At 43.4% G+C, this 1,033,880-nt stretch overlaps 1 protein-coding gene and 82 non-coding genes across 84 annotated transcripts; 80 read left to right on the top strand and 3 right to left on the bottom strand.

The window, feature by feature from the left end:
- Window positions 1-2,169: 2,169 nt before the first annotated feature.
- On the top strand, window positions 2,170-2,376 carry LOC126178539 (small nucleolar RNA U3). Its single transcript, XR_007536429.1, has one exon. It is a non-coding gene; the product is annotated as a small nucleolar RNA U3 (small nucleolar RNA).
- Window positions 2,377-3,323: 947 nt separating this feature from the next.
- On the top strand, window positions 3,324-3,442 carry LOC126178621 (U5 spliceosomal RNA). Its single transcript, XR_007536506.1, has one exon. It is a non-coding gene; the product is annotated as a U5 spliceosomal RNA (small nuclear RNA).
- Window positions 3,443-5,873: 2,431 nt separating this feature from the next.
- Window positions 5,874-6,080, top strand: LOC126178538 (small nucleolar RNA U3). Its single transcript, XR_007536428.1, has one exon. It is a non-coding gene; the product is annotated as a small nucleolar RNA U3 (small nucleolar RNA).
- A 947-nt stretch (window positions 6,081-7,027) lies between these two features.
- LOC126178620 (U5 spliceosomal RNA) lies at window positions 7,028-7,146 on the top strand. The gene has a single exon (XR_007536505.1). It is a non-coding gene; the product is annotated as a U5 spliceosomal RNA (small nuclear RNA).
- Window positions 7,147-9,583: 2,437 nt separating this feature from the next.
- LOC126178537 (small nucleolar RNA U3) lies at window positions 9,584-9,790 on the top strand. The gene has a single exon (XR_007536427.1). It is a non-coding gene; the product is annotated as a small nucleolar RNA U3 (small nucleolar RNA).
- Window positions 9,791-10,737: 947 nt separating this feature from the next.
- Window positions 10,738-10,856, top strand: LOC126178619 (U5 spliceosomal RNA). The gene has a single exon (XR_007536504.1). It is a non-coding gene; the product is annotated as a U5 spliceosomal RNA (small nuclear RNA).
- Window positions 10,857-13,286: 2,430 nt separating this feature from the next.
- Window positions 13,287-13,493, top strand: LOC126178565 (small nucleolar RNA U3). The gene has a single exon (XR_007536454.1). It is a non-coding gene; the product is annotated as a small nucleolar RNA U3 (small nucleolar RNA).
- Window positions 13,494-14,440: 947 nt separating this feature from the next.
- On the top strand, window positions 14,441-14,559 carry LOC126178618 (U5 spliceosomal RNA). Its single transcript, XR_007536503.1, has one exon. It is a non-coding gene; the product is annotated as a U5 spliceosomal RNA (small nuclear RNA).
- Window positions 14,560-16,994: 2,435 nt separating this feature from the next.
- On the top strand, window positions 16,995-17,201 carry LOC126178536 (small nucleolar RNA U3). Its single transcript, XR_007536426.1, has one exon. It is a non-coding gene; the product is annotated as a small nucleolar RNA U3 (small nucleolar RNA).
- A 6,433-nt stretch (window positions 17,202-23,634) lies between these two features.
- On the top strand, window positions 23,635-23,753 carry LOC126178617 (U5 spliceosomal RNA). The gene has a single exon (XR_007536502.1). It is a non-coding gene; the product is annotated as a U5 spliceosomal RNA (small nuclear RNA).
- Window positions 23,754-26,179: 2,426 nt separating this feature from the next.
- On the top strand, window positions 26,180-26,386 carry LOC126178535 (small nucleolar RNA U3). Its single transcript, XR_007536425.1, has one exon. It is a non-coding gene; the product is annotated as a small nucleolar RNA U3 (small nucleolar RNA).
- A 947-nt stretch (window positions 26,387-27,333) lies between these two features.
- On the top strand, window positions 27,334-27,452 carry LOC126178652 (U5 spliceosomal RNA). The gene has a single exon (XR_007536537.1). It is a non-coding gene; the product is annotated as a U5 spliceosomal RNA (small nuclear RNA).
- Window positions 27,453-29,879: 2,427 nt separating this feature from the next.
- Window positions 29,880-30,086, top strand: LOC126178533 (small nucleolar RNA U3). The gene has a single exon (XR_007536424.1). It is a non-coding gene; the product is annotated as a small nucleolar RNA U3 (small nucleolar RNA).
- Window positions 30,087-36,528: 6,442 nt separating this feature from the next.
- LOC126178651 (U5 spliceosomal RNA) lies at window positions 36,529-36,647 on the top strand. The gene has a single exon (XR_007536536.1). It is a non-coding gene; the product is annotated as a U5 spliceosomal RNA (small nuclear RNA).
- A 2,432-nt stretch (window positions 36,648-39,079) lies between these two features.
- Window positions 39,080-39,286, top strand: LOC126178532 (small nucleolar RNA U3). Its single transcript, XR_007536423.1, has one exon. It is a non-coding gene; the product is annotated as a small nucleolar RNA U3 (small nucleolar RNA).
- A 947-nt stretch (window positions 39,287-40,233) lies between these two features.
- LOC126178616 (U5 spliceosomal RNA) lies at window positions 40,234-40,352 on the top strand. The gene has a single exon (XR_007536501.1). It is a non-coding gene; the product is annotated as a U5 spliceosomal RNA (small nuclear RNA).
- A 2,435-nt stretch (window positions 40,353-42,787) lies between these two features.
- Window positions 42,788-42,994, top strand: LOC126178530 (small nucleolar RNA U3). Its single transcript, XR_007536421.1, has one exon. It is a non-coding gene; the product is annotated as a small nucleolar RNA U3 (small nucleolar RNA).
- Window positions 42,995-43,941: 947 nt separating this feature from the next.
- Window positions 43,942-44,060, top strand: LOC126178615 (U5 spliceosomal RNA). The gene has a single exon (XR_007536500.1). It is a non-coding gene; the product is annotated as a U5 spliceosomal RNA (small nuclear RNA).
- Window positions 44,061-46,490: 2,430 nt separating this feature from the next.
- Window positions 46,491-46,697, top strand: LOC126178529 (small nucleolar RNA U3). The gene has a single exon (XR_007536420.1). It is a non-coding gene; the product is annotated as a small nucleolar RNA U3 (small nucleolar RNA).
- Window positions 46,698-47,645: 948 nt separating this feature from the next.
- On the top strand, window positions 47,646-47,764 carry LOC126178614 (U5 spliceosomal RNA). Its single transcript, XR_007536499.1, has one exon. It is a non-coding gene; the product is annotated as a U5 spliceosomal RNA (small nuclear RNA).
- A 2,428-nt stretch (window positions 47,765-50,192) lies between these two features.
- On the top strand, window positions 50,193-50,399 carry LOC126178528 (small nucleolar RNA U3). Its single transcript, XR_007536418.1, has one exon. It is a non-coding gene; the product is annotated as a small nucleolar RNA U3 (small nucleolar RNA).
- A 947-nt stretch (window positions 50,400-51,346) lies between these two features.
- LOC126178613 (U5 spliceosomal RNA) lies at window positions 51,347-51,465 on the top strand. Its single transcript, XR_007536498.1, has one exon. It is a non-coding gene; the product is annotated as a U5 spliceosomal RNA (small nuclear RNA).
- A 2,429-nt stretch (window positions 51,466-53,894) lies between these two features.
- LOC126178527 (small nucleolar RNA U3) lies at window positions 53,895-54,101 on the top strand. The gene has a single exon (XR_007536417.1). It is a non-coding gene; the product is annotated as a small nucleolar RNA U3 (small nucleolar RNA).
- A 948-nt stretch (window positions 54,102-55,049) lies between these two features.
- On the top strand, window positions 55,050-55,168 carry LOC126178611 (U5 spliceosomal RNA). The gene has a single exon (XR_007536496.1). It is a non-coding gene; the product is annotated as a U5 spliceosomal RNA (small nuclear RNA).
- A 2,431-nt stretch (window positions 55,169-57,599) lies between these two features.
- On the top strand, window positions 57,600-57,806 carry LOC126178526 (small nucleolar RNA U3). Its single transcript, XR_007536416.1, has one exon. It is a non-coding gene; the product is annotated as a small nucleolar RNA U3 (small nucleolar RNA).
- A 947-nt stretch (window positions 57,807-58,753) lies between these two features.
- Window positions 58,754-58,872, top strand: LOC126178610 (U5 spliceosomal RNA). Its single transcript, XR_007536495.1, has one exon. It is a non-coding gene; the product is annotated as a U5 spliceosomal RNA (small nuclear RNA).
- Window positions 58,873-61,303: 2,431 nt separating this feature from the next.
- LOC126178524 (small nucleolar RNA U3) lies at window positions 61,304-61,510 on the top strand. The gene has a single exon (XR_007536414.1). It is a non-coding gene; the product is annotated as a small nucleolar RNA U3 (small nucleolar RNA).
- A 947-nt stretch (window positions 61,511-62,457) lies between these two features.
- On the top strand, window positions 62,458-62,576 carry LOC126178609 (U5 spliceosomal RNA). Its single transcript, XR_007536494.1, has one exon. It is a non-coding gene; the product is annotated as a U5 spliceosomal RNA (small nuclear RNA).
- A 2,429-nt stretch (window positions 62,577-65,005) lies between these two features.
- Window positions 65,006-65,212, top strand: LOC126178522 (small nucleolar RNA U3). Its single transcript, XR_007536413.1, has one exon. It is a non-coding gene; the product is annotated as a small nucleolar RNA U3 (small nucleolar RNA).
- A 947-nt stretch (window positions 65,213-66,159) lies between these two features.
- Window positions 66,160-66,278, top strand: LOC126178608 (U5 spliceosomal RNA). The gene has a single exon (XR_007536493.1). It is a non-coding gene; the product is annotated as a U5 spliceosomal RNA (small nuclear RNA).
- A 2,429-nt stretch (window positions 66,279-68,707) lies between these two features.
- On the top strand, window positions 68,708-68,914 carry LOC126178521 (small nucleolar RNA U3). The gene has a single exon (XR_007536412.1). It is a non-coding gene; the product is annotated as a small nucleolar RNA U3 (small nucleolar RNA).
- A 947-nt stretch (window positions 68,915-69,861) lies between these two features.
- LOC126178607 (U5 spliceosomal RNA) lies at window positions 69,862-69,980 on the top strand. The gene has a single exon (XR_007536492.1). It is a non-coding gene; the product is annotated as a U5 spliceosomal RNA (small nuclear RNA).
- A 2,426-nt stretch (window positions 69,981-72,406) lies between these two features.
- Window positions 72,407-72,613, top strand: LOC126178520 (small nucleolar RNA U3). Its single transcript, XR_007536411.1, has one exon. It is a non-coding gene; the product is annotated as a small nucleolar RNA U3 (small nucleolar RNA).
- Window positions 72,614-73,560: 947 nt separating this feature from the next.
- Window positions 73,561-73,679, top strand: LOC126178606 (U5 spliceosomal RNA). Its single transcript, XR_007536491.1, has one exon. It is a non-coding gene; the product is annotated as a U5 spliceosomal RNA (small nuclear RNA).
- A 2,427-nt stretch (window positions 73,680-76,106) lies between these two features.
- On the top strand, window positions 76,107-76,313 carry LOC126178519 (small nucleolar RNA U3). Its single transcript, XR_007536410.1, has one exon. It is a non-coding gene; the product is annotated as a small nucleolar RNA U3 (small nucleolar RNA).
- Window positions 76,314-77,260: 947 nt separating this feature from the next.
- Window positions 77,261-77,379, top strand: LOC126178605 (U5 spliceosomal RNA). Its single transcript, XR_007536490.1, has one exon. It is a non-coding gene; the product is annotated as a U5 spliceosomal RNA (small nuclear RNA).
- A 2,426-nt stretch (window positions 77,380-79,805) lies between these two features.
- On the top strand, window positions 79,806-80,013 carry LOC126178570 (small nucleolar RNA U3). The gene has a single exon (XR_007536458.1). It is a non-coding gene; the product is annotated as a small nucleolar RNA U3 (small nucleolar RNA).
- Window positions 80,014-80,960: 947 nt separating this feature from the next.
- Window positions 80,961-81,079, top strand: LOC126178604 (U5 spliceosomal RNA). The gene has a single exon (XR_007536489.1). It is a non-coding gene; the product is annotated as a U5 spliceosomal RNA (small nuclear RNA).
- Window positions 81,080-83,523: 2,444 nt separating this feature from the next.
- Window positions 83,524-83,730, top strand: LOC126178517 (small nucleolar RNA U3). Its single transcript, XR_007536408.1, has one exon. It is a non-coding gene; the product is annotated as a small nucleolar RNA U3 (small nucleolar RNA).
- A 947-nt stretch (window positions 83,731-84,677) lies between these two features.
- LOC126178603 (U5 spliceosomal RNA) lies at window positions 84,678-84,796 on the top strand. Its single transcript, XR_007536488.1, has one exon. It is a non-coding gene; the product is annotated as a U5 spliceosomal RNA (small nuclear RNA).
- A 2,434-nt stretch (window positions 84,797-87,230) lies between these two features.
- Window positions 87,231-87,437, top strand: LOC126178516 (small nucleolar RNA U3). The gene has a single exon (XR_007536407.1). It is a non-coding gene; the product is annotated as a small nucleolar RNA U3 (small nucleolar RNA).
- Window positions 87,438-88,384: 947 nt separating this feature from the next.
- LOC126178642 (U5 spliceosomal RNA) lies at window positions 88,385-88,503 on the top strand. The gene has a single exon (XR_007536527.1). It is a non-coding gene; the product is annotated as a U5 spliceosomal RNA (small nuclear RNA).
- Window positions 88,504-90,936: 2,433 nt separating this feature from the next.
- Window positions 90,937-91,143, top strand: LOC126178515 (small nucleolar RNA U3). Its single transcript, XR_007536406.1, has one exon. It is a non-coding gene; the product is annotated as a small nucleolar RNA U3 (small nucleolar RNA).
- A 947-nt stretch (window positions 91,144-92,090) lies between these two features.
- Window positions 92,091-92,209, top strand: LOC126178655 (U5 spliceosomal RNA). Its single transcript, XR_007536540.1, has one exon. It is a non-coding gene; the product is annotated as a U5 spliceosomal RNA (small nuclear RNA).
- A 2,393-nt stretch (window positions 92,210-94,602) lies between these two features.
- LOC126178514 (small nucleolar RNA U3) lies at window positions 94,603-94,809 on the top strand. The gene has a single exon (XR_007536405.1). It is a non-coding gene; the product is annotated as a small nucleolar RNA U3 (small nucleolar RNA).
- A 947-nt stretch (window positions 94,810-95,756) lies between these two features.
- Window positions 95,757-95,875, top strand: LOC126178602 (U5 spliceosomal RNA). Its single transcript, XR_007536487.1, has one exon. It is a non-coding gene; the product is annotated as a U5 spliceosomal RNA (small nuclear RNA).
- Window positions 95,876-98,310: 2,435 nt separating this feature from the next.
- Window positions 98,311-98,517, top strand: LOC126178513 (small nucleolar RNA U3). Its single transcript, XR_007536404.1, has one exon. It is a non-coding gene; the product is annotated as a small nucleolar RNA U3 (small nucleolar RNA).
- A 947-nt stretch (window positions 98,518-99,464) lies between these two features.
- LOC126178654 (U5 spliceosomal RNA) lies at window positions 99,465-99,583 on the top strand. The gene has a single exon (XR_007536539.1). It is a non-coding gene; the product is annotated as a U5 spliceosomal RNA (small nuclear RNA).
- Window positions 99,584-102,014: 2,431 nt separating this feature from the next.
- Window positions 102,015-102,221, top strand: LOC126178512 (small nucleolar RNA U3). The gene has a single exon (XR_007536403.1). It is a non-coding gene; the product is annotated as a small nucleolar RNA U3 (small nucleolar RNA).
- Window positions 102,222-103,168: 947 nt separating this feature from the next.
- Window positions 103,169-103,287, top strand: LOC126178640 (U5 spliceosomal RNA). Its single transcript, XR_007536525.1, has one exon. It is a non-coding gene; the product is annotated as a U5 spliceosomal RNA (small nuclear RNA).
- Window positions 103,288-105,730: 2,443 nt separating this feature from the next.
- Window positions 105,731-105,937, top strand: LOC126178511 (small nucleolar RNA U3). Its single transcript, XR_007536402.1, has one exon. It is a non-coding gene; the product is annotated as a small nucleolar RNA U3 (small nucleolar RNA).
- Window positions 105,938-106,884: 947 nt separating this feature from the next.
- On the top strand, window positions 106,885-107,003 carry LOC126178600 (U5 spliceosomal RNA). Its single transcript, XR_007536485.1, has one exon. It is a non-coding gene; the product is annotated as a U5 spliceosomal RNA (small nuclear RNA).
- Window positions 107,004-109,433: 2,430 nt separating this feature from the next.
- Window positions 109,434-109,640, top strand: LOC126178510 (small nucleolar RNA U3). The gene has a single exon (XR_007536401.1). It is a non-coding gene; the product is annotated as a small nucleolar RNA U3 (small nucleolar RNA).
- A 947-nt stretch (window positions 109,641-110,587) lies between these two features.
- On the top strand, window positions 110,588-110,706 carry LOC126178653 (U5 spliceosomal RNA). Its single transcript, XR_007536538.1, has one exon. It is a non-coding gene; the product is annotated as a U5 spliceosomal RNA (small nuclear RNA).
- Window positions 110,707-113,130: 2,424 nt separating this feature from the next.
- On the top strand, window positions 113,131-113,337 carry LOC126178509 (small nucleolar RNA U3). The gene has a single exon (XR_007536400.1). It is a non-coding gene; the product is annotated as a small nucleolar RNA U3 (small nucleolar RNA).
- Window positions 113,338-114,284: 947 nt separating this feature from the next.
- LOC126178599 (U5 spliceosomal RNA) lies at window positions 114,285-114,403 on the top strand. Its single transcript, XR_007536484.1, has one exon. It is a non-coding gene; the product is annotated as a U5 spliceosomal RNA (small nuclear RNA).
- A 2,427-nt stretch (window positions 114,404-116,830) lies between these two features.
- Window positions 116,831-117,037, top strand: LOC126178572 (small nucleolar RNA U3). The gene has a single exon (XR_007536460.1). It is a non-coding gene; the product is annotated as a small nucleolar RNA U3 (small nucleolar RNA).
- A 947-nt stretch (window positions 117,038-117,984) lies between these two features.
- LOC126178598 (U5 spliceosomal RNA) lies at window positions 117,985-118,103 on the top strand. The gene has a single exon (XR_007536483.1). It is a non-coding gene; the product is annotated as a U5 spliceosomal RNA (small nuclear RNA).
- Window positions 118,104-120,535: 2,432 nt separating this feature from the next.
- On the top strand, window positions 120,536-120,742 carry LOC126178573 (small nucleolar RNA U3). Its single transcript, XR_007536461.1, has one exon. It is a non-coding gene; the product is annotated as a small nucleolar RNA U3 (small nucleolar RNA).
- Window positions 120,743-121,689: 947 nt separating this feature from the next.
- On the top strand, window positions 121,690-121,808 carry LOC126178656 (U5 spliceosomal RNA). Its single transcript, XR_007536541.1, has one exon. It is a non-coding gene; the product is annotated as a U5 spliceosomal RNA (small nuclear RNA).
- A 2,428-nt stretch (window positions 121,809-124,236) lies between these two features.
- On the top strand, window positions 124,237-124,443 carry LOC126178571 (small nucleolar RNA U3). The gene has a single exon (XR_007536459.1). It is a non-coding gene; the product is annotated as a small nucleolar RNA U3 (small nucleolar RNA).
- Window positions 124,444-130,865: 6,422 nt separating this feature from the next.
- On the top strand, window positions 130,866-130,984 carry LOC126178597 (U5 spliceosomal RNA). Its single transcript, XR_007536482.1, has one exon. It is a non-coding gene; the product is annotated as a U5 spliceosomal RNA (small nuclear RNA).
- A 2,422-nt stretch (window positions 130,985-133,406) lies between these two features.
- Window positions 133,407-133,613, top strand: LOC126178508 (small nucleolar RNA U3). Its single transcript, XR_007536399.1, has one exon. It is a non-coding gene; the product is annotated as a small nucleolar RNA U3 (small nucleolar RNA).
- A 947-nt stretch (window positions 133,614-134,560) lies between these two features.
- Window positions 134,561-134,679, top strand: LOC126178596 (U5 spliceosomal RNA). The gene has a single exon (XR_007536481.1). It is a non-coding gene; the product is annotated as a U5 spliceosomal RNA (small nuclear RNA).
- Window positions 134,680-137,349: 2,670 nt separating this feature from the next.
- Window positions 137,350-137,556, top strand: LOC126178505 (small nucleolar RNA U3). The gene has a single exon (XR_007536397.1). It is a non-coding gene; the product is annotated as a small nucleolar RNA U3 (small nucleolar RNA).
- A 947-nt stretch (window positions 137,557-138,503) lies between these two features.
- On the top strand, window positions 138,504-138,622 carry LOC126178595 (U5 spliceosomal RNA). The gene has a single exon (XR_007536480.1). It is a non-coding gene; the product is annotated as a U5 spliceosomal RNA (small nuclear RNA).
- Window positions 138,623-141,291: 2,669 nt separating this feature from the next.
- On the top strand, window positions 141,292-141,498 carry LOC126178504 (small nucleolar RNA U3). The gene has a single exon (XR_007536396.1). It is a non-coding gene; the product is annotated as a small nucleolar RNA U3 (small nucleolar RNA).
- Window positions 141,499-142,448: 950 nt separating this feature from the next.
- LOC126178594 (U5 spliceosomal RNA) lies at window positions 142,449-142,567 on the top strand. The gene has a single exon (XR_007536479.1). It is a non-coding gene; the product is annotated as a U5 spliceosomal RNA (small nuclear RNA).
- Window positions 142,568-150,427: 7,860 nt separating this feature from the next.
- Window positions 150,428-150,634, top strand: LOC126178569 (small nucleolar RNA U3). The gene has a single exon (XR_007536457.1). It is a non-coding gene; the product is annotated as a small nucleolar RNA U3 (small nucleolar RNA).
- A 6,393-nt stretch (window positions 150,635-157,027) lies between these two features.
- LOC126178503 (small nucleolar RNA U3) lies at window positions 157,028-157,234 on the top strand. The gene has a single exon (XR_007536395.1). It is a non-coding gene; the product is annotated as a small nucleolar RNA U3 (small nucleolar RNA).
- Window positions 157,235-158,181: 947 nt separating this feature from the next.
- Window positions 158,182-158,300, top strand: LOC126178593 (U5 spliceosomal RNA). The gene has a single exon (XR_007536478.1). It is a non-coding gene; the product is annotated as a U5 spliceosomal RNA (small nuclear RNA).
- Window positions 158,301-162,148: 3,848 nt separating this feature from the next.
- On the top strand, window positions 162,149-162,355 carry LOC126178502 (small nucleolar RNA U3). The gene has a single exon (XR_007536394.1). It is a non-coding gene; the product is annotated as a small nucleolar RNA U3 (small nucleolar RNA).
- A 947-nt stretch (window positions 162,356-163,302) lies between these two features.
- Window positions 163,303-163,421, top strand: LOC126178592 (U5 spliceosomal RNA). Its single transcript, XR_007536477.1, has one exon. It is a non-coding gene; the product is annotated as a U5 spliceosomal RNA (small nuclear RNA).
- A 5,248-nt stretch (window positions 163,422-168,669) lies between these two features.
- LOC126178568 (small nucleolar RNA U3) lies at window positions 168,670-168,876 on the top strand. The gene has a single exon (XR_007536456.1). It is a non-coding gene; the product is annotated as a small nucleolar RNA U3 (small nucleolar RNA).
- Window positions 168,877-175,291: 6,415 nt separating this feature from the next.
- Window positions 175,292-175,498, top strand: LOC126178501 (small nucleolar RNA U3). The gene has a single exon (XR_007536393.1). It is a non-coding gene; the product is annotated as a small nucleolar RNA U3 (small nucleolar RNA).
- A 948-nt stretch (window positions 175,499-176,446) lies between these two features.
- LOC126178591 (U5 spliceosomal RNA) lies at window positions 176,447-176,565 on the top strand. The gene has a single exon (XR_007536476.1). It is a non-coding gene; the product is annotated as a U5 spliceosomal RNA (small nuclear RNA).
- Window positions 176,566-178,992: 2,427 nt separating this feature from the next.
- Window positions 178,993-179,199, top strand: LOC126178500 (small nucleolar RNA U3). The gene has a single exon (XR_007536392.1). It is a non-coding gene; the product is annotated as a small nucleolar RNA U3 (small nucleolar RNA).
- A 947-nt stretch (window positions 179,200-180,146) lies between these two features.
- On the top strand, window positions 180,147-180,265 carry LOC126178589 (U5 spliceosomal RNA). Its single transcript, XR_007536474.1, has one exon. It is a non-coding gene; the product is annotated as a U5 spliceosomal RNA (small nuclear RNA).
- Window positions 180,266-187,943: 7,678 nt separating this feature from the next.
- LOC126178499 (small nucleolar RNA U3) lies at window positions 187,944-188,150 on the top strand. Its single transcript, XR_007536391.1, has one exon. It is a non-coding gene; the product is annotated as a small nucleolar RNA U3 (small nucleolar RNA).
- Window positions 188,151-189,097: 947 nt separating this feature from the next.
- LOC126178588 (U5 spliceosomal RNA) lies at window positions 189,098-189,216 on the top strand. The gene has a single exon (XR_007536473.1). It is a non-coding gene; the product is annotated as a U5 spliceosomal RNA (small nuclear RNA).
- A 115,046-nt stretch (window positions 189,217-304,262) lies between these two features.
- Window positions 304,263-796,548, bottom strand: LOC126174770 (receptor-type guanylate cyclase gcy-19). 2 transcript variants are annotated; one of them, XM_049921109.1, is made up of 13 exons: window positions 796,407-796,548; window positions 689,187-689,284; window positions 628,128-628,262; window positions 555,051-555,176; window positions 529,366-529,605; window positions 494,156-494,284; window positions 470,367-470,496; window positions 443,528-443,650; window positions 437,297-437,386; window positions 437,049-437,199; window positions 392,585-392,803; window positions 354,152-354,243; window positions 304,263-304,747 (listed from the first exon to the last, which is right to left on the bottom strand). In XM_049921109.1, the coding sequence occupies exons 1-13, from the start codon at window positions 796,512-796,514 to the stop codon at window positions 304,613-304,615; spliced, it is 1,776 nt and encodes a 591-aa protein (XP_049777066.1). In that variant the 5' UTR covers window positions 796,515-796,548; the 3' UTR covers window positions 304,263-304,612. The 2 variants fall into 2 exon arrangements, with proteins under 2 accessions (XP_049777066.1, XP_049777068.1); XM_049921111.1 differs by having other exon boundaries at window positions 437,076-437,199.
- Trnaa-cgc (transfer RNA alanine (anticodon CGC)) lies at window positions 720,486-720,558 on the bottom strand. The gene has a single exon. It is a non-coding gene; the product is annotated as a tRNA-Ala (tRNA).
- Window positions 796,549-1,015,244: 218,696 nt separating the features above from the next.
- Trnas-cga (transfer RNA serine (anticodon CGA)) lies at window positions 1,015,245-1,015,319 on the bottom strand. The gene has a single exon. It is a non-coding gene; the product is annotated as a tRNA-Ser (tRNA).
- Window positions 1,015,320-1,033,880: the final 18,561 nt, after the last annotated feature.

Raw genomic sequence — 1,033,880 nt, 5'->3', positions numbered from 1 at the left:
TCTAGATGATTTGAGGGTGTTTACTTGCACTGCAGTTGCACAACAGCATATAAGCCGATATTTGGAAGTGAATGATGAATTGAGAGGCTTTGTAATAAATACTAGTATGTGATTAGTAGATTGTGTTTTGAAACCCAAAATTATTTTTTACCGCACAAGTTTGTGATTTGTAGGTATGATGTGAGTGAGATTTGGGCTGTAGATGGTGGTTAGTTGGGCAGGATGAGCATTTCAATTGTTTTCAATAGAGTGGATATTAGTGGCACTGGCTTGTTGCCATAATGTGGCATTGGTTCTTTGTTCATAACAGTGTACTCAGTTTTGTAGAAGATTTAGGTGAGAAAGAGACAGTTGTTGAATATGACATAGATAGCTAGAGATGAATTGAGTAGCAATTTCCTGGTAGTTGTAGTTTGGGTATGATGTGTCTCAGTGAGAGATAAATCTTGAAATGGAAGGGTTGTTCCTAGCTACAGTCTTGGAAACTATGTATCTGCTGTTGACTCCAATGTTTTCAAGATTACTTGTGTACAAAATTGGCCAGACTTTGCAGTTTCTTCTTCAGTAAATCAGTGGAAGGTGGTGCAGATAATGGTATAAATGTTCAGTGCCTCCTGTGAGTTGTTGATGCTGCTTGTCTTTTAAGTAAAATTGATAGGGGCTCTTGATTGACCCAGCCATAGACAGAGCTGGTGCATACTTGGCTTGAGAAGACTTTGGCCAGTAAATGATGAAATACCAACACATTGCTCACAACAAAGCTCCTTTCCCTGCATTCTAGTTTCCCTCGGGTATAGAGTGACATGATATTGGCAGATAATCACTTTGATCAGGCTGTTTGTTTTTTTTTTTAATGCTCTTTTACCAGAATCCATTCATAGTGATAACTATGTTCTCTGGTGGAACACGATGAGAACATTGTGTGAAGTGCACAGAAGTAGCTATTTGAGTGTGTGTGAAAATGTGAGGTAACCACTGTTACTCCTAAATTTCTGTGGAATTAAGTTTTCTGTGTGTGTCTGAAAATCCAAGTGGTTCAAGTTGGTAGTTTATTTGTTGCAAGCGAAAAAAGCTTTTTAGTAAACTGAGGCACTAGCATTAGTTTCCTGTTCACTGTGACAAGGAAGCTAGTATAAAAAGTAGTTTGTGGTTTTGTTTGCAAAGAAGTGCTCATGGGATGTAAGCACTGCTTGAGATTATTCTGAGATGATTTTTTGAGGGGGGGGGGGAGATTGCTAAACATCTAGCATTTTAGTAAGGAGCTTGTCGGAGTAGTCGTAAAATTGTTATTTTATGAGAAATTTCTTTATTCATAGCACATGGCCATCATAGTTGAAGCATAAAGATTGGCATGGTATGCGTAGGTCTGTAAAATGTCCTGACAGTGATGTTCACAGAGACTTGTTGTATACTTTGATTCTTCATCTGTTTAACAGTAGACATAAGAAATGTATTAGTGGAGCAAGTAGCTGTGAAATTACTGGCGTATGATTGATAGTATGGACGTGGCGCTGAGTGTAAGTGTTTGTTTAGCTGTGGGTGTTTTCATAATTGCCATGTGAGGAAAAGCAATACTCGTGATAGGCGAAAAGAGATACAGAGAGAAACACATTTATTGCGAGTATTATATATCAGCAGCTCTTGGGCGGGTATCAAGCTAGACGCAAAGTGAAACGAAAGAGGAAGTATGCATGAAAGTGGCGATATATCGACAAGAGTTTGCACTGTTAGGGTGAGGTGAATAAACTAGTGCGGTGCGAAAATTTTCGAAGAGAGAGGCGGCTTTAAAGAAAGCACAAGGGTCGTATGAACGCCGTCTTGTGTGTTTGTCTTTCAGTGGCTATTTGGCATGTCTGCTTGCGCCATAGGATGCTACTGTATGTGCCCCAGGCCCCCATCTAGCGGCCGGAGGTGCAAGCGGTGTTTACATACAGTCTCGCGTGAGGCAATGGTCTCTCATTTCGGAAGACAAGAAGCACTGGTAGCGCACAAAATAGCTGAGTGAGATCATGGCGGCCAAGTAAGAGTAGAAGTAGGTTCTTTGCAGAATGTCCGAGCTTAAGAAATTCTTCGATAAGTAAATCGCGAAATGTGAAGAGTGTGTCGTATTCTCGTAGGGCGTGTTGACGGTCTCGTGGCATAAGTAGCGAGCGGTGATAGCTTGCTAGCAAGATCATACTTCACAGGATCATTTCTGTAGTATGTCTTCAACTCTCTCTAGTTCAAAGCTGGAGTAGACGTAACCACGATGATGAGTGGTAGCACTGTCCCTGAGCGTGAGGCTTGCGATCGAGATTCATCGCATCTTGGTTGTAATCGATGATCGTTCACCACATTCTGAGGGATGTGGGAAGGGAATAGCGCTTTCCGAGTGGTGGTTTTATTATATAGAATAGAAGCAAGCATAAGTCATACTTTTGGTATCGGGACCCGCGTCGTTGCAGCAATGTCGCTACAGGTTGTGGAAGGACTTTGATTGCGACATGTCATGAAAGCCTTGTGGGAGTTTCTCGAGTGGCACGGGGACGAGCCATTTGATTTGGCCTGCTCCAAGTGCTAGGCTTGGATGACAACGACGTACTTTTGAGTTACAAGAATGAGTGAGCAACACAAGAAGAGTGCAATTGATGACCATAAACGGCTGACACACAACACAGTCTTGATAATCAGCACTAATGCATGATGTACGGAACATTTAGGAGGAGCGCGTTTGGCTAGCAAACATGAATTGAGTGATTTGCAAGGCACTGTTATCTGCAAGAAGGAATGCATGGAATTCGCAAATGAATAAGACTGGTTCAAATACTATCGACAGAAATTTTATTTCTGTTGTCAACTAGTATTAATTAGTTGTGTGGGAGCAGGGGGATATTTCCCTTGCACCATACATCTACATACAGGTTGCGTCTGATGTGGCCTAGTTTTGCGTTCAAAGAACTATCTAGTTGCCTGTTTTTTCAGTGAACGAGTGTGGTGGGGAGGAGAGAGATTAGTGTTAGATGCAGAGCAGTGCGGGCAGTTAGTTGTGTGTCTGACGGTGGGTCGCCGAGAGGAATTAGGCGTGCTGCCATCTGTCGGCAGGTGAGGTAATGAAGCAGCTTGAATGGTGACAGAAATGATGAAAATAGTTATCTAAAGAGTTTTATCGACGACATTTGGCAGACACGTATTTCAGCGCTGACAGTTAGTTTGGGGTGTGTGCTTGCATGGCACTGGAAGTCTGTTGACGGTAGAGAAGTAGACAAGACGGAAAGAATTTTCCGCGTTCTCGCGGAGAAGCAATAGAGAAGCAGCCATAAGTATTGAAGTGAGGGCTTTGATCGGCACTCTGGTTTCCCTTCAAAACGAATAAATCTTTCGCCTTTTACTAAAGATTTCCGTGGAGGGGAACATTAAATGAGTCTATAAGGTATTTTTCGTAGTGCTCGGCTATTGCTGAGCCATAATCACAAGTAAAACGTAATGTAATTAGCAAGAGGTAGGTTGTGTTGTGAGAATGAAGGGCGTGGAGTAGCGGATCACGTTGGATCAGGTAGATGCTTTTTTTAATTTGAAAATGCAATTGGCCGTTTCGTAGTATAATGAAACAAGTACATTTGCCCTGAAATGGCTTGCAGTGTGTTAGGCGATTGTGTAAAGAGAGAGAGAGAGAGCGCTATTTATTGTCCTGGAAACTCTTGGTGAACCCTTTCCGCATCTCAGTTCTAGATGATTTGAGGGTGTTTACTTGCACTGCAGTTGCACAACAGCATATAAGCCGATATTTGGAAGTGAATGATGAATTGAGAGGCTTTGTAATAAATACTAGTATGTGATTAGTAGATTGTGTTTTGAAACCCAAAATTATTTTTACCGCACAAGTTTGTGATTTGTAGGTATGATGTGAGTGAGATTTGGGCTGTAGATGGTGGTTAGTTGGGCAGGATGAGCATTTCAATTGTTTTCAATAGAGTGGATATTAGTGGCACTGGCTTGTTGCCATAATGTGGCATTGGTTCTTTGTTCATAACAGTGTACTCAGTTTTGTAGAAGATTTAGGTGAGAAAGAGACAGTTGTTGAATATGACATAGATAGCTAGAGATGAATTGAGTAGCAATTTCCTGGTAGTTGTAGTTTGGGTATGATGTGTCTCAGTGAGAGATAAATCTTGAAATGGAAGGGTTGTTCCTAGCTACAGTCTTGGAAACTATGTATCTGCTGTTGACTCCAATGTTTTCAAGATTACTTGTGTACAAAATTGGCCAGACTTTGCAGTTTCTTCTTCAGTAAATCAGTGGAAGGTGGTGCAGATAATGGTATAAATGTTCAGTGCCTCCTGTGAGTTGTTGATGCTGCTTGTCTTTTAAGTAAAATTGATAGGGGCTCTTGATTGACCCAGCCATAGACAGAGCTGGTGCATACTTGGCTTGAGAAGACTTTGGCCAGTAAATGATGAAATACCAACACATTGCTCACAACAAAGCTCCTTTCCCTGCATTCTAGTTTCCCTCGGGTATAGAGTGACATGATATTGGCAGATAATCACTTTGATCAGGCTGTTTGTTTTTTTTTTAATGCTCTTTTACCAGAATCCATTCATAGTGATAACTGTGTTCTCTGGTGGAACACGATGAGAACATTGTGTGAAGTGCACAGAAGTAGCTATTTGAGTGTGTGTGAAAATGTGAGGTAACCACTGTTACTCCTAAATTTCTGTGGAATTAAGTTTTCTGTGTGTGTCTGAAAATCCAAGTGGTTCAAGTTGGTAGTTTATTTGTTGCAAGCGAAAAAAGCTTTTTAGTAAACTGAGGCACTAGCATTAGTTTCCTGTTCACTGTGACAAGGAAGCTAGTATAAAAAGTAGTTTGTGGTTTTGTTTGCAAAGAAGTGCTCATGGGATGTAAGCACTGCTTGAGATTATTCTGAGATGATTTTTTGAGGGGGGGGGGGGGGAGATTGCTAAACATCTAGCATTTTAGTAAGGAGCTTGTCGGAGTAGTCGTAAAATTGTTATTTTATGAGAAATTTCTTTATTCATAGCACATGGCCATCATAGTTGAAGCATAAAGATTGGCATGGTATGCGTAGGTCTGTAAAATGTCCTGACAGTGATGTTCACAGAGACTTGTTGTATACTTTGATTCTTCATCTGTTTAACAGTAGACATAAGAAATGTATTAGTGGAGCAAGTAGCTGTGAAATTACTGGCGTATGATTGATAGTATGGACGTGGCGCTGAGTGTAAGTGTTTGTTTAGCTGTGGGTGTTTTCATAATTGCCATGTGAGGAAAAGCAATACTCGTGATAGGCGAAAAGAGATACAGAGAGAAACACATTTATTGCGAGTATTATATATCAGCAGCTCTTGGGCGGGTATCAAGCTAGACGCAAAGTGAAACGAAAGAGGAAGTATGCATGAAAGTGGCGATATATCGACAAGAGTTTGCACTGTTAGGGTGAGGTGAATAAACTAGTGCGGTGCGAAAATTTTCGAAGAGAGAGGCGGCTTTAAAGAAAGCACAAGGGTCGTATGAACGCCGTCTTGTGTGTTTGTCTTTCAGTGGCTATTTGGCATGTCTGCTTGCGCCATAGGATGCTACTGTATGTGCCCCAGGCCCCCATCTAGCGGCCGGAGGTGCAAGCGGTGTTTACATACAGTCTCGCGTGAGGCAATGGTCTCTCATTTCGGAAGACAAGAAGCACTGGTAGCGCACAAAATAGCTGAGTGAGATCATGGCGGCCAAGTAAGAGTAGAAGTAGGTTCTTTGCAGAATGTCCGAGCTTAAGAAATTCTTCGATAAGTAAATCGCGAAATGTGAAGAGTGTGTCGTATTCTCGTAGGGCGTGTTGACGGTCTCGTGGCATAAGTAGCGAGCGGTGATAGCTTGCTAGCAAGATCATACTTCACAGGATCATTTCTGTAGTATGTCTTCAACTCTCTCTAGTTCAAAGCTGGAGTAGACGTAACCACGATGATGAGTGGTAGCACTGTCCCTGAGCGTGAGGCTTGCGATCGAGATTCATCGCATCTTGGTTGTAATCGATGATCGTTCACCACATTCTGAGGGATGTGGGAAGGGAATAGCGCTTTCCGAGTGGTGGTTTTATTATATAGAATAGAAGCAAGCATAAGTCATACTTTTGGTATCGGGACCCGCGTCGTTGCAGCAATGTCGCTACAGGTTGTGGAAGGACTTTGATTGCGACATGTCATGAAAGCCTTGTGGGAGTTTCTCGAGTGGCACGGGGACGAGCCATTTGATTTGGCCTGCTCCAAGTGCTAGGCTTGGATGACAACGACGTACTTTTGAGTTACAAGAATGAGTGAGCAACACAAGAAGAGTGCAATTGATGACCATAAACGGCTGACACACAACACAGTCTTGATAATCAGCACTAATGCATGATGTACGGAACATTTAGGAGGAGCGCGTTTGGCTAGCAAACATGAATTGAGTGATTTGCAAGGCACTGTTATCTGCAAGAAGGAATGCATGGAATTCGCAAATGAATAAGACTGGTTCAAATACTATCGACAGAAATTTTATTTCTGTTGTCAACTAGTATTAATTAGTTGTGTGGGAGCAGGGGGATATTTCCCTTGCACCATACATCTACATACAGGTTGCGTCTGATGTGGCCTAGTTTTGCGTTCAAAGAACTATCTAGTTGCCTGTTTTTTCAGTGAACGAGTGTGGTGGGGAGGAGAGAGATTAGTGTTAGATGCAGAGCAGTGCGGGCAGTTAGTTGTGAGTCTGACGGTGGGTCGCCGAGAGGAATTAGGCGTGCTGCCATCTGTCGGCAGTTGAGGTAATGAAGCAGCTTGAATGGTGACAGAAATGATGAAAATAGTTATCTAAAGAGTAATATCGACGACATTTGGCAGACACGTATTTCAGCGCTGACAGTTAGTTTGGGGTGTGTGCTTGCATGGCACTGGAAGTCTGTTGACGGTAGAGAAGTAGACAAGACGGAAAGAATTTTCCGCGTTCTCGCGGAGAAGCAATAGAGAAGCAGCCATAAGTATTGAAGTGAGGGCTTTGATCGGCACTCTGGTTTCCCTTCAAAACGAATAAATCTTTCGCCTTTTACTAAAGATTTCCGTGGAGGGGAACATTAAATGAGTCTATAAGGTATTTTTCGTAGTGCTCGGCTATTGCTGAGCCATAATCACAAGTAAAACGTAATGTAATTAGCAAGAGGTAGGTTGTGTTGTGAGAATGAAGGGCGTGGAGTAGCGGATCACGTTGGATCAGGTAGATGCTTTTTTAATTTGAAAATGCAATTGGCCGTTTCGTAGTATAATGAAACAAGTACATTTGCCCTGAAATGGCTTGCAGTGTGTTAGGCGATTGTGTAAAGAGAGAGAGAGAGAGAGAGCGCTATTTATTGTCCTGGAAACTCTTGGTGAACCCTTTCCGCATCTCAGTTCTAGATGATTTGAGGGTGTTTACTTGCACTGCAGTTGCACAACAGCATATAAGCCGATATTTGGAAGTGAATGATGAATTGAGAGGCTTTGTAATAAATACTAGTATGTGATTAGTAGATTGTGTTTTGAAACCAAAAATTATTTTTACCGCACAAGTTTGTGATTTGTAGGTATGATGTGAGTGAGATTTGGGCTGTAGATGGTGGTTAGTTGGGCAGGATGAGCATTTCAATTGTTTTCAATAGAGTGGATATTAGTGGCACTGGCTTGTTGCCATAATGTGGCATTGGTTCTTTGTTCATAACAGTGTACTCAGTTTTGTAGAAGATTTAGGTGAGAAAGAGACAGTTGTTGAATATGACATAGATAGCTAGAGATGAATTGAGTAGCAATTTCCTGGTAGTTGTAGTTTGGGTATGATGTGTCTCAGTGAGAGATAAATCTTGAAATGGAAGGGTTGTTCCTAGCTACAGTCTTGGAAACTATGTATCTGCTGTTGACTCCAATGTTTTCAAGATTACTTGTGTACAAAATTGGCCAGACTTTGCAGTTTCTTCTTCAGTAAATCAGTGGAAGGTGGTGCAGATAATGGTATAAATGTTCAGTGCCTCCTGTGAGTTGTTGATGCTGCTTGTCTTTTAAGTAAAATTGATAGGGGCTCTTGATTGACCCAGCCATAGACAGAGCTGGTGCATACTTGGCTTGAGAAGACTTTGGCCAGTAAATGATGAAATACCAACACATTGCTCACAACAAAGCTCCTTTCCCTGCATTCTAGTTTCCCTCGGGTATAGAGTGACATGATATTGGCAGATAATCACTTTGATCAGGCTGTTTTTTTTTTTTTTTTTAATGCTCTTTTACCAGAATCCATTCATAGTGATAACTGTGTTCTCTGGTGGAACACGATGAGAACATTGTGTGAAGTGCACAGAAGTAGCTATTTGAGTGTGTGTGAAAATGTGAGGTAACCACTGTTACTCCTAAATTTCTGTGGAATTAAGTTTTCTGTGTGTGTCTGAAAATCCAAGTGGTTCAAGTTGGTAGTTTATTTGTTGCAAGCGAAAAAAGCTTTTTAGTAAACTGAGGCACTAGCATTAGTTTCCTGTTCACTGTGACAAGGAAGCTAGTATAAAAAGTAGTTTGTGGTTTTGTTTGCAAAGAAGTGCTCATGGGATGTAAGCACTGCTTGAGATTATTCTGAGATGATTTTTTGAGGGGGGGGGGGGGGAGATTGCTAAACATCTAGCATTTTAGTAAGGAGCTTGTCGGAGTAGTCGTAAAATTGTTATTTTATGAGAAATTTCTTTATTCATAGCACATGGCCATCATAGTTGAAGCATAAAGATTGGCATGGTATGCGTAGGTCTGTAAAATGTCCTGACAGTGATGTTCACAGAGACTTGTTGTATACTTTGATTCTTCATCTGTTTAACAGTAGACATAAGAAATGTATTAGTGGAGCAAGTAGCTGTGAAATTACTGGCGTATGATTGATAGTATGGACGTGGCGCTGAGTGTAAGTGTTTGTTTAGCTGTGGGTGTTTTCATAATTGCCATGTGAGGAAAAGCAATACTCGTGATAGGCGAAAAGAGATAGAGAGAGAAACACATTTATTGCGAGTATTATATATCAGCAGCTCTTGGGCGGGTATCAAGCTAGACGCAAAGTGAAACGAAAGAGGAAGTATGCATGAAAGTGGCGATATATCGACAAGAGTTTGCACTGTTAGGGTGAGGTGAATAAACTAGTGCGGTGCGAAAATTTTCGAAGAGAGAGGCGGCTTTAAAGAAAGCACAAGGGTCGTATGAACGCCGTCTTGTGTGTTTGTCTTTCAGTGGCTATTTGGCATGTCTGCTTGCGCCATAGGATGCTACTGTATGTGCCCCAGGCCCCCATCTAGCGGCCGGAGGTGCAAGCGGTGTTTACATACAGTCTCGCGTGAGGCAATGGTCTCTCATTTCGGAAGACAAGAAGCACTGGTAGCGCACAAAATAGCTGAGTGAGATCATGGCGGCCAAGTAAGAGTAGAAGTAGGTTCTTTGCAGAATGTCCGAGCTTAAGAAATTCTTCGATAAGTAAATCGCGAAATGTGAAGAGTGTGTCGTATTCTCGTAGGGCGTGTTGACGGTCTCGTGGCATAAGTAGCGAGTGGTGATAGCTTGCTAGCAAGATCATACTTCACAGGATCATTTCTGTAGTATGTCTTCAACTCTCTCTAGTTCAAAGCTGGAGTAGACGTAACCACGATGATGAGTGGTAGCACTGTCCCTGAGCGTGAGGCTTGCGATCGAGATTCATCGCATCTTGGTTGTAATCGATGATCGTTCACCACATTCTGAGGGATGTGGGAAGGGAATAGCGCTTTCCGAGTGGTGGTTTTATTATATAGAATAGAAGCAAGCATAAGTCATACTTTTGGTATCGGGACCCGCGTCGTTGCAGCAATGTCGCTACAGGTTGTGGAAGGACTTTGATTGCGACATGTCATGAAAGCCTTGTGGGAGTTTCTCGAGTGGCACGGGGACGAGCCATTTGATTTGGCCTGCTCCAAGTGCTAGGCTTGGATGACAACGACGTACTTTTGAGTTACAAGAATGAGTGAGCAACACAAGAAGAGTGCAATTGATGACCATAAACGGCTGACACACAACACAGTCTTGATAATCAGCACTAATGCATGATGTACGGAACATTTAGGAGGAGCGCGTTTGGCTAGCAAACATGAATTGAGTGATTTGCAAGGCACTGTTATCTGCAAGAAGGAATGCATGGAATTCGCAAATGAATAAGACTGGTTCAAATACTATCGACAGAAATTTTATTTCTGTTGTCAACTAGTATTAATTAGTTGTGTGGGAGCAGGGGGATATTTCCCTTGCACCATACATCTACATACAGGTTGCGTCTGATGTGGCCTAGTTTTGCGTTCAAAGAACTATCTAGTTGCCTGTTTTTTCAGTGAACGAGTGTGGTGGGGAGGAGAGAGATTAGTGTTAGATGCAGAGCAGTGCGGGCAGTTAGTTGTGTGTCTGACGGTGGGTCGCCGAGAGGAATTAGGCGTGCTGCCATCTGTCGGCAGGTGAGGTAATGAAGCAGCTTGAATGGTGACAGAAATGATGAAAATAGTTATCTAAAGAGTAATATCGACGACATTTGGCAGACACGTATTTCAGCGCTGACAGTTAGTTTGGGGTGTGTGCTTGCATGGCACTGGAAGTCTGTTGACGGTAGAGAAGTAGACAAGACGGAAAGAATTTTCCGCGTTCTCGCGGAGAAGCAATAGAGAAGCAGCCATAAGTATTGAAGTGAGGGCTTTGATCGGCACTCTGGTTTCCCTTCAAAACGAATAAATCTTTCGCCTTTTACTAAAGATTTCCGTGGAGGGGAACATTAAATGAGTCTATAAGGTATTTTTCGTAGTGCTCGGCTATTGCTGAGCCATAATCACAAGTAAAACGTAATGTAATTAGCAAGAGGTAGGTTGTGTTGTGAGAATGAAGGGCGTGGAGTAGCGGATCACGTTGGATCAGGTAGATGCTTTTTTTTAATTTGAAAATGCAATTGGCCGTTTCGTAGTATAATGAAACAAGTACATTTGCCCTGAAATGGCTTGCAGTGTGTTAGGCGATTGTGTAAAGAGAGAGAGAGAGAGCGCTATTTATTGTCCTGGAAACTCTTGGTGAACCCTTTCCGCATCTCAGTTCTAGATGATTTGAGGGTGTTTACTTGCACTGCAGTTGCACAACAGCATATAAGCCGATATTTGGAAGTGAATGATGAATTGAGAGGCTTTGTAATAAATACTAGTATGTGATTAGTAGATTGTGTTTTGAAACCCAAAATTATTTTTACCGCACAAGTTTGTGATTTGTAGGTATGATGTGAGTGAGATTTGGGCTGTAGATGGTGGTTAGTTGGGCAGGATGAGCATTTCAATTGTTTTCAATAGAGTGGATATTAGTGGCACTGGCTTGTTGCCATAATGTGGCATTGGTTCTTTGTTCATAACAGTGTACTCAGTTTTGTAGAAGATTTAGGTGAGAAAGAGACAGTTGTTGAATATGACATAGATAGCTAGAGATGAATTGAGTAGCAATTTCCTGGTAGTTGTAGTTTGGGTATGATGTGTCTCAGTGAGAGATAAATCTTGAAATGGAAGGGTTGTTCCTAGCTACAGTCTTGGAAACTATGTATCTGCTGTTGACTCCAATGTTTTCAAGATTACTTGTGTACAAAATTGGCCAGACTTTGCAGTTTCTTCTTCAGTAAATCAGTGGAAGGTGGTGCAGATAATGGTATAAATGTTCAGTGCCTCCTGTGAGTTGTTGATGCTGCTTGTCTTTTAAGTAAAATTGATAGGGGCTCTTGATTGACCCAGCCATAGACAGAGCTGGTGCATACTTGGCTTGAGAAGACTTTGGCCAGTAAATGATGAAATACCAACACATTGCTCACAACAAAGCTCCTTTCCCTGCATTCTAGTTTCCCTCGGGTATAGAGTGACATGATATTGGCAGATAATCACTTTGATCAGGCTGTTTGTTTTTTTTTTTAATGCTCTTTTACCAGAATCCATTCATAGTGATAACTGTGTTCTCTGGTGGAACACGATGAGAACATTGTGTGAAGTGCACAGAAGTAGCTATTTGAGTGTGTGTGAAAATGTGAGGTAACCACTGTTACTCCTAAATTTCTGTGGAATTAAGTTTTCTGTGTGTGTCTGAAAATCCAAGTGGTTCAAGTTGGTAGTTTATTTGTTGCAAGCGAAAAAAGCTTTTTAGTAAACTGAGGCACTAGCATTAGTTTCCTGTTCACTGTGACAAGGAAGCTAGTATAAAAAGTAGTTTGTGGTTTTGTTTGCAAAGAAGTGCTCATGGGATGTAAGCACTGCTTGAGATTATTCTGAGATGATTTTTTGAGGGGGGGGGGGAGATTGCTAAACATCTAGCATTTTAGTAAGGAGCTTGTCGGAGTAGTCGTAAAATTGTTATTTTATGAGAAATTTCTTTATTCATAGCACATGGCCATCATAGTTGAAGCATAAAGATTGGCATGGTATGCGTAGGTCTGTAAAATGTCCTGACAGTGATGTTCACAGAGACTTGTTGTATACTTTGATTCTTCATCTGTTTAACAGTAGACATAAGAAATGTATTAGTGGAGCAAGTAGCTGTGAAATTACTGGCGTATGATTGATAGTATGGACGTGGCGCTGAGTGTAAGTGTTTGTTTAGCTGTGGGTGTTTTCATAATTGCCATGTGAGGAAAAGCAATACTCGTGATAGGCGAAAAGAGATACAGAGAGAAACACATTTATTGCGAGTATTATATATCAGCAGCTCTTGGGCGGGTATCAAGCTAGACGCAAAGTGAAACGAAAGAGGAAGTATGCATGAAAGTGGCGATATATCGACAAGAGTTTGCACTGTTAGGGTGAGGTGAATAAACTAGTGCGGTGCGAAAATTTTCGAAGAGAGAGGCGGCTTTAAAGAAAGCACAAGAGTCGTATGAACGCCGTCTTGTGTGTTTGTCTTTCAGTGGCTATTTGGCATGTCTGCTTGCGCCATAGGATGCTACTGTATGTGCCCCAGGCCCCCATCTAGCGGCCGGAGGTGCAAGCGGTGTTTACATACAGTCTCGCGTGAGGCAATGGTCTCTCATTTCGGAAGACAAGAAGCACTGGTAGCGCACAAAATAGCTGAGTGAGATCATGGCGGCCAAGTAAGAGTAGAAGTAGGTTCTTTGCAGAATGTCCGAGCTTAAGAAATTCTTCGATAAGTAAATCGCGAAATGTGAAGAGTGTGTCGTATTCTCGTAGGGCGTGTTGACGGTCTCGTGGCATAAGTAGCGAGTGGTGATAGCTTGCTAGCAAGATCATACTTCACAGGATCATTTCTGTAGTATGTCTTCAACTCTCTCTAGTTCAAAGCTGGAGTAGACGTAACCACGATGATGAGTGGTAGCACTGTCCCTGAGCGTGAGGCTTGCGATCGAGGTTCATCGCATCTTGGTTGTAATCGATGATCGTTCACCACATTCTGAGGGATGTGGGAAGGGAATAGCGCTTTCCGAGTGGTGGTTTTATTATATAGAATAGAAGCAAGCATAAGTCATACTTTTGGTATCGGGACCCGCGTCGTTGCAGCAATGTCGCTACAGGTTGTGGAAGGACTTTGATTGCGACATGTCATGAAAGCCTTGTGGGAGTTTCTCGAGTGGCACGGGGACGAGCCATTTGATTTGGCCTGCTCCAAGTGCTAGGCTTGGATGACAACGACGTACTTTTGAGTTACAAGAATGAGTGAGCAACACAAGAAGAGTGCAATTGATGACCATAAACGGCTGACACACAACACAGTCTTGATAATCAGCACTAATGCATGATGTACGGAACATTTAGGAGGAGCGCGTTTGGCTAGCAAACATGAATTGAGTGATTTGCAAGGCACTGTTATCTGCAAGAAGGAATGCATGGAATTCGCAAATGAATAAGACTGGTTCAAATACTATCGACAGAAATTTTATTTCTGTTGTCAACTAGTATTAATTAGTTGTGTGGGAGCAGGGGGATATTTCCCTTGCACCATACATCTACATACAGGTTGCGTCTGATGTGGCCTAGTTTTGCGTTCAAAGAACTATCTAGTTGCCTGTTTTTTCAGTGAACGAGTGTGGTGGGGAGGAGAGAGATTAGTGTTAGATGCAGAGCAGTGCGGGCAGTTAGTTGTGTGTCTGACGGTGGGTCGCCGAGAGGAATTAGGCGTGCTGCCATCTGTCGGCAGGTGAGGTAATGAAGCAGCTTGAATGGTGACAGAAATGATGAAAATAGTTATCTAAAGAGTAATATCGACGACATTTGGCAGACACGTATTTCAGCGCTGACAGTTAGTTTGGGGTGTGTGCTTGCATGGCACTGGAAGTCTGTTGACGGTAGAGAAGTAGACAAGACGGAAAGAATTTTCCGCGTTCTCGCGGAGAAGCAATAGAGAAGCAGCCATAAGTATTGAAGTGAGGGCTTTGATCGGCACTCTGGTTTCCCTTCAAAACGAATAAATCTTTCGCCTTTTACTAAAGATTTCCGTGGAGGGGAACATTAAATGAGTCTATAAGGTATTTTTCGTAGTGCTCGGCTATTGCTGAGCCATAATCACAAGTAAAACGTAATGTAATTAGCAAGAGGTAGGTTGTGTTGTGAGAATGAAGGGCGTGGAGTAGCGGATCACGTTGGATCAGGTAGATGCTTTTTTAATTTGAAAATGCAATTGGCCGTTTCGTAGTATAATGAAACAAGTACATTTGCCCTGAAATGGCTTGCAGTGTGTTAGGCGATTGTGTAAAGAGAGAGAGAGAGAGAGAGCGCTATTTATTGTCCTGGAAACTCTTGGTGAACCCTTTCCGCATCTCAGTTCTAGATGATTTGAGGGTGTTTACTTGCACTGCAGTTGCACAACAGCATATAAGCCGATATTTGGAAGTGAATGATGAATTGAGAGGCTTTGTAATAAATACTAGTATGTGATTAGTAGATTGTGTTTTGAAACCCAAAATTATTTTTACCGCACAAGTTTGTGATTTGTAGGTATGATGTGAGTGAGATTTGGGCTGTAGATGGTGGTTAGTTGGGCAGGATGAGCATTTCAATTGTTTTCAATAGAGTGGATATTAGTGGCACTGGCTTGTTGCCATAATGTGGCATTGGTTCTTTGTTCATAACAGTGTACTCAGTTTTGTAGAAGATTTAGGTGAGAAAGAGACAGTTGTTGAATATGACATAGATAGCTAGAGATGAATTGAGTAGCAATTTCCTGGTAGTTGTAGTTTGGGTATGATGTGTCTCAGTGAGAGATAAATCTTGAAATGGAAGGGTTGTTCCTAGCTACAGTCTTGGAAACTATGTATCTGCTGTTGACTCCAATGTTTTCAAGATTACTTGTGTACAAAATTGGCCAGACTTTGCAGTTTCTTCTTCAGTAAATCAGTGGAAGGTGGTGCAGATAATGGTATAAATGTTCAGTGCCTCCTGTGAGTTGTTGATGCTGCTTGTCTTTTAAGTAAAATTGATAGGGGCTTTTGATTGACCCAGCCATAGACAGAGCTGGTGCATACTTGGCTTGAGAAGACTTTGGCCAGTAAATGATGAAATACCAACACATTGCTCACAACAAAGCTCCTTTCCCTGCATTCTAGTTTCCCTCGGGTATAGAGTGACATGATATTGGCAGATAATCACTTTGATCAGGCTGTTTGTTTTTTTTTTTTAATGCTCTTTTACCAGAATCCATTCATAGTGATAACTGTGTTCTCTGGTGGAACACGATGAGAACATTGTGTGAAGTGCACAGAAGTAGCTATTTGAGTGTGTGTGAAAATGTGAGGTAACCACTGTTACTCCTAAATTTCTGTGGAATTAAGTTTTCTGTGTGTGTCTGAAAATCCAAGTGGTTCAAGTTGGTAGTTTATTTGTTGCAAGCGAAAAAAGCTTTTTAGTAAACTGAGGCACTAGCATTAGTTTCCTGTTCACTGTGACAAGGAAGCTAGTATAAAAAGTAGTTTGTGGTTTTGTTTGCAAAGAAGTGCTCATGGGATGTAAGCACTGCTTGAGATTATTCTGAGATGATTTTTTGAGGGTGGGGGGGGGAGATTGCTAAACATCTAGCATTTTAGTAAGGAGCTTGTCGGAGTAGTCGTAAAATTGTTATTTTATGAGAAATTTCTTTATTCATAGCACATGGCCATCATAGTTGAAGCATAAAGATTGGCATGGTATGCGTAGGTCTGTAAAATGTCCTGACAGTGATGTTCACAGAGACTTGTTGTATACTTTGATTCTTCATCTGTTTAACAGTAGACATAAGAAATGTATTAGTGGAGCAAGTAGCTGTGAAATTACTGGCGTATGATTGATAGTATGGACGTGGCGCTGAGTGTAAGTGTTTGTTTAGCTGTGGGTGTTTTCATAATTGCCATGTGAGGAAAAGCAATACTCGTGATAGGCGAAAAGAGATACAGAGAGAAACACATTTATTGCGAGTATTATATATCAGCAGCTCTTGGGCGGGTATCAAGCTAGACGCAAAGTGAAACGAAAGAGGAAGTATGCATGAAAGTGGCGATATATCGACAAGAGTTTGCACTGTTAGGGTGAGGTGAATAAACTAGTGCGGTGCGAAAATTTTCGAAGAGAGAGGCGGCTTTAAAGAAAGCACAAGAGTCGTATGAACGCCGTCTTGTGTGTTTGTCTTTCAGTGGCTATTTGGCATGTCTGCTTGCGCCATAGGATGCTACTGTATGTGCCCCAGGCCCCCATCTAGCGGCCGGAGGTGCAAGCGGTGTTTACATACAGTCTCGCGTGAGGCAATGGTCTCTCATTTCGGAAGACAAGAAGCACTGGTAGCGCACAAAATAGCTGAGTGAGATCATGGCGGCCAAGTAAGAGTAGAAGTAGGTTCTTTGCAGAATGTCCGAGCTTAAGAAATTCTTCGATAAGTAAATCGCGAAATGTGAAGAGTGTGTCGTATTCTCGTAGGGCGTGTTGACGGTCTCGTGGCATAAGTAGCGAGCGGTGATAGCTTGCTAGCAAGATCATACTTCACAGGATCATTTCTGTAGTATGTCTTCAACTCTCTCTAGTTCAAAGCTGGAGTAGACGTAACCACGATGATGAGTGGTAGCACTGTCCCTGAGCGTGAGGCTTGCGATCGAGATTCATCGCATCTTGGTTGTAATCGATGATCGTTCACCACATTCTGAGGGATGTGGGAAGGGAATAGCGCTTTCCGAGTGGTGGTTTTATTATATAGAATAGAAGCAAGCATAAGTCATACTTTTGGTATCGGGACCCGCGTCGTTGCAGCAATGTCGCTACAGGTTGTGGAAGGACTTTGATTGCGACATGTCATGAAAGCCTTGTGGGAGTTTCTCGAGTGGCACGGGGACGAGCCATTTGATTTGGCCTGCTCCAAGTGCTAGGCTTGGATGACAACGACGTACTTTTGAGTTACAAGAATGAGTGAGCAACACAAGAAGAGTGCAATTGATGACCATAAACGGCTGACACACAACACAGTCTTGATAATCAGCACTAATGCATGATGTACGGAACATTTAGGAGGAGCGCGTTTGGCTAGCAAACATGAATTGAGTGATTTGCAAGGCACTGTTATCTGCAAGAAGGAATGCATGGAATTCGCAAATGAATAAGACTGGTTCAAATACTATCGACAGAAATTTTATTTCTGTTGTCAACTAGTATTAATTAGTTGTGTGGGAGCAGGGGGATATTTCCCTTGCACCATACATCTACATACAGGTTGCGTCTGATGTGGCCTAGTTTTGCGTTCAAAGAACTATCTAGTTGCCTGTTTTTTCAGTGAACGAGTGTGGTGGGGAGGAGAGAGATTAGTGTTAGATGCAGAGCAGTGCGGGCAGTTAGTTGTGTGTCTGACGGTGGGTCGCCGAGAGGAATTAGGCGTGCTGCCATCTGTCGGCAGGTGAGGTAATGAAGCAGCTTGAATGGTGACAGAAATGATGAAAATAGTTATCTAAAGAGTAATATCGACGACATTTGGCAGACACGTATTTCAGCGCTGACAGTTAGTTTGGGGTGTGTGCTTGCATGGCACTGGAAGTCTGTTGACGGTAGAGAAGTAGACAAGACGGAAAGAATTTTCCGCGTTCTCGCGGAGAAGCAATAGAGAAGCAGCCATAAGTATTGAAGTGAGGGCTTTGATCGGCACATCTAGAGGGTTGGATCCCCTCCTTCGAAAGCGGTCAGATTGCAAAGCCTGGGCGACTCTCAGGGTGGAATCACCGTTTTCGAAGATTGTGTTGTCTGTCTGTCTGTCTGTTGGTCTGCCCGCCCGCTGCTTGCTGCTACCGCTGTCCGTCCGTCTGCCTGCCTGCCTGCCTGCCTGCCAGCCAGCCTCCCTGCCGGCTCGCTGTCCATCGCCGTCGTCGTCACTGCCGCCGCCGCCGCCGCCGCCGCCGCCGCTGCTGCCGCCGCCGCCGCCTGCTCCACGTCCGTCTGTCCGTCGCCGCCGCCGCCGCCGCCGCCGCCTGCTGCACGTCCGTCTGTCCATCGCCGTTCGTCTGCAATGAGTGTTCCCACCTCTACCGTCATCTACACCTCCCCCTCCCCCTCTCCCACAGTCACCTCCTGGAGTGCCGCCCCTGGCCTCCCTCCTTTCACCTCCCCTTCCCTTCCCCCACTTACCCATCCCCCTATCTCCTCCCCTGCTGTATACCCGCACCTCTACACCCTTCCTCCAGCCTCTACACCCTCAACAGCTCCCACTACTACCCCCGCCCTCACGTACGCCTCTGTTGCCGCCTCTGCTGCCGCCCCTCAGGTGGTTGGCTTCCCGTCTCTAGCCGACCCCGTCGCTTCGTCTTCTGCGTCTCCCGCACGCATCACGTCGCGCCGAGCCACCATCGCCACCACTGAACCAGCTGCTTCTCCCGGTGCCTCCACTACGCCACAGGGATCTGCCACCCGCCACCTCCCTCTCCTCCCCATTCCTCTCCCCTCCTCCCAGCCTCCTGTCTCCAAAAAACCCCAAAAGCGCGTCCTTCCCGACTCTGCTCCCGCCACTTCCCACAAAAAATCAACACCACCTCCCCCTCCCCCTGCCGTCACCATGGACACCACCCCTCCTCCTGCCACCCATCCCTTGGCCCCCACCCTCCACACCTTTGTCCTGTCAACTCCCAATCCTAAGTTCCTCGACGCTCGTACCCTCGCCAAGGAAATACGAAAGTACTTGCCTGGTGCTCCCATCTCCCAACTCATTCCCCGCAGGGACTCAGTCCTTATCAAGTCCCCGTCCCCATCCTTTCACACAGACCTCCTGCAAAAACTCCCCCGAGTTATGTTTGGCCCCCACGCCTCTCTGACACCCTTCCTTTCCGCTTCCACTCCTCGTCAGCCCCAACCTCCCCGTCGCCCCCCCACCTACACCGCTGTGATCACCAAGCTCAGCCCGGTGATCACGGAGGATGAGGTGTTGGTAGAACTGAACTCCCACCCGGACTTGGAAATCCGCTCGGCCCGCCGTATCCACAACGCCTCTGGTCCCACCTACCTCATGCGGGTATTCTCTGAGTCTGCCCCGTCCATAGACCATCTCCTCACCCAGGGTGCCCTGATATACCACCGTCGCCACCCTGTTGAATCCTCCAAATCCCCTCCCCAATCCTACCGTTGCCAGCGGTGCCTGATGTACAACGACCACCTGACTCCCAACTGCAAAAACCCCCCCACCTGTCCCCATTGCAAGGCCTCCCACTTTCTTAAGAACTGCCCCAACCTCGATGCTCCTCCTTCCTGTAATACCTGCAATGGCCCCCATCCCACTTACTCCCACAAGTGTGAAGCTAAACCCCCTCCCGCCACCCCTGAACTTACAGTCCCCGTTCGTCCCGTTGATCCCCCTGTCCATCCCAACAATTCCCTCCGTCCACCCCCCACGGCCGAGGACGTCATCCGGTTTATTACCGTTGTCCTCCAAAACATTCACCCTTTTCAGCGCCCCCACACCTTCCACCAAATATCCCTTGCTGCTCGCTCCGTTTTCCACCTGAACACCTTCGCCACTTACTCCCACAACCAAGCCCACTTCACCTTCACCCGCCTCGACACCCTAGTTTAAGTCTCTTCCCTTCCCTCTCTTCCCCCCCCTCCTTCCCGTCATGGCGCGGCATGAGCCTCGCATCCTCTTCCAGAACATTCGCTCCTTCCGCTCCAACAAATACCTCCTCATGCACACCCTCTCCCACCACCAGGTCGACACCTTCCTCTTGAACGAAACCTTTCTCCAGCCTCACCACTCTATCCGCACCTCCCCCTATAACCTCCACCGCACTGACGCTCCTGGTCCTCGTGCGCAGGGTGGAGTCGCGATTGGCCACCTTAAGCATATCCCCGTCCGGCCGCAGCCTCTCCTCAATGACCCTACTGAACACCTTATCCTTAGCGTCTTCTTCCCCTCCCTCACCATTACCTGTGCCACAATCTATGTCCGCCCCGCTGCTCCTCTTCCTTATGACTTCATCTCACACATTGACCGCACCTTCTCCACCTATGTGATTGCCGCCGACCTCAACATTCATAGCCGCACTCCTGCTGCCCTTCGGCAGTGGCATCAGTTCCTCTCCACGATCCAAGGTGACCTTGTTCCTCTTCCCCAGCACACCCGACCCGAAAGTAACACCACCCCCGATGTTGTCATTGCCTCCGCCAACCTCCTTGGGCGTATCACTGTCGCCGTCCTTGACCCCACAGGTAGCGATCACCTTCCTGCCCTTCTCACCGTAAAGTCTGCTCACCGCCCCCCTCCGGCTCCGCACCCTGCACCCCCTCCCAAGGTCGTCCATGACTATCGCCGTGCCAACTGGGTTGCCTACCGGGATTTCATCTCCACCCAGGTCGAAAGCCACCCTCTTACCTATCGCCATCCCGACGACATCATCCACGCCTCTTCCTTCCTTCAGAAGGTAATTACTGACGCCGTGGAGGCCCATGTTCCTACAAAGACCATCCACCCACACCGTCCCACTCTCCCTCCGCGGGCTGTCCTCCTCCTCCATGAATCCCGCCGCCTCTATCGCTCCTTCCTGCGCACTCGTGACAGGGATACACTCCAACGCCACCGGCAAATACAGCGACACGTACGGAACCTTATTACAGCAACGAAACGCCGAGACTGGCGCCAGACCTGCACACGACTCAACGCCACCCTCCCTATCAACTCCTCCAAGTACTGGTCCGCCTTCCATCGCCTTACTGGTTCCCTTTCTGCTCCCAGCTACCCCCTTCTCCATAACGATCGCCCCCTTCCTGACAACCTCAGTAAGGCCAACCACTTCGCTTCCCACCTTTCCGAGGTCTTCTCCATCCCCGATGATCCCCACTTTGATTATTCTCTTTTCCCCGCCGTCATGGAACGTGCCGATACCTCGGTCGCTCCACTTGCTCCTAGTCTCCAGTACTTGGGGCAGTTGCCCCCCTCCAACATAAACACTCCTATCACGGCACAAGACATTAAACTTATCCTCCGGTCCAAACGCAACACAGCCCCTGGTCACGACTGTGTCACCTACCGGCACCTTCGCGAAAGCCCCTATTCCTTCCTGACTGTCCTCGCCCAACTCTATAATGTCGTCCTCTCTACTGGCTTCTACCCTGACCTGTGGAAGACCTCCCGCATCCTCTTATTCCTCAAACCCAACAAACCCCCTTCTGCCGCCTCTTCCTATCGCCCCATCTGCCTCACCTCCGTCTTCAGTAAGGTCCTTGAATCCATCCTCTCCCGCCGTATCCATCAGCACCTTTCTCAACACCACCTCCTCCCCCTTACCCAGTGTGGCTTCCGACCCTCCTTCTCTGCTGACGACCAACTCCTCAACCTTGTTCACCTTCTGTCCCTCCAGCTCAACTCCCGCCGCTCCGCCATTTTTGTTTCCCTTGACCTCCAAAATGCCTATGACCGTGTATGGCATCCCGGTCTCCTGTTTAAACTCCAAACCTACGCCCTGCCTATCAATTTTGTCCGTCTGGTCGCTTCCTTCCTCTCGCACCGTCCTTCCTATGTCACCCTCCACAACACCAATTCCCGTATCTTTTATCCCACGGCTGGCGTCCCCCAGGGTTCAGTCCTCTCCCCTCTCCTCTATCTCTTGTATACAGCTGATATGCCCAAGCCACCCCCACCAGTCCACCTTCTCCAGTATGCTGATGACACCGCCTTCCTTGCTCTCTATCCTACCCTTCAACGGTCTCAACGTACCCTCCAAACCCACCTTAACCAGTTCACCACTTGGTGTAACCAGTGGTTCCTCCGTCTCAACCCCTCCAAAACCCAGGCAATCATCATAGGCCGCACCACTCGCTCCTTTCGCCTCCATGATTTCTACCTCACCCTTTATGGTCGTCCTATCCAACTCACCCCCACCCTGAAATACCTTGGCCTCACCCTTGACCGACACCTCACCTGGACCCCTCATCTCCTGACCATCCAGCAGAAAGCCCATTCCCGCCTCCGCCTTCTGAAACTCCTGTCTGGCCGGACCTGGGGATTGCATCCTTCTACCATCCTCCACACCTACAAATCCCTCATCCGTCCTATCCTCTGTTATGCCAGCGTTGCCTGGATTTCCGCACCCACCCGCTTTTACAAGGCCCTCCAAGTCCTTGAACGCCATGCGCTCCGCCTTGCCTTCCGTATCCGCCTTCCTTCCCCCACACGGCTCCTGTATGAACTGATCCCCTTCCCCCACCTCCTCCTGTTCCTCCAACATCTCCGCATCCTTTACATTGCTCGCAGACTTGATCCCCCCCACCCTCTGGTTTCCTCCTTCCTCTCCACCCCCCGCCCATTGCCGCGCCTTTATCGCTGTATCCCTCCCTCTCTCCACCTCCACACCCTCCATCTCCTTCATCAGGGCAACTTCCAACGCCTCCCCCTCCCGGATGACGAACTTCGCCGTGACATCTACCCTTCCTTCCAACTATAACCTGGCCTTGTTCCCCCCCCCCCCCCCCTCCCCAGGGCACCATTTCCTCTTTCTTTCTTCTCCCAGAGCGGATTTCCCTCCGTCCCCCCTCCCCTGAGACCCTGCACCCCATACCTGCCTCGCTCCTTCCCCCCCCCCTACCTGGCCCTCTCCCGTCCGCCCCCTGCTCACCTCCCCCCTCTCTTCCACTCCCTCCCTTCTTCAGGTCTCCCTCATCTCCTAGCGCCTGGCAGATCCTCTGTATTGCTCATCGTCAGTGTGCCACGTCAGTGTTGTGTTTAGTGCTGTTTCTTGTGTGCGTCAAGAGATGTGATTTTAATTGTGTCCTGCCTTGAGGTTCGCCGTCAGTGTTACGTTGTGTGCTATGCCATCCGTCGCTACTTTTAGCTCCAGTGATACTGTGCCTTGTGTTCTTTTAACCGTCGCCGTGTGTGGCCTTTTATATGTGCTACTTTTAAACAGTTTTTTTTTTTATTATCTCCATTTTACAGTCACCCCGTTTTGTTTTGTTTTGTCTTCCATGCTGTTCCCCCCTTTTTTTATATATATATGTTCACCTTAGTCTCTCCTTTGCTGTTTTTAATGTCTTCTATTGTTTTGTACTGTCTTTCGGCTGAAGAGCAGCGCCTATGCTGCTGCCAGCCCGCCCCGATGGGGAATTGAAACACATTAAAGAAAAAAAAAACAAAAAAAAAAAAACTTTGATCGGCACTCTGGTTTCCCTTCAAAACGAATAAATCTTTCGCCTTTTACTAAAGATTTCCGTGGAGGGGAACATTAAATGAGTCTATAAGGTATTTTTCGTAGTGCTCGGCTATTGCTGAGCCATAATCACAAGTAAAACGTAATGTAATTAGCAAGAGGTAGGTTGTGTTGTGAGAATGAAGGGCGTGGAGTAGCGGATCACGTTGGATCAGGTAGATGCTTTTTTAATTTGAAAATGCAATTGGCCGTTTCGTAGTATAATGAAACAAGTACATTTGCCCTGAAATGGCTTGCAGTGTGTTAGGCGATTGTGTAAAGAGAGAGAGAGAGAGCGCTATTTATTGTCCTGGAAACTCTTGGTGAACCCTTTCCGCATCTCAGTTCTAGATGATTTGAGGGTGTTTACTTGCACTGCAGTTGCACAACAGCATATAAGCCGATATTTGGAAGTGAATGATGAATTGAGAGGCTTTGTAATAAATACTAGTATGTGATTAGTAGATTGTGTTTTTAATCCCAAAATTATTTTTACCGCACAAGTTTGTGATTTGTAGGTATGATGTGAGTGAGATTTGGGCTGTAGATGGTGGTTAGTTGGGCAGGATGAGCATTTCAATTGTTTTCAATAGAGTGGATATTAGTGGCACTGGCTTGTTGCCATAATGTGGCATTGGTTCTTTGTTCATAACAGTGTACTCAGTTTTGTAGAAGATTTAGGTGAGAAAGAGACAGTTGTTGAATATGACATAGATAGCTAGAGATGAATTGAGTAGCAATTTCCTGGTAGTTGTAGTTTGGGTATGATGTGTCTCAGTGAGAGATAAATCTTGAAATGGAAGGGTTGTTCCTAGCTACAGTCTTGGAAACTATGTATCTGCTGTTGACTCCAATGTTTTCAAGATTACTTGTGTACAAAATTGGCCAGACTTTGCAGTTTCTTCTTCAGTAAATCAGTGGAAGGTGGTGCAGATAATGGTATAAATGTTCAGTGCCTCCTGTGAGTTGTTGATGCTGCTTGTCTTTTAAGTAAAATTGATAGGGGCTCTTGATTGACCCAGCCATAGACAGAGCTGGTGCATACTTGGCTTGAGAAGACTTTGGCCAGTAAATGATGAAATACCAACACATTGCTCACAACAAAGCTCCTTTCCCTGCATTCTAGTTTCCCTCGGGTATAGAGTGACATGATATTGGCAGATAATCACTTTGATCAGGCTGTTTGTTTTTTTTTAATGCTCTTTTACCAGAATCCATTCATAGTGATAACTGTGTTCTCTGGTGGAACACGATGAGAACATTGTGTGAAGTGCACAGAAGTAGCTATTTGAGTGTGTGTGAAAATGTGAGGTAACCACTGTTACTCCTAAATTTCTGTGGAATTAAGTTTTGTGTGTGTGTCTGAAAATCCAAGTGGTTCAAGTTGGTAGTTTATTTGTTGCAAGCGAAAAAAGCTTTTTAGTAAACTGAGGCACTAGCATTAGTTTCCTGTTCACTGTGACAAGGAAGCTAGTATAAAAAGTAGTTTGTGGTTTTGTTTGCAAAGAAGTGCTCATGGGATGTAAGCACTGCTTGAGATTATTCTGAGATGATTTTTTGAGGGGGGGGGGGAGATTGCTAAACATCTAGCATTTTAGTAAGGAGCTTGTCGGAGTAGTCGTAAAATTGTTATTTTATGAGAAATTTCTTTATTCATAGCACATGGCCATCATAGTTGAAGCATAAAGATTGGCATGGTATGCGTAGGTCTGTAAAATGTCCTGACAGTGATGTTCACAGAGACTTGTTGTATACTTTGATTCTTCATCTGTTTAACAGTAGACATAAGAAATGTATTAGTGGAGCAAGTAGCTGTGAAATTACTGGCGTATGATTGATAGTATGGACGTGGCGCTGAGTGTAAGTGTTTGTTTAGCTGTGGGTGTTTTCATAATTGCCATGTGAGGAAAAGCAATACTCGTGATAGGCGAAAAGAGATACAGAGAGAAACACATTTATTGCGAGTATTATATATCAGCAGCTCTTGGGCGGGTATCAAGCTAGACGCAAAGTGAAACGAAAGAGGAAGTATGCATGAAAGTGGCGATATATCGACAAGAGTTTGCACTGTTAGGGTGAGGTGAATAAACTAGTGCGGTGCGAAAATTTTCGAAGAGAGAGGCGGCTTTAAAGAAAGCACAAGGGTCGTATGAACGCCGTCTTGTGTGTTTGTCTTTCAGTGGCTATTTGGCATGTCTGCTTGCGCCATAGGATGCTACTGTATGTGCCCCAGGCCCCCATCTAGCGGCCGGAGGTGCAAGCGGTGTTTACATACAGTCTCGCGTGAGGCAATGGTCTCTCATTTCGGAAGACAAGAAGCACTGGTAGCGCACAAAATAGCTGAGTGAGATCATGGCGGCCAAGTAAGAGTAGAAGTAGGTTCTTTGCAGAATGTCCGAGCTTAAGAAATTCTTCGATAAGTAAATCGCGAAATGTGAAGAGTGTGTCGTATTCTCGTAGGGCGTGTTGACGGTCTCGTGGCATAAGTAGCGAGCGGTGATAGCTTGCTAGCAAGATCATACTTCACAGGATCATTTCTGTAGTATGTCTTCAACTCTCTCTAGTTCAAAGCTGGAGTAGACGTAACCACGATGATGAGTGGTAGCACTGTCCCTGAGCGTGAGGCTTGCGATCGAGATTCATCGCATCTTGGTTGTAATCGATGATCGTTCACCACATTCTGAGGGATGTGGGAAGGGAATAGCGCTTTCCGAGTGGTGGTTTTATTATATAGAATAGAAGCAAGCATAAGTCATACTTTTGGTATCGGGACCCGCGTCGTTGCAGCAATGTCGCTACAGGTTGTGGAAGGACTTTGATTGCGACATGTCATGAAAGCCTTGTGGGAGTTTCTCGAGTGGCACGGGGACGAGCCATTTGATTTGGCCTGCTCCAAGTGCTAGGCTTGGATGACAACGACGTACTTTTGAGTTACAAGAATGAGTGAGCAACACAAGAAGAGTGCAATTGATGACCATAAACGGCTGACACACAACACAGTCTTGATAATCAGCACTAATGCATGATGTACGGAACATTTAGGAGGAGCGCGTTTGGCTAGCAAACATGAATTGAGTGATTTGCAAGGCACTGTTATCTGCAAGAAGGAATGCATGGAATTCGCAAATGAATAAGACTGGTTCAAATACTATCGACAGAAATTTTATTTCTGTTGTCAACTAGTATTAATTAGTTGTGTGGGAGCAGGGGGATATTTCCCTTGCACCATACATCTACATACAGGTTGCGTCTGATGTGGCCTAGTTTTGCGTTCAAAGAACTATCTAGTTGCCTGTTTTTTCAGTGAACGAGTGTGGTGGGGAGGAGAGAGATTAGTGTTAGATGCAGAGCAGTGCGGGCAGTTAGTTGTGTGTCTGACGGTGGGTCGCCGAGAGGAATTAGGCGTGCTGCCATCTGTCGGCAGGTGAGGTAATGAAGCAGCTTGAATGGTGACAGAAATGATGAAAATAGTTATCTAAAGAGTAATATCGACGACATTTGGCAGACACGTATTTCAGCTCTGACAGTTAGTTTGGGGTGTGTGCTTGCATGGCACTGGAAGTCTGTTGACGGTAGAGAAGTAGACAAGACGGAAAGAATTTTCCGTGTTCTCGCGGAGAAGCAATAGAGAAGCAGCCATAAGTATTGAAGTGAGGGCTTTGATCGGCACTCTGGTTTCCCTTCAAAACGAATAAATCTTTCGCCTTTTACTAAAGATTTCCGTGGAGAGGAACATTAAATGAGTCTATAAGGTATTTTTCGTAGTGCTCGGCTATTGCTGAGCCATAATCACAAGTAAAACGTAATGTAATTAGCAAGAGGTAGGTTGTGTTGTGAGAATGAAGGGCGTGGAGTAGCGGATCACGTTGGATCAGGTAGATGCTTTTTTAATTTGAAAATGCAATTGGCCGTTTCGTAGTATAATGAAACAAGTACATTTGCCCTGAAATGGCTTGCAGTGTGTTAGGCGATTGTGTAAAGAGAGAGAGAGAGAGCGCTATTTATTGTCCTGGAAACTCTTGGTGAACCCTTTCCGCATCTCAGTTCTAGATGATTTGAGGGTGTTTACTTGCACTGCAGTTGCACAACAGCATATAAGCCGATATTTGGAAGTGAATGATGAATTGAGAGGCTTTGTAATAAATACTAGTATGTGATTAGTAGATTGTGTTTTGAAACCCAACATTATTTTTACCGCACAAGTTTGTGATTTGTAGGTATGATGTGAGTGAGATTTGGGCTGTAGATGGTGGTTAGTTGGGCAGGATGAGCATTTCAATTGTTTTCAATAGAGTGGATATTAGTGGCACTGGCTTGTTGCCATAATGTGGCATTGGTTCTTTGTTCATAACAGTGTACTCAGTTTTGTAGAAGATTTAGGTGAGAAAGAGACAGTTGTTGAATATGACATAGATAGCTAGAGATGAATTGAGTAGCAATTTCCTGGTAGTTGTAGTTTGGGTATGATGTGTCTCAGTGAGAGATAAATCTTGAAATGGAAGGGTTGTTCCTAGCTACAGTCTTGGAAACTATGTATCTGCTGTTGACTCCAATGTTTTCAAGATTACTTGTGTACAAAATTGGCCAGACTTTGCAGTTTCTTCTTCAGTAAATCAGTGGAAGGTGGTGCAGATAATGGTATAAATGTTCAGTGCCTCCTGTGAGTTGTTGATGCTGCTTGTCTTTTAAGTAAAATTGATAGGGGCTCTTGATTGACCCAGCCATAGACAGAGCTGGTGCATACTTGGCTTGAGAAGACTTTGGCCAGTAAATGATGAAATACCAACACATTGCTCACAACAAAGCTCCTTTCCCTGCATTCTAGTTTCCCTCGGGTATAGAGTGACATGATATTGGCAGATAATCACTTTGATCAGGCTGTTTGTTTTTTTTTAATGCTCTTTTACCAGAATCCATTCATAGTGATAACTGTGTTCTCTGGTGGAACACGATGAGAACATTGTGTGAAGTGCACAGAAGTAGCTATTTGAGTGTGTGTGAAAATGTGAGGTAACCACTGTTACTCCTAAATTTCTGTGGAATTAAGTTTTCTGTGTGTGTCTGAAAATCCAAGTGGTTCAAGTTGGTAGTTTATTTGTTGCAAGCGAAAAAAGCTTTTTAGTAAACTGAGGCACTAGCATTAGTTTCCTGTTCACTGTGACAAGGAAGCTAGTATAAAAAGTAGTTTGTGGTTTTGTTTGCAAAGAAGTGCTCATGGGATGTAAGCACTGCTTGAGATTATTCTGAGATGATTTTTTGAGGGGGGGGGGGGAGATTGCTAAACATCTAGCATTTTAGTAAGGAGCTTGTCGGAGTAGTCGTAAAATTGTTATTTTATGAGAAATTTCTTTATTCATAGCACATGGCCATCATAGTTGAAGCATAAAGATTGGCATGGTATGCGTAGGTCTGTAAAATGTCCTGACAGTGATGTTCACAGAGACTTGTTGTATACTTTGATTCTTCATCTGTTTAACAGTAGACATAAGAAATGTATTAGTGGAGCAAGTAGCTGTGAAATTACTGGCGTATGATTGATAGTATGGACGTGGCGCTGAGTGTAAGTGTTTGTTTAGCTGTGGGTGTTTTCATAATTGCCATGTGAGGAAAAGCAATACTCGTGATAGGCGAAAAGAGATACAGAGAGAAACACATTTATTGCGAGTATTATATATCAGCAGCTCTTGGGCGGGTATCAAGCTAGACGCAAAGTGAAACGAAAGAGGAAGTATGCATGAAAGTGGCGATATATCGACAAGAGTTTGCACTGTTAGGGTGAGGTGAATAAACTAGTGCGGTGCGAAAATTTTCGAAGAGAGAGGCGGCTTTAAAGAAAGCACAAGGGTCGTCTGAACGCCGTCTTGTGTGTTTGTCTTTCAGTGGCTATTTGGCATGTCTGCTTGCGCCATAGGATGCTACTGTATGTGCCCCAGGCCCCCATCTAGCGGCCGGAGGTGCAAGCGGTGTTTACATACAGTCTCGCGTGAGGCAATGGTCTCTCATTTCGGAAGACAAGAAGCACTGGTAGCGCACAAAATAGCTGAGTGAGATCATGGCGGCCAAGTAAGAGTAGAAGTAGGTTCTTTGCAGAATGTCCGAGCTTAAGAAATTCTTCGATAAGTAAATCGCGAAATGTGAAGAGTGTGTCGTATTCTCGTAGGGCGTGTTGACGGTCTCGTGGCATAAGTAGCGAGCGGTGATAGCTTGCTAGCAAGATCATACTTCACAGGATCATTTCTGTAGTATGTCTTCAACTCTCTCTAGTTCAAAGCTGGAGTAGACGTAACCACGATGATGAGTGGTAGCACTGTCCCTGAGCGTGAGGCTTGCGATCGAGATTCATCGCATCTTGGTTGTAATCGATGATCGTTCACCACATTCTGAGGGATGTGGGAAGGGAATAGCGCTTTCCGAGTGGTGGTTTTATTATATAGAATAGAAGCAAGCATAAGTCATACTTTTGGTATCGGGACCCGCGTCGTTGCAGCAATGTCGCTACAGGTTGTGGAAGGACTTTGATTGCGACATGTCATGAAAGCCTTGTGGGAGTTTCTCGAGTGGCACGGGGACGAGCCATTTGATTTGGCCTGCTCCAAGTGCTAGGCTTGGATGACAACGACGTACTTTTGAGTTACAAGAATGAGTGAGCAACACAAGAAGAGTGCAATTGATGACCATAAACGGCTGACACACAACACAGTCTTGATAATCAGCACTAATGCATGATGTACGGAACATTTAGGAGGAGCGCGTTTGGCTAGCAAACATGAATTGAGTGATTTGCAAGGCACTGTTATCTGCAAGAAGGAATGCATGGAATTCGCAAATGAATAAGACTGGTTCAAATACTATCGACAGAAATTTTATTTCTGTTGTCAACTAGTATTAATTAGTTGTGTGGGAGCAGGGGGATATTTCCCTTGCACCATACATCTACATACAGGTTGCGTCTGATGTGGCCTAGTTTTGCGTTCAAAGAACTATCTAGTTGCCTGTTTTTTCAGTGAACGAGTGTGGTGGGGAGGAGAGAGATTAGTGTTAGATGCAGAGCAGTGCGGGCAGTTAGTTGTGTGTCTGACGGTGGGTCGCCGAGAGGAATTAGGCGTGCTGCCATCTGTCGGCAGGTGAGGTAATGAAGCAGCTTGAATGGTGACAGAAATGATGAAAATAGTTATCTAAAGAGTAATATCGACGACATTTGGCAGACACGTATTTCAGCGCTGACAGTTAGTTTGGGGTGTGTGCTTGCATGGCACTGGAAGTCTGTTGACGGTAGAGAAGTAGACAAGACGGAAAGAATTTTCCGTGTTCTCGCGGAGAAGCAATAGAGAAGCAGCCATAAGTATTGAAGTGAGGGCTTTGATCGGCATCTCCGGCGGTACACCGAAAGGTTACCGCCCTTCGATAGTGCACCTTCGCGCTAATCGAAGTGTTAGGGGTTTCAGGTGCCAGCCAGCCAGCCAGCCAGCCAGCCAGCCAGCCAGCCAGCCAGCAGCAGCAGTTCGCGGTACCGGCCTGCAGCAGTGGTCAGCCAGCCAGCCAGCCAGCCAGCCAGCCAGCCTGCCAGCCCTCCGGTGGCAGCCGCAGTCCAACCAGCAGCAGTCCAGCCAGCCAGCAGCAGCAGCGGCAGCAGCAGCAGCAGCAGCAGCCGCCGCCGCCCCGGCCCCGTCCGCGGCAGCAGCGTCCCTGCCTCTCGCCGTCGCCGTCGCCGTCGACGTCCGTCCGCCGTCCGTCCGTCCGCCGTCCGCCGTCCGTCCGTCGTCCGTCCGTCCGTCGTCCGTCCGTCGTCCGTCGTCCGTCCGCCGTCCGTCGTCTCCCAGTGTGTGTCCTGTCCTTTTAGTGTTGTGTTTTTTCTTTCTTCTTCTTGCCATCATGTCCGCCCCCACCACCACCGTCACTACTACCACCACCGCCATCGTGTATACGTCCCCATCCGCCGCCTCCACCACAATCACTTGGTGTGCCCAGTCCCACCCCCCTCCTTCCATCCCTCCCCTCCTCTCTATCCCTTCGCCCTCGCTCTTTGTCGCCCCCTCTCCCGCTTCCTCCTCTCGTTCTGATCCCTTCCCCCCACTCCCCCAGCCTGTCACTGCGGCTCCGGCTAGGGTGGTGGCCCGTCGGGCCACTGCCCACGCCCAGCTCTCCCCGTCGCCGTCGCCATCGCCATCGCCACCGCCGTCATCATCATCGTCGCCATCGCCATCACTGCCACATTCGCCTGCACCGTCACAGTCACTTCCTCCGGCGCCGACTGCTGCGTCCGTGCCGGGACCTGTCCCTTCCCACCACCTCCCCATCGTTCCTGTCCCTCCTGTCACCACCCGCCCATCTGCCGCTGTCAAACGCCCTAGTGGCGCCTCCACTTCCTCTACTCCTAAAAAGGCTCCACCCCGCCCCCCATCCCCACCCCAAAATGCCATGGACGTCTCCCCACCAGGCCCCGCTCCCTCCTCCTCCTCCTCCTCCTCCCCCCCCGGTCTCTACAAATATCTCCTGTCCCGTCCCGATCCTTCTTTCCTCGAGGCCCGGAATCTCTCCCTCCTCCTCCGCCAACATTTCCCAGGCGCCCCCATCTCTCTCCTTACTCCCAGACGGGATTCTGTTCTTATCTCCTCCCCCAGCCCGACCCTCCATACTGACATCCTCTCCCGCCTCCCCATCACCCGTTTTGGTCCTCACGCCTCCCTCACCCCTGCTCCCTCCCCATCTCCTACCCGCCAACCCCAACCCCCGCGTCGCCCGCCGACCCTCACCGCCGTGATCACTCGGCTTAGCCCGTCGATCACGGAGGAGGAGGTGCTGGCGGAGCTGAAGGCCCATCCCACCCTGGAGGTGCGGGCAGTCCGCCGCATCTTCAACGCGACCGGCCCCACCCGCCTTATGCGGGTTTTCTCAGAGGACGCCCCCTCCATTGACCGTCTCCTGAAGGAGGGTGCCCTCCTCTTCAATCAGCGGTACAAAGTTGACCCCTCCCGTTCCCCCCCTCAATCCCTGCGCTGCCAGAGATGTCTGCGCTACAATGCACACACAACAGCCGAGTGCCGCGAGGCCCCCACATGCCCGCATTGTCGCCAAGCGCACTTCCTCCGGCAGTGCCCCAACCTCCAATCTCCTCCCTCCTGTAATACCTGCAGCCTCCCCCACCCTACCTACTCCCAAAAGTGTAAAGCCCGGCCCCCTCCCACCACCCCTGAACTCACCGTCCCTGTCCGTCCCCTGGACGCCCCCACCCCTCCTGGCAATTCCCTTCGTCCCCCCCCCACTGCTGAGGACATCATCAGGTTCCTCACCATTGTCCTCCAAAACGTCCATCCCTTTCAGCGCCCCCACACCCTCCAACAGATCTCCCTCGCTGCCCGTTCCATATTCCACCTTAAAATGTACGCCACCTATTCCAATAACCAGGCCCATTTCACCTTCTCCCGCCTTGACACCCTCGTCTAAATCCTTATCATGGCGCGACAGCATCGTATCCTTTTCAGCAATATCCGCTCCCTTCCCGCCAACAAGAACCTCTTCCTGCACACCCTTGCTACCCACCGTGTGGATGCCTTCCTTCTCAATGAAACCTTCCTCCAACCCCACCACTCCATCCACACCTCCCCCTATCTCCTCCACCGCTCCGATAATCCCCTCCCAGTTGCGCGTGGCGGAGTTGCCATTGGCCACCACCGCCAGATCCCTGTTCGGCTCCAACCTCTCCTTCCCGACCCCACCGAACACCTGATCCTTAGTCTCTTCTTCCCCGGCCTTACCGTTACCTGTGCCACCATCTATGTCCGCCCCAACGCCCCTCTTCCTTTCGACTTCCTCTCCCACATCGACCGTACCTTCTCCTCCTATGTGATCGCCGCCGACCTCAACATCCATAGTCGCTCCGCTGCCCAGCTACGGCGGTGGCATCGGTTCCTCTCCTCCCTTCAAGGCGACCTCATCCCCATCCCCCAGCACACCCGTCCCGAATCCAACTCCACTCCCGATGTTATTCTCTCCTCCCCCAACCTCCTTGGTCGCATTACGGTGGATGTCCTGGAGCCTATTGGTAGCGACCATCTCCCTGTCCTCCTCACCGTTTCAGACGGCCGTCACCCCCCGCCCCGACCCTCGTCATGACCCTCCCCCTAAGTACATCCATGACTATTCCCGTGCCGACTGGAATGCCTACCGGGATACCCTCTCCGCTCAGGTCGATAGCCACCCTCTCGCCTACCGCCGTCCCGATGATGTCACCCATGCCGCCTCCTTTCTCCAGCAGACCTTGTCTGAGGCCGTGGAGGCCCACGTCCCTACTGTTGCAATCCACCCTCACCGTCCTACCTTACCACCACAGGCCGTCCTCCTCCTCCGTGAATCCCGTCGTCTCTACCGTGCCTTCCTCCGCACGCGTGACCCGGACACCCTACGACGCCACCCGGCAACTACAGCGACACATTCGAAATTTGCTCGCGGCTACGAAACGCCGGGACTGGCGACAGACATGCACCCGTTTAAATGCTACCCTCCCCGTAAACTCGTCCAAGTTCTGGACCGCCTTCCGTCGCCTTACCGGAACCAAACCCTCCCCCTACTATCCTCTTCTCCACGATGATCACCCCTTCCCTGACGCCCTTAGTAAGGCCAATCACTTTGCCTCCTACCTGTCCGATGTGTTTTCCATCCCTGATGATCCCCAGTTCGATTACTCCCTCTTCCCAGATATCCGCGATCGAACTGACACCTCTGTCCCTCCCCTCGCTCCTGGTTTCCAGTACTTGGACAACATTCCACACACGGAACTTAACGCCCCCATCACTACACAGGATCTCATTACTACACTCCGCACCAAACGCAACACCGCTCCTGGTCACGATCGTGTCACCTACCGTCACCTTCGTGAAGCTCCTGTCTCTTTTCTCTCCACCCTGGCCAGGCTCTACAATGTAGTCCTGTCCACTGGTTACTACCCCGACCTGTGGAAAACCTCCCGTATCCTCATGTTCCTCAAACCTGGCAAACCGCCGTCCGCCGTTTCCTCCTACCGTCCCATCAGCCTTACCTCGGTCTTCAGCAAGGTCCTGGAATCTATCCTCACCCGCCGCATCCACCAGCATCTCCGCCAGCACCGCCTCCTCCCCGTTACCCAGTGTGGCTTTCGGCCGTCCTTCTCTTCCGACGATCTTCTCCTTCACCTCACTCATCTCCTTTCCGAACAGCTCAATTCCCGTCGCTCCGCAATCTTCCTCTCTCTTGACCTCGAACGCGCATATGACCGCGTATGGCATTCCGGTCTCCTCTTCAAGCTCCAAACCTTCGCCCTTCCCATTAACTACGTTCGTCTGATCGGTTCCTTTCTCTCCCGCCGTCCTTCCCATGTCACCATCCATAACACTGATTCCTACACCTTTTTCCCCTCCGCCGGTGTGCCCCAAGGCTCCGTCCTCTCCCCCCTTCTGTACTTGTTGTACACGGCGGACATGCCGCCGCCGTCACCCCCCGTCCACCTTCTCCAGTTTGCCGATGACACCGCCTTCCTTGCCCTTGCCCCCACCCTGCGACGCTCCCAACACCTTCTCCAATCCCATCTTGACCGGTTCACCGCTTGGTGCAACCAGTGGTTGCTCAAGGTCAATCCTTCCAAAACCCAGGCGATCATTGTAGGCAAAACCACTCCCTCCTTCCGCCTCCTTGATTTCTATCTCACCGTTTATGGCCGTCCCATCGCTCTCACCCCCACCCTTAAGTACCTTGGCGTCACCCTCGACCGTCGCCTCTCCTGGACTCCCCATCTCCAGACAATCCAAGCCAAGGCACGTTCCCGACTCCGTCTCCTCAAGCTCCTTTCCGGCCGAACGTGGGGTCTGGACCCCTCCACCATCCTCCACACCTATAAGTCCCTCATCCGCCCTATCCTCTGTTACGCCCATCCCGCCTGGATCTCCGCCCCCCCTTCCTTTTATAAATCCCTCCAAATCCTTGAACGCCATGCTCTCCGCCTTGCCTATCGCATCCGTCTCCCTTCCCCCACGCGGATCCTGTATGACCTTATCCCCTTCCCCCACCTCCTCCTCTTCCTCGAAAGGATACGAATCCTATACACCTCCCGTAAACTCGATCCTCCTCACCCGCTCGTCTCCCCGATCCTCTCCCACCCCCGCCCGCTGCCGCGCCTGTACTCCCATGTCCCGCCTGGTCTCCATCTCTCCACCCTCCATACCCTCTCCCAAGGTGGCTTCCGCCAGCTCCCCCTCCCTGATGATGTCCTCCTCCCCTGCATCTACCCCTCCTATCAACTTTGATCCTTCCCCCCCCCCCTCCTGTGTCCTTTCCTTTCGGCACCCTCCCTCCCCCCCTTTCCCTTCCCTTCTCTTTCCTTTCCCCCTCCCTCCTGCCCTCTCCTCCGGGCTTCCCCTCCCCCTTCCTCCCTCCCCCTCTCTCCTTTGCCCATGGCATCTCTGCTCTCCCCTCTCCCATCTCCCCTTCCTCCTCCTCCACCCCCCTCTTGGCAGGTCCCCGGACTCGTACACGCTCAGTGAACATTCGCGCGCCGGAGACCATCGCCACCAGTGTTTAGTGTGTGTGCATCGTTTTGTGTTTCGTGCAGTCCCGACTCAACTGTTCACGTGTGGCGTCGCCGTTCTCCGTGTTTTGTGCGCCATGTTTCCCAGTGTTAGTGTTTTTTCGTCCAACGTGAACGGCTTCTTGTCTCTTGTTTTTTTTGTATCTCCATGTTTTTGCCCGCCGTCTTTTTTGTATATCACCTCACTATCATGTTTATTGTTCAACTAAAGGCTGAAGAGCGGCGAACCATGCTGCTGCCAGCCCACCTGTATAGGTGTTTAAATTACAATAAAGAAAAAAAAAAAAAAAAAAAAGCTTTGATCGGCACTCTGGTTTCCCTTCAAAACGAATAAATCTTTCGCCTTTTACTAAAGATTTCCGTGGAGAGGAACATTAAATGAGTCTATAAGGTATTTTTCGTAGTGCTCGGCTATTGCTGAGCCATAATCACAAGTAAAACGTAATGTAATTAGCAAGAGGTAGGTTGTGTTGTGAGAATGAAGGGCGTGGAGTAGCGGATCACGTTGGATCAGGTAGATGCTTTTTTAATTTGAAAATGCAATTGGCCGTTTCGTAGTATAATGAAACAAGTACATTTGCCCTGAAATGGCTTGCAGTGTGTTAGGCGATTGTGTAAAGAGAGAGAGAGAGAGCGCTATTTATTGTCCTGGAAACTCTTGGTGAACCCTTTCCGCATCTCAGTTCTAGATGATTTGAGGGTGTTTACTTGCACTGCAGTTGCACAACAGCATATAAGCCGATATTTGGAAGTGAATGATGAATTGAGAGGCTTTGTAATAAATACTAGTATGTGATTAGTAGATTGTGTTTTGAAACCCAAAATTATTTTTACCGCACAAGTTTGTGATTTGTAGGTATGATGTGAGTGAGATTTGGGCTGTAGATGGTGGTTAGTTGGGCAGGATGAGCATTTCAATTGTTTTCAATAGAGTGGATATTAGTGGCACTGGCTTGTTGCCATAATGTGGCATTGGTTCTTTGTTCATAACAGTGTACTCAGTTTTGTAGAAGATTTAGGTGAGAAAGAGACAGTTGTTGAATATGACATAGATAGCTAGAGATGAATTGAGTAGCAATTTCCTGGTAGTTGTAGTTTGGGTATGATGTGTCTCAGTGAGAGATAAATCTTGAAATGGAAGGGTTGTTCCTAGCTACAGTCTTGGAAACTATGTATCTGCTGTTGACTCCAATGTTTTCAAGATTACTTGTGTACAAAATTGGCCAGACTTTGCAGTTTCTTCTTCAGTAAATCAGTGGAAGGTGGTGCAGATAATGGTATAAATGTTCAGTGCCTCCTGTGAGTTGTTGATGCTGCTTGTCTTTTAAGTAAAATTGATAGGGGCTCTTGATTGACCCAGCCATAGACAGAGCTGGTGCATACTTGGCTTGAGAAGACTTTGGCCAGTAAATGATGAAATACCAACACATTGCTCACAACAAAGCTCCTTTCCCTGCATTCTAGTTTCCCTCGGGTATAGAGTGACATGATATTGGCAGATAATCACTTTGATCAGGATGTTTTTTTTTTTTTTTTAATGCTCTTTTACCAGAATCCATTCATAGTGATAACTGTGTTCTCTGGTGGAACACGATGAGAACATTGTGTGAAGTGCACAGAAGTAGCTATTTGAGTGTGTGTGAAAATGTGAGGTAACCACTGTTACTCCTAAATTTCTGTGGAATTAAGTTTTCTGTGTGTGTCTGAAAATCCAAGTGGTTCAAGTTGGTAGTTTATTTGTTGCAAGCGAAAAAAGCTTTTTAGTAAACTGAGGCACTAGCATTAGTTTCCTGTTCACTGTGACAAGGAAGCTAGTATAAAAAGTAGTTTGTGGTTTTGTTTGCAAAGAAGTGCTCATGGGATGTAAGCACTGCTTGAGATTATTCTGAGATGATTTTTTGAGGGGGGGGGGGGGGAGATTGCTAAACATCTAGCATTTTAGTAAGGAGCTTGTCGGAGTAGTCGTAAAATTGTTATTTTATGAGAAATTTCTTTATTCATAGCACATGGCCATCATAGTTGAAGCATAAAGATTGGCATGGTATGCGTAGGTCTGTAAAATGTCCTGACAGTGATGTTCACAGAGACTTGTTGTATACTTTGATTCTTCATCTGTTTAACAGTAGACATAAGAAATGTATTAGTGGAGCAAGTAGCTGTGAAATTACTGGCGTATGATTGATAGTATGGACGTGGCGCTGAGTGTAAGTGTTTGTTTAGCTGTGGGTGTTTTCATAATTGCCATGTGAGGAAAAGCAATACTCGTGATAGGCGAAAAGAGATACAGAGAGAAACACATTTATTGCGAGTATTATATATCAGCAGCTCTTGGGCGGGTATCAAGCTAGACGCAAAGTGAAACGAAAGAGGAAGTATGCATGAAAGTGGCGATATATCGACAAGAGTTTGCACTGTTAGGGTGAGGTGAATAAACTAGTGCGGTGCGAAAATTTTCGAAGAGAGAGGCGGCTTTAAAGAAAGCACAAGAGTCGTATGAACGCCGTCTTGTGTGTTTGTCTCTCAGTGGCTATTTGGCATGTCTGCTTGCGCCATAGGATGCTACTGTATGTGCCCCAGGCCCCCATCTAGCGGCCGGAGGTGCAAGCGGTGTTTACATACAGTCTCGCGTGAGGCAATGGTCTCTCATTTCGGAAGACAAGAAGCACTGGTAGCGCACAAAATAGCTGAGTGAGATCATGGCGGCCAAGTAAGAGTAGAAGTAGGTTCTTTGCAGAATGTCCGAGCTTAAGAAATTCTTCGATAAGTAAATCGCGAAATGTGAAGAGTGTGTCGTATTCTCGTAGGGCGTGTTGACGGTCTCGTGGCATAAGTAGCGAGCGGTGATAGCTTGCTAGCAAGATCATACTTCACAGGATCATTTCTGTAGTATGTCTTCAACTCTCTCTAGTTCAAAGCTGGAGTAGACGTAACCACGATGATGAGTGGTAGCACTGTCCCTGAGCGTGAGGCTTGCGATCGAGATTCATCGCATCTTGGTTGTAATCGATGATCGTTCACCACATTCTGAGGGATGTGGGAAGGGAATAGCGCTTTCCGAGTGGTGGTTTTATTATATAGAATAGAAGCAAGCATAAGTCATACTTTTGGTATCGGGACCCGCGTCGTTGCAGCAATGTCGCTACAGGTTGTGGAAGGACTTTGATTGCGACATGTCATGAAAGCCTTGTGGGAGTTTCTCGAGTGGCACGGGGACGAGCCATTTGATTTGGCCTGCTCCAAGTGCTAGGCTTGGATGACAACGACGTACTTTTGAGTTACAAGAATGAGTGAGCAACACAAGAAGAGTGCAATTGATGACCATAAACGGCTGACACACAACACAGTCTTGATAATCAGCACTAATGCATGATGTACGGAACATTTAGGAGGAGCGCGTTTGGCTAGCAAACATGAATTGAGTGATTTGCAAGGCACTGTTATCTGCAAGAAGGAATGCATGGAATTCGCAAATGAATAAGACTGGTTCAAATACTATCGACAGAAATTTTATTTCTGTTGTCAACTAGTATTAATTAGTTGTGTGGGAGCAGGGGGATATTTCCCTTGCACCATACATCTACATACAGGTTGCGTCTGATGTGGCCTAGTTTTGCGTTCAAAGAACTATCTAGTTGCCTGTTTTTTCAGTGAACGAGTGTGGTGGGGAGGAGAGAGATTAGTGTTAGATGCAGAGCAGTGCGGGCAGTTAGTTGTGTGTCTGACGGTGGGTCGCCGAGAGGAATTAGGCGTGCTGCCATCTGTCGGCAGGTGAGGTAATGAAGCAGCTTGAATGGTGACAGAAATGATGAAAATAGTTATCTAAAGAGTAATATCGACGACATTTGGCAGACACGTATTTCAGCGCTGACAGTTAGTTTGGGGTGTGTGCTTGCATGGCACTGGAAGTCTGTTGACGGTAGAGAAGTAGACAAGACGGAAAGAATTTTCCGTGTTCTCGCGGAGAAGCAATAGAGAAGCAGCCATAAGTATTGAAGTGAGGGCTTTGATCGGCACTCTGGTTTCCCTTCAAAACGAATAAATCTTTCGCCTTTTACTAAAGATTTCCGTGGAGGGGAACATTAAATGAGTCTATAAGGTATTTTTCGTAGTGCTCGGCTATTGCTGAGCCATAATCACAAGTAAAACGTAATGTAATTAGCAAGAGGTAGGTTGTGTTGTGAGAATGAAGGGCGTGGAGTAGCGGATCACGTTGGATCAGGTAGATGCTTTTTTAATTTGAAAATGCAATTGGCCGTTTCGTAGTATAATGAAACAAGTACATTTGCCCTGAAATGGCTTGCAGTGTGTTAGGCGATTGTGTAAAGAGAGAGAGAGAGAGAGAGAGAGCGCTATTTATTGTCCTGGAAACTCTTGGTGAACCCTTTCCGCATCTCAGTTCTAGATGATTTGAGGGTGTTTACTTGCACTGCAGTTGCACAACAGCATATAAGCCGATATTTGGAAGTGAATGATGAATTGAGAGGCTTTGTAATAAATACTAGTATGTGATTAGTAGATTGTGTTTTGAAACCCAAAATTATTTTTACCGCACAAGTTTGTGATTTGTAGGTATGATGTGAGTGAGATTTGGGCTGTAGATGGTGGTTAGTTGGGCAGGATGAGCATTTCAATTGTTTTCAATAGAGTGGATATTAGTGGCACTGGCTTGTTGCCATAATGTGGCATTGGTTCTTTGTTCATAACAGTGTACTCAGTTTTGTAGAAGATTTAGGTGAGAAAGAGACAGTTGTTGAATATGACATAGATAGCTAGAGATGAATTGAGTAGCAATTTCCTGGTAGTTGTAGTTTGGGTATGATGTGTCTCAGTGAGAGATAAATCTTGAAATGGAAGGGTTGTTCCTAGCTACAGTCTTGGAAACTATGTATCTGCTGTTGACTCCAATGTTTTCAAGATTACTTGTGTACAAAATTGGCCAGACTTTGCAGTTTCTTCTTCAGTAAATCAGTGGAAGGTGGTGCAGATAATGGTATAAATGTTCAGTGCCTCCTGTGAGTTGTTGATGCTGCTTGTCTTTTAAGTAAAATTGATAGGGGCTCTTGATTGACCCAGCCATAGACAGAGCTGGTGCATACTTGGCTTGAGAAGACTTTGGCCAGTAAATGATGAAATACCAACACATTGCTCACAACAAAGCTCCTTTCCCTGCATTCTAGTTTCCCTCGGGTATAGAGTGACATGATATTGGCAGATAATCACTTTGATCAGGCTGTTTTTTTTTTTTTAATGCTCTTTTACCAGAATCCATTCATAGTGATAACTGTGTTCTCTGGTGGAACACGATGAGAACATTGTGTGAAGTGCACAGAAGTAGCTATTTGAGTGTGTGTGAAAATGTGAGGTAACCACTGTTACTCCTAAATTTCTGTGGAATTAAGTTTTCTGTGTGTGTCTGAAAATCCAAGTGGTTCAAGTTGGTAGTTTATTTGTTGCAAGCGAAAAAAGCTTTTTAGTAAACTGAGGCACTAGCATTAGTTTCCTGTTCACTGTGACAAGGAAGCTAGTATAAAAAGTAGTTTGTGGTTTTGTTTGCAAAGAAGTGCTCATGGGATGTAAGCACTGCTTGAGATTATTCTGAGATGATTTTTTGAGGGGGGGGGGGGAGATTGCTAAACATCTAGCATTTTAGTAAGGAGCTTGTCGGAGTAGTCGTAAAATTGTTATTTTATGAGAAATTTCTTTATTCATAGCACATGGCCATCATAGTTGAAGCATAAAGATTGGCATGGTATGCGTAGGTCTGTAAAATGTCCTGACAGTGATGTTCACAGAGACTTGTTGTATACTTTGATTCTTCATCTGTTTAACAGTAGACATAAGAAATGTATTAGTGGAGCAAGTAGCTGTGAAATTACTGGCGTATGATTGATAGTATGGACGTGGCGCTGAGTGTAAGTGTTTGTTTAGCTGTGGGTGTTTTCATAATTGCCATGTGAGGAAAAGCAATACTCGTGATAGGCGAAAAGAGATACAGAGAGAAACACATTTATTGCGAGTATTATATATCAGCAGCTCTTGGGCGGGTATCAAGCTAGACGCAAAGTGAAACGAAAGAGGAAGTATGCATGAAAGTGGCGATATATCGACAAGAGTTTGCACTGTTAGGGTGAGGTGAATAAACTAGTGCGGTGCGAAAATTTTCGAAGAGAGAGGCGGCTTTAAAGAAAGCACAAGAGTCGTATGAACGCCGTCTTGTGTGTTTGTCTTTCAGTGGCTATTTGGCATGTCTGCTTGCGCCATAGGATGCTACTGTATGTGCCCCAGGCCCCCATCTAGCGGCCGGAGGTGCAAGCGGTGTTTACATACAGTCTCGCGTGAGGCAATGGTCTCTCATTTCGGAAGACAAGAAGCACTGGTAGCGCACAAAATAGCTGAGTGAGATCATGGCGGCCAAGTAAGAGTAGAAGTAGGTTCTTTGCAGAATGTCCGAGCTTAAGAAATTCTTCGATAAGTAAATCGCGAAATGTGAAGAGTGTGTCGTATTCTCGTAGGGCGTGTTGACGGTCTCGTGGCATAAGTAGCGAGCGGTGATAGCTTGCTAGCAAGATCATACTTCACAGGATCATTTCTGTAGTATGTCTTCAACTCTCTCTAGTTCAAAGCTGGAGTAGACGTAACCACGATGATGAGTGGTAGCACTGTCCCTGAGCGTGAGGCTTGCGATCGAGATTCATCGCATCTTGGTTGTAATCGATGATCGTTCACCACATTCTGAGGGATGTGGGAAGGGAATAGCGCTTTCCGAGTGGTGGTTTTATTATATAGAATAGAAGCAAGCATAAGTCATACTTTTGGTATCGGGACCCGCGTCGTTGCAGCAATGTCGCTACAGGTTGTGGAAGGACTTTGATTGCGACATGTCATGAAAGCCTTGTGGGAGTTTCTCGAGTGGCACGGGGACGAGCCATTTGATTTGGCCTGCTCCAAGTGCTAGGCTTGGATGACAACGACGTACTTTTGAGTTACAAGAATGAGTGAGCAACACAAGAAGAGTGCAATTGATGACCATAAACGGCTGACACACAACACAGTCTTGATAATCAGCACTAATGCATGATGTACGGAACATTTAGGAGGAGCGCGTTTGGCTAGCAAACATGAATTGAGTGATTTGCAAGGCACTGTTATCTGCAAGAAGGAATGCATGGAATTCGCAAATGAATAAGACTGGTTCAAATACTATCGACAGAAATTTTATTTCTGTTGTCAACTAGTATTAATTAGTTGTGTGAGAGCAGGGGGATATTTCCCTTGCACCATACATCTACATACAGGTTGCGTCTGATGTGGCCTAGTTTTGCGTTCAAAGAACTATCTAGTTGCCTGTTTTTTCAGTGAACGAGTGTGGTGGGGAGGAGAGAGATTAGTGTTAGATGCAGAGCAGTGCGGGCAGTTAGTTGTGTGTCTGACGGTGGGTCGCCGAGAGGAATTAGGCGTGCTGCCATCTGTCGGCAGGTGAGGTAATGAAGCAGCTTGAATGGTGACAGAAATGATGAAAATAGTTATCTAAAGAGTAATATCGACGACATTTGGCAGACACGTATTTCAGCGCTGACAGTTAGTTTGGGGTGTGTGCTTGCATGGCACTGGAAGTCTGTTGACGGTAGAGAAGTAGACAAGACGGAAAGAATTTTCCGTGTTCTCGCGGAGAAGCAATAGAGAAGCAGCCATAAGTATTGAAGTGAGGGCTTTGATCGGCACTCTGGTTTCCCTTCAAAACGAATAAATCTTTCGCCTTTTACTAAAGATTTCCGTGGAGGGGAACATTAAATGAGTCTATAAGGTATTTTTCGTAGTGCTCGGCTATTGCTGAGCCATAATCACAAGTAAAACGTAATGTAATTAGCAAGAGGTAGGTTGTGTTGTGAGAATGAAGGGCGTGGAGTAGCGGATCACGTTGGATCAGGTAGATGCTTTTTTAATTTGAAAATGCAATTGGCCGTTTCGTAGTATAATGAAACAAGTACATTTGCCCTGAAATGGCTTGCAGTGTGTTAGGCGATTGTGTAAAGAGAGAGAGAGAGAGCGCTATTTATTGTCCTGGAAACTCTTGGTGAACCCTTTCCGCATCTCAGTTCTAGATGATTTGAGGGTGTTTACTTGCACTGCAGTTGCACAACAGCATATAAGCCGATATTTGGAAGTGAATGATGAATTGAGAGGCTTTGTAATAAATACTAGTATGTGATTAGTAGATTGTGTTTTGAAACCCAAAATTATTTTTACCGCACAAGTTTGTGATTTGTAGGTATGATGTGAGTGAGATTTGGGCTGTAGATGGTGGTTAGTTGGGCAGGATGAGCATTTCAATTGTTTTCAATAGAGTGGATATTAGTGGCACTGGCTTGTTGCCATAATGTGGCATTGGTTCTTTGTTCATAACAGTGTACTCAGTTTTGTAGAAGATTTAGGTGAGAAAGAGACAGTTGTTGAATATGACATAGATAGCTAGAGATGAATTGAGTAGCAATTTCCTGGTAGTTGTAGTTTGGGTATGATGTGTCTCAGTGAGAGATAAATCTTGAAATGGAAGGGTTGTTCCTAGCTACAGTCTTGGAAACTATGTATCTGCTGTTGACTCCAATGTTTTCAAGATTACTTGTGTACAAAATTGGCCAGACTTTGCAGTTTCTTCTTCAGTAAATCAGTGGAAGGTGGTGCAGATAATGGTATAAATGTTCAGTGCCTCCTGTGAGTTGTTGATGCTGCTTGTCTTTTAAGTAAAATTGATAGGGGCTCTTGATTGACCCAGCCATAGACAGAGCTGGTGCATACTTGGCTTGAGAAGACTTTGGCCAGTAAATGATGAAATACCAACACATTGCTCACAACAAAGCTCCTTTCCCTGCATTCTAGTTTCCCTCGGGTATAGAGTGACATGATATTGGCAGATAATCACTTTGATCAGGCTGTTTGTTTTTTTTTTAATGCTCTTTTACCAGAATCCATTCATAGTGATAACTGTGTTCTCTGGTGGAACACGATGAGAACATTGTGTGAAGTGCACAGAAGTAGCTATTTGAGTGTGTGTGAAAATGTGAGGTAACCACTGTTACTCCTAAATTTCTGTGGAATTAAGTTTTCTGTGTGTGTCTGAAAATCCAAGTGGTTCAAGTTGGTAGTTTATTTGTTGCAAGCGAAAAAAGCTTTTTAGTAAACTGAGGCACTAGCATTAGTTTCCTGTTCACTGTGACAAGGAAGCTAGTATAAAAAGTAGTTTGTGGTTTTGTTTGCAAAGAAGTGCTCATGGGATGTAAGCACTGCTTGAGATTATTCTGAGATGATTTTTTGAGGGGGGGGGGGGGGAGATTGCTAAACATCTAGCATTTTAGTAAGGAGCTTGTCGGAGTAGTCGTGAAATTGTTATTTTATGAGAAATTTCTTTATTCATAGCACATGGCCATCATAGTTGAAGCATAAAGATTGGCATGGTATGCGTAGGTCTGTAAAATGTCCTGACAGTGATGTTCACAGAGACTTGTTGTATACTTTGATTCTTCATCTGTTTAACAGTAGACATAAGAAATGTATTAGTGGAGCAAGTAGCTGTGAAATTACTGGCGTATGATTGATAGTATGGACGTGGCGCTGAGTGTAAGTGTTTGTTTAGCTGTGGGTGTTTTCATAATTGCCATGTGAGGAAAAGCAATACTCGTGATAGGCGAAAAGAGATACAGAGAGAAACACATTTATTGCGAGTATTATATATCAGCAGCTCTTGGGCGGGTATCAAGCTAGACGCAAAGTGAAACGAAAGAGGAAGTATGCATGAAAGTGGCGATATATCGACAAGAGTTTGCACTGTTAGGGTGAGGTGAATAAACTAGTGCGGTGCGAAAATTTTCGAAGAGAGAGGCGGCTTTAAAGAAAGCACAAGAGTCGTATGAACGCCGTCTTGTGTGTTTGTCTTTCAGTGGCTATTTGGCATGTCTGCTTGCGCCATAGGATGCTACTGTATGTGCCCCAGGCCCCCATCTAGCGGCCGGAGGTGCAAGCGGTGTTTACATACAGTCTCGCGTGAGGCAATGGTCTCTCATTTCGGAAGACAAGAAGCACTGGTAGCGCACAAAATAGCTGAGTGAGATCATGGCGGCCAAGTAAGAGTAGAAGTAGGTTCTTTGCAGAATGTCCGAGCTTAAGAAATTCTTCGATAAGTAAATCGCGAAATGTGAAGAGTGTGTCGTATTCTCGTAGGGCGTGTTGACGGTCTCGTGGCATAAGTAGCGAGCGGTGATAGCTTGCTAGCAAGATCATACTTCACAGGATCATTTCTGTAGTATGTCTTCAACTCTCTCTAGTTCAAAGCTGGAGTAGACGTAACCACGATGATGAGTGGTAGCACTGTCCCTGAGCGTGAGGCTTGCGATCGAGATTCATCGCATCTTGGTTGTAATCGATGATCGTTCACCACATTCTGAGGGATGTGGGAAGGGAATAGCGCTTTCCGAGTGGTGGTTTTATTATATAGAATAGAAGCAAGCATAAGTCATACTTTTGGTATCGGGACCCGCGTCGTTGCAGCAATGTCGCTACAGGTTGTGGAAGGACTTTGATTGCGACATGTCATGAAAGCCTTGTGGGAGTTTCTCGAGTGGCACGGGGACGAGCCATTTGATTTGGCCTGCTCCAAGTGCTAGGCTTGGATGACAACGACGTACTTTTGAGTTACAAGAATGAAGTGAGCAACACAAGAAGAGTGCAATTGATGACCATAAACGGCTGACACACAACACAGTCTTGATAATCAGCACTAATGCATGATGTACGGAACATTTAGGAGGAGCGCGTTTGGCTAGCAAACATGAATTGAGTGATTTGCAAGGCACTGTTATCTGCAAGAAGGAATGCATGGAATTCGCAAATGAATAAGACTGGTTCAAATACTATCGACAGAAATTTTATTTCTGTTGTCAACTAGTATTAATTAGTTGTGTGGGAGCAGGGGGATATTTCCCTTGCACCATACATCTACATACAGGTTGCGTCTGATGTGGCCTAGTTTTGCGTTCAAAGAACTATCTAGTTGCCTGTTTTTTCAGTGAACGAGTGTGGTGGGGAGGAGAGAGATTAGTGTTAGATGCAGAGCAGTGCGGGCAGTTAGTTGTGTGTCTGACGGTGGGTCGCCGAGAGGAATTAGGCGTGCTGCCATCTGTCGGCAGGTGAGGTAATGAAGCAGCTTGAATGGTGACAGAAATGATGAAAATAGTTATCTAAAGAGTAATATCGACGACATTTGGCAGACACGTATTTCAGCGCTGACAGTTAGTTTGGGGTGTGTGCTTGCATGGCACTGGAAGTCTGTTGACGGTAGAGAAGTAGACAAGACGGAAAGAATTTTCCGCGTTCTCGCGGAGAAGCAATAGAGAAGCAGCCATAAGTATTGAAGTGAGGGCTTTGATCGGCACTCTGGTTTCCCTTCAAAACGAATAAATCTTTCGCCTTTTACTAAAGATTTCCGTGGAGGGGAACATTAAATGAGTCTATAAGGTATTTTTCGTAGTGCTCGGCTATTGCTGAGCCATAATCACAAGTAAAACGTAATGTAATTAGCAAGAGGTAGGTTGTGTTGTGAGAATGAAGGGCGTGGAGTAGCGGATCACGTTGGATCAGGTAGATGCTTTTTTAATTTGAAAATGCAATTGGCCGTTTCGTAGTATAATGAAACAAGTACATTTGCCCTGAAATGGCTTGCAGTGTGTTAGGCGATTGTGTAAAGAGAGAGAGAGAGAGCGCTATTTATTGTCCTGGAAACTCTTGGTGAACCCTTTCCGCATCTCAGTTCTAGATGATTTGAGGGTGTTTACTTGCACTGCAGTTGCACAACAGCATATAAGCCGATATTTGGAAGTGAATGATGAATTGAGAGGCTTTGTAATAAATACTAGTATGTGATTAGTAGATTGTGTTTTGAAACCCAAAATTATTTTTACCGCACAAGTTTGTGATTTGTAGGTATGATGTGAGTGAGATTTGGGCTGTAGATGGTGGTTAGTTGGGCAGGATGAGCATTTCAATTGTTTTCAATAGAGTGGATATTAGTGGCACTGGCTTGTTGCCATAATGTGGCATTGGTTCTTTGTTCATAACAGTGTACTCAGTTTTGTAGAAGATTTAGGTGAGAAAGAGACAGTTGTTGAATATGACATAGATAGCTAGAGATGAATTGAGTAGCAATTTCCTGGTAGTTGTAGTTTGGGTATGATGTGTCTCAGTGAGAGATAAATCTTGAAATGGAAGGGTTGTTCCTAGCTACAGTCTTGGAAACTATGTATCTGCTGTTGACTCCAATGTTTTCAAGATTACTTGTGTACAAAATTGGCCAGACTTTGCAGTTTCTTCTTCAGTAAATCAGTGGAAGGTGGTGCAGATAATGGTATAAATGTTCAGTGCCTCCTGTGAGTTGTTGATGCTGCTTGTCTTTTAAGTAAAATTGATAGGGGCTCTTGATTGACCCAGCCATAGACAGAGCTGGTGCATACTTGGCTTGAGAAGACTTTGGCCAGTAAATGATGAAATACCAACACATTGCTCACAACAAAGCTCCTTTCCCTGCATTCTAGTTTCCCTCGGGTATAGAGTGACATGATATTGGCAGATAATCACTTTGATCAGGCTGTTTGTTTTTTTTTTAATGCTCTTTTACCAGAATCCATTCATAGTGATAAGTGTGTTCTCTGGTGGAACACGATGAGAACATTGTGTGAAGTGCACAGAAGTAGCTATTTGAGTGTGTGTGAAAATGTGAGGTAACCACTGTTACTCCTAAATTTCTGTGGAATTAAGTTTTCTGTGTGTGTCTGAAAATCCAAGTGGTTCAAGTTGGTAGTTTATTTGTTGCAAGCGAAAAAAGCTTTTTAGTAAACTGAGGCACTAGCATTAGTTTCCTGTTCACTGTGACAAGGAAGCTAGTATAAAAAGTAGTTTGTGGTTTTGTTTGCAAAGAAGTGCTCATGGGATGTAAGCACTGCTTGAGATTATTCTGAGATGATTTTTTGAGGGGGGGGGGGGAGATTGCTAAACATCTAGCATTTTAGTAAGGAGCTTGTCGGAGTAGTCGTAAAATTGTTATTTTATGAGAAATTTCTTTATTCATAGCACATGGCCATCATAGTTGAAGCATAAAGATTGGCATGGTATGCGTAGGTCTGTAAAATGTCCTGACAGTGATGTTCACAGAGACTTGTTGTATACTTTGATTCTTCATCTGTTTAACAGTAGACATAAGAAATGTATTAGTGGAGCAAGTAGCTGTGAAATTACTGGCGTATGATTGATAGTATGGACGTGGCGCTGAGTGTAAGTGTTTGTTTAGCTGTGGGTGTTTTCATAATTGCCATGTGAGGAAAAGCAATACTCGTGATAGGCGAAAAGAGATACAGAGAGAAACACATTTATTGCGAGTATTATATATCAGCAGCTCTTGGGCGGGTATCAAGCTAGACGCAAAGTGAAACGAAAGAGGAAGTATGCATGAAAGTGGCGATATATCGACAAGAGTTTGCACTGTTAGGGTGAGGTGAATAAACTAGTGCGGTGCGAAAATTTTCGAAGAGAGAGGCGGCTTTAAAGAAAGTACAAGAGTCGTATGAACGCCGTCTTGTGTGTTTGTCTTTCAGTGGCTATTTGGCATGTCTGCTTGCGCCATAGGATGCTACTGTATGTGCCCCAGGCCCCCATCTAGCGGCCGGAGGTGCAAGCGGTGTTTACATACAGTCTCGCGTGAGGCAATGGTCTCTCATTTCGGAAGACAAGAAGCACTGGTAGCGCACAAAATAGCTGAGTGAGATCATGGCGGCCAAGTAAGAGTAGAAGTAGGTTCTTTGCAGAATGTCCGAGCTTAAGAAATTCTTCGATAAGTAAATCGCGAAATGTGAAGAGTGTGTCGTATTCTCGTAGGGCGTGTTGACGGTCTCGTGGCATAAGTAGCGAGCGGTGATAGCTTGCTAGCAAGATCATACTTCACAGGATCATTTCTGTAGTATGTCTTCAACTCTCTCTAGTTCAAAGCTGGAGTAGACGTAACCACGATGATGAGTGGTAGCACTGTCCCTGAGCGTGAGGCTTGCGATCGAGATTCATCGCATCTTGGTTGTAATCGATGATCGTTCACCACATTCTGAGGGATGTGGGAAGGGAATAGCGCTTTCCGAGTGGTGGTTTTATTATATAGAATAGAAGCAAGCATAAGTCATACTTTTGGTATCGGGACCCGCGTCGTTGCAGCAATGTCGCTACAGGTTGTGGAAGGACTTTGATTGCGACATGTCATGAAAGCCTTGTGGGAGTTTCTCGAGTGGCACGGGGACGAGCCATTTGATTTGGCCTGCTCCAAGTGCTAGGCTTGGATGACAACGACGTACTTTTGAGTTACAAGAATGAGTGAGCAACACAAGAAGAGTGCAATTGATGACCATAAACGGCTGACACACAACACAGTCTTGATAATCAGCACTAATGCATGATGTACGGAACATTTAGGAGGAGCGCGTTTGGCTAGCAAACATGAATTGAGTGATTTGCAAGGCACTGTTATCTGCAAGAAGGAATGCATGGAATTCGCAAATGAATAAGACTGGTTCAAATACTATCGACAGAAATTTTATTTCTGTTGTCAACTAGTATTAATTAGTTGTGTGGGAGCAGGGGGATATTTCCCTTGCACCATACATCTACATACAGGTTGCGTCTGATGTGGCCTAGTTTTGCGTTCAAAGAACTATCTAGTTGCCTGTTTTTTCAGTGAACGAGTGTGGTGGGGAGGAGAGAGATTAGTGTTAGATGCAGAGCAGTGCGGGCAGTTAGTTGTGTGTCTGACGGTGGGTCGCCGAGAGGAATTAGGCGTGCTGCCATCTGTCGGCAGGTGAGGTAATGAAGCAGCTTGAATGGTGACAGAAATGATGAAAATAGTTATCTAAAGAGTAATATCGACGACATTTGGCAGACACGTATTTCAGCGCTGACAGTTAGTTTGGGGTGTGTGCTTGCATGGCACTGGAAGTCTGTTGACGGTAGAGAAGTAGACAAGACGGAAAGAATTTTCCGTGTTCTCGCGGAGAAGCAATAGAGAAGCAGCCATAAGTATTGAAGTGAGGGCTTTGATCGGCACTCTGGTTTCCCTTCAAAACGAATAAATCTTTCGCCTTTTACTAAAGATTTCCGTGGAGGGGAACATTAAATGAGTCTATAAGGTATTTTTCGTAGTGCTCGGCTATTGCTGAGCCATAATCACAAGTAAAACGTAATGTAATTAGCAAGAGGTAGGTTGTGTTGTGAGAATGAAGGGCGTGGAGTAGCGGATCACGTTGGATCAGGTAGATGCTTTTTTAATTTGAAAATGCAATTGGCCGTTTCGTAGTATAATGAAACAAGTACATTTGCCCTGAAATGGCTTGCAGTGTGTTAGGCGATTGTGTAAAGAGAGAGAGAGAGAGCGCTATTTATTGTCCTGGAAACTCTTGGTGAACCCTTTCCGCATCTCAGTTCTAGATGATTTGAGGGTGTTTACTTGCACTGCAGTTGCACAACAGCATATAAGCCGATATTTGGAAGTGAATGATGAATTGAGAGGCTTTGTAATAAATACTAGTATGTGATTAGTAGATTGTGTTTTGAAACCCAAAATTATTTTTACCGCACAAGTTTGTGATTTGTAGGTATGATGTGAGTGAGATTTGGGCTGTAGATGGTGGTTAGTTGGGCAGGATGAGCATTTCAATTGTTTTCAATAGAGTGGATATTAGTGGCACTGGCTTGTTGCCATAATGTGGCATTGGTTCTTTGTTCATAACAGTGTACTCAGTTTTGTAGAAGATTTAGGTGAGAAAGAGACAGTTGTTGAATATGACATAGATAGCTAGAGATGAATTGAGTAGCAATTTCCTGGTAGTTGTAGTTTGGGTATGATGTGTCTCAGTGAGAGATAAATCTTGAAATGGAAGGGTTGTTCCTAGCTACAGTCTTGGAAACTATGTATCTGCTGTTGACTCCAATGTTTTCAAGATTACTTGTGTACAAAATTGGCCAGACTTTGCAGTTTCTTCTTCAGTAAATGAGTGGAAGGTGGTGCAGATAATGGTATAAATGTTCAGTGCCTCCTGTGAGTTGTTGATGCTGCTTGTCTTTTAAGTAAAATTGATAGGGGCTCTTGATTGACCCAGCCATAGACAGAGCTGGTGCATACTTGGCTTGAGAAGACTTTGGCCAGTAAATGATGAAATACCAACACATTGCTCACAACAAAGCTCCTTTCCCTGCATTCTAGTTTCCCTCGGGTATAGAGTGACATGATATTGGCAGATAATCACTTTGATCAGGCTGTTTGTTTTTTTTTTAATGCTCTTTTACCAGAATCCATTCATAGTGATAACTGTGTTCTCTGGTGGAACACGATGAGAACATTGTGTGAAGTGCACAGAAGTAGCTATTTGAGTGTGTGTGAAAATGTGAGGTAACCACTGTTACTCCTAAATTTCTGTGGAATTAAGTTTTCTGTGTGTGTCTGAAAATCCAAGTGGTTCAAGTTGGTAGTTTATTTGTTGCAAGCGAAAAAAGCTTTTTAGTAAACTGAGGCACTAGCATTAGTTTCCTGTTCACTGTGACAAGGAAGCTAGTATAAAAAGTAGTTTGTGGTTTTGTTTGCAAAGAAGTGCTCATGGGATGTAAGCACTGCTTGAGATTATTCTGAGATGATTTTTTGAGGGGGGGGGGGGGAGATTGCTAAACATCTAGCATTTTAGTAAGGAGCTTGTCGGAGTAGTCGTAAAATTGTTATTTTATGAGAAATTTCTTTATTCATAGCACATGGCCATCATAGTTGAAGCATAAAGATTGGCATGGTATGCGTAGGTCTGTAAAATGTCCTGACAGTGATGTTCACAGAGACTTGTTGTATACTTTGATTCTTCATCTGTTTAACAGTAGACATAAGAAATGTATTAGTGGAGCAAGTAGCTGTGAAATTACTGGCGTATGATTGATAGTATGGACGTGGCGCTGAGTGTAAGTGTTTGTTTAGCTGTGGGTGTTTTCATAATTGCCATGTGAGGAAAAGCAATACTCGTGATAGGCGAAAAGAGATACAGAGAGAAACACATTTATTGCGAGTATTATATATCAGCAGCTCTTGGGCGGGTATCAAGCTAGACGCAAAGTGAAACGAAAGAGGAAGTATGCATGAAAGTGGCGATATATCGACAAGAGTTTGCACTGTTAGGGTGAGGTGAATAAACTAGTGCGGTGCGAAAATTTTCGAAGAGAGAGGCGGCTTTAAAGAAAGCACAAGAGTCGTATGAACGCCGTCTTGTGTGTTTGTCTTTCAGTGGCTATTTGGCATGTCTGCTTGCGCCATAGGATGCTACTGTATGTGCCCCAGGCCCCCATCTAGCGGCCGGAGGTGCAAGCGGTGTTTACATACAGTCTCGCGTGAGGCAATGGTCTCTCATTTCGGAAGACAAGAAGCACTGGTAGCGCACAAAATAGCTGAGTGAGATCATGGCGGCCAAGTAAGAGTAGAAGTAGGTTCTTTGCAGAATGTCCGAGCTTAAGAAATTCTTCGATAAGTAAATCGCGAAATGTGAAGAGTGTGTCGTATTCTCGTAGGGCGTGTTGACGGTCTCGTGGCATAAGTAGCGAGCGGTGATAGCTTGCTAGCAAGATCATACTTCACAGGATCATTTCTGTAGTATGTCTTCAACTCTCTCTAGTTCAAAGCTGGAGTAGACGTAACCACGATGATGAGTGGTAGCACTGTCCCTGAGCGTGAGGCTTGCGATCGAGATTCATCGCATCTTGGTTGTAATCGATGATCGTTCACCACATTCTGAGGGATGTGGGAAGGGAATAGCGCTTTCCGAGTGGTGGTTTTATTATATAGAATAGAAGCAAGCATAAGTCATACTTTTGGTATCGGGACCCGCGTCGTTGCAGCAATGTCGCTACAGGTTGTGGAAGGACTTTGATTGCGACATGTCATGAAAGCCTTGTGGGAGTTTCTCGAGTGGCACGGGGACGAGCCATTTGATTTGGCCTGCTCCAAGTGCTAGGCTTGGATGACAACGACGTACTTTTGAGTTACAAGAATGAAGTGAGCAACACAAGAAGAGTGCAATTGATGACCATAAACGGCTGACACACAACACAGTCTTGATAATCAGCACTAATGCATGATGTACGGAACATTTAGGAGGAGCGCGTTTGGCTAGCAAACATGAATTGAGTGATTTGCAAGGCACTGTTATCTGCAAGAAGGAATGCATGGAATTCGCAAATGAATAAGACTGGTTCAAATACTATCGACAGAAATTTTATTTCTGTTGTCAACTAGTATTAATTAGTTGTGTGGGAGCAGGGGGATATTTCCCTTGCACCATACATCTACATACAGGTTGCGTCTGATGTGGCCTAGTTTTGCGTTCAAAGAACTATCTAGTTGCCTGTTTTTTCAGTGAACGAGTGTGGTGGGGAGGAGAGAGATTAGTGTTAGATGCAGAGCAGTGCGGGCAGTTAGTTGTGTGTCTGACGGTGGGTCGCCGAGAGGAATTAGGCGTGCTGCCATCTGTCGGCAGGTGAGGTAATGAAGCAGCTTGAATGGTGACAGAAATGATGAAAATAGTTATCTAAAGAGTAATATCGACGACATTTGGCAGACACGTATTTCAGCGCTGACAGTTAGTTTGGGGTGTGTGCTTGCATGGCACTGGAAGTCTGTTGACGGTAGAGAAGTAGACAAGACGGAAAGAATTTTCCGCGTTCTCGCGGAGAAGCAATAGAGAAGCAGCCATAAGTATTGAAGTGAGGGCTTTGATCGGCACTCTGGTTTCCCTTCAAAACGAATAAATCTTTCGCCTTTTACTAAAGATTTCCGTGGAGGGGAACATTAAATGAGTCTATAAGGTATTTTTCGTAGTGCTCGGCTATTGCTGAGCCATAATCACAAGTAAAACGTAATGTAATTAGCAAGAGGTAGGTTGTGTTGTGAGAATGAAGGGCGTGGAGTAGCGGATCACGTTGGATCAGGTAGATGCTTTTTTAATTTGAAAATGCAATTGGCCGTTTCGTAGTATAATGAAACAAGTACATTTGCCCTGAAATGGCTTGCAGTGTGTTAGGCGATTGTGTAAAGAGAGAGAGAGAGCGCGCTATTTATTGTCCTGGAAACTCTTGGTGAACCCTTTCCGCATCTCAGTTCTAGATGATTTGAGGGTGTTTACTTGCACTGCAGTTGCACAACAGCATATAAGCCGATATTTGGAAGTGAATGATGAATTGAGAGGCTTTGTAATAAATACTAGTATGTGATTAGTAGATTGTGTTTTGAAACCCAAAATTATTTTTACCGCACAAGTTTGTGATTTGTAGGTATGATGTGAGTGAGATTTGGGCTGTAGATGGTGGTTAGTTGGGCAGGATGAGCATTTCAATTGTTTTCAATAGAGTGGATATTAGTGGCACTGGCTTGTTGCCATAATGTGGCATTGGTTCTTTGTTCATAACAGTGTACTCAGTTTTGTAGAAGATTTAGGTGAGAAAGAGACAGTTGTTGAATATGACATAGATAGCTAGAGATGAATTGAGTAGCAATTTCCTGGTAGTTGTAGTTTGGGTATGATGTGTCTCAGTGAGAGATAAATCTTGAAATGGAAGGGTTGTTCCTAGCTACAGTCTTGGAAACTATGTATCTGCTGTTGACTCCAATGTTTTCAAGATTACTTGTGTACAAAATTGGCCAGACTTTGCAGTTTCTTCTTCAGTAAATGAGTGGAAGGTGGTGCAGATAATGGTATAAATGTTCAGTGCCTCCTGTGAGTTGTTGATGCTGCTTGTCTTTTAAGTAAAATTGATAGGGGCTCTTGATTGACCCAGCCATAGACAGAGCTGGTGCATACTTGGCTTGAGAAGACTTTGGCCAGTAAATGATGAAATACCAACACATTGCTCACAACAAAGCTCCTTTCCCTGCATTCTAGTTTCCCTCGGGTATAGAGTGACATGATATTGGCAGATAATCACTTTGATCAGGCTGTTTGTTTTTTTTTTTAATGCTCTTTTACCAGAATCCATTCATAGTGATAACTGTGTTCTCTGGTGGAACACGATGAGAACATTGTGTGAAGTGCACAGAAGTAGCTATTTGAGTGTGTGTGAAAATGTGAGGTAACCACTGTTACTCCTAAATTTCTGTGGAATTAAGTTTTCTGTGTGTGTCTGAAAATCCAAGTGGTTCAAGTTGGTAGTTTATTTGTTGCAAGCGAAAAAAGCTTTTTAGTAAACTGAGGCACTAGCATTAGTTTCCTGTTCACTGTGACAAGGAAGCTAGTATAAAAAGTAGTTTGTGGTTTTGTTTGCAAAGAAGTGCTCATGGGATGTAAGCACTGCTTGAGATTATTCTGAGATGATTTTTTGAGGGGGGGGGGGGGGAGATTGCTAAACATCTAGCATTTTAGTAAGGAGCTTGTCGGAGTAGTCGTAAAATTGTTATTTTATGAGAAATTTCTTTATTCATAGCACATGGCCATCATAGTTGAAGCATAAAGATTGGCATGGTATGCGTAGGTCTGTAAAATGTCCTGACAGTGATGTTCACAGAGACTTGTTGTATACTTTGATTCTTCATCTGTTTAACAGTAGACATAAGAAATGTATTAGTGGAGCAAGTAGCTGTGAAATTACTGGCGTATGATTGATAGTATGGACGTGGCGCTGAGTGTAAGTGTTTGTTTAGCTGTGGGTGTTTTCATAATTGCCATGTGAGGAAAAGCAATACTCGTGATAGGCGAAAAGAGATACAGAGAGAAACACATTTATTGCGAGTATTATATATCAGCAGCTCTTGGGCGGGTATCAAGCTAGACGCAAAGTGAAACGAAAGAGGAAGTATGCATGAAAGTGGCGATATATCGACAAGAGTTTGCACTGTTAGGGTGAGGTGAATAAACTAGTGCGGTGCGAAAATTTTCGAAGAGAGAGGCGGCTTTAAAGAAAGCAAAAGAGTCGTATGAACGCCGTCTTGTGTGTTTGTCTTTCAGTGGCTATTTGGCATGTCTGCTTGCGCCATAGGATGCTACTGTATGTGCCCCAGGCCCCCATCTAGCGGCCGGAGGTGCAAGCGGTGTTTACATACAGTCTCGCGTGAGGCAATGGTCTCTCATTTCGGAAGACAAGAAGCACTGGTAGCGCACAAAATAGCTGAGTGAGATCATGGCGGCCAAGTAAGAGTAGAAGTAGGTTCTTTGCAGAATGTCCGAGCTTAAGAAATTCTTCGATAAGTAAATCGCGAAATGTGAAGAGTGTGTCGTATTCTCGTAGGGCGTGTTGACGGTCTCGTGGCATAAGTAGCGAGCGGTGATAGCTTGCTAGCAAGATCATACTTCACAGGATCATTTCTGTAGTATGTCTTCAACTCTCTCTAGTTCAAAGCTGGAGTAGACGTAACCACGATGATGAGTGGTAGCACTGTCCCTGAGCGTGAGGCTTGCGATCGAGATTCATCGCATCTTGGTTGTAATCGATGATCGTTCACCACATTCTGAGGGATGTGGGAAGGGAATAGCGCTTTCCGAGTGGTGGTTTTATTATATAGAATAGAAGCAAGCATAAGTCATACTTTTGGTATCGGGACCCGCGTCGTTGCAGCAATGTCGCTACAGGTTGTGGAAGGACTTTGATTGCGACATGTCATGAAAGCCTTGTGGGAGTTTCTCGAGTGGCACGGGGACGAGCCATTTGATTTGGCCTGCTCCAAGTGCTAGGCTTGGATGACAACGACGTACTTTTGAGTTACAAGAATGAGTGAGCAACACAAGAAGAGTGCAATTGATGACCATAAACGGCTGACACACAACACAGTCTTGATAATCAGCACTAATGCATGATGTACGGAACATTTAGGAGGAGCGCGTTTGGCTAGCAAACATGAATTGAGTGATTTGCAAGGCACTGTTATCTGCAAGAAGGAATGCATGGAATTCGCAAATGAATAAGACTGGTTCAAATACTATCGACAGAAATTTTATTTCTGTTGTCAACTAGTATTAATTAGTTGTGTGGGAGCAGGGGGATATTTCCCTTGCACCATACATCTACATACAGGTTGCGTCTGATGTGGCCTAGTTTTGCGTTCAAAGAACTATCTAGTTGCCTGTTTTTTCAGTGAACGAGTGTGGTGGGGAGGAGAGAGATTAGTGTTAGATGCAGAGCAGTGCGGGCAGTTAGTTGTGTGTCTGACGGTGGGTCGCCGAGAGGAATTAGGCGTGCTGCCATCTGTCGGCAGGTGAGGTAATGAAGCAGCTTGAATGGTGACAGAAATGATGAAAATAGTTATCTAAAGAGTAATATCGACGACATTTGGCAGACACGTATTTCAGCGCTGACAGTTAGTTTGGGGTGTGTGCTTGCATGGCACTGGAAGTCTGTTGACGGTAGAGAAGTAGACAAGACGGAAAGAATTTTCCGTGTTCTCGCGGAGAAGCAATAGAGAAGCAGCCATAAGTATTGAAGTGAGGGCTTTGATCGGCACTCTGGTTTCCCTTCAAAACGAATAAATCTTTCGCCTTTTACTAAAGATTTCCGTGGAGGGGAACATTAAATGAGTCTATAAGGTATTTTTCGTAGTGCTCGGCTATTGCTGAGCCATAATCACAAGTAAAACGTAATGTAATTAGCAAGAGGTAGGTTGTGTTGTGAGAATGAAGGGCGTGGAGTAGCGGATCACGTTGGATCAGGTAGATGCTTTTTTAATTTGAAAATGCAATTGGCCGTTTCGTAGTATAATGAAACAAGTACATTTGCCCTGAAATGGCTTGCAGTGTGTTAGGCGATTGTGTAAAGAGAGAGAGAGAGCGCGCTATTTATTGTCCTGGAAACTCTTGGTGAACCCTTTCCGCATCTCAGTTCTAGATGATTTGAGGGTGTTTACTTGCACTGCAGTTGCACAACAGCATATAAGCCGATATTTGGAAGTGAATGATGAATTGAGAGGCTTTGTAATAAATACTAGTATGTGATTAGTAGATTGTGTTTTGAAACCCAAAATTATTTTTACCGCACAAGTTTGTGATTTGTAGGTATGATGTGAGTGAGATTTGGGCTGTAGATGGTGGTTAGTTGGGCAGGATGAGCATTTCAATTGTTTTCAATAGAGTGGATATTAGTGGCACTGGCTTGTTGCCATAATGTGGCATTGGTTCTTTGTTCATAACAGTGTACTCAGTTTTGTAGAAGATTTAGGTGAGAAAGAGACAGTTGTTGAATATGACATAGATAGCTAGAGATGAATTGAGTAGCAATTTCCTGGTAGTTGTAGTTTGGGTATGATGTGTCTCAGTGAGAGATAAATCTTGAAATGGAAGGGTTGTTCCTAGCTACAGTCTTGGAAACTATGTATCTGCTGTTGACTCCAATGTTTTCAAGATTACTTGTGTACAAAATTGGCCAGACTTTGCAGTTTCTTCTTCAGTAAATGAGTGGAAGGTGGTGCAGATAATGGTATAAATGTTCAGTGCCTCCTGTGAGTTGTTGATGCTGCTTGTCTTTTAAGTAAAATTGATAGGGGCTCTTGATTGACCCAGCCATAGACAGAGCTGGTGCATACTTGGCTTGAGAAGACTTTGGCCAGTAAATGATGAAATACCAACACATTGCTCACAACAAAGCTCCTTTCCCTGCATTCTAGTTTCCCTCGGGTATAGAGTGACATGATATTGGCAGATAATCACTTTGATCAGGCTGTTTGTTTTTTTTTTTAATGCTCTTTTACCAGAATCCATTCATAGTGATAACTGTGTTCTCTGGTGGAACACGATGAGAACATTGTGTGAAGTGCACAGAAGTAGCTATTTGAGTGTGTGTGAAAATGTGAGGTAACCACTGTTACTCCTAAATTTCTGTGGAATTAAGTTTTCTGTGTGTGTCTGAAAATCCAAGTGGTTCAAGTTGGTAGTTTATTTGTTGCAAGCGAAAAAAGCTTTTTAGTAAACTGAGGCACTAGCATTAGTTTCCTGTTCACTGTGACAAGGAAGCTAGTATAAAAAGTAGTTTGTGGTTTTGTTTGCAAAGAAGTGCTCATGGGATGTAAGCACTGCTTGAGATTATTCTGAGATGATTTTTTGAGGGGGGGGGGGGGGAGATTGCTAAACATCTAGCATTTTAGTAAGGAGCTTGTCGGAGTAGTCGTAAAATTGTTATTTTATGAGAAATTTCTTTATTCATAGCACATGGCCATCATAGTTGAAGCATAAAGATTGGCATGGTATGCGTAGGTCTGTAAAATGTCCTGACAGTGATGTTCACAGAGACTTGTTGTATACTTTGATTCTTCATCTGTTTAACAGTAGACATAAGAAATGTATTAGTGGAGCAAGTAGCTGTGAAATTACTGGCGTATGATTGATAGTATGGACGTGGCGCTGAGTGTAAGTGTTTGTTTAGCTGTGGGTGTTTTCATAATTGCCATGTGAGGAAAAGCAATACTCGTGATAGGCGAAAAGAGATACAGAGAGAAACACATTTATTGCGAGTATTATATATCAGCAGCTCTTGGGCGGGTATCAAGCTAGACGCAAAGTGAAACGAAAGAGGAAGTATGCATGAAAGTGGCGATATATCGACAAGAGTTTGCACTGTTAGGGTGAGGTGAATAAACTAGTGCGGTGCGAAAATTTTCGAAGAGAGAGGCGGCTTTAAAGAAAGCAAAAGAGTCGTATGAACGCCGTCTTGTGTGTTTGTCTTTCAGTGGCTATTTGGCATGTCTGCTTGCGCCATAGGATGCTACTGTATGTGCCCCAGGCCCCCATCTAGCGGCCGGAGGTGCAAGCGGTGTTTACATACAGTCTCGCGTGAGGCAATGGTCTCTCATTTCGGAAGACAAGAAGCACTGGTAGCGCACAAAATAGCTGAGTGAGATCATGGCGGCCAAGTAAGAGTAGAAGTAGGTTCTTTGCAGAATGTCCGAGCTTAAGAAATTCTTCGATAAGTAAATCGCGAAATGTGAAGAGTGTGTCGTATTCTCGTAGGGCGTGTTGACGGTCTCGTGGCATAAGTAGCGAGCGGTGATAGCTTGCTAGCAAGATCATACTTCACAGGATCATTTCTGTAGTATGTCTTCAACTCTCTCTAGTTCAAAGCTGGAGTAGACGTAACCACGATGATGAGTGGTAGCACTGTCCCTGAGCGTGAGGCTTGCGATCGAGATTCATCGCATCTTGGTTGTAATCGATGATCGTTCACCACATTCTGAGGGATGTGGGAAGGGAATAGCGCTTTCCGAGTGGTGGTTTTATTATATAGAATAGAAGCAAGCATAAGTCATACTTTTGGTATCGGGACCCGCGTCGTTGCAGCAATGTCGCTACAGGTTGTGGAAGGACTTTGATTGCGACATGTCATGAAAGCCTTGTGGGAGTTTCTCGAGTGGCACGGGGACGAGCCATTTGATTTGGCCTGCTCCAAGTGCTAGGCTTGGATGACAACGACGTACTTTTGAGTTACAAGAATGAGTGAGCAACACAAGAAGAGTGCAATTGATGACCATAAACGGCTGACACACAACACAGTCTTGATAATCAGCACTAATGCATGATGTACGGAACATTTAGGAGGAGCGCGTTTGGCTAGCAAACATGAATTGAGTGATTTGCAAGGCACTGTTATCTGCAAGAAGGAATGCATGGAATTCGCAAATGAATAAGACTGGTTCAAATACTATCGACAGAAATTTTATTTCTGTTGTCAACTAGTATTAATTAGTTGTGTGGGAGCAGGGGGATATTTCCCTTGCACCATACATCTACATACAGGTTGCGTCTGATGTGGCCTAGTTTTGCGTTCAAAGAACTATCTAGTTGCCTGTTTTTTCAGTGAACGAGTGTGGTGGGGAGGAGAGAGATTAGTGTTAGATGCAGAGCAGTGCGGGCAGTTAGTTGTGTGTCTGACGGTGGGTCGCCGAGAGGAATTAGGCGTGCTGCCATCTGTCGGCAGGTGAGGTAATGAAGCAGCTTGAATGGTGACAGAAATGATGAAAATAGTTATCTAAAGAGTAATATCGACGACATTTGGCAGACACGTATTTCAGCGCTGACAGTTAGTTTGGGGTGTGTGCTTGCATGGCACTGGAAGTCTGTTGACGGTAGAGAAGTAGACAAGACGGAAAGAATTTTCCGTGTTCTCGCGGAGAAGCAATAGAGAAGCAGCCATAAGTATTGAAGTGAGGGCTTTGATCGGCACTCTGGTTTCCCTTCAAAACGAATAAATCTTTCGCCTTTTACTAAAGATTTCCGTGGAGGGGAACATTAAATGAGTCTATAAGGTATTTTTCGTAGTGCTCGGCTATTGCTGAGCCATAATCACAAGTAAAACGTAATGTAATTAGCAAGAGGTAGGTTGTGTTGTGAGAATGAAGGGCGTGGAGTAGCGGATCACGTTGGATCAGGTAGATGCTTTTTTAATTTGAAAATGCAATTGGCCGTTTCGTAGTATAATGAAACAAGTACATTTGCCCTGAAATGGCTTGCAGTGTGTTAGGCGATTGTGTAAAGAGAGAGAGAGAGAGCGCTATTTATTGTCCTGGAAACTCTTGGTGAACCCTTTCCGCATCTCAGTTCTAGATGATTTGAGGGTGTTTACTTGCACTGCAGTTGCACAACAGCATATAAGCCGATATTTGGAAGTGAATGATGAATTGAGAGGCTTTGTAATAAATACTAGTATGTGATTAGTAGATTGTGTTTTGAAACCCAAAATTATTTTTACCGCACAAGTTTGTGATTTGTAGGTATGATGTGAGTGAGATTTGGGCTGTAGATGGTGGTTAGTTGGGCAGGATGAGCATTTCAATTGTTTTCAATAGAGTGGATATTAGTGGCACTGGCTTGTTGCCATAATGTGGCATTGGTTCTTTGTTCATAACAGTGTACTCAGTTTTGTAGAAGATTTAGGTGAGAAAGAGACAGTTGTTGAATATGACATAGATAGCTAGAGATGAATTGAGTAGCAATTTCCTGGTAGTTGTAGTTTGGGTATGATGTGTCTCAGTGAGAGATAAATCTTGAAATGGAAGGGTTGTTCCTAGCTACAGTCTTGGAAACTATGTATCTGCTGTTGACTCCAATGTTTTCAAGATTACTTGTGTACAAAATTGGCCAGACTTTGCAGTTTCTTCTTCAGTAAATCAGTGGAAGGTGGTGCAGATAATGGTATAAATGTTCAGTGCCTCCTGTGAGTTGTTGATGCTGCTTGTCTTTTAAGTAAAATTGATAGGGGCTCTTGATTGACCCAGCCATAGACAGAGCTGGTGCATACTTGGCTTGAGAAGACTTTGGCCAGTAAATGATGAAATACCAACACATTGCTCACAACAAAGCTCCTTTCCCTGCATTCTAGTTTCCCTCGGGTATAGAGTGACATGATATTGGCAGATAATCACTTTGATCAGGCTGTTTGTTTTTTTTTTTAATGCTCTTTTACCAGAATCCATTCATAGTGATAACTGTGTTCTCTGGTGGAACACGATGAGAACATTGTGTGAAGTGCACAGAAGTAGCTATTTGAGTGTGTGTGAAAATGTGAGGTAACCACTGTTACTCCTAAATTTCTGTGGAATTAAGTTTTCTGTGTGTGTCTGAAAATCCAAGTGGTTCAAGTTGGTAGTTTATTTGTTGCAAGCGAAAAAAGCTTTTTAGTAAACTGAGGCACTAGCATTAGTTTCCTGTTCACTGTGACAAGGAAGCTAGTATAAAAAGTAGTTTGTGGTTTTGTTTGCAAAGAAGTGCTCATGGGATGTAAGCACTGCTTGAGATTATTCTGAGATGATTTTTTGAGGGGGGGGGGGGAGATTGCTAAACATCTAGCATTTTAGTAAGGAGCTTGTCGGAGTAGTCGTAAAATTGTTATTTTATGAGAAATTTCTTTATTCATAGCACATGGCCATCATAGTTGAAGCATAAAGATTGGCATGGTATGCGTAGGTCTGTAAAATGTCCTGACAGTGATGTTCACAGAGACTTGTTGTATACTTTGATTCTTCATCTGTTTAACAGTAGACATAAGAAATGTATTAGTGGAGCAAGTAGCTGTGAAATTACTGGCGTATGATTGATAGTATGGACGTGGCGCTGAGTGTAAGTGTTTGTTTAGCTGTGGGTGTTTTCATAATTGCCATGTGAGGAAAAGCAATACTCGTGATAGGCGAAAAGAGATACAGAGAGAAACACATTTATTGCGAGTATTATATATCAGCAGCTCTTGGGCGGGTATCAAGCTAGACGCAAAGTGAAACGAAAGAGGAAGTATGCATGAAAGTGGCGATATATCGACAAGAGTTTGCACTGTTAGGGTGAGGTGAATAAACTAGTGCGGTGCGAAAATTTTCGAAGAGAGAGGCGGCTTTAAAGAAAGCACAAGAGTCGTATGAACGCCGTCTTGTGTGTTTGTCTTTCAGTGGCTATTTGGCATGTCTGCTTGCGCCATAGGATGCTACTGTATGTGCCCCAGGCCCCCATCTAGCGGCCGGAGGTGCAAGCGGTGTTTACATACAGTCTCGCGTGAGGCAATGGTCTCTCATTTCGGAAGACAAGAAGCACTGGTAGCGCACAAAATAGCTGAGTGAGATCATGGCGGCCAAGTAAGAGTAGAAGTAGGTTCTTTGCAGAATGTCCGAACTTAAGAAATTCTTCGATAAGTAAATCGCGAAATGTGAAGAGTGTGTCGTATTCTCGTAGGGCGTGTTGACGGTCTCGTGGCATAAGTAGCGAGCGGTGATAGCTTGCTAGCAAGATCATACTTCACAGGATCATTTCTGTAGTATGTCTTCAACTCTCTCTAGTTCAAAGCTGGAGTAGACGTAACCACGATGATGAGTGGTAGCACTGTCCCTGAGCGTGAGGCTTGCGATCGAGATTCATCGCATCTTGGTTGTAATCGATGATCGTTCACCACATTCTGAGGGATGTGGGAAGGGAATAGCGCTTTCCGAGTGGTGGTTTTATTATATAGAATAGAAGCAAGCATAAGTCATACTTTTGGTATCGGGACCCGCGTCGTTGCAGCAATGTCGCTACAGGTTGTGGAAGGACTTTGATTGCGACATGTCATGAAAGCCTTGTGGGAGTTTCTCGAGTGGCACGGGGACGAGCCATTTGATTTGGCCTGCTCCAAGTGCTAGGCTTGGATGACAACGACGTACTTTTGAGTTACAAGAATGAGTGAGCAACACAAGAAGAGTGCAATTGATGACCATAAACGGCTGACACACAACACAGTCTTGATAATCAGCACTAATGCATGATGTACGGAACATTTAGGAGGAGCGCGTTTGGCTAGCAAACATGAATTGAGTGATTTGCAAGGCACTGTTATCTGCAAGAAGGAATGCATGGAATTCGCAAATGAATAAGACTGGTTCAAATACTATCGACAGAAATTTTATTTCTGTTGTCAACTAGTATTAATTAGTTGTGTGGGAGCAGGGGGATATTTCCCTTGCACCATACATCTACATACAGGTTGCGTCTGATGTGGCCTAGTTTTGCGTTCAAAGAACTATCTAGTTGCCTGTTTTTTCAGTGAACGAGTGTGGTGGGGAGGAGAGAGATTAGTGTTAGATGCAGAGCAGTGCGGGCAGTTAGTTGTGTGTCTGACGGTGGGTCGCCGAGAGGAATTAGGCGTGCTGCCATCTGTCGGCAGGTGAGGTAATGAAGCAGCTTGAATGGTGACAGAAATGATGAAAATAGTTATCTAAAGAGTAATATCGACGACATTTGGCAGACACGTATTTCAGCGCTGACAGTTAGTTTGGGGTGTGTGCTTGCATGGCACTGGAAGTCTGTTGACGGTAGAGAAGTAGACAAGACGGAAAGAATTTTCCGTGTTCTCGCGGAGAAGCAATAGAGAAGCAGCCATAAGTATTGAAGTGAGGGCTTTGATCGGCACTCTGGTTTCCCTTCAAAACGAATAAATCTTTCGCCTTTTACTAAAGATTTCCGTGGAGGGGAACATTAAATGAGTCTATAAGGTATTTTTCGTAGTGCTCGGCTATTGCTGAGCCATAATCACAAGTAAAACGTAATGTAATTAGCAAGAGGTAGGTTGTGTTGTGAGAATGAAGGGCGTGGAGTAGCGGATCACGTTGGATCAGGTAGATGCTTTTTTAATTTGAAAATGCAATTGGCCGTTTCGTAGTATAATGAAACAAGTACATTTGCCCTGAAATGGCTTGCAGTGTGTTAGGCGATTGTGTAAAGAGAGAGAGAGAGAGCGCTATTTATTGTCCTGGAAACTCTTGGTGAACCCTTTCCGCATCTCAGTTCTAGATGATTTGAGGGTGTTTACTTGCACTGCAGTTGCACAACAGCATATAAGCCGATATTTGGAAGTGAATGATGAATTGAGAGGCTTTGTAATAAATACTAGTATGTGATTAGTAGATTGTGTTTTGAAACCCAAAATTATTTTTACCGCACAAGTTTGTGATTTGTAGGTATGATGTGAGTGAGATTTGGGCTGTAGATGGTGGTTAGTTGGGCAGGATGAGCATTTCAATTGTTTTCAATAGAGTGGATATTAGTGGCACTGGCTTGTTGCCATAATGTGGCATTGGTTCTTTGTTCATAACAGTGTACTCAGTTTTGTAGAAGATTTAGGTGAGAAAGAGACAGTTGTTGAATATGACATAGATAGCTAGAGATGAATTGAGTAGCAATTTCCTGGTAGTTGTAGTTTGGGTATGATGTGTCTCAGTGAGAGATAAATCTTGAAATGGAAGGGTTGTTCCTAGCTACAGTCTTGGAAACTATGTATCTGCTGTTGACTCCAATGTTTTCAAGATTACTTGTGTACAAAATTGGCCAGACTTTGCAGTTTCTTCTTCAGTAAATGAGTGGAAGGTGGTGCAGATAATGGTATAAATGTTCAGTGCCTCCTGTGAGTTGTTGATGCTGCTTGTCTTTTAAGTAAAATTGATAGGGGCTCTTGATTGACCCAGCCATAGACAGAGCTGGTGCATACTTGGCTTGAGAAGACTTTGGCCAGTAAATGATGAAATACCAACACATTGCTCACAACAAAGCTCCTTTCCCTGCATTCTAGTTTCCCTCGGGTATAGAGTGACATGATATTGGCAGATAATCACTTTGATCAGGCTGTTTGTTTTTTTTTTTAATGCTCTTTTACCAGAATCCATTCATAGTGATAATTGTGTTCTCTGGTGGAACACGATGAGAACATTGTGTGAAGTGCACAGAAGTAGCTATTTGAGTGTGTGTGAAAATGTGAGGTAACCACTGTTACTCCTAAATTTCTGTGGAATTAAGTTTTCTGTGTGTGTCTGAAAATCCAAGTGGTTCAAGTTGGTAGTTTATTTGTTGCAAGCGAAAAAAGCTTTTTAGTAAACTGAGGCACTAGCATTAGTTTCCTGTTCACTGTGACAAGGAAGCTAGTATAAAAAGTAGTTTGTGGTTTTGTTTGCAAAGAAGTGCTCATGGGATGTAAGCACTGCTTGAGATTATTCTGAGATGATTTTTTGAGGGGGGGGGGGGAGATTGCTAAACATCTAGCATTTTAGTAAGGAGCTTGTCGGAGTAGTCGTAAAATTGTTATTTTATGAGAAATTTCTTTATTCATAGCACATGGCCATCATAGTTGAAGCATAAAGATTGGCATGGTATGCGTAGGTCTGTAAAATGTCCTGACAGTGATGTTCACAGAGACTTGTTGTATACTTTGATTCTTCATCTGTTTAACAGTAGACATAAGAAATGTATTAGTGGAGCAAGTAGCTGTGAAATTACTGGCGTATGATTGATAGTATGGACGTGGCGCTGAGTGTAAGTGTTTGTTTAGCTGTGGGTGTTTTCATAATTGCCATGTGAGGAAAAGCAATACTCGTGATAGGCGAAAAGAGATACAGAGAGAAACACATTTATTGCGAGTATTATATATCAGCAGCTCTTGGGCGGGTATCAAGCTAGACGCAAAGTGAAACGAAAGAGGAAGTATGCATGAAAGTGGCGATATATCGACAAGAGTTTGCACTGTTAGGGTGAGGTGAATAAACTAGTGCGGTGCGAAAATTTTCGAAGAGAGAGGCGGCTTTAAAGAAAGCACAAGAGTCGTATGAACGCCGTCTTGTGTGTTTGTCTTTCAGTGGCTATTTGGCATGTCTGCTTGCGCCATAGGATGCTACTGTATGTGCCCCAGGCCCCCATCTAGCGGCCGGAGGTGCAAGCGGTGTTTACATACAGTCTCGCGTGAGGCAATGGTCTCTCATTTCGGAAGACAAGAAGCACTGGTAGCGCACAAAATAGCTGAGTGAGATCATGGCGGCCAAGTAAGAGTAGAAGTAGGTTCTTTGCAGAATGTCCGAACTTAAGAAATTCTTCGATAAGTAAATCGCGAAATGTGAAGAGTGTGTCGTATTCTCGTAGGGCGTGTTGACGGTCTCGTGGCATAAGTAGCGAGCGGTGATAGCTTGCTAGGAAGATCATACTTCACAGGATCATTTCTGTAGTATGTCTTCAACTCTCTCTAGTTCAAAGCTGGAGTAGACGTAACCACGATGATGAGTGGTAGCACTGTCCCTGAGCGTGAGGCTTGCGATCGAGATTCATCGCATCTTGGTTGTAATCGATGATCGTTCACCACATTCTGAGGGATGTGGGAAGGGAATAGCGCTTTCCGAGTGGTGGTTTTATTATATAGAATAGAAGCAAGCATAAGTCATACTTTTGGTATCGGGACCCGCGTCGTTGCAGCAATGTCGCTACAGGTTGTGGAAGGACTTTGATTGCGACATGTCATGAAAGCCTTGTGGGAGTTTCTCGAGTGGCACGGGGACGAGCCATTTGATTTGGCCTGCTCCAAGTGCTAGGCTTGGATGACAACGACGTACTTTTGAGTTACAAGAATGAGTGAGCAACACAAGAAGAGTGCAATTGATGACCATAAACGGCTGACACACAACACAGTCTTGATAATCAGCACTAATGCATGATGTACGGAACATTTAGGAGGAGCGCGTTTGGCTAGCAAACATGAATTGAGTGATTTGCAAGGCACTGTTATCTGCAAGAAGGAATGCATGGAATTCGCAAATGAATAAGACTGGTTCAAATACTATCGACAGAAATTTTATTTCTGTTGTCAACTAGTATTAATTAGTTGTGTGGGAGCAGGGGGATATTTCCCTTGCACCATACATCTACATACAGGTTGCGTCTGATGTGGCCTAGTTTTGCGTTCAAAGAACTATCTAGTTGCCTGTTTTTTCAGTGAACGAGTGTGGTGGGGAGGAGAGAGATTAGTGTTAGATGCAGAGCAGTGCGGGCAGTTAGTTGTGTGTCTGACGGTGGGTCGCCGAGAGGAATTAGGCGTGCTGCCATCTGTCGGCAGGTGAGGTAATGAAGCAGCTTGAATGGTGACAGAAATGATGAAAATAGTTATCTAAAGAGTAATATCGACGACATTTGGCAGACACGTATTTCAGCGCTGACAGTTAGTTTGGGGTGTGTGCTTGCATGGCACTGGAAGTCTGTTGACGGTAGAGAAGTAGACAAGACGGAAAGAATTTTCCGTGTTCTCGCGGAGAAGCAATAGAGAAGCAGCCATAAGTATTGAAGTGAGGGCTTTGATCGGCACTCTGGTTTCCCTTCAAAACGAATAAATCTTTCGCCTTTTACTAAAGATTTCCGTGGAGGGGAACATTAAATGAGTCTATAAGGTATTTTTCGTAGTGCTCGGCTATTGCTGAGCCATAATCACAAGTAAAACGTAATGTAATTAGCAAGAGGTAGGTTGTGTTGTGAGAATGAAGGGCGTGGAGTAGCGGATCACGTTGGATCAGGTAGATGCTTTTTTAATTTGAAAATGCAATTGGCCGTTTCGTAGTATAATGAAACAAGTACATTTGCCCTGAAATGGCTTGCAGTGTGTTAGGCGATTGTGTAAAGAGAGAGAGAGAGCGCGCTATTTATTGTCCTGGAAACTCTTGGTGAACCCTTTCCGCATCTCAGTTCTAGATGATTTGAGGGTGTTTACTTGCACTGCAGTTGCACAACAGCATATAAGCCGATATTTGGAAGTGAATGATGAATTGAGAGGCTTTGTAATAAATACTAGTATGTGATTAGTAGATTGTGTTTTGAAACCCAAAATTATTTTTACCGCACAAGTTTGTGATTTGTAGGTATGATGTGAGTGAGATTTGGGCTGTAGATGGTGGTTAGTTGGGCAGGATGAGCATTTCAATTGTTTTCAATAGAGTGGATATTAGTGGCACTGGCTTGTTGCCATAATGTGGCATTGGTTCTTTGTTCATAACAGTGTACTCAGTTTTGTAGAAGATTTAGGTGAGAAAGAGACAGTTGTTGAATATGACATAGATAGCTAGAGATGAATTGAGTAGCAATTTCCTGGTAGTTGTAGTTTGGGTATGATGTGTCTCAGTGAGAGATAAATCTTGAAATGGAAGGGTTGTTCCTAGCTACAGTCTTGGAAACTATGTATCTGCTGTTGACTCCAATGTTTTCAAGATTACTTGTGTACAAAATTGGCCAGACTTTGCAGTTTCTTCTTCAGTAAATCAGTGGAAGGTGGTGCAGATAATGGTATAAATGTTCAGTGCCTCCTGTGAGTTGTTGATGCTGCTTGTCTTTTAAGTAAAATTGATAGGGGCTCTTGATTGACCCAGCCATAGACAGAGCTGGTGCATACTTGGCTTGAGAAGACTTTGGCCAGTAAATGATGAAATACCAACACATTGCTCACAACAAAGCTCCTTTCCCTGCATTCTAGTTTCCCTCGGGTATAGAGTGACATGATATTGGCAGATAATCACTTTGATCAGGCTGTTTGTTTTTTTTTTTAATGCTCTTTTACCAGAATCCATTCATAGTGATAACTGTGTTCTCTGGTGGAACACGATGAGAACATTGTGTGAAGTGCACAGAAGTAGCTATTTGAGTGTGTGTGAAAATGTGAGGTAACCACTGTTACTCCTAAATTTCTGTGGAATTAAGTTTTCTGTGTGTGTCTGAAAATCCAAGTGGTTCAAGTTGGTAGTTTATTTGTTGCAAGCGAAAAAAGCTTTTTAGTAAACTGAGGCACTAGCATTAGTTTCCTGTTCACTGTGACAAGGAAGCTAGTATAAAAAGTAGTTTGTGGTTTTGTTTGCAAAGAAGTGCTCATGGGATGTAAGCACTGCTTGAGATTATTCTGAGATGATTTTTTGAGGGGGGGGGAGATTGCTAAACATCTAGCATTTTAGTAAGGAGCTTGTCGGAGTAGTCGTAAAATTGTTATTTTATGAGAAATTTCTTTATTCATAGCACATGGCCATCATAGTTGAAGCATAAAGATTGGCATGGTATGCGTAGGTCTGTAAAATGTCCTGACAGTGATGTTCACAGAGACTTGTTGTATACTTTGATTCTTCATCTGTTTAACAGTAGACATAAGAAATGTATTAGTGGAGCAAGTAGCTGTGAAATTACTGGCGTATGATTGATAGTATGGACGTGGCGCTGAGTGTAAGTGTTTGTTTAGCTGTGGGTGTTTTCATAATTGCCATGTGAGGAAAAGCAATACTCGTGATAGGCGAAAAGAGATACAGAGAGAAACACATTTATTGCGAGTATTATATATCAGCAGCTCTTGGGCGGGTATCAAGCTAGACGCAAAGTGAAACGAAAGAGGAAGTATGCATGAAAGTGGCGATATATCGACAAGAGTTTGCACTGTTAGGGTGAGGTGAATAAACTAGTGCGGTGCGAAAATTTTCGAAGAGAGAGGCGGCTTTAAAGAAAGCACAAGAGTCGTATGAACGCCGTCTTGTGTGTTTGTCTTTCAGTGGCTATTTGGCATGTCTGCTTGCGCCATAGGATGCTACTGTATGTGCCCCAGGCCCCCATCTAGCGGCCGGAGGTGCAAGCGGTGTTTACATACAGTCTCGCGTGAGGCAATGGTCTCTCATTTCGGAAGACAAGAAGCACTGGTAGCGCACAAAATAGCTGAGTGAGATCATGGCGGCCAAGTAAGAGTAGAAGTAGGTTCTTTGCAGAATGTCCGAACTTAAGAAATTCTTCGATAAGTAAATCGCGAAATGTGAAGAGTGTGTCGTATTCTCGTAGGGCGTGTTGACGGTCTCGTGGCATAAGTAGCGAGCGGTGATAGCTTGCTAGGAAGATCATACTTCACAGGATCATTTCTGTAGTATGTCTTCAACTCTCTCTAGTTCAAAGCTGGAGTAGACGTAACCACGATGATGAGTGGTAGCACTGTCCCTGAGCGTGAGGCTTGCGATCGAGATTCATCGCATCTTGGTTGTAATCGATGATCGTTCACCACATTCTGAGGGATGTGGGAAGGGAATAGCGCTTTCCGAGTGGTGGTTTTATTATATAGAATAGAAGCAAGCATAAGTCATACTTTTGGTATCGGGACCCGCGTCGTTGCAGCAATGTCGCTACAGGTTGTGGAAGGACTTTGATTGCGACATGTCATGAAAGCCTTGTGGGAGTTTCTCGAGTGGCACGGGGACGAGCCATTTGATTTGGCCTGCTCCAAGTGCTAGGCTTGGATGACAACGACGTACTTTTGAGTTACAAGAATGAGTGAGCAACACAAGAAGAGTGCAATTGATGACCATAAACGGCTGACACACAACACAGTCTTGATAATCAGCACTAATGCATGATGTACGGAACATTTAGGAGGAGCGCGTTTGGCTAGCAAACATGAATTGAGTGATTTGCAAGGCACTGTTATCTGCAAGAAGGAATGCATGGAATTCGCAAATGAATAAGACTGGTTCAAATACTATCGACAGAAATTTTATTTCTGTTGTCAACTAGTATTAATTAGTTGTGTGGGAGCAGGGGGATATTTCCCTTGCACCATACATCTACATACAGGTTGCGTCTGATGTGGCCTAGTTTTGCGTTCAAAGAACTATCTAGTTGCCTGTTTTTTCAGTGAACGAGTGTGGTGGGGAGGAGAGAGATTAGTGTTAGATGCAGAGCAGTGCGGGCAGTTAGTTGTGTGTCTGACGGTGGGTCGCCGAGAGGAATTAGGCGTGCTGCCATCTGTCGGCAGGTGAGGTAATGAAGCAGCTTGAATGGTGACAGAAATGATGAAAATAGTTATCTAAAGAGTAATATCGACGACATTTGGCAGACACGTATTTCAGCGCTGACAGTTAGTTTGGGGTGTGTGCTTGCATGGCACTGGAAGTCTGTTGACGGTAGAGAAGTAGACAAGACGGAAAGAATTTTCCGTGTTCTCGCGGAGAAGCAATAGAGAAGCAGCCATAAGTATTGAAGTGAGGGCTTTGATCGGCACTCTGGTTTCCCTTCAAAACGAATAAATCTTTCGCCTTTTACTAAAGATTTCCGTGGAGGGGAACATTAAATGAGTCTATAAGGTATTTTTCGTAGTGCTCGGCTATTGCTGAGCCATAATCACAAGTAAAACGTAATGTAATTAGCAAGAGGTAGGTTGTGTTGTGAGAATGAAGGGCGTGGAGTAGCGGATCACGTTGGATCAGGTAGATGCTTTTTTAATTTGAAAATGCAATTGGCCGTTTCGTAGTATAATGAAACAAGTACATTTGCCCTGAAATGGCTTGCAGTGTGTTAGGCGATTGTGTAAAGAGAGAGAGAGAGCGCGCTATTTATTGTCCTGGAAACTCTTGGTGAACCCTTTCCGCATCTCAGTTCTAGATGATTTGAGGGTGTTTACTTGCACTGCAGTTGCACAACAGCATATAAGCCGATATTTGGAAGTGAATGATGAATTGAGAGGCTTTGTAATAAATACTAGTATGTGATTAGTAGATTGTGTTTTGAAACCCAAAATTATTTTTACCGCACAAGTTTGTGATTTGTAGGTATGATGTGAGTGAGATTTGGGCTGTAGATGGTGGTTAGTTGGGCAGGATGAGCATTTCAATTGTTTTCAATAGAGTGGATATTAGTGGCACTGGCTTGTTGCCATAATGTGGCATTGGTTCTTTGTTCATAACAGTGTACTCAGTTTTGTAGAAGATTTAGGTGAGAAAGAGACAGTTGTTGAATATGACATAGATAGCTAGAGATGAATTGAGTAGCAATTTCCTGGTAGTTGTAGTTTGGGTATGATGTGTCTCAGTGAGAGATAAATCTTGAAATGGAAGGGTTGTTCCTAGCTACAGTCTTGGAAACTATGTATCTGCTGTTGACTCCAATGTTTTCAAGATTACTTGTGTACAAAATTGGCCAGACTTTGCAGTTTCTTCTTCAGTAAATCAGTGGAAGGTGGTGCAGATAATGGTATAAATGTTCAGTGCCTCCTGTGAGTTGTTGATGCTGCTTGTCTTTTAAGTAAAATTGATAGGGGCTCTTGATTGACCCAGCCATAGACAGAGCTGGTGCATACTTGGCTTGAGAAGACTTTGGCCAGTAAATGATGAAATACCAACACATTGCTCACAACAAAGCTCCTTTCCCTGCATTCTAGTTTCCCTCGGGTATAGAGTGACATGATATTGGCAGATAATCACTTTGATCAGGCTGTTTGTTTTTTTTTTTAATGCTCTTTTACCAGAATCCATTCATAGTGATAACTGTGTTCTCTGGTGGAACACGATGAGAACATTGTGTGAAGTGCACAGAAGTAGCTATTTGAGTGTGTGTGAAAATGTGAGGTAACCACTGTTACTCCTAAATTTCTGTGGAATTAAGTTTTCTGTGTGTGTCTGAAAATCCAAGTGGTTCAAGTTGGTAGTTTATTTGTTGCAAGCGAAAAAAGCTTTTTAGTAAACTGAGGCACTAGCATTAGTTTCCTGTTCACTGTGACAAGGAAGCTAGTATAAAAAGTAGTTTGTGGTTTTGTTTGCAAAGAAGTGCTCATGGGATGTAAGCACTGCTTGAGATTATTCTGAGATGATTTTTTGAGGGGGGGGGGAGATTGCTAAACATCTAGCATTTTAGTAAGGAGCTTGTCGGAGTAGTCGTAAAATTGTTATTTTATGAGAAATTTCTTTATTCATAGCACATGGCCATCATAGTTGAAGCATAAAGATTGGCATGGTATGCGTAGGTCTGTAAAATGTCCTGACAGTGATGTTCACAGAGACTTGTTGTATACTTTGATTCTTCATCTGTTTAACAGTAGACATAAGAAATGTATTAGTGGAGCAAGTAGCTGTGAAATTACTGGCGTATGATTGATAGTATGGACGTGGCGCTGAGTGTAAGTGTTTGTTTAGCTGTGGGTGTTTTCATAATTGCCATGTGAGGAAAAGCAATACTCGTGATAGGCGAAAAGAGATACAGAGAGAAACACATTTATTGCGAGTATTATATATCAGCAGCTCTTGGGCGGGTATCAAGCTAGACGCAAAGTGAAACGAAAGAGGAAGTATGCATGAAAGTGGCGATATATCGACAAGAGTTTGCACTGTTAGGGTGAGGTGAATAAACTAGTGCGGTGCGAAAATTTTCGAAGAGAGAGGCGGCTTTAAAGAAAGCACAAGAGTCGTATGAACGCCGTCTTGTGTGTTTGTCTTTCAGTGGCTATTTGGCATGTCTGCTTGCGCCATAGGATGCTACTGTATGTGCCCCAGGCCCCCATCTAGCGGCCGGAGGTGCAAGCGGTGTTTACATACAGTCTCGCGTGAGGCAATGGTCTCTCATTTCGGAAGACAAGAAGCACTGGTAGCGCACAAAATAGCTGAGTGAGATCATGGCGGCCAAGTAAGAGTAGAAGTAGGTTCTTTGCAGAATGTCCGAGCTTAAGAAATTCTTCGATAAGTAAATCGCGAAATGTGAAGAGTGTGTCGTATTCTCGTAGGGCGTGTTGACGGTCTCGTGGCATAAGTAGCGAGCGGTGATAGCTTGCTAGGAAGATCATACTTCACAGGATCATTTCTGTAGTATGTCTTCAACTCTCTCTAGTTCAAAGCTGGAGTAGACGTAACCACGATGATGAGTGGTAGCACTGTCCCTGAGCGTGAGGCTTGCGATCGAGATTCATCGCATCTTGGTTGTAATCGATGATCGTTCACCACATTCTGAGGGATGTGGGAAGGGAATAGCGCTTTCCGAGTGGTGGTTTTATTATATAGAATAGAAGCAAGCATAAGTCATACTTTTGGTATCGGGACCCGCGTCGTTGCAGCAATGTCGCTACAGGTTGTGGAAGGACTTTGATTGCGACATGTCATGAAAGCCTTGTGGGAGTTTCTCGAGTGGCACGGGGACGAGCCATTTGATTTGGCCTGCTCCAAGTGCTAGGCTTGGATGACAACGACGTACTTTTGAGTTACAAGAATGAGTGAGCAACACAAGAAGAGTGCAATTGATGACCATAAACGGCTGACACACAACACAGTCTTGATAATCAGCACTAATGCATGATGTACGGAACATTTAGGAGGAGCGCGTTTGGCTAGCAAACATGAATTGAGTGATTTGCAAGGCACTGTTATCTGCAAGAAGGAATGCATGGAATTCGCAAATGAATAAGACTGGTTCAAATACTATCGACAGAAATTTTATTTCTGTTGTCAACTAGTATTAATTAGTTGTGTGGGAGCAGGGGGATATTTCCCTTGCACCATACATCTACATACAGGTTGCGTCTGATGTGGCCTAGTTTTGCGTTCAAAGAACTATCTAGTTGCCTGTTTTTTCAGTGAACGAGTGTGGTGGGGAGGAGAGAGATTAGTGTTAGATGCAGAGCAGTGCGGGCAGTTAGTTGTGTGTCTGACGGTGGGTCGCCGAGAGGAATTAGGCGTGCTGCCATCTGTCGGCAGGTGAGGTAATGAAGCAGCTTGAATGGTGACAGAAATGATGAAAATAGTTATCTAAAGAGTAATATCGACGACATTTGGCAGACACGTATTTCAGCGCTGACAGTTAGTTTGGGGTGTGTGCTTGCATGGCACTGGAAGTCTGTTGACGGTAGAGAAGTAGACAAGACGGAAAGAATTTTCCGCGTTCTCGCGGAGAAGCAATAGAGAAGCAGCCATAAGTATTGAAGTGAGGGCTTTGATCGGCACTCTGGTTTCCCTTCAAAACGAATAAATCTTTCGCCTTTTACTAAAGATTTCCGTGGAGGGGAACATTAAATGAGTCTATAAGGTATTTTTCGTAGTGCTCGGCTATTGCTGAGCCATAATCACAAGTAAAACGTAATGTAATTAGCAAGAGGTAGGTTGTGTTGTGAGAATGAAGGGCGTGGAGTAGCGGATCACGTTGGATCAGGTAGATGCTTTTTTAATTTGAAAATGCAATTGGCCGTTTCGTAGTATAATGAAACAAGTACATTTGCCCTGAAATGGCTTGCAGTGTGTTAGGCGATTGTGTAAAGAGAGAGAGAGAGAGCGCTATTTATTGTCCTGGAAACTCTTGGTGAACCCTTTCCGCATCTCAGTTCTAGATGATTTGAGGGTGTTTACTTGCACTGCAGTTGCACAACAGCATATAAGCCGATATTTGGAAGTGAATGATGAATTGAGAGGCTTTGTAATAAATACTAGTATGTGATTAGTAGATTGTGTTTTGAAACCCAAAATTATTTTTACCGCACAAGTTTGTGATTTGTAGGTATGATGTGAGTGAGATTTGGGCTGTAGATGGTGGTTAGTTGGGCAGGATGAGCATTTCAATTGTTTTCAATAGAGTGGATATTAGTGGCACTGGCTTGTTGCCATAATGTGGCATTGGTTCTTTGTTCATAACAGTGTACTCAGTTTTGTAGAAGATTTAGGTGAGAAAGAGACAGTTGTTGAATATGACATAGATAGCTAGAGATGAATTGAGTAGCAATTTCCTGGTAGTTGTAGTTTGGGTATGATGTGTCTCAGTGAGAGATAAATCTTGAAATGGAAGGGTTGTTCCTAGCTACAGTCTTGGAAACTATGTATCTGCTGTTGACTCCAATGTTTTCAAGATTACTTGTGTACAAAATTGGCCAGACTTTGCAGTTTCTTCTTCAGTAAATGAGTGGAAGGTGGTGCAGATAATGGTATAAATGTTCAGTGCCTCCTGTGAGTTGTTGATGCTGCTTGTCTTTTAAGTAAAATTGATAGGGGCTCTTGATTGACCCAGCCATAGACAGAGCTGGTGCATACTTGGCTTGAGAAGACTTTGGCCAGTAAATGATGAAATACCAACACATTGCTCACAACAAAGCTCCTTTCCCTGCATTCTAGTTTCCCTCGGGTATAGAGTGACATGATATTGGCAGATAATCACTTTGATCAGGCTGTTTGTTTTTTTTTTAATGCTCTTTTACCAGAATCCATTCATAGTGATAACTGTGTTCTCTGGTGGAACACGATGAGAACATTGTGTGAAGTGCACAGAAGTAGCTATTTGAGTGTGTGTGAAAATGTGAGGTAACCACTGTTACTCCTAAATTTCTGTGGAATTAAGTTTTCTGTGTGTGTCTGAAAATCCAAGTGGTTCAAGTTGGTAGTTTATTTGTTGCAAGCGAAAAAAGCTTTTTAGTAAACTGAGGCACTAGCATTAGTTTCCTGTTCACTGTGACAAGGAAGCTAGTATAAAAAGTAGTTTGTGGTTTTGTTTGCAAAGAAGTGCTCATGGGATGTAAGCACTGCTTGAGATTATTCTGAGATGATTTTTTGAGGGGGGGGGGGAGATTGCTAAACATCTAGCATTTTAGTAAGGAGCTTGTCGGAGTAGTCGTAAAATTGTTATTTTATGAGAAATTTCTTTATTCATAGCACATGGCCATCATAGTTGAAGCATAAAGATTGGCATGGTATGCGTAGGTCTGTAAAATGTCCTGACAGTGATGTTCACAGAGACTTGTTGTATACTTTGATTCTTCATCTGTTTAACAGTAGACATAAGAAATGTATTAGTGGAGCAAGTAGCTGTGAAATTACTGGCGTATGATTGATAGTATGGACGTGGCGCTGAGTGTAAGTGTTTGTTTAGCTGTGGGTGTTTTCATAATTGCCATGTGAGGAAAAGCAATACTCGTGATAGGCGAAAAGAGATACAGAGAGAAACACATTTATTGCGAGTATTATATATCAGCAGCTCTTGGGCGGGTATCAAGCTAGACGCAAAGTGAAACGAAAGAGGAAGTATGCATGAAAGTGGCGATATATCGACAAGAGTTTGCACTGTTAGGGTGAGGTGAATAAACTAGTGCGGTGCGAAAATTTTCGAAGAGAGAGGCGGCTTTAAGAAAGCACAAGAGTCGTATGAACGCCGTCTTGTGTGTTTGTCTTTCAGTGGCTATTTGGCATGTCTGCTTGCGCCATAGGATGCTACTGTATGTGCCCCAGGCCCCCATCTAGCGGCCGGAGGTGCAAGCGGTGTTTACATACAGTCTCGCGTGAGGCAATGGTCTCTCATTTCGGAAGACAAGAAGCACTGGTAGCGCACAAAATAGCTGAGTGAGATCATGGCGGCCAAGTAAGAGTAGAAGTAGGTTCTTTGCAGAATGTCCGAGCTTAAGAAATTCTTCGATAAGTAAATCGCGAAATGTGAAGAGTGTGTCGTATTCTCGTAGGGCGTGTTGACGGTCTCGTGGCATAAGTAGCGAGCGGTGATAGCTTGCTAGGAAGATCATACTTCACAGGATCATTTCTGTAGTATGTCTTCAACTCTCTCTAGTTCAAAGCTGGAGTAGACGTAACCACGATGATGAGTGGTAAGCACTGTCCCTGAGCGTGAGGCTTGCGATCGAGATTCATCGCATCTTGGTTGTAATCGATGATCGTTCACCACATTCTGAGGGATGTGGGAAGGGAATAGCGCTTTCCGAGTGGTGGTTTTATTATATAGAATAGAAGCAAGCATAAGTCATACTTTTGGTATCGGGACCCGCGTCGTTGCAGCAATGTCGCTACAGGTTGTGGAAGGACTTTGATTGCGACATGTCATGAAAGCCTTGTGGGAGTTTCTCGAGTGGCACGGGGACGAGCCATTTGATTTGGCCTGCTCCAAGTGCTAGGCTTGGATGACAACGACGTACTTTTGAGTTACAAGAATGAGTGAGCAACACAAGAAGAGTGCAATTGATGACCATAAACGGCTGACACACAACACAGTCTTGATAATCAGCACTAATGCATGATGTACGGAACATTTAGGAGGAGCGCGTTTGGCTAGCAAACATGAATTGAGTGATTTGCAAGGCACTGTTATCTGCAAGAAGGAATGCATGGAATTCGCAAATGAATAAGACTGGTTCAAATACTATCGACAGAAATTTTATTTCTGTTGTCAACTAGTATTAATTAGTTGTGTGGGAGCAGGGGGATATTTCCCTTGCACCATACATCTACATACAGGTTGCGTCTGATGTGGCCTAGTTTTGCGTTCAAAGAACTATCTAGTTGCCTGTTTTTTCAGTGAACGAGTGTGGTGGGGAGGAGAGAGATTAGTGTTAGATGCAGAGCAGTGCGGGCAGTTAGTTGTGTGTCTGACGGTGGGTCGCCGAGAGGAATTAGGCGTGCTGCCATCTGTCGGCAGGTGAGGTAATGAAGCAGCTTGAATGGTGACAGAAATGATGAAAATAGTTATCTAAAGAGTAATATCGACGACATTTGGCAGACACGTATTTCAGCGCTGACAGTTAGTTTGGGGTGTGTGCTTGCATGGCACTGGAAGTCTGTTGACGGTAGAGAAGTAGACAAGACGGAAAGAATTTTCCGTGTTCTCGCGGAGAAGCAATAGAGAAGCAGCCATAAGTATTGAAGTGAGGGCTTTGATCGGCACTCTGGTTTCCCTTCAAAACGAATAAATCTTTCGCCTTTTACTAAAGATTTCCGTGGAGGGGAACATTAAATGAGTCTATAAGGTATTTTTCGTAGTGCTCGGCTATTGCTGAGCCATAATCACAAGTAAAACGTAATGTAATTAGCAAGAGGTAGGTTGTGTTGTGAGAATGAAGGGCGTGGAGTAGCGGATCACGTTGGATCAGGTAGATGCTTTTTTAATTTGAAAATGCAATTGGCCGTTTCGTAGTATAATGAAACAAGTACATTTGCCCTGAAATGGCTTGCAGTGTGTTAGGCGATTGTGTAAAGAGAGAGAGAGAGAGAGAGAGCGCTATTTATTGTCCTGGAAACTCTTGGTGAACCCTTTCCGCATCTCAGTTCTAGATGATTTGAGGGTGTTTACTTGCACTGCAGTTGCACAACAGCATATAAGCCGATATTTGGAAGTGAATGATGAATTGAGAGGCTTTGTAATAAATACTAGTATGTGATTAGTAGATTGTGTTTTGAAACCCAAAATTATTTTTACCGCACAAGTTTGTGATTTGTAGGTATGATGTGAGTGAGATTTGGGCTGTAGATGGTGGTTAGTTGGGCAGGATGAGCATTTCAATTGTTTTCAATAGAGTGGATATTAGTGGCACTGGCTTGTTGCCATAATGTGGCATTGGTTCTTTGTTCATAACAGTGTACTCAGTTTTGTAGAAGATTTAGGTGAGAAAGAGACAGTTGTTGAATATGACATAGATAGCTAGAGATGAATTGAGTAGCAATTTCCTGGTAGTTGTAGTTTGGGTATGATGTGTCTCAGTGAGAGATAAATCTTGAAATGGAAGGGTTGTTCCTAGCTACAGTCTTGGAAACTATGTATCTGCTGTTGACTCCAATGTTTTCAAGATTACTTGTGTACAAAATTGGCCAGACTTTGCAGTTTCTTCTTCAGTAAATCAGTGAAGGTGGTGCAGATAATGGTATAAATGTTCAGTGCCTCCTGTGAGTTGTTGATGCTGCTTGTCTTTTAAGTAAAATTGATAGGGGCTCTTGATTGACCCAGCCATAGACAGAGCTGGTGCATACTTGGCTTGAGAAGACTTTGGCCAGTAAATGATGAAATACCAACACATTGCTCACAACAAAGCTCCTTTCCCTGCATTCTAGTTTCCCTCGGGTATAGAGTGACATGATATTGGCAGATAATCACTTTGATCAGGCTGTTTGTTTTTTTTTTTAATGCTCTTTTACCAGAATCCATTCATAGTGATAACTGTGTTCTCTGGTGGAACACGATGAGAACATTGTGTGAAGTGCACAGAAGTAGCTATTTGAGTGTGTGTGAAAATGTGAGGTAACCACTGTTACTCCTAAATTTCTGTGGAATTAAGTTTTCTGTGTGTGTCTGAAAATCCAAGTGGTTCAAGTTGGTAGTTTATTTGTTGCAAGCGAAAAAAGCTTTTTAGTAAACTGAGGCACTAGCATTAGTTTCCTGTTCACTGTGACAAGGAAGCTAGTATAAAAAGTAGTTTGTGGTTTTGTTTGCAAAGAAGTGCTCATGGGATGTAAGCACTGCTTGAGATTATTCTGAGATGATTTTTGAGGGGGGGGGGGGAGATTGCTAAACATCTAGCATTTAGTAAGGAGCTTGTCGGAGTAGTCGTAAAATTGTTATTTTATGAGAAATTTCTTTATTCATAGCACATGGCCATCATAGTTGAAGCATAAAGATTGGCATGGTATGCGTAGGTCTGTAAAATGTCCTGACAGTGATGTTCACAGAGACTTGTTGTATACTTTGATTCTTCATCTGTTTAACAGTAGACATAAGAAATGTATTAGTGGAGCAAGTAGCTGTGAAATTACTGGCGTATGATTGATAGTATGACGTGGCGCTGAGTGTAAGTGTTTGTTTAGCTGTGGGTGTTTTCATAATTGCCATGTGAGGAAAAGCAATACTCGTGATAGGCGAAAAGAGATACAGAGAGAAACACATTTATTGCGAGTATTATATATCAGCAGCTCTTGGGCGGGGTATCTGGGCGGGTATCAAGCTAGACGCAAAGTGAAACGAAAGAGGAAGTATGCATGAAAGTGGCGATATATCGACAAGAGTTTGCACTGTTAGGGTGAGGTGAATAAACTAGTGCGGTGCGAAAATTTTCGAAGAGAGAGGCGGCTTTAAAGAAAGCACAAGAGTCGTATGAACGCCGTCTTGTGTGTTTGTCTTTCAGTGGCTATTTGGCATGTCTGCTTGCGCCATAGGATGCTACTGTATGTGCCCCAGGCCCCCATCTAGCGGCCGGAGGTGCAAGCGGTGTTTACATACAGTCTCGCGTGAGGCAATGGTCTCTCATTTCGGAAGACAAGAAGCACTGGTAGCGCACAAAATAGCTGAGTGAGATCATGGCGGCCAAGTAAGAGTAGAAGTAGGTTCTTTGCAGAATGTCCGAGCTTAAGAAATTCTTCGATAAGTAAATCGCGAAATGTGAAGAGTGTGTCGTATTCTCGTAGGGCGTGTTGACGGTCTCGTGGCATAAGTAGCGAGCGGTGATAGCTTGCTAGCAAGATCATACTTCACAGGATCATTTCTGTAGTATGTCTTCAACTCTCTCTAGTTCAAAGCTGGAGTAGACGTAACCACGATGATGAGTGGTAGCACTGTCCCTGAGCGTGAGGCTTGCGATCGAGATTCATCGCATCTTGGTTGTAATCGATGATCGTTCACCACATTCTGAGGGATGTGGGAAGGGAATAGCGCTTTCCGAGTGGTGGTTTTATTACATAGAATAGAAGCAAGCATAAGTCATACTTTTGGTATCGGGACCCGCGTCGTTGCAGCAATGTCGCTACAGGTTGTGGAAGGACTTTGATTGCGACATGTCATGAAAGCCTTGTGGGAGTTTCTCGAGTGGCACGGGGACGAGCCATTTGATTTGGCCTGCTCCAAGTGCTAGGCTTGGATGACAACGACGTACTTTTGAGTTACAAGAATGAGTGAGCAACACAAGAAGAGTGCAATTGATGACCATAAACGGCTGACACACAACACAGTCTTGATAATCAGCACTAATGCATGATGTACGGAACATTTAGGAGGAGCGCGTTTGGCTAGCAAACATGAATTGAGTGATTTGCAAGGCACTGTTATCTGCAAGAAGGAATGCATGGAATTCGCAAATGAATAAGACTGGTTCAAATACTATCGACAGAAATTTTATTTCTGTTGTCAACTAGTATTAATTAGTTGTGTGGGAGCAGGGGGATATTTCCCTTGCACCATACATCTACATACAGGTTGCGTCTGATGTGGCCTAGTTTTGCGTTCAAAGAACTATCTAGTTGCCTGTTTTTTCAGTGAACGAGTGTGGTGGGGAGGAGAGAGATTAGTGTTAGATGCAGAGCAGTGCGGGCAGTTAGTTGTGTGTCTGACGGTGGGTCGCCGAGAGGAATTAGGCGTGCTGCCATCTGTCGGCAGGTGAGGTAATGAAGCAGCTTGAATGGTGACAGAAATGATGAAAATAGTTATCTAAAGAGTAATATCGACGACATTTGGCAGACACGTATTTCAGCGCTGACAGTTAGTTTGGGGTGTGTGCTTGCATGGCACTGGAAGTCTGTTGACGGTAGAGAAGTAGACAAGACGGAAAGAATTTTCCGCGTTCTCGCGGAGAAGCAATAGAGAAGCAGCCATAAGTATTGAAGTGAGGGCTTTGATCGGCACTCTGGTTTCCCTTCAAAACGAATAAATCTTTCGCCTTTTACTAAAGATTTCCGTGGAGGGGAACATTAAATGAGTCTATAAGGTATTTTTCGTAGTGCTCGGCTATTGCTGAGCCATAATCACAAGTAAAACGTAATGTAATTAGCAAGAGGTAGGTTGTGTTGTGAGAATGAAGGGCGTGGAGTAGCGGATCACGTTGGATCAGGTAGATGCTTTTTTAATTTGAAAATGCAATTGGCCGTTTCGTAGTATAATGAAACAAGTACATTTGCCCTGAAATGGCTTGCAGTGTGTTAGGCGATTGTGTAAAGAGAGAGAGAGAGAGAGAGAGCGCTATTTATTGTCCTGGAAACTCTTGGTGAACCCTTTCCGCATCTCAGTTCTAGATGATTTGAGGGTGTTTACTTGCACTGCAGTTGCACAACAGCATATAAGCCGATATTTGGAAGTGAATGATGAATTGAGAGGCTTTGTAATAAATACTAGTATGTGATTAGTAGATTGTGTTTTGAAACCCAAAATTATTTTTACCGCACAAGTTTGTGATTTGTAGGTATGATGTGAGTGAGATTTGGGCTGTAGATGGTGGTTAGTTGGGCAGGATGAGCATTTCAATTGTTTTCAATAGAGTGGATATTAGTGGCACTGGCTTGTTGCCATAATGTGGCATTGGTTCTTTGTTCATAACAGTGTACTCAGTTTTGTAGAAGATTTAGGTGAGAAAGAGACAGTTGTTGAATATGACATAGATAGCTAGAGATGAATTGAGTAGCAATTTCCTGGTAGTTGTAGTTTGGGTATGATGTGTCTCAGTGAGAGATAAATCTTGAAATGGAAGGGTTGTTCCTAGCTACAGTCTTGGAAACTATGTATCTGCTGTTGACTCCAATGTTTTCAAGATTACTTGTGTTCAAAATTGGCCAGACTTTGCAGTTTCTTCTTCAGTAAATCAGTGGAAGGTGGTGCAGATAATGGTATAAATGTTCAGTGCCTCCTGTGAGTTGTTGATGCTGCTTGTCTTTTAAGTAAAATTGATAGGGGCTCTTGATTGACCCAGCCATAGACAGAGCTGGTGCATACTTGGCTTGAGAAGACTTTGGCCAGTAAATGATGAAATACCAACACATTGCTCACAACAAAGCTCCTTTCCCTGCATTCTAGTTTCCCTCGGGTATAGAGTGACATGATATTGGCAGATAATCACTTTGATCAGGCTGTTTGTTTTTTTTTTAATGCTCTTTTACCAGAATCCATTCATAGTGATAAGTGTGTTCTCTGGTGGAACACGATGAGAACATTGTGTGAAGTGCACAGAAGTAGCTATTTGAGTGTGTGTGAAAATGTGAGGTAACCACTGTTACTCCTAAATTTCTGTGGAATTAAGTTTTCTGTGTGTGTCTGAAAATCCAAGTGGTTCAAGTTGGTAGTTTATTTGTTGCAAGCGAAAAAAGCTTTTTAGTAAACTGAGGCACTAGCATTAGTTTCCTGTTCACTGTGACAAGGAAGCTAGTATAAAAAGTAGTTTGTGGTTTTGTTTGCAAAGAAGTGCTCATGGGATGTAAGCACTGCTTGAGATTATTCTGAGATGATTTTTTGAGGGGGGGGGGGGAGATTGCTAAACATCTAGCATTTTAGTAAGGAGCTTGTCGGAGTAGTCGTAAAATTGTTATTTTATGAGAAATTTCTTTATTCATAGCACATGGCCATCATAGTTGAAGCATAAAGATTGGCATGGTATGCGTAGGTCTGTAAAATGTCCTGACAGTGATGTTCACAGAGACTTGTTGTATACTTTGATTCTTCATCTGTTTAACAGTAGACATAAGAAATGTATTAGTGGAGCAAGTAGCTGTGAAATTACTGGCGTATGATTGATAGTATGGACGTGGCGCTGAGTGTAAGTGTTTGTTTAGCTGTGGGTGTTTTCATAATTGCCATGTGAGGAAAAGCAATACTCGTGATAGGCGAAAAGAGATACAGAGAGAAACACATTTATTGCGAGTATTATATATCAGCAGCTCTTGGGCGGGTATCAAGCTAGACGCAAAGTGAAACGAAAGAGGAAGTATGCATGAAAGTGGCGATATATCGACAAGAGTTTGCACTGTTAGGGTGAGGTGAATAAACTAGTGCGGTGCGAAAATTTTCGAAGAGAGAGGCGGCTTTAAAGAAAGCACAAGAGTCGTATGAACGCCGTCTTGTGTGTTTGTCTTTCAGTGGCTATTTGGCATGTCTGCTTGCGCCATAGGATGCTACTGTATGTGCCCCAGGCCCCCATCTAGCGGCCGGAGGTGCAAGCGGTGTTTACATACAGTCTCGCGTGAGGCAATGGTCTCTCATTTCGGAAGACAAGAAGCACTGGTAGCGCACAAAATAGCTGAGTGAGATCATGGCGGCCAAGTAAGAGTAGAAGTAGGTTCTTTGCAGAATGTCCGAGCTTAAGAAATTCTTCGATAAGTAAATCGCGAAATGTGAAGAGTGTGTCGTATTCTCGTAGGGCGTGTTGACGGTCTCGTGGCATAAGTAGCGAGCGGTGATAGCTTGCTAGCAAGATCATACTTCACAGGATCATTTCTGTAGTATGTCTTCAACTCTCTCTAGTTCAAAGCTGGAGTAGACGTAACCACGATGATGAGTGGTAGCACTGTCCCTGAGCGTGAGGCTTGCGATCGAGATTCATCGCATCTTGGTTGTAATCGATGATCGTTCACCACATTCTGAGGGATGTGGGAAGGGAATAGCGCTTTCCGAGTGGTGGTTTTATTATATAGAATAGAAGCAAGCATAAGTCATACTTTTGGTATCGGGACCCGCGTCGTTGCAGCAATGTCGCTACAGGTTGTGGAAGGACTTTGATTGCGACATGTCATGAAAGCCTTGTGGGAGTTTCTCGAGTGGCACGGGGACGAGCCATTTGATTTGGCCTGCTCCAAGTGCTAGGCTTGGATGACAACGACGTACTTTTGAGTTACAAGAATGAGTGAGCAACACAAGAAGAGTGCAATTGATGACCATAAACGGCTGACACACAACACAGTCTTGATAATCAGCACTAATGCATGATGTACGGAACATTTAGGAGGAGCGCGTTTGGCTAGCAAACATGAATTGAGTGATTTGCAAGGCACTGTTATCTGCAAGAAGGAATGCATGGAATTCGCAAATGAATAAGACTGGTTCAAATACTATCGACAGAAATTTTATTTCTGTTGTCAACTAGTATTAATTAGTTGTGTGGGAGCAGGGGGATATTTCCCTTGCACCATACATCTACATACAGGTTGCGTCTGATGTGGCCTAGTTTTGCGTTCAAAGAACTATCTAGTTGCCTGTTTTTTCAGTGAACGAGTGTGGTGGGGAGGAGAGAGATTAGTGTTAGATGCAGAGCAGTGCGGGCAGTTAGTTGTGTGTCTGACGGTGGGTCGCCGAGAGGAATTAGGCGTGCTGCCATCTGTCGGCAGGTGAGGTAATGAAGCAGCTTGAATGGTGACAGAAATGATGAAAATAGTTATCTAAAGAGTAATATCGACGACATTTGGCAGACACGTATTTCAGCGCTGACAGTTAGTTTGGGGTGTGTGCTTGCATGGCACTGGAAGTCTGTTGACGGTAGAGAAGTAGACAAGACGGAAAGAATTTTCCGTGTTCTCGCGGAGAAGCAATAGAGAAGCAGCCATAAGTATTGAAGTGAGGGCTTTGATCGGCACTCTGGTTTCCCTTCAAAACGAATAAATCTTTCGCCTTTTACTAAAGATTTCCGTGGAGGGGAACATTAAATGAGTCTGTAAGGTATTTTTCGTAGTGCTCGGCTATTACTGAGCCATAATCACAAGTAAAACGTAATGTAATTAGCAAGAGGTAGGTTGTGTTGTGAGAATGAAGGGCGTGGAGTAGCGGATCACGTTGGATCAGGTAGACGCTTTTTTAATTTGAAAATGCAATTGGCCGTTTCGTAGTATAATGAAACAAGTACATTTGCCCTGAAATGGCTTGCAGTGTGTTAGGCGATTGTGTAAAGAGAGAGAGAGAGAGAGAGAGAGCGCTATTTATTGTCCTGGAAACTCTTGGTGAACCCTTTCCGCATCTCAGTTCTAGATGATTTGAGGGTGTTTACTTGCACTGCAGTTGCACAACAGCATATAAGCCGATATTTGGAAGTGAATGATGAATTGAGAGGCTTTGTAATAAATACTAGTATGTGATTAGTAGATTGTGTTTTGAAACCCAAAATTATTTTTACCGCACAAGTTTGTGATTTGTAGGTATGATGTGAGTGAGATTTGGGCTGTAGATGGTGGTTAGTTGGGCAGGATGAGCATTTCAATTGTTTTCAATAGAGTGGATATTAGTGGCACTGGCTTGTTGCCATAATGTGGCATTGGTTCTTTGTTCATAACAGTGTACTCAGTTTTGTAGAAGATTTAGGTGAGAAAGAGACAGTTGTTGAATATGACATAGATAGCTAGAGATGAATTGAGTAGCAATTTCCTGGTAGTTGTAGTTTGGGTATGATGTGTCTCAGTGAGAGACAAATCTTGAAATGGAAGGGTTGTTCCTAGCTACAGTCTTGGAAACTATGTATCTGCTGTTGACTCCAATGTTTTCAAGATTACTTGTGTACAAAATTGGCCAGACTTTGCAGTTTCTTCTTCAGTAAATCAGTGGAAGGTGGTGCAGATAATGGTATAAATGTTCAGTGCCTCCTGTGAGTTGTTGATGCTGCTTGTCTTTTAAGTAAAATTGATAGGGGCTCTTGATTGACCCAGCCATAGACAGAGCTGGTGCATACTTGGCTTGAGAAGACTTTGGCCAGTAAATGATGAAATACCAACACATTGCTCACAACAAAGCTCCTTTCCCTGCATTCTAGTTTCCCTCGGGTATAGAGTGACATGATATTGGCAGATAATCACTTTGATCAGGCTGTTTTTTTTTTTTAATGCTCTTTTACCAGAATCCATTCATAGTGATAACTGTGTTCTCTGGTGGAACACGATGAGAACATTGTGTGAAGTGCACAGAAGTAGCTATTTGAGTGTGTGTGAAAATGTGAGGTAACCACTGTTACTCCTAAATTTCTGTGGAATTAAGTTTTCTGTGTGTGTCTGAAAATCCAAGTGGTTCAAGTTGGTAGTTTATTTGTTGCAAGCGAAAAAAGCTTTTTAGTAAACTGAGGCACTAGCATTAGTTTCCTGTTCACTGTGACAAGGAAGCTAGTATAAAAAGTAGTTTGTGGTTTTGTTTGCAAAGAAGTGCTCATGGGATGTAAGCACTGCTTGAGATTATTCTGAGATGATTTTTTGAGGGGGGGGGGGAGATTGCTAAACATCTAGCATTTTAGTAAGGAGCTTGTCGGAGTAGTCGTAAAATTGTTATTTTATGAGAAATTTCTTTATTCATAGCACATGGCCATCATAGTTGAAGCATAAAGATTGGCATGGTATGCGTAGGTCTGTAAAATGTCCTGACAGTGATGTTCACAGAGACTTGTTGTATACTTTGATTCTTCATCTGTTTAACAGTAGACATAAGAAGTGTATTAGTGGAGCAAGTAGCTGTGAAATTACTGGCGTATGATTGATAGTATGGACGTGGCGCTGAGTGTAAGTGTTTGTTTAGCTGTGGGTGTTTTCATAATTGCCATGTGAGGAAAAGCAATACTCGTGATAGGCGAAAAGAGATACAGAGAGAAACACATTTATTGCGAGTATTATATATCAGCAGCTCTTGGGCGGGTATCAAGCTAGACGCAAAGTGAAACGAAAGAGGAAGTATGCATGAAAGTGGCGATATATCGACAAGAGTTTGCACTGTTAGGGTGAGGTGAATAAACTAGTGCGGTGCGAAAATTTTCGAAGAGAGAGGCGGCTTTAAAGAAAGCACAAGAGTCGTATGAACGCCGTCTTGTGTGTTTGTCTTTCAGTGGCTATTTGGCATGTCTGCTTGCGCCATAGGATGCTACTGTATGTGCCCCAGGCCCCCATCTAGCGGCCGGAGGTGCAAGCGGTGTTTACATACAGTCTCGCGTGAGGCAATGGTCTCTCATTTCGGAAGACAAGAAGCACTGGTAGCGCACAAAATAGCTGAGTGAGATCATGGCGGCCAAGTAAGAGTAGAAGTAGGTTCTTTGCAGAATGTCCGAGCTTAAGAAATTCTTCGATAAGTAAATCGCGAAATGTGAAGAGTGTGTCGTATTCTCGTAGGGCGTGTTGACGGTCTCGTGGCATAAGTAGCGAGCGGTGATAGCTTGCTAGCAAGATCATACTTCACAGGATCATTTCTGTAGTATGTCTTCAACTCTCTCTAGTTCAAAGCTGGAGTAGACGTAACCACGATGATGAGTGGTAGCACTGTCCCTGAGCGTGAGGCTTGCGATCGAGATTCATCGCATCTTGGTTGTAATCGATGATCGTTCACCACATTCTGAGGGATGTGGGAAGGGAATAGCGCTTTCCGAGTGGTGGTTTTATTATATAGAATAGAAGCAAGCATAAGTCATACTTTTGGTATCGGGACCCGCGTCGTTGCAGCAATGTCGCTACAGGTTGTGGAAGGACTTTGATTGCGACATGTCATGAAAGCCTTGTGGGAGTTTCTCGAGTGGCACGGGGACGAGCCATTTGATTTGGCCTGCTCCAAGTGCTAGGCTTGGATGACAACGACGTACTTTTGAGTTACAAGAATGAGTGAGCAACACAAGAAGAGTGCAATTGATGACCATAAACGGCTGACACACAACACAGTCTTGATAATCAGCACTAATGCATGATGTACGGAACATTTAGGAGGAGCGCGTTTGGCTAGCAAACATGAATTGAGTGATTTGCAAGGCACTGTTATCTGCAAGAAGGAATGCATGGAATTCGCAAATGAATAAGACTGGTTCAAATACTATCGACAGAAATTTTATTTCTGTTGTCAACTAGTATTAATTAGTTGTGTGGGAGCAGGGGGATATTTCCCTTGCACCATACATCTACATACAGGTTGCGTCTGATGTGGCCTAGTTTTGCGTTCAAAGAACTATCTAGTTGCCTGTTTTTTCAGTGAACGAGTGTGGTGGGGAGGAGAGAGATTAGTGTTAGATGCAGAGCAGTGCGGGCAGTTAGTTGTGTGTCTGACGGTGGGTCGCCGAGAGGAATTAGGCGTGCTGCCATCTGTCGGCAGGTGAGGTAATGAAGCAGCTTGAATGGTGACAGAAATGATGAAAATAGTTATCTAAAGAGTAATATCGACGACATTTGGCAGACACGTATTTCAGCGCTGACAGTTAGTTTGGGGTGTGTGCTTGCATGGCACTGGAAGTCTGTTGACGGTAGAGAAGTAGACAAGACGGAAAGAATTTTCCGCGTTCTCGCGGAGAAGCAATAGAGAAGCAGCCATAAGTATTGAAGTGAGGGCTTTGATCGGCACTCTGGTTTCCCTTCAAAACGAATAAATCTTTCGCCTTTTACTAAAGATTTCCGTGGAGGAGAACATTAAATGAGTCTATAAGGTATTTTTCGTAGTGCTCGGCTATTGCTGAGCCATAATCACAAGTAAAACGTAATGTAATTAGCAAGAGGTAGGTTGTGTTGTGAGAATGAAGGGCGTGGAGTAGCGGATCACGTTGGATCAGGTAGATGCTTTTTTAATTTGAAAATGCAATTGGCCGTTTCGTAGTATAATGAAACAAGTACATTTGCCCTGAAATGGCTTGCAGTGTGTTAGGCGATTGTGTAAAGAGAGAGAGAGAGAGAGCGCTATTTATTGTCCTGGAAACTCTTGGTGAACCCTTTCCGCATCTCAGTTCTAGATGATTTGAGGGTGTTTACTTGCACTGCAGTTGCACAACAGCATATAAGCCGATATTTGGAAGTGAATGATGAATTGAGAGGCTTTGTAATAAATACTAGTATGTGATTAGTAGATTGTGTTTTGAAACCCAAAATTATTTTTACCGCACAAGTTTGTGATTTGTAGGTATGATGTGAGTGAGATTTGGGCTGTAGATGGTGGTTAGTTGGGCAGGATGAGCATTTCAATTGTTTTCAATAGAGTGGATATTAGTGGCACTGGCTTGTTGCCATAATGTGGCATTGGTTCTTTGTTCATAACAGTGTACTCAGTTTTGTAGAAGATTTAGGTGAGAAAGAGACAGTTGTTGAATATGACATAGATAGCTAGATATGAATTGAGTAGCAATTTCCTGGTAGTTGTAGTTTGGGTATGATGTGTCTCAGTGAGAGATAAATCTTGAAATGGAAGGGTTGTTCCTAGCTACAGTCTTGGAAACTATGTATCTGCTGTTGACTCCAATGTTTTCAAGATTACTTGTGTACAAAATTGGCCAGACTTTGCAGTTTCTTCTTCAGTAAATGAGTGGAAGGTGGTGCAGATAATGGTATAAATGTTCAGTGCCTCCTGTGAGTTGTTGATGCTGCTTGTCTTTTAAGTAAAATTGATAGGGGCTCTTGATTGACCCAGCCATAGACAGAGCTGGTGCATACTTGGCTTGAGAAGACTTTGGCCAGTAAATGATGAAATACCAACACATTGCTCACAACAAAGCTCCTTTCCCTGCATTCTAGTTTCCCTCGGGTATAGAGTGACATGATATTGGCAGATAATCACTTTGATCAGGCTGTTTTTTTTTTTTTAATGCTCTTTTACCAGAATCCATTCATAGTGATAACTGTGTTCTCTGGTGGAACACGATGAGAACATTGTGTGAAGTGCACAGAAGTAGCTATTTGAGTGTGTGTGAAAATGTGAGGTAACCACTGTTACTCCTAAATTTCTGTGGAATTAAGTTTTCTGTGTGTGTCTGAAAATCCAAGTGGTTCAAGTTGGTAGTTTATTTGTTGCAAGCGAAAAAAGCTTTTTAGTAAACTGAGGCACTAGCATTAGTTTCCTGTTCACTGTGACAAGGAAGCTAGTATAAAAAGTAGTTTGTGGTTTTGTTTGCAAAGAAGTGCTCATGGGATGTAAGCACTGCTTGAGATTATTCTGAGATGATTTTTTGAGGGGGGGGGGGGAGATTGCTAAACATCTAGCATTTTAGTAAGGAGCTTGTCGGAGTAGTCGTAAAATTGTTATTTTATGAGAAATTTCTTTATTCATAGCACATGGCCATCATAGTTGAAGCATAAAGATTGGCATGGTATGCGTAGGTCTGTAAAATGTCCTGACAGTGATGTTCACAGAGACTTGTTGTATACTTTGATTCTTCATCTGTTTAACAGTAGACATAAGAAATGTATTAGTGGAGCAAGTAGCTGTGAAATTACTGGCGTATGATTGATAGTATGGACGTGGCGCTGAGTGTAAGTGTTTGTTTAGCTGTGGGTGTTTTCATAATTGCCATGTGAGGAAAAGCAATACTCGTGATAGGCGAAAAGAGATACAGAGAGAAACACATTTATTGCGAGTATTATATATCAGCAGCTCTTGGGCGGGTATCAAGCTAGACGCAAAGTGAAACGAAAGAGGAAGTATGCATGAAAGTGGCGATATATCGACAAGAGTTTGCACTGTTAGGGTGAGGTGAATAAACTAGTGCGGTGCGAAAATTTTCGAAGAGAGAGGCGGCTTTAAAGAAAGCACAAGAGTCGTATGAACGCCGTCTTGTGTGTTTGTCTTTCAGTGGCTATTTGGCATGTCTGCTTGCGCCATAGGATGCTACTGTATGTGCCCCAGGCCCCCATCTAGCGGCCAGGCAATGGTCTCTCATTTCGGAAGACAAGAAGCACTGGTAGCGCACAAAATAGCTGAGTGAGATCATGGCGGCCAAGTAAGAGTAGAAGTAGGTTCTTTGCAGAATGTCCGAGCTTAAGAAATTCTTCGATAAGTAAATCGCGAAATGTGAAGAGTGTGTCGTATTCTCGTAGGGCGTGTTGACGGTCTCGTGGCATAAGTAGCGAGCGGTGATAGCTTGCTAGCAAGATCATACTTCACAGGATCATTTCTGTAGTATGTCTTCAACTCTCTCTAGTTCAAAGCTGGAGTAGACGTAACCACGATGATGAGTGGTAGCACTGTCCCTGAGCGTGAGGCTTGCGATCGAGATTCATCGCATCTTGGTTGTAATCGATGATCGTTCACCACATTCTGAGGGATGTGGGAAGGGAATAGCGCTTTCCGAGTGGTGGTTTTATTACATAGAATAGAAGCAAGCATAAGTCATACTTTTGGTATCGGGACCCGCGTCGTTGCAGCAATGTCGCTACAGGTTGTGGAAGGACTTTGATTGCGACATGTCATGAAAGCCTTGTGGGAGTTTCTCGAGTGGCACGGGGACGAGCCATTTGATTTGGCCTGCTCCAAGTGCTAGGCTTGGATGACAACGACGTACTTTTGAGTTACAAGAATGAGTGAGCAACACAAGAAGAGTGCAATTGATGACCATAAACGGCTGACACACAACACAGTCTTGATAATCAGCACTAATGCATGATGTACGGAACATTTAGGAGGAGCGCGTTTGGCTAGCAAACATGAATTGAGTGATTTGCAAGGCACTGTTATCTGCAAGAAGGAATGCATGGAATTCGCAAATGAATAAGACTGGTTCAAATACTATCGACAGAAATTTTATTTCTGTTGTCAACTAGTATTAATTAGTTGTGTGGGAGCAGGGGGATATTTCCCTTGCACCATACATCTACATACAGGTTGCGTCTGATGTGGCCTAGTTTTGCGTTCAAAGAACTATCTAGTTGCCTGTTTTTTCAGTGAACGAGTGTGGTGGGGAGGAGAGAGATTAGTGTTAGATGCAGAGCAGTGCGGGCAGTTAGTTGTGTGTCTGACGGTGGGTCGCCGAGAGGAATTAGGCGTGCTGCCATCTGTCGGCAGGTGAGGTAATGAAGCAGCTTGAATGGTGACAGAAATGATGAAAATAGTTATCTAAAGAGTAATATCGACGACATTTGGCAGACACGTATTTCAGCGCTGACAGTTAGTTTGGGGTGTGTGCTTGCATGGCACTGGAAGTCTGTTGACGGTAGAGAAGTAGACAAGACGGAAAGAATTTTCCGCGTTCTCGCGGAGAAGCAATAGAGAAGCAGCCATAAGTATTGAAGTGAGGGCTTTGATCGGCACTCTGGTTTCCCTTCAAAACGAATAAATCTTTCGCCTTTTACTAAAGATTTCCGTGGAGGGGAACATTAAATGAGTCTATAAGGTATTTTTCGTAGTGCTCGGCTATTGCTGAGCCATAATCACAAGTAAAACGTAATGTAATTAGCAAGAGGTAGGTTGTGTTGTGAGAATGAAGGGCGTGGAGTAGCGGATCACGTTGGATCAGGTAGATGCTTTTTTAATTTGAAAATGCAATTGGCCGTTTCGTAGTATAATGAAACAAGTACATTTGCCCTGAAATGGCTTGCAGTGTGTTAGGCGATTGTGTAAAGAGAGAGAGAGAGAGAGAGAGCGCTATTTATTGTCCTGGAAACTCTTGGTGAACCCTTTCCGCATCTCAGTTCTAGATGATTTGAGGGTGTTTACTTGCACTGCAGTTGCACAACAGCATATAAGCCGATATTTGGAAGTGAATGATGAATTGAGAGGCTTTGTAATAAATACTAGTATGTGATTAGTAGATTGTGTTTTGAAACCCAAAATTATTTTTACCGCACAAGTTTGTGATTTGTAGGTATGATGTGAGTGAGATTTGGGCTGTAGATGGTGGTTAGTTGGGCAGGATGAGCATTTCAATTGTTTTCAATAGAGTGGATATTAGTGGCACTGGCTTGTTGCCATAATGTGGCATTGGTTCTTTGTTCATAACAGTGTACTCAGTTTTGTAGAAGATTTAGGTGAGAAAGAGACAGTTGTTGAATATGACATAGATAGCTAGAGATGAATTGAGTAGCAATTTCCTGGTAGTTGTAGTTTGGGTATGATGTGTCTCAGTGAGAGATAAATCTTGAAATGGAAGGGTTGTTCCTAGCTACAGTCTTGGAAACTATGTATCTGCTGTTGACTCCAATGTTTTCAAGATTACTTGTGTTCAAAATTGGCCAGACTTTGCAGTTTCTTCTTCAGTAAATCAGTGGAAGGTGGTGCAGATAATGGTATAAATGTTCAGTGCCTCCTGTGAGTTGTTGATGCTGCTTGTCTTTTAAGTAAAATTGATAGGGGCTCTTGATTGACCCAGCCATAGACAGAGCTGGTGCATACTTGGCTTGAGAAGACTTTGGCCAGTAAATGATGAAATACCAACACATTGCTCACAACAAAGCTCCTTTCCCTGCATTCTAGTTTCCCTCGGGTATAGAGTGACATGATATTGGCAGATAATCACTTTGATCAGGCTGTTTTTTTTTTTTTAATGCTCTTTTACCAGAATCCATTCATAGTGATAACTGTGTTCTCTGGTGGAACACGATGAGAACATTGTGTGAAGTGCACAGAAGTAGCTATTTGAGTGTGTGTGAAAATGTGAGGTAACCACTGTTACTCCTAAATTTCTGTGGAATTAAGTTTTCTGTGTGTGTCTGAAAATCCAAGTGGTTCAAGTTGGTAGTTTATTTGTTGCAAGCGAAAAAAGCTTTTTAGTAAACTGAGGCACTAGCATTAGTTTCCTGTTCACTGTGACAAGGAAGCTAGTATAAAAAGTAGTTTGTGGTTTTGTTTGCAAAGAAGTGCTCATGGGATGTAAGCACTGCTTGAGATTATTCTGAGATGATTTTTTGAGGGGGGGGGGGGGGAGATTGCTAAACATCTAGCATTTTAGTAAGGAGCTTGTCGGAGTAGTCGTAAAATTGTTATTTTATGAGAAATTTCTTTATTCATAGCACATGGCCATCATAGTTGAAGCATAAAGATTGGCATGGTATGCGTAGGTCTGTAAAATGTCCTGACAGTGATGTTCACAGAGACTTGTTGTATACTTTGATTCTTCATCTGTTTAACAGTAGACATAAGAAATGTATTAGTGGAGCAAGTAGCTGTGAAATTACTGGCGTATGATTGATAGTATGGACGTGGCGCTGAGTGTAAGTGTTTGTTTAGCTGTGGGTGTTTTCATAATTGCCATGTGAGGAAAAGCAATACTCGTGATAGGCGAAAAGAGATACAGAGAGAAACACATTTATTGCGAGTATTATATATCAGCAGCTCTTGGGCGGGTATCAAGCTAGACGCAAAGTGAAACGAAAGAGGAAGTATGCATGAAAGTGGCGATATATCGACAAGAGTTTGCACTGTTAGGGTGAGGTGAATAAACTAGTGCGGTGCGAAAATTTTCGAAGAGAGAGGCGGCTTTAAAGAAAGCACAAGAGTTGTATGAACGCCGTCTTGTGTGTTTGTCTTTCAGTGGCTATTTGGCATGTCTGCTTGCGCCATAGGATGCTACTGTATGTGCCCCAGGCCCCCATCTAGCGGCCGGAGGTGCAAGCGGTGTTTACATACAGTCTCGCGTGAGGCAATGGTCTCTCATTTCGGAAGACAAGAAGCACTGGTAGCGCACAAAATAGCTGAGTGAGATCATGGCGGCCAAGTAAGAGTAGAAGTAGGTTCTTTGCAGAATGTCCGAGCTTAAGAAATTCTTCGATAAGTAAATCGCGAAATGTGAAGAGTGTGTCGTATTCTCGTAGGGCGTGTTGACGGTCTCGTGGCATAAGTAGCGAGCGGTGATAGCTTGCTAGCAAGATCATACTTCACAGGATCATTTCTGTAGTATGTCTTCAACTCTCTCTAGTTCAAAGCTGGAGTAGACGTAACCACGATGATGAGTGGTAGCACTGTCCCTGAGCGTGAGGCTTGCGATCGAGATTCATCGCATCTTGGTTGTAATCGATGATCGTTCACCACATTCTGAGGGATGTGGGAAGGGAATAGCGCTTTCCGAGTGGTGGTTTTATTATATAGAATAGAAGCAAGCATAAGTCATACTTTTGGTATCGGGACCCGCGTCGTTGCAGCAATGTCGCTACAGGTTGTGGAAGGACTTTGATTGCGACATGTCATGAAAGCCTTGTGGGAGTTTCTCGAGTGGCACGGGGACGAGCCATTTGATTTGGCCTGCTCCAAGTGCTAGGCTTGGATGACAACGACGTACTTTTGAGTTACAAGAATGAGTGAGCAACACAAGAAGAGTGCAATTGATGACCATAAACGGCTGACACACAACACAGTCTTGATAATCAGCACTAATGCATGATGTACGGAACATTTAGGAGGAGCGCGTTTGGCTAGCAAACATGAATTGAGTGATTTGCAAGGCACTGTTATCTGCAAGAAGGAATGCATGGAATTCGCAAATGAATAAGACTGGTTCAAATACTATCGACAGAAATTTTATTTCTGTTGTCAACTAGTATTAATTAGTTGTGTGGGAGCAGGGGGATATTTCCCTTGCACCATACATCTACATACAGGTTGCGTCTGATGTGGCCTAGTTTTGCGTTCAAAGAACTATCTAGTTGCCTGTTTTTTCAGTGAACGAGTGTGGTGGGGAGGAGAGAGATTAGTGTTAGATGCAGAGCAGTGCGGGCAGTTAGTTGTGTGTCTGACGGTGGGTCGCCGAGAGGAATTAGGCGTGCTGCCATCTGTCGGCAGGTGAGGTAATGAAGCAGCTTGAATGGTGACAGAAATGATGAAAATAGTTATCTAAAGAGTAATATCGACGACATTTGGCAGACACGTATTTCAGCGCTGACAGTTAGTTTGGGGTGTGTGCTTGCATGGCACTGGAAGTCTGTTGACGGTAGAGAAGTAGACAAGACGGAAAGAATTTTCCGCGTTCTCGCGGAGAAGCAATAGAGAAGCAGCCATAAGTATTGAAGTGAGGGCTTTGATCGGCACTCTGGTTTCCCTTCAAAACGAATAAATCTTTCGCCTTTTACTAAAGATTTCCGTGGAGGAGAACATTAAATGAGTCTATAAGGTATTTTTCGTAGTGCTCGGCTATTGCTGAGCCATAATCACAAGTAAAACGTAATGTAATTAGCAAGAGGTAGGTTGTGTTGTGAGAATGAAGGGCGTGGAGTAGCGGATCACGTTGGATCAGGTAGATGCTTTTTTAATTTGAAAATGCAATTGGCCGTTTCGTAGTATAATGAAACAAGTACATTTGCCCTGAAATGGCTTGCAGTGTGTTAGGCGATTGTGTAAAGAGAGAGAGAGAGAGAGCGCTATTTATTGTCCTGGAAACTCTTGGTGAACCCTTTCCGCATCTCAGTTCTAGATGATTTGAGGGTGTTTACTTGCACTGCAGTTGCACAACAGCATATAAGCCGATATTTGGAAGTGAATGATGAATTGAGAGGCTTTGTAATAAATACTAGTATGTGATTAGTAGATTGTGTTTTGAAACCCAAAATTATTTTTACCGCACAAGTTTGTGATTTGTAGGTATGATGTGAGTGAGATTTGGGCTGTAGATGGTGGTTAGTTGGGCAGGATGAGCATTTCAATTGTTTTCAATAGAGTGGATATTAGTGGCACTGGCTTGTTGCCATAATGTGGCATTGGTTCTTTGTTCATAACAGTGTACTCAGTTTTGTAGAAGATTTAGGTGAGAAAGAGACAGTTGTTGAATATGACATAGATAGCTAGAGATGAATTGAGTAGCAATTTCCTGGTAGTTGTAGTTTGGGTATGATGTGTCTCAGTGAGAGATAAATCTTGAAATGGAAGGGTTGTTCCTAGCTACAGTCTTGGAAACTATGTATCTGCTGTTGACTCCAATGTTTTCAAGATTACTTGTGTACAAAATTGGCCAGACTTTGCAGTTTCTTCTTCAGTAAATGAGTGGAAGGTGGTGCAGATAATGGTATAAATGTTCAGTGCCTCCTGTGAGTTGTTGATGCTGCTTGTCTTTTAAGTAAAATTGATAGGGGCTCTTGATTGACCCAGCCATAGACAGAGCTGGTGCATACTTGGCTTGAGAAGACTTTGGCCAGTAAATGATGAAATACCAACACATTGCTCACAACAAAGCTCCTTTCCCTGCATTCTAGTTTCCCTCGGGTATAGAGTGACATGATATTGGCAGATAATCACTTTGATCAGGCTGTTTTTTTTTTTTTTAATGCTCTTTTACCAGAATCCATTCATAGTGATAACTGTGTTCTCTGGTGGAACACGATGAGAACATTGTGTGAAGTGCACAGAAGTAGCTATTTGAGTGTGTGTGAAAATGTGAGGTAACCACTGTTATTCCTAAATTTCTGTGGAATTAAGTTTTCTGTGTGTGTCTGAAAATCCAAGTGGTTCAAGTTGGTAGTTTATTTGTTGCAAGCGAAAAAAGCTTTTTAGTAAACTGAGGCACTAGGATTAGTTTCCTGTTCACTGTGACAAGGAAGCTAGTATAAAAAGTAGTTTGTGGTTTTGTTTGCAAAGAAGTGCTCATGGGATGTAAGCACTGCTTGAGATTATTCTGAGATGATTTATTGAGGGGGGGGGGGGGAGATTGCTAAACATCTAGCATTTTAGTAAGGAGCTTGTCGGAGTAGTCGTAAAATTGTTATTTTATGAGAAATTTCTTTATTCATAGCACATGGCCATCATAGTTGAAGCATAAAGATTGGCATGGTATGCGTAGGTCTGTAAAATGTCCTGACAGTGATGTTCACAGAGACTTGTTGTATACTTTGATTCTTCATCTGTTTAACAGTAGACATAAGAAATGTATTAGTGGAGCAAGTAGCTGTGAAATTACTGGCGTATGATTGATAGTATGGACGTGGCGCTGAGTGTAAGTGTTTGTTTAGCTGTGGGTGTTTTCATAATTGCCATGTGAGGAAAAGCAATACTCGTGATAGGCGAAAAGAGATACAGAGAGAAACACATTTATTGCGAGTATTATATATCAGCAGCTCTTGGGCGGGTATCAAGCTAGACGCAAAGTGAAACGAAAGAGGAAGTATGCATGAAAGTGGCGATATATCGACAAGAGTTTGCACTGTTAGGGTGAGGTGAATAAACTAGTGCGGTGCGAAAATTTTCGAAGAGAGAGGCGGCTTTAAAGAAAGCACAAGAGTCGTATGAACGCCGTCTTGTGTGTTTGTCTTTCAGTGGCTATTTGGCATGTCTGCTTGCGCCATAGGATGCTACTGTATGTGCCCCAGGCCCCCATCTAGCGGCCGGAGGTGCAAGCGGTGTTTACATACAGTCTCGCGTGAGGCAATGGTCTCTCATTTCGGAAGACAAGAAGCACTGGTAGCGCACAAAATAGCTGAGTGAGATCATGGCGGCCAAGTAAGAGTAGAAGTAGGTTCTTTGCAGAATGTCCGAGCTTAAGAAATTCTTCGATAAGTAAATCGCGAAATGTGAAGAGTGTGTCGTATTCTCGTAGGGCGTGTTGACGGTCTCGTGGCATAAGTAGCGAGCGGTGATAGCTTGCTAGCAAGATCATACTTCACAGGATCATTTCTGTAGTATGTCTTCAACTCTCTCTAGTTCAAAGCTGGAGTAGACGTAACCACGATGATGAGTGGTAGCACTGTCCCTGAGCGTGAGGCTTGCGATCGAGATTCATCGCATCTTGGTTGTAATCGATGATCGTTCACCACATTCTGAGGGATGTGGGAAGGGAATAGCGCTTTCCGAGTGGTGGTTTTATTACATAGAATAGAAGCAAGCATAAGTCATACTTTTGGTATCGGGACCCGCGTCGTTGCAGCAATGTCGCTACAGGTTGTGGAAGGACTTTGATTGCGACATGTCATGAAAGCCTTGTGGGAGTTTCTCGAGTGGCACGGGGACGAGCCATTTGATTTGGCCTGCTCCAAGTGCTAGGCTTGGATGACAACGACGTACTTTTGAGTTACAAGAATGAGTGAGCAACACAAGAAGAGTGCAATTGATGACCATAAACGGCTGACACACAACACAGTCTTGATAATCAGCACTAATGCATGATGTACGGAACATTTAGGAGGAGCGCGTTTGGCTAGCAAACATGAATTGAGTGATTTGCAAGGCACTGTTATCTGCAAGAAGGAATGCATGGAATTCGCAAATGAATAAGACTGGTTCAAATACTATCGACAGAAATTTTATTTCTGTTGTCAACTAGTATTAATTAGTTGTGTGGGAGCAGGGGGATATTTCCCTTGCACCATACATCTACATACAGGTTGCGTCTGATGTGGCCTAGTTTTGCGTTCAAAGAACTATCTAGTTGCCTGTTTTTTCAGTGAACGAGTGTGGTGGGGAGGAGAGAGATTAGTGTTAGATGCAGAGCAGTGCGGGCAGTTAGTTGTGTGTCTGACGGTGGGTCGCCGAGAGGAATTAGGCGTGCTGCCATCTGTCGGCAGGTGAGGTAATGAAGCAGCTTGAATGGTGACAGCAATGATGAAAATAGTTATCTAAAGAGTAATATCGACGACATTTGGCAGACACGTATTTCAGCGCTGACAGTTAGTTTGGGGTGTGTGCTTGCATGGCACTGGAAGTCTGTTGACGGTAGAGAAGTAGACAAGACGGAAAGAATTTTCCGCGTTCTCGCGGAGAAGCAATAGAGAAGCAGCCATAAGTATTGAAGTGAGGGCTTTGATCGGCACTCTGGTTTCCCTTCAAAACGAATAAATCTTTCGCCTTTTACTAAAGATTTCCGTGGAGGGGAACATTAAATGAGTCTATAAGGCATTTTTCGTAGTGCTCGGCTATTGCTGAGCCATAATCACAAGTAAAACGTAATGTAATTAGCAAGAGGTAGGTTGTGTTGTGAGAATGAAGGGCGTGGAGTAGCGGATCACGTTGGATCAGGTAGATGCTTTTTTAATTTGAAAACGCAATTGGCCGTTTCGTAGTATAATGAAACAAGTACATTTGCCCTGAAATGGCTTGCAGTGTGTTAGGCGATTGTGTAAAGAGAGAGAGAGAGAGAGCGCTATTTATTGTCCTGGAAACTCTTGGTGAACCCTTTCCGCATCTCAGTTCTAGATGATTTGAGGGTGTTTACTTGCGCTGCAGTTGTACAACAGCATATAAGCCGATATTTGGAAGTGAATGATGAATTGAGAGGCTTTGTAATAAATACTAGTATGTGATTAGTAGATTGTGTTTTGAAACCCAAAATTATTTTTACCGCACAAGTTTGTGATTTGTAGGTATGATGTGAGTGAGATTTGGGCTGTAGATGGTGGTTAGTTGGGCAGGATGAGCATTTCAATTGTTTTCAATAGAGTGGATATTAGTGGCACTGGCTTGTTGCCATAATGTGGCATTGGTTCTTTGTTCATAACAGTGTACTCAGTTTTGTAGAATATTTAGGTGAGAAAGAGACAGTTGTTGAATATGACATAGATAGCTAGAGATGAATTGAGTAGCAATTTCCTGGTAGTTGTAGTTTGGGTATGATGTGTCTCAGTGAGAGATAAATCTTGAAATGGAAGGGTTGTTCCTAGCTACAGTCTTGGAAACTATGTATCTGCTGTTGACTCCAATGTTTTCAAGATTACTTGTGTACAAAATTGGCCAGACTTTGCAGTTTCTTCTTCAGTAAATCAGTGGAAGGTGGTGCAGATAATGGTATAAATGTTCAGTGCCTCCTGTGAGTTGTTGATGCTGCTTGTCTTTGAAGTAAAATTGATAGGGGCTCTTGATTGACCCAGCCATAGACAGAGCTGGTGCATACTTGGCTTGAGAAGACTTTGGCCAGTAAATGATGAAATACCAACACATTGCTCACAACAAAGCTCCTTTCCCTGCATTCTAGTTTCCCTCGGGTATAGAGTGACATGATATTGGCAGATAATCACTTTGATCAGGCTGTTTTTTTTTTTTTTTTTTTTTTTTTTAATGCTCTTTTACCAGAATCCATTCATAGTGATAACTGTGTTCTCTGGTGGAACACGATGAGAACATTGTGTGAAGTGCACAGAAGTAGCTATTTGAGTGTGTGTGAAAATGTGAGGTAACCACTGTTACTCCTAAATTTCTGTGGAATTAAGTTTTCTGTGTGTGTCTGAAAATCCAAGTGGTTCAAGTTGGTAGTTTATTTGTTGCAAGCGAAAAAAGCTTTTTAGTAAACTGAGGCACTAGGATTAGTTTCCTGTTCACTGTGACAAGGAAGCTAGTATAAAAAGTAGTTTGTGGTTTTGTTTGCAAAGAAGTGCTCATGGGATGTAAGCACTGCTTGAGATTATTCTGAGATGATTTATTGAGGGGGGGGGGGGGAGATTGCTAAACATCTAGCATTTTAGTAAGGAGCTTGTCGGAGTAGTCGTAAAATTGTTATTTTATGAGAAATTTCTTTATTCATAGCACATGGCCATCATAGTTGAAGCATAAAGATTGGCATGGTATGCGTAGGTCTGTAAAATGTCCTGACAGTGATGTTCACAGAGACTTGTTGTATACTTTGATTCTTCATCTGTTTAACAGTAGACATAAGAAATGTATTAGTGGAGCAAGTAGCTGTGAAATTACTGGCGTATGATTGATAGTATGGACGTGGCGCTGAGTGTAAGTGTTTGTTTAGCTGTGGGTGTTTTCATAATTGCCATGTGAGGAAAAGCAATACTCGTGATAGGCGAAAAGAGATACAGAGAGAAACACATTTATTGCGAGTATTATATATCAGCAGCTCTTGGGCGGGTATCAAGCTAGACGCAAAGTGAAACGAAAGAGGAAGTATGCATGAAAGTGGCGATATATCGACAAGAGTTTGCACTGTTAGGGTGAGGTGAATAAACTAGTGCGGTGCGAAAATTTTCGAAGAGAGAGGCGGCTTTAAAGAAAGCACAAGAGTCGTATGAACGCCGTCTTGTGTGTTTGTCTTTCAGTGGCTATTTGGCATGTCTGCTTGCGCCATAGGATGCTACTGTATGTGCCCCAGGCCCCCATCTAGGGGCCGGAGGTGCAAGCGGTGTTTACATACAGTCTCGCGTGAGGCAATGGTCTCTCATTTCGGAAGACAAGAAGCACTGGTAGCGCACAAAATAGCTGAGTGAGATCATGGCGGCCAAGTAAGAGTAGAAGTAGGTTCTTTGCAGAATGTCCGAGCTTAAGAAATTCTTCGATAAGTAAATCGCGAAATGTGAAGAGTGTGTCGTATTCTCGTAGGGCGTGTTGACGGTCTCGTGGCATAAGTAGCGAGCGGTGATAGCTTGCTAGCAAGATCATACTTCACAGGATCATTTCTGTAGTATGTCTTCAACTCTCTCTAGTTCAAAGCTGGAGTAGACGTAACCACGATGATGAGTGGTAGCACTGTCCCTGAGCGTGAGGCTTGCGATCGAGATTCATCGCATCTTGGTTGTAATCGATGATCGTTCACCACATTCTGAGGGATGTGGGAAGGGAATAGCGCTTTCCGAGTGGTGGTTTTATTATATAGAATAGAAGCAAGCATAAGTCATACTTTTGGTATCGGGACCCGCGTCGTTGCAGCAATGTCGCTACAGGTTGTGGAAGGACTTTGATTGCGACATGTCATGAAAGCCTTGTGGGAGTTTCTCGAGTGGCACGGGGACGAGCCATTTGATTTGGCCTGCTCCAAGTGCTAGGCTTGGATGACAACGACGTACTTTTGAGTTACAAGAATGAGTGAGCAACACAAGAAGAGTGCAATTGATGACCATAAACGGCTGACACACAACACAGTCTTGATAATCAGCACTAATGCATGATGTACGGAACATTTAGGAGGAGCGCGTTTGGCTAGCAAACATGAATTGAGTGATTTGCAAGGCACTGTTATCTGCAAGAAGGAATGCATGGAATTCGCAAATGAATAAGACTGGTTCAAATACTATCGACAGAAATTTTATTTCTGTTGTCAACTAGTATTAATTAGTTGTGTGGGAGCAGGGGGATATTTCCCTTGCACCATACATCTACATACAGGTTGCGTCTGATGTGGCCTAGTTTTGCGTTCAAAGAACTATCTAGTTGCCTGTTTTTTCAGTGAACGAGTGTGGTGGGGAGGAGAGAGATTAGTGTTAGATGCAGAGCAGTGCGGGCAGTTAGTTGTGTGTCTGACGGTGGGTCGCCGAGAGGAATTAGGCGTGCTGCCATCTGTCGGCAGGTGAGGTAATGAAGCAGCTTGAATGGTGACAGAAATGATGAAAATAGTTATCTAAAGAGTAATATCGACGACATTTGGCAGACACGTATTTCAGCGCTGACAGTTAGTTTGGGGTGTGTGCTTGCATGGCACTGGAAGTCTGTTGACGGTAGAGAAGTAGACAAGACGGAAAGAATTTTCCGCGTTCTCGCGGAGAAGCAATAGAGAAGCAGCCATAAGTATTGAAGTGAGGGCTTTGATCGGCACTCTGGTTTCCCTTCAAAACGAATAAATCTTTCGCCTTTTACTAAAGATTTCCGTGGAGGGGAACATTAAATGAGTCTATAAGGTATTTTTCGTAGTGCTCGGCTATTGCTGAGCCATAATCACAAGTAAAACGTAATGTAATTAGCAAGAGGTAGGTTGTGTTGTGAGAATGAAGGGCGTGGAGTAGCGGATCACGTTGGATCAGGTAGATGCTTTTTTAATTTGAAAATGCAATTGGCCGTTTCGTAGTATAATGAAACAAGTACATTTGCCCTGAAATGGCTTGCAGTGTGTTAGGCGATTGTGTAAAGAGAGAGAGAGAGAGCGCTATTTATTGTCCTGGAAACTCTTGGTGAACCCTTTCCGCATCTCAGTTCTAGATGATTTGAGGGTGTTTACTTGCACTGCAGTTGCACAACAGCATATAAGCCGATATTTGGAAGTGAATGATGAATTGAGAGGCTTTGTAATAAATACTAGTATGTGATTAGTAGATTGTGTTTTGAAACCCAAAATTATTTTTACCGCACAAGTTTGTGATTTGTAGGTATGATGTGAGTGAGATTTGGGCTGTAGATGGTGGTTAGTTGGGCAGGATGAGCATTTCAATTGTTTTCAATAGAGTGGATATTAGTGGCACTGGCTTGTTGCCATAATGTGGCATTGGTTCTTTGTTCATAACAGTGTACTCAGTTTTGTAGAATATTTAGGTGAGAAAGAGACAGTTGTTGAATATGACATAGATAGCTAGAGATGAATTGAGTAGCAATTTCCTGGTAGTTGTAGTTTGGGTATGATGTGTCTCAGTGAGAGATAAATCTTGAAATGGAAGGGTTGTTCCTAGCTACAGTCTTGGAAACTATGTATCTGCTGTTGACTCCAATGTTTTCAAGATTACTTGTGTACAAAATTGGCCAGACTTTGCAGTTTCTTCTTCAGTAAATGAGTGGAAGGTGGTGCAGATAATGGTATAAATGTTCAGTGCCTCCTGTGAGTTGTTGATGCTGCTTGTCTTTTAAGTAAAATTGATAGGGGCTCTTGATTGACCCAGCCATAGACAGAGCTGGTGCATACTTGGCTTGAGAAGACTTTGGCCAGTAAATGATGAAATACCAACACATTGCTCACAACAAAGCTCCTTTCCCTGCATTCTAGTTTCCCTCGGGTATAGAGTGACATGATATTGGCAGATAATCACTTTGATCAGGCTGTTTGTTTTTTTTTTAATGCTCTTTTACCAGAATCCATTCATAGTGATAACTGTGTTCTCTGGTGGAACACGATGAGAACATTGTGTGAAGTGCACAGAAGTAGCTATTTGAGTGTGTGTGAAAATGTGAGGTAACCACTGTTACTCCTAAATTTCTGTGGAATTAAGTTTTCTGTGTGTGTCTGAAAATCCAAGTGGTTCAAGTTGGTAGTTTATTTGTTGCAAGCGAAAAAAGCTTTTTAGTAAACTGAGGCACTAGCATTAGTTTCCTGTTCACTGTGACAAGGAAGCTAGTATAAAAAGTAGTTTGTGGTTTTGTTTGCAAAGAAGTGCTCATGGGATGTAAGCACTGCTTGAGATTATTCTGAGATGATTTTTTGAGGGGGGGGGGGGGGAGATTGCTAAACATCTAGCATTTTAGTAAGGAGCTTGTCGGAGTAGTCGTAAAATTGTTATTTTATGAGAAATTTCTTTATTCATAGCACATGGCCATCATAGTTGAAGCATAAAGATTGGCATGGTATGCGTAGGTCTGTAAAATGTCCTGACAGTGATGTTCACAGAGACTTGTTGTATACTTTGATTCTTCATCTGTTTAACAGTAGACATAAGAAATGTATTAGTGGAGCAAGTAGCTGTGAAATTACTGGCGTATGATTGATAGTATGGACGTGGCGCTGAGTGTAAGTGTTTGTTTAGCTGTGGGTGTTTTCATAATTGCCATGTGAGGAAAAGCAATACTCGTGATAGGCGAAAAGAGATACAGAGAGAAACACATTTATTGCGAGTATTATATATCAGCAGCTCTTGGGCGGGTATCAAGCTAGACGCAAAGTGAAACGAAAGAGGAAGTATGCATGAAAGTGGCGATATGTCGACAAGAGTTTGCACTGTTAGGGTGAGGTGAATAAACTAGTGCGGTGCGAAAATTTTCGAAGAGAGAGGCGGCTTTAAAGAAAGCACAAGAGTCGTATGAACGCCGTCTTGTGTGTTTGTCTTTCAGTGGCTATTTGGCATGTCTGCTTGCGCCATAGGATGCTACTGTATGTGCCCCAGGCCCCCATCTAGCGGCCGGAGGTGCAAGCGGTGTTTACATACAGTCTCGCGTGAGGCAATGGTCTCTCATTTCGGAAGACAAGAAGCACTGGTAGCGCACAAAATAGCTGAGTGAGATCATGGCGGCCAAGTAAGAGTAGAAGTAGGTTCTTTGCAGAATGTCCGAGCTTAAGAAATTCTTCGATAAGTAAATCGCGAAATGTGAAGAGTGTGTCGTATTCTCGTAGGGCGTGTTGACGGTCTCGTGGCATAAGTAGCGAGCGGTGATAGCTTGCTAGCAAGATCATACTTCACAGGATCATTTCTGTAGTATGTCTTCAACTCTCTCTAGTTCAAAGCTGGAGTAGACGTAACCACGATGATGAGTGGTAGCACTGTCCCTGAGCGTGAGGCTTGCGATCGAGATTCATCGCATCTTGGTTGTAATCGATGATCGTTCACCACATTCTGAGGGATGTGGGAAGGGAATAGCGCTTTCCGAGTGGTGGTTTTATTATATAGAATAGAAGCAAGCATAAGTCATACTTTTGGTATCGGGACCCGCGTCGTTGCAGCAATGTCGCTACAGGTTGTGGAAGGACTTTGATTGCGACATGTCATGAAAGCCTTGTGGGAGTTTCTCGAGTGGCACGGGGACGAGCCATTTGATTTGGCCTGCTCCAAGTGCTAGGCTTGGATGACAACGACGTACTTTTGAGTTACAAGAATGAGTGAGCAACACAAGAAGAGTGCAATTGATGACCATAAACGGCTGACACACAACACAGTCTTGATAATCAGCACTAATGCATGATGTACGGAACATTTAGGAGGAGCGCGTTTGGCTAGCAAACATGAATTGAGTGATTTGCAAGGCACTGTTATCTGCAAGAAGGAATGCATGGAATTCGCAAATGAATAAGACTGGTTCAAATACTATCGACAGAAATTTTATTTCTGTTGTCAACTAGTATTAATTAGTTGTGTGGGAGCAGGGGGATATTTCCCTTGCACCATACATCTACATACAGGTTGCGTCTGATGTGGCCTAGTTTTGCGTTCAAAGAACTATCTAGTTGCCTGTTTTTTCAGTGAACGAGTGTGGTGGGGAGGAGAGAGATTAGTGTTAGATGCAGAGCAGTGCGGGCAGTTAGTTGTGTGTCTGACGGTGGGTCGCCGAGAGGAATTAGGCGTGCTGCCATCTGTCGGCAGGTGAGGTAATGAAGCAGCTTGAATGGTGACAGAAATGATGAAAATAGTTATCTAAAGAGTAATATCGACGACATTTGGCAGACACGTATTTCAGCGCTGACAGTTAGTTTGGGGTGTGTGCTTGCATGGCACTGAAAGTCTGTTGACGGTAGAGAAGTAGACAAGACGGAAAGAATTTTCCGCGTTCTCGCGGAGAAGCAATAGAGAAGCAGCCATAAGTATTGAAGTGAGGGCTTTGATCGGCACTCTGGTTTCCCTTCAAAACGAATAAATTTTTCGCCTTTTACTAAAGATTTCCGTGGAGGGGAACATTGAATGAGTCTATAAGGTATTTTTCGTAGTGCTCGGCTATTGCTGAGCCATAATCACAAGTAAAACGTAATGTAATTAGCAAGAGGTAGGTTGTGTTGTGAGAATGAAGGGCGTGGAGTAGCGGATCACGTTGGATCAGGTAGATGCTTTTTTAATTTGAAAATGCAATTGGCCGTTTCGTAGTATAATGAAACAAGTACATTTGCCCTGAAATGGCTTGCAGTGTGTTAGGCGATTGTGTAAAGAGAGAGAGAGAGCGCTATTTATTGTCCTGGAAACTCTTGGTGAACCCTTTCCGCATCTCAGTTCTAGATGATTTGAGGGTGTTTACTTGCACTGCAGTTGCACAACAGCATATAAGCCGATATTTGGAAGTGAATGATGAATTGAGAGGCTTTGTAATAAATACTAGTATGTGATTAGTAGATTGTGTTTTGAAACCCAAAATTATTTTTACCGCACAAGTTTGTGATTTGTAGGTATGATGTGAGTGAGATTTGGGCTGTAGATGGTGGTTAGTTGGGCAGGATGAGCATTTCAGTTGTTTTCAATAGAGTGGATATTAGTGGCACTGGCTTGTTGCCATAATGTGGCATTGGTTCTTTGTTCATAACAGTGTACTCAGTTTTGTAGAATATTTAGGTGAGAAAGAGACAGTTGTTGAATATGACATAGATAGCTAGAGATGAATTGAGTAGCAATATCCTGGTAGTTGTAGTTTGGGTATGATGTGTCTCAGTGAGAGATAAATCTTGAAATGGAAGGGTTGTTCCTAGCTACAGTCTTGGAAACTATGTATCTGCTGTTGACTCCAATGTTTTCAAGATTACTTGTGTACAAAATTGGCCAGACTTTGCAGTTTCTTCTTCAGTAAATGAGTGGAAGGTGGTGCAGATAATGGTATAAATGTTCAGTGCCTCCTGTGAGTTGTTGATGCTGCTTGTCTTTTAAGTAAAATTGATAGGGGCTCTTGATTGACCGAGCCATAGACAGAGCTGGTGCATACTTGGCTTGAGAAGACTTTGGCCAGTAAATGATGAAATACCAACACATTGCTCACAACAAAGCTCCTTTCCCTGCATTCTAGTTTCCCTCGGGTATAGAGTGACATGATATTGGCAGATAATCACTTTGATCAGGCTGTTTGTTTTTTTTTTAATGCTCTTTTACCAGAATCCATTCATAGTGATAACTGTGTTCTCTGGTGGAACACGATGAGAACATTGTGTGAAGTGCACAGAAGTAGCTATTTGAGTGTGTGTGAAAATGTGAGGTAACCACTGTTACTCCTAAATTTCTGTGGAATTAAGTTTTCTGTGTGTGTCTGAAAATCCAAGTGGTTCAAGTTGGTAGTTTATTTGTTGCAAGCGAAAAAAGCTTTTTAGTAAACTGAGGCACTAGCATTAGTTTCCTGTTCACTGTGACAAGGAAGCTAGTATAAAAAGTAGTTTGTGGTTTTGTTTGCAAAGAAGTGCTCATGGGATGTAAGCACTGCTTGAGATTATTCTGAGATGATTTATTGAGGGGGGGGGGAGATTGCTAAACATCTAGCATTTTAGTAAGGAGCTTGTCGGAGTAGTCGTAAAATTGTTATTTTATGAGAAATTTCTTTATTCATAGCACATGGCCATCATAGTTGAAGCATAAAGATTGGCATGGTATGCGTAGGTCTGTAAAATGTCCTGACAGTGATGTTCACAGAGACTTGTTGTATACTTTGATTCTTCATCTGTTTAACAGTAGACATAAGAAATGTATTAGTGGAGCAAGTAGCTGTGAAATTACTGGCGTATGATTGATAGTATGGACGTGGCGCTGAGTGTAAGTGTTTGTTTAGCTGTGGGTGTTTTCATAATTGCCATGTGAGGAAAAGCAATACTCGTGATAGGCGAAAAGAGATACAGAGAGAAACACATTTATTGCGAGTATTATATATCAGCAGCTCTTGGGCGGGTATCAAGCTAGACGCAAAGTGAAACGAAAGAGGAAGTATGCATGAAAGTGGCGATATGTCGACAAGAGTTTGCACTGTTAGGGTGAGGTGAATAAACTAGTGCGGTGCGAAAATTTTCGAAGAGAGAGGCGGCTTTAAAGAAAGCACAAGAGTCGTATGAACGCCGTCTTGTGTGTTTGTCTTTCAGTGGCTATTTGGCATGTCTGCTTGCGCCATAGGATGCTACTGTATGTGCCCCAGGCCCCCATCTAGCGGCCGGAGGTGCAAGCGGTGTTTACATACAGTCTCGCGTGAGGCAATGGTCTCTCATTTCGGAAGACAAGAAGCACTGGTAGCGCACAAAATAGCAGAGTGAGATCATGGCGGCCAAGTAAGAGTAGAAGTAGGTTCTTTGCAGAATGTCCGAGCTTAAGAAATTCTTCGATAAGTAAATCGCGAAATGTGAAGAGTGTGTCGTATTCTCGTAGGGCGTGTTGACGGTCTCGTGGCATAAGTAGCGAGCGGTGATAGCTTGCTAGCAAGATCATACTTCACAGGATCATTTCTGTAGTATGTCTTCAACTCTCTCTAGTTCAAAGCTGGAGTAGACGTAACCACGATGATGAGTGGTAGCACTGTCCCTGAGCGTGAGGCTTGCGATCGAGATTCATCGCATCTTGGTTGTAATCGATGATCGTTCACCACATTCTGAGGGATGTGGGAAGGGAATAGCGCTTTCCGAGTGGTGGTTTTATTATATAGAATAGAAGCAAGCATAAGTCATACTTTTGGTATCGGGACCCGCGTCGTTGCAGCAATGTCGCTACAGGTTGTGGAAGGACTTTGATTGCGACATGTCATGAAAGCCTTGTGGGAGTTTCTCGAGTGGCACGGGGACGAGCCATTTGATTTGGCCTGCTCCAAGTGCTAGGCTTGGATGACAACGACGTACTTTTGAGTTACAAGAATGAGTGAGCAACACAAGAAGAGTGCAATTGATGACCATAAACGGCTGACACACAACACAGTCTTGATAATCAGCACTAATGCATGATGTACGGAACATTTAGGAGGAGCGCGTTTGGCTAGCAAACATGAATTGAGTGATTTGCAAGGCACTGTTATCTGCAAGAAGGAATGCATGGAATTCGCAAATGAATAAGACTGGTTCAAATACTATCGACAGAAATTTTATTTCTGTTGTCAACTAGTATTAATTAGTTGTGTGGGAGCAGGGGGATATTTCCCTTGCACCATACATCTACATACAGGTTGCGTCTGATGTGGCCTAGTTTTGCGTTCAAAGAACTATCTAGTTGCCTGTTTTTTCAGTGAACGAGTGTGGTGGGGAGGAGAGAGATTAGTGTTAGATGCAGAGCAGTGCGGGCAGTTAGTTGTGTGTCTGACGGTGGGTCGCCGAGAGGAATTAGGCGTGCTGCCATCTGTCGGCAGGTGAGGTAATGAAGCAGCTTGAATGGTGACAGAAATGATGAAAATAGTCATCTAAAGAGTAATATCGACGACATTTGGCAGACACGTATTTCAGCGCTGACAGTTAGTTTGGGGTGTGTGCTTGCATGGCACTGAAAGTCTGTTGACGGTAGAGAAGTAGACAAGACGGAAAGAATTTTCCGCGTTCTCGCGGAGAAGCAATAGAGAAGCAGCCATAAGTATTGAAGTGAGGGCTTTGATCGGCACTCTGGTTTCCCTTCAAAACGAATAAATCTTTCGCCTTTTACTAAAGATTTCCGTGGAGGGGAACATTAAATGAGTCTATAAGGTATTTTTCGTAGTGCTCGGCTATTGCTGAGCCATAATCACAAGTAAAACGTAATGTAATTAGCAAGAGGTAGGTTGTGTTGTGAGAATGAAGGGCGTGGAGTAGCGGATCACGTTGGATCAGGTAGATGCTTTTTTAATTTGAAAATGCAATTGGCCGTTTCGTAGTATAATGAAACAAGTACATTTGCCCTGAAATGGCTTGCAGTGTGTTAGGCGATTGTGTAAAGAGAGAGAGAGAGAGCGCTATTTATTGTCCTGGAAACTCTTGGTGAACCCTTTCCGCATCTCAGTTCTAGATGATTTGAGGGTGTTTACTTGCACTGCAGTTGCACAACAGCATATAAGCCGATATTTGGAAGTGAATGATGAATTGAGAGGCTTTGTAATAAATACTAGTATGTGATTAGTAGATTGTGTTTTGAAACCCAAAATTATTTTTACCGCACAAGTTTGTGATTTGTAGGTATGATGTGAGTGAGATTTGGGCTGTAGATGGTGGTTAGTTGGGCAGGATGAGCATTTCAATTGTTTTCAATAGAGTGGATATTAGTGGCACTGGCTTGTTGCCATAATGTGGCATTGGTTCTTTGTTCATAACAGTGTACTCAGTTTTGTAGAAGATTTAGGTGAGAAAGAGACAGTTGTTGAATATGACATAGATAGCTAGAGATGAATTGAGTAGCAATTTCCTGGTAGTTGTAGTTTGGGTATGATGTGTCTCAGTGAGAGATAAATCTTGAAATGGAAGGGTTGTTCCTAGCTACAGTCTTGGAAACTATGTATCTGCTGTTGACTCCAATGTTTTCAAGATTACTTGTGTACAAAATTGGCCAGACTTTGCAGTTTCTTCTTCAGTAAATGAGTGGAAGGTGGTGCAGATAATGGTATAAATGTTCAGTGCCTCCTGTGAGTTGTTGATGCTGCTTGTCTTTTAAGTAAAATTGATAGGGGCTCTTGATTGACCCAGCCATAGACAGAGCTGGTGCATACTTGGCTTGAGAAGACTTTGGCCAGTAAATGATGAAATACCAACACATTGCTCACAACAAAGCTCCTTTCCCTGCATTCTAGTTTCCCTCGGGTATAGAGTGACATGATATTGGCAGATAATCACTTTGATCAGGCTGTTTGTTTTTTTTTTAATGCTCTTTTACCAGAATCCATTCATAGTGATAACTGTGTTCTCTGGTGGAACACGATGAGAACATTGTGTGAAGAGCACAGAAGTAGCTATTTGAGTGTGTGTGAAAATGTGAGGTAACCACTGTTACTCCTAAATTTCTGTGGAATTAAGTTTTCTGTGTGTGTCTGAAAATCCAAGTGGTTCAAGTTGGTAGTTTATTTGTTGCAAGCGAAAAAAGCTTTTTAGTAAACTGAGGCACTAGCATTAGTTTCCTGTTCACTGTGACAAGGAAGCTAGTATAAAAAGTAGTTTGTGGTTTTGTTTGCAAAGAAGTGCTCATGGGATGTAAGCACTGCTTGAGATTATTCTGAGATGATTTATTGAGGGGGGGGGGGAGATTGCTAAACATCTAGCATTTTAGTAAGGAGCTTGTCGGAGTAGTCGTAAAATTGTTATTTTATGAGAAATTTCTTTATTCATAGCACATGGCCATCATAGTTGAAGCATAAAGATTGGCATGGTATGCGTAGGTCTGTAAAATGTCCTGACAGTGATGTTCACAGAGACTTGTTGTATACTTTGATTCTTCATCTGTTTAACAGTAGACATAAGAAATGTATTAGTGGAGCAAGTAGCTGTGAAATTACTGGCGTATGATTGATAGTATGGACGTGGCGCTGAGTGTAAGTGTTTGTTTAGCTGTGGGTGTTTTCATAATTGCCATGTGAGGAAAAGCAATACTCGTGATAGGCGAAAAGAGATACAGAGAGAAACACATTTATTGCGAGTATTATATATCAGCAGCTCTTGGGCGGGTATCAAGCTAGACGCAAAGTGAAACGAAAGAGGAAGTATGCATGAAAGTGGCGATATGTCGACAAGAGTTTGCACTGTTAGGGTGAGGTGAATAAACTAGTGCGGTGCGAAAATTTTCGAAGAGAGAGGCGGCTTTAAAGAAAGCACAAGAGTCGTATGAACGCCGTCTTGTGTGTTTGTCTTTCAGTGGCTATTTGGCATGTCTGCTTGCGCCATAGGATGCTACTGTATGTGCCCCAGGCCCCCATCTAGCGGCCGGAGGTGCAAGCGGTGTTTACATACAGTCTCGCGTGAGGCAATGGTCTCTCATTTCGGAAGACAAGAAGCACTGGTAGCGCACAAAATAGCTGAGTGAGATCATGGCGGCCAAGTAAGAGTAGAAGTAGGTTCTTTGCAGAATGTCCGAGCTTAAGAAATTCTTCGATAAGTAAATCGCGAAATGTGAAGAGTGTGTCGTATTCTCGTAGGGCGTGTTGACGGTCTCGTGGCATAAGTAGCGAGCGGTGATAGCTTGCTAGCAAGATCATACTTCACAGGATCATTTCTGTAGGATGTCTTCAACTCTCTCTAGTTCAAAGCTGGAGTAGACGTAACCACGATGATGAGTGGTAGCACTGTCCCTGAGCGTGAGGCTTGCGATCGAGATTCATCGCATCTTGGTTGTAATCGATGATCGTTCACCACATTCTGAGGGATGTGGGAAGGGAATAGCGCTTTCCGAGTGGTGGTTTTATTATATAGAATAGAAGCAAGCATAAGTCATACTTTTGGTATCGGGACCCGCGTCGTTGCAGCAATGTCGCTACAGGTTGTGGAAGGACTTTGATTGCGACATGTCATGAAAGCCTTGTGGGAGTTTCTCGAGTGGCACGGGGACGAGCCATTTGATTTGGCCTGCTCCAAGTGCTAGGCTTGGATGACAACGACGTACTTTTGAGTTACAAGAATGAGTGAGCAACACAAGAAGAGTGCAATTGATGACCATAAACGGCTGACACACAACACAGTCTTGATAATCAGCACTAATGCATGATGTACGGAACATTTAGGAGGAGCGCGTTTGGCTAGCAAACATGAATTGAGTGATTTGCAAGGCACTGTTATCTGCAAGAAGGAATGCATGGAATTCGCAAATGAATAAGACTGGTTCAAATACTATCGACAGAAATTTTATTTCTGTTGTCAACTAGTATTAATTAGTTGTGTGGGAGCAGGGGGATATTTCCCTTGCACCATACATCTACATACAGGTTGCTTCTGATGTGGCCTAGTTTTGCGTTCAAAGAACTATCTAGTTGCCTGTTTTTTCAGTGAACGAGTGTGGTGGGGAGGAGAGAGATTAGTGTTAGATGCAGAGCAGTGCGGGCAGTTAGTTGTGTGTCTGACGGTGGGTCGCCGAGAGGAATTAGGCGTGCTGCCATCTGTCGGCAGGTGAGGTAATGAAGCAGCTTGAATGGTGACAGAAATGATGAAAATAGTTATCTAAAGAGTAATATCGACGACATTTGGCAGACACGTATTTCAGCGCTGACAGTTAGTTTGGGGTGTGTGCTTGCATGGCACTGGAAGTCTGTTGACGGTAGAGAAGTAGACAAGACGGAAAGAATTTTCCGCGTTCTCGCGGAGAAGCAATAGAGAAGCAGCCATAAGTATTGAAGTGAGGGCTTTGATCGGCACTCTGGTTTCCCTTCAAAACGAATAAATCTTTCGCCTTTTACTAAAGATTTCCGTGGAGGGGAACATTAAATGAGTCTATAAGGTATTTTTCGTAGTGCTCGGCTATTGCTGAGCCATAATCACAAGTAAAACGTAATGTAATTAGCAAGAGGTAGGTTGTGTTGTGAGAATGAAGGGCGTGGAGTAGCGGATCACGTTGGATCAGGTAGATGCTTTTTTAATTTGAAAATGCAATTGGCCGTTTCGTAGTATAATGAAACAAGTACATTTGCCCTGAAATGGCTTGCAGTGTGTTAGGCGATTGTGTAAAGAGAGAGAGAGAGAGAGAGAGCGCTATTTATTGTCCTGGAAACTCTTGGTGAACCCTTTCCGCATCTCAGTTCTAGATGATTTGAGGGTGTTTACTTGCACTGCAGTTGCACAACAGCATATAAGCCGATATTTGGAAGTGAATGATGAATTGAGAGGCTTTGTAATAAATACTAGTATGTGATTAGTAGATTGTGTTTTGAAACCCAAAATTATTTTTACCGCACAAGTTTGTGATTTGTAGGTATGATGTGAGTGAGATTTGGGCTGTAGATGGTGGTTAGTTGGGCAGGATGAGCATTTCAATTGTTTTCAATAGAGTGGATATTAGTGGCACTGGCTTGTTGCCATAATGTGGCATTGGTTCTTTGTTCATAACAGTGTACTCAGTTTTGTAGAAGATTTAGGTGAGAAAGAGACAGTTGTTGAATATGACATAGATAGCTAGAGATGAATTGAGTAGCAATTTCCTGGTAGTTGTAGTTTGGGTATGATGTGTCTCAGTGAGAGATAAATCTTGAAATGGAAGGGTTGTTCCTAGCTACAGTCTTGGAAACTATGTATCTGCTGTTGACTCCAATGTTTTCAAGATTACTTGTGTACAAAATTGGCCAGACTTTGCAGTTTCTTCTTCAGTAAATCAGTGGAAGGTGGTGCAGATAATGGTATAAATGTTCAGTGCCTCCTGTGAGTTGTTGATGCTGCTTGTCTTTTAAGTAAAATTGATAGGGGCTCTTGATTGACCCAGCCATAGACAGAGCTGGTGCATACTTGGCTTGAGAAGACTTTGGCCAGTAAATGATGAAATACCAACACATTGCTCACAACAAAGCTCCTTTCCCTGCATTCTAGTTTCCCTCGGGTATAGAGTGACATGATATTGGCAGATAATCACTTTGATCAGGCTGTTTTTTTTTTTTTAATGCTCTTTTACCAGAATCCATTCATAGTGATAACTGTGTTCTCTGGTGGAACACGATGAGAACATTGTGTGAAGTGCACAGAAGTAGCTATTTGAGTGTGTGTGAAAATGTGAGGTAACCACTGTTACTCCTAAATTTCTGTGGAATTAAGTTTTCTGTGTGTGTCTGAAAATCCAAGTGGTTCAAGTTGGTAGTTTATTTGTTGCAAGCGAAAAAAGCTTTTTAGTAAACTGAGGCACTAGCATTAGTTTCCTGTTCACTGTGACAAGGAAGCTAGTATAAAAAGTAGTTTGTGGTTTTGTTTGCAAAGAAGTGCTCATGGGATGTAAGCACTGCTTGAGATTATTCTGAGATGATTTTTTGAGGGGGGGGGGGAGATTGCTAAACATCTAGCATTTTAGTAAGGAGCTTGTCGGAGTAGTCGTAAAATTGTTATTTTATGAGAAATTTCTTTATTCATAGCACATGGCCATCATAGTTGAAGCATAAAGATTGGCATGGTATGCGTAGGTCTGTAAAATGTCCTGACAGTGATGTTCACAGAGACTTGTTGTATACTTTGATTCTTCATCTGTTTAACAGTAGACATAAGAAATGTATTAGTGGAGCAAGTAGCTGTGAAATTACTGGCGTATGATTGATAGTATGGACGTGGCGCTGAGTGTAAGTGTTTGTTTAGCTGTGGGTGTTTTCATAATTGCCATGTGAGGAAAAGCAATACTCGTGATAGGCGAAAAGAGATACAGAGAGAAACTCATTTATTGCGAGTATTATATATCAGCAGCTCTTGGGCGGGTATCAAGCTAGACGCAAAGTGAAACGAAAGAGGAAGTATGCATGAAAGTGGCGATATATCGACAAGAGTTTGCACTGTTAGGGTGAGGTGAATAAACTAGTGCGGTGCGAAAATTTTCGAAGAGAGAGGCGGCTTTAAAGAAAGCACAAGGGTCGTATGAACGCCGTCTTGTGTGTTTGTCTTTCAGTGGCTATTTGGCATGTCTGCTTGCGGCATAGGATGCTACTGTATGTGCCCCAGGCCCCCATCTAGCGGCCGGAGGTGCAAGCGGTGTTTACATACAGTCTCGCGTGAGGCAATGGTCTCTCATTTCGGAAGACAAGAAGCACTGGTAGCGCACAAAATAGCTGAGTGAGATCATGGCGGCCAAGTAAGAGTAGAAGTAGGTTCTTTGCAGAATGTCCGAGCTTAAGAAATTCTTCGATAAGTAAATCGCGAAATGTGAAGAGTGTGTCGTATTCTCGTAGGGCGTGTTGACGGTCTCGTGGCATAAGTAGCGAGCGGTGATAGCTTGCTAGCAAGATCATACTTCACAGGATCATTTCTGTAGGATGTCTTCAACTCTCTCTAGTTCAAAGCTGGAGTAGACGTAACCACGATGATGAGTGGTAGCACTGTCCCTGAGCGTGAGGCTTGCGATCGAGATTCATCGCATCTTGGTTGTAATCGATGATCGTGCACCACATTCTGAGGGATGTGGGAAGGGAATAGCGCTTTCCGAGTGGTGGTTTTATTATATAGAATAGAAGAAAGCATAAGTCATACTTTTGGTATCGGGACCCGCGTCGTTGCAGCAATGTCGCTACAGGTTGTGGAAGGACTTTGATTGCGACATGTCATGAAAGCCTTGTGGGAGTTTCTCGAGTGGCACGGGGACGAGCCATTTGATTTGGCCTGCTCCAAGTGCTAGGCTTGGATGACAGCGACGTACTTTTGAGTTACAAGAATGAGTGAGCAACACAAGAAGAGTGCAATTGATGACCATAAACGGCTGACACACAACACAGTCTTGATAATCAGCACTAATGCATGATGTACGGAACATTTAGGAGGAGCGCGTTTGGCTAGCAAACATGAATTGAGTGATTTGCAAGGCACTGTTATCTGCAAGAAGGAATGCATGGAATTCGCAAATGAATAAGACTGGTTCAAATACTATCGACAGAAATTTTATTTCTGTTGTCAACTAGTATTAATTAGTTGTGTGGGAGCAGGGGGATATTTCCCTTGCACCATACATCTACATACAGGTTGCGTCTGATGTGGCCTAGTTTTGCGTTCAAAGAACTATCTAGTTGCCTGTTTTTTCAGTGAACGAGTGTGGTGGGGAGGAGAGAGATTAGTGTTAGATGCAGAGCAGTGCGGGCAGATAGTTGTGTGTCTGACGGTGGGTCGCCGAGAGGAATTAGGCGTGCTGCCATCTGTCGGCAGGTGAGGTAATGAAGCAGCTTGAATAGTGACAGAAATGATGAAAATAGTTATCTAAAGAGTAATATCGACGACATTTGGCAGACACGTATTTCAGCGCTGACAGTTAGTTTGGGGTGTGTGCTTGCATGGCACTGGAAGTCTGTTGACGGTAGAGAAGTAGACAAGACGGAAAGAATTTTCCGCGTTCTCGCGGAGAAGCAATAGAGAAGCAGCCATAAGTATTGAAGTGAGGGCTTTGATCGGCACTCTGGTTTCCCTTCAAAACGAATAAATCTTTCGCCTTTTACTAATGATTTCCGTGGAGGGGAACATTAAATGAGTCTATAAGGCATTTTTCGTAGTGCTCGGCTATTGCTGAGCCATAATCACAAGTAAAACGTAATGTAATTAGCAAGAGGTAGGTTGTGTTGTGAGAATGAAGGGCGTGGAGTAGCGGATCACGTTGGATCAGGTAGATGCTTTTTTAATTTGAAAATGCAATTGGCCGTTTCGTAGTATAATGAAACAAGTACATTTGCCCTGAAATGGCTTGCAGTGTGTTAGGCGATTGTGTAAAGAGAGAGAGAGAGCGCTATTTATTGTCCTGGAAACTCTTGGTGAACCCTTTCCGCATCTCAGTTCTAGATGATTTGAGGGTGTTTACTTGCACTGCAGTTGCACAACAGCATATAAGCCGATATTTGGAAGTGAATGATGAATTGAGAGGCTTTGTAATAAATACTAGTATGTGATTAGTAGATTGTGTTTTGAAACCCAAAATTATTTTTACCGCACAAGTTTGTGATTTGTAGGTATGATGTGAGTGAGATTTGGGCTGTAGATGGTGGTTAGTTGGGCAGGATGAGCATTTCAATTGTTTTCAATAGAGTGGATATTAGTGGCACTGGCTTGTTGCCATAATGTGGCATTGGTTCTTTGTTCATAACAGTGTACTCAGTTTTGTAGAAGATTTAGGTGAGAAAGAGACAGTTGTTGAATATGACATAGATAGCTAGAGATGAATTGAGTAGCAATTTCCTGGTAGTTGTAGTTTGGGTATGATGTGTCTCAGTGAGAGATAAATCTTGAAATGGAAGGGTTGTTCCTAGCTACAGTCTTGGAAACTATGTATCTGCTGTTGACTCCAATGTTTTCAAGATTACTTGTGTACAAAATTGGCCAGACTTTGCAGTTTCTTCTTCAGTAAATCAGTGGAAGGTGGTGCAGATAATGGTATAAATGTTCAGTGCCTCCTGTGAGTTGTTGATGCTGCTTGTCTTTTAAGTAAAATTGATAGGGGCTCTTGATTGACCCAGCCATAGACAGAGCTGGTGCATACTTGGCTTGAGAAGACTTTGGCCAGTAAATGATGAAATACCAACACATTGCTCACAACAAAGCTCCTTTCCCTGCATTCTAGTTTCCCTCGGGTATAGAGTGACATGATATTGGCAGATAATCACTTTGATCAGGCTGTTTGTTTTTTTTTAATGCTCTTTTACCAGAATCCATTCATAGTGATAACTGTGTTCTCTGGTGGAACACGATGAGAACATTGTGTGAAGTGCACAGAAGTAGCTATTTGAGTGTGTGTGAAAATGTGAGGTAACCACTGTTACTCCTAAATTTCTGTGGAATTAAGTTTTCTGTGTGTGTCTGAAAATCCAAGTGGTTCAAGTTGGTAGTTTATTTGTTGCAAGCGAAAAAAGCTTTTTAGTAAACTGAGGCACTAGCATTAGTTTCCTGTTCACTGTGACAAGGAAGCTAGTATAAAAAGTAGTTTGTGGTTTTGTTTGCAAAGAAGTGCTCATGGGATGTAAGCACTGCTTGAGATTATTCTGAGATGATTTTTTGAAGGGGGGGGGGGGGGAGATTGCTAAACATCTAGCATTTTAGTAAGGAGCTTGTCGGAGTAGTCGTAAAATTGTTATTTTATGAGAAATTTCTTTATTCATAGCACATGGCCATCATAGTTGAAGCATAAAGATTGGCATGGTATGCGTAGGTCTGTAAAATGTCCTGACAGTGATGTTCACAGAGACTTGTTGTATACTTTGATTCTTCATCTGTTTAACAGTAGACATAAGAAATGTATTAGTGGAGCAAGTAGCTGTGAAATTACTGGCGTATGATTGATAGTATGGACGTGGCGCTGAGTGGAAGTGTTTGTTTAGCTGTGGGTGTTTTCATAATTGCCATGTGAGGAAAAGCAATACTCTTGATAGGCGAAAAGAGATACAGAGAGAAACACATTTATTGCGAGTATTATATATCAGCAGCTCTTGGGCGGGTATCAAGCTAGACGCAAAGTGAAACGAAAGAGGAAGTATGCATGAAAGTGGCGATATATCGACAAGAGTTTGCACTGTTAGGGTGAGGTGAATAAACTAGTGCGGTGCGAAAATTTTCGAAGAGAGAGGCGGCTTTAAAGAAAGCACAAGAGTCGTATGAACGCCGTCTTGTGTGTTTGTCTTTCAGTGGCTATTTGGCATGTCTGCTTGCGCCATAGGATGCTACTGTATGTGCCCCAGGCCCCCATCTAGCGGCCGGAGGTGCAAGCGGTGTTTACATACAGTCTCGCGTGAGGCAATGGTCTCTCATTTCGGAAGACAAGAAGCACTGGTAGCGCACAAAATAGCTGAGTGAGATCATGGCGGCCAAGTAAGAGTAGAAGTAGGTTCTTTGCAGAATGTCCGAGCTTAAGAAATTCTTCGATAAGTAAATCGCGAAATGTGAAGAGTGTGTCGTATTCTCGTAGGGCGTGTTGACGGTCTCGTGGCATAAGTAGCGAGCGGTGATAGCTTGCTAGCAAGATCATACTTCACAGGTTCATTTCTGTAGTATGTCTTCAACTCTCTCTAGTTCAAAGCTGGAGTAGACGTAACCACGATGATGAGTGGTAGCACTGTCCCTGAGCGTGAGGCTTGCGATCGAGATTCATCGCATCTTGGTTGTAATCGATGATCGTTCACCACATTCTGAGGGATGTGGGAAGGGAATAGCGCTTTCCGAGTGGTGGTTTTATTATATAGAATAGAAGCAAGCATAAGTCATACTTTTGGTATCGGGACCCGCGTCGTTGCAGCAATGTCGCTACAGGTTGTGGAAGGACTTTGATTGCGACATGTCATGAAAGCCTTGTGGGAGTTTCTCGAGTGGCACGGGGACGAGCCATTTGATTTGGCCTGCTCCAAGTGCTAGGCTTGGATGACAACGACGTACTTTTGAGTTACAAGAATGAGTGAGCAACACAAGAAGAGTGCAATTGATGACCATAAACGGCTGACACACCACACAGTCTTGATAATCAGCACTAATGCATGATGTACGGAACATTTAGGAGGAGCGCGTTTGGCTAGCAAACATGAATTGAGTGATTTGCAAGGCACTGTTATCTGCAAGAAGGAATGCATGGAATTCGCAAATGAATAAGACTGGTTCAAATACTATCGACAGAAATTTTATTTCTGTTGTCAACTAGTATTAATTAGTTGTGTGGGAGCAGGGGGATATTTCCCTTGCACCATACATCTACATACAGGTTGCGTCTGATGTGGCCTAGTTTTGCGTTCAAAGAACTATCTAGTTGCCTGTTTTTTCAGTGAACGAGTGTGGTGGGGAGGAGAGAGATTAGTGTTAGATGCAGAGCAGTGCGGGCAGTTAGTTGTGTGTCTGACGGTGGGTCGCCGAGAGGAATTAGGCGTGCTGCCATCTGTCGGCAGGTGAGGTAATGAAGCAGCTTGAATGGTGACAGAAATGATGAAAATAGTTATCTAAAGAGTAATATCGACGACATTTGGCAGACACGTATTTCAGCGCTGACAGTTAGTTTGGGGTGTGTGCTTGCATGGCACTGGAAGTCTGTTGACGGTAGAGAAGTAGACAAGACGGAAAGAATTTTCCGCGTTCTCGCGGAGAAGCAATAGAGAAGCAGCCATAAGTATTGAAGTGAGGGCTTTGATCGGCGACGATCTCCGGCGGTACACCGAAAGGTTACCGCCCTTCGATAGTGCACCTTCGCGCTAATCGAAGTGTTAGGGGTTACAGGTGCCAGCCAGCCAGCCAGCCCGCCAGCCCGCAGCAGCAGCCAGCCCGCAGCAGCAGCAGCAGCAGCAGCAGCAGCAGTACGCGGTACCGGCCTGCAGCAGTGGTCAGCCAGCCAGCCAGCCAGCCAGCAGCCGGCCAGCCAGCCAGCCAGCCAGCCTGCCAGCCCTCCGGTGGCAGCCGCAGTTCAGCCAGCAGCAGCAGCAGCAGCAGCAGCAGCAGCAGCAGCAGCCGCCGCCGCCGCCGCCCCGGCCCCGTCCGCGGCAGCAGCGTCCCTGCCTCTCGCCGCCGTCGCCGTCGCCGTCGCCGTCGACGTCCGTCCGCCGTCCGCCGTCTCCCAGTGTGTGTCCTGTCCTTTTCGTGTTGTGCTTTTTCTTTCTTCTTCTTGCCGTCATGTCCGCCCCCACCACCACCGTCACTACTACCACCACCGCCATCGTGTATACGTCCCCATCCGCCGCCTCCACCACAATCACTTGGTGTGCCCAGTCCCGCCCCCCTCCTTCCATCCCTCCCCTCCTCTCTATCCCTTCGCCCTCGCTCTTTGTCGCCCCCTCTCCCGCTTCCTCCTCTCGTTCTGATCCCTTCCCCCCACTCCCCCAGCCTGTCACTGCAGCTCCGGCTAGGGTGGTGGCCCGTCGGGCCACTGCCCACGCCCAGCTCTCCCCGTCGCCATCGCCGTCACCGCCGCCTCCACCACCACCGCCATCTTCATCGACTTCACCGTCGCCGTCACTGCCACCTTCGCCTGCGCCGTCACAGTCATTATCTCCGGCGCCGACTGCTGCGTCCGTGCCGGGATCTGTCCCTTCCCACCACCTCCCCATCGTTCCCGTCCCTCCTGTCACCACCCGCCCATCTGCCGCTGTCAAACGCCCTAGTGGCGCCTCCACTTCCTCTACTCTTAAAAAGGCTCCACCCCGCCCCCCATCCCCACCCCAAAATGCCATGGACGTCTCCCCACCAGGCCCCGCTCCCTCCTCCTCCTCCTCCTCCTCCCCCCCCGGTCTCTACAAATATCTCCTGTCCCGTCCGATCCTTCCTTCCTCGAGGCCCGGAATCTCTCCCTCCTCCTCCGCCAACATTTCCCAGGCGCCCCCATCTCTCTCCTTACTCCCAGACGGGATTCTGTTCTTATCTCCTCCCCCAGCCCGACCCTCCATACTGACATCCTCTCCCGCCTCCCCATCACCCGTTTTGGTCCTCACGCCTCCCTCACCCCTGCTCCCTCCCCATCTCCTACCCGCCAACCCCAACCCCCGCGTCGCCCGCCGACCCTCACCGCCGTGATCACTCGGCTTAGCCCGTCGATCACGGAGGAGGAGGTGCTGGCGGAGCTGAAGGCCCATCCCACCCTGGAGGTGCGGGCAGTCCGCCGCATCTTCAACGCGACCGGCCCCACCCGCCTTATGCGGGTTTTCTCAGAGGACGCCCCCTCCATTGACCGTCTCCTGAAGGAGGGTGCCCTCCTCTTCAATCAGCGGTACAAAGTCGACCCCTCCCGTTCCCCCCCTCACTCCCTGCGCTGCCAGAGATGTCTGCGCTACAATGCACACACAACAGCCGAGTGCCGCGAGGCCCCCACATGCCCGCATTGTCGCCAAGCGCACTTCCTCCGGCAGTGCCCCAACCTCCAATCCCCTCCCTCCTGTAATACCTGCAGCCTCCCCCACCCTACCTACTCCCAAAAGTGTAAAGCCCGGCCCCCTCCCACCACCCCTGAACTCACCGTCCCTGTCCGTCCCCTGGACGCACCCACCCCTCCTGACAATTCCCTTCGTCCCCCCCCCACTGCTGAGGACATCATCAGGTTCCTCACCATTGTCCTCCAAAACGTCCATCCCTTTCAGCGCCCCCACACCCTCCAACAGATCTCCCTCGCCGCCCGTTCCATATTCCACCTTAAAATGTACGCCACCTATTCCAATAACCAGGCCCATTTCACCTTCTCCCGCCTTGACACCCTCGTCTAAATCCTTATCATGGCGCGACAGCATCGTATCCTTTTCAACAATATCCGCTCCCTTCCCGCCAACAAGAACCTCTTCCTGCACACCCTTGCTACCCACCGTGTGGATGCCCTCCTTCTCAATGAAACCTTCCTCCAACCCCGCCACTCCATCCACACCTCCCCCTATCTCCTCCACCGCTCCGATAATCCCCTCCCAGTTGCGCGTGGCGGAGTTGCCATTGGCCACCACCGCCAGATCCCTGTTCGGCTGCAACCTCTCCTTCCCCGACCCCACCGAACACCTGATCCTTAGTCTCTTCTTCCCCGGCCTTACCGTTACCTGTGCCACCATCTATGTCCGCCCCAACGCCCCTCTTCCTTTCGACTTCCTCTCCCACATCGACCGTACCTTCTCCTCCTATGTGATCGCCGCCGACCTCAACATCCATAGTCGCTCCGCTGCCCAGTTGCGGCGGTGGCATCGGTTCCTCTCCTCCCTTCAAGGCGACCTCGTCCCCATCCCCCAGCACACCCGCCCCGAATCCAATTCCACTCCCGATGTTATTCTTTCCTCCCCCAACCTCCTTGGTCGCATTACGGTGGATGTCCTGGAGCCTATTGGTAGTGACCATCTCCCTGTCCTCCTCACCGTTTCCGACGGTCGTCGCCCCCGCCCCGACCCTCGTCATGACCCTCCCCCAAGTACATCCATGACTATTCCCGTGCCAACTGGGATGCCTACCGGGATACCCTCTCCACTCAGGTCGATAGCCACCCTCTCGCCTACCGCCGTCCCGATGATGTCTCCCATGCCGCCTCCTTTCTCCAGCAGACCTTGTCATGAGGCCGTGGAGGCCCACGTCCCTACTGTTGCCATCCACCCCCACCGTCCTACCTTACCACCACAGGCCGTCCTCCTCCTCCGTGAATCCCGTCGTCTCTACCGTGCCTTCCTCCGCACGCGTGACCCGGACACCCTACACGACGCCACCGGCAACTACAGCGACACATTCGAAATTTGCTCGCGGCTACGAAACGCCGGGACTGGCGACAGACATGCACCCGTTTAAATGCTACCCTCCCCATCAACTCGTCCAAGTTCTGGACCGCCTTCCGTCGCCTTACCGGAACTAAGCCCTCCCCCTACTATCCTCTTCTCCACGATGACCACCCCTTCCCTGACGCCCTTAGTTAGGCCAACCACTTTGCCTCCTACCTGTCCGATGTGTTTTCCATCCCTGATGATCCCCGGTTCGATTACTCCCTCTTCCCAGATATCCGCGATCGAACTGACACCTCTGTCCCTCCCCTCGCTCCTGGTTTCCAGTACTTGGACAACATTCCACACACGGAACTTAACGCCCCCATCACTACACAGGATCTCATTACTACACTCCGCACCAAACGCAACACCGCTCCTGGTCACGATCGTGTCACCTACCGTCACCTTCGTGAAGCTCCTGTCTCTTTTCTCTCCACCCTGGCCAGGCTCTACAATGTAGTCCTGTCCACTGGTTACTACCCCGACCTGTGGAAAACCTCCCGTATCCTCATGTTCCTCAAACCTGGCAAACCGCCGTCCGCCGTCTCCTCCTACCGTCCCATCAGCCTTACCTCGGTCTTCAGCAAGGTCCTGGAATCTATCCTCACCCGCCGCATCCACCAGCATCTCCGCCAGCACCGCCTCCTCCCCGTTACCTAGTGTGGCTTTCGGCCGTCCTTCTCTTCCGACGATCTTCTCCTTCACCTCACTCATCTCCTTTCCGAACAGCTCAATTCCCGTCGCTCCGCAATCTTCCTCTCTCTTGACCTCGAACGCGCATATGACCGCGTATGGCATTCCGGTCTCCTCTTCAAGCTCCAAACCTTCGCCCTTCCCATTAACTACGTTCGTCTGATCGGTTCCTTTCTCTCCCGCCGTCCTTCCCGTGTCACCATCCATAACACCGATTCCTACACCTTTTTCCCCTCCGCCGGTGTGCCCCAAGGCTCCGTCCTCTCCCCCCTTCTGTACTTGTTGTACACGGCGGACATGCCGCCGCCGTCACCCCCCGTCCACCTTCTCCAGTTTGCTGATGACACCGCCTTCCTTGCCCTTGCCCCCACCCTGCGACGCTCCCAACACCTTCTCCAATCCCATCTTGACCGGTTCACCGCTTGGTGCAACCAGTGGTTGCTCAAGGTCAATCCTTCCAAAACCCAGGCGATCATTGTAGGCAAAACCACTCCCTCCTTCCGCCTCCTTGATTTTTATCTCACCGTTTATGGCCGTCCCATCGCTCTCACCCCCACCCTTAAGTACCTTGGCGTCACCCTCGACCGCCGCCTCTCCTGGACTCCCCATCTCCAGACAATCCAAGCCAAGGCACGTTCCCGACTCCGTCTCCTCAAGCTCCTTTCCGGCCGAACGTGGGGTCTGGACCCCTCCACCATCCTCCACACCTATCAGTCCCTCATCCGCCCTATCCTCTGTTACGCTCATCCAGCCTGGATCTCCGCCCCCCCCTTCCTTTTATAAATCCCTCCAAATCCTTGAACGCCATGCTCTCCGCCTTGCCTATCGCATCCGTCTCCCCTCCCCCACGCGGATCCTGTATGACCTTATCCCCTTCCCCCACCTCCTCCTTTTCCTCGAAAGGATACGAATCCTCTACGTCTCCCGTAAACTCGATCCTCCTCACCCGCTCGTCTCCCCGATCCTCTCCCAACCCCGCCCGCTGCCGCGCCTGTACTCCCATGTCCCACCCGGTCTCCATCTCTCCACCCTCCTTACCCTCTCCCAAGGTGGCTTCCGCCAGCTCCCCCTCCCTGATGATGCCCTCCTCCCCTCCATCTACCCCTCCTACCAACTTTGATCCTCCCGCCCTCCTCCTGTGCTTGCTCCTCAGGGCACCCTCCCTCCCTTCTCTCCCTTTTCCCTCCCTCCTCCTTTTCTCGTCCCTCGTCCCCCGGGCCCCCCCTCTCCTGTCCCTATCCTCCTGTCCCCGTCTCCTCAGCCGTGGCATCCTCTTTTCCTCCCCTCTCCCCTTCCTCATCCCTGTTGCCCTCTTGGCAGGTCCCCGGACTCGCACACGCTAAGTGGACATTCGCGCGCCGGAGATCACCGCCATCAGTGTCTCGTGTGTGCCGTCATGTTTAGTGTTCCGTTTCGCCGTCACGCTCCACTGTTCACCTGTGACATCGTCTTCTTCAGTGTTTGTGCGTCGGGTCTCCCGTTCCTAGTGTGGATTGTCATCAAGTGTGAACGGCTTCTTGTGCTTTTCTGTTCTTGTGTCTCCTGTGTTTTCCCGCCGTTTTTCTATGTAATGTCTCTTCTTTGTTTATCTCCATGTACTCTCTTCGGCTGAAGAGCAGCGTATTGTGCTGCTGCCAGCCTACCTGTTTGTTCAGGTTTCAAAATTACAATAAAGTAAAAAAAAAAAAAAAAAAAAAAAGCTTTGATCGGCACTCTGGTTTCCCTTCAAAACGAATAAATCTTTCGCCTTTTACTAAAGATTTCCGTGGAGGGGAACATTAAATGAGTCTATAAGGTATTTTTCGTAGTGCTCGGCTATTGCTGAGCCATAATCACAAGTAAAACGTAATGTAATTAGCAAGAGGTAGGTTGTGTTGTGAGAATGAAGGGCGTGGAGTAGCGGATCACGTTGGATCAGGTAGATGCTTTTTTAATTTGCAAATGCAATTGGCCGTTTCGTAGTATAATGAAACAAGTACATTTGCCCTGAAATGGCTTGCAGTGTGTTAGGCGATTGTGTAAAGAGAGAGAGAGAGCGCTATTTATTGTCCTGGAAACTCTTGGTGAACCCTTTCCGCATCTCAGTTCTAGATGATTTGAGGGTGTTTACTTGCACTGCAGTTGCACAACAGCATATAAGCCGATATTTGGAAGTGAATGATGAATTGAGAGGCTTTGTAATAAATACTAGTATGTGATTAGTAGATTGTGTTTTGAAACCCAAAATTATTTTTACCGCACAAGTTTGTGATTTGTAGGTATGATGTGAGTGAGATTTGGGCTGTAGATGGTGGTTAGTTGGGCAGGATGAGCATTTCAATTGTTTTCAATAGAGTGGATATTAGTGGCACTGGCTTGTTGCCATAATGTGGCATTGGTTCTTTGTTCATAACAGTGTACTCAGTTTTGTAGAAGATTTAGGTGAGAAAGAGACAGTTGTTGAATATGACATAGATAGCTAGAGATGAATTGAGTAGCAATTTCCTGGTAGTTGTAGTTTGGGTATGATGTGTCTCAGTGAGAGATAAATCTTGAAATGGAAGGGTTGTTCCTAGCTACAGTCTTGGAAACTATGTATCTGCTGTTGACTCCAATGTTTTCAAGATTACTTGTGTACAAAATTGGCCAGACTTTGCAGTTTCTTCTTCAGTAAATCAGTGGAAGGTGGTGCAGATAATGGTATAAATGTTCAGTGCCTCCTGTGAGTTGTTGATGCTGCTTGTCTTTTAAGTAAAATTGATAGGGGCTCTTGATTGACCCAGCCATAGACAGAGCTGGTGCATACTTGGCTTGAGAAGACTTTGGCCAGTAAATGATGAAATACCAACACATTGCTCACAACAAAGCTCCTTTCCCTGCATTCTAGTTTCCCTCGGGTATAGAGTGACATGATATTGGCAGATAATCACTTTGATCAGGCTGTTTTTTTTTTTTTAATGCTCTTTTACCAGAATCCATTCATAGTGATAACTGTGTTCTCTGGTGGAACACGATGAGAACATTGTGTGAAGTGCACAGAAGTAGCTATTTGAGTGTGTGTGAAAATGTGAGGTAACCACTGTTACTCCTAAATTTCTGTGGAATTAAGTTTTCTGTGTGTGTCTGAAAATCCAAGTGGTTCAAGTTGGTAGTTTATTTGTTGCAAGCGAAAAAAGCTTTTTAGTAAACTGAGGCACTAGCATTAGTTTCCTGTTCACTGTGACAAGGAAGCTAGTATAAAAAGTAGTTTGTGGTTTTGTTTGCAAAGAAGTGCTCATGGGATGTAAGCACTGCTTGAGATTATTCTGAGATGATTTTTTGAAGGGGGGGGAGATTGCTAAACATCTAGCATTTTAGTAAGGAGCTTGTCGGAGTAGTCGTAAAATTGTTATTTTATGAGAAATTTCTTTATTCATAGCACATGGCCATCATAGTTGAAGCATAAAGATTGGCATGGTATGCGTAGGTCTGTAAAATGTCCTGACAGTGATGTTCACAGAGACTTGTTGTATACTTTGATTCTTCATCTGTTTAACAGTAGACATAAGAAATGTATTAGTGGAGCAAGTAGCTGTGAAATTACTGGCGTATGATTGATAGTATGGACGTGGCGCTGAGTGGAAGTGTTTGTTTAGCTGTGGGTGTTTTCATAATTGCCATGTGAGGAAAAGCAATACTCGTGATAGGCGAAAAGAGATACAGAGAGAAACTCATTTATTGCGAGTATTATATATCAGCAGCTCTTGGGCGGGTATCAAGCTAGACGCAAAGTGAAACGAAAGAGGAAGTATGCATGAAAGTGGCGATATATCGACAAGAGTTTGCACTGTTAGGGTGAGGTGAATAAACTAGTGCGGTGCGAAAATTTTCGAAGAGAGAGGCGGCTTTAAAGAAAGCACAAGAGTCGTATGAACGCCGTCTTGTGTGTTTGTCTTTCAGTGGCTATTTGGCATGTCTGCTTGCGCCATAGGATGCTACTGTATGTGCCCCAGGCCCCCATCTAGCGGCCGGAGGTGCAAGCGGTGTTTACATACAGTCTCGCGTGAGGCAATGGTCTCTCATTTCGGAAGACAAGAAGCACTGGTAGCGCACAAAATAGCTGAGTGAGATCATGGCGGCCAAGTAAGAGTAGAAGTAGGTTCTTTGCAGAATGTCCGAGCTTAAGAAATTCTTCGATAAATAAATCACGAAATGTGAAGAGTGTGTCGTATTCTCGTAGGGCGTGTTGACGGTCTCGTGGCATAAGTAGCGAGCGGTGATAGCTTGCTAGCAAGATCATACTTCACAGGATCATTTCTGTAGTATGTCTTCAACTCTCTCTAGTTCAAAGCTGGAGTAGACGTAACCACGATGATGAGTGGTAGCACTGTCCCTGAGCGTGAGGCTTGCGATCGAGATTCATCGCATCTTGGTTGTAATCGATGATCGTTCACCACATTCTGAGGGATGTGGGAAGGGAATAGCGCTTTCCGAGTGGTGGTTTTATTATATAGAATAGAAGCAAGCATAAGTCATACTTTTGGTATCGGGACCCGCGTCGTTGCAGCAATGTCGCTACAGGTTGTGGAAGGACTTTGATTGCGACATGTCATGAAAGCCTTGTGGGAGTTTATCGAGTGGCACGGGGACGAGCCATTTGATTTGGCCTGCTCCAAGTGCTAGGCTTGGATGACAACGACGTACTTTTGAGTTACAAGAATGAGTGAGCAACACAAGAAGAGTGCAATTGATGACGATAAACGGCTGACACACAACACAGTCTTGATAATCAGCACTAATGCATGATGCACGGAACATTTAGGAGGAGCGCGTTTGGCTAGCAAACATGAATTGAGTGATTTGCAAGGCACTGTTACCTGCAAGAAGGAATGCATGGAATTCGCAAATGAATAAGACTGGTTCAAATACTATCGACAGAAATTTTATTTCTGTTGTCAACTAGTATTAATTAGTTGTGTGGGAGCAGGGGGATATTTCCCTTGCACCATACATCTACATACAGGTTGCGTCTGATGTGGCCTAGTTTTGCGTTCAAAGAACTATCTAGTTGCCTGTTTTTTCAGTGAACGAGTGTGGTGGGGAGGAGAGAGATTAGTGTTAGATGCAGAGCAGTGCGGGCAGTTAGTTGTGTGTCTGACGGTGGGTCGCCGAGAGGAATTAGGCGTGCTGCCATCTGTCGGCAGGTGAGGTAATGAAGCAGCTTGAATGGTGACAGAAATGATGAAAATAGTTATCTAAAGAGTAATATCGACGACATTTGGCAGACACGTATTTCAGCGCTGACAGTTAGTTTGGGGTGTGTGCTTGCATGGCACTGGAAGTCTGTTGACGGTAGAGAAGTAGACAAGACGGAAAGAATTTTCCGCGTTCTCGCGGAGAAGCAATAGAGAAGCAGCCATAAGTATTGAAGTGAGGGCTTTGATCGGCACTCTGGTTTCCCTTCAAAACGAATAAATCTTTCGCCTTTTACTAAAGATTTCCGTGGAGGGGAACATTAAATGAGTCTATAAGGTATTTTTCGTAGTGCTCGGCTATTGCTGAGCCATAATCACAAGTAAAACGTAATGTAATTAGCAAGAGGTAGGTTGTGTTGTGAGAATGAAGGGCGTGGAGTAGCGGATCACGTTGGATCAGGTAGATGCTTTTTTAATTTGAAAATGCAATTGGCCGTTTCGTAGTATAATGAAACAAGTACATTTGCCCTGAAATGGCTTGCAGTGTGTTAGGCGATTGTGTAAAGAGAGAGAGAGAGCGCTATTTATTGTCCTGGAAACTCTTGGTGAACCCTTTCCGCATCTCAGTTCTAGATGATTTGAGGGTGTTTACTTGCACTGCAGTTGCCAACAGCATATAAGCCGATATTTGGAAGTGAATGATGAATTGAGAGGTTGGTTGGTTCGTTCGGGGAAGGAGACCAGACAGCGAGGTCATCGGTCTCATCGAATTAGGGAAGGACGGGGAAGGAAGTCGGCAGTGCCCTTTGAAAGGAACCATCCCGGCATTTGCCTGGAGCGATTTAGGGAAATCACGGAAAACCTAAATCAGGATGGCTGGCCGCGGGATTGAACCGTCGTCCTCCCGAATGCGAGTCCAGTGTCTAACCACTGCGCCACCTCGCTCGGTGAATTGAGAGGCTTTGTAATAAATACTAGTATGTGATTAGTAGATTGTGTTTTGAAACCCAAAATTATTTTTACCGCACAAGTTTGTGATTTGTAGGTATGATGTGAGTGAGATTTGGGCTGTAGATGGTGGTTAGTTGGGCAGGATGAGCATTTCAATTGTTTTCAATAGAGTGGATATTAGTGGCACTGGCTTGTTGCCATAATGTGGCATTGGTTCTTTGTTCATAACAGTGTACTCAGTTTTGTAGAAGATTTAGGTGAGAAAGAGACAGTTGTTGAATATGACATAGATAGCTAGAGATGAATTGAGTAGCAATTTCCTGGTAGTTGTAGTTTGGGTATGATGTGTCTCAGTGAGAGATAAATCTTGAAATGGAAGGGTTGTTCCTAGCTACAGTCTTGGAAACTATGTATCTGCTGTTGACTCCAATGTTTTCAAGATTACTTGTGTACAAAATTGGCCAGACTTTGCAGTTTCTTCTTCAGTAAATCAGTGGAAGGTGGTGCAGATAATGGTATAAATGTTCAGTGCCTCCTGTGAGTTGTTGATGCTGCTTGTCTTTTAAGTAAAATTGATAGGGGCTCTTGATTGACCCAGCCATAGACAGAGCTGGTGCATACTTGGCTTGAGAAGACTTTGGCCAGTAAATGATGAAATACCAACACATTGCTCACAACAAAGCTCCTTTCCCTGCATTCTAGTTTCCCTCGGGTATAGAGTGACATGATATTGGCAGATAATCACTTTGATCAGGCTGTTTGTTTTTTTTTTAATGCTCTTTTACCAGAATCCATTCATAGTGATAAGTGTGTTCTCTGGTGGAACACGATGAGAACATTGTGTGAAGTGCACAGAAGTAGCTATTTGAGTGTGTGTGAAAATGTGAGGTAACCACTGTTACTCCTAAATTTCTGTGGAATTAAGTTTTCTGTGTGTGTCTGAAAATCCAAGTGGTTCAAGTTGGTAGTTTATTTGTTGCAAGCGAAAAAAGCTTTTTAGTAAACTGAGGCACTAGCATTAGTTTCCTGTTCACTGTGACAAGGAAGCTAGTATAAAAAGTAGTTTGTGGTTTTGTTTGCAAAGAAGTGCTCATGGGATGTAAGCACTGCTTGAGATTATTCTGAGATGATTTTTTGAAGGGGGGGGGGAGATTGCTAAACATCTAGCATTTTAGTAAGGAGCTTGTCGGAGTAGTCGTAAAATTGTTATTTTATGAGAAATTTCTTTATTCATAGCACATGGCCATCATAGTTGAAGCATAAAGATTGGCATGGTATGCGTAGGTCTGTAAAATGTCCTGACAGTGATGTTCACAGAGACTTGTTGTATACTTTGATTCTTCATCTGTTTAACAGTAGACATAAGAAATGTATTAGTGGAGCAAGTAGCTGTGAAATTACTGGCGTATGATTGATAGTATGGACGTGGCGCTGAGTGGAAGTGTTTGTTTAGCTGTGGGTGTTTTCATAATTGCCATGTGAGGAAAAGCAATACTCGTGATAGGCGAAAAGAGATACAGAGAGAAACACATTTATTGCGAGTATTATATATCAGCAGCTCTTGGGCGGGTATCAAGCTAGACGCAAAGTGAAACGAAAGAGGAAGTATGCATGAAAGTGGCGATATATCGACAAGAGTTTGCACTGTTAGGGTGAGGTGAATAAACTAGTGCGGTGCGAAAATTTTCGAAGAGAGAGGCGGCTTTAAAGAAAGCACAAGAGTCGTATGAACGCCGTCTTGTGTGTTTGTCTTTCAGTGGCTATTTGGCATGTCTGCTTGCGCCATAGGATGCTACTGTATGTGCCCCAGGCCCCCATCTAGCGGCCGGAGGTGCAAGCGGTGTTTACATACAGTCTCGCGTGAGGCAATGGTCTCTCATTTCGGAAGACAAGAAGCACTGGTAGCGCACAAAATAGCTGAGTGAGATCATGGCGGCCAAGTAAGAGTAGAAGTAGGTTCTTTGCAGAATGTCCGAGCTTAAGAAATTCTTCGATAAATAAATCACGAAATGTGAAGAGTGTGTCGTATTCTCGTAGGGCGTGTTGACGGTCTCGTGGCATAAGTAGCGAGCGGTGATAGCTTGCTAGCAAGATCATACTTCACAGGATCATTTCTGTAGTATGTCTTCAACTCTCTCTAGTTCAAAGCTGGAGTAGACGTAACCACGATGATGAGTGGTAGCACTGTCCCTGAGCGTGAGGCTTGCGATCGAGATTCATCGCATCTTGGTTGTAATCGATGATCGTTCACCACATTCTGAGGGATGTGGGAAGGGAATAGCGCTTTCCGAGTGGTGGTTTTATTATATAGAATAGAAGCAAGCATAAGTCATACTTTTGGTATCGGGACCCGCGTCGTTGCAGCAATGTCGCTACAGGTTGTGGAAGGACTTTGATTGCGACATGTCATGAAAGCCTTGTGGGAGTTTATCGAGTGGCACGGGGACGAGCCATTTGATTTGGCCTGCTCCAAGTGCTAGGCTTGGATGACAACGACGTACTTTTGAGTTACAAGAATGAGTGAGCAACACAAGAAGAGTGCAATTGATGACGATAAACGGCTGACACACAACACAGTCTTGATAATCAGCACTAATGCATGATGCACGGAACATTTAGGAGGAGCGCGTTTGGCTAGCAAACATGAATTGAGTGATTTGCAAGGCACTGTTACCTGCAAGAAGGAATGCATGGAATTCGCAAATGAATAAGACTGGTTCAAATACTATCGACAGAAATTTTATTTCTGTTGTCAACTAGTATTAATTAGTTGTGTGGGAGCAGGGGGATATTTCCCTTGCACCATACATCTACATACAGGTTGCGTCTGATGTGGCCTAGTTTTGCGTTCAAAGAACTATCTAGTTGCCTGTTTTTTCAGTGAACGAGTGTGGTGGGGAGGAGAGAGATTAGTGTTAGATGCAGAGCAGTGCGGGCAGTTAGTTGTGTGTCTGACGGTGGGTCGCCGAGAGGAATTAGGCGTGCTGCCATCTGTCGGCAGGTGAGGTAATGAAGCAGCTTGAATGGTGACAGAAATGATGAAAATAGTTATCTAAAGAGTAATATCGACGACATTTGGCAGACACGTATTTCAGCGCTGACAGTTAGTTTGGGGTGTGTGCTTGCATGGCACTGGAAGTCTGTTGACGGTAGAGAAGTAGACAAGACGGAAAGAATTTTCCGCGTTCTCGCGGAGAAGCAATAGAGAAGCAGCCATAAGTATTGAAGTGAGGGCTTTGATCGGCACTCTGGTTTCCCTTCAAAACGAATAAATCTTTCGCCTTTTACTAAAGATTTCCGTGGAGGGGAACATTAAATGAGTCTATAAGGTATTTTTCGTAGTGCTCGGCTATTGCTGAGCCATAATCACAAGTAAAACGTAATGTAATTAGCAAGAGGTAGGTTGTGTTGTGAGAATGAAGGGCGTGGAGTAGCGGATCACGTTGGATCAGGTAGATGCTTTTTTAATTTGAAAATGCAATTGGCCGTTTCGTAGTATAATGAAACAAGTACATTTGCCCTGAAATGGCTTGCAGTGTGTTAGGCGATTGTGTAAAGAGAGAGAGAGAGCGCTATTTATTGTCCTGGAAACTCTTGGTGAACCCTTTCCGCATCTCAGTTCTAGATGATTTGAGGGTGTTTACTTGCACTGCAGTTGCCAACAGCATATAAGCCGATATTTGGAAGTGAATGATGAATTGAGAGGTTGGTTGGTTCGTTCGGGGAAGGAGACCAGACAGCGAGGTCATCGGTCTCATCGAATTAGGGAAGGACGGGGAAGGAAGTCGGCCGTGCCCTTTGAAAGGAACCATCCCGGCATTTGCCTGGAGCGATTTAGGGAAATCACGGAAAACCTAAATCAGGATGGCTGGCCGCGGGATTGAACCGTCGTCCTCCCGAATGCGAGTCCAGTGTCTAACCACTGCGCCACCTCGCTCGGTGAATTGAGAGGCTTTGTAATAAATACTAGTATGTGATTAGTAGATTGTGTTTTGAAACCCAAAATTATTTTTACCGCACAAGTTTGTGATTTGTAGGTATGATGTGAGTGAGATTTGGGCTGTAGATGGTGGTTAGTTGGGCAGGATGAGCATTTCAATTGTTTTCAATAGAGTGGATATTAGTGGCACTGGCTTGTTGCCATAATGTGGCATTGGTTCTTTGTTCATAACAGTGTACTCAGTTTTGTAGAAGATTTAGGTGAGAAAGAGACAGTTGTTGAATATGACATAGATAGCTAGAGATGAATTGAGTAGCAATTTCCTGGTAGTTGTAGTTTGGGTATGATGTGTCTCAGTGAGAGATAAATCTTGAAATGGAAGGGTTGTTCCTAGCTACAGTCTTGGAAACTATGTATCTGCTGTTGACTCCAATGTTTTCAAGATTGCTTGTGTACAAAATTGGCCAGACTTTGCAGTTTCTTCTTCAGTAAATCAGTGGAAGGTGGTGCAGATAATGGTATAAATGTTCAGTGCCTCCTGTGAGTTGTTGATGCTGCTTGTCTTTTAAGTAAAATTGATAGGGGCTCTTGATTGACCCAGCCATAGACAGAGCTGGTGCATACTTGGCTTGAGAAGACTTTGGCCAGTAAATGATGAAATACCAACACATTGCTCACAACAAAGCTCCTTTCCCTGCATTCTAGTTTCCCTCGGGTATAGAGTGACATGATATTGGCAGATAATCACTTTGATCAGGCTGTTTGTTTTTTTTTTAATGCTCTTTTACCAGAATCCATTCATAGTGATAACTGTGTTCTCTGGTGGAACACGATGAGAACATTGTGTGAAGTGCACAGAAGTAGCTATTTGAGTGTGTGTGAAAATGTGAGGTAACCACTGTTACTCCTAAATTTCTGTGGAATTAAGTTTTCTGTGTGTGTCTGAAAATCCAAGTGGTTCAAGTTGGTAGTTTATTTGTTGCAAGCGAAAAAAGCTTTTTAGTAAACTGAGGCACTAGCATTAGTTTCCTGTTCACTGTGACAAGGAAGCTAGTATAAAAAGTAGTTTGTGGTTTTGTTTGCAAAGAAGTGCTCATGGGATGTAAGCACTGCTTGAGATTATTCTGAGATGATTTTTTGAGGGGGGGGGGAGATTGCTAAACATCTAGCATTTTAGTAAGGAGCTTGTCGGAGTAGTCGTAAAATTGTTATTTTATGAGAAATTTCTTTATTCATAGCACATGGCCATCATAGTTGAAGCATAAAGATTGGCATGGTATGCGTAGGTCTGTAAAATGTCCTGACAGTGATGTTCACAGAGACTTGTTGTATACTTTGATTCTTCATCTGTTTAACAGTAGACATAAGAAATGTATTAGTGGAGCAAGTAGCTGTGAAATTACTGGCGTATGATTGATAGTATGGACGTGGCGCTGAGTGTAAGTGTTTGTTTAGCTGTGGGTGTTTTCATAATTGCCATGTGAGGAAAAGCAATACTCGTGATAGGCGAAAAGAGATATAGAGAGAAACACATTTATTGCGAGTATTATATATCAGCAGCTCTTGGGCGGGTATCAAGCTAGACGCAAAGTGAAACGAAAGAGGAAGTATGCATGAAAGTGACGATATATCGACAAGAGTTTGCACTGTTAGGGTGAGGTGAATAAACTAGTGCGGTGCGAAAATTTTCGAAGAGAGAGGCGGCTTTAAAGAAAGCACAAGAGTCGTATGAACGCCGTCTTGTGTGTTTGTCTTTCAGTGGCTATTTGGCATGTCTGCTTGCGCCATAGGATGCTACTGTATGTGCCCCAGGCCCCCATCTAGCGGCCGGAGGTGCAAGCGGTGTTTACATACAGTCTCGCGTGAGGCAATGGTCTCTCATTTCGGAAGACAAGAAGCACTGGTAGCGCACAAAATAGCTGAGTGAGATCATGGCGGCCAAGTAAGAGTAGAAGTAGGTTCTTTGCAGAATGTCCGAGCTTAAGAAATTCTTCGATAAGTAAATCGCGAAATGTGAAGAGTGTGTCGTATTCTCGTAGGGCGTGTTGACGGTCTCGTGGCATAAGTAGCGAGCGGTGATAGCTTGCTAGCAAGATCATACTTCACAGGATCATTTCTGTAGTATGTCTTCAACTCTCTCTAGTTCAAAGCTGGAGTAGACGTAACCACGATGATGAGTGGTAGCACTGTCCCTGAGCGTGAGGCTTGCGATCGAGATTCATCGCATCTTGGTTGTAATCGATGATCGTTCACCACATTCTGAGGGATGTGGGAAGGGAATAGCGCTTTCCGAGTGGTGGTTTTATTATATAGAATAGAAGCAAGCATAAGTCATACTTTTGGTATCGGGACCCGCGTCGTTGCAGCAATGTCGCTACAGGTTGTGGAAGGACTTTGATTGCGACATGTCATGAAAGCCTTGTGGGAGTTTCTCGAGTGGCACGGGGACGAGCCATTTGATTTGGCCTGCTCCAAGTGCTAGGCTTGGATGACAGCGACGTACTTTTGAGTTACAAGAATGAGTGAGCAACACAAGAAGAGTGCAATTGATGACCAGAAACGGCTGACACACAACACAGTCTTGATAATCAGCACTAATGCATGATGTACGGAACATTTAGGAGGAGCGCGTTTGGCTAGCAAACATGAATTGAGTGATTTGCAAGGCACTGTTATCTGCAAGAAGGAATGCATGGAATTCGCAAATGAATAAGACTGGTGGTTCAAATACTATCGACAGAAATTTTATTTCTGTTGTCAACTAGTATTAATTAGTTGTGTGGGAGCAGGGGGATATTTCCCTTGCACCATACATCTACATACAGGTTGCGTCTGATGTGGCCTAGTTTTGCGTTCAAAGAACTATCTAGTTGCCTGTTTTTTCAGTGAACGAGTGTGGTGGGGAGGAGAGAGATTAGTGTTAGATGCAGAGCAGTGCGGACAGTTAGTTGTGTGTCTGACGGTGGGTCGCCGAGAGGAATTAGGCGTGCTGCCATCTGTCGGCAGGTGAGGTAATGAAGCAGCTTGAATGGTGACAGAAATGATGAAAATAGTTATCTAAAGAGTAATATCGACGACATTTGGCAGACACGTATTTCAGCGCTGACAGTTAGTTTGGGGTGTGTGCTTGCATGGCACTGGAAGTCTGTTGACGGTAGAGAAGTAGACAAGACGGAAAGAATTTTCCGCGTTCTCGCGGAGAAGCAATAGAGAAGCAGCCATAAGTATTGAAGTGAGGGCTTTGATCGGCACTCTGGTTTCCCTTCAAAACGAATAAATCTTTCGCCTTTTACTAAAGATTTCCGTGGAGGGGAACATTAAATGAGTCTATAAGGTATTTTTCGTAGTGCTCGGCTATTGCTGAGCCATAATCACAAGTAAAACGTAATGTAATTAGCAAGAGGTAGGTTGTGTTGTGAGAATGAAGGGCGTGGAGTAGCGGATCACGTTGGATCAGGTAGATGCTTTTTTAATTTGAAAATGCAATTGGCCGTTTCGTAGTATAATGAAACAAGTACATTTGCCCTGAAATGGCTTGCAGTGTGTTAGGCGATTGTGTAAAGAGAGAGAGAGAGAGAGAGCGCTATTTATTGTCCTGGAAACTCTTGGTGAACCCTTTCCGCATCTCAGTTCTAGATGATTTGAGGGTGTTTACTTGCACTGCAGTTGCACAACAGCATATAAGCCGATATTTGGAAGTGAATGATGAATTGAGAGGCTTTGTAATAAATACTAGTATGTGATTAGTAGATTGTGTTTTGAAACCCAAAATTATTTTTACCGCACAAGTTTGTGATTTGTAGGTATGATGTGAGTGAGATTTGGGCTGTAGATGGTGGTTAGTTGGGCAGGATGAGCATTTCAATTGTTTTCAATAGAGTGGATATTAGTGGCACTGGCTTGTTGCCATAATGTGGCATTGGTTCTTTGTTCATAACAGTGTACTCAGTTTTGTAGAAGATTTAGGTGAGAAAGAGACAGTTGTTGAATATGACATAGATAGCTAGAGATGAATTGAGTAGCAATTTCCTGGTAGTTGTAGTTTGGGTATGATGTGTCTCAGTGAGAGATAAATCTTGAAATGGAAGGGTTGTTCCTAGCTACAGTCTTGGAAACTATGTATCTGCTGTTGACTCCAATGTTTTCAAGATTACTTGTGTACAAAATTGGCCAGACTTTGCAGTTTCTTCTTCAGTAAATGAGTGGAAGGTGGTGCAGATAATGGTATAAATGTTCAGTGCCTCCTGTGAGTTGTTGATGCTGCTTGTCTTTTAAGTAAAATTGATAGGGGCTCTTGATTGATACAGCCATAGACAGAGCTGGTGCATACTTGGCTTGAGAAGACTTTGGCCAGTAAATGATGAAATACCAACACATTGCTCACAACAAAGCTCCTTTCCCTGCATTCTAGTTTCCCTCGGGTATAGAGTGACATGATATTGGCAGATAATCACTTTGATCAGGCTGTTTTTTTTTTTTTTTTAATGCTCTTTTACCAGAATCCATTCATAGTGATAACTGTGTTCTCTGGTGGAACACGATGAGAACATTGTGTGAAGTGCACAGAAGTAGCTATTTGAGTGTGTGTGAAAATGTGAGGTAACCACTGTTACTCCTAAATTTCTGTGGAATTAAGTTTTCTGTGTGTGTCTGAAAATCCAAGTGGTTCAAGTTGGTAGTTTATTTGTTGCAAGCGAAAAAAGCTTTTTAGTAAACTGAGGCACTAGCATTAGTTTCCTGTTCACTGTGACAAGGAAGCTAGTATAAAAAGTAGTTTGTGGTTTTGTTTGCAAAGAAGTGCTCATGGGATGTAAGCACTGCTTGAGATTATTCTGAGATGATTTTTTGAGGGGGGGGGGGAGATTGCTAAACATCTAGCATTTTAGTAAGGAGCTTGTCGGAGTAGTCGTAAAATTGTTATTTTATGAGAAATTTCTTTATTCATAGCACATGGCCATCATAGTTGAAGCATAAAGATTGGCATGGTATGCGTAGGTCTGTAAAATGTCCTGACAGTGATGTTCACAGAGACTTGTTGTATACTTTGATTCTTCATCTGTTTAACAGTAGACATAAGAAATGTATTAGTGGAGCAAGTAGCTGTGAAATTACTGGCGTATGATTGATAGTATGGACGTGGCGCTGAGTGTAAGTGTTTGTTTAGCTGTGGGTGTTTTCATAATTGCCATGTGAGGAAAAGCAATACTCGTGATAGGCGAAAAGAGATACAGAGAGAAACACATTTATTGCGAGTATTATATATCAGCAGCTCTTGGGCGGGTATCAAGCTAGACGCAAAGTGAAACGAAAGAGGAAGTATGCATGAAAGTGGCGATATATCGACAAGAGTTTGCACTGTTAGGGTGAGGTGAATAAACTAGTGCGGTGCGAAAATTTTCGAAGAGAGAGGCGGCTTTAAAGAAAGCACAAGAGTCGTATGAACGCCGTCTTGTGTGTTTGTCTTTCAGTGGCTATTTGGCATGTCTGCTTGCGCCATAGGATGCTACTGTATGTGCCCCAGGCCCCCATCTAGCGGCCGGAGGTGCAAGCGGTGTTTACATACAGTCTCGCGTGAGGCAATGGTCTCTCATTTCGGAAGACAAGAAGCACTGGTAGCGCACAAAATAGCTGAGTGAGATCATGGCGGCCAAGTAAGAGTAGAAGTAGGTTCTTTGCAGAATGTCCGAGCTTAAGAAATTCTTCGATAAGTAAATTGCGAAATGTGAAGAGTGTGTCGTATTCTCGTAGGGCGTGTTGACGGTCTCGTGGCATAAGTAGCGAGCGGTGATAGCTTGCTAACATCTCCGGCGGTACACCGAAAGGTTACCGCCCTTCGATAGTGCACTTCGCGCTAATCGAAGTGTTAGGGGTTCCAGGTGCCAGCCAGCCAGCCAGCCAGCCAGCCAGCCAGCCAGCCAGCCCGCAGCAGCAGCAGTTCGCGGTCCCGGCCTGCAGCAGTGGTCAGCCAGCCAGCCAGCCAGCCAGCCAGCCAGCCAGCCTGCCAACCCTCCGGTGGCAGCAGCAGTCCAGCCAGCAGCAGCAGTCCAGCCGGCAGCAGCAGCAGCAGCAGCCGCCGCCGCCGCCGCCGCCCCCGCCGCCCCCGCCGCCCCGGCCCTGTCCGCGGCAGCAGCGTCCCTGCCTCTCGCCGTCGCCGTCGCCGTCGCCGTCGCCGCCGTCCGTCCGCCGTCCGTCGTCTCCCAGTGTGTGTCCTGTCCTTTTAGTGCTGTGTTTTTTCTTTCTTCTTCTTGTCGTCATGTCCGCCCCCACCACCACCGTCACTACTACCACCACCGCCATCGTGTATACGTCCCCTTCCGCCGCCTCCACCACAATCACTTGGTGTGCCCAGTCCCATCCCCCTCCTTCCATCCCTCCCCTCCTCTCTATCCCTTCGCCCTCGCTCTTTGTGGCCCCCTCTCCCGCTTCCTCCTCTCGTTCTGATCCCTTCCCCCCACTCCCCCAGCCTGTCACTGCAGCTCCGGCTAGGGTGGTGGCCCGTCGGGCCACTGCCCACGCCCAGCTCTCCCCGTCGCCATCGCCATCGCCATCGCCACCGCCGTCATCATCATCGTCGCCATCGCCATCACTGCCACATTCGCCTGCACCGTCACAGTCACTTCCTCCGGCGCCGACTGCTGCGTCCGTGCCGGGACCTGTCCCTTCCCACCACCTCCCCATCGTTCCCGTCCCTCCTGTCACCACCCGCCCATCTGCCGCTGTCAAACGCCCTAGTGGCGCCTCCACTTCCTCTACTCCTAAAAAGGCTCCCCCCCGCCCCCCATCCCCACCCCAAAATGCCATGGACGTCTCCCCACCAGGCCCCGCTCCCTCCTCCTCCTCCTCCTCCCCACCCGGTCTCTACAAATATCTCCTGTCCCGTCCCGATCCTTCCTTCCTCGAGGCCCGGAATCTCTCCCTCCTCCTCCGCCAACATTTCCCAGGCGCCCCCATCTCTCTCCTTACTCCCAGACGGGATTCTGTTCTTATCTCCTCCCCCAGCCCGACCCTCCATACTGACATCCTCTCCCGCCTCCCCATCACCCGTTTTGGTCCTCACGCCTCCCTCACCCCTGCTCCCTCCCCATCTCCTACCCGCCAACCCCAACCCCCGCGTCGCCCGCCGACCCTCACCGCCGTGATCACTCGGCTTAGTCCGTCGATCACGGAGGAGGAGGTGCTGGCGGAGCTGAAGGCCCATCCCACCCTGGAGGTGCGGGTGGTCCGCCGCATCTTCAACGCAACCGGCCCCACCCGCCTTATGCGGGTTTTTTCTGAGGACGCCCCCTCCATTGACCGTCTCCTGAAGGAGGGTGCCCTCCTCTTCAATCAGCGGTACAAGGTTGACCCCTCCCGTTCCCCCCCTCAATCCCTGCGCTGCCAGAGATGTCTGCGCTACAATGCACATCCAACAGCAGAGTGCCGCGAGGCCCCAACCTGCCCGCATTGTCGGCAAGCGCACTTCCTCCGGCAGTGCCCCAACCTCCAATCCCCTCCCTCCTGTAATACCTGCAGCCTCCCCCACCCCACCTACTCCCAAAAGTGTAAAGGCCGACCCCCTCCCGCCACTCCTGAACTCACCGTCCCTGTCCGTCCCCTGGACGCCCCCACCCCTCCTGGCAATTCCCTTCGTCCCCCCCCCACTGCTGAGGACATCATCAGGTTCCTCACCATTGTCCTCCAAAACGTCCATCCCTTTCAGCGCCCCCACACCTTACAACAGATCTCCCTCGCCGCCCGTTCCATCTTCCACCTTAAAATGTACGCCACCTTTTCCAATAACCAGGCCCATTTCACCTTCTCCCGCCTTGACACCCTCGTATAAGTCCTTACCATGGCGCGACAGCATCGTATCCTTTTCAACAATATCCGCTCCCTTCCCGCCAACAAGAACCTCTTCCTACACACCCTTGCTACCCACCGTGTGGATGCCTTCCTCCTTAATGAAACCTTCCTCCAACCCCACCACTCCATCCACACCTCCCCCTATCTCCTCCACCGCTCCGATAATCCCCTCCCAGTTGCGCGTGGCGGAGTTGCCATTGGCCACCACCGCCAGATCCCCGTTCGGCTCCAACCTCTCCTTCCCGACCCCACCGAACACCTGATCCTTAGTCTCTTCTTCCCCGGCCTTACCATTACCTGTGCCACCATCTATGTCCGCCCCAACGCCCCTCTTCCTTTCGACTTCCTCTCCCACATCGACCGTACCTTCTCCTCCTATGTGATCGCCGCCGACCTCAACATCCATAGTCGCTCCGCTGCCCAGTTACGGCGGTGGCATCGGTTCCTCTCCTCCCTTCAAGGCGACCTCATCCCCATCCCCCAGCACACCCGTCCCGAATCCAACTCCACTCCCGATGTTATTCTCTCCTCCCCCAACCTCCTTGGTCGCATTACGGTGGATGTCCTGGAGCCTATTGGTAGCGACCATCTCCCTGTCCTCCTCACCGTTTCAGACGGCCGTCACCCCCGCCCCGACCCTCGTCATGACCCTCCCCCTAAGTACATCCATGACTATTCCCGTGCCGACTGGAATGCCTACCGGGATACCCTCTCCACTCAGGTCGATAGCCACCCTCTCGCCTACCGCCGTCCCGATGATGTCACCCATGCCGCCTCCTTTCTCCAGCAGACCTTGTCTGAGGCCGTGGAGGCCCACGTCCCTACTGTTGCAATCCACCCCCACCGTCCTACCTTACCACCACAGGCCGTCCTCCTCCTCCGTGAATCCCGTCGTCTCTACCGTGCCTTCCTCCGCACGCGTGACCAGGACACCCTACGACGCCACCGGCAACTACAGCGACACATTCGAAATTTGCTCGCGGCTAAGAAACGCCGGGACTGGCGACAGACATGCACCCGTTTAAATGCTACCCTCCCTATAAACTCGTCCAAGTTCTGGACCGCCTTCCGTCGCCTTACCGGAACCAAACCCTCCCCCTACTATCCTCTTCTCCACGATGATCACCCCTTCCCTGACGCCCTTAGTAAGGCCAATCACTTTGCCTCCTACCTGTCCGATGTGTTTTCCATCCCTGATGATCCCCAGTTCGATTACTCCCTCTTCCCAGATATCCGCGATCGAACTGACACCTCTGTCACTCCCCTCGCTCCTGGTTTCCAGTACTTGGACAACATTCCACACACAGACCTTAATGCCCCCATCACCACACAGGATCTCATCACTACACTCCGCACCAAACGCAACACCGCTCCTGGTCACGATCGTGTCACCTACCGTCACCTTTGTGAAGCTCCTGTCTCTTTTCTCTCCACCCTGGCCAGGCTCTACAATGTAGTCCTGTCCACTGGTTACTACCCCGACCTGTGGAAAACCTCCCGTATCCTCATGTTCCTCAAACCTGGCAAACCGCCGTCCGCCGTTTCCTCCTACCGTCCCATCAGCCTTACCTCGGTCTTCAGCAAGGTCCTGGAATCTATCCTCACCCGCCGCATCCACCAGCATCTCCGCCAGCACCGCCTCCTCCCCGTTACCCAGTGTGGCTTTCGGCCGTCCTTCTCTTCCGACGATCTTCTCCTTCACCTCACTCACCTCCTTTCCGAACAGCTCAATTCCCGTCGCTCCGCAATCTTCCTCTCTCTTGACCTCGAACGCGCATATGACCGCGTATGGCATTCCGGTCTCCTCTTCAAGCTCCAAACCTTCGCCCTTCCCATTAACTACGTTCGTCTGATCGGTTCCTTTCTCTCCCGCCGTCCTTCCCATGTCACCATCCATAACACTGATTCCTACACCTTTTTCCCCTCCGCCGGTGTGCCCCAAGGCTCCGTCCTCTCCCCCCTTCTGTACTTGTTGTACACGGCGGACATGCCGCCGCCGTCACCCCCCGTCCACCTTCTCCAGTTTGCCGATGACACCGCCTTCCTTGCCCTTGCCCCCACCCTGCGACGCTCCCAACACCTTCTCCAATCCCATCTTGACCGGTTCACCGCTTGGTGCAACCAGTGGTTGCTCAAGGTCAATCCTTCCAAAACCCAGGCGATCATTGTAGGCAAAACCACTCCCTCCTTCCGCCTCCTTGATTTCTATCTCACCGTTTATGGCCGTCCCATCGCTCTCACCCCCACCCTTAAGTACCTTGGCGTCACCCTCGACCGTCGCCTCTCCTGGACTCCCCATCTCCAGACAATCCAAGCCAAGGCACGTTCCCGACTCCGTCTCCTCAAGCTCCTTTCCGGCCGAACGTGGGGTCTGGACCCCTCCACCATCCTCCACACCTATAAGTCCCTCATCCGCCCTATCCTCTGTTACGCCCATCCCGCCTGGATCTCCGCCCCCCCTTCCTTTTATAAATCCCTCCAAATCCTTGAACGCCATGCTCTCCGCCTTGCCTATCGCATCCGTCTCCCTTCCCCCACGCGGATCCTCTATGACCTTATCCCCTTCCCCCACCTCCTCCTCTTCCTCGAAAGGATACGAATCCTATACACCTCCCGTAAACTCGATCCTCCTCACCCGCTCGTCTCCCCGATCCTCTCCCACCCCCGCCCGCTGCCGCGCCTGTACTCCCATGTCCCACCTGGTCTCCATCTCTCCACCCTCCATACCCTCTCCCAAGGTGGCTTCCGCCAGCTCCCCCTCCCTGATGATGTCCTCCTCCCCTGCATCTACCCCTCCTATCAACTTTGATCCTTCCCCCCCCTCCTGTGTCCTTTCCTTTCGGCACCCTCCCTCCCCCCCTTTCCCTTCCCTTCTCTTTCCTTTCCCCCTCCCTCCTACCCTCTCCTCCGGGCTTCCCCTCCCCCTTCCTCCCTCCCCCTCTCTCCTTTGCCCATGGCATCTCTGCTCTCCCCTCTCCCATCTCCCCTTCCTCCTCCTCCACCCCCCTCTTAACAGGTCCCCGGACTCGTACACGCTCAGTGAACATTCGCGCGCCGGAGACCATCGCCACCAGTGTTCAGTGTGTGTGCATCGTTTTGTGTTTCGTGCAGTTCCGACTCAACTGTTCACATGTGCCGTCGCCGTTCGCCGTGTTTTGTGCGCCATGTTTCCAAGTGTTAGTGTTTTTTCGTCCAACGTGAACGGCTTCTTGTCTCTTGTTTTTTTTGTATCTCCATGTTTTTGCCCGCCGTCTTTTTTTGTATGTCACCGCTCTATCATGTTTATTGTGCAACTAAAGGCTGAAGAGCAGCGTACCATGCTGCTGCCAGCCCACCTGTATAGGTGTTTAAATTACAATAAAGGAAAAAAAAAAAGCTTGCTAGCAAGATCATACTTCACAGGATCATTTCTGTAGTATGTCTTCAACTCTGTCTAGTTCAAAGCTGGAGTAGACGTAACCACGATGATGAGTGGTAGCACTGTCCCTGAGCGTGAGGCTTGCGATCGAGATTCATCGCATCTTGGTTGTAATCGATGATCGTTCACCTCATTCTGAGGGATGTGGGAAGGGAATAGCGCTTTCCGAGTGGTGGTTTTATTATATAGAATAGAAGCAAGCATAAGTCATACTTTTGGTATCGGGACCCGCGTCGTTGCAGCAATGTCGCTACAGGTTGTGGAAGGACTTTGATTGCGACATGTCATGAAAGCCTTGTGGGAGTTTCTCGAGTGGCACGGGGACGAGCCATTTGATTTGGCCTGCTCCAAGTGCTAGGCTTGGATGACAACGACGTACTTTTGAGTTACAAGAATGAGTGAGCAACACAAGAAGAGTGCAATTGATGACCATAAACGGCTGACACACAACACAGTCTTGATAATCAGCACTAATGCATGATGTACGGAACATTTAGGAGGAGCGCGTTTGGCTAGCAAACATAAATTGAGTGATTTGCAAGGCACTGTTATCTGCAAGAAGGAATGCATGGAATTCGCAAATGAATAAGACTGGTTCAAATACTATCGACAGAAATTTTATTTCTGTTGTCAACTAGTATTAATTAGTTGTGTGGGAGCAGGGGGATATTTCCCTTGCACCATACATCTACATACAGGTTGCGTCTGATGTGGCCTAGTTTTGCGTTCAAAGAACTATCTAGTTGCCTGTTTTTTCAGTGAACGAGTGTGGTGGGGAGGAGAGAGATTAGTGTTAGATGCAGAGCAGTGCGGGCAGTTAGTTGTGTGTCTGACGGTGGGTCGCCGAGAGGAATTAGGCGTGCTGCCATCTGTCGGCAGGTGAGGTAATGAAGCAGCTTGAATGGTGACAGAAATGATGAAAATAGTTATCTAAAGAGTAATATCGACGACATTTGGCAGACACGTATTTCAGCGCTGACAGTTAGTTTGGGGTGTGTGCTTGCATGGCACTGGAAGTCTGTTGACGGTAGAGAAGTAGACAAGACGGAAAGAATTTTCCGCGTTCTCGCGGAGAAGCAATAGAGAAGCAGCCATAAGTATTGAAGTGAGGGCTTTGATCGGCATCTCCGGCGGTACACCGAAAGGTTACCGCCCTTCGATAGTGCAATTTTCGCGCTAATCGAAGTGTTAGGGGTTACAGGTGCCAGCCCGCAGCAGCAGCAGCAGCAGCAGTAGCAGTTCACGGTCCCGGCCTGCAGCAGTGGTCAGCCAGCCAGCCAGCCAGCCAGCCAGCCAGCCAGCCAGCCAGCCTGCCAGCCCTCCGGTGGCAGCAGCAGTCCTGCCAGCAGCAGTCCAGCCCGCAGCAGTCCAGCCAGCAGCAGCAGCAGCAGCAGCAGCCGCCGCCGCCGCCGCCGCCGCCCCGGCCCCGTCCGCGGCAGCAGCGTCCCTGCCTCTCGCCGTCGCCGTCGCCGTCGCCGCCGTCCGTCCGCCGTCCGTCCGCCGTCCGTCCGCCGTCTCCCAGTGTGTGGGTCCTGTCCTTTTAGTGCTGTGTTCTTTCTTTCTTCTTCTTGTCGTCATGTCCGCCCCCACCACCACCGTCACTACTACCACCACCGCCATCGTGTATACGTCCCCTTCCGCCGCCTCCACCACAATCACTTGGTGTGCCCAGTCCCACCCCCCTCCTTCCATCCCTCCCCTCCTCTCTCTCCCTTCGCCCTCGCTCTTTGTCGCCCCCTCTCCCGATTCCTCCTCTCGTTCTGATCCCTCCCCCCACTCCCCCAGCCTGTCACTGCAGCTCCGGCTAGGGTGGTGGCCCGTCGGGCCACTGCCCACGCCCAGCTCTCCCCGTCGCCATCGCCGTCACCGCCGCCTCCACCACCACCGCCATCTTCATCGACTTCACCGTCGCCGTCACTGCCACCTTCGCCTGCGCCGTCACAGTCATTATCTCCGGCGCCGACTGCTGCGTCCGTGCCGGGACCTGCCCCTTCCCACCACCTCCCCATTGTTCCCGTCCCTCTTATCACCACCCGCCCATCTGCCGCTGTCAAACGCCCTAGTGCCGCCCCCACTCCCTCTGCTCCTAAAAAGGCTCCACCCCGCCCCCCATCCCCACCCCAAAATGCCATGGACGTCTCCCCACCAGGCCCCGCTCCCTCCTCCTCCTCCTCCTCCTCCCCACCCGGTCTCTACAAATATCTCCTGTCCCGTCCCGATCCTTCATTCCTCGAGGCCCGGAATCTCTCCCTCCTCCTCCGCCAACATTTCCCTGGCGCCCCCATCTCTCTCCTTACTCCCAGACGGGATTCCGTTCTTATCTCCTCCCCCAGCCCAACCCTCCATACTGACATCCTCTCCTGCCTCCCCATCACCCGTTTTGGCCCTAACGCCTCCCTCACCCCTGCTCCCTCCCCATCTCCTACCCGCCAACCCCAACCCCCGCGTCGCCCGCCGACCCTCACCGCCGTGATCACTCGGCTTAGCCCGTTGATCACGGAGGAGGAGGTGTTGGCGGAGCTGAAGGCCCATCCCACCCTGGAGGTGCGGGCAGTCCGCCGCATTTTTAACACGACCGGCCCCACCCGCCTTATGCGGGTGTTCTCTCAGGACGCCCCCTCCATTGACCGTCTCCTGAAGGAGGGTGCCCTCCTCTTCAATCAGCGGTACAAAGTCGACCCCTCCCGTTCCCCCCCTCAATCCCTGCGCTGCCAGAGATGTCTGCGCTGCAATGCACACACAACAGCCGAGTGCCGCGAGGCCCCCACATGCCCGCATTGTCGCCAAGCGCACTTCCTCCGGCAGTGCCCCAACCTCCAATCCCCTCCCTCCTGTAATACCTGCAGCCTCCCCCACCCTACCTACTCCCAAAAGTGTAAAGCCCGGCCCCCTCCCACCACCCCTGAACTCACCGTCCCTGTCCGTCCCCTGGACGCCCCCACCCCTCCTGGCAATTCCCTTCGTCCCCCCCCACTGCTGAGGACATCATCAGGTTCCTCACCATTGTCCTCCAAAACGTCCATCGCTTTCAGCGCCCCCACACCCTCCAACAGATCTCCCTCGCCGCCCGTTCCATATTCCACCTTAAAATGTACGCCACCTATTCCAATAACCAGGCCCATTTCACCTTCTCCCGCTTTGACACCCTCGTCTAAATCCTTATCATGGCACGACAGCATCGTATCCTTTTCAACAATATCCGCTCCCTTCCCGCCAACAAGAACCTCTTCCTGCACACCCTTGCTACCCACCGTGTGGATGCCTTCCTCCTCAATGAAACCTTCCTCTAACCCCACCACTCCATCCACACCTCCCCCTATCTCCTCCACCGCTCCGATAATCCCCTCCCAGTTGCGCGTGGCGGAGTTGCCATTGGCCACCACCGCCAGATCCCCGTTCGGCTCCAACCTCTCCTTCCCGACCCCACCGAACACCTGATCCTTAGTCTCTTCTTCCCCGGCCTTACCGTTACCTGTGCCACCATCTATGTCCGCCCCAACGCCCCTCTTCCTTTCGACTTCCTCTCCCACATCGACCGTACCTTCTCCTCCTATGTGATCGCCGCCGACCTCAACATCCATAGTCGCTCCGCTGCCCAGTTGCGGCGGTGGCATCGGTTCCTCTCCTCCCTTCGAGGCGACCTCGTCCCCATCCCCCAGCACACCCGCCCCGAATCCAATTCCACTCCCGATGTTATTCTTTCCTCCCCCAACCTCCTTGGTCGCATTACGGTGGATGTCCTGGAGCCTATTGGTAGTGACCATCTCCCTGTCCTCCTCACCGTTTCAGACGGTCGTCGCCCCCGCCCCGACCCTCGTCATGACCCTCCCCCCAAGTACATCCATGACTATTCCCGTGCCAACTGGGATGCCTACCGGGATACCCTCTCCACTCAGGTCGATAGCCACCCTCTCGCCTACCGCCATCCCGATGATGTCTCCCATGCCGCCTCCTTTCTCCAGCAGACCTTGTCTGAGGCCGTGGAGGCCCACGTCCCTACTGTTGCCATCCACCCCCACCGTCCTACCTTACCACCACAGGCCGTCCTCCTCCTCCGTGAATCCCGTCGTCTCTACCGTGCCTTCCTCCGCACGCGTGACCCGGACACCCTACGACGCCACCGGCAACTACAGCGACACATTCGAAATTTCCTCGCGGCTAAGAAACGCCGGGACTGGCGACAGACATGCACCCGTTTAAATGCTACCCTCCCCATCAACTCGTCCAAGTTCTGGACCGCCTTCCGTCGCCTTACCGGAACTAAGCCCTCCCCCTACTATCCTCTTCTCCACGATGACCACCCCTTCCCTGACGCCCTTAGTAAGGCCAACCACTTTGCCTCCTACCTGTCCGATGTGTTTTCCATCCCTGATGATCCCCGGTTCGATTACTCCCTCTTCCCAGATATCCGCGATCGAACTGACACCTCTGTCCCTCCCCTCGCTCCTGGTTTCCAGTACTTGGACAACATTCCACACACGGAACTTAACGCCCCCATCACTACACAGGATCTCATTACTACACTCCGCACCAAACGCAACACCGCTCCTGGTCACGATCGTGTCACCTACCGTCACCTTCGTGAAGCTCCTGTCTCTTTCCTCTCCACCCTGGCCAGGCTCTACAATGTAGTCCTGTCCACTGGTTACTACCCTGCTCTGTGGAAAACCTCTCGTATCCTCATGTTCCTCAAACCTGGCAAACCGCCGTCCGCCGTCTCCTCCTACCGTCCCATCAGCCTTACCTCGGTCTTCAGCAAGGTCCTGGAATCTGTCCTCACCCGCCGCATCCACCAGCATCTCCGCCAGCACCGCCTCCTCCCCGTTACCCAGTGTGGCTTTCGGCCGTCCTTCTCTTCCGACGATCTTCTCCTTCACCTCACTCATCTCCTTTCCGAACAGCTCAATTCCCGTCGCTCCGCCATCTTCCTCTCTCTTGACCTCGAACGCGCCTATGACCGCGTATGGCACTCCGGTCTCCTCTTCAAGCTCCAAACCTTCGCCCTTCCCATTAACTACGTTCGTCTGATCGGTTCCTTTCTCTCCCGCCGTCCTTCCTATGTCACCATCCATAACTCCGATTCCTACACCTTTTTCCCCTCCGCCGGTGTGCCCCAAGGCTCCGTCCTCTCCCCCCTTCTGTACTTGTTGTACACGGCGGACATGCCGCCGCCGCCACCCCCCGTCCACCTTCTCCAGTTTGCCGATGACACCGCCTTCCTTGCCCTTGCCCCCACCCTGCAACGCTCCCAACACCTTCTCCAATCCCATCTTGACCGGTTCACCGCTTGGTGCAACCAGTGGTTGCTCAAGGTCAATCCTTCCAAAACCCAGGCGATCATTGTAGGCAAAACCACCCCTTCCTTCCGCCTCCTTGATTTCTATCTCACCGTTTATGGCCGTCCCATCGCTCTCACCCCCACCCTTAAGTACCTTGGCGTCACCCTCGACCGTCGCCTCTCCTGGACTCCCCATCTCCAGGCAATCCAAGCCAAGGCACGTTCCCGACTCCGTCTCCTCAAGCTCCTTTCCGGCCGTACGTGGGGTCTGGACCCCTCCACCATCCTACACACCTATAAGTCCCTCATCCGTCCTATCCTCTGTTACGCCCATCCCGCCTGGATCTCCGCCCCCCCTTCCTTTTATAAATCCCTCCAAATCCTTGAACGCCATGCTCTCCGCCTTGCCTATCGCATCCGTCTCCCCTCCCCCACGCGGATCCTGTATGATCTTATCCCCTTCCCTCACCTCCTCCTCTTCCTCGAAAGGATACGAATCCTCTACACCTCCCGTAAACTCGATCCTCCCCACCTGCTCGTCTCCCCGATCCTCTCCCACCCCCGCCCGCTGCCGCGCCTGTACTCTCATGTCCCACCCGGTCTCCATCTCTCCACCCTCCTTACCCTCTCCCAAGGTGGCTTCCGCCAGCTCCCCCTCCCTGATGATGCCCTCCTCCCCTCCATCTACCCCTCCTACCAACTTTGATCCTCCCGCCCTCCTCCCGTGCTTGCTCCTCCGGGCATCCTCCCTCCCTTCTCTCCCTTTTTCCCTCCCTCCTCCTTTTCTCTCCCCTTCTCCCCCGGGCCCCCCCTCCCCTGTCCCTCTCCCTCTTGCCCCCGTCTCCCCCGCCGTTGGCATCCTATTCTCCCCTCTCCCCCCACCTCCCCCCTGTTCCACTCTTGGCAGGTCCCCGGACTCGCACACGCTACGTGGACTTTCGCGCGCCGGAGATCGCCGCCATCAGTGTCTTGTGTGTGCCGTCGTGTTTCGTGTTCAGTGTTTCCCGTCACGCTCCGTTGTTCACCAGTGCCATCGTCTTCTTCAGTGTCTGTGCGTCGTCTCAACAGTTTGCAGTGTGGTTTATCGTCAAGTGTGAACGGCTCCGTGTTTGTCTCTCTGTGTCTCCTATTTTATCGCCCACCATTTTGTGACTTTTCTGTTTTTCTCCTGTTTTTTGTGCTTCTGTCTCATTTGGCTGAAGAGCAGCGTAGTGTGCTGCTGCCAGCCTGCTTATTGTATAGGCATTAAAATGACAATAAAGTAAAAAAAAAAAAAATAGCTTGCTAGCAAGATCATACTTCACAGGATCATTTCTGTAGTATGTCTTCAACTCTCTCTAGTTCAAAGCTGGAGTAGACGTAACCACGATGATGAGTGGTAGCACTGTCCCTGAGCGTGAGGCTTGCGATCGAGATTCATCGCATCTTGGTTGTAATCGATGATCGTTCACCACATTCTGAGGGATGTGGGAAGGGAATAGCGCTTTCCGAGTGGTGGTTTTATTATATAGAATAGAAGCAAGCATAAGTCATACTTTTGGTATCGGGACCCGCGTCGTTGCAGCAATGTCGCTACAGGTTGTGGAAGGACTTTGATTGCGACATGTCATGAAAGCCTTGTGGGAGTTTCTCGAGTGGCACGGGGACGAGCCATTTGATTTGGCCTGCTCCAAGTGCTAGGCTTGGATGACAACGACGTACTTTTGAGTTACAAGAATGAGTGAGCAACACAAGAAGAGTGCAATTGATGACCATAAACGGCTGACACACAACACAGTCTTGATAATCAGCACTAATGCATGATGTACGGAACATTTAGGAGGAGCGCGTTTGGCTAGCAAACATGAATTGAGTGATTTGCAAGGCACTGTTATCTGCAAGAAGGAATGCATGGAATTCGCAAATGAATAAGACTGGTTCAAATACTATCGACAGAAATTTTATTTCTGTTGTCAACTAGTATTAATTAGTTGTGTGGGAGCAGGGGGATATTTCCCTTGCACCATACATCTACATACAGGTTGCGTCTGATGTGGCCTAGTTTTGCGTTCAAAGAACTATCTAGTTGCCTGTTTTTTCAGTGAACGAGTGTGGTGGGGAGGAGAGAGATTAGTGTTAGATGCAGAGCAGTGCGGGCAGTTAGTTGTGTGTCTGACGGTGGGTCGCCGAGAGGAATTAGGCGTGCTGCCATCTGTCGGCAGGTGAGGTAATGAAGCAGCTTGAATGGTGACAGAAATGATGAAAATAGTTATCTAAAGAGTAATATCGACGACATTTGGCAGACACGTATTTCAGCGCTGACAGTTAGTTTGGGGTGTGTGCTTGCATGGCACTGGAAGTCTGTTGACGGTAGAGAAGTAGACAAGACGGAAAGAATTTTCCGCGTTCTCGCGGAGAAGCAATAGAGAAGCAGCCATAAGTATTGAAGTGAGTGCTTTGATCGGCACTCTGGTTTCCCTTCAAAACGAATAAATCTTTCGCCTTTTACTAAAGATTTCCGTGGAGGGGAACATTAAATGAGTCTATAAGGTATTTTTCGTAGTGCTCGGCTATTGCTGAGCCATAATCACAAGTAAAACGTAATGTAATTAGCAAGAGGTAGGTTGTGTTGTGAGAATGAAGGGCGTGGAGTAGCGGATCACGTTGGATCAGGTAGATGCTTTTTTAATTTGAAAATGCAATTGGCCGTTTCGTAGTATAATGAAACAAGTACATTTGCCCTGAAATGGCTTGCAGTGTGTTAGGCGATTGTGTAAAGAGAGAGAGAGAGCGCTATTTATTGTCCTGGAAACTCTTGGCGAACCCTTTCCGCATCTCAGTTCTAGATGATTTGAGGGTGTTTACTTGCACTGCAGTTGCACAACAGCATATAAGCCGATATTTGGAAGTGAATGATGAATTGAGAGGCTTTGTAATAAATACTAGTATGTGATTAGTAGATTGTGTTTTGAAACCCAAAATTATTTTTACCGCACAAGTTTGTGATTTGTAGGTATGATGTGAGTGAGATTTGGGCTGTAGATGGTGGTTAGTTGGGCAGGATGAGCATTTCAATTGTTTTCAATAGAGTGGATATTAGTGGCACTGGCTTGTTGCCATAATGTGGCATTGGTTCTTTGTTCATAACAGTGTACTCAGTTTTGTAGAAGATTTAGGTGAGAAAGAGACAGTTGTTGAATATGACATAGATAGCTAGAGATGAATTGAGTAGCAATTTCCTGGTAGTTGTAGTTTGGGTATGATGTGTCTCAGTGAGAGATAAATCTTGAAATGGAAGGGTTGTTCCTAGCTACAGTCTTGGAAACTATGTATCTGCTGTTGACTCCAATGTTTTCAAGATTACTTGTGTACAAAATTGGCCAGACTTTGCAGTTTCTTCTTCAGTAAATGAGTGGAAGGTGGTGCAGATAATGGTATAAATGTTCAGTGCCTCCTGTGAGTTGTTGATGCTGCTTGTCTTTTAAGTAAAATTGATAGGGGCTCTTGATTGACCCAGCCATAGACAGAGCTGGTGCATACTTGGCTTGAGAAGACTTTGGCCAGTAAATGATGAAATACCAACACATTGCTCACAACAAAGCTCCTTTCCCTGCATTCTAGTTTCCCTCGGGTATAGAGTGACATGATATTGGCAGATAATCACTTTGATCAGGCTGTTTGTTTTTTTTTTAATGCTCTTTTACCAGAATCCATTCATAGTGATAAGTGTGTTCTCTGGTGGAACACGATGAGAACATTGTGTGAAGTGCACAGAAGTAGCTATTTGAGTGTGTGTGAAAATGTGAGGTAACCACTGTTACTCCTAAATTTCTGTGGAATTAAGTTTTCTGTGTGTGTCTGAAAATCCAAGTGGTTCAAGTTGGTAGTTTATTTGTTGCAAGCGAAAAAAGCTTTTTAGTAAACTGAGGCACTAGCATTAGTTTCCTGTTCACTGTGACAAGGAAGCTAGTATAAAAAGTAGTTTGTGGTTTTGTTTGCAAAGAAGTGCTCATGGGATGTAAGCACTGCTTGAGATTATTCTGAGATGATTTTTTGAGGGGGGGGGGAGATTGCTAAACATCTAGCATTTTAGTAAGGAGCTTGTCGGAGTAGTCGTAAAATTGTTATTTTATGAGAAATTTCTTTATTCATAGCACATGGCCATCATAGTTGAAGCATAAAGATTGGCATGGTATGCGTAGGTCTGTAAAATGTCCTGACAGTGATGTTCACAGAGACTTGTTGTATACTTTGATTCTTCATCTGTTTAACAGTAGACATAAGAAATGTATTAGTGGAGCAAGTAGCTGTGAAATTACTGGCGTATGATTGATAGTATGGACGTGGCGCTGAGTGGAAGTGTTTGTTTAGCTGTGGGTGTTTTCATAATTGCCATGTGAGGAAAAGCAATACTCGTGATAGGCGAAAAGAGATACAGAGAGAAACACATTTATTGCGAGTATTATACACTCCTGGAAATGGAAAAAAGAACACGTTGACACCGGTGTGTCAGACCCACCATACTTGCTCCGGACACTGCGAGAGGGCTGTACAAGCAATGATCACACCCACGGCACAGCGGACACACCAGGAACCGCGGTGTTGACCGTCGAATGGCGCTAGCTGCGCAGCATTTGTGCACCGCCGCCGTCAGTGTCAGCCAGTTTGCCGTGGCATACGGAGCTCCATCGCAGTCTTTAACACTGGTAGCATGCCGCGACAGCGTGGACGTGAACCGTATGTGCAGTTGACGGACTTTGAGCGAGGGCGTATAGTGGGCATGCAGGAGGCCGGGTGGACGTACCGCCGAATTGCTCAACACGTGGGGCGTGAGGTCTCCACAGTACATCGATGTTGTCGCCAGTGGTCGGCGGAAGGTGCACGTGCCCGTCGACCTGGGACCGGACCGCAGCCACGCACGGATGCACGCCAAGACCATAGGATCCTACGCAGTGCCGTAGGGGACCGCACCGCCACTTCCCAGCAAATTAGGGACACTGTTGCTCCTGGGGTATCGGCGAGGACCATTCGCAACCGTCTCCATGAAGCTGGGCTACGGTCCCGCACACCGTTAGGCCGTCTTCCGCTCACGCCCCAACATCGTGCAGCCCGCCTCCAGTGGTGTCGCGACAGGCGTGAATGGAGGGACGAATGGAGACGTGTCGTCTTCAGCGATGAGAGTCGCTTCTGCCTTGGTGCCAGTGATGGTCGTATGCGTGTTTGGCGCCGTGCAGGTGAGCGCCACAATCAGGACTGCATACGACCGAGGCACACAGGGCCAACACCCGGCATCATGGTGTGGGGAGCGATCTCCTACACTGGCCGTACACCACTGGTGATCGTCGAGGGGACACTGAATAGTGCGTGGTACATCCAAACCGTCATCGAACCCATCGTTCTACCATTCCTAGACCGGCAAGGGAACTTGCTGTTCCAACAGGACAATGCACGTCCGCATGTATCCCGTGCCACCCAACGTGCTCTAGAAGGTGTAAGTCAACTACCCTGGCCAGCAAGATCTCCGGATCTGTCCCCCATTGAGCATGTTTGGGACTGGATGAAGCGTCGTCTCACGCGGTCTGCACGTCCAGCACGAACGCTGGTCCAACTGAGGTGCCAGGTGGAAATGGCATGGCAAGCCGTTCCACAGGACTACATCCTGCATCTCTACGATCGTCTCCATGGGAGAATAGCAGTCTGCATTGCTGCGAAAGGTGGATATACACTGTACTAGTGCCGACATTGTGCATGCTCTGTTGCCTGTGTCTATGTGCCTGTGGTTCTGTCAGTGTGATCATGTGATGTATCTGACCCCAGGAATGTGTCAATAAAGTTTCCCCTTCCTGGGACAATGAATTCACGGTGTTCTTATTTCAATTTCCAGGAGTGTATATCAGCAGCTCTTGGGCGGGTATCAAGCTAGACGCAAAGTGAAACGAAAGAGGAAGTATGCATGAAAGTGGCGATATATCGACAAGAGTTTGCACTGTTAGGGTGAGGTGAATAAACTAGTGCGGTGCGAAAATTTTCGAAGAGAGAGGCGGCTTTAAAGAAAGCACAAGAGTCGTATGAACGCCGTCTTGTGTGTTTGTCTTTCAGTGGCTATTTGGCATGTCTGCTTGCGCCATAGGATGCTACTGTATGTGCCCCAGGCCCCCATCTAGCGGCCGGAGGTGCAAGCGGTGTTTACATACAGTCTCGCGTGAGGCAATGGTCTCTCATTTCGGAAGACAAGAAGCACTGGTAGCGCACAAAATAGCTGAGTGAGATCATGGCGGCCAAGTAAGAGTAGAAGTAGGTTCTTTGCAGAATGTCCGAGCTTAAGAAATTCTTCGATAAGTAAATCGCGAAATGTGAAGAGTGTGTCGTATTCTCGTAGGGCGTGTTGACGGTCTCGTGGCATAAGTAGCGAGCGGTGATAGCTTGCTAGCAAGATCATACTTCACAGGATCATTTCTGTAGTATGTCTTCAACTCTCTCTAGTTCAAAGCTGGAGTAGACGTAACCACGATGATGAGTGGTAGCACTGTCCCTGAGCGTGAGGCTTGCGATCGAGATTCATCGCATCTTGGTTGTAATCGATGATCGTTCACCACATTCTGAGGGATGTGGGAAGGGAATAGCGCTTTCCGAGTGGTGGTTTTATTATATAGAATAGAAGCAAGCATAAGTCATACTTTTGGTATCGGGACCCGCGTCGTTGCAGCAATGTCGCTACAGGTTGTGGAAGGACTTTGATTGCGACATGTCATGAAAGCCTTGTGGGAGTTTCTCAAGTGGCACGGGGACGAGCCATTTGATTTGGCCTGCTCCAAGTGCTAGGCTTGGATGACAACGACGTACTTTTGAGTTACAAGAATGAGTGAGCAACACAAGAAGAGTGCAATTGATGACCATAAACGGCTGACACACAACACAGTCTTGATAATCAGCACTAATGCATGATGTACGGAACATTTAGGAGGAGCGCGTTTGGCTAGCAAACATGAATTGAGTGATTTGCAAGGCACTGTTATCTGCAAGAAGGAATGCATGGAATTCGCAAATGAATAAGACTGGTTCAAATACTATCGACAGAAATTTTATTTCTGTTGTCAACTAGTATTAATTAGTTGTGTGGGAGCAGGGGGATATTTCCCTTGCACCATACATCTACATACAGGTTGCGTCTGATGTGGCCTAGTTTTGCGTTCAAAGAACTATCTAGTTGCCTGTTTTTTCAGTGAACGAGTGTGGTGGGGAGGAGAGAGATTAGTGTTAGATGCAGAGCAGTGCGGGCAGTTAGTTGTGTGTCTGACGGTGGGTCGCCGAGAGGAATTAGGCGTGCTGCCATCTGTCGGCAGGTGAGGTAATGAAGCAGCTTGAATGGTGACAGAAATGATGAAAATAGTTATCTAAAGAGTAATATCGACGACATTTGGCAGACACGTATTTCAGCGCTGACAGTTAGTTTGGGGTGTGTGCTTGCATGGCACTGGAAGTCTGTTGATGGTAGAGAAGTAGACAAGACGGAAAGAATTTTCCGCGTTCTCGCGGAGAAGCAATAGAGAAGCAGCCATAAGTATTGAAGTGAGGGCTTTGATCGGCACTCTGGTTTCCCTTCAAAACGAATAAATCTTTCGCCTTTTACTAAAGATTTCCGTGGAGGGGAACATTAAATGAGTCTATAAGGTATTTTTCGTAGTGCTCGGCTATTGCTGAGCCATAATCACAAGTAAAACGTAATGTAATTAGCAAGAGGTAGGTTGTGTTGTGAGTATGAAGGGCGTGGAGTAGCGGATCACGTTGGATCAGGTAGATGCTTTTTTAATTTGAAAATGTAATTGGCCGTTTCGTAGTATAATGAAACAAGTACATTTGCCCTGAAATGGCTTGCAGCGTGTTAGGCGATTGTGTAAAGAGAGAGAGAGAGCGCTATTTATTGTCCTGGAAACTCTTGGTGAACCCTTTCCGCATCTCAGTTCTAGATGATTTGAGGGTGTTTACTTGCACTGCAGTTGCACAACAGCATATAAGCCGATATTTGGAAGTGAATGATGAATTGAGAGGCTTTGTAATAAATACTAGTATGTGATTAGTAGATTGTGTTTTGAAACCCAAAATTATTTTTACCGCACAAGTTTGTGATTTGTAGGTATGATGTGAGTGAGATTTGGGCTGTAGATGGTGGTTAGTTGGGCAGGATGAGCATTTCAATTGTTTTCAATAGAGTGGATATTAGTGGCACTGGCTTGTTGCCATAATGTGGCATTGGTTCTTTGTTCATAACAGTGTACTCAGTTTTGTAGAAGATTTAGGTGAGAAAGAGACAGTTGTTGAATATGACATAGATAGCTAGAGATGAATTGAGTAGCAATTTCCTGGTAGTTGTAGTTTGGGTATGATGTGTCTCAGTGAGAGATAAATCTTGAAATGGAAGGGTTGTTCCTAGCTACAGTCTTGGAAACTATGTATCTGCTGTTGACTCCAATGTTTTCAAGATTACTTGTGTACAAAATTGGCCAGACTTTGCAGTTTCTTCTTCAGTAAATGAGTGGAAGGTGGTGCAGATAATGGTATAAATGTTCAGTGCCTCCTGTGAGTTGTTGATGCTGCTTGTCTTTTAAGTAAAATTGATAGGGGCTCTTGATTGACCCAGCCATAGACAGAGCTGGTGCATACTTGGCTTGAGAAGACTTTGGCCAGTAAATGATGAAATACCAACACATTGCTCACAACAAAGCTCCTTTCCCTGCATTCTAGTTTCCCTCGGGTATAGAGTGACATGATATTGGCAGATAATCACTTTGATCAGGCTGTTTGTTTTTTTTTTAATGCTCTTTTACCAGAATCCATTCATAGTGATAAGTGTGTTCTCTGGTGGAACACGATGAGAACATTGTGTGAAGTGCACAGAAGTAGCTATTTGAGTGTGTGTGAAAATGTGAGGTAACCACTGTTACTCCTAAATTTCTGTGGAATTAAGTTTTCTGTGTGTGTCTGAAAATCCAAGTGGTTCAAGTTGGTAGTTTATTTGTTGCAAGCGAAAAAAGCTTTTTAGTAAACTGAGGCACTAGCATTAGTTTCCTGTTCACTGTGACAAGGAAGCTAGTATAAAAAGTAGTTTGTGGTTTTGTTTGCAAAGAAGTGCTCATGGGATGTAAGCACTGCTTGAGATTATTCTGAGATGATTTTTTGAAGGGGGGGGGGGAGATTGCTAAACATCTAGCATTTTAGTAAGGAGCTTGTCGGAGTAATCGTAAAATTGTTATTTTATGAGAAATTTCTTTATTCATAGCACATGGCCATCATAGTTGAAGCATAAAGATTGGCATGGTATGCGTAGGTCTGTAAAATGTCCTGACAGTGATGTTCACAGAGACTTGTTGTATACTTTGATTCTTCATCTGTTTAACAGTAGACATAAGAAATGTATTAGTGGAGCAAGTAGCTGTGAAATTACTGGCGTATGATTGATAGTATGGACGTGGCGCTGAGTGTAAGTGTTTGTTTAGCTGTGGGTGTTTTCATAATTGCCATGTGAGGAAAAGCAATACTCGTGATAGGCGAAAAGAGATACAGAGAGAAACACATTTATTGCGAGTATTATATATCAGCAGCTCTTGGGCGGGTATCAAGCTAGACGCAAAGTGAAACGAAAGAGGAAGTATGCATGAAAGTGGCGATATATCGACAAGAGTTTGCACTGTTAGGGTGAGGTGAATAAACTAGTGCGGTGCGAAAATTTTCGAAGAGAGAGGCGGCTTTAAAGAAAGCACAAGAGTCGTATGAACGCCGTCTTGTGTGTTTGTCTTTCAGTGGCTATTTGGCATGTCTGCTTGCGCCATAGGATGCTACTGTATGTGCCCCAGGCCCCCATCTAGCGGCCGGAGGTGCAAGCGGTGTTTACATACAGTCTCGCGTGAGGCAATGGTCTCTCATTTCGGAAGACAAGAAGCACTGGTAGCGCACAAAATAGCTGAGTGAGATCATGGCGGCCAAGTAAGAGTAGAAGTAGGTTCTTTGCAGAATGTCCGAGCTTAAGAAATTCTTCGATAAGTACATCGCGAAATGTGAAGAGTGTGTCGCATTCTCGTAGGGCGTGTTGACGGTCTCGTGGCATAAGTAGCGAGCGGTGATAGCTTGCTAGGACTGGAGCCTATTGGTAGCGACCATCTCCCTGTCCTCCTCACCGCTTCAGACGGCCGTCACCCCCGCCCCGACCCTCGTCATGACCCTCCCCCTAAGTACATCCATGACTATTCCCGTGCCAACTGGAATGCCTACCGGGATACCCTCTCCACTCAGGTCGATAGCCACCCTCTCGCCTACCGCCGTCCCGATGATGTCACCCATGCCGCCTCCTTTCTCCAGCAGACCTTGTCTGAGGCCGTGGAGGCCCACGTCCCTACTGTTGCAATCCACCCCCACCGTCCTACCTTACCACCACAGGCCGTCCTCCTCCTCCGTGAATCCCGTCGTCTCTACCGTGCCTTCCTCCGCACGCGTGACCAGGACACCCTACGACGCCACCGGCAACTACAGCGACACATTCGAAATTTGCTCGCGGCTAAGAAACGCCGGGACTGGCGACAGACATGCACCCGTTTAAATGCTACCCTCCCTATAAACTCGTCCAAGTTCTGGACCGCCTTCCGTCGCCTTACCGGAACCAAACCCTCCCCCTACTATCCTCTTCTCCACGATGATCACCCCTTCCCTGACGCCCTTAGTAAGGCCAATCACTTTGCCTCCTACCTGTCCGATGTGTTTTCCATCCCTGATGATCCCCAGTTCGATTACTCCCTCTTCCCAGATATCCGCGATCGAACTGACACCTCTGTCACTCCCCTCGCTCCTGGTTTCCAGTACTTGGACAACATTCCACACACAGACCTTAATGCCCCCATCACCACACAGGATCTCATCACTACACTCCGCACCAAACGCAACACCGCTCCTGGTCACGATCGTGTCACCTACCGTCACCTTCGTGAAGCTCCTGTCTCTTTTCTCTCCACCCTGGCCAGGCTCTACAATGTAGTCCTGTCCACTGGTTACTACCCCGACCTGTGGAAAACCTCCCGTATCCTCATGTTCCTCAAACCTGGCAAACCGCCGTCCGCCGTTTCCTCCTACCGTCCCATCAGCCTTACCTCGGTCTTCAGCAAGGTCCTGGAATCTATCCTCACCCGCCGCATCCACCAGCATCTCCGCCAGCACCGCCTCCTCCCCGTTACCCAGTGTGGCTTTCGGCCGTCCTTCTCTTCCGACGATCTTCTCCTTCACCTCACTCACCTCCTTTCCGAACAGCTCAATTCCCGTCGCTCCGCAATCTTCCTCTCTCTTGACCTCGAACGCGCATATGACCGCGTATGGCATTCCGGTCTCCTCTTCAAGCTCCAAACCTTCGCCCTTCCCATTAACTACGTTCGTCTGATCGGTTCCTTTCTCTCCCGCCGTCCTTCCCATGTCACCATCCATAACACTGATTCCTACACCTTTTTCCCCTCCGCCGGTGTGCCCCAAGGCTCCGTCCTCTCCCCCCTTCTGTACTTGTTGTACACGGCGGACATGCCGCCGCCGTCACCCCCCGTCCACCTTCTCCAGTTTGCCGATGACACCGCCTTCCTTGCCCTTGCCCCCACCCTGCGACGCTCCCAACACCTTCTCCAATCCCATCTTGACCGGTTCACCGCTTGGTGCAACCAGTGGTTGCTCAAGGTCAATCCTTCCAAAACCCAGGCGATCATTGTAGGCAAAACCACTCCCTCCTTCCGCCTCCTTGATTTCTATCTCACCGTTTATGGCCGTCCCATCGCTCTCACCCCCACCCTTAAGTACCTTGGCGTCACCCTCGACCGTCGCCTCTCCTGGACTCCCCATCTCCAGACAATCCAAGCCAAGGCACGTTCCCGACTCCGTCTCCTCAAGCTCCTTTCCGGCCGAACGTGGGGTCTGGACCCCTCCACCATCCTCCACACCTATAAGTCCCTCATCCGCCCTATCCTCTGTTACGCCCATCCCGCCTGGATCTCCGCCCCCCCTTCCTTTTATAAATCCCTCCAAATCCTTGAACGCCATGCTCTCCGCCTTGCCTATCGCATCCGTCTCCCTTCCCCCACGCGGATCCTCTATGACCTTATCCCCTTCCCCCACCTCCTCCTCTTCCTCGAAAGGATACGAATCCTATACACCTCCCGTAAACTCGATCCTCCTCACCCGCTCGTCTCCCCGATCCTCTCCCACCCCCGCCCGCTGCCGCGCCTGTACTCCCATGTCCCACCTGGTCTCCATCTCTCCACCCTCCATACCCTCTCCCAAGGTGGCTTCCGCCAGCTCCCCCTCCCTGATGATGTCCTCCTCCCCTGCATCTACCCCTCCTATCAACTTTGATCCTTCCCCCCCCTCCTGTGTCCTTTCCTTTCGGCACCCTCCCTCCCCCCCTTTCCCTTCCCTTCTCTTTCCTTTCCCCCTCCCTCCTACCCTCTCCTCCGGGCTTCCCCTCCCCCTTCCTCCCTCCCCCTCTCTCCTTTGCCCATGGCATCTCTGCTCTCCCCTCTCCCATCTCCCCTTCCTCCTCCTCCACCCCCCTCTTAACAGGTCCCCGGACTCGTACACGCTCAGTGAACATTCGCGCGCCGGAGACCATCGCCACCAGTGTTCAGTGTGTGTGCATCGTTTTGTGTTTCGTGCAGTTCCGACTCAACTGTTCACATGTGCCGTCGCCGTTCGCCGTGTTTTGTGCGCCATGTTTCCAAGTGTTAGTGTTTTTTCGTCCAACGTGAACGGCTTCTTGTCTCTTGTTTTTTTTGTATCTCCATGTTTTTGCCCGCCGTCTTTTTTTGTATGTCACCGCTCTATCATGTTTATTGTGCAACTAAAGGCTGAAGAGCAGCGTACCATGCTGCTGCCAGCCCACCTGTATAGGTGTTTAAATTACAATAAAGGAAAAAAAAAAAAGCTTGCTAGCAAGATCATACTTCACAGGATCATTTCTGTAGTATGTCTTCAACTCTGTCTAGTTCAAAGCTGGAGTAGACGTAACCACGATGATGAGTGGTAGCACTGTCCCTGAGCGTGAGGCTTGCGATCGAGATTCATCGCATCTTGGTTGTAATCGATGATCGTTCACCTCATTCTGAGGGATGTGGGAAGGGAATAGCGCTTTCCGAGTGGTGATTTTATTATATAGAATAGAAGCAAGCATAAGTCATACTTTTGGTATCGGGACCCGCGTCGTTGCAGCAATGTCGCTACAGGTTGTGGAAGGACTTTGATTGCGACATGTCATGAAAGCCTTGTGGGAGTTTCTCGAGTGGCACGGGGACGAGCCATTTGATTTGGCCTGCTCCAAGTGCTAGGCTTGGATGACAACGACGTACTTTTGAGTTACAAGAATGAGTGAGCAACACAAGAAGAGTGCAATTGATGACCATAAACGGCTGACACACAACACAGTCTTGATAATCAGCACTAATGCATGATGTACGGAACATTTAGGAGGAGCGCGTTTGGCTAGCAAACATAAATTGAGTGATTTGCAAGGCACTGTTATCTGCAAGAAGGAATGCATGGAATTCGCAAATGAATAAGACTGGTTCAAATACTATCGACAGAAATTTTATTTCTGTTGTCAACTAGTATTAATTAGTTGTGTGGGAGCAGGGGGATATTTCCCTTGCACCATACATCTACATACAGGTTGCGTCTGATGTGGCCTAGTTTTGCGTTCAAAGAACTATCTAGTTGCCTGTTTTTTCAGTGAACGAGTGTGGTGGGGAGGAGAGAGATTAGTGTTAGATGCAGAGCAGTGCGGGCAGTTAGTTGTGTGTCTGACGGTGGGTCGCCGAGAGGAATTAGGCGTGCTGCCATCTGTCGGCAGGTGAGGTAATGAAGCAGCTTGAATGGTGACAGAAATGATGAAAATAGTTATCTAAAGAGTAATATCGACGACATTTGGCAGACACGTATTTCAGCGCTGACAGTTAGTTTGGGGTGTGTGCTTGCATGGCACTGGAAGTCTGTTGACGGTAGAGAAGTAGACAAGACGGAAAGAATTTTCCGCGTTCTCGCGGAGAAGCAATAGAGAAGCAGCCATAAGTATTGAAGTGAGGGCTTTGATCGGCATCTCCGGCGGTACACCGAAAGGTTACCGCCCTTCGATAGTGCAATTTTCGCGCTAATCGAAGTGTTAGGGGTTACAGGTGCCAGCCCGCAGCAGCAGCAGCAGCAGCAGTAGCAGTTCACGGTCCCGGCCTGCAGCAGTGGTCAGCCAGCCAGCCAGCCAGCCAGCCAGCCAGCCAGCCAGCCAGCCAGCCAGCCTGCCAGCCCTCCGGTGGCAGCAGCAGTCCTGCCAGCAGCAGTCCAGCCCGCAGCAGTCCAGCCAGCAGCAGCAGCAGCAGCAGCAGCCGCCGCCGCCGCCGCCGCCGCCGCCGCCGCCGCCGCCGCCGCCGCCCCGGCCCCGTCCGCGGCAGCAGCGTCCCTGCCTCTTGCCGTCGCCGTCGCCGTCGCCGCCGTCCGTCCGCCGTCCGTCCGCCGTCTCCCAGTGTGTGGGTCCTGTCCTTTTAGTGCTGTGTTCTTTCTTTCTTCTTCTTGTCGTCATGTCCGCCCCCACCACCACCGTCACTACTACCACCACCGCCATCGTGTATACGTCCCCTTCCGCCGCCTCCACCACAATCACTTGGTGTGCCCAGTCCCACCCCCCTCCTTCCATCCCTCCCCTCCTCTCTCTCCCTTCGCCCTCGCTCTTTGTCGCCCCCTCTCCCGATTCCTCCTCTCGTTCTGATCCCTCCCCCCACTCCCCCAGCCTGTCACTGCAGCTCCGGCTAGGGTGGTGGCCCGTCGGGCCACTGCCCACGCCCAGCTCTCCCCGTCGCCATCGCCGTCACCGCCGCCTCCACCACCACCGCCATCTTCATCGACTTCACCGTCGCCGTCACTGCCACCTTCGCCTGCGCCGTCACAGTCATTATCTCCGGCGCCGACTGCTGCGTCCGTGCCGGGACCTGCCCCTTCCCACCACCTCCCCATTGTTCCCGTCCCTCTTATCACCACCCGCCCATCTGCCGCTGTCAAACGCCCTAGTGCCGCCCCCACTCCCTCTGCTCCTAAAAAGGCTCCACCCCGCCCCCCATCCCCACCCCAAAATGCCATGGACGTCTCCCCACCAGGCCCCGCTCCCTCCTCCTCCTCCTCCTCCTCCCCACCCGGTCTCTACAAATATCTCCTGTCCCGTCCCGATCCTTCATTCCTCGAGGCCCGGAATCTCTCCCTCCTCCTCCGCCAACATTTCCCTGGCGCCCCCATCTCTCTCCTTACTCCCAGACGGGATTCCGTTCTTATCTCCTCCCCCAGCCCAACCCTCCATACTGACATCCTCTCCTGCCTCCCCATCACCCGTTTTGGCCCTAACGCCTCCCTCACCCCTGCTCCCTCCCCATCTCCTACCCGCCAACCCCAACCCCCGCGTCGCCCGCCGACCCTCACCGCCGTGATCACTCGGCTTAGCCCGTTGATCACGGAGGAGGAGGTGTTGGCGGAGCTGAAGGCCCATCCCACCCTGGAGGTGCGGGCAGTCCGCCGCATTTTTAACACGACCGGCCCCACCCGCCTTATGCGGGTGTTCTCTCAGGACGCCCCCTCCATTGACCGTCTCCTGAAGGAGGGTGCCCTCCTCTTCAATCAGCGGTACAAAGTCGACCCCTCCCGTTCCCCCCCTCAATCCCTGCGCTGCCAGAGATGTCTGCGCTGCAATGCACACACAACAGCCGAGTGCCGCGAGGCCCCCACATGCCCGCATTGTCGCCAAGCGCACTTCCTCCGGCAGTGCCCCAACCTCCAATCCCCTCCCTCCTGTAATACCTGCAGCCTCCCCCACCCTACCTACTCCCAAAAGTGTAAAGCCCGGCCCCCTCCCACCACCCCTGAACTCACCGTCCCTGTCCGTCCCCTGGACGCCCCCACCCCTCCTGGCAATTCCCTTCGTCCCCCCCCACTGCTGAGGACATCATCAGGTTCCTCACCATTGTCCTCCAAAACGTCCATCGCTTTCAGCGCCCCCACACCCTCCAACAGATCTCCCTCGCCGCCCGTTCCATATTCCACCTTAAAATGTACGCCACCTATTCCAATAACCAGGCCCATTTCACCTTCTCCCGCCTTGACACCCTCGTCTAAATCCTTATCATGGCACGACAGCATCGTATCCTTTTCAACAATATCCGCTCCCTTCCCGCCAACAAGAACCTCTTCCTGCACACCCTTGCTACCCACCGTGTGGATGCCTTCCTCCTCAATGAAACCTTCCTCCAACCCCACCACTCCATCCACACCTCCCCCTATCTCCTCCACCGCTCCGATAATCCCCTCCCAGTTGCGCGTGGCGGAGTTGCCATTGGCCACCACCGCCAGATCCCCGTTCGGCTCCAACCTCTCCTTCCCGACCCCACCGAACACCTGATCCTTAGTCTCTTCTTCCCCGGCCTTACCGTTACCTGTGCCACCATCTATGTCCGCCCCAACGCCCCTCTTCCTTTCGACTTCCTCTCCCACATCGACCGTACCTTCTCCTCCTATGTGATCGCCGCCGACCTCAACATCCATAGTCGCTCCGCTGCCCAGTTGCGGCGGTGGCATCGGTTCCTCTCCTCCCTTCGAGGCGACCTCGTCCCCATCCCCCAGCACACCCGCCCCGAATCCAATTCCACTCCCGATGTTATTCTTTCCTCCCCCAACCTCCTTGGTCGCATTACGGTGGATGTCCTGGAGCCTATTGGTAGTGACCATCTCCCTGTCCTCCTCACCGTTTCAGACGGTCGTCGCCCCCGCCCCGACCCTCGTCATGACCCTCCCCCCAAGTACATCCATGACTATTCCCGTGCCAACTGGGATGCCTACCGGGATACCCTCTCCACTCAGGTCGATAGCCACCCTCTCGCCTACCGCCATCCCGATGATGTCTCCCATGCCGCCTCCTTTCTCCAGCAGACCTTGTCTGAGGCCGTGGAGGCCCACGTCCCTACTGTTGCCATCCACCCCCACCGTCCTACCTTACCACCACAGGCCGTCCTCCTCCTCCGTGAATCCCGTCGTCTCTACCGTGCCTTCCTCCGCACGCGTGACCCGGACACCCTACGACGCCACCGGCAACTACAGCGACACATTCGAAATTTCCTCGCGGCTAAGAAACGCCGGGACTGGCGACAGACATGCACCCGTTTAAATGCTACCCTCCCCATCAACTCGTCCAAGTTCTGGACCGCCTTCCGTCGCCTTACCGGAACTAAGCCCTCCCCCTACTATCCTCTTCTCCACGATGACCACCCCTTCCCTGACGCCCTTAGTAAGGCCAACCACTTTGCCTCCTACCTGTCCGATGTGTTTTCCATCCCTGATGATCCCCGGTTCGATTACTCCCTCTTCCCAGATATCCGCGATCGAACTGACACCTCTGTCCCTCCCCTCGCTCCTGGTTTCCAGTACTTGGACAACATTCCACACACGGAACTTAACGCCCCCATCACTACACAGGATCTCATTACTACACTCCGCACCAAACGCAACACCGCTCCTGGTCACGATCGTGTCACCTACCGTCACCTTCGTGAAGCTCCTGTCTCTTTCCTCTCCACCCTGGCCAGGCTCTACAATGTAGTCCTGTCCACTGGTTACTACCCTGCTCTGTGGAAAACCTCTCGTATCCTCATGTTCCTCAAACCTGGCAAACCGCCGTCCGCCGTCTCCTCCTACCGTCCCATCAGCCTTACCTCGGTCTTCAGCAAGGTCCTGGAATCTGTCCTCACCCGCCGCATCCACCAGCATCTCCGCCAGCACCGCCTCCTCCCCGTTACCCAGTGTGGCTTTCGGCCGTCCTTCTCTTCCGACGATCTTCTCCTTCACCTCACTCATCTCCTTTCCGAACAGCTCAATTCCCGTCGCTCCGCCATCTTCCTCTCTCTTGACCTCGAACGCGCCTATGACCGCGTATGGCACTCCGGTCTCCTCTTCAAGCTCCAAACCTTCGCCCTTCCCATTAACTACGTTCGTCTGATCGGTTCCTTTCTCTCCCGCCGTCCTTCCTATGTCACCATCCATAACTCCGATTCCTACACCTTTTTCCCCTCCGCCGGTGTGCCCCAAGGCTCCGTCCTCTCCCCCCTTCTGTACTTGTTGTACACGGCGGACATGCCGCCGCCGCCACCCCCCGTCCACCTTCTCCAGTTTGCCGATGACACCGCCTTCCTTGCCCTTGCCCCCACCCTGCAACGCTCCCAACACCTTCTCCAATCCCATCTTGACCGGTTCACCGCTTGGTGCAACCAGTGGTTGCTCAAGGTCAATCCTTCCAAAACCCAGGCGATCATTGTAGGCAAAACCACCCCTTCCTTCCGCCTCCTTGATTTCTATCTCACCGTTTATGGCCGTCCCATCGCTCTCACCCCCACCCTTAAGTACCTTGGCGTCACCCTCGACCGTCGCCTCTCCTGGACTCCCCATCTCCAGGCAATCCAAGCCAAGGCACGTTCCCGACTCCGTCTCCTCAAGCTCCTTTCCGGCCGTACGTGGGGTCTGGACCCCTCCACCATCCTACACACCTATAAGTCCCTCATCCGTCCTATCCTCTGTTACGCCCATCCCGCCTGGATCTCCGCCCCCCCTTCCTTTTATAAATCCCTCCAAATCCTTGAACGCCATGCTCTCCGCCTTGCCTATCGCATCCGTCTCCCCTCCCCCACGCGGATCCTGTATGATCTTATCCCCTTCCCTCACCTCCTCCTCTTCCTCGAAAGGATACGAATCCTCTACACCTCCCGTAAACTCGATCCTCCCCACCTGCTCGTCTCCCCGATCCTCTCCCACCCCCGCCCGCTGCCGCGCCTGTACTCTCATGTCCCACCCGGTCTCCATCTCTCCACCCTCCTTACCCTCTCCCAAGGTGGCTTCCGCCAGCTCCCCCTCCCTGATGATGCCCTCCTCCCCTCCATCTACCCCTCCTACCAACTTTGATCCTCCCGCCCTCCTCCCGTGCTTGCTCCTCCGGGCATCCTCCCTCCCTTCTCTCCCTTTTTCCCTCCCTCCTCCTTTTCTCTCCCCTTCTCCCCCGGGCCCCCCCTCCCCTGTCCCTCTCCCTCTTGCCCCCGTCTCCCCCGCCGTTGGCATCCTATTCTCCCCTCTCCCCCCACCTCCCCCCTGTTCCACTCTTGGCAGGTCCCCGGACTCGCACACGCTACGTGGACTTTCGCGCGCCGGAGATCGCCGCCATCAGTGTCTTGTGTGTGCCGTCGTGTTTCGTGTTCAGTGTTTCCCGTCACGCTCCGTTGTTCACCAGTGCCATCGTCTTCTTCAGTGTCTGTGCGTCGTCTCAACAGTTTGCAGTGTGGTTTATCGTCAAGTGTGAACGGCTCCGTGTTTGTCTCTCTGTGTCTCCTATTTTATCGCCCACCATTTTGTGACTTTTCTGTTTTTCTCCTGTTTTTTGTGCTTCTGTCTCATTTGGCTGAAGAGCAGCGTAGTGTGCTGCTGCCAGCCTGCTTATTGTATAGGCATTAAAATGACAATAAAGTAAAAAAAAAAAAAAATAGCTTGCTAGCAAGATCATACTTCACAGGATCATTTCTGTAGTATGTCTTCAACTCTCTCTAGTTCAAAGCTGGAGTAGACGTAACCACGATGATGAGTGGTAGCACTGTCCCTGAGCGTGAGGCTTGCGATCGAGATTCATCGCATCTTGGTTGTAATCGATGATCGTTCACCACATTCTGAGGGATGTGGGAAGGGAATAGCGCTTTCCGAGTGGTGGTTTTATTATATAGAATAGAAGCAAGCATAAGTCATACTTTTGGTATCGGGACCCGCGTCGTTGCAGCAATGTCGCTACAGGTTGTGGAAGGACTTTGATTGCGACATGTCATGAAAGCCTTGTGGGAGTTTCTCGAGTGGCACGGGGACGAGCCATTTGATTTGGCCTGCTCCAAGTGCTAGGCTTGGATGACAACGACGTACTTTTGAGTTACAAGAATGAGTGAGCAACACAAGAAGAGTGCAATTGATGACCATAAACGGCTGACACACAACACAGTCTTGATAATCAGCACTAATGCATGATGTACGGAACATTTAGGAGGAGCGCGTTTGGCTAGCAAACATGAATTGAGTGATTTGCAAGGCACTGTTATCTGCAAGAAGGAATGCATGGAATTCGCAAATGAATAAGACTGGTTCAAATACTATCGACAGAAATTTTATTTCTGTTGTCAACTAGTATTAATTAGTTGTGTGGGAGCAGGGGGATATTTCCCTTGCACCATACATCTACATACAGGTTGCGTCTGATGTGGCCTAGTTTTGCGTTCAAAGAACTATCTAGTTGCCTGTTTTTTCAGTGAACGAGTGTGGTGGGGAGGAGAGAGATTAGTGTTAGATGCAGAGCAGTGCGGGCAGTTAGTTGTGTGTCTGACGGTGGGTCGCCGAGAGGAATTAGGCGTGCTGCCATCTGTCGGCAGGTGAGGTAATGAAGCAGCTTGAATGGTGACAGAAATGATGAAAATAGTTATCTAAAGAGTAATATATGACGACATTTGGCAGACACGTATTTCAGCGCTGACAGTTAGTTTGGGGTGTGTGCTTGCATGGCACTGGAAGTCTGTTGACGGTAGAGAAGTAGACAAGACGGAAAGAATTTTCCGCGTTCTCGCGGAGAAGCAATAGAGAAGCAGCCATAAGTATTGAAGTGAGGGCTTTGATCGGCACTCTGGTTTCCCTTCAAAACGAATAAATCTTTCGCCTTTTACTAAAGATTTCCGTGGAGGGGAACATTAAATGAGTCTATAAGGTATTTTTCGTAGTGCTCGGCTATTGCTGAGCCATAATCACAAGTAAAACGTAATGTAATTAGCAAGAGGTAGGTTGTGTTGTGAGAATGAAGGGCGTGGAGTAGCGGATCACGTTGGATCAGGTAGATGCTTTTTTAATTTGAAAATGCAATTGGCCGTTTCGTAGTATAATGAAACAAGTACATTTGCCCTGAAATGGCTTGCAGTGTGTTAGGCGATTGTGTAAAGAGAGAGAGAGAGCGCTATTTATTGTCCTGGAAACTCTTGGCGAACCCTTTCCGCATCTCAGTTCTAGATGATTTGAGGGTGTTTACTTGCACTGCAGTTGCACAACAGCATATAAGCCGATATTTGGAAGTGAATGATGAATTGAGAGGCTTTGTAATAAATACTAGTATGTGATTAGTAGATTGTGTTTTGAAACCCAAAATTATTTTTACCGCACAAGTTTGTGATTTGTAGGTATGATGTGAGTGAGATTTGGGCTGTAGATGGTGGTTAGTTGGGCAGGATGAGCATTTCAATTGTTTTCAATAGAGTGGATATTAGTGGCACTGGCTTGTTGCCATAATGTGGCATTGGTTCTTTGTTCATAACAGTGTACTCAGTTTTGTAGAAGATTTAGGTGAGAAAGAGACAGTTGTTGAATATGACATAGATAGCTAGAGATGAATTGAGTAGCAATTTCCTGGTAGTTGTAGTTTGGGTATGATGTGTCTCAGTGAGAGATAAATCTTGAAATGGAAGGGTTGTTCCTAGCTACAGTCTTGGAAACTATGTATCTGCTGTTGACTCCAATGTTTTCAAGATTACTTGTGTACAAAATTGGCCAGACTTTGCAGTTTCTTCTTCAGTAAATGAGTGGAAGGTGGTGCAGATAATGGTATAAATGTTCAGTGCCTCCTGTGAGTTGTTGATGCTGCTTGTCTTTTAAGTAAAATTGATAGGGGCTCTTGATTGACCCAGCCATAGACAGAGCTGGTGCATACTTGGCTTGAGAAGACTTTGGCCAGTAAATGATGAAATACCAACACATTGCTCACAACAAAGCTCCTTTCCCTGCATTCTAGTTTCCCTCGGGTATAGAGTGACATGATATTGGCAGATAATCACTTTGATCAGGCTGTTTGTTTTTTTTTTAATGCTCTTTTACCAGAATCCATTCATAGTGATAAGTGTGTTCTCTGGTGAAACACGATGAGAACATTGTGTGAAGTGCACAGAAGTAGCTATTTGAGTGTGTGTGAAAATGTGAGGTAACCACTGTTACTCCTAAATTTCTGTGGAATTAAGTTTTCTGTGTGTGTCTGAAAATCCAAGTGGTTCAAGTTGGTAGTTTATTTGTTGCAAGCGAAAAAAGCTTTTTAGTAAACTGAGGCACTAGCATTAGTTTCCTGTTCACTGTGACAAGGAAGCTAGTATAAAAAGTAGTTTGTGGTTTTGTTTGCAAAGAAGTGCTCATGGGATGTAAGCACTGCTTGAGATTATTCTGAGATGATTTTTTGAGGGGGGGGGGGGGAGATTGCTAAACATCTAGCATTTTAGTAAGGAGCTTGTCGGAGTAGTCGTAAAATTGTTATTTTATGAGAAATTTCTTTATTCATAGCACATGGCCATCATAGTTGAAGCATAAAGATTGGCATGGTATGCGTAGGTCTGTAAAATGTCCTGACAGTGATGTTCACAGAGACTTGTTGTATACTTTGATTCTTCATCTGTTTAACAGTAGACATAAGAAATGTATTAGTGGAGCAAGTAGCTGTGAAATTACTGGCGTATGATTGATAGTATGGACGTGGCGCTGAGTGTAAGTGTTTGTTTAGCTGTGGGTGTTTTCATAATTGCCATGTGAGGAAAAGCAATACTCGTGATAGGCGAAAAGAGATACAGAGAGAAACACATTTATTGCGAGTATTATATATCAGCAGCTCTTGGGCGGGTATCAAGCTAGACGCAAAGTGAAACGAAAGAGGAAGTATGCATGAAAGTGGCGATATATCGACAAGAGTTTGCACTGTTAGGGTGAGGTGAATAAACTAGTGCGGTGCGAAAATTTTCGAAGAGAGAGGCGGCTTTAAAGAAAGCACAAGAGTCGTATGAACGCCGTCTTGTGTGTTTGTCTTTCAGTGGCTATTTGGCATGTCTGCTTGCGCCATAGGATGCTACTGTATGTGCCCCAGGCCCCCATCTAGCGGCCGGAGGTGCAAGCGGTGTTTACATACAGTCTCGCGTGAGGCAATGGTCTCTCATTTCGGAAGACAAGAAGCACTGGTAGCGCACAAAATAGCTGAGTGAGATCATGGCGGCCAAGTAAGAGTAGAAGTAGGTTCTTTGCAGAATGTCCGAGCTTAAGAAATTCTTCGATAAGTAAATCGCGAAATGTGAAGAGTGTGTCGTATTCTCGTAGGGCGTGTTGACGGTCTCGTGGCATAAGTAGCGAGCGGTGATAGCTTGCTAGCAAGATCATACTTCACAGGATCATTTCTGTAGTATGTCTTCAACTCTCTCTAGTTCAAAGCTGGAGTAGACGTAACCACGATGATGAGTGGTAGCACTGTCCCTGAGCGTGAGGCTTGCGATCGAGATTCATCGCATCTTGGTTGTAATCGATGATCGTTCACCACATTCTGAGGGATGTGGGAAGGGAATAGCGCTTTCCGAGTGGTGGTTTTATTATATAGAATAGAAGCAAGCATAAGTCATACTTTTGGTATCGGGACCCGCGTCGTTGCAGCAATGTCGCTACAGGTTGTGGAAGGACTTTGATTGCGACATGTCATGAAAGCCTTGTGGGAGTTTCTCAAGTGGCACGGGGACGAGCCATTTGATTTGGCCTGCTCCAAGTGCTAGGCTTGGATGACAACGACGTACTTTTGAGTTACAAGAATGAGTGAGCAACACAAGAAGAGTGCAATTGATGACCATAAACGGCTGACACACAACACAGTCTTGATAATCAGCACTAATGCATGATGTACGGAACATTTAGGAGGAGCGCGTTTGGCTAGCAAACATGAATTGAGTGATTTGCAAGGCACTGTTATCTGCAAGAAGGAATGCATGGAATTCGCAAATGAATAAGACTGGTTCAAATACTATCGACAGAAATTTTATTTCTGTTGTCAACTAGTATTAATTAGTTGTGTGGGAGCAGGGGGATATTTCCCTTGCACCATACATCTACATACAGGTTGCGTCTGATGTGGCCTAGTTTTGCGTTCAAAGAACTATCTAGTTGCCTGTTTTTTCAGTGAACGAGTGTGGTGGGGAGGAGAGAGATTAGTGTTAGATGCAGAGCAGTGCGGGCAGTTAGTTGTGTGTCTGACGGTGGGTCGCCGAGAGGAATTAGGCGTGCTGCCATCTGTCGGCAGGTGAGGTAATGAAGCAGCTTGAATGGTGACAGAAATGATGAAAATAGTTATCTAAAGAGTAATATCGACGACATTTGGCAGACACGTATTTCAGCGCTGACAGTTAGTTTGGGGTGTGTGCTTGCATGGCACTGGAAGTCTGTTGATGGTAGAGAAGTAGACAAGACGGAAAGAATTTTCCGCGTTCTCGCGGAGAAGCAATAGAGAAGCAGCCATAAGTATTGAAGTGAGGGCTTTGATCGGCACTCTGGTTTCCCTTCAAAACGAATAAATCTTTCGCCTTTTACTAAAGATTTCCGTGGAGGGGAACATTAAATGAGTCTATAAGGTATTTTTCGTAGTGCTCGGCTATTGCTGAGCCATAATCACAAGTAAAACGTAATGTAATTAGCAAGAGGTAGGTTGTGTTGTGAGTATGAAGGGCGTGGAGTAGCGGATCACGTTGGATCAGGTAGATGCTTTTTTAATTTGAAAATGTAATTGGCCGTTTCGTAGTATAATGAAACAAGTACATTTGCCCTGAAATGGCTTGCAGCGTGTTAGGCGATTGTGTAAAGAGAGAGAGAGAGCGCTATTTATTGTCCTGGAAACTCTTGGTGAACCCTTTCCGCATCTCAGTTCTAGATGATTTGAGGGTGTTTACTTGCACTGCAGTTGCACAACAGCATATAAGCCGATATTTGGAAGTGAATGATGAATTGAGAGGCTTTGTAATAAATACTAGTATGTGATTAGTAGATTGTGTTTTGAAACCCAAAATTATTTTTACCGCACAAGTTTGTGATTTGTAGGTATGATGTGAGTGAGATTTGGGCTGTAGATGGTGGTTAGTTGGGCAGGATGAGCATTTCAATTGTTTTCAACAGAGTGGATATTAGTGGCACTGGCTTGTTGCCATAATGTGGCATTGGTTCTTTGTTCATAACAGTGTACTCAGTTTTGTAGAAGATTTAGGTGAGAAAGAGACAGTTGTTGAATATGACATAGATAGCTAGAGATGAATTGAGTAGCAATTTCCTGGTAGTTGTAGTTTGGGTATGATGTGTCTCAGTGAGAGATAAATCTTGAAATGGAAGGGTTGTTCCTAGCTACAGTCTTGGAAACTATGTATCTGCTGTTGACTCCAATGTTTTCAAGATTACTTGTGTACAAAATTGGCCAGACTTTGCAGTTTCTTCTTCAGTAAATGAGTGGAAGGTGGTGCAGATAATGGTATAAATGTTCAGTGCCTCCTGTGAGTTGTTGATGCTGCTTGTCTTTTAAGTAAAATTGATAGGGGCTCTTGATTGACCCAGCCATAGACAGAGCTGGTGCATACTTGGCTTGAGAAGACTTTGGCCAGTAAATGATGAAATACCAACACATTGCTCACAACAAAGCTCCTTTCCCTGCATTCTAGTTTCCCTCGGGTATAGAGTGACATGATATTGGCAGATAATCACTTTGATCAGGCTGTTTTTTTTTTTTTTAATGCTCTTTTACCAGAATCCATTCATAGTGATAAGTGTGTTCTCTGGTGGAACACGATGAGAACATTGTGTGAAGTGCACAGAAGTAGCTATTTGAGTGTGTGTGAAAATGTGAGGTAACCACTGTTACTCCTAAATTTCTGTGGAATTAAGTTTTCTGTGTGTGTCTGAAAATCCAAGTGGTTCAAGTTGGTAGTTTATTTGTTGCAAGCGAAAAAAGATTTTTAGTAAACTGAGGCACTAGCATTAGTTTCCTGTTCACTGTGACAAGGAAGCTAGTATAAAAAGTAGTTTGTGGTTTTGTTTGCAAAGAAGTGCTCATGGGATGTAAGCACTGCTTGAGATTATTCTGAGATGATTTTTTGAGGGGGGGGGGGAGATTGCTAAACATCTAGCATTTTAGTAAGGAGCTTGTCGGAGTAGTCGTAAAATTGTTATTTTATGAGAAATTTCTTTATTCATAGCACATGGCCATCATAGTTGAAGCATAAAGATTGGCATGGTATGCGTAGGTCTGTAAAATGTCCTGACAGTGATGTTCACAGAGACTTGTTGTATACTTTGATTCTTCATCTGTTTAACAGTAGACATAAGAAATGTATTAGTGGAGCAAGTAGCTGTGAAATTACTGGCGTATGATTGATAGTATGGACGTGGCGCTGAGTGGAAGTGTTTGTTTAGCTGTGGGTGTTTTCATAATTGCCATGTGAGGAAAAGCAATACTCGTGATAGGCGAAAAGAGAAACAGAGAGAAACACATTTATTGCGAGTATTATATATCAGCAGCTCTTGGGCGGGTATCAAGCTAGACGCAAAGTGAAACGAAAGAGGAAGTATGCATGAAAGTGGCGATATATCGACAAGAGTTTGCACTGTTAGGGTGAGGTGAATAAACTAGTGCGGTGCGAAAATTTTCGAAGAGAGAGGCGGCTTTAAAGAAAGCACAAGAGTCGTATGAACGCCGTCTTGTGTGTTTGTCTTTCAGTGGCTATTTGGCATGTCTGCTTGCGGCCGGAGGTGCAAGCGGTGTTTACATACAGTCTCGCGTGAGGCAATGGTCTCTCATTTCGGAAGACAAGAAGCACTGGTAGCGCACAAAATAGCTGAGTGAGATCATGGCGGCCAAGTAAGAGTAGAAGTAGGTTCTTTGCAGAATGTCCGAGCTTAAGAAATTCTTCGATAAGTACATCGCGAAATGTGAAGAGTGTGTCGTATTCTCGTAGGGCGTGTTGACGGTCTTGTGGCATAAGTAGCGAGCGGTGATAGCTTGCTAGCAAGATCTCCGGCGGTATACCGAAAGGTTACCGCCCTTCGATAGTGCACTTTTCGCGCTGATCGAAGTGTTAGGGGTTCCAGGTGCCAGCCAGCAGCAGCAGCAGCAGCAGCAGCAGCAGCAGCAGCAGCCGCCGCCGCCGCCGCCCCGGCCCCGTCCGCGGCAGCAGCGTCCCTGCCTCTCGCCGCCGCCGCCGCCGTCGCCGCCGTCGTCGCCGTCGACGTCCGTCCGCCGTCCGTCCGTCCGCCGTCCGTCCGCCGTCGTCCGTCCGTCCGCCGTCCGTCGTCTCCCAGTGTGTGTCCTGTCCTTTTAGTGCTGTGTTTTTTCTTTCTTCTTCTTGTCGTCATGTCCGCCCCCAGCACCACCGTCACTACTACCACCACCGCCATCGTGTATACGTCCCCTTCCGCCGCCTCCACCACTATCACTTGGTGTGCCCAGTCCCACCCCCCTCCTTCCATCCCTCCCCTCCTCTCTATCCCTTCGCCCTCGCTCTTTGTCGCCCCCCTCTCCCGCTTCCTCCTCTCGTTCTGATCCCTTCCCCCCACTCCCCCAGCCTGTCACTGCAGCTCCGGCTAGGGTGGTGGCCCGTCGGGCCACTGCGCACGCCCAGCTCTCCCCATCGCCATCACCACCGCCACCGCCGTCATCATCGTCGCCATCGCCATCACTGCCACATTCGCCTGCACCGTCACAGTCACTTCCTCCGGCGCCGACTGCTGGGTCTGTGCCGGGACCTGTCCCTTCCCACCACCTCCCCATCGTTCCTGTCCCTCTTGTCACCACCCGCCCATCTGCCGCTGTCAAACGCCCTAGTGGCGCCTCCACTTCCTCCACTCCTAAAAAGGCTCCACCCCGCCCCCCATCCCCACCCCAAAATGCCATGGACGTCTCCCCACCAGGCCCCGCTCCCTCCTCCTCCTCCTCCTCCTCCCCACCCGGTCTCTACAAATATCTCCTGTCCCGTCCCGATCCTTCCTTCCTCGAGGCCCGGAATCTCTCCCTCCTCCTCCTCCGCCAACATTTCCCAGGCGCCCCCATCTCTCTCCTTACTCCCAGACGGGATTCTGTTCTTATCTCCTCCCCCAGCCCAACCCTCCATACTGACATCCTCTCCCGCCTCCCCATCACCCGTTTTGGTCCTCACGCCTCCCTCACCCCTGCTCCCTCCCCATCTCCTACCCGCCAACCCCAACCCCCGCGTCGCCCGCCGACCCTCACCGCCGTGATCACTCGGCTTAGCCCGTCGATCACGGAGGAGGAGGTGCTGGCGGAGCTGAAGGCCCATCCCACCCTGGAGGTGCGGGCAGTCCGCCGCATTTTCAACGCGACCGGCCCCACCCGCCTTATGCCGTCTCCTGAAGGAGGGTGCCCTCCTCTTCAATCAACGGTACAAGGTGGACCCCTCCCGTTCCCCCCCTCAATCCCTGCGCTGCCAGAGATGTCTGCGCTACAATGCACATCCAACAGCAGAGTGCCGCGAGGCCCCAACCTGCCCGCATTGTCGGCAAGCGCACTTCCTCCGGCAGTGCCCCAACCTCCAATCCCCTCCCTCCTGTAATACCTGCAGCCTCCCCCACCCCACCTACTCCCAAAAGTGTAAAGCCCGACCCCCTCCCGCCACTCCTGAACTCACCGTACCTGTCCGTCCCCTGGACGCACCCACCCCTCCTGGCAATTCCCTTCGTCCCCCCCCACTGCTGAGGACATCATCAGGTTCCTCACCATTGTCCTCCAAAACGTCCATCCTTTTCAGCGCCCCCACACCTTACAACAGATCTCCCTCGCCGCCCGTTCCATATTCCACCTTAAAATGTACGCCACCTTTTCCAATAACCAAGCCCATTTCACCTTCTCCCGCCTTGACACCCTCGTATAAGTCCTTATCATGGCGCGACAGCATCGTATCCTTTTCAACAATATCCGCTCCCTTCCCGCCAACAAGAACCTCTTCCTGCACACCCTTGCTACCCACCGTGTGGATGCCTTCCTCCTTAATGAAACCTTCCTCCAACCCCACCACTCCATCCACACCTCCCCCTATCTCCTCCACCGCTCCGATAATCCCCTCCCAGTTGCGCGTGGCGGAGTTGCCATTGGCCACCACCGCCAGATCCCCGTTCGGCTCCAACCTCTCCTTCCCGACCCCACCGAACACCTGATCCTTAGCCTCTTCTTCCCTGGCCTTACCATTACCTGTGCCACCATCTATGTCCGCCCCAACGCCCCTCTTCCTTTCGACTTCCTCTCCCACATCGATCGTACCTTCTCCTCCTATGTGATCGCCGCCGACCTCAACATCCATAGTCGCTCCGCTGCCCAGTTACGGCGGTGGCATCGGTTCCTCTCCTCCCTTCAAGGCGACCTCATCCCCATCCCCCAGCACACCCGTCCCGAATCCAACTCCACTCCCGATGTTATTCTCTCCTCCCCCAACCTCCTTGGTCGCATTACGGTGGATGTCCTGGAGCCTATTGGTAGCGACCATCTCCCTGTCCTCCTCACCGTTTCAGACGGCCGTCACCCCCGCCCCGACCCTCGTCATGACCCTCCCCCTAAGTACATCCATGACTATTCCCGTGCCAACTGGAATGCCTACCGGGATACCCTCTCCACTCAGGTCGATAGCCACCCTCTCGCCTACCGCCGTCCCGATGATGTCACCCATGCCGCCTCCTTTCTCCAGCAGACCTTGTCTGAGGCCGTGGAGGCCCACGTCCCTACTGTTGCCATCCACCCCCACCGTCCTACCTTACCGCCACAGGCCGTCCTCCTCCTCCGTGAATCCCGTCGTCTCTACCGTGCCTTCCTCCGCACGCGTGACCCGGACACACTACGACGCCACCGGCAACTACAGCGACACGTTCGAAATTTGCTCGCGGCTAAGAAACGCCGGGACTGGCGACAGACATGCACCCGTTTAAATGCTACCCTCCCTATAAACTCGTCCAAGTTCTGGACCGCCTTCCGTCGCCTTACCGGAACCAAACCCTCCCCCTACTATCCTCTTCTCCACGATGATCACCCCTTCCCTGACGCCCTTAGTAAGGCCAATCACTTTGCCTCCTACCTGTCCGATGTGTTTTCCATCCCTGATGATCCCCTGTTCGATTACTCCCTCTTCCCAGATATCCGCGATCGAACTGACACCTCTGTCCCTCCCCTCGCTCCTGGTTTCCAGTACTTGGACAACATTCCACACACAGACCTTAATGCCCCCATCACCACACAGGATCTCATCACTACACTCCGCACCAAACGCAACACCGCTCCTGGTCACGATCGTGTCACCTACCGTCACCTTCGTGAAGCTCCTGTCTCTTTTCTCTCCACCCTGGCCAGGCTCTACAATGTAGTCCTGTCCACTGGTTACTACCCCGACCTGTGGAAAACCTCCCGTATCCTCATGTTCCTCAAACCTGGCAAACCGCCGTCCGCCGTCTCCTCCTACCATCCCATCAGCCTTACCTCGGTCTTCAGCAAGGTCCTGGAATCTATCCTCACCCGCCGCATCCACCAGCATCTCCGCCAGCACCGCCTCCTCCCCGTTACCTAGTGTGGCTTTCGGCCGTCCTTCTCTTCCGACGATCTTCTCCTTCACCTCACTCATCTCCTTTCCGAACAGCTCAATTCCCGTCGCTCCGCAATCTTCCTCTCTCTTGACCTCGAACGCGCATATGACCGCGTATGGCATTCCGGTCTCCTCTTCAAGCTCCAAACCTTCGCCCTTCCCATTAACTATGTTCGTCTGATCGGTTCCTTTCTCTCCCGCCGTCCTTCCCATGTCACCATCCATAACACCGACTCCTACACCTTTTTCCCCTCCGCCGGTGTGCCCCAAGGCTCCGTCCTCTCCCCCCTTCTGTACTTGTTGTACACGGCGGACATGCCGCCGCCGTCACCCCCCGTCCACCTTCTCCAGTTTGCCGATGACACCGCCTTCCTTGCCCTTGCCCCCACCCTGCGACGCTCCCAACACCTTCTCCAATCCCATCTTGACCGGTTCACCGCTTGGTGCAACCAGTGGTTGCTCAAGGTCAATCCTTCCAAAACCCAGGCGATCATTGTAGGCAAAACCACTCCCTCCTTCCGCCTCCTTGATTTCTATCTCACCGTTTATGGCCGTCCCATCGCTCTCACCCCCACCCTTAAGTACCTTGGCGTCACCCTCGACCGTCGCCTCTCCTGGACTCCCCATCTCCAGACAATCCAAGCCAAGGCACGTTCCCGACTCCGTCTCCTCAAGCTCCTTTCCGGCCGAACGTGGGGTCTGGACCCCTCCACCATCCTCCACACCTATAAGTCCCTCATCCGCCCTATCCTCTGTTACGCCCATCCTGCCTGGATCTCCGCCCCCCCTTCCTTTTATAAATCCCTCCAAATCCTTGAACGCCATGCTCTCCACCTTGCCTATCGCATCCGTCTCCCTTCCCCCACGCGGATCCTGTATGACCTTATCCCCTTCCCCCACCTCCTCCTCTTCCTCGAAAGGATACGAATCCTATACACCTCCCGTAAACTCGATCCTCCTCACCCGCTCGTCTCCCCGATCCTCTCCCACCCCCGCCCGCTGCCGCGCCTGTACTCCCATGTCCCACCTGGTCTCCATCTCTCCACCCTCCATACCCTCTCCCAAGGTGGCTTCCGCCAGCTCCCCCTCCCTGATGATGTCCTCCTCCCCTGCATCTACCCCTCCTATCAACTTTGATCCTTCCCCCCCCCTCCTGTGTCCTTTCCTTTCGGCACCCTCCCTCCCCCCCTTTCCCTTCCCTTCTCTTTCCTTTCCCCCTCCCTCCTACCCTCTCCTCCGGGCTTCCGCTCCCCCTTCCCCTCCCCCTTCCTCCCTCCCCCTCTCTCCTTTGCCCGTGGCATCTCTGCTCTCCCCTCTCCCATCTCCCCTTCCTCCTCCTCCACCCCCCCTCTTGGCAGGTCCCCGGACTCGTACACGCTCAGTGAACATTCGCGCGCCGGAGACCATCGCCACCAGTGTTTAGTGTGTGTGCATCGTTTTGTGTTTCGTGCGGTCCCGACTCAACTGTTCACATGTGCCGTCGCCGTTCTCCGTGTTTTGTGCGCCATGTTTCCAAGTGTTAGTGTTTTTTCGTCCAGCGTGAACGGCTTCTTGTCTCTTGTTTTTTTGTATCTCCATGTTTTTGCCCGCCGTCTTTTTTGTATATCACCTCTCTCTCATGTTTATTGTCCAACTGAAGGCTGAAGAGCAGCGAACCATGCTGCTGCCAGCCCACCTGTATAGGTGTTTAAATTACAATAAAGGAAAAAAAAAATAGCTTGCTAGCAAGATCATACTTCACAGGATCATTTCTGTAGTATGTCTTCAACTCTCTCTAGTTCAAAGCTGGAGTAGACGTAACCACGATGATGAGTGGTAGCACTGTCCCTGAGCGTGAGGCTTGCGATCGAGATTCATCGCATCTTGGTTGTAATCGATGATCGTTCACCACATTCTGAGGGATGTGGGAAGGGAATAGCGCTTTCCGAGTGGTGGTTTTATTATATAGAATAGAAGCAAGCATAAGTCATACTTTTGGTATCGGGACCCGCGTCGTTGCAGCAATGTCGCTACAGGTTGTGGAAGGACTTTGATTGCGACATGTCATGAAAGCCTTGTGGGAGTTTCTCGAGTGGCACGGGGACGAGCCATTTGATTTGGCCTGCTCCAAGTGCTAGGCTTGGATGACAACGACGTACTTTTGAGTTACAAGAATGAGTGAGCAACACAAGAAGAGTGCAATTGATGACCATAAACGGCTGACACACAACACAGTCTTGATAATCAGCACTAATGCATGATGTACGGAACATTTAGGAGGAGCGCGTTTGGCTAGCAAACATGAATTGAGTGATTTGCAAGGCACTGTTATCTGCAAGAAGGAATGCATGGAATTCGCAAATGAATAAGACTGGTTCAAATACTATCGACAGAAATTTTATTTCTGTTGTCAACTAGTATTAATTAGTTGTGTGGGAGCAGGGGGATATTTCCCTTGCACCATACATCTACATACAGGTTGCGTCTGATGTGGCCTAGTTTTGCGTTCAAAGAACTATCTAGTTGCCTGTTTTTTCAGTGAACGAGTGTGGTGGGGAGGAGAGAGATTAGTGTTAGATGCAGAGCAGTGCGGGCAGTTAGTTGTGTGTCTGACGGTGGGTTGCCGAGAGGAATTAGGCGTGCTGCCATCTGTCGGCAGGTGAGGTAATGAAGCAGCTTGAATGGTGACAGAAATGATGAAAATAGTTATCTAAAGAGTAATATCGACGACATTTGGCAGACACGTATTTCAGCGCTGACAGTTAGTTTGGGGTGTGTGCTTGCATGGCACTGGAAGTCTGTTGACGGTAGAGAAGTAGACAAGACGGAAAGAATTTTCCGCGTTCTCGCGGAGAAGCAATAGAGAAGCAGCCATAAGTATTGAAGTGAGGGCTTTGATCGGCACTCTGGTTTCCCTTCAAAACGAATAAATCTTTCGCCTTTTACTAAAGATTTCCGTGGAGGGGAACATTAAATGAGTCTATAAGGTATTTTTCGTAGTGCTCGGCTATTGCTGAGCCATAATCACAAGTAAAACGTAATGTAATTAGCAAGAGGTAGGTTGTGTTGTGAGAATGAAGGGCGTGGAATAGCGGATCACGTTGGATCAGGTAGATGCTTTTTTAATTTGAAAATGTAATTGGCCGTTTCGTAGTATAATGAAACAAGTACATTTGCCCTGAAATGGCTTGCAGTGTGTTAGGCGATTGTGTAAAGAGAGAGAGAGAGCACTATTTATTGTCCTGGAAACTCTTGGTGAACCCTTTCTGCATCTCAGTTCTAGATGATTTGAGGGTGTTTACTTGCACTGCAGTTGCACAACAGCATATAAGCCGATATTTGGAAGTGAATGATGAATTGAGAGGCTTTGTAATAAATACTAGTATGTGATTAGTAGATTGTGTTTTGAAACCCAAAATTATTTTTACCGCACAAGTTTGTGATTTGTAGGTATGATGTGAGTGAGATTTGGGCTGTAGATGGTGGTTAGTTGGGCAGGATGAGCATTTCAATTGTTTTCAATAGAGTGGATATTAGTGGCACTGGCTTGTTGCCATAATGTGGCATTGGTTCTTTGTTCATAACAGTGTACTCAGTTTTGTAGAAGATTTAGGTGAGAAAGAGACAGTTGTTGAATATGACATAGATAGCTAGAAATGACTTGAGTAGCAATTTCCTGGTAGGTGTAGTTTGGGTATGATGTGTCTCAGTGAGAGATGAATCTTGAAATGGAAGGGTTGTTCCTAACTATAGTCTTGGAAACTATGTATCTGCTGTTGACTCCAATGTTTTCAAGATTACTTGTGTACCAAATTGGCCAGACTTTGCAGTTTCTTCTTCAGTAAATCAGTGGAAGGTGGTGCAGATAATGGTATAAATGTTCAGTGCCTCCTGTGAGTTGTCTGGTCGCCGCCGCCCGGTGCTTGCCGCCGCCGCCGCCGTCTCTCGGTGTTCGCTGCTGCCTGCAATCATGGACGCCCCAACTACCACCATCATCATCTACACCTCCCCTTCACCTGCCCCCGCTGTAACGTCATGGAGTGCTTCCTCTGGGGTTAACCCGTCTCATCCACCTCCCCTACTCATAGTCTCCTCCCCATCTATCTACTCTCCATCACTATATCTCCAGCTGTACATCACTCCTGCTCCTACCCCTGCTACTGCACCTGCTGCTGCTCCTCCTCCTGCTCCTGCCTCTGCCCCTGCTCCCACCTCCCCTCCCGCTCCTGTCGCCCGCCGAGACGACTTTCTCCCTCTCCCCCTCCGCCCCCAGAACTATCACTGCTTCCCCTGCCCGAGTCACCGCCCGCCGCGCCACAGTCGCCGCCACAGAGCGCCCTACCCTCTCATACGGTTCTACTGACTCACAGGATGGCCCTGCCTCCTACCGCCTCCCCATACATCCAGTCCCTCATCCCTCCTCCCAGGCAACACCCGCCAAAAAATCTTCCAAATGGCACAGTGGCGACCTCTCCTCTACTCCCTCATCCAAAAAGCCACTGCCTGCCCCACCTCCCACTGACCCCGCTTTGAATACCACCCCACCTCCCCCCTCTCCAGCCCCCTCCCTGTATACCTTTGTCCTAGCCAACCCTGACCTGAAATTCCTGGATGCACGCACCCTCACCCTTCAAATCAAGAAGTACATCCCCAGTGCACCCATCACCCAACTTATCCATTGCAGAGACTCTGTTCTCATCAAGTCTCCCTCTCCATCCTTCCATACTGATCTCCTCCGGCGCCCTCCCCGTATCACCTTTGGGCCCCATGAATCCTTCACCCCATTCCTTACATCCTCCTCTCCTCATCAGCCCCAACCCCCTTGTCGTCGGCTGACGCTCACCGCCGTCATCACAAGACTCAGCCCTGTGGTCACGGAGGCTGATGTGTTGGTGGAACTGAATGCCCACCCTGCCCTGGAAGTCTGCTCCACCTGCCATATTTACAACTCCTTTGGCAGAGTCCGCCTCCTCCATCGACCACCTCCTCATGCAGGGAGCCCTGATTTTCAGCCGCCGCCACCCTGTTGACCAGTCCCATTCCCATGCTCAGTCCTAACGCTGCCAGCGTTGTCTTCTGTAGAGCAACCACCTCACCCAAAACTGCAAGAACCCACCCACCTGTCCCCATTGTAAAGCCTCCCACTTCCTTAAACAGTGTCCCAACCTCGCATTCCCCCATCCTGCAACACCTGCAATGAACCTCACCCCACCTATTCCTTCAAATGCAAAGCCAAGCCCCACCAACCCTGAACTCACTGTCCCCGTTCGCCCCATTGACCCACCCATCCACCCTAACAATTCCTTCTGCCCTCCCCCTACAGCAGAAGCCACACACTCCAGCAGATTTCCCTTGCCGCCTGCTCTGTTTTCCACTTAAACACCTACACCACATACTCCCACAACCAGCCCCACTTTACCTTCATCCACCTAGACACCCTCATTTAAGACCCTCTCTCCCCATCCTGCACCCGTCCCACCTCCAACCTCCTGGCGTGTCAACAGAATCCACTCCTCTACCTCAACATTCGCTCCCTCCCTGCACACAAACACCTCTTCACGCATACCCTTTCCCAGCCCCAGGTTGACTCCTTCATCCTTAAGAAACCTTCCTCCAACCCCACCATGTTGTCCACACCTCTCCTTATCTCCTTCACCGCACTGACAATCCCCTTCCCATAGCCCGAGGCAGGGTCGCTATAGGCCACCTCAGGCATCTCCCTGTCTGGCCGCAACCCCTCCTCAATGACCCGACTGAAAACCTTCTCCTCAGCCTATTTTTTCCCTCCCTCACCGTCACCTGTGCCACTATCTATATCCGCCCCACAGCTCCTCTCCCCTTTGAATTCATTTCCCATGTTGACCGTACCTTCTCCACCTATGTGATAGCCGCTGACCTCAACATCCACAGCCGTGACCCTGCCACCCTTTGGCAGTGGCATCAGTTCCTTGCCACCCTCCATGGTGACCTTGTTCCTCTCCCACAGCACACCCGTCCTGAAAGTAACTCCACCCCCGATGTTATCCTTGCTTCCCCCAACCTCCTTGGTCGCATCGCCGTTGATGATCCCGTCGGTAGTGACCATCTCCCTGTCCTTCTCACCATTTCCTCTACCCGTCCCGCCACTGCAGCCACTCACCCAACTGCCCCTCCAAAGTCTGCCCATGACTACCACCGTGCCAACTGGGATGCCTACAGGGAATCCATTGCCTTACAGGTCGAAAGCCACCCCCTCAGCTTTCACCACCCTGATGACATCACCCATGCCTCTTCCTTCCTTCAGAAGACCATCACTGACGCTGTGGAGGCTCATGTCCCTACCAAACTCATCCACCCTCACCGCCCTACGCTTCCTCCATAGGCCATCCTTCTTCTGCGCGAATCCCGCAGGCTCTACCGCTCCTTCCTCTGCACTCGTGACCGGGGGTACTCTCACCCGCCACTGGCAATTACAGCGACATATCCGGAACCTCCTTACAGCAAAGAAACGCCAGGACTGCCACCAAACATGCACGTGCCTCAACTCCACCCTCCCTGTCAACTCCTACAAGTACTGGTCAGCCTTCCACCACCTTACTGGTAGCCATCCCACCCCACATTCCCCCTCCTCCAAGACGATCGGCCCTTTCCTGATAACCTCAGTAAGGCTAACCATTTTGCTTCCCACCTATCTGAGGTCTTCTCCATTCCTGACGATCCCTATTTTGATTACTCCCTCTTCCCCACCGTCCTTGACTGCACTGACACCTGTGTCCCCCCGCTCGCCCCTAGCTTCCAGTACTTGGATCGGTTACCGCCCTCAGACATCAACACTCCCATCACCACGCAAGACATCACACTCGTCCTCCGCTCCAAACGCAACACCGCCCCTGGTCATGATGGCGTCACCTACCGTCACCTCAAGGAATCCCCTCCATCCTTCCTGTCCGTCCTTGCTACCCTGTACAATGTCCTCCTCTCCACTGGATGTTACCCTGACCTGTGGAAGACTTCCTGTGTCCTGCTGTTCCCTAAGCCTAACAAACCCCCCTCTGCTACCTCTTCCTATCGTCCCATCTGCCTCACCTCTGTGTTCAGTAAGGTCTTTGAGGCCATCCTCTCTCGCCGTATCCACCGCCACCTTAACCAGCACCGCCTCCTTCCTCTTATCCAATGTGGCTTCCAGCCTTCCTTCTCTGCCGACGACCAGCTCCTTAACCTTACCAATCTTCTTTCCCTCCAACTTAACTCCCGTCGCTCTGCTATCTTTGTTTCCCTTGATCTCCAGAACGCCTATGACCGTGTCTTGTATCCCGGGCTCCTTTTCAAACTCCAGACCTATGCTCTCCCCATCAACTACGTCCGTCTCGTTGCTTCCTTCCTCTCCCATCGTTCCTCCTATGTGACTATCCACAGTTCCAACTCCCGTACTTTCTACCCATCTGCCGGCGTGCCCCAAGGTTCTATCCTTTCCCCTCTCCTCTATCTCCTGTACACTGCTGATATGCCCAAACCTCCCCCTCCTGTTCATCTTCTCCAGTTCGCTGATGACACCGCCTTCCTAGCCCTTTATCCTACCCTTCAACGGTCCCAACGTACCCTCCAAACCCACCTTGACCAATTCACCGCTTGGTGCAACCAGTGGTTCCTCCGTGTTAATCCCTCCAAGACCCAGGCGATCATCATAGGCTGCACCACCCACTCCTTCCGCCTTCATGATTTCTACCTCACCATTTATGGCCGTCCTATCCACCTCACTCCTACCCTCAAATACCTTGGCCTCACACTCGACCGCCACCTCACCTGGACTCCCCATCTCCTTACCATCCAAAACAAAGCTCACAACCGCCTCCACCTCCTGAAACTCCAGTTCGGCTGGACGTGGGGTCTGCATCCTTCCACCATCCTTCACACCTGCAAATCCTTGATCCGCCCCATCCTCTGTTATGCCAGTGTAGCTTGGATTTTCGCCCCTCCCCGCTTCTATAAAGCCCTCCAAATCCTCGAATGCCATGTGCTGCGACTCGCCTTATGTCCCCCACGCGCATCCTCTATGATCTCATCACCTTCCCCAACCTTCTCCTTTTCCTTGAACACATCTGCACACTATATATATTGTCTGCCGCCTTGATCCCCCTCACCCCTGGTGTCTCCCTTCCTCTTCACCCCCAACCAGTTGCCGCGCCTTTACCGTTGTGTCCCACCCTCTCTCCATCTCCACACGCTCCATCTCCTTTCCCAACGCAACTTCCACCATCTACCCCTCCCAGATGATAAAGCTTCGCCCTGACATTTACCCTTCCGTACAAACTCTAATCCCATCTTCCTGCCTCCTCCTCAGGGCTCCCTCTCCTCCCCTCCCTTCTCCTGAGCGGCTTCCCCCTCTTACTCCCCCTCCATCTCTTGTGCTTCCTTTCAGTGTCTCTGCACTCCCTCCTGCCCTGTCTTCCCTCTTCATCTGCTGCCCCACGTGTCTCCTGCCTCTTCGTGTACCCACTCATGCCCCTCCTCTCTTCATCCCCCCGCTTCCTTTGCTGCCTCTTGCTCTCCCCTCCTTTTCCCTCGGCAGGTCCCGCCTGGCAGTTTTATTCTTCGTCATGTGTGCTCCAAGTGGATTTTAAGTGTGTTGTGTCAGAGTGTTTTTACTACTGTGGCCGACTTTTAACCTGTGCAAGTCCATTCAGTGTCTTCTCTGAGTTTTGAAGAATCGCCAATTGTGTTCTGTGTTTTTTTAAACTTTCTGGTGACTTTTTTTAACTGTCCTCCATGAATGTCTCCGTGTTAGTCTATTTTTTACCTCCTTTTTCTCCCACTTTATCGACTTATGTATATAACATTTTATTCTTATTTTAAGTTGTCATGCCACTCGGCTGAAGAGCGGCGGATTGTGTCGCTGACAGCCCTCCAATAAAGAAGAATAAAAAGCATTGATCGGCATCTCCGGCGGTACTTCGGTACAAATACCGCCCTTTGATTGTGGCTTCTGTCACTAATCAAAGCGTTCGGTTTTCCAGGTGCCAGCCAGCCAGCCAGCCAGTAGCAGCGGTCCAGCCAGTAGCAGCAGCAGTAGTGTCCCTGCCAGCCAGCCAGCGTCCCTGCCAGCCAGCCTGCATTCCTGCCAGCGGTCGCCTCTCAACAGCACCAGCAGAGTGGGGCTGTGGCCCCAGTTTGCGTCCCACTGGTCTTGGTCTGTCTCTGTCCGTCCCCTGTTTTACTCTATACTTTTCGTTCTGTCCTGTCTTTGTTCCTCCTTTCTCCAGCAGACTTTGTCTGAGGTAGTGGAGGCCCATATCCCTTCTGTTGACATCCACCCCCACTGTTCTACCTTACCCCCAGAGGCCGTCCTCCTCCTCCTCCGTGAATCCCACCGTTTCTACCGTGCCTTCCTCCACACGCATGATCGGACACACTACGATGCCACTGGCAACTCCAGTGACACATCGGAAACTTGCTTGTGGCTAAGAAACGCCGGGACTGGCGACAGACATGCACCTGTTTAAATGCTACCCTTCGTATAAACTCGTCCAAGTTCGGGTCAGCCTTCCCACAGCGGATCTAAACCCCCCCCCCTAGTATCCTCTCCTTCATGATAATCAACCCTTCCCTGACAACGTTAGTAAGGCCAATCACTTTGCCTCCTACCTCTCCGATGTTTTACCATCCCCGACGATCCCCAGTTCAATTACTCCCTCTTCCCGGATATTCGCGATCAAACTGACACCTCTGTCCCTGCCCGCGCACCTTACTTGGACAACATTGTACACACTGAACTCAATGCCCCTATCACTACACAGGATCTCATTGCTACACTCCACATGAAACGCAAAACCGCTCGTGGTCACGATCGTGTCACCTATCGCCACTTTCGTGAAGCTTCTGCCTTTTTGCTCTCCACCCTGGCCAGGCTCTATAATGTAGTCCTGTCCACTGGTTACTACCCCAACCTGTGGAAAACCTCCCATATCCTGATGTTCTTTAAACCCGGTAAACCGCCGTCTGCTGTCTCCTCCTACCATCCCATCAGCCTTACCTCGTTCTTCAGCAAGGCCCTGGAATCCATCGTCACCCGACGCTTCCACATGCACCGCCTCCTTCCCGTTACCCAGTGTGGCTTTCGGCCGTCCTTCTCTTCCGATGACTTTCTCCTTCACCCCACTCATCTCCTCTCCGAACAGCTTAATTCCCGTCGTTCTGCTATCTTCCTCTCCCTTGACTTTGAACGAGCCTATGACCGCGTGTGGCATTCCGGTCTCTTCAAGCTCCAAACCTTCGCCGTTCCTATTAACTACGTCCATCTGTTCGGCTCCTTTCTTTCCGAACGTCCTTCCTACGTCACCATCCACAACACGGATTCCTACACCTTTTTCGCCTCCACTGGTGTGCCCCAAGGTTCCGTGCTCTCCCCTCTTCTGTACCTTTTGTATATGGCGGACATGCCGCCGCCTTCACCCCCCATCCACCTTCTCCAGTACGCCAATGACACCGCCTTCCTTGCCCTTGCCCCCACCCTGCGACGCTCCCAACACCTTCTCCAATCCCATCTTGACCGGTTCACCGCTTGGTGCAACCAGTGGTTGCTCAAGGTCAATCCTTCCAAAACCCAGGCGATCATTGTAGGCAAAACCACTCCCTCCTCCCGCCTCCTTGATTTCTATCTCACCGTTTATGGCCGTCCCATCGCTCTCACCCCCACCCTTAAGTACCTTGGCGTCACCCTCGACCGTCGCCTCTCCTGGACTCCCCATCTCCAGACAATCCAAGCCAAGGCACGTTCCCGACTCCGTCTCCTCAAGCTCCTTTCCGGCCGAACGTGGGGTCTGGACCCCTCCACCATCCTCCACACCTATAAGTCCCTCATTTGCCCTATCCTTTGCTACGCCCACCCTGCCGGAATCTGCTTCCCCTACCATTTACAAATCCCTTCAGATCCTAGAACGCCATGCTCTTCGCCTCGCCTATCGCACCCATCTCCCATCCCCCACACGGATCCTGTACGACCTTATTCCGTTCCCCCACCTCCTCCTTTTCCTAGAACGTATATGGAGCCTCTACACCTCCTTTGCTGCCAGAGGTGCCTGCGTGCTAGAGGTTTGTCACCATCGTCCACCTGTTCCAGTGCCTCCACACCCTCCAGCAGATATCCCTCACCCCTCGATCCATCTTCCACCTTAACACCTATCCCACATATTCCCATAACCAAGCTCACTTCACCTAGTAGCCATTGGCCACCACCGCCAGATTCCTGTTTGGCTCCAACCCCTCCTTCCCGACCCCACAGAACACCCGATCCTTAGTCTCTTCTTCCCCGGCCCTACCATTACCTGTGTCATCATCTAGGTCCGCCCTACTGCCCCTATTCCCTTTGACTTTCTTTCCTACATTGACCGTACCTTCTCCTCCTATGTGATTGCTGCCGACCTCAACATCCATAGTCGTTCTGCCACCCAGTTACGATGGTTTCATCGGTTCCTCTCCACCCACCAAGGTGACCTTGTTCCCATTCCCCAGCACACCCGCTCTGAATCCAATACCACTCCAGATGTCGTACTCTCCTCCCTTAACCTCCTTGGCTGCATAGCCATGGGCATCCTTGACCCTATTGGCAGTGACCATCTCCCTGTCCTCACAATTTCAGACAGTGGTCGCCCCTGTCTTGATCCTCACACCGACCCTCCCCCGAAATGTGTCCATCATTATTCCCTTTAGACTGGAATGCCTACTAGGATACCCTCTCTACCCAGGTCGACAGCCACCCACTCACCTAGCACCACCCTGATTGTTACCCACGCCACCTCCTTTCTCCAGCAGACCTTATCTGAGACCATGTAGGCTTACGTCCCTACCATCGCCATTCACTTGCACCATCCCACTTTACCCCCACAGGCTGTTAAAGGACACACTACGACGCCACGGGCAACTACAAAATGTCAGAAACTTGCTTGCGGCTAAGAAACGTCGGGACTAGCGATAGACATGCACCTGTCTTGATGCTACCCTACCTATCAACTCGTCAAAGTACTGGTCAGCCTTCCACCGCCTTTCCGGATCTAAATCCCGCCCCCCTACTTTTGCTCCTTCATAATGACCACCCCTTCCCTGACAACCTTAATAAGGCCAATCACTTTGCCTCCTACCTCTTCGATATCTTCACACTCCCTTATGATCCCCAGTTCAATTACTCCCTATTCCCAGATGTCTGCGATTGAACTGACACCTCATTGACTCCACTCGATTTTGGCTTCCAGTGTTTAGACAACATTACACACGACGATCTCAATGGCCCAATCACTACTCAGGATATCATCAATACACTCCGCACGAAACGCAACACTGCTCCTAGTCATCATCGTGTTACCCATCACCACCTCCGTGAAGCTCCTGCCTCCTTCTCTGCCTTGGCCAGGCTGTATAATGTGGTCTTGTCCAGTGGCTACTACCCCGACCTGATCCTGGATCCTTACGTTCCTCTAGCCCGATAAACCACCATCCACTATCTCCTCCTACCATCCCAGCAGCCTTACCTCGGTCTTCAGAAGGAATCCATCCTTACCCAACGGGTCCACGAGTATCTCTGCCAACCGCCTCCTTCCCGCTACCGAGTGTGAATTTCGACCGGATGACCTCCTTCAGATCACTCATCTCCTCTCTGAACAGCTCAACTCCCGTCACTCCACCATCTTCCTCTCCCTCGACCTTGAACGTGCTTATGACCGTGCAGCGCATTCTGGTCTCCTCTTCAAGCTGAAAACCTTCGCCCGTCCTGTGAACTACATCTGTCTGATCGGGTCCTTTCTTTCCCAACATCCTTCCTATGTCACCATCCATAACACGGATTCCTACATCTTCTACCCCTCCACCGGTGTGCCCCAAGGCTCTGTCCTCTCCCCTCTTCTCTACCTCCACACCCTGTCCACTTTCTCCAGTACGCCGATGACACCACCTTCCTTGCCCTCGCCCCCACCCTACAATGCTTCCAACACCTTCTCCAATCCATCTTGACCTGTTCACCACTTGGTGTAACCAGTGGTTGCTCAAGGTCAATCCTTCCAAGATCCAGGCGATCATTGTAGCAAAACCACCCCTTCCTTCTTTCTCGTCGACTTCTATACCACCATTTATGGTTGTCCTATCACTATCACCCCCTGCCCTCTAGTACTATGGCGTCACCCTTATCCGTTGCGTCTCCTGGATCCCCCATTTCCGGACAATCCAAGCCAAGGCACGCTACTGACTCTGTCTCCTCAAGCTCCTTCCTGGCTGCACATGGGATCTCGACCCCTCGCCATCCTCCAGACCTATAAATCTCTCATCCGCTGTATCCTCTGCTACACCCATCACACCTGGATCTCTGCCCCTCCTACCTTTTACAAATCCCTTCAAATCCTAAAACGCCATGCACTCTGCCTCGCCTATCATGTGCCGCTACCTTCCCCCACATGCATCCTATATGACCTCATTTCGTTCCCGCATCCCCCTTTTCCTTGAATGGATACGTATCCTCTACATCTCCCATAAACTAGATCCCCCTCACCCACGTGTCTGTGCCATCCTCTCCCACCCAAGTCCACTGCCACGCCTGTATTCCCATGTCCCACCTGCTCTCCACTCTCCATACCCTCGCCCAAGGTGGCTTACGCCAACTCCCCCTCCCTGATGATGCCATCATCCCCTCCATCTACCCCTCGAACCAACTTTGATCCTCCCCTTCCATCCCCTGTGTCTTTTCCCATGGGTATCCTCTCTCCATCTCCCCTTCCTCCCATCCCCCTCTCCCACCGGATTCCCCTACCCCCCTACCTTCTTTCCTCCCCATCCCATCTCCTCTGCCACTGGCATCTACACCCTCCCCTCTCCCTCTTCCCCCACCTTTTTCCCTTTGGCAGGTCTGTGGACTCGTACACATACAGTGAACATTCGCACGCAGGAGATCATCGCCATCATTTTTTTTTTTTTTTTTTTTGTGCCATCAAGTTAGTGCCGTAGCATTTCACCGCCCATGCTCCATCATTCACATGTGTCATTTCAGTCGCCTATGTTAGTGTAACAGTGCTGAACGTGTTTTATTTTACTACACCAGTGAACAGCTCCATGTTTTTTACTTAGTGTGTGTACTGTTTTTTTGTCCATCATTTTGTTTTGTTTTTCTATGTCTTCCTATGTTCTGCTTGTATTACCTGTGGCCAAAGAGCGGCGTAGTATTGCCGCTGCACGCCTACCTTGTATATGGTGTTAAAATGACAATAAAGAAAAAAAACACTAATCAGCATCTTCCCCCCTCCTCCTCGTCCCTCTTCCCTCCTCCTGCTAGCAGGCCCTTGGTTTTATTGTATGCACAGTAAGTTTTTAGTGCGCCAGAGATTGGAGGGGTCCAGACCCCACGTTCGGCCGGAAAGGAGCTTGAGGAGACGGAGTCGGGAACGTGCCTTGGCTTGGATTGTCTGGAGATGGGGAGTCCAGGAGAGGCGACGGAAACAGACTTCAGGGATGATACACTTCATCTCAAGTTCCTGGACCCTTTGGTCCACCAATACAACAAGAGGGATCCTGAGACCTGGAAATTAATCCCTAATCCCACCCATGTTGTCTCACTTATTAGGAGAGAGGACACCGAACATGTTTACCAAATCATCTATCGTCTTTGCACCAAGGTGCGAATTGAATCATATGAAGACCGCCACAGTCCCTCCATCTGCTGCAGGTGTCAACGTTTCCACGACACTGGCAGTTACTGTTCACTGTGTTTTCTGTGCTGGCTCACATCTGTCAGAGGACTGCAAACTTCCGGCATCAGAAAAACCCATTTGTGCTTGCTGTTTGGGCACTTCTCACAATCCCCACCACCTGGCGTCCTATAAAGGTTGTCCTATATACCACAAGGTTATGAAGTCTTCCTGCCCTCCACAAATTAAACCAAGGATGAATCGGCCATCCCCACAATCACGGGACCACACTCATTTCCCTGTCTTGTGGGGTAAATCAAACAACCATCCCACCACTGATACTGACGCATCTGCGATACAGGAGCCCCCACCGGCTCCATCCCCTACAACCACATTCACTGCTGCAGCTCAGTTTTAGCCTGCTCAGCCATCTTCTGTGATGCATACCAAAGCCACCAAGCTGACAGACTGTCTGCAGCCTTGTCTTGCCCACCTGCTGAAGTGTCACAACCCTTGATTGTAGCGCCTTCTCCACCAACCACCATGCCCACCCCTGCCCGTCAGGGTCAAGCCACCATGCCCATCTGGGATGTTCCTCCAGTGGTAGAGACAGATGCTTCTTTCCATGATGACATGTTAGAGATCCTACAGGTGATCTCTCTGTTCACATCAGGGCTGTCATTTGTGAAACAGCTCAAAAGATCTGTTGGTTGGAGAGTGAGCTCACCAAGGTCTTCGCCCTTGTTGAAGGGTTCAGCCAGATTTTGTTATAATAGTGAATCATTCACCACACAACCATGAGCCCCCTCAGGATCTAGATGTCTGTATCTTTAATGCTAATGGTCTTAAATGTACGAAGACTGAAGTGAACACTTTCCACTATGACCACCATGTGAACATTTTACTTGCTGTGGCTACTTGAGCCCTAACTTACCAGTTCTTGAAGCTATTCTCCGTACCTTGACGTCATTTAACAAACTCATTGTTGGGACAGATCTCTGTGCTAAGCATCTGGCTTGGCATTCTCTTCAAAATGAATATGTCTTTCGCCTTTTCCCTGGAGGGAAACATTAAATGAGTCTGTTTTAGAAATGTTTTCTAGTTCTCAGCTATCCTGAGCCACAATCACTAGTAAAACGGAAGTAATAACTTGTGGCAGTAGCGACAGGTAGATTGTAATCTGAGAATGAAGGGCATGGAGTAGCGGAGCACGTTGTGTCAAATTGAGATTGTAATAGGCCGCATCGTAGTATAATGTAATGAGTACATTTACCCCGAAATTGCGTTCAGTGTGTATCTATCAGTTAGACGATTGCAGAAAGGAAGAGAGATTGGTAGTTATTGTTTGAGTTGTATAAATGTCAGGAAACTAATCTGGGAATAGCATAAAGGAATTGCGATGTGAATGGTGCTTGTGATGAAGTATGCTAGGCAGTATTGTTCAGAAGCGAAAGTGAATGCTTTGTATTGTGAAGAGTCGTTGGATGTGTGTGTGTGAAAGACACAAGTGGCATAATTTTGGAAAATTTTGGTGAACCATTTCCATACCTCAGTGCTAGGTGTTTTGAGAGATCGATTAAGGAAAGGCAAACCTACGTTTTTAGCATTTGTAAACTTAGGAAAAGCTTTAGCCAATGTTGACTGGAATACTCTCTTTCAAATTCTGAAAGTGGCAGGGGTCAAATACAGGGAGCGAAAGGCTATTTACAATTTGTACAGAAACCAACTGGCAGGAATGAACAAATCTCACATTATAACGACTTAGGAAATGCACGAGATTAACAACCAAACATACAAGAACATGTGCTAAGGAGCATTTCAACCGGACAAAGCACAGTTGTACGTAATTATGAGCCGCGGAATGTGCATGTCTTCTTCGACGAATGACTGGTTGTGAGCATACTGTACGTACGCTGACTTGCGGCGACCAATAGCATTGCCGCTGTTGTCGAGAGCGCGAGACTGTAACGAGTGGCAGAGTAGACTGTGAAGTAAACATAAAGATATTTAATTATTTGCATATTCGATGGATAATCTGAACGATTCTGTGGAATGAGTCAGCTTACAGTGTATAGATACTTGATAGAGTTAACATTAATGAACATATTATATTTTTTAGTACTGCTCATGCTACTACCCTTAAACAACAGGCTCATTTTTTTTTTTTTTAACAAGCTATCGACTTTTCCATAAAAATTCGGCCATAGAACAGAAAGAGTTGTTCAGAAGAAATGATTGTAGGTTAACTTAAAAACTTGTTTTGCTCCCTGTCAGACATTTTATGTTACTGGGCAAATGATGAAAACTTTTTGTTGCTGTATGTTGAACGCCTTTCAGAGCCATTAATGGCTTTAATAATTGCTAATAAATGCGGCCTAAGGCGCTGCTGTTATAGACTGTGCGGCTGGTCCCGGTGGAGGTTCGAGTCCTCCGTCGGGCATGGGTGTGCGTGTTTGTCCTTAGGATAATTTAGGTTAAGTAGTGTGTAGCCTTAGGGACTGATGACCTTAGCAGTTAAGTCCCATAAGATTTCACACACACATGAACATTTTTGCTAATAAATGTCGCTGTTTCCTTTGGTGGTGTTCTCTTCAAATTGTGACAGATTATTTATGACGAAATACAGTAGTATTTAAGTATTGTCAAGGCGCAATTAAAACTCCTGACGTTTCTGTAAAGGTGCCTACTTGAGGACCACGGGTGAAAACTACATATCATTTTTGCTGCTCACTTTTAAGCGATCAGTACTTTCATTCCAAGTATTCAAACTATTACATAAGGAGTTAGTGAGTAGAAATACGGAAAATATGTTGTTTTGTACGTTTTCAAGACTACAAATTATACGAGCAACATAAGTAGCTGAACTTAACAGTCAGGAATTGCTTCTTTCAGTTTAAGTTTTCATCAGTACGTACTATGTTTATTGACTCCTGTTCATGTGCTACATCAACTGTTAGGATGACTCTCTATCTGTTGTGGATAACGGAATATAGTGTGTTTTCCCAAAATTCAGGGAGATTCCGTTTTCAGAGCATCACTTAATAATTCTTTAGAACACATCATTAACAGCCTCTCTGATGGGTTGTATTACAACACTACCATCGTCTGCAAAAAGTACAAATTCTGCTTTATGAATGTTAAGTGGAAGGTCATTTACATATGTAAGGAATAAAAGTTGACCTGAGATTGAATGCTGTGGGACTCTCTTTGAGATTTCTCGGCAGTCAGTAAAATTTTCTCTCCTTCCAACATTGCTAGAATTATTCAGCACAACGTTTTGCATTCAGTTTGTTAAGTATAATTCGAACCATTTGTTTGTAAAACTAGCGATTGCACGAAACTTAATAGTTTTTCTAAGATGTTCTATGCAGTCAAACGCCTTAGAAAGATCGCAAAAAACACCAGCTAGCGATATTTTATTATTTAAGGCTTGTAATATTTGGTGAGTGAATGTGTAAATGGCATTGTTAGTTGAGCAACACTTCTGGAAGCCAAAACTCTGATACGCCAATTCTTTTTGCTTAAATGTGGGACTATCTTGAGTAAATTGCGATTTCGGAAAATGAAGTCAGTAAGAAATTAGACGATAGTTATTTAAGTTATTTCACTTAAAGAGATTTAACAACTGCATATATTAATCTGTATGGTCAAAGAAGTTATGTGGTTACGTCGTTTACTTCTGTAGGTGGCACTGTGTCATATTGCCGTGTGTAGCATGTGGTAGTATGGACTGTTAGGAATTGTGGGCGATCTCAACAACTGCAGCGTCTTCAAAGTGGCTGTTACTGTAGAGTAAATTTATTACGTACGAGAGATAGGCATGACGTTTAATTATCAGCTCGAAAAATTAAGCTTATATGATTAACTGTTTGCAGGTGCATGTCTGCAGACCTGGTATACAATGAAATACCCGCACCACATAACCATAGTACGACAAAAGAGGAACCATAATAAAATGGCGAAGCCCATTGATACAGTGGAGTACGTCCAGTAATTAGTTTCCTGCATTTGTAGGGGAATAAGGCTGAAAAATCCATGTTGGTTTTTTGGGAGTGTAGACAAGAATGCACCATCGTACTACATTGTAATTATGTGGCGCAGATGCTTTTAGTATTATGGTCAACAGATCATCTCCCTGTGAAGAACCGGGAATCGACTGAAGACCGTGAAAGTTTTATTGTCAAAAAAGATAATTATTACTATCCTGGTGAAATACGTACGAAAACGTGTGAAGCTATATCTCTGATAACATTAACATTACCTATACTTTCCTTTAAAATTCCATGGCAATGTAGTGAAACTTTATTATTGTTATCAAAAATTTGATCTGTAACTGTACAACTTGCGTTATGAAAACCCTTAATCCGAAATGTCAATATTCTGACAGAGAAGAAACACGAAAATGAATTACTCTTCCTATAAATCATCAAAAATCAACTCTATAGTACCGGTAGGTGACTGTGATTTTAAAAACATTCTCCAACCTCTCTGAACAATTATACTGCAATGTTCCTGCACGCAACAGACAACTTACCTCGTCTTGCCACTGCAACTACACAAATAGATTTTATCCAGGAATGCGCTAAAACAAATCAAAAGAAATACTGGGATCCAGGCAGACTGCAATGCACTGTCACAACTACTAATGCAAGTGTTCTTTTGTTTTATTTTTACAGTTTTTATAGCAATTAAATGATCAGGAGGGGTTTAGTCAACAAGTCTTAGGCAGTGTAAAAAATGAAAGGAATCAGTTTAAACTTCTAATTTATTACGTTCCGAAATTTGAAGATTCGTACACTGACACACTTTACTCAGACCTGTATTTTCCTTGAACAGTTTGATTAGCAAAACTTGATTTAAACGGCAATGTCTATAACCGATAATTACGTATCTGGTCACAACAAGGATATGAATCTTACTTTCAATTACTGACAAAATCCCTCCGATGCGCAACCAAACAACTACTACGTGGAGCAAAAAGGCAAATTACCAAAAATCCTCGATTAATACCGAAGTCTCCTACGGCGGGCTGTGTACGACCTCTCCTGATACGATTTCTCTCGATGCTAGTCTGTAGAGGTGGCAAAAAATAACGTAACTGATAGAAATAACCGGTTACTGAGAAGTAACGGTTACTGCGATAACCGTTCCTCTGATTCTGGCAGTTATTTCAATAACTGTTTAGTGTCAACAGTGCCTCGCGCCATCTGTTGACCGAAGATCGTACTGCGCATTTGGAAGGCGTTCTATAGACCATGGGAATAACTGTGAGACTGCGCGCCATCTGTTGATAAGAACTGTGTACTATTTCGTGGGCTTTCGTTACTTTTAGCATAAACAATTAAATAAAGTTAATGTCCGAGCCGTGGCTGATAGGAGCTGCAGTACAGGCATTAACAAGTACGGTCGTTCCCTTAAGCCACCGCCTTACGTGTTAATTTAGCTTGGACGGGTAGTAGAAGGAAAGTTACTTAGGAATTCGAGCGACTATGGAAATAACTGTCAGAGACCGGTATTCTCCTCTGGCAGTTATCGTTATTGGCTCGTAGTTCTAGTTCTCTGGTAGTTATCGGGCTACCACCACAGATAACCTGGAAGCTGGTAACGGAATAACTGTGTGTCTAGACGTTCCTGACTCGGTGACTCCAGTTAAAAGTCGTAGTTCCAGGTGATATTTCCAGAGAGGATAGTAACTGGAGCGAACAAATATTTTCGTACTGCTACGGAAATAGCCGCTGGCAATCACGAATGACAAATAACATGTCAGAAAGTATAACACAGTACAGTGGAATATAATAATTATTATCCTCATCATTTGTCAGGAGATTGTCAAAATATGTGAATATATCAAAGTAACTGCTAATATTTACAGAATTGGTACACTGGCAGAAAAAACACAGTTACGTACTTTTAATAAATTTATCGTACACAGAATACCCGATCTTGACTGTTGCAACCAAGTGCTGTCAAAACTGAAATATAGCAGAATTTTTACCTAAGCTGGTCTATCAGTCTCTGTTACGATATTCGTCTACAGAGTAGAAGGAGGGGTCAATGGAAGCGTCTGATTCCACCCGCCTGCTTCGACGTAAAGGTGTTGTGGTGTGTGAATGTCATTACTGCACGGTGTTTATGAGTTGGTTTGTGTGTGTGTGGGGGGGGGGGGGGGCTGTCGATCTAGCTTGCAGTGCCGGAATTCGCTGGTGGTAATTAAATTTTTTTTTCTAGCTGTGATGTTTTGTGTATTTATGATGTATTGAATGTGATTTAATTTATGTAGGGATGATTGATTTGTGGACTTTTGGGATTATGGTTTTATTTTTCGCAGTTGTAGGTGTTGGTTTTTTGGCATCAGTAGCTGTGGTGGACCTATATAGGTCACCGGAAATGACCGATTCCCATTTTCATAGTTGTGTGTGTTGATGTTTTAGTGTCGTCATCTGAGGTTGACCTATATAGGTCAAGGGAAATGTCTGATTCCAATTTTCGTACTTTTAGTTGTGGGTATTGGTGTTTTGGTATGGTCACCTATAGTTGACCTATATTGTTCAAGGGAAGTGTCCGATTCCTGCAGATTTTTGTAGGTGTAGCAGAATGCTGTAATTTTTTTTTCCTTTTTGTTCTTCATTTTGTGTTTTGGGATCATGGTGTGTTTTTTTACTAGCTTGTTCTCACCCTAAAACCCCCAACTTCCCGCAGTTGTCCCATTGGTTTGATTGTATTTTTGGTGGGAAATGTTATTGTATTATTTATATGTATCTTCGTGTTTGTTGCCATGTGTATGTAGTGACGTCATAGACACACTTAAAATAGCCATTTCCGGCATATTGATGACGGGTGGAATCAGACACTTCTGTATCAAATAGTATTTCAAACACACTGTAAACCGTGCCTTATCTGAAACCAAGTTTTTAATGGTTGCTGACTTGCTGGCAGTTTATTGAAAATGCATGTTCCTGAATATTGGACCCCTTTTGGACCAAGGTAAGTAATTTTAGGTCCTTATGTAGATTGCTGTTCCCATTTCTAGTACTGATATTATGTATTAAGCTATTGGTTGGAAATACTTGTAACAAATTTCATAAAGGAATAAATATACTAGGAAGCAGTGGTTAGAATACGAAGTTCCTTGAACAGGTTCCTACATGATGTTCTTGAATTGATACCACAAACGATTTTTATTACACGCTTTTACATGCGAAAAACTTTTGCTACGTTTGATAAGTTCCCACAGAATATGCTCCCTTATGAAATAACAGAATGAAATAATGTGGTATGCCCTTCCCAACTGAATTTATTATCGAGTTGTAGTCCCAGAAATGTAACACTGTCAACCTTTTCGATCTGCATGTCTTCATATGTTATAAACATGCTGTCGCTGGAGAAATCGAGCAGTTTGCAAATCTGACATGAAACTTGGATTAGCGTACTCACACTTTCCCCAATATGACTAGCTTTTACAGCACAGGAGCAAACGAATCTGTCATATTACGTATATTTTTTGTTGTATTATAAGGCTGTACACTTTATTCTATTTGTGAGCAGCACAAGAAATTAAGCTTCGAATTTAACCTACAGTACTCAGTTTACATATTACTTCAGACTTAAAAACGCACGTTGTTAACATTTTACTTAAACAGTGCTTTGGCGAAGTTCCACGTACTTTCTGTCACAGCTGCGAAGATAATATTTCTAACAGCGACCGATAACCTACAAACATATAATATGAAACACTAATAATTGTTCTAACATCAACTAAAATGTACCCGGAGTTAATAAGCTAAGGTTATGACACGATTCATACGACATTCCTGCTATTTCACACTACTCGCAGTTATACTGATAACTAAACTGATGGATTCCAACTATGTCGTTATTTAACTGTCGGAGTTAACCGGTATTCGCTAGCGAAAAATAACTTGGCAGTTATTAATAACGGTTAACGATAACGGTTATCAAAGAATAACTGGAACTGTGATAACGGTTACTCTAGAATAGCCGTTTGGCCCACCTCTACTAGTCTGCGTCCGACCAATCTCAACGACTGTTTCCTCGCTGCCTATCGCAACAATAATATCTCAGAGTTTGCGTGCGCACGCAACAGCAGAATCAGTAGCCAACTTTCCAAAAAAATGGATATCAGTTAAGGGGCGCGAAAGGGAAGCAGTGGTTGAGAGGGGAGTGAGACAAGGCTGTAGCCTATCTCTGATGTTATTCAGCCTTTATAGGGTCTAGTGAAGCAGGGGATAACCCGTCGGCTTTGACCAATGACGTCATACATTTGTCATAGATAGTGATGGCTTCAGTTCATGGCATAGATAGTAAACCAGTTCTGTGTTCCGGATAAGCGCTTTAATTGTATATTGTAGTAACTGAATGTGAATCTAAAAGCGATTGCTTGGTATTCCTTAAATTATTCATCGTGTGATTTAATTAAATTAATTGGTTGTTTCTTATTCAAACGGTACTTAATTTTGTTCATAATGATATTGAGGTAATTTGGATTACTAGTCTGTTATTGTAGAACAATTTTTAGTGCCTTATTTTCGTTTGTAGTAATGGATTTGTCTGTTGCAATGAATCTTGACGGTTTAAGACAAGCTATGGGCGAAGACATGTTGACCACAATTTGTTTCTTGCAAATGTGTGGTCTTATTGCTGATTACGTCCGATGTCGTGAGTGTGGCGAACATATGCGCCACACCAGTGTGTCAAGTCGCCATACTCACGACTTATTCGTATGGCGCTGCAGCAAAGTTTGGTTGTGGCGGTCCATTGGACGAGGGGCGTGGATCGAAAAATCCAAGCTCCCTCGAGGCATTATGAAAATCACGTACTGTTGGTGTTTGAGATATCCTGTGTGGCTCTGTGTGCATGAATGTCGTGTGAGTAAGCGTACAGTTGTGGACTGGTACTCGTTTTGTAGGGAAGTTTGTGGGGAACATATGAAATATAGGGGGCCGCTGGGGGGGGGGCATGGTCGAAATTGACGAGTCGCATTTTGGGAAAAGGAAGTACAACAGGGGGGAAACTCCGGTGGGATTATGGGTGTGGGGAGCAGTAGTTTCAGGTCAGCATTGTGACGATGTAGTGTTCAGAGTAGTACCAAATAGAACTAAGGAAGTTTTGGTTAGGTTAATTTAAGATCAGGTTGCAGAGGGTTCTACTGTTATTTCCGATGGGTTTTCTTCCTATTGGAATTTAGGGGATAGGGGTTATCAACACTTTGTAGTAAACCACAACATTGAATCTGGATCATTATCCACAGGTGCCTGCACTAACAGTATGGAAGGGTACTGGTCAGCGGTCAGATCTCTTATAGGGAAACGTCAGATTTCAACACTTCAAAGCCACCTACATGAGTATTCGTGGAGACGAAGTATTCCGCAGACATATTGCCCGTTTAAATGTTTTATTGAACATATTGGCAAAATGTACCGTTCCAAACATCTCAGCTAATTTCACAATGTGTGTGTGTGAGTGTGTGTGTGTGTGTGAGAGAGAGAGAGAGAGAGAGAGAGAAAGAGAGAGAGAGAGAGAGGGGGGGGGGGGACAGAAAGAGAGAGAGAGAGAGGTTTTGTAATGTTGTGTTTGTTGTGAGTGTGGGTATGTGATTTTCGTTACTGTCTGTCTAGGCGAGCTTTGGTTATTCCTCGATATTTCCGTGTGGTAAGTTCACTTTTCCATTTGCTTCTTTCACTATATTTCACTATTTTGACATATTTCACTGTTTTATTCCACCAATATGTGTATTTTCGTATTGTGAAGTACGTAATAGTAATTTCTCAGATGTCGATCTTCTTTCGTTTCTCAGCACTAGCATCAGTACGACATTTTCGAATGTGTACTTGCTACATCAATGGCGAAATCCCCGACACAACTAAAATTTGTATCCCGTTCTTCACTTCGCCTTTACACTGACTCTATATATATGTCAGTTGGCGAGCAAGATACAAATGTTGCTTATAGCTATATAGCTCAAGTAACGAATGGGATACTATTAGCGTCCAAGGCAACAAGAAAACTGTACCCCATAGTGAAGTACAGGATACAAATTGTACATGTGTGGTCGTCTTGTCTCCGTGTAGTTCAATTGAGGTACAGGTTGCAAATGTAGCGTACATCTCCACTTCCACCTTTTCGTTACCAGTGTACATATATATTGAGGTCAACGGAAGTCTGCTATGCATATATTACATACGTAGGTCCTTCTGTCATCAGTAGTACTGATATGTATGTAAGAAAAGACTGTTAGTAATAGCGGAGACGAAATAAACAACACATCTACAATTTGTATTCCGTGTTCCAATTATGGTTTACTGAAGCGGAGGATACATCGTTCAAGTGAGCAACAGGACAGCAATGCCAGTTAAAACTAACAAATTGACGTACGCTAACCTTGTATCCCGTACTGCATTTAACCCAATACAGTTTGAAAGAGTTTCGAGATACAATTGACATACATGTAACGTGATGTATTCTTTGCTAGTAATATATTTCATTCATTTATTTCCATTGTATTTTGCGGAGAAATACTAATATAGAAACACGCGATATCGTTAACGTGAAAATACTACTCACCCTTATATATGTGAAGTACAGTTTTTCTCTCTTGCATTCCTTTGTTTCTGAACATTCTTCTCAGCTCTTTCATCTTTGTAATAGATGCTCTCTGGCCAATTCTGACGTCATTGGTCAAAGCCGACGGGTTGTATCCCCTGCTAAACTAGACCAACTTTTTTCGTTTAAGTGACAGTAGATTTTCCTCTGAACTATAAAACTTGTTCACGTTGGTCGGTAATACACACTAAGTATCGAATATGCATTATTTAATCACTGAGACAAAACGAACGAACGTGGCAGAACAACAGTTTACGCGCCGAGAGACGATAGAACTAAACAGTCGAAAGAAACAAGAGTCAAAGATATGGCGCTCTGCGCCAGTGACGCCAGAAACTTATCACTCCTTTGTATGGTTAATATTTTGTACACTGTCGTAGAACTTCCCGCCAGCTTAGGAAACGAAAAAAAAAAACGTATTTTGGAAAGACCTTTGATATGCAGCAACATATACGCTGCATATTTTCATATTAAGAAAGTATGAATTTGAATTTCATCAAACGCACGTTAGTTTCCAGAGCATTGAACTCGAGATCGCATTGCCCTCTTGTAACCCAGTCATGTCACGTGATCTCGCCAGCTGATGACAGTAGATATTCAGAGCATAGGACACGTGATGCAGCCAGGCAACAGCATGATCACTCTTAAAGCCTAGTTTACAAGATGACATTGGGTTGCGACACTTGTTGCGTGGAATGAGTTGTACCCAAGTGGTTTCATAGACATGGCGACACCAATATACAATTCAGTTTCGTCGTTTCGAGGGTCCCTGAGTCGTGTCTGAAATTAAACTTTTGGCAGCTGCACGTCGCACGAGTTGCGATGGAGTTAAAGCTTGCTGCGTGCGTGGAATTGCTGCGTAAGACAAAAAATAAGAAACGTGTTTTGATTCGTGACTGGATGAAGATAAGACGTCAGCTCGGTTGCTCAGCATCCTTGCTGAAATAATTTATAACGGAAGATCCAAGAAGTTTTTTAATTATATTAGAATGTTACCAGAACTGTTAACGTTTCTTCTAAATAGAGTTAGTTATTCGATAAAGAATAAAGGTACTGTAATGCATGAAGCACTGTCGCCAGAACTGAAATTACATGACATATTGCGTGCATTACAATCGAGAACATTCGGCGTGCTATAAGATACGGTTTTAGTTGGTGATGACACTTTTTCGTAAACACAAATAATTATTAACATTAACAGTAGGCCGCATTAAGAAGATAATGGTTTACAAACTACTCTCTTGAAGATAAATCTGTACAGTGGCAATATTTCAAAATTCAAACATATGTGAATGGGGAGCACTGCAGCGACGTTTTAAATAGATGAATACTGAATAAAGAATCCAGTTTCTTGAATTTGTATAGCCTTCCCTCCTGTCAACAATATTCCTTAACAAAGGGTTGACCAGCTCGAACGATGGTATTTTAGTCTTGTAGACGAGCGTATTGCCACAGCTACAATTACACCTGCCTGTATTTTTTTTTAAATTCAGTTGTATATGTGCTCCTAACTCAATAAATTTTGCCCTGCAGCTCAGATACTCTCAAACCATCTATGTTACCATCGCACATGGCGGTCTCTGCGGCAGTAATATGTTGCTTATTTTTGTAATCAGCATCACTGAAATCCCACAAACGATTACGCAAAGCATAGATATCCAAAAAGCGAACATAATTCTCCATTCCCCACTTCATGTTTCGGTTTTTCTGCACTCTACGAATACACATAACCTCAAAACTATTGCAACTAGTGCCGCCGAAGTTGGAACACGCCGAAAGTGTTTAGTTTTAGGCTAGGCGCAAATTGAGAAGCGTATAGCACATGTGACGTGACACGACACTACAGGTGACACGCACGAGTCGCGCGAATCCAGCGCATATTGAGACTCGTACAGCATATTTCGCACGCGCTGACTGGCGACGCTCTGCGCTGACAGAACCAAAGCGCGCACACCCTGTTATCTTTCTCAAACGATTTTACAGAAACTATTCACTGACAATATCTGATTTTTGCCTTACTTATAGCGTTATATGTGAGCTTCGTGGCGAAGTGCCCATCATTAGCTAATGGCCATTCTTATTGTGATGTACACATTTTAGTAAGACACTACGGAGTACTCAAAAAGTTTGTAACGAAAATTAGGAGTCGCTATGATTTTGCGTTTGGTGCGTATGACACTATATGTTGCTGCGTATGAAGTTTAGCTAACATGACGGATTTTTGTTTAGACTTGGGAGGAGGTCTCTATCTGCCTCCGATCTCGAGAAAATGGAACCTATGTAGCGCGCTCACTTCCGATCTCACGCCCGCGAGAATAAAATACTCGCAACATGTCTCATATCTCCTAAACCGCTCGAGACATCGAAACGAGAGTTTTGCGAATCATAGCAAACAAAGAGGAGAGTGTTTTGCCAAATTTTAAACACACGGAACTTTCTTATCTATGGCGATATATCAGTAATTATACTTCCCTTTTTATTTATTTCATTCCAGTGACTGTAATTTTTTAAGAGTTATCGACAGCTAGCGAAACAAGAGCTTCCTAGTATGAAAATAAACATCAAATTTCTTCTCTTATGTTACTGCAAACCTACAGTATAAGGTTTTTCGTAAACTATTGAGCTCTTTAATTGCCAATTACTTGTTTAATGGGGCACTCTCTTTATCCCCGTAAACCATTTTATTTTTAACACTGAATGACTGGAATGGAAACTTACGAAAGGATTTTATTCCTTCTCCTGATCCGACCAGTATTAAAATAATGACGACCATTCCCTTCAGATGGAATGATAGTCACATGTCAGTTGCTGGTTACTCACCTACGGCTTGCCAAACTGACAGTGTGTGCTTCGCGAATAAAATAGTTGTTACCGAGAAAAAAAAAATTGATCTGTCGCTCAACACAGTGGTCAGTGCATTGTCAGCAGCTGAGCATAATGTGTGTGAAAGGAATACGGAAGCTAGCCATGTGTGCCTTGTGAGTGGGAGTTCGAAAAACATCGTCATGAAAGTAGATCTGCCTTTCTCAGCAATACATTTCGACAAATTAAATATATTTAATCACCATACTTTTTCAGGATACTCCTATTTTCGTAATAATACAGACAATTTTTTTCATTTGTGTAGCCTGTTGTGTAATTAGTTTATTAATGCTGATGATGTGTGTGCAACAACTGAAATACTTAACTCAACACGGCGAACCAATTAAAACATTGTCATTTGTGACTGCTTTACGACTGTTTCTAGCTTGCAGTGGAAACGTGATGTCCACATGTACAAAAAATGGTTCAAATGGCTCTGAGCACTATGGGACTTAACATCTGAGGTCATCAGTCCCCTAGAACTTAGAACTACTTAAACCTAACTAACCTAAGGACATCACACACATCCATGCCCGAGGCAGGATTCGAACCTGCGACCGTAGCGGTCGTGCGGTTCCAGACTGAAGAGCCTAGAACTGCTCGGCCACCAGTGGCCGGCCCACATGTACACTCGACAGCAAAAAAAGTGGGTCACGCGTGAATTCCAACGTGCACGCTGCACCTCTATGTATGCAATCAACATAGCATATCTGTGTTGCACATAGTCGCAACCCTCCACAGTACAGTTGTTGTAAGATACGCAATGGGTACCGCTAGAGACTACTAGAGAACATCGGTCTTTATGACAGTCCCTCCAGATGTAAAGTAACACCACGATAGTACAGAAGAGATCAGACAGTCCTTAACGTTTGTAAACTAAACTTAATTACAATAAGTGACATTTCAAACGTTATGGGACAACTAAGCCGGCCGCGGTGGTCTAGCGGTTCTGGTGCTGCAGTCCGGAACCGCGGGACTGCTACGGTCGCAGGTTCGAATCCTGCCTCTGGCAAGGGTGTGTGTGATGTCCTTAGGTTAGGTAGGTTTAAGTAGTTCTAAGTTCTAGGGGACTTATGACCTAAGATGTTGAGTCCCATAGTGCTCAGAGCCATTTGAACCATTTTGGGACAACTAATTTTGTCACATAAATCGTTCATTAATCCTTAGGCACAATTAAATATTTGAGACAGTATATGGATTTATAACTTTGTATGGCAATTGGAAACAAGTTCTTTGCTGTCTAAAAGGTTTACCCAACACATGCTGAACGTCGTTCAACGTTCAATGGGGAGTGGTTTCACATCAACTTTATATAATACTAAGCAGTTACAAGAAATTGTTATTAACGGCGGCAATCACTCTATGGAAATCCCAACATTAACAGCGAATCACGGGTAATATCATTGTTCACATTACTTTTACACAAAGTTGGACTTTAAATGACATGACCAATGTCTTCGTTCTGGATCTGGATGCAAACCCAGAACGTAAAGCCATTGTTAACCAAGCAAAGCTTTGTGCCTTATCGAGACTCGATCACTAGGCAGAAAAAGACGTCAAATATTGACGTTTGCACCAGTATCAGTTATCAGTTTTCAACTTGAACGTAAATGACGATAATGTTTGTACGAAACCAGGAACCCTAACTTGACAATTACCTTCTTGGTAATTAACCTCGAAAGACGTTTATATTGTCGCATTCTCAAGGAACAAAGGATGCACATGTTTAAAATTGAAATGCCATCATGTAATGCTGGTGACAAGGATGCGAACCCAGCGCTAATCGGATTGTTGAATAATTACGTAAAATCAGAATGTTGATATCACAGTTTGTCACCAGTAGAGAGGTTGGAACCTTAAATGACGACTGAAGTTGTATTGCCTGAACGGGATTCTAACCCGGCGCCTACCGCCGTCATTGTCTAACAAGGAACAGACGAGAAATGTCGAATGTTGGTCCACCATTAGCGAGATGTGCGCACGTTTAAGTAGAAATAAGGCGACGAAAACGTCTATGCCGACTGGGAGGCGAACGCCGCACACATGGTTACGAAGACACGTTAATAATCAAATTCTTATTCAGTAGTAGCTAGGAGTAGCATGTTTAGTTGCAAACCTTAAGGCCTTTCTCATCCCTAGTAACGTGTTGCTAATATCTGCGATATCATAGTGTTAATTTACAAGTGGATTGACTGCCGTAAAGAGCAATGTTCTCTAGTAGTCATGTATCATAGAGATGTAAAGGAAGTGCCTCAGCAGAAAGTAATTTCCGTCGTGCAGCATGTATTGTTTCAGAGACACTGAGTACATGTTATAAGCGCACAAAACGTGTATTATATACTACGTATATATTATTATTTGGAGAAGCTACCGCCAAACCTGTTTACTTTTACATTCCGCTTAGTTTTCGTGGTTGAATACTCGTTTTCTTAAGGCTACATCTAATGCAGAGCGCTTACAAGAAAGAATATTTTCCTGCGTCATGCTAGGTGAAACATTTTGTGGTAGCTATGTTTAAAATGAATGTATTTTTAAACGTATTGTTCGTCAAATATTTGAATGAATCGTCAACTGTAGGTGTGTCTGCACATGTTATACCGTAATAGCTGTAGCTGCGTTAGTTTACAATACAGTCTTGGGTAGGTTAGATGTAGCTTTTGATCCTTCAAGGGGTGATCGTGGCTCGCGAGCTACGGGCCAGCCAGGCTGGCCGAGACAAGACGGAAGTAAGAGAGCTGGCGGTGGCGTTGGTGGGCCAACAGCCCGGGACGAGCCAGCACGGCTGCGCCGCATGCCTCTGCCTCTGCCGCTCCGTTTGACGTAAATATGTTTACCTCCTCTCCTGGCATCAGTATAAGCGCGGCAAGCAGAAATATACATCAGGCTGTCTGCCGTAATGGCTCACTGGGAGAGGTCTATTCGCAATAGAGTCGTCGCTCTCGTTGAAGGAGGAGGATGTTCCATCAGAGAAGCTGGCAGACGGTATGGCGGACCACATACCACTGCAATGAGAAGGTGGAGGATCTGCCTTGAAAGAGGCATCAACAACACGGCTCCTGGATCAGGTAGGAAGAGAGTGAGCTCACAGCAGGAAGACAGGGACCTAGTGTCTAGGAGCAGAGAAAATCCGTTTCTGAACGCGAAGCAGTTGCGGCAGGAGATAAACTTCCCCGGCTCCAGTGACACGATTCGCCGAAGGCTGAGGGACGCTGGACTGCATGCACGACGATCGGCCATGAATCAAGAGCTCAGCGAAGACAACGTTTTATACTGGCTAGCATTTGCAGAGCTCCATCTGAGGACGTAGTGGGACAACGTCATTTTCACTGATGAGAATGTGTTTTCCACCAGTAACGACGGTCCGCGAATCGTTTGCAGGCCGCAAGGGACTCGACATCGATGCGAATATGTAACCACGACGAGAAGAAGTGGCCGGCCATGAGTTACCTACTGGGGTTGGATTTCTGCGAGAGGGGCGGGAATTCTTCACTAGATAGAAGGAACTCTGGACAGCGTGCAGTATGCCCAAATATTGGAAAATGTGATGCTTCCGTCAGTGCGAATGCTGTACGCAGAAGTGGACGTCACATTGCAAGAGGACCATTCTCCCATTCACATGTCCCCATTTGTTCAGCAGCGGCTCTCCATGATTGGCGTCAACGTCATGGACTGGCCGCCACGGGCAGCTGATATGAACCCCATGGAAAATATGTGGGCTGAGGTCGCCAGAACATCAACAGAGAACTGGCCACGAAACCAACCAACTACTGCGGACGCTCTTTGGGACTGCGTCCTGGAAGCCTGAGAGCAAGTTGCTTCTTCAGGCCGTTACGTCCGACGGCTTATATATTCTATGCCAAGATGCATGATAGAAGTACAAAATAATGAAGGATTCTGGATAAAATATTAGAGTCCTTAAAATGTTTTGTTATGTCTTCTTTTTCATTTTTCCTCATTGGGAGCTAGTGGAAGATAGCGTGGCAACAGAAAAGATACAATATGGGTTAGTTTTCCTTTGAGTTGCCTTTTTAATTTAAGTGGGTTTCTATTTTGATTTCAGTTATACACTGTCTAGATACTTACAAATTAATCAGCGTAGATGGACTTTGTCACAGTGGTTTTTGTTATTTCAAATACATCTCTCTCTCTGCCCCTCCATCCATGAATACACCCTCCATCCTCCACACAATACGCAAACGATTTCGTATTATGCTTACTCGTTGTTAATATCTCCTCTATTCTCTCTCACACACTGTCTCTCTGACACTATCGCCGCAAGTGCCCTCCTATTACATTCCCCCAAAACTTTATAAACAAATCTAGCGGTTTCCATTGACGCTATATTTTCTCTTTTAATTGCTGCTGTCTTTACTCTTTATCATTCCTGTCAACACCTATGAAACCGTATTCTTTGATCTCCCCTTCCCTATAACCCATTCTTCGTTCTGAAAACAGTCCTTCTCTCAGTCCTAAGATAAAACGAACTGTGGCACACATCTAAGTAAGCAATACTTAGCAAGCATTTCACGCTTATATTTTGCACTTCTGCACTTCTATCCATTCCCAGATCCCGCCCTTCTTCCTGTTACCCGTCCCTTGATATCTACACCTACATCTAAATGAATACTCTGCAATTCATAATTATGTGCTTGGTAAGGGGTTCTGTGGTTTGGTGGATTAATCTTGTATTGATGTGTAAAATGTGTAGGTTCACATCTCACGTCAGGCGTTGATTTTTAACTCACACAAGTAACTCTCCTTCACCCCTAGTAACGCCAAGTGCAGTTCGCCAGTAAGCTCCGTAGTTCAATTTCCGCAGTAAAGATAACAGCACTTCGCTGCCGACTGGGGAAGAGCGGCATTCATTTGAGCTGTGACAGATGGAGAAACCCCGGAAGGCAGAGACTCTGTCACCAGCAAGCCGTCGTAAACTAGAAAACGTACTTCATTTAATGAAGGAATGGCCATGTAAGTTCACAAGGCTCTTACTTTATTTGAAACTGAGACGTTGAAAATTGTGGTGCTGGACTGGGATTCGAATTCGATTTCACCTGTGTTCCCCAAGATTGCAAACTCTTCTAGGCCTCCTCGAAAGGCACCTATCTGGTTTCGAATCCTACTCAGCACAAATATTCATTATTTCATTTCAAGCCCTAGCATGTGCACTCCAAACTACTAGTGAAAAATAGTTGCATTTTCAACGTCTCTTCGTGCGTTATCAGATGTAACGTGTTCGTTTCAACTCACAGCCACATGATGAGCTTTTTATCACAACATTACAAGATCAAACGTTTCCTTACATCTTTTCAAGTTCAAACATTCCTCTCCATCCTACTGGCGAAAACGGATTTGGGTTTGTCGTTGTGTTCGTTGTGATCACCAATGACGATATGTTGTGGATTCAACTTCTAGCCAGCAGAGTACTTTCCATCACATCACTGAAAGTACAAACATGCCACTCCTAGCTATTATTGGAAAAGAATTTGATAGTTAAACTGTCTTCATGACCACGTGTGCGGGGGTTGAATTCCATTCAGCACAGAACTTTTCGTCGCCTGATGTCTAGCTAAACATGCACACATCTCGCTACTGGCGAACCAACAATAGCTATTTATCGTTTGTTCCTGGCTAGAAAACAACGGCCCTAGATGTTGGGTTCGAATCCCAGTCAGGAAAAAACAATTCTATCGTCATTTAAGGTTCTAACATGTCGCTATTGGTGAAAACATTTGATATTTAACTTCTGATTTTACGTACTTCGTTAACAATCCGATTAGGTGCTGGGTTCACATCCCTGTCACAAGCTTTACATGATGGCATTTCAATTTTAAACATGAGCATACCTTGTTGCTTGTGAATGACACCGTATTAATCGTCGTTGGGGCTAGTTCCCAGGAAGGTAACTGTTGTGACAGCATTCCCAGTTCAGTACAAACATTTTCGTTATTATTTTCAGGATCTGAATTGATAATTGATACTGGTGCAAACGTCTACACATCACGTCTCAATATGCCTAGTGATCAGGTCTCAATAAGGCACAAAGAAAGCTTAGCTTAGTTAGCAATGGCTATAGGTGCTGGGTTTGAATCCAGTTCCAGAACGACGATGTTGGTCATGTCATTTAAAGTTCAAATTTGTGTACACGTAGTTGTTGATGTGTGACGAGAACAATGATACTGCTGGTGATTCGCTGTTAATGTTGAGACTTCCGTAGAGTGCTTTTGCCGTTAATCGGGTTGTTTTACTGGTTTGTCCAGTATCCTGTTTCCAGAGCCACTCGCCGTTGAGCGACGTTCAGTACGTGGATGGAAAACCTTTTTGAGAACGAAAAACTTTTTTCCAATTGCCGTACAACTTTGTAACTCCATATATTGTCTCAAGTATTTAATTTTGACTAAGGATTACTGTACGATATATGTAAAATAATTCGTTTTCTCAGAACTTTTGGAATGTCACTTGTTGTAATTAAGGTTAGTTTATGAATGTTATGGGGTGTCTCATTGCTAAGAACGTGTTTTCCAATATGTTTAGTATGACGATATTATTTGACGCTTAGACCGACTGCCATAAAGACCTTTGGTCTCTAGTAGTCTCTTGCGGTACCCATTGCGTGTAATCAAACGACTGTACCCCACGGGCTTTTCGTGTTTAGAGGGCTTGCAACACAGCTACGTTATGTTGGTTGTATTCGGCAGTGATCCACTTTTTTTGCTGTCAAGTGTACATAGTATAATGTCTCTTATTACATCTGTATCCAAGTAACAATAGTGAAACTTACGTTCTTGATTTCTTGGACGCTGGCCGGCCGGAGTGGCTGAGCGGTTAAAGGCGCTACAGTCTGGAACCGCAGGACCGCTATGGTCGCAGGTTCGAATCCTGCCTCGGGCATGGATGTGTGTGATGTCCTTAGGTTAGTTAGGTTTAAGTGGTTCTAAGTTCTAGGGGACTTATGACCACAGCAGTTGAGTCCCATAGTGCTCAGAGCCATTTGAACCATTTTTTTGAACCTTGGACGCTTTTTACCCGTTGCACAAAGGGGTCATATCTGTGGAAATTGCGCCATTTCCACCTTTTTGCAACAGATGATAGAGATACATCAGCATTACAGGCAGCAAGTAGATAACCTTGTTTTACTTTCCTGCCTTGCTTCTAAATCACGTGATTCTATAATATTCCTTACTTATTCACTACCTTCATGATGAATCGCCTGTCCCTTGTTACGATCTGAAAAAGTTGTGGAAGCAGAAGATATAATCCCAGTGGCTAATGGCTCACCAGTTATTGAACTGTGCCAGTGAGGGCTGTTCCGGCAGTCGTATTGCGACTGGCTGCGCTCGCATTACGTCACCCGGCAGGAAAGCCGCGCCTGCGTCAGACAGTGCGCATTACAAAAGCTATGTTGTCGTTTTGTAAATGAATTACCAACTTTTCAGGCACGTTAGACACACATATACAGGGTGGTCCATTGATCGTGACCGGGCCAAATACCTCACGAAATAAGCGGCAAATGAAAAAACTACAATGAACGAAACTCCCGCTAGATGGCGCTGCCATAGGTCAAACGGATATCAACTGCGTTTTTTAAAGTAGGAACCCCCATTTTTATTACATATTCGTATAGTACGTAAAGAAATATGAATGTTTTAGTTGGACCACTTTTTTCGCTTTGTGATAGATGGCGCTGTAATAGGCACAAACATATAAGTACGTGGTATCACGTAACATTCCGCAAGTGCGGATGGTATTTGCTTCATGATACATTACCCGTGTTAAAAATGGACCGTTTACCAATTGCGGAAAAGGTCGATATCGTGTTGATGTATGGCTATTGTGATCAAAATGCCCAACGGGCATGTGCTATGTATGCTGCTCGGTATCCTGGATGACATCATCCAAGTGTCCGGACCGTTCGCCGGACAGTTACGTTATTTAAGGAAACAGGAAGTGTTCAGTCACATGTGAAACGTCAACCACGACCTGCAACAAATGATGATGCCCAACTAGGTGTTTTAGGTGCTGTCGTTGCTAATCCGCACATCAGTATCAGACAAATTACACGAGAATCGGGAATCTCAAAAACGTCGGTGTTGAGAATGCTACATCAACATCGATTGCACCCGTACCATATTTCTATGCACCAGGCATTGCAAAGCGACGACTTTGAACGTCGTGTACAGTTCTGCCACTGGGCACAAGAGAAATTAAGGCATGATGGCAGATTTTTTGCACGCGTTCTATTTAGTGATGAAGCGTCATTCACCAACAGCAGTAACGTAAACCGGCATAATATGCACTATTGGGCAACGGAAAATCCACGATGGCTGCGGCAAGTGGAACATCAGCGACCTTGGCGGGTTAATGTATGGTGCAGCATTATGGGAGGAAAGATAATTGGCCCCCATTTTATCGATGACAATCTAAATGGTGCAATGTATGCTGATTTCCTACATAATGTTCTATCGATGTTACTACAAGACGTTTCACTGCATGACAGAATGGCGATGTACTTCCAACATGATTGATGTCCGGTACATAGCTTGCGTGCGGTTGAAGCGGTATTGAATATCATATTTCATGATAGGTGGATTGGTCATCGAAGCACCATACTATGGCCCGCACGTTCGCCGGATCTGACGTCCCCGGATTTCTTTCTGTGGGGAAAGTTGAAGGATATTTGCTATCGTGATCCACCGACAACGCCTGACAACATGCATCAGCGCATTGTCAATGCATGTGCGAACATTACAGAAGGCGAACTACTCGCTGTTGAGAGGAATATCGTTACACGTATTGCCAAATGCATTGAGGTTGACGGACATCATTTTGAGCATTTATTGCATTAATGTGTAATTACAGGTAATCACGCTGTAACAACATACGTTCTCGGAAATGATAAGTTCACAAAGGTACATGTATCACATTGGAACAACCGAAATAAAATTTTCAAACGTACCTACGTATTTTAATTTAAAAAACCTACCTGTTACCAACTGTTCATCTAAAATTGTGAGCCATATGTTTGTGACTATTACAGTGCCATCTGTAACAAAGCGAAAAAAGTGGTCCAACTAAAACATTCATATTTCTTTACGTACTACACGAATAGGTAATAAAAAATGGGGGTTCCTATTTTAAAAAAACGCAGTTGATATCCGTTTGACCTACGGCAGCGCCATCTAGTGGGCCAATCATAGCGCCATCTGGTTTCCTCCTTCAAGCTAGACAAGTTTCGTTCTTTGTAGTTTTTTCATTTGATGCTTATTTCGTTAGATATTTGGCCCAGTCACGATCTATGGACCATCCTGTACATACACATACGCTCAAAACTAAACCTAAAAAAAAATACGTAACTAACATAGTTCGACATAGGAGGTAATAAAGAATGAGTAAAACAAACTTACCACCATTCCGTAATTTTCAAGTGCTTCGGTCGGCTGTAGTTACTGACGACAAGCGACTCTTCATTTCTTACATGGTTTAGATGCCTTCCACATGAGATTCTTCCTTGTGTCACTCTTCTTTCTTGCTTCTACTAGTCTTCCTTTATTTAAATGCCTGATACGTATGAAAGTTCGCGTTCTAACATACAAACTAATTATGTTTTCGAGTACATGAGGAAACTTCGTTTTGATAATCGAAGTTAAACTTTTAATTACGTTGTTACATTTCGACATTGTTTGTCCATGGAAACCTGAAAATATTCGAACTGTTTCACGGTATTCACCCAGTCTGTTGTTGGCGTTAGAAGACTCCCACAAGAAACAATATTGATCCATGACTGAGAACTTGTTCCAGGAATCGAGCACATTTCAGTGCATGATCCCAAGGTTTTATCGATAGTACGACTTTTAAATGCTAGATAGCCAGCCGAGTATTGAACAGAGGCAGGAGTAGTAACTTCTGTATCAGCACTAATTTCGTGGACCGTTCTCAGGAATTCTTCTTCCTCTTCGACAATACCTAAGATGTCACAACTATCTGCACGTTTCACTTGTCGTTCGTCTGTTATCTCAATACAGATTTCACCTGTGATGAACTTCAAGATGTCGCCATCGTGTGTTTCAGTACCAGTACCAGTATCAGCAACTGCTGCACTGCCTGATAGAGGTATGTCGTCTGCATTTCCAGTTAAAAGAAGAAGCCGAATTCTGTGTTTGACCTCTACAGCTGTGGAATTATTGTAGAACGCACGAAGTCCTCGAATTCTAGAAAAATAATTTTCCAAGCAGTCCTGATTTAGACGTGATGTTAAGATAAACTTCACGTTATCTTTCTTTACCTCTTCGAGTAACCCTAGAAGGGATGTGATTGAGACTATAAACCCCTTCTGAAATGGCAACAAACCTTTCCTGTTTCCACTGCGCATGTCATGGCAAACATCGCGAAACCTTTTTAAAGTGTTCTCTTGGGTTTTAAAATTCAGACCAAATCCGCAACGTAAAGGCGTGACATCATCAATGGGAGTTCTAGAATTAAAAACGTCAAATACATCGTTTACTGAATCAAAGAACATGCTTTCCCGTTCTTTTCTCAAAACATACAAGAGAGCTTTAGCCGTGCGACGTGAAAATAAGCGGGCTGCCATCCCAACATTTTGTCGAGCACGTCCTGTAAGACTGATGTGCGCTTCTGAAATGTGATGAATATTCAGATCGCCTTTCTGGCTGTCTAACAAACTGTCAATTACATTCTTGGTTATATAACCCTTCATCTAAGAAGTGGTTCCTAAGGAGCTTCAATAAATGTAGCACATCGTAAAAAAACCCAGATTTTCCTTTCATTGTGCGCTGGATTTTTCAAAAAGGTTTTTGAGGTATTGACACAAAGTTCATTCCACACTTTAGAGTTTTTTGCACCCATATCACATGTTACAGCCACAACATGTAGTCCAGAATTTTCAATTTCTAATACTATATCTAGTAGCAGGCCACAGTTCATTGTTACATCAAAATTATAATAAATCGGCTACTTCCAAGATGAATACAAACCACGAATCTTTGTAACTAGAACATTTGTGTGAGGTCCAAAAATCCTGTCTTCCGAAGCATCATAGCAGATTCTACCATCAGTGTTCATTTCATCGAAACACAACACAGTTGTCTTCTGCTGAGGAGTAAATGTACGACTCTTTGCTTTCAAAATTGCCAAAACTTCTTCTGAAATACCTGGATTACACTTAAAACTCGTAGTCCATTTTTGAAGTGTTGCTCGACATGGCAAAGGAATATTTCGCTTCCTCAAACATGTATAAGCTTTTTGAGAAAGAGCCTTTAGAGTTAGGGCATTGGCAATATCCTGAGCACTCCATTTAACACGTCTGTTGCCATGCAACAAACAGCGAATTTTTCCTGGAGTGATATTTCGTATTTTTTTGTTTACGATACTTTCTTTCACTGTAGCATTTAATTTTGTCTTCTTTAATAAGACGCATCTAACAGTATTGGCTTTCTTCAGGGCTGCTTCACACTTTTTAAGGCTACTTCCAAGCATGGCATTTTCCTTATAAAGAACTTCTGTTTCTGATTTCAGTCTTTTTATTTCTTCGTCCTTCACTTGCAAAACAGAGAGTTCACAAATGGGCACTGTATTTGTGTCTTGGTTCAGTTTCCTTTTTCTTGGGGACACAGACTGCAAGGTATCAATTGCTCTCTTGCGCACATCTCTCTTCTGATAATGTAGAGCTCGCTCATGAACATCCTACAGGAACCAAAAAGCCCGTTAATTGTTTCGTTTATGATTAATAATTAGTACGAAAATGATACTTTTTCACTAAAAAATAACTCATTGGAGAAGATAAAACTTAACGAATTAGTACCTTAATCTAATTGATCATTATAACACAGCAGCTTGCTAACCTCATTGTCAGGTTCAGTGCTGTTTACAGCTGTATGTAAATCTCCGCGCCAGTTGGGTAAATGTTGAGATGGAACTGCATATACTTTAAGTTTCTTCTTTTGCGGCAACCCCAGGAGATCGCTCTTTAAATCCCACTCGTAATCCTCAGGAAGAAAATGAATGGAGCAGATACAGGCATTAATAACATTAATTTTGTGAGCTCGCTTGCACCGAGTTATCCATTCCCTTTGTAGGGAATTCTTGGGAAAACGATGATACACTATACCACTAGTCTTAGTTCCATAATTTTTACAGTTTGCAACTGCACAGTTACTCATATTTCTATGCATAATTCGGTCTGCTCGTAACACGCGCCACTAATAAACACACACAGTATGAAGGGTACTGTGGGTAAATTGTTCGCGGACACTGCCGGAATGACCTACCTTTTATATGTCTAACTACTACCTTCGAACTGTGCATTGTTCTTGACAAATGAATAAACAAGACAAAAGAACTGTACAGATATATGTAACTGAAAACTGTTATGTATTAACGAAAGGAGATGGAGTGCTTAAATGGCGAAAAGTGAAACACTACTCAGTGATAATAAAATTCAGTAGACAGTAGGGCTGTATTTTTCAGATGGGCAATACTTCCACTGCCGAAGTGAACTTATCGCAGGACCGCCTTCCCGCTCCCCGCCTCGCCCCTCCAGCAGTGCACGCGTGGTGCGCGGCGCAAGAAACTGTGCCACAACCACAATGCCGCGTGACCTGGGGCCCTAGTCTATATCGTTCACACCGATCGGGTGCACTAGGTTAGTTTCGGTACTGATGTCTTAATTTTCGATTCTTTATCCGAATTTCCTATTCAGTAAGCTTCTGAGACCTGTTACAAAACGGTCCTCCTGCCGATTTTTCGACAACTGTATTGATAGGTTTTGGATTTCGGTATGGCCCTCCCGTTTATTATTTTAAACTTATTGAGGGGTTTCAGCTTTGGATTTAGTGATTGTGTTACTAAAGAATCACCACAGGATGCATCCAGTTGGAGAGTGAGTTCGTAACAGACTATTTTCCTTTGTCAGAAATGTGGTTAGGTTAGGTTAGGTTGTTACTGTGAATGCTTACAATATTCTCTCACAACACCTGTTATTTTTATGTGGTTAAGAGTTTGAAGATCATTAAATATCAAGACATCGGCCCTGCTTAGATATATTACAAGAGTGTTAACTGAAATTACTAGTGACTTCGCGTACCCTTTTCCGCAAATGGTTTACTTATTAATTACCGAAACGTATTTAAAACTTTTAAGTAAAAATGCAAGGGAATTTTGTGAAGTCTGATAGAGGAAACCTTCCAAAATTGCATGCATTTACGGCTTACGCCCGCATCATTCGGCAATGAAGTGAGCTGCATCTCTCTTGAATGGAACTACATAAAATAAAGCGTCTATAGAATGCGAGTTGTTGTAGAGAAGTTGGTAAGGCGCTGAACTGTCGTAGCAAAGGAAGCGTCTATAGAATGCGAGTTGTAGTAGAGAAGTTGGTAAGGCGATGAACTGTCATAGCAAAGGATGTAGGTTTGTATACTACTAGATGCGATTTTTTCCCGTCTTCATGTTTGCAACACATTCTGAGACTTCGTTAACCGTCAAAGTTAAGCATTTTTCCGAAATATTCGTTGTAAGTGACACGCAAAAGCGCGCTTTCTCAGTAACGAGTGTCTCCGATTTCGTTACTTCCATATGCTTAAGAAATGAATCGTGAAATTACTGTGTGTGAAACAATTGACAGTGACATTTATATTACTTCTTGTCACAAATAATTCTCCATTTTTTTCGGAATACGTAGCGATTTCCGAGAGTGTGGTCAGAAAGGAATCTAAGAGCACAACGTAAATTACTGCGAATGAAACTAGCAGCAATTATCTTTATATTCTAGCTTGTCACAAGTATTTATCTGTGAACGAATCCTTAACAACAGTAGACAGAGATGATGGGTTCCCGCTACAATATTTTCAGACTATACCACCATATCTGAAACATTTTGATTCATCAGATGCATGTTAGAAACTACAACGAACTTCTATAGCTGCACTCGCCACATGCTCTCGAAAAGGCGACGTTTTAAATTTTGTTTTTATGAACCAAATCGTTGATGCATCATATAGGGAAGCAGGCTACGTCATCATTTGGGCCTCTAGGAGCGAGCTACAACCACATTCTATGCATCTTCTTATTCTTTGACGCTCTCTTTAACATTTTTCGGGTTTGTGAAGGTGTGTTCCGTCCATGTAACTAATTGTAGGCAGTTTATTCGCACACAGGTCTCGCTTCTGTTATTTGTGAAGCATCATCACGAATAAAGGAAGCGTAATGCATATGGCAATAAACAAACTGCCTTCAATTAGTTGCATAGACAGAACATACTTCCACGAATTTTGAATCAACTAAGGAACGACGGAAAACAGAAAAAATACGCATTTTCTCGCGTGTTTCTATAGACGTATTTGTACAGTGTAGTACTACACTCCCTTCATAACTCATACTCTGAAATGTAAAATCCAAAACAAGATGTCGATGTGAATGAGAATGACATAATGCGACATTTACGACAGTTTCCAGAACACAGTCAATATTCTATCCTTATCATGTATTCATGGAAACCCATGGTCAGCGAAATTAGAACAGTATTGCGTACTCTAACCACACTTTTCCGTACTGTGGAGAATGGTATGCTCGTGTCGGCTGCTAACCACTTCGAGTTCGTGCTGTGGCACTGCAGTGCGCATGTGCGGATCTGAGGCAGATTGCTTTTCATTAATTGGTGCGAGGAAAACTGACAACAGCGTTTCAGTTCGCTAGGACTGTTCGTGTCGCTTTCGAAATGCTTACTGAATAATGTTGGGGCTCGTGTTTCGAAAGCAAGACCGTACAGTGTGCTCGTGTACCGAACCGATCGGCAAAATGGCGGAAAGATACAGAATAGGGCCCCTGGCACAGGCACGTGTCGTGTCGCAATTCGCGTGGTCCCATTTGAACCAGTGAAGTTACAAAAATTCGCACTGCGCTGGGTTGTGCCACATGCACTTTACGTGTCTCAATTTGCGCATGCTTAAGGCGCGTACACACAAAGAGCAAAAGTTAATGGTTTTCATTAATATACATAGTGTAGCTACAAGAAAAGCTAAGCTTTCACGGCCGGCCGGAGTGGCCGTGCAGTTCTAGGCGCTACAGTGTGGAACCGAGCGACCGCTAAGGTCGCAGGTTCGAATCCCGCCTCGGGCATGGATGTGTGTGATGTCCTTAGGTTAGTTAGGTTTAAGTAGTTCTTAGTTCTAGGCGACTGATGACCTCAGAAGTTAATCCGCATAGTGCTCAGAGCCATTTGAGCCATTTTTTTAAGCTTTCACATGTAATATTGATCTTCTTTTTGAGTATGTTATACTTTAAGATACATCACACAAATGTGCCAGTAAAATTTAAAATAACAACATAATAATCTGGTCTTCTGGGATCAGAGCGTTAAGTTTTAAACGAGAGTAAAGCGCTCTGTGGTTTAAGAAATTCATCCCACAATTCTCACATGTAACATACTTCATCTTGCGTAAAAGAAAAATTACTTTGACAGTCACGCTTTTCAAACCACAATTCGCAATATTTTTCCGAGACCTGTTCGTTTATCAGAGAACGCCAGAAAACAGGCATTATTACGCAGCTGCGTTGATGCAGGAAGCCCTTATATTCGTATATATAATCCATTAAGAGATCTTACATTAAGCCATAAAAGAAGCAGAACATCAGAGGATAGTACAAGAGAATCGGAATTACTAAAATGCATATTTCGGCTTGAAGGGCACATTCGTTTTTCCAGATTCACAATGAAGCAACCTTACCTGATATTAAGCTTTTCAATGAGGTTTTCGAGACGTAAATTTTCTTGGAGTACCAGTACTGTACTCTCTCATGTTTAGTTCTTTGTTACGGCATAAGGCCACACATGCCAGAAGATGAAAACGTGCATTTGAAATTCAGCGAACAATTGAAACTAGCCAATACTGTGGAATGAAACACTTCGTTTCGAATAAATTGACTGCCTCAGTGGAAAAGATGAATAAAAAGGCAAATTTCTTTAGCAAACCGACAAAATTAACTTCATTGTTCTGCAAGGCGATTAATACTTGGCTGCCAGAAAATTGGAAATAAAATAAAATCAAATCAGGAAACTGAAACTAGTAATACATTTTTGACTTCTGTAATTATGTGAATATATTTTAATTCATAGCCGCGCGGGATTAGCCGAGCGGTCGCAGGCCCTGCAGTCATAGACTCTGTGGCTGGTCCCGGCGGAGGTTCGAGTCCTCTCTCGGGCATGGGTGTGTGTGTTTGTCCTTAGGATAATTTAGGTTAAGTAGTGTGTAAGCTTTTGGACTCATGACCATAGCAGTTAAGTCCCATAAGATTTCACACACATTTGAACATTTAATTCATATGATAGCTCCCGGCCACAGAAATCCGTTTTGTTTTCATTTGACGTGGGGGACGTAAACAAGGAGGAAACAGTGAAATCACGAAACGCAAACACGTGTCACATGGAGACTACTCCCCTCCCAACTACAAATCTGCACATGGGCGAAAATGGCAGCTAGGGCGCACCAGAAAAATGTTCCTCATTAGCATCTGGCTGCTTACTGCTACTGCCAATACAGCTAGCAGCCACACTTCAAGTAGCCGGAAACAGTAGAAGTACTGCACATACGACACGCAACTGTGTGTGCGCATGAGCCCACTGGCCACTGCTCAAACGAACCTAATGTAAACAGTTCTGACGTCACTCTAATAGAAAGCAATTTATTGTTATGAAGTATTGCATCGTCTCCGTCCTAAGGCCTATGTGACATTTTGCTGTTGGCAGCCCATTGTGCGTGCACAGTGGTTTGTTGTTGTGTATGGCGTATTTCATTTTGGTTTTTTTTTCTCTTGTTTACGTTTTATTGCTGCAGTAGTATTCTACAGTAGCGGGATACACTAATATTCTCTAATATTCTTTGTTAGACTATCAGTTCTTACCAGTCAAAATTACAAAAATTTAACTGAAAACTAACACAATGAAAAATTCACGGAATTCCGAAAAATTCTCGGGTTTTTTCGCGGTTTTCTCCTGGATGAAAAATCCCCTGGTTTTTGCCGGATTTGGCAGTTGTCTCGGGGCGTATACACCCTGCTTAACAAATCCTTCTATACCACTGACAAATTCTTGAATAGAAATAATTAGTCAATTATGAACCTGTAAATGATGAGCAATAATATTGTCTCTGTGGTCCGTTATTCAACGGACATGACCCACATTGTAACACTGATCTCTAATATGGCTAACAGAACATGAAATATACCAACTGGAAAATATTATCATCAGGATCGTTCACTAGTCTCCAATGTCAGTCAATATGATTATCTCTACACATAAATATGTATGTTGCTGAAAAATTCCTGTATGTGTTTCAATAATTATAAACAACTACCGTCCATATATTCAACAGGCTGAATGAACAACACCACTAGAAAGTGTTAAGTGAAGCCCAATAAATCACAATAATCACTAGTACATTATGATGCCACAAAATGAGTGCATTGGAAGCACACAGTATGGATTCAACCTGCAAGAAGCATAGAGTTCAAACTTGAAGTGTTAGACCCCTTGCCATTTAAGTTTCCTATTTTCCCCAAAATTTGAACAGTAATGATATGTGATATTTAATCATGTTCAATTACTTTTCTGTGATGTAAACCACCTAGATAGCTTTGTATTCAGCACATGATACCACACCCCATCACTCACAAATATGGTTAAAAGTGGTTATGTGAACTCTGTTCCTTGGATCATATAATAATGTGATCCATAGTTTAAATGTGAGTGGTTCAGTGAAGTGGTGGGACCGTGCATACAATTGTAAAAGTTATGCCTGGTCTAATAAGTGATTAAAGTTCATATGAACCTGGTAACATTCTTGAACATTTCTCTGGACCTTACACATCATTCTGTGGTGAGCACAAAATGGAAGTCTCACCTCACCTTCCACATGACCTTTCCCCATAATTTATAAGTTTGGGAAATTATGGCACAGTTTCTGTAGTTCATTCTCCTACATCACTTCAGGGTCCTTATCATGCACACAAGATTCATATATGATGATCTTGCAATAAAAAACATCATACGAGGTGCATTCAAGTTCTAAGGCCTCCGATTTTTTTTCTAACTAACTACTCACCCGAAATCGATGAAACTGGCGTTACTTCTCGACGTAATCGCCCTGCAGACGTACACATTTTTCACAACGCTGACGCCATGATTCCATGGCAGCGGCGAAGGCTTCTTTAGGAGTCTGTTTTGACCACTGGAAAATCGCTGATGCAATAGCAGCACGGCTGGTGAATGTGCGGCCACGGAGAGTGTATTTCATTGTTGGAAAAAGCCAAAAGTCACTAGGAGCCAGGTCAGGTGAGTAGGGAGCATGAGGAATCACTTCAAAGTTGTTACCACGAAGAAACTGTTGCGTAACGTTAGCTCGGTGTGCGGGTGTGTTGTCTTGGTGAAACAGCACACGCGCAGCCCTTCCCGGACGTTTTTGTTGCAGTGCAGGAAGGAATTTGTTCTTCAAAACATTTTAAACATTTTCGTAGGATGCACCCGTTACCGTAGTGCGCTTTGGAACGCAATGGGTAAGGATTACGCCCTCGCTGTCTCAGAACATGGACACCATCATTTTTTCAGCACTGGCGGCTACCCAAAATTTTTTTGGTGGCGGTGAATCTGTGTGCTTCCATTGAGCTGACTGGCGCTTTGTTTCTGGATTGAAAAATGGCATCCACGTCTCATCCATTGTCACAACCGACGAAAAGAAAGTCCCATTCATGCTGTCATTGCGCGTCAACATTGCGTGGCAACTAGAGATGGGCAAAACTGTTCTTTTCAGAGATTGGATCAGAACTGTTCACTCCCTGAAATGAATTAGCTCTTTTTCATGACTCACCACTCATTTACAATATAAAATAAATGGAAGGCACATTGCCCTTTAAACTTGGTTTATTCCAGTACTATACCTGTATTTTGATCTTATTTGATCCTATTTTGAAGTAACACAGATAATGAGTAAGAATTTTGTATTGTTTATTGAAATTTCCACGATATGACAAAGTTTTTGATTATTGATTTATTTTGCACTATCGTGGTTTTTTGGGTGATCGGAAAATGTTGTAACTTGAGATTTACATTAACAATATATTTGGCTATAACGTATTAAAATTTCATTAACCTCATACAAATACATCGCAAGCCATATATTTTTAAAGTGAACGTTTCCTTTCTAAGACGCCTAAAATCGCAAAATCCGTACCAGAATAAGAAAAAAAATATATATTTGACTGTAAAACGAAAGTGCTGCATATAGCCTTACGCAGAATAAAACAAGGAAAATATTGGTGTATCACATTTTGCGATACGTTTATCGGTTCGCTCGTAATTAAAGCGTAAATTCGAGTGTCTATAATAAAAATCCTATAGTAAGAGGAGTCATCAGGAACCTAATCTAATCAGTTTAAACAAATAAAAATAAAATAAAAACAATTGATGTATACATAACATAATAATGTAATATACATAGCGGCATTACTACGAAGAACAATATCCAGTGGGGACGAACTCCGATGCAGAGGCGCTGAGTCGAGCAGGTCGAGCCGCGAGCTGTATTACTGCGTGAGCTGAGACCGCAGAGACCACAGTGACACCTGAGTCGCTTTGCTCGACGCTCTGGCTAGAGTCGAGACGGTGGGGCGAGCGTTGAGCGGGCGAGTTCCGTGGGAGGGGGTAGCGGTGAACTCACCCGCTCCGAGACAAATAGTTCGTTCCCTTGCGAGCGGGTTTTTGCAAGTAGTTCCTATGTTATCCGCTAGGTGGCTCTCTGTCCTGTTGCTCGCATCAACTGCCCAGAGGGCAGGACGTGCGACTGAAACGATCGCTGACAAAGTGCGATGCGAAGTTACGCTGCGCCAGACACTGCGCGGCAGACGACGCACAGAGACGCCACGGCATATGTGAAATACAAAATCCAATGGGGCACTGCACAATCCAGGCAGCCAAGGTAGAAGCAGGGCAGAGGCCGGCGCTGGCTGTGTTGTGTGGCGTGCACTGTGCTGTGACCAGCAGAGGCGCTGCTGATATGCTCCGTCTCTCTCTCTCTCTCTCTCTCTCTCTCTCTCTCTCTCTCTCTCTGCCGTGGGAAACGTTTGGAGCTACCGTTCTTTTTTTCTGAATCACTGATTGTTCACTCCTTTGAAAGATTGAACTCTATGAATTAGTTCAAGAGCGGATCCCCCATCTCTAGTGGCAACATGCCACACGGGCAGCCGTGTGGTCGTCCGTCAGCATTCGTGGCACCCACCTGGATGACACTTTCCGCATTTTCAGGTCGTCATGCAGGATTGTGTGCACAGAACCCACAGAAATGCCAACTCTGGAGGCGATCTGTTCAACAGTCATTTGGCAATCCCCCAAAACAATTCTCTCCACTTTCTCGATCATGTCGTCAGACTGGCTTGTGCGTGCCCGTGGTTGTTTCGGTTTGTTGTCACATGATGTTCTGCCTTCATTAAACTGTCGCACCCATGAACGCACTTTCGTCACATCCATAACTCCATCACCACATGTCTCCTTCAACTGACGATGAATTTCAATCGGTTTCACACCACGCAAATTCAGAAAACGATTGATTGCACACTGTTCAAGTAAGGAAAACGTCACCATTTTAAGTATTTAAAACAGTTCTCATTCTCGCCGCTGGCGGTGAAATTCCATCTGCCGTACGGTGCTGCCATCTCTGTGACGTATTGACAATGAACACGGCCTCATTTTAAAACAATGCGCATGTTTCTATCTCTTTCCAGTCCAGAGAAAAAAAATCGGAGGCCTTAGAACTTGAATGCACATCATACAAAGCAGTATAGCAACACTGCAGAATTTTGTTTTTCACATAGTTTCAGAGGTCATATATGAATAAATGAGGTATTCACTATGTAGTGACGTTTGACCTTTCCAGAGGCTTGCAAAAGGAAGTCTACTGCTCACACATAACTAATATACACTATTTACACTACCAAATCGATTGCGATGTGATAAATTTCAAGCACTAAGGTCTCCACTTACACAGCTGGTAACATACACACACAGTAATAGTTCACTAATTCTCTCATAATTGAATAAACCGATTTTCTTTTCAGGATTCAAAAATACACTTCAACAATGTTAAATTAACAAGGAATGGGCTAAAAAGTAAGAGACAATATAAACTTCAACAAATTTAGGTCATTAGACCAACATATTAGAACATATACATTTTCAATCATTGCCATAAATGAATGTTCCCAACACAACAATTCTTAGTATTTTCTAAGAGAAAGATAGCAACTTCTTGAATTACCTTTCAAACTTATTTGTCCAAAATGGAAATGTCTGCTTTGCTCAACAACAGTATCAGGTTTTGGGGACATTATCTCTGTTCAAGGCAATTAGCCCACAGTGAATATTCCTTTCAAAAACAGAGAATAAACCATCATTTGATCTTCCATGTTCTCAAGAAGTTATATTATCATTTCATTTTATAGGTTCTCTCTATTCTGTAGTGGGAAAATTTTATTCCATCTATCATTGTTACTCCAGATATTATAAACTTCATGATTTCATAAAGTGAATTAGTTTTTACTCACCTTCTGTATCTTGTCATCTAAATAGTTACCTCTAATAAATTTTCTCTTTCTGTGACCTTTTTTCCCTTTTCCACTTTAAATCATGAAATTTGATCTGAAACTATCTCCTTATACTTGGCTCAGAATACACCAATGGTTGACAGAGAAGCACAGTTGAGGATGGAAGGTGGCAATGTTGCAAATTTTGTCGATGAGTGTCCACACAGTATGGCTCTAGCAGCAACAGCTGTGTGGTTCTGTACTATCTTCTCATGCTCCCTGTTGATGAGCCAGTGTTGAGTTCCCTTTACTAGATCACAACATCCTTCTCACTTAATGAACACACTCCAGCATACAAAACAATACTGTTTGCCTCTTATTTGTACATATCAACAAAAGCAACATGATGGGCATTGCCTTTTACCATAATTATTATGTTTCATGTTTAGTTGGCATACTTACATGAATGGGGTGTTCAAATGGATATGAAACCATGTGAATACAGTAACTAACACCATATGAAAACACAAATTGCTTACATACTTAATGATAACTGTAGTGCACATGTAGCACATCACCACATCACACTTGTGCAGAGTGGTACTCCTTGATAACATGATGAGGGCTTTTTTTTTTTTTAGATGCAGTACACAATTCACTCAAAAAATGAAACATGCATCATGTCTACAAACACTAAAGGAAGACGAATTATGGCAAATGGTACATGCCATTTAGTTCAAAGCCAGTTCCTTCTTCAACACTATCATTATCTTTGCTACAGTCCATGGGAGAAATGCTGAAATTGCCTATGGGTGTAACTGAGGGCATTAGTGCCATAATCGAGTGAGTCATGTGTATGTAATTTCAAGCAAAACACAAAAAACTGTGCACAACTTAGAAAAAATAATTGGTCTTGTTTTATCCCAACCTTAATATATACAACCAGACAAAGATTAATTATGATTTTTACTGAATTTAAAAAAAAACTGGACTTGTCTCTCTCTTCACCAAACAACTCCAATTTATGAATATGAAGTTACATGAATAAACATGTAGCTAAATAACCAACTATTAGCACTTTGCAAGTTACTGAATATGATGAGCGGTCTGAGAATTATAAAAAAAAGTCGATGTCATTGTAAGTCATAGCTGTACATTGTTACTGTGGTATCCTTCATATGAACTGGATGATGCCAGGCGTCTTCATTGACCGCTTCTGAATGGTATACAATATTAAATCATTTCTCTGGTGTTACTTGCACCACTACTTCCTCCAACAATTACTAACTTTCTTCCACAGTGAAGCCTGTATTATTCGTTGTCACATAATGTTTGATATGCACCCAAATCATTTCAATGGTACTGAAGTGGTAGTGGTTTGGAGAAAGCCTACAAACCTCGTGACCATGTTCTCTAGCTACCTCATCAACAACATACAGTTTCACAAGTTCCATGAGCTCTCCCTTAGATAAACTATCCTGAACATTCATATTGTGCCATTTTAACCATTCCAAACGGTTGGCTTTTCTCATTCTCAGCATCAAAACTTTATAACTGAATCATGTAGGTCTCATCCATTACAATGGCAGCAGGCCAATTTAAGTAGTCACTTGTTTTCCTTGACTTGCAAACCGGGAGACAGTTTGATGCGAAACCAACGGAAGTTCTAGCATGTAAGGTAATAAGTCTTGCATTCCTTTCCTACAACAACAGCAGTACTTCCACATCATAGCTTAAAAGTGTTCTTAAACATGGACAAAGCCACACAATGATATCATTTCTCCCCACTATAATTTTCCATTCACAAACGTTTGTGTATCTGAAACATAGGATGTTGACTACTGTTTACTGAGAAGTCCTTCTGTCACTGAATAATTCTGACTTGTAAAGAGCAACTCACAGCTTCTTCATGGTTGTGCCAATGAACATCAGCTTGTTGGAATGGAGTCCAGGTTCATTACTCATTGTTATCTTCCTCCTTTTACTGGGTGTCCCTGGCTTAAATAAACCAGTCCCTTCACATTCTGAACAGTATTTTTCCTTACAGACTTTCACAATTTTTTGTTCCTCTCTTCAAAGCCTCTGTAATTCTTTAAACTACATCCCTGAGAGGCAGTAGGGTTATACTGTTGTCTGTCCTTATTCAAAAAATATTCCTGCAACAAGCACACAATCTTATGTATCTGTCCAGGGAAGACATGAGCAAATTTCTGAACTTTCCATTCAGCAACCCTAATTTTCTGCACACTTCCACTGCAAGCTTCAGATGTTCCACAGAGCAAGATAAACTCATCGCTCAAAGAAATGAACTAAAACGGAACACAGCTCTTAGGGCACCAGCCTCAGGTGTTGACTGTCACCGACTAGTAGACACAACCTGTCACTGTAGAGCCACTTGATGCAGGGGCAGATACAAACTTCAATTCCAGGAGGTGGGCAGGAGAAGAGAATAAATTGTTCATGATTTTGGAGTATTTTCAAAATGTTTTATGTTTGGCATATTTTTTAAAGAAAAAGGTCCAAATGTGGCGGGGAGGGGGAATGAAAGTAATGGCTTTTTTTTGTGCAGGTTATTTTTAATGCAGATTCTCCATGCCGCACCCTCTCCACATCCCTGAAAAAATATAACTTGACACAGCTACATAGGATTGTAATATTAATAAAAATAACAATAAAATATATCAAGTATTTTATTACAATAAAATACAGTTCACAGGAAAAACTCAAGCCATCTCTTCTTAATCTACAAAGTGTACAACTTTGCTTCCGCCTTCTTTTCCCCAACAATTGAGGCTTTAATGAAACATATTGGTTACACATGTATCATTAAAAGTTTTTTCCATCACTAGCCACTACTTTCTCCCATCTTTTGGGCAATGTACGAATCCCGCATTAAAAAAAAGTTGTTCATCTTTGAATCGATCCACGAATCGATCCAATTTGTGACTTCTTCAGGAGATCGGAAGTGTTGGTCAGCCAGGCCATACACCATTGATCTAAACATGTGATAGTCAGAGGGAGCAATGTCTGGAGAATATGGCAGGTGGATTAGGTCTTCCCAGTTTAACGTTTCAAAGTATGTTCTTATCTCTTTTGCAACATGGGGTCGAGCCTTGTCATGCTAAAAAATCACTTTATCGTGCCACTCGCTGTATTGAGGCCGTTTGTCTCTGCTAAAACGCATTAATTGCATTCTATAACGAGCAGCTATGATTGTTTCACTTGGTTTTAACACCTCATAGTACACAACGCCGAGCTGGTCCCACCAAATGCAGAGCTGGGAATATTCGGTTTGGCCGCCGACGTGGAAGCATGGCCAAGACATCTCCATGATTTATTGAGTTTAGGGTTATCATAATGAACCCATTTTTCGTCCCCAGTCACAATGCGATGCAGAAATCCCTTCAGTTTTTGCCTCTGAAACAACTGTTCACAAACACACAAACGCCGTTCAATGTCTGTTGGTTTCAGCTCACACGGGACCCAAGTTCCTTCTTTCTGAACCATGCCCATAGCCTTGAGGCGTTTTGAAATGGCTTTCTGTGTCACTCCCACTAACCATGCCAATTCTTCTTGAATTTGATGCGAGTCTTCGCTCAGCAATGTCTCCAAATCTGCATCTTCAAAAACATTCTCTCTTCCACCAGTATGCCAGTCTACGACGTTAAAATACAGTTCTTGAGGTGTTGAAACCAGTCACGACCCGTTATTTCACTAATAGTGTCCTTACCATATGTACTTGAGAGCATTCAATGAGACTCAGCCGCTGTTTTCTTCATATTGAAACAAAAGAGTAACACCTCCCGCAAATGACAACTAGGCTCGTAAAGTGACATCTTCAATCAAAAACAACTTTATGATGCAGACACAAATTGACTAATGTTTGAATGAGGTTATGTTGACCGCAGTCCAAGCTAACTGCCTAACGTCTGCGAACTGTGTCTTTCGACCGCTACTTACTCTTGTCGCCACCTGTCGGCAAACGACGGGAGCAAAGTCGTACACCTTGTATATAAATCTAAAAATATTTCTAGATACTGTTATTTAGCAGTATCAATGTCACTATCTCAACTGAATTGCAATGAAGCTAAACCAGCAAGTCATTCTTCCCCCATGATTGATTGAAGCCAAGTCTTGAACCAATGAAGAGTTGAGAATGTACATTCTGCTGCTGCTACAATTACTGGCAGTATGGCAAAAATTTTTTGAATCATGCAATTGCAAGAATACATTTCACTATCCCACAACTCCCGATGATATCAAGAAGACACTCTGGAATTCTAAGACCAATGTCAACATAGCGTTTACATCTGGTCATCCAAAATTGGAACTCTTGCATTACAAATGAAATAGAAGTTCACTGAAGTTGCTTGTACACCTCTGTTGTTCCATTCGCAATTTCAGTGCCTTTTGTGTGGTACCGGTACTTTTTGCTTTCCGAAATGAGAGACCTTCGCCTCAGGTGCAAACACTGCTTGCACTTCCGGCCGCTACATGGCAGCCTGGGGCACATACAGTAGTATTCTACGGTGGAAGCAGACATGCGAAACAGCCACTGAAAGAGTGACTCAGAAGAGGGCAGTCATAGCACTCATGTGATTTCTTTCACACTACCCCTCTCTTCGAAAATTCTCGCACAGCACTAGCATGTTCATCTTACCCTAACAGTGCAAGCTCCTTATTGATATTTGGCCACTTGCATCCATACTTCCTCTTTCGTTCCACTTTCCATCTTACCCGATACCCACCCAAGAGCTTCTGATATACGGTACATGCAATAAAAGTTTTTCTCCCTGTATCTCTTTTCGCCTATCACAAGTATTGCTCTTCCTCACATGGCCATTATGCAAACACCCACAGCTAAACAAACACTTCCATTCAGCACCACGTCCATACTATCAATCACACACCAGTAATTTCACAGGTACTTGCTCCACAAATAAGTTTTTTAATATGTACTGTTAAACAGATGAAGAATCAAAGTATACAACAGGTCTCTATGAACATCAGTGTCAGTACTTTCACAGATCTATGTGTACCATGCCAATGTTTGTGCTTCAACTATGATGGCCAATGTATTATCAATACAGAAATTTCTCATAAAACAACAAATAATTTGATAACTATAAAACTACTCTGACAAGCTCCTTACTAAAATTCTAGATGTTTAGCAATCCGGGCATCATTACAGAAAAATTTCAAGCAGGCCCTTCATCCCATGAACACTTCTTTGCTGCTGACGACAGACAAAACTACAAACTACTTTTTATAATAGTTTCCTTGTCACAGTGAACGGGAACTAACGCTTGTGCCACAGTTTACACAAAAAAGTTTTCAATTTCAACATGAAAATTACCAACTTTATCCTCTGAGACTTTCAAACACACAGAAAAAACTTAATTCTACTGAAATTTCAGAGTAACAATGGTTACCTTACATTTTCAGACATACTCAAATAACTACTTCTGTGCACTTCACTTCATACAATGTTCTCATCATGTTCCACCAGAGAAAACAGTTATCACTATGAATGCATTCTGGTTACAGAGCATAAAAAAACCAGGCTGGTCGAAGTGATTATCTGCACAACCTCTGCCAATATCATGTCACTCTATCCCAGAGGGAAACTAGAATGCAGGGAAAGGAGCTTCATTGTGAGCACTGTGTTCTTATTTCATCATTTACCGACCAAAGCCTAGTCAAGCCAAGTGTGCACCAGCTCTGTGTATGGCTAGGACAGTCAAGAGCCCCCTATCAATTTTACTTAAAATACAAGCAGCATCAACAACTCACAGGAGACACTGAACATTTTTTACCATTCCAGAATGAGATTTTCTCTCTGCAACGGAGTGTGCGCTGATATGAAACTTCCTGGCAGATTAAAACTGTGTGCCCGACCGAGACTCGAACTCGGGACCTTTGTCTTTCGCGGGCAAGTGCTCTACCATCTGAGCTACCGAAGCACGGCTCACGCCCGGTACTCACAGCTTTACTTCTACCAGTATCTCGTCTCCTATCTTCCAAACTTTACAGATACAGACGAGATACTGGCAGAAGTAAAGCTGTGAGTACCGGACGTGAGTCGTGCTTCAGTAGCTCAGATGATAGAGCACTTTCCCGCGAAAGGCAAAGGTCCCGAGTTCGAGTCTCGGTCGGGCACAGAGTTTTAATCTGCCAGAAACTTTCATATCAGCGCACACTCCACTACAGAGTGAAAATCTCATTCTGGAAACATTCCCCAGGCTGTGGCTAAGCCATGTCTCCGCTATATCCTTTCTTTCAGGAGTGCTAGTTCTGCAAGGTTCGCAGGAGAGCTTCTGTAAAGTTTGGAAGGTAGGAGACGAGATACTGGCAGAAGTAGAGCTGTGAGTACCGGGCATGAGTTGTGCTTCGGTAGCTCAGATGACAGTCTGCCTTCGGCAGTGACACAGTGCGGACCGAATTGCCTGCCGGGCGCGCTGTGGTGCGCGCGCCTGTTTGTTTACGCCGGAGCAGCTTCACGTGTGCGGTGTTGTGAGTCTAGAACGAGATGGCACACTCGTACAGAAAAACGACCTTGAAGTTCAGTTTTGCGAACGACTATACACGACCTAAGGCACACGAGATCGAACGTTTCTTAAGGGAAGAGGTAAAAATCGATTCCACAGGAAATCGTGGGAATCAATTTATCGATCGTTTCAAGCGTCGTCTATGTCAAGCTTGTTGATGAGGCTGCTTGCGAAAGACTTCTACAACGATCACCGAACGGGTATAGTTTCTGTCATGCCGACGGGAATGTTGGTGTGGTTACGGTCGATCACGCGGGAATGGGGATCCGCACTATACGAGTCTTCGAACTTCCGTTTGAGGTCCCGTCTGAACTTGTTACCGACGCCTTTCGACCATACGGTACAGTTCCGTCCCATGTGGCCGAATAATGGATGAGCTTTACCACGTACCCCGTTTTAAATGGGGTGAGACAAATACGGATAGAACTGCGAAAGCACGTCCCCTCTTATTTGTACATGGGAGGTTGTCGAGCGATTGTAATCTACGATGGGCAACCTCGCACTTGCTCGGGGTGCGGGAAAGAAGGTCACGTCCTCTCGGAATGCCTCCAGCGACGTTTAGTGCAAACCCCACGGGATGACGTTCAGGCACCACAACAGATGACTGTATTACCGTTGACCTTTGTGGAAGCCCTGAGAGGCGACGTGAGGGAGATTTCCGATGGGCACCAGCAGCTGCCCCCTATAGAGAACATGGACACCAACGGACTGGAACTCCGACCACCGATTCCACCACAGCAGACACAGGACACCACACAAGAGATGCAGCTGACGGCCGCTCCAGACTCATCCGTGGTGGCTGCCAGTGCTTCCACCGAGAGCGTGATAGGCCAGGCCCAAGATGCGAGGATACGCAACCCAAACAGCTGATGCAGAAGCAAGGCAACGGAAACAGCATTCGCCGAAGAGAAGAAAGAAGCATCGACTCACTTCTGCTGACGATAGCCATAGTCCTGAGGGGACAGTGGACGACAACGACAGTATCGACCTGAGACCAGTGGATTCAACAGATACCGAGATGACGATGCAGGAATTGCACAGCGACGATACCTTGAACTCTCCTTCTGGCGACCGGAAGGCAGAGGTGGAGATGACAATTGTCCAATATCAGAGCGGTGACAACGTTGCCTCCCATCCTTCGACCAGTTCCGGAAATATGCTGGGGGACTGGGCGCAAGAAATGGACCAACAGAATGAAAATACGAACGCGACGATTGAGGAGGCTGGGAGGGGTCGGGAAATGTTGAACAACTTAGTGTGGTGAGGACCGCCGGGGGTGCAGATAGACGCTTAATGACACCGCCCTACAATTGATGAACACACGCCAGGTGTACCGCATTGCAACGATAAACATTAATGGCATTCGGACACCGCTTAAAATTCAAATGCTGAAAGATATGTTACGCGCTGCGGACGTGGATATTGTACTCCTACAAGAAGTGCGTTTCAAATCGCCACCAGAGTTCTATGGCTACGAGGCACATTTTTCAGTGCATGATGAAAGTGGATGCGGTGTGGCGATTCTCACCAGGGAAGGAATAGGACTGGAGGACGTCGTGTCTCTCCCTTCGGCACGTGGCATAGCGATCACTGTCGACGGCGTTCGTTTCATCAATTTATACGCACCATCTGGCTCCACAAAACGAAGAGAAAGGGCGACCTTTTACACCGAAGTGATAGCACCGTTGTTCGCTGGACTCTATGATAACTATATAGTGGGCGGCGACTTTAATTGTGTCGTCGACAAAAAGGACCAAGTACCTCATTATGTGCCATGCATGGAACTACGTGCGTTGATTACCGAAATGGCGCTTCTGGATACCTGGGAATTGCAGCATGGCGATAGACCGGGTTATACGTTTGTAACAGGACACTCGGCGAGTAGACTTGATAGAGTGTATGTGACACGAGCTCTACGGACGGCGATACTGGATGCCGAAATCTGGCCAGCGGCTTTTACGAATCATATGGCGTACGTATGTATGATTTCACTAACGCGTCAGAAGATATGGCGGAGTAAGGGTCACTGGAAAATGAATTGTGCACTTTTACGTGATGCTGCATGTCGCCGGTCGATAGAGGCGGCCTGGGAGACCTGCGTTCGCCGCCGACGAGCATACACCTCGGTTCTCCAGTGGTGGATCAAATGCGCAAAACCAACGTTACGGAGAACGTTGATACGATACGGGCAGGACAATTCACAATGGAACCGCACGACGGCTGATTTTTATTTTACAGCCCTGAGGGAACTGATGACCCAACAACCATCGCCGGAAAGGCACATGGCCATGCGCAGGATAAAAGCCAAATTATTACAGCTGACGAGACTAAGAATGGAATGTATAATGGTCCGGGCGAGATTGGCGGACACGAACTCCTATTACCACAGACTGAGATACCTGCCGAATTCACGGAGGGTATCATCATCCCAATCCCCAAATCACGCGGTGGCAGAAGGCCAGGAGATTATAGACCACTCACTCTCTTGAACTGCGACTATAAGATTTTCGTGCGCATCCTTGGGGCTCGCCTGCGGTCTTCAATTTCTGATAGACTCCTCATCGATCAAACTTGCCTCGGCGGTAAGAGTAACGTACATACGGCGCTCGGTGACTACCGAGATATCATCGCATTAGCAGCGGCATGCCGCGTGCGTGGAGCACTCGTCACTCTTGACTTCGATCATGCGTTTGACAGAGTGGATCATACCTTTTTGCATGCGGTGATGGGCAGATTGGGAATCCCACAGGCCTTCACTCTAGTGATCATGCGTCTGTTACACGGCGTGCGATCGAAGGTCTCGGTGAATGGGCGGAGCACTGACTACATTGTTATTTCAAGGTCAGTTCGTCAGGGTTGTCCCCTTTCGATATTTTTGTATGCAATGGCTTTGGAACCCTGTCTATATGGTCTCCGAAGACGGTTGGAGGGAGTGCCGTTGCCACAACTGACCTTTCACTGCCACGCTTATGCTGACGATGTGATGCTGGTGGCAAGGACAGGCGACGAAGTACGTATGGCGTTAGCATGTATACAGCAATATGGGATGGTGGCAGGAAGCGTGCTTAATCTACAGAAATCACGCTGCATGAATGTCGGTCAAGGATTACAACTGGGGGAGGAAGGCCCGCTCATGTTAGTTAAGACCATAAAATGTCTCGGTGTTACATTCCACATGGATGTGCAGCGGACAGCAGCGGATAACTACCGACGCATATTGAAGCTGATGTGGACTATGGTGCTGTTACAGAAATTAAGAACATTGGATATGATTCAGAGGGTGACCTATGTTAACGTATACCTAGCACCGAGACTCACTCACGTAGCTCATGTCCTGCCTTTAACGCGCACAATGGCATCACGGATACAAGCAACTTTCGGAACCTACGTGAGTGTGGGACACCTGTTTAAGGTCCAATACACAATGCTTACGCTACCACCTGGAGAGGGCGGACTTGGTCTAGTGAACGTATATGAAAAGGCACGGGCATTATTCGTCAGTACGATTTTCCGACAGTGGCGTGGTCAATTTCGCAATATCTCGGGGGCGTTGGCCGATGTACTAGCGCCCACTTCAATGCTGCCCCCAGTCCATGTGGGACATATCTCACCGAAGCTGTCACATTTCAAGTCTTTTTTTTTTTTTTTTTTTTGGAGCTTAGCTATGTCAGAGATTCCTTCCCAACAACACGACTGCCGACGACGCGAGATGTATACCAACTCTTACTGCGCCGGTGCCCCAGGAATACCCTGGAAAAGAAGTACCCAGACAAGAACTGGCGACAGATATGGCGCATTATACGGAACGTTTACCTTCCAACGTCGGTACTCTCAACATGGTATATGGTGGTAAATAGGAAGTTCGCAACGAATCAACGTCGGCACGCGATTCATTTGGCAGACACTCCACTGTTTAGACTGCGCAACAGTGGACACTGATGCACATCGTTTAGCATGTAGTGGGACGGCTCCAGTGTGGCACTTGGCACAACAGATATTGGCGTTCCTGTTATGCTACGCCCCTCACACAATTTCATCAGACACATTTTTTTTCCCTAAAGAATCTTATTTTCCGGTCCAAAAAACCAATGCAGTGACATGGGTACGGGGAATGGTGGTGGGCTACATGTGTAACGAATCGGAAAAGGACAAAATTGGTTTTTGGCATTTTCTCCTGGATGGACACACGAAGCTGCAACAGCATAAGAAATATGGGCAACACTTCGCTAATTACTTGCGACTTACATTTACCGACCCGCCGGCCAGATGGGGTGTGACGGGTGGGAGATGAGATAGACGAAGAAGCCGAGATAGACATCAATCACACTTACGGACCCTTAGTTACTTTCGAGAAGACGACCCAGTCTTACACCAACGTATGGAGAACGGGTCGATAGATGGCTCTCTTGCTATGTCGAACGTCGGGTTGTGAGCAGGTGTCGCTCCCGACACGAATTTCATTTCATTGCTACAGGAGCATGTTTCTTTTGTATTTGTCCTATCCGCAATGTCTTCATGTCTTTCAGTTGGGCATTTTCAGTTTTATTAATTTCCTTAATTAATTAATTTTCTAATTATCCTATTATTTGTCAACATATGGACATTGTAGACATAATTTATGCGGTAGTACAAAAAAAATGGTAGAGCACAAAAAAAATGGATAGAGCGTCTGCCATGTAAGCAGGAGATCCCGGGTTCGAGTCCCGGTCAGGGAAAAAAAAACAACAACAACAAAAAAGATGATAGAGCACTTGCCTGCGAAAGGCAAAGGTCCTGAGTTCGAGTCTCGGTCGGGCACACAGTTTTAATCTGCCAGGAAGTTTCATTTTTTACCATTATCTGCATCACCTTCCACTGGGTTACTGAAGAAGAAACTGCAAAGTCTGGCCAATTTTGTTCACAAGTAACGTTGAAAACACTGAAGTCACCAGCACATACATAGTTTCCAAGACCGTAGCTAGGAACAACACTTGAATTTAATAATTTATATCTCATTGAGACAGATCATACATAATTTACACCCATCAGAAAATAGCTACTCAATTCATTACTAGGTATCTATGTCGTATTTAACAACTCTCTGTCTTACCTAAATTTTATACAAAACTAAGTATACTGTTATGAACAAAGGATGAAGCTACTGCTGCCACATTATGGTAACAAGCCAGTGCCACTATTATCCACTCTCTTGAAAACAACTGAAATAGTAATCTTGCCCAACTAACCACAGTCTTCAACCCAACTCTCACTTACATCACACCTATCAATCACAAACTTGTGCAGTAATAATAATTTTAGGTTTCAAAACTCAATCTACCCATCACATACCAGTATTACTTACAAAGCCTCATTCAACATTCACTTCCAAATATCAGCGTATATGCTGTTGTGCAACTGCAGTGCATGTGTGGTTCGAAGCAGTTCCACATACTACTCTATCCTGTGCAAGCTTCTTCATCTCCAAGTACTACTGTAAGCCATGTCCTTCAGAATATGTTTAGGTATTTATGCCTTGGTCTCCCTCTATGATTTTTACCCTGTGCTCTTCCCTCCAACACTAAATGGATGATCCCTAAATGTCTCAGAACGTGTTCTACCAACTGATACCTTCTCCTAGTCAAATTGGGTCACAAATTCTTCTTTTCCCCAGTTCTATTCAGTACCTCCTCATTAGTTATGTGATCAAGCCATCTAATCTTCAGCATTCTTCTGTAGCACCACATTTCGAAAGCTTCTATTCTCTTACGGTCTAAGCTATTTTTCATTCATGTTTCACTTCGATGCATGGCTGCACTTGGTACAAATACTTTCAGAAAAGACTTCCTGACACTTCAATGTCAACAAATTCCTCTTCTTCAGATACAATTTCCTTGCCATGGCCAGTCTACATTTTATATCCTCTCTACTTCATCATCATCAGTTATTTTGCTCCCCAAACAGCAAAACTCATTTACTACTTCAAGCATCTCATTTCCTAACCTAATTCCCTTAGAATCATGTGATTTAATTCGACTACATTCCATTACCTTCAGTTTGCTTTTTTTAATGTTCATCTTAGATCCTCCTTTAAAGATACTGTCATTCCATTCAACTACTCTTCCATGTCCTTTGTTGTCTCTGACAGAATTATAGTGTCGTCGGCAAACCTCAAAGTTTTTATTTCTTCTCCATAAATTGTAATTCCTGCTCCAAATTTTTCTTTTGTTTCCTTTACTGCTTGCTCAGTATACAGGCTGAATAACATCAGAGATAGGCTATGGCCTTGTTTCACTCCCTTCTCAACCACTGCTTCCCTGTCGCGCCCCTTAACTGATATCCATTTTTTTGGAAAGTTGGCTACTGATTCTGCTGTTGTGCGCACACGCAAACTCTGAGTCTGAGATATTATTGTTGCGATAGGCAGCGAGCAAACAGTCGTTGAGAGTGGTCGGATGCAGACTGGCAACGAGAGAAATCGCATCAGAAGAGGTCGTACACAGCCCGCCGTTGGAGACTTTGGTATTAATCGAGGATTTTTGGTAATTTGCCTTTTTGCTCCACGTAGTTGTTGTTTGGTTGCGCATCGGAGGGATTTTGTCAGTAATTGATAGTAATATTCATATCCTTGTTGTGACCAGATATGTGATTATCGGTTATAGACATTGCAGTATAAATGAAGTTTTGCAGGTCTAGTGAAGCAGGGGATACAACCCGTCGGCTTTGATCAATGACGTCATACGTTCACTTCAAGGCATAGATAAGCGCTATTATCGTACATTAAAATAATTGAATATGTATCTAAAAGCGATCGCTTGGTATTCCTTAAATTATTCATCGCGTAATTTAATTAAATTAATTGGCTGTTTCTTATTCAAAAGGTACTTAATTTTATTCTTAATGATATTGAGATAATTTGGAGTATTAGTTTGTTATTGTAGAACAATTTTTAGTGTCTTATTTTCGTTTATAGGAATGGATTTGTCTGTTGCAATGAATCTTGACGGTTTAAGACAAGCTATGGGCGAAGACATGTTGACCACAATTTGTTTCTTGCAAATGTGTGGTCTTATTGCTGATTACGTCCGATGTTGTGAGTGCGGCTAACATATGCGCCTCACCAGTGAGTGTATTAAGTTGCCGTACTCACGACTTATTCGTATGGTGCTGCAGCAAAGATCGGTTGTGGCGGTCCATTAGATGAGGGACGTGGTTCGAAAAATCCAAGCTCGCCTCGAGAGGCATTATGAAAATCACGTACTGTTGGTGTTTGAGATATCCTGTGTGGCTCTGTGTGCATGAATGTATTGTGAGTAAGCGTATAGTTGTGGATTAGTACTCGTTTTGTAGGGACGTTTGTGGGGAGTACATGAAATATAGGGGGCCGTTAGGAGGGGGGGGGGGGGGGGGGGTGGGAGGTGGCGGTGTTATGGTCGAAATTGACGAGTCGCATTTTGGGAAAAGGAAGAACAACAGGGGCGAACCTCCGGTGGGATTATGGGTGTGGGGGGCAGTAGTTTCAGGTCATCATTGTGACGATGTAGTGTTCAGGAAGTTTTGGTTAGCTTACTTGAAGATCAGGTTGCAGAGGGTTCTGTTGTTATTTCTGACGGGTTTTCTTCATATAGGGGTTTAGGCGATAGGGGTTATCAACATCTTGTAGTAAACCACAACACTGAATGTAGATCATTATCCACAGGGGCCTGCACTAACAGTATAGAGGGTTACTGGTCAACGGTGAAATCTCTTATAGGGAAAAGGAAACGTCAGATTTCGACACTTCAAAGCCACCTAGACGATTATTCGTGGAGACAAAGTATTCCGCAGACATATTGCCCTTTTAAATGTTTTATTAAACATGTTGCCAAAATGTACCATCCCAAATATCTCAGCTAATTGGGAGGGGGGGGGCAGGTGTTGGTGAATGAGTGCGTGCGTGTGTGTGTGTGTGTGTGTGTGTGTGTGTGTGTGTGTGAGAGAGAGAGAGAGAGAGAGAGAGAGAGAGAGCGGTTTCGTGATGTTGTGTTTGTTGTGAGTGTGGGTATGTGATTTTCATTACTGTCTGTCTAGGCGAGCTTCGGTTATTCCTCGATATTTCCGTCTGGTAAATTCACTTTTCCATTTGCTTCTTTCAGTATATTTCACTATTTTGACATATTTCACTGTTTTATTCCACAAATATGTGTATTTTCATATTGTGAAGTACGTAATAGTAATTTCTCAGATGTCAATCTTCTTTCGTTTCCCAGCTCTAGTATCAGTCCAAATTTTTCGAATGCGTACTTGCTATATTAAAGGCGAAACCCTCGACACAACTAAAATTTGTATCCCGTCGTTCACTACACCTTTACACTGACACGGTATATGTCAGTTGGCGAGTAAGATACAAATGTTGCATATAGCTATGTAGCTCAAGTAACGAATGGGATTCTATTAGCGTCCAAGGCAACAAAAAAACTGTACCCCATAGTGAAGTACGGGATATAAATTGTATATGTATCGTCTTCTTGTCTCCGTGTAGTTCAATTGAGGTACAGGTTGCAAATGTAACGTACATCTATTTCCACCTTTTCGTTACCAGTGTACATATATAGAGGTCAACGGAAGTCTGGTATACGTATATTACATACGTAGGTCCTTCTGTCATCAGTAGTACTGATATGTACGTAAGAATAGACTGTTAGTAATAGCGGGGATGAAATAAACAACACATCTACAATTTGTATCCCGTGTTCCATTTAGGGTTTACTGAATCGGAAGATACATGGTTCAAGTGAACAACGGGACAGTAATGCTACTGAAAACGAAGAAATCTACTTACGACAAACTCGTATTCCGCACTGCACTTAAGCAACACACTTCGAATGAGCTTTTAATGTGATTTGTATCCTGTGTTTCATTTAAGGTTTAGTGAAGCAGGGGATTCATAGTTCAAGTGAACAACAAGACAACAATACTAGTTAAAACTAAGAAATCGACGTACGTTAAACTTGTGTGCCGTACTGCACTTACGCAATACAGGTCGAAAGAGTTTCGAGATACAACTAACATTCATGTAACGTGATGTATTCTTTGCTAGTCATATATTTCATTCATTTCTTTCCATTGTATTTTGCGGAGAAACACTAAGATACAAACACGCGATATCGTTAACGTGAAAATACTACTGGCCCTTATATATATATATATATATATATATATATATATATATTGATGTCTGCTTGTGTCTGTATATGTGTGGATGGATATGTGTGTGTGTGCGAGTGTATACCCGTCCTTTTTTCCCCATAAGGTAAGTCTTTCCGCTCCCGGGACTGGAATGACTCCTTACCCTCTCCCTTAAAACCCACATCCTTTCGTCTTTCCCTCTCCTTCCCTCTTTCCTGATGAGGCAACAGTTTGTTGCGAAAGCTTGAATTTTGTGTGTATGTTTGTGTTCGCTTGTGTGTCTGTCGACCTGCCAGCACTTTCATTTGGTAAGTCACATCATCTTTTATTTTTCCTTCATGGAATGTTTCTTTCCATTATAACCATATATATATATATTATAAAATTTATGAAGTATAGTTTTTCTCTCTTGCATTCCTTTGTTTATGAACATTCTTCTCAGCTCTTTCATCTTTGTAATAGATGCTCTCTGGCCAATTCTGACGTCATTGGTCAAAGACGATGAGTTGTATCCCCTGCTGTAGTGATGGGCTAAACTGCGATTTTCCGATATCAGTGATTTCTGTGAATGCTACTTTTCAGTATCTGTTATTCTTAACTGTGATTTGTCGCAGTTAAGAGTCGCAGTTAAGGAACATAGGTCGTGTATCCCTCCGCCACTGCTATTTCTGCGATTTCTGCTACTTCCGCGATTTCTGCTACTTCTGCGATTTCTGTGACTTCTGCTACTTCTGCGACTTCTGCTACTTCTGCGATTTCTGTGACTTCTGCTACTTCTGCGATTTCTGTGATTCCTGCGATTTCTGCGACTTACCACCGTATGAAAAAGTTACATCTGTCGACACAGAAAATTGCATCTCAACAAAACTGTCATTGGCAAGTATGTTTTACCTTTTTTCTTCCGTTGGCTTTAATTTTGTATTAAAGAAACAGCTGTGAAAATATTAATAGTGTAATTAAAATGTAAGTAGCCATACAGTACCGTAGTAGTTCGTATTTAGAAAATGAATTCTAACCTATTGTTATGTTCCAGGTACCTGAACTACATTTCAGTCACTCAGTAAGTGATAACTCAAAATATCATTGTCAACAGATCTGAAGAAATTGCCACTGCGTCTTTAGACCGTTTTCGTCAGACGAGAGGTTAGTTTCTAAGCGTTTCGATGGACTTAATTACTTCAGTGAGATCGTTCTTGCAAATGTGATATTCATTATAGCAAATATTAGCAATCTACTCTGTCAGTTATATTGCTAGTAATTAATGACAGCAAAAATTGTTTAATAATCCTTGTGTTTTTGCAGACACAGTTCTGACTCTGATTACTGGTTGCTGTACGTATCTATCCACATCAAGGCTGTTTTTGAGAGAGACTCGTGAAAATTCAAGACAGCCGTTAGAGGATTTGCAGTTTAAAAGTGAAATAATTGTGAAATAAGTGTGTGAATGATTAAACTGTGTTTTATTGAAGTTGTTGTGCGATTTTAAAGGAATAATAAATGTCAAATACAGTGAGTGAATAATAAAAATCTCATTTACCACATGTTTAAGCCGTCCTATACCCATAATTTTCCGCCACTTACTTATTGGTAAACACTTGTTGGAGAGTGACATGCCGCCCCCCCCCCTTTTCTCCACAATCTTGGTGTGACACTGACCTGTAACATATCCCGAAGTCTACAATATGCATTTTGAGGCTGTTGATATAAAAGTGGGAAGTACAGATCTTCCAGTTAAATCAGGAATAGCTTAAGTGCATTACTTGAAAGTAACACAGGAAATCTTACTTATGTAGGTGGTAGTAGTGTCGGCAAAAAGTTCTTGTGTGTGAAGTTGCCATGTAGAACACCAGGTGTAAAACTTTTCTCCCGAGTCTTGAACTGTGTCGGAACAAAAGTGAGGCATTCATATGACTGTTTTCATTTCTCTACACTTATACAGATGTCTGAGTTCTGCTGTGTTAACAGTGCAAAGTCCTGTAGGCATGTGGAGTATTAACCAAAACTGTCATATTGGAAGCAGAATCAAACACATTTGTTACGTTACTTGATATTTTCAGGAGAAAAAGGCAATGTCGCTTCTTATTAATATAATACATTCAGAGTCACAGCAGTATTTGACCAACCATAACTGATGCTGAATGTGCATGTCGTCATATAATATGAAGGGCTTATTTCAATAGTGTTACAAGTCCATTACCTCCATATGCTTGAATATTTCTGGTATCTCAAATGCAGATTTGTCAGCGCTCATTTAATTTTACGACTCTGTATCTCAAAATGAACAAAAATGGACTTGTACCACTATTGAAATAAGCCCTTCATATGCACACACAGCACATCGATCTCGTGAGGCACAAGGCTCTCATAACGAAGTACGTACGTCGGTCAACAGATGACACTAGGAAAAGAATGTTAACTGCGCTTTTTAGTTGCTACTTGCGACTCTTAGTTGCGACTTGTCACGGAAATCGCAGTTAGACACGATACCGTATCGCAGAGATGGACGTAGTACGAACTTTGATCCACAGATGGCACTGTTAACCGCGCTTTCTAGTTGCTACTTGCGACTCTTAGTTGCGACTTGTCACGGAAATCGCAGTTAGACTCGATACCGTATCACAGAGATGGACGTAGTACGAACTTCGGCCAACAGATGGCACTGTTAACTGCGCTTTTTAGTTGCTACTTGCGACTCTTAGTTGCGACTTGTCACGGAAATCGCAGTTGGACTCCATAGCGTACCGCAGAGATGGAACAATAGATGGCTCACGTCTTTGAATATGAAATACTACTTGCGACTGCTAACTGTGACTGAAATCGCAGTTAGATTCTGTAAAGTTGCTACTGTGATATCTGTGACTTCTCAGTCACTGTGATTTCTAACTGATACGCGATTTCCTGCCCACCACTACCCTGCTGAACTAGATCCGAAAAAAGTGTATTTTCACCTGAGTAAAAGTGTGTTTTTTAACTGGGAAAAGTCTGGGAATTTTTTTCCGTGTCCGATCTCCGGCGGTACACCAAAAGGTTACCGCCCTTCGATAGTGCAATTTTCGCGCTAATCGAAGTGTTAGGGGTTCCAGGTGCCAGCCAGCCAGCCAGCCAGCCAGCAGCAGCAGCAGCAGTTCGCGGTTCCGGCCTGCAGCAGTGGTCCCCCAGCCAGCCAGCCAGCCAGCCAGCCAGCCAGCCAGCCCTCCGGTGGCAGCAGCAGTCCAGCCAGCAGCAGTAGCAGCAGCAGCAGCCGCCGCCGCCCCGGCCCCGTCCGCGGCAGCAGCGTCCCTGCCTCTCGCCGTCGCCGTCGCCGTCGCAGTCCGTTGTCTCCCAGTGTGTGTCCTGTCCTTTTAGTGCTGTGTTTTTTCTTTCTTCTTCTTGTCGTCATGTCCGCCCCCACCACCACCGTCACTACTACCACCACCGCCATCGTGTATACGTCCCCTTCCGCCGCCTCCACCACTATCACTTGGTGTGCCCAGTCCCACCCCCCTCCTTCCGTCCCTCCCCTCCTCTCTATCCCCTCGCCCTCGCTCTTTGTCGCCCCCTCTCCCGCTTCTTCCTCTCTTTCTGATCCTTTCCCCCCACTCCCCCAGCCTGTCACTGCAGCTCCGGCTAGGGTGGTGGCCCGTCGGGCCACTGCCCACGCCCAGCTCTCCCCGTCGCCATCGCCATCACCGCCGCCACCGCCACCGCCACCGCCGTCATCATCGTCGCCATCACCATCACTGCCACATTCGCCTGCACCATCACAGTCACTTTCTCTGGCGCCGACTGCTGCGTCCGTGCCGGGACCTGTCCCTTCCCACCACCTCCCCATCGTTCCCGTCCCTCTTATCACCACCCGCCCATCTGCCGCTGTCAAACGCCCTAGTGGCGCCTCCACTTCGTCTACTCCTAAAAAGGCTCCACCCCGCCCCCCATCCCCACCCCAAAATGCCATGGACGTCTCCCCACCAGGCCCCGCTCCCTCCTCCTCCTCCTCCTCCCCACCCGGTCTCTACAAATATCTCCTGTCCCGTCCCGATCCTTCCTTCCTCGAGGCCCAGAATCTCTCCCTCCTCCTCCGCCAACATTTCCCAGGCGTCCCCATCTCTCTCCTTACTCCCAGATGAGATTCTGTTCTTATCTCCTCCCCCAGCCCAACCCTCCATACTGACATCCTCTCCCGCCTCCCCATCACCCGTTTTGGTCCTCACGCCTCCCTCACCCCTGCTCCCTCCCCATCTCCTACCCGCCAACCCCAACCCCTGTGTCGCCCGCCGACCCTCACCGCCGTGATCACTCGGCTTAGCCCGTCGATCACGGAGGAGGAGGTGCTGGCGGAGCTGAAGGCCCATCCCACCCTGGAGGTGCGGGCAGTCCGCCGCATTTTCAACGCGACCGGCCCCACCCGCCTTATGCGGGTTTTCTCTGAGGACACCCCCTCCATTGACCGTCTCCTGAAGGAGGGTGCCCTCCTCTTCAATCAGCGGTACAAGGTCGACCCCTCCCGTTCCCCCCCTCAATCCCTGCGCTGCCAGAGATGTCTGCGCTACAATGCACATCCAACAGCAGAGTGCCGCGAGGCCCCAACCTGCCCGCATTGTCGGCAAGCGCACTTCCTCCGGCAGTGCCCCAACCTCCAATCCCCTCCCTCCTGTAATACCTGCAGCCTCCCCCACCCCACCTACTCCCAAAAGTGTAAAGCCCGACCCCCTCCCGCCACTCCTGAACTCACCGTACCTGTCCGTCCCCTGGACGCCCCCACCCCTCCTGGCAATTCCCTTCTTCCCCCCCCCCCCCCACTGCTGAGGACATCATCAGGTTCCTCACCATTGTCCTCCAAAACGTCCATCCCTTTCAGCGCCCCCACACCTTACAACAGATCTCCCTCGCCGCCCGTTCCATATTCCACCTTAAAATGTACGCCACCTTTTCCAATAACCAGGCCCATTTCACCTTCTCCCGCCTTGACACCCTCGTATAAGTCCTTATCATGGCGCGACAGCATCGTATCCTTTTCAACAATATCCGCTCCCTTCCCGCCAACAAGAACCTCTTCCTGCACACCCTTGCTACCCACCGTGTGGATGCCTTCCTCCTCAATGAAACCTTCCTCCAACCCCACCACTCCATCCACACCTCCCCCTATCTCCTCCACCGCTCCGATAATCCCCTCCCAGTTGCGCGTGGCGGAGTTGCCATTGGCCACCACCGCCAGATCCCCGTTCGGCTCCAACCTCTCCTTCCCGACCCCACCGAACACCTGTTCCTTAGTCTCTTCTTCCCCGGCCTTACCATTACCTGTGCCACCATCTATGTCCGCCCCAACGCCCCTCTTCCTTTTGACTTCCTCTCCCACATCGACCGTACCTTCTCCTCCTATGTGATCGCCGCCGACCTCAACATCCATAGTCGCTCCGCTGCCCAGTTACGGCGGTGGCATCGGTTCCTCTCCTCCCTTCAAGGCGACCTTATCCCCATCCCCCAGCACACCCGTCCCGAATCCAACTCCACTCCCGATGTTATTCTCTCCTCCCCCAACCTCCTTGGTCGCATTACGGTGGATGTCCTGGAGCCTATTGGTAGCGACCATCTCCCTGTCCTCCTCACCGTTTCAGACGGCCGTCACCCCCGCCCCGACCCTCGTCATGACCCTCCCCCTAAGTACATCCATGACTATTCCCGTGCCAACTGGAATGCCTACCGGGATACCCTCTCCACTCAGGTCGATAGCCACCCTCTCGCCTACCGCCGTCCCGATGATGTCACCCATGCCGCCTCCTTTCTCCAGCAGACCTTGTCTGAGGCCGTGGAGGCCCACGTCCCTACTGTTGCCATCCACCCCCACCGTCCTACCTTACCACCACAGGCCGTCCTCCTCCTCCGTGAATCCCGTCGTCTCTACCGTGCCTTCCTCCGCACGCGTGACCCGGACACCCTACGACGCCACCGGCAACTACAGCGACACATTCGAAATTTGCTCGCGGCTAAGAAACGCCGGGACTGGCGACAGACATGCACCCGTTTAAATGCTACCCTCCCTATCAACTCGTCCAAGTTCTGGACCGCATTCCGTCGCCTTACCGGAACTAATCCCTCCCCCTACTATCCTCTTCTCCACGATGATCACCCCTTCCCTGACGCCCTTAGTAAGGCCAATCACTTTGCCTCCTACCTGTCCGATGTGTTTTCCATCCCTGATGATCCCCAGTTCGATTACTCCCTCTTCCCAGATATCCGCGATCGAACTGACACCTCTGTCCCTCCCCTCGCTCCTGGTTTCCAGTACTTGGACAACATTCCACACACGGACCTTAATGCCCCCATCACCACACAGGATCTCATCACTACACTCCGCACCAAACGCAACACCGCTCCTGGTCACGATCGTGTCACCTACCGTCACCTTCGTGAAGCTCCTGTCTCTTTTCTCTCCACCCTGGCCAGGCTCTACTACCCCGACCTGTGGAAAACCTCCCGTATCCTCATGTTCCTCAAACCTGGCAAACCGCCGTCCGCCGTCTCCTCCTACCGTCCCATCAGCCTTACCTCGGTCTTCAGCAAGGTCCTGGAATCTATCCTCACCCGCCGCATCCACCAGCATCTCCGCCAGCACCGCCTCCTCCCCGTTACCCAGTGTGGCTTTCGGCCGTCCTTCTCTTCCGACGATCTTCTCCTTCACCTCACTCATCTCCTTTCCGAACAGCTCAATTCCCGTCGCTCCGCAATCTTCCTCTCTCTTGACCTCGAACGCGCATATGACCGCGTATGGCATTCCGGTCTCCTCTTCAAGCTCCAAACCTTCGCCCTTCCCATTAACTACGTTCGTCTGATCGGTTCCTTTCACTCCCGCCGTCCTTCCCATGTCACCATCCATAACACCGATTCCTACACCTTTTTCCCCTCCGCCGGTGTGCCCCAAGGCTCCGTCCTCTCCCCCCTTCTGTACTTGTTGTACACGGCGGACATGCCGCCGCCGTCACCCCCCGTCCACCTTCTCCAGTTTGCCGATGACACCGCCTTCCTTGCTCTTGCCCCCACCCTGCGACGCTCCCAACACCTTCTCCAATCCCATCTTGACCGGTTCACCGCTTGGTGCAACCAGTGGTTGCTCAAGGTCAATCCTTCCAAAACCCAGGCGATCATTGTAGGCAAAACCACTCCCTCCTTCCGCCTCCTTGATTTCTATCTCACCGTTTATGGCCGTCCCATCGCTCTCACCCCCACCCTTAAGTACCTTGGCGTCACCCTCGACCGTCGCCTCTCCTGGACTCCCCATCTCCAGACAATCCAAGCCAAGGCACGTTCCCGACTCCGTCTCCTCAAGCTCCTTTCCGGCCGAACGTGGGGTCTGGACCCCTCCACCATCCTCCACACCTATAAGTCCCTCATCCGCCCTATCCTCTGTTACGCCCATCCCGCCTGGATCTCCGCCCCCCCTTCCTTTTATAAATCCCTCCAAATCCTTGAACGCCATGCTCTCCGCCTTGCCTATCGCATCCGTCTCCCTTCCCCCACGCGGATCCTGTATGACCTTATCCCCTTCCCCCACCTCCTCCTCTTCCTCGAAAGGATACGAATCCTATACACCTCCCGTAAACTCGATCCTCCTCACCCGCTCGTCTCCCCGATCCTCTCCCACCCCCGCCCGCTGCCGCGCCTGTACTCCCATGTCCCACCTGGTCTCCATCTCTCCCCATCTCTCCACCCTCCATATCCTCTCCCAAGGTGGCTTCCGCCAGCTCCCTCTCCCTGATGATGTCCTCGCCCCCTCCATCTACCCCTCCTATCAACTTTGACCCCGCCCCGCCCCCCACTTCCCGTGTCCTTTCCTTTCGGCACCCTCCCTCCCTTCTCTTCTCTTCCCTTCTTTTTCCATCTCCCTGTCCCCTCCCTTCTCCCTCTTCCCCCGGGCTTCCTCTCCCCCTTCCTCCCTCCCCCCTATCTCCCCTGCCCATGGCATCTCTGCTCTCCCCTCTCGCTCTCCCACTCCCCTTCCTCCTCCTCCTCTCTTGGCAGGTCCCCGAACTCGCACACGTCTAGTGAACTTTCGCGCGCCGGAGATCGTCGCCTTTTGTGTCTCGTGTGTGTGACGTCGTCTAGTGTTTTTGGTGTCCGCCGTCCCACTCCTCGTTCACTTGTGTCGTCGGACTCATCAGTGTTTTGTGCGCCGTGCCAACGTGTTTTCAGTGTTGTTATCATCACATGTGATCGACTCCGTGTTTTTCTGTCTCTGTGACCTCTCTCTTTTACCCGTCACTTTGTTTACTGTCATTCACCATGTTTTATACTCTTGTAAAACGCTATGGCTGAAGAGCGGCGTAGTGTGCCGCTGCCAGCCTACCTGAGTTGTATAGGCTTTAAAATAACAATAAAGTAAAAAAAAAAAAAAAAAATTCCGTGTCCGTGTATACACCCTGTTAAGGAAAGACTGTTTTAATCAATGTTTCGAAAGAAGTCTACTATCAATCAGATATTTTATTTAACAGCGATATTGCCCGCATATTTCACTCCAGTGCCAAATTTATATTCATTTGAGGGTAGTGTAGATCGTTTTCCCTTCTAGTGTTGTAGTTGTTGCTACTTCTATTACTCCAAAACTGTACTGCATCACTGACAGCAAATTTTGTCAGTGATTCCAGTTGCTTATAGTTGCCTGAATGATGTATTTCAGTGTATGCACCCCACACGTAATTATAATTACATTCTGGTGTGTGTTATCCAGCATATTATGGTGTTGGAAATGGGCAAATAAAAGATCACAAAAATCTTAAGTCACTGGTTTACATACCCTCAGAGATGACAATTACTTTTGTGACAAGAATGTAAACATTTTAGGAGGCATACTGTATGATTTTTCCAGATGAAGTTTTAATTGATTTGCCACTCAAGAACTGAGTACTTTCTGTCTTGTTAATTATTTCTTGTTAGTACATTACATTAATAGCAATTGGGATGCTTTAGACTGCTCAAAACTGATTGAGCTGTGTTTTTAAATTTTAAATGTAGTCCATCTGTGTAAGATCATCTAATGTTGTTGTGGTCTTCAGTCCTGAGACTGGTTTGATGCAGCTCTCCTTGCTACTCTATCCTGTGCAAGCTTCTTCATCTCCCAGAACTTACTGCAACCTACATCCTTCTTAATCTGCTTAGTGTATTCATCTCTTCGTCTCCATCTACGATTTTTACCATCCACGCTGCCCTCCAATACTACATTGGTGATCCCTTGATGCCTCACAACATGTCCTACCAACCGAACCTTTCTTCTAGTCAAGTTGTGCCACAAACTTCTCTTCTCCCCAGTCCTATTCAATACCTCCACATTAGTTATGTGATCTACCCATCTAATCTTTAGCATTCTTCTGTAGCACCACATTGCGAAAGTTTCCATTCTCTTCTTGTCCAAACTATTTATCGTCCATGTTTCACTTCCATATACGGCTACACTCCATACAAATACTTTCAGGAACGACTTCCTGACACTTAAATCTATACTCAATGTTAACAAATTTCTCTTGTTCAGAAACGCTTTCCTTGCCATTGCCGGTCTACATTTTATATCCTCTCTACTTTGGCCAACATCAGTTATTTTGCTCCCCAAATAGCAAAACTCATCCACTACTTTAAGTGTCTCATTTCCTAATCTAATTCCTTCAGCATCACCCGACTTAATTCGACTGCATTCCATTATCCTCGTTTTGATTTTGTTGTTGTTCATCTTATATCCTCCTTTCAAGACACTGTCCATTCTGTTCAACTATTCTTCCTTTGCTGTCTCTGACAGAATTACAATGTCATCGGTGAACCTCAAAGTTTTTATTTCTTCTCCATGGATTTTAATACCTACTCCGAATTTTTCTTTAGTTTCCTTCACTGCTTGCTCAATATACAGATTGAATAACGTCGGGGAGAGGCTACAACGCTGTCTTACTCCCTTCCCAACCACTGCTTCCCTTTCATGTACCTCGGCTCTTATAACTGCCATCTGGTCTCTGTACAAATTGTAAGTAGCTTTTCGCTCCCTGTATTTTACCCCTGCCACTTTCAGAATTTGAAAGAGAGTATTCCAGTCAACATTGTCAAAAGCTTTCTCTATGTCTACAAATGCTAGAAATGTAGGTTTGCCTTTCCTTAATCTACCTTCTAAGATAAGTTATAGGGTCAGTATTGCCTCATGTGTTCCGATATTTCTACTGAATCCAAACTGATCTTCCCCGAGGTCAGCTTCTACCAGTTTTTCCATTCGTCTGTAAAGAATTCGCGTTAGTATTTTGCATCCGTGACTTATTAAACTGATAGTTTGATAATTTTCACATCTGTCAACACCTGCTTTTTTTGGGATTGGAATTATTATATTCTTCTTGAAGACTGAGGGTATTTCGCCTGTCTCATACATCTTGCTCACCAGATGGTAGAGTTTTGTCAGGACTGGCTCTCCCAAGGCTGTCAGTAGTTCTAATGGGATGTTGTGTACTCCTGGGGCCTTGTTTCGACTCAGGTCTTTCAATGCTCTGTCAAATTCTTCATGCAGTATCATATCTCCCATTTCATCTTCATCTACATCCTCTTCCATTTCCATAATATTGTCCTCAAGTACATCACCCTTGTATAGACGCTCTATATACTCCTTCCACCTTTCTGCCTTCCCTTCTTTCCTTAGAACTGGGTTTCCATCTGAGCTCTTGATATTCATACAAGTGGTTCTCTTTTCTCCAAAGGTCTCTTTAATTTTCCTGTAGGCAGTATCTATCTTACCCCTAGTGAGATAAGGCTCTACTTCCTTACATTTGTCCTCTAGCCATCCCTGCTTAGCCATTTTGCTATTCCTATCAATTTCATTTTTGAGACGTTTGTATTCCTTTTTGCCTGCTTCATTTACTGCATTTTTATATTTTCTCCTTTCATCAATTAAATTCAGTATTTCTTCTGTTACCCAAGGATTTCTACTAGCCCTCATCTTTTTACCTACTGATCCTCTGCTGCCTTCACTACTTCATCCCTCAGAGCTACCCATTCTTCTTCTACTGTATTTCTTTCCCCCATTCCTGTCAATTGTTCCCTTACGCTCTCCCTGAAACTCTGTACAACCTCTGGGTCTTTCAGTTTATCCAGGTCCCATTTCCTTCAATTCCCACCTTTTTGCTGTTTCTTCAGTTTTAATCTACAGTTCATAACCAATAGATTGTGGTCTGAGTCCACATCTGCCCCTGGAAATGTCTTACAATTTAAAACTTGGTTCCTAAATCTCTGCCTTACCATTATATAATCTATGTGAAACCTGTCAGTATCTCCAGGCTTCTTCCATGTATACAACCTTCTTTTATGATTCTTGAACCAAGTGTTAGCTATGATTAAGTTGTGCTCTGTGCAAAATTCTACCAAGTGGCTTCCTCTTTCATTTCTTACCCCCAATCCATATTCACCTACTATGTTTCCTTCTCTCCCTTTTCCTACTACTGAACTCCAGTCACCCATGACTATTAAATTTTCGTCTCCCTTCACTATCTGAATAATTTCTTTTATTTCATCATACATTTTTTCAATTTCTTCGTCATCTCTAGAACTAGTTGGCTACTAGTTGTACTACTATGGTAGGCATGGGCTTTGTCTCTTTGTTGGCCACAATAATGCGTTCACTATGCTGTTTGTAGTAGCTTAAGCCCGCACTCCTATTTTTTTATTCATTATTAAACCTACTCCTGCATTACCCCCATTTGATTTTGTATTTATAACCCTGTATTTGCCTGACCAAAAGCCTTGTTCCTCCTGCCACTGAACTTCACTAATTCCCACTATATCTAACTGTAACCTATCCATTTCCCTTTTTAAATTTACTAACCTACCTGCCCGATTAAGGGATCTGATATTCCACGCTCTGATCTGTAGAACGACAGTTTTCTTTCTCCTGATAACAACGTCCTCTTGAGTAGTCCCCGCCCGGAGATCTAAATGGGGGACTATTTTATCTCCAGAATATTTTACCCAAGAGGACATCATCCATCATCATTTAACCATACAGTAAAGCTGCATTCCCTCGGGAAAAATGACGGCTGTAGTTTCCCCTTCCTTTCAGCTATTATCAGTACCAGCACAGCAAGGCCGTTTTGGTTAGTGTTACAAGGCCAGATCAGTCAATCATTTAGACTGTTGCCCCTGCAACTACTGAAAAGGCTGCTGCCCCTCTTCAGGAACCACATGTTTGTCTGGCCTCTCAACAGACACCCCTCCATTGTGGTTGCACCTATGGTACGGCTATCTGTATCGCTGAGGTAGGCAAGCCTCCCCACCAACGGCAAAGTCCATGGTTCATTGGGGGGTGGGGGGGGTGGGGGTGGGGGGCTATCATGTAATAGCTTTAACAGAAAAGTATTTCAATATTTTCCTTGTTGATGTTTATTTGTTCAACTTGATAATTTTGTATGTTTCAAAGCACAATGAAATGTCTTGAACATATTTGGATCAGAACTGCAGCATAAATACCAAAAGCAATGTATTTCTGAAGTACAGGAAAGGTCATTCATGAAATGGAAAAACCATTGCTGTAGTTTAGATATTCAGTCTCCTAGTATTATTTGAACACACAATACCAGATGTCTGCATACCACAGTATGACCATTAACTGAAAATTCTATGAAGTGTAATTAGTTACTAATCTGACAGGCTTGCTAAGAGTTAATTTTATGCAAGATCAAGATAATAACTGTGGAATGTGTCACATGTGTGCTTAAGTGTTTTTGCTACTTTGATTTTTAAATTTATTTTACATGTCTCCTTCCATTGGGCCAAATTGAGGAGCATATCTCCAAGGGGCATGGGACATGTCAGTACATAAACTTACAACATAAAAACTATAACAGATAAAGTAAAATGTTTACGAAACCAAAAAAAGATCATCCAGAAGTTTAAGTAAACGCAATCAACAATATAATATAGGAATCAGCTTAATTTTTCAAGGAACTCCTTGACAGAACAGAAGGAGTGCCCCATCAGGAAGCTCTTCAGTTTCAATTTGAAAGCATATGGTTTACTGCAAAGAATTTTGAATTCTTGTGGTAGGTTATTGAAAATGGATGCAGCAGTATACTGCACACCTTTCTGCACAAGTGTCAGATTGGATTTCTGCTTAGTATTAACTGAGTGGAAGCTGCTAATTTGACGATATAAGCTGATATTGTTAACAAGAAAGCACAATAAAGAACATATATATTGAGAGTCCAATGTCAGAATACCCAGACTAGAGAACAGGGGTCAACAAGAAATCCATGAACTTACACCACTTATTGCCCGAACTGTCTATTTCTAAGCCAAAAATATCTTTTGAGAATGTGAAGAGTTACCCCAAAATAATACTACTTTGTGTACACCATTAAATGTTTGCTTCAATTGCTGAGACAAGTATATTTCTTGGAGCTTTCAGTGGCCAGTGTTTGTTAAAATTTACGTTTTGAGAGAGAGACACTTTAAGGTAACATTGCTGACAACTTTAATATTAATTTGGCACAGTAGTTTAAAAATGTTGAAATAGAAGTCACTACATAAAGGGCACCCAGACAATATTTTAGCATTATTATTAGTTTTGTCTTTACCACCGCGATGTGAGTGCATTTATTAAAAATAATTTTGTTTACTAAGTGAACTAGTAAGTGTCAAGAGTGCAGTGAGCTGTTGACTTCTTTGCGTAGGAGGTGAGTAAAATCCATTTGCTTTGAGTTAAGTGAATGTTAGGTACTGCTCCATTTTTGTTATATGTATTCCTGCAAGAAAAATGGGTAAAATTTTATGATACTCAGGAATATGACAAACAGCTTGCTTTCGAGCTTTCCCGCCTCCTTTAAATTTGGTTTTTGGACATATGAGAACATCTGAAAAAAGCATTATGCAGAAAAATGTTTAAAAGAATAATTACTCATTGTGACCAAATAATTACTAAAATCATTTAAAAAAATTCTTGTTATAAAGATTTCAGATAATGTAGTCTCTGTGATAAGACACTGCTTTGTTCTTTGCAGTATCTTCATAATGCTATATAAACTTTAAAAGGCATGCTGGTGGCTGTTTTATCTCAGAAACCTATGACAGTAATAAAGTATGTTTCCTATGTCACTGACTGTGAAATTTAATTCATACAAGCTTTGTTGCTAAATGCAAAACACAGTCATTATTTTGTTTGCTAGTGAAGGCAGGTCACCCCCTGCCAGCTGGGAATACAAGTGTACATTATATATATCGATCATTTCTAGCCGCTTCCCACAGGTTTTAACGTCATTATTTCTTCATCAGACAATTGTTAGCTTCATTTCCATAATCTGTCACCACCAAACCACCCTTTTAATACATCCTCACGTAGTTTTTTCGAAATTCTCCCGTATTTCTTCACCCTTTAACGTGTTTTGGCGGCAACACAACCACCTAACCTTCATGCACATCATTTTCTACCTACACAAGTTCACCACAGGATCAACAGCCCAGCTCTAACCAACCCTTTTTCGCCTTCTTTCACACCAGATTTTTATATTTATTTTCATTTTCATTTCAGCCTCGTGTTCCACTTTCCACCTTCTAGGACCATGTCACCCTCACAACACCTCCACAACGACCCCATTAAGTTTTATTTACATTCCCTCCGCAAACATGCCTTCGCCCTAGCCAGATTACACTCCCATATTTTATTTTCTCAGGCTTGTCTGACATTTGGCATCACCCCCAAAGGCCTCACACTTAAAGTTCCCATCTCTGGCTGCAACCCTTCTTTCCATCAGTCCCTATACCAGTTCCAAACTGAACAATCCATTGCCCTCACCCACCTAATCCTTCACCTGCACATCCACTCAGCCAATCAACACACCCATCAACTCCTGTCCCTAATAAAAGTCCTCAATCTTTCCTCTCCCACATCCACACCGGTTGTTCAGAGCATTCTCCTACAGGCCAACCGCAAATTAGAACAGCATGCCACCCTCCACCTTAAAAAACTATCCAATCTCCTGGTTTCCCACCTCCGGAAAGGCAACTCACTCACCCTTCACAACCTTTCCAGCAAACCTCAACCTCCTCTCATGGCACACAAACCCAGCCTCTCCCATCTACTCAATCTCCCACTTCCAGCTCCACTCCCTCCAAAACCTCAAAATTCCAATCAACGCAATCTGGAACCACAACACCCCAATTCAGTGGTTAACCTTTCCTCCAAACCTCTCTCCCAATCCGAAACCTTTGTCCTATCCAAAGGCCTCACCTTCAGCCCCACTCCCAGATTTAACCAAACAGCCCTCGTCAAAGATTTACTGTCCTACACCCGTACTCTCTGCTGGAAATATCACTTTGCCACGAAGAAAAATGATCCTAATCCTACTCCTAATGATCCAACTCCCCAAGACACTAACCAAATTGAACCATGCCTGGAACAGTTCCGTCCTCCGTCACAGCGGGACCCACCTCCTCTTCCTCAAAATCACCCTCTCCTAACCTTCCAGGAATTTCTGACTTCCAGCCTTGCCTCTCAATCCTTCTTAAAAAACCTTAATCCTACTCCCAACATCACCACTGCTGAAGCCCAGGCTATCCGTGATCTGAAGGCTGACCGATCCATCGTCATTCTTCCGGCTGACAAGGGTTCCACAACTGTGGTACTTGATCGTCGGGAGTATGTGACTGAGGGACTGCGTCAGCTTTCAGACAACACTACTTACAAAGTTTGCCAAGGCAATCCCATTCCTGATGTCCAGGCGGAGCTTCAAGGAATCCTCAGAACCTTAGGCCCCCTACAAAACCTTTCACCCGACTCCATCAACCTCCTGACCCCACCAACACCCCGCACCCCTACCTTCTACCTTCTTCCCAAAATTCACAAACCCAATCATCCCGGCCGTCCCATTGTAGCTGGTTACCAAGCCCCCACCGAACGCATCTCTGCCTACGTAGATCAACACCTTCAACCCATTACATGCAGTCTCCCATCCTTCATCAAAGACACCAACCACTTTCTCGAACGCCTGGAATCCCTACCCAGTCTGTTACCCCCGGAAACCATCCTTGTAACCATTGATGCCACTTCCTTATACACAAATATTCCGCATGTCCAGGGCCTCGCTGCGATGGAGCACTTCCTTTCACGCCGATCACCTGCCGCCCTACCTAAAACCTCTTTCCTCATTACCTTAGTCAGCTTCATCCTGACCCACAACTTCTTCACTTTTGAAGGCCAGACATACCAACAATTAAAGGGAACAGCCATGGGTACCAGGATGGCCCCCTCGTATGCCAACCTATTCATGGGTCGCTTAGAGGAAGCCTTCTTGGTTACCCAGGCCTGCCAACCCGAAGTTTGGTACAGATTTATTGATGACATTTTCATGATCTGGACTCACAGTGAAGAAGAACTCCAGAATTTCCTCTCCAACCTCAACTCCTTTGGTTCCATCAGATTCACCTGGTCCCACTCCAAATCCCATGCCACTTTCCTTGACGTTGACCTCCACCTGTCCAATGGCCAGCTTCACACGTCCGTCCACATCAAACCCACCAACAAGCAACAGTACCTCCATTATGACAGCTGCCACCCGTTCCACATCAAACGGTCCCTTCCCTACAGCCTAGGTCTTCGTGGCAAACGAATCTGCTCCAGTCCGGAATCCTTGAACCACTACACCAACAACCTGAAAACAGCTTTTGCATCCCGTAACTACCCTCCCGACCTGGTACACAAGCAAATAACCAGAGCCACTTCCTCATCTCCTCAAACCCGGAACCTTCCACAGAAGAACCCCAAAAGTGCCCCACTTGTGACAGGATACTTTCCGGGACTGGATCAGATTCTGAATGTGGCTCTCCAGCAGGGATACGACTTCCTCAAATCCTGCCCTGAAATGAGATCCATCCTTCATGAAATCCTCCCCACTCCACCAAGAGTGTCTTTCCGCCGTCCACCTAACCTTCGCAACCTTTTAGTTCATCCCTATGAAATCCCCAGACCACCTTCCCTACCCTCTGGCTCCTACCCCTGTAACCGCCCCCGGTGTAAAACCTGTCCCATGCACCCTCCCACCACCACCTACTCCAGTCCTGTAACCCGGAAGGTGTACACGATCAAAGGCAGAGCCACGTGTGAAAGCACCCACGTGATTTACCAACTGACCTGCCTACACTGTGAAGCGTTCTATGTGGGAATGACCAGCAACAAACTGTCCATTCGCATGAATGGACACAGGCAGACAGTGTTTGTTGGTAATGAGGATCACCCTGTGGCTAAACATGCCTTGGTGCACGGCCAGCACATCTTGGCACAGTGTTACACCGTCCGGGTTATCTGGATACTTCCCACTAACACCAACCTGTCAGAACTCCGGAGATGGGAACTTGCCCTTCAGCATATCCTCTCTTCTCGCTATCCGCCAGGCCTCAATCTCCGCTAATTTCTAATTTCAATTTGCCGCCGCTCGTACCTCACCTGTCTTTCAACATCATCTTTGCCTTTGTACATCCGCCCCGACTGACATCTCTGCCCAAACTCTTTGCCTTTACAAATGTCTGCTTGTGTCTGTGTATATGAGGATGGATATGTGTGTGTGTGCGAGTGTATACCTGTCCTTTTTTCCCTCCTTTTTTCCCCCTAAGGTAAGTCTTTCCGCTCCCGGGATTGGAATGACTCCTTACCCTCTCCCTTAAAACCCAAATCCTTTTGTCTTTCCCTCTCCTTCCCTCTTTCCTGACGAGGCAACCATTGGTTGCGAAAGCTAGATTTTGTGTGTATGTTTGTGTTTGTCTGTGTGTCTATCGACCTGCCAGCGCTTTTGTTTGGTAAGTCTCATCATCTTTCTTTTTAAATATATTTTTCCCACGTGGAACGTTTCCCTCTATTATATATATATATATATATATATATATATATATATATATATATATATATATATGAGATAGGATTGTAGGAAGTAAGCAACAATTTATAAATGTTGAATTTAAATGCAAGAATCTAAAATATATTTGACATGGCAGTAAGTTTCTATTAGTCTGGACTTCATTGTTGCAATTTGTGTTACATAAGATAACATAATGCACTAATTTTTTTCCTTATGAGTGATGGTAGATCTCAAAAGTGGAATGTGAATGTAACTGTCTTTGTTCTGGTGTGTCTGTTTGCATGGTATAGTTCACCTAACGTCTATATTATGTTACATTTAGTTATATTACAACTTTTATCTTTTTGATATGGATACAGAAATACTTGACACATATTATTTCTCATAATGTCAGTTATTGTATCTGAATTATATGGTAACAAGGCAGTGCTTGTCGAAAAGTCAGTTTGTAATTTGTCAACAAAGTCTGATTCTATTACTTTGTGTATGACTCATGACTGGTTATCTGTTTGAACATAATTGTATTGATCTTCTGCAGCTTGAGGTTTGTCTTCATGTAGTATGTGGGACAGTAATCCTAAATGGAAGATCTTGAAAGACAAGGGGACACAGAAGAAGTGGGTGTGTGGCTGTTGGTCACACTATTATGATTGACACATCCCCCAATTCCAAATAAACATGTGCACACCTTACTGGTATGTTCAGTCTTTGCTTGGTGGTTGCCAAGGATGAAGCTCCTGTCCAAGTGCGAGGCTCACACAGTTACACTGTTTTTAAATGAAGAAGATGTTAAGCCTATTGAAATTCAATGATTGGTTAATGGAAGTGTGTGGAGAATGGTACATGGATGTAGAAGTGCTTGCAAGTGTTTTAGAAAGTCTACAGCCATTCTTACTGAAATTTGCAATGAACAAATGAGAAGGAGATGGTCAATTTCTACACATAAGCAAACCATGCGTGAAAATTGGCACCTCACTCATTATGATTTCTGCGTTACAGTTCCTGAGTTTTCCTGAAGCACTGTGCACAGGATTTTAACAGAAAAATTACAATATCAAATGATGTGAGCAAGGTGAGTGTCATGGATGTTGCTAAAAGACCACTAACTGCAAGATTCTTCACTGCTTTGCACATGTAAATAACAACTTTTTTGACTAGATTATCATGGGTCACTGATTGTAATTGCTCCTCTTTACGCCTGAGACCAAAGAAAAATGACACAAGTAGTAGAAGCATTAATCTTTGCTGAAGCTGCAAAATTCAAAGACTGTCTGGTGGTAAAGGCATTTAAACTATGTATTGAGATCAGACGAGTTTATTATTAGTTGACTTTTTGCCTGCTGGGAGCACAATAAAGAGTGGCAGGTACTGTGAATCACTGGAAGCATTTCATATGGACAGTTCAAAAACAGATAGGAGAAATGTTGAGCAAGGACTGAAGTATTCTTCCCCAACATTGCCTGCATAGACATATTTCAAACTATTGCTCTCTTTGATGTGTCAGTAGAACATTATCACCCACCCATGCTATGATTTGGATGCACCCAGTGACTACCACCTGTTTCCAAAGATGGGAGATCATTTGGCTGGAAGACAATTCACCTGCAATGAAGAGGTGAAACATGAGGCTCAATGCTTCCTCAAGAACTTCGACAGTGTGACATGTGCATACAAAAACTGTCACAGCATCTATAAAAATGCATTGACCAAAGTGATGACTATGCAGAAAAATTATGGTAAATGTTCACCTTTTAAAATGATCTAAATATTTTGGGAAACTTTTTTATTTATTAAAAAAATTAAGACCTTCCTTTTAAATTTCCCTCATAGATAATCAGTGGGAAATATTGCAAATCAACTGGGTAAGCACAATCCCTGAACATACTTCAGGAGGGGTGGACTTAAGTATTAAGTAGCTATGATTAATTTGTTTGATTAATCTGTGAGAGGCCGGAAGTAGAGGTGTAATGAATGGCTTCCATATGAGAAAAGTAAGTAGATTTTAATGCAATTTGAGAACATATTTTCGCTACTAGGTGTGGTTTTTTTTGTTTGTTTATTCATTGTGGTCCATTGCTCTGTCATTTCATTGTTGTTTTGAGAGTTAATAAATTCATATGGAGTGACATCTAACAGCAATGTTTCTTTCTTCATTTGATAATATTATAACATTGTAAAACATACACAGTTTGTGATAAGAAAAGTACTAACATTTTCTACATCTACATCTACATTTATACTCCGCAAGCCACCCAACGGTGTGTGGCGGAGGGCACTTTACATGCCACTGTCATTACCTCCCTTTCCTGTTCCAGTCGCGTATGGTTCGCGGGAAGAACGACTGTCTGAAAGCCTCCGTGCGCACTCTAATCTCTCTAATTTTACATTCGTGATCTCCTCGGGAGGTATAAGTAGGGGGAAGCAATATATTCGATACCTCATCCAGAAACGCACCCTCTTGAAACCTGACGAGCAAGCTACACCGCGATGCAGAGCGCCTCTCTTGCAGAGTCTGCCACTTGAGTTTGTTAAACACCTCTGTAACGCTATCACAGTTACCAAATAACCCTGTGACGAAATGCGCCGCTCTTCTTTGGATATTCTCTATCTCCTCCGTCAACCCGATCTGGTAAGGATCCCACACTGATGAGCAATACTCAAGTATAGGTCGAACGAGTGTTTTGTAAGCCACCTCCTTTGTTGATGGACTACATTTTCTAAGGACTCTCCCAATGAATCTCAACCTGGTACCCGCCTTACCAACAATTAATTTTATATGATCATTGCATTTCAAATCGTTCCGCATGCATACTCCCAGATATTTTATAGAAGTAACTGCCACCAGTGTTTGTTCCGCTATCATGTAATCATACAATAAAGGATCCTTCTTTCTATGTATTCGCAATACATTACATTTGTGTATGTTAAGGGTCAGTTGCCACTCCCTGCACCAAGTGCCTATCCGCTGCAGATCTTCCTGCATTTCGCTACAATTTTCTAATGCTGCAACTTCTCTGTATACTACAGCATCATCCGCAAAAAGCCGCATGGAACTTCTGACACTATCTACTAGGTCATTTATATATATTGTGAAAAGCAATGGGTCCATAACACTCCCCTGTGGCACGCCAGAGGTTACTTTAACGTCTGTAGATGTTTCTCCATTGATAACAACATGCTGCGTTCTGTTTGCTAAAAGCTCTTCAATCCAGCCACACAGCTGGTCTGATATTCCGTAGGCTCTTACTTTGTTTATCAGGTGACAGTGCGGAACTGTATTGAACACCTTCCGGAAGTCAAGAAAAATAGCATCTACCTGGGAGCCTGTGTCTAATATTTTCTGGGTCTCATGAACAAATAAAGCGAGTTGGGTCTCACACGATCGCTGTTTCCGGAATCCATGTTGATTCCTACATAGTAGATTCTGGGTTTCGAAAAACGACATGATACTCGAGCAAAAAACATGTTCTAAAATTCTACAACAGATCGACGTCAGAGATATAGGTCTATAGTTTTGCACATCTGCTCGACGACCCTTCTTGAAGACTGGGACTACCTGTGCTCTTTTCCAATTATTTGGAACCTTCCGTTCCTCTAGAGACTTGCGGTACACAGCTGTTAGAAGGGGGGCAAGTTCTTTCCCGTACTCTGTGTAGAATCGAATTGGTATCCCGTCAGGACCAGTGGACTTTCCTCTGTTGAGTGATTCCAGTTGCTTTTCTATTCCTTGGACACTTATTTCGATGTCAGCCATTTTTTCGTTTGTGCGAGGATTTAGAGAAGGAACTGCAGTGCGGTCTTCCTCTGTGAAACAGCTTTGGAAAAAGGTGTTTAGTATTTCAGCTTTACGCGTGTCATCCTCTGTTTCAAAGCCTTCATCATCCCGGAGTGTCTGGATATGCTGTTTCGAGCCACTTACTGATTTAACGTAAGACCAGAACTTCCTAGGATTTTCTGTCAAGTCGGTACATAGAATTTTACTTTCGAATTGTCTTTCTTGGTCGTAGGATTGAAATTTATTATGAGAAAAAGGGAAATGCCTTTCTGTGCCACTGAGTTTGTATGTAGATACCTAATGGCCACCAAGTTGAATTTTAATAAGAAGAGTTTCCACAAGAGGGAATTTCTATTTTATGAACACATTTCAAGTGTATGAGTAAAATGATCATTTTTAGGAATAAGCAAATGAAGAAAGAAAATACTGTATCTAACGCATGTTGTTTTGTAAGGCAAAAGCCACCATTGTAATTAACAATAAGAATTATTTCATATGTAGAGAATTTCTTTGAGCCCTCTTCTTCCCTAAGCTGGTTCTGAAAATGCTCATTGCCTTTTTGTGAGACATTGGTGTGAGCAGACTGAGACTGAATTCATTCATTATCAAGAAGTTATTTATTTTACATATATTTTCTGTATTACATGTATTTCTATATGTTTTCTATATCACATATGGTGTCTAGTTTTAAAAGTATGTGTTCTTTAGTGTCGCCACCAGTGGACATCATGATGGAGGCAGATGAGCTGGTGTATGTAGTGCATTGGAATAGCACAGAAACCAGTTGTAGAGGGCACACATGATACGTAGTGTGGGTAGACTTGCTGCAGACGTATTGACCAATGGGTGTCAATAAGCCAGGTGGCAGTACCGTACCTAAATTTTGTTGTTAATATATGTAAGTGTTTTATACAATGAAAAATAATTTGAATAGGTGTTTAGTGCAATCTGTTGCAATTGTCTTTTAATACAAGTGTGGGCTAAATGATTTTGGACACACAAACCTAGGGATGTTTCATGTGTTTAACAAAAAGAGTTAATATATGCCCAAACTTTGTGTATTAGTGTTTCCACTCAAGTCGTAATTCACTCATATTTATTCATTTAAATGTCATTTCATTATTTAATGTTCATTTTGTGATCATAATCCTCCCCCCCCCTCCCCCCTCCAGAAATAGCCGCCATTTTTGTAGTTCATGAACTTCAGTTATTTTGATATAGTAAGAAGCAACCACAACTGAGGTTCAGATGAAACAGTTCTTAAGATAAAATTTTCAGTACATGAAATATATTCATCTGCTCTATTTTGTGAATGCTGTTGTAGGATAAATAAGTTATTACAAGATTTAAAAAAAAATTATTCCCTGAAAGAAAAAATATTTATTATGAAAGGTATGTTGATAACAATATTGTTGTTTAGAGCTGATCATGCAGAAATGCAACATATGGTGGCTAGTTTTAACAGTATGTATCCTTTAGTGTCACCACCAGTGGACATCATGATGGTGGCAGATGAGCTGGCAATTGTAGTGCAGTAGAACAGTGCAGAAATCAGCCATGGAGGGCATATACAATATGTAGTATTGATAGATACATTGCAAAGGTATTGACTCATGGATGGCAATATGCTGGGTGGCAGTACCTACATTTTGTTGCCTTCACCCCATTCCTGTCCCCTGGGCAGAGGCTGAGTTGCCGCATTAACAAGAAGAAGGCTTTGTTTATTTTATTTAGATGAGTCAGTGAACCAACTCTTTGGTGATGACACAAAAGCCTGAAGGTGCTATGTACCTTGGCAGGGACTGTTAATGCACAGTGTGTCACACATTCGTGTCCAAGCCCATGACCAGCAGAGCTGCTGGCAAAGTCATTGAGGGACCAGCATTTTTCATGCATCGATTGTCTACCTGCAATCGCTGTTGCATGCAGCCTCTTGGACTTTCTTTGAGCTTTACCAGTTTAAACATTTGCGTTTTGGAGTCTTGTCTGCACCAGGAATGTATCAATAGTATTTGGAGCAGTTGATTCAGGACATTAAATGTTGTGTCAGTTACCTTAATGACATATGATTAAGAGCCTCTACAAGAGAGGAGCATTTAGAAAACCTTCAGTCAGTTTTCCAAAGCCCCTAGGATAGCCTTCAGTGCAAGCTGGAGTAGTACACTTTTTTCCTTCCCACAGATGCATATTTTGGGTCATGTGCTTAGCAAAGATGGCCTACTGACAGAGGATTACATGAAAGCCATCACCAACCTGCTGGTGCCCAAGAACCTGAAGGAGCACCAATCTTTTCTGGATAAGATTTTGTATTAAGCCCAATTTATTCCCTGCACACATCTGCCATCCCAAAGGCGTTAAGTTTGTCTGGTCTGCAGTTTGCCAATGGGCTGTTCAGTCTCTCAAGTAGTGTTTGTGCTCTGCTCCCTGTTTGACTTCTTTTACATAGTGTAAACCTTTAACCGTGGTCTGTGACATGTCACAGTATGGCATTGGGGCAATTCTTTCCCTTAGGAATTGGGATGACACTGAACAGCCCATTGCTTTTTCATCAAAAACACTTTCTGCTATGCAGTGTAATTATTCACAGATGGAAAAGGAGGCACTAGCTATTATTTTCAGAGCTAAAAAGTTCCACATGCTTGTTTGGCATGCTTTTCCTCCTTATAATTGACCACAAGCCACTAGTTTCCATATTTGGCCCACGTTCGAAGTTGCCTGATAAGGCTGATTACTGATTGCAGAGGTGGACGCTCTTTCTCAGTTACTGTTGCTATGGCTTTGGCTGCCGTTCATTCAGTGGCTCAGAGATGAGTTCAGTATGCAACATTTTTTTAAAAATTATTTGCTCAATAACATAAAATGTCTGACAGGTAGCAAAGCAAGTTTTAAATCAAATTTAAAATCATTTCTAGTAGGCAATTCCTTCTACTCAGTTGGTGAATTTGTTCTTAAAAACTGGTAGCCAGTTAAAAAAAATACATTTCTCATAAACTGACTTGTTCCACATCATTTTGTGTGGCTGGTCCCGGTGGAGGTTCGACTCCTCTGTCGAGCATTGGTGTGTGTGTTTGTCCTTAGGATAATTTAGGTTAAGTAGTGTGTAAGCTTAGGGACTGATGACATTAGCAGTTAAGTCCCATAAGATTTCACACACATTTGAACATTTTTGAACATCATTTTGATAATAGAAACTTTCAGATTGTTTATGGAACATCTACCCAAGTAACCGTCCAGCATGCCAATCCTGATGTGCTATTGTGGCTGCATGTGGGGCCTGATCAGGAGTTTGAGAGGAAGGAGTCTCTTGTGTTTGGGCTGGATGATGCCTTACAGCAACCCCTGTCCAATTTTCCATTGATGGCATGACAGGAGAGTTCACTACTGCCCTGACCGCTGACCAGCTTTTCTGGAAGATGTTTTTGCGATTAAGATGGATTGGTTTGAGCGTGTCTCTTCAGAAGTGGATGTGGTTAGGCATATCTTTTCCCCTCCTATGTGAGCAATTGAGGGGGTTCACATGCTTGCACTACAGAAACATGGATGAGGGAAAAAGTGACACAGAGAGTGCAGCAAAGCCCTCCACAAAAACTTTTGAGCACTCAGAAACAAGTAACATACAGTCGGACCAACTTGAGGACATAATACAATACTTTGATGTGAAATTCTGCATAACCACAAAGGTTACTGCTGCAAAAGTACTAGAGTTGAAACACAAAGTCACTCATTGGGCAATGTCATGTGCAAAACTGACTGGCTGTATAGAACAGTTAGAAAAAGAAAATAACTGGTTTAGGGAAGAAAACAAAAACAAGATGGTCAGTTTGTTTGCTAGTGTGGCAGCTGCTGCTTCACTCATTCAGGTGGTCACCATAGAATCAAAGATTGAGACCACACAAGCCAATCAAGGTAGCACACTATTCATCAGATCCAAGGACAAGAAAGATGCAAATTGTGGACTAACATTTCTGACAGAGCTATTTGCTCTGAAGAAAGAAAAGATAAGAAAAAAGAAAATGAAGACAGCAAACAGTGTAGTCATAAATGAAACAGAAACAGCAGAGGAAATCAGGAAGCTGAAACAGAATTTGGAGCTAAATAAAGAAGTGATATGCGAGACAACTATGAAGGGTAGGCCGAAAGTGAAAGTGTATGACATCCCAATTATCATGGCAGAAAGTGAGTTAATTGAGTCACTGTACAAGTGTAACTCAGAGTGATTGACAGACAGGAAGCAGTGCTTGGTAGAAACAAAAGTCAGGTTTAAAACTGGCCCATGGGAGAAGCTGACTGTAAATTATACACTGGAGGTAAATCCAAAAGTCAGAGCACAATTGGTTTTGCAGAAAAGAATATACATTGGTTTTCAATCGACCACTGTGGAGGACTACACCACTGTCAGCAAATGCTATAACAGCCACAACTGCGGGCACATTGCAAAGTACTGTAAGGAAAACTGACATGCTCCTACTGTGGAGAGTTTGACTGCCTAAAAAAGAATCGTAAAAATACTAAGCGACTTCTGTGTGCATTCTATGTGCAAAAAGGAAAACGTCTTGCATCTACTGAGGTAAAGACTGTGTGATGTGCCATATGTTCTTGGAGCAGAAAATTCAGAAAACCAAATATGGATTCTGAACCATTGTGTAAGCTGCTGGCAAACATCACAGGGAACCACAGAACAAATACAAATGCAGAAAATATCACATTGACAATCGAAGAAGGTGAAACACTGTCCAGGAAGACAACTATTAAATCCAGGACACTGATCCAAACAGATTACAAAATTAGCTGTCATCATTGTAAAACATGGAGACCTCTACCAAAAAGAAAGTGAGATGCAGAGAGAGCCAAAATATTCTGGTCCACTATGAAGGGCAGAATGAGAAAAGATAGTGACATAAACTGAGAATTTGACTGACCATATAAACAAGGGCGATAATGAGATGGACAGTGGAAAGGTCAATAGTAAGAATAATGGAGAGAAGGAGTGGAGTTTCAGGGAGTGGCTAAGAAGAAAGGAAAACAAGGAACAGACAACATGCCTACCTCTAGACAAGGAAGACTTAAAGAGAGGACACACTATCAAATTCAGAAAAAGTTGAAAGTGCAATAATTGCAAGGTGTGACAGCGCATAACACATTTTAATATTGGAGTATAATAGCTTGCAACAGCTAATAGAGGAAGATTATGAAAATATACATATCACAGTGGTAATTAGGAAAAGGATACAAACAGTCACGGACAGGGCATGAAAAATGGAAGAAGTTTATAGCCAGACTGCAGCCTGTTTACAAACTGTGTATAAATGCAATGAGATTGGCCGAATTAGTGGATATGCGTGTGTTATCCATAACAGTAGGACACCTGGTTAGGCACAGTCATCCAAAAGGCTGTACTATAAATTTTCCTGTCATGGAGGGAGTTTATCATATTCAGCTCATTGCCAATAACTTGCCTACAAGTATGAAGTAACTGTAGAGTCTGTTTGATGTTGTCTTTAAGAGGAGACAGAAGACACTTGATATTGGGCATGTGTGCAGGCAATTGGTGATGACACGTGGGCGAATTGTATATGATTACAGGTTACACAGACCCCACAGCTATATGTTCACGAGGTTCCTGTAGCTTTCACTTATAATCAAATCACACCCCAATGGCAAAGGGACAGAGACAAATGTTTAAAATCAGCCAGATAAATGTAATGGACAGTGCCATGGTGTTGCAAGAACTCGGGAAAGAGCTAGAGGAGTTGAAGCTACACACACTATGTATACAGGAGCTTTATTCTAGAAATGGGCCATTACCCCACACGCCAGTTTCAGCACAGATCATGACATCAGGTCAACATCCAATGGACATGATTGTGGTGCCAGATAGAGACATAACAATGACAAGAATACATCAACTCTGTGACAAGCACATGGTGACAATAGAAATAATGACTGCCATAGGAAAATTTTACGTAACTAATCAATATTTTCAATAATCAGCAGATACAACCACACACAGAAAACTTAAAAATGGCAGCAATACTGGGCTGACAGAATAGACACATTTTCGTAATGGAAACTAACAGGAAATCAGAATTGTTGAATACCAGAGTAATGGATGAAAGAGGATTCTGCTTCAGGACATTGTACAAGAACTTGACCTTTATGTCATGAGTAGGCCACTCAGCCAACTACTTTCCAAAATTGTACAGGTGCACCAACAAGTATAGATATCACCCTCACAAACTCGAAAGTCAGTGACCACATTGCCAGCTGAAAGGTTTGTGATGGACTTACAACAATTGATCATAATCTCATTTAGTTCAAATTACAAACACATATAATGATAATACTTGTCAAACAACTAGGAGAGTATCAGGCTTGATATAGGAAGGGAATGTTGTGTGCAGAATATATATTAAACTTAAAGAACATAATACAAATGACGAGAGTCAGGAACTTAAAATATGTAATTACTTTTGTGGATAAAAAAAGCCTATGATGCAGTTGACAGAAATACACTGCTTGATATCTTAAAAGAAACAACTGAAATAATTAAATCAACTTTGAAAAACACAAAATTGAAAGTCAAATTTACAGGAGAGCTCTCAAAATCGTTTGAAATAAAGTCAGGTATCCAACAGCGAGATGGTTTGTCACCTCAGCTTTTCAGCTGTGTGTTAGAGAAAGTAGTTCGAGAGATTCACCTAGGAGGAAATCAAAACAAGATCACTGTTGACTGTTTAGCCTTCGCAGATTACATGGCACTGATTACAGCTTTGCTAGATAATGCCCAAGAACAAGTAAGAGAACTGCAAAAACAAGTAGCCAAAGTATGACTACAAATATCCTTTGAAAAAAACGAAGTTCATGGCAGGCACTTGTGATGCCCCCCAAAATATTGCAGTTGACAACAATACAATACACAAAACAGATTCCTTTAAATACCTAGGAGAGTGGATTACACAAAATGCAAAAGGAAAGAGAGCTATAGAAACAAGAGAGCATAGAATGGAAAGAGTGTTTCATATGACCAAAATTTTCATAACAAAAAATCCTTGTCCTGGAACATGAAATCAAGACACAACCACACAGTGGGCACACCTGAAGCTCTGTATGCGACGGAAACACTTAAACTAACAGGAAATTGAGATCTTGAGAAACTAGAGAAGGTCGAAACAAGAATTTTAAGGAAAATACTGGGAGCTAACAGGAACGATAACGCTGAATACAGGCTAAGACCAAACAGAGATCTATACATTAAAACTGGAAAACTAGCTGATGTAATTAGGGAGAGAAGACTACAGTGTTTTAGACATATATTCAGAATGGATAACAACAGACTAACCAAGCAGATATTCACATTACTCAATAGCTGCAAAGCCAAGCCCATATGGTTCACAGAGACTTAAAAAGGACTTGGACAACGCTGGAATTACAATAGACACAATAGAAAACAGAACACATTTTAGAAAGGCAGTTCAAAAGGCAGAATTTCGGGAGATAAAGAAAACAACTAGACGGAAGTGGACTCAAGAAGAAAGGGAACAACACTTTAAAAGGATGAAGGAAATTTGGAAACTAAGGAAATCTAATACAATGAAGAGTAGCCAAAGTTGATTCATCGTACCCTCCAAATGGGTTATTCGAAAGAAGAAGAAGAAGAAGAAGAAGAAGAAGAAGAATAATTCAAGATACAACCAGTGCAAAGAAGTGGATTTGATGTTGGTGCCAAAGTGGACGAATTGGTGCTAGCACTGCAGATGACATGCAAAAAGTCAATCTCAACATTTGGTAGCAAGTCAAAAGGATTTTAAATTCCCTGTAGCCGCACCCTATGGTCTTTAAGACATAAAGCAAGGCAGGCAAGGAGATACTATTGGAGATCTTTAGAGGAGACAGAACAAAGGAGCCTAATTTTCTATCAAACAGTCTAAACAACAACATAAAGATCTACTAATATGGGAAATGAGAGTAGAAAAAGGGTAGGCATACATTAAGGAGCAAATGGTAACAGGTGTTTGGGGTTCCCCATACAAACTTGCAACAAATAAGGTTGGTCACCCACTGTATTATCAACTCTGAGAAGATCTGATGGCATGATGACAACAGACTGGGAGACATCAGTTCAGTACCTACTCAGAACTTTGTTGCCAGATGATACAATGACAGAAGACACACAGTTCCATCAGAATTCTTACTCTGAATTGCTAGAGAAGCATGTGAATAACAGTGTTGTGATTCCATTTGCCCAGGAGAAAGTGAGACTGACAATAATAAAGTTAAAGAAGAAGAAACAACCAGGACCTGACAGAATTCTAGCAGAAGTGTTGCATCAGTTAGTGGACCAAATTGTGGCACATATAACTATGTTATTAAGCGAATGTATTTTGGATGGTTGGGTGCCCAGAATCAGGAAAATTTCAAAAATCATTATGCAAAAAAAAGTGGAAGACAAAGCCCCAAGAGAACAGAAATCTTGCAGGCCAATTTCCTTGTGTAAATGCTCTATCCAGAGTACAGGAAAAGCTTCTGTGCTGCCACCTGAGGGCTCATAGATGGTTAGTAGGCATGAGCCCCTGCAGTTTAGTTTCAGGAAAGCGAAGTCCACAGTGAATATTCTGAACACCTCATATGACAAGTATGTTATAGGGATAATGACTGATATTGTTGGGGTGTTTGATCATTTATGGTGGCCTTCCCTATTCAAATGACTGAAACAGATGGGCTGTCCAAGGTGTCTCTATAACAGTATGTGAGATTAATGCACAGACAGGCAGGTGCAATTAGAATGTCCTGGAAAGAAAATTGTGAAAGACATCTTCAAAGGCTGCCTACAGGGCACTGTTTTTGTTCCAGAATTCTGCAATGTTGGTGTAGAGCCAGTACTGAACCAGCTTCAGAGTATAACACACATCAGGGACTGCCCCACCTACACAGGTGTTCTAATAATTATAGTCTGCTAACACAAGGGCTAAATTAGGAGAAAACGGTAGGGTAATTGTTGAAAGACTAAGAAACTGGTGCACAGAAAACAAACTAATTATAGCAGCATGCAAAACAGTCTGTATGTTACTAAAAGGAATGTTATCAAGAATGAGAAATCCAACAGCAGAATAAATGACAGGAATGCATTAGGAAATAAAACATTCTATAGTATAATAAGGAATGAGAAACTGTGGCATAAGTTGAACTTGCTCACCCCTAAGATATCAGCTTATGAACTGCAAGTCTACTTGGCTGAGAGACAACCAAGAAGAGGTCTTACATAATGTTAACGAGAACACACCACAGCGGAAAACCCACCTACAATATCCTTCTGGAAGTAGTGAGGAGACGAAGCTTGGGGAGGACCAGGATGGACTTCCTGAGACTGGCAGCCATCTTCCAATCTCTACAGTGTGGGTGGCACAGCAGCACAGCCCCTGTGAATCCTGAGTTGCACCTCTGCACACAGGGGGTTAACCATCTAGACAAATAAGGGATCCATCTTGGTTCTAATACCAAGTACACTAATACCAAGTACAATAGTTTAGTGTTGTGTAGTGCAGTGCTTTCTAAAATAGTGTTGCAGTAGCGTAGTCGAGAATTATAAATTACAAAATTTGTGATCTACCAATGCCGTACAGTGTAATAGACTAGTACTGTGTGTCTTTTGGAGTCCGGATGAACAAATGTCTGTGTGCCAGATGGCCTAATGGTAGTGCACAAACTTTTTTGTTATAATAATAATAATAATAATAATAATAATAATAATAGTTGTTTCAAAGTAGTCAATCTATTTGTATTTCCTCCTTTAAATAGTATAATGCTCAGTTTTCACTACATAAATTATTATGTGCTTTACTCATGCCAATTGATGTGCCAACATTCAGTTGATTCTTTTATATAGAGAACAGTCTAAAAGAAAATAGTAAATAAATAAATAAACAGCTATAGATGTGAAATTCTGTCGTCGCTCTCACATTGCACATTTGCATACTCCAGTTGGTGCTTGCATTGTACTGGGGTATGACCCATGTGAAGGAGTGGCGTGATGTCATGGTTACTGGCTGGCAGTCAATCCTGGCATCAAATGTGGAGCATTCTTGTGGGGTATGTGCTCTGAACTAGGCTGCACCACCATGCCCATTTTATCTGTGGCTGGTCCCAGAGCACCCTTGGGACAAGATGCACATCAATTTTGCAGGGCCATTTTCGGACAACATATAGTTGTTGGTGATTGATGCATAGTCCAGTTTCTTGTATATAGCCAAGTTGTCTTCCACTTTGTCAATTGCCACTGTTTGCATGTGTTGTCAATTGTTTTTACCATTGAGGGTTCCCTCAGGACCCTTGTTTTTGATGATGTAAGGCAATTTGTGTTGTGCAAGTTTGAAGATTTTTGCAAGACCCAAACAAAGAAGTCAGTGTCAGCTTCTTATCACAGTGATGCTTTCTTGAGTTTAATGGATTGTTTGTAAGGTCTCCAGCCATGAGATTTTCTGTTTCTGTTGCATCCTGTGCCACAAATCATAGACCACTGTAGCTTGTCACATTTTCCTCCCAGGTCTGCAGTTTGGTTCTTGTTCTTTGGTCGGTGACAGTGGTGACTGTTGGGTGTCATTTTGGGCCACATGGCTCAACAGCTATTTTTTTTTATGGATGTCAATAAGGTGCAGCTGACCTGTCATGGAAATCAGTTGCACCCACACCTTGTTAGAATATCACCGCCATTGCCATATGTTCAGCCAGGCAGAAGGTTTGGTAATGATGTTCCATTTATGGGTCCCCAGCTGTGGGTATATTAATGCCTACATAAAGCAGTTGCAAAACTGTTTGGGAAGAAAAATGTCAAGACTTCAAACCAAATAGCCTTATCATAATGCTGACTATGTGGATGGAGATGTTTGCATGTTTGTGTGAAGCTGAGGACTATTCTGGTAGTAGGATAGCTACTGACAGAGTCTCCGAAGCAAGACAGGTCTCAGCGAGGGTGTCACACAGCACCCCCTGTCTTTCCACATTATTTCCATTTCTTACTTGCCAACTAGGGATACCAGCGATGCCTCTCAGTAAATAGCCTTACACTGACACTTTGAAAGCAGAGGGGCTTGATGATACCTCAGATACCCAGACAATGGGTGTTGAACCATTGGAAACTGGTTGATGTAGAAAACAAGCAAAGTTGCAAGATTGTAGTTTTTTTTATTTATTTTGTGACTAGTTTTGTGTTACCGGAACCCATTCTCAAATCATCCAAACAGCAAAATGGATGATTTGAAAATGGGTCCAGGTAACCCAAAGCTGTTCACCAATTAAATAAAAAAATAAATCTTGCTACTTAAGCTGTTTTATACATCGAACTGGTTAACACAAGTTGCAATGCAGTTGTTAACCCAGCATGCTGGATATCTGTAGGAAACTGTTTCTGCAACTGGATTGGGTGATAGACTAGTCCATGAAGTGGAAAATGTCATTGAAGAGGGGCCCAGATTGAGATCAAAGCCTAGTTTGAGGTACAGAGGAAATGTTTAAGAGAACATAAAGGAAGTTAAAAAATTGTTTCCAAAGAACAAATGAAGGGAATTAAAAGGTTTGAACCTAAGACCTTAGAGAAAAGACTGCCATTGAGTGAAGGGGGTTATTGAGACTCCTTCCACTTCCAAGATGGGGTAAGAGAACAAGGAAAGAGTCCATTACTCCCATTTTCCAGGTTAACTGTATTGAGAAAAATCTAGGGGGAAACAGACCTATTGTAATGCAACCTTAGATTTTAGGATTGTGATAATCCAACAAGGATATCCACTTCTTAACAAAACCTCACAGCAGAAGGAAGTAGTTCATGTGGCTCTCTTTGAAAAGACTGACAAAGATATAAGTTAGGGCTCCAAATAAAGGAGGGTCTGTCTGGACAGAGATGATATAATCTTTGTTTGTGAGGAGAAAATAGTACCATGGGAGGAGGTGAATCTTTTATTCTAGACATCAGAGGAAGTTTTCAAGACTGCGAAGATATTGGTCTCAAATGAAATTTCATTCATGCTGATGATGACGAACGTTTGTTACAGATACTTTGTGATGTTCAGGATGAAACAGTGTAAGGAAGGAAGCATGAGAAAATTTATACTGACCACAGCTTACCTGCCCCAAGGACAGTGCTCTTCCTTCCCAGGAAGTGATGAGACCAGCAGACACTTTTTGGAGCTCTGGAACATCATATCAGTTGTGCAACTGAATGTGTGATTTTTATCTTACAAAGGCCACAGTTCATAGTAACTAATAGAAAGTCATCAAGTGACACAAAAGTGATACCTGACATTCCCCAGGGATGGGTTATAGGCCCTCTGCTGTTTCTAATCTATATTAACTATTTGGGAGACAATGTGAACAAGGTGATGATGTCATTTATCATGTGTGGTGTAAAAAATAGCAGTTGATCTTGAACAGTAACGAGTGTGAAAGCCTCCACATGAGTATAAAAACAGACTGTTAATTTTCAGTTAGATGATAAATAATATAAATATAATGGTTGGTGATTCTGTTAAATACCTAAGGTTTATAGTTACAATCAACCTAATTTGGAACCATAACATAGAAAATGTTCTTGGGAGGACAAACTTAAGACTTTTTTATTTTTGCAGGAAAATAAAAAGATGTAACAAATGTACCCAAGAGGCTGCCTACACTACATTTCTCTGTCCTCTACTAAAGTACTGCTGCATGGTACGGGCTCCTTACTAAAGGTTCAATGAAGGGCAGCTCATTTTGTATTATCACAAACAGGAGAGGGTTTCATGGTCATGATACACAGCTTGAGGAGGCAGTCATTAAACCAAAGACATTTTTCATTGGAGCGAGATTTTTCACAAAATTCAATCATAATCTTTCTCTTCCAAATGCAAAAATGTTTTCTTCACTCTCACCTACATAGGGGGAAATAATCATTGTAACAAAATAAGAGAAATTAGAGCTCACACAGAAAGATTTAGCTGTTCATTTTTCCAAAATTCTATTCGAGATCAGAACAGTCGAGAAATAGTCTGAAACTGGTTCTGTGAACCATCTGCCAAATGCTTGGATGTGAACTGTAGGTAGCAGTAGGAATGTGGTTAAGTAAACAACTGCTGATTGGTTGCATTGTCAATGCCCACAGTCTAGGGTGGGGGAAGCGCTGACACACTAACGGCAGAGGTGAAATACCTACTGGTGAGCAATCTAGAGATGCAGTTCCTTTGAACCATTTGGCAAGAATTTGAGTGACTTCCCAAAATTGGGGAAGTGACTGTTATGTAGAGGACAAGGGGTTATTTTTAGGAAATATGGTGCGAAATTGTGATTTAGTGTGTTTCAGTGCGCGATGCTCTAGCCTCACGGCAGACGGTGGACGAAGGCTGGCCGGTGTTATGCAGGTGACACAGTTTTGCAGCAAGCATCGATATGTGTGTACGTGCACGGCAGCCATCAACAGCCAGAACGCAGCATTAGCAGAATTACACAGGTGCGGGCCACGTATGGCGTGGTTGTGTTAGCCAACTCATCGAGAACATTCTAACAAACATGGCGCTGTGTAACTGGCGGATTCAGCAGCGGTTTGCATCACAGGTGGGCGTCAGAGGTGGGCGTTGGCATTCGGTTTGACCGATTGGGTGTTTGGTCGCTGTTACGTCATCGTCATCAGTGACGCTGACCCCGAGGACCGGCTGGCAGAGGGTGTTGCCCGCTGCTGCACCGGCGACTCCCAGCGTCATCTGCTAGCCTGGCCAGGACTCATGCTGCTAACTTCCTACTGCCTGTGCAGCTGCTGACTGAGCGCGGCGTCATGTTCCCCGGACTGCGCGCATCAGCACGTCTCCACCATGACATGAGCGGTGGGGCTGAGCTATCGGAAAATGTATTGGAAGAACCAACAATAAAGAGGAAGATTGCCAAAAACAGCCACCTTTTTCTACCCAGCCACGTCCTACAACCCCTACCATGTCACCCGCTCCGGTCATCCTATTACAGTTATGTCAAATTACAAACTGCAAAAGGTAGAAAGATATATATTTACTTACCATTAGGTAAATAATTAAAATATGTTATTGCTTCCACATGGGCCACCAGCAACCTGGTAACACTTTTTTTTTGCTGGTTTTTAAATGTTTAGGTCACCCTGTGTCTGTCTGTTGTGCTGTGCTCTTTTAGCACCAAACACTACAGAAAATGGGTTACCTCTTGTTGTGCATTAAAATACACACACTATTGTTTGTTATTGTTTGCAGACAAGAAAAGCTGCTTTAAAATACACACACTGTCATGTATTAGTGCTAGCAGCCAAGAACAGCTGCTTTACAGTATGTAGTGAAATATTGTTTACAGTTATGAGACGATTGTGTATCTGCTATAATAATTGTGGTTGGTCATCAGTTGTATTAACATTTCATTGCAAGTTTAGCAAGAAATGGATCGATCTACTTCTGGGCTGCCAGTATCAAGGAAATGAAGATGTACTATTTATTTATTTATTTATTTGTCCATATAAATCTCTTTTTAAGTACATATATTGTACACAGGATATTGGACAGAAAACATTTTTTGGCTATTGGATTTTCAAATATCAGACATAAATTTTATAAATTTTTATGACAAATTGGATCTATACAGTTAATAATTACAAATTTTTGAAATACTGTATATTTATAACTTATTTCTACAATTAAAGATATTGGACAGAAAACATTTTTTGGCTATTGGATTTTCAAATTTCAAACATAAATTTTATAAATTTTTATGACAAATTGGATCTATACAGTTAATAATTACACATTTTTGAAATACTGTATATTTATAACTTATTTCTACAATTAAAGATACAAATTACATTTTTTCTTGCATAAGATACTGTGAGACCGAATAGTAGCAGTTTTTCAGAAGGTAGGATGTCACAGACTTTTTAAAGCTTTGTAGTTCAGTAAGAGATTTTATATGTCTTGGTAATCTGTTGTAAAGTTTTGTTCCTGCATGATATACACCTTTTTGGCATAATGTGGTGTTACAATGATTGACATGTATGTCACTGTCTGACCTGGTACTGTAATCATGGACACTTTTGTTTTGAGGAAAAAGGTTTTCTTTTCTCAGTATGCTTTTTTTGACATGCGTGACTATTTCCAGTATATAAATGCAGGGAAGGGGTAGGATCTTTAGATTTTTAAAGAAAGGTTTGCATGATTTTCTGCTGCTCACTTGTGTCATTATTCTTATAATTGCCTTTTGTTTCCTGAAAACTGTTATGGCCTGATGTACATTTCCCCAGAAAATGATATCGTACTTCAGTATTGAATGTACACGAGCAAAGTATACAGCCCTAACTGTTTCTGCACTTGTACTGTTACAGAGAATTCTTACCACATAGCTCATTTTTGCTAGTTTTGAATTTAGGGCTGTGATATGAGTGTTCCATTTAAGATTTTCCTGGATATGAATCCCAAGAAATTTAGTTTCATTGACAGAACTAATGTTTTGGTTATCTATACATATTACAGGTTGTGCCGGATTTTTATTTTGATCAGTGTGGAAATTCATTAGTACAGTTTTTTGGGGATTAATTACTAGCCTGTTTCTGGTAAACCATTCAGACACTCCTTTTGTAATATCTTTTGCAGATGCAGTAAGATTTTCTTCATTATTCCCTTCAATCAATAGACTGGTGTCATCTGCAAACAGTACTGGTACAGAATCCCTAACGTGTGATGGGAAATCATTAATGTAGACCAAAAAAAGAAAGGGACCTAAGATGGAGCCCTGTGGAACACCATGAGTTAGTCCACATGGTTCTGAAACGTGTACCTGGAGTTCATTTCCTTCTGTGTACTTAATTTCAGTTACCTGAGAACGATATTCCAAATATGATTTGATCCACTGATTTGGCACACCTCTTACACCATACCATTCGAGCTTCCTCAGGAGTATAGAATGATCAATCACATCAAAAGCTTTTGTTAGGTCCAAGAATAAACCTGAGATATTTCTGTGGTTGTCCACCGCATTTAACACATGGTTTATCAGATTGAAAGTGGCAGTTTCAATTGATGTCTGTGGTCTGAAGCCATGTTGACATCCAGAAATAATATTATTCTTGTCGAAGAATGTAATTAGTTTTGAAAGGAACAGTTTTTCAATAATTTTCGAAAACCCTGACAATAGAGACACAGGCCTATAGTTACCCATACATTGATGATCACCTTTTTTATATAGGGGTATTACTTTTGCCATTTTCAGTTGCTGAGGGAAGACACCACATGATAAGGATGAATTGCATATGTCCAATAAAGGTGAAAGTATTTGTCTTGCTGTTATTTTTATAATATAATCTGGAATATCATCAATACCAGTTGAATACTTACTCTTCAGTGAATTAATGGTATTTAGGAGCTCTGTTGGGCTTACTGGACTGAGGAACATGGATGTATTATTTATTTCAATAGATGAAAGTTCTTTCCATGTTGTATTAGGTGGATTTCCAAATTTTTCCTTCACTAATTTCCCAGCAACAGTTGCATAGTAAGAATTGAAACTATTTGCAACTTCCCTAGGGTCAGTGACATTCTTGCCATCATGTGATATCACAATATTTTTGTGAGTTGTCTTCTTCCCAGTAAGATCCTGCACAGCTTTCCACATGGACTTAGTTTTATTGGATGACTTCATAATATAGTTGTCATTTTCCTTAATTTTTGCCTCTTTTATGACGCGTTTCAAAACTAGCTTGTATTTTTTGAAATAATTAATAAATTCTGGACTGCTGTTAGTTTTTGACTGCAGAAAAAGTTCCCGCTTCCTTTTACAAGATACTCTGATGCCTGATGTAATCCAGTTTCTGAATCTATCTGTGCTCTTGGAAATAACTTTCCTTTGTGGAAAAGCTATGTCAAAGTTATGCTTGAAAATTTTCAAAAAATGTTCCATCTTTTCGTTAGTATTAGAGGTATCATATACTTCTCTCCAAGATTGTTCACTGATTAGGTACTGGAAGCATTCAATATTTTTCCCACTATAAATCCTTTTATGGGTAACATTTTCTATAATGGTCGAAATGTGATTTACAGGTATGGTCAGTAATTGCGAAAGGTGGTCACTATAGCCGGTATCAAAGTTTTCTGATGTACACTTGTCCATGTTTACACATACCTGATCAAGGAGAGTGACACTAGTTTTAGTTACATGTGTTGGAGAGCTTACAGTAAGACAAAGATTGTAGGCTTTTATAATATTTAAAAACGTTTCCCTGTGAGGGCTATGGCTCAGAAAGTCAATATTAAAATCACCACATAGTACCACTGTTTTTCCAGTTGTCTTAAGTTTGCCTAAAGCAAGGTCCAATTTTTTGAAAAACACACTTATGTTGCTAACAGGAGATCTATACACACATAAAATAATAGTGTTTTCAGACATTAACTCTACAGCTGAGATTTCAAAGTCTCTTTCACAACCAAATTTGCAAACAGATGTTATACTCTTATAATCTACATTTTCTTTTACATATATACAAGTTCCCCCATGTTTTGATTCCATTCTACAAAAGCAGTTTGCAAGGTTAAAATGTAATATTTTTAAGTACTGAAAATACTCATTTTGTAACCAATGCTCACAAAAACATAACACTGAAACATCTTTCCATTCACTATTGAGGAGTATATTTATTTCATCAACTTTGTTTGTTAATGACTGTACATTCTGGTGTACAATCTTCAGTCTATATTTGCAATTTAATTCTGCATCACATTTATTTGTGGTACAGTCTACTTCCCTAAAAAATGCTTTTCACCCTTTTTATAAGACATTGCATCTTTCTTTATGACCCATTTGTCCAAAGTACTTTGGGCTGCTTCTATATTAGGCCTATTGTGATTCCAATTTGCTAGACGACAGATTTCTTTAACCAAAAATTGTTTCCCACTGTGATTTAAATGAAGGCCATGGCTGGTGTGCATGGACCTGTCTAACGTGCTTACATTTATTAAGTTCACATACAGAAACTTTCTGCATACAGTATCTATCTCTTTGTTTACTCTTTCTATTAACTTATTTACACATGACCAAGGAGGAAGGTCGTATCTGTGTGGTTGATTTACAACAGCTACATTTGTGTTGCCTAATTTGGGTAGCACACTTTCAAGAACAGTGATGAGTTCACTACCTTTATCTCTGGCAACATCATTCGCACCTGCAAAAATTACGACACAGTCTTTTGGGTTAAGGTTTTCACACGATTTTACCACTGTTTTTGTCACTTCTGCAATGCCTGCTCCTGGTTTGACAAAGGCTTGGACACTTGCGTTAGTTTGTGTATCTGCTACCTTTTCTGCTATCTGACGTCCATGATTATCGGCAAAAAACAACACTTTTTGTTCTTTTCTGCACACTTGAGGCCAGTCGGCTGATTTTTTAATTACATTTCTTTGTTTAGGATGCGACATGCGCGAAAAATTTACAGTGCACGGCTGTTGTTGTTTGTAATTATTATGTGGACTCATATGTTCCTGACTGACATTGTTTGTGGAATCACGTTTGCCATTATAACTATTTGATGCACTTACTTTATTATTTCCAAGTTTTGTACTGGTTTCCACGGTAGTTCTTCCTTTGATTACATCACTCGTAGCCGATATTTCTTCCAGGTTCAGACCATGCTCTGTTTGTTGAGTTTTACAGCCAAGATGTTGCAGCTGTTTCTCCAATAAGGCTACAGTCCTTTTAAGTTCACTGATTTCACTGTTTTTTGCAGTTAAAACGAGACGAAAATCATCGCAATGTTTACATGTCGATGTCACTGAATTTGCATTTGCTACGGTTTTTTCACTAGATTTTGATCTTGTAATGATTTCGTTTGCGTTTTTTGCTTTAACTTCACAGCAGTAACATTTTCCAGGTCGAACAACGATACTTACCACTAGATAAGGAGGGACTATGCTATTATCTGAACAACTACCTAGATAAAAGTGCTCCAGTGACTATGACGTATCTCCTGCATGTGATGATGGTCCAGCTTACAACCGTCAAGAATGAAGAGCCTCTTCAGACTTATATGTAAGTGGTGATGACTCCTGTTCTGATGAGTTTCGTGATACCATATTGAACTCTGATAATGGCAATGAAAATGATATCCCTATTGGAAAAAAATATAACAAGAGTAATTCTTAATTGGGATTCAGAAGTTAATATTTGCACCAATTATATCCCTTCTGATGTTTAGAAAATGCTGGCAACACAACACATAGTTAACAATATGGTGTTGGAAATAAACAGATATGCAGCACAGAAACTGTCCAAAATTCCAGGCAAAACAGATGTTGGGCTAGCCAATTGTTTTGACGTTTCTGAGGAAGAAATAGGCAAGTTCATTGGCAGAACACTGAGAAAAAGTACAGAAAAGGAGAAGTTACAATGAAGCCAAAGGCTGTGCTGGATTACAATAAGACAAAAAAAGGCATTGATCTCAGTGATCAGATATCTTTGTATTATTCACCATTAGCAAAGGGAGTGAAATGGCAGAGAAAAGTTGCAATGAAACTTCTAGTAGGGACCTCTATAGTAAATGCTTGGATTCTCCATTTTAAAAAGAGCACTTTGAGGGGGAATATTTATATATGGATATGCTGCCTGTGCCAGTCCTATACCATGAAAGAAAGCCCTTACTATAAGAGAAATTGAGGGACCGGCAAGAAAATATCAGTGGCACTCCACATTGTGCTACAAAAGGATTTTTGCTCAGGAAGGCAAAAAAAGCAGCAGGCAACAAAACCAAGAAAGTTACAACCTTCTGCAGTGATTACCAGGACTACCTAAAATGTGCATCAGTTGTGTAAATTAAAACCACATTGTGGAATGATTCTTTAAGATTGCAGTGTTTAAATGGTGTGAAGGTTACGTTAATAAGTATTTTTTGTATTGTTTCTGTAAGTTGTGTGTTTTGCAAATAAATTAGTATACCAAAATCTCCTTCGAAAACAAAAACAAAAAAAAGATACTATAGAACCAAGAATGGATTTTTAAGATTGCAGTTGTGAAAGAGTGCAAAGTTTGTGTGAAAACGAATTTTTTGTATTATTTCCTGTAAGGTATGTAATAACCAAATACAGCAGTGTGGTAAAAACATCCAACAAAAAAATGTTGCTTCAGGTTCATTTTGGGTCAGATGGCCATACTGCAGTAGTTTATGCAGTAATATGTCCCCTTTGTTATAGACAGCCCAAAAAGCACCTACATGGTGAAGTGTCATATAGGGGTATAGTTACGCTTGTGATGTTTGGGACACCAGTGACCCAAGATGCATTTCAGCGAAGTTTTCGTCAGGTCACTAGTGGGCCAATATGCAATACAGACAAGATATCAAATCTTCCTCCAGAGGCGAATATTAATAAGGGTAAGGAAACTAGCGGGCCAGAGTGGCCAAGCAGTTCTAGGCGCTACATTCTGGAACCACGCGACCACTGTGGTCACAGGTTCGAATCCTGCCTCGGGCATGGATGTGTGTGACGTCCTTAGGTTAGTTAGGTTTAAGTAGTTCTAAGTTCTAGGGAACTGATGACCTCAGAAGTTAAGTCCCATAATGCTCAGAGCCATTTGAACTATTTTTTTGGGACAACAGTAGAAGAAGGGAAGAAGCAACTGACATAACTTTATAGAGTCCATCTAAATGGGTAGTTATATCAAAGAATGGAATGTGGCTTTGGAGTCATCATGATCTGACCATGTGTATATTAAGTTTGGGGTTGAGATTGGTGTTGTCCATACTTGCATCCAGTGATGACTGTGGGCTGAGGATGACATGGCGGCCGGTCGGTACCATTGGGCCTTCATGGCCTGTTCAGGCAGAGTTTAGTTTTTTTTAATCCAGTTGATTTACAGGAAATGACATATGAAGTGAGATCTGGTACCATCATGACCTCACATTTAGAAAACCATCCCATCACCAAGAAATGCTCAAATGGGAATCTTTGGGTGGAGTAACAATCTTATGTTCAACTCTGCAGGAAGGAAAGAATAATGGGAAAAATTTCAGAAGGTCTTTGCCAATTACATTCATACTATTGAGCAAGTGAAGCAGCTGCCCTGGAAGGTATTCTGTAAGCAGGTGGAAGGTACAGCTTTCAGGGCTAAAGTTCAATATCCTTAAGAATCCAACACTTCAGAAGGCACACTAAGGGGAAGGCTGGATGTTCTCCTCAAGACTCATTTCACTGTGGCAGATAAATCAGGCAACAAATTCAATACCTGTGAGGTACTGATTTGCAGGTAACCAACAGAGAACTGAGAATCTGGCAGAGAATGTGTTTACTTTAGAAAATCCAGTGGGCAGTGGGAAAATTTCAACCATCCAAGATAGTGTGCCCAGCTGGTATTGTCCTGACTCGACTGTAACTAGCTGGAGAGAGCTAATCCCTCAGACTCCAATGCAGATTGTATTAGAACCAGACTAGCAGCAGGAGTCATTCCTAATTCGTGGAGGGCAATAATATTTTATTTTATTTTGCATTCTGAAGGAAGGGAAAATTGATCATACTAATGCTAAGCATATGAGATCAATCAGTCTGTCCTCCTTTCTTATGTTGACATTAAGAAAAAAAAGTGGTTAATGTGCACATTAGGGAAATGAAGTAACTTGAGTTTACTGTTCATGAACGCCATCACGGACATCAGTCAAAGACATAGCACTTCTACTTGTTGGGAAGATAGATAAAGCTCTACATTTTACGGGAATTGCTTTCTGTGTCTTCCTGAATATTGAGGGTGCTTTTAGCAGTATGGCCTTTGAATCCATGATTAAAGCTTGCAGAAGCTGCATTATGCTCACTATGTGTAGATGCTGAGTAAACAGACAGCAGAAGTGACAACGACGGATGCGAAAATGGTGATCCACACTTCCAGAGAATGTCCACAAGGTGAGATTTTGTCGCCTCTATTGTGGAACCTAATGGTAAATGAACTCGTTAAAGAGTTAAATACTTGGAGTTACCTTTGTGAAGGATATACAGACTGTTAGACAATTTAATACTTCACAAATTTGCAAGTATCATTAGAACAGTGGCACAATTCATCCTGAACATTGTGCAAAACTGGTCTAAACCACAGAACCTAAGAGTTAACCCCAGCAAAGTTGTTGTAGTACTGTTCATGGGACAGAATGTCCAGGACATGTACTGGGTTCTTAAGCTTTTTAATTAAATTCTACAGTGGAGAGGATGGTGAAGTAGCTAGGGGTAACCTGGATGTGAAACTTATATGGGACCCTCATCCAAGGAACATAAGTTCTGAGCCAAAAGATGCTCTCATGTATCCTAGAAGGACTTGTGGTGTAAACTGGGGTCAAGTCTCAGGAACATGTACTGGATACACACCTCTGCATTAAGACTTATGAGAACTTATGGTGTGTCAATACAGTGGAATAAAGCAGAACAGAATGTGGCAGATTTGAAGATTGGGTGGGTGCACATATTGGCCTGCCTGGCTGTTAAACGTGGAATTAGTAGCACATCCCCTGGTGGAATGGAGACCTGCTGAACATCCTCCCATTAAATGTTTGGATTGAAATGTAGACAGTGGCAGGGCATCCAGTTTAAAAATTGGAAACCTTTACGCTATCCAGAATCACACATTAATAAGAATGAACCACTATACTTTCCAGAAGACAGAATCTGGTTTACTGAGGGGTCAAAAACAAATGAAGGTTCTGGGAGTGGGGTACATGGAGTACATTCTAGGCTAGAGAGTGGAATCTCTCTAGGGAAGGTGGTTACACTCCCCAGGCCATCAGACGATGCACGGAGAATGCATTGTGGTGCTAAAACGACTGTAACATCTACATTTATTCAGACAGCTCTGGAATCTATATCACCCCTGCAATGAGATCAAGAATGGTTATGAATAACAAGAATCCCTTTTAAGGGTAGAGAAAAGCAACAGTGTAAACGTGGTGTGGGTTCATGATCACATAGGAATTGGTGGTAATGAACAAGCTGGTAGTCTGGCCATGGCAGGTGCACTGACTCCATTTATTGGACTGGAAACTGCCTTAATCATCACTAAGATGATAGTAAAACCACAGATAGATAGTTGGATCAGGAGGCAGAATGTTGGGGATAATATTCAGAAACAAAAAAAAGTGGTAAACTAATAATGTCAAAACTGTATTTCAGGAGAATTTCTCCAAACGTGAGCTTGAATGGGAGGCAGATTAAACGCATGGTACATCTGACTTGCCATTAGGACACCAGGGAATACCTGCAGGAAATGGGAGCAGGGAAAGAAGCCCCTATGTGCGAAATATCTGGTGTGGGGAATGAACCGTGCCACATTTAATCTTCCAATATGAAGCACTGGAGGCTTAAAGACACAAAATACTTGGATCATTAATTCCTAAAGAGTGTCTCTGACACAGATGTAGTTAATGGTCCACTGGTCTTCAAGATTACTGGCTGGCTTTAACTGAATGACAGAAAAGGAAAACACACAACGAACTTAATTCTGCTGTGGGTAACAGGGACTAAGACCATTGTTGTTTCATTTCCCTAACTAAATCAGATCTAACCAAGACATCATTACATACTGTTCTTTCACTGTGTTGAAAGCGTCAGTCTGGAACTGCACGACCGCTACGGTCGCAGGTTTGAATCCTGCCTCGGGCATGGATATGTGTGATGTCCGTAGGTTAGTTAGGTTTAAGTAGTTCTTAAGTTCTAGGGGATTTATGACCTCAGAAGTTGAGTCCCATACTGCTCAGAGCCATTTTGTTGAAAGCATAGAGAGATTTTTCCAAGTTGGGTCTTAACAAAATTTGTTGTAAAGAGTGTAATAGTTTCTGTATTGGACAAAGGAGTACACAATGTTTCAAGACTATATTGCAAGGGGAGCTAAAGAAAAATCTGCCTTCTGTAATCACATTATAAGCATGCAATACAAGATATAGAGAATAACCTTGCAATTTTGCATAGTACCCCCAAAGGCTTGCCAACGAACATCTTAGAAGAAGTGGACATCCTCACTCACCTTCAAGAAAGAGCAGATACATTACCCAAAGATCAAATAGAGCATAGAGAAAAACAATTCCCATGTAGAGAAAAGCAATTCCCAGAACAGCTTGCCAGATTGATGTAAGGGTGCTGCATCATGTTGATTACCTAGTGCACTTTTTATTCATAATTTCATGATTTTGTTGGGATAAGAGGCATTCAGGTGAAAATGAGACAGATGGAGAAAAGCGGTAAGGTTCAACCGCCATGTCATCCTCAGCCCATAGGCATCACTGGATGTGGATGTCAAGGGGCAGGTGGTCAGTGAACCACTCACTTGATCGTTGTCAGTTTTTGTGACCAGTGCCACTGCAGAAGTTTCACTCGAAAGCTCTTACACATCTTATGTATGGTCCTGATCTCTGACCCTGTGATTTCCATATTTTTGGAGCCCTGAAGAAAGACATTCATGACTGCTGGTGAAGAAGTGCCTGCCTATCTGGGTACAGTGGTTCTGTAGGCAACCACAAACATTTTCCTGGCAAAGCGATGGACTGTTTGTCTCACAATGTGGCAAACGAGTGGCACTGATTTAATGTTATACAACACACTCCTGGTATGATCACACCACAGGAATGCTGAAAAAGCATAAATATCCTTTGCTTCTTAGGGTCACAGTCAAATTTCATCAAATGGTTTTGAATGGTCCCTAATGGTTCCACCCAGTACACCAGAGCAAAACTTGCTGTTGTTCTACATTCCAAAGGGGTACAATCATGTTAATTTGGGTTGCAGTCCCATGATGTCCTTAGAGAAAGCCTGAATTGGCCTTGGGGAGGGGGGGGGGGGGTTCAGCAGTGTTGAAGGCTGTCAAGAATGTTATCTTGTTGCTCATCACAATGTTTTCCTTGGCCACCCATAAGAGAACAGCTTGATTTCAATGCTGGTCTGTGCGGCTATGATTGCCATCACATAGGTACTGCACGAAGAGTTGATATATGTGTGTAAGCAGGGGTGTGATGACCTTCCCATTGTGTGACACATCAATGGTGGTATTGGGCAGAATTGGAGTGAAATTTGGTGCCAATGTGACATCTTTAACCATAGTACACATATTATATGAAACTCTGACCTCTGGTTTTTTTTCTTGTGTGTCGACACATTGCTGTTTCAAGTGTCACTGAGCTGAAGGCTGATGTCATGGGATGCCATGCTTTTGCACCATTACAGAGGAAGGTTGTAAGCACATTTAAGCCAAATTTTAAACTTCTGAGTTGTGGTGGGAGGCAGTATGGGCTTTTAAAAAAGTGTCCCTTTAACTGTGTTGCATAGTATATTTAAAGCATATCATTGGCCTTTACTTTTAGTATATAACACACCTACTCAGAAAGCAAGCTTAAAGAGTGTAAGGGGCTGCCTATAGTTAAAAGTTGCAGTCTGTACCATCCATTTGTTTAAAAGAAAGTGCCATCCATTTGCTTAAAAGAAACTGTGTTGTTGTTGTTCCCATTGACAGTATGTGAGGAATATGTAATGGTGTGAATGTCAAAAATTGTGATGTAAAGCATTCCCAGTGTGTTATACAGGGTGTTTCAAAGTGAATATCCAGATTTTAAGGCTTTGTAACATTTATTCGACTTGCAAATGTAAACAATACATCAAGTGAAAGAACAACTCAGTTTTTCTTATGAGTGTTCAAAGTGAGCACTATTCATCACATGTCACATATTGAGTCGATATGTGCAGACTTTGCAAATGAAATATTCCTGCATGAAGATGAAGATTTTCTGGGTCATGTTTTCTTCAGCAATTAATTGACACTTCGGCAAAGTGGAAATGTGAACACACTTAATGTGCTCTTCTTGGGGTCAGCAGTTTCTCCACAATATGGTGCAGTTGCAACGAGACTCTCCTAAATTGAATATTTTTGTGCCATATCCCAGTGTAAAGTTTACGGGCCTATTTTTTCATTGAAGCAACTGCAACTAGTGTTTGTTATTTTGAAGTGCTAGAACTGTGGCTCTTTCCTAAATTGCAAGAAGTTGATCCATAGATCTTTATTTGGCAGCAAGATGGTGTTCCACTGTGCTAGCATAACTTGGTACTCAATTGGTTAAATGACATTATACCCACTGCTGGATTGTCCGCAAGGGGCTAGATGACAGTGCCTGTTTTACATGGCTTCCATGTTCACCTGATCTGATGCCATGTGAGTTTATCTTTGGAGTTTCATAAAGGATCATGTGTATGTACTCAACTGATCTACCCAATGTAAGAAACAGGATCGAAGCATATGTTTAAACAATTACTCCAGCTCACTGATCGAGTTTTGGGAAGAACTCACCTATCGACTCAATGTGTGCAATGTGACAAATGGTGCTCACATTGAACACTTCTGAGAAAACTATTTGAGTTGCTCTTCCATTTGAAGTATTACTTACACATGTAAGTGGACTTTAATAAATGCTACAAAGCCTTAAAACCCAGATTTTCATTTTGAAACACACTGTATATCTGAATGGCTCATGTTTTTCCAGGTAGCATTCTTGAAATCGAATAATATTTTGGCTTTATATCATTCTGCTGTTGTAAGGGTATGTGGCAGGCATTATGCTTGTGATATGTTTCCATCCCTTCAGCAAGCAGCTCAGCAACACTCGTGAGGAAAAGCTCTTGCAAGTAGATGCAACTGAAGTCATATTTTGCAGTGAATAATAAACATATTGGTGGAAAATTTTATGCGCCATGCTTTGTAATTAGAAATCTCTCTCTTTATTTTGAGATTCCAACATAATTGCAAAGCAATTTCATGTACTTCCTGTACTGATCATTCACTGAAATTATGGAAATCATCTACACTCATTGTGGTGTGCCAAAGCGAGTATTAGTATTGTGTAAAGTGGAAAACCATACACCCTGAAATTCTTACTCATTTGTCAGCAGAGGATTCCTATTTGTGGCTAGTAATAATAAAAATAAATTTGAGATTATATGACATACACTACCACAATACAAACAAAAAATAATACTCAGATACTCAGACATCTTGCCGTCCAAGACAGCAACCATATCCTTTCACATTCGAATAGGTATTTTGAGGTGATAATTTATTAGTTGTTCCATTTATAAACTATCTGATTATTTAGCTTTCATGTTCAAGTGGTTCGTTGTAGTAAGATGATGATTGGTCATCATGATTAACCATTAAAAATAATCAGTGTTCTCAAAAATGATCAAATGTGTGTGAATTCCTAAGGGACCAAACTGCCGAGGTCATCTGTCCCAAGACTTACACACTATTTAAACTAATTTAAACTAACTTATGCTAAGAACAACACAGACATCCATGTATGAGGGAGGACTCGAACCTCCGGCAGGAGGGACAGGAAATGCGTGACATGGCGCCTCAAACCATGCCGCCACTCCGCGCAGCCTCTGTGTTCTCAGATGCATGCTTAGGAATCAATAGTACATAAACTGAATCTGAGTACTAATACATCAAATAAGGGAAGGTAACCACTTACCTACAGCAGTAGACTTATAGTGCATTAGGTAAGTGGTTGCCTTTTCCTTATTTTATATATTTTTTTGAGCCAGTAATTTCCATTACTATTATTATGAACCTGGGTATTGTAACTTTGTACAAATTGTGGCTTCTTTTTTTAAATTGTTGTGTGATGTGGTTGTTCATATTTCTTTTGCAGGGCAATTGGAGTAAAATAATTCATCCTGGATATATCTAACCCTAATACAACTTACAGAAGTAGTTTTGAACAGCTACTTTTCTGCCAAAAACTGATCACAGGCTAATTACCATTGCCTTCTAGCAACAATCACTTGTCACATAGGAATGGGGTGCTTAAGATGAATGTCCACATAGTTTACACTGTCTTACATTAAGAGCAATGAAAAAGTTGTAGGGCCTGGAAACTGCTGTAAATGTTAAAGAGTGCTCAATGAAAGATGGTTTTCACATGCAATGTGTCTAGAAATGGAGTCATTGAATGAATTGATGAGAGAAGCATCTGGACAGATACCTGTACTGGCAGTATATCAATGTAAATAGCAAAATATTATAAAAGAATAAGGTAGGAATGTCATCCCCCTTTAGTCAGGCCCTTTTGCCTTGTGCCTGTGCCTGTATAAAACACAGTATATACAGTTCCATACAGTAAATGGCACAACTTCAGTAATAAATATAGACTTTGAACAGAAGTCTGTAGCTAAGGTAGAATTTTCAAAATTTTTAGGTGTGTCCATTGATGAGAGGTTAAACTGGAAGCAACAAATTGATGGTCTGCTGAAACGTCTGAGTTCAGCTACGTATGCTATTAGGATTATTTCAAATTTTCGTGATAAGAATCTCAGTAAATTAGATTACTATACCCACTTTCATTGACTGCTTTCATATGGCATCATATTCTGGGGTAATTCATCGTTGAGTAGAAAAGTATTCATTGCTTAAAAAAGTGTAATCAGAATAATTGCTGGAGCCCACCCATGGTCATCCTGCAGACATCTATTTAAGGATCTAGGGATCCTCACAGTATATATATTCAGTTATGAAATTTGTTGTTAAGAATCCAACCCAGTTCAAAAGTAATAGCAGTGTGCATAGCTATAACACCAGGAGAAAGGATGATCTTCACTATTCAGGGTTAAATCTGACTTTGGCACAGAAAGGGGTAAATTATGCTGCCACAAAAGTCTTTGGTACACAGCATCAAAAGCCTGAGAGATAGCCAACTAACATTTAAAAATAAATTAAAAGAATTTCTAGATGACAACTCCTTCTAATCATTGGCTGAATTTTTAGATATAAATTAAGGGGAAAAAATATTTTGTGTAATGTAATATCTTGTACAGACATCTTTTATTAACCTGACACATTCCACATCATTACGAAGTGTCGTATTCATGATCTATGGAACAAGTATTAATCTAATCTAATCTAAACAAGCATGAGTTCCTTCTGCCTTGTGCCTGCAATACAAGGATGAGTTGCTTCACAAACCATATGTTTATGAAATTTGGAAATAGGTTGAAATCTAGAGCAAGAGAATTATTCAAAGATCATCCTTACCTCACACTGATGAACTATCATTAGAATGTTATTCCCAAGAAGGTGTGTTAATTTACAATGTCATGAAATTTCTTTGCATCAGATAGTGACAGAATGCTATCAGCATCTGTGAATTTTATTATTGTTTATTTAAATACTGTTACATTTAACAAAGAATATATGATTCTCTTGATTGTCATTAATGTGTAGTTGTATGCCTCCATGGTAGTAAGATGACATATTATTATTAAAAATTTTGTTCAGTATTTGCTGATCACTTAAAATGACGTGCTTTGTGACTGCAACTATATTATTATCGGTCATGCAACTAATCTGTACAATAGTGTTGATAAAGTAATAAAACAAATTATGAAGACTGTACAGGTAATAAGGTGAAAGACAACCATTCACCATGTAAAGGAAGCATTGAATTCGCAATGGACTCAGAAATAAAAGTTGTCAAATCTATCACATAAGTTTTCAAAGCTGCAACGTTTGTTTTGAGCAATTATGTGTATGACATGCATGTTCCCTCCCTTCACAGGTCATATGCTCTAGAGTACACATAAAAAGTGGCATATGGGTTTATGTTGAGGTTCTGCTTTATTTCATCATTTTTCTGTGCTGTCATCTTCTGTGGCATAAACTTCTATTTTTCGTATTGCATTGTCTATTGTGTTTGTCCATGATCATCATAAAACTTCTGCATATGATGAACAAATAAGGCAGCTGTGAACATTTTTTCCCATTATTATTGCTGTTAATTACCTCTTCAGCTCAACAAAGCTCCTGTTGTAAACACTGGATCCCAACAGCCTTTTCTGCAGTGAATCAGTCATGTTTCCTGTAAAGGAACTATAATCTTTTATTTTAGTCTGTTTTTGTCATGCACAACTGTTTGCTAGTTTCTCAATATTTGAATGTATTTTCTGTGTGTCTTGTTTTAGTTTCTTGCATTTGTCTGTGTTTTATGTCTTCTTGTCATTTTTAAGTCACACAGAATATGATTCCATAATTTGGGGAGCAGTTCAATCAGTACGAATTAGAGTGCATTAAAATGCAGTACTTTACTGAACCACCTAGTGAGAGTTTCCAGAATGATTCGAAGAAATAAGTGTGAGAAACGTGCCATGTCACATGTAGTTGCTAAGAATTTTTTTGCTTGCTGATAATATTTGTTGGATAAAAAGTATTATTTGAAAGTTTTGTTTTGTGAGTATATTGTGTCTGATTCCTTGAATTTTTATTTTCTTGTGTATAACTCTAGCATACAGATAGTTAGTCAACAGCACAATATGAATTCTGCTTCCAACTTATTAGGCAATAATTTGGAATGTGAGTGAAAGTTAAGGAACTTGGTGTGCCTTGGCATGGTTGAAACATTAATTAAAAATAAAAACATAGCAATCCTGGGAATTATAGATATGAAATTTAAAGGACAGTAACATGTTTATCCAGTTTTAGTATGTGAAGTCTGCAGCTAAGTATGCTACTTATAGATCTTATCGTGGAGAGACCTGTTGGTGTTATTTAGTAATTCGTTATAAAATGGGAAGGAGATACATATGTGAACTTACTGAAAAGCCCTAGAGCCAAAGTTCTGAATGGTAAATGTCACAGCCTTCTGCAGTAAGGAAACACATGCCACACATGTTCTGGAAGGAATCTGTGAATTGTCACATGAAGAGGAATTTGTGATTATTGCAAAGAGACAATATTTCAGATAATGTTGTTAAGTTGTAATGGGAAAGAAGTTGATAGTTTTACTACCTACTTTTGAAATCTGGTAAATGCATGTGACTAAAGGAATCAAACATAAATACCTGTGAAATATTAAATTAGTGTTCCAGTGTCTCATATAGTAACACACATTTTAAAGCCAGTGTGTCCATATATTGTTTCCATTTTTAGAGGTATGAGTGATAAAATTAATTAAGAGGAACAATTCATTGAAAGAACAGAACACAACACAAGACCAACATGTGCAATAGACTTCACAATGTTGTCCTTGGTCTACAGCATTTGTCAATAACAAAAAAAATGATGTTTCTTGAGAAATTATCATTGATATAATACAGTGAAGCTCTTGAACTAAGAAATTTTCCTCAACCACATATTCTTTGCTTTTAAAAAACTGTTAACTCTTATAATTACAATATGAAATGAAACAATAACAATTTTACTCAGGTACAATGACATTGTTAAAATGGTAGATATGCTCTTTCTTACACAAAACATATGTTGTAAGAAAGGATTGGCAGGAAAAGTAATTGTTTCATGATTTCTCTATAAGACATGCCAAACCTTTGGATTCAAACTATTCACAATTTCATAATGGTTCATCATAGTAATATTAAGATTACTGGCAGTTCTTTCCATAATCCATCATCATAGCATCAAATATAAGTATCATCTCTAAGACGTCTCATGAACACTGGCTGTGTATCTGTAAGATATGTGCTGAGATGTGCTGATCGAGAGATGCCCCCTTCTTTGCACGTCAGCCAATAAGTGTCGAGCAAACCTTTGCCCTGGAAAACAGAAAAGAAATAAAACTCATATAGCATGCACAGTACACAATTTTTACTGTCAGTGATAGTTACAGGAGATACATCCCAATGTATTTCTTTATTTTTATATTCAGGTTTCTTTTGACAGTTGGGCAAGTTTTTTCACACTTGCAGTCGCTATCCATGTGTAGAAAAATTTCTATTCTTGAAGCCGAGGGTTACTAGTGGAAATGGTATTGTTTATTGGAGATCCCATGTATTTGTAAAGTCAAAATTACCAGGGCCCAAATGGGCTACAGGTTACTTACATTGGGAGGAATGCTAGAAGTTTTATATTATGTGTATCCATGAAATGTCTGGCTTGCCACCTCAAAATCTTGTGGAATACTCATTATGTAGCGAAAACTTCAAGATACACAATTTATGCAGGGTTATTCATAAGTTTTTTTAAATTTTATTTTTGTATTCATATATACATCCAGGGCTTCAGAAGATGACTTTGTGTAAACTATAAGACATACAGAAGATAGATGCTGATCAGTGGATACAGCATATCTTCAAGATATTAACATACTTTACAGGTGCTCAATGTGGACACTGTTCATGACATGGCAAACATTAAAATGTGTCCGAAATTCAGTGAAGGTGCTTACACAAATTTCTCAGGAAGTTGCAACAGCAGCCCACTTATGAAATCTGTGACAATAACAGTGCAGATGATTTCTCTACACCTTCTGACACACCTGTCCCATAGTGCAACTACACCACAGTGCATATTATCAGTTGAAACTTGCAGAGATGCTCTATTGAGAGATGCTCTATTGAGTGATGCTCTATGCATCTATATCTACATCTACATCCATACTCTGCAAGCCACCTGACGGTGTGTGGCGGAGGGTACCCTGAGTACCTCTATCGGTTCTCCCTTCTATTCCAGTCTCATATTGTTTGTGGAAAGAAGGATTGTCGGTATGCTTCTGTGTGGGCTCTAATCTCTCTGATTTTATCCTCATGGTCTCTTCGCCAGATATACGTAGGAAGGAGCAATATACTGCTTGACTCTTCGGTGAAGGTATGTTCTTGAAACTTTAACAAAAGCCCATACTGAGCTACTGAGCATCTCTCCTGCAGAGTCTTCCACTGGAGTTTATCTATCATCTCTGTAACGCTTTCGCGATTACTAAATGATCCTGTAACGAAGCGTGCTGCTCTCCGTTGGATCTTCTCTATCTCTTCTATCAACCCTATCTGGTACGGATCCCACACCGCTGAGCAGTATTCAAGCAGTGGGCAAACAAGCGTACTGTAACCTACTTCCTTTGTTTTTGGATTGCATTTCCTTAGGATTCTTCCAATGAATCTCAGTCTGGCATCTACTTTATTGACGATCAACTTTCTATGATCATTCCATTTTAAATCACTCCTAATGCATACTCCCAGATAATTTATGGAATTAACTGCTTCCAGTTGCTGACCTACTATTTTGTAGCTAAATGATAAGGGATCTATCTTTCTATGTATTTGCAGCACATTACACTTGTCTACATTGAGATTCAATTGCCATTCCCTGCACCATGTGTCAATTCGCTGCAGATCCTCCTGTATTTCAGTACAATTTTCCATTGTTACAACCTCTCGATACACCACAGCATCATCTGCAAAAAGCCTCAGTGAAATCCAATTTCATCCACAAGGTCATTTATGTATATTGTGAATAGCAATGGTCCTATGACACTCCCCTGCGGCACACCTGAAATCACTCTCACTTCTGAACACTTCTCTCCATTGAGAATGACATGCTGCGTTCTGTTATCTAGGAACTCTTCAATCCAATCACACAATTGGTCTGATAGTCCATATGCTCTTACTTTGTTCATTAAACAACTGCGGGGAACTGCATCGAACGAAGAGATGCTCTGTCCACCAATGTTTGTAATTTTTCTGTGTATCTTGTAGTTTTGACATAGTTATCTTCTGAAATCCCAGAGGTACTTATGAGTAATCTTGTGTGTTGCTCTTGAGAGCTATTTAATCACAAGAGTAACAGATACAAATCTACTGGTGAATGAATTGTAGATCAGGTATCAGTCAATGTTTTTGGGAGATGCATTACAGAAATCAATTGTATGGTTGAGGAGATTTGATGCAATCATCTAATGCAACTCAGGGGAGTGTACAATGTTTCCTACTAAAATTTGCTTTAACATAGCTAGTGTAGAGCAGTAGTTTGAAAACATTGGATAAGTTCCATTGCTGGTAGAAATTTTGTGTAGATACTATGAGGTCTTTCAGTGACTACTAACAGCCTATATTCTTGGCAGAACAAAGACTGAAGTATAGAGCCAATTGTCGAAGGGAAACTAACCAGTCATATATATACTGCCAAGAAAAATATTCCAGTTTGAAGAATATTATGGATGAATCTGCTGCTGCAGTTAAGGGCATAAGTGACTATTGATGGGCTAACGAACATGTGTGTTTACAGACTATGTTGTTTTATGACATATGGATATGTGTGCTCACAATATGTAACAGCATCACGAATGTATTTAATAGTTATGATAGTGACACATAAATGTGTCAGCTCAGTTTAAGTTGACATGGCTTAAAGCCACAAAAATCTGCACTTGATAATGGCCTAAGGCCGAAATTGCAATCATGAAATAAAAAAAAGTGTTACAGTCACTGGCGTAAATATGATGTCTTTTATAAAATTCTACATGACTGTGAATCCCAGGTATAAAAAGTTAATTAATTCTTAAAAGCTTTCTCTAAGTCTACAATTACTAGAAGTGCAGGTTTGCCTTTCATTAATCTATCTTCTAAGATAGGTCGTAGGGTCAGTATTGCCTCACGTGTTCCAACATTTCTACAGAATCTAAACTGAACTTCCCCAAGGTTGGCCTCTACCAGTTTTGCCATTTTTCTGTAAAGAATTCATGTTAGTATTTTATAGCCATGACTTATTAAACTGATAGTTCTGTAATTTTCACACCTGTTAACATCTGCTTTCTTCAGGATTGGAATTATTATATTCTTCTTGAAGTCTGAGGGTATTTTGCCTGTCTGATATGTCTTGCTCACCAGATGGAAGAGTTTTGTCATGGCTGGCACTCCCAAGGCTATTAGTAGCTCTAATGGAATGTTGTCTATTCCCGGGGCCTTGTTTCGACTTAGCTCTTTCAGTGCTCTGTCAAACTCTTCACGCAATATCATATCTCCCACTTCATCTTCATCAATGTCCTCCTGCATTTCCATAATATTTTGCCTGTCTGATATGTCTTGCTCACCAGATGGAAGAGTTTTGTCATGGCTGGCACTCCCAAGGCTATTAGTAGCTCTAATGGAATGTTGTCTATTCCCGGGGCCTTGTTTCGACTTAGCTCTTTCAGTGCTCTGTCAAACTCTTCACGCAATATCATATCTCCCACTTCATCTTCATCAATGTCCTCCTGCATTTCCATAATATTTCCCTCAAGTACATCACCCTTGTATAGACCCTCTGCTTTCCCTTTTTGCTTAGAACTGTTTCTCCATATGGGCTGTTGATATTCATACAAGTAGTTCTCTTTTCTCCAAAGGCCTCTTTAATTTTCCTGTAGGCAGTATCTATCTTACCCCTTGTGCCTCTAGATCCTTACATTTGTCCTCTATCCATCCCTGCTTAGCCATTTTCCACTTCCTGTTGATCTCGTTTTTGAGAAGTTTGTACTCCTTTTTGCTTGTTTCATTTACTGCATTTTTATATTTTCTCCTTTCATCAGTTAAATTCAATATCTCTTCTGTCACCCAAAGATTTCTACTAGCCCTTGTCTTTTTACCTACTTGGTCCTCTGCTGCCTTCACTATTTCATACCCATTCTTCTTCTACTGTAATCCTTTCCCCCATATTTGTGGATCGTTCCCTAATGCTCTCTCTGAAACTCTCTACAACCTGTGGTTTTTTCAGTTTATCCAGGTCCTATATCCTTAAATTCCCACCTTTTTGCAGTTTATTCAGTTTTAATCTACAGTTCATAACCAACAGATCGTGGTCCGAGTCCACATCTTCCCATGAAAATGTATTACAATTTAAAACTGGATTCCTAAATCTCTGTCTTTCCATTATGTAATTGATCTGAAACCTTCCAGTGTCTCCAGGCCTCTTCCACATATATAACCTTCTTTCACGATTCTTGAACCAAGTATTAGCTATGATTAAGTTATGCTCTGTGCAGAATTCTACCAGGCGGCTTCCTCTTTCATTCCTTACCCCCATTCAGTATTCACCTACTACTTTTCCTTCTCTTCCTTTTCATACTATACAATTCCAGTGCCCCATGACTATTAAATTTTTGCCTCCCTTCACTATCTGAATCATTTCTTTTATTTCATCATACATTTCTGCAAGCTCTTCATCATCTGTGGAACTATTTGGCATATAAACTTGTACTACTTTGGTAGGCATGGGCTTCATGTCTATCTTGGCTACAATAATGCATCAATAATGCATTCACTATGCTGTTCATGGTAGCTTACCCATACTCTGATTTTTTCATTCATTGTTAAACTTACTCCTGCATTACCCCTATTTGATTTTGTATTTATAACCCTGTATTCACAGGACCAGAAGTCTTGTTCCCCTGCCACCAAACTTCACTAATTCCCACTATGTCTAACTTAAATCTATCCATTTCCCTTCTTAAATATTCTAACCTACCTGCCCGATTAAGGGATCTGACATCCCACTCCGATCTGTAGAATGCCAGTTTTCTTTCTCCTGATAATGACGTCCTCCTGAGTAGTCCCCACCCAGAGATCCAAATGGGGGACTATTTTACCTCTGGAATATTTTACCCAAGAGGACTCCATCAACATTAACCATAGAGTAAAGCTGCATGCCCTTGAAAAAAAAAAAAAAAAATTACAGCTGTAGTTTCCCCTTGCTTTCAGCCATTTGCAGTACCAGCACAGCAAGGTCGTTTTGGTTAATGTTACAAGGCCAGATCAGTCAATCATCTAAACTGTTGCCCCCCCCCCCTCTCACCACCCAACTACTGAAAAGGCTGCTGCCCCTCTTCAAGAACCACATGTTTGTCTGGCCTCTCAACAGATACCCCTCCATTGTGGTTGCACCTATGGTAAGACTATCTGTGTCACTGGGGTATGGAAGCCTCCCAACCAACAGCAAGGTCCGTGGTTCATGTTGGGGGGGGGGGGGGGGGGTCTTGGTCAGGTATGACCTTGGAATACCATATCGGCTTTGGTGAAGTTTGGTAGTGTGTTCAATGGAGCATGGAGGTCAGAGAACATTCCACACACCCAAAAATGTGCAGAGAGTGAGGGAAGCTTTTGAACATAATCTTGTGCCCACAAACAGTCATATATTTTAGAGGTGAGTCAAAGTAGTTTATGTTGAACCCTTAAGGAGATCAAATTTTATCCTTTCAAATAGCATTGAAACTTATTCCCAGATACAAGGAAGCTCAAGGTATTTCCCATACTGCCATTATAAATTTGCTAAGCAAAATACCTGGTTTCTTGAATAATTTGTTCACTTCTGATGAAGACCATTTACAACTTTGAGGCTTCATCAACAAACAATTTGTGCAGTACTGGTCTCCAGTGAAGCTCAAAGAACTGCATGAGAAGCCACTACATTCTCCCAAAGTGACAGCTTGTGGTGGATTTTAGGCCTTTTTTTTTTTTTTTTTTTGAATGATGCTGGATAAATAGTGTCTGTTAATTCACATTTAGCAAGAGGGGACATTAGCTTAGTTCAGACGCATGACACATCATGGCTGTTATTTGTGGAATGTTTGGAAGTGCTATCACTCATTTTGGAGGCATCACTTGGTCTCCTTGGCCATCTGACGATTCTATGCAAAATATTTTCATATGGGGATTCTTGAAAGACCATTTCCTCTGGAGACGTAATAATGAATGTACAAGAACTCAAACAAATGCATCCAAGTTGGAGAAGAATAGTGCTTCTAATTCTGATGATGGGAAAGAAACAGATCAAGGGTACAAACGTTCAGACAGTTTCAGAATGTCATATCCAACAATTGAAAGTTTATCCCCTCACCCAGTAAATATCATGACCATGTAAGCTACAGAGTTCTGGTAACTACACATGTGAAATATTTATGGGATTTATTATAACAGTGGTTATGTAATGGCCATTAAAATGCATTAGGAATTTTTCTAGTAACAATGTATGTTATGCTATTTCCCAAGCAGAAAGAAGTCAAGCCAGCTTTATTGACCAGTTAAGTGTGACAAAACGAGTGTGCAGCAAATAGGAAGTGATATAATTGCCAAAACCAAATTAATTTGAACACATCCAGTACCAGATACAGTATTTTATCTAAACTGAGTAAAGCCAAATTTGGCTGCTGACCATGTAGGAAGGCACTCTAACTTAGTGTTGTGGGGATGGACACACTGTATCAGAGGTGATACTGTCATCATTAATTGACGGTACTCCTACCACAGAAACTTGATAAATCCTAGGAAGGAGAAGGACATGCACTGAAGAACAATGCATGGTACTATTTGCAGTTACACCCTACAAACTACAAAAGAAATGATTCCTAAGCTATCATTCGACTGATATTTCAATAAGCTGGAGGAAAACACAATAATAATAATAATAATAGAAATAATAACAATACTTTATTCAACATTGTATGATGCATTGCATATGTACAAAAACAGGCTACAATTCTTGATACATAACACAATAATACATTCTTCTGAGTACATCATTGATTAACAAAGTGATTAGATTGCAAATAAAATGGTTTTCTTAACACTGTTTACAATTTTTTCAAAACACTTCTTATTTTGCTTGTAATTATGATAGTCCTTTAATGTGTAAAATAGATTTTGTAACAGGAATTTCTGTAGCTGAAATTTAAATTTCATTATGGGAAGGTTCATAACTACTGGGCAGTGCTGGGCTAATTTTAAATACACATATTGTGGACACTTTTATTTCTGTTCTGTGGCTGCTGATGTAAATTTTTTCTTTATTTTTGGTATTTTACTGATGCAAATCAGAACAAACGTTGGGTTGCAATCTTTTAGCAAATAATACAGCTTTTAGAATGTTCCTCTGTACTAGGTTAGCACACCACTGTTTGGAAACAGGCCATAGCATGGTTCCTTGTATTTTGCTCAACAGATGATTTTTGTAGCTCATTTTTGGAATAGCAATAGTTTATTTAGATTTGCTTTGGTTGTTGCTCCCCAAATTTCTATTCCATAATTCAGGTGAGAGGAAAATAAAACATGGTATGCAGTCTTTAGGACAACAGTGTCTTTGCAGTACTTACTAACCATAGTAATTGCAAATATATTCCTAGACAATTTACTTGAACTTACTTGCTAGAATGTCAACATGTGTTCCATTTTAGATTATTTGTTTGACTGAGAAATTTTACACTAAACTGTTTTATTTACTTATTCATGGCCTATGTATAGAGTAATTTCATCATTAAAACTACTATTGTTGAAGTTCATGAGACATGTTTCACTGGTGTTACATTTAAGTGCCATTCATTAAAGGATTGAACAATTCCATTTGTCACATTATTACACTGGGTCTCTAGTTCATTAAATGATTCCTTTCTATACTCAATGGATGTATCTTCTTTGCACAGAACTACTTTGGAACTTTGAGTGCAATATTTTATGTCATTTACATAAATTAGAAACAGAAGAGGACTCAGTACCAAGACCTATGGCAGTACATATTTTATATTAATGATTTTGGATTTGTGAACACCACTTTCATCTTCAAGCAGTACACACTTTTTCAGTATTCATGTAAGACTTTGCTAACACATGAGCAGTGTCTCTGATACCAAGGTTCCATAGCTTATCTAATGGATAGTAGAGTTCACACACACAAAAACTTTTTCTAGCTCAGGGTAAATACCTACAACATGTTGCTTGTTCTTGATTCCACTTATTATCTCTTCAGTTAACTGAGCAGCTGCTGTGCTAGTTGATTCACATTTTAAGAATCCGTTTTGATTTCCAAACATTGCGTTGTGCTTGTTGACAAAGTTTATAATTCTTTTATACACAGAATGACTTTTTCAACTGTTTTGGAAAAGACAGGAAGTATTGAGATAGGTCTGTAGTTTTCAGTTTTGTATTTTTGCCCTTTTTTAAAGACCAGTGTTATCTGGTCTATTTTTAATCTGTCTGGGAAGGTACCAGATTTTATCACATTATTTACTGCTACAGACAGAGATGCAGATACTTTTGTCTTCACACTTTTAGTACATTACTACTGAGGCCATCATGCCATGCAGAACCAAAGATTTTAAAGAGCTAATAAGGTTCATTATTTCTTTGCAGTTTGTGGGGACTAGATATATGTTATGCTCCAGTGGATAGCCTTTAAAATTATACTGTAGGTTGTGTTGTTTGTCATTGATTCCTTCACCTAATGAAGAAAATTATTCATTGAAAATATTTGCAATTTAAAGTTGTCTTTTATGACTATACCACTGTGATCAACAATAAAGTCCATACAGGATTTGTTGTTCTAAACCTTTTTATCTCTTCCCACCAGTTGCAACATTCTGTGAAGCCTTAAGCTTGTTTGCAATGTATGTAGTTGCTTCTGGTGTATATTAACAAATCTGTATATTATTTTTGATAAATTCTGAAGGCCTTCTTTAGCTTGAGATTTTCCTCATTATTCAGCATTGCGCTAAGGAGTAATTCTAATTTTTCCCTTGCTTCAATGACATCATTATTTATACAGATACTTTTGCTTATATTTTTTGTTTAACTTTTGTGGCTGCGACTGGGCACGTGGCATCACAACAGTACAAGAAGACAGCAGCAAAGCTATCATAGAAAAAGCTATTATTCACAACTATGGTGTGTGTGCTAACATGAAGCTGTCTGTTGATGTTATCATTATACATAATCCTTTGGCTTACATATAGTGTCTTTTAGTGGCAAAGGTCATCTCACTTGCTCCAACTGAGGCTGTACTGGCTGATGATCAGAGATGACTAGTTTTAGCACATATGTGTTGTAGGAAAGATGGGTGATATTTGTTATTATGTTCTCCAGGCAATTTGCTGCCAATTTCTGGAGTTGGCTTGTTGGTAAGTGGGTTTGGATTTAATTCATCAAGTAGAAGGTGCAGTTTTTTGGAGTTGGAATCATTGGTTAATAAATCCGTATTTATATCACCTGCTATTTTAATATTTACATGACCATTTATCCCAGAAAATGTACTGCCTATATATACATATCAACAAGTGAGAGAGATTTTTGAAAAATGTATCCATACACACCCCAGGTGACCTGTACAAACCAATAATTGCTGTTTTAGATTTATTGTAGCAAGTTCTGTGACTCCTATGCAGAATGCACTTAATGTCAATAACACTGAAATTACTTGCATTTACAGTGAAGTTTGCTACACGGCCACCAGTCTTGTTTTTCCTGCTAAAGGCAGAACAAAATTACACAGACAGAGGTTGACTAATGCTAATCAGGTCTTCAGTGTACTAATGTTCAGTTGTGACTAAGATATCAGGTCTGTCAACATACCCATTGATATCCAGATTATTGTGCTTGATTTTAAGAATACCAAGATTCTGGTGTACGACATTACGTCAGAGTTTGTCTTGCTGGACCATACAGGGTGATTTAGGTCTAAAGTAAATTTCTGTACAGCTTGTTACAGATTTATGTTGCAGGGAAGCATTTTGCATAATTCCCACACGGATTTAAATAATGCTGGTCAGCGCTTTTGGAACTGTTGATATATGATATCACGAGCTGTTTTTCAAACAGGTAGTAGCTAGTTGTACAGCTACGCATTGAAATGTCACTCGGCTGTATGCAGCAAAAGTTTGGGCCGTGGCTTCTACTGAGTATAGTTCTTATGGCCGTACCTGGTCTTCAAGCCAAAGGGTATCCTATGAACATCCTCACAGTTTTCTCATTCTGGTGCTTATACCAGAATTACAGAAACTTCACTATGGAACCCCTGTCTCTGTATATCTCTGTTATGCTTTGATGCTTCATTAACCAACATTCAGTATTTTTGTTTTGAAAGCGTTTTGGATAGCTTTTTTTAGTTTTTCTCCTACCTTTGGCTATTCTATCAGCTGTTAAAATAAGTCTACAAATCTCTCGCCAGAGTGCAGTAGAATTTTGTAACATTAGTATCACTACCTAGTGAGAGTTTCACAAATGGTTATTGGAGCAAAGCGCATGAGATATGTCCCGCTACTTTACTTTACTTGCTGACAGCATTTGTGGATAATGTGCATTATTTTTGTGAGTGTGCCTCTTTTTGTAAGGGGATTGTGTCTGAGTTTAGTGAGTTTTACTTTCTAGCAAATAACAATGCAATATGAATTCAGTGTTCAATTTATCAGGTAACAATTTGGTACATGCGGATTACATGAAGGTTCTGTGGTTACGAAGTGAAAAATGCATTTTTCTGTTTCACTTATCTCGAGACAAATAGTAGTGAGAATGCCTGGAGTGAGGACTGTATCACAGACTTGAAAAATTTCACAATTTCCACGCAAAGGTGAAAAAACACAGTTCCAGTGAAAAAAATTTAAAGGATTTTATTGAATTTTTAGTACTAGGGAATTTGGACATTATGTGCCAACTAGAGTGTGCTTGCCACCTTGATATCAAGGCATACAATGAAAGTGTATCAAAAATGGGTATATCTTGAGTGAACTGATACAACTGTGTTAAATTTTGTGACAATTTCGAGCTTGCCCTAAGGGGCTGTGATAAAACAGAAAATTCCCAGAACCAGGAATTTTTCGAGGTCTAGTTGATCTGGACCTGGAAGAGCAGTTGAACAGAATGGACAGCGTCTTGCTACTTGGGCAATAAAATAACTGATGGTGGTCAGAGAGAACATAAAATGTAGACTGGCAACAGCAAGGAAAGTGTTTCTGAAGAAGAGAAATTTATTAACATTGAGTATAAATTTAAGTGTCAGGAAGTCTTTTCTGAAAGCATTTGTATGGGGCGTAGCCATGTAACGATGTGAAACAAGAACGATAAATAGTTTAGACAAGAAGAGAATGGGAGCTTTCGAAATGTGATGCTACAGAACTAATGAGGAGGTAATGAATAGAATTGGGAAGAAGAGGCAACTTGACTAGAAGAAGAAGGGATCGGTTGGTAGGACACAGCCTGAGGCATCAAGGGATCGCCAGTTTAGTATAGGAGGGAAGTGTGGAGGGTAAAAATCATAGAGGGAGACCTAGCGATGAATACTCTTAAGCAGATTCAGAAGGATGTGGGTTGCAGTAGTTACTCAGATATTAAGAGGCTTGCACAGGATAGTGGTGACGTCATAAGCGAGTGACTGCGTGTGAGATCGCTCTCTAAGTTTTCATATATTTTTAGGTTTCAGATACATATTTTAACGGTTTTTGTGATAATATTTACTATATAAGTGACGTATTAGTGGTTTCTTCATTCACCTCTGACTTTCTTGTGTTGTGACCGGATATTTGTGAGTGTTTTGTATCGGGCAACTTAACCTCTTGCCTGTGTTTACATTCCGCGCTGACCAGTTACAGCTGTAGCGGCGCATCGAAAGCTAAGTACTAATTAAATTGTTTGTGTATAGTGGTTTATTTAGGAACTTTAGTAGTCTTCAACCGGTGTTCTTGGTGTTTTCTGGTGAAATAATTTCAGAAGAAACTTTTGGGAAAAGTTTTCAGCTTCGTTACTGTGTCATTAGACGTTTGATTCTCTTTCTGTATTAGTCTTTTGTTATATTCACATTTGTTGTTTATTAATACTGTTAATAATAGTAGTTACTTCCCTTGTAGAGTAAGTTTGTGATTATTGTAGTCAGATTTTTAACATCTTCTTATTGTAGTAGCGGAACTTAGAAAAAGTAGAATTTTACCATGAGTGAGAAGTGTGGGCTTTGCCGTAGGTTTGTAAGTAGTGGATTGCGGTGTGAGACTTGTTCGAAGTATTTTCACTGGGGGGAATGCAGTGGGGAAGCCAGTGGGCATTCTGGTGAGATCCTCTCCTGGAACTTGTAACGGAACATATTAAAGGCTTTACTGTACCGAAGTATGCGATACCCTCCAAATTCAACCAGTTTAATGAGTATTTATGATTATAGCAAAGGTATTGTGTATGTTAACAATGATTGCATAACATGTCTCCATAAACAGTCAACCCATTAAATTATACTGAATAACTGATCCACACAAAAGTTAATATCACTTGATCACTGATACAGCAAATGTCATCATGTAAAAACACTAAGTTCATCTTAAATAATTAATATGAAGTACGAAAAATAGTGGCCAACTTAGGTATTTTGGATCTCCTTAAATAAAATTCACCCAGTGAAACCTATTTGTTCATTAGGAGTGGTTTCACTCAGTATTCACGAAATCATTCCTATTTTAGACGAAAACCAATGTAATTCTTAATAATTCATGTTATTTACTTATTTATGCAAATTAGAGAAGTCAATTGACAAACTTCTAAAAAACGGCCTTTTTGTAACAAAGAATTATTCTGTCAAGTCAACAAATCTGTCTGTCATTTTAATAACATGTTAAATTATGTCACTCGATGCAAATTAATAACTTTTCTGCACAAATTATGATAACAGATGTACATGTGACTTGTAAACTACATCTCTTTTTAGTAGTTCTTTGACAATGTTATAAATACAAGCAGCAAGAACGGTTGGGAGGCAGTCGGAATGTCACTTTGGTAAAGTGTGTTTGTGTGTTATTGTTTGAGGTGGATAAACAATGCAAAGAACATGTAACGGAAGTACTACTTTGTGTTGTGTCATGGTCTTTGGTGGACAGTGGAATTAAGATGGCCACCAGAGTAATAAATATTTGAAGTTTACATATTTGTTGGTTTCGCTCGTTCTTTATCATCAAAAGCACATAAAAAACACGGGACCTCATGTTTTTAACCCTAGACAACCAGATGTAGAGCCAGCATCAGCATCGAGAGACAGCAGCGATCCAGCAAGTAGCAGCGATTACTACAACACAATGCATTTTAATGGCGCCAACCTAACATCAAGTGCTAACAAGCTCCGTAAATGGGAGTGAAATAGTGCGATTATAGCAATTAGCAATATCTACGACTAGGCGACCATTACAAAAGTGGGGGCTCAGCCGGGATCTTTAAGTGCATCAATGATAATAGTGCAGCGATAAATTTCGTAAGTGCTTATCATTCCAAAAAAGTTTATTTGTGCAGTGTGGCAACAGTGAAAATATGTCAAAAATAAATAAATAAATGAAGTGTGTTTGTGCGACTACGCCGCTCGGAAGATTAATGTCTGGATTATGTCAATGGAATTCAGCAATCAAGACTTCAGCTTCGATAAAACCGAATAGAAGTGAAGAAACCAACAGGAACACCGATCACGACATCTTAGCATAGCTACATATAGCAAGGTATTTTGTTGTTGTTGTCATTTAAAATAATTATTAGTTAACATGTCTCTACCTGAGAGTGATGAGATCGTAGGAAATGTATAAATTGAACCAGGGGATGGTGAACAATTAAACTTAACAGAGTGGCTAGCAGGGTTTGCAACTCAAATAAGCTCGCAACTTAAACAATCAATTGAACAAGTAAGTTTGGATTTTAAACAATCAAGTGAACAAGTACGTTTGGATGTTAAACAATCAAGTGAACAAGTAAGTTTGAAACTCACAGATAGACTGGATAAGTTAAGTTTGGATTTTGATCTATTAAGTACTCATCTCAATGAGAAGTGTGAGGAAATTAAAACTACCCTCAGTAAGGACACTAGAGAACAGTTGATACACTTCAGAAAAGAATTTCAAGTTAAAGTTGAAAGTGTAAATGAAAACATACTAGCTAACACAGACAGCATTGCTGTCATCTACAACAGAGTAGATACTGAAGTTGAAAGATTAGATCAGAGAATAGACAAAACTTCAGAAAACCTTAAACAACAATACAACCTGTATACCACTAATGTAGATACAAAAGTAGAAAATATACACACTAAATGTACACAATTGGAGGACGCACTGATGTCCAAACAAACGATTTACAATCAAAATACAATGTATGGGCACATCCAAGTGAAATGCTTTCCTGGTGAAAATCTGCACTCTATTGACTTTATTCACCAATGTAAGGATATGTTTGTTGTAGGAATGTCAAATAACATAAAAATTAAGTTAGTAAAACGGTTTCTAGAAGGGGAGGCCCTATCCTGGGCAAATGAGAATAATGATTCTTGGAATACTTTTGAAGAGTTTGAAGCTAAATTTATTTGCAAATTTTGGTCACAATCCATACAAGCCAGATTAAAGTCAGAATTTCTAAATGGACCAGTGTATAGAGGGAAAGTAGGGGGAATGCAAAAATTTTGCAGAGATCAATTGAAAAACTTGCTCACTTGAATAACTCTTTTGATATTATGACACAAATTGATGTTTTAAAAAGAAGGTTACCAGAGAGACTGCAGTGGGAATTGGTCCATGGACCAGACGATTCAATGGAAGAGTTCCTGAAATTTGTAGATAGATTAGATAGGGCCTTGGAAAGAGAAAATAACCAAAGTTTTGGCTCTGGCAACAATCAGTATGGGGGGTGGAACAGGAATGTAAATAGAGATTATTATGGGAGGAGAGACTTTGAAAATTCTGGAAATAATGCTCCAAATAGGGGAGATAGGAGATATGAAAATGATTTCAGAAACTATACACAGGAGGGAGGATGGAGGAGAGATAGCAGGAATGATAGAAATAGGTATTGGGGAAGAGAACAAGATAGAAGGGGGTTTGTTGAAACTAGTGAACAAAACGACAACTACAAACGGACAGACCGAGGGAACCAGCCGGGAAACGGTGGACAGTCCCACTAGATGTCCGTAGTTTTGGGGCTAGACAATATTATGACAGGACAACACATAACCGGAACTGGAAAAGGAGAGGATACAATGTAAAGAGTAAGTACCATGAAAACACTGATGTTGTTAGAATGAATAAATTAGAATTTAATAAAAGGTTTTGGGATACTATGAGTAAAAGTGATACAGTTAATGAAAACAGTGTTCAGGCACAGGTAGTTAGTGAAAGTGCAGAAGTTGAAGGTATTGCAGAGTTCCATAGTTGGGCTGAAAAAGATACTGGTGTTAATAACAAGTCAGACACACCACAAATAGAATCTATTTTGGGGGGTTTATTTGATAAGAAGGGGGATGACGAAGTGTTTAATGGAGCCAAAGACTCAATTGCTGAAATTCAGATACATAGGGGGGGAAACTGAAGATGGGGTTGTTGTGGAGGAGGAGGAAGAAGTAATAGAGGGACATTTACATAATGATCCTAAATCAAGTGATGTTATTGATGAGAGTGTGGAGGGAGAAATAAAAGTATTTGTAGAATTGAAAAGTGATGATGAGGTAAAGGTAAGTGATGTGACAAACATGGGTAATAATGAGGTTAATGTAAGTGAATTGCAGACTAGGGAATGTGTATCTGAGGACAAGCTATTGCCTATTGGGAACTATGAAACACTAATCTATGAGAATGGTAATAATAATAATATTAAAGAAAATATAAAGGGATGGAATGTAAATGTGTGTTTTCAAGAGAAAAGGGAAAAGTTTTTAGAAGTTTTGTGGAACAACTATGGAAACTGTATAAACAAAGATGCCTTTAGGAAAGAATTAACAAAGGTAAGTGCAACCTTGTATCCTACATGGTGGACAAGAATCTGTAGTGGACTTTATAAAAAAAGGGGGTGAAAACAGTAGTTTGTTAAGTGACAACACAGTGTTAAAAGGAACAGGTGAAAACAAAGGTTTATGTTTAATTCTCAATGCTTTGCAAACAGAGGGGGGTGTGTCTAAGTGTAGGAAAGAGACATTAGACTTAGGAACTAAAGACATTGAAAATGATCTCTTGTTTGAAAATACTGAAATAGACAAAGTTGTTGAGCTAGGTTGTCCATATGTAAAAGTAAACATTGACATTTGTCCATTTGAAATAAAAGAAAGCCCACATCCTAATGTGTATAGACTTATCTTTCCCAGATCAAGAAGGTTATTTGGATTAAGAAACATCACTGAATTGAAACCATATAAACATGATTAAGCACATTTCCCTGTTTGAATACAGTTACTTACCCATTTTCCATAAAGCATGTTATCAGCAAAGATTTTTACTGGGTGTGTCAAATAGCAACTACCACTCATCCTACAGACCATGGACAAGTTCCAGACCTCTGAGAGAATGTTTTTATATTTTTATTGTCACTATTGAATATTAAATTTTGAGACATCATCTTTACTTGCAACGGGCAAGAAGGTGACAAACATTTATTACTTTCTTTTTGTATTGTTGAATATGGGACATACTTGCACCAAATAAAAGACAAGGTACAAATTGTTGTGCAAGACCCAGCATTTTGTTACTATTCTTAGGCATAAGATTTGTGTACAATTTTTTACAGCTAATCAGATGTTCACCAAGTTTGATGTTTGTGTTATGTTGTGACAAATTTAAGTGTCCAATTTTAGTATTAATATGTTCTTCTACTGTCTTGACTATTTGTCTCAATGGGAGACAATATTTAAAAAACTCTTCCTTTTTTTCAAATGCATATTATATTCATACATGTGACTTCTCTAGTGTTTGTGTTTATATATATCATGTCCATACTTATAATTATGTTCTTTGTTTTCATTTCTTTTATGTGGCACAAAAAGAGCAGACAATTACAATATTTTCCTATGGACATATGACCTGTCCATCTGTGTAATATATTTATGTTCCTTCTATTATCTTGATTAATCTGTGACTCAATGAGAAATGACTTTGAAATAATTTACATATATTTTTATAAATATCTTAAAATCGCATGTGATATATTTGTGCCTGTTTTTGATCATTTTCCATGTGGCTCACTGGGAGCAAAGATTAACAATTTTTTTTACTTTCATATATTACTAAATATTTTTATTATGCTGTCATACTGAGAGCCATAACACAAAGTGCATTTGAAACAACACAACTAAAACATTTGCAGGAAAGTCATTTTGAAATGGTGTAACAGTAATTGCATACATACACATTATGCATAGTAAAACAAAAAAAAAAAAAAAAAAATTAAAGTAGTACTTTCCCAAATTTTAACCATTTGGCCTAGTCGGCTAATATCATTAACGTTCTGTAAATGATATTACCTGAGGGGGGTATTGTAACGGAACATATTAAAGGCTTTACTGTACCGAAGTATGCGATACCCTCCAAATTCAACCAGTTTAATGAGTATATATGATTATAGCAAAGGTATTGTGTATAACATGTCTCCATAAACAGTCAACCCATTAAATTATACTGAATAACTGACCCACACAAAAGTTAATATCACTTGATCACTGATACAGCAAATGTCATCATGTAAAAACACTAAGTTCATCTTAAATAATTAATATGAAGTACGAAAAATAGTGGCCAACTTAGGTATTTTGGATCTCCTTAAATAAAATTCACCCAGTGAAACCTATTTGTTCATTAGGAGCGGTTTCACTCAGTATTCACGAAATCATTCCTATTTTAGACGAAAACCAATGTAATTCTTAATAATTCATGTTATTTACTTATTTATGCAAATTAGAGAAGTCAATTGACAAACTTCTAAAAAACGGCCTTTTTGTAACAAAGAATTATTCTGTCAAGTCAACAAATCTGTCTGTCATTTTAATAACATGTTAAATTATGTCACTCGATGCAAATTAATAACTTTTCTGCACAAATTATGATAACAGATGTACATGTGACTTGTAAACTACATCTCTTTTTAGTAGTTCTTTGACAATGTTATAAATACAAGCAGCAAGAACGGTTGGGAGGCAGTCGGAATGTCACTTTGGTAAAGTGTGTTTGTGTGTTATTGTTTGAGGTGGATAAACAATGCAAAGAACATGTAACGGAAGTACTACTTTGTGTCGTGTCATGGTCTTTGGTGGACAGTGGAATTAAGATGGCCACCAGAGTAATAAATATTTGAAGTTTACATATTTGTTGGTTTCGCTCGTTCTTTATCATCAAAAGCACATAAAAAACACGGGACCTCATGTTTCTAACCCTAGACAACCAGATGTAGAGCCAGCATCAGCATCGAGAGACAGCAGCGATCCAGCAAGTAGCAGCGATTACTACAACACAATGCATTTTAATGGCGCCAACCTAACATCAAGTGCTAACAAGCTCCGTAAATGGGAGTGAAATAGTGCGATTATAGCAATTAGCAATATCTACGACTAGGCGACCATTACAAACTGCAGGTTATGTAGCAAGAGTAAGTTGATAGAGAAGCAGGAGCATAAGATCTGTGCACTTCAGGTGCAGTTGAAAAACGCACAGGAAGAGCTAGATAGGGTGAGGAGGGAGAGGGGGGTTGGGGAATGGGAGCTGGCTGTTGGCAAGAGATCTGCTAGGAGAAGAAGATTTTCAGATAGTTTTACTATTGGTGTTTACAATAGATATGACCAACTGCCAGAGTCTAGTGGAGAGGAATCTCTAGTAGCTGTAGATGTAGGAAGTATGCAGCAGGCCTCAGTAGTTACTGTGCCTGGAACAGTTGCAAAGTTGAAGAGGAAGAAGAAGGTTCTGCTGTTAGGTAGTTCTCATGGCAAAGGTGTAGGCCAGCAGTTGCAGGAAGTGCTGGGGAATGAGTACCAGGTCACCAGCATTGTGAAGCCTAATGCAGGGTTGGCTCAGGTGACTGTTAACATAGGGGGGTTATGTAGGGATTTTACTAAAGAAGATCAGGTAGTGATTGTGGGTGGGGCTGGTAATAGTATTGGTAGGGATGGGGAGTATAACATAGATGGTGACCTGGAAAAGATAGCCACTCAGACTGGCAACACGAATATGCATTTCGTGGAACTGTTTCAGCGTCACGATCTGCCTCATCTTAATACAGCTGTCAGGCGTAATAACATGAGACTTGGGGGTGCACTGATGACAGAAAGCATGGGTCACATTTCAGTGTTGTCGGTGGAGTCTATCAGTAGGACGGGTTTCACTAGACATGGCCTGCACCTCAACAGGTATGGGAAGGGGAGGTTGGCAAAGCTTATAGGTGACAGCATAGGTGGGGTTGGTGGGATCACTCATGGGAAAATTCCTGCAGTAGTGGGTGTTAGAGCTGCAGCTGTTTTAGATTGAGGTCAGCTGATAGGTATTCCTGCTTAAGGGAAGTCTCTCTAACAAAGAAACCACTTTCGACAAAGCTTAGGTATCCGAGTAATGAGGGAATTAGTATATTTCATCAAAATATACAAGGTATTAGAGATAAAGGTAGTGAACTGCTTTTAGATGTTGACTCTGAAATTATTGGTATATCTGAATGCTTCTTAAATAAGGAGATAATTCAGAGGCTTCCTTTACCAGGATACAGGTTGGCTGGCAGCTTTTCGAGGAGCTCTTTGCGGTGTGGGGGAGTAGCCATGTATGTGAAAAATGGCATCCCATTTGAGTCAATTGATGTTTCAAAGTACTGCACTGAAAAGGTGTTTGAATGTTGTGCAGGTGTGGTTAAATTTAACGGAGCTAAACTTCTAACTGTTGTTATTTATAGATCCCCAGACTCCAATTTCACAACATTTTTGCTAAAGCTAGAGGAGGTTCTTGGTTCACTTTATAGGAAATACAAAAAGTTAGTTATATGTGGTGACTTCAATATTAATTATATAAGTGATTGTGCAAGGAAGAGGATGCTGGTAGACCTCTTTAATTCATATAATCTTATGCAAACCGTATTCTTTCCAACGAGAGTGCAAGGGAACAGTAGAACAACCATAGACAACATTTTTGTTCATTCCTCATTACTAGAAGGGCATTCTGTTAGCAAAAAGGTGAATGGCCTTTCAGATCATGATGCACAAATTTTAACTTTAAAAGATTTTTGTGCTGCAACACATGTTAAATATAGTCATCAGCTGTTCAGGAAAGCTGATCCAGTGGCTGTAGAGACCTTTGTAAACCTTATAAAGGAACAAGAGTGGCAAGATGTTTATAGCGCTGATACAGTAGACGATAAATATAATGCTTTTCTCAAGACTTTTCTCATGCTCTTTGAAAGTTGCTTTCCGTTAGAACGTTTAAAACAGGGTACTAGCACAAACAGGCAGCCTGGGTGGCTGACTAGAGGGATAAGAATAGCTTGTAGAACAAAGTGGCAATTACATCAAAACGTTAGAAACAGTCAAAATCTAAATGCAGCAGCCCATTACAAGCAGTATTGTAAGGTGTTTAAAAATGTTATTAGGAAGGCAAAAAGTATGTGGTATGCAGATAGAATAGCTAAGTCTCAGGATAAAATTAAAACCATATGGTCAGTCGTAAAGGAAGTTGCTGGTCTGCAGAGACAGGTCGAGGATATAGAATCAGTGCGTAGTGGGAATGTCCGTGTTACTGATAAGTCACATATATGTACAGTATTTAATAATCACTTTCTGAATATAGCAGGTGAACTAAATAGAAACCTAGTCCCAACAGGGAATCATATAGCGCTCTTATAAAAAAGTGTTCCGAGACTGTTACCTGAAATTCTCCTCCATGATACTGACAAGAGGGAGATTGAGTTAGTAATTAAATCACTAAAGACCAAGAACTCTCATGGATATGATGGGGTATCTAGCAGAATACTGAAGTATTGTTCTATGTATGTTAGCCCAGTTCTCAGCCATATCTGTAGCTTTTCCATTAGGAGTGGTCGGTTTCCTGACCAATTAAAGTACTCGGTAGTGAAGCCATTTTATAAAAAGGGAGACATTGATAATGTTGACAATTTTAGACCTATTTCTATGCCATCAGTGTTTGCTAAAGTTATCGAGAAGGTTGTATATACTAGGTTACTAGATCATTTAAATTCACATAATTTGCTGTCTAATGTTCAGTTTGGTTTTAGAAATGGTTTAACAACTGAAAATGCTATATTCTCTTTTCTCTGTGAGGTTTTGGACGGATTAAATAAAAGGTTGCGAACGCTAGGTGTTTTCTTTGATTTAACGAAGGCTTTTGACTGTATTGACCACAAAATAATACTGCAGAAGTTGGACCATTATGGAGTAAGGGGAGTAGCTTACAATTGGTTCACCTCTTACTTTAAGAACAGAAAGCAGAGGGTAATTCTCCGCAATATTGAGAGTGGGAGTGATGTTCAGTCCCAATGGAGCACTGTTAAGTGGGGCGTTCCCCAAGGGTCGGTGCTGGGGCCACTGCCATTTCTTATTTATATAAATGATATGCCTTCTAGTATCACAGGTGATTCAAAAATATTTCTGTTTGCTGATGACACCAGCTTGATAGTGAAGGATCTTGTGTGTAATATTGAAACAGTAACAAATAATGTAGTTCATGAAATAAGTTCATGGCTTGTGGAAAATAATTTGATGCTAAATCACAGTAAGACTCAGTTTTTACAGTTTCTAACTCACAATTCAACAAGAACCGATATTTTGATCAGACAGAATAGGCATATTATAAGCGAGACGGAACAGTTCATGTTCCTAGGCGATCGGATAGATAGTAAGCTGTTGTGGAAAGCCCATGTCCAGGATCTTGTTCAGAAGCTAAATGCTGATTTATTTGCCATTAGAACAGTATCTGAAGTAAGTGACACTTCAACACGAAAATTAGTCTACTTCGCATATTTTCATACGCTTATGTCATATGGTATTATTTTTTGGGGTAATTCTTCTGATTCAAAAAGGGTATTTTTGGCTCAAAAATGGGCTGTTCGAGCTATATGTGGTGTAAGTTCGAGAACGTCTTGTCGACCCCTATTCAAAAATCTGGGAATTCTGACATTGCGCTCACAGTATATATTTTCTTTAATGTCGTTTGTTGTTGGCAATATCAGCCTATTCCCAAGAGTTAGCAGCTTTCACTCAGTTAATACTAGGCAGAAATCAAATCTGCATGTAGAATGCTCTTCCTTGACTCTTGTCCAGAAAGGAGTGCACTATACTGCTGCATCCATTTTCAATAAGCTACCACAAGAACTCAAAAATCTTAGCAGTAGCCCAAACTCTTTTAAGTCTAAACTGAAGAGTTTCCTCATGGCTCACTCCTTCTATTCTGTCGAGGAGCTCCTGGAAGAGCTAAAAAATTAAGCAAATTCCAGTGTTAGATTGTTGATTTTCTTCATTTGAACTTACGACTTGTCACCTGAATATGTTTTTTTATATTTCATTTTATCTGTTTCTAATATCGTGTTATAATTTCATGTATTGACTCGTTCCATGACCATGGAGACTTCTCCTTAATTTGGTCCCACGGAACAATGGATGGAGCACTTCCTTTCACGCCGATCACCTGCCGCCCTACCTAAAACCTCTTTCCTCATTGCCTTAGCCAGCTTCATCCTGACCCACAACTTCTTCACTTTTGAAGGCCAGACATACCAACAATTAAAGGGAACAGCCATTGGTACCAGGATGGCCCCCTCGTACGCCAATCTATTCATGGGTCGCTTAGAGGAAGCCTTCTTGGTTACCCAGGCCTGCCAACCCAAAGTTTGGTACAGATTTATTGATGACATTTTCATGATCTGGACTCACAGTGAAGAAGAACTCCAGAATTTCCTCTCCAACCTCAACTCCTTTGGTTCCATCAGATTCACCTGGTCCTACTCTAAATCCCATGCCACTTTCTTTGACGTTGACCTCCACCTGTCCAATGGCCAGCTTCACACGTCCGTCCACATCAAACCCACCAACAAGCAACAGTACCTCCATTATGACAGCTGCCACCCATTCCACATCAAACGGTCCCTTCCCTACAGCCTAGGTCTTCGTGGCAAACGAATCTGCTCCAGTCCGGAATCCTTGAACCATTACACCAACAACCTGAAAACAGCTTTTGCATCCTGTAACTACCCTCCCGACCTGGTACAGAAGCAAATAACCAGAGCCACTTCCTCATCTCCTCAAACCCGGAACCTTCCACAGAAGAACCCCAAAAGTGCCCCACTTGTGACAGGATACTTTCCGGGACTGGATCAGATTCTGAATGTGGCTCTCCAGCAGGGATACGACTTCCTCAAATCCTGCCCTGAAATGAGATCCATCCTTCATGAAGTCCTCCCCACTCCACCAAGAGTGTCTTTCCGCTGTCCACCTAACCTTCGTAACCTCTTAGTTCATCCCTATGAAATCCCCAAACCACCTTCCCTACCCTCTGGCCCCTACCCCTGTAACTGCCCCAGGTGTAAAACCTGTCCCATGCACCCTCCCACCACCACCTATTCCAGTCCTGTAACCCGGAAGGTGTACACGATCAAAGGCAGAGCCACGTGTGAAAGCACCCACGTGATTTACCAACTGACCTGCCTACACTGTGAAGCGTTCTATGTGGGAATGACCAGCAACAAACTGTCCATTCGCATGAATGGACACAGGCAGACAGTGTTTGTTGGTAATGAGGATCACCCTGTGGCTAAACATGCCTTGGTGCACGGCCAGCACATCTTGGCACAGTGTTACACCATCCGGGTTATCTGGATACTTCCCACTAACACCAACCTGTCAGAACTCCGGAGATGGGAACTTGCCCTTCAGCATATCCTCTCTTCTCGCTATCCGCCAGGCCTCAATCTCCGCTAATTTCTAATCTCAATTTGCCGTCGCTCATACCTCACCTGTCTTTCAACATCATCTTTGCCTCTGTACTTCCGCCCCGACTGACATCTCTGCCCAAACTCTTTGCCTTTACAAATGTCTGCTTGTGTCTGTGTATATGCGGATGGATATGTGTGTGTGTGCGAGTGTATACCTGCCCTTTTTTCCCCCTAAGGTAAGTCTTTCCGCTCCCGGGATTGGAATGACTCCTTACCCTCTCCCTTAAAACCCAAATCCTTTTGTCTTTCCCTCTCCTTCCTTCTTTCCTGACGAGGCAACCGTTGGTTGCGAAAGCTAGAATTTTGTGTGTAAGTTTGTGTTTGTTTGTGTGTCTATCGACCTGCCAGCGCTTTTGTTTGGTAAGTCTCATCATCTTTGGTAAGTCTCATCATCTCATCATATATATATATATATATATATATATATATATATATCGTTATAATAGAAGGAAACATTCCACGAAGGAAAAATATACCTAAAAACAAAGATGATGTGACTTACCAAATGAAAGTGGTGGCAGGTCGACAGACACACAAACGAACACAAAACATACACACAAAATTCAAGCTTTCGCAACAAACTGTTGCCTCATCAGGAAAGAGGGAAGGAGAGGGAAAGACGAAAGGATGTGGGTTTTAAGGGAGAGGGTAAGGAGTCATTCCAGTCCCGGGAGCGGAAAGACTTACCTTAGGGGGAAAAAAGGACGGGTATACACTCGCACACACACACATATCCATCCACACATATGTGTGATATGTGTGGATGGATATGTGTGTGTGTGCGAGTGTATACCCGTCCTTTTTTCCCCCTAAGGTAAGTCTTTCCGCTCCCGGGACTGGAATGACTCCTTACCCTCTCCCTTAAAACCCACATCCTTTCGTCTTTCCCTCTCCTTCCCTCTTTCCTGATGAGGCAACAGTTTGTTGCGAAAGCTTGAATTTTGTGTGTATGTTTTGTGTTCGTTTGTGTGTCTGTCGACCTGCCACCACTTTCATTTGGTAAGTCACATCATCTTTGTTTTTAGGTATATATATATATATATATATATATATATATATATATATATATATATATAAGCGCTGGCAGGTCGATAGACACACAAACAAACACAAACATACACACAAAAATCTAGCTTTTGCAACCAATGGTTGCCTCGTCAGGAAAGAGGGAAGGAGAAGGGAAGACAAAAGGATATGGGTTTTAAGGGAGAGGGTAAGGAGTCATTCCAATCCCGGGAGCGGAAAGACTTACCTTAGGGGGAAAAAAGGACAGGTATACACTCGCGCACACACACACATATCCATCCGCATATACACAGACACAAGCAGACATTTTTTTTTTACAAATGTCTGCTTGTGTCTGTGTATATGCGGATGGATATGTGTGTGTGTGCGCGAGTGTATACCTGTCCTTTTTTCCCCCTAAGGTAAGTCTTTCCGCTCCCGGGATTGGAATGACTCCTTACCCCCTCCCTTAAAACCCATATCCTTTTGTCTTCCCTTCTCCTTCCCTCTTTCCTGACGAGGCAACCGTTGGTTGCGAAAGCTAGATTTTTGTGTGTATGTTTGTGTTTGTTTGTGTGTCTATCGACCTGCCAGCGCTTTTGTTTGGTAAGTCTCATCATCTTTCTTTTTAATTATATTTTTCCCACGTGGAATGTTTCCCTCTATTATATATATATATATATATATATATATATATATATATATATATATATATATATATATATATATATATATATATCTAAAAACAAAGATGATGTGACTTACCAAATGAAAGTGCTGGCAGGTCGACAGACACACAAACGAACACAAACATACACACAAAATTCAAGCTTTCGCAACAAACTGTTGCCTCATCAGGAAAGAGGGAAGGAGAGGGAAAGACGAAAGGATGTGGGTTTTAAGGGAGAGGGTAAGGAGTCATTCCAGTCCTGGGAGCGGAAAGACTTACCTTAGGGGGAAAAAAGGACGGGTACACACTCGCACACACACACATATCCATCCACACATATACAGACACAAGCAGACATATTTAAAGACAAAGAGTTTGGGCAGAGATGTCAGTCGAGGCAGAAGTGCAGAGGCAAAGATGTTGTTGAATGACAGGTGAGGTATGAGTGGCGGCAACTGGAAATTAGCGGAGATTGAGGCCTGGTGGATAACGGGAAGAGAGGATATATTGAAGAGCAAGTTCCCATCTCCGGAGTTCGGATAGGTTGGTATTAGTAGGAAGTATCCAGATAACCCGGACGGTGTAACACTGCGCCAAGATGTGCTGGTCGTGCACCAAGGCATGTTTAGCCACAGGGTGATCCTCATTACCAACAAACACTGTCTGCCTGTGTCCATTCATGCGAATGGACAGTTTGTTGCTGGTCATTCCCACATAGAATGCATCACAGTGTAGGCAGGTCAGTTGGTAGATCACGTGGGTGCTTTCACACGTGGCTCTGCCTTTGATTGTGTACACCTTCCGGGTTACAGGACTGGAGTAGGTGGTCTGACAACAGCTTTCGCATCCCGCAACTACCCTCCCGACCTGGTACAGAAGCAAATAAAGAGAGCCACTTCCTCATCCTCTCAAACCCAGACCCTCCCACAGAAGAACCACAAAAGTGCCCCACTTGTGACAGGATACTTTCCGGGACTGGATCAGATTCTGAATGTGGCTCTCCAGCAGGGATACGACTTCCTCAAATCCTGCCCTGAAATGAGATCCATCCTTCATGAAATCCTCCCCACTCCACCAAGAGTGTCTTTCCGCCGTCCACCTAACCTTCGTAACCTCTTAGTTCATCCCTATGAAATCCCCAAACCACCTTCCCTACCCTCTGGCTCCTACCCTTGTAACCGCCCCCGGTGTAAAACCTGTCCCATGCACCCTCCCACCACCACCTACTCCAGTCCTGTAACCCGGAAGGTGTACACAATCAAAGGCAGAGCCACGTGTGAAAGCACCCACGTGATCTACCAACTGACCTGCCTACACTGTGATGCATTCTATGTGGGAATGACCAGCAACAAACTGTCCATTCGCATGAATGGACACAGGCAGACAGTGTTTGTTGGTAATGAGGATCACCCTGTGGCTAAACATGCCTTGGTGCACGACCAGCACATCTTGGCGCAGTGTTACACCGTCCGGGTTATCTGGATACTTCCTACTAATACCAACCTATCCGAACTCCGGAGATGGGAACTTGCTCTTCAATATATCCTCTCTTCCCGTTATCCACCAGGCCTCAATCTCCACTAATTTCCAGTTGCCGCCACTCATACCTCACCTGTCATTCAACAACATCTTTGCCTCTGCACTTCTGCCTCGACTGACATCTCTGCCCAAACTCTTTGTCTTTAAATATGTCTGCTTGTGTCTGTATATGTGTGGATGGATATGTGTGTGTGTGCGAGTGTGTACCCGTCCTTTTTTCCCCCTAAGGTAAGTCTTTCCGCTCCCAGGACTGGAATGACTCCTTACCCTCTCCCTTAAAACCCACATCCTTTCGTCTTTCCCTCTCCTTCCCTCTTTCCTGATGAGGCAACAGTTTGTTGCGAAAGCTTGAATTTTGTGTGTATGTTTGTGTTCGTTTGTGTGTCTGTCGACCTGCCAGCACTTTCATTTGGTAAGTCACATCATCTTTGTTTTTAGATATATTTTTCCTTCGTGGAATGTTTCCTTCTATATAACTATATATATATATATATATATATATATATATATATATATATATATATATATATATATATATATATATATATAGGCGTACAATCTGTCAGAATTTACAATTTGGCCTTTGTATTTCCATTTGATAAAATACGAGATTGTCTGAAGATTTATGGCTCTGTCTACGACATGAGGAAGGAAACATAGTTAGAAGAAAGTTTCCTCAGTGAACTAAATGGAATCATGATAGCTAGACTGGACTCAGAGAAGCATATCCCTTTGTGGCCACAGAGATTATGTCGTAACATACGAAAGTACTTATTCAGTCTGTAACTCAATGGAACATTTGAGGGATTCTTGTGATTACCAAAGGCGTGCACACCTTCTTAGTGAAACAGCCTATCAGCAGATAAAACATACTGATAAATATACAACCATTTTGTCAAGCTGAAATGAAGTCATAGCTTTGCAGTCCAGTCAAGACAATCAAGTATCTGAATAGAAGATGTGAAGACTGCAGTGAAAACAGGTGAAGTGGACGTTGCGAGCGCATTGGAGTCAGCTGTACCACAAACTGACGAACTTGATATCCTCCAACAGTGTCAATACAATATGACTGGCCAGACAGAAATAAAAAGGAAAGCAGATAGCATGCATCAAGCTGAAGAAACTCAGCAATGAATCCATGAAGTACACGACAGGTACCGTTAATCAAGAAATAAGTTAGCTGTCGAGAACTATGGCAAAGTAGTAGGAAATTATGCACACTTCAAATTAGGAAAAAATGGTTAAGGTATGAATAAGTTATGAAGAAACTGAAGCAAACACAGATGTGATAGTAAATCAGTCTGCAGACTGAAATAAAGGAGCTCCCTGTGGCTAATGATACATAAAACAGCGATACGGAAAAGAGTGGCCTCACTGGTCACTACCACAGAGAGACCAGGAGCAGACAACGAACAGTAAAAAAAAAAAAAAGAAGAAGGAAAGACACAGAGAGGATATTGACACTTTGATGTTAAGAAAAGAAATCTAAGTATGAAAATGAAGATCAAGTAGACATATCAGTCACAGTTGCGCCCACACAAGAGTATGAGGATGTGGGACAAATGAATCATAAAAATAGATCCTGGTTGGATGAACGCCCTCATACAGCAGGAGGTATTTTATAATTCTTTTAAAATCCATCCCCAAACACATTAGGCTTCAGTGAAGCAGACCTATACCAATGCCAACAATAAATGTAAATAAATTAACGAGGAAATAAGAAATAATCATTACTTGCCGATTTCTGTGTAGCAATCCTACAAGAAATTTGGACTGACAAAATAGAGGTTACATCCAACAAATCTTAATCAAAGATCATCAGGAGTGATGGTGGCAGGACATGTACATTAGTGAGAGAGAGAATTCTATTTTCAGAAACAGAACTATTGTGTTATGGCTGTAGAATATATGGACTTTCTCTGACACTTGAATAGTTAATATATATACCCCTTCTGGGTTAGGTAACAAAACAGAGAGCAAAACTTTTTAGGACAGAAGGATACTTGTTGTGTAAGAATCTACAGGGAATTGCCTTAGGTGGTGATATAAACTGTGAATTGAATGTTATTGGTCAATGTTTAAACTTCAGCACTTCATCAGAACTAACGACACTCATTGAAAGCCTTGGCTTCCACAACACATGGAAAGCAAAAAAATACACCAGTATTGACTTACACCAACATACATCAGTGAGAAGGCGGGCTAAATTTATGCAACAGTGCCATTAAAAACAAATGAAGTAAATTCTGAAATAACAGCTTTTGCCTTCTCTGATCTTTGCTGTTGCATGACCTACATCAATATGTAAAAGCAGCAAGTCAAATGTGCAAGAGGGACTTGGAAGCTGAATGTCAGAATTTGGACACGAATTTCATGGCGTAGGGCAGATGTGTACAAAGGACTGCACTGGTGGGCAAAGCTGCCAAAGCCGAGGTTTAAGTAGTGGTTAATATTCTTTTCAAGCTACAAATGGAGGGAACAGGAAGACACCTTCAACTCTTACTATTCATGTCTCTGTGTAGCAGACATACAAACCTAGTGTGTGATTGGTGAAGTATTAACAGGATTGTCTGAAAGTAAAACCAAAATAATCAATGAAGTTGAGAACAAACACTGTTGTATCATCTTCTCAGACACAACAAAAGGAGGAATCAAACAGATAGTAAAAGAACACAATCGGAGGAAGGCGATGTGGTGAGAGATCAGAACAGAATTCAGCAAGAAGTCCATAAATACTTTCAAAGTCTCCAGGGCGAGGAACATCTAGCTAAACATTGAGCCTACTCAATGTAGCCTCCACCAGCTGTGACACATCTGGCCCAATGTTCTTTCCATGATGTAAATGCACTTTGGTAAAATTCTGGGGATTGCCTTTTACACCATTGCTTGACGCAGGAAATAAGGTCTTAGTCACTATCAAATGTGGGCCTTCAGATGGCCTAAGAGGTAAAGCCAAGTCCAGACTGTAGGGAGGATGAGGAACAATTTTCCAACCAATTTTCCTGATTTTCTCCTGCATCAAAAGGGCTGTATGGGGTTTGGCATTGTCATGGTGTTGTCTGATGAGCTGACCCTGAAGCTGTGGTCTGTGGGTCTTTATGGCATGTCACAGCTTGTGCAGTGACAAACAGTAAAGGGTCCCGGTTAATTGTGGAGCCAGGTTCCAAAAAGTCAATGAAAATAACACCACACTGATCACAGAAGAAGGAGGCCATCACCTTTTGGCCTGCTGTTCGTGGAAGTCTTGGTTTCTTCTTCTGAGGGGAACCCAGATGGCGCCACTCCATGGATTGGGTTTTGCCCTTGGGTTCAGACAAAAACAACCATATTTCATTGTGGGTAATGGCGCCATCAAAACACTGTTTCCACTCTTCAGTAAAGGTCTTCATGAGATCCTCGTACACATACTATCTTATCTTTTTCATATCTCCTGACAATTATCTAGGCACCCAACGTGCACAGATTTTTCTGTACCCTAGTGACTGTACCAGTGATACCACGCTACCCAATGACAAATGAGTCATTTCAGCAAGCTGTCGTGTCATCACACATCTGTCATTTTGGATGATTTGATCAATGGTCTCCATATTCACATCACTCACTGCCGCCAATGTTCTACCGCATCGTGAATTGTCCAATAGAGAGATATCACCTTTTTTAAACCTCTGCAACCACCACTGGATACCACTGCGATCCACTGTGTCCTCCCCATAAACAGAGAGCAACTTCCTGTGAATCTATATGGCAGAGTCATCACCAGTCCTGAAGAGGAACTCCATCACTGACTGTTGTCGCAACTTGACATCTGTGTCACGTTCTATTATGGGTCACCTCTAAATAAAAGAAAATACTTTTATATACCAACTTATAGCTAAATGTTTCAAGTATGTTCACAAAAAATTTCATTCTCCTCCTGCAAAAATAAAAAAAATTACAGACGACTGTGCAAAACTTTTTGAACGCCCTTTGTAATTTAAATCTGACAGGAGCTGATAAAGTTTCATAGCAATAGAAAAGTGCACCAGAAGCCATCATGCTTGCTGTTGCGGGGTCACAGGGTCGAACCTGAGACCCAAGTTGGCAGAGCTGAAGCCAGGATCCACCGAGCCATATTTTGCCAGTAGGCCGAGCAAGTTCAAGGGTATTAAGGGGCAGTGCAGAGTGATACAGCGGTATTTGGTAACATTTGTTTATTCCAATAATTTAAAGTACTCGATGGGTGAAGTGTAGTGTTGGAGTGCCATCCGTGCACTGTCCTGCGAGTCCAGCCGGCTCAGCAGACTCCTGATATGCTGACGCCGCTGCTGCCATCATCAGAGCTGTCCCGTTGGAAGTCATCCATGCTCTCACAGTCCCCACCCGTCAATGCATTGCGACTTGCGCTGCGCTGCTGCCCGTGATTCCGGAGACCGCTATGGTTCCTGGTCCTCGCCGCCCTCCACCCCGTTTGGCATGCTCTGCCTGACCATGGGATGAAGGTGGGTGTACTGATCACCCATGGTGCAACTTGCCACTAGTGGTGCTTGCCGGATGGCAACACCCGCCTCCGTCTTTGGCGCTGTTGCAGAGCTGCTGTGCCTCCTGCAGCATATGCCTCGCCCAGAACCCAGTATGCCAGGTGGGAAGTGAATGTGGCCCGCAGACTCAAGTGGAACTGAGCCCCTCCTGGATCCATTACAGACCGCTTTCACTGCTCTCTTTCAGGCAGACTGTGCGATCTCCAAGTTCCATGCTGCCATTCTGTCCCGCCCCGGTGTTGTGTCCCTGGAGGTGGGATATAGCCCCAACAAGTAAATAGAATACAAGTTTATGCAGAATACTTATAACATTGCTGTCAGATTGGCCACTATAAGTGAAGTCCAGCACAGGTCTGTCCCGACACATTAATGACTTGGCACACTCTGTCCCAAGCTAAAATTGCCCATCTATTAATATTGGTTTCTCCCTCGCTTCTGACATAGTGTCAGAGAGAGACAGAAACTATGGCAGGGACAAATTCCCCCACATCAGCCATTTACAAATCGCCACTCTTGGCTCTGGCCTAGTGCCCCACCTCATACGTGGCAATAAGTTAAAGCAACACTGCAGTTTCCTGACTTATTGTTGCTCCACTCAAAACAAATCTTGTGTGCAATACTTCCATCGCAGCTCTGCACCCGTGAGAGCCATGTTTATCTTGCCTGGCCTGCTGGCTGTCGACTGTTACCACACTCTACCAGCGGCCCCAGATTTCATCACCCAACCGTGCCTTAATTGAATTTTGATAAAATTTCCCTTTCCCTCGACTAGGACTGACAATAGCACAGCACACCTCCTTCCTTTTGACAAGATTCGTCTCGAATTGAGATAAAACAGACGTAGCCTGTGTCTGCGTAAACGTTCCTTGTTCACAAAACTTACATTCTACAAACTAAAACTAACGAGAACATCAAAATATTAACTCTACGCCTATACACTGTTTACGCTGGTTACCCATGCCAGAGGCAACTGATGTGTTGGCACCTCCTCCACTGGTGTATGTTTCCACATTGTCCACAAAGACTCAAGAAAAATAGAAAAATGGCACACTCTATGGCTGAAATACTTACTGTTATTTCCTGTTGCTCCGATGCTGTTGTAACGTTCGAACATGTTCCAATACTTTATTAACTGTGATAGAACTTTCCTGTGCAATAATGTGCATTAAACTCTAGGTTTAAAGTGGAGTTCAAATATGTCAGATTCTGCACTGGTAATATCTCCAGGACCCCTTCCGCATAAATCAACGTACCTTGTAACAAAGTTAAAGCTGTGTCACCCGTACATGATGCTGTAAGACGGAAATTCTCTCCCACAATCTCACAAACCATACCGTTTATAATTATTTCACTCTCCCGCAGTTGCAACCTCCTTATTTTATCCGCTCTCTGATTGGTATAACAAGTGACCATCACCCTTGTCGGCGTAAATACTGAATATAACCAATGCGTCCCTACCTTCTGGAAGTAGGAATGTGTTGATAACACCTCTTTCTCACAATCGGAGCCATCCGACTTCGCATGTACTACTGTCTGAAAAAACTGGTCGATTAGGGCAAATCGTCACTCGTCCTTGTGTACAATGCTCCAACTATGACAATGGTAGTACTCCGTGAGCTTCTCTGCTCGCTGAAATAAAAAGTATGTCTCGTGGCCTAATCTGCACCCATTTACTGATCTCCTTTCATTTCACTGGGTATGTATGAACAGTGTAACACTCATGTCGTGATTCAACTCCGACTACTGTAAAATTGACAACGATGTAAACTCGCACCCCATCAGTCCTCACCTGTACCAACGATACATGAAAGAATATTGGTATAGTGGCCCGTGTTACCTGCACTACATATTCTATATCTGGTGGAAATTGCCTCTTTGCTAATTGTAATCCTCTGAAAAGATCGTCTGGTGAGACTAGCACTGGACTAATATACCTGTTTACTGCATGATACACTGCTTTCAGTACGATCGTAACTTCTGTATGTGCATCACTTAATCAGTCTGCTAATGCCCTGAGCAACCTGGCAATAGCCAACTTACCATTCTATATGTTTAATCGTTTCTGCAGTATCTGTAAATCGCTATTTATAGTTTCCCATGTCTTTCTCGCATATCGAGTCAACTCCTCTAAGGTTTATATGAGCTTGGTGTTATTCAAGACACTCTTTTCTAGGCTTGACAAGCATGTTGCATGCCACTCTGTGGTTCCTCCACCTCACTGACCGCTTGCTCCACCTGCATTACCAATTGATTCAATGCTCGGACATCATTGTCATCCGCTGTACCAAACACTGTTTTCAGTATCTTCCCCCCTGCAGTTATCCATCCCCTCTTGTGCCTAGTTACTGCCTGTGGCACACTATCCACTAAACGAGACAATTGCTCCTTAAGTTTAATATAAGTCAGCTGTACTTATTGATAATTCCCTTGTACTTCTTTTAATGTGTGATTCCTTTCCCCCTCGGTATACAATTCCGAGAATGATTCCTGTAATTTTCGTACTTCATTCCTGATCTTCCATACCTCTATTGTTGTTCTTAGCGTCCACTTATGACTTGTTACTAATACCAGGTGATCAAAAAGTCAATATAAATTTGAAAACTTAATAAACCACGGAATAATGTAGATAGAGAAGTAAAAATTGACACACATGCTTGGAATGACATGGGGTTTTATTAGAATCCAAAAAAAAAGTCCGACAGATGGCACTGGACAGCAAAACTGCTACCGTGATGGGTGAGAGGTACGTCGATATGTTACAGAATCGCATCATCCCCAACTTGGCTGATAATCACCTGCTGCAACGTATGATGTTTATGCAGGATTGCGCTCCACCCCATATTGCTAGACACGTGAAAGATCTCTTGCGCGTGTCGTTTGGTGATGATCGTGTGCTCAGCCGCCACTTCTGTCATGCTTAGCCTGCCAGGTCCCCAGACCTCAGTCCTTGCAATTATTGGCTTTGGGGTTACCTGAAGTCGCAATTGTATCGTGATCGACCGACATCTCTAGGGATGCTGAAAGACAACATCCGACGACAATGCCTCACCATAACTCCGGACATGCTTTACAGTGCTGTTTGCAACATTATTCCTCGACTACAACAATTGTTGAGGAATAATGGTGGACATATTGAGCATTTCCTGTAAAGAACTTCATCTTTGCTTTGTCTTACTTTGTTATCCTAATTATTACTATTCTGATCAGATGAAGTGCCATCTGTCGGACATTTTTTGAACTTTTGTATTTTTTTGGTTCTGATAAAACCCTATGTCATTCCAAGCATGTGTGTCAATTTGTACCTCTCTGTCTACATTATTCAAATTTATACTGACTTTTTGATCACCCGGTATATCTGGCTGTCATGAGTACAGTACCCCTGACTGCAAGGGGATAATTATCTGCTGTTATCTGGCTCCACTGCTGTGACCACAGATCAGCATCCCCATGGCTATCATCCAGCACGTCCACATATGTTCTGACCCTGTGAAGAAAAGGAACGAAACATGCCTGTACCACCCCTTTTCCACAAAAAGTTACTACAACATCGTATGACATCCTCAGAAATTCCCGATAGTTCACTCTGCCCCTAAAAAATTCTCTGAAAAAAAAAAAAATAGTGTCCCTCATACAATGACAAAACTAAAACAACAAACAAGAAAAATGCAGCTATTACGGGATGCACCAAAATGCTAGAAAAAGAGAGAGAGAACGCCCCCCCCCCCCCCCCCCCCCACAGACACACACGCACACACAAACGAAAATTATCCCTTGATACAAAAATACAAAATGTAAACATGCTATACAATATTACACATACAATAATTTACTCCCTCCGTAACCGTAATGCATACAGAACGTTATGCGTCCACTGTTGTCTTTCCCCTGAGACCTTCTTCTTCCGTTTGCTTTGCCTAGTCTCTGCAATTGGGACACTTCCTTGTAATTGAGGTAATCCATCCACCATTCCTTTAAAAGGCTTTACTCTACTCACATGTATAATGGATGTTTTTGTTGGCAGCTGCACTTTAACATTCACAGGTGAAGTCCTCTCCACGACCTGGTATGGTCCATGGTACTTTTCCTTAGGTGTATATGGATTCATGATTAATACCCATTGACCTAACCTGTGTGGTAAAGTCCCAACTGCTTATTCGGTTCTTCCCGCCTCTCTAACACTTTCGTATTGGTCTTCTGTACCCTCTTCCAGACTTCCTATATTGTCCGTGCAAATTCCCTCACTGCATCCCCTTTAGCTCCCAATTCGGACATAGAACATCAAATGACAGTGGCATCTTTCATTCATAGACCACCTTGAATGGTGACATTCCGACCCTCAAATGTATTTTAGTGTTATAACTCGATACCATGTATGGAAGATAAACATCCCAGTTATCATGGTTTCCATTCACATAATAGCTTAGCATTTTCTCCGTTCTCCCATTTGCTTGTGGATGAAATGGACTGGTTCGTAATTTTTTAATTCTCAATAGACGACACAACTGTGACATTAATTTGGATATGAAGTTCGTTCCCTGATCCGTAATTATGGTATCATGCGCCTCAAACTTCAGTAACCAGTTATTGACTAAAGCTTGTGCTACTGTACTTGCCTGTTAGTCTGGTATTGCGACCATGGCTAGAAACCGCGAAAAGTGATCAACTATAGTTAAAACATAACGATTCCCTGCCAGTGTTTTGTTGTATGGCTTGCAAATATCTAGCCCAATAAACTCGAATGGTTTTGAAGCCTCTGGTAACCGTTGCAATAGAATTCTTGCACATGTCACATCTGCTTGCTGTGCACACGGCACACAATTTGCTACTATTGTTCCACATCTCTTCTCCAAGTGCACCACCAAAATTGTTCTGTCACTCGTCTTCCCGTTGCTCAACGATCACCTTGCCCCAAGAGCACATGATCCTAGGCCTGCCTTAAGACTTCCTCTCTCAAACTCTTTGGTCCCATTACCCATGGTCTGCACCTGGTTACTCTACACAACAAATTTCCCTTCACAATGAAATGTGGTTGAGTTCTAAAACCCTGGCACTCCTCATCCTCTGCTTGTGCTCTTTGCCATTCTGCTACACTCATACCTATTACTTCTAATGCGTCTAACTTGCGACTTGCATCTGCATTCCTGTGTTTCTTCCCTGGCTTATGAGTTACTTCAAAGTCAAATTCACTTAATTTTAGAGTCCACTGTGTTAATCAACTAGAAGGATCCTTGAGTCCCAGTAATCATCTGAACGCTGCATGATCCGTCATGACCTTAAACTTCCTACCATAAAGGTAACAACGAAAATACGTTACTCCATATATTACAGCCAACATCTCCTTTTCTGTTGTGGGATAGCTCTGCTCTGCCATATTTAACTGTGTAGAAGAATACGCCACAGGATGCTCATGTCCATTCACCATTTGCCCCAGAACACATCCTACTGTGCCATTTGAAGAGTCAGATGATGAGATGGAGTCTTCTTCAAAATTTGGAAACACCAACACTGGACCAGAAACTAATCTCATCTTTAATTCATCGAAAGCTTCCTGACATTCCTCCCTCCATTGAAATTTAATCCCTTTCTTTAAAAGCTTTGTCAACGGCTTTGCTATTTTAGCAAAATCTTTTACAAATTTATGATAATGTGAACATAGCCCAATATATGGCTGTAATTGCTTCGTTGTACGTGGTGTCAGAAAATTTTGAACTGCTTCTGTTAACCGAGGATCAGTTTGAACCCCTTGTTCTCTAATTACATGACCTAAATATTTGACCTGCGTCTGTGCAAAATTACATTTTTCTAAACTTAATGTTAACCATGCCAACCACAATCTTCTAAAGACTTCTTTTAAATGTGGTGCATGTTCTGGTATATGCTTCAAAAATACTATAATGTCATCTAGGTAAACCGTACATGTCTTTGGTTTCAACCCCATTAAAACCCCATCTAATAATCGCTGAAAAGATGCCGGTGCATTCGTCAACCCAAACGGCGTACGTATATACTGATAGTGTCCACCAGGAACTGTAAAAGCTGTCTTTGCCCTATCCTCTGGCGCTACTTCCAACTGATGGTATCCACTCCATAAATACATCATCGTAAAATACTTACATTGTCCCAGATTGTCCAATGTGTCCTTGATATTCGGAATCGAATATGCGCCTGAAATGGTTTTCGCATTCAGAAACCTATAATCACAACAAAACCTATATTTCCTTGTACCATCCACTGACTTCTTAGGTACAAGAACTACATTGCTTGAATATGGGCTATGACTATGCTCTATGATTCCATCCCATAGTTGTTCTATAAACTCCTCTAGAAGCGGTTGCATATGATATGCTATCCTATATGGTTTCCTAAACACTGGTTTATTATCCTCTGTTGGTATGTGATGCTTCATAATCGGTGTTGCCAGTAACCTACCCTCTGTTCTGAATAAATCGCTGAATGTCAATAACAATTCCTCCAATGCGACCCTGTTGTCTCCCTGCAAATGCTGTAATTTTCCCCCTTAGTTGTGCTGCATAGACATTTTGCTTATGGCTCGCCTCTAAATCCTCCCTATCGATGTCATCTTCATCAAAAACCCCCAATGTGGCCAATAACAACCCTTTAGACAAGCTAAAATCCGCTCTGCTGAAGTTATCTACACTTACAGGAACCCTATAATCTTCTTCCACATAACTTTCGTGAGCTAAACGTCTCCGCACAAAACAGTGTGCATTATCCAACTCCTCATTACTCAAGAGTGGCTCCACCATGTAGAACATCTCCTTTGGTGAGTTTGTATTCATCGAAACCCAAACTACCTTCCCTGTATCTGCCAGTATGTTATCCTGCTGATCGACCTTTAATGAATTCGTTCGCAGTTTAGCTGGCGTCACCTTCACGTGACGTCGCCTTCTCCTGCTAACCAGGTCCAGACTAATAACAGACATGTGTGCCCCTGTGTCGACGAGAAACCTTTGTTCCCTCCCGTTCACCAAGCCTAATAAGCAGCATTCTGTCTGTGCACCCACAAGCACATTACCTAATTTCATTGGGACCAGCCTCCGATGGTTGAAGCAATCCTGTTCCTGTTTAACGGTTGTTACCGCCGAGGTTCGCCCCTACTTTTACTCCTGCAGTTCACTGCCCAGTGTCCCATTTTCCCACATGAGTAACACCACAACTGATGCTGACTTTGCCTCCTAATGTGCCCTACCTAGCCACAATCAAAACACTTCATTTCTGCTGCTAGGACTCTATGCTCCACCCTTCGCTTCGTCACATAATCTACCCCCTCTAAGTATGTGCCAACCCTTACAGCCACCGCAAGATCACTGGGTTTCTCCATTCTCACCCGATGTGACATCTCCGGCGGTACTCCCCGCAAAAACACGTCTAACATTCTGTTCTCAGCCTCTTGTAACAGCACTTTATTAGTCTCCCCTTTCTGTGACAGTTTGAACGTTTGTACATTCAGTTTTCGAATTCCTGTCTGAGAAAACCTCCACAGTCACATTTCTCCTCATAAATAATGCACTTAATTTTTCATGAAAAAAACCTGGTACTATTCTGTTTCTCATTTCTCTGGCATAACCAGCCTCAAGCTCTGAAAACGTTCCTACATTGTTCAACGTTTCATGGTACAATATGTATGACCTGGCCTCCCCATTTAAGCATAACTTCACCACTCTCAACATTACAAAATCCGACCACCCATTGGCCTCAGCCATTGTGATAATGTCAGTAAGGAATACCAACATATCTCCATTGCTTTACCCAGAAAGGGGTTAATCAATGCCGCGATTGCTGGGTCAAACTGTCTGTGACACTCCACGATCTGTAATTTACTTTCACCTGATGTCCCTTCCTCTACTTGCAGTGCCTCAAATCTACCTGCTAATTCTTAATATTTTTCTTTGTCACTTATCCTCACCTCTGACAATACCCAAATTTGCGCTGTTAGAGTGGCTACAGCTTCCACTGTAGTCACTGCTGCAGCCTCTGCTGCTTGCCATGTTTCCACCTTTCTTGCTAGCTCCACTGCCGCCATTAATTTCACTCCGCTACTCCTGAAACTTAGTTTTTGTGGCAAGTCATCCCCCATCTACGTTCTGAATAATTGCATGCCAAATGACCAAATCTCTTATAAATAAAACAATTCTTTGGCACCCACTTTGTACACGGTAATCCGTGGCCTGACAGATTACAAAAATTACATCGCTTAGGCGCTATGTTATGATGTCCCCCATTTCCCCTGAATCCAGATAAATCTATATGACCCTCTGGCTTTACAAAAGACACTTTTAAAAAGTCCATCCTAATTAACAAAAGAATGACACACAAACCATAAATCAAACGTCACTCACCCCTCCACATCGTTCTCATGTGCAGGTGAACAGTCCTGCTTTCCTCCCTATACTGGTATGGATGAACACCTCCCAAATGACAAGACGTAACAAGAAGTGCACGACCACCTGTCATGAACTCAACCAAACACCTCAACTACCCCTCTACACAGACACACCTCAACACTACTTGTTCAACATAAGATGTGGGAGTGGAAATCCAGTACCAGCATTGTAACCGGCACCACTTCTGACACCCTGTTGCAGACTTGGGGGCTGAACCCGAGCCTCCAGTTGGCAGAGCTGAAGCCAGGACCCACCAAGCTGTATTTTGTCAGGAGGCTGAGCAAGTTCAAGAGCATCAAGGGGCAGTGCATAGTGATATAGTGGTATTCAGTAACATCTGTTTATTCCAATAATTTACAGTACTCGATGAGTGAAGTGTAGTGTTGGCGTGCCGTCCACGTGCTGTCCTGTGAGTCCAACTGCTTCAGCAGACTCCTGGTATGCCGACGCTACCATCATCAAGGCCGTCCTGCTGGTAGTTGGCCATGCTCTCGCTGTCAGCACCAGTCGATACGTTGTGACTAGCGCCGTGCTGCTGCCCGCGATTCTGGAGACCGCTACAGTCCCTGGTCCTCGCTGCCCTCTTCCCCATTTGGCCTGCTCTGTCTGGCCATGGGATGAAGGTGGGTGTAGTAGTCCCTGTGGCCCTTGGGCCACCACTGCTCCCAGGACAGGACTGGACTCAAACCCACACCCTCCTGGACGCTGTGCCACAACTTGCTGCTAGTGGTGCTTGCTGGATGACAACACCCGCCACCATCTCTGGCGCTGTTGCAGAGCTGTTGTGCCTCCTGCAGCGTGTGCCTTGCCTGGGCCCTGGTACGCCTGGTGGGAAGCGAATGTGGCCCGTAGATTTGAGTGTAACCGAGCCCCTCCTGAACCCGCTGCAGACCTCTGTCACTGCCCACTTTCAGACAGGCCGTGCGATCTCCGAGTTCCAGGCTGCCATTCCGTCCCACCCCGTGTTGTGTCACCGGAGGTGGGATATAGCCCAAACAAGTATGTAGAAAACAGAATACAAGTTTATGCAGAATACTTATAACATTGCTGCCAGACTGGCCCCTATAAGTGAAGACCAGCACACGTCTGTCCCGACTCTCAGCTGACCTGGCACTCTCTTCCTAAGCTAAAATTGCCCGGCTATTTATATTGGTTTCTCCCTCACTTCTGATGTAGTGTCAGAGAGCGACAGAAACTATGGCAGCGATAAATTTCCCCACATCAGCCATTTACAAATCGTCACTCTTGGCCCTGGCCTAGTGCCCTGCCTCATACATGGCAATAAGTTAAAGCAACACTGCAGTTTCCTGCCTCATTGATGCTCCACTAAAAACAAATCATACATGCAATACCACCATCGCAGCTCCGCACCCATGAGCGCCATGTTTACCTTGCCTGGCCTGCTGGCTGTTGACTGTTACCATACTCTGCCAGCAACCCCAGATTTCATTGCCCAACTGTGCCTTCATTGCATTTTGATAAAATTTCCCTTTCCCTTGACTAATACTGACACTAGTGCAGCATTGCTGAATGACATGGTCACAAATGACGATTCTATTAAATGGTGCCACAACGTCCAGCTAACATACTATTAAACAGTAGCTTGAAAATTTATGAATGTTGCAGCTATGGCAGGTATGGGAGATAATTATAAGTTTTTACTCCTCCTATTATAATTAGTAAGAAAAGATCATAAAGGCCCCTCCATTGGCAATGAATATCGAACCAAGGTGATTTGAGGGAGTGTTTATTTCTGAAGTACTGTGTCAATCTGTGGTACCAATACCTACTGTTACGCTACCTGCATTGAAGAATTTGTCACCCACCTTGTTGCGTTTCACTGTCAACACAGTGAGCATATCTTAAGTTACTAATGAGAGAGGAGAAAAAAATTGTTGTGCAAGTGCTATGCCACAAGACATCAACCATTATATAAATTCTATGTGCACCAGACAATTGGAAATTAATGCAGCCTAACTATGAGACACAATCTGTCATTATGTCATGAACAACAACCCCACTGAACCAGCAGCAGATATTCCTTGTCACTATGAATAAGTTCTACTCAACTGTAAAGCTGTTGCAACTGGAAAAACTTAATGAGGTGAAGGTTTACAGAGGTGAGACAGCTGCAGATGGAAATCCTTGTTGGACAGTAATTTCCAACATGCTAGAAAATCCTTTGTACATTGCAATTCACGATCGACCTTTCAAGAGTTACTGGACTTCCATTTATATGATGGTAGATTCATGTGGCTGCCATCTGAAGAAGTTTATTGCACCAAATGGAAAATGTGAATTTACATCTGAAATGGAGCTGTAAAATTATCCTTGGTTAGAACTTCTTGCACATATAACGAGGTATTATGGACAGCAGAACAATGGAACATCATATTGATGAAGCTAATCAAGCTTGTTTCTGCAATTAGGATTGCTCTGTCACTGACTGTATATCAAGGAATCTGGCAGAGGAAATCCTCAGAATGGGTAACATCCCAGTCGTTGTTGCTAAAGATAGGGATGTCCCAGAATTTCCAAAGACAACCACCCTGGAGAATCAGAAAGTCACCCGACGAGGGTTGTTTTTCAGACAAAACTGATGCCTGAAGTGATATACTGTTTCCACATGTTGTAAGGTCCTACTGCAATTGCTAGATGGATAACTGCATTGAGACAAATGTCTATTTACATGATTTGGTTGATTACAACCATCTCTAATGGGGTGAGAAGGTTATCAGAAGTGCTTGTAGAAGATCATTGCAAGAGATTCTGCTTTCTCTATCTTCTGATCTCACATGTAGGTTGAGTTCCTTGTCTAAACAGAATATGAGCGGATCTTGTTAAGTTTAGTAATTGGTTTACAACTTGTAAACTCTATAGATGTTAATTTCCGGTTGTATTGAGTTCCTTGTGAAGGGGGGAGGGGGGGGGGCACCAGTCACAGGAGACATGTTTCAGGCAACACTGAATGCTCTGTAAGCGATGATGGGCACAGTGCTCCATGGGACACTTCCTGTGACAATAGCCACTAACTGCATCAAACTGTGTAGGTCTTCGTAGCAGAGGATGATTTGGCAATGCTTTGATGAACCACAAGACTGTATTTGAGCATGCTCTGAGTCCCACAATAATGAGAGCATTCCATACAGAGTCATCCACTGTCGTAATGAGAGGAAACGGTCAAACGAATAATTTTTACACAAATAGGCACCTGCATTCATCTCTACTCAAATAATGGTTGGAGAGGCTCTCTTTATAGCTCTGAAGCACTGTATTTTTCTAAGAGAAGACAGAATTGGCATGCCAAGTTGGCACCATACTTTGAGTGTCACAAGCAACAGCTCTTTCTGCCATTCAGTATCATCTTTCTCTTTCTGGTGTTACCTGGTAATTTTCTATTTTTGTTTTTCAGGAGCGGAGGTCAGGATTTCTGCTTCTCTTCATCCTATTAGATGGACACTGGAAATCAATTGGGAGGGGTGACAAATGACAAATTTTCAGACATACAATTGATGCAGCAGTTGTTCTCGGTTTGCCATTGGCCAGCAAACAAATACATGTGCTTCATAGGCAAGAGCCAAAGTAGAACTCACACAGTATGTGGAAAAGGGTATTTGGTTTTTAGTTTCAGCAGAGGAAGGACTTCAGGATCGGGCATGAGGGCTACAGGTGCAAGACTTTGAGATCTGAGGAGGCTTCTGATGACCATAGATGAACTTGGAATGTTGTGGGTCCAGATGGTCATCCACACTGTCACAAAGGCAACCCTAAATAGTTGATGGTAAGCATTGCTCTGCTGCTTGTGTCATTAGGTGCTGCTCACTCTGATATGTGAACTTTCCTTTCGTAAGTTTGCACCCCAGTACATTTGATTCTAAGTTCACAAATGGTTTGCAGATTAGAATCACAAATCTTGATGTTTTTCCAGCCTGTGCTGTTCATTCAAATACCTGATGTTTGGCTTTGACTCCCTTTTTAGTGTATGACTAACCCTGTGGTAGTCATAATATGAGGATCTCTGCTGCTGTTTATGGTATTATATGATCATACAAGCTAAGCGTCCAAACTACTGGAGTGGAGTGCATTCACATTTCCTTTGCCTCTCCTGTGTTTCCCATGGTCCACACATTGAGAACTGAAGAAGTAATATTAGCAATCATCTAATGATCCATCATTTCTACTGTGTTGTACACAGAAAAATGTTAGTTAAACTGATTTTGTGCTGTACATCCTGAAAATAACATTAAATGACTATTTGCCATGTGGAGTAAGGGTTTCTTGCCAAAGAAACTGGTATAGGCATGCATATTCAAATGCAGAGATTTGTAAACAGGCAGAATACGACACTGCGAGAAACATCAAATCTCCGACATCGCAGCAGCTGGAAAAAGATCCTGCAAGAATGGGACCATTGATGACTGAAGGTAATTGTTCAAAGTGATGGAAGTGCAACCCCTCTGCAAATTTCTGCAGATTTTAATGCTGGGCTGTCATCAAGCATCAGCATATGAATCATTCAATAAAACATCAGCGATATGGGCTTTCAGAGTGAAAGGCCCACTCGTGTAGCATTGATGACTGTACGACACAAAGCTTTGTGCCTGTATGGCCCATCAACACCGACATTGGACTGTTGATGACTGGAAACATGTTGTCTGGTTGGACAAGTCTCGTTTCAAATTGTATCAAGAGGATTGACGTGTACAGGTATGAAGACAACCTCATTTCAATTTGATAGTAATTACATTACACAACTTGTCACTTGACCTGAACAATAAGGACAGCTGAATCGCTGATGAAAGTTGTACAGCTAAGAAAGTGTTAAAATACCAACCAGTAAGCTATAACCCAGGTATTTCATTGTTGTGCAGATAGTCGACCAATCAGAAAAGTTACTGAGGCACTACTTTTGTCCATGCTGAATCCTTCACAATTATTTGAATGCCTTGCACCACATATTAAGCCAAAATAATTGGTATTGAATTCTCCATTGCTTGTAGGATACCAGGTATGAAGTCGAAGTAGTCTGTATTGCAGTCCATGCATGAGTAGCTTGTCAAAAGACTTGTGGAGTTCATGATGGTATTCCTATGTGAAGGAGAGAGATCAACTGAATCATTAATGTACTTTGGGTGATACTGCACAGCAGTCCTGAAGCACAAGTTTGTGCTAATAAAAGACCAAAAGACCTGCACTACTGCAAACTTTGAAAAGAAAAAAATGGAACACTAGAGTATTGTTGTTGGTAGGGAAATAAAAAAAAACATCTTGCATTCGTCAGTGCAAGGTAGCAGCCCCACCAAGGCAATCGGAAGCGGTGGTCCGATCACCCACCCTTCTTAAATAACCTGATTACTGAAACTGGGACGAGAATACAAAACCAGATGGATAAACTGGTAATAACCTAGGGCATGAAAAAGGAAACAAAAACTGGCTTTTGGAATATACGAACCTTGAGGGAAAGTAGCAAGCTGAAACAAGTGACAAGGGAAATGAATAACTACAAGCTTGATATCCTGGGATTGAGTAAAGTGAGGTGGCCAGACTTTGGTGAAATGCAGACATTGGACAGAATTACGTTTTTATATTCAAGATGTGAAGAGGAACACTGGGCTGGAGTGGGGCTATTGTTGACCAAGGCAGCAAAGAAGAGCCTTCTAGAATGGAGACCTGTGTCCAGTAGGATCATGACTGCCAGATTTAAGATGAAGATCCGAAACATGATGCTCATCCAATGCTATGCCCCCGCAGAGACATCAGAGATTGAGAAGAAGGAGGTGTTCTATTACCTGCTATGAGAGACTGTAAGGAATGTGAGCAAGAAAGATATCCTCATTGTTACGGGAGATATAAATGCCAAGCTGGGAGATAAGAATGAGGGTTTGGAACAGATAATGGGGGCACATGGGTTGGATGAAATGAATGATAATGGGGAAAGATTTACTTACTTCTGTGCAAGCCATGACCTTGTAACAGGAGGGACCTTGTTTTCTCATCAGAGATGCCATAAGATAACATGGAGATCCCCAGATCATATTAGAGAAAATCAAATTGATCACATCGTGGTATCCAGGATGTTCAGGAGGAGCCTGGAAGATGTGTGGAATGGAAGAGGAGCAGTTGCAAGTAGCGACCATGATCTTGTTTACTGAATGTTTACTGAATGAAGATTGTGGCTTCCAGAAAGAAATTCAAGCCAAGGAATAGAAGATTCGATGTAGGTAAACTGAAAGATCCACAGACAGATGAGGGGTTCCAGCTGGAGCTCTGGAATAGATTCCAGGCGCTGGAACTGGAGATGGCTGAGGATAAGGACTTGGAGGAAATGTTGACAGAAGTTAAGAATACTTTTGTGCAAGTGAGTGAGACATAACTTGGCTTTAAAAATCACCTGCGGAGAGATTGGATGTTTGAGCATACCTGGAGGAAAATGACCCATAGAAAGGGCGCCAAGGGAAGAGTAAATCAGAGCAGGACCAGGCAACAAAAAGTACAGGCACAAGCTGATTAAAGAGCAGCAGATAAGGAAGTGAAAAGGAGTGTGAGAAGAAACCACAGAATGTGTATAGATGAACAGACTGACAGAGCAGAACAGGCAGTGACCAGTAAAGAATAAGAAATGGGAGATACTAACTACACATGAAGAACAATCACATAGGTCGATGGAACACTTTAATGAAGTTCTGAATATAAACATTGGTGTTGAGATAGGAGAACAAGAACAAATGGAATACGATGATCCTAGTCCCAGCATTAGTGTAAATGCACCCACAAAAGCAGAAATTCGGATAGCACTGCAGCAGATCAAGAATGGGAAGACACCAGGACTAGATAATATAGCACCTGAGATGCTCTAAACAGACTTCAACACGATTGTTGAGTTATTGTACATCCTCTTAGAGAAGATATGGAGAGAGGAGAAACTGCCAACAGACTGGTAACGAGGTATTATCGTCAAAATACCCCCCAAAAAAAAGGAGATGTTACTAAGTGCAACAACTGGTGGGGCATTACCCTATTGTCAGTAGTGAGTAAGGTACTTTCGAGGATCATTTTAAACTGCATTAAGGATTACACAACTGAGGAGAGAGCAGGTGGGTTTTAGAAAACATCGAAGCTGTGTGGACCTTATCAATACTCTTAGAAATATTCTGGAACAAAGTGCGCAGTGGCAACACACCCTCTACCTTACCTTCATTGACTTTGAAAAGGCATTCAACTCTGTCAGTCAAAGAGTCATGTGGGATACTCTTGCAAAATATGGCATTCCAATGAAGATTATTAACATCATCAAGGAAATGTATGAAGACTGTGAATGCCAAGTACTACATAATGGAGAACTAACAGAGCCTCTCCAAGTTAATGCAGGAGAATGTTAAGGGTGTATTCTTTCGCCAACACTATTTCTTTTGTTGTTGTACCATGTGATGAAGAGAGTGTTAGGGGGACAGAAGAGAGGTGTGCAATGGGGGATGCAAGATAGGCTCGAAGATCTAGATTTCACAGATGACAACTGCTTAATGGCACAACGATATCGAGACATCGAAGGGAAACTGGACAGGTTACAGAGAGAGGCAGAAGTTGCAGGCTTCAAGATAAATGTTCGCAAAGCCAAAGAAATGCGAATAAATTTGACCATCACGAATAGGCTGGCCATTAATGGAGAGGATGTAGAACAGGTCCAATCTTCCCACTATCTCGGAAGTATAGTCACGACTACAAGAGGCACTGAGGAGTACATCCGTAGTCGCATCCGCAAAGCAAATGGTGCGTTTGTACAACTGTATCCTGTCTGGAGAAACTGGAACATCTCAAAGAAGACCAAAATCCAGCTTTTCAACAGCAATGTGAAGGCTGTTCTGTTGTATGGTTGTAAACTTGGAAGGTGACTAACCACATTGAAAACCAGCTCCAAGTTTTTATCAACCGCTGTCTCCAGTGTATTTTAAATGTGAGATGGCCAGATATAATGAAAATGAAGATCTTTGGAGGGAGACAAATCAGCAACCAGTTAATACACAAATCAAGGAAAGAAAATGGACCTGGATTGGGCATACATTGAGGAAACCAGATGGAGCTGTTGAAAGGGTGGCATTGGATTGGAACCCTTAAGGAGTTAGAAAACGTGGTCGTCCCAAACAGACAGAGGACGATCAAGGGAGAAGCTGCAGAGGATGGGAAAACCTGGAGTGAAGTGAAGAGACTTGCTAGAAATCGTACCAGGTGGAAGGATTTCATCACAGTCCTATGTTCCAGAGGGAACGACAGGAACTAAGTAAGTAACTAAGGACATACAACAATGCCTTATACTGCCTCCACACCCAGAATTCCAATGGATTGAGGTCTGGTGAAAGGAAGCACCATACTACTGAATCTACTTGATCAATCCATTGTCCAAGAAATGTTGCAGTGAGGGAGTATCACAAAATCCATATAAAATGTAATGGTGCCAGTTGTGCATGAAACACAGTCACTGTCTTTGTGCATGGGTAACCTTCTCCATCAGTGCTGGTAATTCACCTTTCAGAGATCAGTGGTATGTAGCACCTGTGAGTATGTTTGGTAAAGTTCATGACCTTACAAGTGTCACTTGTCAGTACCCATAAATTGATACTGAAGTGATCCTGATGCCTCACTTACATGATCCTTCGAGCATTTTAATCTGCCCACATATGAATATTGTGATAATTTATATGCCATCTCTTGTGAATGCTGCCTCATCTGTAAATAAAATGCAGGCTGCAAAATGTGGATCTGTAATGGCCTGTATCTCAACATGTGTTGGTTTCTGGACATATAATTAAAGGAACATTCCATCTAGTTTTGACCAACACTGCCAAACTACAGAATATGTGATTTTTTTTTAACATCTTGTATATACTGAAACACCACCAGATCAACTGAAATTATACTGGCTGCCCCTCATATGGGTCATCAGGCACATTTTCTCTGATGTTTTGGCAGATATTTGTGATTTCGTTTTTACAACATGTAGCTGGAGTCAGACAAACAAATCCTGCTCATCAGTTCTCCTATATGACACCCAGTGTCGACAGAAAGTGTTGGTTTGTTTTGCATTGGAAACAAAATTTTTAGATTGTAATTTTATGAGCACTTTTGATAGAGCATTCCAAAAGTAGTCTGATGCATTATTCGTTTTATCGATATGTATTTACAGGAAGAGTAAAATATGAAGAATAATCAGTACACCAGCAGCGACTGAGCAGCACTTGTGCATGGCAGTAGCAATGAGCATTGGCCAGGGCAGTGCTGTCACTGCTGGAGTACTGGTTATTCTTTGTGGTTTACTATCCTTGTTAACACACATCAATAAAGTGAATATCGCACTAGGCTAATCAGGGATAGCTCTGTTGGATGGAGATGAAAAATTCCACTTAACCGATGCTTTCCATCAATACTGTGTGTTGCATGAAAGATGTGAGGAGCCATATTGATTTGGGCTGAATCCAGCTACACGTTGCAAAAGCGAAATTGCAAATACCTCCTGAAATACCATAGAAAGTGCACCTGAGGCGATAGAACAAATATGATTGTGGAAACTACAAGTAGTCTGATCTAGTATCTCAAGATAAAAAAAATGTTTTTAGTAATTCTGTACCTTGACATCGACAAGTCCTCTGTGCTCTGTGCGGAAACCTCCAACAGCATCCAGGGCCTGCTTCATTTCAAGACTGATGTGGATTCTCATTGCTGTCAACAAAATAAATACTTCTTCAAACAAAACAGTTTTCTTATGAAAAGCGCATTACATTTGGAAGGCGTGGAAAAGTAAGATTTATGTTCAGAATCTATATTAACTTTCATAAAACTAAATTTATCGTATGTAAATGTCATTTCGATTCATAAATTCCAGTCCAAACAATAGCATAAATGCAACAGATTTGAAAAATCATTGCATATAAATGTGATTTGCTGTGAGCTATTTCACAGTAAGAATAAATATTAAAGTTAGACATTAAGTATTTTGGAAAATCAGAAAAAAGGTATGATAAGCGATATTTTTATTAGATCTATCAATTACATGTGAAACATGCTATCATCAGAAATTATTTTGTAACATCAGTGTGCTTGGAGATTTCAAATAGGTGTTAATTGGCCACTGAATATTTTAAGTGTTGCATAATCCTGATCTGTTTATCTGCTTAGTGTTAATACATCAGGGGCATTATTACTCAGTTATCCTGAGATGTGACCAATACATTGTTATACAGGCTACAGCAAGTTTAAGTTCAATTTTGATGTAAAAGTAAACAAATTAGAATTCTATGCAAAGCTACTCTAAAAACTGGTTTCTGGTATGCTAAGTCTTTTTCAGCCAACAGTTCTTTAACATAAAGAAAGATGCCAGTGTGCAAGTAAACCAAAAATTGAAAAATAATAATATTTCTGAAGGCACTGTGTGTTTCATCACAGTAGCAAGCAAGAGGCGTCACATCACATGTAGATGGTATCCCAGGAGGAGAGGTCAATATTCAAGGAAGTAATAGGAACGATCATGTGAAGAGAAAAAATTCATGCAGACATAATTTGCCTAATTCAAAATGGTTTCTGAGGAAGAACACATTCAATTTACATTTTTATGTATTTTGTGTATTATTCAATACATTGTGAGGTTTACACTGGTATTCTTTGACAGCAGTAAGATCTCTCTCATCACATAAGTCATAAATAGACACAATATCTGCTTATTCTTCATTAGTGAAGATGTGTGGCATTTCAGTCAGTGTGTGTACAAACTCAATTAAACGATGCTTCTCTTTAATGAACTCTCAATCCTTCTGGCTATTTCACCACACCATGGACAGTGGCATTTTCAGGACTTCCTGCGTAAAGAGGTAAGCAATAAGATATGTTGAGCTAGAATAAGAAGTTGGGTGGATAATACAAATGTGTGCGTGCCTCTATCCCAAAAATAAATGTACATTAGACGTTCTGTTTTGGAAACTATTCGGAATGGGGCATATGCCTATATGAAGGTTTTTGCTTCAGATCAGCATTCCTATTATATCCCAGAACAGTGGCCACACTATGTAACAACCAACATCCACTTACAGACTGTTTGATATTTTACTTGCAATGGTGTGACACAAAAGTTAAAAACAGTTATTGAATTACTGTACATTGCAACGTGACAGACTCATTCCATGAATGAGAAGTTACATAGATCACAGATTTAATCTGGCCAAGCCTCAGCACAGCCAAACTTATGCTAAATTCTAGCGACCTGGGAAGGTGGAGCAAGATCACACGTGGACTGTAGATGGTGGGAACTGTTAAACACAAGAACCATGTTCGACAATAGGTGTGATGTAGAGGAAAATCCACCTGGAATCAGAAGCTCAGAAGAGGAAAATGGCTTCCTTCTTGAACATGATTAATATGGCAGAATACAATGAGCAATATCAACAGAGAGATGTGGTAAAAATACATTACTTGTATGATACACAGCAAGCAAGTAAATCAGCTTAGAGAAAGAACAGAAATAAAAAGTTTTGATGATCACTTATGAATATAACAATTATAGTAAAAGGTATTCACAATGGATAACTGGTGATAAAAGCTATCAGTTCAGTTACAACTGCAATACTATAGGCCAAAATATCTTGAAGTATTATAATTATGTAAATAGTTAGTTTGTATTCAACCAGTAGAAGAAACATATCAACACTCAACAGCATGTAAGATTAGAAGAACTATGGGATCGTTATATGTTCTCATTTATATAGAAACAGTGATAAATAATAAGATAAAGACTAATTATGTGAATTATGGGTGAATTGCGAGAGATAATACCAGTCTGAATTCTCCAGTAGTTAGTGGAGACAATTTCCTATAACAATGACACTACACGTACGTAGACATCAATTGATTTACGCATGTTTCTTTTTTAAGATCAATTTGCACAATTATGAATAACGTTAAATCCAATCTGCGTTGTGTTGCAATTTCTTGTCTTGATAGCACATATACAATGCTGCTTATATCTCTGCTGAAAGATATTTTATTTAAATCATTTTTGTTGTGCTGATATATGAATATTGACATAGATTTGTGACACCACAAGCCAAGGATATGGTACAGTGTATGAAGAGAAAGCTAAGATTTGGTAGTGGCAAGTCAATGTTATGCAGTGGTTTGAGTGGTGGCTCAACCGCGTACGATAGTGCTGTTGGTGCTCTTTGAAGTTCTCAGGTACTTACAGACTTTTTTGTGGTAGTCTTGCATGCAGCTTAGTAAAAATCACATCTTATGCTGAATACTGATTATCTCCTATGAACCATAAATATATTTTGGTGACTAAAATGAGATTCTGTATTTTTTTAATTTCTGTAAATTAATGTACAATTCAGTTTAACTGAATTGTGTATGAACTTCAGCATTCAGCACAATCAATCATTAGTAGTTAATCATGTACCACCTTCTATCAAGTCTGTGTTGCCTAGTTTCAAAAGATCACTCTGCCTTCGAGTGAAGTGTAATAAACTCTAGTTGAAACTTACATCAATTAGTGTGGCCTAAATCAGTCCACATAGTGCTGAAATTTGCAGACTTTTCAACCAGTCGCTGTTAATTTTAAGAACAGATAATTATGATGGTGCATGGGTGCTCCTAGTGTCTAGACAACACAGGATAATTTATCCATGTATTCACACTTTCCGCCAGACTGTGGTGAAGTAGCAGTGAGCAATACTCATTCAATGTCAATGAATCTGTCTCATGTCCAGCATGCAAAGTCACAGCATGTGACAGAAAGTAAACTGCAGAGCAAATATGTTTAAAAGATAGCGGTCATCAGTACTTTGGACATATGAAAAGATTATTATCATTACATTACAGGATCTTTATGACTGTCACAGTGTAATGCCACGAAGACGTGACCTGGGTCCTGTTTTGCTGAATAGAATCTGCAACGGCTCCATGACTAATCTGGTGTTCTCGCAACTTTTTAAGCAGCAAGAGGAGTATCACCAGCAGTAATTGGCACTGTTAGAAAAACAACAACAACAACAACAACAACAGCAGCAGTGAAAGATTCTGCTGATGCAGTAGCAAGGCATGAGAGCCACCCAGCACCAATTTCTGCCTTTCCTATGCCAAATTAATGAAAGAAGAGTAGAACACATATCCACACTGGAGGCAACGTTTAAAGCTTTCCAGGTACACAACAGTACCCTATGAAACACTGTTTCTTTCTTGGGCTGCTACAAATGGTTCACCTCTCATTTGTTTCTGGGGAAGTACTATCTTCTGTTAAGAAAATGAATGAATTTTATAGTGTTCTGTTATTAATAGGGACTATCACGTAATGTGGAAGGCCATTGTTAAAAGTTAATTTTACAGAAATGATTAATAGCATTATTATATCTCTGACTGCCATATACCTTTTGGCTCACAGCGATGAACAGAATCTATTGTTTTAACAAATGTAGGATACACATTGATAAAAACGTCATTACAGGTAAACTTTTGAGTCCCAAAAATTAAATAAACATGTTTATCAAAACGTGGAAGTATCACTCTTCACACAAGTTTATAAACAGACTGTAACAATTTCACTCACAACAAAATTTATTTACAGAGTGATTGTGTTTATGTAAATGTATTTTTTCTTTAATTTATTGGTCTCTAGGCTCAACCTAGACAGTGGGCCATGGCGTCTCTTATTCTAGTATACGTGTAAGGTGCATCTGGAGGCACATAATATGTAATATTACATAATGACTTAACATAATAATCCATAAAACATTTATTACATACAAGTTATATAGTTTGAATGCTTGTTTTGATGTGTTCAAAATTTTGATTTAGGCAGTTAAGACTTTGTCCTTTTTGGCTCTCATTTAAAAAGGTGTTTTATTGACATATGCTCTGAGTTGACCACTGTGGTTTAGAAGTTATTGTCACTGGCTGAGGACAATCAGTTTGCTGTTTCCATTTCCACCTTTTTTAATTATTTATCACTCAACAATGTTATTTCTAGAAGGATTCAGAACTTCATTTTTTTGTGGAATGTGGGAATTTATACCGGAATGTACACTCCTGGAAATGGAAAAAAGAACACATTGACACCGGTGTGTCAGACCCACCATACTTGCTCCGGACACTGCGAGAGGGCTGTACAAGCAATGATCACACGCACGGCACAGCGGACACACCAGGAACCGCGGTGTTGGCCGTCGAATGGCGCTAGCTGCGCAGCATTTGTGCACCGCCGCCGTCAGTGTCAGCCAGTTTGCCGTGGCATACGGAGCTCCATCGCAGTCTTTAACACTGGTAGCATGCCGCGACAGCGTGGACGTGAACCGTATGTGCAGTTGACGGACTTTGAGCGAGGGGGTATAGTGGGCATGCGGGAGGCCGGGTGGACGTACCGCCGAATTGCTCAACACGTGGGGCGTGAGGTCTCCACAGTACATCGATGTTGTCGCCAGTGGTCGGCGGAAGGTGCACGTGCCCGTCGACCTGGGACCAGACCGCAGCGACGCACGGATGCACGCCAAGACCGTAGGATCCTACGCAGTGCCGTAGGGGACCGCACCGCCACTTCCCAGCAAATTAGGGACACTGTTGCTCCTGGGGTATCGGCGAGGACCATTTGCAACCGTCTCCATGAAGCTGGGCTACGGTCCCGCACACCGTTAGGCCGTCTTCCGCTCACGCCCCAACATCGTGCAGCCCGCCTCCAGTGGTGTCGCAACAGGCATGAATGGAGGGACGAATGGAGACGTGTCGTCTTCAGCAATGAGAGTCGCTTCTGCCTTGGTGCCAATGATGGTCGTATGCGTGTTTGGCGCCGTGCAGGTGAGCGCCACAATCAGGACTGCATACGACCGAGGCACACAGGGCCAACACCCGGCATCATGGTGTGGGGAGCGATCTCCTACACTGGGCGTACACCACTGGTGATCGTCGAGGGGACACTGAATAGTGCACGGTACATCCAAACCGTCATCGAACCCATCGTTCTACCATTCCTAGACCGGCAAGGGAACTTGCTGTTCCAACAGGACAATGCACGTCCGCATGTATCCCGTGCCACCCAACGTGCTCTAGAAGGTGTAAGTCAACTACCCTGGCCAGCAAGATTTCCGGATCTGTCCGCCATTGAGCATGTTTGGGACTGGATGAAGCGTCGTCTCACGCGGTCTGCCCGTCCAGCACGAATGCTGGTCCAACTGAGGTGCCAGGTGGAAATGGCATGGCAAGCCGTTCCACAGGACTACATCCAGTATCTCTACGATCGTCTCCATGGGAGAATAGCAGCCTGCATTGCTGCGAAAGGTGGATATACACTGTACTAGTGCCGACATTGTGCATGCTCTGTTGCCTGTGTCTATGTGCCTGTGGTTCTGTCAGTGTGATCATGTGATGTATCTGACCCCAGGAATGTGTCAATAAAGTTTCCCCTTCCTGGGACAATGAATTCACGGTGTTCTTATTTCAATTTCCAGGAGTGTATAAATTATAGCACTGTCTGCTGAGGGAAGCAATTCAGTTCTGTATGTACTTTCGTGTGTGCTTAATAAACGTGCTTTCAGTGTGAAGTGTTGGATCTTATTGACTACACTGGTATCATAGCTGATTATTCTGAATTCTATCTGGTATATTTTGGTGACGTTGCCATATATTTCTAAAGCTAAGTTTACACTGACGTATTTGTCGCGGAGATTTGTGCCCGGCACATGTAGCTGATGGGGTGTGGCACAAGTTGCAAGTTTCTGTGACATGTGCCTGCAGCATCGTCGCCAGAATTCTAAGAAATGCTCTGTTCTGGCACATGTGCCTGTATCCACTCGCTGATCGAAAACATGTCCCAAATCCCAGATACATTTTCAACTATGCATGCGCAGTTCTCAGGCAGACTCATTGCATTGCATCTTGGTTACAAGTAATCAGTTGTGTGTACAAGGAGGTTAGATTTTTGTAGTATTCTGTATCAGTCCTTATATATCAATCTGCAAAGAAAGAGTGGACAAAATATAATACTCTGAAAGTTATTGAAGAATTTCGCGAAAGGTGTTTGTTGTGGGATCCCACATCCCCCAATTACAAAAACAGGAATGCCAAACGAGATACAGTTCATGAGCTTGCGTGTTTATTCAAAGTTTCCGATAAGGAGATGGACAGTAAATTACACAACCTGAGGTCACAATTTCTCAGGGAATTCAATAAGTGTGTTTCTTTGAAGACATCAGGTTCTGGAAGAGAGGAGATTTACTCATCAAAATGATATGCCTTCGAATCATTGCTCTTCCTAAATGATATAAACAAACCAAGAACTAGTTTATCCACATGTGAAGTAAGTTATATTGTATTTATTTTACATTATTTTTATTAAAAATATTTATTTACATAACAATCAGGAATGTAATCGTGTTGTTTATACTTGTGCATGGAAAAAGAAAGCATTTTCTATGAATTTGATATTCATCACTGAATTAAGCAAACAAATACTGCCACTCCACTTGTCCTTCGTCGGTGACAAAATATGCAGCAAACTCGTCCCTCACTTGCTTCGCATCTTCGGTAACATTCTTGGTAGCGATGTGAGTGGTGGGTGGTGTCTCCATCTCCCAGGTTCTATGGTCCCTTGTTCTATATTTTCATAATCAAATCTGCCTGGCGGCGAATAAACTATGTGAGCTTCTCAATTTCTTCTTGAGAAATTGTGGAGATAAATGCAGCACAAAGTTACAATACTTGCTTCTGGGGATCGAGGTGAATCGGTTTTCGTAGAACACGAAAGACTCGTGATTATATGTGAAAGGCATTTTCTACAAGTCAACAGGCTCTACTGAGCCTGTAATTATATATTCTTTCTTTGCTGCCTTTGTCATGACTTCATGGGAAGGGCTTCATGACATGTTGTTGTAATGCAAAGGCATCGTCAGCAACAATTACGTAGGGTGTAGACAGAGATTTCGATCCTAGTACATGCAGTGCAGATGCACTTAAAGATATTTAACAGAGATTATGATTGATCAGAAAAGAGGGGAAAGCTGCAAGATGGAAGAAGTATATAAAGGGTGTACACAGTGGAGCTGAAGGCAATATTATAGAAATGGAAGAGGATGTAGACAAAGAGGAGATGGGAGACATGATAGTGCAGGAAGAATTTGACAATGCACTGAAAGGCCTAAGTTGAAACAGTGGCCCAGGAGTAGACGACATTCTGTTAGACCTACTGGTAGCCTTAGTGAGCCAGTCACGACAAAATTCAACCATCTGGTGTGCAAGATATATGAGACAGGCAAAATACCCTCAGATTTCAAGAAGAATGTAGTAATTCCAATTCAAGGCGTGAATAATATCGAACTATGAGTTTAATAAGTTGTGGTTACAATATACTAACATGTATTCCTTAGAGAAGAATGGAAAAAACTGCTAGAAGGTGACCTTAGGGAAGACCAATTTGGAATTTGGAGAAATGTGGGTACACGGAAGATAATACTGACCCTACGACTTATCTTAGAAGATAGGTTAAGGAAAGGGAAACCTACATTTATATCATTTTTAGACTCAGAGAAAGCTTTTGACAATGTTGACTGACATACTCTCTTTCAAATTCTGAAGATAGCAGGGGTAAAATACATGTACAGAAACCAGTCAGTAGTTATAAGAGTGGAGGGGTATGAAAAGGAAGCAGTGATTGGGAAGGGAGTGAGACAGAATTGTAGCCTATCCCTGATATTATTCAATCTGTTCATTAAACAAGCTGTAAAGGAAACCAAAGAAAAACTTGGAGAAGGAATTAACACTCAGGGAGAAGAAATAAAAACTTTGGGGTTTGCTGATGATATTGTAATTCTGTCAGAGATTGCAAAGAACTCAGAAGAGTAGCGGAATGGAATGGACAGGGTCTTGAAAGGTGAGCATAAGGAGAACATCAACAAAAGCAAAACGAGGTCCAAATAAATCAGCTGATGCTTAGAGAATTAGATTAGGAAATGAGACACTTAAAGTGGAAAAGGAATCTTGCTCTTTGGACAGTAAAATAACTGATGATGGCCAAAATAGAGAGGATATAAAATGTGGAACAGCATTGGCAAGAAAAGCGTTTCTGAAGAAAACAAATTTGTTAATGTTGAATACAGACTTAAGTGTTTGGAAGTTTTCCCTAGAAGTATTTATATGGAGTGTAGACATGCTTGGAAATGAAACATGGATGATAAAGAATTTAGACAAGAAGGAAATAGAAGCTTCTGAGCTGTGGTGCTACAGAAGAATGCTGAAGATTAAATGGGCAGATCACATAAATAATGGCGAGGTACTGAAGAAAGTAGGGAAGAAAAGAAGTTTGTGCCACAACCTTACTAGAAGAAGGGATTGGATGACACAACACGTTCTGAGACATCAAGGGGTCACCACATTAGTATTGTTGGGAAGTGTGGGATGTAAAAGTCATAAAGGAAGACCAAGAGATAAATGCGGTAAGCAGATTCCAAAAGATGTAGGTTGCAGTTGTTATTCAGACATAAAGAGGATTATACTGGAGAGCTGCATCAAACGAGTCTTCAGACTGAAGAGCTGGAAACAGATGAATCTCTCAGAGACGCATGTAAGTATGTTTCTGAAATTCTTTAATGATTTGTAGACAGGCAGTAAGGCAAACGGTGGCAAAGAAGAGGAAGAAGGAGAAGGATATATTATTGTCAAACTCATTAATAGTTACAGAGATACTGAGATAGATGGTATGTATGGATTCAGCAGGGAAGGACATTGTATGTTGGTATACAACATATAAATTTAACCAACCACATTATATGGGTTGGTGATTTGAAAGAACACCTGGTTTACTGAATCTAATATTCTTAAAAACTGTGAGCTGTGACATTTATCAAAAAAATTAGAAATGTTCGCAGAAATATTTGATGGGAAAAACAGTGGATGAACAAAAATCCATGCATTAGAGAAAACTGAAACATCGTTAAATCAATATTAGCTGACCAACATGTTGTCAGTGGCACTGTTATTACTGATATTCAGGATAATGAAAATGAATGATTGATATTATGACCTTGGTGAAACAGTACAGTGGCAAAGACTGATCACAGAACTGGCTGCCACAGGAAATACAACTGATATGAATGAAATTACATCAAATGTTTCAAAAGTTTAGAGAAATATGCCTTATCATATAATAATATTATTAATAATAGAGTCAGTATTTCAAGAACTTCACAAACACAGATTTGTTATAATACAAGAATTTGATGACTTAATACAGGCCTGCCTTAGAGACATGAAGCAATATTCATGGGATAATAAAGATTTCAAATATACTTAATGATCATTCACACATATTCCAAATTTTCTTGAGCCTTACCTGTAAAAACAACAACAGAGAAAGCAGTTGCACAGATAATTAATCAATTGCTGCAGATGGGAGAAATCACTGTCCAATAAACCTTCAACATGATCATGGTGATGAGTTTTATAGTGGAAAGTTCAAGATAAAATGGGAACTGCCTGGTACAAACCAATATCAATATTCTCGTGTATGAAAGTAAGAATCGCATGACTTTTGAATAGAATGATAAAAACCTATGTCTCAGCACATTCTTTCATGGATCATATCAATCGACAGAATTTCTTTCAGATATAATTGAACAGTATAATTGAACAACAAACATGAAACCAATTGGCATTTGTGGTAAAGTGCTAAATACTACATACTCACATCAAAATCATGAATACAGGCAAATAGATATGTAATATATGTGATTTCGTATGTATCTAAAAATACAACTTGCATTCGAGAAATACCAGCTGCCAAACTGGTCACCAAATGTATTTACAGTACCCTAGGTGCAGCAGAAGAATCTGAGAACACACATTGTAAAGGATAACGAGGGCACTGATTAGTAAGAAATGTCTCAGCACATTCTTTCATGGATCATATTAATCGACAGAATTTCTTTCAGATATAATTGAACTGTATATTGAACAACAAACATGAAACCAATTGGCATTTGTGGTAAAGTGCTAAATACTACATGTTGTTGTTGTTGTTGTTGTTGTTGTTGTTGTGGTCTTCAGTCCTGAGACTGGTTTGATGCAGCTCTCCATGCTACTCTATCCTGTGCAAGCTTCTTCATCTCCCAGTATCTACTGCAACCTACATCCTTCTGAATCTGCTTAGTGTATTCATCTCTTGGTCTCCCTCTACGATTTTTACCCTCCACACTGCCCTCCAATGCTAAATTTGTGATCCCTTGATGCCTCAAAACATGTCCTACCAACCGATCCCTTCTTCTAGTCAAGTTGTGCCACAAACTTCTCTTCTCCCCAATCCTATTCAATACCTCCTCATTAGTTACGTGATCTACCCACCTTATCTTCAGCATTCTTCTGTAGCACCACATTTCGAAAGCTTCTATTCTCTTCTTGTCCAAACTAGTTATCGTCCATGTTTCACTTCCATACATGGCTACACTCCATACAAATACATTCAGAAACGACTTCCTGACACTTAAATCTATACTCGATGTTAACAAATTCATCTTCTTGAGAAACGCTTACCTTGCCATTGGCAGTCTACATTTTATATCCTCTCTACTTTGAACTCTACTTCGAACATCATCGGTTATTTTACTCCCTAAATAGCAAAACTCCTTTACTACTTTAGGTGTCTCATTTCCTAATCTAATTCCCTCAGCATCACCCGACTTAATTCGACTACATTCCATTATCCTCGTTTTGCTTTTGTTGATGTTCATCTTATATCCTCCTTTCAAGACACTGTCCATTCCGTTCAACTGCTCTTCCAAGTCCTTTGCTGTCTCTGACAGAATTACAATGTCATCGGCGAACCTCAAAGTTTTTACTTCTTCTCCATGAATTTTAATACCTACTTCGAATTTTTCTTTTGTTTCCTTTACTGCTTGCTCAATATACAGATTGAATAACATCGGGGAGAGGCTACAACCCTGTCTTACTCCTTTCCCAACCACTGCTTCCCTTTCATGCCCCTCGACTCTTATAACTGCCATCTGGTTTCTGTACAAACTGTAAATAGCCTTTCGCTCCCTGTATTTTACCCCTGCCACCTTTAGAATTTGAAAGAGAGTATTCCAGTCAACATTGTCAAAAGCTTTCTCTAAGTCTACAAATGCTAGTAACGTAGGTTTGCCTTTTCTTAATCTTTCTTCTAAGATAAGTCGTAAGGTCAGTATTGCCTCACGTGTTCCAACATTTCTACGGAATCCAAACTGATCTTCCCCGAGGTTGGCTTCTACCAGTTTTTCCACTCGTCTGTAAAGAATTCGCGTTAGTATTTTGCAGCTGTGACTTATTAAACTGACAGTTCGGTAATTTTCACATCTGTCAACACCTGCTTTCTTTGGGACTGGAATTATTATATTCTTCTTGAAGTCTGAGGGTATTTCGCCTGTCTCATACATCTTGCTCACCAGATGGTAGAGTTTTGTCATGACTGGCTCTCCCGAGGCCATCAGTAGTTCAAATGGAATGTTGTCTACTCCCGGGGCCTTGTTTCGACTCAGGTCTTTCAGTGCTCTGTCAAACTCTTCATGCAGTATCTTATCTCCCATTTCGTCTTCATCTACATCCTCTTCCATTTCCATAATATTGTCCTCAAGTACATCGCCCTTGTATAAACCCTCTATATACTCCTTCCACCTTTCTGCCTTCCCTTCTTTGCTTAGAACTGGGTTGCCATCTGAGCTCTTGATATTCATACAAGTGGTTCTCTTCTCTCCAAAGGTCTCTTTAATTTTCCTGTAGGCAGTATCTATCTTACCCCTAGTGAGACAAGCCTCTACATCCTTACATTTGTCCTCTAGCCATCCCTGCTTAGCCATTTTGCACTTCCTGTTGATATCATTTTTGAGACGTTTGTATTCCTTTTTACCTGCTTCATTTACTGCATTTTTATATTTTCTCCTTTCATCAATTAAATTCAATATTTCTTCTGTTACCCAAGGATTTCTACTAGCCCTCGTCTTTTTACCTACTTGATCCTCTGCTGCCTTCACTACTTCATCCCTCAGAGCTACCCATTCTTCTTCTACTGTATTTCTTTCCCCCATTCCTGTCAATTGTTCCCTTATGCTCTCCCTGAAACTCTCTACAACCTCTGGTTCTTTCAGTTTATCCAGGTCCCATCTCCTTAAATTCCCACCTTTTTGCAGTTTCTTCAGTTTCAATCTGCAGTTCATAACCAATAGATTGTGGTCAGAATCTACATCTGCCCCAGGAAATGTCTTACAATTTAAAACCTGGTTCCTAAATCTCTGTCTTACCATTATATAATCTATCTGATACCTTTTAGTATCTCCAGGATTCTTCCAGGTATACAACCTTCTTTTATGATTCTTGAACCAAGTGTTGGCTATGATTAAGTTATGCTCTGTGCAAAATTCTACAAGGCGGCTTCCTCTTTCATTCCTTCCCCCCAATCCATATTCACCTACTATGTTTCCTTCTCTCCCTTTTCCTACTGATGAATTCCAGTCACCCATGACTATTAAATTTTCGTCTCCCTTCACTACCTGAATAATTTCTTTTATCTCGTCATACATTTCATCTATTTCTTCATCATCTGCAGAGGTAGTTGGCATATAAACTTGTACTACTGTAGTAGGCATGGGCTTTGTGTCTATCTTGGCCACAATAATGCGTTCACTATGCTGTTTGTAGTAGCTAACCCGCACTCCTATTTTTTTATTCATTATTAAACCTACTCCTGCATTACCCCTATTTGATTTTGTATTTATAACCCTGTAATCACCTGACCAAAAGTCTTGTTCCTCCTGCCACCGAACTTCACTAATTCCCACTATATCTAACTTTAACCTATCCATTTCCCTTTTTAAATTTTCTAACCTACCTGCCCGATTAAGGGATCTGACATTCCACGCTCCGATCCGTAGAACACCAGTTTTCTTTCTCCTGATAACGACGTCCTCCTGAGTAGTCCCCGCCCAGAGATCCGAATGGGGGACTATTTTACCTCCGGAATATTTTACCCAAGAGGACGCCATCATCATTTAATCATACAGTAGAGCTGCATGTCCTCGGGAAAAATTACGGCTGTAGTTTCCCCTTGCTTTCAGCCGTAAAAAATACTACATACTCACATCAAAATCATGAATACAGGCAAATAGATAAGTAATATATGTGATTTCGTATGTATCTAAAAATACAACTTGCATTCGAGAAATCCCAGCTGCCAAACTGGTCACCAAATGTATTTACAGTACCCTAGGTGCAGCAGAAGAATCTGAGAACACACATTGTAAAGGATAATGAGGGCACTGATTAGTAAGAAATGTTTACACTGAAGAATTACAGAGAAACACTGAAATGGACATGTTTCTCCTAGACTACATCATAAGATGATGGAACAAAGTCTTGTTTCAGTGCCTTGGTTTCCATTCTTCACACAACAGTAGGGTGGATGTCAAAGAGATTATACGCAATAAGGCTCATAAACCCTCAAACTGTTCAGAAGGATAGCATTTTTGTTAGAAAGTTTATATGAGATAGCAGTATTTTCAACAATCTACTTGTAGGATTAAACTTTACTACATGTGAATATTGCGAACTGGGAACAAATCTGGGAAAAATGGGTAGCATATATTGATAAAGGAATTAAGCTGTTGACAAAGCTTCACCAAAAATAATTATGTATTGTTGGATCTGTCAGTAATAAAACAATGTGCGACAAACTTGAACTACATGGCAAGGTAAATTGTTGACAGTTTGTGCATGCAGCTCATTGTCAACTAAAGAAAATACAAGAGTATTTAAAAAATGTGCTTTCTACTGTACCTGCTATGCTACTGTACAGTCTGAGAATTTGTGAGACTTGTTGCATACCACATGTTTAACATCCATATTACTGTTGTGTGATGAAGGGAAACCAAGACACTGAGCCAAGACTTTGTTCCCTCACCTTATTATGTACTCTACGAGAAACATGTCCAGGTCAATCTTTCTCTGTAATTCAATCATTGTTTCCAGGAGCTAAATGTGTTCTGCAGCATAAAAAATAATAAGAAGAAGACTGATTAAAATGTGATAGGTTCTACCATTACTTCTGACATCCTCCATTCATAATTCCTACACTGACAGGACTTTCATCACTTGAATCATTAGCTGGAAGAGCAGCAGCTATCACCCAAATAATGAAAATGAAAGAAGTGTGATGGAATCTGTGGCTATTGGAAAAGGACTATATTTAAAACCATATTGTTAAGCATTGGGCTACAACAAGTTTTTGCATTCTAAGATTTTTGTGAAGTGTTTCTGCTAAATACTTTGCCTAAGACTATCTGGAAATCAAAAGAATATGTTATTCTAAATTTAGATGTCCAGGAGAACCTGTATCTTATTATGTGGAATATGTAAAAAAGAAAAAACTTGCATCTGCTAGTTGGTTTCTTTTGGAACAGTATAATTACTGAATATGTGCTCCAACTTTCAGAGTACCTCATGGAGGACAGAGTGGGGCAGTAGCAGTTCCTTGGTGACTATGAAAAAGAGACTTGGGGAAAACACTAACTGAGTTTCTGTGGTTGGATGTTCGCAAGTATGTAGATGTAGATGAGTGCAATGAAGTGGTTCAGTTCTTCCCGGTGCTGATAAAGGGCCCAAAGCGTCAGTGGCATCAGTCCTCTGTGGTAATAGGTGTCTCAATGATCTGGATGAAGTGTTAGTGCTGGATGCTGGTGGAGAGCCACCCCTCTGTGAAGTACTGCAGCTCCTCCCACCCATGAATGAGGAGGTGTTATTGCACACCTTCACCCACTTGCAGATGATAGTGGAAGGAGGGGGGGGGGGTTGGAGATTGTTGCAATATTGTGTGACACACTGCTTGCAGAATGGTTTGAGTAATCTGTTATGGCTAGGATACAGACCTGATTCTCTGCACCTGAGGAATGAACTTGGGAAAACACTAAATGGAGTTGTATGAATGGGTATTTGCTTATATGTTTTTAATGTATTTATTAGAGGTTCTTCCTATATTCCTCTTCCACAAGATATAGATAAGAAACATGCTATTATTAATGTTAAAAATTCCACCAATTCTTGCTTTGCTGGGTTTGTTCTGGCTAATGAGTAATTTTTTAATGAAAGATGCACAGTGTGTAAGTAATAACCTCGTACATGATATTCATGAGTATTATAAACACAATAGGACTGAATCCCCCATCAGACTCCAGAACATTGCAGAATTTGAGAGACAGAATCCCTGCATGTTAATTCATATATACAGCTTTGAGAAAGACAAGCCTAATAGGCGCAATGTGCAGAAAAAGAAGAAGATCAATAATGAAGTTGCTGGACTACCTCACTATTTCTAGTTCGAAGGTCGATGTGAAAAAATGCTAATTTGTTGCTAATGTTAGATGGCACTAAGCAGCATTACTATTTGATCAAAAACATGTTCTGCCTTATTTACACCCAACTGACTGCACACAGGACAGCAAAATGTATTCATTCTAGGTGTCTGAATTCATTTTATATGAACAGTCATCTGACAGAGCAACAATGGAATTGTTCCATCTTGGATGTGGTACATGAAGGGGTGCCTACTGAAGTGCAGAAGCTCTTTAGGGTTTAAAAAATTTTCACTCAAGGAGCAAGTATCATTAACGGTGCTTGCTTTGAATGTCTTTTCGTTTCTGTAGTGGCTGTGAGGGTTACAACACAAATTAACATATACCATTTGCTGCATTGTACTAGGTTGTCTGTTCATATGACTCAAATCCTAATTATTTTAAAACCTTTGATGTGACAGATCCTACAGAACTGGTTGCTCTCTGAGGTTCAAGTACTTGCAGAGGAAGTTGTTGCTATCTATGGTGCCAGTTTTTGATTTAATACATGACGGCAGGTCGTTAATCATTATTAGGAACAGGAACTGTTAGGCAGGAAGTTAAATAGGTACACAACAAAACAACTGACTGTTGTATCTGTGAGATTCCATTAGAAAATATCAGAGGAAAAAAATGTGGCTTACTGTCATCTAAATGGGAAATTTCATGATGCAGCACACCTGTAACCTGAATTGCATCATTATTAGGAACAGGAACTGTTAGGCAGGAAGTTAAATAGGTACACAACAAAACAACTGACTGTTGTATCTGTGAGATTCCATTAGAAAATATCAGAGGAAAAAAATGTGGCTTACTGTCATCTAAATGGTAAATTTCATGATGCAGCACACCTGTAACCTGAATTGCATACTTCCACATCACATACCTGTGTTTTTCCAAAATCTGAATGGGTATGATGCTAACTTCATTACTGAGCAGTTCATTGGGTTTGGTCTACACATTCACCAGTTTAGTCTTCTAACTGAGAGCACAGAAAGATCTGTTTTGTTTTCAGAGTATGTAAACAAGAATATAACGCTACACCTCCTGGATTCATTAAGATCCGCTCAGGCAGCACTTCAGAAAATCTCAAAACTCACACGTTGTAATGATGCTAAAGTCCAGCTCATAAACAAGGAAGGGGTTTTCCTGTACTAAACCTGGTTTCAGCAGTGAGATTCTACAAAACTGTGGTATGTCTGCTTTTTCCAGTAAACTCATAGGTGGTGTGAAAATGGATGTGGAATACAAGGATGCATTGTGTGTTTGGCAGGAATTTAAAATTTCTAACTTTGAGGATGCAAGGCTTTACATGGCCATAGAGATATATCTCTTTGAAGTTGTATTTGAGCAATTCCAGAGTGAAGGCTATGCCTGGCAACATACACCTGGGTGCTTCTGCTACACAAAGCCTAGGTTATCATGGGATGCAATGCTGAAGAAAACATGTGTTAAGCTCATTTTAACCAATTTTCACATGCCGTTGTTTTTGGAGTCCAGGATTTGTGTGAGAGTTTACTAATGTATTTACAGACATGACAGGGCAAGTAACCAGCAAATAGGTAAATTGTTTAACGACACTGTTATCTGTTGAAGTTACACATACTGTACTATGATGTTAACAATTTATACCAGTTTGCCATGCAACTGTTTGTATGTACTGAAATTTAAGGTTTTTGGTGGCCGATTTGTGCTGAAGTAGGTGGAATGGATTTTTTAACTGTGGTAGATGTTTCTGGTATCGGATGTCTTTTGGTTATAGACTTTTCATATCCTAATCTCATTTATTTATTGATTTTGAGTACCATAGATCTACGTAGCAACTGAATTGCAATGATAGAAAATATATCAGATTTATAGAATTCAAATATCAGTTGCTTAACAATAAAAGATACTATCTAAATAAGATACTGGCTGAAGAATATGCACTCAATTATTGGAAAATTGCGTTTCACTATGGAGGGGCAGGTAATAAACATAGGACGCACAATTGTGGTAAATATTACAATAAATAAACACATCTATATGAAAACCAAATTTTCAAGTGTCTATGATAGTAGTGTCCAAAATAATACAGCTGCGGCACTTAAATCTGGACAGATTTCAATTTGAATTTTCCTCCATATTGTAGTTCCACTGGAGGTCACAAATGGCATTCTTGAAAGGCATAGGCATCTAGTAAACAGTCAGAACTTCAAAATGGCTGACATGTTATGGACAATTGCGGAGTACAACTGAAGATCCGCGATTACCAAAAGTCTTTGCACTGGGCGTTTGCCCACTGAAGGTGGTTTGATTCTTTGGGTACCCGAGATCAACTGTTTACAATATTGTTGTCATGTATAATGCTTCATAGAAGTCTGGGGAAGGTTCTGCTAACCCAGCGAGGAAACCTCATTCGAGGAAATGCTTGTCACAAACTACAGCAGTCATCGTAAAGGCTAAGGCGCTGATTTTGGAGAACCCTGGGCAATTGCTGAGGACATTGGCGTCAGTATTGAATGTGAGTGAGCGAAAAATGCGTCAAATGGCAGAGGAGGACTTAATACAAGCCATTTAGTCCAAAACTGGCTCTCAGATAACACCGACACGTTCTGGTCAAAGGAGTTCTGTCTCCCAAACCGCGTGAATTTGAACTCCTCCCACTACTATATTTGGAGTGTAATCGGGATGGGTTATCAGTAAATCATCACCCCAATGTCGCATCTCTATGCACTGCTTTTGAAGCAGCATGCGCAAGTATGGACGGCGCTGTTTTTAGAGTGCTTGCGATTACTTCAGGGCAAGTTTGGAGGTGGCCATTGTGGTTGAAGGAGGTTACATTGAGTAATGTATCTCTTGAAAGATGCCGCTAATTATATGTAAAAGGATTTTTGTTTTCATTTGTATTTTGTTTTAATAAATGCGCTTTTTAAAAAAAATTCGTTTGTACAGATTTAAGTGCCACACCCTATGTAAGAGTGACACGTAGTATATTAACAAGATGGCAAGATGAAAGATATGGTACAGACACTGTAGTTTATACTGTTCTTGAATGATGCAGTACAATTATGTTTCACGTATAATTCCAGGCACAAAATTTAATTAGACTGTTTTTAAAACAATTATAAATGCAGCAGTGAAAAAAAGATATAGTAATTGACACTATTTTTAATTGGTACACTATAATCAGATTTAAATTGGAAGTCCTAAATTAAAATTTATTAAAACTGATTCTAAAACAATTGTTAGTTTAGCAACAAAGAACATTGTGTCTCAGAAATTCATCAGCCGTTTAAAAAGATTTTTCAGTTAGGTAGTCTTTGAGAATGTTGGCAACTGTTAATGAAGGCATTTAATATATGGTGGGAGTGCATTAAACAACTTAATGATGGAGTGATGAACTTCTTTTTGAACCAAATTAAAACTTTTTAATTCAATATGTAAGCTGTTTTCGGTTCCTGTGTTGCAGTCATAATATTTGCTGCTGCCTGTGTACAGAGAAAAATTATTACAGTCAAAAGTCAACAAGGAAAAACATTAAGGAATAAAAGTAGCCAAAGTAGAAAACCTTAATGGCATCTGCTATCAATGAAGTGATAATCCATAATGCAAATGTTGGTGAACTAAGTAATATGATGAATTTTGACTGACCAATTACATTTGCTGTCTTTATAAGCACCCATGAATTTTGCAGCCTCAGCTTTCTGTATTGATTGATCTTTACACTTTGTATTAATTCCATCAAGGTTTGTTGTGGTTTGATGAATCTTATGTAGTGCACCGAGTGAGAGACCCTACAAAGGAAAACAGTTTCAGCTTTCTGTGAAAGCTTTTTTCATAGGTTGTTCAAGACTTATCTGACAGTTCATTGATGAGAATTGCAGTATGGAGGTCATTAATGAAAATCAGAAACAGCAGTGATCACAAAACAGAGCCTTGTTGCACACAACAACTTAAGGTGCTTAACTCAGATGAGGCAGGTTCTCCAGATGAGCAAAGTTTGCATGACGAGCAAAACAGATTGCTGCCGTGTTCAGAACATCAAGTTCCTTCAGATGGTTCCTCCCCAAGCTGATGATTACACTGTGGGAAAAAAGAGATATATTTTACACTAAAGAAAGTTCTACCAATGCATCAACATGGCTATGGAATTGATTAGAGTCACCTGCAATCTTCAATTCGATCAGAATCTCTGATTGTATGAGTATATTGATCTAATCTCCTGTAAACCATCATTCATGCCTCGTGCAGTTGGAAAAGATTTTTATAACTTCATGAACAACATGATTTTTAGCAAGACAACACTGTGACATTAAATTGCTTAATCATTGGGATGGATGTGTAGGCGAGAAAATTGATTGCCAAGCCAAATTTTGAGTGGTATAGCATCTTACATGAAGAATAGAGGCTCTGGAAATCGTCTATGGTGATATGTGTATTGTATCTATCAGAACTCCACATGTATCGTTTTCATTATGAGTTTGCGAAAATTCGTTTTGAAGATCCATGTTGCTTTATATGGGAACAGATAACATCATTTATTGGGGGATGAGTTATGATCCATACGAGGTGATAAGTTGCCATCCCAGCACATTAAGCATGTCTGGATATAAAGCTGTTAATGCATATGGCATCTAGCCAAGTAATAATACGAGTAAGGTTATTTGCTTGATGACAGATAAGGCAAACAGACGTAAATTGTGGAGTTTGTAGCTGTGTGATTCAAAAAGTATGCATAATGTGCAGAACTGGGTGCCATTTAAAGGTAGACAATTTGTCCACTCACTGCTATTTGCTCAATGTTTATAAACACTTCACACACAAAGAGCATCTTGCATAGTAACACCATTTCAGTATGCAGTTTTTGTAGACTCCACTGGGAGATCTGTATCCCATTCTGAGAGTCGTTGCAATGTTGTTGATGGAATGACATCTGGAGAAAATGAAATGTGTTGGGATGTATCATAGCACCCACAAAAGACTTCTTTTGTTAACCCTACTCGCACATTCGAGCTACCTTGTAGCGACATGCTGGTAAAATTTTAGCTTCATTTCTTTCATCAGTTGCTGTTCTTTTTCATTGGCATATTTTAGTCTTCACATTTCCAGTTTCTTGAAATATTTTTGCTCCCCTCAGTCCCCTCAACATATACACAGTCCAGTCACATTAATGTGACACCACCTCTGCTCGAAATTACCGTGCACTAACCTCTCATAATGGCAGGCGGCAGCACTAGCAGGGGCGAGTATATAAAGCTTTTCATGAGGATGTGAAAAAGAGTGAGTTGTTGTAATGCAGAAAGGAGCGATTTATCTGACGTCCAAAAGGGCCTGATTATTGGGTTGGATTGGGTTGTTTTGGGGAAGGAGACCAGACACCGAGGTCATCGGTCTCATCGGATTAGGGAAGGATGGGGAAGGAAGTCGGCCGTGCCCTTTGAAAGGAACCATCCCAGCATTTGCCTAGAGTGATTTAGGGACATCACAGAAAACCTAAATCAAGATGGCCAGACGCGGGATTGAACTGTCGCCCTCCCGAATGTGAGTCCAGTGTCTAACCACTGCGCCACCTCGCTCGGTCACGATTATTGGCTTTTGTACCAAGGACATAAGCATTTCCAGAAGATCTAAGTTTGGAAAATGTTCACATGCTACTGTGGTATATTGTGGGTGGCAAAATGACGCCTTCCAGAAACGGTGCCATGGCAATGTGGCGCATAGATGACGGGGCCATAGATGACGGGGTGTGATGTGTACAGGCGAATAGACGTGCAACTGTTGAGCAAATGACTGCCCAAAGAACCAAAGGGCTACCAACAGCGTCTCCTCAGTATCTTTGCAGAAAACGTTACAGCTTGTGATCCTTTGCAGCAGAACCTGGTTCATACACCCATGCTGACTGCAGTTCATCGGCAATGATGAATGAACCACACGTCCAATTAGTAGCGACAGGTGACCTTCTCAGACAAATCATGTTTTATGCTCTATCAGGCAACAAACACACAACAACAATCGGCGGAAGGGTGCAGGCTAGAGGGCATGCCCAGGGATCTCGTCATTTTGGAACCCACAATGGATCAACACAAGTATGCATCTCTCCTTGGGGTCCATGTCCACCCTTACATACAGTTTGGTTTTCCTCAACACAATTGCATCTATCAGCATGACAACATATCACACAGCTTGAAGTGTATGTGCATGGTTCAGAGAGCACCAGGATGAGTACTATATTCCTGTGGCCACCAAATTCCCCAGATTGAAACCTAGACTAAAATCTGTGGGTCCGCCTTGGGTCTTTGCAGCAGAACCTGGTTCATACACCCATGCTGACTGCAGTTCATCGGCAATGATGAATGAACCACACGTCCAATTAGTAGCGACAGGTGACCTTCTCAGACAAATCATGTTTTATGCTCTATCAGGCAACAAACACACAACAACAATCGGCGGAAGGGTGCAGGCTAGAGGGCATGCCCAGGGATCTCGTCATTTTGGAACCCACAATGGATCAACACAAGTATGCATCTCTCCTTGGGGTCCATGTCCACCCTTACATACAGTTTGGTTTTCCTCAACACAATTGCATCTATCAGCATGACAACATATCACACAGCTTGAAGTGTATGTGCATGGTTCAGAGAGCACCAGGATGAGTACTATATTCCTGTGGCCACCAAATTCCCCAGATTGAAACCTAGACTAAAATCTGTGGGTCCGCCTTGGGTCTTTGCAGCAGAACCTGGTTCATACACCCATGCTGACTGCAGTTCATCAGCAATGATGAATGAACCACACGTCCAATTAGTAGCGACAGGTGACCTTCTCAGACAAATCATGTTTTATGCTCTATCAGGCAACAAACACACAACAACAATCGGCGGAAGGGTGCAGGCTAGAGGGCATGCCCAGGGATCTCGTCATTTTGGAACCCACAATGGATCAACACAAGTATGCATCTCTCCTTGGGGTCCATGTCCACCCTTACATACAGTTTGGTTTTCCTCAACACAATTGCATCTATCAGCATGACAACATATCACACAGCTTGAAGTGTATGTGCATGGTTCAGAGAGCACCAGGATGAGTACTATATTCCTGTGGCCACCAAATTCCCCAGATTGAAACCTAGACTAAAATCTGTGGGTCTGCCTTGGGTCTCACCGTGGATCCTCAGCTTAGAAACGTAGTGCAGCTGGCCACGGCACAGGAGTCAGCGTGGCCCCACATCCCTGTCTGTATACTCCAGAACCTCACTAACTCTCCTCCCGCATGGCTTACAGCAGTCTGTACAGCAAAGAGTGATTATTCAGGCTTATGACAGGTGGTCACATTAATGTGACTGGACAGAGTACATTACATCCAACTCTTATTTTTTTGTAGTTCAGGGAATAAACTAGATACACTGCGCCTGATTGTGGGATGCAGTTTACACTATGTGCTTTCTGTGCATCACCTGTTTTTATTTCTGCATGTTTCCAGTAAATGGCAGAATATGCTTCAAGAAAGCTGGTTATCACAGTTATATTTCAGTTATTTTCTAATATAAATAGTATTCAGATTGGACATCTATATTTTTGGCGAATCACATCAATCCTTTAAATTTAGCATTTTAGTCTTATTTTGTTTTAGAAGGGTGCATCAATCACTAATACAAACTCTTCGTCCATAAAATATAAGCTCAGGACTGAGGAGGTTATAATGTTGACAAAAACAGCTCGCAAGGGTGAGACACAAGCAGGTTGTGCACATCGTGGAAGTCTGAACAGCTTCACATATGTGTGATTGCTACAAAACCACATTACACTTTGATGGCCTTATAAACGCAGGTAAACATACGAACCGTACCTGAGTCATGTATTTGCTTATATTTAATGCAGCAGCACAGATGTTTATGAGACCTCTACTCCTGATGGTTGGACAGTGGCTGGCAGCTTTGCACTTTTCTTTCCTCAAGCAATCGAATGTTGTTAAAAAAACAGCTTTTATATTTATATCTTCAATCGATTATGAATGTTCACCAATTTTCCGTTAAAGACAAAAAAAAAAAAAAAAACACTGTTGACTGAGATATTAATACTTATAGTGAAATGTAGTAACATTTCAAGACTTTTCTGGGGCACACCGCCGTCATCTATAGAGAGTACCATGACACACTTGGTGTGACATCACGCAGTGTAGTCCAGGTTTGGTGGGGTGCTGTACTGACAGAATTGAGGTGCATGTTCTGCAACATTTCTCAAACGATTTTACAGAGTGTATTAGGTAAAAAAAAATAGATTTCAGTGCTACTTGCACCTTTATCTGTCAGTTTCAGGGTGAAATACCCACCATTTCGTTAATGGTTACAGTTATTGTGACATTTCACGTTAAGTAACAAATTCGGAAACGGTGCAATGAAAAATTGGGGTCGCTATGACCTTGCATTTGGAGCATATTAGACCATATGTTGCTATGTATGAAGTATAGCTAACATTTTGAATTTGGGATGGAATCAATAACTGTCCCCAGTCATGAGAAAATAGATTTTATATAGAACATTGACTTCCAATCCGATGCACACAGGAATCAAATATTCATAACATGCCTTATATCTGGTAAACTGTTCAAAATATCGAAATGAAATTTTGCCAAACGATAGCACTCAAAAAGGAGCGCATTCTGCCACATGGTTAATATACTGAACTTTATCTATGGTGATCTTGCAGAAGCCACAGTTTTTATTTTAATGTTTTCAAATCAGCACTGTAATTTTTGAAGAATCAAGACAGCTAGTGAAAAGAGAGTTTCCTAGTACGAAAAACATGAAATTTCTTCTCATGTGTTATTGTAATCAACATAATGAGATTTCCCGTAAGGTGTTGACCTCACTCATCACCACAGTTTGTTTAATGAGACATACCGTTTCAGGATTCTGTCACAATAGCTACTGCAAGGTGAGTTTGTTTATATTATGTTGTGTTTTGGCAAAAGAAGAATAGTTACATTTGTCAACAAAAGAAATGTAGCCGAAGAAGAATATTTACATTTGTCAACAAAAGAAATGTAGCCGTTACCAATAACCGATTATCCTTCTTGAAATGAGAAAAGGCATATTTTGGTATATTTTGTGATCTGTCAAAGGCATTTGACTGTGTAAATCACAATCTCCTTTAAAGTAAATTAGAATATTATAGTGTAACAGGAAATGCTGCAAAGTGGTTCAAATCTTATATCTCTGGCAGGAAACAAAGGGTGTTATTAGGAAAGAGACGTGTATCAAGCTATCAGGCATCATACAACTGGGAACTAATTAAATGTGGGATCCCACAAGATTCCATTTTAGGGCCCTTACTTTTTCTTGTGTTTATCAATGACCTTTCATCAGTAACATTACCAGAAGCCAAGTTAGTTTTGTTTGCTGATGATACAAACATTGCAATAAATAGCAAATCAAGTGTAGTCTTAGAAAGGTCAGCTAATAAAATATTTGTGGACATTAATCACTGGTTCCTAGCCAATTCTTTGTCACTAAACTTTGAAAAAACACACTACATGCAGTTCAGAACTTGTAAGGGGGTGTCCCATGAGTATGTGCCTAACATACAATGACAAGCAGATAGAAGAAGTGGACAGTGTTAAATTCTTGGGATTACAGCTTGATAATAAATTCAACTGGGAGGAGCACACCACAGAACTCCTGAAGTTTCTTAACAAATCTTTATTTGCAATGCGAGTTGTGTCAGACATAGGGGATATAAAAACGAAAAAGCTGGCATACTATGCTTACTTTCATTCCATAATGTCATATGGGATTATTTTTTGGGGCAATTCATCAAGCCAAGCTAATAATCTTCACAAGGATTTAGTCACTTAGTCTTGTACAAAAAGGTGTGCATTATACAGGAACACACATCTTCAATAACTTGTCAGCAGCAATAAAAAGCTTAACAACCAATGAAATTCAGTTTAAGAGAATCCTAAAGGATTTATTGGTGGCCAACTCCTTCTACTCCATTGATGAATTTCTCAGTAGAACCAACTGATTTGTGTATATATATATATATATATATATATATATATATATATATATATATATATATAATTGATTGGAAATATCACTTTACCACGAAGAAAAATGATCCTAATCCTACTCCTAATGATCCAACTCCCCAAGACACTATCCAAATTGAACCATGCCTGGAACAGTTCCGTCCTCCGTCACAGCGGGACCCACCTCCTCTTCCTCAAAATCACCCTCTCCTAACCTTCCAGGAATTTCTGACTTCCAGCCTTGCCTCTCAATCCTTCTTAAAAAACCTTAATCCTACTCCCAACATCACCACTGCTGAAGCCCAGGCTATCCGTGATCTGAAGGCTGACCGATCCATCGTCATTCTTCCGGCGGACAAGGGTTCCACAACTGTGGTACTTGATCGTCGGGAGTATGTGGCTGAGGGACTGCGTCAGCTTTCAGACAACACTACTTACAAAGTTTGCCAAGGTAATCCCATTCCTGATGTCCAGGCGGAGCTTCAAGGAATCCTCAGAACCTTAGGCCCCCTACAAAACCTTTCACCTGACTCCATCAACCTCCTGACCCCACCAACACCCCGCACCCCTACCTTCTACCTTCTTCCCAAAATTCACAAACCCAATCATCCCGGCCGTCCCATTGTAGCTGGTTACCAAGCCCCCACAGAACGCATCTCTGCCTACGTAGATCAACACCTTCAACCCATTACATGCAGTCTCCCATCCTTCATCAAAGACACCAACCACTTTCTCGAACGCCTGGAATCCCTACCCAGTCTGTTACCCCCGGAAACCATCCTTGTAACCATTGATGCCACTTCCTTATACACAAATATTCCACATGTCCAGGGCCTCGCTGCGATGGAGCACTTCCTTTCACGCCGATCACCTGCCGCCCTACCTAAAACCTCTTTCCTCATTACCTTAGCCAGCTTCATCCTGACCCACAACTTCTTCACTTTTGAAGGCCAGACATACCAACAATTAAAGGGAACAGCCATGGGTACCAGGATGGCCCCCTCGTACGCCAACCTATTCATGGGTCGCTTAGAGGAAGCCTTCTTGGTTACCCAGGCCTGCCAACCCAAAGTTTGGTACAGATTTATTGATGACATCTTCATGATCTGGACTCACAGTGAAGAAGAACTCCAGAATTTCCTCTCCAACCTCAACTCCTTTGGTTCCATCAGATTCACCTGGTCCTACTCTAAATCCCATGCCACTTTCCTTGACGTTGACCTCCACCTGTCCAATGGCCAGCTTCACACGTCCGTCCACATCAAACCCACCAACAAGCAACAGTACCTCCATTATGACAGCTGCCACCCATTCAACATCAAACGGTCCCTTCCCTACAGCCTAGGTCTTCGTGGCAAACGAATCTGCTCCAGTCCGGAATCCTTGAACCATTACACCAACAACCTGAAAACAGCTTTTGCATCCCGCAACTACCCTCCCGTCCTGGTACAGAAGCAAATAACCAGAGCCACTTCCTCATCTCCTCAAACCCAGAACCTTCCACAGAAGAACCCCAAAAGTGCCCCACTTGTGACAGGATACTTTCCGGGACTGGATCAGATTCTGAATGTGGCTCTCCAGCAGGGATACGACTTCCTCAAATCCTGCCCTGAAATGAGATCCATCCTTCATGAAATCCTCCCCACTCCACCTAGAGTGTCTTTCCGCCATCCACCTAACCTTCGTAACCTCTTAGTTCATCCCTATGAAATCCCCAAACCACCTTCCCTACCCTCTGGCTCCTACCCCTGTAACCACCCCCGGTGTAAAACCTGTCCCATGCACCCTCTCACCACCACCTATTCCAGTCCTGTAACCCAGAAGGTGTACATGATCAAAGGCAGAGCCACGTGTGAAAGCACCCACGTGATTTACCAACTGACCTGCCTACACTGTGAGGCATTCTATGCAACAAACTGTCCATTCGCATGAATGGACACAGGCAGACAGTGTTTGTTGGTAATAAGGATCACCCTGTGGCTAAACATGCCTTGGTGCACGGCCAGCACATCTTGGCACAGTGTTACACCGTCCAGGTTATCTGGATACTTCCCACTAACACCAACCTGTCAGAACTCCGGAGATGGGAACTTTTCCTTCAGTATATCCTCTCTTCTCGCTATCCGCCAGGCCTCAATTTCCGCTAATTTCTAATTTCAATTTGCCGCCGCTCATACCTCACCTGTCTTTCAACATCATCTTTGCCTCTGTACTTCCGCCCCGACTGACATCTCTGCCCAAACTCTTTGCCTTTACAAATGTCTGCTTGTGTCTGTGTATATGCGGATGGATTTGTGTGTGTGTGCGCGAGTGTATACCTGTCCTTTTTTCCCCCTAAGGTAAGTCTTTCCGCTCCCGGGATTGGAATGACTCCTTAACCTCTCCCTTAAAACCCAAATCCTTTTGTCTTTCCCTCTCCTTCCCTCTTTCTTGACGAGGCAACCGTTGGTTGCGAAAGCTAGAATTTTGTGTGTATGTTTGTGTGTCTATCGACCGGCCAGCACTTTTGTTTGGTAAGTCTCATCATCTTTCTTTTTATATTTATATATATATATATAAAACTCTTTGCCTTTACAAATGTCTGCTTGTGTCTGTGTATATGCGGATGGATATGTGTGTGTGTGCGAGTGTATACCTGTCCTTTTTTCCCCCTAAGGTAAGTCTTTCCGCTCCCGGGATTGGAATGACTCCTTACCCTCTCCCTTAAAACCCACATCCTTTCGTCTTTCCCTTTCCTTCCCTCTTTCCTGATGAAGCAACCATTTGTTGCGAAAGCTTGAATTTTGTGTGTATGTTTGTGTGTCTATCGACCTGCCAGCGCTTTTGTTTGGTAAGTCTCATCATCTTTCAATATAACTTCTGCACAATTTTAGTGCAGTAATGTGTTCATTGTAAATAAGTATTTAGTAGTTGTAGTACACATTTATTAGCTTATAAATAAAAAAACTTTTTATTTTATATTCAAAGCATTAGTATTTATAAAATGATTCTTTCATATAGCGTTCATTAAAAAATGACGACCATGCCACTTGGGACCTGTGGAATGGTACATCATCTTATTTGTTTGAGTTGTAAACATTTGTCATGTATTGTTGTTTTTCTGACATGTTCTACATCCTGGAGGACCTCCTCACTATGGATCAATTGGAATGAAAGTAAATCTAATCTAATCTAATCTAACATTTCAGACAAAAATAAATCGGCAATTCTGTTGCAATTTTGGCAGAATCATGTTGTTGTTGTTATGGTCTTCAGTCCTGAGACTGGTTTGATGCAGCTCTCCATGCTACTCTATCCTGTGAAAGCTTCTTCGTCTCCCAGTACCTACTGCAACCTACATCCGTCTGAATCTGCTTAGTGTATTCATCTCTTGGTCTCCCCCTACGATTTTTACCCTCCACGCTGCCCTCCAATACTAAATTGGCGATCCCTTGATGCCTCAGAACATGTCCTACCAACCGATCCCTTCTTCTGGTCAAGTTGTGCCACAAACTTCTCTTCTCCCCAATCCTATTCAATACTTCCTCATTAGTTATGTGATCTACCCATCTAATCTTCAGCATTCTTCTGTAGCACCACATTTCGAAAGCTTCTATTCTCTTCTTGTCCAAACTATTTACCGTCCATGTTTCACTTCCATACATGGCTACACTCCATACAAATACTTTCAGAAATGACTTCCTGACACTTAAATCTATATTCGATGTTAACAGATTTCTCTTCTTCAGAAACGCTGTCCTTGCCATTCCAGTCTACATTTTATATCCTCTCTACTTCGACAATCATCAGTTATTTTGCTCCCCAAATAGCAAAACTCCTTTACTACTTTAAGTGTCTCATTTCCTAATCTAATACCCTCAACAGAACCCGACTTAATTCGACTACATTCCATTATCCTCGTTTTGCTTTTGTTGATGTTCATCTTATATCCTCCCTTCAAGACACCATCCATTCCGTTCAACTGCTCTTCCAAGTCCTTTGCTTTCTCTGACAGAATTACAATGTCATCGGCGAACCTCAAAATTTTTATTTCTTCTCCATGGATTTTAATACCTACTCCTAATTTTTCTTTTGTTTCCTTTACTGCTTGCTCAATATACAGATTGAATAACACCAGGGAGAGGCTACAACCCTGTCTTTCTCCCTTTCCAACCACTGCTTCCCTTTCATGTCCCTCGACTCTTATAACTGCCATCTGGTTTCTGTACAAATTGTAAATAGCCTTTCGCTCCCTGTGTTTTACCCCTGCCACCTTTAGAATTTGAAAGAGAGTATTCCAATCAACATTGTCAAAAGCTTTCTCTAAGTCTACAAATGCTAGAAACGTAGGTTTGCCTTTCCTTAATCTTTCTTCAAGATAAGTCGTAAGGTCAGTATTGCCTCAGGTGTTCCAGTATTTCTATGGAATCCAAACTGATCTTCCCCGAGGTCGGCTTCTACTAGTTTTTCCATTCGTCTGTAAAGAATTCGTGTTAGTATTTTGCAGCTGTGGCTTATTAAACTGATTGTTCGGTAATTTTCACATCTGTCAACACCTGCTTTCTTTGGGATTGGAATTATTATATTCTTCTTGAAGTCTGAGGGTATTTCGCCTGTTTCATACATCTTGCTCACCAGATGGTAGAGTTTTGTCAGGACTGGCTCTCCCAAGGCCGTCAGTAGTTCCAATGGAATGTTGTTTACTCCGGGGGCCTTGTTTCGACTCAGGTCTTTCGGTGCTCTGTCAAACTCTTCACGCAGTATCGTATCTCCCGTTTAATCTTCATCTACATCCTCTTCCATTTCCATAATATTGTCCTCAAGTACATCGCTCTTGTATAGACGCTCTATATACTCCTTCCACCTTTCTGCTTTCCCTTCTTTGCTTAGAACTGGGTTTCCATCTGAACTCTTGATGTTCATACAAGTGGTTCTCTTATCTCCAAAGGTCTCTTTAATTTTCCTGTAGGCAGTATCTATCTTACCCCTAGTGAGATAAGCCTCTACATCCTTACATTTGTCCTCTAGCCATCCCCGCTTAGCCATTTTGCACTTCCTGTCTCATTTCTGAGACGTTTGTATTCCTTTTTGCCTGCTTCATGTATCTTGTCGTATTTTAATAGTGAACAACTGGGAATGAAATTTACCAAAGGCTTTTCTTGTTGTTCTTCTGAGATATATGAAAGTAATTCAGAGCAACTAGTGTACCATCTTTTTGTTCCTATCCTTATTTAGACTGAAGTGGTGATCGTCTTCACCTTATAATATTACTTGAAAATACAGCTCTTCGGTTGCACAGATAAAAAATTTTCAACTTTACCTAGGTTTCAACTGCTCTAAGGCAGCCTTCATCAGCTGTATTTTCAAGTAATATTATAAATTTCGTCTACGGTTGCTGCATTATCGTCCATGTTCAAAATTGTAAGTCTTCACCTTAATTTTCTTTTGATGTGTTAAAGATAAGTAAGTATCCTCTCCGCTGCAGGGTGAAAATCTCATTCTGGAAACATCCCCAAGGCTGTGGCTAAGTCATGTCTCCGTAATATCCTATTTTCAAGAGTGCTAGTTCTGCAAGGTTCGCAGGAGAGCTTCTATAAAGTTTGGAAGGTAGGAGACGAGGTACTGGCAGAAGTGAAGCTGTGAGGACAGGGTGTGAGTCGTGCATGGGTAGCTCTGTTTGTAGAGCACTTGGCCGCGAAAAGCAAAGGCCCCGAGTTCGAGTCTCGGTCCGACACACAGTTTTAATCTGCCAGGAAGTTTCATAAGTTATGTATGTTTATAAATGATTTTCTGTCTCCAAAGAAAAAACGCAGCTTTGGTTTTCTGTTGGAGCCCGAGTTTTGACACTTCTGACCTTCACCTTATGGTGTAAGAGGGTCGTCCACAAAGTAAGTTCCGTTTCTGTTTTTATCTGGGGCAGCGCTACGATCGCAATTCCGAGCATGCGCGGCAGTTGCTCTGACTCAAGGAGAAGACATGTACGCCATTTTCAGATCGCTGCCGCCGACGTGTGCTTTGTAGTGCTTCTTTCTAATGCCAGCCGTAATTGTAAATGCCGCTGCGTATGAAATCAGATCTGTGATTCGTTTTCTAAATGCAAAGAAAGTTAAACCAAAGGAAATTCATCGGCAAATCTGCGAGGTTCACAGACAAAATACTGTGAGTGATTCAATGGTTAGAAGATGGGCCAGTCTATTCAATGAAGAGCGTGATCAAGTGCATGATGAAGAACGAAGTGGATGCCCGTCTGTGGTTACTGATGAACTGGTTCACACAACTGAAGAGAAAATTAAGCACAACAAGTCCTAGCGACTCCTTGGTGATCAAGACTTTCAACGATGATGACGAGCTGAAAGAACATGTTACGACATGGTTGCATACACAGGCGGCAAACTTCTATGAAGAAGGCATACAAAAACTTGTACCACGCTGTGACAAGTGCCTACAAAATTTCGGAAGCTATGTAGAAAAGCAGTTTAACAGTCGTAGATTTTTGTGCAATAAATATTTTTTCTGTATCTGTACACGTTTGTTTTACATAACCAAACGGAACTTACTTTGTGGACATACCTCGTGTAAGTCCGTGAAATATGACGATCAGTGTTTTAAGAGGCTACACAAAAGAACAGTTTACAGCTTAAGTGTTGGGACAGCGTACATTTTCTCTAGCCTTATGAAGTGAAAAGTTATTATCATCTAAAAATGCACCTATAATGGCGTGCAACCGGTTGTGTTACCTAACGAACAGTGTGCGATTTGTGCTTTTACCAGTGTGTGTGTGTGTGGGGGGGGGGGGGGGGGGGATGTCTTGGGGGTTAGTATAATTACATATGTTACTTGCTTGGACCGTGGCGTTACCCATGGTTAAACAGTTATTTATAAATAGATGTTAATGCCGAAACTCACTGTTCACGTGTATGCACTATCAGAAAAGCCATCCCTTGTTATGTCTTTAAAAGTACATTATAGGTAAAGCTTTTTTACAAAATCATCTACATGCAGGTATACGAGGGAAATTCAAAAAGTAAAGGCACATTTGTGAAAAGCTTTACTTATTCTGATGATAGAAAACTGAAACATGCGTTATTCTTCTACGTAACCTCCCTGGACTTCATTGCAGTTTTCCCGACGTTTTACGAGTTTTTTTATTTCATCAGAAAATACGTTTTTCGGTTGCATCTGTAACCAATTTTGCACCACAGAAATGACGTCTTCGTCACTTTCAAATCTTCTTCCCTGTAGTGCTTCCGTTAAGGGTCCAAACATGTGAAAATCGCTTGGAGCCAGGTCTGGACTGTATAGTGGATGTTCCAGCACCTCGAATCTTAACTCCTTTATTGCGTCGGCTGCCCGTTTGGCAGAATGTGGGCGAGCGTTATCTTGCTGCAGGATGACACCTCTTCACAGTTTTCCACGACGTTTGGGTCTGATTGCAGGTTTTAGTTTCGTACGCAACACATCACATCCACCATGCAATACAGACCTGGCTCTAAAGCCTCGTTTACGCTGGGGCGATGTCTTGCAACACTGTGGCATGCTACGGAAATGTGGCCGTGCGTCGCCTTGTCATTTAGTTCTAAATGTTTTGAAATGCTTAACTACTGAATAACACTTTTTCAAAATTAATAAGCAAACATATTAACTGTATTAATAGTACGACTGTATTAACAACTTTCAGCGTTCGGCTCCACAAATTTAAATTATATGTACAGTTTTACTCCAGTGCATGGGAAATAAACATCCCAGGTTGGGATGCATAAACCAAAACCAGAAGAGGGGTGAAATCCCCCCCATCCCCCCCTGCAAATCGCACACTGCTAACGAAGGAACCTCTAAAGAGCTAATATGGCCTGGAAAAATTTTCATTCGCTATCAGAAAGATTTTTTAAAGGATTTATAAAAATTTTTTGGAGAATTTTTGGGAGTTTCTTTACAGTAACAATATATTATTAATTGTTTTGCGTAAAATTGGTGTTTTAATGCTCAGAATACATATTCCAACGTGTAGTTCAAAATATGTCATATTTACAAAAATTGTACTAGTAATTTCTGATAGGGCTCCGTAAGCACTATCCGTGGACACTTAGTTTATAAAAATTGCGCAGGGTATTGGTAATACATAAATTCTTAAAGTTCATTTAAACTGTTAAATCTTCAGTATTGAAGAGCTTAAAAAGTACTTGCTTGATCGTGGGCACGTTTTCATACAAGCACTCATCTTATGTTTGTGCGTCATTCGTTTTTCTGTGACTGTCTCGGATCGGTTTTTACTGAATTTATGCCTATTTAGTGGTCGCTGTGGTAACTCGTTTCCGCCCCTTGCATGCTTCTTGCCAATGGATAAGAGCATGTGGGTTCTTCCAGCTGCTGATCCAAAGCACGAGTTTACCTGCTGCCGTCCTGGAGCAATGGGTTATCTCCTACTCTGTGTCCACCAGTAACTGACTCCGAATAAGCATGCACTCACACACTCCTCCTCTTCCCATAACAGTCGCTGTGTTTACATGAAGCTCCCGAAACAGGATTTCGTAGACCCATTTTCCAATACCGCTTCTGATTAATCATTTAAACAAGGCAAAATTGATTCTGAAAATTTGGTTCTAGCTGCCGTTTCTCGATTGCCACAATTGATTTTCGCTCCCTTGTAAACAATAAACCATTTTGAAACGAGCTTGGGTGTTCATGTAACGTCCTGTTGTTAAAAATATTCGGCTAATATGGTCGGAGTGACTTTTTGTGAAGTGGATAAGTGGAAGTATTAAATGCAGCTTGATTTAACTGAAGAGAAATAGCAATTGTGCTGACTAAATAAAAAACCGAAACAGGTGCATTCCATATGCCTCGCTTAACATGGCTAGCGATTTCGTTTCTAGCCTTAACAAGTAAGCGCGACAGCGAAGAACGATTTCCGAAATTCGGTTTTCGTCTTTCGGAACATGTGTCACATATAAACGTAGTGAGTAAGATTCAAGCTTGCAGCTGGGTTTTTTAAAGGTTTGGCTTTCAGCCATATCGAGCTGTACCCTCACAGTATGCAACCTAATATTTAAGATTAAAAACAAATATAGCAGCTGAAGGAAATTAAATTCATTATTTATAAGAATTTACTTTTACAGAACGTGTTTCGGACCACGATTGTAACACCTATGTAAATTATTACTGCAAAATACTTGACCTCCTTTTTTTTATCACTACTAATCAAATAATACGAGTAATAATATGTCTGTTATCAATAAAAATCTCTTGAGGTGGTTACCAGGTTTCCTTTGTTACTAAGAGAAAAACGGCTATTTTGTAGGCAGACTTTCATGAGTGTACTGTAGAGTAGATCATTTATCGGGCTATGATCTGGCTGCTGGCGGAGCGGCTGAATGCATGCAGAATCGGTTGACAACATATCCAGATAGTGGCATGGATGCGACACGCTGTGCATGTCCTTTGGGTGCAGTCAGGGTTGGGTGTTTGTCATTAACGGAAGTGACGGTCAGAAGCAAAGTCTCATGAGGGCCATCACCTGAAGTCTCTTGGCTGCAGGCTAGCTGTGAAGTCCCTGCCCTCCAGTCTTAAAATGAAGTGTCTACTCTGCAGTCTACAGATCAAATGCCTTGCCTAGTGTTCCACAAAAATGTCTGTGGTCATAGCAATCCATCCGATTACCGAATTTAGATTTTTCTTTTCGACAATCAAACGATCTTTCAATACCTTTCACAGGTGTTACATTCCATCCATGTTTACCATGGTTAAAATACCACAGACACTATTCAGGAAATTTATTCTTAAACGGTGTTCTGTCGATTGGCAAACTGAACTACTCCATTACCTGAAGATACTGTACCACTAAGAAGGAAACGCGTCTTATGACAACACTTAACTGGTAAAAATTAGACTTATTTCAGAAGGTTATGAGATGACATGGTCACGTATTAAATTCGTGGTACTGCAATATAGACAAGATGAATAGACAATGAAATGTAGATAAGATGAATATCTACCACTAAAATCACGGAACTTGCTGTACCGAATGTTGAAAATCACATTTTAAGACAAGTCTGCAAAATACGGGGTAGCAGCTGGCAACGAGAGATGTTGACTGAAGATACAAGAGGAAGGAACTAGTGACAGAACTGCATTCGATAACAGTGAAATGTATTAGAGGAGTTCAAAAGAAAAGGTACGAAACAACACTGTGGCTCTTTATTCAGAAGTAATCGCGAGAGGCCTGAGCACTACTACCGCGCTGTCCCACAGGCCGAACGGTTCCCTGTTCCCAGGATTCCTGTGGCTGTGACAGGACCCAGGCCCTGATCCTTCAGTTCGTCATCCGAATTGAAGGGCTTCCTTTGGGATGGGTTTTTAGCGGACCAGACACATGGAAGTCGTAGGGCGAAATGCCCGAGCTGTAGGGCGGGTGCCCAAGCTGCTCCCGCCTGAACCTGGACACTACGCCCTTTGTGACCTCGGAGATGTGAGAATGGGCATTATTGTCGACCAGAATCAGTCCCTCCGTGAGCAGCGCAGGCCGTTTGCTCTTGATCGACTTGCGCAGGCTACGTAGTGTCTCGCAGTACACGTCACTGGTTTTTCTGTTCTCGAGGAATTCGATGAGTATCAGACTTCGGATGTCGGAAAAGAACGGAGGACCCACCTTGCGTGCTGAGGGACAGCTTTAAATTTTTTAGGGGGAGCTGACAGTCCATGCTTTCATTGCTTATATGTCTCACTACGTTATCCCAAAAGCACCATATGCATATTTCAGCCGGTTTGATTGTTATGATGTTTCGTACCTTTTTATTTGAAAACTCGTTATAAATAAGTGTGCCATACTATAGAGCGAAAAGTGCAAATAAATTTAACCTCTGTTCTTGGGTCAAAACCTAACAATCATCTCTAGAATCGCGAATAATTATAAAAGAAGCGCCAAAAGTGTGGGACAATGATATTTGCGCTATGGTGGTTGCTGCACGTTCCACCGAGCAGCACATCGGAAACAGATGCAGATTCCGTAAAGAAACTGTACACTGTATACAACATTACAGTGTCTCATAGCAAATTAAATTTATCACAGTGTTTTACGAAGTGATATCCCAACAAGTCCCATTTAGTTCATGTATTTTCCACAGCAGGCGTTATATCAGCGACGATTCGGAACTAGTTCGTAGATTATCTGGAAGAGGCAACACCACAGCCTTTGTTTGTTGTTGCCGAATTTTATAAAATTCTTCCTGCAAAATAGTGGCACGTTCGGGTAACGACGATGGAGGTCTATAGCGGCCACGCACACTTCACTCCAAATAAACGACAAAGGCTCAGTAATATTGTAATTTGGTAACTGTCGTGGCCAGTGGAGATGCGAAAGTTCATCCTCATGCTCACAAAACCAGTCTGGACGATTTGAGCTGTGTGAACAGGGACGCTGTAATCTTGGAACACAGCATCAGCAGTGTGGAAAAATATTGTACCATGGGAGAGAAATGATTGGGCAAAATGGTTACATAAACCTTGGTAGATAGTGATTAGAACACTGGAATCGCATTCGTGAGGACGACGGTTCAGCCGGCCGGAATGGCCGAGCGGTTCTAGGCTCTTCAGTCTGGAGCCGCGCGACCGCTACGGTCGCAGATTCGAATCCTGCCTCGGGCATGGATGTGTGTGATGTCCTTAGGTTAGCTGGGTTTAAGTAGTTCTAAGTTCTAGGGGACTGATGACCTCAGCTGTTAATCCCATAGTGCTCAGAATCATTTTTGAACGACGGTTCAAACCCGCATCTGGCCATCCTGAATAGGTTTTTCGTGGTTTTCCTAAGCAGCATTTGGCAAATGCCAGAACAGTTCCTTTGAAAGGGCACGCCAATTTCCTTCCCCAACCTTCCCTTATCCAATGAGACAGATAACGTCGCTTCCCAAAATCAACCAACCAACCGTGGTAGCTATGCAGCCTTGCAGATTAATCATGGGCCCATGGAACACCATGAAACGGCTGCCAAAAACAGGACCGAATCCCAACCACGTTTCACTCTTTGGGCATAAACAAGGCCAGAAGTTGGAAACAGTATGAACAAGACTCTTCTGACAAAATTACATTTCCGGGTTTTATGGCTTTTCCTGTTATGGGGATTTGCATCAATGAGTAGTTCTGGAATTCCAGCTCGCCTTTTAATTACCTGTTTATGGAGCTCCATTTGTCTTGTTGTGGTGACAAGGTTCACAAGTGCAATATTCAGTCCTGCTGTGACTTCTGCAGCTCTCTCCCTGTTTATGTTTCGTCACAATCCTCTTCAATGACTGCTCGCCGCTATCACTCAACACACACTTTTGTCCTGGATGTGACTGAGCGGATGATGTTTTTCCGCTTCCTCTGTGTGGTATATAAATCTTGGATACGGTGCTTCCTGAAAGGCCAAACCCTTCGCCTGCCTCGGTTACGGAAGCAACCACCGCATTAGTAGCAACAATTTGCGCACATTCGATACTTAGCTCCGACATAAAGCACGTAAAATTTCAGAGAATACTGTTCTGATCACGACTGATACTTGTGACATATTGAGGACATTGCACAGATGCTGTTCGTGGTCAAATACAACAACGCAGCCTGCGGGCTTGGTTAGCAATTCCATTTACGTTCAAGCACCCATTTCTCGCAGTGGTCCCATATTCTTGCCCAGCCCCTGTACTTGTCACTTATACGGAACCACTAACCTTCGCCGGTGGACTCCATGCGCGAGGCGGTGTTGACGGTGTCGCCGAAGAGGCAGTAGCGCGGCATCTTGGAGCCGACGATGCCGGCGACGACGGGCCCCGTGTGGGCGCCGCAGCGGATCTGCAGCGTCTCCCCGGGCCGGTGCGGCACGGGGAAGAGTGCTGCGGCCGCGAGCAGGTCCAGCGCCATCGTCGCCACCTCGGTCACGTGCTTGTCGCCTGCAACAGCGGCCAACAGGCGCCGGCCCCCCGTCACCTCCCACACTACCACTGCTCAAGACTACACTACTGGCCTTTGAAATCAATGCACCGCGAAGACAGCATGCAACAAACGTGAAATTGGTATGAAATGTACAAGTGTGTCTGGATATCCCGCTGATTAGCATTTCGTTTTATAACAGTAGTACAACCACACAAGCTGGATAGGAGCAACGCCATTACATTCTACACTCCTGGAAATGGAAAAAAGAACACATTGACACCGGTGTGTCAGACCCACCATACTTGCTCCGGACACTGCGAGAGGGCTGTACAAGCAATGATCACACGCACGGCACAGCGGACACACCAGGAACCGCGGTGTTGGCCGTCGAATGGCGCTAGCTGCGCAGCATTTGTGCACCGCCGCCGTCAGTGTCAGCCAGTTTGCCGTGGCATACGGAGCTCCATCGCAGTCTTTAACACTGGTAGCATGCCGCGACAGCGTGGACGTGAACCGTATGTGCAGTTGACGGACTTTGAGCGAGGGCGTATAGTGGGCATGCGGGAGGCCGTGTGGACGTACCGCCGAATTGCTCAACACGTGGGGCGTGAGGTCTCCACAGTACATCGATGTTGTCGCCAGTGGTCGGCGGAAGGTGCACGTGCCCGTCGACCTGGGACCGGACCGCAGCGACGCACGGATGCACGCCAAGACCGTAGGATCCTACGCAGTGCCGTAGGAGACCGCACCGCCACTTCCCAGCAAATTAGGGACACTGTTGCTCCTGGGGTATCGGCGAGGACCATTCGCAACCGTCTCCATGAAGCTGGGCTACGGTCCCGCACACCGTTAGGCCGTCTTCCGCTCACGCCCCAACATCGTGCAGCCCGCCTCCAGTGGTGTCGCGACAGGCGTGAATGGAGGGACGAATGGAGACGTGTCGTCTTCAGCGATGAGAGTCGCTTCTGCCTTGGTGCCAATGATGGTCGTATGCGTGTTTGGCGCCGTGCAGGTGAGCGCCACAATCAGGACTGCATACGACCGAGGCACACAGGGCCAACACCCGGCATCATGGTGTGGGGAGCGATCTCCTACACTGGCCGTACACCACTGGCCGAGGGGACACTGAATAGTGCACGGTACATCCAAACCGTCATCGAACCCATCGTTCTACCATTCCTAGACCGGCAAGAGAACTTGCTGTTCCAACAGGACAATGCACGTCCGCATGTATCCCGTGCCACCCAACGTGCTCTAGAAGGTGTAAGTCAACTACCCTGGCCAGCAAGATCTCCGGATCTGTCCCCCATTGAGCATGTTTTGGACTGGATGAAGCGTCGTCTCACGCGGTCTGCACGTCCAGCACGAACGCTGGTCCAACTGAGGCGCCAGGTGGAAATGGCATGGCAAGCCGTTCCACAGGACTACATCCAGCATCTCTACGATCGTCTCCATGGGAGAATAGCAGCCTGCATTGCTGCGAAAGGTGGATATACACTGTACTAGTGCCGACATTATGCATGCTCTGTTGCCTGTGTCTATGTGCCTGTGGTTCTGTCAGTGTGATCATGTGATGTATCTGACCCCAGGAATGTGTCAATAAAGTTTCCCCTTCCTGGGACAATGAATTCACGGTGTTCTTATTTCAATTTCCAGGAGTGTACAAGGAGAGACTGTGCAGTGGATTTCTCAGCTAGAAATCGCATTTGATCGGAAATAATATTTGAATGTTGTTTGCTTATGAGAAGATCGTAGTATGTTTTGCGGAAGTAGGAGAAATGCCTGTAGCCTGTTGGTAAACTCATGAGCGAGAGAGCGAGTCTTCACTCTGCCTACCCAGCTACATCACAAGATGCTTCTACGAGAAATACGGGCCCTACAACAAACTTGGGTCGTCACACTAGTCGCCTCGTCCGCCATTCTTCGCGAACACTCAGCTCCGTGCAGGACTCATGGGAAATTAGCACGTCAATGAAAAGGTACCCACTATAGGTCTTAACTTTGTAATCTACTATACAGTGTGGTCCATTGATCGTGACCGGACCAAATATCTCACGAAATAAGCGTCAAACGAAAAAAACTACAAAGAACGAAACTTGTCTAGCTTGAAGGGGGAAACCAGATGGCGCTATGTTTGGCCCGGTAGATGGCGCTGCCATATGTCGAACGGATATCAACTGCGTTTTTTCAAAAATAGGAACCCCCATTTTTTATTACATATTCGTGTAGTTCGTAAAGAAATATGAATGTCTTAGTTGGACCACTTTCTTCGCTTTGTGATAGATGACACTGTAATAGTCACAAACACATGGCTCACAATTTTAGACGAACAGTTGGTAACAGGTAGGTTTTTTAAATTAAAATACAGAACATAGGTACGTTTGAACATTTTATTTCGGTTGTTCCAATGTGATACATGTACCTTTGCGAACTTATCATTTCTCAGAACGCATGCTGTTACAGCGTGATTACATGTAAATACCACATTAATGCAATAAATGCTCAAAATGATTTCCGTCAACCTCAACGCATTTGGCAATATTCCTCTCAACAGCGAGTAGTTCGCCTTCCGTAGTGTTCGCACATGCATTGACAATGAGCTGACGCATGTTGTCAGGCGTTGCCGGTGGATCACGATAGCAAATATCCTTCAACTTTCCCCACAGAAAGAAATCCGGGGACGTCAGATCCGGCGAACGTACGGGCCATGGATGGTGCTTCGACGACCAATCCACCTGTCATGAAATATGCTATTCAATACCGCTTCAACCGCACGCGAGCTATGTGCCGGACATCCATCATGTTGGAAGTACATCGCCATTCTGTCATGCAGTGAAACATCTTGTAGTAACATCGGTAGAAGATTACGTAGGAAATCAGCATACATTGCACCATTTAGATTGCCATCGATAAAATGGGGGCCAATTTCCCTTCCTCCCATAATGCCGCACCATACATTAACCCGCCAAGGTCGCTGATGTTCCACTTGTCGCAGCCATCGTGGATTTCCTGTTGCCCAGTAGTACGTATTATGCCGGTTTACGTTACCGCTGTTGGTGAATGACGCTTCGTCGCTAAATAGAACGCGTGCAAAAAAATCTGTCATCGTCCCGTACATTCTCTTGTGCCCAGTGGCAGTACTGTACACGACGTTCGAAGTCATCGCCATGCAATTCCTGGTGTATATAAATAGGGTACGGGTGCAATCGATGTTGATGTAGCATTCTCAACACCGACGTTTTTGAGATTCCCGATTCCCGCGCAGTTTGTCTGCTATGCGGATTACTCGCGACAACAGCTAAAACTCCTACTTGGGCATCATCATTCGTTGCAGGTCGTGGTTGACGTTTCACATGTGGCTGAACACTTCCTGTTTCCTTAAATAACGTAGCTATCCGGCGAACGGTCCGGACACTTGGATGATGTCATCCAGGATACCGAGCAGCATACATAGCACACGTCCGTTGGGCATTTTGATCACAGTAGCCATACATCAACACGATATCGACCTTTTCCGCAATTGGTAAACGGTCCATTTTAACACGGGTAATGTATCACGAAGCAAATACCGTCCGCACTGGAGGAATGTTCCGTGATACCACGTAGTTATAAATTTGTGATTATTACAGCGCCATCTATCGCAAATCGAAAAAAGTGGTCAACTAAAATATTCATATTTCTTTACGTACTACACGAATATGTGATAAAAATGAGGGTTCCTATCTAAAAAAAACGCAGTGCTATCCGTTTGACCTATGGCAGCGCCATCTAGCGGGCCAACCATAGCGTCATCTAGTTTGCCCCTTCAAGCTACACGAGTTTCGTTCTTTGTAGTTTTTTCGTTTGATGCTTATTTCATGAGATCTTTGGCCCGGTCACTATCAATGGACCACCCTGTAGAGAGCTTCCATTTAAATGCACAGTTAAGATTTATTACACTCGCCTGAAATGCGCTGACAGAAAAAAGAAAATCGCGACACCAAGAAGGAGTTGTGCAACATAAATGAAAGTAGGTAGGCACGTTCCTATGTCTGAAAGTTGATGTCTATTCAAATTTCACACCAGTCGCGTAAGAGTGGCGCTAGTGATGCCACTATGAGGATGCAAATCAGATTTGCTTTACGCTGTAACATTTGTTAGCGTCAGTTAACTTTGAGATTGAACGTGGTAAGATGATGTTAGTCAAGAATGCCTTTAATGCGACAAAGAAGCCATTATCAACACATCATTTACCTTGAACGAATACATGTAATATGGCTACAAGAACCTAGATATCCCCTAAACAAAACTACAGGAGGACTTGGATGGAGTATAGCCACTGACATGATTGCTCGCAGCGATGATCACGAGAATGTAGGGTCGCAAGAAGAGTGTGCTCCAGTCAGTCACTTGGCACTACCGAGTGTTCAGCGTATGGCCCTAGCACATTGTACTGTACCTGCAGCAGCAATTTAAGCAGCAATTGGCACCACACCGAGAAAACGAACTGTTACAAACGGGTTGCTTCAGAGACAGCTCCAAGCTCTGTAGACACTCTACAGGGTGCATTCCACTGACCCCGAACCATCGCCATTTGCGATTTCAGTGGTGTCAACCGAGAGTTCATTGGAGGGTCGGGTGGAGGTCTGTCGTGTCTTCTGATGAAAGCTGGTTCTACCTCAGTGCTAGTGATGGCGGTGTCTTGGTTAGGAGCAGGCCAGTTGAAGGCTGGCAACCAACCTGTCTACATGTTAGACACACTGAACCTACACCTGGAATTATGATTTGAGATGTAATTTTTTATGACAGTAGGAGCACTCTGCTGGTTATCTCACGCACCCTGATTGCCAATTTGTATGTCAGTCTGGTGATTCGACCTGTTGTGCTGCCATTCATGAACTGTGTTACAGTGGGAGTTTCCCAACAGCTTTCCTCTCGCTCACATACGTTGTTGTAACCCAACAAGCTCTATAGAGTATTAACATGTTGCCTTGGTTTGCTTGATTACCAGATCTGTCTGCAATTGAGCACATGTGGGGCATCATCGGACAACTCCAGCGTCATTCACAGCCAGCTTTAATCATCCCTGTATTGACCAATCAAGTGCAACAGGCATGGAACTGCAACATACAAACTGACATCCGGCACCTGTACAACACAATGCATCAACGTTTGCATGCTTGCATTCAACATTCTGGCGGTTGCACCGGTTTTTAATGTACCGGAATTTCTCATTTGCAACGGCTTATCTCGTGCTTACATTAACCTGAGGTTTTACAATGTTAATCTCTTACATGTTACCTAGAGACATGTATTCCCGTAATTTCATGTTACCTAGACAAATGTATTCCCGTAATTTCATTACTCTACATTAATTATTTTTTCTGTTGCAATTTTTTTTCTGTCAGTGTAGCTACTCTGGAGCGGCTGCTGGCACTGCTAAGACCTGCAGTGCCATGTACTACGACCTATGCGCCATGGCCTGTCTTTCTCGTGGGCCTCGATGTTTCTGCACATTGGTTTACAATGTTGTACCGAACCTTTCACTGTGTGCACTTTAAATCTGTGGCGACTCTTTGCGCAGATACGTCGGGCAGCATTTAATTTTAGGTAAAAGACTTATCGAGTTAACACGGTAAAGAATACAGCAGACGACTGCCCTTTTCTGAAACACACTGTTATAGGTTAAATTACATTAACGCAGGAACGGGAGCCATACGAGTGAGTCAGTATTCATACATCTACTACGAATATAGAAACGAATGCATGTTCATCTGATTGAATGTTCTTCTAGTATCTCCTCCTAAAACGATGGATATATGCAGACAAGAGTTTAAAAACCGTACATAATTTAACGCTTAGTCTTCTGTTGTGCTTCCGCTAAGAGGTGAAATGCAGCAGTTCTTGTCACACGAGTTGTATTCAAAAAGCTAACGGGGAATTATTAATTTCGCATGTTGCATAGTGTGATTCGCAAGAATTTTTTGTCACCATATTGGTAAACATATCTAAAAGGTATCTGTACAATATTAGCGATATCGAATATTTAGTGTATTGTCAGTTGTCAAAAATGTTATGAGCCTGCCAACAGCTTCTGAAAGTAATGTTGTTGTCCGTCCAAGTTTCGTCGACGCAAAAGAACTTTCCGCCTTACTCTCATAATTTTCTTACTCGTATCAAGTATTTGCATCGCCACTCAAATACATTATCTTTCTCTGCAAGCATCTTTCTTTTACTTACACATCTCTTCCAGATAAATCCCATTTCACGCATTGTCTTATGCAAAATATATTTCTGTCAAGGAAAATAGATTTTTTGTTTTACCACAATAAGTAATTTGCATTACGTTGGCACTCTTTTCTGTTCTATGTTGTTTATTCTACGTAAAAGTCTCAAATCGTTCGTTAAATTGTCAATTTTGTGGAGCTGTTTATAATGATGGGCTTTCTCATGAAGTTCTTAGCGCTCTTTCTTGGAGATTTCAGCAAACCGCATAGTTTATTTTCACTTTCTTTTCTGACCCATCCTACTGTAGTAAGTCTTACTTCTGCATGAACTACCAAACAATCCTTTTTCTGCCAACTCTGTAATGCATGCTTTATTATGTTACAGACCACTGAAAGCTCTTTGCTCCTAAAATACTTCTTTGCATTGTGCAAATTTTCTTCATGTAGTACGCTTATTCCTCACTTCCTAATAACGAACTGCACCACAAAATATACTAACTGAACTGAGTGACAGTGTTAAGAAAAATCACACGAACTTAATCAACGTGAATCATCGCACACTGCACTGCACTGCTGAACAGGATGTGGGTGTGCCTGTAGCGCAGTTGTCAGGTTTTCCTGGGAAAGGCCACTTGCCCCACCAAGAGCGCTGCTCACTCATGTGTTTACCAGCAGACTATTTCAGCACTTGTCAGATCATGGCCTAGCCGCCAGACTGCAGTTTATCGTTGGGATTTTCGTATTGGCCAGGGTCCAACGACTCTCATATGAATATCGTATCAGTGTGTTCAGGAGGCCCATACTAAACCGCATGCGAGATTTCGATGATCCATGTGTCTAGCGCCTGAGAAGGCAGAAGTATTGCATGTTCAGTCATGCAATATCTTACTGCTATGTCGCGTACCTTACAACAAGACAAGCATCCACATGAACAGAGAGGGGATGTCATGACTAGCATACAGCTATGGAGTCATGTGTTCAGGAGGGCCATTGGCTCTACTGAAGGACAGTAGGATCTCGACAGCCCCATCTGACTGGTGGCTGAGAGGGCAGATTTATTGCTCGCTTGGCTTTGCAGAATCATACTGCCACATTATGTATCTTGCAGAAAAAGGAGTATCTGCGTGGAGAGAACATCTGGAGGACCACTGACTGTCAGCATGGTGGCTTTTGATGCCACATGCAGTACATTTCTTTTGGCCACAATTGCCATCTTTGCTTATGCTAGTCTGCTTTTTGTATCAGTCTTGCTTCGCATGTCATGAGTTATTTTGCTTCCAACGGAGAATAATTCCTTCACTTTGTCTACTTTATGGCCCCAGTTTTGATGGTAAGTTTATTGCTTGCCTTGTTTCAGATACTCCCCATTGCTTACTTATTCCTTTGGTTTACTCTCCATCGAAGGTGTGTATTCATTAGACTATTCATTCCAGTCCTTAAGTCCTGCATTTTTCTGTGAGGATAACCATGTCGTTACTGAATCTTATGACTGACATCCTTTCAGCCTGAATTTAAACCTACTGCTTAAGCTTTCTTTTATTTGCATCGCTTCTTCTTAGGTGACAAGTTGAATAGTAAGGGCCAGAGACTGCAGCCATGTCTTATAACCTTTCTAATACCAGCACTTTGTTCTTGGTCATCCAGTATTATTTTTCCCTCCTGGTTCTTATACGTACTGTACTTTACCATTTTATCCCCATAGTATCTACCTAATTTCCCAGAATTTCGAATATCTGCACCATTTTACGTGGTCGAACGCTTCTTCTAGGTTGAAAAGTCCTGGTTCAAATGGCTCTGATCACTATGGAACTTAACATCTGTGTCATCAGTCCCCTAGAACTTAGAACTACTTAAAAATAACAAACCTGAGGACATTACACACATCCATGCCCGAGGCAGGATTCGAACCTGCGAGCGTAGCGGTCAAGCGGTTCAATTCTTCGGTATATTATTCTTGTCAGCATCCTGTATACTCTAAATTTTCGACAGAATGTGTGACAGTTCTCATTCTTATCTTTTATAACTACAAAACATCTAATGGCGTACCTAAGATTCGTTGATTCAACAAACCAACTTGAACAGTCGTTTGGTTGCCATTTCTCCCAATGATCTAAAGAGTTCAGAAGGAACATTATCTATGCCTTCTGTTCTATGTGATCGCCAGTCCTCCAAAACTATGACTATAATACTCTGTCTTCTATGTCTTCCATATCGACTTCCAATTCTTCTTCTGTCATGTCATAAGGCAGTCCCTTCCTCTCGTAGAGTCCTTCAATTTACAGATATCTCCTTTCTCCTGTGCATTTAACAGTAGAATTCCTGTTGCACTCTTAATGCTGAGCCTTTTGCTTTTAATTTTACCAAAGGTTGTTTTGATTTTTCTATATGCTGAATCAGTCCTTCTGACAACCGTTTCCTTTTCCATTGCTGCATGTCTTTTCCGGCTGCCAGTACACTTTAACTTCCATGCACTTTCCGTGTGTTACATTTCTAAAAAACTTAAAATGCTGAATTCCTGTCTTGGCATGAAAATTTTTGTTCTTCTTCCTTTTGTCTATAAATTGATGTAATTATTTTGTTAGTTGAAAAACCAGTAGCTTTCTTAAACCTGTATTTGTCTGTTGAAAATCTGTGATATCCTTTTTTAGAGATGTCCCTTCCTCTTCAGCCAAAGTGCCTGTTGTGAGATTCATTATTGCAATATAAGTGCACTTATAGAACTTCAAATGGACTTTTTATTCGTCAGTTCTTCTGTCCCCCCTTCTTTCCCGATTAATTCTTCTGAACAGTTACGTTAAATTTCAGTCTACTCTTCATCATTAATAAATTGTAATTTATCTGCTCCTGGGTACGCCATACTATCCAATTCCTGATTTAGGAATCTCTGCCTGGCCATGATTTTATCCAGCTGATATCTTCCCATGCCACCAGGCTTTTTTCAAATATACCTCCTCCTCTTGTGATTTTTGAACAGTATAATCGCTATTACTGGCTGAAATTTATTGCAGAATTCAATTACAATTTCTCCTCTTTCATTCAAATACCTGTGATCGTTAGATTTTCATCTCCCTTTATAAAATGTATTATTACACGTTCAATATCCTCTATGTTATCTCTATCTCTTCATCTTCTGCTTGTGTCGTAGGCAAGTATTCTTGCACTAATGTTGTTGGCTTTGCTTTTCTGTAGATTCTGTTGAGAATCACTGAATTATTAACAATAGCTCACTGTCGGTCCTACATTCCTATTCATGACGAATCCTACTCTCGGCACACCATTTTCTGCTGCTTTTGTGATGAACTCGTTATCAACCATTGAGCTTGGATACTTACACTCCATGGAGGCATAACTTGTCTCAAGTTGCAACACTGTCTCCAAATGATGTCCTCTGTTAAGTAAAAAAAAAGGCCCCTTCCATTGTTAAAGAAGAAGATATCGCAGACTGATTCTTTGAAACGTGCAGTAGAGTGTTAGCAGCCGACGTAACTACATCTACATCCATACTCCGCAAGCCACCTGACGGTGTGTGGCGGAGGGTACTTTGAGTACCTCTATCGGTTCTCCATTCTATTCCAGTCTCGTATTGTTCGTGGAAAGAAAGATTGTCGGTATGCCTCTGTGTGGGCTCTAATCTCTCTGATTTTATCCTCATGGTCTCTTCGCGATATATACGTAGGAGGGAGCAATATACTGCTTGACTCCTCGGTGAAGGTATGTTCTCGAAACTTCAACAAAAGCCCGTACTGAGCGTCTATCTTGCAGAGTCTTCCACTGGAGTTTATCTATCATCTCCGTAACGCTTTCGCGTGATTACTAAATGGTTCTGTAACGAAGCGCGCTGCTCTCCGTTGGATCTTCTCTATCTCTTCTATCAACCGTATCTGGTACGGATCCCACACCAGTGAGCAGTATTCAAGCAGTGGGCGAACAAGTGTATTGTAACCTGCTTCCTTTGTTTTCGGATTGCATTTCCTTAGGATTCTTCCAATGAATCTCAGTCTGGCATCTGCTTTACCGACGATTAATTTTATATGGTCATTCCATTTTAAATCACTCCTAATGTCTACTCCCAGCTAATTTATGGATTTAACTGCTTCCAGTTGCTGACCTGCTATATTGTAGCTAAATGATAAAGGATCTTTCTTTCTGTGTATTCGCAGCGCAATACACTTGTCTACATTGAGATTTAACTGTCATTCCCTGCACCATGCGTCAATTCGTTGCAGATCCTCCTGCATTTCTGTACAATTTTCCATTGTTACAACCTCTCGATATACTACAGCTTCATCCGCAAAAAGCCTTAGTGAATTTCCGATGTTATCCACAAGGTCATTTATATATATATTGTGAATAGCAACGGTCCTACGGCACACCTGAAATCACTCTTACTTCGGAAGACTTCTTTCCATTGAGAACGACATACTGCGTTCTGTTATCTAGGAACTCTTCAATCCAATCACACAATTGGTCTGATAGTCCATATGCTCTTACTTTGTTCATTAAACGACTGTGGGGAACTGTATAAAACGCCGTGCGGAAGAAACACGGCATCTACCTAGGAACCCGTGTCAATGGCCCTCTGAGTCTCGTGGACGAATAGCGCGAGCTGGATTTCACACGATCGTCGTTTTCGAAACCCATTCTGATTCCTACAGAGTAGGTTTCTGGTCTCCAGAAAAGTCATTATACTCGAACATAATACGTGTTCCAAAATTCTACAACTGATCGACGTTAGAGATATAGGTCTATAGTTCCGCACATCTGTTCAACGTCCCTTCTTGAAAACGGGGATCAGTCTGTCATGTGGTGATTTGTGGACTTGAAGGGACCAGACTGCTACGGTCATCAGCGCGCTCTCATGTGGATATTGATAGAGGTTATTCACGCACGTCCGATATTCAGGCCTTAGGCAGTCTCCACTTCTTTAGCTTTATTTACACGATGGCAGAGGGTACTTATCATTATAGCATGTGTTAGTATTTCTTCCCGTTCCATTCAAGTATGTGGTTTGGGAGCAATAACTGCTTAAATGCCTCGCCTAGGATACTATTAGCCTAAGTTTTTTATTGTCCCTACGGGAACGATACGTATGAGACTGCAGTATCTTTCTAGATAATGTTCTTGTAGTCTTTCATCCGAAGACTAGTCTGATGCAGCTTTCCACACTACTCTATCCTGTGCAAGCCTCTTTATCGCCGAATAACTCGTGCAGTCTACATTGTTCTGAACCTATTTACTGCATTCATCTCTTGGTCTCCCTCTACATTTAATACTCCCCCCCCCCCCCACACACACACACACTTCAGTACTGAATTGGTGATCTTTTGATCTCTTACAATGTGTCCTATCGACTGATCCCTTCTTTTAGTCAAATTATGCCACAATTTTTTTTTCTTTCCAGTTCAATATATCCGCGTTGATTATACGACCTACTCTTCTAATCTTCAGCATTCTTCTGGAGCACCACATTTCAAAAGTAAGTCCACGTTTAGAAAGTACTTCCTAGCACTTAAATGTATATTAGATAATAATAAATTTCTCTTTCTTTTCTTCTCATTATCAGTCTACATTTTATATCCTCTCTACTTTGGCCATCATCTGTTTTCTTACTGACCAAGTAACAAAACCCATCTACTACTTTCAGTATCTCGTATCCTAATCTAATTGTCTCTAAATCCTGATTTAATTCGGCTACATACCATTCACCTTGTTTTGCTTTTATTGATGTTCATCTTACGTCCTAATTTCAAGACACTGTCCATTCCGTTCAATTGCTCTCCTAAGTCCTTCGCTGTCTCTGACAGAATTACAATGTCGTCGGCAAAACTCAAAGTTTTTATTCTTTCTCACTGGACTTTACTTCCTTCACCAAATTTTTCTTTGGTTTTCTTTACTACTTGCCCAGTGTACAAATTGAATAACATTGGGATTCGGCTACAACTATATCTCACTCACTTCTCAACACTGCTTCCTTTTCATCCCTCTCAACTCTTATAACTGCCGCTGGCTTCTGTAAACGTTGTGTAGAATCTTTCGCTCTTTGTACTTTACCCGAATTTCAAAGAGTTGCCGCGCAGGGTAGCCTTGCGGTCTAGGAAGCCATGCCACGGCTCGCGCGGCATGCGTGTGTGTGTTGTCATTAGCGCAAGTTACTTTAAATAGTGTGTAAGCCTAGGGACCGATGGCCTTAGCAGTTTCGTCCCATAAGAACTTACTACAAATTTCCAAATTAAATTTTTTTTCAAAGAGTTTATTCCAGCGTCATTGTCGAAAGCTAACTCACTTCATTGCGGTTATTGAAACTAGGTTTTCCCGATAAAGTTGACGTCTTTCTCCTTGCGCTCTCCTATGAGTCAAACAAACCTGTGACGTTCCGTACTTCCTGTCTTTATATACGTTCAGTGTCTCCTGTTAGTCCTATTTGGTTTGGGTCCCACATGTCTGAACAACATTCTATGATGGGAACACTAGTTTTTTTTAAGCAACTTCCTCAGTGTGCTGATAGGATTTTGCTAGTACATTATGAAACAACCAAAATCTGCCATGTGCTTTACGTACAATTTGATGCCCATACAAATCGGTACACCCAGGTATTGACTGATTGCAATTGCGTTTAATTCATATAGTAGTCATAGACACCACACTTTTGTGAAACACCTAATTTTACATTTAGTACCTTTAAAGTATACTGCAAAGTTAGTCACCAATTTTGAACCGTATCGAGATCAGACTGGATATTTGTGCAAATTTTCTGCCGACTACTGCAGTACAGGTAACTGCATAATTTACAAAAATCTGAGGTTCCTTTACTATCATCTATCATCATATATTCATTTAATGTTTCATTACAGACAATCGTATCAACAGCAAAATTTCTGAGTTTGCTACTAAATTCTGCCAGATTTTACATTTACATACAAAACGTTTCCTTGGGACAAACTTGACGTTATTTTTAATGCAAGCTTCTCCATCTAGGATAACACGCTGCAACCTCACTACCAAGAAATCCTCAATCGAATCACAAACTTCGTCCAATACTCCATGTAATCTGAAGATTTTCAGAAAAGATGTAGTGCCTCATTCCGTGGCTTTCAGGATGTTGTGCCAGAAGACCACGAGTTGAGTCCCGCATGACCAGTGTCTTTGGAAACCAGGCTGACTGATATGGTCATTCTATTCGAGATACTTCATAACATTTGAGCTTAGAATAATTTCTAAGATTGTACAACAGGTATACGTCAAATATATTGGACTATAATTTCGTGGGTCACGGCTGCTACCCATTCTTCTACAAGGGTGTACTGAAAAGTAATGCCTCTGAATTTTTAGTGTGAGAACTCTTAAAGCTTTTTAAATAAAACCATCATTAAAAGTCTTAATATTTATTTTTCGCGTCTACATATTTGCAGCTCTTTGCCACTAGACGGCTCCAAATTGTAGCATGTAAGATGGCGGTGTGTAAAGTATCTAAGCAGGTGCGTAAGAAACAGTGTGCTGTGGGTACGTTTCGAATTCGTACAGTTCGTCCACACATGGAGCAGTCTCTTCTTCAGCACACCAGTGCCGAACTACACATGAGAGTTTGACATCTGCTCAGTCTGACACTTTGGGTTCATTGGCATTGATAGTATTGGAACAACCTGTGTTCTAGCGCAAAGTTATGCAAGATGGCGGCGATGACGTCATCCCAGATGGCGGCCTGTAGACTTGGCAACTGCACATGACGTCATCCAAGATGGTGGATTTTGGCAGGTAGTTTGAATTTTGGTGGTAATATACCATGCCCCCCTCGCCCAGAAAAGTGGCGGGAAGTTCAAATTCCAACAGGATACTGTGACACACCAAGAAAAATGGTGGGAAAAAGGGTATTTATTATTTAACCAGTTTCAAGAATGTGTGTTCTCCACGAGCTCTAGAGCCCAACTGACATAGTTGATATCGTCGCCACCAGAGAGCGCCACCGTGACATCATCCAAGATGGTGGATTTTGGTGGGAAGTTAGAATTTTGGCGGGAAGAAGGTCAATTGGGCTACCTCCACTAACCTAACACCCCTCCCCCCAGGAAATGGCGCTAAGTTCAAATTCTGACATGATAATGCGGTACACCTATGATAATGATGGGAAAAACAGACTTGTCTTTATTAGTTAACGAATTTCAGGCAGGTGTGTTCGCCACTGAGTCTGGCCTCCAACTGGCTTAGTTCATATCGCTGCCACCAGAGGGTGCTCTCCTGATGTCAAATCATGACGTAAGTACCGTTATTCAAGATGACGGCAGCCACTGTGTTCATCGCAAGCTCCATAGACCAACTGACTTAGTTCATAACATCAACACGAGAGGACGCCACCGCGACATCCCATAATGATGCAAGATCATGTGCTCTCTCTTGTGCGCCCGTTATAATCGGACACGCACCATGCCACAGGCCCTCGGGCATCCGACCGCTTACATCACACAACCTTGGCCGCCACTTCCATACATGTGCTGGACATAGTCTTCTGTAGATATCCTAACACTCACATTGCACGTCTAAGCTATCAGCTACCTAAGTAATTAATTCCATTTTAATTTTAATCATATTCAATAATTCAATTTACAATTTCAATATTCAATGATCAAATTAGACGTTCCACATTTTCACACTATCAGTGATGCATTCAGTCATGACCTAGCACCCCCCCCCCCCCCCCACTAACTCTAGAAAACTGTGGGAAAGAAAGGACACTTGTACTAACCTCAGCCACCCAACCGCCACCTCCTCCTAGGAACCGGCGCCAAGTTTGAATTCTGGCAGTAAATAACGCTCACTTGTGCTTTTGCTACCAACGTAAGAAAATTGCTGTAAACAAAGCTCACCACCACCACTAACCTAAGGCACCAGACTGCCACCTTTTCCTAGGGGCGGGTGGTAAAAGGACTCAGCGTGCACTAGGCTGATTGAGAGAGGAAGGAGTGTACTTTATTTATTTGGGAGCACTTTATTAAGGAATCTGTTATATCTATCACAGAACACTCGCTCTGACATCCCCCACATCATACAGGACTGCAAACTACTCCTACATAACTCACGTATAAGGTTCTACACACACTCTTGCAAATTGTAAACTGTCAAAAATATCACATTGCACAACCTACACACATGTGAACCACTAATAAATAATGCAATACATTTACGTCCAGATAGCCTAACAACTCGTAAATTCTCAAAATAATAATCCAATTAAAAGACTCTGCTTGCTAATTGTCAACTGCCGAAATCATACACCAGCCTTTATTTACACAATTAGAGGCAGCACCACCACCAAGTGTATTCGCCACAGAGTCCATAGCCCAACTGACTTAGTTCATATCAGTGCCACTAGAGGACGCTGTAGTGACACAAGTACCATAATCTAAGATGGCGCCACCTAGTGGGTTCACCACGAGCTCCAGACCCCAACTGGCTTAGTACATTTCGTCGCCATCAGAGGACGCCACCGTGACACCAACTGATGATGCAAGTACAGTTAGCCATGATGGCGGCAAACAGTATGTTCTCCACGAGGTCTAGTACTCAGGTACCACCAGCAGAAGACGCTGTTGTCCCTTTCCTGATGTAAACCAAGATGGTTAGGGAAAACGACTCAGCCTGCTCTGGGCTGCTGGTAAGAGTAAGGAATGACTACACTCTATAACAATTTTCGAACATTTTATTTAGGCATGTATTATATTTATCACACTATCACACGACACCCACCCAGATGTGTCTGGGTCCATGTTGCACAGCCCACAGACGCACAAACAAATCATAATTTCAGTAAACAATAGCAAGCTGCTCCTAAATAATGCAGTACACATATCTGCAAAAACACGCTCAGTACTCGTAAACTGTCCAAATAACGCATGACACAGCCTACAGGGCACCTCACAAAATAACAGAACAGACGCATGCAAGCACCCACCACCACACCGTGTCCCCCACGAAGTCACTTGCCTGACAGCCGTCAAACCGCGCATGGATCCCTGCTCGGTTTCAAAAAACATGAGGTGGTGACAGCCCCATTCATACTCCACACCCGTGAAATTCCTATCCAAATACGTGTTCACCTAGACGACGACAATGACGCGAGCGAAGCTGGTCCGCGTGCGCCACATTGACTGAATATAGAGCCAAAGCGGTGAAATTGAGGAAGTACTTTGCTATCTTCTGGTTCGCACCGAACAATTTGTATACTGGACCAAGTATGCTGCAACAGGAGGATTCCTGGAAACCTTGGAGCACGAAACGAAGGGAATAAGGGAGGCAGTCAATTTTTTCCCCATTGAGGTTGCATTATACAGGGTTATTACAAATGATTGAAGCGATTTCACAGCTCTGCAATAACTTTATTATTTGAGATATTTTCAAAATACTTTGCACACACATACAAAAACTCAAAAAGTTTTTTTAGGCATTCACAAATGTTCGATATGTGCCCCTTTAGTGATTCGGCAGACATCAAGCCGATAATCAAGTTCCTCCCACACTCGGCGCATCATGTGCCCCATCAATGAGTTCGAAAGCATCGTTGATGCGAGCTCACAGTTCTGGCACGTTTCTTGGTAGAGGAGGTTTAAACACTGAATCTTTCACATAACCCCACAGAAAGAAATCGCATGGGGTTAAGTCGGGAGAGCGTGGAGGCCATGACATGAATTGCTGATCATGATCTCCACCACGACCGATCCATCGGCTTTCCAATCTCCTGTTTAAGAAATGCCGAACATCATGATGGAAGTGCGGTGGAGCACCATCCTGTTGAAAGATGAAGTCGGCCCTATCGGTCTCCAGTTGTGGCATGAGCCAATTTTCCGCGGGCTACGCGTGAAACTTGCCCGCACGCGTTCAACCGTTTCTTCGCTCACTGCAGGCCGACCCGTTGATTTCCCCTTACAGAAGCATCCAGAAGCTTTAAACTGCGCATACCATCGCCGAAATGGAGTTAGCTGATGGTGGATCTTTGTTGAACTTCGTCCTGAAGTGTCGTTGCACTGTTATTACTGATTGATGTGAGTGCATTTCAAGCAGGACATACGCTTTCTTGGCTCCTGTCGCCATTTTGTCTCACTGCGCTCTCGAGCGCTCTGACGGCAGAAACCTAAAGTGCGGCTTCAGCCGAACAAAACTTTATGAGTTTTTCTACGTATCTGTAGTGTGTCGTGACCATATGTCAATGGATGGAGCTACAGTGAATTTATGAAATCGCTTCAATCATTTGTAATAGCCCTGTACTGTATGTCTATTGAGGTACCAGTGATTCCGGATGCATCAGTCACGTGACACAGCCTGTGTCCTACTCGTATACATCTATGTGTTCAGTATGTGTTTTAAAGCACTGTCTACTTGCAATCGTTAACGGTAAACCTGTCGGTCATCAGAGGACTTCCATCTCATGTGTGAAGAAACTTGGCACACTCCTCTAAAGGAGCTTTGATTTATGCGATCGTCCCTGTCGCATCTCGGGTGTACAATCGAGACTTCAGGGTCATGACTAACTTAGCGGTAAGAGCTTGTGATGCGCTGAACCGTGGGCGGATGTGAACAGTGGACACTATACGTCTCCGCAAAGCTATATTGCGCTCCTATCATGCAAAGGAAATGTTTTACCATTCGATAAGATAGTTCAGTGTAGAGAAACTGTGAAGAAGGATGTATGTCTGATAGGCGGGAAAGGTATTCGATCTAACATTATAGCCCGTTTTTAAGTGCAGTACGTTGTAGTCAAAAATGGGCTATAATGTTAGATCGAATACCTTTCCCGCCTATCAGACATACAACCTTCTTTACAGTTTCTCTACACTGAACATGAGCAGTGCACGGAAGTGCAGTACGTTGTAGTCACTGCGTGAAGAGTTCGACAGAGCACTGAAAGACCTAAGTCGAAACAAGGCTCCGGGAGTAGACAACATTCCATTAGAACTACTGACGGCCTTGGGAGAGCCAGTTCTGACAAAATTCTACCATCTGGTGAGCAAGATGTATGAGACAGGCGAAATACCCTCAGACTTCAAGAAGAATATAATAATTCCAATCCCAAAAGAAGCAGGTGTTAACAGATGTGAAAATTACCGAACTATCAGTTTAATAAGTCACAGCTGCAAAATACTAATGCGAATTCTTTACAGACGAATGGAAAAACTGGTAGAAGCCGACCTCAGGGAAGATCAGTTTGGATTCCGTAGAAATGTTGGAACACGTGAGGCAATACTGACCTTACGACTTATCTTAGAAGAAAGATTAAGGGAAGGCAAACTACGTTCCTAGCATTTGTAGACTTAGAGAAAGCTTTTGACAATGTTGACTGGAATACTCTCTTTCAAATTCTGAAGGTGGCAGGGGTAAAATACAGGGAGCGAAGGCTATTTACAATTTGTACAGAAACCAGATGGCAGTTATAAAGAGTCGAGAGACATGAAAGGGAAGCAGTGGTTGGGAACGGAGTGAGACAGGGTTGTAGCCTCTCCCCGATGTTATTCAATCTGTATACTGAGCAAGCAGTAAAGAAAACAAAAGAAAAGTTCGGAGTAGGTATTAAAATCCATGGAGAAGAAATAAAAACTTTGAGGTTCACCGATGACATTGTAATTCTGTCAGAGACAGCAAAGGACTTGGAAGAGCAGTTGAACGGAATGGACAGCGTCTTGAAAGGAGGGTATAAGATGAACATCAACAAAAGCAAAACGAGGATAATGGAATGTAGTCGAATTAAGTCGGGTGGTGCTGAGGGTATTAGATTAGGAAATGAGACACTTAAAGTAGTAAAGGAGTTTTGCTATTTGGGGAGCAAAATAACTGATGATGGTCGAAGTAGAGAGGATATAAAACGTAGACTGGCAATGGCAAAGATATTGATTTAAGTGTCAGGAAGTCGTTTCTGAAAGTATTCGTATAGAGTGTAGCCATGTATGGAAGTAAAACATGGACAATAAATAGTTTGGACAAGAAGAGAATAGAAGTTTTCGAAATGTTGTGCTACAGAAGAATGCTGAAGATTAGATGGGTAGATCGCATAACTAATGAGGAGGTATTGAATTGAATTGTGGAGAAGACGAGTTTGTGGCACAACTTGACTAGAAGAAGGGATCGGTTGGTAGGACATGTTCTGAGGCATCAAGGGATCACCAATTTAGTACTAGAGGGCAGCGTGGAGGGTAAAAATCGTAGAGGGAGTCCAAGAGATGAATACACTAAGCAGATTCAGAAGGATGTAGGCTGCAGTAGGTACTGGGAGATGAAGAAGCTTGCACAGGACAGAGTAGCATGGAGTGCTGCATCAAACCAGTCTGAGGACTGAAGACCACAACAACAACAACGTTGTAATCTTAGGAGTGTGTGTGTTTATGTTATATGTCTTACCAATACCTTCCAGGTACAGATCCTAGACTCTAGAACAATAATTTAGAGTTGATGGCTTCGTTGATTTAGGTAAAAATGTGTCCAACTCAATTTGTCTCAAATCCATCTCGTATAAAAATAAGTCTTTTCTTGTTCTTCTTAACTGTATGATATTACATTAGGGCACTTTGAAATCTGTTACTATTCATCGATAAGGAGTGCTAGGCTCCTCGACATGCTCACATCTAGAGAAATCTCATGCACGTGGATGGGTTGGGACTTGGTGAGCTATAGTCATTCACGAGACGTGGAGTGTAGCGCTCTTCTTCTGATCGCTTGGAGATTAATTCTCTAACGGTGCAGCAGGGTGAGTTGGTCAATGACTGTGTGAGGTTGGTCTTTTACCCTAAGATGGGGAGAATGCTCTGTGACTCCCATACACTGAGAGATAGATCGTAAAATTAAACATTATGCTCGAGGTGATAGAAATGTATAGAGTGCTATCTCGCATACTTCGATCATTTATGTGTTCGAGAGTTAAGAGTTAATGGACGTACTGCTCAGTGATCTATCAATGTTCGCAATGGTGCTCGCACAGTGGAGACGGGCATGGTTTAGCTATGATACTGAAATTGAGGAAACATGCTGTCACATCAGTGGGCGGTGCTGAACTTAGTGTAAAATCCTTTGCACTATCAATGCTGTTGCTTAATATTACAGTACATCGACAGTGTCTTTTCCACCGCATCCGCGCATTGTTTACCACATAATGACTGAGTGGCATAGCTTGTTTGAGTTGGGGAAGAAGTTTTGTGGGTGGGTGACAACTTCTGAGGGTTGCTAGCAGCTAAGCAGCGATCGCGTACATGACTGCAAAATTACGAATAACTCGAAATGGGACACTGAGCCATCATCTATTCCATCACGGTGACATATGAATTTAAATGTAGAGGTCATGAATCACTTTCGTACGGTAGTTTTGAAACTCCTCACAATGCTGCCAAACTCTTCTAGTTTCCTTATGTTGTAAGTTTGTTTTATTTAAAAATAATTCAGTGTTATGCTATCTGCAGTAAGAATATGATTTACAGTCTGATGTCTAGTTTTCTGTGAGAGGTCGTGGATCAGAGCGTCTTAATGCCAGTTTAGAATCTGACATAGACCTCGAAGACGGGGCAGAAAAAAGAAATGTTTGGCAATGTACAAAACACGTTAGAAAACAGTGTTTCAAACAATTAAATAGGGCCACAAGGGGCTTTTCTTGCGATTTACAGTATAGTACGTGGGATACGATCATTCTGCTAGAGTAGAGGTGATGAAACTTAGTGTATCAATACGTGTGTATTTAATAGGTTTGTTCTACACAGGGAGCAGTAGCAGCAGCAGGTTGACAGGTAAATTCAGTGAGGGATGAAGTACGCCGTTAGGAATGCCTGGAGGGCCGCACGCTGTGCTATTCTGGGAAGCATTGCGAAATCTCTCTCTCTCTCTCTCTCTCTCTCTCTCTCTCTCTCTCCGTGCTGGACCTCTAACGCAGCTTTGCGTCATCGCGTGAGTAATGGCGGTCTATGTGAGTTCTATATCGGATGAAGTTATTTGAGCTTCTATAGTTGTTAATTTTTGTCTGCTGGGGGGTAGAGAATAACGATGATAGCACGTTGGGCTTATAGATTTGAATGGACGTGGATCTGCAGTACTTGTGTGCAGTTTGGGAACGTACCACAAAACGCGTATTTCCGCCGAATGGTCAAAACACGGCCCTGTCGCAGTAACTCAGTTCGCTCTGTTTCTAGATGGGCTGCAGAAGGTGGTGGATATGGCTTTGTCCGACTTTGTCCGATGTGTAGGGACTGACTAAGACCATGTTGGCTTTTTGCTGTAGCTGATAGGTTCGAGCTAGGTGACTCATTCTGAGATATGAAAGCGCCAGAGATATGATTCACATGTGGCTGTCATCCGGCGCAGGTATGTGGCTGAATGGGAGGACCTGATCTCAAATCGCAGACATCATTTCTAGCGGATAGTGTAAAACTAGAGGCGTGAAAAGCTAGTGTACATTTCTTCCGACCTCAATAAGCATACGATTTGCTACTGTTTGTGATCCTTGTTAGTCAGTCACCGCCTTTGACTCAAATAGGTAAGAAAAGGGGTTCGCAACGCTTTCAACTACCTTTCAAGGTCACCCAACTGCTCACTTCCGTATCCGAAATACAGGCACATGCCCAATTTAATTTTTAACTTATAACTTAAATCCACATCTGAATCATCTATGCCCGCATCTCGTGGTCGTGCGGTAGCGTTCTCGCTTCCCACGCCCGGGTTCCCGGGTTCGATTCCCGGCGGGGTCAGGGATTTTCTCTGCTTCGTGATGGCTGGGTGTTGTGTGCTATCCTTAGGTTAGTTAGGTTTAAGTAGTTCTAAGTTCTAGGGGACTTATGACCACAGCAGTTGAGTCCCATAGTGCTCAGAGCCATTTGAACCATTTGAATCATCTATTTCTTTCTTCAGCCAGTAATTCGACAAATACAGAGAAGGTATATTCTCGAATTCTAATAAATATCTAATTTTCTTCGTGGGAAATACTTGTTTTATGGCTTTAACTATTAGCTCTGTTCCTTCCTGCAGCTCTTCTAGGCGAGAGCATTCAGAGATTTTAATTTTTCCTCGTATCTTCTACATGACGCTGCTGTCAAAGCGTTCCACGTCCTCCTGTGTGTATGTCAGCAACTCTCCTGCTCCACATTCTTGCAGGATTTCTGTATAGAACTTTAAGTTTACAATTTTTGCAAACGAGTGGCCATTAAATGTAGTTATTCCATCAGATTTAAACTCGGGAAATGGCTGTTCTGTTGCCAGGTGGACAAGATCCAGCTCGCCACACTTAGATAGAATATAACCGTCCTTCTTAAGCTGATCCAAATGGGAATAGAGCTAAATAAACACATTTTTCGTGTATCCATTAATATGATAAACGTTCTCGATTCCACTGATTTCGGCCAGTACTCCAACACGTGACCAGTTTCCATGGCTGTTTTCTGTAAATGCCAATATTTTGTATTCCCCCTTCGTAGTCAGATTTTTCCATACAGAATGTTTAAATCCGTACGTAAACCTGGCTTGCACATCGGCAATAGCTTCTTCCTTTTCCAATTGCAGTTTATATTCTTGCTTTAAAGCAGTTGTCTTCTCCATATACTCCAGTTTCCTTTTCTTTACTTCGCGTTTCTCCGTTTCCAGTTTTCTTTTCGGTACACTTAAAACGTTAACTGCACTTAAAGGAGTAATTTCTCTAGTGGGCAATAGTTTAAGTCTGTTTGATACATTGGTCCTATTTCTTAAGACTTGGGGTATAACATTATTTGTAGGAACCAGTCCCAGTTCGGCGATATCTATGTCGGACGGTATTGTGGAGACTGAGAAAAATAAGTTCCTCCTCCTTTAACATAACACTTCTGCGTAATACTTATATTGTCTTTGTTTGAGTCAGAGTTAAGAATCTCCACGTAGTTTACAGGTAGATAATTAAAACTGTATGCAGACAGAGCATAATTTATAGGCTTTTATCGGTCTTGAGAGTCCGGCAGACTTACTTGCACACCAGTCAATTTTCGGGTGTTCTTATTACCCCAGTAGACAAATTGTAGAACGTTGTTAAACACCACACAGCAACTGTTCTGTAAATTATTAGTTAGCTGACACCACATGGATGCAATTGGCACAGAGTAACGTGGAGCACATTGTAAATACTGCTTTTTGGTGTCTAATACAGTTAAACAGCTTTGCACTGGGTCGAACACACAATCCATTCGGTAGTTGTATATTGTGGCCTCCAGCCTGGTAATACCATGCTCCTTAGCCAAAGAAGACGTAAAAGTTTCCCGAAGCCGCGTGTAGGGACACTTTATAAAAACTGTAAGATGGTTACCTATAACTTTGTTTACTCCTGGGCTTGTGATTTGACATATAAATTTGTTATATACCTTTACCCTACAATTGGAGCTGACCCACGTTAAAGTCTATTCCAGCTGTTTTATCGTTGTCCACAGACACATCGCTGATGGTCTCCTTCCATGGAGAAGTCGTGGGTTGATATTAGGTAGTCGCATATCTCCATTTTATTAAAACTGCCGGCGAAGTCATACAATGAAGGCTTTCACGACCGGATGGTACTGTTGTTGATAATTCTTCTGGGTTATATGGGCGTGGTCCATGGAATTCTTCTGTTCCTAACGTTTCGTCCAATACTACGTTGGACATCCTCAGAGGTATGGCTAGTCCTGTTGAGTCCTGCCGACTGACGAGTCGGGCTTTTTTTTCTTTTTTTTCTTTATTGTAATTTTATCACCTCATACAGGCGGGCTGCCAGCAGCATAGTACGCCGCTCTTCAGCCTTAAGTGGTACAATCATGGGACAAAGAGGCGACATAGACAACTCAATGAAAATGGCGGGCAAAAAAAGTAGAGACAAAAGACAATAGACATGAAGCCGTTCACGCTGGACGATAAAAACACTAACACTTGTTGACACGGCGCACAGAACACGGAGGACGGCGACGGCACATGCGAACAGTGGAGCTGTAACTGCGAAGGAACCCGAAACACAAAACGAAGCACACACATGAGACACTGATGGCGATGATCTCCGGCGCACGAATGTTCACTATGTGTGTGGGAGTCCGGGGACCTGCCAAGAGAGGAGGAGGAGGAAGGGGAGTGGGAGAGCGAGAGGGGAGAGCGGAGATGCCACGGGCAGGGGAGATAGGGGGGAGGGAGGAAGGGGGAGGGGAAGCCCGGGGGAAGAGGGGTGGAGGGAGGGGACGGGGGAAAAGGAAAGATAAGGGAAGGGAAGAGAAGGGAGGGAGGGCGCCTAAAGGAAAGGACACCGGAAGTGGGGGGGTGGGGCAGGGTCAAAGTTGATAGGAGGGGTAGATGGAGGGGAGGAGGAGACATCATCAGGGAGGGGGAGCTGGCGGAAGCCACCTTGGGAGAGGGTAAGGAGGATGGAGAGATGGAGACCGGGTGGGACATGGGAATACAGGCGCGGCAGCGGGCGGGGGTGGGAGAAGATCAGGGAGACGAGCAGGTGAGGAGGATCGAGTTTACGGGAGGTGTACAGGATCCGTATCCTTTCAAGGAAAAGGAGGAGGTGGGGGAAGGGGAGGAGATCGTACAGGATCCGCGTAGGGGAGGGAGGCGGATGCGATAGGCGAGGCGGAGGGCATGGCATTCAAGGATTTGGAGGGATTTGTAAAAGGTAGGGGGGCGGAGATCCAAGCCGGATGGGCATAACAAAGGATAGGGCGGATGAGGGACTTATAGGTGTGGAGGATGGTGGAGGGGTCCAGACCTCACGTACGGCCGGAGAGGAGCTTGAGGAGACTGAGTCGGGCACGTGCCTTGGCTTGGATTGTCCGGAGGTGGGGAGTCCAGGAAAGGCGACGGTCGAGGGTGACGCCAAGGTACTTAAGGGTGGGAGTGAGGGCGATAGGACGGCCATAGATGGTGAGATAGAAATCAAGGAGGCGGAAGGAGGGGGTGGTTTTGCCTACAATGATCGACTGGGTTTTGGAGGGATCGACGAGTCGGGCGTCGGAGAGCGGCCTAAATACTGAGGAAAGTGGGTGTGGTCTAGCTTGCACATAGTAGCAGAGAGAAAACTAGTCAAAGATAAAATGTAACTATCGATAATAGTCCGTCATAGATAAAAATCACTTATCGATTCTGTAACGCCACTGTCCATATCTCGCTTAATTTCAAGGCCTCTTCTTTTCTATTAAAATTATCTTCATGTTTATAAATTTCAATAGCCTTCCTATACAGTCATGTATAACAGTTCGTGGTAGCACTTAAAACTGTAGTTTCAGAAAACTTAACTACATGGTCAGCTGACTGAAGTGCATGTTCCGCAATGGCCGATTTATCTATTTTTCCCAGTCGGCCAAGACTTTTATGCTCCTTTACCCTCGTATTCACACTTCTTTTCGTAGTACCAATATAGACCTTGCCACAAGTACACGAAATTTTATACACACCGCTAAATGATAATGGTGGCCCTCTATCTTTAACAGAACGAAGTACTTGTCCTATTTTCCTGGTAGGTTTGAATACCGGTTTCACTTTATGTTTCAGCAAAAGTTTGCCGATTCGATCTGTAACCTTACTAATGAAAGGTAAAGGCACCGTGTTCTTCCATTGTTGTGTAGCATCCTTGTCCTTTGGCCTGCTGTAATTAGGTCTTAAAACTCTATTAATTTCTTTGTATCAGTATCCATGTCCGCAGCTCGTGGTCGTGCGGTAGCGTTCTCGCTTCCCGCGCCCGGGTTCCTGGGTTCCATTCCCGGCGGGGTCAGGGATTTTCTCTGCGTCGTGATGACTGGGTGTTGTGTGATGTCCTTAGGTTAGTTAGCTTTAAGTAGTTCTAAGTTCTAGGGGACTGATGACCAGAGATGTTAAGTCCCATAGTGCTCAGAGCCATTTTTTGAGTACCCATTGTTTTAGAAGGTTTTTTTCAGATGATTCAGTTCCATATCCAGATGTTCCGGCGTAATGTAACTAAGGGGGAGAGAAAGGCCCTGAGGGATTTAAATGCGGATGAAGGGATCGTTGTTCTTCCATCTAATACAGGCAATGCCACTGTGGTGATGAACAAAGAGGACTACAGAAGTAAGACTTTGGATTTATTAGTGGCGGGACATTACAATAAACTTAGAAGAGACCCGACGGCTGTTATTTTGAGGAAAACTAATACGTTGATAAAGTCTTCTACTTCCATTCCACAGAAGGATAAAGAAGTTTTGCTACGGAGTGAAGCTAAGTGTCCCAGACTTTATGGTTTACCTAAAGTTCACAAAATAAATCTCCCTCTGAGACCCATTGTTAGTGCGATTGATTCCTCTACTTATCAAATATCTAGGTATCTAGCTACTCTTCTACAACCATACATTGGTAAGACTGATTCTTATGTGAGGGATTCACGTCATTTTATTGAGAAAAGTGAAGGTCTAACCTTGGCTCCTGAAGACATTTTCGTCAGTTTTGATATTGTATCTCTGTTTACTATGATTCCGGTCAATGAAGTTATGGTTTACATAACGAAAGTTTTCCCTGAAGATTTGACTGCTCTGTTTAGCCACTGTCTCACATCTAGCTAGTTTCAGTGGGACGACGAGTTTTATGAGCAAGTGGATGGTGTTGCCATGGGTAACCCGTTGAGCCATGCGATTGCCAATTTTTACATGGAGAAATTTGAACAATTAGCGTTGAATAAAGCAAATAAGAAACCATGTTGTTGGTATCGTTATGTAGACGACACATTCGTGGTTTGGACACACGGTAAAAAAGCCTTAGACGAATTTTTTGATTATCTTAATAGCATAAACCCTAAAATTCAGTTTACCATTGAAGTGGAAAAAGACCAGGCTATTTCGTTTCTCGACGTGTTAGTCATGAGACAGACCGATGGCAGTCTAAAACATTAAAACATAAAGTGTTCGGAAGAGCACACATACTGATAGATACTCACATAAGAACTCCAATCATCACCAACAACAGAAAAGATGTGTAACCAAAAGGTTAGTGTACAGGGTAAAACGAATTTGTACGCTGGAACATCTGGATACGGAACTGAATCATCTGAAACATGCCTTCGAAAAGAATGGGTACTGAAACAAAGAAATTAATAGAGTTTTAAGACCTAATTACAGCAGGCCAAAGGACAAGGATGCTACACAACAATGGAAGAACATAGTGTCTTTACCTTTCAATAGTAAGGTTACAGATCGAATCGGCAAAATTTTGCTGAAACATAAAGTGAAACCGGTATTCAAACCTACCAGAAAAATAGGACAAGTACTTCGTTCTGTTAAAGATAGAAGGCCACCATTATCATTTAGCGTTGTGTATAAAATTTCGTGTACTTGTGGCAACGTCTATACTGGTACTACGAAAAGAAGTGTGAATACGAGGGTAAAGGAGCATAAAAGTCTTTGCCGACTGGGAAAAATAGATAAATCGGCCGTTGCGGAACATGCACTTCAGTCAGCTGACCATGTAGTTAAGTTTTCTGAAACTACAGTTTTCAGTGCTACCACGAACTGTTATCCACGACTGTCTAGGGAGGCTATTGAAATTTATAAACATGAAGATAACTTTAATAGAAAAGAAGAGGCCTTGAAATTAAGCGAGATATGGACAGTGGCGTTACAGAATCGGTAAGTGATTTTTATCTATGACGGACTGTTATCGATAGTTACATTTTATCTTTGACTAGTTTTCTCTCTACTACTATGTGCAAGCTAGACCACGCCCACTTTCCTCGGTATTTAGGCCGCTCTCCGACTCCCGACTCGTCAGTAGGCAGGTCTCAACAGGACCAGCCATACCTCTGAGGATGTCCAACGTAGTATTGGACGAAACGTTATGAATAGAAGAATTCCATGGACCACGGCCATATAACCCGGAAGAATTATTAACAACAATGCCGGCAAAGTCTTGCGTTATGTCTAAATCCAAGAGGTAATAATCGTCTACAAGCAGCTGCTGTAATATCCCGGGCAACTCCCCCATTAGAACATCCAATTTAACGTCCGCTAATTCCACTTTATATGGTATAGCCACAGGAGTTTTATATTTCTCCGAAATCGTCTACAGTGCTTTCTTGCCGATTTTGTCCAATATGTCTCTTGCTGTCACACTGTCGCTTCCATGTAGGAGAAATTGTAGCTTCGCCTTGACACCATGTCTCACTGTGATGAACTTGGAGAATTTACTACGTAGACAATAGTTAAATGAGCCACACAGCTCCTTTTTTAACATTACAGATCGTCCCTTCTCTAGCTGCTTCTGACAGTCCTCTTGATCACAGATTTTAACTACCACACTATTATCGCAAAAGGGATCTGTAATAGGAGAAAATACACTTAAATTCTTCTTGCTAAGGAGCGTACCATTTTCCGTGTAATTTATGTTACCAATGTCAGAAACAAGATCGTCCAGGTTCTCCAGTAGTAACCATAAACCAAAGCGTTCGTCAGTTGGTCTCGTCCTCCTCTCTAATAGTTGAGGCATATAAAAGTACTTTGGAGGAATCCATGTTGACACTTTCACAGAAGACTGATCTATCATGTGTCACTTCACCAGCAGATAAAGCACTGGGATTGCCGAAGGCACATATAATTTTGTCACGTCATTCTGAAGCGACATTTGGACATTCGAATCTCTCTTCAAAGAATTCTTCTTACCGACGGATCAACATTTATAATGAATGGAAAACGGGATCCAAGAAATGTGTGTCACTGAGCTGCTGAGAATCGACACTGGCTGAGGCATTAGAGCGTGCATGTTTGGTGTGGGATTATTGGAAACGATGCAGTTCTTTGACAGTTCATTGAAACAACCTTGATGGTAACATATACAGACAATATCTTACCGAAGAACCAGTGCTCTCTTAAAAGAAGCACCAACTGATAAGACAGATATACACTGGTGTCCAAAATTAAAGCAACAACCCGCAATTTCCCGTGTTGTGTCCATATTGAGTCTGATTCACGGTATAATCATACAAAATGTCAACAGATGTCCATACAATCGTATTCTGCACAGAAGATACCGTTTCAGTCAATGGACAACCATTTAAATAATGATTTCAGGGCACCTATCAAACGGGGTAGTGTTTGCCGGGTAGTCCCACATCCACAACTGCTGTATATACAGTCACAGACGGTGCAGTATCGGTGCAGTATGGGACAAAGAAGACGCCTACCAGACTCTCTGCAGTGGAGTGTAAGCAGGACAGACGCAAACCGACGTGACCCGAAGGCTTAATGTGAATCTTTCTGTTGTTTCACGAACGTAGTGACAACTTTCTAGTCGAGCGATGTCGTTATCCTGAAGGAAGTCATTCACAAGATGTGCACGATGGGGCGCGAATTGTCGTCCATGAAGACGAATGTTTCGTCAACATGCTGCCGATATGGTTGCACTACCGGTCGGAGGATGGCATTCACGTAGCGTACAGCCGTTACTGTGCCTTTCATGACCACCAGCGGCGTACGTCGGCCCCACATAATGTCCCCCCGCCCCCCCCCCCCCAAAAACCGCAGGGAACCTCCTCCTTGCAGCACTCACTGGACAGTGTGTCTAAGGCGATCATATGACCGGGTTACCTCCAAACACGTCTGGTTGAAGGCATATGTGACACTCATCTGTGAAAAGAACGTGATTCCAGTCCTGAGCTGTCCATTTGGCTTCTTGGGCCCATCTGTACCGCGTTGCATGGTGTTGTGGTTGCAAAGATGGACCTCACCAAGGACGTCGGGAGTAAGTCGCACATCATGCAGCCTATTGCGCACAGTTTGAGTCGTAACACGACATCCTGTGGCTGCACAAAAAGCATTATTCAATCTGGTGGCGTTGCTGTCACGGTTCCTCCGAGTCATAATCCGTAGGTAGTGGTCATCCGCTGCAGTAGTAGCCCTTGGGCGGCCTGAGCGAGACATGTCATCGACAGTTCCTATCTTTCTGTATCTTCTCCATGTCTGAACAACATCGCTTCGCTTCACTCTGAGACTCCTAGACACTTCGCTTGTTGAGAGCCCTTCCTGGCACAAAGTAACAATGCGGACGCGAGCGATTCGTGGTATTGACCGTCTAGGTCTGGTTGAATTACAGACAACACGAGCCTGTAACTCTTTCCTGGTGGAATAACTGGAACTGATCGGCTGTCGGACCTCCTCCGTCTAATAGGCGCTGTTCATGCATGGTTGTTTACATCTCTGGGTGGATTTAGTGGCATCTCTGAATATTCAAAGGGACTGTGTCTGTGATACAATATCCACAGTCAGCGTCTATCTTCAGGAGTTCTGGGAACTGGGATGATGCAAAACTTTTTTTGACGTGTGTATGTCTGGGTCTCTGCGAGTTGTCAAACAATATTTTCCAAAGACGTGTTTGTTCAATTGAGGCTGACAATTGACGTGTGTATAGTGTCGTAGGCTCTGAACTGGACTAGCATATAAGATGCGTCGGGAAGTTTCGAGATACATGAACGCCATCCGCTGCATTGTTAAGTGACGCACTTGCTCTAAATAATAACCTCCGTGATCGACACGGTTTGTCTGGACTAGACGTGCGTGTTGTGATGTATTTCGTGGAAGAGATTAGCAGGTGTTGGTGTCGTGGTGTCGCAGGTGATTAGCATTAGGGGCAAGTGCACTGTCTGACTCCACCGTCCATTTTGACACATGATGTCCTTTTTTTATTTATTTCCACGTCAAGTTCTGTAGGACCAAACTGAGGAGCAAATCTCCAAGGTCATGGAACGTGTCAGTACGTGAAATTACAAGATAAAAGCAATAACAGAAAAAATAAAATGTTTATGAACCCAAAAACAAATCAGTCTATCAGTTTAAGTAAAGGCAACCAACAATACAACAAGAATCAGCTTAATTTTTCACGGAACTCCTCAACAGAATAGAAGGAGTGATTCATGAGGAAATTTCAGTTTCGATTTGAAAGCTCGTGGATTACTGCTAAGATTTTGGAATTCAAGTGGTAGCTTATTGAAAATGGATACAGAAGTATACTGCACACCTTTCTGCACAAGACTTATGGTAGACCCATCCAAAGCAGGTTTGATTTCTGCCGAGTATTAACTGAGTGAAAACTGCTTATTCTAGGGAATAACCTAATATTGGCAACAAAAAAAGACAGTAAGGAATATATACATTGAGAGGCCAATGTCAAAATACCCAGACTAGTGAACAGGGGTTGACAAGAGGTCCGTGAACTTACACCACTTATTGCCTGAACCGCCAGTTTCTGAGCCAAAAATATCCTTTTAGAATGGGAAGAGTTACCCCAAAATATAATACCATACGACATAAGCGAATGAAGATAAGCAAAGTAGACTAATTTTCGTGTCGAACGATCACTCACTTTAGATACTGTTAGAATAGCAAAAACAGCAGCATTAAGTCTTTGAACAAGATCCTGCACGTGTGATTTCCATGACATTTTACTATCTATCTGAACACCTAGAAATTTGAACTGTTCAGTTTCACTATTCACATGCCCATTCTGAGAAATTAAAACGTCAGGTTCTGTTGTATTGTGTATTAGAAACCGCAAAAACTGAGTCTTACTGTGATTTAGCGTTAGTTTATTTTCTAAAATCTGTGAATTTACGTCATGAACTGCACTATTTGAAACCGAGCCAATGCTGCACACGACATCCCTCACTACCAAGCTAGTGTCATTGGCCCCAACACTGATCCCTGGGGCAACCCCCACTTGACTGTACACCAGTCAGACCCCACATCACTGGCATTCTCAACATTGTGAATAATGACCTTTTGATGTCTGTTACTAAAGTGAGAGGTGAACCACTGTGAGCTACTCTACGTACTCTGTAATGATCCAACTTCTGGAACAATATGTTGTGATCAACACCATCAAATGCATTAGTTAAATAAAAAAATACGCCTAGCGTTCGAAACCTTTTGTTTAACCCATCCAGTACCACACAGAGAAAAGAGAATATAGTATTTTCAGTTGTTAAACACTTCTAAAGCCGAACTGTGCATTTGTTAGCAAATCATGTGATATAAAATGATCAACTACCCTTACATACACAGCCTTTTCAACAACTTTAGCAAACACTGATGGCATAGAAATAGGTCTAAAATTGTCTACATTATCCCTTTCTCCCTTTTTATAAAGCGGCTTTACTGCTGCGTACTTTAATCGTTCAGGAAACTGATCATTCCTAAAGGAAAAATTACAAATATGGCTAAATGCAGTGCTAACATGTGGAGCACAGTACTTTAATATTCTGCTATGTATCACAGAGGAGTATTTCAGACATCAATCTTGGAAAGGCATTTGCCAAGAAAGTTATATGATTCCCTGTAGAAACAAAATTTTTATTTAATTCTCCAGCAATTTTCAGAAAATGATTGTTAAATACTGTACATATATCTGATTTTTCAGTAACAGATATATTTTTATTGCGAACTGACTTTATATCGTCTACATTGTGCTGCTGACCAGATACTTCCTAGCAACTGACCACATGGTTTTAATTTTATCTTGTGAATTAGTTATTCTATTTGCATACCACATACTCTTTGAAATCGTAATAACTTACAATACTGTTTGCAATGTGCTACTGTAGCTTGATCGTGACAACATCTAACTTTTTGATATAATTCCCACTTTGTTCTACATGACATCCTTATCCCAGTAGTCAGCCACCCAGGCTGCCTATTATTGCTACTACACAGTTTAGAACGTCCTAATGGAAAGCAACTATCAAAGAGCATGAAAACTGTGTTAAGGAAAGCGTTATATTTATCACCAAAGTTATCAGCACTATATCCTTGATAAGGATTAAAAAACTCTCTATTCCTGTTGGATTAACTTTCCTACATAGTTTGTAATTATATGTGACATTTGTTTGAGTACAAAAGCCTTTTAACGTTAAAATTTGTGCATCATGGTCTGAAAGGCCATTCACCCTTTTACTAACAGAATGCCCATCTAGTAATGAAGAACGAATAAAATTATTGTCTATGGCTGTGCTACTGTTCCTCTCCACCCTAATTCGAAGAAATACAGTCTGCATAAGATCATTTGAATTTAGTAGATCTACCATAATCTTTTTTCTTGCACCATCGTATACAAAATTTGTATTGAAATCACCACACATAACTAATTTCTGGTATTTCCTATAAAGTGAATCAAGAACTCTCTCTAGCTTGAGCTAAAATGCTCTGAAGTCAAAGTTAGGGGACCTATAAACAACAACAATTAGAAGTTTAGTTTCACTAAATTCAACTGCCCCTGCACAACATTCAAATATATTTTCAGTGCAGTTTGATGATGCGTCTATGGACTCAAATGGTATAGCGTCCTTTACATACATAGCCACTCCCCCATCCCACAAGAGACTCCTTGAAAAAGAGCCAGGTAATCTCTATCCTGGTAAAGGAAGCCCCTGAATTGTCAAACTATTTAAGTGGTGTTCCGATATACCAACAATTTCAGAGTCAACATCTATAAGCAGTTCACTAATTTTATATGTAATACCTCTTATATTTTGATGAAATATGCTCATTCCTTTTCTACTTGGAAACATGACATCCTCTGAAGATGAGCCCTTAGTTAGAGGGACTTCCTTTATGCAGATATACTTATCAGCTGACTTCAATCTAAAAAAGGTGCAGCTCTAACATCAACTACTGCAGGAATTTTTCCATGAGTGATCCCACCACCACCCACTACACTGTCACCTATAAGCTTCGCCAGCCTCCCCTTCCCCACCCTATTGAGGTGCAGGTCATGCCTAGTGAAACTTGACCTACTGATAGACCCAACTGGCACCACTGAAATATGACACATGCCCTCTGCCCTGAGCGCCCTCTCCACCCCCATGTTAACGCACCTAACAGCCACATTAAGATGAGGCCGATCATGACGCTGAAACAGTTGCACGAAGTGCACGTTAGAGCTACCAATTTGAGTAGCTATCTTTACCTGGTCACCACCTACATCATATTCCCCCATCCCTATCAAGACTGTTCCCTGCTCCACCCACTATCACTACCTGATCCTCCTTCATGAAATTCCTACATAACTCCCCCCTATACTGAGCCAACCCTGCACTAGGATTCACAATGCTGGTGACCTGGTACTCACTCCCCAACACTTCCTGCAACTGTTGGCCCACACCTCTACCGTGTGAACTATCTAGCAACACAACTTTAATCTTTCTGTTACACTTTGCAACTGACCTAGGCCTCCTAATTGCTGAGGACTGCTGCATTTTCCCTTCATCTGCAGCTATAGGAGGCTCCTCTCCACTGAACTCTGACAGCTGGTCAAATCTATTGCATGTACGCAAAGTATAACTATCTGAATACCTCCTCCTCCTCCTAGCTGCCTTCTTGCCAACTGCCAGTTCCCATTCCCCACCACCCTTTACCTTCCTCAACCTATCTAGTTCCTCCTTTGCGCGTTGTAACTGCACCTGAAGGGCACAGATCTTACGCTCCAACTCTTCTACCAACTTATTTCTACTACAGATTCTACTTTCCTAGGAGAGGATCTCGCCACAATGCCCACTGGCTTCCCCATTGCATTCCTCCCAATGAAAATGCTTTGAACAAATCCCACACCGTAACCCACTACTCACAAACCTATGACAGAGCCCACACTTCTCACCCATAGTAAAATTTTACAGTTGCTGAAAAAAACTATACATCTACGTTACCTAAGTCATTTACACCAGCAGAACTATTTATGGAACTAACAACAGCGGTCTCGAAATTCTCTGTCTACTAAGAAAGCAACTACTTGTATTAATACTACTACACCACAACTAATACCAATTCCAACAAAACTTCGCAAAATTATTAGCTAAAACCAAAAATTCAAGCGGCCACTGGATCACTTAACGAAGTTAAAACACTATTTTGTTGGTCATTACTACAAAAAAATGGTTCAAATGGCTCTGAGCACTATGAGACTTAACTTCTGAGGTCATCAGTCCCCTAGAACTTAGAACTACTTAAACCGAAGTAGCCTAAGGACATCACACACATCCATGACTGAGGCAGGATTTGAACCTGCGACCGAAGCAGTCACGTGGTTCCAGATGTAACACTCCCTTTTATTGATTCTTTTACGTTCCCGCTCGATCGGGATCTGATAGCAGCCCAGATAATAATTAATTAACGTGACCGTGTACCTAATGGGGCTGGCAATCGGAATGGACTGCTCAGGAGTTGTTACATTCCATTCTGTCCTTCTCAAATGCTGTAATAATGAAATGCCTGGTAACAAGAAGAACACCAACACAGCTTCGCTAATCAAGATCTATATTCGTCTCAAAAACACAAGAAAAGGAGGACAGCCACTGCCTTCGTCATACACTTCTAATTACGGCTAATCTCAGCACAGGCTTCTCCTTTATTCAATATCGTCACACGCTAATCCAATCACTGCAATCCAACACTGCAATCCAACACTGCAAATCCAAATAATGCCGGCGCGGTAGACGCGGAATCTCAATAACGGCACATAAATATCACTGAATCACTCTGTTAATTATACTTTCTCACTTTCCCGCATAATACTAACACAAAGGGGTTGGACCGCGACGATGGCCACTCCCTTTGTCGGTAATTTCTATCAATTGCTGGCTTCTGCTCAGCTCTGCCCGCCTCGCGGGGACCTACAACACACACACTGACTTGACTCAACTCTCGCTCTCGCGACCCGACACACTATCGATAGTTGCCCTGTCGACCTGTGTGAGTGCAAACCTAGTAGTAAGGGCCTGCGGACCCCTTACACAGACTGTAGCGCCTAGAACCGCTCGGCCACTCCGGCCGGCGGTCATTATCACAGACACACACACACACACACACACAGTCTGGTCATTACACAGGAAGAACTTGTGAAGTGTGGTTGTTTCGCGTACACCCGCGCACTCTCTCTCTCTCTCTCTCTCTCTCTCTCTCTCTCTCTCTCTCCCACACACACACAGCCTGGTCATTACACAGGAAGAACTTGTGAGGTGTGGTTGTTTCACGTACACCCGCGCGCATGTGTGTCCGAGTCTGCATGTCTCTATGTGTATTCGTCTGTGTGTATGTGCATATGTATATTTGTAGTATATTTAGTGGATAATCTAGATTAGTTTGGAGTCGACTACGCTTTTTAAGTACGTTTCTGTGATATTTGTTATCTCATTTAAGTATATATTTTATTCCTGGAAGGGAAATTTATTTCCATTGGTGGTTTTCAATTTTTGTTTCGTTATTTTCTTTTCCAGGGATTGTTTTTAGTATCAATTGATAGACGTAACAAAAATTGCGATATTGCTTCTCACGGTTCGATTTTTCAATTTCCAGTACCGCTGTCTTCGTTTGAGCCATATAGGTCAAGGGAAAAAATCGATTACAGTTGTGCGATTGTTGTATTTTTATGTTCGGTTTTTTTATTCTAGACTAATTCGTGTGTATAATTTATAGATTATCATATTTTTTAGTGAGGGGCGTTTCTGGTATCGCTGTCTTCGCTTGTGCTATAGGTAAAGTGAATTATTCGATTCCAGCTTTGTATTTGCTTTAGGTATATTTCGTTTATTCTAGTTGAATTTGCGTGTCCTGTTTCTGGAGTTTTAGGTTGCTCGCGAATTATCTTACCTTTATAAACTTTTGTTTGTAATTTGTTCCCGTGGTTATCCCGTAAATATCATTTTATTTGCTGGCTGAAGTAATTTGCGTGTTTCTTACGTTTGTTTTTGAGCATGGTGGTCTGTGCTGTGGTCGCCATCTTGAAGTGTGTAGTTGGCCTGTTATTAAATACTGTCTGTGACTGTTTTAGTAACTACGGTAAATCATCTCCTTTAGTCCTAACATAACGCCATTGGCCAAAGCAGACGGGTGGAATCGGACCTTACCCTATTCCCAAAACAAGATCCCATACGATGGTCTCAACAATGGAGAAAATGGCGGGATACGGGAATAGTCCTCTCTTTCCTATACATTTATCAGGATAGGTAGCATGAAGACGATTACGGAAGACCATCGCCAAACATGAAATGAAAGAGTCCTGTTATCTTGAAACTGTGCGACATTCCAGTAAAGGCACGTTCCGGTAGTTGTGCAACTTCGCCTTGGACACATTGCAAAAAGCGTGCTCCAGTTCAGCGGCTAGCTATGGAGATCGATGAACTAATCACCCACGATTCCATACAGTACGTTTACACTTCACTGTCTCTGTTTGACGTTCCAGGGGGATCATCACCACTCAAAGCACATGTTGTGACAGTTAATGCTTCCATTGTGACGATTCCTTGCTAAGACATGTAATAAGAAAATAAGAACAACATGAAATGGAAAAGAGAGATATCACCTACAAGAAGTTATGTATCGAGCCCTTTGCTACGAATTTGAACCACTACAATATATTTAACCGGTCTCCTGTCAAAAGTGATACTGCAGTAACCTGTTATGCAGTATCTTTTCCTTGACTTCGACTTCATTTTTTGTTGTCTACGCTATTTGGTTTGATGATCACGTTTTAAGTTTGTTCTATTTCTAATATTGTAGTGGCGCTAACAATTTATTCTCTCTTGTACAGTGAAAAACGACCACATTTTATTACATGTTATTCAGGATCGGGACAAAGGGTTGATTTTTGTCACATGTTGACTGGAAACTGCGGATCCAAAAGAAAAAAAGAGAAACTGTAGGCAACAGATGGGACAGAAGTATTTATCTGACAAAGATGTGTATATCAGTGGGATGTCTGGAAGCGATCCTGAACAATTGCACAACTTCATCAAAACGCCCCTTGCACATGTCAATAGATGTTTCCTGTTGTTACCTTGGGTAATGTAAATTAATGGTAGATCTACGAGGGAAGGTAAAAATTTCACTCTTTGTTACACAGATGGCATTAACATTAATTATGTTTTACGTTGGTATATGTCATGCAGTAATGTAAATCAAATGTTTTACGTGCAAAGTAGTTTTATTTGTACAACCACTTTTTTAACAGAAATTAATCGAAAGGTATGTAAGAAGGCTACTATTTCATGATCAACAGTTAAGAAAGGGCGGCAGAATTAGAGGGTGGCCATAATTCTCAAGAAAAAGTTTCCCGTTAGGACTTTCGGCCCCGGCAGCCGTAAATAAAAACGTCAAGAAAGTGTACAGCGTGGTACTGGATGATCAGCGATCGAAGATACGTAAAACAGTTACGTCTCAGGAGCACTAGGAGAGAGTGTACCGTTCAGGCTACATGAAATGTGAACTAGGAGAATGCTTTATGCAGGATGGATGCCACATTTGTAGATTACTGACCAAAGAAAAATGCAAACAGAATTTCTCAGCAATATTTGCACTGTTTAGGGCAGCCTCAACTGATCTGTTGCACCGATTTGTTGCTGTGGATGAACTTAGCACTACAACGTCACGCCAGAAATGAAGCTGCTATCACAACGAGGGGTCGAATCATGTGGCCAGTCATAAAAAAAAAAAAAAACATTCATTTAATCTACATCTACATTTATACTCCGCAAGCCACCCAACGGTGTGTGGTGGAGGGCACTTTACGTGCCACTGTCATTACCTCCCTTTTCTGTTACAGTCGCGTATCGTTCGCGGGAACAACGACTGCCGGAAAGCCTCCGTGCGCGCTCGAATCTCTCTAATTTTACATTCGTGATCTCCTCGGGAGGTATAAGTAGGGGGAAGCAATGTATTCGATACCTCATCCAGAAACGCACCCTCTCGAAACCTGGACAGCAAGCTACACCGCGATGCAGAGCGTCTCTCTTACAGAGTCTGCCACTTGAGTTAGCTAAACATCTCCGTAACGCTATCACGCTTTCCAAATAACCCTGTGACGAAACGCGCCGTGCTTCTTTGGATCTTCTCCATCTCCTCTGTCAACCCGATCTGGTATGGATCCCACACTGATGAGCAATACTCAAGTATAGGTCGAACGAGTGGTTTGTAAGCCACCTCCTTTGTTGATGGACTACATTTTCTAAGGACTCTCCCAATGAATCTCAACCTGTTACCCGCCTTACCAACACTTAATTTTATAAGATCATTCCACTTCAAATCGTTCCGCACGCATACTCCCAGATATTTTACAGAAGTAACTGCTACCAGTGTTTGTTCCGCTATCATATAATCATACAATAAAGGATCCTTCTTTCTATGTATTCGCAATACATTACATTTGTCTATGTTAAGGGTCAGTTGCCACTCCCTGCACCAAGTGCCTATCCGCTGCAGATCCTCCTGCATTTCGCTACAATTTTCTAATGCTGCAACTTCTCTGTATACTACAGCATCATCCGCGAAAAGCCGCATGGAACTTCCGACACTATCTACTTGGTCATTTATATATATTGCGAAAAGCAATGGTCCCATAACACTCCGCTGTGGCACGCCAGAGGTTACTTTAACGTCAGTAGACGTCTCTCCATTGAGAACAACATGCTGTGTTCTGTTTGCTAAAAACTCTTCAATCCAGCCACACAGCTGGTCTGATATTCCGTAGGCTCTTACTTTGTTTATCAGGCGATAGTGCGGAACTATATCGAACGCCTTCCGGAAGTCAAGGAAAATGGAATCTACCTGGGAGCCTGTATCCAATATTTTCTGGGTCTCATGAACAAATAAAGCGAGTTGGGTCTCACACGATCGCTGTTTCCGGAATCCATGTTGATTCCTACAGAGTAGATTCTGGGTTTCCAGAAACGACATGATACGCGAGCAAAAAACATATTCTAAAATTCTACAACAGATCGACGTCAGAGATATAGGTCTATAGTTTTGCGCATCTGCTCGACGACCCTTCTTGAAGACTGGGACTACCTGTGCTCTGTTCCAATCATTTGGAACCTTCCGTTCCTCTAGAAACTTGCGGTACACGGCTGTTAGAAGGGGGGCAAGATCTTTCGCAATCTACTAGAAACGTGTGATGTAAGTGTTTTCTGGCATGCAAAAGCTATTCTCCGCGTTGATTACGAAGTTACCCAATAGTTAACGATTCTTGATGGTCTTCTCGTCCAGATGAATGAAACGAGGAGATTATGCCGCAAAACAAGTGCACTTTCGACATGAAGGCACTGTCTGTAGCTGTTAGGTCGAGAAATCTTCACATTCTCCTGGTACTGATAGTGCAGGTTTAAATTCGGTAGCGACTTGTACAAAACTAGTAATGACGTTTGTATGGCTCCTGTTATATTCTGCTCTGAGTGTTACTGCTTCAAAGGGCCAAGACAAACACTGCTTACTCACCACCACTAAATATGCGGCGAAGTTCCGTAGTACGACGGAAACAGTGATGCTGTTAAGTGAGAAACGCCACAGCACACTGCTATATGACGGAAGGGTGTCAGTACTGGGTCGATGTTACAGGCTTATCCTTCCTATGGTTTCCCAAAACAAATGCCTTTGAATTATTGGATGGATCAGTTTTTGATGACCTCATCGTTAACAAACACTTAACATATCCTTTCATCTCATAAATTCTGTAACCATACATTTCCAACAGTGTCTTTAATGATGCATACCTATTCTTTCAGTTTATTTTCTGAAACTAGTGTTGAAGTATGTATCGTCTGCAATGCGCTGTGAAATTTTTACTAGTGTGAGCGCTTCTCCCAGTTCCAGACATCACGCTTCCCTCTGAAATAACTAGTTGTGCGTCTAGAAATTTAACGCTATATTTACTTTGCGAGTTCCTTTCATGTTGTAAATTACGACATTAGTTAGCGATGGAAAGGTCTGTCTGGATTTTTTAAATTAATTATTCAGCCTACTAAATCATAATTAAAACAGAATGAGATTTTCACTCTGCAGCGGAGTGTGCGCTGATATGAAACTTCCTGGTTCGCAGGAGAGCTTCTGTAAAGTTTGGAAGGTAGGAGACGAGATACTGGCAGAAGTAAAGCTGTGAGTAACGGGCCTGAGTCGTGCTTCGGTAGCTCAGAAAAAAAAAAAAGATGGTAGAGCACTTGCCCATGAAAGGCAAAGTTCCCGAGTTCGAGTATCGGTCGGGCACACAGTTTCAATCTGCCAGGAAGTTTCATAATTAAAACGTTTCTAAAACTGTTCAAACAAATTTCGGGCTTGCAGCCGGTCGTCGTTCAATACTTCGCACGATATTTCAACTGGGCACCTGCCAGTCATCTTCAGGTGAGCCGTCGCAGACTGGCGATAACGTTTTTTTTTTTTTTTTTATTGATTTTCAATTCCCCCCGAAGGGGGCGGGTCGGCAGCAGCTTACTACGCTGCTCTACAGCCTACAGACTTTTTTTAAATAAAGGAAGGAGAAAGAAACAAGAAAAAACAGGCGATAAAATGGCGATGTAAAGTGAAAAATGGCGTAAAATTGCGGAAAGTTAAAACAGAAAGCAAAGGGGGTGGCAATGTAGATAAAAGACACAGGACTCAGACAAGTAACACAGTAGACACACAGTTAAAAAAACATGGCGACAGTCTGGTTTCTGTTCGCAAGTAATAAAAGCACACCCAGCGACAGTATGATGGCTGTTCGCTACACGTCCCAAAAGACACAACAAGGAGCACGCAACTGGAAAAACACACTGTAAAACACTGCACGAAAAAGGCGGCACAAAGATGGCACTCCCGACCCAAGGCAGATAGGGGGGGGGGACCTGGAGTAGGGGGAAAAACAAGGAGGGAGGAGAGGAAAAAACGAAAAGTGGGGGTGGAAACCAAGGAGGGAGAGGACTAATAAAGGGGGAGAAGGGCAGACGCTAGAGGGAATGAGAGGAGGCAGAGGAGGGAAATGTAAAAGGACGCGGGGGTGAGAAGGTGGCAAAGAGAGGGGAGGTGGGGAAGAAAGAGGATGGAAGGGGGGGCGAGGGCGATAACGTCCTCCGCTCCGCAATATATAGCGTACTGTAACTATTCTGCGCATGCGTCGAAAACTTGAAAGTTGAACCAACACTGCCCGCCGGCAGCGCCCTCGCTGGTGCAATAGCGGAACTCAGTCGCCCTCTGCGTTGCTGTTTGCCACGGCCGTCGACGCACTCTGTCGTCTTCGATTTGAGCAAATCGTGGAGATGATGGGATTCCATGCACTGTCCAGCTGGTAGCCGCTGTCACGGTTTAACAGATTTTCCGCCAGTCGTATTTCTACGGATTCTTTAATAATGGAGTCCCAGAAAGACGTTGCTGTGGACAAAATCATTGTTTTCTCATACTCCATTGAATGTCCAGTAGAAATACAATGTTCAGCAATAGCGGACTTGCTTGGCTGCAAAAGGCGGGTGTAACGTTGATGTTCAGTGCAGCGTTCTTTCACGGTGCGTGTGGTTTGACCTATGTAAGCCATACCACATTGGCATGGTATCTTGTAAATTCCGGCCTTTCGTAGTAACAGATTGTCCTTAACTGATCCCACAAGGTCGGCAATCTTCGATGGTGGGCGGAAAACCACTTTTACCTGAAATTTTCGGAGGATTCTTGCTATTTTAAACGAAGTGTTGCCAACGAAAGGAAGAAAAGCTAAAGATTGTTCCGGCATGTTCTCCTCTTTATTCACTTCCTGCTTCTTAGTTTTAACTGTTAGTGCCCTGTTAATCTGCCGGATGGAATACCCATTTTCGCTGAATACTGTCTTTAGATGGGCGAGTTCTTGAGATAAGCTATCTAGATCTGAGACAGTATGAGCTCTATGAACAAGCGTTTTAAGCAAACTCATGGTTTGCGATGGGTGATGGCAACTCGATGCTTGCAGGTACAAATCAGTATGAGTGGGTTTCCGGCAAACTGAATGCCCTAGAGAACCATCATTCTTCCTTCGAACCAGGACATCCAAGAAAGGCAAACAACCATCCTTCTCTATTTCCATGGTGAACAGGATGTTGCTATGAATGGAGTTGAGGTGATGTAGAAACTCCATTAATTTATCTTCTCCATGAGGCCACACTATGAAAGTGTCGTCCACATACCGCCAAAAAAAAAAAAAAAAAAAAAAAAAAAAAAAAAAAAAAAAAAAAAACTGTTGGCTTCAGGGTAGCTGATTCAAGCGCTCTCTCTTCAAAATCCTCCATAAAAAGGTTGGCGACCAAAGGAGACAGGGGGCTACCCATGGCGACACCGTCAGTTTGTCAGTTTCTAAAACTATCCACATCCATACTGACACGAAATGTTTAACCATTGGCAGTAATTTAATTATATCACGCGTGTATGTGCTATAAAACGAAGCATTAATACACGAATGATGGATATTAATGAACATTCAGGATTTGATGTTAGTAGGATCATTTCATAGTGTTACAATTACATCCTAAAAGTGTTCCAACAGCGACGACGAGAATTAAGTTTTCAACAAACTTTCCAAAAAAATAACTTGTTTCCGATCAATCTCTGTTTCGTTTTAGTATAAATGAGCGATATTTTTTAGACCTGGAGCCAAGATAATTCTTTAATTGAAATATAAATAATGAAAACCGAACTCTACACAGAAATTTTAAACTGTTTCCAGATAAAAAAAGGAGTAGACCGTCAACTAGCTAACAAATAAATCCATGGATCCCGTTCTGAAACTGGTTAGACGTCGTCTTCAACCCCATATCTTAATCTTGATATTTTGCCTTGCTGAGGCCTTGGTTAAGGTAGGCACGCATTTCTAAGGGCTTTTTTGATCTGATTTATTGCTGCATTTGGACACTAGTGGCATCACTATGTGAGATTAGTTATGCGTGGAGAAGGTACAGATCTACGTTGACAATATTTAACAGCCTTGCCAGGGAGTGGTTTAAGTCGCTGTCTCCGTAGTGGGTTAACACTGTAAGGCTTTATGGAATGCTAATTTGGCTGATAACGACTTGAGGATTAGAGGTTTGCAAACGAATCGCTGCATTCGGCGAAGGCACGACTTGGAATAAATTCGTTAAGGAAGAACTGTTTAGCTCAGCAGTTGCGGATGATCGTAGCGATAACAACAAAACTAGAGACGAATTACTAAAGAAAGCTGATGAAGAAGCTGCGTATAGTCAAATGTATCATTATTCGACGATCAGCTAAGGCCTTAGAATATGAGAAGGAATAAGATTGCTTGAAAGACTGGAGTAAAATTGAAGAATTGGAGTACTCTCTTTCCTCCGCTCATTATTGTTAAGTAATGTCGTATTACGTACACATAATCTGCAAGGATCGTGCCGTACCATTCTTGACGGGTAGCCCAGATGCCACCATGTAAGAGTCACCGATGGTCTCCACCTTGTACACATCGTAGCACTCTATGCGAGCGTCGAACAGCTTGTAGATGGAGTTCAGAAAAGTGACTACCTGTAATAAAACAAGCGGTTCTGTTATAATAACACGCGTTTTTGGAAAGAAGTAAATTGTTTTCTGAGTGATACGTTGCAAGCACACAGGGACCCACCTCAAGAGGGGAGCTAATGGCTGCTATCTCAGTGAAGCCCACGATGTCACTGAAGTACACAGTCACCGCTGCGTAAAATTCCGCCGGAACCTGCAACAGATATACCATGTATAGTAACAGCACCAAGCTTTCCTTGCTTCTATGGTCTACATAAACATTAAAAGCCCTGTGAATGTAATGTTTCTTCGACAGATGTTATCAGACACTACCAACTCCGAGTTGCAGTAGTAACAAGAAGGAAAATGGTCAACTAAGCTTTCCCTTTAATGGAAACCAGCTATATTTAAGCCAACTGTCCGCATCTTCTCAGAAAAGGTACGTTTTTATGTAAAATGAGCTTAGTATACCATTAAGAAAAAAAATCAGTAAACTAATGGAAAAGGGAAGATACAAATTCAAAATCCAAATTATCTGGTCTCAGTACTGGTGTGCAAAAAAGTATGAACGAAAGTAACTTTCTCATGATATGCCACTGCCAAGTAGCATAGCTCTATGAAAGTTGGACCATTCAACAAAAAGAGAATTGCTGCAGTATAGTACAGAAGATAACTGAAATTAATACGCAATGAGACAAACAGAAATGACACTTTATTCAAAGGCAATAATTACACTGAAGTCATCGTGATTTATGTTGGTCCCCTGGTCATTACAAACGGTGGGCTATGGTTGTTAATGGGATGTGTGATCGCCATAGACGTCAATTCTTGCTCTTCAACATATTTCCAAGAGGCGAACAGTAATGACAGTTTTATTCAAAGAAAATAAGTGCACTGAAGTGTCCGCGGGACCTTGTAAATTGTGGAACATGGTTCTTAATAGCGTGTGTGATCAACACAGACGCAATACATGCTCTGCAACGTGCTTCTATGCTAGCCGCAAGGTTGGTACGGAGTTCTTGTGGTACGGAGTTTCACTCCTCAATCACTCCGGTTGACAACTGCTGGATGGTCGTTGGTGCACGTGGACGCACTGCAATACGTCTCCCCAATGCATCCTAGACGTGATCGACAGGATTAGTCGGGGGTTGGTTAGGCTAGTCCATTCGTTGAATATGGTCTCCTTCCAAGAGCTGTGCTGTGCGATGCGGTCGTGCATTGTCATCCACAAAGAAATAAGTCTGGGTCGATTACACCACTGAAAAGACGTACAAGGGAAAGGAGTACAGTGTCATAATGACGCTGGCCGACGGGTTTACCTTGTTCAAAAGTGTGGACGTCAGTAAGCCAATGCAATATTATGCCTTCCCACACCACAACAACTGGACCAGCAATCATGTTCGACAATGATCCTAGATGCGTTATGCGTTCCCATTTCTCGCAGTTTAAAGGTATGCCCAGCATTGTCGAATATTATCGTTTTGGTGGTCTACGTGTTATGGTGCACAGAGGAGGGGGGCGGGGAGCTTACTGTTACATGGGCGTACTGATCTCCATATCTTTGAACTAGTTACACTCACCAATCAACGTTACTGTGAAACTGTACTACTGCCCTACGTGCGTTTCATAGAGCTATCTTATTTGTCAGGGACACGTCATGCGAAAATAATTTTCCACCCTAAGTTTTGCACACCGGTGTACTTTTTATTCCTTTTTCCGTACTTGCAGTCAGCATATTTTTCTACTCAAATGCTAAGTCTGACATTTGGGAGCAATTATTTTGTAGAAATACGCTGAAGTGGCAAGGGAACTGATATAGACATGCATATTCAATTACAGGAATATGTAAAGAGGCAGAAAACGGGGCTGCGGTTGGCAACGCCTATATAAGACAAGTGTCTCGCGCAGTTGTTCAAATGGCTCAAATAGCTCTGAGAACTATGGGACTTAACTTCTGAGGTCATCAGTCCCCTAGAACTTAGAACTACTTAAACCTAACTAACCTAAGGACATCACACACATCCATGCCCGATGCAGGATTCGAACCTGCGACCGTAGCGGTCGCGCGGTTCCAGACTGTAGCGCCTAGAACCGCTCGGCCACTCCGGCCGGCGCGCAGTTGTTAGATCGGTTCCTGCAGCTACAATGGCAGGCTATCAAGATTTAAGTGAGTTTTAACATGATGTTATAGTCGGTGCACGAACAATGGGACACAGCATCTCCGAGCTAGCGATGAAATGGGGACTTCCCCGTACGACTATTTCACGAGTGTACCGTATGTATCAGGAATCCGGTAAAACATCAAATCTCCGACATCGCTGCGGTCGGAAAATTGTCCTGCAAAAGCCGGACTAACGACGACGGAAGAGAATCGTTCAGCGTGACAGAAGTACAACTGTTCCGCAAATTGCTACAGATTTCAATGCCGGGCCAACAACAAGTGTCGGAGTGCGAACCATTCAACGAAACATAATCAATATGGGCTTTCAGTGCCGAAGGGCCACTCGTGTACCCTTGATGACTGCACGACAAAAAGCTTTACGCCTCACCTGGATGCGTCAACGCCGACATTGGATTGGATTGTTGATGACTGGAAACATGTTGCCTGGTCGGACAGGTCTCATTTCAAATTGTATCGTGTACGGGTACGGAGACAACTTCATGAATCCATGGACCCTGCATGTTAGCAGGGTACTGTTCCAAGTTGGCGGAGGCTCTGTAATGGTGTGGGACGTGTGCAGTTAGAGTGATATGGGTCCACAAATACGTCTAGATACGACTCTGACAGGTGACACGTACTTAAGCATCCTGTCTGATCACCTGCACCCATTCATGTCCATTGTGCATTCCGACGGACTTCGACAATTCCAGCAGCACAATGTGACACCACACACGTCCGGAATTGCTACAGAGTGGCTCCAGGAATACACTTCGGAGTTTGAGCACTTCCCCTGGCCACCAAACTCCCCAGACATGAACATTTTTGAGCGTATCTGGGATGCCTTGCAACGTGCTCTTCAGAAGAGATCACTCCCTCGTATTCTTGCGGATTTATGGACAGCCCTGCAGGATTCATGGTGTCAGTTCTCTCCAGCATTACGTCAAACATTAGTCGAGTCCACGTCATGTCGTGCTGCGGCACTTCTGCGTCCTCGTGAGGGCCCTACACGATGTTAAGGAGATGTCCCAGTTTCTTTGCCTCTTCAGTGTATATAATTATTTTCGGAAGGTACATACATTTAGCGTAAGAATTGACTTTCTTCTCTTTTTAACAAGTTATAAAAGAGTGTCATAATAGATTTTATGACACAATGTATCTAACTTCATGAGTCACTATATGGTATTTATTTTAAGACGAATTTTAAAACATCTAAGTAAGGTTGGAAGCCAGACGAGCTTCTTACATAGCTGAAGACGCAGCGCCAACCTTGCCAGAAGTGAAGTGAACCTGCGCGGCGGCCTAGTAACACTGACCAATCCGAGTGCGCTTTTTAAGCGGTTTTCCACGCTCGTTTAGGCAAATACTGAGATGCATCCCAATTTACCATTCAGGAAGTGCGATAAATTAAATTCAATAGCGGCACACAAAAAACGAAGTTCACGCTATTTACAGACGAAAGTTGTACACAAAATTAGTTTAATTGACGGCAGAAAGGGCGTCGACTTACAAAATAAATTTGGCAGATCACAGATGCTAGCAAAGAGAAGTTAGAAAGCTGGCATTCACGGGCCATTCAGGTACTGTATTCTACTCTGCGCAACAGAATTAAATCATTACTTTTTCGAAACCCTTTAATTCCCACGCATTGCGATGCAGAAGTTTGAAATTTTGCTCAAAGGTGCACAGTAAGGGTGCAAAACTGTGGCGCCCTGCGACACGACACCTTCGGGCACGACGACGCTACAAATAGCAAGGAGTCAATACGTGCGAACGAAAGGCCAGAGCTCTGAAGTTCACGTGCGCTGTTAGCTGGGTTAATTATGACACACTCGCCCCAAACTGCACCACAAACCCGTCCGAAGCCACTGTGGAAGTTTCACGTGGTGGGAAGTTTGTCACACCCCCTCTTACCCGCACTGTACTCCTTTCGACGCCTCTGAGGTGGAGGTCAGGACCGCGACGCCCAGTGTTGACATCACTCGGCTTTTTTTTTAATGAGAGTCCGAGGAAAACATTCCAGACACCGCCGATTCGAATCGGTACGAAGAGGCCTCAATGGATGGTATAAAGTGGGTGGTATGAAGGGCACCAATGAAACCACCGCTTTACCTGATTCCCATACATTTAGCGGTCGAAAACTACAGTTCGCAGTGCAGTAAGCAACAGGAAGACATTCTTGACAAACTTTGACACTGCTAATATCCTCGGATGTTTCCACACATCTCCAAGAACGTTGTGGGGCTGCATCCCATTTGGAGGCAGCGCTACTGCAATTTTTGCTCTCGTGTACGTTTTGAAACGACTAAGGGCCGTTCACAACCATTCGACGAAATTTAAACGTGATCTGTGGCAGGAAAGGGTACTTGTGCAATTTCATCCCCCCTATTTCGCGTCTTCCTGTGTCGTGGTCACGGTTGACTTTAGGCTCTGCACATTAATGCCACCACCTGAGGCCTTTCCGTGCAGATTGTGGGAGCAGTGTGTCTGGAATGTTTTCCTCGGCCACTCGTAAGGAAGCCGCTTGATTTCAACCAGGGGCGTCGCGGATCTAACCTCCACTGCAGAGGTGCCAAAAGAAGTTGTGAAATGTGGGCAAGAGGGGCTGTGACGACATCACCATCATGTGACTTGTGCACGATGACTTTGGGCAGAATAGTGGTGAAGTTTGGTGCCAATGTGATACCATCAACCCACCTTACACGCGCATAAACTTCTGAGCCGTGGCTTCTTTTTCGCACTTGTCGGCACCTTGCTGTTGAATTCGAGCCCGAGAGTGTCGTCACAGGCGCCACGCTATTGCACCATTACAGAGGAGGGTTATGCGCACATTTGACACAAATTTCAGACTTATGGTTGCAATGGATGGGAACTACAGTGTTTCGAATAAGCCGTCTTTTATTTATGTTGCACAGTGTAATTAGTTCCGTCCATTTCGTTCGAATCTTTACTCTCAGCGTGAGTGGTTAATACAGGATGATTCAAAAAGAATACCACAACTTTAAAAATGTGTATTTAATGAAAGAAACATAATATAACCTTCTGTTATACATCATTACAAAGAGTATTTAAAAAGGTTTTTTTTTCACTCAAAAACTTCAGAGATGTTCAATATGGCCCCCTCCAGACACTCGAGCAATATCAACCCGATACTCCAACTCGTTCCACACTCTCTGTAGCATATCAGGCGTAACAGTTTGGATAGCTGCTGTTATTTCTCGTTTCAAATCATCAATGGTGGCTGGGAGAGGTGGCCGAAACACCATATCCTTAACGTACCCCCATAAGAAAAAATCGCAGGGGGTAAGATCAGGGCTTCTTGGAGGCCAGTGATGAAGTGCTCTGTCACGGGCTGTCTGGCGGCCGATCCATCGCCTCGGGTAGTTGACGTTCAGGTAGTTACGGACAGATAAGTGCCAATGTGGTGGCGCTCCATCCTGCTGAAATATGAATTGTTGTGCTTCTTGTTCGAGCTGAGGGAACAGCCAATTCTCTAACATCTCCAGATACTGTAGTCCAGTTACAGTAGCACCTTCGAAGAGAAAGGGACCAAAAACTTTATTGGCTGAAATGGCACAGAAAACGTTCACCTTAGGCGAGTCACGTTCATACTGAGTTGTTTCCCGCGGATTCTCGTCGATTCACTTCTGCCGTACTCAATAACACAAAAAGCTTTCTGCTGAGCGGTCGCCATCTTAGCATCAACTGACGCTGACGCTTAGTCAACAGCGCCTCAAGCGAACAAATGTACAACTAAATGAAACTTTATAGCTCCCTTAATTCGCCGACAGATAGTGCTTAGCTCTGCCTTTTGTCGTTGCAGAGTTTTAAATTCCTAAAGTTGTGGTATTCTTTTTGAATCACCCTGTATAGTCAAGTACATGCATTCAGTTCCCACAGTACTTTATTATTTAGTGTTGCAGTTCTTTTCTGGTGGTGTCTGGAAGTTATCCGCAATATAATTCACGTAAAACACTCCAGGAAGCCTGATACTGCAGTAGAAGTAAAAGATACTTACTATATCAGCGGGAACCTCCTCGTATAAATAAAGGAAAGTAATGGGATAATCTTTAAAAGAAGCTGTCGAGGGCAGTGATTGCCTCTGCGGGCGACTCCCAGCCGAGGATAGCGAGCAGCATCCCTGTTCTGCCAAAACAAGCGAGAGTCTCGTGATGAGCACACGGGTGCGCCTCCTACCTGCCGGGTCCTCTTGAGCTGCTGGGCGACGCTGGGCGGCAGCATCTGGCACAGCAGCATGTCGCTGATCCGCTTCTCGCGCTTCAGTTCGCGCGCCTTCTGCGCCAGGTGTGTCGAGTACATCTGGAACAGGACAGTGCCGCGAGGAGCCAGTGGCAAAAACATGCTAACTATCTGTGCAAACGGCTCCATTATTTTGCACTGCTGGCCAGCCAAATCCACCCCCACGAAGGATACTAGGTAACTAAAATTTAATTGTACACTACTGGCCTTTAAAATTGCTACACCAAGAAGAAATGCAGATGATAAACGGGTATTCATTGGACAAATATATTATATTATTACTGACAAGTGATTACGTTTTCACGCAATTTGGGTGCTTAGATCCTGAGAAATCAGCACCCAGAACAACCACCTCAGGCCGTAATAACGGCCTTGATATGCCTGGGCATTGAGTCGAACAGAGCTTGGATGGCGTGTACAGGTACAGCTGCCCATGCAGCTTCAACACGATATCACAGCTCATGAAGAGTAGTGACTGGCTTATTGTGACGAGCCAGTTGCTTGGCCACCATTGACCAGACGTTTTCAATTGGTGAGAGATCTGGAGAATGTGCTGGCCAGGGCAGCAGTGGAACATTTTCTGTATCGTGAAAGGCCCGTACAGGACCTGCAACGTGCGGTCGTGCATTATCCTGCTGAGATGTAGGGTTTCGCAGGGATCGAATGAAGGGTAGAGCCACGGGTCGTAACACATCTGAAATGTAACGTACACTGTTCAAAGTGCCGTCAATGCGAACAAGAGGTGACCGAGACGAGTAACCAACGGTAACCCCTACCATCACGCCGGGTGATACGCCAGTATGGCGATGACGAATACACGCTTCCAATGTGCACACACCGCGATGTCACCAAATACGCATTCGACCATCATGATGCTGTAAACATAACCTGGATTCATCCGAAAAAATGACGTTTTGCCATTCGTGCACTCAGGTTCGTCGTAGAGTACACCATCGCAGGCGCTCCTGTCTGTGATGCAGCATCAGTGGTAACTCCAGCCATGGTCTCCGAGCTGATAGTCCATGCTGCTGCAAACGTCGTCGAACTGTTCGTGGAGATGGTTGTTGTCTTGCAAACGTCCCAATCTGTTGATTCAGAGAGCGAGACGTGGCTGCACGATCCGTTACAGCCATGCGGATAAGATGCCTGTCATCTCGACTGTTAGTGATACGAGGCCGTTAGGATCCAGCACGGCATTCCGTATTACCCTCCTGAACCCACGGAATCCATATTCTGCTAACAGTCATTGGATCTTGACCAACGCGAGCAGCACTGTCGCTATACGATAAACCGCAATCGCGATGGGCTACAATCCGACCTTTATCAAAGTCGGAAACGTGATGGTACACATTTCTCCTCCTTACACGAGGCATCACAACAACGTTTCACCAGGCAACGCCGGTAAACTGCTGTTTTTGTAGCAGAAATTGGTTGGAAACTTTCCTCATGTCAGCACGTTGTAGGTGTCGCCACCGGCGCCAACCTTGTGTGAATGCTCTGAAAAACTAATCATTTGCATATCACAGCATCTTCTTCCTGTCGGTTAAATTTCGAGTCTGTAACACTTCATCTTCGTGGTGTAGCAATTTAAATGGCCAGTAGTGTATTACTCCTACAGCAAAAATGAACAGGACCAGTTGTAGAAAATGTAATGTAGTTAAATTATGTACTGGGCTACGTTTTCCTTGGAGGCCACGGTTTTCGAAATATTCAAGAAAAACGTACGAAAGTGACTCCAAAGGCACCTCGACCTGCACTCTCATCCCTCATCAGCCAGTTTTTCTAGTCTGTTGTTTGTGGCACTCTGTCCTACCACTGTACAAAAATATCCGAACTATTCCCGATATTCGACCTTTGCCGGTCTGTATTGATTGGACTATTGCCAGATATTTCGTTAACGTTACTATCTGAAAAGTGCTCGTGAGGGCAACGAAAGGAAAACAACTTTTCTAAACTTGACAATTAGATGCAAACTAAACCTTACAAGCACAGTAGCCTCGTTGTCAGAAGGCCTGACGAATACAACGATATAATTGTTTATTTTATGCTATTAAAGTTCGCAAAACTGTTAGGTAAAATTCACACAAAAAGCCATTTTTACAATTTTTAAGAGCTCGACTAAGCCGTTGGCGAAACAAGGCTAATCAATGAAGGCCATATAAGGTCGAACGTGGGAAATAATTTGCGCAGTCGCAAATTTTTTTGCAGTGGTAGGAGGGAGCGCCATGAACAACACACTAGAAATCCTGAGAGGGAGGTAGAGGGGGGGGGGAGGGGTTGGAAGGAGACCTGAGTGAGGGAATGGGAGTGCGTTTGAAGGCCACTTTTTCACCTTATTCTTGAATAACTCGAAATCTACGGCCTTTTGAGGAGAAACACCCAATTAAAAAATGGAGGTACACTAGAGTTCCTACAAAAATGTCGTGTTCATTTTTTCTGTAGGACTAACAGTTGGCCTGTAGCGGACGAAATAATACGAAAATCTGGCGCGCGGTGTTTGAGGGCCAGATTTAACATTCTGGGTTGCATAAAACGATACCGATAGGGACAGCTGAATAACTCTGTATAATAGGAAGAATAAATGATCGGGGGATAGGTGGAATGTGTGTGTACGTACCTCATGTGAAGTTGTCACCTTTGGCAGCAACAGCGACTCTAACCGCAATGGATGACAAGTACGAACAAAAATATAAGAAGTAAAAAATAATGAAAGAATCATGAGCTCCGTCACTGCCGGTCCCAAGCCCTGGGTCTTATCTCGCAAGTGATGAGGAAGGAGGAGGGGGAGGAGTGACACCTCGTAAAAAAACCTGGGTCTTGGTCAGGATGGTAGCACTCTGTAAGGGCCCCTGCCTAGGGTTCCAGGTGAAATCTGACCAACGGTCTCAAAGCCGGAAGAGGAATCCTAGTTCCAAACGGCAGAGAGAGTGGAAGAACCTAATGGAGAAAACAATGAAAAATACTCATTTCGGACTAAGAGTTAGATCTAAAATTGGAATTTATTTCCTACCATGTAAATGTACAATTTAAATTGCAGAATGGAAAGTCTGCTAAAAGTAAAGAAAAAAGTAAAGACTACTCCATTGCTTTATACAATGCATCGGGATCTAGCGTTCTGGGGAGTCCCAACATCTGCAGTAAGGATGAGTCGGAGTACCCTTGGTATCGTTCCAACATCAAGTTGAAAAGAATAGTTTTCGCTGGCACCTTGAATGTAAGCTCAGTACTAAAACTTGATAAACACAAAGAATTTGAAATTCTCTTAGACAAGCATGAAATACAAATTTTAGCAGTACAAGAAACAAGACTTTTGAACGAAAATGTTACAGAAATAAAAAACCACGGAATTTCTGAGAGAAAACCAGCAGTAACGATTTTGAAAGACATGCGAGTACTTGGTACCGTGTCCTATATTCATAAAAATTCAGTAAATAACTTTACAGAATTCAAATCCGCTTAAGAAAGACTCTCTCTTCTCACAGTGAAATGCAAGAATAAACAGTATACCACTGTTAACTGCCATGTTCCAATTAATGATAGCAATAGCAAAAATCCAACTAAAGAGAAGCAATGAGAGAACTTTTGGAAGACGAAATATCAAAAATTCTGTAGTCAAATACTGTGAAAGTACGGGGGCGTTTTAACACAGAATTTGTTTTTTGTTTTGTTTTTTGTGTGATCAGTCTTCTGACTGGTTTGATGCGGCCCGCTACTAATTCCTCTCCTGTTCCAACCTCTTCATCTCAGAGAAGCACTTGCAACCTACGTCCTCAATTATTTGATGGATGTATTCCAATATCTGTCTTCTTCTACAGTTTCAGCCCTCTACAGCTTTAGTACCATGGAAGTCATTCCCTGATGTCTTAACAGATATCCTATCATCCTGTCCCTTCTCATTATCAGTGTTTTCCACATATTACTTTCCTCTCCGATTCTGTGCAGAAACTCCTCATTCTTTACCTTATCAGTCCACCTAATTTTCAGCATTTGTCTGTAGAACCACATCTCAAATGTTTTGATCCCCTTTTGTTCAGGTTTTACCACAGTCCATGTTTCACTGCCATACAATACTGTGCTCCAAACATACATCCTCAGAAATTTCTTCCTCCTTCTTTGATCCTAGTAGACTTCACTTGGCCAGGGATAACTTGTTTTCCAGTGGTAGTCTGCTTTTGATGCCCTCCTTGCTCCGTCTGTCATTGGTTATTTTGCTGCCTACGTAGTAGAACTCCTTCACTTCATCTACTTCGTGACCATCAATCCTGATGTTAAGTTTCTTGCTATTCTCATTCATAATACTTCTCATTACTTTCGTCTTTCTTCGAGTTATTCTCAATCCTTATTCTGTACTTATTAATCTTTCATTCAGTTTAGGGGATCATGTAATTATTCTTCACTTTTACTCAGGATGGTAATGTCATTAGCCACTCGTATCATTGATATCCTTTCTCCTGAATTTTAATCCTGCTTCCTGAATCTTTCTTTTACTTCCGTCATTGTTTCTTCGACGTGCAGACTGAACAGTAGGGGAGAAAGACTACATCTCTGTCTTACACCCGCGTTCTTGGTCGTCCACTCTTATTATTCCCTCTTGCCTCTTGTACATATTGTATATTACCCATCTCTCCATATGGGTACATCTATTTTTTCAGAATTTCGAACATCGTGCACTATTTGACATTGTCGAACACTTTTTCCAGGTCGACAAATCCTATGAACTTGTTTTGATTTATCTTTAGTCTTGCTTCCATTATTAACCGCAACATTATAACTGTCTACCTGGTGCTTTACCTTTCTTAAAGCCAAACCGATCATCACATAACACATCCTCAATTTTCTTTTCCATTCTGCCGTATGTTATTCTTGTTAGTAACTTTGATGCATGAGCTGTTAAGCTGACTGTGCGATAATCCTCGCACTTGTCAGCTCTTGAAGTCTTCACAATAATGTCGATGATATTTTTCTGGAAGTCAGACGATACGAAGCCAGACTCATACATCCCATACATCCTACACACCAATGTGATAGTTGTACTGCTGCCACTACCTCCAATGATTTTAAAAATTCTGATGGAATGTTATCTGTCTCTTCCGTCTTATTTGGTATTTAAGTACTCCAAAGCTCTCTTGACTTCTGATTCCAATATTGGATCCCCTACCTCTTCTAATCCGACTCCTGTTTCTTCTTCTATCACGTCAGACGTCCTGACAAAGGCATTCAATGTACTCGTTCCACCTATCCGCTCTCTCGTCTGTATTTAACAGTGGAATTTCTTACGCTCATATGTTACCGCCATTGCTTTTAATGTCACCGAAAGTTGTTTAGACTTTCCTATATGCTGAGTCAGTCCTTCCTAAAATCCTTTCTTTTTCATTTTCCTCACATTTTTCAAGCACCTATTTCGTCTTAGCTTCCCTGCATTTCCTACTTATTTCATTCCTCAGCAGCTTATATTTCAGGATTCCTGAGTTTCCCTGAACGTTTTTGTACTTCCTTCTCTCATCGATCAGCTATAGTATTTCTTCAGACACCCATGGTTTCTTCACAGTTGGCTTCTTCGTACCTATGTTTTTCTTTCCAACTTCTGTGACTGTTCTTTTTAGAGATGTCCATTTTTCTTCAACTGTACTGCCTACTGAGCTACTTCTTATTGCTGTGTGCCTTAGATAACTTTAAGCGTTTCTCGTCATTCCTTAGTACTTCCATATTCCACTTATTTGCGTATTAATTCTTCCTTACTAATGTCTTCAACTTCAGCTTACTCTTCATCACTACTACACTGTGATCTGAGTTTATATCTGCTCCTGGGTACGCCTTACAATCCAATTTCGGAAGCTCTGCCTGACCATGATGTAATCTAACTGAAATCTTCCCGTATTACCTGGCCTTTTCCAAGTATACCTCCTCTTCTTTCTATTCTTGAACAGAGTATTCGCTATTACTAGCTGAAATTTATTACAGAACTCACTTAGTCATTCTCCTCTCTCATTCATTGTCAAAAGCCCATATTTTCCTGTAACCTTTTCTTCTACTCCTTCCTCTACAATCGCATTCCATTCCACCATTACTATTAGATTTTAATCTGCTTTTATGTGCTGTATTACCCTTTCAATATCCTCATATATTTTCTCTCTCTCTTCATCTTCAGCTTGCGACGTCGGCATGTATACCTGAACTATCGTTGTCGGTGTTGGTTTGCTGTCGATTCTGATAAGAACAACCCTATCACTGAACTGTTCACAGTAACACACTCTGTGCCCTGCTTTTCTATTCATAACGAATCCCTCTCCCGTTATAACATTTTCTGCTGCTGTTATTACCCATACTCGTCTGTCCAGGACCCTTGTCTTCCTTCCATTTCACTTCACTGACCCCTACTATATATAAACTGAGCATTTGCATTTTCTTTTTCAGATTTCTAGCTTCCCTACCATGTTCAGGCTTCTGACATCCCACGCCCCAAACTCGTAGAACGTAGCGCTAGGAGGATAAAATTGACACAGTGAAGTAACGGATACTTGTATACTTCTTGAAAGTCTGTTGTTGACATATCATCCACAGATGAACTAGGCTATTGCCATGCCGTGCACAGTATTGCGATTCCCCTGAGAAGAAGACCCAGTGTCGCTCCTGGGTCAGTGCAGCTGTCAGCCCGCCTCTGTGTTGTTGCCTCAGGCTTGCTGTGCTGACAGTCTGTTGTGTTCCAGAGGTAGCTGAGGTGTCGAAGTAGAATCTTGTCTTGCTGAACACAAGCGCATTTTTGGACACGAGATCCTTGGTGCAGCTGAATGATACTGCAGGGTCGAGTGAACAGTACACTACCAGTCGAAAGTTCTCGATCATCCGTGATAAAAACTATACACTTTAATTCAATGTACAAACACATCGTACAAAACAAATAGATCAATGAAACCACTATTTTCCATCTGTGTCACTAAGTAAAATACAATAAGGCTCAGATTTTAATTGCTTCAGAGTATCCACCACTTGCCCTCAGAGGAGCTGCACAAACTCTTGGCACTGTGTAGATAATATTTCCAGTGTTTATACAGGTATTGCAGTCCAACTCGTCTGAAAATTATTCCATAGGTAACATAACATTAAATGATCTCAGTTTTCTGACCTCCCTGTTTAGTTCAGCCCGTAAGAGTTCAATAGGATGTGAATCATATGAGAGACTTGGCTAAATCATATTCTTCAGTTGCCCATATTTCTCCTCTCTATTGACATACCCTCAGCACAAGTTATAAGCATGTTTGGGATGGTTGGTCCGATGCAGAAAGAACTCACGACCAATAATCTATCGCCAGATGAAACTGCAGTGTTCATCGGTATATGTGATCTCGTCTCTTATTTAAGGTTCTATTAATTCTCAATAGATCGCCGACTGTATCACCCCCAAAATACCCATCCACAATGCTTCACCGTTGGGATCCCACACTGACTCTTCATACGTTCTCCTCTAAGTCGACGAACAAACATTCGACGATGGCTTCGAAATATTTCAAACATACCTTCGTCTGTGAATAACCCATTGGACCATGCTGCACTCTTCAGATTTTACGTGACGTTACGTTTTCGCTGCCTCTTGTCCGAAGAGTTCTCTATTTGTATCCTATTCATTCCTAACAAACACTGTTACTGTCGTTTCAATCGTCTTCTCTTCCAATATCCATACCGCCTCTGATAATGCTAAATATGATCTCAGATGTGCTAAAGTAATCTATATAATTCTAAACGGATTTTACTAGTATTATTGTTACTTTTATTGTTATTAGTGTAAATTATCATCGTCATCATTTCTACTATTATTGTTATTATACTTTTGTAACATCTTTGGTATGTGTTGCTCCTGGTCAGATCCCTAATCTGGTCAGGCTAAATAAGCAGTATATAAATAAATAAAATTATTATCGTTGGGTGCAGTGCAACGCCTTGATGCTCCTTTCTTGGCTGCAGCCTCAAAGAAAACCGCAACAACGGTCGTCCTGCTTCCAGTCTGCGGGACTCCCGAGGCCGCTGAACTGTCCGTGTGGGAACTAGTTCTGCCACAAAGTAGCCCATAAATTTATTCAGGGTGTGCATGGCATGTCAGTAGAATCAGAATCCTGTATACCCCAACGACCGGTGCATCTGTCCTCTCTGCCGCTACACACTGCCTGTCGGACGTTCAATTCTGAACTTCCGCTTTAGTTTTTGCTAGCTGCACGGAGCCGCTTAAATCCCCATGGTGCTGAGTAAGGCTCTACTGAAGCCAGCGATTCCATATTCGCGTGACAGATTGTAGGATCCCGCCCAACGCAGACAGCAGTATCGGAGAACGATGAGACGCTGTCTCGACACACGGTGATCCTGCCGCTATCGAAGTACAGCTGATGCTGGTAGACTGTTCTCCCACTTCAATGAGGCATAACACGATTTTCTTACAGACAAGCAACATTCAAATGCGATTTCTGAATGAAAAACCCTCATATAATCATTCGTTGTACAGACAACGTACATAGCGTTACTCATGCCTGCTTTTTGCTATTGCCTTGAAACATTAATCATTCGTATACCCAAGCATGTAGCACACTTCATACCAGTTTGACGTTCGTTTCATACCATCTTCGTAGAATGGGATCTTTAATAGTCAACATTGTAGTAATCACTCCAAATCATAGTTTATTGACTGTAAAGGAATTATGTAATTTTTTTATCAATATATAGACACTAGTTCAACTACCAGAGATTAATGCGTAAAGCATTTGCTGAACAAAAGAAGCTTTAGGCTCTTTGTTTATTAGTTTTAGAGTAAGTTACCTTTCGCTGTTATCCTGTCCTAGTGTTAAGACGTGTTGTGGCATTTCTTACTGATAAAATTGGTTTAAATAATGAAAGTGATTTTGAAGCAGAGCGATTTCGTCTTTTGTCATACCATGGGTCCCAGCTCCTGAAATTCTAGAAAATTATTACTATTATTTTAATTTTATGCAGAGAATTTAGATGGATGCGGCGATCTTCACGGCGACGCTGCTCAACAACAGAGGTACGTGAATGTGTTCATCTGTTTCCTTTCGTGGCTCGACCCTCAATTTAAATATATTTGCCGCGACATTCAGAACCTACAGTCTTTCTTTACATTTAATTTCGAGGTCCACGCATTTACGTTCTAAGATGGCCGTTCGTATGTTTGCATACATTTGAGTGTGTACCAAGCGTAACTATATTTAAGACTCATTTCCTACACAGTATTAACGCTTTATTTGATGTAGTCAGTCGGCCGTATTCTCTAATAACATTATTTGTAATATTCAATGGCTTAGTTTCCACAATTGATCTTTGCCTGTGTCGCAACAGCGATTCACGCGAAATATTTATTACGCAACATCCACAATAACTTCGATTTCAAAATTTTGACGACCGACTGAATAAAGGCTTTTCTAACAATAACAATAGCAAAACATAATAATATAAGAGGACGCGTTACAAATGGCGACCGAGTGCCATGACGTTTGTTAATTTTCAGAAAAATTTAGAACAAATTTTAAGTGGAAATATTGAAGTAATTTTTCCCATCCATTATTGCGACTATAACCAGTTGTTTCTGTTACATGTTACGCTAACTGCGTATAAGATAACCAAATTTACTAATGAAATCAGCCCATAAAATCGACATATATGCATAAAGTAAAAATTTTGAAAAAAGGAGGAACTTCTGGAACATCAAATTTTTAACCGACTGCTAAGAAAACGACCGGCAAAAGAAAATACGTAAGGTAAGAGCAACAGCACTACTACGCTTTTAGTTGACCGTAAATGTGGGACTGAATAGCATTTTTCCGACACCCACAGCGTCGGACCATTTTCAATGATTGCGCGCGTAAAAGTTATTTATCGGTCTGTTTTACCAGAGACGTATTTTACTACATTGAATTACGCGAAAGAGCGTCACGTCATCAGTTATTTTATTTACGTGTAGTACGAGCCACAGTAGTAGTGAAGTTCGGGTGCACGCTGGTTTACGATTACATACAGCTATGGTGAAATTAGGATCACAAACTAAAATGATGGATAATTCGTCAGATGAGGAATCAGTTGCTCAACATATACCTGACACAGAGATAGAAAACATTGCAGATACAGATGCCGCAGTCGCAGCGACTAGTGGTACTCAGTCACAAGCGACAGACGAAAATATATCAACTCTAGAAACTGTTCCGGATTCCGCAGATGTACCAGGTCCAGCAGAGCCAGGCATTAAGCCGATGTTAAGAATAATAACAACACAGATAGGGAATGTAACAGTCCAAATGAATACACAGATAGAAAATGTCACAACACAGATAGGGAATGTAACAGCCCAAATGAATGCACAGACCGAAAATGTCACAACGCAGATAGAAAATGTCACAGCACAGATAGGGAATGTAACAGACCAAATGAACAAGCTAGACAGTGATGAAAAAATCCTCACTGAAATGCACAATAACCTGACGACACAACCGACACAACTAAAAAGAGAGGTAGCGGATTAGGTAATATAAGTGGTGCGTGGAGATCTAAACTGTATGAATCGGGATATTGATAATTTGAAAACCACAGTTAAGGATGTGCCAAACCAGATAAGTAAGTTAACTGAAAATTTCAATGCCATGAGTGTACAGCAAACCAAGCTCAATACAAAAATGCAGGAAGCTGTAAATCAAGTCGAGGACTTGACAAAACAGCAGAAACAGCAATTCGAGGACTTTTTAGAAGAGAAATACACACACATAAACCGTACTCTAGACGTAGAGCTACAAAAAGCAATAAGTAACACAATGGAGCAAGTATACACTACACAAAAGACATCTGTCATTAAACTGCAAACTGCAAACTGTACGAAAACTTTGACACAGGATTTACCAGGTTGGCAGAATCAAATAGTCGAGCAGCTTAACAGGAAACTTGGTACAATGAAGGAACGAAACCAACATGCTGCAGAAGAACTTGACAACATACCCACAGCTAAGAGCGATAGTGCGGTCAGTGAATATCCTACCCCGAATGTACATATGTATTCACCAAACTATGAGGTGTACTGTAACCAACGACACCGTGACGAAAGAAGGGAACAGCAGATAGCTGAACCCACTTTGTCATCAGTTTTGTTAAAAGAGAGTCATAAAACACCGTCAATTTCAAGTGTTTATCCCTGAAAAAAATCCGTGCATCCGGTAATTTTTATAAAGTCATTCAAAAATGTATTGCCCAAAACGTAGTCGGAACAGCAAAAGATACAATATGTTACGGGTTATATCCAAGGCGATGGACCGTTATGGGCGACGGAAATGTCAGAAACTTGTCAGACATTAGAGCAGTTTGAAAACGCGTTTCTTTCAAAGTATTGGTCACATAGCGTGCAGGAGAGATTAAGAAAAGCCTTATTGAACCCTGAACTATATAATTCAAAATTTGGATCACTCCGAAAGTACTTTGAGAAATATTGAAATAAAACAAAATTCCGGGATGAACCAGTGTCACACGGACGTCCTACGCATTCTGAAAGCTAAACTACAGCTAAATATTCGGGAAAAGCTAGTACAAGTACCCGAAAGCAATTTGAAGTATTTTCTATCTGTCTTGGATTCTATTGACTTAATTAATGAAGACGCAAGAAAAAGCCACACCAATCAAAATAATTTCCGTAGCAGCGGTGGCAACCAGCCTTCGCAGCGCCAGCCGCAGTAGGCGTCAACAATGTAGCGTGCGCGGCTCAGTCGCGATTGGATTTTGTCGATTCCGCCGCAGCAGCGCATATGCCAGGCCCGAGTTCGGGAGGCAATTTCAATAACAACTATAATCAAAATTTTAACCCAGGATTTAAAAGAAAAAGAAAAAAATGGGGACAGAAACTGCTCTGGCTATTACGGTAACCGGAAGCGAAACTGGAATAGGAACGATAACGGAAATCAGTGGGAGAACGCTCACTGTAATTTTCAGCCTCAGTTTAGCAATAACACGGATAGCCACCGAAATGTGCAGTGGCAGTACCCGATTAGCAATCAACACAATCAGTCCCAAGCTCAAAGTAACATTACGCCTGTAAACTCAGGGCAAAATCATGATCGCAATGTGCAATGGAGTAACAACACGTCGGCGGTGAATATTATATCAGTGACGAGCGAACACCTACAAACAGTAATAATGGGGCGTTAAACTAAACGTGGCCTCATTATGCTTCCCAATAGTCGTGGGGGCAATCCATGCTACCATGGTAATAACTTACTACGATATCAAGATGAAACGGACATGCGTGATTTGTTAACCAATGAGGGAGAACCACAGATGTATGAAGAGGATGATATAGTGCAAGCTAGTATACAGGCTATAGAAGGAAAAATACCCACTCATATCCTTGTGGATACTGGCGCAAAAATTAGTGTTATGTCGAAGGCATTGTTTAAAGAGATTGACAGCCACAAAGCTTTACCGACCTATCCAGTGCAGAGCTGCAGGACATTAGGAGCGACAGGTGGAAAATCTAAATTAATGATCTAAAATAATGATCAAAATACAAATTGAAGATATTGTTTTTCAGGCAATTTTTCTAGTAGTGGAAGGACTGACGGACCGCTGTATTTTTGGCATGGATTTTTTAAGGGAAAAATGTGCAAAAATTGACCTAAAAACTGGGAAGCGTTACCTGTTTATAAATGGGAAGAACTGTACTGTAGATCTGATAAAAGTCAAAAGTAGCAATGCCAAGCCTTGTCAAGCTATACACATCCAAATTTTAAAAGTCAACACCTTTCGACGCCATGACTCGAACGAAATGTGATGTCAGCAAGTAAAGCAGCACGAATTTGAGGATAAAATGTCAGAAGGCACAGGAATCTCTCAGCAACAAAAGGACGACCTCCGAAGTGTATTGTTACGTTATGAACGCGTATTCGGCAAGAAACCTGAAGTTATTAGAACGTATCAATATTGCATGGATGTCCGGCCACACGACACGTTCTGCAAAACCACTTATTCCATACCGTGGTCACAAAGAGAGGCAGTGGCCCAGGAGATAAGAAGGGTGCTTGTGCATGGAATATTATAGAGACCTCCTTATCGCCATATTGCAGTCCATTGCTTGCAGTAAAGAAAGCGGATAAATCGGTGAGACTTGTTCTCGATGCCAGGGATATCAATAAGATTATTGTTCCAGTAACCACCTGACCTGAAAACCTAGAAGAACAATTGCAGCGGTTCCACGGAGTACAATTTTTAACTAGTGTCGACCTCCGTAGTTCGTACTGGTAAATTCCCCTATCACCCGAAAGTAGGAAATAAACAGCATTCATATTTACAGGCAGGCCCTACCAGTATTGCGTTTTGCCCTTCGGGTTAAACGTGAGTGCTGGTGTTTTCATCACTGCACTCGACACCGTGTTAGGGCCTGACCTCTTAGACAAGCTCACAGTATATATAGACGACATCTTAATAGCAACACCTACTTGGGATGAACATATAGAACTCTTAGAAAGGATGTTAAAGAGGTTTTCAGCAGCTGGTGTTACAGCGAACCTTAAGAAATGGAAATTTGTAAGAAAAGACATCAAATTTCTCGGTCACATAATTCCGCCCGCTTGGATAAAGCCTTGCCCTGAGAAACTATTAGCGATAAAAACCAATTGTTCAATAGCTCTGCATTATTAGACCTGTTAAAGAAGGGCAAACAGTGGAACTAGACGCAATAGTGCCAAGCTGAATTTGATAGTATAAAACATGCTTTGGTTAACTCCAATATTTTAGGACATCCTTATATGAGCAAAGATTTTTGTATAGCGGCAGATGCTTCATTTTCGGGATTAGGAGCCTGTCTGTTTCAGCTGGACGAATGTGGGGGCACAGACAATGTTAAAGTTACTGGTTTTGCTAGCCACACACTATCAGAATGTGAACGCAGATATTCCACCACAGAGTTAGAAGCCTTTTCTATTGTGTGGGCATTCAAGAAATTTAATTATTATCTATTTGCCAAACATATAAGATTCTATAGTAACCAGTAGGCGTTAAGCTTTTTACTCACATGTAAATTATTACATAATCGCCTTGCGTGGTGGACTTTGTTTTTGAAGTCTTATGATTTTGAAATTATATATGTGAAGGGCAAAGACAACGTAATCGCCGATGCACTGTCACGGTTACCCCAGGGATTAGGGTCTACCCGTGTTTGAAGAATCGATAGAAGAAAACACAGAATTAAAGATTATGCTCATAAAAGACACTAAATTTAGACAATATTTTTTGATTATGTGTAACAACATGGCGAAATTGCAGGAAGAAGATGAGCGGTGGAAGAAAGTCAGATTTCAATTAAACAATAACCCACATGCACCTGTATGACAGAACTTCAAGTTTTATAAAGATGTGTTATTCTATAGGAGAAACCAAAGCAGCGATGTGTGGTGCGTTTGTGTACCCGAAGCGTGTGAGAAAAGTTTAATTTGGTATACTCATTTCACTTGGGGACACTACGGTGCCCGCAAGTGCTGTAAAAAGTTGAACGTGTACTGCTCTTTTCCCAATATGCTTCAACGCACACAACTAAATTTTGAAAACTTGTATTGTTTGTCAAAAGGCTAAGCCTGTCAGCCTGAACTGCGAGACAGAGTTACATCCTATTTCACCAAAAAAAAAAAAAAAACCTCTACAGCTGGTATGCATAGACGCTATGGGTCCTTTACCCTCTAAAAGAGGAGGGGTGAAATACACTCCTGGAAATGGAAAAAAGAACACATTGACACCGGTGTGTCAGACCCACCATACTTGCTCCGGACACTGCGAGAGGGCTGTACAAGCAATGATCACACGCACGGCACAGCGGACACACCAGGAACCGCGGTGTTGGCCGTCGAATGGCGCTAGCTGCGCAGCATTTGTGCACCGCCGCCGTCAGTGTCAGCCAGTTTGCCGTGGCATACGGAGCTCCATCGCAGTCTTTAACACTGGTAGCATGCCGCGACAGCGTGGACGTGAACCGTATGTGCAGTTGACGGACTTTGAGCGAGGGCGTATAGTGGGCATGCGGGAGGCCGGGTGGACGTACCGCCGAATTGCTCAACACGTGGGGCGTGAGGTCTCCACAGTACATCGATGTTGTCGCCAGTGGTCGGCGGAAGGTGCACGTGCCCGTCGACCTGGGACCAGACCGCAGCGACGCACGGATGCACGCCAAGACCGTAGGATCCTACGCAGTGCCGTAGGGGACCGCACCGCCACTTCCCAGCAAATTAGGGACACTGTTGCTCCTGGGGTATCGGCGAGGACCATTCGCAACCGTCTCCATGAAGCTGGGCTACGGTCCCGCACACCGTTAGGCCGTCTTCCGCTCACGCCCCAACATCGTGCAGCCCGCCTCCAGTGGTGTCACGACAGGCGTGAATGGAGGGACGAATGGAGACGTGTCGTCTTCAGCGATGAGAGTCGCTTCTGCCTTGGTGCCAATGATGGTCGTATGCGTGTTTGGCGCCGTGCAGATGAGCGCCACAATCAGGACTGCATACGACCGAGGCACACATTGCCAACACCCGGCATCATGGTGTGGGGAGCGATCTCCTACACTGGCCGTACACCACTGGTGATCGTCGAGGGGACACTGAATAGTGCACGGTACATCCAAACCGTCATCGAACCCATCGTTCTACCAACAGGACAATGCACGTCCGCATGTATCCCGTGCCACCCAACGTGCTCTAGAAGGTGTAAGTCAACTACCCTGGCCAGCAAGATCTCCGGATCTGTCCCCCATTGAGCATGTTTGGGACTGGATGAAGCGTCGTCTCACGCGGTCTGCACGTCCAGCACGAACGCTGGTCCAACTGAGGCGCCAGGTGGAAATGGCATGGCAAGCCGTTCCACAGGACTACATCCAGCATCTCTACGATCGTCTCCATGGGAGAATAGCAGCCTGCATTGCTGCGAAAGGTGGATATACACTGTACTAGTGCCGACATTGTGCATGCTCTGTTGCCTGTGTCTATGTGCCTGTGGTTCTGTCAGTGTGATCATGTGATGTATCTGACCCCAGGAATGTGCCAATAAAGTTTCCCCTTCCTGGGACAATGAATTCACGGTGTTCTTATTTCAATTTCCAGGAGTGTATATAATTGGTGTATATGATGTATTTTCGAAATATGTGAAACTGTACGCCACAAAAACAGCCGCAGCTAAGCCTATTATTAGACGTACGCTAAATGACTACTTTCCGTCTGTTGGGAAACCGCAGGCGATCTTATCAGACAATGCAACCAATTTTACATGCCATGCTTCGAAACAATTTCTAAAAGAGCAGCAGGTGAAACAAATTTTGATATCCAAATATAGCCCGCAAATCCAACCCGATAGAAATAGTTTTTCGTGAATTGAACAGGTTTATGAGGACGTATGTAGCCAACAAACAGTCTAAATGGATTGAATACCTAAACGTTTTTTAACAGGTAGTAAATAATCTTCCAATTTACGAAACAACAGTTACACCGTCGGAATTAATATACAGTAGGAAAGAAAACAATGAATGGGTTAACCCCATCCCATCTATTCCAAGACAACCTGGAATTTAAAGGAAAAGGTAAGACTGTTATTGATGTCTATTAAAGAACAAGCTCAACGCCATAAGAAACATTTTGACAAACAGCTACATGGTGTTACCAGATTTGAAGTTAGAGAAAAAGTATTACTTAAGACCTATGTGAAATCTTCTCTGTCAGCCAAGAAAAAGTGGCAAATAAGATATACTGGTCCGTATATTATTGTACATATTCCACATGGCGGATGTTATTTACTTGCGTATCCTCACAATGGTAAGATCAAAGGACCCTATGCACACAGAGACTTGAGGAAATTCCACCATGTTGAAGTATCACACTTTATATCTATTTATGCACACGAGTGAAATAAGTAAACTATGGTAAAAAGAAGAATCCTATGCTACATGAATCAGAGAATTTCACTACTTCTGTTTGCATTTGTCAGTGATTGTGGACTCAATACACAAGCAAGCTAGGACATACACGTCAATTGATGATGACTAGCAATGTTAACATGGGATGTACTTGGAAGGTTGACTGAATATTTTCTGATCACAGTGGTATTTTAGTTTTAAGTTTATGTACAAAGGATTCTGAAGAGAACAGTTAGCACAGTCCTTGGAACAAAATAGATGTAAGTTTTTTTCTATTTTTTGCTACTTGTGTTTCAAGATTATAAGGTACAGGGTAAGTTCAGAAAATATTGGACTCCCAAAGGTACATAAGTATACGGTCACGCAAGTACATTACATGTTGCAGAGAGAATATTTTTTTTTACGTGTCCGCACCAATAGGCTTTATTTATGAATATATTGAGCAAAATGATGTTAAATTTTTTAATGCTCTATCTTTGGATGCACCTTAATTAGTTCAGGTCTTACTGACATAAAAATAATTTTTCAACTTTATACGCACGTTTGAATGCAAGTACACTGCTGAGGCACAATTTTTGAACATGATGTGAGGCATACTTAATACAGTCTTTTCTAGAATAAAGTAAAGGAAATATGTAAGAGTTAAGTTACAGGAAACTGACGGGCAGAGAAACTGGACAATGCCGAAACAACCTTAATTCTTTACAGGCGGCGTTCATCGAGATGCTACGAGACTTCAGTCGGCGAAGAGAAGCAACTATACTACTCTTACGTCACTACGACTTACGATCTACTATACAGAGTATTACAAAGATCTCTTAGAAGTACACTACTTGACACTCAGTAACACCAGAAAGTTTTAGTAATTAGTCTTATCTTCGGCATGAGAGTACCAAGAATCTATGCTGACTTTAGAGCAATGTTGGTACTGATTTTCTTTTATGTTAACAATATTTTGTCCAATCCGAGTTGGAAACGTTTTGTGAAGAATTAGAGTAAGAAAGGACTTAGGTCACGTTCGATAAAAGTACACGTGCCAGTGATACTATGATGCACACAAGTAAACATGAACACAGACACAGACTCAGAATGCAGTATAGCGGCCAAGCTTCATTATCAACCTGTTGTTCGTACTGCCTAACATTTTAATTTTTCTATTTATGTATGAATTTTAGTATAGTGATTTATTTACTTATATGTGTTTTTTAATTTCTTTCTACTTGTTCTTGATGTGTACCATGCGTTGTTACAATCTTGGGTGACGTAAAGATGAAATTCGGCACTTATGCAGCTTAGTGCGTCTATAGGACGATCCCAAGTTAGGGAAGTGCTGTTGTTCACGAAGACGTGTTGTCTTATGCCCTGTGAGATGTCAGATAGTATCGTGATTTCGAACTGTAGTACTACAGGCACGTATGTTCTGTGAACACATTCACCTAGCAACTTCTATAATGAAATATTTTGAGCAATATGTACCCCTATAAAAATGGTACAAATGGCTCTAAGCACTATGGGACTTAATACCTGAGGTCATCAAACTACTTAAACCTAACTAACCTAAGGACATCACACACATCCATGCCCGAGGCAGGATTCGAACCTGCGACCGTAGCAGCAGCGCGGTTCCGGACTGAAGCGCCTAGAACCGCACGGCCACAGCGGCCGGCTGTACCCCTATAAAGTTTTGAAACAGAATACAGGAGCAAATAACGAACGTGGGCATATACTACTAAAAACCAGCCAGTGGTCTCATGAGCTATAATTTTTTTTTGGGGGTGGGGAGGGGGGGACAGAAGGAAAATCAACGGGATGGTGTATAGTTACACAACGACAGTGAGTTATTCAGCGTCATTGACATGTGAGATATACGCATAGGAACCAGTGAGAATACTACTATACCACATGCTTTCTCCTTCGAAATAAAGAAGACTTGGTAAATCAAGAAAGCCTGTTACGGCACGAGGGTTTGTGCAAAGCATAGGACAGTGCGCCGTTGGCAAACTAAATAATAAAGTGCAATACTTACTTTCGTGCAGTGACCGTAGGAGGTGCCCTGTGATCCCTTCTCACAGCCAAGGTGTACGACGAGTGGAAGCAGATGCAGTAGTTTCATAGACGCTACGAACGCTGCACAAAACACTTCACGGAAATGTATTGATCGGCTCGCGCGACATCGCTATCCGGCGGTGTTCGCACGACTACTGGACTCAAAACGGCGCGTAGCGTGCAGCCAGACTCATTGTTGCGCGTGCGGTTGTTTGAATCTGACACATTATTGACTGACAGCGTGAAGCTGGAGGGCAATCTGAATAGGAAGCAAAAACCTACGTTCAAATGGACGCACACCATTGTGCAAAGAGGCGTAGAGACTCGATTTCCTGACCGACTAAATAAAGTCTTACCACTACAGCTCATGATTTACGTCCCACATTACAAAACAAAATATAAAAAACGACACCCATGTCCACTGAACAGTACCCATGTTTGTGTATACGTTAGTGTTAAGCTAGAATAAGCACTAATCTCATGCCCACGATGAGACAACTATGAACCCAGAAAGGGCATTATCAAATAGATACTTGTATAAAATAGGGAGGAAGTTGAGAGCATAAGCAACTATAAGGAAGAATTTCTCCCACTTACTACTCCAGATACCCTTGCAGCCATACAGCCTGGATCGATACACTAAAATATACGACGTTCTTGTAAAACTTTCTTGTTTTCAGCAAAAATGTAACTGCAGAATTATAGAAAAGACTTGGAAACGTAATGTTATGTTCAATGTGCGATTGAAGATGTTTTTTGTACGTAGGAACAATGACACTGCGAATCGTCGTAAGGAACTGAACTACAAATTTGATCTAAAAGACGATGTAATGTAATATCCATGTATTTGATCTAAAAGACGATGTAACGTAATATCCGTGTACTTACTGTAAAGGACGATGTAGTGATTTTTGTATCTGGTATGTAACTATTTTGTGTGCCCTAGTGTGTACGTTTTGTTTTCCTTGCTAAGTACCAGTGCCACTACCAGAGCTATATAAACTAAGTGAAGAAGAGAACTCCTTTACAGAAATGAACAATACCATTTAAGTACGTGTGTAGAGGAGTCAGGAACTACCAGTGTGTCAAGTGGTTGGGATCATTGCCCGGAATTTGACATTTCGCCCAAGGGGGCAATGTACAGAAATTATACAAATTTTTTTTATGAATGTATAGACACTAGTTCAACTACCAGAGATTATTGTGTAAGGCATTTGCTGAACAAAAGAAGCTTTACGCTATTTGTTTATTAGTTTTAGAATAAGTTACCTTTCGCTGTTATCCTGTCCTTGCGTTAAGACGTGTTGTGGCATTTCTTACTGATAAAATTGGTTTAAATAATGAAAGTGATTTTGAAGCAGAGCGATTTCGTCTTTTGTCATACCATGGGTCCCAGCTCCTGAAATTCTGGAAAATTACTACTATTATTTTAATTTTATGCAGAGAATTTAGATGGATGCGGCGATCTTCACGGCGACTCTGCTCAACAATAGAGGTACGTGAATGTGTTCATCTGTTTCCTTTCGTGGCTCTACCCTCAATTTAAATATATTTGCCGCGACATTCAGAACCTGCAGTCTTTCTTTTCATTTAATTTCGGAGTCCACGCATTTACGTTCTATGATGAATAAATGCATTTAACAGTAATTCTTTTTATCCAGGCCACGGGGGATGATTGTACTCAAAATGTACGTGCCTCTATCCCGTTCGTATGTTCGCATACATTTGAGTGTGTACAAGCGTAACTATATTTAAGACTCATTTCCTACACAGTACTAATGCTTTTTTTTTTTTTGACCACTCATTAGCGAATGTACGTGCCCTCTTATTTGATGTAGTCAGTCGGCCGTATTCTTTAATAACATTATTTGTAATATTCAGTGGCTTAGTTTCCACAATTGATCTATGCATGTGTCGCAACAGCGCTTCAAGCGAAATATTTATTACATGACGTACACAATAACTTTTATTTCAACATTTCGACGACCGACTGAATAAAGATTTTTCTCACAATAACAATAGCAAACCATAATAATAAGAGGACGCGTTACATGACCTTAGCGCCCTCTCCTTCGCTCGCGTAGACTGTATGGTCTGCACAGATTTCTTTTTATTTATTTATTTTTTTGTTTAGTCGAATTTGTATGTTCTAACGCCCATTCCTCATGTGTAAATGTAGGAAGCCAATTCGTTGTGTTGCTTGTTAAATAGCTATATTTTATCTATTTCACATATTACAACACCTTCTAAACTTTTCATGATATTTAAGGCCATGGAAGCATGGTCTTTTTCGAATGTACTTCACATTTATTTATATCTAACCAAGAAGTTAAATACCAGTTTTCGTAGATGTAACTTTTAAAATGTTTTAACAGTTGTTTAGTAACGATTTGTTTAAAAATTCTTTCACTAACTACTTCAACCCCTTGGGGGCTGAATTTCCAAAAACGCTGACACAAGAATTTTTTTATTTGTAACGGAGACGCCAAATGCAAATTCTCTTAAATTTAACTTTGAAAATGCTCTCATAATGAAACATTTTCATCAAGCTTTTTATCTCCAATTTCACCCCCTTACGGACTGAATTTCTGAAAACAATGAAACACTTATTTTGTTACTTCTAAATATTAAGCCGAATACCAATTTTCATAGATGTAGGTTTATTAATGCTTCAGTAGTTCTTCAATAAAGATTTATTTAAAAAATTACCCGCTATTTCACTCCATTATGGGCTGAATTTACAAAAATTCAGAAACGCTTATTTTTTTGTTTCTAACTGAGAAACCAAAAACCAATTTTCGTAGTTCTAGGTTCAAAATTGCCTTAACAGCGACATATTAAAAAAAATATTTTATCCTCTATTTCACCCCATTAGTAATAGAAATTTCTAAAAAAAAAAGCCCTTCTTTAAACGGTGTCTAAAGTATAAGAACAACACTCTCTCCAAATTTTAAGTTGCTGTCCTTAACCCTTTGCGCTGTGCAATGATGAGTGAGTGAATCCAGTCAGGACATTTCCTTGTATATGTAGAAATTGTTTAATGTTTGTTCAAGCAGAGCGAATAGTGGCGTAAACCTTAAACTAAGCATTCGTAACATTCCAAAAAATATTTAACACGAACGTAAGAGGAATGTCTGAGTGACAATGTCACCAGCTGCAGCATCTACACTCAAGTGCAGAATAAACAGAACGCCATGAATGTTTGGAGATATGACGTTCATATTCACAGAACACATCAGTATGTTCTGCAGAAATTATTAGCATTTGAGCCATGTCGGCTCGCGGGTTCAAGGTCGACATCTATACCGGCTGCGCAACGCCATCTATCGGTAACATGTGTCTGCGGCACTTGTAGCTATAAACCGAAGGTGATGGATCAGTGTGACTTGCACAGACGTACGAGAGGCCTTGCAGACTTATGCGCAAAGCGTTCCGTCGAATCAGTGTGTCTGAAAAAGTGGCGCATTATTGGCATGAGAGAATGTGATGCATCGATGTGGGAAATTGCTGCTCCTGTGGGACGAAGTGTTTCGACAGTGCAACGAGTCTGTGCAGAATGGTTCACGGAAAGCCGTAGAACACGATGAGATGGGACAGATCACACCACTCAGACCACCCCGCGAGATGATCGACGCATCATACGAATGGCATTGCAGGACAGATCTGTCCCCTTCTCGGCTCTTTCGCATCAGTGAAACAGTGCAACCCATCTTATACTACTAGCGGTGACAGTCCGTCGCCATTTATTACGGCATCGGTTACGTGCGCGTCGTCCACTTCTACAACTACCTTTGACAAACGTGTATAAACGTGCTGGACGGCAATGGTGTGTGGAACGATGTCACTGGTGACAGGAACGGCATCAGATAGTGTTTTCGGACGAATCCAGTTTCTGTTTGTTTGAAAATGATGGCCACATTTTGTTTCACCGCAGACAGGGGAATCGGCATCACAGTGACTGCATTCGGAGAAGACATACAGCGCCAACTCAAGGCGCTATAATGCGGGGATTATACTGGGTACAACCAGAAATTACAGTTAGTCCCTGTCCAGGGCCTGTGACCCGTATGCCCTATGCTAATGACATCCTACGACCCATAACCATACCAGTTCTGCACAACAGCCCCGATGCCATTTTTCAGTAAGACAATGCACGAACACATGCTGCTGTATGGAAACGTGCGTTCTTGGTGTCAAAGTTTATCAGCCTTTTGCCCTGGCCCGCCATATCACCAGACTTGTCGCCAATCGAAAATATGTGAGACATGGTGAAATGACGGGCATAGTGCTGTCACCCAATGCCAACCACCACCACGATGAACTTTGGAATCAGGTGAATGAAGCGTGGATGACTATGCCACATGATACCATTTGCGCCTTATACGCGTCGCTGCTATCATGCAAGGAACAGGTTAGCAGGGCCCATGGAGGACGCTGTGCCTGCTACACAACAGGACATACGCTGAACAGAGGTGATGAAATGCTAATCATTTCTACAATGAAGGTGTTCTATTTATTCTAAACATGAGTGTGTATAGGGAAGGAGGAGAAAAACACATTATTAAAAAATATCTTGTTAAAAGGATATCCCTTGTGAGTGCTGCAGTCGTATTAAAACACGAAAGATCGAGCATGTTTAAAAAGTTCCTAGGCTAGAATGTAAATTTTATACTGTTCCATTTAGCAACCCGTTTTTCACAGTAAGTAGATTCTGGCACATTGGCGACGAGGGAAACGCCCCATCGCATGTCCCTCAGATTTAATAGTAAGATGGACCAGTGGATACCTGTCGAAAACTCAACACAGATCAGGCATGACAACAGGAAGAAGATATGCTTAACTGTGAAAAAAGAAGCAATACTGGAACAGTGAACGGTCCAAGCTGACGATGTCAACACCAAGCAAATCTGAATAGTCGCAGTTATGGGGTGACGCCATTGGACGGCAAAGAGGGAGATCCATTTTCAAATCTCCCTCGTGCTTAAATCTATTTTTCACAAAGTTATACCGAGCGGGGTGGCGCAGTGGTTAGACACTGGACTCGCATTCGGGAGGACGACGGTTCAATCCCGCGTCCGGCCATCCTGATTTAGGTTTTCCGTGATTTCCCTAAATCACTCCAGGCAAATGCCGGGATGGTTCCTCTGAAAGGGCACGGCCGACTTCCTTCCCAATCCTTCCCTAATCCGATGAGACCGATGACCACGCTGTCTGGTCTCCTTCCCCAAACCAACCACCACCACCACAAAGTTATGAACTGTCTGTCCGGTCATTGACATGTCTGTCCGCTGTATTTAAATTTGTGTCTGTATCGTGGTGTAACGTCCGTTTTGCAACAGCGAGGTGTAAGGAAGGGGCCTCGAGACGTATGTACCTCCCATTTGTTCTACACAAGTACCACATGTTACAACGGCTGTGTTAAGTTTCGGAAGTTTTGACTTTTGAATTTCTTTGTTGTGACATAGTTCACACCCCTGTATTCGGTGTTTTCATTTCTATGAGAGGACTATGCGGCATCTCGCCTGCTCCCACTGTTCATCACATTTACTTGGCCGGCGGCTGTGGCAGAGCGGTTCTAGGCGCTTCAGTCCGGAACCGCGCGACTGCTACGGCCGCAGGTTCGAATCCTGCCTCGGGCATGGATGTGTGTGATGTCCTTAGGTTAGTTAGGTTTAAGTATTCCTAAGTTCTAGGGGACTGATGACCTCAGATGTTAAGTCCCATAGTGCTCAGAGCCATTTGAACCATTTTTTTAAACATTTCCTTGCGTCTGTAATATATTCTTACCACAAGACTCATATTCTATAACCACAGTATAGTATGAGAACTGCCAAGACTACAGAAGGAGAGGAGATACATCAATGACAGGACGAAAAGTTCACAATATTGTGGAAACAATGGGGTACGAGGGAAATTTGAACACAGATCCTCCACTTCGCTGTTCAGTACCATGACCACACAACCACGACGCTGTGAATCTCAGAGTCCACTTAGTGTTGCACATCGTAATCTAGGACGGTTCACTGCTTCTATTTTTCTTTTCTTTTCACAGTTAAGTACACCTCCTGCTGTTTTCATGCTTGATCTGGATTCAGTTTTTGACTGGGCCATTTTACCGCTAAATCTGAGGGGGGTGCGATGGGGAGTTTCCCTGGTAAGCAGTTTCAGTGTCGTGAGGCAACCTAGGTGCACTGGCGACCCTGAGACTGTGTAGTGGCTACGGCGTTATGGACGAGCTCGATGGTCACAGAGACTCACCTGTAGAGTGGTGATGTTCTCGTGGACGAGTACAATGATTAATGATTACAGTAACTCATCAGTATAGAGGCGGTTTTGTTCTACATCTACATTTATACTCCGCAAGCCACCCAACGGTGTGTGGCGGAGGGCACTTTACGTGCCACTGTCATTACCTCCCTTTCCTGTTCCAGTCGCGTATGGTTCGCGGGAAGAACGACTGTCTGAAGGCCTCTGTGCGCGCTCTAATCTCTCTAATTTTACATTCGTGATCTCCTCTGGAGGTATAAGTAGGGGGAAGCAATATATTCGATACCTCATCCAGAAACGCACCCTCTCGAAACCTGGCGAGCAAGCTACACCGCGATGCAGAGCGCCTCTCTTGCAGAGTCTGCCACTTGAGTTTGTTAAACATCTCCGTAACGCTATCACGGTTACCAAATAACCCTGTGACGAAACGCGCCGCTCTTCTTTGAATCTTCTCTATCTCCTCCGTCAACCCGATCTGGTACGGATCCCACACTGATGAGCAATACTCAAGTATAGGTCGAACGAGTGCTTTGTAAGCCACCTCCTTTGTTGATGGACTACATTTTCTAAGTACTCTCCCAATGAATCTCAACCTGGCACCCGCCTTACCAATAATTAATTTTATATGATCATTCCAATTCAAATCGTTCCATACGCATACTCCCAGATATTTTACAGAAGTAACTGCTACCAGTGTTTGTTCCGCTATCATATAATCATACAATAAAGGATCCTTCTTTCTATGTATTCGCAATACATTACATTTGTCTATATTAAGAGTCAGTTGCCACTCCCTGCACCAAGTGCCTATCCGCTGCAGATCTTCCTGCATTTCGCTACAATTTACTAATGCTGCAACTTCTCTGTATACTACAGCATCATCCGCGAAAAGCCGCATGGAACTTCCGACACTATCTACTAGGTCATTTATATATATTGTGAAAAGCAATGGTCCCATAACACTCCCCTGTGGCACACCAGAGGTTACTTTAACGTCTGTAGACGTCTCTCCGTTGATAACAACATGTTGTGTTCTGTTTGCTAAAAACTCTTCAATCCAGCCACACAGCTGGTCTGATATTCCGTAGGCTCTTACTTTGTTTATCAGGCGACAGTGCGGAACTGTATCGAACGTCTTCCGGAAGTCCAGAAAAATAGCATCTACCTGGGAGCCTGTATCTAATATTTTCTGGGTCTCATGAACAAATAAAGCGAGTTGGGTCTCACACGATCGCTGTTTCCGGAATCCATGTTGATTCCTACATAGTAGATTCTGAGTTTCCAAAAACGACATGATATTCGAGCAAAAAACATGTTCTAAAATTCTACAACAGATCGACGTCAGAGATATAGGTCTATAGTTTTGCGCATCTGCTCGACGACCCTTCTTGAAGACTGGGACTACCTGTGCTTGTAGACGAACACGATGACTGTGGAGACTTACCTGTGCAGTGGCGATGGCGATGTGGATGAGCATGCTGATGACGGAGACACACCTGTCTAGTGGCGATGACGTTGCAGACGAGGACTGAGATGACGGAGACTCACCTGTATAGTGGCGACGGCGTTGCGTACGAGCACGATGATGACGGGGGAGACCATGAGCACCAGCACCAGCAGCGCGATGCCGTATGCCTCCTTGCGGTTGGCGTCCGAAATGCTCATCCCCACATATTGCCTGTGGATACGTGCGTCAGTACACCCCACTGCTTAGATGACATGGGCAAGCGCACATAAACATTCTTCTGTGCGAGTGGAAATTTAGATAGTGAACTGGTGCCGCAACAGCACAAATGTTATGACCTTAGGTAACTTTGAGTATCATTACATTTGAAGTACTCTGTGTGTTATTTCCAGAATATTGAAGCATCTACCCTGTTGATATTGCATTGAAGGTTATCTTCCAAATTTATCCCCGCTAAAAGCATTGTAGCACTAAAGAAAGTAAAGGGTTACATAATTCTAAATATTGAAAAAACTGACAAAATGTCAGAGAATTAGTCTGCAGTATAATGTTTTAACAATTGTACTGCCGAGCACAATCATTTTCATCGGTTTACAGATCTCAGGTCCCTATGATCACTTGTCATTTTCATATTCCTGAATAATAAACAACGTTCTGTAACATCTTGTGCATGCTCAAGTCATGTGCTGTAACAATCGGGTGTGACTCCAATTCTTATTTGAGGGCATGGTTGATGCCCCAGTGTCTGTTAGCTACTTACAGTTTACTAAGTTATCCACAACCTGACCACGTTATGCGGTATACGACTACTGTATTCAGTTTTCTCGTATACAAAAATATTATAAAACTTTATGCTAAAGTTTTTTGTCAGCATTCAAACTACAACTTTAGAAGCTTTGACTTGCGCATGTAGAAGATGTTACGAAAAGTTGGTTGTTGTACGAAATCTGAAGATGATACTGGTGATGGAAAACGGGCAGTTGTGGGCAGATGAAAGTACTGCGTAAGACAATAAAATCGTTGAAAACAACTCAAAGAACCAAGTTGGATTAACGGAGAAGATAGAAGAGATTCAAATAAGAACCACGATTCGCCATGGGTCTGTTTAATCACCGTGACAAAAGTGCTCAGCAAACTGCAGTGTGGCCCGCTACAAGAAAGAATTGCGCATCACAGGGAACCCCACCGAATTCCAAGAGCCACATTTATCCATGTACATAATACTTCCCTCCACATATTGTTCGCATAATCCGTACCGAAATTAGGCTGAATACAGTGCGTTATAAATAGTGTTTTTCCCACGTACCATCCAAGAACGGATTAAGGTGGTGGTGGAAGGAGGGGAGAGGGGGGTTGTTGTAGAATACAGCTATAAATGTAAACATAAAGGTGACAAAGTTTCATTTGACGACGTTTTGCTATACAGGGTGAGTCACTAACTATTACCACCTAGAATAACTCTGAAAGTATAATAGTAGCTGCAAAGTTTGTGGGACAAAAATTGCGTGGGACAACGGTGTCTATAATATGACGTTGGTTTTTTGTTGCTAGGTGGGGTCGCGGTAGAGATATGAAGGTGAACTTTGTTTCTTTAAGTGGGATGCTATAGCTTGGTACTTATTTTCTGATAGCGACTATCGAGACGAATCCAATGATGTGTAACAGTAAGTTCTTTGAAGGTCAACAAAGGTCAGAAAGGTAGTATGAACGTCCTTTTACAGAAGATGTTCCAAGTGATGACCATTGGTATCAATACAGAGCTGCAATTTTCGTATCATGGACTGAGTGGTATTCCTTATCACTTCGGCACTTATCGAAGCACGTGCATTGACAATTCTCTCTCGTATATCGTGCAAATAGTAAATATTCGCCGAATGCGGCGTATTCAAGCGAATGTGAATGATGTATTCCTTCGAAGAACAAGTCTATATTCTTCTCATTTACGGAGAATGCCAACGAAATTCAGTGAGAACTAGAGACTTATACACTGAAAGATATGCTCCATATACTCACCCTACACGTCGTACATTTAAACATGTGTATGATAAATTGAGAACAACTGGATCTTCAATGCATGGGAAACATATCCTGCAAAGGAAAGTTACTAACGAGGAAACGGAAATTGGTACGCTTGCCATTGTGGTTCGAGATCCTTGTGTTAGTTAGCGTCAAACCGCAAGGGAATCTGGCATGAGTCAGAGTTGTGTTGTTCGTGTTCTGCATCTGCCATAAATATCATCCTTACCAGATCAGTGTCCACCAAGAATTAACAGGTACGGATAGTACGCGTCGCATTGAATTCTGCCGGTGGGTTCAACAAGATTCAGAGTGATGACACATTTATTAATTTCATTTTATTTACTGACGAGGCTACATTCACGAACCATGGAAATGTTAATTTGCATGACACGCATTGCTGGGCAACTGAAAACCTCTGTTGGCTGCGGCAAGTTGCAGACCAAAAACCGTGGTCGGTGAATGTTTGGTGTGGGATTGTGGATGACAGAATTATAGGCCCCTATTTCATCGAAGGAAATCTTAATCGTAGAAAGTACACCACATTCGTGCAAGAAACATTAGGTCTGTTATTGGAAGAAATACGTTTCGGAACAAGGAAGAGAATGTGGTATCAACACGATGGCTGTCCGGCACATTTTCCGGTGATGGTTAGAAGTGAATTGCAGAGACAATTCTCAAACCGTTGGACTGGACGCGGAGGAGATGTGTCGTGACCGGCTCGTTGGCCAGACTCGACGCCTCTGGTTTTTTTCTTGTGGGAGTCGTAAAAGACATTGTTTATAAAGACGTTCCTACTACACCTGAACATATGTGAGGGAGAATTGTCAGAGTATGTGCTTCGATAAGTGTCGATGTGATAAGGAATACCACTCAATCCATGATAAGAAGATTGCAGCACTGCATAGATACCAATGGTCATCACTTAGAATGCCTTCTGTAAGTGGATGTTCATGCCACCTTTTTGATCTTCGTTGACCTTCAAAGACTTTACTGTTACACATCACTGGATTCGTCTCGATAACCGCTATCATAAAATAAGTACCAAGCTATAGCACCCCATTTAAAAAAACAAAGTTGACCTTCATATCTCTAAAGTGACCCCGACTAGCAACAAAAAACCAACGTCATATTATGACCCCTGTTGTCCCACGTAACTTTTGTTCCACAAACTTTTCAACTCCTATCATACGTTCGGAGTTATCCTTGGTGGCAATAGTTAGTGACTCATCCTGTATAAACTGTCTGAGTGGCAGGATTATTTTCGTATTCGTAGGTCCTTGCTTGTGGAGTACCGTTATATATTGCACGATATACTGTAATGATGTGAAGTGTGTCACTTTACGTGTTAGTAGCTTAATTGTTTATTATTTAATCTTTTCTGACATAACATAAGTCTAATTAACTATTTACAGGAAACTTAATGAGAGAAAATATATAATCTAACTACATAATTTATATACCTAACTGCTTAAACAGTTATGTAAAAGGTTCCCATGAGTTAGCTGTACGTATTATTCTTATGGCGTGTTTTGTCCAATGAATACTAAAAGATTATTTACTTCACTACATAATTCCATGTGAGATAATTGATCAAAATATGCGAAATATATTAACCTACTGATTTGTTTCTCTTCAGCGCTTAAAATAGTATGTAGAATAACAATGACTGAACTGAGTTGTTTACGATTCTCAATAATGTGTTTACTGTAACTTAAAGTTCAAACTACATACAGACTTCCATGCAGGATTTTCTAAATTCTACTTTACTTAGAAACTCTTGTCCACAGTTTTAATTTATCACTGATGTAGTACCCTTCAATATGCGGTTCTGAATAATTCTGGTATTTAGATTTACGAAAAAGTACATTTACTGCAAACCAATACATATTAAGAAAACATTATTTACAGTTTCCTCTGTTGTCGCATTTAGACTGATTGCAACACTTCTGTCATTTCCAAAAACATCTAATTCTATTTGATGTGCATTAAACGGAAGATCTGTTGCGTACACAAGAAAAGTATTGGACCCATTACTGAGCCTTATGAATCTCTAACAGCTGCGAGTTGATAAATATGACCTAGACTCTTTCTTTGGACGACTTTGTACATCTAGACCGACAGATAGTAACAGAAATGCTACGCTTAGAAGTATAATTTAATATGAAGACCCCTGAAGATAAGCGAGAGCATATCTATAAGAAAAATAAAACTGGGTACTGACATAGAAAGTCATAATCATTAATTTGAATGTATAGTCACACGATGGATGTGATAAAATGATTTATTTTTATTTCATCATCAATGGGCCCACGGCTATGTGTCGTAGTACTTTAGTATAAAGCATTACACAGCAGATGTAATCGGAATTTGCGTTTGAAGGTGCTTGGATTTTTAATGTGTTGGATGAAAGGATGATGTAATATATCAGTACTTTAATAGTGGGTAGTCTATGCGCTCTAGAGGCATTGTACCACACTCCCTAGTCAGCAACATGGTGTATATTAGGAGAAATTGGTATGGATGCAGCGGGAATATAAAAAATCCATCTAAAACAAAACTGGTTGACGATGAAGTGGACCATCAGTCTGTACAATTGCAATGGTCTTGTATAGGTGATTACTAGCCTACGGATCCGGATAATCAGAATGCATATTGCAACTACATAACGTTTGAGAGAAACTTTTATATGTTCCTCCGCTAAAAAGAACCTGGGTTTTAAGCTTTGATTTATAACTATGGAAGTGGACTGTTCGAGTTTGATCCTGTCTAAATTCTAACGATACAGAAGTACATATCAGAAATCAGTATGGGATGTATTTGGCACGGAAGACTGTAGCTGTAATGGAATATTTGTTAATTGTGGAAGGGCGTACCCTACACAACGTTACTGTACTTAAATGACACCGACAGACGTTTGGTAACTATGTTACAGATGTCTGATTCCATTGCTTCGCTCGAGGGGCTGTATTTTGATCGTAAGTGGATTGGATTAGGATGGATTCAACATAAACGTATATGGCACGGAACACTCTAGTTTTAATGGAACATTTGTTAATGGTGGAAGGGAGTATCACACACAACGTCACTGTACTTAAATAGCACTCACTGAAGTTCTGAAATTATGTGACAGTATTTCGCAAATACACTCCTGGAAATTGAAATAAGAACACCGTGAATTCATTGTCCCAGGAAGGGGAAACTTTATTGACACATTCCTGGGGTCAGATACATCACATGATCACACTGACAGAACCACAGGCACATAGACACAGGCAACAGAGCATGCACAATGTCGGCACTAGTACAGTGTATATCCACCTTTCGCAGCGATGCAGGCTGCTATTCTCCCATGGAGACGATCGTAGAGATGCTGGATGTAGTCCTGTGGAACGGCTTGCCATGCCATTTCCACCTGGCGCCTCAGTTGGACCAGCGTTCGTGCTGGACGTGCAGACCGCGTGAGACGACGCTTCATCCAGTCCAAAACATGCTCAATGGGGGACAGATCCGGAGATCTTGCTGGCCAGGGTAGTTGACTTACACCTTCTAGAGCACGTTGGGTGGCACGGGATACATGCGGACGTGCATTGTCCTGTTGGAACAGCAAGTTCCCTTGCCGGTCTAGGAATGGTAGAACGATGGGTTCGATGTGGTTTGGATGTACCGTGCACTATTCAGTGTCCCCTCGACGATCACCAGTGGTGTACCGCCAGTGTAGGAGATCGCTCCCCACACCATGATGCCGGGTGTGGGCCCTGTGTGCCTCGGTCGTATGCAGTCCTGATTGTGGCGCTCACCTGCACGGCGCCAAACACGCATACGACCATCATTGGCACCAAGGCAGAAGCGACTCTCATCGCTGAAGACGACACGTCTCCATTCGTCCCTCCATTCACGCCTGTCGCGACACCACTGGAGGCGGGCTGCACGATGTTGGGGCGTGAGCGGAAAACGGCCTAACGGTGTGCGGGACCGTAGCCCAGCTTCATGGAGACGGTTGCGAATGGTCCTCGCCGATACCCCAGGAGCAACAGTGTCCCTAATTTGCTGGGAAGTGGCGGTGCGGTCCCCTACGGCACTGCGTAGGATCCTACGGTCTTGGCGTGCATCCGTGCGTCGCTGCGGTCCGGTCCCAGGTCGACGGGCACGTGCACCTTCCGCCGACCACTGGCGACAACATCGATGTGCTGTGGAGACCTCACGCCCCACGTGTTGAGCAATTCGGCGGTACGTCCACCCGGCCTCCCGCATGCCCACTATACGCCCTCGCTCAAAGTCCGTCAACTGGACATACGGTTCACGTCCACGCTGTCGCGGCATGCTACCAGTGTTAAAGACCGCGATGGAGCTCCGTATGCCACGGCAAACTGGCTGACACTGACGGCGGAGGTGCACAAATGCTGCGCAGCTAGCGCCATTCGACGGCCAACACCGCGGTTCCTGGTGTGTCCGCTGTGCCGTGCATGTGATCATTGCTTGTACAGCCCTCTCGCAGTGTCCGGAGCAAGTATGGTGGGTCTGACACACCGGTGTCAATGTGTTCTTTTTTCCATTTCCAGGAGTGTAGTTGTTTTTTGTAGAAATACGTCCTTTGATGACCCTTGAGCTGCTAATTCTAAAGTAGCAACACAAAGAGCACTGAGTATTGATGCACTGACACTGCTGGTGTCGAAGAAGGGAATGCCGAGGCAGAATGTGTCGTACTTAGCTGTCAACTGCTCCTAGATATTATGTCCATTTGCCGCACAGCTTCCCCCACGCTATATGAACGGCCTCCACCTTCGTCGTACCTCAGTATACCTTCTGAATTTCGCCGTAAGTTGAGGTCATTGTCGGCTTTTATGCACAGATCTGGGTAAGTGATACGTACTGGTGGAGAGTAACATCGATTCAACAGCTCGACGCCACATAGTCGCTGTCTGCCTATACTGTGAGCCCACATCAGTTCGTGTTCCGTGATTGACCTGCGAAGCAAAAGCATAATATGGATGCTGCAAGGGTCGTAAAGGTTGACGTACACCATTCGAATATGTGATGGAAGAAAAATCTCTGAGAAAGATGACGTATTTCTCCCGGAATTAGGGTATGTATGGAGACATGTAGGCAATGTTTTTCTTGAAACTTTCTGGCAGGTTAAAACTGTGTGCCGGACCGAGACTCGAACTCGGGACCTTTGACTTTCGGGAGCAAGTGCACTTGCCCGCGAAAGGCAGAGGTCCCGAGTTCGAGTCTCGGTCCGGCACACAGTTTTAACCTGCCAGGAAGTTTCATATCAGCGCACACTCCACTGCAGAGTGAAAATCTCATTTTTGGAATTTTTTAATTGATCAGCGTGTGAGACTAGGATGGGAGGGTAATCGATAATACTGATAAGATGTACCCTCTACCATGTACTGTACAGCTACTTGCAGTGTATTGTTTCAGATGTGGGATGTTCGTAGGAGATGGGTTGTCTGCAAGAGGGCGGGAGGACCTGTGGTGGGATTGGTAGTCGACATGAACGTAACTAGAGATCCAGTACACGCTCATCGTAAGTGTTAACTGCCGCAAAATGTCTAGGAGTAAACATCTGGAGCGAACTGAAGTAGAATGCATATGTCGATTTCGGATTCATTTGCTGGAGTCTTAAGGGAAGCAATCCAGACATTAAAAACTGAGAAGTCGGTGATCTGAAGCAGAAGAATATCTCGGGGTCAGATTCATTTGCATGGATTTTTAAGGGGGGTGTCATCCTCCAATTAAGAAGTGACGGTGTAGGAGGTGAGTGACCGCTAATCCCGTCGGTATGTCACCGAAAGATTGTGGCACTACATTTCGGATCGAGGTGTAAGACGTACTAAGATGACTGCTGTTGCTGGAGGTGACGTTGACAGTGATCTCGTCTTGCTTGTACTTGTTGATTAATTTGCTCTCGATGTACGGCAGTTGGATGAGAGTATAATTTCTGTGTTTTCTTCTAAATAAGTAACTACTCCTACGCTTATGTGTACTACACATGTGGATATACTCCGTTTTAGAGGGAATGCAGCATCATGGTCGGTCCACTATCGAAGAGCGTGGGGGTAAAAAGTGAGCACTGCTTTGATTACATTCCGAATCTCTCCCTACTCTAGCAGTAACCCTGAATTATGCGTGGAGATGTGAGGCTGTTGCACCAATGTAAATGATTTCATGGATAGTATCCTGGAAGCTCTGTGATGCTGTTAAATTCATATTATAGAGGAATACTCCCTTTGGAAAAAAGGTGATATATTTATCACGAAACACAATGCTATCAACGAAGACTCTGGCACCATTCCACTGTCGTAGTTCTGGCGTACTAATCGTAGAAATACGATAAAGGAGATTAGGACACGTACGAGGATATATTTATGTATCATTCGATATCGGTGAATTTCAGATGTGTCAGATTTTCTTTGTGTAGTCCTCGTATAGTAAAGGCTCAGCAGTAAGGCTTCCTTGGCCATTAAAAACCAATATCTGGTGAAGTGATCATAGAGGAGTTTTAGAGTATATACAAACGTATACAGACATTCATTTTTGCTCGATCATTGCGCAAGTGACTGGGAAAGGAGCGAAGAAAGCGATAATACTGCTACGACATAGTGCACAAGTGCAGTGGTTTTCAGAATACGTATTTAGATGTAGGCTCCTGCCTGTACCAGGATTTCGACACAGGTAAGCTACAGCGATTTGCAGAGGATTGAGAATTGGTGGGATAGATAGAAGTACTATTGAATCTAAAATAGCTGAAGGGACCTGCTACTGCTCTATTGCGTAATTTATTACAGATCACCAGAAGCTGTACCAATCACAAAAAATCTCTGGATGGGAGCATCCGCAGGGTAGTGAGTTTCTCCCTGAACGTTAAAGCGACACTCTGACATAAAGGAGGATGACAGGCAATCTCTTTACAGCTTCTTTCAAGTGTTGTGGCCAAACATATTATAGAATCTAGCATACGTCTCGTGAAGTGATTGTAGTGAGAAAATTAAAGGCTGATACAAAGGTTTTTACTGAGAGACAGCGCAGAAGTTCTCGATAAATAAGAGACAACATTCTTCCATGAGTTTTATACGCCTATAAATGGATGGACCGATATCTTAATAGGCAGACTAAATTTACACATGTATGTATATTTCACAAGCCATCGTACAGTGTTTGGTGGAGATACCCTCTACGACTACTATTCATTTCCTTTCCTATTCCACTCGCAAATAGAGAGTGAGAGAAAAGAAGACTACCCACATGCCTCCGTATGAGCGCTAATTTCTCGTATCTTATCCTCGTGGTTCTTACGTGAAATGTATGTTGATGGCAGTAGAATCCTTCTGCAGTCAGCTTCAAATGTCGATTCACAATAGTATTTCTCAAAAAGAACATCGTCTTCACTCCAGGGATTCCCATTTGAGTTAACTGGCGAGTGGAATCCGACCGCAGGAGGAAAAAATACTCGCCATACAAAGGGGATCTCATGATCAATTTAATTAGTTAGTGGACCACTTGGACATCAATGACATGCCGCAGGGCAGAAGAAGCGAGAGCGAGAGCGCCACTTACATAATTCGCGAGTTGGAAAGGTAATCAGGTGTTTTTTCGTTGCGGCGGCAATCAGATGTTTTTCGCTGTGGCGGGATCTTTTAACCAAATTTCAGTCCCTACCTACAATGGGAGTGGGAGAGATGGCCATCGTAATAAAATCAGCTATATTATCGAATTTATAAAATGATACATAGTATTAACCTGATATTTAGAGGTGACTATCGTAATAAAATTAGCTCTATTGCCGGATTTATAAAGTGATATTTACTTCTCGTCCGTGCTGCTATTTGTCTACCTTAAGAGAGTTCGAAAGGAGGAGGCTTCCTGTGACAGAAGCAGAGCATGCTCTTAGCACACTGTCACAAGCCAAAAATGAGTTTCAATTCTAATCTTGTAATGCAGGACGTAATAGATATTGAGCTGATATGAACAGATTTTTTTTACAGGATGAGACAGTAATTAGAGGAAATATAACCTATGTCATACTATTGTACATGATTTTCACACTAAGAAAGGTACTGCGCTGTCGAAACGCGTGAATGCTCTCATCTCTTCTGTCTTGAAAATGACGCACATAAAAGGGAGGAATCTACGTTTCGTATGAGAAATTAGAGATATGTAGACAACTCGCCATCTCCGATTGGGCGAAGTGGATTTTTTTAAACTGGGGTGAGTGGAATTGCAGTCAGAACTCTGTGCCAAAGCCGCGCCTGATTGTATCTCAGTGTGCTAGGACTTAGCGAGGCTGCTCTGTTGTCAGTGGCCGACCACAAGCTGCACCTTAGCCTGTGGCGACCGGTCAGGTGCGAAGAAAGTTTCTGGATGGCAGTTCTTCAGGTACACAATACACTCGGTAGTTGGTGTTGGACTAGACTAGAGATGACTGTGCTGTTTTTTTGTCTTGTGATGCCATTTTCAAGTAAGATGATGAGCACTACACTCATAAAAAAATCATACAACTTATTTCCCCTGTTGCTGTTGGCTAGGATGCGACTCGCAATTCATAAATAGGTATAAGTGTGTTTCATTCCCAAATGACGTTCATGCAGCACTTATGCGTATGGGGGCACGGATTTATAGTAGCACTGGGACAATGGGATGCCGACATAACACTGTTGTTACCCATCCTCATGTCTCTTCCGGCATAATAAGTCACTCTCATTCTGCCAACGGCATTTCAAAGGTGGTGGAGGAGCAGACAGATTTTCAGGGCACTCTCTTTTCCTAGGGGTGGCAAATTGCCGCTAAAGGCGGAAGAATCTGCAATGACCAGCGGCATGATGATGCGGAAGGCAAGGGAAACCACGGCATTAAAGACAAGTAACGTGTATCCACAGGACATATGGCTTGTAATTGAAGAAGTGTCATGGTGGTCTCTCCATTGGTGAAAGATTCCGGAATAGCCCCCCATTCGAATCACTGGGATGGGAATGCCAAGAGGGAGGCTACCATGAGAAAAAGATTGAATAATTAACGAAAGCATAACGTTCTACGAGTCGGGGCGTGGAATGTCAGGAGCTTGAACGTAGTAGGGAAGCTAGAAAATCTGAAAAGGGAAAAAGCAAAGGCTCAATCTAAATATAGTAAGGGTCAGTGAAGTGAAGTGGAAAGAAGGATTTCTGGTCAGATGAGTATAGGATGACACCAACGGCAGCAGAAAATTGTATAATGGGAGTAGGTTTCGTTATGAATAGGAAGGTAGGGTACAGAGTGTGTTACTGTGAACAGTTCAGTGGTAGGGTTGTTCGTATCAGAATCGACAGCAAACTAACAGAGACAAGGACAGTTCAGGTATACATGCCGACGTCGCAAGCTGAAGAGGAAGAGATAGAGAAAGTGTATGAGGATACTGACAGGGTGATGCAGTATGTAAAGGGATATGAAAATCTAATAGTCATGGGAGACTGGAATGCAGTTGTAGGGGAAGGAGTAGAAGAAAAGATTAAAGGGGAATGTGGACTAGGGACGAGGAATGAGAGAGGAGAAAGACTAATTGAATTCTGTAACAAGTTTCACTTAGTAATAGCGAATACTCTGTTCAGGAATCACAAGAGGAGGAGGTGTGCTTGGAAAAGACCGCGTGATACGGGAAGATTTCATGGTCAGACAGAAATTCCGAAATCAGATACTGGATTGTAAGGCGACTCCAGGAGGAGATATAGACGCAGCTCACAATGTAGTAGTGACGAAGCGTACCCTGAAGTTTAAGACATTAGTCAGGAAGAATCAGTACACAAAGAAGTGGGATACGGAAGTACTAAGGAATGACGAGATACGGTTGAAGTCCTCTAAAATAGCTACAGCAATAAGAAATATAAGGAAAAGCTCAGTAGGCAGTGCAGTTGAAGAGCAATGGACATCTCTAAAAAGGGCCATCACAGAAGTTGGGAAGGAAAACATAGGTACAAAGAAGGTAACTGCGAAGAAACCATGGGCAACAGAGGTGGTACTTCAATTGATCGATGAAAAGAGGAAGTACAAAAATGTTCCGGGAAACTCAGAAATCCAGAAATACAAGTCGCTGAGGAATGAAATAAATAGGAAGTGCAGGGAAGCTAAGACGAAATGGCTGCAGGAAAAATGTGAAGCCATCGAAAAAGAAATGATTGTCGGAAAGACAGTCTCAGCATACTAGAAAGTCAAAACAGACTTCGACTACATTAAAAGCAAGGGGGATAACATTCAGAGTGCAACGGGAAATCCACTGTTAAATGCAAAAGAGTGAGCGGATAGGTGGAAAGAATACATTGAAAGCCTCTATGACGGTGAAGATTTGTCTGATGTGATAGAAGAAGAAACAGGAGTCGATTTAGAAAAGATAGGGAATCCAGAATTAGAATCAGAAATTAAAAGAGCCTTGGAGGACTTATAATCAAATAAGGCAGAAAGAATAGAAAATATTCTATCAGAATTTCTAAAATCATTGGGGGGAGTGGTAACAAAACGACTATTCACGTGGGTGTGTAGAATGTATGAGTCTGGCGACATACCATCTGACTTGCGGAAAAACACCATCCACACAATTCCGAAGACTGCAAGAGCTGACAAGTGCGAGAATTATCGCACGATCAGCCTAATAGCAAATGCATCCAAATTGCTTCCAAGAAAAACATACAGAAGAATGGAAAAGGAAATTGAGGATGCTCTAGATGACGATCAGTTTGGCTTTAGGAAAGGTTAAGGCACGAGAGAGGCAATTCTGACATTGCGGTTAATAATGGAAGCAAGACTAAAAAAAAAATCAGAACATGTTCATAGGATTTGTCGACCTGGAAAAAGCGTTCGACAATGTCAAATGGTGCAAGATGTTCGAAATTCTGAAAAACGTATGGGTAACCTGTAGGGAGAGACGGGTAGTATACAATATGTACAAGAGCCAAGAGGGAATAATAAGAATGGATGACCAAGAACGAAGGGCTCAGATTAAAAAGAGTGTCAGACAAGTATGTAGCCTTTAACCCCTACTGTTCAATCTGTACATCTAGGAAACAGTGTTGGGAATAAAAGAAAGGTTCAGGAGTGGAATTAAAATTCAAAGTGAAAGGATATCAATGGTACGATTCGCTGATGACTTTGGTATCCTGAGCGAAAGTGAAGAAGAATTATACACTCTGCTGAATGGAATGAACCATCTAAAGAGTACAAAGTATGGACTGAGAGTAAATCGAAGAAAGACGAAGGTAATGAGAAGTAGTAGAAATGAGAACAGCGAGAAACTTAACATCAAGATTGAAGGCCATGAAGTATATAAAGTTAAGGAATTCTGCTACCTAGGCAGTAAAGAAACCAGTGACGGATGGAGCAAGGAGGACATTGAAAGCAGACTAGCAAATGGCAAAAAGGGCATTCCAGACCAAGAGAAGTCTACTAATATCCAATATCGGGGTTAATTTGAGGAAGAAATTTCTGAGAATTTACGTCTGGAGTACAGCATTCTATGGTAGTGAAACATGGACTGTGGGAAAGAGAAGAGAAGAGAATCGAAGCATTTGAGATGTCGTACTACAGACGAATGTTGAAAATAAGGTGGACTGGTAAGGTAAGGAATGAGGTGGTTCTGCGCAGAATCGGAGAGGAAAGGAACATGTGGAAAACACTGATAAGGTGAAAAGACAGGATGATAGGACATCTGTTAAGACATGAGGGAATGACTTCCATGGCACTATAGGGAGTTGTAGAGGGCAAAAACTGTAGAGGAAGACAGAGATTGGAATACATCCAGCAAATAATTGAGGACATAGCCTGCAAGAGCTACTCCGAGATGAAGAGGTTGGCACAGGAGAGGAATTCGTTGTGGTGAGGCGTAGCGCCGTATACCGATCCTGCCTTGGAGGCGGTTAAGTGGGAGATGTGTCTCAGAGCTGGATAGTGACAGATGGTGACGCAAGACTGAACGCACACGTAGTTTATGTATCAGCCGATAGAGGACAATATTGGATAGGGGGACTGTGATTTTAGTTTCGATTGTGCCCACTAGAGTGCACTGAAGTAATAGAATGTTTGTTATAAACTGTTCTAGTATCTTCATGAAGTGTTATTATGTCTTTTTGTGTATGTAAAATGTTATAAATGTGTTTTAGCAGTATGAATGATGCGTGAGTCTGGTTTAAGGTTAATATGAAGATAATTGTTTAACGAGTAATGTAGTAGGATTTAGTGTGGGAACATTTGGAAAAAGTATGGATATGGACAAAGGGGATTTTTGTAGAATAGATTTGTAAAGTAAGTTTATGGTAAAGGGGAAGTTAATTCAGGTATAAATAGCAATAGTAAATAACTTTATGCATAAGCAAAACAGCATATTAGATAATTACGTCGGTAAAAAGTTCAGTCGTTAGGTTTATTATTTTGCGATTGGTTGTTGATGAAAAGCGCGGACTGACGCGAGAGAACGTTGTTTTGCAATTGGCTGTTGAGTAAACTGTCCAATGGTAAAGCAATATGCTTCGCGCGCCTTTCTCTGCTGGTAGAGAAGACTTAGAGTATTCTAGAAAGAGTGAGAGCGTAGCCATGAAACAGTTCGGACGTGTGTAGTAGTAATTCCGATGGAAACGATAAGTTGCCCGATCTAGCAGTGTTTCATACATAAAAAGTGTGGTAAAGTGACGGCAAAATTATAACGATGGGCGTGTAGAAATTTCAGAATTTTTAAGTGAATTTTGTGACGAGAAAAGACATATATTCCGCGTGGCGTATTGAGCAAGTCGGTAGCTAAAAACTATGACTGCAGTTGGTACCGACAACCTTAATATTTGGCGAGCATTCTCAATCAAAAACAATCAGTATTTTTGTAGCTATTACGTTGTCGGGAAATGCAACTCCATAAACTTGCTAACGTGAGTGAAATGCATTGTGAGTGACTGTGTTAAGACTAGCACGGGCTTGGCAGTGATACTAGTTCACCAAGTTTCAGAATATATTAATTAAGGACAAAATTTCCAACCTTTCATTTCGTGTGAAAACTTTCTCCCGAAACGTAATTAGTGACTTTAATTGCAGCCTGGTTCACGTCGAAGTACAGTATGTTTCGCTGGACTTCCCTATTGATGATATGCTGAGACATTGTTCACAGGTAGGTGCAAGTTCGTCGTAAAGGGACGGAAAGAACCGCGCCGCCGCAGTGGGCCCCCTCAAACCAGTTAGAGGACTGACTCAGTGGGTATCAAAATGGGTTCAAATGGCTCTGAACACTATGGGACTTAACAAATGGTTCAAATGGCTCTGAGCACTATGGGACTTAACTTCTAAGGTCATCAGTCCCCTAGAACTTAGAACTAATTAAACCTAACTAACCTAAGGACATCACACACATCCATGCTCGAGGCAGGATTCGAACCTGCGACCGTAGCGGTCACGCGGTTCCAGACTGTAGCGCCTTTAACCGCTTGGCCACACCGTCCGGCGGGACTTAACAGCTGAGGTCATCAGCGCCCCTAGAACTTAGAACTACTTAAACCTAACTAACCTAAGGACATCACACACATCCATGCCCAAGGCAGGATTCGAACCTGCGACTGTAGCGCTCGCGTGGTTCCAGACTGAAGCGCCTAGAACCGCTCGGCCAATCCGGCCGGCAAAGTGGGTATCCACAAGACATGTGGCGTGTAATTGAAAAAGTGTTTTGATGATCGCTTTGTTGGCAAATGACTCCGGAATAGTTCCCCATTTGGGTCTCTGAGATGGGAGTGCCAAGAGGGAGGTTACCATGTGAAAAAGATTGAATAATCAACGAAAGCATAACGTTCTACGAGCCGGGGCGTGGAATGTCAGAAGCTTGAATGTGGTAGGGAAACTAGAAATTCCGAAAAGGGAAATGCATAGTATCAATCTAGTATAGTATGGGCCAGTGAAATGAAATGGAAAGAAGACAAGAATTTCTGGTCAGATGAGTATAAAGTAATTTCAACAGCGGCAGAAAGCAATATAGCAGGAGTAGGATTCATTATGAAGAGGAAGGCAGGTAGGAGAGTGTGTCACTTGAACAGTTCAGTGATAGGATTGTTCTTATCAGAATCGACAGCAAACTAAAACCGACAATGATAATTCAAGTATACATGCCGACATCTCAAGATGAATATGAAGAGATAGGGAAGGTATATGAGGATATTGAAAGGTTAATACAATACGTACAGGGAGATGAAAATGTAATAGTCACAGGGGACTAGGATGTAGTGGGAGATGAAGGAGTAGAAGAATATGTTACAGAAGAATATGGGCTTGGGACAAGGAATGAGAGAGGAGAAAGAATAAATGAGTTCTGTAATAAATTTCTGCTAGTAATAGCGAATACTCTGTGCAAGAATCACATATGAGGAGATATACTTGGAAAAGGCCGGGTGATAAGAGAAGATTTCAGTTAGATTACATCAAGGTCAGACAGAGATTCCGAAATCAGACACTGGATTTTAAGATGTCCCAGGAGCAGATATAGACTCAGGTCACAATGCAGTAGTGATGAAGAGTGGCCTGAAGTTTATGACAGTAGTCAGGAAGGGCCAATATGCAACAGAGTGGGATACGGAAGAACTAAGGAATGACGAGATATAGTTGAAGTTTTCTATGACTATAGATACAGCAGTAAGGAATAGCTCAGCAGGCAGTACAGTTGAAGAGCACTGGAAATCTCTAAAAAGGGCCACCACAGAAGTTGGAAAGGAAAACATAGGTACAAGGAGGGTAACTACAAACAAACCATGGGCAACAAGAAATACTTCAGTTGATCGACGAAAGGAGGAAGCACGGAAATGTTCCAGGAAAGTCAGGAATCCAGAAATAAAAGTCACTGAGGCATGAAATAAGTAGGAAATGCGGGGAAGCTAAGATGAAATGGCTGCATGAAAAACGTGAAGAAATCGAAAAAGAAATAATTATCGGAAAGACAGACTCAGCATGCAGGAAAGTCAAGACAATCTTCACTGACGCTAAAAGCAAGGGCTGTAACATTAAGAGTGCAACGAGAATTTCACTGTTAAATACAGAGGAGTGAACGGATAGGTGGAAAGAATACATTGAAAGCCTATATGAGGGGGAAGATTTGTCTAATGTGACAGAAGAAGAAATAGGAGCCGACTAGAAGATATACGGGATCCAGTATTAGAATCGGAATTTAAGAGAGGTTTGGAGGACTTTTAAGATCAAATAAGGCAGAAGGGATAGATAACATTCCTTCAGAACTTCTACAATCGTCGGGGGAAATGGCAACAAAACCACTATTCACTTTGTCGTATAAAATGTATGAGTCTGGCGACGCACCATCTGAGTTTTGGAAGAATATCATCCACACTGTTCCGAAGACTGCAAGAGCTGACAAGTGCGAGAATTATCGCACGATCAGCTTAACAACTCATGCATCGAAGTTCCTGACAAGAACAATATACAGAAGAATGGAAAAGAAAATTGAGGATGTGCTAGATGACGATCAGTTTGACTTTAGAAAAAGTGAAGGCACCTGAGAGGCAATTCAGACATTGCGGTTGATAGTGGAAGCAAGGCTAATGAAAAATCAGGACACATGAACAGGATTTGTCGACCTTGAGAAAGCGTTAGATAATGTAGAATGGTGAAAGATGTTCGAAATTATGAGGAAAATACAGGTAAGCCATAGGGAGAGACGGGTAGTATACAATCTGTACAAGAGCCAAGAGCGAATAATAAGAATGGATGACCACGAATGAAGGGCTCGGATTAAAAAGGGTGTAAAACAGGGATGTAGTATTTCGCCCCTACTGTTCGGTTTATACATTGAAGAAGCAATGCCGGAAACAGAAGAAAGGTTCAGGAGCGGAATTAAAATTAAAGACGAAAGGAAATCAATGGTACTATTCGCTGATGACTTTGCTATCCTGAGTGAAAGTGAAGAAGAATTACATGGTCTCCTGTATGGGATGAGCAGTCTAAATAACACGGAATAAGGATTTAGAATTACCTGAAGAAAGACGAATGTAATGAGAAGTACCAGAAATGAGAGTAGCAAGAAACTTAACATCAGGACTGATTGGCACGAAGTAGATGAAGTGAAGGAGTTCTACTACCTAGGCAGTAAAGTAACCAATGACGGACAGAGCAAGGAGGACATCAAAAGTAATCATCCCTTATCTCTGTGTGGTGGGTGATGAGGAGGGCAAAGGGGAAGGCGACAGGTGGGGGGCGGGGGGGGGGGGTGGGGGTGGGGGGGGGTTGGGAGGTTTCCAAGAGAAGTCAACTAGCATCAAACAGAGGCCTTAATTTGAGGAAGAAATTTCTGAGAGTGTAAAGCACTGGAGTACAGCTTTTTATGGTAGTTAAACATGGACTGTGGGAAAATCGGAATAGAAGAGAATCGAAGCATTTGAGATGTGGTGCTACAGACGAAAGCTGAAAATTAGGTGGACCGATAAGTTCTGAAGTTCTGTGCAGAATTGGAGAGGAAAGGAGTATGTGGAAAACACATGAGGGAATGACTTCTGTGGTACTAGAGGAAGCTATATTGCGCGAGAACTGTAGAGGAAGACAGAGACTGGAATACATCCAGCAAATAATCAAGGACATAGGTTGCAAGTGCTTCTCTCAGATGAAGTGGTTGGCATTTGAGAGGGATTCATGGCGGGTGGCATCAAACCAGTCAGAAGACTGATGACCCAAAAGAAAAAATCTCTCCCAGCAGTGATTCACTTGTAAATCGGTAGTAGGCTACTTTCCTGCATTTCGGTGATAGTGTGCTATCGTGTTGCTATTACCCCTCCTTCACACAAAGAGCTGTTGGCTAGGCCGGCTAGAGGAACTCTCTGATGCTGGACTTATGTCCTCTCTACTTCCAGCAGTAAATGATGACACTGATTGTTTCTACTTTATAGCACTTGATCAATGGAAACTTGGCAACTACTCCTCTACACCCCCTGTACTTCACAGCCAGAGAAAAAATTTCTGTTTCCCTCTTATTTCAATTTCCCACCATTAAGATGATGGGAAATTAGACTGTACCAGTATTGTGGGTCAGCCATCTTAGATTGTGACATTCCCAGCTTGTGGTAAATTCCAATTTTGGCAGTAAATTCAAATTAATTAATCCATTAATTTGACATCGAAAGTGTGCTTCCTCTGGCGAAAGAGCAGGTTGGGGACCTCCTGGGAGATGGAAAAGTGGCTCAGAGCTGAACTGGGGAGGGATAACAAAAAATTGTCCCAGGATCAGCATCCCTTTTCTCTGTGTGGTGGGCGATGAGGAGGGCAAAGGGGAAGGCGACAGGTGGGAGGGGGGGAGCTTTCTCAGAAGGATGGCTTATCCCCAGGGGGTCATGAATCAACCCAGGAGGTTATGAGTCACTTAGTAGTACAATAGGTTAAGGTCACAAATCAATCAGCTGTCACAGTTTAATTAATTAACTTATCAAATGTGAACCAGAACTCTCTTTACCCCACTGCTTACATCTTATGAACGCTTCTGAAGAAGCTGCTGGGAACTTGGCGCTTCATTGCTAGAACAGTGTGTCAGTGGGTAGGGATGACGAAGTTAGTAGAGAAATCGTCTTTTGGTCAGGGTAATTATGGAATCACAGATAAAGAAGGTTCTTTATTTAACCAAGTGGGGACAGTAGCTCGAGATCGTGATGGCAAACTTATATGTGTCATTGTTTTCATACACAGTTGTTATAATTTACACTGAGTGACCAGAAGTCAGGAGAAGGCGAAGGTTCTTGGGCATATCATTGGCTGCTGAATCCCATTTGGTGCACTTGTTGCTATACAGTCCTAGTAGACATGGATTCCTGGCAACTCTCATTAAAATCGGTGGGCATCTCAAGAATAATGATCGTCGACCAGACTCGTGGCTCTGTGGGTGCCACACGATGTCGGTTTGTTAAACACATGCGGTCATCCTGTGGGGAAGTTTAATCATGTGGAAACATTGTCTCCACGGCACTGCAAATTGTCCGTAGGCTCTGTTGATCTCTGGAACCAGAATTCTTGTGTTATCTTCGATATCGACTTTGTGTGTGGTGATGTGATGTACGCCAGGAAATCGCTGTGGTTGTCTGGCGCTAGTATTGTTACTCGTTTATGCCCACTCAGGGGGCACATACAGCTTGCGGTATGCTGCAGACGCGAAAACATTGTCACCCAGCAGGTCACCAGCTTCCATCTTTACAATAAGCTCGAAGACGAGGATATAAAGGTATATTTGTATACTTTGAAAGGAAATGGCTGTGCCATAACAGAAGTCCATATTGTCGGGGGGGGGGGGGGGGGGAGGGGGGGCAGGAGGTCTGTCTTTGCCTCTAAGATGAAGTTAAGAAACAACATCTTGCAGAAACTTGGTGGTATGACATGGGGATCATAAGCTCCAACACTATTAACATCTGCGCTTGCCCTGGTATACCCTGTGGCAGAATACTGCACAGCAGTTAGGATCAATAGCCCATGCAACAGATTCGTCGATGCGCAACTCAGCCAGACTATGCGCGTCATCACAGAAACAATCAGAGACACTGCAACTTTCAGGCTGCCTACTACAACTTTGTGGCTGCCTATTTTCATCCGTGTAGCTCCCCCAACTCAGCGCCGTGAAGCCTCTCTCAAGTGGGAGTTCACAAAAAACAGATGATGGGCCTTACCTCGCTGCACATGAGAACATTCCTGTACATACAAACTTTGCTGCCGTCGCCCACCTCTACAAGGTGCAAAATCTCTGGTGGGCAATGGAGCAACTGATGAACAGACTGATGAACAGAACAACGCTACCAAAGAACAGCTGAAGATGCCCTGCATCTCGATCAGGCCACTAGGGTCTGAAGAGCATTGCAAGATCTGGTCTGCACTTAATAGAGTAAGGACAGATAGCGGAAGATGTACTGACTCAATGTACAAATGAGGATTAACAACATCTTCAAGCTGTGACTGAACTGCAGAACGACAAACTGTTCAGCACATCATACGTACTTGCCCAAATTGAACTTTTACTGGCAATCCAGAGGAGTTCCTGTTTGCAACTCGATCAGGCCACCATGGTGTATGTTGGGTAGTTATTTGATTTTCTGTGCTTTGTAAATACTATAAATTTAATCAATTAATCGTCATGGCATTCTTTTCTACATGTTAAATAACTATAAAAATGTTTTCTTGTGTAACTTGATGCTTGCCATACGCCAAATAAATGAATAATCTTCGATATGCTTCTCGCACCGATTATCGTCCCACGCTCAAAGAAGCACATGCTGACTGCTACAGTGTATATCTATATGGACTTAGATGTTGTGTCTATACTCGCACTTCTCGTGCTGTCTAGCCACAATGTTTGGACGCCGTTCACATTACATATTCAAATGGAACAACCCCTCCTGTGCCTTGCGGCCACTCAACATTCGTTAAGCCGTGTGTCCTCTGACAAGTAACTACTGCAAGAACTAGCCGAGGTGTTTATGTTAAAACAGAAACCTGCACAAGTTTACTTCTGCAAGTCGCTTCAGCAAGTTTATTTCTGCAAATACTTGCAGAAGTTTTTTCCTTTAGGGTTGCGTCATGAGACGGGCAAGTGGACGTTTACAGTGCCATGGTTAAAAATAGAGAAGCCGGCACTGTGGCGGCGCTTTCTTACCACTGAAGAAAAATCGTAACGAAAAAAACAAAGTTAAGGAAAAATTAAATGTTTCAGTGAAGAAGCTGATAAAGTGGCTTACGATTTATGCTATCAAGAACCATTATTGAATGAAATAAAGTCAGAGGATTTCGCCCAGGCAAAAACTTTCTGAGAATGTCGTATGTTATTTTCGAACCTTTCTTGTCTGTCTCTTGTATAATCACATATTCGAAAACAGGATCCAAAAAAATGTGGCAAATTATATCACCAAGAGACGGCCATGCTATAAGAGGCGATCAAAAAAGTTTGTTTACCAATGACGAAAAATCACCATGAGTACTGGTGCAGTCATCCCAATGATGCACCAGGTTGAAGATATCCGTTTGGTAAAACACCGTGTCTTGCTGCATGAACAAGTTCGTAATTGCCTGCTGCACATCCTCGTCAGACAGGAGTCGTCGACGTTTCAAGGTCTATTTAACGGACTCAAAGCGAGATAATCGCACAGGGAGAGATCAGACCTATAAGGCGGGTGCTCGAGTGTCTCTCATTGTTGTTGTTTGTAATGGATGAGGCTGGCTTCTCTGATCGCCCAGGTCTAGTGTCGAATCGCGACCAGCATAGAACTTGGCGCCCCATTCCACAATGGTGGTCTTCGATAGACATGCTGTCCCATACACATTCATCATTCTCCGATGAGTGCCTACCGGTGTTTGTCCTCCAGCAGGCAAGAAAAGAACAGCAGCATGTTGGTCCCATTTGGAAACACATGGTACTAACATCACCATTGTTCACGTGTCTGCATTTACCACACGCATGTCAGAAAGACGCTAATGGCACACTAGTCCCTTGCGTACATGTTAGTGCTTATACACCCAATTGGAGTCGTGTCACGTTGCATATACGCTGCAGCAACGCCCTCAAACAGGAACTTTTTGATCGTTCCTTATACTTCCCTTCTGGTGAAATAATGTAATCGTAATTCATTTCGCACTTCCTTTGTTGCCGTAGCCAATTACACTGATGACTCAAAACATTATGACCACTGCCCACCGCGAGGTTGAATGACTTCTGGTGGTGTAGTGAGGCAGTAAGGAAAGAATGTAAATGGAACTGAGTCCAATGGACAGATATTATAGCGAAGTAGAGAAGCAAATGCAGAAATCCAGTGATATAAGCGGTTTTGACAAAGGACAAATTGTTTCGCCTGTCGATTGAACCTAATTTCTTGTTACACCAGGTCGATGGCTGGGTCCTTACAAGCCGTCATCCAGGCGAATGGCTCCACGAAACATGCACCCGCCACAGTTGCAGGCCGATGAGGACAGGATTATGCTATGGTGTACATTGAGGTGGGCTTCCATGGGTTCTGTGGTGGTAATCTAAGGTCTCGTGACAGCAGTAAACTACGTGAACATTATTGCGGACCACATGGGTCACCTTAAACTTGAACTCTGCTCCTATGGCGATGACATTTTCCAGCACGATAACTGTCCATGTTGCAAGGTCATGATTGTGCTACAGTGGTTTGAATGGCGTTACAGTGAACTCACATTGGTGTCTTGGCCGGCAAATGTGCCTGATCTGTGCCCGTTAGCCACAATCCCGTAATTTGCGGGAATTGACCTGTGCATAGACATCTGATGCCACATACTTCTGGAATCCTTCCAAGCAGAATCGGTGTGTACATACGAGTATTTAGGAATTCCAATGGTACATCTGTTTTAGCCCATGTTTTAGCGCTATTGTCCTTTCCGACAGTGACATTTTCATACCTGTATTGAACACACAAAACTTCCGCAAGTTTGAGGAAAGCTCCCAGAAAGTAGCAAGTTTCACAAGTATTTGCAGCAAGATGTAAGAAACTGTTTTCACTAACTTGCGGATGCTATTTCTGCAAGTTAATAAAACTTGTCGAAGTTGACTTACTGTGAGTGTGTCGACGTGCACGAACTTGCAGAAGTATCATCTATAAGCGACTTGCAGAAGTTTGTTTGCTGGTGGGCACACGACTTTACACAAATATATGACGGCATTTTAAATGTACCTTCGTTTTAATGAATTTGAAATTCTGTGCTCATTTGGATATGGCTACCTTGTGCTCATTTTTAAACAACTGATGGTACATTGAGATTTAAGGATTAAAAACGTATACTTAGTCCGAAAGTAAAAATCTATTTGGTTTTTGCATCAAACAATACGATTAGGTGGTAATGTTTTCTAGTTCCTCAGAAGGTAAATAGTTTTGATTTTACATACCTGATCATCACTCTGAGCTCTCTCTGCAACTTCCGTAGTTCGTCCACATAGGAGGCCATATTGTCGAAGTATTGTATGGCTTCATCCACACTTTGCTGTCGCTTTTTATTACCAAAGATTTCTTTCTTCCTGCAAATTTAAGAGAAACTTTAATTGCGTTACGAGAATAAAGTTCTAGGATATTTCTGAAATGTTCGTTACATTTCGTTCTGTACATGTCTTGTAGCAAACGATTATCATATGTATGGTTTCAACTTTCCATTGTGAGACTTAAGAGATCGTGACAGCTATTTGCTAGTTACACTTCGAAAGGGTAACCTAATACATTTTATAATATCAGGCGTTTGATAGGTAATGCTACGGTGGACGTGTAATCGAGAGTATTATTTGATGTTGTTGCAGCTTCATACATTTCACCCACATCGATCCTAATGCTTCATTTCGTTTGATCCCAGTTAATCAATTTTGTATAGAAACTATATCTCCTACTAATACTGGTTCACAGTGTTGTAGGCAACATATAAAACTATTTCCAATAGTTTAAGATAGCAGAGTTTGTGATTCTTAACGCACAGATCTTATTCTGTAATAATGAAACACTTTGGGAGACATTTCACGATACGCCAATAGTCATGTTATGACACCGGAGTTAAGCGACAGAGCACGTGAAAAAGGAATCGTCTTGTGTCATCTACCGGGTAGAATTGCATAACTTATGTAGTGTAGGCGCCCCGGTGGTGCCGGTCGCCTATGGTGGACTGGAAGCCGAGCGGTGACCTCTCCAGTTGTCAGGATGCTAGGAAATGACTGTGGACGTGTCAGAAACGCCAAAGAAACATTATTAATTCATGACACGTTTATTCCTGCCGAGTACAGTGTGGCCCACGTAACACACGTTGGCTGAGCTTGGTGGTATCAACGACCTTCCCCAAGTCCTCACTGACTCGGAGCGATGACACCAGCTCCGGGCCGCACCAGTCTTGCTAGCGCAGCGCCGCGTGCCGTGACGTAGCGGTGGAATGCCCTTACTTCGGCTGCGTGTGGCTGGCGGCGCCCGGCTGGCCGGCCGGCTCGGCGGCGGACAGCAGGCCGCTGTGCGTACGAGGCTCCGGGTTGGAGTCCCGGCACTGTCGGCATGAGAGGTGTTCTCGAAGTGCGGAGTGTACTCTATCCCACCCCGTCTTCTTCCCTGCTCCTCCTGGTGGCTCATCCGTGGTGCACGGGCGGAACGGGCTGTAGTCCCCCAGCGTCGTCGGCTCACCCGGTTGTGACGGCGGAGGCACAGGGCCTAGGCCCCACATGATCTCGACGACGGCTCACTGATGTGGTCAGCATTGGTGGCGAGCGAGTCTGCCGTGATGTCTGCTACTCCTGGGTTGATGATTGACAGTGGCTGCAGAGAGGACTAGAGCTGGTACTGTCCCCTCACGTCTGCTGCTGGATGGGCCGCCCTTACTGCAACATCTCCTTAATAAAGCTTAACATGTCGATCACCTAGCTGAGCGCTACGCAGCGACCCAGTACACATCTAACTGCAAGTCTAACTGCGAATGCCTTGTTGCTATCAAAGCTGGCGTATCTAAAGGAAGCACAAGCGACTTCCTGACATCTTGCTTGTTTGTAATGAACGCATTCGTTCCACTTATACTGCTGATTTATCTGTCGTACTGGCCCTTAGGCGTTCTTGTGACAGAGTTACGTGTTCTTACGGCAGACTTACGCGAAGTTATGAAATGCAGTACTGCTGACGCTATACCTCTGTCTTACACTCTACGAAAGTCTCCGTCTAACACAAACCCACGTGCTAAGCAATTCTCTGTCGCCTGTTGCGTGTAACCAGGCCACTGCCCCTGCGTGACGACACATTCCGATACATGTGCAATCCTCTTACATCTTGGCTAACCTACTGCCTCTGGCTCACAGCATAGGCAACGAAACTTTGACAACATTCCACGTTTACAACTCTTTACTATTCCGCGACACTACACATCCCCCTCCTTTAAGAAAATTCGTCCCGAATTTTACAATTCTGGACTTACTGGTTGTGCACTCCATACTTCCTTATACTCTACAGATATCTTACAACTACTCTTTCAACACTGTCAAACTTTTCCTATCCGCTAGTAATCTATTTACACTTAATACTGATTCCAGTCTTATCATTGGTTATCTATTTATATTACGCTCCACTATTCCTGATCCATCTCATAGGTATTTGATGTACGTTTGTTGTTTCAGCACGAGACATCTTTTTCCGTATACAAAAGTAAGTTGCACAAATAAACACTAGAACTAAGATTATGCTAGTCGTTGACACACCAAATATAATCGTGCTTTGCTTACGTTCCTCCCGATATTGCTGCACGTGCTGCAGTAGTTGATTAACTGAGATCTGCTCTTTTTCTGAGATAATCAGGCTATCTAAAGATTGTAGCAATGTGGGATCCAAGGACTCGTTAATAAACGTTGGGTTCTGGCGAGGCAATATGTGTGGTGGTTCCTCTGGATAATACAAGATAGTCTGTGTCACGTTAATCATTGTTGTACCCATGAAAGTAGCTGGTAGGTGAAAATGCTTCCCCACTATTTCACATCCAGTGCCATTAATCCATAACCCATGCCCTGAAATTCAAACTTTGATATATCTGTTAATCTACCATTTCTGTAACAAGTGGCAACTACGGTCTCTAGTTCGTACACAGAGTAAATCCAATGTTCCCCAACTTTCTGAAATTTCGGTCCCGGAAGTAACACCTTCTTTTCGCATTCTAAGGTTCCCATATTCTCCGAGAACAATTGCATCTCACACGAATGATTGTGGGTTGCCACCTCCTTTGCTGGACAAATAAAAACACTTCCCCTGAAACAGTCTGTCAAATCTTCCGTAGACATTACCACATGAGCACTCCTCCGTCTTGACACTAACAACACTTCCCGAGTTTGCACTTGCACCCAATTCCCAAGTGCACCTCATCTAATTGGATACTGGTGTACTGTATAACACTGGCACCGCGAATTGATGCCCATCACTCGTATTTGCACTTCTACGTGTATACTCGCCTGATCCGTAATTACTCTCACTTTAGACATGCGATAGAATAACGGTAAATTCCGCTTCGCCGGAGGCACGACATGACGCACTCCTTCCGAGAATTCTTTCTGCGCTTTCAGCAACGCCTTCAGCATCTGATCTGGACCGAACAAAGTGGCACTCAATTGCCCATGCACTGCGTGATGCATAACTTCATATAACGCTTCCAATTCGACACGTGCATCATCCACCCTGTCTGCTAATGCCCTCAATAAAGCTGCTACTTGTATTTTCCCGTCTATTCGGCGCAATCTCGCCTGTATAGCCTCTATATCCCCATTCAACACTTTCCTGGTATTTGCTGCATACCGTTCCAGATCTGACGTGAACTCCCGCACTGTTCTAGTGACATTCAATATCCCCTGCTCCATGTTACCTATACGTGTCGTGTGCCAGTCCACTTTCATCTTTGTCTCGTCCGCCAACTCCTGCACCTCCCCCACCGTACTATTTAAGCTCCTTATATCTTCCTCGTCCGCGATTCCAAACACTGTTTCCAGCAATTTTCCCCCTGCATCCAACCACCCTCGTTTCCTGCGAACGAGCGTTTGCGGGACCACTTCCCTTACTTGTTGCAGCTGCCTTCTCAGCTTTTCGTATGCGAGCTTCAATTCCTGATACTCGTTCCGTATGTCTTGAAACAACCCCTCCTTCTCCGTGGCCACCTGTAGCGCCGTAAACCTATCATGTAGTGTCCGTACATCATTCCTCACTCCCCATATATTATACGTGAACACAATTGTCCACCTGCGGCTTGACAATACCACATCTAATTGTCTTGCAAACAAAATTCCCTTATCTAGTGGTTGCACCTGCACCACCTCTCCTCTGCAACAGTGTAGCAGTATCAGACTGACGAAAAGTTTCTCAGGCCACATCCTGCCACGGCACCTGAAGGAGCCAATGGCTCCCTTCCTTACCATGTCTAAAACACACAAATGAAAACTACACATACTCTATTAACTAATAACAATAAATACGACATGTTCCTCCCCGAGGACACTTAATCTACTTATATCTAGACATAAGTGCGTAAGGAACGTTCCTCTGCTGTTCTTTTAGTTTCGGTACGCTCACATCCTTTGTTACTGCTGGAGGAATCTGCGATAACGCATCCACTGCGCCCTTAAACGGCTTAATCCTACTCACATAAACTACTGAAGACTTGGTTGGTAACTGCAACTTTACGTTCACGGGAGACACTATTTCATTTACCTGATACGGTCCAGAATATTTCATCAAAAACTTCTTCGTTTTACGCTTCGGAACATAAGGATTAGCCAACAATACCCATTGACCAATTCTGTATTGCGGCAGTTTACCTGTTCTTTGCCCAATATTCTCTTGTTTCTCCAAAGCTTTAGTATTAGCACGCCGTACCCTTTGCCAAATATCTCTCAATTTCTTGGCGAAATTCTTCACTGACTCATCCTGTGAACCTACCTGAGGTTTGAGCACATCAAATGGTGATGGCATTTTCTGACCATAGATTACCTCATACAGTGAGAGCCCCGTTCTTGTATGAACTTTCGCGTTATATGCGCTTGCCAACAGATTTAAATACACGTCCCAATCCGTGTGTTCTGAATCTTAACTAACGTCCTATGAACCCGTTCTGTTCGTCCATTCGACTGAGGATGAAATGGGCTTGTCCGCAATTTCTTAACTTTCAATAAACGGCATAACTGCTTCATCAGCTCCGACATAAAGTTAGTACCCTGATCTGTAATTATAGTATCAGGCACACCATACTTCAGCAACCAATTATTTACTAAGGCTTGCGCAACAGTGCTTTCCTTCTGATCTGAAATAGCTACCATTACCAGGTATCGGGAAAAATGATCTAATATTGTTAATACGTATCGATTACCCGCTTAGGTCTTGTTAAATGCTCCGATTACGTCTGATCTGATGAATGCGAACGGACGATCCGCTTCAGGTAAACTGAATTTTCTGATGACTTAACTCTGCTCTCTGCGCACATGGTATACTATTTTGCACATACTGCTCTACATCATTGCGACGTGTCTTCCACCAAAACCTTTCAGCTACCCGTCTATCAGTCGTTCTTTTACCACCATGACCCGACAATACATGGTCGTGCGCTTGTTTCAACACTTCTTCCCTCAGCGACTCCGGTACTACAACGCGTAGTCCGCACTTCGTCTTCCTGCAAAGCAACCCATCCTGCATTTCAAACTGCGGTTGCGTTCGGAACAATTGACACTCTCTGTCAGTGGCTTGCGCCTTTATCCACTCCTTCTCACTTATGCCCACAACTTGTACAGCTGCTGTTTTTCTACTAAGCGCATCTGCATTCGTATGTTTTACCCCTGGTTTGTGAATTACCTCGTAGCCAAATTCACTTAGTTTCAGTGCCCATCTCGTTAAACGACTCGAAGGATCTTTCAACCCCAACAACCACTTCAATGGTGCATGATCTGTAATCACCTTTAACTTACGCCCATATAAATAACAGCGAAAATACGAGATACCGTAAATCACTGCTAACATTTCTTTCTCTGTGGTTGAATAATTCTTCTCTGCCTTATTCAGTTGCCTGGAAGCATAAGCCACTGGATGTTCCTGTCCATTAAGCCTCTGAGAAAGAATACAACCTACAGCAATATTACTAGCATCACAAGATAGTATGAACTCTTGTTCGAAATCAGGAAGTATCAACACTGGGTCTAATGTTAGTATCTGTTTGAGCTTCTCGAATGCCTCCTGACATTGTGCTGTCCATTCAAACTTAACACCTTTCTTTAACAATCTCGTTAATGGATGTGCAATTTCCGCGAACCCCTTTACATCTCGTCTGTAGTAATTACATAAACCGACATATTGATGAACCTGTTTAGTGGTCTGTGGTACTGGAAAACCACGCACAGCCGACGTTAGACGAGGATCCGTTCTTACCCCATCCTGACTGATAATATGCCCAAGATAAGTCACTTACTTCTGAGAAAACTGACATTTCTCGACATTAACCGTAAGATTTGCCGCTCTTAGCCTATTAAATACTTCGTTCAGTCGTTCCACATGCTCTTCTATATTACGCGAAAAAGTAACAGTATCATCGAGGTATACCATAGCACTCTTTGGTTTAAGTCCCCGAAGCACACCATCTAACAGACGCTGGGAAGTAGCAGGAGCGTTTTTCAACCCAAATGGCATTCTGCGATACTGAAAGTGACCAAGGCTTGTTGTAAAGGCCGTCTTCGGTCTATCCTCGGGACTTACTTCTATCTGATGGTACCCACTCTTTAGATCTAGTGTCGAAAAATATTTACACCTACCTAGGTTATCCAATGTTTCCGTGATGTTCGGTATTGGATACGCATCTGTTACAGTTCGTGCGTTCAAAAAACGATAGCCACAACAAAACCTATACTTTTTAGTACCGTCCAATGACTTCTTAGGAACTACCACTATGTTGGCAGACCACGGGCTTTCACTGTTCTCTATAATACCGTCCCTTAGCTGTTGATTAATAAATTCTTCCGCTAGTGGTTGTAGGTGTTTCGCTATCCTGTATGGTTTTCTATAGACGGGCTGACTATCGCCAGTCGGTATGCTGTGTAATAGGAGTTGCTGGTAATGGACCTTCTGAATTAAACAAATCTAAATACTCTAATAACAAAGCTTCCATAGCTTTCCGATCACCACTCTCCAAATGACGAATCTTATCACGTAGTACAGATGCCTTGATGGTTTGCTTGACGTTATAATCACCTTGGGATTTACCTATATCCCCATCGTCGAGTACTTCCAAACTTGCTACCACTAAACCCTTTGGGAGATCCACTTCATCTGCCCCAAAATTATCTACACTGACCGGAGTCATCAGTCACCCATTTATATCCGTTACGCCCGCAACGATCCTCCTAATAAAACAATGCGTTTCATCCAATGCTTAATTGCTCTGCAGTGGCTCCACCACACATAGTCTCTGCGGTGGTACATCGGTACCTACTGACAACCAAACTAACTTCCCTGTACCCGAAGGCACTTTGGCATGCGTAATCATCTTTAATGCCCTTGTACGCGGTTCAATTGGTGACATCTTAGCAACGGATGCACCTCGCGGCGTAGAAACATTTACAGCTGTCGTACCCATTGAAAACAAGTTTCCACTAAGTTCAACTGCACGCTGTGAAAGACCTAATTTTGGCATGATGTTTATCGAGGAAGTCCAGTCCGAGAATCACAGAATACCCTTGTCCCACAGTTGGCAACACTTCCATTTGCTCTCCGAACTCTCCAGTTCCAATCTTAAAAACGAGCTGTGTTGTATCCAATGATTGCAACTCATTATTCCCTACACCACGTAATCTATACCTAGGAGTACCTAGTCTTCTCCTACCCACGAGGTCTAGACTAGCAACAGATACATGTGCCCCTGTATCAATCAAAAACTTACATATGTTATTCCTTACAATACCCATCAAGCAACAATCCGTCTCTGTACTAGTTTTCACCTTACTTCTGCTTACCGGGAATGTCTTCCGACGGACGAAACACTCCCGTTCCCGTTTAACGCTTTTTCCTGTTTATTCCCGTTACCATTCTGCTTACTACGACACTCATTCGCCTTGTGACCGTAGCGTTTACAAGCATAGCACTGCGGCTGTCTGCATTGAGCCTTCACGTGACCTTTCCTCCCACAACGGTAGCAATTCCTCTCCGACGCGAAGATGCGTTTATCATTGCGAACCCTTGTTACAGTGTCTATCTCCTGCAGATGCATTGCAATACGCAGTGCTGCAGCTAAATCCCCAGGATTCTCCATCGTAACCCTACGAGAAAATTCTGCAGGAATTCCCCTGAGGAATACATCGAGGGCTCTGTTTTCTGCCTCTCGTAGTAATACACGATCCGCATCAGGATTACCCGATAATTCATAGGTCTGAGAATTAATTTTCCGTATCCTATCTGAAAAAAGACTCCACTGTCTCATTGACCTTCTGTGTCAAATTAACTAACTTCTCCCTAAAAAATCTTGCACTATTCTGCTTACGATATCTTTGTCGTAACCCATCTGCCACTTCTTCAAACGTGCTCGCCTTACTAAGCGTATCATGGTACATCACGAACGTCTTGGCTTGCCAAAACATCGTTAATGAACGCTGTGACATCCTCTGTTGTTTTACCCGAGAAAGGCGTGATCAGATTAGCTACTGAAGGATATATTGCAAGGTTGGACGTTGCTACTGACTTGCACTCACTTGAACCCGTTTGCGTCTCTTGCGCTGAACGCAAGGTCTCCATTTGCGTCATTAATTCTACATGATGTAACTTATGCTGCGCATTATCTTCTAACAATTTTAAGACTTGCTCTTTCAGAGCAGCTATACTCACTTCAGTACTAACGGATCTTGCTTCCGGCATGACTTGTGCAAATTACCAACAACTTACTCTATACTGACTTTACTCCTCAGAACCATAACTACACTAGCTACTCACCTCCTTTGTCCCAGTTGAGCACTACACACAAGAAGACAAACAAAACTCACAATGCACAACTAAACAAAATTAATCCTTCCGTCTTGTTACTGCCCAGCGACTCTCTCTACAATTGCGCGCTGCGTGACCAAACCGTCTACAAATTGTACATTCTACTGGTACAAACTTCGTGCATGGCTCCCCATGCCCCGTTAAATTACACACAGTACATCTGACTGGTACCAAGTACGTTTCCTAACTGTTTCCCTTAAACTCAGATAAATCTGCTGTTTCTGCAGGTCTCACAAAGTGCACTCCCAACAAAGAACGTGCATCCATAGTTATTACCACAAGGCTGCGTGGAGTCGACAGTTCTGACTGCAACTCTGTGGTGTCAGTCCTGCAGTGGCGGTATCGACGACTCCAGATACCAGATCTGCAGGCCAGTGCTGTAGTGGGCGATTCGAACACTTCTGATACCAAATCCGTAGGCGGTGGGCGCGAGGACTTCTAACACCAAATCTGTAGGCGCTCCACTGGTCTCGATCGCCTACGGTGGACTGGAAGCCGAGCGGTGACCTCTCCAGTTGTCAGGAAGCTAGAAAATGACTGTGGACGCGTCAGAAACGCCAAAGAAACATTACTAATTCATGACACCTTTATTACTGCCGAGTACAATGTGGCCCGCGTAACACTGGCTGGCTGAGCTTGGTGATATCAACGACCTTCCCCAAGTCCTCGCTGACTCGGAGCGATGACACCAGCTCCGGGCCGCACCAGTCTTGCTAGCGTAGCGCCGAGTGCCGTGACGTAGCGGTGGAATGCCCTTACTTCGACCGCGCATGGCTGACGGCGGCCAGCTGGCTGGCCGGCTCGGAGGCAGATAGCAGGCCGCTGTGTGTAGGAGGCTCCGGGTTGGAGTCCCGTGCTGTTGGCACGAGAGGCGTTCTCGTAGTGCGGAGTGTACTCTATCCCACCCCGTCTTCTTCCCTGATCCTCCTGGTGGCTCGTCCAAGGTGGACGGGCGGAACGGGCTGCAGTCCCCCAGCGTCGTCAGATCAACCTGTTGTGACGGCGGAGGCACAGGGCCTAGGCCCGCACGATCTCGATGACGGCTCACTGATGTGGTCAGCATTGGTGGCGAGCGAGTCTGCCGTGATGTCTGCGAATCCTGGGTTGACAGCGGCAGCAGAGAGGACCAGAGCTGGTACTGTCCCCTCACGTCTGCTGCTGGATGGGCTGCCCTTACTGCAACATCCCCTTAATGAAGATTAACATCTCGATCACCTAGCTGAGCGCTACGCAGCGACCCAGTACACATCTAACTGCAAGTCTGACGGTGAGTGCCTTGTTGCTATCAAAGCTGGCGTATTTAAAGGAAGCACAAGCGACGTCCTGACATCATGCTTGTTTGTAATGAACGCATTCGTTCCACTTATACTGCTGATTTATCTGTCGTACTCGCCCATTAGGTTGGTTCAAATGGCTCTGAGCACTATGGGACTTAACATCTTAGGTCATCAGTCCCCTAGAACCTAGAACTACTTAAACCTAACTAACCTAAGGACATCACACAACACCCAGCCATCACGAGGCAGAGAAAATCCCTGACCCCGCCGGGAATCGAACCCGGGAACCCGGGCGTGGGAAGCGAGAACGCTACCGCACGACCACGAGATGCGGGCTCGCCCATTAGGCGTTCTTGTGACAGAGTTACGTGTTGTTATGGCAGACTTACGCGAAGTTATGAAATGCAGTACAGCTGACGCTATACCTCTGTCTTACACTCTACGAAAGTCTCCGTCTAACGCAAACCCACGTGCTAAGCAATTCACTCTCGCCTGTTGTGTGTAACCAGGCCACTGCCCCTGTGTGACGACACATTCCGATACATGTGCAATCCTCTTACATCTTGGCTAACCTACTGCCTCTGGCTCACAGCATAGGCAACTAAACTTTGACAATATTCCACGTTTACAACTCTTTACTATTCCGCAACACTACAGTAGATAATCTCATCTTAGATTACCTCAAAATTGTTTCCCATTTTGTACTGTAGTGCTGCATTTTATTTTCATCAGTACTTGCGTACGGGGCATATATTTTACTTCTTCATCTCTGTACTTGTAGGATATAAATTTTCCATTAGCTACTTGTTTATTTGTTGTTTTTCCTTTTGAAAAGAGGCGCAGCTTTCATGATCATCAAATGCTGTTGGCACTGCTATTGCCTAGTACAATTTCAGCAATGTGTGCTTCTTGGTCTTACTCTTTAAAACGCGGTTTATATTTGGTGTCGTGATTTTAGTCACGTTTTGTGTTACATCAGTGGTAGTTAAAGCGATACATATTTTCTGTTGACTGATCATCGACACAAATCTTTTCTACCGGAACCTTTGAGAGTCAGTATTTACATCTTCTGTTTTGATATTTTCACATCGTATTCTTACACGCTATAATGCAGTATATACACTATGTGATCAATAGTATCCGGACACCTGGCTGAAACTGACTTACAAGTTGGTGGCGCCCTCCATCGGCAATGCTGCAATGCAATATGAGTATAGTGTTGGCCCAGCCTTAGCCTTGATGACAGCCTCCACTCTCGCCAGCATATGTTCAATCAGGTGCTGGAAGGTTTCTTGGGGAATGGCAGCCCATTCTTCAAGGAGAGCTGCACTGAGGAGAGGTATCGATGTTGGTCGGTGACGCCTGGTACGCAGGACTCTGTGCAGGCCAGTCCATTACAAGGATGTTACTGTCGTGTAATCACTCTGCCACAGGCCGTGCATTATGAACTGGTGCTCGATCGTGTTGGAAGATGCAATCGCCATCCACGAATTGCTCTTCAACGGTGCGAAGCAAGAAGGTGCTTAAAACATCAATGTAGGCCTGTGATGTGGTAGAGCCACGCAAAACAACGAGGGGTGGAAGCCCCCTCAATGAAAAACCCGACCACACTATAATACCACCGCCTCCGAATTTTACTGTTGGCACAACACACGCCGGCAGATGACGTTTACTGGGAATTCGCCATACCCACTTCTCGCCATCGGATCGCCACATTATGTACCATGATCCGTCACTCCACACAATGTTTTTCTACTGTTCAATCGTCCAATATTCACACTCCTTACACCAAGCTAGGCGTCGTTTGGCATTTACTGGCATGATGTGTGGCTTATTAGCAGCTGAAATCCAAGTTTTCTCACCTCCTGCCTAGCTGTCATAGTACTTGCAGTGGATCCTGGTGCAGTTTGGAATGCCTGTGTGATGGTCTAGATAGATGTCTGCCTATTACACATTACGACCCTCTTCAACTGTCGGCGGTCTCTGTCAGTCAACGGTCGAAGTCAGTCTGCATTTTTTTGTGCTGTATGAGCCCCTTCACGTTTCCGCTTCACTATCACATCGGAAGCAGTGGACCTAGGGATGTTTAGGAGTGTGGAAATCTCGCGTACAGACGTATGACAAAAGTAACCTCCAGTTACCTGACCACGTTCGAAGTCCGTGAGTTCTGCGGAGGGCACCATTCTGCTCTCTCATGATGTCTAATGACTACTGAGATCGCTGATATGGAGAAACTGGTAGTAGGTGGCAGCACAATGCACAAAACCTATGTTTTTGGGTGTGTCCGGATACTTTTGATCACATAGTGTAAGTCCTTTGGTGGTTGTCTTCATTTCCATAAATGATAATTTGGTCATCTGCAAATAAGAAATATTTCTGATTTATTTATGTCCTGTCTTATCTTGGGATAACATTCCATGAGAATGTTCTCGCGATAACCGTTAAGTAATGTTGCAAAAGGAGAAACCTCTCTGTGGGACTTCAGTTCACTGTTGCCTGATAACTTTTCAACTTTGATCATAACGATACTTTGCTGGTGTTCCGTGCCCAGTATTGAACCTATCGATGCCTGTTTTCTAAAGCAAAGATTCCAGTACCGTTTTTAGTGAACTTGCGAGTCTTTCCGTTTGGGCACGAGAGCTATTTTTTTCTGCTCGACTTAAGGTTTATGAGAGGTCGTTTCTTATTTAAAGTTTATGTGAGTATATTTTTAATATATCCTGAATTCGGAAATGCAGGAGTTTCGAGAACGATAGTCATACAGGTGAAAAACATTTTAATTATAAACGGACCTGAATAAAAAAGAACACAAATAATATTTTGAAATAGAGCATAACTTTACAGCTTTTGATGCACAAAAATTCATATGACAGTTTGTATTTTCATACGAATGTAACTTCTTGGCGCGTGTGTATCGTTAGTTTTGGAAACATGACCAGTCAATAAATTTGTAACAGTGTGTGAGAAAGGGACTAAATTCGCAGGAGTCACTAGTTGATTACCAGCTGGGTGCAGCAATTGGTTATTTGTGTTATACAGTTTGATTTCGCTGTTATTGTGATGAAAATGGAATGTATCGTCTGTGTCAAAAGTGCACTAAGAGATTTTTTCTTTTTCTGAATAAAAAGCCAGAAAGGAAGCTAGCATTTTATTCAAGCAACCGATGAAAACCCGGACAATTATTAACACCAGGTCACGAGAAGAAATAATCCTCGAAACAACACAGCCGAAGTTAGGCATCTGTAATCATTTATTGAATGTACTTTACTCAAAATTAGTTCGAAGTCCAAAACAGAAACTGTCTACTCTGAAATGCTTTCATTAACTACACTGAAGAGCCAAAGAAACTGGTATACCTGCCTAATATCGGTTAGGGCCCCCGCAAGGCGCAGAAGTGCCGCAACACGACGTGGCATGGACTCTACTAATGTCTGAAGTAGTACAACGGGGAACTGACTCCACGAATCCTATAGGGCTGTCAATAAATCCGTATGAGTACTAGGGGGTGGAGATCTGTTCTGAACAGCACGCTGCAAGGCATCCAAGATATGCTCAATAATGCTCATGAATGGAGAGTTTGGTGGCCAGCGGAAGTGTTTAAACTCAGAAGAGCGTTCCTGGAGCCTCTCTGTAGCAATTCTGGACCTGTGGGGTGTCGCATTGTCCTGCTGGAATTGCCCAGATTCCTCGGAATGCTCTATGGACACGAATGGGTGCAGGTTATCAGACAGGATGCTTACGTACGTGTCACTTATCAGAGTCATATCTAGACGTATCAGGGGTCCCATATCACTCCAACTGCACACGCCCCACACAATTACAGAGCCTCCACCAGCTTGAACATTTCCCTACTGACATGTAGGGTCCATGGATTCATGAGGTTGTCTCCATCCGCTCGATTCAATTTGAACGAGACTCGTCCAACCAGGTAACATTTTTCCAGTCATCAACAGTCCAATGTCAGTGTTGACGGGCCCAGGCGAGGCGTAAAGCTTTGTGTCGTGCAGTCATCAAGGGTACACGAGTGGACCTTCGGCTCCGAGAGCCGATATCGATGATGTTTCGTTGAATGGTTGACACGCTGACACTTGTTGATAGCTCAACATTGAAATCTTCAGCACTTTGCAGAGGGGTCGCACTTCTGTCGCGTTGGAAGATTCTCTTCAGTCGTCGTTGGTGGCATTCTTGCAGCATGTTATTTTCCTTCCTCAACGATGTCTGAGGTTTGATGTTTTACCGGATTCCTGATATTCACGGCACCCTCGTGAAATGGTCGTACTGGAAAATCCCCACTTCATCGCTACTTCGGAGATGCTGTGTCCCATCGCTCGTGCACCGACTGTAACATCATATTCATACTCATTGAAATCTTGATAACCTGTCATTGTAGCTGCAATAGCCGATCTAACAACTGTGCCACACACATGTTGTCTTATATAGGCGTTGCCGGCTTCAGTGCCGTCTTCTGCCTGTTTACATATCTCTGTATTTGAATACACACGCCTATACCAGTTTGTTTGGCGCTTCATTGTAGTAGTTCTCATTAATGGTTCAAATGGCTCTGAGCACTATGGGACTTAACTTCTAAGGTTATCAGTCCCATAGAACTTAGAACTACTTAAACCTAACTAACCTAAGGACGTCACACACATCCATGCCCGAGGCAGGATTCGAACCTACGACCGTAGCGGTTAGCGCGGTTCCAGACTGTAGCGCCTAGAACCGCTCTGCCACCCCAGCCGGCTTGTCCTCATTAATATTATTGTGGGAGCTGGGTACATTTCACATCAATTTTGTTTTTCTTTGTGTCTAATGTTATCATATTTCTAATGATACGTTCAATTTCACTGAATTTATTCACTGGAATGCTATGAGTAGGAACGGCCTTATTTAGGGTACATGCATTAGACTCTTTCAGTTTACCTTGTCTTTCACTGTTATCATCATCACTATGCTATGCAGTTTTAATATATCTTAGACAAGAGTCTGAAAGAAGACGATTGGAAAAAGAACGAACTATAACTTTCTTCAGACAAATGGATCGACTTATTACTGTATCACAAACTTAGTTTTATGTGTTATGTTTCACTGTATGTAACTATGCACTCAGTATAAGAAATATAAATTATATGTAGTATATAGTGCCAATGGCCTTGACGCAGTGGTAGCACGGATTCCCACCATATCACCGAAGTTAAGAGCTGTCGGACTGGGCTAGCACTGACCATCCAGTCCGCCGAGCGCTACTGGCAAGTGGGGTGCACTTAGCCCTTGTGAGGCAAACTGAGGAGCTACTTGATTGAGAAATAGCGGCTCCGGTCTCGTAAACTGACATTTGGCCGGGAGAGCGGTGTGCTGATTGATTGATTGTTTAATTGAGAGAGTTTGGGATCAAACGGCGAGGTCATCAGTCCCGCGATTCCAAAGTGGGTTACGTAAGATAGAGGGGCGGCTAAAAATGGACGGATTCAGTCAGAGACGTCAAATTATAAAAGAATGAACATTAAACACACACAGTAGAAGTATAAAAGGCGAGACCAAATCTAAAAACTGAAAGAGATAGGAGGGTGGTCATGGGGTCACCGACCGTGATTACTGGAATAGGACTGCCAACCACAACTAACGCGCCCCTGCCCAAGACTAAAGGAGAATCTTATATCTGGAAATAAAAACCGCTTTCACGGAGGAAACCGAGGACCAGGTCAACCATCCGTGGATCGTCTGCTAATATTAAATTTAAGGAAGCAAGAAAACTATACTTAACATGAAGGGTCGAAAGAAGGGGACATGCCACCAATATGTGAGATATCGTCAGTCTGGCGCCACAACCACATTGTGGGAGTGGGTCGTTATGTAGGAGGAAACAATGGGTGAGCCGGGTATGGCCAATGCGTAAACGGCATAAAACAGTGGACTCCTTCTGAGAGGGGCGGAAACAAGTGCCCCAAAGTGCAGTAGACTCCTTAATTGTGCGGAGTTTATTACTGTGAGAAGTAGCGCTCCAGATGGCATTCCACTGTTGGGCAAAAAGAGATTTGACGTAGATCCGCATATCCGCAGCTGGAGTCATGAAAGGAAATAGGGTGTAAGTATCTGCTTCTCTAGCCGAACGGTCAGCCAATTCATTCCCTGGGATTCCCACATGACTTGGGATCCAGAGAAAGACGACTGAAAATGTTCAAATGTGTGTGAATTACTAAGGGATCAAACTGCTTAGGTCATCGGTCCCTGGACTTACACACTACTTAAACCAACACACCCACCCATGCCCGAGGGAGGACTCATACCTTCGACAGGAGGGAAAGATGACTGAACAGGGGGCACGCTCAAGGGCAGAGAGAAGGTCATGGATGGCAGAGACCAAGGGGTGACGATTGTAGCATCGATCGATAGCCTGCAGGCTGCTCAAGGAGTCGGAACAGATTAAAACACAATGAAGGGAGGCCTGAGAAACAAAAAGGAGGGCCTGTGAATGGCTAGAAGCTCTGCTGTAAATACACTACATGATCCTGGCAACAAATGGTGCTCGAAGCCGGTAGGAGACCTGAAAGCGTATCCCACCTTGTCAGTAGTCTTAGATCCATCAGAGTAAAAGATGGCGGCACCCTGGAATACCCCAAGGATGGCACATACAAGACGATAGGAGCAACAGAGACCTCAGGACCCTGGAAGAGATCGGTCCTCCATCCAATGGAGGCAATGGGAGGAAAGACATGGGGTGCAGTCTAGTGAGTGCAGATGGATATCCCAGCAGAGGGTAGTGCGACATATGCCAACTGGCAATCCCAGCTGTGGGCGGGTGTTAGGAGGGAGACATCCCTCATTGGCGAAGAGCACAGGGTACATAGGATGGTCAGGGAACTGGCGAATGGCGACTGCATAAGAAACAAGGTGTTGGCTCCGTTGTATGTGTAGAGGGGGAATCCATGCTTCTGTGAGGAGACTATCAACAGCACCAGTGCGAAAGGCACCAATAGCCAGATGCACCCCATAATGATGGACAGGGTCAACGAGTTTCAAAGAGGAAGGAGCTGCTGAGCCATAACCCTGACTACCATAATAGAGTCTGGACAAGACCAGATCACTGTACAGAAGGAGAAGAGTGGAATGGTCTGCACCCAAGATGTGTGGGCCAGGAGGTGGAGAGCATTAAGCTTTCGCATGCATGTAAAGTGACGAATGTGGGGCAGCCATGTCAGCTTGTTATCAAAAATAAGGCCCAAGAAACGGGACTGTGCTACAAAATCTAGGAGATGGTTGCCTAAATAAAGTTATGGATCTGGGTGTGCTGTGAGTCAATGACAAAATGCATAACCTGTGTTTCGGAGGGGGAAAACTTAAAGCCATGGGCGGTGGCCCACGCAGAGACCCGTCGAATGGCACCTTGGAGCTGGCGCTCAGCAGACACCACCGAGTGGGAGATGCAATGCCGGGGTAACCAGAGGCCCAACAGGGGTCACAAGCCCATTTATGGCAATGGGGAAGAATGTGACACTTAGCACAGAACCCTGTGGGATACCATTCTCCTGAATCTGAGGAGTGCTGAGTGAAGTACCAACCCGGAAGTGCCAGTAAGATAAAAACTCTTAGATAAAAATCGGAAGGGGACCACAGAAGCCCCAGTCATGGAGGGTAACTAAAATGTGATGGCGCCAAGCCATGTCATACGCTTATGTAGCTCAAAGAAAACTGTGACAAGGTGCCAGTGGTGAGTAAAAGCCTGTCGGATTGGAGTAGATGGTCAGTTGTAGATCGCCCTGCCCAGAAACCACTCTGATATGGTGACAAAAGGCCCTGAGATTCGAGTACCCAACATAATCTGGAGTTGACCATCCTTTTGAGCAGTTTACAAAGCACATTCATAGAGCTAATGAGGCTGTATCTGTCGAGAGACATTGGGTTTTCCCCGGGCTTAAGGACAATGATAACTATACTGTCCTGCCACTGTGCTGGAAAAGCTCCCGTGAGCCAGATGTAATTGAAGACCCTGAGGAGCTGTTGCCTCTGGGGAACGTCCAAGATTTGAATCATCTGATTGTGAATGGAATCTGGCCTTGTGGCAGTGTCTTGTGAAGAGCTAAGAGCCTGCACCAATTCCCACTCAGTGAAAGGTGCATTATAGGGCTCAATGTGGTGTGGGATAAAATGGTGGGGGGGGGGGGGGTGTCTGTTCAATTCTGCGTTTGTGTTGGAGAAAGGTAGGAGGATAGGAAGCGAACGACGATGCCATCACAAAGTGTGTCGCAAGGTGTTCTGTGAGGACCAATGGATCAGTGCTTAGAGTTCTTTGGAGGTTCAGACCCAGGACAGTTGACTGTTGCTGGCAGCCCAGAACGCTACAGAGCTTTGACCAAACCTGCAATGAAGAGGCATACATCCCCAGGGAGGAAACATAGCGCTCCCAGCATTCCTTTTTACCCCGCTTAATAAGGTAGCGAGCCTTAGCTCGGAGACGCTTAAAAGTGACAAGATTAGCCTAGGAGAGGTGTCAGTTAAATCTCTGCAGCGCCCGTCGGTGGTCCGGGACAGTGACTACGAGATACTCGATCGACCAGGGTACCGGCAGATGACGAGGGAGCCCTGTGCATAGGGGGAGAGTAGTGCCAGCAGCATGAAGAAGAGCAGCATAGATGCCTTGCACGACTATATGAATGAAATTCGAGAGGGATGTGTCGAAGCGGACAGGAGACATGTATAAAGGCCAATTGGCCCTGCAGAATGCCCAAGATGGGGGCCTATCTGCCTGGCAGCAGCAGGGGAAGGACAGTGTCACTGGAAAGTGGTTACCGTCACAAATGTCATCATGGGATGACCCATGTAGGGAAGCCACGAGGGCAAGGGAGGAGATCGTGAGATCGATAGCAGAGAAGGTGCCATGAGTGGCACTGCAGTGGGTAGGGGAATCATCGTTGAGGAAACACAAATCGAAGTCCGTGATAAGTTGGTTGATTAGGATACCCTAACCTTTTGAAGTGACATTCCCCCACAGTGCATGGTGAGCATTGAAATCCCCAAGGAGGAGAAACGGGGGTGGGAGTGGCTGGATTAAGGTAGATAGTGCAACATAAGCAAGTGGCCGACCTGGAGGGAGGTAGACATTGCAAAGGGTGATTGTTGGAGTCGTTTGCAATCTAACCACTATCACTTCCAAGGTGGTGTGTAGGGGGATCCAGTCACTAAGGACATTGGGGCGAACCAAAGTGCAGACCCCACCAAATGCTATCCCAGGGCCAGCATGGTTCCGACAGAACGCCAAATAACTGCAGAAGGTTGGAGAGTGGTTATCGTGATAATGCGTTTCTTGGAGAACAAGACAGAACGCAGAATAAGAGGAGACAAGACGTTGCATTTCTGGTAGGTGACGGTAGTACCCACTGCAGTCCCACTGGATGATTGTGTGGCGTGAGTCCAAGGTAGGCATGAAGGAGCCGAGGAGGAGGTCAGGTCACATTGTCAGTAATTGTCACCGACAAGGATGGGGTGACATCCATAAATAAGATGTCACACTCAGGTTGCGAGAGGGGAGATGGCACCTCTGGGGCACTGAGGGCGTCTTGTAGTGGGATTTATGTTTCTACTTCTTCTCTTTCTGAGGCGGAGGAGGGCAGGACACAGGGGAGTACAGCCATCTGCAAGATCGGGGTCTGAAAGAGAGCAGGCGACCTTGGGGCGCACAGATGGTGCACTTCATGGCCGAGTGGTGGTGAGAGTCTTCTTGCCTGAGAGACACCAGGGAGAGAGTTCCTGGGAGGGAGCCTGATCACCAGCAGATGCCGAAGAAGGGGAGCACTTCTTCAGCCAGGGAGGGGGAGCGATTCCCTACCAGGAGATCGTGGGAACTGCAGGGGAGGTGGAGGGGAGAGTGGGGTGGGGCTGGGTAAGGACGAGGAAGGAGGAGGAGGAGGAAAGAAAATAATATAGGCAAAAGTTGAAGACAGTGACACTGGATGGACTCTCTCAGTGTAAGACAGACGATCCAGGGACTTGTATTCTTGTATCTTCTTTTCTCTCTTGTAAGCCAGGCAGTTCAGCCACCGAGGGGAGTGGCGGTCAGCACAGTTGACACACACAGATGGCGGAACACAAGGGCTTCCCTCATGGACTGGGTGGCCACAGTCACCACACAAAGGGTCCGCTGTACAGTGGGAAGACATGTACCCAAAACACAAGCAGCGAAAGCACCGCATAGGTGGAGGGACGTACAGCTTCACATCACATCTGTAGCACATAACCTTGACCTTCTCTGGGAGGGTATCCCCCTCGAAAGCCAGAATAAAGACTCCAGTATCAGTGCAGTTGCCTTTGCGACCCTTCTGCACATGTCAAACAAAATGAGCGCCATGGGGTAGCCAGGGAAGGGAAGGCTGCCTAGTAGTACGAGGCAACATTTAAGGATCCTTAGCCATTCAAAGAGACGGCCTTGTGAGAACAGCCAGATTTTTGCAGTTTGATACGCTTCATGCGCCATGTATCCGCCCTGATACCACCTGCTCCGACCAGGTGCTCTCTCCATGGGCGCCACCCAGCCACAGCAAGGGCCAACCGGCACAGTGGCGATTGCTGGGAGTTCCGATGCTCCAAGAAAACCAGCAACCACTCCTTGGAATACATGGGGAGGGAACAGCTCAGGTATCACTAGTGTGATCCCTTTGCTGTCAGGGGGCTCAGCCATTTGGGTACATAACAGCCCCACCACATGGACTGGCTACACGTGCTGGTGACCTAGCAGGGTGGAAGGGGGCTATAGCGGCGAAGGCAGAGAGGAAGGGAGGGGTGAGAGGAATCTACACCGTAGATACTAGGGAGGGAGTTCTTCCCCATATGGCTCACACTAAAAACAGGAAATTTTGAAGTGGAGGTCAAACCTCAAGTGGGGACCGAAACGCCAAAAGGGTGAAAAAACAGGCAAAGGGAACTAAACTGCAGCCAATACAGGAAACCAGGAGAATAGCAAGTTCGACATAAATCAGAACACTGAGAGAGGGGAAGGAGGTGGCAATGGGGAAGGAGCAGGGATAGGGAGGGAGGAGGTAGGGAGAAGGAAATGCAGCTAGGGAATGAAGAATGAGCTGCAATAGCTCGGGGCCCCATGTGTGTCATGCACGAAGTCATGAAAGAACCGTGAGCCCCCTGGGGAGGGGAGGGGGCGGATCCGTTGGGTCTTCCGAGGCCTGTTCGGCCAGAGTTTAGTTTAGTAATTTTTAGTAGTATGTAGTAACAAGTGGCTCGGCTCTCAATGCTTTGACTACAATGAAGAATTCAAAGACGTTGTTTCGAACTAACTGCAGTCTCGAAGAATTTTATGCAGAAGTAATCTGTAAAATCGTTAAGAGAAATGGCAAGTGCTTAAATTATTAAATTCACCTTAGGTACCACAGTATCATGTGTACAACCTAGTGAAGATGAACTTCTTGGTAGCTTTCTTATTGCTAAAGAGATATTTAGCAGGAAAGAAATAATCTTTATTCGTCATTAGCATAATATACACAGAACTGTACCCATCCATATAAGTGAAAACCACCTTCCTGCTGATTCGCGCTTTCTCGATTTCCATTACAGTTACACATTGTGTATCAGATGTCTCGAGCAGTCCCAAGTTTTCATATCAGCGCACACTCCACTGCAGAGTGAAAATCTCATTCTGGAAACATCCCCCAGGCTGTGGCTAAGCCATGTCTCCGCAATATCCTTTCTTTCAGGAGTGCTAGTTCTGCAAGATTCGCAGAAGAGCTTCTGTGAAATTTAGAAGGTAGGAGACGAGGTACTGGCAGAATTGAAGCTGTGAGGACGGGTCGTGAGTCGTGCTTGGGTAGCTCAGTTGGTAGAGCACTTGCCCGCAAAAGGCAAAGGTCCCGAGTTCGGGTCTCGGTCCGGCACACAGTTTTACTCTGTCAGGAAGTTTCATATCAGCACACACTCCGCTGCAGAGTGAAAATCTCATTCTGCAATGTATGTCCATGTGCGGCGAAGCCGCGAACACCAGTGACGGACAGCCGGCGGCTAGTTTTATTAAGGACGTACCAGCAGCCCACTAGTTCTTGACAATGCCCAAGGAATACTTGGTCTAAAACTCGAGTAATTCTAATTACTTGACGTCACTGAATCACACCAATCAGAGAGCCTAGCTCTTCATGACATAATATGGATAGCAGTTAAAATTTACAAATGCGACGGTCATCATTGGGTAGATATTGTTTTATAAAAGATAAGTCAATGAAGTACTTTCATGGTTGTTGTTGTTGTGGTCTTCAGTCCAGAGACTGGTTTGATGCAGCTCTCCATGCTACTCTATCGTGTGCAAGCTTCTTCATCTACCAGTACCTACTGCAACCTACATCCTTTGAATCTGTTTAGCTATATAACTCTTGGTCTCCCTCTACGATTTTTACCCTCCACGCTGCCCTCCAATACTAAATTGGTGATCCCTTGATGCCTCAGAACATGTCCTACCAACCGATCCCTTCTTCTAATCAAGCTACGCCACAAATTTCTCTTCTCCCTAATTCTATTCAATACCTCCTCATTAGTTATGTGATCTACCCATCTAATCTTCAGCATTCTTCTGTAGCACCACATTTCGAAAGCTTCTATTCTCTTCCTGTCTAAACTATTGATCGTCCAATTTTCACTTCCATACATGGCTATACTCCATACAAATACTTTCAGAAAAGACTTCCTGACACTTAAATCTATACTTGATCTTAACAAATTTCTCTTCTTCAGAAACGCTTTCCTTGCCATTGCCAGTCTACATTTTATATCCTCTCTACTTCGACCATCACCAGTTATTTTGCTCCCCAAAAAGCAAAACTCATTTACTACTTTAAGCGTCTCATTTCCTAATCTAATTCCCTCCGCATCACCCGATTTAATTCCACTACATTATATTACCCTCGTTTTGCTGTTTTTGATGTTCATCTTATATTCTCCTTTCAAGACACTGTCCATTCCGTTCAGCTGCTCTTCCAGGTCTTTTGCTGTCTCTGACAGATATACAAATATACAATCTCATCGGCGAACCTCAAAATTTTTATTCCTTCTCCATGGATTTTAATTCCTACTCCGAATTTTTCTTTTGTTTCCTTTACTGCTTGCTCATTATACAGATTGAATGTTGTGACTTGGCAAGACAACCAAGCCACTCTGAGGAAGCCGAAAGGCACGCGTTTAAGCTCACGCAGGCTGGCGTGAGATCTGGCACAGTTACAGGAGTTGAGTCTAGTAAAAAAGGTACGTAGCTTCTGGAATACTTAACTTTAATCCATAATTGGTGAACATCGGTCTGACGGTACATACATCACAAGATAAATAGCAAATGATAATGGCGCCTTGCTAGGTCGTAGCAAATGACGTAGCTGAAGGCTATGCTAACTATTGTCTCAGCAAATGAGAGCGTAATTTGTCAGTGAACCATCGCTAGCAAAGTCGGCTGTACAACTGGGGCGAGTGCTAGGACGTCTCTCTAGACCTGCCGTGTGGCGGCGCTGGGTCTGCAATCACTGACAGTGGCGACACGCGGGTCCGACGTATACTAACGGATCGCGGCCGATTTAAAGGCTACCACCTAGCAAGTGTGGTGTCTGGCGGTGACACCACATTGAAAAACATTGGGGATAGGCTACAAACCTATCTGACTCCCTTCCCAACCACTACTTCCCTTTCATGCCCCTCGACTCTTATAACTGCCATCTGGTTTCTGTACAAATTGTAAATAACCTTTCGCTCCCAGTATTTTACCCCTGCCACCTTCTGAATTTGAAAGAGAGTATTCCAGTCAGCATTGTCAAAAGCTTTCTTTAAGTCTACAAATGCTAGAAACGTAGGTTTGCCTTTCCTTAATCTATTTTCTAAGATAAGTCGTAGAGTCAGTATTGCCTCACGTGTTCCATCTTTTCAACTGAATCCAAACTGATCTTCCACAAAGTCGGCTTCTACCAGTTTTTCCATTCGTCTGTAAAGAATTCGTGGTAGTAGTTTGCACTGTGGCTCATTAAACTGAGCCCGCATCTCGTGGTCGTGCGGTAGCGTTCTCGCTTCCCACGCCCGGGTTCCCGGGTTCGATTCCCGGCGGGGTCAGGGATTTTCTCTGCCTCGTGATGGCTGGGTGTTGTGTGCCGTCCTTAGGTTAGTTAGGTTTAAGTAGTTCTAAGTTCTAGGGGACTTATGACCACAGCAGTTGAGTCCCATAGTGCTCAGAGCCATTCCAGCCATTAAACTGATAGCTCGGTAATTTTCACATCTGTCAACACCTGCTTTAAGTAGGATTGGAATTATTCTTGAAGTCTGAGGGTATTTTGCCTGTCTCATACATCTTGCTCACCAGATGGTAGAGTTTTGTCAGGGCTGGCTCTCCTAAGGCTATCAGTAGTTCTAATGGAATGTTGTCTACTCCCGGGGGCTTGTTTCGACTTAGGTTTTTCAGTGCTCTGTCAAACTCGTGTCGCAGTATCATAGGTTTTTCAGTGCTCTGTCAAACTCTTGTCGCAGTATCATACCTCCCATTTCATATTCATCTACATCCTCCTCCATTTGCATAATATTGTCCTCAAGAACATCGCCCTTGTGTAGACCCTCTATATACTCCTTCCACCTTTCTGCTTTCCCTTCTTTGCTTAGAACTGGGTTTCCATCTGAGGTCTTGATATTCATGCAAGTGGTCACTTATCTCCAAAGGTCTCTTTCTGTCAGTTTATCCAGGTCCCATCTCCTTAAATTCCCACCTTTTTGGAGTTTCTTCAGTTTTAATCTGCAGTTCATAACCAATAGATTGTGGTCAGAGTCCACAAATGCCCCTGGAAATGTCTTACAATTTAAAACCTGGTTTCTAAATCTCTGTCTTACCATTACATAATCTATCTGAAACCTTCCAGTATCTCCAGGTTTCTTCCATGTATACAACCTTCTTTCATGAATGTTGAACCAAGTGTTAGCTATGATTAAGTTATGCTCTGTGCAAAATTCTACCAGGTGGCTTCCTCTTTCATTCCTTATCCCCATTCCAGATCCACCTACTACGTTTCCTTCTCTTCCTTTTCCTACTATCGAATTCCAGTCACCCATGACTATTAAATTTTATTCTATCTGAATAATTTCTTTTATCCCATCATATATTTTATCTCTTCGTCATCTGCGGAGCTAGTTGGCATATAAACTTGTACTGCTGTGGTAGGCGTGGGCTTCGTGTCTATCTTGGCCATAATAATGCGTCCTCACTCCTATTTTTTTATTTATTATTAGACCTATTCCTGCATTACTCCTATCTGATTTTGTATTTATAATCCTGTATTCACCTGACCAGAAGTTTTGTTCCTCCTGCCACGGAACTTCACTAATTCCCACTATATCTAACTTTAACCGATCCATTTCCCTTTTTAAATTTTCTAACCGACCTGCCCGATTAAGATATCTGACATTCCACGCTCCGATGCGTAGAACGCCAGTTGTCTTTCTCCTGATAGCAACGTCCTCCTGAGTAGTTCCCGCCCGGAGATCCGAATGAGGGATATTTTACCTTCGGAATATTTTACCCAAGAGGACGCCATCATCATTTAACCATACAGTAAAGCTGCATGCCCTCGGGAAAAGTTACGGCTGTAGTTTCCCCTTGCTTTCAGCCGTTCCTAGTTCCAGCACAGCAAGGCCGTTTTGGATAGTGTTACAAGGCCAGATCAGTCAATCATCCAGACTGTTGCCCCTGCAACTTCTAAAAAGGCTGCTGCCCCTCTTCAGGAACCACACGTTTCTCTGGCCTCTCAACAGATACTCCTCCTTTGTGGTTGCACCTACAGTACGGTAATCTGTATCGCTGAGGCACGCAAGCCTCCCCACCAAAGGTAAGGTCCATGGTTCATGGGGGTGGTATGTGCAGTGAATGTTCTCTACGCTCTAGTTTACGTGAGTGTCGCTCATTTCAGATATTTGCATGATGTGTTGCATTCTCCGAACCTTTCTTAATTTCTTCACAGCAGACTATTCTCAGATAGAGACATATGGCCACAAAAGTTTTCCAGTTACATAGGACTTCTGCAGAGCACATGGAATGTTTTCCATATGTGTGAACAATACTGATACAGATCTGGTAGAGAGCTTCATTTTTCACTTTTTCAAAAAGTGCCATATATACTGTCCAGTGACATTAATGTGACCGTCGCCTTTACCATCAATAATAATCAGACATCATAACCCACTTCCTTATGTGATTAGTGGGTCTTACTTTTTAAATGTTAGTTACAATTAGCAGCTAATTACAATATATTAAGTCGTGACCTACAGCTATACTCTAATTACAATGGGCAGCTATATACACTTCTTCGTTTTTAACTTCTAAGATTTTAACTAACCCTACTTCTACTTCCTTCAGCGTCACAGATGTGTCAGAAATATATATAAACCTACTTTATTGCCTTGCCCATCGAGCTAATCCCGATGAGCGTGCCCCTGACACTAGGCAGGCCAGGATGTTAATCGCTGCAGGTTCCTAATTCTAGATTCCTAGTCTAATTTCTACTAACTAGTTCTAACCTAAGTCAATTCCGGTGCATTGTCCAGTCCTTGTTGTTTTTATTCCCCACTCCCCCTAATCCCGTACGTGGCGGATTCCAGACTATAGGGTCGGCCTATCCACGCGCAGGCGGTATGGGAGTAGGGCGCGTATTTGTTGTAATCTGTGCTATTTAGTTTAGTTCCCTCATGTATTCTCTTAGCACTTTTTGTGATTCCTCGTCAGCAAGTTTATTCAGTGTTCGGAAGGTGTCTTGTTGTCTTATCAGGTGGTATGTGTCATGGTCGGGTAGTTGGTCACGTAGTGTGGAAGCAACATCATTGAAGAGGGGGCACTCGTAAATCACATGGTCGGGAGTGCCCTCCGGTTCACCACATTCACACATGTCCAATGAGAAAATGGATTAGTCCTCTGGTGGGTTCAAAGTATTTCATTTTTAGTCGTTCCCTAATGCCTGGAATCAGTTCATATGTCCTACGTCCTGTTTCATCCGTGTCCCACAGTTCTTGCCATAGTTGTACTCCCCTTTGCCGAATCTCACCCTTGTCCCCTGCCCCAATGCCAAAGATCTCCTCTGTTTTTGTTAAATTTCCCTTCTTAATCCAGAACCATGCAGCCTGCTCTCTGATTTTGATGTCCAGGGGGCAAAGCCCCATTATGACTAGTAGTGCTCCCCCTGGTGATGTTCTGTAAGCCCCTACCGATCTAAGTATCACGTTCCTTTGAACCCTTCTCACTGTCATGGCGGGCACAACCCTCGTGAGCCTGTGTGCCCAGACTCCCGAGCCATAACCCACTATTGATGTTAATATACTATTATGATTGAGTCTTATGAGGTGAGGTGGAAGATGAAATCTTTTATGTCCTATGGATATGAGATTGTTCAGTGTTTGGAGGGATTTCTGGGTTACGGTTTCGATGTGTTTCCCAAAATTCCACTTCTCATCAATGATGATGCCCAGGTATCGTGTGTCACGTCTTCGAAGAACCGGCGAGCACTCGATTCGTACAGTCGGGTTACGGATTAATTGTCCCTTCAGTAGTAAGTAGGTAGACTTGCTCGGTGATATCGTCATTTTGGTGTTTTGGCACCATAGTTGTAACTTGTTTAGGGCACTTTCTATTTTGGGTTCAATGTCTTCGCTGCTACGGCCGCCGACCAACAGGAGGAGGTCATCTGCATAGGCTATCACCTCTAGCACTTCGTCACTTTGTTGTAGGGTGTCTAGTAAAGGCTCCATGTGGATGTCCCAGAACAGGGGCCCTAACACGGAACCCTGAGGACAGCCCTTTGTTATAGATTTTCCAGTTCTGTCGCTAGAAGATGATAGCCAGACCTCCCGATCCTCGCAATAGCTCCTCAGACAACCATATAGCGGCCCTGGGCACTCCTTCTCCCGCAAGCAAGAGAAGAGCGAAGGCCACCACAGGTTGTCGAAGGCGCTACTGATGTCAACCATGATGCCCACCACGTACTTATGTGGGGTAGAGCCACAGACCTCAGCAGCCAGGGCGATTGCATCAGATGTCGATCGTCCAGGCCTGAAGCCGAACTGCCTGTCGCTCATCCCACGCAGCATCCGATGTGCAGCCAGTCTGTCAGCTAGTAACTTTTCTAGTATTTTCCCTAGAATATCAAGCAAGCAGATTGGTCTGTAGGATTTTGTATTTGTTGGATCTTTATCTAACCCTTTCCGAATAATAACTACATTCGCGGTCTTCCACACCCTTGGAAATTTTTGTTGTATCAGACACTCATTATATAAGTGAGTGAGTGGTGCAGTTAACTGGGGAGCTAGAAACTGTACCACCTCGGCTACAATGCCGTCTGGCCCGGGAGCTTTTAAGTGATTTTATGTGGGCAGCCACCTCTTCCTCCGAGAAAGGGTAGACTGCCGTATTGTTGGTGTATTCGTTGAGGTTGTCATGTCTTAGTTGTTGTTGTTGTTGATCAGATTCCCCATTCGCGCTATCATCAGGCAGCAGGGACTGGAGGAGGACCTCAGCAGTTTTCTGCCAGGATTCCGTCATCCTGTCCCTGTGCCTGACTGTTGATAATTCCAGTGGAGAGCGGATCTTCTCTCGTACTAATTTATATGGTGTACCCCAGGGGTCCAATGCCAATTGGCTCTGGACGAAGTTTTCCCAGGTTTGTATTCTAACAGCCTGGAATTCCTTCTGGAATCGGAGTTTAGCCTCCCGATATTGCATCAGCCATCTTTGCCGTTCTGGCCAGACGACACTGCGCTGGTAATATCTTCTCAACCTTCTAACAGACCGGCGCATATCCTCGAGTTCGGGCGACCATGGTGATGGAGAGGCTGCCATGGCCTTCCTCCTGGTCGGTACGGCAGCTTTCACCGCGCTAGTTATTGCACTGGTCAGTTCCTCTGCTCGGTCGTTTACGTCTATGTCAAAGTCTGCGCCACCTTCTGGCAAGGCAGGAATGACGCACTCCCTCGCTAGTCGTTCCCAGTCAGCCCTTTTGTAATTAAACTGCGTTTCCCACCCCATGGCCCAGCGGGACACTCTTTGACCTACAATGAATGTTATTAGGTTGTGGTCGCTTGTGGTGGCGTTTTCTTCTACTTTCCACTCTTGTATTGTGTTGATTGAATTGGGGGTGGCTAGAGTTGGAGGGTTGCCAGGCTTGTTAGCTATCACTAGTTGTGATGCCATGATAAAATCTTCTACTTTCTCTCCGTTGGTGTCCCTTGTGCCGCTGTGCCACAGGGGGGATTTTTCGTTGATATCGGCAGTGATTATCATCCTTCGTCCTTGCAATGCCGTGGTTACTGTAGCTAGATGGTCAAGATGTGTTTCAATTTTATCACCGTACTGAAAGTACATATTAACTAGTATTATTGCTCCACCGGGAGATAGCAGCTCCACGACATTGCAGTGACTATTGGTAAACTGCGATAGTGTAGTTACTATCAGGGCATTATTTGTGATTATTAGTGTTCCTTGGCTGATGACCTGCCACGTCGCGGCTACAAATGCAATTTTTCCAGCTAGGGAGAGCACATCCAGCCTCCTCTCCTCCACTTCCTTACGTAGCTCCTGCATTACAAGTCGACTGTTATGTGTGTTAAGTTGGCCGTTGGTAATTTTTGTCATCTACGGAAAGTATGTATGTATGTATGTGGTCTTCTGGACATGTCTTGCTCCAGTCAAACGTAATACGTCCATTAGCCAAAACTGACTGTTCGTAAATGTCGTCTAGGTCAAATTTTTCTCCTCGTCTCTCGAATACTTTCTTTAGTAAGTCTCGCAGGGCTCCGAAGTCGGTGGGGAGATTCACTGACTTTAGCTGTATCCTGTCTACAGCCTCCATTACCGAGAAGGTGACTCTTCTTCCGTATTCATGTCCTACGTGGACCACATGTCGTAAGGCAGTGGTCAGGGTAGCCGGCTGCTCCAACCTTGCCATTTGCATGGTGAATTCTAGATTTGGGTATATCCGAACCTGATCTACTGGCGGTAATCTTACCACTGGGGTGCCTTGAGAGCTTGTTATTGTGCTCTCTTGCACAGGCTTTTGTTCTTTCCGGTTGCTTCCATCTATTGGGACCTCAGGCACAGGATGCCCTTGCCGTTGCTGGTGTTTGATCGGCTTCACTCCCCTGCTGAGAGAGGAGGGAGTGGCCATAGGGATAGATTCCGTCTGGATACATTTATCGATTTTTGGCGTATCTGTTTGGATACTTTCGTCAGCTGTCTCAGTTATCAGATCTCTCGAAAGAGACTTTATAAATTCTTTGAACCTATTTGCCCTGATGGCATCCCTCCTCCTTTTGCTAGGGGATTCTCGCTTTGGCATCCTGTTTTGTTTGACGTACTCAGCCATAGTCCGTTCTGGATATCAGTCTCTGCTCCAGCATGCGGTACGTAGGGCAATTTCGTCCTGAGGCTCCGCAGCTTTTCTTCCCGCGTCTCTTGCAGGGAATGCATACACTTGCAGCTTTACATTCTTTCCGTGTGTGACCATCTTCGCCGCACCTGGAGCACGCCGACCCCCTGGTGCAGTGCCTTAGAATGTGGTCCAGGTCTCCACAATTATGGCAACGAGGTACCACGAGATAGTCTCTAATATTTATGGCATGGACGCCAACATATAGTCTGCCCATTGTTATTATCTGCTTCCACATTTGTGCTGTGACCTCGGCGACGTGATGTACATCACGATCCCGAGGCCCCGTTTTAAATCTCAGCTTAAAAGAATCCTTAAAATCATTGTCATTCATTTGGTCAAAGTTCTGGTTCTTTATAGTCTGGTACAGTTCTTCGTTTGTTGTTGTTGTTGGTACATTATATAGAATGATCAAAGGGTTCCTTTTTCTCGGCGGTTCACACTTGACCACCGAGTTCAGCTTGGGGTTCTTTAACAATTTTTCTTTGTCTTCCTCTGTGGCCACCTCCGTCGCCTTTGTTTGACGTCAACGTGCAATAATCACTCACAAATGGCAGGTGGCAGCACTAGCAAAGAAAAGTATATAAAGCGTGTCGAGCGGTCGCGGACAACAGTGCAGAGCTGTTAGCCTAATGTGGAAACAGAGTGATTTATTTGACATCCAAGAGGTCATTAGCTTTGACTTTCGGGCCGAGGATAGAAGCATTTCTGAAACGGCTAAGTTTGTAAACTGTTCACATTCTGCCGTGCTTAAAGTATACCATGCATGACGAAATGCCGCTATCCAAACTTGGCGCCGATGCAATTATTGGGCACCACCGTCCATAGATGACAGGGGTGAACGACGGCCGCGGTGATGTGTATGGGCGAAAAGATGTGCAACATTTGAGAAACTGACGGCCCAGATGAACCTAGGGGCTACCAATAGTGTATCCTCACCAACCGTTCAGCGAACAGTGCTGCATGTGGGCCTCTGTAGGAAGCGCCTGGCTCATGCGCTCATGATGGCTGGAATTTTCACGCCAGTACCACAGTCGGGCGTCCACTGGGTGGCGACAGACGGCCTTGTAAGATGAATCACTTTTTGTGCTCCACTGAATAGATGGGCGTTGGCAAGAACGAGGTGAACTGTCTGAAAGCAAAGGCAAGCCAGAGGAGCGAAACAGCTCACAGTGTATGTGCGAGGTTCGAAGAGCGCCAGGATGAGTCTACCGCGCTCCCATGATCACCAAACTCCCCTGATTTACAACCAATCGAGTATATATGGTATCATCTCGATCAGGTGGTTTGCGCCATAGATCCTCGACCGAGGAACCTGGCGCAGCTGGCCACAGAACTGGAGTCGGCATGGATCCAAATCCCTGACGGTATCTTCCCGAATCTCATTGACTCTTTTCCTGCACATCTCGCAGCGGTTTACGCTGCGAAAGGTGGTTATTCAGGCTTTTGACAGGTGGTCACATTAATGAGACTGGACAGTGTAGCTACACTGTCAAAAAGAGGCGCTCGGTTTTGTAGTAAATATAAAAAATGTACACTCCTGGAAATTGAAATAAGAACACCGTGAATTCATTGTCCCAGGAAGGGGAAACTTTATTGACACATTCCTGGGGTCAGATACATCACATGATCACACTGACAGAACCACAGGCACATAGACACAGGCAACAGAGCATGCACAATATCGGCACTAGTACAGTGTATATCCACCTTTCGCAGCAATGCAGGCTGCTATTCTCCCATGGAGACGATCGTAGAGATGCTGGATGTAGTCCTGTGGAACGGCTTGCCATGCCATTTCCACCTGGCGCCTCAGTTGGACCAGCGTTCGTGCTGGACGTGCAGACCGCGTGAGACGACGCTTCATCCAGTCCCAAACATGCTCAATGGGGGACAGATCCGGAGATCTTGCTGGCCAGGGTAGTTGACTTACACCTTCTAGAGCACGTTGGGTGGCACGGGATACATGCGGACGTGCATTGTCCTGTTGGAACAGCAAGTTCCCTTGCCGGTCTAGGAATGGTAGAACGATGGGTTCGATGACGGTTTGGATGTACCGTGCACTATTCAGTGTCCCCTCGACGATCACCAGTGGTGTACGGCCAGTGTAGGAGATCGCTCCCCACACCATGATGCCGGGTGTCGGTCCTGTGTGCCTCGGTCGTATGCAGTCCTGATTGTGGCGCTCACCTGCACGGCGCCAAACACGCATACGACCATCATTGGCACCAAGGCAGAAGCGACTCTCATCGCTGAAGAAGACACGTCTCCATTCGTCCCTCCATTCACGCCTGTCGCGACACCACTGGAGGCGGGCTGCACGATGTTGGGGCGTGAGCGGAAGACGGCCTAACGGTGTGCGGGACCGTAGCCCAGCTTCATGGAGACGGTTGCGAATGGTCCTCGCCGATACCCCAGGAGCAACAGTGTCCCTAATTTGCTGGGAAGTGGCGGTGCGGTCCCCTACGGCACTGCGTAGGATCCTACGGTCTTGGCGTGCATCCGTGCGTCGCTGCGGTCCGGTCCCAGGTCGACGGGCACGTGCACCTTCCGCCGACCACTGGCGACAACATCGATGTACTGTGGAGACCTCACGCCCCACGTGTTGAGCAATTCGGCGGTACGTCCACCCGGCCTCCCGCATGCCCACTATACGCCCTCGCTCAAAGTCCGTCAACTGCACATACGGTTCACGTCCACGCTGTCGCGGCATGCTACCAGTGTTAAAGACTGCGATGGAGCTCCGTATGCCACGGCAAACTGGCTGACACTGACGGCGGCGGTGCACAAATGCTGCGCAGCTAGCGCCATTCGACGGCCAACACCGCGGCTCCTGGTGTGTCTGCTGTGCCGTGCGTGTGATCATTGCTTGTACAGCCCTCTCGCAGTGTCCGGAGCAAGTATGGTGGGTCTGACACACCGGTGTCAATGTGTTCTTTTTTCCATTTCCAGGAGTGTATTTATGTAGCACGTATGTTCCACATCTCATCCTAAACCTCTAGACCAATTTCAATCAAACTTCTTGGTATACATATCATTTATTGTCTGGAAAATTTCGTTGTGGAAGTAGAACAAACCTACCTATCAAAAGGGGAGGGGGGTTTAAAAGCAGTGTAGCCTATGACGCATGCAAATTCATACTTTTTATTCGTCTACCATTAGGGAATGAGAGCACATAGTGACTTGCACAAAAACTTAATGTTAAACCTTTACGAAAGTTTTTCTCGCTGAGAACCGCAACAAAATGATGAAAGGAAAAACGTTTATCGCTTACTACATCTCCGCTGTTCATGTTGTAAAACCGCCACATGAAGCATGACTTTTAATTTATCACTTCCTTACTACTGCCTGTATGTGCGGCAAATTTTGCAGACAGTATTCACATATACCACTGAATCCACCAGTAAAATTATATCGTTGTATGACTCATACTTCAGGAGTTATGACGTCATAAATACTGAGAGGCATGAAAAACTTCCACATCATGCACGACGTTTTAATTTATTACGACTTTGCTACTTACTCTATTTGCAACACATTTCGTTAACGGTATTCACGTATGACGCCAAATGTATCTACAAAAATATGCCATTGTATGACATAATTCAGGAGATATGGCGTCAACTACTGAGATGCGTGAAAACGGCCGTATCATGCATCACGTATAATTTATTACTTCTTTACTATTCACTCTACTCACAACATATTTAGGCAATAGTAGCCACATGACCCACTGGATGTACTTCCAAAATTATATTACTATATGACAATTACTTCAGGAGATACAAACAAAATTCGCTAGAGATGCGGTTGAAATACATGTAAAATATATTTGACATGTGGGGTATGCAGACAAAATTATATTATTTTATGACACATACATCAGAAGATAAGACCGAAATTCGCTAGAAATGCGGTTGAAATATGTGTACAAATACGTGTGAAATGTTAAGTATATGTAAAATATTTTGACATGTCCGTATGCGGACAAAGCCATGGGAAAAACTTATTTTATGGCCATGGAAAGATTTCAACTAAATTTGGTACATATATTAGTCACCATCTGGAAAGAAATACTGTGGCAGGAAGAACCACTAACCTCCTACTGTGTTAGGGATGATAATGTGGAGAGAGAAGTCGGTAGAAGGAGATGGGCAGACAGAGAGGGGGAAGGAGAATATGGGCACAGGTAGGTGGGAGGAAGATGGACCGAGAGAGGGAAGGGGTGAAATGTACAGAGAGAGGGAAAGGGAGAAGGAGATGGACAGAGTGTAAGGAAAGAGGAGGTGATGAATCAAGAAAAGGAAGAGGAAGATATGGGGAGAAGGAAAGGGGGGAAGGAAATTGAGAGAGAGGCGTTGAGGCAGGTATGGACAGTGAAAGTGAAGAGGAGGCAGTGGACGGAGAGAGAAGAGAAGAAGATGGACAAGTAGAGGGGACGAGGAGATGTACAGAGAGAGGGGGAAGAAGGAGTTGGACAAAGGGGGGAATGAAGATGTGATTAGAGGGGCAGAGGAGGAGATGATCAGGGGGAGAAGGAGCAAATGGACAGAGAGGGAGAAGCGAATAGACAGAGAGAGGGGCAGAGGTGATGTGATTACAGGGGGAGTGAAGGAGATGGACAGAAATAGTGGGAACAGATGGACATAGGGGGAGATGGTTGGAGAGGGGTCGGAGTAGATGGGCAGAGCTAAGGGTAGGAGGATATTGACGAGAGTGGGTGGGGAGGACATGGACAGAAAGAGGGAGTGGAGGAGGTGGACCGAGAAGAGGAGAAGGAGGAGATGGACAAGAAGAGGAGCAGGAGGAGATGGAATGATAGAAGATTGGAGTAAATACATACTGGACAATGCCAGATACTCAGCTAGTGCTGCTATAAAAGGCAGTTGTACTCTCTTGAAAGACACTGACCTCTTTTGAATACCGCTGTAGTCCTCCATTTGGGCGGTGAGCTGGTCGTATTTTTTGCCTATGGATGGTACGTAGTTGAAGGAAGAGTGCAGCAGGTCGTTGCCGATCGCCTCGTGCCGCACGTACTCGATGTAGTTGTTGCCGACCAGCGGCCCACGGCCGTAGTAGTTAATACCATACACCATGGCGATGCCCATATTCTCGATGCTGCGCAGCAGGTTCTTGAATGCTATCAGATACCTACAAGAACAATGAAGCACAAAAATATGTCACTCGGTACAACTGAAGCGTCAATAATGAAATACTGGATCGCCATGCACATCGTCTCACTTTCCGCATCCGCCTACCCTCCCACATTTAAATATTGGTACTGTAGCAAACTATAAATTTCTTCCTTCTCCTCACACATGTCCAATAGTTTCTGACGTTCTGACACCAGCCACCCAGCGGTTTCACCCATGACTTCCAGTTTCAGTGCTCAACCACATTTATATCAGCAGATTTCCTCAGCCTTACACATATACTCTCTATACCCTTTTCCAACAACACGTAAATCACCTTCACCAACTTTACCGTGAAAGTCGCCCACTAATGTACCCATTCTTCCTTATAAAACAGAATCATCTTTTCCCGCCCAGGGCTCCTCTTCTCCCTCTCGTGACCTTCCACTTCTAGGAGCTTAGGTCCGTGTCCTCTCCCAATAATACCACCTGCTTCCTTTCCAAAAGACTCTCTCACATAATATTCGCAACACATGTCACGTCATATTCACGCAACACCTAGTGCACATTTCGTACTCAAAATCAACAGATTCCGTACGTCATCTAACCCTACTTCCTTATAGTGATAGAACCACCATTACCACAAATAATGAGAGAATTAATTTAATAGGTATGTACTTTACTTATTATTTATTTAACATCTATTTGGTTTATATATTTAAAACTATTTGACCGAAAACCGGAAGCACATATCACTTCTGGCAATTCAGCCTCCAGCAGTGTGGCGAAATAACAAAGACAACAGTAACAACAAACGTAGTAGCTGTGATTATATGTATATTCGTGAAGAAGGAACGAACATTATGAAATACAAGAGTACTGCTTCTGTCTTATTGTTTAGCATTCATCTTACTTTATAAGGTCAAATATATTTGTTATATTTCAGTGTAAAAAGTAAGTCGTACTTAGGTTAGTCGACTTGTTAGATGTTACCGTAATTTGAGGCAACAAATATTTTTAAAGGAGTCATTATGTCTCCTTTTCTGGCGACGACTGGAAATCCAACAGATCAACATCAGCGCGTGGTTCCGTCTTTGAACCATATTCATCCCAAACTTCGTCGTCATGAAATAATTTACACTTCTAGAGGTGTGGAGAGAACTATTACGTTTTATGGAACTAGCCGAAATTAAAATTCCAAAATGAACAACAACGTAACACCCTGGTAGTGAGAGGTCACTAACGCGTCATAATTTAACGCTATTGTAACTGGTAGTACATAACATTCGAACTAATTTACTAATTTCTCAATTTCAACCATTGCTCTATCCGTAAGTGTCATTTGATTTAGTTTAAATCTTGTTGCTTAAGAATTATAAGTATTCGCCATATCTCACTAGGTTTTACATCAGTATCTCTTTATGGCGTCTAAAGCTCTACGACTTTAAAGACAAACGATGGATGTAACTGCTTGATAGACTTCTGTAATTGTGACGTGCTAATTCGGATTTAACGGAAATACTGTAACGCGATAGACATGTAGTAAGCTCGTTTACTTATTTGCTGATTTAATTCTTTGATTTTTACCAAGGGTTTCTCTGTGATGTGGTATATCTTAATTGTTTTGTAAAGACGGAACACTTGTGTACCGAAACGTTGCATATCATTATAAGAAAATCATTTATTTGAGTCTCATGGAGTAACAATGTCTATGTAGTGAGAACGGTGTCTGCACATGTTGTCAGTGTCAAACGGAAATAGTCACTTGACACTTGTATGAGATTGTTGCTTACATTTTGCGCTAAGACGGAAACTTTGCTATTACATGTATCTCCACCGGTTTTACTTCCCTTTTTCTGGTAACGAAATGTGCTGAAATGATGCTGCTGCGTATACAAATCGAAATTCATAAAAGGTGGAAAAGTTACTTTTCATATGTAAGTTCCACAAGTGTCTAATCGTAGTTATCGTACCAGTAAAATATGTTTAATACGTTAATACAAAGATACAGTGCAATGAAGGCATAAAACCGTACAGCTAATTAACGCGACTATATGTCCGTACACGAGTATTTATAAGGCAAGTTCTGGATACATTTGGTAAGTGGCAGCAAGCTGCCAGTCAATCTACTGAATATGGACACTGTTAACTTGAATATGTGACAATCTGAGGCATTTTTATCGTATTATTTAGTTTTCCAAACCAATGTACTTATTTTACAATCTTCATAAAGTTCCAGTGACGTGATGAACCGTTGCTTTCGATAAATGGTTTAGTTCCTGTAAGGATGAAGAACGATTAATAAGGTTCTACCAGAGAATAGAAAAGGAAAAATTTCGTTCTTAAAACAGTTCACTAATTTTCGGCATGTTTCTGCTCTGGTGTACAAGGAAGCTATTTTGCAGTGCCACCACATCAAGCGTTACTAAATCAGAGACTCGGTGAATGCAGAACAAAACCCAGAAAAACCGCATTCGTAACCCCTTCTTTTCCTGTAACAAAGGAACAAAATAGTGGCATATGAGCTGCAACATTTATCACAAAAAGTACTTATCTTTTCAGAACTTTAACCACAGTTCGGTTTAGATATCGAATGCAAATTGTTAAGCCGCCTATGAAACGTGGGTACAAAATCCATAGTACTTCTGAAAGGGGTGTATTTGGGCTAGGATTGCAATTGTATGGCGTTTACAGACAAACCTTAAAGTGCACTACTAGTGTATCAAGGAGTGTTCAACCTCAATGAGCCCATAGCTCTGTTTCTCTCAATATAAGGTAAGCTCCCGTCCCCCTTTCACCAACCGGGCAAGAGGCGAGGTAACCAAACTACGGGGCCGGTACAAAAAGATGGGTGTTTTCATCACATGCCAAGGTCACCGTCCCCCACAGCCAATAGGGATCGAGTTTCCACTCCATTCCAGTTGTGTACGTTTTGTCATTCATTTGAGGTCTATACTCTGTATTGAAAAGTATATAAGAAAATTTTCGGTTACTAAGAATAAATTTCCACAACACTTTTTTGTTAAAGTTACTTTGTAATATAATTATTTTTTACTTTAATAGAAAACTTAAATAAAATAAAGTTACATTAGAGAGATATTACTACATTTCCCATTGGTTATTTACATTCTTATATACAGTACATACACTGAACCCCCGTGAACATATAGAAGTGCCGCAGCACAACATGGCTTGGACTCGACTAATGTCTGCTGGAGCGAATTGACACCATAAATCCTGCAGGAGTATACATAAATTCGTAAGAGTATGAGGGGCTGCAGATGTTTTCTGAACAGCATGTCGCAAGGCATTCCAGGTATGTTAGTAGCGTTCATTTCTGGGGCGTTTGGTGGCCAGCGGAAGTGTTTAAACTGGAGCCACTCTGTAGCAATTCTGAACGTACGGGATGTCGCATTACCCTGCTGGATTTGCCCAAGTGCGTCAGAATGCACAGTGGACATGAAAGGATGCAGGTGATCAGACAGGATGCTTAAGTACGTGTCACCTACCAGAGTCGTGTCTAGACGTCTCAGGGGTCCCATATCACTCCAACTGCACACGCCCCACATCATTACAGAGCCTCCACCAGACTGAACAGTCCCCTGCTGACATGTAGGGTCCATGGATTCATGAGACTGTCTCCATAACCGCACACGTCCATCCGCTCGATTCAATTTGAAACGAGACTCGTCCGACCAAGCAACATGTTCCTAGTCAGAATAGTCCATTGTCGGTGTTGGCGGGACCAGGCGAGGCGTAAAGCTTTGTGTCGTGCAGCCATCAAAGGTACACGAGTGGGCCTTCGGCTCCGAAAACCCATATCGATGATGTTTCGTTGAATGGTACACACACTGACACTTGTTGATGGCCAGGCATTGAGATCTGCAGAAATTTACGGAAGGATGGCACTTCTGTCACGTTGAACGATTCTCTTCAGCCGTCGTTGGTCCTGTTCTTGCAGGATATTTTTCTGGCTGCAGAGACGTCGGAGATCTCATGTTTTACTGGATTCCTGATATCCACACAGCGCACCCGTGAAGTAGTCGTACGAGAAAATCCCCACTTCATCATTATCTAGGAGATGCTGTGTCCCATCGCTCTTGCGATGACTATAGTACCATGTTCAAACTCACTTAAAGCTTGATAACCTGCCGTTGTAGCCGCAGTAACCTATCTAACAACTGCGCCAGACACTTGTTGTCTTATACAGGCGTTGCCGACTTCAGCGCCGTATTCTGCCTGTTTACATATACCTGTTTTTGAAAACGCATGCCTATACCAGTTTCTCTGGCGCTTCAGTGTATAATATATGGGAAATTGAGAGACGAAGTTGTATGACTAGCAGCAGGTGAATGAAAAACCACAATCACACATATATGTACATAGTATGCGGTATACACATGTATAAGTACACATACACATACCTATGACAAACATTTCATGCTTTACAATATATAGTATAAATACATCCATTCTCTCCATCTCTCAAACACACTGTAATCCAAGTGCATAGTGTGAATATGGATGGTACTGATCCTGCCTCTACACATGAACCGTTTGTCACCACGATGTGATAGCCCAACTTTCAGTTACACTGGTGTATAGACGAAGTGTGGAGTGACACTACCACCACCAAGCAGGTACCTCTTGTAATCCTCGATTGTTAGAGCCTTTGAGGCCACATGATTGACACCATAGCACATCTTTTGGTGGCGCCTGTGTCTGCATGGTATGTGTATATTTGCTATCAGATCCCCAAAAACTCCACAATCTGTGTACGATTCACCTTGTCTTGCAGCAGGCCGATAGCTCTCTTGTTTTGAGATGTAAGGCCCTAAGGATTATCAGCCATTTATCTAGATATGTCGAGTGCTTTAGGATGGTAACATTTTACTTTATGGATCGTTGCCTTTTGCTCTGTAGACGAAACTGTCTATATCTATTTGAATCAGAGAAGTTTGTCTTCGCAAACTCATAGTGGAAGTCGTAGATGTGGAGTCTGCAAAGGACCAATACACACATACCGACATAGACTGGTTTTGTGAACTCCACTGAAAACTTATCCATCTCTAGAGCCACTAATCCTTCATGGATGATAATGGCCCACTTAAAATTTGGCCAGACGATGTAATCTCTAGCGCCATAATGACCACCCCAACAGTAAATGAAATGAACTTCGTTACACTTTCTGAAATCTTCCAATAGTTTTCCTAAAAAACTAGCGCGACTGTTTGAAGGAGATGGCGCAAGTGAATTTAATAGGTTCCATTCCCAAACAGAGACACTGCTGGAGGTTTCTGTAGCGTATGATGTATCTCTTTTCTCTGATTGATCCCCAGCATCATAATCAGCTTGGGGACAAAACCACTGTGCAGGACTACATGTTCCACACACAGCAGCAAGTCTCTGTGAGCATCATTATATCCACTTTTCTAACCAAGGGCAGACAACAATATGGCAGTCAACTGCCTGTTTATATAAACATCATCATGGGAACGTTGTTGTGGTAAATCTCATGCACACTTTTTGCAAGATGTATGAGCTCAGAGAGCAACCATCTTCGATGATTATCCCCAGTGTATGATTCTAACTGGTTAATCCTGGAATCATACTAGCATATAATTTGATATGCAGCTGCATATGGTATGTGACGTTCTATGAAGGTAGTGTGAGAGGTAGTGGGATCGCCTTCACAATTTGATACAGGAATTAGTAGGCGTGAAATTTGCATAAATGTCAAAGGAGTAGTACTTCTGGTGATGAGCATTCTCAAATTTCAAGAAGTTGTTTGCCTCAGTAGGCAAGTTCACATGTACTGGTTTCTGGCTACTGCAGTCAATTTAGTAAACGAGTTTAGACGTCTAGGGTAGAAATGTCTTACTCCATTTTTTGACATACTTTTAATACTGGTGTCGGGTTGTATCTCACCCTCAGAGAATAGCAACAAATCTACATATTCGGGGCAGTGACTAGCTGTTTTTGAAAAATAGATTATTGCTTTTTTTATCTACATCCAGGCCATAAACATGATTTGAATAGTTCGGAGCCAGTGTTAGTGGGTACTGGAATTTAATGGGGATTGAGATTCCAGTGAAGTTATAATGTTTGTGGACATTTAATATTTAGTATGTAGTTGTATGCTCTGCATATTACAGGTAATTTCTGTTGCATGTCGGAAGTGACCGTATGATCAAAACTGATCGTCATGACACTGGACATTAATAACTGTGTCTTTAGCGGAAATATTTTTTGGAATACCTGGTAAATGCTCTGAACCAGTCTGCAACTAACTTGCCCAAGGATGTCACATCATTACCTTCCCAAATATAGACAACAGACCTTTCGTCAGCATTGTCTCTACCTTCTTTTGGGGGTGTATGAATTCACAGCACAGAACTGTGCTGCACTTAATGGCAGGATACCATGAGTCACTGATGCTTCTGGAAAGCATACCGACCAATATAGGTAGGTATGTGTTAAGGAGAGTATTACGGTCTCATTAGCCTTCATTAGAATTGTCTGTGTGAGAACATGAGATCGGATCGCCATAAGCACCAGCAACCACAGAACAGTCCGATGGTGACCGTTAACAGGGCAGTCTGGTGGGCTGCTGCTAGATCTAGGACGATGACGTCAAGATGGCTCATGATGTAGAGAGCATGGCACAGACTGCAGTCCATACCAGGATGACGATGATGAAGATGATAATATTGGTGGCATTTGGAATATTGGCTTCCAGTATTTCATCCAGTTTGAAATCCCAATGTGAGCACGTGTGTCATCATTTGGATTAATGGATTCTAATATTTAATCCCATTTGCCATAAACATCAGTCTCATTGTTAGTGGGTGTGGCCTGACCCATTCTACTGGCAGAGTTCTATGTATCTCTTTCAACCCCATGGTGGCGATCTCATTGTAGAATTCTGCAATAAAGATAAGGGTTGCCTTAGCGAATTCAGTATCGTTTCATGAGAATGAGAATGGGGACATGCCAGCCTGACCCATCACACTCCGTTGCAGCAATAAATTTCATCTTTCAGATGTTATCTTGGTGCAAACTGTAAACCAAGTGATGTTTCCCAGCAAAACATCGCTTATACATGTACCACAAGGCCCCAAGTTGGAACACGAAGAGATATGAATTTGCAAGTGGCAACTACCATCTTATCTCCCCTCCCACAGCACTGTGTAGGTAGTGGCAGCAGTGACGAAATTAAACAATAAGAATGCGTGGCGTCTTTGCCAGTGTGTCATTATGTCATCTTATTCCTCCTGACACAGCAAGACATATTGCCACAATGCTCAGCGGATTGATACCACTACCTAATCGCTGTTGGCAGATTCAATGAACCATTGTATTTTATACAACTGCCTGGTGAAAACAGCTGTCATCACATCATTATGATTGTCACAGCTTGTTACTACATCCAGGTGCCCATGGCCTGCACCGCTGTTGTAAGAGACAGAGCGACATGTGGGAGATGGCAGGCCAACCACACCTGCAGGGACAAGGTGCAGTGCACAGCAGTCGACCACAGCACATACTGCAGAGGCCTGTTGCTGCACTCACTGCTCTGCAGTGAGCAGCAGCCAACATAGCCGGGCTTCTCCCCGGCCTGCTCCAGGGAGAGTGTACCTCCGTTAGTATACAAATAGGCAGTCATGAGGAAGGTAGGCTTCCTGGCTGAGGTATGTGCCTTGGTTCACACATTAAATGATTGGGACTTTTCTACATACAAGATTAGATGGATAGGAGCATGGGAACAAGGAACCTCTGCAATTATATATCCCATCCTTGACAAACGGCATAGGCGGTGTGTGATGAATACTTATCTAAAAACACCTGCACATTATTGGGGAGCTGAATAAATACAGTTTTTTTTAAAAAAAAGAAAGATGATATAGTTTTTTAGTAACCCAACCTAAAGGTATTTGTACATTGTCTGAAGCGCATATAAAACAACTTTTGTCATCGTCACCACACATTTACGTGACATCATAATGATGGGCAGTTATACACCTTTAGATTTCTAATTTAAGTATTCTTGAAGACTTTACGCAACCACGGCACTTTTTCATGGCATTTGAAGTAAACAATGCTCTCTGCATGATCAAAGTTTCGAAGTAATGTCGCCATATTTTTGTATGCCATTCCAGCATCGTCCCATCACTTTCAGTGGTGCTAGTGAGTCAACAAAGCAGCTGTCCGTTGAGTCTTGGTGCTACTGTTCTAAACGGCCTGGGGGAAGCGACACTAGTGGAGAACATCGTCAGTACTTGTCCAGTGTTGTTGAACGCAACAATTGCAACATCTTTAGACACAAACTATCCACACGCACTGTAGAAGCCCCGCACATCTGCTGCAATGTACCATCGAGGAATGCCTCAAGTGTGAAGCAGCACCGCCATATTCATACCAATCGCTGCATAATTCCTATGAGAGGCGAGCAATTAATAACACAATCGAGCTACAATAACACATACGCTGAAGTGTGTGATTGGAAATTTCGCATGATTCAAATTCAATACAGATATGTCTACTGGGCCTCTCTTATACTCTCATTTTTCTATGGGGACTTGATCACAGCAACTGGAGTTAATTTCTTAAACTGCTTTTGGTTGAGTATGCCTCCAAATTCATCACCTTTATAATAAGAAGAGCGAACGTTAGCGAACATATTGTACAGTAGAAATATGTTGCTATTGTCTTAGTAAAACTGCAGAGTATAGTATGGATAGTATACAGAATTCAGGAACGCTCTTGCATTGGTTAGTTTACAGTTATCAAATATGCTGGAATTCTTCTTCACATTCCCTCTCCTGTCTGTTTACAGCTCCAGGACAATGAACTGAGGCATTTATAGTTGAACTGATGTCCTAATAGCTCAACTACGTTTTGATGTTGTAGGTTGAACTGCTTACTCGTAAAGTTTCCATAAATGAAAATCTAATGGCAGTTGAACACTTGCATTCATTACACGCGAAAGTTTCAAATGTTCCTCGACTGATACAGGTAAGTGGAACAATTTTCACACTATTACATGAAACACAGCTTTATTCTCTTGTTTCTCCTATTAAATGTACGCATTATTATCCACAGCACTTAGAACGAGTATCAGTTCTGGTTTAGTGTTCATAATGATATCGTCAAAATACCCCTTAAACATTTTGAGGGGGATACGCACACAAAGTGACCACTTATCGATCTGTCTATAAACCACCCTGCATTTTGTAAAGCTTTCGGGTCCGAATTTGATGTGGAAATGTGTGTTTTGAGGGACAATGTGATTGCAACGTTTCTTGTGCGGTCGATCTCGATGCTATTAAGTTCTTATATTACATATTGAAACGGACCAACGTACAAGGTCCGGCAGAAAAACCTCCCCTTTAAGGAAAGCTAATAAAAACAAAACCAAATAAGGTAGAACAATTTTATTTATACTAAATAAAAGTACATATTATGCCATTTTAGAAAATACTCTTATGGTCTTACTTTTTAAATAAAACATCCCTTAAATGACTTCCTGCACTGTCGACACACTGATTGAGTCTTTCCCTGAAATTATTCATTACTCTTTGAGTCATTTCAGGTGGAATAGCTTCAACCTCTTGTGTAATTGCTTCTTTCAGGGCTCGTAAAGATTGTGGACGTTGTTCATAAACTTTTGCTTTTAAATAGCCCCAAAGAAAGAAATCACAGGGCGTTAAGTCCGGCGATCGTGGGGGCCAGCCAATGTCTCCACGCAACGAGATCACATGTCCAGGAAACATTTCCTTCACCAATGCCAGTGACTGCCGCGCTGTGTGGGCTGTAGCACCATCTTGCTGGAACCACACGTTCTCTATTTCACCAAAAAGCTCCCTTACTTGCGGTTGGAGAAAGTCGCGGAGCATGGCACAATAGCGTTCACTGTTGACGGTTAAATTCCTGTCATTTTCTTCGAAAAAGTAAGGACCGATCACTCCGGAATTGTAAACAGCACACCATACTGTTACTTTAGTGCTATGAAGTGGTCGTTGATGAAGTTCTTGGGGATTGTGTTCACACCAGTACCTGCAATTTTGGCTGTTCACTGTTCCGGCAAGGTGAAAGTGTGCTTCATCAGAAAAAATCACAATATCGTTGGGACGAATGTTCCGAAGAAGGTCTTGGCACAAACTTACACGGACACCACAGTCTCGTTCACTCAGTTCCTGCGTAGTTACAAGTTTGTAAGGATGCATTTTAAGATCTCGATGCAAGATTCTTCTCACACTTCGATCAGATATCCGTAATGCTGCCGCATGCTTTTTAGCGGATCGTCGAGGAGATTGTTGAACTGAAGCTCTAACTGCATCAACATTTCCGGGGCCTGTTGCAGTCCGTGGTCGTCCAGGTGGTTTCCTTTTTAATGCGGAACCTGTCTCACGAAAGTTAGCAACCCAAGAATAAATTGTTTTCTTATCGGGAACAGGGTCCCGTCGTCCGAGCGCAAAGCGAACGCGAAAAACACGTTGAGTATTAATAGGCGATTCGCCATTTTGAATAAAATCTTCCACTACGAAGGCACGATGTTCACCAGACCACGCCATGGCGTACACTGAAAACGGCGCGTAGGCAGCTACTTAACGACGCGCCCCCCACCACTCTGCTCCTTCTACTGTCCGCTGCACGTTACTTTGTAATCGGGGAGTTTTTTATGCCGGACCCGTATTATGCAAAAGTGGCGATGTTGTGACTGACAGGTTTTCGTCCTTCATCATAAATAGATCTTCCAGGTAGAGAAAACTGCTGCTTGAATGTGTTAATTCATCTTGGTGTTGATTAAGAATCCATATCTCATTGATACTATTAAACGCTGTTGAACCAAAATATTTACAGGAGAAATGGTCCTGGTGAGCGATCTGCTTGTCGCATTGAACTGAGGATGTTATATTCAGTGACACCATTGGGCAATTTCAATCCTGCTGATTCAAGAAACTCATAGTTCTCACATGTCATCACATTGTCCTCCTGCTGTGAAGTGATATACTGATGGCCATGTGCACTGATTTTATACCTTACACCGATTCTACTTCGAATGAAGATGTATTACGATTTGTTCTCCTTGAAAATGGACTAAATTCCCTTCCTTCTCCACAATGTTCAACTAGAGATGGTCTAATGTCTGAACTGTCACCGAGAGGTATATAGGGCTGCTCGGCACCTCAGCAAGTTTGTATTTTGGTCCCACTGTACTGAAGACTCCGTAGATTGCGTGAGTTAATTGGTCATTCAGATGTGAATTCATTGCGCTATTACACTCAACGTGAATTGTGCGAACTGGGAGCATATCCACAGCTTGATCCAACATGTAAATTTTCTTAGTATTGCTTTCTTGGCGAATCTCGATGATAAAATTTTCTCGGGTTGACAGCCGAGTCAATGCGTTGTTCTCCAGCAACGTTTCAGCAAGTCTCTTACTTGCCATCTTCAGGTGAAGTGTCGGGTTCACGTTGTCGCTCGCACCTTTGTACCCTGTCCTTTAGGGGGACTTAGTGAAGTTTTTGTCCTCGGACATTTACTTCAATGGGTATTGGGTGTCTGATTGTTGTGGCTTTGCTGTTTGGTTGACCTTGTACGGTTGTGTGCGTATTTGATGTGTTTGCTTGTATTGCATGAGTTATGGCGATGTGAGGATGATGGTATTGATGATTTGATGGGGGTGAGAGAGGGTGATATGATGGTGGGCGGTAAGTTGTATGTGTTTAGTCAAAGAATATTGACCTTTGTCATTTGTGGCGGTTGTGGGTAGGGTCTTATTGACCCAGTGAGTTGATGAGAGGGTTTGTTGACTTGCTGGTTGTTTCGTAGAACGCTGTAGCTAGGTCAGCGGAACGCTCTTGTAGGGGAATTACGTCCGCAGCTGCGTGCAGGTCGTCTGTGGGGAATCTGGAGGAGAGGTGTAAGGCGCGTTTGAGGGCCCTATTTTGTAACCTTTGTAGTTTCAGAATGCGATTCTTGGCTGCATAGCCCCATACTGGGCATGCGTATTCCATTATGGGGCGTATGAGAGAGCAGTAGACTCGTATTCCTATGTCTGCTGTTAAGGCGCTTCCTGGGTTTAAGACTGGATATAGAGCGCTCATACGATCGCTGGCTCGGCGGCGCAGGTCGTCTATATGTGCCCGCAATGTCAGCCTCTTGTCTAGGGTCACCCCTAGATATTTGGCGGTATTGCGCCAGGGGAGTTCTTGGCCATTTAGTCTTGGGAGTAAGGGTGGTCGCCTCCGTGGCCCACGCGGTCCTAGTCGGCGTGTGATCAACATTGCCTTCGTTTTGTCGCTGTTAATAGTGATGCGCCACTTTTTTGACCAGTCCTCGGTAGCGTTGAGGACTCTTTGGTCTGGTGACCAGATCCCTATTTGGGTTGCGGGTAAAGAAAGCAATGTCATCTGCATATTGTGCAGCGTGCACCAGGGGGGCGGTGGGAGTGTCTGCCGTGTACAGGCTGTACAGGACAGGCCCCGGCACCGACCCTTGGGGCAGTTCTGCACGTATGCGTCTTTTTGTCGACACGAAATTGTTGACTATGACGGAGAATGTTCTGTTCCAGAGATAGCTTTTGAGTAACTTGACTATCGTCCCGGGGAGGCCTTGTGTGTATAGTTTGTACAGTAGTCCATTGTACCACACGGAATCGAAGACTTTGGCTATGTCAGGTAGCACTATCTCACAGTAGCTTCTGCGGTTGAAGGCCTCCGTGGCTGCTTCAATGACTCTCACAATCTGTTGTGGGGGGGGGGGGGGAGTGTTTCTGCCTGAATCCAAACTGGAAGTCAGGCAGAATTTGCTCTCTGGAAATGTGTTGCTCAATAGGTGTGACCAGGAGGCGCTCGTAAATATTGCTGAGAGTGGGCAGAGGAATAATCGGTCTGTAGTGCTGTGGGAATAATGGGTCCTTACCGGGTTTAGCTATCGCGGCCACCTCATCGCGTTGAAGACGTTCACGATGTGTGTGATTACCAATGGCGGGAGGTGCTTAACTAACTGGTTTGTGAGCCGGTCGTGGCCTGGGGCCTTTTTGCTGGGCAGGGACCTAATGACTTTTGCCACGTCTTCTGGAGCGAAAAGTGGGGTGTTTTCGTTCTCGTCGTCGTCAGCTGCAAGGAATACTGCGCGCTGTTGACGGACTGTGTTTTCGTGGTCCTCGTCCTGCGCCTCTGCTGGTTGGAATTGCTGTTCGAACGCATCGGCGAGCGCATTGGCCTTGTCGACAGTGCTGAAGACAAAGCTCCTCGCTCACCGTGCAGAGGCTACATAGGGGCGCGTGTTCGTGTAAATTGTTTTGTAGCCTGCCATAGACTGTTGTCGCCTACTTTGAGGGGTGATAGGCGGGCAGACCATTGCTGGTTGCGGTACTCATTGAGTGATACTTTCAGCTTTCTCTGTAGACGGTTGAGCAGCCTCCTAGATGCCGTGTTTCTTGTTATTTACCATTCTTTTGCGTCCCTATTTTTGTGCCTAATTTGCGCAAGCAGGTACTCCGGGAGTTGTATTTGAGGAGGCGGGCCTCCCTGCTCTCTGGGTGTGGCCTCCTCAGCAGCCTGCAGGATCGTGTTTGTGAGGTCTTTGAGCGTCTGCTCTGCTGTATCTGCAGTTGGAGGCGGGGCGCGAGCAATTTCAGAAGCGACGTTTTACCGAAAATGCTCCCAGTTCGTGTACTTGTACGACACTTGGTGTTGTGGAAGAGCTACCCTTTCTGCCACGTCGACCTCGAATATAACTGGGTTGTGATCGGAGGACTTTCTGTTTATTGTCCTCGCGGTAACGAAGCCTGTTATTCTCCTTCTGAGAGCTATGTCAAGGACGTCTGGCCGGCCTCCGTTTTTAGGAAAGTGGGTCTTCTATTCTGGGCCCCAGACGTCGAACTGGTGGTCTCGCGCGAGTCGTTGCAGTTGACGACCGGCACTGGTCGTGATTCTAGAGTGCCAGTCTGCGTATTTGGCACTGAGGTCTCCTCCTATTAGGAGTTTGCCTCTGATTTATGCCAATTCGGGAATGTCGTCCCCATCTAAAGCTGGGGTCGGTTGGCGGTAAGCTGCAACGACTGTGAGGGGGCCTTTCGCTGTGGCTATTTCCACAGCCGTCGTTTCTAACGAACGGGTAGCTGGGGGCTATATCTGGTGGTGGGGGATCCCTCTATTTACGTATATATCCACCTCACCTCCTACGGCTGGCCTGTCACTTCTGTAGCTGTGATAGTTGGGGACTGCCGCTTTTACTCCCGGTTTTAGGTGTGTTTCGGACATCATGCAAACGTCGATATTAAGCTGCTTTATGAGCTCTCGGAACTCCATAACTTAGTTGAAGATGCCGCCTGCGTAAAAGACGCACATTTTCACTTGTATGTGGGGGCGTATATCCATGTTTGGCTGTAGTTGTTGCTTGGGAAGTCGCTGAGGGTTTCGACTGCTTGACTGCTGCTTGTAGGGCGGCGAGGAACTGTGCATTTTGCTGCTGAATTTTCCGTATCATCTGCGCGAGAAGGTTCAGAGTTTGGGACATGACTCCCAGCACAGGATCGTTTGTGGAAGGCGAGTGACAGGGTGACTGTCATCGGTCTGACAGTCCGCTCCCTCCGCCTTCCGCAGACTGGTCTTTGGGACGGGGGTTAAGACTTCCCTAGAGCGTTCTCCGTTGTTATGGATCTGGTCAGGGGGAGGAGTGTCCTGCAATGTTTCTGGGGGATGCTGGCTGCTCAATTCCGCTTCCACCCCGGCCAGCAGAGGAGCGCTAGTGCGCACTTCCGTGTGGGCCTCGATGCAGGCGAACGTCGCTACAGCTTTTACTTCTCGAAATTTGCCTCTGTAGGCTGGCCTGTACCGTCTTGTTGGGATTTCAGGTCGGCTGGGGAGCTTTGCCTGGGGTTTGTTGGGGAGTGCATTTGTGCCTCTGTAGCTTTGGGTGTAGTTCTTATGGACCTTACAGTCTAGGTAACTAGCGGTGTGCCCTTCGCCACATAGCGCACATTTTATTCTGGAGTCGTCTATTTTTATTGGACAGGTCCTGGAGTCATGTCCCTCCGCACGCTTTCTGCACCTTACAGGCATGTCGCAGTGGGGGGCTGCATGTTTCGGTCCCTGACACCTAAAACATCGTACAAACAAGAGTTTCCCGGGAGCATAGTTAAGAAGATTAAAAGCCATGCCACGAATAGAACTTTTTCTGTCAAGGTAGAAAAAGCCACCTCCACCAAAAGGCGTATTCGTACTGGGTTGCGACAGGGATCGGTCCTGGGGCCCGTTTTGTACAGTCTGTACACTGCGGACACTTCCGCAGCCCCCCTGGTGCGCACTGCACAGTTGCTGACGACACAGCCTTTTGCTCTTGTAATGTGAATTAGGACCGGATCATTCGTAGGCTACAGTGGGTTTCAGATAACACAGAACCTGGGCTCGTTGCTGGCGCATCACCATCAATCCTGCAAAGACACAGGCTATGCCGACCACCTGGGGACACGGGAGACGCGGACCCCCTCAACGTTCCCCCCTCCCACCACCCCCCCCTTCACCTGCACCTACATGGATCCCGACAACCCTGGCGCAGATCCACCAAGTATCTCGGCGTAACTTTGGACTCGAGACTAACGTGGAAACCCCACATAGAAGAGGTCCACAGGAAGGTCTGTGCCAGGATGTCCATCCTATACCCAGTCCTCAACACAATCAGCTCCCTTCTCTGCTCTGTAGGAGTAAATGTCTGACAGGCCCTTATACGACCAGTAATGGAGTATGCGTGCCCTGTCTAGGGATACACGGCGAAGCAGCAACTGGACAAACTCCAGAGGCTGCAGAATCACACCCTCAGAATCTGCACGCCGCTACCGAAATCCCACTTCTCAAAGAAAGATTCCAAGATCTGACAAGGGTTTTCTATGAGAGCTCTTCCATATCTGGAAAAAACCTCATCCACTCCTTAAGTCGATATGACATGTCCCATGATAAGAGCAAACACCCTATAACAATCTGCGACGACTAAGTCGAAGAAAAAAAATCCAAAAATCTCAAGTCCTAATACCAATCTTTAATCCTTAAAATACCCAACATATCGCCAACCTCAGGCAAGTACAAGACACCAGCAGGAAACCACCAAAATACACAGACAGCCAAAACAATCAAAGATAAACACACACACGCAACACACATTGTGGAATAAAAGCCAACAGGCTATAAACTTCTCCATACACATCCCCAAGGAGGGGAAAGTAAAAGGTGAGAGAGAGAGAGAGAGGCGTGAATCTGACACTTCGCCTGAAGATGGCAAGTAAGAAACTTGCTGAAACGTTGCTGGAGAACAACGCATTGACTCGGCTTCAACCATAGAAGATTCTATCATTAGGCAGAAATGCCCACACAGGTATGAATCGAAGTCTTGGTATCATCGAAAATTGTCGAAAACGTGGTTGTTGTCGAGGTAATGGCGCAGTTCTTCTGGCGGATGTAAATCTCCATACTAGTAAAACTAGTACACATCACTCCAATGTCTGTAACACACACAGCGCAGCCCATTCCAGATCCTCTGGCAACATTTAAATTTACGCTGCCATATTCGTTAAATTTACACATTGTCTTTGGTGATGTAGCGTATTCTGTGTAAACACTCCACAAAATCTTGGGATTTTGAGTTTTGTGACGAATTTAAGTAAATCTGTATTCGTGAGTGGTCTGTCTGGTAATATGGCTGTGTAACTTCTGTTATAAACAGACCAAGTCTTTCCTTGTATGGATTTAAATATAGTACTTTCCTGATGACGATGCCCTTCATCATACTGTAATGTCTTTAAGCCTCCTGTAGTTTTTCCTCTGATTTCTGTGCATCTCTTGTTGTCTTGGTTATGACAGCCACCACTTCCACCAACGAACAAACTGCTGATAGTCCAGCAAGCGATGAAGTTTGAAGTACGATAATCGATCAGATGTATTATGCAGTGGTAACATCCTAGGAATTTTAAGATGTGTGTTTTTTCTTTCTCCTTTCTGTCTCATGACAATTTTCGACCCTACCACCACTGATTGGATACATTTTTTTAAACATCCTACAGGTTTTTTCTTCGCTGCTTTAACGTATGCCGAGCTGCGTTCGTGACATATCGGAAATTTGACCCAGCATCCAATTTAAGTTCGACATGCGTTGTTTTATCAACTGTGAATGCCACAGTATGTTGTCCCATGCCTATGTCACTTCTTTGCCGAATTTGCTTGGCCTTTTCAGCTAAAATTCGACCGGCAGCACGACGTTTTGTATTTTGAAATATGCACCAAATCACCTACAATAAATTTCTGATTGCATGGCTTTCAATGCAGTTCTATACCACAGTTAGAAGCTCATTATCATGTGGATTATAGGCCCAATTTTTAATGGTATGGTGTCTGGTTTGGTGAAGCTGCACAATTCTTTGTGGGAGAATACCCAGGCATTTGTATGAACCACGAAGATTAAACCGCATCCACATGCTATTTTTATTGTTCTGTTCAAACGCTTCACAATAAACACTTATATGTTGGAGACTGCGAGTAGTGATTTATCCTGTACCACTCCATTATTGCCTTGAAATATAAATCGTAAAATTCGCCTCACACTGTCTGCAGCAATTGTTTAAACACGTACGCAAGATGAAACTCCCTGGCAGATTAAAACTGTGTGTTGGACCGAGACTAGCATTCAGGACCTTATCCTTTCGTGGGCAAGTACTCTATTGACTGAGCTGCCCAAAAATGACTCACAATCCATCCTCACAGCTTAACTTCCGCCAGTATCTCATCTTCTACGTTACCAACTTTACAGAAGCTCTCCTGAGCTCGAGTCTCAATCCGACACACAGTTTTAATCTGCCAGGAAATTTCAAATCAGCACACACACCGCTGCAGATCAAAAATTTCATTCTGTATACGCACCTCCGCTTCAGTCTTTGGCTTCACAGGTAGGGCCCATGTAATTTGGAAAAATATATATATATATACACTCCTGGAAATTGAAATAAGAACACCGTGAATTCATTGTCCCAGGAAGGGGAAACTTTATTGACACATTCCTGGGGTCAGATACATCACATAATCACACTGACAGAACCACAGGCACATAGACACAGGCAACAGAGCATGCACAATGTCGGCACTAGTACAGTGTATATCCACCTTTCGCAGCAATGCAGGCTGCTATTCTCCCATGGAGACGATCGTAGAGATGCTGGATGTAGTCCTGTGGAACGGCTTGCCATGCCATTTCCACCTGGCGCCTCAGTTGGACCAGCGTTCGTGCTGGACGTGCAGACCGCGTGAGACGACGCTTCATCCAGTCCCAAACATGCTCAATGGGGGACAGATCCGGAGATCTTGCTGGCCAGAGCACGTTGGGTGGCACGGGATACATGCGGACGTGCATTGCCCTGTTGGAACAGCAAGTTCCCTTGCCGGTCTAGGAATGGTAGAACGATGGGTTCGATGACGGTTTGGATGTACCGTGCACTATTCAGTGTCCCCTCGACGATCACCAGTGGTGTACGGCCAGGGAGATCGCTCCCCACACCATGATGCCGGGTGTTGGCCCTGTGTGCCTCGGTCGTATGCAGTCCTGATTGTGGCGCTCACCTGCACGGCGCCAGACACGCATACGACCATCATTGGCACCAAGGCAGAAGCGACTCTCATCGCTGAAGACGACACGTCTCCATTCGTCCCTCCATTCACGCCTGTCGCGACACCACTGGAAGCGGGCTGCACGATGTTGGGGCGTGAGCGGAAGACGGCCTAACGGTGTGCGGGACCGTAGCCCAGCTTCATGGAGACGGTTGCGAATGGTCCTCGCCGATACCCCAGGAGCAACAGTGTCCCTAATTTGCTGGGAAGTGGCGGTGCGGTCCCCTACGGCACTGCGTAGGATCCTACGGTCTTGGCGTGCATCCGTGCGTCGCTGCGGTCCGGTCCCAGGTCGACGGGCACGTGCACCTTCCGCCGACCATTGGCGACAACATCGATGTACTGTGGAGACCTCACGCCCCAGGTGTTGAGCAATTCGGCGGTACGTCCACCCGGCCTCCCGCATGCCCACTATACGCCCTCGCTCAAAGTCCGTCAACTGCACATACGGTTCACGTCCACGCTGTCGCGGCGTGCTACCAGTGTTAAAGACTGCGATGGAGCTCCGTATGCCACGGCAAACTGGCTGACACTGACGGCGGCGGTGCACAAATGCTGCGCAGCTAGCGCCATTCGACGGCCAACACCGCGGTTCCTGGTGTGTCCGCTATGCCGTGCGTGTGATCATTGCTTGTACAGCCCTCTCGCAGTGTCCGGAGCAAGTATGGTGGGTCTGACACACCGGTGTCAATGTGTTCTTTTTTCCATTTCCAGGAGTGTATATATATATATATATATATATATATATATATATATATATATATATATATATATCCTTTAACTGCCAATGAATATTGTCTCATATTTATAAGACTGGCCTGTGATATATTGTACAAATCACATGTTATGATGCGGCAATGTTTTATGCACTGGCCTGTAGAGTTCCCCGACCACTGTCTCCATAGTTATTACCAGATAACGCCTCTATCTCTAAACTCTGAATGACTGATATTATATAGTTTGTGTGACCTTTATTCGGTGTGGCAGCCGGTGCTGTCAGCAGTTGTATGTACTCTACTACTTCATTGGGATTATCTCACTAAATGCACTCAAGAGAGTGCGTTTTGTCGACATACTGCCACATACTAAAAAGGTTTTTATATGATTTACAATTTATTTAGTTTGGGACTAGCTGTGGTGATGGTTTGTTCTATACAGGGTGTTACAAAAAGGTACGGCCGAACTTTCAGGAAACATTTCTCACACACAAATAAAGAAAAGATGTTATGTGGACATGTGTCCGGAAACGTTTACTTTCCATGTTTGAGCTCATTTTAGTTTCGTCAGTATGTACTGCTCAATGGAGCACGTTATCATGATTTCATACGAGATACTCTACCTGTGCTGATAGAACATGTGCCTTTACAAGTACGACACAACATGTGGTTCATGCACGATGGAGCTCCTGCACATTTCAGTTGAAGTGTTCATACGCTTCTCAACAACAGATTCGGTGACCGATGGATTGGTAGAGGCGGACCAATTCCATGGCCTCCACGCTCTCCTGACCTCAACCCTCTTGACTTTCATTTATGGGGGCATTTGAAAGCTCTTGTCTACGCAACCCCGGTACCAAATGTAGAGACTCTTCGTGCTCATACTGTGGACGGCTGTGATACAATGCGCCATTCTCCATGGCTGCATCAGTGCATCAGGGATTCCAAGCGATGGAGGGTGGATGCATGTATCCTCGCTAACGGAGAACATTTTGAAAATTTCCATTAACAAAGTGTTTGAAGTCACACTGGTACGTTCTGTTGCTGTGTGCTGCCATTCCACGATTAATGTGATTTGAAGAGAAGTAATAAAATGAGCTCTAACATGGAAAGTAAGCGTTTCCGGACACATGTCCACATAACATTTTCTTTCTTTGTGTGTGAGGAATGTTTCCTGAAAGTTTGGCCGTACCTTTTTGTAACACCCTGTATACCAGCTATTAGGCACTTGGTGATAATGTTCTGGCTGTTCAGTTTTTGTTAAATTGGGGAGGGGGATATCGATTCGTAACGACCCCAGGGGTCAAGAGTCCAGTGGCCTCAGCGTACGTGGAAAAAAGGACCATCATTCTCGTACTGGCCCTGTTGTTCAGTAACCTCACCTTGTGCCTGTTGGAGGGGAGAGACTTGTCTTATGTTTACATAAGGAGAACAATAGGCCCATCGAGGCTGAACTCTACTCACTGTACACCACTTACACTACGCTTATGTGGCGTTTTGAGTGACTGTATATTGGCAACAAAAATTCTGTTCAAATAATGTGAGTGCTCACTCCACAGGTATTCTTACTTAATGGTTATCTTTTGAAATACATGGCCAAGCACAACTTGGCAACGCTGCCGCAGCCGCCCTATAGTCCCAACCTCTCTCCGTTGAACTTCTTCCTATTCCCCAGGATCAAAACCGCGCTCAGAGAACGCCCTTTTGAGAGTGCTGAGGACATCCGAAAGGCTGTGACTAAACTCTTAAACAAAGTTCTGTTCAAGGCCTTCGAGTGAAGTGCTGGAAGAAGTGTGTAGATGCTAATGGTAATTATTTTGAGGCTGAACTCTACCCACTGTACACCACTTACAGTATGCTTATGTGCCGTTTTGAGTGACTGTATATTGGCAACAAAAATTCTGTTCAAATAATATGAGTGCTCACTCCATAGGTATTCTTACTTAATGGTTATCTTTTGAAATACATGGCCAAGCACAACTTGGCAACGCTGCCACAGCCGCCCTATAGTCCCGACCTCTCTCCGCTGAACTTCTTCCTATTTCCCAGGATCAAAACCGCGCTCAGAGGACGCCCTTTTGAGAGTGCTGAGGACATCCGAAAGGCTGTGACAACACTCTTATACAAAGTTCTGTTCAAGGCCTTCGAGTGAAGTGCTGGAAGAAGTGTGTAGATGCTAACGGTAATTATTTTGAAGAATTTTAAAGCTTTGTACACATATTACTAATAATTATTTAAAAAAAACCATTTCATGACTTTTCTATACACCATGTATTTCTAACACCAACAAAAATTTTTATTCATCGAAAATAATTTTTATAAAAAGCGTTTTATGGTGAAAGTAAAGCGTGGAGAAAAAAAAGTATTTGGGTGTGTATATCTTGGAATAGCCTCTCGTGAATTCGTGGGCAGTTCTATGGGAACTGATTCATTATGAACTTGGCTTACTGTTTTTTGTACCTCCCTATTGACCAACTAGGGCCACATAAAAAGTTCATTTCCTCGTGCTCCTTTGTTGTTTCCCGTTTTTCCAGTACTGTACTACTACATCTTCTCCTCGTATTTCATTTCCTTTGTTTCGCTCATATGATTCCTGATTTCTTATTCATTCTGCTTATAAATCCTTGCACGTTTAGCGTTTTATCTTCTCTCCATTATTTACTATTCTTCGATATCGTTGCTCTACAGTGTTTTTTTTCTTTTTTCTGTGATCCATGTCACTGTTGACTTCTTTTACCTGAAATACAGGAATATTTCTTTCGTTAGACCTTTCTCATCCATTCGATACTTTCACTTTATCCTTAGTTGCAATATTTTTTTATATTTTTACGTAGCTCTTCGCATTGCTTCTCGTTTCCCAACGATCTGTTATTTGTATTGCAACTGTTACTTATCTTTTTTGAATGATTTCTTAAAGCCTTCAGGTGCTATTTTCTTTATTTCCTGTACGATTGTACAATTTCGACCTTAGGCCATTTTCAAGTATTTATGGATGATTTTTTGGTAACAGATTATGTCATACACGTCATTGATCCTATGACATCATGTTATGCAATTGCAACAACTGCTCGAAAGTAACGTGCTCCTTAAATACCGTGAACACCTCAAACTAATTTATGAGCATAACATAATGTCATAGGAGCAATGACGTATATAACATAATCTGTTACCAAAAATCATACACAAAATACTTGAAATTGGCCTAAGGCCGAAATTGTACAATCGTACAGGAAATAAAGAAAATGGCAGCTGAAGGCTTCAAGAAATCATTCAAAAAATTCATCGCAGCTGTTGACCCTATCGTACTGAAAATGCTACTTATCTAATAACCTGCGTTTCAGGTACCTCAGTTCTGTACAACTTACAATTCATCTCTAAGAATTCGCATGCATATAAAAATTCTGGCCTTACCATTGTGGTATAGTGTTTTAGTTTTGTTGTTCTAGAGAGAAATTTTTCTCTGTAAATATTTATAGTTATTCCATATCCTCTTTGTATCTATCGAAAATTTTTCTAGTCTGTTCTGCTGTGTGGCTGCTCCAAGATAGTAAATTTACTATTTTCTGTTTTCCCTCCAGGTTGTTTGGTGCTTTTGTCATAATTGTCATAAATTTTCATTATTTGGATTCGCAGCTCTTGTATTTTTCGTGTTGTTACATTCAACATGTCATAAGTATTGCATATTCCAGCTGAAATGTTGACACCAGTTGTGTTGGCTGTTCTTTCCATAAGATTTATTTGAGTAACTGCTTCTCTCAAATTTTGTAGAAGTATTGTAAAATCTTCTGCAAAAGTCAGGCATTTTACCTTATTAGAAACTAATTTCCTTTCCAAAACCAGCACTTTTTTCAAAAAGACACTTTAATGTCTTGCCTAAGATTGGTATCCATTTCAAATGGCTGAGAAATTTCTCCTACAAATTTTACTCTAAAGTAAATCGCATTCGTAAGAATTTCATGAATTATATATGCTAATTTTGCTTAACACCAGATTTTCTAATGATTTATCTCTCTACAGAATTTTTAACAAAAATGCAATAAATAGTTCGAAATTTGTAAATAAATAAAACCTTTTGCCCATTCATGCAATATCTAGCAGTGTATGCATGTGGAAACCACACATCTGCAATGTTTCAAACCGAATGACTACATTATTGATCATCATGCCAACAACAGATGCTGGAATAAGGATATATTGCTTGTCTACGGAATGATATACCATTATACAGTAAATATCGAGTCCTCAAAATTTCGATTATTTTGAAATTCTTCACTCAAGTTCCCTCATTTGTACCGATGCTAAAGAACGCTGCATATAAAAAAGAGTAATGCCAAACTGGGTTTAAGTTATATTTCGTATTAGCTTAAAGCAAACGTTGTTCTGTACTGTATCTATGATAATACTACTTCTGAGTTTTAATAAAATTTTGCATGTTTTTAATAATAGTGTACAGAGTAGCACATTAGATTAAGCATCAATGCGTCTTTAGATGGTACTTATGAATGCTATAAACTGATGGAACGACGTTCTGAATGAGTGTATTTATTTAGCCATCGGCATTAACAAACAACATCAATGCAATAATATCAGTGAATGAGTAACATAAAAAAATAACTAATAACACACCACAGCATGCAGTTAAGGTCTTTTTTCCTTACATTAATTATCCTTTTACTTCCATATTTTCACGTTTGTTTTAACCCTCATTGCCCTAATGCAGTGTAATCAGTGAAATATAATGAAGTTTTGGGAGCTGCAAAAGAAACACAATGAGAAATAGATGGAAAACGGTGCTTCATACAGGATGAATGACTAAATCTGGCACCGCAAATACTGCGGAAATGGAAAATGCTATTGATGAGCAGAAGGTACTTTTCAAAATATGGTATCTCGTAAACGACACGCACTAGAGTCTTGCAACAAATACCTCTCACATTCTAATTGAGCCTACTTTAATTTTTAAATGTCAATAGGCATTGTTCCATTTAAAAAAGTGTATTTTCGCACAAAAAATGCAATTTCTAAGCCTTATTACAATCTGTTGATAGGCTAACAATATGAGTTCCTGACAAGCCATCCATTCTGTGAAGACCACACGTCAGTAGCCATTTCCATTTCCGCAATACTTGAGATGCAAGTTTCAGGTGATTACCCCATACGTATTTTTAGGAACATTTTTATAGAATTTATCGTAAATGATCAGATCTACACAAAATTGTAAGTATTAAATGTATCACATCAAGAACGAGCATTAAAATAACTGTGTCATATTTTATACGAAAATGTGCAATGTATTAGCGCCTATTAATATCGCTTTGTCACTATAATTGGCCTACTGGTCGGAAAATTTTGAATTTCTTGCAAATTATTGTGACTAGCTTAACTGACAATTGCAGTGGTTAGGGGGCAGCAATGGAAGTTGGACATAATTAGAAGCGAGTCCAGTGAGACGCTGTGTATTGGAGTAGTACAGTGGGAGCTCTATTTGGGACGCATTACGGGAAGTGGGTGGTGTCTGGGATGCAGTGAAGGAAATGCTTCATGAGACACGGTGGAGAGAGGTCTCGTTTTTACTGCGGTGAGGAAAGGACTCGCTTCTAGGTCGCGATGCAGTGAAGTGTTGCACATAGTTTTCTGGTCGGCGAATAGCTGCATACGTGTACAGTGGGCGCACCTTGAAATTCCGTGAATAACGCCCATTATATACTTAGTGAAATGTATCTATGTTGTTGACAGGCTGTGAAACAGCTTAACAAAGAACTTTACTTACGATTCGTAAAATTGCAACTTTATTTACGGGTTGCAATAAAATCGTTTTTAAGCCGTGGCTTATTATTTTTAATAGATGATGGGAAAACTAAGTTAAATATTTATTAACAATTAAATCTCTCCAGGTACAATATAACATTTCACGCAGTTAATATTTTGCAGTAAGTTTATAAATTTTCCATCGGCCTACGTTTGTACCTAGATTGATAGACAGGAAGGTCAAAGACTTATAAAAATCGATCGTACATTTAGTTCCATGCCTTCAACCTCGCAAGCAAGCAATAATTTAAACCGGATGCAAGGCTGCAGTATGCACTCACCTCCAGACACCACTGCTGTCCGTCTCCTTGATCTGGTTGGTGAGGTGCTCCAACATGGCGGCGTTCACAGACGTGTACCAGTGCAGCACCTCGGGCAGCGTGCTCTCGTCTGAGTAGGTCTTCCGCCTGAAACGACACCGTTCGAAACTTTCAGGGTACCGAAACAGACGACTCTAATAAACATGCACATTAGGCACAGTATGAGGCTTGTCAGCTAGTGAACTGAGCATTTCACACATAGCAGCGGCTACAGATAAAAAGACGGGAAAGAGAAAAATCTTTTACAAAACACAAGCAACAGTAATTAGTCGACAGAACAAAGTACAATGTAAAGCGACAAAAAAATCATACGGCTGCTCTAGTTCTATTCCTCTTCTTTGGTGTCTCTGTCAAATGACAAGTTTCAGCTGAAGGCTCTCCATCGTGTCCTGTTCTGAGTGTCTTCCTTCATGTTCGTCCATTCTTAATGTCGTACAGCAATCCAATACTCTTTTCATCACTTCATTGCATTCCTTACACTTTTCCCTCTATAATTTCTTGTTGCAGGCAGTTCCTAAGCTGTACATGACGTAATGAAGACCCTTTTTCCTGTTCTGAACCTCTTTCATCCCCTGTTTCCTTCATTACGTCTTCATTCTTAAGTGTCAGTTCGCTTCACCTTAAACGTTCTTCTCCGTAGTCCTACTTAAAAAACTTTCTGAATATCTTTCCTCCTACATTTTAGCTGCTAAGATTCACTTCTATATACCACTGAGACTGCTTAACCTTTTAAAACCCTCTCTTCCCCATGGACACCATCCTCATTATTTCTTCACTATAAATTTCATTCCATGTAATTATACTTCCTAGGTACAGAAAAAATTACACGTGTTCTATATTTTTCCTGACTAAGATTATGTAAACTGTCGTTGACTTCTGATTGACTGAAACTGATCGGCTGTCGGACCCCCTCTGTCTAATAGGCGCTACTGATGCATGGTTGTTTACATCTTTTGGCGGGCTGAGGGACGTCTCTGAACAGTCAAAGGGACTGTGTCTGTGATACAATATCCACAGTCAACGTCGATCTTCAGGAGTTCTCGGAACTGGGGTGATGCAAAACTTCTTTTGATGTGTGAATATTTACAGGTCTAGCTTTACAAGGCTGTTAGGAATCATCCCGGCATTTGCAAGACGTAACTCTGGGTAACTCTGGGTAACGAAGAAAAGCCTAAATCAGGACTGCCAGGTGGGAGGGTAGAGCTTCCATCCTTCCTGATACTTGCTTTTGATGCTTTTTTAGCGACAGCCCTTTTCAGTAACTGAACGATGTGAACGTTAATGAAGCTGTATCAACAGATTTATGGAAAGCTCGTATTAGTGTGAAACATGCGAAACATTTGAAATGTAAGATGTTACGTCACACTATGGAAGATACAGCAAATGACGACTTTGTTTGGTAGTTGTGTGAACCAGTGAATGTAAAACGAGGATAGTTGCGTACATCACATTACACATCTCCACAAGGATCTGTTACGTTCGGCAGTGGTTTGCGGCTTGGGGGACTGTGGGGGCGTGGGGGGGGGGGGGGGAGACTGGCACCAGCGTTCGCTGTGCGCCTACCTCAGGGCTCAAGACACGGCCCTGCGTTATTCATGGCTGAGGTCGGATACACGGCGCCGCAGCTCTGCTGCAGGCGGCGGAAGAGCCTGCTCTGCGATGCGGCGCCTCGAGGAAAGAGTGTCTTTGTCTCCTCGAGGCACTTACTCTTAGGAAGCTCGCAGGAACGTAAAGCCTGGCAAATGTCGAAGCGCTGTCTGTATCGCGTTCGCCCTGCAAACTCTAACTTCGGATTTGGGCATCTGTTTGTGAAGGACCATGCCCGTCAAGTAAAAGGTGAAAGGAAATAACTAGCTTTGTCTCCATGCTGAAAGAAATTGTACCCTAAATAATAGATATGGTGTGGCACCGTGTATCGTCATAGTGCACAACATCTGGTAATGATTAGCTAATTTATTTTGTACTTCGTAGGTCAAATTAAAACAGATACTGTGATGTGAATAATGGAAATTGAAAAAGTAAGTTTATAACAAAATTTAAACCTTTACCACTCTGTATGTGAATACTTAAATCTCGTCAGGAATTATTGTATGGCATGGAAGACCAAATTAACGAGAAACAAGCTTTGTGTCCAGTTGAAAAAAGTTATGCAATCTGTCAGACGTTTATTTTATCCGTAGGTAGACTGTGGATTAGTTGTATAACTGCGTATTTCACTCCTTTGTGTGCCAAAGTTGTAATTACTCAAAAAGAGTGCAGACTATAGTTCCTTCTAGAATTGTAATTCTACCTATTAACCAAATATTCTAGACCATCACAAAGTGTTAATTATTTCTTGTTGGCACATTGTATTGAAAGGAGTGTAATATTTGACAATACAAATCGGATGAGTGGTGTTTTTCCAGACTTTGAAGGCTAGTCTATTAATGTTATTTTAAAGCTAGTTTATGAATGCTAAAACAGATCATAAAGCCTTATTTAATATATCCTATATTGGTAACTAGTTAGTGTTATCAACATTAAAGTCGTCCAGGTAAATTATTATCAGAGAAGGATCAATCGAAAGACCTCGTATTGCACCTGTTAGACAAAATTAATTTGTCCTATAGTTTTCCACTGAGTGAAGTCGACCACTGAATTGTTTTTAAAATACACAACTGTTGCTGCCAAGGACAGTGTGTTATACTCAGACCATTTACCAACCAAAAGGGAAATCGACATTCTAACTCATTTCGAAAGTTTTCCATTGGGTATAGGTCGGGACTTCGAGAGCCAGTCCAGTGCACGAATGCAACTGTCCAAAAACCACTGTCTCTCCGACGCTGCTTTAAAACAAAATAGTCATCGTATCTGAACTGTTCCTTCACTGCACACAGTATACAGCACTGTTCACTATCTTCATATTTTTCCGCAATTAGCGGTTTCTTAAGGCGACGTGTAGGAGTGAGGCAAAATCCCACGAAATCTCATGTAAAGGGAGGGGACAATGAAATTCTCACGTCAACTTTTCAGAGAATATACATCATTATAATGGATACAATTTCATTTTTTTAAAATTAATCCTGAGCATAGACAACAGTAAAGTGTCCCTCAATCCTTATGGCCTCTCTAAAATGAACGGAATGGTTTACACGCGTGTATGCCCGGGATTACCTGACTTAAAACATTTGCCGCGTGAGTGTCAGATTTCGTTCGGGCGGTTCCCTGTTGTGCCGGTCGAGATCCGTGCGTGACAGTCAGGAGTCATTTGAGATACTCTGCAAGGCACATAAAGCCTCGAAATCAACGTCCTAGCAAGAACTTAATCGTTTGTGGAAGGAACCTACTCTGAAGTTCACCGACAAGAATGCTCTTTGTGATCAGATAAGTGCGGTAGCGTTCTCGCTTCCCGCGCCCGGGATCCCGGGTTCGATTCCCGGCGGGGTCAGGGATTTTCTCTACCTCGTGATGACTGGGTGTTGTGTGATGTCCTTAGGTTAGGTAGGTTTAAGTAGTTTTATGTTCTAGGGGACTGATGACCATAGATGTTAAGTCCTATAGTGCTCAGAGCCATTTGAACCATTTGATCAGATAAATCAAGGGATCGGTAAGCCACATAAACATGCGGTTTAACGGAAGGTACAAACAATGTTGTCTTTCATCTGCTAAGTAAGTAAAGGTTCAGTGACATTGTGTATATAAATGAAACGTAAAGTTTTTAAGGATCCGTCAAAACGGTTAACACTGTTTTCGCGGAGTCTTTTTGTCCAGTGAACAATGGTATGCAGACTATGTCGGAAAGAAGCCAGATTCGTTGCAGATATTATATTTGTACTTCATGTTAAGATGCCTATTGAATGCGCCTCTATAAATCTCGAATCATACTCAAATTTTAATTTGTATTTGTAGGTGGCCAAGTGAGAAAATCGTGATTGTTGCAAGCTAGTGAGAAGTATGCTTCCTACCGTAGTTCGCGGACGTTTCATGCTTCCATCTCATCCGACTTTTCAAGTAACGTGAGAACCGACTGAGGAAAACAGTGGGAAGTCGTTCGCACCGCTCCTGCTTCGGCCATCTCTCACGATATACTCCAAATATCTGAACTATTCCCAAAGGCCTTACTATTACTAATGCCCATCTCTCTTGATGAATGATTAACCGTCCATACGAGATGCTGCAAGACTTGCAGCGTCTACTTTGTTTCTGGTTAAAGCTGCAGACACACAGATCGGTGGTGCACGGAACCTCGCGAGCGCCTGTGGTCGTGGTTTGACCAATGCGTGCAGTCACCAATCGGGGTGACAAGGCGCTGTGCGCCTAGGGCAATAGGCTGTACTAGCTGCACGAGGAGGATGTACTGGTAAAAACGTCTAATGACCGTCTTCCTGCACCAAAAGACATGGATGTCATGTGTCCAATCATTGCAATAGAGGCAACAGTTGGATGACCAGGGAGTGAGTGAAGAATTAGGGAAGATGGTGTCGCATCTATTTTGAATTTGCTTATTTGCGAAAAATTATTTGCAGAAACAACGATATGTATCGACCCATTTGGCAGCTTTCAAGACATTTAATTTAAATGGACTCGTTGTATTGCATCTTAAGCGTTATTACCATTTTCGTCTCTAATTTCATAGAGCAAAATATAGTACGTAGAAGAGATGTTTGAGGTATTTTTAGTGGTATGAAGCAAAAGCATGAACATATCATATAAATTTAATTATTCAAAAATTATGGGGTAAACTTTAGGTGAGTTGGAGGAATGGGGGTACCACTGTATCTTACTAAATATAACAAGGGGGTAGAGGGGGGGATCCAAATTTAGGAAAAAAAACCCTCACGCAATTGATGGATGTCACCCAAGTGTAGTGGGAGGATCGAACCCTACCCACGAAAAGCACCCACATATCGTAACACCATCTCCTTCGTATTTCACTGCTGGCAATACACATGATGGCAGGTAAAGTTCTCCAGGCATCGTCTTCGATTCTCGCCTTGTATCCGCTGCTTAATCCACAATCGTCGCTGCCGCCGTATCACGGCATTACGTCTTACCTAACGCTGGTTTGATCGGTATTGGAGTACGCGGTTGTGGTGTGTGGCAAGGCCGCTGACTTACACATCGTGGAGATGCAGAGGGTGCAGAATGGAGCTCTAAAACTCGGTTTGCGCTTCCCTAGACTGTATTCAGTTCGTCTGCTGCACGAAGACAATGGAATTTCGCATTTGCCGGATGGAATCCGGCAGAGTGCACGTGTCTTCTAAGGAAAGTCGCTAAAATCGGTTCATCATGGCACTGGCCCACCAACTACATCACAGGCTGACAAAAAGTTGCGCTGACCTGCTGGAAGAATAATTTTCTCCTCTGCAACCGGAGGTAAACTCACCTCCACACCACAAGAGTTCCATCTTGCACAGAGAATAATTTACTCTGAAGGAAGATTAAGACGATCATCTCCGCAAGTCAGGCAAAACATAAAACCACACCGAGAGGTTCAGCAGAAATAACATTTTAATGTTTAACCTACAAACATGCCGAGCAAGGAATGCTCGACAATTAACGCAACTTGCGACTTTCTGCAGGCATTCGCCAAACCCACACGCATCCATCATATTGCCATATTCATCACACCAAATCACTCGCTTCTCGTCATCCACTATCGAGAGGCGTCGCTCTTTACCCCACCTCAAATGTAGCTTAGCGTTGCTTATGAATAGCTGCTCGATCATTGTACCCCATTCTCTGTAACGCCCTACACACAGTCATTGTGCTAGGTGGACTGCTGCTTGCATTTTATAGCTCGTGAGTGATTCCTTCCGCTGATTTCATGCCGTTTTTTACGACCACCGTCCGCAGTGCTCGAGTCCCTATCCGTCAGTACACGAGGTCTGTCTGGTCTTAGTTTAGCTGTGGTTGTACCTTCGCGTTTCGAGTTCACAAACACGTCACCAATAGTCCATTTGGGTAACATTACAGGGATTTCAATGCCAAATAACTTGATGCTAATAGTGACAATTCTTTCGCATAAAAATGCGTAGTCCTTGAAAAAGTGCTCAGAGTTTTGTTAATTATAATGGAAACGCTTGCTTTTGCTCGTTTATGTTTACGAAAAATTGATGAAATTTCCAAATTTCTCATTTCCATGTCCCTTCTTTTTTGTTTCTGACAGAGTAGTTATGTGCGCCTTCAGTCGACTAATTTCATTCTCTATTTCGGTGTGTTTATTTGTCAGGCTTTGAACGTTCCATATACCAACTCTCAATGTCCTTTTACTTTCAATAATTGTCGTAAAGAGTATCTGTTCGATTTCCGAGGCTCCGCTTTAGATTCACAAACTTGTAGAAGTTTTTTGTGGATAATGGGGCGCTGGCCCATTGACCCAACCCCAACTTGGAGCACCAGGATTTGATATCAGGGTTTATTCCCCTAGGAGTGTTGGCTTCACCACGCCTGTAGAGACCCCCATCCCTAGGTGGGACACGTTTAGCCTGGCTCCTCCGCTGAGCCTGGGGGGCAATGCCAGTAGGTAGCTACGCTACCGCCAGCATAGCTCTCAACTTCGCTGGAGCACGCAAACCCTCCCGCCTGGTACTGAATGTACCTTCGATAAGGCAGTGTCCCTTAGGAGGGCATGCGTTATTTCGCTACCAAAATAGTAAAATTCCTTCAGTTCGTCCTTAATATTGATGTTAAGTTAGATTGTAGGTAAACTGTAAAGAAGATTGTGGAAGCGTTAGAGATGATTTGCTATTGATGGATGTTGGAAGTTAGATGAACTTTTGGAATAGGAAATGAGGAGGTTCTCCCCAGAATATAAGAGAAAAATGATTAACTAGGACGGTTGGTCATGTCGGGGAATAACTTGCCTAGTACCAGAGGGAACTGTAGAGGGCAGAAACTTCTCAGGGAAGCCGGATTTTCTATTTTAGCAATACTGAATTGAAATTGGCAAAGAAATATGAGCTCTTGAAACATGTAATTTGTCCACTTTTGGCCATGAGTGAATATTTCCGTTTCCTCCAAGATGTCCTCTTTCCAGTTCTTCCCTAAAGTATGCAGCACTTTAAGATCGTTGTCCATTGTAACAATGGGTCCTGTTCAGTCTATATGCTTCACTATAGGTGACTTATTAACTTTACCAAATCTGAAACAATACAATGTTATCTAAAACGCGTTTTAAAGTGTCTGCCCGTTTGGACAACATAGTATTTGTTTCACTGACTGCATGGAACTTTATAAATCCTTGATTTGCTTTTCTCAGTTGCTTGTGAGATGTCATGCATCAACTTCTTCCTTAAGTTGTTTGTAGTGACAAAGATGATCTCGATATCTTTGTTTCTGAACAGAACAGCTTGGTTATTTTGTCCGAAATGACCCTAAAAGTGGGATACGAGTATACTTAAGTTTTTTGTATGTTTGGTGCGTTGTGGCTATGTTAATTTGTTTGCCTTTGCTTTTTGTTATATGTTCTGAAAGTGCATCTATTTCATGTTCATAATGCGTATTGTTATGTGCAATGGATCTAATTGTGTTAATTTCTCTCTCATAGTCAGCAGCACTAAATGGGAATTTATGTGCTCTGTTTAAGAAAACTCTGAATGCAGTTTGTTTATATGAGTTGGGGTGTGTGCTGAACTTACCAGCAACAGTGTCTTTGTTTGCTGGTTTTCTATGCACACTGATGTTCAAGGTGTGGTTAGTATGATTTACTGTCATGTCTAAAAAGTTTAGCTTGTTATCTTTCTGGTGTTCTCTGATGAAGTGGATTTTTTGTGTAAAATATCGAACTTACTTAACAAAGTTTCTGTTTGTTCTTCAGTCCCATTATATGCCATGGGTGTTTCATCTATATATTTGTATCAGTGCATAATTTTCTAGGTGACGTCGTCGTTGATCTTCAGAAGTTTATTTTTAATTTGGCTTAAAAAAATTACGTGAGTTTCACGACGATAGGACAGGTGGTCGGTCGTGGCCTTGCTCAAGGAAGCAGCCAGGTAAATGCCTGAAATGATTTAAGAAAACCACGGGAAACCTGAATCAGGATGGAAGGACAGAGCAAACTCCATACTTCCGAATATGAAGTCAGTATCTTAAAAACTCCGCTGTCTCATTCGGTAGTCCCTGCCCTGTAATGCTCTTTCGAACACCAAACAACTTACAATATCAAACATAGTTTTTTATTGCATTACTGAAAGCACTCTAGGACCATGAACAAATGTATCTCCTTTTTCTTGCCTCAGTCCACCTGGAAAACTGAATCAGGGTCAAGATCCCGTCTGTTGAATGAGATGTTGAGCTCAGGGGAAAGACAATACACTGTTATCATGTACTCTAGATGACTGATTCATAGCTGAATTGTTGACAAGGCAAATCTCATTTCTTCATCGATGGATTTGAGTCCCTTTTTTGATATTTTAATTTCAGCCAACGTTGAGAAGCCCACTTCACACAGATATGTAGTTGGAAATGATAAGAACACATTAATTACCATACCGGAGACAGACCAGTATTCACTGCTTATTGACAATCAAAATATATCCAGAGACACTTAGAAAAATTTTGATTTCGATGTTCTGTCTGCTTTCGAACCCGCCAGTCCTTTTTTTTCCTTCAAAACATCTTAGATGTCAGTGGAAATATCATTAACTCGGCAACTGAATGTGTCAGCAGAGACAGAAATATTTGAAATTTCAATGGTAGCTTCTGAACCAAGGACTATTTTATTATTTTTTTTACACACGGACATTAACGACGTTTCTGCTATTGCGTGTGGGTTTTTGGCCTTTACAATTAGTTCGGCTTCCTTATAGCTAGTTTCCTGCACTTTCTGCAAATTGCATACCGACGTAGTCATGCGCTTCACTTGTTTTTTATTTTGTTCGAACAGCCGACGAAGGTAAGTCACATTTTTACTTAACAGGGGGGAATGTTTTGTTAACAATTGTCGCTTCAATTTACTGGGAACCATAGCAGCACTACTGAGTTCTTTATTAAAACTCAGCATACGCGAGGACTGGGCATGTCTTGTTAATATATAAAAAAAAATCGTAATATAAATAATTATAACTATATTGCCTTTGAAATACTTTATGTTTCTCTTTCGATGTTCGGTTTCACTACTTGCACTCGAGGAGTGGAACTTATTCATATCCAAAAAAGGAAAATGGAAAATTTAATAACACTATAATAAAAATTACTGGTGTAGCAATCACAACATTCGCACTACTGCAGAGCACAGCTGTGATAAAACAGAGATGAAATACTCAAACAATGGAAAGTAAAGGATGGAATAACAACAATATTGTTGAACTGAAATAATGTGTTGTTGTCTGACAATGTGTGGATCCTTTGATGGAGAATGGTGAAAGAAGAGTAGTAAAGTTTTTGAAGCGGCTACAAACCGGAACAAATATCAAAACAAGGCAATAAAAATAATGAGAGAGGGACATTTTTTTTAAGCTCTGGATTTTTAGGGCAAAGCACTTAAGCTAGCCGCACATAAGAGACGCGGTGTCATGAAGTACTCTCACCGCAACGGCACTGCCGGTGCAGTGGTAAATGCGAGAATACAATTAACTTTACAACTAACTTAAGCAAAGTATAACAATATTGAGAAAATAAATTAGATTTAACTTCTATGAAAATACAAGTTATCAGCATGTATTAACCCTTTGACTGCTACAGGTGTGCTTTTTCCTTCCGGTGCTGAGCACGAATTTGTTGACGCTGTTCTGCTTGTCTAAAGAAAACTGATGAAAGAAAATGGTTTTTACATATTTTATAGACTTATATCTTCGCTCGACAAAGGACTGAATTTCTTTCTGTTAGTCGTCATAGTTACTGCGTTGCATGAAATTAAGTAAAACATACACTCCTAGAAATTGAAATAAGAACACTGTGAATTCATTGTCCCAGGAAGGGTAAACTTTATTGACACATTCCTGGGGTCAGATACATCACATGATCACACTGACAGAACCACAGGCACATAGACAAAGGAAACAGAGCATGCACAATGTCGGCACTAGTACAGTGTATATCTACCTTTCGCAGCAATGCAGGCTGCTATTCTCCCATGGAGACGATCGTAGAGATGCTGGATGTAGTCCTGTGGAACGGCTTGCCATGCCATTTCCACCTGGCGCCTCAGTTGGACCAGCGTTCGTGCTGGACGTGCAGACCGCGTGAGACGACGCTTCATCCAGTCCCAAACATGCTCAATGGGGGACAGATCCGGAGATCTTGCTGGCCAGGGTAGTTGACTTACACCTTCTAGAGCACGTTGGGTGGCACGGGATACATGCGGACGTGCATTGTCCTGTTGGAACAGCAAGTTCCCTTGCCGGTCTAGCAATGGTAGAACGATGGGTTCGATGACGGTTTGGATGTACCGTGCACTATTCAGTGTCCCCTCGACGATCACCAGTGGTGTACGGCCAGTGTAGGAGATCGCTCCCCACACCATGATGCCGGGTGTTGGCCCTGTGTGCCTCGGTCGTATGCAGTCCTGATTGTGGCGCTCACCTGCACGGCGCCAAACACGCATATGACCATCATTGGCACCAAGGCAGAAGCGACTCTCATCGCTGAAGACGACACGTCTCCATTCGTCCCTCCATTCACACCTGTCGCGACACCACTGGAGGCGGGCTGCACGAGGTTGGGGCGTGAGCGGAAGACGGCCTAACGGTGTGCGGGACCGTAGCCCAGCTTCATGGAGACGGTTGCGAATGGTCCTCGCCGATACCCCAGGAGCAACAGTGTCCCTAATTTGCTGGGAAGTGGCGGTGCGGTCCCCTACGGCACTGCGTAGGATCCTACGGTCTTGGCGTGCATCCGTGCGTCGCTGCGGTCCGGTCCCAGGTCGACGGGCACGTGCACCTTCCGCCGACCACTGGCGACAACATCGATGTACTGTGGAGACCTCACGCCCCACGTGTTGAGCAATTCGGCGGTATGTCCACCCGGCCTCCCGCATGCCCACTATACGCCCTCGCTCAAAGTCCGTCAACTGCACATACGGTTCACGTCCACGCTGTCGCGGCATGCTACCAGTGTTAAAGACTGCGATGGAGCTCCGTATGCCACGGCAAACTGGCTGACACTGACGGCGGCGGTGCACAAATGCTGCGCAGCTAGCGCCATTCGACGGCCAACACCGCGGTTCCTGGTGTGTCCGCTGTGCCGTGCTTGTGATCATTGCTTGTACAGCCCTCTCGCAGTGTCCGGAGCAAGTATGGTGGGTCTGACACACCGGTGTCAATGTGTTCTTTTTTCCATTTCCAGGAGTGTAGTTCGAAAGTTTAAAGAGTTTGCAGAGGTAAAAACACACTTTTCAGATCTTAAATAGGGTTGATTTTAGCTCATATATTGCTTTGTATGAAATGTACATAATATATCGAAATTTTGTTTAGAACTGAGAGCAAAACATAATCTCATTTAATTCTCGAGATACTAGTCTTATATCCGGCGGAAAGTCGTGCGCAGCACACCCAATTCCGTTCCTGTCATTGGAAATAATGTGGTCATTACAATTATCATCATAATATTAATACTTGAACACGAAAATTGAAGTTCTGATTTTTAATATTAATTGATACGGAGGCTCATGATCCTCATATAATTTGGAAGGCACTTTGCCATAGATGTGCGCAAAGAAAGAATAATGTGGGTGTGGTACCGTTAACAGCGTTAAAAGAAAGTAGAAGCTTTCACATTCATAACACTGATGTTACAGTCTCTATCACGCATTAAAATCTCCAATAGCTGAACAACGAAAACTGAAGAGCTACTACCAACGTCTGCCCTGCACACCGATCACGTGCTATAGTAGAAATGACACGAAAGTAACACCATTTCTTGAAATTTCATTTTAGGGGCTTTCATGTTTAATTGTTTCTTTTGCAGTAAAACAAGCATACCGGGCAGTTGCAATGCGACAACTGCTAGGTCGATGATGTTGTCAGCAATGAAAATCAACACATCGTAGTAACAAAATCTGTAAATAACGCTGTTTATGGGCGTCGCTATTTTACCTACTTTTCTGTAAGAGTAACTTTGTGGTCATTTGCTGCCATTACCAGAAAATTTGAAATAAGTTCCCAATTTTTAAATTCTTCATTTTGAATATCTACGACTTCTGACTTCCCTTATATGCAGAAAAAATATTTTTTTTAGGATATGCCCAGTATGAGAATACTAACAGGTATACATATCCTCTAGAAGAGATAAAAGGAAATAGACACATACATGAGAAAAGTTTTCATTTGTCTCTGACATTGCTACCAACTGCTATTGCGTAACGATCGGGTGCTATGGTACAAACGACACGTGAAAGTAACAACGCATCGTGAAATTGCATTCTAGTGACGCTCATGTTTAAATGTTGTTGATAGTTCATTTGCAGTAACACATCCATACTGGACAGCTACAATGCCGCAAATGCTACGTCGTTGATGTTGTCGACAGTGGAAAGCGAAACGTAATAGCGGAACCGTTGTGGATAACAAACGCTGTTTATTAGCGTCGTTATTTCACTTACTTTGTTCTAAGAGTAAACGGAACTAACTGTGGTCGTTACCCGCCATCACCAAAAAATTTAGTATTTCCATTTTGAGTAGTTATAAAGTCCCTTATTATACGGAAACTATATTTCTGTTAGGCTATGCCTCAAAGAAGAAGATTAACGGCCGTACTGAAAGACGAAGAGCTACAGAGACACATATTTTATGTAGAAAAAGTAATAGGAATAATGTAGATATTGATAACGATAATTCTGTTGTCGTTCTGGAAGATAAATTTAAATGTGCGCTGAACATAATTCCAAGTAATTTTCAGAACTGTAATTGCGGTTTGATGAATTTACAGTGCAGATTTCGTAGTGCATGTCATTTCGCGTCTGAGGTGACTTTACGCAATACAACAGCATTCGTATTGTGTTGTCCCAAGGGAAAAGTTAATTTTGTCGCCATTGACACAAAATGTATTTTTCAATGCAGTGTATCAAAGGCTCCCTTCAAATGACTGAACAATTAAAAGAAATCAAAGAATTATTTCAAGAATGCAGGTAGCTACAATGCAGCATTTGCCACGGATCAGTTCTGCTGCTAAAATTTCAGTCACTTTAAGATACATGACATTTTTATCACAGACCAAGTCCATTGAAGCAAGTGGTCGACTTTCGGCCACAGGCGATACTGTTATATCTTAAACGATTCAGGATATCAAAACGGGTTTTTGTTACAAACTTACAAACGACAGCACACAAAGATGCATATATGCTTTATGATAAATACTTGAAACTCTTTTATTCGGTAATGTATGGAAGTAAAGAAAAATCAAGACACATACATAGGATTTGTTGACCTGGAAAAAACGTGCGACAATGTAAAATAGTGCAATATGTTTGAAATTCTGAGAAAAATAGATGTCAGCTATAGGAAGAGACGGCTAATATACAATATGTACAACAACTAGGGAGAATAATAAGAGTGGACTACCATGACCGAAGCGCACGGATTAAAAAGAGTGTAAGATAAGGATGTAGTCTTCCACCCATACTGTTCAATCTTTACATCGAAGAAGCAATGATGGAAATAAGAGAAAGATTCAGGAGTAGGATTAAAATTCAAGGTGAAAGTATATCAATGGTACGATTCGCTGATGACATTGATATCCTGAGTGAATGTGAAGAAGAATTACATGATCTGCTGAATAGAATGAGCGGTCTAATAAGTACAGAGTATGGACTGAGAATTAATCGAAGAAAGACGAAAGCAATAGCAAGAAAGAATAGCGAGAAACTTAACGTTAATATTGGTGAACACGAAGTAGATGAAGATAAGGAATTCTGCTACCTAGGCAGCAAAATAACCAATGACGGACGGAGCAAGGAGGAATCAAAAGGAGACTAGCAATGCCAAAAAGGGCTTTCCTGCCAAAAGAAGTCTACAATTATCAAAAAAGGCCGTAATTTGAGGAAGAAGTTTCTGAGAATGTACGAGTCTGGAGCACAACACCGTATGGTAGTGAAACATGGACGCTGGGAAAACAGGAACAGAAGAGAATGAAGCGTTTGATATGTGGTTGTACAGCCAAATGTTGAAAATTAGATGGACTGATAAGGTAAGGAATGAGGAGATTGTGCGCAGAATCGGAGATGAAAGAAATATGTCGAAAACACTGGCAACTAGAAGGAACAGGATGATAGGACATCTGTTGAGACATCAGGGAATGACTTCCGTGGTACTAGAGGGAGCTGTAGAGATCGGAATACATCCAACAAATAAGAGACGTAGGTTGCAAATGCTACTCTGAGATGAAGAGGTTCGCACAGGAGAGGAATTCGTAGCGGGCAGAAGACTCCTGACCCCCCCCCCTCTCCCCCCCCCCCCCCCCACACACACACAAAAATTGAAAGTAACTCGTCTTCAGGGGGAACAGGACGCGTAAACACAGGTCAATAACATTAAGGAAAAGTGGCAGTGAGGTGTTGAGGATGTGTTTAAACATGTCCTCAACACCTCAGGATCGGCGGAGCATGACGCGTAAATTCGTGCACAGCAATCAAAGAGTCAAATAACGAAAGAAGGAACAATTACTTTACTACCTAAATTCGAAGAAAATAAACTACATTTAAATTCTTCAAAAGACAAAAAAAATTTGCAGTGTATTTAAAATTGAAATCACTTAACTTCTTAAAATTTAATGTAAATGTTCGCGTCACAGCCTTCACATTGTGGCGACCTGCCAGACTGCCGTGGCACACAAGTGCGCCGCGTCACACCGGTTGCGCATCGCTGCTCTAGATCTTGGCACAATTGCTTCTAAAAGCTCTACACTGTGATTGTGTATTGTAACGTGACAGAGTGTTGCAGTTGTCATATTTCGTTACCAAGCCTTACTCTAAATAGCGAGTCCAGTCAGACGAGTGATGAAGACCTTAAACAATGAAGTGAGCTCCTGCAGTTTGCCACGTGGGCGCCACAGGTCGCGCGCTCGTGGCGCACGGCCGGCGGCAACACCGACTCAAAGGTAGGCCTCGGTCCTTGTTGGTGACGTCACGTCAGCTAGGCACGGTGAACGAAATGGCTCTGAGCACTATGGGACTCAACATCTTAGGTCATAAGTCCCCTAGAACTTAGAACTACTTAAACCTAACTAACCTAAGGACATCACACACACCCATGCCCGAGGCAGGATTCGAACCCGCGATCGTAGCAGTCCCGCGGTTCCGGACTGCAGCGCCAGAACCGCTAGACCACCGCGGCCGGCAGGCACGGTGAACGCCAGGTCTGTTGCAGGCGGAAACGCCTGGGCGTGCTTATCACTATAAATCTCTTATTTTTGGACAAACTGTTTGGTATTGTTTTGGATTCTGCAGTTTTATTTAGATGAAAGATTTTCTTACTATCGTAAAGCTACAAATGAAGATGATAGTCCTGTATTACTGAATCCTGTCGAAACAAACGTCGATCAATATGAGAAGATGCTTTGCCCCATTGCAAGCTTCGGAAATTTTACATTCAAGAAACTATATTTACTTAATCCGTTTTGTTATCGAAACTTACCCCAATCCCCTTACAATGAACTCGTTGCTTTTATTTATATATTTATTTTCGTTTGAGATCGTCACTGGAAATGTGAACTAATTTACATGTGTAAATGTCCAACTGTTGCCAGTCATTAGATTACAGTCGTTTTCAACGAAAGGAATTCTAAACAGGAAACAAAATAGCTTCATACATCGAAAATACTGCTGAGCTTAAACTTTTTAAAACGTGATCATTAGAAAAGATAGATATTCCCGCCTTGCAACTGAAAGGAGAAACTTTATAAGATAAAAAAAATTATTTGATAAAACAAGTATCTCTCTTCTGCCTCTTCTTCTGTCCCTCACCCACTCCCCCAACGTGTACAATCGCAAGATATTTCATTACCTTTCAGTGCACCTCACCCCATAGTCAACCAAGATACCTAAAGAAGAGCACCAATATGTTCACAGTTTCTTGTAAAAGCAACCCAGTACAAACGTAACTTCCTCAGATTTACAAATAAGGTAAAGAAGCACGAATTCTGTTGCTGCTGGACCATGAAGTTGTTTTTGTATGTCAATCCTTAAAAGAGGTGGAAATTTAAGTTCAGGAGTACACTATTTGTTAAGAAGTGTAATGAATTGCACAATTAATTGATTGCAGGAATCTCTCAGAACAATGTGTGTTGGTCAAGTACCGCCAAAAGTTTCACATTTTCCTGTGTCAGAGAGGGAGACGCCACCATTATGAGTATGCCCGCAACAGACCTGGCGTTCGCCGTGCCTAGCTGACGTGACGTCACGAACAAGCGCCGAGGCCTTCCTTTGAGTCGGTGTTGCCGGCGGCCGGCGGGAGCCCGGCAGGCCGGACTGTTTGGCGATCAGCCGAAGCTCAGAGCACAGCAGAGCAGAGCGGGGCCGTGGCGCGCTCTGTCTTCATTAGCGCCCCGCCTGGCAGGTGGCAAACACGTCCTTCCCTCCCCTTCCCACCCACCGGGTCACATATTGCCGCCGGCTCGGCAAACACCGGCGTTCTCGCGGGGATCGGATGGCAGTCGTTTGTGCCGGAGGAAAACGGTTTCTGAAAATCGATTAGCACGAATTCGAAACCGAACGGAATGAAGCACGTCCGCCAGTGGCGACAAGGGGGAGGATCGGTGACTCTCATTTATTATCTGTCGTATTATTTTCATTTCAGGAGGCGTGTGTACTGTTCGAGATAACCCCGACTGTGATTTAATCCCAATTATCCGCCGACTTTCATGCACAGTGAACGTTTGCGTGCACAAGATCGATAGCTGACTTTAATATCTTTGGCTCATATCCTCAATGTACGTGTTTTTATCTAAATTTTGGTCATAATTTTCTGATTTATTTGATACCACGCACACCAAGTTCCTTTACTGATGTCAATATCTTTCATCGAGCCAACTACACATTTCCAGAGTTCTGTTTTGTGTACACAACAAATTATATGCTGATTTATTGGAAGACCCATGTACATACACACCGAAGAGACAAAGAAAGTGGTACACCTGCCTAATATCGTATAGGGCCCCGTCGAGCACGCAGAAGTGCCACACGTCCTTCGGTTGTTTGCAGATGACGCTATCGTTTGTCAACTAATAAAATCATCAGAAGATAAAAAAAACTGCAAAACGATTTATAAAGAATATCTGAATGGTGCGAAAAGTGGCAGTTGATCCTAAGTAACGAAAAGTGTGAGGTCATCCACATGAGTGCTAAAACGAACTCGTTAAACTTCGGTTACACGACAAATCAGTCTAATGTAAAAGCCGTAAATTCAACTAAATACCTAGGTATTACATTTACGAAAAACTTAAACTGGAAAGAACACATAGAAAATGTTGTGGGGAAGGCTAACCAAAGGCTGCGTTTTATTGGCAGGACACTTAGAAAATGTAACAGACCTACTAAGGAGACTTCCTACACTACGCTTGTCCGTCCTCTTTTAGAATACTGCTGCGCGGTGTAGGATCCTTACCAGAGAGGACTGACGGAGTACATCGAAAAAGTTCAAAGGAAGTCAGCACGTTTTGTATTATCGCGAAATATGGGAGAGAGTGTCACAGAAATGATACGGGATTTGGGCTGGAAATCATTAAAAGAAAGGCGTTTTTCGTTGCGACGGAATCTCCTCACGAAATTCCAATCACCAACTATCACCTCCGAATGTGAAAATATTTTGTTGACACCGACCTACATAGGGAGAAACGATCACCACGATAAAATAATGGAAATCAGAGCTCGTACGGAAAGATATAGGTGTTCGTTCTTTCCACGCACTATACGAGATTGGAATAGTAGAGAATTGTGAAGGTGGTTCGATGAACCCTGTGCCGGGCACTTAAATGTGATTTGCAGAGTATCCATGTAGATGTAGATGTGGAATTGCTACAGAGTGGCTCCAGGAACACTCTTCTGAGTTCAAACATTTCCGCTGGTCGCCAATCTCTCCAGACATGAACATTTTTGAGCATATCAGGGATGCCTTGTAACATGCTGTTCAGATCTCCAACCCCTCATACTCTTACAGATTTATGGACAGACTGCGTTTTATTGGCAGGACACTTAGAAAATGTAACAGACCTACTAAGGAGACTGCCTACACTACGCTTCTCCGTCCTCTTTTAGAATACTGCTGCGCGGTGTAGGATCCTTACCAGAGAGGACTGACGGAGTACATCGAAAAAGTTCAAAGAAAGTCAGCACGTTTTGTATTATCGCGAAATATGGGAGAGAGTGTCCTCCTGGAATTGCCGAAGTCTGTCGGAATGCATAAGGGGCATGAATAGATGCAGGTGATCAGACAGGATGCCTACGTACGTGTCACCTCCCACAGTCGACCGCAGTGCCTTATTGCCTTATTCTGTTTTTGAATACGCATGCCTACACCAGTTTCTTTGGCGCTTCAGTGTAGTACATGATAACGAAATGGGTTTTGTCGAGAAGTACTTTATTATACTGTTACACAACATTCAATACGTGGTAATTTATGTAGTTCGTACGTCATCATTTTCACTGCTCCCGAGTCAAGAACGTTTCCGCTATTACCGACGACGTTGGGTGTGACACTAAATTCGAACGTGCAAACCAACGCAAGAAAAGACAGTAACGTAAAAATACTGAATTAATGAAAACATCAGTTTCACGAGCATTCATCCCAGGAAAATTTTAATGAAGTAAGAACGTTTACTCACGTAACAGAAGTGAATGACATATGTCACGTAATTATTTATACAAATTTGTTTCAGAAGTACTCATTTTCAGTTTACATCAAAGTTTTCTGACTCAGGAAACTTTTATGTCAACTGAATCTTGCCACGGAAGCCTACACAACTACATCAGTCATTTTTATTTTTAATGTCAACACATTGAAAAAGCGCTATAAATACTGATCCCATACGAGAAGAACTGGCGACTGCCAGAGACATTTGAAACTGCAGTCTACAGTGCCTGGCAGAACAAGTGAAGCCTCCAGAAGAGAAAAAGAAACGAAGTTTCCGCGTTGAGAGAATGTGTGATGTTATTTCAACGATTACGACCCTCATCTAGACATCATGGAGCAGGCTGCAGATCCTGTTCCGGAAACGGTCTTGTTCTCAGACGACCGACGCTTCTTTGTATAGTGGACTTGTAGCACTTGTCCATTCTCGGCAGACGATCTTGCTGCATTCATTCTAAATGGTTACACCATTTTGTTATATTTTTTAATTTTGCTTTCCAAATAGAAAATCTGTAGCCTTTGTCTTATTACTGTGTTTTGTACTTAGTCCATCAGCGTGCACCGTTTGACTGCTCTGAGTAATTTGATCTCAGCTGACGTTATTTTTCTTCTGCGTTTCTTCTAGAGGACCGACATCTCGTCTCCATATAGCACGAGTTGCATTCAAGTTCTAAGACCTCCGATTTTTTTTCTAATTAACTACTCACCCGAAATCGATGAAACTGGCGTTACTTCTCGACGTAATCGCGCTGCAGACGTACACATTTTTCACAACGCTGACGCCATGATTCCATGGCAGCAGCGAAGGCTTCTTTAGGAGTCTGTTTTGACCACTGGAAAATCGCTGAGGCAATAGCAGCACGACTGGTCAATGTGCGGCCACGGAGAGTGTCTTTCATTGTTGGAAAAAGCCAAAAGTCACTAGGAGCCAGGTCAGGTGAGTAGGGAGCATGAGGAATCACTTCAAACTTGTTATCACGAAGAAACTGTTGCGTAACGTTAGCTCGATGTGCGGGTGCGTTGTCTTGGTGAAACAGCACACGCGCAGCCCTTCCCGGACGTTTTTGTTGCAGTGCAGGAAGGAATTTGTTCTTCAAAACATTTTCGTACGATGCACCTGTTACCGTAGTGCCCTTTGGAACGCAATGGGTAAGGATTACGCCCTCGCTGTCCCAGAACATGGACACCATCATTTTTTCAGCACTGGCGGTTACCCGAAATTTTTTTGGTGGCGATGAATCTGTGTGCTTCCATTGTGCTGACTGGCGCTTTGTTTCTGGATTGAAAAATGGCATCCACGTCTCATCCATTGTCACAACCGAAGAAAAGAAAGTCCCATTCATGCTGTCGTTGTGCGTCAACATTGCTTGGCAACATGCCACACGGGCAGCCATGTGGTCGTCCGTCAGCATTCGTGGCACCCCACTGGATGACACTTTTCGCATTTTCAGGTCGTCATGCAGGATTGTGTGCACAGAACCCACAGAAATGCCAACTCTGGAGGCGATCTGTTCAACAGTCATTTGGCGATCCCCCAAAACAATTCTCTCCACTTTCTCGATCATGTCGTCAGACCGGCTTGTGCGAGCCCGAGGTTATTTCGGTTTGTTGTCACACGATGTTCTGCCTTCATTAAACTGTCGCACCCACGAACGCACTTTCGACACATCCATAATTCCACCACCACATGTCTCCTTCAACTGTCGATGAATTTCAATTGTTTCACACCACGCAAATTCAGAAAACGTCGCCATTTTAAGTATTTAAAACAGTTCTCATTCTCGCCGCTGGCGGTAAAATTCAATCTGCCGTACGGTGCTGCCATCTCTGGGACGTATTGACAATGAACGCGCATGTTTCTATCTCTTTCCAGTCCGGAGAAAAAAAATCGGAGGCCTTAGAACTTGAATGCACCTTGTACTACAGGAGCCGCTGTTGTTTTTTAAAGTTCCAGCTTAGTATCTTCTCAGGTTTTATATTTCAGAGTTCTGTGAATTGTTCAACAAATATCTTTAAATTTGCAAAGCTTGAATTGTATGTCGCAATTTGATGTTGTCGGGGAAGGTGTCATAAGGCTGGCGTATCCTCTCCTGAGACAAGCTGTCTCTTAACTGTTGTAACTGCTTGCTGGCACCAGAATGCAGTTGACACACACGTGTTCCATAGGGGACACACCTAGGGATCTTGCTCGGCATAGGAGTTCACAGAGACAATTGCCATGTGTGGATGACAATTCTCCTATTGAAAAACGTCACCACAATACTGTAACATGAGAGGTAGCACATGAAGACACAGGATGATCGTGACATACCGTCGTGCCGTCAGAGTTCCCTCAGCCACCAACAGCTGTGACCGCAAGTCATACCCGACTGTTCCCCACACCATGAAGTCAGAGCAGCACCACTGTGCCAGGCATTCAAAGGAGCACTCCAGACTCAGCCATTTGTGTAGAAGTGTTAATGGCGGTGTGCTCTTTCGGACGGTAATTCCACAGATTGACTGCTGCTAGTCTCCAGCCAATAGTGCGCGATGACACAGAATGATGTCCATAACTCGTTCTCGGTTGTTAGGCGCAGGTGCCGGCCGCTGTGGTCGAGCGGTTCTAGGCCCTTCAGTCCGGAACCGCGTTGCTGCTTCGGTCGTAGGGTCGAATCCTGCCTCGGGCTTGGATGTGTGTGATGTCCTCAGGTTAATTAGGTTTAAGTAGTTCTAAGTCTAGGGGACTGATAACCTCAGATGTTAAGTCCCATAGTGCTTAGAGCCATTTGAACCAGGCGCAGGTGTGAAAGCGTTACAATGTACTTGCTGCACAATACGATGTTCTCCCTTGTGGTGGTGAAACGTCGTCAACCAGAACCTTGACCAACGAGTATGCCTGCCCTCACGTTCTTATGCAGGTCAACATCAGGGCACTCCCACGTCCGAATAGCCCACAAATCTGGATACTGTAGAAGTCGACCAGCCTGCCAAATGGAGACATACTTCAAAGAAGGCGAACGTCTTAGCCAACATCACTTGTAAACAACCTTTTTTGTCCATCACCGGTTCCGGTAAGCACGGTTACCGTCTTCAGATCTCGATAGAAGCTATTACATGTCTCCTGTACCCGCTGAACAAGTACTCTCCCTGAAACATTTCTGGGTTTGTAAGGGACGAGATGAACGATTCATCTGCTAGTCAAGATTAAAACCACAATATGCAGTGTAATTCACCACACGCGCGTGTCCCATACCACACACTACTTTATATTGTGGTTTTACCATTGACTGCCGATGCATTGTTCATCTCGTCCCTCACATACCTGTCAACGTTTCAGGAAGAGTACTTGTACTTATGGTATAAGGAGGCATGCAATAACGTTTTATAGAGATCTAGAAGTGGTAACCATTCTTATCGAAGCCGGTAGTAGATAATAAAGGTTGTTTAAGAAGCGACCTTGGCTAATAAATTTAGTTTCTCTCAAGCAATTAAAACAGTTCACCCCTTACTACTTAGGATGAGTTAACTAACGATGACGTTGTTACTGTTCTTTGAGTAGATCCGTTGCAGGCAGAGGGGAGTTTATTCTGAGCAACTTTACGAACCAGATATGTGTCAACTTGTGCTACACACATATAAGTTTTAAGTTAGCAAAATGTCAGCCATGTTGGCGCCCTAGAGAGAGTAGTCTTTTTTTGTATGCTTTACAAAACAGACATTAGTGTCTTACCCACTTCTCTTTTAATGCATGAGTTTCAATCAAAACGAATGAGTAACTTAAGTTACAAAACGCGCCAGCTTCCCACCCTGGCTGCACGACAGAGAATAAAGGCAAAAATTTACAACTATTTTTCATATTGACCTTACTGCACTGGGTAGTGTTTGCCAGTTACATATCGAAATGTGCTTAAGGGGGGTAGGACGTCAAACCGTCCGACTTGGAGCAGGAGAGGCACCACAGGACATTTTAATTTCCACTGTCTATACTTTTACAAATAAATTCATAAAACTTTAACAGCATCACCAGGAAGGATTCAGGATTCATATTCATAGCAGTGGAAGCTCAAAAACGTAACAAAACACATTTTTTTACATGTGAAATTTCATCATTTTTTCACTTACTACTGGCTGCATTTGTTGCTATAGGTACACTTTTCTTCTTAAGTGAGAGAGATTCTTCGATGACTTTTGCACAGCATACAAACCATAGTTACAGGTGTATGAAACTCTAGAGGTTATTTAATTTATGAAAAAATGAATGAACTGTTACATTTTAAACCTCATGTTTAGAAAAATTTCAAGTTTTATAGTTAATTATCTCAATTTTTTCCACAGTTTTTTAATAGATTTGGAAAATTTTAGAGTTTCATACACCTGTAACTACTGTTTGTATGCTATGAAAAATTCGTCGAAGAATCTCTCTTACTTAGGAAGAAAAGTGTACCTATAGCAATAAATGCAGCCAGTAATAAGTGAAAAAATGATGAAATTTGACATGTACAAAAGGTATTTTGCTACGGTTTTGAACTTCCACTGCGATGAGTGTGAGTCCTCAATCCTTCCTGGTCATGGTGACAAAGTTTTTGGTGACTCCCCTGCTCCAAGTCGGCCCGTTTGACGTCCTACCCCCCTTAAAATGTGTTGAAAATGTTGAAGGAGCACTCATGGTGCCTCAGTTCTACCTACTGTATTACGTAGCCAGTCTGATGGTGATTGACACTGTAAAATGTCAAGATGACGTCTCATAATAGTGAGGTAGGCGGTGAGTGGCAAGAAACAGCTCCTTAGCGGTCGTGGAATTGGAATTGCAGCAGTATCAACAACATATTTTATTCAGCAAGTAGTGATACGGCCGCAAAAGGCGACGTCTCGACGGCGTGCTTTCACCGTGGGCAGCAGGGCTTGTCTCAGCAAAACACGCGGCAGCACGTGGCTATGACCGGCAGCGTGAGGACGCACGCCAGTCAGGAAGGCGGCCACAGTAGAGGCGCAGCGTCACCACCTTGGCGACATCACGGCTACGTCAGGCATTCCGGCCGCTGCAGAGTGCGAGTGTGATGGTGAACCTGCAGCTCACGGGGTCAGCTGCCAGATGCTGCTAGGCGACGACTGCGAACCGAGGACCTCTTGGCGGGGCTCAGGACTCAGCTGATGACAGCTTGCAGGAGGCCGCAGCTGAACGCCGCCAGTCCATGCCATAGCAACATCGGGTTAACCCGCGGCCTATAGAACAGTAACTAGCGGAGGCAGTGGCTAGTTGAAGGCAAAACTGTTTCTACCAGGAGGTTAATAGTTCCACTATGTGCCTCGAGGTGAAAATATGACGCAGTAAGTTTCCTGTTTTGGTATCAGTATGCTGTTTGTCACTTGGCGAAGCGTATTGATTTCTTTTGTGAAGTCACTGTTGTTATAAAGGTTAATAAGGTTGGAGTTTTCCGTATCAAAAACAATGGCTATTGACTAGAAAGACCGTGCATTGCTGATAAAATTGTTTTACAAGGACGGCAGCAACAGCAGCGCTGCAATGCGGGAGTATCGCCAACACAAACAGTTGTGAAAAGGGTCTACGTTATAAATGGCCAAAAGAATATAATCAAGAAATTTGAAGGGAGAGGTGAATTAAATGGTGGAGCAGGAGAGGGAGGCAGCCCGTTCCCATGGCATATGTTGAAGAAGTTGCTGTAGCTTTAGCTGACCGTGCAGCACATGCTTCAAATTCTACAACCAGTGCTCGTGCTGTGTCACAGGAATTGTCTCTCCAAGGATAAAAAATTCAAAAGATTTTGCGCCGTATTTCACACACGTATCCCTACAAGAATCAGAATGTGCATCAAATGAAGCCCCAAGATGAGCTAGAACGCCGTGACTTTGCGCTCCGTTTTTTTGAGCGCATGGAAATGGATGGCATGTCACTGGCTAATAGTCTTCGGAGAGTTCTTTTCTATCATATGTTGTGCAGGAATATCCACTGCACTCAGCTCATGTGAGCGTGCGGTGTTTCACAAGTTCCTTCATTCTCGGTCCGTTTTTCTTCCTGGAGATAATATCACGCGGGCCTGTTAGGTGCACGGCGACATCTCCGCGTCATAAGGACCTTCTTGTGCAATGCATTATTCCAGTTTTGCAAGAACCCAGCTGTTTTCGCACCACTATTTTCATGCAAGATGGGGTGACATCTCATGTCGCTCGCCAAGTGAAAGATCTGCTTCGAGAAACCTTCAGCAACGACCGCATCATCTGTAGGCAATTTCAAAATGTGTGGCCTTCCAGATCCCACACGTAAATCCTCGTGACTTCTGGTTGTGGGGATATCAGAAAGATCATGTCTAGCGGGGATACATCCAGACTCTTCCTGATCTGAAGGGTGGCATACGACGACGTATCGCTTTGATTACACTGGGAGTGCTGTGAGCAATTATCAACCAGGCCGTGTTACGGATGCAGCTAAATGGTTCAAATGGGTCTGAGCACTATCAGACTTAACATCTGTGGTCATCAGTCCCCTAGAACTTAGAACTACTTAAACCTAACTAACCTAAGGACATCAGACACATCCATGCCCGAGGCAGGATTCGAACGTGCGACCGTAGCAGTCGTACGGATGCAGCTGGTTGCTGAGTCGAGGGACCGTATTAAAAATACGTTGTAACTTCTGACCATATCTTAATAAACGTGTCAGGACTACTGTTGTCATGTATTTCATTGTTCCTCCCCTTTTCAAGCACCCACACCACGTTCAGACTGCTTAAAGCGCCATATTTTCACCTGGTGCCAGAAAGCAGATTTATTATTTTTTTCCATTTACTCCTCGAGCGCATCGATTAATCAACAAACCATGAAATTTCAGCGTCCTGCAATGTATACAGCCCGCACTGCAGCAATCGGAACACCACCAGTGTAATTATAACCATCCAGTACATCTGTAACTCCATACATACTCCACCAGACCCCGTACAGAGCATGACAGAGGGTACCTTGTAGAACTGCTAGTCGTTTAATTTCCTGTTCCACTTGCAAAACAGAGTGGCGGGGAAACGACTGTTTATATGCCTCCACATGAGCCCTAATATCTCTTTCCTTTGTGATCCTTTTGCGAAATATATGCGCTTGGCGGCAGCAGAATCGTTCTGCAGTCAGCTTCGAACGCCAGATCTCTAAATCTTCTCAATAATATTTTACGAAAAGAAAATCGTCTTCTCTTCAGGGATTCCCATTTAGAGTTCTCAAAGCATCTCTGTAACACTCACGTGCTAATCGAACCTACTGGTAACAAATCTAGGTACCCACCTCTGAATTCCTTCGATGTCTTGCTTTAATCCGACGTGGTGGGGACCCCAAAGACTCGAGCGGTACTCAAGAATGGGTTCCACTAGCATTCTAAGCATTTTCCTAAAATTCTCCCCATAAACCGAAGTCGACAATTCGTCTTCTCTACTATTGACCTTGTGGGCTCATTCCATTTCATATTGGTTTGCAAAGTTACACTGTAGAGAATTGATGATAATTGTTGTCTGTAAATAAGAGGTCACATTTTTCAGTTTAGTGTAAAAAATCCCTAAAACTAACTGTGCGGTATTTGTCCATTCTAAACTGATGCAAAGAAGCATCAATGACATGAGACCTCGAGTGTGCAAATCAGTTGTAATGTCATTCTGGCTGTTTTGTAACATCCCATTAAAGTATGTTTATCACCATAGTTATAAAAGGCAACCACAAAGAATCTTAAACAAAGTCAGTCACGCCTTCTTTTCCACTCAGTTTAAAAAGCGAGCTCCTCGCCAGGCCGTGAAGGCCCAAGGGATGTGTCCCGGCCACCTTGTCATCCTCTGCCTTACGGCGTCATGCGGATGCGGTATGGAGGGGCATGTGGTCAGCACGCCGCTCTCCCGGCCGTTTCGCAGACCATCGAGCAGCTACTACTCGGTGCAGTAGCACCTCAACTGGTATAATGAGGCTGACACCCAAACCTCCAGATGTCAGACGCTCACGTCGATGCTAAACGTTGTATGTCTATAGAGTATCAACCTAAACACCGGTTTAGTTCATACTATGTGCTGTCGTCCAGCAGAAAGGCCGTAAATGTTAATTAAAAGCAACATCAGAACTACGGAGCACATCAAAGGCATACCTGTGAGAAAGAAAAACATTTTGCTTGCGTGTGTAAGTTGGTAGAGCGTTAAATCCACGTGCCAATGGTCCCGAACTCAAATCACAATGACGAAAAATTTTTTTACAGTTTTATGCCTAAACGTTTTACATGGGACAATTGCATCACACGTGGGGAAGTAATAATAATAATACTAATTAATAATAAAAAAATAATAAGATCAATAATAAGTACCTCAAAAATCTTATGGCCTACCAAAAATCGAGAGCAAAAGCGTATGTCATCACATTCATTGACTTTCAAAAGGCGTACGACTCCATAGACAGGGAATCTCTAATCTCCATATTAAAAGAATTGAACCTAGACAATAAAACTACAAACCTAATTAGAGAAACCATCACCAACACATACTCCAAAATTAAATTTATGGGAGAACTCTCAGACCTATTTGAGATAAAAACTGGAGTACGACAAGGTGATGGACTCTCTCCATTGTTATTTAACTGTGCCCTAGAAAAAATAGTAAGAGAATGGAACAAGAAAATCAATAGTGGAATCCGACTAGGAACAAAAAACAAAGGCATCAAGGTTAATTGCCTAGCATTTGCAGATGATATGGCCCTACTAGCTGAAACATGGGAAGAAGCCAAAGAACAGATCCTCGAATTACAGAAACAAGCAGAGAAAATAGGCCTTAAAATTTCTTTTGAAAAAACCAAAATAATCACAAATATAAAAAAGCCAATGAAATATCTTAAAGTAAGAGACCAAAAGATCGAAATTGTTAAAGAATTCAAATATCTTGGTGAATGGATTAGCTGGAACGCCCTTGAGAAAAAAGCAATAGAATTAAGAAGAAACGAAGTTGAACTAGCCTTTCAGCTTACTAAAAATACTTATAATAAAAAGTCCCTCTCATGGAATTCAAAAATAAAACATTACAACACTGTCATTAAACCAGAAGCACTATATGCAGCTGAGACATTATCTATCACTAACCATGGCCCAATTGAAAGGCTAGAGATCAAAGAAAGAAAAATATTGAGAAAAATTTTAGGCCCCAAATTTCATAACGACAAACTACATACCAAAAATGAAACACTCTACAAAACCACAGAAAAACTTTCGGATACAATGAGGAAAAGAAGAATTGAGTTTTATGGGCACATTCTCAGAATGAACCCAAATAGACTTACAAAAAGAATGTTTGACTACTTCAGGAATAAAAAATCCAAACCAAATTGGTTTATCCAAACAGAGAAAGACTTAAGAGAACTACACATCACAGAAAAAATGCTCACAGACCGGACCGCAAAAATGATAAGCAAAGACAGAAAAGAGGGATTCCAGCTCCAAAATAGAAAGAAAAGAACGATTGTCATCTCTGATGAGGAAAGAAAAGCAAGATCAGAAAGAATGAAACAGTACTGGGCGAAAAGAAAGGCACAGAACACACAGAAGTGATTGATTCAACGTACCCCAAAGTTGGGTGAAACGAAGAAGAAGAAGAAGAAGAATAAGTACATAACGTTCAGCTAACGAAGCGAAAGCAGACGGCCAAAAGAACACAGCTACAAATTCCGAAAAGCCCGTTTACATGTCAAGAAAATGTTCTTCCAAACAACAGTTTCAAGCGTAAACAGTTGAAAAAAATAGTCATTAGTGGGATCTGAACGGGGGACTCATATTAGGACAACTGAACACCCACGCGATTCCTGCAATACACTCTCTAAAAAAAATGGCTCTGAGCACTATGGGACTTAACATCTGAGGTCATCAGTCCCCTAGAACTTCGAACTACTTAAACCTAACTAACCTAAGGACATCACAAACATCCATGCCCGAGGCAGGATTCGAACCTGCGACCGTAGCGGTCGCGCGGTTCCGGACTGTAGCGCCTAGAACCGCTCGGCCACCATCGGCCGGCCAAATACACTCTCTGATGGATAGCCATTTCCTGTCTTCCGTTCCTCTTGTGATATTTTTAATTGCCATTGACGCATATTCTACTGGACAACAGCACACAACACGAACTAAATCGGTGTTTTGGTTGCTACTCTATCGACATACAACGTTTAGTATCGATGTGAACGTCTGATATCTGCAGGTTTGGATGTGAATGCAGCTCGTACCAGTGATCCCACCAAGGAAAACCCCTTGACAGAATCGGGAAGCGAACCTGAGTCCTTCACGTGGCAGCCATCGACGCTGACCAGTCAACTACGAAGCCGGACCTAACTCAGTTCACATTTACTAACTATTTCACGATTATACAATTTTTAATCACTAACTACTTCTTTGCTGGGTCGGTGATTTTTTGTGATCTGACGGTAAAAAAGGAAACAATCTGATTCACATCGCTTTTCTAGATCTTTTTTGGCATCAAAAACCACGGTTTCGGTGTCCATTATAAAGTAAGTAACATGCGTTTTTCTTCGTCATCCTACTTCAGGTTAGAAACAGATTTAACTATTATTGTATAACTGTGTTTTCCAACTTCCAGGAAGCATTTGACATTAATAGTTATTTATTTAACACATTCATGTAAATCGATTTCTATATGTTATTTCATCGTATGGCACCATTCCCCTAACAAGTCATTCATTTTGTTAGGAGGCATGATCCTTTGTATGAAAATGATCACGTCCATGTATGGACGGACTATTTTGGTAACCGATTCTATAATCTTTGTTCCAGTTTGGACGGACAGCGATCTTGCTGATCTTACTCGTTCCCTGAACAGAAGACTAAGCTTCAGTGAGAAATGTAACTGTTTCGCTAAATATGATGAACGCCTATCGACAGAATAAATGGTTATGTGCTAGTTTTTTTCATTTAGAATGGCTTTTGTAATGGGAAGTAGCGAAAATGGCACCGACAAATCTTCAGTATCTCTCCCTGTCTTGTGTCGTTAATGTGCTAGTTCTACTTGATCCCATGTCTGTCGAGCAGTCATAATCCGAATTTATTTGTTTGGAGCAATTGTTCTAACATTTATTAAGTATTATGGCCTGTCCTATTTAGTGGATCTTCATTGAGTTAAGTGGGTATGATGATCAGTGAAGTTAACGCATTTGGAATGCACATAATTTTGTTATAACGTCATATTGACAAATATTAGAAAAGAAACAGGATATTTCTATGTATCAAAAAGCTAAGGTCTGTACTTTGCCCATGGTTAAAGGTAAAATGGAAATGCCGTGTAGCTAGGGCCTCGCGTCGGGTAGACCGTTCGCCTGGTGCAAGTCTTCCGAGTTGACACCACTCCGGCAACTTGCGTGTCGATGGGGATGAAATGACGGCGATAAGGACAACACAACACTCAGTCCCTGAGCGGAGAAAATCTCCGACGCAGCCGGGAATCTAAGCGGGGCCGTTAGGTATGACATTCCGTCGCGCTGACCACTCAGCTACCAGGGGCGGACATGGTTAAAGGTCAAGAAAATCCTCGATATCAAAGATGTTGGCCGGTCAGGTATAGACACCAAACTTTCCCATAGGCCCTAGCAGTATCTACGTGCTAAACAACTAGGTAAATGAAATACGTATATAACAATTGTACCGTTCCCTTTCAACTGGCACAATAAGAAGTACAACAAATGACGTCACTTCGATATTTGGAGGAGACCGGTGACGGCGGTACTAAACAAATCTCAAAGTTCGTACTCCTAATCACATTCCAACAGCACCAATAACCGTTTTAAATTCGCAGCCATCATCAACTCTGCAAGAGAAAAATAAAAATAAAGATATTTCAGAATTTGTGAAAAATAAACGTGAATCTGTTACAGACAAACGGAAAAACAATTAAGCTTCTTACTTTACAAGGTAGTAATACAGAAAACGTGTATCTTTCGGTGAATTGACTAACAATGTTTAGTTGACGTCATGTGTCCCCTGTACTAACTCAACCAGTATCTTAAATGGAGCTCAGTGGCGCAATGAACTCGCAAACTTCCCGTTCGCGGATCCATGTTTACAGCAAAGTTACAGCTTTAACTATCGTATATTGTCACCTGATTCAGTTTTCGCTGTTAACTATGCCACACTCTACTGAACGTGACATTTCCTGATCGCAAGTCGCGAATTACGATTACATTCTAAATGTGTGTCGCCGGTTTTCATACATGTCGAAACGCTACCAAAAAAATGTTCAAATGTGTGAAATATGGGACTTAACTGCTAAGGTAACCAGTCCCTAAGCTTACACAGTACTTAACCTAAATTATCCTAAGAACAAACACACACACCCATGCCCGAGGGAGGACTCGAACCTACGCCGGGACGAGCCTCACAGTCCATGACTGCAGCGCCCTAGACCGCTCAGCTAATCCCGCGCGGCGAAACGCTACCGCCTACGGGCTAGATAACATGAAGTTACGCACAGATATGGACTGTTGGCCATCAAAACGGCAACGTTATTATTAACGGCGTGCAACTAACGACAAACTGGCATATTCAAATGATTAGTACTTCTTCACAACTGCGCAAAGTATGTAGCAGTATCGGTTCAAATGGTTCAAATGGCTCTGAGCACTATGGGTCTTAACTGCTGAGGTCATCAGTCCCATAGAACTTAGAACTACTTAAACCTAACTAACCTAAGGACATGACACACATCCATGCCCGAGGCAGGATTCGAACCTGCGACAGTAGCGATCGCTCGGTTCCAGATGAAGCACCTAGAACCGCTCGGCCACTCCGGCTGGCGAATAGCTGTCGGCTGGTGATATGGCGCATTGTCACTGATAGAAATTCCACCGTTATTGGGGAACATGAAGTCCGTGAATGGCTGCAAATGGTCTCCAAGTAGCCGAACATAACCATTTCTCGTCAATTATCGGTTCAGTTGGATCAGAGGACCCCGTCAATTCCATGTAAAAACCCAGCCCACACCGTTCTGGAGCTGCCACACCAGCTTCCAGAGAGCCTTGTTCACTCTTGGGTCCACGACTGGGGTGGGGTGTCTGCATCACATTCGAACCCTACCAACATTTTTTTTTCCTAGTCAGCACTCATGGCTGGTTTGATGCGTCCCGCCACGAATTCCTCTCCTGTGCGAACTTTTTCATTTCGGAGTAGGACTTGCAACCTACGTCCTCAATATTTTTCTGTTTGTATTACAATATCTGTTATCCTCTACATTTTTATCCTCTACTGCTCCAGTTAATACAATGGAAGTTATTCCGTGATGTTGTAACAGATGTCCTACCATGTTACCTCTTGTTCTTGTTAGTGTTTTTCATATATTCCTGTCCTCGCCGATTCTCGGAAGAACCACCTCATGCCTTACCTTATCAATTCTTACCAACTGAAATCGGGACTCATCTGACTAGGTCACGATTTTACAGTCGTCTAGGGTCTATCGGATACGGTCAGGAGAGCAGAAGAGGAGATGCAACCGATGTCGTGGTGTTAGTAAAGGGGCCGGCCGGAGTGGCCGTGCGGCTCTAGGCGCTACAGTCTGGAGCCGAGCGACCGCTACGGTCGCAGGTTCGAATCCTGCCTCGGCCTCGGGCATGGATATGTGTGATGTCCTTAGGTTAGTTAGGTTTAATTAGTTCTAAGTTCTAGGCGACTGATGACCTCAGCAGTTAAGTCGCATAGTGCTCAGAGCCATTTTTTTGTTAGTAAAGGCACACGTGGTCGTCCGCGGCCATAGCCCGTTAACGCCGCTTCCGCCGCACTGTCCTACGGGATAAGTTTGTCGTACGCCCCACATTGATTTCGGCGATTATTTCACGCAGTGTTGCTTGTCTATTAACACTGACAACTCTAGGCAAACGCCGCTGCTCTCGATCGTTAAGTGAAGGTCGTCGGCCACAGATTTGTTCGAGGTGAGAGGTGATGCAGTACTCTCGGCACACTCTCGACACTGTAGATCTCGAAATATTGAATTCCTAACGATTTATGAAATGGAATGTCCCATGCATCTAGCTCCAACTACCATTCCGCGTTCAAAGTCTGTTAATTCCCGACGTGCTGCCATAATCACTTTGGAAACTTATACAGAGCCCGCATCTCGTGGTCGTGCGGTAGCGTTCTTGCTTCCCACGCCCGGGTTCCCGGGTTCGATTCCCGGCGGGGTCAGGGATTTTCTCTGCCTCGTGATGGCTGGGTGTTGTGTGCTGTCCTTAGGTTAGTTAGGTTTAAGTAGTTCTAAGTTCTAGGGGACTGATGACCATAGATGTTAAGTCCCATAGTGCTCAGAGCCAGCCAAACTTATATAGATCTTATAACTGAATTTTCGCCGAGATGCCGCTGTTGTGGCCGAGCGGATCTAGGCGCTTCAGTTTGGAACCGCGCCACCGCTACGGTCGCAGGTTCGAATCCTGCCTCGGGCCTGGATGTGTGTGATGTCCTTAGGCTAGTTAGGTTTAAGTAGTTCTAAGTTCTAGCGGACTGATGATCTCAGATGTTAAGTCCCATAGTGCTCGGAGTCATTTTTTTTTTCTCCGAGACATTTAAGTCTCGTCTCCATCTACGATAATGAGGAAGCTGAAGAAATGAATTAAAATTTGTGCCACAGCCGGGGCTCGAACCCTGGTCTTCTTACTTACAAGGGAACCTCCCCATCGCACCCCCCTCAGATTTAGTTATAAGTTGGCGCAGTGGATAGGCCTTGAAAAACTGAACACAAATCAGTCGAGAAAACAGGAAGTCGTTGTGCGGAACTATGAAAAAAATTACTAAAATATACAAACTGAGTAGTCCATGCGAAGATATGCAACATTAAGGACGATCGGAGACTATGAGCGCCGTGGTCCCGTGGTTAGCGAGAGCAGCTACGGAGCAAGAGGTCCTAGGTTCAAGTCTTTCTTCGAGTGAAAAGTTTAATTTTTTATTTTCAGTTTATGTGACAAACTCTTATGTTTTCATCACTTTTTTGGGAGTGATTATCATATCCACAAGAAAACCTAAATCGGGCAAGGTAGAAGAATCTTTTTACCCATTCTCTAAGTGTACGAGTTAGGTGAGTCGACAACATATTCCTGTCATGTGACGCACGTGCCGTCACCAGTGTCGTACAGAATATAGCAGACGTGTTTTCCTGTGGAGGAATCGGTTGACCTATGACCTTGCGATCAAATGTTTTCGGTTCTCATTGGAGAGGCACTAATAGCACGGTTTTGCGGTGCGGTCGCAAAACACAGACACTAAACTTATTACAGTGAACAGAGACGTCAATGAACGAACGGACAGATCATAACTTTGCGAAAATAAACAGATTAAAATTTTCAGTTGAGGGAAGACTTGAACCGAGGACCTCTCATTCCACAGCTGCTCACGCTAACCATGGGACCACAGCGCTCCTGGGCGTAATTGAGCTTGATGTTGTCTATCTTCCACATGGACTACTCAGTTTGTATATTTTGCTTATTTTTTCATAGTTCCACACAACTTCTTCCTGTTTTCTCTATTGATCTGTGTTCAGTTTTTCAAGGCCTATCCACAGTGCCAACTTATAACTAAATCTGAGGGGGGTGCGATGGGGAGGTTCCCTTGTTAGTACAGGAGAAATGCAAACCATTACGCCATCGCAGTAGTACTGCCAACATTGCAACGATGTTGACCAGAGTGCTGCGGTGTTGTAATCGTCAGCATTTCTTCTTACTAAGCAAACACATTTAATTCATTTCTTCAGCTACCATCATTATTGTACACTTCGGAAACCTTTTCATATGAATCACCTGACTACAGATGACAGCTCCATCAATGTACTGCCCTTTTATATACTGTGTGTGTGATACTAATATCCTCTGCATATGTTCATAAACGTATCTCATACTTTTGTCAAGTGAGCGTAGATCAGGTCGACTGAAATGTGACTCTGATTGCCGTCACAGTGAGTCGTCGGCCCCTCTTCCAATGTGTAAAGCGCGCACCTTTCGAGCACTCAACAGCGCTGCACGGCACACGCTGGTACAGTGGTCGCCTTGGGCTGGTCGGGGCAACGACCCTGCAGGCGGACCGGCCGCGCCGCCATCCGTTTCGCAGCCGGAGCGGTCATCGAGGCGCGCCATAACGAGGTAACGCGACCCGCCTGGCCACGCCCTCTGCTCTGGGGATATTCCGACGCTCCATCACGCGGCGTGTGCCTCCCCAAACCACGGCCTCGCCGGCCGGGTATACGGCCGTTCTTTCTCAATGGCTGCCCACGACATACCAGCCAACAACCCCACGAACAGCCTCTGCTGCTGACACCCGAAAGCGGACTCGTGGCCAAATTTGTAAAATGATGACGTGGCCCCTGTAGTGTGCTGGCTGGGTCTGCTCCGAAACAGTACAGGTTCAAGGCGAGCTTTTAAAATAATCTTCCTGTAATATCTGCGAGCCCAGTAGCATTCTGAATGGAAAGCATTATTTACAAATTCCTTTATCTCTCGTACCCCAGCCACAGTTCCGTAATGCTAATGGGTTACTTGGCGAAAAATACGTATATCCTTTCATTAGCGTTGAAGTTACTGGATGAAGCAACAGTAAATTAGTTAGGTTAATCGAACGACACTGAATTTATGAAACTAGTGAAGTGCACAGTTTATTATCTATATTCCTGTCCTCGCCGATTCTCCGGAGAACCTCCTCATTGCCCGCATCTCGTGGTCGTGCGGTAGCGTTCTCGCTTCCCACGCCCGGGTTCCCGGGTTCGATTCCCGGCGGGGTCAGGGATTTTCTCTGCCTCGTGATGGCTGGGTGTTGTGTGCTGTCCTTAGGTTAGTTAGGTTTAAGTAGTTCTAAGTTCTAGGGGACTGATGACCATAGATGTTAAGTCCCATAGTGCTCAGAGCCACCTCCTCATTCCTTATCTTTTCAGTTCTCACCAACTGAAGTCAATGCCAGCAGCTGTCAGCACACCTGTTTCAGCGAGAAGTCTTCCTTCAATATTCAGACGAATGCAGCAAGGCAGTTTGTAAGTGTTTTCATTTTGCATCACAGTCGATTTAGAATCATAGTGAGCGGACGCTGGTTCACCAAATGGTTTACACTTATGATGTTGGAATTGGGTAACAGAGTCATCAACGAGAATTTTTTCTCTCTTACTGAGTTTGTAATTCATCTTCTTTTTCTGCATTCACCACACTGTCAATGAGTGTTGACAGAGAATGATGACAGTATTTATAGCACTGTGTGTCCTAGTGATGATAGAATTTGTCGGCAGTGCAGAATTAAAATGTTTTCACATTTTTCAACATCTTCTTTTTATTTTCAGACCCAACATGCTTTCTACATACGACAGCCATTACATTTCCTGAAATGTAATCCAATAGTTATTTCTTCGCCATCGAAATCCATAACATTTCCGTCTTGATCTCTAATTGATATACTTAGTTCTGAATATATCTTGCCACTGAGGTGGGACTAGAGGAGGCAATGATACTTCATAAATTAATTTTAATCTGATCTACGGCGGGAAACAATCACGCGAATAATCAAATTCTATCAGTGCTTGTGTTACCTTACTGTGGGACGGCTTGCAATTTCAGTCGATACAACGAGAAAATAGCGCGACTGACAAAGGAAAAGTAACATTCTTGCTAAATGTTACACTTACGTAAGCTGACGATATTAAATTACAAAAAAGAATTAGCGTCTCACAGTATATATTCCGTAGATGATACCTATAACTAAGCAGTTAGGTAACAAATTATGAGAAGACACTCTGCGAAAACTTCACAGATTTTGTTGCACAGAGATAGGCTTTGCAGACAAGTGAGAGACTCTTCGGAAAACCTAGACAAAGAGGTTTTAAAAGGTGCCACATCAAATGGATATATGAATAAAAATCATACCAAACTAAAAATTTTGTGTGAAAGCAGACTCACTGAAATTCGCTCACATTTAAGTGTTCTAATGTTCTTGAAGTTACGGTGTCCGAGGACTGTTGTGGAGCAATAATGTTGGTCAATGTCATATTGTCTGTAGGCGTTCAGTTGTAAAAATACCAGAGCTTAGTTTGTTGCCATTTCCACCTATCTGTCTTTCTCTCTTTCTCTTTCTCTCTCTCTCTCTCTCTCTTTCTCTCTGTCTCTCTAGTCAAATCGCCTCGTCAGGTAATACATACAGACATATTATTTTTGAGTTTCAATCTTTTGTGGACACAAGACTAGCAAACTTTTTAATATTTCATGAACCATTTAGAAACATATCTGTCAAAGTTGCAGTACTCATTGTTTTTGACTTTCTAAGCAGGCTCATGTTGACTGTGACTCACTTCTGCGAACATTTTATAAATAATATGTTACCATTTTGATGTTTATTGTTAAGACCAGGCACTTCCTGCTTGACAATGAACTATTTGCCAAACATATGTACTGCAACTGTGAGAGATTTGTTAATAAACTCTTCCTGAAACAGACGTATTAATTTTGTAGTTTTTACGTATTATAGTAAGGACATTAGCTATGAAACCGAGGACCAACATTTACGCTAGAACGGAGGTGAAAACGTTTGCATCGGTAGTCATGGTCTTCACTCTTAGCAAGCACGCCATTAATTTATTAAGTTTAACTTCATTGACAAGCATTAAGAAAGTATGATCCCATGTTCGTACTCAACTGCAATGATTTTTCTGGGTGCGTGCCTAAATATAATGGCACTTCTTAAGGACGGTGAAGTACACTGCCTCACAGAAAAGCACTCTGACAGGCAGGTGAGAACGAAGTGAAACTTTACAGCTTGAGAGCGATTCTGACGTTATTTCTGTGACTACAAAATCGAGAGAAATTTACAAGCAACATGTCTGTGCGAGCCAAATGTTCAGTAGGAATTGCACCATTTGGACGTGGACGCTTGCACTGTGCGGCTGGGTTGTATGTCATAGTGCCGTTGAATTCTCTCCTGAGGTAAGCTGGGCAAATATATTGTAACTCGTCCTTGATATTCTGGATACTGGCACTGGAACTGAGATGACATCCGAGATCGACTCACACGTGTTCTATCGATAACATATGTGGGGGTATTGCTGGCCACAGAAGTACCTCAACACCACGCAGACAAAATGGCTCTGAGCACTATGGGCCTTAACATCTGAGCTCATCAGTCCCCTAGAACTTAGAACTAGTTAAACCTAACTAACCTAACGACATCACACAAATCGATGCCCGAGGCAGGATTCGAACCTGCGACCGTAGCGATCGCTCGGTTCCAGACTGAAGCGCCTAGAACCGCTCGGCCACACCGACCGGCACCATCACGCAGACAGTTCGTAGAGAAACGCGCCAGGTGTGGAATTTGGAAAATGGTATGACAGTACTGTCGCATCAGAGGTAACACACGAGAAGGCAAACATGTGCTGTCAGAGTTGCCTCAGTCAGTAGCATCTGTGACCTGACGTCATATCTGAACGCTTCCCACACCGTATAGCCGATACTAGTACCACTGTGCCTCTCCAAAGCTATTGGAAGAATAGCACTCCTCCTCAGACCGCCGCCACGATCGCCGACGATTGTCGGCCAGGGTAGAACAAAACAGCGATTCGTCACTGAACACAGTGCCACCCTTTCATCAGCAATCCATGCTTCCCGGTGATGACACCACACCAATCGTGGCCGTTTGTACTGCAGTTTTAATGGCATCCTGCACATGGGACCGTAATTCCTTGGTCCAGCTGCTGAGCGTCAGCGACCTAAGGTGCGGGATGACGCTGAATGCTGAAGGGGTCCCCTACTTGTTCTTAGTCGGTAGGTGCAGATGTGGAGGAGTTACGATGTGGGCGGTACAGAGCACGTAGATCCCCCCTTGTGGTGGTCAGACGTGGTCGACCGGAACTATACCTGCCCCCACTTTCCCATGCAGTCCGCAGCTCGTGGTCGTGCGGTAGCGTTTTCGCTCCCCGCGCCCGGGTTCCCGGCTTCGATTCCCGGCGGGGTCAGGGATTTTCTCTGCCTCGTGATGACTGGGTGTTGTGTGTCCTTAGGTTAGTTAGGTTTAAGTAGTTCTAAGTTCTAGGGGACTGATGACCATAGATGTTAAGTCCCATAGTGCTCAGAGCCATTTGAACCATTTTTTTCCCATGCAGTCCAACGCCAGGCCATTGTCACATTCAAATGCCTCACAGATACGGAAATTGTACGATTCGACCTGTCGGCCAAATGGTGACATACAATGAGGCCCCTTTCAAACTCTGTCAGATGCTAAAACGCTGTCTTACACGAGTACGTGCCACGTCTGTATCCCTCAGAGTATCACTCAACTTCTGACTTTTCATCTCACTTATATACACTACTTGGCCTGGTAACAAAACGCGAACAACAGTAATGCACTCTGTTGATCATTTTACCTGTTACGGAGAATTGCAACTCATTATTTACACACCTGTCCATGGTGTGCATTTGTACAAAGGTACCTTGACATCGGACCACGTCTTCTGCACGCTTCACTTTTTTATGCCGGGCAGTCAACATACCATCTCAGTGTCGAAGTATATTTGTTACAACGACAGAAACGTTGGTTCATAACTAAAATGTTGCCATCACACGGACAAGCATTTCATTACTATAATATTCTTTCCAACAGCCATCAAAATCCTTTAAAAAAGTAAATCAATTCATTGTTACTGATTCATTCGCAAGCTCGGCGTATAGAAAAGGAGTGTTAACCATGAGCCATAATTATTGCTTTTTTCATATAATATACAATATGAAAGCTCAGCAATATCAGGCAGGATTTTCCAGGCAGGATGGGAGTTTTCAGTATACTGTATTTATAGATGTCGGTGATAAGTAGACGGTTATCCGCAAAAAGACTGGTGGTTTAGAGTTGAAAATTATTTAACCTGGAAGATACTTCGATTTTTACAGCTGTGTGACACTGAAGCTGCAAAGCCTTGGATCGCGACGCTAGGAGAAAATGCACTTGGAAGTAAAAGGTTATTGACTCGAACTTTCTAGCAATACCCACAAAATTGTTATTTTTTACTTTTTCCGTCTCTTATTTTAACAAAGGATGGTGTCAACACAATACTGTAGTTAACACCTGTGCCCTGTCGATAACATGATGGGATAAGGAAGAAGTACTAATTCATCAGGCTGACAACCTTTTGCGACAGCTGCTTTATGAAACATTGCGTCGCACCTCCCATTACGTTTGATTCATGACAAAGCCTTACAACTGTTTGAAAATTGAGCAAGGCTGATGCACCAAAAAAAAAAAAAAAAAAAAAAAAAAAGTGGTTCAAATGGCTCTGAGCACTATGGGACTCAACATCTTAGGTCATAAGTCCCCTAGAACTTAGAACTACTTAAACCTAACTAACCTAAGGACACCACACACACCCATGCCCGAGGCAGGATTCGAACCTGCGACCGTAGCAGTCCCGCGGTTCCGGACAGCAGCGCCAGAACCGCTAGACCACCGCGGCCGGCTGATGCACAAAAGACACAGCTGATTTTGTGTAACAAACACATTTCGATCATTAACACACAATGCGTTTAACATTTCGTCAAGGCATTACGAAATCCTTCTGTACTGGAGTTAGCTAGATGGGTCCATCCTACAATTTCCGATTGAATTACATTAGTGATCTACCTTTGCGAATCGGCATTTGGTCACAAAATGATTCTTAGGATACTGCACATCTGATATTAACATGATGTCCTGTACTGGAATTGATATTGCTTACTGACCGGTAACGTGTCGATAGGTCGCGGTACGTCATCCACATCCCATCTCTGCCTCTAGCGGAGTGGTGCGCCGTTTTGACGTACGGAAGGGGCAGTGAGGCGTGAGTCGGACGGCGGCAGGCGGCAGGCGGCGCAGCAGTTAGCGCTCTTCAAGCTCTTCAAGCGTTTATGGTTTGAGCCATGAGATTTCTCTATCGAATGACTGGACTTCGGTATTCCGCTTGAGGCTACGTGTCTGAGAATAAGTTTGCATCCTCTTGGCTCCGGAGGACACGAGGCAGCCGAAGCTCTTCCTGCTGCGGAAGTCCGTGGCTGCGACGCCTCGGTTTAGGGGGGAGCGTGGCGTCTCAGAACTAAGCTAAGGTACCTTACTTCTGTCGAGTAAATACAGGGACAGCGTGAGGTTCGCAAGATGTTCCTTTCAATTTTCTTTACCAGTGCGTCGCCATCTGCTCATGCACGTAACACACCTATTAGAACTCCAAAAATACAGGCTCCTGCTTGCTTAAACCCAGCTCATGAGTACGTTGAAAGGGAATTCAAGAGGCCTGCACGTGTTTATACCAACTGATTATTACACCAGCGCATATTCGTGATTTTCTATAATTAAGACCTACATTTTTTTTACCTTCCTATGTATGATAGCTTTGTGGACTTTGGTTACCTCATTTATTGCTGTGATTAGCTTTGATGTTTCCTAGTTAACCTGTTAATTCTGGAAGAAAGGATTCGTGCCAATTGCTTGGTATTTAAGGTACTGTCTGATAATGTAATCGAAGTTCGTTTACCAACCGCGTGCATCCATTCAAATATTGTCCATTTTCCGTCCCGGCTGGCGGCCTATTGCTACCGTTACGCCATCGGGCGTTGTTCTAAAACTGAACTGCGGTCGACGGTGAAACGTCTCCTTTGGAAAAAAAAATGAAATATGAAACGTCCCCTTAAAAGAAATTGTGAATGACTGTGATATTACCTACGTTATTTGATACAAAGACACCTGAGTAAAACTGAACGTACTCAGACAGTTCTCTCTTTACTTTCCTATACCTTTCATGAATCAACTACATCACAAAAATCTTCGTCACTCGAACTACTGCAATACAGCGAGCGCCAATACTGCCAGCTAAATAAAAGATTCCAACTACCTAAGGCACTAACTATTGATAGGCATAGTTAGCAAATGAAAGATTTTGATAGAGAACAAACAATGTATTTACTTTAATAATGTTCAAAAGTCATCATATATATATCTATCAATTCATCACATCCATCTTTACAAATTTCCTTTTTCTGGCGGACACACGTCCAGATCGTCCGCTTATAGTAACCTCTCAAAACTCTGGCACCTCTCTCTCCTCTCTCCACATGCACCACTGCTGCCAGCTCACCTCCAACTGCCCAACGCTACGCGCTGTTCACATCCAACTGCCCAACACTACACAAGCGAATATTCCAACAATGAGTCCAGGCAGCCACAGACTGCACACAGCACAGTCAGTGATTTTCATACAGAGCGCTACGTGGTGTTACCAACATAAAAACCTAAACAGCCTACTTGCTGGTGAATCTTCTTATCTCCTTGCTGAGATACACTATGGGATCAAAAGTGTCCGGACACCCCCAGAATTTTCATATTAGGTGCATTGTGCTGCCACCTACTGCCAGGTACTCCATATCAACGATCTCAGTAGTCGTTAGACATCGTGAGAGAGCAGAATAGGCACTCTGCGGAACTCATGGACATCGAACGTGGTCAGGTGATTGGGTGTCACTTGTGTCATACGTCTGTACGCGAGATTTCCACACTCCTAAAAATCTCTAGGTCCACTGTTTCCGATGTGATAGTGAAGTGGAAACGTGAAAGGACAGGTACAGCACAAAAGCGTACAGGCCGACCTCGTCTGTTGACTGACAGAGACCGCTGACAGTTGAAGAGGGTCATAGCGTATAAAAGGCAGACCATTACACAGAAATTCCAAACTGCATCAGGATCCACTGCAAATATTATGACAGTTAGGCGGGAGGTGGCGAAACTTGGATTTCATGGTCGAGCGGCTGCTCATAAGCCACACATCACATCGGTAAATTCCAGACGACGCCTCGCTTGGTGTAAGATGCGTAAACATTGACGACTGAACAGTGGAAGAACGTTGTGTGGGTGACGGATCAAGGTACACAATGTGGCGATCCGATGGAAGGATATAGGTATTGCGAATACCCAGTGAACGTCATCTGCCAGCGTGTGTAGTGCCAACAGTAAAATTCGGAGGCGGTGGTGATATGGCGTGGTCGTGTTTTTCATGGAGGGGTCTTGTACCCCTTGTTGTTTTGCGTGGCACTATCACAGCACAGGCCTACATTGGTGTTTTAAGCACCTTCTTGCTCCCCACCGTTGAAGAGCATTTCGGGGATGGCGATTGAATCTTTCAACACGATCGAGCACCTGTTCATAATGCACGGCCTTTGGCGGATTGGTTACGCGACAATAACATCCCTGTAATGGACTGGCCTGCACAGAGTCCTGACTTGAATCCTATAGAACTCCTTTGGTATGTTTTGGAACGCCGACTTCGTGCCAGGCCTCAGCGACCGACATCGATACCTCACCTCAGTGCAGCACTCCGTGAAGAATGGGCTGCCATTCCACAAGAAACCTTTCAGCACCTGACTGAACGTATGCCTGCGAGAGTGGAAGCTGTCATCAAGGCTAAGGGTGGGTCAACACTATATTGAATTCCAGCATTATCGATGAAGGGCACCACGAACTTGTAAGTCATTTTCAGCCAGGTGTCGGGATTCTTTTGATCTTCATAGTGTATTTGCGTTTGGTCAGTAATATGGCCACAATTTTTTTCTTGCTGTTAATACTGGAGGGCTTGGTTTCTGCCCCTTTATTTGTATGTGGGCATGTAATTACGCTCGTAGCAATTTTTGTCCAGTTCCATGATTGAGAGGTTAAAGTCATTTATGGTTTGATTATTAGTTGAGATTAGATAAAATTAGATTTGTACTTGTTCCATAGATCATGAATACGACACTTCATAATGATGTGGAGCATGTCAGGTTAATAAAAGGTGTCTATACAAGATATTACATTACACAAAATATTACATGACACTTAATTTTTTAAATTTTTTTTGTCGGGTTTGGGGAAATTACCCACTTACTCTATCCAAAAATTCATCTAGTGAGTAGAAGGAGCTGCCATTCAGAAATTCTTTTAATTTCGTTTTAGATGCTATATGGCTATCTGTCAGACTTTTGATGTTATTAGGTAAGTGACCAAAGACTATTGTGGCAGCATAATTTACCCCCTTCTGAGCCAAAGTTAGATTTAACCTTGAGTAGTGAAGATCAGCCTTTCTCCTAGTGTTGTAGCCATGTACACTGCTATTACTTTTGAATTCGTTCGGATTGTTATTACAAATTTCATAAATGAATATATATATTGTGAGGCTACAGTGAAGATCTCTAGTTCTTTAAATAAGTGTCTGCAGGATGATCTTGGATGATTTCCAGTAATTTATCTGATTACATGCTTTTGTGCAATGAACACTCATTAATCAATGATGAATTACCCCAGAATATGATGCCATACGAAAGCAGAGAATGAAAATAGGCGTGGTAAGCTAATTTACTGAGATGTATATCGCCAAAATTTGCAATGACCCTAACAGCATAAGTAGCTGAACTCAAACGTTTCACCAGATCTTCAGTGTGTTTTTTCCAGTTCAACCCCTCATCAATGCACACACCTAGAAATTTTTAATATTCTACCTTAGCTACCGATTTCTGATCGAAGTCTATAGTTATTAATGGTGTCATTCCATTTAGTGTGTGGAACTGCATATACTGCGTTTTGTCAAAGTTTAATGAGAGCCCATTTGCAGAGAACCATTTATTGATTTTCTGAAAAACAACGTTTATAATTTGATCAGTTAATTCTTGTCTATTGGGTGTGATAGCTACACTTGTACCATCGGCAAAAAGTACCAGCTTATCATCTTCGTGAATACAGAATGGCAAGTCATTAATATATATTAAGAACAGCAGAGGACCCAAGACCGAACCTTGTGGCACCCCATTCTTGATTGTTCCCCAGTTTGAGGAATCACTAGTTTTTTGCATGTTATGTGAACTGCTTATTTCAACTTTCTGCACTCTTACAGTTGGGTGTGATTTAAACCATTTGAGCGCTGTCCCATTCATTCCATAGTACTTGAGCTTATCTAGAAGTATTCCATGATTTACACAATCAAAAGCCTTTGAGAGATCACAAAAATCCCAACGTGTGACTTCCGGTTACTAAGAGCATTTAATATTTCATTAGTGAAAGTATATATAGCATTTTCCGTTGAAAAACCTTTCTGGAAACCAAACTGACATTTTGTTAAAACTTTATTTTTCAAAGTTGTGAAGCTACTGTACAATACATTACTTTTTCAAGAATTTTGGATAGGGCACTTAGAAGAGATATTGGGCGGTAGTTGTTGACATCAGACGTATTCCCTTTTTTATGCAGTGGTTTAACAATGGCATACTTCAGTTTACCTGGGAAAATACCCTGCTTCAGAGAGCTATTACATATGTGGCTAAGAATCCCACTTATCTCTTGGGAACAAGCTTTTATTACCCTGCTGGAAATGCCATCAATTCCATGTGAGCTTTTATTCTTGAGAGATTTTATTATCTTCCTCATTTCAGAAGGAGAGGTGGGTGGAATTTCAATTGTATCAAATTCTGTAGGCAAGGCCTCTTCCGTTAACTGACTGGCTTCTTCTAATGAACATTTAAATCCTATATTCTCTACAACATTTAAAAAATTATTATTCAAAATGTTTTCGACTTGTGGCTTGTTGTTTGTCAAGTTTCCATTCGCTTTGATGGCAATGCCGTCATCCTGTACTCTTTGTTGCCCTGTCTCACTTATAATAATATTCCAAATTGTTTAGATTTTGTTATCAGAGGTATTAACTCAGACATGATGCACATGATTCTGGTGTTTTTAATAACCTTTCTTAATGTAGCACAGTAGTTTTTATAACATTTGGCTGTTTCTGGGTCATTACCCTTTCTTGTTGTTAAATACAGTTCCCTTTTGTGGTTACAAGATATTTTTATTCCTTTAGTAAGCCAAGGTGTTTGCATGGTTTCTTATAATTAGATTTAACTACTTCCTTGGGGAAACAGCTTTCTAATTTTCTTACAAGTGTAGCATGAAATAAGTTATATTTTAAATTAACATTGGGTTTCTTGTACACCTCATCCCAGTCTAACTGCTGAAGATTTTCCCTGAAATTTCTAATTGTTGAGTCATTAAATGAACGCACAACTTGTAGGGTAGTTTTTAACAGAAAGGCCATCCTCAACAGGACAAGACAGGACAAGAATTTATGTTTTTAAACTTATCTTGGTCTAAAAAGTGTTATCTAGCAATGTGCTGCTGTCCTTTACTACCCGAGTAGGAAAATCAAATAGTTGAACTTAAAGAGCCTTTTTGTTGCTGGGTGATACTAGCAATTACTAGCGCCATGCGCAAAATTGTCTCGATAATGCGGGAGGTGTCAATATCTGATTTAGGCTGAATAACTATCTTGGTGCAGCCAGCCGAACTCTGAGGTAGAGGGGTGCGCTGCCTCATGATCAACAGTACTCAAGTCGTCCAAAAAATTTAATAACTTTTGAAACTTGTTGTTGTTCTTAACATGTTTTTAATTAATTTTTAAAACTTACAAGTAAATTTTACTTAATTGTTTTGATCGATCTCTTAAGCATAATTTTATTTTTAAACTCTTCCATGGCTCGTGTTTGCATAAAAAAAAAAAAAAAACAATAGGGGATTTTGGGTCCGCCTTGATGCAGAGCATTTTTGTTATTTATTTATTTGTCTCCCAAACTAGTTTCAGCGACAAATATCGCCATTTGGTTGTGCTCTGGAAACCCAGGGGCAGAACACACAGATAACACAGCAGACCTGGGGTGGTCTACCGGGGATCTCCATGTTGAACAGTGTACGATGAATTGTGTGCTCCGAAACACTTGTGAGTGCACCGGCATTGGTCTCTTTTGACCGAGAAGCCACAGACCACCACCTCTCCTATTCTACAGGGCAGACAAACCTCCGAACCCTGTGACGTCCAACCATTTAGCGCCTAATGATGGTTTCACTGTCTATCTGTCTCTTTCCGTAGACGCTGACGAGAGTAGCACGTGAACATTTGACCAGCTTTGTCGTTTCCGATATATTCGTTCTCAGGCTCTCAGTAATAATATTCCGCCCTATGTCACAGTCTCGTATCTCCGTGGGTTTCCCCATTTGCTGCCCATATATTCGCTAGGGTCCTAGTTTGGTGTGCTTACATACTTTTGTTACCTCGTCACGAGCCCCGCAACGCCATCTGGCGGCATTCAACGTCGCCGTGTGCAGCGGTCGTAATGTTTTGGCTTATCAGTGTACAGCTCCCATACGCGAGTGCAATTGTGAAACTGCGAGAAATGCGTTATCAGCAAACGTGGCTGTTGCTCCCTCCCTGTTCTATGGATGAGTGTGTGCCGCGAAGCTGTGAGGGTTCTGCAAATGCTAACAAAGCTTTTCAGCTGTTATGCAAAAGAAATGAGTGAAAAGCTAGAAGGAAAACTGCACCTCGAACTCTTACTGCACGATCTCTGCTGCTGTAACATGTAAATTTCTTCGCTGGCACCACTAACATTAACACTAAAAAAATTGTTATAAAATTATGTATACACTTAAGAGAATAAGGAATCGGCTTCGCACAAATTAAAACAATGAAATGTGGAGAGAGCAAACCTTATGCAGAGGCTGAGCAACGGGAAGAGAATTATCAAATCAGTCGAGTGCACAAAATACACTCCTGGAAATGGAAAAAAGAACACATTGACACCGGTGTGTCAGACCCACCATACTTTCTCCGGACACTGCGAGAGGGCTGTACAAGCAATGATCACACGCACGGCACAGCGGACACACCAGGAACCGCGGTGTTGGCCCTCGAATGGCGCTAGCTGCGCAGCATTTGTGCACCGCCGCCGTCAGTGTCAGCCAGTTTGCCGTGGCATACGGAGCTCCATCGCAGTCTTTAACACTGGTAGCATGCCGCGACAGCGTGGACGTGAACCGTATGTGCAGTTGACGGACTTTGAGCGAGGGCGTATAGTGGGCATGCGGGAGGCCGGGTGGACGTACCGCCGAATTGCTCAACACGTGGGGCGTGAGGTTTCCACAGTACATCGTTGTTGTCGCCAGTGGTCGGCGGAAGGTGCACGTGCCCGTCGACCTGGGACCGGACCGCAGCGACGCACGGATGCACGCCAAGACCGTAGGATCCTACGCAGTGCCGTAGGGGACCGCACCGCCACTTCCCAGCAAATTAGGGACACTGTTGCTCCTGGGGTATCGGCGAGGACCATTCGCAACCGTCTCCATGAAGCTGGGCTACGGTCCCGCACACCGTTAGGCCGTCTTCCGCTCACGCCCTAACATCGTGCAGCCCGCCTCCAGTGGTGTCGCGACAGGCGTGAATGGAGGGACGAATGGAGACGTGTCGTCTTCAGCGATGAGAGTCGCTTCTGCCTTGGTGCTAATGATGGTCGTATGCGTGTTTGGCGCCGTGCAGGTGAGCGCCACAATCAGGACTGCATACGACCGAGGCACACAGGGCCAACACCCGGCATCATGGTGTGGGGAGCGATCTCCTACACTGGCCATACACCACTGGTGATCGTCGAGGGGACACTGAATAGTGCACGGTACATCCAAACCGTCATCGAACCCATCGTTCTACCATTCCTAGACCGGCAAGGGAACTTGCTGTTCCAACAGGACAATGCACGTCCGCATGTATCCCGTGCCACCCAACGTGCTCTAGAAGATGTAAGTCAACTACCATGGCCAGCAAGATCTCCGGATCTGTCCCCCATTGAGCATGTTTGGGACTGGATGAAGCGCCGTCTCACGCGGTCTGCACGTCCAGCACGAACGCTGGTCCAACTGAGGCGCCAGGTGGAAATGGCATGGCAAGCCGTTCCACAGGACTACATCCAGCATCTCTACGATCGTCTCCATGGGAGAATAGCAGCCTGCATTGCTGCGAAAGGTGGATATACACTGTACTAGTGCCGACATTGTGCATGCTCTGTTGCCTGTGTCTATGTGCCTGTGGTTCTGTCAGTGTGATCATGTGATGTATCTGACCCCAGGAATGTGTCAATAAAGTTTCCCTTTCCTGGGACAATGAATTCAAGGTATTCTTATTTCAATTTCCAGGAGTGTAGCAACGAGGTTCAGTTGAGTAATGTTGGCTGTTTCCGAGACAGGCACATCAAGATTATCCCATCGTGCTTCGTGTCCACCAAAGAGGATGAATTGAGGAATCTGAACAATGGAAGAGTTTGGATAATATACCGTGGACGGGTTAATGGTATGAACATTATCTGTTTTAGTGAAAGTAACCGAAAAAACTTGCTGATGTAGAAAAAAAATGTTAATACAAGAAGTGAATTTGTTAAAAACAGTATTGATCTTCATTTTACCAACTTCCATGTGTGCAGTGTTTCTCTTTTTCACTTATTTGTTTATACAACAGCGTTAAATCTCTTATAAATGGGTACCCCTTGCTATACCTTGGGTTACAGGAATTATTTTTATTACAGAATCATGAATAACCAGATTGTATGCTGTCGTACTTCTGGGCATGTCAGCCATGTTTGCGTTTCAGTTCTCACATCAATGACAAACGATTTCAGTTTTTCTTCATTTTGACGTGAACAATCGATGAAATGTATGGAGCGCTTCTTGAACTCTGTACTACTCATGAGTAGATTTCTACGTATTCCATCGTTTACAAGAAGAAGGTCTCAGAGAGGGCCAACCGATTCGACTCAAATTCTGGAGGTCGCTTGTGTACAACCTTAAATGAAAGATGCTTGAGGTTATTTGGCTCAACGTCCGTTTATAAGAAAACAATACGTAAAGTTCACCGAACAAGGGGCGTAGTGGTTAGCACACTGGACTCACATTCGGGAGGACGACGGTTCAATCCCGCATCCGGCCATCCTGATTTACGTTTTCCGTGATTTCCCTAAATCGCTCCAGACAAATGCCAAAATGGTTCCTTTGAAAGGACACGGCCGATTTCCTTCCCCATCGTTCCCTAATCCGGTGAGACCGATGACCTCGCTGTTTGGTCTCTTCCCCCAAACAACCCAACCCAACCCAACGTGAAGTTCAAATGGTTCAAATGGATCTGAGCACTATGGGCCTTAACTACTGTGGTCATCAGTCCCCTAGAACTTAGAACTACTTAAACCTAACTAACCTAAGGACATCACACACATCCATGCCCGAGGCAGGATTCAAACCTGCGACCGTAGCGGTCGCGCAGCTCCAGACTGTAGCGCCTAGAACCGCTCGGCCACTCCGGCCGGCACGTGAAGTTTATGACGCGCAATTGACACAGAATTGATGGTATCTATAGATAATTGTAAATGAGTATTTTTCAGCGTTTTTCAGCAAAAACGCAGCTGATATTGCGACGAAGGCCTCTGGCTGAGGAGTGGAGATCTTGAGTTCGATTCCCAGTTGCATTCTGCGGAATTTTTATTTTTATTTTTTCCGTTTCGAAATCGAAATTGGTAGGAATAGGAGAGTTAATAAGGTAAGTAAAGCAATAAGAGACAAAGCGAGATAGACAAATAAATTTCTCAAACGACTTAGATTAGTAAAGAATTAAAAATTTAATCCTGGTTGCTTTACAATGACTCACTCACTTCTTATATGGCAATAATTTCCTTCGAGCTACTAGGCGATGGTACTTGTCGTATGCAGATCCAAAGTAAATATATTCGTGGCACCAGTAACATCTAACGAACGCAGTATTCGCGTAACAACATCGTTTCTTCCAAAGATTCGAGGGAAAACAAACTTGATATACACATAAAAATGTTTCCTTTTCGCGAATTACAACGCATACGGTAACATCGTGTGAAAAATCTGTACTGAAAGTTGATCTTGAATTATGCTGTGAATCGTTGCTGCATCCTCTCGGCTTACAACTCCGCTGAGCTACCCGAGGCAGACTGTAATTTTGAAGCCTCGAAATAAAATTTTTAACTTGGTGATAAAAATAAAAATCACACGGCAAGCACACGGGTGTGCCGTTGGGCGATATTACTTCTTCTGCTCAAATCGGTTGACACTCGTCATTGTTTATATAAACTGGCTATCATACATGACGATGTTAGTTTGTCCACCCAAGGAATCCCGTACGAGAGAAAAGTTATTAGCATCTCAAGATATATTTCGCAAATTAAATTCTTCTATTTGCCGGATGTGGAGCAAGTGCAGTAAACATTTTTTTAACGAGTCGGTTAATCGACTGACCTCTTCTAACCCTGAGGAACAAATAAATCATTAGTTCCTTCTAAGCACGGGAAAACACAGGCAATAACTTTCCAGATTCTGTGATGGAATATTGCGCGGTTGACGAAAGGGTTCAAACAAATGGTTCAAATGGCTCTGAGCACTATGGGATTAACATCTGTGGTCATCAGTCCCCTAGAACTTAGAACTACTTAAACCTAACTAACCTAAGGACATCACACACATCCATGCCCGAGGCAGGATTCGAACCTGCGACCGTAGCAGTCCCGCGGTTCCGGACTGAGCACCTAGAACCGCTAGACCACCGCGGCCGGCAGACGAAAGGGTTGTTTCATATAAACTACCAACAAGATATCGATTTTCTCTCTTTTGCGGTAACGCACGCCGAATACTAGTCTTCGCAAAAATCTTACGTGAAATTGTTTTCGTAAAACGTGGCTTAAAATTTTAATGCATTATTAAATCAAGTCGTTTAAGAAATTTATTTGCTTACTTTGTTATTATTCCGCATTGACTTACTTACGTCATTATCCCTCCTATTCTTAGCAATTTCTAAACAGAAAAAAATACAAATGAATAAAAGTAGAGCACGCAACTGGGAATCGAACACTGGTTCCCCACTTCCGACACAGATACCTCGGTCACTACGGCAGCGGCGCTTCTGTTAAATGGCGCACACCTTATGGGTACATAAGCAACAGTCGAAAAATTTTCGTTCCTGGATTTCTAGGAAAATAAGAGTTTGCGGACCACATACACTCCTGGAAATGGAAAAAAGAACACATTGACATCGGTGTGTCAGACCCACCATACTTTCTCCGGACACTGCGAGAGGGCTGTACAAGCAATGATCACACGCACGGCACAGCGGACACACCAGGAACCGCGGTGTTGGCCGTCGAATGGCGCTAGCTGCGCAGCATTTGTGCACCGCCGCCGTCAGTGTCAGCCAGTTTGCCGTGGCATACGGAGCTCCATCGCAGTCTTTAACACTGGTAGCATGCCGCGACAGCGTGGACGTGAACCGTATGTGCAGCTGACGGACTTTGAGCGAGGGCGTATAGTGGGCATGCGGGAGGCCGGGTGGACGTACCGCCGAATTGCTCAACACGTGGGGCGTGAGGTCTCCACAGTACATCGATGTTGTCGCCAGTGGTCGGCGGAAGGTGCACGTGCCCGTCGACCTGGGACCGGACCGCAGCGACGCACGGATGCACGCCAAGACCGTAGGATCCTACGCAGTGCCGTAGGGGACCGCACCGCCACTTCCCAGCAAATTAGGGACACTGTTGCTCCTGGGGTATCGGCGAGGACCATTCGCAACCGTCTCCATGAAGCTGGGCTACGGTCCCGCACACCGTTAGGCCGTCTTCCGCTCACGCCCCAACATCGTGCAGCCCGCCTCCAGTGGTGTCGCGACAGGCGTGAATGGAGGGACGAATGGAGACGTGTCGTCTTCAGCGATGAGAGTCGCTTCTGCCTTGGTGCCAATGATGGTCGTATGCGTGTTTGGCGCCATGCAGGTGAGCACCACAATCAGGACTGCATACGACCGAGGCACACAGGGCCAACACCCGGCATCATGGTGTGGGGAGCGATCTCCTACACTGGCCGTACACCTCTGGTGATCGTCGAGGGGACACTGAATAGTGCACGGTACATCCAAACCGTCATCGAACCCATCGTTCTACCATTCCTAGACCGGCAAGGGAACTTGCTGTTCCAACAGGACAATGCACGTCCGCATGTATCCCGTGCCACCCAACGTGCTCTAGAAGATGTAAGTCAACTACCCTGGCCAGCAAGATCTCCGGATCTGTCCCCCATTGAGCATGTTTGGGACTGGATGAAGCGTCGTCTCACGCGGTCTGCACGTCCAGCACGAACGCTGGTCCAACTGAGGCGCCAGGTGGAAATGGCATGGCAAGCCGTTCCACAGGACTACATCCAGCATCCCTACGATCGTCTCCATGGGAGAATAGCAGCCTGCATTGCTGCGAAAGGTGGATATACACTGTACTAGTGCCGACATTGTGCATGCTCTGTTGCCTGTGTCTATGTGTCTGTGGTTCTGTCAGTGTGATCATGTGATGTATCTGACCCCAGGAATGCGTCAATAAAGTTTCCCCTTCCTGGGACAATGAATTCACGGTGTTCTTATTTCAATTTCCAGGAGTGTATATATGTTCATGCAAAATGCTCAGTTTTTAATCATTTGCGTCTCTAATGACCCCGTTGTACCGTTAAGCACTAATCACTTATCGATCTCATCAATTCTGAGTCGATTGTACACCGTCAATTTTAGGGGTATTTTTCTCAGTAACGAGGGTTGGGGAGCCAAAACATCTTAGCTTCTTTCGTTTAAAGTTGTAGACTAGAGACGTGCCAATTATGAGTTTGCCGTGTCGGAGGCCTTCCCCTCTCTCTTAAAACAGTGACTGAGAATTGCGGTACATTTCATACGACTGTGCAGTATTTTTCTTGTTAAAAGAGACTGAATAGTTCCTCGCATGATATTTGCATGAATTCAGATATTCCTTCAACTCTGTTATGTCTGTTACATCGAATGTGTTGCAATAATTGCAAATCGAATTCCTGTTTGACTGAAAAGGTAGAATTACTCATCTTGCTGTTACGAGAGCTGTACAGAATTTAATTTATCACGACCCTATACTAATTTCTGGTGCAACGCTTTCAATTACATCCCTATGACGCAATGCCAGACTTATATCATTTTCTATGACGTTCCATAATGACAGCTGTTCTTTTTGGCATTTCTCATAACACTTCTTCCAAGAACAATTTTCAGTTTTATCTGAGATAATACAAATCTATCTATCTCTGCTACGAATCAGTACAAGTAAAAGGCCAACGTTTAATCTCTGCGATCCCAGGTAGCATTCTCAATGGAACGCATTACTGACAAATTTCTTTACTTCGTCTCTCGTAACCCAGCCAGCATTCCGTAATGCTACTGCGGCACTTGGTGCAAAATACACATATCCTTTCATTACCAATGAAGTTACTGGATGAAGCACTAGTACACTAGTTAGGTTATTCGAGTTTATAAAACAAGTGCACAGTTTATTATTTAAGTCAACACCAGCAGCTGTGAGCACACCCGTTTCATCAAAAAGTCTTCTTTCAATATACAGATGACTACTACAAGGCAGTTGGTGAGTGTTTTCATGTTGCATCACAGTCGATATGAAATCGCAGTGAGTGGAAGCTGGTTTACCAAATGGTTTATATTTATGTTATTGGAAGTGAGTAACAGAGTAACATTTTTAGAGTCGTCAACGAGAATTTTTTCTCTCTTATTCATTATGTAAAACACCTTCTTTTTCTTTATTCACCACAATCTCTAAGATGACCTACAGAGAATGATGATAATATTTATAGCATTGTGTATCCTAGTGATGATAGAATATGTCCACTGTGAGGAATTAATATTTTTTTCACATTTTTTAACTTCTTTTTCTTTTCAAGCATAACATGCTGCCTGTATACGATACCCATTACGTTTCCTTAAGTGTAATCCAACTGTTCTTTCTTTGCCATCGAAATCCATAACAGGTTTTTATATTTTATTAATTTTTGAAAATTTTTTATTTTGTATTTTTTTATATTTCGTGTTTTAATTTTTTTAAGGAGTCGAAAAGTGGAAATACAACGAAATCAGATTATATTCTACATAGAAAACTAAGAAAATTTCCAATTTGATTGAAAAGATTGTATACGTTCATGTGGAAATATACTTCCTCTCTACACATTTTACAATAGAACTGGAGCAATACTGAGTCCACACAAAACAAAACGAGCAGGGAAACTAGGAGAGAACAAGCTGAAGCAAATCAGATGGGTACATAGATAACAAACCAATGATCAGAAAAATGAAGTTAACCAACATCTTGCGACGGAAAAGAAGATTCAACATGTTGGCGAAGAGGTCTCCATACCGAAGCATTCGCAAGCATCTCCAATAAGCCGTGATCATGTACTGCATGAAGTTCGAATTTCATGTCATCTTCCCCCTCGCCTTCTGAAACATAATGAACGAAGTGTCCCAGCAACCACTAAACTATATGGGTTTCCGACCGCGGAAAAAAGAAAGAATCTGGGCGTAATATGATGTCCGTAGTGTATACGGTCTCAGAAGAACGAGTAAGGAAGGCGAATTGTGTCATAATCCAAGACCAATTTGCCATGTGATCTCCACAGGTAAAGCGATGTCGTATCGTATCTGTACACGCACAACGACTACAGAAATCCGTATGGCTAAGCCCAGTACGGAAAAGTCGCTTCTTCGTTGAAATTAAGTTATTTACTACATTATACAACGCGGGCGCTACGCCCATCAGCAAAATCGGAAGGTTGATATTGAACAAAAATGTCGTCCAGGTTGTTTGTGAGGATTCTCTTTCAACGAAGTTCGGGCAAAGGAGTGCTGCACAAAGCGTCTTCAGGAATTTCATGGTGAGGGTGGGTCCCCATGAAATGTCATTCCCTAAATAGCTCACCGCAAGACAGAAGTCACGAATGAGTTTTAACTTCTAATTTATGCGACCAACATCAATAGGGGGTTCAACACTAGAAGGACGGACACAGAGAGATAAACGAGACGTGACTGTGTGAATTTCGTGAGTAGGTCGTACATATAGCATGTGCATCTTCCTTCGTATATCAGCCAGGCCCAACCCACGAAAGGAACAAGACTTCATGACCACCTCATACCGTAGGGGAAATACGTCTTTTCCATAAGAAACGACCAGACAATTGTTGTAGTTTCTTCGTCATCATCAAGAAAAGCGGATAAACTTGGGCCACGTAATAAGCTTTGCATAAGACATATGTATCCAGTATTCGGACTCTCTGGAGCCGAGAAAGAGAACGCCTTTCATGTTCTAGTAACGCTGCCTGAATTTTTTCCGTATCAGACTTCCAGTTGAGCGTCGCCATCTTGAGTGGACAACGCTTAATGATGATACCGAGAGACGTATGCCGATCCACCGCGTCATCAAAACCTCGCAAAGTAAGAAGCCTACAATTACCTTCATTAAGTAGTGCACCTGAGCTCCGACAATAATCATCTATTACAGCCCTCAGTCGAGGTAACTCAGTAGGTTTGCGGAGTAGAACTATCACGTTATCTGCGTATGCAGGAACAACTATAGTCCCTCCGGAAAGCGTCCAACTGTTCAGCTAGGATGTGAGCATTCGAAGTAGGGGTTCCAGAGACAACACAAGCAAAGACATTGACAGCGGTCTTCCTTGAGACACTCCCCGACGGATATTTATCGGGGGCGTCAGTTGGCCATTAACAACCACCGAAACTAAAATAAACGTCAACAGATTTGAGAGCACTCGGCGTGTGTCAACAGTAAAACGAACTGCCTTCAGAATCCGAAGCAAAAAGTCTTGATTAACACGATCAAAGCTTTATCAAAGTCTAGAAAAGCAAGGGCACAAGGGACGGACGTTACAGCAGCAGCCGAAGCCACGTCACGACTCTCGATTATAGGGTAAGAATGGTGCGACCAGGTACGCTGCTTTGATGTTTTGCAAGAGTCGTCTCCATCAGAGCCGACATCCTACTATGAACTGCCCTCGCTACAGTCTAAATCAAAGTTTAACAAAGTAACTGGGCTAAAGCTATCAGGGGCAGCCGGTCCAGGGCGTTACGGGATTAAAACAATATTTCTCACTTTGAACGAGGTCGGCACTGCTCTCCCCTGTAATAGTTCATTCAGAGGGGACGTAAAGGTAGCTACCAACAACGGCCAAAAGTGTACGTAAAATTGCTTAGGAAGTCCATCCACACCGGAGAAGGCGATCCCACAGTAAGTTTGTAAAATTCCTCAGAATGAAATGCAGCTACGAACGTTTCATTACGGTTCAAATGGCTCTGAGCACTATGGGACTTAACTACTGAGGTCATCAGTCCCCTAGAACTTAGAACTACTTAAACCTAACTAACCTAATGACATCACACACATCCATGCCCGAGGCAGGATTCGAACCTGCGACCGTAGCGGTCACGCGGTTCCAAACTGAAGCGCTTAGAACCGCACGGCCACACCGGCCGGCGGTTTCATTATGTTCAGGTGTAATTGTCGTAGCCGAGATGCTGACTAGTAGGTCGTAAAGGGTTTCACTGGGCTAGATGTCTACATGACACGCACTATATCAACTTGCGCCATTACGATACGCCCATTACGTGCAGTGAGAGAGTGAATAAAAGCGCGTAGGTGACGGGTCTGATGCCGAAGAAAATGATGTAAGGAGGTCAGTTCTTCCGTCATCAATAACCATGGCTTGAATCGCATTTTCAAACTTTCCACTTATATTTTCTTCAAGGCCAACAATTTTGCCTTTACACGGCTAACATCCATAATTCGCAGAGCTGTCGTAGGCGGCAAATTCAGGAAATCGTCGGCGGCTGAAGGCGAAGGAGCATTGATTGGATCGTCTCAGAGTGTAACGAAAGACATAAAGACGAAAAGGAAGGGTGTGTGTGTGGGGGGGGGGGGAGGGTAGAGGGACTCCGCCCCCTCTCCACACACAGGCAGCTCAGAACGAGCCACTTTGCGAGCAGGAGGGATGCTGGAGACAACTTCTTCGCCACTCACCGCACCACGGACGAGAAGTATCGTAGAGTCGAGAGGAGCAGGACAAACAATCGATGTGGAGGAGGCTGAGGCAGGAGGCACAGCCAAATCCTCATCCTCACCATCTTGAGTGCGACGTCGCTTGTTTGTCACTATTACAGATTCTGTCCTGTGGATAACAGGGTTCTGAACCAGTTGAAGAGGTAAATTACTGTACACCATTATCAGAACTGACTTTTTGTTCATTACGATCCGAAGTAAAAGTAGGTCCGACGGCGGGAGTGGAAGGAACAAAATCAGCAACCGTCAACCTGCGACACTGCAGTAGTGACGGCTGTAATATGAGAACCTACCGCGGGCAATTAGACCGAATGTGTCCACTTCCATTACATAGGAAGCAGATTCCCTCTCGACCAGTATACATGACACGAACGCGGTAACCACACACTTATAAATGTGATGGAATATTGCGTTTGACATGTATTTCCACGGAACGAATTCCACAATAACACTGTAATCTGTGTTGAGTAGACCAACGTTCACGACGGACGTTTTCCACGTTACCATAAGCAGTCAATATGTCCTTTAGAAATTTATCATCATCCGCCGGCGGGAGGTTGAACATTCGAACATTGGTACAGTCAATTTCAGCATCTGCGAGTGACACCATGCTAACGGAACAATAGCGATGCTTGAACGCGACTTGAGAAACATGTCTTGACAGTAATCTTTCAACGCGAAGGGGATCCGTAAATTTCACGTAAAACACGTACTCATCTGCGTCAAAATAAGCGGTGTGGGCCTGATCAAAGATCACAGGAATTTTATCGACAAGCGAATCGTGGATTTCTAGAGACCCGGGCTGTATGTGTCGCGTTGCTTCATTGAAAGTAAAGCTCACAGTACCTTTTTGTGGAAAACACGTGGAAACTATGGTGGCCATAGCGGAGTGGCCGATGCCGCTGCAGCTAGAGAACACAGACAGACTGTAAGGCGGGGCGGAGGCGCTGCGACTCAGTCGGAAGGGAAAACACTAACGAGGAAAATTAGAGCTCTGTACAAGCTCTGTATCCTTTATACAGAGCTTTAAGGGAAACTTCACACAAGCGACGCTGCGGCCAGTGAAATAAACAAGAACCTTCCCGCTCGGCGCTCGAAGTGGAACTGGACCACAACGACTACTTATGGACGGTACCTTCGCACAGATACACCAGTTACATAATAGACGAGTAAAACTTCTATTGCGATTTTCTCCGAATTGACAGAATAGTGCGCCTTACTATTTGGGAATTATGTTGTTCTAGTGGCCTACTAAAGACGTACAAAGTCTCAATTTAATCTGTGATCCCAACGTCGTGCCCTCCCTTTGTTAGTTGTGAAACGTATGTTACCACAAGTGGCATGTAATTAGGAGAATTTGGTGATTCCATAGTCTTATGTCCATATGGTACTGTAGCCCTAACTGATATAACTTACATGTAGGACCAGCACTGTGGAACACATCTCTAGAAGTTTTATAACATCCACGATATATATATATATATTTTTTATTACGAGTGGAATATGAACGTGTGGAAAATTTCGTAACTCAATAATATTCATTCAATTATGTAATTATTTCTTAAAAAGATGATAATTATGTAAAACAGAGACAATATTTGTCTCACGTTCTTTGTTAATCTATGTCATTCTTTTCTTTTGTTTTCTACCCTTTTGTCGCCTCCTTCTGATGTACGTCGCCGACGCAAGACGCGAATCGATTTGAGGTCTGTTAAATGAAAAACATTTAACGTAAAATTATTGTACTTCTATGTTCATTTGCTGGTAAAAAATAGAGTCAAATGCGTTAAAACTATTTATGATTAATTATTGAAAAATCACTTCCTCTTTTAATTATAATTTTGTATTAATTGTCTTATCATAGCTGCAAGAAGCGCAGCCATTGTTAGTTGCGATTATATAGCAACTTCGTCTGTACTTCTGGTCGAAATATCAAGGGTTTGTGTTAAACTAATTTTGCAGAACAGTGTTAATAATTTTTTTTGGTGGCATCAATTTAAATGATTAATTATTTATTGAGCAAAGGAAAATCTTAATTAAAAAGGAAATCCTCTATCTTTGTGGCCGCCATCTTAACTTTTATCTCAGCGGCAAATTTAAATTACTTGAAACTGCAAACAATATTGCGATGTGTAAGAAATAAATGTGCACCGGTGGTACTGAACTCTATTTATAAAAGAAGAAATTAATCGAATCAGGCTGCATTTTCTAAGAACAGTGCTGACGGTATTTACTGTTGAACAAGATTTCATTGCTGATGTATGAGGCCAAAATTAAACTACGCACGAATCACGGAGAAAAATATTTCTGGTATCATACGTCAGTGTTGTGTGCGGGTGGTATTATGTGGTTTGTTTTCATGATCAATTTGCTGAGAATAATTAAATCCATCGAAGACAAAAATTATAAAAGCTCTGATGTACGATCTGTGATTTTAGTGATATGAACACAGCTTACAGTCAACATTATTGCACTACGTCAGGTAGAAATCTTGTGCAATTTGAACGAAATAATTATCCGGGAGAAGTTGTAGTAGGAATAATGCATTATACATGTGTATAATATTGTCAGTATCATTTACAAAATCAAATCAATGCAACTGCTAAATAACAGAGTGAATTCAAACCGCAGAATACCATAGAGTAGCATATTATCCATATTCATTGCATTTGTCCATGTTGATGATACGCAAAACTGCCACACTAGCGCCCGAACGGGGACCACCAATGCACATTTGTTCATTTAAATGAAATAATAACACAAAAATTTGTAATTTATTTCAGGTATAAATTGCCACAACAATTTATTAATTATTTGTAAGTATTGTTTTTCACGAACATTGACATCTGTCCACTGAGTTGCTGTACTACTAATAAGTGAGGATACGGAGGCATAAGTGGTATCAGATCCTCCAGTAGAACCATCTGTTCGCACTCCTACTCAGTCATTAGAGAATTTAATTACCGATGACAATTTTGTAGATTATGTTCCGACAGATAGTGAGACTGAAGAGCTGCCGAAGCAAATTGGCACTCCACCAGTCAATCAGTTAGAAAATAGAGACACTATTTGTACCGGTCCAGGGGTACAAGTGCACAACGCACAAGCTATGCAGTTACAGGATATGTTAACAGTATTATTCGAAAAAAATTACTATCCAGCAGAGGGAAGAAAGGGCTAGAGAGAGACAGGAACAAGAAATTAAAGACCAAGAAACGTAAAGGAAATTAGTTGAAAATATCAACAACATATTTCTTAAAAGAGATGGGGAAATTGTCCGCCAGATCAATCAAACTTAAAACGAACGGGATAGTGCAATTACTAATCATGTGAAACAAGAGATCGATGCAGTGAAATCCACGATCGAACCATTAGTGAAAATTCCAGTTCAGGTTAGCAGCCTTCAAACTGATGTGGATAAACTTGAAAATAGATTCAAAGCTCGAGCCACAGCTGTCGAAACATTGCAGGAAGATATTCCTTCTGAAATTCATAGGCAAGTCAAAACTGAGATAGCCAGAGCGATGTATCCTGAAAACCGTAACCCACAAAATCTGTCAGTATGCAGCAATAACAACACTGATGCTGGCAGGCAAACGTACACGGAACATTCTACACCGAATCTTGTACAGCAAAGAAAACCAGACTTTGGTAATCAAATGAGTTTGCCACAGCAATGCGTGACAACAAGAAACAATCATGATAACGAAGCAGAGTGTACTTGTAAAAAGGTAAATGCAACAGCTGCAAATGATAGCAGTTCAATACAACTAATAACTCTGATGCATGAAGAGAGTCTCATCAAGCATCGGACGTTTCAGATCTTCAATGAAGGAAGCAAAAGAAACGTACACCCTGTTGTACTTATCCGTAATTTCAAAAGTGTTCTCCAAAAATCATGGTCAGAAGAACAAAAGATACAATTTGTGGTATCACATATCTCTGGTGATGCGTCATTATGGCATTAAATGCCGCAGAAACTTGTAAAACATTTCATGACTTTGAAAAGGCGTTTTTAGATCAATTTTGGTCGGCGTCTATTCAAGAGCGACTTCGTAAAATACACTCCTGGAAAAGGAAAAAAGAACACATTGACACCGGTGTGTCAGATCCACCATACTTGCTCCGGACACTGCGAGAGGGCTGTACAAGCAATGATCACACGCACGGCACAGCGGACACACCAGGAACCGCGGTGTTGGCCGTCGAATGGCGCTAGCTGCGCAGCATTTGTGCATCGCCGCCGTCAGTGTCAGCCAGTTTGCCGTGGCATACGGAGCTCCATCGCAGTCTTTAACACTGGTAGCATGCCGCGACAGCGTGGACGTGAACCGTATGTGCAGTTGACGGACTTTGAGCGAGGGCATATAGTGGGCATGCGGGAGGCCGGGTGGTCGTACCGCCGAATTGCTCAACACGTGGGGCGTGAGGTCTCCACAGTACATCGATGTTGTCGCCAGTGGTCGGCGGAAGGTGCACGTGCCCGTCGACCTGGGACCGGACCGCAGCGACGCACGGATGCACGCCAAGACCGTAGGATCCTACTCAGTGCCGTAGGGGACCGCACCGCCACTTCCCAGCAAATTAGGGACACTGTTGCTCCTGGGGTATCGGCGAGGACCATTCGCAACCGTCTCCATGAAGCTGGGCTACGGTCCCGCACACCGTTAGGCCGTCTTCCGCTCACGCCCCAACATCGTGCAGCCCGCCTCCAGTGGTGTCGCGACAGGCGTGAATGGAGGGACGAATGGAGACGTGTCGTCTTCAGCGATGAGAGTCGCTTCTGCCTTGGTGCCATTGATGGTCGTATGCGTGTTTGGCGCCGTGCAGGTGAGCGCCACAATCAGGACTGCATACGACCGAGGCACACAGGGCCAACACCCGGCATCATGGTGTGGGGAGCGATCTCCTACACTGGCCGTACACCACTGGTGATCGTCGAGGGGACACTGAATAGTGCACGGTACATCCAAACCGTCATCGAACCCATCGTTCTACCATTCCTAGACCGGCAAGGGAACTTGCTGTTCCAACAGGACAATGCACGTCCGCATGTATCCCGTGCCACCCAACGTGCTCTAGAAGGTGTAAGTCAACTACCCTGGCCAGCAAGATCTCCGGATCTGTCCCCCATTGAGCATGTTTGGGACTGGATGAAGCGTTGTCTCACGCGGTCTGCACGTCCAGCACGAACGCTGGTCCAACTGAGGCGCCAGGTGGAAATGGCATGGCAAGCCGTTCCACAGGACTACATCCAGCATCTCTACGATCGTCTCCATGGGAGAATAGCAGCCTGCATTGCTGCGAAAGTTTGATATACACTGTACTAGTGCCGACATTGTGCATGCTCTGTTGCCTGTGTCTATGTGCCTGTGGTTCTGTCAGTGTGATCATGTGATGTATCTGACCCCAGGAATGTGTCAATAAAGTTTCCCCTTCCTGGGACAATGAATTCACGGTGTTCTTATTTCAATTTCCAGGAGTGTAGTATACAATGCCGAAGTCGATAATCCGAAATCAGGTTCATTAAGGACATATTTTGAAAAATATGTTAACTTGACCAGATACTGGGATGAGCCAGTTACCACTAGAGATTTGTTACGAGTAATAAAAGCTAGACTACAAATCCACATTAGAGAGAAACTGTTCAATGTCACAGACACAGACTTTAAAGAATTTCTGTCTGTAATCGATTCCTTGGGTCTTGTGCAGGAGGACGCCAGAAGAACTTCTGATGTCACCAGAAATACAAACAGTCCGAACGGAAAGAATTCATGGAATTCAAACAAGGGAAATAGGGGTGCAGCTAGTCCTAAACAAAATAAAAATAAATCTTATGGATACAGCAATTACAACAATAACAGTAATAGAAACCAATACAACCAAGATTGTGGTTACAACGATAATAATAACAAGGATTACAGGAAAGCCGAAGAGTACCAACAGCCGAATAGTAATCGACGGCAGCATCACAATCAGAATTCAAATTTTCATAGTGACATTAATAACCGAAAAAGACGGAATGACCACAGACCAGACAGTCCGTACAAAGATAAGCCAAAGAATATGCGCGGAAATTACGAATATTGGCGGCAACCAGGACCAAGCTATTGGCAGCCGTCGCAATGTTCTTTTAATACAGGCCAGCCGATAAATTATGTCCAAGCTATTCCGATGTCAAACAGCCAATATCAACCGTGGTGGGATACAAGCAGGCCACTCCAACTGCAACAGAAAATTCACAAAATGTGAAAATAACAGAGGTACCCTCTGATACCAAACAAAATTCACAGAAGCCGACAAACTAATTGCGGTCCCTGTAGGCCTTCGTCAGGCGACCGAGGGCAACAAGGAAAGCAATAGGTCGAAGAAGCACAATATATGGGAAAAAAATTAACGAAAATTTTATCGACAAATGGTGCTGTAAGCGTCGTAATACGCACACCAACGGACGCGCGGCAAACGGCTGTTCTCAGTTTGCGTCCGAGACTCCCAAAACTACATTCTCCATGAAGGTCGCGCGTTGCTGGTAAAGCTCTTTTACAAGAAGGTGACTGTGAACCAGTAGCCCTGCAGAAGTTCCGGACACTCAGATGTATGAAAAAAGGCTTTGATCCGATGTATGATAATGGTCTGGAGCAAATGATTACAAAATTTGAAAAGGCACGTTCGTTTGAAGTGCAGCGTAGCAGAGAAAGGAAAGCAGTTGATCCTACGTCTGTCGAAGATGTGGCCACAGCACTGCAGGAAGCGCCGACTGGTGGAGCGCGAACATGCAGTGCACGAAGAATTGCCCGAACGCTGCACATGACTGCGAGACGGTGCATAAAATCATACAAAACTTCCAGCATTGCTAGCCAGGAACTGATACCAGCTGACCTGCCAGCAGGACAGACGTTCGTTCTGGAATTACTTGCTCGCATGGAAGTGGACAATAAATGGCCGTTACATGTCGATACGCAAAATTGCAGAATATGGATAACAGAAAAAGTGTACACATCAGCCGGTACCACTTCATTCTGCAAAGGTGATGAGTCCTGCTGGTCCTGTTAGCTACACTGTAACTGGTAAACGCTATGAGAGTCTTTCGCGCGCTATCGTCATTCCAACCCTTCACAGCGTGGATATGAAGGTAGGATCCTTCTTCTGTGAGGTGGCGCTCCTTCGCACATTGCAAAGCCAGTGAAGTGGCTGCTGCAGAGAGATTTCCGAAATGCTAAATTTGTCAGCTGTTATTTCCCTACGGTCTGGCCGTCCAGATTACTTGATCTCAATCCGTGTAACTTCTGGCTGTGGGGTTATCGGAAAAAACGTTGTGTTTAGTGCTCCAATTATGAACGTAGCTGAACTGAAGGCGCTCAGAGCGCAATCCATTCTGAACTTGATCTCCAATACACACCGATTTGTTGTGGAAAATTCTGGCTCTCGGTTTCATCTTGTGGCACGAAGCGGTAGACAACATACTGAATGTGTCCTGCACCAGTCTCACGACAGTTAGAAATCGGTGTCTTTTTGCTTGTTATGCGGCTTTGTGCTCTAAGACAATTAAAAACCGACGTCGTTTTCAGTGCGGTTTTTGGACTCAGGATGATTGAAAATCAGTTTTTCCCATCAGATTTGATACTTCCCTCCCGTGATGGATGCGTATACCTAATTTGTGCAGTCGAGCACAGTGAGCAGTATGGGTAGGTGTGATGTGCAACTCAAACCATGCCCGCCGTATTTCGATCCATCTATCATTTGTAGCTGACCCTATTTACAGCGCCGTCTATTGGAAAAATATTTGTTAAATTTTTTTGTTTCGTAATGTTTCTCCTTGCGCCAATAACGTGCTATTCGATTTTGACTTCATTCTGACCAGTGGTTCTCTTTCTACCGTGCGGTCTTTGACGCCTTGCCGCGATTCGCGCGGCTCCCCCCTTCGGAGGTTCGAGACCTCCCTAGGGCATAGGTGTGTGTCTTGTCCTTAGCGTAAGTTAGTTTAAGACAGATTAAGTAGTGTGTAAGCCTAGGGACCGGTGACCTCAGCAATTTGGTCCCATAGAACTTACCACAAGTTTCCAAAATTTCTCTTTCTACAACGTTTTGAAACTGGAATTTTGATTATGGACACACTGTGTACATCACTTAAAATCTCGAAGCTTTTGGCGGTCTTACTGCAACTAATGTTCAGATACTGCGAAAAAAAATAAAACTAATCAAAGTTTGATTAGTTTTATTTTTTTCGCAGTATCTTCCTAGCCATTCTTAATGTTGTATGACTCCATCTCTGTCGAAAAGAATGTCATGTAGTTCGTAAGTTCCACGTTTTATAGTAACTCTGTTCATAATTTACTAATTGCCTATCCGATTATAGAAGTAGAAATTATTGTTTATCAACGTAATATTCGGTTTCCAATAGTAAGAAAATAATTAAAATAAGTGATTTTGTATGTGCCATGAGGAAGTTTAGCGTAGGGTTTAAAGACAGCAGTTATAACCGACTTTTTACCCGACAGGCTAAACCTTAAAAATGTGTGCAGTGGTATCCACTTTGATATTGACAGTAAGTTCTAAAAATGGATTGCAGTTCTATAGTTATAATTCACTGTGCAGTTTTTGAGGAGAGGGAGGAGGGGTGGAACGGGAACACGGGGACATGCAGGAATGCAAGGATAGGGACGAGAAATGACGGGGGAAGGAGTGGGGAGGGAAAAGGAGAGAGGAGGGGAGTTCAAAGCCATATTTTGTCCAGAATAGACACTGCATTCCCACTGAAGTCTGATTTTGGGCCCTGACTTTGCCGCTGCAAGTACGGTCTGCAGGCAGCTACCACACCACATGTCTCTGCGTGGCGATAAAATTCACTTTAAAGTTTCTATCTCTGACAATAATTAAGGGCAAAAGTCTCAAATTCAAGTACATGTAGATCTCTACACTGCCTCTCAGCATGCCAAAAATATGTTCTTACATTTAATTAGGACCAGAGCTGCGTTAATTTTTTTGAAACAGGAAAAATTTTCCCGTTCGCAAACAGCTTCAAACTTATGAAGTCATATCTAAAATCTATCGAACTCACAATAATACTTTCATTTCATTTACTACCAAAATACTTGGCACGGCAACGAATCTTTTCATTGTTGCATACTGTATTGAATTTGCTGTATACAAGCTTTTGTAAACGCCGTTTTTACACAACTATGTTAACATTCAGCTCGTAATAAGCACGAAGTTTAAAACCTCTATCTCCTACAAAAATAATGTAAAAATTCTAAAATTCACGTATGATGCATCTCTTAGTATTATTTCTAGATCAGTAAAATATATTTTCTTAATTTTAATTAATGCGGGTTTAAGTTTGTTATTAAAATTAGGGAAATTTTTGGGTTTGGGAAAATTTCTTTCTTGTCATTACATATAACGAAAACTGGTACCGACATTGAAATAACTTCTTGAAGTCTACACAAAATGAAATTTATTTAAAATCGCAGCCTAACGTACCATAAGGAGGCGACAGCAGCTAGCTGAACAACGTTTCTTAGTCTCGCTACAAGAAAAAGAATGTAATCGAAATAGATTCACAAACGTTAAGATTTAACGGTAGTGAGAAACACACTAAAGTAGCTACTCACTAGTCTCGTGCAATGTGAAAACACCGCTTAAATCAGAGTCGCTGCTCGTACTGATAGATGTAATCAAGTCTTCGATGCGGTGTTAGTATGCCTGATGTTTCCTGCACCATTCCTTACACATATTTCACTGCTTTTTGCCAGTCATGTGGTGTAATTTTTTTGACTGAGTCTGTCTAAAGGCGTTCCACTTCAGTCAAGGTAATTTTTTTAAATTATTTGCAATAATGTGACGTTTGATATGATCCCAAATGTGTTCCAATACGTTCAAATGACAGTGGTACGGTGTGAAAATCTGAGCACGTCATGCCCGCATTATTTCGCTATTTCATCCATGAGGTAAACTGGACACACAGGTACGTGTTGCATACAAGTTCTATTAATTATGCGATTTTCATATGGCGATCAACAAGTGTGTGACGTTTCTCTAGCCAGCAAAAGATGTCCTTCTTCCTCCTTGCCTTTGTGGGCACCTGACATTGCATAACACTAAGATATGGAGCGTTATCCACAACAATTACAGGATTTTTCGGTTAAGTTTCGAAGCAAGGCAGTCCACAAAATGTCTACGTGTTAGTCGGAGGTCTTTTTAGAAATGAACTAGAGCAAACAATCAGAAATGAAAGCTTTTGAATATCCAGTAATCGTTACAATAATTCTCTTTCCTCTGCCGATCGGAGCTGTCGTATAACCAAAAAATGGTTCAAATGGCTCTGAGCACTATGGGACTTAACATCTATGGTCATCAGTCCCCTAGAACTTAGAACTACTTAAACCTAACTAACCTATGGACAGCACACAACACCCAGCCATCACGAGGCAGAGAAAATCCCTGACCCCGCCGGGAATCGAACCCGGGAACCCGGGCGTGGGAAGCGAGAACGCTACCGCACTACCACGAGATGCGGGCGTCGTATAACCGCTGTGGTCTTGTCGACCCAGCATTCTTTCCAGCATTTAAAAAAAAATCAACCATGTTTCATCGAGCCAAACGGTATCATCAAAAAGCATGCATGTCTGAAGGACGCTGTCTTTTGAAGATGCAGTCGCTGTATAAACACAGACGTTGACCATTAGATTCAAATGATGGTGTAATATTTGCCTTCCTGTGCGGGAAACACGAATTGTGGGAGCATAAAGGTTGTGACTGGGAGACATAAGTGACGTGAAATGTATGTTTTGACGTAGAATCCGAACATGCAACAACGGTTCCTGTTTGAAAATACGAAGTTGAACCCCACCCACGCAGGAGGGCTGATGAGAAGATGACCAGTGGCAGCGCAGTCCGACGACCCTTTTATTAATATTAACGTCTCACCTAGAGCATTTTTTCATACGATGCGTAATTTTTGAGATATTTAGTTGTCTCAAGTTAAAACGAACACTCTGTATCGTCTGCGACGCTATATGACGGGGCTAACACCTTTTGTATTTGAAATCGATAGCAGTTAAGGAGAAACAATAAATACATCTGTAAGGATGGTACAACGGCACCCTCTGATTACTAACTTACTTACTCCTTGGCGCTACAGCCCATTTAGGGCCTTGGCATCTCTGATGATCATAGCCCAATCCTGACGATTTTCTGCTCACCTCCTGACTCCACTCAAATCATTTTCCACATCCCCCAGCCATCGTTTCCGCGGTCTCCCTTCGCTCCTTTTGCCACCTGGATTTCCTGTGTAAACCTTTTTGACAGCTCGATCCTCCGACATTCGCTCTACATGGCCCAGCCATCTCAATCTGTTACACTTAATTTCAGTTACCAAGTCAGGATTTCTATACAGTTCCTTGTTTCTCCTTATCATCCACTGCCCCGCCTCATACAAGGCTCCAAAAATCATTCTTAATATTTTTCTCTCCCATCTTCTCTTCTTCTGATACAGTCATTGTCCGTGTTTCTGAGCCATGCGTTACCAACGGTCTTATCTTTTTCAGTTTCCTACAACATAGCGCAGAGAGGGCTCTAGAGGCGTGGTGAAGACAATCTCCCTAAGGGAGCTAACAACCCCATACAGGAAAAAAATGTTGTTACGAAACTCAAAGATAGGAACCCTCTGATTACCGCGCCAATTCTTCTCACACTGAGCAAGGCCGTCGAATACTTGCCCCATGTTCAGATACCTACTATTTCACTACTACTTATCTTCTGAAATAGTAGGTATCTGAACACGGAGCAAGTATTCGACGGACTTCACTACTACTCATCTTCTCCCCCCCCCCCCCACCCCTTGAACCATGGACCTTGCCGTTGGTGGGAAGGCTTGCTTGCCTCAGCGATACAGATACAGATAGCCGTACCGTAGGTGCAACCACAACGGACGGGTATCTGTTGAGAGGCCAGACAAACGTGTGGTTCCTGAAGAGGGGCAGCAGCCTTTTCAGTAGATGCAGGGGCAACAGTCTGGATGATTGACTGATCTCGCCCTGTAACACTAAGGAAAACGGTCTTGCTGTTGTGGTACTGCGAATGGCTGAAAGCAAGGGGAAACTACAGCCGTAATTTTTCCCGAGGACATGCAGCTTTACTGTATGATTAAATGATGATGGCGTCCTCTTGGGTAAAATATTCCGGAGGTAAAATAGTCCCCCATTCGGATCTCCGGGCGGGGACTACTCAAGAGGACGTCGTTTTCAGGAGAAAGAAAACTGGCGTTCAACGGATCGGAGCGTGGAATGTCAGATCCCTTAATCGGGCAGGTAGGTTAGAAAATTTAAAAAGGGAAAGGGACAGGTTAAAGTTAGATATAGTGGGAATGAGTGACGTTAGGTGGCAGGAGGAACAAGACTTTTGGTCAGGTCAATACAGGGTTATAAATACAAAATCAAATAGGGGTAATGCAGGAGTAGGTTTAATAATGAATAAAAAATAGGAGTGCGGGTAAGCTACTACAAACAGCATAGTGAACGCATTATTGTGGCCAAGATAGACACGAAGCCCACGCCTACTACCGTAGTGCAAGTTTATATGATAACTAGCTCTGCAGATGACGAAGAAATTGAAGAAATGTATGATGAAATAAAAGAAATTATTCAGATACTGAAGGGAGACGAAAATTTAACAGTCATGGGTGACTGGAATTCGGTAGTAGGAAAAGGAAGAGAAGGAAACACAGTAGGTGAATATGGATTGAGACTAAGAAATGAAAGAGGAAGCTGCCTGGTAGAATTTTGCACAAAGCACAACTTAATCATAGCTAACACTTGGTTCAAGAATCATGAAAGAAGGTTGTATACGTGGAAGAACCCTGGAGATACTAGAAGGTTTCAGATAGATTATAGAATGGTAATACAGAGATTTAGGAACCAGATTTTAAATTTTAAGACATTTCCAGGGGCAGATGTGGACTCTGACCACAATCTATTGGTTATGAACTGTAGATTAAAACTAAAGGAACTGCAAAAAGATGGGAATTTAAGGAGACGGGACCTGGATAAACTGAAAGAACCAGAGGTTGTACAGAGTTTCAGGGAGAGCATAAGAGAACTATTGACAAGAATGGGGGAAAGAAATACAGTAGAACAGGAATGGGTAGCTTTGAGGAATGAAATAGTGAAGGCAGCAGAGGATCAAGTAGGTAAAAAGACGATTGCTAGTAGAAATCCTTGGGTAACAGAAGAGACACTGAATTTAATTGATGAAAGGAGAAAATACAAAAATGCTGCAAGTGAAGCAGGCAAAAAGGAATACAAACGTATCAAAAATGAGATCGACAGGAAGTGCAAAATGGCTAAGCAGGGATGGCTAGAGGACAAATGTGAGGGTGTAGAGGCTTATCTCACAAGGGGTAAGATAGATACTGCCTAAAGGAAAATTAAAGAGACCTTTGGAGAAAAGAGAACCACTTACATGAATATCAAGAGCTCAGATGGAAACCCAGTTCTAAGCAAAGAAGGGAAAGCAGAAAGGTGGAAGGAGTATACAGAGGGTCTATACAGGGGCGATGTTCTTGAGGACAATATTTTGGAAATGGAAGAGAAGATAGATGAAGATGAAATGGGAGATATGATACTGCGTGAAGAGTTTGACAGAGCACTGAAAGACCTAAGTCAAAACAAGGCCCCGAGAGTAGACAACGTTCCATTAGAACTAATGACAGCCTTGTGAGAGCCAGTCCTGACAAAACTCTACCATCTGGCGAGCAAGATGTATGAGAGAGGCGAAATTCCCTCAGACTTCAAGAAGAATATAATAATTCCAATCCCAAAGAAAGCAGGTGTTGACAGATGTGAAAATTACCGAACTATCAGTTTAATAAGTCACAGCTGCAAAATACTAACGCGAATTCTTTACAGACGAATGGAAAAACTGGTAGAAGCCGACCTCGGGGAAGATCAGTTTGGATTCCGTAGAAATGTTGGAACACGTGAGGCAATACTGACCCTACAACTTATCTTAGAAGAAAGATTAAGGAAAGCAAACCTACGTTTCTAGCATTTGTAGACATGGAGAAAGCTTTTGACAATGTTGGCTGGAATACTCTCTTTCAAATTCAGAAGGTGGCAGGGGTAAAATACAGGGAGCGAAAGGCTATTTACAATTTGTACAGAAACCAGATAGCAGTTATAAGAGTCGAGGGGCATGAAAGAGAAGCAGTGGTTGGGAAGGGAGTGAGACAGGGTTGTAGCCCCTCCCCGATGTTATTCAATCTGTATATTGAGCAAGCAGTAAAGGAAACAAAAGGAAAGTTCGGAGTAGGCATTAGAATCCATGGAGAAGAAATAAAAACTTTGAGGTTTGCCGATGACATTGTAATACTGTCAGAGACAGAAAAGGACTTGGAAGAGCAGTTGAACGAAATGGACAGTGTCTTGAAAAGAAAGTATAAGATGAACATCAACAAAAGGAAAACAAGGATAATGGAATGTAGTCGAATTAAGTCGGGTGATGCTGAGGGAATTAGATCAGGAAATGAGACACTTAAAGTAGTAAAGGAGTTTTGCTATTTGGGGAGCAAAATAAGTGATGATGGTCGAAATAGAGAGGATATAAAATGTAGACTGGCAATGGCAAGGAAAGCGTTTCTGAAGAAGAGAAATCTGTTAACATCGAATATAGATTTAAGTGTCAGGAAGTCGTTTCTGAAAGTATTTGTATGGAGTGTAGCCATGTATAGAAGTGAAACATGGACGATAAATAGTTTAGACAAGAAGAGAATAGAAGCTTTCGAAATATGGTGTTACAGAAGAATGCTGAAGATTAGATGGGTAGATCACATAACTAATGAGGAGGTATTGAATAGAATTGGGGAGAAGAGGAGTTTGTGGCACTACTTGACTAGAAGAAGGTATCGGATGGTAGGACATGTTCTGAGGCATCAAGCGATCGCCAAGTTAGTACTGGAGGACAGGGTGGAGGGCAAAAATCGTAGAGGGAGACCAAGAGATGAATACACTAAGCAGATTCAGAAGGATGTAGGTTGCAGTAGGTACTGGGAAATGAAGAAGCTTGCACAGGATAGAGTAGCATGGAGAGCTGCATCAAACCAGTCTCAGGACTGAAGACCACAACAACAACAACACTCATCTTCTAGACGAATACCAACCAGGCTTCCGCAAAATCGTAGCATAGCGTGTGGTTTAATAAAGGTACGCTTCATATTGAAGCAAAGCCTTTGTTGTTCTTGAACTTCATTTTACTTTCAAACATGGCACGCCAAATTACTCTCTAAATGCTTCACAGAGGGTTGGCTCAACCTAATTGTCACCAACAGTGTATCATCTGTGAGACCACAAACTTGCAATGGAGAAAGCTAATGTAGTGCATATCCCATGGTTTTATGTCAGTCTGATGTTGTGGTCTTTGCTTGGCGCAGCTCTGTTATCAGATTACAGCCGTTTCTGATGACAGTACGCTGTACTTTGTGTTTATTGCGGCAGTGTTTGCGAGCACCTACCTGAATTCAATGAGTCTGTTGATGAAGGAGGACTTGTTGAGCTCCCCCTCAAAGCCCGGCAACGAGACTGTGGGCCACGAGTCCATGGCGGCGAGTGCCTCATCCGTCACCAGGAAGCGCTGCGTCAGGTTGGACCTGCAACACCACCGAAAGCCAGTCAGCGACCTATCTGCAAGACAGGCCGCAGGACGAGTCGTCACGTAACACGACGTCTATGAGCGGCCATTACTTTGCGAAAATTACACATTTTAAATTGTTCTTTTTCTTCCCTATATTGTTCTTTGAGTCCTTCACTCCTTACTGGGCTCAGCTGTCCTCAATGTAACAACACCTACCAGTCAGCGAAAAGTTTTAATAAATTAAATTGTTTCTAGCCTTCTGAAAATCGAAGTATTGTGCATTTATCATTTATCGTAAAATTGAAAACATTCGTTCGAAGTTTGCATCACCACAACGAAGGGAAACAGCAGCGAGTCACAAGGATGGTTTAACAAGGTTTAGTTTGATCAAACCATGTCCGGTTTCAGATTTTTTACAAATCAATCTTCAGATGATTGTTATACGTTTCGTTGTTTTCTTGCTGGGGCCTCGTTTTTGTATCCGTTAGTGGTCTGCTGCACTAGAATGGACAGAAAACTTTTTTTCACTGTTTGGTAAAGTTTACGACAGATTTATTTCTTATCACTTCTTTCGAAGCGTTTAAGAAAAGGTTTTAAAATTATTTAAACTTACTTACCTGCTGTATGTGTCTGTGTGACGAAGTCGCCCTATCTGTTTGTTGTGAATTTTGTTCAGTTTCCTGAATTTTGTTCAGTTTCCTGAAAAACGCCTTACACCACTACATGGTCAATTTAATGGCAGCACACACGATAAACATTTACAAAGCCTGGCCCAGCTTCTCGTGAGTCACATAAAGATTGTTTTCAAAGATCTTACAGTCATAAAGATGTTAGGTTGCTCATGCTGTGAGCGTAACCAGTGGATACAAAACGACGCCGCAACAAGAAAACAACGAAACTTGTAACAACCGTCTGAAGATGGATTTGTAAGAAATCAGAGACTGTTCATGATTTGATCCAAATAAACCTTAAACCATATTTGTGGGTGGTCGCTGTTTCATTTACAAAACTTATAGTATTACTACCACGATTCCCAACATGTCAATTTTCAGCAAAATGGTGTGACTATAATGTTTTTCGTTTACTTGGGGGGGGGGGGGGAGCTAAATTCTAAAGGTATGTACATCTACATGTACATGGATACTCTGCAAATCCCATTTAAGTGCCCGGCAGAGGGTTCATCGAACCACCTTCTCAATTCTCTACTATTCCAATCTCGTATAGCGCGTTGAAAGAACGAACACCTATAGCTTCCGTACGAGCTATGATTTCCCTTATTTTATCGTGGTGATCGTTCCGCCCTATGTAGATCCGTGTCAACAAAATATTTTCACATTCGGAGGAGAAAGTTGGTGCCGCGTAGGATTAGCCGAGCGGTCTCAGGCGCTGCAATAATGGACTGTGCGGCTGGTCCCGGCGGAGGTTCGAGTCCTCCCTCAGGCATGGGCGTGTGTGTTTGTCCTTAGTATAATGTAGGTTAAGTAGTGTGTAAGCTAAGGGACTGATGACCTTAGTAGTTAAGTCCCATAAGATTTCACAACATTTTTTTGAGAAAGTTGGTGACTGGAATTTCGTGAGAAGATTCCGTCGCAACGAAAAACGTCTTTCTTCTAATGATTTCCAGTCCAAATCTAGATTATTTCTGCGACACTCTCTCCCATATTTCGCGATAGTACAAAACGTGCTGCCTTTCTTTGAACTTTTTCGATGTACTCTGTCAGTCCTACCTGGTAAGATCCCACACCGCGCAGCAGTGTTCTAAAAGAGGACGGACAAGCGTAGTGTAGGCAGTCTCCTTAGTAGGTCTGTTACATTTTCTAAGTGTCCTACCAATAAAACGAAGTCTTTGGTTAGCCTTCCCCACAACATTTTTATTGTGTTCCTTCCAATTTAAGTTGTTCGTAATTGTAATACCTAGTTATTTAGTTGAATTTGCGGCTTTTAGATTAGACTGATTTATCGTGTAACCGAAGTTTAACGAGTTCCTTTTAGTACTCATTTGGATGGCCTCACACTTTTCGTTATTTAAGATCAACTGCCACTTTTCGCACCATTCAGACATCTTTTCTAAATTGTTTTGCAGTTTGTTTTGGTCTTCTGATGACTTTATTAGTCGATAAACGACAGCGCCATCGGCAAGCAAGCGAAGACGGCTGCTCAGATTGTCTCCCAAATCTTTTATATAGGTAAGGAACAGCAAAGGGCCTATAACACCACCTTGGGGAACGCCTGCAATCACTTCTGTTTTACTCGATGCCTTTCCATCAATTACTACGAACTGTGACCTCTCTGACAGGAAATCGCAAATCCAGTCACATAACTGAGACGATATTCCAGAATCACGCAATTTTACTACGAGCCGCTTCTGTGGTATAGTGTCAAAAGCGGTGTCAAAAGCCTTCCGGAAATCCAGGAATACGGAATCGATCTAAAATTCCTTGTCAGTAGCACTCAGCACTTCAAAGTGGTCTGTCAGGTTCTCTCGGCGTGACTGATTAATGATGTGCCCGCATCTCGTGGTCGTGCGGTAGCGTTCTCGCTTCCCACGCCCGAGTTCCCGGGTTCGATTCCCGGCGGGGTCAGGGATTTTCTCTGCCTCGTGATGGCTGGGTGTTGTGTGATGTCCTTAGGTTAGTTAGGTTTAAGTAGTTCTAAGTTCTAGGGGACTGATGACCATAGATGTTAAGTCCCATAGTGCTCAGAGCCATTTGAACCATTTGATTAATGATGTGTTTCCGGGTGTTCAGCCGCGCTGTTGTTACCGTTTTATGCACAGCATATCGTCCAGCAACCCAGCCATCATTCTCAGGTGCTGCGTGTACTGAGCGTCTGCGCTCCAGCCATACTGCGAACATTTGTTTGTCTCGCATCACAATTTATAGTCGAGTTCCACTTCCGATTCCCATTGCGCCCTTTGATGCTCTTTTGTTTTTCGGATCCCGCATCGATATTCCGTGAAACGCTTATTTCCTCAGCGTTTCCCAGCTCTTGTGGATGCGATGCCCGGCGAGACAATAAATTCAGTACCGAATACCAAACCTCGTTTAAATTCATAGCTCCGTCTCTGTTTATTAGGTTTTCCGGGATCTATATTTCAATAAACTCCTTAATTCTACATCTATGTGATTACTCTGCTATTCACAGTTAAGTCTCTGGCAGAGGGTTCAATGAACCACTTTCAAGCTGTCTCTACCGCTCCACTCTCGTACGCGCGCCGGAAAAACGAGCACTTAAATTTTTCTGTGCGAGCCCTGATTTCTCTTATTTTATCGTGATGATCATTTCTGTCTATGCAGGTAGGTGCCAACAGAATTTTTCCGCATTCGGAGGAGAAAACTGGTGATTGAAATTTCATGACAAGATCCCGTCGCGACGAAAAACGCCTTTGTTTAATGATTGCCACTCCAATGCACGTATCATGTCTGTGGTACTATCTCCCCTATTTCGCCATAATACAAAACGAGCCGCCCTTCTTTGAATCTTTTCGATGTCATCCATCAGTCCCACCTGATGTGGATCCTACACCGAACAGCAATACGCCACTATAGGGCGGACAAGTGTGGTGTAAGCAGCCTCTAAAGATCTGTTGCACCTTCTAAGTGTTCTGCCAATGAATCGCAGTCTTTCATTTGCTTTACCCAGAACATTATCTATGTGATCATTCCAATTTAGGTTACTTGCAATTGTAATCTCTAAGTATTTAGTTGAATTTACAGCCTTCACATTTGTGTGCCTTATCGTGTAATCGAAATTAAGCGGATTTCTCTTAGTACTCATGTGAATAACTTCACACTTTTCTTTATTCAGGGTCAACTGCCACTTTCCGCACCAGACAGATATCTTATCTAAATCATTTTGCAATTCGTTTTGGTTATCTCATAACTTTACAAGACGGTAAATGAAGCATCATCTGTAAATAATCTAAGAGGGCTACTCAGAGTGTCTCCTCTTCCTTGGGGAACGCCGGATATTACTTCTGTTTTACTCGATGACTTTCCGTCTATTACTACGAACTGTGACGTTTATGACAGGAAATCACAAATCCAGTCGCACAACTGAGGCGATATTCCACAGGCACTCAGTTTGGCTAGAAGACGCTTGTGAGGAACGGTGTCGAAAGCCTTCTGGAAATCTAAAAAGTTACGGTATCTCAGGAAGTTTGGCAGTGCTCATTAACAGCTGTCTTCCTTCGCTGTTTTAGACGGGTGCGTCACTGTTTTTTTTTCTTTCTATCTTCCCTAGTCTGTTTTAACAACTTGCGACATTCACGTGAAATGCGATACACATCCGGATCATCTTTAACATTGAAAAAACATTGGATGCCATGTTTCCGTAAGAGTCTACCTATCTTTCCTGCTATTGCACCAGCGTAAAGTAGATAAGCGATCTTGGCTTCTCTTTCTCAGATTCCGTTACATCTTCCTTCTTGATTTTGACAACAACACCCGCTCAATTTGACGATCTTTCGTTGACGATCTCACTTTTTGTTAAAGTTGTTTTTATGCTTTTGAAAGGTTATTTTCTCCTAAGGAATTCCTTACTGTTAAATTTCTTTTTGTTATTTTGAAAGATTGAAATGAGACACGTTGCACAATTATTGGGCCATACAGCAAGGCTGAATCAAACAAAGCTCCGTGAAACACGTCGGTGTGATACCACGAACTTAAAGAGCTCGTCTTGCTGATCTTGCCTATCTGAATCTTAATGGAATCTAATGATGTCACCAGAATAAGGAAACGCATCGTTAGGCACGGAACACATCTTGGACCACCGCCCACCACCCACGAAAGAAAATTAAATGAGTTTCTCTTCGTTCTCGTAGACTATATAATCGAAAGCACGCGGAAACCCCAAAGTTGAGCGTCAGAAGCGATGGACAGCGAGAGACGACTGGATACTTGATACTCCAGCAACAAGCAGCAGCATCGGGCGAAAAGCTGTGTGTCCTGTGTGCGAGCGACCATCTCGCGCTACAAGACGGCTGCTTACAGCTGACCAGCCGTTTCTATAAAACGGCGCCCCTAAACTGTAGAATACTGTAAGTGGAGAGTATGGCTACAAAATCAGCTTCACGCAGGTAAGTAAAAGCGAAAAGGAATGCTGTACATCAAATTTGCAAAGGGATGAATCTTCATGGAGAATTTCGTAATCTATATAATCAGCTACGATCACCAGACAAATTCTTCGAATAGACGTTAATGTTGTTGTTGTTATGGTCTTCAGTCCTGAGACTGGTTTGATGCAGCTCTCCATGCTACTCTATCCTGTGCAAGCTTCTTCATCACCCAGTACCTACTGCAACCTACATCCTTTTGAATCTGCTTAGTGTATTCATCTCTTGGTCTCCCCCTACGATTTTTACCCTCCACGCTGCCCTCCAATACTAAATTGGTGATCCCTTGATGCCTCAGAACATGTCCTACCAATCGATCCCTTCTTCTGGTCAAGTTGTGCCACAAACTTCTCCTCTCCCCAATCCTATTCAATACTTCCTCATTAGTTATGTGATCTACCCATCTAATCTTCAGCATTCTTCTGTAGCACCACATTTCGAAAGCTTCTATTCTCTTCTTGTCCAAACTACTTACCGTCCATGTTTCACTTCCATACATGGCTACACTCCATACAAATATTTTCAGAAATGACTTCCTGACACTTAAATCTATACTCGATGTTAACAAATTTCTCTTCTTCAGAAACGCTTTCCTTGCCATTGCCAGTCTACATTTTATATCCTCTCTACTTCGACCATCATCAGTTATTTTGCTCCCCAAATAGCAAAACTCCTTTACTACTTTAAGTGTCTCATTTCCTAATCTAATACCCTCAACATCACCTGACTTAATTCGACTACATTCCATTATCCTCGTTTTGCTTTTGTTGATGTTCATCTTATATCCTCCCTTCAAGACACCATCCATTCCATTCAACTGCTCTTCCAAGTCCTTTGCTGTCTCTGACAGAATTACAATGTCATCGGCGAACCTCAACGTTTTTATTTCTTCTCCATGGATTTTAATACCTACTCCGAATTTTTCTTTTGTTTCCTTTACTGCTTGCTCAATATACAGATTGAATAACATCGGGGAGAGGCTACAACCCTGTCTTACTCCCTTCTTAACCACTGCTTCCCTTTCATGTCCCTCGAGTCTTATAACTGCCATCTGGTTCTGTACAAATTGTAAATAGCCTTTCGCTCCCTGTATTTTACCCCTGCCACCTTTAGAATTTGAAAGAGAGTATTCCAGTCAACATTGTCAAAAGCTTTCTCTAAGTCTACAAATACTAGAAACGTAGGTTTGCCTTTCCTTAATCTTTCTTCTAAGATAAGTCGTAAGGTCAGTATTGCCTCACGTGTTCCAACATTTCTACGGAATCCAAACTGATCTTCCCCGAGGTCGGCTTCTACCAGTTTTTCCATTCGTCTGTAAAGAATTCGTGTTAGTATTTTGCAGCTGTGGCTTATTAAACTGATTGTTCGGTAATTTTCACATCTGTCAACACCTGCTTTCTTCGGGATTGGAATTATTATATTCTTCTTGAAGTCTGAGGGTATTTCGCCTGTTTCATACATCTTGCTCACCAGATGGTAGAGTTTTGTCAGGACTGGCTCTCCCAAGGCCGTCAGTAGTTCCAATGGAATGTTGTCTACTCCGGGGGCCTTGTTTCGACTCAGGTCTTTCAGTGCTCTGTCAAACTCTTCACGCAGTATCGTATCTCCCATTTCATCTTCATCTACATCCTCTTCCATTTCCATAATATTGTCCTCAAGTTCATCGCAGAGTACAATACAACAAGAAATGAGTTACTGGTGTTGTTTAAACTTTAAAAAGAACACGTGCAAAGGAAGACTATCCACAAAAAGTAACACTGATTCAGGAGAAGGCAGCCATGTTTATATTCCAGATGAAGCAGCAAATAAAGTGCGAAAACGTTTTGTCAGCGCAAAGAAGCGACTGAAAGAAACAGACGCTACAGTTTCATCGGTTTACGTTGAAGAAGTAGGGCAGCTCTCAATCGAGGCTACGACTTAGTATCATCGTTATCATCACACTGAAGTGCGAAACAAACGTTACATCATATTAGGAGCAAATATATGGGCACTACGCAAGATCGTACCGATTCTGGAGGAATATTCTTCCAAGAAAACAATTTGCTGATGAAAGATTTGGCAACTTTTTACTTGTAGATGATAACTGGGGATCGTATGATAGAATACTAGTGTTTGCTAACGAAAAGGGAAAATCATGTTTATCAAACTACGAATCATTCTTTTTGAATGGAACGTTCAAGAGTTCAAGCAAACAGTTTGAACAGCTGTTTGTACTCCACGCCGACCTTAATAGTTCTTGGGAGGAAATTAACACCATTCCAGCTGTTCATGTTTTGTTGCCGAATAAAAAGCGAGAAACATATAAACTTTCTTTTAAAGCTATCAAGACTAATGTGCCTGGATGGAACCCTGCATCTCTGATGATGGACTTCGAAATTGCCATCGTCCAAGCAGCTAACAGTTTGTTTCCTGGAACAGAGACTGCTGGTTGCAATTATCAGTTTAATCAATGTTTGTGGAAACAAGTACAGTGTTGCAGCCTCGTTCCAACCTACAAGGAAAACGAGAAAATACGCCGCCACATAAGAATGGGTTCTGTTCGAGACATCTTCCATTGGAAATGTTGGATGAGAGTACGCCTGAAAACCAAAAGCTTCAGGACATTTACCATGTATTGTGGATCTGTGGCTCGATAACGAACATATGCCAAGAGAGATGTGGAACTGCAGTGAAAGGAGCCATCGCACCAATAACTTCTCAAAATGGTGGAACCGAAGAATAATCACATTAATATCAAAAGTTCATCCGAATATTTCCTCTTTGCTGAAAAATCTGAGAAGATGCAGAGTACCACGGCCACTAGTTTCACCGATTGATTTTAAATCTTGTTAGGAACAGAAGAAAAAAGTCAGCAATGAAGTCTTACGAAACGATTGCAAAGCCTTTAAAGAAACTCCAAACTGATGGGAATTAAAAATCATTTCTGACTTGTGTGGCCTACTCACAGAAATTACAATGACAAATAAAACTTCAGAATCGTTGAAACATTTGTAAATACTGAAAAGTAGTTAAATGTAATCATTGGCAATCTTGTAAATATTGTAAACAAATTTAGTGGGTGCTCCCTGGAAACAACAAAAAGTCGAGTAAATATCTTTTGAAACTTGTAAAATATTTCCTAATAAAGACTGACAAGACTATCGCAAATACAAAGCTTTTTCTAGGAAATAATCGCAGCATTCGCCTTGAGAGGTTCTTAGAATCAAAATCTGTATGGGTGGTCACCGAATACAAGATCTTTGCAGCGGAAACGCAGGCAAACGTAATGCAATGAAATCCATACTTCCTGCCTCCGTTAGAAGATGAGCAAACCAGGGTGAAACTAGCAAAAGGAAAATAAATTATCATAAAAACATAACTGATCGCACTTTTGCAACTTTTAAACATACATTAAAACTATGTTGTGTACTGCAGCAGGCCTGTTAAGTATTCGGCTAAGCGAACAAGATCGGTCACCTTCGCTCGCGCCTGTTTTGTGAGTGCTCGCTTAAAAATGGGACGGTCATTCGTCGTTACGTAGCGCAGCACGGCCGCCTGGTAGGGTAGAAGTGCAAACAATGTGCTGCCTTCAGAGGAATGACCATAATTACGTTCGGCGTAACCTCAGATACGAACATACAGTGTATACGGCACAGTGCTTAAGGGGGCCCCTACTCCAAGGGCTTCGCCAACGCCTGGTACGCCTGATATTGCATGGGCACCGCTTCTGTTGCACAGCCTACGCTGACGATCTAGTCGTCTACCTCCGCAATGAAGACGATGTTGGCGAGGCTCTGACTTGGGCGGCGATATATGGGGAGGCATCGGGCAATCCTCTTAACACTTCCAAATCGAAGGTTTTGCTCATTGGTGAGGGTGTACCTGAGAGATATGTCGCTCCTCCAAGTGTGACCACCAGCGTCCGCTGTTTGGGCATTGATTTTGTGAATGACCTCCGTCGTTCAGCGGCAACCAACAGTAGACGTCACCTCGAAACGATCAAGGCTGACCTTGTGAACCACCGGCTTAGATCCCTCGACATTGTACAGCGTGCGAAATACGTGAATGTTTACCACGCCTCACACATCCCCCATGTGGCACAAGTGTTCCCGGTTCCGATTACCCTCGCACGTCGTATGTCGATGGCGATAGTATCCTCTGTCTCTACCGGGATGTTATTTAAAGTTCAATATGCCTCCCTTGCCCTCCCGGGGGAGCGTGGTGGAGAGGGCTAATTCCATGTGCCAGCTGGAGTTACGGGACTTTTCATTAGCTCCCAACTGAAATTCTGGCGTCGCTGCCCTAAGAGCCCGACCGGACTGCTTTTATGTGAATACGCGCCAGTCTCCGTGTTAACCCCAGTAGTGTTATCAGATATTCCACCACCATTTTATCACTTTCGGCGCTTCTTTCTTGAATTAAGTTACATCCTGCATTCCCTACTGCTTTTACTTATACTCCAGATAAAGATTGTACACGACACATTAGAAATGTATCGAACCCCCAAACCCATCGAACACAAGTTTCCCCAGTTCATATGGCGTCCTGTGTGAAAAGCGGTACATACCGGTTACCTCGACACTAGCGTCCAGTCCATCTGCTATATCACCGTCAATGCCAAACAGGTCAACCAGTTTCGTATGCACCGCATCCTCCTCGCTGTCATACTCCTCTGTGTCCACTGTGGTGTAGAGGACACAGACGCTCATCGATTCTCATGTGGTCCGTTGTCTGACGTCTGGAGGCTCTCCCAGCGTATCTTGGCTTTCTTTACCTGACAGACACCTGCTCAGATCACTTTCCTGATTCTTTTATTCCCGGATGTGATTCATTACCCCACAACAAAAACTAACGCTGTGGACTGGATACGTGGTCACAAGGTCCGCTACCTTTTTGTCCCCGACGAGAAATCAGAACTAGGTTATTGGACGTACCTTAACGATCGGCACTGTGCACTTGTTCACAACCCCAGATACAAGCAGCTCTTTTACAGTTTTCTACGGAGCGCATTTCATAACCCGCCTTCCAGCTGGAATGTTCACGCCATGAGATGCTGATGTTTTTTTGCCCACATGATGTTCTTAATGCACTGCGAACGGAATCTCCATTAAAATTTCGAGAAGACATGTTTGGATGTTCCACTAATCGGAAGGCGCTAGTGACTCTTGGAATTCTGGCACGTAGACTAATTTAAAAAAAATAAAAAATAAATATATAAATGAATAAATAAAAGTAAAAAAAGGGGAAATTCCACACAAAAATTTAAATTTTGTTCTACTTAGCCGATAGCAACCAAATTTTAAAATCGCATCTGTTATGTAAAGAAGTAGCAATACCCAAGTTTCGAAGTCCGTAATTTAAATGGTTTTAGAGTCTTGAATTTTTAATGTGGTTTCAATAGCATTCTTGAAAACCAACTTTTGGTGCTCACAGAACAATTTCCTCATGACAGATTTTGTAGATACATTCTCAAGACACAGTTCTACGGTTCTGTGCATTCATTTAATGAGAAATATTAATAATTTTTGTTCCAGGATTTATTTCAAATTCGAGCCTTAAATTTTCTTAAATTATCGATACATAAATATGATGATAAAATAAACAAATTACATTTTACATAATAGTAATGCGTAGAAGTACGCAAATACATCAAAACTACTTTCTGCAAAAATTTGATTCAGATTGATTTACATTTATTACAAAAAAGTTGATACTGAGCTTAGAATAACAAACTTATTGTAAAAAGGATTTCAACGTTTTTATCAGAAAATGAATGTTACTACAAGACAAATACCCATAAAAGTTCACCGGTACGATAGTGTTTTCCCTTCTTCCTTATGTGAGGCTGCTTCTTGTAATTCCAAGATCAAGGTAGTCTTTCTCTTGAATTTTCAGAATAAAAACCTACTCACGGTCTTCTTCAGGTGGTACAGTGGTGGATCTCTGATCGTACGACAGTGCCTGTTTCCTTGGAGCATGTTGATTGCAAATGAACAGGGATTCATTGTATTCCCTAAATTTTTATTTAGACAGTGAACAGGCAGAGGAAGTGATTTCCAACAACTGACTGCCAATTGTTTCCCTTCGGTTTTCCTGAAATCTTGCAACTTGTTTTTCCCAGTTTATGCCCAGTTCGGTGTAAAGCTGGTTCTGTTTAATGGTGATAGAAATCAAGAATTACCTTTGGAATCTTTCGGTGTGCCACGTCCCTTTATTCGGTCCGTATTTCGAACATTTCCTAGACGTACTTGTAATTCGAATACAGCCAAATCGTTTTGGGATCTAAGAGTAAACACTCCGGAGATGTGAAATAGTCGTTAAATTTCAATTGAGAAAAAAATTGAAGGTTTAGGTTGGAGCCTCCCCTTAAAATGTGTAGCTGTTTTTAAAGGGATGAAAAGTAGCATAATGGTCGGGTTAGGAACTTCAAAGCAGACGAACACAGCAACATCAATGCATCAGTGCAGTATGCCTAGTCCACATGTTTATCGTATGTGATGGTATCTTGATATCCTTAGTGTTCTATTAATGTGCTTTAGAACTCTGAACACAAAGAAAAAGTTCAGTTTACAACAACATTTCAATATCTTTCATGCAAAAGATTATGGACATTTGGAGTGGGAACAGCGAGAAGCTGAATTGGAAAAAAAGAAGGAAAAGAAAAACGCTTTTAAGCGACATAACTGAAGAAAGTATTCATCATAGGGGAGCAGAGGAATAAAGATCTCAATAATTTTCCAAAGATTTGCACTACGAAGATACACTTTTGGTTTTTGTGGAGGAACAATCAATGAATTAATCTGCCGTTAGATCAAGTTATCATAAACTACTTTTTAGCTTGCAGAGCGTCGCACACTTTCACTGCTTTCGGATTATGCTGACAGTGTGTATGCTAGGCTGCAGCTAGAACTTGTACACCGCAGATAGACGTTTGCATGATAATAGTTTCATAACAAAATTACAAGAATTGTGGTTTCGGATCTAATAGATCCACTACAGATCAGATTTTTGCTATCAGACAAATCCTTGAGAAATGTGAAGAGTATAACACTGACGTCCACCAGCTGTTCATTGATTTAAAACACGCTTATGATAGTATCGAAAGGGAGCAACTCTTGGGGGCAATGCAAGGCGCAGGAGTTCGCAAATAACTAATGAAAGTGGTCCAAATGACTTTGAGAAGAACAATACGTAAAGGTAAAGTTGAGGGCACTTTATCAAAGGCATTTGAAGTTAACCAAGGTTTGCGATAAGGTGATGTGCTCTCAACTATTCTGTTTAACGTCGCCTTGGAGAGGGCAATGCGAAAGATACAAAGCGGCAACCCTGCGGGAACACTGTTCAGTAGGGTGACACAGGCTCTTGCAAATGCAGATGATACTGATTTGTTGTCCAGGAGGAAACACGACCTGGAAAAAAACCTTCAAAAATTAGAAGGATGCCGAGCGGAGATGGGGCTGACAATTAATAAGACAAAGTACACTCCTGGAAATGGAAAAAAGAACACATTGACACCGGTGTGTCAGACCCACCATACTTGCTCCGGACACTGCGAGAGGGCTGTACAAGCAATGATCACACGCACGGCACAGCGGACACACCAGGAACCGCGGTGTTGGCCGTCGAATGGCGCTAGCTGCGCAGCATTTGTGCACCGCCGCCGTCAGTGTCAGCCAGTTTTCCGTGGCATACGGAGCTCCATCGCAGTCTTTAACACTGGTAGCATGCCGCGACAGCGTGGACGTGAACCGTATGTGCAGCTGACGGACTTTGAGCGAGGGCGTATAGTGGGCATGCGGGAAGCCGGGTGGACGTACCGCCGAATTGCTCAACACGTGGGGCGTGAGGTCTCCACAGCACATCGATGTTGTCGCCAGTGGTCGGCGGAAGGTGCACGTGCCCGTCGACCTGGGACCGGACCGCAGCGACGCACGGATGCACGCCAAGACCGTAGGATCCTACGCAGTGCCGTAGGGGACCGCACCGCCACTTCCCAACAAATTAGGGACACTGTTGCTCCTGGGGTATCGGCGAGGACCATTCGCAACTGTCTCCATGAAGCTGGGCTACGGTCCCGCACACCGTTAGGCCGTCTTCCGCTCACGCCCCAACATCGTGCAGCCCGCCTTCAGTGGTGTCGCGACAGGCGTGAATGGAGGGACGAATGGAGACGTGTCGTCTTCAGCGAAGAGAGCCGCTTCTGCCTTGGTGCCAATGATGGTCGTATGCGTGTTTGGCACCGTGCAGGTGAGCGCCACAATCAGGACTGCATACGACCGAGGCACACAGGGCCAACACCCGGCATCATGGTGTGGGGAGCGATCTCCTACACTGGCAGTACACCACTGGTGATCGTCGAGGGGACACTGAATAGTGCACGGTACATCCAAACCGTCATCGAACCCATCGTTCTACCATTCCTAGACCGGCAAGGGAACTTGCTGTTCCAACAGGACAATGCACGTCCGCATGTATCCCGTGCCACCCAACGTGCTCTAGAAGGTGTAAGTCAACTACCCTGGCCAGCAAGATCTCCGGATCTGTCCCCCATTGAGCATGTTTGGAACTGGATGAAGCGTCGTCTCACGCGTTCTGCACGTCCAGCACGAACGCTGGTCCAACTGAGGCGCCAGGTGGAAATGGCATGGCAAGCCGTTCCACAGGACTACAACCAGCATCTCTACGATCGTCTCCATGGGAGAATAGCAGCCTGCATTGCTGCGAAAGGTGGATATACACTGTACTAGTGCCGACATTGTGCATGCTCTGTTGCCTGTGTCTATGTGCCTGTGGTTCTGTCAGTGTGATCATGTGATGTATCTGACCCCAGGAATGTGTCAATAAAGTTTCCCCTTCCTGGGACAATGAATTCACGGTGTTCTTATTTCAATTTCCAGGAGTGTATATGTTAACATCTAGGAAAAGGTATAGTGAAGGAGAAAGAAGCATGACCATGAACGGGAATGAATTTGAACACTGTGAGGGGTTTAAACATAATGGGTTACTAGTAACTGAGAATAATGATATGAGGATTACAGCTGGTAACAGGAGCTACTTCGCACTGATTAATGTATTTAAAGCAAGAAGCCTTAGTAGGTATCTCAAGCTGACAGTGTGTCGTACAGTAGTGATGTGGGCCTATGGTTCGGAGACTTGAACAATGGCACAAAATGATGAGGAGTTGTTGCAGAGACGGGAAACGAAGATACTTAGGAAAATCTTCGGGCCAGTGAATGATACGGGGGTTTTGGAGAATCAGAAATAATGAAATTAGAGAGTTGTATAACAAACCAGATATCGTGACAGAAATAAAGAGTAATAGGCTACGTTGGTTGGGACATACAGAAAGAACGGTGGAGAGCAGCTCAGTCAAGAAAATTTTCAAAGGAAAAGCAGGTGGACGCCCTATAAGGCGCAGACCAAGGGCCAGATGGCTAGACAACGTGGAGGAGGACGTTTGAAGAATGGGCGTTAGAAGATGAAGAGCCAAGGCAGCCAGGAGAGAACAGTGGGCGGAGATTGTCCAGGAGGCCAAGGCCCTACACGGCCCGTAGTGCCAATGAGTAAGCAAGCAAAATTAGTCTCGTCGACTTCCGTTTCTTGTGTACATTTTCACGATGTTAGAAGTCTGAAACGACAATTAAATCGATGTTTAGAGTTACATATACATGCTGCTTTGATACGTAACGAAGAGAACGAAAACCGCTCACAGAAGCTCACTGGCAGACTTAAGAGCTTGGCTTCGAATTAGCATTACTCAAAAAATGATACAAGACATTGATCCTTTAGTGAAAAGTAAAATAAGTAATATTCATTGACATCCTATGTTTTTATGTTTAACCTTAAAATAAAATAGTAATGAAACGAAAGTTTATCAATTTAAGTTTCGTCCTAAAACGGCTGTCAGCATAAGGTTCCAATAGTCGTAAGAAACACCTCGTTTCTCACTTAGCTGCCCAACATTCTTTGCGTCATCAAAATATTGAAAGAAATGTTGAATTTCATTGCCATTTCTCATTACGTTGAATTTCATCGCAAGTTCTCACTAACACAACCGTCTTAAAAATAAATTTGCCGCGGAACCCGTTGATGAGTCACCTTGAAGCGATAAACTGTTGCTCACTGCTGTAGTGTGAGCGCGAGTCAGCTTGCACGAGTAGTCGTGCTGGACTGCTAGACTCCTGAGAGTGCCTGTGCCAGTGAAAGCCGGTCAGCCCGACAAGAGCCCCGGGATCCGTGCAAGTGTCACTCCGTGCAAATGTCACTCAGTGCGAATGTTCCAACCCCGGTCAGTACAGGGACGATTAAAGCCAGTTGTGGATGACGCTGAAGTTATTGTCCGGTGATGTCCCATATGTGCTCCATTGGAAGCAGATCTGGTGATCGAGGAGGCCAAGGCAATATGTCGACACTTCGTTGAGCGTGTTGGATTACAACAGATGTACGTAGATGAGCATTATCTCGTTGTAAAACAGCTCCTAGAACAGCACAACATTTAGAATCACCAGATTGACGTAAAAAACTAGCAGTCAGGATGCGTGGGAAAACCACGAGAGCACTCATTCTGTCATACAAAATCGCACGCCAGACCATAAGTCCAGGTGTGGCGTCCGATGTGTCTAGCACTTAGAAAGGAAGGGTGCAGGTTCTCCACAGGCCTCCTTCTTCTAAACAACACACAGCCGTCACTGGCGCCGAGGTATAACCAGCTTTTATCAGAAAACACAGCAGACGTCCTCCCTGCCTCCAGTGAGACCTCACTTGACACCACTGAAGTCGCAGCAGATGGTGGTGGTTTGGGTAAAGTGCAATGCACGCTACAGGCAGGGCGTCTGGCTCGGAGCCGACCTTCTTCTTCTCCTTTTTTTGTCATCAGGCTTCTGACTGGTTTGGTGCGGTCCGCCACGAATTCCTCTGCTGTGCTAACCTCTTCATCTCGGAGTAGCACTTGCTCAATTATTTGCTGTACGTATTCCAGTTTCTGTCTTCCTCTACAATTTTTGTCCTCTACAGCTCCCTTAGTACCATGGAAGGCATTCCCTCATGTCTTAACAGATGTCCTATTATCCTGTCTCTTCTCCTAAACAGTGTTTTCCACATATTACTTTCGTCTCCGATTCTGCGCAGAACCTCCTCATTCCTTACCTTATCATTCCACCTAATTTTCAACATTCGCCTGTAGCACCACATCTTAAATGCTTCGATTCTCTTCTGTTCCGTTTTTCCCACAGTCCATGTTTCACTACCAAACAATGCTGTACTCCAGACGTACATTCTCAGAAATTTCTTCCTCAAATTAAGACCGATATTTGATATTATCCGACTTCTCTTGTCCAGGAATGCCCTTTTTCCCATTGCTAGTCTGCTTTTGATGTCCTCCTTGCTCCGTCCGTCATTGGTTATTTTACTCTCTAGGTAGGAGACTTACTTAACTTCATCTACTTCGTGACCATCAATCCTGATGATATGTTTCTCGCTGTTCTCATTTCTACTACTTCTCATTACTTTCGTCTCCCTTTGATTTACTCTCAGTCCGAACTCTGTAGTCATTAGACTGCTCATTCCGTTCAGCAGATCATGAAATTCTTCTTCACTTCACTCAGGATAAAAATGTCATCAGCGAATCGTATGATTCATATCCTTTCACCTTGAATTTTAATTCCACTCCTGAACCTTTCTTTTATTTCCATCATTGTTTCCTCGATGTACAGATTGAACAGTAGGGGTGAAAGGCTACATCCTAGTCTTACACCCTTTTTAAAAAAAAATGGTTCAAATGGCTCTGAGCACTATGGAACTCAACTGCTGAGGTCATTAGTCCCCTAGAACTTAGAACTAGTTAAACCTAACTAACCTAAGGACACCACAAACATCCATGCCCGAGGCAGGATTCGAACCTGCGACCGTAGCGGTCTGGCGGTTCCAGACTGCAGCGCCTTTAACCGCACGGCCACTTCGGCCGGCACCCTTTTTAATACGAGCAATTTGTTCTTGGTCGTCCACTCTTATTTTTCCCTCTTTGCTGTTATACATATACTATATGACCCGTCTCTCCCTATAGCTTACCCCTACTTTTCTTAGAATTTCGAACATCTTGCACCATTTTACGTTGTCAAACTCTTTGTCCAAGTCGACAACTCCTATGAACGTGTTTTGATTTTTCTTTAGTCTTGCTTCCATTATTAACCGGATGTCAGAATTGCCTCTCTCGTGCCTTTACTGTCCTAAAGCCAAACTGATAATCATCTAGCGCATCCTCAATTTTCTATTCCATCCTTCTGTATATTATTCTTGTAAGCAACTTGGATGCATGAGTTGTTGAGCTGATTGTGCGATAATTGTCCCATTTATCATATCTTGCCATCTTCGGAATTGTGTGCTTTTCCGAACGTCAGATGGTATGTCACCAGACTCATAGATTCTAACACCAACGTGAATAGTCGTTCTGTTGCCATTTCCCCCAACGATTTTAGAAATTCTGATGGAATGTTATCTATCCCTTCTGCCTTATTTGATCTTAAGTTCTACAAAGCTCTTTTAAATTCTATTCTAGTACCGGGTTCCCATCTCTTCCAAATCGACTCTTGTTTCTTCTTCTGTCACATCATACATCTTCCCCCTCACAGAGGCTTCCAATCTATTCTTTCCACCTACCCGCTCTCTCCTCTGCATTTAACAGTGGAATTACCGTTGCACTCTTAATGTTATCTCCCTTGCTTTTAATGTCACTGAAGGTTGTTTTGAGTTTCTTGTATGCTGAATCTGTGCTTCTGACAATCATTTCTTTTTCGATCTCTTCATATTTTTCCCCGCAGCCATTTCGTCTTAGCTTCGCTGCTCTTCCTCTTTACTTCATTACTCAGCGCCTTGTATTTCTCTATTCCTGAGTTTCCCGGAACATTTTTGTACTTCATCCTTTCAGCGATCAGTTGAAGTATTTCTTCTATTACCCATGGTTTCTTCGCAGCTACCTTCTTTGTACCTATGTTTTCCTTCGAACTTCTGTGAGGGCCCTTTTTAGATATGTACATTCCTCTTCAACTGTACTGGCTACTGATCTATTCCTTATTGCTGTATCTATAGGCTTAGAGAACTTCAACCATATCTCGTTATTCCTTAGTACTTCCATATCCCACTTCTTTGCGTACTGATTCTTCCTAACTAATGTCTTAAACTTCAGCCTACTCTTTATCACTACTATATTGTGATCAGAGACTGTCTGCTCCTGGAAATGTCTTACAATCCAGTATCTGATTTCGGAATCTCTGTGTGACCATGATGTAATATAACTGAAATATTGTCGTATCACCCACCCCTTTTCAAGTATACCTCCTCCTTTTGTGATTCTTGAACAGAGTATTCGCTATTACTAGCTGTAACTTGTTACAGAATTCAATTAGTGTTTCTCCTCTCTCATTCCTTGTCCGAAGCCCATATTCACCTGTAACCTTTTCTTCTACTCCTTTCCCTACAACTTCATTCCAGTCTCCCATGACCATTAGATGTTCATCCCCCTTTACATACTGTATTACCCTTTCAGTATCCTCATACACCTTCTCTATCTCTTCATCTTCAGTTTGCGACATCGGCACATATACCTGAACTATCGTTGTCGGTGTTGGTTTGCTGTCGATTCTGATACGAACAACCCTATCTTTGAACTGTTCACAGCAACACACTCTCTGCTCTAAATTGCTATTCGTGACGAGTCCTACTCTCGTTATAACATTTTCTACTGATGTCGATATTACCCTGTACTCATCTGACCAGAAATCCTTGTCTTCTTTCCACTTGACTTCTCTGACCCCTGCTATACCTAGATTGAGCCTTTGCAATTCCCTTTTAAGATTTTCTAGTTTTCCTACCACGTTCAAGCTTCTGACATCCCCCCCCCCCCCCCCCGACTGGTAGGACGTTATCCTTCCGTTGACTATTCAATCTTTTTCTCATGGTAACCTCCTCCTTGGCAGTTCCCTCCCAGAGATCCGAATGGCGGACTGTTCCTGAATCTCTTACCAATGTAGAGATCATCATGACACTTCTTCAATTACAGGCCACATGTCCTGTGGATACACGTTACGTGTCTTTAATGCAGTGGTTTCCATTGCCTTCTGCATCCTCATGCCGTTGATCATTGCTGATTCTTCCGCCTTTAGGGGCAGTTTCCCACAAGAGAGGGCAATGAACCTCTGTCCGTTCCTCCGCCGTCTTTGACAAGGTCGTTAGCAGAATGAGGGTGACTTCTTACGCCGGAAGTCTTCGGCCGCCAATGCTGATTATTAATCAAACTTTAAGCAGCGGTGGTATTCGAACCCGTTACCGAAGACGTTCTGATTACGAATCAAAGACGCTACTGATTTGTAACAGTTCGTCGTAAAACTGTGGTGCCAAATGCTGCACAGATTGCTTCTGCAGATGCAGTACGATGCACCAGAGCCGTATGCCGAACATGATGGTTTTCCCTCTCAGTACTGCACTGTGGTCGTCCGGAGCCCGTTCTTCTTGCGACCGTACATTCTGGTGACCACCGCTGCCAGCAGTCATGTGCAGTGACTGCAATCCTGCCAACCTTTCTGCGATATCACGGAAGGAACACCCAGCTTCTTGTAGTTCTATTACACAATTTCGTTAGAAATCAGTGAGTCGTTGATAATAACGTCTTAGTCGCCTTAAAGGCATTTTTGACTAGCTTGAGCTCTCCTCGTCCAAACTCAAAAGTTCACGACCGCTATAGCGTGTTTCTAAAGTAAAACTCATTTACATCCTCATGGTTGCGCTACCAGCGCCATTCTTATGGGAATGGCGAGAAAAATGAACAGAAATAATCTTTCACATGTAGAAACACGCCTGCCAACGTTCGTTTATGTCGCGCAACCATTTCTTGGTATTGTGCGTTTTTTCCATCAGTGTGCATAGACACGAAAAATAAAGATGTAGAGTGTTTATAAAGTTTGTTTTATGGAGAAAGTTTTAAGAGTTTTCTCATAAATAGATTCGGAGGCGCTATTTTCCAGCGAGCCCTAGTGCAAATAATTTAGACTATTCTTTACAATTGTTCACGAGCTGTTGTAAAATGAGATTTTGAGAATGAGCGGACTAACAGTCGCACTTCGAAAACTTGTACCGAATCCAGATTAGACCATGATTGGTAATCTGACCTTTAACTGTCTGACAAACTTGCATATTCTTTCACATCGGATTTTGAGGACTTTAACTCTGAACGGGATAGTGGTGTGACGAAATCAGAATTTATCGCACAATCGAGACCATTATTTTATTTGAACTTTCAAGGAACTTTAACCAGTGTACTGAAACATTTGGTACCCCAAAGACAATCATGTGTCGTCTCGTTACAGATGTTTGCATTTTATTTCAAAGCACAATTTTATTAAGAAAATTATTATCCCCGTCTTTTATTGACTGGAACTGAACAATTTATAGCGCAGTGCGATTTACGATTGGTCAACCATGTACATGACAAGCTGTTTTGTCAGAAATTCAGCCAAACGCTTTACCCACGCCGTTGGTACCTATCAGGAGAAAAAAAGCATTGGAAAATGTTTCCAGAACATGCCAGGAACAAAAACTCATTCTAAGTAAATTTTCGTGGTGACTTCCAGCGAGTTGTTTACATTATCCACGCACCGCGACTTGCTGGTAATTTCCTTGATGGCTGAGGGCCGCACACCTGGAAACCTGTAGCCGTAATCTCGTTTGAAAGTAGCGTCTTTGACTTTCTTTCTTCATTTCGAAATAAATTCATAATTTTTTAGCTGCAACGCTAGTAATGAACTGAAGATCCTAATCAATTTACTGACATCTCACAATAATGTGTTCTGCTTGTAACTAGATAACATATCTTTTTCTATGAAATAAACCTAGCAATAATTATACCCAATCAATAGTAATAATAACAAGATTTGCTAAAGAGGAAAGAAAGCTGATACAACTAAGTTTCACTCCAGAAAAGCGAGGCAACCATAACATTACGCACATGTAACACACTACAGCAATGTGTAGTTGCAGTTCCTCAGAAGCATTTAACTGAAGGATTATCAGCTCAGTTAAGTGATTTGCACAACTTCAGTTAATTAGTATATTGACACGAACTACGATTCACTGGGTTTGTCCCTTTACAAAACTAAACAAGTCAGCCATAGACTCAAATCACAACACAGTAATGACGAAGCGTAGATTGAAGTTTAAGTGAATCCTTCAGAAGAATCAGTGTAGAAATAAGTGGCATACTGAAGTAATGAGGACGGATAAGACGCATCTGAAGTTCACTAAAGATGTGGTTACTGCGTCTAGGAAGACCACAATAGGCAGTTAATTTGAAGAGGAGTGGAGGAGTGGACATCTCTATAAAGAGAAATCACAGATGTTGGAAAGACAAACATAAGTAGTGGGAAGGTAACTACAAAGAAATCTTGAGTGACAGAAGAAATACTTCAGCTGATCGACGAAAGAAGGAAGTATAAAAATGTCCAGGGAAATTCAGGAATACGCACACAGAAACAGAAACCACTTAGGAATTAAATAGATAGGAAAAGTATGGAAGGCAAGGCGAAATGGCTGCAGAAAAATTGCTAGGAAATAGAAAAAGAAATGTTCTTCGGGCTGACTCAGCATATAGAAAAGTCAAAACAACCTTCGGCGGAATTAAAAGCAAGGGAGGCAACATTAAGAATGCACCGAGAATTTCACTATTAAATGTAGAGGAGAGAGGGGATAGTTGGAAAGAGTACACTGGAGGTCTCTATGAAGGAGAGGAATTATCTGGTGATGTGAGGAAAAAAATTGAGTCGATATGGGAGACATAAGGAATCCAGTATTAGAGTCAGAATTTAAATAACTTTGGGAATAAGGCAGAAGGGACAGGTAACATCCCATTGTAAAGTCCAAAATCATTGGGGGAAGTGACAACATAACGACTATTCAAGTTTGTGTGTGGGATCTATAAGACAGACGACAGAGTATCAGACTTTTGGAAAAATTTTATCCCTACAATTCCGAAGATAGCAAGGGCACGTAAGGGCGAGAATTACCGCACAATCAGTTTAATAGCTCGTGCATCAAAGCTGCTGACATAATAATGATAATGGGAAAGAAAACGAAGGATCTATTGGATGACGATCAATTTAGTTTTAGGAAAGATAAAGGCACCAGAGACAGTCTTGACGCTACTCTTGATAATGGAAGCAAGACTGTAGAAAATTAAGACCCAGTGATAGCATCCGTCGTTCTGGAAGAAACGTTCGACATTGTAAAATGGTGGAAAATGTTCGAAAATCTGAGAAAAATAGAAGTAAGCTGTTAGCAAAGACGCGTAATTTACAATGTGCACAAGAAACAAGAGGGAATAATAGGATAGGAACACCAAGGATTAAGTGCTCGGATTAGAAAGCGTGTAAGCCAGGCATGTAGTCATTCACCCCTGCTGTTCAATCTATACGTCGAAGAAGCAATTACGAAAATAAAGGAGAGATTCAAGGGTGGGATTAAAGTTCAAGATGAAAGGATACCAATGATAAGACTCGCTGATGATATTGCTATCCTCAGTGAAAGTGAAGATGAACTGAAGGATCTGTTGAATGGAATGTAAAGTCTGATGAGTACAAAATATGATCTGAGACTAAATTTAAGAAAGACGAAAGTAACGAGAGGGAGCAGAAATGATAACAGCTAGGAATGTAGTTTCAGTTTGTATGATCACGAAGTAGGTGAAGCTAAGGTATTCCGCTACCTAGGCAGCAAAATAACCCATGATGGATGGAGGAAAGGGGTCATAAAAAGCAGTCTAGGATTGGCAAATGGGGCATTCCTGGCCATAGACGTCTACTAGTTAATTTGAGGAAGAAATTTCTGAGAATGTACTTTTGGAGCACAGCATTGTACGGATTGATGGAAAACCAGAAAAGAAGAGAATCGAAGCATTTGAGATGTGAGTTAGGTGAAGAATGTTGAAGATCCAGTGGATTGATAAGGTAAGGAATGAAGAGGTTCTCTGAAGAACCGGCAAAGAAAGGAATATAAAGAAAACACAAAAAGAAGGGGCAGGACCATAGGACATGTGTTAAGACATCAGGGAATAACTTCCAAGGAGCTTTGGGGGTAAAAACGGTACAAGAATTCAGAGATTGGAATACATTTAGCAAACAACTGAGGACGTAGGTTAATGCTACTTTGAGATGAAGAGGTTGGCACAGGAGAGGAAATCGTAGCGGGCGGTAGGCGGTTTTGCCTTTGCCACACCCTCATACATAGGTTGGTGACGTCACAGACGTACGTGCTTCCCCTGTCTCTCTACTCAGTTTCTCAAAAATTAATAGTACAATGCCAAGATCGATCTATCTAACCGGAACAAGTCGTCACTGGCCAGTTCACAACCAGTTTTCCAAGTAAATACACTCCTGGAAATTGAAATAAGAACACCGTGAATTCATTGTCCCAGGAAGGGGAAACTTTATTGACACATTCCTGGGGTCAGATACATCACATGATCACACTGACAGAACCACAGGCACATAGACACAGGCAACAGAGCATGCACAATGTCGGCACTAGTACAGTGTATATCCACCTTTCGCAGCAATGCAGGCTGCTATTCTCCCATGGAGACGATCGTAGAGATGCTGGATGTAGTCCTGTGGAACGGCTTGCCATGCCATTTCCACCTGGCGCCTCAGTTGGACCAGCGTTCGTGCTGGACGTGCAGACCGCGTGAGACGACGCTTCATCCAGTCCCAAACATGCTCAATGGGGGACAGATCCGGAGATCCTGCTGGCCAGGGTAGTTGCCTTACACCTTCTAGAGCACGTTGGGTGGCACGGGATACATGCGGACGTGCATTGTCCTGTTGGAACAGCAAGTTCCCTTGCCGGCCTAGGAATGGTAGAACGATGGGTTCGATGATGGTTTGGATGTACCGTGCACTATTCAGTGTCCCCTCGACGATCACCAGTGGTGTACGGCCAGTGTAGGAGATCGCTCCCCACACCATGATGCCGGGTGTTGGCCCTGTGTGCCTCGGTCGTATGCAGTCCTGATTGTGGCGCTCACCTGCACGGCGCCAAACACGCATACGACCATCATTGGCACCAAGGCAGAAGCGACTCTCATCGCTGAAGACGACACGTCTCCATTCGTCCCTCCATTCACGCCTGTCGTGACACCACTGGAGGCGGGCTGCACGATATTGGGGCGTGAGCGGAAGACGGCCTAACGGTGTGCGGGACCGTAGCCCAGCTTCATGGAGACGGTTGCGAATGGTCCTCGCCGATACCCCAGGAGCAACAGTGTCCCTAATTTGCTGGGAAGTGGCGGTGCGGTCCCCTACGGCACTGCGTAGGATCCTACGCTCTTGGCGTGCATCCGTGCGTCACTGCGGTCCGGTCCCAGGTCGACGGGCACGTGCACCTTCCGCCGACCACTGGCGACAACATCGATGTACTGTGGAGACCTCAAGCCCCACGTGTTGAGCAATTCGGCGGTACGTCCACCCGGCCTCCCGCATGCCCACTATACGCCCTCGCTCAAAGTCCGTCAACTGCACATACGGTTCACGTCCACGCTGTCGCGGCATGCTACCAGTGTTAAAGACTGCGATGGAGCTCCGTATGCCACGGCAAACTGGCTGACACTGACGGCGGCGGTGCACAAATGCTGCGCAGCTAGCGCCATTCGACGGCCAACACCGCGGTTCCTGGTGTGTCCGCTGTGCCGTGCGTGTGATCATTGCTTGTACAGCCCTCTCACAGTGTCCGGAGCAAGTATGGTGGGTCTGACACACCGGTGTCAATGTGTTCTTTTTTCCATTTCCAGGAGTGTAGTTTTGGAAATGAAGACATTTAGTACGTCGTGATCGCTGTATAGAAACTTTTAGTGTTCCAAGATCACCGGTTTCAATAGTCTTACGCTGCCATCATCTGATATTATGGTACTTCTTATAAAATTACCATGTTGTTTTACTTGAAGTCAGAACACAAAAGGCGCTCCACAGATATACAGATCTTGATAAAAAAACACATAGTTGATAAAATGCACAGAATATGTATGTGTGTGAAGTGTCTTTTGTGCTTTGAAGTCATGTAATGTAACATGGCACTTATATAACAAATTCCATAATATCAGATGATGGCAGCATAAGACTTTTGAAACCAGTCATCTTGGAACAGTATAAGTTTCCATACTGTAATCGCGGTGTACTAAGTGTGTTCTTCATTTCCAACCATTCACGTCACCCCATACCACAACATGTGTACTTTACTAAATAGTTCTGTAGTATGGAATGTTTTAAATAAATATTTGTAACTATAACAATAATATTGTTTTAGAAGAAAATAAAAGTTGATACCATTTATGCTTGAAGTTAGTAAGTGTATAGTATTCTGTGTTAGACATTTTCTTACTCACTACGGAGTTTGTGCTGCGATGATAGGTAGAAATTTTAGGGATGCCCGCGAGACGATGTCGAAACTGGGACCGCTATGGCTAGTAATTGCAATGAATTGGTTTCGGGTCTACAACACTGTTTATTTTGTCACATGTAATAGACATCATACAAAATCATCAGAAATATATACTGAATGCAGGTCATATTAAAGCAAGTAAAATATCTGGCTGGGTCTTTCTTCTTTATGTGAGAGTAAAGGAGCTGTTCTAGGATTTCTCGACAAATAAATTTAGCCCTCGCAACAAAACTTTACTAATCTCGTTATCCCAACATTTATTTAGTACTGCGCAACGGTGCACTGCAGCGGTTACAAGACTATTTCCCCTTATAAATATGTACGAGCTCCAGCACCGACTACGAGGCAGCGAGGAAATTGGCCGTTTGCAGCCGGTCTTGTTTGAAGAAGCGCGTATGTGTCTTCTGAGATTTCGGCGACTGCCTGTACAGTACAGACGACATACTTAGCGAACTTCGTATCCAGCAATGTGCGGGGCTTAAATACACTGCCCAATGACATTAACATGACAAGGAGCGAGATGGATGTCAGTGGCACAGAGTGTATAGCATATGTCATCCGATAGTCAATGGTGAGGTAGATGTATTAAAGGATTGACTGTAAGCGTTGCTATCACTGCTGGTTACGGATAAATGGATCGACTTCATCTTGCTTACAACAAAGACTGATTTTAGTGAAGGCCGTCGTATTTCCGAAACTGCGAAGTTCTTGAAACATTCTATTGGCTCGAAGTTGAATGTACATACGAAGCAGAATACTGGCACCACTATCAATAAAACGGTTGAGGAAACGATGAACTCTACGTGTTACCCATTGATTTATAGCGCTTGGGTGCACCTTTGAAAAAGTCACTGCCGATTTCATTCCCCGTCCTTGAGAGAATCCAAGTTTGTGTTCCATTTCCAAAGATTGAATTTTCTCATTCTTAGGAATTACAAGAAGCGATCTGTTTTACTTGGTAAAACTTCTTAAAGCCAAGATCGCATAAAAATTTCTTTGATTGAAAACAGCCGGTTTCGATAGACTTTGCTTTCATCTTCAGATCTTCTAAATTTTTCGTTATAGGATTAGTTCACTTTGAGTTGGACCTCACGCCAAGTCGTCATGTAGGTAAAATGTACCAAATTATATACAGGTTTGCCACAAATAAAACATTTAAAATCAAAAGCCATCTTGTGCACATGGCCATGTCAAATATATGTAGAGCTTAACAGATGACTGTCATGTCATAAAAACACAGTATACAATAAAATGCACAGTAGAAGTTCCGTTTCCTTTGCTAGACATGTTCTAATCAATGAATGTCCACCTTCGACAGCGTGTAAGGTTCCTTGTGGAATGTAGACGGCTTTGATTGTAACTACAGCGAGGGTAGTTCCGACTTTTCTGTTGCCTATACTGAATAGTCCTTCCAACGACTATTTCTTTTTCGATTTCCTCACATATCTCATGTTGCCACTTCGCCTTGGCTTCACTGCACTTTCTATTACTCTTTTCTTTCTCTGGTCAGTTATATTGCTTCCTACTTTCGTTGATCAGTAGAAGTATTTCTTCAGTTACCCAAGGTTTCCTCGCAGTTATATTTCTTTGTACAGCTTCTACGGTCGGTCTTTTAAAGACGTCCACTCCTCTTCGTGCCAAACGCGTGGTGTGGTATTCATTACCGCAGTATGTGCAGCCTTAGAGAACTGCAAACGCCGCTCATCATTCCCCAACACTTCAGTATCTCACTTCTTTCCACACTGATTCTTCCGGACGACTCTGTTGACTAAATTTTGATGTTAGAATAAATCTGCTCCTGGGTACGCCCTAAAATTATATGTCTGTCTCCAAGCCTTTGGTATGTATACCTCCTCCTACTGTGATTTTTGAAGAATGTATTCGCTGTCACTAGCTGAGTAGTTTAGTTAGACTTTCTCCTCTCGCATTCTTACCAAAAGGCCCTGGCCTACTACGGTGTTCCAGTGATCCATGACTGCTACATCTTCATCTTCCTCTGCTGAATTACACGTTCATTATCTCCTTACTACACTTCCACTATATCTTCATCTTTTGCTTGTCATTTCACCATGTACACCTGAACTGTTGCTGTTTGCATTCATTTGCTGTGCGTTCTAATACGACTAACCCTATTACTGAACTGCTCGCAGTACCTTACTCTTCGCCGTACCTTCCTATTCATGATCAATCCCACATCTATTACATTATTTTCGGCTGATGTTGCTATTACTCTCTATTCACGTGACCAAAAGACGTTTTCTTCTTTCATTCCACTTCAATGAATGCCACTAAAACTGGACTGAGCAATTACATTTCCCTTTTCAGATATTCTAACTTCCCTAGCATATTTAGCCTTCGGACTCGTAGAGTGTTACCATTTCCTGATTATTCTACATTCTCCTCTTTCTCACCTTCTCATTAGCGGTCCTCTCCCGGAGATCCGACCTGGTGGTATTCGGGTATCTTTTGCCGATGGAGAGATCGTAATGACACTTTAAAAGTGCAGTACGTATCTCTTGTAACCATTAAGCGTCTATAATGCAATGGTTACCACTGCTTTCTTCATCCTCATACCGTTGGTCATTGCTGATTCTTCCGCCATTTCGTGGCAGTATCCCAAGGCAGGGGCAAGATGTTTCTCCGAACCTCTGTCTGCTTCTCTACAATCTTTCATAAGGCTGTTGGCGGAGCTAGAGTAACTGTTTGTACTGGAGACCTTCGGCTGCCAATGCTGCAATTTTCCAAAATTCAAGCAGTGGGACGGATGAACAAGGATAAACCGGAGGACCAAGAGTGTTTGGAATACTACTCGTAGACACTATCCCAATTTTGTTTCTTCGTCGTCTTTCTTAGACGGGGAGAGCTGTACTGTGCGACCGTTTCAAGACGACTCTTAAAGTCTTACGAATAAAGCTTTAGACAGTTTTTACAGATGGTGGCTTGCCCTTCTGTGACAGACGGCTGCTGTATAACTTTCCAAATGGGGACCAACACCCTACTGAGCAGACGGTCTTAATGTTTAGGTACATCAGGGTAAGTATTGACGTATGGATTAGGCCAAATAACATAATTGAGCATTGAAAGGCAATAATTGCACCCATAAGAGAATGCTTGTAGCTAACAGACAAATAAATGCGTCATTTGTTCATAACTTGTACTATATAATCTCGTAAAAAATATTTGTTTGAGTTTCTACATGTCTTCGAATTCTTATTAATGATAAAGTATTAAATCTATAAATTACTCCCGTGCAGATGTTTATCACTAAATCATACATGGTGACTACTACTGGCACCAGATAAATATTGGACAGAGAGACATTTTATTTCTTTACGTTGTTAGTTATCTCATCTTCAGCAATTCGTAACAAATGACAAGCAAACAAGATTGGTTTATAGAAGCATGTCTGACGAAGTCTAGGCCCATACACGCAATCTGGAAAACGACCATGGTATAGCGTCATTCATATCAGGCTTCAGATGTTTCATTTTCGGTCTTTATTTGTTTGCGAAATTAGGGTTCTGTTAAGAACTTTCCCTGACTGCTATACAGTAAACGGCGTTCATCCGGTGTCATATGTACCAGTCTCCTTTAGTGTGTAACTGGCGAAAATTATAACACTTGCTTGGCGTAATCTTACGTTTATAGGTCGTTCTTAATATTTCTGTCTTTGTAAAGGCAGTCATTTCTTCACTGTAAGTGACGTTACAGCGAGCTTTGACCCAAGTCATTTCTATGCTTCCCTTTTGTGTTGCTTTGAATGTATGACTCAATTGTGTTGATGATGTCATTATTCAGAGACACTGTACAGTATTTTGTTTTTATCGACTTTGATAGAGATTTATTGCGTATCAAAATTAAGTTTGGTGCTATGACTATAGCGTACTTCAGTGCTTGAAGAATTGCTGCTGATTCCGTTGTATAAACTGAGGCCTCTCTTAGCAGTGAATACTTTCCCGACAGCAAAAAAGAAAAACCCAATCCATAAGTTGTCATTTAACGTTATGTGGGAACTGTCAGAGTAGATGAATTGGCCTCTTATTTGTACATCTCTCAGTAATTTCTCGAATAGATATTGACAACTTACATCTCGATGGTGATAATAAGGGACATGCGTCAAGTGTATATTACTGTGGCAGAGTCACAATGATAAACTGTGGTTTAGAGTGGAATAACGATTTTCATTTCTAACTATTGGCTGTGGTGACGATTATACTACACTCATTAGATTGAAACTACCCTTAAAGTTATCAGACACTATACAAATGATATTTCAATGAAATAATATATTTATCTAAAATAGCTCTGTTGGTAGACAAACCAAAATGTTGCAGAGTTCTGTTAAGAGAGTGTTGGTTTGGTGTGCACATCATTTTTCTTAATTTTGATGTAGCCGCACCTCATTCCTGACAAGCCGTTTTTGTAAATGAGCTTCAGAACAGTGATGCAACACCATTAAATATCAAATTTATCAGGTTAGGTTCAGGTTGTGCAAATAAAACGTGACTACCGGAGAACCAAACATATTTCAATAAATTGTCTGAGACATAGCAGTGTCATGTGATAACACTGTGATAGTTAAGTCAGCATTATAATTTAGAAAAGTAATTAGCTGTAAAACATGTTAATCGATGCAGTATTTTATTACACTAAGAATGGTGAGAACAACGATTGCAGTGCATACAGTCGAGATTTGTGTTTTAATTCAGCAAGCATACCAGAATTTACTCAGTGGCAAATTGAGCACAGGAAGGCCAGATAGCGCATTCTAGAGCAGGCGCAGCCGGCGGGCCCCAGATATTGCCAGTCAGCATGGCAGGCTAAACCGGAAAGAACCTGGAGCAAAAGTCAAGACCTAGCTTTCAGGTGCTGGCATACCTTTACATTGGTTCCCCTAGATGTGTCCATCAATGGACGTAGCTTAAGGGAAAAATAATCCAACTTACATTTTATCGTGGCAGACAGTAGCGATTTCATGGTATTTATTAAGGTAACAATTAGAGTTTGTCTGCATGTCAGTAATGGTAAGGAAGGATATAATTAAAAGCAGTTAATATTTGGCAAACTATGGTGTCTGACGTCACTGCTACCAAGAATCAGGACCAGTGGGGTGGCACACAGTTGTTAGAAGAGACATGGCTCGGAGACTAGACTGAGGATTACACTGTGCTTTTATAATGCTAACGCTGGACCTCTGAAGTTGTCTTAGTAAAACAACGCACGCAATGAACTTTATCAATGTATTTTAAGTATATTTCAACTGGTGCCAACTGGTAGGTTTAGATGCAAGTGGCTAGTGAGCAAGGCTTATGTCGTGTACGATACATCACTCCCGAGTGTGAAGGTAGATTGGGTATGGTGTACCAGCAAGCCGTTTTTACTCAAGTGGTGATATTGACGGCGATGATGCTCTTTTGGTCGCGACTCGTAATTCAGAGTAGTTTGCGGTTTGGAGAATACCTAATTAATTATTTGTAGCTTTCCAAGCTATCCCAGCGAGCTGTGATGTGTCCCGCATGGCAAAGAGCATTAATTGTTTCTCCTGAACATAAATTAGACGTGTTACAGCGTCTATAAAACATATATTCTTATGTGAGTGAAGTTTCATGCGTGGCCTTTGTGTCGCACACCCATGTTTGAGCAAACTCTGTGAATTTTGATAAGCGCCATCTTTGTTTTTGTTTAGATGTGATTACTAATGTACAACCACTAATTCTGAGGACACTAGGAGTCCACAATATAGAGAGGTTTTACCAGATTAAGTTTCTCTGTAACTGCAGGTGTACTAAAATTCCCCAAGTATGGTAGTGATGAAAACTTAATTAGGTAGAATTCACATGTTGGAGCGCAGCAGACTGATAACGGCACTGGAGGTAAGATTAGGTGAATCTGACAGGGCGAAGAACTGCGGTTGGGTTTGAAGGAAAGCATGGCACGTGGGACACTATCATTAGAGGGGCACGCACTTCTGTAGTCTGCCACTTACTGTAACAATGCATTATGTCCAAAGTTCTCTCAGATCTGAACACTGTAAAATTTATTGTGTTCGTTAGCAACACAGTAGATAAATTCAGTTTAAGAATTAATCTCACTACGACAGGATATTAGAAATGTTTAGTCTGTAACTAGTTTGCTGCACCTCTTCATGCTGTTTCTATCCTGTGCAAGTCTCTTCACCTCTGTATAATACTGCAGCCCATCTTCACTTCAACATGTTTAATTTAATCAAGCCTTGGCCTCTCTCTACAGCCTTTAACCCGACACTGCCCTCCATTAATAAACTGATAATCTGTTAATGCCACATGATGTGTCATTTCAACAGATCTCTCCTTATAGTCAAATTGTGCCCTAAATTTATTTCCTCTCCAATCGATTCAGTACCTCCTCATTAGTTACCCTATGTACCTATCTAAACTTAAGCATTCTGCTGTAGCACTACATTTCAAAATCTTCTAATGTCAAAATAAAAATTGAACGAAATATTTTTTTTTCCTTTTTAGTCGTCAATCTTCTGATTGGTTTGATGCGCTCTGCCTTTGCTGTGCCAACCACTGCATCTAGGAATAGCACTTGCGGTGTACGTCCTCAATTATTTGCTGGATGCATTCGAATCTCTGTCTTCCTCTACAGCATCTTAAATTATTCTTCGGCTGTGATACCTTAGTCACTTTTTATCTTACGTCACTTTTTAAATTGGAAACCAAATGACCACAAAATCAGACATGGTAAAGTAAATATTATTAAAAAACCTGACGCTAAAGAGATGGAGAATTTGAAGCAATTTTATTTTATAACAGAAAGTGTTTCTTACGTTAGAACAGAATGTAATTTCATTACATAAAAATTTAAGTTACGAGGAACAAACGACCTTTCGTCTGCAGCCGTCCACTAGATGTAGATCGAATGCGTACAATATATACATCTTAGACTGACATGAAAATTGAAGATTTCAACGGAATTACGACACAACATCGGTGAGGATAGACATATATTTCTCGAGACCAACCAAACAGAAGAAATAAAAAACCATTAGGTACGTTACTGGAAGAGATAAACAATAAGAAAACAAATTGATGAAATGCAGTCATTAGAAAAGTGGCTAACATACGTTTGCAAATCGGAAAACTATAAAATCTCATGCAAAAATCGGCAACATCTGCAAGATACGTCCCCTGAATAGCAAACACTGCAGTTCACCTTGTGGCATCATTACTGAGAAATAACGGAGTTTAGCAGTAGAGTGTCACTTGAAACGTTTCCAAGGAATGCCTCGAAAACAAAAGGTGTGAGGGAAGCAGTCAGCGAACGCTGCGAACCTGTTTTGCAATGCGGAGATAGCTACTTCAGTATGCATAGGCACTTCTGGGTGTTTATCTGCTGAATAGAGATGCAGACGGCTTCATGTGGCCCGTGTTAAACGCTCGTATCTGGGACTCCAGGTATATTCAAGCGATCTCATCAAGACTTGCCGGTTGTTGGCGCCACTTCCCACACGAAATTTCTGTCCTGTGGACCAGACGACGGAGAGTGAACAGGAATAATATTATCTTCGCTATGACGTCACTAGGGATATGGCACGTGATGCTAACGCTTTGGAGATAATGTTGGAGTTAACACTGGCGCCGAGAGTTTGTTATTATTAATTCCCATTCAGGAATCTATTCAGCCATCCTTGTGCTTATTTCACATGTGAATATACAGGGTGGAGAAAAACAACCTTCAGGGCAGGGTCAGCAAATCGAGAAAAATTTTCGAAGTAACGAATAGAACATAAATGCACCGTTGTTGAGCTGTGGACAACTTACGATCCCTCGTTAGTGAATGGCTGTCATTTAGACAGTGCCCTGTTATGCAGTGGACTTTCTCCACCCTTTATTCAGCACACAATTGCATTGAGTTAATGGAGGTCACAGTACCACTCTAAACTCAAGTTTTATGCAAAACTCCTAAAACGGATTATATATTACCCCATTGTTCGTCGGGGACGAACTACGTTAGCTTTACAATTTCAATATTTTCGTGTAAAAAGAATTATATTTTAAATTCCTCCTGCACTCCACCTATTTACGAAAAAAAGGGAGTCGGAAGTGAGTTATGCTGAGAAAAACAGGTACTGTTGAAACTTCCCGAGTAACATCCATATCTTAAAGAAACATTCTGATACGTTTCCCGCTCCTCATCTGTCTGACGTGGTATTCGGAAGCTTCTGTAGTCGTATAACGGAACAAGGTAGAACTGTAAGTAGGCTGTTTAGGTTTTTATGTTGGTAACGCCACGCCGCGCTCTATATGAAAATCATTGACTGTGCTGTGTGAAGTCTGTGGCTGGTTTGCATTGTTGGAATATTTGCTATTGTAGTGTTTGGCAGTTGGATGTGAACAGCGCGTAGTGTTGCGCAGTTGGAGGTGAGCCGCCAGCAGTGGTGAATGTGGGGAGAGAGATGGCAGAATTTCAAGAGCGAACGATCTGGACGTGTGTCCGCCAGAAAGAGTAAATTTGTAATACTGGATATCATGAACTGATATATATATATATATATATATATATATATATATATATATATATATATATATATATATATATATATGATGACTTTTGAATATTATTAAGGTAAATACATTGTTTGTTCTCTATCAAAATCTTTCATTTGCTAACTATGCCTATCAGTAGTTAGTGCCTTCAGTAGTCAGAGTCTTTTATTTAGCTGGCAGTAGTGGCGCTCACTGTATTGCAGTAGTTCGAGTAACGAAGATTTTTGCCAGGTAAGTGATTCATGAAAGGTATAGGTTATTGTTAGTCAGGGCCATTTTTTGTAGGGATTATTAAAAGTCAGATTGCGTTGGGCTAAAAATATTCTGTGTCAGTTTAGTGTTGATCAGAATAAATAAAGAGAGTAATGTCTGAGTACGTTCAGTTCTGCTCAGCTGTTTCAAAATCAAATAACGTGGAGGTTTTCCAGCACTGTCATTTATAAAAATTTTCTAAGGGGATCTTTCAGAACAACAAACTAGATGTGTGTTGAACAACTCAGTGATACTCAACTGGTAAGCACATAAAAATGAGAGAAAGGCACATAGTACATTCATCGCTCTCTTTCTCTCTTTATTTATTGACGAAACTTAAGAATATATGCTTAAAAACTGAATGTCTTACAAATAAAATCGTGCCACCGTGTCAGTCTGGTTTAAGAATATGCAAAAGTAATACAACTACGCACATGTAACTATGTTACTAACGACGTATGTTTATTGACGTTTCATGTACATACCACACATACACGGTCGATTCACATTAATGTGACCATCGCCAATGTGCGACACGTCAACGTACTCATAAACAGCAGGTGGCAACAGTAGCAGGAGAAGATGTATAAAGCGCGTCTGACGTCCAAAAGGGCACGAATATTGGCTTTCAGGTCAAGGGAGGGTGTAAGCATTTCCGAAAAGGTTATGTTTTTAAACTGTTCGTGTTCCGCCGTGGTTAAAAACCGGCGCCGAAGCACCACAGGGCATGGGTTAGATGGGCGAACGACAGCTGAGGAGATGAGTACGGGCGAAAAAACTGAAATTATTGAGCAACTGACCGCGCGGTTGAACCAAGGGCCTACCGACAATGTCTCCTCAACGACCGTGCAGTGAACGTTGCTGCGTATGGGCTTCAGGAGCAGGCAGCTTGTTCATGCTGCAATAATGACTGCTGTTCACCGCCAACGAAGGCTGGAATTTGCTCGCCAGTGCCGCAACCGGACGTCCACTGAGTGTCGACATGTGACCGTTTCAGATAAATCACGTTTTATGTGGCCGTTGGCGTGTACGGCAAGAAACGTCTGAAAGCAAACGCCCTACAACAACTGTCTGGAAGGAACAGTGGATCAACACAAGTACGCATCTGTCATTGAGGACCGTGTCCACCCCTATATGCAGTCTTTCCTCTGCACAATGGCTCCTACCAGCAGGACAATGCAACATATCACACACAGCTGCCAGTATACGTGCGTGACTCGAAGAGCATCAGGATGAGTTTATCTGGCCACCAAACTCCCGGAATTAAACCCAATTGAGAATCTGCGGGACCACCTTGATCGGTCTGCTTGCGCCATGGATCCTCAGCCGAGAAGCTTAGCAGAGCTGGCCACAACACTGCAATCAGCATGGTCCACCACCCTGTCTCTATCTTTCAGAACCCCATTGACTCTCTTCCTGCAAGTCCTCCCGAAAAAAGTGATTATTGGGGCTTTTGACAGGAGACCACATTAATATGACTGGACCATTTATATTACGTAAGAGGATGTGGAGCAAATAACGAGTTACAGAAACCGACTAAAAATTCCTTATTTTTAGGCAAGTGTGAGAAAAAGGTAAAGAACAGTGAGAATTGTTATAAGAGTTCTGAAAAGAAATTGCTACATATTTTTATTGTTATACGATGGCTTCTACAAAGTAAAGTCAAAACAGTACGCAAATATGTCTCTGTCGTCTGATACACACAGTTTCTGGTATGAAACAGGAGCTCACGGTGGGCATAGTGCATGGGGGCTTAATTAAATAATAAAGGAAAATGCAAATAATTTTAGTAGCTGTAAGTCCGATTACGCATGTCTCGTAAACGGCTGGCCCTGAATAGTATTAGTACGCAATCTGACTGCTTTGAATGACAACAAAGAATGTAAGAAAATTTTCGTTAACACAGTTAATTAATTAAGTCCCCAGCAACTATAAAATCTACGAAGCCAACAAAGCACAAGTGTAGCTGTTCTGTGTGTGGTAGTGTGACTCAACGCACATCTGACACGGTTCTTCTTCAACAAACAAGAATTTATAAATACCAATTATACTGACGTGATAAAAGAAAATTAGAAATACTATAATTGCGTAAGGAAAGCAGAATTACACTCTAATACAAGAACACAAGCCAGATGCTTTGTTGACTGAACCTGTAATGGCACATTATTCAGGACACACAAATAATAAAAGAATAAAAGAAAATACCTCCATATATATTGACGAAATGCACTCTGACCATTACAACATCTCCATTAGAACAACATCTGCTATCTCTCCCATCAAACCACTGCATAAAACATGGAACAACACTCTCTACTACCACATCCCACTCTAACTTCAGCTACAAGCAGTGTCCACCACAACTTCTCGGCAAGAACTGCTTGCCGCTACGTCTCAATAATCACTGCCAGTGGAGGCGGCGGAACAATACTCTCTGGCGCGATTTCTGGCGCTGTGGCTCAGTGTAGCCACCTTTCAATAGACAACTATATGCACAAGCCACAACCTGTTAAAACTGTAAACTGTTACAGTATCCAGTACCAAGTCTCTTACACGTGGTTCTGTCCTTCAATCACTTTCCATAGATGCTCACAACAATAGCATTGGACCAGACGTCTAGCTTCGCCGTTTCCGCGGTGCTCGTTCCCAAGGGCCGCACCATACAAATCTGTCCTTTCTCAGAGTCGCTTATGTCAGGGCATTTCCCCATTAGCGGACCGTGTCGTTGGTGGAATAATTCCCCATTCGTCTCTGCACCGCTTATACAATGAGGTGACAAAAGTCATGGGACAGCGATAAGCGCACATCGATTGTAAGCAGTGAAAACCTCGTAACACCGTTTTCTTAAATTTTGCAGATGAAACAAAAACAATTTCTTAAAAAATGATACAAAATTAATACTGAAAATTGAGACATGTGTAGCTGTATAGCAGAAGCCTAGTTATTGACAGATTAGAGAAATCCATGCACTTCCAAATATCTCTTTCAATACAGAGATATTGGTTAGTGGAATTACGAGTTTTCACGGACGGATGTTTTCATTGCCTACCATCTATATACAGATGGCGGTAGTATCATATTGTAATGGTTCTTTATTTACGTGACCATTACGGCACTCCAACCCCAGTTCTCGATACCAGTAATATCGAACTACTTTTCTGCAAAGTAACAGACATATTTTTGTGACAATATTCACATTTGGTTTTATTAATGTATAGGTACTCCGATTTATCGATATATTACAGTGATATGGTTCTTGTGTGTATTCATTTCTGCGAGACTGTCATAATCTTCGACTTTTTTATAATCGTTTTGGCGTGAATGCGCACAGAGGAGTCTTTGTTTCACTTTGCAGAAGTTATGTTGTTATTTCGCTTTGTAAAAGAACAGTCAAGTCTTGTGTTTTGTTAAAGTGGAAATTAAATATGTGAAGATTGATACAAAACTGTTTTCTTGGTGATGTTACAATTAAGAAGAAGTACATGTGAATTTAGAAGAAGTTTATTAAAAATGTGACTCGTGAACACCAAGTCAAAAATTATTTCTACCATGCCATTGTTCCAATCTAGGATTGTTTGATCATTAAGAATTTCCTGAAAAACGCATTTGTTAGGTCTTCAAATATTGCTAAAATACAGATCCGGACCTTCTAGCAGCCAAAGTGGAATCACCCTATAATCTACAAGATGAGCCATAACGACTTCGACGAAATCTACGTGGGAATCCATTCAAGATAAGTGCCGAAATTAATGACCTTTTTACAGTGACTTCATTATTTCTATTCTGAGGATACCATCCACAGTGAATAACTTAGTTGTTGCCCGATAAAGCGAACATATGCTGCGTGAGCAACATTATTAATCTGATTTCTAATCTACTTTGCAAGTGGTGGTATTGTTAGAATATACACAAGGTATAAAAGTGCAGTGCATTGGCGCAGGTGTCCTTTGTACTCATGTGATTCATTTGAACAGTTTTCCGATGTGATTATGGCTGCACGACGGGAATTAACAGACTTAGAACGTCGAATGATAGTTGGAGCTAGACGCATGAGACATTCCATTTCGGAAATCGATAGGTAATTCCATATTCCGAGGACCACAGAGTCAAGAGTGTGTCAAGGCATTATCTCTCACCACGGAGGACTCGCTGGCCGACGGCCTTCACTTAACGATAACGAGCAGCGGCGTTTGCATAGAGTTTTCAGAGCTGACAGACAAGCAACACTACGTGAAATAGTCACAGAAATCAATGTGGGACGTACGACTAACTATGCGTTAGGACACTGCTGCGAAATTCGGCGTTACACGAGTGACGCGAATGCTGCTGCTAACAGCACGATGGAGTCAAGGACCCAGGTTGTCAACAAGGCAGTGTGCAAGCTGGTGGTGGCTCCATAATGGTGAGGGCTGTGTTTGCGTGGAATGGACTGGGCCCTCTGGTCCAACTGAACCGATCATTGACTGGAAGCTATTAAGTTCGGCTAGAAATGCTTGTCGAGAATTCCATGTTCCATAATAATATCGGCTGCTTATTGCAGGTGCAGCGAACGTATTTGAGCGGAATGCTTGCAGAATCTATTGTATCCGATTCCTTTATTAATCTATTTATATGAAAGGATATGTCCTGAGCGATTCACTGACTCATCGTTGCCTTGGCCAAAAGGCTATGTGTGGAAACTTGAAATTAGGAGACTGTGTTAATATTATACTGAAAGCACCGTTTAAGATGGAATTTTTCGAAATTCGACACCTAAGGGGTTAAACAGAAGGCGAAAGGTCTTCTGAAAAGTCTCACTGTTAATGCAGCTTTGAAGCTAGAACTACGAAAATTGATATGCGGTTTCTCAGTGAGAAATTAAAAAAAAACACGAGTTCCAGTGTTTTTGGTAATTCAACTCCGAAAGGTGAATTTTTTTCGAAAATAAATTATTATTAGAGAAGTAATAAAGCATTTTTAAAGCTTTATCTACGAAAACTGGTACTGGACTTCTCGGTTGGAAATAGAAAAATACTGTTCCAGGGTTTTTGGAAATTCAACTCCTAATGGGGTAAAATAGGGGATGAAAGTTTTTAAAGAAATGTTTCATTACTAAAACATTTTTAGAGCTACTTCTATGAAAACTTATGTTAGATTTTTACTTTAGAAATAAAGCAGTATGTGTTAGGGGATGAAAGTTTCTATGGAAGTATTACCACAAGAGTTCGAAGGGTAGGAGAACCTGTTTCTATGGCCTGAATTAGCGTGAAAAGTTTAGAAAGTACTGCAATTTGCGAACGAAATCAAAGAATGCTATTTGACAGTCACCACGACAAATTAGCTTTGTCAGAATTGCATAGAAAAAGAAACGGTTTTTAATACATTAATTTTTCAGTGTTCCCAAGATATGTTAATAAATTATTTTTATTGCAATTACTACGCAAACGCGAGCGAAGCAGCGGTTGCTAAGCTACTCTGTTGTATAGCGTACATTCTGCAGGGTGAGGAATAACTGAAGACTCCATCTCTTACACTTCTCGAATAACCTACAGAGTCAGCTTCATCGCAAATTCATTTGCCTGGGCCAGTTATCTGATGCGAAGAGGTGGCGAGTTTGCTGTCAAAATGCTGAGTATGGGATAATGAGTCGACGACATGGCGTTTCATGACCTCTCAGTTGCGTAGGAAAACGGTCGTTTGATAATACGAGGTGTCGTTCTTCCACTAGGAAAGGATTTGCTCCACCGTTTCAGACTCTGTTCTGACTGCTCCCTACTTCAGCAATAAGATACCCAAACATTAAGTTAGGTGGCCGGATCTGTCAGAATTTTTTTATCGTACTTCCTTTCATATGATTGGTTTCGGTGGGCAGTGGAAAATATTGTAAACAAGCTGCATGATGATTTTAGGATTTTGACATAGTATCAAATAAGAGAAGTAAATAATATTCTTGTAGAAAATATTTATTAAATTTTGAATATACATTTTCACACACATAAACCACTCTTTCTTCATGCTTGTCTGGTGTAGTTTTAATAACATCTACCTTAATTTTTTACTTAGTATTTGAATCTACACATATCAAAAAAACTTTTGTATCACCTCGGTTCCCAGAACTGCTGAAGATAGACGTTGACTGTGGATATTGTATCACAGACACACTCCCTGTCACTGTTCAGAGATGTCACTAAACCTGCCCAAAGATGATAAGCAGCGCCTACTAGACGGAGGGGGTCCAGCAGCTGATCAGTAACAGTCATTCCACCAGGAAGGAGGTACAGGCTCATGTTGTCTATCGTTCAACCAGGCCTAGACGGTCAATATCACGGTACGATTGCGTTCGCCAGGAAGGGCTCTCGAAAAGGGAAGAGTACAAGCGTCTCGAAGTGAATCAAAGCGATGTTGTTCCGACATGGAGGATATACAGAGAGACAGGAACTGTCGATGACATGCCTCGCTCAGGCGGCCCAAGGGCTGCTACTGCAGTGGATGACCGCTACCTACGGATTATTGGTCGGACGAACACTGACGGCAACGCCATCATGTTGGATAATGTTTACGACTCAAACTGTGCGCAATAGGCTGCATGATGTGCAACTTCACTCCCGACATCCATGGCTAGGTCCATCTTTCCAACCACGACACTATGCTATGTGGTACAGATGGGCCCAACAACATGCCAAATGGACCGCTTCACCGATGAGTGTCGCACATGCCTTCAACCAGACAATCGTCGGACACGTACTTGGAGGCAACCCGGTCAGGCTGAACGCCTTAGGCCTTAGGCGAGTGCAGCAAGGTGGAGGTCCCCTGATGTTTTTGGGTGGCATTACGTGGGGCCGACGTACGCCGCTGGTGGTGATGGATGGCGCCGTAACCGCTGCACGATACGTGAATGCCATCCTCTGATCGATAGTGCAACCATATCGGCAGCATATTGGCGAGGCATTCGTCTTGATGGGCGACAATTCGCGCCCGCATCGTGCACATCTTGTGAATGACTTCCTTCAGGAAAACGACATCGCTCGACTAGATTGGCCAACATGTTCTCCAGACATGAACCCTATCGAACATGCATGGTATAGATTGAAAAGGGCTGTTTATGGACGACGTGACCCACCAACCACTCTGAGGGATCTTCTACCCCGAATCGCTGTTGAGGAATGGGACAATCTGGACCAACAGTGCCTGGATGAACTTGTGGATAGGATGCCACGACGAATACAGGCATGCATCAATGCAAGAGAACGTGCTACTGGGTATTAGAGGTACCGGTGTGTACAGCATTCTATACCATCTTCTCTGAAGGTCTTGGTGTATGGTGGTATAACATGCAATTTGTGGTTTTCATGAGCAGTAGAAAGGGCAGAAATGATGTTTATGTTGATGTCTATTCCAATTTTCTGTACAGGTTCCGGAACTCTTGGATGTGTGTACATTTTTTCTATCCAATAATTTTTACAACTAATAATTTGACAAAAACGTTCTGAAATTCTAGTTATACAGCTGTAAACTATGCAAATTTCGTCCAGATTCGCATTGCACTCCTACTTAGTTCGTATATGATGACGTCGATAACGATAAATGAAGGGTGGAGAATAATAAAGGTCCTGTTTATAACTCTCTGTTCGTGCATGTTTAAGAACTAATGTGAGACCAAATTTCAATTTTTAAGTTTAGGGGAAGTAAACCAGGCTTTTGGTTACTCGCTCTGGGGCATCGTTATTATGTCTCTGACAGTTGCCAACGGTAAAAGAAACGCTAAGTCTGAAACAGCGTTACTTCTGTCGTAAAGACCATCCAGACCTTCTTATATCACGCAGCTTGTAGTTTCGCCAAAGGCACTGCAGCCGTCGCCTTTCATACTTTCATTTCCGGCACCACGATTTAAGGTGTTTTACGGCCAGAAATATTCTGGATTCAGATCTCTCGATGTCGTCAGTTTATAGTACCTTGCCTCTTAATCTTGAGCGTAGGTCGTTGTTGCTTAATGGCCACGTTGGACCAGCGCCCTTAATTCCTCAAAGGACGTCGTTCTCCGCATTTAGACGAAGCAAGGAGCACAAGCGTTCCACTTTGCTGGCAGTCACAGTTAGATTTCCCAGGGAACATCCTCCTGCGTTTCATGCTACTGAAGCTGTCAATTTTTTTCATTATTTTACGCTCATGGAAACGGAAAGTGTTACATCATGAATACCTTGACAAAACGCCGCCGTAGTGATATTTCGGGATTAGGATACCTGTGTGATATGTTGGTTAAAATGTTGTTTAGTTGTGAGATTACTTTCAGTATTTTCGGTAAGAAATTCATTCATACAGATGAAGGCTGAGGTAAGATCATGGAGGCTGTTGGTGGTGTCTAACATTTCTGGAACGTTTCAAATGTAGATCGCAACACAGCACCTGCAGCTCTGTTGACTAGAGCACAGCGACTGCAGAACGAGTGGTGCCAAGGTGGATTCAGGGCACCAGCGGTATAAAGAGTAGGCGTGGATCCTTCTAGAAGTACTATTCCACTAGAGATCGTAAAATTGTTCACCGGCTGTGATAAATAGATCATTATCCGGGTAAAGATAAGTGATCAGAAACGGAGTCTTACTACGAGTATAGTGTTCGGGTTGCATACTTCAGAAATCACGACACCGCTGTTACGTAAGTGCTAACCGGCTTCCTTCGTTTCCGCTGTGGTTCCGCGAGTATGACGAGTCAGAGAACTGTGGCGCTGCTGTCACACTCGTCGACTCGTTCTCTCTTACTGAAGCACGCAGAAGTGATGCAGTCCTCTCAGGGGACGTGAAAACGCACGTGGGCGAGTATCTGGTGATGTTACAGAGTGGAATTCCACGTTACGATGCTCCGCGGAGCGTGAAATAAAAGATATGACGTGTTACATTTTTGACTTTCGGAGAGGAACGTGGCCAGCGAGGTGCGCCACTGTTTTATGTCACAAACAGAACGTAGAAGCCGCCATGTTGTATGGCGCTAAACATAATATATGACGGTTTTTCTTTCTCGTAGAGTACGTGATACGAATATAAGCTGTTTCAAGACATCAGAAAATTGAGTATCTCTCGAAACGCATCTTTTCGCTACGAGTTGTTGTAATAACATGACAAGAAATTTCTTATCGGTAGGTAACGGCTTCGCGTAGTTGATGTTTTTAGTGTTATATTTTATGTGTCACGAAAGTATACCGTTTCAACACTACAGTAAAATGATGATCTATAAAAAGCGCGTCTTTTGGCGCAATTTGCATATTAAATATCGAATAATGTTATTTGTAGATTCAGTCTTTAGTTAGTGTATATTATATACGGAGACGAAGCAGCCCTGTTGAAACCGTAGCGCAGTTGATAGTGTCGTGAGCTGAGAGCTACGAAGAAAGTTGTAATCATTTTGCGTCTTAACAATTAAAAATTTTTTTTTCACCATTTGCTTTCTAAAAGATTCTCGGTCTTTCTCATTCATTTAATAGAAGTGTTATCACAAAAGTCGATGTCATTTGTTATAAATGATCTATCTGCTGCAATTCTTGATCCAAATGGGAACGGCTGGAATGGTTCCCCAGTGGCCTAAATCTTAACGTGACTGCCAGTCTATGTCAGAAAGTTAACCGAAGCTACACACTGAAAGTTTTTCGTATTACGAAACTTTCTGTAAAATATATACTGCATGTCTGTCTCTGGGTTTATGGACTGACTCATATTTGCATCTTGTCGGTGAACATATTTTTCAATGATGATGAGCAACTTTGATAAAAAATCTCCTCTCTCTTTCGAATGAAATTACGAGACGAATCTCGATCTTGAAATGTGATGTACATTATGTCAGAGTGTTGGTAGTCAATGAAACATCGAGAATACGGGTATTATTAAACTGACAGTAGACACTACACCTTAATTATATTCCATTTTAAACCGAAAATGGGATAAAAATCCAAATGAGTTAACTAATAAATTCGACTAGCATGTATCTCAGATCTTTGTACAGGATTATGTAATTTTCCGCTTGTAGAAATTGGCTGGTGAAGCCATTGACGAGCCCAGAAACTTTTTCACGATTTTCTTCGCTCTTCTTCGATAATCGCTAACAGAGTGAACACAGCTATTTCACGAGCGTGCATTATCACAAAGGAACTGTGTGGTCTGTGAGCCAAATCTCTCGTAAGGTCGGATGTCCCGTCCACGTCCTCGTCAACGTTAGCTGCCCCGTTCAGTGGGAGGACTTCGTTTTAGGCTAGTCGTGACTTATTGTTAGGACGGAAGATGAGTACATGATCTTGCTGCTGTAAAGTGGCACTGACAAGGTGAAATGACTGACTGTAAGGGACCAGATGTGAGACTGTGAAGAGTGCAAGACGAAAATTAATTGATGGAAAGTACACTACTGGAAATGCGTTCCATTAGAGGAAGAGTGAATCTGGAATACGTTTCACGCTTCAGGTGATAAACACGGAAATGTCGACCAAAGCAAACAAAATTGTTGTATTCTTGTTCATTCCATCACCACCATGACAAAAACATCTGTGGAGCGTCAAACGAAAACAGGATACAGATCAACATCAGTCTTATATCCCTGCCACAAAAAAGTGCCCTTCTGTTGTATTCATTTGCTTATGGCTACCTGCGTTTATGAACTAATAGCGAGTAGTGTAGCTTATCAGTCGTTTCTGCAATTTATTTGAATAATGTATCACTATTTAGAGACTGCAGTTCATCCTCATTTCACGTTTTCTGGTACTGTAGTTACAGATTCGGTAACATCACGAAAGTGTGTATCCTATGTTAATGTAATTGTTAGACATTCTCTGAATAGATAGTAAATATTAAAATAAATTTACAGCCGTCTTCGAAAAGGTTTTTCCTACGTAAGCGTATATACACTAAAACTAATATAGGAACGCGTATTCAAATACAGAGGTACATAAACAGACAGAATACGGCGCTGCGGTCACCATAGCCTATATAAGGCAACTAGTGTATTGCGAAGTGGTTAGATCGGTTACTACTGCTACAATGGCAGTTATCAAGGTTTAAATGAGTCTGAACGTGGTGTTATAGTCAGCTCACGAACGATGGGATACAGCATCTCCAAGGTAGCGATAAAGTGGGGATTTTCCCGTACGACCATTTCATGACTGTACCGTGATTGTCATGGATCCGGTAAAACATCAAATCTCCGACATCGCTGCTGCCGGAGAAAGATCCGGCAAGAACGGGACCAACGACGACTGAAGAGAACCGTTCAACGTGACAGAAGTGCAACCCTTCCGGAAATTGCTGCAGTTTTCATTGCTGGGCCATTAGCAAGTGTCAGCGTGCGAACCATTCAGTAAAACATCATCGATACGGGATTTTGGAGTCGAAGGCCCCCTCGTGTTTTCTTGATGATTGCATGACACAAAGCTTTACGCCACGCCTGGGGCCCGTCAACGCCGACATTGGACTGTTGATGACAGGAAACATGTTGCCTGGTCGGACGAGTCTCGTTTCAAATTGTATCGAGCGGATGGACGTGTACGGATATAGAGACAACCTCATGAATCCATAGAAAAAGTTGGAAATTTGTGGGAAGTTCCTATAGGACCAAAGTGCTGAGGTCATTGGTCTCTAGGCTTACACACTACTTAATGTAACTTAAATTAACTTACACTACGGACAACACACACACCCGTGCCCGAGGGAGGATCGAATCTTCGATGGGGCGAACCGTGTCAAGGCGCCTTACACCACGCGGCTAGCCCCCGTGGCGAATCCATGGATCCTACATGTCGGCAGAGGACTGTTCAAGCTGGTGGAGACTCTATAATGGTGTGGAGTGTGTGCAGTTGGAATGATATGGAACCCTTGTTAGGTCTAGATATGACTCTGACAGGTGGCACATACGTAAGCATCCTGTCTGCCTACCTGCATCCATTGATGTCCATTGTGTATTCCGACGGATTTGGGCAATTCTAGTAGGGCTATGTGACACTCTACATGTCCAGAATTGCTACAGAGTGACTCCAGAAACACTCTTCTGAGTTTAAACACTCCCGCTGGTCACCAAGCTCTCCAGACATGAGCATTATAGAGCATATCTGGAATGCCTTGCAACGTGCTGTTCAGAAGAGATCTCCATCCGCTCGTACTTTTACGGATTTTGAAATGCACATGACACAACATATGTATCAGACATGGTAAGAAATTTCTAAGGTTGACACTCGGAAGCTTTCACTCTCATGCTACAACGAACACAAGAGTATATCATTGCCACTGGATCTCACACATCATGCTAGTGAGGATGAATACGTTTTCTTCTGCCAATCGAGGATTCGCCCTTACGACCTGTTCCGGCCTCACCACCCCTTCGTCTGTCTTTTCACGCCCCATTTTCCAACAGGATAATATTCCATAGCTTGCCGAAGGATTCTCTGAGATGACATACGCAATACATCCTCTTTACAATCAGATATTGTTTGAATTACTGTTTTAGTTAATAGCTGTATCCTCCGCCCCCCCCCCCACCTCTGTTGTTCCCTTATTTCATTTCTTATGTTGTCTTCTCTTGTGTAGCCTTTCACGGATCCAAAGAACTTCATTTCAGATGTTTCAGGTTGTCTTAGATCTTTTGATCTTAATGTCCAACTTTCTGCTCAAAGTACACATACAAAAAAAAAAGTTATCACTCTAGTTCCCAGATCTCCTGAACATAGACACTGGCTGTGGATACTGTATCACAACACAGTCCCTTTGACTGTTCAGAGATGTCACTAAACCCGCCCACAGATGTAAACAACCATTCATGAACAGCGCCTATTAGACGTAGGTGGTCCGACAGCCGATCAGTTCGTCATTCCACCAGGAAGGAGGTACACGGCTCGTGTTCTCTGTAGATCAACCATGCCTAGACAGTCAAAACTGCGGTTCGATCGCGTGCGCATTGTCACTTTGTGCCAGGAAGGGCTTTCAGCAAGGGAAGTGTCCAGGCATCTCAGAGTGAACAAAGAGATGTTGTTCGGACATGGAGAAGATACAAAGAGACAGTAACTGTCGATGACATGCCTTACTCGGGGCCCCCAAGGGCTACTACTATAGTGGATGACTGCTACCTACGGATTATGGCTCCGAGGAACCCTGACAGCAATGCCACCATGTTGAATAATACTTTTTGTGCAGCCACAGGACGTCGTGCAATAGGCTGCATGATGCGCAACTTCATTCCCGACGTCCATTGCGAGGTCCATCTTTGTAACCACGACACCATGCAGTGCGGTACAGATGGGCCCAACAACATGCCGAATGGACCGCTTAGAACTGGCATTACGTTCTCTTCTCCGATGAGTGTCGCATCTTCCTTCAATCTGCCAATCGTCGGAGACGTGTTTGGAGGCAACCCGGTCAGGCTGAACGCCTTAGACACACTGTCCAGCGAGTGCAGCAAGGTGGAGGTTCCTCTGACCGATAGTGCAACCATATCGGCAAAATTTTGGGGAAGTACTCGTCTTCATGGACGACAATTCACGCCCCCATCGAGCACATTTTGTGAATGACTTCCTGCAGGATAACGATGTCGCTCGAATAGAGTGGCCAGCATGTTCTCCAGACATGAACCCTATCGAACATGCCTGGGATTGATTTACGTGACCCACCGACCACCCTGAGGGATCTACGCCGAGTCACCGTTGAGGAGTGGGACAATCTGGACCAACAGTGCCTTGATGAACTTCTGGATAGTATGCCACGACGATTACCGGCATGCGTCAATGCAAGAGGACGTGCTACTAGGTATTAGAAGTACTGGTGTGTACAGTAATCTGGACCACCATCTCTGGAGGTCTCGGTGTATGGTGGTACAACATGAAATGTGATATTTTCATTACCAATAAAAAGGGAGGAAATGATGTTTATGTTGACCTATTTTCCAATTTTCCGCAAAGTTTCGGAACTCTCGGAAACGAGGTGATGCAAAGCTTTTTTTGATGTGTGTAGTACTGTGGGCAGTGCAATGACTTTACAAAAATTCATTTGGGTTTCTATTCTTGTTTTACCCTTTAGTATTCTTATTGTACCACATAGATGTTGACAGGTATGATGTTCCTTATTTATATATTTATCTACTTAAAAAGCTATATCACATCCTAGATACTGGATATGGGACACCTGTTCCATTATTATATTGATAAAGATTTTCTTAGTCCTTAAGGGATATTTTCCTGAAAAGGTTATTTTTTTATTGTTGATATCTTTAGATTATATTTTAGGCTTATATTGTTTAATTTGTGTACCGCAATTTGTAGAATGTCTTGGTTGTCCTGTAAGGTTACCTGGTCGTCGGCGAAAAGCTTCTTGTTTAGAAGTTTGCCAGGCGCAGTTCCTATACCTTCATCCTTTCCCTAACCAGGTCGTCGCTGTGGATGTTGAATAGTCTAAGTGGCATACTACAGCCTTGCCTTACCCCCTGGCTTATCTCTACTTCCAGCGTCAGCTCTATTCTTATTTTGGTGTTTTTGTATGAAACTTGGCACACACTTATCAGTTGTCTGGGGGAACTCTTTTCCCAATTATTGATGACAGATTTATTCTGTGGATGTAGCCAAATGCCTTCTCAAAATCGATAAATGCTAGGCGTTTCTCAAAATTGAATTCTCGCCTTTTTGTACAATTTTTTTCAAAGTGAAATCATTGTCTGCAAAAGAGCTTCCTTTTCGGAAACTTGGTTGCTGTTCTGATAACATTCAATCAGAATCGTTTGGAAGCCTTTCATTAATTGCTTTCCTGTAGATTTTATAAGAAACATTCAGAAGACTGATTCCTCTGTAATTACTTGTTACTTCTTTCCCCTTTTTCCAGCTGTAAAATAAGCACCTCTCCATCGCTCCATCTTTCTGGTACCGCACACAGTGAGCTATGCTGGCGGGATCTACGCTCCATGCTCTTGGTAGGGCCACCCATGCCACCAGGTGGGGCAGTAGGTAAGGCACCAGGCAAAGGGTAGTCCCTCCTGGGGTTCCCTTCCTGGGAGTATGGGTGCGGCGACCCCATGTGCCCCTAGCCAAGTCTGACATTGCTTCCACTTACTTGTGTTAGACTTTTTATGTTTTCTTTTCTATCGGTCTTTCTTGGCCAAGTCTTGTGTTTTTTTCCGACAGTATTGCGTTGCGAGGCCTGAGGCTGCCTTTCATTTTCATTCTGTAACCCTACCTTTCAGGGGGGGGGGGGGGGGAGGCCTCCTTGGGCGTTTTGAAGCCACCCTTCCTAGGGGAGCAAACCCTTAACAAAAAACCTGTTCTTCCAAGTTGGGGTTTATGAGATAAGGCTGATAATCTACCGACGTAAAAGTCTTCATTGCCGCAAGCTTTAAAATAAACCTCGCGTAAAAACCGTAAATCGTGGACGAAAGGCCTTGCGAAGAAAAGGCTGAGAACTGCATAATAACAAACATATTCGATGTGCCACAAAGCATGTAAAGGGTCTAGGGACGCATGAGGCTGAACCTAACAATATAGTCAAAGATTAAAATGTCAATATAGCAATCATTACAGAAACCAAAAAGAAGCTGAGAAGTGCCAATACCTAAATGATTTCATTGAGTTATACTTCACATTATGTTATGCTCCATTACACATTATGTTATACTCTGTCTGAGGAAAGAGCATGTAATGGAGTGGCTGTATTGACAGACAGAAAACGGGGGGATAAAATACGGCAATAATCACTACTGAACGAAAGTGTCATCACAGTAAGACTGGAATTTGATAGAGGCCATCTTGCAATTATAGAAACCCATGCGCCAGAGGAAGGGAAGAAGGAAGAAACCGATCTTTACTATGAAGACTTACTTAAACACCTGTATAAAATAGACCTTATCATCTTGGAGGAAGAGTTAAATCTAAGAATAGGTAAAGAACCCATCCAACATTTGATCGGCAACAATGGTGAATATACAATTAAGGAAAATGGAATTAAATTGAGAGTCTGTCGCCTTTAATGAAATGGAAGTGACAAATACATTTTTAATACGAAAGATATGGCTCTGAGCACTATGGGACTCAACATCTTAGGTCATAAGTCCCCTAGAACTGAGAACTACTTAAACCTAACTAACCTAAGGACATCACAAACACCCATGCCCGAGGCAGGATTCGAACCTGCGACCGTAGCAGTCCCGCGGTTCCGGACTGCAGCGCCAGAACCGCTAGACCACCGCGGCCGGCAATACGAAAGATATATATATACACTAACGGAAAAAAGTATCCCAACACATAGAACAAGTTGTGCAACATAAACAAAAGTTGGTAGGCGTATTTCCACATCTGAAAGATGACGTCATTTAAAATTTCGCACTAGTCGCATAACAGTCACGCTACTAGTGCCACTACGAGGATGCAAATCAGGTTTCCTGTAAATAAACGCTGTAACGGTCGTGAGCGTTACTTACCTTTTAGATTGGACTTAGTCAAGAATGCCTTTAAGGCGACAACGATACCATTACCGACACATCACTGAGTTTTAACAAGTTCGTCTAATAGGGCTACGAGAAACTGGATATTCTTTCTGAGATACTGCAGAAAGACTTGGCAAGAAAGTATTCTCTGCACACGCTTTCAGGCTGCGGTGGTAGCGAGAGTGTACGGTTGCCAGAAGACTGGGCTTCGTACGGCTATATGGCTCTACCGAGAGGGAAGACCATCGTGTTGGGCATATGAGTCCGCAGCATCGTACTGAATCTGCAGCAGCAATTAGAACAGCAGTTGGCACCTCAGCGACAGAACGAACTATTACAAATCGGTTCCGTCAAGGACAGTTCCCCGCCAGATTTTTTGTAGCGTCCATTCCACTGACCCCAGACCATCACCATTTGCGATTTCACTGGTGTCAAGTGAAGGCTCATTGGGGGCAGGGTGAAGGTCTGTTGTGTTTTCTGACGAAAGCTGGTTCTACCTCGGTGCCTGTGACGGCTGTGCGTTGTTTAGATTAAGGTCAGTTGGGAACCTGCACCCACTCTGCGTGCTAGCCGCAGTAGACCCCACACCTGGAGTTATAGTCTGGGGTGCGATTCGTATGACAGCAGGAGCACTCTCGTGGTTATACCATGCACTCTGACTGCGTTATTGTACGTCAGTCTGGTGATTGAACCTATTATGCTGCTATTCATGAACAGCATTCTAGGGGCGTTTACCAACAGTATAACGCTCGCACCCATAGTGCTTTTGCAACCCAACGTGCTCTACAGAGTGTCGAAATGCTGCATTGGGCTGCTCGGTCACCGGATCTGTCTTCAGTCGAGTATGTACGGGACATCATTGGACGACAACTCCAGCGTCCTCTGCAAGAAGCATTAACCGTCCCCGTATTGACCGACCAAGAGTCACGGACATGGAACTCCAGCCTACAAACTGACATCCGGCACTTGCACAACACAATGGAGGCATGTTTGCATGCTTGCAATCAACATTCTGGCGGTTGCATCGGTTATTAATGTACCAGCCTTTCACATTTGCAATGTAATCTCCCGCTTACATTAACCTGTGATCTTGCAATGTTAATCACTTAAATATGTTGCCTAGACAAGCGTATTCCGGAAATTTCTTTACTCAGCATTAATTATTTTTTGATATTACGATTTTGTTTTCCTCAGTGGAAATATACATGGTCGTCACGAGGTCGCAGATCTCTTATTGATTACATCATAGTAAACAGTAATCTAGCTTCAAAGGTGTTAGATATAGACTACAAGTGTACAGAGGGAGAAACGTGAGTACAGACCATTTCTTGTTAAATTAAAGATCCAGCTTTGGGAAAGATGGAAGAAACAGAACAAGAGGAAAAATCAAAGAAACCCAAACAAAATTATTCTTAAGGTGCATCTGCTCCAAGGAGAGAGTTTAAGGAACCTATGTCAGTGGAGACTAATTAAGCTACTCCAACAAACGCCTTCATGCGGAGATCTAACTGAAGAATGGACAAACATAAAAAAATAGTAAAATATAGGTCGCTAAAGAAGTACTGGCTGAAAAACCCTTAACAAATCGCAAAACGGGACATAAGATTTGCAACGAAGAGCTTCAAGAAGCCGTATAACAGAAAAATAAAGCACATATAGCGTTCTTACACAAACAGACCGAGGAAGCTAGAGGAAAAATAATGAAATCAGAAAGAAACTAAAATAGTAAGACAGGCACATAAATCTTCGTGGGAGGCATTTACAAGCAGTATTGAACAGGATACGCATGGCAGACAGTAAACAGCCTATAAACTGATCAGACAACTAAAAAGAGCTGACAAACATACTGCAGATATATAACTATCAGGCCTTCAGAAGACTGGATACATCACCACAAGTAATTGTGGTATAAGACGGACGTAGAAGTGCCCACGGAAGAGAAAGTAGAGGAAGGAACAGATCTAATAGACCTGATGGAATTAAAACACGGATTCGAAGAAAAAAAAACAGAAAAGCACTTGGATTAGATGCAATTAACTAAGAAACGATAATATGTGGTGGGATATTTCTAGAATTCAGAATGCTCCACCTCTATAACAAGTGTTGTCATACAGGTGAAAAACCAGGAGAATGGACATCAGTTCAGAATGTAATGAAAGTTCAATCGTTTAGTGCCCGAAATGTGACAAACACTTCTACACATTTTTATATCGGACTGGGGTTTTATCTGGCGACCATTGTCATGTTTGCGTCAATATGTTTGTTCTCAATAACCTCAACTGCCACGTCTACAAGTTCTCTCTCCCAGAACGTGTTCTTTTGCACTCTTCCCAAGCCTGATCAAGCTATGTGGGACAATGGTTAAACTACCGAGACCGCTTTCGGCAGATATGGCTTTCAGATCCTGATCTGCAATCTAGATGTGGTTTTTCCCTCCTTTCCGTAAATCAATTAAGGCGGAAGTGTTCATCTTTAGCATGCTACCATAAACGGGGTTTCCTCGTTTATTATACACTCCTGGAAATTGAAATAAGAACACCGTGAATTCATTGTCCCAGGAAGGGGAAACTTTATTGACACATTCCTGGGGTCAGATACATCACATGATCACACTGACAGAACCACAGGCACATAGACACAGGCAACAGAGCATGCACAATGTCGGCACTAGTACAGTGTATATCCACCTTCCGCAGCAATGCAGGCTGCTATTCTCCCATGGAGACGATCGTAGAGATGCTGGATGTAGTCCTGTGGAACGGCTTGCCATGCCATTTCCACCTGGCGCCTCAGTTGGACCAGCGTTCGTGCTGGACGTGCAGACCGCGTGAGACGACGCTTCATCCAGTCCCAAACATGCTCAATGGGGAACAGATCCGGAGATCTTGCTGGCCAGGGTAGTTGACTTACACCTTCTAGAGCACGTTGGGTCGCACGGGATTGCATTGTCCTGTTGGAACAGCAAGTTCCCTTGCCGGTCTAGGAATGGTAGAACGATGGGTTCGATGACGGTTTGGATGTACCGTGCACTATTCAGTGTCCCCTCGACGATCACCAGTGGTGTACGGCCAGTGTAGGAGATCGCTCCCCACACCATGATCCCGGGTGTTGGCCCTGTGTGCATCGGTCGTATGCAGTCCTGATTGTGGCGCTCACCTGCACGGCGCCAAACACGCATACGACCATCATTGGCACCAAGGCAGAAGCGACTCTCATCGCTGAAGACGACACGTCTCCATTCGTCCCTCCATTCACGCCTGTCGCGACACCACTGGAGGCGGGCTGCACGATGTTGGGGCGTGAGCGGAAGACGGCCTACCGGTGTGCGGGACCGTAGCCCAGCTTCATGGAGACGGTTGCGAATGGTCCTCGCCGATACCCCAGGAGCAACAGTGTCCCTAATTTGCTGGGAAGTGGCGGTGCGGTCCCCTACGGCACTGCGTAGGATCCTACGGTCTTGGCGTGCATCCGTGCGTCGCTGCGGTCCGGTCCCAGGTCGACGGGCACGTGCACCTTCCGCCGACCACTGGCGACAACATCGATGTACTGTGGAGACCTCACGCCCCACGTGTTGAGCAATTCGGCGGTACGTCCACCCGGCCTCCCGCATGCCCACTATACGCCCTCGCTCAAAGTCTGTCAACTGCACATACGGTTCACGTCCACGCTGTCGCGGCATGCTACCAGTGTTCAAGACTGCGATGGGGCTCCGTATGCCACGGCAAACTGGCTGACACTGACGGCGGCGGTGCACAAATGCTGCGCAACTAGCGCCATTCGACGGCCAACACCGCGGTTCCTGGTGTGTCCGCTGTGCCGTGCGTGTGATCATTGCTTGTACAGCCCTCTCGCAGTGTCCGGAGCAAGTATGGTGGGTCTGACACACCGGTGTCAATGTGTTCTTTTTTCCATTTCCAGGAGTGTATGTAAACATATAAGTCGACTCCCAGTATTTCATTCGTCTACGAGTAAAATCACGTGCGCCACACAAAACCTTTTCGAAAACTTTGGTACAAAAACTTGATGTAAAATTTTAACGTGTTTTCCGTGTTAATTTTATCAAAACTCTTGCTCCTGTGGTGATATAGTGTGTTGTAGTAAATCAACAGTTGTGAGCAAAACCTGTGCTTTTAAGAAATGTGATATACTAATATAGTATTAAGTGTAAACTTAACCTGTGCGTTTCAGGAACTTTGGCCACAATTCTCTAATTTGATTGTGTATTTACGTGAAAAAGGTATATTTTTGAGACATTTAGGGCGCTTGCTAAAATTTTCGTGTGTCGGTTATGTTTTGAATAATCTGTTTCGTAACAAATAGGTCTTTTGATTTACATTAATTATTAATTATCTCTTTAAGAGGAGTATATATTCTCTGCATGTATTTTAGATTAACTAATAGGAGTGTATAGACTCTGCATGTATTTTATATTAACGATACTAATTTTCTTAGTGACCATAACATGAAAACTTTTCAGGCAAACAGTAAACCTTGTTTTAAGTTTCATGTTGCCTTGCTTTTTACGGTAAATCGCTTTAATTCCTCAAGGCTACTGGTAAAACTTGTAGATATCACTCTCATGACTTAGAAGAGAATCAGCAAGCTTAGCATAACGCTCTTTGTTTACTATTCTGTAAAATATTGCATCAGGCATAAGTTATTTGTTTACTTATCTGTAAAATATTACGCCACGAATAATGCAGCCCCATCGTGTTTGCGGTTTCCAGACAAGGAGTGAGCTGCTTGCAATTTGTAAGTAGCTGGAAATCGCCCTGACTGCTGTCAAAAGCATGTGGAAGTTCTTGCAAATGGGTGGGTTGGAAGGGCTACTGAGAGTTTTGTACGAGAGATACCAAAGATACTTCATGTGTTGTCCTCTCCTGTGGATACTGTCTTTTAAACAGGAAATGTAGGTCCTTATTACTCATCCACTTGGCTGTGAATGGCGGCCAATGGTAGGTTAGGCATTCTGTTCAGAGGAGACAATGAGAATTCAAGATGTTACGCCTACCGACCTAACCAAAAAGTTGTGAACCAGTGAGACTCACTTCACCTGTCGGCTGGGAAACCTGCTGTGTCCTGTGTCAATGGGAAGCGAAAGCAAGTTTTTTTTTTTTTCATCAGTCTTCTGACTGCTTTGATGCGGCCCGCTACGAATTCTTCTCTTGTGCTAACCTCTTTATCTCAGAGTAGCACTGGCAACCTACGTCTTCAATTACTTGCTGGACATATTCCAGTCTCTGTATTCCTCTACAGTTTTTGCCCTCTACATCTACCTCCAGTACCATGGAAGTCATTTCCTCATGTCTTAACAGATGTCCCACCATCCTGTCCCTTTTCCTTATCAGTGTTTTCCAAATATTCCTTTCTTCTCGTATTCTGCGCAAAACCAGCGAATTCCTTACCATATCAGTCCACCTAACTTTCAACATTCGTCTGTAGCACCATATCTCAAATGCTTCGATTCTCTTCTGGCCCGGTCTTCCCACAGTCCATGTTTCACTACATGCTGTACTCCAGACGTGCATTCTCAGAAATTTCTTCTTCATATTAAGACCGATATTTTATATTAGTAGACTTCTCTTGGCCAGAAAAGTTCCTTTTGCCATTGCTGGTATGCTTTTTATGTCCTCCTTGCTCCGTCCGTCATTGGTTATTTTACTATCTAGGTAGCAGACTTCCTTAACTTCATCTACTTCGTGACCATCAATCCTGATGTTAAGTTTCTCGCTGTTCTCATTTCTACTACTTCTCATTACCTTCGTCTTTCTTCTATCTACCCTCAGTCCACACTCTGTATTCATTAGACTGCTCATTCCGTTCAGCAGATCATGTAATTCTTCTTCACTTCACTCAGGATAGCAATGTCATCAGCGAATCGTATCATTGATATCCTTTCACCTTGAATTTTAATTCCACTCCTGAACCTTTCTTTTATTTCCATCATTGCTTCCTCGATGTACAGATTGAAGAGTAGGGGTGAAAGGCTACATCCTTGTCTTTTTAATCCGAGCACATCGTTCTTGGTTTTCGACTCTTATTATTCGCTCTTGGCTGTTGTACATATTGTATATCACTTACCCATACTTTTCTCAGAATTTCGAACATCTTGCACCACTGTACACTGTGGAACGCTCTTTCCAGGTCGACAAACGTGTCTTGATTTTTTGTAGTCTTGCTTCCGTTATTAACCGCAACGTCAGAATTGCCTCTCTCGTGCCTTTACCTGTCCTAAAGCCAAACTGATCGTCATCTAGCGCATCCTCAAATTTCTTTTCTATCCTTCTGTACATTATTCTTGTAAGCAGCTTGGATGCCTGAGCTGTTAAGCTGATCGTGAGGTAATTCTCGCACTTGTCAGCTCTTGCCTTCTTCTGAACTGTGTGGATGGTGTTATACCGAAAGTCAGATGGTATGTCCCCAGACTCATACATTCTATACACCAACGTGAATAAACGTTTTGTTGCCACTTCCCCCAACGATTTTAGAAATTCTAATGGAATATTATCTATTCCTTCTGTCTTATCTGACCTTAAGTCCTCCAAAGCTCTTTTAAATTCTGATTATAGTATTGGATCCCCTATCTCTTCTAAATCGACTCCTGTTTCTTCTTCTATCACGTCAGACAAATCTTCTCCCTCATAGAGGCTTTCAATGTATTCTTTCCACCTATTCGCTCTTTCCTCTGCATTTAATAACAGTGGGATTGCCGTTGCACTCTTAATGTTATCACCATTGCTTTTAATATCACCGAAGCTTGTTTTGACTTTCCTGTATGCTGAGTCTATCCTTTCGACAGTCATTTCTTTTTCGATGTCTTCACACTTTTCCTGCAGCCATTTCATCTTAGCATCCCTACACTTCCTATTTAATTCCTCGGCCACCGACTTCTATTTCTCTATTCCCGAGTTTCCGGGAACATTTTTGTACTGCCTCCTTTCATCGATCAGTTGAAGTATTTCTTCTGTTACCCATGGTTTCTTCGCAGTTACCTTCTTTGTACGCATGTTCCCTTCCGAACTTCTGTGATGGCCATTTCTAGAGATGTCCATTCCTCTTCAGCTGTACTGGCTACTGAGCTATTCCTTACTGCTGTATCTATAGCCTTAGAGAACTTCAGCCGTATCTCGTCATTCCTTAGTACTTCCGTAACCCACTTCTTTGCGTATTGATTCTTCGTGACTAATTTCTTAAACTTCAGCCTACTCTTCATCCCTACTGCATTGTGATCTGCGTCTGTGTCCGCTCCTGGGTACGTCTTACAATCCAGTATCTGATTTCGGAATCCCTGTATGACCATGATGTAATGTAACTGAAATCTTATCACACAGCCTTTTCCAAGTGTACGTCCTCCTCTTGTCATTATTGAACAGAGTATTCGCTATTACTACCTGAACTTTGTAACAGAACTCAATTAGATTTTCATCCCCCTGTACATACTGTATTACCCTTTCAATATCGTCCTACACCTTCCCTATGTCTTCATCTTCAGCTTGCGACGTCGGCGTGTATATCTGAACTATCGTTGTCGGTGTTGGTTTGCTGTCGATTCTGATAAGAACAACCCTGTCACTGTACTGTTCACAGTAACTGAGTACAAGGGGGTACGGCATTGTTAAACGTCGACAGTTGAAACGTACAGCAAACAAGGGTACTCCTTAGGAAAATGACAGCAAGGGATAGGAAGGAACAGCAGCAGCACTCAGTTCCTATGCTGTGGGTCCTTATCAGCGTGCTGCAGAAGCTATTCCGGCAGTCACTGGCGTATGTTGGGAAAAACGATGCCTATCGTCTGGGCTCCGAGACGATACTTGGACCATTCCAACGACTAGCAGCGGAGGTGGAGAATACCAGCCTTGCTCGGTGACTTGCAATGGAGCTGACGATCTACAGCATTATTCCCAGAACAGATCGTTACCGGCTTGTTCTGATGATCTGATGTCAAAGTGTATGCCGTTAACGTTGACAGTACTCACATGGTTGGATTGGGACATCTTAATGCGGAGTATGTAGATGCAAATGGCGATCTGTCTATGTTATGGGGCCCCTTGGCTACCATCCTTGTGGCAGGCACTTTTAACGCTGCCCTTCTGCGGGTGTTAGGATCTCCCAAAGGGCATCTGTTCCGTCTTCTGACCTCATTTCAGCAGCCCAGTCACCGGGCGGGTAAAGGCTCGGTGACGGCGCGTCGTCGCGGGCGATGGGCTACATCATCTAATCTTTGTCCTGAGTGGCTTCAGTCATGAGAACGTCTGGGGTGGGTGACGCCACCGTTCTGACCGTGGTGTCGGATGCTTTCTTGGGAGCGGTACTGGTAGAGTCCGTTGTCAACGACGCGTCAGTCGGCGTCGGCAGCTAGGTCCCTGTCCCGCCCCGTTGGTCATCTCCCGTTCGTTGAGAGGCGGCGTTTCTTATGACGCTTCGGCGGCCGTTGTGTCCACCCCCGTCGAGCGACTGGGGTCAGTACCTCCGGCATGGGCCGGCGTCCGGAATAGACGGCTGTGGTGCGACGACGGTGGTGTGGTGGCGGGCGTTGTGTCCTTCAAGGTCGTCTGGTCGTGCGGCGCCGTCGTCACGGCATCGTCGGCGGCTGAGCTCGCGGTCGCATGGGCGCGACATTTGTGCATACCGGCCGCACCGCTTCCACGTACGTAAGCGATAACGCAGTCGGCACAGCTGACTGTACTGGTTCGCACATGGCACCTGGACAGGACGGCGCTGGAGCCAGTTTGATCGGACGTGGCCTTCCTGTCCACAACCGGCACACGTCCACCATTGACCGTCGTAAGTAACGATGGCTCGGCAAGCGCCGATGAGCACGTACGACGGCACGTGTTTGCGGAGTTCGATGCGTACCTGTCGGACTCCATTAAGAAGGTGATAGGTTTCAAAGGTGTTCCACTTCTTCTCCATGTAGCTTAGGACCATGCCATGTGGATGTAATGCGCCAGTGACGAGAGCGGACGGGATTTCGAACGGCATTTAGAATATGCGCACCGTACGAACTGCCATTCCCGCGCTGTCTATGGTGACCGTGCTGGCGTCACCGTCTGCATGGCGAAAGCGTTAGCCGTTGGTGGAACGTCGGAATAGATTGTCACATGCCTCTTCGTTCTTCATCTTGAGATAGACAGATTGTACTGGTAGTGATAGACAGATGTATGCCTATCGCCGCGCGGGATTAACCGAGCGGTCTCAGGCGCTGCAGTTATGGACTGTGCGGCTGGTCGCGGCGGAGGTTCGAGTCCTCCCTCGGGCATGGGTGTATGTGGTTGTCCTCAGGATAATTTGGGTTAAGTAGTGTAAAAGCTTAATGACTGATGATCTTAGCAGTTAAGTCCGATAAGATTTTACACACATTTGAACATTTTTTTTTTTTGTATGCCTATCAGCTCGGGATCGACATACATGTCGCCTCTCAAAAATCGTTCGATTTCATAAGCCTAAGCCTTCGGACGCTGGAGGGAATCGTCGAACGTGAGTTTCATCGTCGCCTGGCGGTAAGAGAATGCCATATGTAGTGAGAGCTCCAAGTCACAACAATGAAACGCAGTACCTCGCGCAGCGAATAAACAAACACGTCCGGAGCGCTGCTCAGCGCGCCGTGCATCCGAGTCTTGTTGGCACGCTAAATGCCTTCTGCTCCCCCTAGACCACGGGTGTTCTGCTAATCTACCGATAACAAGAACGATCATTATCTGAGCATATCAGTAACTGTAGCCGAAGACACTGAATTTTAGTTCCTTTTTGATTTCTCGAGTCATATCTATTACAGAAAATTCTAGCACGGTATGCCTACAGTACCGTTACTTCGTTGACGCTATCGAAGATTCGACTGGCGTTCCGTTTTTAAACTGAAGTAATAAAATTAATTCCAAGGGCTCGACGATAATTAGGTGTCGTATTATGACCACAGGCCGATAGTGGTCCGTTTACGCTGTATATCGCAAATTTTGCTGTGTCTTAGATATCAGGAACACACACATAGTAATGGCGTAATCTGAAAGTCAGCCTCGTTTCTGAGCGAGGTAGTGAGCTGGCTATGATTTACGAAACATCTATCTCACCCGCAGGCCACGGCCTGCATGGAAGTTGCCCACTCACTGTATGGCAGAACGTATGCTTAGAGTCAAAGAGAAGTTCCGTTTCGGAGACTCTACTCGTTTCCCAACAATACAAGCATGCTCACCTGAGTGTGCTGCCGTTGGTGAAGATGTAGAAGGCCACTTCTGAGCGCTCCTGCTGTATTCTGGTCACCAGTTTGCCCAGGTCCGTGGCTATTGTCACCTGAAACAGATCAGGGAATCAAAGGTTACGTAAGCTTAGTTACTCGAAGGAAACTTACAGTGGGGAAAGAAATAATTACTCCCCAATGGCTGCTCGGCATTAATTTACGCTGGGTATTACGTTAAAGGATTGATAATCTTGATGTAAACTTCGACGTTGTTAACAGTAATGCATTGCAACTGTTGCGCTTCCATCATTCAGTCATACTTGGGGATATAGACAAATGACAGACGAAATTGACATGTAGCATGAATCTACTGAAGTACATCGACAAGTCACACTTACAAGCCAGTTAACTTTTAAAAAACTCCATATGTCTCGAGCATACGCCGATAGATCGTCAGTTTACTACGTATATATCTATACTTGTAATTATTTTAGTTATTATCGTGGGGCTAACATTATCTATATGTTAGTGCGTTTCCGAATAGGTCTACACTATTACACTCTCGTGAGTGTCATCAAGAAAATTCCCACCTGGTGCGCATCCTCCATCAATTCCTGCCCCTTACACCTGTTCCACCATTCCCCGGCCCGACCCCAGCTGCACCCCAACGAGAGAGTCCGAAACTGAACTGTACCGCACTCATACTGCCGTCGCTTGTGATTGACTATTTCTCTGTTCAGACTAAAGCACATCACAGTTTATGAGAACTGCCATCAAGAAAAAAATAGTCCGAGTAAATCTACGCTTGGAGGATGTTTAGAACAATACAATAAAAATTATTCATTACCATCTATGCTAATACTTCCTCTCTAGAATAATTATTTGCAGTCTATGTTGAGATTGGCAACGGCCTCGTCGCTGTAGTAACACCATTTCCCGGATCACCGAAGCTACGCGCTGTTGGGCTTGGCCACCACTTGGATGGGTGACCCTCCGGTCTGCTGAGTGCGACACGGCGGTCGGTTATTACCCTTGGGCCTTCCGAGGCCTCTTCGGACGGAGTTTAGTTTTTTAGTTCTGTGTTGACATCGGACAACCTCCAAATTCCGACGTAGGGCACTATATTTGATCTTTTGAGGATAGTTATGAAATAAAAAAAGATTATTAATTTTTTGTTGCGGTCTTTAGTCCGAAGACTGGTTTCATGCATATCTGACGGCGTTATTCTGTGCAAGAATCTTCTTCTCCGAATAACTACTATAACTCACATCGTTTTGAACCTGCTTGCTGTACTCGTCTCTTGGTTAACCTCTACAATTTTTATTTGCCCCCCCCCCCTCTCCCTGGCACACACACACACCCTGCCAATACTAAACTGATGATTCCTTGACATCTCAGAATTTGTCCCATCAACTGATCCCTTCTTTTAGTCAAGTTATGCCTCAAATTCCTTTTCTCCCCAATTATACTGAGTGCCTCTCCAACAGATCTACCCATATAATATTCACCATTATTCAGTGGCACCAAATTCAAAGGCTTCTGTTCTGTTCTTGCTGTACTGCTTATCATAGTCCACGTTTCACTTCCATAAAAGTCTACGCTGCAAACAAATGCTTTAGGAAAAGCTTTCCTAACAGAGAAAATCATAACAAGTCTCTTCTTCAGAAACGCTTTTCTTGCCATTGCTAGTCTACATTTTATACCGTCTCTGCTTCCGCAATGATCAGTTATTTTACTGCGCATGTAGCAAAACCAATCTACTGCTTTTAGTGTCTCATTTCTCAACCTAATTGCCTCAGCGTCGTTTGAATTAATTCAAACACATTCCATGACATTTGTTTTGCTTTCGTTGATGTTCATCTTATAGTCTCATTTTAAGACACCGCCCATTCTCTTCAGCTGCACTTCCAAATATTTTGCTGTCTGTTACAGAATTTCACCCACATCGGTAAATTTCAAAGTTTTTCTTTCTTCTCCCTGAACTTCAATTCTCTCGTCTCTTCGGCTTCCTTTGCTGCCCGATGTACAGAGTGAAAAACATAGGGCAACAGCTATAAACATTTCTCATGCCTGTCTTAACCGTTGTATCCATTTCATGTCCATCGATTCATATAACTGCTGTCTGGTTTCTTTCCAAGTTGAAAGTAACATTTTGCTTCTTGTACTATAACTCAGCTACCATCAGAATTTCAAATGGTGCATTACAGTCAGCACAGTCAAAACTTTTCTCCAAAAGCTATAAAAGTAGTTTTGCCTTTCTTTAACGGGTCAGTATAGCTTCCCGTGTACTTACATTTTTCCGCAACCTAGAACGATCTTCCCCGAGGTTGGCTTCTAACGGTTTTTCCATCATTCCGTAAATAATTCGTGTCAGTATTCTGCAACCATAATTTATTAGACTAATAGTTCGGTAATTCGGTAAGCACCTGCTTTCCTTTGAACTGGAATTATTGCATTCTTCTTTAAGTCTGCAGGCATTTCCTCTGTCTCATTTAGGGTCATTGAGCTGTCCTTAACGTTTTATATTAACCCGCACTACGACTGTATCAGTAATGGTATGCAGACAGACGACAGCCATAAACTCGATGTGAGTTCACTCTTAGGGCTTTGGGCGACTGTTAGCAAACGAAATCATACGGTAAAAAACACAAGTGAGGATTGACAATGAGTTACACAATCATTTTGGACCAAGACATACCTTACTTATGCCATACCTATCCAAGTGTCTCAAATCTTTCTTTGTGAAATTAGCGGTATAGTCATAAAGGTTTGGTTGTCGTCGTAGGTTTATTCCGTTTATAGTATTTAATATTAAATTATAAATGGTTCAGAAACATTGACTTATACAGTGTGTTTCACCATCGTAAACAACGAAATTAACAGGAAATTTCAAAACGGGTAGCATGTAAGAAACAACTTTCAGGTATGTAACCCAATGAAAAGGTTAATTTATGACTCGCCTTGTTAATGTGCTAAAATCGTTTTGTAAACAAAATTTGTACAATAGGTCTAAGATGTCTTCGTGTACTTTACCCCTTTATTCTGTGATATTTTGACAATATGCTTCACGCTTTCACAGTCAACAGGCCAACAACGTTGTTCTCTCATGTGGCGTTGGATAAAACGATATCGCTAGGGGCAGCTGATTCACCAAGTGTATCTTGCGCACCAGGTGGCATAGTTTTGTCATGGCTGGCTCTCCCAAGGATACTAGCAGTTCTCAGGAAATGTCGTCAATTCGAGGGGGCTTGATTCGGCTTAGGTCTTTCAGATCACTGTCAAATTCTTCTCGGAGTATCATTATACACTCCTTCCTCTTTTCAGCTTTCCATTCATTATTTGGTACCTCTTGATGTTCATGCAGCTGTTTCTCTTTTCTCCAAAGGCATCTTCAATTTTCTTGCAGACGGAATTTATCTTTCCCCTAATTACACATCATTCTATATCTTTACATTTGTTCTCTAGCCATTCCTGCTTAACCATTTTTGCACTTTCTGTCAGTCACATTTTCTAGACGTTCGTATTCCTCTTCGGATTCTACATCTACTGCATTTTTATATTTTATCACTTCGTCAATTAAATTCAGTATTTAAACAGTGAAAACTCCAGGTTGAAATGTCAACTGTATAAGGAAAAGGACAGACTCCCACCCATCGTAAAGACGACAAGTTGAGTTACAGACACACGCAACGAAAAGAAGGCTTTGGCTGAAAGCTGAACGTGTAGCCGTCTTCTTGTTGTGCCTATCTGCAACTCAGACTCAATATTTCATGTGATATCTAAAGATTTCTACTAGGTCAAGTCTTTTTACTCATGTAAACCATTGATACCTTCACTACTTCATTCCTCAAAGCTTCTTTCCACTGTTTCAGTCAATCGTTGCGAAATGCTCACTTTGATACTCTCAACAACCTCAGCTTTTGAAGCTTATACGAGACCCGTCTCCTTTATTTCCTGATTAATAATCATTTATTTATTTACTTTTTTATTTATGAAGGATATCAATATACACTCTAAGACAAAACAAAACAACGACCAAAGAATTATCTAAATGGTACGGAAATCGATAGATATCGTGTACCTGGTCATAGGGGCTCATTTCGAAGCGGGCTTCAGAAATGAAAACAGTTTAGGCATTGAAATTCCAGGCGTAAGACGTGTCTGCAGACGCATCGGACAGCGGAGGCATACGAATCTCACTGTTGCCCGCCATACGGCCCGACTAACAGGAGTGGTGGTCTGGGGTGCCATTTTGTTTCCCTTTGGTTGTCGTTCGCGGCACCCTTACAGGACACCGGTACGTCGACAGTGTTCTACGCGTCGTCATGGCAAGATGGACCAGCAAGATAATGTCCGTCCACATGCGATGAGAGTTTCTACTGCTTGCCTTCGTGTTTTCCAAACCCTACCTTGGCCTACAAGAGGCCAGATCTCTGTCCAGTTGATAACGTTTGGAGAATTATGGGCAGGGCCATCCGACTAGATCGGGATTTTGATTATCTGACGCGCCAGTTGGACACAGTTTGGTACGATATTCCTCAGGAGTGCATCCAACAACTCTGTCAATCAATAGCAAGCCGAATAACTGTCTGCGTAAGGGCCAGAAGTGGACTAAGATATTCCTGACTGTGTGAATTTGTGAAGCTGTTTCTCTTGAATAAGTCATTCAAATTTTCTGAAATTATAATCTTTTACTTGTTTGTACATGTATATGACGTCTACCGATTTCATCCCATTCGGATTATACCTCCATGGTGATTTTTTTTGTCTAAGACTCTATGTCGTGTACTTGCTCAATTGCACATATTTCAATAATCGTCTACTGGGTCACTTAAAAGAATTATGTTTTCTAGTGAATCGTTGAATTGTCGATTACATCACTTGAAAAAGTACGGCGGCTTATCGCACTTGCGGACATCACAACAGAGGCAGCTAACAGTACCTTTACACCTTCTGCAAAGAAAATGGCTTCAGCTGCATATTTCATAAGTTTCTTCTCTAAAATGAAGCAGCTCTACTTTAGTAGCAAAAGCTCTGCCGACTTTTGGCATAAATTAATTGACTAACAGTAACTTTACACCTTCTGCAAAGAAAATTGCTTCAGCTGCATATTTGATAAGTTTCTTCTCTAAAATTATTCAGCTCTACTTTAGTAGCAAAAGCTCTGCCGATTTTTGGCATAAATTAATTGACTAACAGTACCTTTACACCTTCTGCAAAGAAAATTGCTTCAGCTGCATATTTGATAAGTTTCTTCTCTAACATTATTCAGCTCTACTTTAGTAGCAAAAGCTCTGCCGATTTTTGGCGTAAATTAATTGAAAATGATTTTCAAAAAAATAGTAAGAAGTAATTCTATGCGTAAGTGAATTTCGACGTTACCTTATATCGCGCAACGGGTCAGTACAAACTGAAGAACTTGTCACTTAAGAGCACAATGTGGTGCTACAAACATACAATACAGGGTGAACGAAGGAGCTTATGACTAAGGAACACACGTACCTTTACATCTCTCCCTCTCTCTCTCTCTCTCTCTCTCTCTCTCTCTCTCTCTCTCACACACACACACACACACACACACACACACACACACACTGCAATTGACAGGTAAGTGGGTAAAAATGAGGTAATTTCTCATGCAGAAGGAGTGGTGAAACGCAGACGATATGAGACACACACAGGCAGAGAGAGATATAAACCGGAAACTCATCTTCTCTGGCGTTCCATTATACTGTATAAGCACTTTGGGGTGCTTTTATGAGATTGTTTGCTAGGGGTCGGTATGCTATTATGGTTACATAAATATGGACGAATGACAGCGAACCGTGTTGTTATGCTAGCAACTCAAGCCTTGTGCTACTAAAAGGATTGCAAGGACACGTTTTATGAAACAACAGATTTTTTTGCTGCTAAGTTATTTATGAAAATACGATATTACCAAAGAAATGAGAGCAGTATGAGGCAGTGCTGCAGGTCGGGAATTGATATAGACCTAGAAATCGTATTAATTCAGATACTTCCGTTTCAGAAAAACTGCATCCGCCTTTTGAGAGCGTTACTTCCTGTAATCTACTAATACTGTTTGAAGCATCGTTTACATGTTAAAACTTCGTTGCAAACGAAGAGAAGGAACAGCTTAGAACCTTTCGAGGTCAGAAACTCGAAAGTTAACCGTCCGTAAATCGTTCAGTTACCCTAGTTAAAGACGTATACTGAACTGTAAACAGCAGAATACTCGCAGGTGCTTTTGAGTTTTTTAAGGGAGGTTACGAGGAACCTAGTAATGGTTATTTACCGCCATCCAAAGCTGTTAAATGTGTCACTGCATCGCTTTGTCAACGATGCCGCGCCATAAGAATGATAAGAACGTTACAATTTCTCGTCCTGTCGTAATGCATTTTTGAAGTGATTCAAATCTGTAGAAAGATCATTTAAGAATTTTGCAGATACATGTAGTATGTACAGCATATGTTCCAGCTCCACCGTTCTGCCCTCAGACGGGCCTACCGAACGCCGTGTCACCCTCAGACAATGGCGTCATTTGAAAGCAGTATGGAGAGACCTGAGGGCAGCACACCTCTACCGGCTTTGCAGACATCCTCACAAGGGAACATCCCCATCGCACCCCCCTCAGATTTAGTTATAAGTTGGCACAGTGGATAGGCCTTGAAAAACTGAACACAGATCGATCGAGAAAACAGGAAGAAGTTGTGTGGAACTATGAAAAAATAAGCAAAATATACAAACTGGGTCGTCCATGCGTAAGATAGGCAATATTAAGGGCAATGTGAGGCGAGGAGCGCTGTGGTCCCGTGGTTAGCGTAAACAGCTGCGGAACGAGAGGTCCTTGGTTCAAATCTTCCCTCGACCGATAATTTTAACTTTTTATTTTCAGTTTATGTGAAAAACACTTATGTTTTCATCACTTTTTTTGGAGTGATTATTACATCCACAAGAAAACCTAAATCAGGCAAGGTAGAAGAAACTTTTCACCCATTCGCCAGTGTACTAGTTAGGTGGGTTGACAACATATTCCTGTCATGTGACGCACATGCTGTCACCAGTGTCGTATACAAAATATCAGACGTGTTTTCCTGTGGAGGAATCGGTTGACCTATGACCTTGCGATCAAATGTTTTCGGTTCCCATTGGAGAGACATGTCCTTTCGTCAACTAATCACACGGTTTTGTGGTGCGGTCGCAAAACACAGACACTGAACTTATTACAGTGAACAGAGACATCAATGAACGAACGGACAGATCATAACTTTGCGAAAATAAAGAAAGCAAAACTTTCACAAAACTTTCAGTGGAGGGCAGACTTGAACCAAGGACCTCTCGTTCCGCAGCTGTTCACGCTAACCATGGGACCACAGCGCTCCTCGCCTCACATTGCCCTTAATATTGCCTATCTTACGCATGGACGACCCAGTTTGTATATTTTTTACTTATTTTTTCATAGTTTCACACAACTTCTTCCTGTTTTCTCGATTGATCTGTGTTCAGTTTTTCAAGGCCTATCCATTGTGCCAACTTATAACTAAATCTGAGGGGGGTGCGATGGGGATGTTCCCTTGTCAGTTAACGTCCAGTCATCCCAGCAAGGAAAGACCCCTGGCAGCACCAGGAAGTGAAACCAGTTCTCTGCATGCCTGCCAGTCGCGCTGACCCTCAGCTGTGGAGGAGCACCTGTGTGCACTCTATACAGAAATCGGCCTTTTGGTATGTGTGAGTCAAATTATAAGAAAGAGAGAGTGACATGCCACGCAGAAGTTGGGATTCAAATTCCTGAAAACAGTGCTTGAAAATGGAAACCGTGTATAGGATATTCAGTGTGCAAATATGGAGCTGGCATTAATTCGTTCTGGAAGAGTTGCACTATATATCAATCTTAGTTTTACGTTCGGCAACAAATTATTAAGACGCTATACGGACAGTTCACAAAAACACATTATCTGGCGATATTACTGAATTTTCAACAAGTGGAGAACTGTTTTGTTACTGAAGTTAGGTGAAGACATTCTGCGAACGAAATGTTAAGAACGACGTTTTTCATCTACTCTCAATCGGAACCCTGTTAGAGTTTTCTAACACGAGATAATTTGGTTAAATATGATGCATAGCTGTCGGCTAACGTATCAAGTAGTTACACGGTTTCGTTACGAGAAATCAGATCGCTAGGTTTGTAATAAACCAGTTATTACTTCTTCTAGTCCGCCTGTTTCTAACATAATAAAATATGAGATTCATGCTGTAAGAAAACATGATGCAGAATATTCGAAAACGTCAGTGACACAGCTGTCTGGTGTATAAACTAAGTCTTCTCCTACACTAGTCTGAAAACGTGGGTCTGCTACACAGCACAAAAATGTTGTCATTTTCACTTCGTCTGAAAAGTTTCCCCGCGCCTTCTCTCCTTCCTATTCTTCCATGATTTTAAGAAAGGAGGTTCGCCAGCGAAATGATGTTTCTATTGTTTAATCCGTATAAACTTCTTTATTATTTCTTCCTGCTAAGTATATCTGTTTTTGTGTTCAGAGGAACATAAATTCTTTCATTTTTGCTAAAACAACGGTAAAGCTTAATTGCAACAGAACTTACTCAGATGGAAGTATGCTAAAGAGAACTTTCTCAGGTGATGTATATTCTCTGACTTGCTTTAATAATGCGAACCTGAGCATGTCCTCCGATTTTCCAGGAATAAAGTACATTCCCCGTTTTATTCATACGACACAATGTACGTTCAGAATCTGTGCTCAGTTGCACGGACCTCTTAGCAATCTGTTCAATCTTGAATGAAAAAGGAAAAGCCGGTCTATGTGCTCATTGAGTGCTGACGATGTATAACTCTCCCAAAACGCGCTCTTCTGTATGATGTAACAGTGTGATGCTGTACGATAAAGGGCGGTCGTAGGGGAGTCTATGAAGTGTACTTTCCTGTGTCTGTTGTTGCGGAAGAAACACACACCACACCAGACTCCAGCACAGAGCTTGGCCATTCGCTTCCAGTGGACAGATCGCCTTTAATAGCGTCCTACGACCTCCCTACAAAGGGCACAGTAGAGTGGTTTGGGATTTAATCATGTGCAGAAACTCGACGAGGCATGGTATCACAATTTGTTGGAAGTCCCCTGCAGAAACACTGAGCCATGCTGTCTCTACAGCCGTCCATAAGTACGAAAGTGTTGCCGGTTTATGATTTTGTGCACAAACTGACCTCTCGATTATGTCTCATAAATGTTCGATAGGATGCATATCGATCGATCTGTGTGGCCAAATCATTCACCCGAATTGTCCAGGACGTTCTTCGAACCAGTCGCGAACAATTGCGGCCCGGTGACATGGCGCACTGTCATCCATAAAAATTCCAACCATGAATGGTTGCACAAGGTCTCCAAGTAACCGAACATGGTCATTTCTAGTCAATGACCGATTCTGTTGGACAAGGAGACGACGACCGTTCCGTGTAAACACTGACCACACCGTTACTGAGGCACCACCAGCCGCGCGGAGTGGCCGCGCGGTTTGAGGCGTCATGTCACGAATTGCGCGGCCCCTCCCGTCGGAGGTTCGAGTTCTCCATCGGGCATGGTGTGCGTGTTGTTCTTAGCGTAAGTTAGTTTAAGTAGTGTGTAAGTCTAGGGACCGATGACCTCAGCAGGTTGGTCCCTCAGAAATTCACACACATTTGAACATTTGAGGCACCATCAGCTGCACAGTGTCTTGTTGACAACTTGTGTCCGCGGCCACGTGGGGTCTGCGCCACACTCGAACGCTACCATCAGCTATTACAAACTGAAATCGCTGCTCATCTGACCAGGTCACGGTTTTCCAATCATCTAGGGTCCACTCGATATGGTCACGAGCTCAGGAGAAGCGTGGCAGGTGATTCGTGCTGTTAGCAAAGGTTCAAATGGCTCTGAGCACTATGGGACTTAACATCTGTGGTCATCAGTCCCCTAGAACTTAGAACTACTTAAACCTAACTAACCTAAGGACATCACACACATCCATGCCCGAGGCAGGATTCGAACCTGCGAACGTAGCGGTCACGCGGTTCCAGACTGAAGCGCCTAGAACCGCATGGCCACACCGGCCGGCTGTTAGCAAAGGCACTCGCGTCGATCGTCTGCTGCTATAGCCCCTTAACGCCAAATTTCACCGCACTGTCCTCAAGGAAACGTTCGTCGTGCGTCCCTCATTGGTTTCTGCGGTTATTTCATTCAGTGTTGCTTCTCTGTTAGCCCTGACAACACTAGACAACGCCGCTGCTCTCGGTCATTAAGTTATTGTCGTCGTCTCCTGCGTTGGCCGTGGTAGGAGGTATTGCCAGAGATTTAGTATTCTCGGCACGCTCTTGACACTGTGGATCACGCAATATTGAATTCCCCAACGATTTCCGGAATGGAAAGTCCCATGCGTCTAGCTCCAACTCCCATTCCGCGTTCAAAGTCTGTTATTTCCCGCGGGGCGACCATAACCACATCGGAAACCTTTCCCCATGAATCACGTGAGTCAATGCACTGCCGTTTTATATCTTGTGTACGCAGTACTATCGCTAGCTGTATGTGTGAATATTGCTATCCCGTGACTTCAGTGTATTACACTAAGCATGTTATTCTAAATTTAGGTATATAAAAGTTGCAGTGGAACTCATCAAAAAACACACACACCGTTTATATTTATACTCGATGAATAAAAAACTAATTAGAAATTACAGTAAGGTAGGTTTTCAGTTAAGGTTGCTAGCGGGAATGGGCATAGATAAAGGTATGGAAGAGGGGGCAAAGACGAATGTGATAACACAGATTTAAAGACTATAAGACAAAAGAAGGTCGCGTGATTTATAGACAAAGGAAATGAGAAAGAAGCATGACTGGAAGAAGACAGGAGAATTGGCTTGGCTATTAGGAAGAGGGAAAGTAGGCCATAAACATCATTTTTGCGGAAGCGGCATAGCAGGGTAACAGAAGGAAGTACTTCAGCCTTTTCTTAAAAGCAGCAGGGCGGGAGAACTTATTGTAGAGATGGACAGTGACAGCGGTAGAGTTCACAATTTTTCTCGTTTTTTGAGTGTACACAACTAGACAGAGGAGACGTTGTATTTATATTATGATGGTACGAAAGATTAATCTCTGAAGCGAGGTACTGGGGTGCTTTCGTACTGAGGAGTCGGTAAAGCAGACGTGGCATGTGATAGCCCCGTAACTTGTCTGGCCGCAGCCACCTTCAATGGCCTTATGATGCGCTGACATGGTCATATCGACGGATGTTGCTGATGTAAAGCATACTAGGATTCATGGTTAGCCAAACCATCTTGTGTTTTCACTGCTCGTGAACCGCGAATTATATCACAATAGTGGAGGTTTGCATTTCATGTACTGTGGAAATATGCTCCGAAACTTTGTGGGGGCATAGAGGCGATTGAAAGTCTTCCGGCACATGGCAATAGTATCCTTCGCCCAATTTAAATGCTCATCTACAGTTTCATCAAAGTTCTTCAAAGCTTTCTGATATGATATTGGGATGCCCTTAGGTTCAATGAGCGGCAACTGATGTTAATTTCTGGTGTGATACTATGCATACTTGCGACTTTTTTTGCATTTAGTTTAAGCCCCAGCTTTTGCCCATATTGCCACTGGAAGACAGATCATCATTCATAGCCAACTGCAGGACTGACAGACACAGCTGGAGGTCGTCGCCATGAAATGATATTCACAGGAACATCAAACTGATGAAAGTCCTCTTCATATAATGAAAACAAAAATACGCCTAAGACTGACCCTTGTGGCATTCTTGAGAGAACACGTTTCCAGGACGGTTTTTCATTCCCACAGACAACACTTTGCTGCCGGTATTTCAATAGCACTCAAACTGCTTCAGCGCACTATCTGAGAAATATGGCTGTGCTATTTTTCTGAGCAACATGTCGGAGTATTCACTAATTTAGTCGTGAACAATATATTCTAAAGATCCGGAGACAGAACGCTGGTCGGTAATCTCAAAGCGATTGCCGGCCGCTGTGGCCGGGCGGTTCTAGGTGCTTCTAGGCGCTGCTGCTGCGGTCGCAAGTTAGAATCCTGCCTCGGGCATGGATGTGTGTGATGTCCTTAGGTTAGTTAGGTTTAAGTAGTTCTAAGTCTAGGGGACTGGTGATCTCTGATGTTAAGTCCCATAGTGCTTAGAGCCATTTGAACCATTTTTGAACAAAGCGATTGCGGGTTTACTATCTTAGGGGTAGGTCGCACTATGCACAATATATCATGGCAGCCGCTGCTACCGCCCATTAGTAGAGTGTGCTACCATCCCCAAGTCTGCATGTCAACTTAGAATCATTCTTCCCAGGTATTAAAAACCTACAGCTTTGGGACTAAGTTGGCAGGCAGACTTGTTCAGGATGGTAACATACCGTACACGCGGTAGCACCGACTATCATAGAACATCATGCTCAGATCCCAACAAAGTGCTTTCTCGTCGACATCGGATGTTACTGAAACGTGTCAGGTTGTGAGGTCCGAACGGGACATGGTGACGACTCCTGTAACATTCGTCATTAGGCCTGGCGCTCTGTTCTCATTTATCAGAAGATTTAATAAATGTTGGGAGCGGTCTACGGAGAATATTCGCTGAATGAATGAAATTTCCGCTGGACACAACACATCTAATTTTTCTGTTCAGAACGTCAAGACTTCCTAGCGTCCTTGTGCTCGCCATTTAATCGATAGTAACAACTGGACATGCCGAGAAGTAGCATCGGGTTCTGAATGAGTAACAAACCTGTAAGATCGCATGTGTCCTAGAATTCTGTTTAATTGAGTAAATCCAAAACTTATTTCCTTCGCAAAAAAGAAATACTCACATTGATGAAAATGAAAGAAACATTGTAAAGTGCAAGTACACAATCTTCCGTTTGTCATAATTTTTTTTTCTTTATTGTAATTTTAGCACCTCATACGGGCGGGCTGTCAGCAGCACAGTACGCCGCTCTTCAGCCTTAAGTGGTACAATCATGTGACAAAGAGGCGACATAGACAATACAATGAAAATGGCGGGCAAAAAAAGTAGAGACAAAAAACAATAAACATGAAGCCGTTCACGCTGGACGATAAAAACACTAACACTGGTTGACACGGTGCACAGAACACGGAGGACGGCGACGGCACATGCGGACAGTGGAGTCGTAACTGCGAAAGAACGCGAAACACAAAACGAAGCACACACACAAGACACTGATGGCGATGATCTCCGGCGCGCGAATGTTCACTATGCGTGTGCGAGTCCGGGGACCTGCCAAGAGAGGAGGAGGAGGAGGAGGAGGGGGAGTTGGAGAGCGAGAGGGGAGAGCAGAGATGCCACGGGCAGGGGAGAGAGGGGGGAGAGAGGAAGGGGGAGGGGAAGCCCAGGGGAAGAGGGGTGGAGGGAGGGGACGGAGGGTTAAGGAAAGAGAAGGGAAGGAAAGAGAAGGGAGGGAGGGTGCCTAAAGGAAAGGACACCGGAAGTGGGGGGTGGGGCAGGGTCAAAGTTGATAGGAGGGGTAGATGGAGGGGAGGAGGACATCATCAGGGAGGGGGAGCTGGCGGAAGCCACCTTGGGAGAGGGTAAGGAGGGTGGAGAGATGGAGACCGGGCGGGACATGGGAATACAGGCGCGGCAGCGGGCGGGGGTGGGAGAGGATCGGGGAGACGAGCAGGTGAGGAGGATCGAGTTTACGGGAGGTGTACAGGATCCGTATCCTTTCAAGGAAAAGGAGGAGGTGGGGGAAGGGGATGAGATCGTACAGGATCCGCGTGGGGGAGGGGAGACGGATGTGATAGGCGAGGCGGAGAGCATGACTTTCAAGGATTTGGAGGGATTTGTAAAAGGTGGGGGGGCGGAGATCCAGGCCGGATGGGCTTAACAAAGGATAGGACGGATGAGGGATTTATAGGTGTGGAGGATGGTGGAGGGGCCCAGACCCCACGTACGGCCGGAGAGGAGCTTGAGGAGACTGAGTCGGGAGTGTGCCTTGGCTTGGATTGTCTGGAGGTGGGGAGTCCAGGAGAGGCGACGGTCGAGGGTGACGCCAAGGTACTTAAGGGTGGGGGTGAGGGCGATAGGACGGCCATAGATGGTGAGATAGAAATCAAGGAGGCGGAAGGAAGGGGTGGTTTTGCCTACAATGATCGCCTGGGTTTTGGAGGGATTGATCTTGAGCAACCACTGGTTGCACCAAGCAGTGAACCGGTCAAGATGGGATTGGAGAAGGTGGTGGGAGCGCTGCAGGGTGGGGGCAAGGGCAAGGAAGGCGGTGTCATCGGCAAACTGGAGAAGGTGGACGGGGGGGGGCGACGGCGGCGGCATGTCCGCTGTGTACAAAAGGTACAGAAGGGGGGAGAGGACGGAGCCTTGGGGCACACCGACGGAGGGGAAAAAGGTGTAGAAATCTGTGTTATCGATGGTGACATAGGAAGGACGGCGGGAGAGAAAGGAGCCGATCAGACGAACGTAGTTAATGGGAAGGGCGAAGGTTTGGAGCTTGAAGAGGAGACCGGAATGCCAGACGCGGTCATAAGCACGCTCGAGGTCCAGGGAGAGGAAGATAGCGGAGCGACGCGAATTAAGCTGTTCGGAAAGGAGATGAGTAAGGTGGAGGAGAAGGTCGTCGGAAGAGAAGGAAGGCCGAAAACCACACTGGGTAACGGGAAGGAGGCGGTGCTGGCGGAGATGCTGGTGGATGCGACGGGTGAGGATAGATTCCAGGACCTTGCTGAAGACCGAGGTAAGGCTGATGGGACGGTAGGGGGAGACGGCGGACGGCGGTTTGCCAGGTTTAAGGAACATGAGGATACGGGAGGTTTTCCACAGGTCGGGGTAGTAACCGGTGGACAGGACTACATTGTGGAGCCTGGCCAGGGTGGTGAGGAAAGAGACAGGAGCTTCACGAAGGTGACAGTAGGTGACACGATCGTGACCAGGAGCGGTGTTGCGTTTTGTGCGGAGTGTATCAATCAGATCCTGTGTGGTGATGGGGGCATTGAGTTCCGTGTGTGCAATGTTGCCGTTTGTCATAATTTTGACGTCCTAAACAAATAGCTCTATTCCTTGTGATTTTAAACGAGTACGGACTGGGTTTACAGTTCTAAAATAATGGTAGTGCTTGTCACTCTGTGAATATCGGGTGGTATAGTTAAATATTCCATTTTTAACATATTATGACATGGAAACTAACTACCGTACGAGTACCAAACTTGGTAGCATTAATGTGGAGAGTATCGGGCGCACGATTTCCATCCGTCACAGCGCCACCGTCCAGTTACAACTATGGCCACCAGGTGCCGTGGTCAGTCATCATGATGCATAGTGTCACACACCTGACCAGTCGCAGTGCGCTTGTTGACGTGTCAACATGAGCTTGGACAAACGGAGCAGGGCATTATTGGTGAAGCTCTGTTATCAAAACAACAGCAATGCTACAGCTGAACTTCGGCAATATAGCCAGGTGAAAGGATTACGGAAGGGTCTTCTTTCTCCACCTTCCGTGCAGAGCATGGCGAAGAAGTTCGAATCAATTGGAGAACAGGGCGTCACTCTGGGGAGAGACCGACGACCGGTTGCACCACAGGTGGTTGATGCAATTGCTGTTGCTATGGCAGACAATGCTGCACACAATTTCCGATCGTCAGGCAGTGCAAAAAAATGGCTCTGAGCACTATGGGACTCAACTGCTGAGGTCATTAGTCCCCTAGAACTTAGAACTAGTTAAACCTAACTAACCTAAGGACATCACAAACATCCATGCCCGAGGCAGGATTCGAACCCGCGACCGTAGCGGTCTTGCGGTTCCAGACTGCAGCGCCTTTAACCGCACGGCCACTTCGGCCGGCCAGGCAGTGCACCTTTTGTGTCACAACAGTTGAACAGCCCATGGGTCCACTGTACGGGTGCTTCGAACCATTCTGAAATGGTATCCATACAAGATCCATATCGTACAGCACCGTGCACCACATGACGCACAACGACGTATTGACTTCTCTCTCCACTTTCTCTCAAGGATTGAAGTTGACGAGGACTGGCACTGGACCATCCTTGGGCAGGCGAAGCTCATTTTTCTCTGACGGTTGAAGTGAACACATAGAATTGCCGAGTATGGGGATCTTCATCTCCAGCCACTGTGCATGAAGTTCCTCTGTATGGTTCATCATTGGCCCATTCTTTTTTGAACAGGTTGGCGCTCAAGGACCAAAGACGTGCAGTGTGACAGGCCAGCGTTACCGCGATATGGTACTTCAGCATGACATACCCGCCCTACAGGAAAGAGACAGTTTTCATGCACGATGGGGCCCCACCTGCTTCTCCCAAACACACTTGGAATCGATCGAATTATTAGCTGATCGTTTCCAAATGCTTGGCCGGCACGACACCTGATCTCACTTCCTGTGAATTCTCGTTGTGGGTCTACCTAAGCGATAGGGTTTACCAGGGGAACAGTGACACATACACTGATCTGAAGTGCAGCATATCAAGAGAAGCAGCCAACACTCCTACGGACATGCTTTGTTCTGCTGTGAGGAATGCAACCCTACGTTTTCACACCCTTCTAGACACTGATGGGTGCCATATCGAGCCAGTTTTGTAGCAGTAATGGTACCGGTATGTAATGGTATGATATACCGTCGCAGCACATTAAAAGTGATTCAGTTGAATTGATTCTGCATTATTTCTCTTCCCCTTGTCCTTGACATTAACGGTACCAAGTTTTGTACTCGTACGGTAATTAGTTTCCGTGTTGTAAGTTGTTAAATAGAGGACGTTTAATTATAATCACCCGGTATATTTAGGAGTGGCGCTACGAGATCGTATGAAATAAAACGGGTAGCTAACATCAGTCATGGGGAGGGCTACTGACAGATTTGTTGCGAGGATTACGGGAAAGTGCAGTGTACAGGTATCATTAAAGTAACAACATACGACGCTATAACGCCAAATATTCCAGCGAAACTGACGTAAGACGTCGAAGAAACATATACGAACTACATCAATCGTAAGATATGGGTATAAGGAGTAACAAAGACTGAATCTAGTCTGGTGGCGTTGTGGACACATGTTGTGGTAAGTGAAAGAAAGACGCAGCAGAGACGAAGGTGGGATCATTTCAGAGACTGTATGGGTCGCAAATACGCAGATCCACTGGCATAAGCGATTTTAACAAAGGGCAGATTGTTATGGTCCGGCACCTGGGGGAGTACATATCGGAGCGGCGAAGCTGCCCGGATGTTCGCGTGCTACTGTCACAAGCATCTATGGAAGGTAGTTGAAGAAAGATGATCTACGAGTGAACGGGACAGTCTTCTACACGTCACCTCAAGTGGAGGTCGGACTCTTACCCGCTCTGTAAAGCAGTATGGGCGGCGATGTATGACGGATATGACGACTGATGCAGGCAGAAGTGTTTAGAAGCCCACTGTTCAGCAAACACTGTTGGGCGTGAGGCTTCGCAACAGGCGACCCTGGGGTCTTCCCATGTTGAGCCAAGTACATCGTCAATTACGACTTAAGGAGGAAAAGGATCATCGAGATTGGACCGTAGATCAGTGGGCATGTGTGAACCGGTGCAATATGTCACGTTAATGATTACAGCAGGTCGATGGTTGTGCACGGATACGCCGTCTACTTGAAACGTGCACCGAGCAACTGAAGCTGGCCGGTGGGGGTGGGGGGGTGGGGGTGGGGGGGTGGGGGTACAATGCTATGACTAACATTTGCCTAGGCTGCCATGGGACCTGTGGTAGTCATCGAGGGCACCATGACAGCTCTGGACCACGTGAACGTTATTGCGGTGGACTACACGAACGTTATTGCGGACCTCCTACATCCCGTCATACTTGGTGATTTCGTTAACTGCGGTAGCATCATACATTAGGACAACTGTCTGTGTCACAAGGAGAGAATCGTGCTGTAGTGGTTCGAGGAGTGTGATGATAAATTCCCTCTGATGTCTTTGCTACTTGACTTGTTGAATCCATTCCACGGTCCTGTACTGGTTGCAAAAGGGGGTCAAACACGCTGTAAACCCGGTGGTCACAATGTTTTGGCTCTTCAGAGTTAAATTGGGGTCTTTCAGGACGAAAAGTAAATGATTTAGAAGGTGTTAGTATAGACTACTTCGAATAAAATATTATATATTACTTGTGTCCCACTTTTATTAATTATGGAGATACTGCTGGTTACAGAGATAAGTTTTCATTTTACTTGTTGGTATTCCAGTTGCTTTGAAGTATTACAGAGGCAATGCTTCGCAGTTGCTAAGTACGCTTAGGAACTGAATATACGAGGGCTCACTGAAAAGTAATGCCTCGACCTTCGTAACTCTTCAACAGTTGGCAGCATTGCTACACGACAGGTACTGGCTTGTCCCGTAGCCAATTCCCTACAGCTCCTGTTGGCTGGAAGCCTTAACACTGAACGGTTGTGTTGTTACAGTGTAATGTATGGAACCCTGCGCAGACGGTCCGTCAGTGCGATATCAGCAACGTTCAGCCATTAAATTCTTAACAGCAGACGGTGTCACCCAAAAGGAGATTCATCAGAGAATGAAAGCAGCTTACGGTGATTATGTTGTGTGAGTACTGTGTGTCGCTGAGCGAGTAAGTTTAAAGATGTCGAGGAACATCTGACCTGCGTGACAAACAGAGAGTTGGACGTCCTGTGACAGCAAAATGTTGACAGATTGATTCAGGACGATCGTCGTATCCCTCAGAGAGGAACTGCAAGTACAAACGGCATTTCACAAGAACGTGTGAGTCAAATTATTGCTTTGCTTGGCTATCGGAAGATCTGTGCACCACAGCAGAACTTCAGAGACTGAATTTCACCACCATATGGCATCCCCCATACAGTCCAGATTTAGCACCATCTGACTTCCATCTGTTCCCGATAATAAAAGATCTTCGGGGACATCATTACGCTTCTGATGAAGACGTTGAGAGAACTGTGAGAGTGTGGTTGCGGAAACAGAGTGTCGACTTCTTCCGTGACGGCTTCAGAAAACTACTTCATCGTTGGCAGAAACGTATCCAGTTGGCTGGTGATTATGTGGAAAAGTGAATATCGTTAATTAAAGATCACATTCTAAGGATTATTTCTGCGTTTGATTTATTAAAATATTCCCATAAAAACCCAGTTAACGAAAGTGGGGGCTTTACTTTTCATTCAAGCCTCGTACATCCTAAACTCCTTCCCCTCCTCCTTCGCCTCTCCACTCCGTCGCTCTCTTTCTCTGGCCTCTTACCTCTCCCTCTCTCAACTTCAGCCTTGTTTACTGAAAATGAAAACGGAATCTTGACGGGAATTGCGGTCGTATAAAATGAATGGGTAAACCGGTTAGGATGATCCGTGTGCTGGGTACGAGAGATGCCTCTCCTGCTGGTGGAGCTGTGAGGATACTAACTTCAATGACAGTATTTGGCATAGTTTTAATCTGTGAATCGTGTAGGACTAAAAAGTTTCGGACGGATCAGATTATGTAGTAATATTCTAATCATAAGCCGATAAGCCATAAATACAACTTCCCTATATTCTGTAAAACTGACGACAAAAAATAAAACAAAACAGAATATTCTTGTGAATACAATTTATGTATGAAAACATATATAAGGAGAAAGAATATATGTGGGAGAAGTAATTTATCTGTTGGTTTAGAGGCCCTCATATCGTATCTGAATCTGACGCGAGAAACAAACAGGAACTGCATATTTTCACAAAACAGCGCAGCATTTCCCTACTCGCAGTTGGTTTTGACAAAAAACCTTCACAGTATGGTTTAAAAATATATATATGAGAGCCCCTGTCCTTATGAACAATTTTTAGAATATTGCATAAAATCCGAAATAAATCTGTTAAGAAAGTAAATTGGTCAAGAACTTTTCGAGATTTTTGGTAACATCGTTTTCTGCTTTATATTTATATATCATATACTATATTTAAAAACATGTGTATCCTATGTCCATTCGAATGTTCATTAGACTATCGTGTAAAAAATTGAGGTAAATCGTCCAAAAATTTTGGAGATTTTTGTTAACAACATTGTCTATGTCTGTCCGAACGTTTCGTAGACTATCACTAAAAGGTTGAAGTAAATAGGTCAAGTACTTTTCGAGATTTTTGATAACAACGTTAAACATCGACTCGTATTTATGTAGTAATACAGACTGTCATTTTTGTTTAGAAGGCCATGTTCAGAAGTTGTGCTTGAATTTACATAATTGAATTTTTCGACTGTAATTTGCTGACCAATTCTATTGTGTTATTTAAGTAAGCTGCAGTTATTTACAATCACTGAGCATGCCGAAATGATATTCGTGTTTGTATTTTGTAACGGAAACAGTACTGACTGATGCTTGTCGAGAATACGATTAACAGCCGCAAGGCAGCAGATTAAAGAGTGTTTACTTGTATTTTTTTACTGAACTGCGTGATAGTGGTGCAGTTGCCAGCATGATCCCAATCCTTATCAGTCATTTACGGCGAATCAGCACTTTCGAGAAGGAGAGGAAAGTACTTGTATAAGAGCGCTTCTCTGTAAATATGTGTATGGTACACTGTTAGTTGACTGAGCTTGTTATGTTACCGGATAGTCTTAGATGGCTCCGTTATCTAGACTTTCTGGAAGAAAACAGACTTCCATTGTTGTTGGAAGAGATTCTTTTAGGTGCATGGACGGGGCCCCCGTACATTTTAGTTTTAAAGGGACGCGTCATCTAAACCTATTATTCCCCAGAAATGTATTCGCAAAATTTTTTGTCCCTACAAAATGTTACACCCAGGTATTTGTATGTGTTGATCGATACCAGTTGTAACTCAGTGGTACTGTAGTCGCAGGATACCTTCTTTTTCTTCTTCTTTTAAGTGCACATGATAAAAACACGCAGTGGCACATCTAGAAAGGAAACAATATACTCGTACAAGTTAGGAAGCCAGCCGAAGCAACAGTCTATGACGGAGCGAGGGGACACATGAAATTACCAGCTACGTATCTTTTAAACGTTACCGAATAAATAGTCAGAGAGAAGTGACCACAGAACGACAAGAGGCCTCCAGATATAACGCCAAAGATAATACCAAAGTGAACCCGGTGCTGATTCTTAACTTCAGGCACGAGGAAAAAAGTCGATGTTCCAGGATAATGACGAACACTATGAGACCCTCGCTTTCAGCGACGACTATTAAAGGAAACATCCACGTCATATTCGTCTGGTCGCATCTCCATTGTGCGACTGTGATGAAGAAAAGGACGTCAATCACACTTTTTGCTGCATGAATAGATACAACGCTAAAAGACACTTCCATCGGTTGCTGTTTGCCGACATGTTACAGTAATGCTCTACTTGAAAGACTTGAAACTTTATAACCTTTTTTGTTTGCAGGAGCAGGTCAAAATCTAATGTGACTCTGCTGTAATTTTATTTTTCTGATGATGCGTGATGTGTTAAATCCAATGAGTTCGTTGCTCTTCAATGTGTTTAATCTTATGTAAACTGACGGGAAAAAAGTCGCAACACCAAGGAGTTGTGCGACATAAACGAAATTTGGCAGGCGTGTTTCTACAACTGAAAGATGATATCTGTTCAGATTTCGCTGCAGGCGCTTAAGAGTGACGCTAGTAGCGTTACTGTGAGAATGCAAATCAGGCTTCCTTTACGTACACGCTGTAACGGTCGTGAGCTAAATCACCTTTGAGATTGGACGTGGTGAGTTGATGTTAGGCAAGATAAAAGGCGTAGATGTTGTATTGAGTAAATGCATTTCGGAAATCGAGAAATGCTGCATCTATCTGACCGCCCTGACCCATGGCTTTCAAGACGCCACGTGAGGAAAGTACGATTTGTGTTTCACATGATCGATAATTTGGGAATCCATAGTGGTTGTCCGGGAGGGGTACATTCTGTTGGAGATACCTCATTACTTTGAGTTCGGAATACTTTATAAGATTCTGTAACCTATGAATATCAAGGATACTGGATGTTCTGCTATACTTCTTATAAACGGGTGTGGCCTGTGCTTTCTTCCAACTATTGAACACGGTTTTTTGTTTAAGGAATCTAGTGGATTATGTTTAAACAAGAGGCTAACTCAGTCGCAATTTCGGTACAGAATCTGATAGGGATTCCATCAGGCAATGGAATTTTGTTCAATTTTAGTGAATTCGTATATTTCCCAATATCACTGACACCAATATCTACATCACCCATGTTTGCGGTGGTGGGAGAATTAAATTGGGAATTTACTGTGCAAACGAACATTTGAAAACGGAGTTCAACATTTCTTGCTACCTTGAGTTTGAGATTCCATCGTCCATAAGCGAGGCTTGACGCACTGTCCTCATAGGTGTCCGCAGGGGTGGAGGGAGGGGGCTGTAATGAGGGAGTAGTTACTTCTCCTGGAATCTGGGTAGAGACATTCAATCATTACAGTATTTTCACGGATTTCCAGAAACGATTGTGTGTGATTCGACTAAAACTCGAATGCACTGGCAAAAACATTGATATTAGCAAGCTCTACATAGCTTCAGTTTGTTTCCTTGTTCACGCTAAACTATACAGTTTTCTCGTCGCAGCGGTGGTCTCGCTGTTTCGCGCATGATGGATGTGAAACTTTATAGAATCTGCCGAAATGAGGTCATCATTTTACCCCTCTGTCTATTGCTCGTACATCCCCTATAAAGTTGCAGAAAGGGAGAATTCAACATTCCTCATAAAGTAAATACGGTCCTAGTTACCCTTCCCTTACCGCATAAATTAATAGCAAACGTAGTTTACCATTTGTCTGAGGACAAAGAAGAGCTGACTAGATACGCTAAGAATGCATTCATGGCAGGGCGATTGTAGTACACTCTGTACGACACCGTCGTGTAATACTGTGGGTACGTTCGTGTATTCGTATAGGGACCCAAATGAATCAGCTGAAATTAAGAAATACTATTTGCTGCACTAGACGTGAGGAAAAAAGTATGAAACTTCATGGTCGAATAGTTCACATCTATAGGAGTTGGAACATTCCCAAATCCTAAGGAGTGCAACTGAATGCGACATGCAATCATATAGTTATATGGGCTCGAATGCTGCAATCCATTTGCTCTCGGACAGTCAACTTTGTCACGCCAATCGAGGTTGTGATTTTTAACTAACTTTGTCTTGTCGACATTTTGGTTTAAAGTTTATGTATTTTTAGAACGTTTTCACTCTCCAGTCCAAGAAGTGGAGCGGGCTGTTTGAGATCCGGCCAATTAAAGAGATAAGATTATATTCAGCCAATTATTCAAGAGGCTGATAGTGGGGCAGATGGGGCTGTGGTCTAGAAATAAATGGGAGTGGATTACCATTTCTGGCATTCGTCTTACAACCAAGAAAATACTCTCAAAGGACCTTGGTCGGAGCTGGGAGAGTGGAATAGTATTGCTTTTGGGGTATTGTCCTTCGTCGAGGGTGCTGACGCAACCGCAGGTTAAAATGTTCAGCACGTTTAAAGTGTATGTATGCTATTGAACTCTGTGTAATGCTTGTACTGTAGCAAAAGCATTAATTTCTTTATCACTAATAGTCAAAAAGCAACGTCTGCGACTAAGCTCAGCGCTCTCACACTCACAGCATTATTTTGTGAATTACTAATATTAACAACATGCTGGAATGCTGCGCGTTCACTCTATCATATGGGAAGTATGAGAATGAACCCTAGATTACTACACCCCCGTAAAATTTACGGTTGTGTTAGTGTATGCAAAAGGACATTTTCTACATAATTTGGTATTTTACATACCACTGGAAATCTAATAAGTATAATCAGTTATGCCTAACCTACAATTTATGACTTCCTTTGATTAAACTTTGGACTAGTAAACTTTTCGATGGTTTAGTAGCAATATAAAAATAATAACAGGTACGTGTTCGTGATTAATTTCATTGAAACCGGGACTCGTTAATATGATGCACTTTGGCGTCCTATAGATCGTCCAGATTAATGCAGACTGGATTGTAGCACGAATCTTCTAGCTTATTTGGGAGAACAGTATTGTTATTTTCTAAAGCTATTAATGAAATCTACTTACGGACCTACCGCACATTTTTCATTAAATCGCTGTCATATCACATCGACGGATTCCGGTCGATCTATAGCGTGAGAGTAATGAATTTAAACGAGGTTTCAGCACTCGCCGAGAATTTGCAGCGACTTCGACGAACTGTCAACCTGATTCTCCAGGGACTTGTATAACCACTACATTATTCATCGAAAGCAGTTTTTCGTCGTTCAGCATACTACTCTCAAGAGGAAAAGGTTATTAACGTTAATTGCGAGTGATAAAACTTTTTCCTGTTTTTTTTTTTTTATGGCTGTGAATATAACTGAATGTTTCCACTCAAAGAACTTTAAGTAAGATCAGTGAAGCTAGCCAACAAGTACAAAGTTAACTGAAGTTGGTGTCCTTTTCTTTGCTTCCATTCCCCCTGTGAGAAGCAGTATACGAGGCTTCACAATAGCATGCCAGACTGGGAGATGAGGACCACTTAGATCAGCCCTTGGCTATTAAGTTGGTCCCACCGCTCAGTTTGAGGGCTCTTTTGGAAGGTTTTCACGTTCGTCTCGTCAGATACTGGCCGTGGGTTAAATCTGTTCCGCCCTCCGCCCTTGCACACCAGCAAAAATACAAGATTTCAAAATACATTGGTTCAGTTTTTATTATGCCATTCAGCAGTACAGAAGTAAGAAATAGAACAAATGAAAACAATGCATCACTCCATTAAAATGATCAAATGCTTTGAAACGGGAAATACGTAGCCTACTATAGACGCCGTCAGACTTTAAGATTTCCTATTTTATCGCTCTGAGGTGCGGCATTTTTTGTAGTTATTTCTGTTGGTAGTACTAGTGAAATATGCTTACCTTTCTAGGTAACAAAGTATTCCACCTTTAAAAAAATTTTGGATAACTATTAAACCTTTCTTGTACTTCCTGTCAAATTTAGTAGTTGGGGCTCAGTAAATCGTCAAATTCATCAAATCGCTGACATAAACAGTGGCAACTTTAGGGTTTTGCCCCCTCTTGGATAAATTTCTGCTTACGACCATGGTTGTCGCCTTGGCAGTCGAACCCGTCATTCAGTATATTCCTAACCTATAGCCCTGTGCTTTGTTTCACGTTTATAATACAGCAGTCTGTTTTCTCAGAAGTTTCTTTACAATGACTGTATACCAAATATTCTTCTACAACCGAACCACAGTAACCCTACATTCCACTCTCTAGAGCTAAATGATTCGAATTGCATATTGAGATACGACACTATTGCTTCTTAATCTAGCTTGCTGAAAATATAAATGCCTCATGATCATTGATATCATTTTCAGTGTGAACATCCTCAGAGAGGTTAGTTCTGTTTATTGATGTTTGATCTAATATATTTCCTTCACGAGCTGGTTTCCGCACAATCTGTCCTTGACAGTTCTCAGACAAAGTAGCTTGTAATATTTTGCAGGACGTTTTGGCACGCCCACTACTTAGAAAACTGCAATTTTCTCAATTGATTATTGGATGACTTAAGTCTCCTTAGCGAACTGAGGTCTCCTTTACAATTTTCGGTTACATCTGGGAATGAATGTGGTGGTAGATAGAAGGATCTGATTATAGTTTATGACCATCCTAGATACTGGGTCCTGCCCATACAGTCTGGCATGCAATTTTAATGTCTATATCGGTGGATATGAATTACTTGTCTACTGCGACGAATACACCACATTTCCATATACGCTTAAATTTTCCCAAAAAACTCACTACTATCAGTGTCTGGTTTTAATCAGCTTTCTGTACCTAGTATTTACGCGAGTCCCATTGCGTTTCAGGGGTGCTTCAAACTTTGGCACTTGGTCGGGAATGCTTCGGTAGGTAATCACCAGGACTTCAATACTCCCACCTGTGAGAGGAGAGGGCGCGTTCCTTTGGATCTTATACTGAAACTTCCTGATCCCCTAAGGCTATCGTTATCTGCCAGTGGTTGAAAATACTGTCTCAGTTGCAAATTTCTTTAATTATCGCGACCGGTTTCGGGCTCTCATAAGCCCATCTGCAGGTGTCGCAACTGTGTTGTGGCCCCCGAGCGCCGCGGTGGACGTGTACTAGGCCCGGTGTGCTACCTATGAGCTCAGAACAGACTCCCTGTTTTACGACTGAAGCGGTATTTTCAACCTCTGGTATAGAGCTCAGTTGCGGATGTTCTTCCAACAGGATTGTTTATCGTTATCTGGACTTAATGGAGAACAGCCTAATCTAGAAAAAAACCTTGTGTACAACCAACACACAACCAGCTACGTGATTAGCAGCCTCTGACGTATAGTGTTTGATCTACTTATAGGGATCCTATGTTTAACTCTATGGCTTAAGTCCAGGAAGTCGCAACCTAGCTTGTCACATAACCATCAGAGTCTCTGGTTCAGTCCTTCCACTCGGAACGATCAGTTCTGGGGACAATTCTGCAAATTGTGAGCTATGTTGAAAATTCGTGGGCAAAGGAGGTCGTGTCAACCATCTTTGCCAGTTGCTGGCTGGAATGATTCAGTTTTGACTCCGGGGTCCAGACAAAAGGCACCGTTTGTTGGAATGTGCGCCACAATCTGCAATTGGGTCACCTTGTTTCCTAAACGCTACAGTAATAGCCTCTTAAACATGTTGCATGTTCTTTCCCATCATTTACTGCCATTTCTCTAATGGGTACCAGCTAAAGAGAGTCTCACTTGCTCAGTTTCCGTTTCAGTGCAAGCCAGCATCCCGAAGTAAATAGCTGGTTGGGGGCTCGACAGATAATCCTCAGTTCTCCTTAGTCCCTGTCTCTCCTGCACGAGGTGCCTACCCCTACCTTCGAAACGCCACTCGCAGTAAAGTGGATGAGTGACAGATACCAGTAGAGGAGACAGGATCCAGAAGATCTTCACGTACTTTCCGAATTCTTGGTACAGGAATCTCTGGAGCCCCTATAACATACCGCTTCTCAGCAACTTCCAATCGCTTGAAAATAGTCAGGGCGATTTCCAGCTTCTTACGGAAGCCAACTAACTCATCCTGCGTTAGAGAACAGCATTCACAGTGGGACTTCATTGTGGCTGGTGCAATATTTTATAGAATAGTAAAAAAAAAAAAAATCTGAAATAAGCTTGAAGGTTCTCTTTTAATTTCTGGATCTGTTTAGGTAGAAGTATTAATAATTCTCTTCAAGAATTGAAGCAATTAGTACCAATTCTACTTAGGAAACAGACAAACGTATGATAAAAGTTACTAATTTCCTGAAACTTTTTTGGGATCATAGTTGCTGACAAAAAAAAGCGTTTATTTTCGACAAACGCAGATAATACACACTCCTGAGGAAAGCAAAAACTAAATGTAACACAGTATGGTACTTATAATAGGTGCTATAGTAACTAAATCATAAAAAGATTTACTACGAAATAGGTTACGCACAACGCTCATAACTTTCGAAAATTCTCAACAGTCTCTAGTGTGTGGTGTTTTCTATTAGCTAATATGACTGCAGTTTGTTAATCACATATCATGATTATGATAAGCATATCCTAAAAGGTGTTGTGTCTCCCGTAATGCAGATGCAACTGAACATGTGCCTGACAATAGTCCAGCAACAAAATAAAAAATACGAAGAAATGTCTTGACTGATTCACTAACTCATCATCACCCAGCCGAAACCGCTGAGGATAGAAACTTGAAATTTGGGTAGTTGTCGATCTTATAGTAGGATTCCGTTTAAGAGGGGATTTTTCGAAATTCTTCTCCCTAGGGAATGAAAGTTTTTTTGAAAATATGTCGATACTAAGGAAATTTTGAAGCTAGGACTACGAAAATTCATGCTTGGTTTCTCGGTCTGAAATAAAATACGTGTTTCAGAATTTTTGGAAATTCAACTCCTAAGGGGATGAAATAAGGGATGAAAAGTTTTATGAAAATATTTCGTTATGAAAGCAGAATCGCTTTATGATCAGAAGTCCAAACGGAAAAGACCATGCTTCTATGACCTAACTCGCATGAAAGGTTCAGAAGATGTCGCAGTTTATGAACTAAATCAAAGAGTACTGTTTAACAAGCACCACAACAACTGAGCTTAGTCTGAATAGCACAGAAAAAGAAACGGACGTTCAGTAGGCCTAATGTAAGTTTATAAAATTTTGTTGTAATTACTATGCAAAGTAATCATTTGTCCTACTGGTGATAAAATAAATATCATGTTTAAATGTGTTTCCGTGTACAGATGAAAGAATTCAGAACCGGGTGTAAGACTGGTGCTAATAACTGTAGAACCACAAATCCGATTTGTCTCTTTCTGTTTTTAACTCGCTGTATCTACAGTTTTTATCCTACAGCTCTCTTCAGTAGCGTGGAAGCTATTCCATGATGTCTTAGCAGATATACTACCATCTTGTCCCTTCTTCTTGTCAGTGTTTTCCATATATTTCTTTCCTCGCCGATTCTGTGGAGTACCTTCTCATTCCTTATCTTATCAGTCCACCTAATTTTCAACATTAACCTGTAGCACACATCTCAAGTTCTTCGATTTTCTTCTTTGCTGATTTTCCCACACAACTTAACATTCTCAGGAATTACTTCCTCAAATTAAGGCCTATGTTTGACACTCGTAGACTCGTCGTGGCCAGGAATGCCCTTTTTGCCAGTGCTAGTCTTCTTTTTATGTCCTCCTTGCTCCGTCCATCATTGGTTATTTTGCTTATAATCAATTATTCAAAATGACAGTCACAATCGCATTATTTATTTTGCCGCCAACCGGTTTCACCCCGCGATGTGGTCATCTTCAGGGCAATTTACACCATTTGGTCGCTCGCTGGAGTCGTCACCCTGTCTGTGCATGGTTGGTAACTATGCATAGTTACCAGCGAGCGACCAAATGGTGTAAATTGCCCTGAAGATGACCCCATCGCGGGTTGAAACCGGTTGGCGGGAAAATAAATAATACGATTGTGACTGGCATTTTGAATAACTGATTATAAGTAAATTAATCGCTGTTTGTCTAAAAATTTAGGTTATTCTGCTGCCTAGGTAGTAGCATTCCTTAACTTCATCTACTTCATGAACATCAATCGTGATGTCAAGCTTCTCGCTGTTCTCATTTCTGCTACTTCTCATTACTTAGTCTTTCATCCATTTACTCTCAATCAATATGTTGTACTCTTTAGACTGTTCATTCCATTCATCAGATCGTGTAATTATTCTTCACTTTCAGTGAAATAGCAATGTCATCAGCGAATCATACCGTTGATATCCTTTCAGATTGAATTTTAATTCCATTTTTGAAACTTCCATTTATTTCCTTCATTGCTTCTTTGATGTATAAATTGAACACCCTTTTTAATCCGAGCTCTTCGTTCTTGGAATTTCACGCTTATTATTTCCTCTTGGTTCTTGTACATATTGTATATTAGCCGCCTTTCTCTGTAGCTTACCCCTATTTTTCTCAGAATTTCTATCATCTTGCACCATTTTATATTGTCGAACGCTTTTTCCAGGTCGACAAATCCTGTGAACGTTTCTTGATTTTTCTTTAGTCTTGCTTCCATTATTAAGTGCAACGCCAGAATTCCCTCTCCGGTGCCTTTACGTTTCCTAAAGCCAAACAGATCCTCAATTTTCTTTTCCATTCTTCTGTGGATGCATGAGCTGTTAAGCTGATTGTGCGATAATTCTCGCACTTGACGAGTCCTGCAATCTTTGGAATTGTGTGGATGATGTTTTTCCGAAAGCCAGATGGTACATCGCCAGACTCATACATTCTGCACACCAACGTTAATAATCGTTTTGTTGCCACTTCTCCACATGATTTTTTTGAAATTCTAATGGAAAGTTATCTATCCCTTCTGCATTATTTGATACTAAGTCTTCCAAAGCTTTTATAAATTCTGATTCTAGTGGTGGATCCCCTATCTGTTCTGTATCGACTCCTGTTGTTTTTTCTAACACCTATAGACAAGTTCTCTCCATCAATGTACTCTTTCCACCTAACCGCTCTCTCCTTATTTAACAGTGAAATTCCCGTTGCACTCTTAATGTCACCGCCATTGCTTTTGATTTGACCGAAGGTTGTTTTGACTTTCTTATTTGCTGAATCCGTTCTTCCGATAATCATTTCTTCTCATTTTTCATGCAGCCATTTCGTCTTAGCGTCCCTGCACTTCAGGCTTATTTCGTTCCTAAGTGATTTGTATTTCTGTATTCCTGAATTTCCCGGAACATTTTTGCACTTTCTTTTTTCATCGACCAGATGAAGCATTTCTTCTGTTATCCATGGTTTCTTCGCAGTTACCTATAGTTTTCTTTTCAACTTCTGTGACTGCCCTTTGTGCATACCATAGGACTTTCCTTTCTCACTCCTTTGCATATTGATTCTTCCTGACTAGTCTCTTAAGCTTCAGCCTACTCTTCATCACTAATAAATTGTGATCTGAGTCTGTACCTGTTCCTGGCTACGGCTTACAATCTAGTACCTTATTTCGGATTCTCTGCTGACCAGGAAGGAATCTAACTGAAAGCTTCCCGTATCTCCCTACCTTTTCATAGTATACCTTCTCCTTTTATGGTTGTTGAGCAGAGTATTCGCTATTACTAGCTGAAATTTCTTGCATAACTCAATATTTCTTCCTCTCTCATTTCTAGTACCAAGCCCATGTTCTCCTGTAATTCTTTCTTCTGCTCCTTCCCCTACAACCGCATTCCAGTCTCCCACGACTATTAGATTTTCATCTCCCTTTACGTACTGAATTAGACATTCAGTATCCTCATTTATTTCCTCTATCTCTTCACCTTCGGTTTGCGACCTCGACAAGTATACCTGACTTGTCGTAGTCTGATTTGGTTTGCTGGCGATTCTGATGAGATCAACCCTATTACTGAAACCTTGCTTGCATGTGTTTTTATTATTATATGTTTCTTACATGTGTACCCATGAGTGACAGAGGTACAAACTTTAGGGGCAAAGATGCTATTTTTTGTAAGCAGATAGCATGAGCAGATCGAGCTGCAAAGACCACGATGATAGCAAACGGCCACGAGAAGAACAGCCGACGGTCATCTACAAATTGAATTAATGGTTAGAAGTAATCATGAGGAGGAGGAGGAGGATATTAGTGTTTAACGTCCCGTCGACAACGAGGTCATTAGAGACGGAGCGCAAGCTCGGGTGAGGGAAGGATGGGGAAGGAAATCGGCCGTGCCCTTTCAAAGGAACCATCCCGGCATTTGCCTGAAGCGATTTAGGGAAATCACGGAAAACCTAAACCAGGATGGCCGGAGACGGGATTGAACCGTCGTCCTCCCGAATGCGAGTCCAGTGTGCTAACCACTGCACCACCTCGCTCGGTAGAAGTAATAATACCGCTCAACATCGGTAAATGGTTTCTAAATAGTTTTGAATGGAATTAAGTCATTTGTGGATGAGTTATTCTTGAGGAAAGTCAACGTAGAAGAGCCCGGATGAACTTGATATTTTCAATACAGAGGTCGTGTTTATGGCTACTCGTATGAGCCACTGTGGAACAGTAGCACTCGCAGTGTGGAGTGAAATAGTCTTTTGGTACGAGTAATGACTTATTTGGCATAGCCAAAAGATAGATACTGCGAGTTCAGTCTGTGAATTCACAGTAAATGGTTAACGTGGTAGTTAGCTGAGATAACGAGGGAGATTTCACTTGTGATAGTGCAGAGTGGGAGAAGATAAAACGTGAGACTATTTCGTTGGAAGCGAGAATTCACTACCGTAGACTGTGCAGAGACCCGTCTCTGGTTAAAGAGTTGTGATTGCAAAGAATGATCATCTGCTGATCGGTAGAGTTAACTAAATTCAGTTTTGTGTGCTCCAGTTTTGCAGGCTCATTTATGGTTGAGTGTTGTAACTGTTGATTGCTGTAGGAATTTGGTGCGCTTTGATTGAATTGAGAGATCGATACAGAAATTTGTGTAACTGCGCACACACCGGGGTAATAGTGTGGTGCATTGGGATTCTACAAGTTTATTTATTTTATGTAAATTGAAGATAGAGGGGGGAGAAATTAAAGGAAAGGGAAGGAATTATTGATGTCAGAGCTATATCGGGACTTCATGCGGAATCAGCGGTGACGAGTGAAAATGTTCATATACTTTATTTATTTTCGCTTTGGTTTATTTTGCTAGCATTAACGAATTTAGGAACGTGATAATCGTTTTTTCTTTTGATGTAAAGTTCCCCCACTCAGTGCCAAGACATCGCCTCTAAAGCTGAGTAACAATTAACAGGAGTCATTTTCATAGACAAATCAAGGCTGTACGTTACTTTTTTGCTTTTAAGGAACAGGTAAGGGTCGCTATCACCCAACACCTGGAGAGCTGAAGAGGCTTTCTTTTGCTCTGATCTGTTTCAATGCTATGGTGAAAAGCGGTTGCGGCACTCGTCGACTGCTTCTCTCTACGAAAACAAAATGAAACTATGGTGCGTTAAACTAAGACGAAACTCCGACCCTTAATTCGCCCCATTATAGGAAATAAAGGAAGTGGAAGATATTTTCGCCTTTTTCGCCTTAAAGAAAGCAAAAGAACCGTTTAATGAAAATTACAAAAAGACATGTTGGGGGGGGGGGGGGGGCACTTGGGGCAGGAGAGGCACCACAGGACGTTTTAATTTCCACAAGTTCAAAAACATAACAAAATAATTTTTTACATGTGAAATTTCATCATTTTTTCACTTGCTATTGGTCGCATTTGTTGCTATAGGTACACTTTTCTTCATAAGTAAGAGAGATTCTTCGATGAATTTTGCACAGCATACGAACCGTACTTACAGGTGTATGAAACTCTAGTATTTATTAAAATTATGAAAAAATTAATGAGCTGTTATATTTTAAACTTCAATTTTATTTTTAATTATATCAATTTAAACCACAGTTGCACATGTAAAAAAATGATTTTGTTATGTTTTTGAACTTTGATTGCTATGAGTGTGAATCCTGAATCCTTCCTGGTCATGCTGACAAAGTTTTAAGACTTTATTTGTAAAAGTATAGACAGTGGAAATTAAAATGTCCTGTGGTGCCCCTCCCGTTCTGAGTCAACCCGTTTGACGTTTTACCCCCTTAAAGTAAATATTAGCGAATGATCAGTCAGAGACATTCTTTGACGTTAATATTTAGCCGGGCAAAGTCACGAAACGTCAGAGAAGTTGTAATTAATCACAAGGCTGAAGTAATATTAGCAAATAGTTCTAGTGTTAGAAAAATATAAAATATTCTTATCAGTCCACCTAACTAAAAGGTAGGAGATAAATAAAAAAGATAATAAGACTGCACCGTTACTTGTGAGAGAAATAAACGAAATAAGCACGTAGAAAAGATATTGATTTCAATACGGGAAGGAAAGAAACAAAAGAGAGATAGTCTGCAGTGAGAAAATTTTACTGTTGATTGAGCGATCTGGAACAGCTAAGAATTTTAAATTTCTTGACGTATGTAACTGATAAATATTTAAGTCTTTAAATACAATTGTATCTCAAGTAATTAGTTATTTGCTAGATTTATTAGGTAGTAACGTAGCATAGCAAGCAGAAGCCAACTGCTAATTGTGTAATTAACCGTAACATATATTCCATTTTATCCCACGTTAACGTGCAGTGCAAGGACATAGATGAATCCTCAGCGTATGTAGAAGCATCTTCAGATTATCATTTCCGTAAAGATTTATTTATTATTCGCATACTTGTTGTGAAGGAGTTACACTGAGATTCAAAATTTATTATTCGATTACAGTAATTACTTATGGAGACATTTAAGTTGTATTAATAATAAATGTGTAGAGTAGACAACGGCAGTAATTATCTGCAAAGTAGTCGGTTCAGTTAAATGCGATTTGAAAGCTGACTTTACGGAAGTAAAGAGACATTATATGGTCAGGCAACACTCACAATTTCACGCGTGCAAACAGTGTACTAGAAAACTGGATTCTCTGATCACCATCACTTCAGATGCGTTGACGAAACGGGTTGTTTGTACGACGTTAATGACACGTTAATTAAATAATATTGAGCTGGAATGGAGTAACTTCGAGTAATAATCAGAGATACAACACACATTCATAATTTTGTTGTGTGTAGTAACTGTTAACCCTTGTTATCGCACGGTAAGGAGTAACATTTACTGATACCTCTCTTGTGTGCCTGACTACGGTTTTAAGCATGCTGCTACCTTGTTTCCCTTCACGTAAGGCACTGTAAGAAACGCCAACCGTCGTTAGAACTCACGACTTACGAATCACAGGACAAGGAACAATCGAGCCGGCCTCGGTGGCCGTGCGGTTCTAGGCGCTTCAGTCCGGAACCGCGAGACTGTTGCGATCGCAGGTTCGAATTCTGCCTCGGGCATGGATGTGTGTGATGTCCTTAGGTTAGTTAGGTTTAAGTAGTTCTAAGTTTTAGGGGACTGATGACCTCAGATGTTAAGTCCCATAGTGCTCAGAGCCATTTGAACCATTTTTTGAAGTATCGATAGTTCTTATTCAGATACGGACCGGTAGTTCCGTCACAGTAGAAACAGTTAAATTATGCAAAGACTAGCAGCCATGTAAAAGGTCGCTAACGCTTTGTAATGTCTAGATTTACATATGTGCAACTGTCGTAACGACATACAAATTCGATTAAAGAAAAAAAAGAAAAAATAAAATAAAATAAATCTTTATAGTGTACAGGGAGATTGTTATTCACGTCTAAAAACCCCTGAAGCGGCTTAGATGACGCTGATACAAATAATTTAAGACACATGGGGCCGATGTCAGAAAATACCCCAAAAGTGGACGACAAATGTTGAATATGTGACGTTATCAGATGACGCACCTCGCTGCACGTGGAGCGTGTAACGTCTTATAGCAGAAGACATATTATGTAATAAAGAGAAAGCATTATGTGTCATGTTTTGTTCTTGTATAGAATTATGTACTGTTTTTTTTTTTATTTAGATAATATCTGTGCCGGCGAGTACTGAAACCGCCACAGACGATACTTATTAAATATCAAACAAAGATGATAAAATGTGACTAGTATAAATAGTACAGAACGAACATTAATTTCTCTGTCGTCTTCTTGTAGTTACGTGAGTAGGAAGAGCCTGTGACGTTACATTGTACGCTTGCGTAGCATGCTTTTGTCAAGATTGTGAGAGGGACGCCATTAGACATAGCTTTGGAAAGGTGTGTAATAATTTGATTTGTTTAAATGTTTTGAATAGAGTTACTTAGTGAAACCTTGCATTATGATTTGTAATAAGCTTGCCCGGTATTTTATCCCATCCCTTTAAGACATTTTCAGTTATTTAAATATTATTCGTGGTGCAGGGCTGCGCTACGAACGAACGAGCCGCTGCCGCGGCTCATTCAAACTGCATAAAATGAAATCAATCATACCGCAAAGAAGCGGGCAGGTAATAGTGAACTAAAATTATTTCTTTCAGCTTTCGGAATTGCAGAGCAGAACAGCAGATTTTATGATGTGTTTTACAGTTTGACGCGGGCTGGTGATAATGTATTATTAGCAGTGCAAAAAGATAATTTACCTTCGTAACATAAAAGAAATCTTGCTATGCGTAGTTCTGGTCTGGCAAACCTTATAGTAAAAACATCTTTTTCTATGACAATATGCTCATGTTCTCGTGTTAGTCGTGATACTTATTGGTGTTTTACTGTTAACAAAAATCCACTGCAAAATTTTGATGTTGAACAATCATTGCGTACTGTAACATCAGTATTGATAACGAAGTAATTTTCATTAACCTTTTCAATAACAATAAAGTAAGGAAGATATGTTGAACTTTACGGCGAGTTACAGTAACGAAAAAATGTTCCTTTAATAGAAAGCCAGATCCAGAACAATAAGAACTTAATCTATTTTGTTTTGTTGAAAATTAATGATCCAAAGAAAGTCACAGCACAGCATCACTAAAAGGTATTTCGGGGCTCTTTTCGTAGTAACATATTTTATCTCATATATTAGTTGCTACGCGAGTAATAGTAAAACAAAGCAAATAGTAAAGAGCCAGCGAAAAGCGGTTGGGGTTCACTGTCATACTCTCGCCGGTAGTGGACAGTACTTCATACCGCTCCGTTAAGCTCATCTGTTTTCACACCTTTTGCAAATATGATCTGTTATAAACGGAATATTTTTAAAATTACTGTACTTGCTGTAACTAAGCAAAAACTGTTCTTGTTTTATGTTTCTTTCCTTTCGTTACTTCTTTTTTTGTCTGCAGATTTTATTTAGTAAAGAACACATAGATCATTTACTGGTAGCGACGCAGTTTGGGAACTTATATTTATTTACATGTGACGCAAAATGGTAGGTTTTTGTTGGACTATACTTTGCAATTAACCAGGGGAGACCGCGAGACCGGAAAATAAAATAATGAATATTGTGTCAATATAAACACAATGTCTAACTCTATTCAAAGAAATACAGCCTACCAGGCCCAAGAATCGTACCCAGAATCCCAAGCGCTTAAGTCGGGCACGTAGGCACGGGGCCACACGGAGTACTTGGGTTGGGCTGGTCAGGTGCGACAGAGAGATAGGCTCCGCTGCTGCACGTACGGCGAGGTACGTCATCTAGTGTCGTGACGTCTTCAACATTTGTCAAATATTTACCGACGTTTGAGACCCATATGTCTTATATTTAATTAGCACACTTGGGTCAGCGTGACCTACTTCGCATCGGAGTTTTTTGAACGTTAATAAGAATCAGGCCGTATTATAGTCTTTTAATATTTGCTAGTGGCAGAGCACCAAACGAACCAGAAGTGCGAACTGTTCAACTGTTACTTTCGCCGAGAGCAACACACTGCAAGATGTAGACGTCTGGGGTTCCGCCAAGAGCAACACACTGCAAAATGTAGATGTCTGGAATTGAGGAGACGGAGGTGCTCGTTTTAGACTGACGTTACTCCTTTCTCGGAGCACGTGTACAGTCGTGCTTTTGAAAGGTAGCGTGGAATTAGGGCTTGTTAAGGCTGCTTTCTGTGCTCTGTCAACTCGCAGAACGGCATTGAGTGTAGCGCATCATTAAGTTCCGCTCGGGGGCCTCGTGCTCTGAGACGAGTACGGCCGTGTGTACTCTCGACGGCACACTGGGACGGCGGGCTTCTGCCAGCTCTCATTACGCCGGGGTCGCCAGCAGTGTGCGACCGTCTCGCGCCGCCTCTATAGAAACCCCTCCCTTTCCCCTCCAACCCCGGGAGACTCCGCACCAGACCTGCGGGCAGGGGTAATGGGGAAACCACTTAATGAAGCCACCCAGCCAGACGCGCCACCATGCATTAAAGTGCAAGCTCTCGGTAAATTGGGCGGCCCCGACCCGATTGGTGGTTGGCTCTCCTCCTAGCGTTAATTGATTGGGCGTTAAGAGCGTATTTCTCGGGGAAATCTAATTTAAACTCCTCGTTTGCTGCACAGACCACTTCTAAAGCGAGAGCTGCGAAAATCTACATTTTGAAAATTATATTGCAGCCTATAGATTGGATTGGATTAATATTGTCCTCCTTCTGTTCTTATTTTGCTCTAATATTCTGATGTTTACATAAGTACTACACATCATATTCTCTATATGTAATAGTCATGCTTAATATGTGTCAACCGTAAAACTGTTTCTCTCTACTATTATTTTCTACTCCAGCTACTTCTTGGCTCACTAGCATGTGCCACTCTTATTTACAGAAACTGTTTCTTTTTTCTTAATAGATTCATCTTCTCTTACATGGATACTTTATAAAAACTACAAGTTTAGGTCAAACACCAGATGATCCTATGCAAAAAATACCATAATTAGTCACAATGATTATAAACGGAAAGCGCCGGCCGCTGTGGCCGAGTGGTTCTAGGCGCTTCAGTCCGGAACCGCGCTGCTGCTGCGATCGCAGGTTCGAATCCTGCCTCGGGCATGGTTCTGTGTGTTGTCCTTAGTTTAGTTAGGTTTAAGTAGTTCTAAGTCTAGAGGACTGATGACCTCAGATGTTAAGCCCCATAGTGCTTAGAGGCATCTGAACCATCTAAACGGAAAGCCATTCCAAACAAGAAAGAAAATACAGAAAATGTGTCCAATCATAATCATTTACATCTAGATCAACGCCACACATTTACTATAGCAATATTATAGCATGCCTGAAAGAATCAGATTTATACATAAGACAGCATAACATGGCGAAGAATATGGCGAGACTGGAGCGGCATATTCTCTTACATCTAAAACAGAGTCGAAGATTACAGAAGTCATTTTAGAGATGATCTCTCTATTTTTTGTGATACAAAGCTTGTGCTACTTCCGTCTAGCTACATTCTTCGCCCTATTAACATATAAAGATGTTAATATCCAGAACTATATAATTTACAAGTGATATAGGCTATTACCGTCTTCTGCGATTCTAATAAAACTCTTGTTTAGACGACATGCATTTAACTTCACTTCAAAACATGTTCAGTAGTTACTGTAACAATGTGATATCTCTTAAAAATCTGTTTGCCAAGATCGTAAACAGTTCTCATGTTTTAATTTACAACTATTAAATCAAAATTATTACTCGTGATACCTTGTTTCCTATTTCATTCCTAATGTTCTTCAACATACAGGGTTTACTACACTGCAGATCAATAGCATTTAACTTTATTTTCGTTGTCATGTTGCGTAGATCGACAGCACGTATACTTTGTTTTTCGTCTTATGCGTGTGTGTGTGTGTGTGTGTGTGTGTGTGTGTGTGTGTATGCGTCGAAAAATATAAATGCACACACGGAGGAGCAGATAATGCTTCCATGTTTCCAAGTTTGCAAATAACAGAATAAAAGGCGACCGCAACCTGTAACATCAAGACAAAGTATGCGAGTTGTATGTAGATCTACACATAAGAACCAAAAATATATACAGTGTCAGCCAAATGGAGTGTACTGAAAACGAACATATATGGACATTGCCCTATTTATAATGGTTTAAGAGAGGTACTGAACATTTGTTTTTGGGCTAGTGTCGCGCACGTATGGGTGTTACTCACCCATCCTCTTCAATGTTTTATTCTAGCTCAACCTACCTCATTGCTTTCAACCTCTGTGTATGTTTATGGCTTCTGCGATGGTAGTCGAAGAATACCTTCGGAGTCTTCTGAAATGCCACAATGAAGAGTACTTACCTGAGTCTCTCAATTGGTACTTTGTAAAAGCACATGCTGCAATATTTATTAACTGTTGTAGATGTGTAAACCTGACGATGTATTGAATAATACCGAAAATAAATAACAATGTACATTAAAGGTGTTCTGCCTCTGAAACCACTAGGAATAGGGCATATTTCCATACGAATATTTTTGCTTCAAATGCTAGTTCCTGTCATATCCCTGAATATTCAACATTCCTCCTGGGGCACCCAGGTCAAGAATTTGCGTTGCAAACGTGTAGAAACAAAATCTTATGAATATAATAGTGTCCAAAAAATTTTCGCCGGCATTGTGATACATTCACGCATTTACACACATTTCATAACTCTTAAAGTACGATTCTTGGTTTCCAACATCCTTTTTCACAAGTCAAGAGTCCCTACCCACTATTCATTACTCCTTACCTTATTACACATATACGTATTCATCGACACTCTTCAATATTTCACAAAGCAGGCGTGTACCCCCCTGAGGATTATTGTAATTATACCTTCAGGTGTTACAGATTACAGCAATGGAATGAAATGTATCACGGAAAACTTTCTTTGTAATTCAAAAATCTTTAAAAATAAATGTTTTAAGTACAAAATTAATCACTCAAATACGTGTCCTGTAGCGCTAAATGTGCGTCTTGCTGTAAGATAATCTCTGTGGAAGTGTCGTAGTTATCGTCCTCCAAAAGCTAAGTTCTGCAGAAGTCAATGTACTTACCTCATGATAAACAAAAGTGAAACGCTTTGCATATAGATATCTTACTTATTACGCTTATTGCCGTGATGAAAGAAGTACTGTGCTGTAACGTATTGTTGTGCTACAGAAAAGGCTGTCTCCTTGTAGCTATACCACAAAAGTTACTATTAAACATGTTTTACTTTCCAGAAGAATTCAGAAAAATTGTGCAGATATGAAACAGAAACACCGCAAAAGCAACATTGTAAATTGTCACTCATTAGTAGCGTTGTGATAAAATCGTGTAGCTGTCACATTAACTAACCACTGTGTCATCTGGTATCTCCCAGAAAGTACTTTAATTCAGAATGTATCGCATTCTTACAGCTGGTTCATTCTCCAAGTAGCCACACATAAATTCTAACCTGTGCTCCAATGACCAGTCGGGAGGAAAACAATGAGAGAATTGATGGAGCCACGCTTGTGGATGAATGTCGTTGGCAGAATTCTTAAACGTTTTGAATTTACGTGTAGTAATGAACAGCTTATAGTCAAAATCATCGTGTTGGCGAGTAGCATGTCGGTCATTGTTACGTCGTGTCGGCTGTTCCATCTCAAAATTCGGCGCACATTGCCAATTTTTTTCATAATGTCCGAAATGCCCTGTGTTATTATTTTGTGGCTGTTCCGTATTTCTATGTCCCTCTTCCCGTATTGGAGCGCGAGTGTCCTCTGAAATACGTAATTCTTGTATTACCTGTGTCAGCTGATCTTGTACTTCCCGGATTTCTCTTTGGTGTTGCGTATTAATTTGATTCAGATTTTGTTTCAGTTTCCTAATTTGTTCGCACTCTTCTGTGTCATTAAAGACTACCGGCTTTGTGTCATTCAGATTATCATCTACCTTCGTAGATAAGTTAGTGACCTGATCCGAAAGTTCGGCTACTTTCTCTGATAATGAACTAATTTCCTCCATGTGTCTTTCTGAACCAATTTTCAGAGTATCTACTGTGTCCTTTAAGTTTTCCTGAGTTTTTGCAAGTTGCGTAACCGAATCGGTAGATGCAACTGAGTCCATTTTAGCTTGCAAGGTCTCATGATTTTCATGAACAATAGTTTGCAGTTCTTTTATGGCTTCTTCGTGATTCTGTAATGCATTTTCATGACGCGAAAAAATAGGTTGGAAATGCTCACAAATTTGTGTTTTTAAGTCATTACAGACTTTTTGACATTTCGATTCAATGTTATGTAACTCAGTAGTTAAATCTTCACGTGTTTGTTCAAGCGTGGTGTCTAACTTTTGAAGATTTTGTTCCATTGCGTCGAACTGTTGCTGTGTTTGTCTCTGGTGTTGTTCCATTGTGTCTAACTTTTGAAGATTTTGTTCCATTGTGTCTAACTGTTGCTGTGTTTGTCTCTGATTTTGTTCCATTGTGTGTAACGTTTGAAGCTTTTGCTGTGTTTGTCTCTGATTTTGTTCCATTTGTTGCATTAGTTGTAATAACAATGCATTAGTGTCTGGAATCTGTTCCTCTACGCTTTTCGGCAGTGCATTTGCAATTACACCAAGGTCACTTACCTTTCTTACTGAAATATTTACGACAGCAGTTTCTGCTACAGTGACAGTCTCATATAAAAATATTTCACAGGTCAAGAATTTGCGTTGCAAATGTGTAGAAACAAAATGCTATTGATATAACAGTGTCCAAAAAATTTTCGTCGGCATTGTAATACATTCACGCATTTACATACATTTCATAACTCTTAAAGTACAATTCTTGGTTTCCAACATCGTTTTTCACAAGTCAAGAGTCCCTACCCACTATTCATTACTCCTTACCTTATTACACATATACGTATTCATCGACACTCTTCAATATTTCATCATTATAAATATGAAGCATAATCAAATAACTCATATAGCCTCAGCCTATTAATCATAAACATACCTCAACAGCATAATACACATCGTCGTCGTAATAATAACATCATAACACCTCAGTCAAATCTCAAAAACGTCGTAGCTTCCTCCAATAATTTCAAAACCTAAAAAGAATTATCTGCTCATTTAAATAGTGTCATCTACCTCAAACGTACTTTAAAAATCATGATCCCATCCCAAATACATAATTCAAAGCTCTCATAGTGTCACAATGGTTCCGAAAAAATATGAACAGTTCACAAAGTACAGACAAAATACAATTTCGTAAGTGTGAAGTAATCCAACTCTGTAATTGCGTAAACATGTGTCACTGACGTAGTAAAAAAGTTTATCTCTCAGTTAAATGATCAGATAGCTGTGTAATTTGTGTGTCAGAGAAATATGGTACCGATGTGTAAAACTGAACAAGACGGTGATACAGGAAATTGGACGTGAGACGGTAGTAAGGACTGAACCCGAATTAGCGCGGTCCCGTGCGCTGTCATCTACTTTATGAGAACATCTGGCACTAGTAATTATTGTATCTGGCGGGCCGCTTGAATTAGTGCACGCAACTGCCCGATTGGATAACTCCAGCGCTAATTAATTTGGAAATGACTGAAAGTAGAGAATATTTTTTAGCAATTAATTCTCAGTATGTACAACCTACCCTGCAACTCCCTTAGGAGCTTTTCACACTGTTTCTGATCAGCCTCTAAAAGCTATATTACTTACGTAGCTGCGACTGTGGAAACGAGACTTTACAAAAAAGACAACATACATTACACGAAGTTGATGTATAACGTTGATACAGAATCATATGTCACGACCTAATGGATGCCCTATAATTAATGATTTTTGTAAGTATGTATTATGTTGCGGACGTTTGTACATACGATTACTAAGACTTTTTTGATAAAGAAAATGGTGTACAAAATCTTTTAATTGTCTCGATCACAAAAAAATATTACATTACATCGAATGCTACACTGAAGAGCCAAAGAAACTGGTACACTTGCCTGATATCGTGTAGGCCCCCGCGAGCACGCAGGAGTGCCGCAACACGATGTTGCATGACCCGACTAATGTCTAAAGTAGTGGTGGAGCGGACTGACACCATGAATCCTGCAGGCCTGTCCATAAATCCGTAAGAGTACGAAGGGGTGGAAATCTCTTCTGAACAGCACGTTGTAAAGCATCCGAGATATGCCCAATAATGTTCATGTCTGGGGAGTCTGGTAGTCAGCGGATGTATTTAAACTCGGTCGTGTGTTCTTGGAGCCACGCTGTAGCAATTCTGACGTGTAGGATGTCGCATTGTCCTGCTGGAATTGCGCAAGTCCGTCGGAATTCACAATGGACATAAATGGATGCAGGTGATCAGGCAGGGTGCTGACGTACCTGTCAGACTCGTATCTAGACGTATCAGAGGTCCCATATCACTCCAACTTCACACGCCCCACACCATTACAGAGCCTCCACCAGCTTGAGCAGTCCCCTGCTGACATGCAGGGTCCATGAATTCATGGGTTTTCTCCATACCCGTACGCGTCCAACCTCTTGATACAGAGTGGAACGAGAAAAATTTTGGAAATTTGTGGTAATGTCTTATGGGACCAAACTGCTCACGTCATCGGTCCCTAAGCCTACATACTACTTAATCTAACTTAAACTAACTTACACTACGGACAACACACACACCCATGCCCGAGGAAGGGCTCGAAACTCCGACGGGGGAAGCCGCACGGACCGTGACAAGGTGCTCTAGACCGCGCGGTTGGAAAGAGACCCTTTCGACCAGGCAACATGTTTCCAGTCATCAACAGTCCAATATCGATGCTGACGAGCCCAGGCGAGGCGTTAAGCTTTGTGTCGTGCAGTCATGAAGGGTACACGAGATGATGTTTCACTGAATGGTTCGCACGCTGACACTTGTTGATGGCCCAGTATTGAAATCTGCAGCAATTTCCGGAAGGATTGCACATCTGTCACATTGAACGATTCTCTTCAGTATTTGTCGGTTCCGTTCTTGCAGGATCTTTTTCCGGCGGCAGCGATGTCGGAGTTTTAATGTTCACCGGATTCCTGCTATTCGCGGTACACTCCTGAAATGGTCGTACGGCAAAATCTCCACTTCATCGCTACCTCGGAGATGCTGTGTCCCATCGCTCTTGCGCCGACTATAGCACCACGTTCAAACTCATTTAAATCTTGATAACCTGCCATTGTAGCAACAGTAACCGATCTAACAAATGCGCCACACGTGTTGTCTTATATAGGCGTTGCCGACCGCAGCGCCGTATTCTGCCTGTATACATATCTTTGTATTTGAATACGTATGTCTATACCAGTTTCTTTGGCGCTTTAGTGTAATTTCGGTTGGTGAACAACTGTCTTCAGATCACTCATGGTAAAGACACTGTGTCTACGTATACTGTAAACTAGAATGCAATTGTCTGATATTATATCTCAGTACATGCTCAATAATGTGCCAAGTTTCAGTATGTTGTTAGGTATACCGACGAAGCTACAGAGTGAAATACCGAACCACGCTTAATAAGAAGTATACCAGAGCAGAAAATTTACACGTCTTCATTACGCTCTAGCCTACACTGTATGTATACACAATGTATTTGCCATGAGTGATACGAACGTGGTTGTTTGGCAGCTGAAACTAGTTATCTCCTGCAGTGTAATATACTTTTCGAGATTAAGATAACCAAAAATTTTATAACTTTTTAAAAAGTTTTAATCATATGTATGATGGCTTTTCTCCATCGCCTGACAATATTAGATCTTACTAGGTAATATGGAATTGATTTCGATTTTTGATCATTCTGCTTAATTATGATATTTTTTATTGCATTTACGTAACCGACGTGCGCCTTTGGACATAGACTATTAGCTTTAAGAATGTGACATACAGCTATTGTCCCAGATTATGATTATTCAAAAATACAGGGCTATTACAAATGATTGAAGCGATTTCATAAATTCACTGTAGCTCCATTCATTGACATATGGTCACGACACACTACAGATACGTAGAAAAACTCATAAAGTCTTATTCGGCTGTAGCCGCACTTCAGGTTTCTGCCGCCAGAGCGCTCGAGAGCGCAGTGAGACAAAATGGCGACAGGAGCCGAGAAAGCGTATGTCGTACTTGAAATGCACTCACATCAGTCAGTCATAACAGTGCAACGACACTTCAGGACGAAGTTCAACAAAGATACACCAACTGCTAACTCCATTCGGCGATGGTATGCGCAGTTTAAAGCTTCTGGATGCCTCTGTAAGGGGAAATCAACGGGTCGGCCTGCAGTGAGGGAAGAAACGGTTGAACGCGTGCGGGCAAGTTCACGCGTAGCCCGCGGAAGTCGACGAATAAAGCAAGCAGGGAGCTAAACGTACCACAGCCGACGGTTTGGAAAATCTTACGGAAAAGGCTACAGCAGAAGTCTTACCGTTTACAATTGCTACAAGCCCTGACACCTGATGACAAAGTCAAACGCTTTGAATTTTCGGCGCGGTTGCAACAGCTGATGGAAGAGGATGCGTTCAGTGCGAAACCTGTTTTCAGTGATGAAGCAACATTTTTTCTTAATGGTGAAGTGAACAGAACAATGTGCGAATCTGGGCGGTAGAGAATCCTCACGCATTCGTGCAGCAAATTCGCAATTCACCAGAAGTTAACGTGTTTTGTGCAATCTCACAGTTTAAAATTTACGGCCCCTTTTTCTTCTGCGAAAAAAACGTTACAGGACACGTGTATGTGGACATGCTCGAAAATTAGCTCATGCCACAACTGGAGACCGACAGCGCCGACTTCATCTTTCAACAGGATGGTGCTCCACCGCACTGCCATCATGATGTTTGGCATTTCTTAAACAGGAGATTGGAAAACCGATGGATCGGTCGTGGTGGAGATAATGATCAGCAATTCATGTCATGGCCTCCACGCTCTCCCGACAACCCCATGCGATTTCTTTCTGTGGGGTTATGTGAAAGATTCAGTGTTTAAACCTCCTCTACCAACATGCCAGAACTGCGAGCTCGCACCAACGATGCTTTCGAACTCATTGACTGTGCCGACTGTGGGAGGAACTTGATTATCGGCTTGATGTCTGCCGAATCACTAAAGGGGCACATATCGAACATTTGTGAATGCCTAAAAAACTTTTTTGAGTTTTTGTATGTGTGTGCAAAGCATTGTGAAAATATCTCAAATAATAAAGTTATTTTAGAGGTGTGAAATCGCTTCAATCATTTGTAATAACCCTGTATTTAAAGCTGTGAATCAGTGACTCGTTAGAGTTATTTCTATATCTGTTACTTCAAACATACTCAGTGCTCAGTTTTACATTTTCCGTATTCTTCTTTCGATAATTGACCTCTTTAAAGCTTTTTCAAGTGTCTTAAATGCCTTAGCGAGTATTCCACTGATATGAATGTTCCTCTGATTAAGGAGTTTCAATACAGTCTTCCTTGTCTATTCTTCGTCCATTCATGTAAATTTTAATGTTCTTCTACTGCGCCACATTAAAATTGCAGTCTGATTATTTTTCTCCCGTTTTCCATAGATCACGTTTCACATCTGCAAAATGTTGTACTCTAGAAGTACTGTTTAAGATACATTTTCTGCATCAGTATTTGTTTTCATTTGGGCTCTTCTGCTGGAGGATTTTCCTTGCATGTACCAATTCATTCCTGGCATCTGGTTTATTTCGGATGTCTAATATTAGTAAGAGAGTAATTGGCGGAGCCCTCATTCCTGGATTCCGACTCACTGTTTTTGAATCACAGTGACAGCAATTTTGCAAATATCGACTGAGTGATAGATGATGTCACAGCCAATCGATGGAACAGATATCTCAATAATGTGATAGAATCAACTTCCCAATGTAGTTACTGTCGGAAATAGTGGCATTCGACCAAGTTTTCAAGGACGTTTTCCGTAGGAAACTTCTTTGTAATTATCTACTTGGGTAGGAACTAGAACATATGCAACTATTGAAAAATAACTGGACCCACTTAGCAAGGTACCGAGAATGTTCTTCCACGTTCATACAGTTGCACATTGCACATTCATTTGTTGGGAAATGAATAATGGTCGGAGTTTCTTTTATTCCTATTTATCTTCCACTTCCACCCTGCTCCTAACGATTTTAGCCTGCTTTCAGTGTTTATTGTCGGTCATTAAACTATGTACGAAACTCTGAAAAAGTTTCTCATGCACACTGAATACCTGGTCCACAACTCTAGTGGTTAGCGTTGCTACTTCTGGATCATGGGACCCCGGGTTCGATTCCCGGCCGTGTTGGGCATTTTCTCTGCCCTGGGACTGGGTGTTTGCGTTGTCCTCATCATTTCATCATCATCATCATCATCATTCGTAACAATGGCTAAATTGGACGGAGTAAAGAAACTGGACTGTGTGAAAAATTGAGACTTCGTATGGGCGCTGACGACCGCGCAGTTGAGCGCCCAACAAGACCAAACATAATCATCATCAAACTGGATACCTGATGTGTTATGTGTGACAGTGTGAGGCCTTGCAGCATCTAAGCTGAAGAAGATCCCCGTGGTTTGCGCCGGGAAAGTTCCGCATGTGGCATCGTGAACGAATAAGGCTCGCAGCCTTTCTTGTCAAAACATATGGAATGAACTGTTACATAAAAAGTCCTGAATGGAAGTTTTCCGAAAGTAGTTACTGATATGCCTCACAAATAAACGAACATTCAAAGTACTGATTAAAACTAATTAATGTCCATTCTACATCTACATCTACATCTACATCCATACTCCGCAAGCCACCTGACGGTGTGTGGCGGAGGGTACCTTGAGTACCTCTATCGGTTCTCCCTTCTATTCCAGTCTCGTATTGTTCGTGGAAAGAAGGATTGTCGGTATGCCTCTGTGTGGGCTCTAATCTCTCTGATTTTATCCTCATGGTCTCTTCGCGAGATATACGTAGGAGGGAGCAATATACTGCTTGACTCTTCGGTGAAGGTATGTTCTCGAATCTTTGACAAAAGCCCGTACCGAGCTACTGAGCGTCTCTCCTGCAGAGTCTTCCACTGGAGTTCATCTATCATCTCCGTAACGCTTTCGCGATTACTAAATGATCCTGTAACGAAGCACGCTGATCTCCGTTGGATCTTCTCTATATCTTCTATCAACCCTATCTGGTATGGATCCCACACTGCTGAGCAGTATTCAAGCAGTGGGCGAACAAGCGTACTGTAACCTACTTCCTTTGTTTTCGGATTGCATTTCCTTAGGATTCTTCCAATGAATCTCAGTCTGGCATCTGCCCTACCGACGATCAACATTATATGATCATTCCATTTTAAATCACTCCCAGATAATTTATGGTATTAACTGCTTCCAGTTGCTGACCTGCTATTTTGTAGCTAAATGATAAAGGATCTATCTTTCTGTGTATTCGCAGCACATTACACTTGTCTACATTGAGATTCAATTGCCATTCCCTGCACCATGCGTCAATTCGCTGCAGATCCTCCTGCATTTCAGTACAATTTTCCATTGTTACAACCTCTCGATACACCACAGCATCATCTGCAAAAAGCCTCAGTGAACTTCCGATGTCATCCACCAGGTCATTTATGTATATTGTGAATAGCATTAAAGATGGACACAGCCCCATAACTACAGGCGAACGGCTGGCAAGCCTTTGCTGACGTCAGCAGGTTTAATTTTCTTTACGTACGTTAGCTGCAGTCCTCATGGGCCCTTTGATGGTGTGATCTGTAATTGGTCATTAGTATAGGATTGTATTACGTGGCATGAGTGAAAGTGATACGACCTTGTTATCAAATGAAACAGGAATGCGCTTTCTAATGATTACAGCACATACTATGCAGTAAATGTGAGTCACTGTAGTCACAGAATACTAATTTTTCTGTTTTGTGAGATGCACAAATTTTACACCTATTAACATTTAAAACAAATCTCTGAACAACTTTGAAATCCTCCGAAGCTTTTTACGGATAATATTGCGTTGTAAACTGACACTATTTGGACGACTTCCGACGTGATCACCTTTGAGATATAGATACTTAAAAATACTTTGAGTTATTTAAAATTTACCTTTTAAAAATACGATTCTATAATCAGTATTAGTGACTTCTCCATTTTAAGCTTAGTGCAGTTAATTAAAGATAATTTTACACCAAGGCCTTTCACTTGTTTACAATGCATCTTCTGCGGTCTTTCTGCAAATTTGATACATATGTTAGTACATTTTTCGTTGTTTTAGATTAAAAACAGCATTTTTTTTACGTTCGTGTGCAATTTACTCAAGGTGTTTCTACCTCTTTTTTACATATTCCTCAAAACATCGTTTCTTCCCTCTTTGATAGCAGAGGCTGATGTCGAAAGAAACTTCGTTACGCTTATACACTTCGCAGTTTTTGCCTTTTGCACTTTTCCTTACGCTGCATTTACGTTATTTAAACTTCACCTCGCTTTTAGAAATTAATTTATATGTGTGTGTGTGTGTGTGTATGATGGGGGGATGGGCAGGGGAGAGAGAGAGAGAGAGAAAGAGAGAGAGAGAGAGAGAGAGAGAGAGGGAGAGAGAGATTAGAAGGCAGGGTAGGGTAGTGGGAGAATGTGTGTGTGTTTGTGTGTGTGTGTTTGTTTGTTTGCGTAAGTCAGTGTAAATTGGTATGCTCAGCAGAAATGTGAGGGGTTTTGAGTCAGGTTCTAATTTATTTTTTTTTCGTGGGAAGGGGGATCGTGATTATAGTTCAGAAACTGGGAGTAGATAGTAGTTGTAGATGGAGCCTGTGGTTATGTGTATATTTAATGTTATACTGAGTCGTCAGTCAGTTTGAAGAGTGTGTGGTATCACGTTGCTCTGATCGTTTATGAGTTGCTTCTTTCCTGTTATAGTTTTATGAATGTGTTAGTTTCCTTGTAAGGTGAGAAAGTGTTTTTTGTTGTTATTGTTGTTTATCCTTATAATTTCCATGGCTGTGTCTCTGGTCATAATTTTATGTTGCTGATGCTGTAAGTGAATGTTTCGTCTTGTACTACTATTCTCTTAAATAATCTCTGTATATGGTATCTAATGTCCTCCTGATTTGACATATGTATCTTCTTTCACACGTATTGCATTTCAGCTGGTATAGATCAGTTTTTCCTATTGTTTTTGGAAAGTGATGACCTGTTTTTATGTCTTCTTCTTCTTAGCGTTTATTCCGCACCAGCAGGATCCACTTGTTGACACATCTGCCTCCATTTGGGTCTGTCAAGGGCATCTTCACAGGTGGCATTAATGAATTCCATATCCTTCGTGATACGGTCCATCCGTCGTGTCTTGGGTCTGCCACGAGATCATCGGCCATTTACGTCCAGGCGGATAACTGTTCTTGCCACCGAGTCTGATTTACGGCACATGACGTGTCCGTACCATCTTCACCTGCTTTTCCGTAGTTTGTCTCAGATGGGTGCAACTCCAAGTCGCTGTCGAACGTCGACATTTGTTGCATGATTAAATCGGGTAATTGGAGCATACACATTTCCATCACGAAGAGAGCCTGCTCATGATTCTTTGTCGTTCGCTAACACTCTGACTCTAAGGTGCAACTGGGCATACTGTAGTCTTATAAACCTTTGACTTAAGGCGTAAAGGCATACAAGGATCACACAGGACACCGGTCACCTGGCGGCATTTCATCCCGGTTGTGTAAACACAAGCACGGATATCCGGTAGACTTTCAGCATCACTGCATATTTGAATTGCTCCACTTTCTTGAAATCTTCACTACCGACTTTGATGGCCCCATAAACTTGAATGTCACACTCCACGTATTCTGTCTTCTACATATTCAGTCGGAGGCCAAATTTACCAAGTCGTTTATTCCAATGCTGCATCTGCTCCTGGAGGTCTTCACGGTGTTCGCTTGCCAGTAGAACATCGTCAGCACTTAGAAGTGATCAAGGATGGGGTGACTGTAGGTCGTATGTCACGGTGTCCATACAGAGGATAAACAGTAGAAGTGACAGTGCTGAACAGTGATGTACTCTCCGATAGTGCTAGTAAAAGGGAGTGATGCACATCGGACATTGCTGGAGACATTTCGATACAGCAGTTGGAGCTTTTGGATGTAGGCTTCAGGGACATTGTGAGATCGTAATCCATGCCAGATAAGCTGACGTGAGACACGGCCGAAGGCGTTTTCCAGGTCGAGAAATGACATATGAATATCCTTGTTCCTCTCAAGGTGGTTTTTGAAAATATTAGTGTTCTGTGTTTATTTGTGGTTGTATGTAATTGTGTACGATCTTTTGTTTTCTGTTTCTTTCTTATTTTGTGTTTTTTCCTCACTTGTATTTTGTGTGTTTATTTGTATGGAATTCTGCCCTTGTGTTGGTGACAGCTGGGTGTTTGCTCTTTTCTGTTTGTTGATTTTATTGTTCATCTTTGTAACTAAATTTTCTTTGTATCCCTTGTTTGTAGCTATTTGAATTATGGTATGCATTTCATTTAATAGTTTCCTGGGCCTATGGTACTGTGCTTAGATTGTGGAGCACGAATGTAAGTGTTGCCTGCTTTTGAGAATTCGGGTGTTGTGATGTCTCTTGGATAATTGTGTCTGATGTTGTCGGTTTTCCGTATATGTGAAATGTGTGTTAGTTCGTTTGAATCTTAATGGTGATGTCCAAGAAATTTAACTGCATAGTTTGCTCTTTTCTATAGTAAAATGTATGTTATAATGAACAGAATTTATGTCTGTGTGTAACTGGTCAATTTTACTGCTTGGTTCACCTATCAGGCACAAGATGTCATCCATATATGTAATCCATTATAGGATGTTGTTCTTATTTGGCAGTATTTTTTTTAATATCAACTGTTGTACAGGGTTCATAAATATGTTTCCCGTGGTTCCCAGCACTTGGGATACCATTGGTAATACTTCATTTCGTAAATAGCATTCATTATTGAACTGAGAATAGCTCTGTTCTGTTAATAGTTCTAGCAGTGTGACAGTTTCTCTGGTGTATTAATGTGAAAATGTACTGTGTGTCTTACGATTTTGTTCTATAACGTTTATTGTTTCAGTTACTAGCGTATTGGAATATGTATTCTCTACATCAAAAGATAGGAGCGTGGCAGTGTCTGGAACCTGTATGTATTTTGTGTACTGTATCAATCCTTGAAAATCAACTCGCAGCCGCCCCCTTCTTTCTTCGTTCTTCCCAAAATGCACCTTCATCTTCCAGCAGTAACTTACCAAATTACCACAAATTGACCAGAACTTAGTTCCGTACCTACCGCGTATTATTGGCATGTATTATCGAAATGGACAGAGACCGCGAAATGTGACCAAGTGTTCATCCACAGTCATGCACCATCCTGCAATGTAGGTATCCCTCGGGGTAGTTTCCCACATCTCTGACCGGTTTGTCACTCCAATGTTCATGCCACAATGTTGCATTGTCAAAGCACAACACCCCCAGAATAGCATGGAAGCGGCTGTGAGACATAATTTCACTTAACAGTGGGTGGCCATTTTCAACACTCCAAAGTTAACTGATATCTTTATTTCTTGACTCGGAAACACTAGGCAGAATCAGAACACCATAAAACGTTTTCAATTCATGCAAATCTTGTAAACGATTCGTCCTTCATTATTGGTCCACATACACAATACATACACATACACAATACATGAAAGAACAACGGAAAACAAGATTCTTCATTATCATAGTTCGTAATCAAATACCTTGTAGGTAGCCACTCTTCTTTCGATACAGCCTTTTTCCTCCATCTATTAGAAATTCAAACATGAGTGGCTGAAGCCCTTTCTTAAATCCCATTACGAGATAACAATAACTGACATTCAACAGAATTTTCATTAAATTGTCTTTCTACATAAAGGGAGTCTTCAGGAACACCATTGTTCTCTTCGTGTTGTTCTGAGTTTTCAGCCACATCTACGTCGGTAGTGTGTCACTGGGCATCCTGGTGGCATTCATTGCACAGCATCCATCACCACTTTTTTATCGTCGCATCCGGTCACGTGCCATTCTCGGAATCCTGCCAGTAGCATCAACACTTTTTATCATCAGAGTCATCTGTGCTCCATCTCCCCACTAGCTGCGCCTGTGCCCCATGTTACTACTCAGCCACCAGTTCCGCTTGGGACGCGACAGCGACCGGACTTGTCGGTACTTCTGCGTAGTCGTAGCGCCGCAAGCTGTGTTTATAGAAATTCTTGGATTGTGACCTGTGATATTCTCAGTGCTTCTTCACTACCGTCGTACACAAGCTTCTTAATTTACTCACAGCGGTCCCGACCGCTCATATAGTGCGGTTATGGCTCCCAGTGTACCTCGTAAGAATACCCTGTGTTTTGCATTTGAGAAATCTTCCAGGAATGTGCAACCGAGTTCTCTGGAAATCCATGACTGGATAGTAAATATTACTGGCATCACCTCCGATCAGGTCCACACATCAAATTATGACATGGCGGAATACTGTTTCTTTGTGAAGTTTTTAAACCAGATACAACTGGGGAAAATTTTGGTGAATACCGGTGGGAAAGCAGAGTTCCGACATCGTGATCAGTCGGTGAGTACAGTTTCAATAACTAACGCTGACATTGAGTATAAACAAGTGCGAGAGTTCAGATTGCCACCTGAGGTTGAGAATTGTTTTCTTAGAGATGTCCTCGCCAAATACGGTGACATCCGACAGATTAGAAACGAAAAATGGTCGAGCCGTCACAAACTCCAATGTTATAGTGGGGTTCGCTCAGTTGACATGGCCATTAAAGTCTATCCCATCCTATATAATGGTTTGTGGTTATAAGGCTCATGCCATTTACGAGGGACAAGTAGGCACTTGTTTTATCTGTAACACGAGTGGCCATTTACGAGAGGATTGCCACGGCGCGTTGTCGTACTTCGAAACAATCTGCAACAACGAGAGAGATTAACATTGGCCGATGTCCTAACTCAAAATCAGACGCCTTCTGTGACTGACTCCCAACCGAGTGCATCTGTGTCAGAGGACAACGATCTCGGTAACGGCACCTTCCTACCCTTGCCTCAAAAACCCGTGGCCAGTCACCCCTTAGCCACCGGTGTTGCATTATCTGTCGGTAACAAACGACGACGTACTAGTGACGGTAGTGGTTCGGCGACCAGGTAGTAAAAAATCAAACCGATGACGCGGAGCCACGGGCCTCCACACAGGACACGCATGTGTCGGATGGCTCAGTTACGACCCGCCAAATTCCCATTCAACCGCCCGACGCAGAACCTGTCAATACGAGTGCAGTCGAGTGTTTACAGCAATCCGTTCCGATACCGCTTGCCGACTCGCCACAGGTGGCCAACACACAACAGGCGGCAGTCAGTCAACTGCAACTCGTAAACACAGCGGATGAAGCACGCGGCGTACAGCATTACATAAACAGCCGCCACCTCGAAACTGCTTCCAAACAACACGAGGACCCGGACAGCTGTATACAAACAGCCAATGCGGCTCCAAACAAACACAGTGAGCCTACTGAAGCCGCGTCTTCAGACTAGCCGTCACCCGTTCCGAAGCAAGGACTTTCACATACTGCTTACAGCCATGACTTGCCGACTCCGCCGTCTTCTATGACACTTCGGACGACTTTGCGACGGCAAAATAAAGTTAAACCAAAGGACTCCGTGGCTGGAAGTAACTCAAAAAGTAAATTCAGCGCAAAAACTGGTACAAAACCTGCGGATGTAGGTCCGAAGTCCGACGGTGAGATGGACTGGGCTTCCTACGCTTCCCATCACCCACAAGTCTCGGACGATCATGAGTGAAGCATATAAGTTTTTGTCCCTGAACATTAATAGAGTTAGGACAGATTTAAAATTAGCAATGCTACGGCAGTTGATCTATGAGTCCGAAGATGATATAGTTCTGTTACAGGAAGTGTCTATCTTAAGTTTTCATGTATCAGGATTTGCAACAATCGGGGGTACAGGTACGGCCATTCTATCACGAGACGGAATCCCAGTGAGCAATATCGAAATGTTGGACTCCAGTAGAGGCATAGCTTGCCAAATTTTTGTCGTTACCCTCATCAATATCTATGCTCCATCTGGAACGACCTTAAAATCAGAAAGAGCTAACTACTTTAAACAAGACATCACATACTTGTTACGCCGCAACCCAACCCAGTTGATAATTAGTGGTGATTTCAACTGTGTGAGTCACATGAAAGACCAATCGCCAAACTTTAATTACTGTAGGGAACTACATGATCTGGTGCGTCACCAGCAACTGAAGGATGCGTGGGAACTAAAATTTCCTACCCTGGTAAAGTACACGTACCTGACCACTACCGCATGTAGCCGTCTACACCGTTCGTACATCTCTGAGAACATTTGCCAACATATTCTGGACGCCGATGTCATTCCGGCTAGTTTCTCCGACCACTGCGCCCTCTGTGTCACGATAAATTTGGCCAAACAGCGCACTAAATGGCATAGGATTCCGTGGAGCCTAAATGTTTCTATTCTCGCCGATGCCTTGCTACAAGATGTCATCTCCACGACACGGGCGGATTGTCTCCTGCAATGCTGCAGATATCCGAGCAAGATAGCCTTGTGGAATGCTGTGGTCAAACGGAATATGCTATTATTCTTAAGAAACTACAGTTGGCTGCGGGCGCAAGATGTCAAACGCACGATTGATTTTTACCAGACAGTTCTGCGAGAAGTATATGCGACTACGACACCAACCAACAAACAGCTGATGACCATCAAACAAATAAAGGTGAAGCTTATAGGCATAAAGCGAACGCAGATCGAAGGACTGAAGATCAGATCTAAAGCAAAATCGCTTCAAGAGAACGAACTTGGATCGCTGTATCACCTCGTAAAACATCGTGCCCATCGCAAGCGAGCTTTTATCGGGGAGCTGGACACAGATGATGGACTCCGTTTGACCCGACAGAGTGATATTCTTACTGCAGTTTACCGGTACTTCACGGATCTGTATCGCAATGCGATACATTTGGTGATGACGGCGGCGATATCGTGCGTGCTCTGCCCACCGTAATCACGCCTGCGGACAACTCGGCGGTCGTACACGATTTTGCTCCAGACGAAGTCCTTGAACTGATTTCTGGCTCGCCATCGAATAAATCCCCTGGCCCTTATGGTTTGCCACGGGAATTTTATGTGCGTTTCTGGCCCATAATCGGACACGCATTTACAGATGTTCTCAATGAAGTGATGCGAGGGAGTGACGTGCCGGCCGAAATGAAGGAAGGCCGAATTGTATTGATGCCAAAAAGCAAACACCGAAAAACCTTAGATAACTTCTGACCTATTACTTTATTCAATTTTGATTACAAAACCTTCGCCAGAGCACTCAACAGCAGATTGTCTCCGTCAATGAAGCAAGTGATTCACAACCATCAATCATGCATCACTGGTCGCACTATTATGACGCCCCTTTCGGAAAATAGAGATGTAATAGCCATATCGTCAGTCACTAACATGACTCTCGCATTGCTGTTTATCGACTTTTGCAAGGCTTTTGATCGCGTCGGCCACGAGTACCTCCTACAGCTACTGCAGCGGTGTGGTTTTGATCAACGGGTTATAAATGTTGTGCAACATTTCGTCACGGGCATTACAACCAGAATCAGCGTAAATGGACAGCTTACTCAACCCATCGAGGTCTAAAGAGGAGTGCCGCAGGAGAGCCCTCTCTCCTTGACGTTATTTGTTTTATCGCTCGAGCCGCTCTTACGCTCTATTCATGACAAACTTGCAGGCATTTCGATCGCCGAGACGTCCTTCGTGGTTCGTGCATACGCCGACGACGTCGGAGTGTTATTGTGCAACGACGGAGACGTATCAACCCTCAAGACCGCGGTAGACGAGTACTGTCGTGCTTCCGGTGCTAAAATCAACGCCGGTAAATGCACCTTTGTCAACATTCGAGGATTCGACGCAGTTATTATACCTTGGGCGAAGCGTGTCGAAGCCCACACCACTCTGGGGACGATTATCGACAAATGCCCGCTAAAAATGAATGCAAAAAATTGGAAGCAGGTCACCAATAAAATGCAAGGTGCAATCTATGAAAACAATTGGCGGTCCGTTAACATTCTCCAACGCATACGACTCCTCAGCTGTTATATATTCAGTAAAGCGTACTATATGGCCCAACTATTTCCAGTCCCCAAGATGCAGGCCAAACACATGATGAAATTATCTGGCGAGGGCATCTGTTCAAAGTGAAATACACCACGCTGACAGGCCGGCGGACTCAACATGCCTGATATTAACCGAAAGTGTACTGCGTTATATATTAAACGAATCACCCATTTGTTGGACGAGGAACCTCTCAGCGTAACCAGTTGGCTCTTCCGAACCTTACAACCCACCGATATGCACCCACCCATTCATGTAGGTAAAATACATTACAAACTACGACATGACAAGCAGTTTTTTCTTGAAGTAAGCTATATTGATGGACATTATTTCACGCAGGATTTACCGACGACGCACCTGTTATTAAAAAGATGGACATCTCCAATAGTCCGGAGTCCCATTGAACTTAAATACCCGAGTGTTCATTGGAAGGCAGTTTGAGACAACATAAGTTTAATTGTCAACACTGCTGAAGTGGCGTCCACATGGTATAAAGTGGTAAACGATGCTATACCCACTAATGAAAGGTTGCATAGAATCGGTTTAAGTGACAGTGATAAATGCGTCCGCTGTGGTCTGGTCGACACCTTACGCCATCGCTTCACTTGTGGCGGTCATCTCATTAACTGGAAATAGGTGCAGCAGAGGCTGGGCCAGATTACCCGCAGCAGCCCAGCCAGCCACTGCACCGACATCCTGCTCTGGCCGGACGCGAAACATTTTCCCGCTACCAAGAACAACACCGTGATGTGGATGTTAGGACAGTTTGTGACATATATCATCATCCACAATAGTGAAGATAATATCATTAGTTTCGAGGCTTACATGAGAACGGCACGGTGGAAGATGAAACGTTACCCAAATTTCAGGAAGATGTTTGCTAACATGTTAGACATAATTTTTGAAAAACAAGGCGTAGGGTAATTCTCGATGCCGGTAAGGACACAAATCACATGCAAGACTATGTAGCGAACAAAATACACAATGAATAAGAGGTTACACCTGTTCCTAGGACTGCTCCCGACTTCTCAATGGTGTTATTAACTTCATTATGACGTTTTCATTCATTTATGTTCCTGTGCATCTCTTGTTATCCGTTTGTATGCTCCAAATGACTTTGAGTTTGGACGGTTATGAATCAAATGACAGAACTGCCATTCTAGTTAAGACAGTCAATTATATATATGTTTGCGTTTTGGTTCTGTGTCTCTGGTTCAAATGGCTCTGAGCACTATGGGACTCAACATCTTAGGTCATAAGTCCCCTAGAACTTATAACTACTTAAACCTAACTAACCTAAGGACATCACACACACCCATGCCCGAGGCAGGATTCGAACCTGCGACCGTAGCAGTCCCGCGGTTCCGGACGGCAGCGCCAGAACCGCTAGACCACCGCGGCCGGCGTTCTGTGTCTCTGTCTGGACTGAAGAGGCTATTGTCAGTTTACTATTTTTGTTCTATTTTGTAAACTTACAAATGGCACTATATTGAAATGTGTTCTTCAGTCTATTGTAGGATACAATTCGTGTTGAAACAGTTCCAGCACTTCATTATTTTGTTTTTGTGCTTATGTACATATGTGGTTGTTTTAATAAAGGAAAAAAAAGTGGTCAGCGCGACAGAATGTCGATTCTAAGGGCTCGGGTTCGATTCCCGACTGGGTCTGAGGTTTTCTCCGCTCAGGGACTGGGTGTAGTGTTGTCCTAATTATGATCATTTCATCCCCATCGATGCAAAGGTCGCCGAAGTGGCGTCAAATCGAAAGACTTGCACCTGGCGAACGGTCTACTCGACGGGAGGCCCTAGCCACACGACATTTTTATCATTTCTTGTCCAGCAGAAGTGCCGCTGGCAGCAGCAGCGGCAGCAGCCGTAGCAGCGATCAGCTGGCAAGAAGAGGACGCTATCGGTTAGTCCACCTCTAATTATCACTATTATTATTACTATTATTATCATTATGGATGTGTGAGTGTAGGTGTTGTCATACTTAGGACTTTGTTATTACTATTACACACGTGGACACACAGGTGTTGCACACATCACAGCTCCAGCCCCTCTCCACAGGATGTCGTTCTGACCTAGCGTTGTTCAGCTATGCAATAGTACAGCTGCTGCATCGGCAGCAAATGCTTGACACGATGCTGGATGAGAACACACAAATGTTGCCTCCAGAACCACAGCATCAGCAGTCACTCTCCACAGCATATCTTCCAGACCTTTCAGACTTGGTGCCATCCGACTATGCTTTAGCAAAACAACAGCAGCCAAGTACCACAAGGGCGCTGTTATTCATAAGCACATACAGTGTTATTGTCATTGATTCTAAACATGTGAATGCAGACATGGCGTCTGACAATGACTTTGAAGTAGTTACAGAAGTAGAAAATGCGCAAACCGTTGTTGCTACAGTGCAATGTTCTTGGTATGAGTGGGGCTGTCTGTGCAGTATGGTGGAGGGTATCAAGAGGAAGATCATCTGATACCCCTATTAACATTCACTTGTTCGTAATGTGACCACAGTAGATATGCATGGTGAGGCAATCCTAGAATTAACCTCGTGAGACACAAATATATATCTAAAACATTTGAATATTGTTAAACTGAAAGACCTCTGTTACACATTATCCGTTACAAAAGACAGATTGCGCTGTTGGCGCCTATGTGTAAGAGAACCATACCAGTTGGTGAGTATTTTCGCAAGAACAGTGTGAATATAGAGTAAGTGAAGCAATGAATCTATGCCTGTATTGCTCCAGCACAATACTGTGTAAGTGCTAAGACAGTAACTATAAAATCTGGAGGCTGAATTTACTGAAGGAGTGCCCATCTGACAGCATCTACAGGCCTGAATATGATTCAGGCCAAATTCAAGACATATAGGAACCAAGTATTGTACTGTAGTACTGTAAAACCAAATGATTTTATGTATAAACGCGCGCACGTGTGTGTGTGGGGGGGGGGGGTGTAAATAAAAATAGTGGTCTACGAGAAAATTGTTCATATTTCTATCACGCTAGAATAACTTTAATGGTGAACGGATCAAATAATAACACAGATATAACAAACTAACTCATGGATCATTATCAGTGACAATACATCTTTTTCAAAATGGGACTGCAAAGATACATCAAGCTAAGAGAGGAGGAGAATGATGTTTTATAGAAAATTTACAGAACAGCAACTGATCAGCTACTATGGACTTTTTTTATATACAATATTTACACTGCATACACTATACATGACTATCAGAGAAACATTATACTAAGAGAGGAGTATATTACGCCCACAAATCCGCACAAACACACATGCACACACACAAACAAACACGCACACACACAAACACGCACACACACAAATACAAACACAAACACACACAACACACACACACACACACACACACACACACACACACACACACACACAAACACAAACACACAGGCACGCACAATCACCCAAGTGCATAGCGTGAAACGGAAGGTTCCTGATCCCATCAGAAAAGGTGAAGCGTTTGTCGTGATGGCGTGACAAGCCGACTTTAAGCTACAACGTAATATACACCTCATGGCCCCTGTGACTGAAAAACTACTTGCTGCACCATATGAGCAGATTCATTATCACCAAGTAGACGCTTCTTATAGTCTTCGATGACTGAAGCCTGTGAAGCTACACAGTACAGAGCCTTAGCCCGTCTGTGGCTGGAACCTACATATACATCTTATTCATCTGAGCCCTGCAAACTCCATAATCTGCGGGCCATTCGCCTTGTCTTTCATCATCTTGTTCTGAGGCGTTATGTTCTAAGAATTATCGGCTGTATATCCAGTTGTGTCGAGTTCCATGGGACTGCACCTAATTACTTCACGAGGATCGTAGTCTTTCATCCAGTGGGTGACACTGTCCGTATTCATACACAGTAACTTGACGTCAGTGAAGCTTGGTTTCGCAAACTCGTAGTGGAATCGGTACATGTGGAGTCTGGAGAGGTCTAAAACAAACATACTGATATATACAGGATCCGTGAGCTCCACTGAAACCTTATCCGTCTCCACATTGACTAACTCACTTAAAATTTGTCCTGGTGACGTAATCTCTTGAGCCATAATGTCTATCCCAACGGTAAACAAAACGAATTTGGCGCAAGTTTCTAGCATTCTCCGCTACGGTCGCAGGTTCGAATCCTACCTCGGGCATGGATGTGTGTGATGTCCTTAGGTTAGGTAGGTTTAAGTAGTTCTAAGTTCTAGGGGACTGATGACCTCAGATGTTAAGTCCCATAGTGCGCAGAGCCATTTGAACCATTTTTTTTCTAGCATTCTCCATGATTTTGACGAAAACTGAATTGTTCCATGATGTATAAAACTCTTCACAAAAGCCCTCTGTTTGGTATCAACATCGATAGACTTCTTCAACCAGGAACGCTGAATGATGGAGATGCCACGGGTTCATCTAAGAAGTCACATCCCCAATTCGAGACGCTGCTGGGGGTTTGTATTCTGTGGAATGTATTTCTGCTCATTCCACAGCGTTCGAATCAGCTTGGGAACAGAACCATTTAATGCGACTAGGCGCTCCAGGTACAGCGAAAAATCGCTGTGTTCGTCTCGAAAATTGGTAGTGTATTTCACGTCTGTCTAACAGCATCAGCAGCCACACCTTGGATTTTATCCTTCAGTCCGATGACTTCATCTTTGAACAGCTATCGGAACTCTTCAAATGGAAGAGTTTGTTGCATTATATGCCCGTAGAAATTGTTTACAGCCGTGTAAGGGACGTAACTCAAATAGAAAGATGGCCTGTACTGCTCCCCTCTCAGTCACGGGTTATCCGCCTTGGCGTACCTGTAGAAGCACTGGTAAAGTCCTCCTCGAATTCCGCGTTCGAATAAAAAGCAACAGTCAACATCAGTCAACTGTTAGACGTTCATAATTGTCTTTCTTATCACCACTTTTGACAAAAGCCCTGTTGTCACCACGCCTTCATTCTCACGACCGTGCGGCCAATGTGTCTGATAAAAAAAAAAAATCTTATCATTTTACTGCGACTGTCTTGAACTATGGTTGTTACCTGCGTTGGAACACAAGAAACACCTTGCAGACTTGTCCGTTCTCAGGTTTCGCCAACAGGTCTCAGGTCGTATTGCAGCGCAGGTGGCTGCGCTTATTTCGCGACGGGTGTGGAAAAAATTAGAATTCCTTTATTTTTACGACTCGCTTTCTGCATGGTTGGGTACGTGAGTGACAGCTCATGATCGCAACAGGATCGGTGACACGTGGCAGAAGAATCACCACAAAGTGATTTCTTTTTCTAACAGAAGTGGTAGCTTGCCTGATAATATCTCTCGGTACACATGTAAACCCTCTGTCCACTGCCGCTTGCCCCAATCCGATGAAAGATGAAGGTAACGAGAAGTACAAGATAAGAGAACAGCGGGAAACTTAACATCAGGACTGATGGTCATGAAGTAGATGCAGTTAAGCAATTCTATTGCCTTGGCAGCAAAATAACCAATGACAGATGGAACAAGGACATCAGAAGCGGAATAGTACTGGCAAGAAGGGCATTTCTGGCCAAGAAAGTCTACTAGTATCAAACGTAGGCGTCAACTTGAGGAAAAACTTTCTGAGAATGTTCGTTTGGAGTACAGTATTATATAGTAGTGAAACGTGGGCAGTGGTCAAACCGGAACAGAACAGAATCGAAGCATTTGAGATGTAGTGCTACAGGTGAATGTTTAAAATTATGTGGACTGATAAGGTTAGGAATAAAGAGGTTCTGCACGTAATCGGAGAGGAAAAGAATACACTGACAAGCCTAAATATTATGTCGACCTACTTAATATCTTGCTGGGCTACCTTTGTAAAGCGATACAGCACCGTTTCTGCATATCATCGATTCTACAGGTTGTTGGTAGGTTTATGAAGTCTGTGTTATCAGATGTCTACGCACAGTTAATGTAATTCCCGCAAACAGCTGGCCACTGACTTGTGTACGCTGTGATGGCGTCCGGTAACGATCCAGATGGGTTCCATCGGATTCAGATCAGGCGAATTTGGTGGCCAAAGTATGAACGTAAGTTAACTATCATGCAGCTCAAACCACTGCAGCGTTGTTCTGGTCATGAGGCATGGAAAATTATCCTGTGAAATATGGTTCCGCCATCGGTGAAGACATCAAGCAAGAAGCGACGCAGGCGGTCAACAGTTGTCAGCTTGTCTTGGATTACTTGCATAGATCCTATGCAAGTGCAGGGGAATGTCTCTCATAGCATAATACTGCTTCCAGCGGCCTGCGTCCGTGGCGCAGTACATTTTCCGAGCCGTTGTTCCCCTGGACGACGTCTCTTTGTGGAGACGTCCATCGGCCTTATCTAGCAAGAACGTGATTCATCGTCTAATGTCGATGATCCCGTGTCCATTGCAACCGCAACTGACTATGTCGTTGTGTCAGCATGTGAACGCGGTAGGGGTCGCCTTTTGCGAAGCCCCATGTTCAACATTGTGCGCTGAAGTGTGGACATCAAAGCACTTGGGCGTACACCAGCATTGTGGTCTTTCGGCAGAGATGCTACATATCGCCACCTATCCCACTTTCCAGCGCAGGCAAGCTACGAACGCCACATTCTGGGAAGACTCGTGGACGTCCAATCAGTTAGCGTCTAGTGGTAATTTTACTGTCCTATCACTTTCAGTAGACGCTACGACTGTAGCACGTGAACATTCAACCAGTTTCGCCGTTTTCGAGATTCATCGTTCACAGGCTTCGGGTAATAATAATCTGCCCTGTGTCAAAGCCGTTGATATCACTGGATTTCCCCATTTGTGGTCCATACTGTCACTAGAATGATCCCCCAGCCGTGTTTGCTCCGCTTATGTAGTCGTACTTTCCTCACCAGGTCTCGTTTCCACAACGCCACCAGGTGGCATTCAACTCCGCGGTGGGCAGTGATCATAATGTTTTGGCTGATCAGTGTAGGTGAAAAACTCTGAGAAGAAGAAGGGAAAGGATGATAACATCAGAGAATAGCTTCCGTGGTACTAGAGGGAGATGTATAGGGTTAAAACTGTAGAGACTGGAATACATAAATGAAATAACTGAAGACGTTGAGATGAAGAGCTTGGCAAAGGAGAGCAATTCGTGGCAGACCGCATCATACCAGTCAGAAGACTGATGACTCAAATAAAAAAAAGACAGGGATGTAGTCTTTCGCCCCTTCTGTTCAATCTGTATGTCGAAGAAGCAATGACTGAAATAAAAAAGGATTCAAGAGTGCTATCAAAATTTAAGATTCGCTGAAGACATAGCTATCCTCGGTGAAAGAGAAGGAGAATTTCAGGACATGTTGCATGTAATGAACAGTTTCATGAGTACAGAATGTGGCTGAAGATTAAATCAGAAAAGACGAAAGCAATGAGAAGTAGCAAAAATGAGAATGCCGAGATACTTAAGATCAGAATTTGTGAACACAAAGTAGATGAAGTTGAGGAATTCTGCTACCTAAACAGCAAAATAACCCAAGATGGATCGAGCAAGGAGGACATTAAAAGCAGTCTAGCACAGGCAAGAAGGGCTTCCTGGTCAAGACCAGTCTATTAGTATCAAACATAGTGTAACGTGTCAACCGTATTCGATCAAAAAGTACGTCAGAGTGGTAACGAATTGCCACAGAGCCAGTCACAGACAGGCAAGAGTATTATGCATTGCGAAGCAAAACACAGCCAACAGGCGTTGTGAAGCAGAGCCAGCTGGGTGCGGTATAGCAACAGCTGACGCTGTAAAACACAATCAGAGGCCCTGAAGCCTTTGCTCACTTGCCACCACGGAAGTGTTTAGAGTACACGCCTTAAGCCCTAAGCGAACATAGTCCGGACCATGTAAGTACTCAGACACTCGTGTACTGAAATATTCTCGTCTCAGTCAAGGCCATAAGTCAGTAAAGCAGCCACCGCAGAAGCAGCGGGCCCCCGCTCGCTAGAGGCAGGTCACAGCAACCCCTGTGTAACAGCCAGCTACGCCGTCGCGCTTACATCACAGCTGGAGATGTCGCTGACAGCGGCATTCGAGTGACGCCACTCTCGGTCCCGCTCTTTGCACTGTCAGCAGTGCCGAACGTCTGTTATTTCGCCTGAGAGGCACCAAGATGCCTACACCAAACTGTTGCTGATCTACAACGGTCAATTGCTGGAATAAAGAGGATAATCAAACAGATCTACTGTTGTCCTGACGACTCATTTCACTCTCCAAGAGTGACAAGCAAAGGGTCATCTAACACTCATGTCAGTTATTGATGTCGCCTTCTTAGAGCACCGTCTGAACCTGCAGCTTATTTTACTGTGAGTCCGAAAATTTTGCTTACACTATGGTTGACTGAAAAGTAATGCCTCGACCTTCCTAATTCTTCAACAGCTGGCAGCATTATTATTCGGCAGGTACTGGCTTGTTCCGTAGCCTTTTCTCTACAGCTCCAGTTGGCGGGAGGCCTTAGCATTGAACGGTTGTGTTGTTACAGTGTAAAGTATGAAACCCTGCGCAGACGGTCTGTCAGTGCGATTTAAGCAACGTGCAGTCATTGAATTATTGACAGCAGGAAGTGTCACCCCGAAGGAGATTCATCAGAGAATGAAAGTAGTTTATGGTGATTGTGTTGATGCGAGTACTGTACGTCGTTGGGCGAGTAAGTTTAAAGATGTTCAGGCGGGAACATCTGACCTGCGTGACAAACAGAGAGCTGGACGTCCTGTGACAGCAACCACCCAGTTTCACAAGCAAAATGTCGACACATTGATTCAGGACGATCGTCGTATCACTCAGAGAGAAACTGCAATCGGCATTTCACAAGAACGTGTGGGTCACATTATTGCTTTGCTTGGCTATATGAAGATCTGTGCACGATTGGCCCGGATGCTGACTCCTTAAATGAAAGCGCATAGACTTGAAATTTGCCAGGAACTCCTCTCACTTTATGCGAATGAAGGTGACGCCTTTCTCCATTAAGTTGTGACAGGAGACGAAACGTTGGTACACCATTACGACCCGTAGACGGAACGTCAGTCTATGGGATCTCGACACAAAGACTCAAAAAAAGAAATTCAAGACGCAGCCTTCAGCTGGAAAAATCATGGCCACAGTGTTCTGGGACGCAGATGGTGTACCCATGTTGATTTCCTTGATCGTAGAACAACAATAAATTCGGAGCGTTAGACCACAACGCTGCGAACTGTGAAATGACGGCTAACAAGGGTCCGAAAGGAAAAGGGAAATGTTTTCCTGCAGCATGACAATGCCAAACACTTCACTTCGTGCCACCACAGCAGAACTTCAGACACTGAATCTCACCACCGTACGGCATCCTCCATACAGTCCAGATTTAGCACCGTCTTACTTCCATTTGTTCTCGATAATGAAAGACGGTCTGCGGGGATCATTACGCTTCTGATGAAGACGTCGAGAGAACTGTGAGACTTTGGTTACGGAAACAGAGTGTCGACTTCTTCCGTGACGGCTTCAGAAAACTTGTTCGTCGTTGGCAAAAATGTATCCAACTGGCTGGTGATTATGTGGAAAAGTGAATATTGATAATTAAAGATAATATTTTAAGTATTATTTCTGCATTTGATTTATTAAAATATTCCCATCAACACCCAATTAACGAAGGTGGAAGCATTACTTTTAATTCAACCCTCGTATTTTGATCATGGGGAGAGCGTTTGACCGTCATGCATGCTGTAAAGTAGATTTTCTTGCGAGTGGAGAACCAATGGATTTGTCTGGTTTTAGAGGTAACGGAAGTCATGATTGGTTAGTACCTGTTTGATGTGCACAGTGTAACCTTGGGGGCCATTCAGCGTCCATGTACAGAATCCGTTCCAGTAAAATGTTACACATGTAATCGTTGGGGACATATGGCTAGGCAATGACAGGAGCCGAGATGGCTCATGATTAGACGTAAGAATTAAGTAAATGTGTCTTGTTTTCTCGTCTTGCGAGTGTCAGTTCTGAAAGTGAGTGTTGTCAAGGACAAAGTTTTGACAGAACTATATACGTAAGGTGTGTCATAGCTGTAAGCAGTACACGTACTGTAAGAAAAGGTATTACAGTTAACAGCAGATAATAAAGAACTGCATGGGTTGGTAGAACCGTGATCGTCGCAATGAGGTGTAGATGTGTCAGTTTTAACGTTCTACATCTACATCTACATCCATACTCCGCAAGCCACCTGACGGTGTGTGGCGGAGGGTACCTTCAGTACCTCTATCGGTTCTCCCTTCTATTCCAGTCTCGTATTGATCGTGGAAAGAAGGATTGTCGGTATGCCTCTGTGTGGGCTCTAATCTCTCTGATTTTATCCTCATGGTCTCTTCGCGAGATATACGTAGGAGGGAGCAATATACTGCTTGACTCTTCGGTGAAGGTATGTTCTCGAAACTTTGACAAAAGCCCGTACCGAGCTACTGAGCGGTCTCTCCTGCAGAGTCTTCCACTGGAGTTTATCTATCATCTCCGTAACGCTTTCGCGATTACTAAATGATCCTGCAACGAAGCGCGCTGCTCTCCGTTGGATCTTCTCTATGTCTTGTATCAACCCTATCTGGTACGGATCCCACACTGCTGAGCAGTATTCAAGCAGTGGGCGAACAAGCGTACTGTAACCTACTTCCTTTGTTTTCGGATTGCATTTCCTTAGGATTCTTCCAATGAATCTCAATCTGGCATCTGCTTTACCGACAATCAACATTATATGATCATTTCATTTTAAATCACTCCTAATGCGTACTCCCAGATAATTTATGGTATTAACTGCTTCCAGTTGCTGACCTGCTATTTTGTAGCTAAATGATAAAGGATCTATCTTTCTGTGTATCCGCAACACATTACACTTGTCTACATTGAGATTCAGTTGCCATTCCCTGCACCATGCGTCAATTCGCTGCAGATCCTCCTGCATTTCAGTACAATTTTCCATTGTTACAACCTCTCGATACACCACAGCATCATCTGCAAAAAGCCTCAGTGAACTTCCGAAGTCATCCACCAGGTCATTTATGTATATTGTGAACAGCAACGGTCCTATGACACTCCCCTGCGGCACACCTGAAATTACTCTTACTTCGGAAGACTTCTCTCCATTGACAATAACATGCTGCGTCCTGTTATCTAGGAACTCCTCAATCCAATCACACAATTGGTCTGATAGTCCATATGCTCTTACTTTGTTCAATAAACGACTGTGGGGAACTGTATCGAACGCCTTGCGGAAGTCAAGAAACACGGCATCTACCTGTGAACCCGTGTCTATGGCCCTCTGAGTCTCGTGGACGAATAGCGCGATCTGGGTTTCACATGACCGTCTTTTTCGAAACCCATGCTGATTCCTACAGAGTAGATTTCTAGTCTCCAGAAAAGTCATTATACTCGAACACAATACGTGTTCCAAAATTCTACAACTGATCGACGTTAGAGATATAGGTCTATAGTTCTGCACATCTGTTCGACGTCCCTTCTTGAAAACGGGGATGACCTGTGCCCTTTTCCAATCCTTTGGAACGCTACGCTCTTCTAGAGACCTACGGTACACCGCTGCAAGAAGGGGGACAAGTTCCTTCGCGTACTCTGTGTAAAATTGAACTGGTATCCCATCAGGTCCAGAGGCCTTTCCTCTTTTGAGCGATTTTAATTGCTTCTCTATCCCTCTGTCGTCTATTTCGTTAATTCCTCCTTTCTCTGGTAAAGCAACTGAAGGTGAGTAGGCCCTTGTGGGAGACGCTGGAAATCTGGCTGAGATAGAAGATTGATCTCATAAGGAATTATTCAGTTTTGCAAAACTGGTACAAACAAGCTAAAACTTATATAAGATATGCAGAAGCACTTAACGGAGCCACAACATTCGAACAATTTAAAGAAGGGTTAATTCAGAGATATACAAAACGAAATAGTGCCAGATACTACAGGGAACAATTAGGTATAATAAGTAAGAAAAATAGGGAAACAAAAATACGGAAACTGTGGTTCAAAAATGGTTCAAATGGCTCTGAGCACTATGGGACTTAACTTCTGAGGTCATCAGTCACCTAGAACTTAGAGCTACTTAAACCTAACTAACCTAAGGACATTACACACATCCATGCCCGAGGCAGGATTCGAACCTGCGACCGTAGCGGTCACGCAGTTCCAGACTGTAGCGCCTAGAACCGCTCGGTCGCCCCAGCCGGCGAAACTGTGGTCTAGTTTGCGGATAGGATTAGGAAAATTAATGAACGTACCTATAAATTAGGATAGGATGCTGCAGTCAATGAAATAATTTTGCGAGAAGCTGAGTAGAGATTGCTCGATGCTCTTTTAAGAGGATTGCATGCAGAAACGTCGAGACCTGTATGGACAGGTGGTTCGACAGATTTGTGCGCAACATTGCAGTTAGCTATAGAGTGTGAGGAGATCGATTTATCGGCTGGAATTCAGGGTAAACGGACAGTGTTTGCAGTTTAAATAAAATGTTTCAGGTGTGGACGAATGGGGCATGAAAAGAGGCAGTATCGCCAGCCCAGGGTTATGTGGATAAAGTAAGAGTAAATAATAGTTTTAGAAGTAGAAGACCGGGAAGAATATAGTGTTAAACGGCAGCGGGTACCCCAAGTCCATCTACACTCATTCCCAGTAAGATTGGATTCCACGAAATCGTATGCAGAGATGGATTGTGCAATAAGAGGAATAGTAGGAAAGAAGGTTGAAAGATATTGTTGGACACAGGGGTGCATGTGTCAGTCGACAGTAAGCAATGGGATCTACCACGGTACAGACTGCATGGAGTGGGGGATAAAGATGTGACATCATTAGGATCGATGGACATAGAATTTTACCAGACGCAGTTCAATTTATACAATATGTACAGATACAGATGATGCCACACATGAATGACGGCTACGACACGATTCTAGGATTAGATTTCTTATATAAGCATAGTGCCATAATCAATTCTAGCAACATAGATGGAACTTGACGGAAAAATGTTTCAACATAGATGGAACTTGACGGAAAAATGTTTCAGTCAGATGAAGCTATTGCCAATGCAGCCATGCCGCGAAGAGAGTTTGTCACGAAAGACGAACTTATTAAACTGCAGACGACCTCACTAAGAATTGATTCGCCCAATTGTGTATCTACGGGTAGTGGGGAATCACTCTGGGCAAGTGGTGGGTCGAACCGTTAGAGAATAATGAAGTATTAGATCAGGTGAGTTGTTTAGTTAAAAGTGGTACTGTACACATACCAGAAATAGGGGAAAAAGGAGGTATAAGAGGTAAAGGGGTAAAAGAAGGTAACAGTTTCTTTAGGTAATTTTATCGCAGAGGACATACGATTAACAGAGTTGATAATCGCTAATATGGATATCCTGGAGGAAGAAGAATGTGACAAAAGGGGTACCAACCACGGACAGTCGCACTGAAATTGCATTACGAGGAAAAGCAAAGCCCCTAAAGGGAAGAAGTAGGGAACGGATGGAAAATTACTTTTGGAATTTAAAGATTCATTTTTTCTAAAAGGGTCATTACCAGCTACATATATTACACGGCACCACATACCAACGGGAAATGAATCACCAGTCTACAGCAAACAGTACAGAATACCTAGGTATTTGCAGCCAATTTTGGAGGAACTTATCGATCATGAGCTTGAAGATGGAATAATTGAAGAAAGTAGTGCATAGGGGGGGTAGAAATAGTCGTCATGCCAAAAAAATTAATGGATGAAACATGAAAATATAGGTTTTATTATGATTACATTTACATGATAAATGTGAAAACTACGAGTATAACGGACTCATACCCTTTGCCAGACATCACAAAACCTCGGACAATTTAGAGAAATGCAAGATCTGTCAACAATGAATCTGAACAGTGGTTATCACCAAACAGAGTCTGCACCGCTGGAGCGACACAAAACAGCGTTTTCGCACCCTGGGGCCGCTACCAATTCAAAAGAATGCCATTCGGATTAAAAAATGCACCTGCAACGTTTGAGAGATTGTTGGATGGAGTACTTAAGGTTTAAAATCATGGCAATGCTTAGTGTATCTCGATGGGAGTGATACACAGCATCTTCAGCGAATACGGTAAGTCTGCCCAAGACTAGATGCAGCGAAGTCAGAATTGAGTACATAAAAGCGTAATTTTGTGATGTAAGAGATAGCATACCTAGATCATATCATAAATAAAGATGAATTTAAGACAGACTCAAGTTTAATTAGAGATCTACGTGAATTTCCTTTACCAGAACCTATACGGGAGTGGCAGTCGTTCTTAGGAGTCAAAAACTCTTACAGCCGGTTCGTAAAAGGATTTGCGGATATTGCCAGACGATTGACACAATTGTTAAAGTAGGGTACTAAATTTGTGTGGTCAGAAGAGTGACAGCATGCTTTTAAGGGGCTATAAGGAGCTTTGATTCCGGTATTGATATTTCCTGATTTTAATAGAGAATTTGTTTTATCATGTGACGCATCAAACCATACACTTGGCTGTGTGTTGTAGAGGTAGAAGGCATAAAACATCCGGTAGCTTAAGCTTCAAGACAACTAAATTCTGCAGAAAGAATGTTAAGCCTTATTTACGGAATGACATATTTCAAATTTATTTGTATGGTAAAAAGGTTAGATTGATAACAGATCAGGCTGCATTAAAATACACATAGCAAAAGATGTTTTGCATCACCCCGGTTCCTAGAACTCCTGAAGACAGACGTTGACAGTGGATATTGTATCACAGACACAGTCCCTTTCACTGTTCAGAGATGTCACTAAACCTGCCCAAAGATGTAAACAACCAAGAATGAGCAGCGCCTACTAGACGGAGGGGGTCCGACAGCAGTTCGTCATTCCACCAGGAAGGAGGTACACGGCTCGTGTTGTCTGTACTTCAACCATGACTAGACGGTCAATACCGCGGTTCGATTGCGTCCTCATTGTTACTTTGTGCCAGGAAGGGCTCTCAACAGGGGAAGTGTCCAGGCGTCTCACAGTGAACCAAAGCGATGCTGTTCGGACATGGAGGAGATACAGAGAGACAGGAACTAACGATGACATGCCTCGCTCAGGCCGCCCAAGGGCTACTACTGCAGTGGATGAACGCTACCTAAGGATTATGGTTCGGAGGAACTCTGACAGCAACGCCAACGTGTTCAATAATGCTTTTCGTGCTGCCACAGGTCGTCGTGTTACGACTCAAACTGTATACAATAAGCTGCATGATACGCAACTTCACTCCCGACGTCCATGGTGAGGTCCATCCTTGCAACCACGACACCTTGCTGCACGGTACAGATGGGCCCAACAACATGCTGAATGGACCGCTCAGGATTGGCATCAAGTCCTCTTCGCCGATGAGTGTCGCATATGCTTTCAACTAGACAATCGTTGAACACGGGTTTGGAGGCAACCCGGTCAGGCTGAACGCCGTGGGCACACTGTCCATCGAGTGCAGCAAGGTGGAGGTTCCCTGCTGACACCGAACCTGGTACCATCAGATCCAGCGTTCACACTTGCTACTGACCAAGAGGTTACACGCATTCTAGCCCAACCATCGCGCGACGACATTCGACATGCTAGCACAGCCGAAGTCTCCTGGGCCATAATGCATTCCGCTGCTAGGAAAGCCCCTGGTCATGATGGCATTCAAAACCGTGTCCTCCAGGAGTTCACGGATAAAGCAACTGAATACCTAACACACATAACGAATGCCATACTAAAACACCAACACTTCCCCGCCTTTTGGAAGACGGCCAAGGTCCTGATGTTCAGGAAGCCGGGGAAAGACCACAGCCTCCCACAAAATTACCGACCCATCAGCCTTCTGAGCTCGCTCAGTAAGATTGTTGAGAAGGTGATTCTCAAACGCATCACTAGGCACTGCATAACAAATGACATCCTGAGACCGGAGCAATTCGGCTTCAGAAATCACCACTCCACAACACAACAACTCCTACGGGTCGTTGAACACATAACACATGGCTTCAACATAAACAAAGCTACAGGGGCAGTGTTCCTGGACATCGAAAAGGCTTTCGACCGTCTATGGCACAACGGCCTCATCCGCAAACTCAGCGACGCGGGATTCCCCGATGGGCTGCTGCGTCTAATACACTCATACCTCACAGACAGGAGTTTCAACACTGACGTGCAGGGAAAACAGTCAACACGACATGGTATACACGCGGGAGTACCCCAGGGAAGCATCCTAGGGCCCCTACTGTTTAACCTCTACATAAACGATCTCCCAACCACACACAACACAATGATGGCAATCTACGCGGATGACACAGCCATCCTTGCGCAAGATTGGAAACCATCAAATATTACGTCACGCCTACAGACTGCACTCAGAGTGGCTGAGCCTTGGTTGGAGAAATGGCGTGTTAGAGTAAACGTCGACAAGTGCGAAGCCGTTCTGTTCACGAGAAGACCGAAGCAACTGCGCAAACACCGCTACTGCAGACCAATAACTCTACATGCACGCCCAATACGTTTCTGCGAGAAAGTCAAATACCTCGGTGTCTGGCTGGACCGGAAATTACTCTGGGGGGACCACATACAACACATGACCAACCGAGCTAGCGCGAGGCTCAAACAGCTTTATCCTATGCTCAACAGGCGTAGCACACTGAACAGAAGGGTGTCGAGGTCCATGTACATGACACTTATCCGACCCCTGATGACGTACGCAGCTCCCGTCTGGGGATACGCTGCGCCTACACGCCTGCGCCGTCTGCAGCTCATACAAAACAAGGTACTCAAAATCATAAGCAATGCTCCACGATACACACGCATCGCGGACCTTCACCGGGAATACCGACTTGAGACTCTCACGGAGGTAATCCACAAACTCACCACAAGACTATACAGAAACTCCAGACATTCGCAGAACCCGTTTATTCTGAATCTGGGGAACTACGACCACAACCATAGATGGAAACATAAAAGACCAAAAGACATACTTGCAAGGACATAACATCTATGGCCAAGCTTACGCAAACATAACGGCACAGGCGAGCCCCTGTTAATCAGACGCATTTACTGGATATCCAGCTGAAATACACTGCCGAATAACTGGCACCATACAGGGAAGCCGTACCGTACACTGCATGCAAACAAGCTCCACACATCCCCCACACAGTGAGATGATCTATGGCCGATCTCCCACTACTGTATAACGATATTGATTGTTCCAGGAAAGTAGCAGCCGCAGCAACTGGGACACATCGCCATCGCCTGTCACAGTAATGATGCATGATACCTATACTAACAAATCCAACCTTGCATGAACTATCGCAGCTAGTAAGCCACTACTGCTCTTACTACCCATCCCACTGTCGCAGAGGTTTTTTTTCCCACGGCACGAGCCATGGCACTTTTTTCCCTCTGCTCTTCAAATCGTTACCCTCACTCGCGTTTCGTCCACTATCTATCACCTGATGGACCGTGTTAATGCGTAGCCTTACCCAGACGCACGGACAACATCACAGCCCAGCATCCTGTGATCCACCCACTAGATAACTAATATGTTTACGGAGGTGACAGTAGAACTTTTGGTTTGGTCACCACGTTGGTGCGGGCGTGGAGGGGCCCCATCTTTCTTGCTGTTTTGAGGTGGCATTATGAGGGGCCGACGTACGCCGCTGGTGATCATGGAAGGCGTCGTAAAGGCTGTACGATACGTGAATGCCATCCTACGACCGACAGTGCAACCATATCGACAGCATATTGACGAGGCATTCGTCTTCATGGACGACAATTCACGCCCCCATCGTGCACATCTTGTGAATTACTTCTTTCAGGACAACGACATTGCTCGACCAGAGTTGCCAGCAAGTTCTCCAGACATGAACCCTATCGAACATGCATGAGAGGGATTGAAAAGGGCTGTTTATGGACAAAGTGACCCACCAACCACTCTGAGGTGTCTACGCCGAATCGCCATTGAGGAGTGGGAGAATCTGGACCAACAGTGCCTTGATGAGCTTGTGGATAGTATGCCACGGCGAATACAGGCATGCATCAATGCAAGAGGATGTGCTACTGGGTATTAGAGGTTCGGTGTGTACAGCAATCTGGATCACCACCTCTGACGGTCTCGCTCTATGGTGGTACAACATGCGGTGTGTGGTCTTCATGAGCAATAAAAAGGGCAGAAATGGTGTTTATGTTGATCTCTATTTCAATTTTCCGCACAGGGTCCGGAACTCTCAAAACCGAGGTGATGCAAAATTTTTTCTGATGTGTGTTTGTGGGGTTAGATGATCCTTCCAGTAGGCTGACGTGATGGGCAGTAAGACTAAGTGAATTAGATTTCGAAGTCACACATAAACCTGGGAAGAAGCGTGGAAATACGGATGACTCAAGTGGAAAAGTAGCAATATTAGTTGTTGGGGTAATAAACATAAGGAATGACAAACTGCACAGTAGCGGATGACGAATGTAAGCAGTAGTTTTGGGAGTTACAGTTTTGCTTGCAGGATGGGTTGCTATACAGAGAAACCTAGTTGGGTATATTAATGGGTCGTGGAGATTGCAGAGCTACCAACAGCAGAGTAGCAGAGACGTACTGGTTTAGGAATAGGCAGGCAGATATAAGCCAGTACGTGCAGAATCTCATACAGTGCGCAGAGACAGCGGATGTGTGACGAAAGGAGTACCATTACAGAGGACACCTGTGGAATTACCATCATTCGAATTTCTGAGGATTTATGTTTTAGGTCCATTCAGTAAAACGCTTGCAGAGAATAAGTATATACTCACAATCACTGATCATTTGTCAAGATCCATACAAATGTTACCATGCCAAACCAGTAGGTAGCAACAGTGGCGCAAGTACTTGTGAATAATTGGATACTGAAGTTTGGAGTGACTGAAATAATAGTAACAGACCGGAGAACGAACTTCTTGACAGATCTATTCAAGGAATTGCATAAGTTACTGAATGCGAGGAAGTAAAACGACGAGTCGTCCCTATCCACAAGCCAATGGAAGAACTGAAACAGTGCATAGGGCAAGCGGGAAGATGCTTGAATATTATGTTATCCCGCATCACACCAACTAGGATGTCTATTTAAAGTTCTTCGTCTCCGCCTGCAACTCAAGACAGCATACGAATTCAGGATTATCGCCACACAAATTAGTATATTGTCGTAAAACGTTATCACCATTCGACATGTTGAAAACGAACAAAAGGAAGGCTGGAGAGTCTGTTAAGGAATTTCCCAGAGTGATTAGAGAAATTTGGAGTGGAATATGGAGAGCAAATACATGAGCATGGGAGAAACAGGAAGAACCAGTCGGCCATACGGCAAGAATGCCACATTATAAGGTTGGTCTGTGGATGATGCTATCAACTTTGCATCCGCCCAAGGGGAAGACAAAGAAGTTACATCACAGTATCAGTGGTCATACTAAGTGGTAGAGACTACGTTGCCAGTAACTGTCAAGATTCAATTGCCGACATGAACGACGATTATGTGTATAGGGTGAAACCTGGAAGTTATTCCGGGGGTAAGAGATGCGGACGAGAAAGGGAGAGTGAGGAGAAATGTGACAGAAGATAAATAAGAGGTTGTGAATAAAACAGTAACGAGAAACCTGTATGGATTAAGGACTAGAATAAAGTTATTTAATATTTTTTTCAGGTTAAGTATAATTTAGTGTAATTAGTATGAGCAGCTGCTGAGCAGCAATGAATTTAAGGGGGAGGAAGTTAATAGGTATTCCTGGCCGGAGGTGAGCTCCAGGGAAGGTTAGTCGATGCAGTTCATAGCGGGACTACTCATCTTCGTCGGGGTGGAAGCGTTACGGAAACAACACCTGGAAGGGGGAGTGCTGTTCGCCAAGCGGGTAGACGTAGTGATCACCAGTCATCGCTGGGTGATACAAGTGGTATTCAACGCAGCGGAGATTCTAACGGTGTGTGTAGGTTGGAAGAATCATTCGTAAAATTCCGTCAGGGAACGGAAAGGTACGAGACACCCAAAGGAAGTGCTGGTATATGTGAGAGAATACGTGGAGCGTACGAGAAATTAAGGAGTGACATGAACCAGGTAATGGGGGTTATTCCACACACGCGAAGGAAGAGGGGTTGGACCGACGCTGGAGGTCGGCTTATGAAAACAGTATTTGGCAGTTCTGATGAGGAAGACATTTTAAGCACTGGGAAAAAGGGAACAAAGCTGTCAGTGATTGGCCCACTATGCAGACTGAAAGTTTAGAGAAGAAGATAGTGAATAATACGACTGGCCGAAGAAGTAATGAAATACGCCAGAGCTGCAGAAGATGCCATTAATCAGAATATCAGGGAATTACTAACCGAAACAGAAGTATTAGACACGGAAAAAGTAATGACAAAATGGTTGCAGTTCCTAGAGGATAGTGTTTGGGAAGCACGAAGGAAATTAACAGAGCTACAGGAAGTTATGCGGCAGGCTGTAGGGGTCAGTTAGGGGTAAACTTATTGTGACCAGAGCACTATTTAGAGGGTCTAAGGAAAGTATAAAGGGAACTACCGCCGGAGTTGCGTGTGGTTTTAAGGCCTGAGCACAAAAGCTTATCTTTCTATTTCATGGTAGCCCCCCCCCCCCCTCCCCAACCCCTGAGAATAGCACTCCATTTACTGTCTGCTCTACACAGTAACAAACATGAGAGTCACCGTTTGAAGACAAACTGACGCACGGCGAAATAGACTCCGCAGTGCGTACAGGTGCTGGCCTCTTTCAACACCTATCAAGCAGGCAATTTCCCAGTCAAAAGCAACACGTTCATACCCTAGTAAGAGGAGGGAAACCCGTAGTGTTGTGCCGCCTGGAATATCCACAACTATGTCGACTACAGCGTTTCAAATAAAGGTCATAAAACTTCAACCCGACGCCTTTTACCTTGATGCCACAAATACACTGAAATCGTAGCCATGGAGGCCGGTTACCGTCCCTACCTTCTTGGCAGCGAGCGGAACTGTCCAACTACGCCTCGCGCCGTACCCTACGGGATGAGGACATGAGTTGCTATGTGAAATATGCTTGTTAAGACCCATTCTACCAGCCCTCTCATTATCTACATTCATTTAAGATATATATAAAATTAGCGTTGAACAGCACCTATTCGTTCAGTCTGATCAGTGTCATCCGTGAAACAATCTGTAGATGCTGACGGTGATGGAGCGAGTACGTGCTCACTTTGAGGATGATGGAAATCCTCAATCACCTTTTCCTGTTGATGCATTATATGCAGTGTTAATGAAAGATGAGGATATTGCATATAAGTAGCAGTTATTTTTTGTGTATGTGTGTGTGTGTGTGTGTGTGTGTGTGTCTAATTTTTTTCTCTCAATAGCGACTGGCTGGTAAGTTATTTTTAAGTTTCTTTGATAATTTTCGGATGTGACAGGGACCAGATGTAATTGATCCTGGTGTGTAAAACATCCCTACACCTGTGTGAGTGTATGCATTTATTTTGCTCCTACTTAGCCAGTCTTCTTTTATTAAATTTCAGAATCCATTTCTCTTAATACAGCACCATCATTTTCAGAATCAGAGGAATGGTGTGTGGATATGAGTCCATAAATCCATATGTTGACATGTTAGCAACCAGTGTTGGAAACGAAGAGCTATACCGCCATCAGATTCACAGCAGCTCTCTACTGCAATCTGGCGACCCCCCCCCCCCCCCCCCCCCTTCTCTGAAGAAGGCAGTAACGATGCTGCAGAAAATAGCAGAATAGCATCTCAAACTTTGGGGAAAGGATGGCGTGGTGGTATCGTGGGGTGAATCAGTTACAAAGTTATTTGGAAATTCTACCGAGAGTATCATACTACAGCGTTTTTCCAATATGAATGGAAGAGCGTCTGGTAAGGCACTCAGCGGTTGTACTCAATGTGCAATGCAAAAATGCGATCATTATTGGCTTGCGTTGTCGCTTCTAGCTTGCGATAGAAATTACTCGAAAGATCCTCATCTTACGCATACATATGAAGCAACTAACGTTTGCGGACACTATTATTTCGAAGGCATCTCATTTTCCGCCACAATCCCAAACTTGTCAAAATTCGAGTGGCAGAACCCTAATTATTCGGTTCATGCTTATGATCTCTTTGTAGCTGAGAAAAGAAGCAGGCCAAGTGATATGAAGCGTAAAGTAGTTGCATCCCTGCACTACACCAAGTAGCTGGTCAGCGTCCTAAACACCTGGATTTTCTGCTATTCCCCAAGGTGAGAAACATCACTACGCCTGGATCAAGATGATGTCCCGCCTACTTTCCGCCCAACTGTCGGAACATCATGGCATGTGGCACTTATGCCACAGACACCTCATTTCTTTTACCAAGCGTGAGTAGTCATAAAGACATCTGATTGAATGCTTGAGCCAGGAACTGGTAAGTGAGGCAATGTAAACTGGGGATAAAAAAGTTCTTAAAGTTTAAGAACGCCTACCACTTGTGAAGGCGATCCCAGTGCTTCTCACACCACTTCCACAGAACAGTTAAATATGCATAGGAACTGGATATAGGTCCATCTCGTCTTCCCCTCTATCTTTGTCCATCTCCTCTTCTCGCACCACTCTGTCCTCGTACCATCTCTCTGACTACGAGCCTTGTTTATTTTTATTACAAACGAAATCTTGATTCGGACTTGAAGTCGCTTAAAATGAATGGTTAAATTGGTTGGGACCATGCGTATACGGGGTATGTGAGAGGCGTCTCCAGTTGCTGTCTCTGAGGATAGTAGCGTCAGTGAGGGTATTTCGCATAGTTTTAGTTTCGAACGGGTACGATTACAAAGACTCCCCATGTCCTCTTATCGTAGCTGAAAATGACTGTAAGAAAGAAATCGGTCTTCATTTTTTGACAGTATAGCACAGCATTTTCTTTCTAGATCCATGCCGTATCTTCCGTGAGAAAAGCGCGAGTTGATTTTCGCGTGACTGTTTTTTCCGGAATCCGTCTTGGTTGCCGTGGATTAGGTCATCCTGTTGGACATGTCTCATTCCGTAGACCTCAGAATGATTTTGTCATCGTTGACATTCTTTACATATAAGCGGATGGTTCAAATGGCTCTAAGCACTATGGGACTTACCATCTGAGGTCATCAGTCCCCTACACTTAGAACTACTTAAACCTAACTAACCTAAGGACATCACACACATCCATGCCCGTGGCAGGATTCCGCAGCGTGATTCCAGACTGAAGCGCCTACAACCGATCGGCCACAGCGGCCGGACATATAACTGGAACTTCTTGGGTTTTTGTGAAATGCCTTTCGAAATATTATACTACGGTGATTGTTCAAGGGTTCAGAGATTGTCCTTAGACAGTCAAACGGGATTCATTTAACATCTATGTATCACCCTTTGCTTTGTTTTACATATATTGTGCAATACAGACTGTTCGTTTAGAGGTTTCTTCACAGCGACTTTATACCATGAAGAATCCCTTCCGTCATGGACTGTTTCATATGTTTCCAGTGATTGGTCAACTGTTCTTCTAAACTTGACCCACAGTTTCGCTAGAAGCTCCTGTACAGAGCTAACTGTTTCGAATTACTCATTGTATTACCACACTGCTGCCTCGTGCTTGGTTTCCTGAATATGTACAGTTCCATACAGGTGACAGCACCTATCAAACAGGTCAGAGTTTCATGGGATTGTTTGTGCATTACTAGTTAAAACCAACCATATTTGGTTGTACAAATCAAGAGAACAGAACTTACGGTCTGGATTAACAGGTCAACGCCTATGATCTGCTTAGGGTCCTTACAACAATTTCTGTTGCCTGTTATACTGGTATCTATTTGGCTATTAAAAATGAAATCACCACTAAATTCTACTGTGCGAATGCACGAATTTCACGGACTCCACATTACGGAATATAGTAATCTTTCGGGAGGTAGTATAACGTCGAGAGAGAAACGTTCGACGGAAAGAAGTACTTGTGGAGTACGGTATAGATTACAAAAATGTACACAGATAAATGTGTCCTTAAACTTAACTTTCAAAACTCTTAAGCAGTTCCGTACCAGATGAGATCTTGAAATTTTCAATATTAATTGTTTTCATTGATCTTAATCTATGGGATTACTCCATTCTAATAATATATAACACATACATATTAGTGTCTTATTTCTGGTTTATTCGTTCATTTCAACAGAAAAACTGTGTGGGCGTGACCATTTTCGATGAATCTGAACAGTTGAAGAAAGTAAGTTTCATCAGTTATTTAGGAGATGGGGATTCAAGACCTTTCAAAGCACATGGAGAAAATATAATTCAGTTAAATGGAGTCCACAGGTCATGTATAAAAGCGAATGGGTAGGACGCTGCGATAACTGAAACTCCATACAAGGGGAAAATGTAAGATGGCAGAGGATTAGATGGTAAGAATAGAGTCGCAGAATCTATCATAGATAAAATCCAGAATTATTATGGCATGGTCATCAGGCGAAGAGATGCAAGAAAATCTGTATAAGCAGTTTTGTTTTATATCCCTTCAACAGACGATAAACCCATTCAGGAAGTGATCCATGGTGCAAATACAACAGAACCTAGCAAAATAACGAGAAATTTATTCGCAAACCAGCTGCATATTTTGCCATAGCGGAGGTCTTGAAAGAAACTTTCAGAGAGACTATTCAAGAAAATATATTTATGTGGATATGGTGTCTGTTCTTTCGGACATGTCTTCATGGCCACATCCACAATCCTAACGAGTCCCAATGGCTTAATCTGGGTCCGAATTTCCAAAACAGTGTCTGTGTTAATTATGACTTTGTGTCTATTATGACACTGACTTATGTGTCTTTGATGCAGTGGGAAGGTTGAAAAGTCTTCATGGCCACATCCACAATCCTAACCAGTCCCAACGGCTTAATCTGGGTCCGAATGTCCAAGACAGTGTCTGTGTTAATTATGACTTTGTGTCAATTACGACACTGACTTTTGTGTCTTTGATGCAGTGGGAAGGCTGAATGAAGAAAATGTAAGGTGTGAAGCCTGAAAAGACTGCTACAAACTGTTGGCCGTTTCACCGTGAATCAAATGTTAAATTTAGATAAAGAAATAGTGGGGCATTAGAGAGAGCTATCAGAGATCTTGAAACAGGGGCAAGACAACGCAGACGAACTTTCTCTGTTCGTATGCGTTGTTTTCAAGATGAAATGGTAGAGGCGCAGACAACCCATCTTATGGAGCTGGGATGCATTGACATCTTTAATGGCTGTTTCCCGTAAGTTGTACTCTTTAAAAATAATGTGTACATTTCCTCAGCATGTTCTTGGCAGAATCTGTTCAAAATTAATGGATACACTAATCGGAGCGTAGAGCATATTTCAACATAGGGATTTGGCTATTTTGTAAATCCCAAAGACGTTAGAGCCTTACTTACATAGAAAAACGTAGACAGTTTCTTATTTTGATGTCCGCATTTTACAAAAATTATTATTATCTTAAAACTAATTGGTATTTTTATAAATCCTTCTGTTAAAGTGGTCATAAATGTGTAACTTTCAAGCCACATTTATTACAAATTTTTATTCCCAATAGTTTCTGATAAAAATACCTTTCATATGAATAAATGTTACATTATTTAATATAGGGATTACTAACCTGCACGGACCCCCTTAATGATTAGATATATAAATGCAAGTGAAGCAAATCTGAAATCTACCAGTCATGGATAAATAAAGGCATATTTGCTAACGCTGGACAGATATCTGCGCTCTGGATCCTTTGCTTTCCCTGATATAAATCAATGATCTACCACTAAACATAAAAGAGGAATGAAAAATTTTTCTCTTCGCAAATGACTCAGTTGAAAGACGTGGAACGAAATAAAAATTATGTAGCTAACGGGATAGTCCGTAACATCAACTCGCGTATTTCAGAGGACAGACTGACAACTACAACAAAATGCTATGCATACACTTTCTGGCACGGAACTGATGTAAAAGTGAAGTTTTATTACTGAAACATACTCAACATACATAGTCGACCATTTTAAATTCTGAGGACTGACATTAAATGTAATGCTTTCTTGGAAGGATCACGGTGTAGATCTTGTGCACAAATTGAATACTGCGAACTGCAATAAGAATGATTGTTGTCTCTGACAGTGAAACGCGAACGTTTGCCTACTTTGATTACTTCCGCACTGTCATCTCTTATGGTGTTTTATTTTGGAGTAACTCTGGTCAGACTGATCCACGGTGTCAGCTGGCGATCTTCGTGTAGGCCGTTGTTCAGGTGTCTCTGAATTCTACTCTGGCGTTCCTGTACATGTGTTCCATTACTGCATCTTTTGTTGACGATATTGAGTCATTCGGAAGACACAGCAACATTCCTTCAGTGCGCACTAGACAGATAAACTTCAGGGCGACGTGCATTATTCAGCAGGTTTCATTTTCGGTGGATCTACGACAGAACTCAAAAACAACCAACTAAAAGTTAAATTTCAAATCAGAAATGCATGTTAAAAGGTTTCCTTATTGCACACTCCTACGCTGAATACTTTCCTCTGTAATGTGATATTAATTATTTTAGTAATTCTTGGAACTTTTTGTTTATAAATTTTCTAATCAGCATTCAGTAAACTATGTACTGACTCCTTCCTTGATCGTGTATCCCTGGCTCACATGGTTTCGAAGAACCTGATAAATAAATAAAATAAACTAAATCTGTCCTGTTTCATATTAAAAAGGAAAACACTTTTTAATGTTCTGCGAAATAATACTCATTTGCTCACCATGAAAACATGTATTTAGCTTTTACAGAAAAAAATAGCTACCTATACGGTAATCCCTACAAGCTCCCAGCATCCACACAACCACAAGTATGCTTTCGATACACTGGTGCATCACCTTATATCTGTTCCATTGTCCAAATTAGCTTTTCAAACAGAACGTAAAACCATCAAACAAACTGCTTGCAGCAATGGCTACAGCGCTGTCCAGACCGATAATATTCTATAAAAAAGAAAATGAATAAAGTTACACCACATCTGTCCACTGGCCACCAAAAGTTATTCAGTAATTACAAATACTGATGTAAAATTCCATACGTTGCCAACATTTCAAACAAAAAGTTGAAGTCTTCCAAATATAGACCCGCACTGTACAATACCAATAACATAAAAAAAGTGTATGCGGTAGTAAAGACAAATGTCAACCCTTGGCACAGAGTGTGGTGTATAAAATCACTTGCAACCAGTGTGAAAAAGTGTGTACGGGTCAGACAAGCAGAGCCACGGCAATTAGGCTACGTGAACATGAGATAAGCTGACGATTGAGGACGATAGATTCGACCTTTGCCGATCATCTTTTATCAGAAAACCGTTTACATGATGTATAATGTGAAGTTTTACATTCTGTCAAGAAAAGGAGAAAGATGACCTTACTGGAAATATGGAAAATCAACAAAGAAATGACTTACAATGCCAGCCTAGTATTAAATGATCAATTTCCATGTTCCACTTTCTTCCGGGTAAATTAAGTTTTCGTTACAAATACCAGATTCAAAATGCAAATTCATCTTATTTCTCATCATAGGTTAAATGTAACTCAAATAAAACTTTGTTTACACCCTTTCTTAGTTACTGTAATTATTGTAATGTTTTCCTATGTAAACACTTTGTGATTTTTATGTCTTCTGTGTGAATAATATCTGTTTAAGTCGCACATCGTGTACATCTGTGCTTGCGACATTCAGTTGTCGCCTGAAGTGGGACTGAGCAGCCGAAAGTCGGTTCGTGAGCGAATAAATATAATTTGACAGGATATTAGAATGTGTTTTTCTTTTTAATGTTATCATCACGTTCTGCCAAGTACCGATAGAAAATTCAGTTATCTGTCGTATTAGACAATAGGACAACGCAGTTTATCGCATATTTCCACACACAACTGATTTCAGTGTTTGCAACTGTATAAGCGACGTGCCCTGACAGAGAGAACGGAGTACTGTGGCACGCAGGGCACTAGATGTATTTATCGGCTTACCACAAACACTCAATTTGTGTGGAATGGAGCAGTGTGGTCAGGTAGGGATTCCTCTTCTGATTAATATGCTCAGCGAGCGTGTAACCTGCGCTTGACCCCAAGCCCTTAAGCTTATCATGAACTGCGCAGTCGGTATGTTTCTACAGCCACTGGAATGCTGACTCACTGTTGTCGGGTAGAGTGATCTAACATTTGCCGTAGCTCAGGCTTTACAAAAAACTACGAACTTGGCGCAAATTTTCAATTTTTCTTGCAGCCCTTACATTTACTTTATGAGGCTGAATGGCCATTACGATCACTGTAAAGACCAATAAAGTTTCCTGTCTTGAGGTGAAATACTGTTAGCCAAATTTTCTAAAATACTTTCATGTCCACAAGAGGTATGCATAAAAAAACTTATAAAGAAGAAAGAAAATATTGAGAAAAATTGCTTAGACGCTTACTAGAACCGAATAGTGTTATTTTTGTTTGGAACAACATTTTGAACAATTTTAAGATGTTTAATTATTTTAGAAACAGCTATATTTCAGGTAACTGGATATTTTTTACAGTCAGGTACAAGCACAATGTTTTCCGGTTTATCCTCCTTTGTACGTTCTCACAACACACTGGCTATAAATTGATACCATCTTCAGTCTGTCTGTGCTTGTCTGGGTGTAAGACCTGCGTTTCTGTCAAAACATAAACGGACCGTAAAATGCTTGAAGAGGCGTTTTCATAATCCATTTGAAGTTGGAATGTTGTATCAGTGCTATAATTGGCGCTATAAAAAATACATGGAAGTCACAGACTGTGTAGTGCTTACTTACTTTAGTGATGCGTTTCGGTTTATATATCATCAGATTAATTTAAAAAAATGCTGTAAAGAGTAACAAATGACACATAGCGCATAACAGTTGTTAACTGACCACTACAAACACACAGAAAATAAATCGACGTACAATGTGAAAACATACTAAGGTTAAGGAAAACACGTCATACGTAGGTATGGACTCAAATATCTTATCCATTTCCTACGGGACTTCATTATGTACATAAAATTTTGGTCATATTTTTGAAATTTTCCCCGTATATGTTATTATCATTAGATTCTACTTTGCATTCTCTCATTTGGCAACTTCCTTCCCGACAGATTCTACTGTTTCCTTGTCCACCCACTCCAGCCTCAGTTTCCACACCTGGATGTCTTGACTGATGTACGACTGTATGTTTATTTTTCCATTGCTATTGTGTGCTGTGAATTTTACCAATCGACAAAATCATTTTATAGTAATGACCAGTGTTGCCTATGAAGCCTACGTTGTAGATGTAAAAAAAAATTAGATCTATTTCCTGCGCTTGGTACTATGTTCAGGCGGTCAATGTATGTATATCTCTTGCAAATCAGAAGTGTCTCGTAATAAAAAGCTTATTCAACCATCCGACTTATAGAGTGCCCCCTCGCATCGTTACCTGGCGATCTCCTATTTGCTGTCCTCCCCTACAACATGAGATTTGAAACTTTTAATCTTAAAACTGTGTGCCGGATCGAGACTCGCGATACGGACGTTTGCCTTTCGTGAGCAAGTGCTCTACCCACTGAGCTACCCAAGCACGACTCACGACGCGTCCTTACAGCTCTGCCCCCGGCAGTACCTCGTCTACTACCTTCCAAACTTCACATAAGCTCTCCTGCGAAACATGAGATTTGTTTTTGTGGTCATGTCAGTGTTTATTTCGTAGTTTTTGAATTGATATAAGTTTGTTTTGTAATTATGCACGACCTCCAGGTCGTGTCTTCGTCATTCCTCAAAGCAACATAATAATTAATCTTAAGTGTCAATGCTCACCACCACTTCCACATAGCGGTCTAGTTGTCTTCCTGAAGGGCGCAGCTGCCGTAACGATTCAGTTTCGCGTTGTCTAATGGACAAGATATTTGACTCCATATCTACGTATGGCGTGTTTTCCAAAATCTTGCTATGTTTTCACATTGTACTTTAATTTATTTCCAGTTTATTATTAGCGATCAGTTAATTACTGTTATGCACTATGTGTTATTTGTGACGCTTTACGGATTATTTTAGATGAAGCTGATGATATATGAACCGAGACGTGTCATTAAAGAAAGTGGTCACCACACAGCCTGTGACTTCCATGTATTTTTTTATAGCATCCATTATAGCACTTCAAATTATTTAAAAATGGGCTCATATATGGAAGTGACTTCACATCACACCAGTTATCTACTTGGAAATAAATGTTTCTATGAAGTTTGTGAATGTTACGTCCAATTTTTTTAAGTCATGGCCTACGGACAATAATCAGCCAACCTGCCTCCGGTAGTGAGCAGTACACAAGCTGATCAAAAGTATTGGGATACCTACTAGGGAGCATTAATATGGGTTGTGTCTATGGCGGTATGAACTCTGCTGGGAACAGTTTCAGTGAGGTGTCTGAATGTCTGTGGAGCAACGGCAGGCCACTATTCCTCAAGAAAAGGCTGGGTTTCGGAAGGAAGTCGACGTTCTAACTCATTCCAGAGTGGTTCCAATGGATTCAGGTTGGGTCTGTGGGGAGACCAGTTCAGTTCAGGATTATTATTGTCCACAGACCATTGCCTTAGAGATGCTGCTATGTGACAGATTGAATAGCCATGCTGATACAAAAAATCGTCATCTCCGAACTGTGTCTCTATTGTAAGCAGAACACAGCGCTGTAAAATGTGTCAGATCTTTCCGCATTTAGCATTTTCTGAGCGCAGTAAGGGAACGACAACTAACCACGAAAACAGCCTGATACTATAGCACCAGCCGCTCCGTACGCTGGTACTACACGTGGTGGCAGGTAACGTACTCCAGGCATTCACCAAATCTGAAAAACTTCCATTGGACTCCCACAGGGTGTAGCATGATTCATAACTCCAAACCATTCGTTTTCAGTTGCTTAGCATTGACTATGGATACGAGTTGCTTATGAGGAGCTGCTCGACCACTTATACCCCATTCTTTTTAACTCCATAAACACGGTCATTGGGCTATATGGACTGTTCGTAGCTATGTGATCAAAAGTATCCGGACACCTGGCTGAAACTGATTTACAAGTTCGTGGCGCCTTCCACCGGTAATGTTGGAATTCAATATGGTGTTGGCCCACCCTTGATGACAGCTTCCACTCTCGCAGGCATACGTTCAATCAGGTACTGGAAGGTTTCTTTGGGAATGGCAGCCCATTCTTCACGGAGTGCTGCGCTGAGGAGAGGTATCGATGTCGGACGGTGAGGCCTTGCACGAAGTCGGCGTTCCAAAACATCCCAAACGCGTTCTATAGGATTCAGGACAGGAGTCTGAGCAGGCCAGTCCATTACAGGGATGTTATTGTCTAGTAACCACTCCGCCACAGGTCGTGCATTATGAACAGGTGCTCGATCGTGGTGATAGATGCAGTCGCCATTCCCGAATTGCTATTCAACAGTGGGAAGCAAGAAGGCGCTTAAAACATCAATGTAGACCTGTGCTGTGATAGTGACAAACAAAACAAAAAGGAGTGCAAGCCCCCTCCATGAAAAACACGCCCACACCATAACACCGCCGCCTCCGAATTTTACTGTTGGCACTACTCACGCTGGCAGAGGACGTTCACCGGGCATTCGCCATACCCACACCCTGCCATCGGATCCCCACATCGAGTACCGTGATTCGTCACTCCAGACAATGTTTTTCCACTGTTCAATCGTCCAATGTTACGGTCTTTACACCAAGCGATGCGTCGCTTGGCATTTTCCGGCATGATGTGTGGTTTATGAGCACCGCTCGACCATGAAATCCAAGTTTTCTCACCTCCTGCCTAACTGTTATAGCACTTTCAGCGGATCCTGTTGCAACTTGGAATTAGTGTGTGATGGACTGGATAGATTTTTGCCTATTACAGGCCTCTTGAAGTGCCTGCGGTCTCTGTCAGCCAACAGACGAGGTCGGTCTGTACACTTTTGTGCTATACGTGTCGTCTTACGTGTCCACTTCACTATCACACCGGAAACAGTGGACCTATGGATGTTTAGGAGGGTGGAAATCTTGCGTACAGACGTATGACAAGTGACACCGAATCACCTGACCACGTTCGAAATCCTTGAGGTCCGCAGAGCGCCTCATTCTGCTCTCTCACGATGTCTAATGACTACTGAGGTCGCTGATATGGAGTACCTGGCAGTAGGTGGCAGCACAATGCACCTAATATGAAAAAAATAGTGTTTTTGGGGGTGTTCGGATACTTTTGATCACATAGTGTAGCACTTAGCAACTCTCGAGCGATTCCTTTCGGTGATTTCATGCGATTCTCTGCAACCGCCTTCCACAATGCTGGGCAGTCCCTGTTTCTCACTATGAAAGGCCTGCCTGGTCTTAGTTTAACTATGGTTGTTCCTTCGTATTTCCACTTCCCAGTCTCATCAAGAACATTGGACTTGGGCAGCCTTAGAGGGGTTTAAATGTCACCGATCCATCTGTTACTCAAGTGACAGCCAATAACTATTCCACGTTCCAAGTCACTGAGCTCTTCTGACCAATCGAACCTGCTGTTAATTTTTCTGTACTGACAGCGCAACGGTCCCCTCCTTCTTTTATACTAGCGGGTTCGCCTTCCGTGACATCTAGTGATCAATTCCGCATTACAATGGCGTGTCCGGATACTCTTGATCACATAATTTACTTCAGTAAACGAAAGATATATATGTAGTGAGACATACATGGGCACACAATCACACAAAGGTTTGGACTTGTCATAAACTTTTATCACCTCCAAACTACTTAGATACGATATAATTTTTGTTTACTTTCAGGTAGATACCTGCAGTCCTGGTACAAACTGAGACCGCCGGGTCACAGTACGGTAGCACGTAGCTAAAGGAGCCAAAAAAAAAGTGGTTTACGAAGGAAAATGGTCAGAACAGCTGTATGTTTTGAGAAGTTATTTTCTGTAGACGTCCAGTTTCGGAATCTCGGTAATGCCATCTTCAGGCCCCTATGCATTCCATCTATAGACAGTCAGATACATCGATACTTGCATCAATAGGAGCCATCAATACTTGAATTCCGTGAATTCGTTTAAGGAGTGTTTACTTCGAAGACTTTAGCTGTGCTCCCCCATTCGGATCTGCGGGAGGGGACTGCCAATAGGGAGGTGACCATGAGAAAAAGATTGAATAATAAACGAAAGGATAACGTTCTACGAGTCCCAGCGTGGAATGTCAGAAGTTTGAACGTATTAGGAAACATAGGAAATCTAAAAAGGAAAACGCGTAGGCTGAGTCTGGATATAAAGGGAGTCAGTGAAATGAAATAGAGAGAAGATAAGGATTTCTGGTAAGGCAAATAAGGGTTAATAGCAACAGCAGCAGAAAACGGTGTAACGGGAGTAGGATTCATTATGAATAGAGAGGTAGGGCAGAGAGTGAGTTACTCTGAACAGTTCAGTGATAGGGTTGTTCTCATAAGAATCGACAGCAAACCGACATCGACAACAGGTGCACATGCCGACGTCGCAAGCCGAAAATGAAGAGATAGAGACAGTACGTAAGGATACTGAACAGGTAAATCAGTACGCAAAGGGAGATGAAAATCAAATAGTCATGGGGAATTGGATTGTGGTTTAGGGGGAGGAGCAGAAGAAAGAGTTAGGAGAGAATATGGGTTTGGTACGAGGAATGAGAGAAGAGAGAGACTAATTGAGTTCTGCAATAAATTTCAGCTAGTGAAAGCGAATACTCTGTTAAAGAATCACAAGAGGAGGACAGTAAGTTCATGTCAGACAGAGATTCCGAAATCAGGTATTGGATCGTAAGACGTACGCGGGAGCAATTTAGTAATGATGAAGAGTACTCTGAAGCCTAAGAGACTAGTCAGGAAGAATCAATGATCAAAGAAGTGGGAAACACAAGTGCTGAGGAATGAAGAGAGACGCTTGAAGTCTCTGATGCTATAGATACTGCGATAGTGAATACGTCAACAAGCAGTTCATTTGTAGAGGAATGGACATCTCTCAAAAGGGCACTCAGAGAAGTTGGAAAGAACAACGTAAGTACAAGGAAGGTAACTGCGAAAAACTATGAATAACAGAAGAAATGCTTCATTTTACTCACGCAAGTAGCTGACAAGCATAATGTACAGAAGAATGAAAAAGAAAATTGACCATCTGTTACATGACGCTCACTTTGGCTTTGGGAAAGGCAAAGGCACAAGAGAGGTAGTTCTGACGTTGCAGCTGATAATGGAAGCAAGACGAAAGAAAAATCAGAACACTTTCAGAGGATATACCGACCTGGAAAAGTGTCCGCCAATGTAAAATGGTGCAAGATGTTCGAAATTCGAGTAAAATAGGGGTAAACTACAGGGAAAGGTGGGTAATATACAATACGTACAAGAACCAAGAGGGAAAAAAAAGACTGTAAGATCAAGAACGATGTACTTGCCGTTCAATCTATACATCGAAGAAGCAAATAAGATAAAGGTTCAAGAGTGGAATTAAAATTCAAGGTAAAAAGATATTAGCGATAAAATTTGCTAATAACATTGCCATTCTCATTGAATCAGAAGAAAAATTAGGGATTTAGTCCATGGAATGAACTGTCTAATGAGCACAGAATGTGGATTGAGAGTAATTCGAAGGAAGACGAAACCTGTGAGAAACAGCAGAAATGAGAACAGCGATAAACTTGGCATCAGGACTGGTGATCAGGAAGTAGACGAAGTTAGGGAAATCTATTAGACAGGCAGCAAAATAACGCATGATGGACGGAGCAAGGGGGACATTAAAAGCAGACTAGCACTGGAAAAATGGGCCCTCCTGGCCAAGAGAAACCTATTAGTATCAAATAAAAGCCTTATTTTGAGGCCGAAATTTCTGAGAATGTACGTTTGGAACACAGCATTGTAAGGTGACGAATCATTGATTGAGGGAAAACCTGAACAGAAGATGGTTCAAATGGCTCTAAGCACTGTGGGACTTAACATCTGAGGTCACCAGTCCCCTAGACTTAGAACTACTTAAACCTAACTAACCTAAGGAAATTACACACATCCATGCCCGAGGCAGGATTCGAACCTGCAACCGTAGCAGCAGCGCGGTTCCGGACTGAAGCGCCTAGAACCGCTCGGCCACAGCGGCCAGGCTGAACAGAAGAGATTCGAAACATTTGAGATGTGGTGCTACAGATGAGTGTTGAAAATTAGGTGTAGTCGTAAGATAAGGTACGAGGAGATCGTCAGCAGAATCGGCGAGGGAAAAAAAATGGAAACGTTGACAAGAAGAAGGGTCAGTATGACAGGACATATTAAAATTATTTTAATAAAAGAGACTTGATCACAAAGTATTCTGTATATTTCGTTTGGTAATCGAATTCGGCCATTCATAAGACCATCACCAGACTGGCATGGTGAAGGCCGCTCATGATACCTACTGCTGTCACCAAGGAGTAAAAATTGGTCTGATGATCACCGAACGAAATATGCAGGGTACATGCCATCAAGACTGGTTTATTGAAATAATTTTAATATAATTTTAGAAATCGCTGTGTTTCTGTCTGATAATTGTCCAAAAATTTCTGACGGAACATCTGTTAAGACATCAGGGAATAACTTGCATGGTACTAGAGGTAGCTGTAGAGGGTGAAACCTGTAGAGGAAGACAGAAATAGGAATACATCCAACAAATAATTGAGGACGTAGGTTGCAAGTGGTACTCTGAGATGAAATGGTTCGCACAAGAGAGAAATTCGTGTAAAGCCGCATCAAGTCAGCCAGACGATTGATAACTTTGAAAAATAAATAAAAACATAAAAATGAAAAGTGTGCACATCCACCTCCCTCTTGAAACCGAATGGCGTAAACACAACACGCTTTCTACAGGAAATAAACTGTTGCGAGCTCTGTTGGCGCCATGTCTCTGTTAGCAGATGAGATACGTTGCGTGCCGCGCTTCGCGGTTTGCGTGTCTGTGGCCAGAGTGCTTTAGCACCCATCATGCGGATGAAACCTTTCAACTTACCGGGAAGGGTACACCATTATGCGTTTTACATGTGATTACTTTCAGATAACGGCTGATAAATACGGTAGTTAGCGAAGTATGGAGGTAATCAACAATAGTGGCGTAGTATTTATTACGTTTCCAGGAGAAGTACATGCATTCCAGAGCGAGTACAATAAATTAAGGGTCTCGGCCGGATAGCCGTGGTTGTTAAAGCGTCACTTCCGAGACGGGGCGATGTGTCTACCCAGATCGGCGGTTTAACGACGAGGGCCGGTGTGCCGGCCAGCCTGGATGTGGTTTTTACGCGGTTTCTCACACCTCAGTAAGTGAATACCGGGGGTGGTATCAAGTTCCGCCTGAAACAGCCTATATGATTTGCAAATATTTAGAAAACTTTCTTTCAATTTCACGTGAATAACACTGCGCGGAGACAGTCGGATCACAAAAATTTCCACTTGGATAATGGGCTAGCGAGAGGAAAGGCATCCAGCCACCCTTTAAATTAACCGTGCCAGATCATTTATTAACCATTCCAACACTGCGCTGACGCGGGACAAAGGCACAAGAAAAAGAAGAAGAATAGAATAAATTAAGGGAAAAAGCGAAAGATTCGCCCATAACTGAAGAGTTTGGAAATAAAAGTGTGACTGATACATACACTTAGACACAGTAATGTTGATGTAGCAGTTGCCTACAGCTCTTCCTATTTCCAGGCATTAGCCTTGCAAACTTCACTCATAGGTATTAAGTACTTACAAGTCTTCATGGAGTGAATTACAAGTAAGGCTGTTCGAAAGAATCAGTTGGGGAGACATATCCTGTTGGTGAACTGCAGTGTTCTGGTTTATATTGTTTGAATCTGGTCAAAAGAGATTAACGTTGTCTGTTACGTCACGTTTTGTAGGGATGCAGACAAATTAAAAGACCTCTAAATGTTACAAAGTAGGACTTTCGAGCTTAATATCGCCCATTATAAGTGGAAACATTCGCGGATACATCTTACGTCCTTCCAGCCATTCTCCATGCAAGCACGGATAACTGACTCATTAGCGTAGGAATTGGTTGGCTGAGAAACCAAAGGGTACGTCAGTAGCCATTCGTGTAATTCGGAAATTTCTTGGATACCTACGTTTCCATTTAATCTTGTGCTACAGGTAAGTCCATATATACTCTTTAGAATACAAATCGTGGTATTCAGTTGGCCAACTGAAACGGTGAGAAGAGCACGAATGCTACTGGGACACGCTGACACTTATTGCTTCTTGTACCACCTAGTTATTACCTTGGACCTGTTTACATCACATGAAGCATACAATCGTTGTTGTAGGTCCAATATGATCAATAAAAGGACGCACCCATTTTATGAAATTTCTTCTTTACGTACATTCTGAAACTTCATATTGGTACATCATTGATGAATTAGAGAAATTTGTGCTGAGCTCCAAACAGGCTAATGCTTTCTAAAACACTAAATTCGTCGTCGTCGACCGCTGCCTGTTGAGATATTTCTCGGATCACACTTTGCATGCTAATTTGCCCTTGAATCCAACTATTATATCAACACACACACGCTAAAAATATCACCGTACACATCAGCGATCTCACTATTTAGTTAGCTGTGTCGTCGTGGCATTCAAAATGCTACGAAACCCTACATGGCAGTACAGACCGTTTTACGCAGTAAGCATGAAGTCAAATGGATCATCATCAACAGGTGTCGCAACTTGTATACAGGGCGGCCCAGAAAAGCTGCGACTAAGTTAGAGGGGTTGAAGAGGATTCAGCCAGGATCCAACGACGCTACAGAGCATCGAAGATAAGGCGCCGGCGCCTGCCACTATGCCACCCCTTTGGCAGCAAATGCGACTTTGTCTGCTACTGACCACAGGCGAAAAGTCACAGAGTGTTGTTTGTTATTCAGTGGTCTCCTGGAACCCTTTAAAATCTCCCAAGACCTTTCTGCGCAGCAGCTGGTTCTATATTCTCCACTGGCGATCGTGTCAATTAGTTGCGGTCATTGAATAACAAACAACATCGCGAGACGTTACGCCTATGGTCTGTCAGCATACAAAGTCACGTTTGCTGCGGCAGTTGCGGCTTAGTGTCTGGCGCCGGCGCCAATAACTTCGACGCTGTATAGCGTTTTTGAATGAAGTTTGCGGAATAGGGGTTACTATCGTCGATTTGCTCCCCAAGGCACCCTCTCCAACCCCTCAAAGTTTTATGGCAATATTTCTGAGACATCCTGTGTGTGAAACCACGAAAAAGTGGATTAAGTGATGGTTATCTAATGTTACTTACAGGCTGTAGTCTAGCCCTATGTTCCTATGTTATTCAGTATTGTATATATATATATATATAATCATTTTGCTCTGATTGTTGCCAGCATCATATTTAAAGTACCAGGGAAGCAGGTTGCTAGCCTTACTTGCCCCGAGTCCCATTTGGTTTTACCCCTAACGGCTGAGGGACTAACCGGTGGATTTGGTAATCTTTGCCGTATGAGCACAAAGGTGACCACGACTCAGAATATGTCCGGGATGCCCAGCCTTATTCCGAAGTAACTGGTATCCCGACTGTCGGGACCACTTACTTGGCCACTCATACGTTGCCCATGGTTCATGAACTAGGACATGACTACAGGAACCCACACCATGAATATATATATATATATATATATATATATATAGTGTGTGTCTGTGTGTGCGCGTTTTAGAAAGTCTTTCCTGAAGCTATTTCCGTGTAAATTACAGGCGGCGACTGCAAACTAAATCTTAAATTAATGTCTATAGAGGAGGTTTTTGTCAGCGATGCTCAACATCTTCACTAAATAATAAAACCTTCTCCAGTAATGAATCGAATATGACAGATTTACGGAAAGCTGTCTGCAGTCAGTGTAGGTAGGCATACACTCTTTGATATTCTGAAGGCAGCGGGGATAAAAGCGAGATTAGAGTTTTTTGTGGAGAGCCATGGAACGGCAGCAGTAGATAAGAAGGGAATCAGACATGGTGTACACTATCCAGTATGTCATTCAATGTATATACTTACAAAGAAGTAAATGAAAGCAAGTAGAAATTCTTACAGTTAATTAAAGTTCAGAGAGAAGGAATCAAAAGCTTTACGTTTACGGATGGCATCGTAATTCTGTCATTGATGGTAAAAGCTCTGGATGAACAGTTGAACGAAATGGTTAGTATCTTCAAGTGTGGCCTCCGTTGAATAGGAAAATAAGCGAAAGAGGAATAATGGGATGTAGCTGATTCAAATAACGCGATGCCGTGGAAATTACATTAAGAAATCTGACACTAAAAGCAGTAGACGAGTTTTTCTATTTGGATATGAAGGTAACGACGACTGTCGGCTACTTGGAAATACAAAACGCCGCCTATCAATAGTAAGTTGCCGGCCGATTTGGCCGAGCGGTTGTAGGCGCTTCAGTCCGGAACCACGCCGCTGCTACGGTCGCAGGTTCGAATCCTGCCTCGAGCATGGCTGTGTGTTAGGTTAGTTAGGTTCACGTAGTTCTACGTCTAGGGGATTGATGGCCTCAGATATGTTTAGAGCCATTTGAACCAATAGTAAGAACTTTTATGAAACAGATTATTTTGATGTCACCGAATATACAAGTACTTATTATGGTGTCTTTCGTGATCCTTTTTATGTGCAGTGTAGCCTTCTGTGGAAGTGAAATGTGGATGATAAACCGATTAGACGAGAAGAGTATAGAATATGGTGGTAGAGAAGAATACTGAAGATTAGATGGGTAGAGAGAGTAATGAATGAAGAGATCCTGAATCGCATAGGAGATAAAAAAACAATTTATGGCACAGTTTGACTACTCTGAGGAATTAATTGAGGGCATACATTCTAACATACCACACCTCCTCTGGCTGCATTATACCTCCTTCAGTTTAGTTTATTGGTTTTATTTAACATTTTCGTCCTTGTTTCTCTTGACACATATTTCCTATTATCGATTAGATGCCCACTTGATCAGTTTAGTCTTTTCCTAGGAGTAAACCTGGACGGCGACAAAGAGACATGCATTCACATTTTTAGAACATATTTATTAAAATAAACGATGAGTCCCAAAATACATCGGCTTGAACTACATTACTCTTAAACCACTTAATCGCTTAATATTTCGTCAATCAGAAAAATGAGAGAATATTGACTTAAAGCAACCATAATCTGTTCCGTCAGCATCAGAAGTAAAAACAAAATTACGTGAGAACACTGAGGCGTCAAGGAATCGTTAATTTAGTTTTGGAGGGACGTGTGGGGAAGTAAAAATTGTAAATGGAGACCAAAGCTTGATTACAGAAAGCAGGTTCAAATGTTTCTAGGCCGCAGTAATTATGTAGAGATGAAGAGGTTTGCACAGTGTACGTATCAAACTAGCCTTCGGACTGAGGATCACAACAATAACACACACACACACACACACACACACACACACACACACACACACATATATATATATATATATATATATATATATATATATATATATATATATATATAACTATCTAACTGAACTGTACACATAATGTATCTGACTTTAGTAAAATTACATGAAAACATTCCGCTTTATACATAATTATGACGCAAGATTTATTTCAATGCTACCTGATCACTGTTTAATTGAAATATTCAGCAGTAGCAAATGCTTACATTGTGCAACGGGGAAGAAAAACGCGGAGCTAGTCATAATATTTTGTTTACGTCGGTTTCAGCCCTATAGATATACCTTCAGTCATGTCCAGACATAGTATCCGGGGTTCAAAGAGAGACATCGTGTTCTGTGCTCATGGAGTAGCATCGATATTTCAGTCATCCATCCACGAGATTACAGTATGGCATTCGTCACGTTCCTACTAATTTAATATTGCTCCCAGTATTAAAGGGTGTATCCAGTTTACTTTTGTTCTGATTCTCATGATTCGTGAATTGTACAGCATGTGGTCCCCCACAGGATAAATTTATTTTTTGTTGCCAATGCTTATCGAGTTACACATTTTAATCGGAAATTTCACAAAAGTATTTTAGATTTATTTTCTTCTGATAGACATTCATGAAGTTCACACCATTTTTGAACTGTTCACACGTGCTCTTATGTATTTACGTGTGTCAGTATTTGATCGGAAAACATACAACCGGGTTCATTGTGCCTTCAGCGGGATCATTAGTCAAAAAAGGAGCTGATTTCAGCAGAAATATTTTGAATTCTTCGTATGTATATTGCAGCCAGTAATGCAAGTCAGTGTTACCAAGACTCTGTGTTGTTCCAGACTATGTTAGACATGATTATTATATTTCACGTTCTTCTTGAGGGCTGGCATCAGGCTTACAAATTGTGATTTCACATCCTCATGCACCGTGATCCACCAATCAGGCAGGTCACACTCATACCTGCGGATCATGCCAGGAAATTCCAGGATCTAATCGTAATCTTTCATTCATTCAAATATTCGTTTGCGCTTTCTGTTTCTTCTATGTTGCGCACTGAAAACATTTCCTACTTATGGATTTTTCAATTAAATGGTGATCACGTAGCGTTAATAATTATTCCTGGGTCAAAATTTTGTATTAAGGGAGAACATTTTCAGGGAATTTTACTGACCATATATGCAATGTATTCGGTTTATCTCAATAAAAAGAGATAGGTGAGTTTCAAACTGTTTTAAAATGTTTTGTTATATTAAGCTGTGAATCAGTACTTCCAGGGAAGACTACACATACGACAATGAATTAGATATATTTGAACAACTATTCCTCTCATTTTTATAGATCACAGATGGTGGCTCATATGAAAAGTTTTTGGTTGAAAACAATAAGAAAAATTCACTATCTATATGATAAACATATTTTTATACTACATTTTTCTTCAGTGGAGTGATCCAAGGTTTTGTCAGGTGTGCACAACATCTTCACTAAATAATGAAATCTTCTAGCGTCATTATTCTAGTAAGAGCAGCAGATGAAGTATGAAGATGCATGATAGAGTCGAATCGAAATGAAGATTCCGTCGACACTACTTTAATAGTGGCATCCTTTTATTTACAACTCATACAGAACAGATAAATGCTTCAAAATTTTACTGTACTCCTGAGTAGTCGCCAGCATTGTGTATAACCTGTTGCCAGCGATGTGGAAGTCGTAGGATACCCTTGACAATGTCAGCTGTGTTGATAGTGAGAGTGGGGCGACCTATGGCCTGACGAATCTCTGTAACAGTTCTGAAGCGAATGGCATGGAGTGCTTCCTTCAATTTAGGAATCAAGATGACATCATAAGCGCTTAAGGAGACCTGGACGACATGAAGGTCCAAAAAATTAAATTTTTTGTTTAAGAAAATTCTGTGATTCTTCCTGATTGCAAAAATACATACTTTATGTACACTACCTTACAAGTTTCGTGTTTCAGAGCCTTCTTAAAGGAGACGGGCCGCGTGAATGCCCAGCTGTCACACTACTGTCGAACCTTACCAACAATGTCTCGTTATTTAATTTTGGCGCTGCTATTTCCATAGCAACTCGTTTATCTAATACCCTTGAAGAACATATTGACTGTACTGTGGGCAGGGATTTATTGCATTCGATCTTTCTGTCGATACTGGATTGCTTGAGTTCACTTATGTTTTTCAAATACGTTTTTGTTGTAAATTTGTTGTTGTGACTACGTATTTCAACCATTTTACACCGTAAAATGCTTGCAGTTGTAAATTTTACGGTAATCAGCACAAGCATACTGTTGGAAGTCGTAAAAATGAAGAAACTGTCACCCGGAAGCGAAGTGGTGTTATTCCCAAATGTCGGGTCAGTTCTAGTGTCCGATACCACCCGTCGGCTTTGACCAATGACGTAATGTATGATGTTATTTTGTTTGTGCTCCAGATTGCTGTCGATGAACGTTAAACGATTTATCTGGATTTCCTCGTTACGCGCGTGTATTAAAAATTCGATGTAGATTGCTTTATTTTCATCTCGTAAGCTGTTTTCGGCATCTTTTGTTAATGAACGTAGTCGTGATTTATAAGTAGTCGTGATTTATAAGGTCTTGATTTCTCACGCTGTTCGTTATGAAGGAGTCAGTTGTTTTTACTGCGAAAATTCTGCTTCAGAAAATGAGTGACTGTAAATCAACAATAAAATTTTTGCAATCATTGGGCGTCATTGCTGAATTTCGCAAGTGCATTGCGTGTGGAAATTTTTTGGTTTGACGAAGTTTGCGTTATCACGAACTTCCGACGAATACATGTGGAGGTGCAGAAAAAAATAATATACGGAGATCCATACGCAGCGGGACGTGGTTCGAAAGATCTAGACTGAATTTAGAAGTAATTCTCATGCTAACCTACTATTTTTGCTACGAATAGTCTTGCAAATCTGTCATGCACGAAGCAGAGATTTTGTGTGGCACTGTAGTCGATTGGTTCTGGTTTTGTAGAGAAGTCTGCGGGTAATTTATGAAGTATAGCGGGTCATTGGGGGTCCAGGGGTTATAGTTCAAGTAGATGAGTCACATTTTGGAAAGAGAAATTACGAAAGGAGGCACGAGGTTGCTGGGTTTTGGGTTTTTGGGGTAGTAATTTCTGGATGAAATTGTGCTGGTGTTGTATTTAGGGTTGTACCAAATCGGACAAAGGAAGTCTTGACATCTTTAATAGAAGATGATGTGGAAGAAGGCTCTGTAGTCATGTCGTATGGGTTTGCTTCGTACAAGGGGTTGGGTGAAAGGGGTTACCATCATTTGGTCGTGAATCGCAATATTCAGTTTAAAGATTATAAGAGGGGTGCCATGTACTAATACTATCGAGGGGTATTAGTGGGCTGTAAAATCTATTGTCGGGCGGGAAAAGAGAAAGATTTCAGTGTTTCAAGGCCATTTAGATGAATACTGTTGGAGGAAGAGTATTCCTGAAGGTTATTGTTTATTTCTTGCATTTATGAAATTATCAGCAAAATGTAAAAGCATCGTTTTGTTAGTTAGGCGTTGGTGGGTCTGATAGTTTTTTCTTGTTTTACATTGCGTTTTTTAATGTTACTGTATTGTGCGAGTGCTACTTTTTTGGTTTCTCTGGAGGGAGATTTTTCTGTCGTTTTAATATTTTCTGATTACAATGGTGGGCCGAGAGGTATTGCTGTCTTTGCCGGAGGGGTTAATGTAATTGACTCGTAGTTTCACTTTTTTATTATTTTAAAATTTTGCGTGTGATTGAGGGCGGGTAGTCGGGGAGAACAGATTTTAGTGGTACCTCATCCGTGCCTGGCAGTTTGTGTTTCTTATTTTTTTTTCCTTAGTTATTCTGAATTTTGCTTCTTTCGTTACAGTTTGACCTTCTAACATTATTATTTCTTGTTATGTCCCTATTTCGTTCTTGTCAGCCAAGATCTTTGAATCCTTTGGAAGTTCATATACGGTAAGTTTCTTTTTATGTGGCCACTTTTATGTTTTCCTTTTCGATGTTTCTGCTACACGTGTCTTACTTTTACTGTCACTCTTGGTGTATCGATTTTACTGAGTGTTATTTGGAGCTACTGTAGCTGGTGTGACTTTCGTGTAGGTTTGGTCTTTTTTGCGTTTTATTTCTTTGCGTGTGCAGTAATGTGTGTAAAGATTTTCATTTTTTGAAAGTCTAGTCATATTCTGTAGTTCACTAACAAGACCATATTTTAAGTACATCTCTGATGTGTTATAAGATTTTTGCGCAACAAACAGTAATATTGGAATCGGTAACTAGAAATGACCTCCTACATAGGTTTCTTCTAGTTACCGGTTCCAACTATTACACGGTTCATTATTTAGATCATTTTTGCTGTACGCGTGGAAGATATAACATAATATATGCACTCGTAATTGCTCTCGTGTTCTTATTTATTTCAATCATCTTCAACTCATTTAAATGAAATTCGCGCGTATATAATAGTCGCGTTAAATGTATTATTTTATGGCACGCTACATTCGTTTGTTTACGAGTATGACCCGTTCCATTCATAGACTGTCAATTGCAGCATCTTTACCTTACGCATGACGTCGTTGGTCAAAGCCGACGGGTGGTATCGGAGAGTAGAATTTTTCCCAAATGTCTCCAGGCAGTGTTCCAAAACGAAAGTTGAAACATCTTACCAAAAATGAACAAAATGTTGGTGTTGTAAACAGTGAAAGTAACGTTTACGTTTTAATTAGTAAGTGCATACTTTCAGAATTGCCTTTGTCTGCTACCAAATGGAAATGCTGTAGTAGTGAAAAATCCCTTACATTCAGTGAGAATGTAATTTCAAGTGGGTAAAGTAACGAAATGTAGAGTGACATGTCCTGTAACATGCACAAAATATAGTGAAGTGACTATTCGTGTTGCTTATGCCATGAGGTGCATCGGGAAGGAAAGAAAAGCAGCCCACTTATTCGGTGCTATGATGCATCTCCCACTGCTGCCCGTGAAATTTGAGAGTCTAAAAGAGGTCAGTGAAGCATCTATGCAGAGGGCGGCGAAAGAAACTATAGATAATTGTTGTTGCACTGGAAGGTTATTAGTAGGTCAGTTGTTAGACATGGTGTGCGATACAATCACTACCTTGGTGATGGTGATTCTAAAGGCTTCAATAGCGTTGTGGCTGCTAAACCATATAAGGAACCTGAAATTAAAAATTTTGAAAGTATAGGACATGTTCAGAAGAGACTTACGAAACACTGCAATGACAAGACAGGAAAAAGTGCAATGGCAAAGCAATTGCTGGACAAGGAAACCTCACAAAATCAGAAGTAGAAAACCTCACAGAACGCTATGGTCTAGCCATCACCATGATCTAGCCATCAGGAGAAACAGCTAAAATGTTAGTGAGACGTGAAAAGCAACTGGGCAACTCTGCACTCATGAGCATCTACAGCGTGGGCTGTGCCCAAAAGAAAACACTTCATGATGAAAGTGTAATAGGTACGATGCAAACTGACAAAAACATGCACATGCACACCCCATGGCGGAAAATGTTATGTTTATGGTAGAACTAAAGTCATTATTTAGAGATCTTTCAGATTCTAAACTCTTTGAAAAAAGTTTACGTGACAAAACACAGAATACGAATATCAGCTTCAATAGGTGGCATTTGGGAGCTCTTGTCAAAAACTATTTTTGTTGGTGTGTCAGCTTTTCAAATTGGTGTGACGGAGTAACAAGCAGAGCAGACTAGGCACCAAGACTGGGGACAACATCAAAGTTGCGCTGCTACGAGTGGAGAGACGTGTCGCTGTAGCTGAAAAGGCTGCTGAAAGTTAAAATTATGGCTGAAAAAACTGATAAAAGTATGACAAAGAAGATCAGAATAACAAAGAAAAGAAATGAAACTAAAGAAGATGAAAGGACACTCATAATCAACATGATTATGGAGTTGGCATGTTTTGATATGTTATCATTGAGAAGAAAATGACATGCAAATCTTCAGTTTCAGTTCCCTGAAATCAATGTTTTTGCATACTATGTATCATTATCTCATCCAATATTAAAGCTAAAAAACATAATAATATAGTGCTTGCCTATAAATGGAACAACGTTATTCAGCAGTGTATTAAATACTTTAAGCTGGTACATATATGTTCTTAAATTATTAGAAGAAAAATTTACTTCTAAAAAACTTTTTTTAAAAATACGCAAAACAACAAATTGAACAGTATTCCTGGTTTACTGTCTCAACAAGTTAATAAATAAGAAAATTTATTTCAATAGTATGGAAGTACAGTGCACATAAAATAAAAATTACACGTAATTCAGTACGTACGATAAATCAATATTCACTCCACTATAAATTCCAGAGTTTTTAAATTTTTTTCACACAGAGGTCGCAATCTTCTAATGACTTGGCTAAAGTTTCATTCCAGTATCTATTAAAATTTTTGAGTTATTAAATTTCAAAGTACTAGTAAAAACTATAAGCCATGACGTCCAGGCCACTTTAAGTCCACTTCCCTGGCTCATCGACTGGAAAGGTCAGTGACAACTTGCTCCATATGCACCTGAGCATTGTCCTGCGAAATGATGGGCGGGTCCTGTTGAAAAAGTTGCCGTTTCTTTCTCTAAGCTGGTGACATGTTGTATTCCAAAAATGAAGAGCTGAGAGACAGGAGCGCCTCTACTTTCCGCAGGACCCGCCCATCATTTCGCATGACAATGCTCAGGCTCATTTGACGCAAGTTGCGACTGATTTGTTCGATAGATGGGGGCGGGAAGTCCTGTACCACCTACCATACTCCCCGGACTTAAGCACTTGTGATTCCAGCTTGATTCCTAAATTGTAGGAAGCACTTCATAGCATTCTCTTCAGAACTATTACAGAGATTCGTTGGGGAATAGACCGCTCCACTGGATCTATCAACACAAATGGCCAGGCTAATGGTATCCTACGACTTCCACAACGCTGAGAATGGGTTATACACAATGCTGGGGACTACCCTGAAGGGCAGTAAAACCTTGAAATATGTATCGATGAGTGTTATTCGTTACTTAGGTCCGAGCCAGAAACCAGAGTGAAAATCCGATGAAGCTTTGGACTGTATGTCCATCGCTCGCGTCACATTGCTCTTTTCAGTACCGAGCATACAGTGAGCACGTAGAGAGACCTGGAAAACAGTGTCTGCCGCCAAATGTGAAGACCTGCTCAGAGATTTCGACCGATTTCATGCAGCTCACATAACGTAACTGCATTTCCTACTTTATGACAATTCTCGGCCGCACACTGCAGGGGCAATGAGGACGCTCCAGCTGCGCTTTCGATGGGAAGTGTCTGATCACCAACAGTACAGCCCGGATTTGGCTCCCTGTGAGTTTTATCTCAGCTCACAGTAACCATCGGCTATGAAGACAAAATTTGGCACAGGGAACGAGCTGCAGATCAGCGTAGAGACATTGTATGAAACACAAACCGCTGCTTTCTATAACGAGGTATTGGAAAATTGGTACAACGCTACGACAAATGTCTAATTTGGAGCGGCGACTATTTTGAGAAGTGTTTGTAAGCTGTAGCTAAATATTCCAAGTAAAAAATTGTAGCCGGCCGGGGTGGTGAAGCGGTTCTAGGCGCTTCAGTCTGGAATCGTGCGACCGCTACGGTTTCAGGTTCTAATCCTGCCTCGGGCATGGATCTGTGTGATGTCCTTAGGTTAGTTAGGTTTGAGTAGTTCTAAGTTCCAGGGGACTGATGACCTCAGCTGTTAAGTCCACCCAGCATCTACATCTACATCTACATACAAACTCCGCAATCCACCATACGGTGCGTGGCGGAGGGTACCTCGTACCACAAATAGCGTCTTCTCTCCCTGTTCCGCTCCAAAACAGATCGAGGGAAAAATTACTGCCTATATGCCTCTGTACGAGCCCCAATCTCTCTTATCTTATCTTTGTGGTCTTTCCGCGAAATATAAGTTGGCGGCAGTAAAATTGTACTGCAGTCAGCCTCAAATGCTGGTTCTCTAAATTTCCTCAGTGGCGATTCACGAAAAGAACGCCTCCTTTCCTCCAGAGACTCCCACCCGAGTTCCTGAAGCATTTCCGTAACACTCGCGTGATGGTCAAACCTACCAATAACAAATCTAGCAGCCCGCCTCTGAATTGCTTCTATGTCCTCCCTCAATCCGATCTGATAGGGATCCCAAACGCTCGAGCAGTACTCAAGAATAGGTCGTATTAGTGTTTTATAAGCGGTCTCCTTTACAGATGAACCACATCTTCCCAAAATTCTACCAATGAACCGAAGACGACTATCCGTCTTCCCCACAACTGCAATTACATGCTTGTCCCACTTCATATCGCTCTACAATATTACGCCCAAATATTTAATCGACGTGACTGTGTCAAGCATCGTGCTTAGAGCCATTTGAGCCATCCTTCGTGATTATTTATACTTTATTTGTAGCTACAACTTTCATAACAAATTCGATACACGTAAGCTTCAGGCATTATACAGGGAGAAGAAAAATTCGCGCACTCGAACTTCGCAGAGCGCCTCCTCACATCAAGCAATACAAAAATGTCTCTCACAAAATTTCGTCCTGTGCATATTTCGGGCAGTAAATGGACGTTAAAGATTGGAGATCTGGCAACATTGTAATCACGTGTACGGTAACTACCTCTGTCAGGTAGTAGACTAGTGCTGTGCAGTTGGTGCAGAGAATAGCGTTTTGGGTTAGCATGCAGGAGGTCGAGGGTTAGATTCTAGAACGAGCTTTATTTGTTTTTCTTTGCTAAGAGTAACCTGTGTGGTACGGTATCTGACGTCTTAATCTTCATACAGTGATTACAGTACGTCTTCTACGAAACATTAACTTTTAAGTACTATGAAAACAGAAATGAAAGTACATTAGTTTTCAATGGCCAGCTTTTAAAGAAGCATTTTGCACGTCGTGGACGCGAACTATTTCGCGGCAGTGCGTCTGCTAGATTCCAGACTTGTTTTCTGTGTACTCTGCCCCTATGGCCCAATCTAAATTATTTGCGAAGCAAAAAAATGTTCAAATGTGTGTAAAATCGTATGGGACTTAACTGCAAAGGTCATCAGTCCCTAAACTTACACACTACTTAACCTAAATTATCCGAAGGACAAACACACACACCCATGCCCGAGGGAGGACTCGAACCTCCGCCGGGACCAATTTGCGAAGTACTACTGGTGAAGTAAGGCCCTAACGATATGTAATTGACATGAATCTGGCAAGAATAGTGGTTGGTATTAATCGATGTGACCACTGGGGGAGGGTACACACAAAACTAGTTTGGAATCTGGTAGATACAGTGGTGCGAAACAATTCGTGTCCACGATTGTAAGTCCATTTCTGTGTTCGTAGTACATAACAGCAAATGTTTTGTACATACTGTAGCATGAATACTGTTTTTAGCAACTTAAAAAAATAAGCTTCGATCTTCTGCATGCTATCCCAAAACGCTAACCCTTCAACCAACTGCACAGCACAACTGCTATATGTTAAGAGAGGTAGTTACTGTACAAGTGATTACAGTGTTGCCAGACTGCCAATCTTTACGTACATTTACTGTGCTAAATATGGACACGATGACATTTTGTAAGAGACATTTTTGTGTTGCTAGTATGTGAGGAATCACACTGCGAAGTCAGAGTGCCCGAATATATCTTCTCCCCTTGTATTACTTTCATAGGAGCCAGGCTTTATACGGAACTCTACTACTGTGTTAACGTATAGAGTATGCCAGTACCTGCGCCTCTATGTCGCCGACCTCCTGGCGGTCGACGAGCGTGTCGCGCAGGCTGAGCGAGGTCTGCACGATGAGCGCGAGCACCGGCACGAACGGCAGCACCAGCATCTGCAGCAGCTGCAGGCGGCGGCCGCTGCGGTACGCCGGGTTGGCCGCCCTGCAGGCGCAGCCGTGCACACCCGAGGCCGCCGCGGCCGCCGCCGCCTCCGCCGCGATCGACTCAGACACGTCGTCCGACGAGACGGAGCGCACCGAGCCCGTGTCGTGCACGCGCACGTCGGCCGGCGGCGGCGCCAGGCCGTTGCTGCCGCCGCCCGCCTGCATGGCGCTGGCCGCCGTCGTGGCCGGCGCAGCCGCCGCCGCGGGCGCCGAGCCGCGCCTGCCGACAGAAAACCGTCGCGCGTTACACTACAGTCGCACTGCACAGGGCGCGAAGTGCGTTTACCCCTGTACAACTTACCGTGAGTACTAGGTCAGTGTGGGACTTGTACAAAGAGGCGAGGGGGCGGATGCAACGAACTCACTGCATGCCTCTCACCTGGGAGCATGGACCACTGTGCGCAGGTGCATGAGTCTCTCTGTCCCACATAAAGCTAAACACGAGCATGTACACAAGACACTACATAACCGGTGAATATTACTGGCCATTAAAATTACTATACCAAGAAGAAATGAAGATGATAAACGGGTCTTCATTGGACAAATATATTATACTAGAACTGACATGTGATTACATTTTCACGCAATTTGGGTACATAGATACTGAGAAATCAGTACCCAGAATAACCACCACTGGCCGTAATAACGGCCTTGATACGCCTGGGCATTGAGTCAAACCGAGCGGGGTGGCGCAGTGGTTAGACACTGGACTCGCATTCGGGAGGACGGCGGTTCAATCCCGCGTCCGGCCATCCTGATTTAGGTTTTCCGTGATTTCCCTAAATCACTCCAGGCAAATGCCGGGATGGTTCCTCTGAAAGGGCACGGCCGACGTCCTTCCCAATCCTTCCCTAATCCGATGAGACCGATGACCACGCTGTCTGGTCTCCTTCCCCAGACCAACCTACCATTGAGTCAAACAGAGCTTGGATGGCGTGTGCAGGTACAGCTGCCCATGAAGATTCAATACGATACTACAGTTCATATTGTGACGAGCCAGTTGCTCGGACACCATTTACCAGATATTTTCAGTTGGCAAGAGATCTGGAGACTGTGCTGCCCAGGGCAGCAGTCGAACATTTTCTGTATCCAGAAAGGCCCGTACAGGACCTGCAACATGCGGTCGTGCATTATTCTGCTGAAATGTAGGGTTCCGCAGGGATCGAATGAATGGTAGAGCCATGGGTCGTAACACATCTGAAATGTAACGTCCACTGTTCAAAATACCGTGAATGCGAACAAGAGGTGACAGATACGTGTAACCCATGGCACCCCATACCATCACGCTGGGTGATACGCCAGTATGGCGATGACGAATACACGCTTCCAATGTGAATTCACCGCGATGTCGCCAAACACGGATGCGACCATCATGATGCTGTAAACTGAACCTGGATTCATCCGAAAAAATGACGTTTTGCCATACGTGCACCCAGGTTCGTCGGTGAGTACACCATCGCACGCGCTCCTGTCTGTGATGCAGCGTCAAGGGTAACCGCAGCCATGGAATCCGAGCTGGTAGTCCATGCTGCTGCAAACGTCGTCGAACTGTTCGTACAGATGGTTGTTGTCTTGCAAACGTCCCCATCTGTTGACTCAGGGATCGAGACGTGGCTGCACGATCCGTTACAGCCATGCGGATAAGATGCCTGTCATCTCGACTTCTAGTGATACGAGGCCGTTGGGATCCATCACGGCGTTCCGTATTACCCTCCTGAACCCACCGATTCCATATTCTGCTAACAGTCATTGGATCTCGACCAACGCGAGCAGCGATGTCGCGATACGATAAACCGCAATCACGATAGGCTACAGTCCGACCTTTATCAAAGTCGGAAACGTGATGGTACGCAATTCTCCTCCTTACACGAGGCATCACAACAACATTGCATCAGGCAACCCCGGTCAACTGCCGTTTGTGTATGAGAAATCGGTTGGAAACTTTCCTCATGTCAGCACGTTGTAGGTGTCGCCACCCGCGCTAACCTTGTGTGAATGCTCTGAAAAGCTAATCATTTGCATATCACAGCATCTTCTTCCTGTCGGTTAAATTTCACGTCTCTAGCACGTCATCTTCGTGGTGTATCAATTTTAATGGCCAGTAGTGTATATAAATTGGAGAAGGAGGGAACACAAAGGAAAGGAACTAATCATATCAGCTGCATTGGGGGTTTAGTGCACAATCAGTGACGACTAGTGAAAATGTGTGCCACAGTGAGACTCAAACCTGCGATATCCTGCTTTCTAGGCAGTTGCGTTAATAACTGCGCCAAGCTGATACAGAGTTTATAGCAAATGTGCTGACTATCAAAGTCTGTTCCCCAGCCTACCCACACTCCCACCTAGCACCACCTATCTGCATCCCCATTCCTGTCTTGATGTTCATTAATTTTATATTCTCACTGGAGATCAAACGTACCTGTGCATGGGCACCGAAGGTTGTGGATTCATTGTCCATCAAGGGGAATCGTATGAATGCGTGGTGCCTGTCCATTTGGACGCTTCCAAAAGAAGAGATACCACACATTCATAAAACACACAGTGAAAGTGAATTAAAAGGTGTTGGAGAAGTTCAAGATGAAAACTTCAGTGCAACAGTGGGACTGCCTCTTCCCCCTTTCGTTTAATCTGATATTGGTAAGAGCGCTGGTAAAAGCAATACGAGTAGGGACAGGAATTCAGCTGTGTAGAAGGATCGTCACCCTGGACTATGCAGATGATGTATTAGGGACAGTCAAATGAAAACGAGACAGACAAGAAATGAAGTAAGTAAACTTTTTATTTCATTAGCAGTCGCCATATTTATTAATACATTTATCCCACTGTGAGATAACACAATCAATGCCTTCATGGAAAAATATTTGCTGTTGCCTCGGGAACCATGATTGCGCCCAGGGATGCACCTCTATGTCCAAAGGAAACCTACAGCCACAAACATCTTCCTCCAGGGCTCCAAAAATAAGGAACTTGCATGGCAATAGATCGGGACAGTGCGGAGGATGTGTAAGGGTTTCCCAGTGAAACCTCTGCTGTGTAGTCATAATGCCCTTAGCAACATGTCGCCCCATTCTTACGCATCCTCCATACACTCCCAATCTCTCGACTCCCAATCTCTCAACAGTCTTGGCGACATGTGGGCCTGCCCTTACAGATCCTCTATACAGTGCCAATCTCTCAATCTATTTTCGTGGTTTTGGAGATTTGAAGAAAGACATTCCTGCCCATCGATTTGCTTTGGAGGATAAGGTATATGCCAGGTACAATCATAGCAGACTTTTTATATGTTTCACAGTGGGATAAATATATTAAAGGTTCTGGCGATTAATTTGGAAAAAAAATAAAGAGTTTACTTACTTTTTCCATCTGTGTCGTTTTTATTTGATTGCTCTTTACAGATTTTCGTGTTTGGAATACATTTTCACACATTCTTGCACTATTGACTGTGCCGGCCGCGGTGGTCTAGCGGTTCTGGCGCTGCAGTCCGGAACCGCGGGACTGCTACGGTCGCAGGTTCGAATCCTGCCTCGGGCATGGGTGTGTGTGATGTCCTTAGGTTAGTTAGGTTTAAGTAGTTCTAAGTTCTAGGGGACTTATGACCTAAGATGTTGAGTCCCATAGTGCTCAGAGCCATTTGAACCACTATTGACTGTAAACATGAGAGAGGACGAGTTATGCTCTTATCTGTCTTTCGTATATGGAATCTTATGGAAGATTCTGTTACAACCTGACGTACCTTGAGCGAGACTCTAGAAAGTTAACAGCCTGAGCAGACATTGATGGGGCCTGGTAGGGCGCTAAAAGCATGAGTTATTTTTATGGTCTTAGCTTGTAGAAAGAATGTAGCCACTTTATAGTGGCTGCTAAGGCCCATTCGCCGCCGTTAGTGCCACAAGAGGAAGAGGGTAACCAAGACTCCTCGTCATCACCCCAGTATACCTGAGCCCAGTCCTTCGCATTCTCTAAATTCCTCTGCTATCGAAGCCAGCGGCTACTGCCGCTCCCAGCAGCAGCCTTAGCTGGCCATGAGGGAGACGAGCTTCCAACATGAGCACAATTCTCCCACCTCAAAACACTACATGCAGCATTACCTTACAAACAACGCCATTTCTATTCACTGTCAATCGTCCACACTGTTCACTGAAGTGGTCACTGTGGCTCCTTAATGAGACACGTATGACCTAATGTTCAGATGTTCCTTAATTGTGCCTACCGCCTTTCGAGCACTAGGGCTCGGATTCTGTAGAGCTGTCTTCAGATGAACTGGTGTTACGTTTGCAATATTTGGCTTATTATTTATATTGTGTTTTTAGTATGACTTGTAGTGCGGTATTTATAAATTTATAAAGTTGATTTTCACCGCAAGTATATAGATAGTACGATTCTAGATAAGTGCAATGTGACATGAAAATTAGCGGTACGTTTCTTTTCAAGACTGCGTAGATGATCGCGCCTGCACTGGTGAGGAGCTGTTGCCCCGCCACAGGGCGTATAGGGCAGCGAGAGGGCAGAGGGAGCACCACACCGAGCGTTGCTGGGCGTGACATAGAAGCTGACAGTTGGAAGCACGTGGCTGATTAGGGCTCATAACCTGGTTGCCAGCGTGGGGGCTGCAGAGCAGTGGCGGCCTACAATATGGCGGTGTGTCGCTGCGGTCCGTGTATTAGTATGATGCCAGAGGCTGCCTGAAAATTGCGGGCTGGCACAGGATGTACTGGGTCCAAAGTAAATGTGCAGTACGGAACACGTGGTGATTTCGACGTGACCCAGCACTGGAAGCAAGTGCAGATAGCGCCTGGAAAGATGTGTGGTGGTGCAGGGACCTTGTATGAGGTTCTGGCCACACCTGTTTTGTTTCAGTGCGGCTGACCCAACGAGTTGCTACGAGACACAATTTTCTGTAGAAGAAATGGAGTTCACTGTCTGCCACAAATGGAAAGAGACGCTGGGGATACAGAGCGTCGTGGAGCTGATACTAGTATTGAAGCATTCAAAAACTATTATTAGTCTCGACCATTGTATTTATTAATTTCATAGTGCCTTACGCGTTTCGGCTTACGCCATTCTCAAAGGCTCAAAATATCCAACACATTCATAGGTAAAATGAAACCTAATCTATCACACACGGATACGAAGTATCTGATCTACATTATTTGATGACATCTGAGTGCAAAGTGACGTCTGTGTTATAGATATTTTGAGCTTTTGAGAATGACCTAAGGCAAAACGCGTAAGACAGGATAAAACTAATAAACAGGTTGGTTAAGAGTAATATCAGTTCTTGAGCGCATTACGAAATGGTTGAAATATCTAACAAATCACTTATGTGTTTTACTGCAATGTGGAAGCAATTGCAATGAACTGCAATGATCAGTGTGGGGCCTGGCCGGCTGCAACATGGACGTCGTTGAGCTGCGGCAGCAGATGCTGTTTTCATTCGAGTGTCCAGTAGAAGTTGGTAGCTCATAGAAATGGAGGAATGATGCTGGGGAGTTCCGGTAACCATGGTGCAGAACCTCGTAGTTGTCAGAATCCTGACTTACCAAAATATCTTGTGAAGTTGTGCACCAGATTGGTGAACTCAGCCTAATATTGCTGTTGTTGTGAAGAAGCACGGCAATGCTTCGCCGTAACTGCATAAAGTTTATTTGCATACATGCTCGTGGTACAATCTGAGTGTAGCAAGGTTACTTTGAATTTGGAAACATAGCGTCGCCTTAGTGAGACAATTGCGTGTTAGCGATAAGTCATTGTATCTTTTACAGATTTATGAATTTACCCAGTAGATTCTATAGCAGCTTGTATATTCATGTAGACTGTGCTTTCTCCTCTGTCTAAAGTATTGTGGAGGTGTTGGCAGCAGTGGACTATAGATCATCCAAGTGAGCCACTCTGCTTGTTGCTATTGTATTCTGATGTCATTTGTGGGCAGAAGCAATACTGTTTGAACTATAAAGTGTATGCCTTTGTTGTAGGATAAGTTTATACTCTATATTATTGTTTCCCACTTTGGAGCTCAGACTGTTTATTGTTGTTGGACGAATAATTGTTTAGTTTATTTGATATTTCATTTGCTATTAGACGTTAATGATTTAAAGAGCTGAGCGCAACGGTTTGCTGTATTTCTATGCGCTCTGCTGTTTATTTAAATAAAGACCGATTAAATGCTCACGTTTGCATAAACCCGGCCTGACTTCAGTCGGGCCCAGCTTTTGCAGCCGTCCGGTGTGGCCGAGCGGTTCTAGGCGCTTCAGTCTGGCACCGCGTGACCGCTACGGTCGCAGGTTCGAATCCTGCCTCGGGCGTGGATGTGTGTGATGTCCTTAGGTTAGTTAGGTTTAAGTAAGTGAAAGTTCTAGCGGACTGATGACCTCAGATGTTAAGTCCCATAGTGCTCAGAGCCATTTGCACCACAGCCACCGATAGCACGTAACGCCAGTCTGTGGTGCCTAAAGTGGCTGGAAATTCGTGTCGCATTCGAAGTTTTGAATCAACACACTGTCGCACGATGTGAGGGACGGGACTTGAGGCGTCAGGTGTGGTCACTACTTTCAGATACGGCGCTCCATTGGTTAAGCAGAACCGTCTATTGTTGTGTGACCATGGGCTGACCCATTCTCGCCGAAAATAAATTGTAGGACAGGTCAGATTGCTAGTGGGACTATATTAGGGCTAGATTTTATTTTGCCGCTACCTCGCCTACTCTTTTTCACTTGTTTATTTTTAATTGAAAATGTTGTTTTAGATTTGCATGTCGCAGTTCCGTTCATGGTTTTGTAGTGTATCTACTTTGTGGGTGCACTACACTTCTTGTATATTTTTCAAACGAATATCAGTCTTGGCCTGACTTTCCTGTGATTAGTTGATGTGGGCGTTGCACTTAAACAGCTCTATAAGCGTACTGACACCTGCAATGCATGTGACTGCATCCAGTGCCTGTTCAGCAGCCGTATAGTCATATATTAACAGCTCCTTTCATCTATTTATGAATAAGACGTTGCATTTGTTTGTGTTGATGAAATGCAAACCCCCGCAACTAGCGTCAATCCTCTGCAGGTCTTCCTCAAATTCGCTACAGTTTTCTAGCGTTGCGATCTTTCTGTATACAAGAGTATCATCCCCGAACAGCCTCACCCAAATTCCAACTTTATCCATTAGGTCGTTCTTATATCGTTGAACATTAATAGTCCGGTAGCACTACCTAAACGTACGCTCGAAATTACTTTTACCGCTGAAGACTTCTTTCCGTTAAGAGTGACGTGGAACTGTGTAGTGAAAATGAAATGGCAATTTACAGCATGTTATAAGAACTGAACACCAGCTGACAGACATATGGAATGAGATAAATGTGAAGAAAACTAAAGCTATTATGTTTCTTAAAAGCAGTAAAGAAAGATAAATTTGAAAAATTTTGATGAAATAGTGGAACAAATTGATTACGTCAGTTATGTAGGATACGTAATCAAGAAATAAATATAAGAATAACTACTGCAAAATAAATGGTTTGCAGAAGCAGTGTATTAAATCACCAAACTAAAATGTTACGTTAAGATAAAACTAAATTCAAATCTGCGATCGTACGGCGATGACCCCGCCATGTTGACTAAGCGCCTAGTCATCTTCTGCCATGTGGCGTCTTGTGGATGCAATATGGAGGGATATGCCCTTCACTTTCAAATAAAAATATTAAATAAATCCTGATCGATCCTAGAATAGAGAAACTACCAAAATAAGTGTTGTGACTTGGCAAGACAGCCAAGCCACTATGATTGGTAGCCGAATGGCACGCGTTTAAGCTCACGCAGGCTGGCGTGAGGTCTGGAACAGTTGTAGGAGTTGAGTCTAGTGAACAAGGTACGTAGCTTTTAGAATACTTAACTTTAATCCATAATTGGTGAACATCGGTCTGATGGTACATGCATCACAAGATAAATAGCAAATGATAATGGCGCCTTGCTAGGTCGTAGCAAATGACGTAGCTGAAGGCTATGCTAACTATCGTCTCGGCAAATGAGAGCGTAATTTGTCAGTGAACCATAGCTAGCAAAGTCGGCTGTACAACTGGGGCGAGTGCTAGGAAGTGTCTCTAGACCTGCCGTGTGGCGGCGCTCGGTCTGCAATCACTGACAGTGGTGACACGCGGGTCCGTCGTATACTAGCGGACCGCGGCCGATTTAAAGGCTACCTCCTAGCAAGTGTGGTGTCTGGCGGTGACACCACAATAAGCACAAAGGACAGTTTATTTCATACGGAATTCTCTGAGACCTGCGATTCTCCCTTTTTACGGGCACTACACACCACAAGTGTCGAACTATAATTAGGATAAGGCAGCTTCCGTCGATTTTAAGCTCCAGGCAGATTCGTATAGATCTATTACAGATAAAAATGGTGGTACAGTCACTACAGTGACATCTTAACCGTCTTACTGGCCTCCTTTGTTTAAAAATAAGAATATAGTTACAGTTTCCGAATCCCCAAATTTCTCCGCAACTGGACGAAAGTTCGTTGTATTTATGTCACACGAATTTCAAGACACATACAGTGCTTGATGATGAGACCATACACTCTTAAAATCGAAAGAAACTGTGATACAACTGCATCTAAATACTGGAACGGTTGCAAGTAAAGCTAACAATATACTCCAATAATGTAAACAACGTCTGCCTGTTCACGGTTTGAAATCTGTTCCACATGAATACGAGTCCAGTACGCTAAAAACCCCCTTCCCCCATGAACCATGGACCTTGCCGTTGGTGGAGAGGCTTGCGTGCCTCAGCGATACAGATAGCTGTACTGTAGGTTCAACCACAGTGGAGAGGTATCTGTTGACAGGCCTGACAGATTTGTGGTTCTTGAAGAGGGGCATCAGCCTTTTTAGTGGTTGCAGGGGCAACAGTCTGGATCTCTGACTGATCTGGTCTTATAACATCAACCAAAATGACCTCGATGTGCTGGCACTGCGAATGGCTGAAAGCAAAGGCAATCTACCGCCGTAATTTTTCCAGAGGGCAAGCAGCTCTACTGTGTGATTAAATGATGATGGAATCCTCTTGGGTAAAATATTCCGGAGGTAAGATAGTCCCCCATTCGGATCTCCTGGCGGGGAGCACTCAGAAGGACGTCTTTATTAGGAGAAAGAAAACTGGCGTTCTACGGATCGGAGAGTGGAATGTCAGATACCACAATCGGGCAGGGAAGTTAGAAAATTTAAAAAGGGAAATGGATAGATTAAAGTTAGATATAGTGGGAATTAGTGAAGTTCGTTGGCAGGAGGAACAGGACTTCTGGTCAGGTGGATGCTGTGTTAAAAATACGAAATCAAAAAGGGGTAATGCAGGAGTAGGTTTAATAATGAGTAGAAACGTAGCAACTCGGATAAGCTACTATGAACGGCGTAGTGAACGCATTATAGTAGCCGAGATAGACAGGAAGCACACACGCGCCACAGTAGTACAAGTTTATATGCCAACTAACTTCACAAATGAGGAGGAGATTGAGAAAATGTATGATGAGATAACAGGAATTATTCAGATAGTTAAGGGAAACGAAAATTTAATAGTCGTGGGGCGACTGGAAATCGATAGTAGAAAGAAGAAGAGAAGGAAAAGTAGTAGGAGAATATGGATTGGCTGATAGGAATGAAAGAGGAAACCGCCTTGTAGAATATTGGACATAGCGTAATTTAAACATGGCTAACCCTTGGTTTAAGAATTATGAACGAAGGTTGTATACGTGGAAGAAACCTGGAGACACAGGAAGGTTTCAGACTGATTATATAAAAGAAAGACAGATATTTCGGAACCAGGTTCTAAACTGTAAGACATTTCCAGTGGCAGATGTGGACTCTGGCCGCAATTTGTTGTTTATTAACTGCAGATTAGAACTGAAGAAACTGCAATTGAACGGTTGAAAACAGTAATGGAAAGGAATACAGTAGAAGGAGGATGGGTAGCTTTAAGAAATGAAATAGAGAATGCAGCAGAGGATCAAGCAGGTAAAAAGACGAGGAATACTAGAAAACCTTGGCTAACACAAGAGATATATTGTCCGCCCGGGTATCTGAGTGGTCAGCGCGACAGAATGTCAATCCCAACGGCCCGGGTTCGATTCCCGGCTGGGTCAGGCATTTTCTCCGCTCAGGGACTGGGTGTTGTGTCGTCCTATTTATCATCATTTCATCCCCATCGACTATCAAGTCACCGAAGTGGCGTCAAATCGAAAGACTTGCACCCGGCTAATGGTCTACCCGACGGGAGGCCGTAGTCACACGATATTTTAGAAGAGATGTTGAATTCAATCGATGAAAGGAAAAAATATAAAAATGCTATAAAGGAAGCAAGCTGCATTGAATACAAAAGTCTAAAAAAGAGATAGACAGGAAGTGCAAAATGGCTAAGCAGGAATGGCTAGAGGACAAGTGTAAGGATGTAGAAGCATATCTCACTAGAGGTAAGATAGATGCTGCCTACAGGAAAATTAAAGAGAGTTTTGGAGAAAACAGAACCGCTTGTATTAATGTCGAGCTCAGACTGAAAACCAATTATGGAACTGGAAGTGGACGTAGATGAAGATGAGAAGGGAGATTGATACTGCTTGAAGAATTTCACAAAGCAGTGACGGACGTACGTCGAAACAAGGCCCTGGGAGTACACAACATTCAGTTAGAGCTACTGATACCCTTAAGAGAGTTAGCCAAGGCAAAACTCTTCCATCAGGTCAAAATGGTCAGAGCAAAATGTATGAGACAGGCGAAATACCCTCAGATTTCAAGAAGAATGTAATAATTACAGTTTCAAAGAAAGCTGTTCTAAAAGATGTGAAAATTACTAAACTACCTGTTTAATGGGCCACGGTTGCAAAATACTAACACGACTCCTTTACAGAAGAATGGAAAAACTTGTAGAAGCCGACCTCGAGAAAGATCAGTTTGCTTTCAGGAGAAATGGAGGAACACCCTACGACTTCTCATAGAAGACAGGTTAAGGAAAGGCAAACCTACGTTTATAGTACTTGTGGACTTAGAGAAAGCTTTTGATAATGCTGACTGGAACATACTCTTTCAAATTCTGAAGGTGACAGTGGTAAAATACAGAGACTGAAAGGGTATTTACAATTTGTACTGAAACCAGATGGCAGTTATAAGTGTCCTGGAGCATGGAAGGGAAGAATGGTTGAGAAGGAAGGTGAACATCAACAAAATCAAAACGAGGATTATAGAATGTAGTCGAATAAAATTGGGTTATGCTGACGGAATTAGCTTAGTAAACGTGTAAGTAGGCTGTTTAGGTTTTTATATTGGTAACGCCACGTAGCGCACTGTATGAAAATCACTGGTTGTGCTGTGTGCAGTCTGTGGCTGGGTGGCATTGTTGTAATATTCGCTATTGTAGTGTTGGGCTGTTGGCTGTTAACAGCGCGTAGCGTTGCGCAGTAGGAGGTGAGCCGCCAGCTGTGGTGGATGTGGGGAGAGAGATGGCGGAATTTTGAGAGCGGACGATCTGGACGTGTGTCCATCAGAAAGAGTAAATATGTAATATTGGATATCATGGACTGATATATATATATTATCACTTTTGAACACTATTTGGGTAAATACACTCCTGGAAATGGAAAAAAGAACACATTGACACCGGTGTGTCAGACCCACCATACTTGCTCCGGACACTGCGAGAGGGCTGTACAAGCAATGATCACACGCACGGCACAGCGGACACACCAGGAACCGCGGTGTTGGCCGTCGAATGGCGCTAGCTGCGCAGCATTTGTGCACCACCGCCGTCAGTGTCAGCCAGTTTGCCGTGGCTTACGGAGCTCCATCGCAGTCTTTAACACTGGTAGCATGCCGCGACAGCGTGGACGTGAACCGTATGTGCAGTTGACGGACTTTGAGCGAGGGCGTATAGTGGGCATGCAGGAGGCCGGGTGGACGTACCGCCGAATTGCTCAACACGTGGGGCGTGAGGTCTCCACAGTACATCGATGTTGTCGCCAGTGGTCGGCGGAAGGTGCACGTGCCCGTCGACCTGGGACCGGACCGCAGCGACGCACAGATGCACGCCAAGACCGTAGGATCCTACGCAGTGCCGTAGGGGACTGCACCGCCACTTCCCAGCAAATTAGGGACACTGTTGCTCCTGGGGTATTGGCGAGGACCATTCGCAACCGTCTCCATAAAGCTGGGCTACGGTCCCGCACACCGTTAGGCCGTCTTCCGCTCACTAGAGATGGGGGATCTGCTCTTGAACTAATTCATAGAGTTCAATCTTTCAAAGGAGTGAACAATCAGTGATTCAGAAAAAAAGAATGGTAGCTCCAAACGTTTCCCACGGCAGAGAGAGAGAGAGAGAGAGAGAGAGAGACGGAGCATATCAGCAGCGCCTCTGCTGGTCAGAGCACAGTGCACGCCACACAACACAGCCAGCGCCGGCCTCTGCCCTGCTTCTACCTTGGCTGCCTGCATTGTGCAGTGCCCCATTGGATTTTGTGTTTCACATATGCCATGCCGTCTCTGTGCGTCGTCTGCCGTGTGCACTGTGCAGTGTCTGGCGCAGCTTAACTTCGCATCGCACTCTGTCGGCGATCGTTTCAGTCGCACGTCCTGCCCTCTGGGCAGTTGATGCGAGCAACAGGACAGAGAGCCACCTAGCGGATAACATAGGAACTACTTGCAAAAACCTGCTCGCAAGGGAACGGACGATTTGTCTCGGAGCGGGTGAGTTCACCACTCCCCCCCACCCTCGGAACTCGCCCGCTCAACGCTCACCCCACCGTCTCGACTCTAGCCAGAGGGTCGAGCAAAGGGACTCAGGTGTCACTCTGGTCTCTGCGGTCTCAGCTCACGCAGTAATACAGCTCGCGGCTCGACCTGCTCGACTCAGCGCCTCTGCATCGGAGTTCGTCCCCACTGGATATTGTTCTTCGTAGTAATACAGCTATGTATATTACATTATTATGTTATGTATACATCAATTGTTTTTATTTTATTTTTATTTGTTTAAACTGATTAGATTAGGTTCCTGATGACTCCTCTTACTATAGGATTTTTATTATGGACACTCGAATTTACGCTTTAATTACGAGCGAACCAATAAACGTATCGCAAAATGTGATACACCAATATTTTCCTTATTTTATTCTGCGTAAGGCTATATGCAGCACTTTCGTTTTACAGTCAAATTTATATTTTTTTTCTTATTCTGGTACGGATTTTGCGATTTTAGGCGTCTTCGAAAGGAAACGTTCACTTTAAAAATATATGGCTTGCGATGTATTCGTATGAGGTTAATGGAATTTTAATACATTATAGCCATATATATTGTTAATGTAAATCTCAAGTTACAACATTTTCCGATCACCCAAAAAACCACGATAGTGCAAAATAAATCAATAATCAAAAACATTGTCATATCGTGGAAATTTTAATAAACAATACAAAATTCTTACTCATTATCTGTGTTACTTCAAAATAGGATCAAATAAGATCAAAATACAGGTATAGTACTGGAATAAACCAAGTTTAAAGGGCAATGTGCCTTCCATTTATTTTCTATTGTAAATGAGTGATGAGTCATGAAAAAGAGCTAATTCATTTCAGGGAGTGAACAGTTCTGATCCAATCTCTGAAAAGAACAGTTTTGCCCATCTCTACTGCTCACGCCCCAACATCGTGCAGCCCGCCTCCAGTGGTGTCACGACAGGCGTGAATGGAGGGACGAATGGAGATGTGTCGTCTTCAGCGATGAGAGTCGCTTCTGCCTTGGTGCCAATGATAGTCGTATGCGTGTTTGGCGCCGTGCAGGTGAGCGCCACAATCAAGACTGCATACGACCGAGGCACACAGGGCCAACACCCGGCATCATGGTGTGGGGAGCGATCTCCTACACTGGCCGTACACCACTGGTGATCGTCGAGGGGACACTGAATAGTGCACGGTACATCCAAACCGTCATCGAACCCATCGTTCTACCATTCCTAGACCGGCAAGGGAACTTGCTGTTCCAACAGGACAATGCACGTCCGCATGTATCCCGTGCCACCCAATGTGCTCTAGAAGGTGTAAGTCAACTACCCTGGCCAGCAAGATCTCCGGATCTGTCCCCCATTGAGCATGTTTGGGACTGGATGAAGCGTCGTCTCACGCGGTCTGCACGTCCAGCACGAACGCTGGTCCAACTGAGGCGCCAGGTGGAAATGGCATGGCAAGCCGTTCCACAGGACTACATCCAGCATCTCTACGATCGTCTCCATGGGAGAATAGCAGCCTGCATTGCTGCGAAAGGTGGATATACACTGTACTAGTGCCGACATTGTGCATGCTCTGTTGCCTGTGTCTATGTGCCTGTGGTTCTGTCAGGGTGATCATGTGATGTATCTGACCCCAGGAATGTGTCAATAAAGTTTCCCCTTCCTGGGACAATGAATTCACGGTGTTCTTATTTCAATTTCCAGGAGTGTACATTGTTTGTTCTCCATCAAAATCTTTTATTTCTAACTATGCCTATCAGTAGTTAGTGCCTTCAGTAGTTCGAATGTTTTATTTAGCTGGCAGTAGTGGCGGTCGCTGTATTGCAGTAGTTCGAGTAACGAGGCTTTTGTGAGGTAAGTGATCTGTGAAACGTATAGGTTAATGTTAGTCAGGGCCATTCTTTTGTAGGGATTTTTGAAAGTCAGATTGCGTTGCGCTAAAAATATTGTGTGTCAGTTTAGTGTTGATCAGAATAAGTAAAAAGAGTAATGTCTGAGTACGTTCAGTTTTGCTCAGCTGTTTGAAAATCAAATAATGTAAGAGGTTTATCAGCACAGTAATTCATTAATTTTTCTAAGGGGATGTTTCGTATGTCGACCCTTCGCCGAGGATACCTCACTGGAATCTTCTGATTTTTTCTTGTAGTTCGTGTAATTAGTGTAGCTATTGTTTATTACTAGCGCGTAATTATAGAGAGAATTTCCTTTGTAGTTGTAGTTTTTCATTGTTGTACAGTAAAACAGTTGCACGCATGTAGATTTGCACCAAGTATTTCGCAGCTGCGCTTGCAATTAACTAGATATTATTTTCAATGCTATATTAATGTGTTTTCTTATTTTGCTCTTCAAATTGTGCTTTTCTGTGTTATCGTGTGAAATATTGTGACAATAATGGCGTGTGAAAAACGTAATACTAGGCTCCAAAGTAAACTGAGAAATGACAGTGAAGACGAAAGCAGTGCGTCAGCGCCACCGTGTAATGAATTAACTAATGTTCGAAGTAGTAATTTGTGCAATTGTGCATAGCGAAATGGAGCGGGCTGCAAATAATGGTGTAGACAGTGAAACAATTGGTGAACCGGGAAGCATTATCGAGTAATCGGTCAGCAACAGCTCGCCTCAGGTATCCGAAATGACAGGACACAATCTTGCAAATACTGTAGATTCAGGTTTTGGGTCCTCGCCGTTTTCTCAAATAAGTCAAGACACATTTTCTGCTTTTCAAAATGCGAATATTGCCGGTTCAAATGCACTGCGGAAAAGCACTGAGGAACATTTTCAGACACCGGTGCATTGTTATTACAGTTAATGCAACAAATGGGACAAAGGCTACTAAAGTTAGACACAACGCTTCAACAAAATCAGAAACAAATGGGTCAAAATCAGAGACCAACACAGAAAATGGTAGACACAATGGAACAAAATCTTCGGAAGTTTGACACCACGGTTCAACAAACACGTGAAGATTTAACTACTGAGTTACATAACATTGAATCAAAATGTCAAAAAGTGTGTAATGATGTAAAAACACAAATTTGTGAGCATTTCCGACCTATTTTTTCGCGGCATGAAAATGCATTACAGAATCACGAAGCAGCCATAAAAGAACTGCAAACTATTGTTCACGAAAATCATGAGACCTTGAAAGCTAAAATTGACTCAGTTGCATCTACCGATTCGGTTACGCAACTTGCAAAAACTCAGGAAAACTTAAAGGACACAGTAGGTACTCTGAAAATTGGTTCAGAAAGACACATGGAGGAAATTAGTTCATTATCAGAGAAAGTAGTTGAACTTTCGGATCAGCTAACTAATTTATCTACGAAGGTAGATGACAATCTGAATGACACAAAACCGGTAGTCTTTAATGACACATAAGAGTGCGAACAAATTAGGAAATTCAAACAAAATCAGAATCATATTAATACGCAACACCAAAGAGAAATCCGGGAAGTACAAGATCAGCTGACACAGGTAATACAAGAATTACGTATTTCAGAGGACACTTGCGCTCCAATACGGGAAGAGGGACATAGAAATACGGAACAGCCAGAAAATAATAACACGGGGTACTACGGAAATTATGAAAGAAATTGGCAAGGTACACCGAATTTTGAGATGGAACCGCCGAAACGAAGTAACAATGACCGATATGCGACTCGCCGACATGATGATTTTGACTATAAGCTGTTTATTACTACACATAAATTCAAAACATTTAAGAATTCCGGCAATGACATTCATCCACAAGCGTGGCTTCATCAGTTCTCTCATTGTTTTCCTCCCAACTGGTCATTAGAGCACAGAATAGAATTTATGTGTGGCTACTTAGAGAATGAACCAGCTGTAAAAATGCGATCGGTCATTCACGATTGCCACAGTGAAGGAGAATTTTATCATACCTTCCTCTCAGCATATTGGTCTCAAGCTACACAAGACCAAGTAAAACTTAGCATCATAATGATGAAACATTTCGAACAATCTGAATTTTCCAGTCTTGTGAAATATTTTGAAGACATGTTGCACAAGAATCAGTACCTGTCCAACCCATGCAGCCCCTCAGAACTCATCCGCATTTGCTTAATCAAATTGCCTGAACATTTACGACATGTTATTTTGGCAGGACGTTGCAAAGACGACATTGAAGCTTTTCAGGGACTGTTACAAGAATTGGAAATTGACACTGACAATCGCGGAACATGGAAACAGAATCACAACAATTACAGGTCACATCCGTCACAATTCCGTGATGACAGAAATAATAATTGGACACGACAAGTCTATTCTTACAACGCAAATCGTGACCAAAACAGACACCACCCGTATGACAACCGTTGGCAGAGTAGTAATAATTACAGAGGAAGATCGCATTTGCATAGTAATGACTGTGACAGAGACAACCTTAGAAACAGACAGTATGGAAACCAAAACAATTATTATCAAGTGAGAGAGAATAACTTCAGACACAATGGTCCTCCACGCAGTTAAGACTCAGGGAGAAGTTCTCCACCACGTGACCGACAAGAAATTAATTACAGAAATTACCGACATGACGACAGACGATATAATCATTACGACAGTCCTGAATTTCATCAGAACTGGCGAGATTCAAACAGGGTTGGGTCCTCTCGACAAGGTGAATGTCTAGAAGTTAGGTCTCCTAATCCTAATAATGACGCGCGCCAACAAAGGGACAGACAATGACTCGCACCGCAGGCAGCTGCGTGCGCCGGCTGGCTCAGAGAAAAATAACATAGATGCTAACCTTGAGAAAAATTCCACTATTTTTTACCGACATATACCGCATGATAATTGCATTCAAGTTGAAACTCTGAGTACTATGAAGAGTAAAGGATTGCACCACATTTCACATGTAAAACCGTTTATTGAGAGATAATCTGCTTTTTAACTTAGTCTTTGCTATAAAATTTTTCACTTTACATTACTAGTATTTTCACTTTACATTACTAGTATGCTTTGTCAGACTTAGAATCTGTTAACATGCAACAATGTTTGAAGTTAAATATCCAGTCAAGAACCAAGAGAACTTTCTAAAAAAGAAATTACAAATGCATTGTTATAGTGAACAGACAACACAGTGTAGTTATTTGTACATTCTTGTTTGTTAGTTACACTATTACGTAATGACTATCAGGCTTACATACTTAGAACATATAACAGTACTGCTAATGAGATTTTACTGCAACATTTTGGTTTACTTGAAAATACACTATGGATTTAAAGTGCTTTCTGAGAGATACCAGATGACACAGTGGTTAGTTTATTTGACAGATACACGACTATATCACGACGCTACTAATGTGTGACACAATTTACATTGTTGCTTTTGTGGTGTATCTGTTTTATATCTGCACAGTTTTTCTGTATTATTCTGGAAAGTAAAACATGTTTTAGTGGTAACTTTTGTAGTATAGCTACAATGAGACAGCCTTTTCCCAAGCACAACAATACATTCCATTATAGTACTTTCTTGATCATGGTTAGGTAAGTAATAACTACGATATCTATACGCAAGGCATTTCACTTTTGTTTATGATGAGGTAAGTGCATTGACTTCAGCAGAACTTTGCTTACAGAGGACGATAGCTACGACACTTCTACAGAATTATCTTACAGCAAGACGCACATTTAGCGCTACAGGACACGCATTTGAGTTATTAATTTTGTACTTAAACCAATTATTTTTAAAGATTTTTGAATTACAAAGAAGGTTTTCCGTGATACTTTTCATTCCATTGCTGTAATCTGTAACACCAAAGAGTATAATTACATTAATCCTCAGAGGGGTGCAAACTTACTTTGTGTACCAAGTGTTTGGCAAGCACAAGGAGCCCTAGCTAATATGGTATTTGCTTATACAACTTTACACATTGGTACCATATTTCTCTAACACAGAATTACACAGCTATCTGATTATTTAACAGAGAAACAAACTTTTTTTTTCTACGTCAGTGACACATGTTTACACAATTACACAGCTGGATAACTTCACACTTATGAAATTGTAATTTGTCTGTACTTTGTGAACTGTTCATATTTTTTTCATAACCATTGTGATACTACGAGAACTTTGAATGATATATTTGGTATGGGATCACGATTTTTAAAATATGATTGAGGTGGATGACACTATTGAAATGAGCAGAGAATTTCTTTAGGTTTTGAAATTATTGCAGAAATCTACGACGTTTTTGAGATTTGGCTGAGTTTTTATGATATTATTACGATGACAATATGTATTATGCTGTTGAGGTATGTTTATGATCAATAAGCTGATGTTATATGAGGAATTTGATTATGCTACGTATTTATTATGATGAAATATTGAAGAAGTGTTGATGGATATGTATATGTGTAATAAGGTAAGGAATAATGAGTAGTGGTTAGAGTTACGAAATGTGTGTAAATGCGTGAATGTATCACAATGCTGGCGAAAATTTTTTGGACACTGTTATATTTATAGGATTTTGTTTCTACAGATATGTAACGCAAATATTTCGACCTGTGAATTTTATTTTTATCAAACTGTCACTGTAGCGGAAACTGATGTCGTAAATATTTCGGTAAGGAAGGTAGGTCACTGTAAGCACCCAGCTGCACGACATTCGCCTGGAAAAAAGCCATTAGTGTGTGCCCTTCAGAGGCACAGGTGGAGAAAAAAAGAGGCCATTATCCTCACTATTGACATTTCTTTGTAGAAAGCATTGCAAATACGACACGCCCATACTTGAAAACATATGATTACACTGTGGAGCTCTTAATTTATGATATTTACTAAATTGCCTAATGAAATGATGAGAAACATTTTTACATCTATTGTCTTTCTAGTTGAGAGATGTTTTACTGCCTTTGGAGACGTCATTTGCCTAGTGAATGACGTTTCACACATTGCTTTGTATATATTTGCTCATTTCGTTTAATATCTAGTTTCTAGCTGCACTGCAGCATTGGTTAAAATAGAATTTAATAGATGTACTAATATAGATATGTTATGCCTACAGATCCAGTAAATAATAATTTTATGATCCACTTCCCCAAAAAAAAAACAAAAAAACGAGGGAGCAAAAAAAGACATTTCCACTTCACAGGAATTGCATACATAATTTTTGTCAGTGACTTGGTAACTTTTCTGCTAGAGTAAGTTACAGTGATGCATCACTCTAGTGTTAAGATGTGACATAGGTATTAGACATGGCCATCTTTAGGGTAATATTTTTTCTGCTTGAGCTTTGTCATGTTTAGATATAAGTTATTGCATTTGCTGCTATTGTTTGCCAGGCATAGTGCTACTAAATTTCACTTTGTATTACTCTGTTAAGCCAGTTTTACTACTGATTTATTTTTCTTGTTGCTGCACATTGCCTTATATTAGTTGTAATATTGCATTTGCTTTGCTAATTTAGATATACTGCTGCTTGCTTAGCCAATTTGAATTTTTTGTCATTGCTGTTTGTGTTAATATGTTATGTGTTGTGGCATTGCCTCGTCCCTTAGTTTATACATCTGAGCTCAGTAGATTTAAGTTAGCTTAAGAGGGGGTAGACTATATAAGAGAATGAGTTGCGATGAACTGGAAGAAATGCATTGAGACGTTATATGAAAAAAGTACAGAAAGCAGGTATAGATAGGACTTTTTCGGAATAATGATGTACGAAGGGAGATCTCCAAGAAAAAAACGTTTTGTTTGCAAAATACTGCAGTACCAAATGTTACACTGAAAACGAACCCTGTCCTTTCCTTTTGTGTTATCCCCCTATGTGTTTGTATACCCTTGTGTATTTGTGTTTTTCCTGTCTTTATGTGTTTAGCTAATAAGAGTTATGTTGTAGAATTTTTCTAATAATATGTTATTTACTTTGTAGAGATGTTTAGACATTATTTATTCTGTTCTGTTTCAATGCTCATATGTGAAATTAATGTTTCGAAAACTATTCTCATTATTTTATATATTTACTTATGTCATAATTCCTGTAACACTGATGTATATGTTTATTTCTATTCTTTTGTAAAGCCTGTATTACTACAAATGTTATCTGTATTATTATGTTTTTAGTGATGTTTTCTGTATCTTTGTAATTGTATTCTCATGTTATAAAATTGTAATGGACACCAGTTCATCAAATTAAGTAACTTGTAAGCATTCATTTCACTGCACACATTTCTGTTGGTCATAGTATATGCACAATATGTGAAAAAAAAGGACTGTTAAGTGCTCACACATGTGTTGATAATTCAGCAAGGGACTGGTTAATAGCATTGCTGGTTCTAAGGACACACCAAAAAGTTTGTGAGTGCTGAAGCGGTGGTTTATGGACTTGCTATATACTACAAGACTTTTCGATGGTGATTGTGCACCTGCACAGTCGCAACAGATGGTTGCTGGCCGTCTCTACAACGACTGAAGTGGGTCTGCACCTTTGATGGCCCACCAATACCATTATTTCTACAAGGACTGCAGTGGGTCTGCACCTCTGGTGGCCCACCAATACCATAATCTCTACCAGGACTACAGTGGGTCTGCTCTGTGATGACCTACCTACCAATATGCTTCAAAACTTCGACTGACTCTGCTGTGGGTTTGCTCTGTTGTGGCCCATTACCTGTCTGCATGTCAAGAGTCAGCACCGTATTTCCGTTGGAAGGACAACACTACTTCTTCAAGACTGCTTGGAAATCCACTACTTCTGTGTGCGTTTTCTTTTACTAATGAGACTTTGTGAAAAAAACTGTAATTACTATTATGATGAATGATCAGGACTGTCTTTATGGACTGTGAGAAAATTTTAGCTTTTGACCAACATTGTATCAATAAGTGTGTGCGTTTGATTTCTTTATTACTGTAATTATGATTATGAAAAAGTTTTTTCAAATCTGTATTGGCCACTGCCCAAAACAACTGGGGACTAATGACCTCAGCAGTTGAGTCCCATAGTGCTCAGAGCCAGCCAGCTAAAACAATTTGTAAAATTTTTTGTGGGAAGCGTGGGGGCTACACGTATGAAATGTCCCCTTAGAAAAATTAATGATTTACTGTGCTGATAAACCTCTTACATTATTTGATTTTCAAACAGCTGAGCAAAACTGAACGTACTCAGACATTACTCTCTTTACTTATTCTGATCAACACTAAACTGACACACAATATTTTTAGCGCAACGCAATCCGACTATCAAAAATCCCTACAAAAGAATGGGCCTGACTAGCATTAACCTATACGTTTCACAAATCACTTACGTCACACAGCACAGCCGGTGATTTTCATACAGTGCGCTACGTGGCGTTACCAATATAAAAACCTAAACAGCCTACTTACAAACGAGACACTTAAAGTAGTAGATGAGTTTTGCTATTTGGGAAGCAAAATAACGGATGATAGTCGAAGTAGGGAGGATATAAAATGTAGGTTGGCAATGGCATGAAATGCGTTTCAGAAAAAGAGAAATTTGTTAAGATCGATTATAAGAGGGCTTTTCGGAACGTAAGGAACGATAGGTCGCGGAATGGAAACCACGGTGAAAATCAAAACTGTTTTATTTGCAACAGTTAGCTACAACTTCCTGCTACTTATCTCCATAGTCACCGATCCGACTTAGACGTTTGTCCTAGCGTTGTACCAACTTTCCAATACCCTCGTTATAGAAGGCAGCCACCAGTGCTTCCTGCCAATTCTCTATGCTGGCCTACAGCTCGTTGTCTGCCAAAACGTTGTCTTCATATCCAGCGGTTCGTGTGAGCAGAGATGAAACTCAGAGGGAGACAATTACGTGCTGTATTGTGGGTAATCAAACATATCCAATTGAAAACGATGCAGCAGCATCTTAATTGCCCCTGCAGAATGTGGCTGAGAATTGTCTTGAAGAAGAAAACGCACGACAGTTACGTAATGTTGGCAGCATAGCTTCATGCGAAATTTCTCACCAGGCCATCGTACTTGGCGGGAGACACTATTGTTGTAGGTATCCTTACGTGCTCCCTGTGTTCTCAGAACTAAAAAGAACGACGTAATGCCATCGACAGGCATACTAGAGACAGTGTCCAACACACCTATGCAAAACTTCATCGGATTTTCACTGTGGTTTCCATTTCGCGACCGATCATTCCTTACTTACCGAATAACCCTCATAGATTGAAGGGTCAGGAAGTCCTTTCTGAAAGTATTTACATGGAGTTTAGCCACGTATGGAAGTGAAACATGGACGATAAACAGTTTAGTCAATAAGAGAATAGAAGGTTTTGAAACGAGGTTTTACAAAAGAATGCTAAAATAATTGATGGGTAGATCACGAAACTAATGAGCAGGTATTGAATAGAATTGGGGAGAAGGGAAACTTGTTGCACAACCTGACTAGAAGAAGGGATCGGTTGGTAGGACACATTCTGAAGCATCAACGGATCACCGATTTATTAATGGATGGAAGCATGGGCGGATAAAAAACGTAGAGGGAGACCAAGAGAAGAATACAGTAAGCAGATTCTGAGGTATGTAGATTGCAATAGTTACTCAGAGATGAAGAGACTTGCACAGGACAGCGTAGCATGGAGAGCTGCATCAAACCAGACCACAACAACAACAATTCTAACAACTGCATCACATCACACTGGTTATTCCTGTCTAAATTTCTAGGTTGATGGAAGGTGCAGTGCATGTGATGGGCTTAGAAAGCACTCTTCTCTGGTTGTAAACTAGCTTGCGCAGTGGGGTGAGGGAGTGAGGGGGGGGGGGGCGTGGGAGGTCACAAAATGGTTTCTACGAGTTACTGAACCAGAACATGATTGGCCATTGACTGTGACACCTTACGTAGCATTACCCACCACCATTTTCTATTTTTTTCAAATACTTTTTGGTAGAGATAATCTTTCATCTGATGAAGACTGAACTACACTCTGGCCATTAAAACTGGGAATGCGTGATGGGTACATGCAATACGACTCAAACTGGTATGCTTTCATGTGGGAATGATTAGTATTTCAGAGCAACCATACGAAATATGTAGACGTAACGCCATCTAAATTCTCTATACAAAGGAAGATTATACATCTACATCACTATTCTGCAGGTCACACTTAAACGCTTGGCAGAGGGTTCATCGATCTATTTGTCTACCGTTTCACTTTCTAACAGCACGCTGAAAAAACGCACAATTTGGAAGTTAGAAATTTGTGGTAAGTTCTATGGGACGAAACTGCTGAGGTCATCGGTTCCTAGGCTTACACACAGCTTTATCTAACTTAACCTAACTTACGCTAAGGACAACACACACATCTATGCCCGAGGGAGGACTCGAATCTCCGAAGGGGGAAGCATGAACAATTAAATTTTCCCGTGCGAGTTTTGATTTCTCTTACTACAATGACCATTCCTATGTATGAAGGATGGCGTCAACAATTCGGAAGAGAAAGTAGGTGATTGAAATTTCGTGAAAATATCTCGCTGCAACGAAAATGCCATTATTTTAATGATCGCAGCCCCAGACCGCTTATTATATGTGTGACGCTCACTCTCCTGTTTAGCGATAATACAGAACGAACTGCCCTCTTTAAAACTTTTTTTCAGTGGTAGAAGGTCCAAAACACTTCATTGTGGAACGCCAGATATCACTTTTGTTTTACTAGAGGACTTTCCGTCAATTATTGCAAAACGATGCGCTATACGCAAGCAATATCATTAAAAGCCGCTTGCGAGGAACGGCGTCAAAAGCTATGTAGAAATTTCGAAATGTGGAATCAATGTGATATCTTCATTCTACAGATTCATCAAATGGTTCAAATGGCTCTGAGCACTATGGGACGTAACATCTATGGTCATCAGTCCCCTAGAACTTAGAACTACTTAAACCTAACTAAATTAAGGATATCACACAACACCCAGTCATCACGAGGCAGAGAAAATCCCTGACCCCGCCGGGAATCGAATCCGGGAACCCTGGCACGAGAAGCGAGAACGCTACCGCACGACCACGAGCTGCGGACAGATTCATCATTTCGTGTGAATAAAAGCAAGTTGTATTTGACAACAACGATATTTTCTGATCCGTGCTATTAGAAGAAATACACAATATTTCTAAAATCCTACTGCAAATCGATGTTCATCATGTGGATCTGTAATTCAGTGGATTACATTTATTTCCTTTCTTGAGTACTGGTGTGACCCGTGCAACTTTCCAGTCCTATGCTACGGATGTTTAATCGCATGAGCGATTACATACGGTTCGTAAGTATGAAGCTATTATATCAGCATACTCTAAAAAGTACCTCATTGAAATGGAACCAGGACTGAAAGATTCGCCGTTTTTAAGTGATTTAAGTTTCTTTGCTACATCGAGGATATACGCTTCTAAATTACTTATGCTGGCAGCTGCTCTTGATTCGAATTCTGGAATATTTACTTCGTCTTCTTTGGTGAAAGAATTTCGGAAAACCACGGCGGGTTTCACATTGAGAAACAGCACTTGGATGTACTTTGTTTGTAAGATGATCTTGTTATGCCCCACCTTTACCGGCACGTAACAGCGACAGGATTGTGGCCTATCGAGGATACCATTTAACGTTGCTGTTCGCCTGGATCGGGAGCGCCCAACTGCCATGCAAATAAGAAATTGGTGGACATGTGCAGCTGTCACAGATTGGAATGAAGATCTATTAACTGATATGTCCCAATGGACAGCTGATGAGTAGGAAACGAGAATCAGTCCTCAACTACAAGTTCGTAGTGTTACAAAGAACATTCAAAGAGTGAAATATACGCTCTAGAAACCATTTCCCCGAACTGCAATCAGATATTATCTATTACTCCCCACGCTTCCCCCACCATCATCAACATTAGAACCTAGTAGTTCATTTATTATTACAAAGTGAATAATGAAGCTATTTCAAGTTTATTTCGGGTATTACCTACAATTCGGTTAAGGAACTTTAATGAGATGTTAAAGCATAGGAGATGTATACGTATAATTTTTCCTGTCATAGATGCACGGTGAAAAGTGCAAAGTAAGTGTGTAGTGTGTGAACTGAGTGACAGTCGTTTCATGTGCTGTAACATCAATCATATTTTGTCGCGCACTAAAAAAATCTTGTAAATTTTGGTAACTGAAGTAACCAGTGAGTCAGTCTTACGGACTAGTGATAATAGTGACGATCTTTCAGAAATTTAGTTTCGTGAGCAAAACACATGTAAATCGATCTTTGTTTTTACCTCTAAAACAATTTCATTTGCCTCTAAGTGGCTCATTACCCGTATGTTGTGGACCAATGCACTAGAGCAACTCGGTCAGTTTATGCGTACAATAACGATACCGTTTAAAATGTTGTGAGGTACGCTGAGGCAGCAGGGGGCGGTTTCTTGAATGGTACACTATATGGAGTCCTATAATCGACCACAGGTGAAATCACACAGGCTTATATAGATTTCAAGACAACTATCAAACACTACTGGACAAAGCTATGTGCAATTAATTGTGATAAAGGCAATGTGTTTGCCTGCCAAACTGTCTGGACCTGACCAAATAATACAATACAAACAATAAAATTCCATGCTGTCGATCCGTAGTCGGAAAAGAAAGCAAATTTTCGTTGGTGACTTGAGAAAGCGGCGATTATTACCTTTGTGGTAACTAAATGAAAAATTTAGTACGAAGCGCATTCACACACAAAAAAGAACAATTAGATATGTGTGTGCACACTCACACACCATACAGTCTATATTTAGATTATACGGTTTGTCTGTCTTTGAGAAACTGTTGAAAAATAGGTATTATTTTCTTTGCAAAATTTGCCTCTACGAATGCTTCGAATCTGCGTTGCATACACTAACTGTGACATTTCTCAGCATGAGCTTAAAATAAATACTCAGCACTCAAGTTAACTAATAAAACTCGAGTGCTGCGCTCCCTGAAACTGCTGCTGAGAAACCTGTACTTGATTCCATGGACATTCAATAGCACATTTAGTTCTGAGTGGATGTTTGTAGTATCAGATGCAATTAAGAGGCTCACGTAGGATATTAACTATAGGTTCACGTTCTTATAAGAACGAGTTCTTTATAGGCTCACTATGTCAAATACACCTGGAAATGGAAAAAAAACACATTGACACCGGTGTGTCAGACCCACCATACTTGCTCCGGACACTGCGAGAGGGCTGTACAAGCAATGATCACACGCACGGCACAGCGGGCACACCAGGAACCGCGGTGTTGGCCGTCGAATGGCGCTAGCTGCGCAGCATTTGTGCACCGCCGTCGTCAGTGTCAGCCAGTTTGCCGTGGCATACGGAGCTCCATCGCAGTCTTTAACACTGGTAGCATGCCGCGACAGCGTGGACGTGAACCGTATGTGCAGTTGACGGACTTTGAGCGAGGGCGTATAGTGGGCATGCGGGAGGCCGGGTGGACGTACCGCCGAATTGCACGTGCCCGTCGACCTGGGACCGGACCGCAGCGACGCACGGATGCACACCAAGACCGTAGGATCCTACGCTGTGCCGTAGGGGACCGCACCGCCACTTCCCAGCAAATTAGGGACACTGTTGCTCCTGGGGTATCGGCGAGGACCATTCGCAACCGTCTCCATGAAGCTGGGCTACGGTCCCGCACACCGTTAGGCCGTCTTCCGCTGACGCCCCAACATCGTGCAGCCCGCCTCCAGTGGTGTCGCGACAGGCGTGAATGGAGGGACGAATGGAGACGTGTCGTCTTCAGCGATGAGAGTCGCTTCTGCCTTGGTGCCAATGATGGTCGTATGCGTGTTTGGCGCCGTGCAGGTGAGCGCCACAATCAGGACTGCATACGACCGAGGCACACAGGGCCAACACCCGGCATCATGGTGTGGGGAGCGATCTCCTACACTGGCCGTACACCACTGGTGATCGTCGAGGGGACACTGAATAGTGCACGGTACATCCAAACCGTCATCGAACCCATCGTTCTACCATTCCTAGACCGGCAAGGGAACTTGCTGTTCCAACAGGACAATGCACGTCCGCATGTATCCCGTGCCACCCAACGTGCTCTAGAAGGTGTAAGTCAACTACCCTGGCCAGCAAGATCTCTGGATCTGTCCCCCATTGAGCATGTTTGGGACTGGATGAAGCGTCGTCTCACGCGGTCTGCACGTCCAGCACGAACGCTGGTCCAACTGAGGCGCCAGGTGGAAATGGCATGGCAAGCCGTTCCACAGGACTACATCCAGCATCTCTACGATCGTCTCCATGGGAGAATAGCAGCCTGCATTGCTGCGAAAGGTGGATATACACTGTACTAGTGCCGACATTGTGCATGCTCTGTTGCCTGTGTCTATGTGCCTGTGGTTCTGTCAGTGTGATCATGTGATGTATCTGACCCCAGGAATGTGTCAATAAAGTTTCCCCTTCCTGGGACAATGAATTCACGGTGTTCTTATTTCAATTTCCAGGAGTGTATTAACATTATGAATTTAGGAGTCTTTGAAAAATTATAAAGAATGTAGCAACCAGTCGCGGAAACATAATTTATTTATCTTGCTGCAAATCGATTTCGACTGATATCAGTCACCACGGTGCATTTTTCTAACCGATACATGCCATAAGTAGAAGTACTGTCCTTGGCAGATTTATATCATGATAGAAATCTACTTATAGCATGTATCGGTTAGAAAAATGCACCGTTGATGACTGTTATCAGTCGAAATCGATTTGCAGCGAGATAAATAAATTATGTTTCCGCGACTGGTTGCTACATTCTTTATAATTTTATATTCCACGGTCGCTGCACAGAAAGGGAACCTTATGGAGCCCAACATTCATTGAAAAATATTTTTAAATTTTATCACCTCCAGTTTGAACTATCGCGGTTGACACGTCAACAGATTTTGCAGCGTGTAGTACAAAACAATACGCAAAAGTGAAAGAGCACTGTGAGATTTACTTTACACTGAGCCGACGAAAGTCAAGGGACGGCTCCGTATATATCGTGTTGGACACTCTTTCGCCTGGCATAGTGCAGAAACTCGATATGACATGGACTCAACAAGTCGTTGAAAGTCCCCTGCAGAAATATTGAGCCATACTGCCTGTGTACCCGTCCATAACTGCGCAAGTGTAGCCGGTTCTGTATTTTGTGCATCTCTCGATTATGACCCATAAATATTCGAAGGGTAGGCAAATCATTCGCTGAATTGTCCAGAATGTTCTTCAAACCAATCGTGAACAGTTGTGGCCCGATGACATGGCGCATTGTCATACAAAAATATTCCATCGTTCTTTGGGAATATGAAATCCATGAATGGCTGAAAATGATCTTCAAGTAGCCGAATTTAACCATATCCAGCCAATGATCAGTTCAGTTTGACCCGAGGAACCAGTCCATTCCACGAAAACACAGCCCACACCATTAACGACCCACCACTAGCTTCCACAGTGCCTTGCTGATAACTTGGGTCGATGGCTTCGATGAGTCTACGCCACACTGGAATCCTGCCGTCAGCTCTTGCCAACTGAAATCGGGACTCATCTGACCAGGCCACCGTTTCTCAATCGTCTACGGTCCAACCGTAATGGTCTCGAGTCCAATAGAAGCGCTGCAGGCGATGTCTTGTTGTTAACAAAGACACCCGCGTCCTTCGTCTGCTGCCATAGCCCATTAACGCCAGATTTCGCGTGACTGTCCTAACGGATACTTTCGTCGTACGTTTCACATAAATTTCTAAGGTCATTTCACGCAGTGTTGCTTGTTTGTTAGCACTGACAACTCTACGAAAAGGCCAGTGCTGTCGGTCGTTAAGTGGACGCTGTCGGCCACTGAGTTGTCCGTCATGGGTGGTAATGCCTGAAATTTGATATTCTCGGTACACTCTTGACACTGTGGAGCTAGGAATATTGAATTTCCTAACGATTTCCGTAATGGAATGTCCCATGCATCTAGCTCTAAAAACCATTCCGCGTTCAAAGTCTGTTAATTCCCATCGTGCGACCGTAGTCACGTGAAAATTTTCACATGAGAAATCTGGGTACAAATGACGACTTCGCTAATGACTGCCCTTTTATAGCCATGACTTTTCTCACCTCAGTGTATTTAGCATGATACGTCGAGATCCGGAATTATAATTGCTAAATGTTTTATTGGATGGGCCATGCCACTGTTATTGCAAAAGTTACGATCAATACTCGTTCAGTTTTGCTGATTGGTGGTCAAGGCTTAAACCGTGGGACTCGCAGTTGGGACGGAGAGAAAGAGGTTCAAATATCATTCTGGTTTATAAAATCTATCTCTTATGAGGTTTACCTAAATAGCTTACACAGTTCATTGTATGAGGCCAAAGGGAGGGGGGGGGGGTGGTGATTGAAATTGACTGAAAAATGAGTCATGAATATTGAAAGCTTGAAACGCTGGCCTACATGGCTCTAAACAACAAACTTCCTTTCTTTCCCTTTTTGGAGATTCTGGATTAGCAACGAACTCGGGCATGAGAGCTGCATTATTTACAAGTACAAGAACTTGGGCGTAAGGAAATAGTAGAGAGTTTGGATATGTTATTTAATAACTGAGGACAATTTTATGATCACTATCACCTATGAAGTCATGCTGCCTATCTTGGAATTTCTATGTAGGAAATTACCTAGCTATTTTTGTGAAAATTGCACAATGAACCTTGACCAAGTCCAAAATCTTTCTAATGTGGTTGAAAAAAGCGATTCATCTTTCAATATCTCGGTAAATAATAAAGATATAATTTCACCAATATAGAAAATTATTTTGTTCTTTTGCGTACCTTTATTTGGCGGAACTTGCTCTTCGAGCCCTAGGACGGTTGTGTCCCAATAAATGATTCGTGAAGTCAAAGATGTACTGTACGTGAGAATAGCTACTTTTCTTAGTAATCATTTTGATATCTATCTGAAATGAGGGTTTTTCGTGAAATCGAAAATTTACGTGAGGTTGCCTTTTTTTGCGGGAATGATTTTGCTGTCTGTATGATATGAGCCAGTCTAAAGATTTGAGTTCCTGTCGTAGCACAAACCATCGGATCTCGCTTCATATAACTAACAGTGCAGTTGCTACGATGAACATCTAGTCTCAGGGTAATCCTTGATTTGTAGTATCATACCTCAATTAATCGATTATTGTAAGAAAACGTTTGAACAATGTGTTGTACATATGCTGGACAATATCGAAATATGGAGTTATCAAGAAGAGACATTAATATAAATTGGTACTAAGCCAGATGATAATAACGCTACGTAGTGGAAGAGTAGCTGTTGATTAAATTCAAACTGCGGATCGTAGACCTGAATCATCAGCATGTGGCCGTTTAATGACTTACATGAGGACAGCAGGAAATCTAAACTACTCTTGACTTATCAAGACAGTCTGTTCGTGGACGTGTAGTGCGGTGGATTAAGGAAAACAGCAGATACTATCTCTTCGTCACTTCAGAAATTCTCGGGACTAAAAACTTATAACAATGAATCTCAGAAATGATTCTGTAATCCTCTGAATGTTTAATGTTCTGATCAATTGGACGCGAGCGATGGTTTAGTGCGAAAAGTGCCAAAGTGCATTAATTTTAAATTACAACTAATAACAATTTCCTAATAAGCGCTGCACTCTGTTTCATATTCCTGTAGCTGAGTATGCATCATGTGTAGTTGTAGGATCTGTTATTTAACCATAAAAATTTCTACAAATTTTTTCACGCACAGCCAGTCATATTAGGGGAATTTCACGAAAAGTAAAAAAAAAATGTATGCGCTAGAGGGTAACGTACTCCTTATATCATGCTGTCATCTGCATATCTTCCTCGTATTATATTTTTTTTTGCAAACAAAGAGATCTCGATGATTGTTACTGACAGAAACCACTTTGATGAAATGTGGCTCTTAAAGAACCAACGTAACTGGAAGACCTGAAAGACTCTGTATACACCAGCGGATCGATGTAACTTCATCCTCTGCGAGTGGTTCGATACAGTCCATTAGCCCTCTCTCCCACTCTCTCTCTCTTGCAAAAGTAAGTCTTTTTGTAACGTCAGCTTGAATGAATCGTTCGTGACAATAGGTCCGCGTGTTTGTCATATTTACCGAAGCTGTTAAAGGTCTAGAAACATTCCGAAGTGAGTTACCATCAGAGAACTACCTGTTTACTAGCGTCTGAAGAAAATCTGGTATTTTCACTAGGAATACCATTGAAAAAATGTAGTACAGTCGGTCTTCTTATCCTGGTCAGCTATCGATATGTTCTATCAGTAAAACAGAATGGGCATCCAACAAATTATTATGGAAATGTTTGATTTCAATGTAGCGGCCACGGTTTGTTTGTAGACCTGACAGAGAACTATTTTTAATAATACATTTTTGGAAATAGTCTGCTTTATTTACACATTAAAGATCCATTCTCCTCAACCAATCTATAAAAAAGCGGCTTTTACGATTTTTTTGAAAAAACTGATGAAGCAATCAACGTAAATGTTTTTGCACATTATTTACTGATTCTCGAACAATTTCTCATATTTCATACAGAAAATCAGTCATCAATAACCCCCTTCCACCAGAAGAGTTAAAGTTGCCCTGTCCCAAATGAGGTATGTATGACGAAAGTCTTGCAGTACGTAAATCTTATCTGAAATAAAAAAAAAAAAAAACAAATAAAAATAAGAAAAAAATTCTGTGAGATATTGTGCACGGAATAATAGACAGTTTCTTTTTTTTTTTTGAACTTGACAACTTAATAAAATGGCTGACGTTTCAAACAAAGATATAGTTTCGTCATGTGTTTTAGTCACGTTTTTTGTAATAACTAGTGAATAAACTAAAATAATAATTAGCCTGTTACTCTTTGCGTACATTCCCGAGCAGTAATTCAGCCAAATTTCAGAAATATATCTTTATTACTGTGCCCACAGTCCTCAACGCCAACTTGAGATACTTCGCAATGCAGGGGCAAGATGACAATACCGATAAAAACTGAATAATTTTTTATTCTTAGAAAGTATAAGACAGTACATTAATTAATTAAACATCACTATGTATGTCTTATTCAATATTATTTAATGAAAGGATTATTATTCTGAAAATTAACACTGTGTTCTTCATTAACAAAAATCAAACCCAAATTTTTCTCCTTCGAAGTTTGAACAATCTTGAACTCACCATACGTAGCACTTCCGACAAACTATCCACACTACTGGTGCCGGGTCAGCTTACATTCGTCACATGCAGGACACAGCACTCCACTGTACCTTCCCTGGGGGATTTTCTTTGCAGTTTGAAATGTTCATATTTCACATTGGGTGCTTCCTTATCACCCAACCACGGTTTCTTATAGATGGTCTTGTTAACACACTTGCACTTTGCGTATTGTGACGTATCAGTGTTTTTACACGTGGTATCTCTTTAGGCAACAGTTTAAAATTGAAAAAGCTTAGGCACCATTTCGATTTAACGAGAGTAGCATATTTTGGAGGTCCTGGCTCTTATTGTGCTGTATCGGATGTTGATCAGAAGACTCATTATGAATTCCTGTGGGTTCGTCTTTGGGTGCTGCAGCCTGAACAGGAGGACTCTCACTTTCTACATGGTTTGTAACATAAATAGGATATGTGGTTTCTGTCAGTGCAAAATAATATTAAACGCAAGAGGGTCGTAAGAGTCGACATAACGTTCTTTCAATCAATTAACTGTATTAGTGACTGTAACTACTTTGAAATCAGCAGAGCTCAATAATTGATAAGGTCGTCAAAAAATACCAGTCGTCTGTTTTAAGCGCCTCTGATTTTTGAAACAGGATTAACAAGAATGAAATAATGACTATGGAAGGAAGACTGACTCTTTATTCATCTACAACAAAGAATAACCAAATATCTTACAAATTATTCCACAAGACGTCGAGTGTCTGGAAATTTATAACACGTCAAGCAAGATATATGACAATTTCCTATCACACAGCGTATAATGTGTATTATCCATGGGGGGGGGGGGGATGTACGTGCGTGAACTATCCTGGCAAAGTCTGTTGTACATGACTCTGAATGGGGTAGAGTGAAACTGGCCTGATATTAGAATATAAATAAAAAAGTTGGTACACTTGGAAAGATGATGTCGATTTTGATCCAATGACGGCATATGTCACATGAGGGACAGTAAATGTAGTAATGGTTTCAACGTCGTCTTCCAACAGACAGCATATTGGCATAGCTACCACAACGGAATCTTAATAGGGAACGCTCACAGCCAGAATGCTCAGTTTGGTGCAAACGTGCGAGCAAGCAAGCATGCTACCATGCTAGAGAGACAAAGCCGTACTTCCTACAGCAAACCGAGCAAGTTCGAAAGGGGTCAAATTGTGGCGTTCCGAGTGACGGGATGGTCGTTTCGGAGAGTCGCTACACAATATAGTCGTGCTGCGTGTTGTGCAAAGTTGCTCATATCAGTGCTCACGTGAACTTTCTCACACCAACAGTCGAGGTTATGACGTTCATGCAGCGCAGTCGCTCGCCAGGATAGTCATATTGTAAGAGCAGCTACCACACCAGAATAAGAGGCTTTTGAGCCGACATGTGTCAGCACGAACTATTGTGAACCGGTTATTAGCAATGAGACTACGGGCATGCACTCCTGTGGCCCGTCTTCCACTTTCGACACAGCAACGACGTGCACGGCTCTGCTCGTGTAGTCAGAGGATCACTTGTAACGTGGAATGACGTACCGTGGTCTGCAGCGATGAAAGCAGATTCCGCCTACATGCAAGTGATTGTCGTTTGAGCTTACGACGGTACACCTGGTGAGTGCTGTCTCGTATCGTGCGTTCGTCCAAGACAGACTGGTCCTACCTCAGGGCTTATGGTCTGGGATGCGATAAGCTACAACTCTCTTCCAACTTCATTGTTTCTGGAGAGGATTCTAACCAGCGCTCCGTGTTTTCAAAATGTCGTTAGACTTGTTCTTTTGCCTTTCTTGCAACAGGAAGATCGTTCCAACAGGTTAACGCTCGCCCACACACTGCCCATGAAACTCAAGAGATGCAGCAACTTCCCTGGCCAGCACGAGTTCCAGACCTGTCTCGAATCGAGCACGTGTGCATTATGATGGGTTGACAAGTGACTCGGGTCACTTATAGAACTACGTGAACAGGGCGAGCAAGCGTAGCATAACGTATCTCAGGACAACGTTTGCCACCTGTATGATCGACCGGATGCCAGAGCAAGGTCCCGCACTGCCGCCCGTGCAGGCTGCACCACGTACTAATACGGGTGTTCCAGCGTGGTCTATACCTGATACCTCGTAACAAATGGTTCAAATGGCTCTGAGCACTATGGGACTTAACTTCTGAGGTTATCAGTCCCCTAGAACTTAGAACTACTTAAACCTAACTAACCTAAGGACATCACACATATCCATGCCCGAGGCAGGATTCGAACCTGCGTCCGTAGCGGTCGCGTGGTTCCAGACTGAAGTGCCTAGAACCGCTCGGCCACTCCGACCGGCATACCTCGTAACAGCTTGTGCTATTGATCTGTAAATGTAGTTATTACTTTGAATGAAATTTTCACTCTGCAGCGCAGTGTGCTCCTAGTGAATGTTTCGAGCACTTTCCCGCGAAAGGCAAAGGTCCCGATTTCGAGTCTCGGTCCGCACAGAATTTTAATCTGCCAGTAAGTTTCATAACAGCGCACACTCCGCTGCAGAGTGAAAATTTCATTCCTAAACATCCTCCAGGCTGTGGCTAAGCCATATCTCCGCAATATCCTTTCTTCCAGGAGTGTAAGTTCTGCAAGGTTCACAGGAGAGCTTCTGTGAAGTTTGGAAAGTAGGAGACGAGGTACTGGCGGAAGTAAAGCTGTGAGGACAGGTCGTGAGTCGTGCTTGGGAAGTTTAGATGGTAGAGCAGTTTCCCGTGAAAGGCACAGGTCCCGAGTTCGAGTCTTGGTCCTGGACACAGTTTTAATCTGCCAGTAAGTTTCATAACAGCGCACACTCCGCTGCAGAGTGAAGATTTCATTCTGGAAACATCCCCCAGGCTGTGGCTAGGCCAAGTCTCCGCAGTATCCTTTCTTTCGGAAGTGCTAGTTCTGCAAGGTTCGCAGAAGAGCTTCTGTGAAGTTTGGAAGGTAAATGAAGAGGTACTGGCGGAAGTAAAGCTGTCAGGAAGGGTCGTGAGTCGTGCTTTGGAAGCACAAATGGTAGAGCACTTGCCCGTGAAAGGCAAAGGTCCCGAGTTCGAGTCTCGGTCAGGCACACAGTTTTAATCTGTCAGTAAGTTTCATGTTCATTTCATGTACTTCATATGCACTGCTGCAACAATAAATCTAGATTGAATTGGAAATCTCTAACTGGATTTGCCATTTCTTTCCAGCAGTATACAAGTAGGAGGACCGCTACTTTTAAATTCATTTAATTGATCAGGAAGAGGACTATACTACTTACGGAAAGGAAAAGATTAGTTAATATTACTACTGTACATTTAATGATTGTCATCGGTTTTCAAATGACAAAACAGTTTCGGTGGCACTGTCCTCGGGGTAAACCTAAATAAAATGATTATTAATCTCCGTGTGAGATCACCAGTGCAATATACACTCCTGGAAATTGAAATAAGAACACCGTGAATTCATTGTCCCAGGAAGGGGAAACTTTATTGACACATTCCTGGGGTCAGATACATCACATGATCACACTGACAGAACCACAGGCACATAGACACAGGCAACAGAGCATGCACAATGTCGGAACTAGTACAGTGTATATCCACCTTTCGCAGCAATGCAGGCTGCTATTCTCCCATGGAGACGATCGTAGAGATGCTGGATGTAGTCCTGTGGAACGGCTTGCCATGCCATTTCCACCTGGCGCCTCAGTTGGACCAGCGTTCGTGCTGGACTTGCAGACCGCGTGAGACGACGCTTCATCCAGTCCCAAACATGCTCAATGGGGGACAGATCCGGAGATCTTGCTGGCCAGGGTAGTTGACTTACACCTTCTAGAGCACGTTGGGTGGCACGGGATACATGCGGACGTGCATTGTCCTGTTGGAACAGCAAGTTCCCTTGCCGGTCTAGGAATGGTAGAACGATGGGTTCGATGACGGTTTGGATGTACCGTGCACTATTCAGTGTCCCCTCGACGATCACCAGAGGTGTACGGCCAGTGAAGGAGATCGCTTCCCACACCATGATGCCGGGTGTTGGCCCTGTGTGCCTCGGTCGTATGCAGTCCTGATTGTGGCGCTCACCTGCACGGCGCCAAACACGCATACGACCATCATTGGCACCAAGGCAGAAGCGACTCTCATCGCTGAAGACGACACGTCTCCATTCGTCCCTCCATTCACGCCTGTCGCGACACCACTGGAGGCGGGCTGCACGATGTTGGGGCGTCAGCGGAAGACGGCCTAACGGTGTGCGGGACCGTAGCCCAGATTCATGGAGACGGTTGCGAATGGTCCTCGCCGATACCCCAGGAGCAACAGTGTCCCTAATTTGCTGGGAAGTGGCGGTGCGGTCCCCTACGGCACTGCGTAGGATCCTACGGTCTTGGCGTGCATCCGTGCGTCGCTGCGGTCCGGTCCCAGGTCGACGGGCACGTGCACCTTCCGCCGACCACTGGCGACAACATCGATGTACTGTGGAGACCTCACGCCCCACGTGTTGAGCAATTCGGCGGTACGTCCACCCGGCCTCCCGCATGCCCACTATACGCCCTCGCTCAAAGTCCGTCAACTGCACATACGGTTCACGTCCACGCTGTCGCGGCATGCTACCAGTGTTAAAGACTGCGATGGAGCTCCGTATGCCACGGCAAACTGGCTGACACTGACGGCGGCGGTGCACAAATGCTGCGCAGCTAGCGCCATTCGACGGCCAACACCGCGGTTCCTGGTGTGTCCGCTGTGCCGTGCGTGTGATCATTGCTTGTACAGCCCTCTCGCAGTGTCCGGAGCAAGTATGGTGGGTCTGACACACCGGTGTCAATGTGTTCTTTTTTCCATTTCCAGGAGTGTATAATACTTTCACGTGCGTGAGCCACAAATCAAACGGGTGCGGCAAGAGAAATTGAAGTGTATTATCTCTAATAACAGGGAACACAAGGCTCGTGTATTGCGACAGAACAAAAAACAATTGCGTGGATCGTCATATCATAGCGAAGTGACCGTTAGTCATGCATGCTTAGGGAAAAATGGCCACGCACTTGGCATTTGCATGACCAGTTCTTTGAAAATAAGCACATAGGTATGAATTAGAAACCGTAAACCTTACGAGAACTAACGATGAGGAGTTAAATGAGATTATCACAACTGGTCTGAATAAAACGTCGCGTTTCGAGCCCATCGTCTCAGAACGAGCACTGCCTAACTGAACCTAACACAAACTCGCAGTGAGGCGGTTACTAGTAAGAAGTCAGTCAGTGCCGCTTCTGAAATCAGCGCTGTCACCTACAAGGAGCTGATTTCCTCCAACAAAAATAGTCGGAAGGCTGGTAATAGCAAGATCTTGCGTCTGCTTCCCTCAGCAACCGATACGAGAGTAAACTTTTTACTTCAGGATCTAACATCCGAACGACCCTGATACCTTCCTTCTCAACTCTAGTTAGTCCCAGTGTAAGAAAAAGCGTAAGCTACTTTTCAGCTGTGCCGTAAGTTGGCACATCTTTGCTTGTGTCAGGGGATTGTCACAACGTCGTGGTGTGCAAACTGGTCGGACACAGTCGCCACCAGGAGGGAGTTGCGGGAGGAAAGTAGGCTGGGCGCGGCGTCAGCTGGAGCGAGCTGTCAGAAACACGTGCGAAACCAGTAGCTGCAGTTGCTACGACGTGACGTATTGCTGTTAAACTAACATGTTGGCTGGTGGATGGTACGCCCTGCGTGTTGGAAGCATGTTATACTCTGAGGATACTCTTATACTCTTATACTCTGGGATACCTCCTATTATTGTGCCGGACCTCCTTTTTCCAAGCGGAGAGCGGCCTGAGCTAGCGAGGTGTGCACATCACCACCGTTGCGCTCTACGCTTACTCGGCCGTTGTGAGCTTGTGCAGAAGTTTCTGTGCTGTGGCCGCCGCGGGAAGCAAATTGCCGTGTGCCGTTCTAACAACGTCTGCAGATTGTCGTGTTCTGCACCCCACAGCATGGGAAAGAAGTACGCACAGAGGAAACCTGCTGCTACCAAGGGTCCTTCGGTTGTGCAGCTCACTGAGTCTGCCGACCAAGCAAGGAAGCCCCGAGAAGACGAGTCGCAGCCTGTTCCCCCTTTTGTACGTCAAGTGCAAAGGCGGTTGGACAGCGCTGTTCGACATTATGACGAACTGCGCCAAGAACGAGGTGGTCTACGAGTCTGTCGATACAGACTCGCTGATCATCGTTCGGGCCGCAAACGTGGCTGATCACTGGCCGATCAAGGTCGCAGTGGCCGACCACATTGTCGACGCGCCGCCAGCGCGTGAGAAGGCACTTTCCGTCGGAAGGAAGAAGACGACCAAGGCACTCCTAAGGGGGTTACCTTGGTGCTGTGACGAGGCAGCGGTCCGGCAAGGGCTGCTGCGAGCCAGGTTTGGTAACGCAACCGCTAGGTTGCACAACCGGACCAACAAGAACAGGGCGCCGCTCTGTAGCGTGACCGTGCAAGCGGCCGACGGCGGGAGCGACATTTTCGGCTTGTTGGGCTTCCCGGTTACGACAGAAGCTCTCCCAACCGCCATGGACCCCAACCCCAGTGCTTCAGGTGCGTAGGGCGAGGGCCATGTCGCGAAGTATTGTCGCAACACGGCGCGGTGCGTCAAGTGCTCCGGCGAGCACGACAGCCGCGCCTGCGACCGCGGCAGTAACGTCCGGTGTGGCGGCCCGCACGTCGCCAGTTGGCGCGGCTGCCCGGCTTTCTCAAGCCGAAGGCGGCGAGGCGACCGCTGCCGCACCGACGCAGCCGAAGAAGAGAAGACGACGTCATCAACGTCGAAGGGCGCAGACCAGCCCGGCGCAGCTGAGGGACAGAGCAGAAGCAGCTCCACCTGCCAGGAGCGGGGTCGACAACCCGGAGGCGGGCAGTCGGGATGCAGCTCGCGCCCCCGAGAAGAACTGTGGCCTCGATCTCGGCACCGCCGCGGAGGAGGTCACTGCAGCCCCCAAAGCCGTCATGGTGGCAGAGAGGGCTGCCTTCGCAACCGCCGTGGCTGCAGAGAAGGAAGAGGTCTTGAGGCAACTGCGTGCAGTCATTGCCCAAGGCCTCCGTGCAGCAGAAGGGGTTCGAACCCCTGCGAACACTCCCGCGATCTCGCAGAAGGACGTTCGCATGCCTGTCCCAGCGGCTGCCCCAGCAGCACCGCAGGTGAAAGGTGCAATGAAGACAACCGCCACCCCGGCGGTATCGGCCCCAGCAAGAGACCAAGAAGCCAAAGAGGCAATCTTCATCGCGCAAGCGCGAGCGAACGGCCTGCATTTCTCCGACGCTGAAGCGGCGCAGCTCACCGATCAAGCGCAGCAGCTCGAGGCTCAGATGCGGAAGAGCTGCGCCATGCAGTAGAGGAGGACGCAGAACGGCGGCGGAAATCAAAGAAGTACATTTAATTTAATTTAAGCGCAATGCGCTGAATATTAATGATAATCCTAATCATAAAATCACCTAAACCATTATATTTAAGAGTTTCTATGAATATATTCTTCAATAGAGTAGAAGGAGTTGCCGAAGAGGAAGTTCTTTAATTGAACCTTTAACGCTACCACATTGTCTACATGACTTTAAATATGCTCTGGCAGCTCGGTGAATACTTGTGTACGCAGTTCTGTATTGTTAGCAACTCGAAGTCTGTGTAGAAGTAGTTTATGATCCTAGTGTTATAGTAATGCGTTTTGCTATGTTTTGATAAAAGAGGAATATTAGTAATGACAAAGGACATTAATTACATACATTATAAAGTAGTTTCAAAAATACTAAGTTTTTTGAAGAAACTTTTGCAGAATGTTCCAAAATTAAAACTAAATATAATTCTTAAAACATGATTTTCTATTATGAAAATACTATCCCTATAAGTGGAGTTTCCCCAAAAAGAGGACTTCATAAGTCATTAGTGAATGATAATTTGTGTCATAACGCTAGCCTGTCGTCCTTGATTTATTCGAATAATCCAGCATGTAATGCTTAGTACATATCATACACCAATGTTCTAATTATCGCAGAAAATATTGCTCTTGCTTGTACAATGACCTCGTCTTCGATCTCTAAAACTGGTAAGTAGGCACTCCGTCAGAAGAGCACGACCGTTTCGAGTGAACAGTGAGGAAACCACGGTTACATCTTTTCACCTGGAGACATCGCTGGTAGTCACGTCTCGACACACAAAATCTGGACTAAAAAGATTGTAGCGTTTGCGTAGCCCCCACGTCGGCCGCCAGTCAGCCCGATGAAGCTGTGCCAAGTCACTGATTACGCGGCACAGTAGAGGGCGTAATAGCAACGCATGCATTGCCGCACTGAATTCCATTGTTACAGTGACGAAGCCACTGCAGCAGGCCCAGGAGAATCCACACGAGCCCAGCTGCAGCACTCGGACTGACCCAGCTATAAAGAACACTCAGCGACATAGGTAACGATGCACGATACCTCACACTAACTTTACCTCACCTTGCATGCTCTGTCGCAACTAGGAAGCCGCTACTGCCCTTACTACCCGTCCTACTGTCGCAGAGGTTTGATTCCCTTGGCGCTTGCCTTGGCACTTTTTTTTTCCTCTGGCCTTACAACCGCTAGCCTTCGATCGCTTTCGACCACTTTCTATCTCCTGATGGACTACGTAAATGAGTAATCTTACCCAGACGCATGGATAACATCCTGTGTCTCCTGTTTCAAAAACTAACATGTTATACGGAGGTGACAGTAGAACTTTTTGTTTGGTCATCACGTTGGTGTGGGCGTGGAGGGGGCCCATCCTTTTTCCAGGCATAGTGCAGCAACTCGACGTTGTAATAATAAGTCTTTGGAAGTCCCCTGTAGAAATATTGAGCCGCACTGCCTCTATAGCCGTTCATAATTGCGATAGTGATGCCACTTCTCAACTATGTCCCCATAAATGTTCGATGAGATTCATGTCAGACGATTTGGGTGGCCAAATCATCCGCTCAAATTGTCCAAAACGTTCTTCAAAGTAGTCGTGAACAGTTGTGGCCCGGTGACATGACATAATTGTTTGGAAATATGGAGTCCATGAACGGTTACGAGTGGTCTCCATGTAGCCGAACATTTCCAGTCGATGGTCGGTTCAATTGGCCCAGAGTACACAGTCCATTCCATAAAAACAAAGCCCACAGAATTAAGGTGCCTCCACCAGCGTGCACAGTGCCTTGTTGACAACTTGGATTCATGGTTTCGTAGGATCTGCGCCACCCTCGAAGCATATCATCAACCCTTATCAACTGAAATCGGGACTCATCTGAGCAGGCCACGGTTTTCCAGTCGTCGAGGTTCCAACCGATGTAGTCACGAGCCCAGGTGAGCACTCCAGGCGATGTTGTGCTGTTAGCAAAGGCACTTGCGTTGGTCATCTACTGCCATAGACCATTAACGCTAAATTTCGCCGCACTGTCCTAGTGGATACGTTCGTCGTACGTCCCACGTTGATTTCTGCAGTTATTTCACACAGTGTTGCTTGTTTGCTACCACGGACAATTAAACAGAAACGACTTTGCTGTGAAGGCCGTCGGCTACTGCGTTCAGTGGTGAGAGGTAATGTCTGAAATGTAGTATTCTCGGCAGTGTCTTGACACTGGGGATCTTGGAATATTGAATTCACAAACGACTTCGGAAATTGTATGCACCACTCTTCTAGCTCCCACTACCATTCTGCGTTCAAAGTATTAATTCCCGTCTTGCGGTCGTAATCACGTCGGAAACATTTTCACATGAATCATCTGAGTACAAATAACAGTTCCACCAATGCAATGGCCACCAACACACTGCCCTTTTATACCTTCTGCAGGAGACAATGCCGCCATAGGTAGATGTGGATATCGTTATCCCATGCCTTCTCCACCTCAGCATAGCTGAAATTTGATGTATAAACTAATGGGAATGGTTTAAATCTTCGACACTGCACAACTGAGGTGTGCAGCTGCACAAGTGGTGGAAACGTTACGTGTGAGGCTTTTGACGAAGCTTATTGTTGTGCATTGTACTTTGTCCGGCCTTGTTAGACTGTCTGTCTATTCTAATTGACGCGGAGTCACTTCACGTAATTTGTGTTCAATGCTGGATTGTTATTAAAGGAGTGCGCTGGAGTTCGTTGTAAGTGATTCCAGACAGCGAGTTTAATCTCTGTACGTTCTTGTGTTATGCTAGGTTGGTGGGGCTAGTGCGTGCTGTTGCTCCGGTGCTTGGGACCGCATTGTCGGCCGGCTATGTGTACGCACGAAGCACTTAGCTGTAGATAAGGTCGCATCGAGCCTGAATGATTATATGCAGTAATGCTGAGTGAGCTCACTCGATCTTTTGTTGGTTCTTGTGTCAAACTGTTTGTTACTATGTTGCAAATGGCTGCTGAGAACTGTGCCCTGAAGCTGAAATGCTCCACAGCCACTTTCCCTCAATATTATATTATTTAATGAATGTTGTAACTGTTAGTATAGCTTCAGGTTTAGAGTACTGATTAATTCATGGATATCTGGTTTAGTGGCTGGAATTCAGATTTATACTGTTATACAGTAATTTTTAACTAGGGAATCTTTAATTTCATGGTTTTAAGATAGGGGTGTTAAAGGGAAAAATTTCGGTTCTATTAGCAAAGGGAATTGTTTGTGAATGTTTCTGTGGTCACGGTTTAATATAACTTCACATTCAGAAGAGCCTACTGTGATATCATTTGCGTTATTAGTGTTGGCCAGATTGGTCAATTATGTTGTATACAACTAAGACGCCCGTTTGTGTTGGTTGTACAGTGATGGTGGACCCAGGTGACTTTAGAAGAGCATAAGCGTAATTCAAGTTAGGTATTCTGTACCTAAACACTAATTGGGATGGTAAAGATCTGATAGATGGTGCAACACAATGCTAATAACACTCTGTTTTTGAATCTTTATTTAATTGCTTGAATAATTAATGAATGTTTCGAAATGCCATACTGCATTTATTGGACCCAGTTCCAGTTTCACTCCATATACGTAACACAGCCAATCTTGTTCTACCTACTACTGATCCGCCAATTAGAGGAGAGACCATCTACAGCTCGTATCCACTCTACGTGAAATTCTGGAGGCTAGCCAATGAGACAGAGAACAACTTCCTGTCATCCCCTCCTAATGAGATCCAAGATTATTCGCGTGGAAATTTCTATGTATGATTACTAGAGAGACATGGCGCTTGTTCGTGCAAGAAATTGTTCTGGCATCAACTTGTCAAAGGACTTGAGTCCTTAGACGTTACCCTATTCTCATACTTGTTTTGGTAAAACAAAGGTTGTACACGTTCCACTGCTTAACCTACGACTGTGTACAAGCTTCTACCAAGAAGAGATAGGCCCTCAGCTCCGCCTCTCTTGGCACCTCTCGGCAGCAGCATTTGAGAAGCACCCATTATTAGACATAAGAATTAACCTGTCCGCAATTTTGTGCCACTTCTCCATTACCAGCCACCCAGGAACCCATATAAGGCTCTTATTTTTCATGTCACCGCAGGCCATTGATACAAGACACGTAACAACGCACCTGTTGCCACAGAGCAACTCCTCTGGTGTGACTAAAGCGAGCGGGCAGAGTCCGCGTCTGTGTTTTCAGTTCAGAAGGGGCTCGTTAGTACAGCTTACACTCAGTGCACTTTGATACAGTTTGAAGGCAAGCTGGTACGCTTTTTGGTGGTAAGTTGATACAGTTTGTGTCAAACTGACAAAGTCTGGGTCGCATTGGTACACTTTTGGGGCAAGTTGATACAATTTGGGGTGCTAAGTCGATACAGTTTTTGAGCAAGCTGATACAATATTGGGAAAAACTAACACACATTTGGGACAATTTAACACAATTTTACTGACCATCGTTGTCTCCAACAACCATCAGTTTTCAATAATCCTCATATTGCTGATTCATAATTAATTTTCACTACACATATGTAGATACAACATAAAAAGATACAAAAATCAGTTCAAATGGCTCTGATCACTATGGAACTTAACTACTGAGGTCATCAGTCGCCTAGTACTTAGAACTACCTAAACCTAACTAGCCTAAGGACATCACACACATCCATGCCCGAGGCGGGAATCGAACCTGCGACCGTAGCGGTCGCGCGGTCCAGAATGCAGCGCCTAGAACCGCTCGGCCATCCCGGCCGGCTAAAAAGATACACATACAAAATTTCTATATCTCACATTATCTCAGTCTCTTCATTTATACACCACAATTAAATACGAATATAATATGAAACAGCATGAATTATTCTACAGAAACGACTTATCAGATTAATGGATATGTGTTTATTGATCTACATCTACATCTACATCCATACTCCGCAAGCCACCTGACGGTGTGTGGCGGAGGGTACCTTCAGTACCTCTATCGGTTCTCCCTTCTATTCCAGTCTCGTATTGTTCGTGGAAAGAAGGATTGTCGGTATGCCTCTGTGTGGGCTCTAATCTCTCTGATTTTGTCCTCATGGTCCTTTCGCGAGATATACGTAGGAGGGAGCAATATACTGCTTGACTCTTCGGTGAAGGTATGTTCTCGAAACTTTGACAAAAGCCCGTACCGAGCTACTGAGCGTCTCTCCTGCAGAGTCTTCCACTGGAGTTTATCTATCATCTCCGTAACGCTTTCGCGATTACTAAATGATCCTGTAACGAAGCGCGCTGCTCTCCGTTGGATCTTCTCTATGTCTTGTATCAACCCTATCTGGTACGGATCCCACACTGCTGAGCAGTATTCAAGCAGTGAGCGAACAAGCGTACTGTAACCTACTTCCTTTGTTTTCGGATTGCATTTCCTTAGGATTCTTCCAATGAATCTCAGTCTGGCATCTGCTTTACCGACAATCAACATTATATGATCATTCCATTTTAAATCACTCCTAATGCGTACTCCCAGATAATTTATGGTATTAACTGCTTCCAGTTGCTGACCTGCTATTTTGTAGCTAAATGATAAAGGATCTATCTTTCTGTGTATCCGCAGCACATTACACTAGTCTACATTGAGATTCAGTTGCCATTCCCTGCACCATGCGTCAATTCGCTGCAGATCCTCCTGCATTTCAGTACAATTTTCCATTGTTACAACCTCTCGATACACCACAGCATCATCTGCAAAAAGCCTCAGTGAACTTCCGATGTCATCCACCAGGTCATTTATGTATATTGTGAACAGCAACGGTCCCATGACACTCCCCTGCGGCACACCTGAAATTACTCTTACTTCGGAAGACTTCTCTCCATTGAGAATAACATGCTGCGTCCTGTTATCTAGGAACTCCTCAATCCAATCACACAATTGGTCTGATAGTCCATATGCTCTTACTTTGTTCAATGGTAGTTACTTGGCAATATTATTGAAGTTAACGAATACTCGTTATTACAGATTGTACTGTGGGATTACCAGCAGATTTGGAGAGCTGTTTCTCTTTTTCGTGCAACATTCCAGAAATACTGCATTTCGTAACATTTGTACAACTTCTGCATTTTCAAACGTGTGCCATGTATTCGTCATCATCTTACAGGTCATGGATTAGTGTCTGACAACCACTGAACTTCCGCAATAAAGCGGGTAATATTCGCCCTTTCTCAATTTCGTTTCCTCTTTAGAATTTGTAACTGTCCTTCCGAATTGTTGTCCGCGATGTCCCACCTGCCACGTTATTCAGAAATGGATGATAATGTCGGCTCGCTGTCAGCAGTTCCTGAATCAGCATTATATGAGGATTGCTAGTCTGTGTAAACAATGAACAGCCATCAGGTGACAGCACTAGTTGTATTCGATTCACAGTGGTATTTCCGAATAGCGCCTATCATCGTTACAAGTGAAACAGCTCTTTGGGTGTTTCCCCCACTGTTTGAATCAAACGATATGCAGTATCTTCCTGAGGGTCAAATTCACTTATTCCTACCATCCAGTTTGCGTAGTACTCAGAAACTACACATATAAAAAAAAAAGTTTTACATCACCTCGGTACAGAAAATTAGAACAAAGATGAACTTAAACATAATTTCCGCCCTTTTTATTGCTCATGAAAACCACTTATTGCATGTTGTACTACCATACAGCTAGACCTTCAGAGGTGGTAGTCCAAATTGCTGTACACACCCATTGCATTGATGCACGCCTCTATTCGTTGTGGCATACTATCCACAAGTTCATCAAGGCACTGTTGGTCCAAATTGTCCCACTCTTCAATGGCGATTCGGCGTAGATCGCTTAGAGTGGTTGGTGGGTCACGTCGTCCATAAACAGCTCTTTTCAATCCATCCCAGGCATGTTCAATAGGGTTCATGTCTGGAGAACATTCTGGCAACTCTAGTCTAGGGTTGCCGGTATCCTAAAGGAAGTCATTCACAAAATGTGCATCAGGGGGGCGCGAATTGTCATCCATGAAGAATGGCTCTCCAATATGCTACCGATATGTTTGCACTATCGGTGAGAGGATGGAATTCACATATCGTACAGCCTTTACGGCGCCTTCCATGACCATCAGCGGCGTACGTTGGCCCCTTACAATGCGACCCCAAAACATCAGAGAACCTCCACCTTGATGCACTCACTGGAAAGAGTGTCTAAGGCGTTCAGCCTGACGGGGATGCCTCCAAATACAATTGTCTCGTTGAAGGCATATGCGACACTCATCGGTAAAGAGAACGTGATGCCAATCTTGAGCGGTCCATTCGGTATGTTGTTGGACCCATCTGTACTCCGCTGCATGGTGTCGTGGTTGCAAAGATGGACATCGCCATGGACGTCGGAGTGAAGTTGCGCATCATGCAGCCTACTGCCCACGTTTGAGTCATAACACGACGTCCTATAGCTGCACGAAGGGCATTATTCAACATGGTGGCGTTGCAGTCAGGGTTCCTCCAAGCCATAATCTGTAGGTAGCGGTCATCCACTGTAGTAGTAGCCGTTGGACGGCCTGAGCGAGGCATGTCATCGACATTTCCTGTCTCTCTGTATCTCCTCCATGTCCGAACAACATCGCTTTGGTTCACTCCGAGGCGCCTGGACACTTCCCTTGTTGAGAGCCCTTCCTTGCACAAAGTAACAATGCTAACGCCGTCGAACCGCGGTATTGACCGTCTAGGCATGGTTGAACTACAGACAACACGAGCCGTGTACCTCTTTCCTGGTGGAACGACTGGAACTGATCGGCTGTCGAACCCCTTCCGTCTAATAGGCGCTGCTCATACATGGTTGTTTACATCCTTGGGCGGGTTTACTGACATCCCTGAACAGTCACCTTTACACAGTTTGTTCAGTATGAGCATCGGAGACGTCGACGAGATGCTCATCCATAACCCATAAAACGACATGATCACCAGTCGCTCACAACAGTTCCAGTGGAATCTGAATAATGTGTACCTGTATACGAGCTATCAGATGAGGCAGAGTCCGAATGTGTCCTTGGTAAACGTATTCTTTTAGATATTCCCAGATACGAAAGTCACGTGGATTCAGATCAGGCCTCTCGGAGTGGCCAAGCGGTTACAGGCGCCATGTCACGGATTGCGCGGCCCATCCTGCAGGAGTATGTCCGCCGCTCGTGGTCTTGCGGTAGCGTTCTCGCTTCCCGAGCACGGGGTCCCGGGTTCGATTCCCGGCGGGGTCAGGGATTTTCACCTGCCTCGAGATGACTGGGTGTTTGTGTTGTCCTCATCATTTCATCATCACCCAGGAAAGTGGCGAAATTGGACTGAACAAATATTGGGAAATTGTACGGGCGCTGATAACCACGCAGTTGAGCGCCCCACAAACCAAACATCATCATCATCATCCTGCAGGAGGTTCGAGTCCTCCCCCGGGCATGGGTATGTGTGTTGTTCTTAGCAAAAGTTAGTTGAAGTAGTGTGTAAGTCTAGGGACCGATGACCTCAGTACCTTAGCAGTTTGGTGCTTTAGGAATTCGCACACATTTGAACATTCAGATCAGATGATCTTGCAGACCATGAATCTGGAAGGCCTCTTGAGATAACACATTCGAGAAAGGTTGCATTAAGCAGTTCTTTCATTATGCGAACAACATGGGGTGTTGTCCCATCTTGCATGAAAACAATGGTTTCCATACAGTTGCGCTCTTACAAAGCAGGAATCACATGCTGCACAAGGGGGACTCAATTAAAGCGCAGACATCACGGCACACCTGACAGGCTCTCTGGGTGCATTCTCTTCAAAGAAGAACAGACCGAGAATGAAGGTGCATGTGAATCCACACTACACCGTCACACAGGCCGAGTGTAATTCCTCTTCTTGTACAACAAGCGGTTTAATGGTATCCCAAACTCGGCAGTTCTGTGTATTCACTGCAACGTGATGTGTAAAATTACCTCGTCACTCCACAGAATACTGCCCGGCCACATGTCATCGCCTTCGCTCCGTGCCAGACACCGAAGAGCAAATTCAGAAGGTTGCTGAGGACCATGAGGCTTCAGTCGCTGCACCGTCTGGATTTTATACTGGCAGCAGCGTAAAATAGACCGCAATAGACTGTTGACCATGGGATGAACATTCTAGCGACCCTTCGCTAGCACTAAGACTACCTGGGGTACGTGCTGTATGGTCAGTTACAGCAACAGCAACCTAGTCAATAACTTCCACCCGGATAGGACGCCTTCCTCTTCCAGGTGCCACACCAACCTCACCCGCGACTTTCACTGTCATTTTCTTTAAACCGTTTAATGACGTCGGCGGGCCTCTCCTCAAACTTTCAGTCAACCATACTCTCTCAGTGCACAAAAATTGCAGCCTTTCACATAAAACCGTTTCAATAACAGCGCACCGTGTCTCTTCTAGACAGCCATGTCGTTCACCCACGATATAGCTTCTCAAATAACAACATGATGCCGTATCGTTTACAAATATTGCACAGTGCCAGACCTATACCTGGTGACCAAAACTAGAACTAACTTTTCTTCCAGAATAAGTAGGTTCCGTACTAACGCATTAGCATATCCACCAAGTTATGCTGCCATAGGACGCTTACATCCCACACTTGACCTTCGTGACTAGTTGCCCTTTACTTATGATCACCTGGTAGTTCTGTCCGTTCCTTTTTGGCTCGCTTCTTCCCACGTTGCGGCACTAAGAATTACTGTATGTTGAAAATGTAGTAATAACAGTGTACTAGATCCATTACGAACTTCATTATCTTCACAGAACTACCTGTAATAACAAGTCAGAGATGCTTTTCCAAAGCGTCGTCAAGTAGCCCCTCACACGTAGCGAGTTTCTCGTTCCACAACAGGCAAAATGCAATGGGAACTGGAATGTGTATATAATTTTGTATAATTTGTGATGGACTGTTTAGTACTTACTTACGTTTTACTTTTAAACCTTCATAGAAGTTTTCGCAGATTTTCTGTTAATTTCACATTGTTTCTAGCACATTCTCATAAGAGACGATCAAAAAATTTTCGTTCGAAGGCCGTACAGTCCAGAATCGGTATGCCAATCAGGAATACTCGCCGTGAGCATTGAGATAATTATCCCACTCATATACCACGTTGAAGAGACCCGTCTGGGAAAACACCGAGTCCCGCTGCGTGGTGAAGTCTATAACTGCCTGCTGCACAAACTCATCCGTCAGTAATCTTTGACCCTTCAGTGCCCTTCTAAGGGACAGTAGGCGTATTAATGGCAAGGGGAGAGATCAAAACTGTAGGGCGACTGCTCGAGTGTCTCCCACTTGAGTTGTGTAACTTCTGTGATGAGCCTGGCCTCCCAGATCGACTGATGTCTTGTAGCCAATCACGACCGTCACTGAACTTGGTGTACCATTCCATTAAACAGACATGCTGCAGCATATGCAACCTTCATTCTCCAATGGATTTCTACCGGTGCTCGTACTTCGGCAGCCAAGAAATGAATAAGAGCACGTTGGTCCTGTTTCGATGCATTTGCGTGATAACGTCGCTATAAGTCACGTTTCTGAATTAACGGCACGCACTCTGGAAAGAAAGAATGCCATACAAATCGTTTGCCTACATGACGGTATATACCGACATTGGATCACGCTAAGTTACGTACACCATGTGATCAAAAATATCCGGACACCCCCAAAATCATACATTTTCACTTTAGCTGTATTGTGCTGCCAGGTACTCCGTATCAGCGACCTCACTACTCATGAGACATCGTCAGAGAGCAGAATGGAGATCCCCGCGGAACTCACGGACTTCGAACGTGGTCAGGTGATAAGGTGTCACTTGTGTCATACGTCTCTATGCGAGATTTAGACACTCCTAAACATCCCTAGGTCCACTGTTTACGATGTGATGGTGAAGTGGAAACGCGAAGGGACATGTACAGCACAAAAGCGGATAGGCCGACCTCGTCTTTTGACTGACAGAGACCGCCGACAGTTGAAGAGGGTTGTAATGTGTAATAGGCAGACGTCTATCCAGACCATCACACATAAACTCCTAACTGCATCAGGATCCACTGCAAATACTATGAGAGTTAGGCGGAAGGTGAGAAAACTTGGATTTCACGGTCGAGCGGCTGCTCATAAGCCACACATCACGCCGGTAAATACCAAACGACGCCTAGCTTGGTGTAAGGAGTGTAAACATTGGACGATTGAACAGTGGAAATACGTTGTGTGGAGTGACGAATCACGGTACACAATGTGGCGATCCGATGGCAGGGTGTGGATATGGTGAATGCCCGGTGAACGTCATCTGCCAGCGTGTGTAGTGTCAACAGTAAAATTCGGAGGCGTTAGTGTTATGATGTGGTCGTGTTTTTCATGGAGGGGGCTGGTACCCCTTTTTTTGTTTTGCGTGGCATTGTCACAGCACAGGCCTACGTTGATGTTTTAAGCATCTTCTTGCTTCTCACTGTTGAAGAGCAACTCGGGGATGACGATTGCACCTTTCAACGCCATCGAGTACTTGTTCATAACGTACGGCCTGTGGCCGAGTGGTTACACGACAATAATATCCCTATAATGGACTGGCCTGCGCAGAGTTCTGACCAGCATCCTATAGAACGCCTTTGGGATGTTTTGGAACGCCGTCTTCTTGAAAAGCCTCACCGACCGACATCGATACCTCTGCTCAGTGCAGCACTCCGTGAAGAATTGGCTGCCATTCCCCAGAAACCTTCCAGTACCTGACTGAACGAACGGCTGCGGGAGTGGAAGTTGTCATCAAGGCTATGAGTGGGCCGACACCTCATTGAATTCGAACATTACCGATGGAAGGCGCCACGAACTTTTAAGTCATTTTCTGCCAGATGTTCGGATACTCTTGATCACACAATGTATACACTGCTGCATCACCATCATACAGAAACTTTTTGATCTCCCCTCATAGTAGCAAATTTTATGGCGCTAATCATGCTAACATGTCTTGTTGTCAGAGACATCGGTTCTTGAGTAATTTTCCTTTGGTTTAGGTATGCTGTGCAATATCTATGTCAGTCCCAATAAAAACATAAAAATGTGGTTCATAGAAAAGTAAGATTTGCAAATATAAATAGCATAATGTCTGATATAATTCGTTTAAAATTTTACTTCACCGAGGACATTTAAAATTTTTTTGTAAAATGTTTGTCTTTTAGATCGATTTGTTAATTTAGATTAACTCTCGTATCTTATTTCGTCCGAGTAAAAATTTCTAATTCCTCAAAAATATTTAGATATTTGTCTTTATCAGCCACGCGTAGAACTGAAATACATTGTCCTATGTCTGTCGTTTCATGATTTTGTTCTCTGAAATATGTACTGAATGCTGGTGGATTGTTTTCATCGTTGTTCATGTGACCTCAGAATCTCTTTTTAAATTTTCTCCCTGTTTCGACGATGTACATTTTTTGTTCTCACTCTTTACATTTTAACTTGTAAGCTACAGAACAGGAAAATTTTGTTGGTTGTTCTAGTGAACGATATGTCCACGTTCTTACAGTGTTCTCTGATTTGAATCCAACTTTTATACTTTTTTTTGTAGGACGTGCTTAACTTTCTCAGATGACCGTTTCCAATATTGTGAAACAATACATTTGGTTCTCTCTTTATTATCAATTCATTTAAGTATAATATCGGTTTTGTCTTCTTCTTTCTTTTCTTGTGCTTCATGCCACGTTGTCGTAGGTTCAGCGTGGTTATGAATGGATTAGACATGTTTAATTTAAGTTGTGACTGGTAGTGTTATTTATGTAAAAGTGAGCCAGAGTTTTCCAAATGTTTGTTAATCGAGTAACTGATGCAGAACTGTGGCACCAGCATAGCAGCCACCTAGTGGGATGTGGAAAAACACCTAAAAATCATATCCAGGCTGGTTAGCACACAGACTCTCAAAGTTAATCCACTGGGCGGATTTGATCTGGGGCTGGCGGACCTCCCCATACTGGAAGAAATGTTTTAACAAGCCCAGCTATCTGTATGGATAAGTGTTATTTCGTCTTGTAATTTACTTTTCTTTGTTTTGTTTATTTTTCCAAGAATTTTTTCAATAACTGTATGACAGTATCTAATGTTTTTCGCTAAAGTTTTAAGTGTTGCAATTTCTAGTTTAATATCGTACTAACAGTGAACGTTTATATAGTCTACTAATGGAAGATAGAAAATAGGTTTCTTTTTGGCTTCTAAGACGGCAGTAGTTTTCGTGGATCGCTGTATCTGTAATGTTGAAGGTAGTGCTGCATTTTCTTTCCCCATTTCTAGATCTGGAAAATTTATTTTGTTGTTTCCTTATGTTCTATTGTGATTGTGATGATGAGGTGTAATTCCATGAAATTTCATATAACGTAAAAGGTTTGTTGAATTTTTTATTTTATGTTGTTTGTTACATTTTTATTAAGTATGTCATTTAGTTTCTTTTTCAGATGTAGGCACTACTAATCATGTAGATCACTATAGGCCTGATCAATATATTTTCTTTCTGTATTTTTGATTGTGCTTGCAATTTGGGAGCTAATGGATTCATCATTATACACCATCGTATTCCAGAATTGTCAAGTAAGATATCTGCATTGCTGAACTTTTTTTAACATGCATCTGAAATCTGTTTGTTAGCTCTCTCAATGCGTTTTATGTCGTTCTTACTAAAAAAAATCTGAATTTCTTGGATGTTTCAGATCATTGTGTTCAGATCTTCTAAAAAAAGTTTGTGCCTTCAAAACGATCAATTATCATCTGATTGTACAAGAAACTTTAAATAACTTCATATAACTAAAGGTTTTTTATTTAATGAAGCACGTGGCAGGAAGTGATAGTAAAACTCTGTTTCAACTGGACTACTGTGGTATTTTTTAAGTTAATCACGATTGTTTACCACGGATATTTCCCAGGAACGCGCCGGATGCTATATATACTCCTGTTTGTCTCCTTTGTCTATATCTAATTAGTCCTGACAGCAAACAGCTTAATGGCGGCTGTCCTTTTACAGCCAATTTGGGCGTCTTCCGCTCTCAAATCGATCATTTGGCTGTGTCGCAGCACCGCCCTAGTATCCTTCCGAGGGAAAACCGTGGGGAGACAGTGAATTACTCTCCAGCCAGGAGAAAGGTAATTTAGTGTGCTGCGTTGCAATAATCCGTTATTTACGACGTTAATACCATTAGAAGACTACCATCCAGTTCGTAAACACCTAAAAGTATCACATTATCGACATATGAGTGCTCCGCTCGCGACGTTTGGAGCGAGTTTCTTTCGTCTCCTGAGTCTTGCGTGGTCGCGAAAACGAAGCACATTATACGACTGACGACCTGAAATTAAGCCTGAAAAATGAGACGTGCTTTTACAGGAACTAGCTGTCCACTCATAGTGTGAAAGTGTAATCATCCTTTATGCTAAGAGGAGGGCGATGGCCCGTCGGTTAACACACCCAGCTGTTTCCTCAAGTAAACTCTCTTTCTGTTGACACAGGCCCAAAATTGTGTATTATTCCACAGTGGCAAAAAAAACTAAGATAGAAGCTCTCAGTGAGGCAATTCAGAGAAATACGATTCACCACGTTTCCTGGCAGTTCTTTTATAATGATAATCGTTTATAATTCAACATTTGAGTGCATTCATTTATTTTTGGGTTGTGATAATGGTCAGTTACAGAACCTTTCAAGAAACTTGAACAGCAATTGTCAATAAAGATGTCTTATCCAAGACGTGTGCTATGTAACAGAGAGAGATGGTGTGTGAGCGATTTATTGAATGCTAGATTACATGTAGACTTAAAAATGGAACGTAGCTACAAAAATTTGAATTCCTAAATTGTTAAGTGGTAATTCAGCTCTTTACCGCCTTAGTATATTGCCATCGCCATAGGATTTTAGTCATTTATCGAAAAAAATAAGATCACACTCTCTGTACCCTTAACAGGAGCGGACCAGACATGCTTAATGTACGCTAAGCATATTGTCAGTGTTGTTGTTGTGGTCTTCAGTCCAGAAAATGGTTTGATGCAGCTCTCCATGCTACCCTATCCTGTGCAAGCTTCTTCATCTCCCAGTACTTACTGCAACCTACATCCTTCTGAATCTGCTTAGTGTATTCATCTCTTGGTCTCCCTCTACGATTTTCACCCTCCACGCTGCCCTCCAATGCTAAATTTGTGATCCCTTGACGCCTCAGAACATGTTCTACTAAATGGTACCTTCTTTTTGTCAAGTTGTGCCACAAACTCCTCTTCTTTCCAGTTCTATTCAATACCTCGTCATTAGTTATGCGATCTACCCATCTAATCTTCAGCATTATTCTGCAGCACGACATTTCGAAAGCTTCTATTCTCTTCTTGTCCAAACTAGTTATCGTCCATGTTTCACTTCCATACATGGCTACGCTCCATTCAAATACTTTCAGAAACGACTTCCTGACACTTAAACCTATACTCGATGATAACAAATTTCTCTTCTTTAGAAACGCTTTCCTTGCCATTGCCAGTCTACATTTTACATCCTCTCTACTTCGACCATCATCAGTTATTTTGCTCCCCAAACAGCAAAACTCCTTTACTACTTTAAGTTTCTCATTTCCTAATCTGATTCCCTCAGCATCACCCGACTTAATTCGTCTACATTCCATTGTCCTCGTTTTGCTTTTGTTGATCTTCATCTTATATCCTCCTTTCAAGACACTGTCCATTACGTTCAACTGCTCTTCCAAGTCTTTTCTGTCTCTGATAGAATTACAATGTCATCGGCGAACCTCAAAGTTTTTATTTCTTCTCGATGGATTTTAATACCTACTCCAAATTTTTCTTTTGTTTCCTTCACTGCTTGCTCAATATACAGATTGAATAACATCGGAGAGAGGCTACAACCCTGTCTCACTACCTTCCCAACCACTGCTTCCCTTTCATGCCCCTCGACCCTTATAACTGCCATCTGGTTTCTGAACAAATTGTAAATAGCCTTTCGCTCCCTTTATTTTACCCCTGCCACCTTTAGAATTTGAAAGAGAGTATTCCAGTCAACATTGTCAAAAGCTTTCTCTAAGTCTACAAATGCCAGAAACGTAGGTTTTCCTTTCCTTAATCTTTCTTCTAAAATACGTCGTAATGTCGGTATTGCCTCACGTGTTCCAATATTACTACGGAATCAAAACTGATCTACCCCGAGGTCGGCTTCTACCAGTTTTTCTATTCGTCTGTAAAGAATTCGTCTTAGTATTTTGCAGCTGTGACTTATTAAACAGATAGTTCGGTAATTTTCACATGTGTCAACACCTGCCTTGTTTGGTATTGGAATTATTATATTCTTCTTGAAATCTGAGGGTATTTCGCCTGTCTCATACATCTTGCTCACCAGATGGTAGAGTTTTGTCAGGACTGGCTCTCCCAAGACCGTCAGTAGTTCTAATGGAATGTTGTCTACTCCTGGGGCCTTGTATCGACTTAGGTCTTTCAGTGCTCTGTCAAACTCTTCACGCAGTATCGTATCTCCCATTTCATCTTCATCTACATCCTTTTCCATTTCCATAATATAGTACATCGCCCTTGTATAGACCCTCTATATACTCCTTCCACCTTACTGCTTTCCCTTCTTTGCTTAGAACTGGGTTTCCATCTGAGCTCTTGATATTCATACAAGTGGTTCTCTTTTCTCCCAAGGTCTCTTTAATTTTCCTGTAGGCAGTATCTATCTTACCCCTAGTGAGATAAGCCTCTACATCCTTACATTTGTCCTCCACCCATCCCTGCTTAGCCATTTTGCACTTCCTGTCGACCTCATTTTTGAGACGTTTGTATTCCTTTTTGCCTGCTTCATTTACTGCATTTTTATATTTTCTCCTTTCATCAATTAAATTCAATATTTCTTCTGTTACCCAAGGATTTCTACTAGCCCTCGTCTTTTTACCTACTTGATCCTCTGTTGCCATCACTACTTCATCCCTCAGAGCTACCCATTCTTCTTCTGCTGTACTTCTTTCCCCCATTCCTGTCAATTGTTCCCTTATGCTCTCCCTGAAACTCTGTACAACCTCTGGTTCTTTCAGTTTATCCAGGTCCCATTTCCTTAAATTCCCACCTTTTTGCAGTTTCTTCAGTTTTAGTCTACAGTTCATAACCAATAGATTGTGGTCAGAGTCCATATCTGCCCCTGGAAATGTCTTACAATTTAAAATCTGGTTCCTAAAGTTCTGTCTTACCATTATATAATCTATCTGATACCTTCTAGTATCCCCAGTATTCTTCCATGTATACAACCTTCTTTCATGATTCTTGAACCAAGTGTTAGCAATGATTAAGTTATGCTCTGTGCAAACCTCTACCAGGCCGCACCCTCTTTCATTTCTTAGCCCCAAGCCATATTCACCTACTATGTTTCCTTCTCTCCCTTTTCCTACTTTCGAATTCCAGTCACCCATGACTATTAAATTTTCGTCTCCCTTTACTATCTGAATAATTTCTTTTGTCTCCTCATACATTTCATCAATTTCTTCATCATCTGCGGAGCTAGTTGGCATATAAACTTGTAATATTGTAGTAGGCGTTGGTTGCGTGTCTATCTTGGCCACAATAGTGCTTTCGCTATGCTGTTTGTAGTAGCTTACCCGCACTCCTATTTTTTTATTCATTATTAAACCTACTCCTGCGTTACCCCTATTTGATTTTGTATTTATAACTCTGTATTCACCTGACCAAAATTCTTGTTCCTCCTGCCACCGAACTTCACTAATTCCCACTATATCTAACTTTAACCTATGCATTGTCAGTGACTGAGCAAATAAGGAAAAGAAATCAGTACAGAGTCTTATTATTGAAATACATATGAGGGGACTAATGACCTCAACAGTTGAGTCCCATAGTGCTCAGAGCCAGCCAAATACATATGCTTATCTATAACCATACGTTAAAAATGGAAATAAAATAGTAAAAGAAATAATGAAGCATTAACAGTTGGTAGACAGAAAATGACCGAAATGTAAAGATAACATAGAGAGCAAAGTGTCTAGATCTGAGATTGTACTACATTTGTTGAACTGCATAGCAGTGGAATAGTACAGAATGTAGATGCGTGTAATACAAGGTCACTACTGAAGATGGCTGCGATGAGTTCTGTTCATTATTTTCTCTATCTTTTAGTAAGATTTCCACCATTTTCTGTGTGGGACATATATTTTGGTTTAAGTAGTAATAAATTTCCGAAACCACTAATGGAAATGTTATTCCCCGTATAATTATCATATTTGTAAACCATATGTATATACATTCAAGCGCAAAAGAAACTGGTACAGGCATGCATATTCAAATACGGAGATATGTAAACAGGCAGAATACAGGCACTGCGGTCTGGCGCAGTTGTTAGATAGGTTACTGCCGCTACAGTGGCAGGTTATGAAGATTTAAGTGAGTGGTGTTATAGTCAGCGCACGAGCGATAACACACAGCATCTCCGAGGCAGCGATGAAGTGAGGGTTTTCCCGTACGACCATTTCACGAGTGTACCGTGAATATCAGGAATCCGGTAAAACATCAAATCTCCAACATCGCTGCGGCCGGAAAAATGTCCTGCGAGAACGGGACCAACGACGACTGAAGAGAATCGTACAACATGACAGAAGTACAACCCTTTCGCAAACTGCTAAAGATAATGCTCGGCCAACAGCAAGTGTCAGCATGCGAACCATCGACATGGGCTTTCGTAGCCAGAGGCCCACTCTTGTACCCTTGATGACTGCACGACACGAAGCTTTACGCCTCGCCTGGGCGCGTCAACACAGTCATTGGGCTGTTGATGACTGGAAACATGTTGTCTGGTCGGACGAGTCTTGTTTAAAATTGTATCGAGCGAATGAATGCATACGGGTATGGAGGCAGCGTCATGAATACATGGACCCTGAGTGTCAGCAGGGAACTGCTCAAGCTGGTGGAGGCTTTAAAAAATGGTGTGTGACGTGAACAGTGGGAGTGATATGGATCCCCTGATACGTCTAGATACGACTCCGACAGATGACACGTACGTAAGCATCCTGTCTGATCACCTGCATCCAATCATGTCCATTGAGCTTTCCGACAGACTTGGGCAGTTTCAGCAGGACAATGCGACACCCCACACATCCACAGTAGAGATGGGCAAAACTGTTCTTTTCAGAGATTGGATCAGAACTGTTCACTCCCTGAAATGAATTAGCTGTTTTTCATGACTCACCACTCATTTACAGTAGAAAATAAATGGAAGGCACATTGCCCTTTAAACTTGGTTTATTCCAGTACTATACCTGTATTTTGATCTCGAACACAGATAATGAGTAAGAATTTTGTATTGTTTATTGAAATTTCCACGATATGACAAAGTTTTTGATTATTGATTTATTTTGCACTATCGTGGTTTTTTGGGTGATCGGAAAATTTCGTAACTTGAGATTTACATTAACAATATATTTGGCTATAATGTATTAAAATTTCATTAACCTCATACAAATACATCGCAAGCCATATATTTTTAAAGTGAACGTTTCCTTCCGAAGACGCCTAAAATCGCAAAATATAAATTTGACTGTAAAACGAAAGTGCTGCATATAGCCTTACACAGAATAAAACAAGGAAAATATTGGTGTATCACATTTTGCGATACATTTATCGGTTCACTCGTAATTAAAGCGTAAATTCGAGTGTCCATAATAAAAATCCTATAGTAAGAGGAGTCATCAGGAACCTAATCTAATCAGTTTAAACAAATAAAAATAAAATAAAAACAATTGATGTATACATAACATAATAATGTAATATACATAGCGGTATTACTACGAAGAACAATATCCAGTAGGGACGAACTCCGATGCAGAGGCGCTGAGTCGAGTAGGTCGAGTCGCGAGCTGTATTACTGCGTGAGCTGAGACTGCAGCGACCAGAGTGACACCTGAGTCGCTTTGCTCAACGCTCTGGCTAGAGTCGAGACAGTGGGGTGAGCATTGAACGGGCGAGTTCCGAGGGTGGGGGGGAGCGGTGAACTCACCCGCTCTGAGACAAATCGTCCGTTCCCTTGCGAGCAGGTTGTTGCAAGTAGTTCCTATGTTATCCGCTAGGTGGCTCTCTGTCCTGTTGCTCGCATCAGCTGCCCAGGGGGCAGGACGTGCGACTGAAACGATCGCCGACAGAGTGCGACACTGCACACGGCAGACGACGCACAGAGACAGCACGGCATATGTGAAACACAAAATCCAATGGAGCACTGCACAATGCAGGCAGCCAAGGTAGAAGCAGGGCAGAGGCCGGCGCTGGCTGTGTTGTGTGGCGTGCACTGTGCTCTGACCAGCAGAGGCGCTGCTGGTATGCTCCGTCTCTCTCTCTCTCTGCCGTGGAAAACGTTTGATTTTCTGAATCACTGACTGTTCACTCCTTTGAAAGATTCAACTCTGTGAATTAGTTCAAGAGCGGATCCCCCATCTCTAATCCACAGTTGCTACAGAGTGGCTCTAGTAACACTCCTCTGAGTTTAGACACTTCCGCTAGCCTCCAAATTCCTCAGACATGAACATTATTGAGCATACCTGGATGCCTATTGTTCAGAGGAGATTTCCACCCCCTCGTATTCTTACGTTATTAGGCAGGTGTACCAGTTTCTTTGGCTGTTCAGTGTACTAAGGTCATCGAATGCTATAATTGAAAATGATTTTATTATTATTGCTATGATTGTTAGTTATTTTTTCTAAAATATCACAATGTGGTTTATTGTAAAATTTCAAGAGAATACTTTCCTCGGTGAGCCAATCTGTACATTCTTTTATGTATACATATATCTCGTGAGAAGACCATAGAGGTAAGTTAAAGAAATTCAAGCTCACACGAATGTTTACCAGCAGTCTTCCTTCCCCCGCATCATTCGCGTCTAAAACAGGAAAGAATGGTAGCGACAGTGATATACAAAACACCTGCTACACACGGTAAGATGTTTGCGCAGTATTGAAGTAGATGTAGATGCAATGTGATGTATAAAAGTTCCCCAAATTTTGTTACTTGGTTTTCAGTACACTTGTTCTGGGAGACTGAACGCGTCATATTTGGTGAAACAATAGCAGCAGCTGAAATTTTGATAATATAAAGAGATCAAGTGTCCAGGAGGAATGTGCTGAAAAGGATTCCGTCCACGGAAGGCCTACGGTCTAATCTACTAGGTGGCATGCAGATTATAGTAGACGAACATGTTAACCACCGAGTACTCATGCAGCTGAACAGCAAAAACAGCTACAATGTCTGATTTAAAGTATCCGGACACCCATATTTAATGCTGAATCGACCACTAGATGCCACATGAGGTGGATCCGACCTGAACCCAATGGAACACCTTTACATCGAGTTGCAACGCAGACCCGCGGTCCATGCTAAAAGAGGGGTGACGTCCTTGACAAGTAATAGTAACGTACTGGGTCCCATGTTCTAAACTCGTCATTACTTCAGTTTTGAATAAAAATAGTCAGCAATGGCGGCCGCAAGCTCAGGACATAAGAAGTCACCCTCGTTCTGCCAACGGCCTTGTCAAAGAACGCGGAGTAGCGGACACAGGTTCAGGCCACTCTCTTGCCCTTGGGGTGGGAAATTACCCCCCAGACTGAAAGAATAATCGTTGGTCAACGGCACGAGGAAGCAGAAGGCAGTGGAAACCACTACTTTAAAGACACAGAATCTGTATACTCAGGACACGTGGACTGTAATTAAAAAAGTGTGATAAGCCGAAATATGCCGGACTAGTCCCCCATTCGGATCTCTGGGAGGGGCATCTACTAGGTGCCAAATTTTTATGTGTACCTTCCCATAATGGTCCTTTCTATTAATACCAACTATTATTTTTGACACATTCAGGTCCACTACATTTCGTTAGGGCCTTATGTCACCAGCAGGGTCGCTGCAAATAATTTCGATTCGATCATTGAGGGAGCGTGCACAGAAAACAGACCTGGAATCTAGCAGATGCAGTGGTGCGAAACACTTCGCGTCCACGTCGTGCAAAAGGCTTGTTTAAAAGCTGTCCAATGAAAATGATCGTACTTCCATTCCTGTGTTCATAGTACATAACTGCATATGTTTTGTAAAAGAGCCAGCCACCCGGAGTGGCCGAGCGGTTCTAGGCGCTACAGTCTGGAACCGCGCGACCGCTACGGTCGCAGGTTCGAATCCTGCCTCGGGCAAGGATATGTGTGATGTCCTTAGGTTAGTTAGGTTTAAGTAGTTCTAAGTTCTAGGGGACTAATGACCTCAGAAGTTAAGTCCCATAGTGTTCAGAGCCATTTGAACCATTTAAAAGACCCACTGTCATCGCTGTATGATGATTAAGACGCCAGATCCCGTACCACGCAGACTACTTTTAGCAAATAAAACCAAATAAGCCCCGATCCAGAATAGAAACCTCAGCCTACTGCATGTTACCCCAAAACGATATCTACTGCACCAACTGCAGAGCGCTGCTCTATCTGCTGACAAGGGCAGTTACTGTACATGTGATTAGGAACATTGCCACACTGCCAGTCTTTAACGCCCATTTACTGCCGAAATATGCGCAGGACTGAATTTGGTGACAGGTGTTTTTGCATTGGCAGTATGGGAAGAATCGCGCCAGTATGTGAAGAATCGCGCCAATTTTTCTTCACCCTGCATATACTGAGTATTCGGAAATTCCCAAATTCCCGTTACTAACGTCTAGGACTGCTAGAGAGGAATGGAAACATAATATTTCGAATAGGAAACCATGTCCGGAAACGTGCTTTTGCGGTTGTACTACGGTTTCAGTTCAGATATTTAACTCATCCACTGCCGTCAGATGAATTGAATTAGGCATGACGCAGTCTAATTATCAGGTAACAATTCGAAAGGAAACATAATAAAACAGCCATTTATCAAAAATGGCTCTGAGCACTATGCGACTTAACCTCTGAGGTCATCAGTCGCCTAGAACGTAGAACTAATTAAACCTAACTAACCTAAGGACATCACACACATCCATGCCCAAGGCAGGATTGGAACCTGCGACCGTAGCGGTCTGGCGGTTCCAGACTGAAGCGCCTTTAACCGCACGGCCACATCGGCCGGCCGCCATTTATCACTTAACCACATTTCTTTGTATTAACATTTAAATATTACGTTCTGTACGTACAGTATGGTGGATTCTTTTTAATTTTGGTATAATATAAACGCATAATGTTAAGTTTTAATACGAACAAATGTGCTTAAGTTAAAAGTGTACTGCGTGGCGTCTAATTCAGTTCCTTGTGCAGAAGCACTACACTTTTAAAGCTTTCCCTCGCCAGGGCGGGAAGCCATGTGTCAAGAATGCTTAATCTCGCATCTGTCGCCGGACGGACTTATAATAAGACCTAGTGGTTGGCTTTGCACTCAGTAGGTAGTCGTCCGTGTCTACCTGCAGCCGACACAGTATCCCGCACCTCAATAGCGAGAATAAAGCATGTAGCGGGAAAATACATTGGGTAAAAAGATTTATAATACACGTTCCCTCGACTGCCGTAACCGCTAATTCATTTCCTTGAATTTCCTTGTGCCCTGGTACCCAGCTGAATGATTTATGATGAGTCGTGTTAGTTGTCAGAACATCCAGGAACGCCTCCTCGATTGAACCGAATATTATTGTCCATCAATGGGTTCCTCATAATTTTTGAGTTCTTTCTGGAAGATATTCTCCCATCACTGGAATCGCACAACACCGCGGAAGAATGGCGGTGATCTGACTGGTAGCCCAGGACCACTGTAAGTGTAGAAAAAAATTAGTCACTGTAATTACGTTTCAGATGACCAGTCGGCATTTATCACTGCAGATGCTTCACGCAGAACGTGAAATGAGTGGTTGAGTGAGAGGAGTGGAGTGTGGGTGGGCAAATTCAGCGTTCGCGGTCACTGTACCTCTGACGGCGCCAGCGTCGCGGCGGCTGCCCGCCGTGTCTGTAAACAAGAAACACACGTTAGTGTGGGCAGCACGTCCTCACAACTGCTTTCACAACATGGGGAAGCAGTTAATCTGATCTCACAGAAAACCGCCTAAAACGTTCCGAGACTGATTTCATTTCTGCCGTATAAGCGACGTCAGTGCGGTAACCACGGTGGGGGATTGAACTAACAACTGTGAAGAACAGAATGTATTCGACCAGTCAGTTGTGAATAGGTCATGTTAAGTGCACTTGATCTCCAGTGGCCGTTACAGGAAACACTCTGTGACTTTACAGTTAACAAGTGCAGTGGTGACTAAGGATAACGCGTGGCGCTGTGAATGATATCAAGACAGTTGTGCAGATGCTATTAAGCGTTTCAGTGTGTCCTCGTAAAATATCATGTTAGAAACTCACGATAAGCCGACGGAAATGCCCTCACTACCAGGAGCAATAATATCGTGGTCGACTAAAAGTGGACGAGCGACCATAATGTCAACTATATTCTGTTTGTTGTGTCGCATATCACAATGGATGTGTGTGCGAATTCCTAAAGGACCAAACTGCTGAGGTAATCGGTACCTAGACTTACTTACTACTTAAACTAACTTGTGCTGAGAACAACACACACACATATCCATGCCCGAGGGAGGACTCGAACCTCCAGCGGGAGGGGCCGCGCAATCCGTGACATGGCGCCTCTAACCGAGCGGCCACTCCACGTGGCATCACAATGGATTAACATGTCTAAATCAGGAGTTCACGACTTTATCAAGAATGCGTTGGAGAAGAGAAAAGTGTGTGCAAAGCTTGTCCCTTACACTTTGACTCCCAAACAGAAACAACAACGCGTGGACGCCTGCCGCGACTCCACTGACACGGACAATCCTTTTCTGCAAAAAATGGTCACTGGCGACGAGACTTCGTATTATCAGTAAGTACCTAGCACAAATGACAGTGTAGAAATTCACAAGAAGAGACAACACTTTGACCACACAAGCGACACTGAAGCCAATTTGACTTTGCGAGCCGACCAATATTCCAAAGAAAGACTTTCCCGACAGTGTCGGATAGCTGTATGAAGTTCTGCGTGTTGCACAGACTATGTACAACACTGAAGCATTAAAAGCATTGTCTTAAACTTTTCACTATTTGTTATTAATCCAGTATTGAAGTTTGTTGAACCGACGGACTTCACAGGCCAGGAAATACTTCTAATGTTTGACTAAAGCTGAAGTTAGATCTTCTGTTCCAGCAGCAGTTTACTTTGTAGAAAACTGTATTCAACCGAGTAAAAAACTAATTATGTATGACTACGCTATGGAAAGATCTCACAAACCAGATAAAGCTAGGTTCTGTATGATGAATATCTGCTATCCGTTCGCTGCAGAGTCACTTAAAAACCGACCTGCAGAGTTTAAAGAGACCATAGAAACGAATATCTACAGAATTTTTGCTAATAACTAGTTTCTAGTTTCGGGGATAAGGATGGCAATGAGTAAATGGAATTGGCTCTGTTATTGTCAGTTGTTCTGATTAAATGTCTTAACGAGAAATATAACTCCAGTTTCGAATTTACTGAAAACTCCGTCACACATTTAATCTGCTCATACCTGCATTAACGTTTTTACAGTTTTTTTCTCAAAACGTCCAAATTTACCATTCCTCGCTCCGGTTCGGAGTACATTCATTAGTCGTCCTTGTACCTCTATTCCCTAGTTATAATCGCCAACGAGCAGTTATGTGGCAGTGACTGACAAACGTGTGTCGTGTTCAAATCCAGGACACGGGGATTTTTATTCCCAGCTTTTGACAGATTTGTCGAGGGCTTGCGTTCAAACGAGGTTGAAGGGATTAATCAGGAATTTCTAAAATACACTTTCTGTTCGAAAATGATCGGAGCCGATTAGTGGATAATGATATGAGGTATGTCCACCTTTATGACCGTATGAACTCTGCTGGGATGTGATGACGATGATGTTTGGTTTTATTGGGCGCTCAACTGTGCGGTCATCGGCACCCATACAAAGTCCCAATTTTTCATGCAGTCATATTTCTTTACTCAGCCCAATTTAGCGTCACGAATGATGATGATGAAATGATGAGGACAACACAAACACCCAGTCCCCGGGCAGAGAAAATCCCCAACCCGGCCGGGAATCGAACCTGGGACCCCGTGATCCAGAGGCAGCAACGCTACCCACTAGACCACGAGCTGCGGACCTGCTGGGCTGTGGTGAGGTATCTGAATGTCTGTGGAGGAATGGCAGAATAGTAGTGCCTGCAGTTAAGTCGACGTTGTAACTCATACGAAAGGTATTCCAATCGGGCTGGGGTTCTGAGTAGGCCAGCTCATTTCAGGAATGTTATGTCCCACAAACCACTATCTCACAGATGCATTGTTATAGTGGTGAAAACAGTAACCGTCTCCGAGCTGATCCTCTACCACATACAGTACATAATGCTGTAAAATGTGTACATATATCCTTCCTCATTTAGAGTGCAATAGGGGGACCGCACCCCAACCAGGAAAAATACCCCTGTAGCGCAACATCACTTTCTCCGTACGACACTGCTAGAGCTACACGTGACGTCAGGTATCGTTGTCCAGGAATTTGCGAAACCCAAATCCTTCCATCGGAATGCCACAAGGTACAGTGTCATTCATCACTCCGAATAACTCGTTTCCAGTCATCCACCGTTCAGTGACGTAGCTCCTTACGTCATCTCAACTGTCGCTTGCCTCTGAGTACAGAAATGTGTGGCTTATGTGGAGCTGCTCGACCATTCTGTTCCATTACTTTTACCTCCCTACGCACAGTCATTGTGCTACTGGACTACTGATAGGTCTGTGGAACTTATGAGTGATTCCAACCGCCGACTTCATGCGATTTATTACAACCACCACCCGTAATGTTCGACGGTCGCTACCTGGATAGGGATGTACGAATACTTTTGATCATGCAGTGCCGGCAGCTGTGGTCGAGCGGTTCTCGGCACTTCAGTCTGGAACCGCGCTGTTGCTACGGTCGCAGGGTAGAATCCTGCCTCGGGCATGGATGTTGTGGTGTCCTTCGATTATTTTGGTTTAAGTAGTTCTAGGTCTAAGGGAATGATGACCTCAGTTGTTAAGTCCCATAGTGCTTAGTGCGATTTGAACCATTTGATCAGGCAGTGTTATTAGACGGTTAGTTGGTTATTAAGCGACATGTTCCATAGACCACATACACCTTTTATCGAAATGAGGTAGAACGAGTCACTTTACGGAAAATATATACATGATTAGTGTTATCAATAATGAATACAATATTTCTTTGCTCCTCATTTTACTGAGGTATGAAACTCCTCTTGATGTTCTTCCATGTTTGCGATTTAAAATAGTGTTGCTTTGAAACTCAGCCTTATGCAAACAATAGTTTATTTTTGTCTTTACCCGTGTATCGACACCTATGTGTCATCTTCTGTGGGTCAAATTTTTATTTCGTCAAATTACATCGCTACATGAACTGCATCTAACCGGTGTATAATAATGCAGTTCATCTAGCGATGTAGTTTTAAGAAATAAAAGTTTGACACACAGAAGATGACACATAAGTGTCGAAACATGTCAGCTAAATACAAAAATAAACTAATTGTGTTTGCATAAGGCTGACTTGCAAAACAACCCTATTTCTTTGCTCCTACTTATGTAACTAACTAAAAAGGTTTTTTATTTTTCTTTATTTTTAAATACTGACTACCAGTTTTTAAATAGCAATTCGCCGATGGAATAGGAACAATTTCCCAAGAGAAATGATTTTAAGTTTGACTTAAAACTTGCTTTGCTACCTGTCAGCCATTTTATGGTACTGGGACATTTATCACAAATTTTTGATGCTGCATATTCAACTCCTTCTGAGCCATTGTCAGCTTTAGTAATAGGTAATAAACGTCATATGGACATCACTGTTCACCGATATTAGTGTGCACGCCGTTCATATGATTAATGAACAGATGAATCGCTTCGATCTCGTGTGGTAAAATAATAAAGGCATCCTCAAAATAATGAAAGAAGCAAGATGGACAAAGGACTTGAATTTGTGTGTTCTTCAAAATGTTCCATAAAGACAGTCTCCTAAGGAAAATACTAGTAGAGCAAAGAGAGAGAAGGACTCCGTATTTTGCAGAGAGACGACGATCTAATTGTGTTTCCCGCTGATAAAGGTAATGCCACAGCGTTCTTAAGGCCATATCGTATCATGATAAAGTGTCATAACGTTTGGAAAACTGTACATACAAAAGTATAAATGGCAGTAACAACGGAAAACATATGAGTATTTACTCAGTCACTCCACAAATTTACCATTATACAAAAAGTAGGTGGTCTTCAAAATATGTTGAAACAATTTGTTAGTTTTGTGAGGGGCATGGACTGCTAATAGCATTCATGTATTTTCCACAGGGACTTTCGCGTATAAAGGAAGCACGTCCAAACAGACTAAATTTTTTCTGGATTGAAACTGTGTTGTTTAGTTATGTCGCTGAACATTTGAAAGTTTTTAATATTATGTTCGATGTGGCCAACTATTGACTCTAGCAAAAAGACTAGGTACTTAAGCAAGGCTGTATGTTTGAAAATCTATAGCATTAACAGGTCGCAATGGAACGACTTGTTTGAGGATTTTAGGCAAACTGTACAGCCTTGGTGGCTTAGGAGATTCATTTGCAGACCAGGATACTTACATAGCTTCCCTGTTTTTCTGTTGACTTATAAAGCCGGATTGCCATTTATACTTTTATATGTACTGTTTTCTAAACGTAATGACACATTATTATGATACAATATGGCCTTAAGAACGCTGTGGTATTACCTTAATCAGCGGGAAGCACCATTAGATCTTCGTCTTTCTGCAAAATACGGAGTACTTCTCTCTCTTTGCTCTACTAGTATTTGCCTTAAGAGGCTTGGCTGTTGCTAATTTGTGACTTTAGGGGTAACGTAATCGGCGGCGTCCTGTGAGAGATGCTGTACGGCCTGTTTCAGTCTACCAATGATATTCACAACAAGTATTGTACCTGTCTACGTACGAACTATATAACGTGATCCGATTTTGTCATTTAGGATAAAAACGATAAAACTACTAAAAATTCTGACCTGCCACACAAAAATCAATAGAATATGAATACACTAATCAAGAAAATGAATTCTTTTTATGTTTTCATAAACAAGTAAAACTCGACTGTGAATAAAATGTGTTGTACATACTGTACATTTTCGTATTAAAGTACATCTTTTGATCACGGGCAGATCGTCCCACACTCAGTTCCGTCGTATTTTTTTTATTTATGATAAAAATGATCGTATAATACCGATAGGTGTACAATAATTCCAGTAGGTATGTATTAATAAAAATTGGAAGAAGATTAAGAATCGCAATATTGGAGTATGAATCGTTTCTCGCTTTTTAACAATGATAAATTTGGTCATTTTAGTGGATGGTTTACTGCTGGTATTGCTCACTGTGGAGGTATTGAGAGTATTGGTAGTCTTGAAAGTTTTAATAACTTGACATCATTGCTTATCTTACTTATAATGTGGGAGAAGTATTCAGTAAGGATAATGGTATGTCTTATTTTTACTCTACGATGCCTATGGTTCTGAGGACTCATGGACGTCGTAAGTTGGATCAAGATGAAGCTATTTACGTATGGTGTAAAGGATCTGGTGTATGTAAAAATGTAAAACATGTTGGTGATCTGACTGTATGTTGTTACATAAATAAAGAAACCTGAGTCGAAAAAGACAAGAAGAAAACATATTGATCTTGCTAAAAGCCAAGAAGCGTTTCTTGGTGTAACTCTCAGGAGCACACTGGGATACTCTCTGTGTGTGGCACCCCTGTACATCGTTGAGAGTCGTAGTTAGATTGCGTACCACAACACAGTGCTGTGACTTACTTATCTTACTGTGGTTTTTATTTATAAGACTAAATATTCATTCCTGATTAAAAACTTGCCTTAGTGTTTGAAATGCAGTCTGATGCAATGTACGTGTGAGCTACAGAATGCAGACGTCTTTAGCAGAAAAAGATGGCGGTGGTATTTCTTCAAATGGCTCTGAGCACTATGGGACTTAACATCCGTGGTCATCAGTCCCCTAGAATTTAGAACTACTTAAACCTAACTAACCTAAGGACATCACACACATCCATGCCCGAGGCAGGATTCGAACCTGCGACCGTAGCGGTCACGCGGTTCCAGACTGAAGCGCCTAGAACCGCACGGCCACACCGGCCGGCTAGGTATTTCTTCACTGCAAATAACATTCAAATACTACTGCTGCACATTATAAAACTGATACGAGGAGCTTCGTACATAATTCAGTACGATGATAGCAGGCAATGGACATATGGTATGCTGCAGTTTTGATGCCCGCTATTTTCTCATCTACACATATATTAAGATAATGTGAATTAAAAAGATAAGAGACACATTTTAACGGTAGTATTATCATTTGCGAAAAATTCATGTTTCAATGTATTTGATCAAATTCCTAATTTAAAGACTGATGTCTGCAGATACGTCGCTGTTTCATCTCAGTTACAGTAAAAAAGAAGCACATTGAGACTAAAGTTTTACAGTACGCTAATGTTACGGAAATTATAGACCAATTGCGAAACAGTGGACTTAAAATTAATCTTTACGTGATATACCACTGCTTTCATCTTGCAAGCAGCAAACAGTTATCGCTTAAACTTACTTCCTCCTCTATTGAAACAAAATTGTTACATTGTATTAACAAAGGCAAACGTTGCGAGCTGGATGCATTAAAAACACAAAATAATAGGGCTACGCGGAAAGTAAGGTGTGATCGGGTGCGAAATGGAACCACGGCGAAAATCCGATGAATCTTTGCACAGATGTGTTGCGCAGTGTCTCAGTACTGCGTCATCTCTCTCTTTTCAGTTCTGAGCGCACAGTGACCAAGTAAAAATGCCTAGAAAACACTTTAAAAATGGATCAGAAACAGTGTCCACCGCAAAAACATGAATACCATCGAAATAAATGTTTCTGATGTCGACTCTGTTTGTAATCCATTTTTAAAGTACTTTTAGCCAGACCGCTGTTTCTCAGTGAGAAATGTTTTAAAAAATTACTGCCTAGAACAATAGCTTCTCCCGCCAAGTATGAGAGCCTGGTGGGAGGTTTCTCCTGATTCACGGACCCATATAAAATAGCTGTCATGCACTTCGTTCGTCATGACGATTCCCGGCCGCACTCTGCAGGGGCAATGATGATGGTACTGCAGCGTTTTCGATGGGAAGTGTTTGATCACCCACAATACAGCCCATAACTGGCTCCCAGTGAGTTTCATCTCCACTCACATGAACCGCTAGCTACGAAGACATTTTGGCACAGACAACGAGCTTCAGATCAAGGTAGAGAATTAACGGAGAGCGAAGGCGGCTGCCTTCTACGACGGGGCTATTGGAAAGTTGGTACAAAGCCACGAGAAGTGTCTTAGTAGGAGCGGTGACTACATAGAGAAGTAGCTGGAAGGTGTAACTAACTGTTGCAGACAAAATATTTTTGATTTTCGCAGTGGTTTCCGTTTCACAACTGATCGAACCTTACCTTCCTAATAGCCCTCGTATTAGGGTTGTCAGACTTGAGTCCAGCAGGCTGCATTAACTAAAATGTACTTCTTAGAAGATAATAATCTTTTTGAAGCAGTGAAAATAGTTCACAAACAAGCGTCAGCCGTAAAATTACAGCCTTACTCATGCGACATACACTCAAGCATCTGTAAAAATCTGCTTACTGTACTTGAAAATTCATAAGGCTACAGTATCAACCATAACGTGGGAAGCTAATTAGCTAGTGCTTTACATGAACTTTTTGGTTTTCTATAACTTTTACATACGTATATATTAGAATAATTTTATATGAAATTAATTACGAAAGTTCCTTTGGGACTTTGAGTAGTGATATAAATGCTCCTCCAGTTTGAAACATAATGTACTTGAAAAACTTAATGATGTCATTGTTCTGGAATTATTCGCACAAAAGGACTAATAATTCGCACTTCTGACAGTTTAGAAACAATCAGCAACGTGATGCCACTGACATCCAACTCTTATGGAGTCTTCACCATCATAGTACATATTCTGATCTAACGTATGAAATATCTCGAACACAGTCATCTCCTTCATGCCAACTTGCAGAGATTCTGAAAACTGGAATGTCCTAAATTCAACTCGCACTTTTCTCACATGATATCCTTAAAACCAAGGATCAAGAGAATAATATGGATCCAATGATGCTTGACTTTTGACAAACATTTGACAGCAACGTGTATTAACGAGAGCAGGATTACATAGGTAGTCAAATGAAATTTATGATTTGATTGAGAATTTCTTGCCAGGCAGGAGACAGCATGTCATCTTGGATGGTGAGCTATCGGTAGGTATTGAAGTTACTTCAGACATGCCACCGGGTATTATGTTGAATCCCCTGTTGTTCAGTTTGTTTCTGAATGTCTTTTTTCACCACTTAATAATTATTGTTGTTACTGTGATCTTCAGTCCACCGACTGGATTGATGCAGCTCTCCATGTTACTCTGCCCTGTGCAAGCCTCTTCATCTCCGAGTAACTATTGCAACCTATATCCTTCTAAATCTACATACGTATTCATCTCTTGGTCTCCCTCTATCTCCCCCCCCCCCTTCCTCCTACCCACGCTGCCCTCCAGTACTAAATTGGTGATCCCTTTGAGGATGACTGCTACAACCGATCCTTTCTTATAGTCAGGTTGTACCAGAAATGTTTCTTCTCCTCAATTCGGTTCAATACCTCCTCATTAGTACGTGATCTATCCATTTAATCTTCAGTATTCTTCTGTAGCTCCACATTTCAAAAGCTTCTATTCTCTTCTCGTCTAAAATGTTTATCGTCCATGTTTCACTTCCATATCTGCCCATACTCCATACAAATACTTCCAGAAAGGACTTTCTGACATTTAAATCTGTTCTCGATGTTAACGAATTTCTCTTCTTCAGTAATGCATGCATTGCCATTGCCAGTCTACATTTTATATCCTCCCTACTTCGACCATCATTAGCCATTGCGCTTCCCAAATAGCAAAACTCATCTACTGCCTCATTTCCCAATGTAATTGCCTCAGCAACACTAATTCGAGTACATTCCATTATCCTCGTCTTGCTTTTGTTGATTTCATTTCATATCCTCGTTTCAAGGGACGGGCCCTTCTGTTCAATTGCTCATTCAAGTCCTTTGCTGTCTCTGACACAATCACAATGTTGTCAACAAACCACAAAGTTTTCATTTCTTCTCCCTGGGCTCTAAGTCCAACTCTGAATGTTTCTTTCGTTTCCTTTAGTGATCGCTCAGATTGAATAACGCTGGGAACAGGCTAAAAGCTCGTCTCAAACACTTCTCAAACACTGCTTCCCTTTCGTGCCTCTCGACTCTTATAACTGCCATCTGGTTTCTGTACAAATTGTAAATCGCCTTTCGCTCCCTTTATTTTACCCCTACCACCTTTAGAATTTGAAAGAGAGTATTCCACTCAACATTGTCAAAAGCTTTCTCTAAGTCTACAAACACTATAAACGTAGATTTGCTTTCCTTAACCTATCTTCGATGAGAAGTCGTAGAGTCAGTATTGCTTTGCATGTTCCTACATTTCTCTAGAATCAAATTGATCTTCCCTGAGGTTGGCTTCTACCAGTTTTTCCATTCTTCTGTAAAGGAGTCATTTTGTTATTTTGCAACGGTGACTCATTAAACTGATAGTGCGGTAATTTTCACACATGTCATTATCTGCTTTCTTTGGAACGTCTGAGAGTATTTCGCGTGTCTCATACATCTTGCTCACCAGATGGAAGAGTTTTGTTATGGCTGGCTCTCCCAAGGCTATCAGTAACTCTAACAGAGTATTGTATACTCCCGGTGCCTCGTTTCTACATAAGGTTTTCAGTGCTTTGTCAAATTCTTCACACAGTATCATATCTCCCATCTCATCTTCATCTATAACCTCTTCCATTTCCATAATATTGCCCCAAGTAAATCGCCCTTGTAATAGACCCTCTATATACTCCTTCCACATTTTTGCTTTCCCTTCTTTGCTTCGAACTGCTTTACCATCTGAGCTCTTGATATTCGTACAGGTGGTTCTCTTTTCTCCAAAGGTCTCTTTAATTTTCCTGTAGGCAGCATCTATCTTTCCCCTAGTGATATGTGCTTGTACGTACTTACATTTGTCCTCTAGCCATTTCTGCTTAGCCATTTTGCACTTCCCTTCAGTCTCATTTTTAGACGTTTGTAATGCCTTTCGCCTGCTTCATTTATTACATTTTTATACTTTTTTTCATCGATTGAATTCAATAGCTTTAGTGTTACCCGTAGGATTTCTACTACCGTTCGTCTTTTTAACTACTTGATCCTCTGCTACCCTCACTATTTAATTTCTGAAAGCTACCCATCCTTCTTCTACTCTATTCCTTTCCCCTATTCTTGTCAATCGAACGCTAATGCACCCTCTGAAACTCTCTGCGACCTCTGGTTCTTTCAGTTTATCCAGGTCCCATGTCGTTAAAATCCTGCCTTTCTGCGGTTTTTTCAGTTTTAATCTGCACCTTATAATCAATAAATTGGGGTCAGAGTCCACATCTGCCCCTGGAAATGTATTACAATTTAAAATCTGCTTCCGAAACCTCTGCTTTACCGTTATATAACCAATCAGAGACCTGCCGGTGTCTCCAGACCTCTTCCCCGTACACAACCTTCTTTCGTGAGTTTTAGACCGAATGTTAGCGATGATTAAATCATGCTCTGTGCAAAATTCTATCAGATGGGTTTCTCTATCATTCCTTTCCCCTAGGCCATACTGACTTGTTATTTTTCGTTCTGTTCCTTTTCCTACTATTGAATTCCAGTACCCCACCACAATTAAATTTTCGTATCTCATCATTATCTTCAATCCCTTCATCATCTGCGGAGTTAGTTGGCATATAAACTTGTATTGTTGTGGTACTGTGTGCCTTATCTCTGTCTTGGCTATAATGCGTTCACTATGCTGTTTACACTAGCTTACCTGCAATTTTAATTTTTATTAATTAAGAAACCCACTCATGCGTTACTCCTGTTTGAATTTGTATTTAAAAACCTGTATTCACCCGAGCAGAAATTCTCCTGCCACCGAACTTCACTAATCCCTACTATGTCTATTTTCAACTATCCATTTCTGTGTTTAAATTTTCTAACCTACCACGCTCCGATCCACAGAATGCCAGTCTTGTCTCTCCTGTTACCGACATCCTCCTCAGTAGCCCCACCCAGAGGTCCGAATGGGGGACGGTTTTACCTCTGGAATATGTTATCCAAGAGGACACCATCATCATTTAACCATACAGTAGAGCTGCGTACCCTCGTGAAAAATTACGGGTGTAGTTTTCCCTTGTTTTCAGCCATTCGCAGTACCAGCACAGCACCCGTTTTGGTTGTTATTTCAAGGCCAGATCAGTCAACTGTTCTGCTGTTGCTCCTGCAACTACTGAAAAGACTGATGCCCCTTTTCAGGAACCACATGTTTGTGTTGCGTCTTAACAGATAACTCTCCATCGTGGTTGCAATTATGATACGACTATCTGTATCGCTGAGGCACGCAAGCCTCACCATCAGTGGCAAGGTCCATGGTTCATAGGGCGAGGGGGGAGGTGGGGACACTTTAAGGTCTGACTAAATAGTTGGAGAGTTTTATCAGTTAGTATGTCCGTATAGAGAAATGCATCACCTGCAGAATGTCTCAGGATACTACTTTAATAGTACCTTCAGACATTTTGCAAATGATGCATTTATCTATGGTGAAATATTAACTGATAAAACTCGCCAAATATCTAGTCTGACCATGGTAAGATTTCAAAGTACTGCAAGGATTGGTACTTGCCTAACACGTTTAGAAATCTGAAATTGCGTTCTTCACAAAACGCACATAGTTAGTACACTACGAAGAGCAGTGATTAAACTTATAAACTCACATTTAATTGACTATAACAAGTTGTAGGGATGTCATAGGTAAAATAGGTGGCAGCTTTCTGTTCATTGGAAGGGAACTTAGAAAGTGCAATCAATCTACAAAGGAGAGTGTTTACGAAACGTTACGTCGACCAATCATCCAATATTATTTAAGTTTGTTAGAAGAATGCCAAGTAGAGTTAACAAGCTTGCATACAAAGTTTGATGAACCAGTATTTAGCGAGGAGTCTGGGAATGCACTACAAATACCTACGTATCGCTTCAATAAGGACAGCAATAATAATGTTAGATAAATTACAAAGTTTTAAAATGGGTTAAAAACAGTCTTCATGACGATAAAATATTTATTTGCAATGATTACCGCCTTTGGGCGGAATGCACCATCTTCAGACCATTTATTCAATGCCTGTAGGCGGTGGCGGTGAACGGAGCAAGTGTTGTGACACGAACGTCAAATGCTCACTTGACCAGTAACCGCTGCAAATAAATGTTTTATACCGACCAAGACTGTTTTTTATTCAATGAAAAGTATTTTAGCTAGAACTCTGTTTTTCTCCACGCGAAATTTTCTTAAAAGTTACTGATTACAAAGATATTTAAACTGTTATTATATTCACACTAGATATGTGAATGGAGCGAGAAGAACTCTAATACACTGGGCAGCACTCTTTGCTATGCGTTTCACAGTGGTTTGCAGAATAAGGATGTAGATGTAGACCGTGAAACAAAATAGTTTTCAGGCTCTTCTTTGTCTCTGTGTGCCTAGCGTAGGGTCGACAGATATTCGGGCAGCCGGCTGCGATGAATAACGCTCGTGTATGGCCTCGGCCACGGCAGTTGCAGGCAGCGGGAAGCTGTAGCACGGACTACTGCCCTTTTGTTTCGCGGGCAACCGCATCTGTCAGGGGCACGTGCGACTGCACGGCGCCCCAGGAGGCAAACGGCGCCATTGCAAAGGTCACGAGCTCGCACAGACTGCCATGTTTTCAATGCACCAATGTTATTGCAACTGTGCCGCTCCTCCTCATCATTAACGAACGTACGGCAACAGTGTAGTGTTCCTCTCTGGATGCCGCAGCTGACCCACCCACCGTCTCCCGAACGCCATCGCACACAAACTGATGGTCGTCTTTGATTCTCAGCGTGATGGGAACGTACGTCGTTGTTTCACCAATGCTCAGAAACGGTCGTGTTCAGAATCTTCGATGAAACAATTCTTCTTATCAATTCCGAAACAAAACTGCATTCACCAAATTGTGTATGAAAATAGGGCTCGCGCAAAGTGACATACTGCCTGTGCAGTAACGTAATCTAGTCTAGAGCGCTGGACGATTCCATCTTGTTGTTTCGAAGGGTCGGCGGTCTCAGTTGACTGTTGCCTACCAACCTGAGCTCGTCGCCCATTCTCCTTACTACATAACACGACACCACAGTTTTTGTACACCGTAGCTGCGGGGAACGTTCTTCGTAATCAGGCACTTTTGATTATATGCAATGTTACTAAATTTTTGTCGAAAGGAGGGAAACGAAGCAATTATCTCATTAAAAGTGGACTTGAGGATGGAAAACGTAGCTGCAAGTACTTCACAGGGCTTAAGTACTTCAGAAAGACCCGTAAGACGGAGAAGAAAATTTTCAGTTCAGATAATATTCTCGGAAAGTTTGACAGAGGATTTGCATATACCTTCCACATGACTGGTGTTCTTTATTTCACATTTTCAATATCGTAGCAAATGATGTCCACTATACTAAATTTTAATCCATTTTTTAATATCTCCCTCTGCAAACTGAGGAACTACTTGATTGTGAAGTAACGCTCTGGTTTCGTAAACTGACATAAGGTTGGGAGAGCAGTGTGCTGACCACATGCCCCTCCATATCCGCATCCAGTGACGCCTTTGGGCTGAGGACGACACGGCGGATTCTCGTAGTCTCACTCTACATTATTACCCCCACCCCCGTAGTATTTCTTTCCAGATCGTCACTAATATTTGTACCTAATTCGACTGAAATCGTTCTAGGTGTTTAGGATGAGCTTTTTACCCATGGCTTTGCCCGCATACACGCTTGTCAAACATACGATTGCGTAGGCTTTTGCTTCCAGATTTCGATTACACAAACGTTTTCTGAGTATCGTACCCAATAATAATGTGAAAAACTAGACGGTAGATCCAAAAGAAGGCCGCTGTAAACGAGGCCGAAGCGTTGATTTCTCCAGTATAGTTTTTTACATTGTGACGCGGCACGATACTCAGAATACTTTTATGCCAGATGTCAAATATATTTCGCATATGTGTAACATATTTAATACGTGGTTCTAAATAATTTTCATCTTTGTCTGCATGAAATTTCATCTTGTAGTTTCCTTTTTACGCAGTTCGATGTTTACGACGTGTCTCCTAAACTATGTGTCTACAGTGATACAATTTTGCTGGTACACTCAGTGCTATATGTGAAAACCGGTTACAAAGTTTGTCTCACATGCAGCTAGTAGTAAAGAAGCAATAAATTAACATTCCATGCATCATGCGGCACTTGTACTGTACGAACAGCGAAAATTTAAGCAATAAACATTTCCCCTCTCGTGGTTTTGTTGGGGTTGTAAGCAGAAAAAGTTTCGTAAAGATTTATAATTATATATAAACTTGTTGCAAGTCACTAAGTGCTCTCATTCTCAAATACTGGATAAATAAAATATGCGTCGTGCGCTGCACTTCTTTTTAAGCTCCATGCCTTTCATAGGTAGCTCATAGGCGATTCTTTCCAAACAATAAAAAATGATATGTGTACTAAGTTTGTCTGTAACAAGTACAGTGGTTTAAGAAGAGATTTGTAACATACGAACACATATAGATAAGTACTCTAGTGAGAAACTGTTGACTTTGACGTTTATCTTTGTGGAATTATTGACCGTACTAACATAACTTGTTAATACGATCGTTTGTAGACTCACTAACTGTCGCTTACAAGTTACGCGAGATGTGCATTTGTGCATAGGTCCCTGCTGTCACACTGCACTTCCACAAAAATGTGGTGGCCGTTCGCAACGAAGGCCTCATCTTTATCTTTGTCTCTCCCGTACTGTGCCATCTATACTGGTACGGGCAAAGTTATTTTGTACACATTATACTTTTGTGTGGTTGTTCATCGGATCCACAAATTATATAAACAGTTTATTCTCTTTTAAGGTGGCTAGTAAGAAATTTAACCACATGTTTCATTTACTTCGTTAAATTTCGAAATAAATGATAATAGAAGTAAGTTGGTTTCAGATTTACTGACAGAACACTGCCAATAACTTACGGTGTTGCTGTTGTTGGCTTGAGTCGAGAGCACGGTTTGATGTGTCTTCCACGTTATGGTATCCTGTGCAAGTCCATTTATCTCTGCATAACCACTACATCCGACATCCAATTCAATCTACCTACTGTATGTAGTCAAGCACAAGTATCGCTATAAGACCTTAATCCTCCATTACCAAACAAACGATTCCGCGGTGCCTCAGGATGCGTCCCGTCAACCAACCGATACCTTCACTTGGCCGGCAAGGCCATAAATTCCTATTCTCCCCGATTCCATTCAGCAGCTCGTCTTTAGGTACCGGATCTACACATCCATTCTTCAGCATTCTCCTACAGTGCTACATTTCGAAAGCTTCTGTTCTCTTCTTCTCTATATTGTTTATCGTATCGCTTTCGTACAAGGTTACTCTCTACATAAATACTTCAGAAAAGTCTTCGTAGCAATTAAATTTGTATTTCGATGTTAACAAACTTCTCTCGTTCAGAAATGCTTGCTTTCCTGTTGTTAGTCTGCATGTTATACCCTCTCTACTTCAATCGCAGTCACTTGTTTTACTGCCCAAATAAAAGATCTAATCTATTTTTAGTGTCTCATTCCCTATCTAGTTCCCAAAGCATCCTCTGACTTCAATCGAGTACGTTCCATTGCCCTTATTTTACTTTTCTGGTAGTATACTGAAATCTCTTTTCTAGACGTTATTCATTCCGTTTTCCTGTTCTCCCAAGTTCTTTTCCGTCTCTGACACAATTACAGTATCATTCAGAAAAACCTCAAATTTTTGTAGCTTCTTCATGAAGCTTTTTCCCTTTTGCAAAACTGTCCAAGGTTTCCTTCACGGTTCACAATATACAAACTGAAAGCTACAGATCTACGAATTCTACAGGCTTGGATGTGCCTATATTCTGCGTATCTCCAAGGTAAGTCGTAGGGTCATTTTTCTGGAACTCAAACTGGTGTTGCCCAAAGTGACTCATGGGGACGTGAATCTGTCAGCTGTGACATACTCAGATATTAACTTCAAATTATAATCTCCTAAAAAAGAAAAAGAAGAATCTGAGTGAGATGTTCTGTAAACTAATTAGCAATTTGCTCGGAAAATATTTCATCAGCTTCACAATACTGTATTCGTTTGCTGTCTACTGATTTACCTCTCTAAGGTACACTCCTCATCTTTGAGTATTACAACGTGACAAGACGTTCATACAGTAATCGTTCAGACTATAATCCCTGCGTATATGGACAAGGAAAGCTTAGAGCTACGTACAATTATACAGCTCTTTCGCAGCCTACGGTATCTATGTCCTTAGCTAAGGCAAGCTTAGAAATACTAAGAAGTGAAGTACTCGAGCTCGTGGGAAAGATCTACGTAATGTAATAGCCGTGACTGTTAATTCTGAACCAGTGTGCTACACATACAGCGAAAAGAATGTAGAATGTCCACATATTGATCTTGTCAAGTGTGCATACTATTCTGTTACGCTGATTTTAATTACTTCGAACTCCTCATCTGCACTTCGATGACGAATAAGGAAAGAACGCACGACAGTACAGCAACTTCAATTTTGGGAATCATGACTCTTCAGGTGCCGCTTGCGTTTACATCGTGAGGCAGCTAAGAAAGGCCATCTAAAATGTATTTCGAAAGAGTGAATAATTGCGCTGCCGTTTCCACCACGTTATGATGAAGAAATGAGGCAAGCAAATACTCTAAAGCGGTCCACAGCTGCGAAAGTGTTGCCAGTTCACGACTTTATGCACGAAATAACCTCTCTATCCCATAAATGTTCGATAGGTGGCCAAACTCATGCGCTCGAATTATCTAGTATGTACTTGAAACCAACAGCGAACAACTAATGCCCAGTGACACGACGCATTATCATCCATAAAAATTCCATCGATGTTTGGGAACGTAAGGTCCATAAATGGCTGCAAATAGTCTCCATGTAACCGAACATAACCATTTCCAGCCAATATCGGTGTAGCTGAACCAGACGACCTAGTCTACTCCACGTAAACACAAGCCTCACCATTATGGACTCACGATCAGTTTACACTGTGCCTTGTTCACAACTTGGGTCCATGGCTTCATGGGGTATGCAGCGCACTCGGACTCTATCGTCAGCTACTTTCAACTGAAATCGAGACTCATCTCACCACGCCACGGTTTTCCAGTCGTCTAGGGTCCAACTGATACGCACGGTCACGATCCCAGAAGAGGCGCTGCACGCGGTGTTGGACTGTTAGCAAAGGCACTCGCGTCGGTCGTCTGCTGCCATAGCACATTAACGCCAAATTTCACGGCATTGTCCTAACGGATACTTACGTTGTACGTCCCACATTGATTTCTGCGATTATTTCACAGTATGTTGCTTATTTGTTAGCGCTGACAACTCTACGCAAACGTCACTGCTCTCGATTGGTCACTGCGTTTGGTACTCTCAGCACTCTCTTGAGACAGTGGATCTCGGAATATTGAATTGCCTAACGATTCACAAAATGGAATGTCCCCTGCATCTAGCTCCAACTACTATTCCACGTTTAAAGTCTGTTCATTCAAGTTGTGCGGCCACAACCACGTGGGAAGAATTTTCACATGAATCTCCTGAGCACAAATGAGAGTTCCACCAAAACAATGCTCTTCTGTACCTTGGTAAGAGATGTGCATATCGCTGTCCCCTGACTTTTGTCACCTCAGTGTAATGCATAACGTTTGTAGCCACCGAACTACGATAAATAACAAGAAGTTAATACCTGTTTTGAACTGAAGATACATGTGGTTATTTTCAGTACCACGGTGCGATTCTTGAAAACTTGAAGTTTACCCAGTTTTCTCAGCCAGCGTGAATTTTCTGCTGACCAGTAGTGAATATTGTAGTGATTCGTTTAGCATTCTTTGCGAACGATGATTCATCCGTAAGCAAAATCTTTCATAGAAACGCCGCATTACTTCGCATTACTTGTAGATACTATCAAGAGAAGATACAATTCCAAAACTCTAACCTACAGTGACGGGAAAAAATCGCAGCACCAAAAAATTATTTATGAAGAGTAATGAAATTTCGGGAATACATTTGGCTGGATAGCAAATTTAAGTCATTAACTTTGAAAGATCACGGGTTAATGAAAGAGCGAGATAAACCATTTCAAAAGTGAAATGCTTGTAGTTAATAACTGGCGTAGTCGCCAGAATGGTGAACGCAAGTATGCAAACGTGCATGCATTGTGTTGTATAGGTGCAAGCTGTCACTTTCTGGGATGGAGTTCCATGTCTGTTGCACTTTTTTGGTAAATACAGGAACAGTTAATGCTGTTTATGGACGACGCTGCAGTTGTCGTCCCATGATGTCTCATATGTGCTCGATTGGAAACAGATCTGGTGATCGAGCAGGCAGAGGCAAGAAGTCGACACTTAGCAGAGCATGTTGGTTACAACACCGGTATGTGGGCGGGCGTTAACCTATTGGAAAACATCCCTGGAATGCTATTTATGAACGGCAGTATAACCGAGCACCAGACTGACGTACAAATTTGAGTGGAATAAAAACGAAAGTGCTCCATCTGTCACACGAAATCGCACTCCAGACCATAAGTCCAGGTGTAGGTCCAGTGCGTCTAGCAAGCAGGCAGAATGGTTGCGGCCCTCAACTTGCCTCCTCCTACTCAACAACACACGGTCATCACTGGCACCGAGGCACAACCAGGTTTCATCAGGTAACACAACAGGGCTCCATCCTGCTCTCCAGTGAGCTCGCTTGGCAGCACTGAAGTCGCAAATGGTAGTGATTTAGGGTGGATGGAATGCTCGGTACGTGACATCTGGCTGAAAGCTGTCCTTGGAGTAACCGATTTGTAACGGTTCGTTGTGTCACCGCGGAGCCAACTGCTCCTCAAATTGCTGCTGTAGTTACAGTAAGATGTGTCAGAGCCATACGCCTAACACGAGGGTCTTCCCTCTCGGTAGTGTCACGTGGCTGTTGGGAGTCCAGTCTTCTTGCATCTGGACATCCCCGTGACCACCGCTGCCAGAAAGCACGCATGGTGGCTCCAACCCTGCCAAGTCTTTCTGCAATATCGCAGAAGCCCTACTACACGATCTCTTTCAGACCCAGTAAGGTGTTGATAATGGGGCCTTTGTCAACTTTAAAGGCATTCTTGACTAACTTCTACTCGCCACATCCAATCTCAAAGATAATTAACTATCACGACCGTTACACGTTTACTTAAAACAAACCTGATTTTCATCCTCATAGAGGTGTTAGTAGCGCCACTCTCATACTGCTGGCGGGAAATATGAATAGACGTCATCTTGCAGATGAACGAGTAGAAACACGCTTACCAACTTTCGTTTATGTCCCACAACTGCTTCTTGGTGTTGCGATTTTCTTCCGTTACTATGAAGGTGTTGATGGAATGAAATTTATCAAGGATGATTTGCTTATGAATATGGTATTTGCAGAACACACCATGGCTAATACTATTCGCACATTCAAGTTGTTTCGTAGGGAAACATGGGTTGTGTGTTACCACAGCTAAAATTTTAGCTGAATTTCTCTCACCACTTGCTGTTCTCTTTCGTTAGCGTATTTTGTTCTCCACTCTGGAAAAACTTTGTGATAATGATCGAAAAATGTTCTTTGTACTCTCATTGATTTCAAAAGTAATGTGACGCAATTTGGATAAGCAAAACAAATAAAATCCTGGTTGAAAGAAATATTAACAATCAAATGGTTTACTTCATGAAAACCTACCGTTAAACTTTGACTGATCTTGAACTGTGGAAATCACTTCTCTGTGTTTATTAACACTACCTATATTAACACTACTATATTATATTACTAAACCTTCGTAAAATATACTATTGTAGTTGGTGGTTCCCGTCAATCTGGTATTGTCAGTACAGGGAGTCAAACCGGATATTTTGTACTTTAATTGTAATTAACTAGTTCATAAACTATAAATTATGCATAATGATGCTAATGCAACACAGGAGCATGACAAACCAAGCAAAGTACAGAAATAAATCGTGGTCTCGCGGTAGCGATCTCGCTTCCCGAGCACGGGGTCCCGGGTTCGATTCCCGGCGGGGTCAGGGATTTTCACCTGCCTCGAGATGACTGGGTGTTTGTGTTGTCCTCATCATTTCATCATCATCCAGGAAAGTGGCGAAATTGGACTGAGCAAAGGTTGGGAAATTGTACGGGCGCTGATAACCACGCAGTTGAGCGCCCCACAAACCAAACATCATCATCATCATCATCACAGAAATAAAGTCACAATCATGAAACAAATTAATTAAGAGAAAACTGCCAGAAATCAAGCTTGTACCACTCTTAATTTTCAAAATTCTCATTTCGTTTAGCTCATATATTTTTAGGATGAAAATAGAGTTATGCAAACCTTCTGAGAATTAAAATGCAAGTGTATCATTAGCATACTTTTAAGGGAAGAATATTTTAAAGAATATCCATATTAATTTGGAGAAAAATTTATAATTTTAATTAGGCAACAATGACGTAGACTAAAAACAAGAACATATTGCAAAGAGATGTACTTAACACTATTTTTTCAGATTAACTGTGATAGAAAACTGAAAATGAGTTTTCCAAGGTAAAATTAAAGTTTCAACTGGATCGGGAGTTCACAACAACGTCCTATTCGACTTTTGAGTTGTTTATTTCCATGGCACAATACGAATGGGTTCTCAACTAGATTTACTGAGATGATTCCCTCATAATAATCCTCAATTTGTCGCCTGTTAAACACCTACACGCCTCTCACCACGTGAGAGACAGGTCAATTCCAGCACCTCAGAAAAATCAACAATGTGGAGGTCGAGAGTAGGTTGTGCTCTGGAGTTATTAGTGAAGTGTACTGAAGAGATAGTCTGCTCTGTGCCAGTATGAGTACTGCTTCTTACTGCTACTGCCGTTCCCAGAGTTATGACATGTTACAAATGACAAGATAGTATAAACATGTAACTGAGTGATTGGGATATGTTCGCGAAAATATCAACTGCAAAAACTGATTTCTATAATGAATGAAAATAAATCTACATTGTTAAACAGAATTAAATAATCACTTCTTCGGAACTCTGTAGATGCCTCCCATGGAGAGGCATAGGTTTGACATTTGCCTGAAAGGTGCTTATAACGTACTTCCGTAATGGTGCTGTAGTGTGAAGCACAGCGACGTCATCCTCGGGCTCGGCGATATTTCAAACAGCAAGGTGTCCACACTTGCGGAAAGAAGGTCACACAGATCGGAAGCTCTGGTGAGCTGTAAGTTTGGTAAATGATGTCACAGTACCACCAAATTTCATCACAATTCTGCTCAACGCCAACGTGGAAGTACCACACGATAAGAAGGTCCTGACAGCCCCTCCTACACACATTTCAATCATTCTTTTCACGTGTTTGCGATGGAGCTCGGAAACGCGACACCCAGCGTTGAAATCGGACGGATTGAAACCATTAGGGACCGTTCAAAGCCATTCGACGTTATTTGAACGTGATCCGAAGCGGCAAACGCAACTTACATTTTTTCAACCGTTGTGAAGATTTTAGTATTAATAAACACAGAAAAGTGATTTCCATTGTTCAAGATCAGTTACAGTTTAATTATAGGTTTTCATGAAGTAAACCGTTTTGGATGTTAATATGTAATGCACGCATTACCGGTATACTTCTTTCAACTATTTTTGTGTGTTATATAATCACAAATTAACAATTTTTTGATTTCTTCCTTTCTTGTAGTGTGAAATCTTGCTTCTTGCCAAATTTCATGATGCTGGGATTTGATGAATGAGTTTTCGGGTATCAGAATACGTAACAAAATGGCCGTGTCTTTTGATTGCGTTGACTTAGATGCTTAAGAGTTTTACACGGCCAAGAGACTATAGACTTTAGTAAGCGACATAAATTTGAACTTGATAACTCTACTCGTTCCTAAGAAATAATGGTTTTTAACAGTCGGACCGACAAACAGACACAGATAGACGGACAACGAAGCGATCGTATAATGGTTCCGTTTATACAGACTGTAGCAGGGAATCCTAAAAATAACGGTAATCTCAAGTGATCCGCCTTGCAGACATCTCTAGTAGCTATCTGCAGAACGGGAGAAGGACGCAGACGGAAAAAATTTTAATGACTGTCACATGTCACCACCCGCTGCATTGCTGCATTTTCTGCATTACTCGTGTCGGAAGATTATGCCGTTTCACCACCAAGAGACCAGCATCGACGTTAGTGTTATTTTACAGTTGCTCGATTCGAATTAGTAATTGTGGAAGGAAAAGTTATCTCTGGTTCCGTGACCACAGTGGTAGTTTGTTCCGAATGAAAAGTATTATGGCAACTACCGAAAGCAGGAAAACCCAGAACTCTGAAGACGATAAACGATGCAGTCATTGATGAAGGCACAGATGAAATTTTTGATCACTCGCCGTGCTCGGCCATCTGTGGAACTAAACTCGATTCCCGATATATACGTGTGCTTCTTTTATGACTCCACCTCCCACTACAACTTTACAGCCACTCTGCTCGACGTCATAACATTTTATGTCTCACTGTGCTCCGCTCGTGAACTCTGTTGGGATTCGTTAGTGTTGACTAGTTTTACCTACGGGTTTCCTCTCGTTCTCGAGTATAAATTTCATTTCTGGAAAGTTCCGAATGGCTTCATCTGAGCCAATGTTTGATTGTTGGCAGTGCAGGTACTGTGATAATCGGAAGAGCTAAGCTATAAATATCGTCGAACATAATTTAGTAATAGAACATTGGGTAAAACATTAATAAACGTTAGTAAAAATTATATCATTTCTGGAAACTTTGTGGTTACAGTGACTTGGAGGAAATGTACATTTAATTTCTTGCTAACCTGAATGAAACTTCAATAATATATTTTGTCACCAACTGCTTGCGACAGTGTGAATATTTATTACAACGTCGGAAAGGATAAGTTATGAGCTACAGTACACGGCGAATACAATTTTTTTCCGATTATATATGTACTGAAAGGTACTTGCAGTCATAATCCAAGGAGTGTTTGGCCAGTCTACAGTTATACCTCAAAGAGGCTTTTTATGGTTGCTATACAGCAACCCGCTGTTTTGCGGAGTAACTTATTCCCTAAGCGGAAGCGAACTAGGGTTCTTCGAATGCTACTCATTTCACCGTAAAACAACGTTTCTTCGATTAGTATATTACTCCATGCTTTCCGCTGTAAACATCTACATCCACTGGGTCTTCAGTCCATTGCAGCCCCATCTGATATCCCGTACACTCATATTTTATTCATTAGGCGACAATCTGGAATTGTGTCGAACACCTTCTGAAAGGGAAGGAACACGTAATAAACATGGGAGATAGTATCTACTGATTTCCGAATCTTGCAGACGAACTTTGCAGAATCTGCAGGGGAAGGTTTAAGTTTGAAGAAAGGTCACAATATGTAAGATGAAAACGTGTTCTAAAATGACGCAATTGACGTCAGCGGTATTGGTCTTTAGTTTTCTATGTCCGTTCGACTAATGTTGATGGAAACGGGATTGACTTGCTCATTTCTCCAATCGCTAGATCAACATCATTCCTCCAGCGACCTACAGTTGATCACTGAAAGAAGGAAGAAAGATCCTGCACATACACTACGTAGAAATAACTTCAAAGAACTATTCTGGAAAGTTTTTCCTTAATTGAAAGGCAGATATAATCCCCAAGAAAGGTTTCGTTGACAAACAATTAGCTTTTCATCTTGCCTTTGTTGCATCAACCATCATGCACAGCTGTTTTTTCTTCTCGGAATGTAAGCGGTTACATTATTCACTATGTGTTCCTCACTTTTGTTCCTCATTGTTCAACGATGATGTATGCTAGTCTACGAAGCACGTTCCGCGCTAAGTAGTTTTCCTGTTACGTGTCGAATGTGTTTCTGTATACTAATTTTGAACCATTTACTTCTTTCTTTTTCTAAGGTTAAATAAGCAACGTAATGCAATAAAGAAGTTGTGAGTGTTAATCTAGTTATGGCTTGAACATTTCTGTCACTGATTTCTTCTAATTATTCACTTGGATCAGGCGTACCATTTGATAGTTATTCACTTTATTGTTACAACGTTCATAGTTCATTTCTATACGACTAAATTCACTCATTTAAGGTCTTCCATTTTTGTTTTCGTTACGTGTCACATTTAAAACACTAAGATTGCACAGCCTACATTGTGAGGCACATAAATGTAATGTGATAGGTCTAGCTGAGCCAGAGGATTTCAAATGAAGCTTGGTGATTTACTTGCTGATCACATTTGAGGTGCCCAGAATACAAAGCTTTCATATTTGCTGCATGAAGTTGAACGGCACATAGTAGAACAATAAAATTGTAATACTGAGTCTGAAACTGCGGTTGTCCCAAACGATTAATTTTCTTAGTACGTTAACAAGGACCACATTGATTCACAAGACTAGTGGCAGGCTATTTATCCACTTCTCAATAGCAGTGGTGTGTTGGGGCTTATGGGCGCGCAACATCGAGGTTTCTCAATAGCAAAGGAAACAGAAATTATGCCGCTTATTGTATGGCATTTAATATATCATTCAGAGAAATTTAGACTGGTGACCCAAAACACACTTTAAGGCAAAAGAGCTACACTCCGCGAAGGAATTATTCGAATGGGACAGATATCGGTAGATGTGATGTACATGTATAGAGAAATAAATGACTACAGTTCCAGAAAAGCCGGTGAACTTATTCAAGAGAAATGGAGTCACAAATTAAGGAAGTCAATAACGCGTAGGCCCACGTTCGGCCCTTACGCAAGTAGCTATTCGGATTGTCGTTAATAGATAGAGTCGTTGAATGTCCTCCTCAGGGGTACCTGACAAATTCTGCCCAATTGCGGAATTAGATCGTCAAAATCCCGAGTTGGTTGAAGGGCCCTGCCCATAATGTTGCACACGTTCTCAATTTGGGAGAGATTCGGCGACCTTACTGGCCAAAGCAGGGTTTGGCAACCACCAACACAAGCAACAGAAACTCTCGCCGTGTGCGTCCGGGCATTATCTTGCTGAAATGTAAGCCCAAAATAGTTTGACATGAAGGGCGACAAATGGGGAGTATAATATCGTCGACGTATCGCTGTGTTGTCAGCGTATTGCGGATGACTACCAAATGGGTCCTGTGATGAAAAGAAACGACACCCATATTATCACTCCTGGTTGTCCGGCCGTATATCGGGCGACAAAATTGTTCAAATGGCTCTGAGCGCTATGGAACTTAACTACTGAGGTCATCAGTCCCCTAGAACTTAGAACTACTTAAACCTAATCAACCTAAGTACATCACACACATCCATGACCAAGGCAGGATTCAAATCTGCGACCGTAGTGGTCGCGCGGTTCCAGACTGTAGCGCCTAGAACCGCTCGTCCATCCCGGCCGGCTATCGGGCGACATTCACGTCGGTATGCCACTGCTGTCAGGAGTCTCACCAGACACGTCTTCGCCTGTAATCCCAATGACCGAAGTATACTTGGCTTTAGCGATGAGTCCTGCTTCGAACTGAGCTCAGATGGCCAGCGAATTCGTGTCTGGAGACGGCCTGGACAGCAAAGGGATCCGTACCTGACTGTCGCCTGCCATTCGGTCCTAAAACCAGGAGAGATGGTCTGGGGTGTGGTGTCACTCCATTTTGGTTGTCATCCACTGCACGCTTAAAGTACAGCGGTACGTTGGAAGATTTACATGGGATTCGGCATACAAAATATCCTGGTGACTGTGATGAAAAAGCTTTTCTGAAAGTAAGAGAAACTAGACACTATGGATACAGCGTAAGTATTGCGAAACTGAATGTGTCGGTCATATGCAAAAAAGACTGGGAACTATTCTGTGGAAGCTGCGACGAGAGCTATCACGGAAGAAACTGTCAGGTGGAAAAGGGAAGGCTAACAGATGACGGAAAAGATAAGCATGAGACATATTACAGCACGGCCGTTACAGCTAATGCCGTAGATCTAAAAAAAATATGAAGGAGGCAGTGTGGGCCACTTATTTCCATAAGTTGTCCACAGAGAAAGTCCCAGTACATGCTCTGTATCTGAAAGGTTCAGATTCTTGGCGTGAATACCAGAGACAAATATCCAGAGGAGATGCGCATCAACACAAACATTCCTTACAACCAGCTGTGACGGAAGTAATAAAACCGTATACAGAGACCTTGCGAGTGAAACATTGCTTTCTAAGTGTCTACATGGTTGTACACAGAACTTGATTGAAAGATTCAACCAATGTGTTTGGGAAAAGCTCACAAAAACAGTATTAGTGGGTGGAAATACTTTAAAAATTGGTGTTCTCGATGCCGTTATTTACTTCAGTGGTGGAGCTGAAGCTGCGAAATTTCTTTTGGGTAGAATGGTCATATGACCAGGACACAACTGCTCTTTTGCATCCGTACCATTTTACCGAGGACGTGTCATTAAAATCGAAAGGGACTTCTGCAAGTATCTAAACCAGCAAGAATTTGAAAAATAGTGAATAAGAAGAGGAAGCAGGACGAGGAATTAGAAGAGGCAAAGGACTATAAGCGTGGAGCATTATGTGATCACTGCATTTAAGTTTCTAGCGATTTTGCCGAAATCTAATTTTTATAGTTTTAGATACGCATAAAAACTGAAAGCATAGTCCTGTAAGACTACAATTTTGAGCAGTTGTAGTACGTGAGAAAGTGAACCCAAAACTCCGGAATTGTTTGGTTTGATGAAGCATTTTAAGAAATACATTTAATTATATCATATAACATTAATATCTCCAGTGTACAGTAACTTCAAAATGCTGTCTCAGACTCATTTATATTTAAACTGAAAAACTTCAAGAGTTTAAGTTAGATATGTATGTCACACATGTTCTCAGCAAAGTACATAAAATTCTGATGAACAGTGTTAACATTATGTGTGCCGAAGCACAAAATGGATTTTTTCATTAGAATATTTTAAAAGTGTAATGAATAAATAACTAATGAGGAGGTATTGAATAGAATTGTGGAGAAGAGGAGTTTGTGGCACAACTTGACTAGAAGAAGGGATCGGTTGGTAGGACATGTTCTGAGGCATCAAGGAATCACCAATTTAGTACTGGAGGGCAGCGTGGACGGTAAAAATCGTAGAGGGAGACCAAGAGATGAATACACTAAGCATATTCAGAAGGATGTAGGCTGCAGTAGGTACTGGGAGATGAAGAAGCTTGCACAGGTTAGAGTAGCATGGAGAGCTGCATCAAACCAGTCTCAGGATTGAAGACCACAACAACAACAACAATGAATAAAAAAATTTTACCTACACTTAGCAGCTGTTTCATTTTCCTAGAGGTAAATGCCTGGCCTCCCATCTATAATTATTCCAATTTTAATAATTGTGCCAATAATTTTGAGAAAAATATAATAACAAATGTAAGATCTTCTCCTGCCCCTCCCTCTGTCCCTCTGCTCCTCCCCCCGTCTCTATCTGCACTCGGTTAACGGTTGATGTCCTCACCTCCACTACTTTAGACATCACAGAGTGATTCCCATAGTACTACACGGAGCTGTGTAGGGCAAATACTGTAGGCGAAGACAAAGACTGGAATACATCCAGCAGGTAATTGAGGACGTAGGGTGCAAAAGTTACTCTTAGATGAAGAAGTTGGCGCAGGTGAGGACTTCGTGGAGGGCCACATCAGACCAATCGGAAGAATGATAACTCAGCAAAAAAAGACAGCTTGAAATCTTGGTCACCATGTTTTGGAATATCAATGTTTTTGCATAGAGCAGGGATGTAAGTCAACAGAGGTGTTTCAAACGTCCGTCATTTTGAAACACTATCATGTTGTAGACGTTTAAGATAATCATTTTCTAAATTGCTATTGATTATTGAGTGGTGTGTAAAAAAAATAAGCAAATGTACGTGATAAGGCACAGCAATTCTGGTAACGCTAGCGGTGAAGACGACAGACGACTGTGATGGAAGATTACATAGCTACATTTCACAGCTCAAGTTCTTCGTTTCAATATACACACATCAAAAAAAGTTTTGCATCACCTCGGTTCCAAGAGTTCCGGAACCTCTACAAAAAATTAGAATAGAGATCAACAGAAACATCATTTCTGCCCTTTTTATTGCTCATGAAAACCGCACATGGCATGTTGTACCACCATACAGCGAGAGCTTCAGAGGTGGTGATCCAGACTGCTGTACACACTGGTACCTCTAATACCCAGTAGCACGTCCTCTTGCATTGATGCATGCCTGTATTTATCGTGGCATGCTGTCCAAAAGTTTATCAAGGTACTGTTGGTCCAGATTGTCCCACTCCTCAAATGCGATTCGGCGTAGATCCCTCAGAGTGGTTGGTGGGTCACGTTACCCATAAACAGCCCTTTTCAATCTATCCCAGGCATGTTCGATAGGGTTCATGTCTGGTGAACATGCTGGCCCCTCTAGTCGAGCGATGTCGTTATTCTGAAGGAAGTCATTCACAAGATGTGCACGATGGGGGCGCGAACACTCGTCCGTGAAGACGAATGCCTCGCCAATATGCTGCCGATATCGTTGTGCTATCGGTCGGAGGATGGTATTTACGTACCGTACAGCCGTTACTGTGCCTTCCATGACTACCAGCGGCGTACGTCGGCCCCACCTAATGCCATCCCAAAATAGTAGGGAACCTCCACCTTGCTGCACTCGTTAGACAGTGTGTTTAAGGCATTCAGCTTGACTGGGTTGCCTCCAGATTGTCTCCGACAATTGACTGGTTGAAGGCATATGCGGCACTCATCGGCGAAGAGAACGTGATGCCAATCCTGAGCGGTCCATTAGGCATGTTGTTGGGCCCACCTGTACCGCGTTGCATGGTGTCGTGGTTGCACCCACCTGTACCGCGTTGCATGGTGTCGTGGTTGCAACGATGGACCTCGCCATGGACGTCGGGAGTGAAGTTGCGCATGATGCAGCCTATTTGCGCACAGTTTGAGGCGTAACACGACGTCCCGTGGCTGTATGAAATCATTACTGAACATGATGGCATTGCTGTCAGGGTTCCTCCGAGCCATAATCCGTAGGTAGCGGTCATCCACTCCAGTAGTAGTCCTTGGGCGGCCTGAGCGAGGCATGCCATCGACAGTTCCGGTCTCTTTGAATCTCCTCCATGTCCGAACAAAAAAAAAAAAAAAAATGGTTCAAATGGCTCTGAGCACTATGGGACTTAACATCTATGGTCATCAGTCCCCTAGAACTACTTAAACCTAACTAACCTAAGGACAGCACACAACACCCAGCCATCTCGAGGCAGAGAAAATCCCTGACCCCGCCGGGAATCGAACCCGGGAACCCGGACGTGGGAAGCGAGAACGCTACCGCACGACCACGAGATGCGGGCCCATGTCCGAACAACATCGTTTTGGTTCACTCCGATACGCCTAGACACTCCCCTTGTTGAGAGCCCTTCCTGGCACAAAGTAACAACATGGACGCGATCGAAAGCGGTATTGACCGTCTAGGCATGGTTGAACTACAGACAGCACGTGCTGTGTACCTCCTTCCTGGTGGAATGACTGGAACTGATCGGCTGTCGGACCCCCTCCGTCTAATAGGCGCTGCTCATGTTGTTTACATCTTTGGGCGGGTTTAGTGACATCTATGAACAGTCAATGGGACTGTGTCTGTGATAACATATCCACAGTCAGCCTCTATCTTCAGAAGTTCTGGGAACTGGGGTGAGGTAAAACTTTTTTTTATGTGTGTATATGGAAACAACTAGCTGAGTACCCACCATTGCCAATATGTGTATTTATTCCAGTCTTCGATTAGTAAATTTACTGCTTCCCTCGCTCTCTGTCCATCTACGCCTGATCCCTCACCCCATCCATCCCCTCCACTCCTTCATTCTTCTCGCCCGTCTTTGTCCATTTTGTATTCCTGCCTTTCTCTGTCCTTATCACTGCTCTCCCTGACCCTATCCTCCGCCTCCTTCACATTGTTCAATCTCTCCTGTTTCCTTCCTCTGTCCATCTCTTCCTCTTCCCTCTCTGTATCGCTTCATGTTCACTCTGTCTGTCCATTACTTCCTCTCCCTGTCTCAGTCCATTTCCTCATCTTTCCTTTCCTTGCCTATTTTTCCCTTCCCCTCTCTCTGTCTATCTCTTTCTCATCATATCTACGTCTATCTCCTCCTTCCCCCTCTCTGTCCATATCCTCCTTCCCTCTTCACTCTCCAAGTTACTGCCCCTACCCCAATAGGAAGCTACTGGTTCTGACCCCCACAGTATTGATATCGATCCAGGGTTTTAGGAGGGGCTTTTTAACCGTGGCGTTGCCCATGTATGCACATGTCACATATATTTCAAATATATTTGTACATACAGGGTGTTACAAAAAGGTACGGCCAAACTTTGAGGAAACATTCCTCACACACAAATAAAGAAACGATGTTATGTGGACATGTGTCCGGAAACGCTTAATTTCCATGTTAGAGCTCATTTTAGTTTCGTCAGTATGTACTGTACTTCCTCGACTCACCGCCATGATTTCATACGGGATTCTCTACCTGTGCTGCTAGAACATGTGCCTTTACAAATACGACACAACATGTGGCTCATGCACGATGGAGCTCCTGCGCATTTCAGTCGAAGTGTTCGTACGCTTCTCAACAACAGATTCAGTGACCGATGGATTGGTAGAGGCGGACCAATTCCATGGCCTCCAAGCTCTCCTGACCTCAACCCTCTTGACTTTCATTTATGGGGGCATTTGAAAGCTCTACGCAACCCCGGTACCAAATGTAGAGACTCTTCGTGCTTGTATTGTGGACGGCTGTGATACAATACGCCATTCTCCAGGGCTGCATCAGCGCATCAGGGATTCCATGCGACGGAGGGTGGATGCATGTATCCTCGCTAACGGAGGACATTTTGAACATTTCCTGTAACAAAGTGTTTGAAGCCATGCTGGTACGTTCTGTTGCTGTGTGTTTCCATTCCATGATTAATGTGATTTGAAGAGAAGTAATAAAATGAGCTCTAACATGGAAAGTAAGCGTTTCCGGACACATGTCCACATAACATATTTTCCTTCTTTGTGTGTGAGGAATGTTTCCTGATAGTTTGGTCGTACCTTTTTGTAGCACCCTGTATATTTATCAAATGTTTGTACTCATATTTCACCTGTATATGTATGGAAACACGCCCTGCAGTTCCGTTTGCACGTAGTCCAATGTTTATGGCGGCATGTCTCGCGAATTACGAGTCGTACAACGTTATTACTTTGGAGGTACATCGAATGGTATATTTGGATATTGTCTGCGAAATCTGTTGTGAATAGAGTTGGTAGTAAAGAAGTAACAAATCTTAACGTCTCGTGTGATGGAGCAATTATTTACTCATGTCAGTGTTTATGACATCATATCATTTGAACTGTGGGTAATGTAGTGATATATTATTGCGGTACATTTAGCGGCATATGTGGACACCGTCAGCGAAACTGGGTGCGAGCATATTTAGCAACACATAAGTAATTAATGTAAACGTCAAGCATGACGCGGCAGTCTTTCGGGTATCGCAGTGTTTATGTCGTCATATCTCATACGCAATGTGTTGTACAACGATATAATTTTGCTGGTACATTCAGTGGTATATGTGAATGCTTTCTGCAAAATATATCGGGATACACTTAATAGAAAAGAAGTATTAAATTATACGACATGTATGATGCGGCAGTTCTAGTGTATGAATAGCGGAAACGTAGTAAGCGATATACTGTTTTCCTCTCATCATTTTGGGCGGGCTGTCATCGAGTAAATGTTTCGTAAACGTATGAAATTACCTGTAAACTCTGTTGCAAGTGATTAAGTGCTTTTATTCTCAAATATTGGATGAATATCGTCTGGCTGTTTGCATATGGTGAGCTACGGTACTTTTTCACCCGCACCCCTTTGATAGGTAGGTGGTTCTTACTTCCACAGCGATTATTTTCAAATAGCAAGTGGTAATCTACCCAGTTTGGTTGAAATCGGTACAGTGGTTTAAGAGTAGATGTGGAACATTCATACATACATATGTATATCCATTTTTATAATATGTGTGAATTAATATATCTTTAATCATTTATATTTATCATAGAGTGTTATGCGATGTACTTCAATGTACATAAATTACCGGCACTGACATCATAAATAATGAAGATCTGTAAATTCAAAAGTTTTCCCAATGACATGATAATTCATTATAACTTAACACCTATCAAATCGTAATCACACCATAATTCAAACACTTCATTACTGTACACGTTTTTACAGGGAAGGGGACGCCAACTACTGAATAATTTTAAAATTATCCATTAGTTTTCAGCGTCTTAGTTACACAGTTCTATAATGAAGGATGGCGATGGACGGATGGAATTGTCGACGATCCCAAGCGACAGCTGCGGTACGCAAATGCGCGTGCTTTTTACTTGAAGTACGAGTAATCTCGTAAATTATGTCTCTCGCTTGCGTATGCAGAATTTATCACTTTCCATCAGCAATGACAACGCGCAACAAAGGAAGTATAAATTCAGCAACTCGCTAGGTTCATGCTCGCGTTAGCTACGGCATTCAGAGCAGAGCGCTCAGAACATACTGCACGCTCACTGGCTGTGGGAGAATGCGTGACGTAAGTGCGCAGAACTAGGTTAAACTCGACCGCCATCGACCGTGACTCCAACTATAGTAATTAACAATCACCGCAAATACTGGTCAGCTAAATTGTTGGAAAGTAAATACTAATTTTGATTGTCCGTTTCTCTGAAGCACTGGTTTTTTTGTAATGGTACACTGTCAGCGGGTACGGGAGCTACATATGCTGAAACAACCATTTTTCTTTCAGAGTCGGTACGGTAGTGTGTGGAGCGCTGCGGGAACAAAGAGACAGGCTGTCTCCAGATTAGCCTCTCAGGGGTCGAGATAGGGCGGCACGCCAGACAAAGGCAGTGAATCCAGCAAGAGAAGCCTGCCATTGTCGCGCCGAACCGCGGAAACCACTACAAGTAGGGAACCTCGCCAGGACACAGTGAAAGGCCCTTCCAGAGCCTCGTGGACTAACCAGACGAGCGAGACTCAGCTCTTTCGTGCTAGCTCATAGAAGTTCTTATAAATTCGGTGCAAATTAACTCCACAACTGCTCTGTGCAAATGTTTCGCTGAAATGAGGGAGAGACCTTTTCCATTGACACAACAGAAAATGAAGAATCTCACACACACTAGAAGCTAGAGTCCAAATGTATCAACATGGAAACCATGACACGGATTCAAGAGGTGTCTTAAGGTCTGGAGAAAAAATTGTTTCGTACACTTGAGCAGTCATGATGCTGTGAGAGGTAAAAAGGAATAATAGGATGTTATACTTTGTAGACAGCTGTCTCATCAGATACTGAACATTAATTGTGGTTGACAGAGACTGTAGATGGAGTATATTAGCCTGACCTTCTGGAATAAATCAATCCAGCGTTCGCCTGAACTGATTTACCGAAAGAGAAAAGCGTCATATTCCAATAATTATCTGCCATATTTCTCCATCGTTTTGCAGTGAGCCTTTGTCATTTGTCCAGAACGCTTGTATTAAGTTTTGTTTCAGTTCCTATTATTTCATTTAGGAAGCTTTCGCCGGCCAGTGTGGCCGAGCGCTTCTAGGCGCTTCAGTCTGAGACCGCGGGACCGCTACGGTCGCAGGTTCGAATCCTGCCTCGGGCATGGATGTGTGTGATGTCCTTAGGTTAGTTAGGTTTAAGTAGTTCTACGTTCTAGGGGACTGATGACCTCAGCCGTTAAGTCCCATAGTGCACAGAGCCATTTGAACCATTTTGAATGATTTCTTCTCAAAAATCAGTCTGCTTTTATGTCATATTTACTCTTATTTTATTTTTTTATTTATTTATTGTTCCGTGGGACCAAATTAAGGAGAAGTCTCCATGGTCATGGAACGAGTAAATACACGAAATTACAACACGATAGTAGAAACAGATAAAATGAAATATAATTAACATATTCAGGCGACAATTCGTAAGTTTAAATAAAGAAAATCAACAATGGAACACTTGAATTTGCTTAATTTTTCAGCTCTTCCAGGAGCTTCTCGACAGAATAGAAGGAGTGAGCCATGAGGAAACTCATCAGTTTAGACTTAAAAGTGTTTGGGCTACTGCTGAGATTTTTGAGGTCTTGTGGTAGCTTATTGAAATTGGATGCAGCAGAATACTGCACTCCTTTCTGCACAAGAGTCAAGGAAGTGCATTCCACATGCAGATTTGATTTCTGCCTAGTATTAACTGAGTGAAAGCTGCGAACTCTTGGAAATAAGCTAATATTGCTAACAACAAATGACATTAAAGAAAATGTATACTGTGAGGGCAATGTCAGAATTCCCAGGCTATTGAACAGGGGTCGACAAGAGGTTCTCGAACTTACACCACACATAGTTCGAACAGCCCGTTTTTGAGCCAAAAATACCCTTTTTGAACCAGAAGAATTACCCCAACAAATAATACCATATGACATAAGCGTATGAAAATAAGCGAAGTAGAATACTTTTCGTGTTGAACTGTCACTTATTTCAGATACTGTTATAATGGTAAATAAAGCAGCATTTAGTTTCTGAACAAGATCCCGAACATGGGCTTTCCACAACAGCTTACAATGCTGTTTGTAATGGGCTGCTGCATTTAGATTTTGACTGCTTCTAACGTTTTGATATAATTGCCACTTTGTTCTACAGGATATTCTTATTCCTCTAGTCAGCCACCCAGGATACCTGTTTGTGCTAGTACTCTGTTTTGAACTTTCTAACGGAAAGCAACTTTCAAAGAGCACGAGAAAAGTCTTGAGGAAGGCATTATATTTATCGTCTACTGTATCAGCACTATAAACATCTTGCCACTCTTGTTCCTTGATAAGGTTCACAAAGGTCTCTACAGCAACTGGATCAGCTTTCCTAAAAAGTTGATAACTATACTTAACATGTGTTGCAGCACAAATATCTTTTAGAGTTAAAATTTATGCATCATGATCTGAAAGGCCATTCACCTTTTTGCTAACAGAATGCCCTTCTAGTAATGAGGAAGGAACGAAAATGTTGTCTGTGGTTGTTCTACTGTTCCCTTGCACTCTCGTTGGAAAGAATACGGATTGCATAAGGTTGTATGAATTAAGGAGGTCTACCAGCATACTTTTCCTTGCACAGCCACTTATACAATTAATATTGAAGTCACCACATATAACTAACTTTTTGTATTTCCTATAAAGTGAACCAAGAACCTCCTCTACCTTCGGCAAAAATGTTGTGAAATCGGAGTCTGGGTATCTGTAAATAACAGCAGTTAGAAGTTTAGCTCCACTAAATTTAACCACACCTGCATAACATTCAAACACCTTTTCAGTGCAGTACTTTAAAACATCAATTGACTCAAATGGGATACCGTTTTTCACATACATGGCTACTCCCCCACACCGCAAAGAGCTCCTAGAAAAGCTGCCAGCCAACCTGTATTCTGGTAAGGGAAGCCTCTCTTCTAGATTTTGGTCGTTACAGAGCTTATCTTCGTGAACCATTGTTCTACTAAATATATAGTCTATGTAGACTAATTTATAAACCTCAAACTGTTGTTTCATACTTTTACCTATGACGTAACTGACCTGTGTGTAAACGAGCATGTGAGCACACCGCTGCCCATCCGTTAATGTTGACTTTACAACTAGTACCTCCTGCGTTGTCTTCACGAAGTAGAGTGTACGTCTCCACATCCTAACACCTCTGGTAACTCCTTGGTAGTACAAGCAATCAAACACGACTTCCAGTATAGGTAGCCAAGAAAACCTCCTCTCCTTTAAATTTCATGTTTTATTTTCTATGTCCAGGTATAGTTTGTAATTATGTCTAACTCTCAAAATTCAGTAGGTTTCAACTGTTTTTTGTATTTTTCTCATGTTTCCCAGTAATCTAGAGTGACGTACAGACTTTTGTGTGTACAGTCATTCCGGCTTCATTCAGTAGTGCTCATCCCGTTACTAGATTCAGTGCGAAGCATCTCTGCAAGTTATAACCTTCACAATGTACAATTTCATGTCATTTGTTTTAATCGTACCAAACTAGATGGGAAGTCTCCATCCGTTCAGAGTAAAATTTACAATGATTTCCTAAATCACTTAAGGGAAATGCCTAGACTTTTCAGCCCCATTTTTTCCCAGTCGAAGATTTTGTCCCTTGATGACACTGGAAATATCAGCTTCAGTTGTGTCTTGGTTTTATTATAAACACGACCTGTTTCGTGAAAATTATATTCCCATCTTCAGGTGTACAAATTTACTGAAACAACGGAGGAAATGTAGCATAAGTCCGTGTAGTATATATGGAAATAGAAAAAATAACTACCGATGGTAATTATCTTACAACCATAACAGAACAAAGGCGAAGGGATTGAGCAGTTTAGAAAAGAGGAAACACGGAAAGGGAAATGAACTGTGTGGGGCCTCTAAATAGGCCAGTGAAAAACCTTACAAAAATTCCCATCTTGTATCTCAGTTGCGGATGTTCTGTTAAAAATATCCTATCTAATTATCCTGTCGTCGACGGGATGTTAAATCCTAATGCTCCTTTCTGTACTTGCTTTAATCGTTTTAACGGCAGAATTTAATTACTATTACGTGTCTACTTCGCGTGTAAAATGTGTGCTGTAATTTCTACGCTTTCATATAAAAGTCGTTTGTTTATTCTGGTAAAAGAGCCGATGCAGGATTTTTTAGATGCTTCAATTGGGTTACCGCGCAGATTGCTCATTACGGAAATGAGAGTATCTGTGGAAACCTGCTACGCATATGAGCACTGCTTAGGTGGTAACAGAAGTTTACACCTCAAGCGGGCACCACTTCTATTCATAACTATCCGAAGTAGTTAAACTGTGACCAAGGACGAGAAAGCAGTTGTATTTTACGTTCATGATTTTCGGCCTTCCACAGTGTGTACTTCGAGAATTACTGAATTTGCTAAAAAAAACCGGGTAGAAATAAAGGAGAAGGTATGGTTGTATAGAGAACAGTGGAATACAACAATCTACAAAATCTCCATTCTACATCTACATCTACATCTACATGGATACTCTGCACATCACATTTAAGTGCCTGGCAGAGTGTTCATCGAACCACCTTCACAATACTCTGTTATTCCAATCTCATATAGCGCGCACAAAGAATGAACACCTATATCTTTCCGTACGAGCTCTTATTTCCCTTATTTTATCGTGGTGATCGTTCCTCCCTATGTAGGTCGGTGTCAACAAAATATTTTCGCATTCGGAGGAGAAAGTTGGTGATTGGAATTTGGTGAAAAGATTTCGTCGCAAAGAAAAACTCCTTTCTTTTAATGATATCCAGCTCAAATCCTGTATCATTTCTGTGAGATAAGGAATGAAGAGGTTCTTCCCAAAATTGACGAGGGAAGGAATGCATGGAATGCATGCATGGAATGCATGGAAAATAGTGACAAGAAGAAGGGAGAGGACGGTATGGCATATGTTAAGTCATCAGGGAATAACTTCCATGGTACTAGAGGGAGCTGTAGAGGGTAACAACTGTAGAAGAAGACAGAAATTGGAATACATCCAATAAATATTTGAGAGCGTGATTGAATGTGCTTCTCTGAAATGAATGGATGGCACAGGAGAGGAATTCGTGGTGGGTGGCATCAAACCGGTGAGAAGACTGATGACTCAAATACAGTATGATCCATCAGGTTCACTGTTGCGTTTTATGGAATCAAAAATCAGCCTCCGTATGTCACTTTGAACAATAACGTGCCGTGTATGAGTCACAAAGTGTGTCAATTCATGAAGAGTGCAGGCAGGAGGTTTGTAAGAAAGTTAGCGAGAGTAGCTGCAGAACGAGAGGTCCTTGGTTCAAGTCTTCCCTCGAGTGGAAAATTTGATTTTTTATTTTCAGACAATTATCAAAGTTCAGGCACATACACATAATCAACTTTGCTCTCCAAAATTCCAGGACATGTTCAGATTTGCTTGGACATATGCAGGATTTGACGGTCTACATACGGAAAAATTTGAAAACGTTAAAAACATATGTCTTGACAGAGCACAGGGAAAACTGTGCTACTGTGAAACTGTTGCATTCATTTGTTGCAGTTTATGTGGCAAACTCTTATATTTTCATCATTTTTTTGGGAGTGATTATCACATCCACAAGAAAACCTAAATCGGGCAAGGTAGAAGAATCTTTTTACCCATTCGCCAAGTGTACAAGTTAGCTGGGTCGACAACATATTCCTGTCATGTGACGCACATGCCGTCACCAGTGTCGTATAGAATATATCAGATGTGTTTTCCTGTGGAGGAATAGGTTGACCTATGACCCTGCGATCAAATGTTTTCGGTTCCCATTGGAGAGGCACGTCCTTTCGTCTACTAATCGCACGGTTTTGCGGTGCGGTCGCAAAACATAGACACTAAACTTATTACAATGAACAGAGACGTCAATGAACGAACGGACAGATCATAACTCTGCAAAAATAAACAATGTAAACTTTTCACTCGAGGGAAAACTTTAACGATGGACCTCTCGTTCCGCAGCTGCTCACGCTAACCACGGGACCACGGCGCTCCTGAGCTCACGCTCTCCTTGATGTTGCTTATCTTGCGCATGGACTACTCAGTTTGTATATTTTGCTTATTTTTTTCATAGTTCAACACAACTTCTTCCTGTTTTCTCGATTGATCCGTGTTCAGTTTTTCAAGGCCTATCCACTGTGCCAACTTATAACTAAATCTGAGGGGGGTGCGCTGGGGAGGTTCCCTTGTAAGAAATACTTTCGAATATGTGTATAATTGCAGCTTACTCCGCTGAAAGCAAGAGAATGTAAATAAATATTTCATGCATGAGAAGCATAAATTTCTATTGTATTCTGCTCTGATTATGATAGACACGTTCCCTGACACGTGAATTTCTTTTATTCTCTGTACTGATTCGCCCATTCTTACACTTCACCCGATGTTCTAGTACACAAAAATTTCTGTAGATGTTGTAATCTACAATTATAGATAAAGATATCTAAGGCGAAATGACCTGTGTACCATCGTCGTGTGTCATTTCCTGCTACTACCTTATGACATAATACATCTGAAATGTCAATCACAATTTCATTTGATTACAATACAGATTGAATAAGATATCAGACCTCAATAATAGGGCAAAAAACAGGTAGACTGTAATTACTAAGAGTTTCCGCAAACCCAAAATATGAAACAGCTTTTAATTTAATTAAAAGGGGAACGGACAACACTTCAACAATAACAGCTTCAGTTAAGAAAAATTACCGAAAAGAAAACAGGCAGGTCTTCTTTAATAACAGCTTCAGCTAAGTAAAATTACCAAATACAAACGGGCAAGACTCCAATAATGACAGTTTCAGTTAAGTAAAATTACAAATAGAAAACAGACAGGCCTTGAACGATAACAGCTTCAGTCAAGCAAAAGTACCAAATGCAAAACAGGCTGGCTTTCTTTACCCAAAAGTGGTTATTAATCGCGCAGCCTAGCTTAAGTAGCTTAGCACGCCTTAAGATAGAAACATTCTGAAATAAGCCAGGTAACAGCACTAAATCTGCATAGACCCCACTTATCCTAGGTGACTAAACAGCACACTATCCCAAGGGAGCGCGGTGCACTCACACTTAGAACTAGGGTGGGGGGCAACACAGGCAAACAATATCAAAAGGCCACGCCAATTGCACTTTATCAAATTAAAAAATCATCAGTTCTTTGCTCACGCTGAATGTGGCAAACACAGAGGATACATACGGCGTGCAATTCTTCCACGGGCATTAACGTGAACGGTGTAACCCTTTGCTTTAACACCGTGGCACCGAAAACACAAGTCAGAACAAGGCTATCATATACAATCTTCCAGGACCAGCACACATGCGTAAAGACGTAATCACGTTCCGCCATAGGAATGTAAAACGTGACTGTAGGACATTCACAGCAATGAGCACACACACACACACACACACACACACACACACACACACACACACATACAGAGAGAGAGAGAGAGAGGGAGGGAGGGAGGGGGAGGGGGAGAGAGAGTGAGAGAGGGAGGGATGATGATGTTTGGTTTGTGGGGCGCTCAACTGCGTGGTTATCAGCGCCCGTACAATTACCCAATCTTTTGCTCAGTCCAATTTCGCCACTTTCCTGGATGATGATGAAATGAGGAGGACAACACAAACACCCAGTCATCTCGAGGCAGGTGAAAATCCCTGACCCCGCCGGGAATCGAACCCGGGACCCCGTGCTCGGAAAGCGAGAACGCTACCGCGAGACCACGAGCGGCGGACAGAGAGGGAGGGAGGGAGGGAGAGAGAGAGAGAGAGAATGACCCACGGCATGTTACTAGCCTCAAGCCAGACGCAGAATAACAGCAATACCACTCGACAGCGCCGTCACAACTGACGTGGCCAGCACTTTGTGCTAGGATGTGGCATCAGACGCAGAAAACACTGGCCTTGTTCCGCGCCTGTTGATGCAGCACGAGAACCACTGCACGAAGTCCGTTCTTAATCTGTAGTTTCTCCAGCCCATAATTCTTCTTGATTGCTGCACGTGAAATAGCACCTCTTTTCACTATAAGACGATTTCTCCAACCATTAGTGAGCACTCGCCATAAACAGCAAGGCCATGAAGCTAGCAAGTAACAGTAACGACGCAACAAAACGCAAACTGCACGCCACTCACAATTTTGCCGCCGGGAGCGGGTCTACGGAAAACTACCACGAACTATGGTCACGACACTATACTAAAACACTTAATAGCGGACCTATGACGCGACACCAAACGAATCAGCTCAACATAAATGGTCTCCATGTAGTAAGCGGGTATATGTCTTTGCATCAACGACCCCGCACACTGTTTCAGTATGCTGCTAAAAAACCGACAGCGCAAACAAATCGTGCGGACAGCCATTAGCACTTTGCTGGTTACGCTCTAAGACAGCACTCTAACTCAGCCACGGATTCAAATCGGCCCACAAATACGCCCAGCAACCATTCGCCGGACTCCGTGCCCAAGACGCTTTCGCAAGTGGTCGCTTTACTCACCGGGCGGATCTCTGACACCATCCTCCTCGCTTCGTTAACACTCGCCAACTCGCAACGCCGCAACACGCCCCGTCCCCATAACAACCTCGAGCAGAGATCTTAGTGGCCTCCAACCAGAGGGACGCCAAACGACAGATCGAGCTAGTGGCGCCAGGAATTCGAAAGGCGACACCAGCAACCCGACCAAGTTTCAGATGTTAACTACTTTTTCCTTCGAAGGCGAATGTGTTGGAAGTTTCCTGCTGTTTGTGACTCAGATGTAGCAAGAGGTGTGGAACTGGTTTCAAAAATGTTTTATTACTTCGGACGTTTTATTATCTGCGCAGTTTTCGTTTCAGAGACAGGTATTTTGACTTATTTCGTACGTTAAATAATGTAGCTATTACATTCGATACATGTTGCCTAGGTTCCACGTTCAGTGATATGGCTGGAACCGAAGAAAGCAAAACTTTGTGACGGTGGATAAATATACGACGTCTTTCTGCAAAGGATCAGGTTTTCTGGAATGAGATTTTCACTCTGCAGCGGAGTGTGCGCTGATGTGAAACTTCCTGGCAGATTAAAACTGTGTTCCGGGCCGAGACTCGAACTCGGGACCTGTGCCTTTTGCCGGCAAGTGCTCTACCATCTGAGCTACCCAGGCACGACTCACGCCCCGTCCTCACAGCTTCACTTCTGCCAGTACCTCGTCTTCTACCTTCCAAACTGTTGCTTGGGTAGCTCAGATGGTAGAGCACTTGCCCGCGAAAGGCAAAGGTTCCGAGTTCGAGTCCCGGTCCGGCACACAGTTTTAATCTGCCAGGAAGTTTCAGGTTTTCTGGAGTTAACTAGCAACTTTTTGTTGATAAAGTAAAATGACATTCATCAGAAAACATTTGTACGTTACGAGAGAATTTCAAGTAAACTGTCCATTAATGTACCGTTTTATAATTCCAAGGATCCTTAGGAAGCTAAAGAATGACAAATGTGGTGTCGTTTTTTAGTTATTGTCGATTTTTATGGCACTATATACGCCCCGTATTGTAAAACCTAAGTTACAAATCAATATAAGCGATAGTGCTCGCACTCGTCGAGTATCGTTTTCAGGAGTGTCACCTGCTAATCGTTTGGTGCGTCGCTATCGCAGTGGGTAACGAGAACGAGAGGGAGTGCCGTGGCTCATGTTAGACTATGACAGCCCCTTGTTACTGCGTATGTGCAGTGCGCACCAAAGTGGAAATTTAGGTTTGCACTCTCGGCGCAATCTACAGGTCCTTGACGTCACAGACGCACACGTATCGTGTTTGTTTGCTTATTAACGTTCAGGCGCACGCCCTTCAAGTAGCCGATTTTGGCCAGGAAGTCACTTTTGTGTAAAACGCGCTTCAGCGCCATGCGGTGCGCGAGGTGAATCACGCGACGCAGTCCTCCGTAGTCTACCTTTATTGAGGGACCCCTATTGATTCTACGTTCTGCTACATACTATATACACGGTCCAGTCTCATTAAAGCAATCATTTATCAAAAGCCTGAATAACCACCTTCTGCAACGTGGATGTGCAGGAAGAGGTTCTGGAGAGAACCGACAGGGATGGGAATCCATGCCGACTCCAGTACTGTGGTTAGCTGCATTACGTTTCTCGCTTGAGGAACAGCGCGATCGAGGTGGTCCAAAAGATTTTCGATAGGGTTTAAATCCTGGCGGCTTGGTGGCCAGAGGAGTACAGTAAACTCATCTTGGTGGTCTTCGAATCACGCTTTGCTTTGACCCACAAGACAAAGTTAAATGAATAATCATGTCCTGTAGTAGTCCAACTACTTTCGAAAGACTCTCAGATCCGACCACTGGATGAAACAAGCACCTCGAATAGTTACTATCCTGTTTCGAACCGGTTTATGGTATCTCCTACACACACCAAATAGGATAAAGGTCTTAAGTTGAAAGAAGGAAGGACACAAACAAAAATACCACAGATTTACGCGGAATAACTCGAATTTATCGTCTTCTAAAAGACCACGCCAAGTCCGACTTGACGTTATGAAAAACAAACGGTTAAAATGGCTCTAAGCACTACAGGAGTTAACATCTGAGGTCATCAGTCCCCTAGACTTACAACTACTTAAACCTAACTAACCTAAGGACATCACACACATCCATGCCCGAGGCAGGATTCGAACCTGCGACCGTAGCAGCAACGCAGTTCCGGACTGAAACGCCTAGAACCGCTCGGCCACAGTGGCCGGCTATGAAAGACAACCTCCAGCTTGCTTCTAATTAAAGACCCACATAAGCTCGTCGTGTAAGACACTTCCTTTTTCACAAAAAGCGGAAAGCGCCTGTACTGATCAAAGGGTAATTCACTTCCAACTTCACACAGCAACACTTTTAAAAGTTCAACTCCGCCTCGTATGATCCACGAATCCCGAGAGCTGCAGGTCGACTCCTCGGTTTTGCGAGTGCTGTACTGCTCTACGAAAAAATTGGCCTTTCAGCCAATCCGAAGCCAGTGGCGGTCGGTTTTCAATATAAAAAAAATGGTTCAAATGGCTCGGAGCACTATGCGTCTTAACTTCTAAGGTCATCAGTCGCCTAGAACTTAGAACTAATTAAACCTAACTAACCTAAGGACATCACACACATCCATGCCCGAGACAGGATTCGAACCTGCGACCGTAGCGGTCGCTCGGTTCCAGACTGAAGCGCCCAGAACCGCACGTCCACTCCGGCCGGCTTTCAATATCTAGTGCTAATGTTCTACAGCACACTGTAAATATCGCACTAATTTTACGCCATTTCCCTTCGAATGCAAGCTAGAAATAGCACTAAAATTCTGCCTTTTCTCTTTAAATGCTTGCTGTTATAGAAATAAAACGGACGAAAGCATGTTTTGGAGCGCTGTCTCCGCAGTAACAAGAAACCAGTGCTTACTGACGAAATGATGGTCAGCCGTGCTACGATCAATTCAGCTGTTTGTTTTCAACTGCGCATACTCTGACGGAACGTCATCCCTTCCGGCACTATGAATGCTACACTGCTCACAGCACCAGGTCAGTATTTTTCTTTGATAGCAGCGTAACGTACTGTGCAAGCGTGTAAGGGATTTTTAAGAAGCAGTTGATGCATTGGTGCTGTGGCGGACTGGACGTCATTCCTACTACACTCGTCAAGTAAATATGTTTAGTTTCGCCTCTACCGTAGCGCCGTGTGGCTTCCTTATTTTCTGTTAAGTGTCGCGCGAGTCCTTGTGCGCGTCGCATTGCTGTTTGTCGTCTGTTGTCGTGTTTGTACACTGTTCCTGAAGTGGCATGTCTAGCGCCGTGATGTACAACATAGTTCCCACTGCTATTCCTGTACAGGTACTATGAGCTTCAGTTTTTATAAATCCATGCGGCATGTGTAGCCAGCTCTTCAGATATACTACACTGGTTGGTGGACGAGATTAAAGTTACAAAAAAATGGTTCAAATGGCTCGGAGCAAATTTAAATATATTCAGTTTATAAACATAAAATCAATGTACACAACTTTTTTATGATTACTACCCTTGCAAGTCAAATGAATGTAGGCCACCGCAGTGTAACACATTCGTAAAGTTTTTCATGAGCCTTCACCGTCAGGAGCGGAATGTAGGGATTTTCATTGGCCATTTCCTGCTCCCACTGGTAGAGCTCCTGCAGCGTTCTGCTTCCTCACAGGACATTTACAACTCCACTGCAACAGTGTCGAAAACACCGACCATTAAGGCAAATGATGTACCTCTAGGATCCAGCCACAACCACTTGGCAGAACTAAGTAAAGACCGGCCTAACACCTCCAGGCTGGAGAATATCTGCTTCCTCAAGATTTTGGCTCCAGATATACAACCACGTCCCAAGCACCCGAAAATGATAGTAGTATCATTTACTGCTGGCAAAAATACAATTTTCTCCTTCCAACTTTAAGCATAAAAAAATTAATCAACGTGAGTTTAGGATGATAGTAAAAGTTCCCATGCACCAGATGAAGAATTTATTGGTTATTCTCACAAAGCTGCAGAATATATTGCAGCACTTGTATCTTACGACTGCCTGATAGTAAGGAAATCTTCTATCTTAATCTCTGCTGCTGTGCAGAAGAGGGAAATGTCAGTTCTTCCACTGAGCTAGAACTGTTCTGCTGCATACAATCTTAGGTTCATCAGCCACTTCCGTTGGCACCCGTCTAAGACCTTTCGCCTCCAAAGGATATTCTCCATTTACTCTTCCCAGAGAGGTAAGGTTAATAGTAACAAGAAAAATAATGATTCAGTTCTGATGAAGCATTTTCCTCCTCGTCCTAAGGCCTCTTGAGTTCGGAGTTCCCTCAGCCCAGCCAACGCTGAGAGTAATGCCAGTCTCTACTTTCCTCTTCGTCACATCTCACAATACTCTAACTGCCTTCAACTTCAGCCTTTCGTACAGTTTTACCTCTTCCACTGATTCCCTTTAAGTTTTCTATCTCTTTGTGCTTTTCTTTGTTGAGCTTCTGTCTGTTTGCCCGTTTATCAGCCGTCCATAAATGCCAGTTTTCTCTCTGTCGATTTTTTTCTTGCGTTTTGTGAGCGGCACCTGTAAAAGCTTCACAATGGATGGATGACTCAGCTGCATTCATTTATCTTTCGCATCAGCCCTCTTTTTACCGGCATGCTTAATTCCATCTACGACTCTGAATGATTCATTGTATCATGTCTTGAAGGCAGTTTACCTTGCGCTAATCTGAGCTCCTCAAAAGTAGTTGAGCCCTTTTTTCACATATCCTTTGGTTCAAATACCTTCAGTATTCTTTGAGCAAGTCTGTGCTTAAGAGGCTGTCTTGACTGTAAGAGGAAATGTCTCACTAAATTTTCATCTTGAGTTTCATCAAAATGCACATGTGAATTATTTTGACAAGCAATCAAGGATGAAGTGTGAACTTGGAAACACGAAATCTGTGGAGTATCCCGGGCACTGTGCATACGGGCAGTTGTGATACCATTATTTTGAAAGTTGAAAATAAGCTGTACAGGAGCAACAAAAGAAGATGTATCGATTGGGAGAGGAGGAGGCAGAGGCACAGCAGGTGAGGAAAGGAGTGGGGGAGTAGTAGTAGTAGCAGAAGGAGGAGCAGGAGAAGATGGTAATGGTCGTGGTGGTTTATGTATGCACGATGGAGAAGGCTGCGACAATTGCGGGAGGTGCCACATTGGTACTGAGGGGAGGATATCGCAATGCAAATTTATCGCTATTTGTAACACACAATGACTGAGGTACTAGATACTGGGGATTGAGAAAAATATGGACACTACAAAAAAACATTACCATGCGTAACACTGCGTATGAAGACCATTGGCTATCAGAATAGCTTCTCGTCTTCTCGAAATGTATAAATACATGTACTGTATGGTATAACATTGTTCCTGCAAAACAGTGGCAAATTCACCTAACGGTGGTTGAGCTTCACAGCGATCACATAACCTTCTCTCCAATGTTGACCACAAAGGCTCAATAATATTGAGATCTGGTAACTGTGGTGGGCAGGGGAGATGCGACAGTGCCCACAGAATAAGTCCTGGACGATACGATCAGAGTGATCAGAGGCCCTGTCGTCTTGGAACACTGCATCGCCATTTGGGAACAAACACTGTAGCTTGGCATGGACCTAATCAGCCAAAATGATCGTATAATCGTTGGCAGTAATGCGGCCTTGCAGAGTAACCAAGAGACTCAAGGTGATATGCCTGCCCTAATCATCACCGAAGCCTCGACATGTTTTACTTTTCGGGTGTAGAATCGGTCAGAAGTTGGAAGCAATATGAAACAAGACTTATCCAACGAAATGACTTTCTTCCGTTGCTCCAAAGTCCAGGTTTCTCAGCTTCGGCAACACGTTTTCCTGCTACTGGAATTTGCGTCACTGGTGAGTTGTTTTGAAATTCCAGCTCGCCCTACAATTCCCTGATAATGGAGCTCCAGTCGAGTTGTTTTGGTGGAGACAGGGTTTGCGAGTGCGACATTCAGTTCTGCGGTGACTTTTGTCGCCGTGATCCTCTTATTTTTCGTAACAGTCCTCTTCAATGACCGTTTGTGACCAACACTCAATGCTCACTTTCGTCCGGGCTGTGACTTAGCAGATGGTGCTTTTACCGTTTTTCCTGTATGTGGAATAAATCTTCGAAACACCAAACACTGCAGCGCCCTTGGTTACTAAAGCACCAACCATGCGAGTACCAATAATCTGCTTAGGGCCGGCCGGAGTGGCCGTGCGGTTCTGGGCGCTCCAGTCTGGAACCGAGCGACCGCTGCGGTCGCAGGTTCGAATCCTGCCAGGGGCATGGATGTGTGTGATGTTCTTAGGTTACTTAGGTTTAATTAGTTCTAACTTCTAGGCGACTGATGACCTCAGAAGTTAAGTCGCATAGTGCTCCGAGCCATTTGAACCATTTGAATCTTCAACGATGAGTGTCACATATGCCTTCAACCAGACAATCGTCGGACACCTGTTTTGAGGCAACCCATTCAGGCTGAACGCCTTAGACACACTGTCCAGCGAGTGCAGCAAGGGGTAGGTCCCCTGCTGTTTTGGGGTGGCCTTATGTGGGGCCGACGTACGCCGCTGGTGGACATTGAAGGCGCTGTAACGGCTGTACTATACGTGAATGCCATCCTCGACCGATAGGGCAACCATATTGGCAGCATATTGGCGAGGCATTCGTCTTCACGGACTATGATTCGGACCCTCGGCGTGCACATATTGTCAATGATTTCCTTCAGGATAACGACATCGGTCGACTAGAGTGGCCTTCATGTTCTCCACACATGAAACCTATCGAACATGCCTGGGATAGACTGTAAAGGGCTGTTTATGGACGACGTGGCCCGGCAACTACTCTGAGGGATCCATGCAGAATGGCCGTTGAGGAGTGGGACAATCTGGACCAATAGTTCCTTGATGAACTTGTGGATAGTATGCCACGACGAATACAGGCATGCATCAGTACAAGAGGACGTGCTACTAGGTATTAGAGGTACTGGTGTGTACAGCCATCTGGACCACCACCTCTGAAGGTGTCGCTGTATGGTGGTACAACAAGCAATGTGTGGTTTTCATGAGCAATAAAAAGGGCGGAATTATGTTTATGTTGATCTCTATCTCTATTCCAATTTTTGGTACAGGCACCGGAAATCACGGAACGAGGTGATGCAATACTTTATATATATATATATATATATATATATATATATATATATATACTCCTGGAAATTGAAATAAGAACACCGTGAATTCATTGTCCCAGGAAGGGGAAACTTTATTGACACATTCCTGGGGTCAGATACATCACATGATCACACTGACAGAACCACAGGCACATAGACACAGGCAACAGAGCATGCACAATGTCGGCACTAGTACAGTGTATATCCACCTTTCGCAGCAATGCAGGCTGCTATTCTCCCATGGAGACGATCGTAGAGATGCTGGATGTAGTCCTGTGGAATGGCTTGCCATGCCATTTCCACCTGGCGCCTCAGTTGGACCAGCGTTCGTGCTGGACGTGCAGACCGCGTGAGACGACGCTTCATCCAGTCCCAAACATGCTCAATGGGGGACAGATCCGGAGATCTTGCTGGCCAGGGTAGTTGACTTACACCTTCTAGAGCACGTTGGGTGGCACGGGATACATGCGGACGTGCATTGTCCTGTTGGAACAGCAAGTTCCCTTGCCGGTCTAGGAATGGTAGAACGATGGGTTCGATGACGGTTTGGATGTACCGTGCACTATTCAGTGTCCCCTCGACGATCACCAGTGGTGTACGGCCAGTGTAGGAGATCGCTCCCCACACCATGATGCCGGGTGTTGGCCCTATGTGCCTCGGTCGTATGCAGTCCTGATTGTGGCGCTCACCTGCACGGCGCCAAACACGCATACGACCATCATTGGCACCAAGGCAGAAGCGACTCTCATCGCTGAAGACGACACGTCTCCATTCGTCCCTCCATTCACGCCTGTCGCGACACCACTGGAGGCGGGCTGCACGATGTTGGGGCGTGAGCGCATGACAGCCGATCGGTGTGCGGGACCGTAGCCCAGCTTCATGGAGACGGTTGCAAATGGTCCTCGCCGATACCCTAGGAGCAACAGTGTCCCTAATTTGCTGGGAAGTGGCGGTGCGGTCCCCTACGGCACTGCGTGGGATCCTACGGTCTTGGCGTGCATCCGTGCGTCGCTGCGGTCCGGTCCCAGGTCGACGGGCACGTGCACCTTCCGCCGACCACTGGCGACAACATCGATGTACTGTGGAGACCTCACGCCCCATGTGTTGAGCAATTCGGCGGTACGTCCACCCGGCCTCCCGCATGCTCACTATACGCCCTCGCTCAAAGTCCGTCAACTGCACATACGGTTCACGTCCACGCTGTCGCGGCATGCTACCAGTGTTAAAGACTGCGATGGAGCTCCGTATGCCACGGCAAACTGGCTGACACTGACGGCGGCGGTGCACAAATGCTGCGCAGCTAGCGCCATTCGACGGCCAACACCGCGGTTCGTGGTGTGTCCGCTGTGCCGTGCGGGTGATCATTGCTTGTACAGCCCTCTCGCAGTGTACGGAGCAAGTATGGTGGGTCTGACACACCGGTGTCAATGAGTTCTTTTTTCCATTTCCAGGAGTGTATATATGTGTGTGTGTGTGTGTGTGTGTGTGTATTCATATATTTTTCTTGTGTATTTAGTTATTGTGCCTCTAAGGTATTTTAAATAAATAGGTGGTCGGCAAAGGTGAAAAGGATGGGAATCGCTGGTCCACGGAAACGCTGCAGCTGCGCCGCCTGCCCATGTGCTTGCAGCATCGCCGGCTAAGCCGCGGCCTCGCCGTGCAGACACCTGCTGTGCTGCGGCCGGTGGGACGGGAGCCCTCCGATCGCGGCCGTCACCTCGGGCTGCGGACACGGCGTGGCCCCAAATGCCGCTCAATAAGACGGCGCGCACCGCCGCGCCGGCCAGGGCTGGGGCCTCGTCCGCGGCTCCAATCAGCGGGCCGTCACCGCAGCTCACCGGACCCGCGGTCGAGGATAACGAATGGATTCGCCGCAGCACCTCCCCGCAGCAATTTCGTTGCGCTGACAAAACACTCTTCGTTTGTCAAAACGTACTTCGAGCGACAGCGTCGGACGTAATCATTTCTACGGATGTATAGCTTCAAATATCTGACAATAGTTGTTTTCTCTTGTTCCTGTTTTCGAGTAGGTAAATAATCGGAAACTATATAGTGAAAACATTGGGTACAGCGGAAAAATGCTCCTTTATGAGCACAAAAATGGCAATATGCACGTTTTTAAAAGATCCTGACTGAAAAGTAGGATACCAGCAGTACGTTTGTTGACTCTCCTGGACATGTATGCTCTTGGAACTTCAACAGTAACGCATAACTTAAGTTGGCTGATCATCTCCTTGAAGCTTTCGCGCTTACTAAATGAACCTGTAACGAAACGTGTTGCTCTTCTTTTGAACTTCTCCGTTTGTTCTAGCTGTCCTATCTCATACAGATCCTATATTCAAGGGCAATATTCAAGTATTGGTCGAGCGAACTATTGGTAAGCCACTTCCTTTGTTGATGATCTACATTTCCTGGGGTTCTTCCAATAAATCTCAGCCTGGCATCAGACGTACTAGTGACTAATTATACCTTGTCGTTCCACTTCAAATAGCTCGGTACGGCCGCGCGGAATAGCCGCGCGGTCTGGGCGCTTTGCCACGTTTTGCGCGGCTTCATCCGCTGGAGGTTCGAGTCCTCCCTCGGGTATGGGTGTGTGTCTTGTCCTTAGTGTAAGTTGGTTTAAGTTAGATTAAATATTGTGTAAGCCTAGGAACCGATAACCTCAGCAGTTTGGTCCCATAGGAACTTACCACCACCAGCTCCATACATGTACTGCTGGATATTTTATGGAAGTAACTGCTTTCAGTGATTGTTCTGAAATTTTGTAATCATACAGTAAAGAGTCTTTCCGCCTATGTATTCACAATAAGTTACAATTGTGTATGCAGACGGTCAGGTGTTACTCCCTGCGCCAAGCGTCGATCCCATGCTGCTCTTCCTGCGTTTCGCTACAATTTTCTGGCTTCACTTCTTCTCTATATACAACAATATTATCCGCGAGAAGCCTCATCAACTTCCGACATTATCTACTATTTCATTTATATTATATATATTCTGAAAAGTAGTGGTCCTATAATACTCTACTGGAGCACTCCCGAAGTTACTCGTACGTCTGAAGACTTCTCTCTGTTCACAATGACATGCTGTGTTCTGTTTGCTAGGAACTCTTCAGTCGAGTCACACAGTTGGCCTGACTTTTCATATGCTCGCACTTTTTTCATTAAGCGGTCGTGCGGAACTGTATCTAATGCCTTTCGGAAATCAGGGAACACAGCGTCTACCTGGATGCCTGTATCTGCTGCTTTCTGTGTCTCGGGGACGAACAGACCGAGCTGGATTTCGCACGAGCGTTGTTGTCGGAAGCCGTGTTGCTTCCTATAGCGGAGATTTTCGGTTTCCATAATACACGAATGTATAACGTGTTCCAAAATTTTACAACAGACCGACCTCAGAGATACAGGATTATAGCTTTTGTGTCTGTTCGACTATCCTTCTTGGAAACGAGAGTGACATGTGCTTTTCTTCAAATCATTAGAAACGCTTTGCTCCTCAAGACACTTACGGCACACTGATGCTAGTATAGGGGCAAGTGTTTTTCACGTACTCTGTGTAGAATCGAACTGGAATCCCGTCGGCTGCAGTGACCTTTCCTCTGTTCAGCGGCTTCAGTTAATAATAAAGGTGATTAAAATCAGCCATATATCATTGACTTCCCAGTTTCCGGTAAATTCTTGTTTACGAACTTTGAATTACGTTCCATTTACTCTGAAGGAGAGCATTCCGTTTGAATCAGTACCTAAGTACGATTGCTGATCTCCAGATTACATCCATCGTGCCAGAGGGGAACCAAAATAACGGAAAGGCGGTTTCACGCAGCAGGGAGCGGAGGAGAATACTCGCGAAGACTCCCCATTAGCGACAGGCTTTTGCTGAAAGGGGAGGGGGATACCGATGCGCGAGGACAAACAAACTTCTTGCGTGCGAGCGCCACGTTCGCAGAAGCACGCAACGCCGCCAGAAGTTTCCCGCAGCCAATTCGTTCAATAGCACCCGCGCGCGGAATGGCTCCCTTCCTTAGCCCTCCCCTTTCATGGATTCGAATATCTGGGTGGCACAACAAAATGGTAGTTCGACTGCTGTCGTCCTGGTTCTTCCATTTACTATGTCAGCCGTTAATTTTTTTTCCAGGACATCCCCGAAAGGAAAACACTACCAGTCAATTCAGAATCATCCAATCTATCGAAATAAAATATAGTGGACTAACACTGAATGAAAACTGCCCTGGAACTCTCACATACTAAAAATCCGAAGAAAGCCCGCAATAGGCTAAAACTACTAATCCACCGAAAGTGGGGATTACATCACACGACAGTCATCCTGATATAGGAGGACCATCCAGAAATTAAAGAACGTCTCGCCATAACAAGATATTCTTTAATAACAATACAGAAACTGAGTATACACGTTTTGGCACATAATTTGTCTACTTTTCCACATAGCCGTCTTTGACACTAAGGCACCTGACGCACCTTGGCACTAGTGTTTGTGTACACTCTTGAAACCATGTGGCCTACTGTCTATCCAGCCAGGTCACGGCAGGATCCTTCTGGACTTCATCATTTGCAAATCGTTTACCACCAGGATGCTCCTTCTGTTTTGCAAACTGGAAAATGTCCTGTGGTGACAGGTCCGGACTGTATGGAGGATGCTCTAAGCTGTCCCACGGGAATTCCTCATGCAGCAAGGCTTGCGTCTGCATGGCAGTATGCGGAGGTGCATCGTTGTGCAACAGAAAAATTCCTCTTCAGCGGTTCTGGATAACGCGGCGAAGACGTTCAGGGATACCAAAGTGTGCTTTGCACCACTATTGATTTTTACGTTGCGGGGCATGAAGTTGACGAATCTCAGGATGAAGAAGCATGGCTGATGTAGTTTGTTTGAACTTGCTTGACTATGGGGGTGTTATGAGAAACCCATGTTCCATCTCCTGTAACAATCTGGCAAATGAAAGTGATGCCGTCCCCTTCTATTCGTAACACTCCAAGAACGCTAATGCAGCACCGATTATCGCAGCTTTCTGATCATCCGTGAGCATGCTTGGCATCCAACATGCACAAATTTTGTGGTACCTATACTGAGTGACTATTTCGTGCACAGTTGAAGGAGATACTTCTTGATGTCGTACATGCTCGTCGCTTATCCTGAATCGTCAATTCTCTCGAATGATGTAATCCACCTTTTACATCAGCATGTCTGTGATGGAGGTTCTCTCTTCGTCACGAACATCTCTTCTCCTATTCCGAAACATTAAGCACCACTTTCGGTCACTGGATGCATTCATTACACCTTCGCCATTAATAGTAAGAATTCTGCAGTGAATATCACATTTTCCGCCGGCAGAAAGACGAATAACGCAACGCACTTCACATTTGGCGGGATTCGGAATCAGTAGAGCCGTGGTCACAGCTATCTCTGCACTTTGCACGTGACGAGGTCCGGCTTACAACGATGTGTATCTGTCCACAGCATACTGAAAATCAGAAACCAATCAACGGTTGCCTGTATGATCAAACTTTACTTTCTGGATGGTCCTCGTATAAAGCCTCTGTTCATGTCGTTTTTACCTTTGCCAATGTAGCACGGACTTCCACCTCTCCCGAATTTTATCGCTCCCAGCAAATCTTGGAACGATATGCACTCCGCTTTGCTTTTTGTGTACGAGTACTTTCTCCCTTGCGTTACTTGTAGCAACTCATAGCGTTCCCGCACCTCCAGTGGCCTAACACACCTTCGCCTCTCCATTACCTCATGTATACTTGATTCTCAACACGCTACAGCCTCCACTGTAATTTAAATCCCCTTATCCTCGCAGACAATGAACTAATCACTGAAATGCACGCTTCCTTCCAACCATAACCTACTTTAACCATCACAGCCCATTGGAAATGAAGGATCTAACAGCCTTCCTACTCCAATCTGGCATCCCAACACAGACGTTAAGAGCTGACACAGCGGTTCGAGCAGCAAATTTCTGAGCTTCCTATTACTGACGGAAGAGTTAAGTGCGCTGAATACCGTGGCTCTTACGAGTGTTTGTGCTCCACCATAATTACCTGCAAGAGATGTTGTGCAGCGCCTTGCTGGAATCCTCTTAAATTACGTTTCAACTGCACCACTCCATAAAATGATTAACTCACACATTAAGTTATATTTATACACATATAAATGTTCGTTTGTTCAAAATCCGAACCTCCGAAAGATTGCTTTGAAATTTTGACACAACGTTGAATTCCAATACGGGTGTGTTTTTAGATACCTAATTCTTTAATAGACGTATACTTTTAACACATATAATATATAAACATATATATGCAAAATACGAAGGGAAAGCATTGTCACCAAAAATTTCAAAATGTACCTTTGCGATTTACTTCAGTTTTTTACACGTTACTGTAATAAAAGTTTAGACATACATAGGCTACATACTTTTTAATATATAAATATATGTGTAAAGTATACAATAGTGAGACGTTGTTGGCAAACAGGGAATTTGTATTTATGGGTTAATGGTTTATCATTAGAATACTGCCACGCGGGGTAGCCGCGCGGTCTCAGGCGCCTTGTCACGGTCCGTGCGACTCCCCCCGTCGGAGGTTCGAGTCCTCCCTCGGGCATGGATGTGTGTGTTGTCCATAGCGTAAGTTAGTTTAAATTAAATTAAGTAGTGTGTAGGCTTTGGGACCGATGATCTCAGCAGTTTAGTCCCATAAAACCTTATCACACATCTCCAGTTTCCAATTAGAATACTACAATTACTTCTACAGAATCTTAATTTGCAGTAACAGTAAACAAGACTCGAGGTCAGAAAGAGGGGAGGTAGAGGAGATGGACAGAAGGGTTGGAGGAAATGGACACAGACGATGGGAAGAAGGGGGCACACAGAGAGAGGGGGCAGAAGGAGATGGAGGGAGAGGGGGACGAGAAGATGGAAAGAGGAAGAGAGAGGAGGTGGTGGACTGAGAGAGGGGGAGTGGGAGGGGCAGAAGGAGACGATGAGAGAGGAGTGGGAGGAGAAGATGGATAGAGAGGGGGGGGAGGAGGTGACAGAGAGCTGGGGAAGGAAGAGGAGATGTACAAAGAGGGGGGAGGAGGTGATAGAGAGCTGGGGAAGGAACAGGAGATGTACAAAAAAGTGGGAGGGGGAGATGGACAGAGATTGTAAAGAGAAGGAGATTAGACGTACATCCAATTCCCACACATATTAGAAACGTATGCTTTCTCTTTTGTGTCTTTTCCATTTAAGCAGACTGAGCCACAGCAAAGTGTGGGCGGGTACAGCTGACTTTTTACAGAAAACTGTTGTCTCAAACTTTAAATCGTCGCAAATACACATTTATTCGAGCAAAAGGAGCTTCGAGTCATTACAGAGAAGGGAGCACCGCACAACAAGCAGTGACCGGTCGACGAACCGCTAGCAATTCTACTGAGTTCCATTAAATATCTCTGCAACTTTGTAATGCAGTCGATCCGCCGCCCAAGCTACCATCACACCCAAGCTAGTCACCAAACGACTTTCCACCACCGTGGTTCACCAATTGACATAGTACTCCTTCTGACTTCTCAAAATGAGAAAATTCAAGTAATTGGTGAAGTCTAGCCGAATCCCGATTACACACATTGATTTTCACAGCAGTTTGCTATCAAACTTGAGTCCTAGACACCTGACCGCATCGGACCAGGGAAGGTCCCCTCCGTCTATAGAGATTGGCGGTTTGAGGGTCTCTTTATGGAAGTTAACATCATACCATTGCATTTCGTCGAGTTTAATTTAATTTTCGAGGAACAGATGAAAGCTCTGCCAATGCACTGCCCTTTTATACCTTGTGTATGCGATACTATCGTCATCTGTGTATCTGCATATTGCTGTCCGATGAATTTTGTCACCTCAGTGTAGTTTACGAATGGTTGATGTGTCTCTCTGTTGAACGCTCTATGTTTCGCAATGATTTGCCTGATACTGAACGTATTGCCTGTGCATTCCTAAAGGCCGTTTGATCTTCTAGAAGAATGTTCCGAACAGTTACTACTAGTCTCTGTGTCACTATTTTAGAATACGTTTTATAACACGTTTTTAGCAGAGAAATGCTCCTGTAGTTCTCGCAATTATTTCTGTGTCCTTTCATGTAAATAGGTGTTATTATTTCCAGGTATTGTATGTGAATTAATATAGTTGCGAGATTGGGATTTCAATGTAGAAGGTGGATATTTTATCAGCTCTGTGTTAATTCCATCACTTCCTGGTGTTTTCCTGTTTTCTTTTATTTTACACATTGAGTCTTCTAATCCCTTCATTTCTATTCTGTCTTTTATGAGGAAGAAATGTGTTTATTATTCGGTATTTGCCGTTTACATTTAATGCATTCTCTCCATTGTTTGCCATAATATTATAAACTGGGCCATTTTCAACTCTAGTATTCATGTTCCCTCCAATTACGACAGCCAAAATTAAAATAACTAACAGAAATTTTGCAAAGCTGCGTTTATTTTGCCACAAAACAATATGAACAGGCGATAGTAAAGTGGAAACAACGTAAAGAATATAGAAAGTAAACAACTGCAACATGCAGTACCTTAGACAAATATGTTCTTCGTTTCTTCCAACTTAACGGATTTACACACATAGTCCGACAACTGGTTACTGTGCTCAGTATGGGGTGTGACCACCTCTGGCAGCAGTACAGGCCTGACAGCGATGAGGAATCTACATCTACATCTACATTTATAATCCGCAAGCCACTGTCATTACCTCCTTTCCTGTTCCAGTCGCGTATGGTTCGCGGGAAGAACGACCGCCGGAAAGCCTCGGTGCGCGATCGAATCTCTCTAATTTTACATTCGTGATCTCCTCGGGAGGTATAAGTAGGGGGAAGCAATATATTCGATACCTCATCCGGAAACGCACCCTCTCGAAACCTGGACAGCAAGCTACACCGCGACGCAGAGCGCCCCTCTTGCAGAGTCTGCCACTTGAGTTTGCTAAACAAAAAAATGGCTCGTAGCACTATGGGACTTAACATCTATGGTCATCAGTCCCCAAGAACTTAGAACTACTTAAACCTAACTAACCTAAGGACATCACATAACACCCACTCATCACGATGCAGAGAAAATCCCTGACCCCGCCGGGAATCGAACCCGGGAACCCGGGCGTGGGAAGCGAGAACGCTACCGCACGACCACGAGCTGCGGACAGTTTGTTAAACATCTCCGTGACGCTATCACTCTTACCAAATAAGCCTGTGACGAAACGCGCCGCTCTTCTTTGGATCTTCTCTATCTCCCCTGTCAACCCGACTCGGTACGGATCCTACACTGATGAGCAATACTCAAGTATAGGTCGAACTAGTGTTTTGTAAGCCACCTCCTTTGTTGATGGACCACATTTTCTAAGAACTCTCCCAATTAATATCAACCTAGCACCCGCCTTACCAACAATTAATTTTATATGATCATTCCACTTCAAATCGTACCATACGCATATTCACAGATATTTTACAGAAGTAATTGCTACCAGTGTTTGTTCCGCTATCATATAATCATACAATAAAGGATCCTTCTTTCTATGTATTCGCAATACATTACATTTGTCTATGTTAAGGGCCAGTTGCCACTCCCTGCACCAAGTGTCTATCCGCTGTAGATCTTCCTGCATTTCGCTGCAATTTTCTAATGCTGCAACTTCTCTGTATACTACAGCATCATCCGCGAAAAGCCGCATGGAATTTCCGACACTATCTACTAGGTCATTTATATATATTGTGAAAAGCAAGGGCCCCATAAGACTCCCCTCTGGCACGCCAGAGGTTACTTTAACGTCTGTAGACGTCTCTCCATTGAGAACAACGTGCTGTGTTCTGTTTGATAAAAACTCTTCAATCTTCTGTAAATGATTTCGTCAATCTCACCCTGAGGCAATCACGCCAATTCTTGCTGAAGATCTGTTAGCAAGTCATGGAGAGCGGTTGGTGGATGCTAACGTGATGCAACCCATGTCCCTAGTGAATCCTAGACTTGTTCTGTGGGATTCAAATCGGAAGAGCGAGCATCCTGCTCACATGTCGAAATCGGTCTCTTTCCACAATTTCTGGCTCCCGAAATCTTGTTCCACGTTCCCTTCGATGCGAATCCGTCGAGTATCACAATCTAGACCAGATTGAGGCTCATCTGTGGAAAGAACTGTTCGACCGTCCAGGTGGAGTGTTGACTCCACTCTAGATACTCCCTTCTCTTAGGACGCGTCATAGGTACATATATAGTACGTCTCCAGCAAATAAAGCCACTCTGCACACCACTAGTGGCTGCTGCGAGGTCAGATACCACTTGCCGTGGAGTACTAAGGCTGTATCTTCGTACCCTTACACGCAAATAACGGTCATCTGTTTCTAATGTCACACGTTTTCGGCCCTGCTCTGGACTTCGGGATATTATCGCCGCATCCCGCAACATAACGATACACATTAAGCTATCGGGCCACATCAGTTTGCCTTCCATTCTTCCAATGTCTCTCCACCGCAGAGAATCTGGCAGGCGTCTGCTCTGTGCAATACAGCACAGTCTATGACTGTGTACACAGCAATCGTGGATTTGTACTACCCAGAAAACACTACACCTTTTGATAGGTGCCCTGACGTCATCGTTGGATGATTGTTCGTTGACTGGAATGCTATCGTCTCTGCAGAACACGCTCATACGGACATCTGTAGACAGTTTGTAATATTACATCGAAAATTAGACACAGGACGAGGAAATAGGGGTTTGTTGCCTAAATACAATGTTACTAGTGAGTTTAGGGTGTTCAGGGATTCTTGCAAGAGCTCCCAGTATTTATTCAAATTGTTGCTGTTATTCTAGAATTATACTATTACTAGTGGTTCCGGAGTTGCATTCAGATGTTTGTAAATATGTATATTATCTTTCTGTATCCATCAGATCTGCCATACCCTCCCGAGCTCAGAGCGGCCGGCAGTTATTTTCCTCGTATGCAAAAGAGTACTAGTCTCTTGCGTCTCCCCCTGATGTCACTGGCGTTATTCGAGTCCTTTACCTGTCCGGCATACGCCCCGCCCGCCATCTGCATGGCTTCACTTTCGTTTTTAAAATTCACATTCTCTGTGTCGTAACGGCTCATGTTAAGACTAATCATATTATTAACATATAGACACCCGTCATCCTTTTCCATACACTATCGTCCCTAATGCTTTTAGCATCCCAATCCCCCCTCATAGTTAAATATAGCAGGCCTATTCAAAGGGCGGCTAGGCGAACGGAAGGGTCGACGCTCTCACACCACCTGAACAGTGAACACTTGCAGTAAATATGGCTGGCAGTGTCATTATGTAACGCAAATTTTGGACTGTCTGTAGAGGAATGACAAAATGATAAATTCGAAGTAGTTTTACACGCAATTGTATGTACTCACAATGAGGTGAGAAAAGTCATGAGATACCTCCTAATACCGCGTAAGATTTCCTTTTGCCTAGCGTAGTGCAGAAATTCTACGTAACATGGGCTCAATAAATCGCTGGAAGACCCTTGCAGAAATATTGAGCCATGCTGCCTCTATAGCTGACCACAATAGCTAAAGTATAAGCGGTGCATGAATCTGTGAAGCAACTGACCTCAGATCAGATCATACACTACTGGCCATTACAATTGCTACACCACGAAGATGACGTGCTACAGACGCGAAATTTAACCGACAGGAAGAAGATGCTGTGATATGCAAATGATTAGCTTTTCAGAGCGTTCACATAAGGTTCGCGCCAGTGGCGACACCTACAACTTGCTGACATGAGGAAAGTTTCCAACCAATTTCTCATACACAAACAGCAGTTGACCAGCGTTGCCTGGTGAAACGTTGTTGCGATGCTTCGTGTAAGGAGGAGAAATGCATACCATCACGTTTCCGACTTTGATAAAGGTCGGATTGTAGCCTTTCGCGATTGCGGTTATCGTACCGCGACATCGCTGCTCGCGTTGGTCGAAATCCAACGACTGTTAGGAGAATATGGAATCGGTGGGTTCAGGAGGTAATACGGAACACCGTGCTGGATCCCAAAGGCCTCGTATCACTAGCAGTCAAGATGACAGGCATCCTATCCGCATGGCTGTAACGGATCGTGTAGCCACGTCTCGATCCCTGAGTCAACAGATGGGGACGTTTGCAAGACAATAGCCATCTGCACGAACAGTTCGACGACGTTTACAGCAGCATGGACTATCAGCTCGGAGACCATGGCTGCAGTTACCCTTGACGCTGCATCACAGACAGGAGCGCTTGAGATGGTGTACTCAACGACGAACCTGGGTGCACGAATGACAAAACGGCATTTTTTCGGATGAATCCAGGTTCTGTTTACAGCATCATACTGGTCGCATCCGTGTTTGGCGACATCGCGGTGAACGCACATTGGAAGCGTGTATTCGTCATCGCCGTACTGGCGTATCACCCAGCGTGATGGTATGGGGTGCCATTGGTTACATGACTGGGACACCTCTTGTTCGTGTTAACGGCACTTTGAACAGTGGACGTTACATTTCAGATGTGTTACGACCCTGGCTCTACCCTTCATTCGATCCATGCGAAACAGTACATTTCAGAAGGATAATGCACGAGCGCATGTTGCAGGTCCTGTACGGGCCTTTCTGGATACAGAAAATGTTCGACTGGTGCTCTGGCCAGCAGATTCTCCAGATCTCTCACCAATTGAAAGCGCCTGGTCAATGGTGGCCGAGTAACTGGCTCGTCACAATACGCCAGTCACTATTCTTGATGAACTGCGGTATCGTGTTGAAGCTGCATGGGCAGCTGTACCTGTACACGCCATCCAAGCTCTGCTTGATTCAATGCTCAGGCGTATCAAGGCTGTTATTACGGCCAGAGGTAGTTGTTGTGGGTACTGATTTCTCAGGATCTATGCACCCAAATTGCGTGAAAATGTAATCACATGTCAGTTCTAGTATAATATATTCGTCCAATGAATACCCGTTTATCATCTGCATTTCTTCCTGGTGTAGCAATTTTAATGACCAGTAGTGTAAATGAGCTCCATTTATTTTATTTATTTACTTTTTTTTTCGAGTCATCAGTCTTCTGAATGGTTTGATGCTGCCCGCTGTGAGTTCCTCTTATGTGCCAACCCCTTCATCTCAGAGTAGCACTTCCAACCGTAGTCCTCAATTATTTGCTGGATGTATACCGCTCTCTTTCTTCCTTTAAAGTTTCTATCCTCTAGTACCATGGAATTAACAGATGTCCTATCACTCTGCCCCTTCTGTCAGTGTTTTCTACATTCTCTTTTCCTCTCCGACTCCTTGCAGAACCTCCTCATTTCTTACCTTATCAGTCCACCTAATTTTCAACATTAGCCTGTAGCATCATATCTAAAATGCTTCGATTCTCTTTCGCTCCGGTTTTCTCACAGTCCATGTTTCACTACCCTACAATGCTGTGCTCCAAACATACATTCTCAGAAATTTTCTCCTCAAATTAGGGCCCATGTATGATACTAATAGACTTCTTTTACCAGAAACGCCCTTTTTGTCAGTGCTGATCTCTTTTTGATGTCCTCTTTGCTCCGTCCGTCGTTGGTTATTTTGCTCCCTAGGTAGCAGAATCCTTAACTTCATCTACTTCGCGATCAATGATCCTGATGTCAAGTTTCTCTCTGTTCTCATTTCTGCTACTTTCTCTCACTCTATGTGTTGTAGTCATTAGACTGTTAATTCCATTCAGCAGATCCTAATTCTTCTTCACTTTCAGTGAGGATAGCAATGTCATCAGCGAATGTTACGTTGAATCCTTTAACCTTGAATTTTAATTCCATTCTTAACACTTTCTTTTATGTCCTTCATTGCTTCTTCGACTTACAGACTGAGCAATACGGGCGAAAAACTACGACCCTGTCTTAGACCTTTTTTTATCCGATCACCACGTTTGGATCGTCCTCTCTTATTACTCCCTCTTGTACATATTGCACATTATCCCTCTCTCCCTGTAGCTTACCCCTATTTTCCCCAGAATTTCGAACATTTTGCACCATTTTACATTGTCGAACGGTTCCAGGTCGACAAACCCCACGAACGTGTATTGTTTTTTTTTTTTTTTTTTTTTTTTTTTTTTTTTTTTTTTTTTTTGTTTAGTCTTGCTTCCATTATCAACCGCAATGTCATAATTGCCTGTCTCGTGCCTTTACCTTTCCTAAAACCAAACTGATCGTCATGTAACACATACTCAATTTTCTCTTCCATTCTTCTGTATATTGTTATTATCAGCGACTTGGACGCATGAGCTCTTAAGCTGACTGTGCGGTAATTCTCGCACTTTTCGGCTCTTGCAGTCATCGGAATTGTGTGGATGATATTTTTCCGAAATTCAGATGGTACATTGCCAGTCTCATACATTCTACACAACAGCGTAAATAGTCATTTTGTTGCCACTTCCCCCAATGATTTTAGAAATTCTGGTGGACTATTATCTATTCTCTCTGCCTTATTTGATCTTAAGTCCTCCATAGCTCTTCTATATTCTGATTCTAATACTGGATCCCCTATCTCCTTTAAAGCGACTTCTGTATATTCTATGACAACACACAAATCTTCTCCCTAATAGAGGCCTTCGATGAACTCTTTCCACATATCCACTTTCTCCTGTTCATATAATAGTGGAAATTCTGTTGCACTCTTAATGTTACCACACTTGCTTTTAATTTCACCCAAGGGTATTTTGACTTTCCTGTATGCTGAGTCAATTCCTCCAACAATCATTTCTATTTCGATTTCTGCACGTTTTTTGTGCAGCCTCTTTGTCTTAGGTTCCAGCTCTATTTATTTATTTATTTCCTCAGCGACCAGTATTTCTGTATTCCTCAATTTCCCCAAACATTTTTGTACGTCCTTCTTTCATCGATCAACTGAAGTATTTCTTCTGATGCCCATGGTTTCTTCGCAGTTACCTTCTATGTACCTCTGTTTTCCTTTCCAACTTCTGTTATTGCCGTTTTTAAAGATGTTCATTGCTCTTTAACTCTACTGCCTACTGAGCTGTTCCTTATTGCTATGTCTATAGCCTTAGAGAACTTCAGGGGTATCTCGTCATCCTTTAGTACTTCCGTATCCCACTTTTTTGCATATTGATTCTTCCTGACTAATTTATTAGACTTCAGGCTACTCTTAATCTCTACTGCATCGTGATTATGAGTCCATATCTGCTGGTGGGTACGGCTTACAGTCGGGTATCTGATTTCGGAATCCCTGTCTGACCATAATGAAATCTAACTGAAATCTTCCTGTCTCACCTGGCCTTTTCCATGTATACCTCATGATTCTAAGACAGAGTATTCGCTATTTCTAGCTGAAATGTATTACAGAAATCAATTACTCTTTCTCCTCTCTCATTCCTTGTGCCAAGCCCATATTCTGCTGTAACCCTTTCTTCCACTCCTTCCCCTACAACTGCATTCCAGTCCCCCTTGACTATTAGATTTTCATGTCTCTTTACGTCCTGTATTGCCCTTTCAATATCCTCATATAATTTTTCTACCTCTTCATCTTCAGCTTGCGACGCCGGTATGTATAGCTGAACAACCGTTTTCTGCGTTGGTTTGCTGTCGATTCTTATAAGAACAACCTTATCACTGAACTGTTCTCAGTAACACACTGTCAACAATACATTCCTATTCATAACGAATCCTACTCCCGTTATACCATTTTCTGCTGCTGTTAGTATTAAGCTGTACTCATCTGATCAGAAATCTTCGTCTTCTTTCAATTTCACTTCACTATATCAAGATCTAATCTTTGCATTTCCCTTTTCAGATTTTCTAGCTTCCCTGTCACGTTCAAGCTCCTGACATTCCACGCCCCGGCTCATAGATCGTTGTTGTTTCGTTGGATATTCAATCTTTTTCTCATGGTGATCTGCCTTTGGCAGTCCCCTCCCGGAAATCCGAATGCAGGACTATTCCAGAATCTTTTGCCAATGTAGATATAATCATGACGTTTTTTAAATTACAGGCCACATGTTTTGTGAGTACCCGCTATGTGTCTTTAATGCAGTGGTTTCCATTCCTTCTAATTTCTCATGCCGTTGATCATCGCTGACTTTTCCGCCTTTAAGGAGCAGTTGCCCACACCAATGGCAAGAGAGTGCTCTAAACCTCTGTCCACTCTTCCGTCCTCTTTGACAAGACTGCTGGCAGAATGAGAGTAACTTCACATACCGGAAAACTTCAGCCACCAATGCTGATTATTAATCAAAATCAGCGGTGTCGGGTTTCGAAGTCTGGACCAAGGACTTTGGATTACTAGTCCAAAACGCTACACTTAGACCACGGTGCAAGTACCTCTCGATTACGTCCCATTAATGTTCCATGGGATTCATGGCAGGCGGTCTGGATGGCTCAATCATTCGCTCAACTGTCCAGAATGTTCTTCAAACCAATCGTCAACAATTGTGGCCCGGTGACATAGCGCACTGTCATTCATAAAAATTCCATAGTCGTTTGGGAACATGAAGTACGTGGATAACTGCAAATGGTTTCCAAGTATCTGAACATAACAATTTACAGTAATAATTCGTTCAGTTTGACCGGAGGACAGCTAACACCATTATGGATCCACCACCAGCTTGCACAAAGCCTTGTTGAAAACTTATGTCCATGGATTCGTGGAGTATGCGCCTTACTCGAAACCTTGCATCAGTTCTTACCAACTGAAATTGGGACTCATCTGACCAGACCGCGGTTTCTCTTTCGTCTAGGGTCCAACTGTTATGGTCATGAGCCCAGGAGAGGCGCTGAAGGTGATGTTGGGCTGTTAGCAAAGGCACTCGCTTCGGTCGTCTGCAGCCATAGCATATCAGAGTGAAATTTCGTCGGAATCATAAGGGATGCTTTCGTTGTACGTCCCACATGGATTTCTGCGGTTATTTCACGAAGTGTTGCTTGTCTTTTAGCACCGACAACTCTACGCAAGCACCGCTGCTCTCGGTCGTGTAGGAAATCGACCACTGCGTCGTCAGTGGTGAGAGAGAGGTGATACCTGAAATTTGTTAATCTCGGCACACACTTGACTCCGATAATTTCTTAATACTGAGTTCCCTAACGATTTCAGAGATGGAATGTCCCATGCGTATAGGTCCAACCACCATTCCGCGCTCAAAGACTGTAAATTTCCATTGTACGAACATAATCACGTCAGAAACTGTTACACGTGACTCATCTGAGTACAAGTGAAGCGTCCGCCAATGCACTGCCTGTTTATACCTCGTGTCCGCTATCTGTGTACCTGCATATCGCAATCACATGACATTTGTTACCTCAGTGTAATGGTGAAGCGTTTAAAGTGGAGAGTAGGTCTTTTCAGATCGATAAAAAGCAGCGTTATGGCCTTATTAGGAACATCACTGAGAAGATCACACACACCAGTGTCAATTTATTACAGGTCATTGCTGGGTGACCAGATGCAGTTAGAACTTATACACATATAGTGAGACTGGCAACTGAGCTGAGTTTCATAATAAAATAAATCCTGTAGCTTTTATAAAAGTTTCCATAACTTGTCAAGTTTGCAGCTACGATTGTGTCGTTGTTTGGACGAACGTACTTGTACGAGCAACTTTTTTCCCCAATGAAGAAAACGAAATCCACTCACAGAAGCTCACTGACAAACTTCAATTTAAAAGCGTGTCTTGGAATCGTCATTGCTCACAAAGTGTTACCAGACACTCACGCTCTACTAAAAAGCAAAATAAGTGGTATTCATTGACAGGCAGTGTTTCTATGTCTGATGTGAAATACATGCTGATGTCAATTCAAACTTCGTCCGAAAACGACATTCATCATAAGGCTGCATCAGTCGTATTACATATCATATTTCGAATGAAGCTGCCCCATGTCCTTCTCCTCATCAATTACAAGAAATGTTTCACTTCGTTCTCATTTCTCACAAATTCGACAGTTTTAGAAAATAAATTTGCCTGCGGAAGGTACTGATTAGCCATCCATGAAGCGACATATATCCTTAGATTTATTAGCCACCGCAGAAAAAAACTCGCTGACCACAGTTTCGGGGGGGGGGGGGGGGGGGAGAGGTGCCATGTTCCGATTCCTCTCCCCTCCATTAGTCTCAATGGGTCGTCAGTTGCTCACCGCTGTGGCCTGAGCGCGAACCAGCGAGCAGATCGGTGAACAGGCCTGATCTAGAGTAGCCATCATGTTTATGAGGAATAAAATATGCATTACATAACCATTATCCTGCCATGTACGTCACGACTTATTTTAGCATTTAAAATTTTTTGTAGTCAGTTCGTAAACTTTTATAATGGAGTGATTGAAGAATGGCAATTTCACCGCTTCCTGCCCGCACCCAACAGATGAAACATAATTAATGGTAAGTTAAAGAAAAGGGAAAAGTGCATAGAAAAAGAGGAACAGAAATTAATTACGTTATAGAAACGTGTTTTGTTTTAAATCTCGAGTTCGATAACAAGCTGTCGTTCAATTAGTGTGCACCATATCCTTTTGCCTTTTCATTTAATTTCACTTTCTTGTTACGCCAACGCCTCCTCTGGCGTAGCAGCGGACTTCTGTGCTGGATGCCATGTGCGGGCACACGTTAGCTGTGAGTCGCTGCCGTCCGTTCTAGGATCCATAGTCTGATTCTGCGCCCTCCAGTTCATCTCGCACTGAGCTGCTTGTCGGTTCCAGGCGGCGCAGCATCCTTCTCCTGCTGGCGCCCACAGCCACTGCTGCGGGGCCTGAGTCGGCGCCACGCACCACCGCTAGAGTGCTGACGACGGCGCCACTGGCCGAGACACGATGCCGCCCGCACTTGGGGGAGGTGGGGCATTGTCCCCCACCTGACACCACAGCTAATCAAGTTTGTTGACGATGTCAGTCAGGAAATATGCGACCTGTTAAATTTACGCTAGGGACTGAAAACCCACGAAGTCAAGATCGCACATGATATCTATATTAGGATGGGTTACCGGTTTATACTAACGATAGAACCACTTCAGATATCAGATATAAAAGAGATAAAGAGATGTTTTTCTCGTGTTAGCAACATGTGACCCATACAGAACTGCTCATAATATTGTAGCAGTGTTCAAGAAGATATACACGAATTTATTACAGGATACACACCATAAAAACATTCTTGACTAGTGTTGGTGCCATTACGGCTTCACACACCGTTATAACCTTTCTTACAACGACAACATCTATACATGAAATAGTTAAATACAGCTTTGCATCCTTTGTGGCCAGTGTAACTGAACTAACAGGAAACATACATAAATACAGAGAAGAGACAGTGAAAAATAAAAGAACGCTATTTGCTTAACCCTAGCATTACCAACGGGGGGGCCTCGTAGGCCCACTGACTCAGTTTTTCTATGTTGTATCCACACCCTTTGATATATGAACTTGAAAGCAAAGGTAATTGTTCGTTATTGAATGTACTATTGAGTCATTACAGAATTTCGGAATAAAAATGTAATTAAAATTCATTTACTTGATTTAATTCTCTGTGGGCCTTAGAAGCCCACCCGTTGGTAATAGCAAGGAAAGATTTACGAGGTTGAGTCTCTCGTTTCAAATTCTTACCATGAAACGAATTTTGGCATTGTTGCCTTCAGACATATTATTATGAAGCGGACCATTGTTATTTTCAGTGTTTCTGCTGCTGTTGAACCAGCAACATGAGTAGACATCGTTTACGTGATAGTTCCATTGAAAGAGTGCTAGAAGAAGTTTTGAACGAATCAGATTTAAAGGAAAGTGAAGTGGATAATGATGTGGAAGAAATTAGAACTGATTCATCGTCTGAGAATGAAGATGAGGTTGAAGCCAATCCACCAGATGATAATGATACGGAATGTGATAAATTCATTGCAAAAAGTGGACGAGAGTATATTACGAAGCCATCTCGACAATATCGGCGTTCTGTACAAAATATAGTGCGAGAAAGAATGGGGCTAGGACAACAAGGAAGAATTGCGTCTCCGAAAGAGGCTATAGAGCTCTTTTTTACACCTCAAATTATGAATCTAATAAAACTACACTCAAATGAAGAGGCTTCTCGACTAGGTATTCAGCACACAGATGAAGATGAGTTATTTTGTTATATAGGACTCTTGCTAATCATGGGTTCAAATCATGACAATAAGATACCTGTCCAAGATTTATGGTCTTTGCTTCAGGGCCGACAAGTGTACTATGGATCAATGAGTCGGACCCGATTTTTCGAATTGACTAAAATATTGAGGTTTGATGATAAGAACACAAGAGAAATTCGTCGCCAGACTGACAAGTTTGCTCCAATGAGGGAAATTTTTGAAAGCTTCAATTCTTCACTTCCATTGTATTTCATTCCTGGTCTACATACAACAGTGGATGAGATGTTGTCTTTGTTCCGTGGTCGCTGTCCATTCAAGGTGTTTCTAAAAGAAAAACCTGTAAAATACGGCATTCTAATTCGAATGCTGTCTGATTCTGAGACTAGATATGTGATCAGCATGGACATCTATACAGGCAAGTCAGGAAATACACAGCATTCAAATGGACCGATGGAAATTGTAAAGAGACTAATAAAACCTATTGAAAAATCAGGCCGTAATGTTACCACAGATCGGTACTATACTTCAGTGGAGCTTGCTGAGACTCTATGGAATGATTTTCACCTCACACTTGTTGGCACCCTACAGTCTAACAGACGACACATACCTGAAGAGCTGAAGACTACAACTGGCCGCAGTTTACACTCTTCCATCTTTGCTTATACTGACCCTCAGACACAGAGGCCACCAGTTACTCTTGCATCAACGCTAGTCCGCGAGAAGCCAAAACGACTGCTGTTGATGCTTTCAACTTATCACTCAGAAGGGGTGTTGAATGAAGACTCAAAAAAAGACTAACATAAATCTTTTTTATAATTCTACAAAGGGAGGCGTGGACACCATAGACCAGATGGCAAGACACTACAGCACAAAGAGAGGAACAAGAAGATGGCCTTTGTCCCTCTTCTACACACTCATTGACATAGCAGCAATAAATGCATATTCACTCTTCCTCCTCAACTTTCCGAATTGGAAAAAGAATTTGCTAAACCGCAGAAGAGTTTTTATCACTAACTTAGGTCTCGAACTAATAAGATCTCAAGTAGATAAACGGGCACAAAATTTGTATGGACTTCAGAAGCCAGTAATAATGGCAATGGAAAGCATCACACAACGGAAGCTCAGCTGCTCTGTAGAACCATCATCCTCAACAGCAGAACCAGGAACACGTGGACGGTGCCACCTATGCTGCCAAGAAGCTGCATCTAAAAAGATCAAGTACAACAAGCTGGGAAAGTCAACTGTTACCTGCTCTCAGTGCCATAAACACGTCTGTGGGAAACACTGCAGGAAGACAGTGTTGTGTGAAAAATGCGTTGCAGAATGAGACAGTAAATTTTGTTTGCTTCATGTAGTGTATCGAATTAAAAAAGTCGTTTCTATAAGAAAACACTATTTTGAAACATTATTCCAAAAAATATATAAACTGAATCTCGTGATTTGTTCATTTTATTCCTATTATAATAACATCTTTTATTATCCAGTATACAAAAACAATGTCTAAGCATTTTGAATTGTTATTAGAGGTATCAGAAGTAAATAAACTTGATTTATGATAAAATAAATTGTGGTATTCTTTATGGGCCTTTGAGGCCCCCCCGTTGGTATTACATGTAACAAAAAATACGTTGGTAATGCTAGGGTTAAGGATCTATTGCCTAAGATCAATAAAAGCGTTACTCCGTTAGAACTTCGCAACTGGCATAATCAGTACTCACTTCATCTCGTAAGTGATGATCCGAAGATTTTGATGAAACTTGTATTCTACTTTTTTACATAAAAAATAAGAATTTCTCTGCCAGATGTGATGTACACTATGAGAACGTGAAATAGATGATAAGAATCAGTAGGGGAAAGTTCGTAAAACAGTGTGCTGTCAGTTTGATGACGTAGCTACTCACGTTGTTTAGAGCTCCTCTTTGCGTAACATAGAGGCTGATTCAGAATTCCTATTACGCAGTTATAGCTGCTGTAGAGAGGATTCAGGGTAGCAATATTTGGTAATAAATCCACATCCGCAAAAACACCTAATCGATGATAAACAACTATGAAAGAGTATCAAAAGATACACTGCACGTGCGTCAACCAACTCGTATCTGCGTGAACTACACCATATGCTCCAAGTGGCGACCACGAGTTCCGTTGCACAAAGTGTACCTGCGAACATTGTTCACGCACACACGGTCCAAATGTCCTTGAGTGTTCTGAACTACCTCCGCTGCAGCCATTAACGGACAAGGAGATCGTCCTGTGACTGCACGGTAGTTGCGCAACCAACATTCTTCACGTAGCCCCTCAGGAAAAAATCCAGAGATGTTAAATTGGGCGATCGTGGTGGTCAAGGAATCGGTCCACTGCGACGTACCCAGATCTCCCCGAATGTTGACCTCTTAGCAACATAATTCTGAGCAAATAGGCAGCATCATGACAGATACATGTATCAGCAACCAAAGGGTTGTTGTAGTGAGACTGAAAACGGTAACACCCAAACCCACCAAAAATAACAGCAAAATACATCTGTTTAAATAAGTAGATAAAAATTAGCCTAGTTTGAATTAATCTGTGAAAATTGGGGTTAGTATTTCTGACATACTACAGAACTATCTGGTGGCAAAATTTTTTTATCAGTTTTGAACAATTTTGCCTAGTGTTTAAAAGACAGCATTTGCAATATCTTTAAAACTACAGACGATAATATTTCCCAGTGAATAAACATTTTAACAACTTTTAAACACTATGCAAAATTGGTCCAAACTGATAAAAATATTTTGCCACCAGATAGTTCTGTAGCATATCAGAAATACTTCCTGCAGTTTTCACAGATTAATTCGAACTACAAATGATAAAACAGCTGTCTTGCATTAACCACGACGCAACGCCACACCCACTTATCTAGACGACACTCTTCTTATTTGTGATGCTTCATTACTTCCTGCTGTCATATAAGCATCGAGAGAGCATAAAATGCTGTGGACCCGTTTACGTCGTGTTATCTTTGCCTTCCGCTATCTATCCTTGGCAGATGTTATTGTCTATGGTGCAGAAATATAAACATTTCAATGCTGCTATTAGTGTGAGAATTATGACTGTATTCAAGCTATTTTTCTATGATTTACCGTTTAAAATGCCAAGATATTGTAGTAAAGTGTTTACGAAAGTGGCTAAAGCTCGCCATTTACTTGTTAATAAACAGTTTCTACAAGTGAGTCAACATAATCCAGCGTAAGATAACTGTGAAGCTAGGATGACGAGCAAATCACAGAAGAAACTTGAACTGGTGCAGAGTTTCAGTCCACTAAAGCAAAAGTGAAGAGTGGTTTCAGGATAATTGATTTAGAAATTATGTGTTCTATTATCAGAAATCCATGTGCATGTGGTAACTGTGGCAATAAGTCTTTAAGATTATATGACAGTAATGACAGGGATAGTATTGCGTGAGTTTGACAGCTGTCAAACAGACATTCAGTTCAAAACATCAGCTGCCAAGAATTGGGTGTACGAAGCCAACATAAGGTTCTGCTATGGGATGAGATGTGTTGTTGTTGTAAGGGAAGGTAGCAATTTGTACTGTGAAACTTGTACTGTGGAATAATGAATATGCCATCTCCATTTGCCTCGTACTCAACAGTAAACAGTCATCTTCTGAACGCCTTGGAAACAGAATGCAATAGCAGTTTGTCAGCAGCAGTGAAAGAGGTAGTTTTATTTAACAAAGACATTCAGAGAGAAGTAAATGATCCTTTGCCTTCTACAGATCTATGTGTTTCATGTGACAGCACTTGGATGAAAAGGGGCCACAACTCCCCACAGGAAAAGTTTTGAATTTGCAGCTGATCTCCAAATGTTGCTCTGTTTGTGCACGGAGGGAGACGTTAGACAATGACGAAGAACCTTACTGGACTAGGATTTGTTGCAGGTTGCTTCTCCAAGAAGCTATTGAAGAAGATACATACTGCGCGTGTTGCACGTTCTGAACTGTCTGTGAAGGATATAGCTGAAATGGGACGCCAGAAACATCAGATGAAAAGGAATCAGGTACACGAAGAGCAAGAAGACCAAATGTATGGTTATGGTCAACATTAAGGCCCTAGTTTACAGTGTAAATCCTTACAAGATCTTTTTCGTGCATTTCCCGGGACTTTCATTTTTTAGTGTGTAAGGAACATTTTCCCCTGAACCATTTGAGATAGAAAAGTGAAATATTCTGCAGACTTTGTGCATTGTATAACACAACTTCCTGTGGTAAAGTTTTTTTCTAAGTGTATTTCTGTCAAAATTATTTACTTTTCTGTGAAACGGAAACTGCTTTGTTTCATACGCATAATTTTTTAACATAAATTGTAAGAGTTCTAAAAATGATATTAAAAAACTGTTGCACACGTTTGCTTAGGTGATTACTAAAATTTACCTACCTCTACATGAAAGTTGTAAGTAAAGTAATTTTTGTGAAAATACTCATTGTGTGATAGCATATGTTGAAAAAATTTCCAAAAATGTCGTGATAAAATGTTTTTAAGACAAAAATTGAAAAAAATTCCAGAATGTAGCCCATAACATAATTACCTCATGTGTAAAATTTGGTTCTATTATCTTTCAAACACAAAAAACTGTGTCAGATTATGTAAACACGTCCATTTTCTCCTACGTCCCCCCCTTCTGATTTCAACACACAATATCTCAGATGATAGTATTGTACGATAGATGAAAGCCACTGCCATGTATCTATTTTATTTATTGACTTATGATGTCTCATATATCTTTTTTATTGCGCAAGTATTTGTCAGAACATCGTATTCTGCACAATTATACAGCTTATGAATACAGCATGAATACCTCACATATTGTCATACCCGTGTAATTGTTTAATGAGCAGTCTACTATTTTGTAGTAACTTTATTTAAGGGGTTGATTGTGAGTCATATTAAAAACTGTGCTAATTTAAATATGGTTCAATTGCATATGTTAGCGGACACGACCACTAAAAAGACAGCCAAAAGACGTTTTTGTTAAGAAGACTTAAATAATTGTTGAAGTAATATTTAACGACATTTTTCTGTCATTTAATGTGAGCACGCCTGTACAAAAATACTACATTATTTATTTATGAACAAACCTTTATTTGTAATTATTGTGAATGATCTGAATGCAACCAAGTATTTATAACTTTCTCTATTGAAATATTGTTGTAATATTTTAGTTTGGTTCAGGAAGTGGTAAAGTTGAACCAAATCGTGTCTGTAGAACAACATACTTTTGTTGCTTATGGCCTTCAGCCAATGGAAAAGCAGACTTTAGTTGGACACTACAGAAATGAAGTGGAGGCTGAGATTTTTCGAATAAAGAGCTCAAAGGAAAGGTTCTGGGCACTTCGACACTCTCTGTGGAAGGAGGCAGAGCTGCCTGGGATAAAAGGTGATACTCAGTCATTTAGGAGATAGACTCTAGGCAGTGAATGGCCGCTACAGTACTCTATTTTGAGAGTTATGAATGTGCTCCAGAGGAGGACTCTAACTTTTTTCTCTTGCATTACAGAACTGAGGATAGGCAGAGTATTAGTTACTATTCTTTGTATCATATGTATTAGTTTTTAAATCATCATGTTGAACTCTGAACTGTTTCGAGATGGTGAATAATTCGTCTACGAAATTGAATTAGTTTTTGCGTATCTTTGATTAATACTTAGTTTGGGGAATTTACCATTATTCTCAGAACGCTCTCAACCCAAATTTACTTCATTTGATAAGGGTAATTTCTGTCTGTATTTTAAGTGAGTATCATAGGATCACTTCCCGTTTATCTGAGATGTCCTCTCTTGTGTAAACATTATTCAACATAGTTCTCTGTTGTCTACGTCAACTACAGACATTAGAATAAAGCCCTTGTAATTAAATTATTCATTTAATTTTTAATTTGTACTTCTGTGTATATTATTAACCCACAAATCCAGCCAGTGCTTAGACTACTTGACTGCAAGACCACAGTTACAGGTTATTATTAGCGGAGAATTAGCCATGGGGCATTAAAGCAGACATGCACAGCTCGGCCTTATGACTACAACAAGCAGTTATTTTTAAATAGAGCCGTACATATCTCACATACATAAGATATGAGTAACCACAAGTAAACATGCAACTTCATATTGGATGCTGTTTAGACAAGCAACTCAGCAGCAGAAAACCGTTAGGTACTGTCGAGCAGTGTCTCTAGTGGAACTTTTCAGTCTCTATGTAACTGAATGGTTGCTTCGTTCACTTATTTTGTAGCACTGAAATGCGTAATTATATCAAGGAGACACCCATATCTGACAGAGTTAGACATCTAAGGAATTTGTTGAAGGTGAAGAGCCTTTGTTGGCTTCATTCTCGTCTTCGGTTACTTAACGTAGAGAACTTGTGCATGGGGGCGGATATTGGCACATACAGAGTTAGTTGAATGACGCCGCGTCGGTAGTGTAGCTGCAAATGCCGTCCACCTGTAAGTATTTTGAAGTTTAATTTGTTATACTGTAAAGCAAGTGATACCGCGTTCAACCAGAAGACTGATTTAAAAACTGCAGTCCTTTAGTAGGTAGGTATGGCGGTATGTCCTTGACTCTCTTCTACCTTTAGAACTACTTATGCAACCTGCTAGAGGGAAACCTATATTTCATCATGTACTCCAAAACACGGCGCAATTTCAGTTGGCAGTTTTGTAAGTGTTAGAAGTGAAAGAAGTGATAAATAACAGAGAAAACCGTAAGACCAATGGGGCATCGAAATCCAAAATTTTAGTTTTGTAGTGTGGAAATTTACTCGCTGAGACCCGGAAACACATTTCTGTACAAATTATACAGTGAGTTGTTTATCAGAAAGGAACTACATAAGCCAAGGGAACAGGCACTAGTCATAGACTTCGGTACACGGTGTAAACAAAGAAATACCGTTTACGTTATTCAAGTTACAGATAGTTTATTCGTGAATAAAGTTTTTTTTATTAATTATAAACAAAGTAGAAAATTATAATCCGTTACCATGGTCGTCAACATAAATCTGTGTCATTTGTTCCGGGCAAAATATACCTGAATGTAAGTGAGATTCTTGCTGGAGATGGAATCGAAGCATTATTTCACAATCTTTCATTCGCGGAAATTCAGCGTTCCACTGCTGAATCAATAACGTTAAGTATTCGATTATCCCTCTATCTTTTGTTACACATAACCATGCTTACTCACTTTCGTAATAACTGATGAAGCACAGGTATACAGCATTCACATACTCCATAGCAAAGACGGAAAATATACAGGTAAAAAGAAATTGTAATTCCAAATGCATTCCAATGCTCGCAAGACTCATTAGTGCCGCTACGTTGTTTCCCATCTGCGTGACAGGGGCACGTGCCTGTTGTCCCGCACTCAGTGAGAGAACGCCGCGTGATACCAAATGAAACTGTGTGCCGAACGAGGAAATTACTGGGAGTGTGCATCCGCGTGTGCGTGCGAAGCGAGTCATGGGGTTACAGTGCTCTAATAAACAGGTCCATATTCAGCTTCGACAGCATTTTCGCGAGTTTTTCTCGGTTTATTTACCCGTTTCTGAGTGTGTCTACAAATGTCAAATTAGAATTGTACGGTATGCTGAAACTGTGGGAAACAGTGGTACATCTAAATGTATAGTCTTGCAATAATTGATTTTTAGATTATATCATTTAAATTTTGTGTTTATATGTAGTGAAAATAGGTCAGGAGAGATGTTTCGGGCTCTCTTACTGCATGTATAATACAATTTTCAGAGCCAACTCTTTGACATTTTAAGGAACTAAGATCATTTAGAATTTTTTGTGCACGTTGGATCTGACACATAATATTGTTTTACAGACTCATTGCTAAATGTGTAGTACAATATTTAAATATTTATTTGGTAATGCTATTGTTTCTATCTATGAGAGCTATATTTTTGATTGGAAGGGAGATAGTTCTATTACTATACTCATAAAAATGATGTCTTTGATTTAATTAGACGCTGGGCATGAACACAGTATTGTTCTGAACAGAAATAAATGTGGTATCATTATTTCCGTATCTCAGAAAGACAAAAACAAACGAGGGTGTGATTTGGAACTGGGCTAAAAATGTGTAGAGTGGTTACGATATATGAGAGATAAGAATAAACGGAATTACAATGATCGAATGGTAATACTGAAATAATTTGTGAACGGAATGGCGCCAAAAGTGTCTGGCTCGTATCCAAAATCAATGCGTAGCCTTTCTCTTCTTTTCGTTAGCATGAATCCTGTCTAGCACAAGCTTCCTTGTACTATTAGGTCTGACAAATTTATGTTGCTTAACTGTACAGCCAGATGCTCTTCCTGTCGTCCCTGTTTTCTGAGGAAGTGAAGTTGTGTGGGCTATCTGTTTGTGAACTGTGGGAACTTCGTTCTGTGTGTAGTCGCATTTTGGCTGTTTGTGTATTGTACACTCCTGGAAATGGAAAAAAGAACACATTGACACCGGTGTGTCAGACCCACCATACTTGCTCCGGACACTGCGAGAGGGCTGTACAAGCAATGATCACACGCACGGCACAGCGGACACACCAGGAACCGCGGTGTTGGCCGTCGAATGGCGCTAGCTGCGCAGCATTTGTGCACCGCCGCCGTCAGTGTCAGCCAGTTTGCCGTGGCATACGGAGCTCCATCGCAGTCTTTAACACTGGTAGCATGCCGCGACAGCGTGGACGTGAACCGTATGTGCAGTTGACGGACTTTGAGCGAGGGCGTATAGTGGGCATGCGGGAGGCCGGGTGGACGTACCGCCGAATTGCTCAACACGTGGGGCGTGAGGTCTCCACAGTACATCGATGTTGTCGCCAGTGGTCGGCGGAAGGTGCACGTGCCCGTCGACCTAGGACCGGACCGCAGCGACGCACGGATGCACGCCAAGACCGTAGGATCCTACGCAGTGCCTTAGGGGACCACACCGCCACTTCCCAGCAAATTAGGGACACTGTTGCTCCTGGGGTATCGGCGAGGACCATTCGCAACCGTCTCCATGAAGCTGGGCTACGGTCCCGCACACCGTTAGGCCGTCTTCCGCTCACGCCCCAACATCGTGCAGCCCGCCTCCAGTGGTGTCGCGACAGGCGTGAATGGAGGGACGAATGGAGACGTGTCGTCTTCAGCGATGAGAGTCGCTTCTGCCTTGGTGCCAATGATGGTCGTATGCGTGTTTGGCGCCGTGCAGGTGAGCGCCACAATCAGGACTGTATACGACCGAGGCACACAGGGCCAACACCCGGCATCATGGTGTGGGGAGCGATCTCCTACACTGGCCGTACACCACTGGTGATCGTCGAGGGGACACTGAATAGTACACGATACATCCAAACCGTCATCGAACCCATCGTTCTTCCATTCCTAGACCGGCAAGGGAACTTGCTGTTCCAACAGGACAATGCACGTCCGCATGTATCCCGTGCCACCCAACGTGCTCTAGAAGGTGTAAGTCAACTACCCTAGCCAGCAAGATCTCCGGATCTGTCCCCCATTGAGCATGTTTGGGACTGGATGAAGCGTCGTCTCACGCGGTCTGCACGTCCAGCACGAACGCTGGTTCAACTGAGGCGCCAGGTGGAAATGGCATGGCAAGCCGTTCCACAGGACTACATCCAGCATCTCTACGATCGTCTCCATGGGAGAATAGCAGCCTGCATTGCTGCGAAAGGTGGATATACACTGTACTAGTGCCGACATTGTGCATGCTCTGTTGCCTGTGTCTATGTGCCTGTGGTTCTGTCAGTGTGATCATGTGATGTATCTGACCCCAGGAATGTGTCAATAAAGTTTCCTCTTCCTGGGACAATGAATTCACGGTGTTCTTATTTCAATTTCCAGGAGTGTATTTTCTAAGTCGGAAACTGGAGACCAGTACAGCAGTCACTTAAATGAATGTGGGAAACAGTGAGGCTGGCGGATGCATCAGCCACGATCGTTAATCCTCTGCGCGGATTCGACACCTGTCTGGCGAACCTTCTCGCCTCACATGCAAGCGCGCTGTGCGATACGCTAAACGAGCAAGTTCATAGTCAATGCGCACTACTGCTGCCAACATTAGCATTCTGATGTCTCTGTCGAGATTGGATGAAGATTGCAATGTAGCTAGATCTACACCCATCGGGACCACTCGGTACATAAAATACACTCCTGGAAATGGAAAAAAGAACACATTGACACCGGTGTGTCAGACCCACCATACTTGCTCCGGACACTGCGAGAGGGCTGTACAAGCAATGATCACACGCACGGCACAGCGGACACACCAGGAACCGCGGTGTTGGCCGTCGAATGGCGCTAGCTGCGCAGCATTTGTGTGCACCGCCGCCGTCAGTGTCAGCCAGTTTGCCGTGGCATACGGAGCTCCATCGCAGTCTTTAACACTGGTAGCATGCCGCGACAGCGTGGACGTGAACCGTATGTGCAGTTGACGGACTTTGAGCGAGGGCGTATAGTGGGCATGCGGGAGGCCGGGTGGACGTACCGCCGAATTGCTCAACACGTGGGGCGTGAGGTCTCCACAGTACATCGATGTTGTCGCCAGTGGTCGGCGGAAGGTGCACGTGCCCGTCGACCTGGGACCGGACCGCAGCGACGCACGGATGCACGCCAAGACCGTAGGATCCTACGCAGTGCCGTAGGGGACCGCACCGCCACTTCCCAGCAAATTAGGGACACTGTTGCTCCTGGGGTATCGGCGAGGACCATTCGCAACCGTCTCCATGAAGCTGGGCTACGGTCCCGCACACCGTTAGGCCGTCTTCCGCTCACGCCCCAACATCGTGCAGCCCGCCTCCAGTGGTGTCGCGACAGGCGTGAATGGAGGGACGAATGGAGACGTGTCGTCTTCAGCGATGAGAGTCGCTTCTGCCTTGGTGCCAATGATGGTCGTATGCGTGTTTGGCGCCGTGCAGGTGAGCGCCACAATCAGGACTGCATGTGACCGAGGCACACAGGGCCAACACCCGGCATCATGGTGTGGGGAGCGATCTCCTACACTGGCCGTACACCACTGGTGATCGTCGAGGGGACACTGAATAGTGCACGGTACACCCAAACCGACATCGAACCCATCGTTCTACCATTCCTAGACCGGCAAGGGAACTTGCTGTTCCAACAGGACAATGCACGTCCGCATGTATCCCGTGCCACCCAACGTGCTCTAGAAGGTGTAAGTCAACTACCCTGGCCAGCAAGATCTCCGGATCTGTCCCCCATTGAGCATGTTTGGGACTGGATGAAGCGTCGTCTCATGCGGGCTGCACGTCCAGCACGAACGCTGGTCCAACTGAGGCGCCAGGTGGAAATGGCATGGCAAGCCGTTCCACAGGACTACATCTAGCATCTCTACGATCGTCTCCATGGGAGAATAGCAGCCTGCATTGCTGCGAAAGGTGGATATACACTGTACTAGTGCCGACATTGTGCATGCTCTGTTGCCTGTGTCTATGTGCCTGTGGTTCTGTCAGTGTGATCATGTGATGTATCTGACCCCAAGAATGTGTCAATAAAGTTTCCCCTTCCTGGGACAATGAATTCACGGTTTTGTTATTTCAGTTTCCAGGAGTGTATGTCGACAGGTACACGAAACTTGATTTCCCTCTGCCTCGACTAGGACTATAAAAACTTTTTGTTATATTTCAATACACTATAAACGACAGAATATTAACAAAGTAATAGTAGAATTGTTCGATATTGCGAAAACTTTATTTTTATGCTGTTGAACTTGAGCAACCGTAACGTTGTGTTACTGGACCATGGACTCTCGCAACCTCTGAAAGTCTTAAGGCAAATTTAATCTTAGTTCCTCCATTAATCGCAGAATTTTGTTCTTAGAGTCCCTCGTTTCTAAAGCTGACGTTAACAGCTTGGAGAGCGGTTTGTCAATCTTACATGCCACGGATCAGCGACGCATTATGCAGCAGATGAAGCAGCCATATGGTGGCATGTCAAAATCGGATATAGCACAGCTGAACACTTTATAGAAAATCTAGGCCTAGGTTCCTCCGTAACCAATTAATCAATATAAATGCGTGGGGTACTTTTTCTTTTCGCACGATATCGTTTGATGCCGCAGGGTGGCAGCACCGCTCGGAGAGGCAGTGAAACTAGCGGTGGATCCCAGATTTAAGGCTGCTGTGGTGGTCACCACTCTCAGTAGTGATCCGCGAACGAAAGCAGTGTATGTAAATGGAAGGTAATCATAGTTGCCAGTTGCTGCAGACGTTACTCGGAATCAGAGGCGACGAGTGAAAATGTGTACCAGACCGGGATGCGAACCCAGAATCTCCTGCTTACTAGGCAGGTGTGTTAACCCACTGCGCCATCTGGGACACAGCGTTATTGCAGCTGCTTGCACGATCTCGGCACGCCCCACGGCCAGTCCACCTTCACATCGAGCGCCACCATCTGCAGTCCCGGTTCAGTGACTCCAGGTTCGCTAGTCTGAGATTCCCTACAGGAGATCGGAGCTAATTGTGAATCTGAATTGACGAATGTGGACCCATTGCCCAGCAAGGCGCTTGCCACTGTAGCCGCAAGGTTCTAGGTGCTTCATTCGGGAACCGCTCTGCTGCTACGGTCGCAGGTTCGAAACCTGCCTCGGCCATGACTGCGTGTGATGTACTTAGGTTAGTTGGGTTTAAGTAGTTCTAAGTCTATAGGACTGGTGATGTCAGATGTTAAGTCCCATAGTGCTAGGAGCCATTTTGAACAGAGCAAGGCGTATCAGTTATATGAATGCGTGATTTCTGTTCTTTCAGACATGTTCGAAAGAACAGACACCACGCAGAATCCGCAGCTGTGAAACATTATGTAACGTGAAAGGGATACATGCTGTCACCTGCAGGGGAACATTAAGCGGAATCAGCAAAGATGCGCGAAAATGTTTATCGGATTGGGATTCGAGACTGGGATTACCTGGTTATTAGGCGGATTCTTTAACCACTGTGCCATCACGGATACAGTGCTATAGCAACCGCGCGGACTATCTCGGTACGACTCATGGATGATCCAAATTCCCACTGAGTACCTCCCATCTGCAGCCCCTGACCATTGATTCCATGTTCGCTACTCTGAGAGTTCTGAGATTCCACACGACGCTGGATGTATTTGTGCATCTGCACCGAGAAAAGTAGATCCACTGCCCAGCAAGTCGTACCAACTACATGAATAGGTTGTGTCTGTTCTGTCCCGTACAGCTGACAGCAGTAATCCCTTTCAACTTACGTGTAATGTTTCACAGACGTGGATTCTGCGTGGTGTCTGTTTTTCTTCTGGACATATCCGGAAGACCAGACACTATTGAAAGCAATGTGTTTGCGGCCGGTGCGGCACTAGGCTTGGGTGGCGGCTACGTGTCGAAAGGCGAGATGGGCTGTCCTCGTGTGCCGGTTGTTGCTGGTTGGCCAGTGAATATCACCCGCTGGAAAACGTGTTTTGGCATGGCGGTTGAACCATTACTTGTGCTTCGAGTTAGGATCTCTGAAGGAACCATGTGTCAGCAGTGGTGGTAGGTTAGAAACGTGACGGTCACTTCCAGTCTGTGGTCGTAATCTGGTAGTAGTGCCCTGTTGGTTCCTGATCTGTACAGCGTAAGCTGTGAATATCACATGTTGGAAAGCTTGTTTTGGCATGGCGGTTGAACCATTACTTGTGCTTCGAGTTAGGATCTCTGAAGGAACCATGTGTCAGCAGTGGTGGTAGGTTAGATACCTGACGGTCACTTCCAGTCTGTGGTCGTAATCTGGTAGTTGTGACCTGTTGGTTCCTGATCTGTAGAGCGTAAGCTGTGAATATCACCCGTTGGAAAGCTTGTTTTGGCATGGCGGTTGAACCATTACTTGTGCTTCGAGTTAGGATCTCTGAAGGAACCATGTGTCAGCAGTGGTGGTAGGTTAGATACCTGACGGTCACTTCCAGTCTGTGGTCGTAATCTGGTAGTTGTGACCTGTTGGTTCCTGATCTGTACAGCGTAAGCTGTGAATATCACCCGTTGGAAAGCTTGTTTTGGCATGGCGGTTGAACCATTACTTGTGCTTCGAGTTAGGATCTCTGAAGGAACCATGTGTTAGCAGTGGTGGTAGGTTAGATACGTGATGGTCACTTCCAGTCTGTGGTCGTAATCTGGTAGTTGTGACCTGTTGGTTCTTGATCTGTACAGCGTAAGCTGTGAATATCACCCGTTGGAAAGCTTGTTTTGGCATGGCGGTTGAACCATTACTTCTGCTTCGAGTTAGGATCTCTGAAGGAACCATGTGTCAGAAGTGGTGGTAGGTTAGATACGTGACGGTCACTTCCAGACTGTGGTCGTAATCTGGTAGTAGTGCCCTGTTGGTTCCTGATCTGTACAGCGTAAACTGTGAATATCACCTGTTGGAAAGCTTGTTTTGGCATGGCGGTTGAACCATTACATGTGCTTCGAGTTAGGATCTCTGAAGGAACCATGTGTCAGCAGTGGTGGTAGGTTAGATACCTGACGGTCACTTCCAGTCTGTGGTCGTAATCTGGTAGTTGTGCCCTGTTGGTTCCTGATCTGTACAGCGTAAGCACCCGCTTGCTGGCAGGTTTGGTTGTTTGCGGGTTGCTGTTGAACTTCTCATGAATCCTCAGAAAGTATGGTGAGTTTTTTGTTTTACGACTTATACATCGTTATGTGATCTTCCCGTCTGTGTGCTCGCCTTCCTGGATGGTCATAAGCGTGTCAGACGTTCAGGAAAGTCAATTAATTAGTTATTATGTGCTTTCCTGTCAATTGTTTGTTATTAATGTTACGGATTCAGTGAAACCGCTTGGACAAATCAGGTCATGTTAAGTGCAGGCCCCATTTAAAATGACTAAGGGCTTATAGTCACCTTTCAAAATGATTAAGTGGTGTGTAATTTAAGTCACTCTTTTGATATATTAGGTAAAGCCTTAGGTACTGTTATACCTCGTGTGGACGAGTCGTCCTTAAATCCAAGCTGATCTGTTCTGCGTAAGTATAGTTTGTAAGCTTATTTTGACTTGTCGTCCTTTTCTCTGTTTTCCGTCGTTACTTAGTTCCTTATAAATTCATGGCGGTATGTTGTGTCTATGCAACTACACTCCTGGAAATGGAAAAAAAAACACATTGACACCAGTGTGTCAGACCCACCATACTTGCTCCGGACACTGCGAGAGGGCTGTACAAGCAATGATCACACGCACGGCACAGCGGACACACCAGGAACCGCAGTGTTGGCCGTCGAATGGCGCTAGCTGCGCAGCATTTGTGCACCGCCGCCGTCAGTGTCAGCCAATTTGCCGTGGCATACGGAGCTCCATCGCAGTCTTTAACACTGGTAGCATGCCGCGACAGCGTGGACGTGAACCGTATGTGCAGTTGACGGACTTTGAGCGAGGGCGTATAGTGGGCATGCGGGAGGCCGGGTGGACGTACCGCCGAATTGCTCAACACGTGGGGCGTGAGGTCTCCACAGTGTTTGGCGAAGGTAGACTGTCTATTTTCATACTTCCAGCTTCTTATATATTCTTTAAACCCAGTTTTGAACTTACTACCTGTCATCCCCAGATATACTGATCATATTCTTGGCTGTAACTGGTATATACCTAGTCCTTGGTATTTATCTGTTTTGTATGTTCTTTGGAAATGTGACTGGAGTGTGTTTCTTGTTCTGTAATCAACATGTAAGTAATCCCTGTTCCTTTAATACGAGGTTTGGAACTTAAATAGTGGCAACTATTTATTCACAACCGATTAAAAAAGAGTTACGTGTTTGTACCTGTTACTGTCCATCAAAGTAATCACCAGCGTTGTGTAGAACCCGTTGGCAGCTATGTGGTAGGCGTAGTATACCGTTAGCAGAGCCTGTCCTGTTAACGGTGCGAATGGAGAGGTCTACTGCCTGTCGAATGTCTGAATCATTTCCGAAGCGAATGCCATGAAGTGGTTCCTTCATCTTCGGAATCAAATCAAAGTCACAAGGACTTGTCCGGGGAGTATGGTGGATGGCACAGTACTTCCCAGTCCCATCGACCGAACAGAGCAGCCACAGCTTGCGCTTTAATCGCCCTCGCATTGTCGTGCAAAATTATGGGTGGGTTGCGCAGAAAGTGTCGCCGCTTCTTTCGCAAAGCTGGTCGCAGGTGACGCTCCAAAAACGAACAGTAATACTGTGCACTGACGGTCTGCTGTGGAGGAACGTAATGCGTTAGGGTAACACCATCACAGTCGTACACGAGAATCACCATAACTTTCAACATACTGGGACTCTGACGCACTTTCGACTTAAGCGGCGACCCACAATGACGCCATGCGTTGGATTGGCGTTTCAGTTTTGGTTCGTACGATGTGGCCCATGTCTCATCCAGTGTTACGATATGGCGTAAGAAAGTCTCTCTTTCGCGCTCATAGCGCTCCAAGTGCATTTCCGTCAATTTTTCGCATGCCCAGGCGTTCCTTCAGGATGTGAAGCACAGTCGTACGCGCTAATCCGGTTGCATAAGCGGAACGTATCTCCATTATTTTGATTTTTGTCTCGTGTCGTACAGGAAGAGCATCATGTAACTCCGTCTGTTTATTTTGTGTATTTGTGGACTCTGGAAACGACGCTAACGCATAATTAGCAACGTCTCTACTGAAACAAATGGATCACTTGCTACTAAAGACTTTATTATCCGTAAACAGTGCTAGTTGTGTTGGCCAGCCGTTTAGCCAGATTTCTGCTTTGTATTTGGTTCCGTTACCACCTGACAGTCCCATCTTACAGACGGAATTTGGCATTGTCTCACTGAAAATGTGTAACATTCCTTTTCCATTATAAAAAAGGGGGGGCTTGCTATACGGGTACTACTAAATGTTTGTGATCCGGTATTTTTGTGGGCTGTCAGCTCTGAGTAATATTTAACCTTCAGTTTAATAATGTGTGCTGTAATAATTCATATTTATACCTCCGTTATTTTTTAACGGTTCTCTGCTTGTTAGTTGTGTTTTTATTAATTCATAGAATTGTTTTTGTTAAATTCTACCACCGGTTGCTTATTATTCTTTTAAATTCCACCGTCAGTGGCTTTCTATAAGCGTAACTGTATTCCTGGTGAGCAACTGCCATTTTTATATCCTACAATTAGTTATTTAATTTCTGCCAACAGTTGATTATTATTATTTCAGGCCCTTCGCCAGTGTAACTGCGTACCTGGTGAGCAGTTGCCGTTTTTCTATGAATTAGTTATTTAAAGTGTGTCACCAGTTGAATATTACTCTTTTAAATTGTGCTCCAGTGGCTTTCTGTAAGTGGAACAGTGAAACTGGTGGTCAGTTGTTGGTTTTTTAACTGCATTAGATAGTGTTTTGAATTCTGCCACTAATTGCTTTCTGTAACTTGTAACAGTAGCTACTTTGATTATTGCACTAAATTCCGCTACAAAGGAAATTTAAACTCTGCTGCGACTTGCTTTCAGTATGTCTGACTGTAAATTGGGTGAGCAATCGCTGCTTTTACTCGGATTACATCTGTAAAATTTCTGATTATTTGAATAAAGTGGTTTCTTTCAATTGCTTCAGCACCTTACCACTCACCACCAGCTCCCTACGTCTGACAGTAAACAAATGTACCGTATTACACATTACACATTAAGCGCAGTGACGCTTTATTGTTAATTATATGATTGGCGAACTGTCACTAGACCCAGATATATCCGTTAACTAAATGGGAAAAGTTGTGTTCTTTCTCTTTTTCAAGCATCTAGCGATCACCGGGAGAATATGTGATGCCTCGAAAGACCGAGTTGTGCTGCGTGCCGGGTCACCAGCTGCGAATGAGTCGAGGCCATCACTCCCTGTAGTAGCAGACAACCTTGTAGGTGGGGCAACCACAGCTAACAGCATTCGTCTTGGGTATTAATAACCGCTTCAGCTGTATTTAATCCTTTATTACTGGATCACTACTGGTTTTGTGGCCCTAAGTCACATCTTCAGGTGAACATATGATTAAAACTTTAGAGCGGAAAAGCTCGGAATCTCTTTAGCCACCATTCGTTGTCCGTCAAAACAGAACACCGTTAAAAGACGAACCGCATACGAGGGAGGCGGTCGCGTCCTCTATACGCGATTCTGTATAGACCGGAGAAGTGATCACTACGGTATGATTTGTTTTGGACCCATCCACTGTATTGCAATGTGGCAGTTTTTAATCTATGACATACCGTCTTTTAGCGGTGTTTTGTTTTGACGGACAACGAATGGTGGGTAAAAAGATTCCGAGCTTTTCCGCTCTAATGCTTTAATCATATGTTCACCTGAAGATCTGGCTTTTAGTGTCGCGAAACCGGTAGTCACCCAGTAATAATGGACTAAATACAGCTGAAGAGGTTAATAATACTCGAGATGAATCCTGGTATTATTTTCCGCGTATTTTCCGCGGATATTCCGTTTCCTGTAAAAACGGGAGAGCGATTATTTATTGTAACGAAGTTAGATCTTTTATTGCTCTCTGTCGGATCAAAGTGATTGTAATGATCTTGTTGAGTTTTAAACAGTTTTACGACAATGGAACCTCTATATTCATGAATTAAGGTCGCTTGATCCACTCCGTCTGTATACATATGATATTCTCAGGAACTGGTGTAGGGATTTGCATCCGGTTTTGACTAGTAGATACACTGATTCATGCGGAAATTCTCTGTACATAATTTATAAATATTTCGCACAAATTGTATGAACTATGATGAGTGGGAGCTAAATTGTAAAAGTGGCGCCATTCCCACCCGGTGAAAAGCCGCCGTAAGTCGAGAGAGCAGCAGTGCCTCGCGACCACAGCAATCGGGATCTAATCTGCATCTGGTGCGATGATGATCTGTCAGTAGAGTGCGCGTTGTGGGATCGAATCCCAGTTGGGTTGCTTTTTTTTCTCACTTTGCCTTTCAATCTGGCATTCACCTCTCAATGATGTGCAGATACGCGTTTTGAAATATGGCAACAGCTTCAAACTGCCAGTGTCTGCATTCCTCACGTTAGCAGTCGCAGTTCACACACTTAATTCAGTGCAAAAACGTTGAATAACAGGCAATGGGTTACACAACTTTTAAGTATCGTAATCGATAAGACCAATAATTAAAAGATAACGACCTCATCATTAGGCTCACGACTTGTAAATTGAAGTAATCAATTAGTTTCCCTGCAATCGTTTGAGAAAAACTGCACAGCGAAAAAAAAAGAGAACCCAAAATATGGGATGATTTATTTTATTTTTTTATTTCTCTGTATATATATACAGCTGCAAAGTACTGACACGAATTCTTTACAGACGAATGGAAAAACTAGTAGAAGCCGACCTCGGGGAAGATCAGTTTGGATTCCGTAGAAATACTGGAACACGTGAGGCAATACTGACCGTACGACTTATCTTAGAAGAAAGATTAAGGAAAGGCAAACCTACGTTTCTAGCATTTGTAGACTTAGAGAAAGCTTTTGACAATGTTGACTGGAATACTCTCTTTCAAATTCTAAAGGTGGCAGGGGTAAAATACAGGGAGCGAAAGGCTATTTACAATTTGTACAGAAACCAGATGGCAGTTTTAAGAGTCGAGGGGCATGAAAAGGAAGCAGTGGTTGGGAAGGGAGTGAGACAGGATTGTAGCCTGTCCCCGATGTTGTTCAATCTGTATATTGAGCAAGCAGTGAAGGAAACAAAAGAAAAATTTGGAGTAGGAATTAAAATCCATGGAGAAGAAATAAAAACTTTGAGGTTCGCCGATGACATTGTAATTCTGTCAGAGACAGCAAAGGACTTGGAAGAGCAGTTGAACGGAATGGACAGTGTCTTGAAAGGAGGATATAAGATCAACATCAACAAAAGCAAAACGAGGATAATGGAATGTAGTCGAATTAAGTCGGGTGATGCTGAGGGAATTAGATTAGGAAATGAGATACTTAAAGTAGTAAAGGAGTTTTGGTATTTGGGGAGCAAAATAACTGATGATGGTCGAAGTAGAGAGGATATAAAATGTAGACTGGCAATGGCAAGGAAAGCGTTTCTGAAGAAGAGAAATTTGTTAACATCGAGTATAGATTTAAGTATCAGGAAGTCATTTCTGAAAGTATTTGTATGGAGTGTAGCCATGTATGGAAGTGAAACACGGACGGTAAATAGTATGGACAAGAAGAGAATAGAAGCTTTTGAAATGTGGGTGCTACAGAAGAATGCTGAAGATTAGATGGGTAGATCACGTAACTAATGAGGAGGTATTGAATAGGATTGGGGAGAAGAGAAGTTTGTGGCACAACTTGACCAGAAGAAGGGGTCGGTTGGTAGAACACGTTCTGAGGCATCAAGGGATCACCAATTTAGTATTGGAGGGCAGTGTGGAGGTTAAAAATCGTAGGGGGAGACCTAGAGATGAATACACTAAGTAGATTCAGAAGGATGTAGGTTGCAGTAGGTACTGGGAGATGAAGAAGCTTGCACAGGATAGAGTAGCATGGAGAGCTGCATCAAACCAGTCTCAGGACTGAAGACCACAACAACAATATATAAACTGAAATCCATCCATCTGTATACGCAGGCTAATCTCAGGAACTGCTGTAGGTATTTCCGTCTGGTTTTCACTGATAGATCATCCAGGCCGCCATGAGCTGTTGCCATTTTTCGGGGTGCACTCAGCCTAGTGATGCCAATTGAGGAGCTACTCCACCGATTAGTAGCGGTTTCGGTCAAGAATACCATCATAACGACCGGGAGAACGGTGTGCTGACCCCACGCCCCTCCCATAAGCATCCTCCACTGAGGATGACACGGCGGTCGGATGGTCCCAGTAGGCCACTCGTGGCCTGACGACGGAGTGCTATTTTTCACTAATAGATACACTGATTCACGAGGAAGGTTGTGTATTTAATTTATAAATATTTCGTACAAATAATCTGAATTACGATGAATCAAATTTAAGTTATGAAGCCGATGCCATTGCCACCTAGCGGGAGCAGCAGTAACGCGAGAGTGCAGCAAGCGTGACTGCATGTCCATGTGGTGTGGTGGTATAGCTGTAGAGCACGTGCTGTAAACTGAAAGGTTGTAGGTTCCAGTCGGAGATTAGGCGAAAACGAACCGTGGTTCAGTTTGCACAATCCATTGTAGCTCCTCTTTATCCCTGTTGTATATCTGATTGTGGCCATTAAAGTCGTCTAAGTGTCATCCAGTTGTTGATTGTAACCGTTTCTGAACAAGAAGGCGGCGAAAAAACATACCAATCCCAAAATTGTGGTTCTAAGTTCTTTATCCACAAAGTAAAATGTTTTCCGAACATCTACTTCAGCATGGGACGCAGCTTTGCTTCGTTTATATAAAGAAAGTTTTGCTGCAGCGCACCAGTTGACCCAACTTTAAGGTTTCTTCTCCCCTTGAATCAAACGTTGATGCAGACAGGATTCTTTTGAGTGATACGATTAAAGATACTATTTGTTCCGACACATTCAAATGATACACAAGTCAGGTAAACTATTTCCTCTAGCACTCATGTGGATGACGTCATACCTTTCATGATTTATATTCAATTGCCACTTTTCGTGACATACAGACATCTTGTCTAAACTATTTTCAATTGGTTTTTAACATATGATGACTTTACAAAGCGGTAAAAGACAGAATCATCTACAAAAATTCTACGAAGGCTACTCAGATTGGCTCCTATGTCGCTTATGTAGATCAGGAACAGCAGAGCCTGTACACTACGTTGGGGTATGCCAGATATTACATCTGTCTTACTAGATGGCTTTCCGTCAATTACTACCAACTGTGAATACGTCGTAGTAAACTCATTTTCCTTGTTCTCTTGAATTCACGTGTACCCTTAATCATTACTAGTTTATAGTCGGAGCCTGTGTTCGCAGATTGTTTGCAGTCCATAATTATTTATAAATCCTTGTCTGAGCATGGAAATGGTCAGTTAATGTTTCCTTACACCTCCCGGTCTTTTCCAAGCAGTTGCTGTTATTGTGGTTTTCAGTACTGAGAGTGGTTTGATGCAGCTCTCCATGCTACTCTATCCTGTGCAAGCTTCTTCATCTCCCAATACATACTGCAACCTACATCCTTCTGAATCTGCGTAGTGCATTCATCTCTTGGTCTCCCTCTACGATTTTTAACCTTCACGCTGTCCTCCAGTGCTAAATTGGTGATCCCTTGATGCCTCAGAACATGTCCTACCAACCGGTCCCTTCTTCTTGTCAAGTTGTGCCACAAACTCCTCTTCTCGCCATTTCTATTCAATGCCTCCTCATTAGTTATGTGATCTACCTATCTAATCTTCAGCATTCTTCTGTAGCACCACATTTCGAAAGCTTCTATTCTCTTCTTGTCCAAACTATTTATCGTCCATGTTTCACTTCCATACATGGCTACACTCCATACAAATACTTTCAGAAACGACTTCCTGACACTTAAATCTATACTCGATGTTAACAAATTTCTCTTCTTCAGAAACGCTTTCCTTGCCATTGCCAGTCTACATTTTATATCCTCTCTACTTCGACCATCATCAGTTATTTTGCTCCCCAAATAGCAAAACTCCTTTACTACTTTAAGTGTCTCATTTCCTAATCTAATTCCCGCAGCATCACGCGATTTAATTCGACTACATTCCATTATCCTCGTTTTGCTTTTGTTGGTGTTCATCTTATATCCTCCCTTCAAGACATTGTCCATTCCGTTCAACTGCTCTTCCAAGTCCTTTGCTGTCTCTGACAGAATTACAATGTCATCGGCGAATCTCAAAGTTTTTATTTCTTCTCCATGGACTTTAATACCTACTCCGAATTTTTCTTTTGTTTCCTTTACTGCTTGCTCAATATACAGATTGAGTCTTACTCAATATACAGATTGGGTCCCACTCCTTTCCCAACCACTGCTTCCCTTTCATGTTCCTCGACTTTTATAACTATTATAACTGCCATCTGGTTTCTGTACAAGTTGTAAATAGCCTTTCGCTCCCTGTATTTTACACCTGCCACCTTCAGAATTTGAAAGAGAGTATTCCAGTCAACATCCAAGCAGTAGTAAGTAAAAATCTATGGGTGCACCTGTACGACATAATTGTGTCGTTCTCAAGATGAAGGAATCATTTATAGTCGTTTTTTATTGAGAGTGTACAGTAGCGCGGCCCTCTGCAGCAGTTAAATACGTCTCGTTATTGTGTCCTGGGCCGCACGGCAGTTCGTTGTATGTGGCCATCCTGCAGAGCTAGCACGGCGAAGAATGTCGAGTATTCGAATTCTGTCCTGCACAAATTTCCTATTGTTTTCATTCCATACATTCCCCATTAAGCCCGAATCACATATTCGATTATGAAACAGATCCAATTAGTGTTCCACAAACAGCGAGGTCCACCAAGCGCTTCATTCCAAACGTTGCGGACACATCGCCACGCTGTCATGTCATACGTTACAAGAGTGATAACTGTGAGTGCTGTACAAAGATAAATTATGTTGCGGGAATGTTGTAACGTCAGTTATGGGTGAAAGCAGCTGTCTCAAAAGTCCGCCTCTTCAGTGACAGAGAAGACGGAAATAAAAGTTCGTGAACAGAGTAGGAGAAGCTGCAGTTACGAGTCCGGTTTTTTTTTTCCCCAAGGTGCGGGATTATGTTCTACGCGTACGCTACATAGGGGTTTGATATAATTACGAGTGACAAGTACAAAACTTACGCAATAGGAATACTGTAAAGTTGGACAAATTCCTATCTGGATCAAAACTTCGTCTTGTTTAGACGCCGCCGTACGTCGAGACGTCTCTATAATATACTGGTAGGGGTTACCGCACTAGGTAGATTTTTACACATGAATTGTCAACTATACTTAATTACCAATCGCCTCTGATCATCATTGCTGGTCCTAAAAGAGAGAAGATTAAAATAAATATCAATCAAAGTGTAAATAAGTATTTCGATACCAAAGTAAACCTAAGATGTTGCCCTTATATTCCTGTAGTAATCGCTGATGTAAATTGCGACATGCTTCTGTAAACAAAAGAGGCACTATTCGTCTTCTGTCTTTTGTCACTTCTCCTTTGGCCTCCTCTCTTGCAGCAGCTTAGCGTGTAAGCATGTAGTTGGTAAACATCACTGATGGCCAATAGCAATAGTATCTCTACTTTTGTCCGTGTGTTATTTACAAAGCACTTTTGTTGCTTCTCGTCACGAATGATATAAAAAGTTTCTAATTTCAGTATCATAATCACTGAAGTTGGAAGACGATCAGTTTGGAGGCGTGTCCATTTCCGCGGCAACCAAGCGCCGTTTCGTACAAATTTGCACACTACAGAAAAGCCGATACTTCGCAAGTTAAATTTGCTACATGAAAACAGATCTTTGACATTCAACGTAATCCCAATTATTTGTTGCATAGTATTTGATACACTCACGGTCCGCCGTCACCAATGTTATGCACTCGCCGACAACGATTCAGAGCCTAACTACCAACTAAACAGGTAACCCGATTAATCATAACAGACCATCCGCGTAATACATAGTAATTTACTTGATTCATTTATGACTTTCCTATTCAATTTCTGTGTTGGTCACTGTGACTCATCCCGACTTCCGAATAGTGGAGATTTGGAAGAATGCAATATCGCCAAAATTCCAAATTTCTCAATTCTTAAAAAAGTTTAAAAATGTTTTATTTCCCTCCTCGTTTTTATCGGGAGAGTTACAATGGCTATGCCGAGACATGACGTCTTTAACAGGACCGCTATAATCTGCAAAAAACTAATTGCGCATGTCACATTGATATAATTATTCCTTCTTCCTTTTCATGGAGATGACGCAATGCATGGAATACGACGAATACAAGAATATAAATACATTAAAGAAGAATACAAAGACAATAATTATATAACAACAAAAGAGGAGAAAACTGACTATCTTAACCATCATAAAGTCAGAAAAATTTTCAATACTTTACTTTTACTTTTTCGTGTCCGGAGATTTGTTTCGAAGCCTTTCAGCCCAATGTCGGGCCAAGTCCAATGTTTTTCTCTTCTCAAGCCATAGTTCGCCAAGGGTACACCTTGTGGGACAGATGGAACACTGTAGAAGGTGTTCTATATCCTGAACTCCACCACAGTCGCATTTGTTCTCTCCTTCGTCCTTGAAGCCCCATTTGACTAGGTTTGCTTTAACTGGTGGTACGCCTGTTCTGATGCGGTTCAGTGCTCTCCAAATCTTCCAGCTTGATGTACTGCCGCTGGGTATTTCTCATGAGGCAGGGTAGTCCTTCGGAGGCTCGTTCAGTTCACTAGTGAGAAATCTCTTCCGGGATTTAAGTCTGCTACGTCCACATTGAAGAACCATGCAGCGGGTGGCGCTCGTCGAAAATCTGTTTAACTTTTTCTGTATGTTCGTGCGCAATTCTTCGGGATTCAGGAGATTAGAATCCAGCTGCTTTGAATATTTTCCCAAGTGGAGTGGGTTTCATGCAACCTGTTGTTAGCCTGCATGTTTCATTAAGGACTGTAGTGACTTTTTTGGCATGTGTGGATCGGGACCATATAGGGCATGCATATTCTGCCGTGGAGAAGCAAAGTGCTTGAGCAGTTGTTCGTAATACAGTCGGACTAGCTCCCCATTTACTATTCGTCAGTTTTCTTAAAATATTGTTCCTGGCAGCAACTTTTTGGCAGGTTTTTTCACAGTGATATCTGTACGTCAGTGATCTATCCAGCACGACACCAAGGTATGTTGGTTTGTCCGTATGGTCCAGTTTGTTGCCATTCCAGGTGACGTTCAATTTCCTGTTTGCCTGTTTTGTGCGGAGGTGGAAAGCGCTAACCTGTGTCTTAGATGGATTTCGTTTGAGGGAGTTCTCTTTATAGTATTCAGACATTAAGTGTAGCGAGCTTTCTAATTTCCCTTCTACTTCCTCGAAGCTATTTTCTTGCGCTGTAATGGCCAGATCATCGGCATACAAGAAATGGGTAGTACGTTCCGGTGTTGGTTGATCATTGGTGTATAGGTTAAATAGTAGGGGGGCCAGCACACTGCCCTGGGCGGGACCGTTCTTTTGTCGACGCCATCGGCTTTTTTTCCGTCCAGCATTACATAGAACTGTCTGTTTTGCAGCAGAGATTCAATGATTTTTGTGAACTGATGATCCCTAAATGTACAGTACAGTTTTTCCATGAGCTTTCTGTGGTTGACGGTGTCGTATGCAGAACTTAAATCCACAAATGCTACACCTGTTATTTGTTTGTTTTCAAACCCTTCCTCTATGTGTTCTGTGAGTGCTAGGATTTGACTGTTGACTGGTGCATGATTTCCATGGTCTGAATCCAACCTGTTGGGGAATGAGCTTTTGGTCTGCGATATTTGCTATGCGGTTTAGGATAATTCGTTCGTACAGTTTTTACAGATGGCACAGGAGTGCTATTGGGCGGTAGTTCTTCGGTTGACCTGCGTCTTTCCCAGGTTTTAGTAGCGCCACTCCAAATCTTTGGGATCTTACACGTTTTTAAGCAATGATTAAAGAGCTACAGGATACATTGCTTGGCACTAGGTCCGAGCTGTTTGATCTGTTCCACGCATATATCGTCGACTCCCGCTGCTTTCCCGTTTTTCATTGAGTTCATTCCATGATTAAGATCTTTCATGGTAAATCGTATTTCGAACATGCTTGACTCTTGACTCTGAATTCTGCTGATTTTTATTTTCTGACATTTATTGTTGGGTTTTCCATTTAGTACGAGCTGATGGGCAATTTGAGTGGGTGTTACTGAAGAGCATTGTTTAGCTGTCCCAGAGTCACAATTAAGATTTTTTATTAAGTTTCAAGCGACTTTGCTGCTGTGGGTCATATCCATTCTTTCCAGAGTTTCGACCCATTTCCTTTGTCTTGATTCACTAATCATTTCTATTAGTGTTACTCCACATTGGACTACTTCTTCACTAAAGGGGTCCTGTTCTAAAGCATTTCGTACTCCGCAGAGTTGGCTCTGAGAAGGGCCCGTTCTTTTTGCTTTTCCTGTGTTGGAAGGGTTGGCCGTTGTCTTTTATTGCAACGTTTCCGGGGGACGCCGGCATTATCTGACAGATGATTCTCGGTCTCTTTTCTCAGATAGTGCACGCGTGGAGGCTCCTTCCTTGTCCCCCTACACGTTGTTGTAGAATAGCAGGTAAGGAGGGCATTGTTTATTATTCTGCTTCAGTTTAGAGTGAAGAGTACTCATACAGAATTTGGCTTCTGTTTTAAAATTTTAATGGCATTCAGACTTGACAACAATTAACATTTTAGTTGAACGAGATGGCTGAAATCATAAAGTGAACGCGCGTAATGGCGCAGCGATGCTCGACTGTTGCATTTTGTTGATGCCGTACTCGAAAACATTCTTGTTTTCCATATTTGTTCATTTATGAGGAGGCATAATTTTGTTTGCATAGATTTACGTACCTTACTTCAGTCATCTTGCAAATTCCATGGTAAAAATGGGGAAGTTAATTTAGATGGAGCGTGAAAATTTACAAGGGATAGAATTTACTGCAGCGAATTAAAATGCTCACATATCTCTACATGATAGAGATTCTTCCTCACAAACCTGAAACATACGCTGATAGTGAGACCACCGGCCTGAGTGGCCGAGCGGTTCTAGGCGCTTCAGTCTGGAACCGCGCGACCGCTACGGTCGCAGACTCGAATCCTGCCTCGGGCATGGATGTGTGTGATGTCCTTAGGTTAGTTAGGTTTAAGTAGTTTTAAGTTCTAGGGGACTGATGACCTCAGCTGTTAAGTCCCATAGTGCTCAGAGGCATTGGAACCATTTGATAGTGATAACATTAACCCTATTTTTAGCCTCACCACTAACCAAACACAGTACTGAATTACTGTAACACTTAATAGTTTAGCGGAAATTGTAAATCAGATGTCATCTGAAATACGGGGTAAATGTCTAATTTACGTAATGAAATATATACTAAAGATGAAATAATCATCCTATATAGTGAAATGCCTACCGTAAGTAATGATATTTCTTCTCAAGTTTCCAGCTTGAGTTTTACAGTATCAAACTTAGCTGCACAACATAGCACGCAAGCCACTGACGTCACCGACTTGAAAGAAGCATATAAGGGCTTACCTAACCAGCAATCAAACAGGTCCTTGGCAGGTCATTCTTTTCTGCTCCTGTAGAAAGCGATGACGTTAATCCATATACGATGAAATATAAGTTAAATTGCATAGGCATGTCACCAGACACTGTACTGTACGGCTGGGAGCAGCGTTGCTTTTGTTCCCTATGTTGTTAGACGAAATTGCACTAAAAAAAGGCAGTTTCAGGTGTTTACAACTAATACGATAATTAAAAATAATAATAATAATAATAATAACCAAAACGGCAATTGCAGCTTGGAATATTTCTTTCCAATATGCTTGCAGTTTTGTTCCCACGGTACGTCACAAGACAAAGGCGTCAATCCAGCGACCGATAGATGTGTCGCCATCGTGTCGCATGCAACTTGCAGGGTGCCGTCCGCCAGGTGTTAAGGAAGTACAGTTTGACACAAACCCAGACGGTTGCTGTCGTCTCGGTTTAGAACTGTACTCTGATCACGACACAAACACAAACCAAAATATAAATAACGGACAATTTATAGTTTTCAAATGAACAGATGAAGTAACCACCATTCGCAACATTAAGTATAACAAGAAACAATAATCCGAGCGATGGGATGGGTATAATCAGGACGCCCAAGAGAATTTGTTACGTTATAATGTCGAGAGAAGGGCTGTGCACTTGTACATGCTTTGAGATATGAGGAATTAACCACAAATAATGGCAAATGCCGTAAACATGACAAAAACATACTCGCCACAGTCCATATAGTAGTGGGTGGAATACGACAATAGTCATACCAGACACAGGTGCTATGGTAAGTACTTTATCGTCTAACTTGTTAAATAAAGTATGTGAGATTAGTAAAGTACCAACCTATGTAGGACAACCAGCGCTTTTGGTATAAAGTCACAAAATGTTCAAGGTACAGGCACAAGTCGATGTGAAGTTTGGAAATGGAGTAGTAAAATGCTCATTCCTAATCACAGGTAAATTGGTGGTAGAATGCATTTTGTGCATAGATTTCTAATGTGAGAAGCGTGCAAATATCGACTTCTCTACGCGGAAATGTACTTTGAACATCGACGGACAGTAAATAATAATACTAGGATTGTTCATAAAAGGAATGCGCCGCGTTTTTTTCCTTTACAATTCTTTATTGAACTTAATGAGAATTACACACACGAAAGAACGGTGTTTTATCTACACACCCTATTACTTCAAGTAATCTCCGTCCTGTTCTATCGTCTTCCTCCAGCGCGAAACAAGGGCGTGTATGCCCTGTCGGTACCAATCCTTGTCCTGGAGGCAGAGACAGTGCTTCACTGTGTGAATCACCGTCTCATCGTCCTCAAAATGTCTTCCAACTGCCGAGTCGCAATGCGTTTGTCCTCGCGAATGACAAAATCAGCTCGCCGTGTCAGGTGTGACAGTTGTGGATTGTCTGCACGACCGCTGCAAATCGTGGAGCTCCGTCGAACCGCCTACTGATGACCTCACCCATCGTGCCCAGCGACTAACTGTACTTCTGTCGCCAGCCGATACCATTTGTGAATATTCCCTACAGTTCATTTCTCTGCAGTGAGAAATTCAGTGACGGCACGTTGCTCGTAACGCACATCACCTACAGACGCCACTTTGAAAATGCCCTGTACCTACGCTATATGTCGGAAGTGACGGAAACTTAGCGCACACATTCAGGAGACTTCAAATAATACGTAAGTAACGTTTCGCATTCGTAGCTGTGTTTTCGACCGAGAAAAAAAGATGCTGTACATTACTTTCTGGGCAACCCTCGTATATTTCATAAAAACCAAGTTGGAGCATGGTAAACACAGTCAGCCTTTGGGAGTAAGATTACTTAGGACAATAACACAATGTACCAGGACACACTTACTCTGTGATAGAGTTGAAGATCTGTATCAATAACTGTTTGACACATGTCAGACGCCATCTGCATGACTCACGAAATGACGACATATCTCAAAGCAAATACAAGTGCACAGCCCTTCTCACTCTCACTCTCACTCTCTCTCTCTCTCTCTCTCTCTTTCTCTCTCTCTCTCTCTCTCTCTATTTCTGTCTTTCTTGAACGTCACACTCCTCTCACATATACACACATCAAAAAAAGTTTTGCATCGTCTCGGTTCCGAGAATTTAGGAACCTGTTCAGAAAATTGGAATAGAGGTCAACATAAACTTCATTTCCGCCCTTTTAATTGCTCATGAAAACCACACATTGCATGTTGTACAACCATACAGTGAGACCTTCAGAGGTGGTGGTACAGATTGCTGTACACACCGGTATCTCTAATATCCACAGCACTTCCTCTTACACGGATGCATGCCTGTATTCGTCTGGCATAGTATCCACAGGTTCATCAAGGCACTATTGGTCCAGATTGTCCCTCTCCTCAAAGGCGATTCGGCGTAGATCCCTCAGAGTGGTTGGTGGATCACGTCGTCCATAAACAGCCCTTTTCAATCTATTCCGTGCATGTTCGATAGGTTTCATGTCTGGAGAACATGCTGGCCACTGTAGTCGAGCCATGTCGTTATCCTGAAGGAGGTCATTTACAAGATGTGCACTACAGGGAAGCTAATTGTCGTCCATGAAGACAGATGCCTCGCCAATATGCTGCTGATATGGTTGCACTATCGGTCGGAGGATGGCATTTATGTATCGTACAGCCGCTACAGCGCCTTCCTAGACCGGCAGCGGGGTACATATGCCCTACATAATGCCACCCCTAAACAGCAGCGAACCACCACCTTGCTCCACTCGCTGGACAGTATGTCTAAGGCGTTCAGCCTGACCGGGTTGCCTCCAAACACTTCTCCGACGATTGTCTGGTTGATGGCATATGCGACACTCATTGTTGAAGAGAACGTGATGCCAATCTTGAGCGGTCGATTCGGCATGTTGATGGGCCCATCTGTACCGCGTTACATGATGTCGTGGTTGGACGTCGGAAGTGAAGTTGCGCATCATGCTGCCTATTGCGCACAGTTTGAGTCGTAACACGACTTCCTATGGCTGTACGAAAAGCATTATTCAACAAGGTGGCGTTGCTGTCAGGGTTCCTCCGAGCCGTAATCCGTAGGTAGCGTTCATCCACTGTAGTAGTAGCTCTTGGGCGGCCCGAACGAGGCAAATCTTCGACAGATACTGTCGTAACTGCCGTCTGCTTCACGTCTGCTGTGCAGCGAGCTACCTTAATTTAAGTATTAACTGTATTTTTCCTACTTGTCACTTCTTCTTCCGTGTGTATTTGCTTTTAGGAAGCTTTAATTGTCGGGTGCTATTAATAGTGTTCCATAGATTTCGTGTTTGTTTTGAATACAGTCAGAGAGAGTCCCTTTAGTCAGCCATAGTGCCAGTAGTGCTAGTGTTTGTTTTCAATACAGTCCAGAGACAGGTAGTGCTATTTTCATTGTTTTCTACAAGAAGTGGCTAGCAACCACAGTTTAGTGAATAAACAGCCGCCTTTAGTGAATTAGCAGTCTAGTTAAAGGTTGATTAACTCTCTTCAGTAAATTGATTCCTTAGGATGGATAGGATGTGTGACTGCTGTGTACGGACGCAGGAGGAGCTGGCCACTGTTCGCGAACAGCTGAGTGTGTTGATGGCCGCGGTCAGCCGTCTTCAGGCTGCTGCCTCGGAGTGTAGCTGTCGAGACATCTTCGCGGGTACCGGGCGCGGTTGGGCCACCCTCTCCCCAAGGGGAGTGGCGGGTTCAGCGGCGTTCGCGGCGCACGAGGCGGAGGGTCAATGTGGAGGCTGGCCGTGTGGCATCGCCCGCTCTGCCTGTGAGTAGACATGTGGCTGCTCCTTCAGCAAGGTCCGAGCAGGCACACGGGGGGAGGGGTTTATTAGTTATTGGGAGCTCCAACGTTAGGCGGGTGATGGAGCCCCTTAGGGAAATAGCGGGAAGGTCGGGGAAGTAGGCCAGTGTTCACTCTGTCTTCTTGCCGGGGGGTCTCATCCGAGATGTGGAGGAGGCCCTACCGGCGGCGATAGAGAGCACTGGGTGCACCCGACTGCAAATTGTTGCTCATGTCGGCACCAATGACACCTGCCGTATGGGTTCAGAGGTCATCCTCAGTTCGTACAGGCGGTTGGCGGAATTGGTGAAGGCGGAAAGCCTCGCTCGCGGGGTGGAATCAGAGCTAACTATTTGTAGTATCGTTCCCAGAACCGATCGCGGTCCTCTGGTTTGGAGCCGAGTGGAAGGCTTAAACCAGAGGCTCAGACGATTCTGCGGAGATCTGGGGTGCAAATTTCTCGACCTCCGCTATCGGGTGTAGAAATGTAGGGTTCCCCTGAATAGGTAAGGCGTGCACTACACGCCGGAAGCGGCTACAAGGGTAGCGGAGTACGTGTGGAGTGCACATGGGGGTTTTTTAGGTTAGAGAATCCCCTCCCTAGGCCCGACAAGACGCCTCCTGAGACGCGGCAAGGTAGGAGTAGGCAAAATGCAACAGGGAATAACAATATTAATGTGCTAATAGTAAACTGCAGGAGCGTCTATAGAAAGGTCCCAGAACTGCTCTCATTAATAAACGGTCACAACACCTAGGGACAGAAAGTTGGCTGAAACCAGACGTAAACAGTAATGAAATCCTAAACTCAGATTGGAATGTATACCGCAGAGACAGGCTGGACAGTGAAGGGGAGGGCGTGTTTATAGCGATAAGAAGTGCAATAGTATCGAAGGAAATTGACGGAGATCCGAAATGTGAAATGATTTGGGTGAAGGTCACTGTTAAAGCAGGCTCAGACATGGTAATTGGTTGTCTCTATCGGCCCCCTGGCTCAGCAGCTGTTGTGGCTGAGCACCTGAAGGATAATTTGGAAAATATTTCGAGTAGATTTCCCCACCATGTTATAGTTTTGGGTGGAGATTTTAATTTGCCGGATATAGACTGGGAGACTCAAACGTTCATAACGGGTGGCAGGGACAAAGAATCCAGTGAAATTTTTTTAAGTGCTTTATCTGAAAACTACCTTGAGCAGTTAAACAGAGAACCGACTCGTGGCGACAACATATTAGACCTTCTGGTGACAAACAGACCCGAACTATTTGAAACAGTTAACGCAGAACAGGGAATCAGCGATCATAAAGCGGTTACGGCATCGATGATTTCAGCCGTAAATAGGAATATTGAAAAGGGTAGGAAGATTTTTCTGTTTAGAAAAAGTGACAAAAACCAGATTTCAGAGTACCTGTTGGCTCAACACAAAAGTTTTGTCTCAAGTACAGATAGTGTTGAGGATCAGTGGACAAAGTTCAAAACCGTCGTACATAATGCGTTAGATGAGTATGTGCCAAGCAAGATCGTAAGAAATGGAAAAGAGCCACCGTGGTACAACAACCGAGTTAGAAAACTGCTGCGGAAGCAAAGGGAACTTCACAGCAAACATAAACATAGCCAAAGCCTTGCAGACAAACAAAAATTACGCGAAGCGAAATGTAGTGTGAGGAGGGCTATGCGAGAGGCGTTCAATGAATTCGAAAGTAAAGATCTGTGTACTGACTTGGCAGAAAATCCTAAGAAATTTTGGTCTTATGTCAAAGCGGTAGGTGGATCAAAACAAAATGTCCAGACACTCTGTGACCAAAATGGTACTGAAACAGAGGATGACAGACTAAAGGCCGAAATACTAAATGTCTTTTTCCAAAGTTGTTTCACAGAGGAAGATTGAACTGCAGTTCCTTCTCTAGATTGTCGCACAGATGACAAAATGGTAGATATCGAAATAGACGACAGAGGGATAGAGAAACAATTAAAATCGCTCAAAAGAGGAAAGGCCTCTGGACCTGATGGGATACCAGTTCAATTTTACACAGAGTACGCGAAGGAACTTGCCCCCCTTCTTGCAGCGGTGTACCGTAGGTCTCTAGAAGAGCGTAGCGTTCCAAAGGATTGGAAAAGGGCACAGGTCATCCCCGTTTTCAAGAAGGGACGTCGAACAGATGTGCAGAACTATAGACCTATATCTCTAACGTCGATCAGTTGTAGAATGTTGGAACACGTATTGTGTTCGAGTATAATGACTTTTCTGGAGACTAGAAATCTACTCTGTAGGAACAATCATGGGTTTCGAAAAAGACGGTCATGTGAAACCCAGCTCGCGCTATTCGTCCACGAGGCTCAGAGGGCCATAGACACGGGTTCACAGGTAGATGCCGTGTTTCTTGACTTCCGCAAGGCGTTCGATACAGTTCCCCACAGTCGTTTAATGAACAAAGTAAGAGCATATGGACTATCAGACCAATTGTGTGATTGGATTGAGGAGTTCCTAGATAACAGGACGCAGCATGTCATTCTCAATGGAGAGAAGTCTTCCGAAGTAAGAGTGATTTCAGGTGTGCCGCAGGGGAGTGTCATAGGACCGTTGCTATTCACAATATACATAAATGACCTGGTGGATGACATCGGAAGTTCACTGAGGCTTTTTGCAGATGATGCTGTGGTGTATCGAGAGGTTGTAACAATGGAAAATTGTACTGAAATGCAGGAGGATCTGCAGCGAATTGACGCATGGTGCAGGGAATGGCAATTGAATCTCAAAGTAGACAAGTGTAATGTGCTGCGAATACACAGAAAGATAGATCCTTTATCACTTAGCTACAAAATAGCAGGTCAGCAACTGGAAGCAGTTAATACCATAAATTATCTGGGAGTACGCATTAGGAGTGATTTAAAATGGAATGATCATATAATGTTGATCGTCGGTAAAGCAGATGCCACACAGATTCATTGGAAGAATCCTAAGGAAATGCAATCCGAAAACAAAGGAAGTAGGTTACAGTACGCTTGTTCGCCCACTGCTTGAATACTGCTCAGCAGTGTGGGATCCGTACCAGATAGGGTTGATAGAAGATATAGAGAAGATCCAACGGAGAGCAGCGCGCTTCGTTACAGGATCATTTAGTAATCGCGAAAGCGTTACGGGGATGATAGATAAACTCCAGTGGAAGATTCTGCAGGAGAGACGCTCAGTAGCTCGGTACGGGCTTTTGTCAAAGTTTCGAGAACATACCTTCATCGAAGAGTCAAGCAGTATATTGCTCCCTCCTACGTATATCTCGCGAAGAGACCATGAGGATAAAATCAGAGAGATTAGAGCCCACACAGAGGCATACCGACAATCCTTCTTTCCACGAACAATACGAGACTGGAATAGAAGGGAGAACTGATAGAGGTACTCAAGGTACCCTGCGCCACACACCGTCAAGTGGCTTGCGGAGTATGGATGTAGATGTAGATGTAGATGTCTCTGTATCTCCTCCATGTCCGAACAACATGGATTTGTTTCACTCCCAGACACCTGGTAATTTCCCTGGTTAAGAGCCTTTCCTGGCACAAAGTAACGATGCGGATGGGATCGAACTGCGGTATTGACCGTCTAGGCATGGTTGAACTATAGACAACACGTGCCGTGTACCTCCTCCCTGGTGGAATGACTGGAACTGATTGGCTGTCAGACCCCCTCTGTCTAATAGGCGTTGCTCATGCATGGTTGTTTACTTCTTTGGGCGAGTGTCGTGACATCTCTGAACAGTGAAAGGACTATGTCTGTGATACAATATTCACAGTCAACGTCTATCTTCAAGGGTTCTGGGAACCGGGATGATGCAAAACTTTTCTTGATGTGTGTGGGTGTAGCTAGTTGCAAATAGAGATACAAAAACAAATTTCTCAAACATCACGTTTATCCCACACGTGGCCTCAGAGCTGCCTGATTTAATTAAAGAGCTTATCGTTACCTTTATTTTAAATTTGATTATATTCATCTTGTAATCTCTTTCGAAGGCACTACCTATCCCGTTCAACTAATAGTCCAGGTTCTTTACCGGCTCTGACAGAACTACAGTATTATCGAGAAACCTTAAACTTGAAATGGAATTATTTACCAAAATCTCCTTGGTTTCCTTAACAGCTTGCTCAATACACAGACTGAAACACTGGGAACAGCTACGGTAATACTTCATTCCGCTCTTAAGTCCTCCCTCCATTTCATGTCCTTTGACTCTTGTAATATGTCTCACTTCTGTATAGTTGTATATAACCTTTGGTTCATTAGGTTTTATCCTTGCTACAGTAACGCTGATCAGCTAATACCCCACATTTTTGTATCACATCTGTTTCTGATTGTATGTACACTGTAAAATATTTTAATTGTGTGGTAGTAAGTAGCATAGCCACTTAGTTGAGTGAATTAGTCGAACAGTTCAAACAGGAATTAAATGCATACAAACTGAAAATACTAGAAGTTTCAATTTTAATTTTGTAAATAAAGAAATGGTGACATGAAGTTTAGGTGCACAATACTTGGACTGAGACATAAAGCTCTTATTCACACTACTTTTCTGCATTACCAAACTCAAGCATCACAATCCCTACTTTGCGCCCTTCTTTCCCACCCGTACTCCACTTGCAAAGTGTTGTGTCTAGGAATCCTGCTTACTCGGTTCGCTAGACAAACAATCAAACAACTCGTATTAATGAGTTTTATTACAAGTACAAATACTTACCTTTGATCTGACAATTCTTGTAGTCCTCTGTACATGATCATCCGCAAGTGCAATTAAACAGATGTGTCGCAAGCAAAGGGCGGCATACAAAATAATCGGTCTTCTTCAGAACAGACAAACATAAGTAACACTTCGGGTCTTAGCGATCGCTACTAAACAGTCTGTCAACTGAACTGCAGTGACTGCTAATGAGGAGGCCACGATGCGTCGGCTAGCGAAGTGGCTAACGTTCAAGCTGCTGTCTAAGTGGGCCTTCACCAGTCAGGCGCTAGCTGCTATGGCCGACCGGTTCTAGGCGCTTCAGTCATGAAGCGCACTGCTGCAACGGTAGCAGGTTCGAATCCTGCCTCGGGCATGGATGTGTGTGATGTCCTTAGGTTAGTTAGGTTTACGTAGTTCTAAGTGTAGGGGACTGATGACCTCAGATGTTAAGTCCCATAGTGCTTCGAGCCATTGAACCAGTCGAGCGCCTCGTTTATGTCGTCTTCACCTAGGGGCCGCTGCTGTCACGTTGTCGTCCTGGGGGGAGGTTATTCAGCGTATACTTGTTTGATCTCTTCTCACAGCCTTCTCTTTTCTGTCGATCCCGACTGGCGTGCCGGCGCTGACTATACGCCGTAACACAATGGAAAAGTAAATATTTTAAAAGAAACCAATGAACTTTAAATACTGCCTCTTATTGTCAAGTGGTATAGAAGTTAGAGTAACAGTGAAGTCTAGGAGGCTGTAAATGTAAATATAACACACAAAGAATTGAAAGTGACTCTAGAGACGTGGCTGGGTACATGTGTGGAGAAATGTTACGTAGAATACTTCAGGTCGTAGTATTATTCGTAGTATGGTTCGGGATACCACGCTGACCCCTTGTTACTGTTATAACTTAGACTGAACCCTAGTTTTACCAAGTCTGTCTTATCAATACGTGGGGGAACGTCGCTACAAGTATTTCGTGGTGTGTGTTTGTGTGTGTGTCGGTGTGTGTGTGTGTGCATGATTGCGTGCGTGTGATATTGTGAACATTACTAGGAATAATTGTATGGTGTGTCATTTCTACACATATATTCAACGGAATGCAGTGAGTAATAAGACGTTCGGGTAAAAGCCGTAAAGAGTACCAAAATTCGAAGAAAATGAAATAAATACTAATGTAGGACCTCTCTGAGGCAAATCCCTATTTGAGGGAGATAGGCCTGTATGGTAAAAGCAGAAATTTGATCAAGTTACCGTTAGGTAATTAGAATGAACTTAGAATAACTACAGTACCTCCAACTTTTCAAATTCAACGAAACTTGCACAATATGAATACTTTAAAAAAGAACACAAACCAAACCACTTCGTAGACCCGGTTGACATGTGATTTACGCTAACTCGCAAAGTAAAAAAGTCATTAATATCAACGTCCTCTTGGTGTCTGTCAAGAAATTTGTACCATCTACAACCCAGAGCAAAGCCGCTCCACGGTGTGCCAATTATTTCGTCGTCAGGACACACTTTTGGACCACGTAGTGTGGACGTTGCAGGCCCACGGCAGATGTGTCCTAGACACGAGTCAAGCGCCATCTGGTGCTTGAAATTCCACTCCTAAATTAGCGACCTGAAATCTCCTTATAAGTCAGCGGAGATATGTTCAGACATTGTACCGACTGAGACATAACATCTACACCTACATAGATACTCCGGCCTCTGTCCTCGATAACTGCGTTTATATGTACATAAGTACTCCGCAAGCCACCGTACGGTGCATGGCGGAGGATATTCTTTACCGATACTTGTCATATCCCACTCTGTTCCACTCGCAAACAGAGCGAGGGGAAAACGATTGTCTGTACGCCTCCGTATGACCCCAAATTTCTCGTATCTTATCTTCGTGGTCCTTACGCGTGATGTCTGTTGACGACAGTCAGATTCAAGTGCCGGTTCTCTAAATTTGCTCAATAGTGTTTCTCGAAAAGAACGCTGCCTTCCCTACAGAAATTTCTATTTGAGTTCTCGAAGCATCTCCGTAACACTTACGTGTTGCTCGAACCTACCGGTAAGAAATCTAGCCCCCCGCCTCTGAATTGCTTCGATGTCTTCCTTCAATCTTACCTGGTATGGATCCCAAATACTCGAGCAGTACTCACGAATAGGTCGCACCAGTGTCCTATATGCCGCCTCCTTTACAAATGAACCAATAAACCGAAGTCGACCATTCACTTTCCATACCACAGTTTTCACATGCTCGTTTCACGACATATCGCTTTGAAACAATACGCGCAAATATTTAAAGGACTTGACTGTGTCAAACAAGACACTAGTAATACTGTATATGAACATTACAGGTTTGATATTCCTATTCATCCGCATTAAGTTACATTTTTCCACATTTAGGGCTAGCTGCCACTGGAAATTTTGTCTAAGTCGTCTTGTATCTTCCTACAATCATTCGACACCTTACCATACACCACGGCATCATCAAAAAACAACCGCAGATTACTGCCCACTCTGCCTGCAAGATCATTTATGTATATAGAGAACAACAGCGGTCCTATCACAGTTCCCTGGGGCACTCCTCACGATATCCTTGTCTCTGATGAACACTCGCCGCCGAGGACACCATAATGAGTTGTCTTATTTAAGAAGTCTTCGAGGCACTCGGATACCTGTGAACTTATTCTATATGTCCGCACCTTCGTTAACAGCCTGCCGCGGGGCACCGTGTCGCAGCAAACAGGAACCGCTGCCTTCGCAGGCAACTGCTTTACCGACTGAGCTATCCAGAATCAATCGGTACAGCAGTTAAACAAAGATTCCAGGTTCGAATCCCGGTACTGTACACACTTTCAATCTGCCAGGAACGTCCAGATCGTTCTGTAAATTTTACTGATTGTAGATATCGCACAAAATATTTCGGATCCAACAGAGGTTATGAATGTTTAATGTTGAATTCTTCTGTGAGTACCTACGTTCAGTCTAAACGGCCACTATTTGTGTCAGTTACTGTAGCCAGTAACTTTCAGGTTACGCGTCCACCGTCACCCGTGTCGAAATATAGCACCGAACACAATTCAATGCTGTATGCAAAAATCACGACGGTAGTCAGGCCGCAGATGGCATTTTCCTTCATAAAGGAAACTGCAGCAATAGAGGTGAACACCCTTCAAAATTCCTCTGATCTTCCGTTTATGACTGGCAAACAAATTAAAATGTCCATGTAATCACAGCCGATCGCCCCTCGCTGCACAAAGTTGCTCGGTGAGCCACATGTACACGTGCAAGACGGGATACCCATGCGTCGAAAAGCACAGGAAGCTATCAAACGGTCTTGCCAGAAGAATATAGTTTGGCAAAATGGTGCTAAACTTGTAAGGGAAATATTAACATGGTGTGAAATTGGATTCGTGGTGCACCAGCTATCCTGTGGTGTCATTGTCCCAACAAGAAAAGACCTACGTCAGAAGAATGCGAGTACGAGGAGGAGGAGGAGGAGGAATGCGACTAATTAATTTAGGTATTGAATCACTAATATGTAGTATCTAGATGTTCTTGTGATCTGGATTGTAAGATAGAAAGGCATACACTTTGCATTAATTTATTGATTCCTCTTACGTTGAACACAAACCGAAATTATTTCTGCTGTCTACATCTACATGATTACTCTGCAATTCACATTTAAGAGCTTGGCAGAGGGTTCATCGAACCACTATCATACTATCTCTCTACCATTCCACTCCCGAACAGCGCGCGGGAAAAGCGAACACCTAAACCTTTCTGTTCGAGCTCTGATTTCTCTTTTTTTATTTTGATGATCATTCCTACCTATGTAGATTGGGCTCAGAAAAATATTTTTGCATTCGGAAGAGAAAATTGGTGACTGAAATTTCGTAAATAGATCTCGCCGCGACGAAAAACTTCTTTGCTTTAATGACTTCCATCCCAACTCGCGTATCATATCTGCCACACTCTCTCCCCTATTACGTGATAATACAAAACGAGCTGCCCTTTTTTGCACCCTTTCGATGTCCTCCGTCAATCCCACCTGGTAAGGATCCCACACCGCGCAGCAATATTCTAACAGAGGACGCACGAGTGTAGTGTAAGCTGTCCCTTTAGTGGACTTGTTGCATCTTCTAAGTGTCCTGCCAATGAAACGCAACCTTTGGCTCGCCTTCCTCACAATATTATCTATGAGGTCCTTCCAACTGAAGTTGATCGTAATTTTAACACGCAGGTACTTAGTTGAATTGACAGCCTTGTGAATTGTACTATTTATCGAGTAATCGAATTCCAACGGATTTCTTTTGGAACTCATGTGGATCACCTCACACTTTTCGTTATTAAGCGTCAACTGCCACCTGCCACACCATACAGCAATCTTTTCTAAATCGCTTTGCAACTGATACTGGTCTTCGGATGACCTTACTAGACGGTAAATTACAGCATCATTTGCGAACAACGTAAGAGAACTGCTCAGATTGTCACCCAGGTCATTTATATAGATAAGGAACAGCAGAAGTCCCAGGACGCCTCCCTGGGGGAACACCTGATATCACTTCAGTTTTACTCGATGATTTGCCGTTTATTACTACGAACTGCGACCTTCCTGACAGGAAATTACGAATCCAGTCGCACAACTGAGACGATTCCGCATAGGCCCGCAGCTTGATTAGAAGTCGCTTGTGAGGAACGGTGTCAAAAGCTTTCCGGAAATCTAGAAATACGGAATCAACTTGAGATCCCCTGTCGATAGCGGCCATTACTTCGTGCTGTTTTCAAAAGTAAATAATAGTTGACGCACTTCGGTATATTGACTTAAATGTTTGAGAGAAAGACACATAAACCTGTACCGTTTACACAAACACCGTTGATAATTGTAACATAATTTGTCACTGAACATTAACTTAGTAACGATGTAATTTTGTCTCAGCCGTTAAGACTTGATGGTTCCATGACGATCTTAATATTACAGCGGGAAAAGAACCGAAACCAATTCCAGTAACATATATTGTTTTATGTATCACAAATTTGTTGTAGGCATAAAACCACCACCAGATACTCGAACATATTTTTCTGTGTTGTCACGTTTTTCATACCCAGACTGTTTGTTTTCTTCTCTACTGTACCATATGACACAACGCGTTGTGTACGAACCATCTTTGAAAACAATCAAGCTGTCTGCATGACAATATGTATGCGGTAAGCATAAAGTATTTCTGTGATCACAAAAAATCGTATCTATGGAATTATGTTACATATACACTATGTGGCCAAAAGTTTCCGGACACTCCCAAAAACATACGTTTTTCATATTAGGTGCATTGTGCTGCCACCTACTGCCAGGTACTCCATATCAGCGACCACATAGTGAGAGAGCAGCGCCTCGCGGAACTCACGAACTTGGGACGTGGTCAGGTGATTTGGTGTCACATCTGTCACACGTCTGTACGCGCGATTTCCACACTCCTAAACGTCCCTGGGTCCACTGTTTCTGATGTGATATTGAAGTGGAAACGTGAAGGGACACGTACAGCACAAAAGCGTACAAGCCGACCTCGTCTGTTGACTGACAAATTGGTTCAGATGGCTCTGAGCACTATGAGGCTTAACATCTATGGTCATCACTCCCCTAGAACTTAGAACTACTTAAACCTAACTAACCTAAGGACATCACACACATCCATGCCCGATGCAGGATTCGAACCTGCGACCGTAGCGGTCACGCGGTTCCAGACTGTAGCGCCTAGAACCGCACGGCCACACCGGCCGGCTGACTGACAGAGACCGCCGACAGTTGAAGAGGGTCGTAATGTGTAATACGCAGACATCTATCCAGACCATCGCACAGGAATTTCAAACTTCATGAGGATCCATTGCAAGCACTATGATAGTTAGGCTGTTGGTGAGATAACTTAGATATCACTGTCTAGCGGCTGCTCATAAGCCACACATCACGCCGGTAAGTGCCAAACGACGCCTCGCATGGCGTAAGGAGCGTAAACATTGAACGATTGAACAGTGGAAAAACGTTGTTTGGAGTGACGAATCAAGGTACACATTGTTGCAATCCGATGCCAAGATGTGAGTATGGCGAATGCCCGGTGAACTTCATCTGCCAGCGTGTTAGTGCCAACAGTAAAATTCGGAGGCGGCGGTGTTATGGTGTGGGCGTGTTTTTCATGGAGGGGGCTTTCAGCTCTCATTGTTTTACGTGGCACTATCACAGCACAGGCTTACATTGATGTTTTAAGCATCTTCGTGCTTCCCACTGTTGAAGAGCAATTCGGGGATGGTTATTGCATCTTTCAACACGATGGAGCACCTGTTCATAATGCACGGCCTGTGGCGGAGTGGTTACGCGACAATAACATCCCTTTAATGAACTGGCCTGCACAGACTCCTGACCTGAATTCTATAGAATACCTTTGGGATGGTTTGGAACGCCGACTTCGTGCCAGGGCTCACCGACCGACATCGATACCTCTCCTGAGCGTAGCACTCCGTGAAGAATGGGCTGCCCCTCCCAAAGCAACCTTCCAGCACCTGGTTGATAGTGTGCCTGGGGGGTGGAAGCTGTCATCAAGGATAAGGGTGGGCCAACACCATATAGCTATACGGCTTATTGCAAAGGCAGCTCAACTTGAAGTTTTTTAAGGGTACTGTTCGACGTTACTCCAGAATCTCTTTTCGATACATTATATTTCGCCAGCAATGAGTTGTAGTTATGAATACTGTGTTTTCAATGAAACAACCGGAGAACATGATAATTTTTTTTCCTGCATTTCTAACCTCATTGCTTAGAGATGTTGCCACGATAAACGCTACGCGTGGAAGGAGCGATTGATTTCCGAGGAGCATTCTCTGAACTAGAATTGAAAATGGGATGCTCAGAATAAATGAGTAAATCTAGGGAAAAGAGCTGTTTTGTAATTTATCGGAATAAAATACATCTTAACTTTTTACGATGGAAATTGTTCGCTGAGTTACCTCGCAAAATACCTGCTCTTGGGGTAACGTGAGAAGTAAGGCGTGACCAGACAGCGTTTCTACGGATCTAGACTCTACGTGTATAGTCCGTTCTGTAAATACATACAACAAAACAGACTTCCCATATTTTTTTCCGAACAGTGCGCCGTGAGTGAAAGAGCATCTCCACTGGATCCTTTGTTATTTCCGTCAGTGAAAGTTGTGAGATGATATCGTGTACAAAGATATAAGAAGAATGTTGTACACTAACTTGTGAGTGTAATACTCATCATTAGCACGTCAGATGATTTTAATTGATATTTTGCAGAAAATGGGAGAGAAATTACGTTAATAAAGTTGCTTGAGTATTGTTCCGTCTTTAAATTTGCAACCCACGTAACTGTCACATGCGTAAAATTTTCGTGTTAACGGACAAAGCATAGTAAGCGTACACCTGGTTGTCTGCCAGATACGTTCCTTTTTTTATAGTAGTTGTTCGAAGTGCGACCACCAGTTCCTAAACGCCGATTACAGCAGTTCAGTACGTGTTACTTCGCGAAACATAATTTAGGCATCATTATCCTAATCATAATAAAGCGACATTCAACGACAATATCGTAAACAAGTGTTCTGAGAAGACTACTCAGAAAAAGGAGCATCTTGTCTTGACACTATCATGTCCACCCCACTCGTCTATCTCTGTCTACAGAAATCTCGTTCTAAGGCTAGGAATACATTTGTGTAGTGAGACGCCTACACATAAAGAAGAAGAGATTTGCCTCAGTGTATAATAAATAGTTAATTGATTCTTCCGTCGCTTATTTTCATTTATATAATGAACGTGGTATAAGTGGCGGTCGCAAAAAGCTTTTTTAATTAGGAAAAATCAAGAGTAATTAGCTGATTAGTGGAACACTGTGGAACTCGAAGACAGCGTGAGTACACAGGAATAAAATATAAAAAGCAAACTCTTTCCCAGCATAAAAAAGGGAGCTTAGTAAATTATTTTTCTAGTTAGCGTAAATTAGATGTTGTTATAAAATAAAACAAAATATATTTTGCTTCCCTCTGAAGAGGTCATATAGAAGCCATAGTAGTTATTTAACTAAGAGGAGAACATACATTGGATGTTTTAGTCGGAGCCTTATATGAGGCGTAATTAATTGTGATAATACAGAAAAAGCAGTAACGTAATCAGATGTACGTTGAAAAGCTTTAATTAAAATAAAAGATTTTACAGAAAGAAAAACCTCATGAATAACGTTATCTGGCAGAAAAGGAACTTCCTTCGTAACTAAAGTATAAGCATAGTGTTAATTAATACTGAGTCAAACATACAGGTAGATGCAGAATATATACTTGACTGATGTGAAAATCTTGGTTGAACTATTTTTATAAAATACACGAAAGGGACTGATACATACTTAAAGTAACTTCAGATCGAGGACATATTAATTGTAAAGAAGAACTGATATTATTTTATTAGCATGTTATTGTTCAAAATCTGCAAAATATAATAATTTCAGCATGGACACTGCTACAATTTTGTTACTACATTTTTAAATTGTTACTTTTTTATTTGTGACAAGAGAGAGAAATTGTTTTTGTTATATGTTACTGTAGTCAAGGTAGGTATATAGGAACTAATAGAGATTATTGTCTATTTGCAGCAACGAAAAAAATTACTGAATTGTTGCAGTGCAAGCTGAACAAATTTGACGACCTTGCTGTCCCACAGCCAGGGCTGTCGAGGCGTGGGGACTATTCATCTGTGGCGCAGCTGTCGCTTCGGGAGGTAAAAACCAATAACTAACAAATAAACACTGTTGATTCCCACTACTTGTACTTAAATGGTGAAAGCTGATACATTGTGGTGACGTAGATTATAGATTGGTAAAGACTGACTGTAAGTTAATGTAGATGTTGCTACGTTATTTGTATTAATAGAACTTTCGATGTTTTGTCTTTCGTAAACTACAACGGGTTTGATTCGTGAAATGACAGAAGTGTGACGTTTAGTAGATAAAAATGGATGAAACTTCGAGACAAATTTTGGAACAGCATACTGCAGCGCAACAAGACTTGAGAGAAGCTCAGAAACGCTTAAAACAGGGACCGGAGGACAAAGGGTAGAAAGAGCTTATCAGAAATTATGGAGTAGTTAATAACGAGATATTAGCTTCGGAAAAGAAAGTACGAGAATTAAGTTCACTTAGAGCGATAGCGGCTGAATTAAAAGAATCCCTCAGTGTGACCATAGGGTTTTGTTGATGGATGTTACAAGACAAAGAGATGAAAAATGTAATAAATTATATGAAATATTAAGATATATGAGAATGACACATGAGAAAGCTTTTTAAAAGGTAGATGGACGTAGTCAAAATGTACAGGAACGGATTAAAAATTCAGTTAATGTTTTTAATTCAAAGTTAGCATATAAACAAGTCTGGATGATTAAGAAGGTCAAGGAGACCCGTATTCTGTGGAAGAAAGTCCGTTTTCACAGTAAACGTGGAAGTTTTTGCTGTGTGGAAGAATTTGTAGCTTCCACTCATATAATACGGAGGAAAGTAGTAATCATGACCGTAGTGATGGAAATTCAGTTGAGGTCCACAGGTCAAAAATTTCATACAGCATGATAATTGTGTGGCTATCAAAAATAAATTGTACTGGGTGGAAGAACTGATATTACAAATAAAAAATTATGCAAATCACTTTCTTTGTGTCAAACCAGCTGGTGGAGTCGTTCTAGTCATCTTCGTAAAATCTTTTCAAGGGGATTTATCTACATTGTGGGATAGTAATAGAAGAAGTAGGTTCCTGATTAGTCATCCAGAAGGAGGCGATTTCCAGTTGGAGTGTTACAGAAATTTTCTGGAATACCGTCTCAACCAAGTTTTGTACTTATATGAACCATTGAGTGAGGTGAATCTGTTTTTAGTTTTAATACAATGTTACTAGTTCGGAAACACCTGGTGAGTGAAAGGTGAACGCAAGCCCAGTCTTCATTTGAATTACTAGAGCAGTTGGAGTACCTGAATGGCTCATGAGATAGAACAGAGACGAATGTATCCAACACTAGACACGAGGGGAAGTGAAAATGGGCTGAGTAAAGGAAAGGGTAGATTTCAAAAGGGAAAGATGAATGGTTATGGTAATCACATTAACTGGAGACAACGACAATGCAATAGATGAGGTTAAATGGAAATAATAACAGTAACAATAATAATAATAATAATAATAATAATAATAATAATAATGAAATTAATCAGGAAAATACGTAGCTGACTTTGCAGGATGTTTCATTGAATAACAATCCTAATCCCATGCCTGACATATCAGGATGAAACTGGATTAAAGAGACGATTTTTTGAGATATTACGGGCAGCATTTAGGTGAATGTATATATTGGCTTTTGTAACCGCACTGTAATATTTTTTATTAATTTATCTGACGTTATTTGCCTTTTCTTGGGTCTGTGGTAAACAGCGACAGAGTGAATAGTAATTTCAAAGTATTTATGAACTATAACATCTCTAATGTTGCCGTTGTCATTGAACTATGTGTTGCTGCCGAGGGCTGCTAAATACATTAGTGACTGGGCACACATACAGGTAAGGGCTTTTAATTATAGGCATTGGAGTAGGGAGAAGTTTAACCCTGTCTCGCAGAACAAAGCGAGGCTGGTGCCCCGTATTTAGACTGATTTAATAGCGTACCAGTGTACATGATTAATCCGACCCGCCAATAAAAGCTCCCGATTAAATCTATAGAGCAGTACGTCCCGTAATTTGTCCCGTGCTCAACGTGGATCCCGGCCGCGACCGCGGGTGTGCGACTCTGCATGACAACTAACCTGCAAAAGTTGTATTTCTAACCGATATGAAGTTGTGTATCACTGCCAAGATATAATGTAAATATTAACATTTCTGTTTACTTCGATGCACTCAAGAAAAAAGTACTATTGCAGTGGTTCCCAACCTGTCTGAATCTATAACGCTTGAGTGCAATCAGACAATAGCTAGTACCGCTTGCTCCCACCTTCCCCTCCTCGCCACCTGGCGCCGTCATCAATACCAATTCTAAAGGAATTTCCTTTGCACACTTATATTTTCAAAATGACGGAAGATAAATGGTTCAAATGGCTCTGAGCACTATGGGACTTAACATGTATGGTCATCAGTCCCCTAGAACTTAGAACTACTTAAACCTAACTAACCTAAGGACATCACACAACACCCAGTCATCACGAGGCAGAGAAAATCCCTGACCCCGCCAGGAATCGAACCCGTGACGGAAGATACATGATAATTAATTTTTGTAGTTGTTTTATTAAAGGACGAACTAATGAGCCAATGAGACAGTTGGTACTGCTTATCAACCTATTTTTTATCGAGTTATGAAGCAATTCTCAGTACCTCACGAGCGATACCTACACACAACTCCTTCTCAGAAAAGAAAGCCATTGCCGGCACTGAGAGCAAACATTTGTTACAAAACACGCTTGCTCCACACGGATCCTCTCTCTAGTGACTCTTGATTCACCCTCACCCAGCACTCACAAATTAAAATGTGTGCACTATACTTATTGCTTGGCTCGTTCCTTCTGAACTTCCGACTGCTAATGCTTTGGTCTAACCCCGGCTACTAATAATAGTAGTTATCACACAGTTACTGTTGAGATGTGCTGTCAATTAGTTGGTTTATCTGTTGTGAAGAGAATAACAAAGTGATATGTCGTACATCGCGGGAACTAGGTACAACTAAAAGAAAGCATTTTCGAGAGATATTTAAGCATACGGAGATGTTTATATTTCAATTTTTTTGCTATAGACGCATGGTGAAAAGTACAAAGTATGTCCGTAGTGGGTGGAGTAACTGAGGAAGATGGTGTTCATACAATCCTTTTACAAGGTGTAACCTCCATGACATTGTGACATGCGATAATGCTAATATTTGAAAAGAATGAAACTATTTGCAACTTGTATAGTGTTATGGAATAGTGATAATAGTAAAAATATTTTAAAAATAAATTTATTTTCGTGACTGAAACACTATTTTATCCCCCAGAAGGTAATTTACCCCCAGGTTGGGAACCAGTGTACTATTAGACAGGCAGATTAAGCGAAAACTAGGTATGTTATGAATGTCATTCAGCATTAAATTATCTCTATACAACAGCTCACAATACACTAATTAAATATAGGAAGCTAAGCTAACAATATTCTAAGATCAGCACGTCTTTAAAAATAAAATGAACTACTTTGCTCTTCGGTTGCAGTCAGATGTATGCAAAAGAATATGTCACGATTCACAATGTTAATGAAATATTTCTGTTTGTGTCCTAGTTAATTTTTTCTTTCAAAGATCATTCTTCTTTAGTATTATTATATAGGTTGTGTGGCCATTCACAGTATCATGGTCGCTTGGTTGCCAACAGCAGCTTACGGACGATCGACAGAATTGACTGCCATTAACCAGTCAGTGCTGAGCAGGTGTACCGGGTAAAAGGTTTTGCGGGCGAAATGGATTCACCCTTACTGTTGCCCCACAATCCCGTCAGACCCCCGCATATCTCAAGTTACGATGTCACCCAAGTTGACGAGTGATAAAACATGCGGAAGACAAAAATCGATTATCAGAAACCTATTTGCTCTGTAGTGGTTACAGGACAATAGATTTCGGTAGCCCAGTTAAGTATAGTTCTTTGGAGCGTTAGTTATCTAACATAAATGATGCCTGTAAAGTAGCTGTTTCATTATCGTCAACGTTGTGAACTGAAGATATAATGAAGCTGGTCAATCGAATCTACTTAACGAATGTCAGACGCACAATACGTCCAAGCATGCTTACAGAGTTGAATTTACTCACCAGTCAGTTTCAGGAATGATGAACCTCTGGAAAAGGTGATAAGTTGATAAGTCCTTTTATTTCGCTTACGCAAGACCCACTGGTTCCCTATTCTTTCCTATAATTGATAATGGGTGATTTAATGCGAGAGTGAGTGTATTTCAAATGTGCCTCCGGAACGCCCAGAGTGCCGTGGTTAGCTTTATCAAGTTAACCTTGTAGTGGAAGAGAATCACAGAGAGCAGAGAGTATCGGTAAGTGGCAAAGGTGGATGCTAGGCCATTACGCCACAGGTGGGCGCTTGGCAGTTCGCCTTTTAGTGGGAACTGACCCCCACTACCTAACGGAGAGGGCGATCGCTCGACCGCGGGCTCCTCTCGGCACTCTTCAACTGGGGTCCTGTAAGTGCAGGTCACTCCTGTGAGCGATCCTGTTGAGGTACTGGTAAATATATTGCGGTGCACAGGGTTAATTAATACCAGTCACCAGCCATTTATTGTGTGCGAGAGCATTTGTCATTGAAAGATAGGGGAAATAACACAGTTTACAAGTTAACCAGCTACGCGAGATACGCGTAGAGCAGAGTGCTAACATGACAAATCAGAAGTGGTGCTGGAAAATCGGTTTACGAAAAACTGGATTTGAAATTTCAAGTAAACCTAGCGCTCACACACAAAGTTTATAAACTAATAAGACAAAATGTTAGTCACACCTTAAGTGAGAGCACTGGTCGCTGTCGAGTGCAGTACACGGGCACTGATGGCCAGGACGCCCCATCTGGGGAAATTCGGCCGGCGAGTTGCAAGTCTTATTTCAGGTCACGCCACACTGGGCGATTTGCGTGTCGATAGTGATGAAATGACGATGGTGACAACATAACAACCAGTCCGTGAGCGGAGAAAATCGGCGAGTTGGCCGAGAATCGAACCCGGGCGCGCTGCATGGGACACGACCACGTTACCACTAAGCTAAGCAGGCGGACACTGTGTCGCTGTGGCGTAGTGCTTACCACATTGGATTAGTGAGCAGGTGACATGGGTTAGAATTCCAGTCTTGGTACAAATTCTCATTCGTCGCTTCAGTCTGCATATTTATTAAAACTTTTGTAGGCTAGGGAGTTAGCTAATTTGTTCAACATAATATCGTTGGCCAACATCTACTGGAGCTTCTCCACTGTGGAAGGAGAACTGCGCAGACTTCGCGAAGAGCAGAGGGAAGAGAGTTGCTTCTTGGACAGCCGAGTTTGGGACACAGTCGTGTTTACGACACAGTCGATTCTGAGACTTTAGCATGGGTGGAAGACATACACTTCGTAGACACTCTTTATTCTGAAGATGTTACAACACCCAGCGCCTGGTGTCCCGCTTCCCACTTTCCTGTACGCAGTGTATGGTGAGAACCTGTAGCATAAGAGAGAGGGGAATGAGAGTTCTTAAACTTTGATAGGCGCGTTATTTCGTGCCGATTAGGTTCCGTGATTTCTATATTTTTGCTTATTTGATTGAGTCCTTTCTGGCTCAGTCATGCAGACACTATGCATCCATTGTGGTTTAGTGCCTTTGTAGATGCTGTGTGATCATGAAATTGTGCAGCCGGTGCAATATGCATGATATTTTATATAAACCTTGTTTCATTATTGACACGGCGATGCATCAGTTTCTGCGTATTCCAGAGTCACGAATGACACGACGTATTCTTCATATGATGGTGAAGTACTGAGATGTATTTGTATAAGATCCGATAATGGCAACTTAGATTAGCCGGAACCGGTACTCTATATCAATATTAATGCTCACTTGTTCGAAATTGTGTATCTCCGAAAGTTAGTCACTGACTCTTTCGAAATTTTCACACAATGCTGCATTCAAATACGCTCGTGTTTCTACATAACTACTAGGGCACCATAAAAAATGGTTCAAATGGCTCTGAGCACTATGGGACTCAACTGCTGAGGTCATTAGTCCCCTAGAACTTAGAACTAATTAAACCTAACTAACCTAAGGACATCACAAACATCCACGCCCGAGGCAGGATTCGAACCTGCGACCGTAGCGGCCTTGCGGTTCCAGACTGCAGCGCCTTTAACCGCACGGCCACTTCGGCCGGCTAGGGCACCATATATAATAGATTAATGTACGATTATGTGCAATATATAAAGGGAGATATTGTGAACAATAATCTCGAAAAGTTCTTGGCCGATATACTTCAGATTTTTACATGACACTCTCATGAAACTTCGGATGGAGACAGTCTATGTATTTTAATATACGTAGTATATTAATATACACGCAATATCTTGGACAGCACTGTATCAAATTCTTCATATTTTCATACAATACTGTAACGAACATTCGGACAGAGAGGCAGTACATATAAAGGGCAAACGCTGTTTATAAAAATCACGAAAAATTCTTCACCCATTCGCTTCAAATTTTTACATGACAGTGTAATAAATATTCAGACGGTCATACTAGACTATAGACATTATATCATTATAATACTACCACAGAGTCGGAATCGTCTGAAACTTTGAAATCCTACCGATCTGCAGATTATAAATACGCCAAATACAGTCATTCATACTCCCACAGACCCAGCAGCTGCAGAGGTCTCTCTCATACCCCAATGTACCAATAAGACTAACCGATTTACCCGTTCTTTTTAAGAAACTTCAGGCTCCAACCAAGGTTTCGTTTGCAATAACAATAAACAAGGTTCAAGGTCATAGTGAGGGTAAGAAGGAGGGGCGGTAAGGCAGTAGAGAGGGGAGGAGGAGGTGGATAGAGAGAGGGGGAGGACGTGATGAGGAGGATATGACAAAAAAAAGGAGGGAATAGCAGGTCGGCAGAGAGAGGGGGGGGGGGGGGAGGTAGGAGTTATGATGTATATCCAACACAAATACAATTTTAGCTGCTGCGAAGCTTTGCCGTGTTTCAGATAATCACTCCATTATCGGCCACTAATATGCCAAATGCCGGCACAGAAGCTAGCGAGGTGGTTCACTAAGTAAAGCAACACATTTCTTTTCTCGGCTAACTTCGGTTAAAAATGCAGAATTTGTTGTGGTACGTCGTGGAGTATTCCTGCTCCAGCCACTATTGTTTCATGAAGTTCGGTAGGTGGCGAAGCTACATGTAGCCCTCAAATTAGCGTCTGTAACGGAGGTGGGTTCCAAGGAGAAAGCTGTCACTGAGTTTCTTTTGGCAGATATTCATAGGCGCTATCAGAATGTCTACGCAGACATGACAGTGAAAGCACGGTGACTCGTTGGGCGAGGCGTCTGACATCATCGCAACAAGGCCGCGCAAACCTGTCAACTCTCCCGCGTGCTGGCCGGCCGCACGCAGCTGTGCTACCATCAGGACATTGAAGAAACGACTTCAGCAGAATTTCTCCTTCTCCATGACAACACAAGGCCTCATCTAATTCTGCGCACCCGAGTTAACCTCACAAAACTTCACTGGACCGTCCTTCCTCTTCACTCTACAGCCCCGACCTAGCACCTTCCGACACCCACATGTTTGGGCCAATGGAGGATTCAGGCGGGAAGCTGTACGTGGATGATGTGGACGTTACAGATACGACAAGACGTTGGCTCCGGCTTCGACCAGTAGAGTGGTACCATGAGGGCGTACAGGCCCTCCCGGAAAGGTAACGTAAAGCCCTCGCATTGAACGGGGATTATGTTGAGAAATAGGGTTTTACAGCCAAAAGAATGGGGAATAACATGGTGCTTTGGAATCATGAGTGAAAACAAACTGCTTTCAGAAAAAAGTGTATTGCATTACTTATTGAACACCCCTCATATTAGAAAGGTGTGCTTTCTGTTTTCTTTGTTTTTCCATTTAACCACACTGAGCCACGGCAACGTGTAGCTGGATACAACCAGTCAAGACTAAAATTATAATTAACGATCTTGGGTGTAAAAGTTTCTACTTACATATTTCACATCTTCGTAGATGACTTGTTCGCTGATTGTTATTCCATTCGCCTGTCCCATGTGAACTTTACCAAAACATTCAATCGTTATTCAGATTTGTTGAATTTTTGTAAATGTTGGTTTTCGTGTTCTCTATGCTGTCAGTCTGTCTGAGTTCATGTTCGTGTATCTGTTAACTGGAAATATTATGTGCTAATAGACAATATTGTAACGAACTGGGGTTAAATTGTAGCAATCTTTGATTTGATTAGTTAGATAACCCAGTGTTACTACCTGTTCTCTAGTATTGCGTGGAAACCAACAGCTTCTCTGCTAGGGCTACACATTTCCATATCACTATTTCCCTGTGTGACAATTTTCATTACCGCATCTGAGTGTGTTTCCTGACTTTTCGGCGGTCCATTTGCAACGGATCAATGGGACAACCAAAAGGCATGTTAAAAGCATAACTGGCGTCTCGCTTTATCTATCAACATCCCCACAATTTGGTAGCTATACAGGTTCTAATCAACAATGAGTGGCTTCCATTAGTAAATATGTTGTATTCTCCATTCATGTCGTGATCACTGTAGACCAGTTCATGTCTTCGAGAAGTATCCTAAAAATATTCCATTTTTTTATCATTAACTACCCTACTGAACTCACATGTAGCAGAAACTTACGGAGTCACTTTCTCGCTGAACCGAAGCCGTTTTAGATAGGACCGCTGTACTTCTCCATATACATAAATGATTTGGCGAAAAGGGTGGGCAGAAGTCTTCGGTTGTTTGCTGATGGTGCAGCGGTGTACGGTAAGCGGACGAAGTTGTGTGACTGTAGGAAGATGCAAGACGACTTACACAAAATTCGCAGTTGGTGTGATGAATGACAGCTAGCCTTAAATGTGGAAAAATATAAGTTCATCCGCATGAGCAGGAAGAACAAACCAGTAATGTTCAGATACAATATTACTAGTGTCGTATAAATTTCTGGGCGTAGCGTTGCAAAGCGATATGAGGTGGAACGAGCATGTGAAAACTGTGGTAGGGAAGGCAAACGGTCGACTTCGGTTTATTGGGAGAATTTTAAGAAAGAGTGGCTCACCTGTAAAGGAGACGGCATATAGGACGCTGGTGCGACCTATTCTTGAGTACTGCTCAAGTGTTCGGGATCCGTACAAGGTCGGATTGAAGGAACACATCGAAGCAATCCAGAGCAGGGCTGCTACATTTGTTACCGGTATGTTAGAGCAAAACGTGTTAAGGAGGTGCTTCGGGAACTCAAATGGGAATCCCTGGAGGGAAGGCGGCGTTCCCTTCGGGAAACATTATTGATGAAATTTAGAGAACCGACATTTGAAGGGGACTGCCGAACGATTCTGCTGCCGCCAACAAAAATCGCGCGTAAGGGCAACGAAGATAAGAGAAATTAGGGCTCATACGGAGGCGTATAGACAGTCATTTTTCCTTCGCTCTACTTGAGAGTGGAACAGGAGAGTAAATGACAAGTGGTGGTACAGGGTACCCTCCGCCACGTACCTTACGGTGGCTTGAGGAGTACTTATGTACATATAAATGTAGTTATCGAGGATAGAGGCCGTGTTATATGGTATTAACATGAAGTCTTCTGGGTGTCACCAATATTTTGTGCAATGTGCATATTTGTAAGCCTCGCACGTGACTCATACCATACTGACTCAAGTATAGTACAGGAGGTGCTTCTAAATTGTTCAAATGGCTCTGAGTACTATGGGACTGAGGTCATCAGTCCCCTACAACTCAGAACTATTTATACCAAACTAACCTAAGAACACCGCAATCATCCATGCCCAGGACAGGATTCGAACCTGCGACCGTAGCGGTCGAGCGGTTCCAGACTGAAGCGCCTAGAACCGCTCAGCCACAACGGCCGGCTGAGGTGCTTCTGCCCCATATGACTAAGGGCAGCACTACGCGGTGTGCCGGCAGCGTTCAGACACCCGTGCGCTGCTGCACACTGTATATTGTATGCAGCAGCTTGAGCACTGTGGGCGTAGCTCATGGTGGTGCAGCTACACGTATGTCTCTGCGGCTGGAGCGGCTCCCGTCCCTGTTTGCTGCGCGGTCTGTCTCAGTACCGCAGTATCTCTTCGTGGCCCTAATTTTGGCGGCGCGCCGGGTGTGTTGCGAGACTTACGGTGTTAGCGCCGCTTGGGTTAAAGGGCGACTGCTCAGCGTCGTACCTCGCTGGCAGACGCGTGCTGCGCAGAGCTGTCTCATGTTCTTACAGAGTAAAGCGCACCAAAGAAAACGAATGTGGAAAAACAGTCCTATGTACGATTAACATCAGCCCTAATGAATTACTACATTTTTAATGAAGATCTCAAAAGAAAATCTTATGTTCTTGTTAGAGTAAATTATACATATTTTAATTTATATTTCGGACTAGCTTAGCGCCCGCCGCTTCGCTCACATAAACTGTGTGGTCTGCAAAATTTCTTTTCTTTTTTAAATAGAATTTGTATGTTGTTACACCAATGCTTATGTGTAAGTCTACACATTGTGCAAACAGCATACTCAGTCTACGCAAACTAAACTGCAGACAGGGTACTGAAATTTAATAAAGCAGTTCTTCGTACAACATTTTCACGTTTTTTAAAAATTTAATTGACTTTGTATATTCTTAAGCATATGGCGTTTTAACAATCTTGAAACGCTGTACCTGGTTATTTCAAACTGATATTCCTGTCAATGGAATGTCATTTAAACGTGGGGTCTATTTTCTCATCGGTAATGAATAGTTTGTACAGTAAATACAAAAAAATTTATAAACATATTTTACGCCTACTGAAAATTTAATGTATAAAGGTCCATTTTTTGTCTGCACAGTTCTGACAAAGCCGATTTCTCATGGTGAATGTTAAACAGCTTTCTTTGATTTAGTTCTCCAATTGCAGCACCCTCAAAACTTTTCACGCTAGTTGAAGCCACAGAAGCATGATCTATTCCGAATGTACTTCTCAGCAGAAAGCTGGAGTCGGAGGATTTTGTTTATACTTCCTTTTGAGTTCTTGTGGTGATATTTCCATAGAAACTTTCATCCCTTAACACATAGGTCTTCATTTCTAACCGAGAAGTCAAACATGAATTTTCACAGATGTAAGTTTCACCCATTATTTTACCCTCTTAGAGAATGAATTTCCATAAATTCTGGAACACCTAATTTTTCCTAACCAAGAAACCAAATACCGATTATCATAATTATAGGTCCGAAACTGCCTGAACAGTGACGTATTAAAGAAAGCCTTTCATCCCCTGTTTCACCCCCATACAGAATATCGAAGAAATACCTCTTGAACGGTGCCTACAGTATAAGGTCAAAGCCCTCTCCAAATTTCAAGTGCCTGTCCTTCCCGGTTTGGGCTGCGCGATGTATAATTATAGAGATTACGTCAGACCATGTGAGTGACGTTAATCGGTCTACACACTTGTAAAAAAAAACTGAAAACAAAAAGCCTTGAACTCACCGTCATTACTTACAAATAAAGTGAAATACTTATATCAGTTTCCCACAAGCCACTTTATAATGTATGGTGGAGGGTACTTGCGGAATCATACACTTGTCACCCTATTTCTTTTCCGGTCATGGAGAGATGAACGTGAAGAACTACTGTGTAAGAATTCCAGTTCATCTGATTTTGCCACCATAGTCAACAAGCGAGATGTATGAGGGTGGTTTGAGAAGTTCTCGGAATCACCTCGAGAGGTCAGCGCTAGAGCAACGAGCTGTTCACGTGATATTCATTAAACTGTTGTCTATGAACACGTGCCACGTCAGTGCTCTGGGAAGAGAGCTGTGGTGGTGACGTGATTCTGTTGTCGTTCCCACGTAGTGATTTGCGAAGGTGGAAACAATCGAGATTCGACCAGCAATTAAGTACTTCGTAATGAAAGGAATAAAAGCAAAGGACATTCACGCGGATTTCCAGAATACACTGGGGCACCATACTCCTTCTTATTCAACTGTTGCCAAGTGGACAAATGAATTAAAATTTGGCCGGGAGAGCTTAGATGATGATTCGCGCAGTGGTCGGCCAAGATGTGTCGCTATTCGAGAAATAGTTGCAAAAGTGCATAAAACGGTCATGGAGGATCGCCGATTGAAAGTGCCTCAAATTACTTACGCTTGTCAGATGTCATCTGAAAGGGTGTATCACATTTTAACTGAAGAATTAGATATGAAAGAAATTATCAGCAAGACGTGTGTCTAGACTCTTGACGTTGGATCAAAAACGCATAAGAATAGACATATCGAAACAATGTTTGGCCAGTTTTAGGAGAAACGAACAAGATTTTTTGCGTCGGTTTGAGACCACAGACGAAACTTGCTTGCACTACTATATCCCAGAGACATAACAACAGTCAAAGCGGTGGAAACATGCCGATTCCCCGCCACCAAAGAAAGCAGCGACAATTCCTTCGGCGAGAAAGGTCGTGGCATCAGTGTTCTGTTATGCGAAGGTGATTCTGTTTGTAGATTATCTTCCAACTGGGCCAACAATTACCGGAGAATACTATGTTAACCTCTTGGACAATTGCAACAAAAGATCCGCAAAAAAAGGCCAGGCTTAGCAAGGAAGAAAGTCAACTTCCATCAAGACAATGCGCGCTCGCACACATGTGCCGTCGTCATGGCAAAATTACTCAAACTAAGGTATGAATTGTTGCCACACCTGCCTTATTCATCTGATACGGCTCCGTCAGACTTCCATCTCTTCCCAAAACATAAAATTTTTCTTCGTGGACGAAGATTCACTTCAAACGAAGAAATAGTCGGAGTTGACAACTATTTTGCAGGCATGGAGGAAACCCATTTTCGAGATGGGTTTAAGACACTGGAACATCGTTAGACCAAGTTCACTAATCTACAAGCAGGCTACAACGAAAAATAAAAAAAGTTTCCATTATGTAAGTATTTTTTTTTCTGTTCCGTTCCGAGAACTTTACCCTCCTATATGGTATAAATTAATATGTTGTTCGACTCTACTCGAAACGTGCGTTCTCAAAATTTTATCAATAAATCACTCTGTGATTCACAAGTCACCTCTTGAGTGTTCCGGAAGTAAAGTGTGATGAATATTACTGTGATGTCTTGAAACATACTTGGCAGGACTACGAGAATAACGGGAAAGACACATATCAAAAAAGTTTTGCAACACCCCGATTCCCCGAATTCGTGAAGATAGACGTTGACTGTGAATATTGTATCACAGACACAGTCCCTTTGACTGTTCAGAGATGTCACTAAACCCACCCAAAGATGTAAAAACAACCATGCATGAGCAGCGCCCATTAGACAGCGGGTCTGACAGCCGATCAGTTCCAGTCATTCCACCAGGAAGGAGGTACACGGTTCGTGTCGTCTGTAGTTCAACCATGCCTAGACGGTCAATACCGGGGTTCGAATGCGTCCGCATTGTTACTTTGTGCCAGGAAGGGTCTCAACAAGGCAAGCGTCCAGGCGTCTCGGAGTGCACCAAAGCGATGCTGTTTGGACGTGGAGGAGATACAGAGAGACAGGTACTTTCGATAACATGCCTCGCTCTGGCGCCCAAGGGCTGCTACTGCATTCGATGACCGCTACCTATGGATAATGGCTCGGAGGTACCCTGACAGCAACGCCACAATGTTGAATAATGCTTTTCGTGCAGCCACAGGACGTCGTGTTACGACTCAAACTGTACGCAATAGGCTGCATGATGCGCAACTTCACTCCCAACGTCCATCTTTGCAACCGCGACACCATGCAGCGCGTAACGGATGGGTCCAACAACATGCCGAATGGACCGCTCAGGATTGGCATCACGTTCTCTTCACCGATGAGTGTCGCATATGCCTTCAACTAGACAATCGTTGGAGACGTGTTTTGGAGGCAATCTGGTCAGGCTGAACGCCTTAGACACACTGTCCTGCGAGTTCATCAAGTTGGAGGTTCCCCGATGTTTTGGGGTGGCATTATGTGGGGCCAACATACGCGGCTGGTGGTCATGGAAAGCTCCGTTAAGGCTGTATGATGTGTGACTGCCATCCTCCGACCGATAGTGCAGCCATATCGGCAGCATATTGGCGAGGCATTCGTCTTCGTGGACGACAATTCACGCCCCCATCGTGCGCGTCTTGTGAATGACCTCCTTCAGGACAGCGACATCGCTCGTTTAAAGTGGCCAGCATGTTCTCCAGACATGAACTCTATCGACCATGCCTGGGATAGACTGAAAAGGGCTGTTTACGGACGATGTGACCCACCAACCACTCCAAGGGATCTACGCCGAATAGCCGTTGAGGAGTGAGACAATCTGGACCAACAGTGCCTTTATGAACTTGTGGATAGTATGCCAGACGAATACAGGCATGCATCAATGTAAGAGGACGTGCTACTGGGTATTAGAGGTACCGGTGTGTACAGCAGTCTGGACCACGACCTTTGAAGATCTCGCTGTATGGTGGTACAACATGCAATGTGTGCTTTTCATGAGCAATAAAAAGGGCGGAAATGATGTTAATGTTGGTCTCTATACCAATTTTCTGTACAGGTTCTGGAACTCTCGGAACCGAGGTGATGCAAAACTTTTTTTTATTTGTGTACAATAGCGCCACCTGCAGGCTTCGCCGGCATCTGCATTTATGTTCAAGGATGCTTCTCTCACGGTATATTCACAGTTTTCACCAACACTGTGTACTGTTAAGTATATCAGCAATTGCTGGCCAATAACTTGTGTCTCAGAGGCTGCCAATGTAGTTTTTATGATGAAGAGTCAAGCTGTCCTAAAAGGTACCAAACACAAATCCAACAAATGATACCATTACTCGGCTATACAATTCTGTACACGACTTACACATTAATCACTGTACTAAATTTACTTCTGAAGCTTGTTTCTTTCGCGGATTAAAATTCAGTAACTCTTCATATGCTTGGAGATAACTTCAGTGAATTTAATGTGTGTAACGGTAGTCGGCTGAAAAGTCCACAGTCTTTTTATGTCTTGTCGGTGTCCTTTCCTGTGGAGTGCAACAATTACAGAAATATTTCAGATTCTGGGAACTGTCTTTATTTACAAACAGGCTGAGAATAGCTTAGCAAGTTCCTACTGTATATCATTTCTTCTAGCATTAATTACTTATAATGAAGGAGTAATGATAAGCAGCAAAAATGAGAACGCCGGGAAACTTAACATCAGGATTGATGGTCACAAAATAATTTAAGTTAAGGGATTCTGCTTCCCGGGCAGCGCTATAACCCAAGACGGACGAAGCAAGGAGGACATAAAAGGCCGACTAGCACTGGCAAAAAGGGCTTTCCTGGCCAAGAGAAATGTACCACTATCAAATACAGACCTCAGTTTTAGGAAGAAATTTATGATAATGTATGTTTGGAACACAGAATCGTATCGCAGTGAAACATGGACTGTGAGAAAACCGGAAAAGAAGGCCATCGAAACATTTGAGATGTTGTGCTACAGACGAATGTTGAAAATTCGGGAGGCTGATAAGCTAAGGAACGAGGAAGCTTTCCGGAGTGTCGGGGAGGAAAGGAATGTATGCGAAAGACTGGCAAGAAGAAGGGACAGGATAGTAGGACATCTGTTGAGACATCGGGAAATAGCTTCCATGGTATTAGAGGTAGCCGTAGAGTACAGAAATTGTGGAGGAAGACAGAGATTGATATGCAAGTGCTACTCTGAGATGAAGAGGTTGCAAAGGAGAGAAATTCGTGGGGGGCCGCATCAAATCAGCCAGGTGAAATGAAATAAAAGAAAATAAAAAAGGTACAATTCGTCAGACATTATTCCGAGGGTCTCAGTATTTTCATTAGTGACCAGTGAAAATGTTTGTCACCCCTGAAAGAGCTTTGGAACGCCGTACATGTTGTAGACCACGACGTCATGTGACTTTACAACGCTGACTTAAGTTGTGACACTAAATTGTACATGTGTGCCAGTCATTTATATGGATTCGGCATGCAAACGTGGGCCGACATGGTGACTTGACCGAAGAGCGGAAAGAAGCTACCGTGTTAGGGCATGGCCATGACAACACTGTGAGTGATGTTGCCTGATCTGTCAGTCTATCGGTATGGACTGATGCATACTTTACACGGTACACCGTACCACTCGCAACAAAATAAAGCAGGATATGAGCAGTGGTCTTCACAAATTCCTAGCCGGCAGCAAATGGAGGAGAGTGTGGCGCCTTATCAAGGGTAGTTACTTTCGATGCAACAAGAACTGATGCTGTCAATGCATGCAGGTGCAACTGAATTGGTTTCCGAGCGATTTTAAAGGGCACTGCACGAAACGATTATGTCGCAAACGACCATTAGTCAAAACGGCACTTGCTCACGGCGGAATCTAGGGCTACACATCTTCAGTGGGCAACACATCACAGAAACTGGACAGTATCTGAATAGAGGCAAGTACTGTGGGTCGTCGAATCACGAAGTTGCCTCTTTAATCACGTTTTTATTAGGTCACTTTCTTGTCTCTCTGTATTTTCAGCACAAATTTTGCAGCTGACAGTAAACTAAATTCCGAATAAACTAGAGACTCGAAAATTTAAACTTACGGCAAAACTGGTTAGCAATGCAATATTAATTCGCTATCTTATGCACCTGAGTAATCTATTGGAGCTGACAGGAGTGGGGGTGAAAAGGGCTGGTATTGCCGTACATCTCGGCTGCCCTGCGGGATCAGCCTGCTCTGCAGGCAATATCGGCATGGCAGAATGACGAAGTTCAAATGAGTAATCCGAGAGTGAAGACCTAAGGCTGCCGATAGTGAGCTTTTCCGTTTCTAAGGCATAGTTGTGACAGGTATGGACGCTTTAGAAGCCATCTAACGTCCTGCGTGCTGTCAAGCCAACAATTTAGAGTTTGACTTGCGACATGTCAACTTATAAACACTAGTTTGGTGCTGAAGCAGTGGCCTAACAACAGGTGTTAATTCATAAAACTTCAATGCTGTGTAGCGGCTCTGGTTGATATTTCATTCCCGAGTTCTTATCCAGTTCGTTTCTCAAGTACCCCGTTGATTGAATTCGAGTTCATCTTGTATAAGAGGCTGAATGAAGCGAAACTATACGGAAAAGTTATCGAGATGATGTGGGAAAATTGCTAAGAAAAACAGTATAAAAAGCAAATATAAAGAGTTAAGAATCCAGTCCCCTTTTAGAATATTTTATTGCCTCGATCGCAACATTGTTTACGTAGATAACCAATTTTGGCCAGTTCAGTACCCATCTTCAAATCTGTAAATGTTTACAGCGAAATACAGGCCAATGCATCTTAAAAAACCAACAATGTTGTAGTACCACTAAGTACAGTATATAATCTATATGGTGATATCGATGCTGTTAAGTAAGTAACTGCATGTTTGTGTACAATACGAAGTCATCATTTTCATTACACCATTGTGCTACACACTGAGGCGACAAAAGTCATGAAATAGCGATATGCACGTTTACAGATGGCGGTAGTAACGCGTACACTAGGCCTCAAAAGGCAGTGCATTGGCGGAGCTGTCTTTTGTACTCAGGTGATTTACGCGAAAAGGCTTCCAACGTGATTATGGCCGCACGACGGGAATTAACAGACTTTGAACGCAGAACGGCAGTCGGAGCTACACGCATGGGATATTCCTTTTCGGAAATCGTTAGGAAATTCAATTATCCGGGATCCACAGTGTCAAGAATGAGCAGAGAATACGAAATTTCAGGCATTACTTTTCACCAAGGACAATTCTGCGGCCGATGGCCTTCACTTAACGAGCAAGAGCAGCGGGGTTTGCGTAGAGTTATCAGTACTAACGGATAAGCTACACTGCGTGAAATAACAGCAGAAATCAATATCAGACGTACCACGAACGTATACGCTAGGACAGCGCGACGGAATTTGGCGTTAATGGGCTATCGCAGCAGAGGACCGACGTGATTGTCTTTGCTAACAGCACGTTACTGCCTACGTCTCCTGGGCTCGTTACCATACCGATTGGATTCGAGACGACTGCAAAACCGTGGCCTGGGCAGATAAGACCCGGTTTCACTTCGAAACAGCTGATGGCAGGATTCGAGTGAGGTGCAGACACCAAGAAGCCAGGGACACAAGTTATGAACAAGGAAATCTGCAAGCTGTTGGTGGCTTCTTAAGGGTGTGGGCTGCGTTTATATGGAATGCACTTGGTCCTGAAGCCCAAGTGAACTGATCGTTGACTGGAAATGGTTATGTTCGGCTACCTGGAGACCATTTGCAGCTTTTTATGAACTTCGTGTTACGAAATGACGATGTCATTTTGCGAGACTACAACTGTTCGCTTTTGGTTTGAAGAACATTCTGGACATTTCGAGGGAATGACATGGCCATCCAGATGGCCCAACATACATCTCATTGAACATTTATGGGCATGATAGAGAAGTCAGTTAGAGTACAACATCTTGCACCGGTGGAGTCCATGCCAAGTCGCGCTGCCGCACTAGGCTGGGCAAAAGGAGCTCCGACCGACATTAGGAGCTATCTCATAACTTTTGTCACATCAGTGTATGTACATTACCTGCCCATAATCACTTAACTTGCAACATGTTGTTGTATAGAGTACTGAGCACTATCAGATGATGTAATGAAGTGTGTATGATGTACATAATACACTCCTGGAAATTGAAATAAGAACACCGTGAATTCATTGTCCCAGGAAGGGGAAACTTTATTGACACATTCCTGGGGTCAGATACATCATATGATGACACTGACAGAACCACAGGCACATAGACACAGGCAACAGAGCATGCACAATGTCGGCACTAGTACAGTGTATATCCACCTTTCGCAGCAATGCAGGCTGCTATTCTCCCGTGGAGACGATCGTAGAGATGCTGATTGTAGTCCTGTGGAACGGCTTGCCATGCCATTTCCACCTGGCGCCTCAGTTGGACCAGCGTTCGTGCTGGACGTGCAGACCGCGTGAGACGACGCTTCATCCAGTCCCAAACATGCTCAATGGGGGACAGATCCGGAGATCTTGCTGGCCAGGGTAGTTGACTTACACCTTCTAGAGCACGTTGGGTGGCACGGGATACATGCGGACGTGCATTGTCCTGTTGGAACAGCAAGTTCCCTTGCCGGTCTAGGAATGGTAGAACGATGGGTTCGATGACGGTTTGGATGTACCGTGCACTAATCAGTGTCCCCTCGACGATCACCTGTGGTGTACGGCGAGTGTAGGAGATCGCTCCCCACACCATGATGCCGGGTGTTGGCCCTGTGTGCCTCGGTCGTATGCAGTCCTGATTGTGGCGCTCACCTGCACGGCGCCAAACACGCATACGACCATCATTGGCACCAAGGCAGAAGCGACTCTCATTGGTGAAGACGACACGTCTCCATTCGTCCCTCCATTCACGCCTGTCGCGACACCACTGGAGGCGGGCTGCACGATGTTGGGGCGTGAGCGGAAGACGGCCTAACGGTGTGCGGGACCGTAGCCCAGCTTCATGGAGACGGTTGCGAATGGTCCTCGCCGATACCCCAGGAGCAACAGTGTCCCTAATTTGCTGGGAAGTGGCGGTGCGGTCCCCTACGGCACTGCGTAGGATCCTACGGTCTTGGCGTGCATCCGTGCGTCGCTGCGGTCCGGTCCCAGGTCGACGGGCACGTGCACCTTCCGCCGACCACTGGCGACAACATCGATGTACTGTGGAGACCTCACGCCCCACGTGTTGAGCAATTCGGCGGTACGTCCACCCGGCCTCCCGCATGCCCACTATACGCCCTCGCTCAAAGTCCGTCAACTGCACATGCGGTTCACGTCCACGCTGTCGCGGCATGCTACCAGTGTTAAAGACTGCGATGGAGCTCCGTATGCCACGGCAAACTGGCTGACACTGACGGCGGCGGTGCACAAATTCTGCGCAGCTAGCGCCATTCGACGGCCAACACCGCGGTTCCTGGTGTGTCCGCTGTGCCGTGCGTGTGATCATTGCTTGTACAGCCCTCTCGCAGTGTCCGGAGCAAGTATGTGTGGGTCTGACACACCGGTGTCAATGTGTTCTTTTTTCCATTTCCAGGAGTGTACATATGTACATAATGTACATGATGTACATAATACCCAAAAGAATTACGGTAAGGCATGGAAACCAGTTGAGTTGTCCTGCTGGCTGAAACAGGCAAACTATCTGCCGCGGATCATTTAGACCTTAAGTCGCAGCTAATGTCACCATCTATTGTACAATATGACACATCTAACATGCGAAACTACTTCACTGCATGTTCCGTTAAAACTAAATAAAGTTATTATGTAAAACAGTGTAAGGTTATAATACACATGGAATTTTGCAGCATTTTTTGCACTATGTGTAAATGCTCAACACTCTATACAACAATATGTTGCATGTTCTATGATTATGGGTAAGTAATTTACATATAGCACAATGGTGTAATGTTAATGATGACTTCGAATCAGTTCCGTATGTTTTTACGTGTTACGCACAAACATGCGATTAGTTACTTAACAACATAGATATTACGGTATAGGTTATACGTTCTACTGAATTGTATTACACCATTTTTGTTTGGATAAAATGTACTGACCCGTATTTCCTCGTAACCTTTTACAGATTTTAAGATGGCCATTGGACTGGCTGAAACTGCTTATAGTGTAACAAAACCTTCGATCTAGGCAATAAAGTGTTCTAAGAGGATATATTAGCCTCTCAAGTATAGAAAATCGCGTCCTGCTTCCACTGAATATGTCAGCGAATCACTTAATAATGTTATATCTGCACCTCAAATGTTTCACAAAAACTATTAAAAGAAAAAGAGCCGACAAAAAAAGAGAAATATTTTGACACTAAATAGTGAAAAAATCCAGTATTATATTCCAGCATTATATCGCTCTACTGGGCTCAACCTTATGCATAACATCTAAAATTCCATATTTCAAGCGGTATGGTAAACAAACTTTTTTTGTTCTTAGAAAACAACGACATTTCATTGAAGGAGATATGAGTATACTGACATGTGATGAACTTTTGTTCATCATATGTCCTTGTCCGTCTTTATTTGGAGTACTGATGCGCGGTGTGGGATCCCTACCAGATAGGAATAACGGAGTACATCGAGAAAGTTCAAAGAAGAGCAGCACATTTTGTATTATTCCGAAATAGGGGAGAGAGTGTCACAGCCATGACACGGGATACGGGGTGGACATCATTAAAACAAATGCGTTTTTCGGTGCGGCGGAATCATCTCACGAAATTTCAATCACCTAGTTTCTCCGCAATATGCGAAACTATTTTGTTGAGCCTAGCTACATAGGGAGAAACGATCGTCATAATAAAAAGAGGGAAATCAGAGCTCGTACGGAAAGAAATAGGTGTTCGTTTCTTCCACACGCTGTTCGAGATTGGAATAATAGACAATTATTGTGAAGGTGGTTTGATGAACCCTCCGCCAGGCACTTAGATGTGATTTGCAGAGTTTCAGGTAGATGTAGATGTAGAAGGAAACGAACGCGATAATGAAAGGCACTGGGATGTTGATTAGGCAGTGTGATGGATGGATCAAAAAAGTGTAATTGCAGATCCAGAGAGACAAACGCAAAAGAGAAAGATGGGATGGGTGATACCATTGAAGGTACTGAAAAGAGGCAGTGTGATAGGAACAACCGCTGTTGCACGAGAAACATGCGGTGCGCACAATATGCTTCTCTCGTGCCGCTTCGCCATCTCTGGGGAGGAATCAAAGAGCGAGGGTCGTGCTATAGCCCGGCAGATGCTGGCATACACGGGGTGTTATGCAGAAACGCAATTCCGGCGGGCGTTCGCGTTTAATCCCCGGCGGAGGGCGAGCGCGTGGAGCCGTGAGGGATTGCCTGCCAGCGCGTGGCCCATGTATGGCGCCGTGTGACGGCCCATCAGCCGCGCTTCCGGCGTCACATCTCAGCCATTACTGGCCACCGCGCACCTACACACTGGACAGCGGGAATCTTCCACCAGCCGTGGCAGTACAACCAGTGAGAGGTCAGGCCGGCGGAGTGACACGCTAGATTAGGTGTCAACCAGACACTGCACGAAAAATGGGTCATTTGGATTTGGCAAAAAAGCCGGCGGTGAGGAAGTGCAATGTTTCAAGTGCGAGGGGTAGTCTAAAACTTTCAGTTGTCTCATCGAAGTATCATGCAACTTGCTGCTGGTCAATCTCTACACATCCATCTTTCAATGTGCAAAATCTTATCTAATGACGGAAGACTTTCGGAGAATTAGTTGCGGAAGACTGCCATCTGACTGCCCAGGAAAACTTCGTTGTCCTTGAAAATCACGTGTTATTCTGGAACTACCCGGTCGTTATAATTAAAGTTCAGCGAATCACGAAGGTCTAGTGTGTGATGTAATTATTGTACGGCAGCTAAACTTGGTAGACATTCTAACGCGCTATTGTGCAAACAATTTTATACTATATTCATTTGTCCGACCTTTCCTGCCCACGTCCCGCACCTATCCATTATGTATGGAGAAGTTTCTTTACGCCTTTCTTGCATTCACAGGGCCACATTTACAACTGGTGGCCGAAACAGAAACTAATTTTTTTCAAGTGCAAATTGCTTCCGCATTAAGGCATTAGAATATCTACCAAGTTTCGCTGCCATATGATAATTAGAGTTGACTGTGAATCTACGTGAGTGGCTACACTACAATTGTAACCATCCGGTACTTGCTAAATAGCGGTTTCTGTGTTCGTGTAAGAGGAAGAAGTCACTGAGTACTATTTCAAGAGAATATGGGGGCCGAGGCAAAATTTGGTAGCCCAGAATAGCAGCAGATGTAACTGTGTACTGTGGAAAAGTTGCTGGGACATTATCGTGGAACAAAAAACCCTTCTTGGATAGTTTCCCGCAACTCTTAATCTCGGCATTCTACCTCTTCAAGCAAGGTGTGTAAGAAAAGTAATACGACTGGCAGTAGTACGATCGATCTTGCAATATTGTGTTCTACTTGTGTAGACCTGTGTGACCATCCCTCCCAGATTCTCAGTCCGAGTTTCAGCTCCGCGCAGTCTTTACGTGATTTCTGAGAGCGCCATCAATGCAGTCCTGTTTTCGTTGTGTGTTAAGGATATGAAACAGCGGAATTTAAAGCAACCTTCTGCCACCAAGTTTCGTGTTAAACTTCGGGAAGCCGCGAGTGTGACCTTTGAAATGTTGAAACAGGCCTACACGGAACATTCCTTATCAAGAGTACAAGTTTTTCGCTGGAACAAATCAGTTTTGGAAGGTCGAGAACGCGTTCAAGATGAGCTTAACTCAGGAGACCTTCAACTTCAAAAACGATGAGTCGCGTGAGACACGATACTACAGACAAGAGGATGTCGCATCGTGATAACGCCCCATATCAAGGCGCTCCTGTTGCTCCACAGCCCCCCCTATTCATCTGGTCTGAATCCTTCTTTCCCGAAATTGAAAAATGTCTTAAACGTATGTCATTTTAGGACTCTGGAGAACATACAAAATTTTGTGGCCGATATGTTAAAGGCCCTACCTAGAAGCCTTTCAGCACTGCTACCAAGACTGGGAACGACTCTCCGTCGGTGGCTACCGAAGGACACAGGGCACAACTTTGAATTTTATATACTCTCCTAGATGAAAAAGTCAGTCTCATTATTTTTCTCACAGAATTCGTACATGTAATACGCGTGTTTATACGCTATCTACGCCAAGCTGATCCGGTCCTAGCAGACATCCTTTTCGGTTCCGATAACACTTTTCACGAGTTGATGCCTTATCCATATCATTTTTATTCTTACTTTATACCATGTTGTGTTACAAAATCTGATGATGCCATGCCATTTCCACCTGGCGCCTCAGTTGGACCAGCGTTCGTGCTGGACGTGCAGACCGCGTGAGACGACGCTTCATCCAGTCCCAAACATGCTCAATGGGGGACAGATCCGGAGATCTTGCTGGCCAGGGTAGTTGACTTACACCTTCTAGAGCACGTTGGGTGGCACGGGATACATGCGGACGTGCATTGTCCTGTTGGAACAGCAAGTTCCCTTGCCGGTCTAGGAATGGTAGAACGATGGGTTCGATGACGGTTTGGATGTACCGTGCACTATTCAGTGTCCCCTCGACGATCACCAGTGTTGTACGGCCAGTGTAGGAGATCGCTCCCCACACCATGATGCCGGGTGTTGGCCCTGTGTGCCTCGGTCGTATGCAGTCCTGATTGTGGCGCTCACCTGCACGGCGCCAAACACGCATACGACCATCATTGGCACCAAGGCAGAAGCGACTCTCATCGCTGAAGACGACACGTCTCCATTCGTCCCTCCATTCACGCCTGTCGCGACACCACTGGAGGCGGGCTGCACGATGTTTGGGCGTGAGCGGAAGACGGCCTAACGGTGTGCGGGACTGTAGCCCAGCTTCATGGAGACGGTTGCGAATGGTCCTCGCCGATACCCCAGGAGCAACAGTGTCCCTAATTTGCTGGGAAGTGGCGGTGCGGTCCCCTACGGCACTGCGTAGGATCCTACGGTCTTGGCGTGCATCCGTGCGTCGCTGCGGTCCGGTCCCAGGTCGACGGGCACTTGCACCTTCCGCCGACCACTGGCGACAACATCGATGTACTGTGGAGACCTCACGCCCCACGTGTTGAGCAATTCGGCGGTACGTCCTCCCGGCCTCCCGCATGCCCACTATACGCTCTCGCTCAAAGTCCGTCAACTGCACATACGGTTCACGTCCACGCTGTCGCGGCATGCTACCAGTGTTAAAGACTGCGATGGAGCTCCGTATGCCACGGCAAACTGGCTGACACTGACGGCGGCGGTGCACAAATGCTGCGCAGCTAGCGCCATTCGACGGCCAACACCGCGGTTCCTGGTGTGCCCGCTGTGCCGTGCGTGTGATCATTGCTTGTACAGCCCTCTCGCAGTGTCCGGAGCAAGTATGGTGGGTCTGACACACCGGTGTCAATGTGTTCTTTTTTCCATTTCCAGGAGTGTACGTATGTACTCCTCAAGCCACCATACAAGTGATGGCGCAGGGTACCTAGTGCCACTGCTAGGTGCCACTACTAGTCATTCCCCTCCCTGTTACATTCACAACTGGAACTAGGAAAAAAGACTGACTATATTTATGCCACCGTATAAGCCTTAATTTCTCTTACCTTGTCTTCATGGTAATTACGCGATATGTACGTCACTGGCAGTAGACTCGTTCTGCAGTCAGCCGTAAATGATTGTTTCCTCAAATTTTCTCAATAGTAAATCGCAAACAGAACGAAGTCTTCTCTCAGGAGAACGCATTAGAGTTCACGAAGCATCTGGTAATACTCGCGTGCTGATCAAAGAAGCTCCTGGTAACCAATCCATGCCTCAGAACTGCGACGATGTCTTCGTTTAATCCGACGTGCTGGAGATCCCAAACACTCGAGCAGTAGCCCAGAATGGGTTGGACTACTGCTCTGTACGCGATCTCCTTTATAGATTTCCACTTTCTCAAAATTCTCCTAATAAACCGAAGTCGACATTTCGTCTGCTGTATTGGCAACATAATAAGCTCCTTCTATTTCATGTCGCTCTGCAACGTCACCCCTAGATATTAACTCGACATGACTGTCTCAAGCAGGACACCACGAATACTGTATCCGAACAATAGAGGAATCTTTTTCGTGCTCTCTGCAAAAGCTTACAGTCTCCTGTCTTTAGAGCAAGCTGCTATACATCACATCAAGTTGAGATTTGTCTAAGTCATCTTGTATCTTCCTGAAGTCACTCGACAACGACACATCCCATTACATTACGGCGTCATCAAAAGCTGCAGAATGATGCTTATCCTATTTCTGTCAGATCATTTATGATTACAGAGAGCCACATCAGTCCTGTCAGACTCCTCCAGAGCGCTCCTAACGATACTCTTGTCTTTGGCGAATGCTCGCTGTCCAGACTGTGTACTGTACTCGGTTGCTTAAGAAGTCCTCCTTCAACTCGCATATCTGTACCTACTCCATATGTGCGAACCATCGTTTACAGCCTGCGGTGGTGCACTGTGTCAGACGCTTTTCGCAAATCTACGAACATGTAACCTGCCTGTTGGGCTTCAACCATGGTTAGCGGGATATCGTGCATGAAAATGACAATCTCCGCTTCGTAGAAACTTTCTTAATTTGTGCTAGTTTTTGAACAGAAGCTTTTCTGTATCATGGAAGTTTATTACATTCTAACTTACAATATGCTCAAGAATTCTGTAGCGAACAGATATTAAGATAGAGGTCTGCAATTTTGGGGGTACCTTCTTTTACACTTCCTATACACTGTGCAACACAATTAAAGGGTTACTGTTTCGAAACGCCGTAATTGTCTCTCACTGTGATGCAGAAGTTTGAAATATGGCTCAAATATGCTGACAGCTTTCCACCGCAATGGTGCAAAAAGGCGAAGCCTGCAATGTAACGTTACGAGTAATGCCTAGACGCTGGTGTGACAGGCAACCATTTCGACACACCTTAGCTGAGTGGCGCTACTTCGCTGAACAAACACCTACACGCTTGTGTCAATGTCGCAACCCCTCATCCATCCCTCCCCCATCCCTCCCCCTCCCAGCTGTCCACCGTGATCAGACCACAGGAGAGCTGTTCGCTGTCGCCTGATGAACAGAGTAAGAGCCTACGGAATATCAGACCAGCTGTGTGGCTGGACTGAAGAGTTTTTAGCAAACAGAACACAGCATGTTGTTCTCAAGGGAGAGACGTGTACTGACGTTAAAGTAACCTCCAGCGTGCCACAGGGGACTGTTATGGGACCATTGCTTTACACAATATGTATAAATGACCTAGTAGATAGTGTCGGAAGTTCCATGCGGCTTTTCGCGGATGATGCTGTAGTAAACAGAGAAGTTGCAGCATTAGAAAATTGCAGCGAAATGTAGGAAGATCTGCAGCGGATAGGCACTTGATGCAGGGAGTGACAACTGACCCTTAACATAGACAGATGTAATGTATTGCGAATACATAGAAAGAAGGATCCTTTATTGTATGATTATATGATAGCGGAACAAACACTGGTAGCAGTTACTTCTGTAAAATATCTGGGAGTATACGTACGGAACGATTTGAAGTGGAATGATCATATAAAATTAATTGTTGGTAAGGCGAACTATCAGTTTAATAAGTCACAGCTGCAAAATACTAACGCGAATTCTTTACAGACGAATGGAAAAACTGGTAGAAGCGGACCTCGGGGAAGATCAGTTTGGATTCCGTAGAAATGTTGGAACACGTGAGGCAATACTAACCTTACGACTTATCTTAGAAGAAAGATTAAGAAAAGGCAAACCTACGTTTCTAGCATTTGTAGACTTAGAGAAAGCTTTTGACAATGTTGACTGGAATACTCTCTTCCACATTCTAAAGGTGGCAAGGGTAAAATACAGGGAGCGAAAGGCTATTTACAATTTGTACAGAAACCAGATGGCAGTTATAAGAGTCGAGGGGCATGAAAGGGAAGCAGTGGTTGGGAAAGGAGTGAGACAGGGTTGTAGCCTATCCCCGATGTTATTCAATCTGTATATTGACCAAGCAGTAAAGGAAACAAAAGAAAAATTCGGAGTAGGTATTAAAATTCATGGAGAAGAAGTAAAAACTTTGAGGTTCGCCGATGACATTGTAATTCTGTCAGAGACAGCAAAGGACTTGGAAGAACAGTTGAATGGAATGGACAGTGTCTTGAAAGGAGGGTATAAGATGAACATCAACAAAAGTAAAACAAGGATAATGGAATGTAGTCGAATTAAGTCGGGTGATGCTGAGGGAATTAGATTAGGAAATGAGACACTTAAAGTAGTAAAGGAGTTTTGCTATTTAGGGAGTAAAATAACTGATGATGGTCGAAGTAGAGAGGATATAAAATATAGACTGGCAATGGCAAGGAAATCGCTTCTGAAGAAGAGAAATTTGTCAACATCAAGTATAGATTGAAGTGTCAGGAAGTCGTTTCTGAAAGTATTTGTATGGAGTGTAGCCATGTATGGAAGTGAAACATGGACGATAACTAGTATGGACAAGAAGAGAATAGAAGCTTTCGAAATGTGGTGCTACAGAAGAATGCTGAAGATAAGGTGGGTAGATCACGTAACTAATGAGGAGGTATTGAATAGGATTGGGGAGAAGAGAAGTTTGTGGCACAACTTGACTAGAAGAAGGAATCGGTTGGTAGGACATGTTTTGAGGCATCAAGGGATCACAAATTTAGCATTGGAGGGCAGCGTGGAGGGTAAAAATTGTAGAGGGAGACCAAGAGATGAATACACTAAGCAGATTCAGAAGGATGTAGGTTGCAGTAGGTACTGGGAGATGAAGAAGCTTGCACAGGATAGAGTAGCATGGAGAGCTGCATGAAACCAGTCTCAGGACTGAAGACCACAACAACAACAAGGTGAGTGCCAGGTTGAGATTCATTGAGAGAGTCCTTAGAAAATGTAGTCCACCAACAAAGGAGGTGGCGTACAAAACACTCGTTCGACCTATACTTGAGTATTGCTCATCAGTGTGGGATCCGTACCAGGTCGGGTTGACAGAGGAGATAGAGAAGATCCAAAGAAGAGCGGCGCGTTTCGTCACAGTGTTATTTGGTAACCGTGATAGCGTTACGGAGATGTTTAGCAAACTCAAGTGGCAGACTCTGCAAGAGAGGCGCTCTGCATCGCGGTGTAGCTTGCTGTCCAGGTTCTGAGAGGGTTCGTTTCTGGATGAGGTATCGAATATATTACTTCCCCCTACTTATACCTCGCGAGGAGATCACGAATGTAAAATTAGAGAGATTCGAGCGCGCACGGAGGCTTTCCGGCAGTCGTTCTTCCCGCGAACCATACGCGACTGGAACAGGAAAGGGAGGTAATGACAGTGGCACGTAAAGTGCCCTCCGCCACACACCGTTGGGTGGCTTGCGAAGTATAAATGTAGATGTAGATGTAGAGAGCGCGAAACACGAGGGCTGAAAAAGCATAAATACCCTTTGCTGCATCGGGTCAAGTTCAAATTTCGCGGAATGATTTTTCAACGGTCCCAACAGAGCATAAAATTGCGTTCGCGATACGTTTCAAAGCGGCGCGATCACATTCAATGGCACTGCAAGCCTACGCTATCCTTACAGAACGGTTTAATAGACCGCGGAATGTCAGCAGTGTCAAATACTGTCACGAACGCCGTCCTGTTACTCATTGCACTCAGACAGCGTTATGTGATGGGCATCAATGCCCCAATAAAACGGGGGCTTCATGGCGCCTTTTGTGGCAGCCTTGAGGCCCTTTCGTGTCGATTCTGATCGGCGTTATTTCTAGAATGTTTTCCTCAGCCACCCACAAGAAAACCGCTTGATTTCAACGCTGGGGGTCGTGGTTCTGATCTTCCGTCACAGAGGCGTCGAGAGAGGAGGTGAAATGTTGGTAAAGAGAGTATGACTACCTGCCCATAGTGTGACAGTCGCACTGGTGCCAGCGTAGCGTCATTAACTCTCCTGACATCTCACAGGACCTTCTGAGCTCTTCTCTATTTTTGCCACATGTGTCGATACCCTATTGTTTGAAGCACTGCCGAGCCCGAGTGTGTCGTTGCCGGGCGCCACGCGTTTCCACCGTTACAGGAGAAGGTTGGAGGTACCGTGCAGCCACATTTCAAACTTCTGTACCACTGTGGGAGAAATTTACGTGGTTTCGAAACAGTGATCATTTAATTGTGTTGCACAGAGTATACATCAGTCACCTGCTCCTTTCTCCACTCACTTGGGACTTCACGTTGGACGAGAAAGGCAATCTAAGTAAGGGGCCAATGCAGAGTAGTCCCTCTGGAAAACCGAATTGAGACTGTTTGTTTCCAACTCTTTCAGTTGCTTCTCAACTACAGGGATAACTATTTCTGTGTATTCCATAGCCGCGCGGAGTGGCCTTGCGGTTTGAGGCGCCATGTCACGGACTGCGCGGCCTCTCCCGCCGGAGGTTTGAGTCCTCCTTCGGGCATGGGTGTGTGTGTTGTTCTTAGCATTGGATTGTTTAAGTTAGTTTAAAGTAGGGTGTATGTCTAGGGACGGATGACCTCAGCAGTTTGGTCCCTTAGGAATTCACACACACATTTGTATTCCATACTAGAATGTGCGACGGTCAAACGGTGATATGTCTGCACGACCCTCCTGCGTTGATGATTTTTCAGACGCGAAATTTACAGCTTTAGCTTACTTTTTATTGTGTTCTATTGCCATAGAAAACTGTCTACGAGTGACTAGGTAAACGCCTTTCACTAGCCAAGTGATTTTGCGTATGACTATATTTTTCTCTGTTTATCGGCAATATATTTCACTAAGGTGGAGATAGTTGAACACTTCAAACTTCGATCTTCTTATGGGCCCATGACATCTACATCTACATGGATACTCTGCGAATCACACTTAACTGCCTGGCAGAGGGTTCATCGAACCACATTCACGATTCTCTATTATTCCAATCTCGTATAGCGCTCGGAAAGAACGAACACCTGTATCTTTCCGTACGAGCTCTAATTCCCTTATTTTATCGTGGTGATCGTTGCTCCCTATGTAGATCGGTGTCAACAAAATATTTTTGTATTCGGAGGAGAAAGTTGGTGATTGGAACTTCGTGAGAAGATACCGTCGCAACGAAAAACGCCTTTCTTTTAATGATGTCCAGCACAAATCCTGTATCATTTCTGTGACACTTTCTCCCATATTTCGCGATAATGCAAAACATGCTGCCCTTCATTGAACTTTTTAGATGTACTCCGTCAGCCCTATCTGGTAAAGATCCCACACCGCGCAATAGTACTCTAAAAGAGGACGGACAAGCGTAGTGTAGGCAGTCTCCTTAGTAGGTCTGTTACATTTTCTAAGTGTCCTACCAATAAAACGAAGTCTTTGGTTAGCCTTCCCCACAACATTTTTATTGTGTTCCTTCCAATTTAAGTTGTTCGTAATTGTAATTCCTAGGTATTTAGTTGAATTTACGACCTTTAGATTTGACTGATTTATTGTGTAACCGAAGTTTAACGAATTCCTTTTAGCACTCATGTGGATGACCTCATACTTTTCGTTATTTGAGGTCAACTGCCAATTTTCGTACCATTTAGATATCTTTTCTAAATCGTTTTGCAATTTTTTTCGATCTTCTGATGACTTTATTAGTCTATAAACGACAGCGTTATCTGGAAACAGCCAGCCGCTGTGGCCGAGCGGTTCGAGGCGCTTCAGTCCGTAACCGCGCTGGAGCTACGGTCGCCGGTTCGAATCCTTCCTCGAGCATGGATGTGTGTGATGTCCTTGGTTAGTTAGGTGTAAGTAATTCGAAGTCTAGGGGACGGATGACCTCAGATGTTAAGTCCCGTAATGCTTAGAGCCATTTTATCTGCAAACAACCTAAGACGGATGCTCAGATTGTCTCCCAAATCGTTTATATAGATAAGTAACATAAGGAACAGGAAAGGGCCTATAACACTACGTTGGGGAACGCCAGAAATCACTTCTGTCTTACTCGATGACTTTCCGTCAATGACTACGAACTGTGACCTCACTGACTGGAATTTTGAATTTCTACTAATCTTCCTCTGTTGACATTACAGCGTTGTTTTCTGAAGATTGCAACAGCCTCTGATATACTTTATAACTGGATATTTTCTCCACATTCATGCAAACTTTCAACTGCCTTTACAGTGGTTTACGCGTGACTGACAAATCCTCAAAATTATATATAGATAACTTCTTATTCTGATTTGCAAATATGGATCTTACCCAAGAGGTACGCAGCTTACGAAAACGAAAAGAGGGACGTATCGACGATATACTCTTGTCTGAGGAAATTCGGTGACTTACGATTCTGGGACTCAAAAGTCACGTATTTCGACTGCTGAGGCCATTGTAAGCCGAGAACAGTGGTTATTGCTCTGTCACATATAGTCCGCATATAACGCCATCTTCCTCGAGGAAGCAGACATAATAGCTGCATATACAATAGATAATGCATAATTTTTTTTATTAACGAGAGATATTTCTGTGGATATTTATGGAAGGATATCAGACGAATCCATACATTTCACACTGAATAACAGACAGTCCTTGCTCTGTGAATGCGTAATTTGCGTGAATCTTAGACAACAGCACAGCTCTGAGCTGAATCAGCTTGACTACTTTATGGCGATCGGGCTTTAAATATACTAACTGTGGAATTACAGACACCTACAGAGTTTAGATTAACAAAGCAACTCGGACAGAAAGAAAGGACTGAGGCAGATCGCTGATCAGCAACTCCGACAGAAAGAAAGGACTGAGCCAGATCGCTGATCGCCTTCAGCGATCGGCTAGTTTATCTTTCCTATTTACGGCTGGTGATCTTTGTCAGGGAGGTTAGTAAGCGTCGGAGAAGTGGTCTTTGTACGGGTGTGCAACGGAGAGTGGCGCCTTTACTGTCAATGCGAACGGTCATGCAGCGAGTGCTGCATTGGCTTGGCACGCGATAGCGTACAGGTTGCTCGGTATTTGCTTTTAGCGGGAAGCAGTGGCCTGTATGAGGAAGTAAACACACCCGGCTTTGCTGGAGAGGAACGAGTACGCCGTACGCCGCTGCTTGTGGAGCTTTCAGTACGGGCCGTTGGCACGGTGCAACGTGCTAGTTGCAGCCCGTAAGGAATTATGGAATGACGGCCTCGGTGTTTGTGTGAGACACATACATATATATATATAAACATATATGGCTCTGAGCACTATGGGACTTAACATCTGAGGTCATCAGTCCCCTAGAACTTAGAACCTAACTAACCTAAGGACACCACAAACATCCACGCCCGAGGCAGAACTCGAACCTGCGACCGTAGCAGCAGCGCGGTTCCGGACTGATGCGCCTAGAACCGCTCGGCCACTTCGGCCGGCTGTGAGACACACAGGTGGGATTCGTTAGAGGCTATCCATTCCGATTTTGCCAGATCAGCATTGAAATCAGCAGCCTGCTGCCGCGGTGAACAAAATTATTATTTCCTTCCGCAAACTACTACGAAAGTGTTTGCCACCTTCCCAACATACTTCCGCTATCGCAAGCCGTTCTAGTTAGTCGTTACGCAATTTGGATTGCCTGACTGTACTTATTGATCTCATCTGGCTCAATCTGCCCCTCCCTATATTAAGATATTTTGTGCTCTGTTTCTTTAACAACTTCACGGAGAGAGAGTGTTCGCTGTGTACGATTTGCCAGGCGTGTTGGTATATCACGTATGTTTGTTTAATTGGCGGCTGGGGGTGCAAACTTGGATTTTATTTACAAAACGTTTCCTTGTGGCGCCAACTTATTAACGTGGGGCCAGCATAATTGACTGTAGGTTCTCATTTCTGTTATTATTGTATTTAATTGTGAGTACCGGCTGGTAGCTGAATGTTTCAGTCTGCTGTTAACTTGTGGACACTCCCTCGCTAAACTGGTGGTTTGCGAACCGGCTGTAGTGTACCGGCCAGGTCATGTATGAGTGAAATGTCAAGCAACTCTCACTAAAATAGAGTTGAGAACCAAATCATCAGTTATTTTATTGCCGATTGTAATTATCATCTGTGAAATATTAAAGTCTACCGGTTACTATGATTCCCTTGTTAAACCTTCTGCTTCTGTTTAAAAGTGTCTTGTTAATTATTCAGCAAAATATCTTGTCGTCAAATAGCGTGTGTTTAAGATAGCCCTTCAGGCCTGTTTCAAAATTAACTTTTCAAGTACTAGTTAATTATTGAGTTTTTAATTGCATTTCTTTAATTAGCCCTTCAGGCATAATTGGCTGTAGTTGCAATTTTTTAAAATCAGCCTTTCAGACGTTAGTGGTTGTTAGTTGCAATTTTTTTTTTAAATCAGCCCTTCAGGCGTTGTTGGTTGTGGTAGTGGCAATTTCTTTAAATCAGCCCTTCAGGCGTTATTGGTTGTTGTTTGCTGTTCCTTAAAATCAACCTTTCTGACGTTTGGTTTGGCAATTTGTTGTATTCCCGTCTTAGTTTTTTTTATATTAGCCCTTCAGGCTGCGTGTGAAAAGTTTTATCTTGCTAGATTGTTACCAGTGTTTTTAAAATAACTCAAAAATTGTTAAAGATTACTAGCTTGTACTGTCAAGGCTAACTTAAAGTTAAATAAAGTCTGTGTTATCTACCAATGAACTATGTGCAAATGAACAAAAGCCGGCCCAGTCCTTCCTTTGGTTACGTGGTAGCTTGGCATCGGGTTGGATACCCGTCCACGGTTGTCAAGGATGTCCATGTAACAATTTTTGGAGACAGTGGAAGGAAGAAAGATTAATGTTCCTACTGCAAGGTAATTAGTGACTGAGACGAAGCTCAGATATAATAAGGGGTAAAGATTACAGTTTAACCTCCCGCCGCCTTCTACTGCAAAGTAATTAGTAACTGAGACGAAGCTCGGATATAATAAGGAATCGGGCTTGCCGCTTCCCACCGAACTATTCTATCTCTCGCCTTAATAGAGAAACCCAAAAAGCTAAATTACGAATGTCGGATGGGGATTTGAACCCCGCTCACGCCGCAAGTGAGTTCTCTATTTTCGCCAGTTCGCGATCTCGGTCGATAGTTAGAGGTCAGTGCTATGTGGAGGATCGTGGGGCCACTAGGCAGACATAGCTTTTTGTATGTCGCTAAAATAGGATACCTCGGGATTTTGTCCACAGCTGAATTACTGTTAAAATCAATACGGAAATTTACTGTATGCTATTTCCCGTGTATCTAATACAGTGCAAGCTTCAGTTGTCATGAGCCCCTTACGATGTGAACATCATGAAAACAACGTGAATAATTCATATAGCGTACGAAATGTATTCAGTACTCGAAGTGGTTATTTTTATGTCGATTATAATGGTGACAACAATTACTTCCATTTGTTAAAATGCATCAATGAACTGATCCCAGTAGAATATGCCGAAAAACTAAGAGTGAAGGAGAGAGGGCAGACATATTTCTGGAAGGACAGAAGATAAGGCTTCAACTAGGAGGTCATTAGAGACCAAATACCGGCTCTGACTGGGGAAGGAAGGCGAGAGAAATCGGATTAAGTTGTTTAGAAGTTATGGGAAACTTAATTCTAGATGGTGGGACTGCGCTTTGAACCACCGCTCTCCTGAATGCGAGTCCATTGTCTTACCACTGCGGTTCGCTATGGTTTCAGTAGAACAGTAGCATGTTCCTTCCAATGCAACTGCAGGACACACTTATGAACCAAAAAATTATCACGATTTTCGACATAGCCGCAGCAAAAAGTCCACAGTGATCTAGCAAGGTATTTTTATATTTATACCAGTAACGGACTATAATATTTTACGCCAGTTACATTATGACTACCAGGGACGTAATACAGCATTGATTCTGCGTGGCATGAACTCGGAAAGTCCTTGGTAGGCTTTCGGACGTATGTTACACCAGAGGTAGATGTACGTAAATTAAAGGTTGGCGGTCTGTGGGTGCGGAACTGGCGCTAGTTAACGTACCACATGTGTTCCATTGGATTTAGATCAGGTTAATTTGATGGCAAAAATGTCAGTTTACTAGCATGCTCCTCAAACCACTGTAGCCCGATTCGGGCTTGTGAAATGGACATTGTCCTACTGGATGATGCCACAGCCTTCAGGGAACTCGTCAAGCATGAAGGGATGCAGGTTGCCGGCGATATTGTACAAGCAGTTCACAGCCGTCGTTGTGCCTTCGGTTACTAGCACGGGTGGCATAGAAGCCCAGGTAAACGTCCCCAATAGCAAGTACTGCCTCCAACGTCTTCTTTCCTTGCCACGGGACATGTTACGAGCAGCCGTTCGCCTGGACGAGGGCTTATCCAGACGCTACTATCGACCTGATTGACTCAACCAATCAGACCACAGGTATCGAATGTCCAATCTAGAAAAAAATACAGCCGTAATTGACTATGTCGTTGAGTGTAGGACTATCCGGAGAATTTTCAATTTGGTGTCAATGAGACAACTCGTTCATCAAGAAAGCGTGCGTCCGTATTCGGCAGAATTGCAATGAGCGTCGGCCAAGAACGTGGAGTGCGGTAACAGGGAGAGGACGACGGAGAGGCAGCTGGAAAAGCAGCAACCGCCTGAAATTGCTGAACTTGTTGGTTAACAGTCGCGTGTATCTTTCTTTCTCCGGTAACCACGCAACAGGCTTTCTTATGATGATGATGATGATTTGTGGGCTCTAAATAGCAAATCATGAGCGCCTAGGGTCTCTTAAGCAGCGTTGTCGTCTGGTCGTGGATCCCAAAGTTGACCGCGGCCGCAGTTTTGGGGAGCAATTGGAAGTTAAAACAATATAACACGGTTTTGTTCTTGGATTTCCCTGTGCAACTTGCAAATAGCATAGCACTTTTCCTTGAGACATTGTACTCTGTTTCTGCTCTCGTAAGCGATGGCCCACGTCAGGAATATAATGAGATACCGCACCGAATGTAAAACGGGTTAACAAAATAATAGAGTTAATTAATAGAGTTAATTAATAGAGTTTCAAAGCCTTTATGTACTGTCCAGTCTCATTAATGTGACCACCTGTCAGAAGCCTGTAATTTACCGTCTAGTAAGGTCATCGGAAGACCAGTATCAGTTGCTAAGCGATTTAGAAAAGATTGCTGTATGGTGTGGCAGGTGGCAGGTGACGCTAAATAACGAAAAGTGTGAGGTGATACACATGAGTTCCAAAAGAAATCCGTTGGAATACGATTACTCGATAAATAGTACAATTCTCAAGGTTGTCAATTCAACTAAGTACCTGCGTGTTAAAATTACGAACAACTTCAGTTGGAAAGACCACATAGATAATATTGTGAGGAAGGCGAGCGAAAGGTTGCGTTTCATTGGCAGGACACTTAGAAGATGCAACAAGTCCACTAAAGAGACAGCTTACACTACACTCGTTCGTCCTCTGTTAGAATATTGCTGCGCGGTGTGGGATCTTTACCAGGTGGGATTGACGGAGGACATCGAAAGGGTGCAAAAAAGGGCAGCTCGTTTTGTATTATCGCGTAATAGGGGAGAGAGTGTGGCAGATATGATACGCGAGTTGGGATGGAAGTCATTAAAGCAAAGACGTTTTTCGTCGCGGCGAGATCTATTTACGAAATTTCAATCACCAATTTTCTCTTCCGAAGGCGAAAATATTTTGTTGAGCCCGACCTACATAGGTAGGAATGATCATCAAAATAAAATAAGAGAAATCAGAGCTCGAACAGAAAGGTTTAGGTGTTCGTTTTTCCCGCGCGCTGTTCGGGAGTGGAATGGTAGAGAGATAGTATGATTGTGGTTCGATGAGCCCTCTGCCAAGCACTTAAATGTGAACTGCAGAGTAATCATGTAGATGTAGATGAACCACCTTCTCCTGCGCGCACCTCTGCGAGACGTGCAGAAACAGTCAGTGAAGTTCCGTAAGGTACCGACACGCATGTGGAACCTTGCCGACTGCAATACTGTGGACACCTGTGCTATGTTTCTCGTTTGAGTATCTGTCTGTGGTGCGAACAGCCCAATCGAGATCGTCCCACAGATTCTCGCTGGTTATAACTCTGGGGAGTTTGGTGACCAGGGGTGTAGCGTAAACTCATACTGGTGCTCTTCGAACCACGGACGTACAGTGTGAGCTGTGCGACACGCTGCATTGTCCTGTTGGTAGATGCCACCAGCTGAGGAAAAATGAACTGCATGCAGGTGTGGGTATGGTCATCAAGGACAGATGCAAACGTTTGCTGATCCATTATGATTTCTGGAAAGACGAGATCAATTAGGGGACGCCACAAAAACATTCGCCGGCAAACAGCGCTCCCTCCTCCGATGTGGACCCTTACGACGATTGCTGCAGGGTGTTTTCCTTCAGACGTTTCACACCAGTGGAGCATAAAACGTGATTCATCTGAGAAGGCCAACTGTCACCTCAGTGGACGTCTAGCTGCGATATTTACGTGCAAATTCCAGCCGATGAACAACAGTCAGCATGTGTTAATAAACCAGGTACCTGCTGCAGAGGCCCATACACAGCAACGTCCGCTGAACGGTCACTGAAGAGACGTTGTTAATAGTCCCTTTGTTCATTTGTCAGTTGCTCAACAGTTGCACTTCTATTCGCCCGTGCTTATTTCTGCAGGCGACGTTCACACCTGTCATATATGGCTAGTGGTGCACCACAGTTGCCTAGCCGCCGGTTTTGAATAACGCCATTTTGCCATGCATGGTATACGTTAACCACGACGGCATGCGAGCAGTTTACACACTTCCCGTTTCGGAAATGCATCCACCCTTGGCCCGAAGGCCAATGAACACACTCGTTTGGACCTCAGATAAATTGCTCCGTTTCCGCATTACGACAACGATTACACTCTTTTCGCGTCCCACCTACATGCTTTATATCCCCTCCACTGCTAGTGGTGCTAAGTCTGTGAGTGATTACTGCACGTTGACGTCGAACATAGGCGGTGGTTAGTATGACTGGAGGCGTATGCATAGGATCATTGAGTGTCCGTTTGTTGTAGTGTCTGTAAACCTAAGCTTGTTGTTACCTTTCGGTTATTTTGATAAAGTAACGGCACAAAACATTTCATGTTATATTACGCAAATTATGTACTTAAAGGTACTATTATAATTTTATAAATTTTACAGATTCACAAACAAATTTTTTTTCTTTAATAATAACTATCATAAAATTATGTGTAACTACATCACAGCGTGTGTTAATTTTGCTATTTCCGAGATTAAAGGAGTATTAACAGTGACCCCCATTCATGTGTTTAACCCACCCAAACACTCCCTTGTCCGTTGCAAGTTCCATCTATCCATTTTACCTGGGTCGACATGGTAATACGCAGGTGACTTCTACTGTGGAGCCTCATGTTCAACTATGCGCGCGGAGTAGTGTGTCCGAAACATTTCTGCTTGCACCAGCATAGAACACTGACTTCATATCTGCCTTAAACCCCGCTTATCCTTTTCGGCAGAGCTGGCATGCGTCTGACCTCCACACTCTATGACGAAACGAGGTTCTCCGGCACCTTGTCTCCCAGTTGTGTTTTCACTGTCCTTGAACAACTTTCTATGGATACTGAAAATAGAAAGAAGCGAAAAGCCTACCTACTCCGCCGTTTCCGAGATACTCGTGCCCAGGCACCGGGGTATGACAGTCTCCCCTTTGGCACAGCTTTTTGTCAAAAGCTTTCGCCATTTGCGGGCCGTATAGTTAGAATGACGCCTAATTCGTCTCTGCTACCTTTCCCAACCGCATCGTCTGCACGCTGCGCCATCAGGTGGCATTCAGTCTCGCAATAGGTAGGGGTCGTAATGTTTTGTCTCATCAGTGTGGGTCAGGGAAAATCCCTGTGTAGATAACTGGATAACTTTGGAGTTGCGATTATCAATATTCTGTTTCTTCCTACTGTACTAGAGCTTCACGAAGGAACTGACGATCTCTGCATAATGCATGGAAACGAACATTTACAGTGGGATGACCGCAACGATATATAATCAGTATATTAAAAAAATAGAGTGAAAGTAAAGAAAACCAATACTGTACGAGGAGATGAAGTATGGCACTTAGGAAAACTAAAACAATGAGTGGACAGACACTGGACTAACTAAACAGGAGGAAAAAGTGCCTTCGATTTCGTTTAGAGAACTGAGCGTTGAACTGCAAAAGTATTGTAGAACGCAACCTATGCGGGAATTAATAGCTTGCATGCACTAACAGCTAACGAGAGATAGAAAAAAGTGTGTCCAATATAAAGAAGAGCGATGAGCCACGAGAACATAACTAAAACAACAAGCAACATGAAACTTCCTGACAGATTAAAACTGTGTGCCGGACCGAGACTCGAACTCGGGACCTTTGCCTTTCACGGGCAAGTGCTCTACCAACCTTTTTTTTTTAATTTTTTAATCTCGTTTTGTTCGCTTTTGTTCGTTGCATCTGCTCGTAAGACGTCCAGTGAAGTTCGTTGTTGATCGATTAACTCAGTTTTTTTTGTTACAGAGGGCACGTAACCCTCTCACCGAACACCCTGAGCTACCGTGCCTGAGCTACCCGAGCACGACTCACGCCCCGTCCTCACAGCTTTACTTCTGCCAGTACCTCGTCTCCTACCTTCCAAACTTAACACAAGCTCTCCTGCGAACCTTGCAGAACTAGCACTCCTGACAGAAAGGATATTGCGGAGACATGGGTTAGCCACAGCCTGGGGGTTGTTTCTAGAATGAAATTTTCACTCTACAGCGGAGTGTGCGCTGATATGAAACTTCCTGGCAGATTAAAACTGTGTGCCGGACCGAGACTCGAACTCGGGACCTTTGCCTTTCGCGGGCAAGTGCTCTACCAACTGAGCTACCCGAGCACGACTCACACCACGTCCTTACAGCTTTACTTCTGCCAGTACCTCGTCTCCTATCTTCCAAACTTAACAGAAGCTCTCCTGCGAAGTTTGGAAGGTAGGAGACGAGGTACTGGCAGAAGTAAAGCTGTGAGGACGGGGTGTGAGTCGTGCTCGGGTAGCTCAGTTGGTAGAGCACTTGCCCGCGAAAGGCAAAGGTCCCGATTTCGAGTCTCGGTCCGGCACACAGTTTTAATCTGCCAGGAAGTTTCATATCAGCGCACACTCCGCTGTAGAGTGAAAATTTCATTCTACAAAAGGCAACAGTTTTGAATGTACGAGGACATGCTGAAAAGTAATGCCTCCCAATTTTTTAGGTGAAAACTCTAAAAGCTTTTTATAAAACAAACGTTACTGACATTCTACAATTTTATTGTTCTTGTCACTACCATTACAGGGCTCCGAACTAATGTCACACACAATGTAATGAAACATCCTGTCCTTGAGCACGGCAATGAAAGACCACACACGAGCTCTACGACACCTGGAACAGTCCGACGTCTTCGGCTCACTGTCAACGATCGTCTTCCACACAATCCCGAATTGGCCCCGTCCGATTTTCAACTGTTCCCAAAACTCGAAGAACACCTTCGAGGACTTCACTTTGATAGTGATGAAGTGGTGAAAGCTGAGGTGAGGTTGTGGCTCCGTCTACAGTGCCAGAAGCAATAAACCAGTCTCTCATTGAGAGAAATGTTTTCGTCGTCAGGGATTCTATGTTGAGAAATAAATTTGTCGACACGAAGAATAAAGACGTAGAATGTTAAAAATGTTTGTATTATTTCAAAAACTTTAAGAATTTCTCGATGAACGATCCATAGGCATTATTTTTCAGGATGCCCTCCTATAATTACTATAATGGACATGGTCTGACCATACAGAAACAGTACCTGGTTGACTGTGGGTGCGGCTGGATTGCTTGTAAAAAAGCGATTAGAAGCAAAAGCAAATGATGATACACAAATGTCTCCAGAAAGCGTAATGGACATCCTTCGATGACTAACACTAAAGACCATGATATTTGGAAAAGACTCGTAGATAGCGTTTATGATGATACATTAAACCGACCAATTCATGCCTGGTGTAGATAACACTGACCTCAAACAAATGTTCTTGGTCGGTAAGTTTTTGGATTAGATAGCAGGTGAGTAAAGAAGTCCGGAATCATGGATACATATTCTGCTAATGGTATCATACATGCGAGTTGCCCATGAAATTGTAAACATCATCAGTCACCTACCATTTGCGGATAAAGAAACACAGAAGGAGCTGTCGGATAACATACATACAGTGCACATTCTAAAATTACGTTCGTTTTAATCTCACGAACGCGCCGTAAAATATATCGAAAAGTAAACAAATCTTCAAATTAGCTTTTCGGATGGTGCTTGGTAAGGAGGAGCGCTTGGTAAGGAGGAATTTGCGGAAGGAATATAAAAAAAATATGAAATTCAGTGAGACCGAAGAATGAATACTGTTGCGAAGACTGAATAGAAATATGGGGTAATGATTACTTTGAAGTCAGATTTCTTATTATTTAGCATAACGCACTGATCTTTATCACAAGATTAGTATGTCCATGCCTCCAATACCGGCGCTTAAAAATCGATTAAGGAAAGCTGTATACCGCAACAATACAATCGGAATTAAAAATACTAGCCGTCCGTAGTAATCATCCACATGTTCAGTGATTACAGTTTTGCTACCGGAGTTAAAATAGGAGTGAATGGGTGGTAGACACTCGTGATACAGACTGCAGAGCCAGTCGTGGTAACGACTTAATCATGTAAGAAGTGGCTGAGTAATTGCTTTGCGGAAAGTCGATACAGAGATAAATGAACGTAGGGCACTGGGTCCTAAATCCAATCCGCTTTCTGCCACCGCGGTACACCGCAAAAGAGACTACAAGATAGAATCTCCGCGTGCCCAATCTACGAGAGCTTTTGCTTTGCCCTGATAGCGTGGACAATGGATAATGACGTTGGATATTCTCATATCACCCCTGTACCTCCATACTGTACTATACTATACTATGGATGTCTGAGGAACATACTCATACGAGTATCTGTACCCAGTCCGTTAAAACGGCATGAAATCTCATATAAAACCGGAATTACGGAAAATTCTATGGTTTTTAGCCTAATCACTGCCATCTTGACATTTTTCTAATGTGGAATAATGCAGTCACTGATCACTCGACGCCAAATTTCTAATGTCTCCCTATTGTTGTGTATATCTCCATACTGGAATTTGCACAGCAGCGTGCCTGACGTAAGTTTGTTTATTACAGACCTTTGTGGGATAGTCCGATACGTAGTAGGAGGTTCTTCAAGTCCCTCACACTGCATTTCGTGATTGGTTTTGTAGCCTAAGGCCACTGAGGCGCAGGCTCTGTGGTAGAAGGGGAAAGCTTAGATGACCTGTAGAGATAATGACGAATAGTGCATTAGTCTAGAAATTATTTCGAATACATAAATTTGGTTGAGGAAAATCTCTATATTGAGCAAGCTGTGAAAGAAAACAAGGAGAAATTGGGAAAGGGAATTGATGTTCAGAGAGAAGACATAGAAACTTTTCGGTTTGCCGGTATCGTTGTAATTCTGTCAGAGACTGCTGTAGATTTGGAACAGAAGTTTAACAGAATGGATAGTGTCTTGAAAAGAGATTGTAAGATGAATATTAATAAAAATAAAAGAACTGTAGTGGAAACTAGTCGAAGAAATCAGACGTTGCTGACATTAGGAAATTATACACTAAAAGTAGTAGATGAACTTTGTTTCTGGGACAGCAAAATGACAACTAATGATGGTAGAAGTAGGAAGTATGTAAACTGGAGACAGGCAATAGCAAAAAAAGCGTTCATCGAAAAGAGGAATTTGTTAAAATGTCACATAAATTTAAGTATCTGGAACACTTTTCTCGATGTGTATGTCTGGAGTTTGGAAGTGAAGCATGGACGATAGACAACTGCGATAAGAAGAAGCTAGAAGCCTTTAAAATGTGGTGCTATAGGAAAATGCTGAAGATTAGATCAAATAAAAGATGAAGTACTAAATCCAATTGGGTAAAACAAATGTGGCACAACTTGGCTAAAAGAAGGAATCAGTTGATAGGACACGTCCTGAAATATAAAGGAATTGTTGGTTGGATAACAGAAGGAAGTGTGGAGAGTGAAAATTGTAAAGGGAGACCAAGCCTTTAATATAAAAAGTGGGTTTAAATAGACGTAGATTGCGGTAGTTGTACAAAAATGAAGAGGCTTGCACAATAAGACCAGTATGGAGGTTTGCATAAAGCCAGTCTTCGGACTCTGTTGATTCATTGTGAACATCGAACGGCGGCTGGTAAAGTATTTAACAATGAAATTCGCCAACACCCATTCAATTGAGATGATATTTTATTTTATTTTGACTACCAGATTATGGATTCCACTATGCCATCTTCAGGCCCCTGCACAACAAAGGAGTATATTTGTAGTATATATCAATGTGAAGTACAGCAGGCTTTACAGAAAGTAATGGGTAATAATAAAAGCACTTAAAATTACAAAACAGAAATAGCCCTATTAAGATAAACCTCTGTGTACATCCAGCACAACAGAATAAATTGTGTACATATTTGTTAGTCACGAAAGTATTAAACATCACGGATTTATAAGAGAACATGACAAACATTAAGAAGACCAGAACTCGAAAGAATATAAGCAGAAGCTCCACACCACTAAGGCTGTCAAATTTTCTTATTTTTTTAAATAAAAATTCCGTTCTGTATAATTCTTATTGATGAGAAAACTCCGAGTGTATATGAGACGTATCCTCATACAAGGCAAAATGTCACACTGTAAAATGTCACTCTGTAAGCTGTGAAGTACACAACAATGTGCATTTCTACAGTCTAAATACTATCACAGATAATGGTATGACTAGTTGTCACAGCATCAAAACTGCAACCTGACGCAAAATCCAACAGCAGACAATGTATTAAGAGAAGAACGCAATTCAAAGAGCACGCTTAAAATACTGACAAATACCTTGACAACACACGTTATACACCAAATCGAAGTGAAAAGATATGATTTGGTGTCCTTTATGTCATTTAACAGGCGGGCAGTGCAATAATGAAACAAATAAGGATCTCAATTCAATTTAACTAAGGAGTGTCCTCCACGCCCACAGCCGACAACACCGCACTACTTCCCTGGGAGTCTAAGGTATCACCCTAACGATGTACCTGTAAAATGACAAACCCATCTAAACAGGACCTGACACATAGCAAGCTGTATCACATTAGGTAATGTGTGGACACGTAAAGTTGAAAGATAGGTAAGTGTACGCAGACAAACGCGACCCAAAGTTTAATACCATTAATTAAGCAACATACATGGGCACCAAAGGGGGGACATAGTTTGAGCGCGAAAAAGAATTTATTAACTGGAATCATATTATAAAGTGACTGTGGAGTGAACAATAATACCCGAAACACAGCAAATAACGGAGGAGCCCAAGGCGATGAAAGAAAGTGTTGGTATCAGTCTAAATATGTATAGAATCTCAAGTCGCTTATGTACCACAACAGTAGCCTATAAACGCAAACCTTACAACTAACGTCAGGTCGAAATCAATCAGAAATCAATTAACACTAAAGACGCATATCTGGTAAGAACATCATATTGTTCCCCATAAGCTATATGGAGAAGTAAAGGACGACGCTCGAACACTGATAAACTAACAGAACCCTGCTCATGATATGCAGTCAAGAAGTATCGAACCTACCACAAATGAACTAGGAAATGTGTCAGTTTGGGTCTGAAACGCAAGTGGCTAGAAAGTGGTACGCAGACGAATAGATAACACTAAGTCACACCATGAGAGACCAATAAAAACTTTATCGTCATACATACAAGTTAACAAACACAAAAAACGAACACATTGTCAATAATAAAAACGTGCTGCCTACCCACAAATTAGAGTGTTATAAAGCAAGATACAAAGAGATGCGGAACCAACCAAGATCTAGGAGCTAACCAAATACTCACAGCAAGGGGACTTACCTGTATGCCACAGCCAAATAAATCAATGCATTACAGTAAACGTACATGCATACTAACCATGACAGACACAAGATCATAGGCGAAAAAAAGTGTAGATTGTCGAAAACACAATGGTCAAACACATATAGAAGTACACAAATATAGGTGAACAAAAGTAATACCTATAAGCCAAATAAAACAATAAAGTAACAATATGAAATTACTAAAATAAAACCCAAAAATGAAACATAATGTCTAGACAATGATGTGCCAAACTCTTCATGGATTAATCCAGCTAAATGAATTCGGCAATGCAGTTATAAGGACAGAGAATCCCCCAGGGAACGACATAACATAATGAGCAGCTGACAAACTACATACCCAGCTCAAAGACCGACTATACATCGGTAAATCTGCTATAAAGCCTACTATCGGTAAATATAAATCGTCAAATGACGGAAGCCTAACTACTGATAGCAAGCTAGGTGTAAACAACCAACGCCGTGAAACCGCCGCTCCCACTCACAAGTCCAGTCAATCTCCAAATTCTCTTACATGCCTAGCACTTATAAAATACAGTTCAACTATACTAATGATAGGAATCCTCATTACCCGGACTATCATTTGAAGGACAAACCATTCTGTACCTAAAGAAAGGTCGTCATATGTTGGCCAGTGTATGTAAAACGCCATGCAACAACCTATTAAATTTCAGGTCAAGGACACTTCAGCAAAGGAAGTCCAATATTTCTACCAAACCAAAATGTATTGGTCCAATTATGCAGTAAAAGAAACACAAACGCGCTCCACCGTTATTGAAATCGAATCGACAAAAATAAAAGATCACCAGACTATGGCAACACTCGCTGTTTCCACAGAAAAAAGTAAAAGACCACTAAGAACTAACTAACTCCTCAGCTATCACATCATCTCATTTAACAGGAGCTAAAACAACTGTATTATCACATGACACATCCAGACAGCATCATCACTGTGAAGAGAAGTGTATATATTACACCACATAACTGACAATAAAATCGGTGGCGGATCAAATCAGTAGAAATACAGCAACCACTCTACAAAAGACCATATCATTTTACACTTCGTAAAGGGAGCTCACTTCTCTGCCAAGAAGTATACGACTATCAAATAAGTACGATCCTCCGACCTAATCATAATACGCCAGTGAGGAAACACAGGTACAAAGTTAGTAACTGTATAAATTAGTCATATTTATAATTAGCGTAGAGACCAAATTATTCGCCATATGCATCTTTCAAAAATAAAAGGTACTGGCACACTGGAGCCATGTGTTCCTAGATGTCGTGAATTCTAAACCTAAGACATAAACAGTCATCCCTTAAGTAATAATTTAAGATGAACATCAAACTCAAACATGCTAAATGCCAACATACGGAATCCCAAATATTTCCTTCGAAGTCTTGATTGCAACTGAGTAGACATGTAGTCCTAGAACGTGGTCAAATATGTCACCAACGAGTCAAACAGCATGGATTAGCTATGGGCTGTTTTTTGTCAGGGACGTTATCCAACATTTTTCTTCAACACATCGAAGTATCTGCCTTTACACAATGCCCTGAGTTGTCGAACGTTTTTCTACTAATGCCGTTATTTGCATGGCACTATTATGCTACACAAAGAGGAGAATGATGACCTCGATAAAATATTAAGAAAACCACGATGCTTGGTGCTCACGCAGTGAGCAGAAAGTCAGAAAGCGCACTCAGGGACAAACACGGAGCTATAAGAGCGTGACAGTGTGAAAAATTCAGGACATAAAATGCAAGAGAGCGTAGACCGACTAAACAGGAATAGGAGCTAGTGCTAGCGTGTAATTGGCGTCGGCGTCCATGTGGTCGAACCAAGAAAACTACTACTCCAGAGGCACAGCAAACTGTAGGGGAAGCTCAAGCCTCTTAGGATGGAGTTGCGGATGACACCGACTCTCGACCAAAAATAACTCCTCGTCCTACATGATTGAGCCTGGCGGGGATACCAAATACTTCCCACTTTAACAGGCACGTAGTGCTGCAAATGCCCTGGCCTGTGTCAGAGTCGTAGAGTCGTGGAATTAGTGGCGACAGGGATCCGCTCCAGTTCCAGCTGGGGCGCTGTCCACTGGGATTTCATGTGCGACGCCTGGAATGGTTGCACCATGATGCCCCAGCAGAGACTGGTGGTCGAGAACCAATGAAGACTGGGGATCACTTTGTGTTGGCTGCGGCAGTGATGGAGGCAGGTGCCGTATCTCATCAGATCCTTCTCTTACAAACAGATATCCTGCTGGTGGGTTTCACCAGGCGAGGGCATAAATTATATGGCGAGCGGCACACAGGCGTTGGGAAAGTCTATGGGTGCAGCTCAGTGCTTTGAAAGAGGGCTGGTGGAGCCCTCCCACCTGTGTAACGGCTCCTGTTTGGTGGGACCCGTCGCTCATTGTGATACGGAAAATGCTGGTTAGTGTGGTGTCAGGTGGTGCTGACGTACCGCAGCTATACAGGATGGTCAGAAAATGTCTGAAACGCTTGTAGTGATGTTGTAGGGAAAGTTGTACTGAGACATAGATATTCAGAAAAAAATTCGATACGTTGCGCCGTTTCCGAGTTATTTAGCATTGAAGTTAGCCAATCAGATCGTCGCGCGCGTAAATTCAAGTTCCAGCTAACGAGACAAAGCACGCGTTGGACGACACCGCCACTGGCAGGCCGCATGAATGTGAGCGAGCGACACCCCGATTGGCTAAATTCTGTGCTAAACAACTCGGAAACGGCGCAACGTCTCGCATTTGTTCTTAACATTTATGTCTGAGTACAATCTGCCCTACAATATCACAACAAGCGTTTCAGACATTTTCTGACCACCCTGTATAAAGATGTCGCCCCTTATGTGTCACTTTGATGCCCTGTGTCCATCCGAACGTGCATGCTCAGGCAGCGGCACCTTGTTGATGCGGTGACATGTCCCTAGGGCCAGGGACGTGTGGCGCCAGGTGCAGTTGGTCGAAGAGACCTCGTGGTTGATGGCCGTGCGGCGCCTCAGATGGACTGCGCCCTTTGACTGCTTTTTCTCGGTAAGCGCCGAAAAACTAGACGGGACCTACTATCTGTGTACCGCAGTGTTTTATTTACTTGGAATTTGAACGTCCTCACTGTCCGCTACATTTGATGTCTGATGGAATGGCGCGGTGGGCCCGTGTTGAATTCAGTTTTTGTGGCATAACGCTTCATCATCCACTGACATGAACTGACGATCATTGTCTGAAATCACGGTGCATAGTGCGATAGCGAAATTGGCAGTAAAGTCCTAAATTATGGTATGCGGCGTCATGGAGGATAGCGGAGCAATATGTAGGAATTCGACAAGGCGTCATTCACTGGGGTGAGTATACCGTTAAGGAGCGGAACGCTTGGTTTATTCGAGATGAACTTGCTTAATTGGAATGTCGTAACAAAAGCAGAACGTACGTCGGATCTTCTGGCGCATCTATTTCCTAGCAGTGAAGGCGTAAGTCAGCCATACGAAGGCAGCTGTAATAGATCCTCACAAAAAGCACCAGCGGTGAGTTCCGAAATAGAGATCCGTAAAACTCGCAAGCCCCTAACTGGCATCACCACCAACAGTTTATTTTCTGGCGCTTGCCATAGAAGGCAAGGAGGCAGGTTAAACTTGTCTAATAATGACACTGTGATTTATAAACTCTAGATAATTTGGCAACCATTCTCTCTTAATCTTAAAACAACTGACTACTTACAGTTATGAATGTTCAAAATTAAAAACTGACTGAAATATCTAAATCCGAGTCTTTACATTAAAAAAATTATGACTTCAAAATGAAATCCAACCCTAAAAATATTTCGATAGTTCAAAAAGAAACTGTGACTTGAAAGCATACAACAACAAGATCTACAAACGGTTTAGGATTTTAGTTACACTAAAACACAAAAAAATTAAAAAAACCAGCGGACCACGAAGGAATTATCTGAATGGGACGGAAATTCGTAGATGTGATGTGTAAACAAATGTTTACAATTTCAGAAAAAAATGGATGATTTATTCAAGAGAGCCCGCATCTCGTGGTCGTGCGGTAGCGTTCTCGCTTCCCACGCCCGGGTTCCCGGGTTCGATTCCCGGCGGGGTCAGGGATTTTCTCTGCCTCGTGATGGCTGGGTGTTGTGTGCTGTTCTTAGGTTAGTTAGGTTTAAGTAGTTCTAAGTTCTAGGGGACTTATGACCACAGCAGTTGAGTCCCATAGTGCTCAGAGCCATTTGAGCCATTTATTCAAGAGAAAGGGCTTCAGAAATTGAGCAAGTTAATAAAGTGTTGCTTCACCTCTGGCCCTTGTGCAAGCAGTTATTCAGCTTGGCATTGATTGATAGTTATTGGATGTCCTCCTAAGGCATATTCTACCAAATTCTGTCCAATTAGCGCGTCAGGTCGTCAAAATCCCGAAGTGGTTGGCCGGCCGACTTTCTCAGTTGGTAAGGGATTTGGCGACGTTGCTGACCAAAGCAGGGTTTGGCACGCACAAAGAAAAGCAGTAGGAACTGTCGCCGTATCTGTAAGGGCATTATTTTGCTGAAATGTAACCACAGGGTAGCCTGCCATTAAGGCAACAAAACGGTGCATATAATATCGTCTACGAACTGCTGTGCTGTAAGGTTGCTGTGGGTGACAACCTATGGGAACTGACTCGAGACGCCCTGGAAAGTGCTGGGATACCAACCCGACAGTCACCCGCATTACAGAACGACAGCCAGGAGAGATGGTCTGGGGAACCATTTCACTTCATAGCAGGATCCCATTGATTGTCATCCACGGCACCTTTAGAGCACAGCAGTACGTCGACGATATTCTACGACGTGTTTTGTTGCCTTTCCAACTGCTTGCATAAGGGCCAGAGATGGACCAACGCGTTATTGACTTGCTCAATTTTCGAAGCTCTTTCTCTCGAATAAATCATCCATATTTTCTGAAATTCTAATTATTTATTTGTCTGTACGTGTATGTCAAACGTTGACGGTGACAACGAGAACATTCAATTTTTATATTTTCGAAAGATAAGCTGTGAGCCAGCAGAAACACACCGTGTCAGTATTTTATACACGGTGTTAAAAAAAGGTACGGCCAAACTTTCAGGAAACATTCCTCACACACAAAGAAAGAAAATATGTTATGTGGACATGTGTCCGGAAACGCTTAATTTCCATGTTAGAGCTCATTTTATTACTTCTCTTCAAATCACATTAATCATGGAATGGAAACACACAGCAACAGAACGTACCAGCGTGACTTCAAACACTTTCTTACAGGAAATGTTCAAAATGTCCTCCGTTAGTGAGGATACATGCATCTACCCTCCGTCGCATGGAATCCCTGATGCGCTGATGCAGCCCTGGAGAATGGCGTATTGTATCACAGCCGTCCACAATACGAGCACGAAGAGTCTCTACATTTGGTACCGGGGTTGCGTAGATAAGAGCTTTCAAATGCCCCCATAAATGAAAGTCAAGAGGGTTGAGGTCAGGAGAGCGTGGAGGCCATGGTATTGGTCCGCCTCTACCAATCCATCGGTCACCGAATCTGTTGTTGAGAAGCGTACGAACACTTAGACTGAAACGTGCAGGAGCTCCATCGTGCATGAACCACGTGTTGTGTCGTACTTGTAAAGGCACATGTTCTAGCAGCACAGATAGAGTATCCCCTATGAAATCATGAGAACGTGCTCCATTGAGCGTAGGTGGAACAACATGGGGCCCAATCAAGACATCACCAACAATGCCTACCCAAACGTTCACAGAAAATCTGTGTTGATGACGTCATTGCACAATTGCGTGCGGATTCTCGTCAGCCCACACATGTTGACTGTGAAAATTTACAATTTGATCACGTTGGAATGAAGCCTCATCCGTAAAGAGAACATTTGCACTGAAATGAGGATTGACACATTGTTGGATGAACCATTCGCAGAAGTGTACCCGTAGAGGCCAATCAGCTGCTGATAGTGCCTGCACACGCTGTACATGGTGCGGAAACAACTGGTTCTCCCGTAGCACTCTCCATACAGTGACGTGGTCAACGTTACCTTGTACAGCAGCAACTTCTCGGACGCTGACATTAGGTTTATCGTCGACTGCACGAAGAATTGCCTCGTCCATTGCAGGTGTCCTCGTCGTTCTAGGTCTTCGCCAGTCTCGAGTCATAGGCTGGAATGTTCCGTGCTCCCTAAGACGCCGATCAATTGCTTCGAACACCTTCCTGTCGGGACACCTTCGTTCTGGAAATCTGTCTCGATACAAACGTACCGCGCCACGGCTATTGCCCCGTGCTAATCCATACATCAAATGGGCATCTGCCAACTCCGCATTTGTAAACATTGCACTGACTGCAAAACCACATTCGTGATGAACACTAACCTGTTGATGCTACGTACTGATGTGCATGATGCTAGTACTGTAGACCAATGAGTCGCATGTCAACACAAGCACCGAAGTCAACATTACCTTCCTTAATTGGGCCAACTGGCGGTGAATCGAGGAAGTACAGTACATACTGACGAAACTAATATGAGCTCTAACATGGAAATTAAGCGTTTCCGTACACATGTCCACATAACATCTTTTCTTTATTTGTGTGTGAGGAATGTTTCCTGAAAGTTTGGCCAAGACGCCAGAAATAAAATAATATATCGTTTCGTATGTAAGCTTTGAATTAAACAATTATTTCATTTAACAGGTTGTAATATGATTAGTGTCAAACAGTTTCACACTTCAATGTGGTGATATATATTTTTATAAGATCTGCATTTGATAAGCTGCCTCCTTCACAGATCTTCCTGTTCTTCCTGATGCTATCACTTCATCGTCAAATAAGGGTATGAATGTCGTGTACGCTATTTTCCGACGATGCAGATAATTCTGTAACACAAGATCTGTGTGTGTGTTCCAGTCCGTTTTATTGAATCAGTGCAGCAATATAGGAAAAATGAAATGATCGTGTGGCATTGATGGCCGTAGGCCACATCTGGGGCCAGTGAAGAGGATGAAATGATGATGAGGACAACACAGTGCCCAGTCCACAAGCAGAGAAAACCTCCATCCCGGCCGGGAATCGAACCCGGGCCCCCTGCATAAGAGGCAAGTTTGTTATCACGCAGCTAAGCAGGCAGACAGCAATATGTGTTAAGATCAGAACCGCTTCGAGTACGGGGTTAATGTTGCGGGTTGCATACTTCCCAAATCAAGGCATCGGTGCTACATCATTGTAGCAGTCTTGTATCGTTTCAACTGTAGTTCACTCAACTCGTATTCTATTACTTCAACTTCAAAAGTGTAAGGCTAGTCGCGAATTATCGTAAGTACTGACTACACGAAATTGCTGGTGTAAAGTAGCACAAGGCGAAATGACCGATTGTCAATATATGATGGCCCTTAAAGAAGCAGTGTTTGTGTGATAATGTAAGCTGTAAGACGACAATTATTTGATGGATAATACCCACCAGTAAATATGTTCCATTAGAGAAGGAGTGGTATCTGGAATAAGCTTCGTGCTGTAGTCGACACTTCAGACTGAAAACGTACCTATTCGTCCTAAGGAAACAAAACGGCAGTATTCTTGTCTATTACACCTCCAGAATGAGAAAAAATATGTGCTGTATCAATCGAAACTTGGGCAAAGCATCGTCAGTGTTATATCCCCGCGAAAAAAAAGCGCGGTATTTATGTATTTATTTGGTCATGGCAAACTACGTTTATAGGCTAACAGCGAGTTATGTAGCTTATCATTTATTTCTGTAATTTATTGTTATAATTAATCTCCATGTAGAGACTGCACTTCATCTTCATGTCATGTTTTCAGGTGCTAGGTTACAGTTTCGGTAACGCCTGGAAACAGTGTATATGCCGACGTAATTGTTAGGCATTTCCTGATTAGAAATTAACTATTAAAACAAATTTATAGTTGTCTTCGAAGAAGTTTTATCTCTATAGATGTATGTAGGAACAGAACAATATTCACTGCTAACCTATCAGTCATTGTATTGGTATGTAATTCACGCTCAGTGGTTGCTTCTGCCATTTAAGGCGGCCGAGAATGGCTATAAAACCGAAATCATGAGTGTGTCAAATAAATGAATAATCATTTACAGTTTAATGGCGAAAGTATCTTTCGAAACGGTTGTGTATGGAGCGGGAATGCCGCGAGTCTGTGATAATACTTGTGAACTCGTGTGCTCGATTTCATTTTTGACCGAAGCGAGTCTACTTGTGATCGACAACTGACTCAGGTGACGAGTTGGCTGCGGCGGAGACTCACAACTCTAGTACAAAGGTTGGAACTTTAACAGTGGCAACTATTTATTTACAGCTCGTACAAAATAGATACGTCTTACAAAGTTTTACTGACCGTCAAAGTAGTTAGGAACGTTGTGTACAATCCGTTGCCAGCGATGTGGAAGTCTTAGGACACTCTTAGCAGTGCCAGTTGTGTTGACAGGTCGCGCGACGCGGTCTATTGTCCGACGAATTTGTAGCAGTTCTTAAGCGAATGCCGTGAAGTGTTTCCTTCAGTTTAGAAATCGAGTTGAACTTACGAGGGCCTAAGTCAGGGGAGTGCAGGAGGTGGTATAGCACTTAGCAGCTGTTCATTTTTGTCACAGACATGATATGTGAATTGGAGTGGCGATCATTAAGACAAAGGCGTTTTTCGTTGCGACGGGATCTTCTCATGAAATTTCAATCACCAGTTTTCTCCTCCGATTGCGAAAACATTCTGTTGGCAACCACCTACATAAGGAGAAATGAGCATCACGATAAAATAAGAGAAATTTAAGTGTTCGTTTTTCCCGTGTGCCGTTCGAGAGTGGAACGGTAGAGAGACAGCTTGAAGGTGGTTCATTACCCTCTGCCAGACACTTTATTGTGAATAGCAGAGTAATCACGTAGATGTAGATGTAGAAGACATCATGGAATGACTTCCATGTTACTAGAGGGAGCTGTAGAGAGCAGAAATTGTAGACCAAGACAGAGACTGGAATACGTCCAGCAAATAATCGATGAGGAGGTCGCAAGTGCTACTCTGACATAAAGAGGATAGTGGCACAGGAGAGGAATTCGTGGCGGGCCGCATCAAACCAGCAAACCAGTCAGAAAACTGATGACTAAAAAAAATGGAGCTTATTCCTGATCTTTAAAGATGGGTAGACATTGAGACGTGACACAACGGCAAAATGAATCTAATGTGTTTGAATGTGCTCATGACCATACCGTGAATGGCATTACCTAATTTTTTGGTGCTTCAACGGCTACTTCCCGACTTGTCTACAGTGAACGATTTACTACTCGTACCAATGTAACACGACGTAAGATCTTGCCCAACAGGTGATACGCCTTGTCAGTGACAATCGCTGTCAAACTCGTCAGCAGTTGCTGCTGTCAGTGAATGCTGTTCCTCATCAACCAGATTCCGAGCGAACATTGCGAGGGGGACTGCATACAGTGGGCATTTGGAGTCGTGTGCGTCGCTTCAATGAGGCAAACTCTACAGAAACGTGGCAATAAGTGACTGGAGGAGTGTAGTAGGGTATGGAGCAAGGTGTCGTGTTCACCGAGTGTCCAGTGAGCCAACAAACCACAGCCAGAGGAGTGTGTGGCTCAGGCCAGAGGTGGTTCTCTGATGTTTTGGGAGTGTGTCTCGCACCATCACTTGGATTCTCTCGTTAAGGATAACGTGAACATGAACCAGGTTCATTATTTCAGCGTTCTCGCTGTCCAAGTGTTCTTTAACATCTTCATGATGAGTACATAGTGGGCATTCACGTCTTCCAGGATGACAACAGCTTTGATCACAGGCATTTACGTGTACGTTACTGGATTGACGAACACTCAGGCACCATATTACTCCTAGACTGACCTACTGTGACGTTTTGGAATAGCATGTGAAACGTAGCGGCCAACATCATCGAAATTTGGTAGGTCTGTGGGTTGTAATCATCAGTAAGTGGTTGCAGCTGCATATGGAATATGTGAAGGTTCTGTGGACTTTCTTGCTTGCCGAAATAATTCCACTGTTAAAACTAGATGGAATGTTTCTTGTCAGTGGTGTGAGGTCTCCTTGGGATGATTAATTTTTTTGACTGGTGTGATTACCTGTCATGTGTCACTTTCATATACTGCTGTTTGGAGAGACACCTTCTTACCAAAAATTTATTCCTGCTTTAGTCTTTAGATATTGTACGTGGAGGTAAAGCAATGCAGTTTTCAGTTTTTCTAATCATCAATGGGTGGTAGATTTTCCCCCCAATTCAAATTGAAGTCATAGGTTGGATTGTTACTTATAATCCATCCAAACTTCAGCTCTGTCTAATTATTATTTACAGAGAATTTTACAATTTAGTTAAAACAAAAACTGCGGGGATTTACCCAACACAATATCCAACAAAAATGTCTTGGGAATTTGAACATAGTCGTTCAAAATAAGCAGGGTAACCTGACAATGTTCAATTAGTGAGGCTAAGCTATTTATGTAGCTAGTAAACAGCGTACTTTGATAGGTTCTCTGATTCTTCCTTGAAGTCCCAGGCTCCTGTTCTCTTCCTTTTCTTCTTCTTATTCCGAAACTTATTTGCCAAATAGTAAGTCTATATCTATATCTGAGCTACTATCATGATGTAAGAAGCCTGAAGCTGACTCTGGAGAATAATCAATTGGCTGTTTGACCTGCTTTTTTCCTTTTTTAAAAAATATAGTCTACGTCGTTTTGTTTCTATACCACGCTCTTTTCTTCCTTTAGCACGTCTTTCGTTCTCAGTAGTAAGCTTTTCTTTCACCATGCATTCTTCTTCCATTCGTTCATTATTGAGTGTCGATACTGGGTGTGTTGAACGTCATCTTTTGCCGGGGCTATCACTGAAGACTTGCCGTCACATTTTTAGAACTGCTGAGACATAACTCAAAACACCTGAGGGGATTTGCCCCATTTCATCATTTTCTGACATATGCCCAACTGGAAGAATTTTTTTACAAGCGAAACTGAAGCTTGAAGCCTGAATGCAGTAGTGTCAAAGAGTAAATCGTGGACTCTTTTTTCACACACTACGTTACACAATGTTCAAGTACAACATCAGAAAATTTACGTGTAAGTAGTATAAAACCACCAAACCACCTTTCCTCATTTTATCAACTCTGGAGCGATCTGCCAAAACGAATTTTCGAGGAACAATAAGTTACAATAAGATAAATCTGCCACCTGGTAGACAGTTCCTGTTGTGATGGAACTAAGTTCAAAAACTCGGTGTGGGTTTTTACCCGACGCGGGGATTATCCCCACTGCCGCCCGGGGTGGCCGAGCGGTTCTAGGCGCTACAGCCTGGAACCGCGCGACCGCTACGGTCGCAGGCTCGAGTCCTGCCTCGGGCATGGATGTGTGTGATGTCCTTAGGTTCGTTAGGTTTAAGTAGTTTTAAGTTCTAGGGGACTGATGACATCAGAAGTTAAGTCCCATAGTGCTCAGAGCCATTTGAACCTTTTTTTTTATCCCCACTACCCTACCTGTTGATCATTCGACATATATTGTAGTGACTTTAGGTTAAAAATGTAAGAGAGACAAAGTACAGTTACTTGCAAAACGAACTACCGATAAAACAGAGTGGTTCAAAATCTAGATATCAAAAGAGGTCCCGTATCTACTTAAATAATGGCACATGTGATCTTAAATGAAAGTAGCTTCTGATAAGAACGAATAGAACCGAAACACGGTACATCGCTGCCACAGTTGTTGTAAATTACATACGGACTGGGAAGCACAGTCAAAAGAGAGGTAACTAAGCTTAAGACAGAAAAAGTCACCTCATTGTCACGATCACACTGACATATCTGATTTTCAATTGCGTACCTCAAGAAGCAGAACAGTGGTTGAGCAATGAAGACGCGGTACGCCTTGCTGGGCGTGGAAGAGATTGCAGGAGTTCGCGTCCAGAGGGTGGCGCGCCCTCTTCGATCATGGTTTGCCAGCGTTGTTAAACTGCCGGGCAGCACTTCTTCTACAGAAAAAGGCGACATCCGCTGTGGCGCGTATCCAGGTGGTGGGAGTGTGTACCACTGCCAGTCAGCACGTGGCGCTACTTTGCGAAACCGACTTCCCAGCCGCAATACGCTGGAAGCAGATTGGAACTCAGTTATCGCTCCGATAATAGAAACGCGGCCGTTTCTGTAGAAACATTCACCCCGTGTACTAATTTAAGAGTTAAAAATTGAAATTAAACAACAGACAGTCCATGACTTTGAGGAAACGTAAACTGGCAGACCAACTGAAAGTCATTGTTAGCAGTTCAACTGTTAATCATTGTAAATTTAGTTGCAATTTTACAACAGGAAACAAGACTTACAATTAATGTGAAGAGATGCGTGTAAGTTGTTGAAAGAGTGACGTGCCTAGTGTGATAATGATGGAAATGACATGTCGCATATAAAATATGTATTCTATGATATATACGGTGCATCAGTCACCAGCTAACTGAACCTCATAGTTGCTGTTGTATAATGATATAATACAATTTCATCTGCCTTAAACTTTATTTTGCAATGTACTTTTACCTCCCTATGCTATAGCAAAAATACATTCTCTCTTCGTTACTCGACAGTTACTTAAGTGAACTCGGCTATATTTTCATGATGAAAAGTGTGATCGCTGAAACAGCCAACAGCAAATCACCTTATTCTTGCCTAACAATCTGGTAATACAGTGCTTTGGACGACCACAGTGTGATGAATTTTTTGAAACTGCATGATTATTATGAAGTGACTCACTCGGAGCGCTGTGCGTGTTAAAACGCCGCTTCCGGGACGGGGAGGTACACAGGTGCGAACCGAACCCTTACGCCGGATTAACGACGAGGACCGGATGCGGTTTTCAATCGGTTTCACCCATCCGACCTGGCTGGCACCCAAGTCAGACACCTCAGTTGCGTGACCAGGAAACATTTGTAAAACTCTCGTACACTTTCACATGAATAACATTAGACGCAGACAGTTGAGGTTTATTGTCGAGTGTGCCAATAGTGTGACAGTGTGACAGTGAGAATTTAAGTATGTACATGTAATCTATTTTCAGTTTTTCCGTGTCTCGTTCCGGAATGTGGTAACTTCCAGATCTGCATTGCTCAGTGCTCAAAAGAACTGCCACGCGGGGTAGCCGTGCAGTCTGGGGAGGCTTGTGACGGTTCGCGCGGCTCCCCCGTCGGACGTTCGAGTCTTCCCTCTGGCGTGTGTGTGTGTGTGTGTTGTCCTTAGCAAAAGTTAGTTTCAGTTATATCAGGTAGTGTGTAACATTAGGGACAGATGACCTCAGCAGTTTGGTCCCATAGGATCTTACCACAAATTTCCGTTTTCCAAAAGAACTGATCCAATGGCAGCAAAATTAAGGGCGAAAATCCAAGTAAATTTCTCTACAGCAAAACTCCCTAGAACGAATATTTGGATGTGA

The sequence above is a fragment of the Schistocerca cancellata genome, chromosome 3 (genome assembly GCF_023864275.1).
Source record: "Schistocerca cancellata isolate TAMUIC-IGC-003103 chromosome 3, iqSchCanc2.1, whole genome shotgun sequence".
NCBI classification, from domain to species: domain Eukaryota; kingdom Metazoa; phylum Arthropoda; class Insecta; order Orthoptera; family Acrididae; genus Schistocerca; species Schistocerca cancellata.
The sequence above is the reverse complement of the archived record's forward strand: the minus strand, read 5'-3'. Positions and strand labels throughout refer to the sequence as shown.

Coding starts and splice junctions, on each gene's coding strand:
- LOC126174770 (XM_049921109.1), bottom strand. CDS start 796,514: ATGCTGGTGCTGCCGTTCGTGCCGGTGCTCGCGCTCATCGTGCAGACC. Junction 529,606..555,050: donor GACAGCAGTGGTGTCTGGAG/GTGAGTGCATAC, acceptor TTGTTCTTGTAG/GTATCTGATAGCATTCAAGA. Junction 437,387..443,527: donor AGCTCAAGAGGACCCGGCAG/GTAGGAGGCGCA, acceptor TATCTGTTGCAG/GTTCCGGCGGAATTTTACGC.